We start from the raw sequence: 877,270 nt of genomic DNA, 5'->3' as shown, positions 1-877,270 counted from the left end.
CCCCAACCCCAACCCCAACCCCAACCCCAACCCCAACCCCAACCCCAACCCCAACCCCAACCCCAACCCCAACCCCAACCCCAACCCCAACCCCAACCCCAACCCCAACCCCAACCCCAACCCCAACCCCAACCCCAACCCCAACCCCAACCCCTATTTATTAAAAATATTAACAATCTAAATAAAACTGCAATTATAAATTAGTAAATTTTTTTATAATTAAAAAACTTCATTAATTAAATTATTTTTTTAAATATTTTGATATTTATTATTCAAAAAAATCAAGGGAAACAAATTATTTGACAAATATTCTTAAACTTCTGAATATATTAAAGAAGGAAAAAATAATTTATGATATTTGATTATATTTATTTAAATTCAACTTTAAAAATGAAAAGAATGATAATTAGGTTTTTTATAAATAAATTAATATTAAATTTAAATTGAAAAATGATCTTTTATAGCTAGCTATCTTATCATTTTCAGAAATGAAAGTAATTCAAATCATAACTTATCGTTTAATGTACTGGACTAATTAAAATAAATAAGAAATATACTTTGATAGAATTTTATATTATAATATTTATTTAAGAGAAATTTCTAATAAAATAATTATTCAAAATAAAATTTTACTTTAAGATTAAAAATAATTTATGCTTTAAATAAAAATATTCATTTTATTTAATTGAAAAAATGCTTAAAAATAATGTATTTGAATTTACCACATTTGAGTTAAATTGCTAAACAAAAGACAGTCAAACCAGTCAAAGAAATTTTTACGTTTAAAGGAAATGATAGATATAGTGATTTATATTTGATGCTTTTAAGATGCGAGCGATATATAAGCTATAAACAAAATAAATCAGTAATTCTTAATTTTATTATTATTCACTCATTAACTCAATCAATTGATCTCTTATTCAGTCAATTATAATAACTATTATTGATTTCTATTGAAGATATATTTTTTAGATAATACAAAGGAGTTAAATATTAATAAAAAATATTTGTAATAATATTAATTGAATAAATTAATAATACAGAATAAGCAGGATATTAATAAATGAAAAGGTTAGAGATAGCTAATTAACTGAAATTAAGGGTAGCTAGCTTACTACTATATATTAGTGTATATCTAGTAGGCTAGATTCAATCATGTATATAAATTTATTTTAAAAACTTTCAAATACAATCAAAGAAGAATTATTTTATGATAAAGTACCTGCTCACTCGCACTATTATCCTTCTCCTTTTTATATTTATACAATAAAATTAGGTTATGAAAATTTAAACAAAATACATTTTTATAATTAAAGAAACAATCATTCAAGTCAGTCCTCCTATTTAAAAGTTTTATGATGCCAGTGGCGATTCTAATTATGATACTTTTAATACTTAAAGTTTTATCAACTAAGGTAATTATTTAGCGAAATCATAATGCATTTTTTTTACGTTACTGAATCAGTAATTAATTTTTACAATTTAAATAAAGTTATGGGAGCAAGTAAATACTCAATATCATTTTGGCTTAAACCAACAACATCAAGCTATGATAGTTCCAACTAAGCTATTGTGCATCTCACAATGTTAAAGTAAATAATAACTTTAATATAAAATAGTGATTATTTTTGAATAGCGAATTAATAATTGATCTAAACCTATCTCTCTTTATTATCATAAACATATAATAGGAAAATATTGAAAGATAAAATGATAGATAATTAAATTAGGAATACTATTCATTAAAATTATTATTATTTGGATATAATATAGTTTTAACAATATTTTTTTTATAATTAAGCACATTTTAACCTTGGTATACTGATAATTAGTCTAGTGATTATAAATAATTATCAAGAATGCTTTTTATAGAAAAGTCAGGTGCAAATTTAAATTTTTATGTATCTGATTTCACATCTACTACCTCAGCATCTACAAAAATACTGTCTACAAATGTATCTAATTTTTTTTACATCGTTTTTTAAAATAGCTTTGAAATTCCTTTAAAATATTATACCTTATCCCTATTGTTAATGTTATTAATAAGCAATATTATTTTCAAAAATGTGAGCAAAATTTAATATTATTTAGTTAGTTACAAAACTTAATAAATCTACTGGAACTAAATATTTGAAGCATAGCTTGCAAATACTAAATAAATAAATTCATTACAATATAAATTTCAAATAGAATAAGTAAAAGAATAAATATTTTATCTCTACTGTATAATATGAATAATACAAACATATACGCTTCAAATAAACCAAATAACTTTAAGTATAGAACAAAAAATAATGATGCTTTTTAAATTTTAAGAAATGAAATTTGTTTTAATACAAATTGCATTATATAAATAAATAAATATTTAAAAAAAAATAGATTACACCTGGAACGTGGTATTATGCTTACCTTGGAGTTGATTTTACTTAATCATTTTATGTAGCTTATATGTATGATCCTACTGTTACTCTTAATACCTAAGTTTATAGTACCACTTCTAATACAGTATATTCTAATGAATAACTTGATTAAAGAGCATAATTATACATTGGCGGTACAGTTAATAGACTTCATACTTCACCTAACACATGCTTTAATGGTCTTATTTACAATGCAAAATTTATTGTTAATTTTTAAGTTCCTTCATCAAGCGCTCCTTATGTTTTAAATGATGATTCTTGTAATTTTATAAATTAATTCTATTTATCTTAAAATAATTTTTTTAAAATAATAATTGAATTTAGCAAAATTGTATTACTTTAACTTGAATGAATAATGCTCACAAAGAATTTATAGTTTATTTAACTAAGATATATACAGTACTATTAGTACCATAACTTCTTCTTGCCCACCTCCATCAGATCCAACAAATCCATATACTGTAACAAATGGAGTTTAAATTTAAAATAATTAATATATAACTATGACTCTAAATACTGAATTTCAGGATATGAATTTTATCACTTTTTGGATATAAATTACTTCTTTACCACCTGCTGGTTAATAAGGAACTCTATTTCAAATCACGAATACAAATGTAAAACCTCTTAAGCAAATATAATATAAAACTTTTCTTTATTTTAATTTAGAGTGAAATAATGATTTAAGTTGTGATACAACCCAATGGGTAACTTACAGTACTTACTAATGGAGGTTCTTAAAATTTTGCTACAGTTTAATTTACAGCATCAAGTAAAAATCCTTTTTAAATATTTTATTAATGTTTTGATTTATAAATAATCTAGATTGGATAAAATTTTACTGTAATTTTGCATTCCACTAAATTTTAAGCAAACTTTTTGTCTCTATCATGCTAAATGATTAAGAGTTGGTAAAAAACAATCAAATTGATGTTTTTCCTATTTTGAGGACAACTACTTAGACTATTTAAATTGGTGGTTAATCATTATAAGCTTAATTCATGGATATTTATGGTGGTTAAGGATCATTTTTGGGAACAAAAGAACTTTTTATTAGCAAATGTATAGCATCTGTTGGAATAGTTAATCCATAATGTATTTATTGCCAAGCTGGGTATTTCTTGTTTAATGGAAGTTGCTAACTAACTTGTCCGGATGGTAAATATTGCATAAAACCAAATTAAATTTATTCATTTCAAATAATTTCGTATTTAAAATAAATATTAATGTTTGCTTTCTTTTTTAAGTTTTTTAATTATTTTATTTATTTATTTCTTTATTTTTTAGGATTTTATCGTGATACAAATGCAAGAATCTGCAGGCTGTGCGATCCTACTTGCTTAACTTGTTCTGGTCCTTAATAAAATTAATGTCTTACATGTGGCTAAAATTTCCCTATTTCTTTCTAAGGGTTTTGTTTGAACTAATGTCCTCTTGGAACATCATTATCAATTGATGGAAGTAATTAGTGTCTCTGTCATCCAAGCTGTGACGTATGCGTTCTTAATCCTGTTGATAGAGTTACTGTTACTTGTTAATAATGCTAAGATATTGGATAGTATATAACTGGTAATGAATTTAAACAGTTGCTTTTGATTATACCTCATAATTATATTTTTAAATTAAATAAAAGGGTATCAATGTGTAATTCCTTAGCTTTGTCCTTATGGAACTTATGCCTCTCCAGGTGCCACTCCTGCTAATAACAAATGTGCAACTAGTTGTCCGACTAGTCCTAGTATTTATGTAATAACAGATACAGTAAATAGAAAATGCTCAGCTTTTTGTGATGTTGGAACTATTTTAAGCAAAGATGGAACACAATGCCTCCTTAATTGTCCTAGTAATCAATATAAGAACACTATCGTTGGTCCTCCTACTTAAACTTCATTTTAATGTGCTGATTGTAGCTCAACATGTGCAACTTGTGTGAATCAATCAACATTTTGTCTTTCATGTCCTCCTGGAAAACTCATACATGAATATAATGGTATATGTGTAGCTGCTGGAAGTAACTGCATGAATGGTTTTTACTAAGATGGAATAGTCTGTAGAGTCTGTTAAAAAGGGTAAATTAAATTATTTATTTTACTAAAAATTTAACTACATAAGATACAAAGCAAACTATTTACAACTTTTTTATTTAAAATTAATAAATAAACTATATAGTTGTACAAGCTGTCCTACAAACTTTTATCTGAAGGGTGATACATGTGTCTTAACATGCCCTATAGATTTCTCATAAAACGCAGGGCCACCAGCTGTATGCACTCCTTTACTGACACCTGTTGTTCTTATTGCAAACAGAACTTAAGTAGCTGATCCTGATCATGTACCTCTCCTTGTAGGAAGACAGAAAGACATTTTGATTCATGCTGATTACTACTTTTAAGGACTTATTTCTGAAATCTACTGGTATTTGACTGGAACTAGTTAATAATATTCTGAGTAATTCTTTTTCAAAACTTTTAACAATGTGTAGGACTTAGTTATCCCTTAAAATAACCTCTTACCAAATACAATCTATTATCTCACAGTCAGAGTCATAGCAACTACAGGAAATTATGGTGAATAGTCAATCATGATTTAAACGAGCCCAGAAATAGTAGATGGAGAGTTTACAATTACTCCAAGCATTGGTATTTCTGGAATCACATAGTTCTCTGTTTTTTATTCTCTTTGGACCCATCCTACAGATTCACTGCTATACGATTTAACTTATTCCATTTAAACTGGCATAACAATGAGAAATCAAACTTCGCTTTTCAAAAACGATTTACATCAAGTCTTTATTGGCTCAAAAACAGACGGCACCTTTAATTTTATATTCCCTCCTTTCTAAAACGATAAAGTCATAAATATAGAATTGATGGTTTACTCTTAAAACGAAATGAAAAAATAAACTTTAACTGTTTCTTTGTCTAAATTTAACGGAGATACTCTCTCTATGGAAAGCAATGTGCGTAGATTTACTCCATCTAGCGTAAAAATTAATTTATATTAAATAATTTTTTTATTTTTATTAATAAAATTCACTAAAATTGAAAAAAAATTAAAAAAATAAACCAAAATTTAAAAATTTTCTTTAAAACTTAAAAATTAATTATTATTTTTTTAAAATTTAAGTCTGTTACCATTGATCAGTATCTGAATATAACTTACCAAATGGCGTATTTGTATGGAACTATATAAGTTTAATAAGCTAATAAATTATTCAAACAAGAAATACTTAGACAGAATCAGCTTTATTAGCTAAAAAATTCTTTTTGTGCAGATAATGTCTCATGCAATGGATTTGGATAATGCTAAACAAACTTTTATGATCCTTAAATGTTTTAATGTAGTTGCATGGAGGAATATGCTGGAGACTTTTGTTCTTGGGAAGATTAAAAAATTTTGAAAATAATAAATTTACTGACATATAATATTTAGATTGATTTATTAAATAGAGTTATAACATAACAATAGCTTTTCTCAATCACCTAAATACTTAAAAACATTATAGCTGTTTCAGATGGGCTTAGCAAAAAAACATTCCGTTTTATAATGACATTTTTAAATCAAATTTAAGGAACTGTCTTCCCTCGTTAAGAAATTTTCTAAAATATTTTCCAAATTATTTAAGAAATATTAAATTAAGCAGTTACTAGACCATCCTTACGTCCTGACGAAAGAATAAAGTACACGGTTTTACTCAGACAGATAATGAACTCATACATACAGAAATTCTCTTCACAAAATATTCAGCTAAACGTTGATTACATATTCACTTTCGAGTATATTTAAAAATTTATTTTTTATTCTAAACAAATTTATTAAAGGAAATTTATTTTAAATTGAAAAAATTAAAGATTTTTTAATATTTTTCTTAATGAAATCTAATTTTGTTAATTTATTAATAGACATGCTAATATTTATTTGACAAACTAGCGAGGCCGTGAGTTACAAAATAATTATATCAATTATGGTAAATTCTATACCATTCCAATGGAAAGAGTGATTGTTCAAATTCCATTCTCTACTTTCTAATACACTGACACAGTTACAGTATAGCTTATAGAATGGAATATAGATTTAGTATATCCTCGTCCTAATTCGACAACGAATCACATAGAAATTAATCTGTTAGCTAATAATTAGCCACTGTCTATAGTAGGCTTGTAGAATAATAAAATTATATACCATTTCTAGAAGAAAGCAGGATTCCCTCCACTAAGACCAGACTTTAATTCATAATACTTTTGCGCGCACTTAGCTAGTATTGATTTTGCTACTAGTTAATGGACATATGATTAAAATTGTGTATACACATTTGAAAATGAATTTTATATCCGTTGTTAATGCAATCAGCTAGATTTAGCAACAGTTCTTAGAGGCACAATTGAATACTATCAAGATTACCTACCTCATTCTGACACTTTAGTTTTCTACTCTTCTAAATATATGAACAAGAAAATGCAATATTACTCAACTAATTAAATAAATTATGATACAAATATTCCTTTTGCTATGAGAAATTACTCTTTGCCAACATATCCTACTTCTTATGTACCATTCAAGTGGGATTCTCCAGCATTTATCCTCTTCGTAATAATGATTGTTTGCTTCTTAGTTTTGTCAATCATCCATTAACTTTTAATAAGACTTAAACCTTCTTCAGAATATGATAATAAATCTAAAGACATTCTTTTACTTGTAAAATTTTTTATTTTAAAGAAGTTTATTGAGTTTCATCATTTTTTATTCAATAAAGACTTATCACCCTTTTGTATCAATGGCAATGTTTGGACATACTGCTAAATCTCATACATATTAAATGAGGTTGGCTAAATTCTTCTCCTTGTTAGTTGGAATGCTTGCAATGAACTGTGTAGCATTCGATCAAATTGCCATTTCAATCCCAGTATATTTTAGTTTGTTTGTTTTGTGATTTTTGAATTAATTTATTTTAAAAATAATTAGTTGATCAAGATAGATGCAAGAATTATGGGATCTGCTTTTGCTTCAATTTTACTCAACGCCAGTATGAATTACTGTGTCGAAGGATTATACTTTATCATTAAAAGACACATATACAAGGAAAAAAGATAATAATTTATTTATAATATTCTCTTTTTGCTAAACATGATTGGAAATGCTGCTTTTGGTACATGGTGTAACGGTTACACAGAGTAATTATTTATTTATTTAAAAAATTTATCTAAAGATCCTTTTTTTATTAAAAAATAATTTTTTTTTAATTGCAAAGATAGTTTTTTTTGAATTTCAATTAAATCATTATTTTTATAAAACTCATTTTAAAATAAATAGCAAAGAAGATTATGGAAATTTCATGGCTGCTTTTATAATTTCCCTTATTGTTGACTATTTTATATTTGATATTTTTGTATTGAGCTATGCTTTTTACGAGATAGAGTCAAATTATTTAAAGTTCTTTGCTTTTAGAGGGTTCTATATAACTCCTGCTGAAAATGTAGAGAAAGATGAATATGATATTGTAGGATATAAAAAGAAAAAATATATTGACGTAAATGATTAAGAGCTAGAAAAGCTTAAATAGTCAAATATGAAAGATGATGATCTCCAAAAGCTAGAACCTGCAGAAGCTATTGATAGAGTTTAAGGTTTTGATTAGATTTCTAGACCTCTTTCTAGCCACAGCAAAAAGAGTCAAACAAGCAACAAAATATTCCCTTCAAAAACAAATGTCCCATGAAAAATTAAATTAAATTAAAATATTTTTTTGTTTATTAATGTTTACAGTGTAAGTTGCTCATTTTATAAATTATTATCTCCTTATTAATTTTAGTTTAAAAATAAGATATTAAATAATAATTTCTTTGTTTCAATCCTTCAAAAATTATTTATTTAAATCATGTCTTCTTGAATATTCTAAATTAATTGTTTATATTTATTTTAGAATTAAAAAAATTTTTTTTACTCAATTTTACATTTTTTACTTCAAAATATATTTTAGTAGTTAAATAATTTTAAATATATTTAACAACTTTTAAAATTAGTTTAAAAAATAAATTTTTTGAATAAAATAGATTCACTTTGTTTAAATTAATGTGAATTAATTTTAATATGCTTAATTGGTTTTTATTAATTAATTTATGTCAAATTAATAATCAATCATTTAATTGTAATTTTTAGGTGTAATTAAACTCTAATTTTTCTAAGTGATAAAAATAACAAAAAGTAACCTAAAAATTATAATATTATCAGTAATTTGATAAAGATAGAAACAAAGAGAAACAAAATATATTTTTCATCAATACTTCTTTTTTTTGTGTTTAAAAAATGGAAAAACAAGTTTATGTTGTTGTTATATTAAAATATTTTATGTTTTTAAAAAATTTATAAATTTAAATACTAATTTATCAACATATTTTAATGAGGTTTAAACTTATAAAATCTTTTGTTTATTTATTTATTTATGTATATAATTGAACATATTATGTAAGAATTAAATATGTTTTTTTTATTTTTGTAAAAAGACAATTTTAATATTTATATAATAATATTTATTTTATTTTCAATAATAACAGTGATCCATATTATAAATTGTATCGCTAGGGCGCTCTATTTCAGAATCTATTCCAGAATCTCTTCTAGTTCTGCCACTTTCATACTTAAAAATAGGGCCTGATTTGTCTTCGTCACATTATAGGCATTTATTAAGATGTCCATCAACTACAAAGGGCTAGTTAAATATATAAGATAAAAAGCAAATCCCTCCACACTATTTTCTAGTGTTGATGGTATTGTAATACCAAATTTGAGCGCAAGGGTATGTGAATCCTAAATCCAAAAGGCATTATATGTTCTACTTTTTAGAGTAAAAGTATCTAAGACCACACCATCTAACAGGCTAAGTTAAATCTTTTTCAAGATAGACTACAAGATCCTACGTAGTTGAACAAACGCCACATTTACCTATAATAAAAAAATGACTATTATATTTTATTAAATATATTATTTACCTTTGTGGGTAACATTAAATTAATTTTCAAGCAAACTGACTAAAGACTCAAATGTTTTTAGCTCATAATTTGTCTTAGTAGAGTCAGTATAACGTAAACCACAATATGTGTTATTCTATAAAAGATTTTTTTTTACATCTTAAATGTAAGCAGGATCCTAATTTTAATAGGGGTTAGATGAGTAATTTAAAAATAGGCCAGTGGAATTTTTCAGTTTGAATTATTCAATTGCATAAGTTTCATTACAACTCCATTGCTCAGTGCAAGAGCAAATTGAAGTTAATAATAATATTATTATTAAGAATCTCATAAATATCACACAATCTTTTAATATTATTTGTTATTTAATATTATTATTAATTCAATTTAATTGGATTCTATGAAAAGGAAAAGCAAATTTTATTGTAATTTTATGATCTTGATATAAAAATAAAAATTTCAAGTAAAGTTTCTTATAAGCTGTTCCTGCATTTGAAATATCACCAACCATTAATGATATCATGATTTGTGATATTTCAAATGATTATTACTTTAATTATGAAGAATATGTGTTTAATAGTTGTGATGATAATTATGAATATGAAATTAAAAAAAAATTTATCAGCTAATAAGATTCTGGAAAAAAATATTATTTTAGTTATTGTGATTTGTAAAATAATATAAATTAATTAAAATTTGATATAAAATAATTAGAAACAAGTAATAAGATATTAAAACAATAACTTGATTAAGTTAAAAAAGATTAAACATATTTATAGGATAATTATTTAAAATATAAAGAATATTTTAATTAAATATAACAAATTGTAATTGATGATGATTAAAATTATAAATTTATTATTGATTTAATTATTAAATTTTATTTTTAAATTGAGGAATATCGTGACACCTGTTCTTAATATTATCAAAATATTTTTTTAATATTATATTAAAACAATAGGAAAAAATAAAACTTTTTATTATATATAAAGAAAATATGCATGATTTTTAGACATTTATTTATTAAATTTTAATATTGTTTAAATGGTCAAAATTTGACAAAGGGTTTTCAATTTTCAAAAAAAATTTTCAAAATTTAATAAAAATAGGTTGATAAAAAAAATTAAAAAATAGAAAGTGTAAAATTAGCTTTAAATCATAAAAATTAAATGAAATATCACGATCTGTACCTACTCAGTTCGTGATATTTTAATTACAGGATTAGCTATATAATAAAAAGTTTTATTTTTTCCTATTGTTTTAATATAATATTAATAAAATATTTTGATAATATTAAAAACATTAAGTAAATATATTGATATGGTATAATTAGAATATTGTTAAATTAATTAATATTAGACAAATTTTGATAATTTACTTTAATACACTTTAAAATGTTAATGAATTAGATAAATAGCTAAAATATGCTGACTAAGATCTTTAAGTTTTAAAATACTTTTATTTTTATACTAGTTAGGTTCTTAATTAAGTAATAGATCATACTTTCTCTACATATTATAAATACTTTTATCTCTTTGAAATATCTTATCATTAAAAATTGAAATTTTAATAAAAGATATTTTTATAATATTGTGAGAAAATAAAAAATTTATTAAATTAAATGTATAAACAAATAAAATCATTGTTATAATTAATTAATTAATCAATTAAAAAATTATTAATAAGAAATATATATAAAATGAATTAGATAAATTATAGCGATTACAATGTTGATCTCATTCTTTCCACAGAAAAAAATACAAATAAGAGGAATTTGATAAAAATAAATGGCAAATACTACTTCCAAATTCGTAATATTTATGAAGATAATTTAGAAAATAATGATGAAGCCAATTATTGCGAGGATATTTAAATTGAAGAAAATGGGTCTTACGCTAAAATTGTTAGTCTCAATGATCTTTACAATATTTGCAAATACTTCTAATTAAAGGATGAAGTTGCAGCTGTTCTGATATTCCAGTTCCTCAAATTTTAAAAAATTGATGAAATACTTATTTTATTTTTTGAGTAATCTGATAAAAAGGATGTTCTAAAATTCATTTAAAAACATAATCATATGGTGCTGTCATGAATCATAAATTTTTTTTTTTTACCTTTTTAAAATTTTATTATCAACAATCAAAATTAGTTAAAATAAAGCAATATTGTATAATAAAATAGGTAGCAATAAATTCAATAATTTTTAAATTAACTAAGCACACTTGGTAACAATTTGAGTGATTATAAAAAAGATCAGATTGATAAACTTTCAAAAATCGAAAAATATTTTACTATTAAATTTTTGTTAAAATAAAAAAATATTAATTCTTAATGGAGAAAGAAAGCGATTGAATACATTGAAAAAGTTTGCTAATAAAAAAGTATATTCAATTATTTTAATAAAAGTAAGCCCTATAACTATTGACACTTAGAATGGTTAAGGATAATTATAAATTGCTTATGCAACAAAATTATAAAATTGAATTTCTTTGTAAATATCTTAATACAATTTTGTAATTAACGCCATTTTTACTTTTATTACACATTTTTATTCAATGCTTTTGTTCTTAATTTAAAAATTTTATTTATTATCTATTATTGCATTTTGGTAAGTTTAAGTCATATTAAAATTAATAATTTTACTTTTTATTATGCTTCTTATTACTCAATAAATGTTTTATAATCAATTCTTTTTTAAGATAAAATTGTGCATGCAGAATGTAACATAAAACTTTTTAAATCTAAATTTTTATTATGGATGCAAGCTACTATAAAAATTTACTTGACAAGGACAAAATGTCTTATACATCCATATTCTCTCTTGTTTTTGATTGAGGCATCATGGAAAATATTTAATTTCTCTCCATTAAATGTTTTAACTTATTTTTATTGCGATTATTTTACTCTTTTTTTGTTTTAAATAGGTAAAAAATAAATTAAAATCTATTTAAATTGATAGATAATTTAATTTAATTCTTTGATTAAGATTTTATAAGGAAATACTTTTGTTTGATTAAGATTTAGAGTATTAATATTGGAAAAATAAATCAAAATTTTATTTTATTTTTACTCATCTTTTTTAATATTTATTCCAATCTATATTTTTATTTGAATCTTTTATTTGGGAATAAATGAAAATTTTGTTCTTATTGATAGATGCTTTAATTAAATTAGCTTACATTTTTTTAACTTTTAAATTACAATTAATTATTCAGTTTTATGGCAAAAACATTTAGTAAATTTTAGATATATTTAGTTTTTAAATTCACATTCAAAATATTTTATAGCTCTTTTTTTTTTATTTTGATCAAATTGAAATACCTGAATATTTGCTTAATAACTATTTTTAATATATTTTTTAAAGTTGAAATATTATCTTAAACGAATTTCAATATCATCTAGACAAATTTCGATAATTTACTTTAAGACGCTTTAATATGTTAATTAATTAGATAAATATCTTGACTAAGATATTTGAGTTTTAAAATACTTTTATTTTTAGACTAGAAAGGTTCTTCTTAATTAAGTAAATAGATCATATTTTTTCTAGATAAAATACTTTTATTTCTTTAAATAACCTTATCATAAAAAAATTGAAATACGAATAAAAAATATTTTTACTATATTTTGAGAAAATAAAAAATTGTGTTAAATTTGATCTAAAAACAAATAAAATCAGTGTTATAATTAATTAATTAATCAATTAAAAAACTATTAATAAGAAATAAAGATAAAGAAAATGAGTTATAAAAATTATAACAATTACAATGTTGATCTCATTCTTTCCACAAAAAAAAATTCAAATAAGAGGAATTTGATAAAAATAAATGGCAAATACTACTTCTAAATTCCTAATATTTATGAAGATAATTTAGAAAATAATGATGAGACCAATTACTGTGAGGATATTTAAATTGAAGAAAATGGATCTTACGCCAAAATTGTTAGTCTCAATGATCTTTACAATATATGCAAATATTTCTAATTAAAAGATGAGATTGCTGCTATTCTGATATTCCAGTTCCTCAAATTTTAAAAAATTGATGAAGGATTTATTAGGTTTTTTTACTAATATGGCAAAAAGGATGTTCTAAAATTCATTTAAAAGCATAACTATATGGTGCTGTCAAATTCTCTCAGAACATTGAATAAACAGGATGATTCTATTAAAGCTTATTCTTAATATTTAGCCAATTATTATATCTTCCATAGTAGTCTCACAAATGTCTGTTACTCACCAGTAAATGTAACAAAAATGGAAGAGCTAATTTTGTAGTAGAAATCAGAAGAAATAACAGAAGAAGAAGTTGAGAAGTTTGAGCAATGGACTGAGCTATTAGATTTTAATATCATATCTGAAAATACCATCTTTAATGAATGCTTTAACTTAGAGAAAGAGGATGTTTGGACTGTGCAGAGAGTTCAATAATACTTAGATGACAGTATTAATAATTTACAAATAGATTAAACATATATTAATAGCCTTGAATCGCTCAAATTATTTTTTAGTAAAAATTAAAAAACTCCTCAATTAACCAAAGAAAAATTCAATTAAAAATGTACGGTAGAAATGAGACTGAAAAAGAATAAGCACAGATTGGCTGTTAAGTCTTAGTCGTGTGAATTTTTGGAGACTATTTTTTACAAAAATGAAATTTAAATGAAATTTAATTCTACTATTTTAAACAAAGTTAAGTAAGAACTTAAAAAACCACTTTTAAGAAGTTTTTATATCTATCTTGACTTAAAAGATTTTTGTTTAAATGTTGATTATGACCTAGTAGAAAAAGTGATTAATCTTCCTGAATTAGCTAATTATCTTAGACAAAGAAAAATATACTATGTAGATCCAGTTACTAAGAAAGAAGAGGAGTTAACTCTAAGAAAAGGTATACTTATAGGAGAGGTTTATCATAATTTTATTCTACCATACATAAGTAATATAATATAATACATAGTGAAATAGACCTTTAGCTAATAATAAGACAAATAATTTCATAATTTGAAGTTTTCAAATTATTTAGACGATTTTTTTATATAAATACAATTAAATGAAGACACTGATAAATATACGCTTATAGAATAAATAGAGGTTTAATTGAAAAGTTTATAAGAAAACCTAAATAATATAGGCTTTTCTCTTAACAAAAAAAAAGTTTAAATGCTAGTAAAATTTGAATAAGAAATTAATGCTTGGAAAATGGATGATAAATTTTGTTTTTAACCTACTTAAAGTTTTGTTATCTTCGATCAAGATTTGTTAAATTAAGACTATACTTTATCATAAAATAGGAAGCAATAGATTCAATAATTTTTAAATTAACTAAACATATAAGAATAAATTTTGAATGATTGCCAAAAAGTTCAGATTGATAAATTTTCAAAAATCGAAAAATATTTTACTATTAAATTTTTGATAAAATAAAAAAATATTAATTTTAAATGGAGAAAGCAAGCAATTTAATATATTTAAAAGATTTGCTAATAGAAAAGTATATTCAATTATTTTAATAAAGGAGACAATTAATATTAGCTTTATAACTATTGATACTTAGAATGGTTAAGGATAATTATAAATTGCTTATGCAACAAAATTGAATTTCAGTATATTTATCTAACTATAATATTGTAATTAACACTAATGTTTAAATTGCTTAAACATTCTTTTTACTTTTATTTCACATTTGTAATTCAATACCTATTCTCTAACTTTTAAATTTTTATTTATTATTTATTATTGCCTTTTAGTAAATTTAAGTCATTTAAAAATTAGTAATTTAATTTTTTATTATGCTACCAACTACTTAAGAAATGTTTTATAATTAAATTCTTTTTAAGATGAATTTATACAAAATGTAACATAAAATTTTTTGAATCTAAAATTCTTATTATGGGTGTATCTATAAAAATTTATTTGAATTTGTTTAAGATTTTAAGTGTATTTTGGGATACGGGTTGGTTTTCTTAACAAGGAATTAAAGTATGTATTTAATTTTCAATCTATAGTTTCGAATAGAAATTTTATTTTGATATTTTTTATAATTATATTATTGATTAATTCTGAATTTCTGATTATTAGTTAGTAGAAAGCATACAAATCAATATTCTAAAAATAGTTTTTGAATGATAAAGTTTCTTAAAAAAATAAATGTGGTGATTTCAATTGAATTTTTATTTCCCTCGCCACAGTGAAGAAAAAACTAAATGATAATAATTCCAAAAGAAAATATTTCTAACAATATAAATAAAAGCAATTATTGATCTAGAATAGAAAAAATAATATGCTTTATTGAATTTTTATAAATTTAGTTTATGATTTTAATTCTTTTAAACATATATGAGTACAATTTAATCACTAAAATTTGCATGCATAAATGAAAAAAAAAAATGCTTTAAAAATATCTTTAATAAGAAAAATAGACAAAATGCTTAATTACCTGATTGGTGTTTATAAAAATAATGAAAAAACTTAAAATTTTTGTAATAATTTAAAACAAAAATCATAAAAACAAGAATATTAGTTTATATCCATTTTAAAACCACCCAAAAATAATGAGAAAATTAGTTATTATTTTTTTTGTTTGGTTATTAATTTTGAATAATTGCTAATGAATTCGATTAGATGTTACGATATTTAAATGATAATTAGAATGGAATTATTTATATTTAAAAGCATATTAAAATAGCGGTCTGTGTAAATTTCGGTGAATTCTGAATAATTATGACAATTATCAATGTAAATTAGAATTATAAAATAATATAAAAACTATTAACAATTCTAAAAATGTAAGCTTAAATTGAAATAAATTTCAAAAAAAAATTATAAAAGAATTTTATTACACTTTTCTTAAGTAAAATCACTAGATATTTAGTAGTTATTTTAAAATATATATAAAGGAATAAATAATAAAATTAATTTTTTGATGAGTAATTTGAATAGGATTTATTGAAATCATTAGATTTAAAGAATTTCTATTTTGTTTAAATGATATGATCAATTTCTCATGTTTGATTATTTTATTTATTAATTTAATTTACACAGCATCTAAAAGATATCTAAATTATGATTAGTGTATAAATTATATATAAAACAGTATATATATTCATTATTGTCAGAATATATTATCCTTCATGTAAGTAAAAAAATTATTAATACACTAAATCAAAAACAAATCAAAGATGATAAATTAATTTATTTATCAGTCAGTCAATCAATCAATCAATCAATCAATCAACCTATTTTGATTAGAGTTATTGTTAAAGATAAAGATAAAGGGAAATAAATATTAAGTTCAACACTTATTTCATTTATAAAACTAAAATATGAAATAGAAAAGGGCATGAATTATTATATGAGATTAAAAAATTACCATGTTATTGTAAAAGGAGTTAAATGCACTATAGGAGTAGGGGATTCAAAAAAAGACCAAAGATAGGTATAGAAGAAAATTTAAAAAAGTAAAATTTTGAAACCTTTTGAAACAAAAATTCGATTTAGTAAAACTAAGGTATGTAATAGAATACAATAATTATATTTAGTTATAATTTTTATAGAGTAGTCATTTTTTTATATTTATTATAATTTAAGAGATAGATTAAGGAAACAAAGAGTACATAAATTTGATTATTAATTCTCATTTATTTACTTGTTTTTGTTTTATAATGGTAAGTAGAAGAGATTAAGTAGAGGAGAATTTATATATTTATATTTAATTAGAATTAAACCTAAATTTTTTAAAAAGTAAGACACTTTTTAAATATTTTCAATCTTATTTTACTATTTTTCCTTTTTTATTTATTTATTTATTTGCTTGTTTGCTGGTGGGTTTATTAGTTTGTTTGTTTTTTTTTATTTATTCTTGCTAGTTAATTTATTGAATTAAAATAGAATTTTATGAAAATTTTGGCTATATTTGATATATAATTTTCGATTGATTAATTTTTCAGGTTCTTAATGTATAATTATGAGGATAAAAGTTGTATCATTGTGGAAAATAAGTTGTTGTTAAATTATTTATTTCAATTTGTGTCAAAACTTGAAAACTCTTCATCTGAATGATATTTACTCTTTCTTTTTTAGTTCTTACCTCTACGCTTCCATATGGTTTTGATTTGGTAAAATTTTTCTTAAAATGCTATAGATTACTCAAGGTATTAGTGGTTAATATATTAGCGATAAGAGACATTTTTTTTGATTGAATTAGAATATAGTTTTATTATAGAAGACGATTTATTTGTTTTTTTATGGTCACCATTCTGCTTAGGTTCAGTTGATATAAAATATGATTATTCAAGTACTATATGATAGGGAATTATTTGTTTTTTAATTATTTCGTTAGATTTTTCACAATAAATATTGGCCATGAATAAAGGATTAAAAAAATGCATGTTTTCATTCATGAAGATTGAGCGCTCATTTTAAGAAACTGGTAAAAATTCATTTAATTAGAAAGTCTATACTTGTTCATTAAATTGTGACTAGAGAATCTCATATGTTTAACCAGTACACTTTTTTTGGCTCATATCTAAAATTTTGTCAACAGCAATTTGCATGTATTGTTTAATTTTTGGAGATATCCCTGATGTGATTGATTCTGAATGTAAATATGAATAGGTAATTTCATCAAAATTTGAATGAATTAAATCCACAAATTATTAATCTAAGACTTGTCTGGCAAGGAAATACCTTTGCAATTTCTAATCAAAAGTAAATATGTAGTAATTAGAACCTCCCCTACGGATTTACTTCTTATTATAATTCTATAAATCTACTTGATTTACAATTCTAAGCTTAACCCAGCTTTCTATTTCACTAATGTTTTTTAAATTAATTTAGGGGTTGCTGAAATTTTTTTGCTTTAAACTAGAAATTTCTTAATGTGGGAATAAATTTTCAAATTTAATTCCGAATCTTTTAGTGAATTGGTTACTACTTTATTAATCATCAAAATTTTTGGTTTATATGTAATTCTTAGAACTACTCTATAGTAAGTGTGACGATTCAAACTGATTTTCAGATGGTTAGTTGATTTTATTCATACTATCTGATAATTTCTAATAATGATTCATTTGTTAATCTTTTTGTGGTTATGCGAAGCTTTCTTACATTTAAAGCTCAAAAATCTATTTGTTTGCTTATAGTTATGCATCTTGAACAAAACTTATTTAAATAATATCATTTTTTTAGTACTTTCTCACTTAAGTGCATTTTAGTCCTGGCTATGATAAAAATAAATCATTATTTGTTTCTCTTATTGTTTTTTCATTTTCCTCTTCTTCCAATTTAAATTTTGGTTATTCATCAATCAAAAAAGATGAATGGTGACTACTAGCTTTGGAAATGTGTAAAGAGTTTTCAAAGGTTTATTCGTTAACGTACATAAACAGATTGCTAAGCTGCAATTTAAAAGTTATATCAGACTATTAATTATTTCCATTTTAGCTGGGCAATATAGGGCAGATATCATACTCAACATTACGAAAGTTTTCACAAGAAAGTTGATTATTTAAAATAGAATGACTGCTCTAGCTGGAATTACTAAAGCAAGCTGAATTCCAATTTGCATCTTCAGGTAATATTTAAACTGTGTTAGAACAACTAACACTCCTATGAGACAACTTTAGATTATATTCTTTCAAAATCGGAGACTGAGGATGAGCAATAATGTCAGAATCGTTAGTCTTAGTTACTGTACTCATTTTTTATATTTTTTTAATTGATGAAAAGAAAAATTTTGTTTATTAAATGGTTGTTTGGAATTTAATATGTTTTGATAGCGGGAATCAGCACTTTTCTTTAAATTTTTGTAATTAACTTAATCAAATTTATTATTTTCTTTTTATTAATTTAATAATAAATAATAAAATTTAGGATTACCTTTTTCCCATTTTTGAATTATCAATTAAAATCACAATAATCCTAATCAAAAAAATTGTGAAATTGATTTATTTACTTTTTACATACCCGTTTGAGTTTAATACAAAATCATAAATTATCAAGAGATTGAAACATTACAAGAATCAGCATTTACTTATGAATGTAAATTTACTTTTTAAAATTGATTACAATACTTTTAAAAAGATATTAAATCTAAATCATCCATGTTTAAAAAATATAATCTCATAAATATTTTAATATTTCTTGATTAGCTTTATCATATTTCATAATAAAAATAGAGCAATAAAATTTAGATTTCAAAACAAAGTTAATAAAAAATAAAATTCAATTCCTTATTGTGTGTTGAGAAAACAAATTTATAAAATAAATATATTGCTTTTTTCACAAATAATTATGGCTATAAACGTTCTATTTGCTATATCTTAGTTTAAATTCAATAATATTTGTTAATAAAGAGATTTCTAAATATTTTGATTGATTTCACTATTATTTAAAATAGTTTGTCTGTCTTAATAATAAAAAAGAAAAGATTCTAAAATAGAATTCAAAAATAAAATTTAACACTAAGATTTAAAATACGCAACAAATGTGTTTTAGACTTGAAATGCTTTCCTTCAATTGAAATTGAAATATTAATTAAGCAGTAGTAAGTTGAATTAATAGCTGATAATATTTTGTAAATATGTAAATATGTTTACGATAAAACAAGATAAATTAATAAATTTATGATTCTCCTAAGCTTACTTAAGTAATTATCCCATACTCATCAACAGATTTAATAATCCTAAAATCTAACAAATTTTAATGTTCAAGAAGCAAGCAAAAGAAAGTATTAGTTAATTAAATCAATAAATCAGATTCTTACTTTATTATATAAAAGAGGAATTCTAAAAAAAAATACAAAATTCAGCCAATTAATTTTTCATTTTTTTTTTTTTTCTTTTATGAGTTTTCACAAAAATTTCAGCAACTTTACCAAAGATTATTAAATTAGATTAGATTTTGCTAATTTAAATAGTTAGTTAGTTAGTTAGTGGAACAATTAGATATGAAAATTATAATTATTAATTTTAAAAATATATTATACATTTCTACTCCTTTAACTAAATATATTTAGCTATTTTTAAATTATCTAATAATAAAAAGCTAATTGAGAGTAATAGAAAGGCAAAGTATATATTTATGGATGTGCTATCTTATATTATTTTATCCTTTTCAATGTACCTTAAAATTGTTTAAAATATCCCCGAAAAAAAAAAAAAAATTAAAATTACTATTTACTCCATTCCTTAATGTTTTGATTACTGCAAAACGTTAAATGCGTAATCAATAAGTATTTAAAAAAAGTTTATTAAATCTAATAAAATACTGTTTTTTAAGTTAGATGAACTTGGCTGGTTTATTAGTTTTAACAAAATATTTTGCATCAGCATAATTCTATTAACAGAGTTAATTTAAACTTACTATTTTATTGCTTATATTTTTTCCTTCGTTGAAAAATGCTAATGAAATCAATTAGAAAAGATTGATTACACAGAAGAATCTGATTTATATTAATCAACCTTTTAAAGCTGATTTGATATTTAACAAATTTTGGAAATTGCTTGTGATTACAAATCTGCGCAATTAAATCCTTTCTTAATTGATTTTCAAAATTTAGATTGCAAAAAAATCAAAAATGTAATTAAAATTGTTCAGCTACAATTTACACAAAAAAAGCTGCAAAAAAATATTCTTTCACTAAATATCAATTAGATAAAAGAGAAATTAAATTCAACCATAAAAAAGATTATTTGCACTTTAAAAATAAGTAATAAACTAAAAAAAGTATTTAAGCTGAAAATCCCAAATAAAAAATTATTCATTGTTTTTTCTATTATTTTTACAATTTTCATTTATTGATTCAGGAATCTAAAAATCTATTTTTTATATTTAAAAAATTTTTTTAGATCAGCTATATCAATGTCTGTGGAATTTCATTCTATAGCAGAAAATTTTGGATTCAGGTAAACATTGCATATTTTTAGATTAAATTTACCAATAAATCTTAATTAATTAAATAGAATATTATTATTTCTGGTAATTATAACTAATGACCCTTTTTAACGATGGTAAGCCTATAATATTCTCATAATTTACCTACTTTCAATTTTTAAATATTCAAATTGACATTATTCGCATAAAATAAATAATATTTCTCTGATATCAAATCTAAACAAATCAAAAATAAATTTACTTATATATTTGTAAACCAGAGATAATCAGATTCTGTTAATAACAGTGTAATTTAAAATTCTAAGAATTTTAATAAATTCTTCATATTAAATTAATTGTCAAAAAAGTAATATGCCAATTATTTCTTTTACTATCTTTTTAATTTTTTAAAATGTTTAAATAAATAAAAATATAAGATCTTTTAATTTTTAAAAGTTGTTTTTATTTAGTTTACTAAGGGTTAGTATTTATATATTTAAAAAAAATCAATTTTAAAAGTAATATCATATAAATTTAATATATATTACTGAGATAATGATCCAATTTTTATTTTTTAATAAAATAGAAAATTAAACATCTTTTGATAAAATTAAAATATATAGAGATTAAAAGTATGGAACATAGAAGTGCCATCCATTTAAATATTACCTAAAATAAATAATAGTTTATTTACAACTTACAATTGATAATAAGTGTATAAATTAAAATGGACTGATTTATTTATTAGAATAGTCAGAAAATTTTAAGATTACTAACAATGTAGACACTTTTAGATAATTTCTAGAAGGCATGATTACATTTCAGATGACTAAATTAATTTGTTTACTTGAGATTTATATCCTTATGCTCATTATCTAAATTTCAATATCTTTAGATTAATAAATCTGAATTTATTAATTCAGGGTAAAAATTATGATTTAAATAAATTTGTTTATTTTTTCTTTTGCTAATTCAAAATAAATTTATCTAATTTAAAAAGTTTAAAAAGCCCAATAATATATTTTTAAAATAATAATAATTTTATAATATATGATATTTGATTGACATACAAATTTGTAATACAAAATATAGTATTAATAAATATATAATGAAAAAAACTTAGATTTTTATAAATACTTTTGATTAATTATTAGTGAGTATTACTAGATTTTAATTTAATTATAGACAAATTTTTAGTGTTCTGAATAAAATGTTTTAAAAAATTCATAATTTGACAACTCTTATAAATAAAAATTTATTATTTGAAGACTCTATCAAAATTATAATTAAGATTCTATTAAAATTATAATATAGATTCTATCAAATAAATAATTAATATTCTATCAAATATATAATTAAGATTCTATCAAAATTATCATTATTATTCTACCAAAGATTTTTATTATTGAATAATAACAAAATCATTTAATATTACAAAAAAAATTAAAGTAATTTCTATTTAAATTTAATTTTTTGAAAAAATAATTTTTTTAAATAAAGTTAATGATAAAAAAATATTAATTTATAGAGAAAAAAATATCAAACTTTATAGAATAAGACTTTAATATATATTCAATTTTAATATCTAAAAAGCTTAAACTAATTAATTAATTGTTTTAGATGTAGAGAACCGTTTTTAAGGGTTTTACTTTCTTTTGAATTTTGCTTGCAAGCAAAAATATTATCATTAAAAAAAACGATTTGTTTATAAATTAATAACAAGAAGAGAGATTATCAATCAAAAAAAGAGAGAATCTTATAATATTAATAGAGCTTGCCATAAGAGCATATTTTAACGAATAGATAATCTGTAAAATGAAAATATAATTCTCTTTAGGGATCTTTCTGTTGGGAATTATTTGTTTTGCAAACTGTACTTCTATTACCAGTAGAAGGTAGATGAGTTCAAGTTAAATTGGTTCAGGATATTTGAAAAACAAGAGTTTCCATCAACAAAGATACAAAAATTTAATATTTGCATAAACAAAAGCAGAAGAATTAATACCAAATTGCTACATTTATGATCAAAATCCAAACTATTGTTTAGTTTGTAATGAAGAGTTTTTCTTATCAGCTTAAAAGACTGATTGTGTTAAGGGTTAAATAAGCCATTGTCAATATTATTTAAATGAAATTACTTGTGGAAATTGTTATGATGGCTTTGAACTTAACGAAGATTAATCTTTGTGTCTTAATTCATAAAAAGGAACTAAAGTTGACCACGAAGACGATGCAATTAACTGGAAGAACTAGCCTCATAATGGAGAGCTTGATCAAAAAATACCTGATAGCTAAACTGAAGCTGAGGCTAATTAAAAAAATAACTAGGGATAATAGAATTAGGCATAAAACAATGGTTAATAAGGAAATTAACAAAACTAATAGCAGTAAAATTAACAAAATACAGCTGATAATAGCTTAGGTGGATATGTTAATTAAGCAGTTGACGAATATAATTAGTAACAACAAAATGACAATTAACAATAAACCAATAACTAATAATCTGCTAATAATACCTAATAAGAAAATCAAAGCAACTAAGACAATTAGTAAAATAATCAAAACGGATAAAATAATGAGTAAAATCAAAATGCAAATAATAACAATAATCAGTAAGGATTTGAAAATTAAGAAAATCAGAGCTAAGAAGAAGGTTTTAACAATAAAGAAAGTGACTAGGAAAATTAGTCAGCTTAAAACTAACAAAATAGTTAAAATACATCAGAAAGTAATGATAAGACTAGCAATAATGAATAATAAAGTTAAAATTCTTCAAGCTAATAAGAGGATTTGACATCTGGTTAAGAATAAGGACAACAAAATAATGCTGAAGGCTAATAATCTAATCAAGAATAAAGTTAGAATAACTAGAATTAAGATTAAAGCTAAAATGGTTCAAATGAAAGCAGCTAAAATGAAGAATCTTCTAATTGGAATAATGAATCTGGTAGCAATAACTAGGAAAATAATACCAATCAAAATGATAACAGTAACTAAGAAAAAAATGACAATAGCAACAATGAAAATAGCAACAACAACTAAGAGGTTAATAATAGCAATAACTAAGAAAATGATACCAACAACAAAAATCAAGAATAAAATGATTCTAATCAAGAAAGCAATAACAGCAATAATAACAATGAAAATGATAATAGCTAACAAGAAAATAATTGGAACAATCAAGAAGAAACTAAAAATGGTTAAAATAATGAAAATGATCAAAATAATAATAACTCAAATTAAAATGACAACAATTAATAAGAGTCTGAAGGTTTTGATAACAATAACAATGCCTTTATTGAGTTCAAGAATGAGAGCAACGATTCCTCTTTTAAGATACTTTACAAGTAAACTAAAGCTAAAAAGCATCTTAGAGTTGATAAGAAAAATATTTGATCTAATTGATAACTACTCACTAAGCAATTTGTAGAGTGCAGTACTTGCATACTATATTTTTATTGTAATTTTAAAGCTCAATTAGCTTCATTCACTACATATCAACCAATTAGTTATTGAAAATATGTGAAAATATTTTTTAAATTAAGATTTTTTTTCAATTCAATTTTTTATGGTTTTTATTTAAATTTTAAACTTTTATTAGACTTTAATAAAGCTTTTATCAAAATCAAAATATTAATAAAGCCATCTTTTTAATCTTTCATTAATATTGAAAAGATATTTATTAAGATTAATTTTATCATATCTAATTTATTGATTGATTCCTATTATTTTTATTGTTTATTTTAAGAATTATTTATAATGTAATTTATTATCAATTTGCATTATTAAAATATTTAAAATTTCTGAATTCTGTTTTATTTTTAGATTTATTTTTATTTTATTGAAATTAATTTGCTTCACTTACAAATTTGATTGTTTATTTTATGAGTTAAGTATTTTTAAATTAAATATTTTAAATTTATATTTAATTGATTGATTTTAATTTTTAGATATTTATTTTTTAATTCACTATCATTTTATTTTAATTTTTATGATTTATATTTAAAATTTTTTAAGATGATATACACTTAATGAAACAAAAATAGTTTAATTTACAAATTTTATTGCTTATTATAATCAAATTATTTTAAAGAGTAAAATACATAATGGATATTTTAATTCTCAAATTAAAAAGAAGAAAAATAAAATAAAAATTCTAATTTATCAAATTTTAACATTTTCCAAGTATAAAAATATTTGAAGATTGTAAAATAATGATATAAATAATTGAAAACTTGCTTTTTATTCAAAATTGATTTTAATCATTTGATAATTATTAAAAATATACTTATTGACTAGCTATTTTATAAAATAAATAACTTTTTTAATAGTTATCAAAAAATATATTTTATTTTTGTTAATTTTGAGTTTGAATAAAATCTTTTTAAATATTATTTTAAAGTTATTTTGCTTTTGACAATACACTTAGTTATTCAATAGTTTTTTGGAAAATATGATAATGAGATTATTGTTAATAGGTTGTTTGTTTTACCTAATTGAATGTAATTGGTAATTTAGGATATAATTAACTTCTAACTATATCCAGAAATTATTTGATAACATTAAACAAAAAGAATTATTTATTCTCTCAAAATAGTTCATAAGTGAAAAATAGACTTAATAATGAAAATTAATAAATTCATTAAAAAAGCGTTCTCTACTATTTAGGAAAGCGAATATAGCAAATACTTTTCTAAAAACTCTGTATACCATTAGAAAGATAAGTTCTTGTTTAATCCTAGACTTAAAGATACTTAAGAGCATTAAGATTCACCAGAATAAATAGATACCAAAGTAAATCAGCTTATAGAATTACTTTAAAAAAGTAAGAATGCTGTGATATTAACTGGAGCTGGAGTTAGTACAGCTTCAGGTATACCTGATTATAGAAGTGGTGCAAATACTATTTTAAAAACAGGACCTGGTAAGTGGGAATTAGAGGAAAACAAAAAAAAATTTTTGGAAGAAAAAGGTAAGCCATAAATAATATTAGCAATAAATGCATTCCCTTCTCCAACTCATATGGCAATTTCAAAACTATATAAAGAGAATTTGATAAAATCAGTAATTACTTAAAATGTTGATAACTTGCATCATTAAAGTGGTATTCCAAGGAAAGATATTCATGAGCTGCATGGGAATATTATTTCAGAGAGATGTGAAAAGTGTAATTATGTCCATTATAGAGATTTTTATACTCGTTTAAAACATTTGAAATGGGGAGATCCACATAACACTGGAAGAATTTGCTAAAAAAATGGATGTGATGGATAATTGCACGACACTTTGGTATTTTTTGGAGAATCAGTATTACAAAATATAAAATAATCAGTAAAATTAATATGAGAATTAGGGATTTAAATATACTTTTATTTAATTAATTAATAAACTCTACTTATAAAGTAGAAAAAAGACTATACCTCCTTTATTTAATTTAATTTTTTTATTAATATTAAAAGGCATAAGAATAAATTGAAAGTGCAGATTTGTGCATAGTGGTAGGAACGAGCTTGACAGTTTAATCTGCAGCTAGGTTAGTTTGGATTTCTTAGTAAAGAGGAATTCCTATAGTAATAATAAATCTACAAAAAACAAGCTATGATTCGAAGGCACTTAAAATTAATGGTTTATGTGAACCTATCTTTGATTTGATTCTTAAAAAACTTAATTTCTAGCCCGATAAATTTACAGTTTAAAGGTAAATATTTGAATTTATTTTTTAAAATGTAAAGCTACTTGTGTCAAATTAATATAATTTCGCTAAAAGAAATATTTAATCTTACTCATTAAATTTTTATTTAAAAAAAAGCTTTTTTACATTTTGCATTAAATTTTTTTAAATACATATTTTTGTTTTTTAATATGAAATTAAGGGATATTATATTGAGATTTTAGAAAACTGGGTTTTGCAGCTTTGATTTGTTTGCTGACTGTGAAAGTTTTGATGGAAGCCATTTGAGTGCTATTAAATAATTAGAAATTTGGTATAGAAAAGAAAATGGAAATTAATTATATAAAAGCTTTGAAGGTCATCCATACTATTTTTAAGCTGAAGATTCATTTAACATAGATCAAATTAAATTAAATTTTTTTTCTCACCATAAAGAAAAGAGTCACTTTATTTATGACTAGGAGGTATTATAAAATGGATAGCTATTTAGTATGAGCTCTCCAGGGTCATTAATTTTCCTTACATCTAAATTAACATATGAATTTTAAGATTAAAAAGATGAATGGATTGCTTAACATAAAATTGAAAGCTACAAATGAAGGGTTTAAAAAGGTTGAATTTAATACTGATTTTATTAATTGATACAAAGTATTCTATATAAACTGCAAATTGTTAAACTGTATTCATATAACTAATCTTTTGTGACATTTCAAATTTAAGTTTTTATTTTACTCAAAACTCTTTCATTTTAATTAAGCTTAATTTTTCATGAATTAAGTTTTTTGTTGATTTTAATTTTGTTAAGAAATTAATTTATTTATTTGTTAAACAATTGGCTTTTAATCCAACAAAATTTATCAATCAATCAATCAATTAGTGGTTTCAAAGGATTTCTGCATGAAGGGCATTCAAGTTTTATATTGATCCATGATTTAAAGCAACTGATATGATATTTATGGTTGCATGGTGTTTGAACTATCTTTATTTTTTTTACTAATTTCTCATTATTTATTGCATTGTTTGTTTCTGATCCATCACTTTCGGATGATCCTGCTCCGCGTAATTAGGAAACATATTGATCATTAGAGCTGTTAACTGGTTCTTCATCAACATCATCTTTCAATTTAGACATACAAATAGGGCAGTCTTCATCCTAAAATAATAAAAAATAACATAAAAAATATAGCAAAAATAAAATATGATAAATTAGGAATGGATATTTTAAATATTTAATCTTTTACCATAACAGGCTCATTAGAGTAGTAGCTTTTATAGTAGTCAAAACCTCCTTTAAATCTCCTTGGAACGAAGAAACGAGGTCCGATTTTGTATTATAAAAATAAGACTAAGATCTAATTAAATAATTTAAGATTAACTAATAATATATGATATGAAATTAATCTTACAAAGAAGACAAATAAGAGAGGCCATGTTATACTGAAATAAAGACAAGGAGCTAAGTTTCTTATGTTATATTTGCATGCTCTGAAATAAAACTTTTATTAGTGAATAATTAAATAAATAAATTAATTTTAATTATTTTTTAATACTGGAATAATAGCGCGTGAGAGTATCATGCCAAACATGTAATTTTTTGAAAAGAGAGGAGTATTTCCTTTCATAAAGTTGTGTACTATTTGAGGAACTATAAATAAAGGCCATAGCAAGAGATATTCATTAAATAGGTAGAAGAAGTAAGTTAAAGTAAAGAAGATGATCAATGAAATATCTTGATTTTAAATTATAAAAAGTCTTTATTAAAGTTTTTTTTATATTAAATTTAATTACAAAATTTAGCATAAAAAAGAGCAAATCCTTTTCTTATTTCAGAAGGAGTGGTGAAATTGACGTAACAGCGATTCTTCCAGACTAATATCAGGAGCTTCATATCAACAATAGTAGTCATTACGAAATATATCAGTGTTGGTAATATAAAATAATAGAAGTAGCTCTAAATAATTAAAAAATATTTAAATATTCACTTTTAATTCAATTTTTGAAATTTTTTTCGCTAAAATTCATTGCTTTTTTAGAAATTGATTATTTTTAATTAGCAAAAGTATGATTATTTACTGTGTATTGTAAAGCCATATACAAGTGGGCAAGCGAAACGTAAGAATCGTATATCGTAATGAAACCTAGAGTTAGCATGGATAGTTTAGTAGAAATAATTTCGTTTGTTAACTAAATATAATTTGTAAGGGCCATAACAGAGTAGAGCTATTACAAACCAAAAGCAGATATAAATAGATTATATAATAAGAATTGTATGGTATAATCACCATCTTGAACTTTTAGAGTAGCATATAATCCCACTTAAGCACTTGACTGTTGGGTATTAATCATTTAAATATTAAATTATGAGTTGCTTTAAGATAAGGGTTCGGTTGCATTTAATGCTATTATACTCATAGTGAAATCTACATAAAGTGTGGATGACGATTTTTTTATATTCTTATAATAAGTTTTTACAGACATAGGCTAGTTAGGACATGACCAGCTATTTATAAATATTAAATTTATGTTTAAATTTCTTTATTTTTATTTGATTTTACCTTGTTTATGATATTAGGCATTTATTAATATCAGTAATTTAAATATAAACTTTTTTTTCATCGTCATATTGAGGATCAAGCAGCAAGAAATCTACTTCATCATACTCATTTATACTTGATTAGTAAGACATCCCAAGAAGAATTATTCCATGATCATCACCAAAATAATCAAATTACTCTCCAGTCTTCATTTAAAATAAAATTATATTTTTATTGTTATTTAAAATTATTTTGATCACAAAAATGCTAATAATAATGAATGTATTTATTACGAAGTTTATTAAATTGTTCCAATCACCTTAGAAAACATCTTTGTATGTATTTGGCTAATTAATGTTATCAAGCATTCTATTTTTACTGTAACTTTCTTCTAACTCTGAATTCTATTACAATTATTATTACTTTTCCATCTATCTTTCCTGTATATTATTTTTTTAAAACGCCATTAATATTTAAATAAAATATTGATTGATTATTTTATAGAAATCAATTTTTAATTTGTGCTTTTGAATTCATTAAAATTTTGAAATTATTATGAAAAATATGTTGAATTATTCCTTTTGCAAAATTAAATAAAAATGGCTTTACGCTAAATAGTTTAACTACATTTTATGAATCATTCTTTTTATCTATGCTATTTAATAGTATGAAGAAACCCATACTCATTATAATAGGAGTTATTAGATAATACCTCATTTTTCTGACAATAACCTAATATGTTTATTAATAAATAGTATAATTTATTTCACTATTTTTCTTTTGTTTATACTTTTTTTATAAGAAGCAACACGAAATATTATTAATCAAAAATTATCTTTGTACCAAACCTAATCTTATGAGAAAAAAAAAACCTAATAAGGTTGTTTATGTCATTCATTTCAATAAAAGATTTAACTCTTATTAATAACTAATCAGAGTATTACACCAATTTACTTAAAAATTGTAAAAATATACAATATCTTTGCTTAAGAGTTAGAATATATCATCCATTAATTATATTAACTATTAAATTTTTTTGCGAAGCTTTTCTTTTATATTTATAATATCTTCTCTAAAGCTTCTTTTAATAATATTACGAAATTTGTACTAAAATATTATCAAAATAGATTGTACTTATTATAAATTTAAACTTTCTAAAACTATAAAAGTATTATATTTGTAACACACCTTCATTATACTACTATATTAATTTTCTTCTTATATATATGTATTATTAATTAGTAAGCCAAACACAACTACTATAAAATATCTCACTTTATTTTATTTCTAGTATATGATTAATTTAATTTTTATAACAATTAAAAATTTCTTTCTTAGACACAATAAAGTTTATGAAAATAGATGAGTATTTTAATTCTTCAATGCCATTTATTATTAATTCAAATTAACAATACAAATAAGTGTAAACTAAAGTTTATTTTTATTATGTAACCAGACTAAATAAATATATTCTTAAAATTATTTACAAATATTAAAAATTAATAAATTACTTTTTTGATGAAATACAAAATTTTTATAAAGTCAAAATAAATTCATAAATTAAAAAATATTTTTTATCATTCTACTCTTTGATTATTAGCATTAAAATCACGCATGCTTTAAAGTTAACTTGGTCTATTTGATTAGTATTATAAATTGTTGTTGCTTATTTTCATGTTTTCACCTATTTTTTAAGATTAAATATTACTTTACTGGTTACCCAGACTTTAAGAATTAGATTATATAAATTATTAGTGTTGTTATTAAGGTTAGTCTTTTTAATATTGGCTTTAAGTAATTGATTGTGAGTTAATATTATTTGAAGGTGGCTAATTATTTTGGTTGTATTAACTCTTTTATAAAAATATGTTGCTACTTTAATTTTTTTATTGTTGCTAAATTTGTGACTGTTATTATGTAAGTTGTTGGGACTATTACTGATTTTAAAGCTATGATATCTATTATAATGATGAATTATTGTTAAATTATGAATTTTATTAATTGTATTGTTAATTTTATTGAGCTTATTATTGCAGCTGCTATTAATTTAGTTCATTTTGCTAATGATTTTGTTGATTAAACTACATAGAACCCTATTATAATGACTACTAGCTGTTATTGTTGTTATTGTTATGATAATTATTATTATTATTATTATTATTATTAAACACTGAATTTTGAAAGTTGTTTTGTTATTATTAGAACTGTTAATTTTATACTTAAATATTATTATTTTGTTGCATATTTTAATCTTATTGCCCATTATTATTAGTAAAATGATTTAATTCTGTGAAAGTCAATGAATTTGGTTATACTGGCAAGATATTTTGGTTCATATCAGATTAATTGTTTTAGTTAAAATGATTACTTGAGAAAAAGTTAGCTGTTTGTGGAATTTAGCTTGAGTAGTTTGTTTATTAATTCAGAATGCTCTATTGTTGCTGATATTGATTATTATTATTTTAGTTGATTATATTAATAGAGTTATTTAGCTATTAATTAATTTGATGAATCTCTTACTAATTCATTTATGAAATTTGTTAATTAACATAATTATTATTATTTTAATTAAAAGTTTGTGTGTCGTAAGTGTTATCTTGTGTTTTACTTTATTAATTAATAGGTAGCTTAGAAAGGTTAAGTTGACTTTGCTAGTTTAATTGATTTTTAATCACTAAAGCTTAGTTAAACACAGCTTAGCTAGGATTTGAAGTTCTGTAAATAAGCTCTTCTTCTCTGGCTTTTGACAGATCTCTTTTTTCTTTTTTTTAACTAATAATTTTTTTTATACTTACTATCTTTTCCTTGATTTAATTTGCTTAGTCATAATCCCCTAAATCCATATAAATGGCTTACAAATTATTGAGGACAGAAACTACTTCCTCACTGTTTTAATCCAATTTTTCACGTATTAGCAGTGCGTTTTTAAATAATGGGATAGCTTTCTCAGGCTAACTGCTATTCTAATAAGTCAAAGCCAAATTATTATAGCTTGTGGCTATTGAAGAGCTTTATTCTCCATAAATTTTCTTTTTTATAGCAATAGATTTTTCATGATAGCTTATTGCACTTTCGAAATTACCTAATGTCTCTAATAAAATAGCTAAATTATTCATGCATTATGCTACATCAGCAGAGTCAGGCATGAGTTTTTCTTTAATTTTAAGAGCCTGTTCTTGCATTTTTAAAGCTTCTTAGTATAAACCTTTCCTAATTTACACCATTGATAAGTTGATCATACTATCAGCGACTTCTTAGTGAACTTCTCCATATAAATGCTTTCTCATTAACAAAGCCTGTTTTTTTTAATATTAAAATTTAATTGAAATTTTCTCTAAACAAAATAACTGTTTAAAATTTTTAAATAAATGTTTAAAAAAAACATTTGCTAGCTTTTACTAAAAAATTTAACAAGATTTTTAAATAAATATTTTGCTTACTTTTTGGTGATTTTCTTAAGCTTTATCAAGTTAATTCATTTTCTCATGTACAAACCCTATTAAAGTGTGAGATTGAGCAACTTAAGGTGAAGAAATAATTTTAGGTGGAAGTCTTTTTTAACGAATATGTAAAAGTACTTCATAGTACTCCTATGCCATTGCATAGTTTTAAAATTATTCATAATAAGATGCTAGCTAAAGTATATTTAAATCTAAATACTAATTTAAAAAAGTTTCTTTGAAACAATTTATCTTTATTTTAACTCCTTTTTCGAAATAGGGAATAGCTTTACCAAAATCATTAAAAAGTCTCATAAATATTGATGAAATTTAAATACAAATTTCAGCAAATCCAAGAGAATCTGGTGAAGTTTATGAGCTAATATCGTAGGCAATCATAGCTGACTATATAGCTCTTTTAGAATCATTTTAAACACAGTAAGCTTCTGCCATTGTAATTAATGTTTCAGCTACCTGAAAATGCATTAAATTATTAGATTTATTAGTTATATAATAAAGAGACTAAGCTAAACTCTTAATAGATTTATCATAATTATTAGCCTATAAATATATTTCTCCTAAAATTCTAAAACTTTTAGAAAGGCTAATTTCATCACTGCCATTTAAGTTCTTTTTTTCTTAAACCAAATCTTCCTATTCTTTTATTGCTTCGTTAAACATTTTATTTTAAAAATAGTACATCGAAAGCTCCTCCTTAACTTAAAAGTATGCATGTATAATTTCATTTAATTGTTTAGAATAAACTTGTTTTAAAACTAGTTATGCTTTCACTAAAAATTCATGCTAATACCCTTGGTATTTAATTAAATCTTATTTTAGAGGAGTTTAAATAGGTTTCTTTAAATAAAGAGGGTACGGAATTAGACTTGGGTTATTTGGGTCTTGTTATTAGATGTTCAAATTAGAATTATTGATCTAAGAATATTTATTGTTATTGTTATTGCTATTGCTGCTATTATTGTTATTAACACCAGATTATTTTAAACCACTGTTGTTATTATTATTGCTGCTATTATTGTTATTGGAATTATTATTTCCAATTAAATTATAGTTAGGAGAAGATTTAAAATTTAATAAATAATTGCATAATTCACACCCTCTTTCAAATTGTTATAAAGAAAGAACGTACAATATCTCTCTTTTGAAAGCATCAGGTGTCATAGATTAATCCCAAGCTCCCATTTCTACTCTCCTTCTACCAATTATTTTTACAACATTTTTAACATCATGAATGAAATTTTGTTATTATCCACTGCGCATTTATTCTCTTATTTATACTAAGTCTCTATCAAGTTATTACATGGAGTATTGAATACTAAGTGAATTTATAGTTTATTCTCCAGAAGCATTCTGATTGAATGAATTAACTTCTTCTTTGTTTCTTTCAGCAAGATTGCTTGCAGCTTTAGATGCTGATATATTTTAGTATTAGTTTATATTATTGTTTGGATTTGTGGATGGCTATCTAAGCATTTTTGAAATTAAATTTATAATATTCGGGTATTCTTTATAGTATGTCTTAAGCACTTCTGCAGAAATCAAAGGATGATTTTTTCTAAATTTTAATTAAAATAAAGATAGATAGATATGAATAATTTGAATAAAAATAATTAATTATTTAAAGATTTTAATTAGAAGAATTACTATAAATCTCTTTTAATTAAATAAAGATTTTAATTTATATGTAAAATTTAATATATTAAAAAAGCTTATAAAAATAACTTACCTGCTATGAAGCTGATTGGTGTTTATTCCTTATTTAATAATGATGTTTAAAACAGTTCTTCCAATTTGATAAATTTAGGATGACATAATATCGGAATTAAGTTTGAATTTATGAATGATATCATAGTAGCTTTCAGTTTTCGAGAGAGGATATATATCCTTTTGGCTTCTAACACAGTTTTCAAAATTTATAAGCCTTATTTAAAATTTACCTTCTGCAGTTTGTACTAAAACAATATTTTAAGGTTTTATATTTCCATGGTATATGCTCAATTTCTATAGATCCTAAACCATTCTAATTAGTTCCAATGTAATGTATATGAGATCTCTTTCACTAAATCTTTATTAAATTTTACCCATTTCTATAGAGTATTCCCACAGTGTACAATATCCACCTTCGAATTTAATTTCTTTATTTTTAGCATCATATTTCATTAATCTTGGGGTAATATTTAGTTAGGAATCTTCAATTAACTGAAGGACAGTGGCTTCCTTCTAATAAATACTCATAGCTTACTTACTAAACTAAAGTAAGTTATATTTTTTGTGATAATTCATAAAACCAGTGCTTGTATCAAATACTCTCCATATTTACCAAATGTCTTTCTAACTTGTTTATTCTAATTAGTATGAACCCATCTTATTTGCTACAAACTCCAGCACATACAAAATATTTTAATCAATAGTTGGCTATCTTTTTGTGCTTATTTGTAGCTAATTTAACTAAGTTTACACTGCTTATAAATCTTCTTACTTCCTAGGTGACTAAAATCCAGATTTATACATTGTATTTGGATTGTTGTAAACTCTGCTTGAGTAGTTATAAGACTATCCCTCTTCTTCATTTAAAAATTAATTACTTTGTTAGTTAATCTCATCAAACTACATTTATCTATGATTATCACCAATTTAATTCATATCATATATCCTATGGATATCAGATGGATTAGGTTCAAAATCAATTATCTTTTCTTTCGGCTCAGCACCAGAAAATTGATTAAATTAGTCCTTTTAATAATAATTTAAAAAATTTTAAAAATATGAATATATAAAAAAATATACTCTAACTCCTCATTAACTAAGGGGGAACCAACCATTTTGGAGGGCTATTTTATAACTCTTAAGGTTCTAAAATTTTTTTTGGCCTTATTATAATTACTCTGAAATAATGAGGAGTTAGAGTATATTAATAACGTTTTTAAAAAGACAAATAAATTTTATTTTAATCACTTATTTTTTTTGTAATAATTAATAAAAACTTTTTGAATAGATTACATTTTAAGTAAATATTTGATGATTTCATTAAAATATATTTTGTTTTAAGAATAAAAGTATCAATTGTTTTTACATAGTTAGCAATCATAGGTGAATTATCATTATATCCTGTTTAATAGTGTGGTAACCCAAACTAATCCTAATCATTTATTGGTTGATAACCTAATTAACTATACTTATTTTATAAACCTTATTAGCTATGGCTTTAGCTCATTCCATTTTAATGCTATTAATTTAAACCAAACCCATATTAATTTGCATAAGAGTTTTTATTGATGTCTCTACTGTTGCGTTCCTAGATTTTAAAAATTGTAAATTATATAATCATGCTTAAATATAGAGAGTTTTTTTAGCTATTATATCATTTTTTTATTTAAAAAAGTATTTACCTCTATCATATAAGTAATTTTTTAATAACTAAATTATTCACTAAATAGCTCAACTAAACAGTCAACTACTAATTTATTTGTTATATGTTTCGGGTTGTTTCGAAAGAAACTAATTAGATTTTCAGTAATTAGTAATTTGTGAGGTTAATCTTCTATCTATGAGAACAAATCATTGATTAAAAAACACATTTCATATACACTCTTGTTTGAGATCTAAGTATTTCCTTTCATTATCACTACCCTATTCTAACCACAGCTAAAGCTATACCTATCCTTTAGTAAAAATAAAAATGACATTATTTTTTTAGCTATTTTGAAAAATATATCTAATTCAATTAGCAAAAATGTTTACTATGCTGCTAAAATAAGGTTATTCTATCATTCCTTGTATTGCTTTTTAAGTTTAAATTTCATTAAATTGTGCTTCTGAATATCTCACTGATGTGCAGCACTAGTTACCCATTAAAATCTAAGTTCTTTTAAAATGATTTTTTCAAATTCTTCTACTGCTACTATCACAAAAATAAACAAATTATCTTTAATTTTTTTGGTTATAAACTTTGTTAGTTAATTACCGAATATATTTAAGTTTATTAAGATAAATATTTTTTATTTTTTGCATACTAACTTTATTTATTTTAGTTATTTGTTTAATATTTTTCAAACAAAATTTATTCATATAGAATCAAAAATCTGCCAAGTCTCAGCTATTAAGCAAAATTTTAACGTTAGATGCCTACTAGATTGCTCTTTATTGTTAAAATCAAATAAATTTTTTAATTTGCCATAGCAGAGAGAGCAGACAGTTGATTTATCATTAAATTAAATTTCAAAATATTAAATAATGATTGAATTTAAACAGTTTAAAAAATAAATTTCAAAATATTAAAAAATAAATGATTGAATTAAAACAAAATTTTAAAAATAAATTTCAAATAAATTATTTTTTTTAACTTTCAAATCATTGTTTAGTGTATTAATTAGCATTATTATAATTAATTGAAGCATGAAATAAGCTTAAAATATTTTATCTTATAAAATTAAAAAAGAAACATAATGAATGACAACAAATACTATGAGTTGAATTAAAAATTATATTAGAAAATAGAATATCAAATAATTTAGAAATTAGGTACGATAAAATCTAAAAATAAATAAATAAATACATTTTAGAAATTATTACTTAAGAATCTGTTTGAAATTAAAAACATAGATTTTTTATGGATTTTAATTGCGTAAGTACGAGTAAAAAATGTCATCTAAAATTTATGAATAAAAATTTACTATTTAGATTGTATGGAATTGTGTGAATTTATCGTGAATTACTAAAAAATAAAAGGAAGATACATGGCTTATTTTATATTATTTTTTGCAATTTATTTGTAAATCACAAATTTTTATATTTAGCTATTAAAAAAAGAGTAATTGAAATATATTTAAAGAAATATAGTAATAAAAACAGTAATAAAAGTTCATCATCTTTTATAGATATTCCAACATAACATTTATAAAATTCAAAGGGAATGGTTAGTGTGAAAAAGGAAATAAAGGAAATAAGCAAGTTTAATTAGTAGAAACTAAATTTCTAAATGATGGTTACATTTGTAACAATATCTATTATTTCTTGCTTCATAATCTCACTCATTATTATAGTATAATTCTTCAAGCTACAATATTAATTTATATTAACAGAATTTGTATTTAAGGTTTATATAGAGAACAAGATAACTAATAGGATCTAATATGATTCTACAACTTATGTGTAAGAAAATATAAAAAAAGAAATGCATAATGTTATAGTGTAAATTAGATATAAAGACGTTTTCATTTCAAATATTTTTTCACAATTATTTTTTAATAAATAAAGTTAAATTGTTGTAGTTATTGAAAGCTATTTCTTCAATTTAGGTCAGCTAATTTTGGAAATGGAGCAGGTCGTAAAAGATGTTTTCCGTAAGTAACATACAATTTTTTATTAACTAACTGCTTTTAAATACCTTACATACAATTTGATAAATCTACTTATTGAAATACAAGTTAATTTATAAACTCTTAATTTATAAATACAGATACTATTAACAGAGTCTTTATTTTAAATTATTTATTAAAACTAAGTATTTTACTACTTTTTATTATTCTTAAAAATTATAAGAATATACAAAAAAGTTATTAAAAAATACCTTGCTAAATAACATATAAAATGTTTATATTACATAAGATAACAATATTTTAATTATAAAGAAGTAACGACAATATACTCAGCCAACAATATATACTCTACAACATATGATTATAGTTCAAATTCTGTTTTAAGTTAAAATATTTAAACTCAAATATAAAATTGTTTACCTGCAGCTGGTGTTTATTCTTAGATTTCTTCTATTTGCTTAGAAGCAACACTTGACTAGAGTGTAACAATTTTAATATAAATTAAATAATAAACTTTAGATTTAATAAGTTAAAAAAATAACTAATTGATAAAAATGAATTTTAATTTAATAGATGGGTGACTATCAAAAATACTTATTAGGACCATTTATGGATTTAGATAATTACATTCCAAATTTATATTAGCAATAAAATTATGCTGATAAGGTATATAGAGTAATGATATAAACTTATTCAAATCCTCCGCCTCCACCAGCATCAGGTACTTCAGCTGGGAGAGATTTAAAAAGAAATATATTTAAAATATATCCTGCATCATATTTAGACTGCTAATCTGGAAGTGGTCCAAATTGTAATTAAAATTATTTAATTGTATTTTATTTCTTATCTTAAATTTATTATTTAAATAAAATGAGTAATTTAAAATTAAGTGCAGTGCATAGGATAATAAGTTTATATTATTATTAGATAATTATTTACAATAAATTATCTAATATGATTTAAGTTTTAAATATATATTAAATATTTTATAATTTAATTATGTTTAAAACATTTTTATGACTGCTAAAAAAAAATTGATAATTAATTTTAATTATTTTTATTGAAATAAAGAAAATATTTAATAAAATAAATCTGAAATTTAATTAATTATGAAAATTTAAAATAAAAGAATACACAGTAGATAGTAGATTCTACTAGAATCAACAATAAAATATGGAGATTATTTACTAATAAAGTTTGGTATAGAAAATATTTATATAAGGTCCTTATGAGGTCTTTGATTACCCAAGCTCTAAAAATATATAAGTTATGTCACTATCAAATACATTTATGGCCTAAATTAACTCTGAAAAAATATTTTTTAGTAAATTTTTTTATTTCTAAAATAAAGTTTAAACTAATTAATATTTATTTATTTATTTACAGATATTAGAGTGGAATTACTAATGTCAACGATAGATGCTTTCTTAAAACAGCAAAATTATTAATCAAAAAATGAAATAATCATTGTAAATAAAAACGGAACTTTTGTCTATATTACTGACTATTGGTAATTGAATCAGCAGTCTCTTTATATTTTTGATTAAACTATGCAAAAATTTAGTGGTAAAAAAATATTTGCTGCTCTAACAGATTTTTATGAACTATTAACTGAATTTTTTATAACAAAGGGCTCGATGAATAGACTTTTTAGGATTTAGTAGTAAATTAAGAATAAATTTAAGTCAATAAACTCAACAAAGATGGATAATTTAAAGAGTTTTTAGTTTCTCCAATACTTCTTAACAATACATTTGATGCAAACGATATTACTCAATACCTATAAACTGGAGTAAATTATTTTTATTAATTAAATTGCAAAGCAAATATATATTTTTTTTAATTTTATCATCAATATTTTTCTTTCTTTTTCATATTTTTATGATTGATGGCCATCTTCTATCTATAACATAGCTTAAATAAAACCTCCTTCCATAAAGATCATACATATTTATAAGTATTTTGATGAAGTTTAATGAAAGCTTTTTATAGGATTAATCTTAAAATGATCATTAAATCAATTTTTAAATATTGTTAGTCTAATAAGATATAATTAAAATTTGTAACTAACTATTTCAATTTTTTTTTAGAATTTAATTAACAATTTGTTATTATTATTATTATCAGAATATATTATGAGAAATATCCACAAAAGTTCATCATTAAATTATATTAATGATTTTAGAAAATAAATTTAATATCAAATGAATAAAATATTTTTAGTTAGTTAATCAATTAATATTCATTGGTAGAAAAAATAGATATTATTTAATATAATTTCCATTAAACTAAAAAAAAATAATAAATTTTTTTACTCAATTCGAATAAGTAAGTTGAAATATGTGCAACATAATTAGTGAAAATAATTAAAAATAAAATGATTATTTAAATAAAAATATGATTGATTTTAAATTTCTAATTTTTTAGCTAGTTTTTATAGTAAAATATTGATTTTTAAAATAATTTAATAGGTCTACGATGTTTAGAATAATAGCTACTTTGTGATTTTATTATATGGAGAGAAAGACCAAATGTATGAAGTTATAAGTAAAATAGAATCTCTGGCTTAATCTCAAAAATATATTACTAAACTTATATGCGTCATAACAAGCTTTGTAACAATAATTCTTGTATATGTTGCTACATATATTGTGTCAGTAAAAGTAGACAGACCATTAAAATTAATTATAAATATTCTTAAGAAGCTTAATAATAGTGTCACATTATAGCAAAATGTATTACTGAGGATAAAAGATTAGCTTTTATTTTAGTCAAGAAACAGCCAATACTAAGTAAGAGATCTGTTACTCACCTTTATAGATCTTATAGAAACACTAATTTAAAGATTCTAAGACAAAACAAATAATACTATTTCTATTACTATTGAGTATCCTTTGAATGATTTAGAAACAAGCTTCCTCCAAAAAACTAAAGGCAAAAAATTTGAATTTGATTGGGAAAATCTGAATGTTAAAAACTAACAATCTAAAAACGAACAGTTTGGTGAAGCAAACGATTAAGATTAACAACCAAAAAAATAAGAATGATTTACTTTTTGTTCCATAATTTAAACTGAAAACCAAAGTTTATAAATTAAAATTAATAAATAATAAATAAATAATTTAATTAATTAATAACTATTAACAAATACATCTACTTTTACTACCCTATTCTTTCTTTCTTCTTTGTACTAAACTATTTATATTATACTTTATATTGCTTGAATTTATTTACATTTAAAATTAAGAGAATATGCAATTAATTAATTAATTTAGAAAGTAAATAAATAATATTTACAATTTCTAATTGAATTACTTTGATTATTTTTTTATTTATTTTAATAAATTTCAATTAATTAAAAGCAGATCATATTAATATATCACAATGTGTAAGCATATATTATTTATTTATGAAATTTTTTATTATTTGTTAAATAAAATAAAATCTTAATAGTAAATAATATAAATACAAACTATTTGAATGAACTAATTTTAGTTTAATTACTTTAAAAGAAATATTTTTATGTAAATATATTTTTTATTAATCTTGAAACTTATTTTATAATTGAGGAATGAGACATTAATTAAATTATAAATAAAAAAATAATAGATTGAAATCTTATTTCACTATTTTACCTTTATTGAATCTATTTTTTAAAATCTAATCTTCAGATTTTTTAAATAAACACACATATTTTACATACATTTTTTGATATTTAAGAGCTTTAAATGCTATTCAAGAAAATTATAGTTAATAAATAAAACTATAATAATATAGAAGTAAATATTTAATTCGAAAATATTTTAATTTAATTAAATTAAATTATAATCATATGACTGGTACTTTAGATTTCAATATGTTTTTTTATTATTTTAGGAGTTTTGTATATTTTATTTGTGGAATTTAGCAGTAATTCAATTATTAAAATATAGTAAATTGAGATCTTATTTGATAATTGTATTTTAACCACCAGATATACTGTTTATCTTATTTTGTTTTATTGAGTGGCAGTACTGTAAAAAAAAAAAAAAAAATTTAATTTCAAGATAAGAATGAGTGGATAACTCTTTACAATAAGTGAAATCAAATTTTTCCAAAATATTTAAGAGGGCTTGGTATTTTAGTTAATAATTCATAATATAATGAAATATTAAAAACCCTAAATTTATACTTTAATGCTTAACTGAATTAAAAAAAATTTAATTTATTACATTTATGTAAATGATGCTTATAAATCTTTTGATGCGCATTAAAATATTAAGATATTACATCATATGATAAAAATTTATGTTTTCTTTAAATTGAGTTAAAGAAAGTAAAGATAATTTGTAATATTTTGATTCCTAAAAATATTTATTAATTGTTTAAGCTTTAATTTATAAACGTGATTTTTTGTATTTGATAATAATTAAATGTAAGTTGAAAATTTCGAATTTAGAGGATTTGTTAATAATACTTTTTATATAATATGCATTTTAATATGAATGATGCATGCGTTTAACCAACAAAGGATTATTCTAAGTTAAGTTAGAGTAAAGCTATATATTTAATGTATTTTTATTTACATTTTATTGGGCTTTTAAAAAAGGAATTTAAATTAAACTTTTCAATAAGGAAAGAGACATATGCTACTCTAGATTATTGATTGAAATATAATTAGATTAACTATTTTATGAACAACGAAAGAAGAATAAATATTGTAAATAAATATTGGAGTATACAAAAAAAATAATACTTAATTTGTTAACCAACAATATAAATATCTTGGTTAAACAAGATTAAAAGCAGATAACAAACAAACAAACAAACTAAAATATTTATAATTAGATATAGTTTTTGAGAATAAAATATGGTTAGCGTCAAAAAAGTAGAGAAAACAATCAGTTATTTTGGATAGATTAAACTCAAAGTTCAGCTTATTGTTAATTTTACTATTCTTAGCTTGATTTCCTGCTCAATTATTTCAATTTTGATAACTGTAAATATTAACTAAAATATTGAATTCATTTATTCATTAATTTAGATTGATTTGAATAAAATTCTTTAAATAAGCAAAGCTAAAGCTTTATATCAACTATAACATATTAAGGTATTTATTCAGAAGAAAATTACAGATCGGATTTTAAATGATTCCAGTTAGTATGTTTCTTAGAGGGTATAACTAGAAATGAGCACAGTCATTGGGTAACTTGTTCACTAAACAAAACAATTTTGAAGATAATTTATTTTTAACTGGTAAAAATAAAAAGGATGATGATTAATTAACTGCAAACTTCGCTATTTATAATGGGATAATTTATTTATGAGGTCGAATAGGTCACCAAAGACACCTTTGGTAAGAATTAAAATTTACCTTATCAATAAACTTCTTGTTTTCATTTTTTAAAAATCTACTAAAAGGTCTTCATTTAAATAAATTATTTGGTAGTATTTAACTAATATTAACATTTACAAGCAAATTTATAACATAAAAAATACTCATCAAAATAAGGATATATTATATTATAACTCATTAATATTTTAGAGAGAAGAAAAGCATTAAAATAATTAACAATTTTGTAAAAAAATAGGTATTAATACAATATATCCCTTTTCCAATATATATTCTCCATTTCCAATCTACGATTTCACTCCTGGAAGCCCAAATATCAATGATCTTTAATTAGCTTAAAATTAGATATTGGCATGTGCCCCAAGCTTATCTTCTACTACTTAAATTGCATCTCTATGTATGGATGTACCTTTGAACCTACCATAAACTCCTACTTCAGTAAGTATTAAAGAATAATGGTAGTTAAGCATATTAATATATAAATTAGAGTCCAGACTACACTACATATAATGTTGGAAAATTTTTACAGTTAGATGACTTTATACCTAGTTTGTTTTCAACACCTTTTCTATAGGAAAAAATACTAAGAGTTTTTATATAAAGTTACTCTATGACAGATCCTGTTAGAAATATTTATAAAATTTATCCTCCATCCTATTTGGATAGCACTTAGATTTAATGTAATTTTTTAGATAGATGCTTAATTTAACTAAAAGCAAAAGCTTTTAATTTATTAGTTCTTAGTTAAATTGTTATGAGATTACTATTTATTTTTTTAAATATTTTTAATTTAAAATAAATAAATAGATAGCATTTTTAGACGATACTATTAGGAACAATAGTAAGTTACAAACCCATATCCTAATGGTAGTAGTAAAATTATTGTTTAAGGGCCCTATAATACTACTTTCCCAAATGGTACAACAGTTGAAGTGGTGTGTGCCTCAATTACAATACCATTTCCTTTTGGAACTGATACAATTTTTTATCGTAAATAAATTTGATTTGATTTGATTTGGTTTTTTTGAATCTTTTTAACTGTTTGAAATCAAAATTTTTATTTTTTAATAAACAGATATTAGAATAGAAATACTAATGTCAGTGATATAAGAATTTGTTAATTCTTAAAATTATAGGTCAGATATTGAAATTATAATTTTGAACAAGAGAAGACAATTTGTTTATCTGACAGATTATTGGAAGAAAAGTTATACTGGTCCATCCTAAGTTATCTATGATTCTAACATTTAAATTTATAGTGGTATTAATTTTTTATCTTAATTTCTAAATGAATCTTGAAAAGATTAAATGAATTTATTGAAGCTATTTCATTTTTATTGGAACTTAATTTTATTTGTTCAAACAGGATTAGATGAGCCCACTCTTACAGATCTTATTACTAATAAAACATAGTAGGCAACAGTTTCTAAGCTTAATAAATAAGGAGTAACAAAAGATTATCTTGTAGAAGTTATACTTCTAGCTGATACTTTTAATGCTAATGATCCTAAATCTTATTTTACTACAGGAGTAGCTTAAATTTATTTTTTATTTAAAAAACTGACCAAAAATTATGTTGTATTTAAAAAGGTAAATGATCCTGTGAACGATAACTTTTTTATATTTCTTATATATGGAGAAAAATCTTAAATGTACTAAGTTCAAACTACTATTTAAGATCAAACAAGTCAGATCGAATATGTCACAGTAAGAATTTGTATAGTAAGTAGCTTAATCACGATAGTTTTAGTATATGTAGCAACTTCCTTAGTTACTGTTTAAGTTTAAAGGCCTTTGAATGTTCTTAATATTATACTAAGAAAGCTTAATAATAGCACAACAATAAAATAAAATACTTTACTTAAAATTAGAGAATAGCTAAGATATTAATATTTTCAGAGCTAATACTAAGTACAAGAGCTTGTAAAATCTTTTTCAGATCTAATTGATAAAATGATTGAAACATCCACAACCAAAAATTAAATTATACCTAGAAAAATAGAATACCCCTTAAATGATTTAGAAATTAATTTCGTTAAAACAACTAAGGGTAATTAAATTGACTTTGATGTATTAAAGTTTGTGAATTTAGTCAAAGATAAATTTGATGGATAAAAAGAACAAACAGATACCCAATTAATGTAAAATTGAAACCTAATTTAAGAAACAAAAATATTTTAATTTAATTAAACTTTATACTAAACTAATAATTAAATCATATATTAAAATTTAACTAATAACAAATTCGATAATTAAACATTTTATTTTGCATCTCCTGTAAATAAACTTAAATATATTTTAAATAAAAACTTAAATAATAAATATTAAACAAATAACCAAATAAGTAAAATAATATTAAAAAATAAATAAATAAATTTTAATAAATATTTAGCTAAATTAATATTAAATAAACAAACAATAGCATCCCCTGTAAATAAACTTAAATATATTTTAAATAAAAACTTAAATAAATAAATATTAAGTAAATAACCAAATAAGTAAAATAATATTAAAAATATAAATAAATAGATAGATAAATAAATAAATAAATAATTTTTAATAAATATTTAGCTAAATAAATGTTAAATAAATAAATAAACAAACAAACAAATAAGTAAAAAATATTAATTTTATATATGGCTAGATAAATAAGTATTTAATAAATACATAAATTTTAATTAAATATTTAGATAATAAACATTAAATGAATAAGTAAGTAAATTAATATTAAATATATAAATAATAAGTAGATATATAAATATTAAATAATTAAATAGATAAACCAATATATAAAAATAAATAATTTATTAATAAACAATTTATTTAATAAGAGTTAAAATATTCATGAAATTTTAATATTTAGAACTTGAAAAATAATATTTTAATAGATAGATAATTCTTTTTTCATAATCCTAATAATAATATTTATTTTCTTAAGAATAATAAAAATTAATTTTAATTAAAAACAATTTTTAAAGATAGTTTGAGAAAAACTTCTTATATATTAAAATTTTTAAAAATATTTATAATACAAATGAAAGATATAAGGAAGGATATCATTAATAAATTTGTTTTAAAGCTCTTAAGATATTTGAGCTAAAAACTAATATATAACTTAAATTTGTAAATTTGAGCAAAATTTACATAGAAAGATCAAAAATAACTTAAATAATTTATAATTTAGATATAAGAAAAAGTAAAAAATTTATTGAAAATTACAAAAAGATTTAATTAATACTTTTAGAAGTAAAAAATAAAATTGCATTTAATAAGTGAGAATGTAAAAAATTTTGAATAAATAGCTTTGAAATTTATAATTGTTACAAGATTTATAATATGAATATTTTTTAATTATTTAACAAAAGTTTTTTTAAATGCTTTATTTACTTATCACTATGTAAATTTAATAAAATAAACATAAATTAACACTTGTTTTCTATTAAATACAAATTCATTTATATCAATTTTTAATTTCATAAAAACACTCAGCTTCTTATGATTAAGCATCTTTATCTTATAATTCTTTTCTATTGTTTATTATTTCAAGCATTTTTGTATAGTAATTATATAAGTCTTATGCGTTTCTTGTTTTTATCCAAGCTGAATTCCTTTAATGTCCATAATAATAAAATGTACTTGTCCCTTCTGGATCACTACTTTCTCGATATTATGGTGTACAATTATTGCATAAATCTGGATTGCTACTTTTCCCATAGTTTTAATAATAGCTATTTTCAATCATATAATAAAAAGATTAACATTTAGTGCAATTTAATCTTTCTATTTTGATGTAATCAAAGCCAAACCAATTTGTGAAATATTTAGTTATTCCTTAAACAAGTTTATTACACTCATTAATTATTAACTATTTTTTATATTCTACATTTAATAAATTTATTTATTTTTTATTATCAGATAGTTATTAGTTTAATTATTCGTTATCTTGTGTGTTTCTATTTATATTGATTATCTCTTATGAAATACTTTCAATTTTTTCGAAATCAGTGAATCTACTTATATAATTTGAAATTTCACAAATTTAGCTAACTTAGACTAAATTATCTTTGTTAAAAGATCTATCAACTTTCCAAAATCCTGCAGTCTTGTTATTATCATCACTTTCACATAATTTAACTATTTCAAATAAGCTATAAATTGATTATTATAATTCTAAATCATCTTTTTTATCTAAATCTTCAAAAGAATTTTTAAGTTTTTCATATGAATCTTTATACCTATTTTAATATTCTTCAAGTTATTTATCATACTTTTCTAAGCATTTTATAGATTCTTATATTTTTACTCTAATTTATTTTGAATAATTGTAGAGTTTTTCTTCTTCTTAATTTTAATCCATCTAATTTTTTAAAAGATCTCCAATGTCTTTTTTTAAAATATCAATATCTAATTCAGAAGTTTTTAATCTTCCTTAAGATTTGTGTTAGTCATAATGACACATTTTGCAGATATATTTAAGGTATTATTCATCACACTACTTAGAAATGCAGATGCGATCTTTTTTATATTAACTCTAACAAGTTAAACAACTTACATTTGTATTTTAATCTTCGCTCATAGTTCTTTAGATTTTAATAAGAAATTTTTATTAAGAAATTTAATTAGAAATAAGATACCAATATTATTTAGTAGTGTATTTTTTATAGGATTAAAAGATATATATTCTAATTCTTCATTAATTAAGAAATCCCTTTCATTTTGGAAGGATAATTTGTGATCTTTAACTGGAAATTCTTAAATTTTTTAAAATTTAGCTCCAAATTAATGGCTAGTAAAGCACATAATAAAAATAATTATTTTATTTTATTCATTTTTAAATTATAATTAAAAAAAATTCATAAAAATAATAATAAGATTTAAAAAAACATTTTCATTTATTTTTGAATGCATTTTATTTTCTTTCAAGAAGTAAAAATATCCTCATTGATTAAGTTCGACATAAAAAAAATGTTTGGCTCTTAATTTAAATTTTTGCTCTAAAACTTATTTTGGGTCAGGATAAACTTATTTAATAAGGAATTAGAGGTTTTTATAATATTAATACTTAATATTGCTTTATTTTGGTTTGAAAAATATTTATTGAAATTAAATAAAATAATTATACTAACATCAATCAATAAAATAATTTTGTAAGTTAGGTATTATTTTATAGAAATAAAGAATTAATTATACTGAATTTCTTACTTATTTATTATGTTATAAATTACTCAACAATTTTCCCCCCTACAAATTGTAGTAAAAGCTGTTTAAATTTAAGTAAAAAATAAATATTATTAAGATATGTTTGATTTTGACATTTGCTTGAAAGTTATAAGAATATTAAAAATAAAAAATATTTCGATTAATTAATTTATTAATTTATTTATTTGTTTGTTTGTTAGTTTATTTGTTTTAGAAATATATATTTTGTTCAAAAAATTAGAAATAAAAATAATTTAGTAAAAATTAAAAAAAGTAGTTTTTTAGGCTTATATTAATATGTTTGAATAACTACATTTTAATTAACAGAGTATTGAATAAACTTAATAGGACTGTTGCGTGTATGATAGTAAATATTTTTAATAGATATTTATACATAATCTAAATAATTTTATTTAATTTCTCAACTATTTATTTTGAAATTGCTTTTCAAATCAAAATAAGAAAATGATGCATTATTTAACTAAATTTCATCAAAAGTATTTTTCAATTAATTAAAAAAATTTTTGAAATAAATTAAGAGGAACTAAAATATTGGCAGAAATAAATAAAGAAGTAACAAACAAATATATCAATTAATATAGTATTTTTTTAGATAATAAATAAGCTATGGTAAAAGTAGATAAAAAACCTTATGAAATTAATAGATTTGGACTCTTAAGATTAAAACATTAGTTAATTATAAGATTTGGGGTTATTTCTCTTATCTGCTGTTTAATTATATCTTTGCTGATAATTGTAATTAATACATTTTTTTTTCAACTTCTTCTTACAAGATCTACCTTAAAGAGTATTTTAAATGGTAAAAAAGCATTTATTTTATGAATTAATAGCTGTTTATCTAGAAACAAGTAACTCAAAGGATTATTTCAGATTCGGCGTCTTACGTTTGTTCAAATGTTGATCTTGAAAATGAAAGAGTTATCAAGTAAATTTTTCAAAGGTTTAAAATTTAATTATAATCTTCTTAATTTGGTTTTAAAAGATAAATGGTAACAGTGCTTTAAACTTCACTTTATAATCTGGGATAACTCATTAATGATATAAGATAAGTGATCAGTGATGTATTTAGTAAAATTATTTAACTTTTTACATTATAGAAGAAAGCTTTTAAATTACTTTTCGAAGAAAGTATTTGTAACTAAAGTATTCACTTACAAGCAATTTATAGTTAAAAGGTTGCTAGTAAGTATATTTTTTTAATTAAAAAGAAAATTAATTGTAAATACCACACATTTTTTTAATTTAATTATTTGTAAACAAATTTTTTTAGTGATTTTATATCCAAAAGTTAAAAATTTTAATTTTTGAGAGTGAAAATCGTAATCAACAAAATATCCAATTCCTAATCGCCTAAAAAAATAAAAAACAAACTATTTACACTAATAAAAATTAATTAAAGCATTACTCCTCTAAAAATTGTATTAATCTTTTTTTTATAAAAAGTGTTTTTTAATTAAAAATTAAATAGACTTTTTTACTATCCAACCACTCTAATTAAATTTTTGTAACTAAAAATTTATTTAGTTATTTTTTTACAAAATTAATAAGGATATTTTTCGAATACTTAGATTGTAATTAAAACAAAACAAAGGCACAATATTTTGGAAGTAAAAAACTAATAAAAAAGTACTAATTTAGGTTTTTGAGACTTCAGTAAAAGTTTATATTCAAATAAATAAAAGTATTTTAATAATAATTTTGATCAAAATTAAATATATAAAAAACATAAATTAATCATAAGAGTATTAATTAATCATTTTTTATTTCCATATACTTTTTTTGAAAATGTTTGAAAAGAAAAATTTTTAGTGGGTTTTTTTCAAAAAATTGACAAAAAAAAGCCTTTTGATGGCTTTTAAAGCAATTTAATAAAATATTAAAACAAGAATAAAGAAGTAATAAAATTACTAATTCAAGATTTTAATAAATAAAAGAAAAAATTTTAGAGTTATATCTTTAAAAAAGCTTTCATCTAATTAATTAATTTATACTTATTAAGATTATTAATAAAATTTTAGTAACTTATCCAAATTACAAGTTTGCTGGAATTTACAACGTCTATCCAACTTATGATTTAAGCAGCTCTGATAAGGAAGGGTTATCTAAAGCATAGGAGTAATTATAAAATTGCAATATAAATGTAATTTAACAATATGAAACAAGTTCGATTTGCATTGATTCAGTTTCTGATATCTAGCAAGTAAAATAATCAATTTATCTTTATAAATTTTATTAATTTAAGCTTCAATTAAAATTAGACAACCAATGAATAGAAGCAATTGATTAGTTATTTACTGGAATTAGATAATAATGTAAATAGCTTATTTTCAACTGCGTTTTTATAAGAAAGAACTTAAAGGATTATAGTATAAATTTACACATAACAAAATACCTAAAATATTAATATTTATAAATCATATCCTGCTTCATTTATTGATGAATCATAGAGTTAATGTAAAATTTTTAAAATATTTTTCTTATATTTGTCTAATTTTTTAAATTTCTTAAACTTTTTTTTCTATTTATCTAAAATATTTTAATAGTTAACATAGATTCAACATTTTATAAGCTTCAATAACAAAATTCTCAGAAAAGTAAAAGACAAGGAAATAGAGTCTTTGTTTAAGGCCCTTATGATGTGCAAGTTGGAAACTAAAAATTGTAAGTTATGTCTCTTTCTGTAACTTTTAAAGCTAATATCAACATCTAATCAACTATTTAAGAGATCTATTTTCGTAAAAATAATTTTAGTTGCAATTTAATAAATATTTAGAAAATTTTGCTATTATTTTAGATATCAGATTAGAAATGAAAATGAAAGTTATAGATAGCTTTGTCAAAGCTCATGGTTTCAGATCAAAAAGTGAAATCATAGTTCTAAACAAAAGGGGTTAATTTGTTTATGCCAGTGATTATTGGCATGTGACTAGTTAAAACCAGTATATATTTGATTAAAACATCAGCAATTTTAGTGGTAATATTGCTATTTCGCTATGTAAATAAATGATAATTTATTGTAATTAAAGGGCTTGATTAAACTAGTTTTCAAACTCTAATTTAACAGGAAACTTAAATGAAAATTTCTAAGCTAAATAAAGAAGGATAGACAAAAATATATTAAATCACTCCAATTTTTATATAGGATTAATTTGATCCTAATGATTAAAGAGATTTTACAAAAATTGGTGTAATTAATTTCTTAATAATTCATTTTATTTAATAAGAATTTAATTTTTGGTTTATCATTTATTTTCACTTTTTTATGAAAAAACTAATAAAAATATATTTTTTTAGATTGAAGATCCTGTTTAAGATAGCTATTTTACTATTTTATTGTATTCTGAAGAAGATGAAATGTATAAAGTAAAAGATAAAATAAAAAATTTATCATTGCAACTTGAAAATTTAACTGTAAAAATTTGTGTAACTTTGAGCATAATAACTATCATAATAGTATGTGCTGTTTCATATGCAGTATCAACTTAAGTAGATAGGCCTTTGAGGTTTTTAATAGTAGTACTAAAATAATTAATCATGAGCAAAACATTGAAATAAAGCACTCTTTAAAAAATAAGTCATTAAATCTAATTTTAATTATTATAGAGCTAATATTAGGTAAAAGACCTACTAATATCTTTCAATTCGTTAATAGAAACTCTGATTGAAAGAAATTTTAATAACAAAAATAATAATATAAAACCTGAAATCATTTATCCTTTGAATGAATTTGAAATAAATTATGTAAAACAAACACAAAATAAATAAAATATTTTTGATTGGGAGTATCTTATAGACAAAATTTAAAAGAATTGCGTCTCCTTTAATCCATAAAACGATATATCAAAAATTTAAAGTTGACTCAAATTGATTTATGCTATGAGTTTAGGATATAATTTTATATTAAAAATGAACATTTTTATTTTACAAAATGATTAATACTTAATGAATGATACAAATTATTACATAACATAATTAATTATTTATTACTTTATATAATTAACTAACTTACATAAATACATACATACATGCATACATATTTACATAGATAGATAGGTAGATACATTTTATATATATACAATCAAAAACTTCTATTTTTCATATTTAGCTAATCAAAATTTATTTATATTTTTTATTAAATCAAAATAAAGCAAAAACTAACACTCTCTCATTTTTATGAAATATATTTTAGATTTTAAAAATAATTTTATCGAAAAATTCTCAAATTGATTTCAAATTTATAAACGGCAGTACTCTACTAATCTATTTTCATGACACGAATAGAGCAACCTGTAGTTTTCATCGTATTATAATCTATAAGCTGCAGAAGGGTTATCAAATATATCTCTCACCTTTCTTAAATTGTTTAGATTCCAAACGGCTATTTTTCCATCCAATCTTTACCCTACTAAGCTAACAGCGATGCAATCGATTTCACTAAGGTATACTATATCAGTTATTGGAAAGGTTTCTTCTATTGATCTAAGCATGATAAGTGTTGAAGCCTCCCAAATTTTGACAGATGAATCTCTTCCTCCTGAAATTATTAAAGGTTAATCATTTCTTCTGCTTTTAACAAATATCAAACGGACTACAGGACTATTATGAGCACTCACATTTTTGATTATTTGATTTGATTTCAAATCCCACGCACATATCTATTTATCATATCCTACTAATAATGATTTATTTTAGAGTAATAACATGCAATGAACTTTTTAAAGCATTTCATTCTCTAAGCTTCTAATAAATATTCCCTTTTCTAAGTCCCATACTTTTACTGTACTATCTAAAGATCCGCTATACAGAGTACGTTCGTTAAGGAAAGTTAAAGAGCGAACGATATCATTATGTCCTTTAAAAGTATGTACACACTACCATGTAGGAACAGGCCTCCATATTTTCACAGTCCTATCAGTGCTTCCACTTGCTAGAATTCTTCCAGTAAAGTGGTATGCCAAACTAGTAACTGGCCTTTGATGACCCGTTAAAGTCGTAAGCAGCTTACCTTCAATCTTTTCCCATAGTTTAATAGTGCAGTCATCACTTGCAGAAGCAATTTTATCATTATCGATGAAAACAATATCTCTTACAGGTAAGTCATGAGATTTCCACCAAACTCTATTGCTATTTATTGCTGCATAAGGGACTCTTTAATTGTTTAATTGATTCAGACTATGACTGCTTGAGCTGTTATATTAGTCCATTATTTAATTCATACTTCTAGATGTATTAGGATTCATTTAAATTGCAGGTCCTTCACCAAAATATTAATTATGAGCAGCATTTATAAGCTGAGTATTTGCTTTTCCTATATTATTAGTAAGAGAAAAGGATCTGTCATATCCCTAATCAAGAGCTTAAGTTCCTGCAGGCATGTTAACATCTTACTTAAAATAGTTACTTGTTTTAGACTTACTAGGTCCAACACTCCTCAAAGGTGAGTTTTGTATATGGATTTCTTCCCTAAAAGGAGAAGGAGATTTGTTATTACCAGTTTATTGTTAGAAGAAAATGTTTTCGTTATTCCTCTCGAATTCATGTAATTATTTGACAGGATTATCAATACCATTTATTGGCTAATCCATTTATCTAGTATTAAATTATCTGCTAAGACTCTGACTTACTCCTTTTCCGAAAATTGTAGAAGTATTTTTAACTTTTGTTGGGCTCGAATGATTGTACATTGTATTTCTATTGTTAATATTTACGCTGTTATTATTTGTTAACATTCCGCTAGGTAATTATTCATCTACCCTGCTCATATTGTTTTGAGGTAGTGAGCTATGAAAATTGTGGCTGCTTGCGTTATTCGAAAAAGACCTCTACCCATTCAGACTTTGATTATTTTAGTTTTCAAGAATAAAATTTGCAGTAGGAGGATTTAATTCACTTGTTAATTTAAACTGTTCAGGTTCATTATGATTTACAGTTTATCCAAATTATCCAAATGTTCCTGAATGCATTGGTTAATTAAAATTCGACCCTTTTTGTAAAGTTGCAGATAAAAATCTATAAACTCCGTCAAGATATCTCTGTGTGTCTTTTGCAATTTTAGTAGTTTCCGTATAAACATTTTCTTTTGCACTCATTGTGTTTCTTAAAGTCGTTTTTATTTTTTAAAACCCTTCCTCATTAACACTGAATAACTAAAAGCGCTTATTAGGCTATAACTGAACCTTTAAAACTAATTCTGTAACTTTTCTCTAAGCTTCTTATGCATTTGCAATATTCTTCCTTTCAATGTCTTTCAATATTTATGTATAGCGTTATTCTGCTGCTTTCATACTCTATATCTGCTGCACGTCACTATCAAATTATGTTTGTAATCTCTCTAAAGTCTTTAAAACTTCATCTTATATAGTCTTCATAAAACTTTGCAAATGACCTTTTATCTCAGCTTGCATACTCTACAAGCTTTTTGTGTCATTATCCATTTATTATTCTATATTACTTAAATTCTAACATTCCCTATATTAATCAACAAAGTTTGCTAATGGTAATTTGTAGTGATTTGAATGATTAGAGGCTGAACATTTATCACAAACTAAGCCTCTTGATTAACACTGATTATCTAAACAAACTGAATCCTACATTGAAGGATCATGTCCTTGTACAGGACATTTAAATAAAACTAACTATTTGCTCATAAATTAAGACTATGCCTTGTTGACAATATTTTATAATACTAACTAATAATAATTTATTAATTGCTATAGTTATTTTTTAAAATATTACCAAAATTAATTAGAAATTTGTTAATTTAGATTTAGAAAAGTTAATTGATTTTGAAGCGAAAGACTTTACAAGTTATCACTAATTTAAAAATAGCTGTTAACAAATTTTATATTCATAAAAATTCGATAATAAAATATAAGTAAAGTCAAGATAGATATGTTAATTATTTATTTTTTATCTTATTATCAAAACATCCAATTTTTATTTATAATTAATGACAAATAATAACATTGTTTATATTTATGAATAACTAAATTATTATTTACAAATGAAATAATTAATTTACCATGCTAAATTTTATTTTCAAGTTATTTTAAAAAATAAATATTTAATTTGAAAATTATTTCATAAAAAATATTTCCAATTTCAATAAATAAAAATAAATTATATATTTAAAATTTTTCATAGTAAAAGGTGCTTAAAAATTTCTTAAAAGATAACAAATAATCTGATTTTAAACTTTTCAGAATTTTATTTTATTTATCAATTAACTGATTCTACTAAATTAATAAAGAAATAAAATAAATCTCAAAAAAAATTTGAAAAGATAAAATTTCTCATGAATTGTAAAAATAGCTTAGAAATATTTATTTTTTAACAAATTGCTCATAAAAGTTTAAATAGAAATAGTAATTTTATTTGATTGAGTATTGTTTTGAGAATTACTAAAAAATAACATTTTATTTGATATTTTTCAAAATCTAAAAAGAAAGATGATTAGCAACAAAAAGATAAACAAAAGTATTATTTTAAACATAATAAATTATTTTATCAAAGAACTATTTTTACAAAAAACAAACAATATGAATATTATTTTAAACAGTTTAAAAATTTTTATTAATAAAATGTAATTAAATCAAAAAAAGTAATAAGCTAAAATTAATAAATAATCATTTAAAATTCTATTTTTAATAAGAAATAATGCTATTTATTAAATTGAAATATCTTCAAAATGTTAAATATTATATTTATTTTTAAACAAATATTTATTTTCATTTTTTTATAAAATTAGTAAGCAAAAACATAAATTAATAAATTTTCAAGAAAAGTATTTATTCAAACCTTTATAAAAGACCAATCTTTTTGATTTCATTAGACTCTACTTTAGATTTTAAAGAGCCTTTTATGTTTTTAAATAATCTTAAACTTATAATTAGCTATTAATTTTAAAAAATAGTTTACTTTTTTCAATGAATTAGTTTGAAAATAAAACAATTTAAAATAAATATTAAATTTACTCTATAATTAATTGCAAACTCTATAAATTAAAACATTCTTATAAAATTTGGCTGTATTTGCATACACCTTTAAATGTTATTGCTGTTTAACTAATTTTAATAAAATAATATATTTTAATCTCATGATAAAATTAAATTTACTTCTATAAATCTAAAACCATGTTTTTAATATTTCTACTAATTTGAATTCCTTTGATTAAATCTTCTACTCCTTTGTATCCAATATAATTAGAACTTTAAAATATATGTTAAATTATCAATAAATAGCTAATTGAAATTATTTAATTATAAAATATTTTCATATCTTTTTTATTTAAATTAAGATATTAATATTTCAATTAAATTAAATAAATAATTTTTACTCTAAATACAATACTAAATCTGTTAAATTTTAACAATTTTATATCCCTTTTCCAAGACTAGAAGCACCTTTACTCATTATTCGGTTAGAGCTTAAATTTTATTAAATAAGTTAAAATATTTAATAAAATAATTTTACCCTAAGTTTAAGTTCAATACTTAGAGATTAGTCAATTAACTTATACTAACTCCTAATTCATATCCACCTTTTTCATTAATTTGATTCCCACTTTTAAATTTATTTATTAATTTTAATTTGCATTTTAATCTTTGAATTAAAATATTTACTAAAAATCTAGTTTAAAATAGTTTAAAGATTTTATTTTAGATAGACCTTTTGCCAATTCTGAGGCTCCTTCTTCTTGAATATTATTTCCACTATTATTAAGAAAATCCATTTTAATTTAGAATTAAATAATAAAATTAAAAATAATATATTACCTTAAGTTTAAATTTAAGTATTATATATTCTAGCACTTACCTAATCCTTCTCCAAATAAAGCTTTTTCACCAATTTCGTTTTGTCTTTTAAATTTTATTAGTTCTATTAAATTAAAACTATTAATTTTATAGTTTTTAAAATTTTTACGCAAGATATAGTTCCAGAGTTTAGAGATACTTGCATCTATTCAGATTTTTTACAATATTTTAAGCACCTAAATCACCAATTTAATTATTTCTATTATTATATTAATAAATAATTTATTTTAATTTAATAATTATAAAATTCAATTTTTCTTCATCATTAAATTATAAAAATTAATTATCTCATTACTCTAAGTTGATACAAAGAGAAATTAAATTTGTGCATTGCCCTACATTTTTTCCTAAACACAAAGCACCCTTATAATCAATTTAACTTAAGCTTTAATATGAAATAGATAAATAAGAAATGTTTCAAATTAATTTAAAAGTTAAAATGATAAAAAAAGCCAAATTAAATTTAAATGAATAATAAAAATATCTAAAAATATACGTATTATATTATATTAAACTTAATCCAGATATATTGATGCTTATATTTTAGACGTTTATACAATTTCCTATTCCATTAGCTATATGTGAGATACCATAAGTTCCAATATTATTTCCACTATAATAATAAATTTTGTTTACTTTCAAATGAAAACTTTAAATTTTACCTTAAATTAATAAAGAGCGTTTAAATATCTTTACAACTTTATAATTTAACTCCTAAAAGTGCTGCTTTTTAATCATTTATAAAACTATCTCTTTTTTAAATAAATTAATTGAAAAAATATTTTATAGAGGAGTAATTAATTACCTAAAATTAAGTTAGGCTTCTGAAAGATTGCTTAAGTTAGCCTTTAAAAACTTTTGATTTTTTTATAAAGAAATTTTAATCAACAAAAAATAAAATATTTATGTACTTCTTCTAGTATCTAAAATATCATTGTTTTTATTTAAATAGTTTTTTATCCCAAATGTGTTTATTTCAAAGAGACTCTTGACTTTCAAATTTATGAAAAAATTAATAAATAAATAAATTTATTTCTTTTTCATTCTTAATTTCTGATTGATCAAAATAGTTAATTTTTAATTATTCCATCAATAACAAATAAATTTTACTATTTATTCTTACTTATAAATAAGGTTTAAAAGAAAGAGTCATTTTATAATTAACATAATAATCTGATTATAAAATTTTGAAGACAATTTTTTTGAATTTTAAGATTTTAACTATTGAAAATCTTTAAAAAATAATTTTCTTAATTTATTTTTAAACTTTTAAGAGATCTATCTTATCATCAATTATAATATCTAATAATAATCCTTACTTGTAAAATAAAGAAAATTATTCTTATTTATTAAAACAAATAAAATTATTCTTATCTATTAAAACAAATAAAATTATAATTGCATCTTGAATAATAAAAAAATAAATTTTTTATTTTTTTTTGAGAGAATTTATTTAACTTAAATTAAAAATAAAATTTATTTTCTTACTTATTTTTAAAAGTTATTTTTTAATTTATGTAAAATTTAGCAAGATAAAAATGTTGCATAAAATAGAAACAAGTAATGAATAAAAAAATCTTAATTATTGTGGTATTAATTAGTTAATTAGTATACAAAATAGAAAAATAAATTGATAATCAATTTTTAACAGTTTTATATTATTTTTATGTTCTTTATTTTGTTTTAACTCCAGATGCATTAGCTTTATTTGGATTTGTTTGAGTAAATTTCTTTGTAATTACCTAATTAAAAAAATAATAATTTATTTGATTTTCTTTTATATTTTATTTCTTACATCTAAAGCTTGCTTTCTTAGTTCTTCTTAAGTGAAAAATTTATCTCCTCTTTATCCAATCTATTATATTTTTTCGTCTTCACCATCTTCATTGTTTTGTACTTGCAATAAATCATCTAAAAAAAAAAATATTCAGCATGCAATTTATTTAATTTTTATTATTTTACCAGGACAATCCTACTTTCCTTATCCAGCACTTGAGTAGAAATTCATAATATTAGCGTTTTCATAAGCAATAATGTTATTGAGATCATCAATATTTTGAGCTAAACCAGGCATATCTCCTTTTTCTAATTTTAGTTACTATTTAAGAATAATTAAGTGTTAGCTATAAACGATTTAAATTCAATTAAATACCTCTGCAATCAAACGAGAATATTCAGAAATAGCATCAAGTCCTTTCTATTCTAAAATACCTAAGAAATGTACCATATTTTCTTCTGTAATTGCAGCACTCCCTATATAAATTAATAATATTAAATTAAGGTCTTTTTAAATGTTTTGTTTACTTAGTTTTTCAATAGTTTCTGGTTCAACATCAATAGCAATAAATACATTTTCTAAATATTATTTGATTAAATTAATAGTTTCTATAGATTTTTCATATTAAGCTTTGAGAATGACTTTCTTCTTTTCTTCTTGTTAAATTTTGTTAGTTAATGCCTTACATGAAAATAAAAAATTATATTTTTATAATTGTTAAGTCTAAATATTTGTTTACTATTTTCATTTCTCTTCTTTTATTGTCATTTGTTGCTCCCTTTGTACTATACATTTAAATTTCTTTCTTTTTTTCCTCTATCTTTCTTTCAAGTTCTTCAACTTCCTCATTTAGTTCTTTGACGAATTTGCTCATGATTGTATTCTTTTAATATAGGTTGATGAATACATTGAGAAGTTCTTTGCTCTCTTTATCTTTAGTTTCGTTAATACCTGTTTCTTTTTTAATTCTTTCAAAAGCTTTTTTGATTTCCTCTTCTTTCTTAGCTGAAAGCATATATTCATTATCGATCCTTTTTGAAATTTAAAAAGAAAAAAAAATCAATAGAATTCTCATAAAAAAATTTGTCTTTTTTTAGCTTGATTTCACAGCATTTAAAAAATAATAAATTATATTTTCAGAAAAAAATTAGATGAGATTTGATTAGTTTAAAATAATATATAGAAGAAAACTGATTGAGTAATTATTTATTTAATTACATTTCATTAGAAGCCTTTTTTTCAGCAATAATCTCCTAGTTTCTTTAAATTTACTTCTCTAAATTTTCCAAAACTTCTTTTTCTTTTTGCTTAGACTTGATAAATTACTTAAATCTTCTATCGTATTAAATGTTTTCATTCAAGTTCTTGTATTCTTGTTCGAAATTCAGCTTTTACTATTCAGCCTTCTCTTATAATGCCTTTAACTCTTCTTCCGCTCTATTTCTATTATAGTAAGCTTCACCAGCACTTTTTATTGTTTTTTCAACATTCTTTTTTTTCTCTTCAAGCTCTTTCTTCAATTTGTTATATATTCTTTTTATAAATGTTGCAAATTATATATTCAAAATCAATAATTCAATTACAAAATATATTAAAATTATATAATAAGCACTTAGAACTCTTAATATGAAAATTAATAGTTTAATTAAATTAATTATTTTAAATTACTCTTCGATGACATTTTTTTCTTTTCTCAAGACATTTATTTTTTCTCTTAGCTAATTGTTTCTTGCTACAATTTCGTTAAGCTTTTGATTTGCTTTTTCGAGTTTATTTTCATGAATACTGACCTATTTAAGTTATTCCAAAAAAGAAACTGTAAATTAATTTAATCTATAAACAGTGTATATATTTATATTTAGAAATAAATTAAAATTATTTACTTCTCTCAAAAGAGCTTCGCAAGTTTCTTTGTTATTGACTTTTGCTTTACCATCCTTTTCTTCTCTATATCTTTCCAATTTCTTCTTTTTTTCTTCATTAATGTTTTCTTACACTTTTTTTATTTCATCATCCAGTTATTGCTAATAATTAACACAATATGTATAAATAAACCATTATTCAAAAATAATAAATTTATATAATTACACTTTTTTATAGTTCTTATTCTATCTTAGCAATGTAAGATTTTTCTACTGGCGAAAGAACATAATACTTAATAATTTGCTATTGTTTTTACGTAAAATATATTTTAATTTATAGCTAAACTGTTAATTTTAACAACAAATATTTTTTACCAAAAAATTATCACTTGAATCATCGCCTGATTCAAGCCTTTCAAGTAATACATCTAACTCTTTTTATCTATCTTTATCCAAAATGTTACTTGCATTCTTTTTTAACTTTTCTTTATTTTCAGAAGTTAAATTTTTAAGTCCACCTTACAAGATTTTTAACAAGATCTTCATTGTGTCTTTATCCATAGAGCTCATTCTAATTGTTATTTTACAAAAGAAACAAATGAAAATTGGAATAAAAAAATTGTTAGATATAGCTGAGTCAAATGTAAATAGTTTTAAAATTCTAAATTGATCATAAAAAATCAATTTATTTTATTTTCTAATCCAATTTACAAAAGGATCTTTTTGATTGAACGTCTTTTCTGTGATTCAATATCTTTGCCTAAAAACGTTGATCTTTCTGAATACTAAGAATATCCGAATTGGCTCTACTTAGTATTACGCATCTCACTCTTTTCTATAACTTTGTCTTCCTCACTCATTTTTATATTATAATGGTATGGTAATGATTTATTGCTTGGTGATCCTCTTTATTATAAAGTTGTTTGAAAGAATTAATATCGCTTGAAATTTTTTGATGTTTGATGTCTCTATTTAAATAAACAAATAAACAAATAAATAGTTCTAATAAATTATATATTTACTTGATATTATTGAGTTATTTTTGAGCATTAGTAAAATTTAACAACTTTTATTAACATATCAACAATTATTTAAAGCAATTCTAATGAATTTTAATATTAAAACTTCTATTTTATAATGATAAATTAAGTCTTCTACTTACCCTCGTTTCATTTAAATTAACTGCATTTTTTGCGAATTTTAAATGAAAATTTGATTGCTATGATGAAATCAAAAGATTTTAATTATCTTTGATGATTTGATGAAGCTTTTTTTTATATCTTAAATGTTAAATATTATTTATAAATTTTGAATGCCTTAAATAATAAAAAAAACAAATACTTGCATGTTGCTTTAACTTTATATTATATTTAAGCAGTAGAAAGAAAGAGGATTGATAGCAAAAAAAATTTTTTTTATTTTTTTTGTTTTATAAATTTTGTTGTTTATCAAACTGCCTTTAAAAATTGCTAAATAAACTATTTTTTTGTGAAAGGATGATAGAATTACTTAATAAACTTAAAAGATAGATGTCAATACGAGTAAAATATAAATTTTGGATAAAATAAATTACATTGATAATTCTTAATTATGCAAAAGATATTAATATTAATTATATTTGAAAGATTTTGTAGCTTATGGTTAAGATAAAAAGCCAGCCATATTTATTTATTGATTGATTGATAGTATGTTGTTATTTATTGAAGTTTTTTATTTTAAGGAGAAATTAATTTTATTTTTATTATTTATGTATTTGAAGAGAAAAAATGCATTCTTTTCTTAGACTTTATATTGATTTCTCAACGTCTATCTGCTTTTTGTTTTCTCTTACCAGAGAAAAGATGCTTGGGCATCTTTTAGGCAATACTTCTGTCAGCTTCACCAGCCATACCAGACCAAGTCTTTTCAATCTTGTATTTAAGTCTTTGCATAGCCTTATCAGCAGGAGTTAAAATAGGATTGGGATTGATACCTTTAGATCTTGATCTAGAGGCAGATCTTTACTTCTTTTCTAATTTCTTTTCAATCTTCTTTCTATCAGCAACACCTTCATCTTCCATGATATCTTCATCATCATCTTCAATATCTTTTTCGTCTTTAATTTGATCAAGTAATCTTCTTGGTTATCTCTTGGCAAGAACTCTTTATTCAAGCTTAGTAGAATCAATACCTATAATTATAAAATTTAACAATTAATTAACTCGCTTTAAACTAAAAATTTTTTTAAATTATTTCTGTTTCTATTAATAACTCAATAATAATTCTTGTTCTTCTTTTTTTTTAAATCAAATTTTTTAATTGTTTACCTTTAGTTTCGAGATCCTTTTTAACTTCACTTAAAGCTTCCTTATGAACATGAGCAGTTGTGTGTCTCTTTAACTTGTGTTCGATTTTAAGTAATTTTTATTTTGATTGGACAATTTCATGAGCTTCATAGTATTCATCAGGTAAATCGCCATCGCTTTCTTCACTCATGTCTCCCTTTTCTTCTCTAGCTTTTTCAAGCATTTCTTCTTCTCTTTCAAGTTCTTCAAGTTTTTCAAGAATATCAGGGTCAACATAATCAGCAATGTTTTTACCGTCCATGATTTCAGGTATAGCATCATACTTCCATTCAGGGTTGGCTAAATCGAAATGTTCTTATAATGGGAAGTTGAAAACACCAGCACCACCATGTTCTTCTTGAATTTCTTTGAGAGTAGGCTTTTCATTCTTAATACCACTCTTGACAGTTTAGGGGATGACAGGAGCTCTTACTACATTGCTATCTCTAACTTTAGTAGGTTTAGCAACATGTAAACCTCTTAAAACTTCTTCTTCTCTCTTTAAAATTTGGTTACCACCAGAAAGTTATTCAATTTTTTAACCGTCACGATGCTTTAAGAGAGTTTCGCAAGCTTGGACCTTGAGGTTTTCAATACCTTCACCAGTTTTATTGGACATTTAAAGAAGAGATACATTTTAATCCTTAGCAAGGCTGTTAAGGATATCCTTATTTTCTTGAGAAAGATCTTCAAAAGATTTCAAATCGCACTTACTGAGAACGATGCAAAGAGGCTTATTCTTAAAGAGAGGCTTAATAGAGTTGAATAAGCTTACTTATTATTCAATACTGTATGAGCATTATTCAGATAAATCAATAAAGAAGAGAATGCAAGCCTTCAAGTGAGCTAAAGCAGTAATACTTTACATTTCAATTGTGTTACGTTGTTCTAAAGGATGATCAAGAATACCAGGTGAATCAATAACCTACCATCTGACATTTTGGTATTCAGTATGACCAACATAAAGTGATTAAGTTGTGAAAGGATAACTTTAGACTTCAACGTTAGCCTTAGTGATTTAATTGATGAAACTACTTTTACCGACATTGGGGTAACCAGTAATCATTAAAGTTCTTTCGAAGGGGTTAACTGAAGGCAATCTTGCTAAATGTTTTCTGACTTCTTCCAAATAATTTAAGCTGCTATTTAACTTCTTTATGATTGTGCAAATTCTACAAATTATTTATAAAAAATTATGAAGTTGATTCAAATAGAACTAAAAAAATTATCTCCTCTCATTCTTAACTCCTAAAAAACTGATAGCCTTTTTAATTAACATCATTAAAGTATTATTAATTCTTATTAATGAGTTTTACTCATAATTGTTGTTACTTATTTTTTTTATGTTTATTTTATTCTATGTAGGAGTTAATTAATAGGATCAAGCAAGATAAAAAATACAGTTTTTTTATTATTGCTTGAAGCAGGAGAGAACAAAAAGTTAAAATGGATTCAAATATTTAAAAAATAAACTCTCTTAAGAGAATTTGTTAAATTACCTTCCCAAACAAGCTTTCTTCAATTGCTTGCAACGATAGAGAGAGTCACCATACTTGATAAGTCTAACGTAATCTGTGCAAATGTTGTCAACCAAGTTCATGCAAGAATGAACGTGACCCAAGGCAAGCTTATAGTGATCCTTGTCATAAAGGACATTGAATAAATCAGCGAAGAAGGGATGGATGTCATCCAATTTAGGGAAACCATTCAAAATGTCATTGAATTTTTCATGCATAGTATCTTAAGTGAACTTAATCTTACGCATGTAGAAACCTCTAATACGACCAATGGAATAGCCTGGATGAACAACGGTAGGAGTCTTTCTTTAAGTCTTGGAAAGGACAATGTTGATCATGTCCTTAGAAGCAGGAATAGTCTTGATACCCTTAAAAATATACTACATTTCTATGCTTTTATTCTAAAATTGTACTTTAATAAATCTATAAAATTATATATCTATTTTGATTGTTTTAAAAATCTTTTTTTGATTTGTTAAGTCGTCTAAGCTTTTAATCAAAATTCCTATATATCAAGTTATACAATATTCTTCCTTTATTTTAATTTCATTTGCATTATTTTTTTAGCTTTCAATAGGCCTACTTTCAGCCTTATATTTCAACTCTTTTTTATTTGTACTTTCACCGGCTAAATTAAAAATTATTCTTATTCCTATTTGCTTCAATTGCTCTTATATCCTACTTTCATTTATTATTAATAATTACATGAACTATAAATTTTTCTATCTTTCTTTCATTTTAAATTGAATTAAATTTTTACAAAATGATTTATTTTTCAAAATCTAAATTTACCTTTTAAATTTCGTAAGATTTAACTTAAAAATTAAAATTAATTAAAGTATCTTTTTTATTATTTTTTTTAATCATTCATATTGATTACAATTATTTCTTTATTTAATCATATAAAATAGCTTTAATTTTGTTGTCGGCCATACTAAGGTGAAAACACCGGATCCCATTCGAACTCCGAAGTTAAGCGCCTTAAGGCTGGGTTAGTACTAAGGTGGGGGACCGCTTGGGAAGTCCCAGTGTCGACAGCCTTTTTATTTTATAATAATTTTTAAGCCTTTTTAAATTTATTTATTTAAAAGGTTTTTTTTATTTATGATTATTAATTATTTATCATTTTTTTATTATTTAAAATTATTTCACAAATATAAATAAAAGCTATGAAGTTATAATTTTGTTGTCGGCCATACTAAGGTGAAAACACCGGATCCCATTCGAACTCCGAAGTTAAGCGCCTTAAGGTTGGGTTAGTACTAAGGTGGGGGACCGCTTGGGAAGTCCCAGTGTCGACAACCTTTTTTATGTTTATATTTTTAACATCTTTTTGTTTCTAATAAAATATATTTTTTTTAAAAAAGTAAATTAAATTTTAAAAAATAAATTGAAAACATTTATAAATAGGCATTTGATAAGTATAATTTTGCTGTCGGCCATACTAAGGTGAAAACACCGGATCCCATTCGAACTCCGAAGTTAAGCGCCTTAAGGCTGGGTTAGTACTAAGGTGGGGGACCGCTTGGGAAGTCCCAGTGTCGACAGCCTTTTTTATTTTAATTATATTTTTGACTAGTTTTATATTAAAATTTTAAATTTCATATTATTTTGAAAATAATTTTTTTATTTAAAAAAGAATTCAAGTATAAATATATTTAGAAGAGATATAATTTTGTTGTCGGCCATACTAAGGTGAAAACACCGGATCCCATTCGAACTCCGAAGTTAAGCGCCTTAAGGCTGGGTTAGTACTAAGGTGGGGGACCGCTTGGGAAGTCCCAGTGTCGACAACCTTTTTTGTGTTTATTTTTTTAACATCTTTTTGTTTCTAATAAAATGTATTTTTTTTTAAAGTAAATTAAATTTTTAGAAATAAATTGAAAACATTTATAAATAGGCATTTGATGAGTATAATTTTGCTGTCGGCCATACTAAGGTGAAAACACCGGATCCCATTCGAACTCCGAAGTTAAGCGCCTTAAGGCTGGGTTAGTACTAAGGTGGGGGACCGCTTGGGAAGTCCCAGTGTCGACAGCCTTTTTAATTTTATTATTTTTGAGAAATGTGGAGTAAAAAATATTTTAATTCAGTAATAAATTTTATTTTCAAACCCTTTAATTTCTTATTTAAAAAATATTTCTTATATAAATTTAATTTTAAGACCTATAATTTTGTTGTCGGCCATACTAAGGTGAAAACACCGGATCCCATTCGAACTCCGAAGTTAAGCGCCTTAAGGCTGGGTTAGTACTAAGGTGGGGGACCGCTTGGGAAGTCCCAGTGTCGACAACCTTTTTTTAAAATGTTTTGAGGTTTTATAAAAAAATAGCAAACAAGTTTTTAGAATATTTCAAAACTAAATAGCAGTCTTAATTGGAAATTTTAAGTTAATGAGAAAGAAGTGTGTAATTTTTGAAAATAAGGAAGAGACAAAATATATATTATATATACAAATAAAAGTAAGTTTAAAGATTGAAAATGAATGAATAATTATTAATTTAATATTATAAAGTTATTTTTATTTTAAATATTTTATTATTGGAAATTTTAAAATAGTCTGATTTATGTTTATCTCATTTCCATATCAAAAATTTGGTACTGTCATAATGTGAAAAAGTAGCAAGGAAACTATTATTGTTAATTCTAATTAAATAGTAATCTGATACAACTTGAATCAAAGAAATTTAGTTCGATTCTTTCTCTAAAACATATAAAAAGTAGTCTTAGTATTCATTTAAGAATGATCCTATTAAATATTTTTCATTAAAAAGAATAATGCTAATAAACTAAGCGTTCATGCACGGACGAGGCCAATACTCCTTTTTAGGATAGCCATCATACTCAAGAATATTTAAAATATTCATTCCACTTTATGAGCTTATAAGATACTGGCTTGAATCAATACAGCACATTATTGATTTTTTTGGGTTTTATACTCTAAGATTATCAACTTTAAATATTTACTAATTCAGTTTCCAGTTTATTACTTCTATTTCTTGTGAATCATAAATTGCTATCAATTCAGGATGCATTTTTAGAGGCCAAACCATTGAAACAACTTGTTTATGCTTTACGTTAATGGAGCATACCAAATCAAATTAAGAATACATTTGGATTAGCTAAGATCCCTTATAGTAAATGCAAAACATACACTTTAGTAAAGGAAATATTGAATATTTAGTATATTCAATATCTACTTCATTAACTATTTCATAATTTAAATCTATATCTTTCACAAATAGTATTTTATTGTGGGTTGTTAGTAAGGAATATCTTGAAGTAATTATCCTTATTTCCATCACATTATGCAATTGAATTTACTTGATTATCTTTCTGTTTTTTATATTTATTATAATAATGCGGTTTAATTCCCAACTAATTGCATAAATAATCCCTCTTCTAACCATAACAATGCTATCAAAAACAACAAAATAATTGAGATAAATTGCTTTCCTAAAATTTCCCTTCAAACCTTTCACATTGAGCAAACATTCTAATGATTTATTTTCATTCATATTTAATTTGTCTAACTAGCTAGTTTGAAATTCTAAAATTGTTTTAGAGAAACTGATTCTAAAACAAATACTACTTTTTAGTTAGATATAAAAAACTATCGAAATTAAATATTATTATTTTAATAATCGCATATTGTTTGATTAAATTATGATGAAAATTGTAAATAATATAGAAAAGAGATATAGTTAGATTTTATTATGATTATTAATATATTAATACTGATAAATCTTTAAATTTTCTTGCTAAAAAAATGGGAAATAAATAAAAGAAAATCAATTAAAATTAAAACCAGCTTCATGTAAAATGAATATTCATATTTAAAATTTAAAAAAATGTTTATATTTTATTTTTTTAATTTTAAAATAAGTTAATTTCAGTAAATTTTAACGAAGGAAAGATTTTAAAAATTAAAATGAAGTAATTTATCTTTTTATAAATGAGTACAACTAAAAAAATTTGATATTAATTAATTAGTGAGTCAAATCTAAATTCTTTTAAAACTACCAAAGAATTATCTGAAACTTTATTAAGATTTGAGAATGATCGAATACAAGAACTTGTTTTAGATTTTTCGTAATTAAATTTTGTCTTTTCATACCTAATTTAGTTTAATTATATAGTCCCATCATTAATATTAAGATGATAGAAAACTTGAAGTTATCGAAAACTTAGCAGTTAGATCTAAAGACAGTTTCTTTAAATTTAAAGTATAAGCTTAAAGATTTCATATATAAAATAAATGCTTTATTTATATTTAATTCTCTTTATCATAATTTAATGTTGGTTAATCAGCATAGTTTAAATTCTTTAAATCTCTATCAAGGAAAATAAATAAACTATAGTTTTAGCAAATAACCTAATTTAAAATTTAATAATTTTTGTATTTTTAGAAAAAATAAAATAGGGTTTTAAGAAATTAGTACTTTATTAAACAATTTTTTTTAATATGCACAAAATTTAGAAGCAGTAAAAATAATTTTAAGGTAAAATCTAATGTTTACATAGAAATTTAATTTTATTATTATTATGATAAATTTTATTTATTTATAATTTAAAATAAAGTTATGTGCCTGTTGGAAGTAAAGGTTTAATAAGAATATCTGAAATATTAGCAAAATAATCTTCACTAAAATACCTTTGTCTTGATCTTATGTAATTTTATTTTTAATAACTGTTTTAATTATAATTTAACTTAAAATAATACAGAGCAAGTTGTTTACGAAATGAAGGATTAATTTATTTAATAAATAGTATTTCAAATTTACAAAATCTAGAATTTCTAAATTTAGGACTTTGGTAAATAGATAAAAATATGAATAACATTTAATTTTAATAATAAATTTTTTAATTCTTAAAAGTTATAATTACTTAGAAGACAAGAGTTTTAATTATATTTTTGAGTAATTAGTAAAATTTAACAGGCTCAGATTTCTTATTATCAACATAAAGTAATTAATTAATTAATTAAATATATAAAAATGATAATTAAAAAAATTATTTTTTAAAAGTAATTCTTCTGATGTGTTATAAACTATTAGTTAAAGTATTTAAATGCTCAAATCACTCATTTATTTAGATATCACAGTTAATAAACTTGCTATTCAAACAACTTTTAATAATTTAATTAAAATAAATTTAGTTAAAAAAGCTTTAAGATTAGTTCGTTTTGAAATAAAATATAACTATTTTACTTAAAACGTCTTTGTTGAATATGATTTACCTTTTAATAGTTGAAATTAAATATTGTTGATACACTTTCTAAACAATTAAAAAATTCTATTTTTTATTTTTCTCTATTAATATAATTAGTATACCCTAAAGAAAAATTAGATTGAATAAAATATGGATAATTTATATTGTATCCTGTTTTTTTAATTATCCATTAATAAATGAAAAATTAGGATTTATTTTTAATATTTACTTATAAATTTACAAGGGGGTAAAAATACTATCGATTTTTTAAAATATTTTAAATATTATTTATTTTTAATAAAAAAAAATACAACAATTATAAATTAAAATGTATTTTATGATCCACCCAGTTAATTGATTTTCAAAATAAGAAGTAACAATAATTTGAAGATTAATATTTTAATTTTTATATTTTTTTTATCTCCTAATTTAGAATTTAGGGAATTAATTATTAAAGATGTATTATATATTATTTAAATAATTATTTTTAGATATTTTAACTTATAAAATATTATTATTAATAAGAATTTGAAATTAATTTGGAAAATAGCATTTTTTAAAAAATAATTAATAAAATATTAATATAAAAAAAACAATTACATTTAAATATATTTATTTACTTATTAATTGAAGCTATAAAAATATTTTAAAGTTATATTTTCAGAGCTTTTAAGTAGGATTAAATCTTGAAATTTTGAAGTAAGTGTATGGATTAGACTTAGTTAAAAGTAGTTCAACTGCCATTTGACCAATTACAGAACAAAACTTAAATCCATGTCCGCTGCATGGACTTAGGATAACTATGTTATCGTTTTGTGGATGGAAATCAATAATAAAATGACCATCAGGAGTGAGAGTATAAAAGCAGACTGCTTATTTAGCTATTTTACTCTGAGAAATAGAAGGGATAAAGGGTGATATTTTTTGTCTTATTCTATCATAAAAGGCAGGGTCTTAATCATAATTAATTTCATCTGAAATTTTAAAGGTTGGGCCTTCTTTGTGTAGTCCTACTTTTACTCCTGTATTTAATGCATTAGGAAATCCATAAACTTGCTTATCTTTTTCATATTCTACTAAATAACAAGGAAGTTATCCTAACTTTTTATCAGAGTCATCATTTTCGAACCATGCTACTGACTGCTTTTAGATGATTAGAGGAAGATTCAACTCTTTAAGGAAATCATTTCCCCATAAGCCTGCACTAATTATAAGCTACTTTGAAACAAATAAACCCTTGCTTGTATTTACTTCTATTAATCCATCTTCTTTTCTAACTTTTTTTGATAAAGCTTTAGTACCAAACAATGCCCTAGCTTATGGATTCTTTTTAAGAGCGACATCTATATGTGCATTTATTATTCTTTCAGGATAGACTAAGCCTGCAGTTTCATCATACAAGGCTATAAACCCTTCAGGGATATTCCATGCTGGAACTCTTTCTTTAATAGTCTTGCTATTATACATTTTGTATGGTAAATTATATTTATCAGCACTCAGTTTTGAGTCTAAAATGGTCTATGAATCTGGTGTACCAACCATGAGGCATCCAATTTTTTCATATAATTTTTAACCAGTTTCCTTTTCTAGTTCTTAAAATAATTTAGCTGATTTTTATGACATTGGAACATAAAATGATCCCTCATGATATGCTTCACGAATAATTCTAGTTTCTCCATGAGAAGAACCTTTATTGTGTGCTGCTTCAAACTATTCTATACCTAGAACTTTTTTACCTTGTTTAGCTGCTTGATAAAAAGATGCAGAGCCCATAGCTCCCAAACCTAAAACTATAATATCGTATACTTCTTAACTCATATCTTAAAATTTTTAATATCTTTTATCTTTCAATTTATTAATTAAAAAAATAAATGATTGGATTTGCAATTCAATTTAAGTTTTGTATCAAGGTACATATATTATTCTTTTATTGTTTTAACTTAAAAAAAATATTCTTTTTCTATTTACTTATTTATAAATCTCAATTTAAATAAAATATCTATGATCTGATTATTTGATATGATAAAATTGCCGTATTATTTTATTAAATAACTTTAAGAAATGAAGTTTACAGATACATATTATTTATTGTATTGGTAAATCAAAATTTATTTGCTTTTTTGTTTTTCAATTAAATGATTACTTTAGCGGAATTACAAATACCTTTTAATAATTTAATCTAAATATTTCTATATCTAAAAAATAAATAATTCATAAGAGAAGTTTTGAAATAAAATATATTAAAAATTGAATAAATATCAAAAATTTAAATTTATTTATAAATATAGAAAAAAAAAATCTTTTTTATTACTTTTGAAAAAATTTTAACAATTTTTTTGTTTTTATTTTTTATTTTTTTGTTTTTTTCACTTAATTAGCCATATTCAAATAAAATAGTGGAAGATATTACCATGCCAAAGAAATATTGTGCTAAAAAAATAAATAATGTAGATATTTTTTATCTAAATAATTCTATAATAATTTTTTTTTAATTATTATTTTATAAAATCTAATTGAATTTAAAAAAATTTTTATTCTTAAATTTTTAAATTTATACAGAATAATTAATTAATTAATTTTAGAAAAGGTTTTGATCATTTAGAATTCTAACTAATATCTTAGTAGAAGCCTAAGAATTTGGGTATCACTTAAGGAAGAAGAGTAAATAAAGCAACTGCAAATGTTGTAAGAGTATTTGAAAATGAAACTGGTATGCAGTTTAAAAACTGATACTAATATTTTTCAGCATCATTTTTGATAGAAGTAATCACTTTATTAAGACTTAGATAAATATTTTTTAGAATTTTTTTTCTTAATAAAGCTTTGTCCTATTTTTAATACACTTTTCCTTAGTATTGCACCTTTTCATCTATATAAAAGTTGCTTGTCTATTTTACTCTTTATATTAGTAGTCCTTATATTGAGTATTTGTCAACAGTTATATCTTTTTGAGTGATGATTTACTATTCACTCCTGCTTTATACTTCAGTTAAATACTAAGCTATATATTTTTCTCTTTGCTGTCTTTTGATATTCTCTATATCTACTTTATTTTGGCCATATTGCTTTTATTAAACTATTATTTGCTCATTTGCAAACCTGAATGGCTCAAAGTAAGCTTCATACATTAGCTAAATGTCTTCAACAATATCCATCAAAAATTCAAGGCTCTACTGTTACAATTCGAATGTATCATTAAACTGCTAACCATACCATAACCTAAAGAAAAGTAAGCTATTAACTATTAAAAAGTTAAATGTATTTAATATAACCATATATGGTTCAAGTAGTATAGATTCCTTAGGGATAATCCAATAAAATTCTCCATAAGCTGTGGTGATTATAACTGATACAAAAATAAAGTAAAAAAACAAGCCAAAATATGCATACTCTAATTCAGAAAGAAACTCAAGATCTATAGAACAAACATACTGACGCGCGTTATCCCAAGTTTCGAGACTTATTGGACAAGTAAAATCAAGTTTTTCTTGATACTTTTCTTATTTAAGATTTTAAAAGTTTATTGAATCATTCAGATTATTCATTTGATCAGCTTTTCTTATAAGGTCGTAATTTCCCAGAATTCTAATTAAAATAAAGGCTGAGTAAAGATAAACGAACACCGTTATAGTAATATCGATAGCATATCTTATGTTAATATGGTTATGCTTACTATATAAATAGTAAAATCCTAAAACAAATTTAAGAATCAAAATACAGACAATTATTAAATACTGATGGAAATTAGGATAATAATAATCCTAAAATCCGCTTAGTAGTTTACTAATAGAATAATTAAGCTATGAAGGAATTGGTGAAATAGTTAGCAGAGAGTATCTTTGCTGAATATTTTAAGCTGAAATTGGTTCACTGAAAGGTATATCAAAAAGAGAAGCCTCAGAATCTTTAGAAGAGCTATTTAGATAGATTAGACCTCTAAATGTATCAAAATTTAAAACTGATTTGAACATATTAGATTAATCTATAATCTCTACATAGCAAGCTCTCACATATGAAATAACTAACATGACTGCTAATTAAAAACTATTGATATCAAATAAGAGATATTATACCTTAGTATCACTGATATAATAATAGAATTAAATTCCAAAAACATAAAGTGTTGCAGCACAGCTAGTTAGAGTCCAAAATAATATGCAAACTTTAGACAATTTACCTCTAATTTCTCTAAAAGCAGATATGATAAAAATGATAAAAATAACAATATAACCAAATAAAGAATATATAATAAATAGAAGTAGCATCAAGAAGAAGAAGAATATCTTGTTTTTATTTTTAACTTCATTGTTTAATTGATTACTATTATTATTATTATTATTATCTTATTCATCAGTAAATAGCAAAGAAAGATATTCTACTTAATATTATTAGTTAGGTCTCTAAGAGTAAAAACCTTATACAATCTAATTTCCAAATAATTAATTTGGTTATTAGATATTGATCTGCTAATTTTAATCTTTAGAATTTAAATTATAATAATTTTTTATCTATTCTTATTCATTTGATTAATTAGAAGATGGTAATTTTATATTTTGTGTAACTTAGTCTTAATTAAGATTTAGATTCCTTTGAGTGTTCTACTAGTCTACTATTTCTTTGTTAAGTGTTGTACCAAAATCCAAATTTATTTACTAGTTTTGCTAGTTTGTTTAACTCTAAATATTAAATGGATCCATGTCTAAGCAAATTTTAGGATCAACCATATTGAAGTTGCTTTAATTAGTGTTATTTTTCAAAATATTTTAATTATCAGAAGGATCATCTGCTTTTGGTGATGTCAAATTATTTTTATCAGTAGTCTAATTGTCTTTTTTACTCTAGTCCTCTTCATCAAATAGCAAATCTCCAAATCCCTCAAAAATATTATCGTATTTTTGACTACCTTTACTGGTATATTTTTTACTTATAATGGTTTCCTTTCTGTGTTTTGATTGTTTTGTAGCTTCATTCTCATCATCGCTTTTAATTTACTTTTTATCTTTCTATAAATGATGGTGTTTAGTTTCTAAGTTGATATTATTTTATTATTTTTAATTATGATGATGTTTCTATCTTTAAACCTAATCTAATTGCTCACCTTGAGTCAAATTCAGCTAAGAATTATACTTAAATTATGATTAAAAGCTAACTTAGTTTGTTTATAATGGCCCACTTTAAATATTCATTTAATTTATTTTTCAAATAAATATATATCAGAAATTATAATTTATTTTCTTATTTATTTATTTATTAATTAATTAAAATTATTCGAGCAATTTATGAATACTTACTTATTTATTTGTGTTTTTCAGTAAAATTTTGTTTCAAGGTGATCAAAATTAAAATCTCCACTTTTAAATTTTAATTATTTTTTCCAACCATGGATTAAAATGTAAATGGCATGCTAAGATATTTTAAACAAGAATATTTTAATTTGAAATTAGAAATAGCTTTGTCATTAATTTTACTGTTAGAAAAATTAATTACCATTTTAATACCTCTGTATTTTTAAATATATTACTTCCCAATTTACTAAAATTTAATAACATAAAAAATAATTTTATCTGATTAAAAATTAAGATTTTAATGACTTAAATGTGAATATTCAATAAAATAATTTCAGAATCGAAAATTAATATAGTATTTTTTAAATTTAAATTTTTTTATTTTTATTTTTAGAGTACATTTTAAAAATTATTACTAACTTTATCAAAAATAAATTATTAAAATTAATTGAAGTCAAAAAGAATTAAAAAATTTGAATTTATAAAAATCTAACAAGATGTTAATTAATATAATTGTAAAATTGAAATAGAGATTATTTGTCTTTTATTTAGTTTCAAATAAGAATTTATAATCTTTTTATCATTACAATTATGGAGATAAAATTATTATTAATATCAATTTAAAAGGAATTGAGCAAATATTTTTAAAATAATTAACTAAAATTACATCTAGTTTATAAATAAATTAATCTCATTAATTTGTATTATTGTTGTGTTAAAAAATCAAAGGTATTACTTCAAAATCAAAATTTAATTAATATTTAAATTTTAAGAATTAATTTTGAAAGAATTTATATTAAAATAAAATGGAATTAAAAATATTAGATATTGATAATATAAATGTAAATATGGTTGTAAAATTAAAATTAAGAAATTGAATTATCTTTCTTATAAAAAAAAAGTTTTCTACTATAAACATTGATTCAATAGAAATACTTCAGATTCAGAAAAAGCATATTTTTAAAAAAATGTAATTCCCATAATAAATTAACAAAAACATATACAATTAGATAATCTTCAAGAAAGGATGTTGTTTAGGTTGGAAGAATTTTAAAAAAGTTTAAAAATATAAAAGAATTATCTCTTTTGTTACCGTAAATTATACATAATTAGTATAATAATTTGATGCTTTCATAATAAAATTAGAGAATGTTATATTTGGTCTGAAGGATTATTTAGTATTAATCAAGCTATTTAAACTTATGATTTGCTTTAAAAGCTAGATATACATTTAAGGTAAATAATCTCTTGGACTAAATATTAAAATTATTATAACTTAGTAACAGCATGATTGGTCAATAAATTGCTTTACTGATTGGTGAAGTGATTGCTAAAAATATCCATTTGAGATACTTGAGAATAAAATTTAAGTAAATGATTTATTAATTAATTTGTTATTTTTTTATCTTGAATTTTTATCAAGAACAATCTAAAAACTATCATTTTAATATAAAAGTATTTTAGCAATCAGAGATGGTGAAGAAAGCGAATTTTTAGTCTCTAATTTAAAGAAATGTGATTATCTTGAACATCTAGAATTAGATTTAGAGTGAATACATATTCAAAGATTTTTGTTAAAATTATTTTTTTTAAATAGGAGGTGTCTAATAAAAAATAAGCTGCTATGTAAATTAGGTCAATCCATAATTAATTTGAAAAGATTATCTGTTCTCAAGCTAAATTTTAGGTGGTTAAATTATTTAAACTTATTTAAAATCTAAACAAAAAATAATAATTTTGATTTAACAAAATTTAAGAAAAATGAGAAAAAAATTTTTTTTTATATTAACTTTTAATAAAGTAAAAACCTATTTTTGATATAAAATATTTTTTGAACATTATCTTTTTGCATTATTTTTTATTATAATTTTTTTTATTTTAAGATTTTTTATTTACAATCTTCTTTTTTCTGTTTTCTTAATAATATAAAATTCAATAAAACTATAATTTATTGTAAATGACAAAATCCAATTCATCCAATGAGTTCTTATTTTTTATATATTTATTTTATTATTAAATAATAAATATTTTTTTTGTAAACTAACAGATAAAATGAAGTAGAAGATTTAGGGATTATTGACCTTTCTCAAGGTATTTAATAATGTGGATAAAACTTAAATGTTCTGATTTTAGATTTTAAGTAAAATGAAAGAAATTTTAAAATTAAATTGATAAAACTAAATAAATAGTTAAAATTTGCTCAAATATGAAAGTGCACAAAAAATTAGTTTGGCTATTTAAAGTTGCCCCTAACTTAGGATTTTACAATTATTTTTAAAGTATAATTTTAAATGTAAAATTAAAATTTAGATTAATTAAAATTAAAAGAGAAAATTGTATAACAAAGTATGGAGTAAATGAAATAGGAAAAGCCATAATTTAATGCAGTTATTTGGAAGAATTAAAGTTATCTTTATAGTATTATTATTATTTTTTTTTTTAAATACTAAAATTAATTTATTAATAGACATAATTTATTGCAAGAAGGATAAGTACTTGATTTTGGACTTTTTAATAAATAAAATCTAAAAAATATCTATTTAAACTTAACGTAAATTTTTCTTTTAATATTTAAATATTTTTTAATTAGTGAAAAGTAATATTTATATTAATTGATATTTAAAAGAATAAACTTTTTGTTAATAAAGATATTTTTTGATATTTAAAAATATGGAATACTTTAATTTATTAATATAAAAAAAGTTATTGTTTAATAAACTCAAACGATATGTATAATTTAAGTAAGCAGATATCTGAGTGTAAATAATTAAAAATAATGAATCTAATACTGCAGTAAAATTATGAAGCTATAAAAAGATATTCTTTTATTATTTTTTTTACAAAGGAGAAACAATTATTGTTTTGAGAGCTTGTTGGATTTTGCCAAAAGTACAGTGCAACTTTAGTAATTATTCAAGATAAGTATAAATCTATCGTAAATAATTAACTTTATCAACTATAAATAAGCAAATTTAATATATTTTATATAAAATTAGAGTACCTATTTTCTAAAAATCTGAATTAACTTAATTTATTAGGACTTTTTCTTAAATCAAAAATTTAATTGCATTTGATATGCTTATTGGGTAATGTTTTTATAATTTATATTTCTAATCTTATAAATTATATATAATTATAAAGGGACTATGCTGATTTGAAGACTTACAATTAAATAGCTAAAAAATATTTTAAAAGATTAATTTTCATAAACATCAATGTTTATTATTATAGATTAGATTATGATTGATTGACTTATTGTTTTTGTTTAAGGTTTATTGCTATTTTTTCAGTAATAATTTAATATTAATTATTTTGAAAATTATTTAAATGTTTTAGAAGTAAAATAAAATTATAAATTTAGTAAAAGTAAAAAATTTGTATTGTATGTATGTATATGTACCTCTTAGGTAGTTTTCTTTTTATATATTGTAATCCTGTAATAAAAAATCACCAACTGTGTAGATACAGATATAGGTATTTCATTTAATTTTTATAAAATGGTAATAAAATTGGGTTTCAACTTCAATCCTATGTTTTTCCCCCCCTTTCCAATTTTTTATATTGTGTTTATACGCAATTAAATAAACTAATATGTATAAACCCAAGAAACTGAAATAGATAGCAGCTTCCTTGCTTACTTTTTGTTTTAGTAAAAAAAATGAGGTATTTATATCTCAAGTAATATGTGAATGTTATAAATTTAGAATATTTAATATATATGTAATATCTCAGTGATTTTATGGAAAGTTCAAATATTTAGTGGAAAGTTGTTTTTTAAAAAAATGTATATTTAAAGTTTGTTTTCTAAAAAATACAAATTAACATATAGATAATACATTTTAGTATTTATTTATTTGTAGATAGATAATAATTTAATCAAAAGAGGATTAAATATCCAATCAAGGTGAAGACTGATGAAATTAAAATTTGAGCAGAAACTGAAACTTTTTTTCCAGTGACACATTCATAAATTTATTTTTCAGCATTATTAACTATTGAAGAACTACTTTTGCAGGTAGAGAAAATGCATTTTTAAATACCATCTAAATCATCTTAACTTTTGACTACACTAGGGCATTTATTTGCAATACATTCACCTTAAGCTTAAAATGCAGTTTGGCAATCTGCTGGATTATTTTAACATCCTAACAATGATGGTTCAACGCATTTAACGAGCTTTGCAATTTAAGGATTAGTTGATATTTAGCATTCAGCATAATCTTCAAATTTCTTAATTAAAGGTTAGTAAGTTGGTTTGCAAGTAGTAAAGCAAGTTAAAATAGCCTAGAAATCACCTGCTTAAATGTTAGTACAACTAGTTTAAACACAAGATTCAAGTTTTGACAAAGCATCTTGACATTCTTAAGGATTAGGATCATCAGCACATGTAGGTTTTTGGCATTAAGGATCAGCAGCTTAAGTAAATGCTAATAAGGAAATAAGTGCTAAAGTTATGTAAATAGATTTCATTTCTTGGGTTATTTTGTTTTATTTTTTGTTTAATTATTTAATTATGATAAATTTATCAATTTTTTAGAATTGTATTTATAGTAGATAGATAGATAGGTAAACACCAAACAAAAATTAAATTAAGGTAAATCAATTTGATAGAAAATTAAGAATTCCACCTATTCACAGATTAGTTTTTTCCTGGTCATATAATTTAAATTACTTATTCAGAAAAATTTAATTAAAATAGGAGCGATCAATTTAATTTTTGGATCGAATTCTGTTTAATAGTTTTTCTAGACAATTATAATCGTACTAGCCAAATTGAAAGAAAATGACCATCCAAAATATTTTTAAATAAATTTCATAAATTCATACAAAAAGAATAAAATCATTTATAGAGTTATTCAAAATATCAATTTTTAATGAAAAGAAAAAGGATTTCTTTAAAATATTTAAGAAATTTTGAAGAAAACAAATAAACAAAAAGAGGAAAAACATAAGTTTAGTTAATTTTCTTTCATAAAGTGTAAAGAGAGATTTTTTTTATATAAAATTTAATTTACAATCATCAGCTTTACCTTTGAGCTGTAAACACTGATTTTGATGTTTTTTTTAGCCCTAAGCATTACTTCCAATTAATATGTTTATCTAAATTAAAAAATATAAATTTGTCCTTTTAATTAAATAATTTACGATAGATCGTATTATTACAAGCTGATCATAAAATTATCATTTAGCTCTCTCTCTCTCTTTCTATTTATTTATTTATCTATTCTAAAAAAATAATAATTTTTTATTACTTTTTTTAATATGAAACAAAAGCTCGATTTTTTGCGGTAATTATTCATTTTTAAAATAAACTTTTAAGATTTAATAATATTTATCATTTCTCTGTGATTAAAAGTGGCAACTCTTTAAATTAGCAATTAAAAAAATTGTATATTTAAACAAAATATTTTTCAATTAAAATAAATACCAAATAATTTTAATTTTTTTTAGTCATTAATCTATATTATTTTTTAATTATAACAAATAAATTAAATATACCTAATATAAAATTGCTCACTCAAACAACTTTTGTTTAAATTTACAATGTAATAAATAAATAAAAATAAAAATATATATTAGGATGTAAATTTTTTTAATTTTATATTAGAAAATTGAAAAAATAAGGTATAAATTTATTTTTATCAATAAACTTTTCATTTTTCTGTAATGGCAAATCATTCAATATCTAACTAAAAGTCATTTAAGCTATTTTTTTAATTTGATGTTTATTTTACATAAAATTTTCTTTTATCATGTCTTATAAACAAAAATAAGTAAAGTTTCTTATTACTAATTAAATTCTTGTACAAAGTCTAATTTAGATTTTTAATTATTGATAAAGTCACTCAAAATTTTTGTTGTTGTGACAAATAAAGCACCATCTAAAATTATTTAATTAATTTTTTCTAATTTGATAAGTATTTTACTGAATTTTTTTTATATTATTTCTGATTTTAAAAAATTCATAAAGCTGTTGTTTTCTCTTAATTATTATACAAAGTCTAACTTAGACTTCTAATTAATCACGATGAAAATAATTTAATCTCCATTTTCTTATTAAAAGCAAGAGCTTAATTAAAGTAAACAAAAACACTATACAAATAAATTAAGATTTATATTTAAATAATTAATACATAAAACATATCTAAAAACATTTAATTTGTTTTAAAATCTTCTCATTCTAAATATTGAATATATGCGTAAATATAACCATTCAAAAGTTTTGTATAAATTTTATTATAGAATTATGAAACATACTTTACCTATTCGTAATGATAAAATAATGCATGATGGAAAACCTCCAAAAATAGTTTATCATATACTTATTTTCGAAGAATTTTTTTTTTTCAATTAAAATAAACAACCATTTTTTATTTTAAATTACAATTCTTTTTAAAATTTCTTATATATTTATCAAATCTTTAAAGTATATTTGTTTTCTAATCAAAAAGATTCAAGTTATTTACTTTAAAAACTATTTTATTTTAAATTTTATTATTGTTTCCTCTTAGTTCCACTTTTATAAATTTCCATTTATTATTCGAATGATTATTTTTGATAAAGTTATTATTTTTCTTTTTCTTTAAATTAATTAGAGGATTAATAAGATATCTTTCTATATTTATTTGTTTGTTTACTTCACTTCATTAAATTAAAAGATGCTTATCTGTTTATATGTGAATTTTTTCTAAAATTAGATTGAATTAAATGTAGTAAAGACTTAAATTATTATTATAGATAACATATTTCTTTATTTGATGCAATCTTGTGAAAGTTTTAGTAGCAAATTTTAATTGATTTACTAAGATATTTTAAGTTCAAGGTTATAGAAATAAAAGTATAATATCATCAAATTTTCTTTAAAAAATCAAAAAAGAGATGTTTTGCTCTCCAAAAATACTTTATTTTATTTTTATTACTAACATTTCAATAATTATTATAAAACAAAAAAATGTTAAGTACACTTTGATCTTTTATTTAGAGTGAATATATTATCTAGCTTAACAAATTTTTTATTTTGAAATTCTGGTCAACATATATTTAAACAACACTTTCGTCTATTCCCTCGTAGATACACTAAATATTAATATCATTAAACTAAATTGCTTTTTAATTAATTTAAACGACACCTGAAATTTTTGCTTCGTTTTAAATTATTTGAAGTAGGTGTAGTTTAAAATAATTATATACCATATTTATTCATGGCTAGTTGCGAATTGGGTTTATGAATATTGGAGAATTTTCAAAAATTAAAATTTTAGAAAATTTTTTTGTTTTTTACTAAATCATAACAGAAGACAACTGAAGTTTTGCATTTAATCAATTTTTTAAACTATGATTTACTTTTAATCTTAATTAATTTGTTTTTGTTAATTATGATGATAAAAATTGATGCAAATTTTTGATAGTAGTTGAATACTTATAAAATTGAAATAGAGATTATGTCTTTCATTTAGTTTCAAATAAAAATTTAATAGTCTTTTTATTATAATTACGAATATAAAATAATTATTAAAATTTATAAAAAATGAAATTGAGCAAATATTTTTAAAATAATCAATTAAATTCTAGTTTATAAATAAATAAATCTCATCAATTTATAATTTTATTGTGTTACAAAATCAAAGGAATTTCTTTAAAAACCAAATTTAATTCACAAATATTAAGAATTAATTTTCAAAGAATTAATAGTAAAATAAAATGGAATTAAAAATATCAGATATTGATAATATAAATGTAAATATGATTGTATAATTAAAATAAAGAAATTGAATTATCTTTCTTATAAAAAAAAGCTTTCTAATATTAATATTGATTCAATAGAAATACTTGAGATTCACAAAAAGTATATATTTTAAAAAATGAAATTCATATTATAAAATTAATAAAAACATATACAAATAGATAATGTTCAAGAAAGGATGTTGTTTAGGTTGGAAGAATTTTAAAAAAATTAAAAAATATAAAAGAACTATCTCTTTTGTTACCGTAATTATATAAAAATTATTATAATTTGATGCTTAAATATTAAAATTAGAGAATGCTATATATGGTCTGAAGGATTATTTAGTATTAAGCAAGCTATTAAAACTTATGATTTACTTTAAAAGCTAGATATACATTTAAGGTAAATAATATCTTGAACTAAAAATAAAAATTATTATAAATTAGTAATAGCATGATTGGCCAATAAATTGTTGTACTGATTGGTGAAGTAATTGCTAAAAATATCCATTTGAAATACTTGAGAATAAAATTCAAGTAAATTTTTTTACAAATTATTTTGTTATTTTTTTTCTTATTTAAAAACTATCCTTTCAATATCAAAGTATTTTAGCAATCAGAGATGGTGAAGAAAGCGAATTTTTAGTTTCTAATTTAAAGAAATGTGATGATCTTGAACATCTAGAATTAGATTTAGAGTGAATGCATGCATTATCAAAGATTTTTATTAAAATTATTTTTTTTAAATAGGAGGTGTCTAATAAAAAACAAGCTGCTATGTAAATTAGGTTAATCCATAATTAATTTGAATAGATTATCTCTTCTCAAGCTAAATTTTAGGTGGTTAAATTAAATTGAAATTTTTTAATTTATTTAAAATCCAGATAACAAATAATAATTTTCATTAAAGCAAAATTTAAGAAAAATGAGAAAAAAAATTAAGGCTTAATTAAATAAAAACCAATTTTTGATAAAAAATATTTTTTGAACATTATTGTTTTCGATTATTTTTATTATAAAATTTCATAATTTTTTCAATTTTAGGATATCTTATTTACAATTTTCTTATATATTTTTTTAGAAAAATAAATCAATAAAACTATGACTTATTTTAAATAGCAATCTCCAATTTATCCAAATGATTTCTTATTTTTATCTATTAATTAATTAAATAGCAAATAATTTTTTGTAAACTAAAAGATAAAATGAAGTAGAAGATTTAGGGATTATTGACATATCTAAAGGTATTTAATAAAGTGGATAAAACTTAAATGTTCTGAGTTTAGATTTTAAGTATTATTGCAAATATTTAATATGAAATTGATAAAATTAAATAAATAGTTAAAATTTCCTCAAATATGAAGGTGCACAAAAAATTAGTTTGGCTATTAAAAGTTGCCCCTAACTTAGGATTTTACAATTATTTTTAAAGTATAATTTTAATTGTAAAATTAAAATTTAGATTAATTATAAATAATATTCAAAGAGAAAATTGTATAACAAAGTATGGAGCAAATGAAATAGGATAAGCAATAATTGAATGTAGTTATTTGGAAGAATTAAAGTTATCTTTATAGTATTATAAAATTTTTGATTTTTTTAAATAATAAAGTTAATTTATAAATAGACATAATGTGTTGCATGAAGGATAAGTACTTGATTTAGGGCTTTTAAATAAATAAAACCTAAAAAATATCTATTTAAACTTAACGTAAAATATACTTTAAAAGCTTTAAATTTTTTAATTAATAAAATTTAACTTTTATATCAGTTGATATTTAAAAGAATAAACTTTTTGTTTTTAAGATATTTTTTAATATAAATAAAGTTCTTGTTTTATAAACTCAAATGATATGTATAATTTAAGCAAGCAGATATCTGGGTGTAAATAATTACAAATAATGAATCTAATACTGAAGTAAAATTATGAAGCTATAAAAAGATATTCTTTAATTATTTTTTTTACAAAGGGCAAACAATTAAAGTTTTGAGAGTTTATTGAGTTTAGCCAAAAGTACAGTGCAACTTTAGTAATTATTCAAGATAAGTATAAATTTATAGTAAATAATTAACTTTATCAATTAAAAATAAGCAAATTTAATATATTTTATATAAAATAAGAGCACCTATTTTCTAAAAATATGAATTAACTTAATTTATTAGGACTTTTTCTTAAATAAAAAATTTAATTTCATTTGATATGCTTATTGGGTAATATTTTTGTAATTAATAATTATAATCTTTGAAATTATAAATAATTATATAGAGACTAAACTGATTTGAAGACTTACAATTAAATAGCTAAAATGTATTTTAAAAGATTACTTTTCATAGACATCAATGTTTATTATTATAGATTAGACTATGATTGATTGAATTATTATTTTTGTTAAAGGTTTATTACTATTTTTTCAGTAATAATTTGATATTAATTATTTTGAAAATAAAAATTTACTATATTTTAGTAAAAATAAAAAATATGTATTGTATCTATGTAAATTATAGGTACAGCGTATGCAGTTGCATTTTATATATTTAATTAATCAGTCTTTTCAAATGAGTAACTCATCATTTATCATTAATATTTTATTTTTGAATTATTCGAAAAATATTTAAATAATCAAAAATAAATTTGAAATTTTTAAATTTTCTTTAAATTAATGAAATAAACAAATAAAAAAATATGAGAATATTTGCCTTACCATTCTCATCGTACATTCCCTAGATTTAAAAGATTTCTATTTTAAAAATTATAAAGAATAAATTAATGATGGAGAAGTAGTTTGCAGCATATTGTTTACTTCAAATAAACTTCATTTTCAAGACGAATGATGCAAGGTGATAGGTAAGATTATTTCAATTTATCTAAAATTATTTAAATTAAAAAAAATATTTTTAAATATTAATGAATTATGTTTTTTAAATTTTAGAAATTATATTTTAAAGAAATTAATTTGAAATATCTAAATATTTTTTTAAAATTTTTTTATCAAAAATTAAATAAAAATCAATATAATCCCAACACAAATTTTTAGTCTCAAAAATATATGATGAGGTTTATCATGGGAGGACCTCACATATTTTTGAAAATTAAAAAAAAAATAGTAATCAAATAAACTAATATTAATAAATCAAAGAAACAGAAATAGGCAATAGTGTTCTTGTTTATATTTTGTTTTAGTATAGAAAATGAGGTATTTATCATCTAAAGTAATATTTGAATGTTCTGAATTTAGAATATATAACATTATATATGTAATATCTTAGTGATTTTATGAGAAATGAAAATAGTTAGTGAAAATTTATTTCTAAAAAAAATTTAAATTTAAAGTTTGTTTCTATAAAACACAAATTTACATATTTATTTTTTAGATTTATTTATTGATTTAATAATAATTTAATCAAAAGAGGATTAAATATCCAATCAAGGTGAAGACTGATGAAATTAAAATTTTAGCAGAAACTGAAACTTTTTTTCCAGTCGCACATTCATAAATTTATTTTTCAGCATTATTAACTAATGAAGAGTCGCTTTTGCAGGTTGAAAAAATGCATTTTTAAATACCATCCAAATCATCAAATCCTTTGATACTACTAGCACATTTAGATTGAACGCATTAGGATTAAGCTTAAAGTGCAGTTGCGCAAGTTTATTAATCATTTTAACATCCTAGCATATTTGCTTGAACGCATTTTGAAAGGGTTTAAATTTACTAATTAGTTGATAAGCATTTAAAAAAATCTTAATATTTCTACTTTAAAGGTTAGTATGTTGGTTAGCAAGTAGTAATGCAAGTTAAAAGAGCTTAGGGATCTTAAGCTGATAAGTTAGCACACTTAGTTTCAAAACAAATTGCAAGTTGTGACTAAGCAGCTTGACATTATTAAGGATTAGCATCACCATCACAACTAGGAAGTGGACAGGGGAGATCAGCAGCTTGAGTAAATGCCAATAAGGAGATAAGTGCTAAGGTAATGTAAATAGATTTCATTTCTTGGATTTATTTTGCTTTTTTTTGTTTTAATTAATTTAATTATTATGGATTTACCATTCTTATAGAGATACATATAAAGTAGTAAGTAAACATCAAGCAAAAAATAAATTAAGGTAAATTAATCTGATTGAAAGTTAAATATCTCCTATTCACAGATTAGTGTTTTCCTGGTCATAGCTTATTTTAATTTCACTCAAAAAAAATTAATTAAATTATCAGCTACCTTATCTTTAGGAATTCTGATTTTAATACTACATAGGCAACTGTAATTCCACTTGCTAGATTACAGAAAAAAACCACCGAAAATATTTATAAATAAATTTCATAAATAAATAAATAAAATAAGATTAAAATCATTTTCAAAGCTGCATTTTTAATTTGAATTAAGAAAGAAAAGAAAAAAATTTTTGTTTTTAATCAAATAAATTAACAAAAAGACGAAAAGATAAATTTACTTAATTTTTTTTTGAAATAGGGTTGAACTTAGTTTTGAATATTTGTCTACTTTTTAGTTTTGGATGTGAATATTGATTTTGATGTTTTTTTGAGCTCTTAATAATACGTATATATGGATTAAAAAATTAAATTTGTCCTTTTAATTTAATTATTTCTGATAGGTAATTTTTAAAATTTGATCATAAGATTTTCTTATTGCCTTTTCTGATGAATTTATCTTATCTATCAAAAAAAATAGTATGTTAATATATTAAACACAAGTTAAGTTTTTTACTAAAATTATTCATTTTTTAATTAAAATTTTAAAGTCTAAAAATACTAATCTTTTCTAAGTAACTAAAAGAATTAATCTTTAAAAGAGATATGAATAAATAATATCAAGCTTACTTAAAAAAATAATTTTAATAAATTTATGACAACTAATTTTAACTTATGTGGGTATTAATTTAAATTATTTTTTAATTTTAAATTAGATACCGTGCATTCTCATTAATTAAGGCCAACTTATATTAAGGCCATTTTAAGAGAATTTTTAAATATGGCCAAATTTTCTTGAAAAAAAATTTTTTTATCTAGCTTTAATTAATGAGGATTTAGAGTATGTATGTATTAGTTTTAAATCTTATATAAATTTTTTTATAATTAATTTATTATTTTTTAAGTTAAGCCAATTAAATATCTAGTCACATGAACCACTAGATTTTTAATTGGCATATTACCATTTGGATATTTTCTTTTACTTAATATCTATCTAATTAAAAATTTTTGAAGAATTTATATTAAGATTATTATCTATCTAGGATTGTATAGTCAAAATTTAATCAATTTTTAGAGACTTAATGATTTTTATTATAATCAAGTTTTATTTTCTTTATTCATATATCATATATTAATAAAAAGAATCTTAAATAATAATTTGATCTTTTTAGAAAAAAAATGTCTAAACTATTTATTCTAATATTTGAGATGTTTATTTTTTCTAAAACTTGCTTTGTTTATACTAATAAGAGTTATTAGGTTGACTGATTACAATTATTTTTTAAAAACCATATAAATTAGAATCTTTTACCTTCTAAGCTTAACTTATTAGTTTTTAAGCATAAGCAACACATAAAAGGTAATTCTTTTATTAAAGTTTAAATATCATAGTTTTAGATTTAATCAGTGAATAAAAATTGATAAAAATTTCAAATTAGAATTTATTTTTATTTATTTAGAGAATATAATAATTTATAATATAAATCATTTCTTTCTTTGTATTTGATATTAATAGCAATCAAAATATTTTAAATAGGGATATAATATTTATCAAAATTATTTAAAAATGAATTGTCATATTTTATTTATATTTATATTTTTTTAAAATTGTATTTTTTTTGTTTTTAATTTAAATTCATTTGATCTGAACTTATAATTTGCACAGTATTTCTATACATTTATTTTTAGCTTAACTAAAGAAGCAAATTTTGTTTTTTTTATGATATTTTAACTACTAATATTTAATGTATTTGGGTTTTCAAAAATCAGCTAGGAATATTTGTATGTTTCTTAATATATATATTACTCTTGTTTATAGTACACTCACTATTTCAAGGATAATTAAATTCGTAATCTTTATTTTATTTTCAATTTAACAAATTCATATTAGCTGTATTATCAAAGAGGATTCTAATTTCTGTAGTTTTAAGATTGTTAAAAGAATTTAGTAGCTTTAGTTAGCTTTAAGATGTTAGGAATTAACTATATATAGAATGGCTAGTAAAAGCTATGTTAAAAAGCCGTATTATTTCTCTTTTAGAAATATCACTTTTGGTTGATTGTTTAATAAAATAAACATTTACTAAGAGATGGGAATAGTAAAAAAGTCTCTTCTATGAGAAATTTTATGATAAAAGATCCATTAAATATAAAAAATATTTATTTATCATTTAATCTTGAGTAAAAAAGAATAAATATATCACCCATAAAAATTAGCTGAATTAGATAAAAAAATTTTATTAGTATTTACACATTTATTTTCTAATATCAAAAAGCTTGTGTTACTTATTTCTTTCTGCTTTTATTAAATTTAAAGATTTTACAAATGAAATGTGTCATTATTTATTTAATAATTATTTAAAATGATAAATAGAACATATATAAAATTGAAGCAGCTTTTTCAATTAGATTTTACAATAAATATTAAAATATAAAATATTTTTCAAAAGCACAATAAATATATTCAAAATTAAAATTTATTTTAATTTTTTAAAAAAATTAAGTATTTATTAAAAAATTAATTAAAAATATTAAAAAAGTATAAATCGTTTATTTTAAATTTATTTTAAAAACGATTTAAAATATAAAAATAAACTTATTTTTATTTGTTTTTGGATAATAAAAAATATATTTTATGGAATTTATTTTTAAAAATAATTTTTCAGATTTCATCAAATTTAATTGCTACTCAATTATTTAGTGTCTTCAAATTAATTTTTATTTATTGGATTTTGTGTATTTTAAAAAGAAGGAATTTTCAGCTAAGGACCATACTTAAAGTGTGGTAAAGAGGAAACTTTATTATCTAATTCACCTACTGATCTGTTTATATAGTCAGCTTTTTCATCAATTTCATCATTTTTTTAATCAATATTAATTGAGCTAGGGTTGGAATAATTTATTTTGATAGATTAATCAAATGCTATATTTACTAAGTTTTCTATTTTTTAGGATTAAATTTCTTTCAGAAAAGAAGATTAATTTGCCTATATTACCTATTTTGTTTACAGTAGAGGAGATTGAGAGGCATTCATTATTTCAAAACTTTATGAAAACTTTTTAATTTAGTTTTGAAATTCATCTACTGAGTTGGTATTACCTTAAACCTGATCTACATCATAAGAATTATCTTTGATTATCAAATGATACTAGAAGCAAACAAAGCGAATATTATCGTAAACTCTTATGATATAATGATTAATATCTAACTTGGTGGGTATTCCTTCCAAAATTATGACACCGTTTTTGTAATCGTAGGATAACCAGCTTGGTAAAGAGACATATTTAGAAATGGGCAGACTTTTATATTAAAGATTAAAAAACTTTCTTAAAAACAAGCAGCAACCTTCTTCTATCTTTTCGAAAGCTTCTACTGACATTAATTCATTCTTTTTTAAATGAAGAGATTCACCATAGCATTTAACTATATTTTTGGAGTTGACTAGATCTAAGCCCAGAGCATCAGCAAAGAGGACTTTAAATTATTAATTGAATTTTTAAAAAATTTATAATCTAAGAATTAAATATAAAAAATAAATAATACCTTCTTTAAGTAAGAATGGATTTATACCATATTTTTAAATAGAATAGAACTGATTTAGACTAGTATTTTAAATATTTGGTATCATCTGTAACAATTTTAGTTACTTAACTATTTCATGATTTTTTAAAGTTGTTTTCGAAAATGCTAATGGTACTCCAAATTAGTCTAACTCATTTGTAGCTGTAACTTCAACATAATCCTTATACCAATCGTTTGCTAAGTACTCTCCTGCTTTTATAGAGTTTTTTTTCAGCTGTTGATAGGCATTAAGAGTTTTTTTTTCATTTTCTAATAAAAATCTCACAACTATTGCTTTTAAGCAGTAATAAAACCTGCTATTTTCATTTTACAAATCTTTGGCATAATTTTATATTTGGTAATTTTACATATTTAATTAAATAGTCAAGTTTTATTAGATCATAATATTAAATAATTTCTCCAAGTTAAGTGAGTCTTAAGTGCCTTTAACTAAAAATTAAACAAAACCGTACAGACTATTATTGACATTTTATAAGCAAAAATTTTAAATAATATTGTTTATTTATTCATTTTGATCATTAATTGTATCTGTTTTTTTAAAGTTAAGCTAGTGAGAATACTAAGAACTATTATCATTTTATATATCAAATATTTGATTAGGAAGTTTTTATTTCCTAATTTGTTTGCTTGAAAGTTGCTATGATTCTTTATATTTTGATTTACTATTTTAAAATATTTAATTTACTAAATCATTTTCTTATTCTACTTCTGAAGTATTTTGATTTTAGTTTGAGTTTATTTATTCATTTTGATCCTTAATTGTTTCTGTTTATTTAAATTTAACTTATGAAGTATTATCGTTCGACATTTCTAATTATTGCTTAATTTATTTTTATTTCAAGCTAAATTTTTATGAAAAATGATGGGAATTTTTTTATTTTTTTGATTTATTTTTTTTTAATGCTTAACTTTTTTATAAGTTTTATTATTCTTTGTCTTAATTATTTTAACTTAAATTAATCTTATCATGCTGTTTTTTATCAAGTAAAAGCTTATCAAAGCAAGCTTGTTATGATTCATTTGCTAAAAACATTTATGTTTTTTAGACTTTGATAACTGGATTTTCTTACTGTTTTGTATTAAAGCTGCTATTACGATTCTCAAATGAGAAATTCATAGATTAATTCACTTATAAATTTGGAGTTTTAGTTCTATTAAAAACCTAGGATTACAATTATTTTTGAACGACTGTTACTTTTTATAAAGATTGACCAATCTTTTTCAGAAACTTTTAGAAAAATAAGCTCGCAATACTATAATCTTAGTCTAAAATAGCTATTTTTTTTCTATAAATTTGATTGACATAAGCAGTTTCTGTTGAGTATAAAGTTTTATTTTTAAAATAAATATTCATGAAAATAGATCTTTATTTATAAAATCCAACAGCAAAAGCCAATGGACCTAAAATTTGAATTAATAAGTTAAAAATGTAGGTGAAGGACATCAGGTATATTCTTAAGTAAAAATCTTAAAAATTGATTGTATATCCGTTTGTAACTTGAAATCTAAGATAAACAGTTTGAAATAAATAGCTAGAAGGAGGGGTTCCTTGTATACGAAGGTTTAAACTATCAAATTTAATAAAAGAATCTGAAGAAAGTGGAGAATATTCTCCATTTATTTTTTATAGTATTTGGTATGTTAAAGTAATGGAGTCTGTATCCTAAAATGTGTTCTAATCAAATTCGATCATGAATTGATCATCAATTTAGAGTTCAGCTAAATGATATTACTTATTAACTTAATCCTAAATCGATTTTTGCTAGATTATATCAGATTTAAGCTTTAAGAATGAGACTTATTAAGATATATTAAAGTTTAAGTTTAAATCATAATTAACATTATCAATAATTTAAACTGAAATTTACTATGATTCATTATAAGTTCCATTTTTCCCTGCTATCCTTTAGTCAAAATATAAAATTTTATTATAAAAAACTTAATTTATGTAATCCAATTACCCTTATATTTTCATTTGAGTTAATTACTCATTAAAATAAATAATTAAGCTGGGATATATTTTTTGAACGAAAATAAAAGGAGAATTATTTGATAGAGTTAGACTTACAGTAACATCTTTAACGTTTGAAAAAATCATTTATGAGGAGTTAGTTATGTTAAAATACAAAGAGCTTTCAACATTAAATATAAATTAATTCAAAATAATTGATCTCTTAAAAGTTTCTGTTACATATTATTAAATCATATCAAACCTTACAGGATCTATGCTGATTCCAGCAAAAGCTGTTTAAATATTTAGGTATTGCTATTAAGTAGAGTCAAATAAGTTAGTTGCACAATTTTACCTATCTGTGTAACCATTATGCTGAAGAAATTAAAAGATTAAAGCGCTTTCATTTTGAGTTGTGGTAATATCTTCGTTGTTAAATATAAAAGATTTTTCATCTAGCTAAAGACATGTTTAAGTAACCAAAATTAAATAGCTTTAAAAGTCGTTTTCAAAATCCAAAGATTCTTTCGGAATCACTAGATTTAGCACAATTTATAAATTAGGATCACTCTAATTTTAATCGATATCAATCCAATTAGGTAAACTTTTCAGCTACAAATTATTGTAGTAATATATTTATGAAATTATTTAGTTTTACTTTTTATAGAGAGAAGTAAACCTAATTATGTAGGACTAACCTATTAGAAAATTTTCGTTACTTTTCATTTGAAGAGAAGTATCAGCTCCATTTAAAACTTCTCTTTCAACATGAATAAGCACTTAATTTTGCAAGTTATACAGTCTCACTCCGTATTTATTAGTCGAGAATAAAAAAGATAAACCTGTTTAATCTAAAATAAATAAATCAATCAATATGAAAAAAAAAAAATTTTTAATAATGAAATAAGCTTTAATTTGTAGTTACCAACACAGGTTGTTGTAGAGGTTTACTATTAGATGGTGGATTTCATTATAATTCTTAAATTTTATTTGTCTGTTAAATCTATCAAAGTTAAAGTTCCTGAATCTGTAGTAGATATTATTCCGTATTTCTCATCTAAAGTAAAGGAAATATATTTTGCCCAGCCATTTGTGATAAAGCTTCCAATAACAACTATCTGAGGTAATTAAGTAGAGTCTAATAGCACTAATCCATTAAATCCGTCAATTAAATATATAATTTGATCTGTTTTTGATCTCATTAAGGTTTCGCCACCACTTGTCCTCCATTGATTAACCAATTTAGGATTTTTCATATCTGAAGTATCGTAAATAAATAATCCAACATTTCTAGCAACTGCCAATGCATGTTTTTTATCATGAGATAGAACAGCACCACAAAAATTACCTATTACATCTGAATTACTGTACATAGATATAACTTCGAATTTCACAAAATCAACGAGAGCTATTCCAACTTAGTAAGACATTACAGCATGTTATTCGTCTTCACTTAAGTCCATTTACTCACTATAATAAACTTAATCATATACTAAGGCTTTATCAAATTAAAAGGAATATTCACCATTATCGGAAACAATAACTTTAAATCTGTATGCAATTATATTTAAATCATATTATGTAGAAGTAAAATAAATATATTAGTCATTTTTTGAAAAATATATATTTTCAACATAGAATCCCCAAGGAATTTAATCAGGAGAGCTAAATTACATAAGTTTGTTTGTACTAACTATTTATTGAAGTACCGAATCAAATTAATATTATAATTACATTTTGGAAGGATTTTATTCAGTGTAGGAATTAACTTAAATTTTAAATACACAGAGGCCATCTTTGTCAAAACCACCTAAAAAATAATTATTATTTTAAGATATTGTGCATCTCCATTTATAATTAGAAGTACTTTATGTAAACATCTAAGATTATTAAACATTAAATAAGTTTGGTATTTAGTTAAAAAGCTAAGGCTGTTATTTTCGAAAAACATACACAGATAAGGAATTGGAATAAAAAATGTATTAGTTATCAAATTTATTGTTGTTATTATTGTTTAATCTAGGAGATAAGCCTATTGAAAAAGATTACCCATTTAATTGAATTTACTAAAAAAACTAAGGATTAAGGACATCTTATATATTATATATTAGTATACCCAAAGACCTTGCACCAATATAGAGAAATTTATCATCAGAACTTATAGCTATAGAAGAAAGAAATTCAGAAGTGGTTGTTATGTTTAGCATGATCATATTAACAATACCTAAATATATTTATTTTTAAATTAAAATAAAAAAATTTAATAAATCTAAAATAAAAAATTAACAAAATCTTAAAATAAATTATAAGAAAGATATTTTGTTTTTAAATTGTTTTTGTATTTAATCAACTATTTGATTCAAATATTAAACTAAGTGATTTAATATAATTTTTATTTTTTCTCAATTGATCAATTTTTACTTTTACTAATTAGGGGATGAATGAATAATTAATTAATTAATAATTGATTTATAATTTACTTCTACTTACTTATTGCTTAGTTAAATAAAATGAATAATGTAAAATAAACTAAGATTTACACCTAAAATTATTTACTTGTTAAATTTAAAGAGAAAAAAAAAGTAATTTATGAATTTGTCAAATGTTTTTTAGTCATAATAGATTTAAAATTAATGTTATTTGATTTACTTTCATTTTGATCTTCAACATTATCTCCTACTAGCATCAATTAATTCAAATTTTAAAGTAGAAAAATTCCTTCCCACATATCTATAGCAATAACATACTAGTTGTTACTTTAGATAACAAAATTTACCATGCTAGAAATAGCTGGCTTTCTTAATATTCTTGTAAGATTTACATGTAGATTATCATTTTCTAAATATTTATCAATCTTGAAAGCAAGTAATCCATCTTAATCAGCGGCTATGTAAAAAAGATTATCATTTGGAGAGATATGTCCATTATAAAAAACCATTAAAGGATAGTTCAACTATCCAAGTTAAATAATATTAGTCATATTTCTTACATCATACCATTATAATATTCCCAAATAGCCAATTATAAACATAATTTCTTCATTTAAGCTTAATTAAATATCTACAATTGTTATAGATGGATCATCAATTTGGTTAATCATATGAACACTAAAATCTTTTTAGTCAACCCTTAAAATACCTATCTTTTCTTTCATTCCTATAAATATAAAGTTAGCATCATTTGTAATCTAAACGGTTTACACAAAACTTTAATCTGAAGGTTAAATATAATAACTTTTAAAAGAACTATCTATAACCATCAATCCTCCTTAGCCAATAGCAATAACTGCTATACTAGCTGAAGATGCAACTTTAATATCACTAGATGTTCCATTTATACTCTTTAAGTCATATTCTTTATAAGGAATAGAGCTATATACGAAATCTACTGAGCTCTGTGCTTAGATAAATGTTTAAATTTATTTAAATAATACTATAAAAAATATTAAATATGCTTTCATTTTAATATATTGATTTTATAATCAATTAGTTAGTGATTACTTAACTTATTTTCTATTTATTTATCTCTTTATTTATTTTTTTTTGATTTTTGATTATTAACTTAAAAAAACTAAACTAATAAATAAATAAGAATAAAATGTTTAAAATTCTATTTATTATATTTTTTAATAAACAAGTTTTGATTATGTTAACTTCCTCATAAAATCAATTTGTGCTTTTTTAATTTCAAGGCTTAAATATTAATTATAAAAAGTGTTTACAATAAGTTAATATAAGAATAAGAATACTAGATATAATTTAAGAAAATAAAACTAGCATAAAAGTAAAAATAAAATTTATAATTTTAAATTACCTGATTTATTTTTTATAATAGTTTTTTGATTTATAATATTACATTTTTAATTTTAGTTGAAATCAAATCAAAATATTAAAATTTACTTAATTAATTTTCTAGAAACATATATAGTAAAAAGTGAATTTGATCCCAGTCAAAAAAGAAAAAAATATATATTTCATCTCTCCAGTCATATTCACTTTATTTAAACTATTATAAACTTAATACAAATAACATAAAAACATATAAAATACTATTATATAAATTTATTTAATATTATATTAATTTATCTCGCTCTTACAAAAAAAAAAAATTCTGCAATTAGCAATAATAATTTCATTACCTAACTCTGCTTAAATTTTTATTTTGTGTAGCTCAAATTGTAACCCCAATAAAGATCTATTAAAACATGTTCTTAAAATTCATAAACTCAAATCTAAATTTAGACATTCCTTTTTTTACTAGGTTGAAATGTGTATAATTAAGACCTACTGCATATGTAAACTATACTTTTTCAAAAGTATTCAATAAATTAAGGTATAGTATCATGGTATTTACTACATCTGCAAGTATTAAGATAATCTTGAAGGCTACTGAAGTTGAAAAAATAGTTTACTACATATTTATTTTCATAAATTATATTTTCAAATTAGGTTTTTTCTTCAATTAAATATTCATCACTCTAAAATAAAATACAAAGCTCTATATCAAAAATTCTTAAATATTTAATGATGCTTTTAAATTAATCTTCGTCCTAATCAATAGCATTAAAGTCATTTGTTATAAAAACTATAACACTTTTGAAGTCCTTTTTTTTCATTTCATTTGCTCGTAGGGCTTCTTAAATAAATTCCAGTTTATTGTTCAAATTATGCTTTTTAAAAATGTGATTATTTTCGTTTTTTTTATTATGAAGTGCTTAATTTAGTTTAAAATGTAATGCCTTTGCTCCATTGCTACTTACTAATTCTTAAATTGCTTTTCTAATACTGAAATAAAACATTTTTCTTATGCTTTAGTTTTTTTAATCACTTTTATTCAAATCAACTTTTAACTCTTTTTATATTACTTATTTAAATGCTTGCTTTTGTGAGATTGGAATATTTAATTTTTAAACTTCTTTAAGTCCATATAAATGAGAACAAAAATCACTTAGTTAACTTTTTTCTTATTCTTTTGTATTTTTTTAAATTGTAATTTCTTAGGAGTCTTCTTCATTATCTAAAAGAATATAGTCTTATATTAAATATGGTTAAATATTTCTTTCAATATTATTTACTTATTCAGCTAAAAGACAATCAAACAATACTTACTTGAACATCTCTTTATTCTTATTAATTAACTCAAAGTTAGTTGTAGCTATATTTTAAGAGATGCTCATAGTGTCTATTGAAGTTAAGATAAATCCAAAATGATCATCTTTGTACTTAAGTAATTCGTATATTATTTTCTAGCAAAAATCAAATATCTAAGACCTAGCATCATAACCATATATTTAATCTATAACTTTGTACTTATAATCAAGATTTGAATGTGAAAAGTTATTTTAGATATTTTTTGGTGAACTATTTAGATTTTTTTCTTTAGTTGTTTGGTCAAAGTAAACTACAGTTATTTTATATGAAAAATCACTAATTTATTAAATATACATTTAATCTAAAAGAGGGTGTGTTAAATTAAATGCAGTAAAGACTTAAATGATTCTCTTTATGCAAATATTCTTTTAGTAAGGTATAATTCTTTTACATTCTTCAAATACTCTAGTGAAAATTTCAGCTGCTGACTTGAATTATTTAAGAAATAGATTATAAGTTCCAAGTTAATTGAAGTAAAAGTATTATATCATCAAATCTACGTTCAAAAATAGAAAAGGAATATTTTTACTCTCATTAATTGTATCATTTTATTTTATGCTATTTGATTGAGATAACCTGCTTTAAATAAAATTTTATTAAGAATACTTTGTTTTTGTATTTGGAGTGTATTCATTTTCTGATTTTAATAAATTTTAGTTTGAGAATTTTGTATCATTCAAAGGCTATTTTAAATAATTTACTAAGCTGTTTCTACCTTTTTAATTTGGTGATCTTTCGTTTTATTTGATTATTTTCTTACCAAAAATTTATGAAAACTTACTATTAAGCTTATCTCGCAATGTGCTATTTGATATTTAATCAACCTTTGAGTGTCTTTTTTAATATTAATTCAAAGTAAAAGTTGTATTTGATCTATTAAGAGAGTATAAATTTTATTCTGTTGATTCTTATATTACTATATCTTATTGTTAATAAAGATATTCCTACTATTAAATCTATAAATTTGAGATAAGTTGTTCTTAAACTTTGCTTTAGTTTTATTAATGAGAGTTATACGGCTGACTGAATACCATTACTTATAAATTATTTAAATTTTGATTTAGCTTTGTAGCTTAAATTTTTTCTTCTTAAGCTTGTAAGACACACTAAAGGTAAATTTCATCATTTTCTTTGATAAATACTTCAAGATTTTATTATTCTTGTTTAAGTCCGTGTATGAAAGTGTGATAAAAATTAATAATCATTTAATTTTTATTGTTTGTTGATAATTAATTGTAATACAATTCATTTAATTCTTCTATCTCTTCTAAAAGTACTTGAAGTGCATCAAAATCTGATAACTTTCTGTTATAAACCATCAAAAATAAAGCACATTTAAATCCATTAAATTTTCTTGTAAAAAGTATATCATATTTATCAAAATCATCTTATGATAAATTCTTACTTATATCATAAAATTTTTGTTTTCTTACTCTGTTTGATATTTTTGTTTAGTTTTTATCTCTAATTTAGCTTGATTGCTCCTAACTAATAACTTATTCAGTTTTTCTTTAAATTTATTTTTCAGTTTATTTGTTAATAGAACTACTTTTGCTTTTACTATGAGATTTTTAGCTGTGAATACTGAGTTTTTAGGGGATTTCTTCAAGCTTATTGGTAGTAGTTGTTTCATTTTCTTAGTACATATTTAGCTCGTATCTACAGCAGACCACTGATAAACAGTAATAATCATAGGCTTCATTATATCTTCCATTAGAGAAGTGGATATTAGCAATATTGTTGTAACATATTCCTAAAGCTCTCTAGTTTTGAAACTTTTTAAAGAATTAAATAGCTTAATTTAGTTGCATAATGCTGAGACTCTCATCTTAGTTGTAGATAGACTGGTTTGCAAAAATTATCACTTAAAATAAATTTTAAAAGCTCTCATAGACCAAATTTATGTCACTTGAGTTAAATATGCATTCTTCTTCTTGTTCAAATTAATTTAAAATTTATCTTCCTTAAAGTAAAATTTATTATTTTGTATCTTCATCAATAGAAAGTATTTTCATAATATTTGTTAGATGTTAGATTGAAATATTCATTTATTTACAAAATGAAAAAGAGAAAATAACAGAAAAAGCAAAACCAAATATTGCAATTAAAAGCATCAAAATAAAAAATAATATTCTTATTATTTTAATCTAATCATTTAATTCTTCTACTTTTTACTCAAATGGTTTTAACGAGCTTATGGTGAGAAGCTAATAATTATTTTAATAGCAGTAAGTTATTTCATTGTTATTATTAATATTTTTGTCTATTAAGTAAGTGAATTATTGCTAAACATTAAATTATTAACCATTAGAAAAGAAAGTAAAATTAGAAATTATTTGGCTTTAAGCTACTTTATAAATATCACTTTTAGTTGTGGAGCAAAAGCTTTGCATCTAAGATTAGAATTGAGATATTTACTATTTAAAATAATCTAATTGCTCTTGTGAGTCAATCCTATTTAAAAATGACTCTTCCAAAGTCAAAATAGAATTTTATTGAATTACTTAATCATTCTAAAACAAAACTCTTTCAGTTTTTGGTTCGAAAATTATTCTTACTTCACTAGTATCATTTTCAATTTAGAATATTTCTTTTTAATTTTCTAAATAAATAGCATTACAAATGATTCTATACATATTTTATTGATAAGAATCATTTGAAAAATTTGAGACTTAAATTTTGCTAAATTGATTTAAGTTATTAAATTTCTTGCATATTCCTGTCGCAATAAATGGCTAATTGAATGCGTCATACATAAATTGAGTAGGTGGATAAATTGAGGTAGTATTTTTATTATTTTAACTAGCTACTATAAAATACTCTTGGCATCTAGAATAAAATTTACTGCTAAAACAATAGTCTTAAATATTTTAGTAAGTCATATTTGCCTTTGAGCCAAAAAACATACCATCATAATTAAATACCATGAAATATGATTTGACAAATAATTTTAAATTTTGTTAGGAGTGAGATTGAGTATTTTGAGATTAAAGGCTTGATTTCCAAATAAAATCAACGAAGCTAGAATATTTTATCTAATCCTAAGAGACCTGATCTAAATTGCTTAGAATCTATGTATTTTATTAATACCTTGTATTTTGTTTAGATAATTATTAATTTAAAATATTTTATATAATGATCTATAAATTAGGGTAATAAAGCATTTATTTAAAAAAAATAATTTTAGAAGTTTTTAATAAACAAAAAATAAGAAAAATTTAAAAAATTAGGTTGATAAAATATAATGAAATAATATATTAATACAAATTTATTGTAAAATGTCATTTATAATTTCATTAAAAAACTAAAAATATAATTTATGATTGTATAACTCACTTATTTTCTTTTTTCATTTAAAATTTTAATAATTTCAAAAAAAATTTCATTTCTTAATTTATTTTTTATGAAATAAGCATTTGAGAAATAAAAAAGAAAAGTGTATTTATTGAAGTCAGAATTTTTATTTCTTTAAATAATAAATAAACTTCTACTTTTGTAGAATTATGACTTCTTACTTTATTTTTTTATAAATTATTTAATAAAATCATTTTTAAATCTTTTCAATAAAACAGATTTAAAAAAATAATAAAGTATATTTAATGCCAAATTTGATTTAAATTAAATTTACCAACTTGAAATCTAAGTCATGTTATTTTGATATAAATTTAAAAGATATTAATTTCCAATATTGTAGTAGGTATCTTCTATATTTAGGATAGGCATCATAAACTACTCATTTCTTTTCATTTTTTGATTAATTATATAAAGAAATGATCTATATATAGAATTTATAACACATTATTCATGCTGTAAATCGTACTAGAAGATTTAAAATACTCCATTATTAAGTTATTTAATGAATTCTGTTTACTAATTTCCCAAATAAAAATATAGTGAATCTAATTCTACTAAATATTTAAATTCAGAGACAGCAATTGTTATTGAACAAATTAACAGAAGAAGGACTTAAGGAAATATTAACAATAATCCTATTTAAAATTCAATTTTTTTAAAAATTGATAAAAATTTATATGTCATTTTTGTTTTCTTAACCCTTACTTTAAACTGAAAAATTATGAATTTCACTAGTTTGATATATTAGCAATTAATTTATTTTAATAAAACATAAATTATAAAAATAAAATAGAATCTACTACTTTAAAATTTAGTTTTTTAATATAAATTTATATATATTTAGCAAGATATAAAAGCTGAGTAGTTTTTATTTATGGAATATTTTTATATCAAACTATCTATTTATATTTTGTAGATTTCTATAAATTGTTAATACTTAAAATTATTATTTATATTTTTCTGATGATTAATATTATACTGAGATATTGAGATGGATATAAAAATTTTTTAAAAAACTGTCTCTCAATTAGTTTGTTTTAATTATTTAAATTTGGAAGTTATTCTTATATTTTGCTTAAATAGAAAATTTAATCATCTGAGACATGAAAAAATTAAACTAAAATCATTAAAACAAGTGATATTTAATTGTAAAAAATTTATTATAATATTATTAGTATCAAGAATTTAAATTTATAATAATACTGTAGCATATATGTTATATGTTAAGTTGATATATATTTAAGATTTTTAATTTTTTCTAATATATTTTTTTAATAAATTTTAAAAAATCTACCAACAATAAGTGAGTGTTCATATTATTAAGGTATTTATAAACTAAAATTTAAAATTAGTAATTTAGTTAATTAATAATTTGATTTAATTTAGCTTAATGAATATCTCAATTAAATTTTTTTTTAATTTTACAATTTCTATAATTTATTTAGAAAGGCTTGTAACAATAGCATATAAAGGATAATGGAATGCAAACCCAGTAGAATAAAATAAATACATCAAAATTTGTTACTATACTAGTAAGTTCGCATTCTTTTTATCCTTTACATTTAAATAGATAAAAATTAAGAAAATGAATAAATAAGATAAATGATTAAAAATTAAAGCAAATTGTTATGTACATATGGGAGAATAAAAAAATTAATATGCTGCAATTTTTCAATATTTATAAAAGCTAATTTTATAATAAAAAGTTAATTCAAATTGTTTATAATAAATATTATTTAAATTATAGTTCTTCAAAAGTATTCTATAAACTAAGGGATAGAGTCATGGTATTTACTACATCTGCAAGTATTGAGATAATCATGAAGATTACTGGAGTTGAAAAAATAGTTTACTACATATTTATTTTCAAAAATTATATTTTCGAATTAGGTTTTTTCTTCTATTAAATATTGATCATTTTAAAATAAGATACAAAGCTCTATATCAAAAATTCTTAAATATTTAATGATGCTTTTAAATTAATCTTCGTCCTAATCAAAAGCATTCAAGTCACTTGTTACAAAAATTATTACATTTTTGAAGAATTTTTTTTTCATTTCGTTTGCTCTTAGGAATTCTTTTATAAATTCCAGTTTATTATTCAAATTATGCTATTTAAAAATGTGATTATTTTCATTTTTTTTATTATGAAAGGCTGAATTTAGTTTAAAATGTAATGCCTTTGCTCCATTGCTACTTACTAATTCTTAAATTGCTTTTCTAATACTGAAATAAAACATTTTTCTTATGTTTTAATTATTTTTATCACTTTTATTCAAATCTACTTTTAACTTTTTTTATATTACTTATTTAAATGTTTACTTTTGCGAAACTGGAACATTTAATTTTTTAACTTCATTTAGTCCATATAAATTTGAATAAAAATCACTTGGTAAACTTTTTTCTTATTCTTTTGTATTGTTATAAATTGAAATATCTTAGTCTTCTTCCACTTCTAAAAGAATATAATCTTATATTAATTATGATTCAATTTTTCTTTCACTTTTATTTACTTATTCAGCTAAAAGACATTCAAACAATACTTACTTGAACATTTTTTTATTTTTATTAATTAACTCAAATTTAGTTGTAGCTATATTTTAAGAGATGCACATATCTTCTATTGAAGTTAAGATAAATCCAAAATGATCGTCATTGTACTTCAGTAATTAGTCTATTATTTTCTAGCAAAAATCAAATATCTAAGACCTAGCATCTTAACCTTAAATCTAATCTATAACTTAGTACTAATAATCAAGATTAGATTGGTAAAATTTATTTAAGATATTTTTTGATGAATTAGTTAGATTTTTTGCTTTATTTGTTTGATCAAAGTAAACTACAGTTATTTTATATGATAAATCACTTATTTATTAGATATACATTTAATCTAAAAGTGGATGTGTTAAATTAAATGAAATAAAAATTTAAATCATTTTCTTTATGCAAATGTTCTTTTAGTAGGGGATGATTCTTTTGCATTCTTCAAACATTCTTGTGAAATTTTCAGCAGCTGACTTGAATTATTTAATTAATAGATTATAAGTTCCAAGTTAATTGAAGTAAAAGTATTAAAACATCTAATCTACATTCAATAATAGAAAAGGAATATTTTTACTCTCTTTTACTGCATTTAATTATTTTTGTATATTTGACTTGGATAAGCTGCTTTAAATAAAATTTAATTAAGTTTAATTTAATTTTGTATTTGGAGCATATTCATTTTCTGGTTTTAATTAATTTTAGTTTGAGAATTTTGTATCATTCAAAGGCTATTTTAGGTAATTTACTAAGCTGCTTCTACCTTTTTAATTTGGCGATTTTTTGTTTGATAATATTGTTTTCATACCAAAAATTTATGAAAATTTATTATTAAGCTTATCTTTCAAAGTTCCATTTGATATTTAATCAACTTTTGAGTTTCTTTTTTAATACTTATTCAAAGTAAAAGTTGTATTTGATCTATTCAAAGAGAAAAAATTTTAGTCTGTTGATTCTGAAATGGTTATATCTTGTTGTTAATAAATATATTCCTACTATTAAATCTACAGATTTTTGATGTTTTGTTATTGAGCTTTACTTTAGTTTTACTAATAAGTATCCTATGGTTGGCTGATAGTCATTACTTATAAATTATTTAAATTATTATCATTTATATTCATAACTTAATTTTTTTATTGTTAAGCTTCCAAGATGCACTAAAGGTAAATTTCATCGTTTTCTTTAATAAACACTTCATAACTTTGTAAGTCTTGCTTCAATCCGTGTATGAACGTGTAAAAAAAATTAATGAATATTTAATTTTTATTGCTCTTTGATAATTAATTATAATACAATTCGTTTAATTCTTCTACCTCTGCTAAGAGTACTTCAAGTGCATCAAAATCTGATTAATTTCTGTTATAGACCATAAAAAATAAAGCACATTTAAATCCATTTAATTTTCTTGTAAATAGTATATCATATTTATCAAAATCATCTTATAATAAATTCTTACTAATATCATAAAATTTTTGTTTTCTTACTCTGTTTGATATATTTTTTTAATTTTTATCTCTAATTTAGCTTTATTGCTCCTAACTAACAACTTATTCAGTTTTTCTTTAAATTTATTTTTCAGTTTATTTGTTAATTGAGCTAGTTTTGCTTTTACCATTAGATTTTTAGCTGTTAATACTGAGTTTTTATTGGGTTTCTTCAAGCTTATTGATAGTAGTTGTTTCATTTTCTTAGTACATATTTAGCTCGTATCTACAGCAGACCACTGATAAACAGTAATAATCATAGGCTTCATTATATCTTCCATTAGAGAAGTGAATATTAGCAATATTGTTGTAACATATTCCTAAAGCTCTCTAGTTTTGAAACTTTTTAAAGAATTAAATAGCTTAATTTAGCTGCATAATGCTGAGACTCTCATCTTAGTTGTAGATAGACTGGTTTGCAAAAATTATCACTTAAAATAAATTTTAAAAGCTCTCATAAACAAGATTTATGTCACTTGAGTTAAATATGCATTCTTCTTCTTGTTCAAATTAATTTAAAATTTATCTTCCTTAAAGCAAAATTTATTCTTTTGTATCTTCATCAATAGAAAGTATTTTCATAATATTTGTTAGATGTTAGATTGAAATATTCATTTATTTACAAAATGAAAAAGAGAAAATAACAGAAAAAACAAAACCAAGCATTGCAATTAAAAGAATCGTAGTAAAAAATAATATACTTATTATTTTGATCTAATCGTTTAAATCTTCTACTTTTTACTTAAATGGCTCTAACGAACTTATGGTGAGAAGCTAATAATTATTTTAATAGCAGTAAGTTATTTCATTGTTATTGTTAATATTTTTGTCTATTAAGTAAGTGAATTACTACACAACATTAAATTATTAACCTTTAGAAAAGAAAGTAAAATTAGAAATTATTTGGCTTTAAGCTACTTTATAAATATCACTTTTAGTTGTGGAGCAAAAGCTTTGCATCTAAGATTAGAATTAAGATATTTACTATTTAAAATAATCTAATTGCTCTTGTGAGTCAATCCTATTTAAAAATGATTCTTCCAAAGACAAAATAGAATTTTATTGAATTACCTTATCGCTCTAAAACAAAACTCTTTCAGTTTTTGGTTCGAAAATTATTCTTACTTCACTAGTATCATTTTAAGTTTACAATATTTCTTTTTAATTTTCTAAATAAATAGCATTACAAATTATTGAATACATATCATCTTGATAAGAATTATTAGAAGATTTTGAGACTAAAATTTTGCTAAATTGATTTAAGTTACTAAATTTCTTGCATATTCCTGTCGCAATGAATGGCTAATTAAATGCATCATACATAAATTGAGTAGGTGGATAAATTGAGGTAGTATTTTTATTATTTTAACTAGCTACTATAAAATACTCTTGGCATCTAGAATCAAATTTACTGCTAAAACAATAGTCTTAAATATTTTAGTAAGTCATATTTGCCTTTGAGCCAAAAAACATACCATCATAATTAAATACCATGAAATATGATTTGACAAATAATTTTAAATTTTTTTATGAGTGAGATTGAGTATTTTTAGATGAAAGGCTTGATTTCCAAATAAAATCAATGAAACTAGAATATTTTATCTAATCCTAAGAGACCTGATCTAAATTGCTTAGAATTTATGAGTTTTATTAATACCTTGTATTTTATTAAGATAATTATTAATTTAAATTTATTTTAAAAAATGAGATATGGGACTTTAGATGTTTTTAACAAACAAAAAATAAGAAAAATTATAAAATTTAGTTGATATTCTATTAAAAATTTTTATATATTTAAATTAATAAAAAAAACTTCTACTTATGAAGAATTATGTTCTTTCTTTATTTTTTTAAAAATTATTTAATAAAATCATTTTTAAATCTTATGAATAAAACATGTTTAAAAAAATAATAAAGTATATTCAATTTCAAATTTGATTTAAATTAAATTTACCAACTTGAAATCTAAGTCATGTTATTTTGGTATAAATTTAAAAGATATTAATTTCCAATATTGTAGTATGTATCTTCTATATTTAGGATTGGCATCATAAAATACTCATTTGTTTTCATTTTTTGATTAATTATTTAAAGAAATGACCTATATATAGAATTAATAACAGATTGTTCATGCTGTATGTCATACTAGAAGATTTAAAGTACTCCATTATTAAGTTATTTAGCGAATTGTGTTTACTAATTTTCCAAATAAAAATAAAGTGAACCTAGTTCTATAAAATTTTAACATTTAGAGATAGCTATCGTTATTGAACAAGCTAGCAGAAGAAGGACTTAAGGAAATACTAATAATAATCCTATTTAAAATTCTATTTTTTTAAAAATTGATAAAAATTGATATATCATTTTTGTTTTCTTAACCCTTACTTTAAAATCAAAAATTATGAATTTCACTAATTTGATAGTATTAGCAAATAATTAATTTTAATTTAACATAAATTACAAAGATAAAATAGATCTATTACTTTAAAATTTAATAACAGTGTCTTTAAATAGAAATTTATTAATATTTAATAACATATAAAAGCTAAATAGCTTTTTCTTTTATGAAATATTTTAATAAAAAACTATCTATTAGAATTTTTAAATTCTAATATTTAAAATTATAATTTATAATTTTTTTAAATGAGATGGATATGTAAAAAATATTATTTCAAAATAGAATATAAATAAAAATTGCCTCTCAATTCAATTATTTTATTAATTTAAATTTAGTAGATAAATCAAATATTTAAGCTTAAATGAAAAGTATGAAAAAATTTAATTAAAATAAATAATATTAAATTAAATTGTATAAAATTTACTTTAAAAAATAAAAAATACTTTGAGAAAAATAAAAAAATAAACTATTATAGGAATATTCAAATTTATTAAACAGTTAATATTTTTCTTTTATTAAAGTCAAATTAAAATTAATAATAAAAAAAATTTTCTAAAGTGAATACTGCCTAAACAAAAAATTTCAGTCAAATTACAATTTCTAATATTATCAAGTTAATTTATGAATATTTTTTAGCTACATTTTTTTAAATGTTTCAACAATAATTGAGTGCTCATACTATTAAGGTAGTCATAAATAATGTTTAATATGGTTAATTAAGTTATCTAATAATTGAATAATTTTATTTAATTTTACTTAATGAATATCTTAATTTAACAATTTTGAAAAATTGAGTAAATTTAGTTTTTTTTGGATTCTAAATGTTAAATAGTCAGTAACATTTTTTATTTAAATTTTTTTGAATTTGAAATTAGCTTAAAATTTCTTTTTATCTATTTAACAAGGCTATTAAAATAAGTAATTTAATTTAAAGCTTCAAATTTCCAAATTTTATCAACTTAATATTTAAATTAGATTAAATATTTATTGTAAGAATCTTAAAAAAAATGATAGAAAAAAATATGGAAATTATAATCCTTTTCAAAAAAACCTGTATTAACTTTTTAAGTTTTTTATTTTTTAAATAAATTTATACTTTTAAACATTTTTTAAATTTGATTTTAAAAAATAAACTAAAACCATTAAAATATTTAAAGCATTTTTTTAATATTTGAAACTCAATAGTGATTCCAGGCCATAATTGATAAAAAAGCACTAATAAACAATTTTTATATTTTTCTTGACTAATTTTAGGAAAATGTTGATAAATTAATCATTATTTTGCTACTAATGATTATATTCTAATTAAAAGGAGTATTTAAAACTATAAATTTTACAATTAAAGAAGAAAGTAAAAGTAATCAAAATATTTAATAATAATCTTATTAATATAATTGAGCAAATTCAAAAAAATAATCCCTTTTAAAACTTATAATTTTTGTTTTTTACTTTTTAAAAGATAAAAAATGAGCTAATTTATTTGACTAATAATTAAAGAAAGTATAAATTATTATTAAAAATTTATTATAGAAACAAGGAAATTTAGTTGCTATCTTCAGTGTACACATAAACTATAAAAATCAGCTACACTTAAAATTAAAAAAGTTAACAATAATTTTAAATAAATTTGTTTTATTATTTTTATAAATTCATTAACTTAATAAAATATTATTTTTATTTTAAAAAAGTAGATTGATTTATAATGGTGTAAGGATAATAATATTATACACAAATTATAAACTATAAAATTACAAAATTAATAGTAAGAAGTATATTTTTAATTATAGGGCTTGTTTATATTATTTTATGGAGATTTTTTTTATGTTTGTTTTGAGTATCAAGTTATTTATTTTTTTTAATTTGTTGAAAGAACTGTCCTTGCTCATTTTTTTTTATTTGGGCGAGGAATAAATATTTTAATTGAGAATATTTATAATTATTGAAGCAATTTAGCTTTTATTTTGAAATGATTACACATCTATCTCAGAAATCAGCATTTAATCTGAAGACCTTATCTTCTTTAGAAGACATAACGTTAGCCTTTTAGTATTCACCAACTCTCTTTTCGAAGAAGTTAGTTTTACCTTAAATAGAAATCATATCCATCCATTCGAAAGGATTTTTACTGTTGTAGAATTTGGGTACACCTAAAGCGAATAAAAGTCTGTCAGCAACGAATTCTAAGTATTGTTTCATCATCTATTATTAATTATAAATAAAATTAAATATTAGTTTTTTTAATTAATATTTTTTAGAAAATTCTAAGTTTTTCTAATATTTTAAACAAAAATTATTAATGATCTAATATCAGAATCAATATAAAATAGACTATTGATTATAGTTTGATATGCTTAAAAAATTTTGGGAATATTCTTTATTGGGAGGATTAATTATCCAGAATATTAAGCATTATTGTAGGTCAAATATTTATGGATTAAATATTATTATAATTAAGTCAAGCTCAAATATGTAGAAGCTTGTTTCATTCTTTATCTAAGATATCAGAGTAAATACAAAATAAACTGATTAACAAGCTTCAAAAAATAGCTTGTTTTATTATTTTAGTAAATAGGATGTCCTGAAATTAAAAGATTATTAAAAATAGATAAGAATAAATTTATAAATTACATTGCTATTCATTCCAATTAATTCTACAGGAAGAGCTTCAGAAATGAATTCCTTTTCGATTTCAACAGCTTCGGTGATAATTTCATAAATTTCTTCTTTAGTGAGCTTCTTATTCAACATAGAGTATAATAAACAAGCGAAATCAGTGTGAAGACCCTCATCTCTAGAGATAAGTTCATTAGAGAAAGTCAAACCAGGCATTAAAGAACGCTTCTTGAGCCAGAAGATAGCACAGAAACTACCACTGAAGAAGATACCTTCAATAGCGGCGAAGGCAATAAGTCTAGAAGCAAAATTATCGTTATTGTTAATCCATTTAAGAGCCCATTAAGCCTTTTTGTGAATTACTGGAACATTTTGAGAAGCCTTGAAAAGATAATCTTTTTCAACTTCATCCTTAATATAAGTGTCAATCAAAAGAGAGTAAGTTTCTGAATGAATGTTTTCCATAGCAATTTAGAATCCGTAGAAGGCACGAGCTTCAGGAATTTAGACTTCACACATGAATTATTCAGCGAGATTTTCAAGGACGATACCGTCAGAGGCAGCAAAGAAAGCGAGAACGTACTTGATGAAGTGACGTTCATTATCAGTGAGACGTTCCCAATCTTTCAAGTCTTGATATAAATCAATTTCATCAGCAGTCCAGAAAGAAGCAAGTTCCTTCTTGTACATTTCCCAGACCTTGTTGTACTTGATAGGGAAGAGTACAAAACGGTTAGGGTTATCCTTGAGTAAGGGTTCATCTTCATAACCCTCCTTAGGAGCCTTGCCTTCATCATTCTTTGACTTCAAAAGAGGAAGGGGATTCATACCAGTAGCTAAGTACTTGTTAACCTTAGGATTGGCAGCCTTTTATAAGTCGACATTAGAAGGAGCAAAGAGTTATTCGTTAGTTTGTTCAATTTGTTGCATGATAGTAGGTTTTTTAAATTTAAAATGTGTTTAAAAGTGTATTCGTTAATATTTGAATTAGAGAGTTGTTCAAAAATAAATTTATTATTTTAATTATATTATGTTTGTATGTATGTTTTCGCAGATTTTAGTGCAGTTTAGATTTCTTGTATGATTTATTATTAACCAGCAATTAATTATATGAAAGATCGTTTGATTGATTGATACTCTTTTTCTTTAATTATATTTTTTTTCTTATTTGTTTATGAAAGTATTGCAGAAATGAATGTTTCTAATTTTATAATTAATATAACTCAATCTTTTATCCAAATTCTTCAATATTTAAACCAAAGATTTTCAAATATTATTCCAATGAGCGCTATAATTCTTAATTTTCGCAAATAGCGCCTTCATTAAAAATTTCAAAATTTCATTTGTGCTATCAACTGTATTTTGCTTATTTAAATCAACTTTTTATGTTCTCATTCAGTTTTTAAACGTGTCTGTAAACGGATTAAGCAAAAGTAAACTTTTTGCATATGAATGTTTTTTCTATCACTAATAGCAAATAGTATTTCTAAATTCAGTTAAAATATTAGAATGATAAAGAATTAATATAGAAATATTTGTTATTACATAACAAAAAGACTGTTATTTATTTTTAAATATATAAATAGAAATAAGGATTTTTTCTCCTATGCGGCTCATCATAAGTAAGTGATGTCCAGTAAAGAAGTTAATTGAGATTAATCTCCTCAATTTAAATAAATTTTTGATAAACAAGCTCTTTACAAACTGCTGTGAGAGTAATAAAATTTATGAAAAAAAATGAATCATTTTTTTTAGATAAATAAGATACTGTGGCTTATTAAAAGTTGATAGTAAACTAAAAAAAAAGAAGGAAGGAAGGTATCATATACGCATTTAAATTTTTTTAATTAATTTTACTTACCTATATGCTTCTTAATTATCATTAGAATACTTCCAAATTAAGCAAGGGAAATAATACAGAAGTAAACCAAATATAAGATATTTCTGAATATTTTCATTTAAAAAAGATATTTTTAACAGTACATAATTTCTGATGGATTACATTTTAAAACATTTAATGTCACAGCTACACTAAAATCTTAAATAGAGTCATAAATTGAACGAAAAAATGTAGCAATTTGAAAAGCTTTTAGATTGAAATAAATTTTATTTAGATTAGAAAAATATTAATAGTTAGATTTTTTAACAGTTTTAAATTGCTTGGTGGCGCATTTTTTATTAATAAAAAATATGCAATTTGGTAATTATTATATTTTATTTAGCAAATTAGACATTAATCCATTCATTATATCAAAATGTTTCTTTTATAAACTCTAAAAACTCAAGATAAAAATTTGTTTTTGCTATTTAAAAACACACTTCAAAATCAAACAAAGTTAAGTTACACATGCATAAATACTTCATAAGTGTATTAAATATGTTGTTTTAATTTGAATTATCTCTTCCCACCAAAAAATATTTGAAAACTCTCATAAAATTTATTCTTTCATAACACTGTTCATGTTGATGTTTTTCCAAAATGGTTGACACACACAATTAGTCTATTATAATATCCTCTTTTCTTTATTTCCATGCCAAATTTTAAAAATTCAGCTAGTAAAAATAATGTAATAGACTGAATAACCCTGACTGTTTACAAAAAAACATGAAAGGCATGCTTTAAGAAATTAAGTAGGCATGTATATATTTTATATGTTTGTTATTATTTAAATTTAATCTATTTGAAATATCTTTATATTCCGCTTATTTAATAGAAAGAAACCAATTCAAAATATACGTTAAAAAGCTAGTCAATAAATTAAACTGAATGATTTTATACTTTATGTACACATAGTACTCAGATTTATTAATTTTTATCTTAGCAATCAAAATTAAATTCAGCTCTTTTAAACTAATAGCATCACTTTTATATTCATATTATATCTCTCATCGACTTATCAAATTAAAATAAATATACACTCATCCTCCGCGATATTTTTAATTTCAAAAATATCTTCCCTCTTAAATTAAAGAGATAATTCAAACACTCTTTCTATTTTAAAAATTTATAATTCTAAAAATAGGAAAGTTAATTCTTCATAATAATGCTATAAAATATTTATATTTCTAATTATAAAACAAATATGAAGATAAAAATATTATTTAAACTTAATTTACATTATTAGATACATTTAATTCTTTTAAAAACTTTTGTATTTTAAATTTATAAAAGTTCCATTTGTCTTAATAAAAAATGATATGAGAAATATTTAAATAAATTGAATAAATATTTAACAAAATTAGTTATATTATCTTATATAAGCTAGCACCATTGCAACTAAATGATCATATAACATAAATTTTAGAATTTAATTTAATTTAAAAATTAGATTAAATAAATTCACTTCTTACATTTAATAGCTTAACTTTAAATTTTTAATTTAATTATTTTAAAAATAGTTTTTTTAAGTAAAGTTAAGTAATCGATAATAAAGCTATTATGAAAAATAAGAATTAAAAATATATTTTATATTTTAACTAAAAACTTAAAAATAAGAATATTTTTTAGAGACAAAAAAGTCATGGTATGTTTTTAAGCTAATAAAGTAATTATTAATGTGAAATAAATTCATAAAAGTCATAAATAACTTAACTTAATATTTAATATTTCTTCTTAAGCATTAAAAATGAATGAGATTCAAAAGCTTTTTAAAGTAAAAATCATTGCTTTAAACCTTGATGAATAATATCAGTAATTTAAAAAATTAAAAAATTATTTTATCATTTTAAAAGCAAAGAGACAAACTCATTATAAAATAACATTTGAACCAAATTTTTAAAAAATATTTTAACTGATTTTAAAATTTTTAATATTTATTTTAGTTTTTGCTGCATAAATTTATAAAAGTATTTTTTTTTGAAATACAAATATTTAGCTGAAGTAGTATTTATATAAAATATATTATGAAATTAAAAAAATTTAATTAAAAGAAAATAATTATATTAATGTTTGAATATAATTATTCTCATATTTCATCATCTTAAGTAGCACTTTATTCGTTTAATGAATCTTCTCTTTTCATTCTATTATTCACTTTAAATAGCTCTGTTTCATCATTTTAACTAAATGAGATTTATTTGTTGTTTTTTATTTTTTCACTTGGTTCATTATCAGATTGTAATTTAAGCTCGTACTACTTTTGATCATTTTAATTTAGCTACACAAACAAGTGAATACAACCTAAAATAGTAATATAAATGAATATAAAGTTTATTATTTCGAAGATGAAGATTTCTTTATAGAATCTAAAGAGATTAAAGTTTGAGCTATAATTTAAGATTATATTTGAAAGCACAAATATAATTCTTAGAGATAGTATTATTAAAAGCAGTAACAGATAAGTTATTAAATTTTAGAGACTAGTAAAGTAGTTATTTTCAATGCTAAGGAATAGATCTTAGTCAAATAACAATTTAAGAATACTTTAATTCATAAACTTTTCTCTTGGAATGGTCTTTGCTTTATTGGCAATTTTCTAAAACACAGGAAAAATTCCTCCCAAAATAATTGGAGCTGCTCCTATTTATATGCAGTTAGTAATAAAGCTAAATAGAACATTTCCTTCTGATGTTTCATTCGTGTGTTTTTCACTGTGAACAACTACATTACTTTCTTCATGTTCATGATGATGATCCATGTGTATAGCATTTTTAAGAGATCCCATTTCTATTGAACCCAGCAGTCCTTTCTAGAATATTATAATTGTTAGGAATATCAAATAGCATACTTGCATGGAAGAATTAAGATAACCTGCATTCTTTATTAAGTGGAAAAAGTTGAAAAGCTAGTACAAATAAAGTATTAAAATAATAAAAATATGCTCATTATGAGTGTCTAAAAACACTAAAGGAAGAACGTTTATACTTACAAGAATCCACTTGGCTTCACAGTTCAGTTTATTGAAGTCCTCAGATTTATAAACAAAAGGCCTAACTAAAATAGAAGATACTATTGTAAAAAAGAGCATAATTAAAAATGAAGCCTAATCGTGAGATATAATATCATTAAAGAAGTATTGTAATCCACTTAGAATTATATTTATTAATGAAATAGATATCAAAGCCTTAAAAATCCTTTTCTTTTTCGTTTCTATTAGAAATTCTATCTCTATAAAATAAATTGTTGAGAGAACTTTGAAAGCAAAAAAAACTATAACTAAAAAACATAAAACATCGAATATGTAGTGAACTCCTATAGTATCAGCCAATTTCAAAGCCCAATTAATTTTTATCAATCCTAAGCACTTAGCATTTATTGCTATATTTATTGAGCTCAAAAATAAATACTTTTTTATCTTATCTTAATCAAGATTTAGTAAAAGTATTCCGTGCAAAATTATGTCAGCAGTCAAAATTAAATAATCTAATTTTTTTAATTTTAAGTTATAAAAATTGATTAAATTATAATTTTTTAATAATTTAGATTATGTATTCTAATTTTTTTTAAAAATACCTTAATTAATATCAACATAAGCATAAAAAATTTTATTTTCTATAATGAAAAAGAATTTCTTTTATCAAAAATTTAAAAATAAAAAATATAAAAATGATTTAAAATTAAAAAAAAATCTATATGGTATATTTATATAGTAATAATAACTCATTTACCATTTCTTACAAAGATAAAAGTAAGGGATAGGAAGATTGTTAAGATCATATTAAAGTTGTATTAAACAGGCGAGGTATGATTAAAATAAAAAGCTGATTTTATCAATTTAGTAAATAACTGGAGATTTTACTAACTTTTGAATTCAGTTATGAGTAAATAAGAAAATGCAATTATAAAAAAGACTAAACCGAACACCATCAAGTGTATCTAACCGAAATTACTTTACTAAATAATTAATTCCATTTATTTCATAGCTTTTCTAAATGCTTTTATTTGATCTTTAATTTACTTTATAACTTTCTACTCTTCTTTGCTTCCTTACTGTCCAGGCTAAATATCATCTAAAATATTAGAAAAGCTTTTTTGTAAATTTTCTATTTCTGTTTTTAGTTCCTCAACTTTTTCACTGCTAAAGAATAATGGATAATATTTTTAAAATGATGCTATATAGTGCTCCATCTAATGTGAATTAAGTAGAATATGGTAGAAAACAGTATACCATGTTCTTAATTCAGTGCTGTATTATTCACCGTCTAATTCTAAGTCCATTTCTTTTGAGTATAATTCCGGAATAACTTAACCAAAATTGCAAAAAGGGATGGGTATGCCTAAAATTGCTGACAAGGTGCTAGTCATATCGATTTCTTCTCTTTCTAAATCAGGTAGCTGTACAATATTTTGAAATTAAGTATTGCTAAGTGCTATAAGTCTACTTTCCCTTGAGCCATATATGCTGCATTCATCCTCTTTATTTAATTTAAAAAAATATGACAAAAAAGAAAATAACAATTTTATAAAAAATGCTTTCTAATTAATTAAAAATAATACTTACATTCTAAAATAAGGATCAGTGTTTTCTTTTTTAACTCTGATAAGGACTATTAAATCTGCTTATAAAATTCTTAATTATCTTCTATCAAGCCTATTTAATATTTTTAAGGTAAACATGATTCTTCTATTTAACAAACTAATTTTAATCTGCTTAAAAAAAGATGCTTAATCTAAAAGATTTACCAATAATAAAATCTGCTTTGAAGCTTTCACTTGAAGTTAAAATATATTTTAAATCCTTTTCACTGTTATATTCAGAATGAGTCATATGTGGAAATAAATCTTGCCAAAAGGTTTGCTCTCCGATGTAAGCAACTTACTTTTATGTATGATTTAGCTAATGGAATATGCTATCTTCAATCAGCTATATCAATTAATAAATAAGAATATTTTTGATTGCATATCTTGGTCAATTTTCATTTCAATTACCTTATCTTATGAATATACATATTCTAAGAGCGATGAATAACTACCAGTCATTAAAGCTATGATTTCTTATCCTTCATAACATTGCGGTTCTCTTTTTAGATTTAGAGTAATATTTTGAATATCAGATGGCAACTTCATTTGATTTAATGAATTTTTTCCTTCTAAAATAAATAATCCTATAGTTTCATGCTACTGAAGTTCGAACCACTCATCTCTTTTAACAAAAGACTAAAGATCTGATTTGCTTACTAAACTTAACTATTTATGGAAAAAAAATAATCCATAAGCGAAAAGAAGAAGACAAAGCAGCTATAAAAAAAAAATCCTTGCTAAAATTTTGAATGCTTATATTGAATAATCTAATTCTTAACCCATTTTTTTTAAAATATTTCTAATTACTATTGAAAGAATAAGTTTATTACCAATAAATAAATATCTTTTTAATTAATAATTTATTATTTTCTCTAAATTGAAAAACCAATCTTATCCACCAAATAAACTTCTATTTTAAATTAATTAACAAATAATATTAAATAATTAGATTTTATTTCTTAACTATGATTGATTAATAATATTTCTTATAATCCCTTAATGTTTTTATCAATCATTTGATAAGATTATTATTTTAAAAGAAAATATAATTAGTAATAAAATTAAAATCTAATTTATCTTGAAAATTATTCAAATTACTATATATTCAAGTATAAATTATTCTAAATTAATAAGTACTTTAACTTTGCTTGAACAATACACGTGGTAATTCAAAATAGATTCACTTACATTTTTTATAATATAATATTTTCAAAATTGTTATTTACTTAAATACAAATTAATAATTTAGATATTAAGGTGTATATGTAGGTATGTATTTTTTATAAATTTATTTAAAATAAAAAATTTTATACTAAAAAGCTTTAGTATTTTTAATATTTTAAATGTTTTAATGATTAAAATATTTAAATTTACAAATTTTATTTAAATTACTAAATATATTTTATTAAATAAAACAATTAATTTATCATAATTAAAATTAAGAAGAAAATATTAAAAAATGAAAAATAATTTTAGAAAAATGTAATAAATAAATAATTAATTATCTTATAATATTATAGACATTGTTAATTCTTTTCAAGAAATTTAACTTATGAATAAAATAGGTTGTTGATCAAAATCAATAACACCTTTCTTAAATTTTTTATAGCTTATACTAAGTGTGCTCATAAGAAATATTGTGAGATTGAATATTCCATTCTTTAATAATCTCTTAAACAGGATTTATACAATGAAGATAAATGTCATGTTAAAAAGGATTCATATTATGAAAAAATCTAAATTTCATTATTTTATTAAGTTGGTTTATTTTATTGTAAAAATGTAAAAACATTTATTCACTGTAGTAAATCTTGTCAAAATACAAATGACTACATTAAGCACATTGATCTTCATCTGGACCGTCATCTATAACAATTGTTTTACAATTGAATATACCTTTATTTAAGTTTTCAAAATTATTAAAGTAGTCTTTAGGAACTATATTTCCTAAAAATGATGCATGATCTTTTGCTACTCTTCTCCAAGATTTAAAAGGTACTATTAATATTAAAAGGCTAAATTTAACTTAAGAACACAAATAAGAAGCAGGGCCAGTACCCATTAATAGTCCCATGACTATTATATCTTAAGTAGGATATAACAAGCATTGATTGACAAAGTTATATACAATAAGAGCATCTTTCTCTATACCTTCTGGAGAAGGATTCCCTTTGTAAATGCCATAACCTGGATATTCAACTCCTAAAACGCTAACTTACAAATGGTTACGTATTTCAGATATATAGTGGTGGTCTTGAGCTAAATCGCTAGCTGTAGAATGAAAAAATATCAATATTTAGTTAGATATCTAGGTCGTGTTTGGGTAGTAATAAGGACAAAATAAGCATGGAATACTTTAATCCCTTTAAATTGTGCTAAAGTCTTCATTTATAAATATTAATTTATCTACCCAAAAGTCGCTTTTAGAATGGTAGCTTGGTTATTTAGGAGGCTAAAAAAAAAAAGCTTTACTGATAGTCTTTCCCATTTATTATTATTTATTTTATAAATTATAAAAATATCCAATCAAAAGTTAATATAATATATGACTTTACAATCTATTTTTTTCTATTAAATAAAAAAATATAGCTTTTTAATAGCTAATAATAAAAAAATTTTATAAAAATATGATTTTTACAAAAAATGTTTTTAAACAATAAAATTACAAAACTTGATTTGTTTCATTAAAGTGAAAATAAATGCTTGAATTATTTTTTCTTTAAATTTATTAGATTTTATGTAAATTATTTTTGTTACTTACTTTTATCTAAGCTTACTTAAAAATACAAGCAAAATATTTAAATTAATAAAATTCTTTCTAAAATTTTAAAATAAATCTAAAAACTAAGAACAAACTAAATATACTAAGAATATCTCAATTATAGCTTACATGTATTATTTTTAAGTGAGGTAAACTTTGCTCTTAATTTATGATATCTAGGGCGAATCATTTGACTTAAACCAAAAAACAAATACTTAAATACTTAAAGCAAATGTTTTAAAAAATAGTCAAATCTACAAAAAATAAGACATTTTTATTATCGTCAAATTATGAAATATTAAAGAAAATATTTTATATAAAAAAGAGAAAATTATAAAAATTTCATCAATTTTTTTCATTCAATATTTATTGTTAATTAAGTTAAGAATGAGTAAGTAGTAAGTTCTATTTAGCTCTTTCTGTTCTTGACACAATTTTCTATTTTTAAATTGAAAAATAAACTATTGAATTTTTTAAATTTCAATCCATCAATTTTTTTGACATACTTTTTTTGAGAAGAAATAATAATTGTAAAGTAATTTACAAATACTTTGCATAGATAGTTTTTTTTACATTATTGTATTTTAGGATAAATCTAAAGTATTTTCGTGAAAGTATTTGATGGATTTAATATCTAAAACTAAATAATCTTAGGCAAACTAAATATTAAATAAGTGAAGTAAATTATTGAGTGTCAAATTTTTTGTTTAATAAGCTCGAAAATATTTACTATTTTTACATACTAGTAAATTAATTAAAGCTTTTTGATTGATTCTATAAAAATATCAGTTCATTATAATATTTAAATATAAAGCCAAATTAATATTTGGAATTACTTTTTTTAAAAAAAAATCTTACTTTTCCTTCCATTATTTTTAGGTAAAAATTTAAAGAAACCAAGCAATCCACAAAGAATTAATGAAGAATTATTTTTTTACAGAATTTAAATTATGCTGAAAAAATAGGATTAATTATTTTCTTTTGAATTAGATAAACGTTTTAATTATTTTTAACAATAGCTTACTTTTGAAATATTTTTCTGCTTTTATTTTTAAGTGAGAAGCTCCGGTCAATTATTGACCTAAAAAGAGAAAAAGGATAATGTAACTTTATGATTTGAGGAGAGGACTTGGGTTATTAAGTGTGGATAGAGAATCAGTTAAAATATAATAAAAACATGGTTAGCAAAAATGAAATAAATAATAGCAATATAAGAATTATGTTTTTAAGTAAGAATAAGTTAGGCAACACTTGAATCTTTGCTATATACATACATACATACATACAAGTAGAGTATTACATAAACTTAAAGGCCCAATGAAATTTTTATATTACAACAATATTTAGTAAAAAGAAAAAGAACAAAAAAGGCATAAGTAAAAAAATTAAGAAAGACTTAGATATCAAAAAAAATAATGATTAAAAATATAAAGAAGAATATAAGTAAGTTAATAAATAAATATATAAATAATATACAATCATATAAACTACTTAAATATACCATAATCAATAACAAAAAAAAACTAAAAGGAATATAAGTAATTAAAAATATATAAATCATACAAACAAATTCTTACAACATAAGGTAGGTTTAAAGCTAAAAAAATGTATTCCAGTTCTACTATCGATCTGGTGAGGGATTTTTAAGAGATTAATCATATAAATATTCAAAATTCATTAGCTAAAAAGTCAGCAGCTTAAACTGCTTAGGCTAGTTAAACCCACAATATTCATCATCATCACAATCATCATCATCATCACAATCATCAAAAATCATCAAGAAAAAATTCTAACTCTTCAAAGTAAAGCGATAAAAGCAACTCTCCAACTAAAGAATTTGATCTTAAAAGCTGCGCAAGCTATTTGTCTGAGAAGCTTTATACTCAGCTTGATTATGCTCCTTGGAGAGAAGAAAAGAATAGTTTTTTGAAAAAGCTTAGGAGCTCTTTTGATGAGTTTTTTGATAGCGTAAACGAAATGCTTGAAAGAATAATCAAGTAATAAGAAACATAGAGTCTTTTCGAAAAGCATAAAGCAACTATCAAAGTGATCTCTTAAAAAGGCAACACAGCACAAGAAGAAGATCTAAATTTTTTTAAAAACCAATGCTTATCAGGTAAATTGGAAAAGGAATTACAAATACTTTAGCAGAGTAAGTCTCTTAAATAAAATATCTTAGCTAATTTTTATGCTGACATAACCCGATCGATAGAAAACCTGAAAAAAACTGATTTGGTTCTACTTGAAAAATTAAAATAACCGGATTCAATTATAGCACATGAACTACGAAGGGAACCAACTTTTGAGAATAATAGCAGTTTTTGTTTATCTTCCCCAGCCAAGCTCAAGTTAAAATCATTAGAGATTCCCCTTTCTTAAAAAAATAACTCAAGACAATCTTCAATAGATTCTTAAATTTCTTTGAACAGTAATGGATCAGATTGTAGTAATTTTAGATTGTCACAATAAATTGAATCTCCATTCAACTCACCACCCAAAACAAAATCACCAAATATCCGCTCCAGATTTAGAAATATGACTGCCTCTCCCTGTCTTACTCCAGTTTCTCCATCTTCAGATAACATCCAACTAAAATTTTAAAATTCTCCTTAACTGTAAAGTTAATCCTCCTCCTTTAATTAAAATTCACATTGTTTTTAAGGCAAAAAAATTTATAATTTTGAATTCAGCTTGGAAGAAACTTAAAGCGTTCTATTAAAAAACGAGAATGAACTTATATTAATAGGTGAACAAATAAAAATATGGGATAACAAACAAAGAAGAATAACATATGAAAAAAAAATAGAATAAGTTCATGAGCTAAATGGTAAAAAGTATTCAATAGGATGGGGCTAGTTCAGTGTTCTAGATAACAAGCACGTTGTAATAGGCAACAATAATACTAAATAGATTTTTCTCTTTTCAATTAATCCTTTCCAATTGATAAAAGTATTAGAAGAAGATAGGCATCATAATCATCATCTCCATAGCTCTCTGGAATCTATTTCTCCCTTGACTAGTCCTCCTCTTTCTTGCGGTTAGAGATAAGCTACTAATAATTTTAACTTATATCCCACTGCTAATCATAATGGCTCTTTAAATCAAATTGCTAATTAATAAAATTAAAATAGCCAGCAAAGTTTTGACTCAGTAATATCTGAAATTGTTTTATAGCAAGAATTGTAAAATTTAGCTCTAAACTAGCAAAACAGCGAATTAGATACAGATAATAACAATGATAATAATAATAATCAATAAGAACGCACATATCGCTAATATGGACATTTTATCAAAGTGGATGAAAATAAGATGGCTTGCTTGTGCAGCCACAATAAAATCTAAATATGGAATATAAAAACTCATCATCTTATTCATACTATGAAAGCTGGATCATCTTAACAAAAAATAAATCGCATAATTAAAATAAACAATTCAACAATCGCTTCTCACTGTGAGAGTGATAACAAAATTCGCTTATGGAATTTCTAAACTGGAAAATAGCAAAGAAAGTCAATTCAATTGCCTACAAAAATGATATAAAATATGTGGACATTTAGAAACTGTTTGTACGTCGTTTCTTTTAAGAATACAATATATGTCTATAACCTTAATAGTCTCAAACTCATTAAATACCTTCAGTTACCATTTTAAATTGTTCTAAGCAAATAGCTAAGTGAAGATTACATCATTGGAGTTTAAAATTACAATGAAGTCTTCATTCTAAGCCTAAAAGATTTCACTTTCAAAAAAGTCATAAAAATGGAATTTTAAATTACAGATATAATAATTTTTAATTCAAGAGTTTTTGCTACTTTCAATATATGTTCAGAGTCCAGAAAAGGAAAAATAGAATACTTGTAATGACTGAAAGAAAGTCTCTTAAATAAATAAATGATATTTTTAAAAACTTATTTCTATTTTATATTTATTATTCATAATAAGCAATTAAAATAAATAATTAATTAAATAACAAAACCTTAGTAATAAATAAAAGTTATTAAATTACAAGATTTTCATAAAAAATAATAATCAAATTAGTAAAATCTAAAAATATTGTTAGTTAAAAATTGCTGATAAAAAAAGAGCGAGTGACTAACATATATTTGATTATGTTTGATCAGCTAAAAAAATTTGTAATGATAAATTAAAAGTGTAAAGAGCCTAATATACTATAATAGTGAAAAATAATTTAATAAAGTTTTTAAATTAATAATAAGCAGTTTAGAGCTGCTCGAAAAATCAAATAACTGAAATTTTTTAAAATCCTCAAAAAATAACCAGCTAAAAAAGACAAATTAATAATTTAATCAATTAAACAAATAATGATGAAAATAAAGAGCAAAAATACTATCTAAGTTTAAGCATTAAACCAATTTAATTTATGATCAATTAAAAAAAAGACATTAATTATATTTAATAAAATATATTAATTAATTACTTTAAACTCCTTTTACATCAAAACAAGCTATAAAAAAAAAGACTCATAAGAATTTCTTATTTAATTATTTAAAAATATATTTATTACTCCAAACACTTCTTCACTAAATAATTATTTAACTAAATAAATCTTTAATAACCAAATAAATTATCTATAATTAAAATATTTTCAAATAATCATTATAAGAAATTTTATTAAATAAATTCAAACAAAATTAATATTTGCAATTATGTGTAAACTAAAATAGTTAACTAAATATTATTCAAAAATTCATTAAAAGAATATCTTTAGAATTCATTTTTGTTTAGCTTAATTCGTTATTAAATAAAATAATAATTTTAATTTTTGCTTAAGATTTTACATATTGGATAATTTTTAATATTTTTAATAATTATAAACATTATTAAAAAATATATTTTTTAATTTATAAAATTTTAATTTTTCAAATTTAAAATAATTTATGGTTTTAATATCAGCTTCATCAATCACACTGCTTGCTGCTTTTTATTTTAAATTTATAGAATTAAAATGATAAATAATTGTAATAATTATAAATCATCTTAAAAATATAACCTTATTTGATATAAAAAATCTTAAATAAATATTAATTGTATGATTGATTGATGTAGCTGATATATCTATTTAATAAATTTTATATAAATTGCAAATCTTTTGTTCATTTTTAAAATTATAGAGAGAAGTCCTTTTAATTGTAATCAAAAAAATTTACTGGGACTTATTTCAAATTTTGAAAAATCTTTAATCAAATTATAAGAATGAAGGCCAGTTAATTAGCAGAAAAGAGAAAATAGATTGAAGAATCACTTCAACGAAATGATAGAGATAGGAAAAATTTTATCGAAAAGAATCCTTAGTTCTTAAACGAGTCAGAGGGCTCATCCAGTTAAATTTCAGAAAATATTTCTTCTCCAAGTTTGAAGAATGAAAGCGAGTTATTTAATTAATAGATGCAAAAGTTCAATTCTATTAGCCCAAATTTAAATAAGAAGCATTAATAGCTTGTAAACAAGCAAAAAACAGGATAATTTGAAGATAATGATGAATCTATTCATGAATTAATAGAAGAACATATTTTAAGCAAAAATGATAGAAATTTTAGCATGGAAAGCTCATCAGATTTAGAATACTCATAATCACATTAAATAATGAAGAAAACAAGCAACTCTGTTCTGAAAAAGTAAATTATGAATAACTCAAGTGGAGTGGAGGAATTTTCTTTTTAAAATAATTTCGGAATGGAAAATAGTAATATCAAGATATCTAACATCTTTACTAACAACAATAGTAACAATATCATGAGCAATAATAATTTATAGTCAATTTTTAAATCAGATAATCAAAACATTTAAATTAATAATAACTTTTAAAATGAAAATACAAATTATGACAACTATTTTGGAGAATAAAAAGCTTAGCGCAATTAAATTTATGCTAATAAGCAAGTAGATAATATATTAGTTAGCCAAAAAGACAGTGAAGGTCTTCAAAGAATCGAAGAAGAAAGAAATTCTCAATAAAATTTTTATAGCAATTAGTACAACTTTGGTAGTTAAACTTAAAAAACAAATCAACTATATCAGCTTTCTTCCTCTTCTTCACAAAAAGGTACTATAAATTATGAATAGATTACTAATTCTTTGTAAAATAACAATAATATTCAGAGATTAAATCAACCTTTTGTGTCAAACAACTCAAACAACAGTGAAAATATAAATGTAATAAATTACTCAAATTAACAGTATCGTTAACCATAGTGGATACTAAGCTAAAGTTTATACTAATAGCAACCATCTGTCTAGCTAGTTAATCCTCCTTCGTTGCATGATAATTCTTAATAGTCATCATTTCACCTTCATAATAACTTACAAAACAATAATTCTTCAGTAGTTAGCTCTAGTGTAAGAGCACACTTTCCTTTTAATCAACCCTCATAGAATTAACAATATTTGTTTAGTGGATAGAAGGACTATGAATTTTTCAGGTTGAATAGAGATAATTAAGAACCTGAATTTAATTCTGACATGAGATAGCAATATGAGAAGATTTATGAATTGCAAGCCTCTCCAAATAAAAATGAAAATATTTCAAAAATAAACTAAGCATCTCCTTATCAAAAGTACTCTCAATATTAATATGAAAAACAGTAAGCTTCTTTGCAGTATTAAAAGATGGTAAAGGAACAAAGAATGAATTCTATTTAAAACTCAGAAAAGTCTAATAAAAGCTTTTAAAATACATTTCAATCCAATGATAATTCTCGTTTGATATCTAAAAATTTATTAGATAAATCTCCTTAGAGACATTATGATTCAGTTAGAACTGTGAACAGCAAATTTGAGAGTTAAAGAAATAAATTCGAGAGAGATTTAGAAAATCATATTAGAAAATATTCTCCTCACTCAAGACCTACTACTTAGGAGTTAGAAAATAGTTTAAAAGAAGAGCTAAGAAGCTCAAAAGTTTTATAAATTAATCATTTATAAGACATTTATAATTCATACAAGTTTGGGGAGAATAGTTCAGCTTACTCCTCTTCTTCTGAAGAGAGCTTGTAATAATCATTAGGACAGAGCATCAAATTATAGATTCAAAAAGCCTTAGCTAAATAAAATGGAGTATTATACGATGATTACGACAATTAATATTAAAATGATAAAAAAGCAAATTAGCAAAAATTTCACGACCATAAATTAGCACAGCAATATACTTCAAATTAAAGTGATAACTCTGTTAATTCTAATCCTCTTTTTGTTCACTAGCTTGAAGAGGATATGGAGTTAATGAAAACATAAGTAGTTCCTAAAGACTAAATAATTATTGAAGATAAAGATGATTTTTATGATGAGAATGAGAACTTAAGTGATTAAGAATAAGATAAGGAATAATTCGAAGTTTAAATTTAAGAAAACAGTAATGATAATAATGCAAAGGAATATGATGAGGCTGGTTAGCACTCACATTCTTTAGAGCATTAAAGCGAGTAGCATTCACTGTAAGATATCCAAATATCTTCTAATAAAAAAACTTAAAATAAATACCCATCTCTCTATCATATAGATTAAGATGATAACAAAAATAAGAAAAGCTAAGCTTTAAAAAACAAAAGTATGGCTGATTTTCAAAATTATTAAGGGAATGAAGTTAATCCTAAAGATTGGAGGAAATATAACTTGCTAAATGAATAATAATAGCAACCTATTGAAGAAGCTAATGATGACGAAAATATGTATAATATAAGAGATGAAGAAGAAGAATAAAAATTTTAAAATTAATAAGCTGATGAAGAGTTAAAGACAGACTCTCAAATTTTTAATCATGGCTTTTCAAATTAAATGATATAAAACCATGAATAAGAGCAAAAATAAGAAGAGTAGGAATTAACATAAGAGCAGCTTTAGTATCTAAATGATTTAGATGAAAATAAGCTTTTGGATTGGATTGATGAACTTTTCTAAGCAGTTAACAAGGAGAAAGAAAAAAAAGAAGATGAGGAAAGAAAGCATCAATATGAATTAATTTAGTTAAGATTAATGAATTTAATTCCTTAGGATTAAGAATTTTTATTGGATCAAGCTTAGAGAGATTAAAAATTTCAAGAAAAAATAGAAGAATTAATGAATATATAAAAATTGTTTGTTTAAATATTAATCCAAAAACAAGGCTAGCAGAAATCTGATTAAATAGAAGATATTTCTCCTGATGACTATGAAGGGGATATTTAAAATCTACTTACTTAGCTCAAGTAATTAGATCAGAAATTGTAGGAGTTAGTTAACTAAAGATAAGCAAGAAATACAAAAAATATGCTTTCATCAAAGAATTAAAGCTAATCTGATAGCAAATTAATTGATAATTATGAAAAAAATAAAGATGTTAATCATGAGAATATATTTGATTAAAGTCGTAAACATTCTACAGCATAAAAATCATTAATGGAGCTTGGGGACTATATTTAAAAGTAAAATCAAGAATATATTTAGAATGAATCTGATTTCATGAACATGTTTAATCCTAATGAATTGAACAACAATAATAACCAAGGTTAATATTTAGAATTGAATGAAGGATCATAAAATTAGTTAGCTAACATAAGTTAAAAAAGCTTGAGACATTCCTAATAGACCCTTTAATAAATTTAAGAAGGATATTAGGATGAATAATAAATAGACTTGGATGAATAATAAATAGATTAGGACGAATAATAAATAGATTAGGATGAAGACGACAAAATAACTCATGAGGATTTGCTAAAAATTATGGATAACAAATTTAATCAAAATTAATCTCATGAAAATCTGCCACCTATCAACTCTAAATCGAAACTTTAAGCTCCTCAAACAAATAAATTAGAGGAGAGTGAAGTAAATGAAGAGTTAGAAAAAGAACTTTAAGAAATTCGTTAAAAGGCTTAGTTAAAAAAAGAAATTCAAACTATGCTTAAAGACAAGAGTGATATAATTGAAAAATTTAAATACAGGTTGGAAATGAAATTAAATAACGAAGAAGATTAGGTAGGTAATAAGGGAAAGAAGTCAGCACTTGATGAAGTTGATTTATCCTTTTAAAGTGAGATGAAGTATGAAGAAAGCTTGAAGCACTCTTCTTTATATAAAGACTCTAAAAAATAAAATAGTTAGAAGCGAAAACCAAGTGATGATAATAACAGCGAAAGAAGTGCTCCTGCCATTATAAATAATAAGTATGAAATATAGGATGAAAATGAAAAATCAGATCTTGATAAAACTCTTCAAGAGAAGTTAAAACATGAATTATTCTTAGACCTTGAAAATTTTAAAAAGAGCGACATTTTTAAAAACCTCTATCACAGAAAGTTGAAAGATTTAATTAATTCTTATGTAAATATGAACATAAAGTAATAAGTGAGAGATATGTGTAGGGTTATGAAGGTTATGCAAAATGCAAAGCTTTTTTACTAAAATAAGCAAGAAAATATAAAACAAAATTGCTTTAATGTAATAAAATGGTACAGTGATTATTCCAGAGTTAAAAATAATCGTAAAATATAAATTGAATAAAACATGAAAGTCAAAAATATGGAGCTTAAAACTATTGCTTTTGCTAAAATTAAAAAATTCTGTGTTCAGCACAAGAAATGGATAGAAGCAATTCATGAAAATAATAAAATGATGAAGATATACAAAGTATATACCGAATGGAAGAAGATAGTCAACTACAAAGCAATGAAGAGACAAGCTGATCTTTACTATAAAAATACCCTTTTCTAAAAATTCAAGAATAAGATCAATGAAGTTAAGAATTCAGTTGATGTAAGAGCTCTAATGCACTATTCAAGCAAATTATAAAACCAATTCTTTACTTTGTTCTGCTCAACAGCATAGACACTAAGAAAAAAAAGATTAGGCCTAAATTAAAAAGTAAACAAAATAAATTCGTAGCTTCTCTCTATTACATTTTCAGAGTGGAAAAAGTACACATAAGCCAAAAAATAAGAGAAAAATGATTATATATCCATATAAATATGTATTAAAGATACTATCTCTAAGCCTAAAATTTAGCCAAACTAAACCTTACAAGACTATAAAAAAGCTCCAATAACTACATAAAAAACAATTAAAGTTATAATGCCACCTGATTCTGCTTTTAAATGATAAATTATGATTTTATTTTTTACCATTTTTAAGCTAAATTTTCCTGTACTATAATTTTTGTTGACATCCATCTTATCTTTACTAGTTAAGATTTAAACTTTACATTTAATGAAAATTAAATAAGTATTAATTTTGAGTGATTTTATATTTAAAAATGTTTATTGTAAACTTATATTGTTTGTTAAAATTTTAAAGCTTTTAAAAATTTTTATAAAATTTCTTAAAACAAACTAAATATTTAAAATTGAAATGATTTATTTTATTTAAATGAGCTGAAAATGTAATTTATTTTAATTGGCTTTTCATTATATTTTGTAAATTTAAATTTGTAAAACTAACTAACTCCACATAAATATAAATAAATACAATTGATTGATTTATAAATCTATTAAAATTTAAAAATATTTAATATATCACTTATACATAATTCTTTATGGCCCACTTACCATGACCTTGAAGAAATCTAAACCTAGTTCTGTAGCTAATTCATTTGATTTAATGCCAATTATTCTAATACTCTAAATATGCACATGAACTCCTTTAGAGACATTAATTTAAATATATCTACAAGGGAGGCTGGATAGATTAATTCTTTTTTCAGTAGAACGGCAGAAATATTTTTTCTCAAAAATGGGTATATAAGGTCCGCTTTTAAACTCAGAAAGTGAAATGGTCATTTCACAGCCATATTTAAAATCATCAATAACTAAATATTTAACATTTGTCATTTCATGAAGATCTAACAATATATTTTATTGCTAAAATAAAGCAGTCTTCCATGAATGATTTCTATTTGTATATTAGCAAAACTCTTTTTTATATTCATCATACTCTTTATAAATTGGAGTATATGGTATTTCAGTAAATTTGCTTTCATAATCTTCATATTGGTCTGTAAATTAATTGCCAAAACCACTTGTTTTTATCATTTTTTATAAAAGGCCTATCTATCTATATAAATTTCAGATAAAAAATTCAAATCTTTATTCTTATTTATTATTTTCGAACTTTATATTAAATCATAACAATCATTCATTGAATATTTTATTAATATCCCTTTATTTTTATAAAATTTCACTACTCTCTTTTTAAATTAACAATCATTTATTTACGCCAGTTAAATATATTCTAAATAAAAATTTATAAAACAAAAAAAAGGCTATCGACACTGGGACTTCCCAAGCGGTCCCCCACCTTAGTACTAACCCAGCCTTAAGGCGCTTAACTTCGGAGTTCGAATGGGATCCGGTGTTTTCACCTTAGTATGGCCGATAGCAAAATATATGACTTTAAATGCCTACATATATAAAAAATAAATTTTTTCCAATATATTTTAAAATTTAGTTTTATTTAATTCTACTATAAAAGTTACCTATTTAAGGATTATCAAGAAAGAAAAAAAAAGGCTGTCGACACTGGGACTTCCCAAGCGGTCCCCCACCTTAGTACTAACCCAGCCTTAAGGCGCTTAACTTCGGAGTTCGAATGGGATCCGGTGTTTTCACCTTAGTATGGCCGACAACAAAATTAACCTTAAAGAATGTGTTTTTATATTATACAATTCTACTAATTCCAAATAAGCTTTATTATTTTTAAAGAATATATTAAAAATTCTATTTTAAATAAATTAAATTTAAAATAAAAAAAAGGTTGTCGACACTGGGACTTCCCAAGCGGTCCCCCACCTTAGTACTAACCCAGCCTTAAGGCGCTTAACTTCGGAGTTCGAATGGGATCCGGTGTTTTCACCTTAGTATGGCCGACAACAAAAGTATTCCTAATGAATGTGTATTTATATATTTTTTTAAAAATAAAAATAAAACATTAAAAAATAATAATCATTAAGTTTATGGCAAAAGCAATTAATTCTAAAGTAAAAAAAGGTTGTCGACACTGGGACTTCCCAAGCGGTCCCCCACCTTAGTACTAACCCAGCCTTAAGGCGCTTAACTTCGGAGTTCGAATGGGATCCGGTGTTTTCACCTTAGTATGGCCGACAACAAAATTAACCTTAATGAATGTGTTTTTATATTATACATTTCTACTAATTCCAAATAAAGCTTTATTATTTTTAAAGAATATATTAAAAATTCTATTTTAAATAAATTAAATTTAAAATAAAAAAAAGGTTGTCGACACTGGGACTTCCCAAGCGGTCCCCCACCTTAGTACTAACCCAGCCTTAAGGCGCTTAACTTCGGAGTTCGAATGGGATCCGGTGTTTTCACCTTAGTATGGCCGACAACAAAAGTATTCCTAATGAATGTGTATTTATATATATTTCAAAAAATCAAAATAAAACTTTAAAAATTTTAAAATTATTTTCATTAAGATTATAAAAGCAATTATTTTAAAATAAAAAAGGTTGTCGACACTGGGACTTCCCAAGCGGTCCCCCACCTTAGTACTAACCCAGCCTTAAGGCGCTTAACTTCAGAGTTCGAATGGGATCCGGTGTTTTCACCTTAGTATGGCCGACAACAAAACTTAATTCTTTAAATATGTATTTATATATATTTAATTAATTTAAATAAGATTATTAATTCTAGATTTTAAGAATTAATCAAAGATGTTATTAAAAACATAAATATTTTATTAAAATTTGAATATATAATTAGGAAGGCTTAATTTTGGTTAAATTTAATATATTCTATAAAATTTGAGCTTTAATCGGATACAATTTGTAAGTATGGCAAATATTATGTGTAATAAACTTAACAATTTATAACATAAAATTATATTCTAAAAAGAATTCCTATATGTTCTTGAATACTAAAATTAATTAAAAAATTTTATTGTAAAGGACATTCCAATTAAATTATATTCTTAAAATATAAACACAAAATCAAAGTAGATAATTGTATACAAATTTAACTATATATATTTTAAATTATTAATAAAACAAAATTTTTAACTAATATTAAAAACTTTTGAAATGTGTTATATCTTTCTTTATTCATTTTATATCTTTATTTATTTGTTTTATTGTTTATTTCTTTCTTAAGATTACCAAAATATTTAATATACTAACTGTAAATAAATTATTTTTCATATTTCTTCTAATGGTAGATTTTCTGCTCTAATACCTATTGCTAAACCCAAAAGCCCTGCTGTAATCATTATTAAGCTTGAACAGTAGTAGCCTAAAGATAGAGAATCTATACTATTTAACCTAATTAAGACACCAAAAAAGTATGGTGCCAAAGCTCCTCCTGCACATAAACCCACTGTATTAAATAGAGCAAGAGCTTAACTTCTGATTTTCTTTTAGATTAAAAAAAAAGCTTAATAAACTATTGTTTTATGTAAATATTACTAGTGGGAAAACTTCAGATATGGTTAAGTGAGCAGCCGAAATACCAGGAGATGAAAAGAAAATGATTAAAATCCAAAATATTAGCTATGTATTATGGTTAATAAAAGAGTAGTCAAATAAAATTCCATTTATAAAAAGGAGCACTCCGCTTGCAACAACTATTTAAAAATTACATTAAATAATTATTCAAAATATTTTTAATAAAATAAATACTGCTTACATATAAAAAATATCATTCTTTTTCTACCTTGTGTATCAAAAAATCTAGCCATGATAAGAGGACCTAAAAAGCTTGCACAAATTAATGGCAAAATAAAATACTATTCTGTTTAATGAAAAGATTTAAATATTGGGTTAATGAGGGAAAATACCTTACCACTATATTCTTTCTATTCAAAATTATCTATTTTTTTCATCATCATCACATGTGTATAGAATATTCTATTTTAATTAAACTTGAGTAATTAAATTAAAATGTTTTAAATTACCCTTTATAGACAAAATTAGAAGCAAAAATGATTGCAAAACATAGAGCAAATCTTTTTCTATATCTATTAATTATGAATCTCATAATCTCAAATAAATTAGTTGGTAATTCATCCTAATTTAAATCCTTATTATAAAAAATCATATATAATTTACTACTTTTAACCAAATAAAATGTATACATTGTAATTCTATGGGTGTATTCCTATCATCCTTGGCTTTTGCTAAAGGATCTTACTTTATATATTATAAACTATTGGTTAAAATATAATGTTAGAAAATTTTAAATTACTATTCTTCCAAAGGTATGATGCAGTCATTATCACAACAGTAAGTTATGAGATCTACAATTTAGTCTGCTTCAGTAGGCTTGCCTTTTCCATTTATCCAACGAGGACTTTCTGGAATGAATTTTCTTAGATATATTATTGGGATTATAAATAAGGCTCCGAATAAGAATAAAAAACGCCAGGTCAAAGTATCATCAGGACTATTTAATCTGTGGCTGAATGCTAATCCAAGTAAACCTGCTATAGAAGATCCCAAATGCCAAATAGAAGAAACACATATATTTGCAGTACCTCTATAGCTTGAAGGAACAATTTCATCAACCATAGCGAAGATAGCTGTATATTCGCCCCCAATCCCGATACCAGAAAAAAATCTTACCAAATATAAAAACAAAAGACTTCTGCTTATAATTACAAACAAAATTGAAATAGCATAGACAGCTAATGTAGTGTAAAAAACCTTCTTACGTCCATGTTCACTAGAATAATATCCAAAAATTAACGATCCTATACCTGCACCAATCATATATGCAGTAGCTAAGAGACTGACTTAAGATTCAGAAGCACTATAAATTCTCTACAGTTCAGTTGAAGATACAGCAACTACAGCTACTTCGTAACCATCAATAAACAATCCTCCACCTTTTAAATAAAAATTTAAATTCAATGCTAACTTAATAAATATTTTTCAAACATAAGAGTAAGAAAGTAATTATTTAATTATATATTTATGGATTCTATAGCTATCTATCAGTTTTATTATCTCTTCTAAAGAATTAACTGAATATGAATATTTAATTTTTAAAATTTTCCCAAGAATTTTCTTGTATTTATTTATACTGCTCCTAAAACATATTTATTTTTTTTTACTCTGAATGAGTTTTATTGCAAAAGGTATTCTTCTACTGACTAAACTGTTTAAGAACTCTAAATGATTTTTCATAATTCTATGAAATATTGCTGAAATAAGATAGCTAAATGTAACCTTTATTAAATATTATAAGCCATAAAATCTATTATTAAGCTAAATTGCAGTATATTTTAAAATTTCTTTTAAATTTCTATTTCATTTATTTATTGAATAAAATGAGAATACTTCAAAATATGCTCAAATTCACTTTTTAACATTTATAATCATTAAAATAAGCAAATAAGAACACGCTTTTTATATCTTTTATTATGGATGCTAATATTTAAACTGAGTTTGCTATTTAATTATTCTAAAATATTTAAGAATGCTCTATACTCTTAAAAATTAAATATAAGCTAATTAAAAATTTACTTAAAGCTAGAATGGCATAATAGTGCCACTTGCTAAATGGAAGGCTATCGAGACGGGTATACATAGGATTTTATTGATATATTGGTTAGTCTACTACCTCCCTTGGCATAATTGGTCTCTTTAAATCACTTAAACTCTAATTTTGTTCATAGTTTGAGTAAGAGTTGCCCATCCCTTAAAATACATCTTGATAACCATATTTATTCTTTGAATTTTAGCCACGCTCATCGTCATCCAAATTATGAAATGAGAGAGACATCCTATCCCTTGATTCGATTTATTGTTTTATAAGAATATTCTACTTAATTAAATAGCTTGTGAATCAACTATGAAATATGCCTAAACTATTTATGTGGATAAAAAATTACAATATATCTATCTAAATTTTTTATATCGTATTTATAATTTATTAATAATAAATAATTTAGTAAGTCCTTCTATTAAATTAAAGCAAAATAGAAATTAATTGATTTAGGAATATGCATAGAGTTATGTATACATGCATGATAACTAATTATTCATTAAAAAGTATTAAAGTTTGTATAATTGTGTAATTTAATATAATTTTTGAATTAATATTATATTTACTTCTCAAATTTCAAATTTGATTATAATAAAATCAGTAAGTAAGTAAGTAATTCTAATCATAAAAATAATTATTATTATTCAAAATAAATAAAATAGCAAACAAAATCGATTGTAATATTTGTATCAGGAATATCTTTTTCAAAATTAAATTTAAAAGCATCAATCTTATAAATAATTATTATATAACTATCAACTTTATAATTAAATTTTTTAATTTTTAAGTGTTTATTACGATTTTATGAATCTAAATTTAAATTGAAAATTTTTATAAAAATAACTTAAACTCTTTTTTTAATTTAAGTCAGAAATCCTAAATTAAATAATATTTTTATTCAAGCAAATATTTAAAATAATACTAATAGAGCTAAATCAACTAAAAACACTAGATGACCAAAAAAATTTAATCCTAATTATAATACAAGTAAAACTAAACTTCAAAAAGCTTAAAAAAATAAAATAGTTAAATCCAAATAATAAGTATTTATTTATATCAGAAATATAATCCTAAAAATTAAATAAAAATAAAAATTATGTTTATTTTATTAATTTTATTTGAAATTTATTTTAATTAATGTAAAGATATCAAAATAAGGTTATTTTTAGTTAATCCTAAAAAGAATAATAAATTAAGAATAAATTTAATTATTGTAATAGATATAAGCATAATAAAAAAGATAAACAAAAGCTAAAATAGATATTTTTTATTTATTTTTCGGAAAGATGATTGATTGAATAAAAATAATTTTTTATTCAATAAAAAATTAATATTTTTTGTTTAAAATTTTATTCTGATTAAAATTAGTATAAGGTTGATTTAAAGAAAGTACAGATTTCTATTAAAATAGACCTGAGCAAGCTTAACTAAACTAATTATATATATATTTTTGAATACAAAAATTAAATTTCTTTTCTGTAGATCCAGCAGAAGGTCTATTAGTCTTATTTTATAATATGATTGTTAAAAATGGCCTACATATCTTTTGGTTTAACCTTATTTATCTCTTTAGAGGAATTATTAAACAAAGTACTTCATAGTTTTTCCCCTCACTTCTTTTGAGTAATTGTTTTGTCTGATTAGGTTATCTTGAAATATTGGATCAATATACTATGTTTTTTCAGTTATGTTCTCTTCTAATCTAATCGAGTCAGTATTTGAATTAAATTTTTATTTTAAGTAAGGTGATTACTTAATTTTAGACTGAGTAATATCAGTAATTAAATCTATTTATATTTACTATTATTTTTTTGATTTTTATTCAATATAAAAAGGAATAACTGAGCTTCCTTGTCCAATAATTGGATTCAGGCATTCTCTTATCAATTTAAATCCTAATTTTTAATTATTTATTAATAAAATAGAAAAAAAGAAATCTTTAATAAATTTTGCCTTATCTACTTCATCAAATAAATAATCTATAAATTAAACCAAAATAATTTGAAAATAATTAGACTAATAAAATTATTACTTTTCGAATAAAAAAATAAATAAGATATTTTGCTTTCCTCAATATTTTTAATTTATTAGCTTATAGCTTCACATTATATTATTTGGTTATTTAATGGTTTTTTCTATAATTATTTCCTAAATAATATTATTATACCAGACTCACTATAATGGCCCAGACTATCCATATCATTAAAAGCTTAAAATTTTATTTTTATTTTTATTTCTTTTTAGCACTTCAATTAATATTCAAAGATATAATGCTCTTATTCCTCAACTATCAAACTCTCTTATTAGTTTAATAAAAATGAATAGGAAGGAGTAATTTGACCCTTTCTTAATTATAGCCCTCATATATTTATTCAATTTTTATCTACAATTTCATTCATATAAAACTTGTTTTAATATTCAACCATTTAAAAGATTTCATTTTTTTTCTTTCGTTTTTCACATACTTTTACAATAATATCTCTTCTCACAATTTTATTTGAAACATGAATTAAAAAAAGAATGGGGTTAAAAGATTATAATAAAAGATATTTTTTATTAAGTATGATCAGAACATCAAACAAAAATTAAGTGCAACGAAATTCTTGAATCATTCTCACACCTTTTTTTGTTTAAAATTTATTAATTTTTTTAGTTTTTAATATTGTATTGATTCACATATCTCTGTCAATTTAAAAAATAAATTAAATTAATTTTAAGTATTAAAGTTTTTATGTTTATCTGCTTCTTTTACTTCATTTAGATATTAAATATATTTTTTAAATTTATTCTTAAAATAAATATATTAACAGTTCTAATATTTTCTCTAAAAGTAACAAATAACTTTTATTTATTAGAATAGTCAATCATATTAATAATTTATTTAAAATATATTTATTGTTAATAAATAAATAACATAATTCTTTTTCAGATAGATAAATTTTTATTGATTTAAGTTTAAAATACTAATTAAAAAGAAGTTATTTTTTTATATTTAAAAAAGTTGGTAAAGATTTATGTCATTCATAATAAAAAGAGATTCTAAGCAAATTTAATTACGATCTTTATTGAAATATTTTGTTAAAAATACGGAGGAAATAAAAATTTAAATGTAAATAAATATCTTTACTTTGTAAAAATTTTTTAAAGGAAGTATTTAAATAATAAGTGCGTCTTATTTTTCGTAACTTTTTAGCTCAGTAAAAAATTTAGGCATGCTTATTTTTTTATTTTAAGGTGTAAATCCAATAATTATCAAGAAAAATAGAGGAAATTTTAAGAGATTTTTTTCTTATTTTATTGAAGGATAAGAAGAAATTAGTAAAAAAAAGTATTTTCCTAAAAAATAAAATGAGGTACTGTGATCTCTATATATCTAATAATTCAATCTCCAATTCTAATAAATAAAATAAATATCAAACGAACTATTTCCAAATTTATTAACTAATCTCATCAATCAAATATATGTTATTAAAATAATTTTGTCATCTTTTAATTACAAATAAATAAAATTTGATTAGCTTTTATATTGATACATTTAAATACCCTCTCTTCAATTTCCTTCACGTTTCAATTGAAAAAATAAGGCTTTTCCTTCGAAAATTGCACTATAGATAAAAATTATAAGATTACCAATTAACACATAATCTTCAAGCAAGTAAACAAATTTGATTTTTGACGAATATAAAAATATAAAATAGATTTAATTTATCAATTTTTTAAATGAATGAAACTATTTTAAATTTATTGCAATAGCTTGACATAAAAAATTATTTTAATTAAATAAGCATTGATACTTTACTTTTATTTAACAATCTAAACAAACTCGTTATTAGGATTGTGTTAAATACCCTTTTAATTCAGATTTTCTTAAAAATATTGTTTTAAATTGGAATTTACAGTAAAATTAAAGTACATCAGCACTTAACTTTTATTAAAAAGAAAAAATATAATTACAATTATATTAAATTAAATTATAATTTTAATTAAAGTAAGTATGATTCTTGCTAGATCATTTTAATTAATATCAAAATATTCAAACGAATTTATAGAAAATAAATTCATTATAAAAATGATATTTTTTGAGAAAAAATTAATTTAATTGAATGATAAAGAGAAAGAATTCTCTAATCTATAATAATTTTATTTATTTTGTAGTTATTTTATTTAATATTCTCAATTAAAATATGCCAAACTTATTTTAGAAAAAAGAATTTTAAGCTTGATTTTTTGATACTAATAATTTATTTTGATAAAATCTGTTATGGAGTTATTTAAATTTATGGAGTATTGATCTTGAATTTGATTTTCGCATTAAAATTATGTAGACTTCTCATTTTTAACTTTTTATTTACACTTTTTTTAATATTTATATGAATCTTAACTCAAATTATTTCCAGACAGTTAACTAACATTTTTTAATTAAACTTTATTAATTTACGTATTAACGCATATACATGTAAAATAGTGTAAGCTTAAATTAATTGAACTGATATATTAAAAATGGATTAAACTTAAAATAAATAAAAAGTTTTTATATAATTTATCAATAGTATCGATTTTCAAAATAAATGTTCATTTTATTTGTACTTCTTCATTTTATTATTTGCTAATAATAAGATAAACTCACATACGTTCACTTAGTCCCACACTCACATGACGACTATGGGTGGTTATATACTATTGACGAGTATTACAGCAATAGGATTATCTAATTTGGATGGGATTATGGAAGTAACAAACACAAAACATTTCATAGATTTTAAATTCATTTTTTTAATTATTATATCAGATATTAGGGATATTCTCAATTCTGTTTATAACGAGATTCAAAAAAACCCTTAGAGAAAATATATTCAAGTAGAAATAGGGTTTCTTAGTATGTGGTGGGATAGGTAGACAGAAGATGTTCGCTAAAAATACAAAGACCTCGTTAAAAATGGTTAAATAGAAATTATAAATGGTGGATGGACTATGCACGATGAAGCAACAACATACTTTGAAGACATAATAGATTAAATGACTGTTGGTCATCAATGGGTAAAAGATCATCTAGATGTTATTCCTTCTATTGGATGGTAAATTGATCCATTTGGTCATTAATCAACGAACGCAGCTTTATTTAGTCAAATGGGATTCAACGCATAATGGTTTGCTAGAGTTGACTACTAAGACTTTGAATACAGAAAAAGTGAAAAAAGACTAGAAATGATTTGGCAACCTTAAGAGCAATGCGAAGAAAACTATATTTTCTCTGCTGTAAATTATAAGCATTATGATGCTCCAACTAGTAAAAATTTTTTTTTATTTCATTTAAACAGATAAAATAAAATTATTATTTTATTAATTAATTAATTAATTTATTTATTTTTAAAATAGTTTAAAGAAAATATAAATTTTACTAATTATTTTAATAAATATAATTTATTTTTAATATTTCTAAATATTTTTCATGATAAAATTTTTTAAATTGATAAAACTACTTTTAGCCTAAAAAAAAATAGAAATTTATTTTTGTTGTTTCTTTAATATTAATTTTAACCTTTATTAAAAAATAGATTTCTATTTTGAAAGAGATGAGCAAGTTACTCCTTATAATGTTCAACATAAGGCTTAAGAATTCGTGAACTATTTTAAATAAATGCAGAGAAGTTATCGTACAAATCACCTTATGCACACCATGGGATAGGATTTTGCGTTTAGTAAATCTGAAATATGGTTTAATAGCATAGATAATCTGATTGATTACATAAATAGTAGAAAAGATTAATTTGGCATGGAAATTCTATACTCCACTCCTTCTAAGTATTTAGAAGAAATTAACAAATAATAAAATATCTGGCCTGTAAATAATAATGACTTTTTCCCTTACGCTGACAATTCTAATGCTTATTGGACTGGGTATTTTACATCTCGTCCAGCACTTAAAGGCTTAACTAAAGACGCAGGAAGATATTTGCAAGCTGTAAGAAATATAATTTCGTTTGAAAACATCCAAAAAAGGACAAACGTGCTTACAGTTTAATTTGATTTTATGTACAATTAATTAGAATACTATGAACAAGTAAGTTAGTTTGTTAGTTAATTAATTCATTATTTATCAAAATTAAAATAATTGTAAAACAATTTTTCTTTTTGAAATAGTTGTTTTTATTATATTGATTAATTAATATTTTATTTTAATGAGTTTGAGAATTAATAAAATATATTATTATGATAAAAATAGTAAATGGCAGCTTTAATGCATCATGACGCAGTTTCTGGTACAGAAAGACAACATGTTGCTAACGATTATATTAAAAGAGTATGTGAAGGATAAAAGAAAGTAAGAGATTTTCTACATCCACTGCTTTAAGAATATGCTTTATAAGATATTTTTGAGTCAGAAATAAAATACCATGAATGTCATTGGAATGTAACTTCTTCAGAGTGCGAAATTACTAATTCTTTAATTTCAAATAACAAGCCTATTTTGATAAGTATATTTAATCCTTCAGTAAAGAGATAGATGAATATCAGAATTAGAATTCCTTAAGCTAACGTGACAATTTTAAATGATAAGAATCAATTTCTAAAAAGTAAAATATTAAAATTAAAAAATAATTTAAAAGTAAATTTTTATTATGCTTAATTCATTAGCTGACTTTATTTGTTCAAATCCAGAGAATAAGACAGACTGCGATTTGTATTTTAGGGATCTGTTTTAAGGATACTCTTTTTAGCACTATAAAATAGTATTTTTTAACTCCAATTACCACAAAAATGTTCAACCTCTTTAAATACCTGAAGACAAAACATAAATTAAAATTGAGTTATCAAGTATTTCTAATCTAAAAATAGATTTGCAAGCGAAAAAATTTACCTATTAAACCTGGGAAACTAGTTAAAAATATTCAGATTTCTAAATGCAACAGTATAGAGAGTATGATTTTTCCTTGAATTATAATTTGTATTACTCGTCTTAAGACTGGGGTCAATCATCTGGAGCTTATATATTTAGACCTGAAACTCAATAAAGCCATACTTATTCAGAAATTAAAAATATTGTAATATTTAATAATTTACAAATAATAATAAAAAAAATTAAAGTTTCAAAAATTTTATGATTTTATTTTGAATGATTATAGGTTGTTTACTAAGGCCAATTAGTTACAGTAGTGCTTTTAGAAGGAGAACATGTAACAACTTAGTTGAGATTTTACTCTGCAAACTATGATAAGGTAATTGAAGTAGAGACTTTTGTACACCCAATACAAGTTTAAAATACAGGCAAAGAAATAATTATGGTTTTAAATACAGGATTATAAAATAATAAAACATTTTACACAGACTCGAATGGGTTAGATATGCAAAAAAGAGTACTCAATTTTAGACCTACTTGGAATTTACAAGTAATTTTTAAGTTTTTATAAAGTAATTTTATTTGAATATTTATTTTTTATTAGCTATAATAAGAAGTAAGTGGAAACTACTATCCTATTGGTGCATTAATAAGTTTGAAGGATATTAATTCTGATTAATAAGTTTCTGTTGTTACTGATAGGTCTTAAGGTGGTACATCATTAAAAGAAGGATAAATAGAAATTATGATACATAGAAGGTAAATTTACTTTAAAAATAAATATTTAAATAAATAAATCTGTTAAAATAAAAAAGAATTGTAAGGGATGATGCTAGAGGAGTTGGTGAATCTCTAAATGAGGTTGATTAAAGAAATCAAGGTATTTCTTAAAAAATTAGGCATTTTATAATTTTTGAGAGGTAAAATGAATAATTATCTAGAAGAATTTAAAACGAATTAGATGCTTCACCTTTAATTTTTTTCTCTTAGACTAAAAATTAATATTTTGATTACAGAAGCAATAGTTAAAATAGAAACAAAATTATAGAAAATCAAAATATTTATCTGAGAGTATACTTGAGAGCATATAAAAATTACTATACACTGAGGTTGTATAATGTAAATGATATATCTTCTGCTTAATTTGATATCCCTTAGAACTATTAAATTTTAGAAGAGCTCACTCTTACAGCTAACTAGAGTAAAAAAAGCTGGTCTGAAAAATAAATGAAGTGGACAAGCAATAATGGCAAGGTTTATCAGGCATAATAAGATAACTTTTAAAAAGAAATATGTAAAATTATAAACATTTAGATGCGTTTTATTTAAAAAAATATTACAATTTTATTAAATAGAAGAAGGAAAATTCATTCTAAAACCTCTTCAACTAAGAGTGTTTAAATTGAATATTGTCTCCACATGATTTGTGATTATGATGATTATCTAATACCTTTAAAGAATTTAAGAAATCTAAATGCATATTTCCATGTTATTTAGATATTTAGAGATTAAAAAATTAGATTTTTTTCAAATTAGGATTAAATCAGATTATAAACTTAAATCTATTTTATTTGTAATTTATCTTTTATTTTTTGTGAAATAGTTTTTTGGTTAGTTCTTATAAATTATAAAATTAATAAATTAAAAGAGATGCACTTTTTTCTCTAATATAAAAGAATTTTCAAATTTATTGTATTTGTTTTCTTTTCTAAATGTAATGCTTAAAATATCAATATAATTTTCTATAGTATGAAATTATTTATTTTCAGCACAAGTAAATTTATAAACTCTAAGTATGTTAAAAATTATGATGGAAAAATAATATTTATAAATTTGATTACAATTAATTACCCTCCTTTAATAAGGTTTGTTTCCTTACTTTACTTAAATGTTAAAAGTTTGTAATTAATACTATTCATAGCTATTTAATGTGACTAAGATGAAAATAATTCTTTATTTTTATAATTTTTGTCTTTTTAAAAATATTCTGTTATGTATGTGCATATTAAAAAGTGAAAGTATTAATTGTTAAATATTTTAAAAAGTAAAATTAATTATAATCAAAAAGTAAAAAAAAATGGGCTGCTGTTTTTTGTCACAAATATTTTTAAAGATTATAAAAGAAAAAAATGGAGAAATTGATTATGAATTTGCTTACTAGTATAAAAAAAAGACTGATAATAGAAAATAATTTTTATTTTTTGATTTAAACTAATTTTAAAAAGAAAAAAATGTTGAGATTAACGGAAGATTAAATAATAAAAATTATTTTATTGCAGGTATTTTTTATGATTGCTAATAGGATGTATCAAAAAATGCTAAAGATTATTTGAAGTAATCAATAGAAGAAAGTATATATTTTTAATAAGGATAGTTTGAATATGGATTTTAAAACATAATTGATGGTCTTCAAATGTTATTTATATTCTTGCGAAACATAAAAGAAGTATCTATTTAAAAATATATTTGGACTTAGTTACCTTAGTGAAGATATAATAACAATTAATTTGATGATGTATTTTGGAGGTACTATCTATTTGTTTAAATCTGTTAGTAAATCTAAGCTTATTAAAAATAAATATTTAGTTCAGTTGAAAAATGAATATAAATTAAGATTATTAAACAAAACAGATCTTTCTTAAGTATAAAATGATGTGCTATTACTAAATGCAAATATTTCAAATCACCTCTAAGAATTAATGTTAACATCTACATTATGTCCTGATACCTTCCTTCAATAAAAAGTAAAAGCTTAAGATCTAAGAAGTAACAGTGTATTTGGAGATCTGTATAATCTAAAAATAAAAAATATCTAATCTCTAAAAAGTATAGATTGATTTACAAACACAATTTAAAATATTGCACATAAATAAATAAATACTTTTAAATTATATTTTTCTGATTTATTTGTTTACCTTAATATTTTGATGTTTAAAATTGTGATTAGATTAAACTTCAAATAATTTTACTATAATAGATTTTACTTACAAATTTATTTTTAAAGCATTAGCAATTTTGATAGTAAAAAAAGAAAATTAGTTGAGAATTAAATATAAATGTTTAATTACTATTTTATTTTAAAAATATTTTTTTTAGTTTTTAAAAAAAAAAAATTAACAAAAAATATTGGAATTCTATTTTAAAATAAAAATGAAGAACCCTAATTATTTATTATTAAATTTATTTTAGACAATATTTGATCTAATTTTTTATTATATATTTAAATCTTACTACTTTCTTTAAGTAAATTTTAGCAAAAGTTTATTTACTACCTTCAAAAAATACAAATACTGCTAAAATATTCATTCTAAATAGAAAATTCATTGACATTTATGAGATGAAAAATATAATTTTTGTCTTTAAAAGGAAAAATTTATGATTTTAAATTATAATTTATTTCTTTAACTAATAAATATTAAAAAATTTACAATTCAAATAAATAAAAAAACATTTAAAGCTAAAAGTAAATACATCAGAATATTTTATCTGAATGATTGATTATAATCTATAAAAAATTAATTTCCTTTGTTACAATTAAATTCTTTTTTAATTAATTGAATTATTTTTTACCATAAAAAAAAGATTCATCATATTAAATATAACACAAATTTTAAAAATAAATTAAAATTATAAAAAATTTTTTATTGTATCAAAATATTTATATTCTAATTGAAATAAATTCGATGCTCCTATCATTTATAAACATTAATTGAAAAAAAATTAATAAATAAATAAGAATTCAACTTGAAAATGAATATTCAAAAAATAGTAAGTTTAGCATTGCTTATGCTTGGAGCTTTAATGTTAGCAACCTATTTTCTTTTTAATAGTTCTGAAAGGTATTTAGAAAGCGATACTTGTACCTCAGAAAATAATTTATGCTTTAAGAATGATTGTTGTCAAGGGCTCTAATGTTCTAAAGACTTATTTTCTACTGCCTATTACTGTGTGAGATCTCCTCATCCTTGATCTATATAAATAAGCTAATAATTATAATTCAATGCTAAGTTTTTACTATAAAGTTGATCAAAAATCTAAAATAATAGAAATTTCATATTAGTTTTAGCAAAAATTTGTTGTTTGATATATTTTTTATTAAAAGATACAGTAACTTAAAAAAAACATCATTTTTATGGATATAAAAAAATTTCAATAAAATTATTTATCAAATAAACTTAACAGAATTTTATAAAAACTGTTGAAAATAAAAATATTAAATAATTTATAAACTCAGTAGAAAAAGAAAATTACAACAAATTATTTTCAATTAATAGGAATTTTTTTAATCTATAAAAAATAAAAATGTGTTATAAATAGTATTAATCTTTAATAATTTATTTATTTATTTTATAAATCATTTTAGGTCTCTAATATCATTTACTAATAAACTTGGGGTTTTGTAACCATAATTTACTGAAGGGAAAACCTTCCAAAATTTCAGAGTTTCATCTACAGCTCCTGTTACTATTGTAGAAGAGTACTCTTGATGTGTTTCCAGTAAGCTCTGCAATTTTTTTTAAGGAAGGTTATTTCCTCATTTTCAGTTTTGCCAAACATTAAATTACAAACTTATGACTGCTAAGCTAATTTACATTTGTTAGAATACTCAGTCAGGAAATTTCCAATATCTTATTTGTTCTTTTAAGGAAAATCCTTAAACCTTAAAATATTTTAATTAGAGAAGCTCTGAATTGTTTTAGACACTTCATTTTCGTCTTGATTTAAGTAAATTGGTAGGTGAGGAGTATTGTTTGAGAGCTCTATTTCTTAGGAAGAGTTGTTTGCATATCTTGGTATAATCAAGGTACTTCCATGCAAAGTATTGTGAAAATTAGGAAGAAGACAAAATATTTATCTGAGAGTATACTTGATAGCATATAAAAATTACTATTCACTGAAGTTTTAAAATCTAAATGATATATCTTCTGCTTAATTTAGTATCTCTTAGAATTTTAAGTTTAGAAGAGCTCACTTATACAGCTAACTAGAGCAAAAAAAGCTGGTCTGAAAAACAAATGAAGTGGACAGGCAATCATGACAAGGTTTATCAGTCATAATAAGATCACTGTTAAAAAGAAATATGTAAAATTATAAATATTTAGATACGCTTTATTAAAAAAAATATTACGATTCTATTAAATAGAAGAAGGTACATTCATGATAAAACCTTTTCAATTAAGAGTGTTTAAATAGAATATTGTCTAAATAATTTAAGAAATCTAGATGCATATTTCCATGTTATTTAGATATTTAGATATTAAATTAGGATTAAATCAGGTAGATAAACTTAATTATGATTTTATATGTAATCTATCATTTATTTATTGTGAAATAGTACTTTTTTGGTTATTTATTATAAATTATAAAATTAATAAATTGAAAGAGACGCATATTCTTATATAAAAGAATTAATTTTCAATCTTTTCTGATTATTTTTCTTTTCTATATATCATGTTTAAAATATCAATATAATTTTCTATAGTATGAAATTATTTATTTTCAGCAAAAGTAAATTTATAAACTCTATACATGTTAAACATTATTGATGGAGAATAAAATTTATTAAATTTGATTATAATTAACCTCTCAAAATATGGTTTGTTTCCTTACTTTACTAAAATTTTAAAATCTTAGAATTGATACTATTCATAACTATTTATTGTTTGTGAAGAAATTATTGTTTAAAAGATGAAAAAAATTAATACTTATTAATATAATTTTTGCCTCATCAAAATTTTCTGTTTTGTACATATTAAAAAGCGAAAGTGTCAATTAATTGTTTAATATTTTAAAAAGTAAAATTAATCTTAATCAAAAAGTAAAAAAATATGGGCTGCTATATTTTGTAATAAACATTTTTGGAGATTATTAAAGAAAAAAAAGGAGAAATTGATTATGAATTTGCTTACTAGTATAGGAAAAAGACTGATAATAGAAAATAATTTATATTTTTTGATTTAAACTAATTTTAAAAAGAAAAAAATGTTGAGATTAACGGAAGATTAAATAATAAAAATTATTTTATTGCAGGTATTTTTTATGATTGCTAGAAGGATGTATCTAAAAATGCTAAAAATTTTTTGAAATAATCAATAGAAGAAAGTATATATTTTAGATAAGGATAGTTTGAATATGGATTTTAAAACATAATTGATGGTCTCAAATGTTTTTTATATTCTTGCGAAACTTAAAAGAAGTATGAATTTGAAAATATATTTGGACTTGATTATCTTAATGAAGACATAATAACAATTAATTTGATGATGTATTTTGGAGGTACTATCTATTTGTCTAAATCTGTTAGTAAATCTAAACTTATTAAAAATAAATATTTAGTTCAGTTGAAAAATGAATAAAAATTAAGATCACTAAACAAAACAGATATTTCTCAAGTATAAAATGATGTTCTGTTACTAAACGCAAATATTTCAAATAACCTCTAAGAATTAATGTTAACATCTTCATTATGTCCTGATACCTTCCTTCAATAAAAAGTAGAAGAATGCTATCCTTAAGATCTAACAAGCAACAGTGTATTTGGAGATATGTATTATCTAAAAATAAAAAAAATCTAATCTCTAAAAAGTATAGATTGATTTACAAACACAATTAAAAATATTGCACATAAATAAATAAATACTTTTAAATTATATTTTTCTGCTTTCTTTGTTTGCCATTATATTTTGATGTTTAAAATTGTAAACTTCAAATAATTTTACAATAACAGATTTTACTTACAAATTTATTTTTTTAAAGCTTAAGAATTTTTTTACTTTCTTTAAGTAAATTTTTGCAAAAGTTTATTTACTACTTTCAAACAATACAAATAGTGCTAAAATATTCATTTTAAATCGAAAATTCATTAACATTTATACTGTATTTAAAGGGAAAAATTTATGATTTTAAATTATAATTTATTTCTTTAATTAATAAATATTATTTTTTTAAAATAAATTTTAAAAAAATTATAATTCAAATAAAAATAAAAAAATATTCAAAGCTAAAAGTAAATACATAAGGATATTTTATCTCAGTGATTTATTATAATTTATAATAATTAATTTCCTTTGTTACAATTAAATTCTTTTTTAATTAATTAAATTATTTTTCACCATCAGATATACATTCATTATTTTTAATATGACAAAATTTTCAAAATAACTTTAAAAAATTTTTTTATTTTATCAAAATATTTATATTCAAGTTGGAATTCGATGTTTCTATCTTTTATAAACATAAATTATAAAAAAATAAGTAAATCAATAAATAAATAAGAATTCAACTTAAAAATGGATATTCAAAAAATAGTAAGTTTAGCATTGCTTTTGTTTGGAGCTTTAATTTTAGTAATATATTTGCTTTTTTATAGTCCTGAAAGGTATTTAGAAAGCGATACTTGTACCTCAGAAAATAATTTATGCTTTAAGAATGATCTGTCCAGGGCTCTAATGTTCTAAAGACGTATTTTCTACTGCCTATTACTGTGTAAGATCTCCTCATCCTTGATATATATAAATAAGCTAAGTTTTTACAAAAAATTTGATCAAACATCTAAAATAATATAAACTTAGTATTAGTATTAGCAAAAAATTATTTGTTTGGTATATTTTTTATTTATAGCTAGAGTAACTCAAAAAAACATCATTTTCATGCATATCAAAAAATTTCAATTAAATTATTTATAAAAAAAAGAAAATATTCAAAATTTTTTTAAAAATTTTTGAAAATAAAAAGATTAAACAAATTTATAAACTCAGTATAAAAAAAAATTTACAAAGTATGATTTTCAATTAATAAGAAATTTATAAATCTAGAAAGAATAAAAATGTATAAGAAAGAGTATTGATTTATAATAATTTATTTATTTTTTTTATAAATTGATGTATAGTTTATATTATATAAGATAGTATATTATATATATTTAGAACTAATATTAGTCATATTTGCTTATAATTTTATATTATGAAGAATTTAGTTGATTGATTAGATAGTTATTAGTTTATTTATTTATTTATATTTGTTTAAATATTTATTTTTTTGTTTACTTTTTAGTAGTTTTATTTAAACATAAGTGATGTTCATTTTATATTTTTAAATTTGAATAAGCTGTAAAAGGAAAAGAAGGAGAATATTGTTGTTATTTATTTATTCCTTTTATTTAAAAAGTTATTTTGAAATAAAAAATTTTCATTTTTTTATAAAGATTGAATTATAATTCATCTTAGATCTCTAATATCATTTACTAATACACTTGGGGGTTTGTAACCATCATTTACTGAAGGGAAAACCTTCCAAAATCTCAGAGTTTCATCTCCAGCTCCTGTCACTATTGTTTAGCCATCGGGACTCATTGCCAAGAAAAGTACTCTAGATGTGTGTCCAGTAAGCTCTGCAATTTTTTGTAAGGAAGGATATTTCCAAACAACTATTTAGTTAAGCGAATATCCATGGGTGCTCACAATTTCATTTTCTGTTTTGCCAAACATTAAATTACAAACTTATGATTAAGTGTCTATATAATCGAGCATTGTGCTTGTTTATGTATTCCAGAATCTTATGCATCTATCTTGAGTACCACCACCAGAAGCAAGTAAACCTAAAATTTATATTGTTTTTTATCAATTAAAACTCAAAAAAAAAAATATATAATTACCATGCTAGTGTGGAGACCATGCTATTGCCTTCACTGCAGCTGTGTGCTAAGTAAATTTACAAATGGGAATAGTAGAGTGATTATTCCAAACAAATAATTTATTATCATTTCCACCAGAAGCTAGGTATTGCTCGTCGAAACTCCATTTCAGTCCACAGACTTCTTATTTATGTTCTTTAAATGTTCTTACTATTGAATTATCATCTCTTTAGTCTCTAAGAGATATTGTTTTATCTCTTGAACCACATGCTAAAAGAGACGTTGACCATGAAAGAGAACCAACTCTAACAATATGATCATTGTAGGATCTTAACATTTTTAAGCTGTTCGCATCCCAGACTTAGACCTATCCAGCAGATGTGCCAAGAGAAAGTTGATGGCCTTTTGGATGCCATGCAACACTAGTGACAGTTGTAGAACCTAAATCACAAAATTTAATAACCTTGTTGTTGTCTGCCTTCCACAGATAAACGCAAGAACCTAAAGCAACAGCTAAAATGTTAGTGCTAGACCAATCTACTAGGTTTAGATAAAAGTCGTCTTATAGTGATGGTGCATCCAAAACTTTAAAAGGAATTTTGTTTATTTTACGAGTTTCTTTTCTCTTAAAATCAAATATGCAAGAGTTTTAATTATCAATTAAGCTATACTTGTTAGAATATTCAGGTAGGAACTTTCCAATATCTTATTTGTTCTTCTAAGGAGAATCCTTAAATCTTAAAATATTTTAATTAGAGAAGCTCTGAATTGTTTGAGACACTTCATTTTCGTCTTGGTTTAAGTAAATTGGTAAGTGGGGAGTATTATTTGAGCGCTCTACTTCTTAGGAAGAATTGTTTACATATCTTGGTGGAATCATGGCACTTCCATGGTTTGCAAAATATTGTGAAAATTAAGAAGACGAAATACCGAAGGGAGTTTTTTAATTATTGTTTGATATTCCCAAAATGTGAGATTTATAGAGTTCTTCAATAGAAACTTAAGATTACTTATCGTAAAATTCGCCTTTAAAGAAATTCTTGTTTTCATTTTCATCTTTAATTTCATGCGCAGATGTGAGTGCAATAGATAACTTTGATGTTTTACGATTAGGAATAAAACGATCAGATTTTTTTTTATTGAATTTCTACTTAGAGCTTTTCCAAATGCTAGGAATGGCTTAATTATTATTTGATAGAGTGCAAAGTTAATTATCAAATTATGTTTTATTTTTACTAAATAAGCTTGTCTAAAGACTCAATCTCTCAGGAGAACTAAAATTTTCTTTCCAGTCATCTTCCTTTAATTTTCTTTGACTTTTAGGAGTTTACAAAGGAATTTGCATCACCAAATCATCTTATTTTACCTTCTGAGTAAAATCTGAAACTTCCAATGCTTCATCAAACTTAGTAATAATCTCATCAAAACTCTCTTCCATTCCATCCTGATCTTTAGGTGTAGATTATTGGTCGTTTCTTTTGACAAAAGCATTAGAATTAGTATAGCGAGCACTCATAATTCCTTTCTTCAAAAAGAACTCAATATCTGGGTTTTCTATATATTAATTTCTAATTCCATAAGGAGTCTTGCTATTCTGTGTACTATTTAAAAATGTGTCACTCATATTGTAAAAATTCTATTCACTATTCTGAGATTTTTCTTAAAAGTATGAGCTGTTGTTTTACAAGGGACTTCCTATTGTTTGATCTTCTAAGCTTATATTACTGAATTATTCACTCAACCTAATATTAAATATTTTCATATTAAATAAAATACTCATACAACTCACATATTTATTCATTGAATCATTAAGATTTAAAAGAGAAAAATTTTTTAATATCATTAAAGATTATAACTTTAATTCATTTTTTAAATAGAAATATCGTTCATAAGCTTTAGAATTATGTGAGGATTTTAGCATTAAGATGCTGAATTAAAATCTCATTTTTTGTAAAAAGTTAAATAATGTTTACTAGTTGAAGAGCTGTATGGAGTATTCTGATTTCTAAGAAAAGGAAGATGCTTATTCGCATAATTATTTAGTAGTGCTATCTTTATTATTTCCATTTTAGGGAGTACAAATACCCTCAGCAGGCGAATATTCAAATTCTTCTTCAAAACAAGGAAGAGACGGATGTGCTTGCTATACAAAACTGATTTATTATTAGTTTTAGCAGCAACTGCTGTTCTCACCGCTCATAGGACTTCTAAAACTGGGCTAAGTAGAATAGCTTTACCCTAGCTGTTAGGGAGAAAGGTATTTTTAGCTCTCTACATTTTAAGAGTTAGATTTTTTTTCATTTATAGGACTGTAGTCAAGACTTTCTTTTCTATTAGCAGGATTGCTGTTTTATAGATTCCTAAGGCAATTCATATTTTCTTATTAATATAAACTGGATGGAATGTCTTCAAATGATTATAACTATATTCTTTAAGTTTAAGCTATATGTTGTATTGCTAATTTATAAGATGACTTTGAGCTAACTAATAGGATTATCTGCACCTTCTTGCTTTATGCAATATATTTTAATGAATGTTGTCTATTTTTGTTTTATTTATATATTAGTAGAATTTTAAGATAATAAAAAATATTAATCAAAACCTTTTGCTTGGCTTTTATACAAATAATTAATTAATTAGTCAATTAATTGTTAAAAAATTAATTAATTAATTTAGTAGAAATAATTAATGTATTCTTCACACAAATTCAATATTGATTTATTGACATATTTATAAATAAATTGATTAGTAGTGTAATAAGAATAGATGATTGACGATTTTATAAAATAAATAAATAAATTTTGATGATCTCATATTTAATAGGAGCTAATAAAATTTATTGGTGAAATTAAAGTCTATTTTTATTTTTGATTCCTACAAATGAAAGTATATACTCTTATTTAACTAAGATGTCTTCAAAATCTTCTGAATATTTTTGCATTAATACTAATTACTTATCTTAAATAATTGGACTACTTTAATAAGTTTTTATTAAATAACAAAAACGAAAAAAATGTATAATTAGTTCAAAGTTTAAAGAATAGATCAATAGCTAATATGTATGTATTAGTCGTAAGATAAATAAATTCTATCTATAAAGCAGCAATCTGCGGTAATCAATTTATTTATTTCACATGAAAAAATCTGATCAATAGCCTTATTTAATTTAATCTTAAAATAAGTAAGTAAATTTTATTAAGAGCTGTTATTTACCAGAAAAATAAAATTAATTAAGAAAAAAAGAAAGCAAAAACATCTTTCTTATTTTATTTTGTCACAAAAGAAATTAAAATTAAAAAATATATTTGTTTTTAACAAATATTCCAGATTAATTTAATGAATTAAATCATTTTGTTGTTGAATAAATAGAAAAAAACAGATTTAAGAATATTTATTCTAAATGAAATTAAAGAATCGATGAATGACTGATTGACTGAATTAATGAATAAATGAAGAGCTAAAATTTAGTTACATGAGTGTAGATGTATAAAAATAATAATAAAGTTAAATTGTATTTTAGTGTATTTATTTTTTATTAATTATCTTGATTTGTAATAATTTATTTTTTAATTTTTTAGATTTTATTTTAAATAAGTTAATTTTTTATTTTTTCACTATTTCTTAGGATGAATTTCATTCCACCAGTCAACTCTACTGTAAGAATTTTTAGCACCTCTAACGTAGGTGAGATATTTATTGTAGATATCACCGTCTTTAGCACCAAAGGGAGAACCTAAGATATGATCAGGAGGGCAAACAACATCTAAGAAACCAATAGCTTCATCCTTTAAGGCTCTATTAATTAAAATTAAAATAAATTAAATTCCTTTCAAAAGAAAAAAATTAAAATTATTACTTGATAAGTTCAACAACTCTGTCCTTCATTTACTTAGCAGTGTCTGATTCAACAAAATCTCCTTCTCTGAAAGTACCCAAATCATTGATAATAATATTCAATCCCCATAATTCGAACAAATTCAACATGAATTCCTATAATTAGTTAATTTAGATTTAATTTTAATTATTGATATAAATTATAAATATTTACCTTTGTTTGTTCGTGATGAATTTTGTTAAGGGCTGAAATAAATTCTTGAGCTTGATAGACTTCACCATAAGCGAGGGCTAAGCTATTTAAGTAGAAAACTTATGTTCCATTCCATGCAGCGAAAGGATCAGGATGGCTTCCAAGGTTTTCTTGTAATTTCAAGCCAGATCTCTAAAGCAATAAGTTAACACGCCATTCCATAGCTCTTAAAATATTTTCTGGGTTTCTAAATTAAGCAACTTCCTTGGCATCCCATTTTTAACCTTCAACGGGCTCTACTGTTAAGAATTTAATTGTTGGATATTTAATTTCTTTGCCTTTCATCAAAGTTCTTGCTGCGTCTAAAAGGAATTTAGAAGTTTATTAGAGTAAAACATTGTTATCTCCTTCCCAAGTAATGTTAATATCTAAATAAATTTATTTTTAAATAAAATTTAATTTAAAAAAAAACAACAAGAATTTATTTTAATATTTCAAAAATTATTTTAATTTTTTTTCATAGATAAATTATTTAAAAATTACCATTGTCTCTGTAGAGCATACCAATTCTATTATAAGAAGAGTAACCATGTCCACCAAGTATTTCTCTTGAGATTTAAATTATATCCTTAGCTTACCATGAGCAAATAGCCTTCATGACTGATGATTGTGCATGGAGTTAATTGATTAAGTTATTCTTTAAGTCTAAGACATTTTCTTAGTTGTGATCCCATAATTAGTTGAGGTTTAAAGCAGCAACTTGTTAGACAGCATATTTGGCAAGAGAGCTCATAAGTCTATATTAAACCAAAGGATATTCAATAATGGAATTTTCAGGTTGACCAGGAAGACCGAATTACTTACGAATACAAGCATATCTAGTAGCAATAGTCAAGGCCATCATAGCATTAGAGCCAGCATGCATACTAATTACAATTCTACCACCAGATAAAGATCCAAGTTGTAAACCAAAACGTCTGTCAGCACTAGGAATTGAAGTCTTGAATCTAATTAATTATTAAATAATTTTGTAAATAACATGTGTAATTGGAATAAAGAAGAAAGTAATTATGAAATTCTTTTATTTTTATGTATTATTTAATTTATAATTCTGTTTATCTTTTATAAATAGAATAAATGGATAGAAATATCTTTTCGAAAAAGCGTCAATTTAGAAAAAATTGATTATTTAATGATTCGCTTTACAAAATATCTTTTTCGTTAAATTCAAATAATTTGGCTTTTTTTGATCAGCTTTAAAATAAATTATGGAGTTTGTTTTATTAAATATTATTAATATTCAAAATATGAGCTATTCTTAATTTGATCTATCTTGCACAATCCACTTCAAGGATGTATTTACTATAAATTAACTAAACTAAATAAACTTATAAATTCTTACTTTCCATCTTCAATTTAAGAGAACTTGTCAAGTAAGGAGTCATAAGGAACTCTGTAGTTAGTGAATTATAAGAAACCATTATCGATACCATCTAAACCAACCTTAGAACCACAGTCTCCAATAACAACACCAGGCATTGGTTGATGATCTTCCTAAAATTATTAAAATATATATTTATTTACTTAGATATTTTTATTTTCTTAAGTTGTCATTATTAATTAACTTTAGTTCTACAAACTTTTTTGAAATGGATTTTTGGAACTATGAAAGAAATTAAAATATTACAAGTGATCTGATGGGTACGAGGAAGGCATGGACACCATGATTTTCACCATTAAGGAGTAATTAGGCCCAAACAACAGTTTGGTTAGCGAGTTAAGCAGTAGCACCAATCCACCATTTAAGAGCTAAATCATTAGGAGTATTGATGATAAATTCATTTGTGGCAGTATCATAAGTGGCAGTAGTTAAAATAGAACGGACATTAGAACCATGACCTAATTCTGTCAATGAGAATGAACCTACATCACTTAAATCTATTGATCTTTGGACATATTTTTCGTGCTTTTAGGTTCCTAGGTTTATAATAGTTTTGGCATAAAGATAGAAGTGTACACCGTGCTTAATGCAGTGAGAGGCATTCCATTAGTATAAAGCAGTTCCCATAATAGTGGCAATATGAGGATCTTTCTTGTAGTCTTCATAGCTCATATTTTTTTCCTTATCGAATTGAACTAATTAACGGAAAGACATATATCTGTAAACTTCTCTACTCCACTCTTCCAAATGAGGATGTCTGAAAATCTAAGGACTATTTTTAATGACTTCATAGACACGCTTCATGTAATGACTATTATATCCATAGATTGTATTTTCTACTTATTTGGGGCAAATAGTGGATTTTTATCTATAGAATTCTAAAGACTTTTTAGGATTTAATTCTATTCATTTATAGGTAAAGGTTAATATAAAATAATAAACTTATTTAATATATTATGTAATTGGTATGCTTGTTTATATGTATGTATGAATGAATGAATGAGTTAAAGCTTATAAACCTTTAAAAATAAACATAAAGATATCTCAGAAAATACAAAAATAAGAAAATTATGCTATCTAGAAAAAGTATCAAAAATTTAATGGAAAGGTATTGCTTACCATCGGCAATAAGTGTTGATTCTTTGACTTGCTTAGTTAAAGTTTCAATACGTTCGTTGGCTTGAGACATTTTTTGTTGCTTTTGTTTTGCTTTTATTATTGATTGATTGATTATTTTGTGTGTATTTATGTACCTTTGTTTTAATTTTTTATTAATTAATACCAAAAATTTAAGATTATTTAAATTAGCTGTAATTTAATTTAAAGTACTAATGCTAAGAATAAGCTGGTCAAATCAATAGATCGTCATTTATACATTGAGCATAAATTGCGCAATCTAGTATATTATTCTTTTTTCTTAGTTTTTCCTTAATTTCTTTAAAATTAAATTTTCAAACACTAACTCCCTTATTTAGTATATTCACAGTTTCTATTTCATACATATTTTATAAAAGATAAATTTTATATCTGTGCTACGAGTAATGTTTGATCGACCATTAATATCTTAGATTACTAAAATTTGCAGACAGAATAACAACCCTTGTAAAAAGAAATTAATTATAACCACAAAATGATATGACCATGATTACAAAATATTAATCTTATATAGTTCATTCTACTTACAATATTTTAGAATGAAAATGACTTTCGGATTTTTTTAATTCTTGACGTAATCCAAAATAACTCATTATTAATCAATTAAATATAATTTGCAAGATCAATTTCTTTTTGATCAATCAGCATCATTTTAATATTACTTGATTACTTTCTAATTGATTTCATTTCTTTGGTTTGCATAGAATTAATTTCAATGATCGACGTCAAATACTTAACTCGAAAAAAAAATTGCAATAAGTCTTAGTTTCTGTCTTGAATAATATTAAGTACAACCCATTGATAGTATAATCACACGCAAATTTAGAATTCCCATTTATTCCATTAGAAGACCTAAGCTTATAGCTTGAATTAAATAATTTAAAATTTTTATTTGTAATAGAGAAAGCTATAAAATTATAATAGCGTTAAAATAAGAGTAGAATCAACTTTCATTCAAGTATTTATTTGTTAATAAATTCAAGTTTTTTGCTATATATACGATATAAATATAGATTATTTTATCACTTTCTAAGATATCAAAATAGGTTTACATCAAATTTACTTAATTGAAGAATTAACAAATATTTAAATTTCTGTCTTCGGCTTCCTTTTATATTAACATTTTTTAATGTAAATTCATAGCCACAATATTTCATAAAACATTTTAAGGGTTTGATTAAAAACACAAAAAAACCACAGTGCAATTTTTACAAATACTTTTATAATAAACATTATTATAAAAAATATTAATTTAAAATAACTCAGCAAATAAAATTGATCTTAAGCAATCAAATCACAATTTTATTTTTATTTTATATGAAAAAAATACATTCAATTTTTAAATTGGTTTTGCTTTATCATTTAATTTTTCTAAATTTCACAAACAGTAACAATAAAAAGTTTGTTTATTTGTTTATTAAATAAATATTGCAAATTAAAATTCTATTTTATTATATCAATAAAACATTGATTTTAAGCAAAATAACATTTAATTTTGTCATTATATTTGTGCTAATTACATTTTTTATAAGTTTTATTATTTATAATTGAATTTCTTAGATAGACTTTCTATCTAAATTTTGAAAATATCGACTAAATTATCTATCAAATAACAAATTCTGCTATTAAATAAAAGAAATAACAATTTTAAAATTTTGTATTTGCATACATAAAGGTAAAAAATTATTCTTAAAATTAAATTATTTCATGCGAATTTTATATTATTTTAGCTTTATAATAATCAGTTTTATTTATCAGCAAGAAGTACATTGTAAATTGTACATTTGTTATAGTATGAGGTGATTGATTAATTTAGTTATTTATTTTGATTTTTAATAACCCTAATAATGCATTCAATAAATTAAAAAATTTTTGTTTACAATGCAATTAAAAAACTAATTAAAGATTTAGTGACAAAGAAGTATCTAAATTACACACTGATATCTTAAGCAATTAATAATTATCTTTGGATATTTCTTTTATATATCTTTCGTAATTCATTATTTTAAATTTGTTGCTTTTTTATTTGTTGTTCTTTATAAAATACCTTAATCAATCCATTAGTTAATATGGCTTTTTGCAGAGCAATTGAAAAAAATAGATCTAGCGTTATATTTTAAATCCATCTAAATAAATTCAAAGCTCATATTTATATTTTATATAAGAATTTTAGTTTTTTTCTTTTACGATTTAATCAATCAAAGATTAAAATAAAGGAGTGAATAAATTTAAGGTCTTACATTTATATTTTAATAATATTTTAGTGTTTTCTTTTAAATTTACCAATTTAAAGTGTGAACGTGCATTTTTTAGTTACAAGGTGATTTGAATAAAATTGATGAATTTTTTTTATTTAATTTTAATTAGTAAATAACCTCAGTTTTAATTAGTATCATTTAGATTGTATATGCCATTAATTAATTTTTTAATTTAATTGTTTTGTTTTGTTTCATTAAGCAATTATATTTTGAGCAAAATGTAATTTATCCATCAATCAATCAATATTTTATCATCAAATTTACTTTATTTAAATTATATTAATGATATTCTTTTTATATTTATTCCCAAATTATTTTTAACCATTTCAAAATTTATTGTTAAAGATATTTAAATTAAATAAATAAAAGTAAAATTTATTTGTGAAAATAATTAATTAAAATTATAATAAATAATTAGAAATTTATAAGTAAACATATGTTAAAATATATTTAATATTAATAATGATAAATATTTAAAATAAAATTTGTTAAAATAATTAAAATATTTATGATAAAAGAAGTAATTAAACTAAGAATCTGAATTAAATAATTATAAATACTTTTTTTTCTAAAGTTGAAAGATTGATTAATTTTAAATTTAAAATAAAATTTATTAAACATAGCAAAAATTTTAGATTTATTATAAATTTTTAAATAAATATCTGAATTTATTAAGTAATTACAAAACAGATAAATATATGACTTCATATCATAAAACCTTGATAGATAAATCATAAATTAAAAGAAAAATTGTTAAAAATTAAAAATTATTAGAAAAAAATGAATTTTTAAAATAAATAATTGAATAAAATAATAATAAAATGTCTATTGTTTTAAATGATTATTCAAAAATAATAAAGAGAAAATAAAGTTTATTGAAGTTTATAAAATTTTTATATTTTTATTCATTCTAAAAATAATTATTAAATAAATTATTTATAAAATATTTTGTTAATTATGTTTATATCTTTTCTTCGAAACTCCTCTTGTAAATCTATCTCAGAGAGAATTATACCTATTGTATTTATCATTATGATCATTGTTTTTGTAAAATCAATTTTGAAATAATAAAAAATCGTTTTCTTTTTTAAAGTTTTTACAATTTTTTACTTATTCTTTATCATAAATTTACTATTTTAAAGATCCTTTTAAGTGTAAATTGTTATTTTGAAAAAGTATTTATGAAATTATTTAAAAAAATTAACATTTTAAATATTATTCTATTTATTTTATAACTTTTAATTGGATTAATCATTAATTTTAAAGTCTTTTCATTAAAAAATCAGTTCATTTATTTCTTTCTTTGATAAGGTTTATTGAAAACTATTAGGAATGAAAATATTAATTTACTAAAGCAAATGCTTTTTTAAAGCCTTTACTTGATAATAATACTTTACTGTAATAGAATAATGAAGATTTATTTAAAATTATAAACATGAAAAGCAATAAATTTATCAAAACAAAAAACATTTATTTTAGAACAATTTCAAAATTATTTACATTATTTTAATTCATGTATTTATTTTATTAATTTTTTACTTATTAACTTGTATTTACTTTCTGTTTGCAAACAAATTTCCATTTATAGATTGATAAATCAAAAATAATCTATTTTATGAAGTCCTCATTATGTATGTATTGCTTATGAACCAATCTTAAAATAACTTTTATCACATTCCTTGATATCTTTAAACCATGGTATCAATAGAATGATAGTCACTAAAAGCTTTTTTTCCTGAACCTTCTTACTAAGAGTCTTCTTTTTCTTCATTTTCAGTTGGTTTATTGCCAAATGTCATTAAGTTATTAGTTTCAATGCTTTACTTTAGATCATTATTTTCTAGATGAAGTGCTGCCACTTCATTTTCTAATTCATTAATTCTATCTCTTAGCATTTACTGAGATAATAATTTATCCTTGTAAAGTATGCCGATAGATTAAATAACTCTTCTTGGAGATGTTAAAGATTTATTGTCTGCGTTTTTAAGGAGTTGGTACATTTCTTTTTTACTGTATTGATTATATCTCATAGCGTTTTATCCTGTCTCTTAAAACTTATATGGGTTATTATTGATTATATCTTCCTTTTATTGGGTCATTGCTATAGTGTTGAATCTTGACTTTAGGGTCTCATACTTTTCCTTTGCTAGTTTCTGTTCATACATGAGTGTGTCAGCTATATTAGAAAGATTGAATATCTCATTTGCCATTATATCTATCTTAGATGCTAAATTTAAGATTAGTTGATCCTTTTACTAAGGAGTGTATTAGTCAAGCATATGTTTTTAAGTTAATTACTACACATTATCAAGTTCTTACTTTAATTCCTACTTGCTATATCTCGTATACTCATTATTATCCTCTAAATGGTCCTATTTGATTATAAAAAAGTATTATTTTTAGAGTATACTTGCTATTTTATTTCTTAAGATAAACCCAATTTTGTAATATGATATATATGAGAATTAGTAAATTAAAGTATCTAAATAACTTATTAAAACCATTAAAATTTATTTATACGTTGTTGCCTGGAGAAAACTATAGACGCTTCTTTTCAAACATTTCTGTGTCCTGCTTTTTATTTATTTAGCCTAATAAGAAACTTGCTTGCTAAAATGATGATAATAGTTATATTTTATTAATTTTATTTGTGCGTATATCTTGTTAGATTTTATTTATTTACAATATTATTTGTAAATAAAGTCAGCCAATTAATTCATCAAAATTAAGCATCCGTCTAATATTTATTTAATTATTGATTTATGGCTATTTTACACTATATTTGCTTATATATATTTAATTTTGTTTTAATTAGCATGGAAAGAAATCTATTAAATAATCATTAAAAAATATAAATTAATTCTTAACAATCCAGTAAAATTTACAATCTAATAAATAAAATAAAATGGATATTATAAATTAATAAAAAATAAACCTTTTATTAGATTTAATTTATCTTCAAAAATCTCGTCAATAAAATCAATATTTTTATCTTCATATCTATTTATCTAACATATAGTCAATAAGTCTTTTTAAAATAAATTATATATTTTAATATGCATTATTTAGTACTTCTTTTTAAAATATATAAAACTACCTTACTGTTTTTGGGCATCTTAGTCTAAATAAAAACCTTGACAATAAATTATTGAGAAAGAGCGAATATTTTATATATTAAATTAAAAAATAATTAGCATAAAATTCTAAATTTGATATTTACTATTAAATATTTTTATTTTTAAAAAGATTTATGCATAAAAAAGTTTTTATCTTATCCATTAATTAACAAAATTCTAATTTATTTTTATTATATTTTTTAAGAGCTAAGAGGTAAGAATGGTGTAAATTTATTTATTTAGATTATATTCTATTAAATATTTTTTCATCTTAAATTTTAAACTATATTAAAGATATCATTTTTAAATTAGTAAATAAATTATTTTAAGGTTAATTGATTATTTATTAATCAAAGATTAAAGCATAAAATACTTTTATTTTGAATTTCTTGTAGTTTTTTAAAATAATTGTTTATTTATCTATTTTAATCAAATATTAAAAAATAAAATACTTTTATTTTAAAAAAATACTTTTATTTTTGAATTGTTAGTGGTTAAGAAACCTAATAATTAGATATCTTCTAATTTGATAATTAAAATCATATAAATAAAAATTCAATTTTATTAATTAATCATGGAAGTTATTTAAACAGGTAAATCTATTGAAAAGTCGTCTATCTCAATTTCCTCTCAAGAATCACAAGGATCAACAGTAGAAGATGTTGACATACAAAAGTATTTAAAAAATCCAAATGATTTATAATTCAGTTATGAATCTGTTCATAAAGAGATTTATAAAGGAGCCTTTTCAAAAAAATAATTAGAGGAGAAACTTGATTAATTTAAAGTTGCATTAGGTGAAAAATCATATAATCATTAAACCTAAAAAATGAGTGGAAGGGCAGCACTTTTGTTAATAATGAAAAGAACTGGAGACGAAGATAGAAATATCTTATAGGTTAAATAATTACTTGATTTCATTGTAAGCAAACCTAAATAGTAGAATATTGATGAATTAAAATCATAATTAATAGAGGATATTGAAAATAGATTTGCTAAATTTAAAATATGATGAAATTATAATTGCACTAAATATTGTTATAGAGTTGGTAAATAATAAAGCATTTTTAAATAAATAAATTTATTTTAATTTAAATAAATAATCGATGGTAAAAACATTGATAATATATACTACTAACTTGTTTTATTCTCTATCAAAAAATATCTATGTTTTCTTATAATTTTTTAGTTGTTTTTTTTAATTATTATAAATATTTTTTAACTTTTTAATAAAATAAACAAATATAATATATATTATATATGATAATGAATGACATAATAAAGCATACAAACAATTAAAATCTATTATCTATTTGAACAGTAATTATATAAATTTGTATTAAAATATTTATTCATTTTATTTAATAACTAATTGGTATATAAGATTCAGATTTTTAATGTCTGAGAGAATATTGTAAAGTTAGTTATGCCTTCATATCTAGGATCAAATCTGGAAAATATAAGATCATGATAGCGAGTATTATGAGGAGATCCATTATCTTTTAAAGTTCTGTCGAAATCTTGTCTTTCTAAGTAGCTTTTATTTTAACTTAAGAAGTCAAAGAGATCATTTAAATTTATAGATTTTGTTTATATTTCAAGTCTAACTTCATTAAAAATGACCTCATTATTTAAGTGAGATTTAAATAATTTTTGCAAAAATGTAAATGTTTCTGAGTAAAATTCTAAGTCACCTGCTCTATCTTTATCAAAAATCTCCTTAGAAGGTTACTCACCTTTAGGAATAATCAGATTACAAAATTCAGAAAAATCTATTAAATCAGGTCTTTTTATTATAAAAAAATTATAAATTTCAAATTAAAAATTGAAAGTAATTATTTGTTTATAAATTTATTTAAGATTTAAAATTACTATTTGTTTGTATCCTTTATTTTTCTGAAGAGTAGTGCGACATCTGTAGGGTCTACAAGAGGAATATTAAATTGATTTTTCAGAGTTTAAGTGAAGCTGTAAACATCAACATAATTTTTTTCAGGACGGAACATTCCAAATAAATTATGAAGCTTCAGATCTCTTTTTGTGATGAGGTATTTTTAAATTTACTCAATGTCGGCTTCCAGATTTGCATTTGCTATTAATTTTTCAATTACTTTACTGAAATTATTTCTGGGCTTAAATTGTGTATATTCAAATTTATATTCGCCATAGGTGTTTTCAGTTACTTTGCTTCTGCTCAGGCTATTTAAAAACTCAGATCTTCCTACTTCTCCTCCATAACAGAACCTCTCAAATGCGTCGTATGTAAGATAGTTTGCCTTATTTTAGCACATTCTATAGAAGAGGACAGCTACTTAATAAGCTGATAGAGAGTCGCTAAATCTTTACAAAGCTCTTTCTAGCTCAGATATAGTTATTCTACCATTTCTTTCACTGTTGAGTTCTCTAAAAAATTAATCTACTCTAGTAGAGCTTTGAAATAGCTTTTTCCTTAGTTTGTCAATCATATTTTCGCTTTCATAAATAAATTAAAGCATTCTTCTAAAAATATCAACAGTTTATTCACTCCAATTTCTCTATTAATAAATTTATTTTCATTTATTAGATTGATTAAAAACTGTTTAATTTACCTCTACTACTCTTCTAGAAGTTACATATTTTCCTACTTCATTATTGAGTTATGGCAGACACATTTATTCAAAATCCTCATATCTAAATATTAATTAAAACAATTTTAATTCAATTAAGTAGTTCATCAATAAAAATATATATCAAATAAAGTTCATTTGATCTTATTTTTAACTGAAAATATCTTATGCAAAAATAAATTTTTGAAATATTGATTTTTTATTTAAAAAGCTCTCTATTTATTTTTGGCTAAACTGAATTAGATTTTTTAAAAAGTAATTGTTTATGATTACATTAATAAACCAGAAGCAGATGGGACGTATCTTGTGAAAATTAGGGAAAGCTATAACTGAGATAGATTTAATCCAATCCCTTTTTATCCTTATTGAAAATCGTATAAAGACAATTTTCCAACAGCATTCTTATCAAATATTTAGAAAAAAGAAGGAATGTTATAATCTGCTTAATTAATTAGCTAATTTTTAGCATTTTCAACCTCAGCTTCTGCTTTTGATATTTCTATTAACTAAGCAGCAAATTATGAATAAGTCATTTTTTATTCATCTTTACTATCATTTTGTTAGCCACCATAAGACTACTGAATTTGCTAAGATTTTTCAAAATTTGCACCTTCAAAAGTTCCCTAATTAGAAGAATATGGCTAATTTCTGTCAGCATCTTAATTTTAAGCATTTTTTCTCATTTTTAGAGGATATTTTTTATAGGTTCCAAGTCCATTTATTGTAATGTAGCTATCATAATAGAAATTTTAGTCTCTTTTACTGGTTTCGTTTCCAGATTATGAAATCAAAACTTAACTTTTAGCTCCATTTTTAGAAAATTCAGGTGAAGAAGAAAATTCGTTTTAATATTAGCTTGGTTTACCAAAACTTTATCTGAGATAATCGGTATTAGGCTCAGCCCTAGCAAATGATGATACATTTATTTAATCTTCCCTTCTACTTTAAATTGTATCTAATCTGTTCATAGAGTTTTATAATCCATTGTTATAAAGATAAGAAGATGCGTTGATGTTAAAACTATCGAATTTTTTAGCTTCACCCTATCTGCTATATGGGATTGTTTATGCGTTTGTAGGATCACGTATATATGACCCAACATATTAAGTTATCTTTTTGTCTTCTGAAAATCCATATTACTTTTAATCTTAAAATCTGCTTATACCTATTTAAGGAGATAGTTAAGAAGTAGAAAGTGGTCTTTAAATACCTCCATATTAGTATGAGCTATTGTAGTTATTAAGTGGAGGAGGATTCAAATAATTATTATTGCTATCTCCATAGCTTTTATATGCTGCTTTTTATGAATAAGTACCTCCTATAGCGCTTGCTTATGGCTATGATTAATAATATTTAGAGTCTTGCATTGAACTAACAGGAACAACTAAATTAATAATAAAACATAGTTAATTCTGAAGATGACAAAGAATTTAATAATTAGGATGATCCATAATTTACATGATGATTAAAGACGAGAATTTGTTCCATTAAAATAGGCAGCACCTTTGTTTGTGTAATCTATTTAATTCGAATACTAGTTTTGACGATATTAGCTAGAAATTGGGGCTGCATAGCTTTTTTATGGGCTGAATACAGTAGAATTCTATATTGACTCGTATATATTCTAAACGTTATAGTTATTAGAAAATGGAGTATAATAGCTCATATTAAATTTCTCCTACTTTATCTACTCTAACTCTTTTTTTATAAATATAGTGGATAGTTTATTACCTATTTATGTATGTATTTTATTGTAATTAATAAAAACAAATAAAATAATTATTTTTTATTTTTTATCAGTATATCCACTCTTTATTTATCTATTAGCACAAACTTTTTCAAAACTTTTATTTGCAAAATCTATCTATAAATTTACAAATAATTATTACAATCAATAATAATTGAAAATAAATAATATTTAATCTGAAATGATTCTCTTTCTTTTGAGTTTAAATTAAAACAGTTAATAAACACAACACCTATATTTTATAATTCAAAAAAGCTGTTTTTATTTATAAAAAGTAGTATGCATGTGTATTTATGTATATATGCATGTTTGTAAATTTATTATTTTTGATTTTTAGTTTCATGCTTTTAATAGAAAATTTACTAAACTATTCTGATAGATTTTTAAGATATAAAATCAATTTTAAAATTTTGAGGTATTAAACATTTCTATATATTATAATTAAAATTCCAAATAAAAAACAAAAATAACACTTTGAGGTTTTAAATTCATCTGGTGCCTAAGAGCAAGAGTTTAATTCCTAATATAGATATTAACTAGATTAATTAAAAAAATAATTTTATATTAATTTTTTATTTAAAAACCTTGTTTTATTTATTGATATTTAAATTTGAGCATTTAAATTCAAGTCTTTATATTTATTTAATAATAGTTGTAATATTGTATTAATACTTTTGTTTAATAATGTTAAAGGAAAGTAAAAATTAAAAAACAAATAATTTCCTAATTTTTTTTAGAAAATTATTCAATATTTACCCAAAAAATTGTAAAAATTAGGATATTTTTACCCTCACCTTAAATAAACTTCATAAAAAAGGGAAATAAAATTAAAAAATATCAGCTAATTCTGTATTTTCAAAAAAATAAAATAGCTATGATTTAAATCCAAAAGTATAAGTGCATAGAAGCTGTAAATAATTATTTAATAAGAGTTAACTATTAACTTTCTTTTTAAATTACCAAAGTTTTCAAACTCTCAGTTCTCTTCCTAAAAAGGTCTCCTTTTAGATTTTATGTAAAAAATGTATTCTATTCAAAGTATTGAATTTAAAATTTTGCTTGAAAATTTAATAGATGGATTGGTGATGAAGGTTCTTCTGATTTGGGAAAATATTTGACACAATGTGAAAATTTAGAAGTTTTATAGCTTTATTTATAGTAAATTCTAATTATTCATTTTTAAATACTCTCTTTTAAATTAAATAATTTTATAATTGTTGTTTGTTTTTATTGATTATGTTTTTAAATAATAGAAAAAACCAAATAACTCAAAAAGGAATAGATGACCTATCTAAAGGAATTGGTTCGTGCAAAAATTTGAATAATTTATTAATAGATTTAAGGTTTAATTTTTTTTGTTTAGTTTTATTTAAAGACTAAAAATTTTTAAAATCACTTCAATAAATAAATATAGAAGCAATTTCATGGAATCTGAAGGTATTTCTTATTTGTGGAATGAGTTAGCTAATTTAGATAAATTGAAAAATCTTGAGATTTATTTCAGGTTTTATTTTTTTATTAATACTATTTTGTTTTTATTTTTGTTTAAAAGTAAAAATGGAAATTTAGATTCAGGATTGATTGATTTTGCAAAAGGAATTAAGTCTAGTCTAAATCTTAAAAATCTTTTTATTTATCTTTAGTAAGTTATTTTATTTATTAAATGCATTTTCTATTTTTTTTCTCTTATTTTTTTATTATAAAATACAATAATTATTTTTTTATCTTATAAATTATTATTTTCAGTTGAGAATTTACATTGTTCACATATAAATTTTATAAAAAGAGATAATAATATTGGAGACATAGGGGCTTAAGGCCTTGGTTAGGGGTTTAAGTAATGTTAAAACCTAGAAAAATTAGTAGTTGAACTATCGTAAAAATGATTTATAAAATTAAATTTATTAAAAGGAATTTATATTTAAAAATAGAGATAACAATATAAGTAATGAAGGAGTTGCAAAGTTAATTAAAGGAATAGCAAAAGCAGAACATTTATAAAATTTATCTTTGTTTTTATGGTAAATTTCTTTTATATAAAATATTTTAACATTTAAATTATCTTAAAATTATAGCCATAATAAAATTGGAGATGAAGGATTAAGCTCTATAGGATTGGCTTTAGGTGAATGCAAACACATAAATAAATTGACACTAGATTTTTCGTAAATTTTATACATTTATTATAATTTATACATAAATTTAATTGTTTAATTAATTAAAATTGTATTATAAAAAAGTATGAATGAAATTAGAAGTGAAGGTGTTACTGGTTTTATTCAAGGATTGAAGTAAAACATAAATATAGAATATTTGTTACTTTAATTAGGGTATTGTTTATTTCAAAGAAAAATAATAATATTATTTTTTGTAAAAAAATTTTATTTTTATTAAAATTAGAAGCAATAATATCGATGATGAAGGTTTAGTTTGCTTGGGAGATGGACTACAACAAATTGTTAATCTTAAAATATTGAAAATAAAATTATTGTAAGATTTATTTTTTCAAAATGAAATTATTTCTGAATTTTATATAAAAGCAACAATTCTATTAGTTACAATTCCCTACTTTAATTCTGTCGTCTATTATAAAAATTTAGTAGCCTTAATATTATATCTTTAGCTATAGAGTATTTTTTTAAACTTGAAGTTGAAATATTTAATTATTTAATTTAATCAATAGCTTATCATTTTACGAATAGCAGATAGTTTTTAATTTCCTCAATAAAATTAAAAAGTGTTCAAGAGTAGTTAAATATGAGCTTTCTTTAAATTACCTATGAAATTGATATAAAGTGCTATTAATATTTATTATTAGAGTTAAAATAAAATATTAATTATGTTTATTTAATGAATATTTCAGGTTGTCTTATTCAATCAATACTGAAAAAATTTTTATCTATTATTTAAAAATAAAAACATGATTAAATAAAATTAATCCAAAAAATAAATAAATAAGTTCCCTTAAATAATAAAATTTTTACAAATTTAAATTTTATCTTAGATGAATAAGCAAGCTTATTTTAGAAGGCGTTTTAATATGTTTTAATAACTTAAATTGTTAATTAACAAAGAATTTATACATAAAAATAGTTTTAATTAATTATTTATTTAAATAATATAGTTGAAAAAAACAAAAAATAATAACTCAAAGATAAAAAAATAAAATAAAATTAAAGAAAATTTTTTTTAAAGAAAAATTATTAAAAATCTTCTTTAAATTTATAAAATGGTATATATATAATCTTAGAATAAATAAATATTAAGATTTTTTTCAAATTTTTATCATAAATGAAATTAAAATTTAAATATTGTAATTAAAAAATTAATTTTGGTAAATTTAAATCAAGTATTAAAATACTCATCAAATATATATTCATCCGAATAGCAAATTAATTATGATAATTTTTAACTAAAATTAAATAGAATAACTTATTAATTTTATAAATATTTATTTGGTTATAATTATTAATTATTTATTCTAAGCTTAAATTATTTTTAAAAAATAATAAATGTCTTAAACTTATCATCAAAATATTTTTTTGTTAACTGGTTAATTTTAAAATAAGATTTTAATAAATATAAAATAAAGATTTAAAGATTGAATAATTTATTTATTTTTAAATAAGAATGATTGTTAAAGATATAAATAAAATCTGAGGAGATTGTTCAATCTATGAATGCAAGAATAAGATATTTTCAAATTAAGAATTGTAAATTTTAAATAAAGTTGCGAAATTTTTGTAATTAAAAACAAATATATTTTTTTAATAAATCAAAAATTTTAAAATTACAACAAAAGTAGGTAGATTAGTTTGATTGATTGATAGATAGATTCTTCCATCCATTATTAATGAACAGAGATATAAATACTCAAAAATAGCAATCATATGAAAATTTACACAATAAGAAAAAATTTTCGTCTGGCGACAAAGAGAGTTATATCCAATTTCTAGAGGATCAGCTAAAAAAGCTGACTGATACTTTAGTTGAGAGTGATTAAATAAAAGAAAGATTGGAATTAATAGAAAATTAAATGGAGCGTATTTCGGAGAAAACAGACAAATTTTAAAAGATAAATAAACTTTTGCAAACCTGTGTAGACAACCAGGTTAGATTACATTAAAGTTAGACAATTTCTCAAATTAATATTTAAAAAGGAAGAAGATTTGAAAGTATTCAAAGATAAGATTTATCTTGATATTGACATGAAATTTAAAGTTTTAGATTCTAAATTCGATGTGGATGACAAGTTAGTAAATTGATGATTATTTAACTGAAATATATATTTGAACGTTCTCATTTGTTAAGTTAAATTAGGAAAGCAATTTAAATAAGAAATTCAACTAAAAGTAAAGAGATTTTGAGAAATTAGTAGACAATTTCGATAAAAAGATTTAAGCTAATTATGAAGAGTTTTCATCAGAAATAGCAATAGACCTCAAGTAAATGGAAAACAAACTTGAAGAAAAAATATCTTCATTAAAGAATGAGCTATTGTACTGGATGAAAGTAATTTAATTTCATCTTATTTTTATAAAAAGCTGATTAAATACCTAAAAAAGGGAGAAATTGAAAGCTAGTAAAAGGATAGGTAGCTATATACTCATTTTTAAGAGTTTAGAAGTAGTATAAATGAATAATTTGACCTTTAAAAAACAGAGCTTAATGCCTATTTTGAACTACTAAGTACAAAGACTAAGACTAATTTCAATGATTTTGCATAAAGTAATTTGTTTGTTAAGTAATTCAAGAATTAAATTATTTTACTAGAAATTGAAGAAAGACTATAGTATTTCGAGTTTTCAGAATAAAATGCCAAATAAGATGATAGAGAATAACAAAAGTAGAAAAAAGACATTTAAGATCTCAAATATATTTCCAATTTGATTATGGAAAAGGTGGAAAAGTAATTCAGTTTTCTTTTTTGTCATATTATTATTTTCAACACAATTTTAATAGATTAGAAAAAAATGAGAGAAGTGATATCAAATAGCATACAGTGGTTTATGATCAATAAAAGACACAATCTATAGATAAAATAGAAGTAAAACTTGCAAATTAAATGTCAAGCTAATTTGAGAAGTTATAAAATGTAAATTAAATATAGAAGTATTCAATTATTTATTTGCTTTCTGTAAAACATAGATCATAAAGTAATTATAAGATCAATAATTCTCAATTGAAAAGAAAATTATGAAAATGGATCCTAGAAGTATGTATGATGCATTAAAAATAAGTCCCAAAAAGGAAGAGAGTGCTTTTGAAAGAAGGAATGAAAGGTAGTTTGATTAAGTAGTTGGAGATGATGAATAATATTAACATCATGCAGTTACTGTAAAGCATAGCAGAAATAGTAGTAGCAATATTTCTTAAGCAAATTAAGGAAAAGAAAGAAATAACAACTTGGCAGAAAAGTATTCTTTGATTAGTGAAAAATTAAAGTAGAGAAAATTAATAGATGAAGAAGAATAGTAATAGTTGCAGAATTATTAGAAAAGGGAAGAACATTATTAAGAAGATCAACCTCACAGATTAGCTTCTTAAACTTAAAATTTTAGGGATAATTCTTAGGAAAGTAATCATGCCCAATAAGATTTTAGTAATAAAAAGAAAAAAGAACATGACAGGAGTTAAAATACTGACTCCTTAAATGAGTCTATTGAGGAACTGCTTTCAAAAAGAAAGAATATTTTTAACTAAAAACCTCCCAGTGGAATAAACTAATTCAGTTCTCCTCAAGTTGGCCACAAACAATAAATGAGGTAAAATTCTGTTGGAGAATACAATTCTAGCTAAGAAAGGTCTAATAAATTTTATAATCCTAATGATAGAGATAATTAATGTAATGATTCAGAAACAAAAACATCTAAGTAGAATTTAGCAAGCATTTAGAATGTACTAGATTAAAAAAATGTGAAATAGAATTTATTTAGTAAAGATAATTAATAGCCTATTCATGCAGATTCATTTAAGAGAAGAATTTTTGATGTCAATTACAACTTATAAACGGAACCAAATAATATATATTAATCCTAGGTGGAGAATGTTTAATTAAATAATTAAAATTAAGAATAAAATGAAGATCACAATGTAAAACCTTAATCTCGCTTACAAAAGAGCAATTCTTTGAATAGATTTGAAGAAATTCAATAAAGAAATATACAAAGCCCAACTACTGAATAAGTAGATGAAAATCTAGCTAACCACCTAGAATAGAGAAGAGAACGTTTAAAAAAATTTATTCAATAAACAGAATAATAACTAGAAGAAGCAAATAACGGATTCGAAGAGAAACTAAATAGAAAATATGACTCTTTCAAAGAATATAACAAAGGAGTTGGAGAGTAGTAATTTAAATCTTTGCCTCCTTAAAATTAAAAATTTTCACCTTACACCAGTGAAAAAAACTAAAACAAAGGAGTTAATAACTATAGTAAAAAATTTGAAAATGTAAATATGAATGACACTTTTAATGAAGAACTTGATTCAGATTAAAAGAATCAATTTAACTTTTACAGAAAAGAGGAGGACTACAGCAATTAATAAGAGCATGATTAAATAGATTAAGAAGCTATTGATGAAAATTATAAACACAATAGGCATAATTAATTTAATAATAAAGGTAATTAAATATTTTCTTTAGGGGATGATTCAGATATTATGAGACTTAACTAAAGAATAATGACAGCTGAAAATAACACAGATTCATTCAGCAGAGAGATTGTAAGTAGGTCTGCTAGCAACGAATAATAATAAAGAAATGTTAGGAACACCAATAATTTAAATTTACTTAACTAACTTAACAGCGAGGATAAAATATAAGAAAATAAATCAAATAAAAATTTGAGCAATTAAATAATATAGCAAAATATTAATTAGAGAGCCAGTTTAAAAGATAAAAAATATAATGATTCTGATAGTGATGAAGAAGAAATTCAAAAGGTTTTATAAAAATACAATAATACCAAAGTTAACATTAATGATTTGATATAGAAAAAAAAAGAGGAAGAGAAATAGAAAAAACAATAAATTTAAAATAAGTTAACCTCTCCAACAAATAGAAACTAATAAATTGAAAGAAGCACTCCACAATCTTCAGCAAATAAACAGGAGGATTCTTATACTAAGAAAGTAGAATATGGAGGTGTTGGAAATAGGACTAGAGATTTATTGAGAGATGAAGACGATACATCTTATGATATAACAGCGAGCCAAATAAATTAATCAGAAATTAGTAACAACTAAATACGCTCATCTGATTTGAAAAGTTAGAAAAATGTTTAAACATAAAAAAAATAAAATTCTGAAAGAGGATAATTTTAAAATAAAAATCAATAACAAGAGAGTAGCAAATCAAACAAATAATTACAAATATAGGGCAGTTAATAAAAAAAAGAGCTAGATAGCTTTTTTTACACAAAAGGATTAAAATATGATTTTAATTTCTCAAATAATACTTCAAAAACAAAAGATTAATCAAAGAGTTTTTCTATGATTGAGAAAGTAACTATTTATTTATTTATTTTTTTTTTTAATCATTTATTAATAATTTATTTTTTTAATATTGAAAATTTTACTTCTATTTTAAAATGTAATATTAAATACAAATTTAATATAAAAGGTGATGAATTCCTCCAAACAAAAGAAATGATCTAACTCTTGTAGAACCTAAAATAATTTTAAGTTTATATAAAAATATTTTGTATTGATTATTTTTAACTTTAAATATTTGTAGAGCTTTTTAGTTAAAATTTGTAAGCTATTAAAAAAACAATGAATTAATTAATATAATAAGTGTTTAACCTTTTATTTTTGAAAATAATAAAAATTTATTCTTTGATTTTTATTAGTCAGATTAGATTTTAACTTATCAATATTAATTCAGAGATATCACTGTCTATCGGCTTTAATATAGTATATTCAGTGAAAATTTTTATTTTATTAATTCAAATTTATATAGTCATTTTATAAAATTTTGAAAATAATCATAATTATCCAATAATAAATAATCTTAAAATAACATAAAAAGACAAAAAATAATAAAAAAGTAAATTAACTAACTAGCTAAATAACTAACTAACTAATTAACTAAATAACTCATTTAAAATACAAAGATGCGAAAAGCTTTTAGTAAAATAAATTAATTAGATTTGTTTGGTAGTTAAATTCATCTGAAATTTTAAGGCGATTCGTCTTATAAAACTAAATTTGGATCTATCTTGAGTCTTATTATTATAGGAATAATACTTTTCCGTTTGGTAATTATTGTAATAGGTGTTTCTATGAGAAATAATCCTAGTATTATATTTAATGAGAGATAAGTTGACAATCCTGAGCTTTTCGAAGCTACTAGTACAACCTTTCCTCTTGCTTTTGCTATGGAGGATCCAATTACTAGAAATTATTACATTGATGAGAGTATTTATACTGTACATGCTTAACTACAGTAAAAGTACATCATATATAATTCTACAACTTAAGAAAATACAGTAGTATGGAATATAACAAGTATTCCTGTATAAAGGTGCTCACTAGAAAACTTTAATAATGCTGAAAATGTCGCTTACTACAAATCTTTAAACTACACAAATATGTATTGCTTTTCTCCAGATAGTATTCTTCCTATATAAGGAGATTTCTCTTCTCCTATTTTTTCCTAAATACAATTTTAAGTTAAATAATGCCAAACAAATTGTAAGTCATCTGATTTAATATAATACTATTTGCTGAAATCAGGTTTTGGTATGTAGCTTTCAGATGCTTATGTAGATCCTAAAGTCAAAGAATTCCCTTTCAAGATTTATTCTCGTGATATGTATTGGCCTACAAGCCTATTGATGCCATAAGATGTGATTGTATATATTAGAAATAACTATGTGTACAGTGATTTCGGATGGGTAACATCTGATATCTAAACTTAAAAGTTTCCTTCTTACAGCTACTACGAAAGTTTTGTAACATTAAAATATTTCTATTATATCCAGTCTTTACTACAAAAATACCAAAATTGATAGCTATTTATAATTTATTTTTAAATTAATTAAATATTTAATTAGATGTATCCTCCTAGCTTTTAAGATTACTTTTTGAGTATGACATTTAAATTTGAGAAATAAAAAGAAAGTGAATATCAAAGAAACTATTAGAATATTTTTGACATTAGTTCTTAGATAGGAGGTTTCTCATAGACTTTGCTGGCAATAGGTTTTTTGCTATGTAGAAAGCTTTCTTAAGTTTAATTTGATTAATAAATAATTAATTCTGTGTTTAATTACTATGATTCAAAAGAAGAAGTATGCGAAAAGGAAGTTCAATTTCAATAATCTAATTTACCTAAATAGGTTTCATAAAATTTAAATAACATTGGAAAACCCTAAGCAGCAATAAATTTAGATAAAAGCCCTTCTACTTACTAATCATTGAGAGAGAAGCAAAAAAGTAAGAATCTTTTTTTAAAAAAAGAAGATTAAAATTAAAAGTAATTTTTGTTTCATGATAAATCTCCCACTGAAGAAGGAATTATAACTAGCTCTCCTCAATCTATATTTTCACAAAAATCAGATATTTATTAAGATAGGAAATAAGTTTTTAATTCCAATATCATTCAAAAAACTTAAGAAAATAATGGTAATAAAACTTAATTTCAGAATAACTTCAAAGAGCCAGACAAAGAATCTTTAGAAAAATAATAAGCAATATTTGAAAATAAATTTAATGAACAATTCAAAATCCACACAAAAAGTATGAAATTGAGTATTTGGGATTAAATCAAAGCAATCTTCTTTCCTTTTGGAAAATCAAAGAAAAAGAAGTAAATCATCTAGTACAGCACTGAAAAGCTTTACTACCATCTAGATATTATTAATATTTTGAAAAAGTTGATAGAAGTTGAGAAATTAAAAAGACTCCTTTTAGATTAGGACTAACTTAGGCTTTTTGAGTATCTTCCAAAACCAAAAATTCATTTTGATTTGGTTGCTTAGGTAAAAAAAGATTTAAACGATTAAAAAAATTAAGAAATAAATTTACTCTATCAAGACAATAGAGCTGAGTTTTAAAAGGTGAAAGATGCTTATCAGGCCTATAAAGTTATACTTAGCAAGTAAAACTATTCAGATGTTGATTAAAAAATAGTAGAGATGCTTGATCCAAATTTAATTAAATTTTTTGAAGAAGAAAAAATGCAAGATTAAATATAAATGAGCAGCTAAGGAAATTTAAAATTAGATTATTAATCTATGCTTAATAAAGATACCTTAAAATTTCCTTAAAAAACAATAAATACAGTTTCTAGTTAAAACATTTACTAATCACTATAAAGTAGAAGACAAAAAATGTTAGCGAATTCTAGAAAACAGCATCTTGAAGTAGACGAAGTAAATGAATCATCAAATTAAAAAATTGAATAAAATTCTTCCTAGAATAGTTAACGCAGCTGTATTTCAAATAATTTATTAATAGGAGTAGCTGATGAAGAAAAAATAAAGTTTATGTTTTAGAATTAATATATTTACAATAAAAACTAACTTTCATCTTTATAATGATGGATGAATGGAAATCTATCTATGTGCCTTTATTTTTATTTAAAGAAATTAAACCTTTTATACTTTTAGTATATTTAATTTAGTTAAGAATAAATTTCATTTATCAAATTAATTAATAAAATTGTTATATTTTAATTAATTTGGTGATTCTTTAACAAAATAATTTGTATTAAAAAGAAATTTTTTGTACATTTTTGCAAGCTTTTTGAGAGTTAAATTAGCGCAAGAGCAAATTTTTCTTATTTTTATAAAATTATTAGTAGAATAAAAGGAAAAATATAATCTGATAAAAATTCCCAAAACAATTATTTGTAATATCTATTAATTTTATATGTTTATTTAAAAATAAATTATTATTTTCAATTTTAATTTTATATAATCACTAAAATATATAGTTAATCTTTTTTGGGATTAACATTTATTTATTTGAATTAGATTACTTTATTTTAGTAAAAATAATTAACAGAAATTTTTTAGTTATTTTTGGTTATTATGATTTAATTTAATAAGAATCCTGAATTTTAAAATTTATTTTTTTTATATTACTATTTTATAAAAAAGTTCTCTAGCCATCTATATTATCATAAATTTGACTATTTTTGTAATAAATATAATATTATAGACTAAAACAAACTAATTTAAAACTTTAGATTAATATTTTTTTTATGTATTGCTTAATTTACATATTAAATAGAAAAAACAAACAAATAAACAAATAAAATGCTTCAAAAAATTGATTTGTTCGGAAGTTAGATCTATCTTAGGTTTAATGGAGCGCCTACATATTAATCTAAGGTAGGATCTATTTTTACATTAGTAATAGTAGGATTTATTTTATTCCGTCTAATTTAAATTATAATAAGTGCTTCCTAAAGAAGCAATCCTTCTGTTATTTTTACAGAAAGATAAGTTAATGATCCAGCATTATTTCAAGCCACTAGTTAATCATTCCCTATGGCTTTCGCTATGGAAGACCTAGCTACTAAAAATTACTATATTGATGAAAGTGTTTACACAGTAAAGGCCTAGCTCTAGTAGAAATTCACTACTTTCAATTCTTCATCCTAAAAAAATTAAACAACATGGAAATACACTGACATACCTCTGCAACGCTGTACCTCTCAAAACTTTTAAAATCCTAAAAATTTATAATATTTTACAGCTGTGAACTATACAAACATGTATTGTCTTCCTCCTGACGCAGTATTACCTATTCAAGGAGATTTCCCTTCTCCAACTTTCTCATAAATTTAGTTCATATTTTAATAATGCTAAACTAACTGTAAATCATAAGAAGAAATAAATCATTACTTACTAAAATCAGGAATGGCTCTTTACATGTCTGATGCGTATGTAGATCCTACACAATTTTAAGATCCTTTTTAGATTTACGCTAGAAATATGTTTTGGCCAGCAAGTCTCTAAATGCCTTAAGATATTATTGTCTATATCAGAAATAATTATGTTTATAGCGATTCTGGATGGATAATTTCTGACTAAGATACCAAGAAATTCCCTTCTTTTAGTTTCTATGAAAATTTTGTAATTATTTATTTAGAAAAATAGATAAAAAATTAAATTATTTTAAATATAATTCTAATTTTTTAAATTTAAGATTTATCAAAATAATTTTATTAATAAAAAATTATTTAAATTAGATTTATCCTCCTAATTTCCAATAATATTTTCTTACTCTTACATTTAAGTTTGAAAAGTAAAAAGAAAACTCTTACAGTAGAAAGTACTAAGATATAAGTAGTATAATCTCAGAAATAGGTGGATTTTCTTAGAGTCTACTAGCAATTGGCTTTTTGATTTGTACTAAAATTTCTTAATTATAGTTAAATTAATAGTTAGTTAATTCTGTATTTAATTACGATGAGTCTGATAGTGTTAATAATAAAAATAATTAATCAAAATAAAATGTTGAAGAAATTGAAAAGGTAATTAATTAGGTCTGTAATAATAATAAAATTAAAGAATTTAACTCAACAAAAGAAAAGAAATTATCTTAAGTTGATTATAAAAAGAGAAGCTCAACTATAAACAACCGTAATTATAGCAAAAGTAACTCTAGTAAAGACAATTCAAGCGTTGAAAATATAAAGTTGTCTTAACTTGCTGCTCTTATTAAAGAAGATAAAATACAGTTATCGCCTAATTGCTAAGGATAGAATTTAATGATAAATTCAATGTTAAAGGAAAATTTTGATAAGAATGATTCGAATGCAATTGAAATAGATCAAAAAAAAGATAAAATTCATAATAAGCTAAAAAAACTGAAGGAGTAAAGTTAAAAGCTTAAAGAAAATCATTTCAATAAGTTATTAGAAAAATAAACAAAAAGTATGAAATTGAGTATTTGGGAGTATGTTAAATCAATATTTTATCCTTTTGGATATTTAAAAAAGAAGAAGGAAGTAATTGAGTATAGCATAAATAAACTCTACTATAATCTAGATATTTTGTAAATTTTGAAGAGACTTATTGAAGTAGAGAAACTAAAAAGATTACTTCTAGATAAGGATTAAATAAAATTGTTCGATTATCTACCAAAACCCACAATCTATTCTGTTTTAGTTTCAGATAATTAGCAAACACAGGATGACTCAAAAAGAAATGAAATAGATTTGCTCTATTAAGATAACAGGTCACCACTTTAAAAAGCAAAAGAGGCTTATGAAGCTTATAGAAACATAAAAAAAAAGGAAAAAAATTCTTAGTTAGATGAAAAGATAATTGAAATGCTAGATCCTAATCTCTTATCTATATTTGAATTATAGAATTTTAATAGTGGGTAGTCATAGTCTTTAAAAGAAAGTATGAGACTCACAGAAGCTAACAGTTAATAGGAAAAGGTGCAACGAAAAAGAAATTTTTTAGACAGACATTAAAATGAGTAAATTACTGGGTAAAAAAACACTTTGAGTCCAAGGCAAATACATTCAAGTATTTAGGAATACCAAAATACGATTGAACCAAGTATTTCCCAGAATATTATATCTCCCTATGAATAAAAAGATGAAATAAAAGAAGTGTATACATTCAAGCAATTAGAATAGATACCAAGCAACTCTTCGCGCCAATATAAAATCTATAATTATACACTTAATGATAATATGCAAACTGAAATCCCTTCAGAGGAAAAAATTGAATTAATGTTTTACAATAGAAATTTAAAGAAAGAAAATTAACTTTCTAAATTATGAAAAGATAAAAAAAGAGTAAATTAATTTGTTTAAATTTTCTTTTTTCCAGTACAAATTGACAACAAATAATTAAATTAATTTTTTTTCTATAAATTTTTTAGAGATAATAAATAAGATTTGTAAATAAATGTTTTATACTTTTTATTTTAGGTATCCATCATTTATCAAATAATTATGAATGATTGATTATATGATAAGAAGAAAAAAAGCTTTAATTATCTATTTAGGGAAGAGTTTTTAAATTGGCTTATATAATAAATAACTTTGTATTCATTAAAAATAATAATAAACTTCTAATCTCGCAACTATTATGTTACTGAATTTAAATGCAAAAAATCTATAAAATTTATAGTAACTGAGAATAAAAGAAATTAATTGGATTGATTTGATTGTTTTTTGTAATAAAAAATAAAAATTGAAATTAAGATTACTTATTTGATCATTTAAGTTATTAGGAATTTAATATTTTTTGCTTTTATATGTTTTAATTAGTTTAAAATTTATTCAAATTCAAAAATACATTCTTAAAAATTTAAAAATGTTTTAATTTTTTTCTTTTGTAGAGAATTTCTAATTTTTATTCCAAACGCACTTTTTTAATTTTTTATTATTACAAAAATTTTTCTCTTAAAGTAAGTCTAAAATAAGTTTTTCATAAAAAGATATATTTAGTACATCTAAAAAACAAAAAAAAATATCATTATTAAATTTTGTTATTAAATCTTATTATACTTTTTATCTTTTTGAAACTTTTAATTATGATGATACAAATACAATCTATCTGTAAAATCTTTCATAAATACAAATAAAATATAAGCTTTTCTGATTTTTACTTTGTAGGCTATATTAATATTTTCTAGTTATAATTTAACCTGAAAGGTTTATATTAAAAAAAACTAGTGTATTTTGGAATTTCTGTGTTTTTTTAAATTATTCAATCTAACTACCGTGGTTTCTCATATATTAAGGAAGCCATATATTAAGGACTTTTTTCAATAAATTGTGAATTAAAGACTAAATTTGATCAAAAGTTTTTATCTGAATATGTTCTTAATATATGAGAAACTATGGTATTTATGGAAAAAGGTGTAATAATATGTTATTTTTTACTTAAATCTATTTTTATATAATATTTTAGGTATTTTCACATTTAATTTTGAATCAATTACTTATAAGGTATTTTGTGTGGATTCTTATTACTCAAAAGTTAAATACAAATACAATAGAAAATTTTTTATTGAACCTTCAAAATGTAAGGAGTGAATAATAATAAAGAAATATTAGTAATAAAAATTATTTAAATTTACTGAACTTATTTAACTGCAATGATAGAATATAAGAAAACAAATCAAATAAACTTTTCAGTATTTAAATAATATAGCAAAATATAAATTAGCAAGCTAATTTAAAGGAAAAAAATAGAATGATTCTTACAGCTATGAAGAAGAATAAGAGAAATAGAAAAAACAATAAATTTAAAATAAGTTAACCTCTCCAACAAATAGAAACCAATAAATTGAAAAAAGCACTCCAAAATCTTAAGCAAATAAACAGGAGAATTCCTATACTAAGAAAGTAGAATATGGTTTTGTTGGAAATAGAATTATAAATTTAATGAGAGATGAAGATGATGCGCCTTATGACATAAAAGCCAGCCAAATAAATCAATCAAAAATAAGTAACAACTAAACACGTTCATCTGATTTGAAAAGATAGAAAAATTATTAAACATAAAAAAAATAAAATTCTTAATGAGGTGAACGAGGATAATTTTAAAATAAAAACCAATAACAAAGAGACTAGCAAATCACATCAAACAGACAATTATAAAAATAGGGCAGTTAATAAAAAAAAGAGCTAGATAGCTTTTTTTACACAAAAGGATTAAATATGATTTTAATTTCTCATATAATTCTTAAAACAAAAAGATTAATCAAAGAGGTTTTATATGATTAAGAAAGTAACTGTTTATTTTTTTAATTATTGATTGATTAAAAATTTATTCATTTATTTAAATATATACTACTATTTTAATACTTAATATTAAATAAAAATTTAAATAAAACGTGAGGAATTCCTCCAAATTAAAGAAATGAACTAATTATTGTAGAACCTAAAAATAATATAAAAATGTTTTGTATTGGATATTTTTATGTTTAAATATTTATAGAACTTATTAGTTAAAATCTAACTTTTCTAAACTTTTAAATAATTTTTTAATAAAATCAGTGTTTTTATCATTTATTATTCAAAATAATAAAAATTTTTGCTATGATTTTTTATGAAAATTGATTAGAAGATTCTAATTTATCAATATTATTTTGAGAAATCACTATCTATTGGTTAAAATTCAATATATTTTATGAAAATTTTTATTGTATTAATTTAAATTTATTTAACCATTATATAATTTTTTATATAAAATCATAATTTATAAAAAATCATAAAAATAAAAAAAATAATAATAAACCATATTAACTGTCTAACTAAATAACTCATTTGAAATATAAGGATGCGACATACTTTTAGTAAAATAAATTAATTTGATTTGTTTGGTAGTTAAATTCATCTCAAATTTTAAGGCGATTCGTCTTATAAAACTAAATTTGGATCTATTTTGAGTCTTATTATTATAGGAATAATACTTTTCCGTTTAGTAATTATTTTAATAGGAGTTTCTATGAGAAATAATCCTAGTATTATATTTAATGAAAGATAAGTTGACAATCCTGAGCTTTTCGAAGCTACTAGTACAACCTTTCCTCTTGCTTTTGCTATGGAGGATCCAATTACTAGAAATTATTACATTGATGAGAGTATTTATACTGTACATGCTTAACTACAGTAAAAGTACATCATATATAATTCTACTACTTAAGAAAATACAGTAGTATGGAATGTAACAAGTATTCCTGTATAAAGAAGCACATTAAAAAACTTTAATAATGCTGAAAATGCTGCTTACTACAAATCTTTAAACTACACAAATATGTATTGCTTATCTCCAGATAGTATTCTTCCTATATAAGGAGATTTCTCTTCTCCTATTTTTTCCTAAATACAATTTTAAGTTAAATAATGCCAAACAAATTGTAAGTCATCTGATTTAATATAATACTATTTGCTGAAATCAGGTTTTGGTATGTAGCTTTCAGATGCTTATGTAGATCCTAAAGTCAAAGAATTCCCTTTCAAGATTTATTCTCGTGATATGTATTGGCCTACAAGCTTATTGATGCCCTAAGATGTGATTGTATATATTAGAAATAACTATGTATACAGTGATTTCGGATGGGTGACATCTGACATCTAAACTTAAAAATTTCCTTCTTACAGCTACTATGAAAGTTTTGTAACATTAAAATATTTTTTTTTTTAATATAAAAAATGCGATTTATAAATGTATTTCTAAATTAATTAAATATTTAATTAGATGTATCCTCCTAGCTTTTAAGATTACTTTTTTAGCATGACATTTAAATTCGAGAAATAAAAAGAAAGTGAATATCAAAGAAACTATTAGAATATTTTTGACATTAGTTCTTAGATAGGAGGTTTCTCATAGACTTTGCTGGCAATAGGTTTTTTGCTAAGTAGAAAGCTTTCTTAAGTTTAATTTGACTAATAAATAATTAATTCTGTGTTTAATTACTATGATTCTAATGAAGAAGTATGTGAAAAGGATGTTCAATTTCAATAATCTAATTTGCCTTAAGAGGCTCCTATAAATTTAAATAATATTCAAAAACCCTAAGCAGCAATTAATTTAGATAAAAGCCCTTCTACTTACTAATCATTGAGAGAGAAGCAAAAAAGTAAGAATATTGTTTTTAAAAAAGACGATTAAAATTAACAGTTATTTTTATTTGCTGAAAAATCTCCCACTGAAGAAGGAAAAATTACTAATTCTCCACAATCTATATTTTCACAAAAATCAGATATTTATTAAGATAGGAAATAAGTTTTTAATTCCAATATCATTCAAAAAACTTAAGAAAATAATGGTAACATAACTTAATTTCAGAATAACTTTAAAGAGCCAGACAAAGAATCTTTAGAAAAATAATAAGCAATATTTGAAAATAAATTTAATGAACAATTCAAAATCCACACAAAAAGTATGAAATTGAGTATTTGGGATTAAATCAAAGCAATCTTCTTTCCTTTTGGAAAATCAAAGAAAAAGAAGTAAATCATCTAGTACAGCACTGAAAAGCTTTACTACCATCTAGATATTATTAATATTTTGAAAAAGTTGATAGAAGTTGAGAAATTAAAAAGACTCCTTTTAGATTAGGACTAACTTAGGCTTTTTGAGTATCTTCCAAAACCAAAAATTCATTTTGATTTGGCTGCTTAGGTAAAAAAAGATTTAAACGATTAAAAAAATTAAGAAATAAATTTACTCTATCAAGACAATAGAGCTGAGTTTTAAAAGGTGAAAGATGCTTATCAGGCCTATAAAGTTATACTTAGCAAGTAAAACTATTCAGATGTTGATTAAAAAATAGTAGAGATGCTTGATCCAAATTTAATTAAATTTTTTGAAGAAGAAAAAATGCAAGATTAAATATAAATGAGCAGCTAAGGAAATTTAAATTTAGATTATTAATCTATGCTTAATAAAGATACCTTAAAATTTCCTTAAAAAACAATAAATACAGTTTCTAGTTAAAACATTTACTAATCACTATAAAGTAGAAGACAAAAAATGTTAGCGAATTCTAGAAAACAGCATCTTGAAGTAGACGAAGTAAATGAATCATCAAATTAAAAAATTGAATAAAATTCTTCCTAGAATAGTTAACGCAGCTGTATTTCAAATAATTTATTAATAGGAGTAGCTGATGAAGAAAAAATAAAGTTTATGTTTTAGAATAAATATATTTACAATAAAAACTAACTTTCATCTTTATAATGATGGATGAATGGAAATCTATCTATGTGCCTTTATTTTAATTTAAAGAAATTAAACCTTTTATACTTTTAGTATATTTAATTTAGTTAAGAATAAATTTCATTTATCAAATTAATTAATTAAATTGTTATATTTTAATTAATTTGGTGATTCTTTAACAAAATAATTTGTTTAAAAAAGAAACTTTTTGTACATTTTTGCAAGCTTTTTGAGAGTTAAATTATCTCAATAACAAATTTTTCTTATTTTTTTTTAATTATTAGCTAAATAAAAGGAAAAATATAATCTGATAAAAATTCCAAAATAATTATTTGTAAAATCTATTACTTTTATATGTTAATTTAATAATATTTTAATTTTCTATAATCACTATAATGTATATCTTTTTCTTTTTGGGATTAACATTTATTTATTTGAATTAGATTACTTTTATTTTATTCAAAAATTCATATTTTATTTTTTTAATTTATAATATTGCCAATAATAAGGATATTATTTTAGTTAAAACCTTTAATAAGATATCTATCAAACATTAAAATTTTATATTGCTAAATTTTAAAATTAAACTTAAATATTTATCAATTAAGTATGGCTGTTTTTGACAAAAAAGATGTTAATAATTTGAAAATTTTATTTTTTCAAACAAAATCAATCAATTTATTTCATTTTCCTTTATTAAAAGAATAGTTAAAGTCTAAAAAAGTATATATGAATTTCTTACAAAAAACAAAAATTCTTACATTTTATTTTTTTTAAATAGTTATGAATGATTAATAGTTGACTCCCTCCCTTAGAATTCATTTTAAATATTTTACAAAATTAACAAAATATATAATGCAAAAATTATATAATTAAAAGAAATTAAAGATAAAAAACCTGTCATCAATTCATGGATTTTATTAGATAACAATAATTAATGAAGTTTTTATTTTAAATTGCTAATTATGATTTTATACCAATTTTACTTTAATAATAATTCTGAATTTTAAAATTTATTTTTTTTATCAACTTTTGTATAAAAAAGTTCTCTAGCCATCTATTTTCCATAAATTTGACTATTTTTGTAATAAATAAATATACTGTTATAGCATAAAACCAATTTAAAACTTTAGATTAATATTTTTTTTATGTATTGCTTAATTTACATATTAAATAGAAAAAACAAACAAATAAACAAATAAAATGCTTCAAAAAATTGATTTGTTCGGAAGTTAGATCTATCTTAGGTTTAATGGAGCGCCTACATATTAATCTAAGGTAGGATCTATTTTTACATTAGTAATAGTAGGATTTATTTTATTCCGTCTAATTTAAATTATTATAAGTGCTTCCTAAAGAAGCAATCCTTCTGTTATTTTTACAGAAAGATAAGTTAATGATCCAGCATTATTTCAAGCCACTAGTTAATCATTCCCTATGGCTTTTGCTATGGAAGACCTAGCTACTAAAAATTACTATATTGATGAAAGTGTTTACACAGTAAAGGCCTAGCTCTAGTAGAAATTCACTACTTTCAATTCTTCATCCTAAAAAAATTAAACAACATGGAAATACACTGACATACCTCTGCAACGCTGTACCTCTCAAAACTTTTAAAATCCTAAAAATTTATAATATTTTACAGCTGTGAACTATACAAACATGTATTGTCTTCCTCCTGACGCAGTATTACCTATTCAAGGAGATTTCCCTTCTCCAACTTTCTCATAAATTTAGTTCATATTTTAATAATGCTAAACTAACTGTAAATCATAAGAAGAAATAAATCATTACTTACTAAAATCGGGAATGGCTCTTTATATGTCTGATGCGTATGTAGATCCTACACAATTTTAAGATCCTTTTTAGATTTATGCAAGAAATATGTTTTGGCCAACAAGTCTTTAAATGCCTTAAGATATTATTGTCTTTATCAGAAATAATTATGTTTATAGCGATTCTGGATGGATAATTTCTGACTAAGATACCAAGAAATTCCCTTCTTTTAGTTTCTATGAAAATTTTGTAATGCTTTATTTTTAAAAATAGAAAACAAATTTCTTTCTTTTAAATGAAATTCTAATTTTTTCTATTTAAATTTTATCAAAATAATTTTATTAATAAAAATTATTTAAATTAGGTTTATCCTCCTAATTTCCAATAATATTTTCTTACTCTTACGTTCAAGTTTGAAAAGTAAAAAGAAAACTCTTACAGTAGAAAGTATTAAGATATAAGCAGTATAATATCAGAAATAGGTGGATTTTCTTAGAGTCTACTAGCAATTGGCTTTTTGATTTGTACAAAAATTTCCTAATTATAGTTGAATTAATAGCTAGTTAATTCAGTGTTTAATTACGATGAGTCTGATAATGTTAATAATAAAAATAATTAATCAAAATAAAATGTCGAAGAATATGATAAGGAAATTAATTAGGTCTGTGAAAACCCTTTATCTAATAGTAATAAAATTAAAGAATTTATCTCAACAAGAGAAAAGAAATTATCTTAAGTTGATTATAAAAGGAAAAGCTAAACTATAAATAACCGTAATTATAGCAAAAGTAACTCTAGTAAAGACAATTCAAGCTTTGAAAATATAAAGTTGTCTTAACTTGCTGCTCATATAAAAGAAGATAAAACACAGTTTTCACCTACTTGCTAAGGCTAGAATTTAATGTTGAATTCCATCTTAAAGGAAAATTTAAATTTTGATAAGAATGATTTCAATGCACTTGAAACAGATCTGAAAAAAGATAAAATTAATAATAAGCTTAAAAAACTGAAGGAGCAAAGTTAAAAGCTTAAAGAAAATCATTTTAATAAGCTATTAGAAAAATAAACAAAAAGTATGAAATTGAGTATATGGGAGTATGTTAAATCAATATTTTATCCTTTTGGTTATTTAAAAAAGAAGAAGGAAGTAATTGAGTATAGCATAAATAAACTCTATTATAATCTAGATATTTTGTAAATTTTGAAGAGACTTATTGAAGTAGAGAAACTAAAAAGGTTACTTCTAGATAAAGATTAAATAAAATTGTTCGATTATTTACCAAAACCCACAATCCACTCTGTTTTAGTTTCAGATAAGTAGCAAACACAGGATGACTCAAAAAGAAATGAAATTGATTTACTCTATTAAGATAACAGGTCACCGCTTTAAAAAGCAAAAGAAGCTTATGAAGCTTATAGAAACATACAATAAAAGGGAAAAAATTCTTAGTTAGATGAAAAGATAATTGAAATGCTAGATCCTAATCTCTTATCTATATTTGAAATATAGAATTCTAATATTGGACATTCATAGTCTTTAAAAGAAAGTATGAGAATAATAGAAACTAACAGCTTACAGGAAAAGGTGCAACGCAAAAGAAATTTTCTAGACAGACATTAAAATGAGTAAATTACTGGGTAATAAAATACTTTGAGTCCAAGACAAAGACCTTCAAGTATTTAAGAATATGAACCAAGTATTTCCCAGAATATGATATCTCCTTATGAATAAAAAGATGAAATAAAAGAAGTGTATACATTCAAGCAATTAGAATTTCTATAAAGCGACTTTTCACGCCAATAAAAAATATATAATTATACACTTGATGATAATATACAAACTGAAATCCCTTCTGAGGAAAAAAGCGAATTAATGTTTTACAATAGAAATTTAAAGAAAGAAAATTAACTTTCTAAATTATGAAAACATAAAAAAAGAACCAATCAATTTACAACCAATTTTCTTTTTTCCAATTCAAATTGACAACAAATAATTAAATTTTTTTTCTATAAATTTTTAGAGATAATAAATATAATTCATAATTAAATGTTTTTGTGTTTTTTACATTCATGAATTTCGTAAACTATAATATTAATAAAAATATATAACATAACATAACATCAAAAATGTAAAGGTAAATAATATATATAAAGTTATTATTAATGCTTCAAATATAGCTAAAATGATAACCATCATTTATCAAGTAATTATGAATGATTATATGATAGGAATAAAAAAGTTTTTATTATCTAAAGGAAAGAGTTTTTAAATTAGTTAAAATAATAAATAACTTTGTTTTAATTGATAATTAATATAAAAGTCCAATCTTTCAACTATTATATTACTGAATTTAAATGCGAAAATCAATAAAATTTATAGTAACTGTGCATAAAAGAAATTAAATGTATTGATTCGATTGCTTTTTGTATATAAAAATAAAAGATTGAGATTAAGATTATTGATTTGATTATTTTTAAGATTTTAATATTTTTTCCTTAGAAATTCTTTAATTATTTATAGTAAAAGTGAATTTTTAAAACAAAAAAAGCTGTAACACAAAACTATTCAAATACGATAAACTAAGTAAGAAATAAACAAGTAAAAAATATACTTGCTATGATAAATATGAATAAATAACTAAGAAATGAAAAATAAAAAGGATAAAGGAAATAAATAGATTTTTAGCTTTTTGTAAATTGTTTTAAAATTTTTCATTCAAATTCAAAAAACACCCTAAAAAATGTTTTAACTTCATTCTTTTCTAAATAATTTCTTATATTTATTCCAGACGCACTTTTTTTTTATTTTTTATTATTACTAAAATTTTTCTCGTAAAGTAAACCTAAAATAATTTTTTCATAAAACTCTTTTTTTATATATCTAAAAAACAAAAAAATGGCAATATTAGTTTATATACTTCACTCATAATGATTTTGTTTTGAGATTATTTAAATCTTATAATACTTTTTTATCTTTTTGAAATTTTTATTTATCATACTACAATTTCAATAAATCTGTAAAATATTTCATAATTACAAATAAAATATTTACTTTTCTGATTTTATTTTGTAGGTTTTATTAATATTTTCTAGTTATAATTTAGTATTTAAGGATGTATTTTAAAAAAACTAGTATATACTTTGAAATTTCTGTGTTTTTTTTTATATTATTCAACTCAACTATTGATGATAGAAGGTATAATAATGAGTGATTTCTTGCTTAAATCTATGTATATTTATAATATTTTAGATATTTTTACATTTAACTTAGAATTAATTAGCTTATAAAGTATTTTAAGTCAACTCTTTTTATTTAAAAGTCAAATACGCCTAGAATAAAAAAATTTTTTTATTGAACCTTTTAAAAATAACTTTGAATTACCTTATTTTTCAATTATCTAATTTTATAAGATTAAGGGTTAATTTTTAATGTTAAAGAAAATGAATTTTTCATTAATTTGTTTTTTTATTAAGAAAAAAAAATTATTTAAATTGATTAAAATTTTCTTATTTAATATCATTTTACATTTATTGTATTTAAATTTGCTTAAATAAAAAAACAAAGTAAAATTTTTTAAAATGAGTAAATAAATAAATGCTTTTGTACATTTAGATAATATAATATTGTCTATTCTTAATTAGAAGATAGTATATAAGAAATTATTAAAAATGTAAACTTTGATATTGAAATGAAAAGAAAAGTTATTAATTAATAATCAAAAAATTGATAAAGTTAATTACAAATTTGTGAACAAAATTTGTGAATTTAAAGGCCAAGTTGATTATTTTAATCTTCTCTATTTTTATTTACAATCAAATAAAAATAAATGCTTAAAAGAATTTCGATTTTAAATAAAATATTAATTATCTTTTGAAAAAAGTTCTATTTCAAAATACTTTCCTTTCTCAAAAAACATTTCTTCATTGATAGAATAAAATATTAGTTGAAAACGAATAATATCAGTATTAAGTTATATAGAAAGATATTTTTAATATAAAAATTAAGAAAATATGATAGAATAAATAAAAATAAAAATTAAATACTTTTGTATCCAATTATAAGTATACTTCTATGCTTTAATTCACAATATTTAAGAGTAATGTTTAAAATTAAAAGCTTAAAGAATTATTTTTGCATATTTTTTTTATTTTTATTTTAGATTAATAGATCTATTTTTTATTGATTGATTTCATATATTATAAAGCAGCCAAAACAAACTTTAAAACAATTTATTCTTTTAAAAATGTTTAAAATAAATCCCCTCTAGTTATTAATTTTATGTTTTTAAAAATTATTATTCGATGATAAAATTTGATTTTTTAATTAATTAATATTAATTATATTCATTCAATGACTTTTTATAATTTTTGATTAAAAAATATTAATTTTTATTACAAAGTAGAATTTACTTTTTTAGGGACTAAAAATAATAAAAATTTAACTTATTTGAAGATGATTAGAAAAATTGATTTATTTGGTAGTAAAATAAATTTGAGATTTAATGGTGCATAAACATATTAGTCCAATATAGGCTCTCTAATCACTATTTTTATAATTGGTGTTATTATTGCTCGTTTAATTTCAATATTTTTAATTGCCATTTAAAGAAATAATCCTACTGTTATTTTTACTGAGAGATAAGTGAACGATCCAGCCTTATTTGAAGCCACTAGTAAATCATTCCCTATGGCATTTGCTATGCAAGATCCTGTTACTAAAAATTACTATATTGATGAAAGTATTTACACAGTTTAGGCTTAACTCTAGCAGAAATTTACTACTTTTAACTCTTCTACTTAATAAAACTAAACTACATGGAAATATACTGATATAATTTTGCAGCGCTGTACTTCTTAGAATTTTTAAAATCCCAATAATTTATAATATTTCATATCTTCTAATTATACAAATATGTATTGTCTTCCTCCTGATGCAGTATTACCGATTCAAGGAGACTTCCCTTCTCCAGTTTTCTCATAAATTTAATTCATTTTTAAATAATGCTAAAAAAATTGCAAGTCATAAGAAGAAATAAATTACTACTTACTAAAATCAGGAATGGCTCTTTATATGTCTGATAGTTATGTAGATCCTACATAATTTTATGATCCTTTTTAGATCTATGCCAGAAATATGTATTGGCATACAAGTCTCTAGATGCCCTAAGATGTAATTATTTTTATCAGAAATAATTATGTTTATAGTGATTTTGGATGGATTATTTCAGACAAAGATATAAAAAAGTTCCCTTCTTACAGTTTCTATGAGAATTTTGTAATTAATTTTACTTTCCTTTATATTTAATAATAGTTTTCATTGCTTTTTTACACTCTTTTAATTTGAAATATAATATTTATTTATATATATTAATAATATTTCACTAATAAAATAAGCTTTATCCTCCAAACTTTCAGTAATATTTTCTTACTTTAACATTTAAGTTTGAAAAATAAAAAGAAAACTCTTACAGTAGAAAATACTAAGATATTAGCAGTATAATATCAGAAATAGGTGGATTTTCTCAGAGTCTACTAGCCATTGGCTTCTTGATCTGCACTAAAATTTCCTAATTATAGTTGAATTAATAGTTAGTCAATTCTGTATTTAATTATGACGAGCCTGAAGAAACTTAACAAAATCATTTAATAAAAGAATAAAAAACTCACGGATGTTGCAGAGCTATTTTCAAAAATAAATAAAAAAAAAACAAAAATAATTAATAAACAGAAGCATCATAATTGCAGTAACTTAGCTCTATATAAAATAATGATACAAGACAAATATTCAACAAAAATGTTGATTATACTTTTAAATCAGACTAAAATTAAAACTAATTAATTAAATTTAAAAATAAGATTAATTAGTCTACATCATCCCAATTCAAATCATAAGAACATAAAAGATCTATCTCTAATAGTTAAAATCATACCTTAATCTTAGCATCCATTTTATAGGAGCAGTAAAAAATCTAAAAAGATGATAAAAGCAAAATAAATTAAAAAATATCTAATAAGCTCATTAAAAAAATAGATAAAATAAATTAAAATAGTCAAAAATTAAAAGAAAAGAATTTTAATTCTATGTTAGAAGAGCAAACAAGGAGTATGAAGTTGAGTGTATGGGAATATATTAAATCTATATTTTTTCCTTTCGGAAACTTAAGATAAAAAAAGAAAGTGATTGAATATAGCATTAACAAGCTTTACAACCATTTAGATATCTTGTAAATATTAAAGAGACTGATAGAGGTAGAAAAATTAAAAAGATTATTACTAGATAAAGATTAAATTAAACTTTTTGACTATCTACCAAAGCCTACTATTCACTTAGACATGATATAAGAGCAAAATGAGAATCAAAGAAAATCTGAAAGATCAGAAATAGATTTATTATATTAAGATAATAGAACACCTTTGCAAAAAGTAAAAGAAGCATAAGAAGCTTATAAAAATATTTTGTAGAAATATCAGCAAACTTAGTTAGATGAGAAAATTATATAAATGTTAGATCCTAATCTTTTATCTGTATTTGAATAAAATAATACTAATTTTAAGCTTGATTCTTAAAATGAAAGAATCAATAGCAAACTTTTAGATAACTCAAAAAAAAAATAAGAAAGCCAAATAAATAATAAAAATGAAAAAAATGAATAATTAGAATTAATAAAAATATCAAATGTTTTTGAAGATTAAACAAAATAAAGTTAAAATAAAAAAGTCTTTTATAGTTACCAGAAAAATAACTTTTGTTCAGTTTAAGATGAGTCAAAAGAAAATCTTGCAATACTTAAACAAACAACAAACTCTAATAGTTTGAATAATATTTGTCAAAAAAATTTCTAAAATGTTGCAGAAGAAGAAATAAATAATACGATATTTTAGAACTTTTTTAATCCAACTAAAAATAATCAACTTTCAAAACTTTGAAAATTTATTTTGTTTGAAAAATAAAATATATAATCCTAAAAAAATTTAAAATTTAAATATTTAATAAAGTAATTTTCATATTTTTTTATTGATATTTTATTAATTAATACATTAAGTAAATTCTATAAAAACTGAATCCAGTCATTGCTTTCAAATAATTTGATATATAAATTATACAACATAGGTTGGAAATATATTTTTAATATGAAATACTTTTGCAAAGAAAGTTTTTATTTTATTTTTGTAAATAAAATTTATGTTCAATTGTTAATTTGAGTATTTAATTTTAAGTTTAAGGTTATTTATTATTAAAAATTAAAAATAAATAATTTCCTTTCAAATTAAAAAAATAAATTATTTATATATTTAAAGTAAATATAAACTATAAAATTTATGAGCAAATCTTTAACAACTAACACGATTTTTATTTTGGATTTCTTAGTAGTTTAATTGAACTAATTTTAATAAAATGTATTTTAATAATTTATATTTACAAACTACATTTTGATTTTTAATTTTAGAGTATTTAATAAATTTTTTAAAGAATGAATATTGATCGAATATTAATTAATTATTTTGATTAGGAGAATATTTGGGATATTTATTTTGTTTCTACTTTTGATAAAAATAGAAAGATCTAAAAGAATTTGTCAATATTTAAAATTAAATACATTAAATAAATAACATTAAATCTCTCTTTCAAAATATGATTAATTTATTTAGGTACCAAAATAAATTTTTATAATAGGCTTCCAAACAAACATAAGCAATCAATAAATTAGCTAGCGTTTGCAATAAAGGGAATAAATTTAGTTCATTAAGTTTAAGTACTGCTTATAAATTCTGCTCTTTTGAAAATAACGATAATTTTTCAAGAAAAGATGATATTTATACTATCTCTTTTGTAGGTAGGCCTAATGTTGGTAAAAGCTCTTTATTTAACAAATTAAGTGAAGACGGAATGAATAAGGCATTAACAGATAGAATGCCTGGTTTGACAAGAGACAGAAAAGAATAAATAACAACTATTTTAGGATATCCACTTCGTTTAGTAGACACAGCTGGTGTTGAAAAACTCCCAAAAGATCCTCATAGATTTAAGCCTACTTAAATTAAGTAAAAGATGATGGATCAAACAGTGTAAGCTTTAATTTACAGTGACTTGACTCTCTTTGTACTCGATGCAAGATAGGGAATTACTGCAAGAGATAAAGAATTAGCAAAATGGTTAAAAAGGAGATTATTGCAAGATAAATCTGAAGAAAATGTAAAAAAAATGAATGAAAATGCTACTGATTTAGACAAAGATATTTTTATTAAAAAACTAATTTTGCTTGCTAACAAAGCAGACAATGAAACAATTATAGAAGATTCTAATATCATGAATGATGTTTATAAGTTAGGTTTGGGAGATCCTCTTTTTGTTTCTGCACATTAAGGTGACGGTTTAATTGATTTGCTACGTATAATTGATGATGAAGTTCCACAAGACTTCAAAGACAATTTCTTACTTAAAAAGCAGCGTCGTTTAGAGAGATTCTAAAAAATTAGAAGCAATTAAAGAGAAGAAATATTGGAATTGATGAGAAAAAAAGAATTACCAGATGATATTGATATTACTGCATGGGAGAGAGAATTTGATAAAGCTAATCCAGATCCAGAAAACAATTCAGATTTAGATAGTGATAACGAATTTGATCCTGTAGAAACTCTGTAAAACACAAAAGATGATCTATTGAAAGAAGATAAAGGTGTTACAAGTTAAAACGATAAGAAGAAAAAGCCAATTTAAATTTCAATTATTGGACGTTCAAATTGTGGTAAATCTACTTTGGTTAACAATCTTCTTTAAGAAGAGCGTGTTATAGCTGATGATTTAGCTGGAACAACAAGAGATGCAATTAAAGTTTAATGGGCTTATAGAGGAAGAAAGATAGATTTGGTAGATACTTCAGGTATAGATAAGAAGATCACAAAAGTGTCAGAAGTAGAAAAGAAAATTTAAAATGACACAATAAGAGCAGTAAAATAATCACATGTTGTTGTGTGCATGATTGATGCACTTCGTGCTTTCCAGTCTTAAGATTTATCACTTGCATAGTATGTTTGTGATTAAGGAAGAGCTCTCATTCTTGTAGTCAATAAATGGGATCTCGTTCCTGAAGAATACAAAAAAAAGGCTCTAAGATATATGAATAACTAATTGGAAAAGCACTTAGCTTAGGTCAGAGGTGTTTACTTGCATTGCATGAGTGCAAAAAATAATGGAAACGATAAAGAAGAAATGATGAATTATGTTTTAAAAGCCTATGAAAAATGGAATATTCGTATTTCAACAGGTATGCTAAATGATTGGTTAAATCGCTTTAAAAAAGTTCAAAATGCTCCTACAGAAGGTGGTAACAAACTTAAAATTAGATTTGTTTCATAAGTAAAATCTCGTCCTCCTACTTTTGTAGTTTTTGTTAATGATAAAGTCCTCTTCAAACCAAATTACATGAGATTCATGCGTTAAAAAATGGCTGAAGAATTTGGTTTATAAGGTACTCCACTTAGATTCTTGGTCAGAGAAACTGATTAAAAAGTTAAAAATCCTAAAAAACTCTCAGAAAAATATATAGAACACATCAGAATGAAAAAAATAGTAAGTAGATATAAAAGAACTTTAAAAATAGCAAAGCAAAAATTAAGTAAATTTAACTTCAACAAAACAAAATGAAAAATTAAAGAGTATAAATGAATATATAAAAAATAATGAAAACTATATAAATAAATGCATACATAAATATTTTTTTCTATTAATCTATATTTAATTATGTATAATTATTTTAATTTACACCTTCTCTCTACTTTTGTTAATAAGCATTTCCTTAATTAGAGAATATAAAAATAATTAAAAATATATATTATAAATACATAAATACAAAATATATATTAATATTTAATTTTTTAAAATTATTTTCATTTAAATTCTCAAAACTAATTTCATAGATAAACATTTCCTTCTTAAAGTTTAAAAAAAAATGAAAGCAATAAAAATAGAAAAGAAATATATATTTTTTCTATTAATTTATATTTAATCGAATTCAGTTGAAAACTAAACTAACTAATAAAAAATAAACCTTATTATCATTCGTGTATGTAGCCTTGAAAAAGGCAGTACCTTAGGGTACTATATATATATTTATATTTAATTATTTTATTATAAATTTTTAAAATTACTTTAGAAAATAAACATTTCCTTCACAGAGTTTATAAAAATAATGAAAACAATTAATAAAAAAAACATTTATATTTTATTTCAATTAATATTTAATTTGTAAAATTATTTTTATTTACATTTTCAAATAAGTCAATATACAAATATTTTACTATTTTTTATCTGATTTAGAAAAGCATAAAAAATTAAACTTTTAAAATCAAATTTATTTTAAATTAGCTATTTTAATAAGTAAAAAATAAGGTTTTATTTGAAATTAAAATTACTGACATATAAAATAATGATTAAATAGCAAGATAATAAAAATAATTTTTTTAATATTTTCTTTTATTCAAGGAAATATTTAGAATAAATCTGTAATAAATTATTTCAATCGATAATCTTTTATTTATAAATCCCTCAAATGAGTTAATATATCTAAATATGGTTTGTGTTAGTTGTTAGGTTTATTTTTTAATTAACTAAAAAGCAAAATTTCAAAATTGATGAACTTATTTATTTATTTCTTTCTTTCTTGATTTTAGGAGTTTCAAAAGGTTGTTTGGTAAACAAATTAATTGATAATTAGATAAAATTTCTTTTTAAAAAATCACTAAAGCAAAAAAAGCTAGCTTATAAATATCTTCAAAAAATAGTTTTTAAATGATAAATATCTAAAGATCCATTAAATTAAACGAAAAATACTAGTAAGCAGAGTAATATTCTAAAAAATTAGAAGGCATATCTAGAATTACTAACTGGCATGAAACAAAAGTTAAATATGATAATGCTAATTAAAATAAATATGCCAGAAAGATGATTGATTAGGAAATGAAATATGCTTTAAAAGAAGTCAAAATGGTTAGAAACGTCAAGCTAAAAGAACTATACGAATAAGAAGCTAAGCAATGGGAATAAGAATTATCTTAGAAAGGATTAGCAATTTATAAACATAAGCATTGAGCTTCTAATATTTAATAAATTAAAGTATTATTTATATTAAAATTGTATTGTTATTCGAAAGATGTATTTTTTAAAATACCTTTTAAATCTAATCATAGGTTTTTTCTTATAGCTTTGTAAAAGTATTATTGAAAAGATAACTTTTATTAGTTTATTTACAATTATTTTTTTTTTTATATATTCAAATAAAAATGTAGAATATTTATATTATCCTAATAGAAATAATTATATATAAGGAAGTCAAAAAAAATTGATAATCCTTTATAATAATACAGCTGATTCTATTAATAAAAATTTATTATAAATATTGAAAAAGATCATGTCAGTTTAATATAATAATAGTAATTCATAAAAAAAATAATTTTTTTCAGAAGTTTTTAAATGAAAAATCTATTTTAAAAATTAAAAATTTATTTTTGTTGAAATAAACATTAAAACTATTTGATTTTTATTTGTTCATATTAAAAGTTATTTATTTTACATATTTATTAAAAAAATAAAAAAATGAATAATATTTGTTAATTAAAAAGTAAATAACTAAAAAGTTTTAATATGTTATCAGCCAATTTTACTTATTCAATATTATTAAACAAAATAAATTTGAATACAAAAGGAAAGGGATAGTGCCTGCCTTTTTACAATAGTTCATTCAATTTAATTTAAAGTTGTTTTTTATGAGAAAACAATTATTGAAGATTCATTATTAGAAGTATTATTGTTAAGTGATTAGCTAACGTTTGATTATTATGAATTACTTTACTTAGAATCAATTTAGATTACTTAGTCATATTCATAGTCTACTTTATTGTTATTATTTGTTATAAAATTGTTAATATTATTTTATTAGCATGAAATTAACTTATCCAACTTCTTATGCTCAGATTTTTACTTAGATATTTCTATTTAAGTGTCACAATTTATCTTAAAAGGAGAAAAGTTTATACTTGCATCCATCTAGTTCAAAAAGGAGTATAATTATTATGATTAATTGAGTTAATTAACTTTATGGGTAGTTTTTTGTTCTTATTAAAAGCGTGGTTATTAACTCTAGCTAAACAATTTTATTAGTTCAGGGTCTATATTTTCTAAAATCTTTAAATCAATATCAGATATTTCATGTTTTTGTTAAATAATTAAATAAGCATTAAGTCCTTCTTTGAGCTTATTTAGCTGATTCATTTATTCGTCATTTTAGTTCGAGTTTTCATTAGCATACAATTCTTCTTCCAATATTGCAGGACATTTGATTAATTCAAACAATTTTAATTATTCTTCATTTAAAATTACTTTTTTTAACTTATCAATTTCTTCCAGCTAGGATATAATTTTGATTAAATCTATTTTGCCATAGAGCCTTTTCAGACTCTGTTAAAGAATTCTCTTATTTTGATTTAATTTTTTATTTTTAAAAGGCCATAAAAATATCTTTAGATAGTCTATTCCAGTGAGTTTATTTAAATTCTGCTAACTTTCCAAATAATTTTTGAAGGGATCTTATTTTGAATTTCTTTATTCATGAAATCGCAGACTCTAATTAAAATTATTTTGTTGCTAATTTTTAAATTAAGATAAATTAGACAACCTCATTTACTTATTAAAATCAACATTTGGAGATAAATCAATTTTTTTAGAAGTTTTCATATTTAAATTTGATTTGATTTTTACTTTTTCATCAAAATCTTACAAGTAAGGACTTTTATTAGTAATTAAAGGAGATTAAAACTTTTCTTATATTTTAGAATAATCTTAATTTTATACTTCCTATTATTTCTTTTTTTTGAAAGTAAAAACATCATTAATAATAGATATATAAAGCATTCCCTATGATATGAATTTACTCAAAAAAAATCCTATTGCTATTAATGATTAAGCAAAACCTCCTATCTCAGATAGAATGTCTTGAATTCTTGCATAATTTCTATATATCATATTTTCTTTTTATTTCTCAAACCTTATTATCACTTACATAAAGAAATCTGAATCAGATACATTCTATTTATAAGTAAATATTAATTTAACTTTAAAAATGATATGAAAGGAAAAAACCTTAGCAGATTTTTTTAAATCATTAAAAAATATGAATTAAAGTAATGAAAAAAAGATAAAAGTTAAAAATTTTATTTATATATTTTTTATTATTAATTACTTGAAGATCAGAATAACTAAAAGATGGATATCTCTAGGTTTCAGAATCAGCAAATATCCATCCGAAATCGCTTTCAACGTAGTTGTTTCTATAGTATAAGTTAGCTATCTTAGGACTATTTAAACTAGTTGCCCAGTAAATGTCTCTATTATAAAATTTAAAAGGATTATCTTTAATAGAAGGATCAACAATAACATCGGAATAATAAATTGCAAAATAACCTAAACCTAAAAGGCTTTCTATTTCTTATTAAGATTTGCAATTTTCTTAGCAAGGATAAACTTCAATATAAACTAAGTCATAATTATCTTAAAGATAATCACCTTATATAGCCAGTTATGAAGATTTTTCAAAGCAGTAAAGGTCTTGGTAGCTGCTATTTAGAAAATTTTCTCTCGTTTTTGGGTTTTAGAAGTTATCTTAAGCACATTACTAAATTTTGAAATAATCTTTTTACCAAATTATATCTTTTTAATTAGTTTGTGGATTAAATACCATCTTTTTTGACATTTAGTAGGCTTTAATTGTGTAAATTTGGGGATCAATATAGTTCGTAAAATTCTATGGGTATTCCATTCCAAAAGAAAACTACAGAGTGGTTGAATTCATAATAAATTATTACGGATTATCTACTTACCTTTCTATTTAATAGACTCTTGGAGAAGTTCTACAATAAACATTTATGATATTCTAAACAAAGTGAAAAGTGAGTATCGAAAATATCAAAATAGTCAATAAGGCTCCTAAATTAGTTTTGTATTGTCTCTCCCCTCTTAACAGTAATTGTATTTAACTACCAAACATATCTAAATTTTTTATTTTCTTTAAAACCATTTCTCTCCTTGTCAATTTTCAAAATGCTTCTACTTATTTTAATCTATTTTTAATTAATATGATAAATAATAAATTAATAAATAATTGGTTTTAAAACAAACAAACTAATTAATTATTCCCATATTTTTATTAAATTTATTATTAAATTAAAATATAAAAGTAATTAAAAGATGGCTGGTATGTAGTTATTAATAAAATTAGCATATATTTTAAAAATAATTTCTTCAAAATTGTTTGAAAAAGATATTTGTTTTTTTGTGGTTAAATCTACAAAATTATGAATTTAATTTAAAAAAAAAAATGGAAAATAAGAATGAGTTTTAAAAGTATTAAATAGCTTTTGCAAAATATTGTTTGTTAATTTTACAAGAAATAAAAAAAGCTAACATTAAAACTGCTTCAATAGATATTTATTTTAAAATTTGATTGAATTAAAAAAAATGCTTCTAAACAATACTTATTTTTTTCTTTATGAATACTAAATTGATAGAATTTCTTTAATGTAAATGAGTTTCAATAGATACTTAGACACTATTTAAAAAACTTGAAAAATAGAATTTGGAAAAGATTTGTTAAAAATGAATCAATATATTATCATACAAACAAACATTTTACTAGGAAGAAATAAAATAAAATTTAATTTATTGTTTAAAATAAAAATTTTTTAATTATCATAGAATTAGAGTTGGACAATAATTTTTAAGGTCTTCAAGTTCTTTAAGACTAAAATAATTCTATTTTTTACTAGATTTTTAAAAAGTAATCATAGACTAGGCAACGAAATCTAAAAAATAAGAGTCGTTAATCATGCATGTATGACCACAAATATCTTATTTATCCCCATTTTAACACTCACAATTAATTCCTCTATATTATGAGTGAGTTTATTCTGTTTCACCATTAACCGATATTGAATCATAAAAAGGATTTTCTTTTCTGACATTAGAACAAAGTTCTACTAATTAGAGGGGTTTACTATTTTCTTTTTATTACTAATGTTCCTTTAAATAAAAAATAATTTTTTTGATCAATTTATTTATAAACTTAAACAATTTTTTTAGTTTAATAAACTTACATAAAACCATTTAAGTCCTGGTATGATTGCTGAAAATGTAGGGACAGTACCATCACCTAAACCACTTTCCACGTGATCAGCGAAATAAAAATCGTTAGTATCATTGTAGACTTTTTAAGTATCTTTGTTGTAGCTAAAAAATAAATCAGTTTTGAGCATATTACTGTAAACTATAGAAGTAGGAACATTAGGATTAGTTAAATTTTGTAGACCTTCTGCTTCAAAAGACTTATTTTATAACTATAAAGCTTATTCTACGTCATAAGTGCTGTATTTTGTAAATATTTTTTAAATATCTTCCTATGTTGCTTTAAAAGCTTCTCCATTTATTCTTACTATAATTTCTTTTTACAGATTGACAAGCCCATTTTTACAAATACCACCTTTTCTTGTTTCAAACACGTCATTCAGACAGGTTTCTTATGGGTTAGGTAAAAAGGCAAATGGAATAGAACCTTCATAATACCCAGTTTCTTCATAATCTATTCTTCTGATTATTTCCTTCATCCAATCTTCATTTTTGAATCTTAAAATTTAAAAATAAAAGTTTTATAAATTGAAAACTGATATTAAATATAAAACACATTTTAAGTATATTTATTATTATAAAATAAGCCTCAGAAATAATTAGTAAAAATCAGAAATTTTTTATTTGAGGAATGATAAATTTTAAAAAAATTATTTTTAATTGTAAAATTAAATGGACAAATAGTTTTTTTATTTTAAAAAGGATGAAAGTATTTATTTTACTTATCAAAAGTATCCTTAATGAGTATATCATAAGAACTTGAGCAGCCTTGGGTAAAAGATATTTAAGTATAGTAATTCATTCCAAATTATTTGCCTAAAATATTTTTAACGTATTCAGGATTGCCTCCGAGCATAGCAATAAAGGATTTAGGAGTTCCAAGGAAAGGAGGACCTGCAGCAATAAATTATTTAATTTTAAGGTCTTTTGTTTCTTGCGAAATATTGCTTAAAGAGTTAAGTACATGTAAATTACCTAATGAATGGCCTAAAATGATAGATTTTTTACCAGTTAATTCATATAAATGATCTATAGCTTTAGGAATTATTTATTATGTTTCACCTATTTTAAAAAATTTACACATAAATATTAATTATTTTAATTTAATATTAAATGCTTTAAATAAAAAAAAATTATGAAATTATTTCATTTATGCTTAAAATGTAATAAAAAAACAGTTTTAATTACTTTAAGCTACATCTTAGCGGAAATCATAAGGAATAGCTTAATAAGTTAATCCAGACTAGTATCCCATAGCATCTAACAATTCAATAACATTTCCAAAACCTCTAGATGTACAGCCTAAAGCATTCTTCAAAATTATGTCCTCAGCAAAATCTTTAATTGAGTTAGCTCCACATTTACTATCATTTCTAGTCTACTCTGTGTTTCCATACCAAGTAACTTCCAGTCCTTCTTTACCCTCTAATATATTTTTTTAACGATTATAAACTAATCCAATTAGATCTCCATAGCATTTGTCCTTACTACTTAACTAAAGGAAACTTGTTTTAGAGAAAATTCCACCTATCCAGAGCCTATATTCAGAAGCTGGTCTCTTTTTAAAAATGTTGTATTTTGAGCATGTTCCCCATCCACAATTTTAGAAGATTTCTGGATTTCTAGATAACAATTTTTCACAATCAATTTTTACCTAAAGAATAGTTCCTAGTAGACCAGGGATTAATATTACAGGTGCACATGGCCCTATTTTAAATTATAAAATTTTATATTTTTTGATGAAATATTTTAAATACTCTATTCCACTAATTTAACAAATGTTAATAATTTTTTTTTAATAGAATTTATTTTCTTTGAGATAAATTGAATAGTTTAAAAAATTTAAATCCTAAATAAGAATTTATACTTTTAAGATAATTTTTATGAATTGAATATTTTACCTTTTAAAAATTCTTCATGTTACTATTAAGTATTTAATTTTGATTTATCTTTGCCATTAATACAAAAGTTATCATATTTTTTCAATATTTCTTAAAAGTGATCTTAGTATTTATTTTATTCAAGCTATCTGAAATCTTTTAAATTTCTATTATCTTTCTCATAGTCAGTATTATCACTGAAGAAAATAAAAGTGACTAGGATAATTATAGCTAAAGCACTTAAAGCTATCTTTTTTATGAATTAAAAATTTGGCATTTTACTTCCACTTTTTATTTGTGATGATTAAGAATATTTATTTTTCAAATAATTTATTTATTTATTTATTTATGCAAAGTTGAAGGATCTTCACTTTTTTAATTGTAGACAAATCACCTTTCTAGTTATTTTTCTCGAAATAAATAATCTTATGAAGTCTAACTAAGAAGCCTTACACATTTTAAATTTGCCTTCAATTTTAAAAATATTTCAATATTTTTTTTTCTTAAAATAAAATAAATTAATTTTTAAAAACTAAATAAAATCTCATAATCCTTTTATAAAGTTGTTTTTTTTTTAAGTTGTTAAGACCTTGCTATAAATTTTTAATATCTCCATTTCATTCCTTTAATTGATAAATTAGTTGCCAAAGCAAGATAAATTTTAGCCATGAATAATAATTCTTTTCAAATTATGAGTTTTTGTAACCTAAAAGTTTAATTGTAAATTAGAAATTTCTAAAAATTAATATTTCTTTTTTACAGAAATAAATCAAATTAAATATTCTTTATTAATACAATAAATTATTATTTTGACGTATCTATTTATTACTTAATTAATCTTTATTATTAGTTATTTAACTTTATATAATCATAAAATTGAATTTATCTTGAAAAGATACATAAATATTTATTACTAATAAAAGCATTCATCTATTCATAATAATTTTACATTTTCAATATAAAAATATAAAATAACATTAATTTTGTATTTTTTAATCTATCATTAAATATTTAATGGAAGCTAATTAAAAAAGCTTTTTATCAAATTTTTTAAAAGAAAATTTAAAAAATATTACAAATAAATAAGCGAATTACTCCATAATATCTATCATTAATTATTAAACTATCATCTAGGTATTTATCGTAATTTATTTATTACATTAATAAAAATTTATTTGTTATTGAATTTTAATTTTTAAAACTAGAAAAATAAACTAAATAAATTTTAAAATATGTTACTTTAACTTTTACTACACTAAAAAATAATTTATTTTAATTTTAAATATCTTAACTAGCTTTTAAAATTTTCTTTTGTAGTAAAAATAAGACAAATATTAGAAGCAAAATTTAATTTTTAAATTCATAAATTTAACATTATTTTAATTAAGAAAAAGTTTAAAAATATAAATAGAAATTAAAAATAAAAAAGAGATCTAATTATAAATTTTTTTTTTATAAAAAATACACCTAACCTCTACCCATATATAAAAATTATTTTAATAAAAAGTTTTGGAAGTTGGATGGTCATATAAAAAAAGTTAATTAATTTTTTAATTTATTTTTAAAATCAAGAAATATCTTATTTTTAAAATTGAATATTAAAAATAACAATTTTTTTGTACTAATTCTTCTTATATTTAATAAGGGTAAAATTATTTTTAAATTAATGCTGATATTATCAGAAAGAAAGTATGATACAAATTATACAATTTTTAAAATAGCAAAAAAAAAACTTAATTAAATTTTAAAAAATACACTACATTAAGTAAAAATTAATCATAACACATAACTTGCATCTTTTATTTAATTATAAACTCAATTATAGTCAGTCAACACCTTTTTAATATTATTCATTATTAAATTTTTAAATTACTCACATTTCACTTAATTTTTTATCTAATTTTTATAATTATAAGGCAGGACAAGATTACATAAGTTCATCAAGCTCATCTGAAGTGTATTAACTGGAATTTATATTTGATTATTAATTAGTTATTAGAGATTAAACTATAAAATCTAAGAAAAATTAGTCATTTATAAAACATGAGTGATAACAATTTCCAATATCTCCACCTTTAGAGCATTCACAATCAATTCCTCTATATTCTGATTTGTTTTATTCTTACTCTCCAGATATTGATGTAGAATCATAAAAGGGATTATTTTTTTTAATGTTAGAACAAATTTCTACTAATTTAATAGGCTTACTATTTTCTTTAGATTTTTAATATTCCTATCAATAAAAAAAAATTATTTTTAAATATTTTAATATTATCATTTTGATTATCAAAATAAATTTTATATAAATTATTAGTATGAAAGTAAGTTTTAAGTGAAATTTCTACATGAAACCATTTAAATCCTGGTAAAATTGCAGAGAAAGTAGGTACTGTACCATCTCCAAGTCCAGTTTTGATATCCTCAGGGAAATAGAAATTATTTGTTTTTTCAAAAACTTCTCTTGTATGTTTTTTATAATTAAAATTCCATTCAGTTTCGAGCACATTTCCATATATTATTGAAACAGGAACGTTTGGATTAATTAAATCGTAAAGTCCTCTAGATTCTGAGGCCTTTTTAAATAAATTTTTTTATTACTCTGCATCATAGATGCTATAGTTTTCAATAATTTTATTAATATCTTCTTTGTTGGCTTTAAATTATTCATTATTTATACTCAAGATAGGCTCCTTTTATAAATTAATTAATCCACTTTTGCATTTTCCTCCAATTCTAGTATCAAATACATTATTTACACAATCTTCGTTTGGTTCAGGTAAAAAGTTAAAAGGAACAGAATTTTCAATAATACCATTTTCTTCATAATCTATTCTTTTTATGACATCTATCATCCACTCCTCATTTTTAAATCTTTCATATTTAAAATTAAAATAAGTTTATTTAACTTTAAATTAACAAATAAAAATAAATAATTTAAAAAAAATAAAAGTGTTTATGAATTTATTATTAAGCTTCATAACAAATAAATGATATTATTTTATTTTATTTTGGGTAGAAATGAACTTAAAATATTATCAAAGAATTAATTTAATTTGATTTTTTTAAGGAATATTTTTTGTTCTATTAATTTAAATTAAAAAACTAAATAATTTATCATGAAAAAATTGCTCATAAATCTATTTTAATGTTCGAAAAAATATTTTATTTTTGAAGGATAATCAGTTAAGTGCATAAACTTTATTTATTTATTTAGTCATTTGTGATAGATTATATTTTTTTCAAAAATTTATTTTTAGACAATTCAACTTAAAATAAAAATTTGATTTTTACCTTTCAAACGAGTCTTTAATGAGAATATCAAAAGTGCTTGAGCATCCTGATGAGAGTTACATTTAGGAATAATAATTCATTCCAAACGACTTTCCTAATATTTTTTTTAGATAATCTGGATCTCCGCCAAGCATACTGATAAAAGCTTTAGGTGATCCTATGAAAGGAGGACCAGCAGCAATAAATTATTTGATCTTTGAATCTTTTGTTTCTTAGGGAATATTACTAAGAGAATTTAGGATATGTAAATTACCAAGAGAGTGTCCTAAAATAATAGATTTTTTGCCAGTCATTTCATAAATATGATCTATTACTTTAGGAATCAACGTTTGGGTATCACCTTTTTAATATCAAAGTATTTTACATCATATATTGAATAATAAAGATTCAATTATTTTATTTGATTATGATGTATTATCTATTATTCAAAAGAAATTTAGTACACCTAAAAAATTAATAAGAAATAAAAAGAATAACCAAAATTCAGTTGTTGGTTTCTTTCTATTTTTAATTTCTTTTGCTTTTTTTTTTGAGCTGTTGGATTTCAAATTAATTAATATTTACTTTGTGACACATCTTATCTAAAATCATAAGGTAGAGCTTGGAAAGTGAGTCCCGATTAATAACCCATCACCTCTAGTAAATCAATTAGATTACCAAATCCTCTTATAGCACAGCTCATTTTTTTGAGGATTGGATTTTTTGTAAAATCTCTAACAGAGTTTGCTCCACACTTGCTGTCATTTTTGGTCTATTCTGTGTTTCCATACCATGTAACTTCTAATCCTTCTTTAGCTTCTAGTATATTTCTCTCTTTGTTGTAGACTAATCCAATCAAGTCACCAAAACATTTTGATTTTTCGCTTATTTGTAAGAAACTTGCTTTTGAAAAGACATCTCCAATCCATAGTTTGTATTCTGAAGCTGGCTTTTTTTAAAGTAAGTTATAGCTTGAGCATGTGCCCCATCCGCAGTTTGAGAAAATTTCTGGGTTTTTAGATTAAAGTGTTTCACAATCTATTTTTAGTTAGAGAGAAGTACCTAGTATACCTGGAACAAATATAATAGGAGCGCAGGGACCTTAATTTAATTTAAATTTTAATAAAGAGAGTTAAGAAAAAATTGCTCATAATTAAAATGAAATAAACAAATTTTTGCGATAATAAGAAAAAAGAATTTTAGATAGAATGTTTCACAAAAATTCTACACGATTTAAAATACTGATCTGATAAATAACTAATAAGTTGATTTCTTAATTTTTAAATTTAGAAAGTAGAACAAAATTTAATTTGTTTCTAATTAATTTGCTTATAATCTAGTGACATCTATTTTCTTTTATTTAATCATTCGAAACTCCCCACTATTTATTTAAATTCTCAGTATGAAAAATCATTCTTTGCAATTTGAAAGAGATAAATAAATGTCCATCTATCAAAATACATTTTTAGATTAATTGGATTTTAAATATAAATCATAATTTTTTACCTCTTAAGAACTCTTCATATTATTCTTTTGTATCTAGTTTAGACTTATCTTTGCCATTTATACATAAGCTGTCATATTTTTTAAGTAATTATTTAAATCCATCTTCAAGGAAAAAGTCGCTTTCAAGTTTTTAATGAAAATTTTCAAGAACGGTATCTTTGTAATCTGTGTTATCGTGTAAAAGACCCAAAAGCAGAAGTGCAGTGATACAAGTACCACTAACAATAGTTTTTTTAAAGTTTTAAAAATCTACCATTTTTAAATGTTTTCTCTTTTAAATTATAAAGTTTTAAAATAATAATTAATATTAATTATATCAGCAATTTTTTATCTTTTTAAATGGAGTTTTTTAAGTTTGTGTTTGTAAAAAATAAAAATTTAGCAAGTGAATTTCAAACGTGTAAATAAAAACTAAGATTTTAATTAGAAGGGTAATTGTTTCTGTTAAATAATATTAAATCGATTGATCACCTTTAGAACTAAAAATTTTCAAAAAAACAAAATAGATATATTCTAATTTTAACAGATTTTTATAAATTAAAGTTTTTCTATTCTATACAAATAAGAAAAGTTTTTGATGAATGATCTCATTAATCAAAACCAATTTTCTATCTTATGTTAAATAATTAGTATGAATCTATCTTTATAGAAATAAAAATGAAAAATATTAGATGATATTCCAAAAATAAAAATAAGATAAATTAATATTATTTTAAATTAAGTTTTATTTTCAATGTAAATAAATCTGAATAAAATAATATTTAAAATAATCTTTTACTTACAAATATAAAATTAATTGTATTTACATAGATTTATTATTAACTAATATTTTAATTCCTTTAAAAAATATAATTTATTAAAAGTGATTACCATTGTTTTTTGTAATTTCAACATTTTTATTATTTTTTTGTTTATTTTATCATTTTTTTAAATACTTCAAATTAATTTGGTTTCTAGTAGAAAAAAACAAAATTCATTTTCCAAAAGTAACTAAAGGCTTGAGTTTTTAATGAATAAAGTTAACAACGAAAGCTCAATTTAAAAATTACAACTCCCCAATAAAACATATTAAAAATATAATATTAACTAATATATTCGCTTCTAATTTTGTATTATTTTGAGTTATTTAATTAAAAAATAAATATCCTGTTCAATTTTTTATTTTATAGCTTTTTATAATAAAAGCTTTTATTTTGAAAAATTCATAATATACATAATAATTTAGGTTAACTAATTTAAGCAATTAAATAAATCATTAAAAAAAAATTCGGGATAAAATAATAATGAATACATTAAAATTAAGAATGTGATAGATTAATGATTCAAAAAAATTTATATTTAACAAAAAAAACTTTTGTTTTATAACTTGTTAAGAGTGAAAAAAAAAATCAAAGATTTTTTATTAATGTATCTAGGTACTAAGATTAATAAATAGAACTGACTATTATTTTATAATTTTTTTAATTATTTTTAGTATTTTTATTGTTATTAAAAATAATTGAAGCCTATTAAGCATTCATTAAATACAAAGACATATTTTTTCCTTCAAACAAAAATTAACTTTTTCTTTCATTTAAAATACTTTTATTTGATATTTTAGTTAAATTAGCAAAAAAATAAATTTATTAATAAAAAAAAAACAAAGGAAATAAAATAAATAATAACCTAAATAATTGATTTTAAAGTTTTTAAAAACATAAATAATAAAGTATGTACAAATTAATATATAAATTTACTAAATTATGTTTGATTAATTGATTGATTGATTGATAAATTAATTTTTCATAAGATAAATTTAATTGATTTTTACACATATTTAAACTTATTATGACTAATTTTAATATATTATATTATTTTTATTCTATAAAAGCTGAGTATCTATCGATCAAATTTTATTGTTTTTTAACTTTAAAGTTTTTACAAGCTTTTCTTAAAAGTTATAATCCTAATTAATAGGACTATTAACTACTGATTTTAACTCACGGCTTGAAAGTATGAGATCTCTATTTGTAATATAAGCAAATTCCATACTAGATCTTAGAACTTTATAAAAAATGTTCAATATTAATAAAGCCATTTAAAATTTTACTTTGATCTTTTTATATAGATTTTATAGAGTGAACTTTAGGGAATTCTTTGTTCTAACTATTTTTTTAGATTTCTATAGATATACTGTTAGATTAAGATTGGTCATCATCTTCTAATTATATATAAAGTAATTAAATTTTTATAAATAAATGTATAAATTTAGAGAGTTACCTTTTTTGTTTACTTAACTCGAATCAATTTAGAAATCGCTTGTTCGAGGAGTATTTTATTCGTTATGGAAGATACTTTTTTTCTTTTCTTTAGATATTTAATTTTTAAGTTTTTCTTATTTATGAGTTAATTCAAGCATAGAATTATTTTCTTCTCTTCTCTTTTTAAAATTGCTACAATAAACAAAAGCATATACTTTTTTCCAGTTCTTGTAAACTTACATTTTATTCACTACTTTTGCATTCATTAAATTGAGTAAAGATGAGAATTATTTTTCAAAGTATGGAAATCTCTTGGCAAAGTAAACTAATAAAGCTTTTATTTTAGATTTTAGGATTTGCAAGATAAGATAAATTATAAATGAGTAATGGAAAAAGTAAAATAGAATAATTGCTATTGATTAGATAAAAACTTGGCTCGTAATATTTATTATTATATTGAAATGGAGGATGACTATTAAAATAATATGAGAGTACTGATCACATTTATTAAATATATGAGATTAATAAGGTCTTAGTCTGATTGAGAGAAGAACGTATTTTAGTATGAACAGGGTAGATATTGAAGATTTTAAAATTTCATTATCAGAAATAAAGTTATTTACAATAGTGATTAATAATTTTAATGCTATTTTTAGAAATTCCCAATAAAATATCTTTAGTCTATACTCCTGATAAAGAAAACCAAACCTGATACGTGGTTTTATGAAGTCTAAATTTTTTCTTAGCTTGTAAATGCCACTAAACAAGAGAGATGGTAATAAGAAAGCCCAAATAATGAAAAAAGGCAAACTAAACGATAGGATAAATATAACATGATCTCTAGAAAGGCATATAGAAGAGATATCGTCAGTTATATATTATTTATCCCCAATAGTCCTGCATGAAGTAGCAGATATTATCCCTGACAGCAAATCTGGTTGGATAAAAATAAAAAGAAAAACAAGTCCATTAAAAATTTGATTAGAATTGTGTTTGATTTTTTTGCTTTACACAAGTAAAAAGTAAATAAGAGAAACAGATGTTAAGTAGAAAAGGGGAACTATCTAAGAGATAACCTATCTAGAGTAAACAGGTTTAAGTTGCTGATTAAAGATAGACCTATAGCAGTCTGGTACAAACTTCATTTAGTCAATAGGGGTTGATATTTAAACTTAAATAAAATCAAATACAAAAGGTAACTAAAAGTTCAACTTATTTACAATCTTGCTTATATATAAATAGTGCATTAAAAATTTAAGGAAAATGCTTGTGTAGTCTTCACAGTCGCTTGTTCCTATACTAGCAAATCCAGCCATTCTCATATAATATCCTATAATTTTTTTCTTAGATACAAAGTTAGATTAAACCACTCCATATATTACGTATAATATAATCAACAAAAATGCTAATCCTTGCATTAAATAGTAAGAATTTAAAGAATCACATTTTTTGCATGAAAAATTTCCAGCATAAGAATAACGATCTGGCCATATTTTAGATTCAATATCGCAAGTTTCACATAATGGACCTTATTTAAACAATAAAAAATTAAATTTATAGTTTAATTTAATAATTAAGAAAATTAATTACCTATATATCCTTACTTACAGTAAAATTTGCTTTCACTAGACTCTCCTTAGCAGTTATCAGGTGCATTTACACACTCTACTATTGTGTCTGTATTATTAGTTTCTCTCCAATACCCATTTTTTAACTCAATTACATCTCTATAGCAATTTACAGCAGTTGTAGGGCAAATTTTACAACTTAAACTAGCACTACTGTTGCTATAAGGATCAGCTAAAGAATACATGCCATCAGGGCATTACTTACAATACTCCAACTAACCAGCTTACCTAAAATATTAAAAGAAATTAATAAAAAATTAAAAATAATAAAATACTTTGGCATGAATAATTCGCCTACTTAGCAAGATCTAAATTGAATTTGAATATATTCATTAAACTATGGCGTAAAGAATAGAGAAGAGTTTTAAGGACTCTGTAATTGAATAGCATTTGTTTTCACATAGAAATAATTGGTTCCTGGAGGTTTCGAATTGATTGCAAGCTTGTCAAATACAAAAGAATGAGTAGATATTTCGTATTTATTTAAACCTATTAATGTTTCTGAATTTAATTGAATCAAATCATTATCTGATATGCATTAAAATTAGTACGAATTCAATTCATCATACACTATTTATGGTAATAACTAAATATGATCAGTTTTAATTTTAACAGGATTATTTTCTTCATCAATCAGCTAGATTTTAAACAAAAAGTTATCACCGCTCATAACATTTTATATCAAGTAAGACTAAGAAAAACTGTCAGAAGCTTTTTAATTTTCATTAAAATAAAATTTTTAAAATTGAAAATTCCAAACTAGAACGAATGAATGAATTTTGAGTAAATTTATTTAAGATTTTATATTTAAAAAAATATTTTTTTAATAACTAAAGAAAATATAAAAGTAAGTAAGTAAGTGATTGAAAATTTTATTCATTTATTAGATTGAGAGTCAAAACCAAATTAATGTTTTACCAATAATTCATAATAAAATGAAAAATATTTAAAAAATAAAAAATTACTTTAGTTTGCAATCTAATAAACTTGAGTTTTATTATTTTAGAAAGTGAGCTTCATGCTTCTAGGATGTGAGGCTAAATTATCTCCAAAAATTTAAGCTGTATTGCCTTAAATGATGTTATTATTATTTTACCATTACTTATTTATAAATTATTTTGGGATAATTCCAGTATATCTTATTCCTCCTCCAATTTAAGCAGTATTATTGATTATTTAGGTATCTTTTAACTGTAATTCACTATTTTATAGCAAAATTCCACCACCATTTATTGCTTAGTTGTTGATAATCTTTGTCTAATTAAGCAGGCACTGAACTTAGCAGTTACTCAGGTATATAGAACCTCCCTAATATGCTGCGTTGTTTTTAAAAGTTGAATCTGTTAAAATAAACTAATTTGCGTCTGCAGAAATAACAGAACCTAGACAACTTTAGCATGTTACATTATTTGCTTTTATACTTGCAATCTATACATTGTTAGTTTGTAAATCTATTAAAGAGAGTTCAGTTGTATTAACATTATTTATGTTAAATGTGTCCATTATCAAGGTATCTGTAATAACTTTATATTAATATTAAGCTTATGTGTAAGTTTAAATGTAGTATAAAATTCTGCTATTTATAGATTAGCTTATAGTTATTTAGCTTATTTTTGTATATATATTTCCTAGCATAGAAAAGACATTAAATTTATTTAGAGTAGAACAATTAATAATTTAAATATTAGATATTTATATGTTCTAAGAGCTGATCATTTAAAACAAAGCGTTTGTATTGTTTAATGTAGATTCAAATGTAATATTTTTAAATTAAATATTGTCAATAATTATAGTTTGAATGTTTTCAAATTTAAATAAATTCTGGTTTTTGAAGGTGCAATTACTAATAACAATTTATTTAATGTATACATAAGAAGCGCTGCTAACGTAAAAAAGAGAGCTAGATCCTTATTATTATGAGTTTGACAATATTCTAGTATTTAAGCTTGTATAGGTACCATCAAAATAAATATTTGCCATACTGAAACCTTCGATGATAACTTTAGACACATTTGTGAAGAGGAAACCCTGGGTAATTAATGAGTTTGAAGTTTGATTTAGTATTTCTCCATCATTAAAGATGAAGGTTTATGTATTTGGATGGAATTTAACTGGCTATGGATTTGAATTTAAGTCCTGATTCTAAATATACAAAGCATATTTTTTTAATTACAGTTAGCTAAGTGTGTATTCAGTTAAAGCATTTGACAAGCCTACTAAAATTCGAGGTTATATTCCTTATTAGTTAAATTTAGTTTCATAGAAAAATAAATCCTAATAAGTAGATGAAGCTGAGTTAGAATCAGGATAGAAAACACTTATTAAGTCAGTAGTAGCCTATTTAATATTTTAATTTTTACAGAATTAAAAGAAATTCAATTTAATTAATTAAAATTTATATCAAATTTTTTAATAAATATTTTGAATCAATAATATTTAAATTACTTTGCTTGAAGAGTAGATTATGTTGTATTTCACTGTTTTTATTATATTTCCTAAACCAAATTATGTAAAGGATGCTTTATGCAAGTCTATACTTCTTTTCATAGTAAAGTAACTTTTAGAATTTTAAATATTAGAATAACAAAAGCTCTAATCGAATGCTGCGTTTGACTAATTTTAGGAGTACATCATAAAAGTATAATTAAATGATGTCTTATAGTTGATGCCTTTTAGGTTAACAATATTTGTTGCAGGGTCAAATGATTAGGAAACTATTTAACTTCCTTACATATTATATTAATTAGTAAGAATGGCTGTAATTGAACCAGTTTGAATTTGATAGATTCTCAAGCTAGACTTTGAGTTTACAAGTATGAGATTGCTACCTAAAAAGCTGACATCTACAATATCATTCAAATCTGAAGGATTACGGATACTAGATATGAATTGAAATGTTTATCTATCATAAATATTTACCTAAAAAAAATTAAAAACAGCATATTTATTGAAGCTTTATGACAGTTTCATCTAAATGTAAGTATCACTTGGAGCAAGTATTGTACCTGATATACTCATAGTAGCTGTATTAAAAATTAGTATTTTTGTTTAAAGATTAATCCATATAAGCAGTCTATCATATTGAGCATCAAGCAATATTTGATCTATTTATCCGCCAATAGGAACACTGGCAAGTAAACTCACTAAAGTTTAAGAGTAAGCATACAGTCCAATAGATCCATCTATAGAACTACTAACCATTCTTTTATAAAAATTAAAAATTTTAGATTAACAAATTTTTTTAATTTATTTAAAATAATAAATTGCTTTTAATATTTAATTAAGATAAAAAAATTAAAACATTTTGAAAGTTTATTTTAATAAATTAAACTTATTTTTTGTATTTATTTTATTTTAAAGATTGAATTCTTTTAAACAAAAATTCATAAAAGAGTTATTTTAATTGAGATTTTAAAAATTATTTAAAATTTAAATTGGTCTTACAAACCTTTAGAGATGTCAATATTTATTTTAGTAACTCTGTTAGAATGGTTAGTTAGAGTAGCTAACTTCTAATCATTAGCATAATTTACAACTAAAATACTTCCATTTTGAGAACAAACTATTAAATGTGTCAAATTAGCATTTATTATTGAATAAACTATTCTTGACGTTGAATCTCCAGTTACTCCATCTTTTTATTAATAGGTTTTTTTTATAGTTATAACTGAAGATGTCTAATCAACAGAAACTTTGACAATATCCTAAGTCATATTGACAATAAAGAAGTAACTGCTTTCCGATTTATCTGAAATGAGAAGATAAGAATTAATTGATAATGTTGAAACAAGTTAATAATTTGTATTATAGCTCTTTATCGTAGTTTGTTCTCTTATTATCAGCACATTTCCAACAATTATAGACTGGAGAGGTTATGTACTAAGTTGCATTAAATACTAAAGGGAGTTTTCCTAAATTAACCAAACATTTCTTTCAAAATCTGAATAGAAAATTAAATCTTTTTAAAAAATAAAAAATTTTTTGTTTTCAATTACTTTAATAAATAAAATATCTTACCATTTATTGGATTATAAGCTAAATTTATCAAAGAATTTGATGGAAGAGATTATTGCTAACCGCTTTAACCTAGGTAGGAGTAAAATTTCCATTACATAATTGCATTATTATTGTATGCAATCATTGTATTGCTCTGTTTATCAATCAAAATTTCAATTATTTTATCACTAGTAAAAATTGGAAGAATCATAAAATCTTACACTTTTGAGAAGCTTGAGGAAAAGGGGTTAAACGTAAAAATTTAATTTTTAACATTCATTACAAAAAAAATATTAGCTTCTTATTCAGCCATAATGCCATTGATCGAAAGAGGATAATATTAGTTAGTCATGTCTTAAAGCATGGTTCCAGTTTAGTAATTCCAAACTTTAACTATATCATTAATTCCATTGCTAATGATTCCAACTAAATTACCTAGAAGTGACATCTAATAAATATTTTAAGTAGATTTATCAGAAAATAATAAATTTAATGTTTGTCTATTAAAAGATTAGATAACAAGCTATGCACCAGCAATGATGTAGTTCCCTTATATAATAAAATTTTAACCTATATCACCATCAAATCCAGGAAGCTAAGTGATTTTAAGTCCTGTTAAATAACTGTATACATATATTGTATTGGTAAATAGAACAAAAACTCTTTAATAAAGATCATCTGTAACTAAGGTATTAGTACCGGCATTTAGCTAAATGAAAGAAATAGGTTGCCTTTATTAAAAATCATAAATGCAAATTTAATAATTTGCTCCTCTAGATATAAAAAGAATTCTTCCATTAGGCTAGCTATTATCAAATGGTTTTATAAATAAATCAAGGACAGCCTAAGAATTGTGATTATTAAGCTTACTAACAATAGAATTTTAAAGATAATTCCAAACAATAATAAATCCATCATTCGAATATGTAATTAAAGTCCCAAGCGTATCTTAAAGATAAGCTCCATTAATTCCAGCTGTATGTCCTACTAGTTCATATGATTTATCTTATTCATAAGACCAGGCAAATAAATTTTTGGAAGTATCTTAATTAAAGGTTATTAAGGTAAATCTGGGTTTGTCAATTATTACTCCATTAACCATTTACTTATGAAGTTATTTAACTCTATTTTAATTAAAAAATTTTAACATGCATTTATGATGGAATTATTATTTGATTTTATTTTACAGTTTTCAAAAATTAAAATTATACATATCTTCTTAAGTAATCTTTGAAATTTTTATTTTAAAATGTAACCTATAAAAAAAAAAATCTAACCTTTTAAGAGGTTAAAAATTTCTTTAAATTGAACATTCATAATTTTAATAGATAAGAAGGTAATTAAAAATTAAAATAAGCTAAATAATATAGTATATTACTTTTTTATTAATTAATATTCATAAAGCTCTACATTTAGATTAGTTACAAAAATTAAAAGTAAAATTTTTCTTGCAAATCAACAACAACAACAAAAAAAATTAATTTAATTTAAAAATCTATGATTAAAATGTTATTGTAAATTTTTTAACTTAGAAAAAAATAAGCTCTTATTACTATAATTCAAGGAAATATTAAATTAAAATTATTATATATTAATTTTTATTATTGCTTAAGTAACTCAGTTTTTTTTTTTGTGAATTATAAAATATTGAATGAGAAATATTAATTTATGTTAATGGTAGGTAAAATCTTCATATATTAATTATAATATATAAATAAAAGTTAAATCTTTTAATGAATATCCATTTTAAAAATATTTTTTTAGAAGAGAAAGTAAATATCTTTTTAAGATGGAGAAAATGAAAATTATTTTTTTTGGATAAAATAAAAAATAAGAAAATTATTTGTTTAAGATGACTTTAATGTCAAAACTTTTTAATCATTAATAAACCATCTAATTATATGCAATTAATATCAAAAATTTCATTTACTTTAATAAATTTATAAAAATAGTTGATTTAAAAAACTGGATAATTTCTCTTTGAATTTTTTGTTTGCTCATCTTATAATTATTATATTGAAATGAAACTCTTATCTTTTGATAGTAAAAACCTTATTTGTGGATGGAAATTTACTTTAGTTTTTGACGATTATCAATCATGATTTCTTATCAAATTAAAAATGAATGGTATAATAATTAAAAATTGATTTACTTGTAAATTTATTGGTTTAGGTAGTCAAAAACAGTTACAGCTTAACTCAGAATTATATATTTATAAGCTTCTTAGAAGATTTGAACCTTACTTATTACTTAATTTTATGCTACTTATTGCCATTAAACAATAATTGATGGCTGGGGAGTAAAGTGATAAGCATTCACACTTCCTTAATCTGTCACGGTGAATATTTGCATTCTATCATCATCTTCATTGAAATTTTATATTTTTTGTATAGTATTGAAATTTTAAGAAGCCAGCAGATATTACAAGTCTCCAACCATAATGCCTGAACCATAAGCTGCATAATCAATTTAGAGGAAAGCTTGTCCATAAATAAACGAAAACTATCCTTATTAAATAGGAAAATTCAATAATTACTGCTCGAAAAAGTAATCTACATATAATCCCCAAGCTACAACTCCACCTCCTATTGTCGCGCATGTTGCAACTTCAGGATAGTTAATTCCACACTTTTTTAATAGTAAAGAAATAATACAATTCCAATAATAATAAATTAAGAAAAAAACTATTAAAATAAATTGTGCTTATATTTTTGAAAATGAGTTACAAAATATTCTAAATTTTAATTAATATTATCAGAGCTTAAATCTGATAATCTTATATACACCGTTAAGATGTAAATTGATAGAATCTTATTTAAAGAAAGAAAATATTTAATTTACAATTGTAGGAGCTGATTTATATGACAAGCTTTTAATCAAAGATAAGTCTGTGTTAATTAAAATTACTAATCCACCATCAAAATAGACTATGCATAAATTATTTTTGTCATCTAATTTCCATCCATTTATTTTTTAACTATTTTAATTCAAATAAGTGTAATCTTTTTAATACTAAACAGATAAGTCAGGGTAGTTTAGCTTTACCAAAATTCCTGATGGAGAGGAAACATAAAGAAGATCAAATTAGCACTAAATATTGTAGACATAGAATTAGTTCTATATGAAGATTTACGACCTTACCTTCTTAAGATTTAAGTCATATACCACAGCTTAGCTCAAACCAAATGCAAAGACAAAATTTCTTGTATAATCTTCGAATAAATTAAGGTAGGCTTCTACATTGTTTTGATGTTAGTAATTAACTTATGCTGTGACAGGATCATAACAAACAAACGCTGTATCTTGATAAGAAATACATACATTTTAATTTAAAACAATGACAACTGTTACTGGTTGAATTACTTTAGCAAATCTGCTTAAATTTAAATTTTTAGAGTATTATAACACAGAAATTAGCTAAAAAGTTATTTTGTCATACACAAATCCTCTTCCATCAGTAGAAACGGTTGCTACTAGAGAATTACTAGGCTTTTAATACACTTTGAGGGCAGCACTAGTATAAGCTATGGTTGGATTGGGGAAGTTGTTTATAATAAATTATATAGTTCTAGTTGAATAGTTTATCGCTACCACTTAATTTGCGTAAGCAAAAAGTATATTGTCTACATCAGAATATTAAAATTTTATTACTGAATTTAATTTTTTCTCTCTTTGTATGGTTATGTAATTTTAAGGAAGAGTAGAAACAATTGGTTATTAGCTAGGCGAATATTAAAAAAGAAGAATTTCTCCAAATAAAGAAGAAATAATCAACCTGTTTCCAAATAGCTAGCAATTTGCAATTTAAATATCAGCAGAAGGGAAGAGAGTTGCTAAATTTGATTACGAATTTAATAAGAAAGTAAGATTAGCTCCTATTAACTTGGAATCATAAAAAATTAATTCGTTATATGAATAAGTGATCATCTTTATATTGTTTTAGTCAACAATTATATTTATTATGCTGTTAATGTGGTCATTAAATGTTTGCATGTTATTTATAAAATTAGTTTTAAAGTTGCTATCATTTATATCGCCAAGGTTACAAACTTTAGTTGCTATCTTATTGTTTAATACATCTAACCCATATGCAAACAAATATAATGAAGTAGTCTAAGAGGTTAAACTTAATGGTAGAATGAAAAAAGATGTTATTTAAAATTAAGTAATTAATTGCAATGGAGAATTAGGAGAATTGATTTGCCATAAAAGAAGATTCTTATCCATAGAAGTAGAAATTAAGTAATCTGAGCTAATTAAACCACTAGAAGATTTAATAAAAACAACTTTAGTAACTACTTAAGTATGTCCAACAAATTTGCTACTTTAAGAGGTAATAAAATTTACTAGATAAAACTCTCCTTACAACCCAAATGAAATAATTGAGTTGCTACTTAATTCAACTTCACTAGACGATGAAAGCTATCCATTTATAACTTAAATTTTTGATATAATTGTAGCCTTTAAAAAGTTCCATATTATTACTTCTCCTCCAGAAGAAAAGCTCAACAATCTAATCACATCAGAATTTTGATTAGTTTTATTATCTATAAACAAAATCCTCAAAACTCCTGAAGTGTGCCCTTAAAATTCAGCTGTTAGTTATCCTGTTTAACTGTCCCAAACAAGAACTCTTTGATCACTTGGACTACTTGTTAGTATTTCTCCCATCCCTTATTAAAGGTTATTTCTATAAAATATCAAGTTGTCTGCTATCCCTTGATGGAAAGACTAGCCAAATTAAAATGAATCTGGACACTAGAAAACTTCTTAGCAACTGCGTGTAAGATTGTCTCCTAATTAAGTTTGAGAACAAGTTGAGCTACACGCATAGCTGCCATCAGACGATGGAGAAGTAGCACGGTAAAAATAAGGAGAACATTAAGCTTGGCAAATGGTATTATTATTATTGCTGGTTGAAATAGATTAAAAAGAATTTTATGAATTTGCTAAAGAAGAAATATCCTAAGATTATTGTATTAAATTATATCCATCAATACATTATAGACAATTTTATCCATCTGAAGACTGTTTTAAGCAGTAGCTTATGTTTTGAGATCGCCTTTCATTTATTTGAATAACTAAAGCTAAATAAAATATAAAGCGCTTTTTTATCTATTTTTTTTACATTGTATATCTCAAACTGAAATTTCTTTTATCTTTTTCTTTAATTAATTAAATATTAGTTTATGTTAAAAAATTTTTTATTACTATTTTCTCTTCCTTCATTCACTTTTTTTATCTCTAATTTGTTTATAAAAGTTATTTATTGATTAATAACTTTCTATAAATTTAGAAATTCATTACATAAAAAAGTTTGCTTTACTTATAAATAAGACTAAACAAATTTTTTTTATTGAGTAAATATATTTAACTTAATGTAAATTTTATGTTCAATATTTTATGCAAACATTAGTAACTAAAAAAGTTATAACTAAATAATATTTCACCACAAATATTTTACACTTTATTTGTTTGATTTTTAATGTAATCAAATTATTAAGAATCTAAATATAGTTATTTACATATGCATACTTAATTAATTAAAAATCAATCAATAATACTGGTACCAATAAGTTCTATTTTAACTATTAGAATATAAAAGCTTATAATTTAATTTTCTTTTCACTTTTTATTAAAAGCCATATAATTTATTTAAATACAAAAATTAGATTTACATTAAAATTAATATATATTTGGTTATTTGGTTTATTAAATTACGTTTTCATTATTATTTATTTAAAAATAAAATTTTTAATAATAGATTAAATTAAATAGACTTTTTATAATGAAGATTATATATAAGAATGTATAAGGTGAATATAAAAAATATTTAAATTCCTTTTAATATTTTTTAAAGTTTTTGATTTAATTTTTCTAATTAAAATAAATAAAACATTACACTTTCCTTAAAAATTAATCAATCAATTTACAGTCTATTCATTTTTTATACTAGAATGTGTAAGTTAAAAATTTAGATGGATTTGAATATTAACATTAAACTATTCATTATTTGGTTCTTTGGTTAATTAAGAATAAAAACTTGTTTTATAAAAATTAAGAGGAAGAAAATAATTTAGAATCCAAATAATTATATTTAAATTTTTATAGACTTAGTTTTAGAATGAATAATTAGATTGTTTAGGATAAATTTTGCAAGCTAAAAACAAATTATATATTTAAAAATCTTACATTTATTTTGTATGAATGAGATATCTTAAAATAAGCTTTCAAAATAAATTAAAATCAATTTTAATTACTTAATTAAGACTATTTATCACTTGAATTTTAAATTATTTAAAAAAAAAATAAAAAAGAAGTGTTTATTTTTTTCTATTTGGTGTAATGTTTTTAAATAAATATTTTGATATTACATTTAGTTTAAATACACTTTTATTATCATAAGAGCAGATAGATCTAAATATTTTTTATTCAATCAAATTTTTAATAAAAATAAGTATTTAAATAATTCGAATAAAAAAAGCTTAAAAATTGCCTAAAAATGATACAATTATTTACTTGATTTTAGAGTCAAAAGATAAAAAAATACTAATTTGCCGAATTTATATTAACATTCGAATTTATGAATAACTATTTATTGGTTTTTATTCTTTCATTATCCTAAATAAAAAAAAGTGTAAGTGATCTTTGCAAGATTAAGTTGATTTTGCTGAATATTTTGTAATTATTTATCTTAATAGACTATAAAAATCTTCTATTTGTTTGGAAATAAATTAATTACCTATGGAAAATGTTCATACCTAAATTATGGATTGAATTATTTTTTGTTTCGGATATTTAATTTTTCAAAGTTAAGTAAATTATTTCCTTTATTTGGTGAAAATATCTTAAATATGTAGATCATTTAATTTCTTTTCTTTTCTGACTCTTAACATTGTTTAAATACAAAAGTCAAATTTTATCTAAATTTAGGTATAGAAATTAAAGTTTCTTATCTAATTAATCTTGTATTTTTTATCACATCTTCTATCTTTTGATTTTGATTAAATAAAAGCAAATTACTATTTTATTTTTTGTTTATATTTAATATTGGTTCGATAAAATTTTTAATTTCTTAAAATAGTATTTTTGATTTATTTTTCGCCATTTTATATATTTATATTTTAAATTGTTATTTTTAGTCATTCCTTTAAGAATATATTTATTTTTTTTTATTTTGACTTTCATATTCCTCAGTCCTTAAGGAAGCTTTTATTATTTCATTTCCATAAGATAAATCTATATAATCTAATAAAAATGATTATTCTTAAATTTGAGTTCTTTTAAAAGCAATTTCAGATTGTTAAAATCTTAGATCTTTATCTTTATCTACTAGTTATACTAATGTAAATGAAAATGAAGCTAAATATTTTGTAGAAGGACTATGTAAATATGCAAAAATAAAATATTTAGAATTTAGTTTATAAAAAAATATAAATACTACTTTAAAAACGAAGCAAGTAACTTAAAATATCAAGTGATTAATTAATTTAAAATTTAAAAATTAATACTGATGTTTGAATAAAAAAGCTATATATAAAAGATAGTAAGTATTCTGATATTAAATCATGATAAAATATGGCAGGATAGATTATGATTTAGATCTGAAATTTCATTTTTAGAAAAAAACTTATCAATGTACAATTTATTTTTTACTTCTTATAAACAGAGTATAGTATTCAAAACTAAACACTTTAATAAAGCTATATTAAAAATTTTTAGTATAATATTTATTATTTATCAACATTTATCTTTAATTGCTCTTATTTTATAAAAGCATAATAATAATTTTTTTGTTTAAAATTAATTTTTTAATTAATATTTTAGAATCATTTTTAAATACTATTGAAATAAAAAAATTTTAATGCTAATATAAAAAAATTCGACACCTGTGAGAATTGAACTCACGCTCCCAGAGGGAAACGGCTTAGCAGGCCGCCGCCTTAACCACTCGGCCAAAGTGTCCTTCATATTAGCTTTACAAACACAAATTATTTACTTTAATAAGAGAACTTAATTTTTTGTTTTTTAATTAAGTTTTATTTCTACTATTGAATATTTTGAAGTTTGTAAAACACATTTGAAAACAACAGAAAAACTTATTTAATATTTTTAAATTATAAATATCCTGAAATAAATTTTTTTTAATTAATATTTGTTTATTTCATAGCACTGTCAAGTTCTATTTGTGAATAAATTTAATTATTTTGAAGAAATTTTATTAAAAACTCTTCTGTTTGCCAATATTTATTTCATTAGAATTTTAATCCATTCTTTCAAAAATACTTTCATTTATTGTGCTAAAATTTTGATTATTGCTTTATCTACATTTTCTCTAGTAAAGAAAGAAATTTCATGTTTTTCTAATATTAAAAAAAACACTTTTAAATTTATTTAGGAAAGATTAAATTTAAAAAATTTTCCTGAATAAAGTCTCGTACTTCATTTTCATAATACTTATTTACTTTTGATTTTCTAAATTATTTTTTTTATACTTAAAAATTATTGTGATGGCTTTCAAAAATAAAATAACTTAATGTATTTGAGTATAAACGCTATGATTAGAGATTTAGCATATTAAATTATTAATTACTTCAGCTATTTATTTTATATTTCAAAATATTTAGTTTTCTTATTTAATATATAAAACTAACTATTTATATAAGTATAGAGGGATAATTTCTTAATTTTTCTTTGTTTGTTGTTCTTTTAATTATTGCTCAGAAAATCGAAATTAAGTTTAATGTACTACTTATTTTTTAGGTTTAATTTATTGATTTTTTAGTGTGGGATTTTTCGTTATTTTATTTAATTTAATGCAATAATTTATTCTTACTGATATGCACACTTTCCATTCTATTTAGCTATTTCTTTTACCTTTTCAGCTATAGTTTATAAGTTATTTTATTTATTATTTTCTAGTATTGTAAAGTTCTTGCTTGATAAAAATTATTTGATATCTACCAACTATCTTACTAAAAAAAATAATATATTTTTAATAGCTTTGAGGTAAATTATCTTTTTTATCTAAATTATCTTAGAATTAAACATGCATATTAATTCATTTTCTAGGGAAACTAAATTAATTAGTATTTTAGAGATTTACTAGATTGAGTGTCTTCTATTTGAATTTCTAGAGTGCTCATGCTTATGCTTGAACTATGGGTATATTAGCTATTATATTAATAGTTTATATTCTTTTAAAGTGATTAAACATAAAATAAATTCCATTAAAATAAAAATCAATTATAAAAGTACAATTTAATATTTGAAATTTCATATTCAAACTAAAAAATAATAAAACAAAAATTTTAATGATAAAAAATAAAATAAAATTATAAGTTTAATTAATTTAACTTATAGTAAATATGATTATTATATTTTTTGCATCCAAAAGTATTTTAGACTTGGAAATAATAAAATTTTATGATTATTTTGTGATTTTTGCGATTTAATATTTTTACACAACAACCAGTATTATTTAGTTTCGAAAATAAATTTGAATGTTTAAAATACCATTCATCAATATAAAGTATAAAACAACTAAAATATAACCTAAATTTAATATAAATGGTTATATTATACATAAAATAAATATTTTTTGTTTATTATCTGCTAAATGGAATAAGGATTACTTGTCAAAAAAAAGTAATATTTTGATTTTAGAAACAAACATTTTAGATAGGATAAATTAATAAAAATTTTTTAGTTTTATAAGTTAGAATTACGATACTTATTATTTAATATTCAATAAAAAAGATTTCTTTAAAAAGAAAAAAATCAAAAGCAAGTATAAACTTAAAATAAACTTGATATATATTTTTTATTATATAAGTTAAATAGTATTAAATTAATATAAAAATTTAAATTTTATTATACTTATATTTAAACTTTTTATGCAAATAATCTATTGTGATTATTATTTTTTTTTTCACAGATGAATTTATAAATATTTCATTTTTAAATAATAATTTATTAATAAAACAGAATATTTTTTATAAAATTTAGTTAAATAATAACAAATAATTATTTTAATGATTTTGTAATATATAAAATTTATTGATTTTATTATCAATAAACTTGATTTAATGTATCTTTTAAAAAAATTAAATAAATTGGAATATACTATAAATTTTATCCTGCTTTTTATAATTAATTGAGTAGAATTTGTAAATTTCTAGAATTATTAATAAAATTGCTCAATTTATACATTTTTTTAAAACTAAAACTAATTTTAATGTTATTAAATTAAAAAAATGCAATCAGTCACTCAAATGCTTAAAAAAATTTCGATTTGTTTATCTAGATATAAACTTAAAAGTTAATCATTAAAAATTATAAAAATTACTGGGTAATAATTTAAACAAAAAAAATTATTATAATGTTATTTAAAATAATTTTGTGAACAAAGATGAAATAGATTGTTATAAAAACACTTACTTGAATGATTTATGTAGTATTTATTATTGAATACATAAAATGTAAATATTAGATATACTGTTCATAAAACATTTAGGATTACTGGGCTAATATCAAAAAATTAATTTGATTTTTAAATATACACTTTGAAAATAACAAAATTAAAAAATTATAAATGAAAATAGTTTTTTTTTTACTTCAATAATACATTAAAAATAATTGAGAAAGTAAGTAAATTGTGAATATTAACGTATTAATAAATCTTTTTTAAACCCAAAGAAACTTACAACTTATCATATTTACTAGTCTATTTTAATCAAAAATAAATTTAGAGATTGTTTGGAGTTAAAATTGGAACATTTTATATTTAAAAGAGTTAAGATTGATTATTCAGTATCAGCGCTCAGTCAAAGATAAGAAATGAAAAATAAAGATAAGATGAGTAAATAATTGATAAAGTCAAAAAGAGAGATAGACTGAAAGAAAGAAAAACATACAAAATCCATAAATAATTAATCAGAATTTTTCTAAATAATTTAATTAAGTAAAATATAGTTTTATTAATAGGAATAATTAAAAGAAATTGATAGAGTTAAAGAATAGAAGATCACAGATAAGCTAGCAAACAAACAAACAAAATTTAATATATATATAACATTAATACATATATAACTTTTATAAAGAAAAATTAAGACATTTAATTTGATAATTAAATCAAGTCATTTTTTAATAAAAAATCAGCGAAATTTAAGCAAAAGAGTGAATAAATAAGTCATTTCAATAATAAGAATAAAACAACATCTATCACAAATTAATTCATTCTTAATAAATATACAAAATTCATAAAAAACTAACAAACAACATATAGTTTTTTAAGTCTTTTTTAAAATAGCTTAACTTTTTAGGATGAAAACTGGATTAGATAATATGAGGTACATTTTTTATTCAAGTATTTTAGTTATTTATAAGGCAAGCAGTTCTATAACCCAAAAATCAGCCCTTCTACCTGGCTTATAATTTCATTAAGATAATACTAAAATTTATTCTAATGAAGAAATTTTTTAGAGTTTCAAAATGTTTTATTATAGCTACTTGATACACTTGAGGATTTATATCTATCAAAAGTAGTTTTAATGTACAAGGAAAATCAAATTTTTTTATTTTGATGAACCTTGAAAACGACATTGTGATTTAAGGGCTTTTAGAGAGTAAAAGAAATACGTAGTTGAAAAATGGTTGAAAAATTTAGAATAAAATAATCCCATTTTTAACAAGGAGATAAATGAAAAATGAGATAATTTACTGCTTTTAGCACTAATAATAATAAAAATTTAAAGTAGCTTTTCAGATATTAAACATTTATTTAAAATAATAGGATGAAAGCAAATTTAAGTGAATATATACCAAGGAAGATTATGCAGGATACTATTTTCAATCCTAGATATAGATCAATAGATAAAATAGGTTCAGGTTCCTTTGGAGAAATCCATAAAGTTTATGATATGGTTGATAAGAAGCTTAGGGCAGTTAAAATTGAAAAGAAAGATAAGAGAGGAGCACAAGGGATGCTCCTAAAAGAAGCATATATTATGAAATAGATGAAGGATTGCCATCATTTTCCTAGGCTCATTGAAGAAATGCAAAATGATTAGATGTCTTTCATAATTATGAGTTTTTTGGGACAAAACTTGGAATCTCTGAAGAAGAAATATAACAAATTATCGCATTACACAACATTACTTATTGGTACTCAAATGGTGGAAGCACTTGAGTTAATGCATGGCAAAGGATTCTTACACAGAGATATCAAGCCTGAAAATTTTGTCATAGGCACAGAAGGGAATCACCATAACATTTATATTATTGATTTTGGACTTTCCAAGAAGTATATAGATTTGAACAATAAGCATATCCCAGAAGATAACAATAAAGGATTAGTAGGTACAGCTCGTTATACCTCGATAAATAGTCACCGTGGAATTGAGTAATCTCGTAGAGATGATCTAGAAGCACTTGGCTACGTGCTTATCTATCTTGCAAAAGGTGAACTTCCCTGGCAAAATCTTACCCTCGAGAAAAGAGAAGAGAAATTTGAATAAATCAAACATTTGAAGATAGAAACCAAATTAGACGATTTATGCAAAGGACTACCCAATTCTTTTAAAACCTACATGGAACATGTTAAGGGATTATCTTTCGAGTAAGAGCCTAAATATAAATTTTTACAGTAATCCTTTTTGAGAGATGCAAAGTAAATACAGGAAGAAAAAAATATCCCTATTGAAAGTTAACATTGCCTAGATTGGTGCGAAAATAATTGCTCTATCAAAAAGTAATACTCTGATCAAATATAGAGACAATTGTAATTGAAAATGAAGCAGTAAAATGGAAATAGTATTTTAAGCACTCCATAAATAGTTAATTCCGAAGATAACAGTGATGTTAAAAGGAGAGAAACTTAGTTTACAGAAACTGCATAATTTTATGAAGATACTGTAGAAAGACCTCAAGATTCTACATTCGAAGTACCTCTATTTAGAACTGAGCAATCTTTGACACTGTCTAGACACAGTTTTGGAAACATTCCTCACTTTACTTCTAATCCTTAAATAGAAGAAATTAAAAATTTATCAACAAGCAAGTCTGGATAGAATCATATCAATGGGAGAAGTTCCACAGACATGAATCTACCTTATTAAATTAATATATCCCAAAATGGCGCAGAAGATGAACATTCATAAAACTCTTCTCAATATAATAATGTATCAAGTGAATACACTCCAATGCAAGACGAGAAAGTTAAAGTTTAAAAAGTAGTTGCCTCTTCACCAATAAGATTTTCTATGACTGATAACCAATTGATGCTTAAATCAGCAATTATTAACATTTAGAATGCTAATAATAATAGTACTAATATAAATAAATCGCAAAGTATGTAAAATATACAAGAAGTTTAAGAATGAAACAAATTAATTTAACTTGAAATAGATTGATAAACAAAAAGTGTAATCTCTAAATATAATCTTTTAATTCAATTAATTATATCTCTTTTCAAAATTTATATACATAGCTGAGAAAATAAATAAATAAATTAATCAACTTATTTACGTAAGAAATATTCATCTATAATAAAACCAGATAAAACCTAAAAATAGCGTTTTTAAACGAAAAAATTAAATAAATAAATAAATTAAGTAAACAAACAAACAAATGAATATATAAATAAATGAACAAAGATGGAAAAATGAATTAGAAAAAATTAAAGTGTGAATATAAAAAATTAACTTTTAGCATAAATCTATCTAATAAATATAATTGATTATCCCTAATTAAAACTTAAACAAAGGGATAGTGTAAATCTATATTTAATTATTCTTCTATTTTTAAATTTGGATTGCTAAAATTTATTTTACAAGACTAAATTTAACCATAAATAAATAAATTTAATATTAATATTATCTTTCACTAATTTTTAAAAAAATATAATTTAGCTTGCTAATATTCAAATTATACATTTTATTGCATTTCTAACATCCTGTTTCTTTACTTTTATGTTTGTCTATATAAAATCATTCAAAATTCAAAATGCCATTGTGTTTTTATTTCATTTTTCGCATGTAATATTACATAGTCCAACAACTTATGTAAAAAGCCATTAGCTATATCTAATTATAATTATATGATCTCATCAATAATTAATTAATTTATTATATCCTCTTTATTTATTAAAATTTCCAATCTCTTAAATTCTGTTTTAATCAAAAATTTTTGATTTTGTGGTTATTAGAGGAATTGATATTATTATTTATTGTTATTATTTATATAGCTTTTAGAAGTTAAAAAAACATATGAAAAAAATAATAAGTCTTTATAAATACATTTTTATATATATAAATCTCAGTAAATTTAAAAAATAAATATCTTTTTAATAAACACAAATTAGATTTATATAAATGGAATTAAAAACAAATATGCATTATATGATTCAAATTATTTGAAAAATAGTTTTTTATAATTCAGTTAAATAAATTTCAAATTTATTTTTTTATTAATTGTTAAATAATAGTAATAATTACTTACTTATATTTCTTTAATTTTTTTAACTATTAAAAAATATTATTCAATTCTTAATAATTTTAATAGAGTTTTTGTGAAAAATAAATTGCACTACAAAATAATTTGTCTTTATTTATGAGAGTATATAATATATATATATATTTTTTTTTTGCAATCATAAATATTATACGTTATTTGATTCTAAAAATAATAATTTTAAAACTTTTTGGTTCATTTAATTTCATTTTATAAAAATTTAAAGTAATTTTAAATTTAAGCGGATTAAATACAATAAACACATTTTTCCATGGCGAGGAGGACGACAAAACATTAATTTTATAGATTAAATTTACTACTTTGTTGTTATATTTTGAAAAAATTTATTTCGAAGTATTAATCGTCAATTAAATTGTTTTAGATTTATTACACTCTTTCTATCTATTGGACATGAATTATTTTTACTTAACCAAAGCTGCAAGCATTCTTTGTGGAATATATGACCACATTTTAAACTGGAAACTTAATCTAACAAAACGTATTATTCTAGGCAAATGCAACATTCATTCTAATTTTATAGTTATTAAGATACATCTATTAGCTGATAGCTTTGTAATTCTTTTTACAAAAAGTTTTAATGTGTAATTTTCATTTACTCTTTAAAAAGATAATTTTAGCTGAGCTAGATAGAATTCTAGTTTAAGCTAACAATGTTAGTTTGATTTTAATCAGATTTATTTTAGCAAAACTTTATTAGTTTGAATAGTATATACAAAAAAGTTAAAAATGTTATTAGAGTCTCAAGACTAGGGTATGAATTTTCCACTTTATTATTTTGTATTATAAATTCTACTCTTATATTTTTTACTGTTTTATCAAAAGAAATGAATATTTTTGATTTTTTTTAGCCTTATAGTATATCAATTATATCTATATAATCAAGTTTATATATCAATTAATAATTATCATTTTCCAGATACTCTTCAGATAGAAATATTTATTTCAAATTATTTCCTGATAAAATTTCAATGCTTTAATTATGGTTTTTAATAAAATTTTCACTTTTATGATATTCAAATTTAATTATTAAAGTTTCAGTGTAAATTTTGTTTAATAAAATGTTATAAATAATATTATTTGGATCTTTCAACCTTAGTTCATAATAAAAGTTTTAATTTGGGTGCCAGTATAAATTTTTTTCAAATTTTTGATTATCTCTAATTAGTTAATCACCATGTTAGATTTAAATAATACTATTTAATTCTATATTTTTCTTTTAAAAATGGTAATTACAAAAGTATTCACTTTGATATCCAAAATAACAATTGCATGTGTCATCTTTTGTACACTATCCATTATTGAAACATTAAAAAGGGCAATAAATTTAATTTTTTATTCTTTTTATTTTAACTAAAAACTAATCTTCATCATTTTACAACTGATTTATGTTTTACTATTTATTTTCTTTGATTTTAGCAAACATGAGTTGCATTTCTAAAATATTCAAGCTTTAATACTTTAAGTAAAAGTATTTCCTAAAACTTTGAAACTCATAAATTGATGTAGAATTATTTATGTCTTTAATAAATAAGCTTATTTTATATTCATGTATAGAATTTGCTAAAACCTCAAACATCATTTTTTCAGAATAGAAACTTGAATTAATTGACTCATCTTTATAATTTTAAAAATCAAACTCGGCTATTGGAAAATAGTAAACACCATCTTTTAATAATCCAGAGGTTACATTTAAAGAATAAAAAAACTCAGCCTCTGGAATTTATGTTAACTTAGCAATGGAATTTATACAAGCCAAACTAAAGATTATGATTGAAAAGGAACTAATAGTTTACTTTGAGATCATATTATATTTTTCCTGTTTAATAAATTTTAAAATTAAATAATTATCAATTACTATTTATTTATTTAGAAAGATGTTTAGATCAATTTAAATTAGAAAATCTTTACAAATTTTAACTTAAAAAGTATTTTTTAATTTTTTTCTATTTTAAAGTAATATTTTATGAATTTTACCTATTTCATTTTCGTTTATAATAATTCAAGATATCATATTAGTTAAAAATAAGAATATGTTTTTTAATATTTTTTAAATTTAAAAACATTTTGTAAAGATTTTATTTTTTTCTAATACTTAAAATGAATCATCCATTAACTATAATTTAAAAAAAAAACAATTAAACAAATTAGTTTATCATAATATTTAAGACTAATTATATTTTAATAATATTAAATTAGATTACTTTTGTAATAATTTACTCTTTAAACTTTACATTTATTGAATATGTTAAAACTCTTAATTTACCTTAACCTTAGAAAACTAATTTTTTTAAAGCAAAAAAATATATGCATTTCTTTATTAATCTAAGAGGGAGATATTAAAATTCAGACATTTACCATAGTTTTTAAAAAAATGACAGAACAAATAATATTTTATTTTCCAAGATAGGACTTTTAATTCAAATCCCCTGCTCAAAATTTATATTTTGAAAGCAAAAAATAAATAAACCACAGTATATCTTATAAATTCTTGTGCATTAAAATGGAAAAAACATGTAATATATATGTATGTCTTCATTTTAAAAAATGAATTGTTTTTTATGAAATTGAATTTTTTAATTACTTATTAAAAAGATTTTCTATTGAGCTAAATATAGCAACAAAAATTAATAAATAAGTTGCTAACTTTTTTTTAAAGAATATAAAAAAAATAATAACTAGACAAATATAAAAATTTAAATCTATTTTATTGAATTAAAAATAGATGAGAATTAATTGGGTTAAGTTTAATAAAAATAAATTTTTTTAAATATAAAATTAAATGAATGTTTTGAAAAAAGAAATTATGAAAATTTATGTTTGTCTATTTGAATAAATAATGTTATTGTGATAATTTTATTATTTAATCATGATGAAATTTTAACAATTACTCTGAAGAATAATATATTTTATTAATTTTAATATACTTTTAACAACATTAAATATAAACTTTATGTTTAAATAAATATTAGTAATTTTAATTAATCACTATTCTTTCTTTTCTTAGTTTATTTCTTAATCTTTCTCAGCTTAATTTTCTTTTTCTTACTGCTACTAAAGCTTTTTTAATACTTCCTGTTACCTATATTCTATTTCTTCTCTTCCTACTTTATCAGTGAACCATAACTTAAGTCTGTAGGCATCATTACCATTTAAATAGTAATTCATCAATTTTTTGACTTTGGCAAAACCAAGACTCTAATATAACTTAAGGGCAGCGATATTGCAGCATTCTGTTTCTAAGCATACTTCATCAGCTCCTAATTCTTTGCATTTATCGATAAATATTTAAGCCAATTTTCTGCCTAATTTAAGTCTTCTAAATTATTTTTTAACGACAATCATTCCAACATAACCTCTAAGTCTTTAAGACTTATGCTTTGTTAAATTTCCAATAACTACGCCTATCATTTCACCTTCATAAAATGCTAGATATGATAATTCTCTCCATCCATTTAAAAAGTATCTATATGTGAAAATTGAATATGGTTCGCTTAATTCGCTTTCTATCATCTTCATCATTATTCCTATTTATTCTTCACTCTTGTAAGTTTCATAGACTACCTTGGAAGGATCTAAATTTTGTTGATCTTCTGCAGACATTTCAAACAAACTAAATACAATACAACTTTTAAACTATTTGATATCTTTTGAAAACTAAAGAAAATCTTTTTCTTGGATAATTTGCAATAATTTAATAATAATTAATTTATTCAAATTTTTTTGTAGAGAATATCTAAATCTTTTTACAATAAAAGCAACAAAACTAAATATCTAATAATGAAGAATAAATATCTATTTGATTTGAGGTTAAGGAATTTAACTAAAACAGTTTTGAAAGCAAAGTCTTTTGAAAAAGATTTTGTTATAAAAATACAAAGAAATAAATAAATAAAATATTTATTAAACATTTTTGATAATTAATTATTTTTATTCATTTTAATCAAATTAATCTCCTAGTTAAAGGTGAGTTATTGTAATATAAACTTTGTTTAACTTTATGAGCTCTATATGAAACAAAAAGGAGTGCTAAAATTCCTAATGCAGCAAATACTGTTAAAACTATAAAAGTTGGTATAGTTTTCTTGTTAGTCATAAAAGAGCTGTTTGGTCTATTAAGTTAAAATTTAAATTGATAAAACATACTATTAATTATATTTATTTAAAATATACCCATAGAAAGTCATTTCATTATCTTATTTGTTGTATGTAACAACTAGCTATCTCATAAAAGCATCACCTAAAAGATTGAATCCGAATTATGAGCTGTCTTAAATTGACAATATACAGTATTAAGAATATACCATCATGTACTAAGAAGGAGGTAACAGTATTAAAGCTCCTCTTGAATAAAATTCTATTACAGGAAGAAAATTGATTTCTTAGCATAAGCAACCAGCACAATTATCTAAGCTATATGCTCCTTAAAGTCTACTTGAAAATTTACTACTTGAATTTACAATTGCAGATATAACTCCTTTTAGTTTTATTAAAATATAATATTTTTAAAATGATATAGTTTTTTAAAAAAAAATGTCATAGTAAAAGTATTTAATTATATTATTAGTTTATATTTCAATACCATTGCTTAAATAAATCAAAGATGTTCCTGAGTCAACTAAGCCATCTTAAGAGCTTAAACTATCAGTATAATCTTATCCATTAATATGAAGGCCTAAAATTGTGAATGTCTATTAGAAATTATAAAATCAAAATTGTTATAATTTCTCAAGAAATTAAAAATTTACCCATCTATCATCCATGGAACAAGGTACTGATGGAGCATCGAGATATTTTTAATCGATATCATCATAGTAAAATTTATTATTTGCTAAATCAAATGCAAAGAGAGAAGTCTTTGAATTATGAAATATATTTCAATTTATTTAGTCTATTGTAAAGTAAAAAATTACATTTAAAACTCCTTCCGATTTTCCTTATTCAAATATATTAATATTTGATTAGGCATTAGACAAACCCATTATACCATCAAAAGCTGACTGTTTGGAAAAAAAAAAAATTAAATTTCATTTTAGTTATTCTAATTTAATTTCTAACAAAATTAAATTGTAAATTCATTACACTTTTACTACCAAACTATGAACTACCTTCTTGATAAACAAATATCATTTTAAATGCAGTTGCAGCGTGCCCATTTAACCAAACACTTTCATTTCCTTTATATCCGTATGCAGTTAATGATCCATACTATTTATTTTTTAGTTGTAGTTAGTTAAATTCTTTAAAAATAAAAGATTTATTACACTCAGCTATATTTTATTAGTTGAAACACTGCTTGTAGATGATAGCCAAGATTTATAGACATTTGGTGTATAGCCTAAACTAGGTGTAACTGTACACCCTTAACAACCATATTATTAAACAAAAAGATCCTTATATTTATTATAATAATGAGTATATTTTTAAAGATTTGAAGTAAATAAATAATTACATTAGAACCTGTATCATATATAACATAAAAATTTTAAGCAGGAGTACCAATTTATACTAATCCAACATAAGCAAGCTGTAAATAAATTTCAAATTTAAATTTAATACATTATAAATTTATAATAGTTATATTACATTTTCCTAATTTAACAAATTGATAGTTGAGCTTTATGATAAGAGAGTTTTTTCATTATCTCTTTCATTTTTATCCAAATCAATCTTAATCAGTTAAACTTCTTTAGAGCCTATTTTAATATGATAATTGGAATTGCTGATAATTTATAATGAATTTTGCGCAGTAAAATATAATAGCAAAGAGTTTACTTATGATAGAAAATAAAGATAGAAAACCTAAGAAAAGTAGCAGAAAATTTCTATTTTAAAAAATCATTTTAGTATTTAATATAATTTCTCCTATATTTGATTAATTTTTAATGTATTTAATATTATTCAATTTACTCCTGTGTTAATTCTCAATTTATTAAAAATCAACTCTATTCAACTTAATTAGAAGATCTGATAGGATTAGATACTAATAAGGGACAATGATCAAAAATAATTAATTTAGCTAATAACCTAATAAAAACTACATCAAATGCTTACCAGCATTTGATATGAAAAATTAATTTAAGTCTATTTTAATTAAATATTTTCAACTCTTAATCATTTTTGCACCATTAAAACAAACTTTTAAAATAAATATCATTATGAAAATTAAAAATTTTTATTCAGAAAATTAATTTATTTTATTTATAAATATTCTCGAATAATTATTTTGTTGTGAGTAGGATATATAAAATTTGGTAGAAAAGTAAATATTTTTTTATAGGTTTCTTAAACATTTAATAAATACCATCATATATATTTTTTTTAAAAAATATACCTCCACTAGTAAAAATGATGGTAATATTTATCATATGATTTAGTAGAAAAATTTTAAATAGAGCACATAGTTTAATGGGATAATAAGAATACTTAAATTTAGGAAGTAAGAAGCTCAATTAGTTTTCAGAAAATAAAGACCTTTTATTATCAAAAATGGAATATTCTATATTTAATTAGCTTTATTTTAAGATATAGTAGTCTTTATTTTCCAAGCAGAGGAGACAGTTTTAATTATTTTATTTATAAGCCAACTATTATTGCTTACAGATTAATTTATTTGTTGATTATGATAGTCTTAACAAAAGTATAAATACTTTTGCAAAAGCTTAATTTTAACAATTTTTTCCAATAAATGAAAAATAATCTGCTCTTTATTTAATTTATTAAACTTTGCCCTTACAAAAGCTCTTTTAATTTTTAAAATATCCTAATTTATTATCAAAATGCTTATAAAAAATTTATCAAATAAATAATATTATTTATATCTTCCATATTTATATTATTAATTTGAAAATAGAAAAATCAACAATTAAATATTTCTTTTTTATTTAATTATAACTCATAATAAAGAATTAATTAAAGGCTAACTAAAATTATAAATAACGATTGTGAATTTAAATTCTAAATACAGCAATGAAAATTAAAAAAATAATAATAATTTAATAACTACAAATTATTTCCTTATAAATAAAAACTTTAATTTAATTTCATTATGTAAATTATTGTGAATGCAAATAGGTAATATTAGTATAAATACTTTTATTATTTTATCAAAAATAAAACAATTATCTTTAAATAAAAGAATAACTATTGATAGCTTTTGAAAATCTAAAAATTATTTGTAATATATATCCTGTTTGATTAAATTTACTTTAAATTTAATATTTAAAAAATATAAGTTAATTAAAATAAATATTTTTATCATTTATAACTACATTTGATAATATAAAATATGTTTTTAAATAAAGATAATCATAGATTTATAATATCTTTAAGTAGAAAAAAGTTGCTTAGTTCAATCAATCAATATTTATCTTATTTTTTTGCTTAATTTTATTTTATAGCTCTTCTATTCTTTTATCGAATTCATTTTATATTTCTCTTGCTTTTTCATGGTATGCGTTGTGAATTCTAAGACTTTCAAGACACCTTTCTATCCTTTCTATAAAAAACTGCTCTAATTTTTCTAAAGTTTTGGGCTTAACGTTTTTAAATTCAGGATGAAGAACTTTTTTATTGATGAGTTTTTGTAAAAATGAATTATAGCTTATGTTGAAATGTTTATTTTAAACTATGTTATCTTAAATAAATTAAGGAGATATGTTCTATTCTTCTATTTTATCTTTTAAGTTTTTTCCTTTCATTAGGACATAATTTATTGCTACTTCCATATTTACATGATAGTATTCTCCAGCGCTGCTTTAGTAATCATATGCATTCTATTCTTTTGGGTACAGACGGTCTGCTTAAGGTTTTATCCTTCTTTTTAATACCTTTTTTTCTGCTAATTAAGAAGCATCCACATATTCTTCATCATCTTCATCATAATTATCTAAATTTTAACTCTCTCTATTTGGAGATGGTGATTTTTCTTTTTTCTCCTCCTTGTTTGCTGAAATTTCTTTTGTTTTAAGAGTCTTTATTGTTTTTATTTTAGAGGATTATGCCTCACTCATTAAGCTATAAATATATATCTAATTTGTTTATTTTCAAATAATGTTTTTTTTATTATTTAATATTAGTATTTATTTTTTTAATTGAATGGACTTAAATGAGTTGAAAAAAATATTTATTTTTTATCTGATCAATATTTGATCACTACTTTAAATATAAAATTATAAAAAAAGATAATATTTCATTCTCGTTTTCTTTTTAAATTAATTATTTTAAATAATTTCATTATAAGATTAAAGGGAAATGAGATGAAAGAAAGATAAAGTATTATTAGAATTTAATGATTTCTAGGAAATTAGGTGAGTTTTTTAAAAGTCTGAATTATTCTTAAAATCTAATAAATACATTTTTCAAAATACATAAAGTCTTTTACCAATTAAAATTTATTTTTTTAGAGGTGGTTGAGAATAATTTGTTTAATAAATATTGTAAAAAATAACATAAAGTTTTAATTTTAAAAATAATTTATAAAAATCATAGCTTGTTTATGCTATTTAACTCTGGGACTGATTCATAAATAGATTTGATCTTAAGCAAATAGTTTCTTTTTTCTACTTCTTTGCAATTTTTAAGCTCACTTTCACCAACAAGATTGAAGCAGTTAATATCTCTGGATCTATAATTATCCTTTTATTAAATTTAATTAGTTAATGATACAAGGAATATTATTAATTAAATTTATTAAGTAGAATCATTGTTATTTACTTTATACTTTAAAAATATTATTTTTTTAATTTACCTTAGCTTATTCAATGTTTTTAATTACTTCTTCCATTTTACTTTGAGTAAAATCAAACTATTTTTTATGACTTAATAAACATTTTTCTACATTAGCTACATACTTATCTGTTGACTCTCTCTCACCTCTAGGAGTTTAATAGCATTGTATATATTTTTGAGTTATATCATTCTGATTATTATTTCATTTTATAGTAATTTCATTTGATTGTATTAAATAATTTTTTATATTTTACATCAAGATTCATCAATCTCCTAATAATAAGCATGTTCAATACTAAAAACTAAAAGTCTTTGTCTTTAGCTAATTTTTTGTTGACTGATATATTTATGATATCCATTTTTTTGTATGCGCGAGTTAATGATAAAAATTGCTGATGAGATGCTTTTTTACTTCAAGAGTTAATTAAATATTATCAAAAATAGAAGAATCTATTTTTTTGTTTCCTAAATATTTCTAAGATTCTAAATAATTAGCTAATTAATTAGATATTAATTAATTGATGCTATTTTAAATTGTAAATGAAAATACCTTTTAATGAGTTTTTATAAAGAAAGAAGTATCTTCCGTATTTATTTTTTATTTACAAAATATTATTAATTTTAATAAAAATATATTTAAAAATTGTAATAGATTTTTAACAAATTAAATTGTTCTAAATAAATTAAGTGAAATATTTAAAATATTTATATAAATTTTAGTTTTATTGATAATGATCATAGAAATTATATCTAAATTCACTAAATTCTTTATATTTAATTTTTAAAAAAACTAACAAAGCATTTCAGATATATTAAATATAATTAAGCAGCACATACTAATTAATTATTGAAATTTACTAAATTTATTCAAGCAAATTCAGTGAATAGTTTAATTATTAAGCAAGTAAGCAAGCAATCAAGGATCTATGAATTAAAGCATACCTAGTGATTATAGCCCTTACTATAGCGTGATAAACTTTAATAGTTAGATGAATAATATGGATAATTAGTTATTTGTTTTTAATATAGTAATAGGATGTGAAGGGATTTCAATCAAAAATTTATTAAACTGAATAGATTTTTGGAGATTTAAAGAACTATGATTTACCTTCTGAGTTATTTCGCAGTGAATAAATAAAATAATTGGCTGTGAGTCTTAACCAAATAGCTGTATTGACCGCGAGCAATAAAATATATAGAATGACTAAAAAAAAAGGTTGGTAGAAATTGGAGATTCCTGATAGAATAGAGTAACCAGTTTAGTAGCAATAATAGCAATAAGCACAACAAAATTAAGGAAATCTAATCACTAATTTATTCAGCAATGTCTTTAATGGAGTAGGGACAGTAGTCTAAGGAGTTGGATATGGAGTTGGTTATGTAGTATAAGGTGTTGGATAGATGTTGAATATTACAGATGGTGCTTAGCCAGTAATCATAGATAGAATTTATCTTGACCCTTTTGGTAATTTAAAAATGAAAGTTGAATATTTGATAAATAAAAATAAACAATAAAATGAAATAGCAGAACATTTTTTTAATCTTCGGATAATATTTAACATCTGAGAATGATTTTAAAGTTCAAAATATAAAACGTGAGTTCAAATAAAAAGAATATTGTTATATAAATTAAAATAGGTTATCATTTAATAGCATGTAGCAATCAAGGATTTTCTTTCTATATTAATTACCATCATGAAAACCAGATGAAGCTGCTTAAAAATGTAAGAGGAGAAGAGTATATCATTACATCTATTGGATGGGAAGACTCATAAGCAGAATAAAAAGCAGATAGTATAGAACATAAAACAAAAGTAAATCAAAATTTTTTTTAAAAATTAAAAGTTTATTTATCAAAAAAATGTATTGATAAAATTCTTACTATTTATACAAGTTTACAGTTTAAGTCTTAGGCATAAATATTTAATAGGACGATATAAAAATATAAATAAATTTAAAAATTTTTGGAAGCTATATATACTTAGTGGAATATTATATTCTAGTTTAATATTAAGTTTAATGAAACATTCATTATAAATGTTTTTGTTAATAATAGAGTGTTTTTAAATAATCAAAATCATAGTATTAAAAATAATAAATTAGATTAGAAAATTAAATTAAAAAAGAAATTGATCTAAAATGTTTATATTTAAAACAATCACTATGAAGTTTACAATTTATTTTATTTTTAAAAAATTATGATAGAGTTTTATCTTAGGTACTTCTAAAGGTGTACTTTACATTTATAGTATAAAGTGCTTAGATTAAGAATAGATAGAAGAGACAATACCCTTCATGGCTTTGGAGCTGCATAGTTCAAGTTCTTCTAAAGCTATTAATGCTATTAAATATCTAAAAATATATAGTGATAATAGAAAAGATAAAAAGTTTCTTGTCTTTGTTTCTACAAACTCCTCTGTATACGCCTTTTCAGAAAAAGATATTGTCATTCATCTTTAAAATTTTAAATTGTATGACTATTAAAACAGAGTTAGCTTTAATGTGAATGACACTAGTTTTAATAACGATTTTAGAATTTCCCCAAATTCTTTACTTAGTGTATGCAGTGTTGTTGAGGGTCAAGATAAAAAGAAAATCCCTCATTCTGTTTTATGGGTCAATGAATATGGCTTGTTTAATCAATTGGTAAGAGCATTTAATTCTTTAACTTTTTGCCATTATTTTATGTTAAATTGTATTTTATTTTTCTAATGAGTTTTTAATTTTAAAATATTTATAAAAATGAATTATTTAAAATATTAGATTCCAACTTGTTACGAGTAATACAAAGATACCTTTTTAAGAGATTTACAAAAACTTTCTTATGCTAAATAGTATGAATTTAGAGGTTCTAAAGTAGACCCAAAGTCTGTAGATGAAATGCCTATAGACATTTTGTTGACGGAATTTCATTATATTTTACTCTTTTATGATAATCTTACAATTATGTCTAGAATTAACGAGAGAATAGTAACTTCTTATGACCTCAAAAGCATGGGTGTAGTTTATGGTATGTAATATGATAGCTTTAATAAAATTATATGGATATATTCGAGCAAAGATATCAAATACCTTAGTATTTAAAATGAAGAAAAAGTAATAAAGCTTAGTATTTTAATTATTTCAATACATTTTGTTTTAATTTAAAAGGATGGCTGGAAGCTTTATTTAGAAAAAAAATAATTCAATCTAGCTTTCGAAAGTGCTAAAAAAGCAGATGTGACAAAAGAAGATATAGCTTATGTACTTTTTTTAACAAGAAAAACATATTAATTGTCTTTTTAATAATTTTTATAGCTAGCTGGATTGTATGGAGATCAATAGTTTTTGTAAAAAGATTATATGAAAGCAGCATAACTTTACTTTGAAACAAACAGAAATTTCGAAGAGATAACAATTAAATTTTTAAATAAGCAGTTATAAGGAGATTTAGCTGCAAGAGATGGTCTTGAAGGTATTTTTTTAATTTTAGGTAATTTGTTATATCTTTTAATATCACTTTTAATTATCTAGAATACCTCACATTATGGCTTAAAAATTTAAGATAAGATGTAAAGACTTAAAAGCATATTCTAATTTATTGGCTAATTGAAATAAAAGCAGAGAAAATTAATGCTTAAGAAGTTAGATACTAATGTAAATAATTTAATAAAAATTCGATTATTTTTTAAGATATTTTCAATTTGATTAGATTATTAGTAGTATCCTATCTCAAAGTTTAAAAACGAGCAGGATAAGAGATACTGCCTGGAGTTAATTAGCTAAAAAATACAGAGCTTAAAAGATAGCTTGAAATAACTTTTAGAACAGTATATACATGATAGAGAATTAGACGAAAATACAATTTACTAAATTTTGTAAACTCATGGTAGATTGAAAGATTGCTTCGAATATGCTAGAAAAAAGTAATCCTTTGAGGTCATTATCAAGAATGACATTAATGAAGATAAATTTGATTAGGTACTTTTAGATTTAGAGTCTATTCCTAGAGAAAAAGAAAGATATAGAAATGATTTATTAGTCAAAGTAATAAATTATTCTAATTCAAATCTTTAAAATAATATTATTTATATCTAAATAGTATTCTCATCTCCTTATTTAGAAAGAAACAGAAAAATTCATTGAAAAAATTAAGGACTACTCAATAAAACCTTATAGAAAAGAAAGCAAAATTAATAAAAGATAATAGTCTTAAATACAAGACACTAGAGAAATTAAGCTTATAAGAAGTTTAATTGATACTCCTCCATCTAAAAAAAGACATGTAATTGAGTATATAAAAGGTCTCATTAGCGACAATAAGTGTGATGACAAAATTATTCATAATATGCTTATTCTTTTCTTGTCCTAACTAGATTAAGAATTTGAGTTAGATGAGTACTTTACTGAATAAGAACAGGTCAAAAAGGAACAAGAAAGATTTAACTTTAGTTTTGAATTTGCATTTACTATTGCCAAATCTTACGATTTCCATATCATACTTGTTAAATTATATGGGTAAGTCTTTTAATATTTTTTTTAAAACAAATTTGCTTTTATTTAATTTTTGTATTTTTGAATTAAAATAGATGAAAATATTTTTTTAAATGAAATTTTAAATGTTAGATAAACTTGGTTTTATTAATTCTCGAACAAAATTAAAAGTTTAAATTATCATTTATATTATAATACAGATTAAAGGATATGTGCAGCGAAGCTATCAAAGTTGCTTTGGAAAATGATCTTGGATATCTTATTTAAAGTTATATAACTTAACCTTCAAGCTAAAAAGAATAAAAAAAGCTAATGCTATAAGTCGCTAAATACTACCTTGAAAAGGACAATATTTTTGAAGTTATAGATTTATTGCAATAATATCCTGTTCTTCAGATTGAAGAAATTTTAGATCTGTTTTCTGAGAGTGTTGATGTTCAAAAAGTAACTGAGTAGATTTGCAACGGTTTAGAACAAAAGAACAAAAAGATTGAGGAACTCAGAATTTTAATCAAAGCCTACTCACTAGCAGCTGATAAAATTAAATCTGATCTTAATAAAATTAATAAATATGTTATTATCAAATAAGATAAAACTTGTAGAGAGTGTAATAGACCTTTATATACAGATTCATTTTATATATTCCCCTGTAAGCATGGGTTCCATCAAGTAAATTAAATTTATTTTTTTAATAAAGATTTTAAATAAAAAATAAAAAATAGGCATGCCTGATTTATAAAGTGATAAAAAATGATGACGATCAAATAAAATTAGAAAAAATAAATACTTTGAATTCAAAAATAGAACAAATTTAAAAAAGCATAGAATCTCTTACAACAAGAAAGAGTAAATTCATTTTATTTTATCTATCTATTTTTACAAACAAATATTTTTTTATTAAATTAAGGAGCTTCAAGTGAAGATATTGACATAGGACTTTTCAATAATCCTCTGAATAAGCTTGTAAATTTTGTTGCAAGCCATGCTATTGAAGAAGATAATGAAGAAAATACTGTATAGCTAGAGTAATATTAGAAAGAGCTTCTTAAATATAGAGTAATTTTTTTATACAAATTAGCTTTTTAAATATTTTATAATTAAATATTAGGAAGAATTAGATTAGTTGTTAGCAATAGAATGTATAGAATGTGGTCCTAGTATTGTTGAAAGTATTTATAAAAAACCTTTTAATGATAATATAAAAATTGCAGATACATGGAAACTCTGATTAAATTTGTCGATAAAATTAATATTTGTTTTCACAAATCTAATTTAAAATTTATATCAAAAATATTAATCAATAATTTATTCTCATAATTAATTATAAAATTTAATTTATTTGTTGTTGAGTAAATCATTTTGAAAGTCAACAAAATTTTATGGATTTTACATTTAGAAAGTATTTCGTTAAATAATTTTTAGTTTTTGAAGAATTTTTAATTATCTAAATATAGTTTTAATTGTTAATTAAAATCCTTTATTTTTGGTTTATTAAGTATAATTTTCATTGCAAAATATTTTCTTGTGTTATTAGAAAAATAATTTTAGTTTTTTATGCAATTGTAAAAATATTGATTCTGATTAAATTTTTAGAATTTTTAGGTTTTTAGTTTTCCAAAATAGAAATCCTTGTATTTTTAAATTCCTTTTATAAAAATTATTTTTACTTTTTTACTTATTCTTGAATTAGAAATATTTTTTGAAGAAGAAATACATCTTCCCTAAAGCAATAAATATTTTAAGCAAAAATTTAAACAGTCATTTTATTTCTATGAAGTAAAGGATAAAATAATATAAAAATATAAACAAGTTTATATATTGTATAAAACACTATTTAATTAATCAATATTCTGTAAATACATTTTATTATTATTATTCTTATTAAGCTTCTACTTCTTTAATCCATTTGATTTCACTCAACGCTGTTTTGCATGTCTTTGACTGATTTATTTTATTAATTATAAAGTTAATATTCTTTAAGTATTTGATTTTAGTAAGTTTTTACAAAGTTTAGTATATACTTTACTCCAAAGCAGCAAAGAGCAACAGTAAAAACGGCTAAAAGACTCATAATAAGAAATCTTGCTTGATATTGCTCTAAATCATTTATTTCTGTTTTACCATTTAAATATAACAATTAAACACTCTACATTAATGATAAAATATATTACCCATAAATTAAATAATGAAGTCCTTTTAGGCTTTGTTGGATTGCTTGACATAATCTGAAAAATGTTTAAATTTATTCTCATCTTCTTTATTTATTTCATTGGTTTCTTACACTTGCTCTTTTAAAAAAGCTCATTTATTATAATTTCAGTAGATAATTATTTTACTTGATGAGGATTTCTTGTTTTATTCATTCAATAAATTATCAGAGACCTTTTTTTTATTTTTTACATGAGCTGAGTTACCTTTATTAAATTTGAATATAATTTCAATATGATTGTTTTTGAAAATTGATAATAATATCTTACAAGCAGCTATAAGTATAAAAACTAATAATAATATGAATTATTTTTTCATCCAGAATTTCAAATATTTTATTTATTTTTCGCTTCAAATAAGCTTTCCTTCTTACAATAAACTTCTCTTAGCTAGAATATCTATTTTTGTTTGTATATATGTATATTCAGTAATTCTTTATGATAATTAAAAAAGAAAGTTTCTTCTATTAAATAATTTTCGTTTTTAATGTTATCTATACAAAAAAAGCTGAAAATTATGAAGTCTTAATCAAAAGTCAAATATTGTATTAAAATCATCAAAAAACTATACTCACAATTTCATTTTAGAAGGATCTTTTTTAATTCAAGTAGAGTTATCAAAAATAAGTATAAACTATATATTCATCAATCAAACAATTTTGCTACTTTATTTATTATTTCTAAACCAAATATTTTTATTAAAATTAAAATTTTGTTGTATTTTGCATCAATAAGAAAATACTAATTTTGTAATATATTTTTTATTCAGAAAAAATGGAAAAAATATAAATAAAAATTGTAGAGTAAATTTAATAATATTGAAAGTTATATTTTAATTTTAATTAAAAAATAAAAAATATCTAAAATTAGAAATATTTTATAATATTTAATTAACTTTTAAAATGAAAACAAAATTATATTTTGTAATTTTTAACTTAATAATATAATTTATAAAATATCATAAATATTTTAATTAAATTTAGAATTGTTGTTAAAATAAATTTTAAATATTAAATAAATAAATAAAATACAATTTAAGAAATATAAGTTATTTCTTAACCTATTTTAAGAGTAAAACTTTTTCAATAATTTTAATTTAAAATTAAATCATTAAATTAAAAAAAACTTTATTTTATAGTTTTTTTTGATTTTTTAAGAAATTAAAATATTTTGAAAGGATTATTTTAAATTTTTAAATTAAATTGAGAACAAAAAAAACTTATTCATTTAAATATATAGAATCTATAAATTAAAAATTTCAAGTAATTTTTCAATAAAATTCATTTATACTTTTTAAATTAAATTTTTAAGAGTTAATATGTTTAATTGTTTTATTTCAGCAATCTAAGTATATTTTTTACAATTTATTTATTTCTTCATAAAATTTTTCATTTTCTTTTAATATTTCTGATAGAGTTTATTCTATTTGTAAATTACTTTATATTTAAATACCTAAACTGTAATATTAATTTTAGTTTTTGATATCTTAATATTACAATAAGTATTGTTATATTGTGTAATAACAGAAACCTAGTCTAAGATTATTATCAAAATTGGTGGATTAAGCTGCATCTATAAAAATATTTATTTTTTCAGAATTTAGCATTTAAATTAGTTGATTTACTATTTGTAATTATTGGCTGTCTTTGTTTATTTATTAAAATATAATTTTTTAAATGCTAAATAATTAGTTTTTAGAGTAAAAATATAATGAGCATCCTAAGATAACCTCTTCATTGAAATTAGTAGAATTGTTAGCAATACTTTTAGCATAGCTTGGATGAATGTATTTTTGTATGTCTACTAGAGTCATAAATAATAAAAGTCCTCCAAAATAAATTTTAGATATGAATTTTTCAATGTGTATCATAATTTCTATTTCTGTATACCTTAACTTTATCATTGAAAGTACAACGATGCTTAAACAATTTTAATTTAAAGGATCTAACTATAGACCCACTTCAGCATATTACTTTGCTTTCTCATAATCTTGTTACGTTTTTTGTTGGCTGAAAAGACTTTGTAAGGTAAAATTTTTTTTTCTCATCATCCATAACACCATCATTAGCTTTTTTTAAACCATAAATTCATCTCTAACTTCTACATTCAAAACCTTTTCAAACTATTTAATCCCTTTTTCATAGTCTTTAAATCTGACTATCGAAACTGCACCTGCAGTGAAATTTTGTTCAAACCACTATTCGTTTTCTGGTTTGTAATCTTAATTTTATGTTTAATCTTACCCAAAGTTAATTTAAATTTTCTCACAAGAAAGGACATCAATAGAATCTTTATCATCTTCCCCTTCTATTAAAGGCTTATTTAGCTTGTCTTATTTTTCAATATCATTTTATTCTTCGATGTTTATAGATTTTTGATTAACTTGATGAGAACTAAACTAATATTTATTTGAAATAAACTTGATAACATCTGAACTTTGCTTAAAAGCGTTTATCTACTATATGACAAAATCACAGGAGGGTCTTTCTTCAGGATTTTTTGAGATCAATAAAGAGATAAGCTTCTTTAATTCTTGAGGTATATTTTTAAAAGAATCTTGATTATCAAAAAAGTTGATTTGAGATATCTACTTAACAGCAAGTCTTAATATTACTTAGCATAATATTAAGCCTGCAGAATAAATATCTGATTTCAATCCATATCCACCTTTGTCAGCATTATTCTTTTCAGGAGCAGCATAAAGCATATTTCCCACATTAGTATTTGCATATTTAGATAGTAGAAATTTAGACAAGCCTAAATCAGCGATTTTAGCCTTAAAATCTGAAATAAGAATATTTTCTGGTTTTAAATCTCTGTGAATGATTTTCTTTATTTGGAGATACTAAATACCTTCGAATATTCCTTCACATATTTCTAATATAAAATTTGCATCTATCTTCTTATTCAACAAATATGGATTATCTATAAACTGCTGTAATGTACCTTGCTCTGCATATTCCATCAAAAAGCATAAATCATCATCAAGCAAAAGACAATCATAAAATTAAATAACAAATTCATGTTTGATAGACTTCAAAATTTTATATTCTTGGATATATTCATCAACGGATTCTTTTAAAATGAGCTTTTTGAGAACTTCAAATCTTTTTTTATTCTAATTAAAAACTGTGTACACTTCAGAAAAAGCGCCTTATCCAATTTATTCTTGCAAATTATATAAATTGCCTTTAAATATAAATGATTTTTATTACTTATCAAATGCGCACCTTTCAAAATCTTTTAGCTTCTCCTACTTATAGTTATTTTAATCATTTTACCTTTTAAAACAACAACAAATGTACTTTAAACAAGAGCTCATATCAAATAAATTAAATCAAATTAATAAATTAAAAATTTTGCAATAATTTCAACTCTATAATAATAACCAGAAACCAGCATAAAGTTTTTATTAAAAATGAATATCTATCTTTAGTAATATTTTGACATCAAAATGTTTTTTTTGTAATGGATATTATGTAACATAAAATATCAATCAATCAAGCAACTTTTTTTTATTTAAAAAATCCAAATTTTTTATTATATTTTATAGAAAAATAAATACCACCGAAATTATTATATTTAAACAGAATAGCAGGAATAGTGTAAATTAATTTTAATATTCTGTTAAACTTCTTATTGTTAAAATAGAAATTTTCTGGAATCCAATGGAACCAAGCTTACCTTTTTTAAATAAGATTTACACTTATATTATTGATTTTAATTGCATATCTGATGATACCAAAAAGACTTCTCTGATAATATTTTTTATTAAGTGATTTTATAATTAGAATAAAAAAAAAATATAGATCTGATTGATTAACTTGCACAAAAATCAATTGAATTACATTTATAAAACAATTAAATGGGAAATTAAAATACTGTTAATGGCGGAACTATTAATCTTGATGACGAAGATATTAGCGATGAAAGACTCTAAAGTTTATATAACTAATACCTTAGATCATAATATTAACCTCAGCAGAGATAACCCCCAAAAAAATTAAGTAGAAAACCCTACTCAATCTAAGAAGACTAATAAAATGAGAACTATATGATCTTTACAGACAATTTGTTTGAAGCCAAAATAAAAAAATAAATTTACAAAAAGCAAAAAAGTCACTACTAAGACTATAATAGAAGATTAAAATATCTTACTTCTAAATCTGTTTTTAACAAATTTGAATACGACGCTCCTCATTTAGAACTCCCTCCATCATATAATTATCATTCTAAAGTGATGGAAAATATGATTCCAAATAAAGTATTTACTTTGCTTTTAACTTAGAATAAACTCTTTAAATGTATTTTTAATTTAACTTAAAATACTAGCGAAGAAAAATTGACGAATTAAGAAGCCCAGTTTACAACATTTTGTTCAGTTAAGATGGAAACTAACTGCTTATTACAACTCAAGTAAACAAATTTCTTAAACAAATTAAAAAAAAAAATAGATTTGATTGATAAATAGTAACTTTAATCATTATTCTTTAAATATTGTTCTGTAAAAATTCCAGAATTAAAAACGTTTAATATTTTTAAATTTTGAAAACACTATAAATTTATTCAATATAAAAGGAAGAATTGTTCACTTATAACTATAATTAAGATGATGGTGAATATAAAAGAGGCAAAGTGCTTTACCCTAGAAATATTACATGGACAATTACGGATAGTGACTTAAGTTAAAATGGAAGATATTTGATACATTGTTCACTTAATCCATTTATTTCTATATTTGATATCTAAACTGGAAAATATAATAACTTTTATAACTTAAGTGATGGAGAAGAAGATGAAGATTATTATTACCACTCTCTAAGGTTCTTTAGTTGTAAATACTCAGGAGATGATTCAAAGATATTAGCATCTTCTGGAAAAACTTCTTAAAGCAAAGCTTAAATTAAAATGTTTGATGTATAGAGAGAGAGAGTTTCAGATAGTATTCTTGCCCATGATGATGATATCAATTCTATAGCCTTTGTTGATAAGCATAATTCATCTGTATTTATTTCCGGTTCAGATGATAGATCTGTAAAAATATGGTAAATACTTAAATTTATGATTAAAAAATGTTAAAATTATACTATGAAACATTTTAATATAGGGATACAAGAGCACTAGGACCTAATGGCTAATCAGCAGGAGAATTACTAGGCCATGTTGCTGGAATCACTCACGTTGACTCTAGACAAGATAACTACTATGTTGCCTCTAATGGAAAAGACTAATGTGTAAAACTTTGGGATTTAAGAAAAAGTGTATCTTCCTCTACTGGTAAAAATAGAGTATAAAAGCACTATGATTATAGGTAAAATATTTATAAAAAATATTATTTTTGGAAAATTAATTAATTAAACTTTCTTTAATTTTTAAATAAATAATAATAAAACCTAATGCAAAATATTTTGTTTGCTTAATACATTTCTATCCAGAATCAAAAATTATTTTATTAAAAATTCATTATTAATTTTTATCTAACTTTTTCCAAAGATTTAGTTTTAAATTTAATTTTAATTTCCAAATGTTAAATTAGAATGGGAGCTATGACAGAAAAAGAGGTATTAAATATACGTAATCTAACTCAAGAATAAAACTTTGATAACTCAGTATAAACGTTTAGAGGACATAAAGTAGGAAAAACTCTAATGAGATGTCATTTTTCTCCTTTAGGCCCCACTGATAGAAGATATATTTACACAGCTAGCTATTGTGGAAAAGTTTTCTTGTATGATATTTTATCTAATACAACTAAGCATTTAGAATTCTAAGAGGAAAAAAATTAATATACAGCTGGTATTTTAAATGATATGGAACAAACCTGTGTTAGAGATGCAGCTTGGCATCCAAAAAAAATGGAAATCATAACAACTAACTTGAAAGGAAAACTTTTTAAATGGTTCAATAATGATCTTTATTTTGAAGAAATAGAGGATTTAGAGAAGCAAAATAAGATTGAGGACGAATCTAATTCAGAATAGAGTAGAGCATAATCTTAATTTGAAAATTATAGATGGGAATATGAAGATGAAGATAATTCCACATATAACAGAGTTTAAGATGATGAAGATGAGGAAGATGAAGATTATGACGATGATATTGATAAGGACTACGAAGACGAAGAGGAAAAATAGGAGGATAAAGACGACGATGAAGACGAGGTTAATGGTGAAGATGATGATGATTTAGAAGAAGAAGAGGAAAATAGAAATATTTAATAAAATTAAGATAAATTTAGTGATTAAGATTCTAATAAGACTTAAAGTTTCAAAAGTTTCTAAGATTAAGAGGAAAGTAATAGCTGAGCAATATTATAAAAATTAAAAGTTTATTTTATATATAGTTTAATGTATATTAAGGCTTTATCAACTTTATAAACAAGATTACTTACTTTATTTGCTTACTAAATGATTTATTGTTGAGATTTATTTAATCAAAATTTAAAATGTCTTTTTTTCCATTTTGTAAAGATTTTTTTGAAGCAAGTAGAAGACTACTTAATTTATTTGTAATATGATGAAGATGATGAAGTTGAAGATTATTATGATAATAGTGATAAGGCCTATGAAGACGAAGAGGAAAAATAGGAGGATGAAGAAGAAGTTAATGGTGAAGATGATGATGATTTAGAAGAAGAAGACGAAAATAGAATTATTTAATAAAATTAAGATAAATTTGATGATTAAGATTCTAATAAGACTTAAAGTTTCAAAAGTTTCTAAGATTAAGAGGAAAGTAATAGCTGAGCAGTATTATAAAAATTAAAAGTTTATTTTATATATAGTTTAATGTATATTAAGGCTTTATCAACTTTATAAACAAGATTACTTATTTTATTTGCTTACTAAATGATTTATTGTTGAGATTTATTTAATCAAAATTTAAAATGTCTTTTTTTCCATTTTGTAAAGATTTTTTTGAAGCAAGTAGAAGATTACTTACTTTATTTGCTTAGTAAATTATTTATTGTTGAGTTTTGTTGTATTTTAGAGGCAAAATTTTTTTTCAAAATAATATTAAATTTATACCGATAACTCGCCCATCCATTCATCCATATAATTTAAATAACAAATTTGATTTTAAAAAAAGAAAATTTGTTAGTATTTTCTTAATAAAAGTTTAAGGAATTCTCTCTTTTATTTACAGAATTTTGACAAGAAAAAAATAAATCTAAACGTGTGAAGGATAATTTTGATAAGAAATAATTTATAAATTAGAATGCTGGATAAAATTTATAGGATTAGTTAAACATAATTTTGGAAATATTTTTTTATTTTATTTGTTTTTGAAAAAACGCAAGAAATTAAAATTGATAGACTTATGTTTAAAGTTATAATGTAGAATATTTTTTGTCAAGTAAATTAGATGAATGTTACTTTTTTATCTATTACAAATATTTATTTGTTGTTAATCGAAGTAAATTCATGAATTTAGCTAATTCTTTTATTAACAAAGGCGTTGTAGGACTTCTGAGTTATTTTACTAAATTGTAAATATTTGAATCGAACTAAAAAAAATTGAGTGAATTTTAAAATTAGTTGAATATATTCAAAACGAAAGAATACACTCACCTCTTAAAATGTGTCTTTAAAAAGAAAGTAATAATCTAAATAAAGTTTTTAAAATTGTAAAAAGAATTTATTTAATAAAAAAAAATTATCTCACTTATTAATTTTCAAATTAGATTTACAAAAAAAGGTGATAAAAGTTAAGCTAAAACGAGTTGAAAATTATGTTAAATTAAAACCAACAAAACAATGAGGAAAACAACTAGAATCATATAGAAGTTGCAGATTATGAAAAAGGTTTGAACTTTGTAGAAGCTTACATGCAAGACAAATATTTGCAAACACTAAAAGAAATAAAAAAATACAGCATAATTTTTTCATTTTTATTTTTTGTAGAGATCTTCGCTTCTGTTGGCTTGATAATATATACTTCAGTAGCTAAGCCACTTTCTGCAATTTTTATCGTGCTTGTAGCAACATAAGTTTTATATACATTTACGAATATAATTAGTTTTAAACTATCATTGGTTTAATCTCATACTCATAGTAAGAAGACCTTGATAAAACTTTTTTTCAAGCATTTTTTGTATAGCTTTCTGTAAGTAGATTTCATTCTTTTTTACCAAAACTGCAAAGTTCAAATAAAATAGGTTACACTGTTTGAATAGAAAAAAATATAATTCAAAAATCTTAAGATTCTTTAAAGCTAACTAATTCAATGGCACACTTTGAGGAAGTTCTACTTAACTTTTAAGTGCTACATCTATTTAGGTTTTTTAATTTTAGACTAGATACATGCTTTGAACATTAACAAAAGTATACTAATTATTTATCTAGCTTACTCAAGTGCTTTATTTATAATCTTAAGTCATTTCTATTTAAAGACGTTTGTATTCTAACAAAAATTAACTTTTGGGTTTGATTTGCTTACTCTGATTGAACTAACAGCTCAATATGGTTAATCTTATTGCTATTTCATATCTGCAATTTACTTTGCTGAGTTAAGGATTACAGCTGTCTGCCTAGTTATATTGTATATAACGATATTAAAATGCTAGTTATAGAACTAAGGATATTTTAATAATCTTAGCGTTGATATTATTCAGTAGATTTTTATGGGGTAAAAGCTTACCTATGTTTCAAGTCTTTGTAATCGTGATCTAAACTAACAAGAAATGATATTTAATAATGTTTTTAACATTATTTAATTTTCAACAGTGCAAATTTATTTCTTAGTTAACGTTATTTTAGTCTTTTATTAGTAAGCATAAGTCTTTCCTTAATATTTAATAATTTTATAGGTTATATTACTTTTAATAATGATGACATTACTTCCTATAAAATTACGTCAAATCAAAAAAATTTTCTATGAAGATAAATCCTACTATGTAGAAAAACTTTAATAACTTGATGGCGAGAATTTATCTTCTAAAAAAATAAAACTTTAAATCTATACTGAATAGAAATTAGAAGAAAAAGATTGGATACAAATTGAAAAATATTTTCAAATTGATTGTAAACAATTTTACTTGTGCTTGAATGGACAATTTAAAGCTATTAAAATTCTTAATTACAGAATTTTAGAAATTAATAATTTTAAATCTGCTTGCCTAGAAAAAGTTTTCAATGAGCTTATGAAAGATTCTTCATCTTTTTAGATTTGTATAAACCATAAAAATAAAAACTTAATTTAATCAAGTAGTACTTAAGCTAAATCCTTCCTTTTCAATTTTCTTAAGAATGCTTCTCTTGATGATTAAGTTAAAAAGAATATCTAAAATTCAGATTTAATTAAATATTTTAAAAATGAAAACTATTATAAATAGTTAAATTAACTTTTAAATTAATATAGTTATAAAAAAATAATGGTAACAACTATAGCCTATTACAATCATTTATCTCAATATCAATATCTTAACAGTTCAATGATCTTATTTGATTTATATGAATCAAATTATTGATTAAAATTAAAAAAAAATACTCTATAAAATCTTGTAAATAAATTGGTTTTGATAATTATCTAAATTATTATCACTTATTATTTCTATGTTTTTTTATAAAACTTTACTAAATTAGTATTTAATTTAATATCTTTATAAATATTTATACCATTTTTTAAACTATTTATTCATACTATTTTCGCATAATAAAATTATTTATTTTTGTTAAGTTTTTAGAATGCTTTTAATTAGTAAATAAAAACACTCAATTTTATATTTCTTACAAAAATAATACAAAAATTTAAATTAATTATTTTTTTATAAAAAAATTTTTTTTATTTAATTGGAATTACTTAATGTTTATACTAAATTGTTTTGACTAAATATTTAAAATTTAAATCTATATCTATTTATGAATAACATTTAACTTATACATTTTAATGATTTAGAAACATTTTAGATTCATATTTTGCTACTTTGTATATTTAAAATTCTGGGGTAATTTTAAATTATGAATTCACTTATGTAAATTAATAACCACCTTTTTAATTTATGAATAAAAGATGAGAGTATTTTTGATTGTGAAAATTAAAATTTAAAAAAATAAAAGCATATTTTAGTATGATTGTATCTATTGCTATGCTTTACTTTAGTATTCAATAAATATAATAATATTTAATTTTTTTTAGGAATATTTGATTTCTTTTATCAGTTAATTTATTTAGAATAGTTAAACAAACGCATTATTGTTCAGATTATTTTAAGGATATAGATTACTTTATATTTATTATTTTTAATTTCAAAGAAAATTGTTTGAAAAAATAAAGGAAAAGTATGTATCTTACTTTAACAACAAAACTGTTCAAATTTTATATAGAAATTTTTTTGTTTTTTAAGTTTATTTAAGTAGAAATTTAAGATAAATGAACTGTTCATATTATTTTTATAATATTTATCTGTCTATATTATTATTATTAATTTCAAAGAAATTTGTTTTGACTAAAAAATAATAATTAATATTTTTGTTGATTTGTTTTTTTTAAAGAGTTCTTTTATTTAATTCTAAAAAGAAACATTAAAATATAATTATGAACAATAATTAAAATATAGAGTAGATTTAGGGGTTCAATGTTGGCATTTATTTTAATTCATTATTGATTGATGGATACGCATAGGATAAGTATAGCCAAGTATGTATCTAGATATATTCTAGGAAAAGACTGTATCAATTAATTGCATTTTTAGAGCTTTTAATTTGCACTTCTGCTATAGTATTGTAATACTTTAAAAATTTTAATGCCTTTATTGGTTTAATAGCTATTTTAGGTGTACAAACCTTAATCTCTTTTTATCAAAATTGCAACTATTATTAAGGAACTAAATAGATAATAGGAAACTTTTGGGCTTACCTTCTATTTGATTTGATACTTTCTGCTTTGACTTTAGATATATTTCTGTTTTTAAGATATTGTAAGATTGAGAGGAATTAAAGTGTTAAAAAAACTGAAAAGATTATTTTAGTTTAGAAATTGGTTCTGAAATTAGCAGGAAGATTTATTGTGAAAATATTTTTTGTTTTCGTTAAATCAGTTTTTTTTATCACTTTAATCGTATTAAATAATGCTGTGAATGAATATTTTTATTATACACTGGCTTACATCATCTTAAATATGATAATTATGATTTTCTTATAATTTTAGTATTTAAATCTTTTTGTTTTCTCAGTAAAATAATCTACAAAGCAGTAAATCTTAACCGTTTTTGAGATACTAATCGAAATATCTTAATCATATTGTATTATGTCGATCTACATATACTTCATTTTTTTGATATAGATTACTCTTATTATGATGATTGCAGTACAAGTAATTTCATTCTACTTTAAATCTTACAAAATTAATTTACTATACAATCCTATGAATTAATCTATATTTGGTTTAATCTTGATGGGTTTTAAGATTTCCTACCTTTCTTCTCTTTACAATAGTGATTTATTTTAGTATGAAATGCTAATTTAAAACAAGAAGAATTAGTTTATTCTCTTATTTGCCAATATTTATATTGGAGGAATTTATGCTTTTGTATTTTAAATCTTTTAAGGATTTTTTCCTTAACCTATAGCTAACTTATTGATTGTTTTTGGAGGATTCACTGGAGTATTTTTCATAATTAAATTTATTTTAATAATAAAAATGACTAAATAGTGTAGTATTAATAATTTTAACTCATTAGAAGAAATTACCTAAGTAGTCCCTAAATCATATTGTAGATTGTCTATAAATTTTGAAAGTAGAATTCAAAAGGGTGATTTTTAAAAATTCATTAAATATCAAAACTCAAATTTCAACTATTAATTTTACTAGATAAAATTTTTTAATTAATTCTCTATTGAATCAGTGAATAATTTTTGTAGGATGAAAATATTTGATTTAAGTTCTGAAGAAATTAGCGAGTTTTTTGGTTATTTTATATCAAAATCATAATTTTTTTCAGTTTAAATCGAACAATTAAATCAAGATTTAATTATAAACAGTTAAATATGCTCAAAAATACTTTCTTGTCTTAGGTAAATATCCATAACAGATTAAGTAAAGTTTAATATTAGAGACTCTGATCTGCTCTTGGTCCTTCATAATTAAAAATAATTTCTAAATCTTCAAAATTTCTTGGAGTAATTTAATGTGGAAAATATCGTTCTAAACTTGGTCACGTTTTATAAGTATATCTCTTTCACCTAGTTCGTTAATCCTTCTAATATAGTTTATGATCTCTTTGATATCTGAAAATAGTAAAATATAATATTAGATATAACTTTGCAATTTAATTTATAATTCTTTGATTTCTACGTTTCTATAAAGAAGATAATATCAAATATAATATTATGAAGAATGAACATAAAATTGACTATTTAATCATCAAATCTAAATTATTTTACAATTTACTTTAATCTTAAATATTAAGTGTATATTTTTTGTAATTTTTATACAAATTAGTTTTGTTTAATAAACATAATAATCAAAAATTATATAAATATTTACTTTTTTGTATTGAAATATGAATGCTTCATAAAAATAACAATATAATTTTTAAGTTTTTTACAGTAAATATGTTTAATTATTTTTGAAATATAAAAAATATAATAAACTTGCTAAATATTAATAATAAAAACATTAGAGTATTTAGAGAAAAAGCTATGTTTTTACTTCAATTATTAAAATTTTCTTTTTTATCTTATTTTGCTTATACCTTATAATTCGATAAAGGTACTGAGCCAACTGAAGATTGATTAAAATCATATATATTAAAAAGAAAATTCCAAAGTTAGGTGGAGGAGAGAGTGAGTGATTACCTTAATTAATGAGGAGCTAGGGTAAATTATAGATTATTTGATAAATATGCTATATAAAAGTTTTCAAAAAATTTATATTTAATTTTTGAACAGTATTTAAATTTGCAATGGTGAAAATCGAATCTAATTATAAAAAATTTAATATTCTTTATGATAATTTGTCTCATAAATAATTTAAATTCATTTCATGGAAACTTATTTTTTTGTGATTTTATAAAATAGGATTTCTAAAAAATGAAATACAAAATTAAAATAATTTGATAATTTTAGAACAAACTTATTAAAAAACTTAAGTTTTGAGTTATTAAAAATTATAAAATTAATCAAATATTAATTCAATAATAAGTAAAAGTAAATAATAGTATTTATACTGAATAACTAACTAGCTAAATTAATAATAATAATAATAATAAAAATGAATATAAATAATGTAAATGATATCCTTTTGAATTAAGCAGGGTCATATTTCAGTTGCTTTTAAATAGATGGGTTTATTCAGGATAAATATAAAAAGGCGCTAGATAATATAAATAATTTCAAGATTTTGTTTATAATTATTTCACTTTTAGAAAGTATATTTTGCATATCATTAATATGTTTCTACCATTTCTCTAATAAATTAGACGGCTTTGTATCTTTTATAGTAGTTTAGATATTCTCAGCCATATTTTAATTTATGCAAAATTGCTTGTATTATAAAAAAACTAGCTCACCACTTGGCAAACCTTTAATTTATGCTCTTTCAACATTAGTCCTTTCTATAATGTCTCTTGATCTACTAATATTTATTAGATTTTGTATAATAGAATAGAAAGAAATTTAGAATAGAAGGTTTGACAAAGAAATAGTTTCTAAAAGATTCATATATTTTTTAGTTAGTAAATTTATTATCAAGATGTTCTTTATTTTTATTCGATCTCTAGTGCTTAATATATTTATAGTCATTTAAGGTAATAGAGACTATGTCTTTTATGTGATGATTGGGTACTTATTGATAAATGCTTTGATTAATATAATAATCCATCTTTTTTATCTAAACATGTTTGTTTTTTTAAAACGATAGACTCTTTTTTAGCAGCTGTTTACAGCCCTTGAATTAACAGTAGAAATTGTTTAGGCATATTTCACAATATATTTAATATTTTATAGCATATATTTAATATATGCATTACTAATTTTGATTGCCTTTTAGCAAATAACTTAATATTATTGCTGCTAATAGTACCAAGTAAAATATGTGTTTAATCCTATGAACGTTAGCTCCATAGCTTTAATCTATATGGGCTTTAAGATAACATTCTTTTCCTAACTTTACAATTGCGATTTATTTTAATATGAAACAATAATAGAAAATAAAAGGAATTAGTTTTAATTTTTTATCTCTTAGATCTATTTTGTTGCTATAAGCATAATCACTTTTTATCTTAACACCAAAAATTTCCCTATTGAATTAATAATTATGTAAATAATATTTTGCTTAATAAATGGATTGTAAATAATAAGCAAATACTTTTTAATAAAAAGAATTAAAAAGGAAAGCCAAATCTATAACTTGAATTCACTAGATGAATTGGACTAATTGAATTTTAATGCAAAATGCAAGATTATATTTAATTTAAATTATGATTTAAAATAAAATGATTTTAAGAAACTATTGAAAATCTTAAGCTCACAGCCTTAGTTTTTGTAAATAACTTTTATAAACCAAATAAATATCGAGTTTATTAATGGATATTGTACATTCAAGATTATTGACTTAAAATCTCAAGAAATAAGCTAACTTTTTAGGTATTTTCTCTCAAAATCTGTTTGTATAACAGTTGAAATTGTGCAAATAGAACAACCATAACATTTTAACAGTGAAGTTTGTAGTAAAATATTTGATTGCTTAAAATAAATTTCTATATCTGACTAAAAAAAGATATAATTAATAAATTCTGATCTCATTTTATCATTTAGAAATCAAAATTATTATAAAGATTTATTAGGATTTTTAAAATAATTCAACTCAGAAGTGACTATTTTGAATTTAACATCATATTATAAATTATTATCTAAATATCAAATAATAAATCCGTAATTGATAGCATATGATCTACACGACAATTGATTTAAAAATTATAACTACTTGGGACAAATTTTGCTAATATTTAAATTGTTTGTTGCGTTTCATAAATTTTTTTATTAATAGTTTGTAACAATAAAATAATATTCAAATTATCATAATATTTTTTTTATATTTTTTTTCCCTGAACATTTCTCAAAATATTTTGATTACACATTTTAATATATTTTTAAACTATTCTGTAAAAATTTATAATATTGTTTAAATAATTTTATATTTAAATTAATACCAAGAAAACAAATTAAAATAAATATTTTTAAAAACAATTTATTGTGAAAAAAAGTAAAATTCATTTTTGAAAAAACCAATTCAACTATTTCGTAGTTTTAATTATTAAAAAATAAATAAAATAAAACTAATTTAATATATAAAAATATAAGTTATATATCAAGAGATAATAAGAGTTCTGATTAATACTTAGAATGTAAATAAAAAGTGTACTCTAATTAATAAAAGATCTTTAAAGACTCATATGATATACTTGATCTTACTCAGTTCAGTAAAAATAAGCCTATTTTATTAGAAATTAATTAATTATTTTTGGTATAGAAAGAATTGACTTTTCTATTTTAAGGTATCTATGAATTATTTATTTATTAATTTAAATTTTAATAAATTGTTATCAAACAAAAAGATTTATTTCAACTTAAAATAAAACAAAGTAAAACAAAATAAAATAAAACAAATGAATAATCAATAAGATGACTATGCTGATATACACTAGGTGGGTACTTTTAAAAACTATAGCTAGATCGATGGATTTATGCCGAATGCTTACAGAAATAGTTTAAAATAAATATTATAGCATAAAGTATTACTTGGGGTTATTTTTTTTTTAGAGCTATTGTCTACTATTGTCTTGATAACTCTCCTACTGGTTGATGACTTTTCTAATAACATAAGATTTATTCTTATAGTGTATGCTATATAATTAGTTTTTATTCAAATTCAAAATGGAAGCTATTACAAAAGAAAAAAAGAATAGCACCTTATAGAGAATATTTACATTTACATTATTTCAAACGTTTTATTGTCAATTTTCTATCAAGACTATATATTATTCCTTAGATTTTGCAGGATAGAACTAAATTACAATTCTTAAAATTATAATGATAACCTTTTGAGATATAAATACTACCACTTTCTGATTAAATGGTTTAGCACTAAAAAACTCTTTACCTTAATAAAAGCTCATATGATATTTATATACATCGTGACTGTAGTAAAGAGTGAGCAGAATTACATACTTGTTTTTTACATTGGCTTATTAGCTTATCTTTCTATTCAATACTTAATCCTACATACAATGTATATTAATATTTTCATTTTTCAAAAGAAACAAAATTTCATTTTAAAAGTAATTACATTCTTTGAATCTGTTTTTTGCTTAGTTCAATCATATTTCTACGTTTGTTAAATCATCCTCAATGTGATTTAGTTATTCGCTTTTATTGCTGTCATGCTTGTCTACACTTGCTTCTTGAGCTGCTAATTATAATACAATGATATTTACAACCCACTTCATATTAATATATTTCAATAAATACTTATGGGTTAAAATTTAATGTACTTTTCTCCTTTATACAATAAGGATATCGCACAATATGAAATAATTTTCTAAAATTATAAAAATCTAGTTTAATTTTGCTCATGCTAGTTCTATTTCGTAATAACTTGCTACTTAGTTTATTTCTATGACGACTATTAATTACCTTACTTAATAATAGTTATTTAATTAATGCTTATTGTCTATTCTATATTGGCTGCTTTACTTAAATTATATTACACAATAAAACTTTATATTCTAAGTAAATCGCAATTTGTTACTTCTATTTCAGATATTGATGCTTAAGCCTTGACTTAAAAATGTAGAAATGTAATTTTTGTAAACGAGAAGCTTAAATTATCTGATAGACTATCACAATATATTGATTTTAAAAATTAATTTGATTTCATTCATGTTGATAAATAGTTTAGCTTGGAGTAAATTAATGGATATTCTACAATGCACATATTCTCTCTAAATTCTATTTGCTTGATCTAAGCATACACAATAATGTTAAAAAATTCAAAAAGACTCAGCTTACATTTAAATTTGACGGAATAATAAATAACTAAGTAAAGTATGGAATAGCTATTTACTATTTTAAAACAAACATCTATTACTGATTAAAGCATCTTCAACATAGAAAATTCTGACATTACTAAATAGTTTAACAGTATCAATATTTCTTAAGATCTAATTAAATGCTTTAAATAAAATAACTACTTCCAAATCATATTACACATAGTCGCATACAAATAAAACATATCTATGTTTCAAATTATCAATCCTGATTTGATTCTTTTCGACCTTTTTGATAATTTGGAATGATAAATAAATAAATTAAATTAAATTAATGCCATAAAAATAACATTAAATTAAAATTATCTGCTGCTTACAGCCTATACCTAATTCAGCGCTGTAAGTTAAAAAAGATAATTAATAAATTTATATTTTTGTATTTACTGTATTAAATAAAGTATAATTGATTCCATAAATTATTATAAATTTAAAACTTAATAAATTATATCAAACAAAAAGATATACTTGACCTAAAAATAAAGCAAAACAAAACAAATGAATAATTAATTTCATAATTATACTTGCATTAGATAGGCAGGTATTTTTCAAAATTATAGCTAAATAAATGGATTTATGCTGAACACCTACAGAGCTTGCTTAAAATAAATATTATAGCATAAAAAATTATTTGGAATTATCTTTTTTTTTGAGCTTTTATCTGTGATTGCTCTTATAACTCTACTATTGACTGATGATTTTAATAATAATATAAGATTTATTCTTATAATCTACATGATTTAATTATTTTTTACTTAAATATAAAATGTAAGCTACCTCATAAAAAATAAATAGAAACAATCATTAGAAAGTATTTTCATTCACATCATATCAAATTTATTTATGTCTGCTTTCTATCAAGACTACATTTATTTCCTAAGGTTTTGTAATACAGAACTAACTTAAGATCATCAAAACTTTAATGAAAACCTTTTGTAATATAAATACTATCACCTTCTCATTAAATGGTTCAGTACTAAAAAACTCTTTATTTTGATAAAAGCTCATTCAATTATTGTTTATATCATGATTGTAGTAAGGTACCAACAGGATTGCAAACTTATTTTTTACATTGGTATATTAGCTTATCTTTCGATTCAATACTTAATACTACACACGCTATACATTAATATTTTCATTTTTCAAAAGAAATAAACTCTATTTTAAAAAGCAATTACATTCATTGAGTCCGCACTTTGCTTAATTCAATCATATTGCTATGTTTGTTAAATTATTGTTAACTTGGTTCAGTTATTCGCTTTTGTAGCTATTATGCTTGTCTATATTTGCTTTTTAAGCTGCATATTATAGTACAGAGATATTTACAACCCGCTTCATGTTAATATATTTTAGCAAATACTTATGGGTCACAATTTAATATATTTTTCTCCTTTACACAACGATGATATCGTATAATTTGAAATAATATTTTAAAACAATAAAAACTTAGCTTAATATTGCTCTAGCTAACTCTATTTTATAATAGCTTGCTGCTTATTTTACTGGTAGGATAGTTATTAATTACCACAATCAATAATAGTGATTCAATTTCTACTTATCTTCTATTATATCCTAATTGCTTTATTTAAATTATAATACGTGATAAAACTATATGTCCAAAATAAATCGCAATATGTCTAATCTATTTCAGATATAGATGCCTAACTATCTACTTAAAAATGTAGAAATGTAATTTTTGTAAAAGAAAACCTTAAATAAAATGATAATTTAGCTAATTACATAGATTTTAAAAATTAATTTGATTTCATTTATATTGATAAGAAGTTTAGCTTACAATAAATTAATGGATATTCTACTATGCGCATATTCTCTTTAAACTCTTCTTGCCTACTCTAAGCCTACACAATTATGTTAAAAAATTCAAAAAAACTTAGCTTACATTTAAATTTGAGGGAATAACAGTTAATAGATAAGAAGTGTATAGAATAGCTATTTTTAATTCTAAAATAAACATCAATCACTGATTAAAGCATCTTCGACATAGAAAATTCTGACATAACTAAATAGTTTTACAATACCAATATTTCTAAAGATTTAATTAAATGTCTTAAAGAAAATAACTACTAACAAATCATTTTGCACATAATTACATACAAATAAAATATATCCATATTTTAAATTATTAACCCTGGTTTGATACTTTTTGATCTCTATGATAATATGGAATGAAAAATAAATCAAATTAATTTATAGAGAGAGGTTAGTTAAATTAAAATATTTGAGATACACTAATAACTTATCTATTTACTATTTAAAATATTTAAATCATCACTATATTTATAAATATAATTAGCAAATTCTTTATTTATTTTTTAAATTTATTCAAAAATATATAAAAATTAAAATTTAAATTTATTAATTAATGAATTAAATTTTCATTATTTTTTAAAATGCATTTATTATTAAGATTATTTATTACAACATATAAAAATACCATAGTTCATCCAAAAAAAAGAAGGAGCTTCTAAGGTTCATTTAAATTAATCTCTTTAATTATATAAAAGGTTTTTGTTGTTGGAATGATAAATAATATTAAAAATTTATTTATTCTCCTAAAATAGCTAAAATTAATAATACTTAAATGTAATTTATTTTTTTGATATTTATAAGTATCAAGTATAAACTACTAAAAAACACTAAAGCTAAAATAAATAAACATAAATCAAATATTTACATTATGAAAATGAAATATTTGGTAAATTGTATTAGTTAAGAAAATAAAATATGATATAATTTTATTCAATTTAATATTTTTGATATAAATATAAATATTTTTCAAAAATGAAATAAATCGAATTATTTTAAACAGCTAAATAAATAATTATAAATTTATTTGTAAAATTTTATGTTATAAGCTTTGGATTTTTTTGTTTAATGAACTTCATCCATTTGCTATTTTTCAAAAAATTATTGATCATATTACCCAAAGAAATAAAATAGGTAGTATAAAAAATACTTAGATAACTTTAAATATGTCATATTGATTATAATTTGATCTTTTTGTTTGTTTATTATTTAGACATTTATTTAGATTTTTTTAAGAAATAATTCTGTTAAAATTTATAGCTACTTTCTAGTAATTTCACATTTTTAAAAATCTTTACGTCAATAGAAGTCAAAAAGTATCGAAAACTGATTGATTTATTTCAAAATATCTAATAGAAAAACAACAGATTTAATAAAGAATCTAACTTTATAAAGAATAAATATCACTATCTTATTCATTAAAAGATTTAATCATTAGTAAAAGGAGTATATAAAATTATTAAAATTCAAAATAAGTATGACTAGCTAATTTGTATCTGCAATTTTCTACAGATAAACTGATCAACAGTAAAATTTAGATTTCTATTTAGATTAAGATAAGACAACTGGATAGCTTAATCACATCTAATTAGACTTATTGTCTGAGGACCTTGACCCTTCTCTCAACATTGCTTTAGCTAGAGGTTTATACTCAAAAATTTACTCTTATGAGGTGAATAATTAAGAAGATTACATAAAATTATTGAACTCAGATGAGCACTTCTTCAAATTTTCAGCAATATTGAAAGAAATTAATGACTGCGACACTTTAATAGATGGATAAAATTTCAAGATTTATTATATAAATTACAATCAATTCTTCGAAGAAAAGCTTCCACTTCATAAGGCTGAATTAAATTCAGAAAATGTGTAATAATAAACAAAGTAATTCTTCTAAGATCACAATATAATAGAATATGCAAAGTAAAATTTAAAAGCTTAAAAGACTCTATTTTGCATTTTAAATTCAGAAGACAAAAAACATTGGGTAAATATGTATGAAGGACTTTTTTAGGGTTTTTTGCAAGGTGAGAACTAAAAATGGATAACATTTAATTTATTAGAAATGAAACCATTCGAAGAAGAGCTCTTTAAAAAAATTAAAGGATTTGTTATTACAGGAAGCCATTATGATGCTTATGATACCTCTATGCCTTGGGTGCCTTTCTCTTATGATATCTTTAACAAAATTATATATCCTGAATAAGAAAATGTAATATAATTGAATTTCAATAAAATCTGTTAAAATTATCTTTTTATTTAACAAAATAGGATCAAAAGTTACTTGGAGTTTGCTGGGGTCATCAAGCAGTTGGTCATGGATGTGGTGGAAAAGCTTCTAGAATGCCTCATAAAAACTTTTACAAATTTAGAGATTAAATTAAATTCAACGACATTGATGTTAATGATAAACTTAATCTCAGCAAAGTTCTACCCTAGCCTTTTTACTCTATCAAATGCCATGGTGATTATGTTTATGAGTTAGCAAGAGAAGCTAAGTTAATTTCTTTTTCAGATAAAGTAGAGATAGAGGGAATGTCTATCAGAAATAGAGCACTTACATTCTAGTTCCATCCAGAGTTCAATAAAATGATTCTCTTCAAGATTTTAGATGAATCTAAAAACCTTCCAGAAATTCAAGAAATAGTATAAAAGGCAATTAACAGCTTCAGCTAAGAAGCTTACATTTCTAACAAGTATTTAAATGCTCAGCTTAAGAAATTTTTAGCATCTTGAAATAATAACATTTTATTAAAAAAGAATAAAAATATTTTTAATAATATATTGATATTTAGTGTTTATAAAATAAATTTAATTATTATTAACTTAAATACAAATAATTTAATATTTTTTTTAAATTTATTTATTTTAATTTTTTGTTATGAATTTAATAAATTTGTAATTATACTCTAAACAATTGTGCTTTAATAAATGATAAGTGTTTCGTGTAAATATAAAAGTGTAAAACTTAACCAAGGGTTATTAAAGACTGCTTTAAATTAAAATTTCGTCATTGAAATATTGCTAGTAAAAGGTTTTTGTAAATTGAAAATAAATTAGTATCTAATAAATTAATTAGTTTATATTAATATAATAGACCAAAGCAGTCATTTAAATAAATAGTTCTACTACCTCATTTCTTAAGTATAAAATTAGTTCCAAAGTGATATTACAGCTATTTAATATATGAAAAGTAAAAATAGCCATTTATTTAAGCCACAAAAATATACTTTTTAGTGATAATTAATGTTTCGAGATTTGAAACCTTCATATTTGTCTAAGACAATATTTGGAATTTATAGTTTATTAATTAAATTTTGGAGAGTTATTTGATAAGTAGAAAAATATAGCTTAACCAAGCTACATTTGTTTTAAAATTTAGATATAATGCATTTTTTATATAATTGGTTTAAAATACGTATTAATAATATTAGAGCAATTCCAATTGTAAAAATATTTAATATTTATTTTTTAATGCATTATTAATATTGTGTCATCTATCTATCCATCCATCAAAAATAATTAATTAAATTTTTTATAACCTAATTATTCTTGTTATTTTGCATACGAATATTTATAGTATCAAGTAATGAATTTTATATATAATTTTAACTTTTAGATTAATATATTTAATTTGCATTTAATATATTCAGCTATCAATTTATCACTTCTCAAAATTTTCAAGATTTTTATATATTTAAAGCAAAATATAAATTATATAATTTAGTGGCTAAAATAAATATTTTTGTATTTAGAATTAATCAAATAAATAAAATTTACTCTAGCTTTTTTTAAATAAACTTCTCCTTCAAAGCAAATTAAATTAAAAATATTTTGTTTTTTTGAAGTTAATTTTTAAAAATTAAAATAATTTACATTTTTCTTTGATTTTTTTATCAAAGAATAGTGAAATTCTTTTTTACAGAAAACCTAATACATTGATAATTTTAGAGTTTTTCTGATTATTCTACATACTCAAAGCAACTACTTGCTAAACATAAATTCAAATGACTTAAAATGAATGAAATAGGCTGAATTATGTCATTTAACCACCTTAAAATAAAAGAGATAAGGTATGTAATGATATAAGATATTTACATTATTGCATAATTTAATGATTTAATAAATAAAAAGTATTTATTATAAGGTGGGCTCAATCTGACAAGGCAAATAAATTACTAGTAAAAGTTAAAAGTAAAAGATTGTCTATCTTAAAAAATTTATATAATAACTAACATAGTTGTTAATTTTCTTTAAAAATAAATAATAAAACAATTTTGAAATGTTAAAAGTTAGAAGTAAATTAATTTAAAAATTAAAATTAAATAAAAGATTTTACTTATTATTTTAGAAATTTAGAGAATGATTTACTTTTTTTATAGTATAACATAATTGAAATCATCAGATTAAAAAATATGATTAACAATTTTAACTCAAATTTATCCTTTATTATTGTTTTTATGGATCGAATATTCATATAAGTATGACTAATAATTAATTTAAAATTAAAAAAATAAAAAATTAGCAAAATGGATTTAGAAATTGCTCCAAAGGAAATTCCACTAAAAATTAAAGTTTAATAAAATGAAAACCCTAAATTTTAGGATACTACTGGGATGTTCATTTAAAGATGTATGAGAGTAGTTGAAAAAATTAATGATATGAATACTGTTGACAAATGTATCTACTAATTTGACTCTGTAGCTAGATTTTTAGTAGTCCTATGCTATTTTATAAACTTATATTATTATGAAAGTGACTCATGCATTTTATTAAATCTCTTTATTTGTATTCTAATGTAAACTAGCATCATGTCTTTCCACACAATCACATTCTCACCAGCTTTTGTAAATAAAACACTGTACACAAATTTGACTCTGACTGCATAACAAAAATTTTAAATATTTATGAAGATCTTGATCCAAGATGATTTTTCTTATTTTATAAAGTAAACAAAGAAATTTCACTAAATCGTGAAAAATCAATGCTTTTAATAATTAGAAATTGAAGATGTTAAAAAATAATTTAATTAAATAACTAGCTGGTTCTTTTTTAGAAGGTTTTTCTCAGTAATTAAAATATTTATTCTTTTAGACTTAAATATTGCAACTGATGATTCCTTAAATAGATTTTTATTCGGGGCAATTTTAATTTGGAATTGTGTCTCATTTATTTATGTAAACAGTAGCTACTATTAGATTTGTATTTTATATTCAAAACAAAGAGCTTTACACATAATAGCTAATATTATTGAGCTTTCTTTCTAATTCTGCTAGTCTATTCTATTTTGCTTTTACATATTAGAAATAAAAAGTATAATCTTTGTTGCTTGTATCCTTTATTTTCTGAGTTTAATCATAGTCAAAGAGCAAGTTTAATGCACTGAAATTATTGACCCTAGAACAATCAGTTTAGTTGAATAAATGTTCTTTGGATGTAAAACAAGTCTTTTACTTCCACTCATGCAAAAAGACATTAACTAAATAGACATGATCTACTTTAACAAATTTAATAAGATAAATTAAGTCCTCTTCTACATCTATTACTTTATTAATTTAGGATTTCTATTTTTTACTGAAAGCAATCTTTTGTAAGAGTATTCTGTTTAAGAAATCTAATTAGGCTTGTTTGTCTTAAATAGCTTTATAGCCATTTTAAAATCTTACATAGCCCAGTATAAGAAATCTAGTTATGTAAGTTAATTGACATTTGTAGATAAAGAGAGTTTTTCAATTATAAACAATATGAAAAACTCAATTGTTAATTTGATATTGTATAATACTTCTCATTTTGAGCTAGATAAAAAAAATATTGAAATTATAGCTTAAGTAATGAGAGAAAATAAAAGATATACATAAATAATATTCAAATAATCTCTCATCCTAATTAACTAGTACGGAAACTTTTAAATGGAAATTTAAGACTCCAAATGCCTATAATTAAGTTATTAGATTTATTAAGAATTAGTAAGCACTAATAAGAGCCAATCTATAAATGTGTTACTTAGCAAAAATTTAACAGAAGATAAACAACTTGTAGTAAAATTTAACTTTTAATAGCTAAAAAATATGGTAAACAAGGAAGAGTTAATAAGTATAAATAAGAAGAGTTAGATTATTGAAAATCTGCTTCCATTAAAAAACTATGTAAAAGTTGAATAAATTCTTTAGAGTTACAACAAAGAGAGTTTAATCTGCTTTATGAACGCCTTTAATAAGCAGATTTCTCCACTCCTGTATAATAATCCTACTTCATTAATTTATGACCTTTTTGATGACTGAAATAATTTACAAACTCATCTTTAAAAAATGATTTCAATGAAATTTTTCTTTAACTTTTAATTATAATAAATTTATTTATAAAAAATCATAATTTGAATGATTTTTATCCAAAAAATTAACAAAAAACATAAATCTGTTTTATTTTGTATTTTATTTATAAAGTATTTTAATTTAATTTATATCAAATTATCATTTTACTTGAAAATAATAAAAAAGGTAGCAAATTTAAAAATAAATAGAGAATTGATTAAATCTAAATTAATTGAATATTTTTGAATATTATTTGAAGCATGTTTAAAAAGCCAACCTTTGATATCTACTTTACTACTTCCTCTAACAATAGAAAAAATCTACATAAATATTTCCTATCAATTAATTAATTATAATCTACTTAGTTTTTATATTTTTTTTATATAATCGCATAAATTTTACTGAGTAATAAGCTAATGAATTCACCTTATTCTATTTTATTATCAAAACTATCCTTTATAGAAAGAATTTTTCCTTACTTAACAGTAGTGCAGTTGTAACGGAAATTTAAAATTTAAATTTATTTAAATATCAAAATTAATTAGAATTATTTTTTTTACTCTAATATAACTCGAATCTAATGATTTCTGATTTTAATTCAAAAGAAAAATAATAATGAATTTATAACGCAGTTTTAAAATTTAAAATAAATTAGCAATAATTTTACAGCAACAAAAACAAAAGATGAGCATTTAGAAAAATTAATTTAACTTTATATTGAATTCTACAATTGAAATTTATTCAATTGATTAGCTTGATTAGGGAATAATCTTGAATGGTTGAATTATGTAAATGAGTTATTAAATTATTATATTAAATGTTTCTTTTAAGAGCTTTTGTGCTTTATAAATTTACAAAAAGCTAATAAATATTTATATTATTTTAATTAAATAAATATTCATAAATATAAAAATAATTAAAAAGTACATTAACAAACATAATGATTCCTAATTAAATAGAGCTAAACAACTAAGTAATTGACTCAAGTTGCTAGATTCTAAAACCCAACTATACATTAGATGAAAAAGGCTATCTCAAAGAACTTATCATAAATCAAATAAGAGCTAGTTAGTAAGCTGGATTATTGTTTAAAATAATTGCTTTGGGGGATTTTATATTTAAAATTTTAATAACTATAGAGTTTTTTCAAAATCCATAAAACATCTACAATGACATTCTATTTGCTTTAAACCTCACTTCTTTATTAATTTAACTGATTTTAATTTATTAAAAATACTCTGAGAATCACTATAATTTAAAATAGACTTTTTTCTAGAGTTTCTGCTGCTTGTTATAATTTGACTATACTCTTTTTACTCTTTCAGAATAATCATAATTAAATAGAAACTTATTTTACCTTTCATATGATTACTAATAGTTAATTTAGATTTAGAAAACTCTCGTTTGTTAACTGTAATTAAAAAGGTATTTTTTTGCATTAATTGGAATACTTTTGATGACTTAACTTATACTAAATGATTCAGTTTTGACTTAAATAAATTAATTATTATTGATAGCTAGCCTGATTTTTTATTTCATTACTAACCTAAATTATCTAAAGATGTTTGTATTTTAGAAGAATTATAATTTTTTTGAAACTGCGCTAATTGTTTTTGAGTCCATCTTTTCTTTTGGATTTTCATTAACATTTGTTGTTGCTATAGTATAAATTAATTATCTCTCCTATCTAGTTGCGTTATTCAGTATCTAAATTATTTATTTAAAGATCTTATCCAGCTCTTCAAATGTCTTTGATTCTTTTATAGTAGGATCACTTGATTAATTACTCCTAGGAGGGTAATTATGCTATTTGTTGCCATTACTTAAAAAAGACTTCAATTAACTTTATATGCTCCTTTATGTCTAGATGAATAAAATAAATGTAGGAATTTTTACTCTCTTCTAAACAGTAATTTAGATATAATTGATAACTTTAATAACACATGAAAAAGAGTTTACAGAAATCCAAGATTATAAATAAATCTACTTAGTAATTTTAATTTTTAATAGCTTACTGATGATATGTAAATCAATTATTTGGATATATTTTAAAATTTAAAATAGATAATTATCAGTATCCAATTTATCTTAAATTGATATTAAATGCGTTAGAGGATTCTACCACTTTGAAATTTATATCTGTAATTTAAAACAAAATTTATTACTTGATAGCGACTTTGAAATTATAAATCAGCTACTCGAATAAAATGAAGGGTTTATATCAATTTGCTATAATAATCAATTCCTGATACAAATTGTAAATTAACATGTAGAGATCATTTTCAATTGTATCAATTAAAGTAAATAAGCAGAAAAATTATATTTAGCAGCCCTTGAAACAAAAAAATCCATTAATATTGATATTATTTTGGAACAGTAATACAAAAAAGAAATTAATCTATTTCTAATCAGTGTGCTTAAAAATAACGTCATAGAAAATGAGTAAAAACATATCCAAAAAAGATAATAAATAATAAATTATTTCAAATAATATAATAATTTCAATGAGATTGTCAAAGTATCAGAAAGTTTCAATAAAATAGTTCATGAAACCCTTTATTTTTAAATAGCCTTCAAAAACAACATATCTTCATTTCTTATAAATAATCCGAATTTAGTTGTATATGATTTATACGAAGATCTTTGAGCCACTAAAAATGTTATAAAAATCAAAATATCATTAAATTACAATAATAAAACAATACATTATTCACACTATTTTATATTTATATATTTATTAATATTTTTGGATTGTTTTCATTCTAAATAAATATTTATCATTTTTTAGTTAAAAAGTTGTATTTGTAGAGAAATTAAAAAGATAAATCAACTTTTAAAAAATTAATCATTTGGTATTTATTCTTTTAATTTTTTATAATTTTGATTGCAGTGTAAACTAATTTTTTTATATTTATTTAAAGAAATAAAAAGCAGAAGAACATTATCTAATTAATTTTACTTCCCTCTTATTTTTTATCATTCTTTAGAAAACCTTTATTTTAATTTTTCTTGAGAGTAAAAAAATATTCTCAGATTATTAGGTTTCTTGGAATTAATCATCAACAATAACTACTTCATTTTAGAGTAAATAAATTAATAAAATTACAAATTTATAGAAGATAACAATTTAAAATTTTAACATATTAATAAAAAATATAATTGCATAGAAAATAATAGAATTTAAAACTGTTTCCAAAAATATTTTTGTTTTTGTTTAACTAAAATATTTATTTATTTCTTAATACTAATTAAAGAAAACCTATTTAAATAAGTTTATATTATTTTAAATATTTTAAAACTTATTGATTGTTAAATAAATTATTTTTTTAAGTAAATTATTTTATTTTCACAAATATCTTTAATTAATTTCCTAAAATAATTTTCTCAGCACAATATAAATTGTTAACTTTATTTAATTAAATTAAAGTGGAAATTATTTTAAATATTAATGATAATAATTTTATGATAAAAAACAAATAAAATAACCATTTGACTATTGTTATTTTAATATTTCAATCAATATTAATTTAATAAATTTAAAATTATTAAAAGCAACTTTGTTAATAATTTTTAAACTTTTAAATTTAAATTTTGATTTAAATATCTAAGATAAATTATTTAAATTTTATTAAATTTTTATTATATAAAGTTTAAATTAAATTGGTAAAAAATAATTTTCAAAGTATAGTTAAATAAATAAACTATTCAAAATTCAAATAATTAAGACTAAATTTAAATTTATTTAAAATTTTTATTTGTAAGTATATTTATTTATCAATATCATTAATTTTAATTTTAAATATCATTAATACTAATAAAGTATGATGATAAAATATAGATTTTTAATTTTAAATATATTAAATTGTATTTAATATTATTGTTCTAAATTCTTGATTCTAATTTAAAACTATTTGTTGTAAAATTTAAAATACAATTTTTATTAAAATATTCTATTATTTTTAACTATTTTTAAAATTTCACTTAGAAAAATAATTAACAAAATATAATCAATAAATACTTTTTAACATTTAAAACATGCTAAAGTGAGATTGAATATCAACAAAGTATGCAGATTTAAACAAAATCAAATTAAATTTATATCAACATTTAATATTTGATAGTTAAAGTTTAGATTTGTCAAATTTATGTCGAATTAAAATAAATTTGAATAATTATTAAATTGAGGGAAATAAATTTAATTTTTTTTTTTTTTGAGAAGCGAAATAGATATGAAAACAATCTAAATTATTTCCTTGAATTTTTATAGATAAAATAATTGCTTTTAGATGTTGTTGAAGTTTAACGGTCAAAAATAAGTAAGAAAAACTAATTTTAAATTTATTTTTTTAAATCAAACAAAATTAAAATTTGAAAATTGTTTTAAATCTTTTTGATCAAAACTAAGAATCTTCGGTGTGTTTTTTTTTTTCTTTGCTCAAATGAATGCAATTACCCTTAAGTTAATATAATCTAATTGCGCGCCCGCGAGAAAAAATAATTATTATAAGAAAGATATTTAGATCCACCTAAAAAAAATGAAATTTGAATTCGTTAAATGTTTGAATATTTGTAAGAAAACAATTTTAAAAAAGTGATCAGAACACATAAAGAGCAAGTTTTCTATCTAGGGAGAACAATAAATGTGTAATATTAAGAGAGGTGCAATGTCCAAAAAATGGAGGCTTTAGCGGTATGGAAAAAAAATTTAAAGTTATTTGGAGGGGGAAAGAGAAGATTTATAGGTACGAAGAAAACGTTAATAAATATTAGAATTGAATGAAAAATATCAAAGGAAATAATTAATTACAAATAAAATACAAATACGATCAAACCTGGAAGAGAAAAGCTATATCTTTTTGCATTCACAAACAAAGCAATAAGTAAGTGTAAATCAATTATAAATCACACCAACAAACATTTCCAGATTTGAGCTGTTAAAAATGATGAACCAAACCAACTTATACTTCTACTTTACCCCAACTAAACTAGAAAGCAAGGAAGTTACACTTCCTGCTCAATGCTCCTCCATTCCTCCTTCCACAACCACTTTAGAAAATTAAAATTTGTAACAAAAAATTAACAAATTGGAGGAAGAACCTTCAACTTGTAACGAAGAAAGTTAAATGACTCAACGCCTCTTATCTTTCAAGAAGAGTCACAGTTCAATCCCAATTGACTCAAAGTATAATAAAACACTCTTTGAGGATTAAGATGATGGCGTAAATGAATCATTTTTTAATGAGATGCCATCAGAAATGACTCTTGAAAAGCCTTACAATAAATTAAACCACTTAAAAGGTAATAAAGAAGAAGATGAAGAAGAAGATATTTAAAATATTAAAACTTTAAAACTCATTAAGGGTATCAGTAAAAATAAGCAATTAAAGAAAGGAAGTAGCTAATGTAGCATTAAAATAAATAAATTTGATTCAGTCAAATCCTTACTCGTTGATGATAAAAAATCAACAACTCTTTCTGAGAATGTTTCCAAACTCATTTCATAAATCCAAAGCAATAAGGATGAAACTAAAAAAGCACTTAGTCCAGCCCGTAACAATAAATTAAACGCCATTCTTAACCGTGGATCTCTCAAAGATCGTTACAGAAGTCTACTAGGATCAAAAGCAGTAGAATTAAAAAATGCATAAAATTAGGAATTATTAACTTTGATGAGCAAAATTGATGAAATAATGATGAGAAAAAACTGTGCTTACTTAAGCGAATTAATTTCTTAAATCAACGGTTTAACAATTTTGAAAATGTAATCCATAATGAACGTTTAACCAAACCTCTACCAACTAAGTTTGAAATTAAATAAATATAAATAACAAGATATGTTTGTTGAATTGTCATTTTTAGAAAATATTGGTTCTTATCAGTCATGGAAAGAATCCCGTTTAGCTGATTTCAAGCAACGCCTCTACTATTCTGAAAAACAAGCTTAAAATGCTAGTAGTGAGTAACCTGCTTACATTTCTTAAAAGCTCACAGAAACAATTAAGGAGGGTTTATAATAAAAGTAGAATTAATTAAAAGACGAATTCACTCTCCTTTTGGCATAATAAAACTAAGAACAAATGATTTCATCAGTTCCTCTCTCAGCCATCGCTACCTGTGTAAGAGAGTACTTTGAAAGCAGAAACGTTAGCAACATCTTTAAAATGAATATTATTGACTACATATCCAAAAACACAAATACTAATTTTATAATAGCAGAAACCAAGCTTAACGATCTGATTAATTCTTATCCTAATTGGTTAACTGAAGTTAAGAGTTCTACTCTTGGCTCAATCATCAGAATTAACTATTAATTTGATTTTAAGTTAATTTCTAATTGAAAATCAATTAATAACCTAAATAAAAAGCAAATAAAAAATAATCCATCCATATTTTTCCATAGATAATCCAAAACTAATTAAAGTAATTATCAAACTCAAGGCTATTAAAAATTTAACAAAATAATCAAACATTAATTATTAAATAATTAAATAGTATTATAAATTATTAAAAACACTAAAAAGATAAAATATCTTAGTAGTATTTTTAGAAACAAAAGATAATTAAAAATAATTCAATTTTTTGCACAAAACAAACACTCAAACCCATATTAAAAAACTCTGTATTTCAATTTAAACTATGCTTTCAATAAAGTGTATATTAATTCATAAAATTTGTATTAATTTAAATAAAATTACATTTCAACACTTCCAAATATATTCATTTCAGTTCTTATAAAATTAAATTAAAAAATTTTTAATAAATAAAATAAATTTTTTAATTTTTTAATGTTATTTTATTAATTTTTGGTTTAATAAATCAACAAATTTTAATTACCACAAATTCTTTAATATTAATCTAAATTTATTAAAAAATAAAATTATATTAGGTTGAATTTTTATTATAATTTCATAAATGATAAAAATAAGTTTATTTTAATTAAAAAATACTTATTTTTAGATGCATAAAGTAATATTAATTTTATTTTTTAACAAACAAATTAATTGCTTTGTTTTGATATATTTTTTTAGAATTAGGATAACCACTTTAATAAGAGAATCAAAAAATAATATTTATATGATATATTTTTTAATTATATCTTATTGTTTGAGAAATTAAAGAAATTAATGAGAAAGATTAGTACACATAATATTACATATAGGAAACATTACTAAGCATTATTTTGTAATAGAGAACTTAAAATATATTTTGATTTGTGATATAATATAATAAAAAATAATAATTCATATGCTTCTACCTTGAAAATTTAATTAACTTATTTAACTACCAAATGTTTGGCAAGCAATTAGTAATTTATAAATTAAATTTAGTTATATTTACTTAAAATATATTATTTTACTTGAATTTGATAAACACTTTAGTTGCTTATTATTGTTCTTGAACTATTAATAAATTAATATTTGAGAAATTTAATAAAAGTAATAAAATTCTAAAAATTTAAAGGTTAACAAAGTTTATTCAATCAATCAATTTCATTATTAAATTAATTTTCTTGTTTAATTTAAATGAAAATAAAATAATAAAATACATTTTAAAGTTAATAAAATAATTTTTTGTTTTAAAATTTAATTTCTTTAATTAATAATTTACTAATACTTTTAATTAATTAAGATATTTATTTTTTATTCCTTTCTTAAAAGTCTATAAATAGATCAAGTTTGGCTAAATAAAGTAAAAAAAAATAAAGGATGATAAATTAAAATAAAAAATTTTCATGAAATTTTGTACAAACGTAGTAGTTTTTTATTACTTTTAGAGAAAAAATTTAAAAAGTATTTAATACTAAATTATAATTATTAGTTTATAAAATTTTATCAACATTCATTCATAAATGCATTTTTACTTAAGAATATGATTAAAAAACAAACAAGATGATTAGCCAGTCAATCAGGTTTTATTTTTAATTTGAAAGGATTTTGTTACATGACTCAATATTATAAAAAAGAAATTAAATGAAAGAGACACATATAAAATAAAGCATCAGAAATGAAAAAAAAAACATCAATAAGTCTTTTGCTTTTAAAAATTTAAAATTAATGTCAGCATATTAACATTGAAAAAAGTTATATGTAAAAGATTTTTGATATTATCATAACAATTTTGATTAGCTAATAAAATATAAAGAAAAAAAGTTAACAAATAAATAAATAATAAATATAATTTTGAGGAAAAATACCTTCATTAAATTAATCAATCAATTAATATATCAACCTATACTAAATAAATTATTAGAAATAAGAAGGAGGGGTTTTCGATTGTTCAGGCATATAGTTAAATTGAAAGTAATTCGAATATCAAAAATCAGAAAATAATTTAAAAAAAAGAAGAAAAAAATTTTTCTCTAAATTATTCCAATTAAAGTAAAAGAGACATCGATTTCTCTATGAATAGTTAAAGCACGAATACTAGTTCAAATAGTAATAATAATCATAATAACAACTCTAGTAGCAGTAACAGAATTCTGCATGATTAATTTTTTTAAATTAGATTGGCAAGGCAAGGTCAGGATATGAATTTAAATTCTAATCAGATAGCTAATAGTCAACCTGCCAATTTTAACTTTTATAATTATCCTGCATATAATATGCAATAACCTGCAATTAACAGCAATCCTCTAAATCCTAATTTGGTAAATAATAGAGTCATTTTTATGAGGAGAGATGATTTAGAGAGAAATGGTTAGAGGAATTAGTAGCCAAGTAGGTCTACAAGCTATTCGTATATAACTAACAGCAACAGAGGAGCTAATCATCTAATTATTGAAAGCTAAGTCATTAACATGAGTCCGATCGGAATTTCTTCTTCAAATCAATAAAGCAACATTAATAGTAGCAATATTCTTGACTCAGATAATGATAGTACCATCATTTTTTAGAATCAAGAAGAGAAGGATTTTATTTTTGGAACAGAAAATCTTGCTGTTTCAACTGAAAATATTGATTTTGTTAAATGTACTATTTGTATGCATATTTATTAGAATCCTATTGCTTGTGGAAATTGCTTAAATCACTTCTGCACAGTTTGCATTAGAGAGTGGCTTATTAGGCATCCTAATACCTGTCCTCTTTGCAAGAATTTTAGAGAGATGCGTTGTGTGCCTATGTTAAAGAATATGCTTGATAAGCTATAATTTTTCTGCACAAATAAGAAAAACGGATGTGAAGAAATAATAAGATATGAGTAAGTTATTAAGCACGAAGATAGCTGCGAATATAAAATAGAAATTTGTCCTGTCTTAGGCTGTGGATAGTAGATGATTAAGAAAATATTAGATAAGCACATTCAAGAAGAATGTGAGTATGTGCTTTCTAAGTGTCGCTGGTGTGAATAATAAATCAAAAAAAAGATAATTGAAGAACATGAGGAGGCATGCGATTAGAAGGAAATAATTTGTGATTTATGTGGTGATATTTTCTAATTTAAAGACTAAATGGATCATAATTAGAAATGTCCTGAATTAATCTTAGATTGCTCTTGGTGCAGTAAAAAGATCAAATAAAAAGAAATTAGAGATCATGAAGACTGCTGTGGAGAAAGAATAGTCAGATGTTAAGGCTGCAACTATGAGTGCTGCTTGAATGATCACTTCCTTCACAATCAGACATGCCAGGAAATCCCAGTCTTATGTCATAGGTGTTAAACAAAAATGAAACGCCGAGAACTAGCAGTCCATACCATAGAATCTTGCATTGAAAATATCTAAAAGACATCCAGCTAAAAAATATACCAATTAGAAAATGAAAATCGTGAATTAAAACGACAATTAACATCAATTCAAAATGAAAATTAACAAGAAATAATAAAAATTAACAACATAATAACAAAAAATAATTAAAATCAACCTTTCTAGTTTTCATAGATTTACAAAGATCAAGATATATTTGTTAATCAACCTGCAAATATAGCACTTGTTAGAGAGTACAAAAAGAAGAGAAGAGACAGATTTGTTATTGTTGATTTTCATAAACCTCTTTTAGATACTAATCAACAGATTACCTTCAAAATCTTGTCTCGTAGATCTGATTGGTTTGCAATTGGAATTTGTGACGAATCTAATGTTTATTCCTCACGTCGCTACCACGATATTGGTCATCTGTCTTATCTCATATCGGCAAACGGAATACTCTACTCTTCTCATAGTGCCAATGAAAATTGGTAAAATAGGTCTTTCTAGATTGAAATAGACAATGTAATATCAATCTAATTTTTATTCAAACCAGGTCCTTCGGCTCTATAAAATTCTTCGAATGCCTAATCATAGAATAACATGTAAAATATAAATTCATCAAGCAACCAAGTAGTTCCTGGCAATAGCGAATAGAATCCAATAAACAATAACAATTTTGCAAGCAGTGTATAAAATAGTTAATTAAATAATTAAAATAATAATGTAAATAGTAATAATGCTGCTAATATAAATATGAATTCAAATAATGAAGAAATGAGGCTTAATGAGATGAACTCTTAAAACAGCTAAAATATTAATAATAATCAAGGCAATATCAATAATCAAAGCCATTTGATTGGCTCAGAAATGAAGTTAAAATTTATAAATCACACTGAAAATTAAGAACTTATAATTAACCTAGATAGCAAGCAAATCTCTGATGGAAAGTTTTATTATTGTGCATGCTTACGCTGTCCTGGAGATAGTGTTCAAATATTACCAAACTACTAATAATTAAATTGATTAAAATTAGAGAGAAAGATAATATTATTTAAGAACAATTATCTCATGTATTTCAAAATTACTAAAATAAATAAAAAAATACTATTATATTATTAACACTCGTATAAAAACTAATTAATTAATTAATAAATAAATAATTGATAATATTATCTTACTTTTTTATTTTTGTTTCTCAATCTAAATATCTGTTCATGTATTTATTTATAACTTGTTATAATCTTTTAGCTAAAATTACCTTTTTATAAGTTTTAGATTTTTTTATTCAAATATTAATTCTCGAAAATTTTTAATAATATATAAATTTTTTAAAGTTTATTGCAATAACTAAAAGCCAATAATCAATCAATTTTATTATATTTTTTACTTATATTTTGTTGTTTATGCTTTATAATCTTGGTATATTAAAGATTTCTCTATCAAAAAAGTATTTCTAAGCACTTTTAAACAAACATCTTAATAATATTTCAAAGTATTTTTAAATTATTTATTCCTTTTATATTATATCATTATAGTATAACCTTGATAATTAAATTTTCTATTTTTTATAAAACTAATTATAAAAGTGAGTTTTGGTTTTTATAAAAACAATTAAAACCAAAAAAAATTAATCAATAAAATAAAGAAAATAAAAATACACAAAAGTAAACTTTAGTATAATGTAGATAAACAAAAGAAAGAAATTTGAAAATGTATACAAATTGTAAATGAAGAATAATAAATTATAAGTTAAAATAACAACATAATATTACAAAATAGAGAAAAATAACTAGCATTAAAAGTAATAAAATAATAGTTTAAGTTTTTAAATAATTTATTAAAAATCTTAATTTTTAATGTATTTCTAATCATTTAGAAGTTAAAACTAACAAAAAATAAGATTTAATATGGAAATGTTTATCCAGACCAGATCATTCATTATATGTGCAAAATTTGGTTATTTGAAGGTTTATTTGTCCTCGTATTTATAAGATTACTTCTTAATTTAATATTTTAAAACACAAATAGAAATCTTAGCTAAACTTTTTAAAATAAATTTAAAGAAAAATTATTAATTATGTTGAATAACATTAAGAATTCTATTTTTAAAGAATAATTAATTAATTTATTATTTATTTAATATCTTAACTATTTTTGTTTTCTAATTTATTTTAAATATATTTAAAATAGAATATCTTTTAAAACACAAATTAAATTAAAGAAAAAATTTAATATTATTTAAATTACAAACAAGATACTGTAATTATAATTTATATAATATAACTTGTTAATAAAGAGTACTTAAAAATAAAGAGCTTGCTTTGTTGAATAAAAAACAGTTTATGATTAAATATATATTTCTTGATTATAAATTTAGTTAATTTTTAAAGAAGGTTTAGTTAATACTTTTAAAGTTTGATAAAGTAAAAGTGTTAAAATAATATTATTTATTTTAATATATATAGACCTACACAGTTATCTACTCTTTACACATAAAATATTATTTAATAAACTTAATATTTTGAAAAATTATTTTTACACAGAGGTTTAATATAGGGATGAAAAAGATAAAGTTTTTTTTGTTGATTTATTAAAAAATTATTAAGTATCATATCACACTTTAATTTTTTAATATTATTCTTTATTTCCTGAAGATTGATTGACTGGATTGTTGTGATTTGGTTGAAAATCATAGCCTTGCTAATGTTAGTATTATTATTGTCTATAAGGAGAGATTCCTCTTTAAGGAGTTTATCTCCTTTCTTATTGACTAGAATTACGAGGAGTTGTGGTCACTATAAAACTGTTATTTGATTTGAATCTGCTTTCTGCCAAATAGGAATTGTTTCTAAATCCTTCTTCAGATTACTAGTTTTCGTCATCAAATATAGATTTCTGCATCTATGTGTTATTACTTCTTTAAGACAAATTGTTTTCAAAATTTTCGTTCATCTACTAATTTGTAAATGTATTTTGTACAAATACTCCTCTTTTAGATGATGATGTATCGTTTAGTTTTGGTAAATTGTATTTGCTGAATTGAAGCGATTTATATGGAGTTCCTTAATTATTTTGTTATGAAGGTTAAGCCACTACCATAGGGACTACACCACCTCCTCTCTAAGAGTTTCTTGTACTTCTAGAACTTAAAAGAGGAGGATCTATCTCTTTTACTTTTGGAATGTGTCGTTCTCCTCCAAATGTAACAGGATTTTCACTTTAATTGTCACCATCTTGATATAGATGTAAACTGTGCATTTGTTACTTTTTTTAGCTAGTTTTTATAGGAGTATGCTCATTTGCTTGTTATTTTGATTATTCAGGTGGAGTAAATGTAGCACTGTTATTTTCAAAAATTGAATTATTGTTTTAATCGAGACTTTTACTGTTGTTATATGAATTTTTATTTAAAGCATTATTAGTATGTAAAGAAACATTATTTTAATTTTCATGCTATTTAGATAATTTCTAATTATTTTCATTTTAGCTTTTTTGATTTGGAGGCTAATTATTATTATTTTAATGCTAATCTGTGCTATTTGAATGATGAAACTTCTAATGATTTTCATTATTTTGTTGAGATTTTTACTAATGATCTAGCTACTTCTTTTAAATTTCACCATTTTGTTGCTTATAATTTTAATTATCATTGTGAGGGGATTAAATTTATTTAATATCATTTTACTTATTGTCACTTTAATGATTACCTTGTCTGTTTTAGCTTTAATTGTGATAATTCAAGTTATCATTTTACTAATTTTATTTGTTATAGTTTTGACTATTGTTGTTGTTACTATTATATTATTAACCCTTATAATTGTATGGTAAATTAGATTTTTCAGGATATTTGTTAGAATTATTATTGTTAGAGGTATTCATAATATCAACAGTGTTACTTTTACTATTGATTTCTGGATTGTTTCTGTTGTTTTCATAGCTTTTATACTATTAATGGTGATAGTGATGGTTTTATTGGTAAGGGGGAGAATTTGCTCTTTTATCTGAATTTATTGACTAAATCTAGTTATTATTTGTTTCGTTGTATCTTGTAATTGTTGTATCTGGATAATAATTTGTATTATTCTCAGTGTAAAAGTCCCTAGATTAAGATAAATTATTGGGATAATAAGAGGTTTGCTACTTTTAAATATTATTTTACTACCCATTTTTATTATTGAACTCATTTAATAGTTGAGGTGAGGATGGATTTGTAGCATTTATATGAGTATTCTGTTTATCATTTATCTATGAGTATGTTGTGTTCATAGAACGAAGATTATTTTTAGATTAATCAGTTGACCTAATTCTTGACCCAGATTTATTTTTGTAAGCTTAATAATCATTATAGCCATTATTTTAAATACTGTTTTGTTATCTAGGCTATGAATAACTATATGAAGAAATGTTAGCATTATGGTTAGAAACATAAGATTTCGAATTCACCTATGCAGAACAGTTGCATTTAGATGGATCTTTTAAGCAAGTACAGCAAAATTTAGTACCACAAACGCATCTCAATTGATCTAGACAGTCTTCATTACGATGAACGATTTTGCATTTTGGACATTCTTTATTCATTTTTTGTTTGTTTTGAGCAGCTATTTCTTCAATTTATTTTGGCTAAATTAAAAGATGAAGTGATTAATGAGTAAACTCCAAATAATATTAATAATTACATTTAACATTAAGACTTGTTCACAATCTAAACCATTATGACGAATTCTGTAGCAAATTAAACATATTTCCTAGCTACAAAAAATACATTTAGCAAATTTTTCTTTTGGTTTTCCATAAAGCATCTTTTATCTACAGTTGTTATTTGGACATTTAATTATCTATTTTATTTAATTTAATTAATTAAGTTGAAGTTAGCGAAACCATCAATAAAGATATATAAAAAATATGTTGCTAAATAATTAATTAAATCTGATTTTGAGGTAATCACACATTTACAGTTTAGTATTAGATTTCAATTTTAAAACAAATATTGGGGAAATTGGAAAAATAAAATCTTGAAAAATAAAGTTGTTTACTCTTCCTTGATTTGTATGATATTTTTCATAGCTGTCTTGATAGAGTTAAAAATTACGTTTATCTAATAAGCAACCCATTTAATCCATATTTGGAATATTAATGCAGTCATTTTCTAAACATTTTATGGGAAATATTTCTTACTCTAATAATGCTGATGCTTCCTTTTTAAAACAATTCACATGATAAGAATGCTCGCAAACAAGTTGCAAAATATCACTTTAATGAATTTTGTTTTAACACTTACAGCATGTTTAAGGCTCTATTTATTCATATTATTAATAAGGTTATTGATGCTAATTTTATTCATGTTGATCAATCTAATTTTGTTTGGTTTGCTCATACTACTTTTAAATCTGCTCTTAAATATGATTGTGCTATTATTCCTTTTCTTTTTAATTAGAATGGGTTTATTATTGATGCTGATTTTCTATTTAACTGTTATGCTTTTCCTTTTAAAAACCATTTGGTTCAAAGCTATTTTCTAAATCTTTATGCGCTTTCCTTTCCCTCATGAATGATGGTGAAAAATGACCACTATTTCTAGAGCTCAAAGTATTTTGTCTTTATTTCTTGGCTTGAAACGAGTGATTGAAATTGTCATGACCTTCTGTCTATTCAGTATTCCAATCTTTATCCTAACATGATTATGATTTTTTTTTTTTTAAATATAAAGCAACTATTTTATGATTTAATTACAGTGTCATCTTTTGGGAGGTCGATGTATTTTTACAAGAATTGATAGCAAGTTTTATCAGTATCTACTTCCTGCAAGTAATCATAATATATAGAAAGTTTCCAAAATTGATCGTCTTGCTTGTTAAGCTATTTTTATTTATCATTCACTTTAACAATCAACTCATTTAAATACTCTAAACATTGAGACATTGATTTGTGATTTTTCTACTCCTTTTTTAAAGCGAGTCCTAAAAAAAATGAATCAGCTGGGTCATTTATTTATTCTTTCAACTAAAGGAGAATCTTTTGGTCCCTTTTTTAAGGCTTCATTATTTTTTATAAATACACTAAATTATTGTCTATGGGATACTTACTATATTTTGATATTCACTAAAGAGTACCCTACACGTTATATAATTATCTTAATCTAACAAAAATTAATATATAATACAATATAAATAATCAATAAATTAATTACTGTCCAATTAGCAATATTCTTTGATCGTAGATTTCCTTGATATTAAAATCAAGGTTATGAAAATTAAAATTTACCATTAATTTATCCAATTAATTTATTAAATTAGTTAATAATCATTAATCATCAATAAATCAAAATAAGATTATTTTTATTGAGATATAAGTAAATCCATTCATTCACTCATCTTTCAATATCATTTAATAAATAGTTGAATATCTTTAGTAATATCTATTTATAGATGATATAAATAGGCTTAATATCTTTTTTTTGTATTTTCTTAATTTAATCTTTGATATGTAAATTAGGTTTTTAATATCCGCTCATTAATTAATTGAACTAATAAAAACACAAATAAATTAAAAACTTTGAATAAAAAAAATACTATTATGTTTTTAATTTAATGCATTCAATAAAAGATTAATTTAAATAATTATTATCCTGTTCTGAAAATATTTAAATTATAATCAAAATAAATCCTCTCTCTTTTTTTTTTGAGATAACTTAGAATATTTTTGGATTCAAAAGTTGGGATTTTTTAATTAAATCCTTTATTTACTTTAAAATTTTAATAAAATTCTACTTAAGTTGATTTAATTAAAAGTAAATGAACCTTAAAGCTTTTCAAGCTTTTCAAGAAAAGTAATATCAGAAATTTAATTGCTTGAATATTAAAAAAAATTCAGAAATTAAAATTTCAGTTTGTTTTTTTCATGAAAGTAATTGTAAAATAATAAATTTAACGATCAATTTATTTAATATTAAAATATGTAAACAACCTTTTATTAAAATACTTATATTCCTGATTTTTAATTATTATAGAAGCATTTATTCAAAAATCAATAAAAATTAAGAATATAAAAATATTAATTTATGTTTATGATAATAATTTAATTTAAACAAAAATAAATTTAACAATGAAAAATTTAGAGTTTAAAGCATTTAAAGAATATCTTTTCTCAATTTTTTTGTTCTTGATTATTGATTTATTATTTTTATTTTTAAAAAAATTTGTTTTTTTAAGTTTTATTATGCGGCTGAGAATTTTCTTAGTATTGAACATTTGCTGTATTTGTAATTTGAGAAACGATTGATTATTCTTGTTAATGGTAAGCTTATCCTATTTGCTAATTATAATACTCTTAGTTTTATTACAATTATTATTGTTAATAAAGCTTTCCTTTTAGTTGTAAATCTTTTAATGCTCTCTACTAATTTTATATGCTCAATTCATGTTCTTGTTTTATACCTTCATAATTAATTAGCTTTTTTCTGTTAACGTTTGAGAGTATTTTCTTACGAGTTTGATAATCTTGAACAATTTTAGGTTCGTTTAAATCAGTAAATTAAGGTAGTTGAGTTGCATAATTATTTGTGTAAGAAATAAAGTTAGTATTATTTTTTAAATAATCTTATTCCATAGCACTCATGTCTTAGTTAGGAACACTAATTGGTGCATTTACTTGCTCAGGAAATATTCTGCTTAAAAATTAGTTTTCTCTTAATCTGACTATGGATAAGTATATGCAATAAATGCAGTAGAAAATTATCAAGCTGTTAAAAATTACAACTATTCCAAAAACTCCGTTTAGTTATACAGAAGAGTTTTCTGACTGTCCAATCATTATAAACATTATTAATGTAATTATAATCATAATTGCCTGAACTAAAGTTGTTAGTATATTAAGTTCATTTTGACAGTAAGGTTAGTAATAAATAATTAATGAGGTGTAAACTATTTCACCAAAAAACATAAAAATAATGGGAACAAGAGGTTATTCATAAGCTACTACAATTAAAAAGCTATAGAATACTTTTTTTGCATTTTAAATTCCGTATAAACGAGCTGCAAAGAAGCTTTAGTCTTTCTTTACTAACTGAAAATAGGATTAAATCATTAAACTATCTTTTAAATTTTTCTTTGGAAGAAAAATCAACTAGTAGCCTATTATTGCAATCATTAGCAGGAAAAATATAATAGCGAATGTCAAGCCTACCTCTTAGAATGAATCGTTGCTAGAAGAATTAAATAAATGAAATTGCATGAAAATGCATAAACTTAATTCTTATACAGTGAAAGAAAATACATACGATGGAATAAAAAGTTAAAAATAACTTATTATTTTCCATTTTGTTTGATGCTAATCCTAAAGTGCTTATGGCATATCATCAGCTGAAGTCTTAAAATATCTACTGATAACCATTATTGCTGCAAAAACTAAATCAAGGATGATAATTGAAAAGCATGAAGTGAAGAAACTATAACTTTAATGAATCTGTTCAATTTTAGTAACATAGCGGCTCCTAATAGCTGTAGTTGATTAGTATAGCATTCTTTTCTAAGATTCATAGTGAGGATATCCAAAAGTTGCTCTGAGCAGTAAATTAAAGTTATAATACCTGAAATTTTATAACGTTCTATCAAGTCCTAATAAGTTGTGTCTTTTCAGCTTATATTAATATCAATCAATATCAAAAAATAAGTATTTATTCAATTTATTTACATATGAAAATTATCCTAAATATTGTGAATAATCTGAACCTATTTAGAAATATATTGAAGAGAAAGAGACTATCGACAAAAACGAAGAAAGTATGCTTTAGAGTATCAACTCAACGCCAGTAGCTACGTATTAAATTTATTCTGCATTTGATTCTAATTTTAATTAAACAAATTTTAAAAATTTTAAATTTGATAGTTTTTAAAAAGGATTTAAAAAAAGATAATTAAATATATTTAATTATTTTATAAAATAAATATAATAATAAACTTTTGCATAAGGTGCTTCCATAGTCTGAGTATCCATCGGAACATCTACACATTCCAACATTTTTATCAACAAAATAGCTATTCATATTCCTATTTTATGGGCATATAGAGCAAGCATTATCTGTAGTTCCAAAGCAATCTTGGCAAGTATAATGGCATTAAATTTTATATTAATTGCATTTATTAGCACTACTACAACTTAAACAATTACTAGGACACTAGACACATTGCTTCATTAAATTAGAATCAAAATAATATCCAATAGGACATTATTTAATGAGCAAATATTCACATTTTTAAGTATAAGTATTATATGCATACCCTTTATTGCATTGAGAACAAGTGTCTGAAGCAAAGCAAATGTCACAATTGTCTATACAGTTAACGCACTGCAAGCCATCAAACCACTACTTAGGACCGCACGTTATTATTGGAATGCATTACTAACCTAGAGCCAGTTAGTACCCATTAATGCAAACCTTACACCCATTTGGAGTATCTGAGTCACAAACTAAGCAATTATCATAACATTTGGCTGTTAATTTAAATAAAGTTTAACAAATTTTTTTAAGTTTAAAATTTTAAAATTAGAAATTATAATAAAAATTTATTTTAAAACTTAGATAAAAATATGACTTTTTTTTAAAAAAATTATTCATAATATAGAAGATTTTTTAAAAAATCTAAAATTAAAAAATAAGATATTCCTTATAACTAAATTAAGCAAGAAAAATTATCTAAATTGAAAGGAAAATTTAATTTTTTTAATTATTGATTGAGTAAATATAATACTGCAAGTTCTGTTGTCGTCATCATTGTATGTACCAGGAATGGTACATGTTGTTACACAAGGATTAGTTGGTGGTTTAGTATAATCATAATACATTCCTAAAGGGCACAATAAACAGTTACCCTGAGCATCACAAGAGTCGCAAAGGCACTTTTAACATGTGTAAATATTTGTTGCTGGTGACACAAGAACTAAATACTGGTTACTTTCACAATATTAAACACATTATTTTGGGGTTGTATTTAGCTCATAGTAAAAGTTATTGCAAGTAGTACAAGAGTATTGATCGACTCCAAAGCAAGTTTTGCATGATAAATGACAATTTAAGCATGATTAAACTGTTTAACCTGAGCTATTTACTGTTGTTTAAATTATTTAGTTAGTATCACAATTAGCAACACATTGCCCATATTTAAATTTTTAACCAGCTGGACAAGTTAAGCAATCATTATTTGTGCCTGCAGCACATGTATAACATGAATTATCGCATAAAGAGCACTAGAATAAATATTTATTTAAATAAAATCCAACTTGGCATGATGTAACACAGATAGAGTTCTACAAATAAAAACCATTATTACATGAACTGCAAATTTGAACAGTTTAACCTAAATAGTTAACTACAGTTAAAGTAAAGGGTGTGCCGCATGTTACAACGCACTATCCATATTTGAAAAATAAATTAGATGGGCAAGATAAACAATCATTGCTTGTGCCAGCACTACATGTCTAACAAGAAGTATGACATGCTGTACATATTGATCCATTCAAATAAAATCCATTACCACAAACAGACTAAAGCTATCTTTTATTAATTCTGTTAACCAATTAGTTCGTACTCTCAGTGCACTTTTGAAAGCAATATGATCTGTTCATTTTATATCCAGATGGGCAAAGAGAGCAGGACATAGGCAATTAATCTAAACAATAGCTGAAATCAGAATCACGTCTTAGTTCAAAAGTCAAATCTATATTTTCTAATTTGTAAATAAAATATTAATTAAAATATTTTTGACATTAAAATAATCTTAAATCTTATTTATAATAAATATTTTTTCATTAAAATAATTAATTAATTATTTGAAGTTTTTTATTTCTAAGTATTAAGTATGCATATTTTTAGCTAGAATTTGAGATGATTATCTATCTTTATTCTAAATATACGAATTTTAAAATATTTAAAATTTCTTTTTTATCTTTTAATTTACCACTTAGTTTAATTTTGTTTTAAATCTATCAATCAATTAATTAATTAATTATTATGCTTTTATGAAAAATGTATTTTAAAAAATAATAGCTAAATTTTACTAACTTATTATGAAATATATATTTTTTCATTAAAATTATTAAAAATGTTATTTATTTTTGTCTTCAAATATGCATTTTGATAAGTTTTAAATCTATTAATTAATGAGAATGTTGTTAAAAAAATGTAAATAATTAATTGGAAACCATATAATTATTTTTTTTCTCTCTCAATTTTTACAAAAAGTTTATTAATTGTGTGAAAAAGTTTATTTTAAGAATTATAAATAAATTAATTACTTTTTTGATTGAGAATTTAAAGCTCACCATTTTTATCTTCTTTGACCTAAACATATAAAATATCTATACTTGAATCTCCACATACTAGTATGTCATAATTTTATGGAATAATTTAAACTTTATCTGCATAGCGGTTCTTACTTGCACCTAAAAATTAAATACTTGATGTTAATTATTTATCATTTAATCATACAAAAATACTTTAAGATGTTTTATGAATTTATTAAAAGATGATATTTTCTTTAGTTTAATCCTATTGAGATATTCCATTATAAGACTATACATAAGTACTAGTTTCTCCATTTTGAAATATAAAATATTAATTATAATAAAAATAGCTGAAGTCTAATTTCTGATATTTAATTTCGAATTATTTGATTATTTCTAAACTATTAATCCTTAACACATACAATTTATAAATAGAAGTAGCAATTGCATATTCTGTATTTTCAATTCTATCAAAATAGTTTAATTCAGGTATTTAAACAGCTAAAATTTATGAAAAGCTATAAGGATCGACTAATATTAATTTTTAGTTGCTACTGACTAAAATGCTATTTGTATCTTCTAAATAATTCATTGTTTTTACATCAAAATGCACTAATTTATTTTTTATATTGGATTAAAATGAAATCGATTATCTCTCAACAAAATTTTATAAATTTACGCTTAAATTCATATATTAATTTATTAGAAGTATCCTGTAAGTTAAGATACTTGATTAAAGTATTAGAATTCACTTCAGAATTGTAACAGCTCAAAATTAAAATATTTTTATTTGGTACTAAAACAAATCCTGATATCTAGTAAACTTAAGATGAGAATGGTACTATTTATATTTTATAAATGAAAAAATTGAATTCCTTTTAATTTTACTTTCTTATTTTGAGCCATCATGACATTTCACGTGTAAAATACAAATTATTTATAAGGATACAGCTAAGGCTACAATTTTAGCTTAATTTAATAAACGCATATATTAGATGAATTTCTCCAAACTACTACTACTACAACTAATACTATTTCCTTTATTATTCTTGGCTATTAATTATTTTGTTTATCTAAAAAACTTATTATTAAACAAATAAACAAAAACAGGTAAATTTTTATGATTTCTAAATTTATTACAAGATATCATCTTAATTAAAGTTGTATCTAAAATTAATACAAGTAAAATACTTCAAATTCAAAATAAATAATTTATTGATTAATTGATTTATACCATTCAAAATAATTTCAAAAAATCTTTTGAAGATGATTTATTTATAATATAGACTTTTTATAAACATTTATGATTTTATCTGGTAAATTTTAATAATTATTATTGACTTAATTTTAAATCAAAAAAATATTTTTTTCTTAATCTAATTTATTAGATTTAAAATATTATTCAATATAAATTTTTTGATAATAATTTTTTTAGATTTTTTTTCTATTATTCAAGTAATATTTGAATCCAAAATTTGGTAAAACTAAAGTGAAATTGTAAAACATTTATAATTTTTATATACTTAAAAGGTGATGTTTGCCAAAAATTAGATATTAATATTTTAAAAACTTTTGTACTAAAAAGACTAAAATAAGAATATTTTCATAATAAACTACACTTAAAGTTTAAAAAAAGTTCTATTTTTAGTGTTGTAAAAATAAATAATTTAAGCATTCTTAAACATAGATAGTATAAAAAATTTTGCTATTTCTTTGCTCTATAAACAAATTATTTTGATTTCATTTTAAATGCTAGCTTCAGTTTAAATATTTACTCTTAAAAATTGAAAGATAAATTTATTTTTAGTTATTTTTTTTAATTTCAATATATTTTCAATGTAAAATATTGAATACATAATCTTTTATTTAGATTCTCAACTATTATTTAGAAAGTAACTAATGTTAAGGAGAAATATATTTTAAAAAAATTATTTTAGTCATTCCTTAAATTAGAGTAAATTTTACTATCGAAAATAATCAAAAGAATATAGTATAAACAACTTTCTTTAAATAAAATGTTAAAAAATTGAATGATGATTTTATTTTTATTGTTTATTGATTAAAAAATAAGAAAGATTGAAAATTAAGAATTTATACAAACTCATAGTATTTTGATATTATTTAGATTGAGCGAAAATGATTTACTTCATATTACATTAATATAAAAATTTTGATAGTTTTCAAAATATTTAAAAAACTAATTTAATTTAATTAATTTGTTTTTTTTAAATGAGAACAAATATTAACTTTAAAAATATAAGGAATAAATAAAAATATATCATAATTTGCTATTACATTAGATTTAACTAACATAATTTATTTTTTATTATTTAATAAATAAATAAATTTATAGTAGGAAAAGTGGTACTATGGGTGGAAAATTGATTAATTTTTTATGCTCTTATAATGTAATAACTGATGGCTTCATTATAAAATATCAGGATTTAGTATTTTGATGTTGTCTGTTTCTAAAATCTACTTTACTTCTTACATGTTTTTAAATTATTAGGCAATTAGTTCTTTTACTATTTTGCTAACAGTTGATCTGTGTTTGTTATAATTTTTCTTTAGCACATAAAATCTTTACTGTTAATTAAAGTCGCCATCTTTGATCCAGAAGTTTTAGTTTTTATAGGTATAAACATAGAAATTTTTTAAATCTCTGTTTTGGCTCATGTGACTAAGGCGTTAGGAAACTTTGATTTCTAACTCTTCTCTAATATAAGATGGTAAATTAACTCTTCCAATAGACTAATAACGTTTTCCATAGTTAGTCACTATTTTAGGTAGAGAGAAATATTATTGTTTTTTTTGTTGCTTCAGTATTTCGCTTCTCATAGCATGTTCATCTTGCTTTGATTTAGGGAAAGATTATAAATCTAAATCGTCATCACTATCACTTTTATAGGTTTAGTTGTCGTTAATTTATTAATTTGCAATTCTAACTTTTACTCCAATTTCCCCTGTTAAATTATTTTTGTTTAAATTATAATAAGATCTATTAGATTAAGAAAATTAAATAAACTAATACTAAAAATTTATTTAATAAGAACTATAAATAGAAAATTATGAATAATATTAAAAATTATAAGGATGGATTGGCTCATTAAAAGAAAATATCCTTACATTTTTTAGTATTAAAAAAGAACATTTTGAAGATTTTAATTACCTGCTATTCTCAGTGGTGAATCAGCTAATTCTTTATCGTTATTCATACTTTTTTGATGGAAAAAATCGGCAAGATCAACTTCACCCAATAACATGAGTACCTTTCCAATTAAGTCATAAGCCTCTATTTCAACATCATCATTTTTTAATTTCCATGAAAGTCTCAACATTTTTTTGAGATAGACAAGAGCTTTTTCGTTCTAGCCTGACTAAGAAAGGATTTCTGAAACTTTTTTATATAGCTGCAATTTAATTTAATATTTTGAAGTGATTGTGCTTATAAGCCTAGCATGGTGAAGAAGTTACACAGATTTATTAAAATCTCCAATGTCTCTACAAATATCAGCATACAGACAATAATTTTTAATTAGAAATTCAGAATTTCCAAATGATTTCTCACTTAATTCTATGATTGAATTCATTATGTTGAATAAATTATCTTTCTTAATATCTCCTTGAATCTCAGATAACAACATTTTATATTCTAAATGGAGTGCATCCATTTATCTGAGGCGTGTTTATTGTTTCTAAAAATCTAGTTTATCTCTTCTTTAAATAGCTGTCCTTGAAGCTATTTCTTTATCATTTATAGAATCCGTTTGAATTTAATTAGCAAAAATGCTATCTTCTTCGAAGACTAATGAGTCATCTTTAGCTTTTGCTCGATTATCCGATTCAGTATGCTAGTGAGTTTAGTTATTGTTATACATGTTTATCATTTTTTGGAGCTCACTTTCAAAATTAATAATCTTTTGTTCAGTTACCATTTTGCTATTATTAGCATAAAGTCTTGATGAATTAAGAGATTTAGCTATACTAGATGAAAGGTAGGAGTTGTTTATCGCATTCTTAGTCAATTTTGAATTTTGATATTCATTCAACATAATACTAAAATCCTGCTTACTATTATTCTACGATACGTTTAGAGTACTAGCATTACTAATATTTATCTATGAATAATTTTTATTTTTTAGCAACTATACACTTTGTTTATTTTTAGCATTTTGTTGTTGATTACTCAATTAGCTATTATTGAGATATTGGAACTAATCATGGATATTTTGAGTACTTAAGCTTTTTTTCTTTAATTTTCTAGCATAGCTTTCGCTATGGATTATAGAATTATTTGTAAAAATAGAATTGTCAACTGATGATTTTTTACTTTTTGTAGATAATGGTAGAGTATTATTTGTAGGTAGAATCGAAGGAAGAAACCCTGGTTAATCAATCTTGTTATAACTATTAATAGGGGAATTATCCATACTCAACATTCTGTATTTTTTTAACTAATTTAACGCCTGCATTTAAGGATTAATTTTGCTCAAAGAGGCTAGCCTTGGTTAACTTTTGTTTCTTAGAAATGACATTTATAAATTATTACTTATAATTTTTGATTAATTGATTGAATAATTGCTAATTATACAAAAAAAAGTAAATTTTATATTTATTTTACCAATTAGTTTTCAAACGCATTTATTCTTAATTTATTTACTGGGATATTCAGTAATCCAAACTTCATAACTCACAAGATAAATATAATAAAAATACTAAATTAATTCATTACTGTAAAAATAATGTATGGTTATGAGATTTTTCTAATCCACATAAAATTCTTAAATACTTAAAAAGATTTAGCTTAAAATTCATTCAATCAAATAATCACAGAAAAAATTTTTTAATTTCTAATTAAAATTCTCGCAATTAACAAGCATAAAAAAAAAAAAAAAATACATAAATAAAAATAATAATATAATTAACTTTATATATAAAAATTTACAGCAAAATTCCTAAATAAAAAATAGTAATAATAAGGATTTTATTATAATTAACTGCTTTTAACGAACTGAATAAACTAGATTTGCTTGATGAAATAAATTTTAATATAATTATTGTCATCACTCTTTCTCATCAATGTAATATTTGAAAGTCAATTTTTCTATTTTTTAGCCTCTCATAAATGTATTAGATGTCATTCATCAAAGATTAACTATATAAAATTAATTAATTTGTTTATTTTTTTGTTTATAAAATAAAGATAATCAAATAAATAATTAACTTACTCTATTTTTAATACTAGCTTAATCAATTTAGAATTGAAGTCTTCAAAAGTATTTAAAAGATTTTAAACCCTCTCTGGTTCAATATATACCCCACTATTGTTGATAAGGAAATATAATTGGCAAAATTAAAACAATTTATTAAATTACCTTATATTAATTGATAATTCAAAAAGTTAATTATTTTATGACAAGAAATTTGATAAATAATCGAGATCTTTGTTGAGGAATTGACTTTATCTATTATTTATTTATTTAATAAATCAATAATTATCTGAATTAGATATTTAATAAATATATATATTTATTACTCCATGACAACTTTTAAGAATCTTAAAGATGTTATGTTTTATGATTTTATTTGCAAATTTTTCATTGGACTTGTTAAAAATTCATTCTCCCTTTTAATAATTAGTTAAAAATATATTGTAAAAGTATTTAAATATTCTTTTAAAAATACCCTAAATCCAAATGAAGAGTTTCAATTTATGTCAATATACATAGATTTTCTACTAAGCAAGAAAAAGGGAATTCAGTTAAATATGTGTTCCTTTTTTTATTTATTGTTTTGAATAAATTTTTTAATTAGTTAAAATTTATAATTTACCTAAGATTTAAGTTTATTTTTTTCAACTTTTTAATTTCTGAAAGAGCTTAGCTTATCTTTTAAATGCTTGTTCGATTTAATCTATTATTTCTTAAAAATTAAATAATATTTAAAGTAATGTTTCTAGTTGAAACTAAAATGTTTGTTAATTTCATTTTTCAAAAATTTTTTTTTTTAAATTATAAAAACTTAGATAATTAATTCTAAAAGCAATACTTTTTTTAATAAAACAATTTTATTAATTAACATTAAAAAATAAGAATACTTACTCAAAATTTTTATGAGGAGTTAAAAAAGTATTTATAAATAAAAATAGGTAAGTTTAGAAATATCTACCTGAAATCTAAATCTATGATTGTTAACTTTTCAAGTTTGTTTAACTATGAACTAAAATAATCCAATCCTTCAGTTTATATTTCACAATCACTATTTATATTTTAAAAAATAAATAAATATTAGCTAAAAATAAATAAATAACCTTAATAATAAACTTAAATCTTCCAACTTTTTAAGTTCACAAAGTCCATTTGTAATTGAAATAAAACCATCATTTGTAATCTTATTTCCACTTTTAATTAAATAGATTTTATAATTTATTTTTTTAATTTTATATTACAACAAATCTAGGACTATTTTGTTTAATTGAGATTCCTTTAAGCATTCTTATATATTATGACTTAATTCTGATTTAAATATTGATCCATAGCTATATTTTATTATTTTATTTTTGAGTGCAAAGAATTAATAAAATTAAAAATATTTTACTGAGCTTTTAAAGTAAATTATTGTAAGAGTTTATTTTTTTAAATAACTTATAAAATTTCTATTAGACCATCTTATCCAATATTAGTGGAGCTATTATATATTATTTTTCTCAAATTAAATTTAATTTTTTAATGATTAAATTACTTCATATCCAAAGATAATTGTTGCAAATTCTAAAGTGTGCACAAAGAGTGAGATAAACTTTAGATTCCTTCTATCGAAAAGCTATTTGCTCTTTAAATCATTTTTAGAAAAATTATTTATACATAAAATCTTTTAAATAATTACCCTAAAAAGAGTATGAGATCTTTAATATTTTGTAATTTCTCAATAGATTTTGAAAGTGTAACTAATCCTGAATTTCCAATGCTTCCATGGCTGTTAAAAAATATTAAATAAATTTATTAATTTAACATTTAATAAAATTACTCTATCCTTAAGAAAAGTCTATTTAAGTTTATTAGTTCCTCTATTCCTTGGCAAAATGAAGCTACTCCATTTTCCTTTAACTAAAAGAACCTATTAGTTTATTAATACTTTAATAATTAAAAATTATTTTTATAAATACTCTATGTCAATTCCTAAATTGTTAAGATTTTTAAAGTTTTTGAGAGACTAAGCAATTTTATTTATTCCTTCAATTTTAATTCCACAGTTTCTATAATAAAAATATAATTAAATTAGCATCTTTAAACAATCAAAATATATATCTACCCTAAAATCAGCTCTAGACCTTTTAGACTTTAAAGATGCTCTAAATTTTGAGATAATAAACTAATACCATTTTATTCTATGTTAGGTAAACTTTTATTTTAAAAAATGATTTAACAATAATTTTTTCCATTTTTAAATTATATACTTCAAATAGATACTAGTAAGATCTTTAAGATTTCTAAAAGATTAGATCATGTTTATGATTTAAGATTCACTTAAATTTTTTTACCTAACAAAACGTGATTGTTAATTTTTAATTGAGTTAAAAGATAAATAAATTTACTTAGTGAATATGAGTATCCTTCTATCATTTTCACTTGAATTTGGTAAGTTGACAGAATCGTTTTATATCTTTAAGAGCTATTCTACAGATTCATAGTTTATAGACTCATAGCTAAATTAAAGAGTTTAATAAAATTATTAAACTATAAATTAAAATATCTACTTTATGTAAAGGTGAACTTATTTTTTGATCGCTGAATCTTCTTTGAAAGTAGAAGCAAAGCTAGGTATAAAGTCAAAGTTTATGTTAAATGACCTTTGTTGAGAGAAAAAAATAATTTTTATAAAGTTAGAATTAATTTTATATTTAATTACGTTAAATCAAGAACAATAGCCTGATATTTTTATAGCTAATTTAATTATAGAGCAAGTCTTTCTAGACTATCAGAATTTATATTGTCTTTGCTAGAAAGAAGGAGGCATTGTAGATCAAATATAAAAACTCCGTTTGAGATATTGTTGTGATGTTAAAGCGATTTAAGCTTCTCTTCATATTTGATTTTCCTAAGATCTGAGTATATTGTGAAGCTTCTTTTGTCTTCAATATGTGAACTAAATCGAATTAAACAAACTCTAAAAATAATTTATTTTATTATTAATTTACCAAACAGAATATCTAGCATCATTTATCTTCAATTTAGAAAAGTTGTATATAAGGTCTGCTTACAATTCGTCAATTCTTTTAATTATTAGTATTATAATTATTTAAAGGAATATTTTTAATTATTAAACTATTTTGTTTAAGCCACTCAAAAAATTTTTTACGATTTATTACATTTAATTAAATTGAAATTACTAAAAGCAAATTTGAGAAAAAATGAGTTAAAAAAAAAGGAGGGAAATATGTAAATTTATTAATTTGAATATTTACTATATATCTAAATGGAAAGATTGGTGTTTGTCAATCATTTCCTTATATTTTTCCAACGGGTGAGATCCTCTGTAAAGTAGTACATAAACACTCTCATTTTCAATAAGGGATTTCTTTGATAAAATGTTTTCTGTTTGGTAATGGTCACTCCTAATTAGCAAATTATTACATTTTAATTCAGTATTAATTATGAACAAATAATTACCAGACGATTTTAGTTTCTTTAACATTTAAGTACTCTTTAAAGCTATTAAGAGATTCATATGCCTCTTATAAAAGTATATTGTTTTTGCTATTTACATTTATATAAAAAATGTAAAGATTATTGAATTGATTTTAGTTTACCTAAATATTATTTCTAGATTTTATAGTTTGAATCTTTTGCTAATGTAAGTTGTCAGTTTTTAAGAGCCAGCCTTTGTGATTTCATTTTAGCTAATATCATTATAAAAAAGTATTACTAAATATTTAAATAACTAAATACTCTAATTACCTAAAATCGAAACTAACATCAATAAGCTACTCACATTTTGTAAGTGTTTCAAAGCTCTTGCTTATCATATGATCAATTGATTAGTCATTTAACTAATTTTACCTTTTTAAAATTTAATCAAAAACTTTTAATCAATAAAAACAAAGTATTTTTTTATTTAAAATTTATTTTTATTGATTTTTAATTAATTAAAACAATAAATTAAATATTTAATAAAACAAATTAAAAGAAACAAATGCAATATATTTTAGATTACTTTAAATCAAACTAAATTCTTTTGAGATTATTGCATTTATATTAACCAAGGAGAGTGATATAATGCTAAAATAAATCTGGTTATTTAGAAATCAAATATTTCAGATACTTAATCCTATCTTTGAATTTTTGATTAATGTTGTTAAATAAGAAGGCATCTTTGATGTCTAAAAAGACAAATTCAGAAGGTATCTATGGAATAGATATCAAAGGATGTACGTTAGCTCCTTTTTTAAATTATTCGTCATAGTATTTGAGAAGGTCTTACATTTTCAAATATAAGATAGAATCTTCTGTAATAAGGAGATCAATAAAAATGTTCAAAGTAAAAGTAACTTATATGCAAGCTAGTATGAATATAGCTAAATTTGGTATGTAAGTTTCATCAACAGACAACCAAGTTTGTGTCATCTAGTTGTTAATAATTTCAATAATGATAAAAGGAACACTTTAAAACAAGAATTAAATAGACTCTGAAATCATAATAAACCTTCTCATTTATTAGCTTGTAAAGACATCCATAAAAGTTTAAGGCTAAAGTACTTCAAGTAATTGAGACTCATTAAAGGTAGAATTGCTGGGTTAAGTATTCCTCTTGTCACTTCTGTTTACTGAAGTTTCTATATCCATCTATAGCCATATTCTATCGTCTATGACTTCATCCTAGTCATTAAGTTTAGTTTTATAGTGGCCTGTCTCAATTTATATTTCATTTCCCTATGAGTTAAGTCTCTAGCGAAAAACATTGAAAAAGTGAGGAGTTATTGTCAAATTCTTGCAATATTTGGATGAAATAAGAATGTTTAGTATCCTTAGCTGACTACCCAGCGAATAAACTATTCCATGAGGAAGATACCTTAATACTGAAAATATTTCACCTAAGCATTCAGCAAAATAAGATTTTATTTATAATTTAACAACTTTTTACAAACTCATATTCTAAGAGTAAACCAACTCCTTTTAAAGTTAAGATAAGTGATACTAAGAACCAAACTTATGTTATTTATCTAGCTCAGCAGATTTATGAAATATCTTAGACCAAAAAATTGCCTAAATTAAAGGGTTGATTCCAATGATGGCGTAGAGCATATAGTTTATAAATTATTCACATTTCTAAGCATTGACAATATAATCGATGCTACCCAAAAGGTCTAAAAAGCTCAATGTAAGCTTGATGGCTATCCCAAACGAGAGTGATTTCTGGATTTTTGAAGTTTAAGACTACTCTATCTAGAATTCTTACATACCTAAAAAATGAACTAACTAACAAACTAACTTACTTACTTATTAATAAATTAATTTTTAAATTTCCTCTTATTTTGTTTCTAATTAATTTAATAATAACGCAAAGAAAAATCCTACTTCTACTAATTAATTAATTAATAATTTATTCACAAAAGTGGTTTTGTTTGTTGTATTGTTCTGATAATTTAAAATTTATAAAATTTGATCTCAAAGTATATAGCAGTTTGTTCCTAAATAAAATTAAACTGCAGTTTGAGATAATAAAAAATATTTGATTTTAATAACTTACTTTATTATCTTTTATTAATCCATAATAATTACTAATTTTGTGGTAAAATTTGTTACTTAAAAAACCATAAATTTAAATTAACATAAATTCCTAAATTATATGTTTGGTTTTAATTTTTTTCCATATAATATAATACATTTAATTCATGTTAAAAACACAATCCATAAATATTTTCATAAATTTCTAAATAAAAACATTTCTCAATATTTAATTTTTTTATATTGATAGATACATATATTTTTAAAATAAAATGTCATAGTTCTAAAATTTGAAAATTTTATAATTGCTTACCTAAAATGATTGATAAAATAAAAATAAATAATTATCTATATTTAATATGGAGATTGGATATTTGAAAAATTCGATATATCGACACAACTATAGTAAAAAAGTAATTTATTAAGTGAATAAAGTGGCTAATAATATTATTAAAAATTATATTTTTATTATCCTTTATTTAGATATCTAATTTAAATTAATATATATGATATCGAATAAATTATTTTATTTAAAGTATTCTTCCTACTTGATTTAAAAAAGTAATAAATGTATAATTCATTAATTACTAATTATTTGAGCAATTCCTTATTCTTTCAAGTTACTTACTAAATGTATTCAAGCACAGCATTTCCTTTCGCGAAATTGAATGCTCAAGTTTGTCCACACTATATTGTCCAAAAAGAAGTGAATTACACAAAATATATAAGCATTATTTTATATAATATTTTATTTTTCTAATACGTTTGAAAGTGCATAGAATATTAAAGTAAGGCTAAAATTTAAGCTTGAAAGTTAATTTTATTATCTTTAGTGTAAATAGATAATAATTATATTAATTGGCCAGAATATATGAAAAGTAATCATAATTGTTTTATTATTTTCTGTTAGAATATATATTTAGATGTCTAAAATATATTTATATGAATTATTTTTAAATTTTTGAAACCTATTATTTTGATATTTTTATATTGTGGAAAAGAAAAACATTTTTAGCAGTTATTCTATAAAAAAAGATTTTGTAATATAAATAGAAGATTTCTAGAATAATTATATCATAACTATTTGCTTTCTAAAGAAGGATTATCATTTTATATACGCCATTCTGATAAGCCATATAAAGTAAGCATAGATGCTATAAATGAGAAAATGTATATTTCAATCATTTCGGAGCGAATTGGTAAATTTCCTTTAAGATAAAAAGATAATTAGAAAAATTCCAAAAAAGAAAGAAACTTTTAGAATAATAAATAAAAATCACAAAATTACAAATTTATTATTAGGTAAAGTTTAATATAGTCTCGTTGAAAAATATAAAAATGAATACAGTCGTTTTCGCTGCAAGCAAGGAATAAAGAGAATCACTTTTAGAAACAAGAAACATTAAGGAAACAGTTGTTGCTGACTCCACAATTTTGATTGAATATTTAAGAGACAACTCTTTTAAATTATTTTTGGCTTAAGTTGATAACATTAGCGAATTACCATTGAAAACTCTTGGACACATATATAGAATTTTGGCTAATGAAGGATAAATTATTATTAAATTCACTTCAATTAATTAGGAAGATTTTGAAAAGTTTGTTAAATTATTGAAAGCTACTGGTTTTAAGAATAGCAATCCTGCTTAGACTGCTACTTCAAACTAATTAGTTTTTGTTAAGCCTGAATTTTAATAAGCTGCTTCTCTTAAGAGAGAAGTAGCCTCTACTAATGCTACTTAAAATTAAAATAGCACTACTGCTACTACTGAAACTTAAAACAATGTTTATGGATAATATATGCATAGTCCTGTTGTTCAAGTTGAACCTTAAATTAAAAAGAAAAATGCTTTCTAGGCAGTAAAAATCGACAACAACACTGTTGATGAAGATGCTCTCTTAAACAATGATAAAGTTAATGTTGTTGTCCCTACTGAAGAAAGTTGTGCTACTAAGCCAAAAGCTTGCAAGAACTGCACTTGTGGAAGAAAAGAAAAAGAGTAAAATTTTAATAATGTTTTCAAACAGCATAAATTAATTTTAACACTTTTAAACACAATGAAAAAAGCAAATCGATTGTAATTATTTTTAATTATATAAAATAGACAAGGTTTATCTGATGATTAGCTTCTCCAAGCTCTTGAAAAGGGTGATATTAAATCTAGCTGTGGTAATTGTTATTTAGGAGATGCCTTCAGATGTGCTAGCTGTCCTTACAAAGGTTTAAACTTATTAATTTTGATATAAAAAAATAACAAATTATCTATATAATAAAAAGGTTTACCTGCATTCAAGCCTGGTGATAAAGTTAAATTAGACTTAGGTTTTAACGATGCCTCATCAGTAAAATACATTTTAGAAATATTTTCATGATTAATCGTTTATATTACAATTTATATAATAGTCTCAACAAAAGGAAGGTGATGTTAAAGTTGAAGGTGGCAAAGTAAAGCTTGCAATTTGAAAAGCATTTCAAATGGCATCTTATGAGAAAATAAAATTAAAAAATTGGAAAAAGTTTTTGACTTTAAAATAAGATGTAGTCTATAATTATGCTTTTGTGTATAAACAAAATGTTAAAAAAATCAAAAATTTTTTTAATTTCATTGTTAAACTTTTATTGATCTTTAGAGTTTTGTATAATTGCGTAATAAAATAATATCAATCTCCTTAACCAATAGTTAAACAATGTTAATTTTTGAATGAGTATTATTAAAGATTTCATAATAAATTAAATATTCAAAATTAAAAGTAATACATTGCATTTCTATAGAAAATTTTTACATAATCATAGTAAGAAGCAATTTAAAAAGTTAAAAGAATTAATTAATTTAACTTTTTTATAAATGTTTTCATAAGGAAAAGTGCTTTAAACCATAAATTTTAATCTATAATTTGACTATAACAAATAATCTATCTACATCTTTATCATTTGATATTACAAATTTATATCTTAATTGCTGAGAAATTATCAATGTTTATAGTAACCTAATTTAATGCTTTTAAAATAATATTCTTTTTCTTTATATTAAAAGTTATTATAAAAAATAATAAAAAATTTACTGAAACTAAATATTATTTATGAAATAAATCATAATCTATCTATATACGTTTGATTTTATAATTTTTGAATGATAAAAATAATATCTTCAAAATCTATAAATAAAAATTTGAAATTTATTTGTTAATTTTTACTATCTATCTATCAACTCAATTAATTTTAAAATAAATCAAAAAATGCAGGAAGAAATTACATAGCTAAGAACTAAATTAAATGATCTTAGACAGGAACGTGATAGATAAGAATAAAATTACTAAGAATTGCATTAAAATTATAGTGTATAAATAGAGGCTTTCAGATAATAAACTTTAAAATTGCAAGATTTAGATAGAAACTACCAATCTATTTTAGATGAAAATTAGTTTTTGCAGCAATAGAATAGCCATTTTTAAAGCGAAAACGCAAAGTTATAACTCTAAAACTAATAGATTGTTTAGAAATATACAGAACTCTTAGAGTAGAATAAGCTGAGTAAGGACTCATTACATAAATAATAATAAACACACCACATTTTAACCTAAAAAGTAAATTATTGTTTTTTAAAGTGAAACGAATTGAAAAAATGTTATTTCTTTGTTCCCTTAGATAAACCATTTGCAAAAAGAGTATTTAAATGTTGATGAACATCTTTCAAATGTGAATAAGGAGAGAAGTGAGCTGAAAAAGAAGGGTAGAGAATTTTTAGAAGACTTTGAAATTTCAAAGGATTAGATTAAGAAAATCAATGCCTAAATTAAAGAATTTTTTGATAAGATTCCTTCTTCAATTCAAAAAGACTTGTAAAATATATCATAAGCAAAATCGATACTTACTGAATTGTTAGAAAGTGAAGATATTGGTCTTTCTTAATAGATTTAAGCTAATTTTGAGATGTTTAGCCTTATATTATCTGATTCAATCTTTGTTTTTAAAAGATACAGCGATATCAGGTAAATAAAACCACTTATCATTCTTAAAACAACATTTTTGAAACAAAAATAACTAATTCACATGTTGAAGATTTAATTTTTTAAAGATAAGAAAATAGGATTCTAACTTAAAAGCTTTCTAATATGGAAAAGTAGTTTTATTCTTTTAACAACGAAGGAGAAGAGTGGAAAGAGAGGGAAAAAGAGCTGCTTATAAAAATAGATGAACTGTAATAAGAGAAAGCACATGCACAAAAATAATCATAAGAAATTTTGAATGAAATGAATTTAAAAGAGAATTATTATGCATAAAATAAAAAATAAATGGCTCTCTTGTTCTCTGAAAACGAGAAGCAAAAAAATTAAATATTTAATCAGTAAAAGGTCATAGATAAGTTAAGAACTTAAACAATAGATATTTAATAGCAAAATTTGTCAAGTATAGAAAACAAAATGTTTGAGAATTAATATTAGCTGGTTGTTTCTGAAAAGAAAAAAATTGAATACATAATTAATTAGTAATATGATTTATTAATAAACAACTCCAATTCAATTTTAAAAATATTTTAATTTTATTTAGAATAGTAAGCAAAATACAAAATGAAAAATTACAGTCACATATAAATGAAATACTAGAGCACAATAAATAAAAAGAATTAATATCAAAATAATAATTAGAATACGAATCAATGCTCTAAAAGTATGAAACAGATTTAAAAACAACTGTAAAAAATAATCCCCTTTGTGAAGAAAACATCACTTTAAGAAAAAATCTTGAAAACATTCGCCAAAAATTCTCAAAATCAGCTCAAGCTATAAGTAATTATAAGCAGTTTTATTTAATTTTTAAAAAACTTTATATTAAAAGGAATTCTGGAGCAAAAGATTGAAAAAGAGATAAATTAAATACAAAGATTAGAATTCTTGGAGACATAGAAATAAAATTTTGATTTTAAAATAAATGATGTAATTTTAAATTAATTAATTATAAACAATTTATTTATTTCCAATAAAAAATAGGTAAAAGAGCAACTTAATGAATTAAAAAATTATGCTTACTCTTGAATATAGATTTTAGAAATTTAACTATTTTTGTTATTTCATTTGTTTATACTTAAGTAAATCCTTAATATTAACTAACTAACTCATATTAAATTTCTTAAAAATATTAAATAAAATTGTATTTTCAAAAGAAGATTGATACTTTAATCATAAAAAATTAAAGTTCTACATAATTAAGATATTTTTATGAAAAATATTTAAAATTTACTTGATAAACTAATTATTTTTTATAATCCATGCTTCTAACTAAAATTATTTAAAGAAAACTAAATTTTATTTTTTATCTTTTCAAAACACTTTTATAAAATAAATTCAAATAATATTTTTGTGTTTATATGCTCGTTTAAAAACATTAATAATATTAAAAAAAAAAATAATTTTCTTAAATAAATTATTTATTATTTGGCTATCTCATTAAATTTTTTAATAAAATTTACTTTTTATGGTTTTAAATACATAAATAAAATTATTAATTAATTTAAAACCAATTGTTTAAAAACTTTTTTTAGTTTTAAAAATATGCGAAATTGATAAAAGTAAGAAAGCAATTATTTTTATTTTAATATATACAAATTACAAATAATCAAAATATAAATTCAAAAAACAATCAAAATTTATTTAGAGCTCATCTTCTGGTTTAATTTTGAGAGTTTGTTTGAGATTATTTAAATGTCTTATCTTGAGATATTTTTTATATTTAACTTTTTGAAGGTTGTTATTTTTATTTTATAGTTTTTTTATTATCTTCGTCATCTTTCGTATATTTCTTATTATTGTTTAAAATAGCAGAATTTCTTTGTGAAAGGATTCCTTTATCTGGCTGTATTCTACTTTGATGATTTAGGATATCAATTTATTCTTATGCAATCTTAAATGAATCTTTAATTTAAAGACTTTATTTCGGTTAATCTATAATTTACGATTTTAGTGATTATAAAATAACTTCTTATTTTTAATGCTGTAAAGTTTTGTAATCATCTTCAATTTTAAAGTGTATTGATAGTTGATTGAAGAGTTGCTTACTTTTCTAATGAATTTTGTTATAATTTATTTCTTATACTGTGTGATTTCTAGGGATTGTCAAGTAGTATAAGGTAAGCTTTTAAAATATAGGTAAAATAGCTTTTTTCAAAACTAAACGCTTTATTTTTCTTAGTCCCTTCTTAATTTTTCTTTTATTTCTTAGTATTTTAACCAACCCATAGAATACTTTGTATTTAATTTGTAAATTGCTATGTTTTTCAGCTTATATTTTTTGTAGATATGCATTTTTCCTTAAAATATTAAAGAATTTTTGCTTTATCATAAGATTAAATAATAGGTTTTTAGTGCATTTCCTAACTTATCTGTGCCAGAACTTAAAAGCATTCATTTTCATTCTTCTTTGCAAAATATTGTATAAGCTCAGTAACTTTTTATCTGAAGCTAGTTTTAATTTCAAGAAGAAAGTTTTCATTTAAGGTATTGTATGTAATTGAATGATATTCTTCAATATTGTTACAAAATACTGACTCTTTTACAGTGACCTTTTGTATTGCTCCATTTAGCTCCAAGGTATTTGTTACCTCAAAATGTATTCTTTATATGAGGAGTATTCTTTTGAATCATAATTTCCAATATGCTATCCAGGATGAGACAAATAATTTTATTGGTTAAAATTTGCTGCACTTTTACTTTAATTTAATTTGCTAAACGATTATTGCTTATTAAAAGAATGATCTATGCTATTATTTTCTTTTGAACTCAAATTCTGTTGCATGAAATATGAAGTTCCAATTTATCCTTGTTAAATTTCTTCAGACGGTAAAGTTCCATTATTAATTTGCCTTTAGCTATTGCTATATTGATTTTAATTTATAGATTTAGAAAAAGCATTTTCTTATTCTTATTATTATGAATGTTGCTATTAAATATTAAATGGTGAGTTATTCGCTTAGTCATAAATATTTGTACTTTAATAGTTTTGAGAAATACTATGATTTCCTTATTAATTTAAAGGAGAATAATCTGTTAATTACAAGGTTTAATAGTTTTACTATTACTACCCTTATTAACCTAAAGACTAAAACATTTATTCTCTAGACATATTGAGACCTGTCTAATTTTGAGAAGTATTTAACAGATTTGTATTATAGTTATTTCCTATTTAGTTAATGGGAGATAAATCAGGAACAATATTTCCATTTGATCTGCTAGTATAGTTATTATTCAACTGTTGTTGTTATTACTGCTATAACTATTGATAAGTAGTATTTTAATTTAAATTAAGTGCTGATTTATTTTAAATAAAAGAGTTTGTAAGTCCTCTTTTTGAGTTAAGCCTTGTCAGAGTATTATTCAATTAATCAATAACTGATTGTGACCTATCTTTTTATTGTTATTATAGAGTCTTTCTACTTCCTATTGATTCAGCTGTTTACTGTCTCATAGAGCGAACTGACATATTAGTTTTTGACTAGCTAACATAAGAAGATGCATCTATTTATCTGTTAGAAAGTCTTGATTTTTAATTTTAAGAAGCATTATTCCTATTTGAAAGGGCACTCTAATTGGCACTAGATCTCCTTTTTAAGTTGTTTATGCTTTTTTCTGATTTTGTTCTAGATTAATTTTCCAAACGAGACTCATTAATTGCTTATTGCTTTCCAATATTTTATATTGACTGATAAATTTCTTCTTATGGATTATAAATCATAAAAATTTTTTATACATTTTAAAACTTATAAAAAACTTCATCATCGTCCTCTAATTCTCCATACATCATTATTTCGTAACCATGAAGTAAGGCTACTAACTTTTCAACAACACATTCAAATACAATTTCCATATAATCTTGATTTAGTAAGAATAAAGGGAAATAATTCTGTATTATCATAATTTCTGCTTAGTAAGCAGCTTTTTCTAGATTTGCCTAATTAGCATTTGCCTGACTTTGCTACTACTGTTAATATTGCTCATTTTTACTGATAAAATAGTTAACATTTTTTGGAGAAAGATCTGATTAATTCTTGAAATGACTTTGAGATTAGTTTACTTTTTTTTATTCCTTGTTATAGTCCTCCATTATACTTTAACTCATTTAACTTGCAAATGTTTGTGGATTATACTATTGAGAAGCAGGTCTTACTCCTTATAAATGTTAATCTAGTTCATTTTAATTAATATTTTATGACTATAAATTTGCTGGCTAAGATGGTACTAAATTTGCCTATTATTTTGATTGATTATTGATATTTTTTACCTGTTCTTACTCTTAGAAAGATTATCTTTCGATGATTCCCAAATGATCTTTTACAAATTCGTATTCTTCAATAATTGGTGATTCTGAAATTTTGAATAATTCCTAGAAAAAACATGCATAGCCATAATTTAAATCAGAAAATAGACGCTATTTATCAACTTTTGGATTATTTTCACATTATTACTAAAGAAACTATTCAATTGTGTGGTCATGCCTCTCCCTGTATTTTTTCATAATCCTACTAAACAAATCTATTTGCAAATCGTATATATTCATCATATTTTTATAAAAAGGGTCTAGCATAAAATTTCCTAGCATTCTCCATAATCTCAATAAAAATCCACCTAAAAGAATAGAACCTGCACTTTTCTTCAACTTCAAAGTAGGATCATTATTTAAGAATGCAATTAAATGATCAAAGAAGTCATAATTTACATCTTCTATTTAATTTTTAAGTTAGTTATAGCTTTGTATAGGCGGAGCCTATGTAACAGAAATACTTGTATTTAGACCTTATTGTAAATTAGATCTATTAGTAGATTAATTTTATTAGTTTATTGTAACATTAGAAACTCCTTTGGAATTAATGAAACTATAGCTATTAGCCTTTTACCTATTTAGCTCGCCTAAAATATTATTTGTGCTTGCAGTTTAAGCATTTTTGTTTAACTGAGCAATTTAATTCATTTTTTAACTAGTTGGGGCTTGTTCGTCAAATAGATGAGGATATAAACCTTAAACTTTCAGCTCTATTTTCTCAAATTCTATTTGTAGCACTTTAAATAGCTGCATAACATATGGCTATGAAGCATGTTAAGTTTAATATTTTATTTAATGGCATTTATCATCTATTTTTATGTCATCAAGCTTCTCTAAATTTTAAAATGCTTCCAATAATTTAGAGTGATAATTGGGATTTTTGCAAAGCGGGTTTCTTCTTACTCTAAGAAATTAAATTTGAGATTTATCCTCAATATTCAGCAACTCAGTCCAATCAGCTAACAAATTATGAGAAACAGACAAACCCTGCAGATTCTTAAACTATTAAATACCTTTTAAACTACTTATTTTATTATGACTTAAATGAACATAAGGAATGCTTGTAAAAATATCCGGTATTCCTTGCTCTTCAATCTTCTCTATTTATTTATAAGTTAATGTCAAGCATTCAGGCTAAATGTATTTTTTATTGTTTTCATTGCGTAGCTCATTTAGAAGAGTATTTTTGTTTGGATAAACTTCTTCTACTTTCTCCTTTACTTTTTTCTTTAATTATTGCTACATTTCTTAAAATAAACAGATGAAAATAATAACTTTTTTATTTATTAGCTTTTTAAATCAATTTGAAAAAAACTAATAAAAATTAAATAAAAATTGAAATTCAAACAAAAGTGAGTGAGTTAGTGATGAATAATTTACATAGATACTGAATTAAGTTAAAAGATTCTTTCAGTCATTAACAAATTCAAAAATATCACTGCTTATTATTCTTTATTATTGCTACTCTCTCAATCATTATTTTTAATCATTTAAATATTTATTTTAAACAATATTTATTACTTATAATTTTAAAATGTAATAAAAAAAAATATTTTAAATAAAAAATTAGCTTAATTTTTAATAAAATATCAAATAATTTTAATGAATGTCTTTCTATAATTATATTGATGAGATATTTCTATTATAGTATTTATAATACTATGGTAGTAAATAAATATTCATCAATATTTTAGGATGGATTATGAATAAATAAAAAAATTAGATTTCAATATCAAATGTTAAAATATCTTTTATTGTCTTGCTATCTATTGGAATTCTGATAAAATATGTAGAGGGAATTTATTTTTCTTTGATTTTGATACTAAAATAGTCATAACTAATCTCTAAACATAAATAAAAATATAATTATTAAATCAAATCTTTAGATTAAGACATGACTTCATTTTTAAATAGTTTTGACTTTTAAAATATCAACAAGCAATATAAAGACATAGTTTCTTAGTTTAAGGAGAATAAGTTTGAAATTATTTAATAGTTAACTGATGCCCTATTTAAATAAGAGCATTCAGATAATTACACATAAATTTCTTCTATTTTAACTTCTCTATTGATAAAAGAATGCTCTTAAGATAATTTTATGCTGCAAAAAACTTTTAACAGCATTTTAACAAATTATATTTCATCAGACTCTAGCTTGAAACATATTTAAACTTTATATGTTCTAGCTACTTACTTTAATCAATAGATTATCATAGAGGGAGATAGCTTAATAAGATATGTAATTTAGAAAAATTCAGAATAATGCTTAAGGGTACTCATATTCTTAAGTGTTGTTTTAAAAAAGAGAGAAAATTAGAAAGATTCCTTCGATTTAATTATATAACAGGAGAATATTTAATAGATTAGCCTAGTTAAAATATAAGAGCCATCTAGGCTTATAGACGAGCTTCTAAAAATATCTAATAAAACTTAGATTTAGAAAGGAGTTTTCTAAAAAAATTAAATAGAAGAAGTTAATGCGTTGGCAATTAATTGTTTACTATTTTTACGCAAATAAATGAGTAAAACCTAATTTTCTAAGCTCAAGAAAATACTTTACAATAATCTTTAGGACATAGAGATTATTTGTTAGTATAACTTTGCTATAATATGCTAATATCTCTTCATTCTAACATAAAACTAAACAGAATTTATAACTCCTTAATAGCATAGAAAGTTATTAAATGTGATAACTAATTTGAATGATGCATATTTCTAAAATGTTGATATCAATTATGGAAAAGTTGAGCAAAATACTAAAAAAGAAATTTATCTGATTCTTGAAGACTAAAGATTAGAGTAAATTAAATACTTATATGACAAAATTAACTTATTTTCAGAATAAATTTTAAATTTAGAAAATAATTTTGAAGAAAAATATTTAGTTAAAAATATATTTGAAGCAAAAGATTAACATTTTCAGCTTTATTAATTCATTTGCTTAGATATAGTTTAAGTCATACTAACAAGTGATTCCTACTATATGTTTGTAAAATAAGAAAAAGAATTGTATTTACAACTTCTTATATAAGTATTTAAATTAGGGTTTTTTGAGCAATTACCTATTGCAGATAAATTTTCTTTTAACGATGAAGTTTATTTGAAATTATAAGAAATAATAAATTTAGTATTAACAGGAATTAATGAAAATAAGGTCATAGCTTTTATATACAAGGAGCTAAATGATATTGAAAAGAGATGTTCTATTATTAGCAAAAGCTAAGTAATAAGTTAAAATTAAGAATTTCAAACAGATTACAGTTAGAAGTTAATTTAGGAAGATATACTTGTTGTTAATAAAAGTGATAAATTTTAAGTGATAGGCTGCTTTTAAACATTGAGTAGCATACTTTCAAAAGAATTTGAGCTAAAAGAAGTAGATTTATTTTTCAAATTCTTTAGCTACATGCTCTTTGATCCTTTTTTATATAACTTTACAGCAAGAATTGCTGCTTAATTAGTAATATCTTTCAAATAGTATATTCTATTGCAACATAAGTAATTCATTCCACAATTAATAGAAGTATTTAAAATAAATGATTGTTAATCAAAGATTTTTGCTTTAGATGTATTTTTAAATATATTTTAAGATCTCCAAAAAATTGATCAATCTTAGTTGTATCCATACGCAAAAGATTTACTTCATATTTTAATTAAGGAATACACACATGAAAATTTTTTTAAACAAGATATTACTCTAACAGATGGAATATAAAACTTTATAAAATAAATTTTGGATTTGGAAGATATTGAATTGTATCTAGAAGATGAAATTCAAAAGATTGAGAAATTTTTCTTATAAATGAATGTTGATCATGAAAAGAGAGAGTTTTTAATTGAAAAGAATCATTAAATCTGCCTGTGTGCTATTTTAAAAATAAAGCAAAAGTTAAAATTAGAATGTAATGAGCTAAAATAAAACATCAAAACCATAGCTGAAGATTTAGCTTAAAAGATATACAATTCATCAAATAAAATAAGCAATGCCTAAAAAACCCTCTACTATAAATTTTTTAAAATTTTAAGTGTGGAAATACTAGGGTCTCAATAGTGTTTTGATTCTGTTTTTCTTTAAGTTTTGCCATCAGCTTTGAAAGATGGTTCAGTCAAAAATTGTCCGATTATAATTAAAAGCAGAAATATTTAATATTAGTATGAAGAATTAGACGAGCTTGATTTAGATTAATAAGAGCACTTACCAAATATATAGCAAGTAATTTAAAATTAATTCTTTATTAAAAAAAGTAATTGTTGATAAAAATAATTTTTTTAAAAAAATAAACTTTTCGCATTTGGCATAAAAATAAACTGAAAAATGAATGAACTTTTTACTGAATTTTAGTACATAAATTAATTTAATATAAAATAACTTAGGGGGAAATTGACGATGGCTTTGAAGATGTAGAAGAAAATTAAAATCAACAAAATTAACAAAACCCAAACCCTGCTATTTAGAATATGAATTTTAATGTTGATATGTAAGCTCATTTTATTGGAGAAGAAGACAATGAAGAGGAAGAAGAAGAATAAGAGTAACTCATTTACGAACCTAGCTTTTAAGAATAAAATTTTGTTGAAGAAGCTCTAAATGTGATCTTGACTTTTTGCAAGGAGTCAACAGAAATTTTCATAGATTATAAAAAATTTGACATTTTTAACTTATTTTTGTAAAATTTGTAATATGAACTCATTTTCGAAAAAAGCATACACTTTATTATGGACATAATTTTACAAATAATTAAATCTACTTAAGTCTACTACCTAAAAAAGCATCAAGAAGAAATTTAATCACAAGGAAATTCTTAAATCCTTGAATAAGGAGCTATTGAAATATTTTAGATGTATTAGATTACAGTGTATTAAATATTAAAATAATAAGAAGATAAATCAGAAGATTACGAAACATTTTTAACCGTTTTAATATCAAACATTATAAAATCTTTAGATAAATAAATAATTTTAATTTTATATTAATAATTTTATGAATCTATAATGAAAATGATTTTCTAACTAATCAGATTAGACAAAATGCACATTATAAATGTACTTAGTCTTTTAACAACCCTATTCTAAAAACTACCAGATAAAATTATAGAGGGTATCAAAATGCCATACTTAGTTATTTAAGGACTACTGAGACATAGAATTGTTTATTAAAACCTTTTATACTATCAAGAAAGTTACAGAGACGAAATCTTAAAACGACCTATTTTTGCTGATATGGAAAGTGTTGAATTATGTCTTGTAGGATTTAATGATTTTTTTGAGATTAACCCATAAGTATATCCAATTATAAGTTAAATTTATTTTGATATTATATCTGATGAAAAATATATCAGTAAATTTTTGATTGGTACAGTTGCTAATAATTTCCTAACTAAAATTGTGAGACATTGTAAAGATTATATTACTCCTGAGTAAATAAGTTTAATATCTGATTTGCTGAAAAAATTTGAAGCTAAATAAAAATCTAAGAATTCTGACTATTAGTTTTTTAATATTTCATTTATAATCGCTAAAGCTATGATCAGTATCGAAAATATTAAAGGTTTGAAAGAAACAAAAGAATAAAGCAACATTAATTTCTAGAAATTTTTATATATTTTGCCAAAAATTATAGAATAAAGTCAATACGAAGATGCGAGATATATAATACAATATATTTTAAAAAGCGATTACAATTTTTCTACCTAAGAAACTGAAAATATAAACAAATTTATGTTAAGAGTATAAGTTTTCTGATAAATAAAAATTTATAAATATAAAATTATTTTGGTTTAAAGATTTTTAACTTTCTTTTATATTTTTGTTTTTGTTAATAAAAATTGAACAATTTTTGAATTAAATTTTTTTTTATTTTAAATTAATTTTTTATCATAAAAAATTCTATTTTTGGTTATACCTTACAAAAGTAAGAATAATACTTTTCTTTTTAGATGTTTATATTATGAATCTATAAATATTAGGGATCTATCTTCAATTCTTTCAATTTTTCTAAGTCTTAATATTTTTATTAATATTCTGAACATTATGCTTTTTAGGAACCTATCTAGAATAATGGATATATATTTAAAACATAATATAGAATATCATTCATTTTATGATTTATAATAATAAAATATGCTTTCTAACCTAATATTCTGTTGAATAAATATCTTTATTACTGTTTTTGCTGGTAATCAAAGTGAATAAATAATATCTTTTATTTTTTTTTCAACAAATTTTTTTTCTTAAAAATATTTCATACTTTTCAATTGATAAAAACTGTTGACTAAAAATGCTTACAAAAAGATTTTGTTTCACCATTCAGCTATTTTAAAATATTCTTTAATGAGCCATTTTTTTCTTTTTAAAATGGTTAAAAAATACATTTATAAAAATCAATGAATTTTAAAATTAAAACTAATTAATTCTGATTAAAACTTTAAAAAAACAACTCTTGTTAATATACTTAGACACTTCTCATAGAAATTTGTAAATTTAATAAAAGAAAAAGCATCTAGAAACATTTTTAAATATTAAAAATAAGTAATAAAATCAAAGTCAAAATTTAACAAAAGCTAATTTATTTTAATTTTATTATAAATAAGAAAAAAATGTTGATGTATATTTTATTATTTTTAAAAATATTTTAAGAATTTATATTGTAAAATTATGATAGATAATATTTTGAATCATAAAACTTTCTAATTTTAAAACCAAAAGTAAAAGAGAAAAAAGAAGAAGGATGCAAACAAAAGTTTTAAACAAGTGATATTTGATTAGTCAGAATTTTATATTTATATAAATATATCAAAAATAAGGCACAAATTATTTTGTTAAAAATCATAAGTTAATCAATCTTTTTTCATAATTAGGTAAAAAATAAATCTTTAGCCTAAAAAGGCTTTCTATTACAAAACAAAAGTGTTTTATTTTTGATTTTAACAAAATAAATACTAAAAATTTTATTTAAATTAGTAAAAGCTAATATATTTTAATATTATTTTTTTTTATAATATATTTTTAAGAATGTGGATTGTAAACTCATGATAGATAATATTTTGAATCAATAATTTTAAAACAAAAACAAAAGAGAAAAGAGAAGAATGTAAACAAAAGCTTTAAAAAAATGATAATTGATTAGCTAAAACAATAGTTTTATTTTTAAGTAAATACATCTAAAATAAAGTGACTAGGTAATTATGTAAGAAAAATAATCAATCTATTTTAATTTTTGATATATAAAAAGCTTTAGCGTAAAAAGGCTTTCTATTACAAAAAAAAAAGTATTTTATTTTTGATTTTAATTAAATAAATCTAATACTAAAACTTTATCAATCGCATTCAAAAAACTTCTCTTTTAATCAAAGGAAAAATTAAAAATATAGTTTTATTAATCATAAAACACTTTTAATTTTAATAAGAAGAGATTCAAATATTTTTATGTGCAATTAACATCAAAAAATAATTATAATCAAATAAATCAAAATAAAAACAATCAAATACAAAAATTAAAATACTTAAATAAACTAAACTAAAATGGTTCATCTTACTGGGATAACTGAAATGAGAGATGATGAATTAGAGTTTTAATCATAATAATCCGCAAATGAAGAACGTGACAGAGATTGTAAGGAAGAAGTGACTGAAGAAGAAGAACAACAAGAAGTAAGCGATGAAGGAGCTGTGAAAAAAATATCTATCAAAAAATAATAAATAGAATTTCCATTGTTGGAAAAATTCAAAAAACCATTTAAAAAATTACTTCCTGTTCCTTAAAATTACTAGTTTGATAATTTTATGTAATACAAATAAACTATGTTCAGACTTGAAGATGAAAGTAAAACAATAAATTGAATTAAAATTATTCTTATTTTTTTATAATTGAAAATAGACTATTTCTAAATACTCAGAATGTCCTTGTAACATCATATTAAAGAAAAGTTTAAAGATTCTGAAACACCATAAGAAGGTTTTTATGTTGTTTCCAATTATTCAGTTGAAAGACCAAAATATGAATCAGAAGGGTTAATTTTTGAAGTTGTAACCTCAGTCAAAATTCCAAGATATTAGATATAAAGGGCAAAGATTCTTAATAATCAGATTGTTATTTTTGTGAGCTTGGAGACCTAGAGGATTTTTATTGGTAAAACTATTGTAAAATAGAACGTTATCGAATTTGTAGATGACGAAGACGACGACGACGACGACGAAGATGATGAAGATGAAGATAGTATTAAAAATACATAAACCTCGTAAGAAGATGAAAGAGAGGATGATGACGATGAAGCTATAAAACAAGATTAATTTAAAATAATAGAATACTAGCAAAAATTTAAGATTAAAATGAACACTTTTGATAATTTAGATGAATTTTTAATAAATTCAAATGATATTGTAATAATTTACATTTTTTATGCAAATAACTTATTTTTTTGTAATTGAAATAGCAAACGAAGTTTAAATTAGTAATTCCATCTGACTATTGGGATTCTCTCGAAAAAAGCTTGAACTGCTAGATGTAATTTAAACGTCTAAATAACATTGCTTTTCCACTTTAAACCTTGAAAGGAGAAAAAGGTTATTCCTCTTTCCCTTAATATGAATTCTTAAAAAATGATGGAGATGTTGAGTACTTCAAAAGTTATCTTGAGAATGAAATATCAAAAGAATAATAATTAGATAAATATCAAAAGGTTGCTCTTAGACATGCTTTGTTTAATGAAAATTCTATTATTTAGGGTCCTCCTGGAACTGGTAAAACTTTCTTGGCTAGTAAAATTGTTAATCTGCTTTAACGCCTTCATAATCATCATACACTCAAACCCATACTAGTGATAAGTAAGAAAAATTTAAGTCTAGATAAGCTTTTACTTAAGATATACTCTTAAAATGAAAATATCAACATTTTGAGACTTGGAGAGTAAATTAAAAAAAAATAAATTCAAGATTTTACTCTAAAATGCCAATCTGATTAGCCTGTTTTTGAATATCCTTAATTCTCAAAAGTATAAGCTTATAAAATGAATGAAAAATTGCATGATTGCATTGAAAATATCAAAAAGAGAAAAGATTAAAATAGATTCTAATAAGAAAAAGAAACTGAGCTTCCATAAAAATTTAAAACTTCTATTAAGGATAGGTAAATATTATTTTTAAAATTAAGTGATTGATATTTAATTAATTAAATTATTTTTATTTAGATTGATAGGTTTATTAAAAAATGAACTTAAGATATCTGATAAAGACTACAATTTCGATGATGAGATTCAAGATAAAATATTTTCAAAATGGATGAAAGGAAAATTAAGCTCTGAAAAACTATTAAAATACCTTGATTAAGCTGATATTGATTTAGATGGAGAGTAAAAAGAATACATTTCAAAATCTATCAATAATTAGTAAACAGTTTAAGAATTTTAGCTATCTGCTGATGAAAGATCAATTAAGAGATATTTGAAACAAGTTACTTTATTTGAGCAGCTATCAGTTTAATTCTGTAAATTCCTATAAATAAATCGAGACATTATCGAAATTGATATCATCTAAAACGAAATGAGATAGTTTGAATCTTCAAAAAAAGTTGCTCTTTTTAATAGTAACTAAGATTATTAATTATAACTTGGTTAATTTATGAGAGGTTATGATGTTATAGGTAATGAATTATTTTTAGCTAAAACTTATTATTAATTAATTAATAATTTAAAAACATAGGAATGACATTTTCTGGTTATCACAAATATTTCAATGCTATTCAAGAGCTTGGTGCTGAAATAGTTCTTATCGAAGAAGCAAGTGAAATAATTGAAAGTCACTTCTATCCAGTTTTAACACCTAATGTGAAACATTTAATCTAAATAGGAGATCACTATTAACTTAGACCATTAATTAAAAGTGATTCTTTGAAATTAAATTACAATTACAAAATGTCCTATTTCGAAAGATTAATTTCAGTTAATAAAGTTGATCATGTCACCCTCTACTAATAGAGGAGAATGTTACCATGGTTTGCTAACTTTACTAGAATATTTTATGGTAACAAATACATTGATGATCCAAATACAAAGAGTCTTTAATTTGTAAAATAAATTTCTAAAAATGGAATGTATATGCTCTAACACAGTTATCCAGATAAGCAGGAAGTAGATAAATCTTTTATTAACACATTTGAAGCTTAATATGTAAAATTACTGGTATAATATCTATTAAAAGATAAAAAAATTAAATAAAAATAAATCAGTGTTTTGGTTACTTATAAAACCTAAAAGATTTTAATAGAAAGTTTGTTGCGTAAATAGAAATAATCTAAAAAAGTTAAAACTTATACTGTTGACGAATTCTAAGGAGATGAAAATGATATCGTAATACTTTCTTGTGTTAGATCAAACATGGAAAGTAAAAGTGGTTTTGTTTTGAATGATCATAGAATTAATGTTGCTTTTTCTAGAGCTAAAATTGGATTTTTCTGCCTAGGTAACTTTAATTAGTATGCTCTAAAAAGCGAAACATGGTAAAAAATTTTAGACTTGAGCTAGCACTAGTTTTCTCTAGGTGCTAAAGGAGTAGAGACTGAATATAGAAAGCTTTCAGAAAAAGCACTCAAACATGAATAATATATGCTTAAGGATCAAGAAAAAATTCTTCGAAAATGCGGTTTATGTTAAGAAAAATCTCATATTATTAACTGTACAGCTTAAAAAGAAATAGATACACCCTTTTCACTGAATTATAATTAATTTGAAGAGCTTCATTAAATTGAATAAACATAATTTCCTTAAATTAAATAAGCATAAGAAATTGAAGTTGATGAAAATAAATTAATAATTGATTAACTTGCTCTATAATTTACATTTAAATCAAGCAAGTTGACAAAAAAATAGAAAAAATAATTTTCAAAATGAAATTAATTTTAATTTCTAAAAGTAATGAAAAAATTTACTAATTTTAATTAATTAATTATTTTATTAAATATTTTGGTTTGAAAATATTAAATATGTATAAATTTATATTTTATATTATAGTTTGTTTCTCATTTTATAAATCTTAAATTATTTTATTTTTTTAAATATTATCTCTTCAAATTTTTTTATTTATTTTTTTAGCCTTTCTATTCTAAAAGTTTTACTTGATTTTACAAATATTGAATATATTTTGAATATGTATATATAAATAAAGTATATTTTAAGATTTATATTTTTAACTAACAGTGTAAAAAAGATTTTGAATAAATATATTTTATAATTTAAAGTGCTTAAAAATTTTAAAAATTGTTTTTTAAAATAAAAAATCAACTTAATATAACAAATTTTATTATCACACTTATTTTAAATGACTAGTAATTAGGAATTTCATATTTTAGATCGAATTGCTCAGATTGATCCCACTGATCGATCTTAATCCAGACCATCTCAAAAAATTTCTAATTGGTCTGAACTCTTAATAAATTACTTAAATATGGTCTAGGTAGATCTAGACAAGTGCAGATTGATATGCTATTAATAAATATATATTTATATCTCATGTATGATAAGTATTAGAAATAAATATTATTATTAATCAATTAAAATTCTCTATATACTAACATAAGATTTTAAGATTTCTTAATGCTTTTAAAAATTTAGTGAGCAATAAAATGTATTTTATTTAAGTTAATATGGAATAATGTTTAAGCAATAAAGTATTATTTCAAGAAGAAAAAAGACCAATTTAATCAAATATATGCCCTTATGTATGGAATCTTCATTAAACTCTAGATGAGCCAGTCCAGTTTGGAAATTATTGTTATTTTGATTAATATATGAAATAATATCATTATTAGTAAATGTGATATTTTATCTTAAAATAAAGAAACTATTAAATTATAAAATAGGGTTTTATTGTTTAGTTCCTATTATTAACAATTATTGAAAATTCATAGTGAGCATTTACAATTAAATTTTAGTCCTCAAATATGTGGCTTTTGTTCATAAAAATCTCATATAATAAACTGTAAAGCTCAAAAATTCTATTCACTCACAGATAATTAATTTTCAGAGCTTCCTAAAACCTAATAAGCATAACTTCCTTAAATTAAATTAACATAAAATACTTAATTAGATTCAACAAAATTAAAAAAAAAATTTATAAAATTAACCGAAACCTGAATGTTTGGCATTTATATTACAATTTAATAAAATTTAATAAATTATTTTAAATAATATTTTACAAAACTAACTAATAAAAAATAATTATTTTATTGAGGTATGTATTTTTGGAACACACTCAAATCCAGTTAGTTTTTTTCAAATCCATTTTCAAATAAATTTTAATATAAAATTTACTTTATAATATTAATATTAAGACATCAGAAGACTTGAAATAAAAAAGAAAAATGAATATTTTTAAGAAAATTAAATGAATTTCAATTTTTTATAAAATTTGAAAAGAGGAAACCACCCTTTCTAATTAACCTTGTTTTTTATTTTTCTGATTAATAGAATAATTCCAGAATATTTTTTAATCCATTCAATATTTTGATTTTGATTTATTTTTTAGCTTAAAATGACTAGTCTTGTAAAAAATGGAATTTAAGTAACTATACTTTTGTTTCTAGAATTATTGAGTATTGTAATGCAAAAATAATACTTATTCAACGATCTTTATTTTTTTAAAAAGATTTCATGCTTTTCTAGTTTTACTTGCTCAAAGATTTTGTCTCGCCACTTAGCTATTTAAAATATTAGTAAGTAAGACAATTTTGTAAATTTAATAAAAGAAAAAACATTTGATTTTTATTATTAGATATTAAGGATAAGTAATCTAATAAAAATACAAATTTATTTGAAGCTAATTTATTTTAATATTATTAAAAATAATAAAAAAATTTATGTGTATTTTTATAATATATTAATAAGAATGTTCCTTTTTAAATTCATAATAGATAGTATTTTGAATTATAAAGCTTACATTATTTAGTTATAAACCAAAACCAAAAAAGAATAGAGAAGGAGAATGCAAAAAAATGTTTTGAACAAAACATATTTGATTAGTCAGAATAATAGTTTTTTTCTAAAGTAAATATGTCAAAATAAAGTTAGTATGTCATTATGAACTAAAAATATTTTTATTTTATTTTTTGCTGTTAAAAACCATAAATTGATCAATTTATTTTAAGTGTTTCTTAATTAAAAAAGCTTTATCCTTAAAGGTTTCTATTACAAAAAAAAAAGTATTTTATTTTTTATGGATTAAAAAGCCTGTTTCGTGAAAAAAAGAAATTCATCAAGACTTTATCAAATTTAGTACTAAAAAAATTAATACCTCAAAAAATTTGATTAAAAATATAAATTTAACAAATCAAAAACTAAAGCTTTATCAATCGCTTCAGAAAAACATGTAAGTTACTTAACTAATTTTTTAAATTGAAATTAAAAACATACGAGTCTATTTTAAATAAAGGTTAATCAAATATAAAACACTTTTATTTTAAATAAAGGTTAATCAAATATAAAACACTTTTATTTTAAATAAGAAGAGATTCAAGCCTTTTTATGAGAAATTAATACCAAAAAATTATAATAATTAAATAAATCAAACAAAAAGCAAAAAAAATATTAAAATACTTATAAAAGCTAAACTAAAATGGTTCATCTTATTGGAATAACTGAAATGAGAGATGACGAATCAGAGTTTTCATCATAATAATCCACAAGTGAGGAATAAGATAGAGATAGTCAGGAAGAGTAGAGAGATGTGGAAGTAATAGAAGAAAAAGATTAAGAAGAATATGAGTAAGAGCAAATAGAATTTCCATAGTTGAGAAAATTGAAAGAAGCCATGGTAGAATTACTTCCTATTCCTAAAAATTACTAGTTTGATGATTTGATGTAATACAGATAAACTATGTTAAGACTTGAAGATGAAAGTAAAAAATTAAAATTAATTAAAATTATTCTTATTTTTTTATTATTAAAAATAGATTTTTTCTAATCATTCAGAAAATCCTTGTAACATCATATTCAACAAAAGTTTTAAGATGAGAAAACAAAAAAAGAAGGTTTTTATGTTATTTCCAATTTTTCAATTGAAAGACCCACATACGAACCATAAGGAGGGTTAATTTTAGAAATTGAAACCTTAGTCATTATCCCAAGATATATGTAAGAATAGGCTGAGATTATTAATAACCAGATTGTCATTTTTGTGAGCTTGAATACCTAGAAGATTTTTATAGGTAAAACTATTGTAAAATGGAATAAAAAAGTAACTAAAGATTACGACGGCGACCTAAGATTTGAAGGTTATGATAATAAAGATGAAAGAAAAAAAGATTAAAAAAACGATGACGATTTAAATAAAAATTTATTTGAAGTAATAGAATACAGACAAAATTTTAAGATTAAAATGAACACTTTAGATAATTTAGATGAATTTTTAATAAATTCAGATGATATTGTAAAAATTCATATTTTTATGCAAATAATTAATTTTTTTATAATTAAAATAGAACTCAAAGTTTAAATTAGTAATACCATCTGACTATTGGAATTCTCTTTAATAAAGCTGGAACTGCTAGATGTAATTTAAACATCTAAATAATATTGCTTTTCCACTTTAAACTTTGTAAGGAGAAAAAGGTTTCCCCTCTTTCCCTAAATATGAATTCTTAGAAAACGATATAGAAGTTGAGGACTTCAAAAGACAACTTGAGTTCGAAATATCAAAAGAAAAATAGTTAGATAAATATCAAAGGATTGCTATAAGACATGCTTTGTTTAATGAAAACTCTATTATCTAGGGACCTCCTGGAACTGGAAAAACTTTCTTGGGTTGTAAAATTGTAAATGTGCTTTAACGTGCTCATAGTATTCATATATAAAAACCCAAACCCATACTAGTGATGAGTTTGAAGAATTTAAGTCTTGATAGGCTTTTACTTAAAATAAGCGATGAAAATAAAGATATAAAAATTTTGAGATTGGGATTCGAAATTGAATATAGATAAATGGAAAAATATACCCTAAACAATTTAAAAGGTGCACCTGTTTTTCAATATTCTGATTAATATAATATAAAAGCAGATTAAATTAATAAAGAATTGCAAGATTGCATTAATAATATAAAAAAGAGAAGAGACTAAAATATAATCTAACAAGAAAAAGGAGCAGGACTTCCAAAAAAATTAAAAAATTCTATTAAGAAAAGGTAAATATTATTTTAAAATTGTGTGATTGATTTTTAATTGATAAAAATGTTTTTATTTAGATTGATAAGCTTGTTAATAAGTGAACTTAAAATAACTAATTTTGGTAATGAGATTTAGGAGAAAATATTTTCAAAATGGATGAAAGGAAAATTAAGCTCTGAAAAATTATTAAAATATCTTGATGAAGGTGGTATTGATTTAGATGGAGAGTAAAAAGAATACATTCAAAAATCTATCAATATTTAGCAAAAAGATTAAGAATTTTAGCTCTCTGCAGATGAAAACTCAATTATGAGATATTTGGAAAAAATTACTTTATTTGAGCAACTATCAGTTCAATTCAGTAAATTTTTAAAAATAAATGAAGATATCATTGAAATCAATATTATCTAAAACTAAATGAGAGTATACGAACGTTTAATAAAAACTTCTAATTTGAATAGCAATAAAATTTATTAAAAAAAACTAAGTAAATTCATGAAAAAATTTGATGTTATTGGTAATTATTTATTTTTAGCTAAGACTTATTATTAATTAATTATTAATTAAAAAACATAGGAATGACATTTTCTGGTTATCACAAAAATTTTGATGCTATTCAAGAGCTTGGGGCTGAAATTGTTCTTGTTGAAGAAGCAAGTGAAATAATTGAAAGTCACTTCTATCCCGTTTTAGCACCTAATGTGAAACATTTAATCTAAATAGGAGATCACTATCAACTAAGGCCATTTGTTAAATGCGATTCTTTGAAATCAAATTATAATTACAAAATGTCCTATTTCGAAAGACTAATTTCAGTTAATAAAGTTGACCATGTCATCCTCTACTAATAGAGGAGAATGGTGCCATAATTTGCTAACTTTACTAGAATATTTTATGGTAACGAATACATTGATGCTCCAATTACTAAGAGTCGTGAATGTATAACTTAAATTTCTAAAAATGGTATGTATATGCTCTAACACAGTTATCCAGATTAGTAAGAAGATAAATCATTTATTAACCTGCATGAAGCTTTATTTGTAAAATTGCTAGTCTTATAACTATTAAAAGATTAAAAAATTGAGGAAGAATAAATTAGTGTTTTGACTACCTATAAAATCTAAAAGATTTTAATATAATGTTTTTTGTCTGAATAAGGATTATCTAAAGTTAAAACCTATACTGTAGATCAATTCTAGGGAAATGAAAATGATATCATAATACTTTCTTGTGTTAGATCAAACATAGAAAGGAAAAGTGGTTTTGTATTGAATGATCACAGAATTAATGTAGCTTTTTCTAGAGCTAAAATTGGATTTTTCTGCATTGGTAACTTTAATTAATATGCTCTAAAAAGTGAAACATGGTAAAAAATTTTAGACTTGAGCTAGAAATAGTTTTCTCTAGGTGCTAAAGGAGTAGAGGCTTAATATAAAACTCTTTCAAAAAAAGCATTAGAAATTGGAAAAAATGCACCTAAGGATCTATATAAAAGTCCTCAAATATGTGGTTTATGTTTCTAAAAATCTCATATTATGGACTGTGCTCTACAATTTTTTATTCCATCTATTTCGCCCTCTGATAATGAATTTCCAGAGCTTCCTTAAGTTGAATAAGCATAACCTCCTTTTGTTTTTATCGAAACAGTATAAAAAATTAAAGTTGATAAAAATAAATTAATACTTGATCAACTAGCAGAATAATTTCCAATTAATTCAAACAAGTTAACATAAAAATAGAAAAAATAATTTTAAAAATCTAAATCTAATTTCAAAAAATAATGACAAATCTTAATAATTTTATGTAAACTTTATTAAAAATATAGTTTGAAAACATTACTTATGTTATAAACTATATATTTAATTTATTGTTTATTCATTTAATAAAAGAAATTATTCTATTTTTTAAATATTTTGTTTATAAATTTTTTGGTTGTATTTTTAGCCTTTCTATTCTAAATTTTTTGCATAATTTTACAAATGATATTATAAACTATCAATATCTTTTTACAAATAAATAATTTTTTTTAATAAAATCGTAAATAAAATTTGCAGATATTTATTTTTTAAATTAAAGCGCTCAAAGATTAAAAAAATCATTTTTAAAAATAAAAATATGCATAATACAAACAATTTTTATTTTTTAACTTACTTTTAATTAGTATGACCCAATTTAAATTATTTAAGCTATTATTTAAAAATGCAATATTTCTAATTTAACATAAAATAATCAATCACCTAAAAATTATGAACAGTGGTGAAAACATAAAATCTAAAAAATTGTGTTTGAATTTTATATTTTTTAGATTTTTAAAACCATCAATTCAAATTAATTTAAAAATAAATATTGATTGTAAATTATAGATATTTATGTGCTTATATTTTAAATGTACTTTTTCCAATAAAATATTATTTTATTATGGCAACTTACTCTAATTAACTATTTAATAGAGAAAAAATTGGTTTGATTGAAATTAAGTGGTATAGACATCAAATTTTTTATTTTTACAAAATAATAAAAAAATAGTAAAGTTATTATAAATTAAATAACCAGTTTATATTTTTGAATATAATTAATTGAGTGTCAAACAAATAAACAAACAAACAAGATAGAAGGATTACTATTCTTATTCATAGTTTTATACATTAAGTTGATTATTTTTATTAGGATAATTTATTAAGAAGCTTTTTAAACCAACTTGAAAAAATATTTAATAAAAATTTAAATTACAACAAAATTAAGATATCGAAATTTTTCATAGATTGAGACAGGTAAAAAGATTCTTTCAGTTATTAAAAATTTTCAAAAATATCAAAATCAAATTTAAATTACTCTTGATTTATAACTTGATACCATTTATTTGAGTTATTGCTAATTATTCTATAAATTTTTTATTGCTTAAATATTTATGGTGAAAAAAATTAGTTTTATTTTCAATAATAATAAAATTTCAAAAAATTTGTATGAAAAAATTATATATTATTTACTTTGATATTAATTTTTGTCATATTTAACGATTAGATTCTTTCATTATCATATTTATAATATTATGGTTAAAAAAATAAATAATTACACATTTAATTCTCAATAATTGGAAAAAAAAAATATCAATAAACCTATAAAATAGAAATCATTCATTAAATATTTCTATTAAAAAATATTCCTGTGTCATTATGTTTAAGTATGTAGCTCAAATTTATTATTATTTAGCCTTAAATAAAATCAAATAAAAATCTATTCTCAATTCTGTTAATATTCGTGGCGCTAATTTATTATTATTTGTTCTTTTAAAATAGCCGAATCTAATCTTCAAGTATTAATAAAAATACAAAATTAGACTTTATATTAAATTTTAGGGAAAAGTATGTCTTCAATATTGGATATAGGAAAAAAAATATCCTAAAACGTTTAAAATAGAAATCATTCATTAAATATTTCTATTAAAAAATATTCCTGTGTCATATATGTTTAAGTATGTAGCTCAAATTTATTATTATTTAGCCTTAAATAAAATCAAATAAAAGTCATTCTCAATTCTGTTAATATTCGTGGCCCTAATTTATTATTATTTGTTCTTTTAAAATAGCCGAATCTAATTTTCAAGTATTAATAAAAATAAAAAATCAGATTTTATATTAAAATTTAGAGAAAAGCATGTCTTCAATATTGAGTAGCTTAAACTTTTAAAATATTGACAAGCAATTTAAGGACCTAGTTTCTTTGTTTAAGGAGAATAAGTTTGAAATTGTTTAATAGTTAACCGATGCCTTATTTGATTATGGGTATAATGATAATTACTCATACATTTCTTCTATTTTAATTTCGCTATTGATTAAAGAGTGCTCTTAAGATAGTTTTATGCTACAAAAAATTTTTAATAGTATTTTGACCAACTACATCACATCAGATTCTAGCTTGAAGCATTTACAAACGCTTTATGTTCTAGCTACTTACTTTAATCAATAGGTTATCATATAAGGAGATGAATTAATTAGATATATTATTTAGAAAGATTCAGAATAATGCTTAAGAGTGCTAACATTCTTAAGCACTATTTTAAAAAAGAGAGAAAATTAAGAAGAATCTTTCGATTTTATTGTACAACAGAAGAATATTAAGTAGCCTAGCCTAGTCAAAATATAAGAACCATCTAGGCTTATAGATGAGCTTATAAAAATATCAAATGATGATTAGATTTAAGAATAAAAACAGGAAGTTAATGCGTTAGCAATAAATTGTCTACTATTTTTACATAAATATATGAGCAAAGCTTAGCTTTCTATGGTTATGGTAATATTTTATAATAATCTGTATTAAATAGAGATTATTTGCCAATATAAATTTGATATAGTTTGTTAATATCTCTACATTCTAATTTAAAACTAAGTTCAATTTACAACTGTTTATGCTCATGGAATGTTATTAAAACTAATAATTAATTTAAATGATTCTTATTTCTAAAATGTTAATATCAATTGTGGAGTAATTGAGCTTAATACTAAAAAAGAGATATATCTTATCCTAGAAGACAAAAGATTAGAGTAAATTAAAAATTTATATGACAAAATTAACTAATTTACAGAATAGATTTTAAATTTAGAAAATAATTTTGAAGAAAAATATTTAGTTAAATAAGTATTTGAAGCAAAAGATTAATATTTTGAACTTTACTCAATTTTGTGTGTAGAAATAGCTGAAGCCATACTAGCAGACACTTTCCTTCAGTTTGCTAAAAAATATAAAAACATGTATATACAATTAGCTATATAAGTATGTAAATTAAAATTTTTTGAGGTATTGAGCACTAATGATAAATTTCTTACTAATTATGAAATTGATTATAGGATAAATTAGATAATAGATATTGTTTTAAATGGCATTAATGAGAATAAAATCATAGATTACATATACAAGGAATTGAATAATATTGAGAAGAGATGCTCTGTTATTAAAAAAAGCTAAGTATTAAGTAAAAATCAAGAGGTTGACACATCTTACAGTTAGAAATTAATTTAAGAAGACATACTTGTGGTGAATAAAAGCGATAAATTTTAAGTTATTGGCTGCTTTAAAATCATGAGATACATACTTAATAAAGATGTTGAGCTAAAAGAAATAGATATGTTTTTCAAATTCTTTAGCTACATGTTTTTTGATTCATTTTTACAATATCATGCTATAAAGAGTTCATAGAGTTTTGTAGTAATTTGTAAACAATACATTACTTTGCATCATTATTAATTCATTCCATAGTTGATAGAAGTTTTTAAAATAAATGATAGTTAATTAAGGATCTTTGCTTTGAGTGTGTTTATATATATTTTTTAAAATCTACAAAAAAGTGACCAAGCTTAGTTATATCCTTACACAAAAGATATACTTCATATCTTAATTAAGGAATACACCAACGAAAATTTTTAAAAGCATAGTGCCTTGCTATCATAAAAAACACAGAAATTTATAAAGTAGCTTCTAGAGTTGGAAGATATATACCTGTATTTAGAAGATGAAATTCAAATCATTGAAAATTTATTCTTAGAAATGATTGTTAATAATGAAAAAAGAGAGCTTTTAATCCAAAGTAATCAATAAATCTGCCTTTGTGCTATTTTAAAAATAAAGCAAATGCTAAAATTGGATTGCAGTGAGCTTAAATAAAACATTAAAGCCATAGCTGAAGAAATAGCTTAAAAGATTTAAAATTCATCAAATTAAATAAGCACTACTTAAAAAACCTTCTACTATTAGTTTTTCTAAGTTTTGACTGTGGAAATGCTAGGATCTCAGAATTGCTTTGATTAAGTTTTCCTTTAGGTTTTACCATCAGCCTTGAAAGATGGTTCAGTCAAAAATTGTCCGATTATAATTAAAAGCAGAGAGCACTTAACAGATCAATAGCGAGTAATTTCAAATTAATATTTATTAGAAAAAGCAATTTGTAAAAAAAAATAAAATTTATTCACAAATAAAATTTGAAAAGTTAACATTTTATTGAATTTTATTTGCTAAATAAACAATTTAAAAATAACTTAGGAGGAAAGTGATAATAACTCTGAAGAAGTAGAAGAAAATTAAAACCATCAAAATTAATAGGCTGATAATGAAGAAGATGAATATAGTGATGACGAAGAAGAAGAAGAATAAGATGAATAAAGTAATGAAGAAGAAGAATAAGTTAATGAAGAAGATGAATATGAAGATATAGATGATGAATAAGATGATGAAGAAAGTATAGAGTATGATATTTTAAGACCGTCCTTGCCCTAATAAATTTTAGTAGAAGAAGCTTTACATTTTATCTTGATTTTTTGCAAAGAGTCAACAGAAACATTCATAAATTATAAGAAATTTGATATTTTTAACTTGCTTTCACAAAACTTATAAAATGAGCTCATTTTTGAAGAAAGTGTACACTCTATCATGAATACTATTTTATAAATAATTAGTGTTACTTAGCTCTACTTCCTAAAAAAGCATCAAGAAGAAATTAAATAGTAAGGAAATTCTTAAATCCTTGAATAAGGAGCTATTGAAATATTTTAGATGTATTAGCTTACAGTATATTAAGCATTAAAATTAGAAAAAAATAGATCTGAAGATTACAAATAATCTTTAACTAAAGTTGTTTAAGAGATCATAAAATTGTTAGATAAATAAATTATTGCTATTTTATATTAATAACTGTACGAATCTATTATGAGAACAATTTTCTAACTAGCCCGATAAGATAAGATATCAATTATTAATGGAGTTTAACTTTTAGCCAACTTATATGAAAAACTACCTGATAAAATGATAGAAGGAATCAAAATGTCATAGTCAGCTATTTAAAAACTATTAAGACATGAAAGTGTTGATCAAGATACAATATTTTATCAAGAAATTTACAAAGATAAAATAATAAGGCTACCAACTTCTGCTGATTTTGAATGTGTTAAATACTGTCTATAAAGATTCTATATATTTATTGATATTAATCCATAAGTATATCCTATAATAAGTTAGATTTATTATGATGTTATATCTGGTAAGATTAATTATGGAGATTAAGTGATTTGTTTTGCTGTTTTTAGTTTCCTAATTAAAATTGCGAGATATTGTATTGATCAAATTACTCCAAAATAAATAAGTTTAATATCTAATTTTCTAAAATAATTTGAAGCTGAAAATAGTAATTTTAGTATTGCTATGATTGCTTCTATAATAGCTAAAGCTATGATCAGCCTCTAATAAATTTAAGGTTTAAATCTAACACACAAACAAATGAATATTAATTTCTAAAAATTTTTATAAATTCTCCCAGAAATTACTGATATATCGAAATACGAAGATGTGAAATACATTATAGAATAAATCAAGAAAAGCAATTATAATTTTTCTGCCTAAGAAAATGATAATATTCACAAATTTCTGTTAAGAGTATAAGTTATTTGAGAAGTTTTTCAAATAAAAAATTAATATTTTAAAAACATTTTTTTTCTTAAAATTAATTTTTTTAATATTTGTTTTTGTAAATAAAAATTCAATAAAAAGTTTTATTTTTGTAATTTTAAAGATAAAATTTTGATTTTTTTTAATTAAAAAATATTACAATTAATCAAATAAAAAAAAGATAAATAAAAAGTATTCCTATTTCTAAAAATATTTGCTTATGAGTAAACAAAATATGCCAAATTCATTTTTATCACTTCTTAATTAATTTATGTTAATTTTACAAATAAAATTATTGAATCAGAAAATTAATTAATATTAATGTTATTTTTAGTTTTATTTATTTATTTTTGTTGTGAAAAAAATTAGTTAAGTGAGAAAATCTATTTAAAATAACAAAATAAATTTGTTTTGAAGATTTATTTAATATTAATTTTAAATATAAATTAATTAAAAAATTTGTTGCAATATCCTATTTATTTATGAAATCAGAATTGACTGTAACCGTTTTGCTAGATTAAAATCTAATTTTAGTTGGAATTTAAATCATTTAAGATATCATCAGAAACAGATTATGTAAATTATTATTAATTTTAGTCCAAGCTACTTATTTGAGGAATATTTTATTAGAATTACTGATACTAAAGGATATAAGGTTATTACTGCTAGGCTTAATTTTATAAAGCTTATGTAGTTATATGGTTAGCAGCTTGAGAGAAATTATTTATGTTTTAGGCAATTGATAATGCAATTAATTTATTTATATATTTGTAATTATTGTAATCTATGTATCCATCAGCGAAACAAAAAGTAAGAAAAGCAAATAAAACTAAAAATTGTATCCAATTTAAAACACTTTCATTTGGATTTTTGATGACCTAATAAATTATATATCCTAAGCAAGTAAAGCCAACAAATAAGTGTATTATATATATATATATACAGACAAGCAAGCAAGAAAATTTATAAAACTTATGTAGTTACTAATCTGGCTAAGTGATAGAAATTATTCCCAAAATATAGTGAGATATAAGGTAACTAATAAGAATGTAAATGATCCATGTTTGAGATACAATATTGTGATATGATCCTTGAAGAATATAGATATGAACAAAAATATTAATCAAATTAGTTACCAAGAAACAAGTACGACCAGCTACTTTTTATTACTACTATTATTATTATTAATTTAGTGTATTCATTAAATTTCTTTCTTTTCAAGTAATACTTATTTATCTTTTTTTATTTTTTCCTTTCAATAATCAATTTCTTTTTCTTAAATTAAGATTTTTAGTTATTTATTTACAAATCTAAATTTATAATTATTTAAGGGTTTTTTATTTGATAATTTTATACATTTTGTAAAAGATTTATCCATTATTAAATGAATTTGCTTTCTAAATGCCTAAGTATGTTTAAAGAAACAAAAAATAAATTATATTTTAATTAATTTTTTTTGATTATGTAAAATCAAGTTTTTATTATTTGATAAAAAATCCAAAATACAACTTTTATTTAGATAAAAATTAAAGAAAATAATCTGATTTTGATATTTTATATTAGAATTATAAAATAATTTAATTTATTATTATTTCAAAAATAAATAGTTTTTTACATCAAAAATTTTAAATTTTGCTAAATTTTCTGAAGTGGGGTAGCAAAAATAAGGATTTGGGGCAATTTCGGTAGCGATTAAGATAAATATTTTATCTATCTCTTTAAAATAAAAAAAATGTTGTTTTTTACCCTATACCATTTAAAAATTATATAAATTGAATTCATACAACAAAAATATAAATATATATTTTATAAAAATCTAACCTAAAATATTTTTAAAAATTAAAATAATTGAATTAATTATTTGTTTTTAGTTTTTATCTAATAAAAATTTTTTAAAAATATTTGTTGAAAAAAATTGTAAAATTAGAAAAAATTGACAAATGTAAATTAAAAATACAAAATTTTAGAAATACATTTGACTTGATATAAAAGATTAAGTAATTCATTTATATTTGTATTTAACAATTGGCATATTTACATCAACCCCATCATTTAAAGTTTCTCCACTAGCTGTAATTTCAAGGAATTTTTTAAATTATGAAATAGGTGCTTTGTTAAGTTTTTCATATAAGGCTGCTATATCCTAAGTTAGTCTTTCAGAATCACCAGCATAAGAATTATAAATACAAATCTTTGCAACAGATATTATTGATAGTTTTACCTAATATTATTATGAGAAATAGTCTAAAAGCCCTTGGACTGTTAGAGGTCCTACAACATCAATTTTATCCCAATTAGTGAAACCTATTTAACGATAAATAAATATAAGTTTTTCTAGCAAATTTAAATTACCAGGAGGTATTGCTTTTACAGGGCCTAAAAGGATCTCATCATAATCTTTATCTTTGTGCTTCATAGGTGGTAAAGGCTCGCTAAATAACCACATTGGTAATGCAAGATTCATAAAAGAATTTTTTATTTGAGTGATAGGCTTTTTAAAAAAAATTAAATTAAATACTCAAAACAATAAAATTTAAATTACTTTTTTCAAGATATATTTAATGATTTCTAAGCCTACAGCACCTACAACCATAGCTGTTGTAGTAGCTAGAGCTGGAATAATTTTACCTGCAATCAATTTTACTTTGAATTTATCTACTTCAGTAATCTTTTTGATTTTTGAAATAAAATAAATATTCTTTTCAGTCAATTTATCAAATTATTTTTACCTTATAATTTCTAGCACGTAGATTTGCTATTGCTGAAACGTAATCTATATGATAATTAGTAGGATCATCCTTCTCGAATTCGGTTGTGTTAATTTTCTTGGAAGAGGATATTTTCAACTCTATCAGTTAGATAGCATAATTAATATTTAAACAATATAATTAATTTAATAAATTTACTCAATAGTTCATCAGCTATTTTTGTACAAATTTGTTCATCATCTTCAGCTACATTTTAAGTGTTATCGTTTTAATTTGTGCTAATTTTAACATTGCCTGGTTTGAATTCTCTAACATGAACAGATTTAGCCATTTTCTTAATTTCTTCTCTGTTTGTATTATACTTCAACCCGAATAAATAGGCAAAAATATTTGCAGACGATTAGATAAAGTTGATATGTTCCTCATCATTTTCGTCAAAATAAATAATCTAATTACAATAATTTCTTTTTATATCATAAAATTACTATAATGATTTACTTATGGTGGTCTTTTAGGTCCACTCCAGAATGGTTATCCTTCTTCAGTCTAATTTATGAAATAAAAAATAATGATGGACATGTTTATTAATTAATTAATGCTATAACTACCTTATGGTCTAAAGGAAAACTGTGTAAGAGTTGTGCAATTTAATTTGTGAACATTTCTTGGAATAATTCTCTTGATAGAGTAACACAATTTTAGTAAGTTCCTCCATTAAAAGCTATTGCTAATTTTTATAGAATTTCTAGCTTAGCTCTTAATATACCACTTTTACCTTCGTTTTCTCTTTACATTTTAGATAAGTATTCTTATGGATTTTTAATGAATTGCGATAATTCATTTGGCCCTTCAACCATTATTCCTTCAAAGTAATCTCTAGCCCATTGAATTGTGTGTTCAATTTAATGAGGAAAGTTCTTTAAAGTACACAAAGGAATACTTTCTTCAGGAGGATCTGCTGAATCTCCATATGATTGAGTAAGTTTAGGAATAACTATTTGAGAATTGCATTTGGTACCCAATGTTCCTGACTCAAATAAAGGCTAAACAATTTAAAATAGATACTTTTATTTTTTTAATGATCAAATAACTTTACTTTTTCAAACCAGACACATTGTGCATCAACAAAAAGACGTGCTTTAACATTATCAACAGCATTAACTACAAAATCTAGGCTGACCCAAAAATCGTCGTTAAAGAATTACTCATTTTCAGGTGCTACTCTGAGTTTGTAGCTCTTAACATTTAATCTCTAAATAAAATAAAAATCTTGAATAATTAATTATATTTAAATTTATTTACGTTGTTCATATTCTTGGCCACTTAGCAAGCTGTTTCTGATTTAGATTTACCAACATTTTCTTTTCTAAATAAGAACTATCTGTTTAAATTAGATGTTTCAATGTTATCATCATCTGTAACACTTACAAGTCCACTTTAGCCAGTTGACATTCCCATGAGAGCAAACATTTTCAAATACTCACATCCAAGTGCACCTGCACCTACTAAAAATAATCTTTTCATTTATAAAATTAAAAAATTAAAATCTGTTAATCAGTAATTTATAATACTTGATTTTAGACAATGATTCCTAGAATTCTTTTCCAAATATAGCAACGTAATGACCATTTTAGCTGTCAACTACTTCTCTAGTAACTTAACTATCTGGGAGGCATTCAAAAACCTCATGATGTAGCCATTGCCTTAATGGAGTAAACTTTCCAGTGAATTTTACTATTTCTTAGGCTACTACACCACCCCAGAAAGAAGCAACTGGACTGATATGTGCTCTAGCATACAAAGAAACATTTTATATTAATTCATCAGGTATTTCTTCTACTTTAAATTTATTGCTTGCATCAGCTTTGTTACTTTCCAATAACTTATGGACTATTTCTTTTAACTATTTAGAATGGTCTTAATTTAAAAGTTGTGGAAGTTGACCATTATTGTGTTTGCAAAATTCAAATATCCCATTTAAAATAATATGTAATTGCTCTGGTCTACCAATTTTTTCAAAATCACACATTTCAAGACAATCTTTTCCAGGAGCTATGGGGTTATTCAAGCTTTATTATAATGAATTAAACTATATTTCCTCACATACTTTAACCTGTTGGACAATACCTAAAAATTAAAAAAATAAATTTTACATCTTTTTTATATTGGTAAATAAATAAATGAATGAATGAATACCTTCTCTTTAGTAAGCTTTAAATTTAGAAGTATCCTAAGCTATAGTGAAAGTGAAAGGAGACTTTACAGTAACTTTATAAACCTAATCATTTACTTCAGTCATTCCTTAAACTTCTTTAAAAGTAACGTGGTCTCCATCTACCAAACCATGTCTTTTATCCTCATGAGTAGTTACCTAATAAATTAATTTGATTTTTAGCAAAAACAACAACCATTTACTTATTTATTTATTATTCAAGTATTAAAACATTAGTAAATAAATAAATAAATAACTTATTTAACAAACAAAAAATTATTTGTATATTAAATTATCTTACTAGACCTTCTTTATCTTAAGTAATCGATACTACAATAGAGTGTTTAGGATCTTCTCCATTGTTGTCAAAAACCTTTCATTCATAAATATTGAAATTTACGTTAATTGATCATCAAATTGATTTATAATTATTAAATTTACTTTATGTTTTTATCCAAAATCTACAAATGCACATCCATACAAACCAAGATTTGCTGTGTAGATAAAACCGATTCCTTTTTCTCTGCAGAAATTATTGAATTCTATCAATTTTTCTTTATTGAAGTAATCTGTGAAAACAACAACATTATAAGAAGATAATACTTGTGTATCAATTTCACCCTTAAGGATTGTAACTTGGCAATAAGGATTTAATTATTACAATTACTCTGCACTGGCCTCAGCTCTAGTGCTATTATTTTTGACGTGTTTTTCTTAAATGTAAAAATTGACACCTTAATCGACTGACTTACAAATATTATCATCGTAAATTACTACTTAACTAGGACCTGCTAAAACTAAATTTTTAGCTACTTCAATGCCAACCTAAAAGTTTAAATTTTTGCATTAGTTAGTTTCTGATAAAAAATTCATAAATAAATGATGAAAGATTACGCCTTAAAGACCATAAATGAAGACTTTCATTTTCATAAGCTTACCCTAAGTTTCCGCACCATAAACAGCCATCTATCTAGAATATAGATTCTCATCAGGGTTATCCTTCTTTTTTGTTTCAGTAGGTTCTTTTGTTTTCTTCGTTTCGTTAGATAAACCGCAACCCATTATATAGCTTTTGATAATCTATTTAACTTTAAGTGTTTTTAATGCTTTTAATAATATCTTTAAAAACTTAATATTTGAAAATAATGAAATAAATATCTAAATAATAAATGTTAAATCACCTATTAAAGCAAAACATTTGGGAGAATAAATAATTTATAATGAATTAATTATTCACAGTTTTACAACGGACCTCTTCTAGGAGAACTTTCTAATTAAAATAATTATTTTTTTATATGATCTCTAATAATTGATTTGAATATATTTGAGTTTATTATTCTATCTCATTAGTTTTTTTTATCTCTTTTTAATCATATTAAACTGATCAAACATCTTAAGTAACAATTTCATCTAATTTATCACAAACTTTTTGATATGATCTTAGTGTAAAATTTAAATAGATTAATTTCTTTTTTTGTATAAAATTGGTATATTTTTAATATTAAAATTAATTTAATGGTTTTTTAAAAATGTATAATGATATATACACTTGCAAATATTAAACATGGATTAATGCCATGATTAAAATAAAATAATTAAATTCTCAATCTAATTATTATTCTTTAAAATAAAAATAAATACAATTTTTTACCCCAAATTCATTAAAATTCATTTTAAAAAAAAGTTGTTTAATAAAATGAAGGATATAAGGACTTTTAAAATATTAAATATTACTTGATAAAAAAAAATTAATATTAAAGTATAAAGAATAAATAAATAAATAAATGATTAAAGACATTTAAATAAATTTTAATACGAAAAACTATTTTAAATAAACTTCACTAAATTTTGAAATTCGTGTTTTCTTATTACAATCAATTAAATCTAATATTGTAATAAAATATACTAAACATTCATTCATTCAGAAAATAAAAAAGTCAATTTTTGAATAACAGATTTTTATGATTATTATTTCATCTTAACTGATATTGATAGAAATATATTAGATCACAACACTCCCATATCATACTAAATTAGCTTAAAAGAAAACAAATCCCCTTCTATTATATTAGCTTTTTATTTTTATAATTACATAAAAAAATTTAATTCAATTACTTAATTATCTAATATATTTTATTTAATTTTAAAAATCAAAGATCTACAATTAATAGTACAGAAAAAATATCTTTAATAAATTATTTATTTATTAATTAAACATTAATAAAAGTGTTTATTTTGTTTGAATCAAGTGTATATATTAAATATAACCAGTACTATTATTTATATTTTGAATGCTAAGTACCTATTTTTAGTTAAAGATTTTAGCAGAATAATTAATTAATGTCGAATTAAAAATGTAAAAATTAACATGATATAAATTTATTATGTATGACCTTTTTAAAATTATTTCTCGAATTATAGTTTATAAAAAAATATTTATTAAATATTAAGAGTAAAATGTCGTTAGTTTGAAATAAAAGCAAATAATTGAAACAAATAACTGAAATATAACTCTAACTGGCTTAATTTTTAATCATATAATAGTTCTAGTTTGTTTAAATTCATAAAATATAAATAACAAAATAATATATTTTGATTATTTATTTGTTAAAGTAAATTAAAATTTATTATTTCATTCATAAAAATTTAAATTAAACTGTAGAATCTTAATAATATAATTTTATACTTCAAAATTTATTAAAATTTTCAAGTATTTTATATATATAAATTGATTCTCTTCTGGCTGAAATTGATAAAGATTAAAATTTACTAAATTTATTTCCACTAAAATTATTGATTTGCTTTATTTTAATTATTAACCAGCTAGTTTTAACTAGATTTATACTAAAATATGGCTTTAATTTCCAAAAATAGAGCTTATGTACCAGATACTGATTAATTATCACTATACTTATCATTTAATCAAAGAAAACTAATCAGTTTTAATCGTTATGTTTTGGATGATATATTACCAATTTAAAATTAAATTAGAACCAAGTTAATATCATATTTTTTAATTTATTTTACTCATTCAAAAAATGGGCTTACTTTTTGATTGAAAACACCATCTATCTATTTATATGCATATGAATATGAATATTTTAAAATTAAAAGATACAATTCTTTTACACTTACTATTTATTATAAGTATTTATAATATGCTTATAATAATTCAAAGGAATCAATTAATTTAAAAGTTTTAAAATTTCTAGAAAAAATTAAACTTAAATGTATTTACAATCGATTGGGAAAAAAACTAAAATTAAATTTTTAATATGTTAGTAGTATGAATCTAAATAATAGTTCTACTCAAATATTGAAAGGTCTTCTCTTACATACAGTTCATTGATATCAATCAATTTTTATGTTAATTATTTAAAATTATAAGTGATTTTAAATTTTATAAAATTATATAATGTAAATTCTTTTATATTTGAATACCCTACATAAAATTTGCATGATTGTTTGGCCATTGTCATCTAAAAAAAGTAAACCTAACCCACCTACAATTTTTTTGATTAAAAATAAGGAAATATGATAATTAAACTCTTACTGTGCTATTTATTTATACCTTCAAAATTAATATCAAAAATATAAAATTTGAACTTAATTAATTTACTAGAATTATACTAAAACCAGTTATTTATAAATTATTTGTTTTAAAAATAGTCTTTTCAAATTAATAAATCTATCTTATATTTATTTAATTAAATTTAATAATATAAAATTATAGATTTACTGAACTAGCTTAAGTACGAATAGGAGTTTACGATTAAATATAATTAATTAAAAAAAATAATAATAAAGTAAAAAAAGTCTAGATTTAAAAATGAAAAATTTAACAATATTTATCTTACTCTGTCTAAGCATTTAGATGTTTGTTTGTAAAAACGAAGCATTTGATAGAAATTAAAGAATTCTTAGGGAACTTGCTGAAACCCAAGACACTTGCTTATATGTCTTGCTAGATGCCGGTTCATCGAGCACCAAAATTAGACTCTATAAATCAGTATGCAGAAGATCTTCTTAAATTCCCTAACTTGAAGCTCTTACTATCCCCAAAGATAAGGATGGAAAGGATCTATTTGCTGATAAAATAAAAGTAGGTGATAATAAAAAGAATGCCCTTACTGATGTGGTATTAACTGAAACAGACTTCACTAACTATTTCGATGTAGCTTTTAAAATAATTAGTGACATGAAATAATACTATAAATTCGATATTAAGCCTTTCTTGTTCTTGAGAGCTACTGCTGGCCTTAGGTTACTCCCATAACAATAATAAGAACAAATTTTGAATCTTGTAAGAACAGTTTTTAGAAAATAAGATAGTTTCTATTTCTTAGACGATTCTTGGGTCAAAATTATCACTGGAGAAGAAGAAGGTTTATTCTTATGGCTTTCAGTTAACTATGCCTACTAGAAAATTAAACACCAAAATATTTAGTAATTTGATGTATCTAAAACTATTGCTGTTATTGATATTGGCGGTGCTTCTGCTTAAACTGCATTTTACAGCAATTCTAACAATAAACTCATTGATTTACCTGAAAAAACTAGAGTTTAAATTTATTCTAACACAATTTTGGGATATGGAAACGATCAAATAATTGCAGTAATTTTATTTAAAATTTTAATATTGATTACTAATTTTTTAAAAAGTCTGTATTAGGAACCCCAGATTTCGCAAGCTGCTTCTAAAAAACTGATGGATTTACTCATACACTCAAAGATTAGAATAAAAATGATGGTAAATAAATAACTAATTAATATTTTTTCATATTTATAATAATTAATTTATTAAAATAAAGTCGTAGTAAGTGGTGACTATGATTTTGTAAAATGCACAAATGCTATGTTAACTTTATTGAAAATTACTGACTGTCAATACAAAAATGATGACTCAGTAGTAGATTGCAGTGCTTCTTCTTAATTAAAAAAAGTAAATTTACAATTTTTATGTTAAAAAAATTTAATGTTTTCATTAAAAAATAAAGCTTACTGGTCAAAAATAAATAATTGGAGCTAGCTCTGTTTTTTATGCTAAATAAGAATTGTATAAAAAGCTTAACAAAGAAGGTGATACTTTCATATTAAAAGACTTTAGAGAATTAGCTAAATAGTATTGTTAATTAACTCTAACATAGGATTAATTTAAGGCTAACGATAGGACATTTACTAGTTGTATATAAATGATGTGGGTTAGTACATTTTTGATAGATGGTTTAGGACTTTTAAATGACTAAGTGACTACACTTTAGTAATATAATTCCTATAATATAGATTGGTCTATCGGGTCTTTGATTTATGACATTAATGCATTGTAATGTGATTACCTTGATATGAATTAATGCAGTAATAAAATAGAAATAACTGATGTCAATAAGGATTAATAAAATAACACTTTTAGTAGTTCTTTAATAATTAATTCATATTTCTCAATAATTGCTCTATTAATTATTAAATTATTTATTTGAATTAACTAATATGTATCAGAATAAATTCTTGTTTTTGTAATGCAAATATTTTTAATTTCCGTTAAAAAAATATCTTTTAATACCTTTTTATAATGTTTAATCTTTGCAATTTTGAAAAAATAATAATAATAATATCAATTAAAACACTAATTAATTATTATATTTTATTAGAGTGTAAATTTTAAAAAGAAGATGAAGATGATTATGAAAATTATAATTCTAAATCATAAAAGTGACTCTTTTATATTCTGTTGCATAAATTCATATTTAAATTTATAAAAAAAGCTGAATTTTATTTAGAGATTTTTTATTTTGAATTGTTTCTCTAATTTAGTTTTTAATACTAACTTTGGTCTTCAATTAATAAGTAGATCTAATCAATTTTAAATATTTAATTTTTACTTCTAACATAAATCAATTTATTTTATTTTTAGAGGGCATTTAAAAATTTATATATATATCAAATAAAAGGAATTAAAGTAAAACTGAGTTCATTTAGACGTATTTTTACTTTTGGGTGTGAATCATCTCCCCTTAATTAAAAATAAAGAAAAATATTTTAACAGTAAATAGAAAAAATTTTATTTAATAATTTTATTTTCATATTTATTTTCAATTAAAAAAAATATTTCAAGGAAAATTTAATTTAAGAATTAGAATTTTTTGTTCAAACTCAGTTTATTTAATAATAAATTTAAGAAATTAAAAAACAGGTAAATCTTTATTTCTTATAATAAAGATGAATTCGTTTAAATATAAAGATTTAATTTAGCTTTTTATTTTTAAATATTTACTAAAATCTTTGAAAAAAATAAAATAGTAATTTATCAAGATACGATTTTTAATTGATTATGAATCTCAAAAATAATTTTCAAGTTAATAAAAAAAAAGTAAATGATATAAAAAATATGTATTTATAGATTACTATGTATAAAATAGCTTTTAACTAAACAATAAAGGAAAAAAAAAATAATTATTTTTTTGTCTTTTAATTTGCTTTATGTTGAGATAATCTCTTTATATTTAGTATTTTTAAATAAGACACATTAAGATTCTAAGATAGTAATATAAAAAATGAATTGAGTCTAGTAGACTCAATAAATTAACCCTTTTGTATTTTGAAAAACTATATCTGATAAAAGCTAGATAGTTGAATTTTAAATTTCTATCTAATAAAATTTTATATTTATTATTAATATTAATATACTTAGTGTATTTGTTTTACAATAAAATTGAGAAGTAAATTAATTTCTATTATTCATATCAATTGTTATTCTTTGATATAATCTTATAATTATTTTAATACTAAATTTAACTTAATATTATTGTAATAAAACTAAATTTAAATTTAGAAATAAATTTATTTCTTTTTATTTTTACATTTTTTTACTATATTACTTATAATTTAAATAAGTCTAATCAGAAAAAAGGACTAACAAATAGATTAAGACTAAATATAGTACCTATTTGAAAAATAGACATTTGAATTTTAATTTATAAATAGTATATCATGATTAAATTGCTTAATTTTAATATACAATATGCTCATCACCCACTTATTTGATTAGCAACAAATTTTACTTAAATTTAACTTTAATCATAAATTTAGGTTTTTAAAATATTTTATGATAAAAATATTCTAAAGCTTAAAGTGAACATATATTTCTTCATATCTTTGTAGTTAATAAAACTATAAGATATGCAATATTTTATTTAAATTAAATTTTGTTAGTATCTCTGTTTTTAAATAAATTTAATAAATATTTAATTAATTAGTATAACCTGTAAGAGTCAGTAACTATGAAATAGATAGTTTCATTTATTCATATTTTAAAAAAATACCTTATAGCTTCTAGTATAATAACAATCATTGAAAAATGACTTTTCTAAAGTGAAAATTTTTTTTAATATTCTATTTTAAAATAATTTTAAATCAAGGAGAAAATGTTTTTTGAATATTTACAGTGTTTATTTCTTTTAATTTTCTCTATAAAATAAAGAACACTAAAATTATTTGCTTAACTAAAAAGCAAATAAAATAAGATAATTAAAAAATGTTTAAAGTTATTTTTTTTTTCTTAACTTTAAAATATCTAAATATGAAAATTACTCTATTTTATTTGTATACATATAAACATATTTATTGGCCAATTTTAGTAGAATAAATTTTACTTTAGATGGCCTAGCTATCTTAAAGAGTTTAAACTTATTTTATGAGATTTCTAGTTGTATTTTTGAAATTGATATAGAAATAAATATAGAAACATTTGAAATGTAATTAAGATATATTTTATTAGCTACGTACTTTATAAACTACTAATTAAAAAAGTATACTACTATTAATAGATATCAAATATAACTATTTACTTACTATTAATAAAATTAAAACTGATAAAATCTAACTCAAATTTAAATAATAAAATCATATGATACTATTTCTTTTTACCTAGAATAGGCATCAAATCATAAAAAATTAAATTAGGAAGAAACTAATCAGAAAACTATACCTCTGATTGTAAATAAGAGTAATTAATTAAATTTATTACAAATCTTATTTACTGTACCAAAATTTTAAATATTATAGAACGATTTAGATTTATTCCTTAATTAGCCATGAATGATTAAATTTAGTAATATAAATTTTTATGATTTCTTTCTTGTATTAATTATGTAACAAAATAATGATTCTTGATGCATTTTCTTTATCTTCAGAGCATTTAATAAAACTTTGGCTGAATAAAGATGTTTATTGTTTTTTTTCTTTCAGAGTTTATTTATAAAATAATATTTATTTATATAGGGGTAATGGTTGATTCTGTTACAAGATGATTAAATATTAAAAATTAAGAGATAAATCAAAATCTAATAGGGAAAATAGGCTTGAATAAAATGATTAGCTGGTTGTAGCAGGATCAACTGAGACCACTATATCTTTGTAGTTAATAAAATATTAGTTTTCTAATTTATTTAAGATAGACATTGATAGGTATTACAAAAATTAATATCGACTTTAATTAGATTCATCTTATTTTTAAAAAAATATCTTTTTCTAACTATTGAGTTAGTAAATAATTAATATAAAGCTATATATAGTACTATTAAAGCAGCTTAAGTGTGAAGCAGATTACCAATAAAGTTTATAATTTAATAAATTCATAAAATAAAAAAAAACTCAGATTATAAAAATGAAAAGTTTAGCTATACTTATCTTACTCTGCCTAAGTATTTAGATGTTTGTTTGCAAAAACGAAACATTTGATAGAAATTAAAGAATTCTTAGAGAACTCGCTGAAACTTAAGAAACTTGCTTATATGTGTTATTAGATGCTGGATCATCAAGTACTAAAATTAGACTCTATAAATCTGTATGCAGAAGATCTTCTTAAATTCCCTAACTTGAAGCTCTTCCTATCCCCAAGGACAAAGATAACAAAGATGTATTCCCTGATAAAATAATTGTCAATAAAGATGCTGTAGCACTCACTGAAGTTGATTTAAATGAAACTGCCTTCACTGATCATTTCAATATAGCTTTTAAAATCATCAGCGACATGAAATAATTCTATAAATTCGATGTCAAGCCTTTCTTATTTTTGAGAGCCACTGCAGGTCTTAGACAAGTCCCATAACAATAGTAAGAACAAATTTTGAATCTCGTAAGAACAGTTTTTAGAAAATAAGATAGCTTCTATTTCTTAGATGATTCTTGGGTCAAAGTTATCACTGGAGAAGAAGAGGGTTTATTCTTATGGCTTTCTGTTAACTATGCCTACTAACATATTAAGCACTCAAATAATTAGTAATTTGATATTCAGAAAACTGTCGCAGTTATTGATATTGGTGGTGCTTCTGCTTAAACTGCCTTTTATAATACTTTAAACAATAAACTCATTGATTTACCTGAAAAAACTAGAATTTAGATTTATTCTAACACAACTTTAGGATATGGAAATGATAGAATCATAGCAGTAATTTTTTTTATTTTACATTTTTGTTTATTAATTTTTTTTAAAGTCTATATTAGAAAGTACTTAAACCGCAAGTTGCTTCTAAAAGACTGATGGTTTCATTGGAAAAGTTTTTAACAAGAATACAAAATTAGAAGGTAAATAATTGTTTTATATTTTTTATATTTCTAAGTTTTTATTTCAAAAAATAAAGTTGATGTAACTGGTAATTATGATTTTGTAAAATGCACAAATGCTTTGTTGAGCATAATGAAAATTACTGACTGCTCATACACAGAATTTAACTCAGAATTTAACTGTAGCAAATCTTCAATATAACAAAAAGTAAATTAAAATATTTTTTCCTTTTAAATATTAATTTTATGTTATTAAAAAGCTAACTGGCCAAAAATAAATTATTGGAGCAAGTTCTATTTTTTACGCCAAAAGTGATTTATTCAAAAAACTTGGTAAGTAAGGTGATACCTTCAAATTAAAAGAATTTAGAGAATAAGTTAAAGATTTCTGTTCTGAAGGTCTAACTTAGCAGTCATATTAAAAGAAATAATTTACTACTTGCTTATAAATGATGTGGGTTAGCACATTCTTAATTGATGGATTAGGTCTTTTAAACGATGAAGTGACAGCTATCTCAAAATATAACAACTATAATATAGATTGGTCTCTTGGATCTTTGATTTATGATATCAATACTTTGCAATGTGACTATCTTGATATGAATTAATGTATTGATCAAATTACAATAACTGATGCTAGTAATATTAACAAAGATGGACAAACAAATAATGTTTTTAATAACTCATTGATTATTAATTTCTCACTATTAATTTTAGTGATAGCTAATCTCTTGATTTGAAATATCTATTATTTAATGTATTTAAATATTTTTTTTTATAGTAATTCAACTCTAATATCTTTTTAATATAATAAACATTATTTTCATAATATTTTTAATTATTAAAATTAACAGTTTGAAATTATATATATATATATATTTTTTTTTTAAATTAAATTATAATAACTAGTTTTAAAATTTTGTGTTAGCTTTTTTAAGATTTTTAGTTAGGAAACTGATTAGTTTTTATAATTTATTGGGGTTACTCACACTAGATAGAATATTTCAATTAAAACACTAATTAATCATTATCTTATTAGCATACAAACTATTTTTTAAAAATAATGAAAACTACATTAAACTTTTACTGATACTTTTATATTTGTATTATTTAAAATTATCTATATATATAAAATAATCTGAAATTTAATTTTTAATTTTTAATTTCTAGTTTTTTCTCAATGAAACTTTGATATGGAGCTTTTGCTTCTATTAATTTGTAGTACATCTAATTAATTTATATATTTACTTAAACTTATTTTACTATATATTCATTAAATAGAGAAATTCATTTATAAATATAATTAACAAAACTTTTTGAGTAGATAGATAAAGTTTAAATTTTATTATTTTTATAGACATCAACAATACGATTTCCACATCTAACAATATGAACATCCTGTTAAATCAAAACACTAAAATTAAAAACAACTTATTTTATTAATTAAAATATTATTATATAAAGAAGTTTAGAAGTAATACTGAAAATAGAATTATTTTTATTTTATAAATTCTTTTCATATTTGCTTTTTCAAAATAAGAAAAATAAACATTTTAAGGAAAATTAAAAATAAAATTAGATAAATAAATAATATTTATTGAACTTTTTTTTATCTAAGCTTATTTGATAATAAATTAAAGCAATTAAAAATGTAGATTAATCTTTAATATTTCTTTTAAAAAAGTTGAATTAGTTTAAATATAATAGATTTATTTAATTGAGTTTTTATTTTTTAAAACTGACTTAAACTTTTGATGTAAATAAAATAATTATTTATTAAGGTTAGATTTTTTTATTACATACGACTCTCAAAATAATTATAGTTTAAAAATAAAAGTAAATAAATGATTAAAAATAAGCAATTAAAGAAAATAATTTTTAACTAAACAATAAAAGAAAAAATAAAAATATCATTAAAAATACTTCAATTTACCTGTCTTAAATTATTCTAATTACTAATAGCTTTTATTAAATTAGAATTTTTTTTCAAATAAGACACTTTAAGATTCTAAAAAAGTAATAAAAAGGCTGTATTTAGTCTAATAGTCTTAGCCATTTAGCCCTTTTGAATTTAAAAATTTAAGCTAAATATAAAAATTAGTTAGATAGGTGAATTATAAATTTTTACTAGTAAAATTTTACATAAAATTAATTTGTTTAGTCTAGTTTGTTTTTACTATAAAATTGAGAAGTAAATTAATTTCAATTATCTTTATAGATTGTTTATTCCTGTAGTCTTAAATTATTTTAATATTAAATATAATTTAATGTTATATAAATAAAATATATGAAATAAATGAAAATATTTTATGTTTTTATTTAAATTTTTACTTTAGTGAGTAAAATTTAAATAAAATAATACAAAGACACTATAACAAATGTATTATTAATATATATAGTACCTTCTTTAAAAATAGACATTTTATTTTTATTTGATTATAGTAATTTAATTTATATCAATATTAAATTGCTTAATTTTTAACTTAAATTATTTTCATCATCACACTTTTACTTGATGAGTAAATATTTTTCTTTAAATCTAATTTTAATCACAAAGCTTAGTTTTAGTAATTTTCAATGAAACAAAATCATTAGTTGAAAATCTAAAGCTTACAGAGAATACAGTACCAAGCATAAATTTTTTAAATGATTGACCTACTTTAACTTTTATTTAAAAAAATCTTGAAACTTCTATTTTCAAATAATTTTTAAAATCAAAGTGCCAATGCTATTATGATTATTTATAGTATTTATTTTTTTAAATTGTTCAACGTCAGATTTAATTAATACAGGATGATTAAAGAATAGATAAATTATTTGCTTTTTAGTTAAGTTAACTAAAAGATATTTAAAGGTATAATTATTTTTTGTTAACTTTAAAATAATTAATTATATTTGTAAAGTTACATAATATTATTTGTATCTTTAAAAAACTATTCTTTGTCTATATTTTTAAAATCAATTTTACTTTAAATGACCTTGCTATCTTTAAAGCTAAACATAAAGTTATTTTATATTTAAGATTGAAATTAAAGAGTTTGAATGTAATTAATTTATGAAATTTCTTTATTTAATTTATGAATTCAAAATAGTAATATTTGTTATATAACCATGATATATTTATCAGTTATGTATTTTAAAAACTATTAATTAAAAAAGATTTTTATTCTGCTATTTTTAATAGATATCAAATCTAACTATTCATTATTCAAAAATTTAAAACTCATAAAATATTACTTAAATTTAAAAAATTAAATATCAAATAAGTTAAAATATATTATTTCATTTCTTTTTAATAATTAATCGCATTAAAAATTTAGTAGATTCACAAAAAATTAAAAGTTTTCAAATTATAAATCTATTGATTTCAATCAAGAAAAACCTAATCAGCAAGCTATACGTAAGGTAATAAATAAAGTAATCAATTGAATTTAATACAAACGTATTTGCCGTTCGAAGATTGTTAATAAAAATAGAACGATTTTACATTTATTCCTTAAATTAAATTTAGTATTACCAATTTATTTGAAATTTTTTTATGCATCCTGTTTTTAGTAAGGTAAATATATTAAACCTATCTTATGCAATTTTCTTTATTTTAAGAATATTTAATATGACTTTGGCTGCATCGAGATGTTTATTTTTTTTTCTTACAGATTATATTCAACAATTCTTATTTATTTTAACATTTATGATAAAAAATATTTATTTTGGTTATCTAATTTATTTTAAAATAGACAAATATTACAAATTTAATACGAACTTTAATTAAATTTATCTAATTTTAAAAAAAATATCTTTTTTAAACTGTTGAGTTATTAATTATTTAATTACTGTAGAATTAAAGATCTATTATGTAGCTTAAGTGTGAAGCAGAGATTACCAATAAAATGTATAATTTAATTAATTCATAAAAAAATATAAAAAACTCATATGATGAAAATGAAAAGTTCAACTATACTTATCTTACTCTGCCTAAGTATTCAAATGTTTGTTTGCAAAAATGAAACTTTTGATAGAAATTAAAGAATTCTAAGAGAACTTGCTGAAACCCAAGACACTTGCTTATATGTCTTGCTAGATGCTGGATCATCGAGTACTAAAATTAGACTCTATAAGTCTGTATGTAGAAGATCTTCTTAAATTCCCTAACTTGAGGCTCTTACCCCAAAAAATAATAAAGGAAAGGATCTATACCCTGATATAATATAAGTGGGCGATAATAAAAAGAATGCCCTTACTAAAGTCGAATTAAATGAAACTGCCTTCACTAATTACTTTAATGTAGCTTTTGAAATCATCAAAAACATGAAGCAATTTTATAAATTCGATATCAAGCCTTTCTTATTTTTGAGAGCTACTGCTGGTGTTAGAAAACTCCCATAACAGTAGTAAGAAAAAATTTTGAATCTTGTAAGAACAGTTTTTAGAAAATAAGATAGCTTCTATTTCTTAGATGACTCTTGGGCTAAAGTGATCACTGGAGAAGAAGAAGGTTTATTCTTATGGATTTCTGTTAATTATGCCTACTAAAATATCAAGCACTAAAATAATTAGTAATTTGATATTCAGAAAACTGCTGCAGTTATTGATGTTGGTGGTGTTTCTGCTTAAACTGCCTTTCATAGTACTTAAAATAATAAACTCATTGATTTACCTGAAAAAACTAGAGTTTAGATATACTCAAATACAGATTTGGGATATGGAAATGATGCAATCCTTGAAGTAATTTTTTTTTACATTTTAGTTTATTAATTTTTTTAAAGTCTTTGTTAGAAAGTACTGATTCAGCAAGTTGCTTCTAAACGACTAACGGTTTTTCTGGAAAAGTTAAAAATAAGCATGATGTAGAAGGTAAATAACTATTTAATATTTTTTATTTTATTTCTAAGTATTGATTTAAAAAATAAAGTTGAAGTAACTGGTAATTATGATTTTGTAAAATGCACAAATGCACTGTTAAACATAATGGAAATCACTAATTGTTCATATTAAAATGATAACTCAGTAATCGATTGTAGTCAATTTTCAAAAATGCAAAAAGTAAATAAAAAAATTTTTCCTTTAAAATATTAATTTTACATTTAAAAAAAGCTAACGAATCAAAAATAAATTATTGCAACAAGTTCTGTTTTCTATGCTAAATAAAACGTATACCAAATGCTTAATTTATAAGGTGATTCCTTTAAATTAAAAGAATTTAGAGAATAAATTAAGTAATACTGTTCTACTCCTTTAAAAAATGAGGAAATTTTAGCTGACAATAGAAAATTTACTAGTTGCTTATAAATGATGTGGGTTAGCACATTCTTGATCGATGGCTTAGGTCTTTTAAACAATGAAGTAACAGCTATCAAGAAATATAACACATATAATATAGATTGGTCTTTAGGATCATTGATTTATGATATCAATACTTTGCAATGCGACTATTTAGATATGAATTAATGTATTGATAGAATTACAATTAACGATATTAGCAATAAAGAAATTGAAGATAATAATGCTTTTAGCAGCTCTTTGATTATTAATTCATTCTTCTCACTATTTATTTTAGTGATAGCTAATCTCTTTGTTTGAAATATAAATCATTTAATGTATTTAATGTATTTAATTTTTTTTTTATATATTGTATTTCATTTCTTATAAATTTTTAACAGAATAAAAATTATTTTCATTAATAATATTTTTTTCAAAATTTTAGCTATTTATTTATTTATTTATTTATTTATTTATTTATTTATGAGATTATAACCTCAATAAAATCAATTTTTTATTTTAGAAAATTTTTCTATTAATCAAGACTTTATTTAGCGCATATTTTGAATCACTTTTAAGATATAATTAATGAAATAAACATGTCATGAACTATTAATAATTAATCATTTATCATAAAAGCGCTATTTTAATTTATTTATTTAACATTTAAGATTTAATTTATTAATGAATAGATTTTAGTTTTTGTTTAAAAAGAATTTAATATATTTATAATCTGAGTAATAAGTATTTGATGAATACTTGATTTCCATTTTTTTACCATCTTTTAAATGATTTTTTAGTTAATAAAATAATATTTATTTTAATTATTTATTCACTAAAGTCTTTAAAACCACTTAACAAAATGTAATTAATACTAAAATTAGAAATAATAAAAATAATTAAAAGTTTCAGAATTTACTGATCATAAAATTAGTTTATAGTTATTTTTTTTTAACCTTACAAAATAATTAATTTAGAAAATTTTAAAAAACACTTTAAATGAAAAATACATTTGTAAATTGCAATTGAATAATATTTTACTTATGCTTAAAGACTCTCAATATTTAATACATTATTTTCCATAAATTATTTTGCTTTGCAAATTTTTGTTTTTAAAAAACACAAAATGTTACTTAAAACTCTTCATGAACTAAATAATTGATTATTGAAATAGCTAAACCTTACTTAATGGAGAGATTTTAATTACATTATTTTTTTCTTAAAATAACTTTAATAATAATTAAAATTATTAATTGCAATCCATGTATGATTAAAAATCTGTTAAATGTTACTGCTTATAAATAAAAAACTTTAATCTATAAATTTATAATAAAATATATTTAAATAAAAAATAAAAAATCGATAAAATGAACAATTTAATATTTTTGATCATAGTATTTCTCAATATTCAAATCTTTGCTTGTAAAAGCTAATCTTTTGAAAAAAATCAAAGAATTTTAAGAGAACTATCCCAAGGATAAGACACATGCTTATACGTCTTGTTAGATGCTGGGTCATCAAGCACGAAAATCAGACTTTATTCATCTGTATGCAGATAAACTTCTTAAATTCCTCAACTTAAAGCTCTTACTCCTTTAGGATAAGATGGAAAAGCTTTATTCGCTGATAAGATATAAATAAGTGGCAAAAATGTTGCTCTAACTGCTGTTAATTTATAAGAAGCTGACTTCACAAATTATTTCAACGTAGCCTTTCAAATCATTAGTGATATGAAACAGTTCTATAAATTTGATATCTAGCCATTCTTGTTTTTAAGAGCTACTGCTGGTCTTAGATTGCTCACATAAGATTAATAAGAATCAATTTTGAATCTTGTAAGAGTAGTTTTTAGAAAATAAAGTAGCTTTTATTTCTTGGATGATTCTTGGGCCAGAGTTATCACTGGAGAAGAAGAAGGTTTGTTCTTATGGCTTTCAGTTAATTATGCATACTAGAATATTAAGCACCAAAGCATTTAGTAATTCGACATTCAAAACACTGCTGCGGTTATCGATATTGGTGGTGCTTCTGCTTAAATTGCATTTCATAGCTCATCAACTAACAACAAGCTCTTAGATTTACCTGAAAAAACTAGAGTTTAAATATATTCTCATACAATTTTGGGATATGGAAATGACTAAGTGATTGCAGTAAATAATTAAAAATTTTATTTAATGTTAAAATCTTTAAAAGTCAATATTAGGTATGGCTAATTATGCTAGCTGCTTCTAAAAAACTGATGGTTTCACTGTAAAACTTAATAATTAAAATAATGTTTAAGGTAAATTAATAAATAATCATTTTGTTTGTTTATATTTATAAACTAAAAATTATTTAAAAAATAAAGTTGATGTAAATGGTAACTACGATTTCGTACAATGCACAAATACCATGTTAAATTTCATGGGAATTACAGGTTGTTAATATAAATAGGATGGTTCAGTATAGAATTGTAGCAGCTTTTCGCAAATTTAGCAAGTAAATCAAAAGCATATTTGTATAAAATAGTCTTAATTAGTTTTATAAAAAATAGCTTACTGGTCAAAAATAAATTATTGGAGCAAGTTCTATATATTTTTCAAAGCTATCTTTATCTTAAAAGTTTTAATCAATCAATGATACATTCACATTGAAAGATTTTAGACAACTAGTTCAATAGTTTTGCTCTATGACACTTACAAATGCAGATTATCAAGCTGATTAAAGGTCGTTTACTAATTGCATATAAATGATGTGGGTTAGTACATTTTTGATAGATGGTTTAGGACTTTTAAATAACTCAGTAACTTCTATTTAATAATACAATTCATTTAGTGTAGATTGGTCTTTGGGGTCTTTAATTTTCGATATCAATACTATGTAATGCGATTACCTTGATGTAAACTAATGCAATATCATTTAAGTAGGCCAAACAAATACATATAATCACTCTATAATAATCAACTCATTATTCTCAATAATAATATTATTTTTAATTAATTTACTTATTTGAAAAAAATAATAAATTATAATAATAAAATTTTTGTCTTGTATATTTCATATTTTTTAAGTCTGAAAAATTTTTAATAGTGTTCAAGATTTATCAAAAACCAATTAAACGAAATAAATTATATATCAAATTAAATGTTGCATTTCAGAATTTATGCCATATTCTCAATAAAAACGTTTAAATTCTTATTTTTCATGGGAGAGCTTTTTAAAAATTCATACATTAATGTACTTAAAAAGAAATATAAATGAAATTCAAATAATAGATTCATTGATATATAGATAGATTGATAGATAGAAAATCGGATTAACAATACATTTAATAATTTTATAAAAAATTTATTGTTTTAATAATTAAGTCTTATTTAAAATATATTTTATAAATTACTGTAAATCTTTATTAATTAAGGACCAAATATATTAAGGGTCGAAATTTGTAAATTTTATTATGGTTTTGCAAAAATGGAGTGGATGGATTGGGGTTTTGAGGTTTTAATTAATAAGGATTTACTGTAATTATTAATTTCAAAATAATTTAATTTGATTCTAGTAATGAATAAAACATATCAGTTTTTAAATTTTAATTCCAAAAACTATCATATATAATAAATCAACAAAATATTACTTTGAATGTGAAGAAGAAATATAAAATGGTTCTATTCTATTTCACTGGTTTATCAAACAAAACATTTCATGCAAATTTATGTTAAAAGTATATTTATTTTATTACTATAACCAAATGTTACAACTTTACTCTAAAAATTAAGAATATTTATAAATTGTAACTCAAACTATAAATAGATTAGAATATTTTTATTAAATTTTATTGATATAAAATATTAAATATTTATTTTTTTAAAATAATTCAATTTTCAGTTTTTTACACTTTATTTACATTTAAATTTAAAATAAATAAAATTTGTCAATTTCATAAAATATAAAAAGTCTATAAATTTAATAGAACTTGATCTTTTTTAAATATTTAGATATAGAAACTTTTGAATATTTATAGATCTATTTAATGGCTTAATTATGGATAAAAAAGGACATCTAGGAATTTATAATTAATATAAATTAAGAAACAATTGAAATCTAGGTAAATATGAAAGCTTTAATTCATTTAATATTGCTTTGCTTAAATATTAAAATTTTTATTTGCACAAATAAAACTTTTAATCAAACATAAAGAATTTTGGGAGATTCTTTTCATTAATAAGAGACATGCCTTTATGCTTTTTTAGATTCAAGATCATCTAGTACTAGAATTAGATTGTATTAATCATAATGCAGAAGATTCTCTTCGATACCTGATATTTAACCTCTTATTCCTATTAATTCAGGAGGATAAATAATATTTCCTGAAAGGATATAAATTGATAACTAAAATATTCCTCTTACTTCTATTCCTGAAAACGAAAAAGATTTTGGTGATTATTTCAGAATCGCATTTAACATAATAAGTTAAATGAAGTAATTTTACGGCTTCAATAATAATGTTAAGCCTTTCTTATTTTTCAAAGCTTCTTCAAGTCTAAGATTATTGGAATAGCAATAATAAGAAAAGGTTTTGAATCTTGTCAGAAATATATTTAGAAAATAAAAAAACTTCTATTTCTTAGAGGATTCTTGGGTTGGAATTGTTTCAAGAGAAGATGAAATTTAATTTTTATGGCTTTCGGTGAACTATGCTTTTTAAAAAATAAGGTCTTAAGCTATAGAGTCATTCAGTATTTCAAACACTCTAGCAGTCATTGAAATAGGTAGTGCGTATTCATAAATTGCTTCTTCTAGTTTCTAAGACTATAATAGATTTTTAGATCTACCTTAAAAAACAAGAATACAGATTTATTCTAATATATTTTTGGGATATGGAATTGATTAAGTTATAAAGGTATTTTTTTTTTTTGAATATTTAAATCTACAATTTTTTATATATTAAAAGTCAATATTAGTATAAGAAAACTATGAAAGTTGCTTCTAAAAAACTGATGGTTTCACTCAAGCATTAATCAATTAGCATGGGTTTCCTGGTATATAAAAATATTTTTTTCTTTCATTAAATAAATATAAAATTTGTAAAAATAGTCTAAGTAGATGGCAATTACGATTTTGATAATTGTACCAACGTTCTGCTAAATTTTATGAGAATAGATAATTGTAAGTACCCAAGATTTGGTAAATTATAAGACTGTAGCTCTTTCTCCAAAATGAAGCAGGTATAGAAAAGTTGTATAAAAAAAAATTAATTATATTTTATATCAAAAAAGCTCTCTGACTAACAAGAAGTTGTAGGGCTTAGCTCCATTTATTTTGCTAAAGAAAAACTGTATCAAAAACTTAAATTATAAGGTGATACATTCTCATTAAAAGACTTTAGAAAATAAGTGAAATAATTTTGTTCTTTTACTCTTACAAGGAAAGAATTCTAATAAAATAGTGGGTCATTTACTAATTGTATAGAAATGATGTGGATCAGTACATTTTTAATAGATGGTTTAGGGCTCTTAAATAGTAAAATGACATCTGTTTATTATTAAAAGTTTTTTAGTTTAGATTGGCCTCTAGGATCTTTACTATATGATATCAGTAAGATCTAATGTGATTACCTTGATACAAATTAATGTACTAATTAAGTTCTATTAAATGATATATTTAATATCTAAAATACAAATTATATCTCCAAATTTAATCATTCTTATATGATTAATTCATTTTATATAATACTTAGCTTTTTAGTATTTAATTTATTAATTTGATTAAATAATAAATGTATTTCAATATATGTTTTTTACTTCTTTAAAGACATTTCATTCATTAATTAATAAAAACTAATTTTTATCTCACCAAATCTAAACATAAAATTAATTATTGATAATATTTAAAAATTATTTTATGTATCTATTGTTTTTTTATGGGTTGAAAAAGTTATTTTTTAATAGATAGCTTACCATCAATTTTCTAAAAAATATATCAAATCCATTAATATAATTTTATCATAATTAATGAAAATTCATAGTATATTATATTTTTTTGATTTTGATACTTTATTTTAAAGTAATTTATTGTCTAGAACAGATTTTAAATATATTAATATATTCAAATAGAAAAATAATGAAATAAAAAATATTAAGTTAAAAATAAAATAGAAAAAAAAATGATACATAAATAAGATATTATTAATTTTGTTATTTTAAAATTTGTTAAATTTAATGTTTTGTGGTTTTATTTACAAAATTAATGATTTTACTGATATACTTTAAAGCAATTAATTATAGATTTATTTTTTCGTGCATTTTTTATTGGCTTAAATAGAATCGATTAAAAAAAAAATTATTATATTCAAAGAATATTTTGAAGTTATTAAATTATTCTAATAATAGTATGTAATATTTTTATTTTATGAAACTTAATTATTCTAATTCAGTAAATCACAAATATATAAAAGAATTTTCAAAATTTATATTTATTTTTAATATGTATATTAGAAAAATAAAAAACTAGTAATAGTACTTATTTTAGTAATTAGATGCATTATTTCTATAAATATCATTTCAGCCAGCACTGGACTTCAATCTTTTGAAAGTGTTAAATAAAATTTATGATAAATCCTGGCTATTAAAAAAATAAATATCTATTTAATTGGTGAACAGAAACTTCAAGCTAAGTAAAGTATGCTGGAAAATTAAATTTGTTTTAATCAATAAAAACAAATAATACTATCACATTCTAATTTATAACAAATTATTTCAAAATAAATATAAATAAAAGCAATAGTAGTATCAACCTATCAAAAATAATTAAAAGCTATCAAATAAGCTAATATGCAAAAATCAAAACAAGACTAACCTTTAAAGTCAATTTTAAAACAGTCTCGCCCCACAGACGAGCATTACCTGAGAAATCTTGAAAGAGAAGTTAAATATTGGAAGAGTAGATTTGATGATTTAACTTAGAAAAGGCAAAAGCAAACTCATGTAAATAAATTATTGATTTGATAGCAGTCCAAGCTAGATAAATCATTATTTTAAAAAGTTTATTATTAATTTGCCATTTTTTTTAATAGGGAATTTAAAGAGGAAGTATATGGGATATATAATAAGACGAATAAAAAGAAATAGAAATATTTCAGAAGATAGAATAGTAGATTTTAGCTGGTTAGAATATAGAATAATAGCAAGAGCATTTAATTGGAGTAAAAATGGATGACTAAAAGGAAAACAGCATGCTAAAGTTTGAAATCACCAGCTTAAGTAATTTATAGATGCACTCTGAAAATGATTTATTCTAGGTAAAAGATGGGTCACCATAGGCTGTGTAAAAAACATAATCTGCATAAGAGATATAGCAATCTAACTGGGTAGAACTTAATTAGTAATTAAGCAACTTGATAAAAGAGAGAGATTTATGGAAATCTAAATATGAAGAGTCTATACATCCTAGGAATATTTAAAAAATTTAAGAAGAAATGCTGCAAGATTTTTTGTTCAAAGCTCAAAGTGGAATTTAAGAGGTAATTATAATTTTATTTTCTATCTTTTGCTTGCTAAAAACGATAAATAATAGCTTTTTAATATTACTTTATTTATCTTACTTATTTCTCTAAAAAATTCTTAATAAAATACGCTTTTTATGTGAAATTATTTTAATATAAAATAGGCTGCTGAGTAATTTGATGCTGAAAAGAGAGCTTACATTAATTCTAAGGTGTAAGAGGTCAATAAATTGCAGGAGAAAATTCTTGAGTATGCTAGCATGGTTTCAGATAAAGATTCTCTTCTTCTTTAAAAAGAAATCTAAATTTCAGAGGTTGAGCTTACTGTAAGAGAAAAAGAGAGTTAAATTCTCAAACTGAAGGAAGAATTGAAATTTTAGAACGAGCAAATTGCTAACCTTAGGCAAGATAATGAAAATTAAATTAAATATAAATAAGATTCATTTTAAATTGAATAAAAATTGATGGAAGAAATAGAAAAAATTACTTAAGAAAAGACAGACTTAGAAAACGAGAATAAATCTTAAAACCAAACAATTACAGAGTTGAGACAAAAGATAGATCAATTGAAGGAAAAATGTGATGAGTTCAAAGATAAGATATCTAAATTAAAAAGCTAAAATGAGGAATAAGAAGAGCTAAATGAGTAGCTAGAGGAATATCGCAGTACTACATGCACATTAACACAAGAAAATGAGTCTTTAAAAAATGAGATAAACTAACTACAAAATAAACTAAAGAACTATGAAAAAATGATTTAACAAAAAGGAATCGAAGTGTAAACCATGATACTTAGTTTATAAGAAGAAATGAAGAATTATGCAAATGAAGTTTAGCTTTTGTAATAGGCAGAAACGAAGTAAAATGAAAAGATTAAAGATCTAGAAACACAATTGCTTAGGGAAAAACAACTCACACTTATACTTTAAGATACTATACTAAACAAATCTTTAATATAGCAATCCTAAAGACAGTAGTGCAAATAACTGAATGAAAGTGATAATTTTCCATAAAAAATAAATGATAGGATTGAGTGCTTAAAAACTCCTGAAAAATCACTTTTTAAAGACAATACAAATTTACTATATAGTAGTAATAAAAGTAGACTCGAAGATCATTCAAAAGAAGCTCATTCTAGTCTCTATCTGTCAGTAAATAATGAGAACTAAAATTGACAATTAGAGTGAGTTTTTACTGATAAATATTTTAGAAAATAGTGTGTTTAGATAATTTAATAAATGAATGAATAAATAAATAAATTCTTCCTGATAGATTAATATTGTCCACGCAATAAAAATAAATTTAATTAAAAATATAAATTTTATAATTTAATAAAATCAGCTAATAAAAAAAGCAAATAAAATTGCAAACTTTCTTTCTTAATAAAATTAATAAATTTAGAGAATCATTGAAAGAAAATTGCTTAAAAAAATAAAATTAATTGAGCAATAGTAATAACAGAGTAAAATCAACAAATAAATAATAAAAACTTAAAGAAAGTAAGAAAGTTAGCTTTTTAGTGGTTAATTAATTATGATTGACTAATATATATTTATATATACGCAATAATTGTTTGTTATTATTAATTAAGTGCGATATATTTATTTTAATTTTACATTCTTAAATTTTAGTTCATTTTTACTTACTGTCTTCAATAACCTTACATTTACTACAACAAAACTATTTTGATCTGTTAATTTCTCTAAAGGATCTGTTGCTAAGCTTCTTTTCACACTCGTAATGTAGCCCTATTTTAAATTATTGAAAAATGGCATTTTAAAAACTATTATTATTAAAAATCTATTTTAAATTTACATAATTCACATTTATCACAATACACAAACTAGCCTTCCGCATTTTCTTCTATTATTTTGAAGCAAATAGGACAGTATTTTTTCTATTTATATTTGGGTAAATAAAGATAATTTTTTGAAAATTTTATTTAAAGAATTACTTATTGGTAGTATACCCAACAATCTTTACATATTATTTTATTATCCACTTATTATTTTGAATACTACTTAAGCAGTTCTCTTGAATAATTTTAGAATAAGAGAACTCCACAGCATGGACATTTTTCACAATCTTTACAAAACCATCTACCTTCTGGAATATCAGTTCTTGCTGGTTCCAAACAGCTCATGTGGAATGGTCTATCACAACAGTCGCACATAAGCAATTCATTTTCCTAAAATATTTTTTGGGGAAATTTAAATTTGCTTGCTTAATGTGATTAAAATAATTTGAATCAATCTTAACAAAATTAAATAAATAAGTGAATATTAAATTTATTTTCATTTACTTTAGTGTTTTTGTTACAAGCAATACATAGCTTGCATTCTGTACAAAACCAATCGTACTTTGAAACTATTCCCTTTTCAAGAGGAGGATCGCAGCACTCAGCATGAAAGCTCTTGTTGCAATTTTTGCAAACAAGAATGTCTTCAGGATCACTTTTATTTTTCTTTTTGCATTTTTCCCAATTGCATTCTTTTTAAGTTTCTGAAATGTCACTTTCATCTTCGTCATCTTCTTTGTCAAGCTTTGTTGTGCTCTAAAAATATATTTAATTTATATACTGATTTGCTAAATATGGAAAATTAATTAATTACTTTTTCATTTCCTTATTTATTTTGCTTATTAGAATTTTAATCCAAGGTACCCATTTTGAGTAATTTCTTTGCTTGAAGAGTTTGTAATCTTTTAGCTTGAGCTTCTTGCCTCTTTTTTTTCTTTTCGATAAGATTTTCAGGCTTTTAAGCAGGCTTGCTAAAATTATAATAAAAAAATATTGAGAAGAGTGAGACAGTTTAATAAATATATTTGATATAAATTACTTATTGTAAGTAACTACTTCAGGATGATTAGAAATTGCGCATTCTTCACAGATAACGACAGTCTCAGCAGGATTCTATCAGTATTTTAATTAAAAAGATATGCATTTCAAATTGTTATTTAATCATTTTATAAATTAAAATTCTAATTAAAACATTCATTATTAAATTCTATCTATTTTTATCAAGCATTTTGTTCCGCCAAACTAAATATTTATTTCATTAAAGGATCTAAAAAATATTACAGGACTTATCTCATAAAATTTATTTGAATGAGTAGTTTGACAATAGTAGCACTGCCCATTAATGATCATGTTCTTTTATTCCTAAATGATTTATTCTCTTAAGATTGCATTTTCCTCTTCTTTTTAAGCTTCAACGTACTTTTCATATTTTGGTGCCATGTAAAATAAATCTTCTAAATCCTATAACCTTTTAACTTTTTCTTAAGCGAGCTATCTCTAATATTATAAATCTAGTTATATTTATTGCATCTATAGAAATAATAATACATTTATGAGTGACCTCTTTAAATCTTGCTTTGTAGCTCCACTATAGTCAACCTTTAAATATCTATTTACTGCTTCGTTTAACTCTTATGACTATTAATAGATAGTAAAATACATTTTTTAAATATTTATTTAGTAATAAATTTCATTCTTACTCTTTGCTCTATTAAAGAGCTATTATGATAGTTGCAATAGCATACTCTTCTCTTTGTAAATTTGCAATCTTGTTAAAAAAATAGAATTTATTACCAAAAGTCACCTCTTTATATCTTAAAATGATATTATTTCTCAAATTACCTGTGTGAAAGGGATTAATTTTATTAGAATTTAAATGCAATTACTCAAAAATGTATTTATCAAACGGACTGAAATTTCTATCTGTTTGTTTATCCAGAACAAATTTATTCAACATTTAATCAACGTGCGTAAAAAATCTATTTTTTATTAATTTGATAAACTAATTTAAAACAAGCTTTTTTACTTCTTTCTTTCTAAAAGAAAACTAACTAAAAATAATAAATATATGTTTATTTGATCTAATTAAATTAAGAATTTATTATTTAAATTTCTTAACCTGCGCTCGCTTTGCTTTTTATTTAATAAATTTTTATATAGCGACAGAAAATGTAGAAAATTATTAGTAATAAAAGATGAAAGTTAATAGTTTACAATAAATAAGCAGATATATTTTAAGAGTTTCTACATAAATAATATAATTAAAATAGTTAAATGATTTTATAATTAAAATTTAAAATTGATACAAAAATTATATTTTTGACAATCAATATTTAATTCAATAAATAGACAAATTATTATAAGGAAAATCTTTATTTTAAAAATTAAAAATCATGTTATAAATTATGTTTGAAAATAAAAAATGTTACCAATTATCAAAAAATGATTTAATGAAAAAAGAATATCAATCATAAAAAAATAACATATTCTACTATAAGAATAATATATCCAAAAAAATTTAAAATTTAATAATTTATTATACAAAGTTTGACAGTTTTATATATACTTATATGTTGAACAAATTTAATCAAAATTATATATTAGATACAATTTATGATTTTAATGTTATACTGCACATTTACAAGACCAAATACTTAATCTCTCTTAAATTATTTTTACTATCTTTGAAATAAAAAAACAGTTTTGCAAAAATTTCAAGTGTTAATTTGTTTTAATTAATGAAAATTTAAAGTATAACATTAATAAAAACAATTAAATTTCTCAAAGTAAAGTAATGACTGATTGGTAGATTATATCATTGATTACAAAATTAGAAAAAAAATTTGGATTAAAAAATAATTATGACTCAAGAGTAATAATTTTCAAAGTAGTTTTTATCTAATACTTATAATTTATTTTTATCAACAATTTATTTTGATTTTATTTAATTTTAAGGCTCTTACTCACAAGTTTTATTTCTATATTTCCATGTTTCAAGAGCATACTATTGAAATTGCAGATTTTTTTAAGAGTTAAACTTTGAAGATTGATTGCTATAGTTATCTATTTGCTTGATTATCAAATTTCTTTCTAAATTATCAGATTATTCTACATTTACATTTTTTGAGTGCTTTGATGTGTCCAAATTTAATTATTTTACAGAGAAATATTTTTTTAATAGTCTTTTTGGTTGAATTTCATGGTGTTAATTTAATTATTATGAAGGTATTTCGAATGCTTATTTAAATTAAAGTACATTTCTTTAAACTAATTATTAATTAAATTTTCTATTAGTGTGATTATTTTCTTTTTAATTTTCAAAAATTTATTAATTTTTAGCAAATTTTAATTTTTCTATATTTTTTTAAGATTAACTTTCATTTATTTATTTAGAATAATACCTGATGTCTTCTTTTTTTGATTAATTATCTTAAATGTGGTTAAATTTAGCTAAGTTCCAATTCTTCAATTCAATTTTGCTCTCTTCTATTGAAGTCTTCCTTGAAACAGCATTAGAAAAAACTTTACCTATCGTTGATGGCTGATACTCATTTTCCCCATAACCATGAGACGAAACAAAATACATCTTTTTTTGTTGTGAAATTTAGTCTTCTGCCTTTGATATTGGATTATTTATGAATGGTGTTCTGTAATTTACAGGAAATTAAGAATTATTAAACTATGATGTATTTAATTTGGATTAGTTTCTTTTATCTTCTTCTTGTTATTTCATTTTTGAGCAAAAAAGCTTATAAACCTCTTTGTAGTTAATTTGAATTTATTTCTTTAGTTAGCTTGTATTGTTTGATATTGAGGGGAAGCAGTTACTATTAAAATAAGTAGAATTATCATCTAATTACTTAATTTTTGGCTTTTAATTAATCTCTTATTTTATAGAACATAGATTGCTTGAACATCTTCTGATAACAGAGCTAAAACTCTACTTTAAAATAATATATTTACTAAATAAATTGCAATTAATTCTTAATATTACATTTCCTTATTCTGATTCATTAGGGATATGCAAGTAAATTAATTGTTTCTAATTCTTGCTATGAAAATTCTATTTATATTTTTGCACATATGATACTTCAGGAGTACATTGTTTGCTATCGTCATTTTCATATCTACTTTGCATAACTATAGAATTATTTTAAGATCTATCCCATGAGTTATTTTAATCATCTTAATTTTCTTCTTAAAACATTTAATTGTAATATTTGTCTATATTTTGACCGTAGTCTAGCAAATCATCTTATATTTGAGTAGCTTGAGAAGAATATTATTTTTTATCTGAAGCTAAGTTTAAGTATTTTGTTTAAGCAAGCGAGTTTATATTTTGTATTTCCTTATTCCTATAGTTAGATTATTCCTTCAGCAATAATTATAGCTTGATTTTTTAATCTTAGAATCCATATTTCTTTCTGTGATCAGTATTTATTTGTTGGATTTATGATTTATTCATTTAATTTTTAAATTACTATGATAACTTTAATTAATTATTTTTGACTACTGTATTATTAAATGATAAATATGTTTATTAAAATTTATAATTAATATAATTCATTCTTAAGAATTTAAGACTATTTTTTTAAGCAATCTTAAAATTTTTCAATGGAATTTTTGTTACAAGATATTAAATAGAAAAGAAGTAATTTTTTTCATCAAAATATCAATTTTGTAATTCAGAAACTAAATTTCATTTTAAACAAAAAAATTTGTTCAAAATCAAATTATTTCTACTTATATTAAGGAGAAAATCACTGATTATATTAAAGAGTCACTCAAATTTAAATTAAAACCAACAAATAAAAATATATTTATAAAATTAATAAAGAGCACTTATTAATTATTTATGTTTATGAAAACAAGAAAGCAAGCAAATTAATAAATAATTTGTTTGTTTCTTTAATTATTGATTTATTTATTTGAAATATCTTTTAGATTTGTTGGCGAGACTGAAAAAATAAATAGAAGTAATTAAGAAACTAATAAAAATTCTATGATGAGTTATTATATTTATTATATTCACAAAATTAATTTTTAAAAACTAATTAAATTTAACAACTAAATAAATAAATAATAAATAAATTAATTGAGTTAAACCTATACTATTATATTAAAAGGATCAGGAATCAATTAAAATAACTCAAAAATAGATAAATACTAACTACTTATAAAGGTTAATAAATATAGCGGATAAAATTAAAATAAATTTAGTGAGAATTGTATAGCACAAGAAAGAAATATGAAGTTTTTAGAATAAGAATGCTCTCCATCGTTTTTTTCAAGTAGCTGCATTATGTAAGTTTGTAAGATTATTAAATAATATTCAAATTTTATATTAAAAAATAGATTCATAGTAACAGCTATAATATGTTTGGTAGTATTCATTTTTGGGATTTACTGTTGCGTTTGCATAGTAAAATTTAATAAAAAGCTGCAATTTGAGTTTTTCCCTATTCTAATCTCCTTGATTATGGTAGATTTTTTAGATTAATTATGATAAAAAATTAAAATTGCTTATAATAATATTTAATTATAGTCTGTAATGCTTTTCTTCCATGCATTTAAAGAAAAAAATATTAAAATTGACTTGGCAAGTTAATACTTAGAATTAACTCTCTTTTGGGCAATCACATATGCAATAGCTGAAATTTATTACACAATCAAACCCTATTAGGAATAATAAAGGAAGTAAAATTGATTTAGTTTAGTTAAGTTTATTTCTACTTATAATTTTTTTTAGAACTATAAGGAATATTTTCATAGCAAATATAATAAATTTATCAGTATTTCTAACTCTAGGATTGAGTGGAATTCCTTAGTATAAATGTGAAAATCGTTACAGTAAATATATAAAATAAATTAACAATATTATTAATTCTACATTAAATAAAAAGGCTTTTAATGGTATTTCGTCTCTTTAGAATAATTAGCTATTATGATTACATGCATTATCTATAGTAAAAAATTAATCAAGTATACAATTTAAGCATTTTTATATTTAAAAATATATTTAGTTTTCAAAATGTGATTCATGAATTTTTCAATAATTTATTATTAAAGGGAAATCAGAATAGAGGAAGTAGATGAAAGCAGCGATAATAAAGTCAGAAAAAGATTGCATTTAGATAATGCAGACTAACTTTATTACTAAGAAAGAGTCAAGCAAATCAAAATGGTTATATTTACCCTCATTCTTTGCTCTTTGATTACTTTACTTCTTGATCTGATTACATAGCTTATTTGGGACATAGATTTTTATTGCATTGATCATAATTTATATATTTCTGAAACTCCATTAGGTTAAATTGTAAGCTTTGTAAGATTTATATTGCAAGCTATACCATCTATTATGATTCCTTATATATTCTATGTCTTACCAATTAGAAATAGATCTAAGGAGAATGTAATATTTTTAATTCTTTTTTAAAAGCAGACTTTAAATATGCTTACATTAATTTATTTATTTATTAAATTTATTTTTTTAATTTTTTAGATAGACTTATAAGATCCAATATCACAGGAAAAGAAAGAGTAGAAGCATTTTTTTGTTGAAGATAGTGAAGATGAAGAAGAAGTGGAATAAAAACCTATTATATTAAATAAAGATTAAAATATAGTAGTGATAGATGATATACCATGCAATGATCCAATAAACTGTAAACACAAACATAAAATAAAAAAGAGTAAAAGTTGGTTTTAGGCAGCTGATGATTTAAGAAGGCTTAAGAAGAAAATTATATGCAAAAATTGTGATTTAAATGCAAATAATAATTGTGAAAGTGAATGTGGAAGTGATACTTGTATCAAAAAAGATAAATTAGATAATCTTGATTTTGCACATTAAAAAATAAAATCTGGTGGCTTTAGTAAAAGTTTCACAGATAAGTATCAACTAAAAGAGTCTCATGTCCATGATAACTGTGACTGAAAATTTAGTTAAATTTGACTAAAATCTAATTAATTACTAAGAAAACATAAATTTAAAATATAAAATAAATAAATAATATGAAAGATTGATCAAATTAAATAAAATATTAATTTATTTTAATAATTAAAAGATTTAAAAATGGTTAGTTATAATATATAAAATGTAAATATATAATCCTCAATTTTTATTAGTTAATTTATCTATCAACTCAAAATATTTAACCTAATTTATTCTTAATTTATGTTTTTAAAACTTTAAATTTTTATCAAAATTTTAAAATCTAATTTAATTCTTAATAAAATCATTTAAAAAACATATTGATTGAAAATAGAGTTTTTCATATTGTTTGTAAATAAATCTAATATTTTAAGATTATAAGAAATTTTCAAACTATCTTATATTTCAAGAAGGTCTAAAGCAACTAAAATCTGGTAAAATTTCCTAACATTTAGCAATTCCTAATGGGTAAGTGATACATTTTTCTTAAGATTTACAGCATGCGAAATATAAAACACCACCACAATTTATACCTCCTTGTCTCATACAATTTTCAATACATTCAGTTTCATCTTTACTATATCTTCCGTTTATAACCCAGTTAGATGTTGTACTGTTAAGTGCGCTTTTTCTAAAAAAAACAGACTCATTTTAATTATTTTTCAATTAAGGATATTCACTGACAAAAATAACTAGAGCATAGATCAGTAGCAATAAAAGGAAGATTTATGCGAATTTAAGTAACTTTTTGAAATTATCACTCATATTATTCTATTTTTTAATTAATACTGAGTATGATATTTATTTTCTATGTATCAAATAATTATATAAAATTTAAAAAATCTATACAACTATTCAAATACAATGAAGTTATAAAAATAGCAAGTAACCTATAATTTTAAAATACACTCTAACAATTAAATATTATAATTTTTAGATAGTCAATCTTAAGAAAGAATTATCTTTTTCTATTGCATCGTTTGCTTTACTTTGCTTATTACAAAAAGCATAAAATAAACCTGGCATCTTAAATTATTTTAATTGGAATTTTCAAGTGTCACTATTTATATCTTTTGATATTATTAATGTAATTATTCTAAATTCAAATATGATGGTAATAGATACAAAATATTATAATTTGAATATTATATTCAATAGTTAAAAAGCAGTAAATGTTTGTGCAATAAAATTGAGAAAATAAATGTAAAATTTAGAAAAAAGTAAATTTATTCTGATTATTAATTTTAATGAAAATAATTGATGTCTAATTAGCAAGATTAACCATTAAAAATTTCAATAAATTGAAATAGAAATATTTGAAAAAAGGGATGCAGGCTGTATGGAAAAATAAATAAATAGGAATAATCTTTTGTTCATTGAATTATTATAGTTGTTTACTTTTTTATTTTAGTTTAATAACAAAATTTAGTTTGAAATAAGAGAGAGAGAATTTCATTGAAAAAACAATGTGAAATGTTTATTATCATTAGAATAATCTTAAAAGTGAATTATAATCTTGACTTGAATAAGTGAATCAGATTAAAATATTGAATTGAAAAAGAAGTGGTATCTGAAGCGGGAAAAACATACAAAAAGAAACCTATAATAGTAAATTAATGAATTGTTTATAATAGACTGAAAAATTTAAATATATTTTATTGAAAAGGATAACAAAATAAAGCAAAAAGTAAACCAATAATTTATAAGGATTTAGCAACATTCGAGAGCAGCTATTAGGATTAATTATTTCAAAAAAAAGGCATGTTTTTGTAGAATATTGAGAACCCTGTTAAAGTTCGAAATCAGCTCAAGAGAATGTTTAAGCAGAGTGCTTAATATTGCTATACTTGGGATTTCGAAACTAGACAAGTCTGCGGTTTGGATAAAAGTGAATATGTAGCATCCCTTTATGAAGTACAAATCAATGGATTAGTCAAGCGTTGTGAGTGCTGGGTGAAGCAAAGATTCATCATCTGTAATTATAATAAAGATCCTTTATTTCATAGTGCTAAATTTTTAATTGAAGACATTTATTTGATTTCATCAAATAAATTGTATAAATTGCACATCATTTTATAATTCTTGAAGAATTAAAATCATTTATTTATTTTTTACAATCTTTTTAACAAATAGAGAGATAAGCGTAGCAGACTGATAGAAGAAACAGTTCGTTTGAAAGTAGAAGTGAAAAATCTAGTAAAAGTCCAAATAAATCGGCTTTATCCTAATAGAATTTTAATACAAACATTGGAAACAATAATTCTAACAGTGTCTTAACAAATAATCATAGCTCAAATCAAAATGGACACGCTTAAATAAGCTCTCCCCTAGTTCCATAGCATGACAAGTATGTAATCAGGTTTGAAAGTTATGGCCACTCAAAAAGAGACAGAATGACCTAAAGCATCAATCCTCTCTCTTATGCTTTCGATAAAATACTTGTTGATTATGTTTACTTGTTTATAGAAACAGAAGAAGTTAGCAAATAAAAATTGATCAAAGAAATCAATAGAGCAATATAAAATGCACGCTACTATGATGCAACTCGTAAATTAACTTAATTAGAAGAAGTCTTTAACGAAAAAAATACACCTTTATCTTAAGGATTTTTAAACACAATTAACTAAAAGAAAAAAGAGTAGGAATATCTCAACTAAATCCTTGTTTAAAATCTTTAAGTTTCTACTCCAAAAGCTCTCTCGCAAAGCCCTTCGTGCTCAAATGGTAGAGTGCTCCGCTCTCAAGATACATAAAAGAAGCTTAATCAACAGCAATCATCTAATTAATCTAATTAATAAGGTTAGTCTAAGTAAAAAGAAGCTTAACAAAATGATCATAAAAGCAATGGAAAATAATAAAAAGAAAAAGGAAGCGCTTAAAATTAAAATAGCATTTCGGCCTAAGGATTAAATGATTAAAATATTTTGTTATCTTCACCTTAAATAAACAATTCTCATTTACTATAACCATCATAAGCATATCAACCTCCTGCTAATTCTATTGCAAGCCAAACTCGTAACCGTTCTCCAATGATAAACTCTTCTACTCCATCAGCTGCATAAAGTCCAAATAAATCATTCTCGCTGAATGGAGCTAGTAATTCATCAAATAATAATAGCCCATAAAAATCTCATGTTACTCATGGAAGCCCAAAAAAGGTTTCTGCATTTAATTCTAGCCCAAGCAAATCTGCAACTTCTGCAAATTGCTCTGATAACAATTAAAGCCCAAAATAAACTATATTAAGTGTGATTACAACTCGCTCAAGTATTTCAAGTCCTAAAAAATTAGGTAATTAAAGTCCTTAAAAAATAATTCAATCCAGCCCAAGATTAACTCCAAGTCCTAGTCCTAAGAGTACGAATGTACCTAAATAGCAAGGTTAGAATTTATAGTAGCAGCCTCAACATAATTTTAAAACTCCTTCTAATGAAATTTCTACTAGATCTTAAACGACTTAACTTATCAGTTCTACCTAAGATAATAATAAGTAGAAGAAAAAGGCAATTAATGAAAATGAAAAATTAGTTCCACAATCTCCGACTCCATCTAACTAATCAATGTAAACAAGGTACTAAGAGCAATTACTTAATTTGAATGGGTAATAAAATATATAAAATTAATAGAGCCAGCAAAGTCCATTGATCTAAAAGTCATCTGCTAAATCATCTGATATTTAAAGTATCGAAAAAGCTAATAATAATAATAATAACAGCAAGACTGAAATGGAGATAGAAGATAGTAATATGAAGCAGTAATCTAAGGAGAAGTAGTCTCCCAAAAGAAAGGCCTTGAAATGATTGCAAACCGAAAAAAAAAATAAATAATAAATTCATAAACATTTCTCAAAAACATTTAAAAAAATTCAATTTAGAATACAATTAAAATATATCTGAATTGATAACAAAATGAATCTTACTCCCATAAATTTTGTTATTTTCAATAATAAAATAAATAAGCATAATATAAAGAATCAAAAAAAGATATATTGTAAATTATTGCAAATTCTAACTAGCGAATCGCTGCAAAAAAATAAGATTGTAAAAAATATAATAAACTATTTTTTTTAAAGTAACAGTGATACAAATTCAACAATAGCTATTTAATTTTTAAATTATAAATCTACCTTCATTTCTATCTGCTCATATTCACATATTAATTAATTATAGACAGATTGGATAGTATATTAATAAGAGTATAAAAGTTTCAGGAAAGTATATTTCATCTCACCCACCAAACACTAAAACATACATTTAAATATATTTAGTAATAATAATTTATTTAATTTTCACAATCAGTAAAGTAAATATAAATATATATACATGTATAAATTATAAATAGTTAGTTATTATCAATAAAATATAAAATTCGAAATTTTATTTTACTATTTTAGCTATTAGCAGTATTTATTTAAGCTCAAAAAATAATTAGATTTATCTTAAAAACACAAAAAACACGCTTCATCAAAAAACATTTTCAGATTGATTTTTATTTTATGGTTTTTAATTATCAAAAAATATCTACAAATATTTTTATTTATTTAATTTAAAAACTATTAACAATATCATCAAAAAATTTATTATCAATTCTATTCTTGATAGAAAAAAATTTTGGAGATTTTTTCGATTTTCCCAAATATCAAGGTTGATGTGCTTACTTTCAATTTTGATTTCTGACTTATTATTTCTTTGTTAGTATTTAGAAATATTAAAACTATGGAATACATTTTTTATTATTAAATTGATAATACTATTATCTGTTAGTCATAATTTATTAAAATTTAGTTAAGTAATAAAACCATTGATTTGTTCATCTTAATTTTTTATTATGTATTAAACAAATTTTGATTTAGTAAAGAAATTAACCGTTTTTAGTTTCTCAAATTATTTAATTACTTGAAACAGTTTGGTGTTATTAAAGTGCTTGATAAAAATAGTATTTATTTAAACTGAATGTCTATCTGTCTGTCTATTCATCTAAGCAGAAACAAGTAATTATTATTTTTTTTATTACAAAATTCTTTCATTTTTAAAGGAAGATTAACAAATATTCTTTTTCATTTTTGCATAAAAAAAGAGTTCCTTATGTTAATCATAGGGCGAAAAAAATATTTTAAAAAATTGCGTTAGGAGGAAAATATAATATATCATTTAACATGTTAGCTAAAACCTTTTGTAATGTAATATTATATATAGAATGTTTTGCAGAGCGATAGAAAATTCACACTTGATTGTTTGTTTGTATTTTATCAAAAAACTTGTCAAAACGTAAAGATTCCTTGTAAAAATTAAGTTAAAAAATCAAAGGGTGAATTTTTAATAGATATTTTAATAATATTTGCAAAGGAAAAGCAGTCTATTACTTTTATTTAGGACTCAAACAAAAAATCGATCTTCAGTGAATGAATGAAGGAATGTATTATTATTGACTTAATTTAGATAAAGTCTATTATGAAATCAATGAAATTCCAATAGGCCATTGATTTATCACATAGAAAATACTTCGAATGAATGAAAGAAATTTGTATTTTAACCTTATTCAGCTATTAAAAGTCATAAAAACACTGAAAAAAAACATCTATTTAATCAGTTTTTATTACATATATTAAAAGTACGAATCAAATAAATTAAAAGCAATTACTTGCAAAAAACAATTAAACAAACAAATTTAAGAGAAAGGTATAAGATAGTATATATAATAATCTTGGAGTTAGGGTAATTATTCATCTGACATTACTAACTAGATTTGACTCAATCTAAAAATGGATCATACCATATAAATTTCAACTACCGAGTAATCATCACAGGAGTTGGTTCCTAAGAGGGATATTGAGTACGCTAAATTTAAAAGATTATTTCTTTTATATCATATCATGCTAATTATTATCATATTCAGTTGATTGATTGATGTCTATAATATACACAACTTAAGAAATTCAACTGAGAAAGATACTTTACAATTCATGATATGTGTTTGCCATTTTATTTGAAACTAATAAACTTTTATTCTTAAAAAAAGTGATATTTTCGAAATCTATTAAGACAGAAAGGTTACTGACTTTAAAGAGTACAAAAATTTGGATGGATTGCTTGAAAAGCTTAATGTTAATAAAGCAGTAAATATTTATTTCAAATTTTGATCACCTCTACCTTTTCATAAGAATTTTCCACACTAAACTTTCATTCGCGAACAAAAAATTATGTTTTAATACTTGAAGGAGTAGAGGAAAGCTTTTTGAACCTCTTTTAAAACTTTATTTTATAATTTAATAGACAGGTTTGGACCATCATAACTTGGATGACTTATAAAAGAGAAGATCCATGTAATTAATTAATTTATTAAATACAATCTGAAAAAATATAAAGACAAAACAAAAATAAAAGTGTGTTTAATTTTTTAAAGATCGACGCATTAAAATCAATATTTATTTAATGTTTTTTTGTATAAATGAATTTTTTTTAAACTAATACAAAAACGATATTGTATTAAATAACGGCTTTTTAACAGCTATTATTTATTTACCCTAAAGGTACTCAGTCATTGTTGACCAAGAAGATAAGAGCAAATCCATATTCGAATATGTACTTTTTTTTTTTTTCTTTGGCTTTTTCTAAAAATTATTTTAGAAATTCTTTTACATACTCTTAATTAATCGAGTTATTTTAATTAAATACTGATATAATTATTTTTAATTAGATTTTCGATGCTCTTGAAGATGTGATGCTTCGTTTACTTATTGTAGTCGCCTGCATTTCTATATGCTTGGGTATAATTTAAGATGGTTGGGCAAAGGTAATTCAGATTATTATCTTTAAGATTTATTTTTGGAAGCATTTAGAATCTGTTACTTAATTACAATATTTATTTTTATACAAACTGCATAATATATTTACAAATAAATATCAACAAATCATTATTCACATAACCAATTTAGCTATTATTTTATAGCATAAATATATTTAATATATAAAAATTGGCTTTAATTTGAAATTTATTATTTCAATTAAATTTAATTAATCCTTAATTAAAAAGGGATGGTTTGAAGGCACTTCTATCATTATCTCTGTTATAATTGTCGTATCAATTCAATCTTATTCAGATTATTCCAAGGAAAAGTAATTTGCTGTTTTACACAAAATTTAATCTGTTTAAGAACACGAAACAAAGAGAAATGGCCATATCCATATGCTTAATGTTAAGGATTGGGTTGTTGGTGATATTATTTAAATTACTCCAGGTTGTGTACCTAAAGCTGATGGTATCCTTATCAACTGTGATATCCCTATTCAAACTGATGAATCTTCATTAACTGGTGAAAATGAGCCCTAACACAAAGAAATTGGTTGCTGCATTTTTGAAGGTTGCCCAATTGTTGATGGATATGGTGAAATGGTTGTCCTTCGTTTGGGTTCGGACTCTTGCTAAGGAAGAATTAAGGCTTTAATGAGTGAAGAAGATGAAGAAGAAACTACTCCTTTACAAGATAAGTTAGAAATTATGGCCAACTAAATTGGTGTATTGGCACTTTATGCTGCTTCAATTACTTTTATCACTTTGATTTCATTCCAAATTTACAACAACTACAAGAAAGATGTAAAACTATTTAATTTATTTCAATTTAGTTATCTTTGATAATACTATTTTTTGAATACAAAAATCATTCAAATAAAATATTAGCTTTATAAATTAAACAATTTTTTTTGTTTTTCTAAAAGCTTTGCTTCTTCTGCTTAGAATTCTTCTAAGACCTTTCTAGACACTTAATGGCCGCTTTTGGTATAATTATCATGGCTATTCCTGAAGGACTCCCTCTTTCAGTTACCATTGCTCTTGCTTACTCTGTTCATCAAATGTACTTGGAAAAGAATTTGGTTAAAAAACTTAAATGTAAATAATTTGATTATTTATAAATTAATTTTATTTATTTATTTATTTTATTTAAATAAAAGCTTGTGAAACTATGGGAGGTGTTAGTGATATCTGCACTGATAAGACTGGTACTTTAACTTATGGCAACATGATTTTGAAAAAAATTTTACTCAACTCTAATTCCTATAATGTTGAATCTTTAGTAAATAACAAATCATAGACAAAGGAACTCTTACTTAAAATGTAAATTAGAATAAATATATTGATTTTATGGTCATAAAAAATAAATTATTTTCATAATTAGCATTCAAAATACATCAAAGGCTATTGTTGATGTCTCTGATGATGGAGTTGCAATCTAAAAAGGAAATATTACTGAAATTGGTCTCATTAAATGGATATTAGAATAAGAGCAACCACGTTCATACTACAATTAACAAAAAATCAGAGAATTCCCTTTCACTTCTAAGAACAGGTGCAGTGGTACTATTGTCAATGTTAATGGTACCTAATACTTATATGTCAAGGGACAACCAGATACCATTATTCCTTCTTGCTCTAATGTATATCATAATGACGAAATTATTGAGTAATTTTTATATACTAATAATATTTTAAACTTACTTTTATATATTTAACAATTAAACTAAAATAATAAATTGAATAAAATAGATTTGATGAAGCTAAGAAGCAAAAGATTTTAAAGAACATTGAAGAGCACAATTGCTTAGCTTTTAGAGGACTTACATTTGCAGTCAAGCAAATAGAAGGTGACTTCTCAAGTGACTTTAACACAGTCCAGTTAAATGATTTGATCAGTTCTAATGATTTAACTTTTGTTGCTACTTGCTATTTGTAGGATATCGTCCGTGAAGAAGTTCCTAAGGCAGTAGAATCACTCAGAAAAGCTGGTGTAACTACTCGTATGATTACAGGTGATTCTTATTAAACTGCAAAGGCAATTGGTATCCAAACTGGTATCATCTATCCTCATGAAGAATCTGCAATTACTACTGGTTATCAAATTGCTTAAATGAGTGAACTTGAATTGAGCTCTTGTGTAGATAAATTCAAAATTGTAGCCAAATGCAATCCTGAATAAAAATTAAAGTTTGTCAAGGCATTAAAATCTTAAGACAAAATTGTTGCAGTAACTGGAGATGGTACAAACGATGCTCTTTGCTTCTAAGTATCAGATGTCTCATTCACTATGGGTTAAAAGGGTACAGAAATCATCAAAGAAGCTGGTGATATCATTCTCATTGATGATAACTACGCTTCTATCGTAACTGCTTGGTAATATATATATTATTTAAATATTATAATTGAAGTGAATAATTTTTTTTATTATTTTATAATAGCTCTTGGGGTAGAAACATTCAAGAAGGTATCAGAAAGTTCTTGGTCTTCTAATTAACTGTTAATATAGTTGGTGTTTTCATTTGTTTATTAGGTTCAATTATCATTTAAGAATCTCCCTTATCTTCCAGCTAAATGCTTTGGATTAACTTGATTATGGATACTTTTGCAAGTCTCGCTTTGGCAACTGATCATCCCACTGAGGAACTTTTAAGAAGACAACCTTATAGAAGAAATGAAGATTTGATCAATGGTTACATGAAACGTAATATTGTCTTCTAATGCATTTACTAGATTATTGCTTTATCTTTTGTCCTTTTGTATGGTGACAACATATTTGGTGTCCCAGAAATGTAATACTTGGATGTTCACGAATTCAATCATAATGGAGCTATACACATGACAATCTTTTTCCATACTTTCGTTTTACTTTAACTTTTCAACGAATTCAACTGCAGAGATCTTCGTAGAGATATACTTAATCCCTTTAAGGATATCTTCCGTAACAGATATTTCTTAGGTGTTATCATTTTCAGCTTTATAGTCTAGTATTCTTTAGTCTTTTTCGGTGGTTAAACTTTCAGATGCACTCGTATCAGCTTAACCTAACACCTTTTCTGCATCATTATCGGTATGGGTGGTCTATTAGTTGGACTAATCGTTAACCTTATACCTGAATCATTCTATGAATCAATTGCTATGTTCAGAGATTACAATCAACTTTAGATTTATGAAAGTCAAAGAAAATGTAAAATAAATATCTTTTAATTGTTTATCATCAATTTATTTCTATTTATGAAAATTTATTTTAGAATCTGAAGAGCATTTATTAAATATAGATTCAGCTTGCCAAGTAAATGAAACATACTAACACGATGAAGGTGAATATGGTAGTATGTCTATGGAACACTAAGAAAACATCAAAAAAGAATTATTCGGGGAAAAGAATCTCTGAATAATTAAGTAGTGAAAATTAAAATATCGACTTAACTAAAAATGAAGCAAAAAACTCTACTTCAAATGACCAGCAGATTGGTTGCTAAAGACATTCCCAAAATTTGTTAGCAAAACAAATAGAAAAAATGTTTTTAAATATCAGTCTAGCTATTTATATTTTTATTATAATTATAAAATAATTGAACAAATATTTTACATATCTATCTACTATTACTATATCACTCACTACTTAAGTTTTCATTCATAAATTTTTACTTCAGATAACTTATATATAATATTAATAAACGATAAATAAATCTACTTTATTGTTATATTAAGTATAAATTCTTATTATGAAATATAGGAATATTAGAATTAAGTCCAACTAGCTATCTATCAATTTATCTATCTTTATTACTCATTAAATAGAAAAAATTAAAAACTATTTATACTCTATTTTAATTTTCAGTTATTAAATTTCTACTTTAATTTCATAAATAATGTCAAAACATCAAATTTATTTTACAATTCAATTATATATATATTTTTTTTTACTACTTGAAGTATTATTTACCAGAATACTTAGTAATTAAAAAAAAAATAATCTAAATCTTTAGCTTTAGCTTTAAAAAAATAAAAATAATACTTATATTTTTGTTAATAGCTTAGATTAATAAATGATAATGAATAAATTAAAGTACATTTATCAATATATTAATAAATTTTTTTAATCAGTAAAAAATATTATTATAAATTTATGAAGTTAAGTTATAATGAATTAAAAAAAATCAATAAATAAATAAATGAAATGAATTTTATTATTATTTTAGATTTATGAAAAAGAAAAAGCTGAATTAATAAAATTTTCATTCTAAAATAATAGAAAGAGCTAATTTACTGAATTTTCAATTAGCAAATAATTTACTAATTTTGAAATAAATATTAAATGAAAAAATTCTTGGCTCTCTTTCTAGCTGAACGAATGGAAGATTATTTGATTGATTGATTTAATGATTTAATTTGTTTTATATATGATTTTTAAAATGAAAATTAATCACTTAAATTATTATTTTGATCAACCATCATATCAATAAAGCTATAATTTCAGTATATTAAAAATATAAGATTGATTTATTAAAAATCTATCTATTATAGTATAGTAAATAAAGTCATAAAGTATCATAAAATCCATCATTAGAATTAAAATATTAATTATTTGATTACCTATTTACATGAAAAATACAGAGCTAGATCAATCCCAAGATTAGGAAGATATCGCTTCAGGCGACGAATAAGAAAAGGTAGGAGACTTACCACTGAACAAATAGCCAGTTAGAAAAGAATCTATTGAATCTAATAGTGCTTAAACAAAAAATATTTCAGCCTTTTTTGGTACAGAAAAATATCCAGCAGAATATTACTTTAAAGAAACACAGAGATACATAAGATAAGTATAACAACTTAATTAAATCTAAATTCATTTATATTTAAAGTTTTTTTAAGTTTAATTCATAAATAATGGCTAATAATGGATAAACTATATAAAAATTTAAATATATTTCACTATCTATTTTCAAAATTTTTTTTACAAATATTGTTTAAATTTTAATAAACATTAAATAGGGATAACACAGAAAAGCATTCATTATCTTAGATAAATTTTATGAAAGAAACAAAAACGAATAATTTTCGGAATCAGTTTTGATGAAATTAGGGAGAAGATACTTAACTTGTGGTATTGCCATACTTAGATAATATTAATAGAGAGAAGAAATTCATTAAAAATCATAAACTATGATACTACTTAAAAAACTCTCTACAATGATTATTTTGTGGTATTAATCTCTGATCAAAATTCTTGATAAAAATCGTTGCTACAATGATGAATTTATAGTCCCTGAAATAAATACTGACTACAACACTCCAAATCCTCAAACTAACTAATCTCAAAATTATCCACAATAATCACAAAACTCGAAAAAGGTTGGACTTTCTTCTTTTTCAAACATGGTCAACAAGCTTGAAAAGCAAAAAAAAGAAGAATTAAAGCAACAATTTAAATATCCAGAGCTATCCTTGGAAATGATGATGACAGATTTAATTGAGCCATCAATGATTAATTTAATACCTGATGATGTTTAAAGTAATTTTATTTTCATATTTAATCTGAAAGGCAAACAATTCATTTAAATATTAGATTCTTGATTCAAATATATTAATTGGTGTGTTTGAAACAGTAATCAATACTTTATTAATAATATTTGTTTTATAAAAGTTGCAAAAAATTTGATTGACTTTTGGTCTCTGTTCATTGAGCTCCTTGTAATGTGGTCTATATACTACAAAAAGTAATCAATTTCAATCATCTAATAATTTTGAAAGTAATAATTAAAATATATTAGGATGCAGGATGCATGGGCTTCATACAAGTTTATGAGCAAAGCTGAGAAGCTTATAGAGTAAAAATAAGTATACACTACAGAGGTATTTTATTAGAAATTATTTAAATGTATATAATTTAAATTTATTTTAATATTTAAAAGAATATTTAATTACTCAAAGTTAGCTCATAAGTAAGAATGCACTAAGCCTAGATTATTATGGAATTAGGATTGTAAATATTATTTAAGTTAATTTTGACAAATTTTTTTTATAAATTTAATTATTTCATTAGATTTCCAGATGCTATTGCTTTATATGAAGAAGCCTTGCAAATATAACAAAGAATGCTAAATTAACAAATAAGTGCAAAGAATTTCTTACCAAAAAATGCCAAAGAAATTTACATAAATTTGGCAAATCAAAAAATAGAAAAAACAGTAAATAAGGATTAATTTTAAGTTTGTGTTTGAAGATTTAATTATAAAAAAGGTTTGTTTAATGTGTGTTGGTTTGCTAGTTATGCACTAAGCTTATGAGCAACTTGATAAGATAGAATAGGGAATGGAGTGCTTGAGGTTACTCTACTGGCTAATAATTACGTTTATAAAGTAGCAATAATATAGTGATTTACTTAATGAATCTTATAAATCTTATTAATTATTCACATCTAAATATGATGAGCTCATGAACATGAATGCTGAAATAAACAAAATATTTTCAATAGCTTTAAACAGAGGATAGAAGTACATGTTTTCAACTAATGATGATTAAAAAAATGTAAATGAAGACTTTCTTGACTTTGTCAACTAATATCTGTACAAAAAGTCAAAAGCTGAAGAACTAAATGAAGTATTTTATTTTTTAAATCAAAAATATAATTTGATTTTATTAGCTAAATTTTAAAAGTGTTAGAGAATAAATATTTTAGCTAAAATATTTTGAATTTTTGAGATAATTATATTAATTCAATTTTTATAAATAAAAAAGACACTTGTGATAATACAGAAAAAGCCAATAATTGATAATCTGTTTAAATAATCAATAGGAGGATAGAGTTCTATTGATATAGGAAAGAATGAAATGGCTAAAGATTAAATTTATTATTCTTTAAAAAGTAATCATTCTATTACTTCTTAGAACAAGCTTAGTAAAATTAATGAGAGCAAAGAAACTTACTTTACTGAGCAGAACACAACAACAATGAAAGGAACAGAAAATAAAACTGATGAGAGTATGACTCAGTCAACGACTAATAATAATTTGAATAATTTCACTAATATCAGTAAGAAAGATTATTACTTAAATAGGACTTATTAAAATAACACTGTTACTTCTGAAGCTTTACTCACGCTGAATGAAGAGTCGCCAGAAAAAACATTTTAACAACACAGGATACAGGTTATTACCTCTTCTTTCTTACATCCCCTTAACTAAACTGAAAATAAGAGTTCGACTAATTTGATGATGGGTGGTAAATCAGCTTAAATTCTTTCGTAGTCAAGTTTAGGAAGATTACCTTAGACTACTAAATCAGAAAGAAAAAATAGTATCAAATTTAACTTGATAAAATCTGTAGCAGCATTTGAGAAAGTAAAATAAAAGGAAGGGCACTAAGTTAATTGGGATAAACTTCAGAAAAGTAAAAAAAAAGTAATAGATATTCAAAAAATTTAGTAAAAGGAAGAGTATCTGTAAAAATATCAGGTAAAATACTTAATTAATATTTATTTATTTTTTTAAATTGTATTAATATATTTAAATAGCCAAAGCTTGTAAGCAGCAACAAATTCTTCTTTGAAAAATAAATTGAGCATGAAACAGATGCAACAAATTTAAGAAACAACAAAGAACTGGAAGTCGATAAGATCTTTGGGGTACATAAAAAGAAAAAGTATAACATTTTGGATCATGATGTTGATACCTTTGCAGATAATATTATTGCGAGGTAGATTCTTCTAAAGAGCAATTGTATGCCTTATAATCATATTAGAGTTGCAACTGAGTAGAATTTAAATGACTATTATTAAGAAAAGAATGAGTTTGGATTCTGCAGAAAAGTGCTTCATCTCAAGGTATTTTTCTTATTCAAGTTGGCTATTTTAATTTTTTTAAAAATAAATAATTTATAGAAACAAGGAATGTCATCAACTCTCACTGAAAAAGAAAAGGATTTTAACATTCATGATGCTAATAACGAAATGATAAGAGAGGCAAGTGATGTTTAGACAACTCTTTTATTAAATAACGAAATACAAGATAAGAAGAAATAATTAGAAGAAACAAAGAGAATTAAAAGTCTTAATCTAGACCTCATTCCTCACCAAAAAGACGAAAATACAGCATCTAAGTTCAAGAAAATTCTATACAACCATTCTAAAAAGCTTGGTTTGAATTTAGTCAAAAGAAATTTAAAACAAATTACAAATCATCAGCAAAAATCATAAGATTAGCAATAGACTCAAAGGTAAACAATAAAAAATTTTTTAAAGAAGGCATTTTAATTAATTAATAAATTTGTTCAATTCTCAAAAAAAATAAATTGTGATATTTTAAAAATTTTATTAGATCACTTAAAAATTTATTGTTTGCAGAAGAGGAGGAGCAATTGGATGAACAAGGAAAACTGAAAAAGACTCAGAATATTAATAAAGAAACAATAAAATTACATTTAACAGAGTTAGATTATCTGATTTAAAATGCACATGACGAAATATCCTAAGGACATAAAAAGAAATTCAACAGGACTATTTCAGATTTTAATGATCTTAATAGCTAATAATAAAATTAAACTAGAGCTCATGAGTAACTCAAATTATATTTTTAAATCCTACTTATACATTTTTAATTAAAAAAAAAGCTTGACTATAGGAGAGAAAATCGCTAAAGACTATGCTAGACTCTCTGCCTCTACAAAATATTATGTTGCTAAAAGTTCAGGATAAAAAATTAATTCATTCTTTGACCTTGTCAATAGCAAAATGAGACTTGGAAAAATTTAAAAGGAAGAAGAGTAAAAAATTAGAATGGGAACCCCTATTATGAAAAAAACTTTGAATGAAGCAGTGAGAAGAGCAAGTATCATGAGATAAACTTTAATTATGAACAAAAACTGATTGATTTCATATTAAATATTTATATTTATAATTATATTAGATTATATATTTTATGGAAAATAGAAGATTTATTTTGTTACATAAATTTTAATAAGTATTTCCTTTAATAAATTAACCAATAAACGATTGTTTATATTAATTTAATATGTACTTAAAATTAAATCTTCTACTTTTACCAAAATTGTATTAAATATATTTCAAAAATACAAAAAAAAAACAAATAGATAGAAAATTTATCTAAATAAGAGACTACTTTAGACAATTAAAGTAATAGAAACCTAATAGAAAGATATTTGTATTTAATAAGGTTTTAGATCTTAAATTATATTTATTTTAACAAAAAATAAAATACATTTATTTTTAACAGTTTATTTGTTAATGATTTAATAAAATAATTTAAGCAATATCTCTATTTGCTAAATACACAATTAAGAAATATTATGCGTGTTAAATTGCTACAACTCTAAAATACTTAATCCATTTTTATGCATAAAATGCTTGAGCTAGCATGAAGTTTCAGGGAACTAATTTATTCTCATTCAGGATGTTAAAAACCATAATCCTAAGGAGATTTTGAAAAACTTTCCTCCACTAGAAAAAAATGTGCAAGAAAAAATTGATGGAATGAAATAAAGATTTGAAAATGATTATAAAAATCAAATGAATAAGTTTTTTGATTTTGCTTAAGAATTACAATAATAACTGAAATAATATTTAGATTAGCTTGAAAAACAAATAAATTCCCATTTTGAATAAATTATTAACAAAATGGATTATCTTTATGCTTAATATTCAATCTTATCTTAGGTAGAGCATCTTTAGAATATTGTTAATTTAAATGATAATGAAAAAAAAATTGCTGAAATGAATATGCTACTTAAATCAATTAATGAAAAGAAAAAAGATAATTCTAAAAAGCTTTTGGAGCTATTTGATGAATTAGAATAATTGGTAGATTAAATAAATGATGAAAAACAAATGGAGATTTAATAAAAAGCCGAATAGTTTATAAAGTCTTTAGACCTTTATTAGATAAAAAACAATGATTAAAATATTTAAAAAAGTTAAAATTTTTATGAAAAACTGAATGATAAAACAAATTTAAAATTATCGGCTAAATAAATATCTGATAATGTACTACTTGATCCCAAAAAGTTAAATCAAAGCAATATTTTGCTTAATAATTAACCTAATTTAATTAATAATAATAACTATATAGAAATTGAATCAACTAATAATAATTATTATGATGAGCATGAAATAATAGGAAATATTTAATTTTATGAATCTAGAGATGAAGACAACATAGAAATAACAAGAACTAAAAACTCAATCCAAATTAAAAATAAAGCTAATCAAGATTCTAAATCGTATTGCAAACTAGAATTATAAAAATTCAAATATAAAATATCATTTTAATATCACCCATTACACTCAGGCGCCAAATTTTAAATGGGAATAGTTTAAAATCTATAAAAGCATAAGTTAATAGAAAAATAATCAAAAGATACAAACGTTTAAAAATTTGAGTTAATATTAGATAGTTAAGATAAGATATTTACTTTATAGAATACTTATGAAAGGTAGAAGTAAAATTTAAACATAAAAATAAATAAAAAAAATTAATATTTAATTCTGCAGTTAAATGAAAAGAGGGAGTAAATTTAGTTTACCTCATTTAAATAATAAAGAATTGGCTGAAATTATTATTATTTGGAAATATTCATTTTTATTAAAAACCAAATCTATTATCTAAATCTTGTTTATTACTTATATTTATTTATTTATGTCTTTTTAAAAATATTTTTTAGTATTCAGTACCAAGATTTTGAATTTCATTTTTTCATAAATTAAAAATATTATTTTTTTGTATTGTATTTAAATAAAAAATTATACTTCACTTCCTTAATAACCAAACCCATCTTCCCACTATACTTAGGATTGGTTTTTATTAAGTTATTTTAAAAATCTTTATAAAAATGGGCTTAATTATTTGGGGTCTTAATTAATAATAAATTAAATTAGATAAAATAAATAGATAAAAAAACAATTTTTTAAGTTATTTTTACTTTAATTAAATTTTATTTTGAGGCAATAAATAAAATAAGAAATATGAATAATTCTTCATAAAAAAAATTATAATAATTAATAATAATCATTCATTATTTTCTTAAGGTTAGTTATAAGGGCAGAGGATTTACTGGCTCACTTAAAAATTTGTAGTTCATCATTAATTTATAATCTTGAGGACATGTGAAATCAAACATTTTGATGAATTTATTCAAAATTATTCTTGCTTCTAATAGCGCAAGCTATTCTCCAATACATTTTCTTTGACCAGCACTAAATGGAATATTAGCATCGGGATGCAAATCACTTGATTATTTTTCTAACCATCTTGAAGGATTATATTTGTGAGGGTCTTGATAGTACTTAGAATTTCTTTACATACTCATTGCATAAGGAGTAACGATTGTGCCTTTTTTTATAGGAATTCCAGCAAGCTCATGATCTTTAATAGCCTTTTTAATAGATATATTTTATTTAATATAAACAAATACTTAGATAATTCTTAAAGTTATTAATTTTATTATATATAATAAAATAAATAAAAAAGTAATTAATTAATTACTATTCTATCAAATAAAATATTTCCAGGACCATAATATCTAAGAGTTTCTTTGATCACAGCATTTAAATATGGTAAATTTTTAATTAATCCATGAGCAGATTAATCTGTGTTACTATCTATTTCACTTTATAATTTGGTATATATATCTTTATTTTAAGATACATAATAAATAGTCATTCCTAAAAGATGTCCAGTAGTATCCATACCAGCTATATAAAATGTCTTAAAGTCTTAAAATAGCTAATTTCTGGTGATTTCATCAATTTTATGTGTTGAAATTAGTTAAGCTAAAATGCAAGGATTTTAAATATATCCTTTTGTTTACAACTCATTTGACATAATTTCAATTTGTTAATCTATCTTTTGCAAAAGATACTTATTAAATTCTGCAATAAATTTATTGAATTTTCTATGTTCTTCAGTAACCCCTAATTCGAAATATTTAGAACCAAACAAGAAATACATAATTGAATATGTTTGGTTGCCAAGAGTGTTAATAATATGAGACAAACATTAAATAATTGTAAGGCCTTAAAACTTTTCTCCCTCTATTACTTCTCCAAAGAATGAGGCAATAATCACTCTTCCAGTTATTTCTTATATTTAAGCAATAGGATCAAAGTTCTTTAATTCTTAGTTTTTAACTGCTAAGTTAAAAATTGTATCAGTAATATCGTTGATGAGAGGTGTTAGCTTTTAAATGTATTCATAATGAAAAGCAGGAGAAAAAAGCTTTCTACTCTCTTTCCAAGTATTCCCTTCAGAGAAAACAATTCCATTTTTAAGAAATCTTGTTATATTTTATATAAAAGTTTAATCCTTCTAATAGTACTGAGATTTTGAGAAGAAATCCTTAATTATTTCAGGTTCAATTAATCTTAATTTGACTTTTGTTCCTTATAAGATTCAAAAATAAATTCAGTAAGGAATATTCATTAAAAAATAATTACCTAAATTTGTTACAAACAATTTTTAATCTGGATCTTTATCTAAAGCATGATGAACAGAATAATCAGCATCAGCATGTTACTTTAGATCTTGTTCTTGCTCAATCATTTCTCCTAAGATAGGATAGTAAAATCCTTTCCCATATTTTCTATATTTAAGATAGCTAAAGTATGGTTTCGCGATTTTAAAGTATGCAAAAAGCGCTACAGCAATCAATATCAATTCGAAGATCATTTATTCTCTTATTTTTTAATTATCTTTTGTGGTTTTATTAGTTAATTAATTAATTATAAGTTTTTCTCAATAATTTTAATCAGATTTCTTTTTTCTAATAAAAATAAGCAAGTATGCAAATGAGTAATCGTGATTTGTAAATCAACATTAAAATTCAAAAAAATAAGTAACAAACAAATTATTAGTAATCATTAGAATTTACATTATTTATTTTATTTCATTGTAATAAATTTAAATTTAAAAATAATTAACGAGCCATTAATTTCGCATATGATGTTAATTTTCTATCATATTATTTTTTAAATAAAAAAAATATCTTTATTAAATTTTCTATTAGTTTTCTATGAGTAAAGTAAAATTCAGATCGTATTTTTAAATTTTGTAAATAATTTATATAAGAATAAAATATTTTTTAATAAAATCCTCTCAAACAGCCTATAAAAAATAAAATATATTTAAGAAAACAAATTAAAACAAATAATTCCATGATTTGAGTTAAATTAATATTTCGATTACTCATTCATACACTTAAAAATAAGTTAAAATCGCAATCACTTTTTTTAATGAATATTACAAGCTAATTTAAAATCTAAAAGAGAATAGTAAATAATTCATTTATTGATTTTAGAAAGTAAATGAAAGAAAATATTATTTAATTACACCGATAAAAATATTCACTTATAAAATATCAAGTAAAAATAAATAATAAAATGAAAATTATAAAATTAATTTTTTATCGAAAAGTAGTTGTTAAATAATTCATGAATTGGTTGATTGAAGAAATTATTTCAAGAAAAAATAATTTAATTACACTATTAAATAATATGTATTCAATATACTAACTAAAATAGATATTAAGTAAAAGTAATAATATTGAACTATCTATTTTTAATAGTATGTATTTATTTTATAAGTTAAGTTGATATATATATTTTTAGAAAAAAATAAAACTTTAAATATCAAAAAATCAAAATATAATTTATTTTCATCAATAAATAAATATTCATATTTATAATTTTTTATAATAATTATTTAATATTTAAAATATTAAGCAGATATAATTAATTATTCGAATAAAAATCATAAAACTAGTTTATTATTTAAAGGTAAATATAAAATCTATTATTGAATGGTTGAAGAAAGTAGATGAATGAAAAAATAATTTAATAAATTATATTTATCTAAATACTCTATATAAATACATAAATATAAATATTAAAAAGTGTAATTTAATGGTTAGGATTCTATCTTTTTAAATACTTAATAAATATTAGTGATTAAATAACAATTTTATTGAATATTATCACTTTCTATTATTTTAGTATAAATTATTAAGAATTTTTAATAAATTTATTTGTAAATTTTAGGTAATATATTTACTTTAAAGAAACTAAAGGTTTTTTATTAAGTAGTTGCTAACATTTAAGCTATTAATATATATATTTAAGACATACCTGATTAGTAGACAAAAGTTTCAAAGAAGGACTAATGGAAATCCAAAAAACTTAGAAGGTAAAGGCAAGCTAAAAGATTCTCTCCTTTATGAGAAATGAGAGAGAGAAGGGAAAGGAAACTTACATTATTCATAGATCTGATAGGGGAATGAAGGAAATTCCAGTAAAACCTCCAAGTGAATTTGATAAAAAATTTGATAAAACAAGGATTAATGATGGCATCCTTGAGGAGGATGAAATAGAAGATTTAGACAAAGTTTATGAATAAGTTAAAAAATTTATAGAAAATAAGCATGGCACTTCATTTAGGCCTTCGTATGAGGATGTTAAGAAATATATGGAGGCATATCTAGCAGAAAAAAATAAAAAAATAAATAAGAATGCATTCAACAGCTATTTAAATTGCAAAAAAATTAGAGAAGAATACATGAAAAGTAAGATAGAAAAAAGGTAAGAGAAAAAAAGAATGAGGGAGTTAGCTATGCATGGGATTATTGTTAAGGAAATCAAACCAGAAGTAGAATTGAATGAGAGAGATAAAAAATTGTTAAATTATTTTCATAAGCCTTATGCACAAAGACCAAATACTGTGAATGTAAATTTAAGGATCAGCTAATACAATAAGAAAAAGGTTGATATCAATAAGGAGTGCTAAATTTTACAAAAAGAGTGCAATGATATGATTAAAGATTAACTTGTAAATGCAAATAAAAGTTTTGTTTAAGGTTTGTCTAATACAAATGAATCTTTTTTTGTGCACACTCCAATTGCAGCAAGCAGAGCTCAAACTGCTTAAAATGGGATTTTAGAACGAAGTGCTTCTAGAAATTACAGCAGATCTAAAAAGACTTAGGCAGCTAAATTTAATAAATCAGTCAACAATTACTACTCAGATTTTGAGAATGAAAATGTTTCATTAGATAATTATGTTACATAGCAAAGTGGACAAAAAACTAAAAAGAAAATTAAATTTGAAGGGAGTTTAGATTTGAGTCCTTATAATATGGCTGAAAAGTGTGAAATAGATTTAAGAGAAAAGGAGAGCAACTTTTAATCTCTGCTTTCAGGACAGAAAAATTTAAACAAAAACTTGAATATTTTTATTTATAACCCTTCTGGACTAAAACCAAAAAGACAAAACATAGAATCATCTTAAGTTAATTAGAGAAGAGACCATCTAAACCTTACTAAAGAAGCATTTTACACTCCAAGTTAAACGAAGTACACAAATAATATTTATGATGATTTTAACGAAACTCAAGGGGCATTCTTAACTTAGCAAGCTAACAAAAAAAGTGCATTAAAGAAAGTTCAAAAGAAAGATTTAGAATAAGAAGAAAGCGATACAGAAAATAATGTTTCTTATTTAGAAGATAAATTTGTAAGGAAAACAATGATTTCTATGGTTACAGGAAAGCCTATACGTCCTTATTTATAACTTTAAAGTCTTGCAGATAAAATAGAGATGAGAGGTAAAGAAAGAAAGTAAAGAGAAAAAACTAAAATATTAGATGATAATAAGCTAAGAATGTTTGAGGAATTTAGAAATTTTAACTTTTCAAGTGATCAAAAGAATATCCCAAATACGCATTCTAACTTTATATCATAATATTATATGAATATGAACTAGCAAAATATAAATCCTTAGAACTCTTAAAGTGGACAAGGCACTTAATCTATAAGTTAAAGCGTCAACAATTCTTTTAATAATGGTGCTTCTAAATAATAAAGAAAAAGCTTTTTGAATGCAGTTTCAAATCAATTAAGTAAAACAACTACAGCTAGATAATCTGTATAAAATGCGTAATTAAATAAGGAAAAAAAGAAAAGTGCATTCAATAACTCTAATGATAACACTGCAACCTTGTCTAGCAACTAATAAACTGATACTTTGAATAAATAAAGCAGAAATGCTAATAGAAGTTAAGGTCCTTCATCAAATGGAAATACACCAAACAATGCTGCTGGGAAAGAAAATAAAAAGAGAAGCACTTCTTCTTTTGAAATATAGAAAAACACTATTTCTGTTATTAGACAAGATAATATTATTCCTGAAAATACTGAATATTCGTTCTCACATTTTGGAGGCAGTAAAGAAAATAGATTTGACTAATTCCCTAAACAATTATATAAGCCAAATAACTAAAATGAAAAAAAGAACGATTCTAATATTTTCACAGTCAACTAAAGATTTGGTTAATACTAAAAGCTCACTGAAAAAATAAATAAGTAATAAAATAATTTTTAAAAATTTTTTTAAATTTGAATCAATAAAAATAATAGTTTAAGAAAGCATACAAATTTTAAGCCAGGATACTGGGAAGAAATGAAAATGCTTGATGAGTAAATTGAAAGAGAAAAAGACATTACAGTCAAAATTGAACTAAGAAAAAAGCAATAGCTGTTAGGCAGAAAATAATTCTAGGCTTTAAAGTAAAAAGAAGATGAAGAAGAAGAAATTAAGGCATAGAAATTTGAAAAATTGGTTTAAAAAACATAATACTATGAGAATAAATTGATTTCATAATTCGAAGATATCAAGAAAACTAAATAAAGAAAAAACGAAGAATTTAAATTTTTAATAGAAACACTCAATAGAGATCGCCCTATGACTAGAGATATTAGATTAAAAAATTATAATCTCAGCAGTAGACTTAATCCAACATAAAAAGAAAGATAGGAAGAGAAAGAAAAAGAGAAGACTATGAATTTATCTCTAAATGATATGAGAGAAAAGGCAGAAGAAGAGAGAAAGAAAATTTTAGAAAGTAACTGTAAATAAGTAGAGTGGTATTAGCAAAGTGTTAATAAATTAGCTTAGCTCTCTTCAAATGAAGAGGATATGTCAATCTGTCATCTTATTATGGATCAAATAAAGTAAATACTAGAAGATGGTATTTAGTTAACTTTTTCTCATATATAGCATGCTCTCACCTAAGTTGAAGAGAATCCTAAATTATTGTATAATTCCAATTCACTCTATTGTGTCGAATTATCTCTTTCCTTATTTTTTACTCATATAACTGACCTATAGTCTTTCACTAAACTATAAGAGGCCTATTTTAAAAAGCAAAATCAAAAAGAAAAGTCTCATAAAACAGAAGCATCTTCAACTATACATTCTACAGCAATTAAATAAGATTTTTGAAACCTTATTTTTATTAAATAATGTTTTCTGATTAAAAAAATATATGAGATTATACAAAACAATATCTTTTTTTTAATTTTAATTGGAATGAAAATTTCTAAAAGCAAAAGTTACTTTAAGCAATAAATCTAAGTAAAATACTTTCAGATAAATTTAATTTATAAAACAATAATTTGTTATTAAACAAATAAACATTTTTGAGAAATTTGAAAAAAAACATTCAAATAAGATTAAAAATAAAATCGTAAATAAAAAATTTAAATAAATTTATTTCATAAATGTAAAATATATAAAAAGCTTAATAATATTATATAATATATGACTGTAAATATTATATTTTTAATCATAAACTTAAATTATTAATTATACAAAAAACTAAATTTGTAACTCCAACATATTAATTTTATTGATTTTTTTGTTATTAATTAAACATTTGAATTAATGTTTAAAATTAATATATCAAAATCCATAATAAATTTATTATTAAATGCAATTAAAAAAGAATATATTTTTAGAGAAAATACCTAACAAAAAAATAAAATAAGCATCTTAAATAATAATTTTATAAAATCCTTAATTTTTGAAAAAAAATTAAAAATTTTAAGTTAAATAAAATAATTTATAATGCTTTATTTTCTAATGAACTTTTAAATAAAAAATTAAAAAAGAGAAAACTAAAAGAATTAATTATTTATTTAGATAAATATATTTATTTTAATATTTAAATTGTTTAGAATTCATGTTTATTTATATGTAATTTTTAAAAATTGTTTTGTAGATAAATTATATAGGTTTTATTAGATTATTTTTAAAAACATAAAAAAAAAATTTTATAGCTGTTAAATAGATTGAATAAACTAATTGTTATTTAGAAACAGCCTATTTATTATTATTTTTTGGTTTAATTTATTATAAAAGTTTAAAATAATTAAAAATATTTTTATTAAAATTTAGTATTTAGTTATGTTAAAAATTAAATAATTTGTTATTTTATTTGAAATCTATTATCAATTTAGTCACAATGCTCTTTCATATCTTTTCAATTGTGTTTTCATGCAAAGAAGACAAATTTGAGTAATTTTCTTCAGTAAATTATTTATTTTAGTTAATTTTTTAAGATAAATTTTAAATATTTTATTTAGAAACTGTCTATTTATTATTATTTTTTGGTTTAATTTATTACAAAAGTTTAAAATGATTAAAAATATTTTAAAATTTAATTTTTAGTTATTTAAAAAATTAAATAATTTATTAATTTATTTGAAATCTATTATCAATATAGTAACAATGCTCGTTCATATCTTTTCAATTGTGTTTTCATGTAAAGAAGACAAATTTGAGTAATTTTCTTCTGTAAATTATTTATTTTAGTTAATTTTTTAAGATTAATTTTAAACATTTTATTTATTAATCCTATTTTTTATTATTTATGTCATCTTTTTATGCCACTGCATTCCATATTTTCTGGCTACGTAGAATTAGAAAATTTTTTGGCCTTCTTTTTTATTATTCGTTGCCTCAGGTTCATTATTTGCTTCTTATTCTTAATTCGCTGCAAATAAATTTTATTTAGTAGCAGCTTATTAGCTTGAGTTCAAAAGAGGAGAGTTTTTTATATTTTATAAAATAGTCTGCTTGTTACCAGATTTTTAATTGCTTTGTGAAATTGTATGACTTGGAGATTAAATTTCCTAGTTTTCATTAAAGACTTATGTTTTATATTATTTGTTCTGCTAAATTCTTTGCTGTTAAATCAGCTCTTTTTATAATTAAAATTGATTGTGTTTTCTTCTCAGCTCATCAACTTCATCTTAGAGTCTAATGAAAGTAAAGAAGTCAGTTGTTTTAATACCAATTGTAATTTTATCGCTGTCAACATATTCGATTAATTCGCAATTATTAGGAAGATTTTAGTTTTAGCTCAGCCCTTTAAGGTAACTTACATTTTCTTCTGTTCCAGCCATGTTAGGAGAATCTTCATAATTACTGTTATTTAAAGCAGCTAAGTTCATTATCTTCTACAATTTCAAATTTGTAGAATTATCTCCTTAAGAAGGGTAGCTTGTTTGAGATGTGCCCTGATTAGCTAAAGTATTTTAAGCCTAGACATTTAAGCTATAAGTTTGTCCTAAAGAAGTTTATTAAGCAGTTGGAGAACTTGCAGGTTATATTTTTTAATCATTTTATATTATTTTTTTTAAATTCATTCTAGCTGGAATAATTTATGAAGCTTTATCAAAATTGTTAAATAGTAAATTAGTGTTTTATTTTGCTTTTGTTTGCTCTGCTCCTAGTGTCATTTAGGCTTCAAAATATGCATTTTAATTATTGTTTGAGTCCTTTGAAGCTTTACTTTTTAATCTTTAAGAATTTTCATGAGCTGTTTCTTCTTCAGAGTCTGTATCAACATTCAACTTTAATATAAAGTAAAGATAGTTTGTATAAATAGCTTATCGGTATGAAAAAGAAGTACTTAAATTTTTTATCAAGTTGTATAAGAGTAATTGATTTACTTTGTATTTAATCTACTTCTTGAAATGTTCTCCTCCACCTTGCTCAATATTCATAAGAGCTCGAGATCTTACGTTTTCAAATTATCCTTTAAACTTTTAAAGTTTTGTTATTTCATTTTATTTTAAGTTCTAGTTTGCTTAATGTGATTTAGCTATCACATTTTTTATTGACATAATCTTTGTTCCTCCTCCCTACTGTCTTCTTTCTGGGCTCTAACTATTTGACTCAATCATTTTTCTTCTTCTTCTTCCAAAAATTATAATACTTTTTATAATTAGAAATTAAAAACAAATTCACAAATAAGCAACAAAAAATTAAAAATATGATAAATTTTCTAATTAAAATAATACAAATAATTTATTTACTTTGTAATATAAATTTCATTGATAATTAAATGCATAAAATTTAAAATAAAGTAAATCGACCAGTACAATCCTAAATATTTTAAAATTCAAAAAAAGGTAAAAATAATTAAATATTTTATAATGCAAACTTATAAAATAGATAATAAATCACATTATAAAAACTTTTCAATTTGTTTGAAAAAATGTTAAAATCTGAATGGCAAAGCAAAATATATATTTTTTATTAATTTAACACACTATTGAAAATAAATAAATTAATAAAATTGAATTTATTTAAACAAATATTTTTTTTTTTTTCTTCCAATTATAAGCTTTTATAAAAAATATAAATATTAAAAATAGAAATTAATAAGCAATAGTTAGATAATTGCATACCAAATATAATAATTATAAAAGCGAATAGTGAGTTATGTTAATAAGAAATTAAATTTATTTTGTTAATATGTTGTATACTTATCGTATTTTATTTTAATCAATCATAAATATATATTAAATAGTATTCAATTTAAGCACAAACATATAAATGTTGATTATATTTCAAAATACTGTGATACTAAATAAAAGTACGTAGTGAATTATGTTAATAAGAAATTAATTTCTTTTCTAAATATTTATTTATTTATTTGTTGTATTATATCTTACATATGAATTAAGTAGTAGCAAAGTAGAACTAATTAAAAATTTTCAACTTTTAAAATTAAAATATTAAAGCTAAAATAAAAAATATTTCTTGTTTTTAAATATGTTTTATGATATAGTAAAATAAAAATTTTAAAAAGTTTAAGTTTTATGAGGAGAAAAAACAATAAAATATATATAACACATTTAATTCTAAAATTAGAAAATTTTGAGTAGATCTGATTTTTATTAATATTTTCTTATTTCTATTCATATTACCTTTCTATAACAATATTCAATTAAAAATTTTTCTATTTCTTTACTAGATGAGTTACTAGTTAATAGACATTATATAAGATCGGATCAGGTTAGATCCAAAAAATGAGAAATCAACAAACTCTTCTAAATTATATTTGGCAAGATACATGAGAAATCATATAATTTTTACACTAATTTTTTGATAAATTAGCTTTAATTGGTTTAGATCATGATATTTCAATTCATTTTACAAAATAATTTAGAGAAATTTTCGAGAAAGTTTTGATGATGAAGCAATCAATTCAATAGAAATGATTCTAGAAAAAAAGGTGGTGTACTCTTATATATAAGTTTTACCTTAATAGTATGAATGTATTTTTAAATTAAGGATAGAAAGAAAATAATAATTACAAAAATTTAGATTAATAGATAGATATATATAATTTGAATACTGCTTCGTTTTTAAATATTGATTTTAGGATATTTATTTACATATAACATAATTAAAATACAAAAAAATCTAATAAATCAAATATAAATAAAATAAGTTAATAGCAAAATGTCTATCATTCACATTAAGGATTAAGCTGGTTTTGACAAGGAAGTTTTACAAGCTAAAAACCCTGTTTTAGTTGATTTCTACGCTGACTGGTGTCCTCCTTGCAGAGCCCTTGGCAAGGTTTTCGAACAACTCATTTAAGAAAGCAACGGTTGGAATATTGTTAAGCTTAATTGTGATGACGCTGGTGTTAAGTCCATTGCTTAATCTCACAGTGTTTCTGGTATTCCCGCTGTTTTCTTCTACAACTAAGGAAAGTTAGATGCTGCTCACAGCTTTACTGGTTTCGATTAAGGTAAACTCCAAAAAGCTATTGACCATGCCACTAGTCTTGCTAAGTGATAGCGTTTAACCTTTTAACAAATAATAGATAAGAATTAAATATAAAATAAATAGATTGTTAATAATTTTATTTTTATGTTTCCATCTACAATCGTACAATTTATTCTAGATTTAATCATTACCAATAAAAATATATTTCAATCATTTAAACATAATGTGAAATCTTGCTATTTTGTTTTAAGAAAGACATTTTATTGTCATAATTACATTTTCATACTGAAAATATATCTAAAATGAAATTTAAACAATAATTTTATGGCAAATCTTTATCTCCATATACTGATTTATATTAAATTATCAATTTAAAATGCTAATATATTCATAAAAAAAAAATTTAAAGTGTTTTATGGAGTAAAAGATGGTTGTTCATAACTCCCTACTAACTACAAATAAACCTAAATAAAATCAACATAAATAAAAGAGAGTGAAATTAAAAATAAAACCAGTTAATATGACGCATTATGAATTTAATATTTCTCTAATTATAATTAATATCTATTTATTAAAAACAAACATGAAATTTAACCAGAAATTATATTTATTATTAGGATTTATTTATGAGTTAAAAATCAATTAATATTTTTAATATAATAAATTATATGGAAAATATTTTCGTTTTTTTTAAATTTTAATTAATATTTATGAAAATTAAAATGATAAATAAATATTTTTATCTAAAAAATTACAGAAAAAAAACGATTAGTTCTTAAAAATATAAAATTTAATAAAACTTAAACTTGATAATCTTTTCTATTGACAAATGAAAAATGATTATTTAATTAAAGTCTGTCTTCAAAAACTTTTTTAATTTTTATATAAAATAAATAAATAATTAATTACATTTGTGAATAGAATTTATACTTTAAAAATTAAATTGTCAAAATTTGACCTAAGATAATATTTTATTTACATAATTATTAAATATTTGTTGATTTCACTTATAACTACCTATCTAACCAAATTTTTACAGCACTTCCTCGTATTATTTAATTTTTTCATTTTTCTACTAAATTTTGCTGCTCATTTACTTGTATATTTCTTCTGTTTTTTTGGCAAAAACTTAACCCCATTTTTGTTTCTCTTGGTTAATTACATGAATATCTTTTTAAAGCTCTTTTATTTCATTTGTGTATGCTTAAAAGCCAAACTGAATTATCTTTTTAAATTCTAAAAGCTCATTTTCATAATATTCAACTATATCTGCTATTATTTAATCGCAGCCTATTAGTTTTTTTTCAAACAGTGTAATTAGTTTTTCAATCTATTTTAAATGAACTAGCCTTTCCTGATCTTTAAACTTAAATTAGCTGTCTTTTTATTATAGGCTGCTATTTATTTCCTTAAGTTTAAATTAAAGTTTCTCTATTTCTTGATCTTTAATTAGTAATTTTTATTTATATCCTTCGTTCTCTATCAAAGCTAAGTTTGCTAAGCTAAGATTCCTAGGGCTAAAATAAGTTGATCGTTTAGAATCTAAATTTAAAAGAATGTCGTCTAAATTTTACAAGAATCTATTAGGTGTTATAATATCATTTTTGTCATCTTCATTAAACAGAAAGGGGTAATTTTCAAAATCAGAGCTAGCAATATCTTGCAATGCATTAAATGATTTATAATTCATTTGGTTGTTAATATTTGAGTCTGTTTAATTAACATCTAAATTTTACTTGCAATTTTTGCAAAAATTTTATTCTTACTGGTTTTGATAATAATTTTGAATATTTTTATTTTACTAACTTATTCTTTCATCCTACAAACTCTTTTTAAGATTATTTGAAACATCTCTCTCTAAATTATTTGAGATAAAATCTGTTTGAGTTTCTTGATCTTAAGTTTCTATTTCATGAAATGATTTTTTGGAGCTGTAGATATTGCTGAGTATCTTGTTAAAAGATTTATTTTTACTGTCAATTACCATGCTTTTATCGAAGTTGTCTAATATTCCAAAATTTTTTTTCATACCATCAATTTTGCTGGTTTGATCTGAAATTTTTTTTTTGTATGCCATTAGCTGATTGTCTTAATCTACTATTATTCTCTTTAAATCTCTTATATCACTTAAGTACATACTATTTTCTTTTTATAATTTGCTTAATTATTCCTGATGATGAATTAAATCAGCTGTTATAATCCTAACTTACTCTTTAATCATGTGATTTTTTTAAGAAAGTATTTAATTCTCTTCTTTCATTGATAATTACTAGGTGTCATAAGTTAAATCTCTTCCTAAAAAATGATGTATATATTGATTTTGTATCTAGCAGAAATTAACGAAAATACTATTAAAATATATCTTTTATTTATAAAGAATTTATGAAAGAAGTAATAAATAGTAATTAGTTGTTATATATGGTTGAATAACTTTAAAGTTAGCTAATATTATAAGCTCATCGCTTAGTTTGAATTTTTACAGAAGTATTTACAAAAATGGATCAGAACTATTCACTTTACCAGTCTACTATAAATTTAGCAAGTTTATTAAATCCTTACAGTAAGAATTGTAATTTTATTAATATGAATTTTAATTTTGGTTTGAGTTCTATGATTGCTTTTTATCTAAAAATGACTACATATCGATTATAACTATTTCATTTATAAGTTTGTTATCATCAAAAAGTTAAAAATTGAAGACTGTGCAAGATTAAGTTTATTTACGGGGAATCTAAGACTATTTTAAACGCATTTCTTTTATAATATCATCTGGATTCTATTAGTTAATGGGCTATAAATCTAATAATAAATATTTTTCGTTTGGGGGATGGAGAATTTCATATGACTGCAAGAAAAACTGAGATTTTTCGCTTGAAATATATTAAAATCCTTGTAATTTTGATAAATTTATTAATCCGTTGATGAATTCTTTGAAAAAAGTTTGACTATTTATTAAACTTCTATTTAGATTTAGAATTATTAGATTTTTACTACTCCTAATACAACTCAGATACATCTACTTTATACTATTAAAAAACTCCTCGTCATTGACGGATTCATCAAATATTTAGTCAAAAGTAAATGTATTAGGTCTACTATCATTATTACTATTCTCAAAGTAGCTGATTTTACTAATAGGAGATTGAAAAGGCTTAATATGTTTATTCCTATCCTTTTCAGGAGTAATTTCTTGAAAATTGTTTCTTCTTTAGTTTAAATCTAAATCTTCTTACGCTACAGCATTTCCTTCATTCCTAACAGTTTTATTAACATAATTTGCATTTTGTTATTATCCAATAGGAGAGATTGACCTTTGATTGATTTCTTCTTTTTATTATCCTATATAAAACTTTGGAGGAGAATGCTAAATCCGTTCTCTTTTTTAGAAGGCATCAATTTCTTCAAGTATTCTTTTTTCATCTGGTTGGATAATTTAAATTTCATGCTTATTTAACTTAAAAATACATTTCTCTTATCTGATTCCTTCTTTATATTCTTACTTCTAAGCTATCAAATCTTCAGGAATTAATCTAGCAAATATTGACAATTTCTGATTACTCTAGACCTATTATTAATCTAGATGCTATTAAGATGATGTACTTGTAGATCCGCCATGCGATGAGCTCTAATTTGTAGAAGAAAGAGACATTTACTTATTATTACTCTTATTTCCACTATTAACATTTGTATTGTAAATTTATTAAATTGGAAATTCTTTATAAATACTCTTTCTTTTCGAGCTGTTTTTCAGCATGTTTTCTACAAAAAAATAAATATATTATTCTGCTAAGATCTAGCTATCAAAAATCTTTATAAAGTATTAATAAATTTTATAGCCAATAATAATTGCAAACTAAACTATTCTTTTTCTTTTATTAGCCAGTTTAATTAATTTTCAATTTCAAAATCTTCAAATCAAATCCTTCCAAAATTTTGAATTTTTAGAATTCAGAACCAAATTTTATTTGGCTAAGCTATTTCTATGTTTAAATTTGTTAAAAAATGTGTAAAAGTATTTGAATATATATATCTTATTAAATAAAATGTAATTTTTTATTTGCTAAAATTAATTTAACTTATTTCTTATAACTATTTTTATTCAATTTATATCAAAAATAAAATATAAACTTCAAAAGAATTTAAAATTCTTAGGTAAATAAAATAACAAAATTATTTAATAAAAAAATACATAAATTTTAAATTAATTTTTAAGAATTTGATGAAAATATAAATACGATTATTAAGTATTTAATTGTTTGATTATATTTTTTTAATTAAATAAAGAAAAAATACCTTAGCGAAAATATAATTTAAAAATTACACACTAAAATAATATGAAAACACATTAAAAACAAACATGAGTTTATCTTAAAGAAGATTAAACTTAAATAATTTTTGTTGTTAACAAAAAATTTTTATAATGTTAAAATTATTTATATAAATTTTATATAAGAATTGTATATATATTTTTATACATTTATTCTATCTAAATACATACATTGATGGAACGTTATTGGTTGGTTGGTTGTTAATTAGTAGGTTTATTTTTAATCGGTTATTAGTTTTGTCATTTGTGCTTGTTTTGTTAAAAGTTGCCAAAATGAGAGTGCTCAAAAGAAGATATTGAATTATCGTGGTCTTTAAATTATTAAAACTATGCATCTAAATCAAATTCATCATTAAAGGATTTATGATGCTATCTATCTGAATTGGCAATATCAAGTTATATAGAATTCTAGTTATTAGGCTTTATTACAAATTCTTAGTTATTAAAGAATCCTTCATGATTGCTTTAAGTTGCTATATTATGCTCCATAGTGCTCATATCATGACCTTCAAGGGTGGTTGTTTATCTCAATGCTATAGAATTTAAATTTAGTCTTGCTGAATTTGGATAGTTCATTAAATTATTCTCCTTCAACATCAAATTTTTATTTAAAATATTGTTTTAACTACTTAGAGGAGGTTTTTTAGATTTAGATAAAAATGACTACTGATGAGGGTATTGCTTCTTTTAGTTGTAAAATGAATCTATGTTAGTTGAATTGTTATTATTTCCAATCATGCCTCCGTAAATGTTGCTTGGATTTTCGTTTAAAGCATAATTAGTATTGTCATGTAAAATAGATTTCTGATTTTCTTCCTACTCTTCATGGAGCTTATTATCTAAAGTTCTCTTACTCTCTTAACTCTTAACTGATCTAGCTGACTTTTTAGAAACCAAGACATTCTTTTGGTCTGCTCTTTGAATTTCAAACCCATAAATATCAGATACTTACTTCATTTTTTCTGTTGCTTCATTAGATCCTCTTCTACTATTCTTTTTACTCTTCTCCAATTTAGATTTAAGCTTGTTTTCTCTTTCCTTTAACTCTTCCTATAATATATCAACATCAAAAATCAAAAATTAATTCCAAATTAATAAATCTAAATAAGAATTAGTCTTAAATTTTAAATAAAATTTATTATTTAAGAAAAATTCTGATAAAGGAGATAACATTTTTTGCTAATAAAATTTGAATCATTTAACAAAATTACTGTTTAGTTGCTTAGCATTGAAGGTAAAAATTCAAGATATGGTGAATTTGATTGCATTTTTTCCCAATCTTTCTTCTTAACTATGTTCTTAAGAGGAACATTAGTCGAAGAGCTATTTTTACGAGAGCCAGGATTAGAAATAGGTACTATGCTTTAACCTTGATTATTTTCAAAATCATAAGATCTCATGTTATAATTTTCTTTGTTTCTATTCTATTCTAGGATATTCTTCATAATTTTACCATTAGAAAGAGATTTTGATTATAAATTCTTTTCATTTATATCAATTTTATTCAAAATTGATTAGCCAGCAGCTTGCTTATCTATGAAGCTTCTAGATTCATTGTTATTTTTAACTGATTGTTCAGAAGTATTCATATCAAAACTCTTTATTTGTTAAATATTATATGAGGGATGCATTAAATTATTTAGTCTCATTTATTTCTTTTAAACATCATAAGACTATTCTTCATCACAATCACCATCTGTATCAAATATTTTTTATCTATTATGAGATTTACCTCCTGTAATATCGCTATTATCATCATTTGCTTTCAAATCTGTTGGTGGGATTGGTGACAAAGGTTTTTTAATTGTTATTCTTTTTCTTTCAGGGCTTGTGGGATGAACTTAAACTGAATTTTCGTTATCAGAAATGTTATTAAAGAAGATTGAAAGGTCTTTTTATTATTACTACATTATCATAGTGCCATCATCTATTTTTTTTAATGATACTTTTTATCTTAAATATTCAATTAATTTTTTGTTACTTTGAGTTTGATTGTGGAGGAAAGATAGAGAATTTGCTTAGCTTAATTAGTTTAATTAGGCCTGAGAAATTAAGTTGTTTAATTTACTTTCTTTGTGTAATTTATTTGAGAAATTCTTTTCATTTTGAAGGGGGTTTTCGTAGAAATTTCCAACACTTAAAGAAATTTTCTTGTTTTGAAGCTCCAATAAATCACCACTCTACTTTTAGTTGTCAATATGAATTTCTGCATTTTGAGAAATAGATAATCTATTGTCTTCTGATTTATTTCTAATTTAATTATCCTAGACAGCAGATTTATTTTTCAGTTATTCTCTCTTCTATTTCATAGCAAGTTACTGTTAAATATTTCTAGTTTAAATGGCTGATAGCCTGTCTTTAGAGTCTTGAATATACCTATTTTCTGAACTGCTTGGTGGATGAATAGTGTTGTTGTTATCCAAAGTTGTATTCTTATCCCAGGTCTAATTTCTATGAGCATTTATGCTTTCGTTAGGATCTAAAATTGTGTTGTTGACGTATGCTTACATTCCATGGTTAATTTCACCTAGCAGCATGCTTCCATCATTCTTTTAATTCTAAAAATGATAAGAATAAATTTTATTAGAATTTTAAGTGTTTTATTTTTCAGTAATAAATAATATTTTTACAATATTTATTGGTAAAATATTTGACTAGTCTTGAATATTAGTAATGTCACCAGCTGTATAAATATGAGATTGATCACAACCATTTATGCTTCTGTTATGAAGAAAACTGGAGTCCCTGTACCCTTAATCTATAGCTGCCTTAAGGGGTTTAATTGAGTTATCAATATTCTCATCAGTTCTAATTTCATTTTATGTATTTTCAAACATCATTTTATTTCTACTGGCAAACTCCTTTTTTTATTAAAAACTGAATTAAAAATATCATTTTTATCTAAATTTAATTACTTTATTTTGATGGTCAATTGAAGTCTAAAAATCTTTTTTTGAGCGAGCTGATCTTTAAGATTTCTTCTTTCCGCAGAGACTACCTGAATGAATTTCCCCATCTCCATTGTTGTTTAAGCTATTGTTTACATTGTTGTTATAGATTATTTAACTTGGAAGTGGTGCAATCTATCCAATGCTTGACTTTCTTGAATTACCTTTGTTTTTCTTGTTATTCTTTAATTAAAATTTGTAAATAAATATGATTCATATTTTCCTAACTGAAAATTATTCAACTAAAAATTTAAGAAAAATAATTAAAAAATAACAAATTTAATTACATTTTTTTCCTTTTATGGTTCTGGTTACAAATTAATACTATCAATGTAGGTATCTTCAGAATCATCAAAATTTATTACTCCGTTTTTAGAACTTTCTTATCTTAACGAATTTTAATTTCTGTCGGACAATATTTTTATATGGTTATTTCTATGCGAATCCAATGTAAAATCTTTCACCTAAACTAATTGCTGTTCTGGCTTCTTGCTGCTATAGTGATTTTTAGCTTGGCTTGCAGGAGTAATATTGACTTTTTTAATTGCTATTTCTTCATGGATATCAATGCTTTCCTGAGACTAATTGTTCTAATTGTTAGCCTTTCTAATCAAAGAAATTCTTTACCTTTTTAAATTTAAAGTAAATATGATGGGGAGGAAAAATTAATCTTTGCTTAAAAAGTGTAAGTATGATTTCAAATAAATTAAAAATTCAAATTACATCATAGGATTATTAACAGATACATTATTAATTGAATAGTCATGTTATGTTTAAGTATCAAACTCAACTGCATTTTTTCCTTCTTAGTTAAAAATTAGATGCTTAATTGGAATATTATCCCCATTATTATAGTTAGGCAAAAATTAAATTTCGTCTTGTTGCATATCACATTCTTTCATTGGAGAATTCTAATATCTTTTTTTAGATGGCGAAACTATTTTTTTCAAAGATTCCATTATTTTTCTTACTGATTTTGAAGGACTTTTAACTTGTGCAACTACTGCTTACATTTTTTCAGGGGATTTTAAATTAACCTCTTGTTATTGTGTAATGTTTTCCTTTTCTAAATGATTTATCTAAATCATCACCCAATTTATTTCTTCGTTAATTTCTCTAACGTAATCAATATTCTTTGTTAATTTATACTTCATCAATATAATAACAGAAATAGCTCCACAAATGAAATAGCGCAACACAAAATCGATTAAAGCAACAAAGAAACAAGTAAGTAAAACATAACCTCCAATAATATCCTCTGTATTGAATAGTAAATAGGAACCTATTCCACCAAGAAGAACAGTAAACAAGAGGATACATCCATGTAACTTATGAGAGGTTGATTTATCTTACAAAACAATTTATACTTCATCTTTAACGTCAAAAAATGTTGAATGCTCTGTAGATTGAATAACTAAATTATTTGATTCAACTCCTTGAACACCATTTTAGCTAATACTATGCACTCCACTACTTTTTGAACTATCTCTATTTAATGCACTACCGTGATTGTTGTGGCCATTTTAATTTTAAAAACTGCTTCCTGCAATAGTTTTAGCATTACCTAACTAGCTCTATTATATACCATTGTTATTGTTATAGCTTTCTTCAGCTCCTATCACCTATTAATTTTCAACATTCGCATTTTCACATTACATAGGGAAAGTCGAAATTCCACTATTTGGCCTTTTCTATTCTACTCTTCTTGATGATAGAGGTTGATTCTTAACTGGAGGATGAGGAATATTCTTTTTAGGTTAAGCAAGTTGATTATTATTTTTATCTACAATTTGTTCTTAATTATTACTGTTACTTATAACAGCTTGAGCTTATTTTTCTTATTAAATTGCAATTGACTCCCAAGCTTATTATTTAGTTGAAGATTAAAGTTCTTTTACATGATTTTTTTAGAATTTCAAGTCTAAATAAAGCAAAAAAATATGTAATATTATAGTCAAAATCAAAATGATTATCAATGGTAATCCGATTTCTATAGTGCTGTCACTGTGATATATACATACAGCTATAAAAATCGAATAAACAAAATAGCAAATGTACTAAAATATGTGAGAAATGATATCTAAATCATATGCAGGATTGCTACAAAATAATTATTCTCCTTTTTCCAATAAATTCCTGTACTTTCTAATAGAGTAAAAATACATCAGAATAGATCCTAAAGAATGATACTATCTAACTGACCTATAAAATAGTTATTTTAATAAGGTTTTAGTCAGAAAATCATCTTAAGACGATGTTATTGTTTCACTATTATTAGCTTAATTTTAATGATTAATTTTTCTTGCTGTTGGACGAGGAGGAGTCTAGATGTTAACTTGCTTAATTTTGCTATTCATTTCAGCAGGAACTTTTTCTAAATCATCTTATTTTCTTAAAGTTCCTTTGTTTTTAGGAGTTTCTAATTTTTCTTGCTAAGCCTCTAAGTCTATAGTGTTTTTTTCTAATCTTGATTCCATTCTAGTAGGATTGTTCATATTAACATGAGAAAAGCTTGTGGTGACAGCGCTCTTTCTTACCTATCATAAATAATTAATAGTTATTAATATTTTTAAAAAGAATTATGATTTACTCCAGGCTGTTGAAGCATTTTTCTCTCATTTTGCATGATCTAATGTTCTGTAGCCTCTTGTTGCTACTCATTAACTTTTTAGTAAATAAATTAATTCTAGTTATACTGTCAAAAAATAATGGCCAAAATCATAAGTAAAGAATCAATTCTTGATAAACTAAATTTTTAAAACATTTACCTTTCTTAAGCTTCAAATCGATAACATAATTTTTAATTTATTCTAGAATAGAATTAGAAGCATCAATTGTTCTCATCTAACTTCTCCTTGACACTTTTTCGTACATTTTGATTAATAATGCAATCAAAACAATGATAATAGCCAAATTAACGGCATTCGCTACAATTACTTGAGCCATAAGCAGGCAATTTACTTATCAAATTATTTTTGCAAAGTTATTTTAAGCTTTAATTGAACTTTCACAAAAGATAACCCAATTATTACACAATTATCCAATGAAATTAGTTAAAATTTAGCAATATTAAATTATTTTGTTTATCTTTGTGATATTCTTTAATTAATAGACTTTATGAAAAAAAATTTACTTATTCACATTTGAATTTAAAAAATTTGATTAGATATTGCTTTTGTTAATTGATTTATAATTAAGCAATCGTTTGAAATCAAAAACAACTTGTATACATATTTACATATATACAAAAATACGAACGAACATACTAATAATTAGGTTATAATTAACATTATTAATATTTAACTAAATCCTCAATCATTTTTGAATTTATGACTAACAACTCTCTTCATCTAATTCTGGATTAAGTTTTAACATTTATTTAGGTTAAAAATTTTTCAAAAAAATTTATTATTTTTTGAATTAACTCAAATTAAATCTAAAATCAAGCTAAAACTACATGTTATAATTTAAATATATTTTTAAAATATTAATTTTTTTAGCTCTTTAATTGATTCAAATCAAATCAAAATAAAATAAAAATTTAAAAGATAACTATCTTCTCTTATAAATTAATTACATATTTTTAAATGAAATAGATTTTCAAATAAAAAGTAAATCAAAACATTTAAATTGATATCTTAATAGATTCAAAACAAAAAAATCAAATATCAAATGATTATTAACTTTAAAATTTATTTTCAAAAATTAATTCACTGAGAATATTTACTCATTTTATTTAAAATATTTTTCTCTTTAATATAAAATTCGTATTTAATTATTTAACTAAATGCTTTTATTAAAAAAATTTAAAGAAAAGTAATCAATTACTATTAAATTATAATATAAAAACATATTTTAAGTTAATACGGTAAATGTTTATATATGAAGGCTGCATTATGATAAAGTGTATTTTTATAAAATTTGAAATATTGTGAATTTATTAATATAGAATAAAGATATTTTTTTGAACTATCGATTTTATATTTTATGGTATTTAGAAAATAAATTAAAATCAAAATATTTTATTAATATTTTATTTTTGATATTAATTTGCCATCAAACAAACTATTTTAATTAAATTGAAATTATTTTTACCAAAAATATTTTTAAATAAAATTATTAAATTATAATAAAGATAATTCATTTTAATTTGGAATTTTTACAGATGATTTAGTTTATTAGAGTTGAAAAAATAATTTTTTTTTCTACTATTTTAATGTAAATTATAAGTTATCTCAAAAACACATATTTAATAAAAATTAATTTACAAAAAATATTATTTTATTGCTCAGATATTCTTATTAAAGTTTATTAAGATTTTAAATAAATAATTTTACAATTTAAAACAATAATTGAACTGCTACTATAATGAAATATTAAAGTAAAAATGTTAATTTTTACTAGACAAGCTAAAATTATTATATTAATTAAATAAATAGAATTTTAAAAAAAATATAAATTTATTTAAGCCAGATAAATTATTTAAACACTAAAAATTATTTTTATTAAATTTAAAAGTAGGATTTTTAATAATTAAAAGTATTGATTAGCTGAAAAAGTTTTGTAATAGTCATTTACAGGTTTTTGTGAAAATTAGGATAGGCTACAAACAAAAACATGAGCCAGCTAGCTAAATAGAATTAGTTATAGATTAAAGTAGATCAAACAAGTTATGGTTATCATTCAAGATTTTATTTAAAATATGCCAAAAATCTTGAAATAATATCCCTACATAAGCCTGAAAATTAATTGCAAAATTTTTTAAATTAAAATAATAATAGCACTTAATTAATTAAGCATTAAACTATTAAACTGAAAAATTATTTATCTCAAAAATTAGGTTCATTTATAGTGGCATAATAAAAAATACTCTAAATATGATTTCAAGGAAAAAAGCAACAGTTAGAGACAAAATGTTTAACGAAGACTTAGACAAACAGCAAAAAGTATTACAAATACAAATTAATAGAAATAAAAAACTCTTTTATAATTGGGGTTTTTGCTAATATATGATAGTTATTTGTTGTTTTTAATTGCATAGGCTTGTAAAAATTATGAAGAGGAAGAAGTAGAAGAAAAATTATAAAAGCTAATGGAGGTTTTGGATAAATTTTAATCTAGCTAAAGCTTAAAATATGAATGTTTCAAAAGCGATCTAACTCAAATATGTGACTTCGATCACAACTTTACCTTCATTACAGTCTTACGTAGCAAAATGAACAACACTATTTTTTAAATGCTAACATAGATCGTCTACAAATCTATGAATATAGTAAAAGATTTACCTATTCAAAAAATAAAATTACCATTTTAGATTTTCTCAAAATAATTATCATTTTATAAATTTTTTATCATCATTTGAGCTTATTAATAATGTTTTATATAAATGTTTATTTAGTTTTCTATGATATACTACGCAGAATCGTAGTTGACAGTATTAAAACCTAAGAATAATGCAGATCTAAGGCATGAAGAAGAGGCGATGAATATACTTTTGAAAACTCTAAAGATAATCTTTTTGATTCAACCCAAAATTATACATGGAATAAACAATCTCAACTTGCTTTTCAGCCAAGTCTTCTGGCTTTTCAAGGTAAGAAAAAGTTTTAAAGCTTTAAATAAACTGTAAGCAGGAGTTATTACCAGAATTTTAAGTCTATGATGCATAATTAATTAACATAAATAAACAGTGTTAAAAAAATACAAAATATGCAAATAATTATTTTTATCATATTATTAATCAATAAATTTTTAAATTATTTCCTTAAAAATTAGCAAGAGAAATGTTCAGTAAGGAGATAAAAATTATGCATAGATTTGATGGAATTTTTTATAGAGGGATCAAATTTTTATTTTAATTTGATCAACATCAAAGACATAAGAGAGTTTATTCAGTATGCAGATTATAAATAGATGGCTCACTTCACGAAGGTACTGGCCCTTTTAGTTCTAGATGTTAAAAAGGTTAAAAATCCTTTCAAAAAGCAACCTTCATAATATGAAGAGAGTATAATCATAAATAATCATTAGCTTCTGCTCTCAATCAACAACTTTGTCCTGAAAACAATAGATATCTGCCTTTTTTTGACTAAGATAACATCAAATATATCTGTCTGTCAAAGCAGGCTAGAGTTATCTGAAGCGATCTTTAATTTAGATTAATCACAAGTCATTCAGCTATCTAACTTTGATGTTACTCCTTTTTAATAAATTTGTGATAGATCAGACAATGAAAGTATTATTTTTATAAACAAATTAATTTAATATTTAAAAGCAACTTTAATCTTTTAAAATCTGTGCTAAATCTTAATAATTTTTTTTATTAAAAGCTTAGTAGTGTTTTACCTCAAACTATCTATTAGAATTATGTTTGAAATCATGCAATCTAGTATCTATTACTATTACTATTACTTATTTATACTTTATTATTTTATATATTCTTCTTTCTATAAAGCTAATTTATTTTAAACCGAAATTTAATTTAATAAAAATCTATTCTTACATATCGATTAATTAAAATAATAGACTGAAATTCTTTTTCTTCTTTCTAATATCCTTCAAGGAAAGAGAAAAAAAGAAATATAAAATGAATTGAATAAGATGGGCTTTGTTGAGCAAATTTTCAATCCTCTCTTTAATATATTTTTTAGACACTTAAATGTAAATTTATATGCCATCAATAGGTTAATTTTTAATTTTTATATAAAATTTTTATATTAGAGCAATAGTCCTCAAGGTTAAGGTGGAAGCGATCTTTTGCAAACATCAAGAATTTAACTTCTCAGGTCAATAATTAATTTTTGTGACAGCGATGAGCAGAATAAGCAAATCAAAGTAATAAATAATTCTAATTTAAAATCTTCAATATTGATTCTCTGTTAAAATCAAAAGATTTTTAACAGAATTTATCTTAGCTATTTGAAAAGAAAATTAAAGAAATGAATGAATTTATATTCAATTAATAATTTTTAAATTTAAAATTATTTTTTTGTAATTAAAACAGGATAGAATGATTTCATTTGAAGAGAGAGAATATGCAAAATGGAATCTTTTTCCATAGTTAATAAAAAATTATAATAGCGAATAAGATATTAAAGAATAAACCTAAAACATTTAATGGGACAATATCCTTTAGCTTAACTACTCGCAAAATTTATTTATTAATATAAAAAATAAGGGAACAATAAATTTATTAATATCTATTTATTCTGAGATGGAAAAAAGTAATAATTTAACATTGAAATTTTGGATTGCTTCTTGTGTTGAAACATTTTTAAGAGGCTCCAATCAGTATCATTAAATAATGATCCTCTTTTTCGGCTTATAACACTAAATCACTGATAAGTTATTTGAAAAATCTGAATCAAATCAGTAAAATACAAATTAAAATACAAAGAAAAAGGATCCTGAGGAATAAATATTAATGGATTTGATGGGAGAATTTACAAAATACAATTTGATCAATATAAGATATTTTTATCAATACTTGAGAATTAAAAACAAGGAAAATAAATTCATTCAAATACTAGAATCTAACATTATTGATTCAAACGTTTTTTTAAGATCTTTATGGCTTACATAAAATAAATTGGAAACTCAATCTATTTCTGTAATTAATTAATTCATTTTAAAGAACCTAATTAATCCAATATTATTTAATATAAAGTATCCTATTGAAGAATATTAGACTTATGAAAGGTTGAATAAATTCCTTGTTTAATGGATCATTTTAATCATAAAAACCATGTGCAATCAATAATTAAATCAAGATAGTAATAAGAAATTTATTTTGCTTTTAAATTTTTTAAATTTAAATTTTTTTTAATATAAAAGATATATGTTGCATGAATACTTTGATTTTAATTTATTTATTTGCCTGGAATCGAGGTGATTAGCATGAATTAGATATAGTAAATAAAATAAATGAGCTACTAAGTTAGTGCTCTGACATGAAGTAAAAAATAAGGTATTTTTTTTTAAATAAATAGCAAATCTAAATATTTTTTGATTATTTAAAAATATAGCGATTGCTTTGAACAATGGGAAAATTATTATTATTTTAGAGGAAAAGACTCGTTCGGATTGTCATATTCAACAAAAATACCATTTTACTACTATCAAATATCAAAGAGAAGAATGTGTGATTTACTTGATTTACATTAAAACTCACTCTCCTCAGTAGCTGAAGACTGCGATTTTTAAATACCAAACTCCATGTTAGTTGATTAATAAAAAAGGAAAAGTTCGAATTCAACAACAAAAAGTAACACAGTTTGACTAAATAACTTTCTCTCTAATTAAATAATGACCTAAGTGAATAAATGAACTTATGAAATCTTCTTCAAGAAAAATGACATCTAAAATACTAACCAAATTCTAATACTTCCCATATCTACCTACCTACCTATCTATCTCTCTCATTCTCTCTTTTTTTCAAAATTTTATAATCTAACTAAAATTTATTTTATATTTCTAATCAAATTTCTGATGGACTTCACTAAATAAATAATAACTAAATTATTTAACTTAAAAATAAAAATTTTATATTTATTAGTATATTAATTAATTAATACCCTTAATATTTATATAGATATCAAAAATTATTATTAAAATATTTTTTATTTAATCAAATTAGAATCTTAAATCTAATTAAAATTAAAGCAAAAAATTAATAAATTAAAAAATTTTAAGAGTTTTTAAACAACTATTTTTATTAAAAAAATAAGTTGTTTTAAAAAATTATGTTGACTATTTTCCTTTTACCGTTGATTCATTTAATCATCCATTTTAATATTTTAAATTAAAACTTTAATGAATTTAATAGTTTTAGGATTAATAATTTCATTAGTTTTTAAAAAAATTGACAAACATAAATTTAATTTGAAGGATTGTAATGAAATTTTTAATGAAAAGTTATCATACTAAAACTAACAATAATGATTACATGCATAGCAAGTTTACATTTAAAGATATTTATTTGGTCTGTAATTTTATTTATTTATTTTAGCATAAATTAATTAGTATGTTTGTATAATAACTTTATTTATTTTTTCAATCAAAAGTTAGTTCTTACTTACTATTATATATTAAGTAACTTCTTGGTTGATTTTTAGATGTCTTATTATATACCCAACATTTCTTTCAAACCAAAGTTCCTCAGAGAACTTCTTATTCGATTCTTTTTTATCTGAAATCCTTAACCATATCCATTAAATTTTTAAGAGAAAGTTGAGGATTTAAACCTATTTTTATGTTTAAAAATAAATTTACAATTTTTATTAATATAAATATGCTATTTTTACCTTTAGGACAAGTGAAAGAGCACATACCGATTTGTTGACAGTCATCGAGTCTGACATCTTCAGCAATTCTTTCAATTCTTTCTTGGGTGTATTCATCTCTGCTATCAACGATCCATCTATAAGCCTTTTTTAAAAATAATTTAATGAATTAGTTAACAACTTTTATTTATCAAATAACCAAAATGCATTAAAAATAAATATAAGTACTTATTAGAGAATGGCAGGACCGAGATATCTATCAGGATGCCACCAGTAAGAGGGGCAAGAGGTAGAACAAGCAGCACAAAGGACACATTCGTATAAACCATCCAAAAGAGCTCTTTGTTCAGGAGATTGAGGGTATTCCTTGTTGGCATCAGGCTTTTGTTTGAAAATATTATTACAATTAGTTTTAAAAAAATAATTTTTGTGTTAGTTATAAAATAAATTTTAAAACAATCTTGATTGAATAAGTTAGTAAAAGTTATTTTAAAATTTTTAAGCATTTTTATATAAAAATTTTGGATTCATTTTTAAGAAACGAATTATTTTTATTTTTATTTATTATGTTATTGCTAATAGATGTATCTTTTAAATATATTAAAGAAAATATCTTATCTATTAATTAATTATTATTGAAGCTGATGCTATTGAATTATGGAAAATTAAATATACCTTAGGAGTCTTTCTCTTAAGGTAAGGTTCAATCATCTTATATTAAGCATAGAAATTGGTCATATCAACAACGAGATCCTTCAAGATAAACATGTGACCCAAAGGAGTGATGATAGTGGGCTTGGATAAATCTCTGTTGAAACCAGAAATACAAGCCAATGTGTGTAAACCATCGCAGTTAACAGCGCAAGAACCGCAAATACCTTCTCTGCAAGATCTTTATAAAAGTAATAAAAATATGAATTATATTTCCGATTTCGAAGTAATAAAAATTATTTTCCACTCATTTAAGCTAAAATAAATACCTTCTGATAGAGAGAGTAGGATCTAATTCGTTTTTAATGTAAAGAATGGCATCCAAGAACATGGGAGGGAACTTCTTGATGTCACACCAATAGCTAACGTATTTAGGTTGATCATGGGGATCCTTTTTAAATTTAAAAATTTTTATGCTATAAATACTTTTTTGTTGAATGCTAATCTATAAGAAAGATTTGTTTCATAAATCCCTCAACCCTTAAAAGACTCTCACTTCATGTATGAAATGAAAACAATCATAAAAGATTTGCTATGCTAATAAAGAATTGGTTTTGCAAATATTATCTATGTATGTATGTATTTATTTATTTATTTCCTTACTAATTATTATTGATAACTCTTTGTCTCTTTTTTCTTTCTTTCAGATATTTCTTATAGCTGGAGAAAGAATAAAGTACAATAAATACAAAAGGGAGAGAGCTTGGGGAAGGGAGGGATGATGAAACAAACAATCAAATTCATCTTTTTAGTGCAATTAATAATGTTGAATAAATAGGTACAGCAGGGTTGTAACGATAAACAAGGAATTATTTCAAATGCTTCTTTTCTTCAGAAGTCAAATTGGGATTGTGTTCAACAACGTAGTTTGCCTTTTGGAGACCCTTAATAGTTCCTGAAATAGATTCTAAGCAAATAGAAGTGGCATCGTTGGACTCAGCAATACGATCGAAACCACTGCCGAATCTGGAAACGCTAGCATTGAATAACGATCTTGTCTTAAAAATAGTTCTCAACATTTTATATATTAATATTATTATATATACTTTTTTCTTTTGAACTTTCAAAGTAAAGACTTTTAATTTAATTAATTGTATTTATTTTATTTTTTGTTAATTTTTCTATCGATTATTCTTTCTCACCCTAAAATGGCTTATGACATAACAATGCAAGACAAAACATTCTTTCTTTATTATCTCAATTAAAATTTTCTTTAATTTTGCGAAGAAATATAGTATTTCTATTCATTTTTTAATGCTAAATAATATAATTGACATATCCCTAGATTATTCACAATTATTGTTTTTATATTTGTTAAATAATTAGAAATAAATATTTGTATAAGAACTTTTCATTCACTTCGTGTCTCTTTGCTATATTTCATTATTTGTAATGATCATATACATAATAATAGAGATATTGACTGAATGACTGACATAATAATCAATCAGTATAGAGAATTCTTCAATTTTCATTTTTCATGAAATTTCCTTAGTACATTTTTTTTGAATAAAATAAAATTAATATGTAATTTAAAGTAAATTTTTATGGAATAAAAAATTTTCTATTCTATATACTTTATAATTAATGAGAGATGATAGATATTTATGAATAATAAGTCTAAAAATCTTTTTTATTTAATTTAATGTACATTTTTCTTTATTGGTATAACTAATTACTAAATTAATATTTATATTATAAGAAAACATATTATAGATTTATTTATTTAATTAATTGTATGTTTAAGATTTTTTTTTATAATTTAATGATACTTAAATCACTTTAGGTAAATATGTTAAATTATCCATAAAAAATCTATTTTTCTAAACAATTCATTTATTTAAATTTTAAAAATAATTAAAATTCTTTTAGATAATCAATAAGTTTTTATAAAAAATTATATTAAAGGAATAAAATGAATTAATTTAGACAGCTATTATTTAGCTGTTAATAAATGTAAAACTGAAATTATATTTTTGTAAATTAAATAAACTTTTTTTATCAAATTCATTATTTTAAAAAATATAAAAAATTAAAAAATTTTATATTTCTATCGGAAAGAAGTTGATATTTTATTGCTTAAATTAACAAATTAATGATTTTTTTTACTAAAAATAACGTAAATAAATTAATTCTTTTTAGAAAAATAATTTAAATTAATTGAATCTTTTAAAAATATAAACCCAAATTATTAAAATAAATTAGAATTAATTTAATTTTTAAATACTTCAAATTGAAAATAAACATAAAATAAATATAAGCAAAGATACTTGATATTAAAAAGATTAAATATACTATTTTAATTATTTAAATCTAAAATTTTATTATTAACACTTTTAATTATCTTGAGAAATATATTTAACTTAAATTTATTCATAGAAACATAAGTTTTCTTTATAAGGTTTTGAATTTTGTATTCAAAAAACAAAAATGCATAATTTTTATCTTTATATAAAAATATATTCAATATTAATTTAAAAAATTTTTGTTTGATTATTAGAAAAAATAAAATAAATAATTTTTTCAATTTTAATACAAGTTTCTAATTAAAAAATTAATCTTATACAGTTTTATATATACAATAGTTTTTAATTAAATACAAAATACAATTTCTTTAATAATCATACAATTTTTATAATAGTTTTTATTATTTTATTTTAATATCACAATTTCATAAATAAATAAATAATTTTTAATTAAAATATAATTTTACTTACTTTAAATATTGTATTTGATAAATTTTTATGAAATACCTACATATCTTTAGATATTTTCTTAACTTTTTTAACCTTTTGTCTTATTCTTTTACAAATTTTAGCAATTATGAATATTTTATCGGAAATTTTTATTTAATTAAAATAAAATCAATAAATAAAAGTTAAATGCACATTAATTTAATAGATACATATGTTATTTATGTTAAATATTTATAGGAGAATATAAGCTTCATATTCGAAATACTTCTATCTTCTTTTTAATTTATTTTTACTAGAATTTAATTGGTAATTATTAATATACCATCAAATTATAAATTATATTAGATTGAATTTATAAAGGTGATTGAGCGTAAAGATTAATCAGAAATATCTGTAAAATAAATAGTAATTCTGATATAAAAATTTAATTAAAGGATATAAGTAATTAAATCTATTCATTGAGTATTATAAGCAAATTATTGTTTTAACTATTTAAAAAAATGATGATTGCCAAATAAGCCATAGACCTAAATGAAACAAATAGGCAAGTTATGGAATAGGTTCGCAAATAAGAGGCAAAAATAAAAAATCCAATTAATGAGTTTTTTGAAGAGTTTTAGCAACTTTAAAAAAAGATTAAAGAATAAAATGAAGAAATAATTAGAAAAAAGTCAGACATACATTTCCTAACAAGCTAAGAAGGATTATAAGATAAGTATAGCATTATGAAAAAATAAATATTAAGGAGCGAAGGTAGGTGCGTTAATCTCTAAAATAAATTAATTAATCTATAAGATGCATACAATAAATTGAATGCATAGCTAAAAGATGAGAAAGATTAAAATGAAGCTCTAAAAATAAAAAACGAATCGTTGGAATAATATTTAAGAGAATATGAAAAAAAAATTAAAGATTATGAACATTTTGATTTATAATCGCAAAAAAATTCTTAGGAAAACGAAAATAATGACAAATTATGTTAGTCTTGCTCTTAAATAGGAACATAAAAAAGATAACAATCATTAGATTTAGCAGATTCATTTGTTGGAGATAATTATTTGGATAAGAGTATGAATTTAATTCACAAATCTCAATCCTTAGAATCAAATATTTAAAAAAGCATTTATAATTAAAACTTATCAAAGACTTCAATAAACCAGTTTGACACTGCGAGACTTATGGAGAGATCTTAAACTGTTTATAACAAAAATACTCAATCAGTTTTCGAAACAGATATAAGATTAATAAATAGATCATACACTGTAAAGGCAGAATATAAATCTGGTATATTTTTTATATTATAATTTAGATTCATAATAATCAAACCTTACTCAGTCAGTAACCTCATAAAATCATCTCAAAAAGTAATATTTAAAAAATACTGAGAGGGTGCTATTTAAAAGTTTTTTTATTACATATTTATTAATTAATTAAATAAACATATATATAATATAAAAAAAGATGTCATATTAAATAGCTTAAATATTCAGAGTTACAGAAAAGCTCCTAAATTCTAGGATTGTAGTATATTTTAAATTGAAGAGTCAAGGGATTAATCTAATTTGACCATAATAAATGGAAAAGCAGAAGTAAAAGTGTTTAACTCTACTGATCTTAAAGAAATTCAATAATTATCGAATATTAATAACTCTGTAACAGAATCAATTAAATATTCATCACATAACAATCTTCTCATTACTGGTGGTTAAGATAAATCTGTCATTGTTTATTAATATGACAATAATTAGTAATATAAATCTAAAACAAAGCTCTTAGGTCATGTTTAAACAGTCAAAGCTGTTCAGTTTCATAAAATTACAAATGATACAAAAATTATTTCTGGTTCTTTTGATTAAACTATTAGAATTTGGGATATTTAAGCAGAAGCTCAGTCTTTGTTTGTGAGAGTTGGCTCTAAAGTTAACACAGTTGATTCTTTTCAATTCAATTAATAAATCATATGCGGTCACAATGACGGCTCAATCAAATTAATATAAGATAAATAGATTATAAATACAATATATTTAGATAGGTGTCCTAGTGTCACTCACGTTTAGGTAAGCTAAAACGAAAATTATGCATTAGCAGCTAATTAAGATGGTGAAGAAATAACTTTAATAGACCTACGTATGTTTAAAATATTGCAAACTTTCTAGAATATTAACTATTTAAATTCAAGTAGCTATAACAAACCAACATTCGCATTTAATGATAAATGCATTGTGGCTGGTTCTAACGATGGAGATATATGTAATTTAAAATTGAGTTTGACAATAACGAATTTTATTTCAATATTATATTAAAAATTGTAGATATATGGTCAATAGATGATAAATTATGCCCTCCAAGCGTTATTTAAACAGAAAAAAATGCAACAATACATTGTTCCTTATATAGCAGTTTTTCATAAAAACTTTTTACAACAGATAGCAAAGGAAATTTAAATATATGGAAGTATGGATGAAGAACATATACCATTAAAAATAATTAAAAAGGGTAGACAAAAATATATTCAAATTTTCATTTAGAAATTAATAATTCTAGTTCCAAAATAATAAATAAATAAGCTTATAATAAAAATAAATATTAATTCAAAAATATTAACTTTTAATAAATTTTATTAAATAAATAAACTTGTTTTCTTTTTACTTAAAAATATTCAATATGTTTGGTTGGTTGGTTGGTGATAAAAGTTTATTTTTATATTTTACAATAAGAATTACTATTTAAATATAAATTAATTTACCAAGGTTATTCTAATTTTCTTTTTTTAAAATCCTAAAAAAAAAATGATCTTGCAAAGTGGTATACTTTTTGAAAAATAAAAAAAAGTTTATATATTATATCCTCCTTATTAAAAGATTCATTATTATATTATTGCCATCCTTTCAAGAGTACCTTTTTTCTATTATACAAAACTATTCTTTAGCCATTATTTTATATTTTAAAGTTTATTTTATTAAATAATATAAACTTTGGTTTATAAAATGAATTGAAGTATTTTAAAGATTACTTTGATAACAATAATTTTTTATTTTAATTTAATCAACAAGATAATTAATTGTTTAAAATTAAATTTAAACTAAAAAATATTTATTTATTTTATTATAAATACGAATTGCATATAGAAATAAAAATTTAATGAGTCTCTCAAAACGTATATAATATATCTTTTGGTATTAGAATAATAAATAGGATTTAATAAAGATTGTTAGTTTCTGATAAAAAGATAGCATTTTTAAAAATAAAAATGCGAGGTTTTTTGATAAAGTATCTTTAATTAATTTAAAAAAATTATTAAATTAGATTGAGTAAATATAAACAAACAAATTTTAGATTAGAGATTATTTTCCAAAAAAACATATCAACAATATTAAAATGATTGCAGAGACAATAAGTGAATAAGCAAATAAAGGAGTTAATTTATGGGAAAAATTAAAAATCAAGATAAAGGCTGTTTAATCTTTTCTAAGGTTACAAAATGATATGCAAAAGCAGGAAGATAGTATTTTAAATAAGCGCAAAAATCCTTTTTAAGATTAAGAAAATGTTGATTAGAATTTAGATAAGGATTTAAATGAAGCTGTTTGTAAAAAACTTAGAGACAACAAGTAATTTTAGCAATTCTTATTTTAAAATAACTTTGATCTTATTATCTTTCCACAAATTATATTTAGTGGAGATCCTAAAGATTAGATTATAGAAGATCAATAATATAAAACTTAATCATCTAATAACTTAATGGAAGTATTAAATGAAGGTAAATTGAAATATAAAATAATTAAAAATACCTCCTTAGTCTTATATTATTTCCTACCAAGCCTTTGATTTTATATGGATTGTTGAATGCTCATAAAATTATTTTTGATAAGAAATTAAAATATATGATGTAAATTAAATTAAAATAATATTAATTAATATGCTATCTAGCAATCTAATTGAATTACTTTTAGAATATTGATAAGAAGATAAAAAATATATAAATATGTAGAAATATGAAAGTTAGCTAGTTTGTTCATTTTGACTTCTAAATATTTTATCAAAAATTTTTAAATCATAAATTTAAACAATATATGAATAAATGCTTACAACCATAATAATAAAGATAAATTAAATTAAATTCTATTTTTATTTATCAAATTTTTTATCTCATTTTACCTAATTAAATAAATACTAAGGAAGGCAAGATGATGATAACTTGTAGAATGATAGTGGTGATGATTTAAATAATTTAGATAATTAGGTGAATTAAAATGATAAAAGCCAAGTTTTAATTTAACAAAGCAGCAATAATTCAAACTTAGGTAAAAAATAATTATTATATATTTAAGGATAAAGAATTTCAAATTTTATTTAATAATTAAATAGATTTAAATTTTTTTGTTGAAGATAATTAAGATTACAAAAATTACAGTACTAGTAATCTGAAAGGTTTTTACAAAGAATAAAGCAGTTAGGATTTCAAAATTTAAAGCAGTTAAATGAGCTTTAATAATGAGAAAGAAAATAAAACTAATAATGAAGAGTCCAATAAAATTTTCAAAAATATTTCGTAATAAAACAATGGAGAAAATTACAACGAAAAAGCTGGAATTTAAATTTAATAATAGAAAGATTATGAAAATATTTAATAATATGGGGAATTAGATAGCAGGAGTAAGCAAAACGATGATAAACAAGGAGAAGAATTAGCTTAATATGAATTTGAGTAAAAAGATGAAGAAAACAAAAATATATAAGGAATTAATTAGGAAGATTTATCGGAAGATGATATTTTTTAAGACAAAGAAGCCAATAAATCCTAAGAGGATTAAGAAGATCAATAATATGATTAAAATATTCCAAATGATGAATTATATTAGCTTTTTGGTACTCAATCAAAAAAAGAAGATGAAAATGAATAAGAAGAAAAATAATAGGAATTAGAAGATGAAAGTGAATATGAGGATGAACAAGAAGAAGAGGACGAGGAAAAAGAGGAAGATAAAGAAGAAGATAATAATGATGATGATGGTGATGATAATGATTGGGATGATGATGAAGAAGATGATGATGATAATAGTGTATAAAATGAATCTAATAATAATCCTGAAAATGAATTTAACTAAGATGAAAATGCTATCTAAAAATAATAAAAGAAAAAGCAAAGAGAATATGAAGATAGTTTAATTAAATAAGAAAACATATATATTAGTGATGCTATTATAGAAGATGATAATACTAATGTTATTAACTAAGGAACAAATTATATAAGTTTTGAACTTAACGAATAAGAAAATATTATAACAATAAAAATTTGCACCAGAGAATATAAAATTGATTTAAATAAAGAAATAGTAAAGAATAATGATAAACTAGTAAAAATTATTAATGATATGGCTGACTTAATTGAACAAATGAAGATTAAATAAAATGAAAAGATACAAGAGTTAATGAAAATTACTGATCATAATTAATTCACAGCTATAGAATACTACTTAATGAAAACCATAGACGATATTTTCAGGCAAGAAAGAGGAATTTAAAACTAATAGTGGTAGGAAGAAATTTGCTGTATCTGTCAATGTGATTTATTTGAAAACATAGACAACTATTCTCAAGAAGATTTCCTAAAGTAATTATAAACTAGCTCAGATGAGGATCCAATTAACTTAGTTCACTGTGAATCTCATTACTTTCATAAGAGTTGTCTTTAAATGATGATTTAATCCACTTATATTAAATGTCCAGTTTGCTCCAAAATCTATGGAGTTATGATAGGTAAATAAAATTTAATTTAATTTAATCTTCCATAAATTTTTTTAATTCAAATTTAGGTGACTAACCTCCTGGAACTATGAGTATATATTTGGATAAATACACATCCTGTGATGGATACCCTGATATATCAACAATAGTAATAGAAATGAGATTGAATTCAACCTAAAAAAACGGAAATCATGTACCCTCTACATCAAGAATAGGGTATTTACCTAATACAGAAGAAGCCAGAAAAATTTTAGAAATGTTTAAAATAGCGTTTAAGAGAAGATTGCTTTATACTATAGGTAAAAGTGTCACTACAGGAAAGGACAATAGAATAATATGGAATGGAGTTCACTTTAAAACTAACACTTATGGAGGTAATTATTTAACTATTAAACTTTTATTATTTTCAAAAAACATCCTTAAATTTATTTAATAAATAAATATATAAATCTCTAATGAATATAAATTAATAAATAGGTTCTGCACAATTTGGATACCCAGACCCTACTTATTTTTAAAGAGTTACATAAGAGTTATCACTTAAGGGAATATATCCTAAAGATTGATTTTAAAATTTTAATGATGATATAATAAATCTATATATATGACAAATATTTTATGATTTATACTTACTACTTTTTAAAGTAATAAAATATTAAATCACCATGATTTTCATAAAAATAAAATGAAAAATAATTAATAATCAAAAAGAAAAATTGAAATAATTTTATTACCAATAGACTGTATATTTGGCAATAATATATTGATAAATATTAAAACTAAGGTATTTAATTAATTATCTTCAACCATATATCTTTTCAAGAAATAAACAAATTTATTTTATTTTTATTTTAAAGCTTAAAAAATAATAATTATTCTTCCTTTGTTAATTATTTTTTTAAAATTAAATACTTTCTTTAACTTCCTAAATAAAATAACAATATAAATTTAAGGATGAAATTATTATATCAGCTTTTGCTAAACTTACAAAAGAACTTATCTTAAATTTAAATATTTGTCAATTTAATTTATATATAAGATTCTTAATAGTGTTTAAAAAACAAATTAAACATTACTATTTTCATAATTTATCTACTTAACCTTCTAATACTGTTTATTTATAATAGATAAAAACTAACTAAAATTTATATTTGATTTTTCATAAATCTTATTTTAATTACAAATAGATTTATATGATATACCATATAAAAAGTATGTATGTATTAAATATATTGACTTTTGTATTTTTTCTCTTAAAAATTAACTAATTAATTATAGTATAATTAAAAATCTTCAATTCAAAAAATATTAATATATTTTCAGGGCAATATTAATTTGTACATAATATAAATGAATAAAATTTCAGTAAGTATGATTAAAATACTCTTAATTTATTAAAATTAATCTATTAAATAACTTAATTAAATAAAATGTTTTTTTATCTTTTATTTTTTGTTATTACTAGACTAAATAAGAATAAGCTCATATTAATTGGTCTTTTTTTTGTTTAATCTTTCTCTACTTTACAATATCTGCAATTAGGAGGATACTCATAAGTAAACATATCGAGCCTTGCATAGATGAAAATGCAAATGGTATTGAGTTATCAATATTCCAAATATCTGTTTTCCTTAAAGTATTATTTTACTTTTTTGCCTACTAATACACAAAATTTTATTATTATGATGTCTCTTTTTGACAAATAGCTCTTTCTGTCTAATCAGATAAATTTGAAATGATTTAAGAAAAATCCACACCTTGGCTAATGCACCATTAATTATCACAGAAAGATTCGTTGTTAATTTATGTTATTAATATAAATGCCAAAATGGCAAATGTTATTAAAATAACTATTATAATTATATGCAAAAATATTCTCCAAGCTTATTAGAAACCTAATAATATTAGATTAATGAGCGAAAATAAAAAACCTACTACTGTTCCAGCGACAAAAATATCTCCACAAGACTTAAAGTTCTCATAGGCAAAAAACGAACCAGTCATTAATCCTAAAATTACATTTAATATTAGCCAAATTTTGACAAAGACATTTTATGAGTAATAGCTCATCTTATTGCACTAATTATTTTTATATTCTATACAATGAATAAATAATAATATCTTCTTACTTTAATTTAATTTAGCTTAATCTTTTTTATTGGTGATATAAGTTTTACCACATATTTTAATATTCTTTTTTGTCAAAATACTTCAATTTATGCTAGTTATTTATGTTTGTTTAGATATAATTTACCAATATGTTACTTAGTTTCTTATTGTATCATTTACAAAATTATCTTACTTCAATTAAAATGACATAAATTTGCTAAAATTTTTAAATATTCATACTTATTTTAAATTTTTTCTGATAAACTATAAATTAATCTAAATTACAAATTATTATTTATATATAAATTAAAACATAATACATCCATATATATATACACCCTAAATACAAGAATAAAAATAATATTAGTGTATATTTATTCTGTTAATATAAAATGAATCTTTTAAATTATATCACTCATTTGTATGTTAATAATGAATATCACCAAGATATTTCATTTCATTGTATATTAATATAAATTCAACTAAAAATCTATATTATAACTTAGATTATTTTCATTTACAACATTAACATACCTGACACTCTTTCTTTGAAGTGGCATCACAGCATTTATTTGCCTTATTTGAGCAGCAACATCCACTGTTTGGATCAGTACAGCAAGCTTTAGCTTTATCACCACAACAACATCCTTATTAAGCTTGTTTGTAGCATTAACAATTAGTGCATTTACATCCTTCTTAAGTGCCAGTACAACATTCTTTAGTATCAGATTTACAACAGTTATCAGTTTTACTTGCACACTAATATCCACTATTTGGATCTAAGCAGCTGGATTTGACATTAACTCCATGGCAGCAAGTTACATGAGATTTGCAGCACTTACAATCAACACATTTGCATCCTTCTAATGTATCAGTGCAACACTCATTTGTTTCAGGTTTGCAACAATTATCAGTCTTACAAGCACAATTACATTGTCTATTTAGGTCTGTGCAGCAGATTTTAGTATTTTCACCACAGCAACTGTTATTAATTTTTTCCATCTTTTAAGTCTAATATTTTTTTTATTCTATCTTTATTATTGTTATTTATTATTTAATTATAGGTCTCATAAAAATCTTAATATAAATACATGCAAAAATTTAATTTAATTCATGATTTAAATCATGAGTAATTTAGAAGGAATACATAAGAAATTTAAAATTGTAATAAATATTTACGAATAATTCTAGAATCGCTACTAGATTAATGAATTAATAATATTTTAAATTAACTCTTGATTTAGTCATGAGTCATCCTAAAGTTTTATATTTTAACAGAAATTTATCTTTTAAAATTAATAATAGCTTATGAAATTCAAGAATCACATCTAAATAAAAAGTAGACAAAAATCAAATTATTTTCAAACAATTACAATCGTAAAAAGAATATTTTCAGAAATTGACATAAGTAATCAGTAAAAGAGTAATTTTTTAATTTTACATCTTAAAAAATATTATTTTATTTTATATTTTAATAAGTTAATTTTTATATTGATTAAGATATTAAATAAAATTTGGTTTTTCAATAAATTAAAAAATATGAAATAGAAGATAGAAACTATATTTGTATTCTAAAATTGTGAATTATTAATTTCATATTTGCTAATTAAAAAAAATATAGATACTTTTATTATTTGGTATTACTGAATACTAATTTACTATTTTTAGAATTTAGTTCTATTTTAAAAATATTTCTGATCTATTTAATTTAATTTAAAAATTATTTTGTTTTCAATTCTTATCAAATAAATCTATTAAGTAAATATCCAAAGATGTTTATGAGATAAATACATATTAAAATTAATTCACAAATAAATTAAATTCTTTTAATAAATATAATTTAAAAAAAATAAGTAGGTCTTAAAATTAAATTATAATAAATATATTTTTATATTTAAAGTTTTAATTGCAACTAAAAACTGCAACAAACAATTTATTTTATGCAAATATGAACATAGATATTTTTTTATTTAGATTTATTTTCATTTTAGCATTTATTAATTGACAATTAGCTTAAAATTGATATTTTTTATATAATTTTTAGAGATATTCATTTCATTTACATTATTAAATTTCTTTATGCAAAAGTAATAATTACCAAATATGGTTTTTCAGTTTGTTTTTTAGTTGATAATATTTACTAATTCAAAAAAACTTTTTCATTAAATTAAAATAATTTATTTGATTTTACATTTTCTAAATTCAAATAAGTTGAGTATTTTTACCAAAATTTAAAATAAAACATTAATTTATTTTTTTTTAAATTTTTTTCTAAAAGTAGTCATTGTTAATATAAATGTATGGTGTAATTTTATATTTACAGATTGAATTCAATTAATTGTAATTATTAAAGATTTTTATATAAATTTTGTAAAATAAATTTGAATGTTTATTATAAATATATATGTTTTTTCATTTTTAAAAAATATAAAATAATTTCCAATTAAATTGATTAAAAAGTAAATTATATATTTTTTTTTTCTGTAGATAATACTTTCAATCAATGTTTACTTAATTTAAATAACATACTTGCTTTTGCATTTAAAAAAATCTATGAAATAGCGATAATTATTGATTTATTAATAACAGTTTTTTTTAATAAATTTTAGGATGATAATATTAAAGTTTTTAATAAAATACGAAACTGATTTTATGCAATTATGAATTACAACATCAACATATTTTAAATTTTAATTAACATATTTATTTCATTTACAACATTAACAAGTCTAACACTCTTGCTTTGAAGTAGCATCACAGCATTTATTTGCCTTATTTGAGCAGCAACATCCACTGTTTGGATCAGTACAGCAAGCCTTAGCTTTATCACCACAACAACATCCTTATTAAACAGGTTTGCAGCATTAGCAACTTGTACATTTGCATCCTTCTCCAGTACCAGTACAGCATTCTTTAGTATCAGATTTACAACAGTTATTAGTTTTACTAACACAGCAACATCCACTATTGGGATCAAAGCAGCAGGGTTTAGCATTAACTCCACAGCAACAATTTGCTTGAGGTTTGCAGCACTTGCAATTAACACATTTGCATCCCTCTCCTGTACCAGTGCAACATTCCTTTGTGTCAGATTTGCAGCAATTATCAGTCTTACTTACGCAGCAACATCCGCTGTTAGGGTCTGTGCAGCATGGCTTAGCATTTACACCACAGCAACAGCTATTAACTTTATCCATTATTTTAAGTTTAGTATTATTATTTATTTTATTAGAGCTTTATTAAATTTTTTTAATTTTTTTAAATTATATAAAGAATAAAAAAGACGAATATATATATATACACTATTTACATTATTTTATATGGATCATTGCATAAATCGTGAATCACGTAGCTAAGAATTATATCAGAAATATAAAAAATTACTTTATATTCAAGAGAGATTCAAGAATCACATCTATATTTTAGAATAGAAGAATTTTGAAAATTAGTTAGGTTGACTCATGATTTAAATCATGAGTCAATCAATTTATATTTTTTATCAGAAATAAAAAGATTTACAAATAATTCATGACACAAAATTCAAGAATCACAACTTAATATTAAAATATAATAGAAACGGATAATTGAAAATAAAAAATAAATGATAGCCTAAATAATGAGTAATATTTTGAAAATTAATGATTCACATATTATAATTGATGAATGAGCTATGTTTTGAGCAGCTTATATATTTAATAAATAAAATAATTGATATTTATCTATTTTATATTTCATGTTTTCTTTAAAAAACATGTCATCTTTTTTATCAATATATTTGAAATTTAAAGAAAATAATTGAATAAACGATACAATATATTTTAAGATATATAAAAAAGTTTTGCTTTCAAGATATTAAAAATAGTGATATAAAAAATAAGTACTCTATTATGTTTTTTCTTATTCAGTATTATACCTTTAATCATTATTATCTTTTTATTTATTTTTAGTTAGTTATTTTTTATTTTTATGAATATTTAAAGAGCTAAAAAAAATTTAAAAATGTGTATTTAAATTAAAGGAGTTATTCAAAACCCTTATTATTTTTTATTTTTAAATATTTTTTAGAAATAAATTGTCTACTTATTAAAAAATCTATGAAAATATCTAAAATTCTACTGACTTAAATAGATTTAATTTACAAATTTATCAAAAAAACATTCAAACATTGTGCACTAAATATATTACTTATCTTTTTATTTAGTGAATTAATATATAAAAATAAACTAATTTAATTCTTAAAAATTAAAAGAAATTTGGAATTAAGTACTTATTTCCAAACAATTTTTAAAAAATCTAATTATATTTTTAATACCATCACTAATATTATTTTTACATGAAATTTAAAATAAGTAGTATCATTCATAAAATCTGAATTATTTTAATCATCAAAAATAATAAATTTAATTTAAACAGCTAAAATAATATGATATTTAAACCTAATTCATACTTCAAAAGCTCAAGCAACTACTATGAAGAATAGTAAATTGTATTAAAGTCATTTTTATGTTGATTTACTTAAATGTTATTCCAATATAAATAACAAAAAGAATTAGGATCATTTATTCAAGTTTAATAATTTTAATCATTAAAAATAATAAATTTAATTTAAATAGCTAAAATTTATATTGTTTAATCCTATTTAATGCTTTAAAAGCAAGCCTTGAATAAAATAAATTTGCATTATTGATTTATTTTTCTTTAAATAAGTTTTTAGTGTTAAGACCAAGGACTCTTAAAATTACATCAAAACGTTACAAAGGATTTTTAATTAATTAAAAAATTTGCAAATTTTTATTTTTTACTAAATTAGTAGAAATTAATTAATTAAAAAGTAGAAATTAGCTTTTGTTGAGATTTTGAATATACAAAATAAGTATGAAAAAGGATTTAAAGATATAATTTGCTAACCATAGCCAAAATAACTTATAAAATAAATCTAATTAAATAAATTAACAATAAAACATTTTACTTGATTAAAGCTAATTATTCTTCAATAAAAAAAACTAACTTTAAAGACTTTAAGAAATATCTTTTAAAATTAGATTTAGAAAGTATGCTCAAATATTTTTATAGTTTGCTCGAAGTAGAATGCAAAGACTAATAACATGGAGGTAAACAGAAATGATAAATGACAGATCTCATTTTAAGGATGAAAAGCATCAATATTTTTAAGCTAATAAAATGTTCAGTTAAAAAATAATATCTGAAAAAAGTAAATTGTATAATACTATGATTTATTTTGACAAAGCAGTTAAAAAGAGCAAGTAGAAAATTAATTGTTTAGAATATTTCTATAAATAAATACCTATTTTTTTACCACATACAAGATGCATAGAAGTTTGGTAGGCTTTAAAAATTTTTGCATCTCTTATATGCTTTTTTTGCTATTTTGTTTGCTTTAGCTTTGGTGCTCAGCTTCATTAACTATTTAGATTAGATATTATTCTTATTTGTTAGTTAATTTTGTTTTTAGATATGTTTGTTCATGCAAATACAGGAATATATGTCAAAGGTATACTATGCATAAGTAGGCAAACTATTTTTAAACACTACAAAGAATCAAGAGCGTTGCTATATGATTTTATATCTCAATTATTTCCATTTTCTTATTTTATTATCACAAATGATTAATGGGAGTCAAGGATAGTATAGTCATTGCTATTATTTATTGTTTTTAAATACAAAGATATAAATATGATTATAAATTAAATGAAAGATAAATTTTTACTAAATAAAAAAGCTTAAAATATTATTGAATTGATCAGTTTGTTTAAAAATATTCTTTTAATTTCTCATATTTTCGCCTGCTTTTGGTTAATAGCTGGTAAATTATCTATTAGCATTTATACATTACAAGATAGCTAAAGTGATAATTCTAATAATCCGCAATCCTGGATAGATTTGATGCTGCTAACAAATTCATCTTGGATTGTTCAATATATTTACTCTTACTATTTTATAACTGTTACTATGATTACAGTTGGCTATGGTGATATCAGGCCTACTAATGTAATTGAAGTATCTGTTTGCATTTTCCTAATGATGACTTGTTGTGTGATATTTGGATTCACAATTAATTCTATTGGCTAAATATTTTAAGATTTCTATTCAAAGGAAAATTTAATAAGATAAAAGAGATTTATAATCGGTAACTATATGATGAGAAAAGGAGTGACTAAATCGACTATGAAAGAAATATATTAATATCTAGAGTAATTTAACTGAATTAATTCATTATTAATATTACTTAAATCAAATTAAATAAATAAATAAAAGTTATTACTGGAAGGAGAAAAGTGACGAAAATTAACAAGAAGAATAAGAGATTATTTGCTAACTTTCTAACCGTTTAAGAGAAAATCTCTTAACAGAATCTTACCATGATATATTCAAGCAGAATTCGATTTTCAAGGACAATTTTAGCTACTAGACAATGCAAAAATGTCTTCCTTTGATTTAAGAATAAAGGTGTACACCCGAAGAAATTGTTTATAATTCAGATGTAAGTAGCTAAGATGTATGGATTTATTTTGTATAATCTGGAGAATTAGAGGTTTATATTTAACCGCCTAACAGTAAATGCTAACCATAAGACAACTCATCTACTTCTACAGTTTCAATTCTTAGAAAAGTAATAAATAAATATACTTTAAGTTTAATTAAAAATTTTTCTTTAATTTAAATATTAACTACCTTTATTATTTTTAAGATATAACATAACTAATATATAATCGCTTTTTTCAAATATACAATTATTTATTTAGGGAGATCATTTTGGTGAATTTTCTTTTTTCAGTGGTCAATAACCAAAGATGAATTTAAAGAGCTTAAGTTTCTCGAAATTGATTAAAATTAAGAGATCTGATTTTTTAAGAATATTGATTGAAGATCAGGAAGAATATGAAACATTTTGCATGATAAAAGATATGATATTACTTTAAAAAGATGGTACTAGGTTAAAAGTAAAATGTATTTCATGTAAAGATTACACACATGAAGTTGGAGACTGTCCTTATTTACATCTATAACCTAATAAATATAAAGCTATTGGATAGATGTCTTTGAGTTAACCTCATGTGTAAAGAGAAAAACCAAAATTAGAGAGACATTTAAAAACTAAACAAAATACTTTAAAACTAATAGAAATTAATGCTAATTAACTACTTGAATTTTTAAATGATAAGTATGAAAATCTGATTAACTATGAAGATAATTATCTACGTCTAAATTATGTAAGTCATCAAAACTCCTAATTTAGTTCTTCTCTGCAAAAGGAAGCAACATATTCTTATCATAATATGGATAATTTAACAAATTAGAGCAACCCTTTTTATAATAATTAATAGTTGAATTAAAACTCAAATTTAAATATAACATATCCTAATCGATTAAGTGTTTCAAGTGGGCCATAATTATATTATTAAAATTCTTCTTTCTTAAATTAGATGAATAGTGATCAAATGATAAAACCATAAGAGGGCCTTAATAGCTAAAGGTTTAATACCTTCTAAACTACTGAAACGGACGAATAATATGATAATACACGTAGTAATGAAGATATTTAAGAAATTGATAAGATAAAACAAATATCTGGAAACATTAAGAGACCTTCGTATTTTGGTACTTTTTAGCAAATGTAAAGTAATTTCAGTCGAACTTGCAGTATCTAAAGTTAGCTTCCATAAGAAAACAATTAATAAATCTAGCTAGTAAGTAAATAAGTAGCTCCAAAAAAAAATAGTATTCTAGCTAATTTGAATAATGGACCTCGAAAAAACTCCTAATAATTGTATACAAAGTAATTAGTTCCTACTAATAATAACTAATTCCAGAAAAAGATGACCAAATTTGTGACTGGAATACCTAGCTAAGTTTATGATGATTTTATAAAAAAATAGGTAGAATTGAAAATAAATAAAATAGATTATTTATCAGAATAATTTGACTTGTTTGAAGGAGATTTTGAAAAAATGAAAATTACGATAAATTATTTTTCAAATTTCAACTATTCTAAAATAATACTTAAACTTAAAAAAATGCAAAATATTCGAAAAAAGACTGTGTGTAAGCCTTTAGAATAAGCTAATACTAGAAATATACTCAGTAAAAGCTAAAAATATCAAGGAAGTAGTAACTCTTAAAATATATTTGAAAGCAATAAATAAAACTTTAAATAAGAATCCAAATTCAATCAAAATAATTCTAATACAAGAACAATATTTGCTGCAAACAATCATAAAATTGTTTCATAATCAATTTTTTATCCTTAGTCTAATAACGAAAAGTAACTTTTATCTTAGAATCAGTCTCTGTCAGAATCTAAATAACTAGATTTATCATAAAATGTAGACAAATTTATCACACAAGAAAGCAATGATTACTCTTTTAGCAAGATAAATCCAAACACTCCTTATCATAGTAGCTAAGATTTTAATAACTTTAAAATTATACAGTCCACTTAAAATAGAAAATGCTATGACTTTTAGTGATTTATAGAATAAATAATTCTCAATAAAATTAAATTAAAGACAGTAGAGCCGAATGGCTGATGTGTTTAAATATAATTTAAGTCAAAATAAATAATTTTATAATAGGATTTAATTAACAATATTTATAATTAATTTTAATTTATATCAATCTTTATAATTTTTCAATTAAAAAAATATTAATTTTATTTTTAGTTTATAAAGTTTTCTTATAAGACATTTATTCAGTATTTAAAAAACAAAAACTTAACAAATATTATTTGAAAAAATATTTAGATTTTTTGATTTAAAACAAGAAAAATTAGATTTAATAATTGCTTTTAGAATTTAATTTTAAGATCTTATTTATTTTTCACTCAGTTTGTCTTAAATTTCTTTGGAAATGTCTTAAAAATTAAATTGATTAAGTATTTAATAGTTTTGATTATGAAAATAGCAATGACAATTATTAATATCCCTATTTCACAATAATCAAAAAAATAGTTTCTCCATACTTGTAAAGTAAACCTAATAAGGTAATGACTACTTCTATTTAAAAAAGTTTGGGTGTGTGATTCTTTTATGTTTTCCCAAGGCTGAATAGTAATTGAAAGTTTAGGGTTTTCGTGTTTATCGTAAATGACAAAATTAATTTTTGTATTATTTTTGTTATTTGAATCTATTTAAATATCAGCGACAGCATAGTTTAAATCAAATAACCTGTGTTTTTTTTCCTATTTAAAATCAGAAAGATATTAGATAAACTAAGTAGAAATGTAAATTTACACTGTAGGTGTTAGGCAGGAAAGTATCGATAAAAAATTTTGGGAACTTAGAATAACCCAAGCTATGAGAAATTCCACTACTAGTAATTTCAAAAAGAGTGTAACCTATTGCTATATTTTTATATTAATACATATTTATTTATTAAGTAAATTGAAAATTTTACTTTAAATAGAATCAGGTTCTGATAAAATTTCTGCAAAGTGAACATCTCCACTCAAGATGACAACTCCTAAAAAGATAATAGATTAAATTTAATCAATTTTCAATTTTTAGAATAGAATTAATTACTTTTTGTATCCTTATACTTTTTAAAGAGATCAAAAAGCCTTTCCCTACTTTGATTGTACCAATATTCAGTTACAAGTCTATCATCTGGTAAAACTTACATACCACTAGTCAATAAGATGACATTAGCATTTTCATCCTAAAATTCATTATCAAGCCATTTCCACTAAGCCTCACCTTCAAGGAATGAAAATGGTAATTATCAATTAAAAAATAAAAAATATAATCTAAATAAATTATACCTAACATTTCTGTTGCTCCTTTTCGATAAGGGTCTCTAGAATACCTAACATCAAGCATAACTAATTTTACTTACTTTGTGTGACCCAAATAATAAGAAGTGTATATTCCATCTTGCTAAGTTCTTCTAATACTATCTTTAGGTTCGTTTAAAAAATTCAAAAATATTTCTCTCATTTCTTCTTTTTGTATATGTAGTCTATCACCTAATTTATTTTTATTTTATGAACATTTAAAATATAATTCAAAAGAATTAAAATTTATTTTAAAATATAATTCAAAAGAATTAAAATTTATTTTAAAATATTTTTTAAAAAAATTATTTTTAATTTAAATAGTGAAATTATTAATAATAAATAAATAAATATCAACCTATTTTCTTAATTTTTTTTAAAGAACTTGTTTTAAAGTATAAAATTATCAAAAATATTTAAAATTCTAATAAAAATAAAACATTTGATTTTTTTAATGTTTCATAAATAAAATAAAGAGTTTACCATCATTTACACCATAGTCATGATCATCCCAAATTCCAATTATTTTTGTTTAATTATTTTATAACAATTTTTGATACCCTGGGTCATTTGTAGTTGAATCAAATAGTTGCTATGCTTGAGTAAAATTATAAACATATGCAGCATCTCCTAATTAAAATTGTAAGAGATTATAATCATTTTAGATAATTGATATGAAAAATGTATACCCAACCAAGCGAATATATCAGGATTGTGTTTGGTTATATTATGAAAAAGTGATACTGGTCCGTGTTTTTATTATCTATCAAAAGCAAAACAAGAGGCTTTTTTAGTTTATAATTAATTTATATTTAAACAAACAAACAAAAATAAATGATAAAAATATTTTTAAAATTAATTTAATTCAATACCAAATATAAATTTAATATGATTTCCTGTTTCATCTTTTGTTTAAATTATTTACTAGCAATTATGCAGTAAAAGATTAATTAAGAAAACTAATATTAGTTTTTACATCATTTTTTACTTTATTAAATATTTTCACACAAATAAATATTATAATAAAAATAAATGTTGGCTTATTTCAACTAAGAAAACACTAACTATAAAATAGAAAAATGAATTATCAGATTTTATTAGTCTTCTACGAAATTATCTATCTTAATTCTTTTTATTTTATTTCTCAATATATTTAATCTATTTTTATTTGTTTAAGTTTAAAGTAGATAAAGTTTATTTTTTGATAGACAAAATACTTTGATACAAATAAAATGATTTATAAATAAAATTTTTAATTAAAATTTATTTTATTCAAATATAAATAAATAAATAATTTTCATGTATTTTTTTTAGTTATTTAAAACAGTAAAATTTTTTTGCAGATAATAAAAGCCAAAATTAAAATAACAAAAGCTATAATAGTTAAAGCTATTCCAATTTTTCTATGCTCTATAATTTATTTTTTAAACATTTGAATTATCCATCTAAAAAAACGATGATCATCCATTGTATTATTGGAGTTACTCATATTTAACTACTTTTATTCCAATAAATTAATATATTTTTAGTTTTTTGCCAAATAAGCTATCTTAAACTTATTATTTTATTTCTCAACGTAATTAATCTATTTTTGTTTGTTTTAAGTTACAGCATAAATTTTTTAATAGGCAAAATACTTTCATATTAATAAATATTTTATGAATAAAATTTTAAATATGTAAATTTAAAAAAGTAGAGAAATGAATTATTTTTATCTATTTTCAGTTTGTCTTTTATTTTTGTTAATTTTTTATTTTATTTTGGTAACAATCGTACAATATTTTGCAGATAAAGTAAGCCAAAATTAAAATTACAAAAGCGATACTAGTTAAAGCTATTCCAGCTTTTCTATACTCTATAAAATAGTTTTTGAACATCCAAATAATCCATCTTTTATAACGATGATCATCCCTTGTATATTTTGAGTTAGTCAGGTTTAACTACTTTTATTCCTATTTCCATGGTTCAATTTTAACTTACAATCTAGTAGCATTATTTTGATCTTTTATACTAATTTCTAATTATGTGTTTTCTTTATTTTCTGGATCAATTTTTATGTCAACTAGGGCATAGTTAAAATCCATCAATCTATGTTGTCTATCCTTTTTTAATAGTTAATTTTTAATTTTTTAAATAAAAGTCTCTAATCTACATTAAAAGTGTTTGGCAGAAATCCATCAACAATAAATTGAGGAAATTTATAGTCCATGATATGATGAGTGAGACCACTACTAGTGATTTCAATGATATTATAACCAAATTCTAATTTCATTAAAATAAAAAAATTATTTCATTTTTTTGTATGGTTTTTATTTTTTTTGTCAAATTATTAAAAAATATCATTTAAAATAAAAGATTGAATACTATTAACTGAATTAGGTTCAACAAGTATTTCTGCTAAGTGTATATCTCCACTTATTAATATGACTCCTGATATAAATTTTAAAAGTTAATAAAATTTAATATTTAAATAATTTAATTACTTTGATGGTCTTTGTGTTTTTAAATCAAATTAAATAACCTGTTTCTACTATCAGGATACCACTTCTCAGGAATAACTCTATCGTCTGGTAGTATTTAGCATCCACTAGCTAAAATTATTGTATGAGAATGAGGGTCATTGAACTCATTTTCAAGCCATTTCCATTAATCAGGACCTTAAAAAATAGTTTTAAAAATTTTAAGTTTATGTAAAAAAAGTTACCTAATATGTCTGAGTGCTCAAACCAGAATGAATCTCTTGAAAATCTAACATCAAGAAGAACTAATTTGACTTTTTTCGTACTTCCAAGATAATAAGAGGTATAGATACCACCAGGTTGAGTTCTTCTAATGCTATTCTTAGGTTCTCCGATATAGTCTAAATAAATTTACCTTGTTTCATGTTTATGCTTATAGTTCTTATCTCCTTTAAAAAAAAACATTTAAATAAATATTATAAGAATCTTTAATCTACCATCGTTTCTTCCGTAATCATGATCATCCCAAACACCAATAATTTGAGTAATGTTATTACTTTAAAGCATTTTATAACCTTTCTCGTTTTTAGTAAACTCAAAGGCTGGTATAAAATCTTCAAATAATTTTGGGTAACCAAAATCTCCTAAAATTTAATAAAAATTAAATTTTATTGATTAATATTGAAAAAAATTACCTAACCAAGCAAACACATCAGGTTTTTATTCAGATATTTTTTCAAATATAGAAGTTCTATTTAAAGCAGTCAATCTTCTCTCGGAAAAGCAAGACCCTTGATTAAATTTAATGAAATTGTTTTGCAAAAAGAAAAAGAATGTAATTTTACCAAAGCTAAAAAGAAAATTTTGGCCTTTTACATCCTAGGAACGTAGTATTTACTATGCGTTTGCAAAGTAGATTAAGCATATAATTATTGATATTTTTACAATTATTTTAACCATTTTCAATATTTAAGAATTCTATTTAACAAATCAAATGTTTTTAATATAAATTAATTATTTATAAAAAATAGTTTGTAAATCTTTTTAAGCAATCATGACAAATAAATATTGAGAAAAAAACACGTGTAGTTTTAGTTAACTAAATTTAATTCCTGATTTATCCAAATTCAATATTTAAACTAAATTATTTTTAAATTAATTTTAATTCTTACAAATTCCTACAAATCTTTTAAATTATTTAGAAAAATTTAACTAATAAAAAATTTAAATATAATTTTATATTGGCTTATTGCTATTTCATTAATTAATAACTAGTTTGCTAAACTAAAAAGTATTTTAGACATTCAGTCACTATCATTTTCACTTTCAGAGTTAATTATTTCAATTTTTTATTTCTTTTTATTTTGTATTTTTTATGCAGAAATGCTTGCTCCTTTAATGCATAGCTGTTTATCTGTACTATTAGGAAGCTATAGAAAATTCTCCTTCTTTATTTTAGATTGCTCTTTTGGAGATATTTCATCATCTGAAAGTTTATATTCATTTGTTTAAATATTTTGACTAGGTAAGTCTAAATTCTCACTAGCTAAATTAGACATTTCGATTTCCAAATCAAAATTATTATCTTTGATTTTTGTCTCTTAAAATTATTTATTAAGCTGATCAAGACTATTAGAAAACATACTTTCTAATTGGTTTAGGTTGACTGAGTAGCTTGGCGGAGATAAATTAGTAGAGAGAGCATAATTTTAATTTTGATTATTTTACTAATTTTTAAAGTTCTTAGAGTTTTAAGTTTTAAAAGCATCAATCGTCTTTTGTCTGACAAAATTTGTGTAAGCTTACTAACATTTAGAATGAAGAACATATTCAAAATAGTGAGAAATGTCTTTTTCATCCTCTATTTTTTGATTGCAGTGATGACAAATTAAAATACAAGTGTCATGCACAATCTAATTATTATGTAGAACAAATATGCCTTACGGGTTTTAATCGTGGCATTTTTGGCATGTTAAACACCCTGTATGATAATAGCTTCCATTGATCAGTTACTCATTCTCTTTTATAACCCTCTTGCATTTTTAACACACTTCAGAACATTTTTTCTTGCATTTTTTGCAGTAGATAAACTTTTTGTCTGCACTAAAAAAAAACTCTTACTTTTCCTCTATTCCAAAATTGCACCCTTGGCAAACAAAGCACTCTAAATGAAAGCTTAAATTCTTCGCACTTATATATTTTCCTTAAATAAAGTTTTTGCATTAATGGCAAATGGGCGCTATAATTTATTTGTAATCGTCTTCACAATATATTTTATTTCTATACTCATAAAAAAGTCTATTTGTTAGCTTTTGATTGCATTAGTTGCAACGAAAATGATCAATATGATACTTCTTTTAACCTAAAATCACACATTATTTTTCTTTAATTCTATTTTTACACTAAAAGCAAATAGGGTATTTAGTATTATCGCCTTATTTTTTTTTATCTGATGAAGAAGGATTCTAATTTTGCTTTTAAGGAGAAAGCGAAGGACTTTTTGATCCCAACAAATTACTATTTGAGTTCATAAAAATAGCATAAAATAATATTTATACTAAATAATTTGATTAAATTAAGAATTCTCATCAAATATTCCTAATCTGATTTTTATCAAAACTATTAAATTTAAAAATTTTGGCATGTAATAGTATTAAAAAATCCTAAAATATCTCTTTTAAGCCTGATTCATTTTAAAGAATTTATAACCCAATATTTACTATAAAAATTTTATCTAAATTATAATATCTAATTCATCAATTAATTTAAACTTGTTAATTTTAGAGTGTTATAAAATATTACCTAAAAAGAAAAATAATTTATTAATTTTACTTATTTTGTTTATTTATTTTATGTACTAATTTATTAATTTATATGTTTGTTTTTGAACTATGAATTTATTTATAAAATTGTTTTTGTTTGCAAAATTGATTAAAAGAATAATTTATTTATATAATTTGATATATTTATATTGTTAGTTAAGGTTATTTGTTTATTATTTTTATATTATTTATTTATCTTAGCTCAAAATAAATAAGCATCTAGTTTTTTCATTAACTAAGATACATTTTTATTACTTCTTTAGCACTTCTCATTGTATTATACATTTTTATCATATCATCTAATGTTTCATTTCTGTAAATCATTGTAGATGGACCACACTTCATGCAACTTATAGATGCCTCAGATACATCAGCTGATTCATTTGTTTTTTAAAAAGAGCTATCTTTTGTATAGTGACACTTTTTACAGTAGTTATGGCCACAAGGAACACACGTAATTGCTTCTTCTAAAATTTCCTCACATTTAGCACAAACTAAGTGGTACTCTACTTTTGTCTAAATATATAAAAATAAATAAATATATAAAATAAATACTATTCTATTATAGAGTATTTACTTGTGCTATATCAAACTATTTAAGTACAGGGATTTATTCTGTAGCTTTTCTTGATTTCTCTTCGTCTTGTTATATTTTGTTTATTTTATCTACCATTTGTTTATTTAAAAAGCTCATTTCATCTACTTTACTCTGAAAGCTTTGAACCATGTCTTTATTTGGGATTTCAGATATGTGCTGATCTATTACTTTTTTCAAGCTCAAAATTTCTTCACTCAAACCAATATAATTGAAGGTTCCATTTTACTTTGATTACTAAACGCCTCTCTTTTTTAGCCATTCAAGATGTTGATTTAACTAATTAACTTCGTCCTACAATTTTGTTGCCTTCTTTTTTTCGTCATCGTATTTTTGCTGCAGCTACTGTATTTAAACAGCATTTTCATTTATTCTATCTTACCTTTCTTTATTTAATCTCTCAATGTTCTCCACAATTTCTAACTTGAGCAGAGTATACTCATTCCTTAGAAATACTTTAACTATATCACTACCATTTTTAATTAATTTTATTTTTTCATTTAAGTCATCATACGACTTTTTATAATCCCTGAGTTGCTAATCAACCTTCAAAATTTCCTCCTTTTTTATAATAATTATAAATTATATTTTAAAATATGGATTAAATATTTTTAGATATAACATAGTAATAAATAATAAATCGAATTTTTATTACCGATTGCTCTTAAATATATTTTTCATATTATTCTTTTTCTCTACTATGAGATTCTTTTGTTTTAATTTACCATTCTCTTAAAGACTAGCTCTCTTTAAAGAGATTATCGTTTTAAGCTTTAGACGTAGCTAAATTACTTTCTAATACAGTAATTTATATATTGAACTCCTAAAGCTATCTCATATTTTACTCACATTTATTACATATTTGTTATACTTCAGCCTAAGTTTCTTATATTTACTCTAAATCTTTTTATTCTTTGATTGGATTTTATTTGCTAATTTACAAACTTTGTATCTACTCTAATGCTTATTATAGTTAAGTATTTAATACATTGATCTGTTCTTAATACTTTGTTGAATCGCTTTCATGCTATGCTTTTAAGTTACTAATTTACTGTCTATAGTACTCATTAATTTGTACCTTCTTTTCTATTTAAATTAATTAATCGTCTTGCATATAAAAGGAACTTTTTCTTTCATTGTTTATTGGCTAAGATTTTAGATTTAACTACCTCATTGCCTCTATCTCTTATCTCATCCTTTTTACTTCTGCCTCTAATTTTCTAATCTCTTATTTTAGCTCAAAATTATCTTACTTCAGCTTAATAAGCTGGTTATTTTTCTCAAAATTCATCCCTTTTTCTAGCATAAAATCTAACCTGTTTTAATCTGCATCTATTTAAAGCTAAGTAATAGGAGAAGTAAACTTTACAGGTTTTGCTTCTTCTAAAGTTTGGCTTGCTTACAGAGGAATTTTAGTGTAGCTTGATTTAACAGAAGATGGAGACTGTTTTTTCATCAATAAAGTACAATTAAAATATAATATTTTTTTAAAATTAAATTTATACTTAAGTATTTTGCAAATAATTTGCTTGTAAAGGATTCTCATATATTCCACTAACATTTCTCACTATTTAATTAGAAGAAGATGGAGGTTTAAATTGAATTTAGCTCTTAGCCAACATTTATTTTTTTTATATCTTTTATTCTTCGCTAGTATCTAATATTTACTGAGTTCTTCTATTGAAAAAATTCTTATACTCGTTTTGATTTGCATTACTGACACTGTTGCTTTGAGGAATATCTTCATTATAATCAATATTAGTAAAACTAGATTTTTTAAGAGCAACTTTTATAGGAGTATGATTCTATCTGATCAAGAGCTATTCATTTACATTTTTGGCTTTAGAATAATTCTCTATCTTAGGAAGGAGCTTCATAGAGGAGCTATGCTTTGCAGTAGTTGTAGTAGAAGTACTTTTTATAATAGGCTATTTTGAGCTATTCATAAATGCTTAAATATAAATTCACCTTACTTACTTACTTTTTTTATTTATTTCAGTATTTTTTAATTATAATTTATAATTAGTGGAAATAAATAACAATATAAAAAAACTAATTAATTAACTCATACATATTTCCAAACACAAAGCACATTTTTATGATGTAATTTTAATAAAAAAGACCCAATAATTATTAATAATTTAATTGATGTATAAATGATTAATATAAAATTTAAAGCTAGCTTATCTTCTCTAAGAGCTAACAAGAAAATAAATTTATATACATTTTAATGGATTATTATTGAGGCTATTTAATGGTATTTATAAATTATATTATATCTGAATGTGTTTTTAAAATGCAAAGATTTAAAATTGTTATAATTTTAATATCAGGCTAGATTTTAGTATTTTCTGTTATGGAGTGCCTCTATGTATTGGTCAACATCAGGAACAGTTTGATCTACTAATTTTCTAATTAATTTACTTGCCCATCTTCTTTCAGCATCTATTTATTTATTTATTGTTTTAAATTTAGGTTTGTTAGGGATAATTAAAAGAAATTATATTTATTCAGTAACTTAATTTAATAAAAATAATCTTTTTAACGCTTAAAATAAATACCTTTGCAAATATCAGATATATTTCTTCCTGACAAGTTTTCTGAATTTTCTGCTAATTATCTTAACTGATCCTCTGATAAATGCTTTGCATATCTTTTAAAAATAGCTTATCTTGAGTGAACATCTGGTTTTTCAAATTTGATGCTCATATCAATTCTAGATAGCATTGCAGGATCTAAGTCCTATTTACGATTTGTAGCGCAAACTAAAAGAACATCTGATGAGCTTTCAAAACTGTCAATTTTTCTTAGTAAAGTAGATAAAATTCTTCTAGAAGCTTCATGCATTTCAGAATCTAATTAATTTAAAATTAAAATGATTACCATTCACAAATTACAATGTAATTTATAAAATATACCTCTAGTTCCAGCTATAGCATCTATTTCATCGATAAATATGATGGATTTTCCTAACATTTTTGTGGCTTCCCATAAATCTGCAAACTTTTTTTCAGCTTCACCATAATACTTTGACATGATTGACTCAAGAGGCATATATATAAGTGGGATGCTGACTTACTGAGCAATAATCTTAGCAGAGGTTGTTTTACCAGTACCTGGTGGCCCTTCAAATAAAACAGCCTTTGGTCTGTTAGGTTCTTGCTTCATTCTAGTTGCTAATAATTAACGAAGAAAAAATAAACAAAATGAAAAAGAAAAAGAATAAATTTACCAGCTGTTATTTAATCATATATTTCTGGATATTATAAAGCCAATAAAACTGTGTCTTCAATATCTCTTTTTTACTACTCGTAGCCAGCCAAATAATCCTAAATTCAAATAATTTCTTAAAATAAGCTTTTTCATAAAATATTTTTAGTTAGTTACCCAATCTAAATTAATTTATTTTGCATCTGGAAGAAAAACAGAAACTCCAAGTTCTTCTAATTTATTAATTGCATCAGTTCTTTCTTTTTACTAATCTCTTTAAGATTTTTACTTGCTTTAATTTTTAGGGTCACTGCTACCAAATTAATTTGGAGCTGCTTTCATTCTGTCTTTAACAAAAGAATGCTATTAAGGCTAAATAGCTGTCCTATAGACATTAATCACTGCTTCCATATCTGTCTCAGATATTTCTTCAGTCTTTTCAATAGAAAATTTAAAGCCAGGTCTATCAGAAATCATCTCTCCTGTTACACATATAGTTCCTTTATTGTATACTCCTATAAATATAATTATTTTTAACCTTTCATTTAACTTTATTATCAAAAAATTCAAAAAAATAAATACTTCCGTTTTGTTTCTCCTTTTTTTCTTCGAAATCGATTTATAAAGTAAGCATATTTCCATCTTTAGCAGTTTGCATATTTTTGAATACAAAGACTGATTTGTCTTTCTTCTCTAAAGTAGTAACTGCAGTAATAAATAGTTAAAATAAATCACAATTTCTTTGATCAACAATAAATTCCATCACATACCAATTACCTCTAGTAGTATATCTTTAAAACAAAAAATAAGATTAGCTTCGTTTTACATGATTAATTAGTTAGTTTAAGTAATTAAGTATCAAATTTAAAATACAAATTATCTTTTATTACTAAATACTATTTCAGTAGAATATTCAAATTTATTACTTTATTTCAGGAAAGGCAGCCATTTAAGTACCGAATTCCTTTTTCATTTTATTAATTTATATTTCAATAGTTTTTCTCGCTTTTTATATTTAATCATCTTCAATGCACTAAACAATCTACTTGTGATAATATGAGCTAAGAATTCCTATAAGCAAGAGATTTCTGTAAAATGCATGATTTTAAAATATTTTGGAATGAGCTTATTAAAACACTTATTGTCTGCGATTTGAAAAGCTATATTATTTAGACCATGGCCTGAGAATATTAGAAAAGTATTATCTAATGTAGTTTAACTTCTATTTAAAGAAATTCATTTGCCTCAAATTCTTTAGACTAATATTTTACACACTTATTGTAAATTATATATTTTTAGAAGATTTCTACGAGTTTCTGATTTAAATGTATCTTCGTATAATCTAGCATTAAAAAAAATTATGATTTAGAAATTTCTGATTCTGATAGAATTTTCAAAATATTTCTTCATTTCAATAATAAATTTAAAAATATTTTTTTCTCATTTCACTTTTGTTTCTAAAAATTATTTTATTTTTAGAAAAAATGTTAAATATTTAGTAAACAACATTTAAAAAAAAATGAACGACTAAATTAGTATTAAAAAAAAAGCGCTCGATGTAGGGATCGAACCTACGACCTTGCGGTTAACAGCCGCATGCTCTAACCAGCTGAGCTAATCGAGCGTTTCAATATTATATTTGCTTAAGTAATCAATCTAATATGATTAATTTATCATCAAAGAAATTCTAAATATATCATTTATTACAAATTAAAAATTTTTTTTCATATTATTCTTTAATAAAAAAATAAACTAATTATTGAAATTATCTAAAAAAAGCGCTCGATGTAGGGATCGAACCTACGACCTTGCGGTTAACAGCCGCATGCTCTAACCAGCTGAGCTAATCGAGCTACATGTAAAATTTAAAATAAATTTATATGATTTTCAGACTGACTACTGAAAGAAATATAATTTTTATTTTTTTTCAATTTTTCTAAATTACATTTTTAGTAAAATCCTATTCATTTAAATGAAATACATTTTTTATTAGTAAATGTTTTTGCTTAAAAATCAACTTTATGATTCTAATCTAATTTAATAAATTTCGAGAATAAACTTTTATTTTTTTATCTATACTGAATCATTCTTAATTACAAATCATCTATATATGAAAAAATAAAATAAAAAAATTATGAATTATATTTATTTTAAATAATTAAAGTTTTGTTGATTTAATCTTTAACTATAACAAATTTATAAAAATTTCAGATAAACTATGGAGTTTAAGTGATTGTGAAATTATCTATGTTCAAAACTAAAAGATAAAAGATATTTTAAGCATATTTATTAAATACTAAAAGCACTCTTAATTAACTACAATAACTATAAAATAAAGTAATCAATTTTTAGATGGCTCTGATCATCACAAATTTTATAAAATAACCTGAGCAGAAATTAAAAAAAGTAATTTACTTTATTTTAAATAGGTTTTGGTAAAATTAAGATAACAAATAATATAAAAGGCATATTAATTATTTTCTCAATATATATATATTCACATCAAATAGAATATAAGATAATTAGTTCGATAAATTAATTGATAGGAGAATAAGTAAAAAGTAATACATTTCATTTATGAATCTGCAAGCTACCTTATAAAAGCACAAATCAAAAGAGGGTTGGTTAGAAAAGAAAAGTCCTAGATTGTTGGTAGGATTTTAAAAAAGATATTTTAGTATTGGAGAAGTTAAGGATCAATTTTATTTACTCTATGACAAGTCATTACCTTAAAAAGATAAAATACCAAAAGGTGCTATTTTGATTAGCTAGATTGATAAAATAGTTACAAAAGATGACTCAAAAGAGTTCAGCTTCAAATTTAGTGATAGAAATTTTATTTTGAAAGCTCCAAATGTTTAAACAAAAAAAGAGTGGATCGAAACTATTGAATTTTTAAAGGAGTATCTTATTTCTAAAGGAACTTCAAGCGATGAGTTAGGATCTAAAAAAGCATGGAGGTTTAATGTAAATTTTTATTATTTTTCCATTATCAAATCAACTGCAAAATACAAATAAATAAATAATTAATATAAAGGCTTTAAGATAAATTATTTTATTAACTTTTTCTTTTTCAAGTTAAATCATTCCATAAACATGAAATAGGATTTATTTGATATTTCTTTAATATTTTTATAAATTAGAAATTAGATGCTGATAAACAAAGAAATTTAAGACTTAACCAAGAAAAAAAGAACCAAGATGAAGAAGAGGTCAAAAAAATAGAAGTAAAAGATGAAGAAATGCAAAAAATTAAAGGCATAAGACCTTACTTTGAAAAATATGAGGAAGAAATCCTCCAAAATCATGTTGTGCAAGGATTTTTATACAAAAAAAAAGAAAAGTTACACACAAAGATAATTTAACCTACCCTTCGCTGGTTCTTTTTTTTTAGCAAATATAACTTAACAGAAAATGCTTCTCACACTAATGACTTTGATTTAGATGATTTGCCTCCTTTCATTAACCCAAATGTCTTATATTACTTCGATAGTAAGTATGACGATTCCAAAATGTAAGGAGAGATTCACGTCAAAAATATCATCAGCATTAAAAAAATAGACTTGAAAGTTGAAGATGACAATATTTTAAAAAAAGGTGTTGGGTTTATAGGAAATTAAATGGTTAAAGTTATAAATAAAACAGCTGAAATTACCTTTCTTGATAAATTAGGTGCTCATATCCATTAATTTGAGTTCATCTTCTAAATCGTAGCTAAAAAGGGAAATAAAGAAACAACTCATAACTTTTATTCTGAGTCTCTTATATAAATTGAAAAATGGGTAAACTCTTTACAAAAAGCTAAAGATATGTATCATTAAGAGTAAGAAGAAATTGAGAAATAAAATCAAACAACAGAGGGAGAGTCTCCAAACAAAACTTCTGATGCAAATTAAACAGTAGGAGATGATGAAGAAAAATAATCACCATCAAAATCTATTGGAGAAGAAGAAACTCCAGTTGGCAACACCACTGATGAAACTAAATTATCGAGGAACTAAATAATCTTCAAATAATCTATAAAAATCAAGTTAAATAGCAAGCTGAAAATTGGATGGAAAGATAAAATATGTATCGTAAAACGTTAAATTATACAATTGTTCAACAATGAATAAGATGTATCAAATGGAGAAGTAGATGATTATATAATTATAAAAGATATTGAAAAAGTAGCGCAAGATGAAAAGCTAACAAAGTTTCGCATAGAAACAAAAAAACATGAGCAAAGAAGATTTAAACTTAAAAGTGAGCAGGATTGTGCTTGGTGGGTTAGAGTCATTTAATAATTAATAGCAGATGAAAATACTCCCTTAGAAGAACTACGCGAATAACCTCAAGCAAGTGCAAAAGAATCTAAATAAGCAGATAATAAAAATGTTTCAATTAATGATACTAAAAATGATCTTGATTCTGAAATAATATTTGATCCTAAAAATCGTCCTAAATCTAATGGCAGCTTCTAATTTATAGATGACTTAAGATTAAAAGCAGAACGTTCATCAAAATCTGAATCAACGGTAGAAAGAAAGACATCTTTTTTTCAAAAGCTATTTGGTTGTTGTGTCGATCCAAGATAGGATGATTTTGATCCTTATGAAAATAATCCAGGAACAAATAAACTATAAAAAAAGCTAATTTCTTGATCAAATTATTGAATAAACAATCACAAATATTTGATCAATTATATTTATTCATATTTCTAAAACAAAAAAAATATTAAAATATAGAATTAACATTATTAACTTAAATTTATAAAGGATGTTTAATTGGATTATCTGTAATAAAATGTATAATAATTATTTTAACCCAAATTATAAGAAATCCAAGAATCCATACATACAATCAATAAATAAATATTCATTCATTTTAATTTTATTCATTCAATTTATTAAATTTTAGCTCATAATATTTTTTTAGAATGACTAACTAAATTAATTTATGAATTTTCACTTATTATTAAAATAATATGTAATAAAGTTTAAATAAAATTAGACAAGATATTTTATAATTGTCAAAATGTATAATTTTATTTTTAATAAATAATAATTTTTTTAGTTTTTTAAAAAATTAATATACAAAAATAAATTTAAATTTATCAGTTAAAATAATATTTTTTGCTACTATTAATTTAGAACGATTGATTTAATTATTTTTTATTTTTTATTTATACTTTGAGAAGATAAAAGCAATAATATGAATAAAAAAACATTTATTTTAACAATTTAAACTTTTAGAACTTACTTGACTGTATTAGATTAAGGTAAAATAAATGTTAACTATTGGATGAAAACTGAAAAAAAAACAAATTATTTTAATAAAAGAAATAAAATTTTGTTAAAAATTAAGAATACTTAGTTTAGATTTGTTTAATTTGACTAGATTCAATTAAAAAAAGATTAAATAAACTGTAAATATTTTGATGCATTTTTCCTTTTATGATATGATTGGCTTAAGAGAAATCAAATAAAAATGATAAATAAATAAAAGTTTAAAATTAGAAAAATTGATAGATAAGTATCTCCAATGTCTGAGTACACAAATGAATCTGGACCTAAAGTAGTTTGAAATGTCAAAACAATAGAGTTCAAACTCATGTATAAATAAATAGGATATAATTATATTTTCAATTAATTTAATATATAGAAAACTCGGTCATTATTATCAACTGCTATTCTTAGAAATTAGTAATTTGTTATGAAAAGTACTGATTAAAACGTTTTTGATTGCAAAATTACTTCTCAAAAACTACCTTTTTTCTTTAAAATGCAATTTTGTTAAAAATTAGTTTGCTCACTCTTTTTTTGAAGATCTTCTAACTTCTTTTACAATATATTATTTTCTTCAACCATATATTTTAATTCTAACTCTAGAGCGTTATCAGGTGGTATTTAATTTAAAATATCCTGACAACTTGGTCTAAGCTAAGGGTTCCTTAGAAGCATTGATTTTATTAAATTCTTTAAGCTTGCACTATACTTTACTGAGTTCATGAGCTTGTGGAATCTACCTGATCTTAAATTCTCCCATTCTGCTCCATATTTAGGAAGATCTTAGTCTTTTGATTAGTTTTTAATATTTAGGTAAATATTTTTTTAATTTAATTTTACCTGTCATTAATTCGTATAAAACAGCTCCTAAAGAAAAAATATCTGCTTTTATGCTTCTGATGTTTTATTTATTTGTTGGGCACCCTCCAACTAATTCTGGTGCTATATATGGGAAATGAGATTCTTATTGTGATATATTATTTTCAGAGAGCTAAATCTTTGATAAACCTAAATCTGCAAGTTTAAATTTCATTTTTTTTGATACTAAAATATTTTCAGGTTTAATACCTAAATGAGCACAGTCGTTTTAATGCAAAAAATTTAATGTTTCACAAATATCTCTAATAATCTACCTTATCAACTACTCAGATGGTTTAGAATTAGCATTTCTAATTTATCTTAAATTATGCAGACAATGTTCAGTCTAATATTGTTAAATAAGAATAATAAACCTATAATAAATTAAAAATAATTACCACAAGATAAAGCTTTGAATCTTCCATCCACACATTATAAAATTTAAGAATTCCAAATCCATAACTTGAAAATTAAACTAAGCTTTGCACTTCTTTAAATATTCTTTCTTGTTCAGAGTATTCCTATGGAATCTATATTGCTTTTATAGCATAAATAAGTCCATTTACATTACTTTAGCACTATTTATATATTATTTAAAATTATTTTTAATCATAAAGCTAACTTAAAAACGAAGATATTCATATTTTCACAAAAGATAGTATGTAAAAATTTTTTTTTTTCAAATGAACAAAATAACATTTTTTGTCAAAAATTTAATTAATCGAATATTTTAAAATCTTTTCTAAAAAATAAATATTTATTTTCTAAAATATTGAATAAAAAAATATTTTATTTAAAATAAATAAATGTATAAATTTATTTTATTAATTACAAAAAATTTTAAAATAATTAAAATCATCATAAATTAAATAAATACCTTATAAACTTAAGAAGAAGGTGTTTGCTTGATAACTTGTAGTATTTTGAAGTCTCTACTAAATCTATTTTCTTTATTTTAATTGATCCTATTAGTAATAATGTAATCTTTTTCTGCAAGGGCATTTGAAAAGAATCTAGAAGAGGCTTTCTTATACAACATTGAAAAGTCTTACTGTTCAATCATTTTACTTCTTATAGGAGTTTAAACATCAAAGTCATCTTCAACTTCAAAATAATTTGATTGATGTGGTTGGACTTATTTTGGCTTTTTAGATGAATTTTCAGGAATTTAAAATAGGACAGTTTGAGATCTCTTCTTATTTTATACTAGACTTCCTATTCTGAGTCTTTAATGAGGTTTGACACCAGGCATAGCTCTAGTAAATTCATTTTCTCCTATATCTATCTGAATTTTATTTCTATGATCGCTGTTGCTGTCTAATCCTACTTCTGAATTTCTCCCTTTTCAAGTTAAATAATATTTTAACAATTATTAATAATTTCTAAATTACTGTTTAATCCTAAATTCCAAGAATTCTAATCATTTTAGTTAAATAGATCGTTTTCATAAGAAATAATATTAACGCTTTTCCCCTTTCTGTTTAATTTGATAAATATTATATTGTTTCATTTATAAAAATTACAATGTTTAATTTATAAAAATAAAATGATATAATTTATAAAAATTTAGAATGTTTTTATTATTTTTTTTGTAATTGTTTTAAACTAATTTATTTGAATTATTTTATGTAATCAAAAAAAAATTATTTACATTAATTGAAGGTTGTTTTAATCAAAACATTCATCAGTGGCAAAGGAATTTTAAATATTTTACTAACTGTCTTCCATCTGTGAATCATTATCCCAAAAGTCTTTAGGTTAAGTATTTTTTCTAATAAAGTTATCAGAGTCATATCCTTCTTGAGAAAGGTTTTTCACATTTTGCATAAATTAATTTTGGAAATAAACATTTTTGTTACTAGCATTTCCATCTTCTTCTTCTGTCTCGAATGAAAATTCATTTACCTAAGGTAAATTTAACTTAGATAAATCTGCTGTTTGATTGTTAATTTTGTTGATATCATTATTATTGTCTTAATTTATGTTAGATGGGCTACTTAATTATCCATTTTTAAATTCAAAAATATTTTACTAAAGTTTTGGTTATGAATTTGAATTAGCTTACTATGAAGAGAAAAAGGCATTTATTTGCTCAAGATTAGCAAATTAATTTTCAATAGTATTATCATCAAATAGATTCTTTTTAACTGTTGATTGATCGTCTTTTGATAAATTGAATCCTTTTTTAGGAATGGTATTATTAGTATTAAATAAATTGTTAGCTTTGTTGACTTGTTAATTATTATTGCTATCTACTTTATTTCTTAAAGAGTGGCTTTCCTACTCAGTTGCAAATAAATCAGGAATTTTCTTCTTAGAAGAGTTTACAATAGGAGATGCAAAGAGGTTATTCATTGTATTAAAAGAGCCTAGTAAATTGTTACTAGTAGCTTGAGGCGAATTGAATTCATCTATCTTTTCTAACTAGATTTGATTGCTGCTATTTTTCACCTTAGAATCACTAAAATCGCTTATTGTGAATTTTGAAAATAGATTTTATTTAACTTATTTTTATGAGTCTTATTAAACTTCTTCTTCGTCTTCAGTATCATCTTAGAATAACTTTTTGCTGTAAGAAAATTAGTTGTTCGAATTTATTTTTTGATCTGAGTATTAGTAAAAATTGCATGGTTGAGATGACATAAATAAATTTTATTTTGCTCCTTAGGCACAAATGCTATTTAAATTTTAGTTTTTGCCATTTACAGTGCGGGTTATTAAATTTTTTTGAGGAGTTGCAGAAGAATTCAAAAAATTCAAAATTTTTGGAGTATGAGAAAAATTATTATTTTTATTTGAATAGCAAGAGTTTTAATTAGGGCTCTCTATATCTTAATTGCATATATTTTTTCTATTAGATGTAAGAAGGACATGCTATTTTTTATTGCTCTTAGACAGCTACAGGTCTTCTTGAAGCTTTTTGTTTGAGGAAGTTGCTGAAAGTTTGAATTTTTCAAGAGTTATCTTAAATTTGTTCCCATTAACTTCATTATAAGGCGAAAATACCTAAAAATTATTTTAAGGAGTTCTTTTTAAATGATTGTCATTATCTTAACTTTTTTAGTCGCTATTATCTTCATCATAGCCAAATTCCTTTGCATTACTTTTCCTTGGAGGAGTACAGCTATCTTAAACACATTTATTTTCTTTATTTACTTCATCGTACTACATTTAATTAGATTAATCTTCTATAGAACTATAGCTCTCATTCAATTTCAAATTCTAATTACCCTGATATTTACTACTTATTTTGTAATCACTTTCTTAGTTATGAAACTCATATTTGTTGCGCCTTGCTGGATTAATTGTAGGGGATTCATAGTTAAACTCGTCCTCTTATTGTAATATTTGTTTATCTTCTATTACTAAATTCTGTAATATTAAATCAATATTTAAGCTCTCAAAGCGATTTTGAGCCATGTTTATTAGATAATTTTTTAATATTAAAAATACTGAGTTTGATTTGAGTAGAGTATTTTGGATGTATTATTAAATTAGTTAATATATTAATTAATTATTTTTGCGTATTTGAATTTTACAAAAAATAATGCATCAATAAATTATCGGCTTATAAATTATCAACTTTTTATTAGAAATATAGATATAGAGATAAATATCTAAACAAAAAAAATTTATGAGTTTTAAAATTATCGCTAATAAATCAGCCATTGATATTTGAATATATGCATGTATAATCATAGAGCAATATTGATAATTCAAAAAAGAAAAAAGGTGGCATTTTTCAAATTTGAATTAAGCATAGAATTTATTTTATACTCTAAAAAAGAATATTTAAAAATTTAATGCCAAAAATATTGCTAACTAAAAAAATTAAAAATATTTTTATTTACTAAAAGTCTTGTAAATATATTTGATATTAATTTAATTAAAAGCAATATTTCGATTAGCAGACATATATATAAATATAAAATGTAGCTTTTTACAACAATTAATATTTAATAATACAAATATTTTTATTTTAAATCAAATTTATTTTCATCTTAATTTTATTGGTGATTAAACAAGAGATTCAACTTTTTCTTACATATAATATTAGCTATTTTTAAAAATTTATCAAATATTTAGCTTTTAATAAATCTTTTTTACAAATATCCTTTCTTAACACAATATCTTTTCTTAACATTACCAAATTTTATTGATTCAAAAATTTATTTTTTTTTCTTTCATTAATAAATTCTGTAACAATCAACAAATTTTATAGTTGTATTTAATTTAAAATAAATAAAAATAATTTAGAATATAAAAAAAATAAATATTCAAAAAAAATGAAAAAACAGAATAAAAATTTTTTTTTCCCAATTAATACTTAAAAAAATGGGATCATTTTAAAAAAACTAATAAAATAGTTAGCTTTTAATCAAGGTTTATAATTTTTACAATTACATAGCAACCTATAAATTTTATAATATCCTTTAATTTAAAATAAATAAAAATAATTTAAAATCTAAATTAATTAAATATTTAAATCAAATTAAATCAAATAAAAATGGAAATATAGAAATTAATTTTATTAAAAAAATATTTTTTCTTATTTATTATTTTAATTATTTAAAATTAAGAAATTATTTATTTAAAAAGTAAAAAATCATATTTAATTTAAAATATTTCCAGCAAGATTATGAATGCTAGTAACATTTAAATTTAAAATATTAATTCAATCAAACAAAATCAATTAAGTTACTGATTCGCTTGCAATATTTAGAATTGTGCATAAATATTAATTTTTATAATAATTTAATTTAATATAAATAAATTGATTGACTTGTCCATAATTTTCATATATCAAAGATACTACTCATTAAGAATATTAAAATATCAATATTTAAAAAATATTCAAGCTATTTTTAATTATTTAAAGTTGTTTCTTAAAATTTGTTTATAGAATAATTTAGTAATAAATAAATAATATTATTTATTCAATTCTCATTATAACTAGCTGATATATTATAGTAAAGTAGATTTTAATTCAAAGGTTTAAAAAATATAATGGATATTCATTTTTAAGTAGCAGACAATGAGTTGTACCTATTAATATTGGTAACATTTAATATTCCTACAAATAAGTAATATTAATATTTCAATTTTAACTAAAGAAATTTTTAAAAGAGAGAGGATTATTTAAGTCGTATATAGCTTTAGAAACAGAAACCAAAGTAATTAATTTAAAGTATTTGGCTTTGTATTAGATAAAGCATCATGGATTAGCATTTTTACTTAATAAATTCATTTTAAAAGACTAGTTTAGTAAAGTATCCATCTGAACTAGCTATCTTAAGAAAACTAATTTTAGAAGGAGAATTCGAGGAAAGCGAATAGTTTTTAGTTCCTTTTATTGAAAAATTTTCTTTTAAAATGAATCCAGCGATGTACGAAATTAAAAAGCAATATTTTTTAGAGTTACTTGAGATTGGTCCTGATTATTAGATTATGACAAGATTGTTAAAATCTATTTAATAGTTTACATCAAAAGAGAATTATAAAAGACTTTTTTTTTTATTGAGTATTGAAAATATAAAAGAACACCCAGATTATGCAAATTGGTCTCCTGAAATGGTATAAATCTAACATTTATTTTATTTAAAATTCACTAATAATAAGATATAGATAAAATAAATCCATATTTATTGCTATTTCCTTTTTTTCTTGAATAAAAAATATACAAATTATTAGGGTAGACTTGAGTGCTTTGAAAAAGTTAAAAATTGTATTGAAGAAGTTTACAATTTTGGTTAATAAGATGAAAATATAATCCATAATGAGTTACCTTAGATTATAGAAAAGCTAATAAACAACGAATTAAAGGACAAATAAAAATTTGAAAGAGTGATTAGTGAGTGCTATAAGAATAATTCTAATTAACTATCTATACTAGATGACTCTATAATAAGTTAGTCTGCTGCTAAATATAAAGTAAACTTTTTTTCAGATTAAGAAGATAAGACTCCAGCATTTGATGCATATAAAAGTGTCAATTTTCCTTTTTAAGCAAAGTAGTAATAGTAAGGTTAAAGGGTAAATATTTAAGGTTAAACATCTGTCACTCAAGCTAAGCCTTTCTTTAGTGTGATTTAAAAAAATAATAAAATAGAAAATGAAAGTGTTTTAAATTCATAACTTCATTAAAGCCAATTGCAGCAAATTTAAAATGAAATAAAGAGAAATGAGCTAGATTTTATGGAATTGGATGAGAGTTAATTAGAAGAAAGCCATTAAACAGAATTTTTAGAAAATTATTAGAATAAAATTAGGTAGCAGCCTAACAGGTCTATGATAAAGGGATAAAAATTGCTAGCTTCAAATAATAATCCAAGCATGGATGGCTCATCTTATTATTATGGTCCAGGTTTTGTGTAAAGCGAGCATTTAGGAAATAACTAAAACTGGGATAGTAATTATTACAGCTAGTCAATGCCTCCTCAGTAATAAGTTTAAGGATTGAAACCTGTCTCAAATAATAATTAAGGTGCAGGCAAGAGCTAAGCTTTAACCCACTCTTAATAATCTGAGCAAGAGAAAAAACTACAAAATTAGTTGCATCACCTAATAAAAGAAAGTAATAATTCTCATCAAGCTCTTCATAAAAATTTAGAAAATAGTTTATAGAAGTAGTAGTTGTTGTTGTAATAGCAATAATAAATCAATTAGCAAGAAAAAAAAGCATCTCTTTTATTTATAAATCAATAAAACCAAGAGAATAATGTACCAGCAGAGCTCTTAACAGTCGATTTAGATATGGTTAAGAGCTCTTCTGTGAAAAACATGAAGAGAAAACAGCTCTTCTTTCATTACAGAAATAAATAGAACCATAAACAAGATATTCCTTTCATTAACTTTTAAAATATTAATAACCAACAAGGATCAGAAGAAGATCAGTACACCAACTAGAATTAAGAAGGTGAGGATTATGATGAAGACCAGGAAGATGAAGATATAGTTAACGATGATGATGATATACAAGAAAATGAAGGAGAAGAAGATAATGATGTATACAAATAATAGCATCATAACTAGTTAAATTTCTATAGAAATCAAGAAAATTAAGAATAATCATAAGCAGAATCAAGAAATTTTGGATATAACTAATCTGAACTCATAGATGAACAAAACTAAACTATTTAGAACAAAGGAAAATAATTTTATGGTGGGGATAACAACTAAGATTACGAAGAGAGAACTAAAAAGTCATCAAATAAAAGTAACTTGAATTCATTAAATTAATCTGCCGCCTCTACCGGTTCTAAGCTCAGATAGTCAAATTAAGGTATTAATTAGCATAATTTGAGCGAACTTGGTGCTAAAATTTCTTAGTAATCAGCTTAATCTTCTTAAATAAAAGAAAGTGGAGTTTCTTAACACTCAAAAAATAAATAAGGTTCTTCATTTATAAATAACCCATCTAATACTGGCAGTGCTGTTTAAAATTAAGGATAAGATTAGGAAGACTTTTAATTATACTCATTTCCAAAAGAATTCTTCAATTAAACAACAGATCTAAGTAATTTAAATTGATTTTTTCTTTCAAAAATATTTTTTTCAATCATTTGATAAAATAAAAATTTAATTTAAAAATAAAAAAATAGATATTTGTTTGGTTAAATTTAAAAATTGTTAATATTTTACATTTTATAAATTAATTATTAACAAAAAGGTAAATAAGGTTAGTATAGTTAAGTCAAGCAGCCATAGTAAAGCAAGAGTTAAACATGGCAGCATAATTAGTAAACAAATAACTTAAACTATCAAGGCTAATTGTAAAATAAAGGAAACTTCTCTAATACATCTCACCAGAAGAATCACAATTAAAATCTTTAAGAATCACAACGCATTTTTTCTTATGTAAGTATTTTCGTTTCTAAAAAATTTTTAAATGAATGCTTTTTTAAAAGGATTATACAGAATTAATTGAAGTTTGTTAGATTCAAGATAGCCAGCCTATAAGAACGGCGTAATTCAGCCCTGATGGAGAATTTTTTGCTTTAGGAACAAATTCTAAATCTATTAAATGTTTTTCAATAAAAGAAATAGTTAAAAACTACAGAAAAGTATTTTATTAAACAATTTAATTAAAAATTAATTAAAATTTTTTACTAGAATGAAACGTCTTTTCCAATTTGGGAAAAGAAAAACCACCATGATGGATCTATCTATACTATTGACTGGAGCAAAACAATAGGAGATAAATAATTTATAGCCACTGGATCTCTTGATATGACTATTAAAGTAATCAGAGTTCCTACTTTCTAAAGTGAAAATTTAGAGAAAGAATTCAAAACAGTAACATTAAATGGACATAAAGGAATAGTAAGAACTCTAAGATTTCATCCAGATTCAACTTAAATTTATTCTGCTGGACTACCTGATACTTCTATAATGATTTGGGATTTAGAAAAAAAATGTCTATTAGGTAAATTAGATGGTCACACAAATGCTATTAATTCATTAGATGTAAAATAAATCAATTTTGTAATAAATTATATTAAATTTTTTACTCCTTCTATTAGATAGACGGTGAAGGCAACACATTAGTTAGTGTAAGCAAAGACAATACTTTAAGAGTATGGGATTTGAAGGCCAATAAATAAATTAGATGCATCGATTTAACAAATAAAAAATACGACTAACTAAATTATGTCAATCTCAATAATGGATTTAGTAACACAAATCTTAAAAATCTTCTTAAATTTTCGAAAAAGCAAATCAAGGTAAAGCTAAATTGAATTCTAAATTTTATAATTTTTTGTAATTTATTTAAAAGAGTGCAGTAAATGAAAACACAGCTTGTGTTGCACACACAAACGGTTTAGTTTCTGTTTGGGACCTCAATAACCCTTCAAGGAGCCTTTATGAAATAAAAAATCATACAGCAGATTGCAGGTAAAAAATAAATTAGTTATCTATTAAGGCTAATTATTATTAAAATAAAGGTCTGTCGAATTTGATCCTACAGGAAATTACATGATATCAACATCTTTCGATAAATCTATATGTATTTATAATATTGAGGAAGAGAAAATAGTTACTAAGATTAACAATCATTCTGATAGAGTTGTTTTGAGTAAATTCCACCCATTCTTTCCATTTGTTCTTTCTACTTCAGCTGATTCAACATCTAGAGTATTTGCACCAAGCGAGTTCATTAAGAATTTCTAATGTTGATAAATATTAATTTAATAATAAATCAATAAAATCTTCAAAATCTTCCTCAAAAAAACAGAATAATTTCTAAATTAAATTAATTATTTAAATTGTATATAAAAACTTTATTTCACTTCGTTATTTATTAAATTTTGAGAATAATTAATTATTAATAAATATAAAAAATATTCAAAAAATTAAATATTTTATTTTTTTTAATCCTAAATTAAAGCATTATCATTAAATTAAATTAATAAATTTATTTAAAGCAATTTTCTTAAATTTAATAATTAAATAAAGGATTTCAATAAAAATATTAAATATCATGAAACAAATTAAAAAAGATTCTAATATTTATTTATTTATTATTTATGATGAATGAAAAGAATACTTTAAGATATTAATTTATTTTTGAAAATTTGTTTTTATGAAATTAAATTTCAAATATTTTTCCCACTTTAATTTTTTTTTTGATTTTCTTTGCTCTGATCTTTGATTAAAAGGAAAAAATAATTCCCCGACGTTTCTATATAATTTTTATTCCTTAATAATTTAGGAAAAAGCTAGATCATATTAAGGGCAATGAAGCATAGGACAAGCACTTTTCAGTTTAGAGGAACTCTAACCTAAAGTAGGTTTATGAATGTTTTTGATGAATTCTAAGTTTTTTACGGCCTCCTCTTGGATTTTTTACTTATTCCTTAAGTTGATTGATTGAGAGTCTCTTACAGGATTCGAAAGACTTCGTCAATGATTTTGATTCTCTTTCAAGAGTGTTTTAATCACTTAAGAAAGCTCCGATGAAAAATCTTAGATGTAGTTCATTTGATGAATGCAAGTTTTCTTCTCCTTCTAATATTCAATCTTGGAATAAGACATTTCCAAATTGAGTGAGCAAATCGATTCAACAAGATCTATTTAGAAAAAAACTAAATACAAAATATAAATACACATGGAACATCTTATGTATTTTGATTAAGATTCAAACAGTTGATGAATGAAGTTTTTTAAATGGGAGTGTGTATGTATCATTGAACTAGGAGATTTGAGTTAGAGCTGCAGAGGTCGGCAAAAAACCTCTCAGTTCTGCTCAAGGATTCTAACTTGAGCATATGCTTCTTCAAGTTTTTAAATCCAGCGATATTTTTCGTCGTGCTTACGATTCAACGGATTTTGTTTTTAATTGCTTATCGCCATCCCTTCACGGTGAAAATTGATAGATTATTTTTTTAAAAAATAATAAATCGAATTACTCATGTCTGTATAGTAGTTCTTTTGGGATGATTATTACTTAAACTGGTGATAAAAAAGTTTTTAAAAATGGTTAATAAGCATTTGTCAACTGAATATTTTGAATCATAATTAAAATAACAAGACCTTGTTAGTTTTTGAGGAAATTCGCTTACTTTTCGCATGGAGAAGCTCTTAGCAGCCTCCTTAAAATTAATTTGCTGTTCCATCCACAAAAAATAAAATGATTTACGCTGTCATTTTAGAATACTAACCGAACGAATTTACGTATTCAAGTAAAGTTGTATTCAGGATGGATATTTGCAGCAAAACTTGTAGAGAAATGCTCCACACATTTCAAAGCAAGTCCTAACCCCTAAATTAAAACGAACCGAAACACTAAAAAAGAGCTCTAAACTGAAGACCACAGATCGGATCCTTTCCCCTTAGAAAGATGAAAGTCTGTACCACAAGTTATTTGTGCTTATGCTGCCTCTCTGTGATACTTAAATAAGTTTTTTAATCCGCGGTCCGGGTATAGAAACCCAATTCTCTTCCCGTTCTTCTATTACCCTGTCTTATTCCCATAGGCACCCAATTCGATGAAGAAATTGTCTAAGCGACAAAAAAGGAGGTGTTTTAGGAGTTCACCTACCTATTTTTATTTAAAAAGAAAGAAAGATAAATAAAATCAAAAGAAAGATAAAAAAATTAAAAAAGAGATAAAAAATAAAAAGATAAAGAAAAAGAAAAAGAATAAAAAGACTTAACTATTAAATAAATCAAGAAGACATAAAATAAATAAACAAACAAACAAAAAAGCATACATATTCATAAAAAGAAAAGCTAACAATTAAAAATAAGATAAAAAACAAATAAAGATAAATAAAATAAAAGCAAATCACATTTAAAAAACAATGTAATATAGTCATGCTTACTTTACGCTCTTTCCTTGTTTTAATTTTGATATTTATAATTATGAATTAATTTTATTTTTAAAATTTTTAATTAATGAATGTAAATCATATATTGATTTTTTAAATAAAAATATATGACATATTATATTTCAGTAAAATTATTACATTTTATATGCAAATAAGCCAAATAAATAAAAAAAAATTTATATTTTACTTTAGTTGATCCTATGAAATAGAAATATAAATAAATCAAATTATATTTATTTTTTTATGTTGATAAATACAATATATTATTTTCTTTTCTTTAAATTTTAAATAAATAATACTTATTAATTAAAAATTCAAGATTATAAACTATGTAATTTACTATCTTATTATAGAAAATAAATTTGTATTTAAAAAATTATATTGCTATTTTTAATTGGCATTAATAACTTTTAGAAAAATATAATAAAATAGAACAATATCTTTGAAAAAAGAAGACAGATAGAAAAATAAAAATAAAAAATTTTAGATTAATAAAAGAAGTTTTCTTTGTTTAAAGTTAATTTGATTTATTAGATTTAATTAGAATTAATAAAAATTACTTTTGATTTGTAACAAAAAACATTAATAAAATTTTTAATGAAATAAATCTTACTCAAATATCCACTTTTAGTTACATAAATTTTTTTTAGTAAAAATTTGATTTTAGTAGTACAATTTTTTAATTTGTTTACATTTCTTATAATATTATTTGATTTCTAAGCTTTTTAGAATCGATTTTTTCGTTTAGACAATTATTTAAATATTTTATTACTTCTTTAATATCCTCTATTAGTTTCAATTAGCTGCTTTTTATTTTAAAACCTATCTGATAAAAAACTAAATAAAAAATAGTATTTTATCAAAAATTAATTAATAATTTATATATTGATAAAATTTTAAAATCAAAATATAAAAATTATACTAATCGGTATATTATTATTATCATCAATCACCAGAAATTTATCTTTTTATTTAACAAAAAAACTTTTATTATTTTTTAGTTTATTAAATTACAAAAAAATTAAAAAAGATTACACTTTTTTTTATCATCATTTAGCTTTAAAAGCTATTGCTTAAGGGAAAAAAATATATCAAAAAACAATAAAATTTAATAAAATAAATAAAATCTACTTTTTAAAATGATTAAATAAATTACAATAGCTTTTAGTGTTCTTATAATATTGATTGCATATAAGCTTTATGACCTTGGTCTTGGCTACAAGAAGGAAGAATTCACAAAGTATTATGGAAATTGTGAGTACATTAAAACAGATTTGAATCTTATTGGATCAGAAGATGCTGTTTTTTATGATGAAGACACTTTAATTGGCTGCCATTCAAATCTTTTTAAAATTTATTTTGCAGCAGTACCTTTAGAATAAGTAGAGAAAGGTGGGTGCTACTCTGTGACTGGTATTGTATCTGGAAATCTCAAAGTTGAAAGACTAGAATTAAATTCATATCCTTCTGGATTAGATTTCTTTCCCCATGGCTAATACATAAGAGATAATAATTTTTATGTTTCTAATCATGCATATAACAAAGGAAAAGGAGAAAGAATTGAAGTTTTCAAAATTTAAAAAAGCAATGATGGAAAATTATCATTAAAATATGATCATTACACTTAACTAGGGTCAAGATTTACAGGAGTTGCAAATGATTTAGTTGTCTTAAATGATAACAGATTCTTAGTTACTGATTGGGTTCCTGTAGCATTCCCTCTAGAAGGTCCAACACATGCTTCTCTAAAAAATAAGATAATTTAAAATATGTATTAAATGCTTAAAATTAAAGGATCAAATCTTTGGGATTGCTAATTTAAGGTAAATGATTTAAGTACTTGCCAAATAGTTTAAGGTAGTGAAGGTGTTATGGTGAATGGCGTTGCTTTTGATTAAAAAGACACAATTTTGATTTCTGATACTTTCGGAAGAGAACTTCGCTCCTTCAAATTGTAATAGGATGGTTCATTGCAGCTATCTTAAATCCTCAAGACTAGACTTGCAGCTGATAATATAAACTTTGATTAAGTTAGAAATTAGTTTTTGGTAGGAGGTACTCTTAGTTTTCTTGATTTAAAAAACTTACTTCCTGCTTACGAGTAAGTATAGAAAAATCCTGGAAGCTAATCTTTAATAACATACTGGGGAGGAGTTGATGCAGTTAGGTTTGATGCAAAAACAAATGAACTTTCAGTATCTGAGTTATTTACAGCTGAAAAAGCTAGTGCTGTTTTAGCTGGAGGACTTATTTCTGCTTCAGGAGAAACACTTTTCTTGACTACTTTTTCTGATAAATCAATATCAGTTTGCAAGAAACAGAGCTGAAATAAATTTAAATTAAAAAATGATTAATGATGTTATTTAGTAATTTTTATAAATAATATAAAAAGTAATATTAGTTAGTTATTGCTTATATTTATATAAGTTAATGTTGGTTAAAACATAAAAATTCTAATATTATTGTTTTATTAAATTTAAATTCTTTAAATTCATTATTTCTTTAAACAATTTTGAAACTAGGAATTTTAAAAAAAGTAAATTGGGTTTATTATAAATATTTTAAATTAAAAAAAAGACTTTTTTAAGTTTTATCATATTTATCTATCCATTTATTTTTTATAAATTATATAAAAAAACATCAAATTTTAAAATATAAATAAACTTATGTCAATAAAATTACTTGTATAAAAAACAGACAGAATATAATTGAGTTTTTAAAATCAACGAATACACTCTTTTTGAAAAGCTAAATAAATACAGAAAAATCATTTTTTGACATATTTCTATCAATAAAGTCATAAAACTGCAAAAAGATATCTTCAAATAATCAGAAGATTTTGATGATTTCAATAACTCTATCAAAAACCCTAATATTAGTATATAAATTAATTACATCACTTTTTACACAAAAAATGTCAGAATTTATTAGTTTTTTAATTTTTAAATAAATTTCACAAATTAATTAAGTAATTTATATTTTCAGAAGCAAAATAACTTATTTGCTTGATTCAAATATGAAACACGTTTCAAAGATATGCTTTTTTTTAAAATTTTATAACATCACATTAAAAATATTAAGGAGATTTAGATAAAATTAATGCTATATTAAACATTATGTAAAGATATAAACATAATTTACTTTATAAAAAGAATATATTAAGTTAAGTTAATTTTATATATTTAATGTTCAAATAAAATACTTTTTTTTTGTATTGAAATTTCTTTATCAGTTCAATTAAGAATTTTATATTAGTTTATAAAAATGAGATTTTTATTCTATCAGTTGCTCGAATGTACCTTATTCTACTATTTTTCCTTGATCAAGCATGAAAATTATATCACAATTTTTTATTACATTAATTCTGTGAGCAACATTTACAATAGTTTACTCTCTAAATGTTTATTCAATCGAATTTAGGATAATTTATTCGTTATTAGAATCAAGAGCACTAGTAGCTTCATCAAAGAGTACTATTTAGGGATTTCTTAGGATAAGTTAACTCAAAGCAATTCTTTATTTTTATCCTCCACTTAGTTTATTTCCTTTAATACCAACTTACTTTTCAAATCCGTCCATTCCATCTAATAAATAGAAAATAAATTTTTAATCTTAAAAATTTTTAATATTTTTTTTTACCTTTAGAGAGTTCTTAAATAAATTAAAGAGCATTAGCTTTTATAGCTGCTTCTTTTATTTATTCAAAGTTAACATCTTAGTTGTACTAAATGTTTTCTTTTATAGTACCGTTGAATAAAAGAGGTTCTTATTATACTGAACCAAATTTTGAACGATAGTTGTCTAAATCATATTTTCTCAATTCAATGCCATCAAGGAGTATTTTTCCAGAATAATTACTGTAAAATCTCTAGAGTAATTAAATTATAGATGATTTACCAGCTCCTGAAGTACCCACAAAAGCAACTTTAGATTTTGCAGGTATTTTGAATGAAATATTTTTTAAGATGAGTTAGTCCTTTCTTTCAGGATAAGAGAAAGAAACGTTTTAGAATTCAATCTAACCAACAGTCTACTTTATAACTTGCTTTCCTTGATTAGATTAGAATTCATCTTTAGAGTCAAGATTACTAAATATTTTTTTTGCCATTGCTATTGCACTTTTACCATCTCCCAAGAAAAAGGCACTCTTCCCTTAAATTTTAATAATTATTTATTTATAACACAATTAAATTAAGTAAGTTATTTTACCTAATCCATTAGCAGATATGATTAAACATTCTATAGAAATCATAAGACCTTCAATAGATGATGTTTTGTTTTTAAAGAAGAATGCTCCTCCGAAAAATGTTGCACCAAAAAAGACTTTTTTAATTGAAAAAAATAAATACCTTTCAATAAAATAAATATAAAAAAACTTACAAAAGACAAGCATATTAGTAAATCCAATAGCAATACCACAAGAAATAGCTTGTTTCTTTATATTATCCACATTTTTTTAAAGTTTTTAAATAAAATTTTCAATTAAGAGTTCACTGCTTCCGAAACTCTTAATAGTTCTTATATTGCAAGCTGATTCATTAATTAAGCCAACTGTGCTCATAGAGGACTTATGGCAAGTTACTGCTAATTAGCCAATTTTAAGTGCATAATTGATAAAACTAAGGAGATAAAAAGGCACAATAGCTATACCGATTAAGCTTGTTTTCCAATCTCCGAAAAAAGCAATTAAAACAGCTGCTAAAATACTGACAAATGCCTAAATCTTTATTTAATAATTAATTTTAAAATACTTAACAACAAAAGAAAAAAATTTAAATTAGAAATTAAAGAAAATAAAAAATTTTAATTTTACATTGTAAGCAAAAGTGGATTATATAAATGAGTGAATTGTGTCGCAGCTTTGTTGGATACTTAATGATAAAGAACTTGAGTTATTTTCGGGTTAATCATACCAGGCAATAGGCATCTTTAAAAATTTATTAAAAAGATCTTTGCGAAGGATTAACGATGTTTTTTAGGCAGCTTTAGATGTAAAATATTATTAAAATATTGTTGAAGCTAGTTCAAAAAATCCTAAAAGAGTTAAATATAAGCAGTAGACATTTATTTAAGAGGTGATATCTGATCTGTCTGAATCAAGAATAACAGGAACCAGTTTTCCTAAAATTAACCCACATAATGGATATGTTAACCCGTTACCTACAGAAAAGAGCATTCCAATGAATAAGTTCAATAAAATTTTTTTATCGTATGAAAATAGACGTTTTAATATTTAGCTAGTTGTCATTTTTTAATCTTTAGTAATGTTCTACTCTTCAACTTGAACAAATGATTCTTCTTTTTGCTCATTAAAAAATTTAGGTGTTGCAGTTAATTTTTTAGACTTAGTTGTAATTGATAAAATATTGCTATTCTTAATTTATTCTACTCTTTATTGTCTTTGTATTAGTTTAGCTTAAGGATCTGGCTACGGTGAGGTATTAAAAAATAAATGAAATTTCTTTTTATCATCATTTATTTACATTGCGCTTTTCTCATCATAATTGGTTAAAGTATTTATAGTAGTCAATTCTTAATCTTTACTTTTTAGGTGGCTTTAACGTAAATCGTTTGATGTAGGTAGAGTATTTTTAGTGCAATTAAATGATTTATGGTCGTTTAAGTGATTCTAGAAAAGAGGAATTGGTGATATATTTTCTAAAGGAGAAGAATCACCAGATGAAGAGCTATCGCTTTGACTTTAGCTTTATTATGAATCAGTTTTATTATTTTTATCATCCTTATTATGCATTTTATAGTAGTAGCCTTATTAAGAAATTAGTTATTCATGAGAACCTTATTCAATTACTTCCCCTTAATCAATAACAATAATTTAATCAGCATTTTTAATTGTTTATAAATTATGAGCAACTACTATAGTCGTTCTACCTATACTAGCTTAATCTAAAGCAGCCTACACTTAGACTTCATTTTTACAATCCAAAGCACTAGTGGCTTCATCTAAAAGTAAAATTGGAGGGTTTCTCAAAATTGCTCTTGCAATACAAATTCTTTGCTTCTAACCTCCAGAAAGCTAAGATCCAGAATTTCCAACAAAACTATCTAACTTATTATCAAGCTTTTCAACAAATTCCCAAATATTTACTTATTTTAAAGCTTAAATCATTTCTTCTTCAGTAGCATCTGGCTTGGCATATCTTAGATTTTCTCTAATAGTAGTTGCAAGTAAAAATGGCTCTTGCGTGACAAAGCCCATGCAATTTCTAAGTGAGCTTAAATTGAAATCCTTTAAATTTGTACCATCAAGAAGAATCCTTCCTTAATCTGGCTCATAAAAATGCTCTATAAGCTATAATATCGTAGATTTGCCACTATATTTAGAAATTAAAATTTTCACTTAATAATGAGTAACATAAGAGAAAATTAATAAATCTAAAAATAATTTAGATTAATCTAAGCAAATTTAAGAGTTTTAATTGAAGTAATTTAGCATAATAAATGCAATATTACTAAATATTTTTCAAACAAATTCATTTGATAAAAAAATACCAGTAAAGTTTAATGGGGTTGTTAATTATATGTAATTTGTAAGTATTAGCAAAATCAATTAAAAAAAAATGTAAGTATTAATAGTATTAACCAAAATAATTTAGAGAAATTATATGTCGCAACTACAAAAACTAATAAAAATAAGTTTTTTGTAATAGATTAAGGAACATAAATTTACTCAATATTTGAAGGAAAAAAATATAGTAATTAATGTAAACTATTTAAGTAAAGTAAATCAATTCAGTAATTAAAAATTTTAAAGAATGTTGGATTTATGAATGATTAAAAAAAAAAAAATGATTTATGGGAAGATCTTAATTAATGAGGATTTGAGGATATTAATTATAATTATCCTTTTCATAGATAAGTAAAATATTGAAAATTAATGAAATGTAAAATATTTAGGATTTATTTAATATTTAAGCATAAATATTTGCATTCATTATTAATAAAAATTAATTAAAATTTGAAGAAGTGAGTCAAAAAGATTACATCAGTCATCTCATTATTTTTAAATTAATCTATGTAAATAAAAATCATAGAATTTAAATAGTAAAAATAGTTTAGCTTAACTTAGTAAATGTAAAATAATTAAAAATTTATAAGAAAAAGTAATATATTATTACAGTAGTATATATGTAAGATAAAAAGATGTCCTTCTTTTTATTAAGTTAAGCTAAAATTAAATTAAATTTAAATTTATGTTTAGGAAACAATTTTTCAAAAGTATTTATGATTTTTTGGGAAATTAAAGTGGGAGATTTGTCTAGTTTTCTTAATATTTTAGATGTGGTTTTTAAAAAAGTTGTAACAAAATAAATTAAGCATTATACCATCCTGATTTGCCTACAATAGCTGTTTTCTTTTGTGGTAAAACAGAAAAAGATGCATTATTTAGTAAATTTTACTATTTTCTTGAAGGATAGCTGAAAGAAACATTTTCAAAGACGATTTCTCCCTTAACGTCCTCTCTGTTGATTTTTATGCCTTATTCATTTTATTTAATAAGAGGAATAGATTTCAAGACCTTATTTTTATTGAAAAATGTTAATCCAATTAATTCTGATTGTAAATTAAATTAATTAGATGTAAAATTTATAGCTTTTTATTTATTTTGAGTAAAGCAACAAATAATATTCATTCATTTAAATAAATTTAAATAATTCTTAAAGTACTTTCAGAATATCTGCACATGCAACTTTTGCTTCATAAAAAACTTTATAGCTATTGATTGCCATATTGAGTCTTAATCCACCAATCAAAATGCAAGAAAATATTGCATTGATATCAGATGCGTCGTATGGTCTGCCCATATTATCATTGAATACTCCTCTTTCAATGAAAATAGAACCAACCCAAAAGGGAAGAGTATAATTTAGAAAGTAAAACATTGATTAAAGTCCTATTATTATTTAAAGATAAAAATAATTCTATCTCTTGAATTATAATGAAAGCAATTTTAAATAAAGGATGAATAAATTTTCGATAGATAGTAAGATGCATTTTATTTACCACTATCGATCCAGTAAATTTGAAAAATTAAGAATAACTTTTGATAATTATACTTTGTATACTTTTTACCCCATAAGGTAAAAAAAAATTAAATTATTTTCTTAAAATATTCTACCTATTGAAATTCCTGAAACGAAATTAAAACGGAACTTTTTTTGAAGAGCATTTTAAATTAATTCTGAGTATTTTTATGATTCATGTTTTTCTCCTTAAAGACTTTTAACTGTTCTTATATTGCCAAGAGTTTACTCTGTAACTCCTCCTGCAACTTGCATAATAGATGAGTTTTCTTTGACTGACTTTTGAGTGATCTTAGTAATAGTATTAACTACCAATAAATTAATCGGTATTATAATAGAACATATAAGTGAGAGTTGCCATCCTCTAATAAAAGCAAGTGCTATAGTACCAACTACTATGCTTGAAAAATATAAAAATAAGCAAAGTTTTTCTCCTATCGCTTGCTAGATTTTAAAGCAGTCACTAGCCATTTTTGTTGATAACTCATTTGAGTTAATCATATCGAAATAGCTAACATCCTGACTAATTAGCTTTTTATAGTATTCTTATCTAAATTTAATAGCCTAATTTTCACCAAATTAAACACAAAAGTACATCATCAAGGTTGAGAGTATAAAAGAAACTAATAATAATATTTTTATAGATTATTTAAAATTATTTTAACTTTCTAAATAACAAAATAATTATTTATTTTATTTATTTTAGGATTATTCGGATTATTCTATCATATTTTTTATAGAAATTAAGTTTCTTTTTTTGAATAAGAAGCTATTTTCTAATGCTTAAGCTATTAATATGTTATTAAATGTATTTTACCTACACCAAATATAATGAAGTAATACAAGGTAACTACTGCTTTATCATAAACTTAGCTAGGAGTGTTACTTGAAGAGAATACATAGGCAACTTCACCTTAGAGCCAGCAAAATATTGGCTATACAGCACCATTTAAAAGAGTACAAACTAATCCACCTATAAGTTGCAATGAATCTTTTTTAGAAACTAAATAAAAAAGATTTGAAAAAGAAACATTGCTTTGAGAATTGCTATCTTCTTTTACCATTTATTCTTAAAGCAAAAATAAATATATTTTTTAAAATGAATATTCTTGTTAAAAATTTTGCTTTTTTTATATAAAAAATTTATTAGAAAATTGGTTTATATTTCTGAGAATATAAACTCGTTGCTCAGCATAAATGAAGATATCAAATATTAATGATTAGGTCTATAACTATGTTGAGCAAAAAACTTGTGTAATATAATGCATTGGCAATTAAGAATGTATCTGTTTGTGATAGTTTATGTAAGCATATAAAAATTAAAGTGCAGTCCTTGAATACTATCACCCAGTCGATCTTACCAATAAATTTAAAAGGGGATAATTAATTACGATGGAATTAACAATTTTTAATACTCAATCAATTTTAAATACATTTAAATGTTTTTTTTGGAAGACAAATTAATTTTTTATTATATTGTAAAATATAAAGAAAAATACATTTTTATTTTTGTATTCACAAATTATAAATAGATACGTACTTAGACTAAACAATCTTAGAGATGGGATGGATAATTTTGAAACAATAAGTGTAGAAAATGATTGGTATTTTTTAAAAGTCCAGCTTATGTTGAATTAATAAAAGAAGTTATCACTATATATGAAATTAAAATAGATAAATGCTCAAATTTATTTAAATAATGCTTGAATTGAACATATTTAAAAAAAAGAATAATGAAAAAAAGTAGTTGTCATGGTTTAATAAATTTATCAATATTTTATGATAAATTGCAAGTGGTAAATCACATACATGGATAGATAAAAGTACATTTATTAATATTTAATTATAAAAAAATGATACTAATAAAAATAAATACTTATTGTAAACAACTGTTTGAATTACAAAAGTATTAGAAAAACAAAATAAAAAAATAATTAATATAAAATTTCCCCACCAGTATTCAAAAAAATCAATTGATTTTATTATGTATCAGTCTATCTCTGCATTCGAGGATTAATTAATTAATTAATAAATATATTTTAAATAATTGTATTTTTTCATAAAAGTGTAAATGGTTTTTATCTATCTTGGTAGAATTTAATTAAAATAAAAACATTACCAAATATTTCTTGTTGGTAAATTAATCTAATAAACAAATTAACAAACAAACAATCAAACATAAATAAATAAAACTGCATCGTATCTAAAAAACTAAAGTAATCTTCCAAAACAAAAAAGAGCATTTTCAAGTTTCTCTTTTCCTATATTCCTATGATTACAGCTTACTTTTTTTGTTTTGTTTTATTCTTTTTCATAAATTTTATACAGGTTAAATTTATATATGATTTTTTAAAGAGAATAAATATAATTTTAAGAATTTATTTTTAAAACTTTATAAATATAAAAATAAACTATGTAAATTAAATATATGAATATCTAAGAAATACTATTAATAATTTTTTTTTAAGTCTAAGATGTTTTTAAATTTAAATTAGAAGAGTACTTTTAAAAATAGATAATTAAACAAAAATGAATTAAATCTGAGCTTGAATTTTAAAGATATTTATAAATATACATAGTAAAATTATTTATGCTAAAGAAAATATTTCTACCATAACTATAAAAATGAGAATATTGTTTTACGTAGTAGAGTTTTTTTTCCTATTAAATTTATTAATTCATTAACAAGAATGGATAAGAAAGTTAAGAATCTTTAATTAAACTTAACAGTAGTGAATATATTTTTTATTTGTAAAGTTTTTATTAAATAGTTTTCTAAAATTTTTTTTAGCATCCTATTTTTTAAACTACTAAAAAATATCTATTAATACTTTTCGATTCACTATAATAGTGTAAAATAGTATTTAATTATTAAAAAGATTTCATTTTTTCAATAATTAAAAATTCTTTGTAAGTATTTTATTGTTTAGTGTGCTTGAAAAAGAAAGAAAAAAAAATCTAAAATTAAGGTCTATTTTACAGTGAATAATTTTTAAATATGTAATCGTGTTTTATCTATGAGAAAATATTAATTAATTATTTGCATTTTTGAAGATTACTTTCGTTCTATTATTTAGAGACCAATATTATGCTGACTTAAAAATATTTAATTAAATCTTTCAAATATTTATTTACGTATTCTTGTTATTTTACTTATATCATCACCGTTTACAATCTTTGTTTTAAATAATCCTTAATATTTAGAAAAGTTAAATATAATAAAGTACTACTACCTAAAAAATAATTTGGAAACGCTTAGCTAATTAAAAAAAATGACTCAAGCTGAGAATCCAATTACGCTCATTTATTCCAATAAAATATTTTCATTATATTAAAGAGTTTATTTCAAAAAAAGAACTTTTAATTGATTAAACAAAATAAAATTAAAAAAAAAAAAAATATTGATTACATGTATTAATAAAGAAGAATATCGCATTGTTTTGAACAAAATTGCTTTTCATATAAATTATTTATATTTAAATATATTTAAATAAAAATGGTAGAAATTAAAACTAAAATAGTTTTGAATAAAATATGTTGATAAATAAATTTACAATTTTAGTATTCTTTACTGCTCTTGAAATGGCTTTTTAGATTTTATGGATACTTTAGAAGCTCAAAAATTAAAGTGGATACAAAAAAAATATTTAATTTTATTATCAATAAACTCATTCTAGTTATTTTATTAACTTATATCATCACCTTTTACAATTTTTGTTTTAAATAATTCATAATATTTAGAAAAGTTAAATATAATAAAGTACTACTGACTAAAAAATAATTTGAAAAAGCTTAGTCTATTAAAAAGAATAATTCTAGTTGAAAAAACACTTACTCTCATTTATTCATATAAAATATTTTCATTATATTAAAGGGTTTTTTTCAAGAATTTTTAATTGATTAAACAAAATAAAATTATATTTTTAAATAAATATTGATTACTTGTATTGATAAAAAGAAAAATTTCAAGGGTAATTTCGCCATATTTTGAACAAAATTGCTTTTCATCTAAATTTTTGAAATTTAAATATATTTTTAATAAAAATGATAGAAATTAAAAATAAAATAGTTTTGTATAAAATATTTTGATAAATAAATTTACAATTTTTATATTCTTAACTGCTCTTGAATTTGCTTTTAGATTTTATGGATACTTTAGAAGCTCAAAAATTAAAGTAGAAAAAAAAAAAATTTTTAATTATATTTTCAATAAGATTATTTCAAAGTATATGGGTCGTAATTAATGAAGATTAAATGTATTTGAAGTTTAACATTTCAAAATAATTTTTTTACTACCAATTTGGAATATTTTTTAATGAAATAAATTAATTCTAGTTATTTATTTTCATAAAATAAATTTTATTTTAAATTTTAAACAAATTTTATTTTAACAGTGTCAATAAATAAGAGAAGAAATATTTATTTATTTATTTAGTGTACATAATAAATATATTAAAAATATTTTATTTTTCATGAAGTCTCTTTTGATAAATAAACAATTAATATCTATTTCATTAAAAATATTATTGTTACTATTAATAGATGCTGGTAATAGCATTTATTCTATTTTAATTTGTTTTTGATTAAAACACAAGATTAAATGTATTTGAAGTTTAACATTTAAAAATAATTTTTTTACTACCAATTTGGAATATTTTTTAATGAAATAAATTAATTCTAGTTATTTATTTTCATAAAATAAATTTTATTTTAAATTTTAAACAAATTTTATTTTAACAGTGCCAATAAATAAGAGAAGAAATATTTATTTATTTAGTGTACATAATAACTATATTAAAAATATTTTATTTTTCATGAAGTCTCTTTTGATAAATAAACAATTAATATCTATTTCATTAAAAATATTATTGTTACTATTAATAGATGCTGGTAATAGCATTTATTCTATTTTAATTTGTTTTTGATTAAAACACAAGTCATATTTAATATTTCTATTTATAAGAAAACACTTTTATTTTTAATTTAGAGTAGAAAATTTTACTAGATAAGAAAATACTTTTATTTTTAATTAAGAGTAGTAAATTTTACTAGAAACTGATTACTTTTAATTAATTGAAGACACTTTTAAAATAAAAACCTTTTATTTTTTTAATTTAAATTCAAAGGGAATTTTTAATAAATTGAATTTAATAATAAAAAAAAATAATTTAAAAATATTTATCCAAACAAAAACCAGACAAAAAGTAGTTTATTAAAATCAAACCATACATAAAATGAAAAACCATTTATAACAAATGCAAACATAGATTGTTTCTTCACAATAAAAAAAAAAATTAATTGTAACTTAAAACCAAGCTCAAAAGACAGCATTTGACTATATTGTATTAGTAAATAAACCATTAAAGATAAAAGAGCCAATCACACCTATAAAAGAAGAAAAACCTGAATCAGTAAAAGACATAAGGAGATAAAAACTAATTAATAAAATAAAAAAATTGAATGAAGAGTAGGCTTCAAAGGAATCTAAAACTCAATTTACTAATACTTCTGAGTTTTTAAATTATATAGATGAACATAAGACTGATTTGAAGCTTAAAAAAAAAAGTATTGCCACCTCCTAAACAGCTCATAAGAGCAATAATTAGAAAGACAGGTGAAAGTGATTAATAAATGTAGCTATGAAAGAAGCTACTTATATATAAAACACAAATAAAAAATAAATTAATTTATTTATTTATAATTTTTATGTTGGTTTATTTTAGTACACTGTTAATTAATTTATTTTTTATTTTTAAATTGTTTATTTTAATATATTTATTTATATAATTATTAATATTAAATAAGCATCTTTAATTTTAATTTTATTTTATAGAAATTAAAAAATAATTTATTAATTTGATAATAATTAATTTTATGTTTTTTTTTACTGATCTTATTTTATTTAATTAAATATTAATAAATTTATATGTAAAGAAATTATAAAATCTATCATTTTATAAATAATTTATTTTTAAATACATTGTTTGTTGTTTATTTTTTTTAATTTAAAATAAAATTTTTATTTATTGTTTTTTTATGTTAATATTTTTTTTAATCATAAATTTTTTTTTATGAATTTTTAAATATATTAATTAAATTTATATTAAAAGATAACTTGAAATTAAAATCATAATAGATTGATATGTATAAAATATATTTTACAAGAAATTTAAAATATTAATTTTGTTATGTCAATAATTTTTTTATAGCATTCTTTCATTCATTCATTAAGAACTACCTAACTGTAATTTATAGAAATTATTTTTTAAATTCATCAATTAATCATATTTTCCTTGCTCGACTATGTTGCCATTTTCCATCACATAGATCATATCTGAATCTTTAATAGTAGATATTCTGTGGGCCACACAAATACTAGTTTTTTGTTTCATTGCTTCGTTTAGGGATTCTTAGACTATTTTTTCATTTTGTGAATCTAAAGCACTTGTTGCTTCATCTAGTAGCATAATTTTTGGTTATTTAATCATAGCTCTACAAATAGCAATTCTTTATTTCTATCCACCACTTAATTAATTTCCTTTCAAACCCACTTATCTATCAAATCCATTAACGCCATCTTTTAAAAAAAAATATTAATTAATAAAGGATATTAATAGAAAAAAAAGCTTACTTTTTGAATAATTAGTAATGAAATCATAGGCATTTACTTATTTAGTTATGGATTCTATTTATTATTCATTTACATTTTCAGTATTGTAAATTATATTTTCTTTGATAGTTCCCGTAAAAAGTGTTGGCTCTTACGATACAACTCCAAATTTAGAACGGTATTTCAACAAATCATAGTTCTTTATATCAACACCATCTAATAAAATTTCTCCCTAGTAGTTATCATAAAATCTTTATATCAATTGGATAATAGAAGATTTGCCTGCTCCAGAAGGTCCAACGAAAGCAACTTTCTATCCTGCAGGAATGGTAAAAGAAACATCTTTTAAGATAATCTAATCTCTTTGTGGGTATTTAAAAGTAACGTTCTTAAATTATATTTCTCCGTGAATATCTTGGTTATCGAAATTTAAAATATTCAATTGATTTTCGTCTACACTATCAAGAACTTAGAAAATACCCTTTGCAGCATTTTATGAAGTACCTACATCTCCCAAATAATGACTGTTTGAGCCTTTTGATAATTAGTAATATTTGTAAAAGATAATTTCGAATACATAAAAATTAAAATGTATCTAAAATTCTTAATAGATACTCTAAAAAATGATCTTATATATTACCTATACCAATAGCAGCAAACATTAGGCATTAAATAGAAATAAACATATCAACAATCGAAAGATCATAATCCCTATGAAAAGTAGATCCTGCATAAAAGATTGTACCATAGATAGCTAGATAAAGAAATAAATTAATTTTAATTATTTTTAATATTTGTATTAAGAAATTACCAAACAAAATGAAATTTGTGCATGCTATAGCAAGACCTGCTTCCAGAGCAGATTTTTTTATCTCTTTGATATTTTTATCTAAAATTTATGTAAAATTTTGGACTAATTGCTAATTGTTTCCAAAACTAGTAACGGTTCTTATATTACAAGCAGCTTCATTTATCATATTGGTGGAATCCCTAAATGCGGCATCAGTTTTTTCTCCAAAGCCTTCCATTCTGCTCATATACCAAGCCTAACTCAAAACCATCAAAGGCATAAGACTTAAACCAACTAGGGTTGTTCTCCAATCTGCTGAAAAAGCCAAAGCTAAAGCACTGACCAAAGAGCTTACATTAGAAAGCTTTATTGAATAAAATTAAATTATCTTTTATTAATCTATCTATACAAAATTTATATTTATTTACTTAAATTCCAAGAGTAGAGCTTGTCATATTATTGACAGCTTGGCAATCAGTTGATAATTTTTGTGTAAGTGATCCAGGAGTATTATGAGGGTGATCAAACCAAGAAATAGGCATTTTCAAATATTTTTAAAAGAGATCTTTACGTAACTTGAATGTAAGTTATTCAGCTACTCTCGAGAAGAAGTAAAATTAGAAAGTACATGTCAAGAGTTATGCTAAACCCAAAATCAAAAAATAAAGACTTTACAAATTGCTTTGTTCTCTAAAATCACTTCTTGTTCTATCAAGCAACACATCACTGATTTTACCAAGCACGTACCCACTGAAAGGATAACAAACTCCATTGCCAATAGCAAAAAGAAAACCAAGCACATAATTGATGGTTTATTTCTCATTATAAGAAAAAAGTCTTTTCATAATACCTTAATCGTTTGTCTTTTCTTAGGCTTACTTCACATTTGTATTCTAAATATTCTATAAATCAATAATATTTTATTCTACTATCTCTATTTGTTTTGGGGTGTTTTAAGTTTAGCTGCTAAAAGAACTTCTTATTGCTTTATTTTAGGCTTCTTCATCATCATTATCATCATCTTCTTCTTTAATATTATTCAAGTTTTAAAATTGCTAAATCAATTTTTAGCAATTCTAATTTTAACTTTCCTGCTTCATTAAAAATTCTTGTTCTGTATTTAGAGTTTAAGAAGACTAAGATGCTAATCTTGATTATGTTTCTCCCAGCAAACATAAAGTTTTATTGTTATGAGCAGCTTATTTTTCTTGCTCTTTTTCTATTATTTTTTATTTTTCTACAAATTTAAAATAAGCACCATTGTTTTTTAATAAATCATCATGAGTTCCTCTTTCAACGACTACTCCTTTATCTAAAACAATTATTTCATCTGAATTTTGTATTGTTGATAGTCTGTGGGCTACAACGATGGTTGTTAATCCTTTAGAAACAGAGTCTAAAGTGCTTTAAATTTGAGCTTCATTTTTACGGTCTAAAGCACTAGTAGCTTCATCAAGCAAAAGAATTTTTGGATTTTTTAAAATAGCTCTTGCAATGCTAATACGCTACTTTTAGCCTCCTGAGAATTAAGCACCAGATGTACCAACATAAGTATCTAAACCTTTCTCTAATTTTTCAATAAATTACCAAGCGTTTGCCTATTTGAGAGCTTCAATCATTTGTTCTTCAGTTGCATCTCTTTTACCATATAATAGATTTTCTCTAATAGTAGTAGCAAAAAGAACGGGTTCTTATCCTACATATCCGATAGATTAACGAAGAGAAGTTAATTTAAAGTCCTTTAGATTGACACCATCCAAATAAATATTGCCAAATTATGGGTCATAAAATCTCTCTATGAGCTAAACTATAGTTGATTTTCCACTAATTTTGAAAAAAATAAAATTTAAATACATCCTATTTTAGAAGAGGATTAAGTAAAATACCTTCCTGATTCACCTACAAAAGCTGTTTTTTTGTGAGGTTATATTGAGATATTTAAATTTTTCAGAATCTTTGTATCAAGATGAGTAGGGTAAGAGAAATCTACATTTTCAAATTTAATTTCTCCATTGATTTATTTTTTAGTTAAGTCAATACCGTTCTCATTTAAATCTACTTTAGATTTTCTATTTAATATCTTTTTATTTAATTATTGAAAAAATTTTAAATATTGAATGGTAATTTTAAGCAATATTAAAAATTAATTTGATTGTAAGCAAATAATTTAAACATCTAATTTAAAAAATCAATTAACTGGCTAATTTATTTACTTAAAACATGTTAAATCCAGCTTGACGAGCCTGAGTGAAAGCCTTAATAGAGTTCATAGCTTAGCCTAATTCGAAGCTGCTCATCATAATTGCTAAAAATGCAGTTAATACATCAGAAAAATTATAGCTTCTTCCTTAATTATGATTATAAACTTCGTCTTCAATAAATTTAGATCCTACCCAAAAAGTCAAAGCAAAATCAAAGAAAAACATCATATTTTAAAGTCCTTTTTAAGTAAAGAGAATTATTCAAAATTAATTAGTTTAAAAATCTTTTGGTAAATATAAAAATAGTTCAATTATTGACTATTACATCAAATAAATACTAATAACCTATTTGATACAATTTTTCTGTGTGATATTTTTTATTATTTATTGAGTAAGATAAATAAATTAATGATTTACCTAATCCAACACCTTCATAGATAGAAAACTTTAAAGAGACTTAGAATGCTTTCTTGATCATGCTTTAATATTTATTTTATTCAAAATCTTAACCATTTAAACCTTTTACTGTTCTAATAGCGCTTATGGCCTACTCAGATATACCTCCTGCAGATGAATAGGCTGAGCTTGTCTTTTTTACAATTCCTTCTGAAACCCATTAGTCAAAGTAGCCTGCTGAAGCTATAAGTGGTGTTACAGCAATTGCCACAAGAGCAATTTGCCATCCCCTAATAAAGGCTATTATAAGACTACCAATAAACATACTCAATGAATAAATAAAGATGCATGTTTTTTCTCCCAATGCTGACTATATTTTGAAGCATTCAGTAGATACTTTAGATGAAAGCTCATTTGCCTAAATTTAATCAAAATAACCTACTTCTTATTTGAGCAAAGACTTAAAGTACTCTAATCTAAATTTTATTGCCTATCTCTAACCCACGCTGATCCAAAAGTACATCATAAAGATTGAAAGTATAAATGATACTTTTAATATAAAAATAGTAAAGTTTGATATATACTTAACAAAATTATTAAAAGATGTAGGCATATTTTATCCTCTTATCTCTACCATTATGATGAGATCAAAATTATCAACTAAAAAAAAATTACTTGCTCCAATTCCAACAAACCATAATGCAATAGTCCTGCAGTTATCCACAACTGCATCGGCGCTATATCCAGGGCTAAATTTTTATGCCATTTCACCAAATAGTAGACCAAAAAGTGGCTACAGACAACCATTTATAACAGAAGCTAAGCTTCCTAAAACAACTAAAATGATATCAGTTTTCGATGCTAGTTTAAATAGATGCCAAAATGGTATTTTACCATCTGCCACTTCTTAATCTTCATAATTTTAAGTGGGTTTTTCTAAGTTTTATAATGACTTTTCTTCCATTTTTTATATATGCTTTCAGTTTAATCGATTATATATGTTTAAGCTATTCTTATTTTAAAAAATATTAAATTATTATTTTCGTAATTTGATTTCACTAATTCTTAATTAAATATGTTTATGAGAGATTGATTTTAATCAAATTTAAGAATTTAAGGTTACTCAATACACGACGTGATTACTATCTTACTACATGAATTGCAATTTCCTTAATATATTTATTGATATTATTTTTCTTTACTAATTTCATATTTATCATTTCTTTTTTAAATATTCTGAAAAAATGAATTTAAAATAAGCTAAAAAGTAACTAAAAAACAAAAATATTCAAATGTAAAATTATTTTTTATTATCATATTAAATTAAAATATTTTTGTATTGTGATAATTAAATGCGTAATATATTTTATTTCTCTAGATATTATTTAATAGTAAATTCATCATTTTTAAATATTTAGCAAAATATAAATATAAAAAGTAAAGAAATACTTTAAGTACTCTTTTACACATTGTTCTATTTTCTAGAAATTTTTAAATTCAATCGAAACTTTCTATTTCAAATATTTACTCCTAACCTTGTTAACTAAATTGCTTTTAAATGAAAACAGCAAATAATTAGTTTGATTATTAAAAATCAAGTTTAAAAGTAAACAAATAGGTAGTATTTTATCTCAAATCAAAAACTTGTAAAGTTTTTAAATTTTAGTAAAGCAAGATATAACAAATTAAAATAGAAAAATAGCTAAAAATAGAAACTTATTTATAACAATAATTTACTATAAAAAAAGATTCAAAAATTAAGTAATAAACTAAGGTATTTAAAAATAAAAATTTTCAACAGATAAAATTATTTTGAATAAGAATCAACATATCTTTTTAATATTTCATATTTTGTATAATTTAAGAATTAATTTAAAAGAACATTATAAAAAAATATTATTGTATCAATCAGCTAAACAATAAATTTTAAATTAAATTTTGTATAATAGCAGGACAATCATAACTTTAATAAAAATAAAATTTATGAAAAGACTCAGGAATTAAAACTTTAACTAAATTTAAATTTAAGAAAGCAAGTCTGAAAATATTAAAAATAGAAAAATAACGAAAAATTGAGTTTATTTTATTTATAAAGATTAGAGTTAACTTAAAATTATTTTGGTAATATTGAAATAAAAAAATTATAAAATTACATAATAAATAGAAAAATAATGAAGAAATGTTAAAAACTCTTTTCTAAAAAAGGTAAAAAGCAAGATAATATTTTAATATTTATTAGATTTTAAAAAGTAGAATAGGATGTTATTATAAACAAGATATTTACGATAGTTAAATAAACAATATTTATTTAAATTAAATTTTATAAGAGCAAAAGGACAACTTTATGTTTATAAAAATATTAATATTTATATAAAATTCATGAAAAAAAATCTATCAAATATAATTATTTTAGCATTTAGATTTAAATGATTTTTTATGAGAGTAGTACTCACTAATTATTTATTATTTATTATAAATATTTTTTAAAAAGAATAAAAAATAAAATATTATCATTATTTTTACATTTATTGTCTTAATATTTTTTGATTCTTTTAGAATCAATTTTCTTTAGCTTTAAATTTTTTGGGTATTTTATTTTAAAGATTATTCTTAACATAAATCTTTCTTTTTACCAAATAAAAACAAATCAATTTTTTTTTTATTATGTTAAAGGCCAGGAATTAATCACAAATTTTCTTTACACATATTATGAATTATCATTTGATTAATTTTATATTTATTTATTTAAAAGTTTTTTTGAAATTTAAATTTATATTAACTTTTTCATTTCTTTTTAAATAAACAAATTAAATTATCTTTGATAAGTTTTTTGAATGCTGTAAAACCAAGTAAGCTTTTTTTCTTTGACATTTTAGGTAAGGTAATAAAACCCATAACACAAAAATTTATCATAAATAAAAACGAATTAAACAAAAAATAGCTTGGAACTAACAATTTCATATATATTTTTATTTAATTTTAAACTCAGTAATATCCAAACCACTAGATTTTAATTAGGCGACTGGTTATAAATATTTAATAAATTTATTTGTTGAATTAATGATTATATACTTTAAATATCAAATCATTATAATTTTACTTGAAATCTATAAAATCATAGTTTTCAAATCAATTTAGAAAATAAACTATTTGAATAATTAATTTTTAAAAATATTTTGATTAATTTGATAAATAGCTAAAATTTTTTAAATTAAAATTTGAATTACATTTACTAATGATTAAAAATATTATAAATATATGTCAATTAAAATTAAACTGAACATTAAATAATTGCAACTCCCCAAATCAATAAGCTACACCTTAGTGAAACGAATTAAACAAAATTAATATATTTAAAATTAATTATAATTATTTATTTGTATTATACGTTGTAAGTATATTAAACAATTTGCAATATATTTCAGTCAATATTTTATTTAACAAGTTTTATTTTAATTATCAAATAATATGAATTAAATCATTTAAATTTGTTTTAGTTCTCATTTAAAAAATTTTATAAATAAATAAATTAAATCGAATTTTAATAATTATTGAATTTTTATTAATTAATTTATTTAAATAAATAATTTATGTTTTAAGAATGAAATATTTTTGACAAAGATTTGTTTAAAATAAAAATATCCTAAAACCATTTCTTTGAGTTAAAATTTATTTGCTTAAAGTTGATATTTATTTTTATTATTAACTAAATTTGATTTTTTTTATTTTTTAATTTGAGAAAAAGATAATCTATTTTTTCACCTAAAAGTTTTTTAAGTTAAAAATTTTACATAAAACAAAACATTCATTCATTCTTTTAATTAGAAGATAATTAATTGTAAAATTATTTATAAAATGATTTTTTTACTAAAATTAATTTGAATATTCTAAAATAAGTTATTTTATTTATGAATATATAGTACAAGTAAGTAATAGAATGATTGATGACTTCAAAAAATAGAATACGAAGGAATCATCATATTTGAAAAACAAAATATAATAATATTTAAAGTTGTTAACTAAAAATTGGCAAATCAAATAAAATTTTTAAACGAAAATGATTTATTAAATAATTTAAAATCAAAACCTATTTTAATTTTTAAAGATAATGTGAAATATAGAACATCTATCATATAAAAATAATAGTTAATTATTTTATTGTTATTATTATAATAATAAAAATTTTTAAAGAATAATAAAAGAATTACATAAATACTTCTGAGATAGATATGTAAATTTACTATTATTATTACATCTATAAATTATTCAATTCTTTTATATAATTTTTAACGAATGTTAAATATTTCTTATTTTTACACAAAAATTGCTACTTTGAAGTAGAAAAAAAGTACAAATTTTATAACTAATATAATTTTATCTTAAAATTTCATTTAAATACTAAGATGTTACATTTCTTTTTTACCTTGAATTTATTTTATTTAATTACTTTATTTTAACAATATTTCTCATCAATTAAATAAATTGGCAATTTTGCATTCTTCACTTTTGTCCTTTTATATAAATAAAAGCCTTTTTAAAAAAAATTATAAATATAAATATATTAAAGGCCAGAATATTAAAAAAATGTTTTTTTTTGGTCTTAATTAATGAGGATTAACTACATATAATATTTGTAATATAAACCCTTAATTAATTGAGAAATCAGAACTCTTTACATTTTAATTTCTTTTGCTAAATATGAGAGTTACAAAAATAGAATTTAGAAAATCAAAATTTAATTTACATTTACTTTTGTTGACGTAACACTTGGTAAAAGAATTATTAGTGCTTCAAAAAAGTTTACTTTGAGCTTTACAATTAGATTGTTTAAAAAATATAAGGAGTTTAATTGAATATTACATGAAAAAATATTAAATAAAATTAAATGTATATCAAGGCTTAAAAAAATTGATAAATGACAACATCTCTTGTCTTAATTAATAATTATCAATATTTTTTTTAAATAAATAAAAGATTTAACTATTATAGATCGTTTTATTTTTGGTAAATTAAAAAAAAATATCTATTAGTAATTCAAATATTAATGTAATTAATTATATAGCATTTCAAACTAAATTTAGAAAAAGAGATATTTTTCAGGTTTTGAAATCAAAATAAGTAACAATCTATCTGTATAATTACAATCAAGTTATTTAATTTTTTTAAGAAATTATTGTTCAGAATTAATGTCTTATGTGTTAATTATATTTTGGAGCAAATATAAGCAGGTTAAAGTAAAGTGCAGTATTTCTTTTATTTTATATCCTTAAATTTTGATTGCCATGCAAATTAATTTAATTTAGGTTTTAGGCTTAACTTAAATCAAATAAATTAATTTGAAAATTGTTTGTTATAAATGATAGGATATTTATATTACTTTGAAAAATTAAAAATTTCCCCAAAATTTAATCAATATAAATTAGTAACCTAAATCATGCTTTATTAATGTCGCATTGTAAATTTATCAAGCAATACCAATATTTAATTAAAGGGAAAAATAAAAATCTTTTATAAAAATAGCTATTAAAAATGAAGACTTTAGTAAAAACTATGTAAATAGCCATAATCCTCACCAAAATAGACTGAATTACTCCATTAACGTAAAAATAAACAAAATTTCAGTTGAACTTAGTGTCTCAAATAGATTTTATCAGATTGTTTTTAATTGTTCTAAAATAAGAAAGGTAGGAGTTTATTAATTTTTTGAAGAAATAAAGTAAAGATTGCTTGCCTTAAAAAAGTGAATTTGGGGAGGAAAAAGAGTTTTTATAATATTTTGAGGAAGGTTGAGTTGATTATGGTTTTAATTTGTGTTTAGTGTAAGTATTCATTTGCAAAACTAAAACAGAAAGTAAAGTTATTAAAGAAAAAAGATAATTAGAAAGTGATAAAAAATAGTGGGGAAGATGATATTTCTTTGCAAATTTGAACTTTTATAAGATAGTATTGTGATTAATAACAGACAAAGTCTGAAATAAAAAATTAATCTGTGAGAAGAGTAAACAAAAATATTGCCATTATATAACTCTTCCTTTAGCTCTTAATAAGCTTTTTTTGTCTGTCTTTTAACAAATAAATAACTCTGAAAATTCAAAATACTTTTTCAAGCATTATATTTGAATTTTCATTTATGTCCTTTTATATTTTTAGTATTTTTGAGTAATGTTCTATTAAAAGCAAAATAAATTGTTTTAGTTTTCATAATAAAAAACTATAAATATATTTTCATGATTAGAAATTCTGCTCACTAAAGATAGAATTAAATGAATTAATTGATTAACAATTTAAGTTTTTCTCTTGATGTTTCGAAAATACACACAATTTTTACGTGATACCTTACAAATAGCCTTGATTATAATTTTTATTTTTTATTTTGTTCGAGATGTAAATAAATTTATGAACGGGGCCCTAAAATTTGACGAGATTAATAAAAAAGATCACCTTAATTGATGGTATATGATTTCATTATTTTGAAAGTCAAGCTTAATATGACAAAAGATATTAATTGTCATTGAAAATGTTAATAAAAGAATATAATTAATTATGTTAGATATTATGAGTATGTTTTTTAGTTGATTGCGTCATACCATAATTGTACATAGTGGTGATTCTTAAAGTATTACAAGGACTTCTTAAATTGACGGTTTGTTCACGTATCATACTGACTTTTATATTTAATTTTTATTTAAATTTTTTGATTCTAATTGTATTAATAAAAACTTATTCTTTAAAAATACTAGTTTATTTGATACATGAAATTTCTAGTCAAAATAGTACATGATTTTGAATTAAAAAAGTTAGAGGTGTAAATAATTGTCTAAAAATCATTTGAAAAAAATTGTACTATGTATTATTTAGCAATATTTAAAGCATTTTTTACACAAAAAAAATCAGTAAAAATAATAATTTTAATTCCATTAAATTCATTTTAGTTGTATTTATTCGTCATTTAATTCATCATTTTATTTTTTATCTCTACCTAATTCATTCATTTTTGAATAATAATTGCCTTAGTATTTTCTAAATTGCCTTTCAATTTGGGTATACTCAAAAAAGCAAAGTTTTAGTAGACCAATTACTGCCTATATATATTCACCTAAAAGGCGTACCAAAATAATTGTAATTAAAATCAAACAAAAAAAAAGCAAATTAAAAAAAAAGCCTTTTAAAAAAAGAAAGGATATTTATCATCAAAAAAATCAAAAAATATATCTTTTTTTAAGATCTACTAATTTATACTTCACAATCTTAATTAATCACTCAACCGATTTCATTGATTGAACAAACAAAAGACTGAAACCCTACTTATCCTAAATCTAAATCTAATATTAAATACATACAAACATATTCTAAATCCAAATGAGACAAAGAAACGGAGACACTATTGAACAAATGATTGGCAACACTGGCCTTATTGAATTGAAAAAAATCAATCCTTATCGTGAAAAGGGAATCAAGATTTATGTCAAAGCCGAATACATGAACCCTACTGGATCTATCAAAGATAGAATCGCTAAATATATTTTCGATACAGCTGAATCTGAAGGTAAACTTAGAAAAGGAATGACTGTAGTTGCTGCCTCTTCTGGTAACACTGCTTGTTCAGTAGCCTTTATTGCTGCTTAAAGAGGATACAAATGCAAGGTTATTACTAATACTAAATGTAGTAAGGAGAAATAAGATGCTCCTAAAGCCTTTGGAGCTGAAGTTATTGTTGGACCTTCAAACGTTTCTGCTGACTCTCCTGACCATTATATGAATATGGCTACTAACATGTGTAAAGCTAATCCCGATTATTATGATATTGATTAATATGATAACCCTTTAAATCCTCTTGCTTACTATAACTCCCTAGGACCAGAAATCTGGAATTAAACTTCAGGTAATATTGATTATTTCGTTGCTGCTGGTTCTACTGGAGGTACTATTTCTGGAACTTCTAAATATCTTAAGGAGGTAAGCGAAGGAAGAGTTTAGACTGTTTTAGCTGATCCTTATGGCAGTGTCTTTTACCAATATTGGAAGACTCGTGAACTTATTACTCCTGGAAAGTTCTAAGTAGAAGGTGTAGGTAAAGATACTATTCCTCTTGCTATGGATATTGATTTAATTGATCAATGCGTATAAATGGACGATAAGACTGCTTTTGAAACCTGCTATAAACTTACAAAGTTTGAAGGTTTGATGGTTGGCGGTAGTTCTGGTTTGAACGTAGCAGCAGCTCTCAAATTAGCTTCTACTTTAGATGGACCTGCAACTATTGTGACTGTTTGCCCAGATGCTGGTGTTAAATACCTTTCTAAAATATATAGCCAAGCTTGGCTTGAATAAAATGGATTCGAAGGAATTAACAATCCTCAACTTGAAGACATTAAATAATGAAAAAAAAAAAAAAAAATATGTTGTGCTATAGTCAAGAAAATAAATATTTGGTAATATCATCCAAATTTAATTGACCTTGATTTAATGTTTTCAAAAATATCTTTATCAAATAAATAAATATATTAATAAAATTGTCAGCAAGCAATCAATCAAATAAGCAATAACAAAAAAAATCAAAATTTCATCTGTCTAACTAACTAACAAAGTAAATAACTATCTAAATCTCTATCTTCTATTAAATCTTAACTCTCAATTATTCAATAAAAATATATATTAAAATTATCATATGTAACTTAACAAAAAATATTACCAATTATTTATTAATTGCATTAAATTATATATAATTCATTTATTAGTTCATTTATTAATTCACTTACTAATTATAAAAATTGCCATATTAAATTCATGAAAATAACGGATAAACAAGGTATTGAAATTTATGAGTGAAAAAAGAAAGACAAAATCAACAAGCTAATTTAATGTATAAAAATAATCAGCTAATAATAAAATTTTAATTAAGCATTTTATTATTTATTTATCATACATACTCTTACATACATTTATATAGAGATGTGCTAATTAAAATTTAAGGTTAAGTTGTACTAATTCACTTTAATTTGCTATTTTTACTTCTAATAAGTTTTTACTTATATTTATAAAAAGAAAGGAGCTCTCACATGTTTTACTTTAATTTTACAATTTTCTTCATACCAGATGGCCGGTAATTTAATCAAAATAAAATTCGTGCAACCTAAAAAAATTAATTGAAATAAATAAAGAGATCGAGAGGTCTGTACCTTTTGGCTGCAATTTCTTTTATAATTGAAATATATTAAACTAAATAAATACAGTTAAAATTTTTTTGACATAATTAAAGTTATGATTTATATTTTTACACACATTTAATCCCCCTCAAGATATAAATTTCTTTTATATGAAATTGAATTTGTAAATTAAAACACCACTCTGCTTAAAATAAATACCAAACAATAATTTGGTAATCTCGCGAAATTATATTTAATCTAATTTAGAATTTTAATTTCTAATTAAAGTAAGCGTGGATATGATTTTTATTACTACATTTGAAGTAAAATTAAAAAAATATCTTTTGTTTTAAGTTTGAAAAAATTGATTAGGCGATATCTATTTTAATAGCATTTCCAATTTTTTCTTCTTCTTCTTCTTTTTCATTCAGTTTTTTGTTAAATTCAATTCTGATGCAGCTACCCATCGAATTATTTCATAATTTTTGAAACCCTTGTACATATAATAGAGCTTCGTGCATGCATAAACTAAGAGTAATACATGCTCATCATGGCTAAGTAGAGTTTTATTATAAATAGTGCTCCATGGAGGGAGATTAGTAGGAGCTATAAGCTTGCTAACTTTAGGCATACCTATTGACACATAAGTTGCACATATCCCTAAATAAAATTGAAAGATAGCATCTTCTTTATCACCTTCCTTAGATAGCATTTGTAGTGTTTATCTCAAACCTTCACATGCTTCAACTAAATGCATAGTAGCAAAGCAAGGTTTATCTAGGTATAAACTACATACCGAAATTGTTAATTGTTTCAATGTATCATCATTTTTCTAGTAGCCAGAACAAAGACTATGTATTTACATTAAATAAAAAAGAAATTTATGCATTTATATAGAAATAATTTAAAGTATGAATAGTGAGCTGATTAAGCAAATTTCTAGTTTCTTAGATAGTTTTTTGATGCTAATTGGGGATTTATAAAAATCTTTTAAAAAAATGGTACAAAACACAATTTTAATAAGATCATATTAGATTCATATTATGTCACTCATTTATTAAAACAATCATAAACTTATTACGTATATTCAAGCACTAAGTTAAAATCTTATTCATTAATGATCTTTCATAGAAAAAAAAAATTGTATTAATTAGAATAGAATTTACTGATAAAATTCCTTTGACTGGAACAACTTGTTAATCCTTTCTTCATGCGTTCCACTAATAAACTCTAGTGTTTACATTTCTCTCGATTCTCTAAGCTTATCAAAAATATTTTCTAATCCTTCACCTTCATCTCCTTTCTTAAAGGTAACAATATTAAAATAATCTGGCTTCTAAAAATAGCAGCATGCCCAAACTGAGAGTGTGTTAGTTATTTCAGTAGTATCCTCTAAATAACAAGTATGTCCCATTTTTATCAGTGGATGGAAGAAACCACATGAAGGATTTTTAGTCAAAACAGGTAGGTATATTTTAAGAATGTTTTTCTTTCCCATTAGCTCCCATTTAGACCCAAAATACTACTAAAATTTCTGATAGTTTTCTTTATTGTTCGAGTAATTTTACCAGTTTTTGTCAGTTATATCTAAGCATGGAGTCTATTGACTTTCTATTTCTATATCGTAGTCATTTACATATCGATTGTAAAAATTTTCATAGTCTTCTTCTCTTCCTGAAAAGTGATGAATTGAGTTTAATATCATTGTTAAGTGATTCACTTCTTAATTTTTTCCAAAAAAACCCTATGTGAGTTTCGCATCTTTATAGAGGCTGCTCATGACAGAGTAGTCAGATTCCTATTCATCAACTACACTCTGTTTTGAATCGTCTCCTCCTTTCTTTTCTTCTTCCTTCTCCATTAAATTTCTTTACTAGTAAAACCCAAAAGAGAGTTAGTTAAAAGCTTTGTTTGATATTTCAAATTGCCAAAAAAGGAATATAGTTGTTAACAATTTAAATAAAATGTTGTTAAGTAAATTATATTTTTTTTTTTTTCCATCAAATTAATGGCATCCATCAAGCATAACATTGCATAAAACAAATAATAAATATTTCTTATTAAATAAAAAAAATTGAAAAAAATAATTCATTTTAAAATATTAAGCGCTCTTTCTAACAAAATTTAAATGATGAACAAACAATACCCTATTCATACATAATATTGTTTGATGAAATAATAAAATAAAAAATTTAAGTATTTTAAAATTAGTATAATATATTGACTGAAGAGGCTAAGATACAGAATGTTGAGTTTCTTTTTAAAAAAATACTTTTAAGCTTGTTAACTTTGAAATAACAACATAAATTAATTATGAAAATTTAAAAAAATATTGATGTTTTAACAGCTATTTTTAAGTTAATTTTTTATAAAATTTTTAGATATCAATTTTTTTAAATTTAATAATTAATCTAACTTTATTCTATTTTTATTGTTGTTTATTCAATATTAGATAAGATACAATAAAAATTTGTTAAATTAACAAATTTATTGTAATTTAATAATACATATTCAGTGAATTATCGCAAAAAATTTAATTAAAAAATAATAAATAATTATTAACTAGTAGAAATAATCAGGATTTGATCCATCTAAATTTTATAGCAATAGGGTAAAAATAGCAAGTTAAATGTTGATTAATTAGCTTAAATTTGTAAATAAATTCATGATAAAATCTAAGTAATTGAATTAAACTCTGAGCTACACTTTTTGGTTTAACAAAAATGTAGGAACAGGAAATACATTATTTGAAAGAGCTGGTGGCAAATCAGTTGTTGAAAAATCAATGAGAGATTTTAAAATGATGATGAGAGAAAACCCTGAATTAGAGCATTATTTCATATGGAAAGATGAAAAAAAATATGTTCCTGGTAGCTAAGCTTACGCAGTGAATTCTTTAGGAGGTCCTTTCCCATATGCAGGAAGAAATTTGAGAGTTTCACACAGAGCACTTAAAATTACTAATCACTATTTCGATTTAGCTATGGAATGTATGGAAAAGGCTTTTATGAAAAATGGAGTTGATTAGTAAACTGCAAGAGACATTGTGAAACATTTCGAAGAATATAGAGCAGAAATAACGAATAAATATATAAATCCAAAAAAGGATGAAGAAATGTTTGAAAAATATTATAATTCAGACTGGTAAAAATCACTTGAAAGAGAAAATTAATAATAGCAACCTTAACATGATGATGTGCAACACACCAAAGATTATTAAGATAGTAATCAAAAAAAGGAGTGATAAAATAAATTTTAATTTGTTCTAATTTATTATAGTTAGTCTCATTTATATAAATTAATAAAAGTATTATTTTAAATAATTAAAATTAATAAATCTAAGATTATTTCAATAAAAAAAATTATCTAAAATTTATCTGATTAGTTAGTTAGATTTTAATTAAGTATGTAAATAACATTTTATTAGAATTTAATTCTTAAATTAAAAATTTCAAAATTATTTTTTAAATAAATTTTTTAATTTCTAAATATATATTATTAAATTATAAAAAATCTTTGTAAACTTTCTTAATCTAGTAAAATTCTTCTTAAAATCAATAAGAATACAATCTGATTGATTAATTTGCTTAAAGCTGTCAACAAAATTTTGAGAAATTTAAATTTAAATAAGTTTTATTTTAACCTTATGTAATGTTTCTGTTTTTTTTTGCACTAAATCTTTTTTAGAAATAAAGTTTCAAAATGAAATATTATTTTTAATATAATAGTTTATTCTAAAATAGTTTAGTTCCTTTTTGAACATAAATAGTGTTTGTTTATTTAATTTTTTTTGGGAAAACTTTATTTTTTTTTGTACAAATATTAATTTAGAATTGTTAACTTATTTGCAATTTAATGAAAATTCTTAATTTTTCTTTACTATCATAAATTACTGCAATAAAAATGTTTGGTTATTGAATATTTAAAATAATTTAAAGAATTATTTGATGTTTTTCTTAAGTTTGATTTAAATAATAAAATATAAAAAATGAATATGAAATTTGATTTATTTAGAAATGAGGCAGGTAGAAATGTTTTATTATATTTTAAATTGCATTAAATTATAAAAATTACTTTATTTTATATTAAAAATATAAGATGGAAATGTAAATAGTTTTCATAATTCTATAAATAAAACTTATTATAAAGTAGTTAATGTTCTGATTTAGATATGAAAAACAATTTAATTATGAGCGCTTCGGAAAAAAAGTAAGCCGCCAAATATGCATGCAACCCTTTTGATATTTTATCTATTTATCTATAAGAAATATTAAAGAAATTTATCTTAAGGGTAAGTAAAAAAAGAATGAATTTAAGAAAAAATACTTTTTAAAAATATAAGCAAAAAAATCATAATTTATATACATATATTATAAGGAATAGGAGCTAACTCTTTCACAGTAATTGTTTGTGATATTTAAAAGAAGTTCATATTCAATAAAATAAACAGGGTTAATACATATCAATTAGCTAGCTAAAGATAAATAAGCAATTAGAGTGTCATAGTTATATAAGCATTGATTCATTATATAGTTGATTTTTAAAATGGATATATCCTAAATTGCATAGGAAAATTAAAATTTATAAACATAAATCCCATAATAAGAATAATCTACGCTTATTAGTGAAATCTAAAAAGACCAAAATGTCGAATAAACGCAGATTGATTAGCAAATAGCTTTAAATACAGAAAATACAGCTTCTAAAGAAACCAACCAAATTAACTAAATGTATAAATTTTTTATAAATTAAGTCAAATTACAATTTTTTTCATTTTTAAATTTAAATTATAATTCTATTTTTAACTCTTAGTGTTTTTTTTAATAGTTTATAATCAAATGAAGAAAATAAGCTAATCGAAAATGAATAACCCTAACTGAATGATTAAAAAAAAGATTAATAATTATTGACTGTAGATGAGTAGTCCCAAAAAATGCAAGGTATTTCAAAAAATTTTAATAAAATAAATTTTTTACAAAAGAAATTTATTAGTGTGATTGATTGATTATCATCAAATCTGTGCTAATTAGCAAATTATTAATGTATACCAATTTGTTAGCAAAAACAAATCAAAACATAAAAATTTATTAAACTTGGAAGAAAAATTCTAAAAAAAGATGGAGAAGCACTCTAAGCTGTTGATAATATAATAAATAGAGATAATTTAAAGTATTTTGTCACTCATTTTTGCAATTTAATTATATATATTAAAAATTTAAAATCGTTATTATTAGCTTATTTGCATTTATCTGACAAAGTAGAATAAATAAGAAAAATGCTAAGTCATTAGCGAAATAGTATTGTTCAATTTAAGGACACCTTACAAGGACATAAATAAACATTTTTTTACAAAAATAGCAATTTAAATCACATTTTATTATTATAAACTATCTAAATTAAATTTTTTTACTTTAAATATATATTTATTTATATTAAAAGAGGAACTTGAAATACCAACTGATAAGGAATAGTTAGTGTTAGCAATACCCGAAAAAAAGAAGCAAGGAAATAGTTAACCATTTAGATTTGAATAGTATCTTCCAAAGAGAGAAACTAGATCATAGGCAGAGAATAGGAATGGGAATAAAAGCAATAGCATTAGCAGCTAATAAAATAAACCCAAGCAACTTTCCAGAAAGTAAGCCGAAGTAGCAGAGATGATGAAGGAAGAGTAGCTTGACCAAAAGACTAGAGGGAAAAAGAATATAAATTATAAAATTCTAGTTAATTAACCTCAGTAATTTGGAAATGAATTACCTTAAAAAGGTTTAAGAGCTAAAGACCATAAACTATAAGCAAAGCAACAAAAGAAAAACCATGAAAATTAAAATAATTTAGAAGAAAGTGATTTTGTATAACCTACTGTAACTATAGAATAGCCTTAAAAGAAGAGAGGTAGACCTTCCTTAGGAAGCAATTAATAATTTTCTTCAGATTAACCAGAAAAAAATAGCACAGCAAGTAGAAAAGGAAAAAATAATGGAAATTAAAATTAAGCAGGAAGCAGTTAAAATTTAAATGCCTCTAATGCAAATAGTAAATTATTAAGCTCAATCCTTGAAGGAGGAGCAACTAACAATACAAGCATGGTGAATGAAAATAGTAACAGTTAAGCCTTTTAGTAATAATCATAGCAAAATTAACAAACATCTTACTCATCAGATTAAGCTAAAAAAAGTACTGAAATACCATTCAGATCAGATGCTCCTGACTATTTACTAGCTCTTATAGATAATACAATTGAGCGTGATATTCACTCTTTTCTTCGTAAAAAATTTGCTGGAAACCATATAGATGAAGTAATTGAGCCTTCGAATATGATTACTTAGAAAGTTAAAAAGCATGGGAGATTGTAATATTACTTACCGTTCGAGTAAACTAAGCTTTATTAATATAAAGATGTAATTTTAGAATCAATATAGTCATAGTCTTCTAAAAAGAATAAAAAGAAGAAAAGTACCTCAAATAAAAATAAAAAAAAGATACCACCTTCGAAGTGTTAGTAAAAAAATTAAAAGCAGCAAGGAGTTGACTAGTAGAATAATACAATTAAAAATGATCTAATGGAATAAAGTTAGCAATAAGATGATGAAAACTCACAAACTTTTACAGCATCTTAGAACGGTGACATCAAATTATAGCTTTAGAATGATAAATCAATAGAAATTTAAGTTTCGGGATATTCTAAATAAAATAATAATGATGATGTTGCAGAGAGAGATTGCCAATAAATTAATAGTAATGTTTAAATAGAAAACAGCTAGAATAGATCAAATTCTTAAGCTAGTTAAAGCTAAAATAATAACTCCGTAATTATCTCCCCACAATAATCATAGAATTCCAATAATGAAGAAGATTAAATGGATATAGAAGATGATGATCAAATAGATGAGCAGTAGATTTTAGAAGAAGTAGATGATAATAATTCAGATGAAGACATTTTTGAAGAATATATCAACTAGTTTACATATGAAGATGAAATAAGATAAATCGAAACATCAAACCTCTCATCATATTTTAAGCAACTCTTTTTGAATGATTTTAATTTTTAAATCCCACTCAAAGATTTTAGCTATTCAAAAATAAATTATTCTGAAATTATACCATAACCTTAACTCAACTGTTTAACTTAAACTAAAATGAACTCAATCGATGCAATACGTGCGAGGGTAAACCAATTTTATTCATATTTTTATCTAAAAGTGAAGAAAGAAAGAATTAATAAAATTATTTTGCAATTAATATTTTTATTTAACAAAAACGTTTAAGTAAATTCTATTTAAATTAAAAAAATATAAAGGCAGAAAACAACACATATTATGAATTTTAAGAGTTTGATAGGGATATGAGAAAGTTATTTAACTATACATTAAGATTTAGGTGTAAATCTGTCTAATCTTTTCAATATATGACTTACTTGATTAAAGATTATTATGAGTTTGTCAAAAAAAATAATTCAATTAACTAGATTGAAGTTATAAAGAGGAAGGATATTCACACTCTAGTAAGAGGTGATCTAGATAATAAAATGTAAGTCAAAAAGTGGCCAATTATACCTACTTCCTATCGTAATTATATCCAAATTACAGAATATGATCCTTAGCCACCTTCATTTGAAAAATAAATTAAAGAAAAATTGAAATCTAAAAAAGAACCTGTTAAATGCGATAAAAAATGTGTTTGCAATAGCTTTTCAAAAATGGGAGATTTTAATTTAGAAGCATGTACATGGAATAGTAAATGCTTAAACAGGGCAAGCAGGGTAGAGTGCATTGAATGTGAATGTAAAAACCAATAAATTTCTAAGAATGAAAGATAAGTAAATTGATAAATTTTTAATGAAAAATAATATTTTAATTATTTTTTTTAGTTATAATTACATTTTTTAACTAATTTTAATAATTAGGTTGTAGGTAGAGATGTTGAAGAAACTTTGTGTTGGGGAATAGACTTGTACACTAAAAAGAATATTTTTTATATTTTGCCAGAAAGATATTCTGATGAGCAGAAAAATATGTTCATTTAGTTCTAGCTGATGAAAGCTATAAATCTTTAAAAAGATAAGGGATGGGATATTATTCATTGCTGCAACTTTATATTAGAAAGAAGCTAAAATAAAAAATAAAGGCTTGAAGAGCAAGATGCTGAGATAGCTGAACCTAAGTTTAACGAGGATAGCAGAAAATGTGCTAAAAGTATTATCAAGGCAATAAAGTACATTAAAAAAGCACTAATTGACTAAAATATTGATCCAGAAAATCTTTACAGTGAAGCTTTTAGAATTCACACAAAAGGGATGGGTCTTATTTGCATTAAGTAATTTATTTAATAATTTAACAATTATATTAATATTAAATTTAAATAGCCCTAAAGGTATAGAATAAAATGAGTTCATCACTGAATATATTGGAGAGATATTTCCACCTTGGAGATGGTTTGAAAAACAAGATACAATCAAAAAATACATGAAAGAAAACAATAAGAGAGACATTCTTCCTGATTTCTGGAATATTATGCTAGAAATACATAAGGATGATCCGAAGGGATATGATATATTAGTAATTTATAAAAAATAAATAATTATTCATTTTATTTAATTATTTTGTAAAATTGCACTATTAATTAGTTTGTTGATCCAATATTGAAAGGAAATTTTTCCAGCCGACTTAGTCACTCCTGTGAACCTAATTGTGGTACAGTGCCTACAATCACAAACACAGGAAATTATGTTATTGCTATGTTTGCTATGCATCCAATAGAGTACGGAGAGGAACTGTAAATAAATAAATAATTTAATTCATTAAACTAAATTCATTAAATATTATTTACAAAAGGTCGTTTGATTACATGGCAGTGACTGAAAGCATTTAAGAGCATAAGGTAGATTACTTATTTAAAAATAAAAACAATTTACATAATATTTTATACTATTAAACAGAGAGCTATTTGCTTATGTGGTTCAAGTAAGTGTAGAGGAAGATATCTAGAGTTGTCGAACAGTAATATAAAATAATTTAATTAAATACTAGAAAAAATACATTGCTTCTTGAATAGAACTTACACTCTCTACATTGCTTGTACTGAAGAACTGAATGAAGAAGATGAAGTAATTCTTAAAAATATAATTAACTTAATTATTTTTTAAATTTAAAATGATAAACTTTATAAATATTCTGTAAAAAAAAAAATTAAAATTAAAATTTTAAAATTAGAATATTTTAGAGTAGTATAGCTTCAGAAGCAACATTAGAGAAAATTCTCCTAAATGGTTGTAAAAATGGGCAGCCTTAGTCCTTAGAATAATAAACTAAGAATATGATTTGTTCTTAGAGGAGTTAGTAGAAGCTGAAAAAAAGAAAGTTCAAAAAGAGGAATCTCTTGTTAACCTAACTTAGGAATAAATAAACTAAAAAATAGATTTGCCCTATTTAAAGTACCTAGCATAATCAAGGAAGGATGCTAGAATATAAAACATAGTCATATCAATAGACAAAATCAAATACTACACTAATTAAATTAATGATTCAAGTCCTCCTCTACTTAACATGCAAAATGATGTAAATTATTTTAAAAAAGAAAATCTTTTAATTTTATTTTAAAATAAAAGCAACTTTTAGAAAATTATTGGATTAAGACAGAAAATACCTTGAAAGACGATTTACTTGAAGTTCTTCAATAAATTCATAGTAAAGTGATAAATTATTAACTTGTAGAGTATGCCCACATTATAATAACTAATGCTACTAAAAAGATCTAAATATTTTAGAAATTTGGCTAATTCGATCATGGCTTGCTTGTAGTAAGGGTTGTTGTGCTAATTATAAGTGACTTTTTCTTATAAATGAAAAATTGCAATTTACAGTCAGATGCTCTTTCTTTGATTCTGCATTTCCATGCCTTCACTCATAAGTATTTTAAAACACATAGTTACAAGAAATTCACAAGCGAGGAGCAAATTATTCAAAAAGAAGATATTATTAATGTAGAATTATTTGATGAAGACTAACAAGGGAACATACAAGAGTTTACCGCTTATTCTGATAAAAAGACATATACATCTTTGTTTGTGTGGGGTTAATTAAATATGTGGTACAAATAATCAGTAACAAACCCTGCTACTACTCTTTCTCTCGAACGTAGAGGTCCTCTTATTTATCCCTAACTCTCCAACTCCTTTAAAGAGAGTTCTACCCTCTATCCTTTTGTAGACAATAAATAAGCAGTAATTTTTCAAAAAAATATAATTAAACCATTTCATCATAAAAAATATATATTTTAATTTGATTATTTTTTATCATTCAAAAGGAAAATCCAAAATAAGTTTTCATGGATCACTTAAAGACCAAGCCAGAATGTTATTGGCCAGGAGATAATTTTAATAAGTGGAGTTTTAAGAATCAAATGAGGTAAGCTTTTTGTGATTTAAATTAGTTAATTTATCAATTTTTATGATAATATTTAAAGTCAATATGGAAGTTTTATGTATGATAGCTTTTGCTATAGTAATGAGTTTCCAAATTACATAGAGCAAGTTTTAGAAGTACATCAGAAGTCATTTAAAGAAAAAATGGATTTTTTGAAAGAAGTTGAGATTAAATTATCAGGGTTAAGTATGCAGGCAATAGAAGATATAATAAATAGTGTAATAGAAGATTCTCCAGAAAGTTATTATGAAACTATTCATGGAGTTAAAAAGAATGTAAAGTTAAATCAACCCTCACCTAACATATAAAAATCTGAGCAAGTTTAGTCTGCAGCAGCTGAAGCTCTTACTTAGGCTACTTAAAAAAGAAAGAAAACAACTAAAGGATAGCCTTTAGATGAAGTGTTAGACACCACTAAAAACCTAAAATAAGATATTTAAAATTAAATTATATAGGGAGGAAATATTTTAAATAATAACTTGATTTCTTTTATGCAATCACCATAACAATAAGCTCAACAGCAATAAAATCAATTGCAGTAAAACATTTTGCTTACCTAATACCAATAATAATTTAATGGATTTTTAGATAATTCTACTATAAAAAATTTAGACTAAATCATTTATTAGTAATAGCAGCAATAAATTAACCAACCTCAATAGAATACTTAACAAAAATAAAACCAATAAATTTTAGAACAGCTTAAAAATCCTATTAATGATATTACAAAAGTTTCTCCACCTTTAGCTCCTTACTTTAATAATACGCCGCTTAATTAATTTTAAAATAACTTACTATCTCAGCCCTATTAAGCATAAAGTAATTCTCTTAATTAAGGATATTTAAATATGTAAGCTCCTGTTAACTAAGCTGCTTAGCAATTAATAAATCAAACCAATACTATCCAGTAATATTAATAGCAGTAGCACTAGTAAGTCCAATAGCAGTAGTAATAGCCATAATATTAGTAATAGCATCATCAAAAGCTTCAATAGCATTAATTCTAAAATTAAAATTAAATAATAGGTTTAGGATCTTAGTAGATATTTTAAAATTCTAATTAGTATTAATAGCAATAAAATAATCCACACTAATTAATACAAAACCAAATTTAATTACAAAATCAGCAGCAAACTTAGCAGAATGCACAATATCTTCCTTAGTAATAGTAGAATTTGATCTAGGGATAACCTTAGTAGCATACAATTTAGTAAGTTAATTATGGGATCTAATCTTAAAATATTTATTAAAACTAAAATAATCAACTTCCATTACAGTAAATGCAATAAAATCCTTAATTATTTTCAAACGTTCTTTAGCACCCTTAGTCTTAACAATAATAACATTTAAGAATGCAATAGAATTACTAGCTGAATTAATAGTAAAGTCAATCATAGCCATTAATCGGTAATAGTAATCAAATTAATTAATAATAATAAGGATCTAAGAGTCAGTAAAGTATTAATCTAGCGAGTTAGGCTAATATGATGGCTAATTATTCTAATTAGTAGATTTCAAAGACTCTTGATAACATGCAATAAATTCCAGCTTAGTAGTAAATGAGTTAAGTTTAATAAGCTTAGAGACTTTCTCAAAATGATATAGGCTCTTTGGCTGAAATAAATTCTCAAAAGAGCTTAGGAAATATTCCAGGATTACATTCGCCTGCAGCTATTAGTGGTGGAATATCCCCCATTTTAGCATAAGGGGCAAGTGCTAAAAAAATAGACTAGAAAAAGTTAGATGAAAAAAGCAGTGCACCAACTCAACCTATTAATAATAGCCCTTCATCGTAATAATAATAATCAAAATAAGATTAAAAATAACCCTTCCCTCCTCAACTTTCTGCACAAGCAAAAGAATAGCAACCTGCTCAAAATCCTGCTAACCCACAACAAAACTAAATTTAATAAGCTCCTAATCTTATTTCACAAAACCAATTAGTATAACAACCTAATTAATAAATTAACTAGATAGATTAAAGCAGAGGTAAAAATCTTGTTATCAATACAGGAAATAATTATAGAGCAATTAATTTCTTTGCAAGTGAAAACGATTCCTCTCTGCTTAATGCTCAATAGACCTTACAAAAGTAATATTCATAAGGATCGTAATAGTATTAAGCATAATATTAGAATCCTTATAATACTACTGTTTCATAACAAATTAACAACACATTCGGGCTAAACTATTTCGATGATCCTACTAGCCTAATAAAATATTAAAATTATGATTAGCAAAACTAGGGTGATGATAGTCGCAACAGAAATTCCTCAATGATGAGTAATAACTCATTCTTATCACAAAAGAATGCAGCAGGTAATCCTTAAAATCCTCTATTAGCATAATAAATTCAAAATTAAATGGAGGTTATTAGTTCTGCTATAGGAAACTATCCTTCATATAATATAAACCCAAGTAATAACTTCTTAAATCAATTTAGTATGCAATAAAATAGTAATTTTTTAGGATAAACTGGATACCCTTAAGGCTAATTTAATGGTTTAGATGATAAAGTATCTATGAAGAATACACCTCCTCCAACACCATAACAACCAGCTTAATTTAACTTGTATAGCAATAATCTTTAATAGTTTTCTTAATACCCTACAGAGTTAAGTCTTAATAGGACTTCTTCATATGGGGGGTAGCAAAATATGTATAGTTAATAAACTGCATAAAATCCTTACAATAGTATTTTAAATTAAGAGCAGGATTTCTCCCATAGAGTAAATTCTTTAAAATCTTTCTAACAGGTTGCTCCAATAAATGCAAATATTAACTCTGAGGCACCTAATAATAGCTACTAGAAGAATGAAATAGCTTCTCCCTCTTCTTTCTTTGAAAAAACAATGTTTTCAAATGCTTGCAATTAAGAATCAAATTAAAATTTTGCTGGCTAGCAACTGCCTCAACTATAGCAATAGTATTCAAGATCAAACCAATAGTAATAACAATAATAACAACAAAGTACTGGATAATATTAGTTAAATTATACTTAGAATGAAATATATTAATAATAATAGCAGCAGTAGCATCTGCAATAGCAATAAGCATAACCTTAATCTGAAAATACAGGAAATGCCGAATAAGCAACAACAGCAACTTAGAAAAACATTGATTAAAATTTTATATGATATTTTAAATAAGAATGAACTAACGAAAAAAAAAACAATTAAAAAAATAATTTATTAAAATAAACTAATTAATATTGTGCGTTTTCAAATTATAGTTTTTAGTCAGTTAGCCATTCATTAAGTCCTTGTTTTTCAAAAGTAATCAAAAAATATTTGTATTAATTTGTAAAGTATAAGTTTAATAAACTTACAATAGATGTTTATATTTATATCATTAATTTGTATATTTTTTCAAAATTAATAATATTATTTCATTCCAAATAGTTATATGAATAAATAATAAGTAAATAGATCAATATTTATTTAATAAATAATAAATAAATTTGCATACATGCTTTAAAATTATTCTAAAATTTTTCAAAAATTAAAAATAGTTTTATAACCAGGTAATTATTGATAGTTATCATTATATTTTATTTATTGATAAAAATAATATAAGACATAGTAATATATAGCAGTATTTTTTATTTTAGTATTATCTGTATTTTTGTTTTTAGCTTCTTTAATCACTTTTTATAGATATTTATTTCTAAATAGTAATTTAATCTTTAGATATTAAACATATGAATGTCTTTTAATTAATTAAAATAATTTAATAACCAAAAGTCATATGAAATACATTGATGAGATTTATACTAAAATGAAAATACCAGGAAATTATTAATAGTTATAATTATATTTTATATCATTGATAAAATATAATATGAGACATAGTAATATATAGCAGTATTTTTTATTTTAGTATTATCAGTATTTTTGTTTTTAGATTCTTTAATAACTTTTTATAGATATTTATTTCGAAATGGTAATTTAATCTTTAGATATTGATTAATTTACAGATTAATGTCTTTTGATTAATTAAAATACTTTAATAACCAAAAGTCATATGAAATATATTTATGATATTTTTAGTAAAATTAAAAAATCAAATAAAAATTTCTAAAATTGGACAAAGACATCTTTTAATTTTTTATAAGTTTAATATATCTTTGAAAAATTTATAAAATTAGCTAAAAAGATTATAGAAATTTAAAAGTTGATTAAGTTTTAATTTAATCTCTGAGATATATGTGAGCTAAGATGCCATAAAAAATTTTTTTATAAAGTACAGTGAGAAAAAGTATATAATATTTTTAATGGTTTAAATTGAAATTTTTAATAAATAATTGGTTGGTTTAATGTAATTCTTATACTTTGATAATTAGATGAATAAATTGCAATTACATAAATAATTTATAAAAAATAAGAGTAAGATTTTTTTAGATAAATATCTCATAGATTGATTTATAATCAACTATTCTTTAATAATCAGAAACTTACTTATATTTTTCAATTAAGATGAATGAGATTTATGGTATTTAGCTTTTGCTCCAAAGTAAGAATCCCTTACTATTTAACAAAACTGAAAAAATAAGGTTAGGTAATCTTCTTTAAGATAGTGCCCATTTTAAATTAGCTATTGGCTAGCCTGAATCCAAAAAAAATATTTTTAGATTATATAAATATGTAATAATGAAAAAATATAGCAAAAATCAGTTTATTTATCATAAGATTGACCCAGATAATCATCTTTATGTTATTTTGAAGGGTAAAGTTGCTTGTTTTGTTCCTACATAGCAAGCAAGTCTTTTAGGTGTTATTTAATGGAGTAGCGAGGGATAGAAATTTAATGGAGATAATAACTCGTATAAATATATTAATAAAGATGATGAAGATTTATTAAATAGCGATTTATATTACTCGCATGTGTATTTTAGTGGTAATAATTGTGTCTATAAAAAAATAAAAATTTTAACACCTGGTGAAGCCTTTGGTGGGTACACTTAATATCATGAAGCAACATTTATTGCAACAGAAGACACAACTGTTATCATTTTACCTAAAAAAAAGTATGAATTTTTCTTTTAACCAGAAGCTTATAGATTTAATTTTATAAATCGCCACCTTGCAGAAATGCTTTGTAAAAATGAATAAAATGTAAGACTTTTATTGTAAGAAGAAGAAAAACTTTCACAAATTATCTAATAAGGAAACAACCCTAACAGCAGTCCTATTTCGCCTTAAAAGAAAACAGCTAGTGCAAATATTTTGGATACTGTGTTTTCGCATTATGTTAGCTAATAGAAAAATAATAAGTAAAAGGATAAACCAAATAAAATAGATGAGTAAATAAGAGAAAGATAGATTTCAGGTGAGCAGAATTAAATGCAAGAATCAACAGAAGAAAGGAAGCTCAATGAGAGTGAGTAAAATAATAGCTAGATTTTTGAAGAAAAGAAATAAAGTATTGAGATGATGCTAAGATGTTCAGAATTATCATTTCACTTTGAACTTCACAAATTTGAGCTGAGTGGTTATGTCTATAACGAAAATGATATTGTGGATTATTACTATTTAATTTCTTATGGGAAAATGCTACTTAAAAAAAGTGGTCTTTAAGAGCCTATAAAAGAATATTCAGAAGGAGATTTTTTGGGCTTTGAAGACGATAACTCTAAGAGAATCTTTTCCTGCTATGCTGAAGCAGACACTATAGTATATCGGATATAAAAAAGGGACTTTGAAATGAATATTAACAACAATATCTTCTCTTTCTTCAAGCAACTGCAGAGGTATAAAAAAAAATAGTATATTGAAATCTACAAAGAAATGAAGGAAAGTGGGCTTATTAGAGGCCTACATAGAAAAGTTAAAAGTCTTAATTCGAGAGATATTTAATACAAATTATAACTTAAGAAATAAATTGCATAAGAGATATTAGATTTTATGCAAAATGCTAAATTTAATTCTGTAAAAAATCTTCCTCAAACTTAAAATGTAGCTTCTAGCAGTTAAAATAACTAAAATAATTTTTATTAAATAAATAATGGCTAAATAAGTAACTTTATGAACAATATTGGATTACCATCGAATTCAATATAAAATAGCTCATAAAGGTAAAGATCAACATTATCAATGCACAACAGCTTGAACAGCTAGGAAAAAAATAGTAAGAATGTTAGGTTTAATATAGAATAAGATACAACAAGTTTAAATAAAAAAAATGATCCTAATTATAATTCAACATAACTAATGTAATAACCACAGCTTTAAGCCTCAAATTCTGTGTAAAAATTTTCTTAACTGTCTAATCCATTAAAAATTCAGCATGCATAAAGAATGGTGATGGATTAAATCAAGAAAACAGCTCAGCAATTGGAAGAAGAAAAAAAGAAATAAACAATTAGTAATAATTTTAATAGAAATGTGGACATTTAATTCAAAAAAATAGATTTGCAAAAAGAAGAAAAAGTGTAACAGGATAGAGATTTGTCTCCTTTATTAAGAAGAAATATTTTTTCTTCTTAATCACTTCATCGGTCTTCAACACTTAATAGAAATAGCAGCGTTGATTTATAAGGATTATCTCCAAATTTGAAGTACACGCCTATAAAATAAGAATTTACACCAATAAATGATAACAATAGATAAACTTTTTCTCCTTCTCCCTCAGTTAGAAATAGCGATGTGTCTTCCTCCAATCCACTCTTTATTCCCCTAAGAGGATCCTAAGTTAGTAGTATTAACAATGATTAAGATTTGTCGACAATTAAAAATAGCTTTACTGATTTCAAAAAGCTACTTACCTTTTCAAACCTATATCACTAAAAAAAAAATATAATCTCAATGTCTCCTTTAAACGTGTAAGGCAATACTAAAAAGGAAAGAAAGCATGAATGTGAAGAGCCAGAAATAGTAAAATCAAATCAAAATAAATCTTCATCATTAAAATCTGCAACAACACCTAACAATTCTTAGAGTTAGTAAAAAGAGCCTGAAACAGAATATGAAATTGATGAAATGCAATAAATTAACTTAGAAAATCCAGAATGGCTGATTGAAACAGCAAAAAGAATAAAAGATGTTGATGTAGGAAAAATTAAGAACAATATTGAAAGATAAATCCTAAGTATACCGAAGTAATACCAGGATAAGCTATGGGGATAGCAAGCATATAAATCTGTTTTCTTAAAATTTTAATCTCAAAAATGAATAAATAAAAAATATTTATTTTACTTTACTATTTAAAAATAAATAAACAAATAATATATAAAATAAACTGTACCATAAATGTATAATATATAAATTGATACAATATTATTTTAATGTGTAAGATGTTTAATATAAACATTTTCTAATTCATTTTATTATAAAAGATATTTTTATATTATATTTTTATTAAAATGTAAACTAATTATTTAATAATAAAATAAAAATTAGCTTGTTATTAGCCAAAATTTCTTAATAATATTAATCAAATTTCAATTAAAATCTATAAACTAATTTTAAAATAGAAAAAAGAAATAAATAACTTAAATTAAATATTTTATTTAAAAATTTAAATTGAAAATGTCGAAATTTTTTATTGTTTTTAATATGCTTTTAATATTCCATAATTTTTTTAAAGGCATAAGCTTATATTTAGATTAAGATTTAACTACTATAATGACTTCTATAAAAAAAACAAAATTTACATTTAATTTTAAATACATGTTAATTAATATTCAATCAAATTTTAAATTTAATATATATAAATTGTTTCAAATAAATGGTTTTAAAATTATTTTTCTACCTCCTTTCAAGCTTCTGAATAATGTTAGAGCTGCCTTTACTTAATCAAAGCTATAAGTTTGTTCAATTTAGATTTTAAATATAGTATTTGCATGTTATCTGACAATGTTCTTTGATTTTTTCTTTTCTTCAGGCTTTAAACCTACATACCAACTAAATATATCAAAACCTACTATCGATTTATGTTTCCATCTTAGCTATACTGGATTAATACCCTCTATGTCTTTACCACTTAGAGATCCGTAGTTTACTAATTTGCTATTTGTTGGAAGATTGTTAAAGATTTAGCCAGAAACAGGACCTCCTAAAGGGTCTAAGCAAACAGTAGCCTATAATTTTTCGCTTAGTTCTTTCACTTATTTCTAAAATTCTATGGGATCTTAGTCTAAAGTGATAACATTTTAGTTTTTATATTACTCCTTGAGCTCATCAACTCTTTTTTGATCTCCTCTTATTACATTTAAACAATTCAACCCACTAACAAATGCTAAATCATTAATCATCTTACCAATAGTGCTTTGGGCAGCTAAATTGACAATACCTTTAGCATTGTGGTTGATAGCTTAGAGAACTAAGCCTTATGATGTTAATGGATTAATAAATCCACATGCAGCAGAATCTAGATCCACATCATCTCCTAACAAAATGGCATTTTCTTCAGAAACTACAGAGTATTCTCTCCATGAACCTATCGGAGAGATGAAAGATAACTTCTTTCCTATTAGTTCTTTATTTTTGGCTTCAACTATTACTCCTGAACCTTCTGAGCCAGGTGTGAATGGAGGTTTGTACGAAAAGATATGCCCATTCAACTTTAGCAAATCTAGTGGGTTTATAGGAGCAGCATGAAGCTTAACTAAAAAATTTTTATCATTTAATTCTTCTCTTAGTTCATCTAAAGAGGAATCTTCGATGGTAATCTAATCATCATCCTTGTATTTGTTAACTACTATGGACCTGTACATTTTTTTAATTTGATTGAAGTTGGTTTTCTAAATCTAAATCTTTTATTAATAAATCTTTTTTAATTAAAATAAATAAAAGTAGTCAATTTAATAATCATAATATCTAATAAAAGATTAGAGAGATGCTCTATTATCAAAAACTGCCCCATAAAATTCATTCCTGATAACAATAGTTTATATAAATTGTTAAAATAATAGAAAAAAGAAATTCTGTCCTTCCTTTTTTATAATTTGAAAATATAATAATATTATAATATTTATTCCAATTTGAAGAATTTATCAATATTTTGTGTATTATTAAAAGCACTAATTTTAACTTTATAATTACACTACAGTTTATTATGAAAAAAAATAAATTATTTTTTATAAATTATTAATTTATACTGTTGATTGGATAAATAAGTTGCTGAAATTACTTCGCATATTAATAAAATTAATTGGATTTAATTTTATTAAAAAAAGATTTATTTTTTGATGTTTCTAGAAGAATTACTTCAAAATATTTAAAATATCAAAAGTAAAATTTAATATGCTATAAATGAAGGAGCCACTATTATAAATAGAATAATGCTTATTCATTGTAAAAATATAATTTATCGAAAATATAATTCATTTTTTAATGATTTTAACTTTAAATCAAAAATAAATTTATTTTATAAAATAAATAATATTTTCATTGGTTGTTTTTTACTATTCTTAAAATATTTAATAATTATAATTATTTTTTTTTAATTATGTAATTTTTTATAAATAAAACTAGATTATTATCAAGTCTTAAATTTCTTCTATTTTATTGTAACATTTTTATTTAATTTAATATTTTATCTTAAAAAATATATATATAATTTGATTTATTATTAATATATAAATCTATATTTTGAAGAATAGACATTTTTTAAATATTATCATAATAATGAAAAATACATATATTAATTTATAAAGATGTTTTCTTTTGATTTCTATAATCTTATACTTAATACGTATATATAAGACTCTTTTTATTAGTTTAAATATTTTTTATTTTTAAAGTAAAATTAAACAATTAATAATATTTAAAATACTTATTCATATCTAAATTTGTTTTTAAAGTTAAGCTGATTGCATTTATTTTATTAATATGTTTATTTTCTTTTAAAAGAAAAGTTATTTAAAAATTAGGATTAATTCTTTTATTTAAGTATTTTTTTTATCTTCTTGTAAATATTGGATGGATATCTATTTAAGATATATTTGTACTAATTTTTTTAATTTGTATTTTTTTGAAGGCTTGGTAATCATAATATTTTTATAAAAATCAAAAATAATTAACAAAAATTCTAATGAGTTATTTAATCTCAAAAGCAATAAATATCATCAATAATTGCTAAATAAAAAGGAAGAAACTGAAATTTTTAGCGTAAAACTGATTTAAATAAATAGCAAATAGCTAAACATAAATAAAATAATGTAATCAAATATGAGTATTATTAAAACATAAAATTTGTTACTTTATATATGTATATATATTAAAAGCTTTGAAGAATATTTATTAATTTGTTTATTTATTTATTTATTTATTTATTTATTTATTTATTTATTTGTATAATATAATATATTGATTGATGCATGAATAGGTTAATGAATGAGTGAGTGAGTGAATAAATTTTATTGAGATTATGGAGAAATTAAATATACTTATCTAATTATTCTAAAATAATTCAATCAATAAGCATGCTAAAGTATACCTAATTATTTATTTTATTAAGTTTTTTTAAAATAGGGTATGATCATTATAAATGAGCTATAAAGCAAGCACTATTGCACTGAATAATTTTGAATTTCTAGACAAGAATTTTTAAGTTAAGACTTTTTTCAAATAAAGAAAATTTTTTGAAATAAATTTGAATTAAAAAGTAAATTTTTTCAAAAATTAATTTTTGTTAATTTTGATTTTTTTATTTTTGATTTATTGACATTTGTTCAATTTTAGAGCTACATACACTCGTTTAGCATTTCTTCAATATGTTTATCTACTACTAAAGTTTTTAATATATTATAAATATTTATATTTTACTATGAATTATTATTTACCTGTCTTAGATTGATCAAATAAACTGTAATTTGGTTTGTTTTGACTTTGATTATAATCATCACTAAGTTAGTTTCTTGATCCTTATGAATTTGAGTCACTGTATTCCTTAACAATATATTATTGCTTGTTTTTAGATTTTTTATTTGCTTGCTTTATTGGAGATTATCCAGAGGCTTTACTGTGACTATTTGATTTGTCTGAGTTGTTTAAATCATTTTAAGAGCGTGAACAATATTAATTTTATGAAAGGTGCAATTTTTATAATTACTCATTCATTTCTCCTTCGCTATTGCTCCTTTTTCTATTGCTAAAATCTATTTGGTTTACAAAAAATATTAAATTAATTTTTATTTTTAGCCTTTAGGATGATGTAACTTTTTATGAATCTTTAAATTTGTAAGGGGTTTTTATTTAATTTGAATATTACAAGAGAAAAAATGTAAATGAGTTTAATTAATAATATTTACTTGGGCTGCTATTTTCTTCATCACTTTCGCATTGTTGATTATTGCTCACCCAATTATTGCTATTTTAAGTATTTTAAGCAATACTGGAGGATAAATTAGATGTGTGCGGACTCTCTTTAATGATTTAAAGATTATTAGATTCATTGAATCTGTTGGACTATTCAAAATTGTTCAAAACTTAGCTCTCAGAGTACGAATCTTGAGGATTAAATACTTGAAATTGTTATTTAAATTAGTACATTTATGATTATGTTAAAAAGTCAGAAGAAGCCATTTATTGAGGGCTAACTTAAAAATTAGAGGGGTTAGAAATTTAGTCATTGAAAATTTAAAAGTGCATAGAACCCATATTTTATGGCATATTACTTCCTCTTGCTCCATTAAGTCCTAGTTGAATAGAGGAGTTAGCTCCATTGTTATTGATCATGGAATTTTAGAATTATAAAATATTTTGATTAAGCATAAACATATCTTGTTAAGAAACATTAGATTAACTAAGTATTTTGCTTTAGTATGAATTAGAAGCAGGATTAGGCTATATTTAGCTATTCATAAAAGAGCTATTGTTGTTTCTAGAATTATTTGTTGTAAAGCTACTATTTTCATTGTTATTCAGACTATTATTTAAGCTCGAAGATAATTATTTTTTCATTTGTAGGTAAAATGAATTTTTTGGTACTAATCTAAATATCTTTTGTAACACTGTATCAGGTACTTATCTTCATATTTTAAAATTACATTAAAAAATTATTTTAAATATCTTTTAAGTATAAAACTATTTAATGAAAAGATGGATAGGTATTTTAAATTTTTAATGTTATAGATTCTTCTTAATCAAATCTAAAATTTTTTATGAATTTTAATTTGGAGAAAGTAAAAAAAATCGTTCTATTGATGCATAAATTGATTGATAGATATTAGATGACAAAATTTTTTGTTTATTGAAAGCTAATTATTTTCACAAAAATTAAATTTCCAAAACAGTTTAGTGGTGATAAAAGTGTATTTAATATAAATTAAAAATTAAAAAGAGGAAATAATTTATTTAATTAATTAATGTATTTTTGGTATTAAATTCTTTCATTTTAATAATCAAAAATAATATAATGTTCGATCTAGATTCATATCTATTTACATTCTATCCTAATAAAAACCATACAAGTTTCTTATTATTTTCAAATAAATTATCTCTATATTACAAAAAAAATCAAAATACTGCATACTTTCTTTTTTGTTTGTTTTTTAGTTAGTTTGCTTGAATTCAAAATTTTCACAAAAAAAATATATTTAAAGAAAAATTCATTTTTAATTTAAAAATTTTATAAAATTCATCAAAATAGATTTGTAATTTTATTTGTTCAGGAAAAACAAACTTTCAAATAAAAAATCCTTATTTTATTAAATAATTTTACCTTTTTTCTTTTGAGTTATGGTAATGAGGACAGTGCTATTACTTTTTACATTTTTCACAACTTCTTGTTTTATATACTTTTGGATGGTAATCTAGTTCCTTCCATCCATGACATTTATTGCAATTATAACCTTCTGGACATCCTTTTTCATACTATTTTATTTAATCTTTTGATGGCCACTTTGGGCAAGTCTCTGGTTCATAAGAGTATTAATCTGGTCTCCTTCTAAAATCTTAAGTGTTATGATAATACTCACATTTATCACGCTATTAACAGTCAATGAAAGGACACATGACTGTTTTATAATGAAACATGTAAAAATCATCATCCTTTTCAAGGAGATGAATCAATTCAATCAAAATATCTTATTCACTATGTGCATACGAACAATAATTTCCATATTCGCAATTATTCAAATTTTTAATGTGTTTGCAAAATTTCTTTTTATATTAATCTTTTGAGTAATGAACTTCAGCTGAGCTATGTGCTTTAGGGCACTAATCTTTTAAAGAGCACCTATCTCCCTAATCGCATTATTCACTTAAAACCTAGCAAACTCTTCTCCTATCATTTGAGTTGTGGTAATAAGGACATCTCTAAATTTAATAAATAAAATAATTAAAAAATTTAATTATTAAGGTTACACAATTTAGAAAAAAAATAAATAGTTAGCAAAAATATCGAGCTTTTATAAATTAGGTGATAAAATAATCACAATAAAATACAATTTTAAAAATTTATATTAACAGCTTATTATCATTTTTATTCTATTATGATTTTCTCTAATACATTTGTATTGCAGCGTTTTGGTTCTCACTTAAAATATTCTTTAATGTATTTCTTTTACTAAAATAATCTAGCTCATAATTTAATATTACAGAACAATTTGTAATATTTTTAGCTTTATCAATTAGTAATTAACTATTTTCTTATTTTTTACCTTTTAGATTTTAAATACTTGTAATACACTTCAATTTTAACTAGAAGGATGTGTAAATTTATTAAGATGTTTATATCATTATGATCTAAGTAAGAATGAATGAATATTGTTTTTTTGTGATTTTTTTTAAAGATAATTTGAATATTAAAAGAATTAATCTCATATATTAAATTAACTAAGATATTTGATTAAATTTTTTAACTAAAAAATAAATACTGATTTCTCAATTCTTATCACAAAAACCAATATATGAGATTAAGAGCTTAATAGTAATAATAAATTAAATGCTTTCTCAAATTTCATTTTTATTTAAACAACTGATTTCTTTTAGCGCCTTAGCATAAAATTTGCTAACAATCAATTTTATATTCAAAAAGTAATAGCTCTAACATTTGTAATCACTTTAATGTGTCAAATTCAAAAAATAAATATAAATGTAAAATTAGATTTCTTTCGTGGTGTAATTTTTTTATATTGTTGAAAACAAAATTAAAGGCAAGAGGTATTACGTAAATGTTATGATTTTCTGTAATTTTGCACTTCTCAATCTTGAATGTAGATAAATCTAAATGCTCTATATAGCCCTTTTCTATATTCTACTACTGCTACTATTAATAACTAGTGGGAGGAGAGAAGCGTAAATCATTGTTGCTAAATTATCCTTAAAACTATTGTGGAATCTAGGATGAACTTGGTCCATCCGTATTAGTAGAAAATAAAGAATTCCTGAAATCACTTTGATTCTTAGCGTTCATATTTATGCTTTTGCTGTAAGAATAAGTAGAGCCATTCATACTTGGATACTGCTATATGGGAAATGAGCCGCTTTAAGTAAATTGCTAGTTAAAACTCATTTACATTAAAATAAATAAATCAGATGTTTGTGATACACTATTCTATGAAAAGAAAAGTCTATAATAATATTTAATAATTTATTATCTAAAATAGTATTTGATATAATTTAGAGCCTATCCACCTTCTTATCACAGACAGCTTTTACTTATTATTTAGACTCTTTTTTACTTTTGATAGTTTCTTTGATTTTTTAATTATTTTTAATTTGTTTGCTAAATAATCTTATTAAATCAATGTTTGTTTTAGGCTTAAAAAGCTTTAATAATCCACCCAACACTATCTATTTTTTATTAATTCTTAAATCTGTTTTTGGATTGAATCATCTTTTGCAAAGTAAATAGCTATTTCCTTTTTCTTCTTGTGATGATTATCATTATCATCATTATTCTTGAAAACTATTTTCATTGATTTTTTTCTAAAGAGATTAACTAGATAATTAATAAAGCAAAACCATTAGAACACCTTAAAGCATTGATATATTTTTAATTTCTATTATGCCTTCTAACAAGAAATTATAAAGAACATATCATAAATATGTATTTTCTCATCCCTTTATGAATTAATGATAAATGAGTTTTTAATTTACTCTTTAAATTTTTAAACTTCTATTAGAAAATTAGTCTGTAAATATCTCCAAAACTGTAACATATAGAATAACTAAAATAATTTCTGAATAAATTATCCTTGTTATTTATTAAAATTAAAGTTCGATTAAATTCTTACAAATTAAATTTCATGGGTTTTAAGTAAATTAATAAATTAAATAAATAAATGCCTTCCTCCACATTAAAAATTATAAAATGAGAAAATAACTATTTTATTAAGATTTTTCACCATTTAATTTTTAAAAATATTTATCCTTTCTAAAAGAACTTAAACTAATAAATTTAGAAGGCGATTAATTTATTTTTAATTTTAAAAGAATTATGATGCAATTAAAATTAATCATTAATCACCACAAATAAATAGTTTTTTAGGTATGATAAAATCTAGTGCATTTATATTAAAACGCATCTTTTAAAACTATTAGATGGAATATTATTGTCTTTTAAACTTTTAAAGAGGAATGATATCAAATTTATTATTGTCTAAAAGCCAAAATAAATTACTGACTTAGAATTTAAGTACAAAATAAATATAGAGTAATATAAAACTTATATAATCGGAAGATACACTTTTAAATAAATATATTTTTGTCTTCTTTATAACTAATTTTTGATATTAGACAATTTATTATTGTTACACAAAATATTATAAAATTAATCAGAAATAATTTGTTTGTATTCAAGAATTGCCTTGCTTAATTTATGGTTTTTTATTGAGTGAAAGGAATTTAAAATTAAGTTTAAAAAAGTGTTTCTTTTAAGTTTTAGGTAATTTTACCAGCTGTGAGAAAGATAAAATAAAAGTGTTTTTTCTCCTAATACATTAAACGTTAAATATCAGAAATAAATGTCAATTTTGATGGTTTGAAAACATCTACTAATTGATTCATTTATTATAATTGAAATATCTTTTAATTTTATTTTATTTTCTCATTTTAAATTTAAATCTATTGAATCAAATTATCAGATTTTTGATAAAAAATTGGAATTACAATTTTAATACTGTAACCAGTGCAAATTAATTATATGTAATCAATCATATTTTATTTTATTTGTTATTTATTTATTGTATTTATTTTTAATCAATATTATTAACAGATTTTATACTACTTCTTACAATTATTTAAGCTTTTTGAGACTAAGTATTTTATTTCTAGTGAATTACAAATTTAGGTGATTTAATTTCACTTTTTTTCTGGTCAGATTTATTTTCACCAATTTTATTATTTGGCTCTCCTTACTTTGGTTAATTATTTTGGAGAATCTCTTAATTTTATTTTTTAACAAGGAGAACTTCTTAATTTTACTTCATATTTGGGAGAAGTTCTGCTTCATTTATGATATTGGTGATATTTTATATCTTAGTCATAAGATTGGATAATTCGAATTAGTAGTTTTTAATAATAATGCTTTCTCTTTTCTTATTCTCCACAACCTTTTCCATAACATTTTTCATTTATTTATTAAATTGAATTTCCTATTCATTTATTATTCTCTCCATCTGCCTTCTTTGGTTTTCAATTTCTTTATTTTAGTTTTCAATTTTGATTCTCAAATTTTCAATTTCCTTCTGTTTTTCACTTACTTCATCTTTAAAATCAAAGCTTGTGTTAATGCATTTGTCAAACTTTTAAGAGGTTCTATATACATTGCGATTATTACCTTCTGTTTGAGTTTCCAGTATCACATCTTGAGAATCATTTAATGAGATATCTTGTAAATGATGATTAATTTTTTAGTCTATATTCAAAAATTAAGAATTTCCTTTATTTTAATAAATATCTTTTGACTAAATCTTAATTGACTCATTTTTCTCAATTTTTAAGCTGATATTTTCAAGTGAATTCTAAACTGCATTATTTTCAAATGGACCTAAAGTGTCTAATTAATTACCTTAATTAAATTAGTTTGAATTCTATTAAGATTTACTATGTAAAAGATTAATTTAATATCTTATTGATTATTTTATATCACTCTGTAACTGCTACAAATCCATCATTTCTTATTCATCATTAGTGTTAGTATTACAATTATCACTATTACCATTATTATTTTATTATACCTAGCCACTGTAAGGAACAGAGACATCTTACTAAATTTAGTTTATATATGCAAAATCCTCTTCTTAATCTTTTCTTATTTGCTATTCTGAAATTTAATCACTACTTAAAGACTCAAAATCTGTAAGATCACTGCTTTCATCTTGCTCTGCAATCTTCTAGCATTTTTATTTACTTTGCTAATTATGTAACTGTCTACTATTTTCTGAACTTTCATTTATATCATTTTAAGCTTTCAGTCTTTTCTTACTTTAATCCAAATTTACAACTTTTTTTTATAATAAAGCATTCTACTCTAATATTTATTTTAATTGCTGATTCAACTCATCAACCTATAATGTCCTTTAATTTAATTAAATCTAGTACTCATTAATCTATTCTTTCATATTATTTATCAACTGTTTCATTTCTATTATTTCCTGTTGTACAACCTTTTAGCACTCTTTCTTAACTTTAGCTTTATCTTCCTCTTACTCTTCAATCCATTCCTACTTCATTCTTTCTATTTTTGAATTAAACTTGCTCTTCTACTTTTATTTAGTTTCTTCAAGTTTTTTTTAATGCTTTTACTCTAGCCTTTCCTTCTCTTTCTCAAACTAATTACCCATCTCCTCTTATCTCCTTATTATTTCTTTTTATTATTCATCTATTTACTGCTTGAGCTATTTTATTTTACTTTCATAACTTTATTCTAAATCTTTTATTTCCTATTTCTATTTTAATAATAATTTTTCTACAAATTTTTCCTGCTCCTACTTTAGTGTATCCATTTTTTTCTCATTCATCTCATTTATTAATTTGCACTACTCTTCATATCCATTCATTATTATCTTTTTAGTCTCCTCTTACTTCTTTTAATTAACATCTAGCTTCAAATTCATCTATGCCTTTAAAAGTTCTATTTCATTCTATTTACAATTAAATATTTATTATTCTATTTGTTCATCTGATAATATCCCTTTTCCTACTAAAATAGGATTATTATTTGCTTTTTAATACTTTGCTTTATTATTATTGTAAAAGTTTTCTTAAGTTGCTGCCGTGATTTTTAATCCTCTACCATGAGCAGATGTTGGTCTCATAAAATTTATTTAGAATCTGCTAAAAATTAAACTTTCACCGAAATTCAAAAAAAAAAAAAATACTATTTTATGAAATTGATTCAGTGATAAATTTATTAGCCAATAATTGTCACTCTAAATTAATCAAAAATCTGATATAACATGGATTTCATCTAAGAAATAATTCATAAATTAATTTATTTTCTATGATTAATTAAATTGTAATTTTATTATGTATTAAGTATTTTATATCTTTTAAGATTTTAAATTATAAGTTATTTTGGTTCAAAAGAAAAGCTTACTATGTATTAAAAAATTAATTTTTATTTATGAATTTCTTTTTTTAATTTATTATTTATTCTGTAATATTTAATATATTATATTATGGGTTGTTTGTTCCAAATATTTTTAAAATAAGCCCATATATTAGAAATAAACCATTAAAATAATTATTAATAAAAATAAATATTTTTTACTACTTTTTTAGTTAAGTTATTTATCTATATTTTTAAAAAAATTGGTTTATTTTTAAAAAGTGTAAATATTATTATATGATAGCATAGTTATATTAATATTTTATGCTAGACTAATTTTTAGTTACATGATTAAAAAAAGATATTTTGAGGAGAAGTGAATTGATAGTTGCTATAGTTAATTCATAATTTTTAAAATTAGAGAATAAATTATTTTATGAAAATAAATTAAATATTTAATTATTTATGTTTTGATATTTAGATATAGTTTATATCAAGATAAGCCATCGTCCAATTATTTTTTTTGCTATTACTATATTAACTTATCAAAGAATTACAGAGTATCAAATTCCATATTATTTAAATTATTTCTTATTCTTCTCATTTTTTGCTTTGTTTGCAAGAAATGTTGAGTAAAAATAGTAGATGCCTTTTCACTATTAAAATCAAGCGCTATTTAATCAATATTTTTTTCAATTCTAGACCTTCTTTCTTCTTGCTCTTTAATTTACTCAAGTATTTTAGGATTTATCTAATCAATCTTTGCAACTGATGAATCAGCTACTGTTTTAAGTTTTTAATGTATATTATCATCTTTTTATTGTTTTTTAGGGGAAGCACTTGTATTATTCTACTTTTAGTTTTCACCTTTCTAAATTGTTGATGATTTTTATGGAGAATTTTTTTACTTACTTAATTGTATTTCATTTTCTTCTGTTTTGATTTTGATGAATCTTTCTTACTTATTAAAAATTACTTTAGGATACTTTTTAAGTATGCAGTTCTCTTATGAATTCGTAGCATCATAAAATCCAAGAGGAGGAATTGGATTATTTAAAATTTCATTATTTCGTTTTTTAAAAATTTTTAACTAATCATTTATGCTTTAGCCTGTTTATTTTCTTAAGTTTAAAAAATAATTTTTTTTTTAATTTTTAGTTATGAAATCATTTTTTTCTTGATTTTCTTATGGCAAATCTTCTTCTGTATTAACTGTTTATATTCGGTTGCTAGAATGGTTAGTTTTTACTCTTCTATACTACTCATCTGCTTATGCTCTTTTATAAAATCCTCTAGCATAAGTTAAACTATTTGCAATTTATTATTTCCTTTGCAAATCTTCTTAATGTTTTATATTCAATCTATAGCTTACCATTTAAATATCATTATAATTATCTTGCAACTAAACTTCATAGTTATTTTGTCTATTAACTCCTAATAAAATTTTATTTTCCAACTAGTGATTTTATATCATTTCCTCAATTTTATTTTTTATTAGCTAGTCTTCAGCTTTCTATTCTTTGAATAACCCATTATGTTTAAGTTAAGCGTAAGCATTTTTATTTAAACCATCATTTACAACACCCGATTTGGTTGGTAAATTTTTAACCTTCAAAGTGTCTGTTGATTTTGCATGTTTCCTATAAGTATTTGGACGATAAGTAAAAACACTCAAATCATCATCTTAGTCTTAGTTTTCCTATCAATAAAAATAATATAATTATTTCATTTTAATAAAGTAAAACCAGCTTAAGAATTTTAAAGAACGAATATATTAGTCTATAATTTTGAAAGTTTTGTAATATGAAATGATTACAGTGATTAATCTACCAAGCCGATCACGCTCATGTATGAATGGAACAAATTTATTATTATGTAGATTTTATTACTAAGAGTTATTATGAAATGATTATCTTCCCTCATCTGTTTTTAAGCGAGAGCTGCTTGTATTACGATTTTTGGAATTAAAAAAAGAGTTTGAAAATTATCTTGTAATTTTTTTAATATCTGCGACTTATTCTTGCTGATTGCTTTAAATTTGTTCATTTTATTATTAATCTTAATAGTTTATATCTTTTAAGTGTTTTTTCAACTCTATTAAACTTCTTGCGTGTACTCTACACTGCTTAGGTGATTTCTAATCACCCCTTACAATACAATCTTCTTTCTTAACACCCCTAATAATCATTATTAATTAACAAATTATTCGTAATTTATTAATAATTGAACCAAAAAAATTAATAATTTAAGTAAGATCTATTTATATTCACATATAAGATTTATTTTCAAACACATATTTCCTTAAAGTAACTCTCCAATCCTGGACCACTTAATTTATTTATTCTTAAACCAAAAAGTATTTCCTAGTTTTATTTTATAAATGGTGAATTATTTACATCTTTTGATTAACTAAATGTAATAGTAAGATTATGTTTTTAAAAATCTATTTCATAGTTATTATGAATCACATTATTAATAACTTGCTTTAGTTACTTATTTAAATTAAAATCATTAATTTATTAATTTAAATATTAATTTAAAATAATTTTCAAAAAAATTCAAATGAAATAAATAAAAAATTTATTATTTTTTTCATTAATAATAAATTAAGATTAAATAATTTTTTTAATTTTTTCTATCCCATATAAATATAAAGTTAAAATTAATTATAATAAAATATAATTCAAATGCAGTTAATTGAAATCTTTTATAAACACAGCTTTTCAAAGGCAAAAAGAAATATAATTAAAATTTAGAGTGAAAGAAAATAATTTATCCTTAAAAAAATAATGATGAAGAATAAGAATTTTATGAAAATGTAAAAAATAAATATGAAAAATATAAGTAGCTGTTTATATATTGGTAAGTGGTAAGTTATTTAAAATATTTTATCTTGATATTAATTATAATTAAATAATAAAGAGAAGTAATTTTTTGTTAAAATATAAATAATAAGTAATATACAATTTTAATAGCAAAGTATGTAGTTAATGGGTTAGTTATTAAAAGTATTTATCTTGATGTTAGTTATAAATAAATTAATTAATTTAAATTTAAATAAATATAAAATTTAAACATATTGCTGCATAGAGCGTTGAAATATTACATCAATGCAACATAGTTTTTTTGTCAATCTTATTGGTAAATTGAATTTATTTTTTGTTGAAAAATAAATTTTATGTGAAAATAAATAGCTTAATAGTTTTTGGTTTTTAAATCCAGTAAAAATAAATTTAATTTAAATCACCAAATATTGTCTTCAAGAATTCTAAAGTTCTAATTTTCTAATTTTTTAACTAAGAAGGTGCTAAAAGCATCGTCGTAAAGGGCTTATTCTATGCTTTAGATTTTTTGTTAATCATTTTATATTTCTTTGATTTTTTATTGGTGCATTTAAACCAAATTAGTAGTTTCTTAATTTTTTTATTGTATTTAATTTTCAACTTCTGAAAGAAATTATTCAATTTCATTTATCTCTTATTCAATTTAGACTACATTTTCTATTATTAATGAAAATATGATAAATATTTAAAAAATAAATTAATTTTTATATATGAATGAATAAGATTTTTGTAAAGTGAGATAATTTCAAATCTAATAAATATATATAAATTCTATTAATTACTTTCCAAATTGCTTAGAGTGATATTTGCTTTTTTTAGCATTAATGTAGCTTCTTTTTTCTTTTCTTAGAGGTAATTAAGTTCTTGATTTTAATCTGCCAGTGTTTTTTCATAAGAACTTTAAGCTTCATCTCTTTTGTCTAAAATTTCTTCGATTAAAACTTTTAAGTCGTTTCTAACTTTTTCTATAGTCTTTGGGTCTTCTAAATTTTAACTTAGCAAAACATTTATTTCTGTTTTCAGAAAAATCAAAGAGTTGCTAATTTTTGATTTGCATAGTTCTTCGACTTTACTGGAAAGAAGTTATTTTTTTTATCCTATCCCAGCCTAGTTAAGCCTCTGTAAATGCTTCATTTCATCGATTAAAGAAAATATATCTATAACTGAAGAAAAACTTGTTTGAACTTACTCAATATCTTTTTTATACTATTATTCTGAGTCACTAATAATTTTTTATGTTTATTTTATTTTATCTTCAAGCCAATCTAGATTACTCTTTCCAATTTAAAATTATTATTATTAATAGTCTTTAGGTTGCTTGTAATTTTAGTAAAATTTTTGATTTAGTTATGAAAGCTCTAATTCTTTAAACTACTTTTTCTAAAGAATCATATTTAGATATTTCTCTTAATCGTTTTATATTCTTGAAATCATTTTATTTGAGTAATTGATTTAACTTTCGTATTCTATTTTTTGTTCTTCTATTTATTATTAAGCTCTATTTATAACATCATTTACATTCCCATAATCAACAACACCTTTTTGTACAAAGCCTAAAATATGTCTTCCACTTCTATGAGCAAATAACTAATTAAATTATTTTTCATGAACCTAGTCTAATTAAATTTAGATACAAAAAGAGTACATGAAGAACATCATTATTGTGATAACTTTCAATAAGTAGATTTTACCATAATTAATTTTATATTTCATAATATTTATAATTAATGATCAATATGATTTTTATTAATCACGCTTAATAAATTTATAATTTTTAACTAATCGTTTCTAGACTAGCGTGAGAAGTCAAGAAGTTAAATCAGTATATTAGGTAAACCCTTATACTCTAAATAAATAAATATCTTTTATGTTTATCTATGAATTTGGCTTTTACTAGATAGAGCCTTCTATTATTTATATAATATCTTAAATTCTCTTTGTATTTAAAGTAAGTCAATTCTATCTTCTTTATTAAATTAGTAAATCTATATTTATTTGAAAACATACAAAAATCCAATATATTTATATAATCCGTTTTAGCAGACGTTTTCTATTAAATGCATTCATATGAATAATATAAATTTAATCAAATTCTATTTAATTACAATTTTTGTTTCCTATTACAGCAAGATGAATACTTCGCATTGTCCATTCTCATACTTTATAATATAATTTTTATCTCTTTCAAATTTAAAATATTCAATCATCCCATCAACTCGATCAATTATGTAATCTTAATATTGGAAAGCCAATGGTTTTTGATGCATATTTAATAAATTTATTATGTGAATCACCCTAATCAATTTTATTAATTAACTTCAGATTTAGAAATTTGCATATTGAATTATTAAAAAACTAATTGTTAGAAATATTATACTGCATAAAAAACTTATAATAATAAACTTGCGTTGCTGACAGTAGCTTTAAATTTTAAGCAAAAAAATTATTGGAGAATAAAAAGTACAAAACCTAATCACAGCCATGAATTAACCAAGAATGGAATAAACTCTACCACCTAATTTTTAATATAGTAATTAGCGAAATATTTATTTATTTGTTTAAATAAATTTTGGATTAAATCGATAAAATGTCGATTACATATATTTTTTGACAGCATTAGAACAAACAAAGAGCTAATAATATGGTTTATTGAAAAAAATTTGAAATTATAATAATTAAAGACATTTATATATACTTATTAGGATGAAAGCTTCTTTATCTCTTAATAAAAACCATTTTAAATTAATTATTTAAAAATTAAAAAAGATTCAAACTAAAACCCATCATAATCCTTCGCAAACAGATCAAACTTAGACAATAGCGGTAGATAAAAGATCTTTTAAAACAACAATTACAGAAGTACTTATTAGCCACAACTAGCTAACTCTTCTGTGCAAAAGTAAATATTTTATTAAATTTATTCATTTATTCGAAAAGCTTTAAAATATTTTATAAAAATATAAAACAGTAGGTAAAGCTATACCCCTAATAGAAGCTTTGTCTAAGATAAATAGCACTGGGATAATTTGTATTAACAAAGAGATATCTAAGCAATGCAAAATTAAGAAATAAGTAAGCCCAATCTTCAAGATAGAAGTAGATCTCAAACAAACTTAAACTTAATTAACTAGCAATAGAGTTAGTAGAATGTTTCAAATAATATTGTTGATGTATAAATTTTATTGATACTATTGATTTACTTAATTTTTCTTGTTAATTTTGATCAAACATCATGTTGATTAACAAAATATCTAAAATAAATAATAGATTAACTTGGATAGTTCATAATAGTTATAATAACAGAGACTGCAACAACTTCAATATCAATAATCCTAAGTTTAGGTGCAAAATCAATATATATTTTAGTAAGATGAGTATGAAGAAAAAACAAAAAAAGCCTCAGCAAATCCTAGAGCATCTCAGATTCCCTAAAATTCTAATTATATAGTTTCTGATGGAATAGATCAAGGTAATATCTTTTAATATTAATATATGTTTCATAATCATAGATTGAATATGAGCTTAAATTTTATTTTTATTTTTATTTAAATTTTATGAATAGAAATTGAAATTATTTTTAGTTATTTTGATATTCTATTTCTAAGAAATTTAAAGAGAAAAAATAAATGAAAAGGGTTAATTATTTTTTATTACAAATTATAAAGCTCAAATTTAAATAGCATAAGTCCCCAATTTAACTGGATACTAAAAGGAATAATTTAAGGATATGGAAATATACTTTTTCCACTATAATAATTAACAAGCCGAACCAAGTTACGATGACTATGTTGGTAAATTAGTTAGAGAGTCTGAAGGAGTGTCAGCTTGCAATATTTTTTGAAGTCTCAATATTAATTCATAAAATAATTATGTTCAGAGTATCTGTCTTTAAATTTAAAAAAAATATAATCTTTTAAATTGCATAATTTAAAATAAAATTTTTGAAATCAACCAATTAAAAAAAATAAAATATAATTATATTAAATTTAATATTGCTCAAAAATAACTTTGTTTGTATAATTTTTTTTATTAATAAATAAAAGAGAGAGCATTTTAATGAATAAAATAATTATAATTAATATAATTTAAATTTATTTTATATCTTTTGAACTTAAAAAAAATAAAAATGATCATATTAAAACTAATTTTATTCTTTATTTCATAAAAAAATTTAAGGTTATAGCTAATACAAAGATATTCAAAACAAACACATTAAAATAACTAAATGACTAACTAATGTTTTTAAAAAAATATTTTTATAAAGCCTATGATAATGATTGGAATTATTATTTTATAGCCTCTCCCTTTTTGAAATATAATAAATTATTTTTTATTAGTATTGATTTATTTAATATAAAATTATTAAAAAAATAAAAATTTATATAAAGATAAAATATAGAGTACTACTATTAACTTAAATAAGATTAAATGCTACTTGCCTATACAATTCTGAGTCCTTCGAATTACAATAAAAAGGAGGGTTTGGAAATAAAAATAAATTTTGTGGTCAGATCAAATCTTTCTAATATATAATTAATATGCAAATTAAAAGCAATTTTGACAGTAGTTAGACAAAAAGCAATTTAGTATAAATATATCCACTTATAAATTATAAATAGAAATGCAACAAACTAGCTAAGCTTAGATATTCTTACAAAGATACAAAAAAGATACTAAAAGTTAGGAAAATTATAGGTGCTAAAAATGTTTAAAATTAGGTCATTTTACATATGAATGCTAAAACTAAGCAGCATACGTTTATCGTCCATCAGCCACTATGCAATATAAGTAAATAATTATTAAGATGAAAATAAATTATTTTTAAAAAGTTTCAGCTATTTGAAAATAAGTTTCCTTTTTCAATCGTAAGAAGCAGATAATATAATTAAATATTTAATTTAAAAGGAATTAGGAGTTGAAGTAAACATTTGAACCAGAAGCAGCTCCTAAAGGACCTACTGTAGTTTATGATAAGTATAGAAGAGTGAGAAAGGATAGTTTAGATTTAGAGAATATAGAAATCCCATCACCATCATCTTCTTCTTCTTCAAGTTCCTCTTCTAGTTCATCAAATTCTTCTGATGAAGATAGCTCAAATTCTGGTTCCTCTAATTCAAGCGAAGGTTCAGAAAAAAGTGGTTCTTCTTCCTCCGCTTCTTCTTCATCATCATAATCTGATAATTCTGGTAAATTATTTTTAAATTATGCTCAAATTTAGAAAAAATAGGTTTATTTAGATCTGTATTCTAAATTAGAATATTAAGCTTTTTATAAAATAATGTTTTATATTATTTTTTTAGACAACGATGGTAACTCCTCTGACTCATCTAACGAAAAAGAAAAAAAGAAGAATAAAAGTAAGAAAGATAAGGGAGAATCAAAAAAAAGTAAGCAAGAAAATAAAGATAAATAGAATGATGACTCAAAACAATTAGGTATTAAAAGCAAACAAACTAAAATAAATTTATTTTTAATATTATTTTGTTAATAAAATTAGATACAAAAAAATCAAAAGATAAATCTAGATCAAGATCTAGAAGTCCAAATAGCAGTAAAAAGAGCAAAGATAGATCAACTAAATTATATAAAAGCTAAGAAAGAGATAGTAAAAAAAAAGATAGAGCTGATTCACCTCAAAAAGAATAAAAAAAAGATAAGGAAACTGATAGGAAAAAAGAAGACAAGTATGAAAGAAGAGGAGATGATAAATATGAAAGAAGTAAAGAAGAAAAATCAGAAAGAAGTAGAGATGATAATCGTGATTATAAAGGTAGAGATGATAAATATAAAGATGAAAAGTCAGATAGAAGTAGAACAGAAAAGTATGAAAAAAATAGAGATTATAAGAGTGATAGGTATAGAGATGAAAAAAGCGATAAAAATAGAGAGGACAGAACTGAAAGAAGTAAAAAAAGAAGTAAAAGTGGTTCTAGAGATAGAAATAAAGAAAGTAAATACAATGATGAAAATAAATCAAGCAATAAAGATAAAAAATCTTCTAGAAATTGAGATTATACTTATTCTATTATTTTTGGAGATTTAAAAGATTGTTGAATAAAAAGTTTTTACTAGCTTGGCTTTTATTTAAGAATCAAATAAAAAATTAAAAAAACAAACAAAATATTTATTTAAACAAAATTAAGAAATAATCATTATAATATCACAGAAATTAATTGTTTAGTTTTTAAATTTATAATATTTTATTTGTATTTATTTATATATTTCTCTGTTTAAGCTATCAAATTTAATAAATTAGAAAACATCTTTTTTATTTAATTTACACTTTTTGGAATTTTCTCAGAAATAATTTATGTAAATATAAATGCAATTTTATTAAATTAGCATTAAATTAATAGTTAATAACACATCAATTTGCTTTCAAATATTTTACTTTCTACTGCATTTGATTTCATAGATTGAAGGATTTGAGTGAATATGACGTAAAAAGGTATTTTAATGAGTATAGAAAAAATTTAATGAATATCTAATTAGACTTTAAGAAGATAATTTTAGATGTAACCACAAAAAATTAAACAGAAAAATGTCATGGTCCTAGCAAGTTTTAATTTGATACTTAGAATCTTTTTTTTCTATTTTTAGAAAAATTAAGTAAATTGTTGGAATTGATCAATACTTACTCAATAACCTGAAAATTATTTGATAATTCTAACAAATTTATAAAATAAATAGCTCTTCTCTCGTATAAATTAATTTAAATTCTAAAATGCAATGTATATCGAGTATATATCAATTATAAAAAAGGAATTTCTTGCTAATTAGATGTATAAGTCCTCATGAATTATTCTTTCTCTTTGGTTTTGTAATATTAAATTAAAGTTTCTTTTCTTTGATTTTATTTATTTATTCGTCAGAAAAGTAAAAAAACAAAACATTGATTCTTTACTATTAATTAAAAAGCTTGCTGACGAATATTTATATTAAAATTTTTGAAAAATTACTATCTGAAAAAATAGATCGATCATATTTTTATCGTGCACCAGCTTTTTTATAAAAATAGGTTTGTAAAGGAAACATATTAATAAAGATGGTTTCAATATAGCAGAAGGACATTTTTTTAAAAAAAAGCGGGCTTATTCGTATCGATTAGCTACTTGGGATGAAAGATAAAAACCATCTTTGCTTGGTTCAAGCAGAAGATGATGTTATTTTATTTGAAATTTGGGACATGTATGCAGAGCGTATTATAGAGCAAAAGAAAATTAACCTTTATAATTATGAACTCTCTTCAAATGTGATTACTTTAGAATCAAATTAGCTTGCTTTTTATGGAGTTATTTAAGAAACAGGAGTTCAATGTTTATTTCTAGTGGATGTCTTTGCAAGCTCAGATAAAAAGAAAAAAGAAATTGAAACTCAAAAAATTAAAAACTAGTAATTAATTTAAATGATGATAGAAGAACAGTAATTAGATGAGTTAGATGAAAATAATTAGCTTTATAAAATTAATCTTGACAACCCTGAATCTGATATTCTTTACAGGAAAGATACTGCCGTTTCTTTAAATCCTCAAATTAAAAATAAGGGGGTAGAATTAGCTAATGATTGCAATCACTACAAACAAACAAACTTTAAAAATTAAAATAAGGAAGATTTCGATGCAAATATTTTAGATGTAGATGAAGATGGAAATGTAGAGTTGAATGAAAAACTATAATAAAACGATATCGAAAAAAAGAATTACAACTAAAATGGTTAAATGTTCAAGCAAGCAAATAAAAAATAGCAATTAAATAGCTTTGATGAATCAAACATATAATCTCTACCAGTAATAGAAGACAGAAATTTACCACTTTTTATTGAGTAATTAGAAAATAAGCAAGATATGTCTCTCATGAATTCTTTCATAACGCAAGACTTTTAGGGTATATCAGGAATCAACGATTTGATCGAAGACATTAATTGCATTAATAATTTTGAGTATATAAATTTTAATAGGAACGAAATGCTTAATTATAAGGAATTTCTCCCTTCATAATAAGCAAAAAATGAAATTTAATAGCCTCTCGATACTGTAAAAGAAGCAAATGACCTTTCAATAAGAGATAATTTCTCTTTAACAAATAGTAATATTAAAAACCATCAAATAGATAAGTATGCACCTGATTACGATGCATCTAAGCTAAGCAGTGATAAATACTAAACAGAATAAGATAGATCAAGTTCTAATAATAACAAAAATAATAATAACAATAATCTCAATATTAGGGATACTTTATTACAACAAAAAAATATAAATTTTAAAACTATTTTTTCTTCTTAATGCAACAATGTAAATTAAATTAATGCCAGTAGCAACAATTAATGTTTCTCAGCTACTGTAAGTAACTTTAATGATTCGGGAATCGGATTTGTTAATAAATATATAGGAGAAGATAGCTAGGACGTGGGTTGTATTTATGATGGTAATCAACGTGAATTATTTTAAAATTGCATAGAATTCTACTCTGAAATTTATGGCTAAGGATATCATGGAATAATAATTGTAAAAAATACTTATTATATGGTAAATAAAGATGAGACATTCTATCTCCTTTTAGTTTTGAGTGTTTACCGTACAGGGAATTCTCAGCAATTTGCTTAATACATAATTAGAAAAGATGTATCATCTAACTTGACAAATTCTATTTAAATTATATGCGTTTAAAATGCCCATAAAATAATAATTTATGACCCCAGCTGCGATGAGTTAATTGTTTGGAGCTATTTTACCGATCCTATGCTTCCTTCTTACTATACTTTCTAACAGTTTCAAAGTCTTCAAATAAAATACTGCTTTTAGAATGAAATATTTCATGATACCTATCATTTTGTTTACAAAGACATATAATCTAATATGTTTAAAATACTAAGTTATGATTTTAAAACAGGCAATAATATTACAAAGGGATTTCCTAACAAAGAACTTCATAATTTGAGATCTCCCATTATAATAAAATAGTAAGAAGCCTATGCAATAAAGAGCAATAAGTAATATTTTCTTGTAATACCAACTATTTATAAAAACCAAGAATTAACAACTTATTGGAATGTTTATTTACTAAATTGCGTAACTAAGTAAGAGGGCACATACTAAGAAGGATTTCTTTCTTAAATTCACACCCACGTAGAATCATCTGAAACAGACAATAATGATATAAAAACTCATTTTGTGCCAAATTTTAGCATGGTGTCTCCAAATATTTATTTTTTTAACACATCAGACATACATGTTAATGTTCAATCTGCTATCAGTACTTTTATTCATAATAAGGATATCCATTTTAAGGCCATAACAATAGCTAAGGAGCAATGATAAAGCCTAAAATAAGCCAGATCTTTTTATTTATTTAAGATTATTAAATATTTAATAAATAAAAATTCCCAAAAGTTGATGATTTAATAAGAAAGATAAAAATAGCATAAAAATTTCATTAAATAATCAATTAATAACTCCATTTTACCATAAATAAAAATTTTGATATATTAAAAAAAAAAACTTTCGAAAAGTAAATTTCTTATCCAATTAAAATTATACATAATAAATTTTACTGTAAAAAATTAATAATAATTTATATACCTTACTTTTAATATCAAAAATAAGTAAATAAATATATTTAATTTATGCTAAAACATTAATTTTATTAACAAGTGAAGTAAAATAATAAAGATTTTTCTATTTTGACTAAAGAAAAATAGCCTATTTATTAAGATTTAAATCATTATTTCATTTTATGAAAAGCATAAATTTTGTTTTTTAAATTATAATTCTTAAATTCATTTTAAATTTGATATAGATGGTAATCAGCTTTTTTAATTAGCTCTATATTTTAAGCATACTTTTATTTATTCTTACAAATTTATTTAATTAAATGCTATTTATTTTATTGAAAAGATTATAAAATTATTTTTTAAGTAACAGTTATTGAAATAATTTTATAAATGAAATAACCTTTTTAGCTAGCAAATCTATTAATTTATTTTTGAGCATAGTTTTATTTTCTCTTGAAAATAAATTTAATTACATATTATTTAATTTATTGAAAAAATACTAAATAGCATTTAAGGGATATTCATTAAATGAATTTTAATATGGGAGTAATCTTTCTTATTAGGATTTCCTCAAATACCTTTTCATATTATCAATTTAATTAATAAAATTTCTTTAATAAAAAAGAGAAAATAGTGAGCTAAATAGAAAATAAATTGAAATTAATGAAAAATAGTTCAAAAATAAAAAATGAATACAAAGATTTAGAGTTGGAAGAAAGCCATGAATAGGATCCATAAAATCAAGCAGTTTGTAATAAAGATTAAAAAAAGAAGGGATAGAATCGTTATAAAAAGTTGTTATGTATAATCCTCATGATTTGCTTGATAATATTAGGAATGATTTTGTACAATAATCAAAGTAAATAGAAGACATTCTAGAGAGGAAATAAGTTTGTCAAAGAATGTGAAAATTCTGATTTTGTAATTGGAAATAAATGTATTATTACTTCATGTTTTAATGAATTACCTTAACTTTCTATGAAAACTTCTGAAAATCAATAAAAATTACTTTATGATTTTTAAACTCATCATCATAATTCAAGTTTTTAAACGATTTTTGTCCGTAAGAAGAAATTTAAGAAATATTACAATAATACTTTGAAAAGAGGATGAAGGGATAGATTTCTGAAAAAGAATATGAACAGTTTATTTCAAATTTCCATCCACACCAAAGTAATCAGATAATTGTAACTACAAACTTTTTGAAATAGGAATGTAGTGTTGGTTGCAATGAGGATAAGATTCTGCAATTTAATAATAAGAAGAAGACATATGAATGTGTTGTTGAATGCTTTTTTGAAAATTAATTTATGAACTTAGATACTAAACAATGTGTAGAAAGTATAGAATAATGCTCTATTTAATCTTATAAGAATTTATCAAAAAGAATATGCTCAAATAATTGTACTTAAGTTTAAAAATATTTAAAAGATGATATCTTTCTTTATAAATAAGATAGATTAACAGGTTCAATTGAATTGGGAATAGATTAATGCTCAAATTCTCATCCTTAATTCTCAGTTTGTTTTACTGATACTAATCAATAATAAAATGAATGCTTAAAATGTCCTAATTCTCTTTAAATAGGTATCAACAGATGGGCAGATTTTTACAGTAATTTTGGAGACCAAATTTATCTAATATGGGCTGAATATATAGGAGAGTCTCTAGCAAAATGTCCAAATATTACTTCTTTAAAAATAGACCTATTTTATTATTTCTTTCGTTTTGATAAGGATAGTACATTAAATGATATGAGTATTAATCATATTGGAAAGGCTATTGAAAAATGTTCAAATCTAACTTCTTTATTTATAGATCTATACAAAGGAAGTAAAATAACTAGTTTAAGTGCTTAATATTTAGGAGAAACTATTGTCAAATTTCAAAATCTCAATTCTTTAACTCTTTATCTAAAATCAATTGTAATAGGTAATTTGGGTGTTTAGTATTTAATGGAAGCTATTATAAAACGTCCAAACATCATTTCTTTAGATCTTAATCTAGAAGATACAGGTATTTCTGATTTGGGTGTTTAATATCTAGGAGAGGCTATTATTGCAAACAGATAAAAACTCACTTTTTTAACTCTTAATCTATCTTAAAATAAAATTAATCATTTGGGTTCTTAATATCTTGGACAAGCTATTAGTGCAATAAGTTCAACGATCACTTCTTTAACTCTTATCCTTAAATATACTTATTTAAATGATTCGGGTATTCAATAGTTAAGAGATGCTATTATAAAATGTCCTAACCTTACTTCAGTAACTCTGATTCTATGGCGAAACAATATAAGTGAATTGGGTTATTAATATCTAGGAGAAGCTATTGATGTAATAGCTTCAGCTTTAACTTCTTTAACTCTTAACCTAAGTTTCAATTAAAAAATGGGTGTGGTGTTTTTTTAAAATTTAAGAGAAGCTCTTGCAAAATGTCAAAATTTAATTTTTTTATAATTAGAATTTTGCGACAATAAGATAGGTGATTAGGGTGTTTAATATTTAACTGAAGCTATTATAAAATCTCCAAACATCACTTAGTTAAACATTAATCTAAATAGTTGTAATATCAGCAATTTAGGTGCTCAATACATAGGAGATGTTCTAGCAAAATTAGTAAAGCTCACTTCTTTAGTATTAGATTTTTAGTATAATGAAATAATAAATGATTTGGATATTCAATATTTAGTAGAGGCTATAATAAAATTACCTAGTTTATAAAGTTTAGAAATTCAACTTTATGATACAAATGTTAGTGAGAAGGCCATAGATAATTTCAAAAAATAATTAAAAACAAAGTTCCAATCAATTTTTTTGTAGATTAATAAATGAAGCTTAAATTAAATTTATAAAATAAGACAAAATCAATTTAAATGAATAGAAAATAAAAAGTTGTTTGTATAGAATCTATTTTCAAAAAAATATTATAATTAAATATTTATAAATTACGTATGATTTATGTCATAGTACAGTATTTTAATTTTAGAATATTTTTTCATATTATCATTCTGGAAATTATTTATTAGTTGGTTTCAATGTTAAAGAAAATAAATTTCAAAAATGAAATCAAAAATACATTCATTCATTAACAAATATAAATGTAAATACTAAATATAAATTTTTATGTTCAACTTTTTGAGCAGCTATCTTAATCAGAACTAATCACCTGTGTTGCTAATTAAACTAATTCTTCCATATACCTATCAACTTTATCAATTGACTGTAAATACTAGTAGTATTTGATTAAATATTCTATGTTCTTTCCAGAAGGTCCTATACTTTTTGAAATAATTTCAGCTTGCTTTTTAATACAACCTCTTATATCTTTGTCTTAAAGAAAATTTGGATTATCTACATTTCCTTTGTAAAGCAAGGCTTATACTTTTTAAACTTAATTTCCTGATTAATTTTCATCAAAATCTTAAAAATACACATCTAGAATAATTTATGAATAGCCTCCCTTTTCTCTAAAATCTAACTCATTTAAAACTTCTTCCTTATCTTTTTCATCTATTCTAAATACTTTTCCATAAACAATTCCGTTTTCGTAATTATCTCCATATGTTTGCCATTCTTCTTCAGATAGTAAAGTACAAACGAGGCCAGGATTTTCAGGAGTTCCTCTATGATCGCACGATTTTTACCAAAACCTTCTTGTATAATGTTTAATATATCCATTTCTTTCTTCTACATATTTCATATCTCCAGGCTTATAACAAAGACTGCCATAACCGAAAATCCAAAGAGGATCTGGAAGAGTTGATTAACCGGCTGCTTTACTATTTTTCCATATCCCTAGATTTTCATCCCATTCAGGTTTTTAAACACTTTCTTAATTTTAATTGTCAGTATTCATTTTTTTATAAATTTATATTTTGTTACAATATGGAAAAAATCTTAAAAAATTATATTTAATATTGAAAACTTTATTTTGATGTATTTTGACAAGCATCTTGCTTATTAATTTAAAAGGAAACAATATTCAATACAAATATTTAAAACATTTATTTTTATGATGAATTAATCCACATACCTTTTTTATTAGAAGGTTTGTAGAACAAAGAAAGAAAATCAAATATTTCTATAAAAATATTATTTAATTCTAGAAGTTATTTTAATCAAAATATTTTTGGATTTTTATTAAACAAAAATTTAAGAATAAAAGCTCATCATATTAAATAACTGCAAATAAAATTATTATTTATATTTTTAAAGAAATAAATATATTAAAATTCTGTAACTATAAATTTGAATAAATTAAAGTAAAGACATCTATTTTTAAGAAGTAAATGTAATATTACAATTATATTTTAATAGAAAGGTAAATTTTAAAACAAATATTAATTATTAAATTATAATCATTTATAGCTACTGATAAAAAATTTAGATGGTTTTTTAATTAAATTAACGCGATATTAATGGTCTAAAATTAATCTTTTTACTAGCAGTATATATTAATAGATAAGCAAACAGAGTGTTAGCTGTATTTTTTTAGAAAATTTTCTTATATTCAAGGATTAGATTTTTGTAAATATTTAAAAACATCAAAAATAAAAATTTATCATCTAAGTTGATATTTAAATATATATTATTAAAACAATCAAACATTATATATAATCAAGAAAATAATTAGTTTAAATGTTATAAAATTAAAAAATATTGAGGTAAATTAATGAAGTAAATTATAGTCTAAAATTAGTCTATTTTATGATAAAAATATGCTAGTTGATTATATTTTACTAAAAGGAAAGTATCATTTTACATTATAATAAAATATAAATTAAGTAAAATCTAACGGATACAACAATAGATTTTACTTTTAATACAACAACAAAACTAAAAATTAATTATAAAAACTTAATTTTATTATATGTGATAGTGTATTAATTAAAAAATCAATTTTTCTATGTTTTGATAATAAAAATTATTAATCTTCATTACTTATTTTTTGATAGGCTCTAGAAACAAATATATAATTTACTGACTAGGGTATTTAATTTGAAAGTGTTTTTATTTATTAATTAATTTTGATGGATGTGGTAAGAGGAAGAAATTATGCAAGCTGGCTTGTTTGTATTTTGGTTTATTCTATTAGTAGATTTGTTTATAATTTTAAGCAAAGATTTACTTGAATAAAAATTGTTTGAAAGGAAAATATACAAATAATTATAATTATTTTCATTAATACCAAAAAAAATAGTTGATAATAAAGAAATAAGTCATACTAGCTTTGCTTTTAGTAATTTTAATTAGCTTAGATCGAAACCATATCAAATAAAATATTAAAGTTATAAGCAATTTATTTTCAAGTTATTAATATACAAATTAATATATTTACTTAATTAATTTCAGAAATAATCAACTACTTTTCCAAATGAGTGAAAGCCATCTAGATCCTGTATAGTCTACTAACTAGACTATTAGGACCACTTAAGCTACATGTCCTACTCTTCCAGCTTAATAACCTAAGCAGATCTTAGCTCCTTCATTAAGTTAAACATCACAGTTAGAGACTTCTGCGAAAATATAAGTTACTGACCCCAACAATATTTATGCGATAACAAATTAAATCCAACAAAGGAGCATTGATTACTAAAAAAGTCAACGCTATTACCTAAATGATGAAGCTATCATAGAAGAATTTTAGAAATTAGAGTTATCTCCTTTTAGTAACTAAGCTTCCTCCCCTTTTTTTACAAGCAAAAGTGATTATACTTAGAATCTAAAAAGAAGCATGTCTCCAACTTCATCTTACACGCCTTAATCTATAAACTCTGGTTAATAAAATTAAATCTTGTAATTATAAAGGGAGCTTCAGATTCAAAAGAATAACTACATTGATCTCTTTTATAACTTCGCTAATTCAAATGAAAGCCTTAAAAATCATGTCAATAATTTGATAGTAAGTTTTAATAAAATTAAATTCCAATTTTAAGATAAATATGTGCTTATTCTTTTCTAAGTTTATAAGCTGAAGCAACAACAAAATAAATGAGAAAATACTTTTTATAATTGATTATATATATCTAATTTATCTTTTAAAATTTAGTAATTGTAAATGGAAAGAGTGAATAAAGAAGGATAAAATCATTCTTAAAATGACTCAAACTAACTTTTAATTTAGCAAATCAGATTTTTGCAGGAGTAACTTAAAAAAGCAAATGATGAAAATATAGATTTATCCCAAAAATTCCAGTTAGCATAAAATGAAAAGTAATTGTTGAGACAGGAAATAGAATTATAGAGAGAGAAATTGCAAAAATAACAAAATATGTTGAATGGACCTATGATTCGTTATACACAAATTAGAGAAGAAGTCAGAAAAGAGATAGAAGGAAAACTCATTAGTTAACACAAAGAAGAAATGAATGCTATAATTACAAAATTTTCCAGGGAAAAAGCAAAAATGATCAAAACAATAGAACTCCAGAAGCTAAGAATTCTAGATAACGAAAGAATTATGCTGTAAATGGAAGGAGATTTGGAAACAGTAAGAGACTCATATTCAACATATTTACACAAATCAGCTAAGAATTTGTAGTAGATAGTTGTTGATCAAAACAGCTTTGAAATTCCAGAAGAGTAAACTCTGAACAAGTCAGATTAATCTGATACTTAAATGGAAAGTGCTAAGAGAAGTAATCCAGCTACTTCATCTGTTTCTTCAGTAAAAAGACTAGCCAACTAATTTATATCGACAAAAAGCTCGACTAATTTATAACAAAATAGTACTTAGAAACACCATAGAAAGAATAAATCTTATGAAAACCCCAATTAACTTCAAAATCTCAAGCAAATAATATCAACTCCAGGTCTTTTGAACTCTAACAATCTTTAAGCTTCATCAAATACGAATTTACCTTCATCCTAAGCAAGTAGTGGTAGACATCACCATCAAAAATACAGCTCTATATCAACTCCTCAATCAATACCAGCATCTGATCATTACAGTAATTGCTTTTAGTTAATCTTATAAAAATCTATTTAGAAAATACCTAAATATTATTTAAAGTTTTTAGTAAAATTTAATTATATCAATTTATGATAGAATATTATTAAAAAATAAAAAAATTTATCAAAAATTAATTTTGGGAAGAAAAAAAATGTCTCTTGCTGACTTTTAATTTTAATTGAAAAATAATTAAATAAAAAAAATGAAGAGAAATGTTTGGAATTTAAAAATTAATTTTTTTTAATTATTTTTAGAACTCCCTAATTAATTCGATTTCTACTCACCTGATAAGGCCTTCCTTCTTAACTAAAAGTATTCAAAGTAAAATAATTCTCACTCTAAGTATTTAAGTCAATCATAAATAACAGCAGCTACAAGTAAAAGTAATTCAAAATTGCTTAATCAATCATAAGCCATGTAATAAGTACCAGATAAAAGACCTTCTCTTAATTCTTAATTTAATTTATACGATAATAAAGTGAACAATTAATAACAAAACTAATTTTATAGTTCATCTCCTTACTCCATCTAGTTAACTTCAATAGGTCAAACGTAATAATAAGCTTCATAGTCTATTCCTAGTAATATTACTCCTTTAAGTGAGTAATTAGGGATTAGAACTTCTCAAAACAGCGTAAAAAATAACACTGCAACTTAAAATTAATTAGTGCCTAACAAAAATGACTTGAATGAAGTTTAAGGACAAAGTTATTTAAAATAAATCGCATAAAAATATAATCCTAATTTGCTGAACCCATAATTTTATGATCGTTCAACAAAAGCCTAAGAGGTTTCATAGCTACAAAATATTAATTAGTAAGGTGAAAATTATTCAGTAATTTCATCATAATCAAGTCCTGTAGTTCATAGTGCTGATAGTAGTGTGAATATTTTCAAAAGATTCAAAAATAGTGTTGACGAAATAATTTAAATTTGAAAATATAATCCTGAATTTCTCTTTGATAAAATAAATATAGCAACTCTAATAAAAATAAAAATATTTGAGAAAAGGATATTATTAATTTTAATACATATTCTTGATAATATATTTTTAAATACAAACTTTGTTATTTATTAAGCATTGAAATTAATTATTTTTATTTCTTAAATTAATTTTTCATTTTATCATTTTATTTTTCTTAGATCAAATTATATTCTTGTATTTTAAAACGAGTAATATACTCAATATATATTTTCATAATGATAACATAAATTATTATTAAAATAATTTTATTTATTTTGTAACTATAATTAAGATAAAATTATATAAGTAACAAAATTTTTTTCAAAAATTTCTTATTGAATAAGGTAAATAAATTTGTTAGAACTTTTATATTAATTAAAAACCATATTAAAAAAATTTTTTTAAATATTATATGGCTGTCTCTTAGTAAAAAAATAAAAATATTTTTAAATTATTTTTAAAATACTTTTATTTAGAATAGGGTTTTAATTAAATGATTAATAAGTATAATTAAAAGAGTTTTATTGAGAAATAAATTAATTAATTTTTTTAGAGCCTTAAAATGTCTTTTGTAATTTTTATGCAAATTTAATATTCTAATTATATTTTTATTCATTCAAAACACTAAAATCACATAATTAATTTAAGAAAATTTTAATTAAAAAAAATAAAATAAGAAAAGTAAAGTAAAGAATAAAATATGAATCAAATAGAAACATAAGAATAAAATTAAATAGATCAATGCTCTACGCATAAAGGGTATCCTATATAGTTTTTTAACACAAATCTTTCTACTGACACAAACCAAATAGGCTTTTGTTCTAGGTGTGTAACTAAGAATCTATTGTAAGGTAAGGATTTACTGTTTTATGCTGATATTGCTGAGTCAAGTGATACAGAAATTTTAACTAATTGGCCTATTATGGAAGATAAAAGTATTCTATCAAATTTGAAGAATACTCTAAATGAATAAAAAGAATGCTTTTAAGATGAATTGTAAACGATTGAACTGTTTATAGAAGAACTATAATATAAATTAAACCAAAAAATATTAAAGATGAAAAAAGCTGCTATTAACTATTTATCTGATAAAATAGTAACTAAATCCAGACTACTTGAGGTTTATTAAAATATATCATGCAAAAAGGAATTCTAAAACTATATTTAATAGATGTTGTAAGGAAACAAATAAGGATTAGAATAAATTAATAACCTCATCAAAGAATCACATAAAAACAGAATTTAAAACTAACAAATTATTCAAGAGGAATTTTAAAAATTTTAAGAAAGCAATCAATTTCTTCAATTGAAATTTCCAAAGCTAATCTAAAAGTAGATATTCTAAAAATTAAAGCTAATAAAACATTACTTTCTCGACAATCATTTAAGAAATGACAAAATTATAAATATAGAAACTTAAAACAATATTGAAGATTTTCAAGATTACATTTCTTAATGTGCATCACCATATGTTTAACACATTGATTCTTTAAAAGATTTATAATTTAATCATTTGTCAAATCCTTAGTTTGAGTATATTATCTAAACTGCGTAATTTTAGATATAAAAGAACCAATATATTAGTCAATTAAATGAAAACTAGTTTAGCGAACAAAGTCTTAGTAGTTTTAAGAATATTGAAAAATTAACCAAAGATTTTTAAAATCTTACATAAGAGTTTAATAAAAAGCAATAGCTAATCATGAATGAATTAATGTTCAAGCATAAATATGAACTTGATGCAACAGAAAATTATTAATTTATCAAATCTTTAAAGGACAATTACAGCTAAACTAATTAAATTATTAAGAAAAGCAAAGAAGGATTAACAAAGATCAAATAAAAAAGTTCCTAGTTAATGGTATAATTTTTTACCGAAAAAGCCATAGATCCATCTAAAAAGTACACCATTCAATTTGAATTTAAACCATTCATAGGTGACGAAAATAGCTACAAAATAGCTATAGGAGTTATTTAAAAATCTAAATGTAATTAGCAATGGCTTGATTAAGAAAATCTATCTCTCTCTGATTTATTTTTTTCAAACCATGTTAGCAATAAATTTAATTTAAGTAAAAAGGGTTATCTCTTTAACAATAGCCAAATAAGGCGTTCTGAACTAATGAGAAAATTAGAGTTTTAGTTTTGCTTATAAGATAAGTTCTTTTAGATTGCTGATTACCCTGATTATAAAAATGTCACTTAAGCAAAAGAGGAAGAAGTGGCAAGATATTAATCGAGTTAAGAATATGTATTTGGAATAGAGCACTATTCAATAAAATCTATCAAAATTTTGAAGTTTGTTGAAGGATTCATGATAAACAATTGATTCAAATGAATAATTTATACTGCAAAAATTAAACAAGCATATATATTAAAATTTTTATTCTTCCATTAGCTTGAATAATTATTATATATTATATTGCTTAACATTTTTTTTGGAAATAATAAAAATAAAATACTTTTTTTTATACAAATTACATTAATAATTAATTAAAGTCAAAGTCATTTTTTACTTTAGTCATTTAATAAAAGGAAAATTTTCCTTCTTCCAAATAATTTATATAAACAATTATTATAAAAATTTTTAGCAGCTTTTTTCACAGTTTTTTCATGAATCATATTTTAATAATAATTTTTTCAACTATTATTGACTTTGGAATTATATTGTTAAAATCAATAAAAAATTTTTTTTCATCATTAATATCATCTACAAAGAAAAATAGCTTTAATATTCAGATTAAATAGCTTAAATTTTTTATATTGAAGAAATTTCTTTTTGTATTTAAAAAATACTTTTATTTATACATTCATTTAATTAACTAATTTGTACATTCAAAGTTTACAATAAAATACTTTCATTTTAATCATTTTTTTCTTCTTTTAATAATTAAGAGCAATTAAAAAATTAATGAAAAAATAATTTAAAACTATTTTAATTTGTATTTTATTTTTAAATAATTAATTATTTGATATTTAAAATTGACATAGCGTTAAAGGGGAAACATTTATTATTTTATTTTGAAAATTAATAATTGAATGAATCTGATTTTATTTATAATTGGACTATTCTTGATTATGATATTCTATTTTAATAGTATTAAAGTACTTTAGATTATTAAGATTTAAAATAAACAAGAGCAAATTAAAAAATTCAATAATTAATTGATGAGATACAATTCAATTTAAATTAAAAAATGACATAAAAAAATCTTCAATAAAAAATTTAAGTTAAAACTTAGTCACTAAACAACAACTCTAAATACTCAAATTGAAATGATAACTAAAGGAGATCTTAAAGGATTAGAATCTTTCAAAATTATGGTAAATAAATATTCTTATGAGGTTAGATTAAAATACCAAATATTTATTGAAGAATAAATCTAAAAATTTAATTGGATTTAAAAATTCTTCACTTGAGTTCACAAGCTTAATAAAAGATTTAATATTTAAAAAAATAAAATAAATAGATGAGCATTTAGTAAATTTTAAATTGATGAAGCAAAATGTTACTAGCAAAAATTTTTGATCAACATAACCAATAAAAATAACTTCTACACTCAACATAACCAATAAAAATAACTTCTACACTATGATTGGTTTATTTATTTAATTTTTTTAATGCATGCAAATATTATTTCTTTTATCTTAAACATTGATGTTTGAATATTGATTTTACATATTTAAACTTAATACATATTTTATTTTTTCTCTGATAGTTTACAATTTTATATTGTAAATAGAATTGAGTGTTTTAAATTTAGATAACTCATATCTTTAGATAGTATTTAATTTGTAAATTAATTAATTTTCATTTTATTTGTTGTTTTTATTTATTATTTTAGTTTGAATATTCATGAGGATTATGGTTTCTTAGTGTATAGATAAAACTTAAGATTCATCTTTTCAATTTTTTAATAATGCTTTAGAATATTGAAATTTATCTTGTTTATTTTTAAAGGAACTTAATTTTTAGTAGACTAAATAGCTAGCTGTTTTCCAAATATTTTAATAAAATAAAATTTATTTGAATTTATTTTGTTGATGATATTAATAAATTATTTTTATTTTTTTCTAATAAATAACAAGAAAGAATTTCTTAAAATATAATTCTTAATTTAATAATTTTATTTCATAAAAAAAAACAATATCTCTTTTTTAATAATTAAACTTAACATTGAAGAAATTTAATTAAAATAAATTATCAAAAATGATTTGTATAATTATTTAGATATTTATTTAAAAAAATAATAGAATTAAGTTGAGTTGGATATAATAGAATTAAAATATTTTTAACCATACTATATAATTAATAATACTTAAATCATACAATTAAAACTTTTGATGTGAAAATTATATATTAATTTTTTATTGGAAATATATGAGTTAATTTTTTTGGTTTTATTTTAATTTTTCTATTCATTATTATTACATTATTCAACCATCTCTGGCATCACCGAACTATTATTATTATAATTATTTTTTATTTAATATGCTTTTAGAATGTTAAAATAAATTACGGTTTCAGGGATTTCTTGACCTTAAGCATCAGTAACGGAGGCACCACCCTTGGCAACCTTATGCTTCTTAAGACCAGAAACAACATCATCTATACGGAGAAGCATACAAGCGGATTCAATGGCAGTCTTATAAACTTAGAGCTTGACAGAAACAGGTTCCCAAACATTAGCTTCAGCCATATCAGTAATTTTACCAGTATTACCTTCAATACCAATAAATTTATTTCCTTCTTAATTATGCTTAGCTCTCAATTCAGTGATGGTTCTAACAACATCAACACCACAGTTTTGAGCCAAGGTCTTAGGAATAGCTTCTAAAGCGTAAGCAACTATATTTTAAAAGATAATTATAGTTATAAAGAAAAAGTGTTAATTAATAGTTTTTTTAGTTTATTTAATTTAATTTTTGTAAAATTAATTACCTGCTCTGAAAGGAAGTTGGTGAAGACCTTCAATAGAAGTAGAGATCTTTTCTAAGTGAGAAGAGACTTCCATTTCAATAGCACCACCACCAGGAACAAGCTTAGGATTAACAAAAATGTTCTTAGCAACAGCCAAGCAATCGTGGAGATTTCTTTCCATTTCGTTGAGGACATCCTTAGAAGCACCTCTTAAAATAATAGAGCAAGCTTCAGGATTTTCACATTCAGTCATAAAAGTGAAGTATTCATCACCAATTAACTTAACTTCGAACATACCACACTTTTTACCAACATCAGATTCTTGAATTTCTTCAGGTCTGTTGACAATAGTAGCACCAGAAACTCTGGAAATTCTATTATTATCGGTCTTTCTAACTCTTCTGATAACAGAGACGTTTTACTTTAATAAATAATGTTGAGCTAAGTCACTAACACCCTTTTCGGTAATAACGACATCGGGCTTGTGTTTTAAAATATCGTTGCACATTAAAGCTAATTCTTCCATTTCTTATTGTAAGGCATCAGTCCTAATTTAATTAATTAATTATATATTTATTAATTTACATTTATAAATGAATAAAAATAAATATTTACATATCAGATTCCTTCATCATTTCAAGGTTGGTCATAGATTCACCTTTCTTATATTCAAGAGGGCAGTCAAGTAAAATGACTCTGGGATTTTTAATTTATCTTCTCATCTTGGGGTGAGTAATATCCTTGTTGAACATAACACCATCCAAAACAACACTGTCTTCCAAAGTACCACCGGGGATCTTTTCAACCTTGGCGTATCTCTTGATTTCAAGATTGAGTTTTTAGAGATTACCACCTCTCATGATAGTTTTAACAGCCTTGAGAGCTAAGTCGGAAATCAATTTACCCCATCTAGAAGTGAATTTGGTACCAATACAGCAAGATAAAGCCTGTTATTTTAAAAATTTTATTAAATATTTTGCTTTTAAGTTTTCAAAAAATGTTTGGTTTGATAAATCTTTCATTCAGTATTAATTTTTTGTTGCCACTTTTGCAAATAACTCTTATCATTTTCTATTCAAACTTATATTATTCTTGAACTTTTTATTTTTGAAATATTTTCTATGAAACTGTCATTTATTTATTTATGAAGCTATTTTTAATATAAAAGTTTTTTTTTTTTACCTTGTTGACCTTATCGTCATCATTGACATCAATGGGAACGGCAAGTTCTTCAATCTTTTTAATAGATTCTTCCAAAGCTCTGTAGTAAGAAGAGACAATAATGGAAGGGTGAATATCTCTTTCAATGAAGGGCTTGGCAGCAGACATCATTTCACCAGCCATAATGATAACTGAAGTAGTACCATCACCAACTTCTTCGTCTTGGACTCTAGCCAATTCAATCATGGACTTAGCAGCAGGGTGATTAACATCGATTTCTCTCAAGATAGCGTTACCGTCATTAGTCATAACAATACCTCCCTAAAATTATATTTAAAATGATAAAACTTAGATTCTTTGGTTATTTTTTATAGCTAATTAATTTGGATATTCTGCTCATCTTCTGTATTGCTTAATGCTTTAAATTATTAATGAATATTGCTAGGAGTTGCTTAAACATCTCAAAAAGCTCTCTTATAAGCAAGTTTAATTTACTATTTACTTGTAGTTATATCTATTTTAGGTTTACTACTAATAATTTTTGCCTTTAAATTTACATTTTATCTTTCCGCATCTAATTTACTTTAATGCGTTTCATAATTTTGCTTATTTAAGTTGGATGGAAGAATAGCAGATTATCTGTTAGCTTTTAAATATTTTAGATATATATTATAGATTACCATAGGGTCAAGTAACATCTTAAGCATAGAACGAGGGCCTAAAGTAGAAGTTACGATTTCAGAGACAGCCTAATTAATTAAAATGAAAGGTTAAAGAATGTAAAAATGTTAAATATGAGACATGTAGGTGATACATTTTAAATTAATTTTATTTTTATCATATTTTTGAAATCACGAATTTGCTTTTTTTTGAATTTTTATAATGACAAATTTAATGATTATCAAAATGCTTGCAAATAAAAGGATGAAAGATTGAGGTTAGACTAGTATTGAAATTGAAGTAATTTTGTTTGTATCATTTTGAATAATTAAATCAAATTGATTACCTTGGAAGCGCTAATGTTAGCTAATTGAGCCTTCTTACCACTTTCTCTCTTAGTGTTTTGGTTTAAAACCATAATTTGATGTTGACCGCCTTAGAACATTTTGATAATATTTTGTTTTGCTTGAAAATTATATAATTTATTTGATTATTTTTGTTTTTCTTTGATTTTTTAATTTATTTATTTTTTTATTTTAATTTTTTGGTTTTCATCTCCCAAAAAGATATTCCCTTTTTTTGTGTGATATTTATTTTTCCATTCTATTAATTAATTAACATTATTATCGCGATTTATTTTTTAAATTTTTTTGTATTTTTGAAAATAAACAAATAAACAAACAAATTTAAAAACTTCAATAATCTTTCTAAGTCAAATATTTATTTTTTATTATTTATTTATTTATTTTTCTTAGATATTTATTTATATTTTTTACTATCACTTTAAAGATTGCTTTTCAAAAATTCAATTAATTATTCATATGCATTCTAACATAGCTAATGCATTTATATATATGTATATTTAATTGAAATATCTTTCTTTCTTTATTTTTTTTAACAATCTAATTTAAATTGTAATATTTTCCTAAGATATATAAATACTTTAATAAATAAATAAATTTATTTCATTTTACTTTATAAATTTACTCAAAAATATTTTTAATATAATTAAAAATTTTATAAATTTAATTTTAAAAAAATATTAAAAATTTCTTTTAAAAATGGATCAGTTTAACTTCTAATTTTGGCGCATTTTAGTATTTGGTGACTACCTTTTTAAGGTTTTGATTTTAATAATTGCTTTAAATATAAAAATTCATTATTCTATTAAAGAGTTGCCTTTTTTTTAAATGTGATTTGTATTGATTAATATTTTCAATATTAATTTTTATTAAATATAAATGTGCCAAAATTTTTTTATTATATTTTATCAATATCTATTTAATAATTTATCTATTTAATTTTTTAAAAATAAATTTAAAATAAAAAACAATATTTTAAAAATTAATAAATCTATTCTTATTTTTCTTAATTTTTTATTGAATTTTTTTTATTTTACATAAAATTAGTTTTTGACTTAATAATTAATAATTTATTCACATAAAATTATTTTAAAATTTATTATTTATTTCTAATAAAATTTATTATTATTTTAAGAAAAATTTTATATATTTATCAATTATTGTATTGTATTTATGAATCAATAGGATAAGTAGGCTACTAATGATTATCAATTAATTATGCATTCCTTTGATTAAAGCTAATTGATTGTTGTATTTAAGGAGAATTAGAAGATATACTATTTTGATAATTTATATTATTAAAATTATTAATTGATTAATTAACACTGCTATTCAAGCCTATCTAATTAGGAGTAAGTTTTAAAATACTTTGCTAATTATTTTAATTTTTATTGATATTGTAGCTATTATAAACTATATCGTTTTATAAGCTTGCATCAAAGCTGTAGTTATTATTATTTTAATAAGTTCCCAAAAAATTGTTATTACTTGGCGTATTCGATTTATTTATGTAACTCAAGTTAAGCTATTAGCTATCATTAATGCTCATAGGTCTTGAGTTATTGCTGTTATGGTAAGTATTTGCACTCATATTCCTCTAGTGTTACTAAATACCAATATTTCCGTTTGAAAAGTCAAAACTTTAAGGGTTCGGTTTATATGCCTAAGTAGGAGTCTACCTGTTTGAACCTGCCATAAAATATTAATTTTTCTTTCTAACTGTAGAATTTACTATTTTAACATAAATTTGGTTAATAAATTAAGATTTATTTTTGAATATTAAAATAAAATAAATATTAAATAATTATTTTAATAGAATAATTTAATCTAATTTTACTAAAAAAAGTAAGTAAGTTAATAAATTATTTTTATTTTTAATCTATCCTAATCAATCCAAGATTATGAGATTAAATAATTAATTTTTTATATTTATTCAATAATAATTTATATAAATGAATAATCTATTGATCAAAATTTTATTCATTTATAAAATATCAATAAAAAAATAAATTTATTGAGTTATAATATGATATAATTATAAAGGAATTATAAAAATGAATAAAGGTACGTCTCCCTTGATCATTTTAGATGCTATCGTTTCCAGACATAGTTCTTTTTATAAATTTGTTATTTAATGGAGTACTTCCATTATTCATTAAAATCCCTTTAGTACTTTCTTAATTGTCTGGCTTATAATAGTTTGTTGAAATGCATGTATTTAGTTTTTCTGGTTTTGTCAATTTAGGTAGGTTTTTTTATGCTGCGTTTGATGCACTTGGTGTTCCACCAATTGTACTATTCATATCATGCTATACATTTGCTGATTATACTCTTTCCCTATAAATATCTCTAAATTATTTTTTAGTTCCATTTACATGACATCTAGATGCTGCTTTATTTCCTTCAAGCTTTTAACATAAAGTCTTTTATTTAATTTTTTATAAAGCTGTTTCAAAGTTACTTAACTAAATGCTTATTATAGAACTCTAGTGAGATTCTAAACTAATGAGTGATTCTATCCTAAATTATCAGATGCAAAATTAAGAGCTCTATTATATATCTTCATACTTTCATCATACTTAATTTTTAATAAAAATAATTAGTTAATATAATATCATTCATTTTTAGCAAATGTATAGCTTTACTCTTTTTAGATGTTCAAGTTCTACTCCTAAATTATGATAAGCTATAGCTAATACAGCAAGGCGATCATCTGTAATTTTCGCTTTGACATCAATATCACTTAACTTGATACCATTGATTTCATTACTCTTGCTTAATCCATTCTATTCTCTATAATGCTTAAGAGTTATCTATAAAAACTCATCTTACAAAATAACTATGCTCAAAAGAGAGTGCTCTAAAGCTTAAGTATGCCTATCTTTAAATTAAGCATTACATTTTATGATATAAATAATATTTAATATGCTTTGATTATAAATATTTGTTAATTTATTCATTGATTAATAAACTATTTAACCTATAATAAATACTTATTAAGTTTCTTATTAGTAGTTTATTCAATCTTTTTATTCAGTAATATAAAATATTCTACATTTATAATAGAAAGTTAATAGTTATATGAAATTAATTACCTAATTAGCTCAAAACTGCACATAAATTTAGATGAGTATCTGCAAGAGAAGGCATATTTCCCATTTTTAGTTCTATTTCAAGAGCCATTTATAAATAATTGTATGCAGTTCTCAATTTTCCAGTTCTACGGTAAAAGCAAGCTAAATTATTATAAGTAGTAGCTTTGAATCTAAGAGAAGTATGACAAAGCATCTCTGCTTTTCTCAACTGCTCAATAGTCAAATCAAATTTTTCTTTTTGCAAATTTATCATAGCTGAAAGGTTCAACACCTCACAGAGTCTTTCAGAGCTTTTAGCATACTTTTTAAAAAATATTATTTAACGATATATAAAAACAATTAAATGTAAATTGAATCGAAGTTTAATAGCTTTTAATAAATAAAAGAAATTTTTACCTCAGAGCTATCTTCTCCATAATGAAATTTTTTTGCGCTAACTAATTCCTCCATGCTTTCTATGCATTCATTATACTTAGCCTTTTATTAGTTAAAAATTATATTATTGACTTTTCATAACGTTTAGCTTTTTTGTAAATTATCTTGAATTATTACACTTTTATATAAACTTTCACATCTTTACTAGAGTATGCTGATAGTTTCCAAAGAATAACTGTCACTCATAAAATGCTAATTTATTTAATTTTTATTTGCTTAATAGTAAATATTTTATTAATTAGGTATTTGTGAAAGATATCAAACCCTTCTTATTATTTTTATTATTATACAAACGATTTATTAATATTTGTTATTATTTATTTTTAGTGCTGTAACACTTAATTAATAAATATCATGCATAATTCTTTTTGTTAATGGATTCAAGTAAATTTTTGTTGGTCTATCTTATTTCTTAAATTATCCTAACTACCTATAAGCTAACACATGAATGGATATAAAAAAATGCAAAACTAATTATTTGTAGGTAATCTATCTTTAAATATTTCACCATTTATTAAATATTAATTATTAATTAATTTCGAAATAAGGTCTTTGCTATAATAAAATTACATACTTGATATATTTAACATATTTTATTAATGGTTTAGTCTTTTAATTATTTTTTAAAGAATATTTATTTAATATCATACAAAATGTATTGGTTTATTCTTAATCAATTTAATATTTTTATACAATATTTTTATTTTGTTAATTATCTACAAATAGTATAAAATTGATAAATCAAAATATGAAAATTAATAATTATAATAAAAAAAATATTCTAGTGTTGAAAGACTTCAATTTTAATATGGGATTTAAACTATTTTTTATATTTCATTTAAGCTTTTAGAGAAGACCTTATAGCTTTGTACTTATGTCTTTAAGGTTACTATTAATTGATTTTTCTAAATCTAAATTATGTTCTAGTTCTTATTCACATTAGCTCTTTAGGAAATCAAATTTGTTATTAGATTCAAGTATATCTTGATGCTGTTTTTGTTATTGCTACATACTATTGTTGTTGTAGTTGAGATCTATGTTTTGGATATTTTTAAATTAAGACAAATTTGAGTAATTTGAGTAATTATGTTTTTTAGGAGTTGAAGTAAAGAATTTGCTGTTTGCTAAATTGACTTTAGAATTTAATTTACTAGAACTTTTATTTATCTCAAAATTAGTAGATTTATTGTTAAATTTAGGAGTAGATGAAAAAATAAATTTATTTTTTGGATTTGTTTATTGCACTTGTCTACCATAAAAAGAATGGCTTGAAGTATTTTCATGAATTTCATCATCTTCTTATATAGCTGTCTGCTATCTTGATTTTGGTGATTATAGTGACTAATTCTATCTATTTTGTAAATGCATTATTCGATATTAAAAAGGAGTAAGATAATAATAAAAAAATCAATTTCAAAGAATATATTTGAAGATTAAAAATTTAAAGAAATGTTTGTATTACGTAAAAGACCTTTGTTTAAGAAGAATTTTGTTATTTCTGTTTTCATTCATTAAACCAAAAACTTCAATAACGTTTTTTTCAGAAAATTTAGAGAGAACCATTTAACTATTTTCATCTCTTTGATTTTACTAGATGTCCACCTGCTATCTCTATTTTTCAGGTCTAAATACTGACATAAAGCTCTTATCAGAGTTGTTTAATCTTAGATTTTATGCATTTTAGATTTTTTTTTGGCTAAATTAATGAGATTTAACTAGTTCTTTTTTCATACTCTCAGGCCACAACTCTGTAATGCACATTGTTCCCCTTTCCTGCATAAACTGAGGTTGAACAAACGTATTTTTGTTTTGTAGTTAAATTAAATCTAAAACTATGCTGTCTCTTTTTCTTTTATTAGAGAAATTTATTTTCATCATATTCTTTTATTTTTCTTAATCGCTTTTTAAACCTCTTTCTGCCTCATGCTATGAAAAGAAGTCTATCTTATTATCTAATTCTTTCACATTAGTAACCTCAAAAAAAGGAAATTATTTATTTAAAAATTCTTAGCTTGATTCGTTTAAAGGTTTTTAACTTGATATTTTTTAGGCAATAATTTTAGAACTCTCCATTCTCTGTGAAGGAGAGTGAATTTTCGTGCTAATATAGCTTAATCCAGGTAAAGATATACCGCCTTATCCAATATCAAAAAGCTTTTTAGCTTATTTATTAAGCAGCAGTTCTTAAGGAGTTATAAAAGCTGAAGCCCTACGGTGGATTGAGTTATTAAGCTATGGTAGTAATTAAATGCGGCTAGGTCTTTTATCTATCAAGCAGTTTCTGGCTTAATATTAATTCTAGTTAAGCAATCCATCTGCTTTTATTGTATTAACATTATGAAATTTAGTTTAATCTTCTGTCATAGCTTTACTAGTATTTAATACTATTTAATTAATTAACAAAATTTTAAAATTAGTTTTCTAAAATTGTGCAGGTTGTTTTTTACTCATTAATTTTCTTGCCAATTAATTTTTTCGAGGTTGATCAACTTATTCAACATTAATCAAAGATATAATAGAATTACATTAATAATAATAGTAATTATATTTTGCGATTTTAAATAAATAAAATTTATAAAAGAGATAATTTTTTTTTCAAAAAGAATACTTATGTGATCAAAATATAAATAAATGAGCAATTGTTATTTGAAGTGAAAAAAAATTATTAATTTATTTTAAATTTATTTTTTTTATAAAACAAATTTTCTTATTTTCTTAAATTTTGATATTTGACCATAATGCATTTATTATAAAAAAATATTAGATAGGAAATTATAAATTTTAAATAATTTAGAATCTAAATAAATTACAATTAATCGTTTTTAGTAAAAACCATATTAATTATTTAATACATTGACATTTATAAAATTTAATATCATTTTTATTATTAAATACAAATATATATGCAGGTAGGTGTGTGTACATTCATGCAAGTTTGTATATAGGTTTTGTATTTGAATGATGATGCTATCTATATTTTAGAAAAATAAATCAATAGATTTATTGTGAAATAAAAATTCTTATTATGGCGGAAATAATTAATTAATGTTAATATTTTGACATCAATAAATAGAAAGAAAGCATGCAAACAAGCAAAAATTTATTAAATTAAAATTTGTTTATTAAGATATTATTAGATAATTTATTAAAATGGAAAATATATTAAAGAATTAATAGCAAAAAAAATTGTGAAAAAGGAGGGAAGAAAATAAAAAAGACAATACTTGTAAGAGGAAGAGAAAGAAGAACTAAATAAATAAAATTAAACTACAATATTATAAGTTATACCACATCAAATGGAATTAGAATCTTAAAATTAATCTAACTAACCTGAACAATTAGACGATGAAGCAGATGATAATGAAAGGGAATAGAATTATGATGAAAATCAAAATAGTGACTAGTCTGATGATGAAGAAGAAATCGATGAAGATTCAAAGCAAGAAATGCAAATTGATGAAGAAGAGGATGAAGATGACAATGAAGGAGATTTGGACAACCAAGATGGTTAATAAAACAGTCAGAGTCAAAAAAAAATGTCTAAAATGTATCTATTTCATTTTAAAAATTAAATTTAAATTCATCTTTCTAGCGTTTTTTTTTTAGTGATAAAATAAAACAATTATTAAGTATAACAAAAATAAATTTGTAACATTATTTTAAATGTTATCAAAGGAATGATTAAACAAATGGAGAGAGTGAATTCGATAGATCAAACTTTGAAAAAACTTAAGGTTAAACATCTAATCAACTAGAGAATGAAATGAGTGAAGAAGCAGTTGCAATGATTCCAAAAAAGGTTAAAAAATGGGAATTAGTTTGGGTAAAAAACTACTTTGAAATAGCAAATATTTCAATTAAATATCAAATTTTCTATTTTTGTAAAGCTTTTTAGTTTAAATTGCATGCTTTCATTTGCAAATAATGAGCTCAATTATAAATCTTTAAAATTTATGAAGAGAGCAATTTATTTATTTATTTAGAAAATTGCATTTAATTTAAATTAATTAAAAAGATATCAGAAAATTGTTTGATTCAAAAATCTTTTAAAATATTTTATATAAACAGAAAAAAAAAATATTTAATTTATTAAATAAAAATAATATTTTATTTATGAATAAACAAACTTAGGTAAGAGTTTAAAATGTTTGGGACTTTCATTCAGATATGTATATCCGTAAATGGATATGTTCAAATAAAAAGGATGATGGAAATTCAGAAGTTAATGGAATAGCTATATAGGCACATCCTCAACTTAAAGATAGCACTAAATAAAATTCAACTTCAGCTAATAATGCCCAGGGAAGTAATGGATCTGCTGCTAATCCAGATAAAGCAGCAGCTGTTTCAGGTTCTTCTAAAGGAGAAAATTCAGCTTAGTAAGGTGCAGGCGCTGGAAGTAACGGTTAAGGAGGTAGTTTAAAACCAAGAACAACTCCTAAAAGCAAAGAAAAAACTTAAGTTACAGTATAAAAAGAATACAAATGTAAACAAGAAGACTGTGGTAAAGTATTTTTAGATTCATCTGCTCTAAAAAAGCATATGCTAACCCACGGTGCCAAAATGTATGTTTGCTAAGTTGAAGGTTGTGGTAAGAGATTTGTTGACAACTCAAAATTAAGGAGACACTAACTTGTACACACAGGTGAAAGGCCATTTAGATGTGAAATTTGTGGTAAAAGTTTTTCCCTTGACTTTAATTTAAAGACTCACTTAAGGACTCATACAGGTGAAAAACCATACGTTTGTAAATTCCCTGGTTGTGATAAACGCTTTACTTAATCCTCAAACCTTTCTGCTCATGAAAAATCTCATTATGTAAAAGAAAAGAGATGAAAACAATTATTTTAAATACTATGAAAAAAAATATATTTTAAAGTAGCAATTCATTATATATAATTTGTAAAATACTTAGCAAATGTTAAATTTTCAATCAATTATTTTGTTTGTTAAATATTTCATCAAAATTCAATTCATAACTGGTGCGTTCTTAAATAAAACTAAAATTTTTAAATATAAAATATTTATTTCATTATTAAATCAAAATAATTATTAAAACTTAACAAATAAAAATAAAAATAAAAATATATTTTTAAAAAATAAACAAAAATAAAGAAAGTATGCGAGAAATTATTCTAATTTTAATAATTCCTCTCTCAAGTTAAAATAAAACATGCTTTGCTTGATAGATAGATAGATAGATAGATAGATATATAGATAAGATATTTTTATTTATTGCATTTTTCAATATATATTTGCAAATATGCTTATTACCTATTTAGGTAGAGTTTATAATTGTAATTTAAAAAAATAATATAAACTTATTTATATTTTCAGAATATTTTTAAATTCTTTAAAAGGAACTAAATAAATTATTTTAATTATATATTGTGTATTTTTTTATATTTAGCAAAAAAAATGTAATATTCTCAGATACTGCTAAACCTCATAAATTAAGAACTCCAACTCTTCATATTTTAAAAACTGGAAAATTGAAATAAAAGCTTAAGTTTGGTATTTATAGTTAAAAAAAGAAATATTAAAAATGAAGTTTTTACAATAAATAAAAAAAAGCAACAAATATTTCCAAAATATAAAAAATAATTTTCAGATAATTAAAATTTAAAATATTTTTAAGAAAATTTTACAATAAAGTTATGATCAGATCATTTTCAAAATTTAAAAAATGAATCAAAAAACTAATAATTATTATAGTTGGAATAAAAGTATTAGTGATTATTAAAGGTATTGCACAAGTAAATTAAATTTTAAAAGCTGTTTATAATTAAAATGTAACAATTTACTTAGAAATTAACAATTTAAAAATAATTTAAGGCTGTAAAAAAAATGTTGATGGTTCTTACCTAATTATCAGAAATGAAATAATTAGTTCAAAAATCTTTAAAAATATTCTATTTCACATTAATAAATGATACGTTAATACTTATCTTAATTAATAAAGAAATGTATTATAGAAAGTTAAATAAAAATAGATAATTTTATAATTCGATACATCTAAGTGTGTGCATATAATTTTTAGAAATTTTAAAGAACTAATGATGATAATAAGAAAATAACTTGTATTTATTTTAAATCTTATTCAAACAATTTACACTTTAAAATCAGTATAAAATGAAGATTTTCTATTATTGAAAACAGACTATTTAATAATAATTTAAGGCTTTAATAAAAAACATTGGCTCTTTTTATTAAATAAGCCTAATTATCAACAACAAAATAAATTTTTTCTGAAAAATATTAAACTATTTAGTTTCATATTTAAAAAATGGCCTATAAATTATCTTTACAAATAATTTGAGGCTCAAATAAAAACAATTTTCTAGATTCGAAGTAATTATTATCCAAAATTTACTATTAGTTTAAAAACAATAAATATACTTAAAAACTGTCTATATTATTTCATTACAGATTGTATAAATAATTAATTAAGAAGAAAAAAAAGAAAGATAAAAAAATAAGAAATGCTATAAAAGAAACTAAATATGTTAATAATAAACATATACTTTTTATTAAAATTAGTTTTATCTACTAATATAGATACATTTATACCAGGCTACAATATAGACATTGATGGGTAATTTTTATAAAATATTTGTTTGTTTTATTAAATTATTTATTTTTAAGATTATCGATTGCCTTAACAAATCAATATTTTGACTTTGGTTAAAATTCTTTTCTAACTTGCCCTGAAAGTTGTGGAGCATGTAATGATTAAAATACTTGTATAAGCTGTAAATTTGGATTCTTTTAATGGTCTCCTGTGTTTAACAATAATTTATATTGTGTTTAATGGTATTTAAGTTTTACTTATTTTATTTTCATAAAAAGTATTAAGTTAGTTTACTTTTAAAAAAAATAAGTCCTATGTTTAATCCTAATGATATTTAGAATAATATTCCCTGCGCTGATTGTGTAATGAATCCTTTAACTTGGTAATAAACTTATTTTAGACTGACTGCATATTTATCTATTTGATTATTATAGGTAAAATACCAAAAGATGTAGTTATAAATTCACAAGAATATAAGAAATTTAAGATCAAAAAGTGTTAAGATATTTGAATGTTTCAGATTCTTCAACCTAGTATCTATATTAAGTTTATACTAATGATTAAATAGGAAGCTAGAATATACAAGTTGTTGAGTTTCCTGGTGGTGATAAGTGGTGTGGGTATGAATTACAAAATTAAATTTTTGGTCTGAATTGTTATAGCATATATACTTAAAACCCAGTAGATTAATCATAAACAGCTGTAATATGTAGAACTGGATTTGCTTTTAATTGGAACACTGGTAATTGTGATTAATGCCCTGCTAATTGTGATTAATGTGCATCAAGTACTTAATGTTCTGTTTGTTCAATCGGATATACATTAGGAGCATAATTTTAATGTGTGTAGTGTACAGCTTATATAGCAAATTGTAATAGTTGCTATTTTCAAAATTCTTAAGGAATTAATTTTATAACAAACTCTTACTAATCTGGAAATTTTCAAGATGTCAATAGCTTGCAAGCAGCTGGATTCGTTATGAGATGTTCTTAATGCTCTTAAAATCCGTAATTTTATTTAACTTGAATTTTTATTTAAAAATATGAAAGAACCTTGAATGTATTAAAGAGAAAAAAAGCATTACTATTATTTATTAATAAAAATGCATCATATTTTAATTAAAAAATAACCTGAGTTTATTTATTAATTCAATTATTTGCAAAGATTATTTAAATAGATATTCATTTTACAATTTTTTATAAGTTAAAATGTAAATGATTTGAGCGATTTTAATTTACATTGATTGACTTAATTTACAAAATAAATACACTCTATTATTTTACTCAAACGCATTTTTATAAAACAGGATTTATTTTATCCCTAGTTTAGATTTAACAAATTGTGAAAACTGCTCTTCAATAAATAATTGCATAAGTTGTAGATATGCATCTACAGATTTAGGGTAGGTTTTAGATCATTCTAGTAACCCATTTATAGTAGACTAGTCTGATATATCAAATTATGGAAAATATTGCTTATTTTGCTCTGACCCTTACTTCATAAATTACAATGGCCAATGTGAAATTTGTAGTGATCCAAACTGCGAGCAATGCTATTATGGTTCCTCTTCTGGTACTGATAGCAGTTATACCTTATAGCAAAACTTTATCTATAAAAGTACTCAAGATAACCTCATTTTAAAATGTGCTTTTTGTATTTATAGCTTAAATTCAGCAGCACTTATGTTAGATGGAACTTGTAGAACAGGTCTAGCATTTTTATAAACTAAAGACCCAAACTGCGGAAAGTGGAATTAATTTAAAGTTCTATAAGCAGGTGCAAGCTTAGATGCAACATACTTTTAATGTGTAGAGTGCTTAAATGGTTATGGGTATGATGTGAGCAAAGCACCATAAAATAGGTAATATCAAAATAAAAATTATTTAAATGAGTAAAAATATTGATATAAATATAAAAGGATATGCGATCAGACACCTACTCTAATGAATGTTCCGTTTTGTACTAGTTTTTATTATATTACTATAAATAATGTTCCCTAAGCAGTATCTTGTATTAGATGTTAATAAGGTAATAATTATAAATTTTTTTATTTTATCGATATTAATTATGTAAGGGCTTGATTGGAATTTTATCATTTCTAAATATATTATTATTTATTATAAATATATAAATGTAAATAAAAAGGGTTTACTGCTTCTGCAGCCAGAGGTTGTGTCTCTTGTTCTAGTGGTTTAGTAGGTCAAAATACGATGAATTTTTAGACACAATCTACTTGCTCTAGATGTAGCTTGATCTCGCCGACAGGATTTAACTATACATACTACTTAATTACATCTCAATAAAATTTAAATGCAGGTAATTTTTTTATAGTTAGTTAATATGAAAATATGAAAATAATTTTATAATTAATTTTAGCTAAGACAGCTTAAATAGAAATTTAATAAAATTTACCATAAATTCCATTATGCACTTAGTGTGGTTCAACAAATGTTTATGGATTTTGTCGAGTAGCTTGTTTTTATGGGTAATTTTATCTTTAAAAAATATAAATTTCGTAATAAAATTTAATTAAAAAAATTATTTGATTTAGCTGTTATTCAGAATTGACATATAACGCATGCATTTAAAACCCATCCACATTTAGTTCTAAGTGTGTAGCTTGTGGCAATGTCTAAAGCGTTGATTGGAATTTATCTTAATCATTATCATCAGACTCTACTCAGTGCATTTTATGTTAAAGATATTGTGGTATGTGTTAACAAAGAACTACAACTTAAATGAATTTGATTAACCCATATTTTAACGCAGTCTATACTTATGATTTACAAAAATATGCTAATTAATGTATAAAATGCAGAACAATTGATGATATTTGTGATGACTTTTAAGATCCATCATAATAATATTAAGGGTATCATCTTGATTGCACTAAAAGAAGTGATTACATAATGAATTACGATCCAAATATCAACTAATGCACACCATGTTTAAAGACTGATCCATCCTGCACTAGAATATTAAAAATATAATAGCTTATAGAGTGTAGACCTAATATATCAGCCGATGATTTAAACTTAGGAAATGATTAAAATAACTATTTTAAAAATAGAGCTTCAGGTAATTAAGATCTTAGTCACATTTTTACTGGAGTAAATGTTGTATTTTTAGATGCTTGGAATCCTTCCACAACTTTGTCAATTAATTTTTAAGATTTTGCCAATGTTGACTAAAGTAACCTGTAAGATTTAATACATTGATTTAGAATAATTTTATTTTCCTCAATAAATATAAAAATTATTATAATTTAATTTTCAAAAAAATTTAAAAAACTAATTATAAGAGCAGCTTTAAGGGTTTTTATAATTCATACTGAAAGAAAAAAATCATCAAAACTACCATAATCTCAAAAAAATTAAAAATTTTAATTAATAACAAATTATAAAAAATTTTTCAAAAATCATTTGCTTTTTCTTGATATTTTTTAATTTGAAATAAATTATTTATCATAGATAACTATATCTTGCTCTAAACGAAGAAAACGTATCTAACATAGAATTTGAATTGCTATTTATACCTTATGAATAATAATATACTACAAATGATAAAATTACTAAAACTGGAAACACCTGTTTATTTCAAAATGATGTTACCTTTTCTTTGCAAATTGCATAGCACATAGCTAACATTAACATTTTATCACTCACTTTCAAGACACTTAACCCTAATACTGGGTAAATAGGCTAAGATCCTTTAGATTTATTTATAACTCAATTCAGTTTTTCAGGTTGGAACTACTTTAATTTTGAGAATATCAATTTTCTTCCCATGTACTCACTTAAACCTACTGTCCCTTTAAAAAATATGCTTCTTGATTTTTCAAATAACTAATTTTCTAGTTAACTATTTTTGACTGATATAAATTTCGTTAGCGGTTATGATATTAATAAACAATAAACACTTTTAAATTCAGCCAAAACAATATTTTGTCCTGTGATTGATACGTACAATATGAATTATATTCAGCTAAAGAATGTTTTAGTATAAAATTTTATTTACTAGAAATCAATCAACCTATTTAAATTTAATGTAGCATTAGCCTATTAAACTTCCATATTTATGATGAATATTAATAAATTAATTATAAATTAATGCTAGTTTTCTAATGTTGATTTTATATAGCTCTATTTTAACACAACTACTATCCATATTAGTGATGTTACAATAGGTATGAGTGTTTTAACAAATATGAATTTTATTAATTAGCTTCCTGGTCATAATTTTGCTTAATCTTAGCATTCATTAGCATTAACAAATATATTATTTGACAGTACTTAATTCTTATCAAGCACTTTTTTGAACGCATATAATTTGCTTACATTTAAAGTAACTTCTCTTACTTTAAATTTAGTGTCTAATCTTTAATACAAATAAAAAACTGCCTTAATCACTACAAATATAGGAACTATTACTAAAATGAATTTATTAAATTCCTTGACTAATTAGGTACCTGTTTAAACCATATATGCTTCAAACATTACACTTTTCTAATTTCCAACTTAAAGCTAAGCAAAAGCAGCTCCAAGCATAACTTTAGATTAACTAAGTGTTTAATAAATTACATTTTAAGCAACCAATGGATTTATTATGAATTTGGCAAGCTACTAAAATGTCTATTAAGTAAGAGGAGAAGTAGTAGTATCCAATTTAAAAATATTAAGTAAATTTACAAAAAAAAGTATAATTTCAAACAATTTAATATTTTTTATTAAACTTGATAAAATAGGTTGTTCTGGAGACACTCCTCAAAACTTTTTGTTTTATTTCTCTTCTATTAGGTTGGTGACATTTAGTTAAGTTACTATCTCAGACACATTAGGCCTTAGCTTTATATATGCAGGATACTCAGATTAGATAACTCTATCTTAAGGTAGCATTAAAAGTGCTTAATTTCCACAAATTTGCTAAAATTTAGTATCGTCAACTTAACTAAACTAGTATCATGGCTAAATTCTATCTATAAAAAATCTAAGGTCTTAACTCTATATGGAAAACTACTCCTTTCAAAATTTATGCACAGTTGATAGAGTAATACATTTTAAAAAATAATTTTTAGAAAATATTAAATAACACTTTTGAATGTAAAAATTAATTAGTTTTAAATTAAAGAATAATAGATTCTCCTTATTTAATTTTTAATGAGAAAATTGATAACATATAAATTTAATTAATTAGGCATTTTTCTATTTTATTCATGATTAAAGAGATCCTATTTTCCCTTCAGAAAAACTTTCTGGTACAATCCCATATTTCATTTCATAAAATGCTAATTAATATGACCAGTTTGATATTAAAGGTACTAATACAAATGTTGCATTTAATACTTTAACTTTCGACAGTATTTCAACGATTGTTTAAGATTCGAATGTAGTATCTTCAGTATTCTATTTTAACACTAACATTTAATATCGAAATTTACTTGTAGATGTTAATGCTAATAATATTTAAATAGTGACTCAATAAGATACACTATTTAAGTCTTCATCTGCATTCATAAACTAAGATTCAAATCCTTCATCTCTAATATTAGTTAGACTTACCTTAAAAAACTGCAACTCAAATCTTCAAATTTAAAATGGCATTCTTTTTAACGGTATTAATTTTGCAACTGAGTCTTCTGTATATGATACAGCTAATTCAGGATCAAAATATAATTAATTTGGTTATCAAGGAGGTTTTCTAAATATAATAACTAAAAATATGACAATTTTATCTTCTAAATTTACAAATTCTATATCTGATTAAGGTGGAGCTATTTACTTGAAAACATTCTCAACAACAGCAAAAGTGGTTATAATAAAAAGTATATTTTAGAATTTAGCAACATCTTTTAATGATTAAGGAACTGGTATAGGAGGAGCTATATCAATAGATGGGACTACCTCGTTAACTTTAACTGTTTCTGAGTGCACATTTGATAGCATCTTTTCTTACAAAAAAGGAGCAATTCTAGATCTAACTTGTGGTTAAACAATTTGCATAATAAATTTTAAAAGCAATATTATTTCTAATGTTTTTGCACCAACAGGCAGTATATTCAATGGTAAATTAATTATTTTAGAATACTTTTTAAATATTTGAGATTATTGATTTAAGCTTTGAAACAAATATTTAAAGTTATTTTTTTCTTGTTATTTTTATTAATAATAAATTTATTTTATTTAACAATTTTTAATTAATAATTAATTAGTAAAATTCAATAAGATAAGTCAAACTTTGTCTTTCATAGACAATAAATACTCTTCTAATTTAAAGATCTCTGATATGATTGGTCAATATTAATTTTTCTAAGAAGCAAATACAGATATATTATAGTCTATTTAATAGTTCTATATTATCTATATTTAAGGAGGAGCCATAGATTTTGAATCAAATACTTTTGATCAAGTTGATTATTTACAAGGCCTCCTTTATGTAACAGGAGGGATGTTGTAATTTAATAATAATAAGATATTGAATTCCAATTTTAGGTTTACTCCTTTAGTTTATTTTTATAAATTAGGAATAACCTCATTAAACTAATTAACTGTATTAAATATGAATGAATGTAGTGATTGCTTAGAAAATGGTCAATTACATTTTTTAACAAACTACGCGTTGACATCATTTAACAATTTCTTTTTGATAGAAAGTCCCTCTAACAGTCTCTCAATAGTATCTGCAGATATCGAAAAAGTAGTATGTACTAAATGCACTTAAGGTATTCTTGGAATTCAATCTACCTCTAAATCTATTACATTAACAGGTGGTAGTTTTAAAAATAATAATTCAAACTAAGGCTCTTTGTTTATTGGAGGAAATTCTGCTCCTTCTTTAAGAATGTTAGGAGCTTAATAGAGCCCTGCAGGCGCGTAAATTACAATTAGTACTTTAACATTTTAAGGTAATAGCGCAACTCTAGGTGGAGGAATATACATATCATACAATAATCTTTTGCTTTCATCTGTCTAATTGAATAAAAATACAGCAACTTAAGGAGGAGGAATATACTTTCTTACTTCTGATTCTAACCCAAATACATTTATATTGTAATAATCTTCTATTAGCTAAAATTCAGCTTAAGTTGGAGGAGGTATCAAAGTCATTGGAAGTAAATTTTTCTTTATTAATATTATAGAAGTTAAGTTATTAAATAAATTATTTTTAAATAGCTTTCCCTTAGCTGATGCTTGGATCTACAGTAAGTGGAAATACAGCGATGCAATCAGGAAGTGATATCACTAGTTATCCTACAGGATTGAAGGTATATTAAAATAGAAAATATATACCATATAATTCATAATAAGGAGCAGTTATTTTTAATTAATGGTCTCCTGGAGTATCAACTGATCAGGAACTTTTTGTGTATCTTACTGGATAAGACGGAACAATTTAAAAATTAGATTCTGGGATAACTGCAACTTTGACAGTATCTCTAAACTATTAATCTGATTCTTAAATTCCATCTACTGCTAAAATTTCTGGAACAACTACAGTCAATTATGATTCGTTAATTGGTGGATTTTATATGAATCAAGTTTAATTTTAGTAGCAACCTCAGTCTTAGTTACTTGCGAAACTATAGTCTTCCATTATTAAAATCCCTACATTCGATAATACAGGAGCATTAGTTTCAATAAATACTAATTACAATCTTCCATTAATTTTTAACACTAGATACTGCACTATTGGCGAAGCCTTCCTCGCTGCAACTGGTTAGTGCTTCCATTGTGCAAATGGAACATACAGTATAGTATAGAATTCAACATCTTGCCAAGATTGCCCTAAAATAGGTGTAAGTAGTTGTCCTGGAGGAAGTGTACTTAAATTATAATCAGGATATTGGCGTCCATCAGCAGATAATGATAATATAGAACCATGCTCTAATTAATTTTCTAATTGTGCAGGCGGTAAAGGAGTAGGTGATTAGCTATGCTCTGAGGGACATATTGGGGCTCTTTGTGAAGTTTGTGATATAAGTGCTAGATTTTGGTTAGAAAGCTACTCTAATAGCGGTTAATATTCTTGTGGAAAATGTAAAGATACATCAAATAATACATTAAAAATGGTAGGGTTAACTCTCTACACTTTAATAGCAATTTTCTTCTCTGTTAAAAGTACTAAAGCTCTTTTGGACTCCTACATAATAACATTCTACTTTTAAAAAATTGGTCTGATTTAAAAAAGTGCTAAAGTAAGTACAGAATCTGTAGGAATCATAATCAAGCTATTTACAACGTATCTTCAATTGATAGTAGTTATTACTACTTTTAATTTATAATTACCTCCAGGTATAAGCGATATTACAGTAAATGTGGGAGATCCAGTATAACAAATGAGTTTTAGCATGGACTGTGGTCTATATAAGATATCTGGGAAAATACCAATGACATATTTTAGATTGATGTGGTCATAATTAATGCCATTTTTTTATGTTACTACTTACTTAATAGGACATTATTTATATTAAAAAGTCAAAAAGATATAAAGTAGAGCTGTTATTGCTTGGATAGCATTCATCTACATATATATCTCTATGTAGCCTTCAATAGTTAAATAAAACATTTAGACAATATCATGCAGGTAATTTTTTAATAAATGTTTAAAAAAAGTAAGAAAAAATAGTTTTATGAAATTTATTTATTCTTTAAGGTTTCAGCAAAATTTGATTTATTTTTTTTAATGATAATTTGATTGACTTTCAAATAAAATATTTCATAAACAAAATAGATAAATATCAGGACTTTAATATATTAAAGCAAATGTTTCTGAACTGTGCTATACATCCTAACATATAGCATATATGCTTCTCTTGATATTACCAACCCTGATTCTGTGGGTATTTTTGATACCTATTTTCTTTTTAAAAAAAATGTATGACGGAAGATATTAGGTAATTTATTAAAAGTATGAAGATAGATATAATATTGAGTTTAAATAATAAATTAGTTGGATAAAATTAATATGTAATACAGATTTGGGTTTTTATATACTGAGTATAAAAAGACTTCTTACTTTTGGGAATTAGTTAAAGTTTATCAAAAAACTTTTATTACTTTTTTTATCAATATTTACGATAGCTATAATACTGTTAAGGGAGTGCTTGTTATACTAGTACTTGTTGTTTACTTAAGACTGTAACAACACTATTAGCCTTATTTGGAAAAAAGATTTAATGATCTAGATTTTTAATTGAATTTAACAGTAATTGCATCAATTATTATTTCTATGTTCATCTTGGATAATCCGTTTTCCTATTTAATTTGGTTCGGCTATATTATTATGGTTGTAATAAACACAATTATAATTGCATAGCTTATAAGAATTTTAATTTCTGGTTACACTTAATAATTTGAAGCTAAAATAGGAGATAAAATAGTAAAATTCTCAATTCGTTATCCGAAAATAGCAAAATATTTGAATGTAAGCAAGCATATTTGATAAGATATTTATTAATCAATTTTTTATTTATAGTTGCCTTAAGTTCCCAAAGAAAGAATCAAAAATTTATGGAATAAATGTAGGATTCATGTTAAATTTACTTTTATCAAGCCAAAAGCTGAAAAAGAACAAAAATAAAAACATGAATCAAATGATTTAAAGATTGAAAATTATGAGTCTAAAAATTAATTAATTAAAAGTGATATTTTGAATGATAAGAGTTCATAAAAAGCCAGTTAAGAGATGGAACAAGTAAAAATAAGGCCAAGTAAGCTTTAGATTTAATTAATAACGTTTATATTTTAATTTTAAATAGAATTAAATTTAGGATCATTAGAATAAATTGACCAAAATATGTACACTCATAACTAGATTGGAGGATTAAATACAGGTTAGAATATTGAAACCAATTTAAAAATTAATAGGCCTTCTTCAAGCAGTAAATAAATTTTTCTCAATAAAAATTAATCCTTATTTTAAAAACAAAAAATTTTTTAAATAAAGAGTAATTAATGAAGATTTTGTAAAATCCTAATTTTTATGACTCCCCAATTGATAATAATCATGATGATTTTAATCTTTTGAATGAAGTTCAAAATAAAGCAGTCTTAGATATAAACGAACAAACATAAATTACTTTTCAAAATTAATAGAAAAATGAATAAAATAATTAAATTGAAGTTATTAATATGGTTTGAAATTCAAAAATTATTTAATAAATACATGTTAGTCCGCAAAAATGTGTATTGAATTGTGACATTATAATTTTATTTTTGCTTTAATTAGACATGAATATTATATTTAAATCTCATTATTCTAAGCTGATTATTAAATTTATTATTTTAAATTGTGAAAGATATTTATTAAATAATAAAATTTCTAATATCTAAAAAAAAATATTGGTTAATTATTAAAAAAAATAAAATATTTAATATATTATTTCTTATTATCCTTTATATTGAATTTAAAATGAATAATAAATAAACTTTTTGGATATCATAAAATATTTAAGTATTTATTTTGAATGGATTTATCTCTAAGAATAATATATACCTTTATTATCATAGACCTAATATAGCTCTTGATATTATAATAAAAATTAAAAAGAATATTACTAATTATGGTTTGAAGGGGTTTTAAATAAATTTTAAAGCCTTTAAATGTAAAATCTTATGATATATGAAATGATTTCATAAATAGATGGATTTTTATAAATAAATACACAAATTTAAATGATAATAAAAAATGGTTTTTATTTTGATTTACAAAATATAAAATAGAAGTAAAAAAATGTTTAAAATATTATTATAATTTAGTTATGAAAATATAGATGCATTTTTCAAAAATTTAGTATGATAATATAGTGGATTGTAGAAATAGTTATATGAACAAATTTTACAAAAATGCAAACAAATTAAACCTGAATTTAAAATTCATTTATAATAAATTGAAGCTATGTATGCAGTTTTAAAATTTATTAACCAACCATATTAAAATATAATCTATTTTTCTTTATTTATTTAATTATTATGAGTTAATTTTTATCTATTTCTTCTCATAATTGTTGAATTTCTAATAACGTATATGTTTAAATTTTTATAAGTTTTAAAATTATCTAATTGTGGTTTATTAGATTCTGCTGTCTTTCTATAGCTAATATCATAAAGGTTTTTGATATGATAAATTATCCCCTCTTTTCTTACTTAAAAGAAATAATTAAAACAAAAAACATTTATAAAAATTAAAAAAGATAAAATTTTAGAAATGTCTAAACTTTAATCTTAGTTATTCTAGCTGATTGCTTTTTTTTCTTTCTCATTTATTATAAAATAGGTAAAAGGTACTGATATTAGTACATATATTCCTGGATATAATTTAGATATAAATGGGTAAAATTGGCATAATAATTTAATCATTAATTAATTGAATAAAAATATATTTTAAATATTTACAATAGACTTTCTATTTTTACGCCAAGCTAATTTTATAGCTTAGAAATAAGCAAGTATGTAAGCTGTCCTGCTAATTGTGGATCATGTGATGACCCAAATTCATGTACTTCCTGCTAATATGGTTATTTTTAATGGTCTCCTGTTTAAAATAATAACATTTATTGCATTAAATGGTAGAATTAATAAATTAGTTTTTTAAATTAAATGAAGCTATATACTTTTTTAAACTAACATAAAGCCCTTTATTTGATATCAATGATATTTAGAATAACATTCTTTGTGGAGATTGTGTTACTAACCCATTAACATGGTAAAATAAATTATAATAATTTAATTAAAATTAAACTTCTACTAAAGGGCAAATACTAAAATATGCTCTTTCAAATTTACAAGAATTAGCTCTATTTAAGGCTTAACTAGATATCAGTAAGTAACTATAAAGGAGGAATATAAGCTCTTCTAAATATTTTCTACCGATTCGACTAGCTAGAATACACAAGTTGTTGAATTTTTAGGTGGACTTTTATGGTGTGGATATTAAATTATGTAGCCTATACCTCCAATAGGCTGCAACTCAATATCAAATTAAAATCCTGTAGATGCTTCTTAGACTGCAGTATATTGTAGAGTAGGTTTTGTTTTTAACCAAGCCAATCTAAGCTGTGATCCTTGTCCTCCTAATTGTGATTAATGCTTGTCAAGTTCTTAATGCCTAATATGCTCAAATGGATATACGTTGGGTGCACAGTTTTTATGTGTTTAATGTAGTAGCTTAATAAATAATTGCTTAAGTTGCTTTTTTGGAGATTCATTAGGAAATAGCCTATAAACAAATTAGTATATTTCAGGAAATTTTTAAACTTAATAATCGCTAATAGATGCAGGATTTATGATGAGATGTAATTCATGTTCTTAATATCCGTAATTATTTTTTTTGATTATAAATTTTAAATTTAGCAAGGAAAGTAATTTATTTTAATTTTATGATGTTAGGATTCACAAATTTTTAAAATTTCAAAAAATTCTACTAATTATTTTTAGTGTGATTTTAACCTTCCTCTCCATGCTTCTTAAATTTTATTTCAATTCTTTTTAAAAATAAAATTTTAATTAATAAAAAATATTTAACTTTTAACCAATTAAATGTAATCAAATTTAATGAATTTTATTAAATCAATTAGTAATTTTTTGATCCCAAGCTTAGATTTAACATAGTGTGTTGATTGTTCTTCTTTAAATAATTGCCTAGGATGTAGATATGCTACTTTAAATTATGGAGAAATTTTAGATCACTCTAACAATCCTTTTATAGTTAATTAATTAGATTAAAGTAGTTATAGTTTATATTGTTTGCTTTGTTAAGATCCATATTTTGTTAACTACAACGGAATTTGTGAAATATGTACGGATCCAAATTGTGAATTGTGCTATTATGGAACTTCTTCGGGAATTGATAGTACTTTTACATTACAAAATAATTTTCCTTATACACCTTAATAAGGTAATTTAATCCTAAAATGCGCTTTTTGTGTTTACGGCTCTCATTAAGCTGCTTTAATGCTTGACGGTACTTGCTAAACTGGCTTAAGCTTTTTGTTTTCTAGAGACCAAAATTGCGCAAAATGGTCTTAATGGAAATCTTTATCTACAGGAGTGAGTTTAGATGCCTCTTTCTTTAAATGCATTGAATGCTAGAATGGGTATGGTTATGATGTAGGTAAAAATCCTGAAAATAGGTATGTATATTTATAATCAAAATCTAAAATTGTTTAATTATAATTTAAAATAGGATATGTGATTAACCTCCTTCAGTAATGAATGTACCTTTCTGTGTTAGTTATTATTATGCTACAGTTAATTACATTCCTTAACCAATAACTTGCATAAAATGCTAACAAGGTAAATATTAGATAATAAAAAAAATTAATTTCTTTTTAAATTTATTTCAAATAACTTTAATTTACTTTATTTTGAAAAACTAAAATTACTGAATTCAAATAAATTTATAAATACTTAAACTGTATTTATCATTAATTAAGTTTTATAAATTTTTTTAAGCATTTTGTTTATATTATTTAGAAAATAAATTATTTAAAATTTAATATCTTTTTTGATATTTATTCTTTTGTTTAAAGCTATTTTTATAATCAAGTGTTAATTTAAATTTTAAATTTTTGATGTAAAAATTTTCCTTATTTTAATATAAAATTGGATTGTTTTTTTTAAGCAATTGTTGATTTATATTAAGTTATTTTTATTTTTTATAAGGATATACTGCTTCAGCAAAAAGAGGCTGTGTATCATGTTCTAGTGGAATTCAAGCGTCATATAGTTAAAATTATTATTAAGCGAATACATGTACCGGTTGCAGCTTTATAACTTCAACAGGATTTAATTATACTTACTATTTAATTTCTACTTAATTAGGAACTACAGCATGTAATTAAATTACAAAATTAATAATTTAAACTTTTAAAAATATATTTTGTTAATAGAAAAAGCAATATAAGTTGAAAGCTAATATAATTTACCAACTCAGCCATTTTGCTCATATTGTTAGACTAAAAAAGTTTATGGAACATGTCCATTATCATGCTTTTATGGGTAATTACACATTTTTAAGTTAAGATTTTATATTTACAAATTTATTAGTTGTTATTAAGATATTAATTATAATGCATGCATTACAGATCCTGTCACTCTAACCGCTAACTGCTTAGCATGTGGAAACATAGCATCAGTTTAATGGAACCTTAATTAAGCTGTTTCATCTAATGCAACTTAATGTATCTAATGTTCAAGATATTGTCAATTCTGTGAAACTCGATCAAATGATTAAATGAACTAAATAAACCCATATTTTAGCACATAAGGATATTTCGATTTTTTCAAATATTAAAATCAATGTGTCAGTTGCAGATCTATCGCTGATATCTGTTCTGACTTTACGGATCAAGCATAACAGTATAGAGGATATTAACTAGACTGCTCATAGTAAAGTAATTATGTAATGTACTATGATCCTATCATTAACTAATGTACTCCTTGTCCCATAACTTAACCTTCATGCAATAGAGTATTAAAAATATAATAATTAGTTGACTGTAGACCCAATATATCTAGTGGTGATATTACTTTAGGATCAGATTAAAATATTTATTACTAATAGAGAGTAGGAGGAGGAGATAGCACTTTAAGTCATATTTTCAGTGGAGAAAATGTAGTATTTTTAGATAGTTGGAGTCCTACTACTCCATTAAACATTGATTTCAAAAGTTTCAACAATTTAGACTACACAAATTAGTAAATAAATTCCTAAATTAATAATTGAAAAATTTCATTACAATTTTTTTTACTTTAATAAGATTTTTACTTTTAAGATCTTTAAAAAATATTTATTTCTAAAAAAACTAGTTTAATTAAATGTTAATTTCAAAAAAAGTTTATCACAACTTACTTTACTTTTTTATCTCATTTATTGAATAAAGAAATTCCTAATTAATAAAATAACTGTTTTATTTAAAAGAAATGTCTATTTGGCCTTAAATGAAGAAAATGTTTCTCAAATAGAATTTGAGATTTTATTTGTGCCTAATGTGCAAAATTATTAAACAAATGATGGAACAAGCAAATAAAATGCGAATGTTTGCTTATTTCCGAATGATGTTAACTTTTCATTGCAGCTTGCTTAACATATTGCAAATATTAATATCTTATCACTAACATTTAAAACAGTCAATCCTTAAACAGGGTAAATAGGATAAGATCCACTTGACTTCTTTGTTACTTCATTTAGTTTCTAAGGATGGAATTAATTTACTTTTTAAAATATCAATTTCTTACCCACATACTCAATAAAGCCTACCGTTTAATTAAAAAATATGTTTTTCGATTTCTCTAATAACCTTTTTTCTAGTAAATTAAATATGAGGGATATTACCTTCACAAGCGGCTATGATCCAACAAAATAACAAAAATTGTTAAAATCAGCAAAGACTATTTTTTGTCCTGTTATAGATACGAATAATATATATTATATTGAATTAGATAATATAAAAATATAGAACTTCGTTTATTAATCAGCAGTAAGCTTTTTAAATTTTAACTAAATTAATACAAGTTTTATTTAGATTTTTAAACTTGTAATTAATAATTTGGCAATAAGTTAATGTTAATTCACAAACATAGATTTAATTTAACTCTACTTTAATACACAGTCTATATAAATGTAATAAATCACAATAAACAATAGTGCATTTACTAAATGCAATCTTTTTAAATAATTACCTGGTCATAACTATTCACAATCTCAACATTAAATACAAATTACAAACATAGTATATTAGGATAACTAATTTACAAATAGCTAAATTCTTTCAGCTTATAATATGCTTTCATTTTCAGTTACTATTTTTACTCTATAATTTTCGACAAGTGTTTAATCGAGCGCTATTAGCTCTTTAATTACAAGTAACACAGTAAATATTTCTCGAATGACAATAAAAAGCAGCCTATCACCTTAATAAATTTAGTTTACAAATATTATTCTATTTTCTTACCCATCTTCAAGTCCTTCTGCAGCCTCTCCTAGTATAGTTATTGATTAGCTTACTATCTCTGACATATCTTTCACTGGAGTTAATGGTATAATCATGAAACTTAATAGTTATTAAAATAGCTATAATGTTAGAGGAGTTGTACTATTTACAAATTCTTAAATTAGCAGTAAATTTCATAATTTTCAATAATTATTTATTAGTAACTTAATTTTTAAAATTAGATTGTATTGGAGATAGCCCATCAAACTATCTATTTTACTTTAATAATATTAAGCAAATTACTTTTAATATTATCACAGTATAAAACTATCTTGGTCTAGGTTTTATCTTTGCTTAATAATGTGATTAAATTTCTCTTTTATAAGGAAGTGTTTTGAACACATAATATCCAATTATTTGTTAAATGGACTCAAATATAAATAATTCAAATTTAAATTTGAACTAATTTCATGGAACAATTCTTTACATCAAAAATTTAAGGACTAGGCTTTATGTAACTGGTTGGTAATTCTAATATCAATGCATCATAGACAGAGTAAAATAAATTTAATTCATTTGATAAAACAATTATTACTCACATGCAAAAAATATTATAATTTTTAGAAGAATAAATATTTTTGGCACTCATAAAATAAATTGGAGAAGCAAATTATGTTTCTTACATGATTGAAAAAAATTTAAGCTATTTTATTTAAAAAATATTTTACCTTTTTCAGAAAAAAAAAAAATTTTTAGCTTTCTTAAAATTAAAAATAATAAAAATATCTCAACTTTTATTTAAGAAAGCTACAAAATTTTTTTTAATAACGAATTAAATTTCATTAGAAAGATTAAAAAAAAAAGAAAAGAAAAAGAATATAGACAGTACACACTAATCAATAATTAAACTTTATTTTATCTTACAGCCATACTTATATCAAAAAATTTTATAATAAAGGCACTTTTTTGGTTTTAACATGATTAAAGAGATCCTAATTTACTCCCTGAACAATTAAATGATAATATAGCTTAATTTATAACATAAAATGCTAATTAATTCGATTAATTAGATTTAAAGTCTTAGACAACAGTCGTTTTTAATTAGTGTACTTTTAGCAATATGAATACTTATGTTTTGGACTCTAATATAGTATCTAGTATATTTTATTTTAATACAAATATCAGATATAGAAATTTATTAGTGGATGTTTCAGCTACAGATATTAGAATATTTACTTACTAATACTCTCTTTTACAAGCATCATCAACATTTATTAATTAAGATTCTAATCTTTCTTCTTTAGTCTTAATTAGAAATATTTTATAAAACTGTAATTCCTAACCATAGATTCAAAATGGAATATTATTTAATGGTTAGGTATTTGCTACTGCTGGCTCAACGTACGATCAAGCAAATTAAGGGCAATAGCAAAATATTTTTTATTATAATGGAGGCTTTTTAAATCTATAAGCTAGGCAGGTTATGATTATCTAGAGTTCATTTTCTAATTCTGTTTCTGATTAAGGTGGAGCAATATATATTAAAACTTTCTCTTCAAGTGTATTGGTAAGTATCATTTCTAGTTAATTTCACGATATTACTACTTCAATGAATCAATATTCTACAGGAGTAGGTGGAGCTATTTTTATTGATGGTACTACCTCTATTACATTAACAATATAATAATGCACTTTTAAAAATATATTTGCCTATAAGTAAGGGGCTGTGCTATAATTAACTTGTGGCTAGGCAAGCTGTTCAACTAGTATAACAAGCAATATAATTAGCAATGTTTTTGCTCCTTCTGGAAGTATTCTGAATAGTATTTCTTTCAAATTTTATATATTTCAATAAATTAACAAAATTTTTTTAAATAAATTTAATTAGTTAAACTTAATAAATAGAGCCAAACGTTATATTTTAATCAAAACATTTATAGTTCTTCATTAGAAGTGACAGATATGATTTTTGCATATAATAATTTCTTAAATGCATCTATAGATATTTTATAAGTTATTTAACAATTTTACATTATTTACGTTTAAGGAGGATTTGTCTAATTTTTATCAAATAACTTTCAGAATGTCAACTATTTATAAGGACTCATATACGTTACTGGAGGAATTGTTTAATTTGATTCTAACACTTTTTCAAATTCAAATTTTCGTTTCACACCTTTAGTTTATATCTATAAACAATAAATTAGTTCTATTGCTGACCTTAAAATTTAAAATTTGAGTGAATGTACTGATTGCTAAATATCTAATTAAGAATTGTTTTTTTTAACAAATTATACTTTGACAGCATTTAATAATTTTTTTTTGGTAGAAAGTCCTACAACAAACATTTAAATAACTAATATTGATGTGGAGAATGTTATCTGCACTAAATGTTTGCAGGGAATAATTGGTATACAATCTAGTAGTAAAGCAGTTTAGTTTTAAGGAGGGATATTTAAAATTAACACCTCAAACTTCGGAGTTTTATATCTTGGAGGAAGCGCTTTAGCTAGTTCTAGAATATTAAATGCTGTATAAAAAACTTCAGGTACATTATTTACACTCACAGGTGTTACATTTAAAGGGAATACAGCAATTTAAGGAGGTGGATTGTATATAGCATACAATAACTTAATGCTAGTACAATGTGATTTTGAGTAAAATATAGCAGAACAAGGTGGCGCAATTTATTTTCTTACAAGCGAAAGCAATCCTAATACCCTAATATTGTAATAATCAACTGTTAAGCTCAATTAAGCTCAATACGGAGGAGGAATAAAGATTATAGGAAGTAAATTTTTTAATTTAATAAATAAATAAATAGATTTTATTTTATTTACACTTTTTAATTAAAAAGCGTTCCCTTAATTATAGAAAAATTCTGTTGTAAGTGGAAATACTGCGTCTAAGTCTGGAAGCGATATAACTAGCTATCCTGTAGGCCTGAAAGTTTATCAGAATAGAAAATATATACCTTTTGATGCTTCCTAAAATGCAGTTGTGCTTAATTCTTGGTCTCCTGGTGTTTCAACTGATTAAGAACTTTTTGTTTACTTAACTGGTAAAGACGGTAATATATAAAAACTAGATACAGGTCAAACTGCCACATTAACAGTATCATTAAATTATGGATCTAGCAGTGTACCTTCAAATGCATAGATTTCTGGAACTTCAAAGGTTAATTATGATGCAATTATAGGAGGATTTTATCTTAAAGATGTCTTATTTTAATAATAACCTTTATCTTAATTACTTGTAAAACTGTAATCATCAATCATATAACTTCCTGTATTTGATGTTAATGGGCAACTAACTGGTATAGATAATAGTTTTTATCTTCCTCTAATTATTAATATGAGGGATTGTATAATTGGTGAATCATTTATAGTAACTAGTGGATAATGTTTTTTATGTGCAAATACTACTTATAGCATAGTATCAAATTCAACAAGCTGCTTAGATTGCCCAAAGATAGGAGTTAAAAGCTGTCCTGGTGGAAGCGTTCTAAATTTGCAGTCTGGATATTGGCGTCCTTCAAAAGATTCAGACTTAATTGAAGAATGTTCGAATTAATAATCTAATTGTATTGGTGGTAAAGGAGTAGGCGATTAGCTTTGCTAAGAAGGTCATATAGGAGCTCTTTGTGAAGTTTGTGATATAAGTGCTAGATTTTGGCTTGAAAGCTACTCAAACAGTAATCAATTTAGTTGCGGTAAATGTAGAGACACTTCAAATAACACACTAAAAATGGTTGGTTTAACAATTTATACCTTGATAGCCATTTTATTTTCTGTTAAAAGCACAAAAGCTCTTTTGGACTCTTACATAATTACATTTTATTTTTAGTAAATTGGTTTTATTCAAAAAAGTGCAAAATAAAGCACAGAATCTGTAGGAATAATTATTAAATTATTTACTACATATCTTCAATTGATAGTAGTTATTAGTACTTTTAATTTGCAGTTACCCCCAGGAATTAGTGATATAACTATTAATGTTGGAGATCCAGTCTAACAAATGAGCTTTAGCATGGATTGCGGTCTTTATAAGATATCTGGAAATATACCAATGACATATTTTAGATTGATGTGGTCATAATTAATGCCGCTTTTTTATGTTCTTTCTTATTTGATTGGGCATTATGTATACTAAAAGATTAGAAAAATCAAAAGCAGAGCAGTAATTGCCTGGATAGCTTTTATTTATATTTATATCTCTATGCAACCCTCAATAGTGAAGCAAAACATACAAACTATGTCTTGCAGGTAACAAATTGTTTATTTTTATATTTAAATAATATTTAAATTCACTTATTATTTTTCTTAATTTTCTTTTGATTTCAATAAAAATATTTTCTTTTAAAGAAAAAACTGCTTCAAGCTAAATTAAAGAATCATGAATTATTTTTATGAATTAAAATTTTAGAAAAAATTATTTGATACAATAAATTTTTCATTTAATAAAAAAGAGATTAAAATAAAATTTAAAATTTATAAAACTCTAAAATTTTTTTGTATTAATCAATAAAGATAAATATCAGGAATACTGTACATAAAATCAAATGTATCAGAGATATGTTATACTGGATAGCATATAAAGTATATTTTACTTTTTATTCTTCCTACTTTAGCACTTTGGGTGTTTTTAGTACCTTTGTATTTGTTTAGAAGTATGTACAAAAACAGAGAAAAAGTAATTTATTCATATTATAATTTTAATAGTTAATTCTTTTTTACCTATCATATAAAGCTGAATAAAATAGATATGTAATATAAATTTGGATTCCTTTATACAGAATATAAAAAGAATTCTTACTTTTGGGAACTAGTAAAAGTTTATCAAAAGACATTTATAACTTTTTTTATCAATATTTATGATAGCTACAATATAATTAAAGGATTTTTCGTCATTTTTGTGCTTTTTATATATATAAAATTGCAAATAAAATATTAGCCTTATTTAGAAAAAAGATTTAATGATTTAGATTTGAATTTAAACCTGACAGTCATGGCCTCTATAATTATATCTATGTTTATATTAAGCAATCCTTTTGCTTACCTAGTCTGGTTTGGATACATAATTTTGTTTTCAATAAATTTCGTTCTAGTCATTAGATTAATTAGAATATTAATTTCTGGCTATACTTAAAAATTAGAAGCAAAAATAGGTGATAAACTAGTTCAATTTTCTATATAGCATCCTAAAATAGCGAGATACTTAAATGTAAATTTATTATTTTAATTACGTGTGTTTACTTAAATTTTAAATCAAAGATACCTTAAGTCCCTAAAGATAGGATATATTATTTATGGAAGGTATTAAGAATTTATACTAAAGCTACTCATTTGAAACCAAAAAAGAAAACTAATTAAGACATTACTATTAAAAAATAAGAAGAAGAAGATTTTTAATCTAAAAATTCTATATTTAGTAATTTAACATCGAATTAGTTGCAATATAACAAAGTAAATAATGCAGAAGCTGAGCAAATTTTTATAAAGAAAAGTAAAAAACAAATGTTAATTTGAACATTATTTCATTTTTTTAAATTAAATTTATTAATAGGAAATAGTAAGATTGATTAAGATTTAAAATTAAATAGACCTAATTTTATTCAAGACTCACCAGATTAATAAAGTATTACATAATTTTATACTTAAAATTAATTAAACTATACAATTAGAAAGGATTTAAATACAATATTATAAAAATTAAATTTAGGATTATTTTCTCAAATGCAATAAACTCCTAGCCTTATCCCAGGTACTCCTCAAGAATAAAGAGATGAGACTTAATTAGATGATTTTAATTTAATCAATAATAAGGATAACAAAGATCAACTCAAAGAAGATTAAACTTCAAGTTAAAATTAAAATGATTAGTTGTAATTGGTTACTCAAAATGAATAAAAGGATTTCCAAATAATTAATTTAGAATGAATAAAAAATATATTTAAATCTTATATGTAATTATTTTTTTATAAGCAATTTTTTTATTCTGATACTTTAAAAAAATACATTTTTGATTAATACCTATATTTAACACTACTAATTATGAATTTTTTTAACTAAATATTTTGAAATTATTAATTTTAAACTCTTGTATTATTAAAAAAAGATGTAATAAAAAAATTAATAATAAATTTAATGAAATTAATTTTTAAATTTATAAATTGTATCACTAAAATAAGCTTCTCCTTACTACTAACAAAGATATGAGAAAATTGATAAATAGAATAGTAGATAGATAGATAAATAGATAGATATATATGTAGATAGACAAATAAATAGGTATTTAATGAAGTAATTTGTATCAACTTTGCCTTAAAGATTTATAAATTTTATTAGGTATTTCATTTTTAACCATTTCACATATTGCTAGCATTGTTTTGTAAAATTCATTAGATTTTTATTTATCGTTAGTTTCACCAAAACGCTCTAAACACTTTTAATGCTAAGATTTTGTTTGAGAGAGTACCTGCTCGAGTTCAACTATTTTTTCATGGTTTTATTAGTAAAATGGTTAGAAAAAATTGTAGAAATCTGCATCTATGTTTTCATCATTTGTTAATTCTTTTAATTTAATACCAAGTTTTGTAAATTTATCAATCATTTACTTCGCTTAATTAGTTTCCTCTTAAATATCATAATTTTTAGTCTGATTTAGTAAAGGCGAAAGTTCATCAACAAAGCTGAGATATTCTGGTTTTTAATGGTATGTTTTAGTGACAAGGTATTGTAAAATATCTGTGCTTTTGTCAGTACTTTTTTGCTATTTTAAATCTATTATCGTTTATAATTTTAAACCTTTGATATTTTCTTTCGGGCCTCCTTTGTTCATTTCTTTACTTAATTCCAAAGCTTAGAAAAGAAAAGCTTTTATCGAGTTACTTTGTAAAACAGCATTAGAAGTTTTTAACAATTAGTTTAAATGCTCTAGTGATTCTTAATATCTTTGTTAAAATTCTTTTTTAAAAATAAAATAGATCAACCTGTGGCGAATATTACCTATTCCTAATACTCCTAACACAAATTGTGAAAGGTTATCAATTGTTGAACGATCTCCTTAGAATTCTTCAAAATTCCTAATATCTTCTTAATTATTTAAAAGTTTGAGGATTTTTTAACAATCCTCTTCTGTTATTAAATTTTCATTTAGCTTTTAAAATCCCTGTATAAGTTCATCTACTGAACCTTTCTTTAAAAATTATTTAAACTCGATATTTAAATTTCCTTCTTTTTCTGGCTTAAATAATGATTTTTTTTTATTATTAAATTACCCTTAAGCCTAATTTTTGTTAATAATTTCTAAATATTTTTAAGAGGGAGTTTTTTCTGTCATCTACTTTTTAAGCTAATTTTAATTATTTTCTTTTGAAAATTTTTCTTCTAAGTCTTCAAATTTTATAGTTTGTATTTCTTTCACATCAGCCCACAATGTGTTTTAAATTTATTCTACAGGATCGCAGTAGAGAGGTTTAGTTTTTGATTTTGGTTACACTATTTACATTGATAATGGAGGTGGAAAAGGGAGTCCTAAAGGAGGGGGAACTGGTAGTCCTATAGCAGGAGGTATAGGAGCACCTGGAATAGATGGAATCAATGGAGGTGCTGAAGGAATATTAATATTTAAAGGAGGCGGTGGAGGAGGTATAAACATAGGTGGTTTTGGGATACTTTATACTAGACTTTACTATTCGTTAGTCTATTTTATCTAGCTATTTTATTTTGAAGCTGATTAAGATTCCAACTCTTTTTGTTTTAATTTTTCTTCTAATTCTTTTATTTTTTGTTCATATTGCTTTAATTTTTCAATTTATTCTTAATTTTCTTACTGAGATTTATTTTCTAATTATTTTTATTTATCATTTTGAATTTCAATTTATTAATTTATTTATTATAGTTGGTTTGTTTTTCTACGAATAGATTCCTCTAAGATTGTTTGTTGAGTTTGAGTGTTAGTCTTTGAGCGAAGTTACTCACTTAAAATGTTAATTTCTTAAATTTATTATTTTTTCTCTTTCTCTAATTAGCTATTTCTTAATTATAACTTTTCTTTCTCTTATGCAACTGCAGATTTTTGAGATTCTAGCATATTAATCTATTCTTGCTTTAGACCTATTAATTCCTATTAAATTTTTTTATCTTATTAGATTTGTTATCTCTCAGGTGAAGAAGTCTGATTTGTATTTGGAACTTGTTATATGTTGCTATTTTAAATATTACTTTAATTTTATTATTATTATTATTTATTCTATTTATTTTCGTTTAGATTTAACTCTTAATTGCTCACAATAAATTAATTTGAATTTGGAATATTTTATGTGTGGTTAATTTAAATATTATTTTATAATTGCTATTATTATTTATTCTATTTATTTTCGTTGAAATTTTACTCTTTGTTGCTCACAAAATCATTTTTATTTTATTTTAAATTATCATCATATTGAACTTGTTACATTTAGATTAACTAGCTTTGTTAGCTATTTTAAGTGCTATAATGTGTAGGAGGGAATTACTAATTAGTTTAATAGTTTGGATCTAGTTTTTCAGGTTATGCCAATTAAGGTGGAGAAGTTGTTGGAGATTGGTTGAGGTTTTAATTAGAGCTTACTTATGATAGAGTTACAGACTTTATCGGAGTCGACATCCCTATGTTTGCATATAATTATTAAAAATTATTTCAAAAAAATAAAATAGATAGATAATTTTTAATTATTTAGAACAAATTATCAAGCAATTTTTTGTTGAATGCTTTTGCTACTTTGTAAACAAAATAAAAATTATTAGATGCTTAAAATTGTCTGTCCTATCATCAACCCATAAACTCTAATAACAATCTCTCCTCTCTCCTTCAATAAACATCTCTCACCAACACAGCATTTTAGGATTGATCAAAACGTTTTATTTAAACTAAGTAGAAGTGTGAACGGAAATTAATATCTAAGCTAGTTTAAGATTTAAACGCTAAAGTTATCTCAAATTTATTGTTAAATTCACAAATAATTATTTTAAATTGGGTTTATTTATTATTAATTTTAATAGTTAATTTAATTAATTTTATTTTGCAAAAATAAAAAAATAAATCAATCAACCAATCAAAATTTTTAAATCATTAACTTTATTAAAAGGCTTCCTAAATAAAAATAAAAACTACTCATGTCCGCTCTCATTCACTAATCATAAGAATGCTCTATATTAGCATTTTTAAAAAATTTATTTATTATCTCTTGGCTAAGATGAGATTTTTTAATTTTTAAAATTATTAAATAAATTAAAATGATAAATTAAAATAACCTTTTAATTACTTTATCCATCATAAATTATTTTTAAATCAGATCTAATTGAGTGAGTGAGAGATGGGTATAGGACTGAGCGGCTGTTAGGAATTGAGAGAATCGCGTGTGAAGAAGATGAAAGAAATTTCTTAGAGATTATTTATTAGATTTTATAGTTAGAAAAATTAATTTTATTTAATATGAATAGATTACAATTTATACAATTTTATTATACAAATTAAAGTTAAATTTGTAATTCAATCAATCAATCAACAGCTGATGATAGGCAGACAATTTTTAAACTTTAAAATAAAATCTGTTTGTTTTGAAATAAAATATTATAAAATCAATTTATAGTTTAATTATAAATTGATTCTTGCTAACTTGCAGTTAGCTCATCTTTACTTTTATTTTAGTTTTTGTTTGTTTACTTAATTTATTAAATATTTTAAATATTTTCAATAATAAAAATCATTATTTTAATTTACTGAGTCCTTAAAGAATTTTATTAGTATTTTCTTCTGACATAAATCTACCTAAAGGTGGTGTTTCAACATTTTCACTCTCAAAGTCTCGTTTTTAGTTGTTATATTAGTAGACTTCTTAGCTTGCTATTCTGACATTTTTTGTAGCAGTTGTTGTTGTCTGATTATATTAATTACTAGAATTTGAGATGCCATAGTTATTGTTTGCTCCAAACTTTTAATTACCGTCTCGAGAAGGATTCCTGTTACTTGGTTTTTTATTAAGAATATCCATAAAGTCTTCATTAGGATCCATTTGCATATCTGTTCTTTCATCTTAATATTTTTTGAAAGAATTTGATTCAGGTCTTGGTTTTTGAAAATTTTAAGGGAAGGAATAATCTTCAGACATTTGATAAAATCCATTTTATTAGTATTAACTTTATTTGCCAAAAGAGCCCATGCTATTTTAATTTTAGAAATTATTCTATTGCTAATAATCGTATGGTGATGGCTGCTACTAAAATTGGTTGCTCATTTTTTAATCAAATTAAGTATTTCCTACTTACTATGAATTGACATCGTTGGAAGTTCCAAAATATCTTAAATCTGAAAAGTCCTCGGGGCCAAAATATTAAGGATTCATTTCTATTAGATCTTAACAAATATCTCTATAATCCATCTATTTCATATTTTAAACAAAGACACTATTTATAATCATATCCCTTGGATTAAACTTTGGATCTTTTTTCATCTCTCTTGCTACTTTCTCATTGATATTAACCAATTCTTAAAATTACTAATGAGTTATACGAGAGATCGTCCTTTCTTTTAATTTTAAAAGGTGCTTTTTGATATTTTTTTCTTGTAGATCTTCATCGGAATTATCGCTGTCTTCCGATATCTCCTCAGAAACTCTTTTTTTAGATTTACTTTTTCCTGATTAATTACTTTTTTTCTGAGGTTAATATTGTTCTTCTTCCTATATAGTTTTACTAGGAGAGTTAGAGTCCGTGGATTGTTTCGAACCTTCTCTTTCCCTTAATTAAAATGAATTAGCGACACTTCCTCTTTAAAGTCCGAACCCATAATTTTTATCACTAACCCCACCGCTAGGTTTAATTATACTATTCATAACAGAGTTTACAGCACTGTTAGCTGAGTTACTTTTATTATTATTGTTAGTAGCAGAGACATTTTAGGAATTATTTTAAGATTAATTCTACCCTTTTAAAAAGTCATCAACACTATTATCTGGTAAAAGTGCCTACGAACTAGCTTGATTTTGTTATTTTTAAATTGCATTAGCTTAATTTAAAGCATTTAGTTGCATTTCATTATTATATAATCCATATTAATTTTAAAGTTCTTGGAATCTGTCTGGATTATTTTTTTATGTTTGAATATATTGTTAAATATTTCCATCTATTACATTCTTTTACATTTTCAACTCAATGTCTTTTAGCTATTGAGCTTATTTTGTTGGCTGTGAAGCCTCTTATTAAGCTAACTGAGCCTTAATTAAGTTGTATAAATGCACAATAAGAAGGGAGATTCTTACCATATCAGGATGTTTATTAACTTTAATGATTGATTTTCTTATTGAGTAGCACTCTTGAAATTTGTCAAGAGCTATTGGATAATCACTTGGAGATTCCATGTATATTTTTCCTATGATAAATTTAGTTAAAGAGAAATTATTTATATTTTATTTTAAATTTACAAAAAAGATGAATAAACTATAATTTACCTAATATTTCTAACGTTTGAGCAACTGGCAAACTGCTCTGGCCAATAATTTATCTACGTATAAAAAGGGTTTTTTCTAGCTAGTCCAAAGCTTTCTATTTTCTACCTAATTATTTATAAGCTATACCTATGTTGTACTAGCAATCTGTAACAGACTCATGCCTTTCAGTAAGTCTTTGAGATCTAATACTCATGCTTCGCTTAAAACAAGCTAAAGCCTTGATATAATAGCGATGCTAGAGATAGTAAACCCCCATTAAGAAATAACAATTACTAGTCTCTAAAGCCTATTAAAAATAATTTTTTAATAAAAAATTATTAATATATTTTAAAAGCGAATTACATCTTAACCCATAACAGTTTCTATGAGCTTTACATATCTAACATACGCTTCTTCACACTCATTTTGGTGTCCAAGTGAATAAAATAGATTTGCAACAAGAGAAATCAAATTACACCTTTTACGAATTTCGTTCATGAATTCATTTTTCTTTTCAACTTCCAAATCTTAATAATAATTTTTTAAAGTGTTATCATTCATGTATGACTTAATTTTATGAAAAATATCTTATAGTTTTGTTCCTGCTTCTTTGTTAGCATTACTTGATTAAGTTTTGATCATAATCTTAACTTCTAGAAGTTAATCTGCTAATAATTCATACAATTCATTTTGGTCTTACCTTTTAGCATTACGATATATCTATTCACTTATTTTACATAGATTTCTTACTTATATAAGGGCATCGCTGTAATTAAACTTGGCTAAAAGCTTGACAACATCTGATCTAAAAGCTAAGCGCTCACTCATTAACTATTATAATTCACGATCTTTTTACAATTTTTCAGGGTCTTTATAATACTACTTCTAAATAATATTTTCGTTACCATTGATTTAAATATTTTAAGTATTTTAATTTGTATTATTTTGATTGTTGTGCGTGTAGTTAAAACTGTTTGAAATTTAAGGACTCTATTGGTCTACTAATGCTGCATTATTAGACTATCTGCTTGTTTTAATATTTCCTGGTGTTGATATTAGAGTAGCTTAATTTTACTAATTCTAGTTAGAACTTATCATTGAGGAATTTATTTAGGCTAAATTATTATTTGGTTAACTGACTGCATTATTAGAAGAAATAGATAAATTAGGTGTATTGGATTCCTACTTTTGATTAAATTATGCATTATTCATAATACCATTTTATTCCCTACTAAAATTTTTAATACAAAATTAATGTTTTAGGAGTTTTAACAAGCAAATTAAGAATTCAAATCGAATGTAATATAAAGTTTACTTGGTTATCACTTATTCTTTGTTAGCATTTGAATTGACGGTAATCTAGCTTGAATTAACTTATTGAGCTTTTCTATATTATTTGCATTTTTCTTTGTGATTTCCCCAATCTTGTTCAAGATGCTCTTATGAACAATAATATGGTATTTTGCATGCCTAACACCTTTAGTTAGTCTACTTACCACATATTACGCATTTTCCTCCACTCCCGCTCATTAATATCTTTTTAAAAATAATTATACAGCTATTTTATTCCTAACTAAATTGAATAAAATTGAATAAAAATTAATTGTAAGTACTCTTTTTATTAGTTTTATTATTAATTTTTAAGCGAATAATTTATTATGTTTTTATTGATATTCAAGTATTTTTAAACAAATTTTGTGTTTCTAAATGAATTTTAGAAAATATAGTGATTTTTTTTTTTTTTGATTACTAAAACAACTAGTTAAAATGCCAAGAGGTATTTTAAATTATTTTAAAAATATCCCTTCATATTCTTTCTATTTTCGCCGTTATAATAGCAGATAATTTCCAACCAACATATATAAATACATAAAAGCACTCTATGGTTAAAATTTGTTAAATAATTGAATTTTTAATTGTGGTTATTATTGTGATTAATCAGAATATTTTATTCACTTTTACATTTCAAAAATAGTTATTGGCTAAGTTATTTTCTTATGAAATCTTATTTTAGCAATTTGATTTAAATTAAAATGTTAAATACATATTCTTAATCTGAACAACTAAGATAAAAATGAATTTCTAAACTTTTTAATTCCTCTAAACATTAAATTTATTTTGAGTTTTATAACTTAGGAATTTTATTGAATTAATTAATTTTATTTAAAGTAAAAATATTATAAAAAATAAAAAAAAATAATTATTTTCATAATTTTAGAAATTCTTTTTATTTTCCTAATAATTTTGATTAAAGAAACCTAGACACACATTTTAAACTCAATTTATTATAAATAATGGAAAATTATTTTTAAATTTAAAAAATGAATTTTCATTTTAGTAATTTTATTTTAAACAACTTTTTTGATTTAATATTTCAAAAAATTTACAATAAATATAAAAGTTTAAAGTTTGGTAGACTGACTAATCCAAATAAAGATAAAAATATATGAAAGATAAATGTAGAATAAAATAATTTAATATATTTTATTTAAGTTAATATATCAGACTGTAAAAATGGAAAAATGTAAAGATAAAATATTTAATAGTTTTAATTTTGATAATATAAATGATATTACTTCTTTAATTTATTATTCTTCATTAAATTTATATAGATGTATTGATTTAATGGAAAATGACGAAAGAATTGCTTTATCATATTTCAAAATAATAAAGATATTTGTTTATTATAAAATAATAATCATTTTGGAAAATATTTATCCCTTACTGGCGTAGAATTTTTTTTTTTTTTTGGAGATTATGGAATTAGGAATGTATTATTATTTTAGTATTTATTATTTATTTCTATGTTAAATTCGTTATTATTTAATTTATGAGTAGGCTTCTTTAGCTAATCAATACCAATTTGAGCAATTTTATTATTGAACTCAGCATGAGCTTTAAATTGCTCATGACCCATTGAATTCTTGCAGTTTTAAGCGTAGGCTAAAGAAAATTTACCGTGTATAAGGTTAATTGTTTCGGAATCAAGTTTAAATGTATTTTTCGCAGATATTACTAATGCCAACATCTTAGAAACAGATTCCTTTTATTCATTATCTTTAGTGTTTTCTATTACTTCATCTTCAGCCTCTCTTATAGAACCCATTCTAATAATTTGTTATGGTGAAAATCTCTTAAGCTTGTTATTTTTTTATTCTTTTTATTTAGTATTATTATTATCCTTATCATTAACAATTGAAAATGATTTTTCACAATCTTTTTGGTTTTTTTCTTGGGTTATATCAGTAATGGTTTCTAAGGTCAACTATTTTTAGCTAGCACATGTTTTATAGTTAGAATCAAAGCCTTAAGACAAAGGTTTTTATTACAAAGGTGAAAAACACATATACTAAGTATAGCTAGGTGAAGAATTTCTTTTTCTGATATTTTCTAAAATTTTAAAGCAATTCTTGCCTCCTAGCTATGGTGAGTTGTTATTAGAAAATGAGGAATTTGCATTTTAGGGAGAAAAATTTCCATAAGGGTTATCATTAGAGTATTTTTAGTTTGTGCATGAAATGTTCTTAAGGATTGTTAATGAAGGTAGTCTTTAGGAAAAAGATTTTGGGCTACTCTGTTAAGAAGATGTTTCTACTTATTGAATATCTTTTTAGCCACTGCCATTTTATTAGGTGCTATTCATTTTACTCAACATGTCAAATTGAATTGAAACTGTTCTTACGCTAGTAGGAGTTTTCTTAATAAACAGTTCATCTTCTTTTGGTAACTTTGATGAAGAAATGGCTTGAGATGATGGAGCATAGTCTGCATTGTATTTGGTAAGATCGAACAAATCTTGCTTGGATTATTCCCTTTTCTTTATTTCAAGATTAAGTATGTATTTGTAGAGCTATTGAAAATTTTTTTCTTCACTAATCTTCTACTTTAATTGGTGCCAATATAGGTTGATTTCTCCACTCATATCGAACTCATTTATAATTTTCTCAATAAAAGTATTGTAAAATTCTTGAATAAAAAAAGTTTCATTTTAAATTTATTGTGTCCTAGGTAGAATAGGTGTAAAATTCTGAGGAAAATAAGTAGACATTAAAATTTTTGTATAATGATTCTATTTTTAGTTAAAAGCTGCTTGCTTAAATTTTGTATTTCTAATAATTTTTTGTTAAAAAACAAGATAGATCTTAAATGTTCCTACTGGTGATTAACAAAAATTCTTTTAATAATTATAATTTCCCAAACAAATTAATGTGTGGTTATATATGTAATTAAGTAAGTATTATTTTAGTTTTAATATATCTAATTAAAAATATATTATACGTGAATTAATTATTTAATTATTTATTCATTCATCCAAAGATTAATGTTAAAGCTACATTATTTGTTTAATAAATATATTAATAAATAAATCTCAAAATTTTAATTTATTATGGTAATATTTTTCTAAGTATTTAAATAAACCTTAATTAATAATAGTTAATTACAAAATTCCATTTAAAATGACTTTTTTAGAATTATTTTTTACCTAAAATCATCTTATTACTTTTAATTTTCTTTTACATCCACAATTATATGTGTGCTAAATATTTTTTTATTAGTAAGATGTGATTGTGAAAGACTAATTAGTATTTCAAATCAATTTAATTATTTAGAAGATTTATCAACTTATTTGCAAAAATTAAGATATATACATTGTTATGGAATCAAATTAAGAAAGGAGGAGACTTTATAAAGGCTTAGACCAATATGAAACAGGTTTTTTACAGGTTTCAGAAATTCATACAATTTATTGGGAAGTAAGTGGAAATCCCAATGGAAAGCCTGCTCTTATTTTACATGGTGGTCCAGGAAGTGGTTCAGATCCTTTGTATAGAGGTTTTTTTGATCCTGCAATTTATAAAATTGTATAGTTCGATTAAAGAGGAAGTGGAAAATCGACACCATTTGCTTCATTAGAAGAAAATACAACTTGGGACTTAGTGAAAGATTGTGAGAAAATTAGAGAAACCTTAAAGATTGAAAAATGGCACACAGTTATTGGAGGTAGCTGGGGCTCAACCTTAACATTAGCCTACTCATAAACATATCCAGAAAGAGTTTCACATATTATAGTTATTGGTGTATTTTTGCTTAGAAAAGAAGAAGTAGATTTCTTTTACTAAGAGGGAAGTAGCTGGCTTTTTCCCGATTTCCATGAGTAAATGAAATAATTACTCCCAGAGCCACAACAAGGTAATATCCTTCATAATTATTATTTGAAATTAACTGGAAATGATGAAGAAGAGAAACTTAAATTTGCTAAGGCTATGGCTGTTTGGGAGATGGCAACTTGTAAACTCTTTATAGATGAAGAAAAACTTAAAAAAGGAAAAGATGATAAATTTGCTTTAGCCCATTCTAGACTAGAAGCTCACTATTTTGTAAATGGAGGTTTTTTTAATAAAAAAGATTAATTGCTCGAAGATACCAATAAAATTGCTCATATTCCTACTATCATTATATAAGGGAGATATGATATGGTTTGTCCTGCAAAATCAGCATATGATCTTCATAAAAGGCTCCCTAAATCAGAGCTTGTAATAATATCAGATGCTGGTCATTCTGGCTCAGAGCTAGGAATTTAGGATGCTATTGTAAAGGCTACAGATAAATTTAGTAAAAATGATATCTGATTACACAAAATAAGATACAAATTTATTAAAATTATAAAAAGAAACCAAAAACAGTTAAATTTTTTATATGAATAAATAAATATAAATGTTGTAATTAACTTTTCATACTATAATATAATTAAAATAACTTTAAATCTATATAAAATAACTACTTATGTAATTAAATATTCATGTAGATTCATTTTTATTAATTTTTTATCGTTTTTTATTTATTTTTGATGTGATTTCAATAAAGTTTTTAACTATTACGAATATTTTTCTCTTGGTCAGGATCAAATATTGTTTTATGAAAAAAGGAAAGAGAAGTTTTGTTTTGTTCTAAATCATTCCAAGGCTTTAAGTCTTAAAAGTTTTAAGTTGCACCTTATTCATCATTCTGATAGATTGGTTTTTTCTTAGATTTGATTTTTTTTACATTTTGATAGAGGAAATCTTCATTTTAAATTGATTATGTTAATTAAAGTTTATTTTTTTCTGGTGATTTATCTTTATTTTTTGGAGATTAACATTTTTATTCGTTTACTCCTTTAAAATTATCAGCATGGTTATTTTATAAGTATTTTTAGTCATAATATTTTTAAAGCTGCTCAAAATCTTAGTTAAAATTATCTTCATAAGTTTTCTCTAGGCTATGGAGATCATTCAAAATCTTATCTTATTTCATTTTCTTTTATTTTAATTGTTAATTACTTTTATCTGTTACCTCATTATCCATGTTTCTTTATGCAGATTTCTTTTTTAAATTATGTTCTCTTCTTTTAAAAAGCCTTGCAATATACTATTAGCAGCTTTTTAAAATTTCTTCCTCTTTATCATAATTATTTTTAAGATATGTTATTGGAGATAAGCTCTCTTTTTTAAAAGGACTGTTCTGCTTAGTATTTTGTTATGATGGTCTTTGAGTTATTATTGGATAAATAAATTAGGAGTCTATAGAGCTTTTTTTGATAAGTAATGATTTATTATCTATTTATTTCTCCAAACTCTGTAGCATATTTTATTTCGAACATTAAGTTTTGATTCTTTTCCTTTAATATTTTTATGGGCAATCATTTTCTTCTTAATTTTTTGTTGGAGAAACTTGCTGAAAAATGATTTAACTTTGGTTTCTATATTCGTGTAATCTCAAAGGCTACTACTTCATAAGTAGTCTTGAGAGCTAGTTTTTATCTTCTATTTAGCTGTTTTCTAAATATTCCAAGCTGCTCTATAAATTTTTTTCACGTTTTTCTTCATTTTACTATTCATATTATGTTGGAAATATCTATGAATTATTTTAATTTATATTTTCTTAATGCTCATTATATTAATTTTTAGAATTTATAATCATTAATTGAGTTGCTGGTAAACTATTTTATCTATTTTTTATTTTGTTCTTAAGCACTTTTAATACAGCCAGTTTTCTATCAGAGTAGTTTAATTTTTTTTGAATTATTTTTAATTAATCTGTGTCATTTTACATAGCACAGTTTATTTATTTTTAACTATTACAGAATGATTGTTCTTAATCAAAAGTTGGTTGCCTAGTAATTGAAGTAGTTCTATTATTTTTTTGAACTTACTATAACGTTGACTTGCTTAAAGCGATTAAACTATTTCTTAACCCATTATTGTCTTAATCATGAATTGAATCTCTTAAGTATGGTAACTTTGAAGAACTTAGCTCAGATTTATAAACAAACATATTTCCTATTTACTAAATTTCGCTTCTTAAAGAAAATTTGTCCCTTCCTTTTGAGTATTACTTTTAAATAATACTAGAATTTAAAGAAGACGATATCCCTCTGTATTCAAGAGGTGATATCTTATCAAAATTAGGGAAAAGTACTCTTTCTTTTTTGTTGTTAATTATATTTAAATCTGAATTCTCAATTTAGATACTTTAATTTTTTTTTAAATGAACTTCATCTTCAGGGTTTTGATAAATATCAAGAGAAACTTTTTGGCTTTGATTTTATTTAACAAAACTTTTTTATTTTGAGTGAGCATTTAACTATTCTGAAATTTTATCTTTGAGTTATAATTTATACTTTCTTGATACAGTGTTCTCAGTATGTGATTTTTCATAGATTATGTTTTACTTTAAATTTTTTGATTGTTAATCAGAAATATTAAATGAGGGTTTGTTGCATTAATTAAAATTGTTTTATTATGTGTTTTATTTTTCTTATAAGTCATACGTATCCTCAGATGGACATGAGAAACTTAGGATGCGTTTTGATCTATTATTTATTTAGCATTTTATTTCTTCTTTTTTTGGAAATTGAATGTTATTGTAAAATTACAGCTTTTAAAGATTTGATTGTTGTAAATTTTTTTCTCTTAAGGAGTTTCCTGCTTCATAGCGATCTATTTTTAAATCATTTTTATTTACGCTAGGTAAAGAATCTTCAGTAGAGTAAAAATCTTTCATTAGTTTTTACTCACTGGTTCAAATAATATTGCAGAAATTTTGGCTTTTTAAGTTTAAAATAGTTTGTTTATATGAATTAGCTATTGATGATTTTTTATAGCATTTAAAATTGATTAATTAAGATGTAAGCATAATTAACAAAAATAACCACACAATAATATATTTATAAATTATAAAAATCACAATATTTTCTTTTAGTATATTTTATTGTGAATAGTATTTTCTCATCTTTAATCTAAATATTTCTGTACTTATTTTTTAATTAAATTAATTACTTGTTTGAGATTGTTTAAATCATTTCTATCTAATTCAAAAATACTAATAATAAAATTTTTTACATTTTTTAATAAAAAAATTAAATTAAATTCTTTGATTATAAAAAATTATTAATAATTTAAATAATATTTCATTTTTTTTCTTCTTGAATTTTATGAACTTAATTTAATTTTTTATTTAAATTTTATTATTTTCAATATTTAAAGATAGAAATCAATTATTTTATAATTTTAATAATATCTGTTTCAATTGGTTTTTTAAAGTACAAAATAAACTTAAAACACTCATCAAATATTTTTAAATTAATTCTTTTTATTAAACCTATAATTGATTATCAATCTTTAAAAAAATATTATATGTGCAAAAAAGTTGTTTGGACTGATAGTCAGAAATTTAAATTTTAAGAAATAAGATCAAAAAAAACATAAATTTAAAAAATATTTTAGTTTATTACATCATATATGTATACCATTTAACAGTATTTATATTGCAAAATTTAGTTATTATGTGGAAGAGCTATTATTATGATAATCAAAAGTCTATTAAATCTGTGTTTCTTTATACTTAGCTTGATTATTTATTGTTACTGGTTACAATTTTCTGCACTATGGAAATTATGTCATTTTATTTTTTGAATATCATACTAAAATATTTTTTAAGGCCCTTTTAATTAAGCCTAAACTTGTTAAACTGAGCTATATCTGCTCTTTTATTAATCAATTACATTAAAATATTTTTGTATTTAAAATCTACCATGCATTTCATTAATCATACAAATGTAATTATTTTAGCTCTTTCCAGAAGCATTTCTAGTTTTATTGTGTCTTATTTAGCTTAGAAGTTTTTATACATTAATTAGATTGATGGGTTTTAAAATATTTAAAAAGTTCTTATAATTTTTAAATTATTTAAAATTTGGTAAATAAATGTCAAAAAAAACAAACAAACTAGATGGATTAAATAAATACACTTAATAAATAGTAAATTTAATATAAATTACTAAATTGATGCAAATTTGGGCTAACTAATTAGCTATTTCAACCTGACATAAAAAAAAATAGAAAAGCTAAACTTAATAAAAATTTTATTAACTTTAACATGAAACTCACTTTATAGAGAGAGTATTTTTGATAAGATTTAGTGTGTTTGAATCATCAGATAGTCTTTAAAAAGGTATGATTTAGATAGACTTAAGTAGATAGTAATACTATGATAGGATAACTTTTTTATTATAGTTTATAGCTAGAACACTCAAAAATAATGCTATTACTAACTCTATAGATATGACAATAATGATTTACTTTATTTAAAAAAAACATAAAAATAAAATTTAAATTGTAAAAAATTTACTTAGCTGCTATTTGATATTAATTATGAATAATTTTCTTGAATGATTTAAGAAATATACTTAAATATATTTTTAGATAATTAAATCACAATTTATCCTTCAATATAGCCACCGTCTTAATGAAAATACTAGTCAATTAAAGGCTTAGAAATAATTTAATCTAATCTCGTAATTAATTGACTTTGAATAGAGCTGAGCGTGTTGTAAAAACCATTGTTTAATAATCCGTTTGTTATAACTTAGCAAACATTCTACTCATCATCATTGAAAATATTACCATTTAAGCAATTATTTTGATTATTAATTTAATTAAGTTCTTATTTTGTTGATGAATCCCCATTATTAGAAAAGTCTTAATAATCAGATTTGATAAAATTTAATAATTATTAAATTAATGGCTAATTCCACGAAGCCAATTAATTTGCTTAATCTTAACTTAAAAGATTCATTCCATATAAATTAAATACTTAGTTTGCTATGATTATATCGTTTGTAAGAGTGCCAAAATTATACCAAATTATACCTTACTATATTTAATAACTTTAAGAAATGTCCTTAGAGAAAGAACTGTTGTAATCTTTCACTAATAAATATTACTTATAAAAAAAAAAATAAAATTGATATTCAAATTTTGGCAAAAAATAACATACTGTTAAAAACACTATTTCAAAAGAAGCTATAACTGCAAATAATATCAAATACTAAAAGCTGAATGATAGATTTTCTTCATCAATTCTATCCTAAAGATATGTATTCTTTTTTTTATTTTTGTTGTTGTACACGAACTATTCTTTGCCATTTAAGTTTTTAATTTTATCTTTTAATTGAAAGAAATTAGTTGTTAAGTATTCCTCGGATTGAGATTAAAGGATCTCATCTGCAAAGTTGAGCTATGAAAGAATTTATAGAGCATCAGCTTCAGTCATCCTACAAATAATCATAAGCAGTTGTTTCACTCTCTTTGATATTACTATGATGTACCTAATCATGTAAATTGATAGAAGGCATAATATAAGCTATGAAATAATTTAAAATATTGAGTTTTAAAAGTTTATGCAATTAATTTGATTTTATAAGTTATTATAAACATCTTAATTTAAGGCATTTAATGTTCTAAACATGCTATCTGAACTATAAAAGAGAGTCTATGGAAAATTATTGAAATTAATTTAGGAAATATCTTACAAATAATACTGATACATTTATTATTGTAGCAAATCTAGAGACTCATCGATTTAAATGCTAAATGTATTTGTTGAATATTATGGACCTACTTTTGTGGAAAGGTCAATATTAATAAAATTTGTTTGAGTTTTTTCTAAAGTTGAATGAAACTTCTAATTATCCATAAGCTGATAGAATAATTGAGTAAAGTTATTAAATGAAGTAGTTTTGAGCTTAGTATTAAATTCATAGTATTGTTCCTGATCTATATTGCAAATTATAAAATTATATTTAAAAAAATTGTTTAAAGTAAACATAAAAAAATAAATGCAAAGTTAAATTGTAAACAAATTTTAGTAACTAAATTAATAAATAAATTAATTAATTAATTAATTACCCTCTGAACCATTTCCAAAAAGACCTTAGTTGTTAATTATTATACCATTTATAGCTTACACAAACTCCGTGTAAGGAGTAGTTATACCTGAAGTTAGAAAAGAGTTCTGATAAGTCTGCTAAAAAGTTTGGTAATTCTAAGTTACCAAAACAACAATTATTATTGAAATAAGAAGAAATATTAAGATGATAGCCTTATAAGAATTTATATATAAGGAAACAAAATTTAATGAAGAGCTTTTTTAAGATATCTATAAAACTGCTTTTAAATTATTAGTAAAGCTACCCCTTTCGTTAGTGATTTAATTTTCTGCTTCATTTACTATTTTTTAATTTGAGCATGATCCTGTTGATAAAAATTATTATCATTTACATTTTAATAAATATTTTTGTTAATTAATTACTATTTTCAGCTTAATCTTTTCTGATTTATTAAATAGCAGAATCTTCGTTCGACGAGTCAGTATCAAAGTTTAGAGACTTTTATATTTATATATCAGTTTTTGTTGATTTTGATCTTTTATTTGCATAAGAAAATAACTCTTGAAACTCTTATTATGTAATACAAGAATATTCTTTTTCAGTTTATTTATATTTTTCAATTATTGTTTTTCTCCTGACTCTTACTTTTTCAGCTTGATCAATAAAACTTATTCTACTTTTTTTATCGTTGCATACTTATCCTTCAAACTGATCTTCTATATCTTCGTCTGTAATCAAATTTTAACTAATCTCATTGTTTATTTAATTGTCAGTGTATAACTTATTTTCTTCTATTTCTTCTTATTAATTTAATTCTTCTTCATCTTCTTCTTATTATTATAGTTCTTCATTTTATTCTTTTTGTACTTGCAATTTAGAAGTTTGTAACTCAATTCTGTTAAAAAGTTATGATTCATTATTTTTTGCTTATTAAATAAACTGAGATTCATTTTATTAAGGAGAAAATAAATATTTTCGTGTATCATTGACATCCTTTTTAATTTCAAATTTTCAAAAAAGTTTAATTAGATTTTTAAATTTTACAATAGAGTTAATTTCTTGCTATTGAACTAATTCCCTATTCGTGTTCATAGAATCTTCAGCAGGAATACTTGTATTCAACTTACAGTTTTCATCCTCTTTTTCTGTTTTCAGAGCTATTGTTCGATTTTTTGTTTATTCTACAGGAAATTTTTTTATTTTATTTAAACTCTGCAATTAATCAACAAATTAAACTGTTTATAAAGTAATTATTTTTTAAAGAATTGCATTTACAATATTTTTTTACAAATTATAAGCATATATTCAATAGGTAAATACAACCAATTTCAAAATTACTGACGAATTTTAAGAAAAAAATTTTTCATAAAAAAACATTTCATATAATTTATTTTTTATCTTTATTTCAATAAATATGTTTGTTTGTATTAATTTTTCAATGTATATAATATTTTTGGAATTAAAATAAATCACTATATTAAAAAAATAAGATAAAATGTTAATAAAATTTTACTCGCTATTTTTTTTTTATTGTCTTGTTCAGGATGAATTTTTTTAATTAATTCACTTGGAAATCCAGTAATCTTATAATTAAGTACCTATATATCGTAGATACAAGTGCTCTCATTTTTTATAAAATAAGTTCTTTTACAGATTTATATATCTGCTTGAATGATATATGATTTTTTGTAATATTATGATAGAAGGTCTTTTAAGCACAAATATAATATATTTTTTTGTTATTTATTCTACTAATTTTCTACCTCAGCCTTCTTTTTTAAGAAAGCTTAAAGAGTCTTATTTATCTCTTTTTAAAAAATAAATAAATAAAAATATTAGTTTTTTTTATTTTACATAATGGTATTTCTATATTTATATTATCGTAGGCTCTTTATTCATTCTGATTTAGCTTAGCAACCACTTACTAGAAGTTAGGAACTAAAACAGAAAAATGAACTCCAATCAAATTTTAAGGGTTTAAATCTTAAATCTTTAATTATTGTTTAATAAAAAGTGTAAATTCATCTGTATAGGCTAGTATATTTAGCTAGCTGTCTATTTGAAAACAGAATTTGCAACCATTCATATTTTGATATTTTTAAAATATAACGTAGAAGCAGATCTTTTTAAATAAAATATTTTTTTAATTTAATTGTTCACAAATCATCAAATAATTTTTTATTTACCTTTTCTTGAATTAGAGGATAGTAATTCAGAAAAATTTAAGACTAAATGTAACGATTGTTTCTAGTCTTTAGAAATATTTCTCTTTACCTTTACATGAAATTTTATTAGTAGTTGTCTGACTAATTATTTTTTGAAAACAAGTAAGTTAATACCAAAAAAATAAAAAATCGTAATTCATTTTCTTAATTTGTTTAATTATTTGCTTTGAAAAATGAAAAAAAATAATATTATCTAAACAATAAAGTTATTTATTTATTCATTCAATATTTATTTATTTTATTAAAATAATATTCTTTAAAATTCGAAATAAATATAACTTAAAAAAAAAATTGTAAAATATGAATGAATAAATATTTGAATTCAATCTAATTAAAAAAAAATTAATAGTACTGATATTGTATGTTAAATAAGCTTGTTATGTAGTTATATGAATCCTGATGGAATTAGCGAATTAGGAGAACCTATTTTTTGAAAGTCTTTGTTTGAGTATTCAAAGTAAGTTGGAAGTCTTTAAGAAAAAGATTCTATTTTCATCTAAACAAAATAAAATAATCTTAAAATAGTAATTTAAATATTTATTTATTTTGTTTACTTAAGTGTCTTAAACTGATATTATCATGTGAGACAAGTTTCCATGAATGATAGCATTCTACGACGTGTAGTTATCTTTCATATATTTATCTTGGAATAAAATATCGCTCACTTTCTTTTCAATCTTATCATTAAATAAAGGATCGCAAATTATCTGTGTAAGTATAATTGCTTGGAATTTTAGAAAGTAAATATTTTGAGGAGCAATCTGCATTTATTTTTTAATGTTTGCTAATATTTATTCCTAATTTCTAATTAACTCGGTTATGTCGATAAAAGCCTGTGTAGAAGTATTGTAACCCTCTATCAATTTGTTAAATATTTCTTTCTTTTTTTTTATAAGGCTTTTGAGATGATCTTTAAACTCTTCAATAAAAGGTTATGTAACAATATACAAATCAAATTAATCTATTCTATTTGCATTTAAAACATTTTATCTGTCAAGAGAATATCTCATTTTAGACTTAGACTTTATAAGCTCATCTCTTTGAATTCTTGCATAAATATGAATAAATAAATATATGCTTTGAAACGATTATATTTAATTATTTACTGTGTAAGGAGTTATTCAACCATCTACAAATTAACTGAGGTAGACTTAGAGCTATAAATATTTTGCTTTAAGAACATCATTGACTCCATTTTTTTCCCTATATATAATTTAGTATTTGAAAGAATTATTAAGGAAATTTATATTTGGAAAATTATTTTTCTATTTATTAACTTGGCAATGAAAATTATTTTCATATAAATATAAATTTTTAGTAGAGTTACTGGATATTCAATTTTTTTTAATCTGTTCATGCTGATTTTTAAAAATAGAATATTGAGGCTCGATATATCAAAAATTTTGATATTCTCTTGAATAAGAATATATAAAAATTATCAATTTTTTTATTTTTAGTTTTATCGAAAATCAGAAATATTGACAGCTTTTATAAATTAATAAATCAATAAAATTACTATTTTTAAATGCATTTATTTTCTAAAATAAATTATTAAGAAATTATTGAATTTGACAATTAATTTTTACCTGCAAAAAAAAATAAAAACTAGGTGTAGCTGCTTATTATTTTCTCTTGATCTTTAGTGCTTAAGCTTTTGATTTTGGTAAGAATTTGCTAAAATTATTATTCAATAAAGTCATTAACGACTTGAAAAGATGTTTTAGCTTTTATTAAATCTTATTGGTTTTATACCTCTGTGCTTTCACCATTATTAAATACATATTTTTCAAATTCTGTGTGGCAATTGCACAAAGGAGATTTACAGATATTTAAATGAAATCTCAACTTTCCCATTAATAAGATGTAATCCTTATGGTTAGTATGAGAGCTCTTGTTGTAATTTGCAAGCTCGATTAACAATTAAGAAAGCTATACTAAACTTTTTTCAGTTGATACATTTATCTGAAAATTAAATTTTTGCTATTCATTTTTAAAGATGTATACATAGTTAAATGCGAATATAAATAAAGTCAGTACACATATCAGACAAAAGTGCAAGTCTTCGTTTAAGTATTTATTTTAAAAGTAAGAAATAGAAATCAAAACATTCGTCAATATGCTCGCCTTTATATTATTTATTTATTTATATAGTTTTGTTAATTTAATCTTTAATTTCAAATATGTTAAACAAATTAAACTTATTTTTATTTATTAATTTAAAGATTGATAAAAATTAATTTGCAATTTGAAATAATTAATACCATGTGAAAACTTCCATAAAATAATCTAAGTGACTTATTTTAAGGTCCGTATCCTAGAAAGTAGTAAATAGTGTTATAAAAAGAGAAGCAAATAGCAGTTATAAATATTATGGATCTCATGTTCTCTAAAAAGTTGCTTTAGAAATAGAAAAATTCTATTAAATAAACTATATATATTTTAATGCCAAATGCTTCTTTTAAGAAATTTCTATCATTTTAAAGAAATTTTGAATTTGCTATTCCAGCAATGAGCGTATTTGCCACTAGTATTATTAGAGAGGCGAAAAGACTAATTTAGAAATCAATAGAATTGGGTGTATGTGCGAAAATACTTTTTTTACATCTCCAATTATAACTCAAATCAGGATTTATAACACAAAAAAATCCAGATCCTATCATATCACTCTTAAACTAAAAATATACATAATAGTAAATCATAGAGTAATACCTGATATAATAACTATGAATTTAGTTTGATTGATGCTCATCATATTTTTTAAATAACAGCTTAAGACTATAGTAGAGCATTAAAATATCAAATATAAAGCAGACAAACATAAATCCTCTACTTAATTCTGAATTAAAATTGCTTAAAAAAGGTGATATCCTGCTATACTCTGCCGCACTAAATTATTTTAAAAGATTTATTTACTACTTTAAAATTAATTTAATAAATACTTACTAAAATATGTAATAGAGAGGAAGGTAGAGCGGTTTCTATCCCAGTAAAGTAACCAATATTCCATGATTCTACAAAAATTAAACTAATAGTAAAAAAGCCTAAACAAATAGTTGCTAATTCTCTTAATCTTCTATGTAAAACAAGACAAGCACTAAATTTTTAATCAGACCAACTGCTTTATGAGTCTTTGATTGAGCTTGCTGTTGTTTTTTCAGAGCTTAAGAAAAGTTTATATCTTACTCTGATTTCATTTCTACTTCTACTTTTTCGAATAATGCTTTTTAAACTTTTAAGAGTTAGTTAGATAATTAATTTATAACGAATTATTTCAAAATGCACTAAAATTTGCTTATTATTTGAAAAGTTCTATTTATTTATTTACTCTTAAAAAATAAATTTTCATTGGATCATTTGTTGAATGTAGAATGTATCAGCTAATTATAATAATTAATGCTTGAAAGCATTTCATAAGAATTTAAAATATTTATTCATTGGATTCTCATACTTAGTATAAAAATACTTCCAACTAATTATTTTTATATTTTAACAAAAATAATAATTTTTTTAACAAAATTTGTTATTTATTTTGTGTTTTTATTAAATTAAAAACTTTTAAATTATTTTATAAAATTTTAATAAAAATAAAATACATTTTTTCATTATTGAAATATTTTTTCAAAATCAAAAAACAAAAATTTTTATTTATTTTTGCTACAAAAAAACTTATTTATTTCTAACCTTATTTTTAAGATTAATTTTGATATAAAATGCTAATTTGATAAATTTGTTTTATTTAAACTTAAATATTCATATATATTATTTTTATTATTATTAAATATAATGATAGACCTATTTAACAATGTTTTTTTAATTTTGCATTTTAAGAAAATTAATTCATTATTGATTTATTAAGTTTTAGATATGGAAAATTCATGGAAAAGAATCAGGTTTGATTTTTTGTAGGTTTTTACTATGAAATTCTTAAGATAATATCGTAGGAAGATGAATTATAATTAATTAATTAATAAACTAAAAAGATTTAGTAGATATTTGAAATCAGATTAGAAATTAAAATAGAAAGTTAAGTAATATGCAAGCCTTAAGAAAATTCAAGATTGCCATTTTATAAACAAAAGCAAGTAAAGTTAAAGAATAAACTCTTAGTTATGTTTAAGAAGCTTTAGAAGAAGCTGGAAAAAATGGTGCAAAAGTATCTATTTTAGGAGAGACCTTTAACTGCTTATATATGAAAGAATACTTACAAGCTGCTAGTGAAAATTTTTCTGATTCATCAGATAAAACCCCTACATTGAGTTTATTAAAGGAATACGCTAAGAAATATAATATGTTTATCATTGGTTCTATTCCTGAGAAGACTTCAGATGATAAATTATATAACACTGGAATAGCTATAGACTCTCAAGGTTAATTAGCTGCAACCCACAGAAAGATTCACCTTTTTGATATAAATATCCCTGGTAGAGCTGTATATAAAGAATCAGATACTTTTTCAAGTGGAAATTAAATTACAGTCCTTGATACTGGTTTCTGTAAGATTGGCTTGGGTATATGTTACGATATCAGATTTGCTGAACAAGCTTTGGTAATGTGCTAAAAACAAGGTAATCAAATAACTTTTAGATAAGTTTTACATAAATCAAAGATAGAATACATAATACATAAAAATCAACTAGATCAGAAAAGATATTTTACATGTGGAACAAAAGCATCAAAACAAAATTTTTATATAAAATTGTTAATATTCATTAATTTTTATTTTTAAAACTTGCCATAAATTAAATGCATGCTATTTGTCAAATTCTAATAACATAAATAATATTTATGTGTAAATCACTTATTTTAAGTTTCTAAAATTAAAAAATATTTTATTTATTAGGAGCTCAAGTTTTAGTCTACCCAGGTTCTTTTGCTATGGGAACAGGTCCAATTCACTGGGAGCTATTATTAAGAGCAAGAGCTCTAGACAATATGGCTTATGTCGTTGGTTCATGTTGTGCTAGATTTACTGAAGACCCTTCAGTATACTAAGCTTGGGGTCACTCAACTCTTGTAGATCCTTTCGGTAAAGTTGTAACTACAACTGATCATGATCCTGCAATTCTTTATGGAGAAATTGATCTAGATTATTTAGATTAGGTTCGTTAATAGATCCCAATCTACTCTTAAAAAAGATATGATTTATATGAAGTAGTTCAAAAGATAGGAAATTAATGATGAATAGTGTATACTAAACTCTTCTTAATAATTAATTAATATGATTTTATTTTATAATTATTTTTTTATATGTCAATCCATTAAAAAAAGTAATTTGAATTTTAAAATTTTCAACTAAAAAGAAATTTAATGTGCTTCTTTTGATGACTAAAAACTTTATTTAAAAAATATTTTCGTTTTAAATGAATTTAGAAAAAGAATTCCTTAAAAATTATTTTTATTTACTTTTTATTTTCAAAATTTTTAGTTAGTAAGTGAATGAGTGATAATATTTTAAAAATGAAAGACTTATTTTTATACAAAATAAGAAAACTTAAAATAGCTATTTGAATCATCATTAAGAATTACATAAATTTGTTTGATATTTAAAATAAATTATAAACTAGAATTTAAGATTTGTTTGCTAAATTTGATTTACTTTCACAAAAAATTTGGTAAAATTCTTATTTATCTTGGAAATTGTTATCAAATATAGATTCAATATTTAATTACAAGAAAAAAATTGCAGATTAATAAAAAAATGTTATAAAGAATTATCAGATTTTCTTTTAGCTCTACTACTCCTATGAAAGATGCTATTACTTCTAAGATATAGCAAGCTTTTAAACCTCAATATTTCTAAATTGAGAATGAATCACATAAACATAGTGTTCCAAAAGGCTCAGAAACTCATTTCAAATTAGTAATTGTATCAGATGATTTTAGTGGTTTATCTAAAGTATAATGTCATTAAAAAATTTATTCTCTTTTACAACCAGAATTTCAAAAGGGACTTCATGCTCTATCTTTAATGACAAAAACAGCTAACGAATGGAATTAAGATTCTTCAGTCAATGTATCTCCTAGTTGCATGGGAGGATCAAAAAAGAAATGAATATAATTTATTTAAGACAATTATGATAAATATGAATATAATTTATTTGTATTTATCAAACATTTTAAATTAAAAATAACTAAAAATGTTGAATTAGATTTTTTATTAATCCAATTTTATATAAAGTATATTTATTTTGTTAAAATATTCTAAGTAAATTCTAGAATATTAATTAAAATATTAGACAATTATTGATTATGATTTATTCAAATAAATAAAAGTTTAATTTAGATAAAAAAATTATAGCATAAATATTTATAAAAACAAACAGTTAAAACTTAGTTTTATGCAAAATTTTAAGCAAGTAAGCATGCTTAACATAATATAACTTAATACATCTTCCAAATCATTAAAATAATCTAATAAAAAAACTTGTTTTGAAATAACTAAAAATATTTTAAAGATGAAAGAATACATGCAAGCAGTCAGTCAGACAAAAAATAAGTAAATAATTGTAGCAAAAAATGAAATTATAAAATCTTATTTAAAATTATAAATTAAAACAACTATATTTTTTAAGTTCTGAACTGATTGAAAATATAATTATATAAGATAAACTTACTCATTTTATAAATTATTACAACAAAAATTTTATAGAAAAGTTATTTTTCTACTTTTATCTTCAATAATAGGAAGGTGCTATATTGGAATAGGGTACTTGCATTGACTATTGTATGTTTGTTTGTACCAAATTAGGTTATTGAATATTTCCTCCATAGACAGATTGCTGAGGATTTGCAACAACATAAGATTATTAAATAGGGACTCCGAAACCAGGTTAGCTAGAAACTGAGGGGACTATATATTATCCTAATTTTATTTAAAATAATATAATTAATTTATGAATTATTTTTGTAAATATTTCTTTACTATTAATGCTTCCTTAGGGAGGCACATAAACTTAAGAGTAAGGAATTTGAGCTGCAGCATATTCTGGGGATCTGTTGAAATTTAATGTATTTAATAGTTTTTCTTTCACTACTGTTTTTCCTTATAGTTGACTTTCTAATTCCCTCCATAATTTCATTACAAAGAAAGCTAAGGGGAACTATTTTTTATATTTAAATTTTAATGAATATTTTCTTATTTTAATTTATTTTTTTACCTTAATGAAGAATGAGAGGTAACTCATACAGACAACAAACTTTTTGAAACTAGAATCTTCTATTTGAATTTCAGTTTGATCGTAAACTTCAGACCACCATCCTGAAGAGTAGTTAAATAACCAAAAGAAATCTAGGAAGCAAGAAACACATATAGCTATAAGCAAAAACTTAGCTCTCTAATGATCAAATATGTGTAATTCGTAAAACAAAATAGTAGTCAAACATATTAACAACTTTTTAGATAAAAAATAAATAAATATTTAACAAACAAAAAATATTTAAATGAAATTAATTCGTACTTCAAAAATGTTTTAAATTGAATGTGGCTTTTAAAAGATGAATTTTAAAATATTTTGGTAAATTTATTTACATCAACAAAATTAGGTCTATAAATATGGATGAGGAGAGTCAGAATAAAGAAAATTCCAAGTAAAATCTTAACAGGTTAGAAAATTGTTTAATCGATTTCAATATATCCCTGAAGAGCTACTCCTCTTAAATCTATTTTTTCATATTCAGGATTTTAGTTGATAATTAATCCTGGCTGTTCGTCAACCTTATAGCCAATGTTAGTTGCTCCTTAATTTGAATAGAGAGCATTTCCTAACTTAATATCATTTCTAAAAAGTTAAACATACTGAGGGAAGGGTGAATAGAGTAGAGATAAGTCTTTTTCAAAATCATACAATTCTTCCTCTTGTTATTTAATGTGTTCATCCCATTGAGCTAAAGTATCAGAAAGATATTTTTCCTAAAATTTTATTTTAGAAATATTTTTTTTATTTGAAATAAAAATTCTCTAATTAAAAAACCAAAATAAATAAAAAAATAAGTATATTTATTACCTATGAATGCAGCCATTATAAAGACAAGAATATAGTACCAATTTCATTTTTATCATATCCAAGTAATGAGTACTCATTTTCTCTGGGATATTAGTCTTTTAAAATGGATAAAGGAATAGTTACAGATCCTAACAATGTATCTTAAGAAGCTCTATCGTAGTTCATGACATTAATTTGTATGCTTTCCTGGCCAGTGTTGATTTTACTAAATTAATTTTTGAAATAATTAATATTTTTTTAAATGTTTTTTAAAATTTTATTTTTTAAAATTAATAGTTAATTAGCTTTTAATATTTTTATTATTCTAATATATTTTTGAAAATTATCAATAATTATTTTCTTATTTCATCAAATTTGGACTTCGTTTTTGTATATTATTCTTCGATAATATCACTTTTTTTAGGAGATAACTTACTTATTTCATAGATTATTTTAATTAAACCTTTAAGTTAAAAGCAATTGCTTTTCTTTTTACATGCTAAAAATTTGTATCCAAATTCAAAAATTTCTTTATTTTAAATAAATTTTAATCACTCATAACTAGATTGATTATTAAACAACTTTTTAGTGTATATAAGTATTAAAAATATATATGAGAAAGTTTTTTAGGGCTTACAATTCGAAAGTATTGTTAAAGGTAGCTTAATTTCCAAATGCATTTGTTGTTTAGTGTGATTGGTCCAGACCAACTTAGATTTATACATATGGCTACACGTTGCTGGGAACATTCAAGCTTATACTTCTAACAGTAACGGTTAAATGCGAATTGAAAGCAATACCGTGCTAGTTCAAAACTTCTGAGCTACGAGCCTCTATGAGTTTATCTTGTACCTCATTTCTTTTTTTATAGCAATCCTCTAATATTTTTCTAGCATTTACAATTTTTTAGTTCAGTAATTGTTCTGCTTCAATGTATGTTAAGAAAAAATTCTTCCAGCTTATTGTTTTTATAGTTTAATCTCTTTGCTTTTCTTTCATGCGATCTATGAGCTACTCAAATATATCCTAATCGAAATAGCCACCATTCTATTTATAATAAATATATGTTACTAAAAAGCTCTTTGAATAATATTTTTTCATTTATAAAGAACTTCAATCATATTTTCTTATATTTTGAGTAATGTTTGCTATTTGTTAATCTAAATTTTTAGATTTTAAACAAGAATTAGTAATTTCTTTTAAAAATGAAATAAAATGGTTCAGCTTGAAATACCTTCTCATCAAGAGCATTTTTTATATCCTTCTCAGATACCTCCTGAGTTAAAAAAAGCTCTTTTTTTATTAATTTAATTTCCTTTTCTAATTAATCGATCTTAGCTTATACTGTCGCCATATCTTATATAAAATATTATAATTTATTTACTTATTCTTAAAAAATTCTTGATTTGTTTATCTGTGAATGAATATATAAAGAGAGAGATCCAATCAAGAGTTTATGCAATTTCTTAATTGATTTGAAACTCTTTAAAGAAAAAATTTAAAATTAAAACTCAGTAATTACTTATAAATTTATTTAATTTTCAATGACTGACTACCAACAGATTCAATATAAATAAATACATAATTAATTATATACAATACTTCATTCATTCATGATATAATAATTAAGCAATAAATAAAATTTATTGAAGATCCACCCATATTTCCATAATCATAAGCAATTAAATATCTATCCAGCTAACCTATTAAATTTCATTGAAATACATTAATACAAATAAATTTAATTTTTATATTTCAAAATAAACTCATTCATACAATATATCTTAAAGCTATTTTAAATTAATTCTAACTTTAATTATCTCTTTTTAAATATCTAATCATAATTTTAATATAACTTTTAAACAGAGCATTCGTCAATCTTATCATAAGATTAAAATATTTATTATTGAGATATTTTGTATTGCAATTATTTTAATTATTTACTAATAAATTTTTGAAAACCTCATTAAAATAATTTAAACTCAAAAGAATCTAAATATATTGAATTTTTTTTATGAAATATTTTCTGCTAAAATTCTATGAAAGATGAATCATTAAAATTAATTATCTAATTTTTCAAAGTATATTTATTCATAATATTAAAAAAAAAATAGTATCTAAAAAAAATTAAATTTTTCTTAAAATAAAAATACATTTATTTGTTCTATTTTTCTCTAAATTAATTTAATTTTTTGTTGCTAGATTTAATAAAAATAATAATTCATATTCTTTTTTATTTATTTCTAGCATATTATAAATTTCATTTATTAACACCTGCTTAAAATTTAAATATTTGTTTGAATAAAATATTTAAAAATTTAGCTATTGTTTTTTTTAATGAAAAATTATTTTAATTCTTAGATTAAATGTTTAATATAGGTATTAAGGTATTAAAAGTGATAATAATAGAAGATTTTAAAAATTAATGAAAAGTTAAAAGTTTTACTAGATTGATATTTTAACAAAAACTACTAAATGAAATATGTCTATTCGTACTAAATTTTTGATATAAACAAAGAAATACAATGATAAATACTAAAAAAACTATATTTTATTACAACCAATAAAATAAAAGTTTATAAAATAATAAACAATTTTTATTAAGAATGAATAAAAAATTTTTGTATCTAAGAAATTTCTTCAAGATATATAAATCAGTATCACTAATACCACTTACAAATATCTCTTTCTCTCGTAATTGGTAGTATAATTAACGTGTATGAATTAATACTGCTTCAAAGGAGAATTTATAGATTTCTCATAATGAATATAGGAATTTAATTTATCAATCAATCAATCAAAAATAAAATTGGTTTATGATTTGAAATAAATAAAAAATTATTGAATTTCAGAATTTTAATAAAAAAATAATTAAAAAATAATCATAAATTTACTTAAGCAGTAAACCAATAAAAGAAATGAAGATACATGGAAAATTATTAAAATTCTCCATTGGTGTAGGAGGAATTTATGCTTCATATATGATCTATGGGCTAGTTCAAGAAAAATTGTAAACTGATTAAAAAATGAAGCAATTTAGCATTTTTAAATTAAAATATATTATTAGTAGAATAAATAGACATTTAAATCTTTATTTAAATTATCATAAACAAACAGTAAGTATATGCAAAATATTTTTATTTATAAATAGATTTAAGAAGGAATACCCTTCTATTGATGGTAAAAGTTAAGATAAATTCAGGCATTCTTTTTTACTCCTCTTTACTCAGTGCTTCTTTTCTGTAATACTAGCCTTTATTGTTAACAAAGTTAATCAAGCTAAGACTTAGATAAGCTTTTAAGAGAAATTTATTATGGGATTTTTTAACTTTGTTTCGATGATTGGCAGTAATACAGCTTTAGGATACATGTCTTACCCTCTCTAAGCTTTGTTTAAGAGCTGTAAAGTTTTGTCAGTTTTAATTGTAGGATTAATTTTTGGTAAAGTTGATTATCCACTCAATTAATATATCTGCGGTGTTGTCGTTACCATTGGCATTATTCTATTCAACTTATGTGATGTAATTAATATTTATACTTAATAAGGGTTAATATTTGATGTTTTAACTTAAAGGACATGAAATCAGGTAAAGAGACTTAATTTGTAGGTATTGCTTTAATTTTAACATCATTGTTTTGTGATGGCATGTTAGCAGAAAAGCAAGCAGAGATGAGAAAAAAGTAAAATCCATCTTCTTTTGAGTTAATGGAAATATGCTCTTTCTGGTGTGCTGTTTTGTCTCTTGCATATGGTGCAGTTAGTGGAAGCTTGATTACTTGCATTAATTTTATTTTAACTCATAATGATATTTTATTTGATGTATTGACAATTGGTTTCTTAGGCTGCATTGGATAAGTCTTTATCTTTTTCACAATTCGCCACTTCGGCCCTGTCATTCTTGCTCTAGTAACTACTACTCGTAAATTCTTTACTGTCCTTGCCAGTATTGCATACTTTGGTCACAACCTCTTCTTTGGGTAATGGGTAGGTGTTTCTTTAGTATTACTAGGAGTTTCATATGAATTATATGAAGGATATAAAAAGAATAGCTAACACAATAAATAAAAAGCAGAGCAAGCAGCATCTCATAAAGAGTTGCCAGTTAAAGAAAATAATAGCGAAACTCAACCTTTAAAATAAAATAAGAGCTCTAATTAGCAAAATGGAAAAAATAGTAATGAAGTAGACAAAAAACATTAAAAATAAAATTGAGTATTTCTTTCAGCTAAATACTAATTGAAATGAATATAAATTTGCAACTTGTATCTTTGTTACTAATATTCAAGTACTCAATAAATTTAAAAACTATGTAAATGAATTCTTGATATAAATTTAAATTAAATTAATTGGTCAATCATAAAAATTAGAGGAAAATGTATGAATTTTATTTAATTAGTTAAAATAAAAAATTTAATTATTAAGTGCATGTATAACCTAGAATTATTTTTGGTTTTTTATATTTAATTCAGTGTTTTTTATAAAATTAAAAATCCATTTTACAATCTATTTATATATTTACAAACTTAGTTACTACCTACATTTCACTCTTTGTTCATTAATATATTAGGAGTTTTGTATTTTTATCTTTGAATTCAGCAAATAATTAAATAAAAATAGAGATATTAATTTATATAATTTATACAAATAACTAAAAATAGTTTAATAAATTAATTTGTCATTTTATAATTTATTTATTAATTGCTTTAATCTAATGATATTTCTGTGATGTTTTTAATAATTTATTTATATTTATAAGTGAAGAAGGAAAAATTTTAAATTCACTTTAGTCCTACAAGTGTGGAGATCTCCATAAGCATTGATAAAAATTAAACTTGCCTGTTTTTAACATAATTTATTTCATCGCTCAACCACTTGTAATTGCTATTTTTATCTATTGAGTCACCAAGTGTATTAGTAAATTTATTAATCTCTCTTTCAAGAGCATTTAGTCTTTCTGAATGATTATAAACCTCCATACTAATTTGTTCCTCTTTTCTGTGAGTTTAAGACTCAGCTTAAGAAAATCTATCATTGAAATCTTAATTTATTTTGTTTAATCTTTCAATAATGCTTTCGTAATTTTGCTTTATTACTAAGTCATTTGAAATTTTTATTTAAACGATCCCCATCTTTTTCTCTATCTACTCAGATTTCTCCATAAACTATACTAAAGATTTTTAAACAATTTACTAAAAATCTGATAGGTTTATTTCTATTTATTTTTTATAATTAAGGAAGCTGCAATCATAGATTTGCATTTTCTACTCTAATTTCTCAATCCTTTCGTTGAGTTTTTGTATAACACTAGAATCAATTTAATTATGCATTCTAACTTAGGAATTAGCATGATCTTCTTATTATGATTTATTTCTTTAATTTTACTAGATTAGATTATCCATTTTTTATTCAATTTCTTCAAATCTTTAATTCATTCTCTCTAAAATTTTACTGATTGTTACATTTTTTTCCTCTCTTTAAAAATTTTAAGACTAATAGTTTTCTTTATCACTATAGAAGCTATTTTAATAATTATTGTTTAAGTTACTAATTAGATTCAGTCCGTTAAATGTCCCATTCTTGTTTGCTTTACAATTAATTTCAGCTATTTTATTCTTTAAATTACCTCCGAATTCAGCTGATTCTTTTATATTTATTTCATTTAGAGTTTATATTTTAGATTAAAGATTTGAGAGCTATGATTGATAGTGTGACAAATCAATTTACTTAAAGACTCCATCAAAGTTATTTGAGCAATTCAAATTCCTGCAAATTAAATAAAATAAATTATTAATCTAAAATATGAAAAATTATCACATTTAATAAATGAGTATTTTATTCATTTTTTAAGTAGATTTAAAAAAATAGAACGCTTACTCATTAAAGCTGTTTACTTCAACATTTAGTAAATTTGATGATTTGTTTTGAGGAATAGTAGAAGGTAAATTATGACTAAAATGATCTAATTCTAAGACAGATGTGTGCTAGTTTTTGAATGAATTATTTATATTCTCATTAGGTTTTTAAGAACCACAAAAAGAATTCTCCAAATAAGAATTATCACATTCTTCATTTTGAAGAGTACTATTCTAGGATGATTTCTTGAAAATTTTAAATCCACTCTACTTTTTGTTGCTCTTATTACTACCTTTACAATAATATAATTGTTAAAATTTTATAAAATATATTAAGATTATTTGTTAAATGTTTACTATTATTTTCTTTTCCATTTAAACTTAAGGTTCTTTTATGGTTATTTTAAGAAGTATTCAAAGAATTTCTACTGCTAAAATTAATTGTTTAACTAAATATTTATTAGCACTCGTTAATTGGCTAAAGGGATTTTGCACTGCTATTCATTTTTATCACACAAAAAATCTAAAATATTATTGTGAATATTTTTTTTAAAAGAATCTTTTGGTTTTTATTCAAATTCAAACTAAAATAAATATTCTATGAATGCAAAAAAAATTTAACGTTTAATTTCTTTAAAAAATAGTAAAAATTAGAAAGATAATTTTTAGTACTAAGCAAATCATTCATAAAACCTTTGAAATTAAAATAAAAAAAATAAATAATTGGTATTAACAATTTTAATCATTTCTTTTGGATAATCATGTTATAGAAATACTTAATAATCAATATAAATTTATATTATGAATCTTTATACTGTCATAATTAAATATTAAAATAGCATCAAAAATTATTTTTTTGTAAATGCTGCTCTTATCAGTCTAAAGAACCTTTAATAGTTATTTTTTACCATAAATCTCTTAAATAAAAGAAAAACCATTTTTTATTTTCTAATTTTGTTAATTTTGCATTAAGCATTATTAAATTTTAAAGAGCCTAAATGGGATAATAATGAGTTAACCTAAACTAGAGCAAATCAAAGCTAATATTAGGTTTTTGTATAGTTATTAATTTTAATAATATATGCTAGGTTTAAAAGTGTCATAAGTACCAATAAATACTGCTTTATAAGCAAATTATTAGAGGTTTTTTGTAAAATTTAATGGACTTTAAAACTTATTTATAGTAAGATCTCTTTGTAGCCTATGTAAAATAGAAGCTACCCCACATATAATATAGTTTTTACACATTAATGCTATTCCTCCATTTTCATTTTAATTATATTTTTAAAGTAAATTTCTTTCCAAAACATCTTTATAGACAAAACTATTCCCTCTGCTAAACATTTATTTAATACACATAGATTTATTACCACTCCATAGCATAGTTAAACTCTATAATAAAGAAAGAGTTTATTTTTCTTTCATAATAAATTAATAGTTCTGCAAAGGTCTTACAATTGTTTAAGTAACCATAACACTAAACTTGTTAAAAATGAAATCTTAAGCAATAAATTTTAATTCTGATTTATATTTATCAGACATTTTATAAAAACTTATTTTTTTTCTGACTAAAAAGATAAAGTAATATTTTGTTATTTTATTTTTATGGAAAAACTAAAAATACTTTACTTAGTTACATTTTTGATAAATTTGAAAAACAAAAATTTCTGATTTATAAAAAGTTTGATTGATCTAAAGAATATATTAAAATCACTTATCAATATTAATAATTATTATTTTAGGCTTTTGTATAAAAAGTTATCAAACATTTAAATTAGAATTTCAAAAATACTTTTCATAACAAGAGACTATTTACTTTTCTCTAATTTTATAATTTTTATTAATAACTATTTCTCTATTATTAAGATAAAAAAGAAATAGTTAGATTTGTTAATAGATTTAAGACTTAAATAATATTTTTATTATAAAAAAATTAATGGAATAGGTTTTTTTAATAAAATTTAATAATCTAATTCAATAATTTATTATTTTAAAATATATTTCAGCTAATTGTAAAATAAAGTTTAGAGTTATTAATTAGTATTATTTATTAATCTTTTGTAAAAAAAATAAAATAATAAAAATGCCTGCGGAGGGGATCGAACCCTCGGCCTCGAGATTATGAGACTCGCGCTCTAACCAACTGAGCTACACGGGCTTACATTTATTAATTTAAAATATTGCTAGATAGTTTAACCTTTTCTTTATATTTAAAATAATTAAAATAATATTTGCATATTAACAAAATTGACAATTATAATTATTAAATTATTCATTTCATTGAAAATAATTTTTTAATTTAAATGTAAATTATACTTTATTAAAAAAATAAGTAAGCAAGATAGATAGATTTTTAACGAATCATAAAAATAATAAATACATCTTTATAAATTTTGTAAATATTTTAATAATACTTTGGATAACAAAATTAGAATTCTTTATTCAGCTAATAAGTAATATTTGTTAATTTAATATAATCAATTTATATTCCTTAAAGTTATGATTGTGAATAAATAAATACCTAATACACTAAATAAATGTTAAAATAAAAAAATTATTAGATTTGATTTAGGATAGTTTTATTTAGTTTTATCTAGACTAGGAATTTTGTTTTTAAAACTCTATGATGGTTTACATATGCTGGTATTTTATTGACATAAATAGCTATAACATAAAAATGAACTTTTTTCATTAATCTTTTTCTTATTCTTATTTTAATTTTTAAAGATGGACACATTTTTAACATTCTGTTGATGATTTTTCATTAATATATTTGCAGTTTTAGCATTGCCATTTTTAGTTTTATTCATTTTAAATATTAAGATCATCATCTATTTCACCATCTAATCTTACTCCTCCTTTCAATTTTGTTGGAGGTTTATTAGGAATTTTTTTTTGTGGCTATTTTTTTTGTTCCTATTTTTATTATTATATCTATTACTTTTATGTTATAACTTATGTGCCACCTCCATTTGATTTTGTTTTTATTCCTTATCCTCCTTTTGCTTACTTATTAGAATCCATAATATTACAAAATACTTATTTATTTTTTTAATAGTCTTTGCTAATTGAAGATTTTTTAATTTATTATCAATTACTTTAAATAAATCAATTTGCCTCTAGTAAAAATTGATTAATGATAACAAATGAAAGAATCATCGTACATAATCAGGAAATATAAATAATAATTCTTTATCATACAATTTTATGAAGATAGAGAGAACTTTTTTATCTAATCAAACATAGCACTTCTTTGGTGATAATTTTTAAATAGTAATTTATTTTTTTCAAATTAATTTAATATATTCTAATATATGGCTTAAAGGAAAGGGATATATTTTATACTAACTTTCATTTTTTATTAAATAAGCTGACTTAAAATCATAAAATTTGAAATGAAATGAAAATAATAAGTAAGAATCCTTTTAGTATTTAAAGTATTAATTAATAAACAGGGTATGTATATCAATCAGTGAGAGTGTGGAGAAAACATTTGATTTTTAATATATTTAAAAGAAAAAGTAAAAACTTATTTAAGATTTATTTTTGATTTCATTTAAAAGCATATTAAATTTGAAAAGGCAAATGGATATTGAAAATCAAGCAAAATAGGATAATAAAGACTCCTAAATTGTCGAAGAAAATGAATAAATTAAAACCTTACCTCCAATGGAAGAAGAAAAAGAAGAAAAGCAGCAATAGTAGCCAGTTTAGTAAAAGCCAGAGGTGTAGGAAAATTCAGAAAGATAAAAAAAGATTTTGATGGAAACATTTTAATAACTTTATGAAAGATTGTCAAAAGGCTGCGGAAGGGAAAAATGCAAATATGATACATGCCTAGCTCATCCATGTATGGCTAATATATTGATTTAACTAATTTATAGCTTATTACCTTAATTTTTATGTATTGAAATTTAAAAGCAAATAGACATTTGGTGAATGACTAAAATCAGGCAAAACTGAAAGCAGTGGAATTCTTAAAAAAGAAACTTGCCAAAATAGAAATATGCAATATCCCTTAAAGGATAATAAAATCTTTACAAAAATCAGAAATAGATGCTATTTTATAACCTCAGTATTTGGAGTAGAATTTCAAAGAAATAATTTAGAGATTAGAAGATGTGTTTAGTGATTTTGAAGCTTTAAATAATAGCTTCTTCCTTGATTAAAATCCCTGCTAAGTTATTGAATAGCACAATGGATTGATTGATTTTAAGTCAGTAATTGAACTTTACAACGTTCTTTTGAACCTTAATAATGCTGAGATGAAAAAATGTGTCGAAGATATGTTTTCTAAATCATTCGTAATAAATTTTACTTGATAAAATATTTCAAAATTTTAAGAAGTGAGTGTTTGTTTGTTTGTTTCACTTTATGAATAATAATTAATTTTCTATTAAATTGTTCTACTTGATAAGGTATTTGCCAAAAACGAACAACAGATTAGAGATTTAATTAACATTTCAAATCTTCTGATCTTAAATAAATAGAAAAAGAAATTTCAAGCTTAACGAATAAAATCTTATTTTTCTAATTCAAAAGATCAAGCTCTTAGGTGAAATTACAAAATATGCAGATTATAAAAAATAATTCTCTACTATAGATGACTTTAGAGTTCTTGTATTTTTAATTATATATCCTAATCTATTTGAAGAGCACTGCTTGTTTATAAAGATTATGCACTCATTCTTTTACTTAACTTAGAGAGATTATGAGATGTTTGTAAATATTCATTTTTTAAATTAAATTAAATTATGATTTTACTGACAAAACTATGAAAAATAGGGATATTGGCTAAAAGATTTGGATTCATCAATTTTAGAAAGAATAAATACAAGTATAAAAACTAAAGTAATGATAAGTCTTTATCAAGGAGAAACCGAAGTAGAAGCAGCCATGAATGCCTTGAAAATTATATATACTACAAATGTAATCTTGAAAAGAATGGAAAGAGATCACTTTATCATTGATATCTTTTAAAATGAACACGAAGAAGGAATCAATCCTAAGAGCGAATATATACTATGGTTAAAAGGAAAGGAAAATTAAGACAAAGACCAAAGATTCTTCACTTTCTGTAACTACCCATTTAGTATGGATATTAAATTTAAGTATCAACTCCTCGAAATCAATTCCAAGTTTGACTAAAGAAATGAACATGAGAAAAAAATTAGAAGTTAAATATAGCAAGGACAATTTATTATTAACTCAAGCTAGCTTTTCCTCATTTTTGAAGTGAGTAGAGATAACATTTTGGATGATACCATTTAATGTATTTCTCAGCCAGATTTAAATTTTAAGCTTCCATTTAAGGTATTTAAAATTTAATTAAAAAGTTATAATAAATAAAATAATAATTTAATTTTTATTTTGAAGATTTGATAAAATAAGATAAAAACTATTATCAAATTTAAAAATATTTATAATTCTTATTTATTGTAATTAAATTAAATACATATTAAAAGGTTAAATTTAGAGGAGAATAGGGCATAGATGAAGGCGGTGTTCGTAAAGAATATTATTAAATTATGATTAAATAGTTATTCAATCCAGACTTTGGTTTATTCCTTGAAAAATAAGTAATTAATTAATTAATTAAGATGAAATAGTTAAATAAAATACTTATTTTAACTAAATAGAACAAATAGTTCTTTTGGTTCAACAGTAATTCTATTGACATGCCAATGCTTTATGATTTAATTGGATCTTTGATGGGAATAGCTATTTATAATTAAATTTAAATGGATGTAAGATTACCAAATGTAGTATATAAAAAACTAATTGGTGATCCTGTTTCACTAGAAGATATTAAATAATTTGATGCTGCTACATATAATGGTTTTAAACACATTCTTGAATACGAGGGAGACTTAGAAAATGATCTTTAATTGACTTTCTCTATTGAATATGAATATTTCGATTAGACCAAAGTATATGAGCTCAAAGTAAGAATATTAAAAAGCAATTATAATTTTTAATATATATAATTATGATTAAAAGCCTGGTGGTGACTGTATTCCAGTTACTTAAGAAAACAAAAAAGAATTCATAGAGCTTTATGTTGATTGGTATTTAAATAAATCTATTGAAAGATAATTTAATAATTTCAAGAGAGGCTTCTTTAAGGTTTTGAATCTAGAAATAATTTAGGTAAATTTTATATTTAAAGTTATATTCTCAATATACCCTCTTTTTATAATTATTAGTTCTTTACATTTGATGAGCTAGTTCTTATTTTAACTGGTAAAGAAGAACTTGACTTTAATGAGTTAAAGGAGAATACATATTATGATTAAGGATATTCAGAAGAATCAGATTAAATTAAGTACCTCTTTCTTTTTTTCTCAATTTGACTTTTACTATAATTATTCTTAAACTTATTTATTTAGGTGGCTTTGGGAAATTTTAGATGAATTTACTATGGAGCAAAAGAAAAAATTCTTATTTTTCTGTACTGGTAGCGATAGAGCACCAGTAACAGGATTCTCATCTTTAAAATTTATTATTTCAAGGTAAAAAAAATTATTACGATTCATTTAATTAATTTCACTAAATACTAAAGGCACGGTGAAGAGAATGAATAACTCCCATCAGCTCATACTTGTTTCAACCACTTGTTAATCCCCGCTTATAAGAGCAAAGAAATTCTCAAGCAAAAGCTGCTATTATCTCTTGAAAATGCTGAAGGATTTGGACTTTATTGAAACTTAGTTTAATATTTTAAGCTAAGCAGAAGGGAGATGACATATCTAAATTAATAACAAATATTTTGATAAACTTTAAAAATATATATTTACTATTTACAATATATAATTAGTTAGTTAATAAAATTAATTAACAATCTAACATACTAAATAAATAATTCTTTAATTTGATATTTAATTAATTCTTTAAAATATTAAAATAATATTATTACCCATTTTTCACTTTTAAATATGCTCATTAATTTATTGATACTCATATAAATCTACTTAAAAAAATTATGATATTAGTAGAGTATTTCAGAATCATCAAAATTGTTTGATTATTTTTAGTGGCAATTTTTTAGCAACTATGAGACTTTGATGAGGTAAAAATAACAAAAAATAATTTTTTTTTCTATTGATTTGTTCACTTCTTGTCAAAACCTATCACTAATTTTGAAAATCTAATAATACTCTCTGGATATGCATTATTTAATATTTATTATTTTTCTTTAATTATTGATGGTGAATTCTGAAAACAAATAAAATATTTAATTTTTTATAAATAAAGATATTAACAAAATATTTTATTTAATAATTTAACCTTAGATTGATTTTAAATTTAAAATATTTTAACAAAATTAGAAATAATTTAAATTTGAAAATTAAATATTAATCTATTTCTTAATGAAATAGACATTTTGAATTAAATTTAGGCATTTTTTACTGATAAAATAAGAGTACTTAAAACTTAATATTAATGGAATATCAAAACGATAATTTTTAGTTAGGATACTTATGATCGATAATACAATTTAACTAATAAAAAAATTAATAATTTTGAAAATATTTTTTTTAGTTTTCATTAATGAAAATAGTTAATTTATTGAAAAAAAGAAAGAAACAAAATTTTTTTAATATCCTCAGTGTTTACCTGATGTTATTAAATTATTAAAATTGTATGATTAATTTTTTGCAAACAACTTAAAGATTTAATTAATTAGATTTACTTGTAATATTGAAAGGAAAATAAGATATATTTATAAATAAATAGGAAGAAATTTTATAGTATAGACAAAACCATCAGACTATTAAAGGAGATTAAGTCGCCAAAAATTTAATTATAATTTCTTTATTAGAATTCTAAAAACAATATAAAATTTTCACAAAATTAAACTTAAGTATTAAAAATGGGTAACGAAGCACCAAAACCTGCTCCTGCTAAGCCAGTTGATCCTATGGATGCAATCTTAGATATGAAAATGACCTCAAAGCAATTCGAAAGAGAATCAAAGAAGGCCGAATAAGAATCGAAAAAATTGGTTGAAAAAGCTAAATAGGTAATTTGATATGATAAATTCAGAAAATATAATTAACTCCTCTAAAATAAAAAAGGCATTACAAAAGGGAAATGAAGAAGGTGCAAAGTAATTAAATAGCAAATTATTGTAACTAAAATATAAAGTTTAATAAAATTTTATAATTAAAGGCTCTATCTATAAAATTCTTCCATGAAGCAAAAGCATTCAATTAGCATGATGAGAATGGCTAATAAATTAGACGCTGTCTAATGTCAAATGAAAATGGCATAAGGCAATACTTAAGTAAAATATTAGATAATTAGTTTATAAAATGTCAAATTCAAATAATATTTGCTAAAATCTTTCTTTAAAACCATAGATGGTTGCATAATTAAACAAGATTACTCCTTATCTACAATTCCACTCTCAGAATTTACCTTTAGAATAAGTAAAAAATTATAAATTTTCTATAAAATGCTTAAATGAAATATAAAATTTATAAAGATGTATGGATAAATGGCCAATTTCGAATAAGCTATGGATGAAATTACTGTTCAACAAAAGGTTATGGATGGCGTAATGAATAAAAATGATATTGGAACCGATGTAGCTGTAAAATATGACTTAAGAAAAAATTTATATTAAATAATTTTGAAATATTAATTAAAAAGGTTGATAATATGCTTAATCAATTAAAAATGGAAAATGCCATGGAAATTAATCAAAAGCTCTAACAAAGCAATAGTAAAATTTATTTATTTTAGAAAAAAATATTAAAATAATCAATAAATTTTCATCATATATAATAAATAGATGCTGTATTCAACGATATCAAAAATAATAACTAGAATTTAATAAACCAAAATCCTAACAATGTTCAAGAGTTCAAATAAATTTGATAATTTTATTAACAAGAAATTATTCTTAAAAATATGTATTTTAAAAAAAATAATTTATCTGTGTAATCAATTATTAGCTATACTTATATAATAATGTGTGTTTCTACATTAAATTAATTCTAAATATTACTCTTATTTATACTTTCACCATAAAATCAATCATTCCAACAAAATTATTTATTTAATATCATCATTTAATAAAAAATATTAAAATTCATAATTCAATTTTTTTAATAAGCCAACTTTTTAATATTTTTAAAATTAAATTAATTAATTAAAATAATATTTTTTAGTTTAAAATTCGATTTATAAATGAAAAAAAAATATCCACGAATTTCAATTTTTATTCAACAATATTATTAAAATTAATTTTAAAATAAACTTATTTTTTCTGTTTAATTTCAAGTCACCCTTTTTTTATTTAACAAATTAATATAAAATTTATATAAATTAAACTTTAAAATTAGAAATCAAATTTAAGCTTAAAAAATGAATAGTGGATTTGTCCAAAATTTGAGATAGAATTATTTAATCAAAAATTTAAAACAAAATTTTAATGATTTAAATGCCCTGATTTTTTCAATTATATTTTACTTTAAGTTTAGGATTTTATTTACTAATAAAATAATAATTAATAAAAGTAAGTGTGAAGAAAAGTTTCTGATCCAAAGTCATGTTTAATTTTAAATAATAGCCATTTTTTAAATAATTTATCTATTCAAAATAAATATTCTTGACAAAAAAGTATTTAATAAATGCAAAAATAAATTGAAACTGTGTCATAGATAAATTTTTTAGAAAAATCAAATATAAGAAAGCTCTTAAAAATAATATAAATCGCTAAAGCATCTAAACATTTTAAGGAGGTTTATTGAGTAAATTATAATTTTAATTAGAAACTATTTTTAAGGAATTTAAGAGAAAGAAATTTTGAAAACTATTTATAAATGATATGAACTTAGAAAGTTACAGGATTATTGTAAATTATTATATTGAAAACTAATTAATAATCGGATAGATTTATTTAACCAATTTTAAAAATAGATTAAAATATAATCCAATTTGTTTTGTTTGGAAGAGACAAAATTTTATATGTATAACGAAAATAGTAGATATGAGCTATAAAATAAATTAATTGATTATTATAAATAAAGTTGTTAAGGAAGTTTATTGAGTGAGTTATTTTTTATTTTGAGGTATTCATTGATTGTTAGGTAGGTAGATAGGTATGTATGTATGTAGGTAATTTCTTTAGAAGGATTAAGGAAGAATATTTTTTATGCGTGTGTTTTTTATTAATTTCTTTATTTTCTTATTGACTTACTTTAATTAATTTTATTTAGTTATTATAGAGTTTTGGAATTTATAAAAATAGTTTTTCATATTTATCAGTCTTTTGGTTTATATAGATAAATATTGAAAAACTATACTTTAAATAGTATATAATTTATTTATTTATTTATTCGTTCATTGAAAAGAATTATTATTATTTATTTCTTTATTTGGTAATTTATTATATTTTATACGCTTCTTCTCATTATAGAGAAGGAGCAGCAGGATTTTAATTATTATCACACAATAGAGGAGTAGAGGAAGACTCATTCACTTCATTATTTATGTTTGAGACGTTAACTTTTTCGTTATGCTCTGCATCTATTTCATTACTGGCAGTAATTATGTCTTTTTGGTGTTCATCGTTGATCACAGATTTATGCTCATTTTCTATGTGTTAAATTTAGGTTTTTTCAATAGAACATGGTTTATTGCTAGAGGTATCGTGATCAAAGTGTGACTCTAAAGCATCTAATTATAAATATTTGTCACAAGGCGAACATTATAACTACTCAGAGAGTTTGCAGCTTTCATTCCTACTTTCGTTACTTTATTTTCTAGAGGAATTTAGTATTTATTCTTAGCTTTTCTTTAGTTATTAACTGTATTAACTTCCAATCTCCTCTTCTTCTTCGTCATCATCATCTTCTACTTAGATATTATCTTCATTCTCCTTATTTGACTTTATTGGAGTAGAATTCTCATTAATTTTAATTTTTAAGTCTAATTCAGTATCTTCCTACTTTTCCTCTACTTTATCATCTCTTTCTTCCTTTTGAAGGCAAGAGTTTTCAACTTCTTCTTCTTCCATCTTTTCCTCTTTGATCTCTAACTTGCCATGATTATCTAAAATCATTTGGTTTTATTCAACTGGATTTAATAAACTATCTTTTTTGCTTTCCTCTATTTATGAATTATGAGGTGAGTTGTTAACAGAAAGTGAAATCTTTTGATGAACTTCTACTTAAACTTCCTCTTCATCATCCTCTTCATCCACAATTATCTTGTTTTGTTGGTCGATTTATTAAATTTATTTTTGTTATTATTTTTTTTCAGATGAGAGGTTTTTGGAAGCAAATTCTTCAAAAACAGCACTCTTATCTTCACCAGATTAGCTCTAATTATGGACATCATGATGACCACCTGATTCAGAGCTATTATCGTATCTATTCATGTTTTCTTCTTCCTCCATTCTCATACTCGTATTTGAGTATTTTCTACATGAATTAGGAGTTCTGTTAGCATGTTAACTAAAATTACTTTCGTCATTCAAATGAGTAGGATTTTTAAGATTGTCATTATTTATTGCACTTTCACCGTTGTAATTTTAAATTTTCACTTCTAAAAAAAAACAAAAAATAAGATAAAATAAAATAAAAATAATAAATAATTTTAAGTAAGACAAAATCGAAAAATAAAAAAAGAAGTAAGTTAAATAATTACCAAGAATTGAAATATTTTCTGGGTTGTGTGAACTAAGGTATAACTCTATCTTTTCTGAAGTCGTATGAAAGTCCTAATTTTTATAAATTTGAATTATTTAATTAATTATTAAACGAAATTTATTATTTACAATTTAGTTTATGAGAGTTATCAAGTTCTTGCATATGTTTTTATACTCACCACACATTTAAGGATATTTTTGTCTTATCATTATCTCAATATTCTTGGCATAATTTTATGCTGAAGGTTAGTCTTTCAATATTTTTATTAGAGGCTTGATAATTTTAAGACATATCTTCCTTCTCATGAGCTTTTGATCTTCAGTTAAGTTGTTGATGTTATTTTCTTTATCACATTTGTTTTCAGATTATTCGTCAATTATTTTATCATTATAATTTTACTCAGAATTTTATTAACGAGAAATCTTTTAATCAAAGCTTTCAGTAGCTCCGAGTGAGTAACTATGAGAAGAGTTTAGAAGGAAAGCTCCATTTGTAGAATTGCTGCCTGCACTATTGCTAATTATAGCCTAATCGATTGAGTTTTATATTTTTTACGTAGCAACACTTTATTATAAATCGCTCATTGGAGTTTGAGACATCTTTAAAGAAGCTTCGCTTTGCATTTGAATCAAACTTGCCAGAGATTGCTCTTAAACAGTTTCTTTCTCAGCTAAAGAACTAGCTGGAATCATGATTTCTGATGAGTCTTTTGATAACAGTGAAAATTATTAAGTTTAACTTGGTGTAAAGTCTTTTATTTATTGAGAAGAAGATTGTTTTCTAGGACGCACAGAGCATGAAGAAGAAGAGGAAGACATTTATTAAGTTAAATTATCAAATTCTTTCTTCTTTCCTTTTGGAGATATTTTCTATGACGCCTTTTCAAACTCTTCAAATTCTCTATTCTTACTTGAACTGCTATTGACTGTCTTGAGTAATCTTAATTTTTCTTCAAAGTCAAAGAACTATTTTTTAATTTAAAATATTATCAATTTTTATTATTATAATTTATCCATTTAAATTATTATATACTTATTATTCTTAACTTTCATATACTATTTAAAAATATTAGAATAATTTCAATTTTTTATTTTATTAAAAAAAAATTTGAACAGATCTATAAATTTAATTTATTAAAATGAAAAAATTTATGGTATATAAATTACTCTTTTAAATAGAAGGCCTTTTAATGTATCAATTAAAGAATCAAGTTCTTATTGAAGTTCATTAATTTGTTAAGTAGAAAATGTTGTATTGCTAGTTCCATATAAACTATCATTAAATAGCAAAGTTTTAGCGCAAAGGAGAAGTTTGCCATTATCAGATCCCAAAATACCAATAATATTATCAATTTTAGGTTCTTAGGTTTTAATTTTATATATTATATCTTGCAGGATACTGAATGTATCAGAAAAATCTAAAGAACTCATTGACTAAAGATGTGAGAACAGTTGGTTAAATTCATCTTCTAGGTTAAGGATTTAATCATGATAGATAAAAGGTTAGCTTAAATTATTGGAAATATGTGGTGAAGAATGAGAGATTGATATTTCAGAATAGTATGTGCTATTATTTTACTAGCTTCTCATACTTCCCTTTCTAGTTCTTACTGAAGGAAAATCATCAGATATGTTTTTAGTAGTAATTTTGGATTCTTTTCCCTTAACTGTGCTTCTAGTTCTTAAAAAAGTATGTTATTTACTAGAGTTTTAAGAAGAAGATATTATTTTATTTTTGTTCTTTTTGCCCTTTAAATTTTATGCTCTGGATCTTGTCAATCTGCCATTTTTAATAGTAGCTAGATTTTCAGTATCCTATTATGGTTATGGAGTTGATAATTTTTTAGAAAGTGACATCTTATCTATTTTAGTTATCAGAGCAGAATCTAAGTTATTAAAAAATTTGAAATTAAATGACATGTAAATTTAATTTAATAAAAATAGTAAGGAGTGATTCCTGAATTTTAATAAAATTAACATGTTTGTTTAATTTGGAGGTAAAAAATGAATGAGTAGTTTTTTCAAATATTTAACATAATCAGCAGATTTTAAAATAAAATAAATAAATAAATTACTAATTTATTAATGGAAAATTTTTCTACTTTAAAAAAATATAAAAAATTAAAATTTGATTGTTTTTGTAATATTTTTAATTGTTTATTTGCTTTTATTTTGGTTCTATTTTGTTAATTAATACTTAATGAATGTTCTACTATGTTAAAAGTGAAAAAATTAAATTGCTCAAATTAATAATAATTAATTACTTTTAGATTTCTTGATTTGTTTACGCTTGCTTGCTCTCGTTTGTCTTTAATTTGAATTATTTTCAGAATCTTAGTCAATGTCATCTAAATCATCACTTTATATTTCTTTTATTTGAGAGCTTTCGTTATTTAATCTACTTTTATTAGATATTATCTTGCTATCATCTTCATAATCTTCAATTTTTATTTCGACTTGCTGATCATTGTTAGAACTATCTTATACTATTTCTGAGTTATCATCTTCCTCCTCTATTACTTATTATTGATTTGAAACTAAACTTGATTGCTTAGATCTAATGCTTCTAGTAAAATCTATACTTGCATTATTATTTTACTTTTATTCTAAGCTTTGCTATTTCTTTAAGCTTAAACCCTAGTTCTTTTGCTGTATATTTTCTTATTTGCTATTTTATAAGGCTTTGTTTTTCTCCTCTGACGATTAGGCAGTTTGGTTCATTAGCAAGGGTGGATATTTAGCCAATGTTTCATCTAGTTTAGATAAAGGAATATTGCTAGTTTTACTTTGCTTTTCAGTTGAATTTCCTAAACTGCTTTTAGAATTCATTAAGTTATTATTAGGAATAGCACCTCCTTCTTCTTCCTCGTCATCGTCTGTTTCAATAACCATGGTATCATCTATTTAAATAAATTTTTCTAATTATATTTGAATCAAAACCGCTATTCATAAGTATATGTGAAATTAAATTTTTTGAGAATAAATTTGAATTATTTGTTAATAATAAAGCTGCCATAGTTGATTTATTTTTAGATAAAAGTGTTAAAAATTTTAAATTAAAAAATATTTTTTGAGACAATTAAAAATTAAATCAATAAAATATATTAATGCAAAAATTTCATTTTATTATCATTTCGCCTCTTTATTTTCTTTCAAACAAACCTATTTTCTACTCGCTTCTAAATTCTCTTGGAAAAATATTGCACTTAAATTGGAAGGAAGGCAGCTTTAATAGCAATAAAATTTGAAGGAAAAAACTAAAAAATATTTACTTTTAAGGTTTTTGCTTTGTGCTGAATTGGCTGAGACTGAATTTTGAGTATAATTTTTGACTCCATTCGTATTGCTATTATTAAAATTGGAGCTAGAATTAGAATTCAGTTATTATTAATGACTACTGCTGCTTGTGCTACTATTCGCTGATGGGTCATTCTAAAATATTGCAGTACTTTGAAGGGTTGAATTGCTATTTCTAACTGCAGAATTCATACCCTTTACATTAGCAGAATTGATGCCATTTTAATTTAAAGCTATTCCGCTACCATGATTCGCATCAGAATTGCTTATATGATGACCAAATAATCCTTTATATTTTTCTTCTTCAGAATCTTCGATCACCTTATTATTTTTTCTTTTATTTTTTAACTTGCTACTGCCCTTTGAAGGAGCATCTTCATCGTCAATTTCATGATATTAATGACCATTTGCTGAACTAGATAACTTTCCACTTGGTTTTTTCATGGTCTTGGGTTACTTGCTTTGCTAAGATATTTAATTGTTATTTATACCAGCATTTGAAAGTGCTGCTACAGGTGTTCCTGCCACCTAAGAATTAAATGACTGTCTTGCTGTTAAAACAGGTCCATATTCTTCATCGTCTTCTATTTCGCTATCTCTTTAATCATCTGATGAATTTCCATCTTCAGAATTGCTTTCATTAAACTAGGATTTTTTATCCTTATTCTATTTTGACTTTTTCTATTACTGTGACCTCTTTTTATCCCTATTTCGCCATTCTAATTTTAGATAAATATTAAAATATTTAAAAAAACATACTCAATAATGATTGGAAATTAAATTGAATAAAGAAAAAAAATATTTTAATGAATGGAATTGCAGAACGAATTTTAAATCCTCATAAAATATTTGCTATTATTGTTTTTTTTTTGCTTTTATTTGATCTATCTAATATTTATAAATATCTATATTTGCAATTGTTTGTTATGAGAGACAATTCACTAACTTGCTGACTGTATTAATTTTTTATTTCAATATTTGGTATTAAAGGTGAGAGAGAGTGTGTGTTTAAGCTTGAATTCTTAACAAAAAAGTCAGCATCGATGCGAAAATCTAAATTGAGACAGAAAGGAATTTGATCAAGAGGAGTTATTTGCTTTATTCCCATTCAAACAAAAATAAGAATTAAGAAAAGAAAGTAGAGGGGGGGAAAAAAAAATTTTGATATTATTAGGAAGGAGGGAAATTGAGAGATTTATATGCTTGTGAATTTGTTTTAAATTTTTTAATGCTAATGCACAACATTATCTATCTACACAATAATTCTCCTCTGATACAATTTCACATATTTAAGTGATCTACTAAGACTTTTCCATTTTCATTTTTTCAGCCGATAGTTTAAAAATCAACTCAAAAGAAAAAAAGCAAAAATTTTGTATTATTGTTTGTTTGCTTGCTTGCTTGCTCAAGTTATATCTGCAAATGAAATAATTAATTAATGAACGACTGAAAAACTAAATCTCTTTTCTAAAAAATGGCTAAGATGATGCTATTGTTATAAAATATATGAATATCGTATTACCTTCGTATGTGTACTTCCCATTATAAATGTCATTCGCTATTTGAATGGATTGCATTAATTTTTTACGCTTTTTATTTTTAAAATCTATCTCCTTAACATAAAATTTCTGAAGCTTATCTTCATTAACCATTGAACTATTTATAATTGAAAAATATTGAATCTAAATGCTTCAATGCTATCTGTCTAAGTATTATTAAAAATATTTCAATTGTGGCTATTCAATCTACATCTATGAAAAATTTTATGCACCAGAATGGCTTTGCAATTTTTTATGCTTTAAACTTTGTCGCTTGCTTTGGTATTATTTGATAAACATATAAATCGAATTTACTGTGAGTGATCACCTATGAAATTGACTAGCAATTCGTACTTTTTTTCTCCGTTTTCTCCGGGCTTCATTTTAATCTCTCCTATCTTTAATTAGGTTTAATAAAAGATGTAAGATTATTATGTAATTTTGCAAAAATGCTTAATTTCATGCTCGCTTATTCTATTTTTTTATCCCTAAAAATCTTGATTGCTAATAATTATGCTTGATCATATGATAATATCTATAGTAAGGAAGCATGATGAAAAAGGAAAATTCCTAACTCTAATAAATGAATTACGATTCCTGGCCACCATGGATAACCCCTAATCTTCGCGTAAACTAAATCATTCTTGCTATATTTGCACTAATTTTCTTTCTTATTCATTATTGTATGAAAGTTTCTTTAGAAAATTCAAGGTTTTGCTGACTTGTTGTTCGTCTTGGTGTCCAGAAAATATCCTATTTTGTATATAATCTTTTCCTCACTTAAATTCCTTCTTTTTCTTCTTGTTATTATAAATTTTTGTTTTTGTTAATTAATAATGATCTTTTATTTTATTTTCGCTCAGCTTGTTGCTATTTCTTATTATCTTCTTTTTCTTTCTTTCTTTCTTAGTTAAAATATGCTTGTTTCTTTATATACTAATTCAATTATTTATTTTCCAAAGCTACTAAGTTAGTAATTTGTTTGTTTGTTTGTTTGCTTGCTTGCTTGTTTGCTTTAATGATTTTTATTCTTTATTTTCTCTCTAATGCTTTCCTTCTTTCCTTTTAATCTAAAGTTTATTATTTTTAAATTAATTCATTTCTTTCCTCTCTTCAATTTCATTTTCCTCCTCAGCTCACATTAATTAATTAATTAATCAATCAATCATTTTTTTTAGATAGTATTAACTTTTTCGATTATGTTTTCTTATTCACTTTCTTATTTATTTATCTATTATTGACACAGCTTTATCGTTTTTCTCTATATTTTACAGCTTCCATTCATTTATTTTGATCGCTTATTATTAAGTTGCTTAGTAATTTATTGATTAATTAACTAACTAACTAAATGAATAAATAAATAAACACTTCCAAACTAATAATTAGAATAATCCTTGACTCACTCATTTTATTAATTAATTAATTTTTATTTTTAAGGTATATCTCTATGAATAATGAATATATGTTGAATTTGTGATTAATTTCCTTTTCTTACTTTTTTTTTTTATAGATTTGACTGATCATTCAGCCTTAGATATTTTTTAATAATCTATAACTAACTAACTAATCATTTTTTATCAATAATCTTTGTAGTATTAACTCATTTAAATCCTTATTTAAATTTTCATTAATTTCCTTCTTATTATTAGTCTGTGTTGTGCTTGGAGCGTTTTTTTAATTTTCCATTATAAAAATATATTTTTTATTCATTTCTTATCTCTTAGTTAAATTAAATAAAATTTAAAGCCTACTAAATTATACTTTTATTCATGTATCCATTTCGCTAATTTTTTCTTTTCTAAGTTTTAGATTTATAATTATTACAACAACTTTTACACTCATCAAGCAATTAGATATAAATACTATCTTTGAGTATTTATTGTCTCAAATAACAAGAATTGCAGTCTTGGAAAGTAGTTAAGCATCTAAGGAATATTACAAGTGAGAAGATTCATTTATTTTTATGATTTAATATCAGATGGTATAAAGTATGATTACTTTTTAATGATTTTTAATAATTTACCAAATAAAAAAACCTTCCAATTTTTCCTTGCTCAAATATCTATTTTAATATATTAATTTAAAAATAAATTTCAAAAAACTAATAATTTCAAAATTAAAAAAATATTTTTTTAGATTAAAAACTTTAAAAAGAAAAAATTTTTATTTATAGTGATTGCTGCTAATTATTAGAATTTAAATGATAAATTAAAATTATTAAAGTGATTTTTTTTTTTTTTGCTAAATAAAATCATTTTTTGAGAAGTATTTTTTAGCTTTATATGCATCAATGGATGGTCATCAATCTATAGCTCATTTATTTTTAAAATAGTAAATGTATTAAAAAATTAATTTAAGATTTTGAATAGATACTTGTGCTGTTTTTATCGCAATTTGATTCTTATTCATTACTAAAAAAATTACAAAATTCAAAAATATTGCTTTTCAGAAAGAGTCTTTAAAAATATTAAAATATTCAATTATTTTTCGAATGATTTCAAAGAAGAGTTTTAAAGTTAATTTACCTTTTCACAATATTTTAGCAATCACAATAACTATATGTACTCTGCTTGATTTGACTAACTGTCAGACTTGCTAATTAACTGGTTTGTCACCCTCAACAGTAATAAAATTACTTTGAATTTGCTTTTGTCCCACCTATAAAATGGGTAATGTGTCCAAAATAATATTTTTAATTAAATTAAATAGCCAAACATCCCTCTGTAATATTGCACTATGTACCAAACTAACGCATGTTGTAATTCGCTTCAAGACTAATAGATAAAGGCCTTAGCATAAGGATATTTTTCTTCAAGATGTTAAGGGTATTCTTTATAGTTCTTCATTGATTAATGATTTGAATTAAATTTATTTTTTTGTTTTTTTTTGTTGTGTTAATGAATGAGTGCGAATTATTCTATTCATATATAGTGTTTCTTGTTTCTTTATTAATTTGCTTCTTTTTTTCTTGCAAATTAATACAAAAATAGAGTTGAATTAATTAATTTGAATCCAATAAATCATCCATTTATTTTTATATCTAAAAGTCGTTACCCAAGCTTAAAGTAGTATTTTTGCTTTGGATGTTCACCAGATTAACCCAAATACACATCTACCAATGCTCAAGGGAAAAAGGTTCTCAAAGTATGCTCAAACTTCTTCTCTTCAAAAGTCTGGGGTGCTCCACTAAACGAAGTAAAAATTAATTTATAGTTTTAAGCTTTTAAGCAAAGTTTAGTTTTATTTATGCTGCTACATTGGCAAGCAACTATTAATTTTCTATTGCTACTAGAAACACCCAAAAACTTCATGCAATATTTAAGTTGGCATTTTTTTTTTTTTCTACTTTCTTAGATTTACTTTTCTTATCAAATTAACCTCTGCGCTACTAATCAATACTACATAAAGCTAATCACTTTTTTATTAATCGAAAATTCTAAACTTTACTCTTAAGAAAACAGTTAAGTATGACCCCTGCGGACTCTAAATTACACTTAATGGCTAGTAATAGATTGTAACAGCCTCGACTGTAAGCATTTTCTCTCGTTTTTTACTTGCTTTTAAAATTTGAAGTTTGTCTTACACTTCTACTTCCATTTATAATTTTCTATATGATAAATTGAATTAAAATAGCAATATCCATCGGCATAGGACTTCGTTAATAGCAATCAACCCATTTTTCTTTCAGACTTTTTGATAGAATTTGACGATAAAAACTGCTTGATAGGAAGTATTTTGAAAATAAATTGGTTCAACACTTTTGGTGGTTTGGCTATTTATTTTTTAATATCTATTCTATTTATTTGAAGAGTGACTATCTATCTATCTTGCTTGCTGATTATAATTATATTAAGTAGTATATTTCTCACAGAGTGTCTTGAAAATGCAAAATTACTTTTATATTAATATGCATTAAATAATTAATTTTTCTATTAACGATAAATAACATTCATTACTACTATTAAACAAATTAAAAACTTAATTGTATTTTGACTTTTCTGCTTATAGTCTTGTTTTACTACTGTATTTTCATTTTAACATTTATTTTACTGAGACACCTGCTTGCACCAACTCATAGATACCAAATACCGAAATATATCAAAATACTTTTTATAACTAATTTATATTTGCTTTTTAATACATTTCATAATTTAAAAAAGTTACAATCAAAAACATAAAATAAATATTTTTTATTTTATTTAATTTTTATACTCTTTCTATACAAAATTCACTGAATATAAGTGAGATAAAGTTTACTTTAAAAAAATAATATCATTCATTAACTAATTTCTTCTACAGAATTGAGATTCTTAGCTATTCTGGCAAATTTAATTTTTGAATTAATTTATTTATTTGAACTAAATTCGCTTTAGAATTAATAATAGAACTATTCTTTAATAGCAGATATTTATCCGATAACAAAAATAAACTTTCTGTTCTTTTCTGCCTTCATTTTTTATACTCTTCAATATTAATACATTTCAATTCAAATAGAATTTCTATTTTTAAGATAATTTTATTAAATTATTTCTATTGTATTTTAAATTTAATCAATGATTTGTTTTTTAGCACATTTTAGCATTTCAATAATATATAGAACTATAATAATAATTATAAACTTTTTCTTCTTAAAAGTAAAAACAAAAGCAAAATCCATTGGTAATCATATAAGAATTTTTAATATACTTTATAATTAATAAATAGTGTGATAAATAACTTAGAAAATATCTTGAAATAGAAATAACTCTTTAAATTAATTAATTATACTAAAATTATACTCTAATTATAAATAAAAAATTTATTTCTTAATTATATATTTCTCATATTCTTTATATTTAATTTATAAAATTTAAATTAATTTGAGCTTCTATATAAAATTATCAAATTTTGTTTATTTTGCTCTTAAATTTTTTTCTAGAGATATAAGAGTTTATTTAAACTTAAAAATTATATTTTTAAATAATTATTAAATAAGCATATCACATATAAGTAAAATATTATGAATTAGAAAATTAAATTTAGAAATTATATTTTAAATAAATGAGAAAGATTTTATATGAAAAATCTAAAAACATTTAAAAGTATAATTTACTAAAAATTTAAACTAAGTTGATAGTTTGTTTTTCACTAAATTCAAAAAGATAAGAATATTAATTATTGAATTAAAAGTTAGATAAGGTAGGTATAAATTGTTATTATTTATTATATGGTTTGATACAACACATACATTTTATTTTAAAATATAATTAAAACATCTTTAAAGAAATAAATTATTAATTTAAGGATTTTTAGTGATGAACTTTTAGATTCTAGTTTCTTTTATAAATAATAAAATTTTAAATATTTTATCATAATTATATTAAAATAAATAAATACCCACTTGTAATTCAAATATAGCTATTTAAGAAAAGTCGCTTTTTTATTATAAAAATGGGAGGGAAGTAGATTACTAGATTTTTATCTTATTTTAGCCTGAAATTATTAGATACTACATTAAAAATTAAACGAGAGAAAAAATTTAATGATAGATATAATAAAGATCATATTTTCATTTAAGTTTTTTATACTCGTTATGATACTAATTTAATTAAATTTATTTTATGAGACTTGTTCTTCCTAAAATTATTTGAATCAAATCAGTGTTTTACTTATTTTGTTGTGTTAATATTTGATAAAAAATTTCTTTTAATTTAAAATAATAATCATATTAAAAATATCAATTATATTCATTTTTACAAAATTGAACTTATAAATTTTATATCAATATTATATAAAACATCAATCTTACTTCTTTTAAAATAATTAAAAAAAGAAATTATTTATTATTTTATCTAAAAAGGGTTTATGAATTACATCATTAAAAAATAGAAAAATAGAAAAGTACATTTATTAATTACATAAAAATGTTTACATTTAAAATTACTATATTAAAAGCAAACTTGGTATTATATTAGAAAGAATTTTACAAATTTTTTATTAAAATTAGATTTAACTAGAAAATTTTATTATTTATGAATTTGCTTACTTAAAAAAAATCAGTAAATGTAAAATAAAGCTAAATAAAATTCTAAAATTGAAAATTATATTTTATTAAATTTTTAAAAATTAAAAATTTTAAATAATAGAGTCTAAATAATAGTTGGCTTTTGATTAATGGTTGGATAAATAAATAAATAAATAAATAAATAAATAAATAAATAAAGCAAATAAATAAATAAATCAATAGCTACCTATTCTAATAATCAATTGTTTTTAAGCTTACCTAGACATGACAAATTAAATCAATTGGCTAAAGAGCAAGAGGGCAAAACTGTTACTTAGTTATTTACATTATTATTTTTTATTTTAAATAAATAAGTAAAGGTGATCTTAGTGATAGTATTTTTATATACCTTCAAAAGTATTTAGAAATTAATAGAAAATTATATTTTTATTTTACTTTCTTATATTATTTCATGTTATTATGTAATCTATTTATTTTACTTAGTAATATAATTAAGATAGATGATTTTCAGTATTATAAACAATTAATTTAATTGGGCGTATAATAGAATCTAATATAAGAAAGTTTTATATATATTAATTTATATAATTAATAATACTAAATAATATTATAGTTAGCTTTGTACATCTTAATATTAAGTATATATTTATTTTTTAAGGTATTCATTATAAATCAAATAAGATTAAATGCAAATCTTCTAAATATTAATAAATCATGTCATTTTGTTATTTATTTAGTTTGTTATTTCGTTAGTTAGTTAGTTAATTGGTCTGATCACTTTAGAATCCATAATCCAGCTTCTTATTAATAAATGAAAATTTGTTACGTAGTAGATAGAAGTATTATTTACACATTATTAACATACTCAATAATTTAGCAACCATCATTAAAGAAATAAATTCTATGGGGATTCAAACTTATCAAAAAAACTTCATTCTTTAAGCTTATAATTTTGAAAAAGTCTTTTTTATTGATTTTAGTAATCAAAAATATTGTTTGAATGCCCTCCCTTTTATCTGGAAGAAAATATCATTAATTAATTATTAAAGCTACTTTGTCAAGTTAGCTCTTTGCCAAAAGTGTTAAATTATCATAAACAACTTTTAATAGTGATGTAAGAAGTGAAATTGGATTTTCTAAGTGATAGAAACATGAAAGCAAATAAAATCAAAGCTTTCAGTTGGAATAAGAGCTTTCGTCGTAAGAGAGCTAAAGGGTGTTATCATCATTAAAAGATGAAGATTAGGATGAGATCTAATTTCCAAAATTAGAACAATAATTAGTAGGATTAAGTAAGTCAACAAGATGGAGGTGACCGCTTTGCATGGCCATGTCCATGGCGCTCATACCTCTCTTATTAGTGATAGTCAAGTCAGCTCCTTTACTGAGCAAATAGTTAACTATCTCTAAGTTGCCGGTATAAGCGGCAGTTTAGAGAGCAGTCCAGTTATATTTGTTTAAATAGCTATCAATGTCTACATTTTCTCTTTCAAATAAATTAATAAAACGTTAATTTTAGTCTTCAACAATACTCACAAAAAGGCCATATTTTATCTCGTCAATATTCATTAGGCTTCTAGCAGGCTCTGAAGTTTTCTTCTTCTTCTTTTATTTTTTTCCGAGGAAATTGCTTGCTGCTTTGTTATTATTAGGAGTTTTCTTCTTGAGGATTTTTTGATTTTAGATTTTGCGTAAAAGCGCTTTCTTCTCTAAAAGAGTGATAAAATTTACTTTTTATCTTTTGGATTAAGGACTTAATTAAATAAGTTTTTTTCCCCTTTTTTTCAATTTTTTTTTTTTTTCTTTCTAAAAATTAATTATTTTCCTCTTTTTCCTTAGATTAGTTTTTCAATCGATATATCAATCTATCATCTCTCCCCATTGTGGTTTTCTACTCTTTTCATGAACATATAAATTAAACTCTAAGACTATTTGATTTTAGCTTACCCTATAGCTCGAAGCGATATCTATCTCTATAACAAATTCTTAATTAATATAAAAGAGAAAACCATAAATAGATGAAAAATCATAATTGTTGCATACAGTGACAAAATTTCTTTTACAAAAAAACCATATAAAAAAGTGCAAGTTGTGTATGTGATAGTTTTAATATATTATTATTAAGTTAGAAATAGCTTATCATTCATTTTAATTGAAAATTTACTCCTGATTCACCCACTTAGAAATTTTATAAGCGATATTTCAAATCTTCAAAGCTATTTTTCTACCGAAATTTACGTAATTGAAGAGTTTTCGTTTCTATTTTAAGTACTTCATAATTTGTTCAATAGGAATATCTACTGATTGACATTTGCTTTTCGAATAATCATACTCCATAATAAAATAATTATATCTGTTTTTCTTTAGTAAAGTCCCTGCTCTAATTTAGAAAAACATAAAAAATTACTTAATTTTTCAATTTCAACTATACACCGCTAAAATAATCTAAGAATTAATCCATTTAAACGCATACTGCTTTTATTTTAAAGTATAAATTTGATATATTTATTAAACTTTATTTATGCTCAGTCTCCTTTAATATTCCCTACTATGCAAAGCTGTTCAAGTTTTTTTATGTGTCAATTTCACCGCATAAAAATACGTTTTTGTTTGCTATAATAGTTTTTTTAGAAATATTCTTAGATTTTTAGAAATGATTTCAAACACAAATTTTACTTTTTATAATTTTAAGCTCTCATAATTAATAAGTAAGTCTATTTATTTTTCTTACTTTAGTATGATTTTCATTCTTAAGTGACGTAATAAAATTTGAATTTCACCCTTTTTTTTGCATTAATTATTACATTTTAAAACCTGCTAGTAAATAAAACAGAAAAATGCCAAAAATTTTAAAATAACGACTTTTGTATTTTGAGATAAAAAAATTTACTGGATCATCCAAATTCTATATAATATAATAGAAGAATTTTGAATATTGTTCCACTAATTAAATTTCTAAATATTCTTATAGTTAGAATAAACTTCCTTTAATCCTTATTCTAGATTTAGTCTATACTTTTCTTTTGATAGTATTATCAAAAAAACTGAAGAATCCTATGATTTGTCTCTTTTGATTAAAAATCAATACTTACTCTCTTTTTATTCTAAATTCGAAAGAATAAAAGAAACTTAACTTACTTTGTAACAATATTTAGAAAAGTAATGTCCAACTTTGAGGTGAACTGCTAATAATTTTTGCTTTAGCACTCATCTTTTTTCATAATGTGACAGAAAAAAAAAATTGAATAAAGAATCCCTTAAGTCTATCAAAATACTTAAAACTGAATTGATTTTGTTTTTAATTAAGGCAAAGCAAACAAAATTTAGTATTTAATAAAGTAATATCTTTCAATATACAAATTTAATACTGTTTAAGAAGCGCAAATAGACAAGCTGAAAAATATCCTCATGAAGAATTTAACTAATTATAGCTCTTTTTTCAAGTTTTTTTATAGAATAAAGTCCTTTAAAAATCACATTTCGATACCTCTGAGCATTAGATGGAAAGGAGTTACAAAAGCAAGTATATTAATAAATTAATCAATATTGTAGCACTTTCTAGATTATAAAAAATATGAGAATTCATTTTATAGTTTAATTGGTGTTAGAATTTTATGATAAAAATTGAGTTAAAAATTAAAATTCTTTAATAATTTATAAAAGTAAACACTAATTCTATCGAAAGCGTTGAATAATTTGAGAAAGAATCATACAAAGATCTTTGTGTCCCTTTTTATAAATTCGATTCTCCTTCTCTCTTCTATGATTGGGCTCTTTCAACTGATGAATAAGTAGGAGGGGAATCTATTGGAACTCTTGCATTTAATGAAGAAGAAAAATATGGTAAATTTAAATATATTTATTTTTAAATTCCAAATTTGAATAAAAATTTAATTTCTAAATATTTTATTTGAATAATAGCTGAAGTAAAAGGAAAGCTAGTAGAAGAAAGAAATAATTTGCTTTAATAAAGAATGTATGTAGGTTTAGCATGTGAAGTAATAACTTCAAGTTTTTTGAAAAATTAAATTAAATAAATAAAATGAATAAAATATTTAAAAATATAGTTCTCATCCAGAATTAATTTGAAAAATTACAATGGAATCAGAATGCAAATAAAAACAGATGGAAATTTATATAAAACCCACATCACTTGTAGTTCAGATTATGACTTGCTTCATGATGCTTATGTAATTAATTAATTAATTAATTAGCTAATTTTTTATTTACTTGATTAAAATAATTTTAAATTTCTTTTAGGCTTTCACTATCGATAATACAAATGAATGGTAAACTGTTGAAGTAGAAAAATATTTTCTTTACTTTTTACTTGACTTTAATTACATTTTTTAATTTAGATTCCTTTTTCAAGATTTTTAGTAGAGAAACTAAAGGGACAAGATTCATCTGTAATATTTTTAGATTAGGTTTGATTGAAGTAATTCATGATTTTTGTTCATATAATAGAAATTTATGCAGAATTTCATTTACGATAAGTTTATTTTGAAAGGATTTTCAATTGTAATAGAATCAGAAGAAGAGAAATAGTTTTAGTTTTAAATTAAATCCATAGACGTAATATCTTTTTTAGGTTATAGTTCTTAAATAGAATTTACTATTTTTAATAACAGATGATATACAGACATGATTTTAACTAAGTCCTTGCTAAATACAAAAGACCTTTTTTCTTTAAAACTCAAGAAAGCTATAACTAACTCTAATATTTAGATGTGGGGGACTCTGTCCTGGAATTAAGAAGCGAAAGTAATTTTGCTAATATGCAAAAAACTACAGTAAATGAGGTTATGAATCCAAAAGAAGTCAAGCAGTTTGTTTCTTTCAAGGATAAAATTAATTAAAAGAATTAAAACTAACAAAGTTGATTATTACTATAACAAAAGATTTACTTATTTATTTATTTAACTCTTGTAATATACTTATAATTAGAATTAATAATATATAAATAATTAAATGTTTATATCACTATATATGCTTTGTTCTATAACAAATTATTAACTTTTTTTCTAAAAATAGACTTATGTATTAATTAATAGAGTATATAGTGTTAATTAAAAAACATTAATATTTTTATACATTTAAAATTATCTTATGCTATCAATCTATTTATTAATAAATCAGTCATCTTAATGTTATCAAAATAAAATGTCATTTCAACCAAAAACTTTTCATAATTTTAATATTTTTTTTTTGTTTTTTATATATTAATATTTATCAAATATTAATTTAAATATCTATATAAAATTAAAAATTTTAGAATTGTTTTTAAATTAAAAAACTAATAATTAATCAGCTAACTAATTAAATAAATAAATAAAGATGGGTGTAAACATAAATAATTTTGTTAATTTTACTATTTTAGGATATTTCTTATAAATATTTTAAAATATTTTTTTTAATTAAACTTTTTTTGATATAAAGCTTTGAAATCTATTAATAACTCTTAATTAAATTGGAATAAATAACACAAATTAAATTTCATTTTAAAGTAGTAAATGATAAAATGTTTGATAATTTATTAATTAATTTTGCATTTTTTTTTCATAAGCTTTTAACATAATTTCTACATTCTTATATTGTTTTTAATATCTCATCTTCTTAATTTATTTAATTTTGGATTGGAGTTAAAGAAATATATAACCATGGATGTTTGTTTGCACCTAGCTATTTAAAATCAGGGTTACATAATATGTCATAAATTTTTGCACTTTTATCTTCCGAATTTAAACACTTAAAATTATTTTTTTCATCAAAATAATATACATAACTGCTTGGGTATATTATATGAACTTGTCTTAAAAGCAATCCCTTATCAAAGTTATTTCTAAAATACTTTATTTTTAGAGGTTTTTTATTTATGTTTGTAATATCATATAACAAAATTGTGATGTCGCCACTATAATTTTTTTCTACATACTTTTATGATTCGCTTTCAGATTAAGATATTTCTGGCTTTTTTTGCAAACCTCTATTGCTGGTATGTTATTTATATATTTTTTATGATTCGCTTTCAGGTTAATATATTTCTGGCTTTTTCTACAAACCTCTATTGCTGGTATGTTATTTATATATTTCTGATTTGTGACCATCTAAACACATTTTTTAACCCATTTTTAATTATGAATATCCTGTTTTTTTTATATCTAATAATATTTAATAACTTTATGTTCAAAAGATACAATTGATTTCAAGTTGATTTAATAAGTTTAAATTATAAAAAAAACAAAGGATTTGATAAGTATTTTATTTTAAAAGTCTATTAAAATATCCAAAATAAAAATGAATTTAGTTTTTTTTTATTAAATGAAGAATTATTTTTAAATTTTAGAAATGAAGATTAAAAAAATTATTATTTTATAAGGCTTTATTTAAAGGAACGTATGCAAAATTCAATTATTAAAGTTTATAACAAATAAACCATTTTAATATAAATATAGGAGAATAAGTATATGTTAGCAGACAGACATTATTTAATATATAAATACTTAATTTATAGGAGAAAATTGCTATATAAATAATCTTCAAATATTAATTTAAATAAGTGTAATAAATTTTTATTATTTTATATTATAAGTTATTATGGTATTTTATAGTTGTTTGTTAAATTATTATTTAGTAATTTAAAATGGATGTTGGCTAATATGGACGAAACTCTTCTTCTTTGTTTCTATTTATTTATTTATGTTTTTATGTGTTTTTATTTTATTATTTTTAAAAATTATTATTATTATTTGGAGTTTATTTCCAGATCAGTTTTTAGAAGAATTAGAAGAGCAAGATTTCTTAGCAAACTCAGAGAGCTTAAACTCAACTGTTGATATATCTTTCATATCTATGTATTGAGCCATGTACCTCTCAAATTATACAGAGAAAAAGTCATAGACTGCAGGGTAAATTACAAAAGGATATTTGTGACGTTTTACATTAAAAATTATTTGAGAAAGTTTAGATATTTCTTCAAATTTGACTAGATCTATTTGCTACTAGTGCTGAACTTAGATGAAATCATCTTTAATCTGATCTAATAATGTGAGGTCTCTTGTGATTATATTCAAAGCAGGTACGAGTGGAGGATTAGCTTTACTCATAGACTCTTTTAAACTATGAAAAGAGCGATTGAATTCAATAGCTTTTTCTAAAACTGAGAATCTTTTTTTAGTTAACTAAGAAGATACTTACTAGACTTGCTTTATTTTCTCATAAATTATACTTGAGTTAAAAGATGAATAAATTTATAGACAAAGATTGTAATTTTAGTACTCAAGAGCCCTTTCACTTAAATGAAGTAGCTTTTCATACATTTGAAGTGTCTCTGACTGTGAATGTTGCAATAATATTATAAAAATAATGAAGTAAGTAAATAAGTTAAAGCGTCTTTTGACAAGATTAAGATTCTTTTTTTAACCATACTGCGTAAATAAATTAAAGGATTTGAGTCTTTTGTCTTGGAACAACTCATAAATATTGATATTATAAAATAATGAGTGGTCAATAAGACATATTTGTTAAGCTATTATGTCTATATCAAACTAAATGAAAATGTCATGAGAAAACTTTTCCTTCAGAATTTAGGTATTTAGTCTTTCATAGAATCTTGACCTTATAGTTGCATGCCATTTATCTTGAATCTATTGGAGCTAAGATTAAGAAAGACACTTAAATGTCTAAGCAAATTATGAAGTCAATCTAATATCATTTTGTTTCACCTCTGTCTAAATTAAGGTGTTTTCTATTTGCATAATCTTTTCAGACATTTCTTATAGCTATATTTCATCAGCAGTTAGTCTTTTATTTAATTACTTTTTTTTATTTTTTTTTATTTCGCTATCATTATTCAAGCTCAATTTTAAAGAACTGTTTTGCTGATTACTGTTATTAGGACTCATTTATTTTAGTTGGCTTACATTTTAGCTTGGAGGACTTAATTTCAAAGCACTAGTGTTTTGATAAGATTTTAAACTAGAATTATTTCCATTCGAATTCGATGATGAGTTTCCCTATTAAATAGACTAAACAACTAATGTTAATTAACTGGCGCTGTAACTTTTTTCTCTTACAGAGGAAGACTAAGAAGAGATATAAGAAGATTCCTAAGATTCAATAATTTCTTCTTCTTTAATTCCATCCTTATACTAAATGTGATTCTACTTAGTCTCTAGCTGGCTTAACTTGGCATATTATTTTTATGGTGGTTGATGAGACTTGCTCATACTATTAGATCCAGACAAATAATTGTTATCTAAATTGTTGCTAGACTATTATTCTAGGTAGAGAGAAGCAGATAAATTGGTAGGATAAATAAGACCTGTTTTATTGTTGTATGATGAAGAAAACTCATCTATGCTTTATGTTTAATTAATTAGCATGGATTTTACTTAAGGACCCTTAAATTAAGGTATTTACAACAAATCTTGACTTTCTTTTCTTTCTGAAAATAATGATTTAAAAGTGTTTATGTGAGCAGAAGACTCTGTTTATGAAAAAATCACATTCTCTCCTTGATTTGTAAAGGTGCATGCTGCAGTCGCTTGAGAATTACAATATATTGAGCTTGTAGCTCCTCTACTGTCTTTTATAAAAGGTATTGAAGTGGTTTTACTATCAAAACTCTATATTTGTTATTAACTCTTTTCGATTTACTTTTCTTCTTAAATTTTTTATGGAGAAGAAGAATTTTAGTTTAAAATAATTTTAGAAAGCAATTTCTTAGCTTAATTTTAATTTGGAGTGTTATTATATCTAGCAAGAGCAGGTGGAGGGCCTCTTCTCTTTTCAGATCTAGAAGCTAAAGATACATGTGTGCTATCATAATTATTACTATTAACATTGTCGTTATTATTGCTATTATTATTTGATTCACTTTTTATGTTATTTAAAGGAATTGAGTTGTAAGAGTTATTATTGTTTATATTGTTAAAGGAATTTTAGACAGAGAAGTCATTGCTTTGCATACGGTTATCAAAATATGAGTTTTAGTTACTGCCTATACTGTTTTGTCTTAAGTTATATTCAGGATGACTAATTGCTTCAGATTTATTTTATTGAAGATTTTTTAACTTATAAAATTCATATGACCTTGCTTCGTCCATTGCTGGTGTAGAAAAGTTTTGTTTCAAAAGTTTTATTGGTGATTAAATAGTAAGAGGATCTTTCTATATAATATAAATTTGCTCTTAATTATCATTTGGATTATTTACAAAATTAAATTGCTTTAAAAAGGAATCGCATTTACAGGGAGAAGCTTGCTTTTAATAAGCTGCTCCATTTTCAGATAATTTGAAAGAACAATATTTTAATTTTATAAATTATACAAACTCTTTCATTTTATAAAACAGGTCTGAATTTTCTTGGAAAGTAAAAGGCCTTTTAGAGATCCATTTAAGACAAAATTCAAGACATTTAAATTATCTATTAAAAGAGACATTATCATTGAAAAAGAAGAAGCAAACCATTTGAGTAAATAACTCATGATTGCTTATTAGAAAATCGTATGTATTAATTACTAGCTCATTGAAAAATTATTCATCTTAAAATGCTCTATACAAAAGGAGGTATTTATGCATGCACTTGATTTTATTTACATGTGGTGTTTTGTTTCCGTTTGCTGCGCATTTTCCCTCAAGACAGCATTCCTTAAATTAAATATGACCTTCTTTGCTTTTATGAATTTCTTCTAAATAATTTTTCTTTAAAAAGTTTCTGTTTTTGAAGAGTTTCAAAATATACTTTGCCGCTGTTTCCTCAGTGAAAAACTAAGGCGTAATAGAGTTAGAACAGCAGGAAGTATTGAAATCATAGGAAATATCTAATTCATTTTAATTGATATTTTTAATAGCTTATCTAGAATAGAATTATTCCATAATTTCTATTACTGTTAGCATTTATGATTGATCTGAACTAGCTCTTTTCATCTTAAATTAGGCAAGCTTACTTTTTAGTAAATTATGAATAGAGGATTGACATTCTAAGCGTGTTGTTAATTTTTTTTGGTTTTAAAACTCCAATTAAGATGCTAAGCTTTGATGCTTAGATTTCCACAATATTTCATCAATAGAATGACTATACTTTCTTTTCTTCTTATGTGTGTTCAAATTTTAAATGTTCTCTCCGCTGCAATCATTTTAATCAAATTGTTATTGATTTATTTATTAATTTGGAAAACAATTATCTTATTTATTTTTAAATTTAGGTTAGCCACTTACAAGAAAATTTCTAATATAATTATAATTATTCTTATATTTGGAAGCGTAATCTAAACTCCGTGAGCTTTTCGTTCCAATTTTATGAGTTTTTTTTATTTTGCTGTGCATTTCTGGATTGTAATGAGTTGTTGAGCTATTGCATTTAGTATCATTAAACATATCATTATTTTATATTCCTATTTCCATCGATTACTTTTTATTATTAAGTAGCCTGATTTTGGAATTCATCTAATCTTCATTCGCTGATTGACTTAGATGGGATTCAGAACTACCTATAAAAATATCAGATTAAGGCTACAAAAATTAGTTCTACGCTTCATTGATTTTTGATTGATTGAACTCATCACTTTCGTTAATTGTTTCTAAGTATTTAAATACAATTTATTTATCAATTATGATTGATCAGTTTTACATAATAAAATATGATATTCAAATTAGTATTAATAATTATTTACTCATTTGATTACTTAAAATGAGCCCGTCCCTTATATTCTCACTTAAAGAACCATGAGTATAAGACATTTAATTAAATTCAAGAGAGAATTTTTTCCCCTTTGTCCTCATTTTGTAGTAAGAATGCAAGTCTACATCAGGTTTAATCTTTTAATTGATCATTTCACTCATTAATTTATTTTAGTGATTTACTTAAATGAGCGATCCCTATTTATATAGATAGATTCTATTCAATTAATAAATCACAGATTGATTAATCAATTTTGTTTTTTATTATAAATTACTTTTGTATAATATTTAGAAAATCAATAATATTTACAAAAGTTTATTTTTTTTGATTTAGTTTTTTTAATTACTCCTGCTTTTTTATTTATTTATTTCATTCTTATTTATATTTTGTGATGCTAAATACAAGCACTCCCACTACTAAGTAGTCAAATCAAGTGCTTAAAGATAAGCAATATTCTTAATTAATAAATCTTTATGTGGATATAAAATTTCTAACACTATCCATAATAAGCATACCTAAAGAATCATCCATCCATATTTACTTTCAGTAACTTAACTATTTTCGTTTTCTGTTAAAAAAAGTATACTATTATAAAGTAAATAAGGATAATTAATAGTTAATGATTAAATTTAAATAATTCTTTATTAAATATATTATTCTGAATAATAATCATTTTTAATTAATTTATTCTTAACCTATTAAAACAAATTTTTTTTCTGATCAGATTATTGTAATTTATATTTGCTTGTGATATAATTATAGTTATTAATTTGTGGTAAGTGAAAAATAAAAATTTTTTAAATGTTTCATGATTTGCTCTAAAAAAAAGATAAATTTAATCAAGAAGAGAAATTTAGATTATTTTTGCATTATAAAATATTAAAATCTTAAGTAGCTAAAAAAATTTAAAAAAAATAATTTCTTAATAATAAAATCTCGATATATAAAATATAAAATGATATTTTGCTTTAAAAGCAAGGTTAAATTAATAATACTTTTTAATTTGATAAAACTTTTTAATTTATATACTTATATAAGAAACTAAGTATTTATCTGTAAATTTAATAATAAAATTTTCCTTTTTAAATAAATTCATTTTTTATACTCAAAATATAATTTATAACTTTATTAATAATTTTTGAAAAATAAATAAAATGATCTTTACTAAGTTGAAACTTAAAAATAAATAAAATAAATTAACATGGTAGTGGAGTTAATTATAAATAAATATTTCTTTGCTTAAACAACTAATTAATTCTTATGATATTTATTTTTAAGTTTTAAAGAATTTCAGTTTGTTTTTTAAAATTAATTAACATTTTTTTATTTATTTAATATTTTAAAAATCAATCATTTTATTAATTTATTTACAAAAGTAATTTCATTTACAAGTAATATAAAAATTTTATTAAAAGCTAAGAATAATAAAAAGGTTTACAAATTAATAGTTAAAAATGATTAAAATAATAATATCAATTATTTTAATGTATTTGCCCATTATTTTAAGTATTTCTTTCTACTTTACTAAATTTTTTCTTTATTGTTTCTTATTTTTATTTTTCTTCTTATTCAGTTATTTTTTTTTATTGAACCTTCATTAGAAAATCACTTACATTGTAAGAATCACATTTTCGTCTCATTTCTAATGCTTCATCCATTTTTTTATCGTTTTTTTCCAAATTCTTTTAAAAATTATTTACTTGTTTTTTAATTTTTTAATTCTCTTTTTCAAATTCTGTTAATGTCTTATTCAGTTACTACACCCCTTAATTTTTCTCTATGAATCTGCCTTTTGCAGTAGTTGACTGCTTTTAACTTGGCATTCCTGAATTTTCTACATTTTATGTTTCAAAATTATCTGCAGTAGTTTACTGCTATTACTGAGGAGAAGAAGATTAAAAATTATTAAATCTTGATTTTTGTTAGTTATTTTATGAAAGTGAAATAGACTATTTTCTTTAATTTGCATTTTACTATAAATTTTATTGGCTTGAAAGCTATTCATAAATATTCTGATTGGTAGCATTTGCATTTAGGATCTATTAAACTGATAGTTTTCTTGCTTAATTTATTTCTGTGTTTTAAGTTTTAGCATTATTTGTATCAGTTTGCTGTGTTCCACTGTTTGAATTTTTACTTTATTTTTAATGTGGCAAATATACATCAGCTATATTTTTCATTTCAATTCTAAAATCATCATAACTTTCATTTACAACGTTTTCATATTTTTTGAAAAGGAATCTCATTGGGCTATTCTCTCTCTATTTTCTCTACATTAATAGATCTTATTTTTCCCTTTCAGGTGAATTTTATTACATTGGTGTCTGTATTTAGGGGCTACACATTGCAGAAGAAATTTTTCGTTTATTTTAAGCTTATTAAATCGTAGATTATAATGTACTGCCGTTATAAGTGTTTTAATTATATTACTAAATACTACTTTATTCAATGTTTTACTAAAGAATTTGATGACTTGCAGGGAACAAAAAGCTATGCCTTTTCTGGCTTATAGGTTAAGCTTAACTTTCTTAATAAGTTTATCCATATGATTGCATATTCATTTCCAAAGACTAGTTAACTAAATTTTTTCTTCTATTTTCTGAAGATGATTACGCTCTTGAGCTATTATATGATTTATTCATATAATTCTTTTAAATATTATCGTCATGGAAAGAAGAGCAACAAGGAGTTTAGTGACGGTTAGAAGGAGTACGGCTAGAAAATCCAAACGAGCTTACACGTCTAGCTTAATTATAAGTTTAGTGATTGTTTGATTCATCTCCAAAACTATCGTTTTTTAATTCTATATGAACTCCTAAGACTTCTCTCATCTTTGGAGACAGACATCTCTTTATTATATCCTATTGTCTTTGAAGTAATGTTTTACGAGCTACTTATTAAGAAATCTTTTTTTCTTCCATTTCAATAATTTCTTCTCTTGAAATATCATCAGAATATTATTTCTTTCTGTTTAGGCATTTATTTATATCAAATTAAGGACATTTTCGTCTATGAAAAGCTTAAATCTTATGTAAAATCGCTAACTTTGGGATCCTTTTCTCTAAACTTTGCATATCTAATTATCTCATTTTCTCAAAATTTTTATCTTTAACTTTTGCCTCCTAATCCGCTCTCTAGATGTCAATCGTGTATTATTTTATTTTATAAACTTCTTCTTCCAATTTAGACCGATGATTTTTCTTTAAATTCTTCTCAAATACATAGGGCTCATATTTAACTCCTACATTTATGCTTAACGGTTAATCTGCATAATAAGCCCTAGAAGATTTAATTACACTTTTCTTTTCCTTATAAAAAGTAGAATTTGTGACCAACTAAGAGACTATTTACTAAACATTAATCTGCTCCAAATTAGTATCCTCTATTTAATTGGGAATAACCAAATTATTGATAAGTGTTTTGCTAGTCATTCAAATATTCAGTGAGAGCTAACTCTATAACTTACTTGTAAAAATATTCAATCAATACCTAGCTTTGATTAAGATAATTTTAATTAATATTTGTTTACAATATTTCAATATAAATATTAAATTAATCAATTTCAATATTACAATATCCATAGATATATTTATTTATTAATTTATTGGTCATCCAAACATTTAATATATCTAAACCAAAAAATATCTCGCGAGTTATTAAATATTTTTAATTAATACCTAAGTCAAGTTCTAAACATTTATTTTGGTATTGCTTTTTTCAATATTAATTATTAAATTTATATTGCATATTGATAAAATTATTTACAAAATACTTCATCAAAAACATCTCTTTGCAAATAAATAATCAATTACTTTTTTTTTAGTTTTATTTTTTAATTCAAGATTTTAATTTTTATATATTTAACAAACATCAATTTAAAAAGATGAAATATTTAAAAGAAATTAAATCTAAAATTATTCATAATTCATTCTTTTGTATTTAATTAAATTTAAATTTTTTAAATTAATTCTCTATTTATTAAAAAATTATATTTCTTTAAGCTTAAATCAAAATAATTTTAAATTTCATAGAAATATAGAAATGATAAAAACCCAAGTTAGATGTTGCTTTGATTTTATTGTAAAAAATTTAAAAAAATAGGTAGGATCATAATTTATAAGAATTAATAAGATCAGAAATAAAAGTTGAGTCTAATAAAAACAAATGTGTTTTCGAGTATCCTTATCAAAAATAATTCGCTCTTCACTTTATACTTATTAATTTATTTGTTTCAATATTTTGACGATGAAAAGATTTTCCAAATTCAATAGAAAAGATAATTAATTTGTAATATCTGAAATTTAATTTACAAAGTATAGTTTACAAGAAAAATTTTAGTTATAGAAGAATAGATAGATAGTAGTAAATGAGTGACGAAGAAGGATACTATGATGATGAAGGATATGATGATTAAGAATACTATGATGAGGAAGAGTATCAACATGATGAAATGGATGAATAAAGTGATTTACACCTAAAAATGACTTAAAAAAAAAGTAGCAAAAAATATAAATCAGGTGAAGATACTTAAGAATGTACTTTGACTAAAGGATTATCTGCAAAGTGGGAAAGTAAGCGTTTTAAAAATGAAGAAGGTCAAGCATTCATTCTTTAGAGTGAAATCTTTGACTAAATGATGATCAAAATTAAGGAAGAAGTTGTAGAACTTGTTTGTATGGACATAGATGATTGTATTTTGATTTTCCATGAGTTTGGATGGTCGATGTAAAAACTATAAAATAAGTACTTTCCTGATTAAGAAAAAGTCTTTAAGAATCTAGGCTTTGACAGGGAAGAGAAATATTACGAAGATTGTAGAAAGAAAGGAGAGATCAAAGAGATATTTAGAAAGGGAAGCGATGAATTATGTAATTTGTGCTTCTGTGAGAGCGAAGTAGTTGCATCTTGCAAGCAAGGTCATACCTTTTGCACAGATTGCTGGAAAGGGTTTATAGAATAAAAGTTAAAGGAAAAAAACCCATTCTTCCGTTGCATGATGGAAGGATGTAATAGCTATATTCGCCATTCTTTCATCATTAATGTTTTATCTTAAGATGAAAATAATTCTAAATTAAAAGATAATTACAAGAAATTTTTAGGTATGTCTTATGTTGAAGAAAACAAGAATATTTAGTATTGTCCAGGTAATAATTGTGAGTATGCTGCTGAAAAAATGGATGGTGTTTCTGTCAATTAAGTTAAATGTCTTTGTGGTACATCTTTCTGCTTTAAATGCCAGCAAAATAATCATTATCCTTGTACATGCAAATAGCATCGTGAGTTCAATGAAATGATGGGTAGAGACGATGCAAACTTATTATGGATTATCCAAAATGCTAAGTTATGTCCTTTTTGTAATAGAGCTGTTGAGCGTTCGATGGGTTGTAATTATATTCGCTGCTCTCCTCCTTGTAATAAATCGTTTTGCTATGTTTGTGAATAGCCTTGGTAAGATGATGCTGATGGTACTCATCACAAATCTCCTCATATGAACTGTAATAACTACACAGGAGCCTAGAATGCTGACAAAGAAAAGCTTACCGATAAAGAAAAGCAATAAAAAATGCTTGAAAAATGTAGTTTTTATGTCGGCAAATTCAAAGATTGTTTAAGATCAATTGAGGTTATTAAGAAAAAGAAAAACGAATTAGTCCAGCCAACTCGTGAAACTCTTTGTAAATAGCTATAGATTACCTTCCACGATTCACAGTTTTTGGAGGATGGATTTAATATTTTGCTTGATTCTCGTTAAACATTACAGTGGTCTTATGCCTTCGCATACTTCTTTACTCCAGAGTAAGTTAAATCAAAAGTACTTTTTGAAGATCTGTAAATGCAATTCGCAGGATTCTGTGAGAGTTTAGCCATTTTGCTCTCCAGTGATTTTATAGACTATACAAAGGAGATTAAAAATACTGACTTTTCTTCTATATTTTCACCTAATATTCTTACAAAATATCAAGATTTTAAGAACAAAATCAGTAAATTATCAAACGCTATTAAAACTAACTAGAACTCACTACTAGAATCAGTTGCAAGTGGAACTGTTTACATAGATTGATATGTGTTTATTTTATAATATGTTATTGTTTCAACATTTTTTTTTGCTTTTCTTCAAAAGAGTTTTTATTGATTAATTTTTTAAAAATTATTATTCAAATAAATTATTTAATCTATCTGTCAATTTCTATCCTAACAAATATATTTTGTAAACTAAAATTAATTTTTTTTTAATTCAAATAAAAAGCCATTAATTAAAGTCAATTTAGAATTTATTTTAAAAAATTAAAAATATTTAATTATAATTTAAAATTTAGAAAAATCAATTGATAATTCTCCAATTTATATTTATTTTTTGATAATCTAAATTTAATTTATAGCTAGCTCAACACTTTATAAAAAAGTTGATTTTTTTTTAAAGTACAATTATTGTTCATTTTACTTTAGTTGATTAAAAATAGTAAAAGTTTTCAAATGAATTTTAATTATTTTCTTTCAAATAAATTAATTTACAAAAATTTAATTCAAAACTAAGTCACCAAACCAAAAAAATTTACATTTCAAATGGAAAAACGAATGGATATTCAGCTGGTAATCTTAAATAATTTTTTTATTCTTTGAAAATTTATTAAGATAGATAGATATATATCAAATTTATTAGGCTTGTTTGTATGTTTTTTTGATTATTTGTTTGTTAATGTTTAATGAAGGCTCTATATTTAATTTTTGATTAAGGGAGATGTTAATCAATTATTTAATCAAAAATTTGAAATATTAAGGAATCTCAAAAAATCAAAAATTAAAAGATAGATAGGTAAAAGAATTAATAAATCTTAAAGATCAGTTTAAAGAAAGCAAGGAATGAAAAACAACAGCTATAATTACTCAAATAGCAATAGCAATTTGAATGGCAATAATCATAATAATTTTTTGTTTGAAACTAATTATCAAATACCTTAGCAAAATAATTCTATAATAAGCGCAACTAACGAGCATTCTAGGAACTACTCAGAATCCTAAGCAATCCTCGAAGGTGCTAAAACTTAAGGAAATTTTTTTTCTTCACGTAGTAATAATCACACTCCATCAAGTTCAAATCTTTAGCTTGAAAAATTAAAAAAGGAATTAGCAAAAGTTAAAAAGCATAATTCTAAGAGCCGCTCAAAAAGCAGAAATGGTGGAAACTAATCTCTTAAGCATGTTTCAGCTAATCTTAAAAACGAAATAATATCAAGATATAGAGCTAAACCTGAGCAACCTTATGTAATCATTCAAATTCTTCTACTATGTTTATTTTTAAATATAAAAGGAGTTAATATATATTCAATATAAAAAAAAGACTAGTGCAAGTTTTAAATTTAAAATATTTCAAATAGATAAATTACAAATGAATAAATCTAGCTTTTGTGACAGTTATTTAAATTATTTTATATTAATATAGAATCATTCAGAGAAGTAAAACTAGTAGTAGTATTAAAATATAAATAATTAGTAAAAAGGGCTTTCACGCTCATCTTCAAATATAATTCTTCAACAAGCACTCTAAAATAATGAAAAATGCGTTAATACTAAGGTATTCGCTAGATTCAGACCTTTAAATAAAATTGAAATCGAACTGACAAAAAATGAAATAGGAAACGATTGCTGTCTTTACCCTGATGAAAAAACTGTTGTTTTAATGCCAGATTCAACAGTCTTTACGATGGATTATGTCTTTGACCCAAACACATCTTAGCATAAAATTTATGAAGCAGTAGGAAGAGAAACAATCACAGATGTAATGAATGGATACAATGGTACCATCTTTGCATATGGTTAAACAGGTTCAGGAAAAACATATAGTATGTTCGGTGATATTTACAATAAAAACCTAAAAGGTTTAATACCACGATCCATGTAATAATTATTATTTAATTACATTTATATTATTTTAAAGCAATTTTAGAGATCTAATTTTTCTCTCTGAAAGTTACTTTATAATTGATGCCTAATTATAATTTAATATTTTTAAATAGCGAACATATTTTTCAAACCATCAACCAATGTGATATGGATATTGAGTTTATTCTAACTTGCTCTATGCTCGAAATTTACAAAGAAAATCTTCATGATTTACTTTGCATTTAAAAATGTGATTTAAAAATAAAGGAATCTCCCACAAGAGGTATTTACGTAGAAGGCCTCACTTAATTAGTAAGTAGCTTTATTTAGCATCTTTATTAGAATTTACATAAACTTTTCAATAGATAATTAATATATTTGCCAATAATTATCTACTAAACTGAACAATCAATTCTATTTATATTTTTCTCTTTTCGAAAAATTCTAATACTAAAAACAGCAAAAAATAGAAAAAGGCTTTTTTGATAATATTTTAAATCAAATCATTCAAATTTGATTTTGAAATCTGTTAAAAAAATAAAAAGATTTATTTGAATTTAATTCTTTAAGCAAAATACATTTTAAAATACAAAAGTATTAATTTGGAAAAGTATTTTTAATAGATTTAATTGCATAAAAAAATATTTTTAAACTTAAAAAGAGTGTTGGAACAGAAAATGAATTGCTCACTATGCTAGAATTAGGTGAATAGGCTAGAAAAGTAGCAGCTACTAGAATTAATCAATATAGTTCTCGTTCACACACAATTTTTATGTTAGAAATAAAGTAAAGATACCCAAATGATACTGAAAAAAAGGGAAAATTGAACTTAGTTGATTTAGCAGGTAGTGAAAAAGTAGGTAAAACCGGAGCAATAGGTGATATTTTAGAAGAAGCAAAAAAAATTAATTTAAGTTTAAGTTGTCTCGGTAATGTTATTCATTCTCTTACAACTAATTCTGAGCATATTCCCTACAGAGACTCAAAATTAACTAGAATACTCTAAGAAAGTCTTGGTGGTAATTTTAAAACTTCTCTTCTTGTAACATGTTCTAGCCATTCAAGCTCTTTAGAAGAAACCTTATCTACTTTGAAATTTGCTACCAGAGCCAAATCAATAAAAAATCATTTTAAAATGAATATCAAAAACTCTCCTGAAGCACTTCAAAGAATAATCCAATAACTCAAAAAAGATTTAATGGAAGCAAAACATGAATTAGACAGAGTAAAAAAATTTTAAGAAGTGACCATTCCAAATGAAGAAACTATTAATAAGCTTCCTTCTTAATACGACACAGCAACATACATGAATATGAACAAATCTGTATTTAAAAAGGGCGAGTCTTAGTATAACTCTACACAAGATAACTCCTCTTCAACAACTATTTCTAACAACGCTTATAAAAAATATGGAGGTGAGAACATTTCAGAAGAAGAATACTCTAATCTTGATCATGTTCAAAAAAATATTATTCTTTAAGTAAATTCACTTCAAATTTTTTATCAATTTTCAATTAGAAATTATTTTTATTTGCTTTTATCAAATTTTCATCAAAATATATTTTTTATTTATTGCTAAAATGAAATCAAAATTTCAGAAAATGATATCATATATAACTATAATAACTTTAATTTTATTTAAAACATCTAAATAAAGGAAAGAGTAGATAACCAGAGCTCAGAAATTTAAGATTTAAAACAACTTCTGTAGGAATATGAGAATACAATTCAAAGGTAGGAAACTTAAATAGCAAAGGTAAACTAAATTTTTACTTATAATTATTTCGAAATTAAAATCTCATCTTAAGTTGAAAAAAGAAAATTTGTAACTGCAAGATAAATTGTCATAAGCTCAACAAGATAAATAGACATTACATTCTAAAATTTAAACTTCAAACATGACATCTGAGTAAGAACTTAATCAAAGAGCTAAATAGATTGCTCAATTATAATAATCGTTAAAGAACTATGAATAAATTGTAAGAAATAATTAAATAATAAGTAAAATAATAATATTATTTATTTTAATTCAAGGCATAGGATTATTTAAAGCTCAAGTCTCAATAGGCTGAATAAAATTTTGCAACTGTGCTAGAATTAGCTAAATACAATATGAATAATCTTGAGCAGTAGTAATAAGAGATTTTAGAAAAGAAGCAGGAAAGTTAACTAAAAGTGAAATCTAACATTCAGCAAGTATTGAAAGATGTAAAATAATGTGTCTTCAATCAGAAGATTTCAAAGTGTAGATTCTAAGAGCTCATTAAAAATATCGAATAATAACTTATTAGTAAACGATTAATATTTTTTGTTAATATTAAATTAAATATTTTTTCTATTTAAATTAGATTAGAATAATTCTTAAATTTCCTAAGACACACAATAAGACAGTTCTACTAATTTGAATTTGCTTTACCTAGAAATTATGAGATTTGATACATTACATTCCAGCTTAGAATGCAATATTAGATCTTTAGAAATATAAGAATCACTTAATTATCAAAAGAATAAAATAATTAAGAGCAAGTATCTACATGAAATAGACACTTCTAATAATCTATAAGGTATTTTAGAGAAGGTAATTTATATAAAAATAAATTAATCATTTTAAGTTTTAAAAATATTTTTTTAATTTAAGGCAAAAAAAACTCACGAAATTCTTAGATAAAGAATAGATAACTTGGAAGAAGAATCTATTAAATATTAAGAAAAAATAGGAATAGATTAAAGCAGCCCTGATAAGAAAAAAAGTAAGATAGTCTAAAGTGTGCATAACAATAACTAGAAATAAAACATTTCTAAACAGTCTTTGCTTACCAAGAATTCTGCAACTTAATTATATTAAGCAATTTAGGAGCTTATAATAGATGAGTTATAATTCTAAAAATAATAATGTGGAATCGTTGACGTTGATGGTCTTTGTAATTAAATTTACTAAGAAGGACTTCAAACCTAGCTTAAAGAAAAAATATCAGAAATAATTGCTGAATATGTAAAAGATTAAAATAAAATATTCATTTTTAAATATTTAATTATTAATTTACACAAATTAGAATGAAAGTAAAGTTGAAAATAACATATAAGGAGAGAATCTCAATATTAGCTAACTTATATATATTAGTGAGAATAAAAGACTATAAGACAAAATATTGGTTATGATTAACGAATTAGAGCTTTCAAATAAAAAAATAGAGATTATTGAAGCAGTAAATTTTTATTTTGAAAATTAATTTCAATTATTAATTTACTATTTTTATAGGAATTAAAAAAGAAGAGTAGTGAAGTAGTTTAAATTAATGAAATCCTCAAAAGCACACAAAAGTCTTTTGAGAAGCTACAAAAAGAAGAATACAGCAAATTAAGATAGTAAATAGAAGAATCTCATGTAAATTAATAAATAAATAAATATTTAAAAAAAATAAATTGTTTTAATAATAAAATAGAAACCTATTTATTAAGAGATTTTAGATTTCTTTAAGAGATAGAATTCTTTTGCTGATGCATTTGAGTCAAAGTCTCTTACATATTAAATTTAAATGGCCTCTATTAACAATACCAACTCTAGCTAAAACCAAAGCTCATAAAGCTCATCTACAAACCTTTAAATGTAATAGTAGTAATAGCAGTAACCCTAATAATAATAGTAAATTTTATAGTAATAAGGATAAAAACAGCTTTTATCAAATCAAAATTCAAACTAAAATAAATAAAATTAAAAATCTTAAAGTTTATCATCATAGCCTTATTAACAGTAGTCAATAATAAATAATAACTGGAATACGGTTTATAACAATTAAAATTCAAAACCTAATTAATAGAACAGTAATAATTTAAGTAATGCAAATAACCCTGCTACAAACAACTCACTTTATACAAATGGAATAAAGTAAAGCAACAATACAACTCAGTTTGGTAATCTAAGTCTATAAAGTACATAAAAAAATCCATCAATAAATCTTGGATTTAGATATGATTACTCTTTCTTATCTGATGCTCAAAAATAATCCAATAAAAATGAGAACAATAAAAATTAATAATAATATTCAACTAAATATTGAAAACAACTAATTAAATATTAATTAAAAAATTAAATAAAACGTTTTATTATTTTATACAAAATCTATAAAATTTTATTTATTATTTGATTGTGAATCGCCTTAATTTAGCTAACCTAATTAATCTTTAGTTATTAGTATTAAGCTTTTTATATTTTTCAAAAAAATATTTTAGTTTTATTGAATAAATTTTTGGCAATTTTAATAAATTTAATTGGAGGGGCAAAATATGGGGTTGTAAATTGAAATCCCAATTATTATGATATATGTGTGCTCTTTAAATTCTTAATTATTTAAGAGTATTATTTTATTACCTCTTAATTATAAAATTATATTGGTTAATTATGTATTTTAATAATATATTCTATAATTTTTTTAAATAAATATCCCTTAACTCTCCCTTTAAAATATTATTTAGAAAACCAAATCAACTAAATAATATTATAAAAGATTTACATTTACTTTAAATTAATATATTTATAAAAATATTAAAATAGTCAAATTAATCCTTCAAAGATGAGGCCACAAAAACTTAATAATATTAAACTGAAAGTGATATCATTTCTACTTTCTGCTACTTTTATTGCACTAATTTAGTTTGCATTTAGTAGGACAAATGATATTGGATTTATTTTTATTCAACTGCTGCCTTTGATTTTAATACTTTTAACTCTATAGTTTATAGGTGATATGTTAAAAAGATGTTTTAACAAGCAATTTAAAGAAACATACTTTAATATTAGTATATTTATTTCAATTTTAACTCTACCTATTTTCCTAGGAACCTATTTTGTAGTTTTCCATCCTATACATTCTTTAACACATGAAAAGGTTGAAAATTGTTAAGTTATTGGAATGGCTCCAATGGCACAGCCAAGTTATGAAATATACACAATTCTTTATGTAGACTTTGAGTATGAATAATAAAAATTTTTAGGATATGCATGTACGAGCAATGAATGGACTAAATATGATGGTTCTTATTCCATTTCTAAAGGAGATTTTATTAGTAAATGTGATGATGTAGGACCTTCTTATGACACTCAATACAATTATAGACTGAGATTATTGAAAGTTAATAAAAACGAAGGAGAACAAATAAATAACTAAAATAGAAAAAGAAATCTTAGAAAGAGAGGAATATGCACATCACCAAAAAAGCGTGGTATGTACAATTTTAGTAATATAAAACTAGCTTCTTGGATGTGTTAACCTAGAAATAAAGAAACATATGAATAATTAACTAAAGAAAGGCCATGTTATATCAATTTTAGAGAAATAAGAGAAAGGAGTTATTAAAATTCTAAAAATAGATTGAATTTAAGAGAATCATATTATTTTGCTATAGTTGAATTTGAATTGCCTGCTTATTATCCCAGAATAGGTTTAATTGCTCTAATAATTTTATGCTTTTATCCTAGTAATACGCTTATATATCCATTATTTAAAATAATTTTATTAAAATTGAACAATATGATATTTAAATTGTACAAAAAAATATAATGATTTTTGTAAAAAAATATTTTACTTTTAAAAATTTTAAACCAAGATATTTCATGCTCATTAATAAAAAATTTATAATGATAATTTAAATAAAAAGAATTAATAATGAATTTATGATTTATTACTATTGTTATCATACAATAATTATATTTTGAATTAATATGTATTTTTTTAAAAACTATTTTATTATTTAATTATCTTAAAAATTTACATCAAATAAATATAAATACTTTATTTTCATTAATTAAATTTTTTTAAACTTTATTACTAAATAAATTAAGAAGATAAAATAAATCACTTTAAATATTCTTACAGATTTTTTAAAGATCTCTAAAACTTGCTAGTATTTCTTTCTTAACTCTAAATCATACCCAAAACCCTCCCTACAGGATTCCAAATCATGATATGGATCTATTATAATTTATTATTAATATTATGAAAACCAAACATATATTTTATTAAAAATAAATAGTTTTATAATTTATGTATATTAATGAAATTATATTTTTAATTGTTAATAACTAAAAATATTTATAAAGTTAATTTGTTTATTTTTTTGTAAAATACAAAAGCTCCTAAAAAATTTTAATTAAATAGACAAAAATTTAAAAATAATTTATTGCTGTAATTTATATTTTTATAAAGAAGTTAATAATAAATCTGCATTTTTGGGCATTAATTATAAAACTCTATAAAAACATTTAAATAGTCAATATAAATTTAAATTTGATTTTATAGAAAGATGCAATCTTAAAAAATATAAAGCATAAATGTTAAAGTGATTTCTTTTCTATTTTCTGCTATTTTTATCTCAATAATATAGATTGCATTCAGTAGGGTTAATGATCTTGGATCGAATTTTATTTAGCTACTGCCTTTAATTTTATCACTTTTAGTATTATAGTTCATATTTGATGTCTTTAAAAGATTATTTAGTAGCGAGTTCAAAATTGGTTGCTTTGCTTTTCACGTACTTCTTTCATTTATAACCCTACCTATTTTCATAGGTGTATATTTTGGGATTTTTAGTCCTACTCATTCACTATCTTATGAAAAAGTTGAAAACTGCTAAGTTATTGGAATGGCTCCAATGGCTTAACCAAGTTATGAAATATACACAATTCTGTATGTAGACTTTGAATATGAAAATTAAAAATTTTTGGGTTATGCATGCACCAGTAATCAATAGTAAAATTCAAATAATTACTTATCCATATCTAAAGGAGATTATATTGCATGCGATAACGTAGGAGCTTCTTATGATACTCAATATAATTAAAGGGTGAGATTATTGGGAAAATAAAAAAAATATGAATAAGATTTTTAGCAATTAAGAAGAAAAAGAAATCTTAGGTTAAGAGGTAACTGCGAATAAGTAGGAAAAGGTAAAGTTAGTACTTATAATTTTAGTTATATAAAGCTATCCTCTTGGATGTGTTAACCTAGAAATAAAGAGACATATGAATAGTTAATATAGCCAAGGCCTTGTTACATTAATTTTAGAAAAATAAGAGATAGGAGTTATTAAAATTCTAAAAATAGATTGAATTTAAGAGAAGTATATTATTTTGCTATTGTTGAATTTGAATTGCCTGTGTATTATCCCAGGATAGGATTAATTGCTCTAATAATTTTATGCTTTTATCCTAGTAATTTGCTTATATATCCATTATTTAAAATTATTATATAATACCTGAGAACCAACATATCTTAATTATATTAAAAAATAGAATGATAACGTTAATTAAAAATTCGATTATCTTTTTATTTAAATAAAAAGTTTTATTGATTGGAAATTTTATTCAATTATTATTTTTATGTATTAAAATTGTAATAAAAATTTACTTCTAGTTTTATTTGTATTTAGAAACGAATCAAGTTTTCATTTTTTATTCAATGTTACAATGTTCGTATAAATATATTGAATTTTTTAGAACTTAAATTTAAAGTTGTATAAGTATTTAATATTGTGTTAGATATCAACAATAACATTTTTTTATAAATTATATTAATTTATTTAACAAAAGCAAATTAATTGCATTAGCATTTAGAAGTTACTTTTAAGCTATGAAGTTTATATAAATTTTATAAATTATTATTTTAAAAATATTATTTAAGTATTTTTATTTTGTAAGTCTTAAATTATAAAGTATTTAATTCTTATTAACCATATTTTTTTTATTAAAAATATTATAAAATAATTTATTTTGAATATAAAATACACTTTCTGATTAACTCATATTTATTGTTGATAATAAATCAATTTTTTATAAAAAATCATATTTAAATTAATTATTAAATATTTTTATATAAATAATTAAATTATTTAATAAAGTATTGTAAATGAAAAAATTTCTTTCAGAGTGTGTAAGTGCTAACCTATAAAATAATTAATTGATGGTTTCCATAAAAATTAACATCAAAATGAATTCAAAATTAACCATTAAAATTAATATAAATTGATTTTGTTTTGATTTCAAATAATTACTTACGAAATACCATGAGTTTTATTAAAAATGAGAAAGTTATTTGCTAAATTATTTTAATCTATTAAAAATAAAATTTAATGCTTATTATTTATTATTTGTGTTTCGGTCGATTAAAATTATGATTATTTATTACATTTTGGTATTATGAAAGCCATCTTCTATAATTTTTTGCTTAAAATCAAAATCTTTAGGTTTTTGTAAACATTTAAAGTAAATTTATCTTTGATTTTTTGTTTACAAAATTAAAATTTTAAAAATATGAATACTAACACAACTGCTTAAATATTAATGGTAATAATTTGCTTTAAAAATATACTTAAAATTAATATTATTGATAACACATGGTCTATTTTGTTTGGTTGCTCTCTTGTAGTTCTATTTTTAATATAGAAATCACATATTAAATTTTTGGACTATTGGTTCTTTTGGTTAAAATAAAAATTTATTAATGTGTTTATCTAGAAAAAAAAAAATTTTTGAATATAGAAAGAAAACTTGAGAAAAATAAGAATTATGTTTAACAAGAAAGATTTAAAAATTTTTGATATATTTGCACCTACATATTAACAAAAGGTGCTAAATGATAGTAGTAAAAGATCAACTATTATAGGAGGTTTATTCTCAATAATAATAATTGTTATTTGCCTTGGATATGCATCATATCTACTTTATAATTATGTAAATGGAAAATATCAGCCTAAATAAAACGATTACACATCTCAAACAGCTGAGTTAAAATCTTTAAATTTATTGCTTACTTATTTGAGTATTTTCGTTTATAATGATAAATAAACGCTAATTTAGCTTGAAACTTAAAATAAAATTAAATATTTTACTATTAGGTTAAGCGTTATTACTAATTCAAAAGTCATTAAATAATACTTTGATGAGTCCTGTTATGACTCAAATTTAGAAAAAACTATTGGTTTGAATCAAGGATTTTATTATTGCTTCAATCAAGAAGATCAAAATGATTATGTCGCTTTAGAAGAAAGTGAGTATGCTAATACAATTATTACAATAGATTTTATGTATTGCCAATAAAATTACATTAAGTTAGGCTACAGATGTGCTACTGTAGATGAAACTAATGCATATTTATATGATCAAGATAACAATTTTTAGATTTCAATAGAAACAGATATTTATAATCTACATAAAGATTAATATGTACATACGAATTTTACATAAGATTTATATTCAAGATAAGGAGAGATTCTAAATAATACAATATTTCTTTAATTAACTAATATGCAAGTTATTAAAGGAGTTATATTTTAGTCATCAGACTCTAGTACGTATTTCTATAATATGGTTAACCAAAATAATTTTTTTCCTTAAAACACAAATCCAAACTAACTGATGAATCCTATATCTACAGTAATTAGACTAGATAGACCTTAGAAATATGAAACAATATAATTTATACCGATAACCTAAGTTCTTTCTGAGGCTTGGACCACTATTTCGTTACTTTTAGTCTTAGGTAATATAGCAAGAATTATATCTGAGACAGGTTTTGTTAGAGATTTATTATAAATTTAACTCAAATTTTACTACAAAAAGACTGCAAGGAGGCTGTGTCCCTAAGAAGAAAATAAATATAATAGTAAAGACACAACAGGAGATTAAGCTTCAAATATTTTTGAAGTAAATGAATAAGTTGAAAAAACAAACTATAAAAAAAACATACAAAATTATTTTAACATCTCTAAATGGCAAAAGTATTTATTTATTTCATTAATTAGAATATGTATTATGTTTTAGTTAACATTTTATTTTTTTTAAAAATAAATAGGTTTTCGATGTTTTACTTACCTTCAGTATGTTAGAAGAGAAAACACAAAACAGAAGAACAAGTTACTCTAGAAAATTTAATTAAACAAACAAACTATGAAATGAATATTTATGAAATGCATAAAGAGCTTCTCAAAATGAAGCTCATTATAAAAATGTTAGTGAGTCCAGAATAATATGCTGCAATACAAATGTGCGGTTGTGACTTACTCTAAAACACCTCAGATGAATAAAACTTTGAAAAATCTGAATAAACCGTTAGTAAAAGTGAGTAATCTTTTACTGAAAAAATATAAGAAAATAAAAAAATTGAATTGACAACACATAATGATTTAGTTCCATAATTATAAGATAGCTCAAATAAAATTTAGATAAATAATTAATTAATATAGAATAATGTTTTATAAAATGAAAAAGAAAAAAATAGAAATTAGCTTCAAAAGTTACAGCAGATAAACATATAAATGCAAACATTATAAAACATAAAAGTAGAAGAAAAAATGGTAGTTTCTACATAAAAAAAATAGATTCATAACCATCTTGAAATACTAAATAAAATTGATATAGAACCAGATTTTAAAAAGGAATAGCTTAAAAAGTTTTTGTAATTAGATTAAAATGAAGAATAGGCTAATTAGTTAAATAAAAGAATAAGGAGTTGTATGATGGGAATTAAAGAACCCTAAGATAATTCAGAAAAATCTGTTTTTAAACTAAAATATAATATAGAAAAAGTTTAACCTAAACTATCAATCTTTCATTGACCTTATAATAAAAAGCTTTATATTAATTAATAACAGTATGATTTTTTATTATAATAAGCAGATTATATCAAAACATAAATATTTACTAATTTTCAAATACAAATTACAATTTTATCAAATCTCTTCACTAAAAAAATAAGCAAAATAATAATCTTACTAGCAACCACTTAAAAATTTCACAATCAAATGAAAATAAAAAAGTAAGTTATACGTTGATTTTCTTAAACTGAAAATTTCTAATTTTTTTAAACTATTTCTAGTGTTAATTAGAAAAACTTAAAATAGTATTACAACTAAGCTTAATATGCTAGCAAAAATTTGTAAATTATAAAGCTAAATGTTTTTTTAAACTATCAAATTATATTTTAAAATACTAATTATTGAGTTTTGATTATCTTTTTTGTAAATTAATCATTTTTTATTATCTTTAGTTTTTTTAAATTTTAAAACAAATTTATTGAGTAAAAATTAACAAATTTTTTAAGTTTTTGTTTTAATTTAGTTAAACAAAAAGGTTAAAATGCTATATATACTTTTTAATAAAATTATTTGAATAATATTTTACTAAATTTTTAAGCTAATATTATAAATATGTTTTTTCTTATTATATTTTGCCTTTTTTTTAATTTTAATTTAAATTAATTTATTTAATTTTTTGAAATAAATTCAATTAATTACGATTAGCTAATTACAAAATAACATGATTTAAAGTAAGAATATTTATCACTTGATACAATATTTCCGTTTATAACTAAGATATTCATTTTATCCTTAATTTAATTTTTAAAGCATTTAGACTTTAGTCATTTTTAATTAAATATATTTTAACTATTTTTTAAATAAATTCAATTTTTCTTTAACATTTGTTCGAGCTCTTCTATTTTGACTCTCATTTTAGAATTTTAGTAAGAGAGATCTTTGACCAGCTCTGCATTTTTCTAAAAATAAATCTTAAAGTTAATAATTATATGAGCCAATTTTCAAACAAATTTTATTAAATTTTACTTTATCAAATCTAGAAGCAAAAAATTCGTCTCTTTCTTTTTTAAGTATTTTGAGTTCATTTTCCAATCTTTTTATTTTGGAGTCCTCGAAAACTTTAAATCCATTGCTAGAGCTAGTTGAACTTCCAGTTGCTTTCTAATATTTTGAAATAAATAAAAGACTTTTGCAATGAATTTAATATAATATAATATAATACGTCCATAATAAGTTCCTATAACATTTTTTCTTTTTTCTATACTTCTTTTTATAATTTTTAGACTTCTTGCTTTAAAGTAACATTTTCCTATTATAATAAATATAAATTGTACAATTATAGGCATATAGATTGTTTTAAAAATTTTAAATGAATGAAATCTTATATGAAACAAAAAAGTATCTTTCTAATCTATATATTTCTATTTATTAAATCCTCACAAGAATTTATAAAGTCTTAAAAATATTTTAAAATCTACCTCATTTTAATTAATAGCATTTAATATTGAACCTTTTCCTAATTTACTACTTTAATATGTTGTGATATTTGTTGAAGTTTCTTCCAAGCGAGTTTTATTTTATGATAAATGTTCACCTTCGTATTTCTATCTCCTAAAGTTTAATTTAAACATAAAATTATGGAAAAATTCATTTAAAAATATATGAATAATTTTAATCTTTCATAAATCATTTACAAGTTGCGTTCTCTATCGAAATTTTTTTATAATTATTGATATTTATTTAGCAATTCTTTCACTTTTTACTCTATATTTGAAGCTTTCATTATTTATTCCAGTTCAGGATCATCGTATTTCTTCAAATTTTTTTTAGCTGCTTGAGATGCTTATATATTAGAAGCAGAAGGCTTAATCATTTACTAGCTCTATTTAATTTATTAAACTTTGCTTTATATGCTATTTTTACTCAAATTCATTTATGCTGTCGAGTTAAGGCTATTTTTACTTGAGTTTCTTATATGTGAACCGCTTTTTATAGACATGAATGACCTTCCAAAATCATTATTGCCAAAATCATCGTCTGATGAGGAATCGTTCTTATTTTTTATTCTGCTAGATCTGGCACTTTTCAATCTCCTTTCGAATTCCCTAATGTCAATACCTAATATTTTCATAAATTACTTGCTAATTTATTTTTACAAAATAATAGATAGATACATGATTAAATATCATCATCATCTGCTTCATTAAATTTTTATTCTTCCTTCTTTTTTTCAGATTCCATAAGCTCATCTAATCCGTCTTCTTTATATTTTATTATGATATAAATAAGTAAAATTTCTTTTTTTAACTAAGCTTTTCAAAATACATACTGTCCATTCCTGTTTATATTATGTTATCTATAATTTACACTTGAAAAAATTGCTTCGCTTATTTTTGATTTTATAACTTTATTAGAAATTTGAAGAATTGAATAAATCAATCAAATTAGATATTGATTGTTTGTTTTTTTGCTTGATTGTTTGTTTGTTTTAAATAATTTAGTTTTTTGAAATATTTTTAAAATTTTTAAACAAATATTTATTATTGTAAATTTAATTGTTTTTTTAACCAATATTTAGTTTTCATTAAGGTTTATGAGAAATATTCTATTTTCTGTAAGTTTTTACATAAAAAAATTAATTAAAAGAAATCCTTTTTATTATTTTAAAATAATTTTTAAATAAAGATTTTGAGTTATTTAAATTTAATACTTTTAATTTCCGATAAAAGAGTTTCTAATTTTCTAAAACAAAACTGCATAGTTTTTTTAGTGTTAACTGTCATAATTTATTAAATAAATTTTTAGAACATCACAAGAGAAAGTGTATTTTCATTTAAATGTTAATAATTGCTTTGTCAAATAGCATATTTTATATAACAAAAATTATAGCAATTCTGTAAAATTCAACTAAACTGAAAGGGTCTACTTTGAGATTTTAAATTGACTATCTGATTGAAAACTTTAATTTTTATAATTACATACAAAATAATGTGTTTTGCTTAGTAAAACAAATTTTTTTTAAACTGATAATTGATTGTACAAGTTTTTGTTAGTAAAAAAACTAATTTTTAAGTAGGTGATAACATAAACAATTTTTAAAAAAAATAAGTTTTTATTATATTTTTAATTAAAAGTACAAAAAATAGAGATAACATTTAATAACTATTTAGAAAGCAAAGGAGATTGATAATAAGAAAAAAAAGCGATTCTTTATTTAATTACTTCACTATATATAATAGAAAAGCCCGCTTAGAAAGTAATGTCTAGAAATTATTCAAGTAATGAGATAACTCGCATATTTAATATGAAACCAAATCCTATGAACAGTCAAAACGAAGGTAGCAACGATAATTTGCAAGAAGAAAGAACAATTAAAGAAATTTAAAACATATCACCCCTCAATCATCCCTATTTCCCTAGGATAAACAACAAGTATTCAAACACCTTAACTCAAAAAAATCCATTGTAGAATTTTATTCAGCAATAAAACTTTGATGATCAACTGATAAAAATGAAGCAAGCAGATGAAAATTTAGAAGGATTAACATTAGAAGATATCGTATAAAAGCAAGAAAAATAGTAAAACATACTTCTTGAAGAGTCTAAAGATTAAAATATAGAACATAATTAGCAGCATATTGACTCAAAGTAATGTGAAGAGTAAGATGAGGAGGAGGAGGAGGAAGAAGAAGAAGAAGAGAATGATTATGAATTTTAATATAACTAAAATTTAAATTCTTAAAGAAATAATATGACAGATGAACTAGGCAACTTTGTCTTCCACTAGTAAGCTCAATAAGACTTGTTTATTGATAAATTGAATAAGCTAACAACTGTATTTGAATAAATTTCGTCAGATATGAAAATTTAACAATATATAGAACCAGAGGAGCTATTAAAAATTAGAAACATCCTGAATTTTCTCTAACAAATTAAATCTAAGATAGAAGACGATGAAGTAAAATATAATATTTTATAAATTAATTGATTGAATGAATAATTTAAAAATAGAATAATAGCAGCCTAAAGTAGGCATATATTTAAGAGTTATAAAGCTTTATAAGTGGATTTGGCGATCATAAAAATTATAATGATTACTACTAGGATTTGTATCTATAAGCAGTTTAAAGAGAGAAGTAGGCTATTAGTGAATAATAAAATTAATAATAAGAAAATCTTCACCAATCAGACCAATCCAGCAATTAAGAACAGCAAGCAAATGAACAAGCTGATTTATAGTCAAATAGAGAATCGTTTTCATTTAGAGATTACATTAAAAACTGTATTTTAAAGACTTATTAAAGTATTTAAGGATTTATGAAAAATCCTCTAAATATCCTAAGATGTCTTCTTTTAGCTCTAACTCTTCTTTTCTTTTCTTCTTATTTTTCTATACCTGATATGACTAAATAACCACCCTCTGAAATCTTCAATTGGCTAGCTTATAATAGAGTAATTAAATCTTTTAAATTCAGTTTATAATTAATTTTTCAATTAAAATAAATTTTCTCAAAATAAAAATCTAAATAAAAATGATAAAAAATACAACAAATAAAATAATTTAAATTTTTATTTAATGAACTTAAGCTTAAAATAGATGATAAAATTATATCTGATTCTTTAAAATAAATTTAAAAATATTTTATAATCAAATTATTAAGAACTGTTTTAATCAAATTTTACTTAACAAGATTTGTAATTTTAAAAATAAAAAAAATTAAATAATGATTTTGACTAAAAATTGATGCAATTTTTTTTAATTTATGATAAAAAAACAGCTTTAAATAAATTTTATTTAATTTATTAACTGAAATAACTTTAATTTTTACAAATAAAAAGGAAAGCAGGATGTTAGTAGTCACAGGTGGCCTTTCTTTTTGCAGCTTTATCCTGTTTGGTGTAAGGTAGCTATACATAACAGTGATAGGGGCTATGAGGAGTGATCAAGAAAAGGCGGTTCTAAATTTATATTTAGAATAGAATCCTATTTTGCATATTTCTATTATATATATGACTGATCCTAATATAATACCTCAGAAATTCGATTTGGCTGTTTGGTTATGCTTTTATTTTACTTTTAGCACTTTTAAAATATTCCACAGCATTTGCAGTTAATAACTAAAAATGATACTTTAAAATATAAATGATGACTATTAAGAAGAATTAAGGTGTATTAAGAAAATTTAGAGATTTTCAGCAATACTATTTTTAGCTAATTTATGGATTTGTGCTATAGGTCTTTGGACATTTTCAATGAGTGGTTACTACAAATTATCTCTATTGTTTTACGAAGGTATTCTTTTTGGTTTTGACTCTTTTAAAATTGTTATATGTACAACCAAACTGTGTGACCACATGAATTTCTATGTGAATTACAACACTGAAGAAATCCATGACCCTTTCTTCAAAAGAGAGACCCTTTTTGATTCATTCTAGCATATTGTTTAGCTTTTCCATTTCATTTAACTCATTTATAATTATTTCTTCAAGCTTGATTACTAGTTTATAATGCACTTATGGCTGTTATACCTCTTCAAAAAAATTAATATTTCTTTAAGATAACTTAAAAATAACTTCTAAGCCTATCGCAGATATCGTAACATCCAACTAAACTTAGATATAATGTTTCCTAAAGTCGACATTAGTTAACTCCAAAGCGATGATGTCTGTTCAATTTGTCATGATGAACTGATAGTAGCTCGTAGAATTGAAACTTGTGGACACAAATTTCACATCAAATGCTTGTTTAAATGGTTGAAATCTCAGTAAAACTCACGCTGTCCTATCTGTAGAAGTGAGATTCCTAATCTTAATTTTGATAACATAGCAAATAAACCTGGTATTTTTACTTCTGCAATCGATTTTTTAGCAAGGTTTTTAATGCCAACAATTAACTTTATATTTGAGCCAAGAGCACCTCAATAAAATGAAAATCAGGGAGGAAATAACTAAAATGATGAAAATGAAAATAACAATAATCAAGAAGTTCAAGCAGATGATCAATAAATTGATTAATAACAAAATTTACAGAATGCAAATGGTCAAGAAAATTAATTAGAAAGCTAGATCAATAATAATTTAACTCTTCAAGATATTTTAAACTAAAATCTTTTCGAAGGAGATGAAAGAGATGTACTGATGTACTAACACTTATCTTAGCTAATTGCATAGCAAAACTAAGATAAAAAAGTTGAGAGCGAATCTAAGGAAGACGAGCTTTAGCAGCTTCAAGCATAAAGATAAAGTTTAAGAGAAAATATATTCTAGATTTTCAAGCAAAGGATGCTAGAGAATTAAAACTAAAAGGATAATTCAGTCAATAATGATTAGAATAAATAAGCTGAAGATGATGAAGAGTATGAAGATGAAGAAGAATAAGAAGGATATGAAAATTTCGAATTTAATGAATAAGGTTTACATACTAACTTAAACGAGTATGATAAAGAAATGTATAATATGAGTTAAACGAAAGAGTAGCTTTTGAATTTGTAAAATGAATTTTTAAGCTTGTAAGATATTATTATGCAGAAAGATTCTAATATTGACACAGAATTAGTATTAAAATAATTCTAGTAAAGGTTGGAAAGGGAACAAAGCAAGTTAATAAACTTCTTAATGAATAAAATCATTTACAATGAAGAACAAGGTACTCTTTAAGATGAAAATTAAATAATTAATTAAGAAAAGAGTGTAGATTAAAGTGAAACAAAACTTTAAAATAACGATTAAAACATGAACGAAGTTATCAAAAATAATGAAGATAATTAGATTAGTAAGGATTATCTCTTAGACAATTTAAAAAATGAAGAAAGTCAACATTCTGAAGATGCTGAGGACTAGTAAAAATAAGGGAAGGATGAAGAAGAAGAAAAGTTTTCTGATAATAATATAAATTCAAAAGGTTAAATCCAACTTTGCTCAAATGATTAAGCCTTATTATTTGACCATGAATTCTTTTAGCATACTTAATTAAATAAAGAAGTAGTGAAATTAGATACTGAAAATAATAGTAGCTAAAAAGATACTATTCTGAAAGAAAAATTCAATAATGATTTAGTTAATGATGAAATTCAAAAAATAGAATAGAGTGATGAGATATAGAATTTTGCTAACGAATAAGAAGAAGTGAAATAATCTGTTGGTGAAAACTAAATGGTGCAAGATATAAAAGACCTTTAAGATAATCTTTTAAACAATGAAAAGACTGACTTAAATAATATTGAATAAATTGAATATTCTTATTAAACACAATTTGGAATTGATTTATCTTCTTAGAATAAATAATAAAATCTAAATGATTAAGATTTATAATTAAACTAGCCTTTGATTGATGAAGGTTTAAAAGAATAAAATACAGAAACATATAATATATAAAATGATATAAACTTTTTAAATGATGAAAAAATTGAAATATATGAAGACAATATTGAAAAACTTGTTTAGTAATAAAATTTTAATGAAGACATTTTAGAATAATAAACGCATATTGATTCGATTTAACAAAATCAAGACAAAGCTTAACACTCTGAATAGTCTGAGTAGGAATAAATCTGAAATTTTAGATGAATATTATAAAAAAATAAATTAAAAATTATTTTAATATATAATGAAATAAAAAATTAGCAAATAAATAAATAAATTATTATTATATTAACGATTACTATTAAAGTTCAAAAAACTCATTTAATAAATTGAAACAAATAAATAATAATAAGAATGCTATCAAGCAAAATTATTAATGCATGAATCAATTTAATTTGAGAGATAGTATTAAAAATAAATAAATAAATAAATGATTAATTTAAATGAAAAATATATATTTATTAAACTTTATATTGTTTTTATCAATTAAAAATACTATTAAATTCATTTTAAACTTAATTCAATCTAGTATAAATTCTTTGAACTCTTATTTATTAAACTTTTATTTGTTATTTATTATCAACATAAAATACAATTAAATTCATTTTTAACTTTAAATTCAGTGTAATATAAATTCTCTTAACTCTTTCATAGAAACTGTCTTATTTTTTGAATCCTTGTTAGCGTATTTTATCATCATATCTATATCTTCTTTAGTAAGATCTAATTCTAATTGTAAAATATTTAACATTTCTTAGATAATGAAACTACTTTAATTATTTACTATATTTTTTGTTTAAATTTTGTAGAGTCTATTCATCTATTGAATCTTTATCATTTATTTTAGTCATAACAGAAAAAATAAACTTGAAATCTCTTTCCTTTTTTTACAAATACATTCATTTTTTTAATGTTTTTTCAGAATTTAAATTTAATACGTTGTTATAGTCAATGTCTAGCCAATTTTTTAATTGATCTATTTTCAAATAAGGAGTTTCTTCTGGATTTTTAGTTTTTTCCATAAATACTTAGCATTCTTAATCTAATCCTGAATAAATTTATGAAATTTAGAGTTATTATTTTATACATTTTCTAATTCAAGTTGAAAATAAATTACCAAATTCTTAAATTTTATCTCTTAGCAATGAAATATCAATACTTTCATCTCTATCTTGAAGGTATTAATATAAACTGTTAAGGTCATCATCACTAACCTTAGTCTTATATTGCTTTATTTATGATTTTTTATTCATGATTAATTCTTAATTTCTTTAAAAATGTAATTTTTATATTTTAATATTAAAAACAACTCTATTAATAAATAAAGATTTTATCAAAGATATATTAATGACATTCATATAAAAATATTGATGTATTTAGCTTTTTCATTAACAGGATCAGTAAAATAATAAATATATAATAAATAACCTTAAATAATGTTATATTTACAATTTGTGCTTAAAACATAATACTCAAAATCAAATTTATTTGTGATTTCTACCAATAAATAATAAATATCTTCTTTATAAAATATAATATTTTATGAAAATTTACATAATTAACTTTATATAATATATTTTTTCATCAATTTTTTATTGAAAGATGATTGGTCTAAAATAGGCTTATAAAAGTAAATAGATTTATAACTGAAAAAGTTTAAAGTATGAAATTTAAAGAAAATTTTTTATATCAGCATTAATATTTTAAAAATAATTAAGAATGCCTTTTTCAAAAAAAATAAAAATTTATTTTAATTTTAACTTTGAATTAACAATAATTAAGAACTTGTTCAATAATCAATAAAAAACAATTAAGAATTTTAGAATGCTCTAAGATAGTGAAATAAATCAGTAAATATATTATTTTTATGAATTTATATAAGAAATAATTTTTATTTGAAATGAAAGATAGCTGTTTGTTTGGCTTTATAAAATTAAAGCTAATTTAATGGTCTTTTTCGCTTAATTTAAATTAAAAACGAGTTTATAACAAAGAAAATTAGATGAATATTCGACACGTGATAAAACACGATTGATTTTTTATTTAAAATTAAATAAATTAATTTAGATATTATAATTAATTGCTTCAATTTGCAAGGAGAAATAAAAAAGGTAAGCTAAAGTAGAAAGTAAAAGTCAGAAGAATTTCTACATTCTCAAAGGGAGTTAAAGGGACGGACATTCAAGTTTTCAAATTGATACAAAAAGAGCAAAAGAAAAAGTTAAAAAATTTAGGCAAATTTACAACAACAGCTAAGAAAAAATAATGAAAGGTCAATTTTTATTTTCATTTTTGGCAATTATCCTCCTCGCCTAATGCTAAGAAAAGGATCAACGATGCTTTAATAAAATGACTTTAGGAACAAGTGAAATAAGTTTCATAAATTCTATAAAAGAGTCTATTTAAAATAAGGAGACTTTTGATGCATAGTGTCTGCACATTCTGATAGAAAGAGGATATTACAAAGCTGCAATCCTTTTGTTTGAAGACTACTTTCTCACAAACAATATAGATCTTCATGAAAGCACTCTCAAGCTTACTTAAGTTTAAAAAAGAGATCTTGATAAATTTATTTAAAAAATTATGAGTGCAAATTAGGCAGTTCAGTAAATCGAACCTGTTTTGAAATGGGCTTAAAGCGAAGACAATATTTTCTTACATATTAAATTAAGTATGAGAGCTGATTCTCCTGCCTGTGTTCATTGCAAAGTTGAAAAGATAGAAATTACAAATTCTACTTTATTGATGAGTGCATATGGTATATAATCTCACCAACCACTTAGATTTTATCTTAATTTAACATTATATGATGAAATAAACCCTGAACTTTCTTCTTGGAATGAAGACTCTGTAGGAACATTATTCTTTAATCTGACTAAGATTCATAAAATCTAAGCTAGTAATTAAGGAGATCAAGTAAATCTAGGAGATGATAGTCAAATTTAAAGACCTACACCTTCTTAAGAAGCTGAACAAAGTACATAAGAAAAAGAAGAAGAAAATTAGATAACAGAATAGGAGAAAAATGAATAACAAGTTAAAGCAGGATAAGAAGGATAGTAAACTCCTACTTAAAAAGAAGAAGAAAACTAATAATAATAAGCAGAAACACCACAATAAGATTCATAAAATTCTTAAAGTGGATAAGCTGATACATAAAAAAACCCTAACGAATAAGCCTAGGTAAATACAACTGCAGCTAATAACAGTACTGTAACAGCTAATAACAATAAAAAAGAAAAGGAATCTATTGCTAATAAGATATGGTTAAGATTGGAGAAAGCTGAAAGAAAGAAAGAGTTTGCTATATGGTGGGATATCAGAGATAAATACAGAAATGCAATGGATGAATGGGATTCTCTATGTGCAAAGGAAAGAGAGAATAAAAAGAAAAAAACCAAATAAGAAAAGTAAACTTCTCATAATCAACATGTTTAAAATTAGCAATAGCAATAACAATAGCAATCTTAATAACAAGAACAATAGGAATAGTAACAATCTGCAGATAATGCCACACAATAACAAAATAACACTATAGAAAGCAAAACTGATTTATGAAAAGACAAAAAAAATTTAGTTTAAGGATAATTGTTTTATATATTTCATTTTATTGATAAATTCTTAGTTAAAATTATCTTCAAAAATATAGATTAATCTTTATTTATTTTTTAAATAGTTAGTATCATGTATTATTTTACAAATAAATACATGTATTTTTTTCATATAAAGAGCTATAAATTTGTTTATTGGTATTATTTTTTAATGAGTAGAATTAAAATTAAACTCAATTTATTTATCAATTTTTTACAATTTAATTGATAAATCAATTTATAATATTTGCCTAAAATTATTTTATTGATTTAAATCCATTCTTATCTAATGTAAATATATTAAATAAATATAATTTTAGCATCAAAAAAATTTAGATAAAAACTATTTATAATAGAAAACTATTAATAAATTTAAAAATAATTTATTTTAGATATATATAATAAATTAAAGTATATCATACATTTAACAATAAATATTAATTATCACTTATTTCTTTATTACTACTTACTTACTTATTTATTTAAAATTAAAATAACAATCAAAAAATGTTACAAGCACAAATGGAAGTATTTTTTTTTATTTAATTTTTATTAGGTGATGATGCTTTTTCTGAATTTTCTTTTAGGTAGGTTTAAATAGGTTCAAAAATATTTGAGTTTATATCATTATTCTTCGATATTTGCAAAATTGATTTCAATAATGTACTAATTTAGTGTAAATTTTACTAAGGTTTGCTATATAATAATTGCTAAGTTATATTAAATTTATCTACATTAAAAACAAAAATTTAATCAATTTTTTATAAAATATTTTATGAGGTAGTTAAATTAATTTTGTCGAAAAATCTTTTAGCCAAGTTTTTCTAGTCTTGATTAAAATTATTATTATTATCTATTTATTCTTAAAGCTGATCACTCATTTTTTAAATATTTTAAAATTGCAAAATATATTTTTGTATTTCCTTTATATTTTCGTTAAGTAAAAACGGATATTTATCTTCTTATAAAAGCTCCAAAGTGAACTCTAGATCTTCACTGGCTTACTTGTATTATTTCTCATATAAATAAACCTGAGCTCTAAATAAGTAGCCAAAAAATTAATTTTTATCTTATTCGATTACTCTTTTGAATATTTCTAAAGCATTTTCTAATTTAGATTATAAATTAAAAATATAACCTAAGAAACATTGAGCGATTGTATTTTAATTATCTAATTCTAGCACATTCCTGAAGATAGCGGATGCTTTTTCCAAATTTTTTAGTATTATTTAAGTAATTCCTTAATATATTAATGCTTCAACTGGTTTAGGGTGTATCTAAATCACTTTTTAAAAATAATTATTTGCCATCTATGTCTCTCCTAAAAACAAAAACTATAAACCTAGTTACTAATATCTATTAGCTGTCGGATCTAAAATTACAACTTAATCAAAGCATTATCTTGCTTCTGCTTGTAAACCTAAATTTAGGAAGGCATAACCCTTTTCTACTAATGCGTTCACATATTTTGGATATATTTCTAAACATAAGTTGAAACAATCGATAGCTTCTTTATATTTCTTTAAATTCTTAAGAGCACAACCTTTATAAAAGTAGACTCCTGGATTTTTATTATTTTCAACAATTGCTAAATCTAAGAATTTTATGGCTTCATTATATTTGCTCTCATTGTAGTTTTAAATGCCTTAAGAAAAATTATTCAAAACCATCAAAGAAAGTCTTTTTAATTATAGCAAATTATCTTTACTTTTTAATATTTTATCAGTAATTTTTTTTTTTCGAAGTATTTAAAAATTATAATTTTGTTAATAAGTTACTACATTTTTTGTTGTTGCCTAAATAATTGAAAATAAATATTTGTATAAAGAAAGAATGAATTTTCTATAATTAAAGAATTGCTGAATACTTAATATCAACTATCTCTTTCATTTTCTATCTTTAATTTTGTTAATTATTTTCTAAAACAAATATAAAGGTTTTTACATACATAAACAAAGTATTTCCTCTCAAAAAGAAATGATGATATCTATATACAAAAAAATTATAATCACTTAATTGAAAAATAAGATCAATAATTTTTATAATAAATTGAGCTGTGTATTTGTATAATTTTAGAAATCAATTTTTTATAAAATTGAAAAAATAATCTTTAAATTGCCTTATCTTAAAAAAAAATATTTACAATAATTATTACAAATTATATATGGCATGGAAAATTTGGATTGAAATTTAAAATAGATAAATTTTTTTAACAATACATACATAAGAAAATGATTTTTATAACAGGAATATTTGCTCATTTATATAAACTCAAAGATTATGCCTTTACTTCTAAAATCTCTAGATTAAATGATAAATCTTTGTTTTATATCTTTTTGTTTATATGTTGAGATTAAAAAATGAGACCAATCATATATATAATAAGTTATATTTTTTTTATTGCCTCTAATTCAATAGAAATGTCTATAAGTTATTTAAATTAAAAAAAAATATTTGAAGATAGATAACTAACTGTTTTATCCTTTTTAATATATAGTTTTTCATTAAACAATTGATAATAAAAAGTTATATATATATCTTAACTTTTTTACAAACTAAATATAATATTATATTCTTGAATAGAAATTTAAGAATAGAAAATTTCGTTTCTTTCAAAATAGCTTGAATTTAATTAAAATTTAGCTAAATTAATATTAGATTTATCAATAATTTGCTCACATGTAACTAACTCTCTTACTAATTATACCATACCATATAATATAATTTGAATTAAAATTTGTTTCAAATATTCAACTTGATGAAAAAAGATCTATTTAAATTTAATTCATTTCATGAATTTTACATCTTACTTATCTTTTTTTATTAGATTTATAGTATTAATGGAGTTTATTAAGTAAATTAGTCGCTTTACTGCTGTTAAACTCCTCTATTATTTAATTTGGCATGTTTAAAAATAGCAGTTTGCTACTAATTAATATCTTTAATTTTTTTGTAATGCTGCTAATCTCCTTTAAATCTAGTAAGGCTATCTTTGTATTTATCTTGGGAGAGAATTAATTATTTGATATCATTTGCTTCTTGTTAAATTTATGTTTCACTCACTTTTTTTTACAAACTTTAAGCTATATTGCAGTAATCTTTTTCTTTCTCTTTGTCTTTTAACCTTTTAATTCTTTAAATTTAGGTATAGAGTTTTGTCAGCTGCGGATTCGAGGCATTTTTGAAATTCTTAATCAATTACTCATTGTCAATGATTTCTTAATTTTTTTTACATTTTAAGGAATTCAATCTTGTTTTTTAAGTATCAGAATTTTACAAGGTCGATTCTATTTTAAAGGAGCTACTTGAATTTTTCAACATTTTTTTTATTTCTTCAACACTTTCTTATGTCTAAAGCTTTACTGGATTAGTTGGAAGAGGACTGTTATTGTTAACTTTTTAAGCTTTTTAAATTAATTCTTAATCTATTTTTTAATCACTTGAGTCACTGAATTTAGAAATTGATCTCCTTTCTTTTATTCTTATAGGAGACATACTCATTAAAGAATTAGATCTTTCTTGAATTTTATCTGATTTTTTGCTTAATTAGTCGTCATCTTCTGACATTAATGAATTCAATCTTGAAAAATTAGAAATATTTTTTATAAAGTTTGAAAAAGCTCCATCCTGTGAGGTTGATGGAGATTTTGTAAATTTTATAGTGTTTGGTGAAATATTATCTAGCTAGATTTATCCTGTTAATAAAACTGAGTGATGTCGTTGTAATTAAATATTTTTAATTGCTTATCCTTTGAATATTTCTTAAGAGAGAAGATTCATTGAGTCATTAAAAGCCTTCTTAGCAATTTTATCATTTATTTACTTTTGGTAAGGCGAACGACTTTACTCTTTAGTTTATAAAATATCGCTAAGCTTGATCTGGCTATTGTTTGATTTTTTGATTTTTTCAATGTATTTATCAGAGTTTTCTAAAAAATCTACTTACTATTTAAAATATTTAAATTACTCGGTAGTAGTCAAAGGTGTTTCTATCTGAAATTCATTCTTTTTATGAGTTTTTGAAGATTCATTGAAGTTAGATTTAGGAGTGTTTTATACACTCTAAAATCCAAAGCTTTCTTGCTTATTAAAACTGCTTTTTGTATGACTTACTTATTAAGTATCTTGCCAATCAGATAAAGAGTTTTCAGGAATTTTTACTTGTATGTTTATTTTTTTCTTTTGAGTAGAAACTATTTAATTTTATTGAGATTCAGGCTATTTTTCGTTTTTTTCATTATTTAAAATTTGATCTTCTTTCGTTTCATTATTTTAAATTAATGATTTTGGTGAAGTGAGTGTTTGTATTCTTTATGTTGAAGCTGCTTTTATATCATTGGGTTTTTTAGAATTATAACTCCCTGAGTATTTCATATAAAGTCTGTTATTTGATGTATCCCTCAATGTACTGCTCATAGAAAGTAATCTTTGTTATGCTATATTTTACAAACTTTCACTCATTTAGTGTTAGGAGTGCTTTTAAATATAAATTTTTAGCAGCTCGCCACTAACTTCTCTTAAGTCTAAGCTTCTTGTATTTAAATCTACTAATTAGAGTTATTTTTCTTCTAGTTCTTTGTTAATTCTGTTAACGATATCGATTTATGAATATTTTTTTTATTCTTCAGTCTTTCTTATTGTTTCCTTAATTTAAATAAGAGTTTTACTCATTTTAGGAGATCTAAAATATTTTAATTGATCAATTGATTAACTTGGTGAAGAATCTATGAAGTTTAGCTTTAAGCTTTCAAGTTAATAAGGGCTACTAATAGATTTAGAATTATAAGCAAATTGTTCTTTGCTAAATAAAGATAGATCACCACCCTCTTAAGAAGTATCTTCAAAAGAAGGTTTAAGATTTTTTGATAAAAATTCTTAAGAATTCATCATTTTAAATTTATGATTGTAAATCTATGAAGAGTCAATACTTGTCCTATTTGAAAAATTTGGATTTTAATCAAAATTATTCATTATTTAACTGTTCAAGGTTTTCATTTAACTACAAGGCTCAAACTCTTAGAACTTAGAAGGCTCAGTGTTTACTCTGCTAGAAGATTGAGTAATTTTTTATAAATTATTTTTTCTTCTATCATTCAAACTTTAATGAGCATAAAACTCATTTTAAAAGTATTTATTCTTTGGGGTACCATAATTACTGCCACCATTAATGTGAAACGCAAAATTTTCATTACTCAAATTTTAAGTTAATTATAATTATTAACTAAAATCCTCTTCAGTTTATTTTTAAAATTTTGGTGTTTCAGAACCAAAAGATTACTACATAAAATTTGAATTTCTAGCAGAGAATATTTTAGGCAAATAAAATCCCTTTTCTTGTTTTGGTGAATTACAAGCTTAAAGAATCTACAATTAATTGGAAGGGCTTTAAGATATAACTCCGTTTTTCATCATATTTTTTAATAATTAAGCTTTCCTTGAAACGATAGCAGAATTTATATTTTTTTAAAAGTTGATCTATTATTGCTAATATTTAAGTTTAAATTCTTTTTCAAACAAATCTAGTGTTTAGAAAATGTTCAGTTCGTTAAATAATTTCTATTTTAAAAAATAATTTTAACCAAATTATTTACTTGCCAAATATTAGAAAAAAATTAATTATCTATGGATTTTATTTATTTTACTAAAATTTTCTCAATAAATATTTAAATTCATGTATACTGTAAATGCTCATAAATTCTTACCAAGTCATCTCCTGATTTATTAAGCATGGGAAGGTTATTTTAAATTAAAAAATGTTTAAATGAGAATATTTAAGAGGGAGAATATCTGAGGATTTGCAGTATATTTGAAATTGATAAAGTTTTGATCATTTAAAAATATTATTTTTATCTAATAAAAAATATTATCGAAAAATTATTCGAAATATTAAAAGATTTTTAAAAGAAGGAATGATTCTTCAAATATTTATCAAATTAAAATAAAATTAATATTAATTATAGCATTTTCTTTCATTTTTATTTATTTTAAATTTAAAAAATCATAATTTTTGAGATAGATTTATTTATTATGGTTTTAAAACTTAATATCAAATCAAAATTAAACTTAATTAGTTTTTCAGAAAATATTTTATTTTAACAGTGTTTTGATTTTTAATTAAATCATTTATGTATTTATTTTTATTGAAAACTTAAATATTTATTTACTTGCTTCTCTATTGAGAAGATTTCAGCCGAAGATGAAATTACTGTTGCTGAAGACTTTCTTTTTGTATTATTTAAAAAGATGTCTTCCTCTCCAAAACAGTTGTTTTAGCCTAAAATCACAACTTCAATTTGGAACAGAGATTCTATTTTGTCTTTAATTTGCTACACTTTATTGAGCTTATATATTTATGCTTTTCTTTAAGTTCTCCATTACTACAGCTCAAGACTTGTGTCTTTTTCTTCAATTTCCTTATCTAAATCATACTACTTTGATATTTCAACCTCACCTTATTTTATGAAATAAATATGATCTGGCTTATCTCCTTCTTTATACAATACATACTATTTTAAGTAAACTTTATTCAAAATTTAAACTTCTCAGTATTTAAATGATTTACTTTTTTATTAAAAACTTAAATTTTCATAAAGTGCAACAAAGATAAAAGTTTGCTATAGTTATGATATTTAAAACATTAAAAATTCATAAGAAATTTCCTCCTGTCTCTTAATATAAGTTAATCATATTATCCTAGTATTTTATTATAAGCTTCTTTGCTCAATGTCATCAAGTAAGAATCTTATCTCAGTATGAGTGTAGCCGTTCTAATTGATTAAATTTAAATTAAAAAATAAAATTTTAATAATAATTACCTTGGCTATGAAGTTATTAATGCTATTTCACCAAAAGACTCTCCTGGTAAAAAAATTTTGACCATATTCATGTTTGGTAATATTTGTTTTAATGCAGCTTGCTCTTAATCAAAAGTAGGGTTTGTGGCTAAATCAAAAGTAAATAAAATTTTTTTTTTTGAGCCTTCTTCTTTTCTAAAAATAATTTAAACAAACAATATTAAATTTGATTTTAATAAATTAAAAACTTACATTTTAGGATTTTGTTCTAGCTTTTATAGCTCTAATAGACAGTAAGCTGAGCCTATTTAAAATGAAAAATTAAACAAAATTAAAATTTTTATTTTAATTTACCTGATAAAATAATGTAAAAAGTATTTCCTATATCACCTATTCATTTATATTAACAAATTTAAATTAAAAATTTTGAACAATCAATTTTAAAAATAAAACCTTTAGAAAAGAGAATTTCATTTTTTTAAAAAAATTCAAGCTTTAAGGATTGCAGGAGTTCTTTTGTTGTTGCTGATTGGCTGAGGACTGCTTTGTTATTCTTAAAAAAAGGTAAATTCTCAATAAGGTCAAACATAATATCTGTTTCAATATTATTTTTAGGTCTATTTTTCTGTAGGATATTGATTATTATCTAATTTAATAAAAAAATATTGATATTTCTATTTATATACTTTTAAATATTAGTCAATAGCTTTTGTTAAAAGTTTTTTTAGCTAGCTTGTAGTTAATTCATTAGTATAAAATTAATTTTAATTATTTATCATTCTCTTGAGTTAATAGAAATTATAATTAATTTTTAAAAATTCTTTTTGCTATTTAAAAATCAATCAGTAAATACTTTATTTTTAAAAGCTTATATTATTTCTGTGGATAAAAATTGTTTTAACTTTAAATTAAAAAAAGAGGATTTTAAAAGAAACAATTAACAAGAGAAATTTAATACTATCACAATAAACATCTATCATTTGAAAAATTATAAGATTTATTAAAAATATTTACTCTTTAATGTTATTCATTTTTTAAATCAATCTTCTAAAATTATTGAGGTGCTGCGATTACTGGAACAATATATTTCTAAACATTTTTTTTATTTTTCTAATGTGCAAGTTCAGCTTAAGAACACTAATCCTACTTTTAGAGCTAAGAATCTTCTTGACCAATATCAAGTGCGATAGATGGGTTTGAACATAATTATGTATCCGATATTTAAATTGTTATATTAGGTTTTTATATTTATGTATTGCTTTCCTCCAATTTATTATTCTTATTTTATTTCTATTTTGATTACTCATTTTTTTCTTATAATTGTGATAAGTTGAGTTGTAAATTATTTTAGTTTTCTTAAACTTTAATCTCATTTTAATGGGTTTAAACTTGACTCTCCATTTATTATTTGTTATCTTTAATATCATTTTAGATTTCATTTATTACTATTTAAGGTTTCAAAGGAAAATTATTATCTTACTAGCTTGTCATACTCTCAATTTATTTTATTTTTTCAAAGCTTTTTAATAAATAATGTTTATCTCTTCTACTTATACCTAATTATTCCTATTAAGTAGGATTAAATTAATTTATTTATTACTTGCCAAAAATTTATAAAAAAGAAGAAAGTAGAAATAAAATAAATAATTCAATTTTTTTTGATAGAGCTGAATTTTTTTCTCAGTCAACCATTCTAATTTAAAGGAAAGCAAAAATGTTACTGATTATTTTTAAAATTTTAATGTAAATTATTAATTAAGCCTTATCTAAAAATTTTAATTTATTTTTTTATAAATATAATTATCGATCAATCAATGAAAATTTTTTAATATATTTTATCAATCATAAAATTACCTTAAATACAATTAAAAAAACAGTAAAAGCTAAAAATCTGATGGATATTTTGCTTAAAGCTAATTGCATTTTATATTTGACCTAAATCAATTAAATAAAGCTCATTTAATTTTTAATTAAAGTATTTTTTGATTAATCAAGAACTCATTATTAACAAAATAAATTTATTAAAATAAACATAAAAGTTCTTAGCTTGTAGCAAAAAATGAGTATTTTAAGAATATTCAAAAAACTAATTTGGATTTATTATAAATTATGGTTTTTATCTAAATTATAAATAATTAAGAAACCTTTAGAAGAATACAAAAAAGTTAGAAAGCGTTTAGAAAAATATTAATAATAGAGAAGTTAAATCATATAAGAAGCAGATTATTAGATTTAAGCTCTTAAATTTTTATTTTTTACTCAAAAAGATTATAAAATAATGCAAAAAATTCATAAATATATTAAAATATTTTAAAAACTGATATGGATTTTACATAAAAAAAATATTTTTTTTATTTTAATAAGAATTAAAGAAAAAATATTTTTAACTATGAAGTGGAAAGTTGGAATTTAAAATAAATGAAGGATGAAAGAAAATGTATGTGTAAATAGATATGTAATTATTTTATAGAGTAATTAATTAGTTAATTATATTCAAAATTTGGATTTAATTTGTTAAACTTTAGTATAAGTATTATTTATGAAATTTATTTTTAAGAAATATTATTTAACTTATATATTTATCAAATGTAGTTTTCGGACACCAATTACTGTTAGATTTCTTGTTGTTCTTCGTCGTGTTTAACACTTTCCTTTAAACTTTTACCTGCATTTAACTTACGTAGAACAATGTATCTGTATAGGAATAAAAAGAACACAATTAATAGAAGTCCTCCAACCACTACACATGTTATTAAAATTGCTTTTTTGGCTATAAGAGCCATTTTAAGCTCTCCCAAATAGTTGTCTATACTAGCATCTGTCCAATTACCAGTTCTAAAAGTGTTAAACACTGGAAGTAAGGTAGGTTATGTAATATTAAATAAATCATCAGGTTCAACTAAAATATTTGCTTGAGCATTAAGAGCTGCTGCAAGTGTCAAGCCACTATAAGGTTCCACATCCATAAATAATCCATCTGATTCTGGGTTTGCTGTAACTGGATTACCTGAAACATCAAGCATAGTAACTGTATTTATGAGTCTGCTATCAGAATTGTATAAGTGTCTATTTGTTATAAATACTGGAGCCATTTTAACTCTTGTCATATTTTATAAACCATAATAAACATAGGAGTCATAAACATTGTTAGGAGGATATTCTTAGCCAGATTCGTAAAAGCTTTGTTCATTCTAGAATCTGTAACAAGATAAACCGCCATGGTCATGAGTTTCTCCATTTGTTACCTAATTTATTTATAATTATTTTTAATAAGAGAATTTAATTTGAAAATAAAAATTTAGTTTGTTTTTTTTATTTGATATTCTTCATCTATTTATTCTATTTAATTTTTTTTATTAAATTTATAAGTGAATTTTTTTACTATTTCCAACTCAACTCAGACATTATTTTTTTTTTTAATTTCAAATTATTTTTTTTAAATTTTTTTACAAAAATTTATTATTAATTTTTAAAAAACGGATGGATGTTTTTTTTTGTGATGCTTTTTTAATTTAAAATAGTTAATTAATTACTGCAGAACCACCACGGTAGAATGTAGTAACGAAGACATTAATTTTACTGTCTTAGTCTAAGTTTGGAGGATTTTAAACTGAGTCAGAACCTTAAATTAAAACATTTTCTTCCCAAGGAGAGGCAAGCACATCTCTAACTTCTTCTCCGTCAAACCAAGTGTAATAATAGTTAACATACTATGATCCATTTAGACTGTAGTATTGTCTTGTGTTATCAATATTACCTTTGCCTGTGTACATGATTTCATAATCTAAAGTAGCTTAGGGTGAAGTCATATTAGGATCGTTAAGCATTACAGTGTAATTTAAAGCAGGGTTACCTCCTTATTATGGATCCTTTGTATTCTAGGAGTAGACAAAAGGATCAGTATAACCAAATAATAAGTCTTTTAGCTCTCTAGTTTAAACTGCTGAATAAAGACTTATTTCCATCATGATATATCTGATATAGTTAACTAATTATAGACTGTCGTCAAAGAAAAATTGATTCTTGATACCTTAGCTATCACCATTTAAATGCATTCTAAAAGCTAAAGGAATAATTGTCAAACTGAACAGATTATCATAGTTAAGCAATTTAAGAAGTTCATCATTAGTAAATTATTAAATTTAAGTGTTATCAAGATTCAAAACATTCTTTGCGAAATAGAAGTATTCAAATGGAGCATAGATTTCATTTTTGTTGTTTGCCCAAAAGAAGTAGGAATCACTTTTTTTGTATAAGTCTTAAATAGTTTCATCAATATTTTTAGTGATTTCACTAGATGACCATTATTTTAATGCAAGTTCCATATTACTACATCTCTAAAATTACTGTTCTTAGCTCTAACAGTTAAATGTTGTAAACAAGTAATTTTCTGTGCTTTCAACTAATTAGTTCTTAATTTTTAAAAGAATTAAAATATAATAAAGAGACATTTTAAGCATTGAAATTATTTACTATTGTGGAACGTAAGAAAATGCTAGTTGATATTTAATTGGAAAACTTGGTACTATCTTCAAAATCTGCAACCATATCAAGTTGAGGTCCAACCAAATCTCTGAAAGCCATATAATAGTCGATTATATTTTCGAAAGTTTTTGGATCTTTCCAGTTTTAGAACTAAGGCTAATCACACATTACTTGAGCTTGTTCAGGGGTGAGAATTAGCAAATCTTATTGGTCTTCATAAAATAATCCATTTTGGAAGAAATCTAAACAGGTATTGTAAGTTTCACTTGAAATACTCTTTTGCAGGATTGATGCTTTAATCTTCACTGGCATTCTATTTTTCATTTCTTAGAAACTAGCTTGGAGTGAATTAGAAGCAAATTAGCCGATGGCTGCTTGACCAGAATTACCTCCTTAAGCTCCTGCCATAGTAAAATTGTATGCAAAGTATTTAATATAATTCCAAAATAAGAATGTTCTTTTAGGGATGCCTAAGGTAATTTGTAAAAAGTAATTAATTAGTTTATTTTTAATCTGCAAATTAATTTACCAAGGACCGATAAATCTGATTAATCTTCTGGGATTTCAAATCTGTTGGCAATGTTTTTTAAATATTAAGTGTCTGAGGAATTGTCATAATTCAAGCCATTAATCCAAAGGTATTCTAAGTTACCTAAATTTAGCATACTGTACTTCTTTTTAGTGAATGTGCCAGTTTAAGCAAAATCAGTATAATAAATCACTTTACGAGCCCAATCAAAAGGCAATGAAACGTTGAAGTATTCGTTATACAAATGAGGATATTACTAGAGGAAAACAGTGTCTCTGTAATTTTTTATTTCAGGCATGTAAAAAAGTGTCTTGTTAAGCTAGGTAAGAGAGTCGAAGGCACTTAAATTTCCTTAAGGATGCAAACTTACCTAAATAAAAATTAAATTCAACTTTAATTTATAATAAAGGCATAACTTACGTATGACTAGACCCATTGTGTTGCAGCCAGAGAAAATGAGTCTGTTTCAAGACCCATTAGTTCCATCGCAGAGTAGTAAGCTTCTATGACTGATTAATAAGTTGAGCAAATGGCTTAAAATTACTGTAAAACACCATTAAACTAGTAGAAATTTAACTTGAAATAATCCTACAACATGAATTTTTCATTGTTGCTACTGGGATAAGTATTATTCTAAGCTATAACCCAATGAATTCTAGTAGTGTTTTCTTTCCATCCATAAACAGGATCGCTCCATAACTTCAGACATAAGCTACCATTAGGGTCAATACCACCAGCTGTACAAAATTACTTTGCTTAAGTAGAAACAGCATCCATATCCTTAATATCATAGATAAAACTTGAGAGGGCTATTTTTTTGATAGAAAAAATAAAGTTAATTTTTAATAAGTCTAAATTAAAAGTAGTACAAAAGTGTTTATGAGTAAATAAAAATAATAATAGATGATAAAATCTAATTAAATAAAATATGTAAGCTAAACAATCAGTAACAAGTGTATCTATTAAATAGGAGGCTATTGAAATATTTCCAAATTAAAGTTTTTTATTAAAATTATAATTTTTATATAAACTATAACTTAGCATTGTAATAAAATTATATATTTAAGGAAAATTAAATGATAAAGCTCTCTATAGTAAATTCAACCTTAATTTATCTGTAACAAATTTTTTATTCTTTCATTAAAGAAATTTTAATTATTTTTTTCTTTCTAATTATTTATTTTAAGGGAGTCAACTTATTAATAATAATTTGCTTAAAGTTATCCAATCTTTGATATAAATTCCAAAGTCTAATATTTTATTTTATGCAAGTTTGTTTGTAAATATACTGTTCAGTAAACTTCTTTAAAGTATGTTTCCAAAATAGTTCATCAATATTTATTTAATAATTTTTCTTTCATACTTTAAGTTGAACAAGATTAAATAAAAGCAAATGCAAAAAATTAATTAATTAATTTTGTAACAATTGTTGGAAGGACTTTAAATGGATTTGGTAAAATTCAGAGAATATTTTTTGACAAAAGAAATGGAAAGTTACCTAAATTGATGATTGTTGGAAGAATTGTTGTGTTCATAGAATTGAAAAGACTATAAAGACCATTTAGATTTAAGTTTGTTAAATTTGTGTTTTTCATAATATTCCATGCACCGTATGCTCCCAAATTTAATGTAGTTATTTGTTCATCATTTTTAGTATCATATAAATTATTAAAGTGCCTGTAGAAATTGTATTTGACTTTTTCGCCGTTATCAAGGAACTCCAAATTTACAAATTATGCGCTTTCTTAATAGGAATAGACTTTCGACTCTTAAACAACTGGAGTTTGCTACTTGAACAAAAACTCGAAAGGATTTTTGAATTCAAAGAAGGTGAAATTTCTCACAATGAATGCCTTGGTATCACCTGGAATGTCAGCCCACATTCCCTAATTGCTATCAGTCATAGTTATTTATGATGCTACCTGCTTTTAGATAATTGCATTAATTGCTATGGGTACAACACAGCCTGCAACAACTAGCAATACACCCATAACACCGCAAATTATTGAGCAGTTTCTGAGCTTACGCTGATTCACCCAGAGTTTTTTTAAATACTTCATTTAATATTGTTTCTAAAATAATTACTTTTAAATTATAATCTATTGGATTTTTTCTTTATTTAATAAGTAAACTCAAGCAATTCTTTTATTCTTAATACACAATATTAATTCTTCAGAAATAAATTGACTATAGTGTGAAGAAGTATAAATAAATAAGGCGTTAATTCAGTTTTTAACTAAGCAAAACAATCAAAAAGTTGAAGTAAACGGAATTTGTTTAAAGAAGCTTCCTTTGATCAGTTAAATGGAAAAACAAATAGATTGAATTTATATTTCTTTTTTTGTTTGTCTTGATTTGTTTTTCTTTGTGATAGATTGATCTTGTGATTGTTTTTACTTAAATTAATTTACTTTTATAAAAAGAGGATATCATTCTATCAAAATGATTGGCTCATTCATCCTTTCAATTTACCCTTTAAGATATTAAACAATTAATTAATTGATATTTAATAATCAACTTGTTTGAAAATTCTTATGCAATAAATATCCTTAACTTAATATTTTCTTATATTGGATGATTCACACATTCATCTACCAATTTTATAAGTGCAAAAATTAATTTAATTGAAATTCGCAAACAAATAAGATTGCAAATTCACCATAATTTGATGTAAATTCAGTCAATAATCAAATTGTAATATAATTTTTCTTCAGAAACTCATTTTTAGTGAACAGAAATATTTATTTACAATACAAAATGAAAATTATCTCAAATTAACTAATTTTATAATTTAAATCCATAATTGTTGTCCAATATTAGTCTATATATCAAGAATAAAAATTTAGAAAACATATACTAAAATTTAGTATTTATAGCGAAAGATTTGACTGCTTTTTTCTGATTCACTAGTAATCGATTTATTATTCATAGGGTAAAAAGAGCTTTACTGCTAAAATATTTGGAAATAAAAGAAATAAGATAAAATTTTAATAAAGAAGTAAGTAAAATTTTTCTTTCACTATTGGTTCCTAAGTATGAGTCAAACAAATAATAAGAAAATCTAATTGAATTGTCAATATTATACACTTACAAAAATGTAAATTACATTAATCTAATTCTTATGATTTTATTAGATAAATTCCCTTATAATCTCTTCCCTAATATGTTATGACTGAAATAGTTTCTATTTTTTGTGTATATTATGATGCAATCCAAGCTAATTATTATTATCTTTTTACCAATCTTTTATTTTTTCACCAAATTCAAATTATCTAAATTTAATTATGACGTAAAATTCGTACTTTGTAAGGATATCGATAAAAATTTAAAAATGAATGATTGATTGGTAATCTCAAATTTTTGATCATCCGTAAGAAATATTATAGTGCTAAAGGGGAAATGTTGAAAATTTTTGGTCTTAAAATAATCTAGATTAAAGCTTGATAATTTCATGGTGAGGATAATTTCCATCAACTTTATAAATTTTTCTAGGTTTATTCCAAATAAGTTTCTCCACCCTTAATAGTTATTTTGATTATATTGAGATGTAAAAATTTTGCAAATTATAAAGATTAGATTTCTTTTATTTTTTTAATTGACTATATGAAGTATGCAAAATAATTATTAAATTTAGATATAGCAATGTTATGAAATAACGTTTGCCACATGTAAGATCATTTATTTTATTCTAGGACTGAACTGAAAAGTTAGTTTTGTTAAAATTGCAGTATTATGGAAAATATATAAATAGACACTTATTAGATACTGTAATTAACTACAAAGGTTTGAAATGATTAATAGCTTGTCATCATGGTCTATTTCAGAAATCAAATATTTCCTAATTAGATCATTAAAAACCGATCTTTTAATTTAAAAATAAGCTAAATGTTTTTATGAATAATTAAAACTCAATAATAAAAGAATTTAATTTTTATTAAAGTAATCAAGCTAGCTACCAGAGATGTAATTTAAATTTCACTAAAATTATTTTTTGCTTTTTATTTTCATTCAATTTTATATCTGTATTTCTTAGTTCTATGAGCAATAATAATTCAAACATGTATGTATGCATATAAAGAGACATTAAATTGAATTGCAAATTAAAAAATTAAAAACTAAAAAATAAACAATAATTGATTTTTAAGTTCTGTTAATAAAAGTAAACCTTGAGATAATATTTAAATGAATAAATATCCTTCACATTTTCTTAATAAAAAGTGTAAGGCATAGTTTTTTAAATAAAATTTATGAATTATATTAGTAAGTTCTGTTATTATAATCTATAATTTCTCCACCAAATCAATAATTAAGATATTGAATATTGTTTTTCATATCAACATTCTTCTAAAATACAATTTAAGTAATTATGTATGTCCTATTAATTTTTAATCATAAATATTTTAATTTTACATTTAAATTATTTTATGAATTAATTAATGATTTTATTAATTTTGTAAACAAAAACTAATTCAATCTTTTTATATCTTTATTAAATTTTTAATTTTTATATAAAAGTATTATTTTAAAATTTAATTTTAAATTTTTATTACGTTTATTTTAATTTATTCTGTTGGAAACTATAAAACATTTTGTTATTTTTAACTTTTAAAGATTTTAAACAATTTTTTTTTTGCTTTTTTAAATCATAAAAAATTTTAAAAGTAAGTTGTAAATTTTTGATTAGAAAAGATTATTTTTAAAAATATTTTAAGTAAAAATCAAAATTGCCATGAATAAAGGAAACTAGATTTTTACTTCATTACTCAAATATTAACTTTTAAATCAGATTAAAATTTCTAGCACTATAAAAAATTTATTAACATATGCGTGGATACTTAAAATATGTATTAAAGATTTTTAAAATACCTTTATTAATTAATTTGGGTGCTTAAATTCTGATTATCATTTTTAATTTTATATTTTTTGTTAAATAGATTGTAAATTGAAATAAAAATTTAATAAAATTTAATAAAAATGAATATTCTATTATAATTTTAGTTATATTTTTTATATTGAAATATCTTGAAGCTGCTAATATTACTTAAATTAGGTGTGTATGTATGGTTGGATGAATGAATGAATGAATTTGTATGTCTGTATGGATGAATGAATGAGATAAGTTTCTAAGTATCTTAAGTATCTGGGATTTCAATTTTCTTTTTTAATTATATAATAAACAAATAAATTGAATGTAATTTGGATAAGTATAAAACCAACTGTTATTAGAGCAATAAAGTGCAAATAATAACAGCTAGTTTGATTAAAAGATTGAACGAAGGCGATTTTCGCTTTTAAATGCAGATAAATCATAGAGCTGTTCTCCTGTAAAGAAATAGAAGAAAAAAGATGCTAAAGAGGAGAAAATAGACTTAGATTTTGTAGATGAAAACACCTTAAATGCGATTACGAGTAATTTGAAGCTTTTTTATGAATTAGAAATAGAATAGTATAGTATAACTTATAATTAGTAGATTATGAACTTAAAGACATAAATATAAAAAAAAGAAACATAAGAAAATAATTTAGTGTCGGAAATAAAGAGAATTAAGTTAAAATATGATTAGTTGCTTATCGATCATGAGATTTAAGTTAAGGAACTAAATCATAAATACAAATATCAATTAGAATTATTTAAATGCTAGGTTGAGTAATAAATAAACGAATATTCCTCTTAGATTGCTGATGTTATGAGTAAAAATGCTGAACTTTTGGATATCTTAAGCGCAGATCATAGCATTTGCTAGAAATATACCAGATTATTCAAAAATTATAAAAATGGATAAACTTATTAAGAAGTGATTACTAAGAATATAAGTTTGACAAATGAAATTAGGATGATGAAAATAGAATAGTAGATAATATAGTAAGATAATTCAAACTATATTTAGCATCTCTCAAAATTAAATAACAAAGTTAATTTATATCAAAAACTCAATGAAGAAAGATAGTAAGAACTAATTGAAAAAGATTAAATTATTTAATTGCATTAGAAGTAGAATGAATAAATGTAATCATAATATTAAACTCTCTTACATGAGTTCTCAGCTAAAGTGCTTTCTTTAATAAAACAAAAAGATATTTTATAAGATTAAATTACATAGCGATTGTAAAAATAGTTAAACGAATCAGAAAATCAAAAGAAGGAATTTGTAAATAATAATGAGCTATTAGAGAAGAATATTTAGTACCTTTCTAACTAAATTAAAGAATACAAAAAGTAGAATTTAGGTTTGTCTTAAAAAATATATTCTTTGGAGCAAAAAATCAAACACGAAATTGAGAATAGCACGTTAAAGATAGAAACAATGAGAAATGACACTGCTAAGCTTATCAAATTACATGAAAAAAATAATATAACGAAAAATGATTAACATAATATGCAAATTTAAAATTAAAAATAGTATTACGAGAAATAAGTTACTGATTGGAAGAACAATTATTACAAAGTTTCCTAAAAGTTATGTGAGCTTGAGCAAAATATAACAAATGGACCTAAATACTATCTATAAAAAGCTTATGAAGATTACCAATAAAACGTGTAGAGAACAGTCGAAGCAACTGAACATAAAATATAAGAAATAATGTAGCAAAATCTTAAGCTATAGAATGCTGTTAACTTATAAAGTAATGAAAATTAAGCTCTCAAAGATCAAGTTATAGAGTTAAAAGAGTCAAATTAAAATTATTTGGATATGGTGCATAACTTTCAAAAAGAATCTCTTCAGTATTAAGAGAAAGCTCAAATAATGAGTTTGATGTATGAAGAGAATAAATAAGAGCTTATTGAAATAAAGTAGAGGCTTCAGAAAGAGTAAGAACTGAGGTAAATTATAGAAAAAGAGTAGTGTGAGTCTCAGCTAAAATTAGAGCAATAAATATAAAATCTGAAGAGAGAAATTATCTCAATAACTCAATCAAATAAAAATTAAAATCATATGCAAGATTAATTGAATCAATCTTTAAAGGTAGAGAAAATCTCTTTAAATACTTCTAAGCATTTTAATATAAGTAATTAAATTTAAAATTAATAAAACTAGTTATTGTCAGGATAGAAAACATAATATAATAATAGCAGTATATTTAATACAATTGGTTTAGAAATAAATCAAGATCAATCAATAGAATAATTATTTGAGCAATCGTAACAGTTTAATATGCAAAATAAGACATAATTAAAGTAATCACATGTGTAAAATACGAAAAATGCTAATAATTTTATTAGTTATGATTTCTGGTAAATGTAATCGTTTTGCTCGAGAATGATGAGTGATTTCTAAGCTAATTTTGAGAAGACGCTCTCAGCTATTAAAGACAATATTGATAAATAGTATCATAATTCATTTTTTAAAGAAATAAGATTAACTATAGAAAAAGATTCAAGAGTTTTGGATCTACCTTTTGAAGAAAAAAAGCAATTTACTTTAAAGGCAACAGAGTATTTTGCATTAGTTCTTGATAGTAGAATGAAAGAGCTAAAAATACAAATCCTAATAAATTAAATTTCAAATTTAATGAACACTGAGCTAAAGGAAAAAGTAAATCTTTAGACATAGCTTGAAAAAGCTCTTAAAGAGAATGTTGCTTTACAAAAGGCAAACCAGAATAGAATAGGGAATGAATCGGAGGATTTTAAAAATATTTTATAGAATTAAATTAACAGATTATTCTAAAACCTAAAAGATTTAGACTCTTAGAAGCTGCAATAAATTGAAGTCAAGTAGATAGAGCAAGCTATTAAAAAGGAGTTAAGTACTCAATACGAAACAAAGCTAAATATGGAATTAGAAGAAAACAAAAGATTTGTATCAAACATGAAGCAGGAATACAATAATTTACTGAGGATGCATGAAGAAAGAGTCAGTGATATAACTATTAAACTAGGATCAGAAATTGCTTTTCTACACTCATAGCTTGAGAAAAAAATTCAAGCGGCTGTTACTTTTAATTCATCTGGTAAAATAGAAAATCTAAACCAAAGTTTATTTCCTTAATCGTAAGTCTAAAATTAAGAACAGTCATCTTCCCCTAAGCAGAGAGATATGCCCTTAACCACTACTTAAAATTTTTTAAAGAACTGCACATATTCGAACAATAAAGAAAATAATAAAAGGAATTCATTAAATAGCGAAAATGGTATGAGACAGAACACATTAATCTAAACTATGTCTGTTCTTAATTAGTCAATTCCATATTAAATTGTACTTAAAGCAGCAAATCAATCTGAAAATCTTGATAAAAATAAATAGAGGCAGTCTCTAAGGTTTGGAGGAAGATAGATAACAGTTTCTCAACATTTGAATACAACAGGTGAAATTTCAACTTTACCTTCTTCTAATTAATATTATATGAAGAATAATCTCCATTCATAGTCATTAGAACATGGGATTGACATAAATTGCTCTCCATAATACTCTTCATCAAATTCAAAAGAAAAAGAATTATTTTCAAAACCATCACTCAGTTACTCTTTCGAAAATAATAAAGAAATACAACTTCCAACTTCGATAAAATCAGAATTATAAAATAAGAAATTCAATACAAAAAAATATTTAAATTAAAGTGTAGATATTTTAGAGGGAATTCGAGAAGAAAAATAAAATAGACTAAATGATTTTCTTAACTCAGATATCCTTGATGTTTCATCGAAAGAAAATAAAAGTAACACTTTTAATGACCACGAGTTGAGAAAGACATACTAGCACTTTGTACTCCCTTCTAAAAGCGTAGAGCCCACCTTGAGTAGAGCTGCGTAGAGTGGTTTGGGTACTAAAAAGAATTTTTTAAATTCAACAATATCTGTCTTAAAAGACACCTAGTTCAGCTCAAAGTCTTAAAATAATAAAAAAATTATGCGCTTAGGATAGAAAAATACCTTATAGGGAATGTCGCCAGCATAATAAAATATAAATAACAAAGGACAAATTTAATAAAACTTTAAACATTTTAGTAACCAAAATAATCTGAGCAGATAAAAATTTAAACTGAGTCAGCTTGCTCTTATTTCAAACGAATCTATCAATATTTAGATGCAGCTCTCAAATTCAAATTAAGGCTTTAATACTAATACTTATAATTCTATTAATAAATAATGAAAAGTATCTATAAAAGGATAAATTTAGTTCTATTTAAAAGTCAAAGAAAAACATTTATTTGATCTAACTAAATATCTGATTTAATTAAGATATTTCAAAGCTTAAGAGTAAAAACATAATTTTTGATAGCTTGAATATTTCTTGTAAAAATTAACTTTTCTCTGTTACAAAAAAAATCTAAATTGTCTATTATTAAAATTTATTTGGCTTTATTTGTGTAAATCTAAGTATTTTTTAAGTTATGATTAAAATTGCCTTAGATAATTCATTGGATTTTATGACCATTCATTTATCTATTTAGAAAATTTACTCCTAATTAGATTATTAAATTTTTCTGTTTTTTTCTTCTTTTATAAAAATTATTAGTTTTGTTTTATCCATTCTAATTTGAGTAATAAATTAAAATTGGTGATTAAAATTGATTTCTTTATTTCTATTTAAGGTTGATAAAGTTAGAATTATCCTTTTTATTTTAGGATATTGCTTTATATTTATTTAATTTCTTTTTAATATTTAGTTTTTGTAACCCTTGATTATATGGGTTATTGCAATTAATAATTTGAATACATAGAAACTTGATAGTGTTTATTGTTTAACTTTTTAGCGCAACATTTTAACGAATACAGAAAATATTATATGCTTATTCATTCTCAAAGTACATGATAACCACTAATTTTAATATAGATATGTACTTTATTTTGTTTATATTAGGAATTATTATATTATTGTTAATAAAAACCAGCAAAATTAATACACATAAAAATTTTATTATCTATTGAATTAAATTTGAAGTCAAACAATTACCATAAAGATATTTCGCTTAGTTTTTTATGAATATTTAAAGCGAAAATTAGTTCAAACCTTAAGCTAAAAAGTAGCTTGAGATATAATAGAGCACTGAATAAATAGATTCTATAATTAGGAGTTTTACTTGTTCATAAGATCCATAAATTGCATCTTAAGTTACCAAAGTTAATACAAAAAATAATAGCAATGTGAATAGTAATAAATAAATCAAATAAACTTTTATTAAAAAAGCAATAACAACAGTAAATCGAGTTTAAATTTAAACAAATAATTAAAAAAATGGAAACGAATATTAAGATATCTCATTCAGTCAATTAAATAATACCCGTGCTGATTAAGATTAAAGTAATAATAACGGTTAATTTTTTAGATAAAAAAGATTGGTTGGAGTAGAGAGTTCTAGTTAGAATACAATATCTGAGCCAAAGCCTTAGGATGTAGTCATACAAAATTATATACAAATTGAAGCCTCGCTTGATCTGAGTAATCAATAAAATAAAGATATTAACTTATCAAATAGGTTAATCAACGAAGAGAGCTTTATAAATTATAATATTGAGAATTAAAAAGAGCATAAATCTGATAAAATAAGTGAAGTTTAATGCTAACAAATAGATTTAAAATAAAAGTAAAAATAAAATTATATAGATTATAGTTCTAGAGATATGTTACAAGATCAAAGCTTATAATTCGATCTTAGTAATATTCAAAGACATTTAAATCCAGATACCAGTATGAATAATCCAATTTTAAATGTTGAAAGTTTTGGTAGCAAAGAATGGAGTGACGAAGAAGATAATTAAAATCATAATAATTAAAATCATAACTTAAGGTATAGATCCAATATTGTTAAAAAGAACACAACTTCTTCTTCTAAAGGTGAATAACAGCATTATCTAAATAGTTATATTAGTCAAACAAAATTGTCTCAAAAGGATCTCAATAGGAATTTAGACGCAACTGTTGATAACAAATTTAAAGTAAAGTAGATAAATTATGAATCGGATGCTTTAAGTAGTGATAACAGCAATCCATCAAATATCAATTAAAATGTAAATTCTAAAAGCAAAGATGAAAAGCATTAATTGTAGTACTTCCACAAAGAGAAAAAATTTTCCTTGATTTAAAATATACCAGTTTATTTCAATAAGGAACCTATGAAATAGTGCTAAATAAAAGTAAATAAAATAACATAAGGTATAGGATCTGAAAGTAGTAAAAAAAATAAAGCAGATGACTTTGATTTAGATCAAGATTAATATTTCAATTCAAATAGCTCATAAAACAAGAATTAAGATATATTTTAGATCAAACTAAATATTTAAGAAAAAGAAGATTATGAATCGGTAGAAATATCTTTAGAAAAATTCAAAAAGTAAATTATCAAGAGTAAAATATACAATTCTAAATCATCTGATATTCCTAATTTCAATTTTAGCGATGTAGATTTACCCTCTATAAATAAAAATTAAAAATCAAATAAATTTGAAAATTTGTAAAATATTTTGTATTTAAGGGACACACAAGATAAAAAATAATATTAATTCTTGAGGTTTTAATGTTTTGAAGAGTGCTCTTTAATTTTTTAGGAGATGCTCTTATCAAACTTAGTATTTGATCGAATATTAATACCTTCTGTAATTAAAAAAAAAATTTATTTCTACAAACATGAAGAAAATGACATTTACTTACTCAGAGAAGTAGAAGATTTTTTTACAGTTGAAGATATCATATAGTACACTGGCTAGATTTCTTTGGGCTTCAAATTATTTAATCAAGAATAAACTTTAACTTTATTTTTAGAAATCTTAAAAGTGTATAACGTTTTCCTAAATGAGAAGATCGCACTTCCTAATTTATCATCCTAAACTATTATTATAAGTTACAATTCTCTTGCTGTTTCTTTTAGTTCTCTTTAGAGTGTAATTAATTTTTAATATTGGCATTTATTGTTTTATTGTTAAGAAACAAAAAAATTTAGCTCATTTCAATTTAAAAAAATGCATTCATTATGCAAAAAAATAATTTATTTACTTAATATATTTTTGATTGAATGAAAATAGATGAGAAAAATAAACAAACATTAAAATTACTAATGAATTAGTAAGCAATTAACTTCATTTATTTATTTTTTCTCGAATTTTTTCTTAATTTAATATGGTCAAAATATATATTAAGTTTTTCAAATACACCTTTGCAAGTATAAATATATATTTTTTTAGTAAATTTAAGCAATAATTTTTTTGAGTCTTAACAAATATTTCAATATTATCTAAAATTTTATTAAATCCATTTTTAATGAATAAATAACTAAACTTAGTGTTACTCCATATTAAATAAAGACTAAAATATTGAAAACTAAATCAGACAAAGAGAAAGAGATTAAATCATTAACATTTTTTAAAATTTATCTAAAAAAATATTCAAGGATAAATCTAGTGTTGGAATAGCATCTAGCACTATGATTAACGATAACGAAAGCATAGATGAGAATAAATATATTTAATTTCATGAATAGCTATATAACTTGATATAAAAAGGAAACATTTAAGAAGCTATTTTTAATATTTAAAATGAACTGCAAGAAATTTTCAAGTAAAATTAGCATGAAGGCACAATCTTAAATAACTCCTTAACTTTTTTAGAATAATAGTTATTAAATGCTAATTATTATTAAAACAATTATAATAATGAAAAATATAATTAAAAATTAGTTAATTAATATAAAATGAAAAGATTGCACTTTATACATTTTATTAACATTTTTGAAAGTCAAATTAACTCAAAATAAAATATTTAAGAAAAATCTAACTTTTAGAAATGCTAAAAGTTGACTTATCTTTATCAAATTTATGAAAGTGTTTTTATGAAAAAAGAATTTTTAAAAACTTTAGAGGATCTTAAAAATTTAAAAGCTGAGTGTTATGGAATTGATTCTAATGAGTATTTAAAAACTTTATCAATTTTATGTAAAGCTTACTACAATGAAAAAATTCACAAACTTTTACTTCTTAACCTAGAACCATATACTAATTATTTAAGGAATAATTTAAACCCTTCAAATGCAAACGATTTATTCGAAATTACTAAATTTAAATTAAAGATGACAAACTCACCAACTGTCAGAGAAGATATTCAGACTCTTATAGACTTTTTATTGTAAAAGTAAAAGCTTAAGGATAAATGTACTCAAATTTTACCATTTATGCCCACACCACAAACGCCAGAACCATCTAACTAGGAATTAATTTTTAATTTGTCTATATTGTATTATCAGTTAGCATGTAGCTATAAATATGTTGAAAATAATGAAAAGGCTATGGAGTATTTTTAGAAGTGTCTAAACTAAATTAAAATAGAAACAGATAGCACTGAGAAAGAAAAAGACAAGATATATTTTTACTGCTAATCGAATATTGCTAGAATATATTGTAGGAACAAAAAGATAATTGAAGCAAAAAAAATTTTAAAATCATTAGAATCAAACTCACCTAGATATATGTATCCTCCTTTTTTCTAATACCTTGGCCAAATAGAGTTTGAAGAAAAAAATTATAAACTAGCTTACGAATATCTTAATCAGTGCTATATTTTGAGATATAATGACTCAAAATGTAATAAGGACTATCTTGAGCTACTTTTTTATTATATCCTTGTCACATTCAAGCTATATGGTAGTAATTCAAAAGATTTTAGAAAGCTATGTTAAGAAATAAAAAATTTTACTGGAGACTATTATAATCTAAATTGCCTTTTGGTTATTACTAAAATTTTGTTAGAGCAGCACATATATGAATTAGCTTTGAAAAAATTTGAATAAGCTAAGGGTATTATGAATTTACAGATTTTCTCATAAAATAAAAACAAAACACTATACAATGAGTATAAGAAAAAAGTGTAAGAATTAGAAAAATAGATTGAAAAAATGTAAACTGAAATTAAATTACAATAAAAAGCAAGCATAATCATTAATTATTGAACATTTCCATAAATGAATTAAAATTAATTATTTATTTATTTAGCTCATTTGTAAAAATAAAGCTTTTTAAAATATAAAAAATAAATAAAGAAATAATAACTTAAAAATAGAATTTATAAAATATACTTACTCTAAATTAATAAATTAATGTTAATAAATTTGTATAACTACTTACTTTTAATAAATTTGTTTACTTTTACAATTATTCAACTAAATTAAATTGATTTTTTCTATTTAAAATTCATTTTGCATCATATCAATCAAATAAATAAATATAAATCATTTCATATCATTATAAAATTAAGGATGCTTATATAAAATATATAATTAAGCTTAAGAGTTAGACCTCATACCATTTATTAAACTTTAAATGCCAATAATTTATAGTCTTTAAATATTTATAACTTACAATGAATATTAGTTGTGCACCAATCAGATGATCTATGATTTTTAAAAAATCGATTTTTTCTAGTATTTTCAACCGATATACTATATTTTTATCTGTCTATGAGTATCTCTTTTTTCCAAAATGATCCCCCATATTTTTTACAAGCCCTACTATTTTATGCTTAAAAAGTAATAAATAAATAATAAAAATAGATTAGATTAAAAATATTCTGGAATTGTTCTATTAATCAAATAAATAAAAAAGTAGCTTTCCTTTGACTAAAAATAATATTTATTGATAAAGATGAATGGAAAGTATATATTTTCAAATTTTGTAGAAATTCGAATTCATTCAATTTACTAGCTTCAAAATGAATGTAATTTTTTAAACCTTGGTCAATCAAAAAAAAAAGTCAAGCTTCCTTTTTAATATTTTTGATTAATAATATAATTTTAAAATATTTTTAATCCATTATTTATTTTTAATTTATTATTCTTTTAGCATGAAATGTATGTATTTGTAAAAAATGTGAGGGATTTAAGTAATGAAATTGTTATTGAAATGTTTATCTATGAAATGAAAATTTAGATAAATTTTAAATATATAAAAGCAAGTTATTATAAAAATATATAATCACATTAAAATAAAGAATTTATATAAAGTATTTTTAAACAAATATTATCTGAGAGTAAATAAATAAGCAAATTAACTTTTCATATTTTTGAATTATTATTTTTTTTTAGTTAAAATTAAATAAACTAGTTCTATTATTTAAAATAATTACTTTTAGTTATTTTCATGTATATAAATCCAATATTTCAATATGTGCAAGCAACATACCATGTTCTATTTTTTTAAATTCTTTATCCCATAATGGTATTATTCTATAGCCTTCTCTTATACACTCAAAATCAAGGGCATACTATGCGAATAATTCATTTTTTATGATTCCATTACTAAATACTTAAAATGAAATCATTGCAAGTTCTGGACATGCAACTTTAAAAGTGATAGGAGAAGAATTAAAAATAGGATGAAATGTATTATTATTTATTGATTTAGTTCTTTAAGTTTTGTTGTTTTTTTCATCTAGCTCTGTACCCTTTAAAGAAACTTCAATGAACGGATTAAATGACTTTGAATCATCTTCTTCCCTTTTTAAGCACTATCCACTAATAATAGTAATTTTTATTTCTTTTATTTGTTTTACAAAGTCACTTGGATATTTTTGCAAAGTATTTTTATTTTTGTTCAAATCATCACATAGTTTATGGTCATCTGAATTGATTTGTTGAATGTGACTATGTCTTAAATACTTTGGTTTCAAAACATATCCACTAAAAATTCCACCATTTTACTAGAATTTAGAAAGATACATTAGCATATGATAATCACAAGTTTAAAAATTAAGTGCAATAATTTAAGATCCACTTATAAATGATGGTAAAGGATCGAAATTTGAAGAATCTACTCTCGAACCCTTTGGATAAATACGACTGAAAAATTTTTTATGGTAATCAACAATAATTTTTTCATGCTTTTTTAGCAAGTATTTAATTTTTTCTTCGCTTAGCGAAAATATATCGAAAATTGAGCCATTTTAGAATTTGATCATATCCATTGTAAAGCTCACACCTACCATGGAAATACATCTCTAAAAATCCTTGACTTATGCAACTTAAGACTTGCTGTCAGTCTCGTCGTCGCTGTCCATAATTGTTCTCTCTGTATCTTCTTAGTCATACTAGATTGATTTAAACTACCTGTTAGATTCTGAAATTTACAATAGTTACATAGGTGAATAATATAGCATATTTGTGTTATCATCTACATCATTCTAAGAAAAGGCTTTTTCAATATTAAAGTGATAGATTTGGTTTAAATCTATTTAATCCTGTTAGTGAATATTAGAAAACAAAACAGAATCTCTAATTCTCCTGCTCTAGTGTGGAGTACTTTTACTTTGCTTTTTCAACTATAAATCTACAGTTTAAACTGACTCTTCTAAAATTTGGCTTAGTGTTCCCTTAGCTTTGATAATTATTTTTTTTTTAAGCTATCTGGGACTAGGGTAGAACTTCATGGATGAATAATTTTCAGGGATAAGATATATTGAGCTTCCAAATATTTCTTTCATAATATTTGCCATTTTTTTCTAATTTTCTTGGTTACAGTGGTTTTCTATAGAAATTATGATAGGGTATTTACTCCAGACAAATCCATAAGTTTTAATGGTTTAAACAACATCTCTAAACTTTATGGATGATGTTAAAGTAAAACCATGAGTAACTATTGGTTCACTTCCATCCTTTTTTTATTAAATATTTGTTAACAAAAATGAAACAAATTAATTAATAATTTATTTATTTTACCCACACATCGATTTCTATACACCTACAGCCTTTTCTAAAAGCATTAATGTATGCCTATACATTAGACTCGCCTGTTAGTTAATTGGCCATGAGATATGTATTATGGGATGAATTTATGAAATAATCTGTTAGTGGTTGGTCCATATCCTATATTTATAAAAAGCAAAGATTTTTAAAATTTTAAATGATTATTTTGTTATTTTAATTTTTTGATAAATTAATTAAACATATTGATAATAAATTGGCTAATAATTTAATACCTAATAAACACTAAGCTTTGCTGGATCATAAATATTATTTTAATAATTAAAGATCAAATTTATAAAGTCATTGTAAGAAATTATATTGTTTTTTTCAGCGAAATACATATCTAAAAATTATTGAGACTTCAGATCAATTTCTTCTTGTTTTTGTTCAGCTTTCATAAACTTGAAGAATGTTTCTTTTTTCATTGCAGGTGAGTTAAGATTACTTTTTTCGTTAAAAGAAGGCACATATTTCTTAAACAAAGGCATTAATTCACTTTTCGAAAGTAAATCTCTAATAATCTCTACAAACTCATTCACTTGGAGAAGTTTGTCATTGTTTTCATCATAAAATTAGAATTTTTCCAACAGATCCTTTTTGCTAATGTTCACATTCAGTTTTTATATTAAGTTTAAGCATTCTTCATAAGTTAAATTATCAGATAAATCTTAATCAGCCTTGGAAAAAAAATCTAAAGCCATTTGCTTGACATAATCAGCCTTCATGTTTCTTTTTTAAACAATAAAAGATAAAATTTAGGTTAAAATCGTTAAAAATTAGCTTAAAATGTATTAAGAAATAATTTTACTGTTGCTTTGAGACATTTGCTGACTTGATAATATTTAAGATAGCTTGCCAAAGTAGATTTTTCTCTTCCTAATCATTAAAACTAAAATAATGCTTTTTATTCTTTAGCTCTAACATCAGCCATTAAGTGTTCAGAGTTTTCTCAAACGGAGATAACTCTTAAATATCTATTACTTATGTTAAATCTATAAAATCTAATTTGGAAGGTACAGCTTAATTGTATGGTAAAAGCATCAATAGTTCTGGATCAACTTCGTTTTAATAGGCAATGAATTTCTTTTTGTCTGAACCATAATTTACTGCTAATCCATAACTGATGCAATTTAAAGCCTTATCTTTTGTTATAGGACTAAAAGATTTGCTTAAGAGCTAACGTGAGTTCAATTAAGGGTCACTCATAAATATATAAAAATATCAATTTAGTGTTTTTTATCCTATTATTATTATTTTTTCTAATACACAAAGATTTTGATTAAATTTTTAGTTTTTAATCTGTTTTGGAATAATTAAATAAAGAATTTTTTAAGTAAAATAACCTGATTTATTAATCATTAAATATTATAAATTATCTCAATTTATTATAAATAACAATAACATACAAATAATACACCAGATAATTTTTAATAACTAGAATGTGTGTATATTTTTATCTCGAAATTAGCTAATATTATTAAAAGATAAATAGGAAAGTATGTAAGTAAATACTATTCGACTTTGGGTTTGTTCGATGTAAATATCAAAGATAAAACAAAATTTTAATAATTTAATTTTTAAAGAAGTTTCATTTTAGCATTTCATCATAAATCTTAATCCTAATAATTTTTAATAACTAGAACGTGTGTATATTTTTATCTCGAAATTAGCTAATATTATTAAAAGATAAATAGGAAAGTATGTAAGTAAATACTATTCGACTTTGGGTTTGTTTGATGTAAATATCAAGGATAAAACAAAATTTTAATAATTTAATTTTTAAAGAAGTTTCATTTTAGCATTTCATAATAAATCTTAATCCTAAGGCAAAAGTTAATTTATTAAAGTGTAACATTTATGAGTAAATTACAACCCAATATTAATAAATTTTAGATATTGTATACAGAATAATAATAAAACATTAAAATGATTGTTTTTTATAAATTCTAATACTCTTAAAATAAATTATTGATGATTATTATTTCATTCTTAATTAGCAACAATATATTTTGTTGAGAATATTAAATCAATATTATTGGCATTGATTTGTAAAAAAATAATTAATCATTTTTATGAAGCACTCAAATAAATAAATTAATTAAAATTATCTAAAAATTACTTAATGATTTTATATGAATTATTCTTCAATAAGAATTTAATTAAAAAATTGACTGACTTTTAGTTTTTTTGATTAACTAAAATAAAAATAATTTATTTTATAGTACGATTGTATTGCTTGTTTTGGTGATTTTATGTTCTTAAATTAATTTTTATTTAGATAATGATTTTACGATTATTTTTAGATAGTAAGTAGTTGAGATATAAAAACAAGTTTATTTGAAATCAAACAGACAATATATAATGTATTTATAAGTTTTAGGCGTATATGTAATTATGCATATTGTATAAACTCCTCCATACTTATTTATTTTTATGAGTACTGATTTGATTTGTATTTGAAAGTAGTTTTAAAATAATTGTAAAGTTATGTAAGTAAGTAAATATATATGTAGGTAAGTATATATGTATGTATGTAAGTTTAAATGATTGTGATTGATTGATGAACAATTAATTTAACAATAGAATGAATATGATATTTTGATGATTATAATAATATCTGCTTTAAAAAAAAAGAGTAATCAATTAATTAATTAACTATCAATCTGCTATACATTTTTATATAATATATTATTCTTTAAGAGAACTTTGAGAGAATAAATTTATTTATCATATTATTTTTTACTTTATCGCTCTTGCTTGCTTACTTATTTTGATTGCTTACTACTACTACTATTTTGTTATTAATTTTTATACATCCTTTATTCTAGTTTCTCACTATTTTTATACAAGCAACAAAAATTAATTATTATTTTTTCAATAATATCTTAATAATATTACCTTGCTTTTAGGAGGAGTATAAGGTCTGCCAGCTTATCCAGTAGTTCTGCTATCAGCAGGTTTCAAAATTTAGAAAGAACACATCAAAGTTTCATCTACAGTCATCATAGCACCTAAATTATAATCAAAAAGTATTTAATTAATTATTACTTTATTTACAAACCTTGTTTGTATTTAAATAATTACCTGCGTTATCAAATTCACCACAATAATTAGGAGCTGAGAATAAGGTTACTAATTATCTTTTAGCAAAGAATTCATATCCATCTTCTACAACCTAATTAGTTAGAAGTATAATTTTTATAAATTTGTCTACATAATTAATATATTATAGTTTTATTTTTCTATTTATATTATTTGTAACTTATTTATTTATTCTCTCTAGTTTTATTATGTTTTATTAATATTTAAACTCGGAAGTTTTTCATATAACTTTAAAAGTAACTTTTTCTAAATAACTTAAAGTAAATTTTACCTAATGTGCACGGCATATCAAATCTAACTCATGCTTTTTCAGGAATACTGATACTATTTCTGGACTAAATACATAAGAAACACCTCTTTCATTTTCTGCCCAACCCTATACATCTTTATCAGGATCACTCCAAAGTAAATCGCATAATAAACCTTGAAGATAATAAATTAATTTATTGGATGATCTAAGCGCAATTTTTAAAGATATTAATTACCAGTATCGGGAACATCAGTGGGTCTAATAATACGACGGATTTATTCAAGATTAGTAAGTTCAGGAGATAAACCACCATGCATACAGAAGATTTTTTCATCTATAACTGCAGCAACAGGTAAGCAGTTGAAGCAGTCAGTGAAAGTCTTCCAAAGCTTTATATTGTATCTTCTTTTACCTAGTAATTATTTTAAATTGAGTTTATTGCTTAATATCTATTTTAAATATTTTGAGCTATTTAAAAACAATATGAAACAAAATATTTTTTGTCAATAATTTTTATATAATTATTTATTACATTCATCGTAGAAACCATAGATTCTATTAATTGATGCGCATTCATGATTACCTCTCAGTAAGAAGAAGTTCTCAGGATATTTTATTTTGTATGCAAGTAAAAGAGCTATTGTTTCTAAACTTTATTTACCTCTATCAACATAATCACCTCTATTTTTTTTAAAAAAAAGATTAGGAGATAAGCAAAATTTATTATTGTAAAGATTTGTAATTCGCGTTTAGTTTCAATCAACCACTTTTAAGCACAGCATGACTTGTTCAACTACTTAATTACTATCAATATATATTGGAAAGAATTTAAACTTTTTTTAAAAAAATTGCAAATTTCATTTTATTTCTGCTCAAAAAGCTAATATTTTCTAGCTATGTATGCTATTAAGGATTTCAGTCATTAAACTTGGGTAATATCACGAAATCACATGCGGATGAATACATTCTACTGGTTTGCTATTTTATTTTTATTTTAAATTGTATTTACTATTGAATATTTTCTACTGAACCCATTTTATTTAAATTTAGTGATTTAAGAGGTGATTAATGCAAAGAAGGATATTAACTAAGCAAAAAAAAGTATATTATATGCTTAAAAGTGATTAAATTGCTAGCTTTGCTATACAGATATTTGTCATTTTAGACTTTTGAAAGCATTTTAGACAGACAATACTTAAATATTTTGTATTTTTTTCAAACTAAGACGCGCTGGAGATAAGCTATTTGAATTTGAGTTTGATTAAAAATAATCTTACAAGAATAAATAGTTAGTATCGGGAGGATCTATTTGTTAAGAAAAAGAATGTTAATAAATTATAAGAAAGTAAGCAACAGGCTTTTATTTAGATGAATATATCCGTCTCTTAACTATCAAATTTTTTTTTATGCAGAGTCTTAAAAGACTTAATAAATTTGCGTTTGAACATTTTTGTTAGAGACGCAAATCAAAGAAAATATATAAAAAAGCTAGAAGTCAATCATATAATTAAAACGAAAAGAGAGATATATATATTTATTTATCTGTAAATTAGTTAGTTTCTTGTTGCTTGCTCAAAAAAGATAAAATAAATGAAATATTTACAATGGCCGTATTAGAAGAGACGAAGCAAATCATAATATTGTCCGTGAATATCACCTATATGTTATTAAGAGAAATCGTTTTTGCTTTTGTAGGAAAACTATCATCTGAGTTCAGCTCTTGGAATTTTTAAAATCAGAATTTAATTTACCGCAAATTTTTAGTGGTGCTTCGAGCTCAAGGAGAATGGGTTAATTAATGAAAATTTCTCTAGCTTTTATGCACAAACCTCTTATTTCTTATTCTGTCATACTTGCCTATTTACCTGGCTTGTATTCCTTACAAGCAATAAGCTTTTCGATGATGCTATCTACATCGATGTCAACTTATTTTGCACCTTTATCAACCATTTTTATATTTTACTTGCTTTCTATTCTTCTGCTTTTAATTTGAATAGAGATTTATTATTTATTTGATTTTGTTTTCTTTTTATTATTTATTTATTTATTTCTTCTATTTATCTTAATTGCTTTTTTTTTTCTCTTTAAAACAAGTAATAATCTTCTCTTTATTTTTTCTGTTTTTATTTACTGTACTTCATAAGCCTCTTTTTTATTTTGCTTCACTCTGACTATTTTCAGTTCACTAAAATGCACTACTTTCGCATTTAACTTTATTGAGCAATCAATCAATCAATAAAACAAACAAATAAATAAACATATAAACATATAAACAAAAACAATAAAGCATACAAAATTGAATATTTATTCCAAAACTATTAATCAATCTTTAATTAATATATAAATAAATTCATATATATTTTATTTTATAATTTTACTTTCAAAAATTTTTTGTCATTTGATTTTTTTCTTTCTGCAAACCAATTTGATAAAAATTTTTTAATTTTCTCCTTTCAATTTAAAAATTCAATAAGTAACTACAAGCATTTTTCAAAAAAAAAATGCCTATATTTAAAGTTTTGATTTAGATGCTTATATAACTAACCCGATATACTGACTAAATATCCATAGCTTATTAATACTAACGAATAAAAATTTTAATGGAAGTATATTTTATTTTTTAAGATATTAAAAATTATAATTTAAAAAAATGATTAAGTTTATTTAAATAAACTAAGTTATCATAGAATAGATTTTATGCTATATTTAACTTAATTAAATATTTTAATAACTACTTTTTAAGATTCGTGTATTCGTGTAAGGTTTTAAAAATATGCTGTGAAATTTTTGAATATTTTTCAAAATAATTAAAAAAATATGTTTTAATTCTAACAAATTTAAATTTTAATTGTAATAATTAGAAATAATTTATTGTAAAACTTCTATTTTTGAGTACACATTAAAACAAAATTTTTTTAATTTGTAAACAGATTAATAAAATCAAATAAAATGTTAAAAAAATATTGAAAATTTATTATTTACTTTGATAAAATACAACACAATAATGCTAATTACGAATGTTTAAAGTAAAATAAATTTAGAGTTTGTTGAAAAAACTTTAATTTAATGAATGAAAGTAAATTTCAAATATTTCCTATATCATAATTTAGCCTATCTATACGCTGCTATACTTTTTATATCTACTATTACAACTTTGCATATTACTATTCTTCTTATTATATTTAATTTTCAAATAATTAAATGTAATCTCCTGTTTATTCACTTTCTCTTTAATAGATATCATTTAGCCTTTATATTTCAAGTCCTTGTAATTAAATAAATGAATCAATCTTAGAAGTTTAATCTATTTTTTCTATATTTGTTTTATCTTTTATAGATTCCTCTTCTATTTTCAATTTCTTTAAGTCATTTAGGATATCAAAGCACTTATCCTGTAGATTATATTTTAGTTGAAAGCTTAAACCACATAAGATTTTGTAATAATGCAAAATAAAAAAATTACTTCTAGTTCTGATAAAAAGTTATATGTTTCTTGCTCTTCTTCTATTTATTTGAGATACTAGTTAGGGTTATTGATCTATTATTATTTAAATATTAATAAAATTCCTTAAACCCTTTATTATCGATTTTTAATCTCTTTATTTTTGGTATTATCTTAACTGTAAAAATAAAATTTATTTCATAATAATATTATCATTACTTTAAGCTACGTTTAATGGATAACCTCAAGATCTTATTGCTGGGAAGATAAAGAGCTAGTGGAGCTCATTCTGCTCCTCTCGTTGTATTGCACTTAAGTAATCATTGGAATGGCTTAAAATAGAAGGTGTGTATGATAGATATTTGAATGATATGGTTGAGTAATACTGCTACTTTTAGCTAATTAATAAATATTTGTAAGAATTATAGATAGATATAATATCTCTTGCTTGTTTCTTGGTTTTATATCAAAATTAATTATTATTATAAAAACTTACATTAAAAATAATGTGACCATTAAATGACTTTAACTTGCAAATATATTATTCTACTTTTTATTCTAGGTCCTTCATATGAAATCATCAAACATAAGAATTACTTTTCTTTCAAGCTTATTATCTAAAAAAATACATTTTATTTTTTATTTTCACTCTATTTTAAAAGCATTAAACACATGCTAAAATCAATTAAAACTTTCGTATTTCGATTAAATTTAATCTTTAAGGTATGGTTTGGTTGCTTCTTCTAGATATCTTTAATTTTATGAAATTAACTGAGTAAGAAAAACATTTTTAACAGATAACGTCTCTAAAATAGTAAAATCAATACAATATGTACAAAAATATAAACAATTATTTCAATACAATTTAATTTTAATTCAATTAGCTCTATCACCATTTTCTTCATTTTCCCCTAAAAGCTCTGATATTTTTTTAAGTTCTTCGATGCTTAGTTATGTTGGAAATTCTACATCAAACTTTATTATTAAGTTTCCTCTATCTTTGTAAGGTTATAACAACTATTTATTCTTTAATCCTTTCAAAGAATCAAATTGAATTGGCATTCCTTCTCCTTCAACTACTTTTACAGTTTTAGGGCTATTTAATTTTAAAATTAGTTTAATTAAAAGATAAAACAAGCACATTATTTCAATCCATTACGTGATCACTTCATCTATTGGAATATACAATCTTCTGCTATCTAATGTGATAAGATGAACTCCTTTAAATGACCAACTTTGTGATAGATTGATATATTGTGTATATACCAAATCATTTCCTTTCCTTTTAAATCTACTATGAGGGACTTCTTTAATTATCATAACCAAATCAGCTTTTTTACAAAAATATTTTTGAATCCTTAATTTTATTGTTAATTTATTTACAGTTGTCAAATCTAGCAGCTTGATTTCCATCTTTTTTATAAACAACAGTTGCTCCATCTTTTACACCTTATCTAATTTGAACGATTCTATTATAAAAAAAACAAACGAAAATTAATTTTTCAAAAACTCTTAGTAAAATTATACTTATTTGCTAGTACTTCTCTTGTTGTCCTTCCATCTTAATTCAATAACTAGAAACATACAAATATTTATATAAATTTGCTTTAATCAACTTATTATTAAAATTTTACACTTCTATAATATTATATCTCTTTTGAACATCCGTTATAAATTTCTTCCAAACTGCATTCTACTTCTAAATAAACTGGTTCAGGAGGATGGGTCAATTGATAATTTTGTGCCTAAAACTAATAACCAAACATGGTGCCATGAGCATGTTCTCCTGTTAAATCTACTCAAATTTATAATTTATAATTATTTTTTGTTAAGATTAACAAACAATTTACCAACTATATCAGCTAGTGGATTATACTTGCATAAAAATTTTTCAAATATTTCTAAAGGATTTTTGTGGAACTTGTATCCTCCCTTTTATTCAATATTTAATTTTATCAATCGCATGTTTTTCAATAAATAAATCAAAGCGTAATCAAAAAAGGACACTAAATTCTTACTGCGAGCTCTATTTTTTTAAAATAATAATAAACTCTTTGAATGATTCATAATTTATAAAACAAACCTCCTTTGTGAAAAAATCCCTATTTCAGTTATTCCTCTCCAAATTTATCATAGAATGCTCTTCTCATAGCTGATTTTTCATAAATTATCCCAATTAAAATAATAGTTATTCAAGTAAAAAATGAATTGATTACGATCACTAAGAACCTCGAAAGCTTCTGAAATGATAGAAAAGTGATGATGAGTAGTTTTCTCATCCATAATACTGAATTTTGGGTGAAATCTCAAAGCTAATCTTCTATATCTATTTTAAATTGGCAGAATTTATATATTTGCAATATTATATTTAAAATCTTAAACATCAATACGCTTAACATATTTCATCATGACTAGCGTCAGCTTTAATTTCTAAATCACTGTAATAATCTCTTGGCATTCTTTACTTAACTAAATTATGTATTCTAATAATAGATTTATCTATCTATATATGTAAGTAATCCCCTTTTTTCTTAATAAGAATATAGATTTTAAAGAGTAATTAATTTTGATTTTTATATGTATTAAGTTAATAAATAAACAATAATCTTTATTAATTTGATTTTTACAGTTTTAATTATTTGATTTTTTCAATTCAATCAAAACAAACATAATTGGTATTAAATTTATTAAACATTAGATAGCTTTTTTATAAACAAATTAATTAAAAACAGGATTTAAATAAAACATTTTAAAATAAGTTAATTTAATACTAACCATCTAATTTTCAAATAGAAACATTAAATTAAATTTAAATAAACTTAAATTTATTAAATCAAAAATATCTTTAATTTTTAACTAATTCACTTAAGTAATAAATACTAACATTTTATATTAATGTTATAAATATTCGTATTTTTTTTATATAGATAATTTCTTTAAAAATTAAATATCATTTATACATTTATGTTTAGTCATTTTTTTTTATTGATATTTGAGGACTAAAATCAATTTTAAATAACATTATAATTAGTTTAAATTGCATAAAGTTTAAATTATAGTATTTATAATCAATTTAGTTTTATATACAGTAATTCTTCAGTAACTAATATCTGTTGTCAAAGACTATAAATAAAAGCTATTAATTATTAAAGTAGTTAATTTAAATTGAGAATAAAATTTTCTTTTCAAGGTTATTAATCATTTTGATATATTATCTTTTTCTGATGATGATGAAATTAAAAAAAACATAAAATTAAATTTAATCACTAAAAATTAAAACAAAGCTAAATATTAAAACAAATTAGGTATAAAATGATTACTTCAAGTCTAGAAAATGTATTATTTTTTATTTTTGAGATATTTAAAACCAATATTGCTTTTATAAACATGTAAAAAGTTGTAAACTTTAGATTATGAAAATTCAAAAGAATTCATACTTTACATGAGGTAATTAATTTATTTGACTAAACATTAAAATTAAGTTTAAATTTTTTTAAGCAATTAAGATTTACAAGAAAGTGATCTTGAATAAATAAAAGATGCGATTTTAAAATTTAAAAAACTAGAAAGCTTAGAAATTAACTTGAGGTAAAACAATAACTAAATTTTTAATCTTTAGTTAATTAATTTTATATTAGTTATAATAATTTAGATTTAGATGCTTGCTTTTTACTTAGTTAAGCTATTACTGAAGGAGGTCTAAATTTGAAAAATCTTTACTTGAATCTAAAGTAAACATTTTTAAAATATTAAAATATTTACAAACTTAATTAAATTAATTAGAGGAGTCTATTTTAATAGAAATGACTTTAAAGATTTAACTTCTGGGATCTCTAACTGCAATTTTCTAACTTCTCTTTCATTTGAATTTCCGTAAAATTACTTATTTTAAATGAAGATTAAGGTTTTTCGTCATTCTGATGTATAAATATTAGAATTCTAGACAGAGACTCAGCAGGCATTGAAAATTTTTCTAAAATGGTGCAAAAATTAAATAATTTAGAAAATTTATCACTTTTATTTGAGTATAATTTTTTAAAAGATAAAATTTAAATTCAATAACAATAATATAAAATTAAATAAAACACAAGGCACTAAATTATCTAAAGAATAGAATTAAGATATATTTCCGAAGCAATCTCTAAATGCTAAAATTTAAAATCTCTTTCACTTGATTTTAAGTAATTTGAAAATGGGTTATTTTTAATTAAAAATTTTATGTAATTTAAAGAACTTCTCTCTTAGTTAATAGCGAGTTATTTAACATAGTTTTAGATCTAAATCATCTAAAATACTTAAATACTCTCTCATTTGAATTCAGGTATTTATTTTTATTTTATTTCATTTTTAAAAAATTTTTAAATTTAAAAGAAAGGATTAGATTTAGTAAAATCTTTAAAAAGCTAAATAGATTTGCTACAAATTTAAATAACTAACTAAATTAACTTTAATTTTGTGAAAAAAAAATAGTCTCTTCTTAAGTATATTATATACATTAAGGATATAGATATTATTAATTGAAACGACTACTTGATAATTTTTTTGCTTAAAAGTTTATTTAAAATTTAAAAGTATAAAATAAATCAGAAATTCTTAAAATTTATAATTATTTGTTTTATAGTATTGATAAAATGTAATTAATATTATTTATTTAATGAATGAATTCATTTATTTTTAACTTAAAAAAATAATCTTTAAATAAAAATACAAATTATTTATTCTTAACTAACTTGTTTTATCTTTATTTAAATAATTTAATACTAATGAGTTATTTTACAATTTCTTTTTAAAAAACTAAATTAATTTTTTTAAGTTAATAAAATATTATAAAATTCATTCAATAATAAACTTATTTAAAGGCTAATCAATTTATGTTTATCTTTTAGTTTTATTTTTAATTTTAATAAACATTATTTATTTATAATAAATTTATCTTATTATTTATTTTTAGATATATTAAATTTACATTAAATAGAAGTAACTTTATGAAATCTTTTCTTAGATTTGGCAGCTTAATTGGACTAGGAGCAGGTTTGCTTTTTAAAGGAAAATGTGTTTTAATGGATGAAAGTTTTAAGTACAGAAAAGATGAATTTTCAGGCATTCATATCACAACAGAAAACTAAAAGTTTGATTCAGAGGAACAATTTAAGAAATAAGTTGAGCATTTTATTAATTAAAGACAGCAAGAAGATAATGACATCTCTAGTATTTGGATTAAGCTAAGCCCTGAAAATGTTTATCTCTCTCATTCTCTAAATTAATTAGGTTTTGATGTCCATCACTCTTAGAATTAATATATCATGTTTAACAAATGGATGAATCCTTAAAAGGTTAATAAGATACCATCATATTCTACTCATTACATATCATGTGCTCCAGTTGTAATATCAGAAGATGATCATATTTTACTTTAAAAATAGGGGTCTAAATGGGGAGTACCGGCTGATACATAAAAATAAATTGGAATGAAATTAGATAACCTCGCTTAAGAAATTATAAAAAAATCTTTCACTCTCTAAAACAGCGAGAGTCCAAATTTAAAATTCTAAGATTTGATTTTAATACGTGAAATAACTAAAACTTAATCAGGGCATCCTGATATACTTTTTGCTATGTAATATAAATGTGATTTAAAATACCCACTAATAAATTAAAATGACAGTGAATATAAGTGGGTCCCTTTGGATAACTTAGCTTTATTTATTAGAGATAATTAAGATCATATTCATTATCCACTTCACTATCTTATCCTTGAAAGAGTTAATACTCTTCATGAATAAAAAAAGTTAAATGTACCTAATCCAGATGTTAAAAAATTAGATTACTATTTTAAAAGGTTTGATTCACATAATACAGTTTTCCCAATGCTTTGAATTTTCTTAAAATTATTTTTACAAGAAATTCATATAAATCAATAAAAAATTAAATAAATATTTCTACTTTGCTTTGAAATTGTTTGATGATATTTGTTTTTTCTAAATAATTTAAAGCTTTATCTTACTTATAATAACTAATTATTGTAAGCATACAAAAATTTAAGAAAAATTTAATATTTTTTGAAATAATTTTCTAAAAAATTTTAATATTTAGTTATTCATTTACTTATTTATTTCATTACTTATCTTTTTACAATAAATGCAAACACTTCCTACATTAATTTAATTAAAAAGATTACACTTATTATAATTTTTATGATTTTTCTGATAACTGAATTGAAAGTTTGTCATTATCTTTTTTAATCCTCTAATTTAGTTAAAAAAATATTAAAAGTGATAACAAAATTTTAGTTTTACTTCTGTTAATTCTGTAATTTGGTTTAGTAAAATTCCCTATTTTATTGTTTTGAGATGAGCTCCTTTAACCATTCTAAGCAATTACTCTTTGTTTGGACATTCCTTTTTATGCTCGTTAATTTCTTTCCTTTTGATAAGTTTAGAGCACTCCTATATATCGCATTTTTCATAGCCAAATTCACATGTATAATAATGAGGAGAATATTCATTATATTCAAGTATTTTGTTGCAAATAAATTAAGGTTCTTCTTTATTTTTGTAGAATTGGCATTTTATTTTAATAATTTTAAACAATTCGTCTAAAAGAGGTGGAGACTTTAAAAATTCTACATCTTCGCATAAATTAGGACATCTTTGAACTCTTTGATGTAAATTTTGTTGACAACATTTTTCGCACCATATATTCATACACTTATTGCACATTAAAGGATTTTATAATAAAAACTAGCAAATATTACATATTAATTTTTTAATGACCTTTTCTTCTCCTACAAGCTAATCTTGCCTTACCTAACTAATTGCTTAATGATTAAGGTTCATTTCAATAAAATAAAAAGTAATTAATTTCCAATACAATCAAATCTTTTTTAATTTTATGATATTTTTTAATAAATAAAAATATGTGGCTATTAAATATTGTAGATAATCAATATTAATTTAATCAAATACATAAATCCTTAATTATATCAGTTAAATATTTAGCTAAAACATTTAATAATATGTTTACTCTAAATTTAGTATTATAAATAAAGTGAAAATGGTAATAGCAAAAAAGTGTTTTTACAAGCTTTTTTTATTATAAAGTATTAAATTTGCTTAATTTTTTATGATAAATAAATATTTTTGCCCATTTATCAAAATTATGTTTAATATATTAGATAAGGAAAGTAAAAGTAATAACATACAATCACCATACTCTAGAAAAAGTAAATTTAGCTATATAAATACATATTATTTAAATGAATTTCAAAATTTTTATGAATCATTTTATAGAAAATACAAAATGGCTTGTATGAATTAATGTATAAATATGGAGTTAATTAATTGCTTTAAATTTTGTTTTTATTAAAAAATTTTTAGCATTGCTGTTGATTTTATAATCAATTTTTATAGATTTCATCTCTTGCTTTGTAGAAAGCTTGCAGCTTTTTCTCTACTTCTTTATCACGTACTTTACTTAAAGTCTTTAATTTTTATTGGTTTAGTTAAAGATTGTAGTTAATTTAATTAAAATTTTACCTATTACATTTATTGTGACATCATACTTTGGTTATTATTAGAGCTAATATTAGATTGGGTTAGACCATTTTACTATCCATTATCTGTTAAAGCCTATCTTTGCTACATCATTGCTTCTAACCATTTTTCAAAATCTTTTTACATTCTATCTTTATTTTTTTCAAGCATTTTTTAAATGCTTTCTATTTCTGCTTTTATGTCCTTTAGCTAATTGAAATTTTCTTTATATCTTTTTAGCAAAATTAAAAAAATTAATTCTTTTTTTATTTGAATTCAAATGTGATAAGAAATACATTCTTTTTTATTCTTCTATTTGTGAGAGTATCTCTCCTTCTTAAGGATGTACAAGCTCTTCTTCATTATCATTACTAAGTCCTTTTAAAGCCATTTCCTTTCTCAAATCCTAAATCTATAAAAAATTTAATTTAAATGAGAGTTGTATATTTATTAAGTTAACCTTCTATTTCAATTAATCTATTTTGCTTCTTGCTGCATTCACGATTTGTCCCATTTTCCTAGCAACTTCAAATTTATCTTTAAGTACAAGCTTGTTATCTTCCATGACCTAGTTTCTTCTATAACTTCTTCTAAAAAGTTCAAGACAATTTGCCCTATCCATTAGTTATTCATTAGTCAAATTTAGAGGAGCTAAAAGCATATCATTAATCTCCTTATCTATTTTTGAAAGAAATATTTTATTTTAATATAATGCATTCAAATTTACTTTGTATAAGAGCTTATCTTGCCTATGTTACTATAGATTATGCATCAGTTACATCTAATCCTGTTTAATATGTCTATTTTTTTTATAGCAAAGACTTAAATAATTTAAAAAATAATTACATTAGATTTTTATGCTGAAGACTAGTTTAAATCTGTGAATGCACCTTTCTGCGAAGAATAGTCCATGCTTGCTACGCCACCTCTTAGCTAAGTTGAAACCTAAGATTAAAACTCATTTTGTGAAGAAACAGATTACTGGTACTTATGTGCAGGAATTTAAGATGCTTCTTTTAATTGCTCATACTAAGGAAATTTAATTTCTTTTGGCTCTTAAACAATACTGCTTGCTAACTCGCTTGCCATTTCATTCTAACTTTCTCTTTATACTGGAATTGAAAGTTATTATCCATTTTTATTATCTTTATTTTTATTAATAAGGTTGAGTAAAATCATAATTTCGTTATCTCTTTATAAAACCAACAGCTTTAATCTCTTTATTTCTTCTGAAAGATGCGATGTATCAGCTGCATCTTCCTTAGGAGGATTATTATTTTATTTTGATGGATTGTTTTAGCTTTTTTGTGGTTAAACTTATGAGGAATTATCCTCAACTGTATTATCTGAATTACCACCTTTCTTTAATAGGGCATTATATTTGTGCTTTAGTTAGTAAAAGCATTCATCAATCATTAGTTTATCACCTAATTGGATTATAAAATAATTCATAGAAAATACAACTAATTCTATTAAAAATAAATTACTGAGTATAATTTAATGAGAAGGATCTCGTGAAGCTAGAAACTATTCCACTTTAGTCCTACAAGCCTCAATATCATCTGAATCTAGTTTATCTTTTGCATCTATCAAAAAATTTTAAGATTATTCTTTGTATATTTTAATTTAGTTAAATACTCTCTCCCTTGAGCATGTTGAGTTCAGCTTTTAGAGCAGCATTTTCTCTTTTTAATCTTTCTATTATGACAGCTGGGTCAACTGATTCATTACGAACTGCATAATTTTTAACTAAAGCTACTCTTTGTGCAAATTTACATGTTGCTATACTTTCAAGAGCATCAGGCTCTTCTGCACTAGCTGTTGCAACCATCCTCGTTTTACAATTACCACCTAATGAATCACGTAAAATAAGTGTCATCAAGGAATTTCTATAAGGAACATGAATATTTTCTCCTTAAGCTCTTTTATTAAGGCAAACAATGCAATGCTCTAAAAAATGCAAACTTAAGTTAATTCCTCTTGCTTCCTTTTCTAATTTCCCCTCTACACCTGTATTTTTTATTCTTTCTGAACCTGAAAGATCTACTAAATGAATTCTACTCATTGTTTTTACATCACTATTTGGCTTTCTGCTTTCTATCATTATAGTAAAAATACAATGACTTCTTGTTGAAACATCATTCTTTGGAGTTTCACACACAGCTCTATTCAAATCACCTTTTTGTAATAAAAATTATATTATATTATAGTTTTAATATTAATAGATTAGAATAATGTTAAATATATGCTTGCTATTGCTAAAGCTAATTTTATTTTTATAAGAAATTTTTGTAATTTGAGTTTACCAATATACAATAAATTTAATGCATCTTCTTCAGTTTATGCTTTATGAATTGACAACCCACTTAATATAATTTCTTCATTTTCAGTTTCACGAGGAATAACTGGAGTTAAATCTTCTAGTTTTTTTGCAGAGTGGTTTGCATCGAGTAAATCGTAACCAGAATTATTATATATTTCAATATAGCTAATAGAAATTTAATAAAAAGCATCTTCTTTCTTTTTGGTTTCTTAAAAAAGGTAACTTAAAGTTCTTGGAATGATACCTCTATCTTCATAACTTTATTGATTATAAAATTTAATTTATAAATTACTTAATGAAATAAGTATTCTAACATAAGATCTTAAAACTAATATGTAATGTTGTAATTGAATAGTTATTATTTAAACTCTTTAATTAAATACCTATCCGGACCACCAGTCATTGTAAAAGTTTTACCAGAACCAGTTTGACCATATGCAAAAATAGTTCCATTAAAACCTTCTAGAGCCTAATCGCAAACATCTTATGCAACATTTTTAAAAATCTTTTCTTATTTAGTTTTTTAATCAAATACTTTATCAAATATAAATTCATAGTGCTCTTTAGTGTTGTTAATGTAACCAGACTGCTAGTCTTTAGGTATCTTAAACTCTACTTTACTTGATTCTTCATCAACAGCTAATTTTTATTTTTATGATTTCTATAAAATTTTAGCCTAAATAAAATCTTAAAAGTTATTTTACTAAGTCCATTATATGTCTTTTTAGCTGGACGAACTCTTAAGAAAATTTCAATCGCTTTATTTTATTTTGACATCTGCTAATCTCTAAATTATATATTTCACTCTAATCCTTATTTTCAAAAATCTATCTTTATTTTAATATTAGTAAATTGTTGTCTTTTCAAAAAAATTTATAAAGTTCTTTTAAAAATTATCAAAAAAATAAATTTTTGAAATTATCAAATTCACAAATAAATCTGGTAATGAATTATATTTAAAATAACATAGAAAAAATGTATAGAAGTATTGAATGGTATGGTATGCCCTTATTTATATCAGAATATAGACCAAGCTTAAACTTTATAAAGAAATTTATTTGAAAAAGTATTATCAATTATTCTTATTAAATATTAGTATGATACAAGTTTAGAATATTTAAATTTAATATTTAATAAAATAAAAAAAATAAAGCATAAATTTGATCAAATAATTTTAGAATATTTATAAATAAAATGTTCAAAGATATTTTGAAAAATAATAAATCATAAGTACTTTAATTATTTGATTAGATATTATAATTTTTTAAACAAATTAATAAATGTGTTTAGATACTGTAATGTACTTGAAAACAAACATAATAAACTTAATTATCATAAAAAAAATAGATAATGATAATAAATTAAGCTTTAGATAAATAATTTTAAAGTTCTTTTTATAAAGATATTAAGTATAACTTAAATATTCAAATAAATTCTAACAATTTAAAATGTATATTTATCTTAAATTTTATTAGAAAACCAAAAAGAGGATGCAAACTTATGTTAAGAATTTTTTTTTCCCCTTAATAAAATAAAACTTTAAATTTTAAAAAAAATTTTATAATTGTTTTACTTAAACGAAAAAATAATAATAATAATTAATTTTTGCTTAAAAAAAACCTTTAAAAGAGATGAAATAAATATTAGTAGTTTAAAAGTATAAATTAATAATTCAAATAAATAAACATAAATATTTGTATGGTGTATGAAAGAGAATATTATAATAAATATGTTGATGTTAGAAGGAGGGAGAGATAGATAGATAAAAGTATATTAAATTATTGTTTTTAAATATATTAATTATTATAAATGATAATTATTTTTTATTATTTGTTAATTGAATTTTTTAATTATCTATTTGATTATTTATTTATTGAATTCTACTTAGCTTTTTATTCAAGGAAATTTTATTGTTAAATTTTTATTAGAAATTATTTTTATAATTATTATGGCAATTAATTTACTCAAAGAAAAATTCTATCAATTTTTAAAAATAGTTTAATTGCTAGAACATTTTTATTTTAAATTTGATGTGTATTAATAAGTAAGTAAGTATCTTTAATTTAATTATATTTATTATTTTATGTGGAAGAGGAAAATTATTTTTATCATTTGTTAGTTAGTTATTTAGTTTTTAGGTTAATATAGCTTTGGAAGTTTATATAGACAATTTGTTATTATTTTTAATTCAATCACGGAGTTTATAGTATAGACCTATTTTCTTTTTGAAAACTTCTAAGGCTTGGAAGGGATTTTGCTCAACTTATTCTATTGTTGTCTTAAAAGCTATAGAGATAGAAAGGAAACCAGATTTTTCTCTTTTGAAGTTCTCATAAAAGATATAAAATGTTGCAAAATACATCTTATTCACTACGCTGATAACACTCTTCTCTACATTGATCATTTAATTTAGCAATCCCTTTTCTAACCAAATTAGAACATGCTTTGTAATTTCTTGCATCACTACGCAAAGGTTTATTTCTTTTAAGCGGAGTTTATCAGGTAAAAATATGTTGTTATTGCAGTTCATTGAAGAGGAATTTTAAGAGTTATTGTGGTTTTAAGAGTTTTAATTATTTTGATTTTATTAATTATTTATCTAAGGTTAGTGGCGAATTTCTTCATTTTTTTTATTTAAAACATCAATTTATTGTACAACGTCTAATATGTACTCTTTATAGCAGAAAATAAATGCAAGAATCTATAAAGCTCCAAAGACTCCAGCGATATCAAAATTTTATTTAGGATTAACATGTCTAAAGCCAATAGTCAACCAGTGTGGGCCATAGAGTGGGCAGTATTATGTATTTCTCAATGAACAATAAATTGTGTAAATCATATTTACATGCAGAGAATCGCTTGTATCAAAAGCTACTTTCGAAAATGCCAGTATTTAATCTCTTTCGATATTCAAAGCAGATGTTTATAAAATCTTAGAAGAGTTATTTGTACAAAATGTGAAGACTCTACTGAAGATTCCTTGGCCTTGATAAGTGCTATCTCTTATAGCCATCAATAATTTTTTTTCTTTGCTTAAATCCATAGTTTTTACACGACTCCAAGCTTCCATATAAGTAATTTATTTATAATTATGGTTTTTGTATGAGAGTACTTGGTTTTTGTTGCGTTTTCTTTTAGTCGAAGTTAAAGTGTTATCTCCATCTTCGTAGCACTCTTCATGATCAATATGAATTGTAAAACCTACTGGTTTAATCATTTCAGGGTCATCACTGCTTGTTTCATCTTCGTTAAGATGAGGAAGGACGTTCATTTAAGGTCTCTTTTCACTCTAAGCATCTGACAAATTTTTGTCTAGCATTTCTTTATCAGTAGTATTCTCAGTGTTTTCCTTTGGAGATGAATCATTTTAATTTTTTTATTCCTCAGAATATTGAATGTTGTTATTAGCAGTAATATTTACAAAAGAACCTTCATCTAATAAATCAGGTACATTATTTAGGTTTTAAGAAATGGTTTATACCTATATTTCGGGTTGAGGGATAATGATATTATTTATAATTTAGTTGCTTGGAATTTATTTTCCTTCATTCTATTGAATTGACTGATTAACTTGTTCGTTGTTAACATTATTATTGTTATTATTCTATGATTACTATTTTAATGGATTTTAGATTGATTGAATAACTTATTACTAAATCCCTTTTTCTGCTTCTTCATTTACTACATCTGATTCATCTTAAAAGTTATTGTTTTAAGATGGTATTTAAACTCTTATTACCTTAGATTAGGGCTCTTCTTCTTCCAATTATAGAGATTATTAAAAGATTAAATCTTCAATGCAGACAAGGGAGTTTCTTGCCTTCTTTATTTGATTTGAAGAGCGATTAAAAGCTTAATTATTTTACTAACTACTTAATTTAATTGAATTTTTTTATGCCGTAGTTTCACTAGTAGTAGATATAATTGATGGATTATAAGCAGCAGGAGCAGTGGCATCAGAATTTTTTCTTGAGAAATTTGAATCATCGCCTTCAGAAAAGAAAGAAGAAGACATATATTCTCTGCCTATGCTATTTTTGCAACTGGTTGCTTCAGTTTTTCTGTTACTAAAACGAGATTGAGATTAAGTTAAGCTACGTAAATCTTCACTGCTTTAGTGAATACAGGGGTATTAGTATTGTGTATGATTATTTTGTATTGAAACGTTTTTTTTTACAGCTAGAATAGGAGGGAACACCTGCATTCTGCCTACATTTTGAACTGTTGAAGTAAGTTCGCTGTTACCTTTTTCGCTTTCCATTTTTGTAAGCTGATTTTCATTTTATTATGCAGAAAATTTATGATTTTCTAGATTAAGATCTAATAAATTGGGAAGATCAATATTATTTGATGAGGCTTGCTATTACAAGTCAAATGTTAATTATTTTATTTAATTTTAATTTGGTAAATCAGTAAAATGGGCAGCATGTATTTGTTATGAAGGCTGCTATAAAAATTCGTCAAGTTGCTAACTAGTGTTCACGTCCTACATTTTAGAAAGTAAAAATAGTAGTAGGATGGATGCAATAAGTTTTAGTGTGTATTATTGTTGATTAATTTAAATGAAATGTTATGTATTTAAGCTTGTATGTATGTTTACTTATTCACTCTTATTTTTTTGATAGTTATAGATAACTCACAATTATTATTTATAATGGGAAAAAAAATTAATATTTTTATCTTTTCTCATTTGTTTTTTTTTTTTTTTCACTTAATTGTTTTCTATTAGTCTCTTGTCCACAATAATAGAATCGCAATGCCAAGCAACTAATTTTTTTCTTCTTTTTTATTTCTTTTCTAAATTTGAGTTATTGAGTTCATGCTGATCAAGAAAACGACAGCAAAATCACAATTACCTTCATTAAAAATATTATTTACAAATATTCCTTTCAGTATCCCCAAATAAAAGGAGAAATTCAATAAAACCTTTCAAGCTTTTATTAAGCACAAATCAATAATTAGTAATACGAATTTATATGTTTATTTATTTTTTTAATAGCTAAAGGGTTTTTACTCTATCTATCCGATTTAATTTTTACATAATTATCAAAATTATATTCATAAGTTAATTTATTAAAATTAATACTATATTTTTTACATTTTTTAGAATTTTAAAACATTAAAACTCAGTTTACAATTAACTCTACTTTGAAAAATCTATTTTAAACCTAATAAAATAAACAAGTATATATTATATTTTCTAATACTGTTGATAGTCAATTAAATTTAATTTAATTCAAATTTTTAAATTCCTCCAAATAATTTACTTACTTTCTTGTTTTTATATCCTTAACAAAAAACAAAAAATTTAAAAAAATCAATTAAAAATTAATAATTGCTCTCCTATGAATTTTAAATTGAATTAGAACATAAATTTTATAGACGTTAAGCTATCATTTCTAAATTATTTATCATTTTTATTAAAAGCAAATTATCCAAAATGATTATAGAGAATACAATATTATTTATCCAATTTTACCGAATGATAAACGTAATTTACAATCTTATAACGTAATCAAATGAATTTTAATAAATCAAGTGAGACGAATTAAATTAATAAGCAAATTAATTAAAAAAAATATTAATTATTCAATAAAAATGAACCTATTAAATTTTATACTTGATGTAGAGCAATATTATTAAAATTCTAATTCTCCTCTATTTCAAATTCAATTTATTTTTAAAAAGGCAGCTGAAGTAAAGACAAAATGTATATGATTATTTATCTACCAATAATTTTGCATAAAGTGATTTAAATATTAGCCAACACGTGGAAGTAAAAAATTTCAATTTAAAATTTTTTTAAAATAAATTCAAAATATTTAGTTTTTTAAGTTTTAAATTTTCTGTTAATTCTAATTTTATAAATTAATTATTTATAAAAAATAAAATTTAATAACACAATATTTATCTAACTAGCAAGTAATAATTTTTAGAAATCAAAAATAGACAGACACTTTATTTATAAAAAAAACAATTCAACAAAATAAATTTATCTATTTTACTAAAAAGTTGTTATTAGATTTTCAACTTTTTTAGCAAATATTTTATTTTAAATTTAAAAATCAATAAAAAAATAATAAAAGAATAAAAAAATAAATAAAGCTAATTTTAATTCATTTTATATTAATTTTCTTTTATCAAATATATTTGAAAATAATAAATAAATAAATAACAATCAATCTATACATTTAAATTCTTCTTTAACAATAATTAATTATTTTTTTAACTATAATTTTACATCATATAATTAACTAGATATTTTTTAGTAGAACTTTTTAAAGTTAAAATATAAAATTTAATTAATTTAATTCAATTATGATTCATTTTTTTTAAATCTCATAATTACTTACATTTTTATTATTAAAATTATTTCTATTAATTTAGATTGTTTATTTCCCTCATCTTTCAATTTAAATTAGTATTTACAAGTATTAAAGGTGCTTAGTTAATTACAATAAATTTCTTCATCAAGAAATCAATAATAGTTATTTGAATATCGTAATCATATTTCAAATTACTCAAAAATAGAATCCTCATTAGAGTAGCCTATTAAGGGAAAAAAACTTTAATTTTGGTTTGTTTGCTTGCTAAAAAACTAGTCAATAGTCAATCTTAACATGTCATCTAAAAGTTAAATAAATAAACAACAAATTTTATTAATTAATTTATAAAAATATTGAAAAAATAAATATAACCTATCAGCCTAGGTAGAATTTGTTTTAATACTTCACTAGATTCTTCAATGCATGGATTAGTGTTCACTTCTATAAGCCATGGTTTAAAAGACTAGTCAATCATAAAATCGTAGCCAAAAAGCTCAAATTATTTTTCTCTATTAAAAATATTAATTTTATCTGAAGTAGCTTAAAGTGTAATCTTAATTATATTTCTTATTTTTTGCTAGATTCCATCCCATACTCCTTCACTTTCTTTGCTGTTCATTGAATTAATATATTTTTTAAGAGTTGCATAATTGATTGAATTTCCATTCTCAAATTATCCATATTGTTCTGAATTTTTTTAAATAGCATTATTGGTCAAATGAATGTATTTGTTACTTGTTTTTAAATCAAAACCATATCCACTAGTTCTCACCCATCCTTCTCTTAATTTTAAATAATTAAAATATACATAAAAGATTAAATTATTAAATATTTACTTTGATTAATAATATTGAAATTTATTTGTATAAGTTACAAGTACCCATATTCTAATATCAAACTTCCTACCATGAAAAAGTAGAGGTCTTTCAATGTACTTTTATAAAATGAACTAGTAAAATAAAGGTTTGATTTTATTCTTTTTGGCAGGACTAACTGGCACAGAGCTATTAAAATACAGCTTTTAAGATGGTTACAAATCTGAAACTACATGACTTTGTTACTCAAAGCCTACACTTATTGCACTATTAATTTCTTTGAGAGATTAAACTATTGTTATACCGTTACCTCTGTTCAGGTTAACTGGCTTTAAAACCCAAATGTTAAAATTTGATAGCAGATTTTCACTCATTCTACTTTTCAAAAAATTTGTTTCCTAAATTTACAAGAATTATTTTAATATTTGTTTTTCAACAATATCTATAGTAGTTTTAGGTTAAAATTATAATCTATTTTAAGCTTTTTGTTCATGAATTGCTTTAGAAATTTCTATTGAATCTTTAAACTCATTTAAACAAATTTGTATTATTTCTTAGTCTGAAGGAATATTTTTCTTGCTTTCCTGACTTTTAGAGTAAAAATTGAGTCTCTCAAACAAATAAGAAAACTTCTGAAGGTCTTTCTCAAATTTTTCTTCATTGAAATCAAAATAAAAACTAATTGGCATGAATTCAAAAGCGTCAATATTATTTTTTACACAATAATTAACAACATTAAATAATAAGAAACTCTTTTTTTAAAATAAATTTTATGAAATTTCGATTTTCTTTAAATAATAATTAAATTATAAAAACTCAAAAGTTAAATTAAATTTATAATCAATAAAAGAAAAGAGTTTAAATCTATTTTCAAAAAGAATTTTTAACAGAAATTAATTATTCTATTAAAATTAAGAATTTTATTTTAAATAAATATTCATATTTAAAAAAAACATTTTTAAAAGAAAAATGAATAAATTTACTTTATCTGATAAATGCTTATGAAACTCAAAATGATTAAATACTTTAGGATATTTTGGATTTTCTTAAGATGAATGAAAATTGAAGCCTTGAGAAGTAGGTTACCACCTAAATTAGTAATTAGAAAGTGTAGTACTTATCTCGTTCCACAAAGGTTACCTTTTTTACATAACTCTTCTTATAAGATTAGAGTTATTTCCATAGCATATTGAATAATTTAATTTAATTTCAGGATTCATAAATATGGGACTCTGTTATATAACTAATGAGTTGTTTACCTTAACAAGTTATATACTGTTCTTTTTAACTGGAGAAGAAGAATTAAAATTATTTAGCTAATGATTAATCAATTTTGAGTGCTTTTTAATCTTCTTTTTAGATTGCTATTACTAGGAGTTATCTACTTATAAGATTGGCTAACATTGTGAGTATTTCAATCCTGTATTAGATTTCTAATCCAAACTTTTAGATTTATTACTCTAAATAAATTATATAAATAAACAGTTTATTTATTAAGTAAAATACATCATATTCTTAGCTTTTATTCAGATTTGCTTTTAGAAGTACTTTATTAAATACCTTGTTTTAATCTGTATTAGCCTTGTTCGTTTCTGATTTAAATTGAGGGAATTTAAAATCAACTTTTGTTGAATTCTTTTATTCATTTAGCTTTTTAACTAAATAGTTTATTTCTAAACTTTTCATTTCCTTTCCCTTTTCATTTACAGGAAAAAAATCTTCAGAAAAGCTGTTTTATTACTCCTCAGTTGTTTGATTCAAATTATTTATTTTTCCAATTTAAGTATTTTGTTCAGCTTAATTTTCACATTTTAAAATAAAAAGAATTTATTGTTATCAATATATCAAATAAATTTTCATTTAAAAAATATTAATTTATATTGATTAAAATATTTAATTTCATATAAAATAATTTCATAATACTTTAAAATTAAGTCGAATAAGAAAATGAATTATCATTAAGTTTTTCTTCGAGTTGGTTGATTCTTTTATTAAATATTTCTGCAGGACATTTAGTTTTATATTGCTTTTTAACTCTAAAAGTAGTTTTAAATGGAGATATCCCTATTGTATTCCTAAATTACTGATCTAATTCTTAATTATAAATTAATTTAGTAAATATTTATTTTATGAAATCTTAAAAATAAAACCATTTTAGTCTTATTAAATCTGATACGTTCTTTTGAGCTTTTCTTTAAGACATAATTATTCTACATTAATTAGAGTTAATGATTCACAATCACTTTATCTCTTTTTCGATAAACTTAATAGCCTGCTTTTTTAAGGAGTTGGTCTTGAAGAGTTACATTTGGGAGTTTCTCTTAATATTGAATTTAAATCAACTGAAAACATTTTATCTCTAAAATTTTTTAAATTTGATTCTTTGTATGCTTCATTTTAGTCATCAATTTTATTTTTTGAGTTATTAATTTTTAAAAGTTGCTCGTTTAAAGCATTTTTTATCAAATCAGGAGAAAATGCCCGGTTTTTTTCTTTAAATTAACCATTAGACTCGTTTTAAATAATTATCGTTTAATCAGAAATATCATATTGTACTGAGTTACTATAATATTATTCATCAATTATCTTTGAAATGCTATTTTATACACCATTACCATTTGATTATCCTTTTAATGTTTAATTTAGAGGTTTATTTAACATGGTATCATAATTTAGAAACTAATATTTATGTTTTTTAGCAGATGAATTCTTCCTTGCCTATGAATTAGGTCTTAAAACTAAACTTTAATCAAACAATTCCATAGTAATTAATAACTTCCCTGTAAAGCAAATAAGCGTTTTCTGATTCGAGCAAATGAGCTGTATTTGACAATAAATTTCTTTTTGTTTTAATTAATTACTGAATATCACAAAATTAATATCAATTCTACCACTAACTTTTAATATTTATTAAATTAAAAATTTTTGCCATTCAATATTAATTGTATTGGATTGTGCATATTTTATTTTATCATGTAAGCAGTATTTTAAAATAAATCTAAAATTTATCACTAAATTTATTAGCTTTCTTGTTAAATTAGTGTTCACTGACAACCATTAATTTATCTAAAAAGATGTTTTACAAATAAATTTAACTTAATTTATAAGTATGATGAGTTTTCTCTTATTCTTAGAAATAATATTAAATATTTTTAAAATTAAATTTAATAATTATTTTAAATCTTAGTAATTGCAATAAAATAGAAGGTATTAAATATTTTATATAATTAAAAATTAAGCTTATCCATTCATAGATTCTGAGGTAAAATATAATTTTTTAAAATCACCACAATATTTTTTATAAAGCCAAAGTATCATGGCAAATAATTTATCTTTTTTTACATATTATATTTATTTTATTTTTAATTTTTCTGAATTTAATAAGATTTAATCGTTAATATCAATAAAAAATTTAATTTTTATTAAATTTAATTAATGTTAACAATTTTTAATAAATTTTTTTATTAATTTTTATTGTAAAATTACTTTTTTATTGAGTGAAAATTTATCAATGCAGACAGCATTTTACTTTAATTTTACAAAATAAATTAATAAAATTATTTAAAATAATAATGCAATCTTTATTTGAAATAAATTATATATTTCAATCTTCAATAAATTTTTAAAATTGAATCAAATTTAATTATTTTTAAATAGAAAATTATAAAACACTGAGTAGAAAAAATAAAAGATGAACTTTTTATATTTTCAAATATATAATATGATTATCAATATATTAAGCAATAAAATATTATTTAAAATAAGTGAATAACTCTAAGTTGAGTTTTTATCTAGGATGCATGAGTTAGAAGAATTATCAATACCAACAGTGCATTTACAGTATCCTGATATATTTTAAGAGTATGGTGGGCAACTTTCAACACAACTTTAATAGTCAAAATTTATAAAATAATTTGATTAGCAGATGCATTTAGCTCCTTGAGTTATAGAATTAGGTATTGAGCTACAACTTTAAACACATTGAGCGTTGTTAAGGTTTGTAAAAGAACCACCAGAGCATGCTGATACGCATTAAGTCATATCAGCACTTATTAGAGGAGTTTAAGTAGAGCATTAGCATCTTTAATAATACTAACTTGGATTGACTGATCCAGGAATACTCGATGGACAATCTTATATACAATAAAGTTATTTAGTATTAATATGTAGAAACTATTGCTAATCACATTGTGATTAACACTAAGAAAAATCACTTTTTATATATTATTAATTAGAAGGGCAAACACACTATGAATTAGTTTAAGTTGGATTTACAAAATTTTAAAAAATTGAGCAATCACTAACACATTCTTTTATGCTTGGGTTTGGATTTATGTAGTTAGGACAGTTACTTAAGCAGGATTATCCATCTATGCTCTTATATACATTCGATCCTGAACATACACAAACTCCATTATTTACTTGTTGATTAATACTACAAGCAGCAATACATTGAGACTTATTTAGATTTAAGTATGGCGTAGAAGGTCCACATTAGCATTAATAACCTTGAAAAATTGGATTAATAGAACCTTAAAAGCTTGTGGGGCAGTCTGAGACACAGTTATTTGAACTAAAACTTAAATAACCATTGCATTATGAAATGCAACTTTAACCATCAATGCTAATATATGGATAAAGTGGGTTACTACAAAGACATCTATTCCCTGTGCTGTTAGGAACAATAGCATTCGTAAATTAAGAACAATTATCTACACAATCTTAGCTATTGGGATTAAGTGATATATATTATGGACATTTAGAAGTACAGGAGTAGTTATTAGGGTTTCTATATTAGGTAGTAGATGAACAAATACATTATTTCCCACTACTTAAATTAGCAGGATTTTAAGAGTTTGTAATTTACGAGCAATTATTTAAACATAAATTAAAAAATTGATAATTTAAGCATTAGGTTACACATTATAAAGGTACAGAAGCACTTTATTCACCATAATAAGGATAACTTGGATTACTACATTAGCAGTACTTACTTCCATTAGTTGGATTTACAGAATTCAAAAGCTAAATAGGGCAATTATTAAAGCATATTTTTATTTATGGGTTAGGATGTAAGTAGTAACTACATGTATTTGTACAAGAGTCAGAACTATAATCATATAATGGATTAGAAGCAGTACATACACAAATATTTCCACTTGATGGAGTTTAAGCACCTGATATCATTGAACAGCTATCAACACATACATTTTTTACAATGTGTACATATTAAGGACATGAATTAATACATTATCTTGTATTTCTGTTTAAGTACTATTTGTAATCTGTGCATTGGCATTCAAAATTAAGGTATAGAGGATTAGTCATGCCAACATATATTGAGCAATCATCAACACAAAAATTACCAATGAAATAATTGGGACAACTACTGTCACAATAATATCCTCCTTGCATATCTATCCTTAAATAAGGTCTGTTAGAAGGGCACTAGCATTGTTAGCCTGTTGATGTAGGGTTAGATGAACCTAAAATGGTCAAAGGACAATTTTACACACATTATTATAAAAGTTAATCAGCATGGTAGTAATCTGAACATGTAGCAACGCAAGCTGAATTATCACTCTTTAGATAATTTGTTCCACAAGAACAATTTATTCCACTCAAAATTCCGTTTGTAGGGCAAGATGATAAACACATATCCTTTTTAACACTTAAGTATGGAGTCATTCCTGAGCATGAGCAGACTTAGCCCGATTAAGCAGGGTTGGCCATTCCATATTTAGTACAATCACTGATACAAATTAGCTTATTTGAATTTGGATGAAGATATTTTGAGCATTAATTGGTACAGCTCTTTCCATCTTCAGACAAGTATTTTTAAGAAGAGTTACAAAAGCATCTTAATCCATTAAAATTTGGTATATTTGAAGGAAAGTAGGAGCTGCAATTATTATCGCACATATCATCAATAATAGAAATATATTAAGAATCACAGTTCTACACACAAGAACTTCCATCTGTACTCAAATATGGAAAAGCTGTATTTCTACAATTGCATCTACCTTAATCAAGTATAGATTATGGATTAATCGCATTTATAATATTTGAGCAACTAGAAACACAAACATTGATGTAAGGATTTGTGTTGTAATATAAACAAGAGGATGTGCATGAACTGTAATCACTTAAGATATATGGGAATCCTGTTGCACAATTACATGGATTATTTGCTACTGAGTTAGCTGTATTTGAGAAAGAGCTAGGACAATTAGAGTAGCAATTTTTATCATTAGGATTTAATCCTAAGTAATTGGTTCCGCAAGAAGAGCTACAGGCTTATTTAGAAGGTAATAGGAATGGATTAGTTAAAGAGCATTAGCATTTTTAACCAATTTAAGTAGGATTTACCATATTTGTAAATTAAGTACAGTCTTTGGTACATGAAAAGTTAGTGGAATCTGCTGATTAATAATAAAAGCAACTAGAATAGCAAAAATAATTATTAAATTAATCAAAATTCAAGAACTTATTTGCAGAAACGCATACACATTTTGCATTGAAAGATACTGGGTTTTAAACATTCACATTTTAATTGCAATTTGAAATAAATCTTGGATAAATAGGGTCAAGATTAATATAAGCTGTAGGATTGCTAGCGATACAGCTACTCCCAGCTATATCTATATAAATGTAAGGAGTAGTTGAGCAAACGCAAATTCCAAATGAGTTAGGTGTTGAGTAAGTTGGACATGAAGCTATACATTAAGTTCTATCCAAGCTCAAATAAGGATAAGACCCACCACAAATGCATTGTTATCCATAGCTAGTAGGATTTTAAGAATTTGCAAAAATCTAAGGACAATTTGAAATACACTATTAATTATAAGAGTCTATATGTTTATAACTCGTTATGCATTAGGCTACACAACTCATACCATCTGGCCCTACAAAAGATTTTGGATCAGAACACATGCAAGTTAGTCCTTAAAGAGGAGGGTTTTGAGATCCAGAAATAGAGCTGCAGTCGTCTACACATACTTTTTTGTTAAATGATAAATAATTTGGACATGTTGAAAGACATTAAGTCCCATCAAAAGAAACATATTAAGAGCAAATACAAGATAATCCATAAGATGTAGGATTAGATGATCCAGTTATTGTGAGAGGACAATTGAGAATACATTAATAATTTAAAGGATTTGGATTAGAATAAGAATTAGCAATAGAACAGTTTTGAATGCATCCATTTTTCTAGGGATTGATATAAGGAGTATTAAGAGGACAAACACATTGCTAGTTAAAAGAAGAAGGATTAACTGCTCCTGATAATGTTGTACATTACGAGATGCAGTTTCCTTAAAAGTCTATATAAGAGTTTGAGCAAGACTATCCATTTACTTAGAAAATAGAAAATGAAAAAAATATTAAAGATAATAACATTTTGAATACCTTTTTTTAAATTTTGATGCAATATTTATATTGAAAAAAAAGTATAGCAAAATAGCCTGATATTATTGTTATAATAAAGTTTTAAAAATATGTTTAATATATCTATAATATGTGATAGAAAATTTAATTTTTAAAAAACATTTTTTAAAACAAAATTTAAATTACAACTAAATAGAAATAGAAAAAGCAACTTAAAACATTTTCCATTCAATGCTAAGAATAAAAGTGAGTTAATTTCTTTAATTTTTAAAGTTCTACTTTGTGCTTCAAAATTACTTTCAAGTAAATAGGCTTTTATTTATTTATTTAGAGTTTGGAGCTAAAATTTTAATTATTTAATTGATTTTTATATTTATTTCCATGAAATAAAATCATATATTTTATTTGGTAAATACTTTTACTTACAAGACTAAATTAGATTTTATAAATAAAGACTAAAATTATTTATTATTACAAAATTTTACGAAAAAATCAGCAATTTATTACGTTTTATTTCATAAAATAAAATATTAGAAATATTAATTTTTACAAATTTAATTATTATTGTGTTTTAAAATTAAAGTTTTTTTTAATATGATTGTAATTTTAAGAAAAAATTAAATACTATTTATTGTATTTATTTTTAAAGTATATTATTTTTATTACATTTTTAAATAATGTTGGAAATTTACAAAATTAAAATTTCAAAGTTGTTTTTACTGCACTATTATTAAAAGCTTTTGAAAGTAAATTTTGTTTTCTGTTTTTAAGTTATTAAATTTAAGCAAGAAATAAAAGTATTATTTACTTCTACTTATTAATATGAGTGAATTACTTTCTGAGTAAAAGCTTAGAGTAAAACTTGAAGGTAACGACCATTAATCACTAGTAGATCTTTCAAAAAAGATAGATACAAATATAATCTTTGATGAAACATTTGACCAATGTTAAGATAAATGCAAATAGATTGCAGATGACACATCTTTTAGAGTGGCGATAGATCCATTTAATCAATCCCAAGATGCTTCTTCATTTGCAGGTATATATTAATATGATTTTTTATTAAAAATATATATTTAAAGTATTTTCTATTGAAAATACTATTCTGATTAATTTAATCCATTATTTAAATGACTTCCAAGTCACAATGTAAATAAGTTGTAATCTATAATCACTTTAAATAAAGTTAAATGCAGTTAGTAACTTATATTATCTTTTGATTTTACTAGGAATGGTTAGAAATTCAATATATACTTTAAGGATATTATAAATAAATAATTCATCTTTAAAATACAACTAGGTTTATAAAATGAATTCGAGAGTGTAAAAAGAAGTAAAACCAGTAAACTCAATAAAAAAGCAATTACTAAAGAGACAACTCATCAATTAGATTAAGATGTGGATAATAGCTAAAACATCAAAAACACTGCTTAATCATAATCGTCCAAACAAAACAGGAGAATAGTTGTCTCAGGAAAAAGATTATCTGCAAAATCAAAAATTTAGTTTACAAAAACTTAGCAAAAGTATGGAATTAATCTTAATTTTTTGTGAAAATAATGTGAATTTTTAAGCTCTTAAATCAAACATTTTTAATATATTAATAAATTTAGTACACAAAATTATTCATTCGTTTCAGTAAGAGGATCAACTAAATACAAATTTAGTGGACTTAACACAATAGATAAGATAATTCGTATAATAACAGTAATAAAACCACAGCTTTTAAAATATTTTGAAAACTATACTATGTCTGGAAGATATCGATTTTTTAATGCAAATTGCAGACTTTTATTAAATGATAAGGTTGATTTTACTGAGTAAAATAACGAAAAAAAGGTCAAGTGTATAAAAAAAGTGTTAAATAATATTATTTCTTTGCTTTAAGCAATAGAAGATTCTTTTTTTTACATTCTAAGCAAATTACCTCTTTTTAATCCTGAAAATAAGCTACGAATAATTATAAGCTCAATTATTGTTTGCTACAATTGTTTTTTTTTACTTCTAGTCTCGTTAAATGTTTTTTTTTAGGCAGAATTTGAAGATTTAATGCACATTTTTAATTATATTGCGATTGGGGCATGGGTGAGCGAAATGCTTATTTAAATGAATACATCTACTTATTATGAAGGAGAATTTATTACAGATAGAAAAATAATTTTCAAGATTTATATTAAAGATTATTTTTTTTTTGAAATTCTTCCACTCATTTTTGAAGGAAAAACTTCATAAAATTAAGCTTTAAATATTATTTACAAGCTACCCTTATTACTTAAGCTAAAAGGAATGTCTATTGTGCTAATTAAACTTGAATTTCTCATTCTTTAACACCTGAAAAAGCATTACATACTCTAAATTTCTAAGTTATTACTATAGATTTTATTACTAACTCATTTAATGGCTTGTTCTTATGTTGCTCTAGCTTAATTTGAAACTAATATATTAGGGATTTAAACAACTTGGCTTAATAAAAGTAAATAATAATTTTACAATAAAATTCTAATTGCTAATTATAGGAAAAAATAGTCTTTAATAAATTAAATTTATATTTATAAATAAGCATAAAAATTTACTTAGTTATTTACTTTTAACATTTATTTAATTAATTTTTGTACAAAAGAAAAGATTATTATTATATAATTAGGTTAAATTATGGTAGAAGAGTATAAATGGTGGTCTGCTTACATAGAAGCATAGTTTTGGGCTTTCCACACTATGGGAAATTCATATTCTATATCAGTTTACACTTAATAAGAATATGCTTTCACCTCTTTTTGGATGCTTATATCATGTGTGCTATATGCTTATCTTGTGAATGCTTTAGGAACAATACTCTCAAACATTAATTCTAATTCAGAAAACTATAAAAAAGACCTTAACATCTTAAATAGATATATGCAGAGAAAAAAAATAGATTTGTATATTTTTTAAGCTTTATTTAAAGAAAAATTTTTAATATCATAATTTAATAATTTATAAAAAAGAGAGCTGTAAAGGATAATGAATATCCACTTGTAAAACCAATACGAATAATAATCTTAAGTGTAGTTTGAGCTAGAAAAAGAAACATTAAATAAATTAAGTCATCACATGAGAAACAAACTTTTTACTGAATCAAATAAAAATATAATCTAATAATTTCATTTTTTAAAATAATTCTCGTAGTAAACTTTAACATCAGTTTATTAAATTATGTAAGAAGAGAGTTATACTGAAGGTTTAATAATACCCACTTTTGATGATACTACTTTAGATAGTTATGTTTACTTAATTGTTAAAGGGAGTGGTAAAATATTTTCTATAAATAAATATAAATTATTTTATGTAAACTTATTTATTTATTTAATTAATTAATTAGTTGATATTATCTAGCTTTTTTAATACAACGAAGAAGAAAGCGATTTCATGTAATAATTATTTATATGAATTAATTATAAATCATTATTTTAACCTTAAAGCTATAAAATACTTTAAAATTTTTAAAATGTGTAAAGTTTAAGTAAAATAAAAATAATTTACTTAAAATATTAGATAAGAGTACTAAACTGATGAAAAAAAGAAATCTCATGATTATTAAGAAAAAGGATAAAAGGTAATAAAAAGATTAACAGCAGGATAATCATTTGGAGAATATGATTTTTTTGTTAATACTTAACTTCCTTATAAAGTCTAAAGCAGTAAACAAACTATAGTCATAAAGATATCTTAGAGACAGTTTATTGAAATTATTAATAATAACAAATAAGACTACCAAAAATTTATGGAAATAAGGCATAAGGTTCGATTAAACAATGAAATGAATTAAATTTATAATTGTTGCATAATATGCAATGCTCGAAATCACAATTTTATTGATTGCTATTAAACTCATTTTCCAAAACATCCTCAATTTATTATTTTTAAGCATTCTTATTTTCCTTTGTAGTAAAGAGATTAAAACCATTAAAGAAAGTAGGGAAAGCACTCAAGATGTTTAATGATAAACTAAAATTAAAACAAATAGTCTATTCCTTATTTAGATGATGATTAAGAAAGTTTTCATGAATATTATAAAGATGATGAGTCTTCTAAATAAAAGCAATTTAAATCTTAAGCTCCTAGCATTAATTTAAATAAAAAAGATAGCTATGGAATTTCTGCACTAAATGTATAAGAACAATTAAATAGCGAACAATCTTAAAAAGAATTAGAGCCATAAGTAATTTAAATTGATTTATTAGTTTTTTTTTTTTTAGTAATATTGTTGATAAAATAATAATTAGCAATAAATTCTTAGGTTTAATATTTTTTACATACATTTCCAAAAATTTATTTATTTTTTTAAACTTGATATTTCAAATATTTTTTGAAAAATTAATTTATAAAATGTTAAGAATTATTTTTATAAAATATAAATATTTAATAATTAAATTATTTATAAAATTAAGAAATTAAATGTGAATGAAACTAGTAATGTCAAAAATAATTCTATAGGGAATAACTTAACTTAATTAGCTCCTATTATTGTAAATAACAATAGCAATAGTAATATCTAAAGCAGCAATATTAACACTCATAATAAAAGATCAAGTGCCAGAACTTCTATAGTTATAAGAAGACTTTCAAATAACGTTAATATAGAAATAAAAGATCAGAATGATAATTAAGTTATTTAGTATGATGATAGAGAAAAATAATATAAATAAAATAGTTTTAACAATATAGATTAGAATTACTAAGGTGTATATCATGCCTTTAATAAACAGCTTTCATCAAAAGTGATTACTCCTTAAACTTTTAGTACTCATAGGCAAAGTGCTACCAATAATTTTCCTTAGAATTTTGATAATAAAAGTTTAGGTAATGATCATGACAATTTGCATTTCTAATAAGAATTACATTATAAAACTAATGAATTAAATGCAATTAATAATAAAAATAACAATTTATAAGTTTTCTAAAAGAATTCATTTTAGCAATAAGTTTCATTCTAAAATGGTAGTTAAAGATTTTTTTTTGATAATGCATTTTACAAAGCTCAATGGGACACTACAATACTTTATTGGATGTTTGATTAAAAATGTGAATTCCTCTACTTCTTTCCTAGAAGTAATAGTAAGCATGTCCTGAAAAGCTTCGAGAAAAGATAAAATCTAATTAAAGAAAAGAAAAAGAAAAAACTAAAAAAAGCTGGAACTTCATATTATAATATAAAATGATATTTTAATTTTATAAAATAATTTATGTAATTTTCTATCAAATAATTAGCTTATATATTTACTTGCTTAATTAATGAATTACATACAGCTTTATAAATTTTCTTTTTTAAAATAATTTAAATTTAAAATTATTATAATAATTAATAAAAATTTTATTTAACAAATTTTTTACTCAAAAAGCAAAATTTATTATTTTTAGCAATTTTCTTAATAATTTATTGTAATATCTTACAGTTTTGATAAATTTAAGTTATTATTAACCAAATATTTTTTAAAATTACGGTATACCAATAAATTAAAATTTTTAATTTAGCATGGACATTAACCATATTTTAATAGGGTAGATATTAAATAGATGAAATCATATTACTAGATTTTATTTGAAATTTAATCAAATAATTTTTAAAAAATCTATGCATTAAACAGTTATATCAATTTTTTAGATTGCCTGTAATTGTTAACATTTATTTGAATAATTTAAATTCATTACAAATGTTACTATATCTAAATTGATTAACTAACTCTTCATGCTAGTTTATATTCCTATATAAATGAAGATTATTTTATTAAATAAGTATTAATCAAAAATTTTACTTCCCCAACATATTTTTTTGATGTTTCAAGCACGAAATTTAAAAATAACTATAAAAGTTATTCTTAATTAAATTTAATAATTTTTTTTTCCTTTAATTCATAAATTGACTGAAAAACTGAACTAAATAGAAAGTGATAAAAGACAAATATAATTAATAATTAAAAATACTTCTACTTATGATTAACCAGAAAGATTATTTTTAAGAAAGCAAGCTAAATGTAAAGCTAGATGGAGCTAATAACTCTTCTTTTTATGAAATAAGTAAAAAGATTGACTCTACTTTTATCATTGATGAGTTTAATGATAGTCAAGAAAACTATTTGGAGTATTAAAAAGAGTAGAAGGTAGAAATTTCAGATAATTAAAATGAATAAATTTAACAATAAAGCTCATCTAGTTAAGTAAATTATTCTTCAAATGCTGAAAGTAAATTTTTTAGAATTTAAGAGCATGAAAAAAGTTAAAAAAATATAATTTGTTTTTTTTATCTTTTGCAAGATAATTTAAAGTACTTTTGTTTCTATTAAAAAAAGATAATTATGATGATGATATTGCAGAAAATAATGAAAATCATGAAAAATAAAAGAATTTTTAATAAAAGACGGATACAAAATTAGCTAATAACTTCAGTATATTTGATACTTTAATGAAAAACCACAAAAAAAATGGTGATATCGAAGTTAAATAGTATAATTAATAACCATAATATAAAAAATGCTGTACTGTTAACAGTCCTTTAAACATTTCAAAAAAGTAAGTTGTTACTGCATCATCATATAAATCAAGAATTTCTTAAAAGTAATTTATAATTAACTTTTGAAGGCATAATTATTTATTTTATTTTAACTATTTTTATTATTTTTGCAATTTGTATATTTAGACAATCAAATCACATTTTACTTTAAAATTATTATGAAGCCAGTATTCTCAAGGATCATATTTGTCAGTAAGAAGGAAATTCAACAGTTAGGTTATTACTTTAGATAAAGTTGTTAGAATGCTGACTGTAATTAAACCCTCAATATTAAAATTTCTATAAAACTATACTATGTTTGGGAAGTTTAGGTAATTGGATAGCAACAGCAGGTTTCTAATAGCAGATAAATCAGATTACTTTATAAGCAGTAGAGTATCTGAAAACAACTGCTTTTAAAAATTCATATTCTTTTTAATTTCTATATACAATGGAATAGAAAAAGGATTTTTTTTAATCTTAAATAGAATACCTCTCTTCAACCCTGAAAATAAATTTAGGATTTTAATTAATGCTATCATAGTTTCTTATAATTGCTTTTTTTTATTAATTATCTCATTTACCATTTTTTTTCAAGCAGAGTTTGGGGATTTATAGCATCTTTTTAACTATATTGCAATAGTAGCATGGGTTACAGAAATGCTAATATAAATGAATACAGCTACATACTACGAAGGAGATTTTATCACTGATAGAAAGCAATTATTTAAAATCTATTTATAGGATTATTTTTTTTTTGAAATTCTCCCCTTAATCTTCGAGGGAAAAACTTCTTAAAATCAATTAATTAATATCCTTTTTTAGCTCCCATTACTACTTAAAATTAAAGGGATGTCTATCATATTAGTTAAGTTGGAATTTCTGATCCTTTAGCATTTAAAAAAACACTATATATTACAAATATTTAAACTTCTCATTCAACTCTTTTTGCTAACCCATTTAATGGCATGCTCCTACTCTTTATTGGCTCATTTTGAAATTAATATTCTAGGTATATAATAAACATGGCTTAGTTGTAGTATACATTTTAATTTCATTTTTATTTAAATTGCTTATATACGTTAATTATTTATTGAAATTTCAGGTAAAATAATAGCCAATGAAAGTGATTGGTGGAGTATATATATAGAAGCTCAGCTTTGGGCTTTTCATACTATGGGTAACTCCTTCTCTATTTCAGTAATAAGTCAGTATGAGTATGCTTTTACTTCTTTTTGGATGCTTATTTCTTGTGTTTTGTATGCCTATTTAGTAAACACTTTAGGAAATATCATATAAAATATAAACTCTAATTCTGAAAACTATAAAAAAGATTTGAATATCTTAAATAAATATATGCAAAGAAAAAAAATTGATTTGTAATTTAATTTGATTCATATTTTAATTTATTTAAATTAATTAGCTTTTAAAAGTTTTAATAAAAAATTAAATCAATTATAATTTAAAACCTTTTTTAATAATTCAATTTCTTTTTTAGAGAGTTATAGAGAATAATGAATATTCATCTCTCAAACTAGTATGAATAATAGTAAAATTTTCAGTTTGATCTAGAATAAGAAACTTTAAAAAAATTAAGTTATCACATGAAGAACAAGTTAGTTACTTAGTCAAATAAAAATATAGTTAAATAATTAAAATTTTTGGATGGTTTCTCTTAAAATACACTTTCTAGTATCTATTAGATCATGTAAGAAGAATGTTACAGTGAAGGATAAATTATCAATACCTTTGATTCAGCAACTGGTGATAGTTGTGTTTATCTAATTACATTTGGAAAAGGTAAATTTGAATTTTAAAATAAAGTAATATTAATAAATATAATTTACAAAATAATAGTGGAGGTACTTTAAGAGTTTTAGTTTGATGAGAACAACGAAGATTTAACGTTTTGTTTATTTATTTTTAGAAACTTTTTTTTAAATGAAAAAATATAAAAAAGGATTTAATATTAGTGTGATGATAAAAAAAAGATGATTGACTAATAAAATGATGGTAAAAAAACCATTAAAATACTTAAGGTAGGAGAATACTTTGGTGAGTGTGAGTTTTTTACTAATAGTCCTCTTCCATACATAGTCAGAAGTTAAAAATATACAACTGTTGCCAAAATAAATACAAGTAAATTCATTGAGATTGTTAAAAAAAATAAGCAAGACTACTAGAAATACTAAGAAATCAAGCATCGAATACAATTAAATAAAGAGACTTATGCTATTTCAACAAAATGTTTAATTTGTTCATCATATTATCACCATTTCATAGATTGTAGTGTCACTCATTATTTTAAAAGATCTAAAATATTGCTTTTTAAGTATATACACTCTCCATTTCAGTAAAGAAATGATCAATTTATTAGGAAAAGAGAAAAGCAATAACACTAATTTGATAATGGGACATCAACTTAAAAAGTATCTATGAATGAAGACGATGAAAATACGAGCTACATAGAAAATGAGTTTAACTATGGAATGGATTATTCATAATAACAAATCTAAAGTACACAGCATATTAGTCAAAAGTATATAAATAAAAATATGAATATAGAGACAGAAACTATAGAAGAAGTAGAGAATGATGATGAATCAAATAAATACAACTATCCAAATAAATCTTCTCTTGAAAATGTAAACTAAATAGTAAAATATATAGATTAAAATTTATATAGTATTAATAACGTATAAGAAGTAAAGATTTACACACCCCTAAATTATTAAATTTTATTGAAATATTTAAAATTAAATAAATTAAGGAAATATATTGAGTAATTTTGAATGAATTGTATTTAACTCAATAATTTTTATTGTAAAAATTAGATCAACAATTCCAAAAAAGACCAATAGTATGTTAAATCTAATACATTTGGAGATACTTTTAGGAATAACTCATAGGTCAGTAAATTAGCTATACAAAGATAGAGTTTAAGATAATCTCTTCTTAATAGGAGATTAAGTTATGATAAGAAGGAATAATTTGAAAAACCTATTTTTAAAGAAAGAATTCAAAAACAAACTAGCATTAATATCTTTTAAGAATAAGGATAATAAGCTTAAATAGCATAAAAAACACAAAATAAATATTCTGTATTTGAATTGCTTAAAAAGTAGATAAATGATACTACTTAGTAGATTGACTCTAACTCTTCAGAAAATGAATAAAACTAATAAGCTTCTATTTAAGAAATAAATTAAAGGGTGCCTTCGCTTTCCCTTAGTCAAAGAAATAGCTTATAGTAAGCTTTTAAGTAATATCCATTATTTAACTAGTAATACCAAATGAATAGCCTTACTTATGGATTCGAAACATTATTAAAGATGAAATGGGATACTTCTATCTACTATTGGGAGTTTGATAAAAAGTGCGAATTTCTATATTTTTTTCCTCACCACAATTTTAAGCATGTTTTCAAAAAAATTATGAAAAAACATATCATTTGGAAAGATAAAAAAAGATAAGGTTTTAGAAAAAGCTTTTAACTGATTCCTAATACGAATAGTATAAAATGACTATGACTGTAAAGAATTTAATAAATAAAGAATATATATTATGAAATTCAAATTACCCCTAGTAAGTCTAATCAATCTTAAAAGCTTTTTCATGACAACTTATTATTTGATTTTAAAGATTTTTTATAAAATATCTTGTATAGATTTAAATAGATTTAAGTAACAAATAAAACTAATTAATTTAATTTAAAATTATTATTAGATTATTATGCTCATTTTTATAGGAATTTTATTTTACATGTTTTCAAAATCTAAAACAAAAAATATCTCTCATCAAAAATTTAATTTAGTTTAAATTTAAATTAATAATATAATAAATAAACACAATTTATTATTTGTTTTTTTTCTTCTTTAACTAATTAAAATAAATTTTATTAAATATAACTTATCAGAAAACTATTTTTATTTAATAAAATATCTAAATAATGTTTTAAAAATAAAAAAAATTTTTTTAATTTATATTTAATTTAGTAAATCTATCTATTTATAATATTATTCACTTGTCATCAATTAACTTACTATTCAAAAAGTAATAATAATTAACTTTAATATTAAAACAAATTTTATTCATAAATATTTCTTTCAAAAAAAAATTACTCCAGTTTACACACTGAATAAATTTGTCAACTCAAAATGCTAATTTTTTTTAATTTCTTGAATTTATTAAAGATTATTTTTTATTTTAAAATAAAAATTAGACCAATAATTTCATCTAGCTGCGTTGGTCTAGTGGCAGGATTATTGCCTTCCAAGCAATCGGCTCGGGTTCGATTCCCGGACGCAGCATTTTTTAAATAATTTTAGTTAAAACTGTTTTAAATTCTCTTAATTTCTCCTTAAAATTATTAATTTTTTTTCTTTAAACAAATAACAAGCTGCGTTGGTCTAGTGGCAGGATTATTGCCTTCCAAGCAATCGGCTCGGGTTCGATTCCCGGACGCAGCATTTTTTTAAAAAGAAAATATATTTTTAGATTTTCTGATTTTTTACTTATTTCTGATTAAAGTTATCTAATTTTCTTTGAAAAATTAATATCTAGCTGCGTTGGTCTAGTGGCAGGATTATTGCCTTCCAAGCAATCGGCTCGGGTTCGATTCCCGGACGCAGCATTTTTTAAGAATTATTTAGTGAGCTTTAAACAATTCATAAATTTCTGCTTAAAATTTTTACATTTAATTAATAAAATAAGTACCAAGCTGCGTTGGTCTAGTGGCAGGATTATTGCCTTCCAAGCAATCGGCTCGGGTTCGATTCCCGGACGCAGCATTTTTTTAATAATCAATTTACTTTCATTTATTAAAATCTAATAAATTTTTGCTTAAAGTTATTAATTTTATTTGTATAAACAAGTATCTAGCTGCGTTGGTCTAGTGGCAGGATTATTGCCTTCCAAGCAATCGGCTCGGGTTCGATTCCCGGACGCAGCATTTTTTAATAATATTTTTAAGCTATCATCAAATAATTAAAAGCTTTATAAATTTCTGCTTAAAGTTTTACATATAATTTATAAAGCAAGTACCAATCTATGTTGGTCTAGTGGAAGGATTATTGTCTTCTAAACAAATTTGGTTAGGGCAGACGCAGCATTTTTAAATTTGCATAAAAATTAATTTAATAGAAAATTTTCTCCTTCATCTTATTATATATTTTAGTCAAAAACATGCATCGAGCTGCGTTGGTCTAGTGGCAGGATTATTGCCTTCCAAGCAATCGGCTCGGGTTCGATTCCCGGACGCAGCATTTTTTTTTTTTACAGTCAAAATATTTTGCTTAAAAATTATTATAATAAATTCAAAAAATGCTGCGTCCGGGAATCGAACCCGAGCCGATTGCTTGGAAGGCAATAATCCTGCCACTAGACCAACGCAGCTCGATGGAAGTTTCTCACAAATCAGCCTAATAAGATGAAGCAAATAATTATAAATTAAATTTCTTAAAAAAAAGATTCTATTTTTCGTATAATTCATTAAATTTTCTTATTATTAATTAATTTGAATTATATTTTAGTTTATAAAAATCATTATTTTTTTATATAATCTCTATAAATTTTATATTGATAAAAATATTGCATACCTATTAAGTTTGATAATTTTTGATTTTCAATAGGGAAAAACTTAAGTTTAGCGTATTGAACTAATATTAAAACTAGATAGTGCATCTATGACTTCAAATAATTTAAAAAATACATATTGAATAAATATTTTAGAAAAGTAAGCAATAATAATTTGATAAATCATTTATTATATAAAGAAAGATATATAGCTAAAAGAAATGAAAAAATAAGAGTTGAGTATAATTTTTGGATTTAATAAGTTGAAATAATTTTATTAATTAATATATTAAGAATTAGTGAGTGAGTGAGTTAGTTTCTGAGTGAGTTATAGATAAAAGGCATCAAAATTTTATATTCAAAGCAACTATGCGATCTTTGTAATGTGTAGGCATAAAGTTTTTTTTGATAGGTGTTGGTGTTATTCTTTTTTTATACTTGTCTACATCAACTTCATAAACTGATGAATGCTGTACTTAACTTGAATTAAATATAGAATCAAGTTCCAACTAAAATTGTTTTTTATTATCATACTATTAAATATCTTTTACTTCTTAAGAATCTATGTCTTTATTTACATTAATAGAGCAAACGCTATTATTTAATGTCAAAGATTAATCTCTTTTTATTTTTTATTTCTTTGAAATAATGTAGCTTGGTAATTAAATAACAGAGCTTCTCTATATTTATATATTATCAAGATGAGTAGAACTGCTTTTTTACTTCTTTTTTCTAGTCTCTTCAACTTCCTCAATAGCTAATTAAACAGGCCTCAATGGAGGTAATACTTTCATTTTAATTTAAGCAGGATTAATGCCTTCGAAAAAATTCTTAATTCTTTATTGTTTTTTTGTAATTTTAGTTTTTTCTGGATCTATTTTTAATTTTTCATAATCTAAATCTACTTTTAAGTATTTGTTATTTCCTGTATAATTTCCAATTGTGTTATAGCTACTATTTAGATTAAGTTTATTCAAAAGTGGTTTGTTTCCTAGCATGAATTCTTCTGCTTTTTAGTTTTTGAAGTGCTATTTTATGTCATAATCTTTAACTTATTCTTTGGTTAATATCCCAGCATTTGAACACTCCTTAATCAATATAGGAAAAAGTCTCTCTTCATAAATTCTACTAATAATTTTGTTGACTTCTTTTTATTTAGGAGAAAGTCTTCTTTTTGGTCTTTATATAAAATCCGTATTTTATATCTAATTCGAGTTAGAAATGTATCTATTATCAGCAGAGGAGTGTGCTTTATGCTATTTCTATTGCTAAATACGAGGATATTATTACTCACTTCCTGAATACTTATCTATTAAAATTTATGAGCTAGTCTCAAACTTTGAGCATTCTATAAAGTTTTACTGAAAATTGATATTATTATCAAAAATGATGCTATCAGTTGATTAATTTTAAAATTTATAATCCTTTGAGTTGAATATAGATAACTCTATTGAAGAGTTATTAAGCTAACTAGATATTGCTGTACTCTATATTGATTAATTGTGGTAGTTATTATCGAGTTTTTTAGCTCTAATAGGAGTTCTTGTTTAAGATCTGCCTTGCTATAAATTTTATTTCATTAATTTTAGTTGTATTAATTATCTAATAAATTATAATAAATAAGCAAATCAATCAATAGTCAGAAAATGTTTGCCTTTTTTTTTTTGTGAAATTAAATATTATTAATTTAATTAAATCACAAAGATTATATCTTTGAATATACTATAATCAAGATTTTTAATATGTATGTATGGGTGATTAAAAGTGAGTGTAAAAACATTTGCATTTTTTGTTTTATTTAATGGATAATAAGTATTTGATATAATCCATCTATAATAACACCTAAAAAAAGCAATGATATCTTCATAAAATTTTATTGATATTTAAATCATAAAAAATTAATGTAATCAATATTTTACATTCATTTTATTTTTATAAATTATTTATGTAATTTCCATAATTTTTTATGAGCTTCGAAATCCAATTTTAAATATTTATTTTTTTAATATAAAGTAAACTTTATTATTATCCTGAAGTAAATTAATAACATATTTTAATTTAAAGTAAACTTTTTTATTATCCTGAAGTAAATTAATAACATAAAATATTTTCTAACAATAATAAAAAGTAAAATTAGTTTTGACTATTTATTTTTATAATTTTTTAAATAAAATTTTTAACTTTTAGTATTTAAAAAAAAATGTAAAACACAAAACATTTTAAATTAAATTTAAATGAAAAATTAACTGAAAATAAATAAATAAATTCATAAAATTCCTTAACCTATAAATACTTTTAAAGTTGTTAACTACAGCTAACCTAAATAAAATTTTAATAAAGAAATGTTCCAAAAATTAATTAAAAAAATTACTTTTATATTAATTTGAAAGCAACTATAAATACTTTCACATAAGAATACAAAAAATTTTAGCAAATATTTATTTTAATGAAAGATTTTATGTATTATTAGGCTTTTTAATATTTCGTTTGACATATAAATTCGTAATACCATTTTTATATAGCTATTTAGATTAATAAAGTTTATATTATCTATTTTATAAATTTAAAAAATTACAAATTTGATAAAGGAAATTAAGTTTATATAATTTAAAAAGTAAATTTTGACTTCAGAAATGTATTAATTAATATTTTTTCATCTTGAAAAAAATTATGATTTATATATATAATTTTTGATTGATTGATTAATTGAATGCTTAAGAGATTGGTTAACATTGATTTTCGCGGAATAGATATTTTGATATATATTATATATTAAATTAAAACAAAGAAATACATTTGAAGCTATTAAAATTTTGAAAATACGTTTTGTTGCTCTTCAAAAAAACTACCATAAATGTTAGGTTTTTCATAGATGAAATCTCGAGAAATGATGTATAGAACTTTGTTCATATTATTAATTAGATCCATTTATAAGATACATATTTTTTTAAAAATTTAGAGCAAAATAAAATCGCATGATCAATAAGAATATTTCACAAAGTAACCAAGTGTCTTTATAAACTCTAGCAATACCAGATAGAATAACTCAATCAGTAAAATCTAATACCCGACCAAAATAATAAGATCATAAATCCTTTATTTCAAAAATATTTTAAAATCCAAGCTTGCAACAACAATAATAATAATAATAAGGTTTTATTATTTTTTAAATATTACATTTTAACTTAATCTTTTAAATTAAGATAACATAAATAGATAATCTAGACCTAACACGATTACACCTAATTCAAGCGGATTGTTTTCACGAAAGCAAAAAGACTCATTCAATAAAACTTAATATACACCAGCTTCGAGTGACTCAAAATTCTCAAAAAAATTTTTAAATCAATCAAAAGAAAAAATAACACCTTTCACTACATATACAAGTAATGGATCATAACAAAGCCAGGTTTATTTTTCATCTGAAACTCTCCCTATGAAATAAAAAGAAACCCATGTTAGCAATTTTATTAATTAGTAAAATGACACACTATCCAGAAGGTAATCGCTAATAGAGAGTCAATTACAAGGTGTTTTTGAAGATTCTAAAGTAAAATTATTGATTTATAATTGAAAACTATTAAGACTTATTGTATTTGATTTATTTAGTTTAATAGCTAAAAATGCTTATAAATTACTGGTTTTTCATGTTAAATGCGAAATTAATCTCTTTATTTTTTTATATTAAGAACACCCGTTCATAAATAAAAGGATAAAATTCATAAGAAAAGTAATACTTAGTTAAGGATATATCAAGAAAATCTCATTTTGCTCTAAAAAAGTAATCAACTCCAAGAGGAAATAGACAAAACGAAGAAAAATAAACGTTTTCAACTGCAAATGACAGATTTAGCTCTTCAGAATTTATGCAATTTGCTAGAAAGAAATCGATTGTGTTAGGGGATCAAATTCATGGAATATATAAAAGCTAAGAAAATTCTAATTTAGCAGATACTTCTAATTAGGGTATTAGTTTATCTCCTTAAAAACAGTAATCAATACCTCCTGCTTCAAAGTACTTAGAAAATAGTAATTTAAATTAAAAGTAAGAATAAAAGGCTCCTATTGTTCATCAGATTACATTACTAAGTCATGCCCCTAAAATAATAGCATCTTAGTCATCTCAAATATTCGAGACAAGAAAATCCTATTTAAATGTACCTGCAACTGCTACAAATGATCCTCCAAAAGAAATTAGAAGTTCAGAACAAATTATGAAAGATTTTTTCCCCAATTTGACAACTAAAGCTCGCTTCCCAGAATAATTAAATAAAAAAAATGAAGAACTGATTTAACAAAAAAAGAAAAGAATCGAATAATATGATTAAATATTCAATGAGTTAAAAAACAAAAGAAAAACTTTTTCTAAGTTTGCATTTAAGTCATATGAAAAATAGGATAATGCTTAAATTCGTCCTGTCTTAGAAGATTTAGCTGATGGAGATCCTAAAGGTACTATGGGTGTAATAGACCTATGGTCAGATAAAAACATCAATAAGGTATCAAATTTATTTTATATTAATTTATAATTTTACCTTTAAAGACCCAAAAAAATAAAAAAATTTTAATTTAATAAATAAAGAAATAAAATTAAACAAAATAATTTATGAAAATTGATAAATATTTATTTGTTTTAGTAGATGTTAAATTTGTGTAATGAATATTAATGTACTCATGATTATATCAAATTATTTAACTTTTATTTGAACTTAACTTATTTTTTTTAAAGTTTTTAGGAAACTGTAAATTGATTAAAGATAAACTTCTAATTAGTAAAATAGCTGCAATCAAAAAGAAAAGAGGTTTCTTTTTGGATGAGAAAAAACCCTTTTTGCTAAGTAGAAAAGATGAATTAAATTTAATTAATAAAGTGTACATGTCTGAATAAAGCAAGTAATTCTAAGAAAAGTACTCTAAATAACTTCAAAGAACTATGCAGAATAATTCTGAAATCAATAAAAACAACTTAGGAGTACAGTAAATAGCATCAAAAAAGCTTTCAGAACAAAAGTGTAATGGAATAGGCTGCACTCATAAATCATGCAGATAATACTTAAAATAATAAACTAATTAAGCAGGATTATCTAAAAAACTTATAGAATTAAGTTTAGATGAAGAGGATTAATCAAACAGTAGTGTTTGCAGTAGTGAATCACAGCTAAGTATTCAGGAAGTTAGTTAAAAGAAATAAAATTATAATTACAATTCATTTTTAAGAAAATCAAATATTATCAAAGCTCCAACTAATTTTGGTTAAATGAGAACTTCAATTTTATAATAAAACTCAAAATAGCCTTAAAACAATAAGTAAATCTTTTTTATTTTTCTCATAATTTTTTATATTTTTATATTTAAAAATAATATTGATTCTTTATAATAATATATTAAAGAAATATTAATCTTGTGAATATGCTTAAGCTAAACAATAACATGATTAGAGATTTAGATTACCTTCAAGAATAGAATGATAAAGACTATATGAAATTAGTAGAGACTATTAATTGTTTGCAAGACAAAATAGTTTAATAAAAAGTGAATGACTATGAAGCTTAAAGCTCTGGTAATGAGTACTGATTGATTGATAGAAGAGATATTTAGAAAATAAATTTACTTAGATAAAAATTACAAATAAAATTTTTGATAAATATAGTATCTAAATATAAATTTAAAAATGAAATTCATTTATAAATCTCTTAATAATCAAAAATATTTTACAATCTTTAAATTTATATTAATTTTATTAAATTATGTTATTACTTATAATTATAACTTATTGTATTTTGATTTAATTATATACAAAAATTCAAATTAAAAAGAAAGTTGTTCAGTTTAAATATACATGTTAAAATTTATCAATATTAAAAAATTAAAAATATGATATGATTAATTAATTACATTAAATTAAAAAATTTTTAAATAATTTTATTAATTTAAATGCAAATATAAAATAAAATAGTGGCTTATAAATATACAATAATTTAATTAATTTGAAAACTTATAAATATACTATATGTTTATTTTTTAAAAGTCAAAATTTACAGAAATATTCTGAATAAATAGGGTTTTTTCTACTGTTTTTATCAGAAACAGGCAAAGTAGTTTTCAATTCTCTCATTTTTTCAGTAAGAAACATGTTTATAAGCTCGAATTTTACTTCCCATCTAGTTTAATGCAATTTTGGGAATTTTTCTTTGAGTAATTTTAAAAATTTTACATAAACTTATTTTTAATTAATTTTAAATTCTAATCTATTAATTCTTTCTATTTAGATGTTGTTAAAATTCATATCTAAATATAAATTAGTTAAACTTTTAATTTTAATAATCTATGTGCAAATGTTTCCAAAGTCTTATTGGCTGAGTCTTTAAGTTGGAGGATAAGGTAAACACTAAGATATTTTAAGAATTTATTTTAATTAAATAAAAATAAAATGCTTTAAAAACTTACTCTAAAATAAAGAGAGTTCATATTTTTTTAAGTTGATAAGTATTTAAAGAGTTCGATGGGAGAATAAGGTTGAATTTTAAAATCTACGTCTAAATCGATTTTTAACTTTATTATATTTTTTATATTTTCTAATCCCCCAAGCTCATCTTAATTAAAAGGAAAATCACATATTATTATTTTTTAATAGTTTTCTGAAATATTTTCTCCCAAGATAGGTTAAATCATTTTTGTTAATTCTCTTTGAGGATTAAATAACTTTATTTACATTATTTTTTTAAGGTTATCTATTGTTATCTTACTCTTCTCACAACTTATAACTAAGACTCTTAGATCTCTCCATACATCCAATATTTTATAAAAGTTCATTGGTAAAAACGCTCTATAAATAAATAAAAAATTAGTTTTAATTATTAATTGAGTAGTAATTTATTTACTGAGACACTGCAAATTCAACGGTATTAAATTTAGATATTTGTTTTATTAAGTATAAGTTTTAAAAAAGCTCTTTTTGTAAGTGGATACCTTCTAAATTTTTGAACTGTATTAAAAAATTTAAGACTTCATTTAACATTTATATGAATTTACTTTTGATTGTTGTAAAGCATATTTCTAGATCATAACATCTTCAATATATGTAAACTGAGTAAGATAGTCTAAGATAAGTTTGATTTTTTTTGTTTTGATATTACATTCTATCATAAACTCATTTTAATACCCTCCTATTATAGTTTTATGATATTTTTATTTGCATTCGTCAATTGATTTAGAGCTTTTTTTAAAATTATATTAGTTTAATAAAATTATTTTTTTTAAATTAAAATTTACAATTTGATAACAAATATAATATTTTCAAAACATTAAATGTTATTTTTAATTTCTTTTAAGTAGGTTGTAAGTTCTAACCCTTCTTAACCTTAAGTATATCTAAATGTAACTTAAGGACAATGCAAAAAAGGAGTGCTTATATGCTTTTTTAAATCTTTTAATGTTGAGTAATCTTATTTTTATAAATAAACTGCATTTTCTATATCTAAATCCTCAATTTTTTAAGTATTCAGAGGTTATTAAGAATTTTCTATACATTATTGACTAGAATTATTTAAAGATGAGCTTTGAATTTCCAAAAGCATATTTATTATTTAATGGTGATATTTTTATTAAAATTTTCTACTTTTATTTATTTATAATAATTTATTTGTATTATTAGTCAAGATATAAATTAAAAAATTATGAATAAATAAATTTACAAAGAATTTTATATAATTCATCAGATTTTTAAATAATTAATTCTTCTCATTATATTTCTACAAGTCCTTGAAAAAATTTTTTCTTGTCTTAAATTTCTTCTTAATTGTTAAGCCTAATTATTAATAAATTCTGTCTAAATTAAAGGAGCAACACAAGTAAAATTTTTGCTGTGTATTAATCTAAAAATATTATAAGATAGAACAATATCTAAAAATCAATCAAATAGATAGATAATTAGAAATTAGTAGATGCTATAAAATTTAGAGTTTTGGCTAAAATATATAACAATTAATTAAACTAATTATATGAAATATCTTTAAAAATATTAAATAATTTAAAATAATATATTAATATTTTAATAAATAATAAGTAAACCATATTTTTAACTTAATAGTAAGACTAAAAATTTATTTTACAAATAAGAATACATAAAAATGCTTACATTTTTTAAGAACATAAATTATGGACATTTATATCTAAATATTTATAAATAATTACTTGTGTTAAATTATATAATTGGATTAGGATTTTTTAAATTTAATGAAGAATAAATAAATTTAGAAATCTAGTTTTATTTTTTTATCATGTTTAAAACTAATATTAAATGATTAATCTTTCTTAATTTTAATTTTTAAATAATTTGAAATTTATTTTTTAAAAGAAACACTCCAAAATTTTTTTAACTTAATTAGCTAATCAAACAAACTTCAATAAGTTGATTTTTTTAATCTATCATTTTCTAACTACAACTATTACATTTTTTCCTCCAAAGCTTTATTCTTGTTCACATATTACTCAAGTAGGGCTGTTAACTCATTCTAATTTATATTAAATGTAAAAAATTTGATAAATTATTACAAATTTAGTAATTTTAAAATCATATTTTTATACAAATAATTAATTGTCAAAATAAATGATATTAAATTAAAAATAATCTTTAATATCAGTTATTAAGAAAATTGTTTTAAATAATTAAATTTATTTAAAAGCAATCAAATTAAAAAATAAAATTAGCTTTTATTATAAATTTAAATGTAAAAAGTAGATTGATTGACTAAAGAGTATTTAAATTGTTTATGTTAAAATAATAGATTACCTATTAAATTTAAAATTAACGGATTATTTCGATATGCAGGTTCTAAAATTACTCGGAAAAGCTAAATTTCATATCTAAAAAATAGTCTTCCATCATATTTTTAATATATTATTTTTATTTGCTTGTAAAATCATCCCCTTATTAAGTAGGCAGTGAAGGCTATTACTATAATTATGATAGGTTTTTGCCATTAGTTCTTTCTATTCTTTATAATAATAATTCAGTTAATATTTTTTTCTATGAATTAAAAATGATAATAATTTACATTGTAGAGGCTTTTGGTGGTAACTCATAGGGCTGAACATTAGTTATTCCTGATCTCTTCATCTCTGAGTAATCTTCTTATCCAGGTGATTATAATTTACTAGAAGATAATTAATTTTATTATAATAAAGTAGACTATTTTGTAGAGCTTAAAATCATGGAATTTTAATTATAGATATGCTTGCTACTATAGTTTTTAGAAAGTCCATTTTATCCTTTATTGTCTTCTTCTTGATAATTAGCACTTGATTTTCTGGCCAACTAAGAATTAATTGTAGATATATTTTGATTATCGTAATTATTTTAGATTATTTGAGAACTTTTTCCACTTTAAATATTTTGCAAGTTTGTGTTATTAGCTAGAGTATTTGAATTAGATATTTGAGACTACTTTGATATTGGAGCTGGTGATTGCTACTAAATTCCACTTTCTTTTATGCTAGTGTTTTAATTTAATGGTTGTGCAAACTAATTGTTACTAAATTACTTTCCATTAGAGTTATTTATTGAAGGAGAAGTCATATTATAGTTGTTGTTATTATTGTTTATTTATTTCTATTAAATATCTCTATCAGAATAATTTCCATAATTATTGTTTTAGCTATTTTAAAAATTATTGCATTAATTAAAAATTGAAGGCTTTTTATAAAATAATTAAAAAACTATTCATTGCAATCAAAATTCTGATTTTCAGCATTTGAAAAGCAATTTATTTTTTAATTTAAAAGTCTAATCTTTCATTTAAATAATATTTATTTTACTTAAATTTGGAAGGGTTTATAGAAGATGTTTCTGAAGTTTTTGATTTTTAAGACGAAATTGTATCTATTTTTATGATTTAATAAAAAATATTTTCAATAATTTATATTGGATTAAGCATAAGTTAGTTAATTAATTAATTACCATTTAATTTTGTGCCTTAAATTGATTGCTCTTAATTACTAGCTTAGCTTAAATTTTATGGGTATTTTGTTTATGAAATGTCTTTTAAGCTGCTAGTTTTATTATTTGGTGCTTATTATGAATTAGGTGCACTTGAATTTACTTGAGATCTGGATTCATTATTTTTTATTATACTAATATAGTTAACTGCTTAATTTTTTGTGTGACCTTCAAGCAGTAGCTTAGGCTTTGGCAAATTTTTGAGATCATAAACCATCAACTCGCCATACAATGTACCAGCTATAAGTGTGTATCCATCACTATGAAAAGCAAGTGAAGTTATTGGTGAATCACATGATAGTTTCTTGACCACTTTTTTTTCGTTTATATCATATAAGTTAATTGTAGCATCCAAAGAAGCTGAGGTTGCAAGTACTCTGTTATGGGGAGAAAAAGTCACAGAATTTACTTTACTTTGATGATTTTAAAAGACAGCAATTTATTATTTTGTATTTACATCCCAAAAGCTTACTCTGCCATCTCCACAACAAGAAGCTAAGTAGTTATTTCTCTATGGAGAAAATTTTATTTGCTGAACTGAATTATTTTCACTAAATGTAGCTACTTATTAATCATTCTCTGTATTATATAGAAAAATATCGCCAACTTAACTACTGCTTGCTAAAATGTAATCATTTTAATGCCAATCAACACAAGTTACACCTCCAAAATGATTAGAATATGTTTTTGCTATACATTAATTCTTCAAATCGTATATTTTAACTCTTCCATTGCTTCCTCCGCTTGCTAATTTAGTTGAAGCAGAAGTAAATTATATTGAAGTTAATGGAGAACTATTTTAAATATCATCATCAAATTATATGAGATTTCCTTATTTTCTTGAGTTAGAAAGTACTATTTTACCATCATTACCACAGCTTGCTAGTACAAGGTCTATTAAAATTATTATATAAAATAAAAACTCTATATTTCCTTTCAATTGCAATTTAAATTCTAAATTCTTATTTAAGTATTAATGATACAAAAACCAAATTTCTTTTGCTACATAAAAAGTGTTTTAAAAATAATTTTTTATTCTTTAACATAGCTAAGAAAAAAAGATTAATGTTTAAATAAATTAATTACTGTTGTGGTTCCATACTACGCAATTAACATTTCCTTCGTGTGGTCTTTTACTCAGTAGAGGATAAGGATTTTATAAATCATGAGTAAGTACTATATTACTGCATGAAGCAATTACGGGTTTTATTTCTTCTGACATTGTTACTAATTTCAAAAATAGTACCCTATATTTATATTTTAGAGAGTATACCTATTAATATTTTTATCCTTGTTAAGTATTTTGAGAAGTTTGTTATTATTATCAAGCTATGGCTACTTATTTTACTTTGCTAGAAATTAAGAAAATAATAAGATTGTGCTTTAAATTAATTAGCTATTAATTTAAATTTATTATATTCATTAAATATTTTAAAACAAACAATCACTTAGCATACTAAAATCAACTAATTATTTTCAAAAAAAAAAATTAATGATTATTTGGTAGAAATATAAAAAGAAAGCTATTTTTACAAGATTTTATTTTGAAAATTTAAAAATAATCTAAATAAATATTGATTGATTGCTAAATCATAAAAAAGTAAATAAAGATTTACAAATAATAAAATTCTGAGAAATAATAAATAATATTTTGATGTATTTCTTATTTGAATTATAAATTTAAGCTGTTTATTAAATTTTGAATATATCTTTTAAAATATCACTAAAATTAAAACAAAAATTTATCAAGAATAATAGTGAAGCAATTTCAAATTTAAAATATTTTAGTTAGGGATTTAATAAAATTAGTTTAATAAAATACACATAAAGCATTTATTTAACAAAACCTAATGAATTTTGATTAGCTAGAAAAAATTATAGCTAAGAATTCTAGCATTAAAGGATTGTTGACAAAGTAAACAAATTCATCTACTTAAAATGGTGATTTATCTATTCTTCACAATACAAGTTTAAATAGCTTATAAAATGCATAAAGTGAAAAAGTTAATGAAACAAATTAAAATTTAATCAATACACAAAATTCACCTTATTAGGATTAAAGAACACTAACAATGAAATCAACAGAAAAGTCATTTTTGACTAATGATAATATTTCATTCAATTTGTAAACTACTTAATAAACATAATGTGGAAATAATGAGACTGTAGGATTATTAAAAGAGTAATTAACTAAAATAAAACTCCTGACTAATGACTTGCAAATGAAAGACCATTAAATAGACATTTTAAAAGAATAAGTAATCTTAATTACTCATTTTTATTTTTAAAAAGTATATTTAATTTAAAATCAAAGGTTTAAGAACTTGAAACTGAAAAGACTTAGCTTGAATAAAATTTTTATGATTTACAGAAGCAAATAAGGTTTAATGAGGATGATTTTAATATTCGTTTATTATCTCTTTAAGAGAAGAATGAATCTCTATTGGAATTTAATCATTAGCTCTAGTAGAGAATACAAATTTAAAATGAATAAATAACATAATACTAATCAGATATAACACAGTATCGATTAGCTATTGAAAAATATGACATAGAAAAATAAAATCTTATCAGTGAAGTTAGCCAAGTCAAGGTAGATTTTAATTTAATTAATATTTAAATAAATAGTTATTTTTCAATTATACGCTTTTAAACATAAACAGGGAGTACTTAAAGGGATTTAGTAAAGTACGATTGGAAGTAGAGAATAGATGGCTCTTTTGCTCAGTGAAAATGAAAATAGAGGAATTGAGCTAGAGAAAAAGAGGATATAAATTGAATAACTAGAATAAGCCAACGACAAAAGCAAAGGGAAAATAGAAAAATTGGAAAAAAAACTAGCTTCAAAGGAAGATAAGATAAGTGAAATGGAGCAATAAATTTAAAAAGTTGAAAAATTAACTGCAGATAATCAAAAGTTTTCTTCAGAAAATTCTTAATTAAGAGTCGATTTAAGTGCTCTTAAAATGAGATATGAGGAATCAATGAGGTCTCTTGAGGACACAAGAGCAAGCTTAGCTAGACAAATCTAATCTAAGAGCTCATTAGAAGAAAACATTGATATTTTATAAAGAGATTTATAATAATCAAAAAAATGTTAAGCAGAAATTAAAAAAAGGAGTGAATAGCTAATAAATGATAATTTGCAATTGAAAGAGTAATTAATTGAGTTAGAGTAAATAAATAGGAGGATGTAGAGGGATTCAGATTTAATTATTTAAGAGATCTCTGAATTTGCTAAAGATAAGCTTGACGAATTTGAGGGAGATCAAGCACTCCTCTAAATAAAAAACTAAACTTCTACTTTAATTTAAGGTAATCATAGTCATAACTAGAGTTAAAATGAGGTAAACTCTAAAGGCTCTTATAACATGAATTAACATTAAAATTATGATGATGAAGAATGTAACGAAGAAGATGAAGAAGATTAAGATGATGATAATTAAACCTAAAACCAAACTCATAATAAATCTGCCTAAGATACTTCTATTTCTAATAGCTTTTCTAATTAGAGTAGAGCAAGTATAAGAGGGTTCTAGAATGCTATTATAAGTAATCGTTTGGCTAGTTTAGATTCTTTTAACAAAAAGGAACAAAAAAGAAGTAAAAGCAATACAAAACCTCCAAAAACTACATAAAAAAAATAAATTATCACAAAAAGAAAAAAATCAAATTAGAATCAAGTCGAAAATGTTCAGAGCTAGTAAATAACTAGTTAAAATACGCCAAGGCAATATATTGATTTAGAGCTTCTGATTCCTTAAGAATAATTAAAAATTAGAATAGGGTATTTTGCATAAATGGTTGGAATGTACAAAAAGAAAGTATCAATTTTAGAAAGCTAGTAATAAAATTTAAATTCAAATATTGAAAAACTGCAAGATCACATAGAATAATTGCAGTAGATGACTATTTTAAATAAGGCACAACAAGAAAATACATTATTTGCTGTCAAAGAAGAATATGAAGAAAAAATTATGAGGATGAAAGAATTATTTGAATAGAATGAATAAGAATTCTAAAACAAACTTTATAATTGTGATGATCAAATCATGTCTCTCTAAGGGGAAATAGAATATCTAAAGCACGATTAGCAGCAAAAAGAAAAAGAATTTATAGATGTTTCTTAAAAATATTTTGAGGCAGAAAAGATTAATTAAAATTATTATAAATTGGAGCAGGAAGTTTAAAATATGGAAAATAAAATATAATTATTTACTTCAGTAATCGAGCAATTTTTATATGGGTTTTTTAATATGCACAATAAATTATAAACTAGATCGATGGATGTTATAGTATGCAAAAAATTTTTTGAGTATTTTAGCACTCTTAATTAAGTTTTAAACCCTTTTGCAGAAAAGCATAACATTAGCTAAGCTAAACAGAATAATTAATAGTAATAAAGGAAAGATTAAATTTATAAGCTTTTTAGAAAAGGAGTCTTCTCTGTATTATTTATTGTTAAAATAAAAAAAACAAATGTTAAAGGCGATTTTAGTAATGCTGCTTCAGGTTACTGGCCAAACAAAACTATTAAAAATTCATTTTTATCAAAAAAAACTTAATAATATGACAAATTATCTGAGCAAATTAAAAGAATTATTGATAAGAATTGCTAAAAAAGCTCTTCAAGTGGATTTGAGAAGGAAGCTTTATAGTCTATAGGAGAATTACTAGATAAATTTAATTAAACTATTCCTTAATATTTATTTTAAAACACTTAAAATAATTTTCAATAAAAAAAAGAAAACTCACTAAGTTTAAAAGCATAAAAAGATGCAAATAAAATTTCAAAGTTGATTAAGCAGAATGAGACTTTTTAAATAGAGTTAAATAAAATGACATAAAGAGTATTGGCTCTAAGCGAATATACCAAACAAATAGAGAGCTAATTCAAGGATTAAGAGAATACAGTTGAAAATAAATACAAAAGTTAGCTGCAAGAAAAAGAGAATACCATTTAAAATTTAAAGCATCAACTTAATTTAAATCAAAATATTAATAGCCTATCTCAAAATAGCTATAATTATAGCGAACATAACCTTTAATAAAGTGTTTAAACCCTCAATAAAATATAATCCTACCAATAATTTAACTCTCCTGCTTAAAGCAATTTACTAAGCAACCAACTTATCCCTCCTCTTCCAACTTCAGCATAGTCATTTAACTAATTATAATAATAAATATAAACTCAACAATATACTTAGTAATAGCTGCAAACTTCTTAAACAACAGAAGAGTCTAGACCTTTAATTAAAAACTAGTCTTCATTGATTAAAAAGTTTTATTCATAAGGGAATCATAACTCACTTGAATAAAATTTGAATCAGTCTCAAAACTATTAGTAAAGAGATTAATTTTAGCAGAATTTTTAGACAACAAACTATGAAAACAATCTACAAAATTAGAATGATTTTTCAAATATTGAACCTTCCCATTCTCTCATACATCAAAATCACTAAAACGATCATATATCAGTAGACTCACTCCAAAATGAACTAAGTAAAATTATGTAAAGAAAAAATTTAAGAGATTCAAGTAATAATTCATCAGCTTCTAAATTAGTAAAATGTCCTGGTAAAATAGTAAGAAACACTAACAAATGAAATTATTTAAAGATATTAAAAAATCTAATAATAATTAAATAGAATCAATAAATTCAAGCATTATTTGTAAATATTTTTTGTAAATTAAGCAGAAATAATTTTAATTCGTTGGCTTTAATATTTTTTTAATTAATATATAAAATCAAATTACATCAAAATAAATTTATAAATTCATAATAGATATTTTCTTTCATATTAAATTAAAAATAAATTAAAGTAAAAAAGATATAAACAGAAAAAAAGACATAAAAATGAGTAATTTGGTTATAAGAAATTGATGAGATATAGTATCTAAATAGATATAAACGTAGTACGTTTTCATTTGTGTCAATAAAAAAAATATTTATTAAATTTATAAAGCATTTTAAATAAAAAAATAAAAAATCAACAATATGTAAAAATAATGACTAAAAATTAAGATAAATTTAAGGAAAAATGTTAAAAGAAACTTTTTTAGATTTTTGTTTTTATTAGTTAGTTATTATAATTTTTTTCTTATTTATTAGCTTTTCCAAGTTAAAGGATTGATTGTTAATTTTTTTTGCTTCTTTAATCAATATCCAAATATTTTTTTGCATATAAATTTGTCTTGATTTTAATAGATTAGTACTAATATACTTTTTAATTTATACAAAATATTTTAGAATTAAACATAATTTATAAAATTAAACATTTTATTTACATAAATTAGAATGAATTAAACTTTATTATTAGGAATTAAACTGGCTCAAAGCATTAAAACTACCATTAAGGCAGCTAAAAATAACTTTAATATTTGAGAGGAGCATTTGAATAGTTCTTGGATTGTTTAAGAAGCATTAGGAAGACTAGTTTAATAGCAGGAAAGTATGTTTAATTATTAACATCTAAATACATATTCTTTGTATGAAGGATTTATGGTACCACATTAGTCAAAATAGTTTTAAGCTGTGCATTTATCTACATTAGCTTTGAATTCTCTACCACCATTTTTCTAGTAGCAATCTGATTCAGGAACATCAATACAATTTCTAATTTTAGAGTTGGTTATGCCACATTTTTCATAATAAGAATTGTAGCCACAATTTTAGGTGAGACATTATTAAAGACTAATGTGTAGATAGTTATGGATGTTGTTAATGCAGTCTCCAACAAACTCAGGATTAACTTAAGAGCATAAATTAACTAATTAATAAGATTTCTTACATTTAGTTTCATTTTAGCAGTATGTGTAAAGTGAAAAACAGCTATTTTGAATACATTAGTGGAGGCTAATATAATCGGCTAAGACTTTCTGAGTTAAGACACTAGCTAAAACTAGTATTAGACATAATTTTAAATTCATTCTTACTTTTTTTCTATCTGCTTTATATATTTGTAATTTGGACTACTTTTCAAGATTTTTTTTTTATGATCAGGAATATAATTTTTTTTTCTTTATTATTATTATATACTCACTTATTCTTGATTATCTTTTTTTTGGTTCAAATATCATGTATAATAAAAAATTTTCTCAATAATTTACTTAATGTAATCAGCTAGATAGATAAATAGTTAAGCTTAATATAAAATATACGATCCATAAATTTTTAATAATTATACCTCATTAGAATCAACTTTACCATACTCATATTACTAATTATATTATTACATTTTTTTAATTGTGATTTGCTTACATATTTATAACTAAATATTTTCTTTATGCTAATAGTTGATCTAACTATATATAAAATTAGTGTATTTATTTTTAGCAAGAATATTTTTAAGAGAAAAATCTTTTAATTTGTCATCTAAATAATCAAATATATTATTCCTAATTTTATATTTTCAATCAAAATTTTAAACAAAATTAAATTTAAAAAAATTAATTAAAATTAATAATTAATTTAAAAAAACTAACTTGTTTAAAATAAATTATAAGTGCAATTTTTTTAATTTGAAAAAATTTTACTTTAGTCAATTTTTTAGAGGGTTTGCAGCAATTAAATAATGTATTCTAAAAATTGGTAAAAATTGATATAAATAGAAAGCATTCAGATTCATTAAATTTATTAATATTAATTAATAAAAAGATTTTAAATTCTAAATTAAATTGTCAGAAAAAATGAAAAAAATTATCAAAATTTAAAAGAAAGAAGATTAAAATAATCAAGAAGCCAAGTTAGTTAAAAGTTAAAAAAAATATGGCTCAAATTAAGATGATGAATTTTTATTGTAAGATGAATTACTTAATTGCAGTTTTGAATCTGACTAAGAATTGAAAGAATTCAGCTAAATGTTCTAAAAGTATGACAAACAGATCTAGTAGAAACAATAAATTTAATTAAGGAGTTAAACTTAGAAGAATTACTAGGAATAAAATGATTAATCTAATCACTATTAAAAATAAAAACCTCCAAAAATAAAACCTTTTCACTTGTAAAACAAAGGAAAAAATGCAATCTAGATTGAAAAAAAACACTAATCAAACTCTAAATATTCAGATAGCTTTGACTCAGATGAAGATCAAATTTTGAAAAAGTATTTCGATGCTACCTAAAATGATCATTTTAAATAAATATTAAATGATGAGGATTCTTCTGACTTTAATTATCATGAATAGAGAAACACCAGAAGTAACAGTTAACTTATACATGCTAATAGGAGTAACAAGAGTTAAAATTATTTTGAAAGTGAAAACAGACATAAATCTTAAATACAAGAGAAAAATAATGGTTTTAATTCCAAGATAAATGAAAAGAGAAATTTGTCATAAATTTTACCTAAAAGGCCTCATACTGAAGATGATTAATCGAATTCAAATTCTGAATAAGAAACTAAGAAGCTAGAAAAATAGCTAGATTAAGATCATAATTCATAAAGTTTAAAGCTAACCAAAAAGCTTATCCTTAAAAAGAGTATTATCTCACCACCTTAACAATAACAGTACTTGACACCTTCTGCAGTTTAATCGAATAAAATGGAATCTGTATCTGAAAATCCTATTAAAGCTAAAACTGTATCGAATTCTGCATGTTCTCCAATTAGAATGGATAGTTTACATAAATTATTTGAAGAGAGTTAGGTTGAAGATATTCAAGGCTCATTTGAGAAAGGTCACTAAGCTTTAAGTATGCAAATTCATGACTATTCGAATGACCAGTATTTAGTAGAATGGAAAAATATTTAATCAAAACATATTGATAGCGTTAGAATCAAACCAAAGAGCACTGTCTACAAGTAAATATCGTTTATATTTTGAACTTAAAATTTATTATTTTTATTTTTAAAGGTTAAGTGAAATCAAGAAACATGCTCCTGAAATATATGTTTAGTTCCTAGAAACTCAATTTGGCGACTTTTAAAAGTATAAGCATGAACAATCTCATTAAGAAAAAGAGCTTATTTAAAAGAAGCAATTTTAAGATAGTAGCTCGTATGTTATTAAGGTAACTCATGAATCAAATGATAAATAAAATGAAGAACAGAAACATCATCCTAATCCAAAGTTGTTGTTATAAGAAACCAAAGAGGCTAAAAGCCAATTAAGCTCTCAATAGTAATTAGAGGAGATCAATCCTTCTTGCTTTAATTGTGATGAAAAGTTGAACTCAAAGAATTTGAACGAATAAGAAGAACTTCTCTTCGAAAATAAATAGGAAATAGCAAAAGAACCTTCAGAGCATAAGCCTTTAGATGGAGAATAAGAATATAAGCCTTAAGAGTAATTATAAGATAAAACCTACTCTGAGGTTTTAATGAACTAAGTTTAAGAATTACCATAAGATATTTCATTTGAAGACCAAGAAAGCTTACAGAAATAATAATCTGTGGAAATTGTTTTACCAGTAGAAAATTAAAAGTAAAATACTTCAGAGATTGTTGAAGAAAGCAATTTAGAGGATAAGACAACTACATAGATTGAATAAGAATCACTAGAAACTGAAAAGGACTCTGCTATTTTTGAATCTAAAGATGAAAATTAGAATAATTAGAAAGATCAAGTTTGTCTTTAAAATGATAAATAACATTCTAAAGCTATTTCTGTAGAAGAAGGAGAAATAGTAGAATAAGATACAAATTCTTAACCAATTCACAAAGAATAGAATTCAACCTCTTAAGCTGCTACAAATGAAGAGATGCAAATAGAAGAGCCTAATGAAAAAGTAAATGAACTCTTTGAAGTAGAAAATAACTAGCAAAACAAAACAAAGAGTGTTGAGAAAACTACTTCAACAGAAAAAATGATGGAAAAGCTGACTGTTAATACCGAGGAACTAATGTAAACTCCTGAAAAAAAAAAATCTCAATCAAAGGAATTAGAAATTGAAGTTAAAGAAAAGAAAATAATTCAGATAGACCTAGACACTTATTAGGAAGATGAAGAGGAAGAAGAGGAGTAGGAAATAAGTGATGATCTAAATTCTCATATTCCTTAGGTCAAATTTTAAAACTTGAAAGACAACAAAATAAATACATAAGAAGTAGAAGAACTTAAATGCAAAGAAGGTGATGACCTATTCGAACCAATTGTTACTGATCACCATCTACATGAGCATTAACATTTGCATGCTAAAGAAATTTTTGAAAATCATTCTACAAAGTCGAAACTTGAAGTAATTCCAGAGGTTGGGAATGACTCGGAAAGTGATTAAAGTTGCTAAAATAGATTATTAAATAGTTCTATAAGATCATTCGATAAGTAAGCTCAAGGGAAAAAGAATTCTAGTGTTGAGATGGTAGAAGATGATGTAGTAGAATATACCTAAAATAATTTACATACTGCTCCTCTTGTATATCCAGTTCAATCTAGACCAATAAAAGTACATATAAATTAACCACGTGTAGTAGCTGCTAGAAAATCTACTGGTGTATAGATTAAGCAAACTAATTTTAATGACAGTTCAGAAGAAGAAAATAGCTATGAAATTGAAGAAGATTACAACTAATAGGAAAGTGCTAATTCTTTACTATCTGGAACTCTCGGAAGATTTAAATCAAGAATTGAGAAGCTTCTTTGATTTAATTCGAACATGAATTAATTACAATAAAAGTAATTTTCTTAAAGTTTACTTATATTTAATTAATTATTAATTAATTGATAGAGATGCTAAAATAATATTCTATTAAAGCTTATTTTATATTTCGATGAATATTTGTATTATTAATCAATTTATTTTAATTAACTCTAATATTATTTTATAAAGTAATTAGTTTGTTTTTATAAAACTAATTTATGAATTTAACTAAATCAATTAATTAATAATCTTAAATAAATTTACAAAATATTTAAAACTTGTTTTTTTAAATTAAGATATTGATCTTATTTTATTAATAGTAAAAATAAATGAGAAAAATAATATTGACAATTTTAATTTGAGTTTATAAAGCTTTTTTTAAACAAAATATTTTTTTAGAAAATGCAGCAAAGGATAAATATGTAAAAATTTTTAAACAGAAGCCTAAAATAAACAAATCTTTATTCTTATTTTTAGATTTTTTTTGAAATTTTTTTTATTAATTCACTTGATATTAATTTAAAAATTTAGAATAAAATACAATTGATATAAGATATTTGAAAATTTCTTAATTATAATATTTTATTACTATTACATATATTAATAAATTTGCTTAATTTTATCAAATTAAAAAATTAATTTTGAGATTAGAATAATAAAAATTAAAAATTTGGTACTTTTACTTAATTTAAAGAGTATGCTACATATTTATCAATGATTATATTAAATTTTTAAAGAGATATTTAATTATTTACTAACCAAGTAAATTAACTTCGATTATAAACAGATGACTTTTATTTTTATAAGAGATATAATTAAATATTTAATGAATTTTGTCAAAATAATTCTAATGTAAAATGATAAATTACACTTAAATTAAAATAAATTAATTTATATGTATACACAATATTTATTTTTATCATAAGAAATTTATTGATATCATAACACGTATGAACTATTATTGCTTTGCTTTTAATAACCAGACTTAGATTTTTTATCAGCACCTTTTAACACTGTCTTTGTAAAAGGATCTTCTTAATCATATGAGCAACACTTATTGCAAACAAATGTAACAGATAAAATACATAATCCTATTAACATAACAACAGTGAGAGGACCAAGTTTCTTAAAATAATCTTTAAATTTCATGATTTTATCTTAATATGCTTTGTTCTTTTAAACTCTAAAATTCTTTACATCCTTCTTCTTTTCATCTTCATCTAAATTAGGGTCTTCTGTTTTATTTTTATTCTTATTCACAATAGTTTTTGAACCATCTAAGTCTGATGCCTCTTAAATTTCATCTTCGTTTTCCTCATCTTCATCCTCGCTTTCAAAGTCAGTGTCAACTCTAAAATTAATTTCCTTCATAGCTGCTCCTTCGCATTTCTTTTTCCAGAATTATAATGTAGTTTCTTTATCCCTTTTGTCTGAAAATTGACAATACTTATACTCTTTAGAGTTAAATAATAAAAGAGTAGGGTATCCTTACACTCCGAAGGCCTCACATAAATCATGGTTATCAGGGCAATGAACTGCTATAAAATTATCTTACATATTATCCTTTTTTAATTCAATCCAAACAGGCATAAATCTTTGGCAGTGAGGACACCATCCGGCATAGAACATTACAAAAAAATCTTCTTTCATTTTTTTCTTTCCAAGACCAATACCAGTCTTTTATGCAAAATCTACTTAATCATACTACTCAACAATCGTACCAATAAAGCTATGGTCAGCATAAGCAACTACTGCAAAAGCAATTACTAGTGCAAAAATAAAATTTATTTTCATAATAAATATTTCAAATTATATTTGATTGTTTTAATTAAATATCAATTAACTAAATATACAATAATCGTAGAATATATCAAGAGCTTGTTATCAAAATAATTAAATTATAATTTTCTTATTTGGATTTTATTCCTATCTATACACCTAACATGTTCCGTTTTTAACTAATTTAAAATTTTCACCCTTAATTTGTTATTTTTAGATATTCAAAAAATTTAAAATAGTTTTTAAACAAAAACAAATAAATTAAGTAAGTAAGTTAAATTTAAATTTTGTTCTATATTATTTAATTAAAATAGGCTTTTGTACTACATTTAAAGTAAAATAAAGATAATAGAAGATTTTTTTTTTAATTTATTTTCTTTTTATAACTTCAATATAAATATAAATAAAATCAAAAAATAATCATTTTTAGCTTTAAAAAAATCAAATATGTTTACCTAATTATTTCATTAATGCTCCACAATTTATGGATGATTTTAAAATATTCTTGAAAATCTTTATTTTCTTTCTGATTTTAATGTTAATTTAGTCGAATTTTTTATTATTATAGGATGTTTTAAACCGAAATAAAATATTTATTTTGTTATAAAAGTAATATTAATGATCATTTCTGCTTGCTTTCTAAAAATACTTTTTAAAGAAAACCAAAAAATGAATAAAATAAGTTTAATTTAAATGATTTAATAATTTTATTAAATTAAAAAAACTATTGTATATTTTTAAAAAAGAAACACATAATATGATTCAAGATGTTTTTTTCAATTCATTTTCTTCTCTTAAATTTAAAATAAATAAAAATGAAATAAACAAGCATTTTTAGTTTTAAAAATTTAATTTTTTTATCAAATTATTTGATAATTGCTTAACAATTAAGCAGTTTATGTGTGAATAATTTTAATACATCATTAAAAATTTTTCTTCTTTTTACTTTTAGTACCAATTTAGTCATTTTTTATCTATTTCAAAGATATCTCAACCTAAAAAATATTTATAGAGAAATAAAAATTCATAAGAAAAGTCTGATTAGATTAATGGATGATCATTTTTTAAAAATAATTTTTTAATCAATCGAATTTTTTTATGTTTAAATTAATAAATTTTTGGTCTGCAATTTTGACCATAAATGAGTAAAATTTAGCTTATTTAATAAATTAAAATAGAAAGTAGAAATATTTGTTTTCATAAAAATACTGTACTAAATTAGTTAATTTGTAAATAAAAAATATTTTTATTACAATATATATCTATTTAAGCTTTTCATACATTATTCAAACTTTGATTTCATATAGTTATTCATTTTCACATTTTTTAGACCAGAATTTTTGTATTTCATACTAGTCCCTTACTCCAGAGAATATACAATATTGGTAAGTGTCTTTAGGGAATAAAAGTATAGTTGGGTAGCTATACACGTACAATTATTCACAAAAGGCTTAGTTATCAGGGCAGTGAAAGACCATAATGTTTTCATTATTATTTTGGTTCTTAAAATCAATCCAAGCAGGGCTATCTTTTCTGCAATAAGAACACCAATATGCGTAGAAGAAAACAATAAAATCTTCTTTAATTTTTTTGTCTTCAGATCCAATTCCTGTCAATTAGCGGAAAGACTGCTCATTTAACTCAGCTACAGATGTTCCTTAAAATGTATGACGAGCACTAGTTAAACTTGCTGTACAAAAAACCAAGCATAATATTTAAAATATCAATCTTATCTGCATTTTAATAACAAAAAATATCTTTTAGATTTTTTACTTACTTAATTTAATTTTTATATTTGATGAATGATTTGAAGTAATTAGAAAATAACCATCCTAGATTAAATAAAATAAATATTAGTATCAAATTATTGAAAAGTCTATTAATATCTGTCAATCAATAATGGTAATATGAATAATATCTGATTTAATTCACAAAGATAATAGAAAAATCTGCTTTACCTAAAATACTATTACTATCTGTCTTCACTCTTTAATGACTTAAAATTTTATTTGGTAATTATTTTTATTAGCTTTACCTCTTAATTAATCAATTAATCAATAGATCGCCTTTTATTTGATTTAGATATTAATTTTGCAATAATTTAAATGGGTTAAGTAAATATTATGAAAATGTAATTATTAGCTAAAATTAATCTTATTTTCCAAATTTATTGTTGAAGTAAAGTGCAAATTAAAAAATAGCTTAAATTTTGTTGCAATCAATAGCTTTAACATATATTTATTAATTTCATAAACTTTAAATAATAAAACAGAAAGTAAGCTATTTATTTTTTGAATTTCTCTCTGTAAAAATAGGCTAATTCATCAGTAATCATAGAGATAAAATAAGGAACCAATACATTTTTTATGATTATTAATATTTTGTGTAGGCAACAAAACAAATAATAAATTTATTTTTATTACATTTTTTATTCATTAAAATATTAACATTTGCTTATTTATCACAATACTTATTTACATGTATGTATGTATGTATGAAGATAATATTAATTTTTATTCAATTTTTTATAATATACTTGATATCTATCAATGCTTTTTCAATTACTCTACGATCAGAAAATTTCACTATTTTTTTGTTTCAAAATTTTCTGCCAAGTCATTGACTAATTATTTAATTCATGTATTTATTAATTTATCTATCTATCTGGTATCTCAGAATAGTAAAAAGTTAAGTAAGGCAATTAATGAGAAAATAAGAAGCATAGAATTTGAGCTGCATTACATCAATTATACATATTTATTAGATGATCCTGCTGATTTTGATGCTAAAATTTTGCACTTGGCTTTTACTGAGTTAGAACAGTCAGTGACTAAATCATCTGAAACAAATGAACATAGATTTGTATCTTGTTCAGCAGTGCATTTTTGATAATCATTATTCCATGATTAAAAATCTTCAGAAGAAGGGCAATCAGTACCTGGGCAAGTATCAATTTATTTTAGCTTTTAGCTGCATTGTACCCATAGCTATTAGTATCCGCAATTGACTTAACAGTTCAAAAAATAAAAAAACTAATTACCATTATCGAAAGTGACCTATTTTCTACAATCGTTGTATTTTTGGTACTTGACTGATGGTGAGAGATTTTGATCAATTAAAGCAATGCATCCTAAAAATAATGATCTTGTAGCACAATATTAAGTTTAGTCAGGAGTTAAATTTTAATCCTTACAATTTACCCAGTACTGGTTACAAATTTCGTTTTGGCAGAAATAATTATCTAGATAATTTCCAGCTAAGCAAGAAGAAATAAAAATGGTAAATATTAAGAGTATTTAAATCTGCATTTATTAAATTAATAGATTTATATGCCTTTTTTCTTTAAAATCTTAATTTTTAGCGTTATTAATTATTAATAATTTAATTCTTTAAGAAGATGTAATTAATTTTCTTCCTATTATATTTAATTCTTTCTTGCCTTTTTTTAGTGGATATCCTTTTATAATGATTAAATTTACTCACTTGATCTATGAGTGTATATTTTTTTTAAGATACAAAGTTGAAAGATGATCAGAAAAAAAGCTAAAAAAGATTTATTTTATTAATTGCAACAAAAATAAATAACCTTCTTTTTTATCAAATAATTTGTAATTTTATACCAAGAATATTAAAATTGAAATAAATTTGATCATTAAAATGTTTGAAATTATTTTATTTATTTGTTTATATACATAAAAGGATGGGATGGATACATATAAGAATAATTAATTTTATTTGTCTTTATATTTATTTAAAAATGTTCTTTACTAAATTCAATTAAATACTTTGTAAAGATTTTCTATTTTTTGATTTGACTATTCTTATTCATTTTAATTGTTAAAGAAGCTGCTGTTGATATTTTAAATTTTAAAATTTTATTAATTTGTATTATAAATAGTTGTATTCTTATTATTATAATTAGCACCATTAAAGCTCAAAGATCTGGCTTGTTTTTGGTTATTTTTATTTATTGATGGTAGATTTATTCTTTGTTAAATTTAAGCGTTTGGCTCATTATAATTATTAATGATTACATTATTATTAAGATAAATATTATTGGGAGTATTTGCTGGCAATTACTGATCATTAGTATTAGTTTAATTTATTTCTTCTACATCTTATTTTAAGTTAGATATTTATTATTTTACAGGTTATGAAAACTGCTAAAATTAGTGGTTAACCATAATATTGTTGTTCATGGGTGGAAGATTATTTTGTGTTTATTGCATAGCTTTGAAATTTATTAAAACATTATGAATAGCTTTGTTAAAATTTTTTCTCTCTTCTGATTACTAAGCTAAGCTCTTTGCTAAATAATTTTATGATACATTATTGTTGTTACTATTGCTTGAATTGCAAATTTAGTCTTTTGATACCGAAAAAACACTTCTTGAGTGCATTCTACCAAATTCATTTGATAATATAATATTCTAATTTGCTCCACAATTTATTGGATTTTGTAAATATTAAAAGAGACTTACTTCTAAAGAGTTCTAGCTAGTTGGCTTTTAATTTTAAGAGTTCCCCCTTTTCCTTACGCAGATAGTTCTTTTTGATTGTATTTCATTGTTACTTTAAGAAAGTGTAGAATCTTCAAAATCTTACTATTACTTTTGTATTTATTTCCCATTTTATTGGTTATTATTTAATTTTTATGTCAAAGGTCTTCTTTAATTAGAATGAGATGAGCATTGAGCATTACTATTATTATTATTATTATTATTATTGTTGCTGTTTAAGGGATACATACCTTTTTGATATTATGAGTGTATTTAGCAGAATACAAGCTCTCTGAATGAATTTATATTTGTACTTTTTTCCTATAAAGTGCCATGCTATTTATGATTTTGGTCATTCATGTTAATGCAAGTACATATTAACTATGATGGTTCATTATGAGATATTGTTTGGTAATTTTTATCACTAAATTCATTGCTATCATAACAATATCTTCCCTATCTAGTTGATGGCTTGCTTTGGCATGTAATTTTTTCTTATTTTTCTTTATGTTACTAATTTGCTGACTTTTACCTATTTTGTGGCTTTAATGGTAAGCTTTAAACCTATTAATTTATGTTCATAGAAGTTTTTTACAAAATATTTGTTTGTATCTCTCTAAATGGTGGAATTTTTTCTCGAAAATAGCTTTACTCTGATTAATTTTTTTCTGAATACTAAGATGGATGAGATATTGTGTAATGGTTTGATTGGCCATTTACTTCTCCAGAAATCACAGTATCTTCTTCTAAATCATTTTCTAATAGAAAACACTTTAATTATTTAAGATCTTAGATATCTAAGACTACAGGCTAATCTTTTGCAGTATGTGTGTGGCTTGTTTATGATTATTCTCCTCTGCTTGATTTTGGATATCTGACAAATGATCTCACATTTTCTTCATTATGCTACTGCTGATCTTAATTATATTCTTAGTCTTTTGGCTACTTGAATTGCTCATTAAATTAGCTTATCTATTAATCATAAAGGTAGTTAGCCTAAATGTTAGAATGAATTATAGGCGGGACATTCTAACTTGCAGATGTTCTAACATTCCTAATAGTCTTACTCTTGCCTGGAGGAAAACCTTATGTAAATGGGATGATATTTTCTTTTTCTTAATATTGATATTGCTTATTGCCTTTCATATTTGCATAATTCTATATATTATTATATGATTTGTATTTATGAATCTCCTTTTTTTGCTTTATTTAATTTATATAGTTAATTATTTATGATTGATTATTGATAAATTTTATTTCCGCCAACAAAATCTTTTTATTATAATTCCTGGATTCTAAATGAATGTATATATGCTTGTCTGTATATGTCTATATTTATTTTATGCATAATTTATTTAATTACAATATTTACTGAATTTCTAAATTTTTAAGATTCCTAAAAGTGGCAACTCGATTTTAACTGAAAAATTTATTTAATAATATCTACATTTTTATTTATTATCTTTAGAAACTTTCATTTATTTATTTTCTTTTAATCTAAAAATTTAATTTAAAGCATGTGTTATCATTTTAAAAATAAATAAATTTAGTTTTTATAGCATTAATTTATAATTAAAATTTAAATATTTTTGTTGTAACCTATTTATTGATGTATCTGTGCTAATTTAAATTCAAATCCTGAATTTCCTAAATTTTGTTTTAAAAAATAATTTTTTTTAAGGAATAAAATTTATTTTTATTTAGAAGAAAAAACAAATTAAAATTATTAAATTTTTTAAATGTTTTATTATTATTATTATTGTTATTTATTTTATTTTTTTAAATACTTATCAATACAGATATTTATTTATTTTAATTTTTGGGTATTTTCTATCGTTTATTCATGTCTAATTTGTGTTATTATTAGTTTTGTAAATAATTGAAGTTAATATTTAAGTAGTCTATAAAATAAATTTAAATATGTCAATTTAAGAGTTTAAATCAAATTCAAAGACAATAACTGTTAGAGATAAGAAAAAAAGCGATTCTTTTATTGATATTGAATCTCAATAAAAGGAGATAGTTAAAGAAATTTAGGAGTATGATGAAAATTTTTATAAGGAATTGCTAGAAAATTTAGATGATAAGATTCCAAAGATTAATTGTGATAAAGGATTTTAGCATGGTATAGTCAACAGAGTATGCACAATTAAAACTTGCAACAAAAAATTACTTTGCGATGAGTGCCTAGAAACTGATCATGCTCCAATTAAAAAGTATGCTAAGAAGTTTTCTGAATTTTTCAAATTGAAAAAAGAAAAGAAAGTGATTAAAGAAAAGTCAGTATTGGACATTGAGTTTTTCCTTCAGGAGAAATAATAATTTATGAAAAAGTTAGATTTTGCATTCAATATGGCAACTTAAACTGTTGAAAAAGAGTTTAGTATACTTTAAGACAATTTAATTAACCTGATTAATGAAACTAAGAAAGAAGTTCTTGCTTTTAAATAGAAAAATTACAATTTATGCAAAGAAATTTTAGACTCTCTTTAGCCACAACTAGATGATATTTATTTTGATATTGAAAAAGAGATGGTAAACGTAGTAAAAGTAAAAGATTTCGATGAAATGAATGTAATTATTAAAAAAGTAGTTGATTTTCCAGATAAATAAAAAATTGAGCAACTTACAAATGACTTTCGTCTTATTTCTTTCTACATTAAAGAGTTTGAAAGTGAAACTAGCTTACTAATATTAAAATAAATATCACCAAAAATAGAAACATTCATGAGCGAACAACTTGTAAAAGTCTCAAACGAATCAGAAGCAAAGAGAGTTTTAGTTGAGGAAAATGTAGATTTTAAAAATATTTTAAAAATTAATTATTTTACAAAAACAAATTTTGCAAATTAAATTGTGTAAATTATTTTATAAGAAATATTTATTTATCTTTTAATTTGATTTTTTCTTCTATTTTTCATACTATTGAATTTAATTTTATAAAAGGGAGCCGAAGATTACAATAGGGTTTCTATTTGGAATTCTAAAAGTGTTGTTAATTACAGGAGTATATAAAGAATTGATTAAGATCCTATTCTGTGTGCTTGCGAAGTTGATTCTTAAACAATAGCATTTGGTACAGGATCTCCAGGAAATAATGTTCTCATTTTTGATAGAGCTACAAACCAATTTATTGATGAATTTTAGGCTCATGAGGGCTCTGTAATGTCAATTATACACTATCACGATAGTATTATTATAACAGGAGGTAGTGATGGTGTAGTAAAGTTTTGGGATATCAGCGACTCAGAGAACTTTAAGACTTTCTAAGCCCATAATGAAATATTGATGTGTGTATGCAAGATTTCAAATAAATTATTTGCTACGTGTTCATTTGATAATACAATTAAGGTTTGGCACTACGAATCTGCCTCTCAGTCACCTGATGGTAATTTTTTATTTTAATTGATAAAAATCAAAAAGCAGATTATGTTCAAGTTAAGAATTTTGTATCTTCTTCTGTAACTTAAAATTCGTTTTTTTTATTTGAATTGAAATATCTTCATTAAAATTAAATAAATACCATTAAAATAAAAACTTTAATGAGAAGAGTTTACTTGTTAACATTAATTACTTCTGAATAAGTTAAAATGAAGAATTGATTGCTTTAGCCAATAAGAAATAAAGAAAGAAAGTATCTATTTTTATAATTATTACAAGTATTAATCAAAATTATTCCTTCTAGTGAGTGTAATTACTGTGACCGTTAATTAAAAATCATTTACTTGTATAATAAAAACGTCACAAAATGTTAATTAATCTAAAATCTGATGTAAATTATAACATACATACAGATATAAATGATGAAAGCGATGACATATCTGCTTTTTATTTATATATTATATTAACTTGGATACCTATTATTTATATTACTCTTTATAGGAACGCTTGTGGGTCATACGGACGGTGTATTTTATATAACTCTGCTGAGCGAATAAGACAACCTCTTAATGAGCTCATCAGCAGATTACAATATAAAAATTTGGAACTTAAATCGCTTGGAATGCTATGGTACTTTAAAGGGGCATAATAACTAAGTAAATACACTGGAAAAATACAAAGAAGATTATATATTAAGTGCTGGTGATGATTGTATAATAATTATGTGGAATTGGAAGACATTTGATAAAGTATTTAAAATGGATATAGTGCCTTTCTCTATATGGAGTATTAAGTTAATGAACGACAACAATTCTTTAATTGTATGTGGAGAAGATTTAAGCATTTTTATAGTAAATTTAGACACAAACACAGCTTCCACAAAGCTTTTTGGTCATAAAAGCTTTCCACGTTCGATTTTATAGCTTAAATCTGGTACTTTAATAACATTTGGGTATGATTGTTCAATAAAGTTTTGGAGGTCAAAAAACACCTATGAATGAATAATCTTAATTGCTCTTCTAAAATATTAGCAATATAAACTTTATTTTTTTGGTTATTTTGTGTAAAATTGTTTCATATTTTTTTCAACCATAAACTATTCAAATTGCTTCTAATTAACCAATTTATTTCTACTTATTTCTGATGAAACTTATAAAGGACTTTAATTTAAGTGATGCAAGCTATAAAAGCTTCACAGATTTTGAAATCAAAGTTTTTAATTACTGATGGAAATTTAAGAGCAGACAACTATATATTATTACTAAAAACAGTATTTTAACAGAGAACTATCTCTTTGCAAAATGATTAACATAGTATATTTAAATGTTAATTATTCACAATAATATATATATTAAGCTATGTATGAATGCACCAGCTGTTAATTATAGGTCATTTTATGCAAATTTATAAAAATTGTTTCATTGTAAATTTATTTGAAATCTATTTTAAATTTCTTGAATTATCTCAAAAACTAAATTGTTTTTTTAATATTCTACATTTTGCTATAAATATATTGAACTAATATAGCATTTATGTATGACATAAATAGTAGTGTCCAAGGAAAACTATGTATGGCTTGAAATTTTTAGAAATTTACTTTAAAAGGCATAGGATACTTAAAATTAAGTCCAATAAGTAATAATATAAATTTTAGAAATCTGTTTAAAGTATAATTTTGAAATTAAATCTTAATTATAAGATATTAAGAAAAGATGACGAAGTTAAGAAATTTTATGAAATTTGTAATGATATTTTCAAGTCAAACTCTTAATTATTCGTTTATAATTATAAAAGATGATTAAATTCATTTCTAAAGTTAGGTAATAAATTCAAAAATCCACTATACCTATGATGGTATATTTCTTCATTCTATTTATATCTATTAAATAATAATATATGAAGCTTTGATTATGCAATCGATTCAAATTGCATAAAATTAAAGATGAATTATTATTCGATTTTTAATTACTTCAAGTTAAAATGCTATTATACATGAACAAAATTTAAAAATTATTGTAAATTTCTACATTTTATTGGTTTTAAGGATATATGTTGTAAATGTTAAGTTAAAAACTTTGATATTATTATTGGAGAACTTTGAAAAAAAATTGATACTGCTAGAAAAATGTTTAAGCGAGGTGAACAAAATATATTTTAAAGATTATTTCTGATAAAGCGCTTTTTGATATGTAAATGATTAAGATTTTGTTGGAGTTGTACAGATATTAATTATAACTTGTATTAATTCTTAGTAAATTTACTATTTTAAGCCACTAATTACAAATTCTTCAATTTGACCACAAAAATTAAAAATTAACTAGATGTAAGTGGTAAAAAAATGTTTATTTTTATTGGAAATATTTATATTTCATCTGGCAAAAAATATGTCGTAATAAAAGGAGTGAGATTAGAGTAGAGATTAAATTAAGGAGCTGTTCTAGAATTTAAAAATATGATTGCGTTTCAGATTTTTTAGAGATATATTACCATTTTTATAGATTTATTCAAATTTGATTAATAAATTGAAAGCAAAGGTTTATTCTTCTTCATTTGAGATATATTTTACGTCACTTTCAGAATTCTAAACAACTAAAAAAATTCTTTTATTTAAATGAACAACTTTTGCTAAAATAAATAATGTATTATTTAACATTTTATATTATGTAATTCTTGTTAAACAATAGTACGAGGATTTAAAATTGATATTTTTATAGGTTGGGTTTAATGTTGATATAAAGTTTTTATTTTTGAATACCATAATTTACCAGTTATTATAAGATTTGCAGTAATTTTTTAAGTGAGTAATTTACACTTCAAAACAAAGCGATTATTGCATATTAATACGTCTTATAAATACTTGACCAATATCAAAAATAATATAGTTATTAATAATATTAAGCATAAAGATATCAAATCTTTAATTTACCAAAAAAATAGCAACAAATTAAATATATTCAAAAAGACTACAATCTTCATTAAAATAAGTAAGTAAATAATTTTTATAGCTCCATTTTATTATCAAAGCTTATAAAATGTCTTTCATTATAAATAGAATGAGCCACCCCAATAATGCTTACCAAATAGCTTTCGATAAGGCTACAAACGATAAAACTCGTGAAGACTTTTGGAGAGATTAAACCTATTTAGTTGATTGGTACAAGAAACCTGATGTCATTTTAGATAGATCTCACCCTAATCCTGGTTTCTGGCGTTGGTTCAAAGATAGCAGAGTTAACATGTGCTACAATGCTGTTGACCGTCATGTTGGAGAACTTGCAAACTAGACAGCTATTTAATATGTATGTGGATACTTAGGTACAGAAAAGGCCTACACTTGGGCTGAGTTGCTTGATAATGTATCAAGACTTGCTGGTGTTTATAGAAAATTAGGTGTTAAGAAGGGTGATAGAGTAATTATCTATATGCCCATGGTCCCTGAAGCTGTCTTTGGTATGCTTGCCTGTGCTAGAATAGGAGCTATTCATTCTGTTGTCTTTGGTGGATTTGCTGCTAAAGAGTTATCAGGTCGTATTTAAGACTCTAAACCTGCTTTGATATTAGGTGCATCTTATGGGTTTGAACCTGGTAAAGTTATTAACTATAAGTAGATTTTAGATGAAGCTATTGACATATCTGGAGTATAAGGTATTAAAGTTTTACTTTTGTAAAGAGGTGACAAAGTGACTGCTCCCATTAAAGTTGGTAGAGATTTCGACTATCATTCTTCAATGTTGTTTGCTGAAAAAGTTGACTGTGTCCCTGTTGAAGGAGATCACCCATTGTATATTCTTTATACTTCAGGAACTACTGGATAACCCAAGGGTATAGTGAGAGATACAGCTGGTACCTGTGTTGCTACCTCATGGACTATGTAACATATTATGGATATTCATAAAGGTGATGTTTATTTCTCTGGAAGTGATATTGGTTGGGTTGTTGGACATCATTTCATAGTTTATGGACCCCTTATTAGAGGTAAATCTTAAAAAACAAAATCTTCAACTTAATGAAGTTGATTAATAATAGAATTCAAATAATTTTTTTTCAAAGATTTTAAACAAAACACTTTTTTCATTTAGCAAATAGATCATTTTTATTAACTTATTTATAGAAAGAAGCAATTAGTAAATTATCATCAAAAATCCAAAAATCAGCAATTTTAATAAAAATTTGTTTTAATAGCTAAAAAGACTAATCAAAAAATTTTGTCTATTGCAATAAGGTTGATTGATTAAAAGAAAATATCTATCCAAAATTTTTTATTAATTTTTTGAAATCAACAAAAAAAAATTAATCGCAAGCTTTCTAAAAAAATATAAATTTATTTAATCATAATTTTATTAAATAAAAAAGGTGCTACAACAGTTTTGTATGAGGGTAAACCAACTGGTACTCCTGATCCTGGTTAATTCTGGAGAATCATTGAAAAATATAGAGTTAAGGGTCTTTACACTGCCCCAACTGCTCTAAGAGCTATCAGAAAGTATTTAATTTAGATCTAATTTATTTTTTAATAATTCTTCAATCTGAAAGTGTTTTTAATTAAATTTCCCAAACGCATGCTTGGTTTACAAAAGATACTAACTTATTTACTTATTTTATTTTTATTTGGCTAAATTATTTCTAACAACAATTTTTTAAAGTTTAATTGAAAATTTAATAGTTTATTAATTAATTAATTAATTTTTTGAACTTAAATTTAGAGATGATTTGAATGGCGATTGGATTAAGAAGTTCGATATCTCTTCTTTATAAGCCATATCTATGGCTGGTGAAAGATGTGATGTGCCAACATATGAATGGATTCAAAAGCATGTACCAGTTTTGATCAATGATAACTATTGGTAAACTGAGACTGGTTGGATTATTTCATGCAATTATAAGGTAACATATAAAATTTTGCATATTGTATTAAGTTTTAAATTATACTATAGAATCTTTACACACACCCAATTAAACCTGGTTCAGCAATTAAGCCTGCTCCTGGTTTTGATGTCCGCATCCTTGATTAAGATAATAAGGAAGTCACTGAACCAAATAAGCTTGGAAGAATTTGCATTAAACTCCCCATGCCTCCTTCATTTATGCTTACCTTATATAACAATGATGAAGCCTTTATTTAAAAGTATTTAGCTGAATCACCAGGATACTACTTAGCTGGTGACAGTGGTTACTTCGATGATAAAGGATATTTAAATGTTATGGCTAGAATAGATGATATCATTAACACTGCTGGCCACAGATTATCTACTGCAGCTATGGAAGAAGCTCTCCTCAAGCATCCAAATATTGTTGAAGCAGCTGTTGTAGCAAAAGTAGACGATTTCAAAGGAGAAATTCCCATTGGTTTTGTAGTTGCTAAATAAGGTGGTAACATAGACTTAAAATAATTCGAAAAAGAATGTACAACAATAGTTAGATAAGAAATAGGTATTTATTTAATTTGCAACTTAGTTTTTTTAAATACTTTAATTACTGATTTCATCCTACATTTTGTATTCAGTTAAATATAATCGAAAAAAAAAAAAAACAATTAGTAAGAAAACCTTGAATTAAGGCTAAATAAAATGCATAGGCTATTTTGGTTTTTAAAAACTTTAAAAATTATTATAAACTTTAATTTTTACAAGTTTTACTGGATAAACAAATATTTTTTTTCAAGGATTTAGCTTTTGAAATGTGTTTATGAAATAAATAAATAAAAATACTACCAAATATTAATTAAATTTTAAATAAGATTTTTGAAAAATTAATTTTTAAATAACAAAAAGGACCCGTCGCTTCTTTTAATAACTGCATTCTAGTTGATAAGCTACCAAAGACCAGAAGTGGTAAAATCTTAAGACAAACACTTAAAAAAATTGTAGATGGAGAAAAAATAGAAAAGATCCCTCCTACTATCGATGATGCCTCAGTAATTCCTAAAATACAAGCTGATGTTGAAAGTTATGGTCTCCTAAAGAAAAAAAATACTTCTGCACAGTAACCTGTTCCTAGACTCTGAGTAGCTTAAATAAAAATAAATTAAAAGGAAGGATTTATTCATATTTTTATGAAAAAAATTACATTAACTACTAATAGAAATATTTATTATTTTAATACTAATTAATCATGAATGTATTGTACTTGTTTTTTATTTCTATACAAATTAACTAAAATGATTAAAAGATTATCAAATGGTTCTAGCGTTATAGTCGCTTCGGTTTGACCTAATTACACTTAAATTTTATAATAGACGGTTATTCTATTTTATGATTTTTCTCCCCTTAATTAAATTCAGTAAAGCTTTTCTAAATTTCATTAAAGAGTACCTCTTTAGCATAGCTTATCTAAAGATTACTCTTACTAATTTTTAAAATAAATAAATACTGTAATTTCTCATATAATAAGTCCAAGTCATATAATTTTGAAAAAGTGGTTTTTGATAAGTCATATTTAGATATCATTTGAATGAAAAAGTTTTTTCAGAGTTTGCCTTAATAAAAAAGAAATTACAGTATCTAAAAGTATTCAATAATGATTTAAGCAAATGATATTTTTTAAAAAGGTATTTCAGAAAATTAAATATATTTTTTCTTCTATTATTAGAAAAATTTTGTTTATAAATAAATCATCTCTTAATATTTAGGAATTTGATAACTATGGATTGGGTTAGCATAAATAAAAAATAAAATAGCTTATCTGAAAATATATCTAAAGTTAAATTTTTAAGATAATATTATTTTGCAACTTTTAATCAATTTAGTTAGAATTTTAGTGAGTATATTAAAAAATATTATTTCTGTGCAATTCTGATTTTAGATAAAAAGTATTTCAGGTACTAAATTGCTAATTTAGAAGTAAAAGATAAAAATAACAAAAAATAAATAACAAAGACACAAAGATTTAGTGGGAAGTAATTTAATCAATCCTAAATATATGTCGTTTACAAAAAAATAATGTATCTATCTATCTGTCTTTAAAAAGTTAATAATACTTGTTATGATTTTTACTATCTCAAAAAAATTATGTTTTGTTTTGTTTTGATTTGTTTTGCTTTTTGATTATTTTATTAAAAAATACTTGTTAATGGACGGATGAATGAATCACTTTTTAATTATCCTTTGTTCTATCAAATCTGTATTGAAGAAATTGCACCATAACTTAATTTTAAAAACCACATAAAATTCTTATTAAATATTAACTTTAAATGATTTAATTTTTTCTAATGTAATTAATTGTAATTAAAAAGCCACTAAATTATTTACTATTTCTATCTAAAAAAAGTAAAATTGAAATAAAAAAAGCAAAAAGAACGAACTTTTAAAATCAAATAAATCTGTGCAATCACCTCCATTAATAAAATACTCGATAGCTCATTTGATTTTAGACAAAACTCTAAATAATTTATTCATATAAATAAAACATCATAAATGATTGAAGATCGCTAATAACATAGCTTCAGTTAACTAACTCAATAATCTCCATCACTCACTTTACTTGAGGCTTAAGAGTAAAATAATTAACATCAATAAAAGATTTATGAAGAATTTAGTGGTGATTCACTATCAACAACTCATAACAAACAAAATTCAAGCATAAATATTCATCCGTTGTAATCTATTGAATTTATAACTGAAGATATGGGTTTAGATGCTAACTGTACTGATACTCCTAGTTAATTACATTTTCTTTAATAAAAAGCAATTAATACCTTAAGCTTATGTAAAAAAGCTTAATAAACAAAATAAATTGCTGTACAAGCTAACTATATATATATCCCAACTTAATATTAATTAAAAATACTGAATAGCCCATCAACACAGTATACTTATAATTTGGGTGGAGAAATGGTTATAGATCTACGCTGGGTAATGAATAATATGGACGATGAGACGTTGAATGGTATTGATACTTCATTTCATAAAATGTGTCCTAACACTTACACTCTTTAAAATAAGTCTTTGATGCTACAACTTGAACAACGCTAGCAGCCCCTCTTTTAATTTAAATTTTTGCCATAAATGCTTTATTCCTTGGGTACTGCTAAAGCCTTACAAATGGCAAAACTAGTTGAATAATACTAACAATATGTTGACTATAAGAGATAACAACTATAAAGTAAATAGGAAGAAATTAATGAAATTGATAAAACAACAAGAAGAGAAAGTTCTTATTAAAACGCAAAAGCTATTTTATCAAAGCAAAACCCTAATGAATTCTTTTGTTCATACATTGGTTTTGGAGATGAAGAAGATTTTTACACTCAAAAAGCATAGTGTTTTAGTCCTTTGCTGCTTGAAATTTTGGGGGTGTCCTCTGAAGAAATGGCTAAAATTGCTCTTCGTAAGGGCAGTATTTCATTTTTTGACTGGAAAACTTAATTTAATATTTCAATGGGTCGCTTGATGATGGTAAGTAAAGAAAATTCATAAAGAGGATATCAGAAATAAGAAGTTGAAATTATGACTTTTGATGGGTTTAGAATAAAATCTACGATTTAATTTGAGTATTATCCATTAAATCAAAACCTTCTACCTTATTCTAATTAAGGCAGTTCAGAAGTAAAGTATCTTCTTATAGATTATCTAGTAATAATGAAATTCTCTTTTCATCCACTCGCATTAAGATAACTGATGCTATATCGCTAATCAGATGCATCAAAGACCTATAAGTAAAGTCAATTAGAAGAGGAATTTTAAGAAAGTGTCTTCTCTTCTATGTTTTTAGAAAAATATTATGAAAAAGAACTAGAAAATCTTGGATAAAAAAAGAAAAAAATTAGAAAAACAAAAGCTAAAGCTTAAGAAGAAATGTCTTACTTCTCAAAGCTGTAAAAAAATAAATTTTAGATTTCTTAAAATTGACAGCAAATAAATAGAATTTTTCAACAAAATTATATTAATTAACAACCATAACAAAATAAGCAAAATTAAGAGCAGTAAAATTAAAAAACTATCAAATTACTTCTATTAAAATTTATTAACAACCAAAGAACAAGACAGATTTAAATCTAGGCTGGCTTTCAATCAGTTTATCTCATCCGTTCAAGTGGCAAAAATCTATGAAAGAAGAAACAACCTATTATAACTATAGAATTAGGCCACACGATAAACAATATTTCTATACTAACTCTGTTGAACTTTATCATATTGAATTTAAAACAAATAAAAATATCTTTTACCCTTAACAAATTGAATATATAAAATAAATAATATTTTAACAAATTTATGGTTAATAAATAAAAAACAAAAATTTATAATTATTTAGTTTTTGCGTTTCATCTATCTATCTATATTTTAATCAATTTCATAATTAATCTTCTAATTAATTTTTGCGATCGAAAATAAACTTTTTATCAAATTAAAATTCTATTCATAAATCAAATTACTAACTAGCATCATAAAAATTTTTTTCTAATAATTTCTTAGTTTTTTACACTCAAATCCAAACCTACTTTCTTTATTTTCAAGGATAACGTTATTATAAGCCTGATTATTATAACTTACTGTCAGTAAGCAAATCTGATTAATTCAAAAAATTCTTACACAAAAATAATTATTGCTTTTTAGGAAAATAAAAATTCAATATATATTAAAATAAATTGAATGTTTTTATATATTTTTTTTCTAAAAATTATAGTAAATATTAATAAAAATTACAAAAAATTAGATTAATAAATCTAAAATTTTATAGTTTTCAAATACTATTTTTACAAAAATGTTAGATATTTTACATTTAACAAGTATTATTCATGGATTAATTAATTAATTATTATTTCTTTTATTAAAGTTGAAAACTTGACTGTAATATAAAGTGAATGAGTGTAATGAATTTTTATTGAAAATAATTTAGCATTTAAATTTATCAATTAAAAAAAATATTAAAATATTTTTATTAAATAAATTTTACAAACCTTACAAATTTTGAGTCTGGTATTCAATAGAAATATTTTTTTCTATTATTTTTCTTGGTATTTACCCCTGCTTTGTGTAAATATTCAAATATAAAAAGTATTTCATAATTGATAAATTAAACATCTCCCACCTATCACACCCTAATATTTTATTTGACAATTCATTAATTTATAAGAATATATCTTATTGTTTATTTATTTTTTAGATTATGTTGTTATAATAACAACAGCAAAAAGGACTACATTTATTCCATTTTAGCAAATTTTTTGATTGATAACTCTTAGATTTTACTTCATTTAAAATAAAAGAGAGAAAAATTTAAATAGCACTAAATTTTTTTGATAATTATTTTAAACAAATGAAGAAAAAGAAATACTTATTTCTATTTATGATATTGATTCATTAATTTCTTTATATACTCTTTGATAATTATATTAAGTTAGAGTTAAAAATAATAAGTTAATACATTGAGAAATGCTCTTAATTTATGTGAATAAATAATTAAATAAAAAATGAATCAATATTGACTTTTTAATAGTATTCAATAAATTAAAATATCAAGAAGCTTAATTTATCAACCAAATATAGCAACATTCTAATATTATGAATTTGAAAAATTAATTTTATTATTTTACTTAGAAATTTATGAGTTAGTAATTAACAAATTACGTTTGAAATCTGAATTAGCTTGCTCAAGTGTGATAAAAGTTATCTGTATCTGATTCAACGCCAATAAACTAATAAATTTTTTTTTTTTCTACAAAATTTATCTTATTTAATAAATGTGAATGATATTAAAAATAACCATAATATCTAGATTTGTTTATAATTATTTTTTTATTTTCCATTATAAATTTGGTGGATAAACAACTATAAAAATAAAAATAAATTAAATTTAAATGTTTTAATTATAAAATAAGTTAAATACAAAATGAAAATTAAACTTAGCTCTCTATGAATCCTTTACTACTTATTTTCAGAATTTGAGAAAATTATCTTTGTTTAATACCTGATCAAACTGTAAAAAGAGAATTGACCAATTAAATTTATAACAAGTAGCGTAATTTCTTTAAAAGAGTATCATATCTATAGTATTTAATCTATTATAATAGAATAAAATCTAAAGATCTAAAGATCTAATCAGTTAGATATTTTTTTAAACAAATCATTCAAATAAGATAGAGATAGTAGCAAAAAAAATAAATGAAAATACATGATTTATTAATTTAGGATGATAAAAGTTTGATTGAGTTTCTTTTTCAAATTGTTTAAATAAAATACTACTAATATCCACTTAGAGGAACAACGACAGCGATATCTAAAATCTATTAAATTATTTTTATTTAACTTATATCTAATAATATCTTATTGATTTGTAATTGCATATAACTTATAGGAAAAGAAAAATATTTTATCAAGTCTTTTGGATTTTTGGAATATAAAAAGCTAAAAATAATGCTATTATGAATTAAAGCTAACTTTTTATTAATAAGTATATTTTATCTAATTTCCATACACAAACAAATATAAATTAGGTTTGTATAATTTTGTATTGCATAGTATAAAAACACATAAATACTTTCTATTTGACTGGAGATAAAGTAGTGTTCATTATATTTTTCGGAACATCTTATAAACAATTAATAATTAGAAATATTAAAAAAGATATTAGAAAAAAGTATTACACCATAAATCCTCTTTAATTCTTACAAAACCTTCATTTATTCCAAGAGCTTTAATAATAATGATCAAAAAATAATAAGAAAAATGATAATAGATATTTCTGGTCATGATGTTTCTTAAATATTACCTTATATAATAATAATATAATTTTTCAATTCTATTCTTACTTTCTATTAAAGTATATGGAATTTTATTTATATTTAAAGGTTAATTTAATCAGAATTTAATTTCTAAATTATGATGAATTTGAATATTGTTACATTTGATCCTAAAAAGATTATATTTTTTTAATTAATTTTTAGTTTATTTCTTTTATTTTCTGGTTTATCAAATAATCTCTAAAATAAATTTTTCTCAAATGTAAGATAAAATAAAAATGATCTATCCATAAATTATAGAATACTGAATTATCTGATAAGTATTTCATGATTCTAAATGGATAGCAAATATTAAATACTTACAAATTTAAATATTATTTTCTATTCATTGAAATTTATTTTAAAATAAGTAAAATTTTTGCTAAAGTAGCTCGTTGTATTATGGCGAAAGCTTACATGGCCATCAGAAATGATAGAAAGTTATTCAGTGAAATTATAGTTGAATATCTGTAAATTCAAAATTTAAGTCAAGTAAAATGTAATCTTAAATGAAAAAATTTATATATTTGATTTACTTGAAGATGATTTTTTAATACATTAAATGAATTAATAAATTTATTTAATGAGTTTCTAAAATTAATTAAATTTCAATTTGATGAGAAAGACAAACTTATAGCGTATATTTGAATATAGTATATATGTGGAATTTAATTATTTTTATTATCATAAACCATAATATTACAATAACTTTAATTTTTCTCTATCAACTATTCATTTAGTATTTACGCAAATATGAGTAACAAAAACTGTTTTTCAATGATTGTGTTCTCAAACAAATAATTCAAAATATTTATTTATTTTAATCATATAAATAACAAACATTTTGAATGAAATAAGTGTTACTTATTACTTAACTTACTTTTTTTCTTAGCTTAAATATGTAATTTAAAAGATAAGAGATTAGTTATACAGATATAAAATGATAAAATACCTTAATTCCTCGATTCACATAAAATCATACATACTTTAGTGAAGAATTCATTATAAAAAAAAAAATTCAATTAAAAACTCTCATCGTCATATACGATTCGTACAATTGTTTTGAGGACATATAGTATAAAATTATGAAAATTAAAAAAAATATGAAAAAAGTTAAAATATAAAAAAATACATTTATTTAGTGATATAAAAATAAGATTTACTAATTAATCAAAATATTTTTCAATAAAATACATAATTATTAGATTGCTAAAATATTATTCATCATTCTTTCTTCTCTTTGCTGCTAATTATCTTTTTAACTATAGGAGGTATAAGTACACACAAAGCAATACCTATAAGCTATAATTTATATAAATATTGTTTTTTAATTAAGATATTTATTTTTTAAATTTGATTATGGAAATAACTTTGGCATATTTAAAAATAATTTAATATAAAATTTAGTTATTTAATTTTTCAAGAGAGATAAGTAATGAAGTTTATTTTAAGTAATATTTTAAAATATTTTTTAGCTCTATAAAATTTAAAAGTAATTTTTAATAATAAGTTGTAAAAGTTAAATATTTATAATATAATTACCATATAATATGTTTCTGGCTTAAAAATTTCACTTTTAGACTTGAATGTGCTGATGATAGATCCAGCTTCACATGTCAAAAAGTTCCAAGGAATAAGTCCAAGAGCAATACTAAAAACAAAGTAATGAGAAGGAATATGTATATGAGGAAATGTGATATTCATAGCCCAATTAGGAGATCCAGGGAACAGTCTAGTGGATAGCATGTAGAAGAAAAGGTCTTTCTTGTGTTCTTATACCTTATTTTATGGTAAAATTTTAATACACAAAAGTACATTTTTTTTTTTGAAATAAAATTTAAAATCCTACCTTTTATTTTATCATTTTGAGTTAATTGGATAACTTTCTTTCTATAAGATCACCTGCAAAATATTTAGAAATGTTAAAGCATATAAATGCACCTAATGTGTTGCACTGAATTTTAAAAAGTAAATAAATAAGTATTTTTTAATACATTTTACATATATTTTAATTAAAATATTTACTGCTAAGCAAACTGGGAATCCAACTTTGATTCCAAAAAGAGCACCTCCTAACAAATTAAATACAAAAGTACCTGGGATGCACCACGTTTATAAGCTTTTTGAAAATACGAAGATTTAGTTTTTAGAATTTTAGAATTTTTTTTTGTATAATATATAATAGGATAATTTATCAAATAGTAAATTATTTTATTTTACAATAAGAAATTAGAAACTTCAAAGAATAGTAAAGTGTAGTAGTGTGTCTCAAGATAATTCCTCATAATATGGGAAAACTCTTATGCCTTTTCAAAAGAAGTAGGAAAACCAACCTTTTTAAAACTTTAAAAATTATAATGAAATATTCAGAGTTTTTATTTTTAATTTATAAACATTGAGTAAAGAGTTAAAGTTAAAATCATTTAAAAAACTTGAAATACTAATTCATTAATTTTATATTTTAGAAAGAATATCTTCCAATAAATCCTCATAATTTCTAAATGTGGAATTCATTTTCAAACTATTCACTAATAAAAGCATCTTCATTATAATATAAAAAGGAATTACTCAGGTAAAATAGAGCCAACGTAAAAGAAAACAGCAACTTAAAATGAAAGCCAAATCAGAAATAGTACGGGAATAAATTTCCAACTATATTTATGGATAACATCTTTTTTAAAATCTTCTTCTTAAACTGCCACTTAAGGTTCTTTCTAAGATTCTACTTTTACCATTTTATGTTTCTAACTTAAATATTTAATTAATTAATCACAAAAAAGTAAAAATAATAATATTAAATAAATTTTTGATTGAAATTTTGATAGATACTAAAAAACCAAATCATATCTTTAAATATTTAGTTGGTTGGGCAAGTTAAATAATTTAAATAATATTGAAGTTTATGAGCAATAATAAATTTATGTATTAACTTTTTACTTACTTTATTGATTTATATATAAACATTTGTTAAACTCAAAAAAATGAAAACATTAAAAGCATTATGTTTTAATTTTTAAATTCATTTGCAATTTAAATACAAAAATATGTTTTTTATTCAAAAAAATAAAAAATAAAATCTAATTCAATACAATATTTATTAATTATTTGATAGATGTATTGATTTATGATTATAAACATATAAAAAAATATTTAGTTTTTTATACTTTATATTTTTAACATAAAAACTTTAAATATAAATAAAAACTTTAGATAATTATTTTAAACTGTTTTAAAATTTATGGCAAAGTAATTAATTTACTTAATTGACTAATAGTTATTTTAAATATGCACATAAAATTTATACAATAATAGTTCATTTATGATTCTTTTAATTTTAATAACCAAATGTAGGTTCATTAATTTTAATAATTATAAATTGGGGAGATATAAATAATAAATTTAAGTAATATAATATGCTATAAAATATTTTTTAAAAGCACTACTATTAGATTTATTACTTATTTGATTATTTCTTTGATTAAAAATATTTATTGTTTACATATAAATTTAATACAAACTTTAAAATATTTTGATTATCATTTTGTAAATTTTAATAATCTAATATCTTTAAAATAAGAAGACCTATTTTAATGAAATTTAAGTAATTTAAAATTGCAGCAATTGGTTGTTTAACTAACCAAAATTATTTTTATTAATTTATTTAATACTTATTAATTTTATTCTTATTGATATATAAAAAATATACATTTTGAAATATTTTGTTTATTTTTGTTTAAATTTGCATGCTATATGTAATTAATTTCATGCATATTCTATTTTTAATTTAAAGGGTAGGTTAATTAAATTAAAAACAAAGTATAAAATTAGTATTTATTATATATTTTATCTCTTTCTTCAATAATATCATCCCATCTCTCTTATTTTAAGTTGTCATTATTATTTACAATATTCTTTATTATCAATTATTACTTAATTAAGCTAATCTTGCATATTAAAGTAGCATTTATTACTATTTGTGTTAATATTATTAGTATTGTTGTTGTGATTGTTGTTACTACTACTTACTTTGCTAAAATAATTCTAATTTTTTTCGCTTTCATAGGCTTCTATTTAGTTTTAATTTTAAATATTGGTAAAATATATATTTTAAATTTAATTTACAATAACTATTTTTGACAGATATAGGAGCAAATTTATTAAACGCTGTCACACTAGAATGCTTGATGTGTGAACTGCTTATTCCACCACTTGATATAAAATTAGAAGGTGTACCGGTGTCTTTTAGGTTTAGACTGTCCCAACTCATTTTGTGGTTATTAATTTCTTCTATGATTAAATTAATTGTATTTGAGAAAAGAATATTTTGGATTGATATATGAATTACTTTTTAGACTTGCTGAAAGAGCTAGATTATCAAGAAGTGACTGATAATTATTTTAACTATTTCTCGTGGAGTACACTTTAGTAGGTGAAACTGAATCTACTTTATCTTATATAATGTAAGCGTTATTTTGAAGACTATATTCGTTATTTTTGAACTTTTGCTTTGAAGATACAGGAAAGTATTGCTTATTTATTGTTTACTTAGCACTAAGTAATCCCAAATCTAAATTTGGCGTGGCAGCTTGGTGATTTTAATTTTAAACATTATTAAGAACATTAATTGATTTGTATTCATCATTTTAAGGTATTAATGGAACTGAACTATAATAGTTAAGTGCACTATTAGCGTTACCATTAATATATTTATTTAATTTACTCGATATAGGCTGAGGAGATTATGCATATTTTTAAGCTACATTTTCTTCCTATTTTTGGATGTTGCTTGTAAACGCCAAAGGTTAAGGTTGGCTATTTTAAACTGAAAATACCTACTTGTTGAAGTAACTATCTTTGCTAGGTACCATATTTTCTAGCTTTTTAATTTATGCAAAGTGGACCAGCATATTTTCATTTAGTTTTTAATTTACTGTTGATGAAATAAGAGAGTTATTGTTAGGATTTAAGAGTATACTTTATGATTATTGCAGTTTACTATTTAAGTTAGGAACCTATTTAATAGGGCTACTGATGCTTGAATTAAAGTTTCTATCTTTATAATTATTTTGTACATTTGAAGTGAATCTTGTGCTCTAAGAGGCATTCAGGTAATCCTGTTTGTTCAATTATGTAAAATTATTTTTTATTTTTAAACTAATTTATTTATTAATTTACTGGCCTAACTTCATACTCATTTCTTTTTTGTTTGAGAAAATCGAGTCTTTTCTGCAATTCCTAAATTAGTGAAAAAAAAGATAATATTTTAGTTATTTTTTATTTTTTTATATCCCTAAAATATAATTTTTAAGCTGAATAAAGAATTAAATGTCTCAATAGGAAGAATAAATTACCTCTATATTTTTTATGTACTATTCTCTATAGCTTTCGCTTTTTTTGTTGTTTTCCTAGTTAATTAAAGATGAGCCACCTTTAGCAGTCGAACATTGAGTTGGAGGTTATGAGTTGGATTTTTCATAAAACTCTTTTACTCTATTCTCATTTGGCTGATATAATTTATTCCCAGATGTATTATTAGTAAGAATGTTGGAAGTGTGGTTACTACAGCTTCTGTAAAGGTTTTAATTAATATTTTAAAAATTATGCAATCCTCCATTTATGTTTGTATTTGAAATGTATTTTGAAAAATTGTTATTAATTTTATTAGGTAAAATCTCATGATTATCTTAAATGTTATTTATGTTAAATGTAGATTAAATATTCTATATTTAAGCTTGTGCAAGAGGTTCTCTTTTGTAGACGAAATCTGTAGACATAGTGTTTTTTTTGTGGCAAAAATTATTTTATTTCGGTTACTCATTTAATAACTAAGCTAAATTAGGTATATTTGAATTTGCAATATTATCTTTATTATTACTATTTAAATTAGCTCTTACCTCAGTAGAATTATAGTTTGTCATAGGAGATTAATGGATGATATTCTATGAAGTTGTTGTGTCAGCTCCTGCATTATTCTCTGCTGATAATTATTGGTTTGATGCAATTTAACTTTGATTGTTCCAAGGATTTTTAATGCCCATTTCTCTAGTTTTTTAGGTATTTTTTTAAGTAGTAGCTGATAAGCTATTCCCTATTTAGCTATTATTATAATAACTTGTAGTAGCTGCTGAATTAAGAAGTTTTTCCATTTGCTTTTTATTATTTTTCGAATTCGTTTATTTAATTTCTGTTATATTCGTTTCATTTTCAGATAAAATCTAATTAGCTCCTTTATCTTTTATTTTCATATCACTTGTTATGATAGGTGAATTATTTCTGCTAGCAACTAATTTATTATCTAAATTCTGTATTATTTATTCTATTACATAATAATTTAATTAATACTAACAAATTAAAGCATATTTAAAATAATTCCAACTATTTAAACAATTTATTAATTAAGTAAGTAAATATAAATTAGAGCACTAAATAAATAAATAAATTAACTACCTTCTTTTTATATTTAAATATCTAGAATCTGAGACTTACCATTCTAAATTTCATCTTTGATCATCTGCTGTTATTTTAAAAGATCAATCTATTTTTTTAAAGTTTAAGAAAAAAAGCATTAAAATTTAGCTGATTGACTAAAATTAAGCAAAGTAAGTTAGTAAGTTTTTTTAGTTAAATAAATAAATAAATAAAAAATCAATTGATATAAATTGTTATTAATAAAGTCTGCCAACGTTTTTAGTAACTCTCTTAATTTTGAATGCAGTTAAAAGCATCAACAAATAACTAAGTAAAATACTAAAAATTAATATAAGTGCCAATTAAATACTTCCTATTAAGCTTTATTAAGGTCTTCCCTAGTTTAAGATATCTCTGCATTTTTCTTCTGCATTTGCTAGTTCATCTCTTAAATTTAATTCAGTAGAAATGCTATTTTATCGTCTTTCTAGTTTATCTACTCTTTTTAGGCATTTATGATATTCTGCATGTGGATAATTTTTTCTTCGAAAATAATTTCTCTGCTCCCTTTTCTAAAAAAAAGCTACGTAATTTAACTTTTCATTTAAATTTTTATAATAATTGATTACTTTGAGGATTAAGGTGAATTGGTTATATAGGCTAAATTATCTAATGTTGGCTGCTTATTTGTATTTTCCTACTATTTAACTAAGCTGCTTCTATTACTTTTGTATTATCTTTTTTTATCGCAGTTGGGACTTATGTCTCCTAAATTTATCAAATAAATTGTACAAATTAACATTTTTACTCAAATAAAACTTAATTTAATCATACTTTTATTGCTCATTTAAGAATTATTAACATCATATTCAATTTGATCATCGCTAGTTAGTAAAATTCGATTATTCTCTTTTTCTTAGTTACTGATTTCACAATTTACATAGCTTTCATTATTAGAATCTTAATCATTATCTTTTGCTTTCAAAATATTCGAAACTTCTTGAATACCCTATCTTTCATCTTCTAAACCTAATTAGTCAACCTCAATATTTTGATTAGTTGTTTCTGTTTAAATAAATTCTTCATATTCTATTAAATTTATATTATTTAAATCGCTTTCTTCTGTCATTCTTAAATTTAATTTTTTTGTCTATATTGAATTAGTCAATTTCTATCTTTTCGTAAAAGATAAATAAATAAATATCTTTATTAACCTATAAATAATCAAAAAGTCAATTAATTATTACTTTTACAATAGAAAAACCAAGTAAATTATCTTATGGAAAGCAATAAATTACAAACAAAGCATACGCAAACAAATAAAAAAACATTACATAAATTAATTTATTGAATTGAAATTTGTCTGTTAATATTTCAATTTATTTTTTGCCAAAAAAAAAATATTTATTTCTAATTTTAATAAATCATTTATGCCCTTTAACACCAAATTTTATTAAATTTCTAGTTTTTAAAATATGATAATAAATTTTAAAAGTAATTGTTAAAAAAATAAATAAATTATATGAAATCAAGATGAGTGTAAGTACAATAAATACTTACTTAAAAAATAAGCAAGTAATCTTTAAGAATTGTATTCTTATTTAAATTTTTTTCCATTTATTAATATCAAAGAAATTAAAAAATAATTTAGAAAATGGAAATCTTTTAAGAAGATAACTATGAAAGTACTTCAATTTTTACTAAAAATATTTAATTTTGTTTAAATAAATCAAACCTCTTATCTTACTAATATATAAAAACTAAAGTGGCTAAAAATTTTCAGCGATAAAAATAATTATTTTTTAGATTTTATTGAAATTTTAATAATTTATAAATGGATAAATTTATTTTAAAATTCTTTGGTCAAGTAATTATAATTAATGATTCATTTCCTTATTATAATTAATCTTTAATAAAATAAATTACAAATAAGTTAAAAAAATAATTTTGTAAATGTAAGAGAAAAACGAAATTTAAAAGACTAATCTTTTAAAAAACCTTAAATTATCATTTAAATTAATTTAAAACCTAAAGTCTAGCATGAAATTTTTTATGAAAATATTTTTGAGATGAACTAAGTGATACTTACAAGATTTTAAATAAAAAAATATATATTTAATTTTCTAAAAATAGAAATAAATACATAAATTATTATCAAAATTTATAAATTTAAAAGCATTTTGGTCAAATTTAAATATTGCATTTACTCTTAATAAATATTGTAAGTTAAATATTTTCAAGGCTTGCCATTTATTTTAGATTATTTAATGATACATAAAATTTAATAGCCTTCCTCTTTTTAGTCAAAAAGTTTATTAATTTTTTAATAAAATTTTAACTTGTTATTAGAAATTAAAAAAGCTAAAAAAAGGAAAATTATGCATTTTTGCGAATTAAATCCACCTTTTTATTTAATTATTTTCTATCTTTTTCTATAAATTTGTGTATTTTTAATAACTGAGAGGTATTTTATTATTTTTTTGTTTAAAGTGAGAAAAAAAAAGACCAATATTATGATGAGTTTTACATCTTAATTCTCTATCATGAATATTTAATGAAGAGCCAAACTAATCTAAATATACTATATTAACTCTAATCTTTTAAGCAAACCTAAGTTGAGTAGTTTTTAAGTTGTTTGATTTTATACAAATTAAGAAATTATATTGATTAATTATTTTTGTAAAAATGAATAATTAATATAGATTAATTTTTACATGATTTTCTTCAATAACCTAATTAGCTTTTAATTGTTATCAAATTCTAACATTATATAATTTTTTTTTTTTGTTAAACTGTAAAGTTATTTATAATAATGATTTAATGATCTTAAAAGTGGTGATTTATTTTTTATTTATTTATACTTGATCTTAAAGTATTGATGTAATTTATTTTACAAAATTTTTCTAGGATTTTATTTTTAATAAATATTGTTGCCTCAGAAACTATTTTTATTTTCACCAGATCTAGAATAATGATAATAACAACTATTTTTAGAAAATGGATTTATTTTTTGAAATATCTATTGGTTTTTATGAATAAATCTAAAATAATAATTAAATTAGTTAAATCTTAAAATTTAAGTAGTTTATTTGTTTTTTTCACTTATATTTTAGTACTAGTGGTTATAAATTTTTCAAAATTTTTCTTAAAATAATTATGCACAAGAATTACTGTATAAAAAACTTAGATTGGCAAAATGTAATTTCTATAGTTATAAATAACCATTAAGCTAAAAAATAAATATATAAGACTTTGTTAGGTAGGGTATGCAGGTCAATCAATATATCTATCAAAAAAGCAAATAAATAAACAAAGATATATATATCTTAGAAAATAATGATTCAATGAAATTAATTTGCATTAATCTTGAATAAAAAATTATATAAATTTAATCAGCAATTCTTTAATCAAAAAAACAATACTATTTCAAATAATTGATTAAATCAACAAAACTATAATATTTATAATAATAAATCAAAAACACCCTTATAATACATTTCAGTAATGGGCTGTAATTAAAGCAGAAAAGAATATTCATTCAGAGAAGAAGAAATCAAAAGACTCAAAGAATTCTTTTAGAAGACAGCTAACTCTTACGCTGAGTATAGATCTTTTCATTTTTTATTAAATTTCATAATTTATCGCTGTATTTAATACTTTTTAAGATTTCGTTTTTAAATATGAGATAGCGTTTAAAGTTGGTTAATTATGATTTTTTAAAGCGCTTTACGAGTTTAAACATAAATTTTAAATATATACATTATAAAAAATAGGACTAAGGACAAGAATGAGCTTAATGTTTAAGCTTTTAAAGACTTGTTCCCAGAAAATTTACTACTAGGAGAAAGACTCCATGAGTTTATGCTAAAAAATTCATCATCAGGAAAGGTTGATGTTGATATATTTATTGAAGTTCGTAAGATTTTATACAAGATTCCAACTTTTTTTAGATCAATAAATTGACAAAAATAATTTATAAATTTATTTTATTTCTTATAATTAATTAATGATACTTATCTTTATCCATCCTTTAAATTTATAATAGTTGAATTAATAATAAGAAAGCCCTCAAACAAATCACTTAGTGAAACCTACCTTAAGCATGATGTTGTAGGACTTCTAAGTGCAATCCTATTCCCACATATGAGAAAAGCTATGAAAAAGAAGGAATACATAAACATTGTGATTAATTACAGCGAGGCCCTTGATTTAGTTCTAACAATTCTTCATATGTTGAATGCCAACCCTGATTAAAAAATGAATGATGCATTATCTAGATAAATTGTTGACAGGATCTTCCCCAACAATGACAGTAATTCATTTACTTTAAACATTAAATTGCTGTCTTATAAAACCAAAAAATAAAATTTCATCTTCATCAATTTTAAAAAATAAAATTAGTTTATATAATAACTGAATAGTAGATAACTTTATTAAAACTCTAACTATCAGTTTTGTTAAATAAGCTAAAAACGAATAATATTTCTTAATCAATTCAGAAGTCTACTTTTTATTTTTAAATAAATAAAAAACAACAAAAAATAAGACCAGATATTCACTGAAAATAAATATATATACATATAGCTTGCTTTCAAATACTTCTATGTTCTTTTTTTAATTCTAAAAAATAAAAGAATAAAATAATATAATTTTTTAAATTAAAGAGAGCCAATCAATTTATTTTAAATAAACTTTTGTTCTCAAAATTAATTTAAATTCACATTTTTAATGTTTGAATAACATATTTTTGGGAGAATCAAAGAATAACAATCATTTGTATTTAATTAATAGCAAAAGTAGAATTTTGGACATTTGGAATGTTAGTTAAAGATTAAATTAATCTGATTGCTTCCCTTATCCATGTCTATTTCAAGAGCAAATTTTTAGATGGAACTGTACCTTTCTTACTTCCTCAAATGCCCGAGGCTTCAAAACAATAACTAGTCAAGCAAGAATAATTAATCCATCTTTATCTTAACAATTAATATTTGCTTAACTCAAATTAATTGAAGTTACTATATCAAGCTGATGTAAAAAACTATAATTTTGATTAGTTTTCCTCACAACTTACTAGCTTTGCTGGATAAACTTTTATATTGCTTCAATTTGTTGATGCTAAAGGAGAAAAATACACAGTTGGTGGATTCAGCTCTCAAAAATGGGGATCAACAGATTCTTTAAGTATGGAAAATTATATTTTCTAATTAAGTCCAAGGTATAGACACTTCTACCCAGTTATTGAAAATAACTAGTATTCATAATACACAAAGCCTCTTCCTACAAGCTATCTCTTTACTTAAGAGTCTTATGGAAGAGAACCAGGACTCGTTTTTGGATTATCCAAGGATGATTGTAGAATATGGATAGATGGAAAAGATCTTTCAAAAAGCTTTGTTAAAAATACTGAGAAACATTTCAAAAAAGGTTTCTTAATTCCTCAAACTGCTGAAAATCCATAATGTGTCCAAATTGAAGTCTATGGAGTTCAAAGTGATCAAAGCAGGAAAATGTTTACTTACTCAACAATCAATAACTTGTAAATTTTACATGATTTATATTTAATTAACTAAAATTGATTATAATCAATTTAGGTAGTTGAATCAAATTTTAGCTGGAAGCAGAGATCTCAGAAACAGTTTAACCATGAACTTAGATGCCTCTAGAACAAGTTTCTAAAAGACTTCAGCTTATTAATCAAAGTAATAAATAACAACATAAAAATTATTAGATTTAAAATAATATTTTTAATAGCACTTTTAACACTCCTGCCACACTTTATAGAACAGAAGATGAGACTGTAAAAAGATCAGCACCTAAAACAACTGAGAGTATCTACACTCCTCAAAGTGTTGCCACAACTACTACATATTAAACTTACACCATTCCTCAAACAACAACTGCCACTCCATCTTACACTGTTAATGTGACTACTGGAACACCACAAAACTATACCACTGCTAACTCTACCACAACCACTTATACTACAACATCTGGAAAGCTACCAGAATATAAATCCTACTATGCTGGAGATGCAAAGTAAAATACATATATATATCTAATTTACCTATTCTTTTCTCATTTAAATTATTTTCGTATAAATAGCTATAGCAATACAACCTATACACCAGTTGAAGGTTAAAGATACAGCAGTTAAGTTCCTGGTTAGATAAGCCAAGTAATATTTTTTTAAAATAATAAAAAGTAATAAAAATTTTTATTTATCTATAATAATAGTCATATTCATACCAAGTTACTGGATAAAGAAATACTACTGTAAATTGATATAATTGATTAGAATACTGATACGAAAAAAGATTAATAGAAGGAAGTATAGGTTAACAAATCGCAAATAAAATTAAATAACCAATAAAAAAAATAGTTTTAAATAATTTAGGGTTAGTTTTTTATAGTTTTTATTTGTTATAAAATTATTTCACTTATCAAGTTAGACATATTTAGTTCTTTTTTTTAGTTTTCCTATTACCTCTCGCGAGGTCATATCTTATTTCGTAAGTATATTATAATTTAGAGATAGTTTTATTGTTTTTATTTGTTACAAATTATTTTCATTCTTCAAGTTAGACGATGTATATTTTTAAATCTATATTATTCTCTGAAAATTCTTATATCATTTTTTTGTAGTTTTCCCATTTACCTCCTGCGAGGCCACATCCAATTTTATAGGGAAATGCTATCTTGAATAATTGCTTTTCCTTAGCAAAATCTGCCAATTATTATAAGCACACTTCAAACCATTTTTCTCTACTTGAGAAATTATCAACAATAGGTTTGTTTGTTAATGGATCCTATATTTATTGACATAGTGTATTTTAGTATTTAAATCCATTCTTTCCTGGCGTAAATTGGCTAAAGAGATTTGCGATATATTGGATTTAGCAATTTTTGTTTTTTATCTTAGGTTTTTAAAATAAGCATGTACCTGGAATATCTATTGAGCTTACATCAGCAATATTTCCTTTACCTTTCACTCTTGTCTCATAAGCACTTACCCCAAATTTTTTTAATATAGATTAAGAAAGCCCTTTTTCATTTGTAGTAATACAATTACACTATTATACAATTATATCAGCCTAAAAATTCAACAAATCTCCTTTTACTTCAAAAACTTAACCTTGCTCACCTTTTTCTTCATCTTTCTTTTAAATTAAAAGAATTATTTGTTTTCTAAATATCAAAATTTGTACAAATTAATTATGAAAGGTGATAAATAACAAACATTTTTTAAATATATTTTTTAGAAGTTTATTGAATTAGGAGCTTCATCTGATGCTATAGTATCAACTACATGATTTATATGCTTTCCTGAGTCAAAGCAAGTTGTACAAATAAAATTTTACTCACATGAACATTTGAATAAATTTTACTTTTTATGTAATTTACACAAAAACTACTGCTACTATTACATAATATTATCTAATTCTTTTGGTGTAGAAATTTTAATATTTTAATTTAAGTCCATTGATTTATTTTTTTAAATCTCAAGTTTTAATTCAAAAAATTGAACAAAAACCGCTTTTTATAACCAAAGATTTGTTAAATTAAAAAAAATATTTATTTCAATAATCTTAATTATAAATATTACAGAAAAGTATTAATCTTCAAAAGCAATACATTTTTTACTTTATATTTAAAAACTAATTCTTTTAAGAAATACTCAAGTCTATTTGTAATTAAAAAAAATTATTACTTTTAAATACTTATAAAATCTATATTTGAATATTTGATAATAACGAAAAAATATAAGGAAAAAATCATCAGTATTTAATATAAAAATTAATTATACTTCTAAAAAAAAGTTCTTAGCATCCTCGTAATATTTAAAATTATTTAAATCATTTTAGTTAAGATACATTTTATTAGTAGATTTTGGATGTATTTTTATAAATGATCATTTAAATAACGTAAAACGATGCATAAAAAATAGCCAAATAAAAATTATTTAAACTTTTTAATTACTAAAAGTGGAATAATTAAGATCAGAGGGAAGAGAAAGAGACAAGCTGTTTATTTTGAGTAGAAAAAAAAATTGTTAAATAATAAATAGAAAATTGATAAGAAATTAATATTTTTAATTTATATCTTATTTCGAATTTATAAGATATAGATTTGAAATTTTAGTTACAAAGATACTCTTCTAATTAGAAAATTCTATTATAGTTAAGTAATAATTTTGTTGTTATCTGATACTTCAATAGTTAAGTTAAGATTTAACTTCAATTTATAATGCTAGTTTTAAAGTTGATCAGAAAAGCTTTTAAATTTACAAATATAGAAGTTAAGGAGAAAGAAAGCTGAATGAAATTTGCTTAAGGATTTTAAGTGCGTAAATAATCATTTCTACGTAAGTGACGTAATTATTGAGATATTTTATGGCTCAATCATATATCACATTTATTTATTATCCATATAATAAAATTCAAAAGCACCCAAAATTCTGTTCTAAAAATATACATGCTTGCTTTCTTTTACCTAATTCATTCCCATATAAATCATGTTGATTTGCTTGAATTTTTAAATAAATGGTAAGTAAGTAGAAGAGAGGATACGTCTCCTATTTAATCGTTATAATTAAATAAAATTCAAATAAATATTTGATCAAAAAGATAATTCAGTAAAAAAAGGTAAATCAATAATATAAACCAAATGGATAGAATTCATACCCTTGGAAGACACATGTGTCCTAACAAGCAACTTAAATAGCCAATTAAGGTTACTGTTACAGGAGCAGCAGGTAATATTGGTTATGCTTTTGTATTCTTTGCAGGTTAAGGTCGTCTTTTTGGACAAGATCAGCCAATAGACCTTACTCTTCTAGAACTTCCTAACTCTAAGAGACCTATGATGGGAACAGTCATGGAATTGGATGATTGTGCCTATCCTCTTTTAGCAAACATAAGAACAACTACAAGTATAGATGAGGCTTTTGTTGGCTGCTAAGTAGCCGTCCTTGTAGGTGCAAAACCCAGAGGCCCAGGCATGGAAAGAAAAGATTTATTAAGCGAAAATGGAAAGATTTTCAAAGCTCAAGGTGAAGCAATAGATAGGTATGCAGACAGAGATTGCAAAGTTTTAGTTGTAGGTAATCCTGCAAATACTAACTGCTTAATAGTTTAAAGATATGCCCCTTCAATTCCTAAATAAAATTTCACAGCTATGACTCGTCTTGACCAAAATAGAGCTGATTCTATCTTAGCTTCAAAAATTGGAGTCCATTCAAGATAAATTCGTAATCTGATTATTTGGGGCAACCATTCTGCTACTCAAGTGCCAGATGCTTCATAAGGAATAATCATGAATTATCCTTAACCTGGTATGGTAACAGCTGCTAGAGGAGCTGTGAGCAACGATAAGTGGTTGACTACAGAATTCGTTGAAACTGTAGCAAAAAGAGGTGCAGCTATCATATAGATGAGAGAAAAATCATCTGCTGCATCAGCAGCTAGTGCAGCCTGTGATCATATTCATGATTGGTTTATTGGAACCCAAAGTGGTTAAATTGTTTCAATGGCAGTAATCAGTGATGGTTCTTACGGTGTCCCTGAAGGCTTATGCTTTTCATATCCAGTAACATGCCAAAATGGTAAATGGCAAATAGTACAAGGTCTTTAATGGGATGAGTTAACTAAAAAGAGAATCGAAGTAACAACAAAGGAGCTTATTGAAGAACGTGATTTAGCACTTTAATCTTTAGCTGCCAACACAAAATGATAGATTGATAAATAAATTAATAAATATAAAAAAATATAATGTTGCTTATTTTACTATTTTATAACTTCATTTTTATACTTCATTATAGCAATTAGTTTACAAACATAAGAAAAAAGATTTATTAAAACATTATAAAGAAATTCATTTATATAAAAAAGAACAAATATTTTTTTTGATAATATTTTTTTTAATAAGTAGCTAAATGTTTGCAAAAAAAATTTCTTACATTTATTAAGCAGCAATAAAGTTTGTAAAATGTAAAAATAAATTTAAAAAATTAATAAATAAATCCTAAAAACTTTATATGATTTGAATATAAATAATCAATATCAATTAAAAATAAAAAATGTTATTTAAATAGATTCTTTTTGCAAAATTTATTTTTTTTATATAAAATCAAATTTAGCTAATAAAAATATGTTTATTTTTTTATTTATCTAAGAGACAGTAAAGATATTAATTAATAATTGAGTAATTTTGAGTTTTAAATTAAAATGATTTCAATTTTTTTAATTTAAATTTGATAAGTTATTTTGAAGGTAGGTTGATCATAAATTTATCAAAAGATAATATTTTATTTTTTAGTTAATAAAATAAATAATATTAGATTAATAATTTAGTTATTTATGCTTTTTTGTTAGATTTTAGTTAGAAAATTAAAAAAATTTTTAAATTAACTAGTTTCCACTTTTAAACCTATCATTATTTTTAGCTTTTTTATTTTTTATTACTTAAACACATTACAAATATTTAATACCATAAATTTAATTTTTGACATTTTATAATTATTAGATTTAATTAAAAAACTATTAAAAATATTAGTTTTTAAATTCATAAAATTCAAAATTTACAAATATTATTTAATATTTTCTTAGTTTTTATAAAACACAGTTTAAAAAATTTATAAAATTTTTTTTTTAATTAAAATTTAGATTAATTTTAGTTTTTAAAATGTTACATTTTACATGAATTTTTTCAGATTTAGATTAATTTATATTAATTGATTGATTAAATAATTCATTGATTTATTCATCTATTTATTCTTAGATGATTCTTTTTTTTTGTTATATAAATTCATTTTAAAAGTATTTATTATTAAAAATAAAAATGATATCTTAATTGAATTTATTTTTTCTGAATTTTCTCAACAAATTTCAACTAAAAAATTTAAAATTCTTAAATATTCAACAATTTTAATATAAATTTCAAATCAAAAATAATGTTTTTGATAAAACCTTATACAACTTTTGCCGCAATATTTAATTATTATTAAAAAATAATTGGATAGATTTAAAGTAAATAATAAATCATTACAACTTTCAAACTTTATAATGTTAAAAAAACCATTCAAACCTCCTGGATCTAAAGATGGTTCAGAAAATACAAGCGGTTTATCAAAACCATTTTAAAAGCCATTGCTGAAATAAACTATTTCTGCTCCTTCTAACTTAGAGTCAGCAAAAGCTACTAAGAAAGAAGAGTCAGTTGACTCAAAAGAATAGCCTATTAGTGATTCAGAAAATTTAAAAGAAAACAAAGAAAAAACTACTCCTGTAATTTAAAATAAACCATAGGGCTTATTAGGATTGAAGTCAAAGCCATTCAAACCTTTAGTAAGTAAGTTAGAAGTTAAAAGTAATACTGATACTAAAACTTAAATGAAACCTAGCTCAACTTTTAGCACAAATCCTACAGCAAAAAATTAACCACCATAATAAGAAGAAAAAAATAGTCCTGAAGAATTTTATAAATGCTTTTGGTCGAAAGACGTTAAGAAAAAACACAAAGTATTAGATGATGGTATTATAGTATTTACTTCTAGTAAAGTATAAATATATAACTCAGATGGAGAAAAAATTTACGATAGCTACAAATCAAAACTGTATTGTCCTAATCCAGATAATGGAAACTAATACATAGTAGGTTAATATTTTGGTAAGCAGAAAGTAATTTAAAGTGATGATTTCAATTGATTTTTTTAATAAAATTTAGTTGAGCAGGATGATAAAATATCAAAAGATGATTTCTTAAGTGGAAGATGCTTTGTCAAGGCCAAAATGACTTATGAAAAAGATTAAACAATGTAATTTAGTTTATTTTTAGCTACTCTTTTGATAAAGATTTCTTACTAAAACTAAAATTTAACTCTTTTTTGTCTAAAATACATTAAAAGCGCCAAAAAAAAAATAGCCCCAATGAAGAAAAATACATAGTCTGAAGGGCCTAAACCCTCAGATATAGTTGTTCCTGAAAACTCGTATTTGCTCACTGACCCTTCTAATAAATAACTTTTTCCTGTTTACATCGATGTTTACTTGAATAATAGCATGAGAATTCATCAAAGATTGGGTGTTAAATTTATGTTTGAGTGTATTTCAGGCCTTAGAGGACCTGATATTGGTGGTTGCATTTTAGCTGTAAATTATTAAAATATTATTCAAATAACTAATTAATTGATTTTATAATCAATTTTAGGATAGTATGGGTCTCGGTAAGACACTTCAAACAATAGCATTAATCTGGACTTTGATAAGAAGAAGTAATGCTAAAAATTTATTTTAGGTTATAAATAGTTTATAAAAAAATAATTAATTAATTAATAGATCCACATTCAGGAACTTCACCTTTAATTAGAAAAGTTGTAGTAGTAGCACCAGTAAGTCTATTAGGAAGTTGGAATAAAGAAGTAAAAAAATGGCTAGGAGATGCACGTTTAATCCCTAAAATAGCTTTAGGCAAAAGAGAAACAGTATAAAATATATTTAATTTAACAAAATTTGATTAAATTAAACTGCTAAATTTAATAAATATTAGGTAATCAGAATTTGCAAAGAATTCGCAAGTAGCTCAGCTAAAATGCTTCTAATTTCTTACGAGTAATTTAGAATGCATGTAGAGACTTTATCTAATGCTTGTGACCTCTTAATTTTCGATGAAGGTCACAGACTCAAAAACATGAATATCAAAACATTTAGATCTTTTAATTCAATTAAATGCAATAGGCGTATTATACTAACTGGTACACCACTTCAGAACTCTTTAGATGAATTCTACTCTTGTGTTAAGTATAAATTATAATATCTTTTTATTATGAACTTAATTTTTTCTAATTAAAGGTTTGTTAACCCGAATATCTTTGAAAACGAAAAGTAGTTTAAATTTGTTTTTTCAGATCCTATTTTGGCAGCTTTAAAAAGTGATGCTTCTGCAGATGCTGTCGAAAAGGCTGCTGTAAGAAGTAAAGAACTCACTCATATAATCAGTAGATTCGTTTTAAGAAGAAAGGCTGATATTTTGGAAAAATTATTACCTCCTCGTTCTGAATACTTTATCTTTTTGAAGCTTACACCTTTTTAAAACATGTTATATAAGAAGATGATATAAGCAAGATATAATAAAAGCGAACTTGATACTGGTGAAGGTGCTTTTGGCCTTCTGACTATAATGAGAAAGTTACTCAATCACCCTTAGCTTATATACACTGATGTAGGCAACGTAAATAAAATAATTATTTTTATATTTGATTAAATTAATAATCTATAATAAAAATAGCAAACGTCTTAAGAGTTTAAGCAATATTTCCCTTAAGATTATCAACTTGATGATTGGGAAGCTTCTTTTAAGTTTAAATTTATTTCAGATTTACTAGATTAAATGAGATAGATTGAAATAGCCTAAAAATCAACTGAAAGAATAATTATCGTATCTTATTGGACTTAAACTCTTGATGTTCTATAAATTATGATCAAATAAAAAAATTTAAAATTTGTCCGTCTTGATGGTTCAGTGAATGCACAAAAAAGATAAGAATTGATTGATAGGTTAGAAATTTTTTTTGATTTTTCCAATAAATAGAAATATTTTCAACAAAAAGATTCTAAGACCCCACTAATGACATCAAAGTTTTCTTGCTTTGTGGTAGTGCAGGTGGTACAGGTTTAAATCTTAGTGCAGCAAACAGAATGGTTTTAATGGAAGCTAACTGGAATCCTTCAAACGATTTATAGGTAATTAATCTTCATTAATTTTAGAAAAATAAATTTTGGTTTAGTATCAAATTTTCACAGTTTGTATTGAAAAATGTTGTAATATTAATGCTTTTTTAATTTAAATTTCCTTTTTTAAATAATTTTTAAATATATTTAATTATCTTTGGGTGATTTTTATAGATCATTATTGAATTTAATAGAATTATTAATTATATCAAATTTTATCAATTAAGGTTATGGGAAGAATTTGGAGAGATGGATAAACAAAACCAGTGCATATTTACAGATTAGTTGCTTGTGGCACTATGGAAGAAAAAGTTCTACAGAGATAGTTCTTGAAAGAAGACTTAAGTTAAAATGTAGTTGATGAAAAAATGATTGTTAAACAATATAATAATGATAAACTAAAATAACTTTTTGAATTTAAGGGAGATAATTAATGTACCAGCTTTAAAGAAGATGAAAATTAATTAAATTAATTAAAAGAGTTTACTCCTGATTATGTTGATACTATGGAGAAATATATAACTTTTGTAAAGAGAACAATTAAGGGAGAAAAGAAAGATTAGGAGTAAGAGAGTGAAAATGTAATTGATAATGCTTTTGATGAAGGAAATATTTTCTTAAAACCAGAAGCCTAAAATGAAGATGAAGCTGATGGAGAAGATTCATTAGATGATAAAGAAATTAATGAAGAAGAGGAAGAAAAAATAAGAGAAGAATTAACTAAAGACATCTCTGAATCCACAGCAGCAACAGGAGAGCTAAGCAGAATAATAGAGGAAGATGATAAAAATGTTAAAGAGTGTAATGAGAGTGATGATGATTTTGCTATATTTAATTATGCTAAAAAAAAGGATTCAGATAATGAATAACCCATAAAAGAAATAAAGAATGAAGATCTTATAGATAACTAAATTGCAGCTGAAAAGGAGGAAGAATCATAAAATAAAGATAATAAAGAAGCAGATATGCAAGTTGAAGAAAAAGCTGAAGATGAAGATGAAGTTGTTGTAACAAAAGGCAGAAGAGGAAGAAGAAAAGCAACTACAACAAGTGATACTAATCCAGCCAAAAATATACTTAAAAAATTAAAAAAATGATAATTACTAAATCAAAAAAGATATTTAATTATTCGTTTAATTCATCTTTTTAATAAAATTTACTGTTGTTGAATTTTTCTAAAAGAAATTGTCTATAAAACTAAAAAATTGTATTCTGGATTTTTTTTTTTGATGATGTCGGTTGATAATTTTTGTAGTAAAATAATTGCAGATATCAAGCAATTCTCCATAAATTTTTGAAGTTATTCTTTTATACAAGTACCAATTTTTTTTTTAATTTAGAGAGCAAATCTTTTATTTTTTTAATTTTCTTATTAGAAAGATATCAATAATTTTTTATAGCTTAGCTTTTTCGTCATGATTTTACTAATAAGTTAAGAATGCGTTTACATATCTTCATTTCAATTATACAATGATATACTTGGAGATTATTAAGAATATAAAGAATTGTAATATATTTGATCTTATTTATTATGCAGGAGTTAATTTTTAACTTCTATTGAAAAATTTGTGATTTTACAAATATTTAAATTATAAAATTTAAGGAAGGAAGAAATCTTTATTTTTTTCACATATCTACTTTATTTATTTAATGAGATATTTGGTTTGAAAATGAAAAAATATGTAAATGATTTGAATATAAACAAATTTCGTAATATTTACTTCAATTCATCATTTAAGGTTGTAAAAAAATTAAACAAACTAACAAACCAATTAATCAATTTATCAAAATAGGATAGCTTTTTATTTGCTGAGCTGAAAAGATAGTTTTGCTTCAGCTCTAATCAGTAATAAGTTTTTCTGAAAAGAAAGTAAAATATAAAAAAAAGATGGAAGGTAAAAAATAATTTAAATAAGAATTAGGAAAATAAAGACTCATAGATTTGGATTTTATACATTCTTTATCAAAGGAGCATAGAAAGATATTTAAAACAAATACATTAATTAATAAATAGATATATTAATTAATATTTAGAGTGTGGTTGGGAATAAAAACATAAAACAAATTTGTAGAGAAATTAGTAATTTAAGAGGCTTAATAATTTTACAAGCAAGTAAGCTAATTGAAGCAAATATTTTCCCTTGTATTTATTTTATAAAGGAACAGCTAAGCGGTAACAAAATAAGCGCTTTAGTTTATAGACAATAAATTAATCAATCATTGTTGGACACTAATTCACATATTCTACTTTCATTGAGCATTAAGAATATTTAGTTTTAGATTAGTCATGAGTTTGTATCTAATTAATATATTTGGAATGATTTCTTGCTCAATATCTATTATTGGCGGGACCATCATAATATTTTGCTATTACAGACTTCCAGAATTGAAGACTTTTGGTAATAAAATGATTATGTATGTAGGGATGTCGAATACAATTTATTCTTTTTAGGCGTTTTTTGAGTTTATTTTAGATATAAATAACTCATATGAAAACGATAGTATGAATCCATTATGTATGATTTAAGCATTTATCTCTACTTACACTTCTGAGTGTATGCTAATATGGATAACTATCCTTTCTTTGACTATTCACGATACAGTAAAGAATAAAATTAAGAACATGGCAAAGAGAGAAAAAGTCTTTATATTTTTAGGGTTTGTAATACCTTTAGTTCTAAGTGTAATCCCTTTTATAACTGGGTCTTTTGGGAGGGCTAATGGTGTTTGCTGGATTACTGATAATTTAGGAAGAGTAGCTGAGCTGCTATAAGTGTGGGGTTTATTTTACTTTCCTTTATGGGTATGTATTTTCTTAAATTTTATTCTCATTTTAAGAACTATGAAAATGCTAAAAGATCTTGATATTGCAAACACAGAAACTTACTTTGTTATTAGAAGGTTTTTGTATTACCCCTGTCTTTGGATAATTTGTTGGTTTGCTGGCACTATAAATAGGACAATCATAACTTTTGGTGGAGAAGGAAATACATTTCTAACAGATATTTCCTTAGTTTTGACTTGCTCTCAAGGATTTTTCACTATGATCATTTTTTTAAGTGACAAAAGAATTCTTGATGCCATAAAAAATAGAGTATCGCTTTCAAAAACTTAAATTTATTAAGAGCAGCAAAGTGGGGAGTGCTGTGATGAGAGTAAAGATGAATTATCTTAAATGCAATCTAAACTACTTGATGTAGACGATCAAGACGATTATTTTAGCTACTATAGCTCAGACACCAACCAGAATGTGTAAAACAAAAAAATTAATGATACTTCCAGTAATATTTCAAGTCAAAATCAAATTGGTAGTGAAACTGACTCACCTAAAAACTCTAAGCATGAAAAATCTAACTAAATGAATTCTACTTCGAATTCAATATCTAATAAGAAAGGTGAAGAGGATTAAGAAAGACAAGCTCATCATACCTAGAAAAAAAATTAGCATTAAAATTAAAATTAACTGTAGCAATAACATCATCATAATCATAACCATCATTAAAATCAAATTAAAAGCTAAAATAACAAACCTCATAGAACTTAAAGTAGACCAAATTCTTCGAACCATCCAAATCATAGCATTTAGAAGAAAAAGGCAAATATTAAGCGTACTTAGAAATAATAATTCGAAACCTCTGGCTAATGGAATCGTATGGAAAAAATAGAAGAAGATAGTGATGAGGAATTGTTTGATAAAGAAATTCAATAGATGAATATCAAAAATTCAGAACAGCTCTTCTTAAGTAAGCGTGATGCCAAATTATTATATAAATAAAGAAAGATTTCAAATGTAAATAATATATCAGAAAATATTTCTAAAAGAAGTTAAATATGAAAAAGAAAGAGTGAAAAAATAACAATATTGTTCTCCTCTATCATCTAAGTAAAGTTCATAAAATAATAACAACAATAATAACAAAACACCTCATTTTTAATTTAAATTATTCAAAATATCTTCTTCTATTTTCATTGTTTATCTTGAAATTTAAAAAAATATATTTTTTTTATAAGAGTCTCTCTCACTAGTAAATAAAAAGTGCTTGTGTCTGTCTGTAAAAAAATCAATAGTTATTTCAACTTAATAAATATCTTAAAAATTTTTGGTGAATTTTAATCAAAAAAGTTTTAAAAAGAGTAAATAGAATTAATTCAGAATTGTGTAAATAAAATTAGAAAATTTAGTAGAGTAATAAGAATTTTCAAATGATTATCTAATTCTTTTGAAATTTTAACAAATTAAGAAATAAACAATAAATCTTATGAAAAAAACTGATTGATTGCTTGACTAATTAATATATTTAATAAATTGTATTAATGTATTTGTATGAAAAATAAATTTAAAAATATCAAATTTATTTATTTTTTCTTGCTTCCTTCCATTCAACTTTTGAAATTTAATTTAAAAATGAATTTCGTTAATTTTTTAGAAAATATAAAAAATATTTTAAATTTTATAATTGAAGTACTTTAATTTATTTTCTTAGTAATTTTAGATGAATATTGAAATACTTAGACAAGTACAATAGTGTTTTTTAATTAAAACATTTTTCATATTAGGAATACGTTTGATTTTGTGCTAGGATATATTTTTGATAAATTAAAATTTTTATCAAAAAGGTTAATTGGATTAACTAACATTTTTTTTAATTATAAATATAACTAACTTACAAAAAAAAAAAAATACAAGCTTTGTCTCTCTTATATAATTTTCAAAATATACCGTATAAATCAAAGATACTTTTAAATTAATTACTCTTTGATTTTTAGAATTTGGATACCAGAAGATACCTTGATTTAATTAAAAAGGAAAAATAATTAAAAATTGAAAAATAGTGATCAAAAATATCTGTTTAAAAAAAACTTGATAAAACAAGATTTAATTAAAAGTAATATTAAAAAAAATAATAAATTAAGAATCAAATCAATTAAAAAACAAATAACAAAAGACTCACTCTCTTGTTCTCAAAAAAAACCTAAAGAATTAAAGTTGTTTGTTTCAAATGTCATAATCTGTGAACAAGTTGTCTTCAATTAAATAAAAAGTAGCTAATAGCGCAGAGCTTAAAAAAGATGGGTAACATGTTTAAAAACTACCTTTTATTTCTAGTTAATTAAGAAACTCCTTGTTTGCTAACTACAATAATCTTTTTAGGGACAATGTCATTTTAAGGTGTTAAGGAATGAATCCTACAATGTTTTTAAACTAAAGTTAACTTGACAGCTTTTATTTTCCTTATAACTCTTTAGCGGATGAACTTTCTTACAATTTTATAGTTTTTCCTTGCAATTTTCTTCCTTATAAGCAACAATTTGTCAACAAAACAAACAAAAACAATTTTAAAGTAAATTTAATTTCTACTAAATAAGTTATTTTAAAAAATATTTTTACTAATTAAATAGGCACTTAATAGCCCACCTATAAGTAAATTTATAGATCAGAATGAGAAAAATAAAGCATCAAATAATGAAGAAATCAGATTTAACAGTATAAATAAAGGCTCATCTTTAAATTAATTTCAGAATCTAGAGAATATTAAAAGAGATTAAATTATTTTGAATTAGCAAAATTAAGTTTGCTAAAACAAAAATATTAAATAAAAACTGCAAAATAAATAAAAAAAGACCTAAAAAAAATTAAAAAAAGAAAATGAAGATGATGAAGATGAAGAAACTGTAAGTGATTTTGAAGAGGAGTAAGTAATAAAACGTTTTAAAAGAAAAGAAAATTCAAGTGTAACCTAAAATGAAAATCTTTAGGATTCAACTTCTTCTTTAAGGAATACAACATAGAGTAATATAATTACTCGTCAAAAGAGTCAATTAATTTAGTCAAATACTGAAAATAATTAAATTAGTAATAAAATAGATAATCAAAAATAGAAAATCTAATAAGTAGATGAAGCTTCACCTGAAGGATCTACAATTTTATAACAAAAATAAATTAAAAAAAACAAAAATGAATTTTAAGATCTGTAACAAAAAAATTTAATAAAAATAAATTAGCAGTTAAATTAAGATTTAAATGGCGATTAATTGATTCCTAAAATAGAAAAATTAAGTATTAATACTAATTCATTTTAGCAATAATAACAACTTAATTATGAAAAATAATTGCCTTCATAGAGCTCTTCAAATCTAGTTAAAGTTTAATTTTAAAAGAAAGAATTTGCTAATCAAGCAAAGAATGCTGGTGAATTATTCTAAAATAATTATTTAATTAGGAACAATATTTAAGAATTTAGTCAAAATAGTTTTGGAAATTAAGAATAGTTTGGTCAAAAAAGCTTTGAGGGTTAACATTAATATTATCAATAACCTACTCAAAACACTTTATAACTAAAATAATAAAATGTTATAAGCCAATACTAAACTAATAAATAAGACAAACACTAAAATTAATAATTTTAGTACAATTTATTTACTAAACCACAAAAAGATAATCAAATAAATTCGAATATTCAACAATAATTTACTGGAAAAAATAATTTAATAGAATCTAATTAGATAATTTTTTAAAACAAAAACACATATTAAAATGATTAATTATCCTTGAAGAGTTAAAATAATATTAATAGGGATATATTTACTAATAAAAGAGAAAATAACTGTAACCAAAACTCAATAAATATTTAATAAAATTTTGTAGATGAATCTAATCAATAAGGTCATTAAAACTAAAAAAGATAACCAAAAAGAAAATAAAGAAAAATGACTGAAAAGTTAGAAAATAAACAGAAATAAGCTAGTATTTAAAATAATTTTTAAGTCCTTTCAGATTAGACTAATATCGTAGAAACTTTTTAAAGCTCTAATTAACAGAGTTAATATTAATATCCTAGTACTCCCTTACCATAATTAACATCAGATATGAATTAAAGTAGTGATACTACCACTAATTACTAGCGTTTATGCTTTTCAGAAGATCTATCTTCTAATAAAACTAACTATAATTATTTTTAGACAAACTTTAATTAATAATCTTCCTATAGGGAAGAATAATTTATGAATATACAAGATTAATATCAATTTAATAATGAATAATAATAATAATAATAATAATAGTAATAATAATTATAGTAACAATAATAATAGTAATAATACTATTAAAATTAAATGCTTTTACAAAATAACAATACCTAAATAGGATATTCTTATTAAAATTATGACTTAAACTATGAGACTTGGCCTTTTTATTTGCAAGAACAAGATAGAAATAAATATAATTACTCACAATCTCACATAAAAACATTATTTGCATAAAATGATGAAACTTAATTTGATAATAATACAGCTTTTAATAATGAGCATATGAATACCAATCAGTAGTATAATATAGTCCCAACTATTGAAGAAAATGATGATGAAAAAATATTTGCTATTATTGGAGAAATCAAAGACAATTAAGAATATTGATTGAGTGATTTTATATTTTATTTTTTTAATTAAAAAAATAAAAATGTTTATAGTAAAGTAATTTTTATTTTTATAAATTAACTCTTATATATTTATTATCATTTTTCTTTAAATTTTTTTTTAATGTAAAAATTATAAGTAAAAATAATCTTTATCTACTACTTTCAAACAGACAAAAATTTATGAAAAGATATTTAATGAAAATCATTAGCTAATTACCATAAATAAAATTATTAAATCTTTTAAAAACAAACACAATTTATGACTTAAAACTATGAAACGAACGAGTAAAAAAAACCTTTAAATTTATTTTTATGAATTAGATAATCAAGAAAATAAATGGTATGCTTTTTTATTCATAAAAATTATCTTTACTCAATAAATAATTTTCAAATTGATAAAAAAAGAATTATTTTTACAAATTTCAATTTAAAACTTGAAAAGAAATTATTTATTTTTACATTTTTAATAACCAAAAATAAAAAAAAGAAATGTATTCACTATCTCAAATCAGCTAGTTGTTAGTTAGTTAGTTATTTTTAAAACAAATAAATAGATTTATTAATATAATTTTCATTAAATTGTATAGATATAAACAATATATTTTATATAGAATAAATTTATTAATTTCATAATTCTCAAAAATTTTCAATTTAATTGACATTTGTTTATTCATATTTTTTTATCTTAGTATTTGTATTTAATTAAATGGATTGTTGATTGATTGATTGATTTATTTTATTTAGTTATCAGTAAATTTTATTAATTTAATTAATTGATTATTTTCATTCTATTTTTTCTTATTTGACAATAAATTGATGTTCTATTTTTGGTACCTAGCTTAAATTAAGAATTAATTAATTTTGCTTAATTTATTCGTCTTAAAGGTGTAAATAAGGGTCTGCATCTTCTGAATCATTTTAACTATTTGGATGATGGTTTTCATCTTTTTCTTCTTAAATATCTGGATCAAATAGCTAATCTGGTAGTCTTAGTAGCACTTTATCCATAACTTCATTTAGGTAAATTTAATTGTTTTAATTGTTCATTTTATACTCATATTTTTTTCTGTATTTTTTACTTTTTAAATCATTTTATGGCTTATTAATGCTATCAATAGCAATTATTCTATCATGCTTAACTTTACTTACTACTTCTTCTAATATTTTTTCAGTTTAATCAAGCTACTCAAGAGTTTTACCTACTCCTACTTGATCAATTTTATTTAGCATGTTTTCTGTGTTTGAATATTTCTTTTTTTTAGATCTTCCCACAACATATTTAGTCGGATTTTTGTGGAACTCTTCATCACATTTATCAACACAAACAGAAATAGTTCTCTTATAATAACAAGAGCAAATCATACATTCATATTTTGTTTTCTTTGTCTTTGAATTTTATTCTTACTCGTTAAGCATTATATTATCTTCGTTTTTAAACTCTTCATTTGTTTTCATCTCGTCTTTATTTTCATTATTATATTTGCAAACTAAGCAAAAGTTACAATGTTTTTTCTTTTACAGTGAGTGTCTTTAGACAATTATTTCAGTTTGAATTTATAACTTCTTTATTACCACAATACTTTAAGTAAGTAAATTTAATACATCTTTGAAAAGCTATTCTAATATACTATAATTATTCTTCAGACGAGTGATGTCTGTTTTGAATTCTTCTAAAAGAGCCTTTTAGAAAGTTGATATGCACATTGAATATACTATTTCTGAGTATGCTCTTAACTAAAATGATTCCATCTCATCTAACTTAATATTTGTTAATGGCCTGTATTTGTTGTAAATTCTATTTTTTAAAATACAATAAATAAATTAATTGAAAAAAAGCAATTCTAAATATGTAAATTAGTACAAAATTATTCATTTATTTACTGAACTATTTTAATAAAAATGAAATAAATAATAAGTAAGAAAAATAATGGATTGTTCAATTTTACAAATTTAATTAATAATTAAGAAGATTTGTTTTTATTCTAGCAACAGGATTAATTGGGGGAAAAAAAATGATAAATTAAAAAAAAATCCAAAGACAAATTTGTTAATTAATTAAAGAATGAAATTTACTTGAGTAGTACAGTATATATTGTATCATTAGTATCTTAGAAGATTATTTATTATATGTTATTTGGATTCGGGTTAGATATGTCAATTTAAAAAACCTCTTAAGTGGAAATTTTTTTATTCTATTTAGATTTCGAGTGGACTTTACCATTATATATATTTTCAGAATTTAATTCTACTTATTGAATGGATACGAGCTAAAGAGTTTTTGGGTTATAGTTGAAGCTATATTATTTTGTATCTTCTATGGTACCATTTTTATCATTTTCTTCAGCTTCCTCTTCTTATTCAATTTTTAGATTATTAATTTATTTATCATAGAGTAAATCGGGAATAGAAGTTGGAGAGGATTTTAATTGAGTTCCTGAGCAACTGAATACTGGTTTTTTGAGAAGGATTTAATCTCTTAAAAGCTTAAAAGAAACCTTATCTACCTTTTTTTCATGTATCTGTATACTACTAAAACTTTAGTTAGTCAAGAAATAAGGTAATTACTCTTTTTGTGAAAAACATGGCTGACTTCTTTCAAGATAGGATGGATTAATTAATATTGTTTTGTTATAAAAATCAAAGATGTAGTCACTAAAAAAGTCCAAATAATTAGACTTAATTAATTCAGGATTCTATATTAGCTATTAGGATTAGGATGAAATCTCAGAAAAAGAGGAATACTCAATTTAATCTGAGTTTATTTTTTTTGTGAGTAAATTAGAAAGCTCATGGAGATTTTAGATTTTAGATGCAAGACAAGAAGAGATAAAAAAAAATAATTCTATTGAAATAATATTTGAAAATTGTAAAAAGGGGTTATTGAAGTAGTTGCTGATGCGATCTACCTTAAGGTTAGAAGTCTAAAGTAGAAATGCAGTAAACTGCTTTATATCTTCAATGAAAATTGTATATTTTTTTTCAAAAATAGAGCGGTTCACAATTTCGGCAACTTCTTCAAAGAATTCAGAATCGAACATTTCATTTAAATACTATTTAACCTTATCAATCACATTTTGCATGTTTTTTTGTGTAATCTACAAGTTGTCTTCAGTTAGCCTCTCTTTTTTAAAAAAATATTTTGTCATAATCTTGAAAAAGATTCTAATTTAGATTATTTACCATCATCATCATGATGATCATCTTTTTTTACAAAAAAGCATTGATCCCCCCTCTATTATTTTGATTTTTTTAATTATTTTTGATTATTTTTTTTGCTAATTGTCTTTGACACTTGAGCATTACTGCTGTTTTTGCTGTTTTTTTTGCGTTATTTTGTAATTGGCTGTTCTAATCGAGGATTTTACTCATCGAGCTCGCTTTATGAGCTTGCTTTTTGCTTAGTCGATTTAGGGCTATCTTGGTAGATTTAATTATTTGATTAATTATCGCACGATGCTGGTTATTAATCAGAATTAATTTATTGATTAGTATTGGATTGGTTGTTTTCCATATTAGATTCGGAGTCGGAGTTGTAGTAGACTTCCTCTTTTTCATTTATTTCTTCTTGACCAAATTTAGTTTTTTTCATTACTTTATTGATATTTACCTTTTCTAATGAAAATAATGATATTATTATAAAGGAGTGTTTAGTTGATACAGATAAAATTTATCTAGTAAAAAAAATTCTTATCTAGTTTTATGAGCCAAGCAAAAGCATTTGCCAACTGAAAAGTCCACTTACTCTAGTCAAAAATAGCTTAAAATGTTGGTCAGAGTGACTTTAAGGGGTTTAAATTGCTGAATATTGAATAAATTTGTTACTTTTTTTGCTTTCTAAGACCTTGGCCATATTTCTAAAATGACTTTATCAATTTAAGTACTGTTTTTAGTTAGCTTGCTTTAATTATAAAAGTTATTAAACAAGTAAACGATTAATTTATTAAATTATTATTCTTTTTCTAAAATAGCTAAAAGATTTTCACTAACATTTTAATAAGTAACTATATTTTAGAAATATAATCAATTTTTAAGCCAATTTAAGTTTGCTAAGTATAATTTATTATACATTCATTCATTCATTAATTCATAATCTCAATTAAAAAAAGCAAAAAACTAAATTTTAAAAAACTCATAAACAGCTAGCTAGAACAAAGAATATGGTAATAAGTATTTATCACAAAAGCAGAAAATTAGCAATTATTTTACTTACTTTAAGCAAATAAACACTGAAATTGTTTTATTTGTACAAAAGCTTTTAAAGGATAATTAATCCCTAAAATACTTTTATTCTAAAGATAATACAAAGCTAATAATCTAAAAAAGATTTATTTATTTATTTAATTAATTAAGTCAAAAAATAAGATCAAGTTTTTTTTTTTAGTAACTCATTTTTTATTTTCTAAGCTACTTAAGGAAGAACCAATTTCTAATAAATATTTTTTAATTAATTAAAAACTCTAAACAGCAAATCAAGCCACACATTTCAAAAGTGAGAGATAATTTTAATTTTTCTTTTCCCTAATAGAAGAACTTATTTAACAACATCAAATAATATTCACAAGTAAATTATCAATTATATAAGCATCCCTATCAATATTTAATTTTACTTTTTATTTTATTTTGGAGAATTGATTATGTTTTTTTTTTTTTTTACTGAGAAGCAAATCTCATGGCGATTAATAATACTTAAAGAAGATTGATATTTCTCTAAATGATAATACATTTCTATTGTAAAAATCAATAAAAAGCAAGTTTTTTTATGAGCAAGCTAGGGAGGGGAACTACTTCTCTGAGCAAAAATAATTTAATTTCTTTAATACTCCTTTTTATCAAAATATAAACAAATTGAATAAGAACTTTTAATACTTATATCCTACTAAGTTGGTTGATTTTGTTTGCTTTATTAACCTTTTCCACTATAGAGGATATTTTAGATAGCTTGAATAAAAAATTTATTACCTGCCACAAACAAGCAATCAAAAAGAAAGGTTGACTTTGAATAAATAAAATATCTTGAAAAGAGATATTAATATATTCCAATTTAAGAAATTCAAACTTTTGTTCAGCTTTTTTTTTTCATTAATTTTAGAATTTAATTATTGTTAAAAAAAATGGTGCTAGTAAAATTAAAATTGTTTTTAAACAAAATTGAATTAGAGAAAATAGATCCGATTAGTAAATTATGATTAACTCAAAGGGACTTAGAAAAATTTTAGAATAATTGTTTTTATAAATTAAAAATTCAAATTTTTGGCTATAAAACTTTAGAAAAATCTGATGAAATTGTCATTAAAGTGGTGATTTTTTGGAATAGCTAATATAAAATGAATAAATAAAAGGTTTTTGTTATTGTTTTTGCATTAAGAGGTAGATATTTCCTTCAAACAGAAATGATAAATAGCGAAAGATGAAAGAAGGAATCAAAAGCATAATATCTAAAAATATAGATTGAAATCGATAATCAGAACAAACATTAGGTTTTCTAGGATGAATAAATGAGCAGATTAGATGATCAACAGCTATATTGGATTATGTTGCATTACTGTATTAGATTCATCAAATATAATTGGATCACTCAAAATCTAGCCACTAAAGAGTATAAGATAGATAAGAATAGTTATGAAGATATAATCATTCATTAAATATAATTCTAATCAATGATGACATTAATCGATTTAATTAAATCATTCTATTAGCATTTATAATATCTAACATATCTATCTCTGAGAGAGAATCCTATATGCCAATTCAGCTTGCAAAAATTCCATGGTCAATTCTTAATCGAGGTTGCATCCTTAATGATCTTGCTCAAACGAGCTACGCAAACCAACTGCGATTTCTAAAATAACTCTTCTTCCTCTCTTTTATTAATTTTGCAAATTCTAACTTAAATTCTTTACAGACTTTGTGCTTGATTAAATTATTTATCTCTATCCTGTATGTTATCAAAATTTTTTTTCATCTCAATTATTCTTTGATAGCTTCTTATCAAAATCAATCAAAATTTAAGAAAATTTGATAAGACAAAATTTAAATATGTTTGTGCTCTTCATTTAATTTATTATGAAAATGCGCTAATTAAATTAATTTTTTCTGCCAAATGCTAGATGTTCCTTCTGAGGATATCTCAAAAAAAATATTCGCTCCCACCCTTCCGATAAAAAATGATGCAAACTTATTTCAAAATGGAAAATAAAATAATAGAAAATTATATATTTTATTTTTACTTTTCTTTTAACTTAAATGTGATACTTAAATAATCATTAGAAATACAAACAAATATTATCAAATGCATAAAAGCATGTATTCGTTTATCTTGTTTGTTAATTTCAAGTTTTAATTAATCTTAACGATATAAAAGTTAATCAAAAAAAAGAAGAAATAAATAAATATCTTTAATAGATTTAATAATTTGTAGTCATTAATTCAAAATAAAAATAAGTAAAACAAAATTACATAATTAATGCAAATTTCTTTTAAAAATTAGACTCTGTCTAACACAAACTTGCTGCTTCATTTATGCTCAACTTTGAGTAAGCTATAAAATCATTTTTTATTATGTAAAATTCAGATAAGCAAACACAAATATTTGATGTAAGAATTTAATTAGTAGATATTTCTTAGTATTTTCATATAATCATCAATTTAGAGATAGCTGATTTGTTCATCAAACATATAATTTAACATAAAAATAATATAAGCTCCTCAAAATGGTAGCATAAAACATGCAAACATTTATATTTTTTAATATAGTTTAAAGGTCAAAATATGAAAGTTTAAAGCTAAATATTCTTTAAAATCCATTTTTTTGAGAAAAAAATATTTAAATAAATGTTTAATTTCAATAAAAGATTACTAAAATACAATAAATTATCATAATCTTGGTAACATTAAGTTTAGGTATCTGGAGCAAAAAATAAAAATTGTTACAATAAATTAAGATTTTTAATTATAGTTATAATTTAACTATTAAACTAGTATTTGGTCTAATTTTTAGGTATTTCAAAATATTAAATGTAATTTAATTACATTTATTATTACTAATAAAAATAAAGCATAGCAATTTATTTATTACAATAAATATTAAAAATTACTATTTTATTTTTTTTATTTTTCTTTTATTAAATAGAAGAGAATAATTTAATTTAAACACTATTTTTTAATTTCTAAAAATCAATATTAAAAATTAACAAAATCAAGCACTAATAAATAAATTAACTAAATATATAAATAAATTAATTCTTAACTTGTGTCTTTACAAACCAAATACAGATGAGTTCTTTTTAAAATTTAAAGTTACTTGTCTTAAAAATAGCAAGTAAATTACCTTTACTTGACAAATTTGGTTTTATTAGACTATCTTGATATAAGCATATTTGTATCAATCTCAATTATACATGGTTATTATTTGATTTATAAAAGGATACAAAATTTTAAATATTTTAAAAATGCAAAATATATTAGATAATAAATCTAATAAATAATCAATATTTTTAATAGCTAGAATAATTTATACTCTCAATATAGGCTTATTATTATTGATTAAAGGAGGTACTAAAATTTCGTTAAATTAAAAATATTTAACATTAAATTTTTCAGTATTTATTGATTTTGATGATAGAATTAAATTACATAGTTAATTTCCAAAATGAAATTTTAATCCCTACTTCTTATCCATCTGTTATTCACATATTATTATGAAATTACAAAGTTCTTTGATTGAGTTTAATAATGGGCTGTAGGATTCTAAGGTGATATCGCCATAAATTTTCATTATTTATAATTACTGGAATTACATAAAAAATAATTAAAAATAATTTTTTAATTTAAAATTTTGAAATAAGGTATCAATCTTAAATGAATTTATATAAATTTAAATACCCAAACTATGAAGTTGGTCTAATACTTGATTAAAGCTAATAATAAAATAATTCAGAATTAGTAAAAATATTATAAATTAAAATTGAAGACGAAGTAAAAATAAATAATCCAGATCCATGATCATATTAAATTAGTGATGAAAATCATTAACCTAGAATAACACAAATATGCCTATAATAAAAATTAAAAATTTATAATATCATTCATAAATAATTAAATAAATACAATTTAGAACTTTGATAGTATTTTTAAGCGTGTATGTTATCTGGTAAAGCTTTATACAAAAAAAAAATTATTATTTATTTTTTAAAATTTAAAATTAGCAAAATATTTTATCAAATTAATTTTAAATATTAATTATTAAAAATTTTAAAAATCTATATGAACAATCATCATATAAATAAATAAATATCTGATTATTAAGGAAGTATCATATAAAATTAATAAAATTGAAGATGTTTTTTTGAAGTTTGTGTATTCGTAAACTATAATATCAATTATATTTCTTATCCTATTTAATCAAAGATATATATTTCAAATTAAAAAAAATACCACACATTAATTTAGAATCAATAAAGCGCTAAATTTTTATTAGTACATCAACAAATGATTAATTAAGCTTGTCTTTTGCCATTTGATGAATAATTGTAGATATTTGATTATTTTTAAAAAGGAGAGATATTATAAATAAATAGATATTAATTATTTTTTACAAACAGAATTAAAATTTATTAATAAATCTAGTAATTGCTTAGAAATTTCAACAAAAGTGCTAAAATTTATATATTGCTTAAACAATATGGGTTGAAATTACAATATTATAAAAAATTTTCTATTTCAAATAATTAAAAAACGAACTTTATCAAATATACTTTAGTTTGTTTAGAGAATATTTATTTGCTCAATAAAATAGTATAAAAATTAATTTTTGTTGATAATATTAATCTATTTAAGTGTATTGATATTTTAAAAATTTACAAAAGCAATACTGATAAATATTAAGTATTATTTACCTATATTTGTTGATATTATCAATAACTAACTAAATTTAACAAAAATTTGATTTATTTTAGCCAAAAAATATGAGCTTTTATTCAAAATAATAAAAAATTCTATTGAATTGATTTGATTACTAATATAGATTTAATTTTTTCTCCAACTCACTTTATATGTTATTCGCAAAAGGTATTAGTTTAATTTTCATACAATTCAAAAGAAATTAATTTGATTAATAAAAAAATACACGATTAAAAATCAGAGAAGAAACTAAGAAAAAAAAAATTAAATAAACAATTTTTATCATCATCCCACAGTAATATTCAGTTTTTGCTGGATAATACTTTTAATAAAGATATAAAAACAAAAAATTTTCAAAATACCAATAATTAGACAAATAAGCTATTTAACAAAAAACAAGCAATTTCATAATTGATTTTTTGCTTATAAAATTTATTCTTGCTCAAATCTAGATAAATAAGGTTCATATTACTATTGATACTGAACTATGGGCAGCATTTGCTTTAAAGAAATTGTCAATGAAAATTCTTAAAATCACAAGAAAAGGAGCTTAAGGAGTTCAATCAAAACAGAGGATCATTGTATGAAATTTCCATTTTTTTATTTTATCTATGATTTTGTTAAGCTTCTTTTTTAAACTACTTTAGTTATTGATATTTTTGATATTTGTCTTTACTTATTATTTTACTTTTAAACTTTTAGAACCAGGGGACTACAATAATAGTGATATTCAAGTAAGAGATGTGAGTTCTATGTCTAAAGTTAACATTGATAATTCCTTTAACAAGAATAATATGATAGGAGCTTACTTTTGTGGAGGATCTGCTCTCGAATAAAACGCTATAAGTTATCATTAAAGAATGCAAGATTTTTAGTAGATTATGAAAAAGGGATAAGAAAATATGATAAAGTAGCATAAGAAATCAAAAAGCAAGGGATTAAAATAAATAGACTAGGATGACTTAAGAAAAACTCTTATTTAAAAATTCCAAATTTAAATGTTTCAGAATGTCAAGCACGAAGATTTATAGAAATGTATTAAAAAAGGTCCACCAATAAAGTACAGATGGAATTCATGGAAAAGTCATCTAATGAGAATAAGCAATCCAAATATAGCATTCTCTGAAATGTGTAAACTATATTAGTAATATAATCAATAAGAATCGAAAGAAGAAGTACAAATAGAAAAGGATATCAATAGAACTTTCCCTTCACAGCCTTATTTTGCAACAAAAAGTTAACAGTAATATACAAGAGATAATGACACAATCATTGGATTTAAGCCTTTAAAAAGGTAATTTACATATATTTTCCTTAATGGAAACAACTACAATTTGCACATTTTAAGACAAATTATGAAGAATATATTTTTCTATATGAGATCAATATATATATCCATTAATTTTTTATGGGAGAAAATAAAATATCTTAGAAATCAAGCCAGTCAACAAATATATTTAATAATGGCAAGAGCTTAATCAATAATTCAATATACTTAGTATTCTTAAATCATAAGCAAATTAAATCTATTCGAAATTTTTTATTCAAGCTGAAAGAAAGAAATAATTGTTGCTTGAAATATTTACTTAAAATTAGCTTTGGGGAAATATTGATTGATTAATATGAATTGAATTAGTATAATAATGAAAAGACAAATAAATCAATAAAATTAATAGAAGTATTTTTTAGATGTATTTAGCTTAAATTGATTTAGGAATCGACAAAAAAAGAAGAAATAAAAAAATAGTTTTGTAAGTGGGTTATTATAACTAACTCTCTGCTTCACTAGAACCAAAATATTTAATATAAAAAAATATCATATTTAGTCTAGTGAGCTAAGTTACAGTAAATGTACTTATTACAAGTGAAAATATCAATCAATTACATGTATCATTAAAGTAATTCAAATCTCCAGATAAATTACTCTTCTCGTTCTTAAATTAACAACTGTTCATTGAAAATAGAAAAAAAGTTAAGCTCTTTTATTTTTATTTCTGCCTGAACCAATTTAGTATTAATCAATATTTAATTGAATAATAAATAAATTGATCTTTTTAAATTGATCTGGGAAAATATTTACTTTTTTTTATAGTACTCAAGATAGATAAATAATTTTTATATTACAATTTTAATTTACTACCAAAATAATTATTAATACTCAATTTAGAGTTATAGAGATCAGTGCTAATCAATTATCTGTTTTATATTTTTTGCTTCATGCTTTTTTCTAAATATAAATTTTATATAATATAGAGTTTTAGTTAGTATAAGTAACATGTATCCTCACTTGGGTTACTGCCAAGGTATGAACTTTATTTTGGGATTTATACTAATGATCAACGGGTCTAAAGAAGACGAAGCATTTTGGATGTTCAAGGTACTAGCTGAACACCCTGACTTTATGCTCATGGGTCTTTATGAAAATGAATTACCACTTTTGAAATTTTTAGAGTTTGTAGCAAAGTAAATTCTCAAGGAGTAATGTAGTGAATTATTGGATTTCTTTGAATAAAATGATATTCCTGATTCGTTTTGGTTAACTAAGTGGATCCTGACTCTTTTCCTTTACAACTTCCCAGTTAAAATTTGCTCGAGATTTTGGGATTATATCATCACAAATGATATATTTTCTATAATTAAACTTTTTATCCCTCTTCTAAATATATTTAAAAAGGAATTCATGTCTCATGAAGACCCTTGCTCTTTTATGGAATGTTTTACTTAGCTAACATAAGATGAAGAAAAACTAACCAATCCTCAATCAGAGTTCTATCTTAAGATTAATGACCTCGTTAAGAAAGCTGATTCATATAGAATAGAGAAAAAGACTATTGCCAAATATGCAATTAAATATCTAAATTGTTATGAAAGGAATAATGAATATGCCAAGCTCTATTCTTACTATGGGCACGAGGAAGATTTTTTGATTGAACACGAAAAACTCCTTTAGATAAAAATAAAGTAGCCACACGAATTGTCTTCTGTACCTGAAGAAAGAGATAACTGCGAATATAGTTCAATTACTAAGCATGAGAGCTAATTGAAGAAAGTGAATAATTCTGATAATTTGACCGAATAGATGGAATCAAAAAAGAGTATTAAGTACGATTAAGATTCTAGGTTAACTAACGCAAATCAGGATGAGATAAGTCACTGGCAAACAGCCGTTGATATGTAAATTAAATAACATCTGTAGACTTCTTAGTTGAAGAAGTTTAAAAGCAATTAAGATAATGTAATTACTTATTCTGACTAATAAGAAAAATAACAAAGTTTGTAACTTCTTTAAAGTTCTAAACAACCTTACACTTATTAAGAAGAAATTAGCTAATATGATACAAATGTAGATATGTAATAAAAAGGAATAAAAGATCTTCATGACTCTAAAAAAATAAACAACAATGATGAAAGTTAATATCATGAAAGAGTTTAAAGTTACCAAAGCGAAATGATTTTAAATCTTCCTTCAAACATTTAGCAACAAAAATCTATAAACCAATAAGAAAATCCTGAACGTAGCATTAATACTGATGTTACTAATTCTATTGCTTCTATTGAGAGCCAAGATTAAGAAGAATAAGATTCTGATGAAAGTAAAGATGATGTGCCTTCTTAAGATTTAAGAATGCAAAAGAATAGTTCTTCAAATTTAAGGAAAATCAGTAAAAAGGGTACTTTAATTCATGAGCATTAAGACACTCTAACTTTTGATCGTGAGTCATACAACATGTTCTAGAGTCTCATGAATAGGAGTATTGATAGCTCTCTCCAAAAGAAAGAGAGTCTTGGTTTTCATAGAAGCTTAGATGATTCAAGTGATAACTAATTTCATATTGAAGAGCAAGAGATAGGAAACGACTAAATAAACAGAGAAAAGCTTTTTCAATACAAATCACAACAAAATATAGTAAAATCAACTTTATCATCTCAATATGATTTGTCAAAGACAGATAAAATTGATCATTCACCATGCTTTAAAAAGAATACTCTTGAAATAATAAGAAAGGACTAAAATTTAAACAATTCAACTCTATCTGAATGCAACAATAAATCTGAAATTCAAACATATCAAATGCAGTGAAAATGCAAATTCATCATAATTTGGTCACTAATTAACACAAAAGCTAGCTCTAGCAACCAACCACAATGAATGTTTTCTTTTTTAAATTATTAAAAGATTAAACAATAATCTGATATATAAAAACTGTTACTAACACCATCATTTATCAAAAAAACAAAAATAATCACAAAATGCTTGAATAAAGATTCATTCTTTATGATTAAAACAAATAATTAAAAATTTTTGTATATAATTAACTCTTTTAACAAATTTATAATTTATATTGATTGATAAAATACGTATCTCAGTTAAGTTATTGCAAAATGTGTATTTGTAAAAAAATAAATTAATTAACAAATTCTGTATCACAATTAAACTCTTCTCCTCTTTTTTTATGAATATGTAAAATAATAATTTTATCTTTAAAAAAAATAAATATTACATAACAAAAATGTGTTTTATTTTATTCTAAAAATTCTTAAATAAAATAATTTGCCTCTTTATATAATGGAAAATGAAGAGCAAAATTACCTTCCAACATAAAAAAATAAAAAAAACACATAATAATATATTTTTGCTCTTAGACAAACAAAATTTAAAGAAACATCAAAAAAAAATTAAATAAAAATTAATTCGAAAAATAAAAAAGAATACTTTTAGAAGAATTGAATTGGCAAGTTTCTATTTATTTTGTTCTTTTTTAATTAAAATAAATTTTTCTAAGATTAATAATTGCTATCTTTTTTAATAATTTATACTATTTTCAAAAACACTTTTATTCATTTTGCATAACTCTTTAATTAATTATTATTTTAATATTTGATATTTATTTTAAATTTGTTTTATTTTAATCCAATAAATGTTCATGAAAAACTTACAAATAGTTCAATAAAATTAGGTAATTTATAATAGGTTAGAAGTAATGAGAGAGGACTAAAAACCAATCAATATATTCACATAAAAAATAAAAAAAATAATAAGATTATAACCAAGTACTTAATTTCAGGGTGATAGGCTTTTGAAAAGAAAAGTAAACTAAACTAAATTCATTTAGTTTTTAATTAGAATAAAATCAAAATTTTACAATTATTAATACAAAGAAACTAACATTACATTTTCATTAAAGATTAATTCTACATAAAAACTAAGTTAAAAAGCAAGAAATTTAACTAATTTTTTCAGGAACTCAACTGGAATAAGAACTCAAATTTAACTTTAAACATTATAATTCTTAAATAAGCATATAAATCCTAAATTTTACTCTATTATTAAATATAATGAATGGAAATTCTTTCTGTTGTTCCTTTAACTAAACTTAAAATTCCTCCACTTTCAGTCCATAGTCTACTTATTTAACTCCAAAGGCCGGTGATTCTACTAATTAGAGCCTGCTCGACTTAGATTCTCCTATTACTATCCAAAGAACTAGGTCTTCTTTTTATGCTAAAAGAAAAGAAAAATTGTCAAGACTAGACCTATCTTTTAACTCGCCTTAGTTAAAACCTACTCATTTAAATAATGATATTTCTTAATTGAGATGCTAGTTAATAGGTATGATTGGAATTACTTTAGAAAATTCTTGTGAGCAAAAGAAATTCGATAAATAAACTCTATCTAGATATGCAGTTAAGAAACATTAGAAATAAGACCCAAAGCCTTTTTCAAGAAAGTTTGATGATATTTATGAATTAGGACGTAAAATTGGTGAAGTAATTATCAAAATTATGCATTTGAGTTTGAATTATTTACCATGACTTCTTACAAAATATACTTTTATTTTTTATTTATTATGAGATGAATTAATATATTTTTAAAATGAAGGGTGGTAACTCAGTGGTGAAGGAGTGTTTCATAAAACATGTAAATTTAGATGAAAGTTAGAAAGCTAAATATGCAGTCAAGATAGTTAAATTCTCAGATACAGAATAGCTTTTTAATGTATAAATTAATTTAAACATGAGATTTTAATTTATTTTTGATATAAAATACAAAGATAATTGAAGAATAGCGCATAATGAACATGCTAAAGCACCAAAATATAGTTGAACTGATAGATTTTTTTATAGATAAAAATAAGCACTCAGTCTAATTAGTTATGGAATACTGTGAAGGGAAAAGCTTAACTAAGCTTATCCAAAAAAGACATCCATTTTCATGTAATCAAAATTTATGATAATTTTCAGCCACTCAAAATAATAAGGAATTTTAAGTATAATTAATATAATGGATCATAAAAAATTGACGTGATTGATTAATAAATATTTTTTGGTTCAGCTTAATGTCTAACTTATTTTAACATTCTAAAAATAGAGGAAGAAGTTAAATACATAACTAGGACTTTATTGAAATCACTTCATTACATACATCTAAAAGGAATATGCCATAGAGATCTAAGCAATAATAATGTCATTTTCGATGTGAACACAAGAAAAGTTAAATTGATTGATTTTTCTGTTTCAAAAGAGTACAGAAACAAGCACAGAAAAATGTGGACGAAAACAGGTACGCTTTAATTTGTCGCTCCTGAGTCAATTATGGAGGAAAATGATGGATATAATCCCAAAATAGATATTTGGAGTATAGGTGTAATAATGTTTTCACTTTTAACAGGGGATTTGCCTTTCATTGATCCAAAGTAAGACAATAATTTTATCAAATTTTTTTATTAATGTTAAAAAAAAAATTAATTTTAACACATAAGATAATTCATTTTAATTAATAAATAAATAAAATAGCGATAGTGAATTAGGACTTATTGATTTGATTATTCATAGCGAACCTGATTATGAAAAGTATATGGCAAATAATTAAATTTCACCTGAGGCATACAATCTTTTGACAAAACTATTAGAAAAGGATCCGAAAAATAGAATCACGCTAAGAGATGCACTTTAGCATGAGTGGCTAGTAATTAATATTTAAATAAATAAATAACGCATTTTATAGCAGCCTTAAAAATTAATGAACAAAAAACTTATGGAAAAAAAAATAATTAAAAAAAATTCAAGAGATTTATTTACTTATTAATTAATTAATTTATTGATTCATCATATAACTATAATTTAATAATAAATAAATATAGTTAATAGAAGTTAAATGTTTATAATTTTAAAAAAAATGATATAAATTCAATAGTTATTTATGATTGATTTGTTTTTATTTTAATATTTTAAAATATTAGGAAGAAAAAATTGAAAGAATTTAAGTTATTCATAATTAAGATAAGATTATTAAATTTATGAAGTCACCATTATTTAAAAGTAGTAAACCCAAAGGAAGTGATTAATTACGCACTGATTATTTCAATTCTAAGCAAAAATCTCTTAATTTAAAAAAGTAACCCAGCTTTTCACCTCCTGCTATAGACTAAAATACAAAAAACGCCAATATAGATAATAATGATGCTGAATACCATTTTTCTCCTAGATCTAAAGTTATCTCTATCGGAAATCCTATATCTTTATGCTTTTAACATCACTAACATTTTGAGGCAAAATGAAATTCTTTTAAAAAAATATTATCACAAATTCTTACTAAAATATATTTATTTTATTATTTTTACCTCTTAAAGCAAAGAAATAAAAATAAAATATAAAGCCAATTAATTTTTGGTTTAATAAAAATTAGATTTTAAAATTAAAATTAATATTATTAAATGTGATTTAATTCACAAAATAAGATTGTAAAATTTTATATAATCCCTCATTTATTTTATATTTTATTTAATAAAGTATGCTCTTTAGCTCAATATAAAAACAATATTCGTAAATAATTAAATATAAATATCAATCTATCTATTATTTTAATCCTAGTTAAATTCTAAATTTATTTCTAATTTTATAAGCAAATCACTAGAGAGAATTTACAATCGGGGCTTTTTTAGATCAGTAGGCAGAAAAAACCTCTCTGCCATACTATTTTTTCGCCTTCCAAGTATTTTCCTTGGAGGGCTACTTTTTAGACTTTTTTAAAAACAATTTTTAACAAATTTTTAATATAGTGAAAATTGACTAAAATAATGAAACTAATGAACCAAAAATTTTACCTAAAATAAACAGATACATAGTTTATAGATGAATATTTTAATCAAAAAGCTAAATTTGAGATTAAAAAATTTGTTCCATTTTTAATAAATGCTTAATTAAGAAGGGTACTCAATTTAATAAGTTTTACTGTACAAGAATTTGATTCCTAAATGTGAAAAAAATTTAAAATTAAAATATTAATTAAATAAAATGAATATTTATTTTTTATTACTTTTTTGTAAACAAATTCCTCATTTCATCCTTCTCACTGATTTTAATATTAAGTTTATTTTTGATTTACTTTTTATTGTCTTTTTTAAGAAATAAACAAGGTTTTGAGGTTTTACATTATAGTAAATTTAAATAATAAAAATGTTTAAAGATAACATACATAATTTTTTTCACTATTTATTACATTCAAGAATAATATAACTCTAAAATAATAATATTAATTATTATTGAATGTGGATTTAGAATAATATTTTAGATAATGTATTTAATTTTGAGTATTTTTATTTTTTAATATTAATAATTGAATCATTAATAAAATTCAAAAGATAGATCAAACAAACTACTAAAGAATAATTAATAAATCTCTAAAAAGAAATAGTTATATAAAATAATAAATATCTCATTCATTTTTATTTCTTTCTAGGTATTTAATGGAAATTTATACAATTTTTATGAAAAACTCCAATAAATTTGATTTTCTTAATAATAAAATATAAATACTTAATTAATTTTCCAAATTTTAATAAAGTGTATTGAAAATAATTAATTTTTTGAGCTAGCTCATCAAAATTGCTTATTTTATTCAGGGAATAACCTGATGTATTTTCTTAAAATGTATCTGTTTCTATGGAAAAATTCAGGATCTTAAGGATCTTCATCATAAGGTGTAGGGGTATTGAAGAATTATCTACCCATCTCTCCTTACTCAAGCATTTATTTGAGAGTATAAATTAAAATGTTAACAAGATTTTGTTAATTTTTAATAATTCTCTATCTTTCGAGACGGTAAATAGTAGCAAAATATAAGTGACCATTCATATTATCTTTTGTTAGCATACTTTCATTCTCATCCATTGAATACATCCTTGAGTCTAAATATGACTTATAAATTTAGTTAACTTTTTCTAAACCCTTGATTTCAAGAGTTATGTTTACAGTAGGATTAAATATTGCTTCTACACTTTATGTTTCTAAATCCCACATCATTGCTTTAGCAAAAGAAATAATTTTAGAGTTAAATCTTTGATGAGGAATACTAAATCTCTTGTGAGTATTTAATTCGAAATATTTGATATAGCTTAAAGCATATGGAGCGTATTCAACTATATCTTGAATATATTTATATCTTAGATGAACAAATTCATATTTATTATATTCTAAAGCCATACCATATTTACTTAACATACTTCTATTAGTTAATCTATTATAGCAAAAGTAAACTTAACTTCCTTTTTCGAATCTATCTCTGCTATCAGCCATTAAAAGGAAATTATCATATTAAATTTGTTTCCAATCATCTGGATTATCTGTATATTCAAGTTTCAATTCATTCAAACTTTATTCAACTACCTATTCTTTTTCTTAGACCACAATTTGCTTTTTCTCTTCCTTTTCTTCTTTTTTATTTTCCTTCTCTTCTTCTTCTTCATCTTCACTGCTAGTTTAATTGCAATCTTTCTCACAGCTTTCTTCTTTATTTTATTCATTCATTTCATTTTATTTATCAATCTACTCTTCTTTCTCACCGCTAATTTCATCAACTTATTATTCTTAACCTTCATTTTAGCTTTCTTACTGGTTATTTTCTTAAATTTCATTTTAAATTTATTTATCGTTAATTGAATCTTCTTTAATTTTCTAATTAGATCCTTCTGTAGTATTTATCTACTCTTCTTATTTAGATTGGCATTCTGTATTGTTTTACTAAGTTGTTTCTACGATTTCTTCTTAATTTTAATTGCTTTCTTGATCATTTTTTGCTTACTCAAATTCTTAGCTCTACTTTTTAATTTGCTGAATAGCCTATTCAGCTTCTTTTGCATCTTTTTCAAAAATTTTCTTCTATGAAGTATTTATGACTTCATTTTCTTTGATTGTTTGTTTATGGTAAGTTTTCAGTAGCTCTTTGAAAAATGAACATAACTGGTTTAAGCGAGAAATCTCTTCTTGAACCTTATTAGTCTTTTTTTTTGGTTGTAAAGCAGATAATTCGATTTTTCTTATTTTTTCTATGATTTTACCTGCAAAAAATATGGTAACATCATCACCTAAGTTAAAATCATTTAAAATGATTTATTCTAATTCAAGACACTAGCGTCTAATATCTCTTAATTTTGGGTTATTTTAATCTATTTTAATCATTTTTTGGTCAGCTTAGTTTTTCATTTCCTCAAATTCTTCAAAGTCATACTCATTAACCATTATATTATCTTCACTCATATAGCTTTCATTTTCTGTAGAAGTTTAGTTCAATCTTTCTTCTTCTGTGATTTAAACTTATTCTATTTCACTTCCTTCTTTGTGAATTCTGAAAAACATATTAGTATTTTCATGGTTCATCATCTCTACGATGGGAACCATACTAATGTAATCCATTGAACCACCAAAGCTTCTACTCCAAATATGAATATAAATCCATCTAATATTCTCTTCAGAGTAAGTTTATTCTTCAAATAAATCAGGGTACTTAGGTAAAATTTCCTAATATTAAAAAAATTTTGTTTTAATATCTATTAAATTAGTTAATTTATATTTTATAAATTAATTATGAAGATATATTTAAAATATTTAACAAAATAATAATATATATATAATTATACCCTTAAATTTTTTGCAATGTAGTTAAAGTAATTTCTTTAAAGTCTAATTCTCTCTCTGAAGATAGGATCATCTAAATATTTGTATTCTTCATCCTCCCAAAAGTCTACTGTATCGATGTATCTTGAAAGGTTACTGATCAAATGATACCAGGGAGAGGCTTTTCCTAGTTAATACTAACGCAGCAAGTAAACAAGCATAATATGATCTTCTACTAACCCTCCTTTTTTAGCAGTAAAGAAATTTAAATTTTCCTTAACAACTTTTTGAATATCACTAAACATGCATGTTCTGGTATTTAAAATAAGTTTCCTTGGAACTTTAATTAGAATATCAGAAGGATTAATCTCCTCAGTAGCTCTAAATCCTTCATACTAAAATCCATTCTTGGCAGTAAACAAGCCAAATTCTAATTTATTAATTTCCAATCCTTCTTCTTTACATTTTTCTAAATATTCTTACATTATTGGTCTAGTATCTAGAGGTTTGGAAAATTTATCTTCTAGATAGACTTTCTTTTTTTTCAAAAAGTACTTTCCTATACCATATCTATGCTCGCCATTTGTTGTACTTTAATACTTCTCAACTCTTCTTTTAAAATGTTCCATTTAAATACCCTTTTTTAAATGTCTCCTTTGTAATTTTACCTAAATACAAGTATTTCTAACTTACTACTAAATTGCTATTTTCTACTTGCAGAATAATTAATATTTTAACAAACAAACAATTAAGTGAGATATATTTTTAGTTTTAAATACTGCGTAACAATTTTTATAAATCGAGGATACTTTTATACAAAAATTAGGATGGATAAACATTTAATTTGAATAATTAATTAATTAATTTCTTTTTATTGAAGATACAATTTTATAAATAGTCATGAATTAAAAATAATAAATGTCTTAAAAAACTATTTTATTAATTCTTTATTTAAAATTATTTTTTGTGAAAATATTTTTTTAATATTATTCTATTTTAAACAAATTTTATATGTTGCCTTACTAAATATTTTTTATTTCCTCAAAAAATGCTTCAATTAGGATAAACATTTAATTTAAATCATTAATTAATTTCCTTTTAATGAATATAAAATTTTATTTTTATAAATAAATATTCATGAATTAAAAATAATAAATTAAATTTCTCTTAAAAGTTATTTTATTAATTATTTAAAATAATTATTTGTGAAAATATTTTTTAATATTAATTATTAATAATAAAGAAAAACAAAAATAAATATTTATAATACATTTTAAACAAATTTTATATGTTGGTTTGCTAAATATTTTTTTTATAATCAAAAAATGCTTCTATTATTCCTACTGAAGATATTTGTTTAGGATGATTGACCACCTCCACCTGCTATATTGGTTAGTGTTGGATTTTAATTTTAATTATTGTTTCCAATGTTAGTGTTAGAAAATGTGGCTGGCTAATTGTTTAACACATTAAATATATTAGCATTTTAATTTTAACTGGTATTGTTGTTATTTTAACTTGTATTATTATTGTTGTTTTACATTAGGATATTGTTATTATTATTCTATGGATTGAATGATTACTGAGTATTCAATATATTTAGTTATCCTTATATTTAATTTTATTATACTGTGTTCTAATTCAAGCTAGAAAATTGATTATTGTTATTACTGTTAAAGTTACTGATATTGTTATTTCCACCAAAGTTGTTATTTGAATAGAAAGAAGTATTTTAAGCTAATAAATTGCTTTAGTTGTTATTGCTGTAACCTCCAGCTCTATTCATTTAAAAGTTAATGTTTTGCTAGCCATTGAAAGTTGGACTCATGTTTAATTGCTAAGAATTGCTATTACCAAAATTTCCAAACAAACTATTATTTTTATTTAACTAATTAAAATCTAGTTAAGGAATATGCTGCATTTAATTATTTGGTATATTTTATTGTTATTAAAGAGAGGCCATTTGTTACAATTAAAATACCAACTAATTGATTTACTAATCACTAATCTAACCTTGCATCATATTTGGATTATTAATATTTCTATATTATAGTAACTAATTTAATAATTATACATTTTATTCAAAGCTGTTTTTGCTAATATTTTAATTTGAAAACTGCTAAAATTAATTATTTTGATTGCTATTAAAGTTTTGTAGGCCAAAGACTCCATTATTATTACTTCCAAATTAATTTTAATTGTTCAAATTAGCTCCAAAATGACTTATATTACCTCCTTGGTTCATGTTAAGATTGTTTGAGAATTGTGACTATCCAAATTAGTTTTATTAAATTTATCCAAAAAACATGTTGTTGTTATTGTTATTAAATTAACCAAGTAAATTATTATTATTTTAAAGTAAATTATTATTATTATTATTATTATTACTATTCTATAATAAGTTACTAGTATTTTACAATACATTATTGCTACCAAAATTTAATTTATTATTTTAATTCTGCTAATTAGGAAAATGCTAGCTTTAGCTTCTTGAAAATAATCCACCTTATTGCTGCTACAAGTTATTATTAAGATTGTTTTAATCAAATAAATTTGTGGCTGAAATATTGTTAGATAAGTGATTTTAATTACCTTTTCCTTAAAATATATTTTCTTTGTTTTCAACATTCCTAAATTCTCCACTTAGATCCTTTTTAATTCTATTCAAACTTTCATTGTTGTTGTTGTGATGATGAATGCTTTAATTTGATAAATTATTCTTATTTTCTTCCGATTATCTTTGGTTTGGAGAGATATTATTTGCACTTTTTTAGATTGAAAATGAATTGCTGTTGTTATCCCTATTTTCATTCTTAGACAATAAACCCAACTCTTAAATTATTTCTCCTTCCTCTTAATTTGGCATTTCATCAATCGTTTCATTATTTTTATTTTCTTGTCCACCTTCGTTTTCAAAAATTTTCTCTGGGAGCACGAATCCTTATTATTGAGTTAAAATTAAATCTAAGGCCTTTTATTACTATTATTATTGAGCTGGGTTATTTGCAGCATTTTGCTAAGTTAGTACTGCATCAAAATTTACATTCAGCTAATTCTTTTATTTCCATTTATTGACAAGTAAAGCTACTCTTTCATGAGAAAAAATTCTATTCGAAACTGAGATTTACTCTAATTATAAATATATTATTAATGTATGTCAAATAATAAAAATAAAAATTTGAAAATTATGATTTGCTATCATTAATATTAAGTGGTTATAAAGATTTTAATTTGTAAAAACTAAAATTGAAATGATAAAAGATAAAATCAAATCTTTCAAATTTAATACAACAATTAGGCTGATTATGAAATAATTTTTTTTTAATTCATTATAAAGCAGCCAGTTCATTTTTTAGTGTTTAAAATTTATTGTTTGATTTAAATTTCACATAAGCAAGAATGAATAAAGGTTTACAAGATTTTGCAAGTTCAGCTAAAATTTAATACAAATCTTCTGGATTTTTTCTCTTCTCTTCATTTAAAACTAGTAACTGTAATAGGAAATCTATAAAAGCTTCAGAATATTTTTTAAGATCTCTAAGTTTTTTAACTCGAGCAGAAAGATCAATGCTGAAAGTGGTAAAATCATATATGTCCTATGCACTCTCGAGGAGGCACAATTCTAGAATTATAACTCCTAAGCAGAATAAGTCAGACTTTGGAATGTTGTGTACTGGACGTTATATATTATGTTGAAGTGCTCCTAGCTAAATAGGAGAAATATATGTAGATTGTGTATCTAATTTTTCAAGCTTTTCCATATAGGAAGACCAATTTGTTTGAATGAATGAATTTATAGTCATCACTTTCAATGCATTATCTTTTGTTAAGCATAAATTAAATGGGCGTATATCACCATGAATAAGATTTCTTTCTTTTAAATATGAAAGTACTGCTATTACAGTAGCCATTATATACCACAGTTCACTTTCTTCATAAAAAATTTTATATGTGCTGTTACTAACTTTCAAGTCTTCAATAGAAGTTAAAAAATTTTAAGGAATACTTTTTAGATCTTTTTCGAGCTAACGGCGCTATTCGAGATCTTTTTATAAATCATTATCAACATATTCATAGAGAAATTTTACTTTGAAGAATTAGCTACAAAGCTACTCTTTCTTCTTGGTCACAATATTAAGCAATTAAATTAATCCTGGATGTTTCAATTTGGATAATGATTTTTATATATCTACTGTCACTTAATACTGCATTTATGTATCAAAAACCTTTTAAATTATGGCTACTCTTTAAGCAGAGTCTAACTACTTGTATATTTTGACTTAGTCTCCATAGCGAATATCGAATGGAATACTAGGCTCTCTTTAATATCGTTTTTGATCTACGAGCTATACCTCAGATTTAGATAGTTTAGGTCCAGCTGCTCCCATTTATATGAGTATTAATTAAACTATTTCTATTAAATTTTAAATGCCACGCGAATTTAAGATTTTAAAATAAGTTTGGTTTTTAAAATGTTTATTTTTTAGAAGTTAATAAAGAATAATCTTTGTAAATCCCTAAAATATTTTCTAGTCTAAAGAATCTTTGTTACTTAATATATATTTTTTTGCAAAAATTTAATCAGCTTTTTGTTTTTTATTGTAAAATTTTCAAAAAAATTAAATTTTTCAAACAATTTCAAAGTAAAGCAAAATTAAAGAATTATTTTGTATGTATGTATGTATGTCTCTATAACAATTAATTAAAATCAAAAGTAATTTAATTAGAAGTTCTAAAGAAATTTATATTTTAACATAATTATATACAATTTCAATACATTCTAAATGAACCACTCAATACAAAATTATTAGATAAATAAAAATAAATACATTTTCTATTGAATAATAATTGTTATTTCTATCATAACAAATAAATAAAAAATCTGTAAAAAATATTACACTTAAATCAATTACTTATTTCTTATTAAAAATCTATTCGTTAAAAATCTTCTTTTTGCAATTAACAATTTCCATTAGAAACTAAGAAGGAAAAAAAAATTTCAATTATTATCAGCTGGTTATTCTTCTTCCTCCTCTTGCTCATCTTCTGGTTCTTCTTAATACTTTCCATTCTTTTTTTTAATTCAAAGTTAAAAATTTTTAAAATCTACTTTAGAAATTTAAATAGAAAAATCTTAAAAATAATATTTAATTTTCAGATTATTTAAAAAAAAAATAAAATATTTGCATTATTTTTATTTTAATTTTAAATGTGAAACTTTAAGCTATTGTTTTACACTTTTTGTAATAACTTAAAAATAAAATTATTTTTTAAAATATTAATCTATACTTTTTATTAAATAAACCCTTATAAGCTCAAATAAATTTAAATAATTTATGCTAAAGATTATTATTTTATTCCATCTTTAATTATTTGTAATAAAGAATAAATTATTTATGTTGATAAGTAGAAACCTAAATAAAACATTTTTATAGATTTTGCCAAAATAAGAATGTATAAATAAAATATATTTTATTAATAAATAAATAAACATTTTCTGTCTATAATAAGCAAGATTAAACGAATGTCTGCCAATAAGTTTTATTTTTTTTAATAATAATAATTGCTTTTGTAATATTTTAAAATAAATTAAATGCTTATTACGTTTTAGCCTTAGATAAATACTTTAAAATCATTTGGAATTTAGCTAATTTAATGAAGATGGAAAGGCTTTTCTGCAAAATAAATTCTTCTAAGTCTACAATTTGCATTTACTACCATTTTAACAATTTCTTAGAGGTTTGTGCCGTATGACTTTAAGCATATGTGCTTTATATCAAAAACAAAGTGATTCCACCCTTCTTACATTTTTAATTTAATGTTAGTAACTGTGCTTTTTACTCTTGTGTCTTTGAACCAATTACTAAATTTAAATCTTCTTTTCTATTTTTTATGATCAACAACCTCAACAACAAAAGAAAAGTCTTTTTTTAGCTATTTTTATAATTTTGATTTCAATTAATTCGCTTTATGAACTTCTTACATTTTTAACTAAAACATGGAGCCATGTTAATTTGAGCCCAAATCCATCTTTATGAATATTAGGCCCTTCTATATAATTTGTACTACTATTTTATCCAACTATTTCTACAACGTGTGTTTTTGTTTCTTCATCTTTTATAACCTCTATTTTTCCATCTGAAGCTTTAATATAAATGATTATTCTAAATTTCTACATTATCTAAAAACTAATATCTTTACTTTTTTAATCCCATACTTGCAATGGTTTTGATCTTTTTATAATTATAATTAATAAAAATATAGGATTTATAATAATTAGTTTTCATTTTATCTTTAATATTACTTTTTATTACCCTTAACTATAAAGTACTGATATTATTCCTGACTGCAGTGTTTCTCTAAACATGACTAATTAATTAATTAACTATAAAATTTACAAAAACTATGAATTTTATAAATACAATTAAAATTAAATAATATTTTATACCATTATAAATAGCTATTATAATATTTAAATTTCTTAATTTATAAAGTATAATATTTCTAATTTTCGCCAAAAATTATTACTCTAAAAATTTCATAAATTTAAAAGCTTTCAATCTCTAATAAAATAAATTTTATTAAAAATATAAATTACCTTTAAAAAGATTTTATGGTACCATAGAGTTAGGTATCTCTAAATTATTAGTGAAGATATTAGTATATTAGTTTTTGATATCAGTTAAAAGAGTGTCCCTTTTTTTGGTTATTTTTTAATTAGAAATAAATATTTTTTTTTCTGAATTACTTTTAAATTTATAAAAAAAATCAAAAAATTCATCTATATTATTAATATTTTTAGAAAAACAATTAATTATATTTTAAAATCAAGAAAATACTAATAAACAAATGGGAAAAGTGAAGACTTTAAAAGATAAAAGATACTTACAAGGTAAAACTGAATTAGGAAAAGGAGCTTTTGCTATTGTTTATCCAGGAAAAGATACTCATAAAAATAAGCTAGTTGCAATAAAAAAAATAGATGCAATAAAAAATAAAGATTACTTAGATAAGATTGATCAAGAATGTCAATTGCATTAGTCACTTTTACACAATTGCCATGTTTTAGAATTTATTGATAATTTTAGTGAAGAAAATTACATTTATATCATAACTGAGTTATGTGAATTCGGAGATTTAGATAGTTTTGTAAATAGATTTGAAAATAGAACTTTACCAGAAGATGTTGCAAAACTATTTACTAACTAGATTTTGCTAGGATTTATTGCTCTTTACGATTTAGATATTATTCATAGAGATATGAAGCTGCAAAACATTTTAATTAACAAAAATTTTGAGTGTAAAATAGCAGATTTTGGATTAGCAAAATCATGTTAAGAGATAGGTCACACTTATGCTGGAACTCCTTTGACAATGGCTCCAGAAGTTTTATTTGGATTAGAATACAATAAAAAATGTGATGTTTGGTCTTTTGGTTGTATTGTTTATGCTGTAATTTTAAAATATTTTTATTTTCAAACTAAAAAATTTTCGTTTATTGATAAATAAGATGACTCATGGCAGATATCCATTTTTCCCAACTGGTCACAATAAAAGATAAGAATTAGAAGACATGGTCAGAGATAGGAGACTAGAATTTATTAATCCATAAATCTCAAAAGAATGCAAATAATTTATTGATAAAATGCTCAAAGTAAATCCAGAAGAAAGAATAGATTTATTTGGATTGTTTAATGAACCTTGGCTGTAAGAATGTAGCTAATAGAACTATAGTTAAAATATAATAAATAAGTATTTGTCAAATTAGTTATATAAAGAAGTGCAAATAGACAACGATTTTGCAAATGAGTTTGGTATAGTGCTTAGAGAATTCATAAATATTACAATCAAATATCATTGCTCAATACTCTAAAATGTTTATCTAAAAATATTGAACAAGCAAAATCAATCAAAATAAGAAAAATAAATACTATATTTACTAAATTTAATTATTACAAAAATAACAGAAATGGCAATACTATTTAATTACAATGGTTAGAAAGTTTAGCTTCCACTTACCAAATAACAAATACAGTAAGAAATATTTTAATTAATTTTTGATATTCTAATAGTTTTTTAAATCCTTTATTAATTAATTAAAAAAGAATGTTTAAGGATGTTATAACTGAAGAAAATTATCAAAAATCAAAGTTAATATGTGATAAAATCAGTATTGATTTATAGCCTGTAGTTTAAACATTAATCACAAGTCTTCTTGAGCTTGCATAAATTGAAATTGAAAGTGCTGAAAATTTTAGCTAATACAAATAAGACTATGATCTTGTTATTAAATTAATAGATCTTTTAACTAGTAATTCATTTGGAATACCGTTCTAAGTTACAATTGATGAAGAGAAAACTAATCCAAAGAAATTGTAAAGTTTAGAAAATATATCAATTAAAGAAGCTTATGTTCGTACCCAAAATGAAGAAAATGACGATTAGAATGAAGAAGATTAATTAATACTTTAGATGAATTAAAATAAGATTATATTTAAGAGTGAAAGCAAAAATTCTTATGAATTTCAATAGGAATCTTTGCAAGTTATCAAATAGATGATTTAAAATTTTTGATAATTTTATTTAAATATGTGTTTTAATGAATTTAAATTATTTCAAACTTAATTAATAAAACTAATTAATTAATTAAATTTTATTTTATTAAAATATTAAATCTTATTGGAATTGAAATTGAGGGAATTAAATTCTCATATACTGCAATACTTTATTTTTTTATACAAATATATGAAATTCAAGTCATAAAAAAATTAAAAATTTAGGAGATAATCTTTTGGAAGCATCTATTTTCACAGATAATATTTTGTATTTTAATATTCAGTTTTTGCACTTGCTTTAATCTTAACTTTGCTTAACTGGAATATTCAGTTTTTTGCATGAAATGAATGAAAAACTCAGATCTTTAATATATAAAACGAATTTAAAAGGATTTCATATATTTATGATTTACTTTAGAAGCAAATGAAAAAATTAATTAAAAACTATGAAATCAGTTAAAAATAATAAATAATTCATGTTTTTATGGAGAAAATGAATTTTTTTATTAAATAAATGAAATAAATAGTATTATGTCTTGCTTGTTTCTGATAGAAATAAAAAATTATTAAAATTTATTATTAATTAATATAGAAAATATAATTTGCAAGATGCAAAGGTAAATAATAATAATATATATTATATATGACTTAATTATCCATTTATTTTTTTAATTTATTATATACATAAAAGTATTTTATCAAATCACAACATATTTTTAAATCTTTTTCATTCTATTGTATTAATTAATTGATACTTACAATTTAGACAGTATGTGCGATTGTTTATTTTCTTAAGAATTTTTAATAATATAAATACATTTAGCTCTTTTTGTTTGTTAATAAATTTTAAAATATTTTTTTCAAAAAAAATATTTATTTGAATAGTTGAAAGATTAAATTAATCAATCAATCAATGTACTTATCAAAGTCACACTAATTTAAATGCTAAATGGGATTTTCCTCCATCATAAAATTGAGGTCACTGTTACTCTCATAGTGCATAAAATCATTGAAATTAGAATTTTTGTGTAGATGTTCGTATCTGAGTAATTTCTCTATGTGTTAATTTTCTGATTTAATATTAATCATTGTTGATTAATCACTAAGGGGAATTCTATGGTTGCTAATCAATTCACAAGGATAAGAATCTTAATTTATGCTTCTTTCAAATTCGTTGATGTCATTTTTCACATTTTTTATTGATATTGAAGGAGAGAGAGATAATTTATTGTTTGAAAGAATATCCTCTCCTTCGCAACTAATTCTTGACTCTCTTAAGAACTCTTCTATACAGTTTTAGTTATTACTGTTATTCATATTATGTTTGGTATCTGAGCTATTTTCAATCAATTTACTAGATTTTAGCAAACTTTCATCATTTTTTACTACATCAAAATTTAGTTGCTATTGCACACTTTCAAGTGAATTTATTCTTTTGAGAGAAACTGATATTTATTCGTCAATTTAAATATCTTCTGGTTGTTGTTGCTGCTGAGAAATCTATGTAGGATATTAAAAGCTCTGTTCTTACTATTAAGTAGGGTTATTTGAGTTTTAAAATTATTATTAAGGCTATTAAACTTATTACTATTATTGCAAAGCCTGTTACTTGCTACCAAGCTATTAACTGTTATTGCTATTTTATAGATATTACTATTTCTTAAGCTACTCTTATTCATTTAAATATGATGATGTGTTTTTTTAGTGGTATTAATTAGTTTTTATTGGTACTCTTGGTAAGAATTTTGTATTATTGCCACCATAAGAAGGACCTCCTGGCGGAGCGCTCATAAATGCCATAGGATTTTAATTTTCACTATAGCTATTAAAATTTTATTATTATTGATGTTAAATGTGGTGGTGAGGAGGAGGATAAGGATGAAAATTAAATTAATTATAATTTGGATGATATTAATGATGAAAATTATTTGGTGGGAAGTTGTTTTCTTTTTAGGCAGTAAGGAAGTATGGAGCTGTATTTTAACTGTTTGGATGATATGAGTAAGGATATTAATAATATTACTATTAAGGAGGTAGATATTGAATTGGGATATTTTAAGAATTTGATTAATTAGCATTACTAGCAAGAGTGTTTTGGTTACTTCCTTGTACTTATAAAAGCTATTGTTAGCTTTGTTATTATTAAATTTAATTAATATTATTGCTTTATATTGTATGAGTAGAGGGTCCAGCAGATGTATTAACTCTTGCAGAATCGCATAAAGGATTAACTGCACTAGAATGACCTCCTGACTTCATAGGAGTGACATATTATTTAGTTTCGCCTTGTTGAGTTTAAGGAGTGGATTAAGAATGTGCTTATAGTTATGGAAATTTATGAGTTAGTTGCATTTTCTCGCTTATTAAACTATTATCAAAAATTTGACCATTTTTTTTCTACTCTTCTAAGTTGTCAAATTAGGCTTTAAATTAGTATTTCATAGCAGAAGTAAATCCGAAGGCATCCTCCTCAGTATATTGATTATCTTTATTGATAGATTTTTGAATTTTCTTTTCTTACTCATCAGCAATTTTCCTCATTTTCATCATTGTTGACTCCAGATCAAATTTATTTTATGGTGACTAAAGATTGACCACAAAGCTTGCAATAGCTTATTCTATGTCTCCTTTTATAAATTCTTCTTATTCAATATCAAACTAAGGGAATAGCAGTTGAGCTTTTTTCCCAATAAGCTATCCAACCTCTGAATTAACTAAGGGATTAGCAGAAAAGATTTGTTATTTATGAGAAGAAAATTAATTGTGATTTGCTTTAGTCGAGCTACGATGCATTATTATAATTATTTTTCTAGTTTATTATGTAATTAGATGGCTTTGAAGCTCTATTATTTATAATTATGGCTTAATTAAATTAAATAAGTGATTTTTCTTTGTTGCTGGTATGGCTGCAAGAAGAAGCTGTTCAATATATGTGTGGATTTAACAAATAAAGGCAAGTATTTATTTATTTATTTTCTTCTTCTTTTTATTATTATAATTGTTTTGTTTTGTCTTGTTTTTATTTTTGAATTTATTTTTTGCTTGTTTACTAATTCCTTAACAATCAAATCACAAACGAATAGATTAACGATAATATCACCCGCAATTTTGAAATAATGTGAATGAATATCTGTCATCAATCTTTATTAATAAATAAAAAAGAAAATTTTATTTTCATTGATTATATCTAATTCTTATCTTCTAAAAAATTCTCTAGAGATTAAAAATATATATCATTAACCAACTTTGCCAAAGTATTCCGTTAATATTTTTAAATCTATTAACTTTTCGTCCAGTTTGAGAGGTTGGTTAGTATTTTATTAAGATTACTTTAATTTTATTAATTATCTATCTAAATATTTCCATAAGGTTAAAATTATTATCTATATTATAGTATAATCTAATTTAATCTAATTAATAATGTAATTAAATAATTTTATCTTTATTGTTTAAAATTTAAATATTATCAATCTAATTTTATCACCATACACTCAAAAAAACAAGAAAAAATGGAAAAATATAATCATTTTTTGATAAAATTTTAACATTTTTTATTTTTTAAGCAAAATTTTATGAATAATAAAAGTCTTTTTATATTTCAATACAAAGATATATATGAATTGTAAATTTAGTATTAGAATTATTAATAAAACTTATTTTTTTAAAAATTATTAATCCAATTTATATACAATTTATATTGACATATTAAAATATTCAGAAAAATCTTCTTATTGATATTTTTAAACTAAGAAATTTAATTTCTCCTTTAAAATATTTTAAAATTTAAAAATATTAATTAACTGATACAAAATGCATATCTCAAAAATTGCAAAACAATAATTTATTTATTATTTGAAAAATATGAAAGTATTTACTATTTTGATAATAATTAATTAATAATTTTAAGACATAAAAAATTTTTTGGAAAACAAAAGAAATTTATGCACTTTACTTGTTTATTTAAGATAAGAAATTTAGCTAGAGTATATATATATTAAATATACATTCTTTACATAATTTTTTTAATTAATTGTTTTTTTATTTGATTTTGTATTATTTTATTTAGAGCTATTACATTTAAGTTTTTATTAAATTATAAAAAAGGAAGACTATAGCTATTTTATAAACCTGAAAAATAACTTGTGCTTATTTTCTATATTATTTTATGATGCTTCAACTTAAATGTTTAAATAATTTTATATCAAACGATAAATATTTAATCATTATGATAAATTTAAAAAGTACTGACCATACTATAATTTTTTAAAGAATATTGAATAAAATCTAAATATTACATCTACTTTTTATTCTATAGTATTTGTTGAATATGTTATGAAGTTCTAAAAAATAAATTTGATTATCATTATTATTATTATTATTATTATTACATGTTTTACAGCAATATAACTATCACCAATATTTTTGTTAAAAACATTTAAAAATGAATAGGGTTAGTTTAAATAAATTATTATATAAAGAAAATATAAACATCAATTTAGGTTTAAAGTAAAAAAATATTTATTTATATTAATTAAGTAGAATATACAGTGCTTTAATTTCTTTCTGAGCTTACTTCAAAATAAATATAGCTAACTAACTAAATCTACTTTTATTCCTTCATATTTTAAATGAGTACTATTTATTCAATAAGCGCTATTGATCGCTAAAATATTAGTAAGCTTAGATTTCAAATTTGATACTTTTGAGTACTTTAATCTTTCATTTTAAATTTGTATATTTAGGTATGGATGCTAGCAGCAATTAAAATAGATAAAGAATGATGCATGTAAGTAATTTAAATGATACTGTCGAGTAAATTATTGGTTAGAACTAAGATGAATTAATTGACAATAATTAAAATTAAAACTTAAATATCGAGAACTTTAGCAATAGAAACAGAAATAATATTATAAACATAATAAACTTTTCAAACTAATCATAGCATCCTTAAATTTCAAGAAACAACCAATAAGAAAATTTACACCATCAATCTTAGATTAATGTCTAAATTATAAGTATCTTATTGATGAAATCAATTAAAATTTTATTAAAAATGTTTATTTAATTACTAAGATCAGCTACATCCACGAAATCAAAGTATTTTAAATAACTCCAGGTAGAATTAAAATGTAGAACATAACGAACAAATTATATAAGCACAAAGCCAGAATTAACAGCAGCAGTATCCTCAGCAATAGCAACTTTAACAGAACTTATAATAATAAATTTAATAAAGAAGAATGTAAGTTTTAAGCAACTTAGATGTAGTTGAAAATGATGCTTTGATTTATTAAAGTATGGAGACTTATGACTAATGGTTTAATCACATGATAGCTAACTAAGCTATTGTTTGCTTAACAATATTTTTGATTCTCAGCGCTTTTTCAACTTATTAACTTGATCCAATTTTCCCTATTATCTCGATTTCTGTTTATTTTTTGTTAGATATTCATAAATTGTTGAAACAACTCAAAAAGTAATACGAGTAAAATATTTATTTTAAAGTATGTTAAAATTTTAGTTAATAATTTTAATTAATAAAAAGTCAATAAACACAAAGGTTGTTACAGATAGAAATATTTGAAGATATGACGTTTTTATTGTCTGGAGGAGTACTTTATGCGTATTTTAGAACACATTAATTCTCTTTTATGATAACTATTGGACCTATTTTTGCTGCATGTTTACTCAGATACTGGATTTATATTATTAATAAAAAACAGAACGAGTGCATTTCCTTTATTGATTTTGTAATTATTATTGTTTGAATTCATTTAAATATATTCTAATTTAATTAATTTTACATAGCTAATCATTACTTTTAGGATTTTTATTATCATTCAAATAATAAATGTCAGTCTGAAAATTTCAGGTGATATAGATTGGAGTTGGTCTGAAGTGTTTTGGGTTTATTGGGTTTTTTTTTCAATTGTCTGTGGATTAATTTTTGGATTATTCATGATGTCATTGACTAAATTGTGCTAGGTTTGCTAGGGGTAGGCTTAGATGTTTGAATGTAAATTTTTAGAATTACGAAATTCTATTTTTAATTTAGATAATAAAATAAGTTAAAGGTATTATTTGGATGTTCTATACTATCACTAGCTAGTCAATCAATAGTTGTTTTGCTATTATTAGTATTATTGACACATTAGAAAATAATTCTACAGGTAAATATAATTTTAAGTTTAAGAAGATTTTATAATATTTTAATAAAGAATAAATAAGAATTTCAGTAATATTTAATTTCGCAATTGGTTTAAGCCAGTTTATTATCACTGCTATCTTCAATGCTTCAATCAAGTAAAATAAATAAAAATTAATTTATTTTAAATTGACTAAAACTTTTTTAGGTAATTTATAAAGTAAATTGTATCAGAAGACTCAGAGTAAGAGGAAGCCCAAAGAGATGCATAAAATTAAAATATAATTAATAATTTAAATAACAATAGTGGAATAATTTTAAATCATCATTTACACTTGCTAAATATAAGAAATCAAAATAATAACAATAATAATAATAACAACCGATAATAAAATTAATAAAATCCTTAGAATTAAATTTAAAATATAAACTTATACGATAGAAGAAATCATTAACAAAATATCAGAAACAAAGTATCTAAACCTCCTGAAATTTAATTTAAAAGAATTTCTGTCAATATTCTTCCTAAATTTTTAGTAAAATTAATTATATAATACAATAAAATTTTATTATTGTTTATTGTTAAAAAAAGATAAAATTCTCCAATACTTATTTCAAATAATACTCTGAAAGTAAAATGCAATCAGTATAAAATTCACATAGAAAATCTGAAAAAGATTCTTCTCAGCAGCAAGTTGAGGCAGATAATATCAGCAATAACTAAAATATTGATTAAATTAATGCTAACTAAAATGATTAAATAAGTTCTAGTAGCAGAAAGAAGTATGATGCTGTGGCAGCAGAATCATTAGCAACTTAATTAAACTAATGTTAGGGAATTAAGGATTTAGAAGTGATAACGCTGCAAAATGATGATAAAATTATAGTCTTTGACGAATCAGAAGATTCTGAGTGCAAAAAATCATAAGAAAATTAAAAAATTAATGAAAATAATGCTCTTGATATTAGTTAATTGTCAGAAAATATTAGAAATTCAAAGGAATCCAAACAAAATAAATTAGAAAACACAATTAAAAATATACCTGTATTTGAAATATAATTCCCTGCTTCAATGAAATTAATAGATCTACCTTCAATCTAGAAAGTAAAATTCTTAAATTTAATAAATAATTGAAGTTAAATAATATTTATATCAAGATTAGAAGCGAAATAAATAGTGCAAGACTTGAGTAAATGCAATAAAAAGAAGATATTTCAGAGCAATCTACAGCGAAGGGAGAAAAGCAGAAATCGAATAGATAATAAATTCACTAATTTAGAAAACATGAATGTAATTTATATCTGAAATCATGCTAGAGTTCATTTAGAGAAAAAGAAACTGAAAAAGAAATAATTTCTTCTTTGACTAACTAAAAATCTATAGAATGCATATAAATAGAAAATATTTAACCTCCAAATTATGAGCAGACAACTTGTTAAAATTAAGATTAATAAAATATAATTTCTGTTGAAAATGCTAATTAGTAAGCTGATAAAAAAATTACTGAAGAATAATAAAACCCCAATAATTAAGAACAAAAAACAGAAATTAAATAAGAAAGTAATAAAACAAGTACTCCTTAAAATCAATAAATTAAAGAAGAAGAGGAATAAAATTGCTTAATTTGTTTTTAAAATAGTCAAGACTCCGTTTTTATGAACTGTGGACATGGAGGTATAATATTAAAAAATAAAAAACAATATTAAATAATAAAAAATATTAGGAATATGCTATGATTGCAGTTTGGATATATGGAAAATAACAGGGGAATGCTATTTATGCAGAGAAGTAAATAATTATTAGTAGTATACTTATTTTATTTTTCATTTATTTCATAGAAAATTAAGTAAATCTTGTAAATTGATCTTTAATACAAGAAGCAAAAGAATTTAGTTAAAATTCTCTACATCACTGAGCTAACAGAAGAGAGCGAATCTGAATCGGATAGCGAATAAAGCGACTGAAATTAACAACAAATAAAAAAAGAAAAGCACTTAAATTAAAATATTTCAATAATTTCTATAAATTTTGAAAATATAAATTGATATAAAGTTTCTCTTTAAAGAAAAAAATAAAATAAATTCTAGTTTTTAAAAATATGTTTAGACAAATAGATAATAAGTTTCTTTATCCAGAAAAAAATAAACTAAATTCTAGTTTTTAAAAATATGTTTAGATAAACTTATTTAATAATTAATTAATTAATTATTAAAAGAAAAATCAAGAAACTAATTTACTACTTCATCAACTAATAAATATCAGAAAATTGGCATATTTAAATTTTATTATAAATTTTATGTGATGATAAATCAAATTGATTTCACTGTCATTTGATTATTTTTTCAAAAATATAAGGTTTATGTGTTATTTATTTTTATCTTTTATAAAGCGATGTATCAAGTTATTCTTTGAGTCATTTATTATTAAAACATATTGATGTTTTATTTTAAATTTAATCAAGTTATTGAAAGAACAAACTCTTCAATTTAACATGAAATTGATCTAATATATTATAAATAATTATTTATTGTTTTAATTTTAATTATTTAAGGTAAAATAAAATAAAAGAATAAATTTTATGATTAATTAGTGTTACAAACTATAATTACAAAAAAATATTGAAAATAATTTATTTTTGAATTTAATATTTATCATTATAATAAAATTCTAGAAAAAAATAAATAGAATAAATATATTTTGATAACAAAAATCCTAGATTTTTTCTACTAAATAATTTTAAATAGACAAATTTCCATTTGAATAGTAACATTCTAAAAAATTGATGAATTTGATCAAATTTGACTGGTGATTAATTATTTATAAATAGAAAAAACCAGAAATATTTATTTTATATTTGAAAAATTAAAATAAAGAAGTTATGATTAGACTACTCAGCTCGAGCTTGAAAAATGGCTTAAATTTTAATAAGAGCTTCTTCTTCAAGCACCAAAATATATTAAGATTTTTTAATGCAAAGGTAGACTTTAGTAAAGATTACTTTAAAGTCCTTGAAGTGAGCGAAAATTCTACTCCTGAAGAAATAAAAAAATCTTATTATAAACTTGTAAAGTAATATCATCCAGATATTAATAAAAATAACGCAGAGCATTTTAAGTTAATCAATGAGGCATATGAGGTATTAAGTAATGAATAATCTAAAAATGAATACATATCTATGAGAGCCAATCCATTTTAAAATAGTTCCGCCAATTATTCTTAATCTTATCATCAATAACAGAATTATGGATAATATTATTAATATGGGAACAGAAAAAATTAGAAATATGATTACAAACGCTACGAGTAATAATACTACTCTTCCGCAGATGCGTAGAGACAAACTTAAGGAGATTTTTATAACTCTAATTTTAGCAAATCTCAGTTTTACTAAGACATGCAAAATCCATATTCCACTTAAAATAATGTAAGTAAAATTAAAACTTTAACAAATTTTTTAGAGCTTAAAGAAATAATATTAATTTTATCATCAATTAAAAGTAAAATATATTTAATCCAAGCCCTTATTTTTTTCATTTAAAAATATAGTATGATTTTGAACCATCAATGTCAGCTGAAGAAAAAATGAGATTAACAAAGAAAAAATTAGTAGCATTTACATTTGTTATTCTTGGCTTTTATTTAATATTTGATGTATTGGTGATGAAGTTGCTTAACTCATCTGAGTAGTATGTCGTTTATGATCCAGAAACTGGATAGAGATTTATTACAGATGCTCAAACCTTAAACCAACTTAAAAGAAGAGGCTATGATGCATCTTTCATATCTCCAACAGTATTTAATTTTAGATAAGTTTTTAAAAAATTTATATGAATTTTATATAAAATAATAGGATAGAGATTTATAAAATAGATATGGAAATAGAAACCATGATGAGAGATATAATTATAACAATGGGTTTAACTATGATCCAAAAAGAGAAAGAATTTGAAAAAAATGTGATGTAGCTATCATCTTTCTACAACAAATAATTAGCTATGCTTTTGAAATGGTCTATTAATAGTTATAAATACTTGAAGTCTTGAAATAAAATATTATAATTAAACAATCAAAGTGATTAGATTATTGATTAATAAATTATTATTTAGGTGACTAACAAATAAATAGATAGATAAAATACTAAAAAGAATATTATTAACAAGAAACTATAATTAATTAACATACACACACACTATCTTAAATATATTGATTATTAACAAATAACACTCTACCCTCTTATACTTTTTATATATGCTTTCAAAAATAATTTTATATGTTCCTTGCATATTTTGATTTCATAATTCTAATTTATTTTCAAATCAAATTGTTGTTTTTCTATTATTTTTTCTTGAAGGAAAATCAAAATTGAGGTCATCATCATCGTCATCATCATCTTCATAATCTGCCTCATAGTTTTTATTTAATTGAATTTACTTTGTTTCACCCTTTAAATAAATATTTTTTATAGCTTTTAGTTAAATTAAAATGTAATTTTCATACAGAATATGATCTCTGACCGAAGCGATAAAAGTGAATAGTTCCAAACAACAAAATTAAAGAAATAGTTAAAGTCATTAATTCAAACCAAAAGTTTGTGTTCCATAAATCTGATTTAAAAAAAATGAATATTTTATTATGATTAAAGTTTTTAATTACCATCAAAGTTAGGTTGAGTATTTTACATAGTAAAAAGTCCTTTGGGAGTGTTTATAAGAAAAATTTACCCTTCCAATATACCATGATCAAGTTTTATTAAATCATTTTCATACAAAATGGTATGATTGAATGATTTCTCGTTTGAAAATAAATCTAAATCAATGGCGCTATAAAGTAATTTATGATTGCCCTCCTCATTCTTTTGCATTGGAAATTCAAAAATAAATCCTATCCAAAATTTATTTTATTAGATCACTTATAAAATAGGAATTAATTTTACTGAGTGCATTTTTCATTTAGCAGAGATAATTCCTAGCTTCTTTCCCGAAGAAATCAAAAAATTAAAATTCTAAACAAAAATTAAGAGCAGCATCTTAATTTTAATAATAATTTGCATATTCAAGAGTTGTATCTTTTACTTAATACTGCTTATCATTATCATTCTTTGAAATCAAAATTACATATGGATTTTCAGCAATTATAACCACGAATGATTAATAATTATTATCTCTATATTAAAATACTTATTATATTTAATGAGCTAAATCATATTTATTGCCATCCTTATCATAGAGCTAATAACAAATTAATTAGATATAACTTTTTGTTTAATAAAATTTACTATATTTTTTGTGCTATAGAAGTATTAGTCTAGTGAAAAATTAAAATATAAAATCTTAGCTTATTAGCTTCCTTGGTAAATTATCTCATAAGTTGTATGTTGTAAAGTAATACGATTTCTATTTATTTATTTAAAATTAAAATTTATATCAAATCTAAATTAAATTTGTTAATTAGCTATAAGTAAATTTTATTTAAAATATTAACATAAAAATTAAAAAAATAAAAGTTTTAATTTTTTTAAACTATTTCAATAAAAGTTTAATTTTGATAGTTAAAAATACCAAGTTGAAAAGGGTTAGAAAAATGAGTAGTTGTAGTAGAGTCAATGTAAATTTGTTTACCTTATAATGTAGTATTATTTTGTCTATTGGTCATATGCTAAAATTGCATATTAAGTATTGCCTTTTACAGGTTACTCTAGCCTTACATCAATTAAATTAGATAGAGAGATCTATTAAAATTTATTTAAATATTAAGTTTAATATTTATTTAAAAATAAATTTTACTTTTAGTTGCTACTCAATATCTTAAATGGAAAATACTTCTATCTTTTACCATTAATCTAAATTGTTTTTAAACTTATTTTGGAAAATATATCCTTTGCGATCCTTTTATAATTATTATATGTTGATGATTATATAGAGCAATGTATTTAAAATCTTAAAATTACTAATTTAGAAAATCCAAAAATATTTTAGTAAGAGTCTATACCCAAAGCCTGTAATAAAGAGAAGTCTCCTTCACTTATTATTGATGTATAATTTAGAGAAGCATTATAAACCACATCTTAACTCCTTTATTTATTGAGTTTAATTAAAAAATGTCAACAAAATTAATTGTAAATTTACAGATATAGCTTATTTTCATATAAAAAAACTAAATCTCTCATATTATCGCCATCTACCTTACATGAAATAATTTATCCTATATTCTAAACCTAGATGCTTTTATTGTTTATATCAAATAATGATAGCTTAAAGAAGGAGTTCTTAGGATCTATTTTTATATTTATATTAGTTTTAAGTTAAACTTATTTAAATCATTTTTTTTGCTAATAAATTGCAATAAAATGGTGTACTTAAATAGTCTAACTAATTATAAGTTACAACCTGGCTTTCTATAAATATTATTAATGAAAATATTAAAAGTAGGCTTTTCATTTATCAAGTTTTTATTTAGCTATTGTATAAAAAATAAATAAATTATATTCTTTATTAGTTTAATCAAATTATTTTTAGAAATTTAAAAAAATATCATTCCAAAGTTAAATCTACTGAGAGTGTTTATCAAAAAAAAATAAGTAAAAATTTATCAAATACTTAAGTTTTTAAATAGAATTCTATACTTGTATATTAATTTACTTGGTGAGCTCATTTATATGTTGAACAGATAAAAAATATTTGCAAATGTGAATTTAAGATATAAATTATAACTTTTTTATTTTTTAAATCTAAAAAAACAAAAGATTAAATGTAATTTAATTATTTTTGTTTTAATTCTATTATGACATTAGATTATAAAATTCAAATTATTTCAAAGTGTATCTTCAGTAAAAAATTAAATATAGTAATACAATTATAATAATTTATGAAGAACGAAGAAATGAACGAAATATATAAATAAAGATGGTAATCTTTATTTTATGTTATAAAAACAAATAGATCTTTTAAAAACTAGGAAGGAAGGAAACAAAGTAAGAAGGAGTTTTTAAAAATGAGAAAAAAAGCAAACTATGATAATTGATAGAAGGAAGAGAAGTAGAAAAGAAATAAGTAATATAGAGATTTGGTAAATAATATTCACCAATAAAATATAGAATAGGAAGATTATTTTAAGTAGAAAAGAAAATCAAATTTTTATAAAAAATTTAAGACTAAGGCAAAACAGAAAGAAAAACAAATACTTGACAAAGGTTTTTGAAGTAAAAACTAAACAATAAAAGGCAATAAAAAAGGGAATCGATCAATTAATCAATCTGACTAGTTATTTATTATTATATAAAAATGAATCCGCTCTCCTTCAAATATGAGAAACTAGTGGACAAGAATATCTAGGAAATGAATCATTTTGAGATATTCAAAAATAATTAAAATAAAGAAGAGATTATCAAAATTATGATGCAAGCTCTTGAATAAATGGGTTTTGAAAAGACAATTGACACTTTAATGAATGAAAGCAATATATGAATCGAAACTACTGAAATGAAAAAATTCAAACAACTCATTTTATCAAGTTAATGGGAAGAAGCAATAAAATATTGTGAAAATCTTCCCTTTTTAGATGAAAAAAGCAAAAATCGCTGCAAGTACCTTATATATCGTCATTCATACTTTGACAGTCTCATGAAATAAAAAATTGAATAGGCTCTTAACTCCTTAAGAAATCATTTAAAGCCTATTTCTTCCTAATCAGAACTAACTATGCTCTCAAGTTTAGTTGCATATTCTGATCAGTAAGAACTACTTTAGCAAATCAACAATATTATTTATTCTGTAGAAAGTTAAAGTGGATTAACCAGTAAATAAAATATTTCAAATCCCAATTAAAAAGTAAAGGCAGAAGACAATGTAGCTTCCTCTGATTTTTTCAGTATTTCTAAAGATCGTAGAGATTTATTATGCAGTACTGTTACAACTTAGAAATAAACCCCTTAGAATGAAAAAAACCAGTTCATTTTATCTTAAGCAAATTATAATAAGCAAACGTTTTAAGACTCTTACACTTATTTAATTCACAGCATTTGGGATTTAATCAAAGAAAGAAAATCAATACCTCCTGTAAATCGATTAAATAGCATAGTAAAATAAGCAAAATCTTACTAAATTCTCAAATGCTCAGTTCATAAATCTCTTCCTAATAACTTTTCTATTTTAGAAAATCATTACTGCAGAACTAAGGGATATCCTAACTAACTAGCCAGTTAGCATAGAGTGCATGAAGATGAAGTATGGCATGTTTAATTTTCACCTAATGGTTTATATGCAGCTTCTATTTGCAAAAAATCTACTATAGCTATATGGAGAATCGTTAAATAGAAAAAACATACAAAATCATCTTCTTCTATATAAGGTAGTTCATCAAATCCAGCTTAAATAAAGAAAAAAACAAAAAAATAAACTTCAAAAACAAATTCAACCAGTACTCCAATTCAATCAAACTAACAACTATTAAAAGATAATGAAAATTCTCCTTAGACATAAATTGAAAGTACTTAAGCCTTATAGTTAGAGACCTGTAATTAAGTAAAGAAAAAATCACCAATATAATCAAATATATCTTAAAGTAAAAGTTATAAACTTAAAAATAATGAAAAAAAGTTAGCAAAAAAATCAAATAAGGCACCATAATAAAAATCTTTGAGCAAAGTTGAACTTGAATTAGTAGCAAAAAAAGATTTAAATGACAACAGTTCAGTGCAGTGCTTCTCTTGGAATTAAAAGGGAGATATGATTGTTACTAGCTAAGAAAATAAGCATATAATAGTATGGAAAATAAACTTTGAAAAATAAACCATAGAACAAGTAAAGAATCTGTAGGACACAAAAGTTAAGGATAAAAGCATAATTAGCATCATATTTTTACCAGAAAAGAATGATAGAAGTTAAATCCTTTATACTTCAGAAGATAAATTTATATATAAATGGGATTACTAAACAGATAAAGAAGTATCTAAAATAGAATGTGGATACGATAACTAGAGTATCCATCTTCATCCTAATATGTAAGATTTAATTTCTGTCTGTAAATAAGGGCGCATATCGTTGATAAACCTAAACAAAAAGTAAGAAGTTGGCTTTTTTGTTGAAAAAAATGAAATAGTTAATGCAAACCTATCAAGTGACGGGTCTCATATATTACTAAGTGTTTTAGGTAAAGAAATAAATAGTTTAAATATGTGGAACATTGAAACAAGCGAATTAGAAGCAAGCTTTGGAGGTTATAAGCAGATAGACTGCTACTTACGAGCTTCTATGAAGGATGAATATGTTGCAATAGGTAATTAATTTTATAAAAAAATTTAAAAAGCATAAATAAATAAATAATTGAAACTATAAACAATTAATAAATAGGTGATGAAGATGGAAAAATTTTTATTTGGCATAAGAATATTCCTTAAAAGCCTATTTGCATAATTCATAATGATATTCTATATGAAACAAAAATAGAACAATTCCCAATAGGTAAAAATGGTTTTGAATCTTGCGCTAAGTAAGCTACTAACAATTAAAGTGAATATTCTAATAATATGGAGCTTGAAAGTGAAAAATAAAAATCTATGAATCTGAATGACCCTAACCATAAATCGTTTGATGATGTAAGTTTTATTTTTATAATTTATGTTTTGAAAAAGAAATATTTATTTAAAAATAAAATAAAGGAAATCAAAAAAACAATTAATCAAGTTCACTTTAATCCTGTATATCCTGGAATGTTAATAGCAGCAGGAGATGATCATACAGTTAGATTATTTATATCTGATGAATTAAATTATAATCTACCTGAAAAATTTTCAGAAAAAAAGAAATTTTCAGCAATAGAATGTATTAAATAGACATTTTAGTCTTTGATTCCTAATAATAAACTAACTCCTAATAAAAATAATAACAATCAAAATTAAATTATGGAAGAAGAGGAGGGAGAAGAAGAGGAAGAAATACAAAATAAAGCAAATGCAGAAAGAAGCGAATCAAGTAATTAACTAGAATAAGAGGATATAGAGTGTGAAGAAGAAGGTGATGATGAGGATGAAGAGTATCAATAAGACTGTGAAAACGAAGAGGATCATCTCTAAAGCTAGTCAAATACAAATGAAGAATAAAAATTAGAACAAGAAGAAAATGATACTAGCAGTAATGCTTTCTTCACTAATAATTAATAAAATAATCCATGATTGATAATTAATTTAATTAATTGATTGATTAATCATAGTAGTTTAAACATTTTTAATAAGATTTTAGATTAATGATACATAATTTAATCTCTATTGCACATCTATCTCGTATTCCTATAAAAAATGAATGCTAATAGTTTCTGCATGTTTTTATTTAATTTATCTTATAAATACATCTTTTAAAACTAAGTTTATCTTAGTTTGTTATTTAGTAAGCTATTTATTTATTTACTTACTTATTGTATCATAATTCATTCAATCAAAATTAAATATTTATTTTTAAATAGAAAGAGATATTTTAGATTATAAATATTATTCTCTAAAACTCATTTTTATTGTATTATCTTCTTTAGGGAGTAATATTTTGTAAAATATTAATGAATTAAATAAATTTTTAAATGTTCTTTAGTAAAATAAAAGTGGAAATTAAATGAGCACTTATTTATTTTTTCATAATAATTTATTTATAAGTTTAATGGTATTTCAAATTAATCTTGAAGAATAATTTTTTGAAAAAAAAAGTGTTTTTTTAGTGAAAAATTTTTTTTTTTTTAAACAACCTTTTTAAATTTATACATACATACAAATATACCTTTTATATTTAATTTAAATTATACAAAATATTTAGAAAAATAAATTAGTGTCAAATGTGTTAGTGGTAAGTGTTATCAAAATTGTAAGCATTCTAAAAAGGAGTTGTAGGATAACCACCTTTACTTTCATAATTTTAGTTGTAAAAACGATAGTTTTTGGCAGAAGATCCTGTATTTCTTTGTTAATTATTTTTGGAATACTACAAATTTTGTTGTCCTTTTTAATTATTATTATTATTATTAGATAAGAGTTTGCTATTTTAATGAAAAGCAAATGAGTTATTTGATGAACTCCTCAAAGGCTTTTTGGCATAATTTAAACTTTAATCTATTTTATCTATCTTCTCCTCTAGCATGTTAAGAGTGTTTTATATATTAATATCGTTTCTTCTTAGGGGTTAAATGTGAATATCTTTCAATTCATAGTTGCTTAGCATACTCATATCAGCTTTGCTATTAACAACACTATTATCTAATCTACTATTATTTAAGTTGTTATACGATTAATATTCATTATACATAGTGTTTTCATTATAGTTGTTCTATAGATTAGACCTACCTGTTAATCTATTATCAATATTGTACTCATTTTCATCGTTAAAGAACTTTAAATTTAATTTAGGAGATTTATTCAATTGATGATATGATTTTATATTGTTGTTTCTACCACTACTAGGAGGAAGTCTTGGGTTTGAATAAGAATCTACTCGATAATTGTTAGGGGTATTAATATTGTTTCCCATTCGAGAATAATTATTTCTAACAGGTGATTTATCTGCAGCAAAAGGTGTAACAGCATCAGAATTTTAGATGAACCTTTAATTCTATAGATAATTAGTAAATTCTCTTGTTTGCGTAGGATATTATTACTAAGAATTTAAATATTTTCTACTATCCTCAAATTGAGATTACAAATATATTTGTTGGCTTTCCACCGATTTTTTGGATTCCTGTATAAATTACTAATGTTGTTACTCCCAACTTTACTTTTCTTACTGATATTTAGCTTATTCATCTTGTATAATTTAATGTTTCTATTACATATATAATTATCTTTGTTTGGCCTTGAACTCTTCATATTCTTACTCAACTGTGTCTAAAACAGGCTTTTAAGATAAGCTAGATATTTATGATAGTGATCTTTATTATCTATTTTATGGTTATGATTATTATTTTTATTATTACTATTGAAGACTTTATATCTGTTGTAAGTCATATTAATTTTATTGTTACTATTATAGTTATTACTATTATTATTGATGGGATTATTATTATAAATTTATATTTTGAATTTCATTTGCTTATTAATCATTAGCTGATAGAGCACTTTTTGGAGTTTTGATATTATTATTTGTTGATCTTTTGGTTGTTTATTGTTGCATTTGCAAATCTTCTTAATTATAAGCAGATAGCTACTTTATATTATTTCTTTAACTAATTAGATTGAGTGAGGATATTTCACCAAGTTATTGATGGCTTGGAATAGCAGCAGGAGAAGCTACTTCATCGTTTTCATGAGTTAATATAGGCTCTAAAACTCTTATAAAAGGAACTTACTAATCTTTTGTGTCGCCTCCTTATGTATTGACTGCTGTTAACTAATTATCTTCTTCTTCTATTTCTCCAATAGTTCCACCTTCTTTTTTCCATCCAGATTTCTTCAAAATGGATTATGCAGGTCTTATACCACTCAAAGTTTTATTATTATTATTGTTATTGCTAGAAAACTGCTTTTACATGTATTTATTTTAATCAAGACTGCTATTGTTATTATTATTACTATTTTAGTTATTATTGCTCTTATTCGTTTCTTTTGATCTAAGTAGATTGCAGGAAACAGGTCTTTCTAGTAATCCACTTTTTCTATTTGTCCCACTTGATGTTCTTTATAGCTCTTCAGAAATAACACTGGCTCTTAGACTCTATCTTGAATCTATAAACTAAGGCCTAGCAGATAAATCTTTTAAAACATAAGCTAAATCATCGAAATCAGGCCTCTATACTTCAGTTAAACTTAGCATTTAAATGAGTAATTAAGAAAGGTGATCAGAATAAATAACTTGCACTTCTTACAGTAGCTATTATAATAAATCTTCATAGATTTTAAAGTCATTGAAATCATAAATATTTTGAATTGATTTCATAGTTGCCATTTCAAGAGCGCATAAACCTAGAGAGAAGACATCACTTTTTGAAATACTATGTTCAGGAATTTATTACCTATGATTAAGAGCTTTTAAGAGCTGAGGAGAAAGATAACAAGAAGTGGCTGGGACTCCAAATAGATATTATTAATATTCACTAATACCTCCATTTAAAAACTAAATATCAGAAATTAAGTAAACTCTATTTGCTTAATCATAGAGAATTGTCTTAGGCTAAATAAATTTATGATTCAAATTGTGACTTTTCAAGTAAATTAATCCAGTTAAAACCGAATCAATCATAGTAAAAATTTCTTTTTCTCCGCAGTGAGTCTTTCTTTTTTTCCTAGATTCTAATTGATCATGTAAAGTAAAAGGTATGTAATCTAAATTCACAAAAACCTTAAAAAAAGAACTGCAATATTCCTTTTCGCATGATCTATATGCTCTTATCCACCTAACTAATTATTAGCAATCAAATTTTAATCTTTTATCTACTTCATTGCAATAATTTTCAAATTCTTTAAAGTCAGAAGTGATTCTCTCTATTAGTGCAAACTATCTTTTACTTACTCTGTATTGCATGAGCTTAAAACGCCCATAGTTTTCATTTTCTGCAACTTTCAAGAAATCAGCTGTTTTTTCAATTAAATCCATAGAACTAGAATTTAAAACTTCAATTTGATCTTCATCAACTGTTTTTTCACCTAAGTTTCTAGGTGATACAATTGATTCTTTTGCTCCCATATGCTTTTTTGTGTTGCTACTCTAATCTAAGTCTGTTAAAATATACTCTAAATAGGTCTATGTTTTGAATATTATACAAACAAAAAAATACTATTATTATTTGCTTGCTTTTAAACCTTATCTTATTTGTGAACCAACAATTAATAATTAATTAATGTAAAAAATATTTAAAAACAAAAAAAAAAAAATTAGAGAAATTGGTTAGTTAGCTATGCTTTTTCTTATTATTAACAATCATTCTAAAGATTTAAAGAGCGTAATTATTTATCTTTTCTTTATTATTCTTTAATTTTTCAAATTTTTCAAGCTTAAGAGTTTATTTTAACGTCTTTATTTATTATTCATTTTTTAGAAATTTTTTTATCTGTAAAACATTTTTAGCACTAAAGAAATATTTTAAAATTTAGAAAGTTGTTTTTAAAATTATTTTAGATTATTTATTTATTGAATTATTAAAAAATATTAAAATTTAATTTTTGTTTGCATTTATGGCTAAATTAATTTAAATAAAAAATATATCATCTTAATTTACCACTCCGCAAAGAAAAAATAATTAATAAAATTTAGAGATTTGTAATAAAATATATACAAAAATCACAAACAGAAAGAAAAAAATATAAATAATAGCAAAATTAAATAGCCATATCATAAAATAGTTCCAATAATCTTATAAAAATATATTTAAATGCTTACTCAGATGGTAATCCTTAAAGGTTAGTCTATCAGAAATAGTAGATAAAAGAATTTAATTATTAAATATGCTATTTTAATTGAAAGAAAGGGCGGCGAGAAGAAAAAGGAATTAAATTAATTCTATAGCAGTTATTTTAAAATATAAAATCAATGATTTAATTTTTTTAAATGTTTAACTTTAATTATTAAAATAGAAAGAAAGAATTTTTTTACTTTTGGCATAATTTATTAAAAAAATGAAAATAAATTAATAAATAAATATACTTTTTAAACATAGATACAAAATAACTCTTTGATCATATTTTAATGTAATTTAAATTAATAAATGAGGAGGATTTTATTAATATAAATAAATTAATGTTGTAAATACTAAATTTATATAGACATTTACATAAGACGTAAGAAAGTTTAATATGAGTATGTATGCAAATTAATTAATAAATAATTAAAATGAGCTTATAGTAAAATTGTTTGTTGTATTAGAATATTGAAAAATCTTAGCTTTTAAAGATTTATATTTATATTAGATTTTTTATAGTTATTGTTATAATTTATGGAAATGGTTTCGTTGCTTATTTATTTAGTTATTTATGTGTTTATTTTTTTGATTAATCAAATTAAATTAGAGATAATTATGATAGTCGAAAGATTAAAATTTTATTATAATTAAATTAGTGTTAAAATTTTTATTATCAGTTAGAAAGGCAGTTGAATGTATTTGGTTGATTGATTGATAGAATTAGTAAGTGAGTGAGTTAAAGAATAAGATATTTATTTATTTGCTTTCTAATTCACTTTTAGAGTTATCAATAGATCAATTCATCTATAATAAGAATATAATGAATTAATTTTCAGCATTTAATTTGTTTGATTTGCTTTATGATTAAATAATAAGGATAATTAGTTAATTAATTAATTAATTTTTCACTAAAATAAATTAATTATTTTCCAGATATTGAGGAATTTAGTTTTACTAAATTTTTTAGTTATTATGATCTATTCTCTCAGATTAAATTTAAATTGTTATTATTATTTTTTTCTACTTATTTATCTACCTCTCGTTACATTTAATACTCATCGTCATTATCCTCTTCATCTAGATCTCCATTATCCTCTTCTTCTTTTCTAGTTAAACAAAATTAATCGGATTTAAATTTGTTTTCCTTCTAAAAATCTAGAAAAGATTGCTTAGAGCTTTCAGTACACATTTTTTTGAACCTTTGTTGCATTTTTCCATTTTTTAAGAGGAGTTTGTGGTTTTTATATTTCTTGCTGTTAGTATTGCTGCTTTTACATGAAGCATTTTGCTCTTTAGAGCTAGAATATTCTTCACCCTCTCTGTATTCCTTGGATAATTGTGAATTTTTATCTTGAATTACTTCGAAGATCTACTCATCTTGATTCTGCTGTTTGTATTAACTATCGTTTAGAGATGAGTTACTGTAACTATAGTTATTATTAGAATCACTGTTTTCTATTTCACAACCTCCAGATTAAGAATTACCTTTACCATTATTTGAGTCGCTTGAAGAAGGCTTAGTCGTTCCGGATATACTACCGGGCACGTGTTTGGGTTTTTTTCTTTTAAGGATTAATGGTAAGTAATAGGTTAAATATTTTATTTATTTAATCTTAATAGAAATTACTTCTCTAAAATTTTTTGAATTTCTTAATTGTCTCTTGATATTTTGGCAGGAAGTTCATTAATTAAAGAGGGACCGCCAAAAACTTCGTTTTGTGAATCTTCATGAATTTCATATGAAAATAAGTTAAAATCTTCAAATCTGACTTTTATTCTTTGAGCATTTTAATAGAGCTGTTTATTTCTTATAGTCAAGTCAAAAATAGCTTTATGGAAAGGACCTGGAATATTGCTTAAATAGTCTATAGATTCCTAATTGAGTATTAATTTATAGCATAATAGTTAATATGGTATTTAAAATATAAGTAATAAATGATTAATTAACAAATAAAGTTTACTTTATCCATCTTTAAATCTCTGGGTATTTATCCTTTCTTTTAAATAGATATATGCGATTAGATATTGTTTTGTTTGCTGATAACCATTTCAAATTTCATAGAACTAAGTTTATTATATGCCTTGATGTAACCTTATTTCAAGTCATCTTTCTGATTTTTTTAAATAATAAAAATAGCTGTTAAAGAGAGTTTTCTATAAAAATAAATCCATGGAATTACTGAAAAGGTTATTTGCTTGAAGTAAACAGGTAAACCATCAACAGTTGCTTGTGAGTAATACAAAGCGGAGTTCTCTAAAAATTTGAGAAATTTTGTAATCTTTTTTAATTAATTTAAAAAGATGAGTAACTTATTAATTAGTTAACTAAATACTAAAAATATTACTTTTTCACAAACTTTATTAATGTGAGAGTCTTTTCCTTGATTATTCAAGCATAAGATGAGTAGTTTATTTTCAAAAGGAATAGATTCTCCAGAAAATTCTTTTATTTGGTATTTGTATATTTCTTTTTAGAGCATTAAAAAGAGCTCTTGTGGCTTTTTTCATGAAATAAAAAAAATAAATTAATATCCAAAGCAAAAAGCAATATTTGTTTGTTTGTTTGTTTATTTGTTTCTTTTTTGTTTGTTTGCTTGTAATGTTTATTTACCTTGATGTCTTTTTCGCATTCTATGATATTCGAGTTATAATAAAGTTAAGTTGCTTAGAAAAACTTAATCAAGAAGAAAAAAGGGTGGAATACCTTTAATTTTTAATTAATTAAAAAATTTTGTTTAAAAATACAATCAAAGTGATGATTTTGTGTAAAAAATTACTTTGTGTCTAATATTTTATGCTTTCAGATAATCTAAGAGCCCTTCTAAGTTTTCACTTATTGGCATTAAATCCTTCGATCCTTACTTGAAGACTAAATATTACTTTTCAATAAAATCAGGTAGAAACGGATCTAATAGTGAAGAAGTATTTAGCTATATTTTTAAAATTTATATGAGTAAATGTAATCAGCAAGTTGAAATTAGCTGTTGTGATGTCAATATAAATCGTTAAAGGCCATTTATTTTTCATTTAAATACTCGCCAAATAATTTAAAAAGTAAATATAATATAAATTGAATGAGTAAACAACAAAGAATTAATATTCTGTATTAGTAACATTATTCAATTATATTAGTTAAATGAGGAGTTGAAGAAATGAAAATTTAAGTACTCTGTCTTAGTAACTTTTTTTACGTGCCTCGACTCTTATTGGGGTAGATATTTTAATCTCTGAGATAACATTAGAATCTTCATACTATTCCTATATGACTATTATCAAAGAGAAATAGCTTCTCTATTTTGGAGTAAAAAAATAAAATTAATATAATACAAAATTATAATATAAAATAAAAATAAATTAGTTTTATTCATAAGTATTTTGAAAGAATAATGACTAAGCTACTCTTCAATTAAGCTAATATTAAAAAATAGTAATGGAGGAGCCTATATCAAAGGCTGTGAAAAAAAGAAAAACAAGTTCGATTTTAGTGCTTAGAGATTTTGAAATAGAAATTGTAAACAAGAAAGTGTGATTAGAAGAAAAGATTACTAAAAATTAATAGTATCAGTATTGTTTGTTGTTTCTTTGTCAATCAATACTCTCTGCGTAATTAATATTGCAGAGTAATCGTAAAGAGAAAAATAAATTAATGACTATTGAGGATATATTTATTTGTAATAATTATTATTAATAGTTAGATAGATAGATGGGGAATAGAAAAATTAGAATCTTGCCACTTTTTTTGACAATTTATTAAAAAAATAATAATAAAACAAAGAAAGAAACAATGAAATCCTTTTGTTTCTAATTTTTTTTGGATATCTCCTCATGTGTGAATTAATGATATTTAAACAATTATATTGAAAATATAGACTCAATTAATGAATTAAAGAGGCAAATCATAGACAAAAAGGAAATTTAAATAAATTTACTTTATATTAGAAATAAGTTTCTTTAAAACGCAGGTGATTAAATATGCAGGAATCTTTATCAAATTGCTTTTCTAATAAACCAGAAAGGCCTATTTGCTAAATAACTCTCTCCCTGACTCCTCTCACAGCCATTATTTTGGTAGATACTCTTTTGAGCTCTTAACCATTCTACTATATTTGTTCTGTCTTTTTGCTCACGCGTATAGTAGGAATATTCAAGTTTTTATACCATATGATTTCGTGAGTCTCAGGGTTATAGTCGAATTTTTTTTTGTCCTACATATCAATCGTATATTTCATAGCACCCTAATGAGTTTAAATTGTAGTCCACTCAAAATCTAGGGCATTTTTAGGCTTTTTGCCTATGGTTTCATATATTAATTTGTTATGTTTTAATATCAAATTCTCAAGTGTCATATTCTTTTCGTCTGAAATATCAATCTAAGACAATTAATTTGTTTATTTTTTATTTGGGCTGATCACAGGTTGTTTTTAAATCATTTTGACGCTCATGCAATAGATACAACCTTAATAGGTTTTATCTTCAGGTATGTTGAAAGTGTTTCCAAATTGATGTTTGCTCTAATGCAGTATTAGATTTTAATTTTTAAGTGATATTAAAAATGTTATATCTGGCAGAGGGTTTTTTTTTTGAATAAGTGGTTAACTTTCCTCTTTTTTATTAATTTAATTATGCAGGATAATTAAATTATAGTTATTGAAAATTAAGTTGAGTGAATGAATCAATAATGATTGCTTGCTTGCTTGCAAAAATAATTAAGAAAAGGTGACTTGATTAGATTTATTTTTGCTAATTCTCTCACCTTAGTCAATCAACATATATTTCTTATTATTCATTTATTATTGCAGAAATATTGTGATATCATTTAGTCTTCAGTAAATGTAAATGTTTAAGATTAAAGGATGCTGGTAAGTGCTTTCAAATTATCATTAATTAATATAAAATAATTAAGATTTATTACTTTCAATTATACTGTAATATGTTACTCTCTTATTAGACACTTAAATGCTTAAAATATTTTTTTTCTAGTTAAATTATAAGGCATGCTCCATTCATTTGCTATTAACCAATATCATTCATCTATTCCATACTACAACTCAATTATTTTAATTAATTATTGGATTCATAAAATTACAACTTGTAAAATTAATTTTTCAGATATATTTTATAGATAAACGTTAAAACAAGTGTAGCATACATAATTCTATCTTAAATAAAATTCAAAATTGTTTTATTTGTATTTACAAAAATAATTTTGTCGCTAATTGGACTATGAGAATTTTAAAAATAATCTTAGAATTAGAACAAATTGTGATTAATAGTAGTCAAATTAACATTCACGTTGTTAAATATCTAATTAACTTTTTACATTGATTGATTGATTAATATTTTTATTCTATTGTCTGTATTTAAATATTCTTTTCTTTACAAACAAAGTCAAAATGAAAATTTATCTATTTTTGACAACTATTAAAGTTTATGTACATTATAAATTCAAAAAACATTTAACATGAAATTAATTATGGCTGATATTAAGTGGACAAGCTAATCACAAAAGCTTTTTTGGCATTAATCACCCTCAAACAAATGGATTCTTGCTTAGCCAATTGGGTTACTTGATTTGAAAATTAAATATTAAATTAATAATTAGAATTTATTAAAAAATTTAATCCATTTCTATTTTAATCTTTCGTTTTTTATAGAAAAAATATTCAATAAGGTAATTCTTTGTCTATCAACTCTTTATACTGGTTATATTTCTACATAAAAATTTCAAAGCACATTTTTCCATCATATGTTATATTCATCCCTTCCTTTATTTTTTATTGTATTTCTTCACAGCTCATTTCAACAGCTTATTCCACCTCAAGTTCTTGTAATTTCAAATTCTATCTCGTTTTTGTATAAAATGCCTTACCCCACACAGAAACATCAGGTCTACAATCATAAAAGAATTCAAAAAGAGGGACCAGTTTTTCTTCTACTCCCGCCTCTTCTAATAGTTCTCTTTAAGCATTTAATTCATAGGATTCCTCGTATTAGACAACACCTCCAAAAGCAGGATCCCAAAATCCGGGGCACCACTTTTTATGCATTGTTCTTTTGTGGACGTACAATTTTTTTGTGGCAGCATTCTCTAAAAATATAAAAGTTGCTCTGTGAATTAACTTTTTGTCTCTCATTTCTTATCTAGTTGCTGCACCTACAGGCTTATTGTTTTCATCAACAATCTAAATTATTTCATCTGCTTCATTGATTAATTCTGCTTAATTCTACATTTAAGGCTCCTTTTTATTCTAGAATCGTTAAAATGCTAAGTTTATGTTGAAATACTTTAAAAAATATTTACGCATGCAGTAAATATGCTACAGTAAATAAATAATTATATTGAAGTTTACCAAGTAGAAAAAGAATTAATCAATTTATTTTGAATATTAATTAATAAATCTAAAAAATATCAAGGGAAAAAAAAAAATTAAATTATTATAATTCAAGTGGTAAAAAGTAAAAATATTGAATTCTCAAATTGAGCTTTTTGAGATTATCAGCATAATGATTTCCAAATAAAATTTCATTTGATTGTATTTATTTTTTATTCCTCTGCAATATTTAGGTTTCTTAATTATTTATTTGTTTGCCTAATTTTTAACTGATTATATCATGAGTTATAAGCAATACATAGATTTTACAAAATAATAGTTATATATAATTTTGTGAATTTTTTGTTTTTCTCCTTCTCTCTATTTCTCATTAAATAGTTTATTTTTAATAAGGAGTGAATCAGCTTTTTTGCTATTCTTTCTTTTATTCTTGTTTTTCTATTATTAAAAAATCAAACAAACTAGTTTTAAAAATTTCAAGTAATACATCTATTTGAACCTGTATTAAATTTTATTTTTATTAAAAAGTAAATTTTGGCATATTTATTATTTTGAGTTCTAATTAAATATAGACAATTAATAGAAGATGATACCAACTTTTTTAATACATTATGCTTTAATTTTTATTAAATATTTTTGATATATTTTAAAAAATTTAAACTATTTTAAATCACAATTTTTTATGGCAAAAAATTAACAGCTATTTTATTTTATTGGAAATCATTTTATGCATTTATTTTTAAAAGTAAATGTGAATATTCAGTAAAAATAAATAATAATTCATAAAACCATTTAATTTTTTTAATTTTTATATCAACATATCTTTTTTAATAATTTAATATAAACAATTATAAATTTTGTTGAGTTTTCTACTTATTTATTAACTATTCGATAAATATTGACTGATCAATCTATCGATCGGTAGATGCTATTTGAAAATTAAAAATTTATCAAATTCAAATAACAAAAACAAAAAAAATCATATCACTCAAATTTACTAACCAATTAATAATAATCTAAATTGCCAATATTACTTTCTTGTTTTCTATTTAAAGGTTAATTAGCTAGTTATATTAAAATAAGAAAATACTTTTGTTTGCTAAACTTTATCTAAAAACTGATCATGGAATAGTAAAATCTTCTTTTATCACCTTAAGTTAAGAGAGGCAGAGTTAATAATTCTGATTTGAGTGACTGCAAAGACGAATTGGCCTCAAACAAGTCTTCACCTGGAAAAATATAATCTAGCCAAAAAGAAATAGATGAATTTTTTGAAAATTTCTAGCAATAAATTTAGGTCAGATTCTTAAATTTTGATGAAAATGCGCAAGATTGCGATTTACAAGTAAAAAAGTGTTTAAATAAAATATTTGAAACTGAGGTTGTTAAAGAAAAAAAGTAAATTTAAACTTTTAGTGCAAGACCTCCATCAACCCAAAAGAAAAACAAGATCATTTTTTTAAATCCATTTGAAGGGAATGATAATTATTGTGAATAAATAGGCGACTAAGAATATGCAAACACATAAAAAAACACTGAACCAAGTCTTTAAAACAATCAAAAGTAAACTACAAAAACTAGCGATTTTTTGGAAACAGCTAATTTGACTAACTACAACTAAGCTAACCAATACTCAAAATTAAATAATAATGAAGGGTAAACGAATAAAACAAATTCAATTTTTCCAAATATTTAAACTTAAATAAGAATTTACAACGCTGAAATGCCTATAAATAGCATATCAGGCATTAACAGCAGATTTAGAGCTCATTCTATTAATGATTCAGTAAGTGATAATTTGCATAAATAGTTTGTTTAGTAAAGAAACAATTGCAATTAAGGGGACAACATCTTTACAATAAGAGATCATAAATTTGAAAGGTAAAGGATACTCAGTAATGAAACTCGTAATAATAAAAATAACCTAAATCATTAGCAAATAGGTATTATTAAGCATCCTTATCTAAATTAAATAAATAATAAGGCAATTAATCAAAATTTGCAATAGTAAAACTTCTTGCAAAGCCTTAGAAATGCATTTAGAGTGACTTTTAATAATCCTAATTCAGCTTAAGTGAATGAAAACATAAAAAATAACTTAAAAAGCAATGAATAAGATGATAAAGAGAAATAGAACATAGAAACTAACTATAAAGAAGCTGAAATATTTGATTCATAAGAAGGAAATTTGAAAGATTTTTAATTTAAGACATCTTTTATGCCCTTTACTAAAAATAATAATAACAACAACAATAATAATAATAATAATAATGTTAAAGTTTTTAAAAGGAAAGATAGAAACTTTAAACCTGTATAAATAGAAAAAAATAAACCTAAATTAAGTAATAATTCCTTTACATTAAAAATAGAAGAAGAATCCTCAAACAATTTATATCATAAACATATTTAACCTGAAGATCAACTCTTAAAAAAATGCAATCAATAAAATCAAGAATTATTCCAAAATGATTTTCATACAACTGAAAATTCTTAATATTTAATTAAATAAATATAAGAATTAAATATGAATAAATTTATTGATTAGTATCAAACAAATTGTCTAAATACACTAGTAGATACTTTAGACCTACAATAAAAAGCTACTATGGTAGTAGCAGATTCAAATATTTCTTAAAAATCTTCTACAAATATTTAGAATAGGGATAGAAATGTTTAGACTTAATACACTTAAATAAATGAAGAAACATCTATGCTTGAATTAAAAGAAAATGCTGTATCTGATAAACCAAAGAAGAAAGTTATCAAAATATCTAAAGAGAGTGTTTTTTGTAAAATAATTTAAGAACAAAAAGAATAATAATTCTAAAAGAAAGACTCTAATACATAAATAATGATAGCTACTAAGTAACGCGTGGATCCAACTACTAAATAGATGTCATAGGACTTTTAAGAAACAAAATTTCTACAATTCAATAATAAAAATAATAATAATTTCTAAATATACTAAGATCAGAATTTATTAGAAAAGTATGCAGAGGAAAACCAAAATTAACATTAAAAAGTTAAAATGTTCAAATTTAACAAAAAAATATCAAATAAAACAGAAAATGCTATTGAAAAATAATCAAATAATTTAAATAACTAAATGATTTTAGATAAAGAAAATGTAAGTGAAAATATTTTAAATAATATATTGCAAGCAGAAAACAATAACTAAAATCAAACAAACCAGTAATAAAGTTAACAAAAATTAAGCAGAGTTTTTAGCAGAAACAAAACTTTCCACCACAAAAATAGATCTTTAAACAATGAAGCCAGTAAAACTCAAAATTAATAAAATAACTAAGACATTGAGGAAGCCTTATAAAGTAGTTAATTCTAATATGATATTTAGCCATCAGTATATTCTCCATCTATATTAAATAAAAAAATAAACTAATAAAACTGTTTTGCAAATGAAAATAAAAAATATGACATTGATGAAATAAAAAATAGTATATTTTTAAAAAAATCTACCTCTTCATTTGATACAGGAAATACATTTTTCAAAAACCATTTGAACTAGTAAATAACTTAAAATGACTAATAAACCTAGAATAATATTTAAAAAAATAGATAAACATTTAAATCACTATATAACCCTAGTAATTAGCAAGTTTAGCAATAAATGATATCACAAAATATAGATAAATATCTAGACCCTGAATAAAATTAAACTTTAAAAGATTAAGCTATCTTTTTTAAAAATAAATGTGCAGCAGTCAATTCAAACCCTTATGAACCTTCATTTTAAAATGGCAATAAAAAATCTACTATTTAACCATATAATTCCAGTTAAAAAGCTTTAAATTGCTCTAAAAAGTTCTTCGGGATTAATAATCAAATTGAAAATATGTTTATCCAAAATATAGAAGAATTCAAAGAGAAAGTTGTTAGAAACTAATGAAATTGCTAATTAAAATCTTATATTTCTTGACACATACTAATAAATATAAAAATATTAAAAATAAATTATATTTTAAATTTAGAACATTTTGAATAGTTACATTTGTGATTATATTATAATATAAACATTATTTTATTACTTATCTTTTATTATTAAATTTAAATTTTATCAAACATTATTTACTGCAATCAAAAATAATAAATATATCTTATATTATATATATATATATTTTAACTATCTAATACATACCTTTGTACCACAAATACTCTCTTTCTCATTTAAGATCTCAATTCTATTTAATTTTCAAATTAAAAATTCCAAAATTGAACCTTAATTAATGGGTTTTTTAATATATGAGAATTTTCGGTATATTGGTTTTAATTATAACTCAAATTTAATAGAAAGATTAAATAGAGTATTTAAGATTAAGAGATAGATATTCCTTAATTTTGTTTCATTTAAGAAGAAGTTAGGGTACATTTAGGGGTGATAAAATTGTATCTACTTGTTGCTAAGTAACTTCTAAAACGTTTTTATGTTACCACTTAATAGGTATATTCCTTTTATTTTATTCAAATTTAACATAAACTGCTTCTTAAAAATCCTTGTGATTAAATAATCTATATTAAACTCTATGATTTAAATTATATGCTTGTTGTTCTGAAAGTTCTGCTGCTTTTAAAATCATTTCAAAATTAACTCTTATTGCAAGAGGAGAAGCTCTTTGTATTTTTGTTAAACACCTTTTACAAAATAATCTATCTTCATCCGCCCATTCATTTAGGCCTTGCTCTAGCTTTTTCAAAATTTCAAGTAAATTGTCTCCTGAAAAATATTTTTAAATGAGGTTTTCATGAAGTACAATTTAAGAAGCATTTTTTAATTTAGCTGTGTATTTTAGAATGTGCTCATTAAGTTTAGAAATATTTGTTAAGTTTTTTAAAGAACTTTTAAACATTTTTATTTTATTAGAAGGAATTATATAATCAGCTAATCCAGCATAAACTAACTCTTATCCTTTTAAACTAGATCCTGTTAAAATCATATATCTTATGATATATTATTTTTCTAATGATGCTAAAAACTTTATGCAAGGTATTGCTGTACCATTTTAACTCTCTGTAAAATAAAAAAAATGGTTAAATTTTAAGTTAATTTGATCATAAATAACATTATTAATACCTGGAAAATTAATTTAAGTTGTTTCTGTACAAATTCTGTAATTTGAATATAGTGCTAAAGAATATCCTCCTCCTACGCACATACCATTAAAAATGATAATTGAATTTCTATCTTCAATTAAAGAAAGCTTTTCTAATTCATATTCTAGAGTATAACGTGCTTTCAAGTAATCTTCTAAATATTTTCCATTTTACTTTTAGAGATTTTAGTAAATTGTTATAATATCACCTCCTGCACTAAAGGCTCTATCGCCTCTTCCACTGATAACCAGAGCTTAGAAGTTGATAGTTTTTATTGCTCCTACTAATATTTCTAAAACATGTAAATCTAGTGCATTCATTTTTTCTACTCTATTAAGTACTAATTCTACTAAGCATTCATTAAGTTACTCTATTACGACTTTATCTCCATCTTTTTCCTCGACATTTCCTTATTATTAACTATTTTTACCACTCATTATACTTTAAAAACTAAAACTTGACCTCTTGTATGATATTAAATAAATAATCTTGTAATTACAAATATCTTTTTTTTCAAATACAATCAATTATTTAATTACGCATTAAATTTTTTTTTTAGAAGCAGCAAGTTCCCTATTTCATCAGACTTCAGAAAAAGTTAGAATGTTTTAAAGGAATTAGTAAACTTAACTTTTTGACAAAATATCAAATTAGGATTGTTTATTTACAAAAAAATCAAATCGTTGTATAAAATAATAGATGAAATATCTTGTATTCTAAAACATTAAATTTAATTAAAAAAATATTTTTATGATACACACTGTTTTTCATAAAAGAATATTTTGAATTTTATAATAATTAAATATGAGGATAAAATATGTTAATTGAATTTATATTTTAAAAGAAGAAGCTTGAACAATTGTAATACTTTAATCAATCAAGATTTTTTTTAAAATTTATTAAAAATAAAATTTATTCATTTATAAGCTGAAAAATAATTCAAAATTAAATCATATAAACTTTAGATAGAGCTTAACAACTCTTCATTTTATCTAACCAACTTTATGATAAGAATTTTGTGAAATTTTAGGGTATAAATCTATATTTTTGTATTTTTCCATAACTTCTTAATGCATTATGATTTATTATTATAGGATGATTAAATTTTTTTAAATCAGTTAAATCATTTTTTATTAATATTTTTAAGGGGTTGGGGTTGGGGTTGGGGTTGGGGTTGGGGTTGGGGTTGGGG

General features: G+C 22.5%; 242 protein-coding genes across 242 annotated transcripts; 116 read left to right on the top strand and 126 right to left on the bottom strand. All coding sequences in view use genetic code 6, as the record gives it.

Annotated features, from left to right (window-relative positions):
- Nucleotides 1-706: 706 nt before the first annotated feature.
- Nucleotides 707-8,136, top strand: TTHERM_00242650 (EGF-like domain protein; the record flags this gene model as incomplete). Its single annotated transcript, XM_001024988.2, has 16 exons — nt 707-1,157; nt 1,317-1,415; nt 1,493-1,592; nt 1,802-1,955; nt 2,380-2,680; nt 2,745-3,037; nt 3,090-3,192; nt 3,246-3,578; nt 3,708-3,989; nt 4,054-4,489; nt 4,590-5,403; nt 5,547-6,196; nt 6,323-7,115; nt 7,174-7,323; nt 7,383-7,591; nt 7,731-8,136. The coding sequence occupies 16 exons, from the start codon at nt 707-709 to the stop codon at nt 8,134-8,136; spliced, it is 5,574 nt and encodes a 1,857-aa protein (XP_001024988.2).
- An 822-nt stretch (nt 8,137-8,958) lies between these two features.
- Nucleotides 8,959-9,716, bottom strand: TTHERM_00242640 (hypothetical protein; the record flags this gene model as incomplete). Its single annotated transcript, XM_001024987.3, has 2 exons — nt 8,959-9,359; nt 9,407-9,716. The coding sequence occupies 2 exons, from the start codon at nt 9,714-9,716 to the stop codon at nt 8,959-8,961; spliced, it is 711 nt and encodes a 236-aa protein (XP_001024987.3).
- A 1,368-nt stretch (nt 9,717-11,084) lies between these two features.
- Nucleotides 11,085-11,477, top strand: TTHERM_00242630 (hypothetical protein; the record flags this gene model as incomplete). Its single annotated transcript, XM_001024986.1, has 1 exon — nt 11,085-11,477. One exon carries the CDS (start codon nt 11,085-11,087, stop codon nt 11,475-11,477), a length of 393 nt encoding a protein of 130 aa, XP_001024986.1.
- A 2,455-nt stretch (nt 11,478-13,932) lies between these two features.
- TTHERM_000242629 (transmembrane protein, putative) lies at nt 13,933-14,670 on the bottom strand (the record flags this gene model as incomplete). Its single annotated transcript, XM_012800242.1, has 1 exon — nt 13,933-14,670. The coding sequence occupies one exon, from the start codon at nt 14,668-14,670 to the stop codon at nt 13,933-13,935; it is 738 nt and encodes a 245-aa protein (XP_012655696.1).
- Nucleotides 14,671-17,404: 2,734 nt separating this feature from the next.
- On the bottom strand, nt 17,405-19,084 carry TTHERM_00242610 (hypothetical protein; the record flags this gene model as incomplete). Its single annotated transcript, XM_001024984.1, has 1 exon — nt 17,405-19,084. One exon carries the CDS (start codon nt 19,082-19,084, stop codon nt 17,405-17,407), a length of 1,680 nt encoding a protein of 559 aa, XP_001024984.1.
- A 3,847-nt stretch (nt 19,085-22,931) lies between these two features.
- TTHERM_00242590 (hypothetical protein) lies at nt 22,932-24,653 on the top strand (the record flags this gene model as incomplete). The annotated part of the gene is made up of 1 exon (XM_001024982.4): nt 22,932-24,653. Exon 1 carries the CDS (start codon nt 23,073-23,075, stop codon nt 24,651-24,653), a length of 1,581 nt encoding a protein of 526 aa, XP_001024982.3. The 5' UTR covers nt 22,932-23,072.
- A 1,227-nt stretch (nt 24,654-25,880) lies between these two features.
- TTHERM_00242580 (SIR2 family transcriptional regulator) lies at nt 25,881-27,527 on the top strand (the record flags this gene model as incomplete). The annotated part of the gene is made up of 3 exons (XM_001024981.2): nt 25,881-26,588; nt 26,717-26,955; nt 27,131-27,527. 3 exons carry the CDS (start codon nt 25,881-25,883, stop codon nt 27,525-27,527), a joined length of 1,344 nt encoding a protein of 447 aa, XP_001024981.2.
- On the bottom strand, nt 27,503-30,261 carry TTHERM_00242570 (zinc finger protein, putative). Its single transcript, XM_001024980.3, has 9 exons — nt 30,072-30,261; nt 29,756-29,902; nt 29,484-29,668; nt 29,002-29,428; nt 28,717-28,879; nt 28,479-28,657; nt 28,335-28,424; nt 28,170-28,280; nt 27,503-28,081 (listed from the first exon to the last, which is right to left on the bottom strand). Exons 1-9 carry the CDS (start codon nt 30,177-30,179, stop codon nt 27,794-27,796), a joined length of 1,698 nt encoding a protein of 565 aa, XP_001024980.3. The 5' UTR covers nt 30,180-30,261; the 3' UTR covers nt 27,503-27,793.
- A 778-nt stretch (nt 30,262-31,039) lies between these two features.
- Nucleotides 31,040-36,775, bottom strand: TTHERM_00242560 (tetratricopeptide repeat protein; the record flags this gene model as incomplete). The annotated part of the gene is made up of 6 exons (XM_001024979.2): nt 31,040-32,758; nt 32,903-34,478; nt 34,650-35,656; nt 35,997-36,218; nt 36,313-36,585; nt 36,665-36,775. The coding sequence occupies 6 exons, from the start codon at nt 36,773-36,775 to the stop codon at nt 31,040-31,042; spliced, it is 4,908 nt and encodes a 1,635-aa protein (XP_001024979.2).
- A 1,321-nt stretch (nt 36,776-38,096) lies between these two features.
- On the top strand, nt 38,097-41,288 carry TTHERM_00242550 (transmembrane protein, putative; the record flags this gene model as incomplete). The annotated part of the gene is made up of 8 exons (XM_001024978.2): nt 38,097-38,113; nt 38,180-38,265; nt 38,554-38,723; nt 38,815-39,052; nt 39,371-39,565; nt 39,628-39,807; nt 39,873-40,033; nt 40,713-41,288. 8 exons carry the CDS (start codon nt 38,097-38,099, stop codon nt 41,286-41,288), a joined length of 1,623 nt encoding a protein of 540 aa, XP_001024978.2.
- A 1,802-nt stretch (nt 41,289-43,090) lies between these two features.
- On the top strand, nt 43,091-45,724 carry TTHERM_00242540 (transmembrane protein, putative; the record flags this gene model as incomplete). Its single annotated transcript, XM_001024977.2, has 9 exons — nt 43,091-43,219; nt 43,331-43,425; nt 43,491-43,576; nt 43,812-44,011; nt 44,061-44,253; nt 44,381-44,563; nt 44,649-44,834; nt 44,940-45,103; nt 45,164-45,724. 9 exons carry the CDS (start codon nt 43,091-43,093, stop codon nt 45,722-45,724), a joined length of 1,797 nt encoding a protein of 598 aa, XP_001024977.2.
- Nucleotides 45,725-47,033: 1,309 nt separating this feature from the next.
- Nucleotides 47,034-48,221, bottom strand: TTHERM_00242530 (hypothetical protein; the record flags this gene model as incomplete). The annotated part of the gene is made up of 1 exon (XM_001024976.3): nt 47,034-48,221. The coding sequence occupies exon 1, from the start codon at nt 48,147-48,149 to the stop codon at nt 47,034-47,036; it is 1,116 nt and encodes a 371-aa protein (XP_001024976.4). The 5' UTR covers nt 48,150-48,221.
- Nucleotides 48,222-49,311: 1,090 nt separating this feature from the next.
- Nucleotides 49,312-55,548, top strand: TTHERM_00242520 (transmembrane protein, putative). The gene is made up of 9 exons (XM_001024975.2): nt 49,312-49,528; nt 49,624-49,718; nt 49,776-49,861; nt 50,812-50,993; nt 51,052-51,247; nt 51,337-51,528; nt 51,588-51,767; nt 51,820-51,980; nt 52,088-55,548. Exons 1-9 carry the CDS (start codon nt 49,400-49,402, stop codon nt 52,649-52,651), a joined length of 1,785 nt encoding a protein of 594 aa, XP_001024975.2. The 5' UTR covers nt 49,312-49,399; the 3' UTR covers nt 52,652-55,548.
- TTHERM_00242519 (WD domain, G-beta repeat protein) lies at nt 53,023-55,440 on the bottom strand (the record flags this gene model as incomplete). The annotated part of the gene is made up of 1 exon (XM_001470992.2): nt 53,023-55,440. The coding sequence occupies one exon, from the start codon at nt 55,438-55,440 to the stop codon at nt 53,023-53,025; it is 2,418 nt and encodes an 805-aa protein (XP_001471042.2).
- Nucleotides 55,549-56,617: 1,069 nt separating the features above from the next.
- TTHERM_000242519 (kinase domain protein) lies at nt 56,618-58,541 on the bottom strand (the record flags this gene model as incomplete). Its single annotated transcript, XM_012800241.1, has 13 exons — nt 56,618-56,648; nt 56,767-56,856; nt 56,908-57,000; nt 57,129-57,218; nt 57,266-57,355; nt 57,415-57,504; nt 57,568-57,651; nt 57,716-57,805; nt 57,902-57,991; nt 58,103-58,219; nt 58,269-58,358; nt 58,412-58,461; nt 58,518-58,541. The coding sequence occupies 13 exons, from the start codon at nt 58,539-58,541 to the stop codon at nt 56,618-56,620; spliced, it is 1,029 nt and encodes a 342-aa protein (XP_012655695.1).
- Nucleotides 58,542-59,243: 702 nt separating this feature from the next.
- Nucleotides 59,244-62,105, bottom strand: TTHERM_00242510 (hypothetical protein; the record flags this gene model as incomplete). Its single annotated transcript, XM_001024974.3, has 12 exons — nt 59,244-59,348; nt 59,402-59,517; nt 59,569-59,704; nt 59,759-59,859; nt 59,911-60,064; nt 60,123-60,414; nt 60,602-60,916; nt 61,052-61,173; nt 61,267-61,407; nt 61,472-61,549; nt 61,621-61,816; nt 61,957-62,105. 12 exons carry the CDS (start codon nt 62,103-62,105, stop codon nt 59,244-59,246), a joined length of 1,905 nt encoding a protein of 634 aa, XP_001024974.3.
- Nucleotides 62,106-63,044: 939 nt separating this feature from the next.
- On the bottom strand, nt 63,045-65,472 carry TTHERM_00242500 (nucleolar GTP-binding protein; the record flags this gene model as incomplete). Its single annotated transcript, XM_001024973.1, has 3 exons — nt 63,045-63,415; nt 63,552-64,741; nt 65,069-65,472. 3 exons carry the CDS (start codon nt 65,470-65,472, stop codon nt 63,045-63,047), a joined length of 1,965 nt encoding a protein of 654 aa, XP_001024973.1.
- A 2,019-nt stretch (nt 65,473-67,491) lies between these two features.
- TTHERM_00242480 (hypothetical protein) lies at nt 67,492-68,700 on the bottom strand. Its single transcript, XM_001024971.3, has one exon. The coding sequence runs from the start codon at nt 68,602-68,604 to the stop codon at nt 67,663-67,665; it is 942 nt and encodes a 313-aa protein (XP_001024971.2). The 5' UTR covers nt 68,605-68,700; the 3' UTR covers nt 67,492-67,662.
- A 2,257-nt stretch (nt 68,701-70,957) lies between these two features.
- TTHERM_00242470 (FAD-dependent oxidoreductase) lies at nt 70,958-72,115 on the bottom strand (the record flags this gene model as incomplete). The annotated part of the gene is made up of 1 exon (XM_001024970.1): nt 70,958-72,115. One exon carries the CDS (start codon nt 72,113-72,115, stop codon nt 70,958-70,960), a length of 1,158 nt encoding a protein of 385 aa, XP_001024970.1.
- A 776-nt stretch (nt 72,116-72,891) lies between these two features.
- On the bottom strand, nt 72,892-75,483 carry TTHERM_00242460 (transmembrane protein, putative; the record flags this gene model as incomplete). Its single annotated transcript, XM_001024969.1, has 1 exon — nt 72,892-75,483. The coding sequence occupies one exon, from the start codon at nt 75,481-75,483 to the stop codon at nt 72,892-72,894; it is 2,592 nt and encodes an 863-aa protein (XP_001024969.1).
- A 905-nt stretch (nt 75,484-76,388) lies between these two features.
- TTHERM_000242459 (kinase domain protein, putative) lies at nt 76,389-78,829 on the top strand (the record flags this gene model as incomplete). The annotated part of the gene is made up of 15 exons (XM_012800240.1): nt 76,389-76,424; nt 76,485-76,534; nt 76,593-76,676; nt 76,729-76,818; nt 76,863-76,952; nt 77,039-77,131; nt 77,180-77,269; nt 77,630-77,722; nt 77,772-77,861; nt 77,911-78,000; nt 78,050-78,133; nt 78,286-78,375; nt 78,428-78,517; nt 78,579-78,668; nt 78,724-78,829. The coding sequence occupies 15 exons, from the start codon at nt 76,389-76,391 to the stop codon at nt 78,827-78,829; spliced, it is 1,266 nt and encodes a 421-aa protein (XP_012655694.1).
- Nucleotides 78,830-79,458: 629 nt separating this feature from the next.
- On the bottom strand, nt 79,459-80,097 carry TTHERM_00242430 (hypothetical protein; the record flags this gene model as incomplete). Its single annotated transcript, XM_001024966.3, has 1 exon — nt 79,459-80,097. The coding sequence occupies exon 1, from the start codon at nt 80,050-80,052 to the stop codon at nt 79,459-79,461; it is 594 nt and encodes a 197-aa protein (XP_001024966.1). The 5' UTR covers nt 80,053-80,097.
- A 3,186-nt stretch (nt 80,098-83,283) lies between these two features.
- On the top strand, nt 83,284-85,679 carry TTHERM_00242420 (hypothetical protein; the record flags this gene model as incomplete). Its single annotated transcript, XM_001024965.2, has 15 exons — nt 83,284-83,319; nt 83,379-83,428; nt 83,488-83,571; nt 83,621-83,710; nt 83,755-83,844; nt 83,913-84,005; nt 84,058-84,147; nt 84,508-84,600; nt 84,649-84,738; nt 84,794-84,883; nt 84,935-85,018; nt 85,136-85,225; nt 85,278-85,367; nt 85,429-85,518; nt 85,574-85,679. 15 exons carry the CDS (start codon nt 83,284-83,286, stop codon nt 85,677-85,679), a joined length of 1,266 nt encoding a protein of 421 aa, XP_001024965.2.
- Nucleotides 85,680-86,708: 1,029 nt separating this feature from the next.
- Nucleotides 86,709-87,323, bottom strand: TTHERM_00242410 (hypothetical protein; the record flags this gene model as incomplete). The annotated part of the gene is made up of 1 exon (XM_001024964.2): nt 86,709-87,323. The coding sequence occupies exon 1, from the start codon at nt 87,297-87,299 to the stop codon at nt 86,709-86,711; it is 591 nt and encodes a 196-aa protein (XP_001024964.2). The 5' UTR covers nt 87,300-87,323.
- Nucleotides 87,324-90,187: 2,864 nt separating this feature from the next.
- Nucleotides 90,188-96,509, bottom strand: TTHERM_00242400 (two component regulator propeller family protein; the record flags this gene model as incomplete). Its single annotated transcript, XM_001024963.3, has 5 exons — nt 90,188-90,990; nt 91,060-93,002; nt 93,060-93,900; nt 93,975-95,273; nt 95,699-96,509. 5 exons carry the CDS (start codon nt 96,507-96,509, stop codon nt 90,188-90,190), a joined length of 5,697 nt encoding a protein of 1,898 aa, XP_001024963.2.
- An 849-nt stretch (nt 96,510-97,358) lies between these two features.
- On the bottom strand, nt 97,359-100,027 carry TTHERM_000242399 (hypothetical protein; the record flags this gene model as incomplete). The annotated part of the gene is made up of 2 exons (XM_012800239.1): nt 97,359-99,683; nt 99,749-100,027. 2 exons carry the CDS (start codon nt 100,025-100,027, stop codon nt 97,359-97,361), a joined length of 2,604 nt encoding a protein of 867 aa, XP_012655693.1.
- Nucleotides 100,028-103,304: 3,277 nt separating this feature from the next.
- TTHERM_00242390 (transmembrane protein, putative) lies at nt 103,305-107,072 on the bottom strand (the record flags this gene model as incomplete). Its single annotated transcript, XM_001024962.2, has 1 exon — nt 103,305-107,072. One exon carries the CDS (start codon nt 107,070-107,072, stop codon nt 103,305-103,307), a length of 3,768 nt encoding a protein of 1,255 aa, XP_001024962.2.
- A 2,887-nt stretch (nt 107,073-109,959) lies between these two features.
- On the bottom strand, nt 109,960-111,519 carry TTHERM_00242370 (ribonucleoside-diphosphate reductase small chain; the record flags this gene model as incomplete). Its single annotated transcript, XM_001024960.3, has 2 exons — nt 109,960-110,175; nt 110,605-111,519. 2 exons carry the CDS (start codon nt 111,517-111,519, stop codon nt 109,960-109,962), a joined length of 1,131 nt encoding a protein of 376 aa, XP_001024960.1.
- A 3,035-nt stretch (nt 111,520-114,554) lies between these two features.
- Nucleotides 114,555-117,832, bottom strand: TTHERM_00242360 (transmembrane protein, putative; the record flags this gene model as incomplete). The annotated part of the gene is made up of 5 exons (XM_001024959.2): nt 114,555-115,951; nt 116,197-116,943; nt 117,030-117,119; nt 117,212-117,392; nt 117,458-117,832. The coding sequence occupies 5 exons, from the start codon at nt 117,830-117,832 to the stop codon at nt 114,555-114,557; spliced, it is 2,790 nt and encodes a 929-aa protein (XP_001024959.2).
- Nucleotides 117,833-118,628: 796 nt separating this feature from the next.
- Nucleotides 118,629-119,537, bottom strand: TTHERM_000242359 (hydrolase of the alpha/beta superfamily protein, putative; the record flags this gene model as incomplete). The annotated part of the gene is made up of 1 exon (XM_012800238.1): nt 118,629-119,537. One exon carries the CDS (start codon nt 119,535-119,537, stop codon nt 118,629-118,631), a length of 909 nt encoding a protein of 302 aa, XP_012655692.1.
- Nucleotides 119,538-121,415: 1,878 nt separating this feature from the next.
- TTHERM_00242350 (hypothetical protein) lies at nt 121,416-123,674 on the top strand (the record flags this gene model as incomplete). The annotated part of the gene is made up of 1 exon (XM_001024958.1): nt 121,416-123,674. One exon carries the CDS (start codon nt 121,416-121,418, stop codon nt 123,672-123,674), a length of 2,259 nt encoding a protein of 752 aa, XP_001024958.1.
- Nucleotides 123,675-125,024: 1,350 nt separating this feature from the next.
- On the top strand, nt 125,025-129,899 carry TTHERM_00242340 (hypothetical protein; the record flags this gene model as incomplete). The annotated part of the gene is made up of 1 exon (XM_001024957.1): nt 125,025-129,899. The coding sequence occupies one exon, from the start codon at nt 125,025-125,027 to the stop codon at nt 129,897-129,899; it is 4,875 nt and encodes a 1,624-aa protein (XP_001024957.1).
- Nucleotides 129,900-130,312: 413 nt separating this feature from the next.
- On the bottom strand, nt 130,313-130,828 carry TTHERM_00242330 (hypothetical protein; the record flags this gene model as incomplete). The annotated part of the gene is made up of 1 exon (XM_001024956.1): nt 130,313-130,828. The coding sequence occupies one exon, from the start codon at nt 130,826-130,828 to the stop codon at nt 130,313-130,315; it is 516 nt and encodes a 171-aa protein (XP_001024956.1).
- A 309-nt stretch (nt 130,829-131,137) lies between these two features.
- On the top strand, nt 131,138-132,562 carry TTHERM_00242320 (MFS transporter; the record flags this gene model as incomplete). Its single annotated transcript, XM_001024955.4, has 6 exons — nt 131,138-131,441; nt 131,549-131,670; nt 131,746-131,919; nt 132,028-132,149; nt 132,264-132,402; nt 132,518-132,562. The coding sequence occupies 6 exons, from the start codon at nt 131,138-131,140 to the stop codon at nt 132,560-132,562; spliced, it is 906 nt and encodes a 301-aa protein (XP_001024955.4).
- Nucleotides 132,563-132,947: 385 nt separating this feature from the next.
- On the bottom strand, nt 132,948-135,532 carry TTHERM_00242310 (MFS transporter; the record flags this gene model as incomplete). The annotated part of the gene is made up of 7 exons (XM_001024954.4): nt 132,948-133,163; nt 133,216-133,373; nt 133,436-133,656; nt 133,704-133,828; nt 133,884-133,938; nt 133,994-134,633; nt 135,274-135,532. 7 exons carry the CDS (start codon nt 135,530-135,532, stop codon nt 132,948-132,950), a joined length of 1,674 nt encoding a protein of 557 aa, XP_001024954.3.
- Nucleotides 135,533-136,351: 819 nt separating this feature from the next.
- TTHERM_000242309 (transmembrane protein, putative) lies at nt 136,352-137,493 on the bottom strand (the record flags this gene model as incomplete). Its single annotated transcript, XM_012800237.1, has 2 exons — nt 136,352-137,190; nt 137,328-137,493. 2 exons carry the CDS (start codon nt 137,491-137,493, stop codon nt 136,352-136,354), a joined length of 1,005 nt encoding a protein of 334 aa, XP_012655691.1.
- Nucleotides 137,494-139,863: 2,370 nt separating this feature from the next.
- Nucleotides 139,864-143,556, top strand: TTHERM_00242300 (glycoside hydrolase family 38 amine-terminal domain protein; the record flags this gene model as incomplete). Its single annotated transcript, XM_001024953.3, has 9 exons — nt 139,864-140,026; nt 140,085-140,582; nt 140,851-141,356; nt 141,519-141,870; nt 141,932-142,338; nt 142,420-142,683; nt 142,738-142,892; nt 142,949-143,427; nt 143,489-143,556. 9 exons carry the CDS (start codon nt 139,864-139,866, stop codon nt 143,554-143,556), a joined length of 2,892 nt encoding a protein of 963 aa, XP_001024953.3.
- A 4,405-nt stretch (nt 143,557-147,961) lies between these two features.
- Nucleotides 147,962-148,729, top strand: TTHERM_00242280 (glycosyl hydrolase family 38 protein; the record flags this gene model as incomplete). Its single annotated transcript, XM_001024951.2, has 1 exon — nt 147,962-148,729. The coding sequence occupies one exon, from the start codon at nt 147,962-147,964 to the stop codon at nt 148,727-148,729; it is 768 nt and encodes a 255-aa protein (XP_001024951.2).
- Nucleotides 148,730-150,349: 1,620 nt separating this feature from the next.
- On the bottom strand, nt 150,350-153,139 carry TTHERM_00242270 (cell cycle switch protein CCS52A; the record flags this gene model as incomplete). The annotated part of the gene is made up of 2 exons (XM_001024950.2): nt 150,350-150,729; nt 150,787-153,139. 2 exons carry the CDS (start codon nt 153,137-153,139, stop codon nt 150,350-150,352), a joined length of 2,733 nt encoding a protein of 910 aa, XP_001024950.2.
- A 1,237-nt stretch (nt 153,140-154,376) lies between these two features.
- On the bottom strand, nt 154,377-157,422 carry TTHERM_00242260 (peroxisomal acyl-CoA oxidase; the record flags this gene model as incomplete). Its single annotated transcript, XM_001024949.1, has 7 exons — nt 154,377-154,560; nt 154,622-154,755; nt 154,814-155,220; nt 155,336-155,799; nt 156,195-156,346; nt 156,480-157,135; nt 157,353-157,422. 7 exons carry the CDS (start codon nt 157,420-157,422, stop codon nt 154,377-154,379), a joined length of 2,067 nt encoding a protein of 688 aa, XP_001024949.1.
- A 3,894-nt stretch (nt 157,423-161,316) lies between these two features.
- TTHERM_00242250 (hypothetical protein) lies at nt 161,317-162,208 on the bottom strand (the record flags this gene model as incomplete). Its single annotated transcript, XM_001024948.2, has 2 exons — nt 161,317-162,018; nt 162,167-162,208. The coding sequence occupies 2 exons, from the start codon at nt 162,206-162,208 to the stop codon at nt 161,317-161,319; spliced, it is 744 nt and encodes a 247-aa protein (XP_001024948.2).
- A 1,128-nt stretch (nt 162,209-163,336) lies between these two features.
- Nucleotides 163,337-163,774, top strand: TTHERM_00242240 (hypothetical protein; the record flags this gene model as incomplete). The annotated part of the gene is made up of 1 exon (XM_001024947.1): nt 163,337-163,774. One exon carries the CDS (start codon nt 163,337-163,339, stop codon nt 163,772-163,774), a length of 438 nt encoding a protein of 145 aa, XP_001024947.1.
- A 374-nt stretch (nt 163,775-164,148) lies between these two features.
- TTHERM_00242230 (EF hand protein) lies at nt 164,149-167,229 on the bottom strand (the record flags this gene model as incomplete). The annotated part of the gene is made up of 5 exons (XM_001024946.3): nt 166,827-167,229; nt 165,642-166,752; nt 165,351-165,432; nt 164,635-165,296; nt 164,149-164,548 (listed from the first exon to the last, which is right to left on the bottom strand). Exons 1-5 carry the CDS (start codon nt 167,032-167,034, stop codon nt 164,149-164,151), a joined length of 2,463 nt encoding a protein of 820 aa, XP_001024946.1. The 5' UTR covers nt 167,035-167,229.
- A 760-nt stretch (nt 167,230-167,989) lies between these two features.
- On the top strand, nt 167,990-169,898 carry TTHERM_00242220 (kinase domain protein; the record flags this gene model as incomplete). The annotated part of the gene is made up of 13 exons (XM_001024945.3): nt 167,990-168,025; nt 168,081-168,130; nt 168,190-168,273; nt 168,369-168,458; nt 168,530-168,619; nt 168,668-168,757; nt 168,902-168,991; nt 169,047-169,136; nt 169,191-169,280; nt 169,356-169,445; nt 169,516-169,605; nt 169,656-169,745; nt 169,799-169,898. 13 exons carry the CDS (start codon nt 167,990-167,992, stop codon nt 169,896-169,898), a joined length of 1,080 nt encoding a protein of 359 aa, XP_001024945.3.
- A 1,070-nt stretch (nt 169,899-170,968) lies between these two features.
- On the top strand, nt 170,969-174,769 carry TTHERM_000242219 (hypothetical protein; the record flags this gene model as incomplete). The annotated part of the gene is made up of 8 exons (XM_012800236.1): nt 170,969-171,226; nt 171,276-171,371; nt 171,427-171,627; nt 171,681-171,843; nt 171,889-172,024; nt 172,078-172,210; nt 172,264-174,621; nt 174,740-174,769. The coding sequence occupies 8 exons, from the start codon at nt 170,969-170,971 to the stop codon at nt 174,767-174,769; spliced, it is 3,375 nt and encodes a 1,124-aa protein (XP_012655690.1).
- Nucleotides 174,770-175,232: 463 nt separating this feature from the next.
- TTHERM_00242210 (small GTP-binding domain protein) lies at nt 175,233-180,871 on the top strand (the record flags this gene model as incomplete). Its single annotated transcript, XM_001024944.2, has 4 exons — nt 175,233-176,072; nt 176,175-177,555; nt 178,357-179,204; nt 179,321-180,871. 4 exons carry the CDS (start codon nt 175,233-175,235, stop codon nt 180,869-180,871), a joined length of 4,620 nt encoding a protein of 1,539 aa, XP_001024944.2.
- Nucleotides 180,872-181,928: 1,057 nt separating this feature from the next.
- On the top strand, nt 181,929-182,626 carry TTHERM_000242209 (hypothetical protein; the record flags this gene model as incomplete). The annotated part of the gene is made up of 3 exons (XM_012800235.1): nt 181,929-181,959; nt 182,010-182,047; nt 182,294-182,626. The coding sequence occupies 3 exons, from the start codon at nt 181,929-181,931 to the stop codon at nt 182,624-182,626; spliced, it is 402 nt and encodes a 133-aa protein (XP_012655689.1).
- A 925-nt stretch (nt 182,627-183,551) lies between these two features.
- TTHERM_00242200 (small GTP-binding domain protein) lies at nt 183,552-189,468 on the top strand (the record flags this gene model as incomplete). The annotated part of the gene is made up of 4 exons (XM_001024943.2): nt 183,552-184,223; nt 184,305-185,685; nt 186,946-187,793; nt 187,909-189,468. 4 exons carry the CDS (start codon nt 183,552-183,554, stop codon nt 189,466-189,468), a joined length of 4,461 nt encoding a protein of 1,486 aa, XP_001024943.2.
- Nucleotides 189,469-191,997: 2,529 nt separating this feature from the next.
- TTHERM_00242190 (small GTP-binding domain protein) lies at nt 191,998-194,471 on the top strand (the record flags this gene model as incomplete). Its single annotated transcript, XM_001024942.3, has 2 exons — nt 191,998-192,819; nt 192,939-194,471. The coding sequence occupies 2 exons, from the start codon at nt 191,998-192,000 to the stop codon at nt 194,469-194,471; spliced, it is 2,355 nt and encodes a 784-aa protein (XP_001024942.3).
- Nucleotides 194,472-195,177: 706 nt separating this feature from the next.
- Nucleotides 195,178-197,190, top strand: TTHERM_00242189 (ribosome-associated GTPase enga protein; the record flags this gene model as incomplete). The annotated part of the gene is made up of 1 exon (XM_001470990.1): nt 195,178-197,190. One exon carries the CDS (start codon nt 195,178-195,180, stop codon nt 197,188-197,190), a length of 2,013 nt encoding a protein of 670 aa, XP_001471040.1.
- A 1,143-nt stretch (nt 197,191-198,333) lies between these two features.
- On the top strand, nt 198,334-198,633 carry TTHERM_00242188 (hypothetical protein; the record flags this gene model as incomplete). The annotated part of the gene is made up of 1 exon (XM_001470989.2): nt 198,334-198,633. One exon carries the CDS (start codon nt 198,334-198,336, stop codon nt 198,631-198,633), a length of 300 nt encoding a protein of 99 aa, XP_001471039.1.
- Nucleotides 198,634-199,278: 645 nt separating this feature from the next.
- TTHERM_000242187 (lecithin:cholesterol acyltransferase family protein) lies at nt 199,279-201,388 on the bottom strand (the record flags this gene model as incomplete). The annotated part of the gene is made up of 2 exons (XM_012800234.1): nt 199,279-200,625; nt 200,780-201,388. The coding sequence occupies 2 exons, from the start codon at nt 201,386-201,388 to the stop codon at nt 199,279-199,281; spliced, it is 1,956 nt and encodes a 651-aa protein (XP_012655688.1).
- Nucleotides 201,389-202,284: 896 nt separating this feature from the next.
- Nucleotides 202,285-204,873, bottom strand: TTHERM_000242186 (lecithin-cholesterol acyltransferase; the record flags this gene model as incomplete). The annotated part of the gene is made up of 5 exons (XM_012800233.1): nt 202,285-202,614; nt 202,689-203,214; nt 203,439-203,778; nt 203,905-204,423; nt 204,618-204,873. The coding sequence occupies 5 exons, from the start codon at nt 204,871-204,873 to the stop codon at nt 202,285-202,287; spliced, it is 1,971 nt and encodes a 656-aa protein (XP_012655687.1).
- A 1,596-nt stretch (nt 204,874-206,469) lies between these two features.
- TTHERM_00242180 (lecithin-cholesterol acyltransferase) lies at nt 206,470-209,628 on the bottom strand (the record flags this gene model as incomplete). The annotated part of the gene is made up of 5 exons (XM_001024941.3): nt 206,470-206,829; nt 206,942-207,467; nt 207,888-208,227; nt 208,452-208,967; nt 209,373-209,628. 5 exons carry the CDS (start codon nt 209,626-209,628, stop codon nt 206,470-206,472), a joined length of 1,998 nt encoding a protein of 665 aa, XP_001024941.2.
- A 1,629-nt stretch (nt 209,629-211,257) lies between these two features.
- On the bottom strand, nt 211,258-222,465 carry TTHERM_00242160 (WD domain, G-beta repeat protein; the record flags this gene model as incomplete). The annotated part of the gene is made up of 12 exons (XM_001024939.2): nt 211,258-211,415; nt 211,462-211,572; nt 211,632-213,140; nt 213,203-213,468; nt 213,516-213,951; nt 214,206-215,577; nt 215,686-216,442; nt 216,685-217,198; nt 217,258-218,360; nt 219,389-219,864; nt 220,078-222,351; nt 222,448-222,465. 12 exons carry the CDS (start codon nt 222,463-222,465, stop codon nt 211,258-211,260), a joined length of 8,994 nt encoding a protein of 2,997 aa, XP_001024939.2.
- Nucleotides 222,466-228,561: 6,096 nt separating this feature from the next.
- Nucleotides 228,562-230,618, top strand: TTHERM_00242130 (protein kinase; the record flags this gene model as incomplete). Its single annotated transcript, XM_001024937.3, has 2 exons — nt 228,562-228,587; nt 229,031-230,618. 2 exons carry the CDS (start codon nt 228,562-228,564, stop codon nt 230,616-230,618), a joined length of 1,614 nt encoding a protein of 537 aa, XP_001024937.2.
- Nucleotides 230,619-234,750: 4,132 nt separating this feature from the next.
- TTHERM_000242129 (GNAT family acetyltransferase) lies at nt 234,751-235,368 on the bottom strand (the record flags this gene model as incomplete). Its single annotated transcript, XM_012800232.1, has 1 exon — nt 234,751-235,368. One exon carries the CDS (start codon nt 235,366-235,368, stop codon nt 234,751-234,753), a length of 618 nt encoding a protein of 205 aa, XP_012655686.1.
- A 340-nt stretch (nt 235,369-235,708) lies between these two features.
- On the bottom strand, nt 235,709-237,607 carry TTHERM_00242120 (eukaryotic aspartyl protease; the record flags this gene model as incomplete). Its single annotated transcript, XM_001024936.2, has 10 exons — nt 235,709-235,877; nt 235,939-236,242; nt 236,348-236,456; nt 236,514-236,621; nt 236,679-236,765; nt 236,848-236,973; nt 237,030-237,158; nt 237,218-237,292; nt 237,352-237,461; nt 237,541-237,607. The coding sequence occupies 10 exons, from the start codon at nt 237,605-237,607 to the stop codon at nt 235,709-235,711; spliced, it is 1,284 nt and encodes a 427-aa protein (XP_001024936.2).
- A 1,513-nt stretch (nt 237,608-239,120) lies between these two features.
- On the bottom strand, nt 239,121-239,777 carry TTHERM_00242110 (hypothetical protein; the record flags this gene model as incomplete). The annotated part of the gene is made up of 1 exon (XM_001024935.1): nt 239,121-239,777. One exon carries the CDS (start codon nt 239,775-239,777, stop codon nt 239,121-239,123), a length of 657 nt encoding a protein of 218 aa, XP_001024935.1.
- Nucleotides 239,778-240,125: 348 nt separating this feature from the next.
- TTHERM_000242109 (hypothetical protein) lies at nt 240,126-240,717 on the bottom strand (the record flags this gene model as incomplete). Its single annotated transcript, XM_012800231.1, has 2 exons — nt 240,126-240,402; nt 240,515-240,717. 2 exons carry the CDS (start codon nt 240,715-240,717, stop codon nt 240,126-240,128), a joined length of 480 nt encoding a protein of 159 aa, XP_012655685.1.
- A 704-nt stretch (nt 240,718-241,421) lies between these two features.
- On the top strand, nt 241,422-246,196 carry TTHERM_00242090 (vacuolar sorting protein; the record flags this gene model as incomplete). The annotated part of the gene is made up of 14 exons (XM_001024933.3): nt 241,422-241,463; nt 241,525-241,960; nt 242,134-242,309; nt 242,701-243,141; nt 243,259-243,591; nt 243,646-243,738; nt 243,793-243,949; nt 244,009-244,131; nt 244,187-244,521; nt 244,577-244,992; nt 245,169-245,637; nt 245,691-245,814; nt 245,876-246,024; nt 246,077-246,196. The coding sequence occupies 14 exons, from the start codon at nt 241,422-241,424 to the stop codon at nt 246,194-246,196; spliced, it is 3,414 nt and encodes a 1,137-aa protein (XP_001024933.3).
- A 614-nt stretch (nt 246,197-246,810) lies between these two features.
- On the bottom strand, nt 246,811-247,494 carry TTHERM_00242080 (kinase domain protein; the record flags this gene model as incomplete). The annotated part of the gene is made up of 5 exons (XM_001024932.3): nt 246,811-246,909; nt 246,974-247,080; nt 247,140-247,256; nt 247,305-247,382; nt 247,446-247,494. 5 exons carry the CDS (start codon nt 247,492-247,494, stop codon nt 246,811-246,813), a joined length of 450 nt encoding a protein of 149 aa, XP_001024932.2.
- A 1,069-nt stretch (nt 247,495-248,563) lies between these two features.
- On the bottom strand, nt 248,564-250,497 carry TTHERM_00242079 (protein kinase; the record flags this gene model as incomplete). The annotated part of the gene is made up of 2 exons (XM_001470987.2): nt 248,564-248,597; nt 248,672-250,497. 2 exons carry the CDS (start codon nt 250,495-250,497, stop codon nt 248,564-248,566), a joined length of 1,860 nt encoding a protein of 619 aa, XP_001471037.2.
- A 462-nt stretch (nt 250,498-250,959) lies between these two features.
- Nucleotides 250,960-253,480, top strand: TTHERM_00242070 (WD domain, G-beta repeat protein; the record flags this gene model as incomplete). Its single annotated transcript, XM_001024931.2, has 5 exons — nt 250,960-251,439; nt 251,508-251,591; nt 251,754-252,220; nt 252,283-252,486; nt 252,712-253,480. The coding sequence occupies exons 1-5, from the start codon at nt 251,041-251,043 to the stop codon at nt 253,478-253,480; spliced, it is 1,923 nt and encodes a 640-aa protein (XP_001024931.2). The 5' UTR covers nt 250,960-251,040.
- Nucleotides 253,481-257,974: 4,494 nt separating this feature from the next.
- Nucleotides 257,975-258,790, bottom strand: TTHERM_000242069 (hypothetical protein; the record flags this gene model as incomplete). The annotated part of the gene is made up of 1 exon (XM_012800230.1): nt 257,975-258,790. The coding sequence occupies one exon, from the start codon at nt 258,788-258,790 to the stop codon at nt 257,975-257,977; it is 816 nt and encodes a 271-aa protein (XP_012655684.1).
- Nucleotides 258,791-260,467: 1,677 nt separating this feature from the next.
- TTHERM_000242068 (hypothetical protein) lies at nt 260,468-261,382 on the bottom strand (the record flags this gene model as incomplete). Its single annotated transcript, XM_012800229.1, has 1 exon — nt 260,468-261,382. One exon carries the CDS (start codon nt 261,380-261,382, stop codon nt 260,468-260,470), a length of 915 nt encoding a protein of 304 aa, XP_012655683.1.
- Nucleotides 261,383-263,493: 2,111 nt separating this feature from the next.
- TTHERM_00242060 (hypothetical protein) lies at nt 263,494-263,749 on the bottom strand (the record flags this gene model as incomplete). Its single annotated transcript, XM_001024930.2, has 2 exons — nt 263,494-263,585; nt 263,668-263,749. 2 exons carry the CDS (start codon nt 263,747-263,749, stop codon nt 263,494-263,496), a joined length of 174 nt encoding a protein of 57 aa, XP_001024930.2.
- Nucleotides 263,750-267,523: 3,774 nt separating this feature from the next.
- Nucleotides 267,524-268,782, top strand: TTHERM_00242040 (class I glutamine amidotransferase domain protein; the record flags this gene model as incomplete). Its single annotated transcript, XM_001024928.1, has 2 exons — nt 267,524-268,258; nt 268,318-268,782. 2 exons carry the CDS (start codon nt 267,524-267,526, stop codon nt 268,780-268,782), a joined length of 1,200 nt encoding a protein of 399 aa, XP_001024928.1.
- Nucleotides 268,783-277,092: 8,310 nt separating this feature from the next.
- TTHERM_00242020 (hypothetical protein) lies at nt 277,093-278,799 on the top strand. Its single transcript, XM_001024926.2, has one exon. It carries the CDS (start codon nt 277,298-277,300, stop codon nt 278,693-278,695), a length of 1,398 nt encoding a protein of 465 aa, XP_001024926.1. The 5' UTR covers nt 277,093-277,297; the 3' UTR covers nt 278,696-278,799.
- Nucleotides 278,800-280,758: 1,959 nt separating this feature from the next.
- On the top strand, nt 280,759-283,065 carry TTHERM_00242010 (TRAF-type zinc finger protein; the record flags this gene model as incomplete). Its single annotated transcript, XM_001024925.3, has 1 exon — nt 280,759-283,065. One exon carries the CDS (start codon nt 280,759-280,761, stop codon nt 283,063-283,065), a length of 2,307 nt encoding a protein of 768 aa, XP_001024925.1.
- A 1,590-nt stretch (nt 283,066-284,655) lies between these two features.
- TTHERM_00242000 (Ibr domain protein) lies at nt 284,656-288,081 on the bottom strand (the record flags this gene model as incomplete). Its single annotated transcript, XM_001024924.1, has 4 exons — nt 284,656-286,662; nt 286,719-286,877; nt 287,076-287,711; nt 287,773-288,081. 4 exons carry the CDS (start codon nt 288,079-288,081, stop codon nt 284,656-284,658), a joined length of 3,111 nt encoding a protein of 1,036 aa, XP_001024924.1.
- Nucleotides 288,082-289,185: 1,104 nt separating this feature from the next.
- On the bottom strand, nt 289,186-294,469 carry TTHERM_00241990 (surface protein; the record flags this gene model as incomplete). Its single annotated transcript, XM_001024923.2, has 8 exons — nt 289,186-290,676; nt 290,731-290,882; nt 290,998-291,531; nt 291,789-292,763; nt 293,332-293,478; nt 293,533-293,931; nt 293,999-294,160; nt 294,208-294,469. 8 exons carry the CDS (start codon nt 294,467-294,469, stop codon nt 289,186-289,188), a joined length of 4,122 nt encoding a protein of 1,373 aa, XP_001024923.2.
- A 1,274-nt stretch (nt 294,470-295,743) lies between these two features.
- Nucleotides 295,744-297,854, bottom strand: TTHERM_00241989 (hypothetical protein; the record flags this gene model as incomplete). Its single annotated transcript, XM_001470986.1, has 2 exons — nt 295,744-296,282; nt 296,489-297,854. The coding sequence occupies 2 exons, from the start codon at nt 297,852-297,854 to the stop codon at nt 295,744-295,746; spliced, it is 1,905 nt and encodes a 634-aa protein (XP_001471036.1).
- A 541-nt stretch (nt 297,855-298,395) lies between these two features.
- On the bottom strand, nt 298,396-303,467 carry TTHERM_00241980 (hypothetical protein; the record flags this gene model as incomplete). Its single annotated transcript, XM_001024922.3, has 25 exons — nt 298,396-298,474; nt 298,548-298,640; nt 298,695-298,784; nt 298,856-298,945; nt 299,005-299,094; nt 299,152-299,241; nt 299,488-299,577; nt 299,630-299,719; nt 299,768-299,857; nt 299,917-300,006; nt 300,061-300,150; nt 300,205-300,294; nt 300,346-300,435; nt 300,485-300,574; nt 300,631-300,720; nt 300,776-300,859; nt 300,914-301,024; nt 301,076-301,168; nt 301,228-301,464; nt 301,517-301,591; nt 301,784-301,933; nt 301,989-302,075; nt 302,129-302,218; nt 302,277-302,378; nt 302,533-303,467. 25 exons carry the CDS (start codon nt 303,465-303,467, stop codon nt 298,396-298,398), a joined length of 3,306 nt encoding a protein of 1,101 aa, XP_001024922.3.
- A 1,806-nt stretch (nt 303,468-305,273) lies between these two features.
- On the top strand, nt 305,274-306,507 carry TTHERM_00241970 (cytokine-induced anti-apoptosis inhibitor 1, Fe-S biogenesis protein; the record flags this gene model as incomplete). The annotated part of the gene is made up of 4 exons (XM_001024921.4): nt 305,274-306,043; nt 306,149-306,264; nt 306,322-306,386; nt 306,448-306,507. Exons 1-4 carry the CDS (start codon nt 305,382-305,384, stop codon nt 306,505-306,507), a joined length of 903 nt encoding a protein of 300 aa, XP_001024921.3. The 5' UTR covers nt 305,274-305,381.
- Nucleotides 306,508-307,217: 710 nt separating this feature from the next.
- TTHERM_00241960 (hypothetical protein) lies at nt 307,218-309,077 on the top strand (the record flags this gene model as incomplete). The annotated part of the gene is made up of 5 exons (XM_001024920.3): nt 307,218-307,628; nt 307,690-308,033; nt 308,120-308,530; nt 308,593-308,831; nt 308,881-309,077. Exons 1-5 carry the CDS (start codon nt 307,281-307,283, stop codon nt 309,075-309,077), a joined length of 1,539 nt encoding a protein of 512 aa, XP_001024920.3. The 5' UTR covers nt 307,218-307,280.
- A 622-nt stretch (nt 309,078-309,699) lies between these two features.
- Nucleotides 309,700-313,650, bottom strand: TTHERM_00241950 (hypothetical protein; the record flags this gene model as incomplete). The annotated part of the gene is made up of 1 exon (XM_001024919.2): nt 309,700-313,650. The coding sequence occupies exon 1, from the start codon at nt 313,597-313,599 to the stop codon at nt 309,700-309,702; it is 3,900 nt and encodes a 1,299-aa protein (XP_001024919.2). The 5' UTR covers nt 313,600-313,650.
- Nucleotides 313,651-314,248: 598 nt separating this feature from the next.
- On the top strand, nt 314,249-318,096 carry TTHERM_00241940 (hypothetical protein; the record flags this gene model as incomplete). The annotated part of the gene is made up of 2 exons (XM_001024918.2): nt 314,249-316,567; nt 316,729-318,096. 2 exons carry the CDS (start codon nt 314,249-314,251, stop codon nt 318,094-318,096), a joined length of 3,687 nt encoding a protein of 1,228 aa, XP_001024918.2.
- Nucleotides 318,097-319,773: 1,677 nt separating this feature from the next.
- Nucleotides 319,774-323,237, top strand: TTHERM_00241930 (AAA domain protein; the record flags this gene model as incomplete). The annotated part of the gene is made up of 5 exons (XM_001024917.2): nt 319,774-320,176; nt 320,231-320,733; nt 320,787-321,478; nt 321,540-321,991; nt 322,051-323,237. The coding sequence occupies exons 1-5, from the start codon at nt 319,780-319,782 to the stop codon at nt 323,235-323,237; spliced, it is 3,231 nt and encodes a 1,076-aa protein (XP_001024917.2). The 5' UTR covers nt 319,774-319,779.
- Nucleotides 323,238-325,956: 2,719 nt separating this feature from the next.
- TTHERM_00241920 (AAA domain protein) lies at nt 325,957-329,286 on the top strand (the record flags this gene model as incomplete). The annotated part of the gene is made up of 5 exons (XM_001024916.2): nt 325,957-326,239; nt 326,294-326,769; nt 326,822-327,519; nt 327,580-328,019; nt 328,079-329,286. 5 exons carry the CDS (start codon nt 325,957-325,959, stop codon nt 329,284-329,286), a joined length of 3,105 nt encoding a protein of 1,034 aa, XP_001024916.2.
- A 1,690-nt stretch (nt 329,287-330,976) lies between these two features.
- TTHERM_00241910 (hypothetical protein) lies at nt 330,977-334,936 on the top strand (the record flags this gene model as incomplete). Its single annotated transcript, XM_001024915.3, has 2 exons — nt 330,977-333,403; nt 333,536-334,936. The coding sequence occupies 2 exons, from the start codon at nt 330,977-330,979 to the stop codon at nt 334,934-334,936; spliced, it is 3,828 nt and encodes a 1,275-aa protein (XP_001024915.2).
- A 1,999-nt stretch (nt 334,937-336,935) lies between these two features.
- Nucleotides 336,936-340,915, bottom strand: TTHERM_00241900 (ubiquitin-activating enzyme E1; the record flags this gene model as incomplete). Its single annotated transcript, XM_001024914.2, has 14 exons — nt 336,936-337,237; nt 337,286-337,424; nt 337,476-337,601; nt 337,663-337,781; nt 337,840-338,089; nt 338,140-338,187; nt 338,250-338,684; nt 338,738-338,893; nt 338,944-339,157; nt 339,213-339,768; nt 339,838-340,012; nt 340,155-340,226; nt 340,295-340,678; nt 340,748-340,915. The coding sequence occupies 14 exons, from the start codon at nt 340,913-340,915 to the stop codon at nt 336,936-336,938; spliced, it is 3,144 nt and encodes a 1,047-aa protein (XP_001024914.2).
- A 2,767-nt stretch (nt 340,916-343,682) lies between these two features.
- Nucleotides 343,683-345,330, top strand: TTHERM_00241890 (GDA1/CD39 nucleoside phosphatase family protein; the record flags this gene model as incomplete). The annotated part of the gene is made up of 4 exons (XM_001024913.2): nt 343,683-344,468; nt 344,516-344,603; nt 344,665-344,795; nt 344,851-345,330. The coding sequence occupies 4 exons, from the start codon at nt 343,683-343,685 to the stop codon at nt 345,328-345,330; spliced, it is 1,485 nt and encodes a 494-aa protein (XP_001024913.2).
- A 3,185-nt stretch (nt 345,331-348,515) lies between these two features.
- TTHERM_00241880 (GDA1/CD39 nucleoside phosphatase family protein) lies at nt 348,516-350,154 on the top strand (the record flags this gene model as incomplete). Its single annotated transcript, XM_001024912.2, has 4 exons — nt 348,516-349,298; nt 349,345-349,435; nt 349,492-349,622; nt 349,675-350,154. The coding sequence occupies 4 exons, from the start codon at nt 348,516-348,518 to the stop codon at nt 350,152-350,154; spliced, it is 1,485 nt and encodes a 494-aa protein (XP_001024912.2).
- A 3,193-nt stretch (nt 350,155-353,347) lies between these two features.
- On the top strand, nt 353,348-354,994 carry TTHERM_00241870 (GDA1/CD39 nucleoside phosphatase family protein; the record flags this gene model as incomplete). Its single annotated transcript, XM_001024911.2, has 4 exons — nt 353,348-354,139; nt 354,181-354,268; nt 354,327-354,457; nt 354,509-354,994. 4 exons carry the CDS (start codon nt 353,348-353,350, stop codon nt 354,992-354,994), a joined length of 1,497 nt encoding a protein of 498 aa, XP_001024911.2.
- A 1,046-nt stretch (nt 354,995-356,040) lies between these two features.
- Nucleotides 356,041-357,665, top strand: TTHERM_00241860 (GDA1/CD39 nucleoside phosphatase family protein; the record flags this gene model as incomplete). The annotated part of the gene is made up of 4 exons (XM_001024910.2): nt 356,041-356,814; nt 356,867-356,954; nt 357,021-357,151; nt 357,207-357,665. 4 exons carry the CDS (start codon nt 356,041-356,043, stop codon nt 357,663-357,665), a joined length of 1,452 nt encoding a protein of 483 aa, XP_001024910.2.
- Nucleotides 357,666-358,763: 1,098 nt separating this feature from the next.
- Nucleotides 358,764-360,417, top strand: TTHERM_000241859 (GDA1/CD39 nucleoside phosphatase family protein; the record flags this gene model as incomplete). Its single annotated transcript, XM_012800228.1, has 4 exons — nt 358,764-359,552; nt 359,604-359,691; nt 359,747-359,877; nt 359,929-360,417. 4 exons carry the CDS (start codon nt 358,764-358,766, stop codon nt 360,415-360,417), a joined length of 1,497 nt encoding a protein of 498 aa, XP_012655682.1.
- A 1,002-nt stretch (nt 360,418-361,419) lies between these two features.
- Nucleotides 361,420-363,328, top strand: TTHERM_00241850 (hypothetical protein; the record flags this gene model as incomplete). Its single annotated transcript, XM_001024909.2, has 3 exons — nt 361,420-361,635; nt 361,725-362,171; nt 362,318-363,328. The coding sequence occupies exons 1-3, from the start codon at nt 361,483-361,485 to the stop codon at nt 363,326-363,328; spliced, it is 1,611 nt and encodes a 536-aa protein (XP_001024909.2). The 5' UTR covers nt 361,420-361,482.
- Nucleotides 363,329-363,785: 457 nt separating this feature from the next.
- On the bottom strand, nt 363,786-366,201 carry TTHERM_00241840 (PHD-finger protein; the record flags this gene model as incomplete). Its single annotated transcript, XM_001024908.4, has 11 exons — nt 363,786-363,901; nt 363,969-364,050; nt 364,108-364,341; nt 364,456-364,707; nt 364,766-364,922; nt 364,991-365,064; nt 365,233-365,448; nt 365,500-365,589; nt 365,652-365,719; nt 365,794-365,930; nt 365,978-366,201. 11 exons carry the CDS (start codon nt 366,199-366,201, stop codon nt 363,786-363,788), a joined length of 1,650 nt encoding a protein of 549 aa, XP_001024908.4.
- A 616-nt stretch (nt 366,202-366,817) lies between these two features.
- TTHERM_00241830 (hypothetical protein) lies at nt 366,818-368,425 on the bottom strand (the record flags this gene model as incomplete). The annotated part of the gene is made up of 2 exons (XM_001024907.2): nt 367,946-368,425; nt 366,818-367,894 (listed from the first exon to the last, which is right to left on the bottom strand). Exons 1-2 carry the CDS (start codon nt 368,414-368,416, stop codon nt 366,818-366,820), a joined length of 1,548 nt encoding a protein of 515 aa, XP_001024907.2. The 5' UTR covers nt 368,417-368,425.
- A 774-nt stretch (nt 368,426-369,199) lies between these two features.
- On the top strand, nt 369,200-370,888 carry TTHERM_00241820 (transmembrane protein, putative; the record flags this gene model as incomplete). The annotated part of the gene is made up of 7 exons (XM_001024906.2): nt 369,200-369,255; nt 369,307-369,433; nt 369,497-369,648; nt 369,701-369,801; nt 369,855-369,933; nt 370,021-370,363; nt 370,454-370,888. 7 exons carry the CDS (start codon nt 369,200-369,202, stop codon nt 370,886-370,888), a joined length of 1,293 nt encoding a protein of 430 aa, XP_001024906.2.
- A 402-nt stretch (nt 370,889-371,290) lies between these two features.
- TTHERM_00241810 (transmembrane protein, putative) lies at nt 371,291-371,650 on the bottom strand (the record flags this gene model as incomplete). Its single annotated transcript, XM_001024905.3, has 1 exon — nt 371,291-371,650. The coding sequence occupies one exon, from the start codon at nt 371,648-371,650 to the stop codon at nt 371,291-371,293; it is 360 nt and encodes a 119-aa protein (XP_001024905.1).
- A 996-nt stretch (nt 371,651-372,646) lies between these two features.
- Nucleotides 372,647-374,685, top strand: TTHERM_00241800 (hypothetical protein; the record flags this gene model as incomplete). The annotated part of the gene is made up of 2 exons (XM_001024904.2): nt 372,647-372,860; nt 373,019-374,685. The coding sequence occupies 2 exons, from the start codon at nt 372,647-372,649 to the stop codon at nt 374,683-374,685; spliced, it is 1,881 nt and encodes a 626-aa protein (XP_001024904.2).
- A 1,961-nt stretch (nt 374,686-376,646) lies between these two features.
- TTHERM_00241790 (calcium-translocating P-type ATPase, PMCA-type protein) lies at nt 376,647-381,068 on the top strand (the record flags this gene model as incomplete). Its single annotated transcript, XM_001024903.3, has 12 exons — nt 376,647-376,717; nt 376,904-377,000; nt 377,158-377,207; nt 377,415-377,466; nt 377,582-377,677; nt 377,918-378,478; nt 378,601-378,772; nt 378,835-378,997; nt 379,059-379,343; nt 379,427-380,050; nt 380,116-380,861; nt 380,926-381,068. The coding sequence occupies 12 exons, from the start codon at nt 376,647-376,649 to the stop codon at nt 381,066-381,068; spliced, it is 3,060 nt and encodes a 1,019-aa protein (XP_001024903.2).
- Nucleotides 381,069-382,281: 1,213 nt separating this feature from the next.
- On the top strand, nt 382,282-386,544 carry TTHERM_00241780 (hypothetical protein; the record flags this gene model as incomplete). Its single annotated transcript, XM_001024902.2, has 12 exons — nt 382,282-382,500; nt 382,673-383,192; nt 383,325-383,397; nt 383,452-383,533; nt 383,593-383,663; nt 383,724-383,868; nt 383,921-384,280; nt 384,419-385,135; nt 385,195-385,503; nt 385,561-385,895; nt 385,997-386,233; nt 386,289-386,544. 12 exons carry the CDS (start codon nt 382,282-382,284, stop codon nt 386,542-386,544), a joined length of 3,324 nt encoding a protein of 1,107 aa, XP_001024902.2.
- A 201-nt stretch (nt 386,545-386,745) lies between these two features.
- On the top strand, nt 386,746-388,245 carry TTHERM_000241779 (hypothetical protein; the record flags this gene model as incomplete). Its single annotated transcript, XM_012800227.1, has 1 exon — nt 386,746-388,245. The coding sequence occupies exon 1, from the start codon at nt 386,923-386,925 to the stop codon at nt 388,243-388,245; it is 1,323 nt and encodes a 440-aa protein (XP_012655681.1). The 5' UTR covers nt 386,746-386,922.
- Nucleotides 388,246-388,703: 458 nt separating this feature from the next.
- TTHERM_00241770 (cytochrome P450 family monooxygenase) lies at nt 388,704-390,358 on the bottom strand (the record flags this gene model as incomplete). The annotated part of the gene is made up of 3 exons (XM_001024901.2): nt 388,704-389,066; nt 389,177-390,072; nt 390,127-390,358. The coding sequence occupies 3 exons, from the start codon at nt 390,356-390,358 to the stop codon at nt 388,704-388,706; spliced, it is 1,491 nt and encodes a 496-aa protein (XP_001024901.2).
- Nucleotides 390,359-391,846: 1,488 nt separating this feature from the next.
- Nucleotides 391,847-394,960, top strand: TTHERM_00241760 (hypothetical protein; the record flags this gene model as incomplete). The annotated part of the gene is made up of 2 exons (XM_001024900.4): nt 391,847-394,041; nt 394,096-394,960. 2 exons carry the CDS (start codon nt 391,847-391,849, stop codon nt 394,958-394,960), a joined length of 3,060 nt encoding a protein of 1,019 aa, XP_001024900.3.
- Nucleotides 394,961-396,255: 1,295 nt separating this feature from the next.
- Nucleotides 396,256-397,707, bottom strand: TTHERM_00241750 (hypothetical protein; the record flags this gene model as incomplete). The annotated part of the gene is made up of 2 exons (XM_001024899.2): nt 396,256-397,374; nt 397,474-397,707. The coding sequence occupies 2 exons, from the start codon at nt 397,705-397,707 to the stop codon at nt 396,256-396,258; spliced, it is 1,353 nt and encodes a 450-aa protein (XP_001024899.2).
- Nucleotides 397,708-399,274: 1,567 nt separating this feature from the next.
- On the top strand, nt 399,275-399,616 carry TTHERM_00241740 (thioredoxin domain protein; the record flags this gene model as incomplete). Its single annotated transcript, XM_001024898.1, has 1 exon — nt 399,275-399,616. One exon carries the CDS (start codon nt 399,275-399,277, stop codon nt 399,614-399,616), a length of 342 nt encoding a protein of 113 aa, XP_001024898.1.
- Nucleotides 399,617-400,550: 934 nt separating this feature from the next.
- TTHERM_00241730 (hypothetical protein) lies at nt 400,551-403,301 on the bottom strand (the record flags this gene model as incomplete). Its single annotated transcript, XM_001024897.2, has 1 exon — nt 400,551-403,301. One exon carries the CDS (start codon nt 403,299-403,301, stop codon nt 400,551-400,553), a length of 2,751 nt encoding a protein of 916 aa, XP_001024897.2.
- An 813-nt stretch (nt 403,302-404,114) lies between these two features.
- TTHERM_00241720 (transmembrane protein, putative) lies at nt 404,115-409,768 on the bottom strand (the record flags this gene model as incomplete). The annotated part of the gene is made up of 9 exons (XM_001024896.3): nt 404,115-404,924; nt 405,086-405,801; nt 405,856-406,432; nt 406,505-406,735; nt 406,790-407,005; nt 407,110-407,449; nt 407,546-409,359; nt 409,413-409,486; nt 409,591-409,768. The coding sequence occupies 9 exons, from the start codon at nt 409,766-409,768 to the stop codon at nt 404,115-404,117; spliced, it is 4,956 nt and encodes a 1,651-aa protein (XP_001024896.3).
- Nucleotides 409,769-411,620: 1,852 nt separating this feature from the next.
- TTHERM_00241710 (hypothetical protein) lies at nt 411,621-415,441 on the top strand. Its single transcript, XM_001024895.2, has 11 exons — nt 411,621-411,768; nt 411,864-412,094; nt 412,221-412,415; nt 412,598-413,057; nt 413,152-413,210; nt 413,348-413,482; nt 413,543-413,656; nt 413,826-414,431; nt 414,489-414,594; nt 414,656-414,788; nt 414,847-415,441. The coding sequence occupies exons 1-11, from the start codon at nt 411,700-411,702 to the stop codon at nt 415,097-415,099; spliced, it is 2,361 nt and encodes a 786-aa protein (XP_001024895.2). The 5' UTR covers nt 411,621-411,699; the 3' UTR covers nt 415,100-415,441.
- A 537-nt stretch (nt 415,442-415,978) lies between these two features.
- TTHERM_00241700 (succinate dehydrogenase and fumarate reductase iron-sulfur protein) lies at nt 415,979-417,833 on the bottom strand (the record flags this gene model as incomplete). The annotated part of the gene is made up of 6 exons (XM_001024894.2): nt 415,979-416,064; nt 416,125-416,248; nt 416,332-416,484; nt 416,779-416,995; nt 417,084-417,205; nt 417,597-417,833. 6 exons carry the CDS (start codon nt 417,831-417,833, stop codon nt 415,979-415,981), a joined length of 939 nt encoding a protein of 312 aa, XP_001024894.2.
- A 2,653-nt stretch (nt 417,834-420,486) lies between these two features.
- On the top strand, nt 420,487-421,974 carry TTHERM_00241680 (WD domain, G-beta repeat protein; the record flags this gene model as incomplete). The annotated part of the gene is made up of 4 exons (XM_001024892.4): nt 420,487-420,578; nt 420,631-420,794; nt 420,972-421,760; nt 421,823-421,974. The coding sequence occupies 4 exons, from the start codon at nt 420,487-420,489 to the stop codon at nt 421,972-421,974; spliced, it is 1,197 nt and encodes a 398-aa protein (XP_001024892.4).
- An 869-nt stretch (nt 421,975-422,843) lies between these two features.
- TTHERM_00241670 (deltex-like protein) lies at nt 422,844-425,824 on the top strand (the record flags this gene model as incomplete). Its single annotated transcript, XM_001024891.2, has 6 exons — nt 422,844-423,121; nt 423,188-423,270; nt 423,689-423,814; nt 423,879-425,270; nt 425,327-425,632; nt 425,736-425,824. The coding sequence occupies exons 1-6, from the start codon at nt 422,889-422,891 to the stop codon at nt 425,822-425,824; spliced, it is 2,229 nt and encodes a 742-aa protein (XP_001024891.2). The 5' UTR covers nt 422,844-422,888.
- A 627-nt stretch (nt 425,825-426,451) lies between these two features.
- On the top strand, nt 426,452-427,365 carry TTHERM_000241669 (transmembrane protein, putative; the record flags this gene model as incomplete). Its single annotated transcript, XM_012800226.1, has 2 exons — nt 426,452-426,894; nt 427,167-427,365. The coding sequence occupies 2 exons, from the start codon at nt 426,452-426,454 to the stop codon at nt 427,363-427,365; spliced, it is 642 nt and encodes a 213-aa protein (XP_012655680.1).
- Nucleotides 427,366-427,880: 515 nt separating this feature from the next.
- On the bottom strand, nt 427,881-428,453 carry TTHERM_00241650 (family 7a metallothionein 1; the record flags this gene model as incomplete). Its single annotated transcript, XM_001024889.2, has 1 exon — nt 427,881-428,453. The coding sequence occupies exon 1, from the start codon at nt 428,436-428,438 to the stop codon at nt 427,881-427,883; it is 558 nt and encodes a 185-aa protein (XP_001024889.2). The 5' UTR covers nt 428,439-428,453.
- Nucleotides 428,454-430,075: 1,622 nt separating this feature from the next.
- TTHERM_00241640 (family 7a metallothionein 1) lies at nt 430,076-430,564 on the bottom strand (the record flags this gene model as incomplete). The annotated part of the gene is made up of 1 exon (XM_001024888.1): nt 430,076-430,564. One exon carries the CDS (start codon nt 430,562-430,564, stop codon nt 430,076-430,078), a length of 489 nt encoding a protein of 162 aa, XP_001024888.1.
- Nucleotides 430,565-433,337: 2,773 nt separating this feature from the next.
- Nucleotides 433,338-435,856, top strand: TTHERM_00241620 (cyclic nucleotide-binding domain protein; the record flags this gene model as incomplete). Its single annotated transcript, XM_001024886.2, has 3 exons — nt 433,338-433,579; nt 433,644-433,998; nt 434,132-435,856. The coding sequence occupies 3 exons, from the start codon at nt 433,338-433,340 to the stop codon at nt 435,854-435,856; spliced, it is 2,322 nt and encodes a 773-aa protein (XP_001024886.2).
- Nucleotides 435,857-436,209: 353 nt separating this feature from the next.
- TTHERM_00241610 (PhoD-like phosphatase) lies at nt 436,210-438,138 on the bottom strand (the record flags this gene model as incomplete). Its single annotated transcript, XM_001024885.2, has 8 exons — nt 436,210-436,566; nt 436,619-436,728; nt 436,782-436,847; nt 436,907-437,080; nt 437,146-437,349; nt 437,641-437,787; nt 437,847-437,942; nt 438,030-438,138. 8 exons carry the CDS (start codon nt 438,136-438,138, stop codon nt 436,210-436,212), a joined length of 1,263 nt encoding a protein of 420 aa, XP_001024885.2.
- A 740-nt stretch (nt 438,139-438,878) lies between these two features.
- TTHERM_00241600 (phosphodiesterase/alkaline phosphatase D-like protein) lies at nt 438,879-440,576 on the bottom strand (the record flags this gene model as incomplete). Its single annotated transcript, XM_001024884.2, has 8 exons — nt 438,879-439,259; nt 439,310-439,419; nt 439,522-439,587; nt 439,641-439,814; nt 439,862-440,065; nt 440,114-440,260; nt 440,312-440,407; nt 440,462-440,576. The coding sequence occupies 8 exons, from the start codon at nt 440,574-440,576 to the stop codon at nt 438,879-438,881; spliced, it is 1,293 nt and encodes a 430-aa protein (XP_001024884.2).
- A 344-nt stretch (nt 440,577-440,920) lies between these two features.
- Nucleotides 440,921-442,147, bottom strand: TTHERM_000241599 (LIM domain protein; the record flags this gene model as incomplete). Its single annotated transcript, XM_012800225.1, has 1 exon — nt 440,921-442,147. One exon carries the CDS (start codon nt 442,145-442,147, stop codon nt 440,921-440,923), a length of 1,227 nt encoding a protein of 408 aa, XP_012655679.1.
- A 519-nt stretch (nt 442,148-442,666) lies between these two features.
- Nucleotides 442,667-444,979, bottom strand: TTHERM_00241590 (LIM domain protein; the record flags this gene model as incomplete). Its single annotated transcript, XM_001024883.2, has 4 exons — nt 442,667-442,954; nt 443,016-443,594; nt 443,689-444,477; nt 444,539-444,979. The coding sequence occupies 4 exons, from the start codon at nt 444,977-444,979 to the stop codon at nt 442,667-442,669; spliced, it is 2,097 nt and encodes a 698-aa protein (XP_001024883.2).
- A 383-nt stretch (nt 444,980-445,362) lies between these two features.
- On the bottom strand, nt 445,363-447,579 carry TTHERM_00241580 (AAA family ATPase; the record flags this gene model as incomplete). Its single annotated transcript, XM_001024882.2, has 7 exons — nt 447,170-447,579; nt 446,826-447,034; nt 446,421-446,758; nt 446,266-446,362; nt 445,952-446,209; nt 445,595-445,888; nt 445,363-445,478 (listed from the first exon to the last, which is right to left on the bottom strand). Exons 1-7 carry the CDS (start codon nt 447,481-447,483, stop codon nt 445,363-445,365), a joined length of 1,626 nt encoding a protein of 541 aa, XP_001024882.2. The 5' UTR covers nt 447,484-447,579.
- Nucleotides 447,580-447,762: 183 nt separating this feature from the next.
- Nucleotides 447,763-448,146, top strand: TTHERM_000241579 (hypothetical protein; the record flags this gene model as incomplete). Its single annotated transcript, XM_012800224.1, has 2 exons — nt 447,763-447,890; nt 448,023-448,146. 2 exons carry the CDS (start codon nt 447,763-447,765, stop codon nt 448,144-448,146), a joined length of 252 nt encoding a protein of 83 aa, XP_012655678.1.
- A 674-nt stretch (nt 448,147-448,820) lies between these two features.
- On the top strand, nt 448,821-450,886 carry TTHERM_00241550 (PH domain protein; the record flags this gene model as incomplete). Its single annotated transcript, XM_001024881.1, has 2 exons — nt 448,821-449,210; nt 449,387-450,886. The coding sequence occupies 2 exons, from the start codon at nt 448,821-448,823 to the stop codon at nt 450,884-450,886; spliced, it is 1,890 nt and encodes a 629-aa protein (XP_001024881.1).
- A 1,095-nt stretch (nt 450,887-451,981) lies between these two features.
- TTHERM_00241540 (Serine/Threonine kinase domain protein) lies at nt 451,982-455,788 on the bottom strand (the record flags this gene model as incomplete). Its single annotated transcript, XM_001024880.1, has 6 exons — nt 451,982-452,298; nt 452,351-452,714; nt 452,767-452,946; nt 453,246-453,709; nt 453,760-453,845; nt 454,020-455,788. The coding sequence occupies 6 exons, from the start codon at nt 455,786-455,788 to the stop codon at nt 451,982-451,984; spliced, it is 3,180 nt and encodes a 1,059-aa protein (XP_001024880.1).
- Nucleotides 455,789-457,150: 1,362 nt separating this feature from the next.
- Nucleotides 457,151-461,545, top strand: TTHERM_00241520 (WD domain, G-beta repeat protein; the record flags this gene model as incomplete). Its single annotated transcript, XM_001024878.2, has 10 exons — nt 457,151-457,426; nt 457,483-457,542; nt 457,625-457,942; nt 458,060-459,884; nt 460,038-460,225; nt 460,276-460,431; nt 460,481-460,834; nt 460,891-461,091; nt 461,145-461,263; nt 461,314-461,545. The coding sequence occupies exons 1-10, from the start codon at nt 457,376-457,378 to the stop codon at nt 461,543-461,545; spliced, it is 3,504 nt and encodes a 1,167-aa protein (XP_001024878.2). The 5' UTR covers nt 457,151-457,375.
- Nucleotides 461,546-463,208: 1,663 nt separating this feature from the next.
- On the top strand, nt 463,209-463,721 carry TTHERM_000241519 (hypothetical protein; the record flags this gene model as incomplete). The annotated part of the gene is made up of 1 exon (XM_012800223.1): nt 463,209-463,721. One exon carries the CDS (start codon nt 463,209-463,211, stop codon nt 463,719-463,721), a length of 513 nt encoding a protein of 170 aa, XP_012655677.1.
- Nucleotides 463,722-464,837: 1,116 nt separating this feature from the next.
- TTHERM_00241490 (transmembrane protein, putative) lies at nt 464,838-466,025 on the top strand (the record flags this gene model as incomplete). Its single annotated transcript, XM_001024875.1, has 1 exon — nt 464,838-466,025. One exon carries the CDS (start codon nt 464,838-464,840, stop codon nt 466,023-466,025), a length of 1,188 nt encoding a protein of 395 aa, XP_001024875.1.
- Nucleotides 466,026-466,926: 901 nt separating this feature from the next.
- TTHERM_00241480 (ABC transporter B family protein) lies at nt 466,927-472,804 on the bottom strand (the record flags this gene model as incomplete). Its single annotated transcript, XM_001024874.3, has 9 exons — nt 466,927-467,282; nt 467,338-467,850; nt 467,908-468,021; nt 468,079-468,421; nt 468,512-470,030; nt 471,042-471,235; nt 471,384-471,610; nt 471,836-472,363; nt 472,558-472,804. 9 exons carry the CDS (start codon nt 472,802-472,804, stop codon nt 466,927-466,929), a joined length of 4,041 nt encoding a protein of 1,346 aa, XP_001024874.3.
- A 4,170-nt stretch (nt 472,805-476,974) lies between these two features.
- Nucleotides 476,975-477,358, top strand: TTHERM_00240460 (hypothetical protein; the record flags this gene model as incomplete). The annotated part of the gene is made up of 1 exon (XM_001024871.3): nt 476,975-477,358. The coding sequence occupies one exon, from the start codon at nt 476,975-476,977 to the stop codon at nt 477,356-477,358; it is 384 nt and encodes a 127-aa protein (XP_001024871.1).
- Nucleotides 477,359-477,964: 606 nt separating this feature from the next.
- On the bottom strand, nt 477,965-482,701 carry TTHERM_00240450 (ABC transporter family protein; the record flags this gene model as incomplete). Its single annotated transcript, XM_001024870.2, has 9 exons — nt 477,965-478,317; nt 478,372-478,884; nt 478,991-479,104; nt 479,162-479,504; nt 479,569-480,964; nt 481,027-481,220; nt 481,354-481,580; nt 481,759-482,286; nt 482,413-482,701. 9 exons carry the CDS (start codon nt 482,699-482,701, stop codon nt 477,965-477,967), a joined length of 3,957 nt encoding a protein of 1,318 aa, XP_001024870.2.
- A 6,395-nt stretch (nt 482,702-489,096) lies between these two features.
- On the top strand, nt 489,097-490,119 carry TTHERM_00239430 (cystathionine beta-synthase; the record flags this gene model as incomplete). Its single annotated transcript, XM_001024867.1, has 1 exon — nt 489,097-490,119. The coding sequence occupies one exon, from the start codon at nt 489,097-489,099 to the stop codon at nt 490,117-490,119; it is 1,023 nt and encodes a 340-aa protein (XP_001024867.1).
- Nucleotides 490,120-490,376: 257 nt separating this feature from the next.
- On the bottom strand, nt 490,377-491,201 carry TTHERM_000239429 (transmembrane protein, putative; the record flags this gene model as incomplete). The annotated part of the gene is made up of 1 exon (XM_012800222.1): nt 490,377-491,201. One exon carries the CDS (start codon nt 491,199-491,201, stop codon nt 490,377-490,379), a length of 825 nt encoding a protein of 274 aa, XP_012655676.1.
- A 109-nt stretch (nt 491,202-491,310) lies between these two features.
- On the bottom strand, nt 491,311-492,744 carry TTHERM_00239420 (hypothetical protein; the record flags this gene model as incomplete). The annotated part of the gene is made up of 2 exons (XM_001024866.2): nt 491,311-491,734; nt 492,050-492,744. 2 exons carry the CDS (start codon nt 492,742-492,744, stop codon nt 491,311-491,313), a joined length of 1,119 nt encoding a protein of 372 aa, XP_001024866.2.
- A 665-nt stretch (nt 492,745-493,409) lies between these two features.
- Nucleotides 493,410-494,239, top strand: TTHERM_00239410 (protozoan/cyanobacterial globin family protein). The gene has a single exon (XM_001024865.2). It carries the CDS (start codon nt 493,513-493,515, stop codon nt 494,125-494,127), a length of 615 nt encoding a protein of 204 aa, XP_001024865.2. The 5' UTR covers nt 493,410-493,512; the 3' UTR covers nt 494,128-494,239.
- A 1,189-nt stretch (nt 494,240-495,428) lies between these two features.
- Nucleotides 495,429-504,444, top strand: TTHERM_00239400 (SET domain protein; the record flags this gene model as incomplete). The annotated part of the gene is made up of 13 exons (XM_001024864.3): nt 495,429-495,613; nt 495,711-495,823; nt 496,323-498,052; nt 498,184-498,702; nt 498,790-499,199; nt 499,249-499,441; nt 499,510-499,658; nt 499,718-499,763; nt 499,822-499,989; nt 500,096-500,440; nt 500,491-501,105; nt 501,189-501,289; nt 501,348-504,444. The coding sequence occupies 13 exons, from the start codon at nt 495,429-495,431 to the stop codon at nt 504,442-504,444; spliced, it is 7,671 nt and encodes a 2,556-aa protein (XP_001024864.2).
- A 2,596-nt stretch (nt 504,445-507,040) lies between these two features.
- On the bottom strand, nt 507,041-507,598 carry TTHERM_000239399 (transmembrane protein, putative; the record flags this gene model as incomplete). Its single annotated transcript, XM_012800221.1, has 1 exon — nt 507,041-507,598. One exon carries the CDS (start codon nt 507,596-507,598, stop codon nt 507,041-507,043), a length of 558 nt encoding a protein of 185 aa, XP_012655675.1.
- Nucleotides 507,599-509,024: 1,426 nt separating this feature from the next.
- Nucleotides 509,025-510,020, bottom strand: TTHERM_00239380 (zinc-binding dehydrogenase family oxidoreductase; the record flags this gene model as incomplete). The annotated part of the gene is made up of 1 exon (XM_001024862.3): nt 509,025-510,020. The coding sequence occupies one exon, from the start codon at nt 510,018-510,020 to the stop codon at nt 509,025-509,027; it is 996 nt and encodes a 331-aa protein (XP_001024862.1).
- Nucleotides 510,021-512,016: 1,996 nt separating this feature from the next.
- TTHERM_00239370 (zinc finger CCCH type domain protein) lies at nt 512,017-515,770 on the bottom strand (the record flags this gene model as incomplete). Its single annotated transcript, XM_001024861.3, has 4 exons — nt 512,017-512,405; nt 512,559-513,277; nt 513,971-514,566; nt 515,420-515,770. 4 exons carry the CDS (start codon nt 515,768-515,770, stop codon nt 512,017-512,019), a joined length of 2,055 nt encoding a protein of 684 aa, XP_001024861.3.
- Nucleotides 515,771-517,406: 1,636 nt separating this feature from the next.
- On the bottom strand, nt 517,407-519,512 carry TTHERM_00239360 (hypothetical protein; the record flags this gene model as incomplete). Its single annotated transcript, XM_001024860.2, has 1 exon — nt 517,407-519,512. One exon carries the CDS (start codon nt 519,510-519,512, stop codon nt 517,407-517,409), a length of 2,106 nt encoding a protein of 701 aa, XP_001024860.2.
- Nucleotides 519,513-520,238: 726 nt separating this feature from the next.
- On the bottom strand, nt 520,239-521,984 carry TTHERM_000239359 (hypothetical protein; the record flags this gene model as incomplete). Its single annotated transcript, XM_012800220.1, has 2 exons — nt 521,562-521,984; nt 520,239-521,444 (listed from the first exon to the last, which is right to left on the bottom strand). The coding sequence occupies exons 1-2, from the start codon at nt 521,931-521,933 to the stop codon at nt 520,239-520,241; spliced, it is 1,578 nt and encodes a 525-aa protein (XP_012655674.1). The 5' UTR covers nt 521,934-521,984.
- A 1,004-nt stretch (nt 521,985-522,988) lies between these two features.
- On the bottom strand, nt 522,989-524,301 carry TTHERM_00239350 (transmembrane protein, putative; the record flags this gene model as incomplete). Its single annotated transcript, XM_001024859.3, has 2 exons — nt 522,989-523,245; nt 523,371-524,301. The coding sequence occupies 2 exons, from the start codon at nt 524,299-524,301 to the stop codon at nt 522,989-522,991; spliced, it is 1,188 nt and encodes a 395-aa protein (XP_001024859.2).
- Nucleotides 524,302-525,291: 990 nt separating this feature from the next.
- Nucleotides 525,292-526,697, top strand: TTHERM_000239349 (transmembrane protein, putative; the record flags this gene model as incomplete). Its single annotated transcript, XM_012800219.1, has 4 exons — nt 525,292-525,487; nt 525,557-525,758; nt 525,856-526,057; nt 526,254-526,697. 4 exons carry the CDS (start codon nt 525,292-525,294, stop codon nt 526,695-526,697), a joined length of 1,044 nt encoding a protein of 347 aa, XP_012655673.1.
- A 512-nt stretch (nt 526,698-527,209) lies between these two features.
- TTHERM_00239330 (zinc knuckle protein) lies at nt 527,210-528,597 on the top strand (the record flags this gene model as incomplete). The annotated part of the gene is made up of 4 exons (XM_001024857.3): nt 527,210-527,376; nt 527,494-527,774; nt 527,889-528,023; nt 528,086-528,597. 4 exons carry the CDS (start codon nt 527,210-527,212, stop codon nt 528,595-528,597), a joined length of 1,095 nt encoding a protein of 364 aa, XP_001024857.1.
- Nucleotides 528,598-529,633: 1,036 nt separating this feature from the next.
- TTHERM_00239320 (hypothetical protein) lies at nt 529,634-531,901 on the top strand (the record flags this gene model as incomplete). Its single annotated transcript, XM_001024856.2, has 1 exon — nt 529,634-531,901. One exon carries the CDS (start codon nt 529,634-529,636, stop codon nt 531,899-531,901), a length of 2,268 nt encoding a protein of 755 aa, XP_001024856.2.
- Nucleotides 531,902-533,246: 1,345 nt separating this feature from the next.
- On the top strand, nt 533,247-534,971 carry TTHERM_000239319 (hypothetical protein; the record flags this gene model as incomplete). Its single annotated transcript, XM_012800218.1, has 1 exon — nt 533,247-534,971. The coding sequence occupies one exon, from the start codon at nt 533,247-533,249 to the stop codon at nt 534,969-534,971; it is 1,725 nt and encodes a 574-aa protein (XP_012655672.1).
- A 292-nt stretch (nt 534,972-535,263) lies between these two features.
- Nucleotides 535,264-536,099, bottom strand: TTHERM_00239310 (ChaC-like protein). Its single transcript, XM_001024855.2, has one exon. It carries the CDS (start codon nt 536,089-536,091, stop codon nt 535,267-535,269), a length of 825 nt encoding a protein of 274 aa, XP_001024855.2. The 5' UTR covers nt 536,092-536,099; the 3' UTR covers nt 535,264-535,266.
- Nucleotides 536,100-537,324: 1,225 nt separating this feature from the next.
- On the top strand, nt 537,325-540,028 carry TTHERM_00239300 (hypothetical protein; the record flags this gene model as incomplete). The annotated part of the gene is made up of 3 exons (XM_001024854.2): nt 537,325-538,041; nt 538,189-539,089; nt 539,346-540,028. The coding sequence occupies exons 1-3, from the start codon at nt 537,514-537,516 to the stop codon at nt 540,026-540,028; spliced, it is 2,112 nt and encodes a 703-aa protein (XP_001024854.2). The 5' UTR covers nt 537,325-537,513.
- Nucleotides 540,029-540,731: 703 nt separating this feature from the next.
- On the top strand, nt 540,732-542,384 carry TTHERM_000239299 (ubiquitin family protein, putative; the record flags this gene model as incomplete). Its single annotated transcript, XM_012800217.1, has 1 exon — nt 540,732-542,384. Exon 1 carries the CDS (start codon nt 540,756-540,758, stop codon nt 542,382-542,384), a length of 1,629 nt encoding a protein of 542 aa, XP_012655671.1. The 5' UTR covers nt 540,732-540,755.
- A 2,108-nt stretch (nt 542,385-544,492) lies between these two features.
- Nucleotides 544,493-547,242, bottom strand: TTHERM_00239290 (TCP-1 (CTT or eukaryotic type II) chaperonin family, gamma subunit; the record flags this gene model as incomplete). The annotated part of the gene is made up of 7 exons (XM_001024853.3): nt 544,493-544,516; nt 544,576-544,904; nt 544,998-545,524; nt 545,592-545,923; nt 546,159-546,458; nt 546,818-546,886; nt 547,144-547,242. The coding sequence occupies 7 exons, from the start codon at nt 547,240-547,242 to the stop codon at nt 544,493-544,495; spliced, it is 1,680 nt and encodes a 559-aa protein (XP_001024853.2).
- Nucleotides 547,243-548,312: 1,070 nt separating this feature from the next.
- On the bottom strand, nt 548,313-551,017 carry TTHERM_00239280 (tetratricopeptide repeat protein; the record flags this gene model as incomplete). Its single annotated transcript, XM_001024852.2, has 7 exons — nt 550,807-551,017; nt 550,651-550,731; nt 550,255-550,555; nt 549,805-550,036; nt 549,621-549,737; nt 549,228-549,567; nt 548,313-548,890 (listed from the first exon to the last, which is right to left on the bottom strand). Exons 3-7 carry the CDS (start codon nt 550,275-550,277, stop codon nt 548,313-548,315), a joined length of 1,290 nt encoding a protein of 429 aa, XP_001024852.2. The 5' UTR covers nt 550,278-550,555; nt 550,651-550,731; nt 550,807-551,017.
- Nucleotides 551,018-551,523: 506 nt separating this feature from the next.
- Nucleotides 551,524-553,197, bottom strand: TTHERM_00239270 (hypothetical protein; the record flags this gene model as incomplete). The annotated part of the gene is made up of 2 exons (XM_001024851.3): nt 552,152-553,197; nt 551,524-552,040 (listed from the first exon to the last, which is right to left on the bottom strand). Exons 1-2 carry the CDS (start codon nt 553,138-553,140, stop codon nt 551,524-551,526), a joined length of 1,506 nt encoding a protein of 501 aa, XP_001024851.2. The 5' UTR covers nt 553,141-553,197.
- A 509-nt stretch (nt 553,198-553,706) lies between these two features.
- On the top strand, nt 553,707-555,525 carry TTHERM_00239260 (C2H2-type zinc-finger protein; the record flags this gene model as incomplete). Its single annotated transcript, XM_001024850.4, has 3 exons — nt 553,707-554,236; nt 554,365-554,512; nt 554,821-555,525. Exons 1-3 carry the CDS (start codon nt 553,986-553,988, stop codon nt 555,523-555,525), a joined length of 1,104 nt encoding a protein of 367 aa, XP_001024850.3. The 5' UTR covers nt 553,707-553,985.
- A 1,646-nt stretch (nt 555,526-557,171) lies between these two features.
- On the top strand, nt 557,172-567,396 carry TTHERM_000239259 (transmembrane protein, putative; the record flags this gene model as incomplete). The annotated part of the gene is made up of 19 exons (XM_012800216.1): nt 557,172-557,284; nt 557,335-557,502; nt 557,571-557,642; nt 557,695-558,267; nt 558,567-559,121; nt 559,179-559,288; nt 559,406-559,576; nt 559,637-559,745; nt 559,812-560,459; nt 560,731-561,938; nt 562,005-562,306; nt 562,454-563,321; nt 563,469-564,368; nt 564,430-565,840; nt 565,988-566,150; nt 566,207-566,680; nt 566,732-566,966; nt 567,015-567,137; nt 567,203-567,396. 19 exons carry the CDS (start codon nt 557,172-557,174, stop codon nt 567,394-567,396), a joined length of 8,397 nt encoding a protein of 2,798 aa, XP_012655670.1.
- A 1,066-nt stretch (nt 567,397-568,462) lies between these two features.
- Nucleotides 568,463-579,127, top strand: TTHERM_00239230 (transmembrane protein, putative; the record flags this gene model as incomplete). Its single annotated transcript, XM_001024847.2, has 19 exons — nt 568,463-568,587; nt 568,656-568,823; nt 568,889-568,960; nt 569,008-569,571; nt 569,832-570,386; nt 570,440-570,549; nt 570,919-571,089; nt 571,146-571,254; nt 571,303-571,953; nt 572,177-573,375; nt 573,431-573,744; nt 574,147-575,011; nt 575,077-575,979; nt 576,046-577,453; nt 577,718-577,880; nt 577,938-578,411; nt 578,462-578,693; nt 578,754-578,825; nt 578,910-579,127. 19 exons carry the CDS (start codon nt 568,463-568,465, stop codon nt 579,125-579,127), a joined length of 8,373 nt encoding a protein of 2,790 aa, XP_001024847.2.
- A 373-nt stretch (nt 579,128-579,500) lies between these two features.
- TTHERM_00239220 (hypothetical protein) lies at nt 579,501-581,837 on the bottom strand (the record flags this gene model as incomplete). Its single annotated transcript, XM_001024846.1, has 1 exon — nt 579,501-581,837. The coding sequence occupies one exon, from the start codon at nt 581,835-581,837 to the stop codon at nt 579,501-579,503; it is 2,337 nt and encodes a 778-aa protein (XP_001024846.1).
- A 1,099-nt stretch (nt 581,838-582,936) lies between these two features.
- TTHERM_00239210 (formin domain protein) lies at nt 582,937-586,188 on the bottom strand (the record flags this gene model as incomplete). Its single annotated transcript, XM_001024845.2, has 4 exons — nt 582,937-584,600; nt 584,680-584,965; nt 585,022-585,886; nt 585,974-586,188. 4 exons carry the CDS (start codon nt 586,186-586,188, stop codon nt 582,937-582,939), a joined length of 3,030 nt encoding a protein of 1,009 aa, XP_001024845.2.
- Nucleotides 586,189-587,356: 1,168 nt separating this feature from the next.
- Nucleotides 587,357-588,757, bottom strand: TTHERM_00239200 (hypothetical protein; the record flags this gene model as incomplete). The annotated part of the gene is made up of 1 exon (XM_001024844.2): nt 587,357-588,757. The coding sequence occupies exon 1, from the start codon at nt 588,704-588,706 to the stop codon at nt 587,357-587,359; it is 1,350 nt and encodes a 449-aa protein (XP_001024844.2). The 5' UTR covers nt 588,707-588,757.
- A 556-nt stretch (nt 588,758-589,313) lies between these two features.
- Nucleotides 589,314-590,288, top strand: TTHERM_00239190 (proline iminopeptidase; the record flags this gene model as incomplete). The annotated part of the gene is made up of 1 exon (XM_001024843.1): nt 589,314-590,288. One exon carries the CDS (start codon nt 589,314-589,316, stop codon nt 590,286-590,288), a length of 975 nt encoding a protein of 324 aa, XP_001024843.1.
- A 226-nt stretch (nt 590,289-590,514) lies between these two features.
- TTHERM_00239180 (hypothetical protein) lies at nt 590,515-592,701 on the bottom strand (the record flags this gene model as incomplete). The annotated part of the gene is made up of 1 exon (XM_001024842.1): nt 590,515-592,701. The coding sequence occupies one exon, from the start codon at nt 592,699-592,701 to the stop codon at nt 590,515-590,517; it is 2,187 nt and encodes a 728-aa protein (XP_001024842.1).
- Nucleotides 592,702-594,228: 1,527 nt separating this feature from the next.
- Nucleotides 594,229-600,030, bottom strand: TTHERM_00239160 (transmembrane protein, putative; the record flags this gene model as incomplete). Its single annotated transcript, XM_001024840.2, has 12 exons — nt 599,679-600,030; nt 599,199-599,295; nt 598,647-599,139; nt 598,445-598,588; nt 598,054-598,173; nt 597,722-597,989; nt 597,381-597,674; nt 596,912-597,102; nt 596,290-596,860; nt 595,887-596,231; nt 594,976-595,754; nt 594,229-594,921 (listed from the first exon to the last, which is right to left on the bottom strand). The coding sequence occupies exons 1-12, from the start codon at nt 599,944-599,946 to the stop codon at nt 594,229-594,231; spliced, it is 4,263 nt and encodes a 1,420-aa protein (XP_001024840.2). The 5' UTR covers nt 599,947-600,030.
- A 2,095-nt stretch (nt 600,031-602,125) lies between these two features.
- TTHERM_00239150 (carbon-nitrogen family hydrolase) lies at nt 602,126-603,270 on the top strand (the record flags this gene model as incomplete). Its single annotated transcript, XM_001024839.3, has 2 exons — nt 602,126-602,657; nt 602,933-603,270. The coding sequence occupies 2 exons, from the start codon at nt 602,126-602,128 to the stop codon at nt 603,268-603,270; spliced, it is 870 nt and encodes a 289-aa protein (XP_001024839.2).
- A 412-nt stretch (nt 603,271-603,682) lies between these two features.
- Nucleotides 603,683-604,144, top strand: TTHERM_00239149 (BolA-like protein; the record flags this gene model as incomplete). The annotated part of the gene is made up of 1 exon (XM_001470982.2): nt 603,683-604,144. The coding sequence occupies exon 1, from the start codon at nt 603,791-603,793 to the stop codon at nt 604,142-604,144; it is 354 nt and encodes a 117-aa protein (XP_001471032.1). The 5' UTR covers nt 603,683-603,790.
- Nucleotides 604,145-604,766: 622 nt separating this feature from the next.
- On the bottom strand, nt 604,767-607,428 carry TTHERM_00239140 (C2 domain protein; the record flags this gene model as incomplete). Its single annotated transcript, XM_001024838.1, has 7 exons — nt 604,767-604,954; nt 605,015-605,192; nt 605,250-605,483; nt 605,621-606,001; nt 606,096-606,300; nt 606,712-607,121; nt 607,309-607,428. 7 exons carry the CDS (start codon nt 607,426-607,428, stop codon nt 604,767-604,769), a joined length of 1,716 nt encoding a protein of 571 aa, XP_001024838.1.
- Nucleotides 607,429-608,992: 1,564 nt separating this feature from the next.
- TTHERM_00239130 (UAA transporter family protein) lies at nt 608,993-610,287 on the top strand (the record flags this gene model as incomplete). The annotated part of the gene is made up of 3 exons (XM_001024837.3): nt 608,993-609,084; nt 609,226-609,595; nt 609,649-610,287. The coding sequence occupies 3 exons, from the start codon at nt 608,993-608,995 to the stop codon at nt 610,285-610,287; spliced, it is 1,101 nt and encodes a 366-aa protein (XP_001024837.1).
- Nucleotides 610,288-610,853: 566 nt separating this feature from the next.
- Nucleotides 610,854-612,432, bottom strand: TTHERM_00239120 (hypothetical protein; the record flags this gene model as incomplete). Its single annotated transcript, XM_001024836.2, has 3 exons — nt 610,854-611,838; nt 611,950-612,220; nt 612,285-612,432. 3 exons carry the CDS (start codon nt 612,430-612,432, stop codon nt 610,854-610,856), a joined length of 1,404 nt encoding a protein of 467 aa, XP_001024836.2.
- A 2,183-nt stretch (nt 612,433-614,615) lies between these two features.
- TTHERM_00239100 (hypothetical protein) lies at nt 614,616-614,951 on the bottom strand (the record flags this gene model as incomplete). Its single annotated transcript, XM_001024835.1, has 1 exon — nt 614,616-614,951. The coding sequence occupies one exon, from the start codon at nt 614,949-614,951 to the stop codon at nt 614,616-614,618; it is 336 nt and encodes a 111-aa protein (XP_001024835.1).
- Nucleotides 614,952-615,512: 561 nt separating this feature from the next.
- TTHERM_00239090 (HECT domain ubiquitin transferase) lies at nt 615,513-618,631 on the top strand (the record flags this gene model as incomplete). Its single annotated transcript, XM_001024834.3, has 10 exons — nt 615,513-615,777; nt 615,849-616,231; nt 616,470-616,649; nt 616,713-617,240; nt 617,393-617,506; nt 617,567-617,872; nt 617,928-618,077; nt 618,134-618,252; nt 618,317-618,439; nt 618,490-618,631. 10 exons carry the CDS (start codon nt 615,513-615,515, stop codon nt 618,629-618,631), a joined length of 2,310 nt encoding a protein of 769 aa, XP_001024834.2.
- A 1,169-nt stretch (nt 618,632-619,800) lies between these two features.
- On the top strand, nt 619,801-620,810 carry TTHERM_00239080 (SNF7 family protein; the record flags this gene model as incomplete). The annotated part of the gene is made up of 7 exons (XM_001024833.3): nt 619,801-619,950; nt 620,006-620,037; nt 620,100-620,214; nt 620,291-620,359; nt 620,416-620,523; nt 620,583-620,655; nt 620,725-620,810. 7 exons carry the CDS (start codon nt 619,801-619,803, stop codon nt 620,808-620,810), a joined length of 633 nt encoding a protein of 210 aa, XP_001024833.2.
- Nucleotides 620,811-622,344: 1,534 nt separating this feature from the next.
- On the bottom strand, nt 622,345-629,100 carry TTHERM_00239070 (PWWP domain protein; the record flags this gene model as incomplete). The annotated part of the gene is made up of 9 exons (XM_001024832.3): nt 622,345-623,483; nt 623,586-623,658; nt 623,716-624,552; nt 624,754-625,472; nt 625,851-626,486; nt 626,859-627,602; nt 628,406-628,539; nt 628,737-628,819; nt 629,014-629,100. 9 exons carry the CDS (start codon nt 629,098-629,100, stop codon nt 622,345-622,347), a joined length of 4,452 nt encoding a protein of 1,483 aa, XP_001024832.2.
- A 1,812-nt stretch (nt 629,101-630,912) lies between these two features.
- Nucleotides 630,913-632,228, top strand: TTHERM_00239069 (transmembrane protein, putative; the record flags this gene model as incomplete). The annotated part of the gene is made up of 5 exons (XM_001470980.2): nt 630,913-631,044; nt 631,131-631,246; nt 631,469-631,616; nt 631,876-631,950; nt 632,055-632,228. The coding sequence occupies 5 exons, from the start codon at nt 630,913-630,915 to the stop codon at nt 632,226-632,228; spliced, it is 645 nt and encodes a 214-aa protein (XP_001471030.2).
- Nucleotides 632,229-634,574: 2,346 nt separating this feature from the next.
- Nucleotides 634,575-635,240, top strand: TTHERM_000239068 (transmembrane protein, putative; the record flags this gene model as incomplete). Its single annotated transcript, XM_012800215.1, has 1 exon — nt 634,575-635,240. The coding sequence occupies one exon, from the start codon at nt 634,575-634,577 to the stop codon at nt 635,238-635,240; it is 666 nt and encodes a 221-aa protein (XP_012655669.1).
- A 361-nt stretch (nt 635,241-635,601) lies between these two features.
- TTHERM_00239030 (ankyrin domain protein) lies at nt 635,602-637,636 on the bottom strand (the record flags this gene model as incomplete). The annotated part of the gene is made up of 8 exons (XM_001024828.2): nt 635,602-636,202; nt 636,373-636,410; nt 636,590-636,684; nt 636,833-636,900; nt 637,157-637,206; nt 637,316-637,330; nt 637,408-637,445; nt 637,564-637,636. 8 exons carry the CDS (start codon nt 637,634-637,636, stop codon nt 635,602-635,604), a joined length of 978 nt encoding a protein of 325 aa, XP_001024828.2.
- Nucleotides 637,637-637,833: 197 nt separating this feature from the next.
- Nucleotides 637,834-639,308, top strand: TTHERM_00239020 (carbohydrate-binding domain 11 protein; the record flags this gene model as incomplete). The annotated part of the gene is made up of 8 exons (XM_001024827.2): nt 637,834-637,948; nt 638,089-638,268; nt 638,347-638,423; nt 638,493-638,615; nt 638,686-638,727; nt 638,784-638,834; nt 638,893-639,000; nt 639,057-639,308. 8 exons carry the CDS (start codon nt 637,834-637,836, stop codon nt 639,306-639,308), a joined length of 948 nt encoding a protein of 315 aa, XP_001024827.2.
- Nucleotides 639,309-639,984: 676 nt separating this feature from the next.
- Nucleotides 639,985-640,554, bottom strand: TTHERM_00239010 (hypothetical protein; the record flags this gene model as incomplete). Its single annotated transcript, XM_001024826.1, has 1 exon — nt 639,985-640,554. The coding sequence occupies one exon, from the start codon at nt 640,552-640,554 to the stop codon at nt 639,985-639,987; it is 570 nt and encodes a 189-aa protein (XP_001024826.1).
- Nucleotides 640,555-641,192: 638 nt separating this feature from the next.
- Nucleotides 641,193-645,269, bottom strand: TTHERM_00239000 (RasGEF domain protein; the record flags this gene model as incomplete). Its single annotated transcript, XM_001024825.2, has 2 exons — nt 641,193-645,007; nt 645,101-645,269. The coding sequence occupies 2 exons, from the start codon at nt 645,267-645,269 to the stop codon at nt 641,193-641,195; spliced, it is 3,984 nt and encodes a 1,327-aa protein (XP_001024825.2).
- Nucleotides 645,270-646,580: 1,311 nt separating this feature from the next.
- TTHERM_000238999 (RasGEF domain protein) lies at nt 646,581-648,539 on the bottom strand (the record flags this gene model as incomplete). Its single annotated transcript, XM_012800214.1, has 1 exon — nt 646,581-648,539. One exon carries the CDS (start codon nt 648,537-648,539, stop codon nt 646,581-646,583), a length of 1,959 nt encoding a protein of 652 aa, XP_012655668.1.
- Nucleotides 648,540-649,474: 935 nt separating this feature from the next.
- On the top strand, nt 649,475-651,169 carry TTHERM_00238990 (Ibr domain protein; the record flags this gene model as incomplete). The annotated part of the gene is made up of 1 exon (XM_001024824.3): nt 649,475-651,169. The coding sequence occupies one exon, from the start codon at nt 649,475-649,477 to the stop codon at nt 651,167-651,169; it is 1,695 nt and encodes a 564-aa protein (XP_001024824.1).
- A 725-nt stretch (nt 651,170-651,894) lies between these two features.
- TTHERM_00238980 (kinesin motor catalytic domain protein) lies at nt 651,895-657,047 on the top strand (the record flags this gene model as incomplete). Its single annotated transcript, XM_001024823.2, has 12 exons — nt 651,895-652,371; nt 652,550-653,004; nt 653,124-653,301; nt 653,651-654,469; nt 654,647-654,745; nt 654,798-654,968; nt 655,024-655,279; nt 655,338-655,567; nt 655,628-655,981; nt 656,043-656,195; nt 656,249-656,374; nt 656,433-657,047. Exons 1-12 carry the CDS (start codon nt 651,970-651,972, stop codon nt 657,045-657,047), a joined length of 3,858 nt encoding a protein of 1,285 aa, XP_001024823.2. The 5' UTR covers nt 651,895-651,969.
- Nucleotides 657,048-657,899: 852 nt separating this feature from the next.
- On the top strand, nt 657,900-658,362 carry TTHERM_00238970 (hypothetical protein; the record flags this gene model as incomplete). The annotated part of the gene is made up of 2 exons (XM_001024822.2): nt 657,900-658,209; nt 658,298-658,362. The coding sequence occupies 2 exons, from the start codon at nt 657,900-657,902 to the stop codon at nt 658,360-658,362; spliced, it is 375 nt and encodes a 124-aa protein (XP_001024822.2).
- A 1,266-nt stretch (nt 658,363-659,628) lies between these two features.
- Nucleotides 659,629-660,094, top strand: TTHERM_000238969 (hypothetical protein; the record flags this gene model as incomplete). The annotated part of the gene is made up of 2 exons (XM_012800213.1): nt 659,629-659,932; nt 660,060-660,094. The coding sequence occupies 2 exons, from the start codon at nt 659,629-659,631 to the stop codon at nt 660,092-660,094; spliced, it is 339 nt and encodes a 112-aa protein (XP_012655667.1).
- A 1,455-nt stretch (nt 660,095-661,549) lies between these two features.
- Nucleotides 661,550-663,597, top strand: TTHERM_00238960 (transmembrane protein, putative; the record flags this gene model as incomplete). The annotated part of the gene is made up of 2 exons (XM_001024821.2): nt 661,550-662,760; nt 662,835-663,597. The coding sequence occupies 2 exons, from the start codon at nt 661,550-661,552 to the stop codon at nt 663,595-663,597; spliced, it is 1,974 nt and encodes a 657-aa protein (XP_001024821.2).
- An 845-nt stretch (nt 663,598-664,442) lies between these two features.
- Nucleotides 664,443-665,912, bottom strand: TTHERM_00238950 (hypothetical protein; the record flags this gene model as incomplete). Its single annotated transcript, XM_001024820.2, has 7 exons — nt 664,443-664,547; nt 664,603-664,737; nt 664,799-664,885; nt 665,055-665,187; nt 665,271-665,694; nt 665,751-665,837; nt 665,906-665,912. The coding sequence occupies 7 exons, from the start codon at nt 665,910-665,912 to the stop codon at nt 664,443-664,445; spliced, it is 978 nt and encodes a 325-aa protein (XP_001024820.2).
- A 923-nt stretch (nt 665,913-666,835) lies between these two features.
- TTHERM_00238940 (C3HC4 type (RING finger) zinc finger protein) lies at nt 666,836-671,130 on the top strand (the record flags this gene model as incomplete). The annotated part of the gene is made up of 3 exons (XM_001024819.3): nt 666,836-667,534; nt 667,588-668,028; nt 668,416-671,130. 3 exons carry the CDS (start codon nt 666,836-666,838, stop codon nt 671,128-671,130), a joined length of 3,855 nt encoding a protein of 1,284 aa, XP_001024819.2.
- Nucleotides 671,131-671,557: 427 nt separating this feature from the next.
- On the bottom strand, nt 671,558-672,191 carry TTHERM_00238930 (hypothetical protein; the record flags this gene model as incomplete). The annotated part of the gene is made up of 4 exons (XM_001024818.3): nt 671,558-671,667; nt 671,723-671,819; nt 671,877-671,986; nt 672,056-672,191. 4 exons carry the CDS (start codon nt 672,189-672,191, stop codon nt 671,558-671,560), a joined length of 453 nt encoding a protein of 150 aa, XP_001024818.1.
- Nucleotides 672,192-673,005: 814 nt separating this feature from the next.
- On the top strand, nt 673,006-674,496 carry TTHERM_00238920 (CS domain protein; the record flags this gene model as incomplete). The annotated part of the gene is made up of 1 exon (XM_001024817.2): nt 673,006-674,496. The coding sequence occupies exon 1, from the start codon at nt 673,204-673,206 to the stop codon at nt 674,494-674,496; it is 1,293 nt and encodes a 430-aa protein (XP_001024817.2). The 5' UTR covers nt 673,006-673,203.
- A 532-nt stretch (nt 674,497-675,028) lies between these two features.
- TTHERM_000238919 (tetratricopeptide repeat protein) lies at nt 675,029-676,198 on the bottom strand (the record flags this gene model as incomplete). Its single annotated transcript, XM_012800212.1, has 1 exon — nt 675,029-676,198. One exon carries the CDS (start codon nt 676,196-676,198, stop codon nt 675,029-675,031), a length of 1,170 nt encoding a protein of 389 aa, XP_012655666.1.
- Nucleotides 676,199-677,318: 1,120 nt separating this feature from the next.
- TTHERM_00238910 (cyclic nucleotide-binding domain protein) lies at nt 677,319-682,813 on the bottom strand (the record flags this gene model as incomplete). Its single annotated transcript, XM_001024816.2, has 8 exons — nt 677,319-680,084; nt 680,693-681,034; nt 681,091-681,295; nt 681,344-681,517; nt 681,575-681,626; nt 681,677-681,712; nt 681,776-681,968; nt 682,337-682,813. The coding sequence occupies 8 exons, from the start codon at nt 682,811-682,813 to the stop codon at nt 677,319-677,321; spliced, it is 4,245 nt and encodes a 1,414-aa protein (XP_001024816.2).
- A 1,091-nt stretch (nt 682,814-683,904) lies between these two features.
- Nucleotides 683,905-688,396, bottom strand: TTHERM_00238900 (CD36 family protein; the record flags this gene model as incomplete). Its single annotated transcript, XM_001024815.2, has 6 exons — nt 683,905-684,567; nt 684,856-685,734; nt 685,796-686,277; nt 686,337-686,706; nt 686,757-687,145; nt 687,835-688,396. The coding sequence occupies 6 exons, from the start codon at nt 688,394-688,396 to the stop codon at nt 683,905-683,907; spliced, it is 3,345 nt and encodes a 1,114-aa protein (XP_001024815.2).
- Nucleotides 688,397-691,525: 3,129 nt separating this feature from the next.
- Nucleotides 691,526-695,428, top strand: TTHERM_00238890 (hypothetical protein; the record flags this gene model as incomplete). The annotated part of the gene is made up of 1 exon (XM_001024814.2): nt 691,526-695,428. The coding sequence occupies one exon, from the start codon at nt 691,526-691,528 to the stop codon at nt 695,426-695,428; it is 3,903 nt and encodes a 1,300-aa protein (XP_001024814.2).
- Nucleotides 695,429-696,258: 830 nt separating this feature from the next.
- On the top strand, nt 696,259-700,214 carry TTHERM_00238870 (hypothetical protein; the record flags this gene model as incomplete). The annotated part of the gene is made up of 2 exons (XM_001024812.2): nt 696,259-698,157; nt 698,556-700,214. The coding sequence occupies 2 exons, from the start codon at nt 696,259-696,261 to the stop codon at nt 700,212-700,214; spliced, it is 3,558 nt and encodes a 1,185-aa protein (XP_001024812.2).
- A 1,184-nt stretch (nt 700,215-701,398) lies between these two features.
- On the bottom strand, nt 701,399-704,207 carry TTHERM_00238850 (phosphatidylinositol-specific phospholipase C, X domain protein; the record flags this gene model as incomplete). The annotated part of the gene is made up of 4 exons (XM_001024810.3): nt 701,399-702,910; nt 702,975-703,121; nt 703,235-703,730; nt 703,810-704,207. The coding sequence occupies 4 exons, from the start codon at nt 704,205-704,207 to the stop codon at nt 701,399-701,401; spliced, it is 2,553 nt and encodes an 850-aa protein (XP_001024810.1).
- A 1,626-nt stretch (nt 704,208-705,833) lies between these two features.
- Nucleotides 705,834-708,303, bottom strand: TTHERM_00238830 (serine/threonine-protein phosphatase PP1; the record flags this gene model as incomplete). The annotated part of the gene is made up of 9 exons (XM_001024808.3): nt 705,834-705,836; nt 705,900-706,012; nt 706,086-706,176; nt 706,375-706,526; nt 706,589-706,765; nt 706,886-707,034; nt 707,631-707,658; nt 707,957-708,010; nt 708,105-708,303. The coding sequence occupies 9 exons, from the start codon at nt 708,301-708,303 to the stop codon at nt 705,834-705,836; spliced, it is 966 nt and encodes a 321-aa protein (XP_001024808.2).
- A 1,133-nt stretch (nt 708,304-709,436) lies between these two features.
- TTHERM_00238820 (hypothetical protein) lies at nt 709,437-710,251 on the bottom strand (the record flags this gene model as incomplete). The annotated part of the gene is made up of 3 exons (XM_001024807.2): nt 710,015-710,251; nt 709,817-709,891; nt 709,437-709,745 (listed from the first exon to the last, which is right to left on the bottom strand). Exons 1-3 carry the CDS (start codon nt 710,117-710,119, stop codon nt 709,437-709,439), a joined length of 489 nt encoding a protein of 162 aa, XP_001024807.1. The 5' UTR covers nt 710,120-710,251.
- A 420-nt stretch (nt 710,252-710,671) lies between these two features.
- Nucleotides 710,672-712,253, bottom strand: TTHERM_00238810 (DnaJ (Hsp40) family B protein; the record flags this gene model as incomplete). The annotated part of the gene is made up of 10 exons (XM_001024806.3): nt 710,672-710,891; nt 710,955-711,126; nt 711,179-711,264; nt 711,323-711,369; nt 711,430-711,590; nt 711,646-711,727; nt 711,814-711,821; nt 711,879-711,947; nt 712,012-712,121; nt 712,186-712,253. 10 exons carry the CDS (start codon nt 712,251-712,253, stop codon nt 710,672-710,674), a joined length of 1,023 nt encoding a protein of 340 aa, XP_001024806.2.
- Nucleotides 712,254-713,107: 854 nt separating this feature from the next.
- On the top strand, nt 713,108-714,453 carry TTHERM_000238809 (hypothetical protein; the record flags this gene model as incomplete). Its single annotated transcript, XM_012800211.1, has 8 exons — nt 713,108-713,131; nt 713,193-713,242; nt 713,294-713,383; nt 713,434-713,526; nt 713,579-713,820; nt 713,887-713,976; nt 714,027-714,116; nt 714,167-714,453. The coding sequence occupies 8 exons, from the start codon at nt 713,108-713,110 to the stop codon at nt 714,451-714,453; spliced, it is 966 nt and encodes a 321-aa protein (XP_012655665.1).
- A 402-nt stretch (nt 714,454-714,855) lies between these two features.
- Nucleotides 714,856-715,671, top strand: TTHERM_00238800 (nudix domain protein, putative; the record flags this gene model as incomplete). The annotated part of the gene is made up of 1 exon (XM_001024805.2): nt 714,856-715,671. The coding sequence occupies one exon, from the start codon at nt 714,856-714,858 to the stop codon at nt 715,669-715,671; it is 816 nt and encodes a 271-aa protein (XP_001024805.2).
- A 238-nt stretch (nt 715,672-715,909) lies between these two features.
- On the bottom strand, nt 715,910-716,631 carry TTHERM_000238799 (kinesin motor domain protein; the record flags this gene model as incomplete). Its single annotated transcript, XM_012800210.1, has 2 exons — nt 715,910-716,041; nt 716,092-716,631. The coding sequence occupies 2 exons, from the start codon at nt 716,629-716,631 to the stop codon at nt 715,910-715,912; spliced, it is 672 nt and encodes a 223-aa protein (XP_012655664.1).
- Nucleotides 716,632-717,191: 560 nt separating this feature from the next.
- TTHERM_00238790 (kinesin motor catalytic domain protein) lies at nt 717,192-720,427 on the bottom strand (the record flags this gene model as incomplete). Its single annotated transcript, XM_001024804.2, has 11 exons — nt 717,192-717,275; nt 717,331-717,559; nt 717,624-717,739; nt 717,788-718,005; nt 718,055-718,127; nt 718,174-718,754; nt 718,815-718,913; nt 718,966-719,505; nt 719,634-719,908; nt 720,034-720,289; nt 720,355-720,427. The coding sequence occupies 11 exons, from the start codon at nt 720,425-720,427 to the stop codon at nt 717,192-717,194; spliced, it is 2,544 nt and encodes an 847-aa protein (XP_001024804.2).
- Nucleotides 720,428-721,838: 1,411 nt separating this feature from the next.
- On the bottom strand, nt 721,839-724,142 carry TTHERM_00238770 (ELMO/CED-12 family protein; the record flags this gene model as incomplete). Its single annotated transcript, XM_001024802.1, has 1 exon — nt 721,839-724,142. One exon carries the CDS (start codon nt 724,140-724,142, stop codon nt 721,839-721,841), a length of 2,304 nt encoding a protein of 767 aa, XP_001024802.1.
- Nucleotides 724,143-726,155: 2,013 nt separating this feature from the next.
- TTHERM_00238750 (tubulin-tyrosine ligase family protein) lies at nt 726,156-729,452 on the bottom strand (the record flags this gene model as incomplete). The annotated part of the gene is made up of 7 exons (XM_001024800.2): nt 726,156-726,277; nt 726,349-726,758; nt 726,813-727,543; nt 727,775-728,251; nt 728,298-728,587; nt 728,715-728,879; nt 728,942-729,452. 7 exons carry the CDS (start codon nt 729,450-729,452, stop codon nt 726,156-726,158), a joined length of 2,706 nt encoding a protein of 901 aa, XP_001024800.2.
- Nucleotides 729,453-730,828: 1,376 nt separating this feature from the next.
- TTHERM_000238749 (transmembrane protein, putative) lies at nt 730,829-731,791 on the bottom strand (the record flags this gene model as incomplete). Its single annotated transcript, XM_012800209.1, has 1 exon — nt 730,829-731,791. One exon carries the CDS (start codon nt 731,789-731,791, stop codon nt 730,829-730,831), a length of 963 nt encoding a protein of 320 aa, XP_012655663.1.
- Nucleotides 731,792-733,474: 1,683 nt separating this feature from the next.
- On the top strand, nt 733,475-733,915 carry TTHERM_000238748 (hypothetical protein; the record flags this gene model as incomplete). Its single annotated transcript, XM_012800208.1, has 1 exon — nt 733,475-733,915. One exon carries the CDS (start codon nt 733,475-733,477, stop codon nt 733,913-733,915), a length of 441 nt encoding a protein of 146 aa, XP_012655662.1.
- Nucleotides 733,916-735,002: 1,087 nt separating this feature from the next.
- Nucleotides 735,003-739,378, top strand: TTHERM_00238740 (cyclic nucleotide-binding domain protein; the record flags this gene model as incomplete). Its single annotated transcript, XM_001024799.2, has 10 exons — nt 735,003-735,219; nt 735,481-735,706; nt 735,794-736,037; nt 736,212-736,475; nt 736,557-736,653; nt 736,825-737,098; nt 737,165-737,466; nt 737,539-737,587; nt 737,712-738,378; nt 738,608-739,378. The coding sequence occupies 10 exons, from the start codon at nt 735,003-735,005 to the stop codon at nt 739,376-739,378; spliced, it is 3,111 nt and encodes a 1,036-aa protein (XP_001024799.2).
- Nucleotides 739,379-740,149: 771 nt separating this feature from the next.
- On the top strand, nt 740,150-740,793 carry TTHERM_000238739 (cyclic nucleotide-binding domain protein; the record flags this gene model as incomplete). Its single annotated transcript, XM_012800207.1, has 2 exons — nt 740,150-740,399; nt 740,507-740,793. 2 exons carry the CDS (start codon nt 740,150-740,152, stop codon nt 740,791-740,793), a joined length of 537 nt encoding a protein of 178 aa, XP_012655661.1.
- A 1,619-nt stretch (nt 740,794-742,412) lies between these two features.
- TTHERM_00238730 (cyclic nucleotide-binding domain protein) lies at nt 742,413-744,230 on the top strand (the record flags this gene model as incomplete). The annotated part of the gene is made up of 3 exons (XM_001024798.2): nt 742,413-742,506; nt 742,564-743,363; nt 743,541-744,230. 3 exons carry the CDS (start codon nt 742,413-742,415, stop codon nt 744,228-744,230), a joined length of 1,584 nt encoding a protein of 527 aa, XP_001024798.2.
- A 1,652-nt stretch (nt 744,231-745,882) lies between these two features.
- On the bottom strand, nt 745,883-746,388 carry TTHERM_000237681 (hypothetical protein; the record flags this gene model as incomplete). Its single annotated transcript, XM_012800206.1, has 2 exons — nt 745,883-746,205; nt 746,304-746,388. 2 exons carry the CDS (start codon nt 746,386-746,388, stop codon nt 745,883-745,885), a joined length of 408 nt encoding a protein of 135 aa, XP_012655660.1.
- Nucleotides 746,389-746,624: 236 nt separating this feature from the next.
- Nucleotides 746,625-747,860, bottom strand: TTHERM_000237670 (hypothetical protein; the record flags this gene model as incomplete). The annotated part of the gene is made up of 1 exon (XM_012800205.1): nt 746,625-747,860. The coding sequence occupies one exon, from the start codon at nt 747,858-747,860 to the stop codon at nt 746,625-746,627; it is 1,236 nt and encodes a 411-aa protein (XP_012655659.1).
- Nucleotides 747,861-749,134: 1,274 nt separating this feature from the next.
- Nucleotides 749,135-751,854, top strand: TTHERM_00237660 (hypothetical protein; the record flags this gene model as incomplete). The annotated part of the gene is made up of 6 exons (XM_001024796.2): nt 749,135-749,172; nt 749,240-749,433; nt 749,484-749,830; nt 749,970-750,779; nt 751,010-751,587; nt 751,671-751,854. 6 exons carry the CDS (start codon nt 749,135-749,137, stop codon nt 751,852-751,854), a joined length of 2,151 nt encoding a protein of 716 aa, XP_001024796.2.
- A 454-nt stretch (nt 751,855-752,308) lies between these two features.
- Nucleotides 752,309-753,857, bottom strand: TTHERM_00237650 (hypothetical protein; the record flags this gene model as incomplete). The annotated part of the gene is made up of 5 exons (XM_001024795.2): nt 752,309-752,668; nt 752,728-753,106; nt 753,162-753,265; nt 753,313-753,496; nt 753,553-753,857. The coding sequence occupies 5 exons, from the start codon at nt 753,855-753,857 to the stop codon at nt 752,309-752,311; spliced, it is 1,332 nt and encodes a 443-aa protein (XP_001024795.2).
- An 825-nt stretch (nt 753,858-754,682) lies between these two features.
- On the bottom strand, nt 754,683-757,499 carry TTHERM_00237640 (cytochrome d1 heme domain protein; the record flags this gene model as incomplete). Its single annotated transcript, XM_001024794.1, has 6 exons — nt 754,683-754,793; nt 755,072-755,276; nt 755,337-755,936; nt 756,097-756,160; nt 756,239-757,171; nt 757,364-757,499. The coding sequence occupies 6 exons, from the start codon at nt 757,497-757,499 to the stop codon at nt 754,683-754,685; spliced, it is 2,049 nt and encodes a 682-aa protein (XP_001024794.1).
- Nucleotides 757,500-758,127: 628 nt separating this feature from the next.
- TTHERM_00237630 (hypothetical protein) lies at nt 758,128-761,883 on the top strand (the record flags this gene model as incomplete). Its single annotated transcript, XM_001024793.4, has 3 exons — nt 758,128-758,535; nt 758,592-758,870; nt 758,941-761,883. 3 exons carry the CDS (start codon nt 758,128-758,130, stop codon nt 761,881-761,883), a joined length of 3,630 nt encoding a protein of 1,209 aa, XP_001024793.4.
- A 384-nt stretch (nt 761,884-762,267) lies between these two features.
- On the bottom strand, nt 762,268-763,080 carry TTHERM_000237629 (transmembrane protein, putative; the record flags this gene model as incomplete). Its single annotated transcript, XM_012800204.1, has 1 exon — nt 762,268-763,080. The coding sequence occupies one exon, from the start codon at nt 763,078-763,080 to the stop codon at nt 762,268-762,270; it is 813 nt and encodes a 270-aa protein (XP_012655658.1).
- Nucleotides 763,081-763,897: 817 nt separating this feature from the next.
- On the top strand, nt 763,898-766,862 carry TTHERM_00237610 (hypothetical protein; the record flags this gene model as incomplete). Its single annotated transcript, XM_001024791.3, has 2 exons — nt 763,898-765,081; nt 765,134-766,862. Exons 1-2 carry the CDS (start codon nt 763,967-763,969, stop codon nt 766,860-766,862), a joined length of 2,844 nt encoding a protein of 947 aa, XP_001024791.2. The 5' UTR covers nt 763,898-763,966.
- A 936-nt stretch (nt 766,863-767,798) lies between these two features.
- Nucleotides 767,799-768,653, bottom strand: TTHERM_00237609 (thioredoxin; the record flags this gene model as incomplete). The annotated part of the gene is made up of 1 exon (XM_001470977.2): nt 767,799-768,653. The coding sequence occupies one exon, from the start codon at nt 768,651-768,653 to the stop codon at nt 767,799-767,801; it is 855 nt and encodes a 284-aa protein (XP_001471027.1).
- Nucleotides 768,654-769,924: 1,271 nt separating this feature from the next.
- On the bottom strand, nt 769,925-770,377 carry TTHERM_00237600 (thioredoxin; the record flags this gene model as incomplete). Its single annotated transcript, XM_001024790.2, has 1 exon — nt 769,925-770,377. One exon carries the CDS (start codon nt 770,375-770,377, stop codon nt 769,925-769,927), a length of 453 nt encoding a protein of 150 aa, XP_001024790.2.
- Nucleotides 770,378-771,310: 933 nt separating this feature from the next.
- TTHERM_00237590 (transmembrane protein, putative) lies at nt 771,311-771,946 on the bottom strand (the record flags this gene model as incomplete). Its single annotated transcript, XM_001024789.3, has 1 exon — nt 771,311-771,946. The coding sequence occupies one exon, from the start codon at nt 771,944-771,946 to the stop codon at nt 771,311-771,313; it is 636 nt and encodes a 211-aa protein (XP_001024789.1).
- Nucleotides 771,947-772,411: 465 nt separating this feature from the next.
- On the bottom strand, nt 772,412-774,283 carry TTHERM_00237580 (hypothetical protein; the record flags this gene model as incomplete). The annotated part of the gene is made up of 1 exon (XM_001024788.1): nt 772,412-774,283. The coding sequence occupies one exon, from the start codon at nt 774,281-774,283 to the stop codon at nt 772,412-772,414; it is 1,872 nt and encodes a 623-aa protein (XP_001024788.1).
- Nucleotides 774,284-775,057: 774 nt separating this feature from the next.
- Nucleotides 775,058-777,519, top strand: TTHERM_00237570 (WD domain, G-beta repeat protein; the record flags this gene model as incomplete). Its single annotated transcript, XM_001024787.1, has 3 exons — nt 775,058-775,930; nt 776,084-776,525; nt 777,020-777,519. The coding sequence occupies 3 exons, from the start codon at nt 775,058-775,060 to the stop codon at nt 777,517-777,519; spliced, it is 1,815 nt and encodes a 604-aa protein (XP_001024787.1).
- A 1,898-nt stretch (nt 777,520-779,417) lies between these two features.
- Nucleotides 779,418-782,522, top strand: TTHERM_00237560 (AMP-dependent synthetase/ligase; the record flags this gene model as incomplete). The annotated part of the gene is made up of 6 exons (XM_001024786.3): nt 779,418-779,506; nt 779,571-780,493; nt 780,872-781,001; nt 781,222-781,402; nt 781,453-781,948; nt 782,290-782,522. Exons 2-6 carry the CDS (start codon nt 779,572-779,574, stop codon nt 782,520-782,522), a joined length of 1,962 nt encoding a protein of 653 aa, XP_001024786.2. The 5' UTR covers nt 779,418-779,506; nt 779,571.
- A 1,219-nt stretch (nt 782,523-783,741) lies between these two features.
- On the top strand, nt 783,742-785,364 carry TTHERM_00237550 (hypothetical protein; the record flags this gene model as incomplete). The annotated part of the gene is made up of 1 exon (XM_001024785.2): nt 783,742-785,364. Exon 1 carries the CDS (start codon nt 783,931-783,933, stop codon nt 785,362-785,364), a length of 1,434 nt encoding a protein of 477 aa, XP_001024785.2. The 5' UTR covers nt 783,742-783,930.
- Nucleotides 785,365-789,458: 4,094 nt separating this feature from the next.
- TTHERM_00237540 (SNARE associated protein) lies at nt 789,459-790,969 on the bottom strand (the record flags this gene model as incomplete). The annotated part of the gene is made up of 6 exons (XM_001024784.3): nt 789,459-789,536; nt 789,777-790,013; nt 790,084-790,188; nt 790,260-790,353; nt 790,455-790,577; nt 790,803-790,969. 6 exons carry the CDS (start codon nt 790,967-790,969, stop codon nt 789,459-789,461), a joined length of 804 nt encoding a protein of 267 aa, XP_001024784.1.
- Nucleotides 790,970-792,125: 1,156 nt separating this feature from the next.
- Nucleotides 792,126-795,813, bottom strand: TTHERM_00237530 (hypothetical protein; the record flags this gene model as incomplete). The annotated part of the gene is made up of 9 exons (XM_001024783.3): nt 795,477-795,813; nt 795,272-795,410; nt 795,013-795,214; nt 794,682-794,769; nt 793,586-794,550; nt 793,410-793,469; nt 792,580-793,348; nt 792,357-792,521; nt 792,126-792,301 (listed from the first exon to the last, which is right to left on the bottom strand). The coding sequence occupies exons 1-9, from the start codon at nt 795,769-795,771 to the stop codon at nt 792,126-792,128; spliced, it is 2,859 nt and encodes a 952-aa protein (XP_001024783.3). The 5' UTR covers nt 795,772-795,813.
- A 2,333-nt stretch (nt 795,814-798,146) lies between these two features.
- Nucleotides 798,147-800,924, top strand: TTHERM_00237520 (TLD protein; the record flags this gene model as incomplete). The annotated part of the gene is made up of 8 exons (XM_001024782.2): nt 798,147-798,244; nt 798,416-798,558; nt 798,688-798,954; nt 799,434-800,178; nt 800,234-800,341; nt 800,394-800,678; nt 800,745-800,817; nt 800,877-800,924. 8 exons carry the CDS (start codon nt 798,147-798,149, stop codon nt 800,922-800,924), a joined length of 1,767 nt encoding a protein of 588 aa, XP_001024782.2.
- A 284-nt stretch (nt 800,925-801,208) lies between these two features.
- Nucleotides 801,209-802,122, bottom strand: TTHERM_00237510 (hypothetical protein; the record flags this gene model as incomplete). The annotated part of the gene is made up of 2 exons (XM_001024781.2): nt 801,209-801,799; nt 801,949-802,122. The coding sequence occupies 2 exons, from the start codon at nt 802,120-802,122 to the stop codon at nt 801,209-801,211; spliced, it is 765 nt and encodes a 254-aa protein (XP_001024781.2).
- Nucleotides 802,123-803,306: 1,184 nt separating this feature from the next.
- TTHERM_00237500 (cytoplasmic and cytosolic malate dehydrogenase family protein) lies at nt 803,307-804,371 on the top strand (the record flags this gene model as incomplete). Its single annotated transcript, XM_001024780.1, has 1 exon — nt 803,307-804,371. One exon carries the CDS (start codon nt 803,307-803,309, stop codon nt 804,369-804,371), a length of 1,065 nt encoding a protein of 354 aa, XP_001024780.1.
- A 1,331-nt stretch (nt 804,372-805,702) lies between these two features.
- TTHERM_00237490 (SNF2 family amine-terminal protein) lies at nt 805,703-809,463 on the top strand (the record flags this gene model as incomplete). Its single annotated transcript, XM_001024779.3, has 10 exons — nt 805,703-806,306; nt 806,364-806,454; nt 806,545-806,788; nt 806,847-806,910; nt 806,975-807,120; nt 807,186-807,436; nt 807,488-807,866; nt 807,924-808,192; nt 808,246-808,378; nt 808,594-809,463. 10 exons carry the CDS (start codon nt 805,703-805,705, stop codon nt 809,461-809,463), a joined length of 3,051 nt encoding a protein of 1,016 aa, XP_001024779.2.
- A 1,310-nt stretch (nt 809,464-810,773) lies between these two features.
- Nucleotides 810,774-812,201, top strand: TTHERM_00237480 (7 transmembrane receptor secretin family protein; the record flags this gene model as incomplete). Its single annotated transcript, XM_001024778.2, has 1 exon — nt 810,774-812,201. One exon carries the CDS (start codon nt 810,774-810,776, stop codon nt 812,199-812,201), a length of 1,428 nt encoding a protein of 475 aa, XP_001024778.2.
- A 1,048-nt stretch (nt 812,202-813,249) lies between these two features.
- Nucleotides 813,250-815,779, top strand: TTHERM_00237470 (hypothetical protein; the record flags this gene model as incomplete). Its single annotated transcript, XM_001024777.4, has 2 exons — nt 813,250-813,708; nt 813,767-815,779. The coding sequence occupies exons 1-2, from the start codon at nt 813,367-813,369 to the stop codon at nt 815,777-815,779; spliced, it is 2,355 nt and encodes a 784-aa protein (XP_001024777.3). The 5' UTR covers nt 813,250-813,366.
- Nucleotides 815,780-816,564: 785 nt separating this feature from the next.
- On the bottom strand, nt 816,565-819,631 carry TTHERM_00237460 (hypothetical protein; the record flags this gene model as incomplete). The annotated part of the gene is made up of 3 exons (XM_001024776.3): nt 816,565-817,576; nt 817,855-818,902; nt 818,962-819,631. The coding sequence occupies 3 exons, from the start codon at nt 819,629-819,631 to the stop codon at nt 816,565-816,567; spliced, it is 2,730 nt and encodes a 909-aa protein (XP_001024776.2).
- Nucleotides 819,632-821,276: 1,645 nt separating this feature from the next.
- Nucleotides 821,277-821,696, top strand: TTHERM_00237459 (hypothetical protein; the record flags this gene model as incomplete). The annotated part of the gene is made up of 1 exon (XM_001470976.1): nt 821,277-821,696. One exon carries the CDS (start codon nt 821,277-821,279, stop codon nt 821,694-821,696), a length of 420 nt encoding a protein of 139 aa, XP_001471026.1.
- A 3,470-nt stretch (nt 821,697-825,166) lies between these two features.
- On the top strand, nt 825,167-828,760 carry TTHERM_00237430 (rab-GTPase-TBC domain protein; the record flags this gene model as incomplete). The annotated part of the gene is made up of 3 exons (XM_001024773.3): nt 825,167-825,260; nt 825,382-825,973; nt 826,933-828,760. The coding sequence occupies 3 exons, from the start codon at nt 825,167-825,169 to the stop codon at nt 828,758-828,760; spliced, it is 2,514 nt and encodes an 837-aa protein (XP_001024773.2).
- Nucleotides 828,761-830,016: 1,256 nt separating this feature from the next.
- TTHERM_00237410 (Serine/Threonine kinase domain protein) lies at nt 830,017-832,238 on the top strand (the record flags this gene model as incomplete). The annotated part of the gene is made up of 6 exons (XM_001024771.2): nt 830,017-830,448; nt 830,561-830,677; nt 830,733-830,895; nt 831,050-831,374; nt 831,475-831,646; nt 831,921-832,238. The coding sequence occupies 6 exons, from the start codon at nt 830,017-830,019 to the stop codon at nt 832,236-832,238; spliced, it is 1,527 nt and encodes a 508-aa protein (XP_001024771.2).
- A 1,321-nt stretch (nt 832,239-833,559) lies between these two features.
- On the bottom strand, nt 833,560-836,201 carry TTHERM_00237390 (hypothetical protein; the record flags this gene model as incomplete). Its single annotated transcript, XM_001024769.1, has 2 exons — nt 833,560-835,476; nt 835,596-836,201. The coding sequence occupies 2 exons, from the start codon at nt 836,199-836,201 to the stop codon at nt 833,560-833,562; spliced, it is 2,523 nt and encodes an 840-aa protein (XP_001024769.1).
- Nucleotides 836,202-836,890: 689 nt separating this feature from the next.
- On the bottom strand, nt 836,891-839,960 carry TTHERM_00237380 (kinase domain protein; the record flags this gene model as incomplete). Its single annotated transcript, XM_001024768.1, has 2 exons — nt 836,891-838,701; nt 838,988-839,960. The coding sequence occupies 2 exons, from the start codon at nt 839,958-839,960 to the stop codon at nt 836,891-836,893; spliced, it is 2,784 nt and encodes a 927-aa protein (XP_001024768.1).
- A 517-nt stretch (nt 839,961-840,477) lies between these two features.
- TTHERM_00237370 (hypothetical protein) lies at nt 840,478-842,270 on the bottom strand (the record flags this gene model as incomplete). Its single annotated transcript, XM_001024767.2, has 6 exons — nt 842,171-842,270; nt 841,877-841,957; nt 841,774-841,805; nt 841,556-841,716; nt 841,177-841,506; nt 840,478-840,643 (listed from the first exon to the last, which is right to left on the bottom strand). Exons 1-6 carry the CDS (start codon nt 842,193-842,195, stop codon nt 840,478-840,480), a joined length of 795 nt encoding a protein of 264 aa, XP_001024767.2. The 5' UTR covers nt 842,196-842,270.
- A 151-nt stretch (nt 842,271-842,421) lies between these two features.
- On the top strand, nt 842,422-844,146 carry TTHERM_00237360 (Serine/Threonine kinase domain protein; the record flags this gene model as incomplete). The annotated part of the gene is made up of 3 exons (XM_001024766.3): nt 842,422-843,024; nt 843,083-843,606; nt 843,678-844,146. The coding sequence occupies 3 exons, from the start codon at nt 842,422-842,424 to the stop codon at nt 844,144-844,146; spliced, it is 1,596 nt and encodes a 531-aa protein (XP_001024766.1).
- Nucleotides 844,147-845,033: 887 nt separating this feature from the next.
- On the bottom strand, nt 845,034-847,163 carry TTHERM_00237350 (hypothetical protein; the record flags this gene model as incomplete). Its single annotated transcript, XM_001024765.4, has 1 exon — nt 845,034-847,163. Exon 1 carries the CDS (start codon nt 846,918-846,920, stop codon nt 845,034-845,036), a length of 1,887 nt encoding a protein of 628 aa, XP_001024765.3. The 5' UTR covers nt 846,921-847,163.
- Nucleotides 847,164-850,536: 3,373 nt separating this feature from the next.
- On the top strand, nt 850,537-851,129 carry TTHERM_000237349 (hypothetical protein; the record flags this gene model as incomplete). The annotated part of the gene is made up of 2 exons (XM_012800203.1): nt 850,537-850,808; nt 850,865-851,129. 2 exons carry the CDS (start codon nt 850,537-850,539, stop codon nt 851,127-851,129), a joined length of 537 nt encoding a protein of 178 aa, XP_012655657.1.
- Nucleotides 851,130-851,344: 215 nt separating this feature from the next.
- TTHERM_00237340 (zinc finger, C3HC4 type (RING finger) protein) lies at nt 851,345-852,237 on the top strand (the record flags this gene model as incomplete). The annotated part of the gene is made up of 4 exons (XM_001024764.2): nt 851,345-851,377; nt 851,431-851,947; nt 851,997-852,061; nt 852,112-852,237. The coding sequence occupies 4 exons, from the start codon at nt 851,345-851,347 to the stop codon at nt 852,235-852,237; spliced, it is 741 nt and encodes a 246-aa protein (XP_001024764.2).
- Nucleotides 852,238-853,151: 914 nt separating this feature from the next.
- On the top strand, nt 853,152-854,222 carry TTHERM_00237330 (DnaJ domain protein; the record flags this gene model as incomplete). Its single annotated transcript, XM_001024763.1, has 3 exons — nt 853,152-853,697; nt 853,820-854,065; nt 854,124-854,222. 3 exons carry the CDS (start codon nt 853,152-853,154, stop codon nt 854,220-854,222), a joined length of 891 nt encoding a protein of 296 aa, XP_001024763.1.
- A 367-nt stretch (nt 854,223-854,589) lies between these two features.
- Nucleotides 854,590-856,710, bottom strand: TTHERM_00237320 (transmembrane protein, putative; the record flags this gene model as incomplete). Its single annotated transcript, XM_001024762.2, has 10 exons — nt 854,590-854,715; nt 854,771-854,877; nt 854,927-855,154; nt 855,207-855,501; nt 855,549-855,666; nt 855,892-856,001; nt 856,057-856,158; nt 856,221-856,344; nt 856,399-856,546; nt 856,629-856,710. 10 exons carry the CDS (start codon nt 856,708-856,710, stop codon nt 854,590-854,592), a joined length of 1,440 nt encoding a protein of 479 aa, XP_001024762.2.
- Nucleotides 856,711-857,751: 1,041 nt separating this feature from the next.
- Nucleotides 857,752-860,441, top strand: TTHERM_00237310 (WD domain, G-beta repeat protein; the record flags this gene model as incomplete). Its single annotated transcript, XM_001024761.3, has 3 exons — nt 857,752-859,546; nt 859,621-859,865; nt 859,929-860,441. 3 exons carry the CDS (start codon nt 857,752-857,754, stop codon nt 860,439-860,441), a joined length of 2,553 nt encoding a protein of 850 aa, XP_001024761.1.
- A 643-nt stretch (nt 860,442-861,084) lies between these two features.
- TTHERM_00237300 (protein kinase) lies at nt 861,085-863,925 on the bottom strand (the record flags this gene model as incomplete). Its single annotated transcript, XM_001024760.1, has 1 exon — nt 861,085-863,925. The coding sequence occupies one exon, from the start codon at nt 863,923-863,925 to the stop codon at nt 861,085-861,087; it is 2,841 nt and encodes a 946-aa protein (XP_001024760.1).
- Nucleotides 863,926-864,079: 154 nt separating this feature from the next.
- Nucleotides 864,080-865,072, top strand: TTHERM_000237291 (hypothetical protein; the record flags this gene model as incomplete). The annotated part of the gene is made up of 2 exons (XM_012800202.1): nt 864,080-864,181; nt 864,896-865,072. 2 exons carry the CDS (start codon nt 864,080-864,082, stop codon nt 865,070-865,072), a joined length of 279 nt encoding a protein of 92 aa, XP_012655656.1.
- A 550-nt stretch (nt 865,073-865,622) lies between these two features.
- Nucleotides 865,623-869,079, bottom strand: TTHERM_00237290 (hypothetical protein; the record flags this gene model as incomplete). The annotated part of the gene is made up of 9 exons (XM_001024759.3): nt 865,623-866,199; nt 866,265-866,512; nt 866,599-866,748; nt 866,818-866,916; nt 866,983-867,135; nt 867,249-867,341; nt 867,415-867,567; nt 867,806-867,928; nt 868,567-869,079. 9 exons carry the CDS (start codon nt 869,077-869,079, stop codon nt 865,623-865,625), a joined length of 2,109 nt encoding a protein of 702 aa, XP_001024759.3.
- Nucleotides 869,080-870,300: 1,221 nt separating this feature from the next.
- On the bottom strand, nt 870,301-870,867 carry TTHERM_00237280 (NUDIX hydrolase; the record flags this gene model as incomplete). Its single annotated transcript, XM_001024758.1, has 1 exon — nt 870,301-870,867. The coding sequence occupies one exon, from the start codon at nt 870,865-870,867 to the stop codon at nt 870,301-870,303; it is 567 nt and encodes a 188-aa protein (XP_001024758.1).
- Nucleotides 870,868-872,092: 1,225 nt separating this feature from the next.
- Nucleotides 872,093-874,876, top strand: TTHERM_00237270 (hypothetical protein; the record flags this gene model as incomplete). Its single annotated transcript, XM_001024757.1, has 1 exon — nt 872,093-874,876. One exon carries the CDS (start codon nt 872,093-872,095, stop codon nt 874,874-874,876), a length of 2,784 nt encoding a protein of 927 aa, XP_001024757.1.
- A 454-nt stretch (nt 874,877-875,330) lies between these two features.
- Nucleotides 875,331-876,515, bottom strand: TTHERM_00237260 (enoyl-CoA hydratase/isomerase; the record flags this gene model as incomplete). Its single annotated transcript, XM_001024756.2, has 2 exons — nt 875,331-875,995; nt 876,059-876,515. The coding sequence occupies 2 exons, from the start codon at nt 876,513-876,515 to the stop codon at nt 875,331-875,333; spliced, it is 1,122 nt and encodes a 373-aa protein (XP_001024756.2).
- Nucleotides 876,516-877,270: the final 755 nt, after the last annotated feature.

This window comes from Tetrahymena thermophila (genome assembly GCF_000189635.1).
Source record: "Tetrahymena thermophila SB210 genomic scaffold scf_8254373, whole genome shotgun sequence".
NCBI classification, from domain to species: domain Eukaryota; phylum Ciliophora; class Oligohymenophorea; order Hymenostomatida; family Tetrahymenidae; genus Tetrahymena; species Tetrahymena thermophila.
This window is presented reverse-complemented; position numbering and strand designations above follow the sequence as displayed.